Source organism: Pleurodeles waltl, chromosome 7 (assembly GCF_031143425.1).
Source record: "Pleurodeles waltl isolate 20211129_DDA chromosome 7, aPleWal1.hap1.20221129, whole genome shotgun sequence".
Classification (NCBI taxonomy): domain Eukaryota; kingdom Metazoa; phylum Chordata; class Amphibia; order Caudata; family Salamandridae; genus Pleurodeles; species Pleurodeles waltl.
Window position 1 is genome coordinate 120,396,848 of NC_090446.1, and position 1,146,626 is coordinate 121,543,473.

The 1,146,626-nt window shown below is 47.0% G+C and overlaps 1 protein-coding gene across 3 annotated transcripts; it reads right to left on the bottom strand.

Annotated features, from left to right (window-relative positions):
- Positions 1–200,756: 200,756 nt before the first annotated feature.
- TCEA2 (transcription elongation factor A2) lies at positions 200,757–778,391 on the bottom strand. Of its 3 annotated transcripts, none has more exons than XM_069243232.1 (10): positions 778,129–778,391; positions 723,971–724,033; positions 661,806–661,911; positions 580,975–581,059; positions 452,536–452,669; positions 366,138–366,194; positions 317,383–317,537; positions 305,856–306,002; positions 202,584–202,655; positions 200,757–201,091 (listed from the first exon to the last, which is right to left on the bottom strand). In XM_069243232.1, exons 1-10 carry the CDS (start codon positions 778,198–778,200, stop codon positions 201,083–201,085), a joined length of 900 nt encoding a protein of 299 aa, XP_069099333.1. In that variant the 5' UTR covers positions 778,201–778,391; the 3' UTR covers positions 200,757–201,082. The 3 variants fall into 3 exon arrangements, with proteins under 3 accessions (XP_069099333.1, XP_069099334.1, XP_069099336.1); XM_069243233.1 differs by having other exon boundaries at positions 200,956–201,091; positions 452,536–452,666; positions 778,129–778,333; XM_069243235.1 differs by lacking the exon at positions 723,971–724,033 and having other exon boundaries at positions 200,956–201,091; positions 778,129–778,333.
- Between the last annotated feature and the right edge of the window lie 368,235 nt (positions 778,392–1,146,626).

Here is a 1,146,626-nt window from a genome sequence, read left to right on the forward strand (position 1 = left end):
TGAACCTGGCCTTCAGGAGGCCAAAGGTCCTTTCAATGGTCCTTCTTGTTCACCCATGTGCCTCATTATATAGTTCTTCAGCCCCTGTCCTGGCATTCCTCACAGGGGTCAGAAGCCATGATAGGTTTGGGTAACCAGGGTCACCTGCAAATACTGAGGGACAACATTCAGCCACACACTACCCTATATGGCCCACACCATAGGCATACACCAACATATACTGGGTGGGAACCAGGGTTCACCTATTAGCCACAACCTGTGCCTCTGTAGTTGGGCCATCAGATTTGGGATGCTGCTACTCCTCAGGACGAAGGCGTCATGCACTGACCCAGGATACTTGGCAGTGATGTGGGAGATGTACTGGTCAGCCAGACACACCATTTACACAATGAGTGAATGGAAACTCTTCCGATTCCCGATCACCTGTTCATTCATGCTGGGGGGGGGGGTGCAAATCTTCCAGCCGGGGGAACGCAATGTAGCAGCACATGTGTTTCACCAGGGCAGACAAAACTCTTGCCAGCACGATTGAGAACACTGGCGGTGACATTCCTGCTGCCAAGCCCACGTCACTTGGAAAGAACCAGTTGCAGAAAAGAGAGCACTGATAGAACCTGCAGAAGAGGGGGGAATCCCAGTCGGATGACGGATAGCTGAGATCAGGTCAGGTTCCAACTGGGCACACAGCTCTTTGATTGTGGCCCTGTCCAGTCTATAGGTGAGTATAATGTGCCTGTCCTCCAGTGTAGCCAACTCCACCAGGGGTCTGTACACGGGGGTATGTCTCCATCTCCTATTCATCAGCAGCGGCAGGTATCTAAGGGACACAAGAGTGAGTAGGCTGTCACAATTTGAACAACTATACCACAACAGTAGTCCACATCGTACAAACATGCTTTGGGACAGTGTGATTTATAATGTATGTGCCTATTTATCCTGTGACGCAGCAATTACCTATAGGCCTGTTTAGCCCCCCCAGAAATGTCCTGTGTGGGGGGACAGTTGGAAGTGAGGTAATTCCGCCGACGTTGTGCGCCGTGGCAGTAGGTGGTCGCGAACCACCGTGCAGTTCTTCATTGGTTTATATTGGGCCCTATGGGATACAGTGGCCAATGGGGATCTACGCCGGCGGTGACAGTATGCACCACCGTGGATGTGACCGCCATTTCCTATTTCAATCCTTACTTGTTTCCTGACCTTCAACAAGAGAGGACCTACACTGCATGTGCTGCTATGACCTGTGTCTGGAACCTACCACGGCCCGTGTGACTGGGGAAAGTGCCCCAGCCTTCACTTCTGAGGAGTTGGAGCGACTGGTGGATGGGGTCCTACCCCAGTACGGACTGCTGTATGGGCCTCCAGACCAACAGGTGAATACACTGTGGGCATGATGCATGTGGCATGAATGCATGGAGTTGTGTGTGAAGGCATTGTGTAAGGGGGTGGGTGGATGTCCTCTTGGCAGTGTACATGTGCGCTGGGCTATGTGTGTGCCAATGTTGATGGGATCGGGCATGGGAGGCCATTTGTGTGACATGTTGGACTGTTTGTCTACTGGTGTTCTCCTGTCTGTATTGCCCCTGCAGGTCAGCGGCCATCAAAAGAAGGGAATATGGCGTGCCATCGCAAAGGATGTGCGGACCCTGAGCACGCATTGTCGGAAACGGTAGGAGGACCTGAGATGCTGGGCATGGAAGACCACGGATGCCCAGCTGGGGATGGCCTCCCAACGAGGAAGGGGTGCCCGTCAGACCCTGACCCCCCTGATGGCCTGCATACTGGCGGTGGCCTACCCAGACTGGATGGACACTTGAGGGGTTCACAGCAGCCACAAGAGGGTGAGTACAGTGACTATCATTACAACTTACGGCTGGTGGGGTGGTATCCGGGTGGTGGTTGTGGGTCCTTGGGTGCCCATAGGCCAGGCCAGACATAGCAGCGTAGGTCCTGTGGTAGCTAAGGGTTTGAATGTAAACTACTGCTTACCTAGCTTCTTAGTATTAACTTCTGGGCAGGGCTGTGCGGGTCCCAGGTGTGCTGCAGTTGGTGGGGTGTGCCCCTCCTCATTCCTTAGTGACTAGCCATTTCACTAATAGTGCAATGCATAGTGCGTAGGCCTGTTCCCTGTGTGTGAGGGTGCTGTGTTCACCAACGGTAATGTTGGTGTAGTCATTGACCCAGTGTATCCTTTGTCTCTCTCTCCCCCTTTCTTGTTTTGTCTTCCTGTCCTTATGTGCATCAGCATCATCTGGCGGAGGAGCACAGGCAGAGGCGACAGAGGGAGCTGCATCCCACAGGACCCTGGAGGAAGAGTCCACCGACGCTGAGGGGACCAGTGGGACGGAGGGCGAGGGGAGCACTACGCAGAGACTGAAGAGGACAACACAGACTCTGATACCTCCTCCGATGGGAGCTCTCTGGTGGTGGCGGACACCTCTGTGACCATCCTAGCTGCAGGTACAGCTGCCACCCCTGTACCAGCACCACCCTCCCAGTAGCCTCTCAACGAAAGGCTCACCCAGGAAAGTGGGCATCTCCTTCGCCCCAGGCACCTCAGGCCCTGCCCCAGTCAGCCTGGCTGCCCCTGAGTGAGGAGGCTATTGACCTCCTGAGATGCATCTTTGTCGGGCAGTCAACCACTGTGAATGCCATCCAGGGGCTGGCAGCCCAGATACAGCAATGCATTCCTGGAGGGAATTCATGGTGGACTGGTGGCCCAATAGAGATCAATTCAGGTTCTGGACTCCTCTCTGATGGCAGCCATTGTCCCTGTTTCTACTGTCCCCCCTCCAACTTCCACTTCCCAGTCCCATTCTCCTCAACCCCAACCCATCCCAAGCACACAGACAGACGTGCATGCACACAAGACAACACCCAAGAGTGGCACAGTCCAACACAAGCACCACACTTCATCCCACAGGCACTCACACAAACACCATTCAGTTGCAGACATAACAACATCCACAGTCTCCACTGTCTCCTCCACCTCCCACTCAGTTACGTCCACACTCACACATGCATGCACTACATCAATATCCACTACCAGCATCATCACGACACCAAGCAGAACACACCCCCCGCTGGCAGACACTTCCACAACATCCATGCATGCACCCCCTGTGTCCTCTCCCACCGTGTCTGTCCCTCCCCCCAAAGCACACAAACGCAAGCACTCAGACACCCAACAGCAATCCACCTCACAACAGCATACAGCCCATGCACCTGCACCCAAATCCAGCAGACATACCCCTCCGACACCCACTCCCTCATCCTCCACTCACATTACTCCTCCCGCCCCAACGTCCCTAAAAAGCTTTTCCTTGCCCAACTTGACCTTTTCCCTACCCCTCCTCCCCGTCCTGCATGTATGGGCAAAGTGGCAAGGACACAGCCCAGCACCTCAGCCAAACAGTCCATGGGGACAGGGGTAGCACCACCTATTAATTGTGGTAAGGATTCCAGAACAACAACACTGAAGGGGAAGTAGGCAGCACAACCAGGGATGAAAGGGAAGAGTCTGGCACCAGCTGTGAGGAAGGGGAAGGAGCCTGTACCAGTTGGGAAGAAGAGGGAAGGAGCCTGCACCAGCTGGGAAGAAGGGGAAGGAGCCTGCATCACCAGGCAGAGGGGGGAAAAGCCCATCCACCCCTGCCCGGAAGGGGAAGGGAGCCCCAACCCATGACCAGGAGGAGAAGAGGCCCTCTACGCCAGCGGAAGCTGTTAGCCAAACACCGTCACCACCAGCAGATGTCACTGGGCCCCCACCACCAGCTGTGGATGTGCTGCCATCACCGAGTGCAGGGGCTGCCCAGGAGCCTCCCACAACCACCACTAGCATGCAGCCATCACCGCCGGCAGACGCCATATAGTCCACCCTCCAGGGGCTACTGTGCGGGCTGCCTCCTCCAGAACCAGTGGGGAAGACACCCACTCGAGAGACTGTGGCCTTGCACTACCCAGGACAAAGCACAGGGCATGTTGCCCCCTCCAGAACCAGTGGGGAAGACACCCGCTCGAGAGACTGTGGCCTTGCACTCCCCAGGACAAAGCACAAGGCATGTTGCCCCCTCCAGAACCAGTAGGAAAGACACCCACTCTGGAGACTGTGGCCTTGCACTCCCCAGGACAAGGCACATGGCATGTTGCCCCCTCCAGAACCAGTTGGGAAGACACCCACTCGAGAGACTGTGGCTTTGTACTCCCCAGGACAAAGCACAGGACATGTTGCCCCCTCCAGAATCAGTGGGCTTGTTACCGCATCCGGCTAAGTTTCGAGTTGGGCCTTGGACTGTGCCCTGTGGCCATGTAGCCCCTTTGAACTGTGGACTGGGCAGTGTCCCTTTCTTATAAAAGTGCACATATCTGTTTTATGGCCAAATCGGATTATTGATTTTGATGTTGAACTGATTACAATCACTTTCGTAAATTCCTGTTGCCCTTGCATTAATCGGCAGAATTTCGGGGTCAAATTATTTTTGTAATGCAGCTGGTTGTGTGTATGGTTTGTGTGTGTCCGGTGTGTGTGGTGCGTGTGTGTGTGTCACTCTCGTTTTCCTCCCTCCCTCCCTTGTGTGCTAGGTGGCTGTAATCACCGTCATCGTCTTCGCCGGCGTTGGTGTTCGTGGTGGAACATTAGGTAGAAGATAATCGGGAAAACTTACAGTTCGGGTTTCATGGCGGCGTGGATCTTCCCTGTGTCTCCAATGGTGAGTCCTTTCACTTTTGTGCGCTGTTTCCGCCAGACCTTTGATGGCGTTGGTATCGCCCTGGAAAAGGTGATGGTTTGCAAGGCCTTAATATGGTGGGCGGAACTTTGTCTTCCGCCTGGCTGTAGGCGGCTACTGCCATGGTAACTGTTGTTTCCGCCCTGGCGGGCAGTGTGGTACATTGGCTGTCTATAGGAGATATCACCGCCATGGTCATAACTTGGCGGTAGTTACTGCCAGCCTGTTGGCGGTATTACCGCCACTTTATCACCTACCGCCAGGGTCGTAATGAGGGCCATAATGTCGATGATGACAAGACCAGCAGGCCAAAGTAAGGGCAATAAAAGTAAACTTTGAATTTGGTATAATAAGCCAATCATCAAATTTTCTAACAATAGTCATGATCTTGAAGAGCATCTTCGAAGCCATCGAATAGAAAGGACCTCAGGAAAGAGGCCACATCATCAGATGTTAGATCGATCACAGGATAGGCAGACGGATCCACGGAGCAGTAATGTGTAGCAGTCTCTTGTGCAGGTCCACCTGCAAGAGTGGCATCCTACATAGTGCCAAAAAGAGCCAGATCGTTCAAGAAGGGCAGCTCCTAAGTGGCCTTGCGAATCAGCCTTAGTCTCAAGGGGCACGACCGTGAATGAACCCTCATCGGGGACATCAGCTGTGCTTGGTCCACAGGACGCACTGGCGTAACAGCAGGACACACTGTAGGCAAGTGTTTGAAATGACAACGACCAATAATGCTCCAATTCTTCCAGCAATGAAGCATCAAAGACCTGAACCATGCATTCATGGCACAGTTGAGCTGGTGGCGGTGGCTCCATTGCTTTGTGTAGCACAACCAATCAGAAGAAATAGCAGCAGTATCCCGCCAATCAATGCCAAAATTATAGGAAAGCCGCCAAACACACTTGAAAAGAGTGAATGGATGGCCAATGGAATGAGTCTGAAGACAGTCTGGAAGATAGACACAAATACAGACCCAACAGCCTTAAAGAAATGGACAATCCCCGTAGTGCTCGAGGCGTTGAAAATTCTGGATACCAGCTCTCCAAAGTGCTTGGGGAAGTTGGTATTTAATAGGGATTGTATCTCGGCTGATGATCTTGCAATCTGGAGAGCATACATCTCTCTAGCTGATATCAATGCGACTTGTTTTTTAAATAGTAGCGCCTTTAGTCTGCTCAGCTTGTCATAATTGACACTAACAATATCAATGTGAGGCCAAATTTCTGATACTTTTATCTCTCCTGTGGGGGTAAATAAAACTTGTCCACAACACAAAACGACCTTAGGGACTGAAATTGCGTAAGCAATTCCTGGTCACATACCGCAACAGCTTTGGTCGTTCAGCACCACATAACTTCCATTCGGAAGTACATGAAATGCTGGTTGAATCAAAGGGACAGGAGTACCCTTCAGAAAACAGACCATATTTGCGACCCCTGCATTGCAAAGGCCGTGAAGGGACACCTGCTTCCAGGTCATTGAATGACTAACAGTAGTCTCGCTTTCACTTCCGCTGAGAAAGTCCTCTGTTTCGCCTTTCAGACATTTGTATTCAAAGGGCAACTCCCACTCTTCTTTAATATAGCTATTGGCTAGTTGCTAGTACGTGCCCACTGCAAGATGTTTCAGGCATTTCGAAAAGAGAAAAGTGGAAATGGGCAGATTAACGATGCCACGTAGGAGCCATACTGTTGAAGTATTTTTCATTTTTCAAAGTCTGTAACGTCCAACCTAACTGCATGATGGAACGCAGCAGGTTTTGTCTATGATATAAAACGGATATGTCTGTCTGAATGATATCAATCTCAGACAACACTATGGCCCTCATTCCGACCCTGGCGGTCCAAGACCGCCAGGGCCGCGGGCAACGGAAGCACCGCCAACAGGCTGGCGGTGCTTCATCGCCGCGGTGAGAAAAGGGGATCCGGCGGTTTCCCGCCGGATTTCCCCTGGCTGGGCTGAACCTCCATGGCGGCCGACCCCCTTCCCGCCAGCCTGTTTCTGGTGGTTTTTACCGCCAGGAACAGGATGGCGGGAACAGGTGTCGTGGGGCCCTTGGGGGCCCCTGCACTGCCCATGCCACTGGCATGGGCATTGCAGGGGCCCCCTAACAGGGCCCCAGCATGATTTTCACTGTCTGCATTGCAGACAGTGAAAATCACGACGGGTGCTACTGCACCCGTCGCACACCTGCAACACTGCCGGCTACATTCGGACCGGCTTCTGTGTTGCAGGCCCTTTCCCGCTGGGCCAGCGGGCGCTCCCTTGGCGGGCGCCCGCCGGCCCAGCGGGAAAGTCAGAATGGCCCCCGCAGTCTTTTGACCGCGGGGCGGCCATTTGGCGGTTCCCGCCAGGCGGGCGTCGACCGCCGCCCGCCCGGGTCAGAATGACCCTCTATGTTTGTTACGGAATGAATCCTGTTGGACAGAGTATTCATGCCGTTGTCGACCACAGCTAAAGCCTTTTCTCGTTTTCCTTGTCTATTTGCCTTAAACGCGCAGCAGCTTCTACCTGAGAAAGCTTCCAGATCTCATTCTACATAGCATAGATGAATCTTTTAGAGCGTGGTTTTCTAGGACCTATCAAAAAAGTCCTGCAAGTCTATATCCTCAGAAAGAGTGTTAAGGTGTTCTCTGACTGCGGCTAACATGTTAGACTGTACCCATTGTTGGCACAGTTTACCAACACTGTATGTTGTAACTATACCCTGTGTTGACCCGAGACGAAGCAAGGGTCTGGCTGGCTAATCTTGAAACCCTGAGGAATTAAAAAAAACATGCTTGACATCCATTGGTGTCTATTGGCCAAATCAACCATCCGCCGGGACTGGAAAGTGAAGAGTTATAGGTGCCAGCCTCAACCTCTGCAACTAGCTCTTCCTCAGTGACATTCAGGAATACTTGCCAATCATTAAACTTTGCTAAACCCAGACAGGATATCTGTTGAATGGTGTCATTTAAAAAGATCATCTGCACAGGAATCAGGCATGCTCTAAATAAAGCTTCCCTACCCTGTATTTGCCAATCATGTGTTCCCCATACACGCTTTAAATCAACAGTGTTCTTCCAGCATTCATAACCTTCAACTGCAAGACGGGAAACAAAGGAATCTGAATAAATCAACTGTGTATCAGTTACCAAAATCTTCCTGATTCGTAAAGGAGGTAGTTTGAAATAATATGATTCCGGATGTTTTGTGTCATGCCCAGAAAAATGAGTACATTTATCTGTATAACGTTTTGGGCTCCCAACAGGTGATGTTGAACAGTGTTCCCACTGTATGTAGTTAACTACTGGTCTGTGTCTAGTGGCAGTGCAGGTAGTAATGCCCCCAGTTATTGTAACAGACATTTTCCCATAATTCATATAATTCATTATATGTCTATATGCATCATCACTTTCACACTGAATAGTCCTTCATTTCAGGTAACACAGAATCAACTGTCTGGACATCCCAATCATCAGATACAACACCAGGTGTAATTACATCAGTCATAGACATTTTGAATACATATGGAATTTGAATAACCTCAGTAGGCAAGTATATATCAAATGGAACGTTGTCCCACACAATCCCATCGGGAATTGGTACAACTGAAATATTCACAAAGGACAAGTCCCTTCGGCCTTATGTGAGGAATGATGTGGAGTTAAGACTTCATCCACAAGCTCAAACGAGGAGTGTTCAGTAAGGTAATGACTATTTATAAGTAAAAAGAAAACAATCACAAAACCAATCCATAAAAACAATGCAAAAAATGTCAAGCAGAACCATAAATAGTTCCATGGGTGAATTAAATAGTTATTTTTGAGCCATAGAGTACAACTTACCTGTCTTTGAAATGTTTTCAATTACTGGAGTGGATGAGTCTGAAGAAAAGTCATCAATGTCGATGAAATAATCAGAGGCAGTCTCTGCAAACGCAGGAGCAGGTGCATTACTGGTGGATGGATCCGCTTCGAGTGGAGGTTTATCGTACACAGTGTCTTCAGTTTGTGTAGTGTTGGTGTAGAAAACAGCCAAATCTTGGACAGGTACTGTCACTGAAGTGGTAACTGGAATCAGCAAGAGCTCAATTTCCGCCCTCCCCATGGTTGAGGAGGTATTTGTAGCATTGTTGGACATTGTTGTGTAGTCCGAAGTAGCATTATTATTTCTACTTTGAAGAGGTATGTGCTGCTGGGTAGTAGGAGGGGACCAGGAACTACCCAAGGGACCTCTGGGTCTACTGTTCAGGATCGGCCACATGATGAAGTTTGACGTCGTCAATGGAAATTAATCTCTTTCCTTTGGAACCAGGCAGCGGTGGTAGGATGACAGTTCTGCTGCCTTGTACTCCCAGGACTGGGACCGGTGCTCTGTAGGATGGGCCGAATTCTTTCTTCACAGCGATCTTCTCACAAACCAGATCCCCAACTTTAGGAATCCAGCCAATGTAAGATGTTGGTAAATCCCTTATTCCTAAGGTGGCAGCACTGGTGGATGATTTATCATCACGGAATTGCTGAAGCTCCTGTGAGACAGTGAGACGTTCATTTATGTCAAAAGCTGTATCTGCTGCTACCAAACCAGGGCCATCAAGATCTGGGACATACATAGGTATCCCAAAGAGAACCTCATAGGGAGTGCGTTCCCCCAAGGACCGTCCTGGCAGATTATTTAGTGCTCTCTGGACCCTATATAGGTGATGAAGCCAGCTGCGGCCAGAACCTAATACTCTAGCTGTTAAGGACTGCTTTAGATCAGGGTTGAACCTCTCCACAACCACATTTCCCTTGGGATGGTATGGTGAGGAGTAATGGAGTTCAACACCCATCGTTCCCATGGTGTCCCTGAATGCCTTTGAGGCAAATGCAGGGCCCTGGCCCAAGTGGAATGCCTCAACCCCATATGCACTGATAAAGATCAGCAAGTCTTTCATAACAGTTCGAGCGTCAGCCATCTGCTGAGGCCATACGCATAGGGTTCTAGAACAAGAATCTACAGCGACTATGATGTATTTGTATGCACCATCAGGTTGAAGAGGACAGCAATGGTTCAGGTACACACATTGTAGTGACCTGCTGGACACTAAGAGGGATGTCTGCGGTGGGTGTTTGATGTTTGAGCCCTTTATCTGCTGGCAAATGTCACAACAAAGGACGTATTGTTTTGTCTGTTTGTACAGACGTGGGCACCAGAAGTGTTTCTGGTATAGTTGTTGGAAATAATTTTTGGTAACTCTTTCTCCTGGTTCAAATTTGGAATCTCTTGGAGACGCTGGTGTATAGCCAGTGCTACTGCTTCCTCTTTAATGTTATGTCATGTTATAGAATTTATTGAGCATATAGCTACCGAAAAGCCTCCCAGCACTTCCACGAAATCTTCAACAACACTCATAGGACAGAAATCAATACAGCCATGTTTTCAATAGCCGATGAAAGGATAATTCCTGGCTGGTTTGGCGTAAAGACAAAGGTGCAAATTCCACAATTTGGCGCCAAAATAGGACATAGATCTTCCACCCCATCTGGCCTTTTTTACTGAGGGAAATGCCGCCAAGGTTGCTGAAGAGGACCTGAGAAGTCGAGTAGGCTTATAAAGGTGGCCAAGGTTCGCAGATATGGGGGTCCTTTAGCATACAGAGCTCTATGAATATAACATAATGCCTTAAACTAGTTGTTCCAGTGGGAGCCAATGTAGAGCTGAAAGTTCCGACTTGACTGATTCATGCCTTGGTATGTTAAAGAGAAGTCTGGCAGCAGTGTTTTGCACCACTTGCAATCTCTTTTTCACATAGTTTGGAGCCCCAAAGAATAGGGTGTTTCCATAATCTAGGCGTGAGCTAATTAATGCTTGTATAATTAGTCTCTTCGCAGTGAATGGGAGGATTTTAAACACTTTTCTGTGGAGTCTAAATATGCCAAAACAGATGGCTGATTTTTCTTCGCCTGCTGATTCATGGACAACCACGGGTAAAGCCAAACCCCAAGGCTCTTAATATATCCCTTGGGGGCTGGAAGATCTCCTAGTATATGCAAAGCAGATGGAGTGGGGTTAATTGGGCCTGGTGACCTAGGAACATGACCTCTGTTTTATCTCCATTTAGTTTGAGTTTGCAGTCAGACATCCAGTTGGATATTGCCCGTAGACAAGGACCAAGTGCAGCTTCCAATAAGTTCCATTCGGTCGACAAAGAAACCACTAGCTGGGTATCGTCTGCATATGATATTAAGGAGAGGCCATAAGGTTCTACTACCTTAACCAAAGGCAGCATGTAGATATTAATCAATGTGGGGCTAAGAGATGACCCCTGTGGTATGCCCCAGCTGCTCTTAAAACAGCTTGAATAAAAAGTTTGATCAAGTAGCTGGAACGATCTTGCATTCAGAAACTCAGTAAACCAACTTAACGCAGTCCCTGTGACTCCTATTTCCCTCAACCTATGGAGTAAGATACCATGATCCACTGTGTTGAAAGTGGCACTGAGATCAAGCAGCACGATTGCTGAGGTCCGACCTTGATCTAGACGCCTTTTGACCTCTTCCGTTACTCCGATCAGTGCTGATTTGTTGCTATGCATGGGTCTAAGCCCATCTGAGAGGGATGAAGGATATTGTTATCTTCCAGGTAAGTGGACAGATGAGTGTTTACATGTTTTTCCAGTATTTTGGCAAAGGCTGGTAACATGGAAATTGGGTTGTAATTAGGAATGGTCTAAGTTAGGCTTCTCGAGCAAGGGTTTCACAATCGCATGTTTCCACTGTGAAGGAAAAGTACTGATATCTAAAGACTGATTCAACAGATCAGTGAAAATGGGCGCTATTATTGCCGACCCTTGTGCTAAGATCGATGGAGGTGCCGGATCAAGAGGCGATCCTGATTTAAGGGTACTCCTGGCTGTTAACACTTTTTCAGGGGATAGAGGCGGAATTCGTGATAGCGTTGCAGTGCCTTTGAAACATTGTCCCTCCATGTTTAGGGGACTATTAGGGTCTGTCGAAAAGGCTGAATAGATGTCAGCGATTTTTGTCTGGAAAAAGGAGCCTACATCATTACTATGTTTATAGGAGGCTCATACCTCTTGACTTTGTGGAGGAGTGAAAGCAATCTCTGTTAGCAGCTGAAAGATTTTTCTGGGGGTGTTGGCACTCTGTTCTATTTTGGCCGTGTAATAGGTTCTTTGTGCAGCTTTGATTTCCAACTGTCTGGTAGCCTTCCTATAATCTTCTTTTGCTGGAGTACTGTAGGATTTTCTCCATTTTTCTTTCTAGTCGCCTGCAGTCCCTTTTTAATAGTTGCCACTGAGTGGAGAACCAGGGTGTCCTTTTCTTTTTGCAGGGACCACCCCGTCTTAAGGTATAAGGGAGCAGAATATCTAAGCTACTGATGATCTATTTATTTAGTGATTCTAGAGAGCTAACCGTATTCCCGTTGAGGGTCGGTTTGGGTGTAATCACAGAAGAATTACCCGATTGCATGGTCGGTAAACTAAGAGAAATCAAAAAGTGGTCTGACCAAGCTAAAGGGGTAGGTGGTAGAGTTGTTAAATTAACTATGTTGCTAAAAACCAGGTCAATAGTATGCCCTTTGATATGCGTGGGGCCCGTGATTAGTTGTATGAGGTCTAATGCTCTCAAACCAGATATAAAATTTTGGACTGCGGCCTTATCCTGATTTTCTGCATGCATATTGAAATCACCCAGAATAGTGGAATTAGGCTATGTTACTGAGTATTATTGAGGAGACCGCGAAGTTACGCATTAATTTAATCCCCAAATCTAGGGCTGGTGCGGCCCCATGCTCATTCTGTATTTGTTTTAACACTTCTGGTAAATTGGCAAATGTTGGGGTACCATGTGTGGTAGTATTAATTGCAGCGAAGGCTGTACCCAATGTGGCGCAGTCATCCACCGAGGGAACCATCCAGAAGGGCAAGCACATTGTATGAATTCTATGTTTCTCCTGTGGTCCCTTATGGGGAAACACGGCTTCCAGCTGATTTGTTCTCTGGGCTATCCAGAACAGGATTTTCTCTTGTTCCGTTGGTACCTTACCCATGATAGTATGCACTGTTTTTGAATTAATCCCAGTAGCTAATTGGTATCCAGCAGGTGCTGGTGGTGCTGGACGTGCTGGTGTAGTGTTCAAAGTTCGCACTACGAACTGAACAAGTAGTCTGTAGAGTGTTACTATTTCAAGATATAAGTTTCGCAGGTCTACTGTCCGCATGTTTGTATACCTGGGTGAGGTGTGTATGTGGCAAACATAGGCCACGTTGGTCCTCCATTACCTAAGGACCTAATCTCACGGGTTGTATTACATGTGGTAGGGCGCCATTAAACCAGTTTTGATGTTCTTGATAAGTAATCGGAATCTCAAGATACTAGCATGCTTGGTAAAGTTGAGGTACGTTTGCAATTCTGTATGTGTGGAATGTAAATGATCTTTGGTCTTCCTCAGGAAAGGTGGCCCAAGAGTAGAATGTTTCCTTTGGTAAGCTTCACTAGCTTCTACTATGAATGTGACATTCCCACCCTCATCTGTTAAGCGATATGCTACTAGGTGTACTGTTAATGCTTGTCTAGTATTCTCAGCAATGTCTATGGCGTTAGCCATATTGTACAATGGATAAAAGAGATGGAACACCAAATGGCTAAAAAAAGTCCTTTTAAGAGTTCGAGCTCGAACAACCTACAGCCTAATTAGGTAGTCCCTGTTCAGCTGAGGAAGTTCTTTCCCAAAACCATGGACGTCTCCGTATAATGCTACTTAGGGTACCTGAAGTATATGAGACAGTGATAGTCGTGGTATCCGTAAATTAGTGCCTAAACACCATCGTTGGTGGCGCCATGTCGTAGTTTGACTCTTGCTCTAGGTAAGACTGCTGGTTTGAGGATGACAGTACTTATGTTTGTAGGCGACTATGCCAATCCTACAACAAATCGCAACTGTCGTCCAAACACTCCTAGCTCACAAGCAGCACCTCACCAAAAACCTAAACAGTAAAAGGTGATTTGTGGCAGCTTTTACGCATGGACGCAAGAGTGTGACATCTCAGGGAGCGTTGTGGTTAAACAGAGATTACCCCTTTCTCACATAAACAACATGCCTCAATCAAACACAGGCAATGAAGAAGATGCAATAAAGTTTCAATAGGTTTCATTTAGCAAAACTGCAATCTGCGATAAGTTGCATGGGCTGCAATGATTAGGATAATGAACAGTGCAAGCAACAGAATGGTAAAGACAAGAGTCATTAATACAAAGACCCCCACCATCTTGCAATAACATGAGATGTGAAATATATCCTAATACCCTAGCATAATGAGCCTAACCCCTAACCTTAAAGAGAGCTAGGTATGTCAAACCTAATCTGCCAATGCCATGTCCATGAGAAGAGTTCCCCAACCCTCGTTACCTTGGAATGAGGTCTCTAGCTCAGACTCCGTAGGGACACGAAGACTGGGTCAGCGTCAAGGCAACTTGCAGCATCGACAACAGCGATGGCATCTGGTCGGAATCCCTCTGACTATCTGTTTAATTGAGGAGTATTTTTCAGATCTGCTTCGACCCATGACGTAGGTCTGTTCCCAAACAACAGATAACAAGACATGCTTGGTACGTAATTTATATAAACAATTCCCTCAAAAGCGTGAAGAGGTAACGTACCTATTGTGAACAACTACAGTTTTTTTTCTTTTTGTCGCTTGATATTGACACCTTAGCGCGGTGGCACTGATAACGCAAAACTAAAACATGGGCCTAACAAAAAACAAGGCAGCCATCTTAAAAGATTTAATTAAATAAATGCGCTAAAACAGAGCAAGCAAAGTTGGCTAAAAGTCACTAGGTGACGGGGGCACGAGTCTGCAAGCCAATGGCTAAGCTAACTCCTGTATCCCATTAAAACAAACTAGGATTCACTACACCCTATGATGTAAAATGCACTGGTCCCCAGCCCGAGATCTGAAAAAATCAATGACCTTATGGATGAACCTGAAAATATAATTTTTTCATTTAAACTATATCTAAATTAAACCTTAATGGGCACTGCAAATAAAAATGCTGAATTTGGAGCCTTCTTCCGAGAAGGACTCCTAGCTTCCATCAACAGCTTGCACTTTCTAATCCTTTTATGTAGTGCTCTGAGTAACAATAAAACCACACTTAGCACTATACAAAACTCAAATAAATAAATATGCTACGTAATGTGCAGTCTAAAGCACACACAAGTGTGATGAGGCAACAACCAGGCACAGGATACCATGAGCACTAAAGCTCCACGAAACCACCAAACCAAGGTGTAGCTGATGCTGCTTAAGTGAGACTGAATATGTCAAAGGGCCAACCCACTCCATGAGGGGGTTGTGAACTGGGTCTAAGCCAACCACGATGAGAGTCCAGAAGTGCACAAATGAAAGGTTAACAATAAAGAGGGAATCAAATATACCTTGATCTTTTTGAATAAGGCCCTTTATTGGAACAAGAAGACTAAGGGCCTGATTTAGATATTGGCAGACAAGTTACTCTGTCACAACAGTGACGGATATCTTGTCCACCGAAATCGAAATCCCATAAGATATAATGGGATACAGATTTCGGAGGACAGGATATCTGCCACTGTTGTGACAGAGTAACCCATCCATCAATATCTAAATCAGGCCCCAAGTCTCTGTTGATAACAGTGTCATGCATCCTGAGGAGATGTCCTATGCAGCCCATCACTGAGGTAGGGGTGGGTGCAAATATCATGATAGCAAAGGAATTCATACATGCTACCATCACCATGGTGAAGTTACCTGGGGGAATACTTTGGGGGCCAACAGAATTTGACCCAGTGCTACTAACAGAAACGATCTCTTGTCAGGAACAATCTGAAGAGGAAATCATCTAGATCGTAATACAGAAAATCATGATTCCTTTCTTCTGAGACATTTTGTTAAGGGAATCAGTTCAACCACTTACAGTTCCAGCTGTTTTTTTACCTCCTGAGTGACTAGGTAGAAATGAAGTGGGAGGATAAAAGTAGAGAAAGACGAGAAACCTAAATCTGTAAACACAATCCTCTCACATATGTAAACCTCACTCCCATCTTCACACCAAGAAGGAATTGAAGAGCCATATCTCTAAGCAACAAATATGCCATGTTTTGCCAACCCTAGGTCCTAAAACCCTCTGAAAATAACCCTTTATCTATAAACATTCCCATTCATTCTGTACCCTACCTCCAACCCTCCCATCTCCATGACCTTATTCACTCAAACTGTCACGGTCTGCACATCTCTTACCGCTGTAGGCTGCAGTACTTGGAAGGACACCTGGTTTCTTACTGGTTCTGGACAGGCAAAGATAAAGGCAACCCCTTCTAGTAGCCACAGTGCTGCTGACTAGAAAAATGCCAAGGCCGACCGTACCCTCCAGAATGAGTCCCAGAGGGAAAAACCCAAGTAATGGGAAAAAAACCTCTATCACAGAAACTCCTGAAAAAGAGGTAAAACAATGAAACACACAAAATAGAAATCAAATCCCCAGGGAAAAATGCAGGAGCAAGAGGAAACTGGAAAAAGGAGCGGGGATCACCACCAGGACGGAAGTGTTTGCAACGCAAGGAAGGCAGGAACTGCAGTGCTTACATACACCATGAAACAGGAAGTGACAAAACAGGAAGAACATACAACACCATCTGGAATTGGGAAAAGCCACATAGAAATGAATAAGAAAGAAAGCCAAGTAGAAAAGGAAAATGAACAAGGCATGCTGGGAAGACAACCACCGCAAAAGAAGACAATATTGACAACCAAGAAGAAAGACGACGTGAAGACAGAAAAAAAAGAAGAAAAAAGGGAAAGGACTCAAGTAAGGTAAGTGGGAAGGGAAAGTCAGGGAGGCTTCCAGGGGCCGAGGTGCGACCCGGAGCGCGAAACGTGCCTCCTGGGCACATCCCGGCACAAAATGCCAAACGAGCATCAAAAAACAGGCAGCGGCGGTTCCGGTATCCCGAAACGCAGACTGCCGGCCCGACTGTGGCCCGAAAAAGGCATGACACGGTAGTCCGCAGCGTCACACAAACAATTGCTGTTGTGATATAGTTCCAGTGTGCAACACTCAGTGATGTACAGTTATGGCCACCCTCCGCACATGCAACATAGGACTTACGGGCCCAGAGCGCTCTACTTACAGGTTTAAAGATGGAACATGTCTTCCCATCCCACCACACTGGAAATTTAAGGGGCAGTCACATGTGCTTCTTTCTTGCAGCTCTGGTCTTTTGAAACCTTATGCTGCGTCCTCCACTGCCCTAAAAATAATCTCTACTGCCCATTAAATTTGTTAAAAGCATCAAAATCTGCAAAGTGATCTTGCCATTTCTCTAAAGGACAAGGAAATGACCTGTGACCATACAGAAAACACGCCAATTATGTGATTGTCAATGTGCCATACAATCTTAGTTTCTTGTTTCCAGTAGTAGCAAATCAACTCTTCCACACAAAGGGAAGGATAGAAAGGACCACATCTTGAACTTCACAGATCACACAGAATGCTAAGGTCTGCCACAGAATGCCTACTCCCATCTTCTCTCTGCCCCACTGTCAACATGGCCTGAAGCCGAGGAGAAAAAGCAACAAGGTCGCTTGATTCCCCTTAGAGTTGGTAGTCGACAACTCCAACAGTTTATCCTGAGGCCGAACAGTACAGTCATAAGGATGTTTGCATTAATACAGCAAAGGTGAAGAGATGTATTTTAACAGCTTTCCAGCAAATGTCATCAAGACATTTTGCACCTTTGCCAAAAGCAGACTTTTAAAGGCTAGATTCTTGATTCTGCTCAACAGTCCCACAAAAAATACTACACTGGTGATTAGCTTCTGTTGTAAACACTTTCAGCACATCAGCCTTCAAGTAATTTCCTGGCTTGGAATCAGAAACCTAAGGCCCCCACTTGTCTACTGCCTCAGAACCTGGTGTATTAAGCCACTTGTAGTAAGAATTGTGCAGGGGAGCTGTTAAGTGATATACTATCCTGAAAGTTGCTGATGACCCCAAAGAATGGTACGACGGGGCCTAAACATTACACAACCATGAAGGTATTAAGAAACTGTGCTGCCCGGCCAAGCGAAGCCAATCACTAAGACACATTCAGGAATTTCAATGGACAACAGCCCACTTCCATGTGAGGATCATGGCTAGGGAATAGTAGTCTGAAATGTGCATAGGCATTTTTTAAACTGACATGTTATGCATCAGTTGAAAAAGCCCCTTGTGATGGAGTAACTGTGAATTACAGTGTGAGGTTAACTGAGGGCTTGAGCAAAAGACTGGGTACCCTGTCCATGTCTCACTGGCATGGGCTAAGGTATGGATCAAAGACTCCTTTTAGCTTCATTATGCCTCTTTGAGCTATAAGAGGCCATGCCTATAATTTAACACTGGCTTCCCAGAGAAACGACAGATCTGAAAGCTTGTCACACTATCTCAAGTTCAGTGACAAACGTAAGGCCCAGAGTTTGTGTCCCTCCAGTGATGCTTATAGATTTGACAATGTTGTGAAAGGTTCAGGTTGGTCTTGCAACTGTTATCAGATGTTTTAGGCATAGATCATACCTTAGGAGGCTGCTTTTACCATGCCCTAAAAACATTAGATTCAAGATCTTTGGGACAAGCCATTTCGTTTTCACCCTATAGGCTAGGTATTATCACTGACTAAGAGAATGGGGCTCTTGTAAAAACAGTTCCAAGGAACAGTTTAGAATGGACCCACAAGTTGGTAGTGGCCAGGAAGACAGGCCTTGGTGCAATTAGGACCATGGTGCATCATAGAGAAAACTCCCTAAGGTTATCTCTAAGACAACATCCATGTGTTTGGGCTAAGAGGGAAATCTGGAGTGGACTATGATACTGCGAGGACCGACATTAAGGTAGCTTGGATTAAAGTATGCTGTAAGGCAAGGCACCTCAGGAGGATCCATAGTAAAAATGGGATCTGGAACTAACCAACTTCTGTCTGGCTAAACCCTCCTCCATTCATTGTGACACACTATCCCAGAATCATAGATTTCTAGTCCAAAGGTTCTGTCAAAATAAAGTTTTGTTCAACTAATTTCTTTTAGGAGTCCTCTGCTTTATTGATATATGCCTGGCAAACATCAAAGGGGTAGTGAATCCAAAGTAGATGGCGACTGAAAAGTCCATGTATTTAAACATAAAAAACAGAGGGCAGTCAGGTCAAGGATGCCAAGCACAAGCAGCGTGGTTCATTTATGGAGTACAGACACTAGAACAAGAAAATACATCTTTCTTACTTCTAACTGTAGACCTGCATCACGGGAATCCTCACTGAAGTCATAAACGTAGAATATTCTGTGTGCAGGTAACCCGGACACTTCTCCCAAGAATGTAGTATCACAAAGTCTTCAGCTGGAGGTTGGCATTTCAATGTTTCATAGATATTAGGTGTCACCTCCACTTTAAAATAAGCCAAATTTACTGATCTTTTTTCTCTCTCAAATGAATTCATTTTAACTGTACAAAAGGCTACAATGCAGAACCTCTCTGTAAAAAAAAAAAAAAAGACTGTATCCTTAGAATATGACCTTTTAACCTTCCCCTGAAGCAAGAAAGGAAAGAGAGGCGGAAAGGCTGCCTATTGTGTAAAGAGCTGACCAGACTGTTCCTTTAACCTCTATAGTGCGGGCGTCGGCCTCTGGCAGACGCCCACACTACCTCCCTGGTACGCGTCCCTCCCCACGGGTGTAAAAAAGTTAAAAAAAATAAAATAAAAATGAAATTGACAGGGGGTCGCCCGTGAGCAGGGAGATCCACTGCAGGGGCAATCAGTTTTTTTTAACACCTGCAGGGTTTCCCTGGGGACCAATATATAGATCTATATAGCTATATATATGTATTTAGAGCAATCACTTTTGTCAACGTGTGTGGCTTCTGTGACCGGCCCCCAGGAAAACCTCACCCACATATAAAAGTTATCTCTTTACATACATACATACATACTTACATATATATATACATATATATATTCGCCACCATTTCTCTTGCAGTTGCAGCTTGCGTCTTCAAAGCAATGCACATACTTCAACTGACGGGTTTCAACTGTAGCTTTTAGGCAGCAATAAAAAAGTCAAGTAACTCTTGTTAAGGATCTGACTGTTGTCTAGTGGCAGTTTTGATGCCATAAAGTAGCACAGAAGGTTTATATGCCTTTCTGCAAGGATCAAAACTGTATTATATGTGAATAGCTGAGTGGATTAGTAAAGCCAGTCATTACATGTGCTATAATACAAATGAAAAGTATGTGCGAGGGGGGCTATGGAGAGATGAAATGCACTTTTGCTGGGTGGTAGTGAAGGAATTGGAGGAGGAGGTAATGGGAGTGGGAGAACCAATAATGATTGTTGGACTGGGCGCTAGAGGCGCTAAAGACTGTGACGATTGGTATGTGACAAGGTGGTGTAATAGGGTGTCTTTTTTGTTTTTTTTAAAGTGTATTGAGAGAACATGCTGATTGAGGGAAGAAGCAAAGGCAATGTGACCTCTACTGTTGCAGGTATCACACACAAACCCACCAGCAATGTTGCGACTGTCTGCGTAGGCTAGTGTTTTAGGGCGACAGTTTGGCCAGTAGCAGAGATGGCATCTCGTTGGATGACTGCTGCTCAAGCTCCAACTCGGATTATAGAGGACAGCTGTGAAGTAAGATCAGAGACTGAGACAGGAGATACTAAGACAGCATCTGAGGGATAGGGCAATGGTGCAGACTCTGGGAGTGAGTTTTCAGTTGTCGGAGTTCCATACCATAACTCCTCTTCCAGTTATTATGAGGTAGGTGATGAGGACAGTCCTGCTGTCCCTTTGCAAGCACAGACAATAGCGGGTTAGCCAACCCAGAGAGCAGGTACATGCGGCGTCAAGCACAGAGAGACTGCTCTCTTGTGAGCCTTCCAATTTAGCTCAGCCCCAAATTCCACCGCCCAAATCATACTGTGGAGATAGCAAAATTATCTATCACAAAACAACCTGGTTTTGTAAGGCAGGCACCTGCGTTTTTGGTCCTGGGCTCGGCAGCCATATAGGGAAACCTACCAAACCAAGACATTTCTGGAAACTAGACATCCGGGGAAGTCCACAGAGGTGTGACTTGTGTGGATTCCCCTGAGTTTTCTTACCCAGAATACCCTGCAAAGCTGAAATGTTGAATAAAATCTCTTATTTTTTCTTGCATTTCCGTCACACAAACTACAGGAATATGCTGGGATCCACTAAGTTCCTACCACCCAGTGTTTCCCCACCTGTCCTGATAAAAACGCTACCCCACTTGAGTGCTCGTACCTAGTGCCTGTGTCAGGAATGGATCACCCCAGGGTCAACAGTTGCCCTCATGTAAGAACCAACATTGACCGTTGTGTGAGCTATTCCTGACCCGGGCACTAGGCCCACCCACACAAGTTAGGTACCATTTTTATCAGGAGACTTGGAGGAATGCTGGGTGGAAGGAAATTTGTGGCTCTTCTCAGATTCCAAAACTTTCTTTCACCGAAATGTGAGGAAAAGTGTTTTTTTTGTTTGCCAAATTTTTAGGTTTGCAAAGGATTCTGGGTAACAGAACCTGGTGAGAGCCCCACAAGTCACACCATCCTGGATTCCCCTAGGTGTCTAGTTTTAAAAAATGCACAGGTTTGGTAGGTTTCCCTAGATGCCAGCTGAGCTAGAGGCCAAAGACCACAGCTAGGCACTTTCCAAAAAACACATCAGATTTTAATGTAAAAATGTGATGTTTCCTGTTGTGGGCAGTAGGCCTACCCACGCAAGTGGGGTACCATTTTTATCGGGAGACTGGGGGGAACACAGAATACTACAACAAGTGTTATTGCCCCTTGTCTTTCTCTACATTTTTCCCTTCAACATGTAAGACAGTGTGTAAAAAACATGTCTATTTGATAAATGCCCTGTAATTCACATGCTAGTATGAGGACCCCAGAATTCAGAGAAGTACAAATAACCACTGCTTCTCAACACCTTATCTTGTGCCCATTTTGGAAATACAAATGTTTCCCTGATACCTATTTTACAGTCTTTATAGTTCACCACATGAATTGCTGTATACCCGGTACACAATGAAAGCCCATATCAAGGTGCAGCTCATTTATTGGCTCTGGATAACTAAGGTTCTTGATGAACCTACAAGCCCTATATATCCCCGCAACCGGAAGAGTCCAGCAGACGTCACGGTATACTGCTTTTGAAAATTTGACATCGCAGGAAAAAGTTACAGGGTAAAACGTGGAGAAAAATGGCTGTTTTTTCCATCTCAATTTCAATATATTAGCTGTTACTTTCTGTAGGAAAATCTTGATGGATCTACACAAATGACCCCCTGCTGAATTCAGAATTTTGTCTACTTTTCAGAAATGTTTAGCTGTCCGGCCCAGCAGCTATGGGGTTAAGAAGTGAGCAGGACCTATCTCCCACCATGCCCTGCGTGTGCAATTTATCTCACATCCTCACTTCTTTTTGACTGGTAAGTCTAACATGTTCATAGTATCTTGCTGTTTCAAACATTGCCAGTTGGGGAGGAGGGTGGGTTGTGTATGACTTCAGTGGTATTACCTACGATTCAGAGCTAGGAATCCTTTTTCACTGTAGGACCCTTATTTATAGTCATAAACATGGAATAGATATTTAGGCAAAATATTCTTGCCAACAAAGCAAAAGCAGCACACTAAGACAGAGGAGAAACTCTGAGTGAAAATAACCTGAACCAAAGATATTATTTACAGAGCTTTTTTCCACTAAAGTGTCAGTCTTGGAATCCTCATCCTAACAGTAATGTTTAATGGATATGTAAACTTACTTTTAGGTAGCTGCTTTGCAAATCTCTATTAGAGGAGCATCTCTTAACCAGGCAGTAGTAGCACCTTTGATTCTTGTTGAATGCACTCTAGATAGACCAGAAAGAGGTTTGTTGGCCTTTTGTTAACAAAAGGTAATCCGGGACCCCATCCACGTAGCAATACGCCATTTGGAGGAACCCAAACTAGTAAGTAGCAACCCATAATTGATAAAGAGCTGATTTGTTTTGCAGAGGTCTTTAGTTCTATGTAAAATTTTAGAATCCTTTTAACATTAACGGGTGGGTGGAGATCTCTCCTGAAGATGATGGATTGCTTAACAATATTTGTATACAATCTGATTAATATGAAAATCTGAAATGGCTTTAGGAAGAAAGATAGGATGTGTTCTCAAAACTAACTAATTTTTATCGAAATTGTTTCATTACAGGCAAAGTTTGCAGCTCACTAACCATTCGTGCTGATGTAATCGCTCTTAACAATGCCACCTTCCAAGATAAGTGCTGCAATGAGGCCTTATATGTATGTTCAAATGGAGAAGTCTTCAATTTAGAAAGAAGCAATTAACGCTCCCATGGAGGAGAAGGCTGTCTCCTTGGTTAAAAAGCCTTTTTCAAGCCCTCAAAGGTCTTTTTTATAAACTGGATTGTGAATCCTTCTGTGAATGTCCCATCCAGTATGCTGTAATAGCTGCAAGGTGTCCCATAAGCAAGAAAAATGGAAGGTTTGACTTGGCCAGGTGAAAAAGATAGGGAATAATCCTATCCTAATCACATCTTCTTCACCGGAAGTTGGACCCTGCTTCTTACAGTGACACCATATGACAATTATTTTCCATTTAAATGCATAGAATTGTCCTGTACGGGGACAATTAGCTTCCTTTAAAATGTTTTTGCAATTTAGGTGAGCAGGAGCCATGCTGCCAAACTCGAGGACTGCATATTTTGGTAGAAACCTTTCCCTTGCATCCTTGATCAAAGATTCGCTTTTTACAGAAACTTCAAGTGGGATGTTCACAGAAACATGTTCCTCTGGGGCAAACAGACTCATCTTTGCACCAATGTTCTTCAACCACATCACTGCTGATGGAATTCACAGAATTTGTGGAAAAGCACAAAAAACATTTCAGACTAGTTTATCAAAATGGTATTGCCCTTAGATTGTGGCTCCTAAATCGATGCAAAAATGAAGTATTTTGCACTTTGGCTCGTGACAAGCAACTCTATTTGGGGAAACCCCCAGCTTTGAAATTTTTCTTGCAAGAGGTCATTTAGGGCCCATAAACAAACATCTGCTCAAGAAATCTGCTTGTGTATTTTGAAGACATGAGGCATGTACTGCCTGGACTGACAATTACATGGTCAGCAGCTACTTCCAACTTGCTTAAGCTTCCAGAGACAGAATGCAGAATCTAGTGACACCATGCATGTTAAGTAAGTATACTGTGGTTGCATTCTCCATCTAGATCTTCACTACTTATCACCAATATTGGATTAAACACCTTAACTACTAGGTGAATGGCTTTCAACTCCAAAATAGTTGTGTAATATAATAGCTGTTTCCTCAACCACAATCATTGTACAAGTACATCCTGTAGGTGGGCTATACATCCAATCAGGAACACATCTAAAAGAATTGTCTGCGTTGCCAGGTCAGATACAAAAGTCATGCTCTTCAGTTGGTGCAATGTCATGCACCATTATTTGCCTGCTTCCTTGTTTTGGGTAGATAGGGTTATCTTGCCATGCCAACTGTCAGCACATTGAGACCATTGGTCTTCCATCTGACTCTGGAGAACTCTCAACTGAATTGTAACATTGAGTACCATGAATATGCAGGACTCTTGATCCTAGAAGGAAGAAGACCTGAAATGCTATTGGACATGGTTCTATCAGCAGCTATTGACATTTCTTCAAAACAGTACTAATTCGCCCCATCTCCCAAAATCCAAAGGACATAGTTCTCACTTTTTAGTTTTCAGTGTTGCACCTACATTGCTGAGAACTTGAACAAGGATACATTGGGACTTGCCATGTTTTATGTGTAGCCCTAGGTGGCATAGCAAGAGGGAGTGAAGTTGAAGTTCTGGCTTTCCTATTTCGCCAATGGTGCCCTTATCAGCCAGTATAGGCAAGTGCAGATGTACACCCTTTTTCAGCATTAATGAGCTGTCACTACAGCTGTACACTTTGAGAACACCATGAGAGCCAATTTCAAACTGAAAGGTAGGCTCTTGAACTAATATGGGGGTTTGCCAACAATCAGTCTTAAAAGCCTTCTGTGTTTCACAGCTATCAAAATGTGAAAATAAGCATCTTGAAGATTAATAGAGTAAATTCTGTTTTTCTTCATGAGCTATGGACATATCTGAAAGCCAGCATTATGATTGGTTACCCTTAATCCTTTTATTGGCATACCTCAAGGCAAAATAGGTATCAATTCTAGATTTGGACTTTTTGGGGTTTTGGGGATCAAACAATACCTAGAACAGATACCCTTTCCTCTTTGAAATGGAGAAACAGCTCTATGGCCTATTTTCTAAGTAGAGATGTCACCTCTATTCTTAACAGCAGTAGCTGTTTTTCAAAGCTGGTTTCAGAGGGACTGATGTTGAGGAGATCTGAACTGTCATGACTAACCTCTGTCTAATATTTCAAGAACCATTGGTCGGTAGTTAACCGATCTCCATTCTGCCAGGTGATTTATCACACTCTTTCCGACCAAAGAGGTGAACAGAGCAGGAATTAAGAGCTCACTTATTATAGAGGGAACAGTATTTATCCTGTTGTTGCTGCTGCTGATCTTTCTCTCTACTAGGTCTTCATTGATACTGTGCCTGATGTTGCTGACCCACAACTGCAGATAGGCAGAGTATGGAGGAGAATTAACCCCTTGCCTCTTAAGATAACTGCTGTCTCTGCAATTGTATGGAGACTGATAGCACTTTTTCTTTACCTTCAATCCTATGTCCTTTCACGTCTCTGTTTCTTTTTTTAAATATGTTCCAATTCATCGTATTTGAGATACAAAAAGGACTGCTCCATTAAACAGAAGGTTCTTACTTTTAAGATGTCTGGTTTCTGTGATGTCAATCTGAGCCATGATAAAGGACAGAGAGATATTCCCAGGCAAAATCTGGTGAACGCTGAAGCCACTGAATCAATGGTCATGCCTGTTACCTGGTTCAATACCAATTGACCTCCTAGGACAACCACCAAGAAATCCTGTCTTCCATCTCTTGGCAAATATTTTACAAATGAGGCCAGGTATTCCCAAGGAGCCAAGTTCTATCTTCTAAGTAGGGCAGAGGCACTTGCAGGTTTTAAAAGATGTCGCCTCAGAGCCGCAAACCTTAATTCCGGTTGCATCCATTTATTTACTCTCTCTCGGATGGCACAGAGGTCTCTGCAGCAGAAGCAGTGCTTAATTTGTGCTTGTTGTTTCCGGTGCTGAGCACCGGCACTTATTTTTGAGGGCCGGCGCTTATCCTTCTGCCTCAAGCATTTACAGCGACCCAAAGACACATATGGGAAAGACTGAGGAAAAGAAAAACGAAAAAGTGTCACAAAGGTAGAAAGCAGAGTGCTGAAAGAGTGAGCTGAACGGGCAGTGAGTGGCTTTAAATTAATTGAAGAGGCCGAGATGGCTTCTGGATTACGCCGCCTCAGTATTCTGTGCTCACACATTTAAATGCAGCAACCGCATGTTTAAAATTAGGTCTTTGGGCACCAGCACGTATTGATTTACAAATTAAGCACTGAGCAGAAGCATGCCACCTTCCATCTAATGAAACTAGACACTGTAACTGAGTTAGTCTAGGCTCTTGACTCAAATACAGTGGGACCTAATCTGATGGTTTATATTTTTATGATGGCTTGGAATTGCCATTTTCAGAGTGACTAGATAAAGGAACTTTTTTCTGCTAGTTTAGCGAAGCTCTGAATCAAGGTCAACAGCTGTGTAGGCAACGCTCTTGGCTGTAACACCTATATAATTACAGAAACTGTAGATTGGGAAGTTTGTACCTGAATATTCATTTTTGTTGCTCCTCTCAAAAAGATGCCTTGAAAGTCAGTAATAAAATCTACTGGAGAAGTACGTACTGGAGATGCTGCAGATGAAGTGGGCGTATATATTGAAACATAATCTGAAGAAAGACCAGCAGGCTGTGGTAGCAAGTGTCACAGAAGTGTATGGCCTTATAGTACAAGTTACTTACCTTCGGTAACAATATATCTGGTAGAGACACATTCTAGTTGCAAATTCCTTACCTTTGAATTTCCCCAGGCGTCAGACTGGATCTGGAGATTTTTTCTTCGAGCAGTACGCCTGCAGGCCATTAGTTGGCATCAGTCGACTCCGCGGGCGTCGCGATGACGCGATAGCCGGCACCCCGGTGCGCTGATGTCAATTGCTTTTCACGACTTTCCACTCCAGTAGCAAAGAGCCATGAAGAACACTGAGAATGGTGCGCCAGAACTAGGGCCCTTAGAGGGAAGTACCTGTCCCTAGAAATCAGTTCGCAGTGCGGGGAGGACGGGTGGGTCAGTAAGGAATCTGCAACTATAATATGTCTCTACCAGATATATCGTTACCGAAGGTAAGTAACTTGTACATGTGATAGAGACTTCTAGTTGCAGATTCCTTACCTTTGAATAGATACCAGAGCAATACCATCCCAGTGGTGGGCTGCGAACTAAGATCACACCAAAAAGTCCTGCAGGACCAAATGGCCAAAGTAGCCATCCCTGCGGACCTGACTGTCCAGGCAGTAGTGCTTGGTGAACGTATGTAAGGACGCCTACATAGCTGCCTGACAGATATCCAGGACTGGAACTCCGAGTGCTAATCGTGAGATAGTCCTCTTCTGCACCGCCTTCCCTTTCTTCGCACCCACATATCCCACAAAGAGTTGATTGTCTGCCCGGAAATCTTTGGTACGATCTAGATAGAACGCCAACTCTCTTTTTGGACCCAGAAGGTGAAATCTCTCCTCCTCATGTGAGGGATGAGGGGGTGTGTAAAAAGTAGGCAATGTGATAGATTGGCCTACGTGAAAAGGCATTACCACTTTGGGAAGAAAGGAAGCCTAAGTACGAAGCACCACTTTGTCAGGTTGCACTGCTAGGAATGGTGGCTTCGAAGAAAGAGCCTGAAGCTCACTTATTCTGCAAGCAGAGGTGATGGCAACCAAGAAAACTGTTTTAAGTGTTAAGAGCCTTAAAGGACAATTGTGGAGCGGCTCGAAAAGGGCGCACATAAGGTATGTGAGGAACAAGTTTAAATCCCACTGGGGCATGATGAATGGAACAGGAGGAAACATATGAGTGAGGCCTTTAAGAAACCTCCCAAAAATGGGAGATTTGAAAAGAGAAGGTTGGTCTGGTAGCCTTAAGAAGGCAGAGATGGCAGACAAATATCCCTTGAGGGTGCCCAGAGGAGAGCCCTCCTGGGCAAGAGAGAGAATAAAGAGGAGAACCTCTGAGAGAGGTGAAGAGAGGGGATCAACAGATTTGTTGATACACCATGCCACAAATTTCTTCCAATGACAGGCGTATACAGTTTTGGTGGAGGGACGCCTGGCTGCCAAGATGACATTACAGACTTCGGGTGGAAGGTCAAATGCCATCAACTGTCGCCGCTCAATCTCCATGCAAGGAGATGGAGACTGGACAGGTTCGGTTGGATAACCGTCCCCTGCTGCTGCGAAAGAAGATCCCCCCCGAAGGGGCAGTCTGATCGGAGGATCGATGGCCATGCTCAAGAGCTCGGGATACCAGGCTCTTCGTGCCCAGGCTGGAGCTACCAAGATGACTTGGGCCCGGTCTTGTCTGATCTTCTTCAGAACTCTGGGAAGAAGTGGTATTGGCAGGAAGGCGTACAGGAGGCCTCAGTTCCAGTCGTGATGAAAAGCGTCGCCGAGCAAGTGCAGCCTTGGAAACCCCAACAAGCAAAATAGCTGACATTGCGTGTTCTCTGCAGGGGTGAACAGATCTAACCAATAATCTCCCCACTGCTGAAAGAGACCTTGCGTCACGTCTGGATGGAAATGCTATTCGTGATCGACTATGTATCGACGGCTGAGTTCGTTTGCTCTGGTGTTCAGAGAGTCCGCCAAATGTTCAATCACCAGGGAAATGCCCTAGCGTTCCAGCCATGTCCAGAAGCTAAGAGCCTCTTGACAAAGGGTCCACGACCCCACTCCGCCTTGTTTGTTGCAATACCACATGGTGGTGGTGATGTCAGTGAAAACCTGCACCACTTTCCCTTTGAGAGAGGGAAGGAATGCTTTCAATGCAAGTCGGATCTCCCAGAGCTCCAAAAGGTTGGTGTGGAGCCCGGACTCCACCGGTGACCAGACGCCTCTGATCTCTGCCTCTTCCATGTGGCCCCCCATCCCAGGAGTGATGCATTTGTCACTACTGTGATATCTGGTTAGGGAAGGGAGAGGGATCTGCCCTTGACCCAATCTGGATTCGGCAACCACCACTGCAGGTCTTTTGTAGTTCCCTCCGAGATCTGAACCATGTTGGAGAGACTCCGCTGATGCTGCGCCCACTGGAACCTCAAGTCACACTGCAGAGCCCGCATATTCCATCTGGCATGTTGGACCAGCAGGATGTAGGAGGCCATGAGGCCAAGCAGCCTCAGAGTCATTCTCACCAAAATCCAGCTTAGAGGCTGAAATATCGGTATGATAGCCGGAATATCCTGGACTCGCTTTTTGGGAGGATAAGCCCGAAACTGCACTGTGTCCAGAAAAGCTCAGATGATAGAGGGCATCTGAGAGGGAGCCTGGTGTGACTTCGGCACGTTGATAATGAACCAGCTAAATGCAGGAGGTTCGCTGTATTCTGGAGGTGGGAGACGACTTTCTGGGGCGTGTCCGCCTTCATCAGCCAGTCGTCGAGGTAAAGGAAGATTTGGACCCCTAACCTGCACAGATGAGCTGAAACCACTACCATCACTTTTGTGAACACCCGAGGGGCACTGGTAAGGCCCAAGAGGAGCACGGTGAAAAGAAAGTGCTCGTGACCTACCACTAATCGTAGGTAACATCTGTGGGCCGGCAGGACGGGAATATGGAAATAGGCGTCCTGAAAGCCCAAAGCAACCATCCAGTCTCCAGGGTCAAGGGCAGAAAGGACCAGGGTTAACATCTTGAACTTCTCCTCCTTGAGAAAAAGATTGAGGGACCAGAGGTCTAGGATAGGGCGAAGTCCCTTGTCCTTTTAGGAACAGCAACCTCGACCTACTTCTGGCGCAGAGACCCTCTCTATGGCTCCCTTGGCCAGGAGAGCCTTGACTTCCTCACGGAGAAGTGCCAAAGGATCCTCCGACAGGTGATCAAATGATGGTGGCATGGCTGGAAGAGAAGTCCCGAAGGGGAGGGAGTAGCCCCTTCAGATGATCTGTAGAACCCACCTATCCATTGTAATGGATTCCCAGTAGGGCAGGTAGTGGCGAATTCTGCCGCCAACTGGTCTCGGATGTCCCAACGCACTAGGAAGGTTTTGAGGCAGAGAAGGGGGTGGGGTGGACGAGGCAGCCTGCTGATTCCCTGATCCACAAGGTATGTGGATCCTGCATCCTCTTCCACGCAGGGGCTGTGCAGCACGCGTGGGTCAGTGGCTCAGTGGAAATGGATGCGGTTGGGTGCCCCTTCCGTAGCCACGAAAGGAGCGAGAGGTGGACTGCGAGGCCAAGGGACCAAGCCGTAGCCCAGGAATCCTTAAAGCGCTCAAGCTGAGTCCGCCTTGTCTCTGAAGAGACGAGTGCCATCAAAGGGCATGTCCATCAAGGATTTTTGGACATCCCCGAAAAGCCAGAAGTCCTCAACCAGGCATGGCGTCTCAGTGCCACCATCGATGCAACTGATCTGCCCAGTGAGTCAGTCCTATCCAGTCCACAACGGATCATGAACTTGGCTGCGTCTCTCCCATCTGTCATGGCTTGGGAGAGAACATTCCGAGCCTCTTCCAGAACTTGGGGCAGCACTTGCGCGACCGTATCCCAGAGAGTATGGGAATAGCAGCCCAAAAGGCATGCAGTGTTCACGGACCGCAGCGCAAGACTGGCAGAAGAAAACATCTTCTTCCCTAAGTTGTCCAGTCTTTTTGATTCTCTGTCCAGGGAAGCGGTAGGGAATGTGCCAGAGGATGAAGAAGCCTGGATGACAAGGCTCTCAGGCGTAGTGTGTTGCGTGAAGAAATTTGGGTCATTTGGCGCAGGCCGATGGCGGCAGGCAATCATCCTATTCACAGGAGCCCCCATGCTGGGTTTGGACCAGGTCCGAGTAGGACATCTGTAAGTGCTTCATTGAAGGGAAGAAGGGGTTCCGAGTTGGAGGCCCCAGGCTGAGGCACTTCGATCAGGAGGTTAGGCCTGACCTCCACAGAAGGAAGCTCGAGGTTCAAAATCTCAGCCGCCCCACCATCGATTATGATGCTCCCTCCTCCCTAGCCACGGTACAGGGAGAGAAGATGCCAGTGTCAGAGGAGGTGTCCAACCCACTGGCATCACCCAAATCCTGCACCCAATCCAGTTCAGGTTCAAGCTGGTATTATAAAGGGTTCAGCGACCCCTCTACACTAACCCCTATCCATACCCAAAGTAATAATAGTAATAGGGTTCAGGATCAACCCTGGGCACAGCAGAGCCCATGGAAAACGGTATCAAGCAACGTTGTTCCGGCTCCGGGTCGTAGGGGATGAGTATAGGATTGATGTAGATTGTGGGCCCAATCAGTGCCGGGAGCGTTGACGTCTGACCCGACGTCCAGGAAGGTCGTGTTGGCACGACCGGCGTCGGGACAGATCCATAAGCGGATCCTGATGTGCCCTCCGGAGTTGGGACTGAAGTCGCTGACTCTGAACCCGAGGGGGCTTTCACCGACTCTCCTGGGTCCAAAGGTGCCAAAGATGGATCAGGCTGCCCAAATATGAGGCGAATGGTCTCACAGAACTCCTTTAGTTGGGCAGAGGTAGCCCTGGCTCCCGGAAATTTGGAGAGGTGCAGAGCGGACCCAGACTGATGCTCCGAGGACGGAGGCTTAGAGTGTCACCGGTCTTCCCGTGTCCTGCGAGCGACAGGGTGAAGTCGAAGAACATTTCCCCTTCTTTGACTTCTTCTTCTAACCTGAATGTCCAGATGACTTGGACGAAGAAGAATGGTGGTGACTCCGTGTCCGGTCTCCTCACCTTCCTCTGGAATGGGGCTGGGAACAACACGGAGCCGAGTGTCGGTACGCCATGAGCTTTAGGGACCGCTCCCTCAAAGCTTTCGGGTTCATGGCCCGGCACTCGGAGCACAACTTCTGGTCGTGGTCGCGCTCCAAACACCAGAGGCACATGAGGTGCGGATCCGTCACCGACATCATGCGGTGACAGGAGTCACAGGGCTTGAATACGGTCTTACAGGACATCCCTTGACTCATCAAAACACGTAAAAAAACTAATTTGACAAAATGTCGCAGTTAGTCAAAAAATTACTGGGATAGCTCTTCTCTGGATCTGGCACAAAGGCTGGCACGGAAAGAAAAGACCTGACGTCAGTGCACCAGGGTGGCGCCTATAAACGACTGCGACGTCATCACAGCAAGCACGACGCCAACGGCGCTTGTGGTGTCGACTGACACCACGTAATGGCGTGCAGGGGTACTGCTCGAAGAAAAAATCTCCAGATCCAGTCTGACGCCTGGGGAAATTCAAAGGTAGGGAATCTGCAACTAGAATTCTCAATCAGATGGTAAGATTAATAGTGAGAGTGGTACTTAAAGTGGCTCTTCTGCTGGGATTACTATTCTTGATACTCCAAGTGATAAAGACGTTGCTGGATTCTCAAAAGAAGGACATTCCCAAGGGGAAGCAGGCCCTACTACTGTGTGGGAGTGCATCAATTTGAATGCCTCAAAGGCATTTCTCTCGATATTGATGTGGACATTAGTGTCATCGATCTTCTTGTTTGCTAACTGATTTGTTGAGGATCAATGTCTACTCAATGAGAACCAATTGGATTTCAACTCTTTCGCCTTTTTGTTGCAACAATATCAACGTCACTGGGGATGAAGACTTTTGAGTCAAAACCAATGACTTATCTGTTTGCATCACTGAACCAGCCTTGAACGGCAAACATATTAGTGCTGATCCTTGACTCAAAGTCAACAAGTTATTTCATGTCAGGAGTGTCTGGAGTAGAGAAGGTGATGTTATCGCCTCTTTCTCTCCCTAGATCTGCCTCTATGTGAGTCCTCACCACAGGAGTGCAGAGGCTCAGTCGAGTGATCTCCCTCTTTGGTTTCCTTCCTATGTTATTGTTTTTCCTCTTGAACCTTAAGGTCTTTCAATTTTTCGTTGAGGCAAATGCCTTCACGATTCTTTAAGGCTCTTCTTGACAATTTAAGCAGAAAATTATTTGGCAAAATGTCTAGACAGTAGACAGAGCATATACATTGAGTGTGGATCAGATACAGCCCTCTTCTTCCCACACAAGTGTGGCACCTCACAAAAATGTGGAGGCATTATGAAGGAAATATATCTCAGAGTGATGGAAAACTTAAAAGAATTTCCTCACAAACATGTAATATGTTAATAAAAGTCGAAAAGGGTGTTTCCTATGGAAAAATCCACATACATGTGGTTGAAAATCCCTGACGTCCCCTGATATACAGCAGCATGAGCTAAAAAACAGAACTAAAATTGTGCTTTAATCTGCTAGCACAATGCATGATGACAGCTTGAACGTGCTGGCTGCCGAAAGGACTAGGTTGATTTTTCAAGTACTTTCAACATGTTAGTCACCTTTTTTCCTTATTTTTCTCTGTCTCTCTCAGGTCGTCGGGGATGAGTACAGGATCGACGTCGATTGTGGGCCCAATCGAAATGGAATGGGTCCACAATCAACATGAAATGGAATATTCTGATGTGCAGACTATGTGCTGGTCCTTGGTGCTGCATTGTAGCCTTGTGTACAATTTAAATGTATTCTTTCAAGAGAGAAAAAAAATCAGCTGGCCTGTTTGGAATTGGAGGTGGCACCTCATTTCTATGAAAACATTGAAGTGTTCACCTGCAGCTGAAGCCTTTGTAGTACTACATTCTAGGAAGAAGTGTCTGTGGTCACTGCACGTATGTGGGACTATTCTAGGTTTATGGCCATCAGTGAGGATTCTATGATGCAGAACATCACTTGGCACTAGGCACAGTAGAGTGGTATAAAGCGGAGACCAATACCGAAGGTCAACTTGTAGATAGACCAAACAAAATATCAGCATAGAAGACTCTATACTACCAAAAAAATTGATTCCTAGAGTTTCTTAGTAAGAAATTGGGTATTATTTGGGTGAGAGACTGCCCACCTCAAGAAATAATCACAGCTCTTGTTAGACTGAACCCTTACAGTAATTAAATTAACCTGAGCTCTCCCGCCTGGTAACTACGGCACAGAGCAAACAGGCTTAAATTAGAGCAATGTGTAAAGTATTTATACAGTAACAAAACAGTAATAAAATCGAGAAATCAAGCAATAAAATTCCCACACTGAATTAATAAAAATAGAGTAAAATTTAATAAACAAAATTACACCAAAAGACAATAATCATATAAGAAGAAACACAAATATGATTTATTAAAAGATTTTAGTAGAAAAAGTATCAAAGCTGAAACTATAGATGCGGCTGTAGAACTGCAACTTGGATACAGGAAACAAGTTGGATTTGCTAACACTCTGGAGCTTATCAATTTCTGTTCAAAAAATCTTCAAAGACCCAATGCAGAAAAGGACATTGTTTTTTTTTTTTGGGAAGTACAGAAATCTCCACACAGGACAAATCTGAAATTCAAACTGATTCCATGGAACTGCCAGTTGGTTACTTTTCAAGGCTGGTACTGCTGAGGCTCTGAAAGTCTGGACCAAAAGTTTTTCAAAGTTTCCAAACTTTCTTCTGGTGCCCAAACAACCACAGGAACACACTTCTAAGGCCCCACGACCTCAGGGGAAGGTACTTAAAGGCTCCCAGGGTATTGGGCAGAGGCCAACTGCAAAGTCCAGTCCAAGCCTAGTTTCCATTAGTCAACTGAGCACCTACGGAAAAAGGCCTCTTGAAGCTTGTTGTGCCTCCATGAGCACCAAAGAAGCCATCCAACTGGTCCTTGAAGTCCACTTCTTTGTCCTAGGTGTTCAGCTGAAAGTGACTTCACGTTGCAGATTCCTTACCTTAGAATAGATACTCAAGCAATGCCATCCTCGTTGGTGGGCTGAGAACAAAGATCATACTAGAAAGTCCTGCAGGACTGAACAACCAAAGTAGCCATCTCTGTGGACCTGACTGTCCAGACAGTAATGCTTTGTAAACGTCTGCAGAGAGGCCCACATTGCTGCCTGACCGATATCCAGGACAGGAACTCTGCATGATAACGTTGTGGTAGCAGCAGTTGCTTTGGTGGAGTAAGCGCGCAAGCCCTCAAGGGGTTGCTTCTTAGCCAAAGTGTAGCACATTGTGATGCAAAGAAGCACCCATCGTGAGATGGTATGCTTCTGCACTGCCTTCCCTTTCTTCTCACCCACATATCGAACAAAGAGTTGATTGTCCACCCGGAAATCTTTGGTACGATTGGGGTAGAAAGTCAATGCTCTTTTTGGATCCAAACAGTTGTTTTTCTCCTCTTCAAGAGAAGGATGTGGGGGTGCGTAAAAAGTAGGCTACGTGATGGATTGGCCTACATTAAAGGGTTTGACCACTTTGGGATGGGAGGAGGCCCTCATACAGAGCACCACCTTGTCAGGGAAAAGAGACAAGAATGGGGGTCTAGAAGAAAGACAATATCACAAGATAAAATGATGGACGGAGTGTTGAAACTTTTCAAACAGTCACCCCCAGTCACAGATCTGGGTTTAATCCATCGTTATTTTGCTTGCCACGTCACCCCAGTTTGGACCCAGATGTATGCAAATCAGTCTTGACCCTGTTCCCCATGGTAGCAGTCCAGCCCGAACTGCCAGACCAAGTCCTCCGTGAACAGGATTCAAGCATCCTGGGACCGGTTTCAAGGTATCACCCTTCATCAGCCAGGCTAACTTGAATCCAGTGGCGCAGCAAGCAAGGGACCACTTGGATTTTCTGAAAGGGAAGAAACAATTGGGCCTGCAAACAGTCCACCTGGAAGCCCAGGAACTCCATCTGTTGAGCTGGTACCAAGACTGACTTCTGGGAGTTCACAATGGAGACCAGATCCTGAAGGAGCGAGATCGTCCACTCCAGATGGGTGAGAACTAGCTGGGGACGTTGAGCCACTAAGGATGTCCTTGAGATAAACTATCAGACAAATACCCCTGGCTTGTAGAAATTCTGCGACCGTTTGTGAAGCACCAGGGGGCTGATGACAGGACAAAAGGAAGGACTTTGTACTCGAAACATTGTCCTTTCCAGAGAAATTAAAGGAACCAGCAGTGGGGAGGAAAAATAGGGATGGTCAAACAGGCATCCTTCAAGTCTAAACGAACCATCCAGTCCTCTTCTTGGATGATGTCTCTCAATAACTGAATGCCCTCCATCTTGAAATGGCGATAAATGATCTAACGACTGAACTCTTTTAGATTCAGGAGCTTGGTCGAGCAGTTAGGTCAATCTAGGAGAAGTGCAAAGCATTTGTTGTACTCAGAGTATCAAATATAAACCATACACCCTCAAAGGAATAACTCAAGACCAATTTTATTAAAATACTTAGGATTTGTACATACTTTTTTAAGACCAAGATGGTCAAGATACGTTAAGCACTTCTTGAGTTATGATTTTCATATTTTTAATAAAGTTAGTCTTTCTGTGCATAATTACACACTATATGATTCAATAGGCAGTCACTTTAAAAAATGCATAAAAAATTGTACAGTTGGGTTACCAGTCTCTTCCTTTACAGGATGGTCAAAGCAGTCAGTAGGCACATTGTGCCAGCTGGAGAGCCTTGGGCAGCTCATTGTTCCTGCAAAAGCAGAGCTGTAAAGTCTCTTGGCACAGGCACAGGACCACTTGGAGGCGACACCTGGAAAAGGAGATGGTTTGCAGACTTAAAGTTGCTGCCCAGGGGTCCCCGTGGGCTGTTGAGGTCTTAGGGGGTTACGGACCCATGAAGCACAGCTGGTTCTTTGCTGCAAGGCAAGGGGCGGCCAGATACAGGGCGAGTTGGTGATCTAGGAGCTGTGCGCAATGGAGCCCCATGGAGCTGGAGGCAGAGTCCTTTGAGGGCGGCTCACAGGACAACAGTGGCACTCTGGGGGAGGTCCAGGGTGAAGTCTCCCAACTGGGGCTTCCTCCTGGTCCAGTTGCAGCTCTGCGGAAGCTCGTTTTCTTGGAGTCCGACGTGCACTGGCCAGTACCTGGGGTATTGACATGACTCAGCTACTTGAGGGCGCAATGCCACCAAAGTTGGCAAACTTGTATGTCTCGTCTGGGCTGTCATTGGTGTGTTGTTGGGTCTGGCCGCGACTTCGGGTTGCAGAGATATCGGCCGGTCAGTATCACTGGCTTGTTGGTTCTTTCTTGTGTGGGGCCTCCACTCAGGAGGGAGATCTCGGGCTATTTACGAAGCCTGGAGGTCCTCGGGTCTTTTGAGGTCAGTCCAGTGGTCAGCTCCTCCGCAGCGGCGATTGTCAGGACACACATGCAGCAGGCAGGATCTTCGTTCCTCTTCTGATGCAGCAGGTACTCACTTCTCTTGCTGTGGTCATCCTTTGGGGCTGTCTTCTTCTTTTTCCTTTTCGAGTCTGATTTCTTGGTCTAAGGGTGTCCACTAAATACTGAATTTAGTGGGCGTTTTAGGGGTAACCTGGTAGTATCCAATGGGACACTTCCTTTTGGGTGGCTATACCCACTTGTAGTGACCACTTACTGTGGGAAGGGTCACTGCCCTAAACCTAATTGGATATTTTCCTACATTACAAGATAGAGGAAACTGAATTTGAGGGTCCATCTTGCAGGCAACACCTTAGGGGTGGTGCATGCCAGGTGAGGCCACCCCTCCTACCCTTTGTTAGGTTTCCCGCTTTTGCTCCAGCCAAAAGTGGATGTTTGCAAAGGGGAATGCCAGCTGTTGCTAGCAGCAGGCTTGGGGGTCGAGTTTCAAGGGTGGTAAGCCCTTAGAAGCTCACCCCCAGGACAGTGCACATTCCTGTGGGAGGGGTTGTTAGCTCCTCCACCCAGGAAGGGCATTGTCTTACAAACCGGAGAGGCAGGCCTCTCCCCCAAGGTTTGTATATTGGCTGTCTGGAGGTGGTAGCTGGACAAGACCAGTCAGCAACCATGCCAGGTTCGGTTAGCTTTTGTAGGGGACACCTCTAAGATGACCCCTGGGTACATTTAGGGATAAATCCAATACCTGCACCAGTTTGCATTTATCATTCTGAGTTTTTTGATACCAAACAACCCAGGGTTCAGAGTGGCCATCATGTAGCTGGGAAACTCGTGTTGACCAGTTTTCCGCATATATATTAAAATGGTTGCTCTGTTCACTCACTATGTCCCAGGTTTGGCAAGGACACAGTGGGGGCATATTGCTCATGCTGCTATGCCCTCACATATAATATGGAGCACCCTTCCTAAGGGCTGCAAGGCCTGCCAGAGAGGTGACTTACCCATTGTAAATGCAGTGTATGGTGGACAGGGAACACAGGCAGTATGCCAAGTCGAGTTTGTATTTTAGATTTGCACCAGGACACTCAGCCTGCAATGGCAGTGCTGGGTGCATCTAGATGCATGGCCCTAGAAGGTGGCACAATCAGTACTGATGCCCTCAGGGGCATACCCATGGTACCCCATGCCCTGGATACACAGGTACCCACTTACTAGGGACTTATAGTGGTAGTTAAGGGTATATCAAATTGTGCCAATGAAACACAACAGATTTAGGGAAAGAGCTCTGGCCCAGGGAACCTGATTAGCAAGGGCCCTGGGCACTACAATTTGTAGAACACATCACCATCATGCAAAAAGTGGGGGGATAATAACCATGTCAAAAAGAGACCCTCTCTCACAGATACCTTTCATAGAGCCACATGCTTGAATCTTCCCCATCATCGAGGTGAGAGCCCTACAGTAATTATAATCAGAAGTGCCAATGAAGGTCTCAAACAGTAGATCTTAAACAGGTGACACTGTCAGCCAATCAAATTGTTTTAGAAAGAACCAAACTGTAGTCAACTAGAGAACAGCTATCCATTGCCACCAGGACTGATATGTAAAACCTACTGGCGGTCGCCAGTAGGTAGTTATAGATAGGACCTAGTTTCCATAGGGTTTTTTAACTAGCCTATAACTTTAATGCCATTTGATGAATCTTCACAAATGCACCAAAAAAAGTGCACTGATGTGTCTTATTGTGCATGGTAAGTTTCTTAGTGATTCATCAAGCAGGGGCCAAGCAAAAAGGAGGGGGGTCAAAAAGTGTGCTCCACGTGTTAATTCACATAGAGATTTTGAATATGACTACAGCCCGAACTGCTGGACAGAATTACCCCAAATTTGTAGAATGGTAGGCTTGGTCCAGAAAGCAACCTTTTTGTTATTTGTTTTAAATCTATTCTGTCATTTTTTAGATATTTAAAGAAACCCAAATTTATATCTGGGTGGAGCCTAAGCACTGATCAGATAGTGAGATCTGATTGGCTGCCAGCACTTCAACCAGGAAGTGCTGGAGGCCATCTTGGGACCACTATACATGATAGCACCTTATTGAAATGCACTGCAATGAACGGTAGGTTTTGAGGGTCATAAAAATGAGAACATATAAGGGTGATAACAAATTTTCGTGACAATATAAATCATTTGTTGATGGTACCATACTAAATGTAGGCATTGTATTGTGTCCTAAGGTGATTTTACCATGTGAAAAAGCCTTCTGCTGGGACTTCATGCATCATCTTTGAGAGAAAACTGTTTTCTCATGATTTTCAAATAGAGGTTATGGGAGGTGCTCCAGAGCTAAAATGAGAGCATATTTTCTGTAAATCCACACTATCTTTCTCAGCCATAAGAGAATAAAGTCTGACAGTCTCAGTAAAACATTCACTTCCAACAGGAGCTGCCTGTCTGTTGATTCCCTTATGTTCTACTGCAACCTCCCACAGTGTTCTAGAGAACCAGTTGAGGGCTAATGTTCTTACTTATAACAAAAGTGTGGCACACCTGAAGCCTTTTTGATTGAATCAAACTGGTAAAATTTTGAGTATTTAATTTAGAAAGTAACACAATGAAATGGTTCATTCTGTCATAGAAAGTATGGTTAATGCTGTGGAAAGAAAAATTGACATGTTTTAATTGAGTTCTCAAATATCTTTCTCTTCTATTTAATTAAAACATTCTGATACGTCGACTGAAACATTCACTTTCAACACAATTAGCAGACTTCCAGTTAACTTCCTGGTGATCAGCAGCTTAGTGTTCTAATGAGCAACTAGAGTGCTAACATTCTGAATTTATGCCAAAAGTGTAGCACATCTGAATGCCATCTTGATAGAATCAAAGTGAAAAACTGAATTTTCTACTGAGCATACTACAGAAAATAAGGAAAATAGGGCGCTTCTTAACAAATAATTCACCCAAGATGGCCACCACAGAAAAAAGTGCCCAAATGTAACACACATAGGGGGTCATTCTGACCCTGGCGGCCGGTGACCGCCAGGGTCACCGACCACGGGAGCACCGCCAACAGGCTGGCGGTGCTCCCTCGAGCATTCTGACCGCGGCGGTTCAGCCGCGGTCAGAAGCGGAAAGTCGGCGGTCTCCCGCCGACTTTCCGCTGCTCGGGGGAAATCCTCCATGGCGGCGGAGCGCGCTCCGCCGCCATGGGGATTCTGACACCCCCTACTGCCATCCTGTTCCTGGCGGGTCTCCCGCCAGGAACAGGATGGCAGTAGGGGGTGCCGCGGGGCCCCTGGGGGCCCCTGCAGTGCCCATGCCAATGGCATGGGCACTGCAGGGGCCCCCGTAAGAGGGCCCCGCATAGTATTTCAGTGTCTGCAAAGCAGACACTGAAATACGCGAAGGGTGCAGCTGCACCCGTCGCACCCCTGCAACTCCGCCGGCTCCATTCGGAGCTGGCATCCTCGTTGCAGGGGCATTTCCGCTGGGCCGGCGGGCGCTCTTTTGGAGAGCGCCCGCCGGCCCAGCGGAAATGTGAGAATGGCCGCCGCGGTCTTTTGACCGCGGTGCGGTCATTTGTCGGCGGGACTGTGGCGGGCGGCCTCTGCCGCCCGCCACAGTCAGAATCAGCCCCATAGTACCCAAATGTAGCCCAAGTATACCTCAATTTCAGAAGTGTGCAAAACACCTAGGCCCTCATTACAACCCTGGCGGTTGGTGATAAAGCGGCGGTAATAAAGCCAACAGGCAGGCGGTAAAAAATATGAAATTATGACCACGGCGGAAACCGCTCAGACAGACAGCCACTTTAACACACCGACCGCCAGGGCGAAATCAAGAGGCACCACGGCGGTAACCACCAACAGCCAGGCGAAAGACAAAGTACCGCCCACAGTAATATGACCCACCTATCTGCCACCTTTTCCAGGGCGGTACCAACAACATCAAAAGCCAGGCGGAAATACTGCACAGAAGGGAAATGACTCAACTCTGGACATTCAATGAAGAACCACGCCTCCATAGAGCCCGAGTTGCATGTCTTCCCCATGCTCTTCTACCTTCTGCTCCACTATGAACACCAGCGCCGGCGAAGACACCCAGGGTGAGTACTGCCGCCTAGCACACAGGGGAGGGGGGGGAGGAAAAAGAGAGTGACACACACACGCAACATGCAACAGCCCCACCCCAACACCACACACACAACCAGATGCAATAACATTACATATTCACCCCGTGCACCTCAGGAATAATGCAAGGACAACCAAAATAGAGGAAGAAGAGTGTAATAAGATAAATATATTAGTAATACATACAACCAAAGCAAAAAGTATATACATATTTACAGTGCAAGGGACACTGCCTAGTCCTCAATGTCCGTGGGCCACAGGGCCACATCACAAAGTCCAAGGCCCAACCTCACTCCTGCAACAACACGGAGGGAACACTGAAGGGGCATCAGGTCGAAAATAGACAGGCGCCTCAGGGGGGCAGGGAATGTGGGGGCACCTCAGCCGGAAGATGGTACAACTCCACTGGTCCTAGAGGGGGCAACATGCCCATCACTCTGACCTGGGGAGTGCAAGGCCACAGTCTCTCAAGTGGGTGACTTGCCCACATGCTCTGGAGGGGGCAATATGCCCTGTGATTGGTCCTGGGGAGTGCAAGGCCACAGTCTCTCAAGTGGGTGACTTTTTCACATGCTCTGGAGGGGGCAACATGCCCTGTGCTTGGTCCTGGGGAGTGCAAGGCCACAGTCTCTCAAGTGGCCGACTTGCCCACTGGCTCTGGAGGGGGCAACATGCCCTGTGTGCCTGGTCCTGGGGACTCTAAGTGGGTGATTTGCCCAAGGCTTGGTCCTGGGGAGTGCAAGGCCACATCCTCTCTATTGGATGGTTTCTCCACTGGTTCTGGAGGGGGCATTGTGCCCAGTGATCTTCATCCTGGGGAGGATGGGGTGAGTGGGTGGCTTCCCCACTGGTTTGGAGGGGGTATTGTGCCCAGTGAGCTTCATCCTTGGGAGGATGGGGTGAGTGGATGGCTTCTTCCACTGGTTGTGGAGGAGGCATTGTGCCCAGTGTGTTTCATCCTGGGGAGGATGGGGATGAGTGGATGGCTTCTCCACTGGTTCTGGAGGAGGCATTGTGCCCAGTGAGCTTCATCCTGGGGAGGAAGGGGTGAGTGGATGGCTTCTTCCACTGGTTCTGGATGGGGCATTGTGCCCTGTGATGCAGATCTTGGGGAGTACAAGCTCACAGTCTCTCACCTGGGTGTCAGACCCACAGGATTTGCAGGGGCCAGGCCGCACAACAGCCCGTGGATGCAGGACTACAACTGTCCGCCGGTGGTGACGGCTGTTCAGTGGTGGCAGTGTTGGTGCTGGTGTCGGTGCTGGCAGTGGTGGGGGGAGGCTCCATCCCATCCCCTGCAGCCTCGGACGGCTGCCCACTCGGGATTTTGCTGCTGGCAGTGGTGCTGGTGGCAGTGCTAGCAGTGGTGGGGGGAGGCTCCAGCCCATCCCCTGCAGCCTCGGACGGCTGCCCACATGGGCTACTACTGCTGGCAGTGGTGCTGGTGGCGGTGCTGGCAGTGGTGGGGGGGAGTCTCCAGCCCACTCCCTGCAGCCTTGGACGGCTGCCCACTCGGGCTGCTGCTGGTGGCAGCGGTGCTGGTGCTGGCAGTGGTGGGGGGAGGCTCCAGCCCATCCACTGCACCCTTGGACGGCTGCCTATTCGGGATGCTGCTGCTGGCAGTGGTGTTGGTGGTGGTGCTGGCAGTGGTGGGGGGAGGCTCCAGCCCGTCCCCTGCAGCCTCGGACAGCAGACCCACCATGGTTGGTGGTGGGGGCTCCGACTGAGTCCCAGCACCAGGCCTCTTGTCCTTTTTGTCTGCTGGTGCAGGCCCCTTCCCTTTCCTACCAGCAGCTTGGGATGGCTCCTTGTTCCTCTTGGCAGAAGCTGGGGACTGCTTCTTGCTCTTCCTTTTATCATCTGGGGGTGCCTCCTTGCCCTTCTTTGCATCAGCTGGGAGTGCCTCCTTGCCCTTCTTTGCAGCAGCTGGGTGTGCCTCCTTGCCTTTCTTTGCAGCACTTGGTGCAGGCACCCTATCAGTGTAGCTGCCTGGTGCCCGGGATCCTCTCTCACCTGGTGTAGCTGTGGACACTACTGTGCTCCTGGACTGGGTGGTTGAGGTGCCTGCCTGGGTTCTAACGACCCTGGCCTGACGTGAGGGACGGGATGGGGAGGGCTAGGGAAGAGGTCAAAGATGGAGAGGAAAAGCTTCTTAGGAACATTGGTGCGAGAAGAGGGAGATGGTCTGGGAGTGGATGTAGAGGGAGTGGTTGTAGGAGGTCTACTGTGTTTGGGTGCAGGTGCATGGGATGGATGCTGTTGTGAGGTGGATGGCTGTTGGGTGTCTGAGTGCTTGCGTTTGTGTACTCTGGGAGGAGGGGGCACAGACACAGTGGGAGAGGACACAGGGGACGTGTGCAGGGATGTGGGGGTGGTGACTGCCAGTGAGGGGGCTGTGCTGATATGTGTGCTGGTAATGGGGGTAGTGGATGAAGATGTAGTGCATGAGTGTAAACCCAACTGGAAGGGAGGGGGACAACGAGGAGGAGGGGGCCACAGTGGAGGCAGTGGATGTTGGTATGTCTGCATCTGGATGGTGTTTGTGTGAGTGCCTGTGGAATTAAGTGTGGTGCTTGTGTTTGCCATGCCCACTCGTGTGTGTTTTCCTGGGAGCATGCTCGTCTGACTGTGTGTTTGGGATAGGTTGGGGTTGAGGGGAATGGGACTGGGTAGAGGACGTTGGAGGGGGGAGGCTAGAAACAGGGACAAGGGCTGCCATCGGAGAGGAGGCAAGAGCCTGGATTGATCTCTGTTGGGACGCCATGCCAGTGTGAATGCCCTTACGGAATGCATTGCATTGCTGCATCTGGGATGCCAGCCCCTGGATGGCATTCACAAAGTTTGACTGCCCTAAAGAGATGGATCTCAGGAGGTCAATGCCCTCCTCACTCAGGGCAGCAGGGCTAACTGGGGCAGGGCCTGAGGTACCTGGGGCGAAGGAGATGCCCACCCTCTTGGGTGAGCAGGCACGGGAAACACACTGAGGGGCTGCTGGTAGGGCGGTGCTGGTACTGGGAGATGGCGGCTGTAGCTGGGGTGGGCACAGAGGTGTCTGCCACCACCAGGGAACTTCCATCGGAGGAGGAATCCATGTCAGTACTGTCCCCTCCTGTCTCTGCCCAAGTGCTCCCCTCTGTCCCACTGGTGCCCTCACCGTCAGTGGATTCGGCCTCCTGGGCCCTGTGGGATGCAGCTCCCTCCATCGCCGGTGCCTCAGCTCCTCTGCCAGATGATGCTAATGCACATAAGGACAGGGTGTAAAAAGAAAAATGGAGGGGGGCAAGACAAAGGATACACTTAGTCAATGGCGCAAACAATACACACAGGGAACAGCCCTACACACTAGGTAATGCACTACCAGTCACCATGCTAGTCACCAGCCCAGGGATAGGGACACCTAACGCCACTTGCAGCATACCTGAGACCCACAGACCTGTGCCCAGTAGTGGATGCCAACTAGCTTGGTTGGAGGTATTTTACATCAGAACCCTGCCCAACATGGGACCTACACTGCAATGTCAGGCCTGGCCTAGGGGCACCCACAGGAGCACATCCCCCACTCGGATACCACCCCACTATGCGCAAGTTGTATATTGGGATACTGTAATCACCCCCCTGTGGCTGCTAGGATGCCCCCAAGTGCCCATCCAGCTCCGGATAGGCCACCGCCAGTATGCAGGCTATCAGGGGGGTCAGGGTTCGACGGGCACCCCTTCCTCATTGGGAGGCCATCCCCAGATGGGCCTCCACCGTCTTCCGTGCCCAGTGTCTCAGGTCCTCCCACTGTTTGCGACAGTGGGTGCTCCGCCTGCCGCAGACCCCTAGGGGCTGCACGTCCTTGGCGATGGCACGCCACATACCATTTTTTTGATGGGGGCTGACCTGCAGGGAAATGGACATAGGGAAAGATATTACTTCGACCGTCCTGCCTGTTACACTCATGGCCCACCATGCTCCTTCCCATCCCCATTAGCACAGACATGGGCCGCAATACATGCAGCATGCTGCCCAGGGCCCATCCATCAACCGCCCCCACATGAGACCTTCACACACAGCACTCCATGCATTCACGCCCCATGCATCATACTCACGGTGTACTCACCTGTTGGTCTGTAGGCCCATACAGCATTTGGTACTAGGGTAGGACCCCATCCACCAGTCTTTCCAACTCTGCCGAGGTGAAGGCAGGGGCCCTTTCCCCAGTGACACAAGTCATGGTCAGTTCCAGATACAGGTCACAGCAGCACTTGCAGTGTAGGTCTTCTCCTGTTGAAGGTCAGGTAGCAAGTGAGTGAACAGATAGAAAATGACGGTCATGTCCGCGGCGGTGCATACCGTCACCAACGGCGTACATCACCATTGGCCTCTGTAACCCATAGTGCCTAATGTTAACCAATGAGGAGCTGCACAGCGGTTTTCGACCGCCTCCCGCAAAGGCGCACAACATCAGCGGAATTACCTCATTTCCACCTGTTCCTCCAAACAGGACAGGTGCATGCACTTTCAGTGGGGGGGGGAGGGAGGGAGGCAGGCCATGGCTCTTAACTGAGTCACAGTACACATATGGACCTCCCCAACAAAATACTGTTACAATCACAACATGCATTGAAGTGTAGTGGTTGGAAATAAGTTATAGTTTCTTACCTGTAGCTCCAGTTCTCTCGTAGGGGTATTTCCATGATAGTCATAAGTGTTGAATATTCCCCGCCCGCCTGCGGGGACCCCGGAGCACTTTTTCCAATATAACTTCTTAAGTGTCCATGTTCGCCTTACTTCAGAAAGGCCTGCTAAGTCACATAAGAATGTTCCTATGCAGCCTATAGGAAGGGCTACAGTGTTCAAACTTCTTCATTCAGTTTGTCCTTGAAGTAAATGCATTTAAATGCCTGAACAAATGAATATATTTTTCAGAAAAATTCCTTCACAAACCTTTTTTATATCAGAAAACCCCTAAGAAGGAGTGCAGAGCAGTGTTGCCCATAGGCTGCCATTAGTAATGAAGAAAAAGGAGACTATGCCTTTAAGAACAGCCAGTCCTCCAGTATCCCATCATGCCTAGAGAGAGGCAGTTACCTCAGTTCTTTTTGCAGGCAGTTTTTAGCTGATAATAATGATTAACCTAATAAAGCAATCTATCTGCTCCCCCGGGAAGGTGGAAGGGTTGCTTATGACTATCATGGAAATACCCCTACAAGAGAACTGGAGTTACAGGTAAGAAACTATACCTTCTCTCGTAGGGGATTTCCATGCATAGTCATAAGTGTTGAATAGAATAGCAAGCCCATCCCATAACACGCGGAGGAGCAGATAGAGTAGTCAGAAAATACTCTCTCAAGCAGAGAGATTCCTAAGAGAAGCCTGTCCTACTTGAGCATCTGCCCTAGCATCTAAGTCAAGGCAATAATGTTTAGTAAAGGTGTGAACAGGCCAAGTCGCAGCTCTACAAATGTCTTCTAATGGAACATTCTGCAATAAAGCAGTTGTTGCCGACTTGCCTCTGGTGGAATGTGCTTTTGGTTTACCCTGTAGAGTTTTCTTAGCTAGTTGATAGCAAAATAAAATACAGGAGACTATCCATCTCGATATTGATTGCTTGGAGGTGGCCAAACCGGTACAGACCGTCCCATAATTAACGAACAGTTGTGAAGTTCTCCATAAGGGATTAGTCTTATCTAGATAAAGGGCCTGATTCCGACCCTGGCGGTAAAAACCGCCAGGGCCGTGGTCCGCGGGAGCACCGCCAACAGGCTGGCAGTGCTCCTTTGGGCATTCTGACCGCGGCGGTACAGCCGCGGCCAGAAACGGAAAGTCGGCGGTGTACCACCGACTTTCCGCTGCCCAGGGGAATCCTCCATGGCGGCGCAGCTTGCTGCGCCGCCATGGGGATTCTGACCCCCATACCGCCATCCTGTTCCTGACGGTTTCGGCCGCCAGGAACAGGATGGCGGTATGGGGTGTCGTGGGGCCCCTGGGGGCCCCTGCAGTGCCCATGCCAATGGCAAGGGCACTGCAGGGGCCCCCGTAAGAGAGCCCCACTTTGAATTTCAGTGTCTGCTTAGCAGACACTGAAATTCGCGACGGGTGCTACTGCACCCGTCGCACCCCTTCCACTCCGCCGGCTCCATTCGGAGCCGGCTTCCTCGTGGAAGGGTGTTTCCCACTGGGCTGGCGGGCGGCCTTTTGGCGGTCGCCCGCCAGCCCAGCGGGAAACCCAGAATAACCGCGGCGGTCTTTTGACCGCGCAGCGGTATTCTGGCGGTCCCAGCCAGGCCGGCGGCGTCCGCCGCCGGCCGGGGTCAGAATGACCCCCAAAATGTTAACACCCTCCTAACATCTAGAGAATGGAGAGCTCTCTCTGCTGCGGTAGAAGGGTTTGGAAAGAAAGTAGGTAAGGAAATCGACTGGTTGATGTGAAAGTCGGATATAACCTTGGGCAGAAATTTAAGATGTGTTCGCAGGACTACTTTACACAGTGAAATACTGTGTAAGGCTTGTGGGTACAGAGGGCCTGGATCTCGCTAACCCCATTCGTGTTGAAGTGATTGCCACTAGAAAGGCCATCTTCCAAATTAGGTGTTGGAGAGATGCCTTGTGTATGGGTTCGAATGGATGTTGCATTAGACGTGAAAGGACCAAATTAAGTTACCATGGTGGAGAAGGGCGACTAACTGGAGGAAAGACCTTCTTTAACCCCTCTAGGAAATCTTTGATAACTGGAATCCTAAAGAAAGAGGTTTGCGAAGAAGTTTTCCTATAAGCAGTCAAAGCTGCCAAATGAACTTTTATTGAAGAAAGTTGCAGGCCTGATCGTGCCAATTGTAACAAGTATGGGAGAATGACATCTTCCTTGCAAGATGTAGGGTCTATCCCCATAGAGGGACACCAGATGCAGAATCTTTTCCATTTGAAGGAGTATGCTGAACGAGTAGATGGACGCTTCGCCTCCTTTAGGATTTCCACACAATCGTGTGGAAGGTTTAGATGTCCATACTGGACTAACTCAGGAGCCATGCTGCCAAATTCAAGGAGGAGAGATTGGGTTGTCTCATTTGTCCTCCGAACTTCGTCAGGAGGTCCGGTCTGCAGGGTAGCCTGAGATGTGGCCGGAGTGATCGGTGAAGGAGATCCGGGAACCACCAATGTCTCGGCCACTCTTGTGCAATGAGGATCATCGTGGCTGACGTCATTGAGAGTTTGAGGAGGACTGCTGGGATCAGCGAAATTGGTGGAAAGGCGTACAGAAATTTGTTGGACCAGTCTATCCACAGAGCATTCCCCAGCGATTCTGGGTGGTAAAACCTGGCGGCGAAGGCGCAGCATTTCCTGTTTTCTTCTGTGGCGAAGAGGTCGATAGAAGGTGTGCCCCACAAACGGAAAATGTCTCGTGTGACGTCTTCGTTGAGCACCCACTCGTGGTTCTCTTCTAGAACTCTGCTGAGGGCATTCACTAGCATATTCTGAACCCCTGCAAGGTGGGTTGCCACTATGCTCAATTTCCTGGCTAGGAGCCAGTGCCATATTGACTGGGACTCTTGAGACAAGGCTCTGGATCTGGTGCCCCCTTCTTATTCAGAAAGTACATAGTGCTGGTATTGTCTGTCTGTACCAGCAAGTTGTCGGTGGTGATTGAGGGGAGAAATGCCTTGAGAGCTAGGTGTACCGCCTGTAGCTCTAGGAGATTGATGTTGTACAATGATTCCTTGTGAGACCATCGACCTTGTATTTGCAGATGATCCATATGAGCTCCCCATCAGAAGAGAGAGGCATCTGTCACAATAGTCTGCGTTGGAGGCTGTGTACGGAATGGCATCCCCATTAGGAGTTTGGCTAGAGAACACCACCAAGTTAGAGATCTGATTGCATGGGTGGACAGACGAATTCGGTCTTCCCAGTTCCCCAACAGTTGATTCTATTGGTACTCCAGGCATTCCTGAAGCGGCCGAATGTGGAGGCGAGCGTTGGGTGTCAGAAAGATGCAGGAGGCCATGGAGCCGAGAAGTGAGGAGACTGTTCGCACTGTTGGGTGACGCATTGATCAGAGAGCCCGACACTTCTGGAGAATGGATAAGCGTCCTTCCTCCGAAGGACACACTTTTGCCTGCAGTGTGTCTATGGTAGCTCCTAAGTAGTGTAACTTCTGGACAGGAACTGTCGTTGACTTGTGAAAGCTGACATGAAGCCCTAGCCGATACAGGAGATCGCAGGTCATCTGGAAATGCAGTTTGGCTTCTGCATAAGTGGATGCTTTGATTAACCAGTCTTCCAGATATGGGTATATGAAAATTCTATTTTTCCTGAGATGAGCTGCCACCACCGCCATGCACTTGGAAAAGGTTCTGGGTGCTGACCTAAGACCGAATGGTAGGACAGTGTATTGGAAGTGATCTTGACCCACCACAAACCTCAGGAATTTCCGATGCTTCTTCGCAATGGGGATGTGAAAATACACATTGTGTAGATCCACTGAGCAAAGCCAGTCCCCTTGCTGAATCTGAGGATATATCTGGTGTAAGGATAGCATCCTGAACTTTTCCTTTCGGACCCATTTGTTGGCAAATTTGAGGTCTAGAATGGGTCTAAATTCCCTCTTGTCCTTCTTTGGGATGAGAAAGTATTTGGAGTAAATGCCCTTCCCCCGTTGGTTGAGAGGAACCGATTCCACTGCTCTCTTTTCGAGGAGGATGGAAACTTCCACCTTTAAGAGGTCGAGGTGCACAGTTGAGGGTTTTGGCAGAATGGTCGGAGGCGGTGTGGAAAACCTAAGACAATATCCATTCTGTACAATGTTTAAGACCCAAGCGTCTGTTGTAATTCTTTGCCACTCTACCAGGCAATCGGTGATGCTTCCCCCCACCGATGTGGTTAACAAAGTTGGGGGAGGAAATTCTCAGGGTTTTAAAGTTGTAGGTTGTCGGGTACTCTGAATGGGCTGATGGGTCGATCGTCCTCTCTGTGCTTTACGCTGAGGCTGATAAGCTCGTTGGTACTGCTGGTGAGATCTTGAAGGGGCCCATTGAGGGGTTTGAACCCTCTGCGTGGTGTAGCTGCGTTGGAAAGGTCTGAAGGACCGACGTTGCTCCTTAGGTTTGTCAAGACCCACTGCTTTTAATGTGTCCACCTCAGCCTTCATCCTTGCCATTTCATCATCTGCATAGGATCCAAATAAAGTGGAGCCTGAAAATGGCAGATTTATAATGCGTTGCTGAGCATCCGGCTTCAATGAAGTGAGCCGCAGCCATGAATGTCTCCTCAGTGTTACACCATGGCAATAAGAATGCGCTGAGAGTAAAGACGTGTCTGCCCTTGAGAAGTTGGAGGCCCCATTGAGTGTAGCGGAATTAAACGTAGCATTAGCACAGATGCCCAGGAATAAGGCACCAGGAATAGATGGCCTTCCATTAGAATACTACGCGAAATACTCAAATCATTTAAAGCCTCATCTGCTGAAAGTAGATGAGGAGGCCTTGAACCACAAGGCATTGCCCCCCCACGCAAAGAGAAGCCATGATAGTGGTCCTACCCAGGCAGGGGCGGGACCCTACGGATGTTAAATCCTACAGGCCATTTAAACACCTTTTAAACACTGACTGTAAAATCCTGGGCAAAGTATTGGCTAATAGGTTAGCGCCCGTCATCCACACTTTGATACACGACGACCAAAATGGCTTCATCCCCATACGCAATACCTTTCTAAATATCTGTAGATTGCTGGGAGTGCTGGGGGGAACTCCACCGGGGGCACATGAAGAAACGGTGCTCTCACTGGACATTGGGAAGGCATTTGACACGCTGGGGTGGGACTTCTTATTTGCCACTATGCGGAAAATGGGAATCGGCCCTAAATACATACAATGGGTGCAGACACTGTCCTCCAAAACACAAGCACACGTGAAAACGGGTAGAGTGGTATCTGACAGCATCCCGATTGCTAGAGGCACCAGACAGGGGTGCCCCCTGTCCCCCTGCTAATCGCAATAGCAATGGAACCATTGGCGACCCGCCTGCGGATGATGGAGGACAGCTGGGGCATACTGAGGAAAGGGGCAAATCATATAATATCTTTATATGCAGATGACACCTTAATATACTTGCGGAAGGGAAGCGAGACGATTCCGCTGGTAATTTCACTCCTGACCGAATTCGGAATGATGTCCGGACTGGTAGTGAATTGGGAAAAATCGTGCGTGTTCCCCTTGTCCGCACGGACACTGTCAAATAGAGAAACATCCCCGACTGGGCACCTGAAATGGTGCTTTGACACATTCAAATACTTGGGGGTTCAAATATATCACAGATCAGAGGACCTTAGAGATGGAAATTGGGGGAGAGCACTGGCCTCCATAAAAGGGTCGTTACGTTTCTGGAGTAAACTACCGCTATCACCGATGGGCAGAGTGGCGATAGCAAACATGCTGATATTACCTAGGCTTCTATACTACTTTGCGGCACTGCCGCTCTTGATCCCCAGGAGCTTCTTCCTCGACCTGAACGGAGCTTTGCTACAACTCATATGGGCGGGGGGCAGAGCGTGCTTCACACTCACTACACTGCAGCGCCCAGTGACTGCAGGTGGTCTGGGCGCCCCTAATTTTGAACGCTACTACACGGCTGCACAGCTACAGTGGATACTGAGCTGGATACATAGACCCACGCTGGCGGAATCGGCATGGGTACTAATGAATTTGCACGGCGCACCCTTGGTTGCTTGGCTGGCAACCAGGTCTCCAAAGGGGGCGACCGACAAACCACTTATGCTAGTGGCGCATGCATGCTGGAAGAGATATATCCAAATGGCCGCAGCGCACTCCCCTACTCGCCTCTTGTACAGTTGGGCGTACTCCCTGTCTGGGAAAGAGGAGAAAGAAAACGCTCGTTAGTGGCCTGGACAGAAGCGGGCATAGAGAGGATAGGTAACTGCTTCGAAGAAGGGAAATTAATGCCTTTTGAATCGATACGTGACCTCACCTCAGTAAATCCTGGGCAGTTCATGACATATTACGCCATATGCCACTCCATCAAGAAGATGTGGTCGGCAGGGAACCAAGAACCGATGATCTCCCCAGCACTGCACCATATGCTGCAATACGACAGCCAGATGAAGGTCGTGTCGAATCTATACAAAACTCTGAATAAATACCCCGCACCCAACCTGGAAAATGCACGGGTAAGGTGGAACGATGTTCTTCCAACCCCGATCTCGCAAGAGGAATGGCTGAACGTACTACACACACAGGGGGTATCGAGAAACCCTAGGTTTCGCTACACGAAATTTAATTATACACATCAAACGTATCTCTCACCAGCCAGGATTAAGCGAATGCTCCCCAGTTCGGACCCAGCCTGCCCAAGATGTCAGGCCCCGCTGGCACACTTTTACCACATGGTTTGGGATTGTGCCCAGGTGCACAGGGGATGGAGCGGGATAGTGGAGAGGGTATCGGAGTTGATGGGGTTGGTGCTTACAGCAGACCCTAAATCCTGCTTGCTAGGTCTGAGACAGAGAGACAAGAAACATAAGCATTTACACAAATTTACAGACCTAGCATACGTAATGTACAAAAGACTGATAGCGATGAACTGGAAATTGGCCACTGCTCCAGATCTGAAAACCTGGCACAGCATGACACTGAGATGGGCTAGCGCAGAATTAATGGTACTGCAGAGATCAGCCGGGGAGGGCCAGCAGCAAACAGGCAGTGAGGTATGGGAAACTCTAATAAGTAGACTAGAAGCCAAAAGCGATGAGAAACCGCCATGAACCGGAACATATGGCAACTCCAAGTCAAACATTCTTTTACCTAACGGATCCCCATACTTCGAGTAGGCCTGACGAGTCAAATTCCATAGCCAGAGGACGCTCCCAAGACCGCCCCCTCCACTAGAAGTAACCTACAGTGGCTATTCAAAGTGGATCTAGGGCCCCACACAAGAACACAAGTTAATGGAACCCAGATACCACATACTGCTACTAAACTGGGTCTCCCCCACCATAGCGAATAACCACACGACCCAATGAATGAACATAACCAACCTGGTTTATTAATCACACATGGTAAAAGTGATCATTTAGGTAAATCCCTTTAAGCAAAATGACGAGACCTCAGTTAAGTTTTTTTTATTGTTAAACTGTGTGATAATAGTGTAATAGATCTACCATATCCTGAAACTGTAAATGCTAAATGTTGGAAATGGATCTAAAGTGAAAATGCAATAAAAAAATAAAATAAAAAAAAAGACGCGGCTGCCGCTGCACTGATGATCTGATTGGAGACCACAGCACCCTCCTTGGCTATTTCTAAGAAATCCTCTCTGTGATTGCAAACTGTAATATGGAATCCAACAAGGACCTATCGTACCTACCCAAAAGGGCTGTGGCGCTTGCAGTCTTCATAGATGATGCAGCCGAACTGCAGACTTTACGGCCTGTTGAATCCAGCCTTTTACTCTCTTTATCCGGGGGAGAGGTGGAAGACGGAGAGGTAGCGTGAGCTTTGCGAGCCGCCACTATAACCACTGAATCCGGTGGAGGGTCGGAATGCAAAAACACAGGATCTTGTTCAGGAGGACGATACTTTTTCTGCAGTCTAGATGGTGCAGGTCTTGTTGTAGCCGGCGTGAGGAAGACTTCCATAGCAGGCTCTAAGAGGCCAGGTGCTAGAGGTAGTAAAGGTCTGGCGGCTGTACGCTGTTGTAGAGTTTCAAATATGACCGATGTAGATGGTGTAGGGGCAACCATCAGAATGTTTAGTTTTGATGCACCTCGGACCAGCACTTCATGAAAGGTGTTAATATCATCAACGGGCGAGGACCGAGGTGGGGGTGAGTCCGATAAGGTAGGGGAGTAGTCTCTGGTACAAGACCAAGAATCTCTCTCACGACCCCTTGAACTTGATCTATGTCTAGATCTGCGGTGAGATCTTGAGCGGGATGAATCATGGCCATGACGTGAACGGTGGCGCGATGTAGAGCGCGGTCTTGCTGGGACACTAATCGGCACTTGAGGCACTGGAAGTGGTGCAGGTTGCGGTAAATCCTGATCCGTAGGCCGCGGTGTCTGTGACTGAGGTGAAGTTGGCGGCAGATCTGGTGGAGGAGAGGCATGAGGAGAGGCATGAGGAGATGCACGAGTAGAAGGCGACGAGGGAAGCAGCACTACCGAAGTATATCACTCTGAGGAAGAATAAATTCTTCTTTGCTTGTGTCTCCTCGAAACTTGACGTCTACGTTTACTTCTCGACCCCGATTCCGATGACGCCGATCTGCTCCTCGAAGTCGTGTGTCGTGGAGTCTTTGACGTCGTGTGGTGCCTTGATGTCGAACGGCGACTCCTATACGACGTCGAGCCGGACTTCGACAGCAAGCATGTCGGCGCCGTACCTCCTCTCGATGTCGATCTTCTCGACATCGACCGGGACCAATAGCGTTTTCGACCTGAAGAACGCCTCTCAGACCTTCCACGACCATTGGAGGCTGAGGTATGAGCCCTGGTGGAAGACCGGCCTTCCCCTCGCTCAGAAGTCCCACTGGTTCCTTGGTGTCTTCTCTCTGCTCTGCCTTGAAGGCGAATCTTCTCTCTGTCACGCAATGTGCGCCTGGAAAATGTCTTGCAGATGTTACAGGAGGCAGGTATGTGTGAGGACGCCAGACAAATGATGCAGACCTCAAGAGGGTCTGTTTTGGCCTTTTTTCTGCCACATTTTGGGCATTTGTCGAACAAGGAAGGCATTTTTTGTGTAAAAAAGCCTTAATTCTTGTCAGAAAAATTCAAAATCCAAGAGAGCAAGTCAAAAGACGTCGAAGGAAGTCTTTTCTCTCAAAGTTCTTTTATATTTTTGAAGAAAAAAAACTAAAAAGGTCGAGCTCAATGCTCCAGGGTCCTGTCAACAGATGCCGGAAAAAAGAACTGAGGAAACTGCCTCTCTCTAGGCATGATGGGATACTGGAGGACTGGCTGTTCTTAAAGGCATAGTCTCCTTTTTCTTCATTACTAATGGCAGCCTATGGGCTACACTGCTCTGCACTCCTTCTTAGGGGTTTTCTGATATAAAAAAGGTTTGAGAAGGAATTTTTCTGAAAAATGTATTCATTTGTTCAGGCATTTAAATGCATTTACTTCAAGGACAAACTGAATGAAGAAGCTTGAACACTGTAGCCCTTCCTATAGGCTGCATAGGAACATTCTTATGTGACTTGGCAGGCCTTTCTGAAGTAAGGTGAACATGGACACTTAAGAAGTTATATTGGAAAAAGTTCTCCGGGGTCCCCGCAGGCGGGCGGGGAATATTCAGCACTTGTGACTATACATGGAAATCCCCTACGAGAGAAGAGATACTAACCAGCTCCTCACCATTTTGCCCCATAAATTGCAACTGCTGCGGATGAATAGGAGGTGGAGACATCCCCCTGTGTACAGACCCCTGGTAGACTTGCCAACAATGGAGGACAGGCACATTATCCTCACCTATAGACTGCACAGGGCCACAATCACAGAGCTGTGTGCCCAATTGGAGCCAGACCGGATTACTGCTATCTGTCACCCCACTGGGATCCCCCCTCTTGTGCAAGTGCTATCAGTGCTCTATTTTCTGGCAACTGGCTCCTTTCAAGTGACGGTGGGGTTGGTAGCAGGAATGTCTCAGCCAATGTTCTCAATAGTACTGACCTGAGTGTTGTCTGCCCTGATTAAACACATGTGCAGCTACATCGTTTTCCCCCAGATGGAGGATTTGGCCACAGTGAAAGCTGACTTCTATGCAATGGGACATATCCCCAACATTATTGGGGCAACTGATGGTACACCTGTAGCATTTGTCCCCCCCGCGAAATGAATAGGTGTTCAGAAATCGAAAGAGCTTTTACTCCATGAATGTGCAGATGGTGTGCCTAGCGGACCAGTACATCTCCCACGTCAATGCGAAATATCCTGGGACTGTGCATGATGCCTTTATCCTGAGGAATAGCAGCATCCCATACGTGATGGCTTAACTCCAGAGGCACAGGGTGTAGCTAATAGGTAAGCCCTAGTTCCCACCCAGTGGGTGTTGGTGTATGGGTATGGTGTGGGCCGTAAGGGTTGGTGTGTGGCTAACAGTTGTCCCTCGATATTTGCAGGTGACTCTGTTACCCCAACCTCTCATGGCTACTGGCCCCTGTGAGGAATGCCAGGACAAGGGCAGAGGAACATTACAATGAGGCACATGGGCGAACAAGAAGAATTATAGAGAGGACCTTCGGCCTCCTGAAGGCCAGGTTTCGTTGCTTTCATGTAACAGGAGGATCCCTGTACTACTCACCCAAGAAGATGTGCCAGATCATTGTGGCATGCTGTATGTTGCACAACCTTGCCTTACGTCGCCAGGTGCCTTTTCTGCAGGAAGGTGAGCCTGGAGATGGCCGTGTGGCAGTAGTGGACCCTGTGGACAGTGAAGAAGAGGAGGCAGAGGATGAGGACAACAGAAGTGCAATAATTTGTCAATACTTCCAATGACACACAGGTAAAAAAAAGTGTAACTTCACATTTACTTGACATTTTTGTGTTTGACATTATCACTGGCAGGCTGTTTTCCCAACTTCTATGGCCACTCACTGTAACCTTTGGTATCTCTATTTGCAGATATTTGTGCCCCACTTTCGCTCCTGGTGCGTAGACTGCAGCCAACTACAGGTCATTCCTATGTTTAAATTTCTGTACAGTTGATTTTTAATGTTTAAACCTTGTTGAACTAATACATACTTAAATCATTTGACATGCTCCATACTTGTATTTTTTTCAAAGGGTGTTTATTTAAGTGCTAAGAGGTAGAAGGGGATGTGCAATGGGCTGGGGTGATGATGGAGGAAAGTCCAGGGTATAGTTCCAGTCTATTTGTATCACAGGTGCATTGTCCAAGGGGGCATAGGAAGAAGAGCAATGGCAGTTCAAGGTGGACAGGGAGACAGAGTGGGACACAAGGGTGACAATCAGTGGACAGGGTGACAGAGTGGGACACAAGGGTGACAATCAGGAGAGTCTTATTTCCTGATGGGGTCTTGGCAACAGTCTCTGGCTTCTGCCTGGTATCGCAGGGAACATTTGTGGGGTGGTTCTCCTTCTGCATGCGGAGGGCTGCTGGTGGCCTGTTGGTCCTGTGGCAGGCCTCCTGTCCACTAGCGGCAGTGGAGGTGGAGGGCTGTTCATCGGTTTGGCTAGTGGCAGAGGTCCGGTGGGGTGAAACTGCCTCCCTCATCGTGTTGGCCTGACATGTGTGCTTGAATGAATGGATGCTTGTGTGTATGAATGTGTGTATGCCTGTGTGAGTGGGTGTGTGTGTATGCGTGGTGCGTGTCTGCGTGTGTGTGTAGGGGGTGGGGGATTGGAAGGTGGGGAGCGTGGATTGAGGGCAGGGCTGGGAGGCATCTGGGGAGTTGTTGGGGGGAGGGGACCTCCTATCAGTGACAGGGAAATAATTCCCTGTCGCTGATAGGGCCTACCTCCATGGTTTTCGTGGTGTTACGAACGCCACGAACAGCATGGCGGTAGGCAGAGTCAAAATGCCTGTGGTGGTTCAATAGCGGCCGCCAGGCTGGAGATTCTTATCTCCAGCCCAGCGGCTGCTACCGCCATGGCGGTCGGAGTGGCACATTGGTGGGTTGGCTTCAGCCATGTCATATTGTGGCGGTATGTACTGCCAGCCTGTTGGCGGTTCCACCGCCACATTTACACCGACTGCCAGGGTCATAATGACCCCCTAAGTGATTTGCTCAAAATCAAAGGATGTCGCACTGACAGCGAAACTCAAACCTGGTTCTCAGTTACAAAGTCTGCAGCTTTGGTTGCCCTCCCTTAAATGTAACAAATAATCAAAACCCATACAGATAACAATTAATTTAAAGTGCTCTGTCACTATCTGAGAACTCAGAAAATATGTCCTCATTTTAGTTTTTTAAGGCACTAACCATAATTTCAATGGGAATAAGACCCTGTCATGTTTATAATAAAAAAAAAATGCTTTTGGTATTATAGTTTTAATAACATCAAGATGACGGCAGGCGTGCCACACTTTTGTAATAAACATAGAATGTTAGCAGTCTAGTTGTTCATTAGAATACTGTGGGGAGGAAGAGGTTAGGGTCATGGACTCAGATAATTGAGGGCATGGAGGAGGGTGCAAAGGAAACAAGTTGACCATGTTGGGCATGCAGGAGGGGCAGTGTCAGTACAATGGACCACGGAGAGCAGAAGAAAGGGGGTCAGAGGCAACAAACTAACCAAGCAGGACAGACAAGAGAGGCTGATGCAAATATAAGAGACCACTGAGGGCAGAAGGAAGAGTCAGTGGCAGTACAATCATGCATACCAACAGACACAATTCAGGCAACAGACTCTTGATGTTTTTAAGCCCAAAAGGGCTTTATTTATTTTTTTATAACCAAATTTTATTGTTTTAGAAAAGGGTACAAATAAAATATACAAATAACTTACAAACCTTGGTCTATTATACACCGACAGGACAGTTAATTCTGATCTAGCAATTAAATGCTCGAGGCATCCATAAAAAGTCACTTCATTACGGTTTGCCAAGACAAAGGTAGAAGAGAGAGGAGCATGTGTATACACTTGGTCTGAGCCCCTTTTACTTAGCTTAGGAGTACAACCCATTTTCCCCATATTCTTTCATACTTATGAGGGCATCCCCTTGATTCATACAGCACTTTTTCTTGGGCTGCACACCAGTCCACCCCCCTTTTCCATTTCTGAAGGGAGGGACCTTTGGTACTCTTCCAAACGGCTGCTATATCTCTCTTTGCAACCGCAGTCGCCGTTCCAACCAATGTTTTATCTTTTCTAGACTCCTCCATGTCACTCATCATCCCCAATAGTATCGTTTTGGGGGTCAGTACCTGTGATGATCCCAAGGCATTATTCAGCTCTTGATTTATTCCCTTCCAGAACCTCTGAATCACGGGGCAGGACCATATCATATGATAGAAGTCAGCTTTGTCCTCTTTGCATCTTGGGCATCGACTAGAACCGTGGGCACCCATCTTGTACATTCTATCTGGAGTCAGATATGCTTTGTGTAAGAAGTAGAATTGTGTCACTCTCAATCTCGTCGACACCACCAGCGTCCGGGGGGCCATCAGTGCCTCCACCCAGTCTTCCTCTTCAAGTGGTCCCACCCATTTCTCCCAACCCTTCTTAAGGTGGTCTAGGTCCCTGGGTGTGTTTGTGGTCAGCATTTTATAGATTTGGGAGACCCCCTTCCTCCCCAGGCTGCCCATTAGTGTTTTGGCTTCAACCGGATTGAACTCCGGTATTTGGGATGTTTCTTTCAAGTGCCTAGTAAGGGCATGTCGGAGCTGGAGGTATTTAAAGAATTGTTTCGGGGATAGCTGGAACTCTTGCTGCATTTCTTGAAAGGACTTCACCAAACTTCCTTTCCATACATCCCCAACCAAGGATATTCCGAGTGTGTCCCAATTCCCGAATCCCTCCAATCTGGCCATCTCTCTCAGCCAACTGCCATGCCATAGCGGTGTTTGCCGGGTAATCACTTTGCTCCAACCAGTATGCCTTAGAGCCGCTCTCCATGCCAAGAATACCGCTCTGGTGATGGGCTCTAGATCCTTGGGGATCAGAGCCCCATATAACATATCTAGGATATGGGCATATCCTAAAGCGTCTAATTCAACCTGATATGCTGGGTCTGACCAACCTCCGTTGAACCAATCATGTACCACCAGGAGTTGTGTCGCCAGATAGTACAGGTAGGGGTCAGCCATGCCCAATCCCCCGTCATAAACTTCTCTTCGGCAGTTCCGGGCTGCTACTCTGTGTCTCGCCCCTCCCCACATAAAGGAGGTGGTGATTCCATCCAGCTTTTTAAACCACGAGCGTGGGATATTAAATGGTAAGTTCTGGACCACATATAAGAGGCGTGGTAGGATCATCATCTTGTACAGGGCTATACGGCCCAGAATATTCAGAGGCAGTGAATGCCAATGCTTAAGGTCTTCCCGTATACGAGACACCAGTGGGTTTAGATTCAGGGACCAGGACAGCTCAGGGAGCAGCGCGACCCATATCCCTAAGTATTTAAAACTTAGCCGACGCAGTGGGACCGTCCTCTGCCAGTCAAAGCAATCTCTTGACTGCGCCAGAGGGACCAGCACCGATTTGGACGGGTTCATTTTGAGCCCCGAGGTCTCCCTGAAATGTGGCAGTAATTGGAAGCTTCGGGGTCCGGTCACTCCCGGATCCGCCATATATAGCAGGACATCATCCGCGTATAAGGCCACTCGGTCTTCACAAGAGGGGCCCCATCTCCAACCCTGATAAATCGGGTCTTCTCTCAACATTCCCCCCAATGGCTCAATGGCCAGAGCAAAGAGGAGAGGGGAGAGGGGGCAACCCTGTCGTGTTCCCCGATGTATCGGAAAGGCCGAGGACAAGACTCCATTGACCCGCACCCGCGCCATGGGTCTGGCATACAAGGCCTGAACCAGTCTACGAAACCGTGGCCCAAAGCCGGCCCGCCGGAGCACTGCGAAGAGGAATTCCCAGTCAACAGAGTCAAATGCCTTTTCAAAGTCGATGAATAGGAGAGCCAGTTGCTGGGGCAAACGGTGCCGCCCTGCAAGAGCCACCTGGAGCCTTCGTATACAGTGGCGTGTGCTACGTCCGGTCATGAAGGCGCACTGATCTGGGTGCACCAGTAAGGGCATCACCCTTTTTAGGCGGGAGGCCAGCATTGTGGCATAGATCTTTACTTCACTGTTGATGAGAGATATGGGTCTGTAGTCAGCGCAGGAGAGGGAGGGGGGTTGGGTCTTAGGCAGTACAACAATGGTGGCAATGTCTAGTCCGTCTGGAAAGAAGCCCTTTTGGTCCACCTCAGTATAGAGATTCATTAGGTGGGGAACCAGTTCCCCTTTGAGTCTTTTATAGTATTCTGGGGGAAACCCATTGGGCCCGGGAGTTTTCCCCACCCCCATTGCCGATATGGCCTCGCTGATCTCCGCCTCCGTGAACTGTTCCTCCAGAGCCCGTACATCCACAGTGGGCAGAACCGGGAGTGAAGAGTCCGCCAGGAACCCGTCTGGGGAGTCCCTAACATCTGGACTTGTCGCTCGGTATAGGGCCTTATAGAATTCGGCGAATGTTTCGGCCACCTCTTGGAGCTCCACCACTCGTTCTCCTCGTTCATTGCATATCTCAGGGACGATTCGGGGAGCCTGTTGTTGGGAAATCAACCAATACAATAGTTTCCCTGTTTTATTACCCCAACCATATACTCGAGCCGTGGAGGCGCGCCACATGTGTTTTGCCGTTTCTAGGGATAGACTACGTATTTCCTCCTGAATCAGCAAGAGGTTTCTGGTTATTTGTTCGTCTGAGTGTGATTCCTGTTCTATCTCAAGAAGAGTGGCACGAGCTTCCAGTTGAGTGATTCGGGAGTCGCGAGTGCGCTCCCGAGCACGGATCAGGCCCTTGGCTATCCCTCTCATTACTACCTTACTTGCAGCCCATAGGGTTCCCGGCGATTTCACTGAGCCCTCATTAGTGTTGAAGTAATCGCGCAACGAGACCCTTAAGCTATCTACAACTTCCTCGTCTTGCAAGTGCCATGCGTTTAGTCTCCATATGGGGCGAATCAGTGGGTCGGCAAGGCCCATCCTGAGCCGAACCGGTGCGTGGTCCGAGATCCCCCGCGGCAGGATCTCGATGTGGGAGAGGTGTCCACATTCCCTGGCTGACACCAACACCAGGTCTATTCTGGACTGTGTGCTGTGGGCTGCCGACCTATGTGTGAATTGTTTGCTTCTCGGGTGCCACGCACTCCATGCATCGCAGAGCCCTGTTGATGCCATCCATCCTTCCAGAGTAGTGGCCAATGCCTGTCTATGAGCTGAGGGTCCCCCGCTCGTATCTAGTCCTGGGTTTGAACTGCATTGAATCACCCCCTATTACCGTTTTCCCAGGGGGTAGTTCTGCTAATAACCTTGTCAGATCTTCTAGGGTTTTACGCACCATGTTTGGGGGAGCGTAAGCACTCACAATATTCATTGTCTGGCCCTCTACCATGCCTGAGACTGCCACGTACCTCCCTAGCGGGTCTCTCCATTCTTGTCTCACCACCAAAGGTAGGGAGTGATGCAGCAGTACAGCAACCCCCCTTGAGCCTCTCGTAAACCCTGCATGGAATACCCTGTCGAATCCCTTGCGGGCTAAGAAGGGGCAGTGACTCCCCATGAGATGTGTTTCCTGCATCAGGAGTATGTTAGGTTTATGTCTATGAATGTAAGTGAGTACTGCTGATCTCTTAATCTTGTCAAGGAGCCCGTTGACGTTCCATGATATTATGTGAGTCATCCCCATTCCTCCCCTCTCACCCATCCGTACCCTGACCCCAGTGATTTCTCCCTTGGTTCGTTCCTAGTGTCTCTGTGTCTGGATGTCCTATTACTATTGTTCCCGGCCGGTAGTGGAGACCATAGACCTACAACTATACAGAACAATAACAACAGCCTGTTGGCTGGATAGAACCAAACAAGTCCCCCAACTCCCATCCCACCCCATACTTCCCCCCAGAAGCATCTGTCGCCCAATACCAACAGCCCATTCCCAAACATAACGAGCTGATAACTGTTAGTGTCTGAGCTATGGTGGACCCCTCCATTTTTGTGGATTAAGAAGTGTTAAGTTTTGTAATGCTTGAACCCAGGCTCCATGACCATCTCCTGGTCTTTGGCCTTTCTGTTCCAGTTTTCCTCTCTCCGGAGGAGGACTCACATCACTGGACTCTGTGAGAGATCAGTGTCATCTACTGTTCCGGGGAGCTGCTCCCCAGGGTCCAGGGGGTTCCGGTTCACTTCCTTGTCTCTCGGTCTCACTTCTACCCCAGGCCTTTGGGTTGAATCTTCTGCGGAGCCTCGGGGGGAACCCGAGATCGACTCTCCCCCTTCTCTGCGCCTCCTGGAACGAGTTCTCCGGCGAGACCCCCGGGGCCGTGGCGGCTGGTTGCTCCTTTGCTGACCCGAGATTGCCAGCCGCCGTTCTCCCTCATTAAGACCCATCGGGACCTCTTCGGTTAGCCACTTCCAGGCCTGATCGGGGGATTCAAAGAAGTGGGTCTTGTTGCTGTGAACCACCCTTAGCTTGGCCGGGAAGAGAAGACGGTACGGCACCTCCATCGCCCTTATTTTTTGTTTAATTTCTATAAACGAGCGGCGTTGCATTTGAACATCTTTGGTGTAATCTGGAAACACCATAACTTTGGTCCCGTCACAATGCAGGTCTCCTTTTGATCTTGCCGCTTGGAGTATCGCATCTCTGTCTCTGAAGTTGAAAAGTCTAAGGATCACTGGCCTCGGTGGAGAGCCTGGGGGGGGGGGGTCTGGCCTGCAGGGCCCGATGGGCGCGTTCGATCGCAAACCAGGGTGTCAAAAGATCCCGGGGCAGCCAGGACCGGAACCAGTCTTCCAGGAATATGGCCAGGGAGGATGCGGCGGTGTTTTCGGGCAGACCCACAATTCTGAGGTTGTTGCGGCGGGATCTATTTTCAGCATCTTCTGCCCTTCGGTATAGTTCCGCTGTCTGAGTTGTTAGTGTTGATACCTGTGTTTTGAGGGCCGCCAGATCGTCTTCCACATTGGAGATCCTGGACTCCGTTTCTGCAATCCTCGCTATAGCGTTGCGAAGGTCTTGGCGTACCAGGGCCACGTCCACCCTCACCTCTCCAATTTTGCCTTCCACCGCCTCTTGGGAGGACTGTATTGCTTGAAGAATGGCTGCCAGGTCACTGTTCCCGGTTTGTTTTCTTTCGCCATTTTCTGTCTTTCGGTCATCTTTCGAGGCTCCACTGGGCCCCGTGGCGAATTGGTCGATACGTGTCTGCGCCGCGGGGGGCGGGTTTGCCTATCTTTGCCCATTTTAATTACCTTGTTGGGCCTGCTTGTGGGTAATTTCCATGCCGCTCACCAGCGCAGAGGGGAAGAGGAGGAAGCAGCGAGAAGGCCACCACTACCTGCCTTCGTCTTCCGGGGCGCTTCCAGCACTCTCCGAGTCCTCACATTCGTCCCAGTCCCTCCGACACAGTGCTGCCCCCGCCGTTCACAGGGGTATGGGCCTCACCCAGCCGAGGTCTCTAAGCTCTGTCGCTTACCGTCTTCTGCGCACCTTTCATTTGGGCACGAGACATCGTATGCCGAGGGTCTCCTCTCTCCCCCTCAGATTGCCAAGTATCGTCGGACTTGCGCACTGTCATTATGGTTCTCTTTCTCTTCCAGGCCGGTCACTCGTGATCTCGATCATCGTCACTTCACCAGCAGCAGCGTTTATGCGCTCGGAGCGCCTGCCATTTTGAATGCGGGACGCTCCGTCTGTTCTCAGCTCCCCCTGAGTCTGCGAACTCCGGACTACGACTCTTTTGCCCCGGGGGCTGCCCTGATCTTCCTCCGTCTCTCCCTCCTCCGGGGGGGGGGGCTGATTTGTGCGCGTTTCTCGAGCGGATGACGGAGGGGTCCGGAGCACCTTTAAGGTGCGGCCGCCATCTTGACGCTCAAGCCACGCCTCCCTCAAAAGGGCTTTATTTCATCCACCTCCTGCCTAAAACCTCCTCTTTTTCAATGTAAGTCAAGGAGGAAAATCAATTCCCTAGGTTTTCTTTTCAAAACTTCCCTCTTATCAAGTTGAAAATGTTGACATATATGGTACATTGGATCAGAGAGGGCAGGAGGAATGGGGTAGGGACATGGATTCGGATAACAGAGGGCACAAGGGAGATGGGCAGGGGCACCAAACTGACCTTACATGGCAAGCGTTAAGGGTTGCAGCAGCACAATACACCACACAGGGTAAGCAGGATGGCAGTGCAGCACAACGGATCGTAGGGAGGGTACAGGGGCATGCATATGGACAACAGACAGCAGAGGGGAAAGAGGAAAGGGCAGAAAGCTGACATATCGGACATATCGGACAGATGAACAAGTTACATCCTTCGGTAACGCATCATCTGGTAGAGAATCTATCTAGCTGCAGATTCCTTACCTTTGATTTTCCCAGACGTGAGGCTGGATCTTTTCTGAGCAATCCCCCATTCGAGCGCCATCGGGTGGCTCCATTTGGCTCTGCGTGGCGTCACTGGCGCTGGATGCGACATCACGGCCACCCATTCAAGAGCTTCCAAGGTGTGCGGGCATCAGTGTGTGAGCGTCAGTTCTTTCTTTCTGCACCAGATAGCGCAGATCCGGAGAGAGCTACACCCCTGTTACTTTTTGGCAGGCCTTTTTTTCGACATCTTGTTGAGATTTTTTGTTAGTGTGTCAAGAATGTCTTCGAGGAAGGCTAGGTTCAGACAGTGTGGCGCCTGTCATTGTGCCATGTCAGTCACCAACCCCATCTCGTTTGTCTGTGGTGCCTTGAGCGTGACCATGACTCCAAGTCGTGCTCGGACTGCTGGGCAATGGCGCGGAAGACTTTGAGGGAGCGGTCCCTAAAGCTGCGTGTGGTCCATCAGTCTGCAACACTGGCGCAGGCAACTCTGAGGAGATCTCGGTCCTGGTTGAGAAGGAGGTCGCAGGACCGATCTCAGAGCCCCAAGTCCTCTTCTTTCCATTCGAGGTCCTCGAGTCACTCTGGAAAGAGGCACAAGAAGAAGAATAAGTACTGGATCCGAGTCTGGTTCTGGACCACCGCTGGATGTACCCAGGTGACCTTCCCCAGTGCAGGTTATGATGGCAATGCTCTCAGTGTCACCAGCACCAGCCCCATTCTTAAACCTGATAAGCCAGAGACGAAACAGCATTGCACAACGAATCCGGCGCCGATGGCTCCCACAGGTACCAGATCATTGCCAGACCCTTATTTTACAATGCCAGGCATGGGGAGTAGTGGAGGGGGTCGCTGGACCCTCTAGAACACCAGCTAGAAATAACCATGGCCTGGTATGGGCAGCTCGGAGAGGCCAGTGGTCTGCACACCTCTCCAGACACTGGACTGCTCTCTCCCCAACTGTGGCTATGGAGGAGGGAGCATCCTATGCATTGGTGGTGAGCGGGGCGGCCAAGGTCCTTGACCTCGAACTGCCCTCATGGGCGGTCAAGACAAACATCTTGACGGAAGTGCCTCATTGTGGGGCTTCCATATCTGAACCCCTTTTGACCTTCATGAAAGCACTTACAGACATCCTGCTGGGAAATGGGTCCAAGCCCAGCACAGGGGCATCTTTTAATAGGATGATAGTCCACTGCCATCGGCCCACACTGGGTGACCCTAGCTTTCTCAGCCAACACCATACCCCTGAGAGCTTGGTTGTCCAAACCTCTACGTCCAATGGTACATTCCCTCCTGCTCCCAGGGATAGGGAATCTAAGAGGCTGGACCATCTTGGGAAGAAGTTATTTTCTTCAACCAGCCTGGCAGTGAGGTTGGTGAACACCTTGTGCTTATTGGGCAGTTTCTCCCACACCATTTGGGACACGGTTGCGCAGGTGCTGCCTCAGGTCTCAGAGGAAGCCCGGATCTTACTCTCCCAAGCAGTGAAAGATGGGAGAGATGCAGCTAAGTTCAGCATACGGTGTGCACTAGCACAACTGACTCGCTGGGAGAGTGGCTGCGTCGACAGTGGTATTAAAGCACCACGTATTTGGCGAGAAGGCAGACTCGGCGCTGGATCTATAGACACCTCTGAACAACATCTTACAAATTCTTGCCAACAGCTGGCGTATACAGTTTTTGTGGAGTAACGCATGGCTCCCAAGATAACATTACAGACTTCAGGAAGAAGGTTGAAAGCTGTAAACTGCTGCCGCTCAATCTCCACGCATGAAGTTGACAGGTTCGAGTGGAGGACCCTTCCCGGCTACGGTGACAAAAGATCCTGCAGAATGGGCAGCCTGATCGGTGGATCGATGCTCATTTTCAGAAGCTCGGGATACCAAACTCTATGTGCTCAATTTGGAGCCACAAGGATTAACTGGGCCCGGTTGTTCTTGATCTTCTTGAAAACTGTGGGCAGGAGTGATATGGGTGGAAAGCTCTACAGGAGGCCTGAGCTCCACTCGCGATGAAAAGCGTCATCAAGGGACTGCCGCCTTGGAAACTCTAACGTGCAATACTGCTGACATTGCGCATTCTCTTCGGAAGCGAATAGATCTAACTAAGGCTCACCCCACTGGTAAAAGAGTCCTTGCACAACCTCCGAATGGAGACGCCACTTGTGATCCGCTGTACATCGGTGGCTAAGTTTGTCCGCTCTGGTGCTCAGAGAACCTAACAGGTGTCGAACAACCAGGGTTATGCCCTGCTGTTACAGCCATGTCCTCTTGAAAAAGGGTCCATGATCCCACCCTGCCCTGCGAGTCTGCCTCTGACCTAATCGCGGTTAATTAACCACCACTGCAGGTCTTTCGCAGTTCCCTCAAAGAACTGGACCATGTTGGATACGTTTGCCTGATGCTGCACCCACTGGAACTTTAGGTCCCACTGCAGAGCCTGCATATGAGATCTGTCATGTTTCACTAGCAGCATGCAGGAGGTCATGAGGGCCAGCAGCCTCTGAGTCATTCACACCAAAATCCAGGACAGTGGCAGAAACATCAGTATCATAGCCTAAATAACCTGGACTCGCTGCTCTGAAGGATAAGCCCGAAAATGCACTGTGTCCAGAACTGCTCCGATGAAAGTGAACATCTGAGATGGAGTCAGGTGTGACTTCAGCACATTTATAGTGAACCCCAGCAAATGCAGGAGGTTCGGCGTAGTCTGGAGGTTGGTGACCACTGCCTGGAGCGAACTTGCCTTCAACAGCCAGTTGTCGATGTAGGGGAAGACTGAAACCTCTGATCTGCGCAGATGAACTGCGATCACCACCATCACCTTGGTGAACATCCGAGGGGCACTGGTAAGGCCAAATGGCAGCACGTTAAACAGAAAGTGTTTGTGACCTACCCTGAACCACAGGTAGCGCCTGTGGGCCGGCAGGATTGGGATATTGAAATACGCATCCTGGAAGTGTGACGCTACAAATCAGTCTTCTGGGTCTAGGGCAGACAACACCTGAGCCAACATGAGCATCTTGTACTTCTTTTTGAGGAAGAGATTTACTGTCCGTAGGTCTAGAATAGGTCAAAGACCTTTGCTCTTTTTGAGTATCAAAAAGTAGCAGGAATAACAACCACTACCTACTTGTGATATTGGGGCCCTCTCTTTGGCTTGCTTGGCCAAGAGATCTGAGACTTCCTCTCTGAACAGACACAATTGATCCTCCGCCAGCCGTTTGAATGTAGGTGTGATAAGAGGAAAGGATTGAAAAGGCAGGGCACAGCCCTTCCTGATGAGCTCCAGTACCCATACGTCTGATGTTACTGACTGCCAGTGGAAGAGATGATAGTATATTCTCCCTTCATCTGGGCAAGCATGGTCCTGCAGATGCAAATTAGGAGGGCTTAGAGGCTGCAGTTGTCGGGGGCTGTGTGGTACACGTCTTCTAGCCTGCAGATCCTCTAGATCTGAAGACACCGATGTTGAAAGCTGGCCTGGTGTGCGGTGGACACCTATGGTGTTATCACCTTATACTAGATCCAGGTATCCCCTACTAGTGAGGTGTAGGCAGTGTCTAGGAAGCCAGGGCTCTCTAGAGCTGGCTGTGGATGAGCAGACAAGACTTATCTAGGAGACATGCAAAGCTTATGCAATACCACTATAGTCACACAGCAACGTATTACACATGAAAGAACCACAGAGTTACAAAAATAAAGGTACCTTATTATAGAAACACAGCAATAGAATACTTATAGGCAGTTCCCCCCACCTGGAGGTAAGTACACAGTAATTATATACACAATAGCAATCAGCAAGTAGCCTAGAAACAACAAGCATTGGTAATACTTCATAAACATAGAGAGGGCCCTATGGGAGGGTCAAACCATATACTGAGAAAGTGGAATGTGAAATACAGTCCTCCACCTGAGGATGTGGAGTTGCTAGAGGAGAGTTGGAAGAACTAGGGACCCCAAGAGGTGAGTACCTAGGTTACCCCCAGCAACCTGGAGTGGAGAGGTAAATACCTCGCCTCTCCAAGGACTAACAATAGGACTTGGAATTTTTTTCGCACAAGAACAGGACCAGACTACAAGAAAACAAAGGTGGATTCCGATAGACGAGGACCTGAAAAAGAAGGGGACATTGTCCAGTCCATGATGGAGTGTCCAGTGGGGGCAGGAGCCACTATCCACCCTTTTGTGGATGCAGAACCAGGTCGACGAGGGGAGAAGAACACCAGCTGTGGAGCCCAGGAGCTGAAGAGGAGACCTTAGAGTGGTGCAGGTGGTGTCCCACATCAGTTTGTCGGGTCGCAGATGGTAAGTAGCACAGGAGAACCACCAACAAGCATTGGCACATGCAAAAGGAGCAAATGAAGAGCTGCAAGGCTGAAGAGGACCAGCAAGGCCCAAGAACTGGACCCTTGGAGGGGAATCCAGAGTGACCCTCAGCAGTCGGAAGAGCCAACAGAAACAGTCGCAGCCCCCACAGGCAATCCACTGGCAGCCAGCAGGCACAGTATGTTGCAGTGAGGCCCAGTCAGCACAGCTGAAGAGGAGTACCATGTCACTGGAGCAGCAGAGAGGACACTGTGCTTGGCAGGAAGAAGTTCTGGGGAACGAGGCTACTTGGAGCCTGAAGATTCCTTGGAGCAGGAGACAACAATCAATTTTGAAGTGCGAGTTTGTCTTGGTGTTGCAGTCTTGCTCAGTTCCTGTGGAGTCCAGCAGTGAGTCTGGTGGCCAGGAGCAGAAGAGATTTTGGAGAGGAGTCCTGGTGGAGTCTTGCATGCAGAATCTGGGGACCCATGAGCAAGGGAGTCCCTAAATAGCCAACATAGGGGCTTGGTCACTTTGCAATGTGACCACCTATCAGAGGGGGTCACTGACATTACCTGCCTAATCTGATCACTCAGATGCTCCCAGGGGCATCTGCCCATCTTGGTTTTCAAGCTGGCAGTATCAAGTGGAGGCCTGCAGGAGCTCTGGGCACCACCTTGTCCGACCTCATGGATTCCCTATCCAGGGGAGCGGAAGGAAATGCGCCATGGGTCATAGAGGCTTGGACAACCAAGCTCTCAAGGGTGGGGTATTGGATGAGAAACTGATGCCCGGGTGCCTGGGGGGTGCCTATATAGGTTGCCTCAGCGACAAATCAGGTGCCAACAATGCCACGCAGTGCCAAACAGAGCCACCCAACAGTGTGTGTAAGGGGTGTTGCTCAGCGAAAGTTTCCAGATCCAACCTGACACCTGGGAAAATCAAATGTAAGGAATCTGCAGCTAGAAGTCTGTCTCAGATAGGAGGAATAGTTGCAGCACAACGGACCAAGTAGGGAGGGTGGGTAGGGGAAGCACATCAGACCATGCAGAGCAGGAGGGAGGTGGGTGGGTGTACTCAGACAACAGATGGTAGGGAGGAGGTGGAAGGGACAGCAAGCAAACTGTTCAGGGCAGGTGGGAAGGGCAGTGGCAGCACAACGGACACACAGGGCTGTAATGCGGGAGCAGGGGCATGGACTTGGAAAATGGATGGTAAGGAGGAGGGGGGACAGGAGCAGCAAGCTAGGGTGAGGGCAGCTTCCAATCCCGCCACCCCACCGCCCACTGTGCATTGCGATGGGCATCCTATTTAATGTTTAAAAAAAACAAAAAATTCACTGAAAAAACAAAGGGACATTATAGTTAGGAAATAGCTGTTATAGTTATTACAAGTAACTACAACTCATGCCCTAAGGAAGTAAAACTCGCACCCCCGGCGTGCACTGCTAATTACCTCAAATATTACATCACTCATGACATCTGCATTGACATCACTGATAATATCATTCTAAAATTTACAATACAATTTATTGATGAGAAAACATGCATGGCAAGGGCGCAAATTATAGTTACCTTAGGGCTAGAGTTATAGTTACTTGAAATAACTAACAGCTGAACTTCTATGGTTTTGTGCATGCAAAATCTGAACTTAACTATAACGTCCCTGTTACTTTTGTTTTTTTAGTGAATTCCTAAGGTTTTCTTTAATTCTATTTCATAACTTTATATAATACTAATATTGACATATTTAAAATTACCGTTGGGTTTCATGTGCACCTAAAGTAAATTGCAGTTTAGTCTGTTTTTTATTTCTGGCACCCATTTTGCTTCAATGAAATATATTTAAATTAATGTGATGTAATCAAGGATTATGAAAACGGAAGACGGCGAAAAGCTGTTCGTTTTTTGCTGGCGATTTATGGTGTAAGATGGTGAAGTGCCGAAACGCGTTGTTTGTTTTTTTGCTGGCCGATTTATGGTGTAATAAATCTATTTAGTTTGGACAAAATATTCTCTTTGGGAGTGTGTGACAGTTTTTCTTGGAGCCTGCACTTCTCGTGTAGCTGTCTTCACGTGTCCGCACCCGCCACACAAATCTGAGGAGCAGCCTTAGACAAAACTGTGTTTAATGCGGTATATATATATATATACAGGGAGTGCAGAATTATTAGGCAAATGAGTATTTTGACCACATCATCCTCTTTATGCATGTTGTCTTACTCCAAGCTGTATAGGCTCGAAAGCCTACTACCAATTAAGCATATTAGGTGATGTGCATCTCTGTAAAGAGAAGGGGTGTAGTCTAATGACATCAACACCCTATATCAGGTGTGCATAATTATTAGGCAACTTCCTTTCCTTTGGCAAAATGGGTCAAAAGAAGGACTTGACAGGCTCAGAAAAGTCAAAAATAGTGAGATATCTTGCAGAGGGATCATCGAACAATCAAGCGTTTCATTCAAAATAGTCAACAGGGTCGCAAGAAGCGTGTGGAAAAACCAAGGCGCAAAATAACTGCCCATGTACTGAGAAAAGTCAAGCGTGCAGCTGCCACGATGCCACTTGCCACCAGTTTGGCCATATTTCAGAGCTGCAACATCACTGGAGTGCACAAAAGCACAAGGTGTGCAATACTCAGAGACATGGCCAAGGTAAGAAAGGCTGAAAGACGACCACCACTGAACAAGACACACAAGCTGAAACGTCAAGACTGGGCCAAGAAATATCTCAAGACTGAATTTTCTAAGGTTTTATGGACTGCTGAAATGAGAGTGAGTCTTGATGCGCCAGATGGATGGGCCCGTGGCTGGATTGGTAAAGGGCAGAGAGCTCCAGTCCGACTCAGACGCCAGCAAGGTGGAGGTGGAGTACTGGTTTGGGCTGGTATCATCAAAGATGAGCTTGTGGGGCCTTTTCGGGTTGAGGATGGAGTCAAGCTCAACTCCCAGTCCTACTGCCAGTTCCTGGAAGACACCTTCTTCAAGCAGTGGTACAGGAAGAAGTCTGCATCCTTCAAGAAAAACATGATTTTCATGCAGGACAATGCTCCATCATATGCGTCCAAGTACTCCACAGCGTGGCTGGCAAGAAAGGGTATAAAAGAAGGAAATCTAATGACATGGCCTCCTTGTTCACCTGATCTGAACCCCATTGAGAACCTGTGGTCCATCATCAAATGTGAGATTTACAAGGAGGGAAAACAGTACACCTCTCTGAACAGTGTCTGGGAGGCTGTGGTTGCTGCTGCACGCAATGTTGATGGTGAACAGATCAAAACACTGACAGAATCCATGGATGGCAGGCTTTTGAGTGTCCTTGCAAAGAAAGGTGGCTATATTGGTCACTGGTTTGTTTTTGTTTTGTTTTTGAATGTCAGAAATGTATATTTGTGAATGTTGAGATGTTATATTGGTTTCACTGGTAATAATAAATAATTGAAATGGGTATATATTTGTTTTTTGTTAAGTTGCCTAATAATTATGCACAGTAATAGTCACCTGCACACACAGATATCCCCCTAACATAGCTAAAACTAAAAACAAACTAAAAACTACTTCCAAAAATATTCAGCTTTGATATTAATGAGTTTTTTGGGTTCATTGAGAACATGGTTGTTGTTCAATAATAAAATGAATCCTCAAAAATACAACTTGCCTAATAATTCTGCACTCCCTGTATATATATATATATATATATATATATATATATATATATATATATATATATATATATAATATCCAATGAGTGATATGCCTGAAAGCACATCACTGTGTTTTTTCTCCAGTATTGATTCACATGCTTGAATATGAATAGTAAGCAGTATAAAAGTGATCTGTGTGCTGGTGTTTCCAGAGGGGGGAAGCTCTGTGGTGGCCTGTGACTGTGTCAGGGGAACCGACTGTCCCGAGGTCCCAGATGGGCCGGGCTGGTCATCTAGATCCAGTTGGACAGAGCTGCTGTCATCACTGTGGGCCTCTTCTGTTGGTGGTGTGGACATGTCCAGTGAAGTTGGGTCGGGGTCCTGCAGGGGTATAAAAGGATGTTTATTGCATCTGTGTGTGCCATGGTGTGCAATGGGTGGGTGACCGTGTACCCCAGTGCTTGCATTCCTGTGTGGGACCTTGTGTGATGGTGGTTTAGGGGGTTGTATGGGTATGTGCAGTGGCCATGCATTGGTGATGGGTGTCCATGCTTTGTTGTTGCATGCAGGGCTTGGTGTTGGGATGTGTGGTTAGTGATATTGGGACATTTGTGAGGAGTTGGAGTGATGGGGGTGAGGGCGAGGGTGGGGTATGTGATGGCATGCAGGCAGGGTGGGGGATATAGTAGTAAAGATTTGACTTACCAGAGTCCATTCCTCCATCTACTCCTGCGAGGCCCTCAGGATGCAGACTCGCCAAGACTTGCTCCTCCCATGTTGTTAGTTGTGGGGGAGGAGGTGGGGGTCCTCCGCCAGTCCGCTGAACCACGATGTGGTGTCTTGAGACCACGGAACGCACCTTACCCCGTAGGTCGTTCCACCTCTTCCTGATGTCATCCCTATTTCTTCGGTGCTGTCCTATTGCGTTGACCCTGTCCACTATTCTTCGCCATAGCTCCATCTTCCTAGCTATGGAGGTGTGCTGCACCTGTGATCCGAATAGCTATGGCTCTACCCGGACGATTTCCTCCACCATGACCCTGAGCTCCTCCTCAGAGAACCTGGGGTGTCTTTGCTGTGCCATGGGGTGGTGTGGGTGATGTGTGGGGTGGTGTGTGTAGTGATAAGTGGGGTGATATTTAGTGGTGTGTTGTGTGAGGTGCGTGGAAGTTATGTGGGTGGTGGTTTTGTGTGCCTGTGGATGCTTGGTAGTAGTTTGTAGTTTCTCTCTCTGGCCTTCTTTCGGTATTTTGGTCGTAGGGGTTTGTGGGTGATGTGGGTGTGTGTTTTATATTGTAATGGGTGTGTGGGAGTGGTGTGTGTATGTGTATGTGTATCAGGTGTGTGTATTTCGAATTGTCCAATGTGGCTGTGTTTTGTAAGAGTGTGTGTATTTTGAGCGCGGCGGTGTGTACCGCCAATGGAATACCGCGGTTGAAAGACCGCCGGGTGGATTCGTGGGTCGTGATAGTGTGGGCGTATTTCTGTTGGCGTGACGGTGGAGGTTTGTTTTCGCCAGTTTATCACTGACCTTTGGTGTAGCGGACTTGTGTGGGTGTCTAAATTTTGGCGGATTCCGAGCAGTGGGTCATAATGACAGTGGCGGAATTCAGCTGCTGCGGCGGTGTGTTGGCGGTCTTCTACACGGCGGTAAGTGGCATTTACCGCCAATGTTGTAATGACCCCCAAAGTGTCTCACCTTACTGGAATAAACGCCAAAGTACTGCTTGACAAAACAGCCACATACTGACTTGAAGAGACAACTAGACAGGAGTGTCCAATAAGTGCATGAATTTTTGTCCATGTTGCAGCCCTACATATGTCAGGTAATTAAACAGCAGAAAGAAGGGGCACAGAGGCTTTCCAAGTTCCTTGTGGAATGAGGTTGCATCTGGCTTTCCAGCTTCTTCATGACACAAAGCTATAGCTTCTGAAACCCATTAGACTATACTGCTGCTTGTTAATACATGCTCCTTTCTTGCAGTCACAAATGCAATCAGAAGTTGATCAGACTTTTAGAGGGGTTTAATCCTTTCAATATATAATTTAAGACATCTTTTAACATTCAAAGTATGAAGAACGCTTTCTGTTTGTTTGGACACATTTTTGAAGTATGTCTTTAGAGCAACAGACTTGTTAAAGTGGAAATCCATTGGAATCCGTGGAATAAAATGAGGATTAGTCCTTAAAATAACCTTGGCTTGAAATTTTGAATATGGACTCTGAACCATGTCCTCTTGTATTTCAGAAATTATTCTGGCTGGTGTAAGGGCTAATAAAAGAGACATTTTTCATGATATACTGTATTTTATCCTGGTGCTCATAAGCTGGGTTAAACCCGTGTTTAACAGCCAAGAAATCGGCGATTTCTTAAATTAAGCGGAAGCTCTAAAAAGTCCTCGTAGGAGTACCTTTATCAGTCTCCATGATAAAAAACTGTAGTTCCAAAAGATTCTGAATCTGGAAATTGCTGCAAGGTGAACTTTTACTGAGTTATGTGAAAGCCCTGATTGTGCTAGATTCAGAATGTTTGGTAATATCTGACTCGGAGTGGAGGAAAAAGGATGGCAGTCAGTTGTGGAACATCAATTGCAAAATCAAGCCCATTTTGCTTCCTATGACTTGTTTGTGGATTCAGACCTTGCTCTAGCTAATATATCTCTGACCTGTAGTGGAATATTTAAAAGGTGGACCACTCAATATGTTCGGAAACCAAGCCACTAAATTGAGCGATTGTGGTGTTGGGTGAAGCACCTGTTCATTGCTCATCTACAGCATTCCTGGGACAAATCTGAGTGGAATGTGTGGCTGTTCGGACATGAGGAGCAGTTCCGACAAGAAGAACTTTCATGTCCAGGCAGGTGCTACTAGAATAATGGAACATTTTTTCATTTTGTTGAGTATTCGAGGCATTAGAGGCAGAGGGGAAAAGAGTTAAGTCAATATTCCCATCCATGCAAACTGGGAGGCATTCCTCCAAGAATCCTTGGTTGGAAACCTGCTTGAATAGAGTCAATATTTCTTTTTTCAAGACCCAATTCCACATTTTCTGAGCTTTGAGGAATGAGGGTAGCATTTTGTTCCATCCTGTTCATTTAGATAAAACATGGTGGTTGTATTCTCTGTACGAACCAGAATCGAAGAGTCATTTATCCTTAGAAAGAGAGCATGGATTCCCAAAGCCACAGCCTTTAACTCCAAGAAGAGCAGGTAATTCTTCAATTATCTATCTGCCACTCACTTCGAGGTCTTGGAGATGAGCTCTCCATCATTCCACAGACGAATACATTGCCATGACATAATGCAGTTGTTTGTTTAAGAATGTTAGGCCCAACAAGAGATTGTGCTTCTTTAGCCACCATATCATGGTTGTTTTCATTTCTGGTGTTGATGTGGGAACATCGTCGAACGAACTCTTTGTCTGCTTCCACTGTTTGCGATCAGTTCCGGTAACTGTTCAATGAATAGGCCACACTTGGAAATTAGTGGAATGCATGATGACATTATTTCCAGAAAACAATTTGTACTGTCTCACTAAGATGAACTTTTTTCCTGCTAGTACTGTACCTGACTATTATTTTTGCAATTCTTTCCTTCGCAGTAAAAGTCTAAAACTGCTCCTAGTAAAGTAATCTTTCTTCTCAAAATGACACAGGAATTCTCTTTGTTGAGCCTCCGTCCTAAATTGTTGCTAATTTCAAGACAGGCTCTGTTCAACGAGCTGCCTCCACAAATAAGGGTGCTTTAATGAATCAATCATCCAAGTGTGGGACGATCTGATGCACATTTCTTCTCAAGTATATTGAAACTGGAGTTTTTAAACCAAAAGTTAGATCTTTGAATTGGAACTGAAATCCGACCTCCTTAAATCTGAGATATGTCCCTGTATGAAACTGGTTTCTGGTTGCAGTACGCTATCCCCCCACACAAACACACTTTTTGTCTGTTTTTTGCTGCAACTTTGACTGAAGTGCACTGGGTTCCAGCTAACCAGGTCCCCAGTGCTCCTTCCCCAAAACAAGACCCCTGGTCAATTGATCCCCAAGTGTCCAGGCCCTTTAGCACCTCTGTAAGTCCCTAGAAAATAGTACCCCGGGTATCTACAGCATGGGTAGTACTAAAGAGGGTCCCTAAGAGCTGCAGCACAACTTGTGCCGCTCTAAGGGACCCAGCAACAAACTCATGCAAACTCCCATTGCAGGCTGCATAACAAGGTACTCCCTAATAGTGAAAACACAACATGGCACACACTCTGTGTGCCATGTCCCCGAAAACACTGCCGGTAATATTTGTAAGTCATTCCTACTGCAGGCCTTACAGCCCTAAGGCAGGGTGCATTATATTACAAGTGAGAATATATATGTATGAGCAAATATGCACCTGCTATGTCTCTGTCGATTCTTAGACATAGTAAGTGTGCAGGGAAGCCATTTTAAATAGATGTGCTAGACACTGGTCAAGATGAGTTCCCCAGTTACATGATGGCTTCACTGAAACTAGGGATGTTTGGTATCAAACATTTCTTATTAAAAAACCCTCAATGATTCCAGTGATGGATTTATTAATACATGCACCCAGAGGGTACCTTAGAGGTGCCCCCGGAAAACTTACCAACTGCTGGTGAGATCTCTGACCTGTTCTGGCCAGTCTGCCACCAACAGATGAGAATCTTGCCCCCCAGGCTAAAAGCCTTCTCTCTCTCCAGGTCAGAAACAGAAGCTTATCTGGGGTGTAGACCACCACTCCCCACAGGGTGATCTGCATTCCAAGGCAGGGAGCTTCAAAGAAGCCCACCGACTTTAGTATGCAGATCTGCCCTTTCTGAGAGGAAGATGCCAACCCCCCGCCCCAGGGCCCATATGGCAGCTGGACAGGTGGGAAAATTAACTATGCAGGAAGCATGTCACATTTCGAGCCAAGCACACCCCTAGGGTGGCCAGCATGAAGTGGACACAACATAGGAAATTCTACCATCTTGTGTGTGGTGGAATTCAGGAACTTCCCAAAGGAAGTGGTCATCTAGAGAATGTACTGACCTCAAGGGTAGGTAGCCCATTGGGTACTACCTTTCACTTCCCTTAACACCTCCTATATTGAGTATTTAGGGGACCCTCTGATGCCAGGACCTCAGGTCTTTGCTGGACCTAAAAGAAGGAGTGGACTACAAACCTGCTGAACCCAAGAACTGAGGAGCAGGACTGACTTGGCACCAACCCTGTCGGCCTGCCCGCTGTACCTGACCCTCGAGGAGCAACTAGTCTGTCCTGCTGCTGCAGCCTCCAAGAAATTGGAAGAGCTGCCAGTGCTTCACAAATCACCTGGAAGAACTCCCTTGGAGTAGAAGAGCTGCTCCCCTGCAACCACAGACACCCAAGAAAGAACTGAGAGGACCGGGACCTCCAAAAGGCCAACGCCAGACATCACCACTGCACCCGAGCCACCTAGCCCATGCAGAAGTGGGCCTACTGAGTCAGTTGGATCCCCCGGCCCTCCAAAGACAAAGCCCACCCCGAATTCCCCTGTTGTGCACTTCAAGACAGCGTCTGCAGCCTGCTTCTGCAAACCGCCCGGCAACCGTGAGTGACCAGGAGACAGAGACTCAACACCTCAGGACCCCTCTGCACCGGACCGCCCTGACCAAGGAGAAGAGAACCAAGGGTGTACCCACGTCTCCCCGCCTTGTGAGACCTCAGCCCCCTTGTTAGCTTGGTCAGACTGGACCCTCAGTTCACACTTGCAGACTGTTTCTACAGGCCCCCCTGCAACCGCGAGGTACTCCAGCACCGGACCCAACGCCAAAAGACACCACTGCACCCAAGCCCCACAGCCCGAGGAGAAGTGTACCAAGAGTGTCCCCACGTGCCCAAGGACTTCGAGGGTCATTCCCCCAGGACTAGCCTTTTAGTCCCAACTTGCAGCATCTTTTCAGACCAACCGGACCGTTTTCCATTAAGTTGAATGGGACACCCGACACCGTAACACGCCTCTGCACCCGGACGCACGAGAGCCTCCTGAGGTGAACAGTTGGTATGGCCTTGGACCTCCCCCCACACTCACCTTAAGTCCTGGAGAACAGTCCTGTAAGTTGCTGTGAAGTGCCCGAATGAAGCACATGGTTTTCCCCCATAGGATAACATTATTGCACCCGAAAATTGCTCTGTCAACTGTTTAAAACTGTAAGAATTCCTATCTCAAAAACTACTCACCTGATTCCGGTGATCCTGGTCTCAAAAGTTATATAAAAGTATGTTATTTTTATAAATTGGTGTTGGATTTCGTTTTGAGTTTGTGTCTCATTTTCTGCTTGAGTGTGTGCCTTACATGCCTAGCACTACCCTCTGATATGCCTAATTGCTCGACACACTACCCAAAAAGAGAGCACTTGAGATGTGGCTTGTACCCCTGTGATACCTATGGGGATTGCTGGGACTCTTTGCAAAGTGTACCTCATTTTGATCCACTATATAAAGAGCCAGTTTCCTACACTCCTGCATTTGACATGAATAATAATATGGAAGTACGCATTCTGGAGATCTAGGGATGTCATGTAACCCCTTGGTTTGAGTAGTTGTAGTACATCTTGCAGGGTGACCATTTCGAATGTCTGTATTTTTGAGGTACTTGTTGAGGTATCTCAAATTCATCAGTTACCTCCATGCCCCTGACCTAATCTTTGGCAGAAAGAAATTGGAGTAAAATCCCTTGTTTTGCTGGACATAAGGAACTCCTTTTATGGCATCCTTGATCGTGAGTGAGCAAATTCCCTCCTTTGAGGGATGGACATGTTGCTGTGTTCTCTTGTGAGATGATTATCAAGGAGGTTTTTGAGTAAACTCTAAAGTGAGGCCATACTTGATGATGTCTAGCACCCTACCAGCTGCTGAGACTGAACTTATGAATTTATGTAAAAGATGTGGCAGGCAAAGCAGTAACCAATGTTCAGGGACTGTCATTGTCTTCTAAAAGAATCATATTCTCTTTCTGCACCCAATGGCTTTTTTTCTGGGATCTTTTATGAAACCGAACTGTTTTGGGGCTGACTGTAAGGCTGAAACCTACTGGGCTAAAAACCACCTCTGAAAGAGTATAGACCTCTTCCTCTCACTCCATGATATGTTGAAGCACCCCGAAAGATCTTGCCATCTCTATGACAGTTTTTATTGTCTGGAGACCCTCGTCCAAATGCTTTCCAAAAAGAACCTCTCTGTTATAAGGCATGTCTAACATCTTTTCTTGTACCTCTTGTCTGAAAGAGGAAACCTTCTGTTATGCCTTGGCATCTAAGGACTGCAGCTCCCACCATTTGTCTGAAGCCTGCTAAGGACACATCCATTGCAGTGTCAATGATCTCCAAAAACATTTTCTTTTTCTCCTGGAGAATACTTTTTGCCTCCCTCTCTTTGTCTTCTGGTCAGGAGTTACTGAATGCTCCCAAGTGTGACCACATTTGACGATCATATCAATCCAGAATCTCTAAGACAATAATGTTCTTATGGTCATGGCGGCCATGGCAGAGAAACACTTTCCTATGTTATCCAATCTTTGTCCTCCTTTTCAGGAGGAGCTGAACATGGTTTGCTCGTATTTTTGGAGTGCCTTTTTGCTGCTTGCATAACCACAGAGCCTGCCGTAGAATAGCCAATTAATCATGCTTGAGAACTCTCTGAGGCTTTGTATTTTTTATCTAATTGTGGGCTCACTGTCACCACAGCTGCAGGGATTTTCTTAGCTTTGTCACCTTCTGCCCATAGATAATCTATTATTGGACTAGATTTCACTGACTTCTTGGCAGTTTCATTAAAGTCATAGAGGCAGCATTCCGTTTGTTGAACTGGTAATAGCAAATCAAAGTGTTTAAAGGCTCAAGCCAGGGGAGCCTGAAACCCCCAGTCTCATCTCGTGGACAACTAACTGCAGGGGGTGTTGGAGGAGATTAATCTGGTGCAACATAATCATCCCATTCATCACAAATTGTAATGGTCTGATCCTGTACTATTTCCCCTTCTTCTGGTTCATCACTTGTCATCACCTTCCTCCATGTAGTCATCATGAATGGTGAAAGAGTCTTGCAGATGTGGTTGAGAGGGAATAAGCTGGACGTGTTTGTTGCAGAGGTAACAGAAGGAAATGGGGAGACATACCCAATGAGGGTGCTGGCGTATGAGTTGTGCACTGAGGCATATCTACTGTTGCTGGAAATATCTTGTAGTAGACTTGAAGCATATGCCTGAGAGCCATAGTGAGAGCAATGGTGACCTGCATCGTAGACTCTCTAAGCTGATGTTCTTCAAACGTTTGCTTATAGGGATAGTGTTCCTGGAATTCCTCATAAGACCTTGAAACAGTTTGTTCTCTAGGTCTGAATGAGAAATCTCCTTGAAGGTAACCTGTTTCCTGGATAGCCTCCTTGTAGGAAAGTGCCATCTTTCTAGCTTAGTTATCCTGGGGTGGGGGCATTCTCCAACCTTCCTCTCGTCTGCTGGTTGCCTTGGGGTCCTCTGGGAAGGGTTCTGAATCCCACGAGCTCCAACCGCAACCCCTCTGTGTCAGCCTAGGATGACTGGGTGGGTAACTACCTTGCACTTGGTCGCTGGGGACACTTACCGTACTTATCTCTGGTGTTTTCATATACCCCTAGCTACCTACCACACTTACCTTGGATGGGTTCACTATTTCACTTTCTTTCTTAGTATATGTGTTGGATCTCCCCTAGGATCCTGTATATTTTATCCTATCTCTGTTGGTTATTTTGTGTATATATTGTGTGTAGATATCTCCAAAGGGAGATATACCAATACTCGTCTAGTAGTAGTGCTGTAATAAAGTATCCTCTATTTTAGCAACACTTGTGGTTCTTTCTTGTGAGTGAGTTACTGCCTGACTATTGTGGTATTTCAAGTGCTTTACATTCCTCCTGGATAAGGCTTCAGCTGCCCTCCTCAGCTACCCCTAGAGAGCTTTTGCTATCTGGACATCTATTCACTATAACTAAGGGTTGCCTAGACTCATTATAGGGTGCCACACCATAAGTGTACACCATAACCTGAACCAGCCTCCTACACTCCTCCTCTGTGTCCTGACCTTTAACATGAAGTTCTGAAGAATTACTTGCAATGCTGAATGCACCATCATAATCGTTATCCATATCTGCAAGTTTCAGAAGATGAACTGGTGGTAAGGGAGACACCTTTCTAGGGAATGTTTGGTCTAGCCTCAATGTTGTCGACGGCTGTCTTCACTGTGAAAAAGTTTCTGTTGACAGCACTGATGGAAGAGGTTCACTCATCCATGGGGGTGCCAACATTTCCTGTAGGGAGATTTACACACTACCACACAAGCAGATCACTTGGATTCTCACGAGCTAATCTACTACAACCTGTCCATTTTCAGCTTAAAAGAAAAGGATCAAAATCCTTCACAGCATTAGAAACTAAAGCCTAGAATTCTCTTCCCAAACATCTGAGATTGAGTCTGAAACAATGTTCGGAAGGCACCTTAAGACCTGGATCTACACGATAGCGTACTCCCTCTGCTATTCTTACATTCTGTGAGGTTTCTTTTCCTGTATACCTTAAGTGTAGAAGCTCAGCATATATTCATCACTTTTAATCTTTCCTGTTTCGTGATAACACCATGATACTCCCTTGGGAGTGACAGCATGCTCTATAAGAGACAAATCAAATCAAATCAACAGTTTTGTCTTCGCAATATTCATCAATGATATCATCAATGGAGACGATCATTGAAGGATTGACCATCTCACAGATGAAGCAATCATCGTCATTACTGAAATCAATCTTGATGACGATGAATCAGTAGTCGTCGCTGTAGACTTGGATTCATGACTGCCGCCGTCTACGGTTTCACTGTCAATGCATGCTTTTTGGATAGAGCGTCTGAAGAAGATTTTCTCAGTGACGAAGAAGTCAAACATTTTTGCAAAGGAGTAGATGGTTCTGACCTAACGGCAATGCCTCAGTTCATCAGAAGCAGCCTCCAAGCCCCCCACCCCCAACTCCGCCCCACATCGGCTGCATGGGGGATCTCCGAAGGGGCTGCATCAGAGCATGTCCATCCGGGGAGATGACCTGATATCCTGAGTGCATACTTGCACTGGTGGACTAACTGTAGAACACCCTGTTCTCCCTCTGGAGGCCCCGGATAGGACCGTGCCGTTACGCTATCCTCCTGGCACACACTGCCATCACACCATGGGCACCTGGAATCTCCTCAACAAGCACTAAGCGCAATTCAAGAAGGTGCTTCATGCCATACTAGGCACTAAAACATCACTGTAGACGAAAATAGTTGCTGTCTCTTTGGACGTGAATTTACTGAGGGAGGATCAATGTAATTAGCGGACCATGTACATGACTCAGAATCTGCACTGACCTTCCTGGGCCAAACACTGTGAGAACTACAGGCAAGTCTGAATACTATGAAGGAATAGGTGGCCTCCTTACACCATAGAGCAGAGGATGCTGCGGGCGCTCATAGCGCAACAACATCTGCTTCCTGGATTTTCCGGAAGGATAAGAACACCCACGCCAAGCTCTTCCCTGAGGACTGGCTGATGGCAACCATACTGTAGAACATATTCCCCAAGTTGTTCTCCGTTGAATGGTCACACCGCATACCAGGCACGCCCCCTCCATCTGGAGCACCATCAAGGCCACTCAATGCTCGATTCCCCAACTATTGAGACCATGACCCCATCCTGCAACGTTGCCACATGAAGTACCCCTTATGGTGCAAGAAATAGCAGCATGCCCTGATTACATGGCCTAAGTGCAGCGTCTTAGGGGCTCTTATACAACAGTGAAACACTGCCTTTGGGAACTGCAGCTCCAATCCGCACTACTATTCCCAGTGAAACTCAAGGTAATTGATGGTGAGACCTCACGCATCTCCTCAATACCTGAAGATGTCTGGACCTGGCTCCACACGAAAAGGCTTGGAACGCACTGCCAAGCACAACCAAGCAGGAGTAGAATGGGTGATCCCACATATTAAACGCAGAACAGCTCGAAGATGGCCAACCCAGAAGGCCGCGGAACAAGCATGAGTGATAGAGACTGTGCTGCGATCTGAACCTGCCGAGATCAGCTGATAACCTACTGTGACCGCCCTATTGATAATGTGACCTAATCCTGCTTCTACAGATGGAATAACTCAACCCTGCAGAACTGCAGGGACTAGTGCATGTCTTGGCAGGTCAGACGCTGGGACCTCCGAGACGGGCCCAGACTGTGGAGATCCTATCCAATAGCAGAACCATGTCCCACCAGAGCTCCAAAGAGGACTTATCTGTATGCTTTCTTACTTTTCCTAGCTTTTTCTTACAAGTTGGGGAAATATGGACAGAGACACAGGAGTCCACTGTCCACTGGGGATGCAGCTGTTTAAGCTTTTTGTAGTTCAATTTTTAGTTACTTTTCTGATGGACTCCAATAGAGGGTCTGATGATCACAAACACGTTCTCAGGGGGCACCACTTGTGGCCGGGACCAGCCTCTTCTGCTGCTGGTTGCTGCCAATACAGGGTATGACGGAGCACCACACCCATACCCGGGATGCCCACCACCAACTCACACAATGGGGACCACCGTAAATAATCATACCCCGCAATATCATGCCCTGACGTGGAAAGTGCACAGCAAAGCCACTCCAACCAAACAATATCATATTCATGCTTCTCTTAAAAAAAGTCAGGCGTACACTGCCATGTTACGCAAAACACATCTCACACTGACAGAACTGCAAAAGGTCTGAGCGAAGTGGAGGGGACAAGTCTACACCCGGGCGTATTCATCTGGATCGCATCTGAGTCTCGTACGTTGTGGACAATCATAGGGTAGACACGGGGTGTTCTGTGATGTTAGAAGGACACCTAGACGGAGCTCCCCTCATATTGGTGGCAGTTTAGTCCCCCAACACTGATCAGCTGTTGTTTTTTAGACATACTCACTCCTGCACTCTTCCAGAACCCGCAGCACCCAGGGTTCTGGGTAGCCGATTTCAGCTGCATGCCAGAAGTAGATACCGAATGCTCCACTCCTCCCTTGCGGAACGCCACTTACATTCACACAACACAACATTTTCACAACTGGCTCACCCACTGACTTTTCCATGATGCACAGCGACCCGGACACCCACTGGAATGCGAATACTCATTCTACTGCCTGGTTCACGACATACACACCAGGAAAGACTTTATCCTCTTCACATAACAACTGGGTGTGCTGATTTCCCAGGCGTAATATTTAGCGTGCACCATCTCAAATCATTGGCCCCTGTGGATCGACCTAAGATGGGGCAGACAACGCCCCACCATACCTACACGGAGGTTGCAAACTGAAGCTGTTTTTGACTCCCATTCCGAGAAGACCTAGAGCAATGCATCATACATTACTTTGATCTCAACAAAGCATCTACCCCATCCCAAACACTGCAGTGGGGCATGCACAAGGTTATCACCCAAGGCCATTGCTTGGCAGCCTCATGTGGGGTACGATGAAACCTGCAAGGGGAACTGGTAGCTCATGAGCAACAGCTGCAGCCTTTAGAAATAAGAGTGGCCAACTGAACTGCATCGGCCAAGTAAAGCCAACTGCTGTTCAAGCGGCAGACCAATGCAAAAGATGCTTGGGTAAACATGATTACAAGGGGCGTCTAACTGCCAACGACGGACGCTGATCAGAGCGATCAGATTAGATTACGGCACCATAGTTACATCATAGACTGCCATTAATGCTGCATTCTTGAGTACTATCAGAAACTCTAGGCAGTGACAAACTCCCCACCACCGGGTCACACACTGGAGTTCTTACAAGAACTACTACTGATCAAGGTGAACCTGCTGCAATGGGCCAAATTGGATGAGCCTCTGCAGTTGGAGGAAATACAGGCAGCTATTTCCCATACTGCTCGGAACAAAACGCTAGGCACGGATGTGCTGCTGATTGAGTAGTATGCCACCTTTTCCGCTCAAACTACTCAACACCTACTAGAGATGTTTAATGAGGCCAAAATGACAGGGCATCACCCAGACTCACTTTGTGAAGCACTGATTGTAGCCTTAGCCAAACCTGGCAGGAACCAGCTGGACATTCGTTACTACTGTCCTCTCTCAATTATGCTGTGCTGGAGAACCACCTGCTCCCCATTATCAGCACTCTTGTACATGAAGATCAGTCTGAGCTCATACAGTAGTTCTTTCACTAACACCCGCTGCCTACTACACCTCATACATGGCACTCCTGCCGAAACCAATGACTGGGTGGCAGTAACCCTAGACACTGAAAAGCCGTTTTTTACCATGAGTTGGGACTTTCTTCTTCTAACCCTCGAACGCATGGGTTTGGCCCTGACTAGCTGGGGTGGATCCACACACTGTATAATGGCCCAACAGGCGGGTCAAGACTAGTCAGTTAATTTGAGACAGCTTTGCAAATCAAAGAGGCACCAGACAAGGGTGTCCATTCTACCTGTTAATTTTTGCTCTTGCCATTGAGCAGTTGCCTTGTCAACTCCAACAACAAGCACATCAATGGGGGATTTGAGAGCTGGGTGCACACCACGTCATCTCGCTGTACGTGGATGATGCCCCTGTCTTTCTTCATGACGTGGAGACCTCTCTACCAGGCCTAATGCTTTTACTGGATGAATTTGTGGCCGTTTCAGGGATTAAAGTGAACCAACCTAAATCTTACCTGTTCCTGGCGCCACATCCTGAACTGCACAGGACCGCTCTACTGGGCCTCGTTGTCAGTGGTGCTATGAAACTTTTAAGTATCTGGGAGTTCAGATATACCACTCTGAAAGGGACATAACGAAAGGCAATGTGGACAAAGCAGTAGGTTCCATCAGTCGGTCCTTACCCTTCTAGCGCTTATCACCCTTATCCCGGCTCGGCTGAATGGCCATATCTAAGACGTTGGTGCTACCCCGCTTGCTTTATTTGTTTTGCGGCATTTCCAACAGTGCTTCCCAAAAGCTTTAGTGTGAGCGGCATGGCCCTCTGCTCGAATGAACATGGAGTGAGGGATGAAGACAGGTTTCACTCGCCACCATTTAAAGACCCCTAACCGAAGACAGTCTTGATGGGCCCAGTTTTGAGCTGTACTATCAGCTGCAGTGACCAATATCCTGGCTGCATGTCACGAAAAAGCACTCAAGCGTGAGATCATGAGCACCTGCACATGGCTGTCAGATACTATCATTCGCTCCCGGTGTGAGATGCGCAAGTTGACCGTGACCCACATCTGTTGGCGCAGATTCGTACATAGAAAAGGGTCTCACATTCCATACTCCTCATCCATAAAAATATGGGACCTACATTGAGTCACTAGTGCGACACGATGACACAACACGGATCCATGGAGGGAAGCGGGAGCCGACCAATTAGAGAATCTCTATCATGATGGCACCCTCATGTCCTTCCAAGACATCATGGATACCTATGGCATAGAGGCTAGTCACCTTCTGACATACCACACCATACAATATGCATTGCACACTACACAGAACACAAGGAAAGCTGAACCTTCTATATCTCCCACATCACATGCACTTCTGACTCATTATAGCACACCTCACACCATCACAATTTAATGCACAACCCTCAACTCCACACTACTGGACTACGCAGTGGGGGCGTGAGCTAGATGGGATGGCAATTTGCCACCACGATTTCGGATAAGACATGGTCCAGGGCGCTCCTACAGGTGAAAGAGGTATCCTACAAATCTGACACTGATCTAATCATACTAGTGCCCCCCACCCTGCATTGTTAATCACCATGCCAATGTGACGCCCTTATCACATACTGCCAGGTTGAAACTGACCACACTCCACCAGCCCCATCTCACACCACAACTCACTCATAACACAGGTTGACTCCAGAGTTACAGTTGTTATTAAACTCACACGTTTGCTCTTTTTGCTCTTTATCAACAAACAGTGAAAGCTGATATACTACTGTTTAGAAATATAGATAATATTTATCTGAGTTAAACAAGACCAACACAACAAAAATCTTATAAGTAGAAATTGAGATATGAGTTTTTAAAGACTAAATGTGAAAACAGTGCTCAAAAGTCACTAGTGGTCAAAAGGTTACTTCAGGTCGCGAGTGACCATTGCAAATCCAAATTCCAGGCTGACTGCAATGGAAGGTAGGCTCGCTACAGAACCCACCCAGGGCCCACTGAATCAGTACCTCTGATGGAGCAAAGCATCGACATCCAGGGCATGATTCATCAACTTTTACAGACATCAGGTGCAGAACCCATTTCTGAGGCCCAGGACTGCAGGGGGCACCTCAGGCAAAGGTAGGGCTCACAGATGGCAGAGGCCAGCAGCACCAAGAGAGTTGAAGGCAGTCTTTGATGTTCCTGAGACTGCAGGAGAACAAGGGGCAACCCAACAAGCCCTTGGAGAATCTTGGGTTCAAAGATGTAGAGAATAGGTGCAGTCCTGCTCACTGGAGGCAAGAAGCAGCAGACCAACACAGCAAAGCAAGTAGCAGAGTGGCATTCCCTCCTACAGCACAGCCAGCAGTAGGCTAACAAAGCAATGCAGTTGCAGAGTGGCAGTCCCTTCTGGCAGCACAGCAGTCCTTCTTCCTGGATGTCCTTGGTTCCAGTACAGTTCTGATTTCAGGTGGTCAGAACCCCAGTACTTATACCCAGAAGTGCCTTTGATGTGGGGGATGACTTCAAAGGAACTTTCTGAAGTGCACAGGTCCCCCTTTCATCCCAGCCTTGGCTCCAGACTATCAGTGGGGGTAATCATCACTTTGTGTGAGGCTTTGGCCTACCCTTTGAAGTGCAAATGTGAGCCCTTCCCATCCTCCCTGCCCAGGAAAAACCATCAGTGTGCAGACGAATGCAGTTGAGGGTCCTGTTTTGGCGGGTGTCTGGAGGGAATGCACAAATGTAGTTGTAACCCAGCCCAGACAGGTATTGAAGACAGGCTGTCAGGCACACAGGGCAGTGAGAGCAGAGAAATGCCCACTTCCTGAAAGTGGCATTTCTAAAATAGTAATTATAAATTCGACTTTACATGTAAACAGGATTTATCATTACCATTCCAATGATATGAAACATGATGCAGCTACTCCTTTCTGATCAGCAATTACAGCTTAAAGGTATATTAAGGAATTCCTAATTTTGGCCTATGAGAGGACTAGGACTCACAGTAATGAAAAATGACTTTGGGAGTTTTTCATTACTAGGGCATGTAAAAATTCAAAGTGCTCGTCCTACCTTTTACTTACATAGCACCCTGCCCTATAGGCTACTTAGGGCCTTCCTTGGGGGTGACTTATTTGTAATAAAAGGGGAGTTTAAGGCTTGATCAGTAGTTTTAAATGCCAAGTCGAAGTGACAGTAAACTGCACAAACAAGCATTGCAGTGGCAGTCCTGAGTCAGGTTTGGAATGCTACTTCTGTGGCTTGCATAATCAGTGCTGAACGCCCACTAGTAGCATTTAATTTAAAGGTATGGGTATATGGTATAACACTTTACAAGGGACTCACAAGTAAATTAAATATGCCAAACAGGTGTAAACTAATTTTAGCATGTTTACAGGAGAGAGCATATGCACTTTACACTGGTTAGCAGTGGTAAAGTGCTCAGAGTCCTAAAAGCCAACAAAAAGGTCAGAAAAAGAGGGGGAAGGCAAAAAGTTTGGGGGTAACTCTGCAAAAATGACCAGGTCCAATATGGTGACAGAGTTACATAAAGGTGCCACCATTTTGTACTGATGTAAATTCCTCTTTTTCTGCACTCAGACGCAGAACTACACCTTCGGTCCTAACTATCTATGTTTTGGCTGAATTTTCAAATACTTCTAAACTTATAATTGTACAGGGATGTTGGTCCTGAAAATAACAGGTTTCTAGTTGTACTGCGAGTATCAGAAGAATATGTCAGTGATGGCCCGTGATGACATCTGCATATAGTGCCTCGGGAACAAGTATGACTCCCAAGTTGTACAACAAGTATTGCTCCATGCAGCGGAAGGACATCAGGGACAGAGAGATCAAACTCGATGATTTGGAACAAAATAATCTAGGTTGGTCTTGGTCAAAAATGTGTTCGTAATGTAGATGTAAGGTACAGTAGTAAGAAAAATGCAAGGACAACTCAAGGGAAAAATACGACTTAAGCTCTTCAACATCCTGGTGCTCCCGATCTAGGTGGAGATCATGCAGCTAGAAGCTGCAATATCCAACTCAGACCTCATGGTCTGACTCTGATCAAATATTGATTTTAGAGCTGATCTGCCTCGAATTTCTGAGGTCACTGTCAACTAAGCAGGATAGTGTTGCCTTCAAGGAGGCCAATGCTGCAGAGTTTAAGTTACTTCTGAATCCCTCTGATATGACTTTTTGGCCCAGTGGAACTATTGTGGCCTTCAATCAGACTTCACTGGTATTCTGTCCTTGGTGCTGACTGACCCCTGTCAAAGCCAGCTGTTTCCACAAACAGGGCCAGGCCCTGTTTCATTTGAGAACCACAGGTGTCACTTTCTGGTCTTCTGTTGGCGCCAGCTCCAGATCCATCTTCCGACAGAGCATGCCTTATGTTGAGGTAGATGAATACAGAGCAAATCATGAGATGGAGAAGGCTCTCTTCCAGTTCCCCTGCCTTGGCAGCAGTACGTCCACTGGTTGGAGGATATTGTTTGGGTTGATATGTTTGGTGCTCAAGGCCTTTAGCATTCCACATGATGAGGATGATAACAATGCAGATTATTTGCTCCCACCTCGAAATGCAATTGGTTGCCTACATCTGGGTTTGCAAAATGCCAGTGGCCTGGATACCTCTCCAGAGTCTCCCAAGGATTCACCTTTGGGGCAACCTATGGAGGAAAGCTTCTTCTCTGTAGTTCTGATTCGGAAGGCTGCACAACCTCTGCAACCTTGCTGCCTTTCACTGAAGCCCTGACTGACTCAGCACTGACTGCTTGGTTTAAGTCATTTCCAGTCATTGCAGTGAGTTTTGCCATTGAGAGGGATCACATGCCTGTGCCGTGTTATAAGATGTTTTTGTTGCAACTTTCAACCGTGGCAAGCTTTCTATTGGAAGTGTCCACAATCAAAGTAAACAAAAATTGTTTTCCTACTTCCCTTTTGTACAGGGAATGGATTATTTTCTTTGACAAGTTTGCATTTACCACCGTAAATGCAATGTGATTCCTGGGTTGTTACATTAATGCTCGTTAGGACATCACACACAAGATGTTGGCCATGCCAGAGAACATGTGCCGCACCAAGTCTCAGACAATGAATGTTGGTGATTATTCTGTGAAGTATATTTTATGTCCTGGACTTGATACTACAGATTCCATTGCTTGGTCTATGGGCGCAAAAGTCACCTTCAGACGACAACCCTTGATGTGTTCCACTGGATTCTTAAAGGATGGCCGGCATATAATAAGAGACATGCCATTTGATGGCTCTAGGCTATTTGGTGAGAAATATACTGTCTTGGAGAAGAGGCAGCAGAGCTAAGACCTCCTCTCTGGGGCTACTTTCTTCTGCTTGCTAATTCCATCACCATTACTGACAGTTCAAAGGATACTATTCAGACTGACTTTTCAGGGAGGCAGAGTTAGGGAACTTCCAAAGGACAAAGACAACAATAGGAGCAACACTCTTTGTACTCTTCGCCTAGTACCATTACCAAACCTCTTTAGTTTGCCTTCTATTTTAAAGTTGAGGCCGATGGGCATCCAACTTGCTTGCCTGAGAGGTACTTTATTACATTGGACCAGTGGGCCCTTCAAATTGTCCATTTCTGGACGCACCTCTCAATATTCCCCCAGTTTACTCTCAAAAGTCGGTGGATCATTCCTTTATTTTTTCAAAACAAGTGATGTTGATCACCAAAGGGGCACTTGCACTAGCAGTAGAGGTGGAGCGAATGCTGGGGTGTTAATCCTGGTAGTTTCTGGTCTCCAAGACTAGGGGATTAAGTCCAACTTCAGAGCACAGATTCCTGAATTCCGTCCTCAAGAGGAAGAAGTTCAAAACTAAGACACTTACTCTAGTTCTATCCCGTATGCACCATGACCACTGGATGATGTCCTTGGTCTTGTAGGACGATTATTTTTAAGTTCCTGCCTTGCAATCAGTTAGAAGTATCCATGCTCAGATGGTGTCACCTTGCAGATCACAGGTGGCATTTGCACCATGAGGTGCAATCGGCTAGCTTCACCAAGTGGTGCTGGTACTGTCCAGCATTTTGTACTGTGGCAAAGGTCTCTAGGAGACACATTCCCCCTTCTGTGGGACTCAGGCCTACAATACACTTTCGGCCTCTTCCACTCATCCTGCAGGCCCTGAAGAAAGTCATGACTCCAGAACTGGATAGGAGAGTCTGGTATTCCAAACTGCTAACCTTCAGCATGTTCCCTCCATTTCAGTGATCTCTTTGGGAGAATCTACTGCCACAACAGCAAGGCAGGGTGCTGCACCCTAACCACCACAATCTACACCTTCATGTGTAGAGATTGAGTGGAAGCAACTGATGGGCCTTGATCTATTGTCGGAGATGGTGGATATTATTTTAGCTGCTTGCTTCCCTTCCACAATGGTTAAATAGGGTTGCCACTCCAAGCTCATCTCCTTATGCAAAGAGAACTAATTTGCTATCGGCATCATCAAGGATTACTTATTTGCTCTTTCATCTTTTCTTCGTTTGCCTGATGAGCCCCCATTATTAAATACCTTGCTGTGATGTGCAGGCGCGGCCCGTCCTTTAAGGGGAGGGCCCCCCACCACCCCACCTTTTGCACCTCATGAAGAGTGCCTGTCAGGGTGAGCTAAGGTCAGCCTGACACACACTCTTCATGTTCAGCTCAGGCAGCCAGGAGCGAGACATGCACGATTTGCGCAGACTCCTGGCTGCCTGAGCTGAACTTTGCTGGGCTGAGGAGGTCACAGCTCCTATGAGCGTGACCTCCTCGGCTCAGCAAAGGTGCCTCGAGGCCCTCCCCCTCGGTGACAAGGGAAGTGTCACCCATTGACAGGGCGAGTGTCAATCAGTGATACCTCTTCACAGAGTGGGGTGGGATCAGCAGTCTCACTGACCCCATCCCACTCTGTGACGAAGATGGGACTGCTGCCTTCCCTCTCACTGACCCCATCCCACTCTGTGGCGAAGTTGGGACTGCTGCCTTCCCTCACTGGCTGACCTAAGGTCAGCCAGTGAGGAAAGGCAGCAGTCCCAACCCTCCTCGGACCTCCGAGCTGAAGTTAAGTGTGTGTTTTTTTTTATGAATGTTTGGTGCGTGCATGTATGTTTGAATGTTGATGAGTTTTGTGGATGGATGTGCGTGCGTGTGTGAAGGAATGAGTGTGAGTGTGCTTCCTGCCAGCCCCCCCACCCTCCTAAAATTGCCAGCCGCCACTGATGATGTGTATCTTATTAGGGCTTTATCAAATGTTTAATATGACCTTTTCTTGGTCATACAGATAGACCTACATTTGGATCTTCTATTCATGATTTATGCACTTTTTCAGACTCTGAGACTCTTGACTTTGAAGAGACTGTTTCACATTGCCATCACTGCATGTTACATCAGCGAGTGGAAGGTCTTGTCAGCTCAGCCTGCTGTTACTACCTTTTTTCTGATTTACTGATGCTTAGAATGGTTTCTTCCTCTCTTCCTAAAGTGGTAACACCATTCCACATGAGGCTGTTCACACTTCTTTACTACACCTTATTCACCTACAGAGGATGACAGGCTACATTGGCTGGACTTATTTTGTGAATTGATAGAACTATAGAATATCGGACTTAAAATCAGCTGTGTTGGGTACACCGTTGCAACGAAAGGAACATCAGGGCTCTGTCCGGGTGGATTGTCCTCGCCATCAAACTGTGTTACGTAATGGTCAAAAGGTTTCCTGAGTGGGGCTTTTGGCTCATATTTGCAGAAAGCTGAAGAAGTTTGGCCTTGGCCGCTCAAAGTCTCATACTCCTCTTTTTAGGTGCTTATCCCCAGAGAAAAGTCAATTCATTCTTTATATCAGAGAGTAGACCTACCTACAGTCTACTTTGCAGGTTTACTCCTACGCACTGCCCTTTATGTATTTCTTCTCTTTAAGTCTATGTGGACCCTTGGATCTTGTGATAGTATGTACTTTAATGCAGGTTTGGCATTCAAAGCTGAGCAGTCTCCAGCTGGTCATATTTGGTGTCAGACTACCTTCAGGACTTCCATGCACTTGTTTTAGATCATAACCTTTAAACAGAAAGCTCCAACCAAATACCAGAGTTCTAGACCATTAGCAGAAAGCAATGCATTTTGCTGCTTCTGCCCCTAAAAGCCTTTGCAGCTTTTTCTCCTAACTTTGTCCACAAAATGAGTGTTCCTCAGAAACACGGAGCTTCCTCGAGCTTTACCTCTGAGGTTTCCCAGAAGCCCCCTCTGGAATTCAGGTAATGAAAAGGAAAAGAAAGAAGTGGTCCATACATTTGTTTATGCAGTTCAGAAAGAGCTACCTGTAGAGCATTCTTCTCTAAGTGGCCATCTCTTTCAATTTTTTTCTTAAGTTCTTCAATATTGCTCCTCATAAGCAGCATCCACGCCGGTGATCCACACTGCATAAACTAGTATGCAATTATTCTAAATGGGAATTACGTATATAGTCACACTGTCCTGTGTATCTTGTAATTATCTGGCATCTGTGCACCAATGTTGTGACCAATGCTTAGAACCCAGATTGTCTACCTAATGTGGTGGTGTTGAGGTGGGACTGAACTACAAAACCAACACACCAGCTCACATCTAAAGCCGTAGATGCCAACAGCACGTGCATAGAGACAGAACCCCCTGCTCGTATCCACATCCAAGTGGTCCTGTAGCACATTAACAATCCTTACTGTAACTGTTCCCTTCATAAGCGTGTGCCACCAGTTAGGGGGAAAGGAAACGTTATTTGTAATCCTAGTTCTACATTAGTTGAATCTTCATTGAAGTCATAGACACAAAATACTCTCACACTACGGTGTGAGACCTCGGAGTATTTTTAACTAAATATAAAAACGTTACTTTGAAAAAGGACATTATCTGTGTGCCTCTCCACAGGTTACATCAACAGAAATGAACGCAGCAATTACAAACTAAAATCATTTGAACTGTGAACAAAGAGTCAGCAGCTTTGTGAACTACAAGTGTTGCACTGACGCTTTGATGGAAGCTCCACACTGCCATCTATTGACGTTTTTAGAGTACACACATGTTGAATTTTGACTTAATACTCCGTGGCGTCGAGTGATTTGTTTTTGACTTCTGTGAAGTCACCTGAGGGAGAAATGGGGATAAAATAACTTTCTCTGCTCAACGAAAGGCTCTTTATGAATAGTCAAATCTTAAATTAAATAGCAAGATTATCCTAGTGTTAACAAGAATAAATCATCCATAAACAAGAAATATGATTCATCAGTTTAAAAGACTGCACAAAGAAGCCTGATCTCCTTGGGTATCTAACATGGAATCTGAATCGAGACAGTAACCTGAAGTAAAGGTGTGGGCAGACTTCTACATGTCTGTGTTACATAGGTATGAAATTGGGACATTTCTCATCATTTCTCGAAAGGCGTTTTTCCCCTCAGTGGGTGAACCTTTAGTCTCATAGGAGGATGTTTTGCCTTTTTAATTTACATAGAATTAGCAGGAAACAGTCCACAAATTGACTGGCCATGTTATGTTTTTGTTCTTTTCCCTATTTGTCTGATTTTCTAGATAGCACGTTATGCACTTCAAAGGTCTTCTTCCAATATTTTCATACAGCTTCATAAAGCAATAACTTTAGTCACTTCTGAGCAATGAAAAGAAAAAAAATAGTGTTACGGGTGTGTGAGACGGATTACACCAGCTCGTTATCGGGGACTGAGGAACTTCCAGAGTTTTGGCCCTGGATTCCCAAGGATATTTCACCACGATGGAGTCTCTTGAGTGAGCCTTATTGAATCATCTTAGAGGACGACAACTGCAGGGATCTGTTGGGTACGTGGCGGTGAATCAGCGTTCAGTGGAATACCTGGCAGAGGGTACGTGGCCCAGGTGTAGGAGGCTGCTCAGTCAATTCCTCATACAAATAGGACTTAAGCCCAGCGGCAGGTGTGGTCTTGTCACTCTGCAATGTTCACATGCTCATCTCAGCTGTTTTCCTGCTATTTTCTTAGCTTGATTTATTTTTCGCCACAAAGGGACCGGAGGCTCTAGGAGTAGAATGTTTATGAGTAGGGCTGTATGGTTTGAAAACGTGAGAAACCTGTACTTTTGGCGATGGATTCCTCGAAGTTTAGTATCTATGTTTTACAGAAGTTCAGTAGATCTTCACAGCTTTGCTGGGATGTACTAGACATTTTTCAGCAATTCAGGGGTTGCCAATTCTTGGAATATATTTATTTTGTTAAATTCAATGCCTTGGGTTGTCTCACCCTTCTACACCCTCACCAACTGTGCGTCTTGTTTAGTCGGGTTTGGATGAAATGATGCACCATTTGCATTCACAATTATGACATATCCTTTCGATTGTGGACAGCTTGCTGTTACATCACACAGTGGAAGAATTAGTCTTAGGTTTCTTTTTCCCCAGATGATGGGGAGCCACTGTGGTCCAATATATGAGCTATTTCATAAATGGGGCAGCAAGCAAAGTAGTGGAATCAGACTGCGATTTTTTATGTGAGCTACTTTGTAAACTTTAACAAATTCCTCTTCAAATAGCTTGTTTAATTTTATAGTTGGGATGAAATTTAGCTCTAGCTCGATGATGGGAAAAGACTGGGTGAAGCATCTTGTTAGAGCATGAGTACTCGCAAACATTTTCCCAGGGGCCAAAACTTTGGTCTGTGACGGGCCTGGGGGCCGCATTGAGGCAGTGGTGGTCTGGTGGGTGGCTGGGGGTATTGGTGGCAAGGTAGGTGTAGGAGAAGCAAATTATATACATCTAGTGGCTGAAAAAAACAATGGGAAACCAGAAAACCTGGAACTAATCCCGGCTTACCCACTTTTCCAAATTGTGTGATCCTAGGCAATTGTTTAGAGTCTCACTTTTCCTCCTTTTTCTGCATTGTCACATTTAAGATGACCTCAAAATACATGATTCATGGTGTGTGCTGTACAAAACCTGCTTCTATGTTTGATTTATTAAAGTGTAATGTTGTTCATGTATGATAGGAACCCAGGCCACCCATAAAGCGCACATACCAAGTGACTTGTCTCTTTAATTTACTATTGGTGGTGGTCTCAGGGTAAGGGAAATAATTAATGTTTCCAAATTTATGTTTTCAAATTTATATATGAAAACTATCACTTTTAAATGGATACATCTCAGTGCACTGATAAAATAAATTGTACTTAGGAGAAAAGGTTCTGCATGTTAACTAAATACACTTATTTAATTTTGAAGAGGCTGTCTTAGTTTTACACTTGTGTTGCAAGATGTCTTTAAAAATGAAGGCGTTTCTAAAGTTAAGAGCAGGAGTCCCTAGTTACTTCCTTTCTTTATGACCAATTGAGCTCGAAATAAATGATTGTGCGTGTGTTTTATATTTTTATTGCTAGTGCAGAGTCAAGCAAACAGCTGCCCAGTGCTCCTGTTGCTCAAAGGGCCGCATGTAAAGGTCAGAGGGGCCGCATGAGGACCGCGGGCCGTACTTTTAGTATCCATGTGTTAGAGTGATTAGCAGAATGAATTGCCATGTGTCAAGCTGTATTGTAGCACTTTAGATTCAATGGCATTAGTGAATTTCAGATCTAGAGGTCGGATGGTCATGTAAGTGAGGCAGCCCACCACTTGAAAGAATCCCAGTGCTTTCATATTATTAATTCCGAGGGGGGTTTCTGTCTAGGCTGCCCACCCACAAAATGAAAACGCCCATAATAATATTGTTCTGTGCGATGGATTGGAGCTGTAAAGCCAATACATTTTTTCCAAGAAACGGATTATAACCCAAGGGCCAATGGACAGTACTTTTGAGGGAAATATGTATTTTGACAACACAAGCTTGTATTTAAGTGCTTGAAAGAGAAGTGTACCACTGGATTTCAGTGCAAATAAGAGACCAGCGTGTATTAAAGGACTCCCTCTTCCATTCTTGTGTACTCTGTCCTTATCAATATTAATATATCCTGGAAGTTTAAGCTCTTCCAAAAATGGTGTAGCTGTTGTACGTGAATCAGGTGTCAAACATACAGAGCTCTGAAGTATGAGTTCCCACGTATCCAAGACATGTTTAATGTTTTAATTGTATGTTGATAAGGCCTAATTTGCCTTTGTAATGACATCTTGTAGTCAAAGACATCTAGTGGAGCTGGGTAGTCAAGCTGCTCTAGATGAACAAGTTACTTACCTTTGTTAATGCTCTTTCTGGGAGACACTCTATCCAGCCACAGATTCTACCTGTATGACTATTCCCAAGGCATCAGTCTGGAGCAAGAAACTTTTAGATAGTACCACTGGGTGCAAAAAGGTGACGCCCTGCAGCTCTTCACTAGCGCCATGCTGCTCTAGAAATTAGGTACAGGCCTGTATAGGCACCCCTCCTGCGTGCTGTCAGTTGTTTTCAAGACTATCCGCACCCCCCAGATGCAGAGCTCCAAAAGCACATTGGTAGGCAGAGTACAGATTCCTAGACTTGTGATCTTATTGAAGGGAGAGTCCAAACACATACTGTGGAGGCGGGGAGGGTCAGTGAGGAATCTGCAGCTAGATATTACCAGAAAGAGTATTAAAGTAACATGTTCCTCTGACAGTGGCTTCTAGCTGCAGATTCCTCGCCTTATGAATAAATACCACAGCAAGACCAAATGCGAGGATGGTTGTAATGGACTCAAACCACAAATTCCTGCAAGAATGAGCGGGCAAAGCACCTGTCTTGGAGGACATAGCTGTCCAGACAATAGTGCTTCATGAATGTATGAAATGACACACACAAAGCTCCCAGGCATAAGTCTAGGACAGGGACTCCACATGCTAACACAGTGGCAGCAGCTTCTTCACCAATGCATAGCAGAACTGAACACAGAGCACAATCAAGCATGAGATTATGCTTCTGCAAATCCTTGCCTTTTTTCACTCCAGTGAACCTCACAAAGAGGTGATCGTCCACCTGGTGGTCTTCAGTGTGATAGATGTAGAAGCTGAGCACTCCTGCTGCTTAGAGAGGTGAAGTGGAGTATAGAATGGCAGCAGGGTGATTGTTTGACAGACGTGGAATGCGTCACAACTTTTAGGAGGAAGGATGCCCTAGTATGCAGAACCAGCTTGTCAGGAAAGAAGGTAGTGTAAGGTGGATGAACACACAGTCTGAAACTAGCTCACACACCGTGCACAGTCGATAGCTACGAAGAACACAGTTTTGATGGTGAGTAACCATGAGGGACAACTGTGGAGCAGCTCGAATGGAATACACATCAGATAAGAAAGGACAAGGGTGAGGTCCCAATGGAGCATCACATAAAGAGAATGGAAATACATGTTGCAGACCTTTCAAAAATCGCATCAAAACAGGTGATTCAAATAAAGAAGGCTGATTTAGAAACTGTAAGAAGGCTGAGAGGATGAGAGGAGTGAAAGACAATGTTTGACTGTGCCCTGAGCAAGGCCTTGCAAGGCGAAGACAGAACAAATAATAATACATCAGACAGCTTGGCCTGTAGGGTGTTCATTCTGGCAAATGCAGCACCAAACCACAAATTTGCGCTACCAACAGGTGAATACAGTTTTCATCAATAGTTGCCTGGCTGCCAAGATACATTCAACCACCACCGGAAAGTTAAAGGTGTTCAGCTGTTGCTGCTCAATCTCCACATATGAAGGTGGAAGGTGTGAAGGCAGGAATGGAGTGGGGCACTGTTCTGCTTCAACAGAAAAACAGACGTTCTTGCCCAGAAGCTCCATACTCTCTGTGGCCAGTCTGGACACACTAGGATGACTTGGGCCCAGTTTGTCCTGATCGTACTAAGAACTCAGGCAGGAGTAGTATCAGCGGAAAAGCGTACAGGAGTCCTGAGTTGCACACAAGGCAGAAAGCATATCTAAGCAAGAGACATCTTGGAAGCTCCAATGCACAGAAGTGCTGACATTGCATGTTCTCTGAGGTGGCAAATAGACCGAGCCAAGATTCTCCCCATTGACGGAAGAGACCATGCCTCACCTCTGGATGTAGCTGCGATTCATGATCCACTAGACCTAGATGACTGAGCTTCTCCGCCCTAGCATTCAATGGTCCTGCCAGGTTTTTATCATACAATGAAAATTCCTTGGTGAGTCAGTCATGTCCAGAGACGCAGTGTCTCTTGGCCTGTTTGTCATAGTACCACATGGCAGTGTTGTTGTCTGTGATCACCTGTACCAGATTCCCTATGATGGATAGCAGGAAGGCTTTCAGCACCAAGCGGATGGTCCTCAGCTCCAGAAAGCTGATATGGAGATGGGACTCCGCCAGAGACAAGAGGTCTCTGATCTCCAAGTCTCCCGGAAGGCCACCCCAACTCAGAAGCAAAGCATTGGTCACCACTATCAGCTCTTGGTGGGGATGGGAGCTGATAGGGCTGCTGCTGACCCAATCACTGTCTAGTAGCTACCACTGCAGATATTTTGCAGTTTCCTCCAAAATCTGGACGTGGTCACAGAGGTGCCCTTGATGTTGAGCCTACTGGGCCTTCAGAGCCTACTGCAGAGCCTGCATACACCCCCTGGCGTACTCGACCAGCAGAATGCAGGAGGCCATCAGTCCCAGTGGCCTCAAAGTCAACCTCACTAAAATCCAAGGCTGGAACGGAGAGACCAGCATCATAGATTAAACTCTCTGGATTCTCTTTCCTGGGAGAAAGCACAAAACTGAACGGTGTCTAGGATGGCTCAGATGAAGGGGAGCATCTGAGGAGTCAAGTGTGACTTTAGCATTTTTATAGTGAACACAGAAGATGGCAGTATGTTTGCCGCGGTCTGGAGGTGCGTGAAATCTGCCTGGGGCAAGCTCACCTTCAATAGCTAGTCATCATGGTAGGGCAAGACTGGCACACCCAACCTCCAAAGGTATGCTGCCACCATCGCCATCACTTTAGTTAACATCCAAGGGATGCAGCAAACGGTAGCCCTACCCTCCTTGAAGAACTCAAGGGCAGATCAGCCTTGTTCCCCAAACAAGCAACTCCCATCGAATGGCATGTCCATCAGCAAGGACTGGATATCGCCCAAGAACCCGGGCAATTAAAACCACACATGGCGGGGAATTCTAACACTTGTGCTTATGGCCTACCCAACAGTCGGTGATGTACAAGTTACTTAACTTCGGTAACAATATATCTGGTAGAGATATATTCTAGTAGCAGATTCCTTACTTTTGAATTTCCCCAGGCGTCAGACTGGATCCAAGGAATTTTTCTTCAAGCAGTACGCACTTGCGCCAATAGGTGGTGTAGGTCGACTCTGCAGGTGTTGTTGACGTCATGGTCACCGCGATGACGTTGCGGTCGTATATAGACGCCACCCCAGTGCGCTGACGTCAGTTTCTTTTCACGACTTTCCACGCCAGTAGCGCGGAACCATGAAGAACACTCAGAATGGTGCGCCAAAACTAGGGCCCTTAGGGAGAAGTATCTGTCCCTGTAAAATCCGTTCGCAGTGCGGGAAGGATGGGCGAGTCGGTAAGGAATCTGCAACTAAAATATGTCACTATCAGATATATCATTACCGAAGGTAACTAACTTGTACATCTGATAGAGACTTCAAGTTGCAGATTCCTTACCTTTGAATAGATACCCGAGCAATACCATCCCTGGTGGTGGGCTGTGAACTAAGATCACACCAAAAAATCCTGAAGGACGGAATGGCCAAAATAGCCGTTACTGTGGACCTGACTGTCCAGGCAGTAGTGCTTGGTGAAAGTATGTAAGGACGCCGACGTTGCTGCCTGGCAGATATCCAGGACTGGAACTCCGCGTGCCAACGCTGTGGTAGCAGCTGTTGATCTGGTAGAATGAGCATGCAAGCCCTCTGGGGGTTTCTTTTTTTGCCAAAGTGTAGCACATCTTGATGCAATGACTACCCATCGTGAGATGGTCCTCTTCTGCACTGCTTTCCCTTTCTTCGCACCCACATATCCCACATAGAGTTGATCGTCCACCCGGAAATCTTTGGTACGATCTGGATAGAACGCCAACGCTCTTTTTGGATCCAGATGGTGGGGTCTCTCCTGCTCATGCGAGGGATGTGGGGGTGCGTAAAAAGAAAGCAAGGTGATAGTTTGCGCTATGTGAAAAGGCGTTACCACTTTGGGAAGAAAGGAAGCCCTTGTACGAAGCACCACTTTGTCAGGATGCACTGCTAGGAATGGTGACTTTGAAGAAAGAGCCTGAAGCTCACTTACTCTGGGAGCAGAGGTGATGGCAATCAAGAAAGCTGTTTCAAGGGTTAAGAGCCATAAAGGACAGTTGTGGAGAGGCTCGAAAGGGGCACATATGAGGTATGTAAAGACCAAGTTCAAATCCCACTGGGGCATGATGAACGGGACAGGAGGAAGCATATGAGTGAGGCCTTTAAGAAACCTCCCAACAATGGGAGATTTGAAAAGAGAAGGTTAGTCTGGTAGCCTTAAGAAGGCAGAGATGGCAGACAAATATCCCTTGAGGGTGCCCAGAGTACAGCCCTGCTGGGCAAGAGAGAGAATATGAAGGAGAACCTCTGATAGAGGTGCAGAGAGGGGACCAACAGATTTGTTGATACACCATGCCATACATTTTTTCCAACGAAAGGCGTATACCGTTTTGGTGGAGGGACGCCTGTCTGCCAAGATGATATTACAGACTTGGAAGGTCAAAAGCCATCTCCACACAATGAGGTGGAGACTGGACAGGTTTGGGTGGATAACCGTCCCCTGCTGCTGCGACGGAAGAACCTCCCGAAGGGGCAGTCTGATCAGAGGATCGATGGCCATGCTCAAAAGCTCGGGATACCAGTATCTTCATGCCCAGTCCGGAGCGACCAAGCTTAATTGGGCCTGGTCTTGTCTGATTTTCTTCATAACACTGAGCAGAACTGGTATTGACGGAAAAGCTTACAGGAGCCTGAGTTCCATTCGTGACGAAAAGCGTTTCTGAGCAAGTGCTGCCTTGGAAACTCCAACATGCAAAATAGTTGACATTGCACGTTCTCTGTGGAGGCGAACAGATCTAACCAAGGCTCTCCCCACTGCTGAAAGAGACCTTGTGCCACCTCCGGATGTAGGTGCCATTCGTGATTGACTATGCATCGATGGCTGAGTTTGTCTGCTCTCAGAGAGCGCGTTAAGAGAGCCCGCCAGATGTTGAACCATCAGGGAAAGAAGTGAAGAGCCTCTTGCCAAAGGGTCCCACTCTGCCCGGTTTGTTTCAATACCACATGGCAGTGGTGTTGTCGGTGAACACCTGCACCACTTTTCCTTTCAGAGAGGGAAGGAATGCTTTCAATCCTTCAAAAGGTTGATGTGGAGCCCAGACTCCGCCAGAGACCAGAGGCCTCTGATCTCCGCCTCTCTCCCATGTGGCCGCCCCATCCCAGGAGTGATGCATCTGTCACTACTGTGAGATCTGGGTGGGGAAGGGAGAGTGATCTGCCCTTGACCCAATCTGGATTCGACAACCACCTCAGGTCTTTCGCAGTTCCCTCCGAGATCTGAACCATGTCGGAGAGATTCCCCTGATGCTGCAGCCACTGGAACTTCAGGTCCCACTTCAGAGCCCGCATATGTCATCTGGCATGTTAGACAAGCAGGATGCAGGAGGCCATGAGGCCCAGGAGCCTCAGTCTCATTCTCACCGAAATCCAGGATAGAGGCTGAAACATCGGTATCGTAGCCCAAATATCCTGGACTCAATTTTTGGGAGGATAAGCCCGAAACTGCACTGTGTCCAGAACAGCTCAGATGATAGGGGGCGTCTGAGAGGGAGCCTGGTGTGACTTCGGCATGTTGATAATGAACCCACTGAATGCAGGAGGTTCACTGTATTCCGGAAGTGGGAGACGACTTTTTAGGGCATGTCCGCCTTCAACAGCCAGTCGTCGAGGTAGAGGAAGATTTGGATCCCTAACCTGCGCAGATGAGCTGCAACCACTACCATCACTTTCGTGAACACCCGAGGGGCACTGGTAAGGCCAAAGGGGAGCACAGTGAACTGAAAGTGCTCGCGACCTACCACAAATCGTAGGTAACGTCTGTGGGCTGGAAGGACGGGAATATGGAAATAGGCGCCCTGCAAGTCCAACGCAACCATCCAGTCTCCACGGCAGAAAGGACCTGAGCCAGGGTTAATATCTTGAACTTCTCCTTCTTGAGGAAGAGATTGAGCGACCGGAGGTCTAGGATAGAGCAAAGACCCTTGTCCTTTTTGGGCACCAGAAAGTAGAGGGAATAGCAACCACGACCTACTTCTGGTGCATGGACCCTCTCTATGGCTCCCTTGGCCAGGAGAGCTCTGACTTCCTCGCAGAGAAGTGCCAAATGATCCTCTGACAGGTGATTGACTGATGGTTCCATGGCTGGAGGAGAAGTCTTGAAGGGGAGGGAGTAGACCCTTCGGACGATCTGTAGAACCCACCTGTCCATGGTAATGGATTCCCAGTGGGGCAGATGATGGCGAATTCTGCCGCCAACTTGTCCCGGATGTCCCAATGGACTAGGAAGGTTTAGAGAGTCAGAGGAGGGGGCGGGTGGACTGAGCCCACTGACCCCCTGATTCCACAAGGTCAGTGGATTCTGCGTCCGCGTAGGGGCTGTGCAGCATGTGCAGGCTGTTGGCCCAGTGGAAATGGAGGCAGTTGGGTGCCCCTTCCGTAGCCACGAAAGGAGTGAGAGGCGGACGGGAAACGGCTGCGAGGCCGAGGGACCGAGCCGTAGCCCGGGTATCCTTAAAGCGCTCGAGCGTTGAGTCCGCCTTGTCTCCAGATAGACGAGTGCCATCAAAGGGCATGCCCATCAAAGATTGCTGGACATCCTCCCGAAAAGCCAGACGTCCTCAACAAGGCGTGGTGTCTCAGTGCCACCGTCGGTGCAACTGATCTGCCTAGTGAGTCTTCCCGCGTCGCGTGGTTCGAGCGCGTGGCGAAGTCAAAGAACGTTTCGCCTTCTTCGACTTCTTCTTCTTACCCGAATGTCCAGATGACTTGGACGAAGACGAATGGTGGTGACTCGCGAACAGTCTCCTGACCTTCCTCTTGAACAGGACCGGGAACGATGCGGATTCAAGTGTCGGGCCTCCATGAGCTTCAGCGACCGCTCCCTCAAAGCTTTTGGGTTCATTACCCAAAACTCGGAGCACGACTTCGGGTTGTGGTCGCACTCCAAACACCAGAGGCACACGAGGTGCGGATCTATCACCGACATCATGTGGTGACAGGAGTCGCAGGGCTTAAATATGGTCTTACGGGACATCCCACGATGCATCAAAACTCATCAAAAACAAATTTGACAAAATGTCACAGTTAGTCAAAAAATGTTTGGGGTAGCTCTTCTCTGGATCTGTGCGTAGGCTGGCGTGGAAAGAAAAGAACTGATGTCAGCGCACCGGGGTAGCACCTATATACGACCGCAACTTCATCACAGCGACCGCGACGCCAACGGAGTCGACTGACGCCACCTAACAGCACGCAGGGGAGAGGTACTGCTCGAAGAAAAATTCTCTGTATCCAGTCTGACGCCTGGAGAAATTCAAAAGTAAGGAATCTGCAACAAGAAGTCTCTATCAGATATGCAAGCCACATCAAAATGTGAATTTGTCTGCATCATGACCAGAGAGGACTTGTGCCACCAAGTCCCAAAGGGCATGGGTGTATCGGCCTAGCTGACAGCAGGCATTAATCAATCAAAGGGTCAGACTGGGTGAGAAGAATATGCTCTTCCTGAACGTCTCCACTCTCATGGATTCCATATCAGAGGGAGTGTTCAGGAAATTGTTGGGGTTAGTCCAACTAGTGGAAGTGAGCATCACAAGACTTTCCTGGGGAGGGATGGTTGGGCAAAAAGGCTGGGTCGCCTGGAGCAGGACAGTGGTGCCTGGCAATCTGACAGTTCACCAGTACAAGTCTTAGCCCAAGCCTCTGGAGGGATCCTGTCAAGGCCTCACTGAATGGAAGAAGAGGATCATAAGTAGTTTGGCCAGACTGTAGGGCTTGGTCAGTACATTAGTTTTCAACTCCATCGTGGGCAACTGAAGGTCAAGCATTTCTGCTACCATGTGCAAAAACATGGCATAGGAAGCCATTCTGCCGTTGCTGGTCCTGAAGGAGAGAAAAGGGCTGTTTACAGGGAGGTATCCAGCCCACTAGCGTCTTGCAGTCCACATACACGTTATGGTTAATGCAGTTATGAGAATTTCCTTGAAACATACATTATTGTTAGGCATTCCTCATGCAAGAAAATGTCAAATGTGCATGTGACCCACATATTGATAGTCATGCAAATGCCCATGCATGACCCAAGTAATACTCCCTCATAATGCTGTATTTGAAAAATTATAGGCTCCAGACCTCAGACCACATCTTTTCTGATTGAGCAAATCTTAAATTAGATCCCACTATTGGCTGTCAGTACTTGATGCGTTTGATAGATTGTTCAACAGACTGAGAGTCAATATGAAGTTCCAAGGCTTAATCCCCTCCCTCATCCAGTTTGTTTCTAAGTCACTTCTCTAATTTGGCTGATATTTTGCATACTTCCCTTATCTGCCATGTGCAGTTGTGCCTTGTATTAGTATTTCCCGGTCTTATATGTAATCTTTCCAGTGCCAAAGGTATCTCTCTAATCTACCTTGTGCCTCAGTCTCTCTCATCCATGATGCGCCTTATTTTGTACCTTTATCTCATCTCTCAGATCATGCACTCCTGTACTCTCTCATTCAACCAGCATCAATGTTCACTCATTCCTTTAGCCTGTGCCTTACTCTTCTCATTCAATTGGTGTAAAACTTCTGTCTGTCATTAGGCATGGGACGTTTTCTTTCTCTCTCTCGTCATTCTTGTGACCCGCCACTGTCTCACTTACATCCATATTGTGCCTTAACCCCTACGGTGCCCTGGACGAGGTGATCTCGTCCAGGGCACCGGTTCCCAGGTGCCTTGGACGAGATCACCTCATCCTGCACCCGGGAACTGGGGGGAACGCTTGCGCTCCCCCCATGTGCTCCCCACCCACCCTCCCAAGGCAGGGATGGAAGGGGAAGCCCTTCCCCTTCCACCCCCGACCCCCCTCTGACATCAGCGCAAGATCGCGCGCTGATTTGTCACAGGGCCTCCCTCCCATCGCGCTGGAAGCTCAGCTTCCAGCGTGATATTTCGATCACTTGGGGGATGCCCAGAGAGGCTTCAAAGGGAAGGAAATGTATTTCCTTCCCTTTGAAGTCTCTCTGAGCGTTTCAAAAGCCGGATTGCTTGCAATCCGGCTTTTGAAACGCCCACTAGACACCAGGGATTTTCTTTTTTTGTGAAACTGGCATGAGGGGAGCGACCCCTTGGGCAAGGGTCACTCCGGGGGGGGGGGACATTTTTTGGAAGGCCTTTTCTGACCCCCCTGGGCCTATTATTAGGCCGATCTGCCCCCAGGGGGGGCAGAAACCTCTAGGCACCAGGGATCATTTTTTTTTTTTTTTTTTTTTTGGAGGTGGGAGTGACCCCTTAGGCAAGGGTCGCTCCCCTAGGGGGCAAATTATATTTAGGCCATTTCTGCCCCCCTTGGGGGCAGATTGGCCTATGTTTATGAGGCCAATCTGCCCCCAAGGGGGACAGAAACCACTAGACACCAGGGAGTTTTTTTTTTTTTACGTGAATTTCACACAAGGGGAGCGACCCCTTAGGCAAGGTCGCTCCCCTGGGGGGAAAATTTATTTTAGGCCATTTCTGCCCCCCTGGGGGGCAGATCAGCCTGTTTTGATTAGGCCGATCTGCCCCCAAGGGGGGCAGAAACCACTAGGCACCAGGGATTTTCTTTTTTTTGTTTTACAGATGGGGAGCGACCCCTTGGACAAGGGTCGCTCCCCTGGAGGGGAAAATTGTATTTAGGCTATTTCTGCCCCCTTTGGGGGGCAGATCGGCCGATTTTTGCTATGCCAATCTGCCCCCAAGGGGGGCGGAAACCACTAGGCACCGTGGATTTTTTTTGTTTGCGCCAATGTCACGCAGGGGGAGCGACCCCGTAGGCAAGGGTCGCTCCCAAGAGGGGGTTGGAGGGGGAGCACATTTATTTTAGGCCATTTCTGCCCCCCCCCTGGGGGCAGAATGACCTATTATTAGGCCAATCTGCCCGTGGGGGGGGGGGGGGAGGGGGGCAGAAACATCTAGGCGCAGGGCACATTTTTTTTTGTATTTTTTTTTTTGTTCGTTTGTTTTTTTTAGAGATGGGGAGCGACCCATTAGGCAAGGGTCGCTCCCCTGGTGGGCAAATTGTATTTAGACCATTTCTGCCCCCCTTGGGGCCAGATTGGCCGATTTTCGGTCAATCTGCCCCCAAGGGGGCAGAAACCACTAGGCACCGGGGATTTTTTGTTTGCGCCAATGTCACGCAAGGGGAGCGACCCCATAGGCAAGGGTCGCTGCCTCGGAGCGTTTGGGGGGGTGGGGGTCCAAATTTATTTTAGCCCATTTCTGCCCTCCCTGGGGCCGGCTGAGCTAGAGGCCAAAATCCACAGGTAGGCACTTTGCAAAAAACACCTCTGTATTCTGTGAAAAAATGTGATGTGTCCACGTTGTGTTTTGGGCCATTTCCTTTAGTGGGCGCTAGGCCTACCCACACAAGTGAGGCACCATTTTTATCGGGAGACTTGGGGGAACGCTGGGTGGAAGGAAATTTGTGTCTCCTCCCAGATTCCAGAACTTTCTGTCACCGAAATGAGAGGAAAAAGTGTTTTTTGGGCCAAATGTTGATGTTTGCAAAGAATTCTGGGTAACAGAACCTGGTCAGAGCCCCACAAGTCACCCCATCTTGGATTCCCCTGGGTTTCTAGTTTTCTAAAATGCGCTGGTTTGCTAGGTTTCCCCACGTGCTGGCTGAGCTAGAGGCCACAATCCACAGGTAGGCACTGTTTTCTATGAAAACATGTGATGTGTCCACGTTGTGTTTTGGGCCATTTCCTTTCGTGGGCGCTAGGCCTACCCACACAAGTGAGGTACCATTTTTATCGGGAGACTTGGGGGAACGCTGGGTGGAAGGAAATTTGTGGCTCCTCTCAGATTCCACAACTTTCTGTCACCGAAATGAGTGGAAAACGTGTTTTTTTAGCCAAATTTTGATGTTTGCAAAGGATTCTGGATAACAGAACCTGGTCAGAGCCCCACAAGTCACCCCATCTTGGATTCCCCTGGGTCTCTAGTTTTAAAAAATGCACAGGTTTGGTAGGTTTCCCTAGGTGCCGGCTGAGCTACAGGTCAAAATCTACAGGTAGGCACTTTGCAAAAAACACCTCTGTTTTCTGTAAAAAATTGTGATGTGTCCACGTTGTGTTTTGGTGAATTTCCTGTCGCGGGCGCTAGGCCTACCCACACAAGTGAGGTATCATTTTTATCGGGAGACTTGGGGGAACGCTGGGTGGAAGGAAATGTGTGGCTCCTCTCAGATTCCAGAACTTTCTGTCACCGAAATGTGAGGAAAATGTTTTTTTAGCCAAATTGTGAGGTTTGCAAAGTATTCTGGGTAACAGAACCTGGTCAGAGCCCCACAAGTCACCCCATCTTGGATTCCTCTAGGTCTCTGGTTTTCAAAAATGCACAGGTTTGGTAGGTTTCCCTAGGTGCCGGCTGAGCTAGAGGCCAAAATCTACAGGTAGGCACTTTGCAAAAAACACCTCTGTTTTCTTTAAAAAAATGTGATGTGTCCACGTTGTGTTTTGGGACATTTCCTGTCACGGGCGCTAGGCCTACCCACACAAGTGAGGTATCATTTTTATCGGGAGACTTGGGGGAACGCTGGGTGGAAGGAAATTTGTGGCTCCTCTCAGATTCCACAACTTTCTGTCACCGAAATGTGAGGAAAATGGTTTTTTTTAGCCAAATTATGAGGTTTGCAAAGTATTATGGGAAACTGAACCTGGTCAGAGCCCCACAAGTCACCCCATCTTGGAGTCCCCTAGGTCTCTAGTTTTCAGAAATGCACAGGTTTGGTAAGTTTCCCCAGGTGCCGGCTGAGCTAGAGGCCAAAATCTACAGGTAGGCACTTTGCAAAAAACATCTCTGTTTTCTTTAAAAAAATGTGATGTGTCCACGTTGTGTTTTGGGGCATTTCCTGTCACGGGCGCTAGGCCTACCCACACAAGTGAGGTATCATTTTTATCGGGAGACTTGGGGGAACGCTGGGTGGAAGGAAATTTGTGGCTCCTCTCAGATTACAGAACTTTCTATCACCGAAATGTGAGGAAAACATGATTTTTTGGCCAAATTTTGAGGTATGCAAAGGATTCTGGGTAACAGAACCTGGCCAGAGCCCCACAAGTCACCCCATCTTGGATTTCCCTAGGTCTCTAGTTTTCAAAAATGCACAGGTTTGGTAGGTTTCCCTAGGTGCCGGCTGAGCTAGAGGCCAAAATCTACAGGTAGGCACTTTGCAAAAAACACCTCTGTTTCCTGTCAAAAATTGTGATGTGTCCACGTTGTGTTTAGGGGCATTTCCTGTCGCGGGCGCTAGGCCTACCCACACAAGTGAGGTATAATTTTTATCAGGAGACTTGGGAGAACGCTGGGTGGAAGGAAATTTGTGTCTCCTCTCAGATTGCAGAACTTTCTGTCACCAAAATGTGAGGAAAATGTGTTTTTTTTAGCCAAATTTTGAGGTTTGCAAAGGATTCTGGGTAACAGAACCTGGTCAGAGCCCCACAAGTCACCCCATCTTGGATTCCCCTAGGTCTCTAGTTTTAAAAAATGCACAGTTGTGGTAGGTTTCCCTAGGTGCCGGCTGAGCTAGAGGCCAAAATCTACAGGTAGGGACTTTGCAAAAAACACCTCTGTTTTCTTTAAAAAAATGTGATGTGTCCATGTTGTGTTTTGGGGCTTTTCCTGCCGCAGGCGCTAGGCCTACCCACACAAGTGAGGTATCATTTTTTTCGGGAGACTTGGAGGAACATAGAATAGCAAAACAAGTGTTATTTGTCCCTTGTCTTTCCCTACATTTTTTCCTTCCAAATATAAAAGAGTGTGTAAAAAAGACGTCTATTTGAGAAATGCCCTTTAATTCACATGCTAGTATGGTCACCCCGGAATTCAGAGATGTGCAAATAACCACCGCTCCTCAACACCTTATCTTGTGCCTATTTTGGAAATACAAAGGTTTTCTTGATAGCTATTTTTCACTCTTTATATTTCAGCAAATGAATTGCTGTATACCCGGTATAGAATGAAAACGCACTGCAGGGTGCAGCTCATTTATTGGCTCTGGGTGCCTAGGGTTCTTGATGAACCTACAAGCCCTATATATCCCCGCAACCTGAAGAGTCCATCAGACGTAACAGTATATTGCTTTCAAAAATATGACATTGCAGGAAAAAGTTACAGAGTAAAACGGAGAGAAAAAGTGCCGTTTTTTTCACCTCAATTTCAATATTTTTCTTTTTCAGTTGTTATTTTCTGTAGGAAACCCTTGTAGGATCTACACAAATGACCCCTTGCTGAATTCAGAATTGTGTCTACTTTTCAGACATATTTAGGTTTCTGGGATCCAGCATTGGTTTCATGCCCATTTCTGTCACTGACTGGAAGGAGGCTGAAAGCACAAAAAATCGTAAAAATGGGGTATGCCCCAGTAAAATGCCAAATTTGTGTTGAAAAATAGGGTTTTCTGATTCAAATCTGACTGTTCCTGAAAGCTGGGAAGCTGGTGATTTTAGCACAGCAAACCCTTTGCTGCCATTTTCAGGGAAAAAACCACAAGCCTTCTTCTGCAGCCACTTTTTCCCATTTTTTTTAAAAAAAACGAAATTTTCACTGTATTTTGGCTAATTTCTTGGCCTCCTTCAGGGGAACCCACAAAGTCTGGGTACCTCTAGAATCCCTAGGATGTTGGAAAAAAAGGACGCAAATTTGGCTTGGCTAGCTTATGTGGACAAAATGTTATGAGGGCCTAAGCGCGAACTGCCCCAAATAGCCAAAAAAAGGTCTGGCACAGGAGGGGGAAAAGGCCTGGCAGCGAAGGGGTTAATACATTCTTTCACCATTTCCTCTCCGCGATTTTGTCTACGACCTCCTTGCAGCTTTTTCCTAATTTACTATTTCTTTGCAATTCTGTGGGTAAAACTTTTTTTCACCGTTTCATCACCATCTCACTATGGCTTTTATCTTACTCTTTTTTTAACAAATAATTGATAACGCCAAGACCAAACGCATAGAGGTTAAAAGCAGAGGGCATGGGCTTAAGAGGTAAAGATAATAGGTTTAGGGTACGGCCAAAGGTAAGTGGGCAAGAGAATAACAGTAAACGGTTAAGGGTAAAACAACTAACCATAAACACCATAACCTACTGTTTTTTATTATGCATGCTTAATTTCCAGGCTCCGTGCCCAAACTGCGGGGCACACAGCATTTGGTCGCACGTGACAAAGTTGGCTGCAGGGTTTGGACTTTGTCCATGCCACAAGAAGAAGGGAACCTAAGTTTTACATAGCCTGCTACCCTGCACGGTAGGGGTTAATCAAACCCAACCCTAAGCCATACACAGAAGTTGTTTGGCACTGCACCTTGCCTCTGTTTCACCCTTCCGGTAAACCAACAGGGAGTAGGGAACCCTGAACACAGTGCAAGGGTGTGGAGCACGTTATGTTTTGCTCCACAAACCGTAACTGGTAAATTTCTGTGGTTTGTCAGGTTTGCCCCAGAACTATAACTCAGTTTCCAATTGTAGTTTTTTTCTATTGATTGATATCCTTTTTTAAAAATGTTTGCACGTAATCACCATCCCCGCTGCACACAGCTTTCAGTCAGACCTTATGCCACAATCGCAGAAAGAAGCAAGCCCCCTATGCGTGCAGTCCTTGTCACGTGCAGTGGGGATTGGTCAGAGCGTCTCACTAGCAGCATAGAACTGACCCTAAGCCGTACCTGGGAACCAACCTCACTGTGCATGGCTCTTGGCTGTGTGAGTTTCATTAGCAGCACTGCCCTGTGCCTAACCCGTGCCTGGAAACCAAACTCATTCTGCACATCTCTTGGCTGTGCACAGAAGTGTTTGCCCACAGGGCCTTGTCTGCAGCCAGCTCCTGCACCCAAGCAATAGCAGGTGGACACCTCTGTTCTGCATGGCCCTCGGCTGCAGGCCATGCCCTATACCCAACACTACTCAGCCAGCCAGCCCTTTGAACAACCCAGAGAAATTCACAAGCGATCCCCTTGTCCTGCATATGACATCATGTATCACCACAGAGATGACATCACCAAAAAAAAAGAAAATTATTGAACAAAAATACAGACCAGTGGACACATAACGACCTTCATCCAGGCGCAGTGTGGACTGACCGCTTGGCCAAGCCTGTGGCCAGATGATCCTGTGCTTGCTCCCAATACAGGTGGCCAAACTACAATGCACTGAGCATTTGACTGAGCAAAGCTGGGGTTGACTGCAGGGCCTGGTTTCTGGCCACACCCTATGGCCAACCCCCACTGCACATACAGCTTGGACCACACAACATTACTTTAGGAAATTCGATGGGTGTTTCTTTTCATTATCATTATTTTTTTTTTTTTTCTTAAGTGTCCGTGGATCCTAATTTGGTACTGTGGTTCCAGGACAAGCTTCATGCACAAGTACCACAATCCCATGGCAAGATTCACTGGCCCAAAGTTTGATGAAGCTTACTATGGGTTCACTGTACCAGGCCAGGAAGCCTGATCTGAAAGCACAGTACACTTTCAGGATCCATGGTTTCTTGACACCGTGAATGTTGGCCTTGGTCCATGGTACCACTGGCCCAGGCCCTCCATTTTTGGTGTCATGAATCCTCGGTGATCGAAAACGACTACATTTCTTTAAATTTTTTAAATTTTTCCCTTGAGTGGATCCTTTCACTGCCCCCTTACTTTGGCCTGAGGTTCAAGGTCCCACCATATATGGCCTTTTTGTCTGTAGGACATGGGGGTTTTGCCGCTACTCCCGAAATGGCGACCACAGGAGATGTCCTTCTCTTCCGGCAGACATCAGGGCTCCCTAAACCAAAGTTCGAATACTTTAACTGCAGTTCCCAATGTGGTCACAGCAGATAAGGCTCCCCCAAACAGTCAGATTCCGTCATTTTCTCAATTTCTGGACTTGCGGAGGATTCGCAAATCCCAATTGCTTGATATATATAAAAGTGTTAACTCTTTAAAGCCCACCTGGTAAATCTACAGAACAGATTTACACCAAACCAACAAAAGGAACCTTTCTGAGTAAAGTTCAGCTTTCATTGACATTTTCTTATGGGATCTAAAATGGGAAAACACAATCTTTTCACCCTCTTCTTGCACTTTAGCTTTTTCTTACCTGTAAAACTGTGTTAGCAAATTGCCATGGCAGACCATAGCAGACTAGGCCAAGCTTTTGCTAAATTTCATACAGATTCATACAGAGGCCAAAAGTTAAAAGCACATCAAAAAATGCCGTATCAATGGAAAGTACTCCTGAACCATAACTATAATAATTTGGTGTCCAGCGCTGTGTAATAATGATGGAAATTTAAACAACTGGTTGCTCTCTGATTAAACTGTTGCCCAATACGAAATGCCCAAAAGGAAGTAGCATTACAATGAAGCAGATGTAAACAAATGGTACCTTCTCATTGAGCCCCTCTGCCCTCCCATCCTCTCCCTCTCCATCCTTTTAATTTCCAATTCGAAATGTGACACTCCCCCATTTTATTCTCTCTGTGGCGTGTGTGCTTTATCATCTATTGAGTGTCCCAGTCCCCCTATCCACCACAGTACCCTCTTTCATTGGGGTGGTTCCTAACTTCCCCTTTCTTGCCCATTTTGTGCCTTGTTTTACACCCTCATGGATATCGTGCCACAAGTTCCCTATTTCATCCAACTTGCGAATCACGCCTCTCTCTCATCTGTCATGTGCACAGGCCACCTTGTTTGTTCCAATTGTACATTACAATCCTTTCATCCAACTTTTGTATTGCTTCCTCTCATCTCTTTTGCCCAGCTCTACCCCTTCTCATCCACTTTGTCCCCCTTTGGCACCTCTCAGCCTCCGCGTGCCTCTAGACTCTCGTCCAAACTGTGCCTCAGTCCCCTCTCTCATTTCGTTTTTGCTTCACGCCCTCTAGCCTGATTTGTGCCTTGGTCTTTCTCTCTATCGTGTGCTCCTTTATCCTTACCATTCTGCCTTGATACCCTCACCACATTCTATTTTCTCATCCAGCTTGTCCGTTGGCACCAACTCTCATTTTTATTACACCAGACACTGCTATCCCCCAATCATGTACCTTGGACTCCTCTCTCATCTCAACTGTTACCTTCTTCTTTTTCATCCACATAGTGCCTTGGTACAATCACTGTAATAGCTTATCAGCTTTAGCCTCATTATACTCTCCTGCTCTCCCATACATATCTAGCTCCACTCATTTATTCATGGGATTTGTTTTTCTTCCACATCTGTCTCCCTCTTCTCATACAGCTGTAATGTGTAATAGCTCTTCTTTCAAACACCATGTAACGTGTTTCCCTCTTTCCCAGGTCTTATTCCTTGGTTTCCTCTCCCTATAAAGATGTGCCTCAGAGTTCCCTCTCATCCAGTTTATGGCACGTTACTTCGCCTATCCGTAAAGAATATATATATCCTCAAACTAACTACTGCTTCACTACCGTCTCATCAATTCTCCACCCCATCCCACTCATATTTGTCATGCAACTCATTCACTTCTCTTTAGGATCGTGCCTTGATCTTCTCTCCTGTCCTCTTGAATGGCAATTTCCCCTCTGTTATCTATTCAGTATCTCATTCTGCTATGGTCCGAGTTGCATCTTAATTTTTCACACTCTATGTCTTGGTTTCCACTCATCCATCATATTTCTCACTCCAATCTCATTCATCTTCTGCTTCGCTTTTTATTTCATCCATGTGTTGTTAACTTTTTAACCCAATCTGTTGTGCCTTGGTTCCCACCCTCATCATCATTGCACTGCACTTCCATGACGTTGGCCTATTGCTCCCTTCATATGTAAGTTTGGTATGGTTGCTCGCTCTTATCTTTTTTCAGTCTTGGTGCCCTCTCTCATCTATTTTTTTTTTAATATAACAAGAGCTGCATGACATTTCTATCAAAAAGTCGTACAACAGGAAGATGATAGGTAGATAACATGATACCACATATAGTGAGAAACACAAACCAATTGTGCTTGAGGTTTTATACAAAGTAAGTGTTTTGTGAACATTAAACAGTAAAAATAAATACAACATACAAACAGGTTGCAAGGTAGTAATTAATTAACCCTTTATTGTTTGGTTTATTACAAGCCATTGCAATTTTTGTAAGAAATGTTAAAAATATAAAACAACATTGAAAATATAAACACTAAGATTTTTGCTTCGGGCGAGGCGGCCTTTGTGCCAAGATAAATCCACCGGCCCAAGAAACATTAAAAAGCGAATTGCAGGCCATTATGATATTGTGAAAAAAATCAGGTAAATTAAAACGACAAACCAGAAGGAGCACAGGTAATATTACTTTGTGACAAGTGGGCCTTTATGCAAAATAAATCCAAAAGCCTAAAGCGCGTTAAAAGCAAACAAGAGGTCGTGTCAAATTAACACCTAAAGTGAGACAGCTGGGGCTGTTTTAATGTTTACATGCGTTTTAAAATAGCGTGAGAATAAAAGTATAAATAGAAAAAATATAGATTCACAGCAAAATTCCTAATACAAGAACGATATAATGGCCGTAGGATTGTCACAAACACGCTTGGCCAGTCAAACAAGGTGACAAGTCTAGTACGAACACTAGTACAAAAACAATAAGATTGCAGCAAAAGTGTCACAGTCGATCTGGGTCCAACAACCAGCGCAACAAGTCAACACTGGAGATTGATGCAGCCGTGGCAACGATCATGCTTAGCAAGCAGTTAAAACTGGCCTCGGATTAATATCTGTCAGGGAAGGAAGGACCTTAGGTCGCAGCAGAGTGCCAGTACTAGGTCCAGGGGATAGCAGCAGTTCTTCATCAGAGTGCCAGTACAAGGTCCGGGTAGCAACAAATGCTCATCGAAGGAGAGATGCAATCTCGCAGCATTCGATAACAGAAAAGGAGACATGTTAGTAAGCGAAGAAAGGCCCCTTCGGAAGAGAACACAGCGGTAACTCTCCATGTCAAGAGAGCTTCTTTGAAGAGCAAAACACAGCTAGGGGTGTGCTAGAGGTGAGGGGCCAGGGCTCCGCAGCGAAACTCTTGGGAGGATGAGCCTATTAGCAGGCACTCTTGCGGTTGCAAGGTATAGTTTTTACCACAGACATTCAAATATACACACAAGATACATTTTACAGTTTTACGAGAGACCCACTTACAATTTTGATGCACGGATTTCAGAATTTGGTTTGAGATTGGGGGAAAAGACAATTTGTCTGTCGCCAGCTTAGAAATGGTAAAACTCGGGAAATAATTCAGTGACAGCTGTTTTAGTGTAAAAGGTCATTTATTAGGACAGGATTGCATAAGTAACATAACCATTAACTTTCAAACGTAACCGTAACTTTAATAACGCCCTCCTATTAACCTCTCCTCGCTCATCCTTCTCCTTCAAAACCTTTATCTCGTTTCCATTCCCCTACGCACTCCCCTTTTCCTTTCATGCCCCATTTGGTTCGTGCGTACCCCCACTCAGAGCCTTCACCTGCTTGTTTATTCCCTGGAAGGGTGGCCAAGCCCGCATCTGACTCACCACCCTCCCCCATCTACTGCTCGCTCACCCCTGCAACCTGCCCTAACTGACAATTTCCCTCCCTTCCTTGCTATTCGATTCTAACTTCCGTCCTTCCAATCGCTCTTCCAATTGCCGGGTGGGTGGGAGGCCAAATTAAAATGCGCGAGGGAATCGCGGCAAAGAGGCCGGTCCCTCCACCCCCAACCCCTTTTATTTCCTCCCCCTAGACCCGCCCCCACTTACCTTTTCCCCAATCCCTGTCCCTCGCCGTCACTTCCTTTCCCGAAATGACCCGCGGGAAGACTAGAGCGTTGCTCTTGCTTCCCGCGGGCCCCTCCATCGGGAAATAATTCAGTGACAGCTGTTTTAGTGTAAAAGGTCATTTATTAGGACAGGATTGCATAAGTAACATAACCATTAACTTTCAAACGTAACCGTAACTTTAATAACGCCCTCCTATTAACCTCTCCTCGCTCATCCTTCTCCTTCAAAACCTTTATCTCGTTTCCATTCCCCTACGCACTCCCCTTTTCCTTTCATGCCCCATTTGGTTCGTGCGTACCCCCACTCAGAGCCTTCACCTGCTTGTTTATTCCCTGGAAGGGTGGCCAAGCCCGCATCTGACTCACCACCCTCCCCCATCTACTGCCAACCAGCACAAACCCATTTGGCGTTTTGCTGCCCCACCCCACAAAGGCCACGCTACTGCGACCCAGTGCTTCTCATTTCTTGTTTGTAATCCACAAATTTTCTCCCCCCAAATCTTCCACCAGCAATCTCAGATCTGTCAAATATTATGCGTTTCCCATTGTGGACAGGTGAAACCATTGTTTCTGAAAAGTGCAACCTCCTGCTCTGTAATGTTCTCGTGTTTCAGTAATTTTTTTTATTTTTTATTTTTTATTTTTTTTTGCGCCCAGCAAAAACCTTTACTCCTTTGAGCCCGCTCCATGGCTCCATACTTAACTGCCCCTTTCCACCCTCTACGTGGAACAAATTCTGTCCACCCAAGTATGTACCATGCCATTTTTGCTTGAGAATCTCCAAATCCCTCTGCATGTGTTGCAGTAACGTGAGTTCTGACAATTTCACAAAGCCATCCCCTCCAAATGTATGATTAACAACATCCGCAACATCCCCAGTTCAATAAATTAGCAGTGATGAAAGGAAACAGGTTACCCCACCGCCTTCTGCTCTTTTCCCACCATAGCACCTTGTGCCGCCTGCTGGATAGTCCCAGGACCCAATCATATATCTGTTTTCTCCGCGAACCTCGCTGCCCAGTGGACCAATGAATGGCCGACCAGCCATGTAACCATCTTGCTCTGTGATGGACCAAACGCATCTCCTGCAATGGAAAAATAACTGTAACCTGTGTTTTTTGACAGAACAAACCCCCCCCCCTTCTAAAAAACCCTTCCAACTGTATCGCCCCACCTTTCGGGTCTTAACTTAAAGTTCACAACACCTTGATCGCTAGCGGAGTCTCGCCTTGATCTTTTTCCCAGTCCCAACCCAAATGCGCTGTGGCCGTAGCTGCCCCAATCCTAAACAAATGCGTGCCGAAAAAACCATGGCCCGGCGGCCCACACGTCCCAAAGCCATCCTCAACACTCCTAAGAGCTGAAAACTAGTGAGCTTGGACCTTGATCTGTGCACAAAAACCCCGGCTGCCTTATTTGACAACCGTGAGGGTTGACTAAAAGCTCCAAAACATCCACCCTGCCGAAGCGGAAAAAGTGCTGGCTCGTATTCATCTGCGCAACATACCGGCAATTCGTGTAACAACTCTAGTAACGACTCAAATCAAAGGGTTCCCTGGCCGTTCTACCCCCCACCGCTCTAATTCTGACAAAAACTTTCCTGTAGCTGCTCAAAAAACTGGAAAAAACCCCAACCAGGACAGCCGGTAACTTCGCCGAGTGGAGTCCGCTAAAAAACATCTCCGCCCACCTGTGATCATCATACCCCCCATTCCCAATTGTCTGCCGGGGACCCCTGTCTTGGTCTGCTCCGTTCCTGCCGCTCGGTTGCAAAAACGCTGCCACTGTGCACGGACAGGGAAACCGCAATCTCGTTGACAACTCCTGGTATAGGGACAGCTTTAAAGATCACAATTCAGAGATAAGCCCTGCAACCTGAATCAGCGCAACCAGCGCAAAAACCTTCACATCCCTTGCTTTCTGTCCGTTCCTAAATCCACGACAGCCATGTTGTTGGTTCTGAAGAAAACTGTCCTAATTGCTAACTCGCGCCCCCCATACTGCCATGTCCACCAGAAAGGAAAAAGTAATTTCCAGCAAAGCAATGCTCCTCCTTAGTTGTCATCAAAATTGCTGGCCACGCCTCCGGGCACCATCTGCCATCCCCTAAAATCACTAAAACCATGCGCTCCTGCCGCATCTGAAAATATCTGCACCTGCCATACTGTCTCTTCTTCCCAGAACCACCTGGATACCCCAATTAATTGTTTCAGAAATATTTCCCACCTTAACATCCTCCGAGTCCCCTTGACCCACTTATTCTGTGGTGTGGCAAAACTGCACCTGACATGTACACCCTAATTACCTGCAAAACGTCCCCCCCCCCCTTAACTGTCCTACAAGCAAAGTTAAGGTACCCCAACCCCTTCTGGGTTGTCTCAAATCGATTTTTCGTACTTCCTATCAATGTGACCAAGAAAAACAGGATCTCCGTTACTGTCTGTGCCGGTAATCTGGCCATCATTATACTGGAGTCTTAAATCCCTACCCAGAAAGGTGAGAACCTATGAGGGGCCTTTGGTCTTTCTGGGTGCCTACGGCAGTCCCATCTGCTGTGCCATATCCTGAAAGTCTTCCAGAGCCGTCCGGCACTCCCCACGAACCCTTCCTTCCCGCAAAGGAAGTCATCCAAATAATGGGTCACCGCATAATGCCCACTACTCTTGACAGAGACCCACTGCATGTAGGTGCTAAAAGCTTCGAACAACGCGCATGAGATCGCGCAACCTCTGGGCAGGACCCTGTCCACATAGACTGCCCCTTCAAGCTGCATTCCCAACAATTCAAAACTCCCCTGGGTGTATCGGCCATAACCTGAAAGCTGATTGCATATCGCATTTTCCATTTCTGCCGCATGGCCGCACGCCCTGACCAATTATTTTTTTTTTTTATTTATTTATTTTATGGCATCATCCACATATGCATACACCAGTCTGGTGTCTTCCGCTGCCATGAAATCGTCCACAGATGTGCCCTCCGGCCATGAGAGGTGATGTATCAACCTGATTTCACCCGGGGCCTTCTTCGGCACGACTCCCAGCGGGGATATCATCAAAATCTGACTTGGCCACTCATAAAAAACGGGCCCGCAATTCTGCCCAATGACCGTTCCTTGTCCAGCTTTTTCCTTACCACCTGTGGTAATTCCTTGCCAACCGCCAGTTGTCTGCCCAGTGTCTCACCCGTGGGCCGTGGTCACTGACCCTGAAACCTTCTTGAAACCCTTCTGCTAACTCAAGGCAGCTGCCCTATCCGTGTATATACGCAGCCCTGGTAAGATAAAAACTAACCTACACTGGCGTAGGCCCCTTTTGGATCAGTAGCGCCCTGTGTCCCTCCCCTTTTGCCGCCCTCCGTTGTACGGAGGGACTGTAGAGTGAAAAACATTGCGTAACCTGGTGACAACCCCCGCACTTGGAGCAGTCATGTTTCATTTTTACAATGATGTCTGGAGCAGAAAACCCTTGTTGAAATTCCCGCACACTCCTGTAGTGTTAAATGTTGTTCTTTGTCCCCCCCCCACCCCGGGGCTGGACGTGCCTGAAACGGCTTATATACCACTGGTAACCCCCTGGCCGTATGTGTCGCTGCTGCGGATTGCGATGATACCGTCCACTGCCTCCATAATTCTGGGTCTACGTCCCCCCATGGCTCATCTGGGTTAATGCTCATTCCAGCTCTGAACCCCCAAAATGCATCTGCGCTTTCCTAATGATATCCATGTATTTAAATAGCGCTATAGCCCTGTCCGGGTATTTCTTGCAATAAATGCTTGCAAAAATTAAACGCTGATGTCCCATTGTCCATATTAATTGGCACCCTCGGCCTAGTGGCCAACTCCCATTCCTCTTCCGTAGACCCTTCTGTGGCTTGTATGTCCCTATGTAACAGTTTTAAAAAACGTCTACGTACTCGTGTCTCCATATTCTGGCCTTGTTTTCTCCACTATGTGTGGGCCCAATGGCATAGCCAGACCCATCTAGGGTAGCCTCCTCTTCTGTTCTCTCCCTTCCTTTTCTTCTGTGCCTGACTTCTCTCCGCTGCCTTGTCCCCCCTAAGTTGTACCTCTGGCTTGCAGCTCTGTGCCTTTTTCCCCGCCTTTCTTATCTTTACCTGTTAGCGTGTCAAATATCGAACCTTCTCCTACCCCCACCGACTTGTAAATTGGAGTGTCGTCCCCTTTTGCACCGTCCCCCAAACCGACCACCATTGCCCTTTACCTCTGCCATGTGCAGCCCCCGGCCGCGAAACCTTTCGGCCCCGTGCTTGTTCTTGCCTTCTTTCCTGTGGACCACTGCTGTTGTCCCGCTCCTGAAAAATAGAAACGGAGAGAGGGGTTGCGCCGCTCCTGCGTCCTCTTCCCCTCCCCCTTGTGGTGTGAACCTCTGTTTCCTTGATCTCCCCCACTTCCCATTCTTCCAGATCCTCTTCATAGTCAAGTTCCCACACAAACCTCTTCACACACATCCATCCGTTTTTCAACACTCCCACTCCTCATCATGTAGTTATTAGACATGTCATTGTGACCCACATGGCGTCTGCCATCTCTGTGTTGTCCCCGATCCTGCGGAGTAGAGAAGGCCGCCGGAGACCCCTCTAGCGCTTCTGACCAACGTGCCGGGGCCGTATTGCGTCCCGTTGGTATCGCCTTCCTTCTGCCAACCTCTTGCGTTGGCATTGACCTTCCGCGCGCCGCATGGCCGTATGCGCCACTGGCTCCCATCGCGCTGCCTAAACCACCATCCTCCCTGCCTTCTTATCCCCTTTGGCTCCGAAACCCATACCCAGCTACCGCTCCGCCCTTAGGTAAAGACAAAAATCCCCAGGGCGTAGTTCCTAACCTGCCTGTACCCCCCTGCTGCAGGCCACAAAGGGCATGCTGAGAAAGGATATGTGGGCCCTGCGTGACCTGGCGCCTCCCGTGGGGTCCTGCGGGGGTCCTGGCAAGGGGGGGGGGGGGTCCCTATAGTGCGTTAGTTTTGCCTTGTGTGATAACCTCCTTGTATGAAATTGTAATTATTATATATATATTTTTTTTTTGGGGGGTTGGGGGGCTGTATTGTCCCTAAATCACTTAATTGTGCCTTAAGGGCAGGCGGCGGGGGCCCCCACTGAATGATGTGAGGCTCCCCACCTGGATAATTGTAGTAGCCAAACCCGAGTCTATCGCATAGAATTATATATATATATATTTTTTTATTTCTATTTATTTCTTCCTATTTCCTTTTTTTTGTATTTTTTTTTTATACTATATTAGGCCCCCACGTGGTCAGGGCCAGCACAATCTGGCCGCTGCTCAATCAAGGATATGTTGGGCCTATAAAACAAAAAGGCCTGCTGGCGGGGCCCCCAGGGGCCGTCAGTGGCTTAAAAACCAGCCACCTGTTACCGCGGCCGGCCGGCCAGCAAACACGTGCCCTGATTCCTGTGAAAGGGGGGGGGGGGGGGGGCGGCCGCTCGAAAAGGAGCGTATGGCCGCCCCCCGTAATTGTGAAAGATGAGAGGAGGGGGGGGGGAGGGGCGCGCGGGCTAAACGCGCGCCCCGGCCTACATAAATACTGCCCAAGTGGAGATACCCGCATACCCCTTCCCCGCCCTACCTGCACTTCAAAAGAAACCCGCAGTGGAGAGCCCCAGGGACCGGCCTCTCCAAATTAAAACGCGCGAGGGAATCGCGGCAAAGAGGCCGGTCCCTCCACCCCCAACCCCTTTTATTTCCTCCCCCTAGACCCGCCCCCACTTACCTTTTCCCCAATCCCTGTCCCTCGCCGTCACTTCCTTTCCCGAAATGACCCGCGGGAAGACTAGAGCGTTGCTCTTGCTTCCCGCGGGCCCCTCCAAAACCGAGGCAGTTTTTGACGTCCCAAGTGAGGTGGTATATTAAGCACAGAGGGGATGACCTCTCCTGATAGGAACTCCGATAGTTAGAGTGTTTTGGGGGAATCATTGCACTGAGGATTGTTATGCACCCTGCTTGCTCGACATTCATTGCACACCTCGCTCCACACATTTAACTAGATTTCCCTTTCTTGTTAACATAGAGGTTCGGTCGGTCACCTTTCTTATCCACCTAAAGCCTTTGTCTTCCCTCACGTGTTACTTTACTGTACTGATTCAACTCATGTAATGCTCCCCTCTCTTATCTGACTTGTGCATTATCCCCATTCTCATCTGTTTTGCTTTCCAATCCCCTCTCTGCCCATCTTGTGATTTAGGTTCTCTCCAGTGACTCATGAGTCCCATTCTCCTTCCTAATCCACCTTCTGCCTTTGAACCCTTATTTATAGGTCGAGCTAGGCAGCGCACAAGCGTTGTCTTCAACATGCTGTAATCTACAGCCATGGGTTTTAACCACGCCCACTTCACACCCATCACTTTCATTCACTACTTGGGCTCCCTTTCAAAATTCTCTTGATTTATTTGGAAAATGCTTCATGTTTGTCCGGCTTTGAAGACTGACCCTGTTACATGGATGATTAAACGATCGACCATAAACTTTAGTGGAGAAGTGTGGCACAATGGTTAGGCAGACCAGAATGCAAAGATCTGGCCCGGGACCAGGGTTCAAGTCCCGCCTCGGCAGGTCTTGGGCTCAATTCCCTTGGACCAGATAATTCTCGCCTCGGTGCCTAATCTAATTAATGGGTCCCACTCTGTAACTCTGGGCAATAGCTTGCTTAATCTCCACAACGGCCGACAGCACTTGGATGCCTGGCTTCCCCATGGGGGTGCCCAGAAGTGGGCACCTCACAGGGAAAAGCCAGGAGGGGTTCCATAGTGGAATGCGTACAGCGCCTTGAGACCCTAATGGGTGAGTAGTGCGCTATACAAGTGCAAAGTTTACAGTTTAGTGTGGCACAATATTTGTTTCATTTGCCTCGCCGCTTCACACTCGGGCCGTATGTTGTTTCTTCCTCTTCCTTGCTGTTTATTGTAGTTTTCCTTTCTGTTTCACGGTCAGGGAGAAAACGGTGGCTCTGAGTTTCTGCACCATCTACAGTCCTTTGCAGAAGGCCCCTGGTGGCGGCACAACGCATTGCTTTCTGTGCTCATTTACTACGCCTGAAGTGCGTGCTTAATTAATAGAAAGAAAGAATGTTTTCCCCGCACAAGTTCATAAAGCTCACCAAAGGGCCGTGTTGCGACAGTTCAAAAGAGTTTATTGGCACAACACGCCTAGAGAGTGCAGTTTAGGCATTTTAACTGCACCTACATACAAAGGCACAGACAGCCCCCGGCGAGAGTATCCAGCTGGGGGATCACAAGAAACCAATGTCTCTCTATACCTTATATGTTGCACACAGAAACCTAAGGAATTTCAAGGTCGTGTGGGACACTGGAATGGAACTGGTGTGATTAAGGTTACCAGAAATTCCATGCAATCAGGGATATTATCTTCAGTCCGTGGTACACATTTTCAGATTACTGATTTCGAGTGTTAGTTCACGTGGGTTAGCTGTAGTGGGAACAAGTAATACAAACCATACAATGCAATATGTTGAAGGAAAGCTCAGGGCGGGAAGTTAGTAGCCTTGAGGACATGGAGTCATCTAGTAACCATAAGGTTGGTATATTGAGAGAGAAGGAATAGTTTATTACCTGTAACTCCAGTTCTCTCGTAGGGGCATTTCCATGATAGTCATAAGCGTTGAATAGTTCCGCCCGCCTGCGGGGACCCGGAGCACTTTTTCCAATGTAACTTCTTAAGTGTTCATGTTCGCCTTACTTCAGGAAGGCCTGCAAAGTCACTTAAGAATGTCCTTATGCAGCCTACAGGAAAGGCTACAGTGTCCAAAGTTCTTCATCCAGTTTGCTTTAAAAAGGACAAAGTTAAGGCAGATGCATTCAAATGCATGAATGAGTTGAAAATTCAGCAGAAAAAATCCTTCACAAACCTTTTTATATTGCAAAACAATGAGGAAGGAGTGCAGGGCAGTGTAGCCCATAGACTCCCATTATCAATTAATAAAAAGAAGACTGTGACTGTAAGAGCAGCCAGTCCTCCAATATCCCATCATGCCTAGAGTGAGGCAGTTACCTCAGTTCTTTTTGTAGGCAGTCATCGCTGAGAGTCATGGTATACCTGAGATATTATTCTGCCTACTCCACCGGGGAGGAAGGAGGGTTGCTTATGACTATCATGGAAATACCCCTACGAGAGAAGTGGAATTACAGGTAAGAAACTATTCCTTCTCTCGTAGGGGATTTCCATGTATAGTCATAAGCATTGAATAGCATAGCAAGCCCAGCCCAGAAAAAGCGGGGGAGTGGACCAAACAATATTGGAATGCGCTATACCGCAAAGAGGTTCCTGAGACAAGCTTGTTCTACTTGAGCATCTGTCCTGGCATCAGAGTCAAGACAGTAATGTTAAGTGAACGTGTGGACAGACTTCCAGGTCGCAGCCCTGCCTCTGGTAGAATGCGCTCTTGGTCTGCCAGCAAGAGATTTGTTAGCTAATTGGTAGCAGTAAGGGAATACAAGAGACAATCCACAGAGAGACTGTTTAGAGGTGGCCAGCCCGGTACGAACCGGCCCATAATTGATAAATAAGTGTTGTGATTTTCTAATAGATTTTGTTTTATCTAAATAGAATTTTAAAACCCTCTTTACATCTAGAGAGTGTAGTGCCCTCTCAGCAGGAGTAGATGTGTTTTGAAAGAAAGTTGGCAAGGAAATCGTCTGGTTGACATGGAAGTCAGAGATAACCTTGGGTAAGAATTTAGAATGTGTTCGCATCACTACTTTGGAGGATGGAACACTGTGTAGGGGGTATGAGCACAGAGAGCCTGAATCTTGCGCACTTTGCATGCTGATGTCACTGCTACAAGGAAAGCCGTTTTCCAAGTGAAGTGTTGGAGAGATGCTTTGTGTATGGGCTCAAATGGATGATGCATAGGATGTGAAAGAACCATGTTCAGCTCCCAGGGTGGAGAAGGACGCCGGAGTGGTGGAAAAAGTTTTAGTCCCTCTAGAAAATCTTTTATGACTGGCAACTGAAAGAAAGAGTCTTGTGAAGGACCTTTTCTGTATGCAGTCAAAGCTGCCAGATGGACTTTAATAGAGAACTTCAGACCAGATTTTGCTAGGTGTAACAAATATGGTAGGATGACATCCTCCTGGCAAGATGTAGGATCTATCTTCTTAGAGGAACACCAGATGCAAAATCTCTTCCATTTGGAGGCATAAGCAGCTCGGGTGGAAGGCCATTTTGCCTCTTTTAGAATTTTCATACAGTCCTGTGGAATATGTAAGTGCCCATACTGTACTAGCTCAGGAGCCATGCTGCCAAACTCAAGGAAGAGCGACTGGGGTGTCTCATCTGACCTCCAAATTTCTTCAGGAGGTCTCGTCTGCATGGAAGCCTGAGATGTGGTCGGAGCGACTGGTGAAGGGGGTCCGGGAACCACCATTGTCTCGGCCATTCCGGAGCAATGAGGATGATTCTGGCTGAGGTCATTGAGAGTTTGATTAGGACTGCTGGGATCAGGGGAATTGGTGGAGAGGTGTACAGAAATTTGTTGGACCAGTCTATCCACAGAGCATTCCCCAGCAATTCTGGATGGTAAAAATCTGGTGGCGAAGCCTCAGCATTTTCTGTTGTCCACTGTGGCGAAAAGGTCGATGGAAGGTGTGCCCCACAAGCGGAATTTATCTTGAACAACGTCTTCATTCAGAACCCACTTGTGGTTCTCATCTAGAACCCTACTGAGGGTATCCACTTGTACGTTCTGAATGCCTGGAAGGGGAGTTGCTATTACCTTCACATTCCTGGCCAGGCGCCAGTGCCATATTGTCATATTGTCTGGGCCTCTTGAGACAAGACTCTGGATTTCGTTCCCCTCCTGCTTGTTCAGATAATACATGGTGGTTGTATTGTCCGTCTGGACAAGCAAGGTGTCAGTGTTGAAAGAAGGGAGAAAAGCCTTGAGAGCAAGGTGAACCGCACGTAGCACGAGGAGATTGATGTGGTAAGACTGCTCCCTAGGAGACAAGAAAACTTGTTTTTGTAGGTAATCCATATGAGCTCCACACCCAAGGAGACAAGCATCCGTCACGATGATCTGAGATGGAGCATGTGGACGAAAAGGCATTCCTTGTTGCAGATTGGTTGGAGAGCACCACCAACTGAGGGATTTGATTGCATGCGTGGATAGACTGATTCGGTCTTCCCAGTTTCCCATCCGTTGATTCCATTGGTCCTCCAGGCACTCCTGAAGAGGTCGCATGTGGAGGCAAGCATTGGGAGTTAGGAAAATGCAGGAGACCATGGAGCCTAGAAGTGAGGAAACTGTGCGAACTGTGGGGCAATGGATAGTCTTGAGCACATGGCACTTCTGTAGTATCGATAAGCGTCGTTCCTCCGAAGGATACTCTTTTCCCTGCAGCGTGTCTATGGTAGTTCCTAAGTAGTGCAGGTTCTAGACAGGTTCTGCCGTGGACTTGAGAAAAGTTACATGAAGACCTAGGCGATACAGGAGATCGCGTGTCCAATTGAAGTGCTGCTGGGCTTCTGTAAGGGTAGTAACCTTGATAAGCCAGTCGTCCAGATATGGGTAGACAAATATTTGGTGCCTTTGAAGATGTGCTTCCACGACAGCCATGCACTTGGAGAAAGTTATGGGTGCTGACTTGAGACCAAATGGATGGACAGTGTATTGGTAGTTTTGTTTCCCCACCCCAGTAGGTAGAATGAGCAAAGCCAGTCCCTTTGGTGAATTTGGGGATATATTTGGTGTAGGACCAGCATCCTGAACTTTTCCTTTTTGATCCAATGGTTGGCAACCTTCAGGTCTAGAATGGGTCTGAATTCCTTTTTGTCCTTTTTTGGGACGATGCCTTTTCCCCTCTGGTTGAGAGGAACTGGTTCTATTGTTTTCTTTTCTAGCAATATGGAAACTTCCACCTTTGAGAGGGTGAGATGAGAAGTGGTTGACCTAGGCGGAACACTTGGCGGTTGTAGGAGGCTGGCCTGGTTTGTGGAGGGTACCTTGGGTACTTACACCGTACACCAGGTCCAGTTATCCCTTATTAGTGAAGTAGTAGTGTTCTAGTAGGTTAGGCTGATAGAGGTAGCTATAGCAGGGCAGCTTAGGCTGAACTAGGAGACATGGAAAGCTCATGCAATACCACTTATAGTTAAAAAGTACTTATACACAAGTAAAGACAATACTCAGTGTTACCAAAAATAAAGGTATTTATTGCGGTGACACAGTACCAAAAATATCTCAGAGACAATACTCCTTCTGGAGGTAAGTTTTATACACAATATATACAGTAGACACCAAAATTAGACAAGTAAATAGTCATAGAACAATGCAAACAGTAGGAAATCCTATAGAATGCAATGGGAGAAAATAGGTCTAGGGGCAACACAAACCATATACTAAAAAAGTGGAATGTAAATCACAAATTCCCCCCTAGACAAGTGTAGTATGTGCAGAATCGCTGGGAGAGTAAGAATACAGTAAAGGTAAGTAAATTACCCCACCGCAGAGCCCAAAAAAGCACGAGTAAAGTACTGTAAGTTTCCTTAGGACACACTACACCTCGTTTTGGGAATTTTGCAGCAGCCAACCAAGTCTGCAACAAACAACTGCTGGATTATTGGACCTGAAGACCTCCAAAGGAAGGGGACCAAGTCCAGAAGTCGAAAGAAGTTCCAGGAAGGACAGGAGCCCCTGCCAACCCAGAAGAGGGTGCAAAAGAAGAGTCCCCAGTTAGTAGAAGACTGCAGCAATGCACTCTAGGAAGATGCCAGCGGGTTCCTGCATGATGCAAAAGATGTTCCATGGCGTGAAGATCGTTGCAGACAAGATTTTGTGTTGGAGGGCGCCAACAATCCTTGGCTACTACAAAAGTGAGTTTTTCATCAAAATGGTGCTGGATGGAGCGAGGAGGGACCTGGGGGCCTCAACTCTGTGTGAGGAGGAAGAGGGAGCTCTCAGCACTTCAGAGAGCCCTCAGGATGCCAACCAGCACCCCCAGAAGCTGCAGGATCCGGGTTCAAAGGAGGTGCAAAACGCAGTTGATGCAGCACAACAAAAGAAGGTCCCACGCTGCTGGAGAACAACTCAGCGAGCTGAGCGTCGCAGGGTGGAGAGCTGGGGACCTGGGCCAGGCTGTGCACAAAGGAATTTTGCAAAGAGTGCGCAGAGGCATCAGGAGGCGAAGAAGACACAATACACAGTGGTACTGTCATTCTCAGGGAAGGCAAGGTCTTAACTCCTCCAAATTGCGTCAGAAGGATCTCAGGACAGTCTATGTCGATGATGTCCACCCTCTGTGTCCTTAGGAGCACGCTCGTCGCTGTGAGAGGAGTCCCAGGGTACTGGTCATTGCCTTGGAAGGTGCCTGCCTGGGGCAGGGGAGTGATTCCGTCACTCCACTGGAGATTTCTTTGGTTCTTCTGGTGCAGGATGAAGACAGGGAGTCCCCTGAGCTTGCACACCGTGGAAACTGTTGCAGTTGCTGACTTGGAGCTGAGGTTGCTGAAGAAGAGTGTTTCTTGTAGACACTTTGTTGCAGTTACAGCGTTTCTTGGGCCAGGCTGCGGTTGAACCAAGGTCAGAAGAGTCTGAAGTTGTTGCAGAGGATTCCTGAAGGAAACTTGCAAGCAGAATCTCAAGAGAACCTACAGGAGAGACCCTAAATAGCCCTGAGAAGGGGATTGGCTACCTTATCAGGTATGGACCTATTAGGAGGGGTCTCTGACGTCACCTGCTGGCACTGGCCACTCAGAGCCCTCCAGAGTGCCCCCACATCTTGCAAAGCAAGATGGCTGAAGTCTGGGACACACTGGAGGAGTTCAGTTTCCTGCCAGAGCAGGGGACAAGGGGTCCCTGAACCACTGTAGACTGGTTTATGCAAGGAGGGCACCATCTGTGCCCTTCAAAGCATTTCCAGAGGCTAGGGGAAGCACACCGTCCCCAGCCTGTAACACCTATTCCCAAAGGGAGAGGGTGTAACACCCTGCTCTCAGAGGAAATGCTTTGTTCTGCCTTCCTGGGACAGGGCTGCCCAGACCCCAGGAGGGCAGAACCCTGTCTGTGAAGTGACAGCAGCTGTAGCTGCAGTGCAAGCCTCAGAGAGCTGGTTTGGCAGTACTGGGGGTCCAAGGTGGAGCCCCCAGGATGCATGGAATTGGCTTCCCAATACCAGATTTGGAATGGGGGACAATTCCATGATCTTAGGCATGTTACATGGCCATATTCGGAGTTACCATTGGGAAGCTACATATAGGTATTGACCTATATGTAGTGCATGCTTGCAATGGTGTCCTCGCACTCACAAAGTCCGGGGAAATTGCCCTGAACTTGTGGAGTCCCACAAGGCCCTATCGTATCTTCCCAAGAGGGCTGTTGCACTTGCTGCTTTTATAGATGTTGCCGCCGAACTACATACTTTGCGGCCTGCAGAATCCACCCTTTCTAATCTCTTTGCCTGTCGGGAGAGGTAGCAGACGGAGAAGTGGCGTGAGATTTACGGGTCGCCAGGATCACCACTGAATCATGTGGAGGATCAGAGCGCAGAAACAAAGGGGCTTGTACTGGAGGACGGTACTTTTTTAATAGTATGGAAGGAGCAGACTTTGTTGTGGCCAGTGTAAGAAAGACTTCCATGACGGGTTCTAGAAGACACGGTACCAGAGGAAGTAAAGGTCTTGAGGCTGAACGTTGCTGCAGTGTTCAAAAAATGACTGAAGTAGTTGGTGTTGGGACAGCCATTGGAATGTTTCATTTTGCTGCGCCTTGAACTAAAACTTCCTGAAAGGTATTAATGTCATCCACTGGTGATGTACGAGGTTGAGGCGAGTCAGATAGAGTGGGTGAATGGTCTCTGGTAGATGATGAGTCTCTGTGGTAGCGTTCGAAAGAACGTGACCTTGACCCTTGTCGCGATCTGTGACAAGAGTTTCTTGATCTCGTTGTAGAACCGGCAGATGCATGATGGCTATGATGTGAACAGTGGCACGATCTTGAGCACGGTCTAGGAGCTGGAGTGGTGCTTGGTACTTGAGGCACCGGAAGTGGTGTAGGTGCTAGGAGCAGCGGAGAAGCCGGCAAATGGGGCAGGCAGATCTTGAGGATGCGGGGCATGGGTTGCAGCCCGAGGTGAAGAGGTAGTGGGAGGAGGAGATGGAGATGAAGGTAGGAGAACCAGCGAAGGAGAAACTTCTCTGGAACGCTGTGACTCCGATGAGGAATAGATTCTTCTCTTTTTAAAAGTTTTCTGTGTCCTCGACATCGACCTCTCCCTTCGTCGTCGATGTACTGATGGCAACTTAGACCTCGAAGTCGGACAATGATGGCAATATTTCCTTCGTCTCGGCGTTGAGTCCACCGATGTCGACACACTCGACTTTGTGTGCCAAGCATCCGGAGTCCTTGACGTCATGCTGCGGCCTCTTGACATCTTGCGGCAATGTCGAGCCAGACTTTGACGGAGAATGTAAGGAAATGGCTCCCTGTTGCAATTACCCCCCACTTTTTGCCTGATACTGATGCTGACTTGACTGAGAAGTGTGCTGGGACCCTGCTAACCAGGCCCCAGCACCAGTATTCTTTCACCTATAATGTACCTTTGTCTCCACAATTGGCACAACCCTGGCACACAGGTAAGTCCCTTGTAACTGTTACCCCTGGTACCAAGGGCCCTGATGCCAGGGAAGGTTTCTAAGGGCTGCAGCTTGTCTTATGCCACCCTAGGGACCCCTCACTCAGCACAAGCACACTGCTTCACAGCTTGTGTGTGCTGGTGGGGAGAAAATGACTATGTCGACATGGCACGGACCTCAGAGTGCCATGCCAACCACACACTGCCTGTGGCAGAGATAAGTCACCACTCTAGCAGGCCTTACAGCCCTAAGGCAGGGTGCACTATACCACAGGTGAGGGCATACGTGCATGAGCACTATGCCCCTACAGTGTCTAAGCCAAACCTTAGACATTGTAAGTGCAGGGTAGCCATAAGAGTATATGGTCTGGGAGTCTGTCAAACACGAACTCCACAGCACCATAATGGCTACACTGAAAACTGGGAAGTTTGGTATCAAACTTCTCAGCACAATAAAAGCACACGGATTCAGTGTGCAATTTATTGTAAGATACACCCAGAGTGCATCTTAGAGATGTACCATAAAATATACCCGACTTCTAGTGTAGGCTGACTAGTTTTTGCCAGCCTGCCACACACCAGACATGTTGCTGGCCACATGGGAAGAGTGCCTTTGTCACTCTGTGGCCAGGAACAAAGCCTGTACTGGGTGGAGGTGCTTCTCACCTCCCCCTGCAGGAACTGTAAAACCTGGCGGTGAACCTCAAAGGCTCACCCCCCTGTTACAGCGCCACAGGGCATCCCAGCTAGTGGAGATGCCCGCCCACCGGCCACTGCCCCCACTTTTGGCGGCAAGGCTGGAGGAGATAACTAGAAAAACAAGGCGGAGTCACCCACCAGTCAGGACAGCCCCTAAGGTGTCCTGAGCTGAGGTAACTCTTACTTTTAGAAATCCTCCATCTTGTGGAAGGAGGATTCCCCCAATAGAATTAGGGATGTGCCCCCCTCCCCACAGGGAGGAGGCACAAAGAGGGTGTAGCCACCCTCCAGGACAGTAGTCATTGACTACTGCCCTCCCAGACCTAAAACACACCCCTAAATTCAGGCTTTAGCGGCCCCCAGAACCTAGGAAACTAGATTCCTGCAACCTGAAGAAAGAAGAAGGACTGCTGACCTACAAGCCTGCAGAGAAGGAGGAAGACGACAACTGGTTTGGCCCCAGCCCTACCGGCCTGCTCCAACTTCGAAAACCTGCTCCAGCGACGCATCCGACAGGGACCAGCGACCTCTGAAGCCTCAGAGGACTGCCCTGGACTACAGGACCAAGAAACTCCCGTGAACAGCGGCCCTGTTCAAAACCTGCAACTTCTTTGCAACAAGGAAGTAACTTTCAAAGACTTCACGTTTCCCCCTGGAAGCATGAGACTTCCCACTCTGGACCTGACGCCCCCGGCTCGACCTGCAGAAAACCAACACCTCAGGGAGAACTCCCCGGCGACTGCGAGCCTGTGAGTAACCAGAGACGAACACCCTGAGCCCCCACAGCGACGCCTGCAGAGAGAATCCAGAGGCTCCCCCTGACCGCGACTGCCTGTAACAAGGGACCCGACGCCTGGAACCAACACTGCACACGCAGCCCCCAGGACCTGAAGGAACCGAACTCCAGTGCAAGAGCGACCCCCAAGCGACCCTCTGCCTATCCCAGGTGGTGGCTGCCTCAAGGAGCCTTCCCTGTGCCTGCCTGCATAGTTGAAGTGACCTCCGGGTCTCTCTATTACTTTCTATACAAAACCCGACGCCTGTTTGCACACTGCACCCGGCCGCCCCTGTGCCGCTGAAGGTGAACTTTCTGTGCCTTCTTGTGTGTCCCCCGGTGACCTACAAAACCCCCCTGGTCTGCCCCGAGGACCCAGGTACTTACCTGCTGGCAGACTGGAACCCGGGGCACCCCTGTTCTCCCTAGAAGCCTATGTGTTTTGGGCTCTTTGACCTCTGCACCTGACCGGCCCTGAGCTGCTGGTGTGGTAACTTTGGGGTTGCCTTGAACCGCCAACGGTGGGCTACCGATGCCCCAATTTTGAGACCTGTAAGTGTTTTACTTACCTTTAAAACTAACCTTTACTTACCTCCCCCAGGAACTGTTGATGTTTGCACTGTGTCCACTTTTGAAATAGCTTATTGTCATTTTTACAAAGACTGTACGTGATATTGTGTTCATTCAAAGTTCCTAAAGTATCTAAGTGAAGTACCTTACATTTAAAGTGTTTAATGTAAATCTTGAACCTGTGGTTCTTATAATAAACTAAGAAAATATATTTTTCTATATTAAAACCTATTGGCCTGGAGTAAGTCTTTGAGTATGTGTTCCTCATTTATTGCCTGTATGTGTACAACAAATGCTTAACACTACCCTCTGATAAGCCTACTGCTCGACCACACTACCACAAAATAGAGCATTAGAATTATCTACTTTTGCCACTATCTTACCTCTAAGGGGAACCCTTGGACTCTCTGCACACTAGTTCTTACTTTGAAATAGTATATACAGAGCCAACTTCCTACAGAGAACATGTGGGTGCCATACCTGCTCTCAACGTCGATGGGGACCAATAGCGTTTTCTGCCAGAAAAATGCCTCGCAGACCTTCCACGTCCATTAGAGGCTGAGGTAAGAGCTTTGGTGGAAGACTGACCTTCACCTCGCTCAGAGATCCCACTGGCTTCTTCCTGGCATCGCCTTTCTGCTTTTCTTTGAAGGTGAATTTTCTCCCTGTCGAGCAGGGTACGTCTGGAAAATAACTGGCAGATATTACATGAGGCAGGAAGGTGTGAAGATGGTAGGCAGATGATACAGACATCATGAGTCTGTTTTGGCCTTTTTCGTGCCACATCGTTGGCATTTGTCGAATAGAGAAGGCATTTTTACTGAGAAGAAAGCCTTAGTCCAATCAGAAAAAAGAAAAAAATGAAAAAGAAAGTCAAAAGACTTTGAGTGAAACAGTTATCACTGAAATTTTCACTGATTTTTTGGAGAAAAAACCTACAAAGGTCAAGCTCAATGCTCCAGGGTCCTGTCAGCAGGAGCCGGAAAAAAGAACTGAGGTAACTGCCTCTCTCTAGGCATGATGGGATACTGGAGGACTGGCTGTTCTTAAAGTCACAGTCTCCTTTTTCTTTATTGATAATGGCAGCCTATGGGCTACACTGCCTTGCACGCCTTCATCATTGTTTTGCAATATAAAAAGGTTTTTGAAGGATTGTTTCTACTGAATTTTTAAACTCATTCATGCATTTGAATGCATGTGCCTTAACTTTGTCCTTTTTCAAGCAAACTGGATAAAGAATTTTGGACACTAGGCTGCATATGGACATTCTTAAGTGACTTTGCAGGCCTTCCTGAAGTAAAGCGAACATGAACATTTACGAAGTTATATTGGAAAAAGTGCTCAATGGTCCCCACAGGCGGGGACTATTCAACGCTTACAACTATACATGGAAATCTCCTATGAGAGAAGTTTCCATGTAGGCATGCAAAAATACGTGTTTGCAAGGTCAGAAATTCTCCTCTTCGAGATTATGGGGGTCATTCTGACCCCTCCCAGCGGCGGTAGCCGCCGGCCTGGCTGGGCCCACCAGAATACCGCTGCGCGGTCAAAAGACCGATGCGGGTATTCTGGGTTTCCCGCTGGGCTGGCGGGCGACCGGCAGAAGGCCGCCCGCCAGCCCAGCGGGAAACACCCTTCCATGAGGATGCCGGCTCCGAATGGAGCCGGCGGAGTGGAAGGGGTGCGACGGGTGCAGTTGCACCCGTTGCGATTTTCAGTGTCTGCATGGCAGACACTGAAAATCTTTGTGGGGCCCTGTTACGGGGGCCCCTGCAGTGCCCATGCCATTGGCATGGGCACTGCAGGGGCCCCGCGACACCCCATACCGCCATTCTCTTCCTGGCGGCCAAAACCGCCAGGAACAGGATGGCGGTATGGGGCTCGGAATCCCCATGGCGGCGCAGCCAGGGCAGCGGGAAACCGGCGGTACACCGCCGGTTTTCCGTTTCTGACCGCAGCTGTACCGCCGCGGTCAGAATGCCCATGGGAGCACCGCCAGCCTGTTGGCGGTGCTCCGGCGGTCGTTGGCCCTGGCGGATTTTACCGCCAGGGTCAGAATGACCCCCTATGTGGTATTAAGTGTGCTAATGCAGCCGGTACTTAGCCCACATAATGCTTTATATACTTTTTATCAATCTGAAAAGTTTTAAAAATAGCACAAGATCCGAGCAAATAAACTTAATGGTGTGTTTTTATGATTTCCGTGGCGGACAGGATGATTGTATTTCCCCTATTTAAGCACCATCCCGCCCACGCTTTCATCAACTTGAAATGTAAATTCAGGCAGCCCCCTTAAATTTAGTGAAACAGGCTTAGAAACTTTCCCCTGGCCCAGACTCAGCACTATCAAAACAATGCAGGTTCTTAAATGCATTTTCTGGGTTCCATGTGCATCGAAGGCTCCGCGGGAAGCAAACGTAAAGCATGTAAGCTTTGGAAAAACAGAAAAATCTGGATCTAATGAAGGTGAACTGCTACAGCAGCAAGGTCCTTCTCCTCTACCCGCCTTGCCCCCAGCGCTGTGCTTCTGCTCAAAGAATGCCCCATCGAATAAGCATCATAGGCATGCTTGCAAAACTGTCTAGGTCGAATTTAGTTTATTTAGTTAAAAAACAAAATGCATACAGTCAACATTGGTTACCAGGATGGACGGATAACATGAGACTTGTTTTGTGGTGTGCTTGCTAACTATGAATAAATCATTTTCTGGCCCATGGCTGGGCTGCATAGAGCTCGTATGTGTAGACCTGTTTTCCATGAGCCACTGTAGCCTTGTGGTTACAGAGCTTAATATTTATCAGCACTTGGTGTATATTGTATTAGTAGGTTAGGTTTCCTCTTTTCCTGCCAGTCTTTGGAGGCCCCGGTTTTTACGCGTCTTTGTGGGTTCTGATATTTTTATTCAAGTTACTTGCAGACCTAGTTTTTCTTGAGCCCCTGGCATGTCTAGACCTGCCTAGGAGATATGTAAACGGTCTCTTTAAGGCATCATGCTCTCTTAGTGGGAAGTATGGCCATCAGAGATGCTGTATACTGCAAGAAAGGAAGTGCAGTTGTTCTGAGTGTGGCAGTGGCCAGCTCAGAGAGACCCCCTCGCCTATGTTATTTACCCCGTTTGTGTGCTCCTTACGGCCCCTTGTCTCCGTATGCATTCTTTTTTGAGTGAGTGAGAGCAGGGTCTTGCTACCGTCCACCAAACTTTGCGATAAGTGTAGCTTTTGTTTTGGTAACTGTGTGCTTGTCAGGGGCTCCCTGTCTCGGTGAGAGTGATGTGCTCCCTTTCCCAGGTCACTGTGTAGTAGTGTCGCGTAGGAACTCATTATTCTAATGAGACTACTGGATTTGAGCTGCAGAATCACCTGCGGTGTAGGGGACTGAGTCTAACCCACTACAGGCGCCACCTGTCGATCTAATCTGTGTTTTGCTCCGGCTAATTAGCAGTGCCTCATCTCTACCCAAGAGCAGGGATGATTGGGCAGCCGAGCGCATGACAGAACTGATTCCTCAGGGAAATCGTGGTCATTCAGATCACATCCGTTTCTCTCATTTACATTGGCCTCACATATACAAGGTCAATAAGAGGCAGTATATGTTTCAGTAAGGTTTTAATGAAGAAACTGCATCTTAGATAATAAAGCATGTACTGCAATAACCAGGACGATAAATCATGACAGGATTAAAATTGTGACGAGGAGAGTAAAGCATAAAAATAACGCTATCATTAGAATAATTCCTACCTAGGCTATTTTAGAGAACAGCATGGTTTTTTTTCTCCATATTTCTTTATTGTATTCTACTGTAAATAAGAAGACATTCCAAATAACAGATCTATACAGTATAAAAAACAAGAAGCTGCAGCAACATACTGCCCATTTCAAATATTAGCATCCAATACAACACACAAAGGTAGCCAGTCCTAGGAGACTGGGGATGAAAGGCAGCAGTATTTGTATCGGTGAGAGACAATTACCTAATAACAGTTACAAGCCTGTTGAATAATGTGCAAATGTCACACTATAAGCAGGATACAGGAATAGCTATAGAAAATAAAATAGAACATCAAACTCTAAAACATCTACCATAAACCACAATAAACTGCAGTGGACTGAGTAGGCGCGCCGCCGGGACCCGCCAAGGGAGTGCTGAAGAAGACCCAGTGACAGGGTAGCGGTTTACTAGTTATTATTTATGAGTAGGGCGGAGGAGGGCACCGAGGGCGGGACACCAATAGCCCATCAGCACGCCCGGGGGGAGCAGAAAAAGGGGGGAAGCGACCCCCCCACCACCACCCCACCCCGCCGGTCGGTCAGCTCAACTCTATCACCGCAAGCACCCCCACCCAATCAGGGGGATTCATTGCGGGGCCAAATGCAGCATACAATGATGTGAGCGCCTGCTGCTCCACCAGCGCGCAAGTCAGTTAGCCATCTCGATGCCGTGGTAAACTTCGGGATTTCCAAGTCATGGCTAGGCGTCTTTTTGCCAGTACCAATGTCAGATCTAGGATTTTGTTTGCTGATTTGTTTTTGGAGGTTCTGCGTGTTATACCAAGTAAATAGTGTGCCATGTCCCGGCACGTGGTATATCCAATATGCGACTGCTCAGGGAAAGGACCACACCATATGCAAGAAATCGGCAGAATCACTGTGGCATCTTGGGCACTAGTCCCGTGCGGATGTATAAATCCTCGCTAGATAAGTGTGGTGTAAATAATTGAACTGGATGAGTTTGTAGCAGGCATTCATTGATATAATTTTAGGAGCTGCGAGGGCCTGTTGCCACTGGTTGTCAGTGAGTGCACTGCGCAGCGCCTCCCCCCAGTATGTCCGGAGTGATGTAAGGGAAGTGGCATCATCTATGCGAAGCGCGTTGTATAAATTTGTAACCGCCTTATTTGCGTTCCCATGAGTCAGAATTGTCTGGAGCAAAACCGATATGGCGGGTTCGTTGGGTAAGGAACCCCAGTAGGATGCCGTCACCTGAGTTAGAGCAGCATGAGTAAGAAAGGATCCAGGAATCTAGAAGGGAGTCTAAAGTCATTCAACAAGTCGCTAAATGGCGTCAGCATGCTATCTTCGAAGAGATCGACCCACTCCGTTATTCCCGCCTGCTGCCATGCAACGGCCGTCCATCTATGTTGGGTAGGGACCACCCCCGGTAGCACCCATAGTGGGTGCTGCGATGCGTACGCAGTGACCTGGCCCGACCTGCTTATATACCTGACCCAGCACTTCTCTGCATCTCTCTGCAATAGGTTAGCCTCTGCAACTGGAGTATCAGAGCTAGTTGACAACAACAGCTTCAGTACCCCGATCGTGCCCCCTCATTTAATCGCGGTGTCTAGTTCATGCAGATTGTTTCCTGCCAACCAACGCATTACCCACTGCAGGTGAGCTGCCGAAAAGTAGAACTCAAAGTTGGGAGCACCCATGCCCCCCTCCGACAGGGGAGCGTAAAGTTTGCTTAAGGCAACGCGTGCTCTGCTCTTGCCCCATATAAATGCAGTGAGGAAAGAGTGCATCTCTGCAAACCAATTATTTGGAAGAAGGAATGGAAGAGCTGAGAAGTGATACAATAATCTTGGAAGGACGAACATCTTAGCAATAGCCAATCTACTGAGGGGAGAGAGCGGGAGTGAGGTCCAGAAAGGTAACGAGAACCTCATACAAGCCAGAACGCTGCCCATGTTTGCATCTATTAGGTCTTTTACCTCGTGGAAGATCTTGACCCCAAAGTATTTAATGGTATTGTATTCCTACGACAGAGAGATATGAGGTAATTGCTCACGCTGAGCCATGGGCAACGGTGTGAGGGGAAACAGGCGGGATTTTGACCAATTGACTTGGAGTCCAGAGGCTTCGCCGAACTCCTGCAGAAATATTAACAATTGGGGCAAGGCTGCTGCAGGGTTGCGGATGTATATTAGGGCGTCATCTGCGTAAAGCGATACGACATGCCACAACCCTCCCTCGTAAACTCCCCATTCAGGTGCTTTCAGTCTCAAAGCTTGCGCCAAGGGCTCCATAGCTAGTGCGATGAGGAGCAGCGACATGGGGCACCCCTGGCGGGTCCCCCGGACAATATCGAAGGGCATGGAGAACACTGAGCCCGTCCTCACCCGAGCCATGGGGGAGTGATAAAATAGGGACATCCATTTCAGGAAGTTGGGGCCAAAGCCCAGCTGCAGGAGAACCTGCAACAGGTAGGTCACCCCAGTGTGTCAAACGCCTTTTCAATATCTAACGAGGCCACTGCTGATTCATTTTGCTCCTTGCTCGCCCAGTTCATAATAGCGAACAATCTGCAAAGATTAAGGAAAGTGCTTCTACCCAGAATTAATCAGTTTTGGTCAACATGGATCAACCCTGCAATTGTGGGTGTAAGTCTTTCCGCCAGCAGACAGCTAAATATCTTGTAGTCAGTGTTTAATAACGACAGGATCCTTGCCAGGTTTAGGAAGGACCACCAATGTCGCCTCCCTTAGGGAAGGCAAAAGGGCTCCCCCCTCAAACGCTGCATGGTACATAGCCAGTGATCTGGGGGCCAACGTTGCTCGGTATAAGTTGCATAAAATTCAACTGGCCACCCGTCCATGCCAGGGGTCTTCCCTCGTGACAAACTTTTTATAGCTCCCTCGAGTTCTGTGAGCTGTAGAAGGGCTTCCAGTGACTCCCTCTCTGCTGTAGACAATGTGGGCAGGTGAAGAGAGGACAAAACCCCTCCGCTACCACCCAATCCCCCCCCAGACATAGATGCAGCATATAGTGTAGAGTAGTATTCGGGGAATGCCGTATTAATTTCCTCTTGAGAGTTCAACATTTGGTTATTCCCACCTCATATTGCAATAATAGGTGACTGGGAGTGCTCCGTACGGAGTAGCCAAGCCAATAACTTGCCCCCCTTGTCCCCCTCAGCATGCCTGCGAGCCAGATAATCGGAGTAGTGTAGTCTAGATAATTTAGCTGAGGTCTGCTGATAATTGATCCTAAGATTAGCTAATGGTACAGCTGCTTCCGCGTCCGTAGGCAAGAGCTGTTCATAGTATTGCAGCTCAGTCTCAAGGGCATCCAGTTCACGGCGCAGTGAGAGCACCACACCATAATTTGTTTTTATTGCGTGACCCCTCATCACCACCTTGAAGGCATCCCATTCTACCCGTACATCCAATGGCGTATCTGCATTAGTTGCAAAATAAGACTCAATATGTTCCCACATGGTCTCTCTGTATGCAGCATCTTGTAGTGCTGCCACGTGCATTCTCCAGGTTGGTATAGCTGGCGGAGCTCGATTCCAGCATATCCCCAACTTCAAGGGAGAGTGATCAGATACTGTGCGACCAAGGTATTCAGCCGTGGTAACTCTCAGCAGTGCGTCATAGTTGGCGTACACTGGATCAATTCTAGTATGCAGTACATGTAGCCCAGAGTAGTAAGAGTACACGCATTCATCAGGATGAAGGCCTCGCCATACGTCATGCAGTTGGTTATTGTCGGACCATAGGCGAAGTTGGTGTGCCAGCACACCTGACTGAGACCCTCATAGGTGGGGTCGGGATCTATCCAACTCGATACAAGGTGTACCATTGAAGTCGCCCCCCCCAATACCATGGTGCCTCCGGGTTGAGAAGAGATACGGATAGAGAGTGCCAGAAGGCAGTCTGATTAGTGTTAGGTGCATATAGCAAGATTATGGACAATGGCGCACCATCCAGGGATCCCTCCACTATAACGAAGTGGCCCTCTGGGTCTATCTTGGTGTGTAGTATCGACAGCAGCACCCCAGGTGCCACCCATATCAAAGTCCCTCTAGCATATCTAGAGTATGTTGTGCCAATCATGGACCCACGCCAGCGTTTGCGCATATGCACCAAGTCTGGGGCCGTGAGGTGTGTCTCTTGAGCAAACCCACATGGACCTTATGGTGACAGAGAAACTGATAAACCCTGTGCCGCTTGCCAAAGCCCGCCAACCCTCTAACATTCCAAGTCATAAAGGTATATTGCGCCATGGAGCTAGACATATGGACAATGGAATGTGAGCCCGCGGGGGAAGCATCTGCCCCGACCAACCAAATAGCACACCACCCCCCTGCCACAACCCGTGCCCCACCCAAGCCCCCAACCCTCCACCCACATATCAACCCGCATAGCCCACCACGGCCATCTGTGTACCCACAAACATGTCCACTGCAAGAAAAAAAGTAAATATAACTGCAAACAATTTACCCTAGAGCACAGCATGTTAAGCTCTAATTCTGCCCTTCAGGTTCCCCTGGGAAGACATCATCCCTCATACCTGTGCAAGAAGCCTTTAGTCTACAAAAACAGCTGTAGCGGATCGTTCATCAATCAGCATACAGTCATGGTCATCTGGCTGAAATCTCCCTCTAACGTGTATGGGACAGAGAAGTGTTTTTATAATAAAACAGCTGAAGTTCTGGGAAAATGTCCCTACATAAGGATGTGTATGTTTCTATGAACACCAGAGACAAAGTGTTACCAAGTTTGCCGGCAACCTATCTTACTGCAGCCTTGAGAAAAGCACAAAGTGAAAGAAATGTTTTGTTTAAGAACGTAGTGCTGACCTAGGCAAACAACAGCTAGATAGAGAAAAATAAAACAAGACTGCAAATGTGACTATTGTTAAAATAATAAACAAAGCTGAATAAAATCTATCTAGGTTAAAGTCCACAGCGGCAGGCCTAGTGTACTAAAATAACGTGTGTGGACCTATAACTAAAATGGCTACACAACAGTAGGTTCCCAAAAGACCACGGGTGCAGACAGGTCCTTCATGTTAATCTCTCTAATGAATGTACTTGCCTGCAGAACAGAAACATGAAGTAAAGGTAACTGAAGGGTAGACTTAAGACCGCATAATTTCCCAAAATTATTTCAGCTTGCGAAAGGACGTATAGTTGCAAACTCAACCAGTCTTTTCTTGTGTATAAAGTGTAGGAGTGGGATGGGCTACCTGTATGGAAGGACAAGTGAGTTGCTGTCCCTTGCATATCACTTAGTCCGGTTCAGTGGCAGCAGTGTTCCTTTAGAGTTTCTTGATTTCAGTTGCATCCTCAGAGCAGCAGAGGGTTTCGTGGGTGCTGGAATGACAACTTCAATATTCTAACGGCAGTCATGGAATTATTGGGGAACGTGTAACTTTCCACAAATAGTTCAGGGGGAATATTTACTGTTTTAACTACAGCCACAGATTTTTTTGAGGAAAGTTGAAAATTCAGAAGTGAAAAAAAAAGAAAAAAGGTTGAAAAAAGGTACATTTTCATTGTCTGGAAGCGCTGCCATGAGGGCTCTAGTCAAGGAAAAAGATTAGGAATACTAGCTTCAGTTCAGGTGACACATAGACTAGACGTGTACATGTTTGCACTGGGTCTGTAATGGCACATATCAGGAAAATATAGCGGAATGCAATGCCGCACGGTGTGATTACCAGTTACTGAAGTTAATTTAAAAAATACCACCCTACATTTTGTGCTGCTGGATGGAGAATTCATGTCACACTTGAATCTCAGTTTGGGCTGGACTGTTCCCATGGGGAACATGGTCAAGACTGATTAGCATATGGCTGGGTCCAAATTGGGGTGGCGTGGTGGGCAAAAAAAACAATGGATTAAACCCAGGTCTTTGTGACTGGGGGTGAAAGTTTGCATTGTTCAGCATTCCGTCCATCATTTGTTCATTCTGCTTTTGTCTTCCTAAGTGGGAAGGGTATGCCCAGACGTGGGTCCCGTGCTTGCTGTGCCACTGGATTCAAGCTAGCCTGGCTGATGAATGGTGATACCCTGAAACAGGTCCCAGGATGCTTGCTTCCGGTCCAGGGAGGACCTGGCCTGGCAGTTCGGGCTGGACTGTTCCCATAGGAAACAGGATCAAGACTGATTTGTATATGGCTGGGTCCAAACTGGGCTGATGTGGTGGGCAAACAAACGATTATTTAAACCCATATCTTTGTGACCGGGGGTGAATGTTTGCATTGCTCAACATTCCGTCCATCATTTGTTCTTTTTGCTTTAGCTATATGCAGGGCCACTGGAATTATGCAGCAGAGAGGACCAATTATGCGGCAGGGCTGACCAAATTATGTGGCAAGAAAAGCCCAGTTACACATTTACAAAGCCAATAGCTCTAACTCAAGCAAATGTGAGACCTATTGCATTGCAAATGCTTGTTTTTGATTGTACCCTCACTCCTCTTTTATTCTACTTATGCCGAGCTCCAGCCACCCCCGTCTATTTTTTAATCCCTAGTACCATATTATACCTTGATTTATGTTTCATTAACATGTGTCTAGCTACTTTTCCATCCGACCGGAGCTTCGCTCCCGTCTCTCCCTACTCTTCTTCCTTGATCTCCATGCTCATCACTGTTGTGCCTCAGTCGTCTCTCACCCACTTTGCGACTTGATTTGTTTTTTTTGTTTTGTTATTTATCCAAGAAGAGTAGCGTGAAATTTTAGCAGACATGCTCTCTTAGTCAGTGAGTGCATCGTATAATACACAAATATGATAAGGGCACAAAAAGAGATATGAAGATTGTGTTTTTGTTCAAAAGTGGCGTTCTATGATGAAGATCAGAAAGAAATAAAACATACAGGTTAGCTGCACAATACAGTTTAACGTTAGATATCCTAAGATAAAAACAAGTTAAATTATATGGATTCACAACAGAAATACTCACAAATTAGATACAATAGTTTTAAAGTTGTTGAGTTTGGGCAAACGCCGATCTCAGGAAGTAGGTGCAGTAACCAAATAGATCAGGTTCATTTTGACGAGTCCCAAGTTCCTGGTGTGAAGCAGGTCAGAATTTCGGCAAGGAAATCCAGGCAAATGCGATGCACACTTTGAAAACAACATTCAGTGGCCTACGGGCTGTACGGGGGTCAAGCCTCTAATATTTAGCAATGTACTACGTCCTGGGATAAAGCCACACATTGGTCCTTGTGTACTATTATACAAATGACTCGGAGCAGCCTATTCACTAGGGTCTTGGCTCATATCTTAACTCCCATCATTGAGAGAGGCATATAGAATTCTGGGAACTCGGATTTTAATAGTATTATTATACTGGCTTTTCTTATAGCCTCGGTTAATTGTCCTAATTACAGGGAGTGCAGAATTATTAGGCAAGTTGTATTTTTGAGGATTAATTTTATTATTGAACAACAACAATGTTCTCAATGAACCCAAAAAACTCATTAATATCAAAGCTGAATATTTTGGAAGTAGTTTTTAGTTTGTTTTTAGTTTTAGCTATGTTAGGGGGATATCTGTGTGCAGGTGACTATCACTGTGCATAATTATTAGGCAACTTAACAAAAAAAAATATATACCCATTTCAATTATTTATTATTACCAGTGAAACCAATATAACATCTCAACATTCACAAATATACATTTCTGACATTCAAAAACAAAACAAAAACAAATCAGTGACCAATATAGCCACCTTTCTTTGCAAGGACACTCAAAAGCCTGCCATCCATGGATTCTGTCAGTGTTTTGATTTGTTCACCATCAACATTGCGTGCAGCAGCAACCACAGCCTCCCAGACACTGTTCAGAGAGGTGTACTGTTTTCCCTCCTTGTAAATCTCACATTTGATGATGGACCACAGGTTCTCAATGGGGTTCAGATCAGGTGAACAAGGAGGCCATGTCATTAGATTTCCTTCTTTTATACCCTTTCTTGCCAGCCACGCTGTGGAGTACTTGGACGCGTGTGATGGAGCATTGTCCTGCATGAAAATCATGTTTTTCTTGAAGGATGCAGACTTCTTCCTGTACCACTGCTTGAAGGAGGTGTCTTCCAGGAACTGGCAGTAGGACTGGGAGTTGAGCTTGACTCCATCTTCAACCCGAAAAGGCCCCACAAGCTCATCTTTGATGATACCAGCCCAAACCAGTACTCCACCTCCACCTTGCTGGCGTCTGAGTCGGACTGGAGCTCTCTGCCCTTTACCAATCCAGCCACGGGCCCATCCATCTGGCCCATCAAGACTCACTCTCATTTCATCAGTCCATAAAACCTTAGAAAAATCAGTCTTGAGATATTTCTTGGCCCAGTCTTGACGTTTCAGCTTGTGTGTCTTGTTCAGTGGTGGTCGTCTTTCAGCCTTTCTTACCTTGGCCATGTCTCTGAGTATTGCACACCTTGTGCTTTTGGGCACTCCAGTGATGTTGCAGCTCTGAAATATGGCCAAACTGGTGGCAAGTGGCATCGTGGCAGCTGCACGCTTGACTTTTCTCAGTTCATGGGCAGTTATTTTGCGCCTTGGTTTTTCCACACGCTTCTTGCGACCCTGTTGACTATTTTGAATGAAACGCTTGATTGTTCGATGATCACGCTTCAGAAGCTTTGCAATTTTAAGAGTGCTGCATCCCTCTGCAAGATATCTCACTATTTTTGACTTTTCTGAGCCTGTCAAGTCCTTCTTTTGACCCATTTTGCCAAAGGAAAGGAAGTTGCCTAATAATTATGCACACCTGATATAGGGTGTTGATGTCATTAGACCACACCCCTTCTCATTACAGAGATGCACATCACCTAATATGCTTAATTGGTAGTAGGCTTTCGAGCCTATACAGCTTGGAGTAAGACAACATGCATAAAGAGGATGATGTGGTCAAAATACTAATTTGCCTAATAATTCTGCACTCCCTGTATGTGGCCTCCCCAAAAACTTCAAAATGTTACTCCGAGAAGAGTGAATAACTTATATTTGGTAATATTTGGTCGGAAGATCATCCATTGCCGGCGCTTTTCCTGTAGCATGCTTTGAATGGCTGCTATCAGTTCCTCTTTTTAGAGTTCTTTCTCCAAGACCTCTAACTACTGTGAGTCATGGCAATTTAGACCGTGCATCTCCCAATAGCTTTGCAAGCAATGTCAGTCTCGAACTCTGGCAGGATAACTGTCCTTCCCAAAACTGCATGTCTAGCACCCAATACTTTCTGTCAGGCCCATGGGTCCTCACTTATTTGTAGTTAGGCACCTAAGTCTTAACTCTGGGTCAAATTCACCTGTAGCTGTTATCCAATACCATACATTCTACATAGACACTCCCTCTTTAGTACCGCTTTCAGTGTCTCCCACTTGTTCGCCCTGGTTAGGGGTCATCCTCTAGCTTTATGCACAAAAATTATCAAGGATTTTCCTCGTGCTTGCATGGAAGGTGGGCGTTTGCAGTGTTTCTGGATTTTGTCGCCATGTCAGTAAGTGTGCTCTAACTGTAGTTACAGTGTATTCTACCATACGGGGTGGATGGTCTAAGAGGTATCTGTTCAGGGTTTTGGCAGTTTGAACCTTCCTGGGTAGGTCCCCTGTGATTAATACATAGCGCAGTCTACTTTAAGTGTCATGTGTGACTAAGTAACATGAGAATTACCTATCAGTCAGGTGGAACTCTCTCCACACGTCAAAGGTTTTATGTTTGGGAACAAGATTACTGATTACTTCGCTATTCATTCTTTTGAGGCCCCTATGTTTAAAATGTTTTGATCAGAGCTGTGGCTAAGCTCCCCCAAGCCACCCACAATCAGTCCCACAAAGGTAAGATAAATCTGCCTTCCAAGAATTCTAATTGTCCTTCAGAGGAATCCCTATCAGAAGCATATGCACTTAAAAACCTTTCCAAGGTGCGAGATCCTGGGGCGCTTTTGGAAATAAAAAAATATATTTCTCTCTAGAAAAGCCTGTTTTGTAATTTTAAAAATAAAATAATGTTGCCAGCCTTCTGAAGACTACGTTATCCATTTTTTGTTTTCTTTATAAAAGTAACCAGATCAATTTAAAAAGGTCACTAAATAAATAAAAGTGACAAGACAACGTCTTTCAAAAACCATATATATATTTTTTTTACTGTTTTTATTGATTATTGTAAACTGCAAACAAACAGTACAGTGCAGGCCACTGCCCAGAGAAGAAAAAAAGAATTAGATAAATATTGTGGTACAATACAATAGCGGTATCAAACAGGAACCAAACATGGGCCGATCGCATCGCATATGCAAGTAAATAAACCCCCCCATTCAAAAACCATATTAAAAGAAAAGTGTGAAAAAACAAACTACTTACTTTTTAGTAATGTCTTATCTGGTATACGACAGACTTGATTCATCAACTTTTGCTAGCAATCGTATCTGCGATGGCCGGCTACGCATCAGATCTTTCTCACCCATAATATGACGTCAGGCCCGTATATGCGCCACTGCCGCACACCAACATCATTTTCATTCTGATCTCTGTCCGTGCTGTCGGACGCAGAGCAACTGAAATCAGAATATGGCAGTGAGCACACTTCCACATTTGGGATCTTACTAACGGACTGAAGAAGGCCATTTCACAGAATGGGAAGAATGGGTGCGATGGTGAGGAATCTGCCTTAGCTAGAGCTCTATCAGAAAAGACGTCACCGACTTGTTCTTCTGATAGAGACTTCTAACTGCAGATTCCTCAACTTGTGAAAAGATACCAAAGCAGCACATTACACGAGGAGGGTCTGTGAAATGGCTCATATGAGGAAATCCTTCAGAACCGATCTGGCAAAGTACCCTTCCTGCCAAGGCAGTAGTGTTTCATGAACGTATGGAGAAAGGCCCACAAAGCTGCCTGGTAAATGTCCAGCACTGGCACGCCACGCACTAGAGCAGTCGTAGCAGCCTTCACTCTGGTGGAATGAGTGCCTTGCCTTTTTGGGGATGCTTTTCAACTAGCCCATAGCAGATCTTGAATCATAACACTATACATTGGGAGATGGTTCTCTTTTGCACTGCTTTGCCGGTTGTTGCTCCTGAGAAACAGATTAAACGTTGGCCATCCTGTAGGTAGTCTCTGGTTTTGTCAATGAGGAAACTCAGGGCCCTATTAGGGCCCAGACGATGAATTCATTCTTCCACCTTCCAGGGATGAGGTGGTGCATAGAAAGTGGGCAAGGTAATGGATTGGGTGTTACTACCTTTGGGAGGATTGCAACTTTTGTGCGGAGGACCTGCTTGTGTGGGGAAAATGAGGTATGTGGCTGTACCACATTCAGGGGCCTGCTGTTCGCTCACTTATCCTGCAGATGTTATGGTGATGACAAATGCGGTCTTGAGCAGACAGAGAAGACAACTGTGCATTGGCTCCAAGGGAGTGCACAACATGGAACATAAGGACCAGTTTAGGGTCCAATTGCGGCATGATAAATGGTGTTGGTGGGAACATATGCTTCAGCTCCTTCAAAAACCGCATTACAATTAGTGTCTTAAAGAGAGATGGCTGATCTAGCACCCATAAGAAGGCCGAAAGGTAACCTTTGACTATTACCACAGCAAGGCCTTGCTGGGCTAAAGAAAGACAGAACATAAGAACATCACACAACTATGCATTTAGGGGATGGATGTTACGGGCGGCACACCAAACCACAAACTTCTCCTAACGTCCTAAGTATACAGTCTTGGTGAATTGACTCTTAACTGCCAACATTACACCAACCACTTTGGGATTAAGGTTGAAAGCCATTAGCTTTCTCCGCTCAATTTCCATGCATGGAGGTGTAGGCTACGTAGGCTCAGCTACAGGACCCGACACTTCTGCTGCAAGGTCCTCTTGAAGGGGCAGCTGGATCAGAGGACATGTGCACGTGGCCTAAAGTTCCAGCTACCACACACTCTCCTCGCTGAGCCCAGAGCCCTGAGGATGAGTTGGGCCCGTCATTCCTAATATTTTCCAGCACTCTGAGCAGGAAAGGCAGAGGAGAAAGGCATTCTGGATCCTTGTGCCCAAGTGAAGGTTCAAGGCATCACCAATGGAGAACTTCCCTTGGGAAATCCAATGTGCAAAAGCTTTGACACTGCACGTTCTCTGCCGTGGCAAACACAGATGGCTTTGGGCATCTTCCAGCACTGGATAGAACCCTAGCTAGATCTAAGTGTAACTGCCAATACTGATGCCCTAGGCAACTGATGGCTTAGTTTGTCCATTCTGGTGCTTAAAGATCCTGCCAGACGCTGGCTGATCAAGGATATGCCTTTAATGTTCAGCCACTTCCAGAGAAATCGACCCTTCTGGCAAAGAATACATACCACTAAGCCACCCACATTTTTTGCAATACACCATGGCAGTCAAGTTGTCTGTGAGAGCCTGTACCCTCCTCCTTGATGGCCAAGAGTAACACCTACAGTCTAAGCAAATCACTTGCTACTCTAACAAGTTTATTTGAAGGCAAGCCTCCATCCCTCCCAGATGGCCTCTCCAACCCAGCAACAATGCTTTTGTCATAGTTTTTTACTTTGGATGGGGTAGGGAGAGTGGGCTCCCGCTGGTCCAACTTCAGTCAAGGAGCCACCAATGCAGGTCTTTCACAGTCTCCTCCGACACCTGGATGGACTCAGATAGGTCTGATTAGTACTGAATTCACAGACTTCAGATCCCACTACAGAGCCCTCAAATGCACCCTGACGTGTTCCCTGAGCATGACGCAGGAGGACACTCTCACAGACTCTGGTCAAGGATTTAAACATAAGAATCATAGCTCAAATGTCTTGGACTTGTTAAGGGGGAAAGAAGGTTTGGAAGAGCACCATATTCAGGATGGCTCCAATGAAGGGGAGCCGTTGTAAAGGGGGTCATGTGTGACTTCAACATGCTGATGGAAAATCCCAATGATGTCAACATGTTGGCTGTCATCTTGAGGTGGCGTCTGACTGCTTGAGGCAGGCCTGCCTTCGAGAGCCACTCATCAAGGAATGGGAAGGCCAGTTGTCCTAACCTCTGTAGATGGGGTGCAATCACAACCATCACCTTTGTGAACACCCAAGGTGTACTGGTAAGGCTAAAGTGGAGCACAGAGAACTGAAAGCACTTTTGGCCTACTTGAAACTGCAAGCAGCCTCTGTGGGTTTTCTGGACGGGGATGTGTATATAAGCACCCTGCAAATCCAACGCCACCATAGAGTATCCTGGAACCAGGGTAGACAGAACGTGAGCCACAGTGAGCATTTTGAACTTGTCCTTCTGAAGGAATACATTCAGAGGGCTTAGCTCAAGGATGGGGCAAAAGCCCCCGTCCTTTTGCTGCTCCATGAAATAATGGGAATAACAGCCAGTCCTGATCTTGAATGCCAGCACATTCTCTTTCGCTCCCTCCTGCAAGAGAGCGTGAATCTTTTCATAGAGTATAGGCATGTAGTCCTTCAGCAAGTGTTGCAGTGTATATTTGCATATCCGGTAGATGGGACTGGAAGGCTAGAGAACAACTGTGTTTCACAATCTGAGGCGCCCATTGGTCAGATAAGATGGCCAAAGCAGTAAATGCATAGTTCCTGGAGCCTGGAACCCATCAGTCATGGCTTGATATACTCTTATGCATCTAACCACACATGGTTTCAGGTCATCTGGAAAAGCGGGATAAGAAACCATTGGTTTTAGTTCTCCTTAAAACTGTAAATGTAACTCCTTTCAGATAAAATACTCTGGCTGAAACAGCCAAAGCTCTGACATCCAATACCCTTGAACACGAACCAGACACAACAACAAAGCCAACTGTGCCAACAATTCTTTCCTATACAGACAAATATTGTCTCGCCACAACTGCATTAGTTTCAAAACCACATTCACATACGACAATAGAGAAGAATCTGACTCAGGTGGAAAGGATACTCTGATACTGAATGGAAATTTACAAATTATTGGGTGCCCTTTCACTGTACACCAATGAGGAGCACGTAGCCCACTGAAATTGCTGAACTGCTTACTGACAGTCCAACAGACCAGACACCTGACTTCTGCTTACTATGGTCTAATTGGGTCTGGTTCAAGCCTGAGTTATTCTCTTAGTCATGCCTAACTGAATCATTCCCATCATCAAAGTCTCCCAAAGAAGAGAGGGCTGCATCATCTCCAGAAGTAGTCCCAGACTTACTCTCATCAAGGGGGTGCCCTGTACAGCCAAAACGCATTTAAAAAACGCTGGTCGCAAGCAGTCATAATTATCAGCAGCGGAGAACCAGCTCTCTTTAGGATGGCCTTGCATGGGATAGTGGGATACGGAGTTAAAAAAGTATCATGCACCCCAGTCATTTACCCATTGAGGGCAGGGGTGGGGTTAATTCTATGCATCGCTGGAAGCAAAAATATTGTCTTCCCAGGGGCTTCTCAGCTGAGATTACTGCCTGGGATGACTATAGAGGAAAATACTCTTCCTGAGTCACCACCTCAAGGTAATTAGAATCTAGAGACTTCACCACGGTGAGCTAATAGGGTATTTATAGTTGCAGTTGCCATAAGAAGATGGCAACAAAACTCTAGGAAGTGAATTATAAAAGAAACCTACAAAACACTGGTTAATGAAATATAGAAGCCCATATGTAGGGATAGGGTCTCATGATATGCCCTTGAACACCATGGGCACCCTAGCTAAATCAACACAATATACCGCTGCATGTGACGTTAATTAAATAGGTTTCTAAAGAAGCCAATGCATTCTTCTGGTAAGGAAGCCCACAGGGGTCTAGGGGCGCAATCATCTGATGGCGAAGCCACACAACTGGGTGAAACAACTCCTGGGTGGTGTTGCTCACAGACTGTAAGGAGACGCGGTGCCTGGGTGCGGAGGGGCAGGAGCCCTGTACAGCGTTACTTTGAGCCCCTGGACTCCCGCCACCATCTTAACAGTGGCCTACTGTGGAATGGGGGTGCAGCTCTGTGTGCTGGCAGACCGTGATCCCTTGGGTGTCTCCAGCCCCTCCTTCCCAGTGCACTCCTGACAATACCTGACTGCCTGAAGAGATCGAAGATCGGAAGTTGGAGCTCACCTGAAGAAGTCCGGTGAGTGCAAAAACCGGACTTCTGGCGGGGAACGGCATGCCCTACTGGTGTGGGGACGGACATGGCCCGTTGCCGGGGGTCGATAAAGACATTGGGACATGGATTGGACCTGCTCCATGGAAGGGTCGCCTGAAGGCTGTGCAGTACTTGGGTATGGGAGGACAGGTGTGCTCTATGCTGTGCTGCTCTGACCCCTCTGGACCCCTGAAACAAATAAAGCTGTGGATCTAAACAGGGCCAGGAGATGTGGCTCCATGCAAAAGCGAACTGGAATCGCTGAAGTGTGTCTGCTGGTCCTGTTGCCTGGAGCGCTCCTAGAATTTTCGTACTACCGGAAGAGAGTTGGCAATGTGGGAGGTGGAGGGGGGACTCTGGTGTCCTTTGCACAGGTGGTGATTTGCTCAATTGATCCCTCATTATTGGCCCTATCGCTAAAAAGACATTGCGTTGTACTGCTCCATAAGCCTACAATTACTGGGCTGCAGTGGTGAAAGGCGTACACAAGGGTCTCTTTACTTACTCCTTCCACCCTCATCATCTTTTCCCTGAATTGAGTGCTCCAGGCTATAGGCCCCATGGGCTAGAAACAAGACAATACGGTTAATTAACTGGAGGGTTGCTGTCTCCCTATCAGGTGAGCCACAACCAACAAAATACCTATTTTTGCCTCCAGTGGAGGGGCGTCCCAGTGGTGGCTGGAGCCCCCTCCCCTTTCCCAACTGCTCCCCTGGTACTAACTTGGAACTAAATGATGTTGGTCGGGCACCACCACATGCATGATGTGCAAGGACATGAAGCTAAAACTGCACAAAAAATAAAATTGACAAATACATCAGACAGGGTCAAGAACAACAAAGACAGATGGAGGGGAACTGATCTGACCCTGAGCCCAGAGCATAGACATTCGCCAAAATCGAAGTCCTGTTAGCTAAACAGGGCACCAGAGCCACACTGGAGACCAAGATGGACACAATCACTATCAACGTCAACCGCCTCCGATTAGACCTTCGTAAAGCTGTCAAACAAGCACCGAGGAAGACGTCACCATCCTTAAGTCAGAAATCAAGTTGCTATAGGCCATAGTGACGGGTCTCAAATGTAGCACAACGCAAATGGAGGAACACACAGAAGACGTAGAGGGGCATTCAACAACATATACCTCATAGGGTTCCCATAGCAGGCAGATGGTCTTTCAGCTGAGCTATTCCTGGAGGATTGGATTGTCAACACACTTAAACCCAATAGTCTCTCCAAATTCTTCACAATCAAAAATGAGCAGAGCCTTGGTGGCTGCACCGCAACCAGTAGCGCAAGATGTGATCCTCCAGCATGTGCACACGCATAGGCCTCCAAGATTTGTGGACAAATACTCATTTTCCCTGACTATACAAGGAGGATCCAGGAGCTCCTAAAGAACTTTATGCTCATCAAAAATGGTTGCTGGGAGCACAATATCAAGCACAGTCTGATGTTTCTGGCTAAACTCAGAATCCAACAGGACTGCCAGGTACAGTTCTTTGAATCACACCAAGTGGCGATGGACTACCTTGAGTCTTTGGGCTTGAGTCGAGAACCTCCGACTCTTGAATGGCAAGAATCGAGACAGCGAAGTATGTGATGCTCAAACAGAAACAAAGTGGCATCAGCAAACTCTCCGAAGTCACGTATTTCAGAGGGAAGTGGTCGCATCCTGGTCTGCCCAGATGGGGAAATTGCAAAATGAGCTGACGGAATTGGAAACCCAGAAATATTTTTCCCAAATACTTGAGGTACCAGACATCTTGAGTGATGGTAATAATGCAGGATAGATAAGTGAGATCTGACTGTAAAAAAGGGGTTTGTACTAAGAACCGGGTAAAAACAATATGGATGACTGTGTTAATTGTCTGGGAGGGTGGGTCCATTGCCTTCTCTTTGTTGGGGATCCTTTAATACTTTGCCGTTAGTACTAAGTCAATGTATTCTACTCTTGTTAACAGTTTCTTTAGGCTTCACAGATGGGAGAGGCCAGGTGCCCTTGTACCTCCACTGGATTGTGGAGCACCTTTCCAGGTCTTGTGGTCCGTAGAGGTCTTGGTGACTCGGGCAGTACCTACAACTAAGCTTGTTATAATGCTTTAGTAGGCAATGGAAGGGGTGGGAGACCTGGGCGGGGATCGGGGCTCCTTTGGCTGCAGACTGAGTCAGGGAGATCAGTACGTTGTGCCTGAAGAAGGGACCCTGTCAAGGCAACAGCCACCATATGAACCAATTTTAGACCAAACATACGTGAACACTTGTCCAGAAAGGGCCAATGCCCAGTCCAATGTACATAAGGCCCATATGGCCACAGGGCACAGTCCACCCCCAACTGGATCCTTACTAACTCCGCACAAAACTCTACAGGGGCAACATCTCGGAAGTGGACAGGCACCTAAGGGGGAAGAGGGGCGGGGGGCACCTCAGCTGAAGTCGTGAACTTGCCCACTGGTCCTGGAGGGGGCTCTATGCCCATTTCCCAGTGATGGGGAGTGCAAGGTCACAGTTTCTGAGGTGAAGAACTTGACCACTGGTTCTGGAGGGGGCTCCATGCCCATTTCCCAATGCTGGGGAGTGCAAGGTCACAGTCTCTGAGGTGAGGAACTTCCCCACTGCTTCCGTAGGGAGCTCCATGCCCATTTCCCAATGCTGGGGAGTGCAAGGTCACAGTCTCTGAGGTGGGGAACTTGCCCATTGGTTCTGGATGGGGCTCCATGCCCCTTTCCCAATGTTGGGGAGTGCACGGTCACAGTCTCTGAGGTGGGGGACTTGCCCACTGCTTCTGGAGGGGGCACCATGCCCATTTCCCAATGCTGGGGAGTGCAAGGTCACAGTCTCTGAGGTGGGTGAACTTGCCATCTGCTTCTGGAGGTGGCTCCATGCCCATTTCCCAATGTTATGAAGTGCGAGGTCACAGTCTTTAAGGTGGAGAACTCACCCACTGCTTCTGGAGGGGCCTCCTTGTACAACAGGCCCTGTAGGGTGGCCTACATGCCCTCTGCTGGAGGTGAGGGCTGCATTGTCTCTGCTGGGGGAGGTGTCTCATGGACAACCTCTGCTGGAGGTGAGGGCTGCATTGTCTCTGCTGTGGGAGTTGTCTCCTGGGCAGCCTGTGCTGGAGGTGAGGGCTGCTGTGTCCCAGTTGGGAAAGGTGTCTCCTGGGTAGCCTCTGCTGGAGGTGAGGGCTGCTGTGTCCCAGGTGGAGGTGAGGTAATCTTGCCTGTCGTTGGCGGTTGAGTGGGTCGCGCTGCTGTCATTGGTGGGAACCTTTTCTGTCCTTGGTGGTAGAGTGAGAACCTCTTCTGTCATTGGTGGTAGAATGAGAACCTCTTCTGTCATTGGTGGTTGAGTGGGAATCTTTTCTGTCATTGGTGGTTGAGTGGGAACCTCTTCTGTCATTGGTTGTGGAGTGGAACCTTACCCCTCCTGGCTGGTGTAATGGGATCCTTCCCTTTCCTGGCTGGTGGAGTGGGATATTTCCCTTTCCTGGCTGGTGGAGTGGGATCCTTCCCTTTCCTGGCTGGTGGAGTGGGATCCTTCCCTTTCCTGGCTGGTTGAGTGGGATCCCTCACTGTTTTGCCTCCATGACTAGGAGGTACCTCCACTGTCCCCGTGGACTGTTTGGCTGAGGTGCTGGGCTGGGTTGTTGGAACCCTGCTGTTACGGGCAGCGCGGGAGGCAGAGGGAGGAGGTCAAGTTGGCCAGGAAAAGCTTCTTAGGGATGGTGGGGCGGGATGAGGGAGGAGGGTTGGGAGTGGACGTTGATGGGAGTGGTTGTTGGAGGTGTATGTCTGCTGGACTTGGGTGCAGGTGCATGGGCAGTGTGCTGATGTGAGGTGGATGGCTGTTGGGTGTCTGAGTGTCTGTGTTTTGTCCTTTTGGGGGTGGGGGGGAGCCAGGGTGCTAAAGGACACAGGGGACGCGTGGATGGATGTAGCGGAGGTGTCTGCTAGTGAGGTGTGTGTGCTGCATGATGTGGTGATGCTAGTGTTGGCTGTTGAAGCAGTGCAAGCAGGTGTGAGTGTGGACGTCACTGTGAGGGAGGTGGAGGAGGAGGGGGAGACAGTGGAGGCAGAGGATGTGGATGTGTGTGCAACTGTATGTTGTTTGTGTGAGTGCTTGTGGACTGAAGTGTGGTGCCTGTGTTTGACTGTGCCACTCGTGTGATGTCTTGTGTGCATGCTCTTCTGATGGATACAACTACCTGTGGATTCCTCACCTAATGAATACTCCCATTGCGCCAGCATTCGACGGAAATCTTCTTCCTAGCTTCTGCACGTCGACGAGGACGTCACAATTGCCCATGCGACGCCGTCTGACGTCATACAGGCAATAAGAGGTCCTCACCGACATGCCGACGTCAGTTCCCTTTTTTCCGTGCCATTCGAAACGGTTATCTTCGAGGGAGCTACTGTTGCTGTATCGACAGTTACAGTGTATTTTTGGGTGTTTTTACTTTGAGACATACAATGTCGCAAAGAAAGTCAGGATTCAAGCCCTGCCGAGAGTGTGGAGGCAAAATGTCGGTAACGGATCCACATTCTGACTGTTTGTGGTGTCTTAGTTCCGACCACGATGTTGACAAGTGCGATTCTTGTCAACATATGAATCCTAAGGCCCTGAAAGAACGGGAGGCCAAACTTTTTCTTGTGAAATCGAAAAAGAAGGAGAAGAGACGTCACCGAAAGTCGTCGTCACCGAAGTCACATCGGCGTCATCGGGACTCTCGGCGCCGGTCGAGTAGGGAGAGGTCTCGATCGAGGTCACCATCGACTCAACGTCGGAAGACTTGGGAAGTTAATCCCACTGTTTCTCCCCAGCCGACGACGCCGTTACCTTCTCCGGCTTCACCGACTTCACCCATGTCATCGGTTAAGCCTCCTTCAGTGTTCGAGGTTCCACAGCCTCAGGTGTTTTCTCCGTCTATGCAGACGTCGAGACCGGCGTCGATGTCGCCTTCGGACCAGGCACCTCAGTACCCGGCTTTCCTGGCCCCTGGAGCTGATAGTACCGCATTCCTGAATGCGATGTTCTCCATCTTCCAGCAGATGGCTCCAGGTGGTGGTCCGGCTGGTCCTTCAGGCCCTTTGGCCTTCAACATGGGTGCTCCGGCTCCACTTCGACCGGCACCCTTTATGCCCTTTCTTCCCCTGGGAAACGTGCGCTCGGCGCCGGTATCGGCTCTGGTGGCTTCGGCTCCTGTGGCTTCGGCTCCTACGGCTTCGGCTCCTGCGGCTTCGACGTCTCAGCCAGCGACGCCGACTAGACCTCCTCCGACTCTGGGACTGTCTTCACTCAGTCCGGCGCCGAAGAAAACCATGGTGCCTTTAGACCCGGCGTCTGACGGATCTGAGGATCGGCGTCAATCTTCGATGTCCGCTGACACCTTGTCGACGCCGAGGATAGAGGAGAGGCTGCATTCGAAGAGGCTTGCTCTTCGCCTCCTTGAAGAGCAGGAATACCGGAGACAAGCTCTGGAGAAAGGGGAGATTGAGGACTCTCGTGAGGGTCTCCATGGCCTGGACACTGCTAGTGGTCTGGATACCTCCCCTGAATGGGATTTGTCATCACCTGGGGAGTACACAGAGGAGGCAGCCACTTTTCACTCAGTTATTAGAAAGGCTGCTGATTTTCTGGACCTCCCTTTGCCAGTGACTGAGGCCAAGCAGAACATCTTGACGGAAGTGTTGCACCCTGCCTCTACATCTGCAGAGCCACTTTTGCCTTTCAATGAAGCACTACTGGACCCCATTATGGAAGTCTGGAAGAAGGCCGTGTCTTCTTCGGCCGTCAATAGACCTGTGGCTCGGAGGTATCGGGTTGCACCGACTGACCCAGGCTTTCTTTCCAGGCATCCAACACCTGAAAGCCTGGTGGTCCAGGCTTCGTGCTCAGCTCGATCTGCTCATGGGTCCTTTCCAGATGTACCCTCGGATAGAGACTCTAAAAAGATGGACATGTCATCCAAGAAGGTTTTCTCGTCTTGTAGCATGGCTTTAAAGTCCGCCAATGCTACATGCATCTTAGGGAGATACATTTACGCCCTGATGGACGAGATTAAATCGACGCACACAGAGGTTCCTCAGGAATTATTGAGCCTGGTCTCTGATGCTCAGGCAGCTGCAACCCAGGTTATTCAATCTGGGTTGGATACATCTGACTCAGTTGCTAGAGCAATGGGCACTGCTTTGGCTACGAGGAGGCAGGCCTGGCTTCGTAGCTCTGGTTTTTCCTCTGATGTGCAATCGACCCTATTAGACCTTCCTTTTGATGGTGACAAACCTTTCGCGCCAAGGCGGATTCGGCCTTAGAAAGGTTCAAGGAGAGTAGGGCCACTGCCAAGTCGTTGGGCTTGCAAGCCACTTCTTCTACTACCTCCAGATTTTTTAGGAGGTTTCGAGGATTTGGTTGTGGTTCCTCCTCCTCCTTTCGAGGAAAATTCCAGCAACCCACCTCTGCTCTCTCCTATAGATCTTTCAGAGGGAGGGGTAGGGTCCGTACCAGGGGAGCCACTCAGCAGCACTCTGCCTCTTCCTCATCCTCTGGAGGGGTGCAGCATGGGAAGCAGCCTTAGGCTTCCGACAATTCCTTCTCACTCCACTCCTGTAGGGGGGAGGTTCCTGAATTTTCTCCACAAGTGGGAGGTCATAACAACAGACTCCTGGGTTACCAGCATTGTGAGAAAAGGCTATACCCTTCCCTTTCGGGAGTTTCCGCCTCCCATCCCGCCCATCTTATTGCTCAGAAGAACACCTCCTGTTGCTAGAACAGGAGGTTCAAGTCCTCCTTTTAAAGGGCGCGGTGGAGTTGGTTCCAGAGCAGGAAAGGGGTCAAGGTTGTTACTCGAGATACTTCCTGATTCCCAAAAAGGATGGTGGGTTGAGGCCATTCCTGGACCTGAGGATCTTGAATTGGTTTCTCAAAGAGGAAAAGTTCAAGATGCTGACCCTAGCTCAGGTTCTTTTGGCGCTGAACAGTGGAGATTGGATGGTGTCTGTCGACTTGCAGGATGCTTACTTTCATATCCCGATACTCAAGTCGCACAGGAAGTATCTCCGGTTTGTGGTGGGGTCGCAGCACTATCAGTTTGCGGTCCTCCCATTTGGTCTTACTTCAGCACCTCGAGTCTTCACGAAGGTGATGTCGGTGGTTGCAGCAGAGCTCAGAAGGAAGGGGATAGCAGTATTTCCTTATCTGGACGACTGGTTGATCAAAGCCAAGTCTCCGGAGCTCGTGTTGCATCATCTACAGTCGACAACCCAGTTGTTGTTCGACCTGGGTTTTTCGGTGAACGTGCCCAAATCTCACCTAGAGCCCTCTCAGCGCCTTCTGTTCATAGGGGCAGTACTGGATACAACATTGAATCAAGCCTTTCCTCCGCCTCAGCGGATTCAGGACATTCAGGCGTTGGTTCCAATGTTTCGAATTGGAGCGGTTATTTCGGTCCTCAAGGTCCTACGTCTGCTCGGTCTGTTTGCTTCTTGCATACTGTTGGTCACGCATGCTCGCTGGCACATGAGGGCTCTTCAGTGGTGCCGCCGAAGGCAGTGGTCTCAACACAAAGGAGATCTCGAAGGTTCGGTAAGGATCTCCAGATATGCTGCCACGGATTTGAAATGGTGGATTGCGGGCGGCAATCTTTCCCGAGGAAGGCCGTTCTCGCAAGCTCCACCTGTGGCCACAGTAATAACGGATGCTTCCACTCTAGGGTGGGGAGCTCATCTGGGGGACCTGGAGATCAAAGGTCTTTGGTCTCCAGTGGAACAGATGTTTCATATAAATCTGTTGGAGTTGCGGGCTGTACGTCTGGCTCTCAAGGCCCTCCTCCCATCCCTTCGCAGTCAGTCTGTTCAGGTCTTGACGGACAATACTACTGCAACGTGGTATATAAACAAACAGGGAGGGGTAGGGTCGTACCTTCTCTGCAGAGAAGCTCTTCGGCTTTGGTCCTGGGCAAAGGACCATCAGATTTGCTTGGTAGCAAATCATCTGGCCGGAGTCTTGAACGTATGTGCGGACAGTCTCAGTCGCCATTTCTCGGCCGATCACGAGTGGCGTCTCCATCCGGATCAAGTCCGTATAATCTTCCAGATGTGGGGGTTTCCTCGGATAGATCTGTTTGCCACTCGGGAGAACTCGCACTGCCCGTTATTCTGCAGCCTCTAGTATCCGGGACAAGGAGCATTGGGGGACGCGTTTCAGATGACCTGGTGCGACCAGTTGCTTTACGCGTTTCCTCCCATACCCTTGATTCCTCGAGTATTGAGGAAAATTCGCCAAGACTGGGCCCAATTCATCTTAATAGCTCCGGATTGGCAGAGGAGGGTATGGTACACGGACCTTCTCCAACTTTCACTATGCCCTCTGCTCCATCTCCCTCTCAGGGCAGACCTCCTCTCGCAGTCGCAGGGGCAGGTTTTACACCCCCACCTCCAGAGCCTGCACCTTCATGCCTGGAGATTGAACGGGGCAACCTGAGTTCCTTCTCTCTCCCGCCTGATGTAGTGGATGTTATCTTAGCGGCCAGGCGACACTCCACTAAATCTATCTACGCTAATAGGTGGTCTAAATTTGTGGTTTGGTGTGGAGAGAGGCACATTGATCCCTTAGGTGCTCACTTGTCAGATATTTTATCTTTTGCATTGTCTCTGGCATAGAGGGGTTGTGCAGTGGCTACGGTTAAGGGATACTTGTCTGCCCTGTCAGCCTTTCTATGTCTTCCAGACCAGCCTTCTTTATTCAAATCCCCTATAGTACTTAGATTCTTGAAAGGTCTTATTAACAAATTCCCTCCTACTCCTTTCATTATGCCTCAGTGGGATTTAAACTTGGTTCTAACTTTTCTTATGGGGTCTCCATTTGAGCCTATGCATTCTTGCCCCTTAAGGCTATTGGTCCTAAAGACGGTTTTCCTGGTTGCAATTACTTCTGCAAGGAGAGTGAGTGAGTTGCAAGCTCTATCTGTAAAACCCCCTTATACATCTTTTTATGGGGATAACGTGGTGTTGAGGACCAAGGCTGCTTTCCTACCGAAGGTTGTTTCACCCTTTCATATGGCCCAGACAATAACTCTTTCCACGTTTTATCCTCCGCCTCATCCTTCAAAGGAAGAAGAGAGACTTCACCGCTTAGATCCAAAGAGGGCGCTAAGCTTTTATATGGATAGAACAAAGGATTTCAGGCTGGAAGATCAGCTCTTCATCAGGTACGTGGGAAAGAGGAGAGGAAAGGCAGTCCACAAGAGAACACTCTCCAGGTGGGTTGTTCTTTGCATTAAAATGTGTTACTCTTTAGCAAAGAAAGAACCCCCTGATGGTATAAGAGCTCATTCCACCAGAGCTAAGTCGGCCTCTTCGGACTTGGCTAGGGGTGTTCCTGTGGTTGACATCTGCAAGGCCGCAACTTGGTCGTCCCTTCATACTTTTGCGAAGCATTACTGCTTGGACTCTGAGGTCAGAAGGGATGGCCATTTTGCACGGTCGGTGCTGCAGGATTTCTTGGTTTGACCATTCAGGCACCCACCACCGAGTGCGGTACTGCTTTGGGACTCTATTCATTAGGTGAGGAATCCACAGGTAGTTGTATCCATCAGAAGAACGAGTTACTTACTTTCGGTAACGACTTTTCTGGTGGATACATTAGCTACCTGTGGATTCCTCACGGTCCCACCCGCCTCCCCGTTGCCTGTCTGGTCTAACCAAGTAATTCTTGAATGTGCTCCTCTTGGTTTTGAGGACTTGTATATATTCTGTATATATGTTCATATGTATATATATATTGCTCATATATTTATTTATTTGTTTTTAAAAAAAAAAGAAAAAAAAAAAAAAGAAGAATTAAGTTCTTAGAATGATGTATTTATTTGGAATATCATTAAATATTGCTATTTGTTCTTTTATCTCAATGGCCTATTGTTCTCAGGCACGTAAAAAATATTGGTACTGACGTCGGCACGTCGGCGAGGACCTCTTATTGCCTGTATGACGTCAGACGGCGTCGCGTGGGCAATTGTGACGTCCTCGTCGACGTGCAGAAGCTAGGAAGAAGATTTCCGTTGAATGCTGGCGCAATGGGAGTATTCATTAGGTGAGGAATCCACAGGTAGCTAATGTATCCACCAGAAAAGTAATTACCGAAGGTAAGTAACTCGTTCGTCTGTATGTGTGCGTGGATGGGTTGGGGTTGAGGAGACTGGTAGTTGGAGGGGGGACGGCAGGAACAGGGACAATAGCTGCCATTAGATAGGAGGCCAGAGCCTGAATCGATCTCTGTCAGGCCGCCAATCCACAGTGAATGCCCTCCAGGAATGCACTGCATTGCTGCATCTGGGATGCCAGCCCCTGGATGGAATTCACAATGGTTGACTTCCCTACAGAGATGGGTCTCAGGAGGTCAATATCCTCCTCACTCGGGGCAGCAGGGCTCAGTGGGGCAGGTTCTGAGGTGCCTGGGGTGAAGGAGATGCCCACCCTCCTAGGTGAGTGGACACGGGCAACTCGCTGAGGGGCTACTGGGAGGGCGGTGCTGGTGGGGGGGTGGCGGCTGTACCTGCAGATGGGGTGGTCACAGATGTGTCCGCCACCATCAGGGAGCTTCCATCGGACAAGGAATCAGAGTCTGTGTTGTCACCTTCTGTCACCGCCGTGGTGCTCCCCTCGCCCTCCGTCCCACTGGTTCCCTCGGCATCAGTGGACTCTGCCTCCTGGGTCCTGTGGGATGGAGCTCCCTCTGTCACCGGTGCCCCTGCTCCTCCGCCAGATGATGCTAATCCATACATGGAAAGGATCACAGAAGAAGGGGGGAGGGAGAAAAAGGGAGCACTGGGTCAATTACAGCACCAACACCACAGTTGGCATACACAGCACCATCACTCACAGGGATCAGGATTGAGCACTATGCATTGCACTGCCACTGAATTGGCTAGATGCCACAGCAAGATGAGGTCCAAACACTGCCAACTGCACACCTCCTGGGACCCACAAAACCCTGACTGACATGGAATGCAAACGAACTAGGTTACCTGCATTTGCCATACACCCATTACCCTTGAGCTGGATCACGCTGCAGTGTCTGTCCTGGCATTAAGGGCCACCCACTAGCTCACAACCACCACCCAGATCCCATGCCACCTACCAATTATTGTAGTAATGCCCACTGTATTCATCCCCATGTGGCTGCGGTGATGCCCTCAAGCGCCCATCCAGCTCTGGGTAGGCCACCACTAGTATGCAGGCCATCAGGGTGGTCAGGTTCCGATGGGCACCCCTTCCTCGTTGGGAGGCCATCCCCAGCTGGGCCTCTGCGGTCTTCCGTACCCAGCATCTCAGGTCCTCCCACCGTTTCCTGCAGTGGGTGCTCTGCCTGCTGTAGACCCCCAGGGTCCGTACATCCTTGACGATGGCACGCAACAATCCCTTCTTTTGATGGGCGATGACCTGCAGAGGTAATACAGATAGGAGGGACAGCATTACACATACAATTCAGCCTGTCACACATATGGCCCACAAATCCTGTTTACGAATCCATTGCACACACATCGCCCGGCACACATCATGTACACTACCACCAGACACACCATCCCACATATGACACGATGCCTGCACACACATCTCCATGCAACCCTCCCACTTGTGTCATGCCCAAGGTGTACTCACCTGTTGGTCTGGAGGCCCATACAGCTGTCCATATTGGGGCAGGACCCCACCCACCAAGCGCTTCAACTGCATCAAAGTGAAGGCAGGGGCCCTTTTCTCGGTCACACGGTCCATGGTAGGTTCCAGACAGGTCACAGCAGCACAAGCAGTGTAGGTGTTGTCCTGTGGAAAGTCAGGAATCAAGTGAGGTTATAGACAGAAAATAGCAGTCACGTCTGCGGTGGTGTACACCGTCACTTCTGACATTGATCCCCATTGGCCACTGTACTTCATAGAGCCCCATATTAGCCAATGAAGAATTGCATGGCGGTGCAAGAACGCCTTCCGCCATGACGCCCAATGTCGGCGGAGTTACCTCACTTTCACCTGTCCCTAGATACAAGACAGGCGGTCGCCATTTCATGGTAGTGGACTACATACAAGATCTTCCATAACTGCGTCATTGCTGTAAATTGCACATACATTGCCATTCCTACTGTCTCATCACAGTAATGCTGTATGCACACTGAGGTGGTGGTTCCATTGTTTAAATTGTGACAGCCTACTCACTCTTGTGTCCTTTAGATGCCTACCACTGCGGATGAATAGGAGGAGGAGACAAACCCCCATGTACAGACTGTCATGACCACACAAACTTGCCAAGTCAAATCAAAAAAGTGCATGAGAAAAGCAAAGAGATATCCTCAGTGGAGACAGCAAAGCCCAAACTGGAAGAAGGTTTGCAGAGTAATCTTGCACTTATTTCAAAGGAAGAATCAAGAAGAGAAGATCCAAGATGGCCGCTGTGAGTCCTGAAGGTTAGTTACAGTTCTAGTCTTGCAATCGGTTGGTTGCTAGGTTATGAGCTCTCCAGCTGGAAGCCTTGCACTTCAACTGAGGTCTGGCAGGAATCAGCTGTGTGGAAAGAGAGCGCGCTTCAGAGCAGAAACTCCTGTGAGGTAAAATTACATTTGAAGATTATATTACAGAAAACTGATAAATATTGTCAAGGTTTATTCGAAGAGTTTGATAGTAGACCGTTCCCGTGGAAGTCGGCAAGGCTACAGAGTTAATGTATGAATAAACCTTATGTTTACTAGGTTCTTGTTTAAGATATTAAAGTCAAAGAAAAAACGAACTTTAAAAGAGCAAGTATCTACAAATGTCAAGGTTATAAACGAAGGCCAAGTTTAAAGGAGAAACGAACTGTTAACAAATAAGCATTTACAAATTCAATGGTAATAAACCAAAATAGAGTTTAAAAGAGAAACGAACTTAAATAAACAAGCATTTACAACTACAAGTTATCGACAGTTGTCAAAGTAAGAAAGGAGAAACTAACTTTAATAAACAAGCATTTACAAATACAAGTTATCAGCAAATGTCGAAGTAAGAAAGGAGAAACGAACTTTAATAAACAAGCATTTACAAATACAAGTATTGACAGAAGTCACAATAAGACAGGAGAAATTAAATAACATCAGCTGATTTGGAGAACGCATGATCACCAATTATATATATATATATATATATATATATATATATATAGCAACATAAAACCAATCTCTAACAAGGTTGAGAAGTTCTTCCAGAATCAGTAATACGCATTTTTTCAAGAAGAGCTATCATTCATAGAGAGAAGCAAGGCTACAGAGAACTCAGGGTGAGTGAAGAAATAATCGAATTAAAGAGAATTAAGTGTTGAGAGTAGAAAGTGAAAAACTGATGTTGTATGTCACTAGTAATTGCGACTGTGACTCTTGCAGGTGCTGCATCCAATCTTAGATGTGAAGAGGCAGACTGAGTACTGGCGTTCATCATCTCTGTGGCAGTCTCTCTACCATCCCATTCCCCTTTCCCCCTCCGGGGTACTCAGCACGAAGGATTAAAATTAGTTGTGAGTAGCTCGGGTCGGGACTGAGGAGTTATCTTCTGCTTGAGGAAATCGAATTGGAGTATCCTGACACAGACCCCTTGTGGACTCGGCTACACTGGAGGACAGGCACATTATACTCACCTATAGAATGGACAGGGCCACAATCGAAGAGCTGTGTGCCCAACTGGAGCCTTACCTGATATCAGCTATCCTTCATCCCACTGGGATCCCCCCTCTTGTGCAGGTTCTATCAGTTCTCCATTTCCTGGCAACTGTTTCTTTCCAAGTGACAGTGGGCTTAGCAGCAGGAATGTCACAGCCAATGTTCTCAATCGTGCTGGCAAGGGTATTGTCTGCCTTGGTGAAACACATGTGTAGCTACATAGCTTTCCCCAAGGTTGAATATTTGGCCACTGTGAAAGCGGGATTCTATGTAATGGGACATATACCCAATATTATTGGGGCGATTGACGGTTCACATATTACGTTTGTCCCCCCACCCCCCACTGCACCCGCCAAAATGAACAGGTGTTCAGGAATCTGAAGAGTTTCCACTCACTCAATGTGCGAATTGTGTGCCTGGCAGACCAATATATCTCCTACTTCACTGCCAAGTATCCTGGGTCGGTGCATGACGCCTTCGTTCTGAGGAACAGCAGCATCCCAAATATGATGGCCCAACTACAGAGGCACAGGGTGTGGCTAATAGGTGAGCCAGAGTCCCCACCCACTGTGTGTCAGTGTATGCCTTTAAGTGTTATCACCATAATATTGTTAAGGCAACATTTTGTCCCTCAATACTTGCAGGTGACTCTGGCTACTCAAACCTATTGTGGCTCCTGACTCCTGTGAGGAATGCCAGGACAGGGGCTGAGAACCGTTATAATGGTGCACATGGGCAAACCAGGACAATAATTGACAGGACCTTTGGCATCCTGAAGGCCAGGTTCAGATGCCTGCACCAGACAGGTGGATCTCTGTGCTACTCAACCGAGAAGGTCTGCCAGATAGTAGTGGCATGCTGCATGTTGCACAACCTGGCCCTAAGACGGCATGTGCCTTTTCTGCAGGAGGAGGGGACTGGAGATGACCCTGTGACAGCAGTGGACCCTGAGGACAGTGAGGACGAGGAGGCAGAGAATGAGGGCAACAGAACATCAGTTATACGTCAATACTTCCAATGACACACAGGTGAGACAGTGGAACTGACCATTACTCTGACTATTGATGTTTTCTGTGTGGCTGCAGCATGAAGCCATTCACTTCCTTTGCATCTCAACTTACTGTCACCTATGGCTTGTGTCCTTTTACAGATGTTGGTGATATGACATCAGTGTCCTGATATGTTTACTGCAGACAGCTACAGGTCATTATTTGTATGCTATCACAGTGTTCAGATAATTTGCACTAGATGTGGCTGTTCCCATAAATGCACATGTTTAACACATAAAACTGTGGCACTCAAGTTATGTTCAAGGGTGTTTATTGTAGTGCAAATAATTGACTGAAAACTGCAATGGAATGGGGTGATGGTAGAGGAAAGTCCAGGGTATTGTTTCAGTCTGTTTGTAGCACAGGTCCAGTGTCCAAGGGGCCATAGGAAGGGGAGCAAAGGCAGTTCAAAGTGGACAAAGTGACAGGGTGGGACACAAGGGGGACAATCTCATTTCCTGCGGTGGTCTTGGTAAGTGTCTCTGGCTTCTGTCTGGGTCGCAGGGAACGTTTGTGGGGTGGTTCATCTTCTGCAGGGGTAGGGGTGCTGTTGGCCGGTGGGTCCTGTGGTGGGACCTCCTGCCTACTAGTGGCTGCGGAAGTGGAGGGCTGGTCAATAGACTGGTTAGTGGTAGGGGCCCGTTGCTGTGCAGTCCATTCCCTCATGATGTTGGCCATGTATGCCAGCACCAGTGCTATGGAGATCATGGTGGTGTTGAGAGCCTGCAAGTCCTCCCTGATCTCCTGATGGTGTTCTTCCTGCAACCCCTTGTTCTCCTGCCTGTTGTTAAGGATCTGGCCCATTGTGTCCTGGGATTGTTGGTAGGCCCCCAGGATCTTGGTGAGTGCCTCGTGGAGAGTCGGTTGCCTGGGCCTGTCCTCCCCCTGGCGCACAGCGGTCCTCCCAGTGTCCCTGTTGCCCTGTGACTGTGTCCCCTGAACGGTGTGCCCACTACCACTGGGCCCAGGGCCCTGATTGTCTTGGGGGCGAGGTGTGGACTGGGGTCCCTGTACAGGTGGGCACACTGCTGATTGATGTGTTCTGGGCAAAGAGGTGTGGGGACGCTGGGTGGGTGCTGTGATGTTGGATACTGTAGGGGGAGGCTCTGTGGTTGACTGGGAGTGGGCTGGGGTGACTGACTGACCAGTGGTCCCTGATGGGCCAGGTAGTTCATCCAGATCCGGAAGTCCAGAGTTACTGACATCACTGGAGGCATCTTCTGTTGGGGGACTGGATAGTCGTGGCACCTCCTCTCCGCTGACATTGGCTGGGGCACCTGTGGGGATGAAAGTGATGTATTATGCTTCATGTCTGTGGCATATTGTACATCCCTGGCTTCCCCTGTATCGTTGCTGTTGCCCTGCCACCTTTGTTTGTGTATGGTGATGTGCTGTGGGACTGTTAGTTCCCCTGTGCTGTGAACGCTTTTGTGATGGGTGTTCATGCAGGGCTGGGAGGGCTGCCCATGCATTGGTATAGCATGCAGGGCTTGGCATTGGGGTTAGTCATATGTGTAGGTGCATTTTGTGGGATGGAGTGGAGCGATGGGAGTGAGGGTGAGAGATGGCATGCAGGTATGGAGGTGATAAGTAGTAAATGTTGACTCACAAGTGTCCAGTCCTCCGGCAACTCCAGTGGGTCCTTCAGGATGTAGTAATGGTAAGACTTGCTCCTCCCATGCAGTAAGCTGTGGGGGAGGAGGTGGGGGTCCACCGCCAGTCCTCTGTATGGCGAGCTGGTGCCTTTCTGCCATGGAACGTACTTTCCCCTGTAGCTCGTTCCACCTCTTTCTGCTGTCGTCCTTTGTTCTTGAATGCTCTCCCACGGCGTTCACCCTGTCCACGATTCTCAGCCATAGCTCCATCTTCTTGGCCATGGATATTTGCTTTACCTGTGCTCCAAACAGCTGTGGCTCTACCCTGACTATTTCCTCCACCATGACCTGCAACACCTCATCTGTGAAACAGGGCTCCCTTTGTGAGGACATGAGTGTTGTGTGGTGTGTGTAAGTGTGTGGGTGTTGGGTACTGTGATTCGGTGTGTGAAGTGGGGTGCGTGAGGGATGTATGGGTGTATGTGGTGTGTGTGTGTCTAGTTGTCGCATTGGTCTTGTTGTTAGTCTGGTGGCAATAATTTGTATTCGTAAAGGTTTGTGGGTAATGTGGGTGTGTGTTTTATAGTGCTATGGGTGGGTGGCTGTGATAAGTGTCAGGTGGGTGTTTTGGGAATTGGCCAATGGTGTGTAGTTTAGTATTTGGGGGTCCATTTTGAGAACGCCGGTGTGTACTGCCAATGGTTTACCACCACTGAATGTCCGCCATGGTGATTCGTGGGTCATAATGTGGTGGGCGTGGTTTTGTTGGCGTAACAGTATGGGTGTTGGTACTGCCACTTTAGCACTGACCTTTGGGATGGCGGATTTGTGTATGTGGCAGTATTCTGTGAGATTGGTGAGTGTGTGTGTCATAATTTGGCGTACGGATGTTAGTCTCCACGGCGATATGTTGGCGGCTGTCACCACGGCGGTAAGCGGGATTTACTGCCAATGTCATGATGAGGGTGACAGAGTCGCTAAGGCATTTCTTTAAGAGACACGTCTGGGGAGATTGTATCAAATATCTGAGGAGACAGTGACTGGGGCAGGTGATGCATCTGGTGATGCTGAGGGGCCCTGATCTGGGTTGTTACAGGGGTGCCTTACTAGAAGTCGCATGTGCAGGTAGAAGCGGATAGGGAGATATGACATACTGGCGGGTAAGTTGTATGGCCATGAATTATGTTTTATAAATGTTTATGTGACTAATATTGTCAATGGTATGTTCTTTGTCACGGTACTGGTGGCTGTGGGGAATTATTGGAGGCAGAGGTGCTTGTGGCAGGTGATTTTAACTGTGTGATGGACGGAGGGGTAAACAGGTCTCCTCTAAACCAGGGCACTAAACCCAATGTGACGACGGCCGTTGCACAGGTGCGGGCGAGTGTGGGACTGACTGATATCTGGTGGGTGCAGCATCCGAAAACACTTGTATATTCCCGTTATATCCCTGCACCAGGCACACATAGCAGGCTAGATTATTTTCTGTCACGCGCTGTGGATTTGGCCTATTTAGGTCATTACATCTCAGATCACTCACCTTCGCTGCTTACATACTCTTTACTCCTGCCACCGCCTACTGTCCCATTATGGCAGCTCTGAGTTGAGGCACTGACAGTCCCGGTTTCCTCAGAACACTGGTGGACGGCATAAATCATTACTTTGATACTAACTGGGAAAATGCAGACAGCAGAGCTGTAGAATGGGATGCTACGAAAGAGGTAATTTGGTGTGTGTGTGTGTGTATTGCGACAACGGGGGTAATACACCAGACACTGGAGAGGGAACTGACGTAGGGCGAGGCAACATTGGCGATCCTAGAGCAGGTGCTATGCATTACCTAAGGTTTTGACGAGATGGGGCAGAATGCGACATCAAGTATGTGCACTGTGGGACCAACTGGACAAATATGTCTGACTCACTAGTCGTTGGAGATTATATATATATAAGGTGATAGTTCGGGGCACTTAATAATTCAACATATGGTCGGAAACCTCAGCCCAACCAACTCTCACAGTGAGAGATCGAACGGGCTGCACTGTTACTGTTACTGTTACTATGCAACAGGAAATCAACATGGTCTTAAGCAGACCATTTGAGGGGCCTATACGCAATGCCACATCATTCAGATCTATGCACCGTCCCTGCATATCTGGCAAGAGTGCCACTGCCACAGTTCTCTTCGGAAGAGTGTGGGACAGTGGGCGCCCAATGATCAAACAAGTTTTACTTGGAGCAACTAAATCATTGAAAACTGCAAGGATGCCTGGCGGGACAGCCTACCAGTAGAATTTTACAAGGCTTTCTCGGGGACTATGATTGACAAACTATTGCCGGTACATGCGGAGGCACTTGAAAGAGGAGTACTCCCAGTCACTATGAGAGAAGCCCACATTATACTAATACCAAAGCCCAGGAAGGATCCCATGGAAGCGGGTTCCTATCACCTCAGTCACGCACTTGCTGTGCGATTCATGCCCTATTTATCACACCTGATCCATACAAATCAATCCGGCTTTGTCCCCCGTCGGAATACGTTGTGCAATATTCAACGTTTGACACGTACTCTATGTCCCTGAACTACCACTATGCGCTTGCTTTCCTATGCATAGATGTAGGAAGCTGGCCTGGTGTGTGGTGGGTACCTAAGGTACTTACACCTTATACCAAGTCCAGGTATCCTTTATTAGTGAAGTGTAGGCAGTGTTGAGAAGCCAGGATCTCTAGAGGCAGCTGTGGATGAGCAGCCAAAACTCATCTAGGAGACATGCAAAGCTCATGAAAAACCACTATAGTCACACAGGACTTACACACGTGAAAGAGAACACTCATTTGTACAAAAATAAAGGTACTTTATTTTTGGTAACACAATACCACAAAATACTAGAAGAGCTACCCTCCAATAGGAGGTAAGTAATGCACTAATTATATACAGTAGTAAACATCAAAAGGCATAGGAAAGGTTAGAAAACAGTGCAAATGTAAATAACCAATAGTGACCCTAAGGTGAGCCCAAACCACATACTAAAAAAATAGAATGCGAAAACAGGAAACCCACCTAGGTAACTGTAATGTGTAAAGGGGAGCTGGGAGTACTAGAAAACCACATAGGTAAGTAACACAGTACCCTCCAGTGACAGGAAAGCAGGAGTAAATCATTGGAAATTATCCAAACCACCAAAAAGGAAGGAAAAGAAGAAAAGAAGACACCCAGACAAGACTGCAAGAAACCAGCAGTGGACTTCTGGAGAGGAAGACCTGTGATGAGAGGGGACCAAGTCCAAAAGTGTCAGTGGAGTCCAGGAGGAGTAGGAGCTACTACCCACCCAGCTGTACTTGCAGAACTTGCAAGTGAGGAAGAATAGGTCAGCACTGCAGCCCTGGAGCCAGAGAAGAGTTTCTGATGAATGCAGAAAATGTCCCATGCTGGAATGAAGACTGCAGACGGGTGTCGGTGCAGGAATTCCACCAAAAGGCCTTGGCAAAGGCAAATTCACGGTTAGTGGAAAAGTGGGGCTGCCGGGGACCAGCAAGGCTCAGGAGGACTAAACCCAGGAGCAGAAGTCACAGGGGACCCTCAGCGACACAGATAGCCCACAGGAGCAGAGGCAGCACCCACAGGAGGGGGACACAGAAGTCGCAGAAGGAGCCTACACAGCAGTACATAAAGGGATCCCACGCCGCAGGAGAACCCCCCAGAGAGCTGTGCGTCGCAGGAAGGAGTGCTAGAGGCTGGAGCTGCAAGTAGCCTGGAGTTCCCTTGGAGGAGATGCAAACAAATCTTGGCAGCTGCAAGCGAAGCAAGGCATGGGGGGACTGGCCTGCGTGGGAAGGCAAGGACTTACCTCCACCAAAGCTGGACAGCTGGAAGAGAGGACCAAAATGACTACTCCTGATCACCACCCGTGATGAAGGATCCAGGCAGCTCAGGATGAGAGGAGATTCCCGCAGCCAATCGTCGTTTCAGTAGTTGCCTGCGGATGCAGGGGAGTGAATCCTTCACTCCAAGGGAGATTCCTTCTTCCTTCTCGTGTAGGCTGAAGACTTGCCGCCCCCAGAGGATGCACAGCCAGGGGAAATGTTGCAGAAGCTGGAAGGAGCCGTGGCAACAATGTTACAAGAAGAGTATTCTTCGTGGATGCAGATTGTTGGTCCAGACGCGGTTCCAGGGTCGAAGTAAGGTTGCAGATGAGTGTTGCTGGAATCTTGCAAGCTGAATCTGAGGACCCACCCAAGAAAGAAACCCTAAATATCCTTGATAGGGGGATTGGTCACCTAGCCAGGTGACCACCTATCAGGAGGGGGCTCTAACGTCACCTGCTTGGCCTGGCCACTCAGATGCTCCCAAAGTCTCTGCCAACATTGGATTCAAGATGGCAGAACCCAGGGACCCTCTGGAGGAGCTCTGGCACCACCCCCTGGGTGGTGCTGGACAGGGGAGTGGTCACTCCTCTTTCTATTGGTAAGTTTCGCGCCAGAGCAGGGACTGGAGGTCCCTGAACCAGTGTAGACTGGTTTATGCATGGAGTGCACCAAATATGCCCTTCAAAGCATACCAGTGGCTTGGGGAGCCTACCCCTCCCAAGCCAAGTAACACCTTTTTCCAAATGGAGAGTGTGTTACCCCTCTCTCCCAAAGGAAATCCTTTGTTCTGCCTTCCTGGGCTTGAGCTGTTCAAGCAGCAGGAGGGCAGAAACCTGTCTGAGGGGTGGCAGCAGCTTGGGCTGCCTGAAAACCCCTGGAAGACTGGTAAGAGCAATGCTGGGGGTCCTCTAAGGAGCACCCGGAGTGCATGAAAGCATACTTTCAATACTGACAACAGCATTGGGGTATTAATCCAACATGTTTGATACCAAACATGCCTAGGTTCGGATTTACTAATATGTAGCTGGAAATAGGTAGTGACCTATGTCCAGTACATGCATAAAATGGCGTCCCCTGCACTCATGAAGTCCATGAAAATGTCACTGGAGTTTGTGTCTGCACCTCTGCTAGTGCAGGGGTGTCCTCACACACAGGTACTTGCACCCTGCCCTCTGGGCTAGGAGCACCTGCCATGGGGTGTCTTGGTGCAGTGACATATGGTGAAAAAGGGTGCATGCACCCCTTCACGCTGGCTGTAATGGCAGGCCTGCAGAACACTTTGTATGGGCTCCCCATGGGTGGCATAATACATGCTGCTTAGCAGGATCCCAGTAAGCATAGTCCAACACACTGACAATCAGCCAAGAAAGAGGGTACTTTAATACACAACCCCCCCCCCACACACACACACACACACCTCAAACGAAGAACAACAAGGCTGACCTTGCCCAGATGAGTCTTCATTGTCTAAATTGAATAACTGGAGAGTCCATCTGCATTGGAGTGGTTGCTCCCAGGTCTATATTCCACTGTAGAATCCATTCCCTGCAGGGGTATGGACAAATGCAACAGTTTGGGATTTTCTCTTTTTATCTATTTTAACCATACAAGAGGCTTCTTGTCTGTCTGAACAATGTAGTGAGTGCCAAAGAAGTATGGTCTCAGCTTCTTCAGGACCCAGCTGACAGCAAAGGCCTCCCTTTCTATGGTTGACCAACGCCTTTCCATGAGGGTCACCCTTCTGCTTATGAAAGCAACTGGTTGGTCCTGTCCCCCTGTGTTAAGCTGAGAAAGAACTGCCCCAACCCCTACCTCTGTAGCATCTGTTTGTATGATGAACTTCTTGGAATAGTCAGGGCTTTTTAACACAGGTGCAGAGCACATGGTCTGTTTGAGGTCCGCAAAAGCTTTTTGACAGCTAGTTGTCCATAAAACTTTCTTTGGCATTTTTTTAGAGGTGAGTTCATTAAAAGGGGCTACAATGGAGCCATAGTTCTTAATTAACCTCCAGTAGTACACAATGAGACCAAAGAAGGCTCTCACTTGGGTTTGTGTAGTAGGGGGAGTCCAATCTAGCATAGTTTGGAGCTTCCCCTGTAGTGGTTGAATCTGGCCTCCACAGATCCAGGTGGCCCAGATACACAACCTTCCCCTGCCCTATCTGGCACTTAGCGGCCTTAATAGTGAGGCCTGCTATTTGTAGAGCCTCCAAAACATTCCAGAGGTGGACCAGGTGGTCATCCCAGGTGGAGCTAAAGACAGCTATATCGTCTAGGTAAGCCGCACTATAGGCTTCCAATCCTTAGAAGGCTGTATTCACCAGACTCTCATAAGTGGCAGGTGCATTTTTCAAACCAAAGGGCATCATTGAAAAGTGGTAATGCCATCCAAAGGTTGAAAATGCAGATTTGGGGGGGGGGGGGGGGGGGAGTCTCAGAGCCAAGATAGCGCCTTGGACAGACGCACCTTGAAAGAGCTTTGTCCCGGCCCCGGGAAACAATCCTGGTAGGAGATACGGCTGTCTTCCAGCTGGCCCCTTGTGTGAAGTTGGAGGTGCGGCAGCGCCCCCGATGGGGCCGTAGCAGCGGGTGTGGCTGTGCAGCAGACCACTGACCCACTTATTACACGGCCGCCAGACGAGGCCTGTGCCGTCCCGAAGGCAGGACGGGACTGGAGGCGCTAAGCAGGCCTCCCAGACAGCAGGTGCTCTGATCGGCCCCCGCCTCTCTCTCCATCTGCCCTGGTGTCCGCGGGAACACTGAGGGGAAATGGAGGTATGGCGGTGCCCCCGCTGAAGTTGTAGCAACGGGAGCGGATCTGCAGAGGCCCTCCTGAGCCACCTTACCAGCAGCCGGCTGGCGAGGCCTGATGCGCACTGAGGGTGGGGCCAGTCCGACGGCGACACACAAGGCCCAGGAGTCGCCAGGGGGGGCTCCCGGGCGAAGGGGGCTTCAATCGGCCCTTGGCCTTTATCTTCATCTGCCCCGATGCCCCCCACCCCACCTGGAAAGGGGGAGGGGAGATCGACTAGGGCAACTGGGCCCGACGGTGCCATGTGAAGTGAAACGATCTGGTGAGTGCCGGGGTTGTGGCCCAGAGCTTTGCAAGCGAGGTCACACTGGAAAAGGCATAGGGGGGTGACAGAGGGGCCCTTGGTGGCCTCCCCTCAGCCCCAACCCTACAGGAGAAAGCACTACGAAGGGGGCAAGAAATCCGCAGTGAGGTGCGGGGGGGTCCGAGGTGATACTGTGTGCTGCGGGGGGGAGGATGAGGGGTGGTGGTCCCCTTCCCTGTCTTCCAGACCCCCTGGTCGAGGCACTGTAATAGTGAGGTACAGACTGGTGCCAACAGATCGAGACGCCTTAATGGACCTGGCCCTCATGACCCATGATTGGCCCATGGGGGAGTGGCAGACCCAAGGTGGCAATGAGTAACCAACAGCGGGTTCCAGTAGTGGAAGGATTTTGGTGGAAGACTGTGAAGTCTGCCTCCCTGCCCAGCCTCCGTCAGTTGTCTGGAAAGATTGACCTGTTAAGAGAGGAGGCCTGCCCGGCGGGAAACAGCCCCCCTTTTTTCGGCTATTCAATCCTCGAGGGAGGTGCGGAGGAACGAGTGGGAGAAGTATGCTCTGAGGTATCCCTCCTGCATCAAGATCTCCGGAACGTGGCAGAAAGGGTCACCATTGCAGAAACGCTGATATCGCATTTGGAAGAAACAGCCAAGAATCTCAGCAAGGAAATGACCGCGACTTGTGTCCTCAACAAAGATGTTATGTGGTGGCTGAAGGATGCAGAAAACAGGGCCCGCAGGAACAATCTGAGATTCGTGGGTTTCTCAGAAGAAAGGGAAGGGAAAAATGCGACCCGGTTCCAGGAAATGTGGCTGAAAAGTGTCTTGCCAACAGAAAAGTTTTTGTCCTGCTTCCTGATTAAACGTGCCCACCGGGCTCTGGAGAGGTGGGGTGTGGGGACGGGGGGAAGCAGGTTTTGTTGGGGGTTATTTCTTGCCTGTTTTTGTTGTTGTCGGATACACCACAGACATGTAGGCATACTAGGACTTGCCTTCGGCACAGCTGGCAATTGTGTGTCCCGCCCACACGTTTGGGAGTAGGGGACGGGGGGCCTCCCTTCCGCACACCAAGATCCATCTTAAAGTATAATGGCTCCCACAAGTGACATGGGCCCCCCCGAGTCAACCTGCAGGCCTTCGCTGTGCTACCACGGAATGTAAGTGGACTCGGGGACAGCGTTAAACGAGGTCTGGTGTCTCTGTACATAAACAGAATACACCCAGATGTGGTGCTTCTACAGGAGACACATCTCATAGACACCAGGTATACATTTCTGGGTAGAGGACCCTATGTTACATTGGCACACACAGGTTACACACCTGGCTCCAGGGGGGTGGCGATTTTAATCCATAAATCCTCGCCCTTTCATATCTCAAGACAGCGGGTGGACTCAGCCGGAAGGCACGTGGGGATACAGGGACTCTGGGGTGGAAAGAAAGTACTGTTTATAAGTGTATATGCCCCACCTAGACTTCAGGCTCCTGTTTTGGATAAGCTTGCAGAGATTTTATTGGCAGCAGACTCCTTGACCCACGTGGTGGGAGGTGACTTTAATGACGTAATGGATATGGAGTTAGATCGTTCATGGGTGTCTGTGGGACAGGGGTCCCATACTTCACTGTACCAATTTGCGGCAACGTTGGGTCTGTCGGATCTTTGGAGACGCACTCACCCCACAGACAGGAGATACTCCTACTTTTCGGGGACGCATAAAGTATTTTCTAGGTTGGATTACATTTTTGCCCCTGCCGGGGATGTGGAGGTGGTCTGCCAGGCAGATTGCCTGGCCCCGGGTTTGTCAGGACATTCCTCCCTGATGTTACAGATTGGGAAGTCAGAAGGGAGACCACAAAAATGGAAGCTCAGGGCTAGGGACCTGCAAGACCAGGAGGTGGCGCATGGGCTCCCTGTAGAAATGGAACTATACTTCTGGGAAATTCAGGGGTCAGTTAAGTCCTCGGTGATACTCTTGGAGGTATACAAGACAGTGATAAGGGACAGTGCACAGAACTCAGCGGCACAGAAGAGGAAAATGCGTCTGAAATGCTGGAAAAGTACGAGCAGCAACTTCTAGAGATGGAAGGGGCCCTGGCACAGGTACAAGCTCCTCCCGCCCTTCGTTGCCTGGAGCTAACTAGAGCAGAAAATAGAGGAGTGGCAGAGTCAGAAAGCAGAGCTCGACTACGTACTGCCCAGTATAGGCTCTATGAAACGGGTGACAAGGCATGGGAAACTCCTGGCCTGGCTGGGTAGGAAAGAAATGGAAGCGAGGTGGGTGGATGAGGTGGAGACCCAGGAGGGGGAGCGGATTTCCACAAATATAAAAATTGCCGGTGCCTTTGCCGACTACTATCGGTCTTTGTACCGGGCCCGTCAGCCGCAAGAGCCACATCACATAAGGGAATATCTGCAAGGCATTGTGGTCCCCACCTTGGACACCGAGGACCGGGAGGCCATAGAAGGGGATATTACCCTACAAGAGGTCAAAACGGCCATGGCAGGACAGCGCATGATGAAAGCTCTAAGCCCTAATGGGTTTCCAGCACAGCATTTTACACAGCTGAGCGATCTAGTAGCTCCCCATCTCCTGGCCATGTTCTTGGAAGCAAGAAGCAAGGGCACACTCCCCCCGGATTTAAGGACGGCGAAAATAGTGGTTATTCATAAAGAGGGCTGACCAAGAAAGTCCTGTGCATCTTATAGGCTGATTTCCCTCCTTAATGTAGAGGTGAAAGTGCTGGCCACGGTACTAGCCACACACCTTCAGGGAGTTATTACCCCTTTAGTTCACAGAGACCAATCCGGCTTCATGCCGGGACGGTCCATGAGATATAACCTGAGGCGTACACATAACTGGATACATACCATCTTGCGCCGCTCGGATCCCCATATATTTTTGGCCCTTGATGCTGAAAAAGCATTCAATGCGGTTCACTGACCCTTCCTGGAATGTACTTTGGAGAGGTTTGGGGTGGGTCCCAGATATTGGGAATGGGTTCGACTGCTCTACCGTAACCTGGTGGCAGTGGTCAGGGTGAATGGGACTCTCTCGTCCGAATTTCCTATCGCAAGTTGCAAGAGGCACCAGACAGGGTTGTCCCTTGTCCCCTTTGCTATTCACACTCATTATAGAATCTCTAGCATGTGAGATCCGTACCCACCCCCAGATATACGGGTTCAGGCTGACAGAAGAGGAAAGAGAGGAAGAATTTATCTCCTTATACACAGACAATATCCTCCTCTACGTAGCGAAACCCCTAGATTCTCTGCCGTGCCTCTTCCAGATTTTCGCAGATTACGGGAGTTAATCTGGGTACCAGATTAACTGGGATAAATCAGTGCTATACGTACCACAGGACGACACGGTTCTCCACTCCCTTCCGGAACCCCCAACGGTGGGCTACCTATGCCCAGGAGACTGAACTTGTAAGTGCTTTACTTACCTGAGAAACTAACCAATACTTACCTCCCCCAGGAACTGTTGATTTTTGCACTGTGTCCACTTTTAAAATAGCTTATTGCCATTTTTACCTAAACTGTGTGTACTACTGATTTAAATCAAAGTTCTATATTTCTAGGACAACCACATCCATTGAGCCATCAGCTGCAGTGTTGGAGAAGAGGTCAAGGAGAGGGTCACTCTCTTCTTCCTGTCCCTCATCAGTGGCCATGAGCAGGGTCATATCAACCCGGTCATAGTAGGGCTTAAGGCGGTTCACATGAAGCACTCCGAGGGGGCTTCTGGGAGTACCCAGGTCAACCAAATAGGTGACCTCACCCTTTTTCTCCACTATTGTGTGGGGACTAATCCACTTGTCTTGGAGTGCCCTTTGAGCCACAGGCTCCAGGACCCACACTTTTTGCCTTGGCTGATAAATAGTTACGACAGCCTTCGGGAATGCCACTGCTTCTGCAGTTCCAGGCTGGCCTGAAGGTTTTTAGTGGCCTTTTTCATGTACTTGGCCAAGTACATAATCCACAATGTCTTGTTTAGGGGGCTTGAGAGGTTGCTCCCAGCCGTCTATTACAAGAGCAAGAGAACCCCTAACAGGGTGTCCAAACAGAAGTTCAAAGGGGCTGTTGTAGGACAGTACCATCTTTCTTGGCATGTTACCCCCATTTTTACCTGTATGTCAATATGGTTTTTGACTGTCTCACTGGGATCCTGCTGGTCAGGACCCCAGTGCTCATAGTTTATGGCCTAATGTGTGTGTCTGGATAGTGCTTTAACTGTGTCACTGAGGCTCTGCTAATCAGAACCTCAGTGCTTATGCTCTCTCTGCTTTTAAATTTGTCACTATAGGTTAGTAACTTAATTTACCAATTTCAATTGGCACAATGGACCCCGCCCCTTAAAAGTCCCTAGTATATAGTACCTAGGTACCCAGGGCATTGGGGTTCCAGGAGATCCTTATGAGCTGCAGCATTTCTTTTGCCACACATAAGGAGCTCAGACAAACCCTTTCACAGGACTGCCATTGCAGCCTGCGTGAAATAACGCACACGTTATTTCACAGCCATTTTCACTGCACTTAAGTAACTTATAAGTCACCTGTATGTCGAACCTTCACTTACTGAAGGTTAGTGCAAAGTTACTAAGTGAGAGGGCACCCTTGCACTAGCAAAGGTGCCCCCACATAGTTCAGGGCAATTTCCCGGGACTCTGTGAGTGCAGAGACGCCATTACACGCGTGCACTACATATAGGTCAATACTTATATGTAGCTTCACAATGGTAACTCCGAATATGGCCATGTAAGGTGTCTATGATCATGGAATTGTCCCCCCATTCCAAATCTGGAACTGGGGAGCCAATTCCATGCATCCTCCAGGCTCTACTATAGACCCCCAGTACTGCCAAACCAGCTCTCTGAGGCTTGCAATGCAGCTACAGCTGCTGCCACCTCACAGACAGGGTCTGCCCTCCTGGGGTCTGAGCAGCTCAGTCCCATGAAGGCAGAACAAAGCATTTCCTTTGGGAGCAGGGTGTACACCCTCTCCCTTTGGAAATAGGTGTTACAGGCTGGGGAGGGGTAGCCTCCCCCAGCCTCTGGAAATGCTTTGAAGGGCACAGAAGATGCCCTCCTTGCATAAGCCAGTCTACACCGGTTCAGGGATCCCTTGTCCCCTGCTCTGGCGCGAAACTGGACAAATGAAAGGGGGAGTGACCCTTTCTGGGCACAACCCTAGGGGTGGTGCCCAGAGCTCCTCCAGTGTGTCCCAGACTTCAGCCATCTTGCTTTGCAAGGTGCGGGGGCATTCTGGAGGGCTCTGAGTGGCCAGTGCCAGCAGGTGACATCAGAGTCCCCTCCTGATAGGTCCTTACCTGATAAGGTAGCCAATCCCCCTCTCAGGGCTATTTAGGGTCTCTCCTGTGGGTTCTCTTCAGATTCTACTTGCAAGTTTCCAGCAGGAATCCTCTGCAACTACTACTTCAACCTCTGACCTCAGATCAACCCAGCCTGCTCCAGGAACTGCTGTAAAAGCAACAAAGTATCCACAAGGGATACTTTTCTTCTGCAACTTCAGCTCCAGTCAGCAACTGCAACAGGTTCCACTGTGTGAACGCTCTGAGGACTCCCTGTCTTCATCCTGCACCAGAAGGACCGAAGAAATCTCCCGTGGGGTGACGGAGCCACTCCCCTGCTCCAGCAGGCACCTTCCAAGTCGATGACAGGTACTCCTGGATTCTTCTCACGGCAACGAGCGTGCTCCGAGAAACACAGTGAGTGGACCCATCGACACAGACTGTCCTAAGGTCCTGCTGACGCTATTTGGAGGAGGTAAGACCTTGCCTTCCCTGTGAGCAACAGTACCCCTGTGCACCACGACTTCTTCACCTCCTGAGGCCTCTGCACACTATTTGCAAAATTCCTTCGTGCACAGCCTGGCCCAGGTCCGCAGCACTCTAACCTGCGACTCTCAACTCACTAAGTCGACCTGCGGCGGCGTGGGTCCCTTCTTTGTAGTGCTGCACCAACCGCGTTTTGCACCTCCTTTGTCCCCGTGTCCTGGGACTCCTGTGGGTGCTGTCTGACATCCTGAGGGCCCTCTGAAGTGCTGATAGACCCCTCTTCCTCCTCACGGAGTTGAGGCCCCCAGGTCCCTCCTGGGTCCAGCCGGCGTCATTTTGACGCAAAACGCACATTTGTCGTAACCAAGGCCTGTTCCCGACTTCCAACACAAAATCACGTCTGCATCCATCTTCACGTCTTGGGACATCTTTTGCAACACAGAGGAACCCGCTGGCATCTTTCTAGAGTGCATTCCTGCAGTCTTCCTCCAACCGGGGACTCTCCTTTTGAACCCTCTTCTGGGTTGGCAGGGGCCCCTGTTCTTCCTGGAACTTCTTTCGACTTCTGCACTTGGTCCCCTCCTTTTGCAGGTCTTCAGGTCCAGGAATACAGCAGTTGTTGTTTGCAGACTTGGTTGGTTACTACAACAATCCCTATCACGAGGTGTAGTGTGTCCTAAGGAAACTTGCAGTACTTTACTCCTGCTTTTCTGGGCTCTGCGTTGGGGTACTTTACTTACCTTTACTGTATTCTTACTCTCCCAGCGATTCTGCGCACACTACCCTTGTATAGGGGGGAATTTGTGATTCGCATTCCACTTTCTTAGTAGATGGTTTGTGTTGCCCTTAGACCTATTTTCTTCCATTGCATTCTATTGCATTTCCTAGTGTTTGCACCATCCTATGTCTAATTACTTGCCTTATTTTGTTGTCTAGTGTATATATTGTGTATAATACTTACCGTCAGAAGGAGTATTGCCTCTAAGATATTTTGGTACTGTGTCACCCAAATAAACTACCTTTATTTTTGGTAACACTGAGTATTGTCTTTACTTGTGTATAAGTACTGTGTTACTGTAAGTGGTATTGCATGAACTTTGCACGTCTCCTAGTTCAGCCTAAGCTGCTCTGCTATAGCTACGTCTATCAGCCTAAGCTGCTAGAACACTAATACTTCACTAATAAGGGATAACTGGACCTGGTATAAGGTGTAAATACCCAAGGTACCCACTACAAACCAGGCCAGACTCCTACAGCTGTAGCCCACTCCCTTCTGAGAAACCTCCCTGTAGGCAAAAAGGAGCCATGGCAGTAGGACATCCCATCTCCTTCTGAGTTTTTCAGAGAGTCTCATGATCATGCTCTTGAGAGTTTTATTACACCTCTCTACCAAACCATTGGTTTGGGGGTGGTAAGGGGCACTGAACTTGTAAGTTAAACCATATTCCTTCCACATGGCCTTAAATTATGCAGACATAAAGTTTGTACCTCTGTCTGATACCACCTCTTTTGGAAAGCCCACTCTGGAGAACATTCCCAGGATGGTTTTTGCCATTGCAGGAGCTGTAGTGTTCCTTAGAGGTATAACCACCACCAGCAGTATAAATGTGTTTCCAGGCGAAGTGGGCGGGTCTAGGGGCCAACAATATCTACCCCAACCCTCTCAAAGGGAACCACAACCACTAGCAGTGGAATTAAGAGGGCCTTTGGAGTGCCACCTGTCTTTCCACTGACTTGACAGGTGACACAGGAGCGACAAAACGCCTTTGTATCTTCAGACATATGGGGCCAGTGAAAGTGTGGGACAAGCCTGTCCCAAGTCTTGCTTTGCCCCAAGTGACCTGCCAGGGGTACGTCATGGGCAAGGGTCAACAAAAATTCTCTATACTGCAGAGGTACTACCAATCTCCTGGTAGCACCAGGTTTGGGTATCCTTGGCTCTGAGTATAAGAGGTTGTCTTCCCAACACACTCTGTGGGTGCCACGGACATCCCCTGCTTCCTGAAGGACAGCCTGCTGACTTAACCCTTCCAGTGTGGGACAGGTCTTCTGTGCCATACTGAATTCCTCCCTGGCTACCCCCCTGCACCTAAGAGTTCAGCCTTGTCAACTTTCAACTCTTCAGGTGTAGGTTCTGCCAGGGGAGTGGATTACTCCTCCTCAAAGGGGGAATCCTCACTCGAGGGTGGGGTAGGGGGCAACATTTTGCCCTTTCTACCCTTTAGAAGCCTCTTTGGCCATTATTTCAGGCTCCAAGTTTCCTTTTTCTTTTTGCTTTTTGGCCTGAGCCCTAGTTAAGGCGAAAACATGCCCTGGGACGCCTAGCATTGCTTCATGGGCCTCTAACTCTAGCTCAGCCCAAGCTGAGGTCTGCAAGTCGTTCCCTAGTAGACAATCTACCGTTAGGTCTGTGGACACAACATCTTTCTTAAGACCAGTAAACTTCCCCATCCCCGCTAAAATCCACAACTGCAATGGGGTAGCACACAGTGTTATTATGGGCGTCAGTCACTTGGTACTGGTGACCAAGAAGGTGTTGCTCAGGGGACACCAGTTTTACCTTCACCATAGTGACACTGGCACCTATGTCCCTGTATGCCTCTGCCTCAACACCATTTATCAAGGGCAGCTGCCTGTACTTACCCATTTTAAGGGGACAGGCAGCAAGAGTGGCAAAACCAATGCCCCCATCTGAGACTAAAACAGCCTCAGTAGTTTCGGACTAAACCAGCCCCCACTACACTTCATAAAGTGAGCCCAGCTACTCCCTTGGACTGGCTATTGCTACCAGACCCACCACTACTGCTATTACTAGGGGCACTAGTGGTTGAGGTCGGGGTTGTAGTGGTGGGTGGCTTGGTGCTTTTCTTAGGACAGGTGCTATATCCTGGCCTATGGCCTTTGTTTTTGCAAACATAGCACCCAGGCTTTTTGTTGTGGAAAGAAGAGGAAGAGGTTTAGGAACCACCCCCAGAGGAATTTTGTGGGCCTGATGAAGAATCTTTAGGTTTGTTTTTGTGCCCACCCTTGTCCTGAGACTTATCTGCTTCCTTTTTCTTGTCTTTGTCATCCAATCATAGGGTTTTTCCCATGGTTCAGTTTATCCTTATAAAAAATCGGCCAAACCAGGGAGTGATTATTCCAATGGTGTTTATTTGATTCCCTATACAGAATCCTAAAATGCTGATATTGTCACTATATATATATAGTTACGCGACCCCCAACAACATTCTTTGTAGGAGACTATGTTGTAATTATATGGAATAAAACTGAAGAAATTCATTGCTGAATACTGATTCGTTGAAAGGATTGGTGCAGCCTTTTGGTGGGTATTGTCCCACCAGTTGTGGATTAATATATATATATATATATATATATATAGTCCTTCACCTCGTCTTGGCGTTCCTTGGCGTGGTTACTGGCTCTTTTTTCTTTATCCCACAGGTCGTCAGGGTTTCACAGGTACCCAGCCCTCGGGCAGACAGCGAGAGGAGGGGTAAAACAACAACAGGCCATGGTGAGGTAAGTGTTTCTAACTTTGTTATTTGCACGTGATATAGGAAGGGTTGTGAGGGAGTCCCTTTTGTGAAGCGCAATTTCTCTATGCGTGCTACGTGCTGCCCAGGGGACCTTATAGTGGGGAGGGGTGGGGCAGAGATTTTTGGATCTTCTTTGTTTTTGTTTTTTTCTCTATTTGTGGATTTATTATAATACTATTCTTCTCTTGCGATTCACTGTGCTAGCTTGGTTATTCATATGTGCCCAGGTCTTCCTGCCACCTTCCTACCCGGCCTTTCTCTCCCCTGTCCTTCCCAGCTATTCCCACCCATCTCAGTAGTAGAGTGATATGACATCGCAAGCGGTCACGTACCTGAACTAGCCACGTGCCTCCGGGGACGTGGCTGGCCCCTCTGCATCTCCCAAACCTCTCAGCTGGTCCCTGCAACTCAGCCTCTGCTCCTTGCCTCCTCCTCCACTGGGTCCTTGTTCGGTTTCTGGCTCGCCTCCTCCTCCGTATCCTTCTTCGGTCTGTCCACTTCTTCAGCGTCGCCTGGGCTCCTACAGCGCCAAACTTCCTGCTCCGTAGTCTGCTTAATTTCCCCACTGACATCCGCATGCTCCTCAATGTGCGCAGATGTTATCCTCTCCTGAGTCCCCATGGGGCACCCATACATCGGCCCAGGCTTTCCTCGGTTATCGGTAGCTATTCTTCACGGTGGTACCCTGTCAGACACCCCCTGTGTGAGCTTTTCTGCTCACCCTTGTTCTGACCCATTTGTCTGCCTTCTTTCCCAATACTTGGGGTGAGGTCAGATCTCAGTCAACCAAGTACTAGTGCAACAAATCAGACACACAATTATTACATATATGCTCTCTCAGAATAAGATTGTACAAGCCCTTATAATCACTGACTTTGCTACCATGTGACCAGCCCTCCAAGGTCTTCACAGACCAGTCGGTGATTTCAACCCAATTTTGGAAGAACTCTTTCCTGGTGTCTCTGAACTTAGTTATGTACTGTTCAGTGTGAGACCAAACCGATCTAACAGAGCAGACTTTAAAATTTTATAATTGTCAGCATCCTCCTCTCTGACAGTAAGAAGCCTATCCCTACCCTTGTCAGAGAAGGAGAGCCAAAGAATAGTAGCCCACTGTCTCTGGGGGACCCTATGAACTTTGCAGGCCCTTTCTACAGCAGAGAACTACTTATGGATGTCATCCCCCACCTTGTGGGGGGGGACAACCTTGCTAAGGTTTCTAGAATCAAAAGAGCCCTCCCTGACCCTAGGTACCATGAAACCAAAGCTACTGGCACCATGGGGTGCTAACCCCAGTCCCTGCCTCTCTCTCTCTCTCCACTGCCAAGGCCTCCCTGTCTAGGGCTAGCTGTTTCTGTGCAGCCTCAACTTGGCCTTCTCCAGCCTCAGTTTCCTAAGCTACCTATCTATGGAGTCATCTTCTGGTTTGAGCAGTTTGTCCCCTCAGTTACAGAGGTGACATGAGAGTGGCAGGATGACCGTCTGTCCACAGGCTTGGTAACCCTCTGATCTAGTCCCCTGGGAACAAAGGAGGGCCTGCTAACATGGCCACCTTTGGCACTACCTGTAGTGCTCCCAACTACACTAGGGGATTTACTGGAGACCCTGTGATCCTCTGAGGGACCTTCTGACTCTCCTCAGCATTCAGATCCTCTCTTTCTAAGACTGGGGGTTAGAATCTATCTCTTCTTCCCTCTCCTCCTGGCCTCCAGCTTGATCCTGGTCATCCTAGAGGAGAAGTCCTAAGAGCAGACTCTTATTAGGGTTCCTCCCTGTCTTCAGTTTCCTACTCTAACACACTTTCCTCAGTTCCTGAAAGGAAAGGTCCGCACAGTGACAACCCATGTTCTGAGATGTGCTAGGTACTGAAGACACATTACAGTGGCGTAGGGTGTGCCTAACCTCCCTAACTTCCAGTCTCTCTTACAGACGTTTAGAGTATCTGCTATGCCTAGACCCCTCTCTTACCCAAACCCTAGAGACTATGGTCCTCATTATGACTTTGGCGGTCATTTTAGCAGACCGCCGATACCACAGGCACCAGAAGACTGCCAGCACTGGCGGTCTTCCAAACACCATATTATGAGTACTAAAGGATTTCTGCTGCAATTTGGGTGGAAATCCTCCAGTATTCGTGCTCACGGTCGGAGGCGCATGGGCGGTTCCGCCACCGACCCCGCTAAAAGGACTCCCAACAGCTGTATTACGACTTGTAATACGGTCTGGCGATGTCCTGATGGTGGGGTGCTGCCGGCACTGGAAGCGCCTGTTTCTGTTCCCTGCCGTCGGACCTCCTCGCTGGACAAGGTAAGTCGATCGTCCGACAGTTGAGGAGGGTGGGAGGTGTTGTGTGTGCGTGTGAGTGGGTGTTGTCTGCGTGTGTGAATGCAAGTGTGTAGGCATTGTGTGTACTGGAGTTTGAATGAGTGTTTGAATGTGTCTGTGCATGTGGGTGTGTATGGGTGTTTGAATGTGTGTATGATTGTTGAAGTGAGTGCGTGTTGGAATGTCTGTGTGAATGTGTGTATAGATGCGTGTGTGTGAATGTGTGTATGGATGCGTGTGAGTGAATGCATGTATGTCAGTGTTTGTGAATGAGTATATGCTGGGTGCGTGTGGGTGTGTTTGTGTCTTTGTGTGTATGTCGGGGGGAGAGGGGATTGTGAGTTGCCTACTAGTGACAGGAAAGACATTTCCTGTCACTGGTAGATTTTCTGCTAGGATTTTCGTGGACCGCTGGGTCGGAGATGCTAATCTCCGGCTTGGCTGTCCAACCACCCTGGCGGTACAGGTGGGGATGTGACACGCCATACTCATAATGTGGCTGTCTTCACCACCGCCCCGTCGGCGGTGAGACCACCACTGTGGCCCTCGTGGTCTTCAGACTGCCAGGGTCATGATGAGGGCCTATATCCTGAAAATAGCTAGTAAGTGGGATTTCCTGTGGAAAGTACCATGTGACAGAGTGGTAAGGCAATTGCAAGTGCTTATACCACCGCTGCACCACCAATGTAGGAAGCTTGCCTGGTGTGTTGTGGGTACCTAGGGTATTTACACCTTATACCAGCTCCAGGTATCCCCTCTTAGTGAAGTGTAGGCAGTGTCTAGAAGCCAGGCTCTCTGAAGGTAACTGTGGATGAGCAGCCAAGACTTATCTAGGAGACATGCAAAGATCATGAAATACCACTGTAGTCACACATCACTTACACACATGAAAGAAAACACTCAGTTGTACAAAAATAAAGGTACTTTATTTTTGGAACAAATCACCACAAAATACTGGACAGGTAACCCACCCTTAGGAGGTAAATAATACACTAAATATATACACTAGCAATCAGAAATAGGCATAGAAAATTTTAGAAAACAGTGCAAATAGTAATAAAAAATAGTAACACTAGGGGGAGCACAAACCATATACTAAAAAATGGAACACGAACAAGGTACCCCCACCTAGGTAAGTAAAATGTGTAGAGGTGAGCTGGGGATACTAGAAAACCACAGACATAAGTAGCACAGTACCCCCCAGCGACCAGGAATGCAGGAGCAAAACACTGCATTTTCCCCAAACCACCCAAAAGGAGAAAAAGAAGACAAAGAAGACACCCAAAGACGATTGCAAGAAAACCAGCGGTGGATTCCTCAAGAAAGATGACCTGTGAAGAGAAGGGACCAAGTCCAGGAGTCACAGTGGAGTCCAGGAGGAGTAGGAGCTACAACCCACCCAGCTGTGGATGCAGGAGTTGGTCGACAGTGATGAAGAACAGGTCACCACTGCAGCCCCGGAGCTGAAGAAGAGTTCCTGATGGACACAGATGAAGTCCCACGTTGGAAGGAAGATTGCAGACAGGTGTTGGTGCATGAATTCCACCAGCATGCCTCGGCAAAGGCAAACTCACGGTTGGTGGAAAAGAGGTGCAGCCAGGGACTAGCAAGGCCCAGGAGGGCTCAACCCAGGAGAGGGAGTCACAGGGGACCCACAGAGTCCACAGGAGCAGAGGCAGCACCCACAGGAGTCCCACAGGACGGGGACACAGGAGTTGCAGAAGAAGCCCATGCAGCACTACAAAAGAGGATCCCACGACGCAGGAGAACCACGCAGGAGGCTGTGCTTTGCAGGATGGAGTGCTGGGGGCTGGTGCTACACGTCGCGTGAAGATCCCTTGGAGGAGATGTAAACAAGCATTAGCAGCTGCAAGTGGCGCAGTGCACGGGGTACTGTCCTGCGTGGGAAGGCAAAGGTTTACCTCCACCAAAGTTGGACAGGTGGCAGAGAGGACTACTTCGGACCACCACCCGTGATGCAGGAGCTACAAATCTTGGAAGGAGAGGGGATCCAGGCAGTTGGTTGTCCCTTGTTGTAGGTGCCTGTGTTTGCTCCAAGGGAGATTCCTTCTTCTTCTTGTGCAGGCTGAAGAGTTGCAGTCTTCTGAGGATGCACGGTGGGAGAAATGTTGCAAAGCTGGCAGGAGACCTGGAAACAATGTTTCTGAAGAGTCCTTTCTTCTTGGAAGCAGCTTGTCAGGTCCTGGAGGTTCCATTTGCAGTTCCGGAGGCAAGAAGTCGAAGCAGAGGAGTCCTGATGGAATCCTGCAAGCCGCATCTGAGAACCCACCCAAGAGATAGACACTAAATGGCCCTGAAAGGGGGATTGGTCACCTAACCAGGTAAACACCTATCAGGACGGGGGGATCTGACATCACCTGCCTGGCCTGGCCGCTCAGATGCTCCCAGAGGTCACTGACAACCTTGGAAACAAGATGGCAGAACTCAGGGACCCCCTGGAGGAGCTCTGAGCACCACCCCTGGGATGGTGATAGACAGGGAAGTGGTCACCGCCCTTTCCATTGTCCAGTTTTGTGCAGAGCAGGGACTAGGAGCTCCTGAACCGGTGTGGACTGGTTCATACACAGAGGGCACCAAATGTGCCCTTCAAGGCAAACCAGTGGCTTGGGGAAGCTACCCCTCCCAGGCCAGTCACACCTATTTCCAATGGGAGAGGGTGTTACCTCCCTCTCCCAAAGGAAATCCTTTGTTCTGCCTTTCTGGGCTTGATCAGGTCTAGCAGCAGGAGGGCAAAAACCTGTCTGAGGGGTGGCAGCAGCTGGGCTGCCCGGAACACCCTGTAAGACTGGTGGTAGCAATGCTGGGGGTCCTCTAAGGAACCCCCAGAGTGCATGGAATCATACTTCCAATACTTACAACAGTACTGGGGTATGATTCCAACATGTTTGATACCAAACATGCCCAGGTTTGGAGTTACCGTTAAGTAGCTGGCATGGGTAGTGACCTATGTCTTGTACATGCGTAAAATGGCGCCCCGCACTCACAAATTCCAGGAAAATGGATCTGGAGTATTTGGGGGTACCTCTGCTAGTGCAGTGGTGCCCTCACACACAGGTACCTGCACCCTGCCCTCTGGGCTGAGAGGGCCTACCACAGGGGTGACTTTTAGAGACCTAAAGTGAAAACGGGTGCATGCACCCGTTTCAAGCAGGCTGCAATGGCAGGACTGCAGAACCCTTTGCATGGGCTCCCTAATAGTGGCAGAATAACTGCTGCAGCCCATAGAGATCCCTTGGAACCCCAATGCCCTGGATACCTAGGTACTATATAATAGGGACTTATACGGGAGGACCAGTATGCCAATTGTGGGAAGAAAAAGGTACAATTTAGAGAAGAGAGCAAATTGACCGGGCTCCTGGTTAGCAGGAGCCCAATAGACACAGTCAAACATACTGGCAACAGGCAGAAAATGGAGGTAACCGTGCCAAGAAAGAGGGTACTTTCCTACAGAAGCTATGTGTAGATGTCCAAACTCTAAGAGGTCAGGGATCAGGCAGTCAGGCTGAGTGACTTCCGAGAGTGGTGCAGGATCTGGCCTGTGTATGGACAGTAACCCTGGGTGGACGTTCTCCAGAATAGATGATCGTTTTGACAGCCAATCAGTTCTGCATATCAAAACTGGTGCCGCCATGCCAGGGCTACCAACATCCGTATGCAAAAGTCCATCATGGCCTTTCTCTGGACACTAGGGATGAGGGGAAATTGGGGAACAGGGAAAGTTAAGAAGTTGAAAAACATGATTGAGAAGGCATTGGCCTTGAAGTCTGTTTGCCTATACCAACTTGCGTAATCTCAGCATGTCATGTTTTTCTGGGTGTACAGGTCTAATGTTGGATAACCCCATTTGCCAAACACAAACCGCAGCTGGTCCTGGCATAGCTCAAATTTGTGGCTGTCTGAAAGTGAACGACAGAGCATCTGCCTGATTGTTTTTAACACCAGCTGGTGCTCCTCAGCAACGTCCACTTTGTTTGCTATGGACCAGTCTTACTGCTGGTTCACCTCTGGTTAAGGTGCACAGTTCGGTCCTCCATGTATCACAATGTAGTATGTGGAGGTCATTTTGTCGTTACTGAGGAGGACAGCTCTGTTTGCCAGCCATGAAAAGAAAGCCTGCATGCTCAAACTGATAGCTATTAATTCCAGGATGCTGACATCAAGTGATTTCTCTTCCTCTAACCACAGACCTCTTATTGAAAATTCTTGCAAGGGAGCACCCTAAACATCATGATGCGAGTTGAAATGGCAGTCCTGTATTGCAGATTTCTGGAAAGCTCCATCATAAGAGGTCCTGTTTTAGATTTCAAGAGACTTCTAGGATATCTGAACCTGATGATAGTTGTCTTTGTCGTCGAATTCTTGCTGAACCAGACTGCAAAATTAAATCAGGCCAATGCTAGACATCATTATGCCCAGCAGCATTCTGCAAGACCTGAATGGAATCATGGAATGGATGAGAAATCGTTATAGACAAAGACACTACTTTGTAATGCGTACTGCTAAGAGGAATGTCTTGACTGGCTGGGGTCCAAAATCACCCCTAGAAACTGAAGAGTAGCCGGCTCCATTGAATGATTTTTGAAGACTGTGTGACAGCTTAAACTGATGAAACAAGGCCTGTGCTTCTTGGGCTAACACCGTTTTCTGGAGCCAGTCAATGAAATATAGAATTATCTGTTGAGCTTGGTGCCAAAGGAAGGCTGCCACTTGGGCCAAACATGTTGTGGCTATCCAGGGGGCAAATTTCAGAACAAAAGCAATTGCTTTGAAATCATCATCATCATCAAAAAGACTTTATTTCGGCCACACGGGCCATAAAAGTGCATAGCAAATACAAAAAACAAATATATTTAGGAATAAAAGCATTACAGAGCATTTTATAAAAAGAATAAAACCCTGAAGACCTGAATACTCCTCGTAAGCATTCTTCAGTACATAATTATTTATACAAATGCATCATGTTAGTCCAGATACAATTTTTGCTCTAAGATTCCATATCGCTCCAAGAAACTCGGCAACATCTGTAACCAATACTAAATGAATATCTGATCTAAGGATTTGAAGAGCAACAAGGGCCTACGAACTCCCAACAACCAACAGGCAGGAGCAAGCCATTTCCTGCCGAGGGGGGAGGTTGTATAAGCAGGGCAAACAAATAAAACATGAGGCAGATTTGTGGTAGGAGCATTACAAGCTGGACAGGTGGTCACCCCCTCAGATGACCAATGACTGGTAAATGATCTTAATGGTAAGGTTCCTCCACAAAACTGGAAGTACAACTTTCCTGTCTTTGGGAACCAGAGTTGCATCCCAAAAAGCCTTGTATTTACACAATTCTTTCTGATAAATAAAATTGTGTGATAATTTGAAGTGAAGTGCTGCCCCCAGCTCCTCAGAGTCTACCGCCCTCCAGTACTTTTTTTAAGGTCACATTTCGATGGAAAGGGAGCAATACTTGGAGAATCCCAAAGCTCACTGAGCCCAAACATGTATAGTGACTGTTTAATTTATCTGAGCCAAGGAATTCTAATGGAGCGATCAGCTTCCATTATGGCATGCAGGGCTACAGTGTAGGGTGCAAGTTCTGGTGTTGTCCGAAGCTGCCTCCAGTACAAAAGAGGGCATACGCTGGCTTTAAATCCTATGCTCTTAATGCCCAGGGCCTTAAAGAGAGAGAGAGCTCAAAGGAAGAGAGACTAGCTTTCTTAGGAAGGTATTCTCAACAGTTGATATTTCTTGGGCTTTGGCATGGCCCCATAATTCTGCACCATAAAGAGCACAGCTCACAGCCTTGGCTTCATAGATCTGGAGTACTGGACAAATAGGCTTAACATAAGAAAGGCCAAAATCCATAATTAAACCCCCTGTAATTTGCTTATGTTTCAGCACCTGCTCAGCAATGTGTGGCTTCCAAGACATGTTCTCCGATAGCATTAAGCCAAAGTAGCTAAACAATTTCACCTTCTAAAGTGGAGTACCTCCAAGTGTAACCTTCCCTTTAAAAGATTTATGGGGATTGAACGCCATCATTTTGGTTTTGGAGTTGTTAATTTCCAATTCCAGAGCGGAACAGAATTCCTCAAAACACGTAAGGGGTTTCCGTAAGCCACTCGGGGTCTTAAATATCAAAAGGGTGTCCTATGCAAATAGCAAGACCAGACCTTTTTGTGTGCCTAAGAATTGTGCATCTGCCTCCACTTTGAGTAAAGAAGAAACAATGTCATTAATATATAAAGAAAACAGAGTTGGAGCAAGGACATACCCTTGGCGCACTCCCCTTGAAACAGGAATTTTATCAGTAAGCTGCCCTAAATCACCCCACCTGACATGTGCATAGCTGCCCTCATGGATGTGTACTAGCAAGGAAAGAATGTGGGCGAAGTTTGCCATCCCGGAAAGAACTTCCCACACCTTTTTGTGAGGCACTAAGTCAAATGCAGATTTCAAATCGACGAAGGCAACGTACAAATTCCACTTACCTATAAAAACCGTCTTCTAATATAGAAGCAAGAACCTGAAAGCTTGATCAATAGTAGATGTTTTCTTGCAAAAGCCCACTTGCAATGGGCTTAGGATATCACGCTCCGACATCCAGTCCTGAATCTTCCCCCGAAGGCAGTGGCAGAAAACTTTTTGCACACAGTCCAGTAGGCTAATTGGTCTATAGTTGCAAGGTAGAGCTCTATCACCCTTTTTGAAAATGGGAACTACAACAGCTCCCTTCCACGACTCAGGAATTGGTGCCCCTGCCACTATTTCATTGGATATGATAGTATGTATCTCGACCAGATTTCAATATCAGTTAGGAACAAATCTGCTGTAACGCCATCTGGGCCAGACGTCGTGCCGCACTTTAAGGTACCTAGTGAGTGCAATACGTCAGAAAGAGTAAACAATTTCAGCAGTACAGAGCTCGGAGTTTGTTCAGTAGTTGCAATCAAGACCTTATCAGATTCACATAGTATACTGAGATGATCATCCAAATATATTTGGGTAAAGTGGTCTACCCACTCTGCTGCAGCAATGTTTGTTGTAACATTTAATACACAATTATCAGGGCCACGGGCAGCCAAAGAACAGAATTTAGTGCAGTTCTTCTCATGTGAAGCATCATTTATTGCTGCCCACCACTTATCATCTTGCTCGCGTTTGGCTTTACAAATAGCAGACTTATAAAACTTCCTAGCTATATGGATAGCAACTGCATCCTTGAATTTGATGGCCTGGATCAAGAGTTTATTTGGAGCTCGACATACCTTGTTGAACAAATGATGTTTTCCTTTAGTACTTCCACCACAAGAGTCAATATCTGCTATGAAGTGGGTCGCAATACTCTCAAAACATACACTGAGCATGAGTTGTAATTATTTGCTCACCAGTAGTTGCAAGACCCACCTCTAAATGCACCGAGGAAGTCCTCAGACCAGCAATGGCAGAGCTTATAATGTCTGGCCGTGCTGATACCTTACTCCACAATAAGTTGCGCTTGTCATTAGTCAGACCAATACCTAATGATAATATAATAATGGGGATATTGGTCATAGACATTTGATACAACAGGGCAATCATTTGGACCGAAAGCAGATTATGATCACTCTCGGTTCGCTCAATAACTATCATATCAATAACTAAAGGCCACAATCTTATATCAACTAGACAATCGTTGATTCTACTTGTGTGGTTAACCTTATTATAAGTATGACAACCCTTTGTATCAAATTTTGTCCTGCCATTGAGTGCTGTAAGCCCAAATTCAGTGGTCAAGTTTTTTAGCTGGATGGCAACTTTCAACCACATTTTAATGGGTGGAATGTCCAAGGAAGGGACGGACCACTCCTTATCCTCCTCACAAGTAAACCCAAGATCATCCCAGTCAAGAGGTTTGAACGTGACATTAAAGCCACCTGCCACAATGATTTTGAAGTGCCGGGACACTGCGTTAGGAATGTCTCTAAAACGCGGAGGGTATCAGAAGCCAAACCTCCCCGAATAATCACGCCTATGTTTGCCCCAAACAGTAACCGGATGCCTAGTATGTGAGGGGAGTCAATGGATAACTGAGATATACAACAGTTTAATGATGTTCCGACCCATGTGATTAGACCGCCAGAGTGTCTGCCCCTATTACTAGAAAGTGCTGGAGTGGGAAAGTTTAAATAGCCAGAACGAAACAATGGATCAACAGCCCAAGTTTCCTGAACAAGGCAGAGGTCATGGTCTTCAATAAAAGAAATAACGGCTGGAAGGGAGACAACAGATCTTAAACATGCCACATTCCAGGAAGCACATCACACCCCAACACTTTGAGAAACTGCCCTGGCCATAGATGTAATGTTAACACGATTGGCTAGATGATCCTGAGTTGACTGATGAGATCCATTAGGAGAAGAGAAGCAGGCAGTCACGAAGTAACAGGTAAGGAGAACACCAATACCAGAGCCAATTATGTCCTATGAATGGGGAACCCGAGATGGTAGGTCTAAGGGGGACCCAGGCAGTACAAAAAGTCAATCGTTCACATCTAAATCAGATGAGCTGCACCCCAAATGAGGGGTAAGCCGAACCTTGCAATTCGAGAAATGCCTAGGATATTTAAACTGTATGCAAGAATGCCTAGGGGGACTTGTCCTAGCATCTGGGCTCACCAAATTATCTACCATACTCTTGTCCCTGAATGTTAACTCAATCATTTCATAATGTATATCAGGATCAGGCCTTCTAACTGCCTCAATTATATCCTCATGTATCACAGAATAGCAACCTCTCACATGACGGAACAAATGAATCGCCTTGTTTCGGACAGACTCTCCCAGGTTTGTCTCGATCTTCGATATCGCCTCAGTAGCAGGAGGAGGGTCTCTGACTGAAGTTCCTCCACGTTTAAGTGATGTTACTTCCTGGCAAAGTGGTTTCTGAAGGAACTGTAAGGGGTGACTTGATTGCACTATCTGAATGACCCATCAGTGGGTAGTAATTGTGACTCATTCTGAAGCAAAATGTGAAATTCTCCCATTAATGGGATGAGTGCGGGAGGGTGGAAGAGGCAGCATTGGGAAATCAGGCATGCTTGTTGCTATCTAGGGTACATAACTAGAAAGCACACACATGATTTTAATAGTTTTGAAAATGCTATTACCTTTCAAAGGTGCAAACGTAGGTGCAGCAAGAATGACTGCATGGTCGTAGCCAGACTGACTGTATAGGTAGAACTCTTAACTTTGCCCACCATATTGGTTGCAGTTTCCTCTGTAAGCCACTGAGTGCATTGATTCTTGAAAGGAAGAAAATGTGGGCATCTCTATTGTACGGTACCTACAGAGTGCACCGTGTCCATGCCTGTCTGATGGACTGGAGCATATCATCCACATATTTTCCAGAAAAGACCTGCTCATCAAAGGGTATGTCCAGGATATTTACTTGGGGCTCTGAGGAGAAAGAGGTAGTCAAAATCGGAAGTAGGAGAGATTGCACTTTCATCTTACTGGCGGAAGTTCCGGTTGCTTCAAGTTAAGTGGGTGTACTACTAACAAACACTGTTGATGAGGCTTATGGCAATTTTCAAATTGTTTACTGCTTTTAAAGACTAACGGGGATTCCCATCTTGGTTGAAAGTTCTTCCACTTACCCCCGTTCTACATGCGTCTACAAGTTAAACCACTGTAATTTGCAAGTTATGGGTACAACACATGCCATATCTTGCACCACCCTTTATGTTGTTCTCTTTTTTATGCTCTTTTCATTGTTTCTGGACTGCAAATTAGTGTTTTGAGCATGTCGGTCAGAGTATGTTACGGGATGTGTTGTGTAGTGATAACCACAGCTGGCAAATTTCAGGTGGGACGCTTTGGGCCAGAACCACAACTCTGAGTTTTTTCCAGTTCATTGTGGTGTTTATGAAGTTCCAAACCCTGCTGCAAAGGCCCTTCAGTAAACTTTCACCACTTCACTCCGGCCTCTCCTCCTCCCTCACTAAGCAGGGGTTAGTCTCCATTAGCAAAACAATTATTAAAAACAATCATGGTCAGTGCCTGGAAGGGTTCGTATTTGAGTGATGTAATTATATGACATTAGGACACAGTTATATATATGCTGGAAGGAGCGTAAAGGGGTTAATACTGTGTTAAACATTTCCAACCGACAGCAAGGTACAATATTTGAATTGCACATGGTTTGAATTAAAAGATTTGCCATTGAATACTGGGTATATTTGTTAGACTTGCCTTTTTTTTTTTTTAACACATCAATGCCCTCATTTAAACCTCGGCGGTCTTTTCCTAAGACCTCCGAGGTTCTGCCGGGCCGAAGATCGCCAGTGTTGTCTTCTGCCTACCATATTATGACTGCTGGCGACCCTCCGACCTTTTTTGGACGGAGAGCCGCCAGCAGCCATACTGGCAGTCGGCAGTGTAGTGGAGGCTGCTCCACTGTCACTGCCACGTCATCAGAACACCACCCACCGAATTACGTCCCAGTATTCGGCGTGGCGGTGTTCTGGTGATGGGGTGCTGGCGGCGGAGCAGCGCTCATGATCCTGTTCCCTCCCGGAGGACCACCGAAACAGGTAATGTGATCGTCCGTCGGGTGGCGGGGGGGCTGTGGGTGTTGTGTGTGTGTGCATGGGGGTGTGCGTGTAAGTGTTTAGAGGGGGTGTGAGAGTGTGTGTATGTATGCTGGAGATGTAATGTGTGTAGGAGAAATGTTCTGTGTATGTATGTGTGCATGTATGTGCGCGTGTATGTGTGTGAGTGGTGTGAGCTTGCGTGAAGGGGTGGGGGGTATGTTTGCAGGGGTCTATGGGGTTCGGGGTGGGGAGGGGGTCCTACTACCTTTGGGGGGTAGTAGGGGGGTCGTGGGTGGACTCAGGAGAGGGGGAGGGGTGAGGGGGAGACCCCAATCCGTGCCAGGGAACTAAATAAAACCCCACTAAATCATGGCGGTATGCAGGGTCATGATACCGCCGGCGGACTAGTGATAGCCGCCGGGCTGGAGACCGTTGTCTCCAGCCTGGTGGTCATTACCTCCGTGGCGGACAGTGCGGTACATTGGCGATTTGGCATAATGGGGTGGTAATGATCGCCGGCCTGTTTGCGATCATACCGCCATCACTGCACCGTCCGCCAGGGTCGTAATGAGGGCCCAAGTTCTTTAAATCAAACTGATGGTAGTACTCCTGTTAAATACAAATATTTTGATGTTTAAAAAGCAACTAAGGTCCCTTGATCATCTTGCACCACATCACCCATCATTTCACAAAATATACTCCTACTTTCGTAGTAAGACTGATTATTCTTCAAACGGCAGGCTAGAGTTTTCTGCGAATGTAAAAAAAAGTACCATTCTGTTTAATTTCATATATGCTTTTACATTTTACTTGAACAGTTCTCATCTTACATTCTATACTATTATAATGTTATCATTATTTGTAAATTTACTGTTTTCAACAAGATTCTTTTCCAAAGCATGACGTCTTTGTTCGGTCAAGTATTCCCTTTTTTCCTATTTTAAATTTTTTAGCCTTAAATTCTTTACCAAGACTTCAGTGCAGCGTTTTATGCACCCGAAATCCTAAAACCATGAAGATGCTGTAATTGAATTCCAAATATACCAACAAAGGAAACATACAAATACTTTCATTGCACCAATTCAAACACTGTTCACATTCCATACAATCACTTTTGGGCACTGCACACTGCGCACTTTTTCAACATGGCAACGCTTAGTAAACCTATGGTCTCCTTGTCATTTTGAGGCAGCCAGCAAAAGACAGGGAGGGGAGTGGGAGGGAAGTTGTAGTGTCATTCCATCACCATCAACATTTCATATCAGTTCTGACTCGGGGAAACAGCTTCAACAGAATAACAAAATCAACAAGTGACACGGGTTAGAATTGCTGAACAAATGATCTGTATTAACAAAATGGATCTTTAAACAGAACAAAGTACCAAAGACATTACCCTCGTGTTTTTAACAAGCATAATGTGCAGTTCATTTCAAGAATCTAAGGGGATTAAATCTCACATCTCATGATATCAGTACTACGAGTACTCTTGAAACACCGCAAGACATTCACCGTCATGAAACATTAAGTGCTTAAAACAAAGTCAACTACTTCTTACATAAATTATTTTCTCTGGGAATTAAATGAAGATCGTTTTGAGTTCAGGCTGGGAGGTGCAGGAATGAGCCGTTGAAGAAGTCCTGGTGGCTTCAGCAGAACTGCGAAGAATGGAGACATGCAAGAGCGTTTATCCCTTACTTTTAAATCTCCAGCCTACCTCAAGTGCCTTCAATATCCAGACTGGATGGAAACACTAGCAAGATGACCTTGTTAAGGACCTCATGAATAACGCGGCAGGTAAAAAATGACAAACATAGTACACTATTCCTTTTGTAGCACTAGATGCCTTCATGGAAAAGATTGCAACAACAGCGCAAAATCTATAAGTTGCATCATGCATTAAGTGCAAGCAACGTGGAACCGAGCAGCAGAAAACATGCATGCTACTTAACTCATAATGCAAAAGAAACTGTAGAAGAACATTAACCTACAGTGACACCACGTGAAACACCCACTCCCAATTCAAGGAAGTATTCAGCACCAAGCATGCATGGTTGATACAAAAAAGGAAAAGTTCGGAAACAAGAACAGTATAAGTTTCACAGTTAAAAAACAGAAAGCCGGCAAGTAAACCCATGCCCCAAGGGTGAATTTAGAGATCAACCTAGGACAGAGTGTGAATACTGCAGTAGCAGCAGAATAATCAACCTAAGTAGTAGTAGAACATTTCCATTTAGAAACCAACCCCTGCACCAAGAGCAACGTGCTTTAAACTGGGAGTGTAGCATAGAGATATCTGTAAACTGTATAGACAGAGCTGAAGAAGGTGGGTCTAGAAATAGGGATTATATTTAAAGAAAGCAGCCCTTCATGCCATAGTTGTATGGCTGGTGGCTACAGCAGACAGAAATGCATTTAACAGACCACACGTGGAGCATATGTGTGAGACACTGCATCCTGCGTCACTTCATAACGAAGGCCTTCAGAAACGTGCATGCATCCAAAAGGTCTACAGTACAACTAGTAGGCATGCAAAATAATGTGACAATGCCATAAGAGGCTTCACACAAATGCAGCTCAAGCCGTGTACCAAAAGCGCAAGGTTCATTGAGGTCACAGTGCTGTAGCCATGCAAGCCGCAAATGGTAGTTTCAACATAAGTGTATGAGAAAAACTTGGGAAGAACAGCAAACATGCAACTACAAGCAGCTCTGACACAAACAATCCTCAGCAGACAGATTTCTTCATGCAGCAAAAGTGCACACCTCATTTCGGTAACAGCTAATTTAGGGTGACATCTTAATAAAATCTAAATTAAACTATTGTGACCAACATGGTGGATGTATGCATCCCTTTCGTTAAAAAAATAAATAGAGGATTTCCGACGATTTATATGCTGACTTGTTAAATCTTCAGTTGGGAAATTATTCTTTTTGATCATGGAATATAAAACAAGACTGTGATGAAAATCATTCAGTGCCTACAAATGCGAATCTCCGTTTCCGAGATCCAGTGGAAAATACAGTTTGCCAATCTGTCTAGCGGAAGACTACTACCTAAAATGTCCATCACCTTACAGTGACAGTACCCCCCCATTACGTGACGCTCAACATGCAAAAGAAATAGGTGAAAGTAAATGAAACCACTTACCTTCCAACGGTTTCCACATTCATTGCAGAGGACAAAAGTGGTCATTGGCTCATCGGCACTGCGGGTCTGCACCTATTGGACGATATTGAAATTGAGAAAATCCCTTATCACATGAACTGTATGTAATACAACTAGAACACAAGTTTCTTAATGTTCCCAAATACCGAGAACATCAGTGAACTGTTGACAAACAACTAGTCAAGTAAAAAATCTTTACTCGGGTGAAATAATCATCCATAAAAAATACAGAATAAATACTGTATATCAAATAAACATAATTTTGTAAAAGCTATTACTGCAATGTGCAAAGTGGTAAAAATCGCCCCAGCCTACACAATGTGAGAAGATAACAAATATAGCATTATGCTCCGGCCTTTCACAGTCACCCTCAAAAAGGAGCCCTCCTGTTAGTCTCATCATCCGTTAACTGCAATAAAAGAATAAAAACAGTCTTAAAGTGCATATACTCACTACGTTTTGATCTTAAGAGTGGTATTAAAAAATGCTTTGGTTGCACACTATACAAATTTAAAGAAAAATGTAAAATGCAGCATATTTTGCCTAAATATATAATCGCAAGGGCAATACATGTGCCCTCGAGATTTTTCACATAACCTAACAGGAAGCATGACAGAAATTTGACAGTGTCCACTCTGAAGTGGAAAAATAACGAGCGCTCCCAGTGGCCCCGCACCCACAAAATGTAGGTGGAGCGAGGATAAGTCAAAGGGAGATTCCTATAGGAATAATAGTGGAGATACACATTTCTCTACCAACTTTTTGAGGATACCAAGTATATAAGGCCTGCTTGATATGCTTTTTATGAATAACATTACAATTCTCCAGGGTATCAAAGACATGCTGCAGATTGGAAGGGAAACGCAACCCTTCCTCACACCAGAGGCAGTCCAAAATAATGTCTCTAGAGAGACCAGCCTCCTCATTTTTCCAGACTGCTAATCTTAACAAAGATGGCCGTACTCTGATGCAATCTTTTAAGTATTGCATGCCCAGGGGGGCTACACATGGTACCAATTGCTTTAGTAAGTTTAGTCCTTTGTTGTACGATTTTAGGGACACAAGAGCCTGTGTCCGTAAAGGTAATCTCGAGATAGAAAACAAAATGTGTACTGCTTAGGGTGTCGTTACCCACGGAAAGAGTAGCAAACTGTCTGCGCTTCGGACCACAGGACATAGGGGGTGATCCGCCGTCTGGCAAGGTACCGCCGCCAAATGACCGCACCGCGGTCAAAAGACCGCGGCGGCCATTCAAACATTTCCTCTGGGCCGGCGGGCGCTCTCCAAAAGAGCGCCCGCCGGCCCAGAGGAAATGCCCCTGCAACGAGGACGCCGGCTCAGAATTGAGCCGGCGTAGTTGCAGGGGTGCGACGGGTGCAGTTTGCACCCGTCGCGTATTTCAGTGTCTGCATTGCAGACACTGAAATACACAGTGGGGCCCTCTTACGGGGGCCCCTGCAGTGCCCATGCCATTGGCATGGGCACTGCAGGGGCCCCCAGGGGCCCCGCGGCACCCCCTACCGCCATCCTGTTCCTGGCGGGAGACCCGCCAGGAACAGGATGGCGGTAGGGGGTGTCAGAACTCCGCCGCCATGGAGGATTCCCCCGAGCAGCGGGAAGTCGGCGGGAGACCGCCGACTTTCCGCTTCTGACCGCGGCTGAACCGCCGCGGTCAGAATGCTCGTGGGAGCACCGCCAGCCTGTTGGCGGTGCTCCCGTGGTCGGTGGCCCTGGCGGCCACCGGCCGCCAGGGTCAGAATGACCCCCAAAGTTTGTTCATATACAGTATGAAAAGTAAGGGAGGTAACACTCCCCGCCGGAAATCCGCATCACCTGAAACCTCACCAGCAGTGCTAATTCTGACTTTTGCCTTCATATTTTTATGTAAATAGGCCAAGAAATGCACTAACACTTCGTCTAATCCCGGAGATAAGAGTATGTTAAGCAGCTCCAATCGGTTGATGCAATTGAACGCTGAGGGTAGGTCCATAAAAGCTAAAGACAGGGGACCACAGCGTATTTCCAAGGATTAGATCAAGGTTTAGACATTGCTCAACCGTCCCTATGCTGTTTGAAAAGCCATCTTGGCAGGGATGTAAAACAGATTCCTTTTGGGCCCACTCCTTAATTCTATTGTATATGACCCTCTCTAGAATTTTAGGGCTGGAGTCGATCAAAGAAATGGGCCTGTAGCAGCCTGGTTGAGACCAATCACCTTTTTCGAATAATGGTACTATAAAAGAAGTACTCCATGCAACAGGGATCTGGTTATGAGCAAGATTGCCGAAAACGTTAGTAAGAGGGCCCAAAAATCAAGGTTAAAATGTATTACGTCGACTGGGACCCCATCAGGGCCACGCGCCCTGCCACTAATGCTCAAGTTTATCGCATCCTCTACCTTATTTACACTGACATGAAAGTTTTTAAAAGCTATCATACTCTATTACCAACTCATTTTCTGGGGACGGACTGCGTAGATACCAGTGAAGTGAGTCTCCCATGTGCTAATAGTATTGTGACAAGTGATTGAGGACACTATTTCATTATTGCGCTTCAAATCAGAGACTGTGGTCCAGAAAGATCTGCCGTCCTTCTGGGAGGCTGCTTCAGCTAGCCTACCAATCGTGACGTCAAGATCTCCTTCCATCACTTGGAGGTAGTTTCTTTATAACGTTTCCGTGCCTTGGGCACTGCTAGGGCGTCCTAGGTTTATTGGCCAGAGCCCATCAAAGCACCCAATTGGCCACTGAGCAATCATGATTGAACCATCTAGGTGTGCTTTCTTTAGGGCAAAAGGGCTTTGAAAGAGGTTTCCTAATACTTGTACATAACCCAACACATAGAATGCTCAACAACTGAAAAATGGGTCACTGAGTCACCTAAACACACTTCCACCAAATTCATATTCTCCGTAATAACCAAATTGAAAAATTGGGCAGGGTTGCGCACCTTCCACCCAAACGGAGATTATCTGATGAGGGCTGAATTTCACGAATGCCTCTCTCTACCCTAAGTATACCCTTTTGGTGAAGTAAAAAGATCACTTCCAGAGGATTATAATCACTAAAGCTGGAAGCTATTACCTTGCCATACAGTAATGGCCCCACTAAGTTTTGGGAGACAAAAATATAAACTAACATAGAGGGGCGACCACTTCCCCTAAAAGTAGGTATACATTCTCCAGATTGCAAGACGCTAAATAAGCCTCCAAATTATGGCCTTTTGGGTCAGTCAGAGCGTAAGAATGTTTAAGAGGACAATATGTACTATGCTTGCTCAGCAATTTCACATTAAAGTCGCCGCCCATACAGAGGAAGCTTTGACGTCCTATGTAGATATCCTTATTGAGCAGCGTTGTAATATAAGCAAACAGGAGGAACTTAGTATTTGGGATGTTTAAAAAAAACTTTATTATAAAAATGAACAAAGTAGAGAGTCTTGTCAGTTATTAGAGATATAACTTGAAAACTACTATCTTTAAACTCCAAAGAACTAAAGTATCTCCCTGCTGTAACACTTACCCAAACCCCCAGCCCCCTGCGGGACGGCCATGCTGAGAGGGTATGGCCGGAACAGTAAAACACATCAAACCCAAGCAACTGAGTATCCCACGTATCATGAGACAGGACAACATCACACCCCTGGATAAAGGTTATCCAATCCGGCTGGCTAACACTGCGATGTTCCAACTTAACATTAATAGTCAATCAACAGCCTCTAAATCAGCCAACGGTGCAAACCTGTTTTCATTGACAAATGAGGAGATCTATGCAGGCGGAACATAGGGATGAGGATGAAGAGGGTCTGGCCTATCAAAATAACCAAGGGGAAGAGCAGTAATTCGGGTCTCACGCTACCCACTAAATTCTCTCATGCCTAGTATTTTATGAACGCTAAAAGGAATCCTGAAATTTACAATACAGTCAACTATGGTGTTTTTCTGTGAGTGCCCCACCCATCCAACCCGCCTTACAATAATGATCTTGTTCAAACCCCGCATATCAAAATGTATGTGCTTATACAACCAACCCACTGTTTTATTGAGCAGCTGGCCCCAGGATTACTGCTGACCAGGTCTAAGTACGCCCGCAAGAACCGGGACATAAGGACTAGCTACTGATGGTAGCCTCAGTACATCAGTATTGCAAATGCCATCATTCCCAACCACCCCATTTCCCACAATAGTATTGGCCATGGACCAACTGCCTGACTTTGAAACAGCTGCAGAAGTTATGTCCGTTCCCTTATGTTGCTGGGGGGTCCACATGGCTTACATGTTTTGCTGATAATGGCGCCTGGGTTTCAGAGGCCATCAAATCAGTAGTTTTTGCAATGTTGTGATTGATGCTTGCCGCTGGACGGCTAGAGGCTATCGGGTCTGGTGCCATATGGCTATTAGGAACAGAGCCACCTTCTTGTGCATCCAGCAGCGCTATTATAAGATGCTCAATGCGATCCAACGGTTGCAACTTCTCTTCCAAAATCATACAAATCTTTTCACAAGGGTCAATACGGGCAGGAGGTGCCACAAACAAATGGGCAAACGCTTGAGTAGACTGCGACTGTTTGGTGAAAAAGACCCATGGCGCTTGCTGACTTTCATGGTTAGCAAGCTGTGCTTCTTGTTTGTTCATGTACTTAACGGGTGCGTCCTTCCCAGTGAGACGCTTTCTTTCGCAACTGGGCCTTCACCAGATAGCGTGGACTCCAAGTTGACAATTGAGGCCGCACAGTCACTAGGTGGCAAAGGCAAATGCTCAGACCCCATTCCGGGTTCTGCCGAGTATGGGGGGGCGGGTGAGATATCAGGGGCATTACTAAGATCTTAGCCAACTTCCAAAGAGAGCCTGCGCTCCTCCATACATGTAATCTGATTAGAGATAATCCCAACTACCCTTGCCAGCATCCTGTTGTCACTGTTGACTGCGTTGCACCGGTAATGCCAGTTGTTTTGCGCTTGCCCATGATTAATTGAGAAAGAAAAATGCCCAAGTGCACTTACCAGATACTCCAAAGAGGAGGGGAACATTGCCCTCCACTGAAACATACAGTGCCACACTTAAAGAAAGCGGGCCCAGCCTCGTCCGGCCGCGGACGGGCACTGATGGGCCCACTCTTGGTCCTGTCTTCGCCAGGGCATGCCCCGCACTGCGGGATCTTGTGTTGATATTTAAAGCGTTACTAAGGCGCTGTAAAGGAGGCAGGTGGGCGAGTGAAAGCACGCGGCTCCTGCCACAAGGTTAGATGGTCCCTGTAGTCTCTCTGGCCCCCGCTGTGCTGCTCCTCCCACTGCGAGACCATACGGTGACATTTAAAGCGCTACTAAGGCGCTGCAGGTGAGGCAAGTGGGCCGGTGAAGGCACGTGGCTCCTGCCTCCAGAATAGATTACCTCCCGTCCCTCCCTCGCCTTCCTTTTAACCAATGAGGCCTCCTGCCTCCCCCCTAGACCCTCCCTTCCCCTTTCAAACCCCCCCCCCACCCTTATCCCCTCCTGTTCTTTTGTCTAGCCCACGCTAGACGGTTTTCTTTCCCTTTCTTACCTGCACGGCGGAGCCTGGAGGTCGTCGATGGAGGCACTCCTCGGGACGCGGTGCTCTGCGAGGAGTGCTACGGCTGGGTCACGTCTTGAGCGAACGGCATGGCTGCTCGAGAGGCGTGTACTGGGGGCCGGCTGACGGGGTCAGCCGGCCCTCTGTGGCTGGGGCGTTAGTTTCCGGGTTTCCGCGCCGCGGAGCCGCGAGGACCGAGGAACTTCAATTTTTGGATGCTGGTCAGGTAGGACGGGCGTTCTGCCCGTGGTTTTTTGGATTTTTACATGGATTGTGAAGCCCTGTTGGGGGAGGACCAGGGTCCTATATGTAGGGTGGTGTTTTGGAATGAGAGGCAGTGTTATTTTGGTTACCGTGCCTAAAGCTCCAGCAAAGAGACGTGGTTGTCTCTTCTTCCTCCTCGGAGGTGGGAGGGGAAGGTAGCATTGCTCTTCCTGAGAACCCACAGGTACCTGACAGGGGTACTCCCCTCATGTCTAGTGAGGAAGTGCAGGATATGGTTGAATTGGCTGTCACCAGGGCACTGCAGGCTGGCGTGGCCAGGACTGTTCAGTCTAAGCGTGCGCACTCATCGGTAGCGGCAAGGAAATCCTCATCGGAGAGTGAGGATGTGGCCCCATCAACGTCATCTGTGGGGAAATGGGTTCCAGATGAGGTAATGTGGGCAGTGATGACACATGGTCGGGACAGTTTAGGTTTCCCTGTGTTTCAACCTACAAACTCAGAGTCTCATTTATTTCCTCAAATATCAGACGCCTTTTATGTTTGCCATGCCTTTCCAGGGACCTGTGAAGGATATGGTGTTTCGTGAGTGGAAGGATGTGGAGAAGGCTCAGGTTCCACGATTCCTTCAGAAACTTTACTTACTTGAGGGTGAGGGGGTTTTTCCTCCTTCAATACGCCTGGACTCTATTCTGGCTACTCTAATTGGCGAAACGGCAGTCAATCCGGACGATTGGGTGCCTACGGATGCCACAGACCGTAAAGTGGGTCAGGTCTTAAGAGGGCTTTTGCTGCGGAGAATCTGGCGCTGAAGGCAGGGTTTTATTCTGCTTATGCGTCACGATCATTGGTTCAAGGCTTTGATAGACTGGCGGTGGCTGTCCAGGAAGGGGCAGAATGTTCGGAGCTCCTGGCTGGTATGGAACAGCAGGCCAGATTATTGGCGGATGTGTCTTCAGATATAGTCCGTACTTCGGCTCTGGCATCTGGGTCTTTGATTGGGGCTCGTAGGTCCCTCTGGTTGCGTTCATGGAAGGCTGATCCAGGGGAAAAGGCGGCCTTGTTGAGACTGCCGTTTGAGGGTTGTAACTTGTTTGGAGAACTATTACCATCCATACTTTCCAAGGCGTTTAAGGAGCGGAAGCATGCCTTACCTTATAAAGGGGTTTCTTCTTCGGGTAAAGGGTGGAAGAAGCATTTCAGTTCTTCTCCTACTAGGGTTGCTAAATCCTTTTCGTTTAGGAGACGGCGTTTTCATCCGCGTTTTTCAACTAAGAAGTTTACTCCTGGGACCCGGGGTGGTTTCAAGAAGGGGTCCTGGCATTCGCTGTGGGCCTGGCAGAGGGCCGGTTGGGGGATGACTGTGTCACTTTCTTTCAGCTTGGGAGGACAGTGTAAACGATCATTGGGTACTAGACATGGTGTCCAATGGTTATGTCATTGATTTTGTGGCGGTTCCTCCAGATTCCGGGGTGCGTCCCACACCTCTGCCTTCAGAGGGGTCTTGGAGTGGTGCATTATTGGACGGCGTGCGGGCCTTACTGGTCATGGGGGCCATTTCCCACGTTCCGCTAGACGACCGCGGTCAGGGCACTTATGCGGTCTTGTTTTCTTGAGCGGAAAGTTTCAGGGGGATTTCCACCGGGGCTCAATCTGAAGGAGGTGAATACCTGGATCAGGACAGTGCATTTCCGCATGCTGTCCATTCGGACTATTTTTCCATTGGTACGGCAAGGCGATTTTCTGGTGTCACTGGATCTGCAGGATGCTTACCCACACGTACCGGGGGCATGGTCCTCTCAAAAGTTCTTGAGGTTTGCTGTGGGGCAGGATCATTTCCAGTTTTGCGTTCTGCCTTTCGGTCTGTAATCTTCTCCCCGAATTTTCACGATGGTGCTGGCTCCTCTAGTGGCTTTGCTTCATTCAGAAGGGGTGTTTCTGCACCCTTATCTAGACGTCATTTTGATTCGTGCCCATTCATGAGACCTTTTGCAGAGGCAGGTGGCCCAAGTTCTGGGGGTCCTGCAATGACACGGGTTTTTGATCAATTGGGGGTAATCAGACTTTGTGCCGTCCCAGGATCTGGTTTTTCTAGGGGCTCGGTTTCAGCCTATTCTAGGGTTGGTGACTGTGTCCGAAAAAAGGTTGGATGCTCTCCAGGCTTTGGTAAAGAAGGTATGGTTACTGTCTGCTCCCCGAGCTCTTCTATAGTTGCGACTGCACATTTGGCGTCAGTGATATTTTGGGGTTCTGGGGCACGTTTCCATCCCCTGTGCTTGAGGACGTGGTTCTTGAGTAGGTGGGCTCCAGGGTCCGGTTCTCTGAGGGACGGGGTTCCAGGGTCCGGATTGATTCACAGAGAGTTGCAATGGTGGTTGGATGCAGACCACCTGAGGGTAGGGGTGTCTTTGTCACCTCTGAGACCCGTGGTGGGGACGACGGATGCCAGCCTCTCCGGTTGGGGGGCATGGATGGGGTCAGCTCAGATTCGGGGGTTTTGTTCCCTCGGGAGGCGAGTCGGTCATCTAATTGGCGAGAATTGCGGGCTATATTCCTGGCTCTGGTCCATTTCCAGGATTCCCTGAGGGGATTGGCGGTTCTGGTTCGCACAGACGTCTTAGTGGCCGAGGCTTATGTCATTCGGCGAGAGTGGTAAATGTTTGGGCGGATCTACTGTGCAGAGTGATTCCTTCCTCTCAACTTTTCTCTCTCCGGAGGTCTCTGTTTCGGCATCTGGTTCGGCTTTGGGGTCTTCCAGTGCTGGATGTGTTTGCGTCAGTAGAGAATGCGATAGTGGGGTGCTCCTGCTCCCGGTTTCGGTGTCCCCAAGCATGGGAGGTGGACGGGATGTCAGGTCCTTGGCCGCAGGGCCTTTTATATGCGTTCCTTCCGTTTCAACTATTCTGGGCGTTTCTGTTAGGTGCCAGTGGCTTTGAGTTCTACCTTGCTGGCTTCATGGAGACGTTCAACTTTGCTTTCTTATGGTAGACAGTGGAAGGTGTTTTCATCTTGGTGCTTAAGTCGTGAGTTGGATCCTGCCTGCGCTTCTCTCTTTGAGGTGATGCAGTTCCTGCAGGACGGTGCTCGTTTAGGGTTGTCAGTGGCTTCTCTTCGGGTACGGTGGGCGGCTATTCAGGCATTTAGGGACCGTGGCGTAATCTTCAAGTTGAAGGGCGATTGATGCCTGGATTTTTTCAGGGGTTTATTAGTTTATTTCCTCGCCCGGTACGTTCTTTTCCCTCATGGGATCTGTCCTTGGTTTTGGATGGGTTGACGGGGGCCCCTTTTGACCCATTGGGGGACTGTGATTTGCGACGTCTATCTTTGAAGACGTTCTTTTTGGTCACCATTACTTCGGCTCGTCGGTTGGGGGAATTGGGGGCATTTGCATGTTCCTTTCCTTTTTTGTGAGATTTTTCCCGATGGGTGGTTCTGGTTCCGGTGCCTTCCTTTATTCCACAAGTCAATTCTTCGTTCCATTCCAGGCAGGCGGTCATCCTTCCTTCATTTTGTCCGGATCCCTCATCAGGGGAGGAGGTCCGTTTGCATTCGTTGGATGTACGTAGGGTGTTGTTGGAGTATCTGCGGGTGGTGGCTCCTTTTCATACAGGGGATTCACTGTTTGTTTCTTTTGGTCCGGCGCGCTAAGGTGAGAAACCTTCCACGGCTTCCTTGAGTCGGTGGGTTCGTTCTTTGATTCTGTTGGCCTATTCCTTGAAAGAGGTGGTTCCTCCTCTAGGGATTCAGGGGAGGTCTTCCAGAGACATGGCGGCGACGGTGGCAGAGCTTCAGGGGACTTCTGTGGTGGAGATTTGCAGGGCCGCCTCTTGGGCTTCTCCTTCGGCGTTTGTGCGTCATTATAGGCTGTCGGACTTGGGTGGTTTGGAGTCGGTGTTTGGTCACCGGGTCTTATCCTCTATGAGATAATGTTTGGGATGTTCTTGGTGCAGGATATTAAATATGGGTCTTGCAACTCGATGTCCGTCTCCTGTGTGTTTTTCTTGCTATGTCTCATTGGTTAAAAGGAAGGCGAGGGAGGGACGGGAGGTAATGCTTCCATTTTCTTACGATAATGGCATTACTCCTAGTCCTACTCCCTCGCCTTCCTTTTCCGTTCCCTCCCACCCTCCCGGTACGGACTGTCCGAGTTGCGGCTTGGGCTTGGTTTTTGTACAGGAGGGGATAAGGGTGGGGGGGTTTTTTGAAAGGGGAAGGGAGGGTCTAGGGGGGAGGCGGGAGGCCTCATTGGTTAAAAGGAAGGCGAGGGAGTAGGACTAGGAGTAATGCCATTATCGTAAGAAAATGGAAGCATTGTGCCTGAAGTCTCTCTGGTCCCCGCTGTGCTGCCCCCAAAAAATCTATTAAATAAAAGCTAAATTCACCTGTACTAATTCCATTTCAGAATCCTTCAGTGTAAACACTTTACACTGGGAGTCATTACTGGAAGCCTACTGCCACACTGAGAAGCACCAGAAATTGTAAAGCTGTGAGAATGAGTGCCATTGGTTCACATACCTCTCGCATTTTACCAGCTCCACCTCCCTAGATCTTGTATACATTTCACATCAATTCCAATGGAAAATAAAAGGGCTGATACACAAGCAACAGATAAAGCAGAGTCAAGAATGGATTTGTAACAAAGGCAAAAAAGACTACTGTCCACGCATTACCTGATGCCTGTAAACAGGTTTATTAACTAAGGAAAGGTACTTTAGTCGTTCAGTAGTTCACTTGTATACACACCCCACCAGAACCTAATGTGCTTCTATTGTCAGCCCACAGAGTAATCTACATGTTTCAAAGCAAAACACCCTTACAACCACACTCTAGCACTCCACTAGGAAACCCTCAATAAACTGCATCTTCGTAAACAGTCCTACATTAGTATTGCAGATGGCAGCATTTCTAAGCCAGCTCTCCTGTAAAGGGAGAGTGTAGGAAAGTGCCACTTTTGGCATGGTTACCGCCCCCCCCCACCTTTTGCCTAGTGTTGATGCCAGCTTAGATTGAAAATGTGCTGGGACCCTGCTAACCAGGCCCCAGCACCAGTGTTCTTTCCCTAAAACTGTACCTTTGCTTTCACAATTGGCACAACCCTGGCACACCGTTAAGTCCCTTGTAAAAGGTACCCATGGTACCAAGGGCCTTGTGGCCTGGGAAGGTTTCTAAGGTGCAGCATATATTATGCCATCCTAGGGGACCCCTCACTTAGCACATGCACACTGCCTGGCAGCTTGTGTGTGCTGGTGGGGAGAAAAAGGCAAAGTCGACTATGCCTGTGGCATAGGTAAGTCACCCCTCTAGCAGGCCTTACAGCCCTAAGGCAGGGTGCACTATACCACAGGTGAGGGCATAGCTGCATGAGCAATATACCCCTACAGTGTCTAAGTCCATTCTTAGACATTGTAAGTGCAGTGTAGCCATATTGAGTATATGGCCTGGGAGTTTGTCATTAAGAACTCCACAGCACCATAACGGCTTCACTGAATACTGGAAAGTTTGGTATCAAACTTCTCAGCACTATAAGCCCACACTGATGCCAGTGTGGGATTTATTGAAAAGTGCACACAGAGGGCATTTTAGAGATGCCCCCTGTATGTTAGCCCAACTGCTAGTGTAGGACTGACCGGTCTGTGCCAGCCTGCCACTTTCAGACAAGTTTTTAACCACATGGGGGGAGTGCCTTTGTGCAGTCGGTGGTCAGAAAAAAAACCTGTCCGGGGTGGAGGTGCTCCACACCTCCCCCTGCAGGAACTGTAACACCTGGTGGTGAGCCTCAAAGGCTCAAGCCTCGGATTACAGTGCCACTGGCTACTGCCCTCTTACCCCTAACATGCCCCTAAATCTAGGATTTAAGGGACTCCCTGAACCCAGCTCACCAGATTCCTGGCGACCTACAAGAAGAAGAAGGACTGCTAAACTGAAAACCCCAGCAGAGAAAGAAGACAACAACTGCTTTGGCCCCAGACCTACCGGCCTGTATCCTGCTTCAAAGAACCTGCAAAAAGACCAGCAACGTGTTCAGCAGACCCAGCGACCTCTGCCAACTCCAGAGGACTGCCCTGCACCCAAAAGGACAAAGAACTCCTGAGGACAGCAGCTCTGTCCAAAAGAAACCTACAACTAAGGACTCCCACCTCACTCCAGATGCGTGAGTCCTGACCCCTGTGCACCCGACGCCCACGGCCCGTGTCCAGATGGTCCAGGCGATTGGAAGCAAGAGCCCACCCTAGATTGACCCCTCCAAACCTCCACGACGACACCTGCAGAGGGAATCCAGAGGATCCCCTTGACCGTGAGCTCCAGATGAAGATATCTGACGCCTAAAAGACACACTGCACCCGCAGCCCCCAGGCCTTGGAGAAACTGACCCCCGGTGCAGCATCGACCAGCAGGCAGCCTCCCTGTCCAGCCGGTGGTTTGCCCGAGAAACCCCCCGGACCTCGTCTGCAGCCTCAGAGTGACCCCAGGGTCCCCTCATAGAGTTGCATTGAAAACCTGATGCCCTATTTGCATCCTGCACCCAGTCGCCCTAGTGCCACTGAGGGTGTGTGTTTGGTGCCTACTTGGGTCCCTCCAGTGCTCTCTTGAACCCCCCTGGTCTGCCCTTCCAAACCGCGGGTACTCACCTGCCAGCAGACCAAGTTCCGAGTGGCCCCTGGCTCCATAGGAGCCCACGTTAATTTAGTTCCTCTTTGACCTCTGCACCCGACCGGCCCCGTGTTGCTGTTGGTGGGTGTTTGGGGTTAACTTGAACCCCCAACGACGGACTACCTAAAACCCAGAGAAAGGAACTGTAAGTTGATTACTTACCTGTAAAACCGTACTATCTTTTTCTGCCCTAGGAACTGTTGAAAATTGCAGTGTCCACTTTTAAAATAGCTTTTTGTCATTTTAAAGAAAACTGTATACGTTGTTGATTCCATTCAAAGTCCTGATTATATATATGCAAAGTACCTTTCATTTTATGTACTTACCTACAAACTGAATCTTGTGGTTCTAGAAATAAATTAACAAAACATAATTTTCCATATGAAATCCTATTGGTCTGGAGTTAAGTCACTGAGTGTGTGTTTCTTCTATTGCTTGTGTGTGCACAACAAATGCTCAACATTACCCTCTGATAAGCTTCACTGCTCAACCACACTACCACAAATAGAGCATTAGTATTATCTATTTTTGCCTCTGTCAAGCCTCTGGGGAACGCCTGGACTCTGTGCACACTATGGCCCTCATTATGACATTGGCAGTAAATGCTGCCTACCGCGATGCTGACGGCCGCCAACATACCGCAGCTGTGGCAGATATCCGTTTTCCATATTATGACACACACACACCAATCCGACAGAATACAGCCACATACACAAATCCGCCAGACCAAAGGTCAGTGATAAACTGGCGGTTCCAAAACCCATACCGTTGGGCCAACAAAACAACACCCATCACATTATGACCCACGAATCACCACGGCGGACATTCAACGGTGGTAAACCATTGGCGGTACACCCCGACGCCGTCAGAATGGACACCGAAATACAAAACAACACTACACTGGCCAATACCAAAAACACACACCTGACACCCATACACACACCACCCCAACACCACTATAAAACACACACCCACATTACCCACAACCCTTTAGGTACAACAATTACTGCCAGGAGATTGACACGAACAGCACAGAGACAACTAGACACACACACCACTCACACCCATACATCCCTCACACACTCCACATCACTCACCCCACCCACATAACTCAACACACTCTCACCAACACACACCACACAACACCCATGGCACCACAAAGGCACCCCGTTTCACTGAGGAGGAGTTAAGGGTCATGGTGGAGGAAATTGTCAGGGTAGAGCCACAGCTCTTTGGAGCACAGGTACAGCAGATTTCCATTGCCAGGAAGATGGAGCTATGTCAGAGAATCGTGGACAGGGTAAATGCCGTGGGACAGCATCCAAGAACAAGGGACGACATCAGGAAGAGGTGGAACGACCTACGGGGGAAGGTACGTTCCATAGCAGCAAAGCACCAGCTCGCCATACAGAGGACTGGTGGTGGACACCCACCTCCTCCCCCACAGCTCACAGCATGGGAGGAACAAGTAATGGCAATACTGCATCCTGAGGGACTTGCTGGACTAGCCGGAGGACTGGACACTGGTGAGTCAACATTTAACAATTATCACCCCCCCATACCTGCATGCCATCACACCCCCTCACCCTCACTCCCATCACTCCACTACATCCCACGCACTGCACCTACACATATGACTAACCCTAATGCCAAGCCCTGCATGTGATACCAATGCATGGACACCCAGCCCTGCAAGGACACCCATCACTAAAGCATGCACAGCTAGGGAAACTAACATTCCCATAATACATCACCATACACAAGCAAAAGGTGGCAGGGCGGTAGGTATTTAAGGGACACAAGAGTGAGTAGGCTGTCGTAATTTGAACAACTAAACCACATCAGTCCACATGGTACACTTATGTATTGGGATAGTGTAAATGTCGAAGTATGTGCCTATTTAACCTGTGACGCAGTAATTGTCGACAGACCAGTTCCCCCCCCAGAAATGGCGACCGTCTGTCCTGAATGGAGGAACAGGTGGAAGTGAGGTAATTCCACTGACATTGGGCATCGTGGTGGTAGGCGGTCTTGCACCGCCGTGCAATTCCTCATTGGATAATATTGGGCCCTATGGGGTACCCAGTAAAGGCAATGCATTGGTTCCACTCCACGCAATGCGGAGATGCGTTGTTATGCTCTTGCAGCAGAGGTTGCGTCAGTTCTGATGAAACAAATACCTTAGGCCCACTTCCAAGTATCCAGGTCTGGTGTGGCACCACTTGACAGGCAGACTCACAGATAGCAGAGTCCAGGAGCAGGGTGGCTGGAAGTCTTTTATGTCTCTGAGACTTCAGATTAGGAGTCTAGCCAGCTAGCCCTTGCAGTCACTCTGAGCTCCGAGTTGTGTGTGGACAGAACACGGCCTATTTAGGTAAGGGTGGCTGTGTCCAGCTCCTCCCTCTTATTCTGCCCAGGATGGCCCATCTGTGATACCTAAGCTCCCATTGTGTGTGGCCATTTAGGGGAAATACACAAGGCCCAGCTGTCACCCACCCCAGACAAGTAATCAGGGATAGGCTGCAGCACTACATGGCTAGAAAATGCCAATTTTCTAAGAGTGGCATTTTCTGAATTGCATTTTAAAATCCGACTCCACCATAAGTTAGGGTTTTAAATTGTGATTCTAGAGCTATCAAACTTGGAGGGGTTATCTCTTTCCGTTTGGAAATTACGCAGGTGGGTGAGCAGATAGCAAGATTACACATCCAAGTATGCACTTCCATGGGGCCCACCATTGTTTACTTTCATTACATTCTGAGTGGATTAGAGAATTTCTTGATTGATGAAGTATGAGATTATTGTACACATTGGCTTGTTACAATATATTAGGCCGATTATGCTAAAATTACTTCATAGACCCTGTGACTAGGGACTTTGTGTTGTTCCCGAGTATGTTTAAAACTGGCATTGCCACTACGATTGTGAGCATAAATATATATATGTTTTATTATATATATATATGTGTGTGTGTGTGTGTGTGTATGTGTATGTATATATATATATATATATATATATATATATATATATATATATATTTGCTCCTTTGCATGCTTTTTTTTAACACATTTTTATAATTTTATCTCTTTAGGTATTTAATATATTGTTGTACATCTTTATGGTACTGGTTGCCGAAATAAAGTATTATTGATGATGATCATGAGTAACATTATCTGTGTTAGACCCATCAGCCTTAGAGTGGTCTTTCCCCAAACTTTTTGCCTTCACCCTCCTATTTCTATGAATTTCTATTTTCACTACCCTTAAGACTGTGCACTCTACCACTGCCAACCGGTGCTAAAGTTTTTATGCTCACTCCCTAAAATTGGCTTACATCTGACTGGCAAATTTAACTTACTTTTAAGTTCCTAGTAAAATGGTGTACCATATAGCCAGGGACTGTAAATTAAATGCTACTACTGAGTCAGTAGTACTTATTGTGCCACTCACTTAAATAGCCCCTAATAACATGTCCCATGTATGCTCTTGCAGCTAGAAAACAGCTTTAAACTATCAATTTGACTTGGCAAAATAACTCCCTTGCCAAGCTTTACACTCCCCTTTTATTGCATGCAAGGCACCCCTAAGGTAGAACCTAGGTAGCCCATAACGACAGGGAGCATTGTAGTTAAAAAAGTCGGACATGTATTTTTATGTTTTATATGACCAGGTAGTGAAAAATCCACAATCTTGTTTTTCACTACTGTGAGGCTGACCTCTCCCATAGGATAACACTTGGTTGCCTTAGTACATTTATCAGTGTTTTCCTGTATGGTGTATAAGAAACTGTAATTTAAAATCCTCTGTAATGGGAAAGTCAGATTTTAAGATATAACTTTAAAAATGCCACTTTTAGAAAGTTCCAATTTTTCTGCCTGAGGTATTTTGTGCCTGCAGCCTCTTCTGGAGTGACAAGACTGGGTGTAGCTGTCAGCTGGATTTTGTTTATTCCTCCCAGAGAGGCACACGATATAAGGATTAGATGTGTTTTGATTGCCCATCACTGGAGGGATGCGGTTGGGAAGGGTAGGGATGGGGGGGGGGGGGTGCTTACAGTTCAATAGGCTGTATCCTCCCTTCACACAAAGGATTTCACACCACCTCACTGCTCATGTAGTCAGGCTGAAGGCAGGAAACTTCAAGCAATTCAAGGGAATTTTCTAAAAACGTTTCCTACAAACAAAAGGCACCATGTATAAAATTAGGACCCTCAGACCCACTCTTCATTTCACTCTGGACATGGGGAGGGACTCTTGGAGGACCTCCTGCTGCTGTGGCCTACTGTGTACTTCAGAATACTGCTATGTTGAGCCTGGAAGAACTGCCCTGCTGCCTGAAGCCTGCTATGAGCCCTCAGAAGTCTACCCTGTTGCTTGAGACCAGTTCCACCTCTTGAACTCAGGACTACCAAAGTGACTCCAGGGTTAGATGGCTGGCTTCATGTCAAAGCCTCAGGGAGAGAAAAGGCTCCAACCATCTTGATCTTGCACCTTGACCTAGAGTAACTGTTTGGAGTTGGTAAGACCTGTGCGAACAAGACCATAGTTAACGACCAATTGTTATGGTCTGAGAATAGCTTTGGTTTTATCTAGGTAAAACTTCAAAACCATCTTCACGTACAGAGAGTGAAGCACTCTCTCTGCAGGGGTAGATGGATTTTGAAAGAAAGTTGGTAAAGAAATAGTCTGGTTCACATGAAAATCAGAGATAACTTTAGGTAGGAATTTATGATGGGTCCTCATAACTACTTTGGAAGAGTGAAGGACTGTCTATGGTTCATGAACACAGATGGCCTGGATCTCGCTAACCCAATGTGCTGATGTAATTGCCACAAGGAAAACAGTTTTCCTAGTGAGGTGTTAGAGATATGGTTGTTGCATGAGACGATAAAGGACCAAATCAAGCTCCTATGGTGGAGAATGACACCTAACAGGAGGAAATACTTTCTTTAACCCCTCCAGGCAATCTATGATGACATGGATTTTAAAGACAGAGGTTTGTGAAGGACTTCTCCTGTATGCAGTGAGAGCTGTCAGGTGGACTTTAATGTAAGAGAATTGAAGGCCAGATTTAGCAAGGTGCAACAAATATAGAATGACGACATCCTTACAAGATGCAGGAGAATTGGTGGAAAAGTGAACAGAAATTTGTTGGACCAGTCGATCCATAGGTAATTCCCCAACGATTCTGGATGGTAAAACCTGGCGGCGAAGTTGCAGCATTTCTTCTTTTCCGTTGTGGCAAAGAAGTCGATAGAAAGTGTGCCCCACAAGCAGAAAATATTTTGAGTGACATCTTCGTTTAATACCCACTCGTGGTTTTCGTCAAGAGCCCTGCTGAGTGCATCTGCTTGGACATTCTGAACACATGAAAGGTGATTTGCTCTTACCTTCAAATTCCTGGCAAGGAGCCAGTGCCAGATCATCTTGGCCTCTTATGACAGGGCTCTGGATTTGGTTCCCCCCTGCTTGTTTAGGTACTTACACACATGAAAGAAAACACCCAGTGTTACAAAAATAAAGGTACTTTATTTCAGTGACCCGATTACGTAAAAAAACTAGATAGGCAATTACCCCAACAGGATGTAAGTAAACACACTAAATATGTACACTAGTGATCAGAAATAGGCATAAATAAAAATAGAAAACAGTGCAATAGAAATAGGCAATAGTGACCATAGGGGGAGCCCAAGGAATGGTTTCTTACCTGTAACTCCAGTTCTCTCGTGGGGGTATTTCCATGATAGTCATAAGCACTGAATAGTTCCGCGCGCCTGAGCGGACCCCGGAGCACTGATGTGAAGTATATTCTTAAGTGCAGATACCAGCCCTTTGAAAAAGGTCTGTCAAAAATCACTTAAGAATAACACTGTGCAGCCTATGTGAACAGCTACACAGGCCAAATTGTTGAAAAGAAAACAGTTGTAGTGTAAATTCACGTTCAAACACCTATTTATTCTAGAAATGTAATAAAAAATACATTCTCATACTTTATTTACACCTCTCATGAGAATAAAAACAATGCAGGGCAGTGTAGCCCATAGGCTGCCATTATACAGAATGTAAATAGAGCTGTGCCTTTAAGAAAGTAAAGTCTTCCTGTATCCCATCATGCACAGCAAAAGGCAGCTGCCTCAGTTCTTTTTGAAGGCTTGTAACCTGACATGAAGGAACAAAACATTAGTTGGAGTACCAACATCGATACTACTATGGCAACTTTTTCTATGTCAACTCCACCGAGGAGGAGGGAGGGTTGCTTATGACTATCATGGAAATACCCCTACGAGAGAACTGGAGTTACAGGTAAGAAACCATTCCTTCTCTCGTAGGGGATTTCCATGTATAGTCATAAGCACTGAATAGACTAGCAAGCCCATCCCCATAACCGCAGTGGAGTAGACAGAATAATACTGACAAAAACATGAGCTATGCATATAAATTCTTAAGCAAGGCCTGTCCAACCTGCGCATCTGCCCTAGCGTCTGTATCAAGGCAGTAATGCTGAGTAAAAGTATGGACCGACTTCCAAGTGGCAGCCTTGCATATTTCTGCCAAAGGGATATTTCTCATCAAGGCCGCAGTAGCTGCCTTCCCTCTAGTAGAGTGGGCTTTTGGCCTACCACCAAGGGATTTGTTCGCTAACTGATAACATAACATTATACATGAAACAATCCACCTGGATAATGATTGCTTAGACGTGCCCAACCCTGTTCTAACTGGGCCTTAGTTAACAAAGAGCTGCTGTGATTTACGTAAGCATTTTGTCCTGTCCAAGTAAAATTTCAAAACCCTCTTTACATCCAGAGAGTGCAGAGTTCTCTCAGCAGGAGTAGTTGGATTTTGAAAGAAAGTTGGTAATGAAATGGTTTGGTTCACATGAAAGTCGGAAACGACTTTTGGTAAAAATTTTGGATGAGTCCTCATTACCACTTTCGCAGAATGAAAAACCGTGCAGGGTTCTTGAGCGCAAAGGGCCTGGATTTCGCTGACCCTACGCGCTGAAGTGATTGCAACCAGAAAAGCAGTTTTCCATGTGAGATGTTGAAGTGATGCCTTATGTATTGGCTCAAATGGAGGTAGCATCAGACGCGATAGGACAACATTCAGTTCCCATGGAGGAGATGGCCTCCTAATGGGAGGAAAAAACTTTTTTAAACCTTCCAGGAAGTCCTTAATAATTGGAATCCGAAAAAAGGAGGTTTGTGAGGGGCTCTTTCGGTATGCCGTTAAAGCCGCCAAGTGTACCTTTACTGATGACAATTGTAAAGCCGATTTTGCCAAACTTATTAAGTATGGCAGGATAGATTCCTCTCCACAGGATACCGGGTCAATGTTGTTGTCCAAACACCACACACAGAATCTTTTCCACTTGCTTGCATAAGCCGATCGTGTGGAAGGGCGCTTTGCTTCTTTTAGGATTTCCATACAGTCCTGAGGTAGGTTCAAGTGTCCATATTGCACTAGCTCAGGAGCCATGCTGCCAAACTCAACGATGAGAGGTTGGGATGAGATATCTGCCCTCTGAACTTCGTGAGCAGGTCCGGACGATGAGGCAGCCTGATGTGTGGCTTGAGTGACCGGTGAAGAAGGTCTGGAAACCACCATTGGCGTGGCCATTCTGGAGCAATTAGGATCATTTTGGACTGAGCATTGGATAACTTCTGGAGGACTGCCGGAATCAGGGGAAGCGGTGGAAAGGCGTAAAGAAATGCTCCTGACCAGCTTATCCACAGGGCATTCCCCAGTGTCCCTGGATGGTAATATCTGGAGGCAAAGTTTTGGTTTCTGGGGTTGCGAATAGGTCTATAGAGGGGGTAACCCATAGTGCGAAAAAAACGGAACGAACGACGTCGTCGTGTAACACCCATTCGGGGTTCTCGTCCATTATGCGGCTGAGAGTATCCGCTTGAACATTCTGGCTGCCAGGCAGGTGAGTTGCCACTAGCGACAGGTTCCTGGCTAGAAGCCAATGCCAGATCGTCTGAGCCTCTCTGGATAATATCCTGGACCTGGTGCCTCCTTGTTTGTTTATGTAATACATAGTGGCCACGTTGTCCGTCTGGAGGAGGAGAGTTTCCGTTTTCAGAGAGGGTAGGAAGGCTTTGAGCGCAAGGTGGACTGCGCGAAGCTCCAGCAGGTTGATATGATAAAGACTCTCTCTCTGTGACCACTTGCCTTGGACTCGAAGATGATCCATGTGCGCTCCCCATCCGAGCAGTGATGCGTCTGTTACGATGGTTTGAGCTGGAGGCTGTTGTTGGAAAGGAATCCCCACCAAGAGATTGTTGGGTGAACACCACCACTTGAGGGACTGTAGGGCGTGGGGAGAAAGGAGGACTTTGCTCTCCCAATCGTCCATCAGTTGACACCATTGATCCTCCAGGTCTTCTTGTAAGGGTCTCATATGGAGGCGAGCATTGGGAACGAGATGGATACAAGACGCCATCGAGCCCAGTAGAGAGGCTATTACTCTTGCCGTGGTCTGTGGAGTTCTGTCTAGTTGTTTGCACTTTTGGAGAATCGAAAATCGTCGTTCCTCCGAAGGAAACACCTTTCCTAGATTGGTATCTATAATGGCCCCTAAGTAATGCAACCTCTGAACAGGCGTTGCTGTGGACTTCAGTAGATTGACTTGAAGACCGAGATTCTGTAACAGCTGTAGAGCCCATTTGAAATGTTGTTGGGCCTCTAGATAACTGGAGGCCTTTATGAGCCAATCGTCTAGATAGGGGTAGACAAATATCCGATGTTTCCTCAAGTGGGCGGCTACCACCGCCATGCATTTGGAAAAAGTTCTCGGCGCTGATTTGAGGCCGAAAGGTAGAACCGCAAATTGGTAATGACGTTTGCTGACGGTGAACCTTAGGAATTTTCGATGTTTCTTGCTCACCGGAATATGAAAATAAGCATCGCAAAGGTCTATCGCACAGAGCCAGTCGCCCTGACGAAGATGTGGGTAAATTTGGGGCAAAGATAGCATCCTGAATTTCTCTTTGCAAATCCACTTGTTTGCTGTCCTTAGATATAGAATGGGACGAAACTCTTGTTTGTCCTTTTTTGGCACTAGAAAATACCTCGAATAAATCCCTTTCCCTTGTTGGTTGATCGGGACGGGTTCTATAGCTCTTTTTTGTAATAGAATAGTGACTTCTAACTGAAGAGCTTCGAGGTGGTGGCTGGCTGGTTTGGGTGGAACAGATGGCGGAGGACTGGTGAATCTGAGAGCGTAACCATGTCGCACAATATTCAATACCCAGGCGTCTGATGTGATGCGTAGCCACTCGTCCAGATGATTTGAGATACTTCCCCCTACCGGAGTGGATAACGGAGGAGGGGGAAGCGAAGATTCAGGGCTTAGACGCGGGAGCCTGGCGAGTTGTCTGAGTTTGTGGCGTTGAACGACCCCTTGCCAACTTTCGCTGTGTCGAGAAGGCCCTTTGATGTTGCTGTTGCTGCTTGGGGCGTGAAGACATCCAGTGTGGTGTCTGATACCTGTGGCTGAAAAGTCTTCGCTGATAGGGACGGAATACTTTTCGTTGTTCTTTCGGGCGTTCTATGCCTACCGCTTTTAGGGTGTCTAGCTCAGACTTCATCCTGGCCTTCTCGTCATCGGCATGAGAGCCGAACAAAGTGGAGCCTGAGAATGGTAAATTCTGTATTCTCTGCTGTGCTTCTGGTTTGAGAGATGTCAATCGCAACCATGCGTGTCGTCTTAACGCTACTCCGTGAGCGTAGTTATGTGCAGACAGCACCGAAGAATCAGCAGCAGTGCTTATTACCTGGTTGGAAACCATGGCTCCCTCACCCACGACCTCCAAGAAATCTTCCCTTTTGTCCTTAGGAAGATGCTCTGCAAACTGCAGCATAGAGTCCCAGAGGGCCCGATCGTATCTCCCTAATAAAGCAGTGGCACTGGCTGCTTTCATTGTGATGGCTGCGGTAGAGCATACTTTTCGGCCTGCAGCATCGATCTTTCTGCTCTCTTTATCCGGAGGTGAGGAGAAAGACGGTGATGTAGAGTGCAACTTCTTTGCCGCTACTATAACCACTGAGTCCGGTACTGGGTCCGACCTCAAGAATAGAGGATCTTGTTCCGGTGGACGATACTTCTTAATAAGTCTGGAAGGAGCAGATTTAGTTGCGGCCGGTGTCAGAAAAATATCCATTGTCGGTTCAATAAGACCCGGAACCAGTGGAAGCAAAGGTCTTGAAGATGTCCTCTGGTGTAAAGTCTCGAAGATTACTGAGGTCGATGGAGCGGGTACCGCCAGCGGGATATTTAGTTTGGTCGCCCCGCGCACTAAGACCTCTTGGAATGTATTTACGTCGTCTATGGGGGACACTCTCGGGGACGGTGAGTCCGATAGGGTTGGAGAGTAGTCCTGTGTAGACGAAGAAGAATGTCTATGACGTGAATGTGGAGATCTCTGCCGTGACTCATGACTATGGTGCCGAGAGGAAGACGAACGTCTAGAGGAATGTCTAGAATGCCTTATGGATTGCGTTGGAGTCCTCGGGGCAGACTCTGAAGGGGGAGCCGGAAGAGGAGCCGTAGGTGTTACTGGTGTCCGCGGCAACGGCGACTGTTGAGGAGAGAGCTGTGGCGACGCTGAAAGCAGGATGAGTGAGGCTGAGGATTCTGAAGTGGTATAAACCCTTCTAGGTCTCTTTGATTGTCGCCTCGACGTCGACACACGCCTCGACGTCGAAGTACGGTGACGGCGAGTGCCTCTTGACGTCGATTTCTCTCGCAGCTGAGATCCTCTCGATGACGACCCTCGACGTCGATGTGGTGACGGTGACTGTCTCCGACGGCGAGCACTCTCTCTCGACGCCGATCGCCCTCGCCGTGTCGATGGCGAACCGGACCCAGATCTTCTCGATGTCGATCGTCCTCGCCGCGTCGACGGCGACCCAGACCCTCTCGACGGCGAGCATCCACGCCGTCTCGACAGCGAAATGGCTGCCGACGTCGAACAATGTTTCTTCCTCGCCGGTGAACCGGTCCTCGACGGCGAGCGTGTTGGCGCCGTTCCTGGTCTCGACGTCGACGCCCTCGACGTCGTCGGAGACCTATGCCGTTTCTGAGCAGGTCTGGTAGGAGTTGCAGAGGAAACAGGGTGAGCCCTGGTAGAAGACTGACCTTCTCCTCGCTCTGTTGCAGAATGACCACTTTTTCTCCTGTCCTCTCTTGCCTGAAGTCGAATTTTCTCCCTATCACAAAGAGTTCTTCTGGAGAAAGTTCTACAGATGTCACATGATTCAGGTTTGTGGCTGGATGGAAGGCAAATTATACAGACTCGATGTGGGTCTGTTTTAGCTTTTTTTCTGCCACAAGAAGGGCATTTGTCAAAAAGTGAAGGCATTTCTAAACTAGAAAAACCTCAAATTTCTGTCAGAATTTGACAGAAAAGATTAGCAAATGTTCACTCAATATTAAAAACGTCGAGTGAAATTGAAATTCAAAAGATTTTAAATGAATTTCTGTCAAAAAAGGCTTTCTGAGGTAGAGCTCAATGCTTCAGGGTCCTGTCAGAAGGAGCCGGAAAAAAGAACTGAGGCAACTGCCTTTTGCTGTGCATGATGGGATACAGGAAGACTTTACTTTCTTAAAGGCACAGCTCTATTTACATTCTGTATAATGGCAGCCTATGGGCTACACTGCCCTGCATTGTTTTTATTCTCATGAGAGGTGTAAATAAAGTATGAGAATGTATTTTTTATTACATTTCTAGAATAAATAGGTGTTTGAACGTGAATTTACACTACAACTGTTTTCTTTTCAACAATTTGGCCTGTGTAGCTGTTCACATAGGCTGCACAGTGTTATTCTTAAGTGATTTTTGACAGACCTTTTTCAAAGGGCTGGTATCTGCACTTAAGAATATACTTCACATCAGTGCTCCGGGGTCCCCGCAGGCGCGCGGAACTATTCAGTGGTTATGACTATACATGGAAATCCCCTACGAGAGAAACCATATACTAACAAAATGGAATGCAAATGCAAGACACCCACCCAGGTAAGTGGAATCTGTAGAGGGGAGATGGAGGAAGTAGGAACCCCAAAAGGTATGTACCACAGTGCCCCACAGCGACCAGGAAGAAAGGAGTAAGTTATTGTATTTTCCCCAAAACCACACAAAGGACTAAAAACAAGGATAACGCAATGCCAAGACAAGACTGCAAGTTACCAGCGGTGGATTCCTGAAGAGGAAAGACCTGAAAAAGTAGAGGATCTAGTCTAGAAGTTTCAGAAGTGTCTGGTGGTGGCAGGAGCCACTATCCACCTGTCTGTGGTGGCAGGAGTTGGTCGGTGGTAGGACGAAGACGGTCAGCAATGCAGCCCTGGAGTCGGTGAAGAGGTCCTTGAGGATGCAGTCGACGCCCTACACCAAATGGAAGATTGCAGTCTGTATGTGGAGTGAAAAAGCCACCAACAAGCCTTGCAGAGGTAAGAGTCGCGGTAGATGAAAAGTGGAGCTGCCGGGGACCAGCAAGGTCCAGGAGGACTTAACCCACGAGGGGGAGTCCCAGGGGACCCTCAGAAATGCAGAGAGTCCACAGAAGAAAAGGCAGCCCCCACAGGAGACCCACTGGAAGAGGGCCCAGGAGTCTCAGAGGAGCCCCCGCAGCACAACTAAAGAAGGAGCCCACGCAGCACAACTGAAGAAGGGCCCCACGCCGCAGAAGAAGCGCAGTCGCAGGGAAGAGTGCTGTAGGCTGAGGCTACACGAAGACTGAACATCCATTGGAGGAGATGCCAACAAGCCTTGGTAGCTGCAAGAGACACTGTACGCAGGGGTACTGTCCTGCATGTGAAGGCAAGGGCTTACCTTCACTAAAGTTGGACAGCTGGCAGAGAGGACCAAGGGGACCACTCCAGACCACCACCGTGCTGTAGGATCTACTCAGCTCAGGATGAGAGGAGACCCATGCAGCCAGTCGTTGTTGCAGTTGGTGCCTGCGGATGCAGGGCAGTGACTCCTTCACTCCAAGGGAGGTTCCTTCTTTCTTCTTGTGTAGAATGAAGACTTGCCGCCCTCAGAGGATGCACAGCCGGGGAAATGTTGGAGAAGCTGGAAGGAGCCCTGGAAACAATGTGGCAAGCAGAGTCTTCGTTGTGGATGCAGATTAGCGGTTCCTGGAGGGTCCACTCGCAGTTCCAGTGGGCAGAAGTCAAAGTAAAGGTTGCAGAGGAGTCCTGCTGGAATATTGCAAGGTGACTCTGAGGACCCTCAATAGCCCTGGAAGGGGGATTGGCCACCTAGCCAAGTGAACACCTATCAGGAGAGGGCTCTGAGGTCACCTGCCTGACCTGGCCACTCACATGCTCTCAGAGGCCTCTGTCCACTTTGGATTCAAGATGGCAGAATCAAGGAACCCTATGGAGGAGCTCTGAGCACCACCCCTGGAGTGAGCATGGACAGGGGAGTGGCCACTCCCCTTTCCATTGTCCAGTTGCTTGCCAGACCAGGGACTAGGGGTCCCTAAACTGGAGCAGAGTGGTTTATGCAAGGTGGGCACCAAATGTGCCCTTCAAAGCATACCAGCGACTTGAGGTTACCCCTCCCAAGCCATTTAACAACTATTTCCAAAGAGTGAGGGTGTTAGCCCCTCTCCCAAAACAAATCCTTTGTTCTGCCTTCCAGGGATTGAGCCGGTCAAGCAGCAGGAGGGCAGAAACCCATCTGAGGGGTAGCAGCAGCTTAGGCTGCCTGGAAAACCCCAGAAAGCTGGTACGAGCAATGCTGGGGGTCCTGTAAGGAGCCCCCAGAGTGCATGGAATCATACTTCCAATATTGGGAATAGTATTGGGGTATGATTCCGACAAGTTTGATACCAAACATGCCTAGGTTCGGAGTAACCATTATGTAGCTGGACATTGGTAGTGACCTATATCCAGTACATGAGTAAAATGGTGTCCTGCACTCACGAAGTCAATGAAAATGGAGCTGGAGTTTGTGGGGGCACCCCTGCTCATTCAGGGGTGCCCTCACACATAGGTACCTGCAAACTGCCCTCTGGACTAGGAGGGCCTGCCATAGGGGTGACTTACAGTGACCTGGTGCAGTGGCCTGTAGCAAAAAGGGTGCATCCACCCTTTCACGCAGGCTGCAATGGCAGGCCTCCAGATACATTTTGCTTGAGCTCCCCATGGGTGGCATAATACATGTTGCAGCCCATGGGGGACCCTGGTACCCCAATGCCCTGGGTACCATATACTAAGGACTTATAAGGGGGCACCAGCATGCCAAATGTGGGGTGTATGTGGTCCAAGCAACTAAGTTTAAAGGGAGACAACACAGTCACTGGGGTCCTGATTAGCAGGATCCCAGTGAACAGTCAAAACACAGTCATGAGGCAAAATGTGGGGGTAACCAGGGTAAAAAGAGGCTACTTTCCTACATAACTCCCCCCTCCCAAACCGAAGAACAATAAGGCTAGCCTTGGCCAGATGATTCTTTATTGTCTAAGTGGAAATATCTGGAGAATACCTCTGCATTAGAATGGTTACTCCCATTATTATCCACTGTGTCCCCCCTTCCCTGTGGGGGGGGTGGGGGGGCACCCTATCAGTCGGGGGGGGGCACTCTATCAGTCTGGGTGTTTGTCCTGTAATGTGCCTAAATTGTGGGTCCTCTCGCTCCCTAGGTGGAGGTTGTGGACTAAAGGGTATCAGGGTTGGACAGGATTGCTGTCCCTGTGGCTCTGTGGTAGGGCAGGATTGCTGTCCTGAGCGTTTAGAGCAGGACAGGGGTGCTGCCCTAAAGACTCTAGAGGTGGACAGGTTTGCTGCCCTAACAGGTGCTGTCCTAAAGGCTCTAAAGGAGGATAGGGTTGCTGTCCTATGTTCTCTGGGGTGGGGCAGAGGTGCTGCCCCAAAGTTTCCATGGGAGGACAGCATAGCTGTTTCAAGCTTTCTAAGGTAGGGCTGGGTTGCTGTTCTACCTTAGTGTTGTCTGAGAGGGATTCTTTAACCCCCAGGAACTCATCTGGTATAGCTTTAGCCTCCTGTTCCACCCAGGTAATGGGTGCTTCCCTTAGAGGAGTAGCGTCTTCAGTGGGAGTTTGAACAGGAGGTAACTTTGTATCCTAGCTGTCTGAGTGTTAAGAGTGTCCTGGGCCATTATTCCAGGCTCTAGGGGTTCCTTTTCCTCCTTGCTCTCTAGCCTGTTTTGAGGTTGAGGTGTTTAGGGATGCCCAGCGTGGCTGCATGGGCTAGGAACACTACTTCAGCCAAATCTGAGGTCTCCAGGTCATTACCTAGGAGGCACTCAACAGGTAGGTTAGAAGAGACTACCACTTGCTTAAGGCTAGTAACCCCACCCCACCTAAAGTCTACCATAGCTATGGGGAGGTACTTAGTGGAGTTATTCACACCAATGACTTGGCACTTGTGACCAAGTAGGTGTTGTTTAGGTGACACTAGTTTTTGAGTTACTATGGTGACACTGGCACCTGCGTCCCTCAACCTCAACCCCATTTTACCAGGCTATGCTGCTTGTACTTAGTCATGTTAAGGGGACAAGCAGCTAAGGTGGCAGGTCCAGTTCCACCCTGAGACACAAAAGTTGTCTCAGGGGTTTCTATATCTACCCCAGATCCCATTACAGACCAAAAGGTGAACCAAACTATACTTTTGGGCTGACTACTGCTAGCAGTCCCAACACTATTGCTATTGCTGGGGCACTAGGAGTAGCAGGTGGTAGTAGTGGTGGAAGGCTAAGTGCGTTTCCTAGGACAGGAGCTGTCTCCTGGCCTATGGCCTTTGTTTTTACAGACACAGCACCAAGATTTCTTGAAGCTGGAGGAAGGGGAAGAGGATTTGCCCCCACCCCTAGAGGAATTTTGTGGACCTGATGAAAACTCTTTGGATTTCTCTTTGTCCCCACCCTTCTCCTGGTGCTTACCTGTATCTTTCTTTTTCTGGTCACCCGCTGTGTGATCCTTCCTGCTCACCCTGGTGCAGACCCATTTGTCTGCCTTCTTTACCAATTCTTGGGGAGAGGTCAGATCAGAGTCCACCAGGTACTGATACAACAAATCAGACCCACAGTTGTTCAAAATATGCTCGCATAGATTAGGTTGTATAACTCCTGATAATCACTGACTTTTCCTCCATGCAACCACCCTTCCAGAGCTTTCACAGAACAGTCCACAAAATCTACTCAATCTTGGGAGGACTCTTTCCTGATCTCCCTGAACTTTATCCTGTATTGTTCAGTGGTTAGACCAAACCCATCTAGAAGTGCTGTTTTGAGAACTCAGTAATTGTCTGCATCCTCTTTCCTGACAGTAAGGAGTCTGTCTATCCCCTTGTCAGAGAAGGAGAGCCACAAAACAGCATCCCCCGGGTCTTTGGGGGACCCTCCGTACTTTACAGGCCCTCTCCAAAGCATTGAACCATTTGCAGATGTCATCCCCCATCTTGTTTGAGCTTCTAGAGTCAAAAGAGTCCTCCCTGACCCTAGGATCCCTGAAACTAAAACCGCTGCCACTAAGAGGTGCTAACACCAAAACCTGCCTCTCTCGCTCTCTCCACTAACAGGGCCTCCCTAGATAGGGCTAGCTGCTGCTGTTGTAGCCTCAGCTTGGCGCTCTCTATTCTCAGTTGCCTGAGCTCCCAGTCTAGGGAATCCTCTCCTGAAGTTGTGCAGTATGTCCCCTCAGATACTGAGTAGACATGAGCGTGTCCCTATTCTTAGTTACCCTCTCAACCAACCCTCTGGGCACAAAGGGGGGGCTACTTGTATGGCTTCCCCTCCCACTATCAGTAGTGCTCCCAGCAGCGCTGGGGGGTTTACTAAGGGCTCTCCGATCTTCTAAGGGACCCTGTTGACCCTCCTCAGTGTCAAGATCCTGTCTTTGTAACACTGGGCGGTAACACTCTGCATCCTACTCCTGACTGCCAGCATTGTCCTGGTCAGCATGCAGCAACAGGCCTAGGAGCAGACTCTTGTTAGGGTTCCTACCTGCCTTTAGTTTCCTTTCAGAACACAATTCCATGAGCTCCTGGAAGGTGAGACACACATATGGTGAGTCCATGGCCTGGGATGTGTTCCCCACTAAAGACATGGTGTGTGGTTAGAGTAGCGTAGGTGCTCCTAACTACTCTAACTGTTAGTCTCTCTAAGGAAGTTTGGAGCAAGGGCTATGCCAGACTTCTAGCTTACTCAAACTTAACAGGCTAACTCCCTGACACTAAGCACATTGGCCCTCATTCTGACCCTGGCGGTCGGTGATAAAGCGGCGGCCAAGCCGCCAACAGGCCGGCGGTCTAAAATATGCAATTCTGACCCTGGCGGGAACCGCCAACACAGCCCGCCAACTTAACACTCCGCCCGCCACAGCGGTACAAACAAACAGCGCGGCGGTTCCCGCCAACAGCCAGGCGGCAGACAATGTACCGCCCACCCTATTACGACCCACCAATCTGCCACCTTTTCCGGGGCGGGAGCACCGCCGATAAGAACACGGCGGAAACAGACTACGAACGGGAAAACGCTCACCTCTACGCACTCCACGCGAGATTCCGGCAGCATGGAACCAGAGTTGCAGGTCATCCCCGCACTCCTATTCCTGCTCATATACCAGGAGCACGCCCGGCGGCGCGGAAGACATCGGTGAGTACTGCACCTACGACACAGGGGAGGGAAAAGATTACCGGCACACACCCACCCACCCACACCCACTACAACACACACATCAATGCATTCCCACAGATCACTGTCACAAACCACCCCCCTCCGAAATAATGCAAAGACCAAAAGAAGAGATCATAAACGGGCAGATATATTGAAATATGGACACCAGTAATCCCAATAAATAAATAAACTATATACAAAATATATACAGCTACTAAATGTAGTCCAACCACTGTCCGTGGATCACAGGGGTCCTGTGCAAAGGGGCAAGGCCCAGTCCCACGACAAGAACTCCACGGAGAGAACACTGCAGGGGCATCAGAAAGAAAATAGGACAGGCACCTCAGGGGGAAGGGAAGGGGGGGCACCTCAGCCACTTGAGTACACGACGCCAGATCCACGAGGGGACTCCATGACCACTGGCCCATCCTGGGGAGAGCAAAGCCACAGTCCAAACAGTCCATACAGTGGGTGGCCTGCCCACTGGGCCATCCTGGGGAGAGCAAAGCCACAGTCCATACAGTCCATACAGTGGGTGGCCTGCCCACTGGGCCATCCTGGGGAGAGCAAAGCCACAGTCCAAACAGTCCATACAGAGGGTGGCCTGCCCACTGGGCCATCCTGGGGAGAGCAAAGCCACAGTCCAAACAGTCCATACAGTGGGTGGCCTGTCCACTGGGCCATCCTGGGGAGAGCAAAGCCACAGTCCAAACAGTTCATACAGTGGGTGGCCTGCCCACTGGGCCATCCTGGGGAGAGCAAAGCCACAGTCCAAACAGTCCATACAGTGGGTGGCCTGCCCACTGGGCCATCCTGGGGAGAGCAAAGCCACAGTCCATACAGTCCATACAGTGGGTGGCCTGCCCACTGGGCCATCCTGGGGAGAGCAAAGCCACAGTCCATACAGTCCATACAGTGGGTGGCCTGCCCACTGGGCCATCCTGGGGAGAGCAAAGCCACAGTCCATACAGTCCATAACAGACCCCACTGCCACTGGAGGAGGCAAGTTGGCCAGAGGACATCCTGCAGCCCTGCCCGAGATAGATCCTGCCCTGCCACGTCTGCCAAAGGGCCAGCGGTTCTTGCCTTGAAGGGCCCAGTTCAGCGGTTCCTGAGACGGCGGGGCCCAGTTCAGCGGTCCTTGCCCTGAAGGGCCCAGTTAAGCGGTTCTTGAGACGGCGGGGCCCAGCGGAGCGGTGCTTGAGACGGCGGGGCCCAGTTCAGCGGTCCTTGCCCTGAAGGGCCCAGTTCAGCGGTTCCTGAGACGGCGGGGCCCAGTTCAGCGGTCCTTGCCTTGAAGGGCCCAGTTCAGCGGTTCTTGCCCTGAAGGGCCCAGTTAAGCGGTTCTTGAGACGGCGGGGCCCAGCGGAGCGGTGCTTGAGACGGCGGGGCCCAGTTCAGCGGTCCTTGCCCTGAAGGGCCCAGTTCAGCGGTTCCTGAGACGGCGGGGCCCAGTTCAGCGGTCCTTGCCTTGAAGGGCCCAGTTCAGCGGTTCTTGCCTTGAAGGGCCCAGTTCAGCGGTTCTTGAGACGGCGGACGGTCTATGGCCAACTGCTAATTGCCTGGTGGTGCCCTCCTGGGCAGCGGGGATGGTGCTCCTTCACTGCCCACCTGGGCTGTGGGTGGTGGGGCCCTCCTGGCCAGCTGGGCTGGGTCCTCCCTGGGCAGCGGCTATGGGGGTGGTGGGCTCTCCCGGGGCAGCTGTGCCGGTTCCTCCCGGGGCAGCGGCTATGGGGGTTGTGGGCTCCTCCTGGGCAGCAGGCCTGCTGCCTGACCTCTCCGACTTGCTGCCCTTGCCCTCCTTAGTCGTGGGCCTGTGGCCCTTTCCTCCCTTTGGAGCTGTGGCTGGTGACTGTCTCTGGGTGGTGTCCGGGGGGGATGTAGAAGGCGGGCTCCTGCGGCGCCCCTTCCGCCTTCTGCTCCTCTTCCCAGGGGGTGGGCTGGCTGTCCCCTTGCTGCTGGGCGAAGATCCAGACATGCGGGCTGGCGGGCTCCAATACCCCTGCACCCTTGTCAAGGGGGCTGCAGGGCTGGTGGTGGCTGAGGTGCTCTTCTTACCCCGACGAGAAGGAGGGGGGGGCTCAGGGTCAGGAAAGAAGTTAGTAGTGGCGAGGAAGAGCTTCTTGGGACAATGGAGAGTGGTAGGTACAGTGGGAATGGGAGTGGAGGGAGAGGATGTGGTTGTAGGTGAGTCACGTTTGCTGTCTTTGGGTGCAGGTGCAGGAGGGATAGGCTGTCATGAGGTGGATGGCTGTTGGGTGGGTGGGTGGCTGCGTTTGTGTGGTGTGGAAGAGGGGGTGACAGACACAGTGGGAGAGGACACAGGGGACGTGTAAATGGCAGTGGGGGTGGTGACTGCACGTGTGCGGACTGGAGTGGAGGGTGTGCTGGTGATGGAAACACTGGCTGATGGTGAGGTGAATGGAGGTGTGAGTGTAGACGTCACAGGGAGGGAGGAGGGAGACGAGGAGGTGGGGGTCACAGAGGTGGTAGTGACTGTTGGCATGTCTGCATCGGAATGTTGCGTGTGTGAATGTCTGCGTGATCTGTGGTGCTTATGTTTGGATGAGCTTCTCTTGGGTGTTGAGGTGTGTGCAGGCTGGTCTGATGGTGTGGGTGGGACAGGCAGAGGAACAGGAGACTGGGAGGAGGGAGTTAGTAGAGGCAGGCAGGAGACAGGGACAATGGCTGCCGTCAGTGCTGAGGCCAGAGCCTGGAACGATCGCTGATGGGCAGCCTGACCCGAATGAATGCCCTCCAGGTACGCATTGCTGCGATGAACCTCCCTCTCCACCCCCTGGATGGCATTCAAAAGGGTAGTCTGCCCAACAATGAGCGTTCGGAGGAGGTCAATGACCTCCTCACTGAGGGCAGCGGGGGTAACAGGGGCAGGGCCTGAGGTGCCTGGGGCGAAGGAGATGCCCGGCTTCCTGGCAGAGCGGGCACGGGGCGAACGCTGAGGGGCTGCTGGGAGGGCGGAGATGGTGCGCTGGGTGGCGGCTGTACCTGTAATGCGGGGGCACGGATGGTGCCACCCCCGCAAGGGAGCCCCCTTCCGAGGACGTGTCCGTGTCGCTGCAGGCTCCAGTCGTCCCCGTCGTGGAGCTCCCCTCGCCCTCCGTCTCACTGGTCCAGTCTGACTCTGTGGCATGGCCCTCCTGGGCCATGTGAGATGCAGCTCCCTCCTGCCCCGATGCCACTTCTCCTCCGCCTGATGATGCTGATGCACACAAGCACAGAAAGACAAACAAAAAGGGGGGGGGAGAGAGAAATAAAGGGATATTGAGTACATGGATCTCCGGTACAGTTAGCGGACATGACAGACACAGATGCCCCCTGCACTAAGTTGCGCACTTGGGGTCCGCTACGCATTCCGTGGAACATGCCCTACACGCCTAGAGTTGACAACTGCACCCATGGATGACACGGCCCAGGGATGGCTGTACTGACAAACTACTGAGGGTGGTGGCTGGGGACACAGGGGCTTACGGGGGTGCCCAGCCTACAGATATCGCCCTGGCCTAGGGGGACCCCCAGCCCTCCTCCCCCAACCAGACACCTCCACTGCGCGACAACAGAGTAGATAATGCTTGTACTCACCCCCTTGTGTCTGCTGTGCTGCCCTCACGCGCCCATCCAATTCAGGGTAGGCCACCGCCAGGATCCGGAACATCAGGGGGCTCAGTTGACGGCAGGCACCCCGCCTACGTTGGGAGGCCATCCCCAGCAGAGACTCGGCGGTCTTCTTGGTCCCGCGGCGGATGTCCTCCCACCTCTTGCGGCAGTGGGTGCCCCGTCGATGGTGGACCCCCAGGGTCCGGACTTCCTTGGCGATGGCACGCCAAATCCCGATCTTCTCATGGGCGTGGACCTATGTGACACGTACAGGGAGGGAGAAATACCACGTTCAAGTTTGTCAGCATTTTCCTTTCCAGTGGCCCAACGCCCCCCATCCCCGCCAGGCCCCCGCCATGCCCCCCGCCAGGCCCAACATGCCCCCCATCCCCGCCAGGCCCCCCGCCATGCCCCCCGCCAGGCCCAACATGCCCCCCATCCCCGCCAGGCCCCCCGCCAGGCCCAACATGCCCCCCATCCCCGCCAGGCCCCCCGCCAGGCCCAACATGCCCCCCATCCCCGCCAGGCCCCCCGCCAGGCCCCCCGCCAGGCCCCCAAGCCAGCCAGTGGCCCCAAATCCAGATTGAATTAAACTCACTTGTTGGTCTGGAGGACCGTAGAGTAGCGCATACTGGGGGAGGACCCCATCCACGAGTTTCTCCAACTCCTCTCCAGTGAAGGCAGGGGCCCTTTCCCCAGGTGCAGCAGCCATTGTCCCTTCCAGACCGAGGTCACAGCAACACTTGCAGTATAGGTCCTCTCCTGTGAAAGTTCAAGTCGCAAGTGGATAAGTAGATAGAAAATGGCGGTCACGTCCGCGGCGGTGCGTACCGCGGCGGTGCGTCCCGCCACTGCCGGCGCCCTTCGCCATTGGCTCCTGAAACCCATAGGCTTCAATGTTAACCAATGCGGCTTTGCGCCGCGGTCTTCGCCCGCCGCCCGCCGCGGTGTGCCACGCCAGCGCATTGACCTCACATCCCATTGTCACACTTCACAGGTCAGGCAGCCGCCATTTCCAGGGCCCACATGGCTCAATTTCAACTGCGTCACACAGGCCTAGGCCTTGGATAGCCACTCAGACACGCCATTCACTGCATAGAGAATCGTATACTGTGCTAGCTGTGAGTACGTACCTGTGGGTTGCTTGACTGTGTGCTCCATGTTGTCCTTCCTAGGCACCGTCCGCTGGGTTGGGCGAGGAGACGGATGAATCCTCCCGTGTACCGACCGCTGGTGGACCTGTCGACAATGGAAGAACGCCACATTATCCTGACCTACCGTCTTAACCGTGCCACTATCCATGAACTGTGTGCCCAGCTGGAGCCCGACCTGATGTCCCCCATCCGCCAACCCACAGGGATTCCCCCTCTGGTGCAGGTCATGTCAGTACTCCATTTCTTGGCAAGTGGGTCATTTCAGACAACCGTGGGAATTGCTTCTGGGATGTCTCAGCCCATGTTTTCGAAGGTGTTATCCAGAGTGTTGTCTGCCCTGATGAAATCCGTGAGGAGCTACATCATTTTCCCTGAGGTGGGCGAATTGGCTACAGTGAAGGGTGATTTCTACACCCTTGGACATATTCCCAACGTAATTGGTGCCATTGATGGGACCCATGTGGCTTTGGTTCCCCCAAGAGACAGGGAGCAGGTGTACAGGAACAGAAAAAATTACCATTCAATGAACATCCAGGTGGTGTGTTTGGCTGACCAGTACATCTCGCATGTAAATGCCAAATTCCCAGGGTCAGTGCATGACGCCTACATCCTAAGGAATAGCAGCATCCCTTACGTGATGGAACAGCTACAGAGACACCGTGTATGGCTAGTGGGGGACTCTGGGTACCCCAACCTGTCGTGGCTACTGACCCCAGTAAGGAATCCCCGGACCAGGGCAGAGGAACGGTACAATGAGGCCCATGGGCGTACTAGGAGGGTGATCGAACGCACCTTTGGCCTCCTAAAGGCCAGGTTTCGGTGCCTGCATATGACAGGTGGATCCCTAATGTACTCACCTAAGAAGGTGTGTCACATCATCGTGGCCTGCTGCATGCTTCACAACCTGGCTTTGCGCCGCCAGGTGCCTTTCCTGCAGGAGGATGGTCGAGACGGTGGTGTTGTGGCAGCGGTGGAACCTGAGGAGAGTGACGAGGAGGAAGACGACGGGGCTGAAACAGACAACAGGGACAGAATCATTGAACAGTACTTCCAATAGGACACAGGTAACATTTCAAAGATAATTTAGTAAATGTTAACTACTCTCCAGCATCTCTGCTGCCTGTCTATTTGCCCCAGTGTATGATGACTGAGTTTTGGCTTTTCCCTCCCTATTTCAGATCTGGGGTCCCCACTACGAGTCCTGTGCTTCGTTTCCCCATGGACTACAGCTTTGTGGCAGCTGTTTGTTGACTTCACCATGTACAAGGACATATTTGCACTGTCATGTCAATTACAATCTATTGAAATCACAGCCAGACTCCAGATATTTTGGTGCAAAATAGGTGTTTATTGAAGTGCTCAAAATGGGATGGGTGGTTTCAAGTGGGTGGGGGCTATGGTGAAGGAATGTCCATGGCAGAGTCCAGAGTAACAGTCACACAGGTGCATTGTCCAGAGGCCTGTGGAGAGATGGAGCATGGGCAGTTCAAGGATGGACAGGGTGACAATGTGGGACAGTGGGATGACATCAGGTGGTATCCATTGCTGGCGGGGGTCTTGACATCCTACTCTGTCTTCTTGCGAGATCTCAGGGCCCTCTTGCGGGGTGGTTCTTCTCCTGCAGGAGGTGGGGGTCTGGTGGGCTGCTGCTGTGCGGGGGCCTCCTGTCCACTAGCGCCGGCGGAGGTGGTTGGCTGTTCTTGGTCCAGGCTAGTGGCAGGGGCCCTTGGGTGTTGTTCAGTGTCCGCCCTGGTGTTTACGAGGTCCTGCAGCAGCCCTACCATGGTAACCAGGGTGGTGTTGATGGCTCTGATGTCCTCCCTGTACCCCCGATAGTGTTCCTCCTGCAGTGCCTGGATCTCCTGGAACCGGGCCAGTACCGTCGCCATCGTCTCCTGGGAGCGGTTGTATGCTCCCATGATGGTGGTGAGGACCTCGTGGAGAGTGGGTTCCCTGGGCCTCTCCTCCCCCCCCTGTCGCACAGCTGCCCTCCGAGTTCCCCTGTTTCCCTGGGCCTCTGCCCCCTGGCCGGTGTGCCCACTACCACTGCCCCCAGGTCCCTGTTGTTGTTGGGGTGGTGGGTTATCCTGGGTGCCCTGTAGTGGTAGACACACCGCAGATTGACGCGCCCTGGAGACAGAGGCATGGGCCCGCTGGGTGGGAGCTGTGCTGGTGTTCCCAGAGGGGTTAGGGTCTGTAGTGGCCTGGGCCTGTGTGAGGGGAACCGACTGTCCAGAGGTCCCCGATGGTCCGGGCTGGTCATCGGTGTCCAGGTCGACAGAGCTGCTGTCATCGCTGACGGCCTCTTAGGTGGGGGGTGTGGAGAATTCTGGCCCCTCCGCCGCGGTGTGTTGACGGTCGGGTCCTGCAGGGGTATAGAGGTATGGTTATAGTTTCAATGAGTGGCATATGGGTGTATCTGTGGGTTCTCGTGTCCCCAAGTGCTGGCATTCGTGTGTGGGGGCTTTGGTGAGGGTGGCTTGTGGGGGGGATGTGTATATGCATTGGGCATGCTTTGGTGATGGGTGTCCATGCTTAGTGGACGCATGCAGGCCTAGGTTTTGGGATGTGTGGGTTGTGATGGTGAGACATTGGCGGGGAATAGGTGTGCTGGGGGTGGGGGTGAGGATGGTGGTGGGGGTGAGGATGGTGGTGGGGGTGAGGGTGGGGGTGAGGATGGGGGTGGGGGTGAGGGTGGGGTTCGAGGATGGGGGTGAGGGTTGGGGTCTGATTTGGCATGCAGGTGGGGGGGAAGCAGTATTGAAGCTTCAACTTACCAGTATCCATTCCTCCGCCGACTCCTGCGAGGCCGTCAGGATGCAGGATGTTCAAGACTTTCTCCTCCCATGATGTGAATTGTGGGGGTTGAGGTGGGGGTCCTCCGCCAGTCTTCTGCACGGCGATGTTGTGCCTGGATACCATGGAACGCACCTTCCCCCGTAGGTCGTTCCATCGCTTCCTGATGTCTTCCCGATTTCTGGGGTGCTGTCCCACTGCGTTCACCCTGTCGACAATCCTCTGCCATAGCTCCGTCCTCCGGGCAATGCTGGTGTATTGTATCTGTGTGCCGAACAGCTGGGGCTCTACCCGAACGATTTCCTCCACCATAACCCTGAGTTCTTCGTCTGTGAAGCGGGGTTGTCTTTGGGGTGCCATGGGGTGGTGTGTATGATGTGTGGGGTGGAGTATGTGTATTTAAGTGAGTTGAGTGTGGTGGTGTGTGTTGTTTTGTGTGTGGATAGTGTGTGGGTGATGGTGTTGAGTGGCTGTGGCTGTTATTTTTTGGATGCTGGTGTCTCGCTCTTGCCTTCTTTACGAATTTTTTAGCGTAGGGGTTTGTGGGTGATGTGGGTGTGTGTTTTATATTGTATTGTGTGTGTGGGAGTGGTGTGTGTATGTGTATCAGGTGTGTGGGATTCAAATCGTCCAATGTGGCTGAGTTTTGTTCGTTTGTGTGTATTCTGACCGCGGCGGTGTGTCCCGCCAATGGAATACCGCGTTTGAATGACCGCCGCGTGGATTCGTGGGTCGTAATGGCATGGGCGTATTTCTGTTGGCGTGACGGTGGAGGTTTTATCACCTCCACCTTTCCGCCGACCGCTGGTCTGGCGGTCTGTTGTGGCGGTCGGATTTTCGGAGGTTTGCCTTCTGCGAGTCAGAATGACCGTGGCGGGTTTCCGCGACCGCGGCGGGATTATGGAGGATTTCTGACCGGCGGTAGGCGCCTTTTACCGCCGAGGTCAGAATGACCCCCATTGTGTACTCCTAGTCAGTAAGTGGTCTTTCCTGTGGAAAGTACCAAGTGACAGATCGGTAAGGCAATTGCAAGTGCTTTTCCCACCGCTGTACCACCAATGTAGGAAGCTGGCTTGGTGTGTGGTTGGTACCTATGGTACTTACACCTTACACCAGGTCCAGGGTTACCCTATTAGTGAAGTTTAGGCACTGTCTAGAAGCCAGGCTAAAGGCAGCTGTGGATGAGCAGCCAAGGCTTATCTAGGAGACATGCAAAGCTCATTCAATACCACTGGAGTCGCAAAGCACTTACAAACATGAAAAAAAACACTCAGGCCCTCATCACAACATTGGCGGTAAGTGCCGCTTACCACCATGCTGACTGCCGACAACATACCGTGACTGCGGCGGTATACCGCTACTGGTATTATGCCCCACACATAGAAATCCGCCACTATACAGACCCCCACACAAGTCCACCAGCCCAAAGGTCAGTGATAAACTGGCGGTACCAAAACCCACACCGTTATGCCAACAGAAATACGCCCACAGCATCATGACCCACGAATCACCGTGGTGGACATTCAACCGCGGTAAACCATTGGCGGTACATACCGCTGCGCTCAAAATACCCACACACTAACAAAACAGCACCACATTGGACAATTCAAACTACACACACCTGACACACATACACACACCACACTCACACAACACTATAAAACACCCACCCACAATACCCACAACCCTTTACAACCCAAACATATTGGCAAGTGAGAGAGAGACAAGCCAGGAGCACCCACTGAATCTGAGCCACAAAACACCATCACCCATATATCATCCACGCACCTCACAGCACACACACCAACACATCACCCCACACACCCTCACACATACCACTCACACTACACCCATGGCACCACAAAGACACCCTAGGTTCTCTGAGGAGGCGCTAAGGGTCATGGTGGAGGAAATCATCCGGGTAGAGCCACAGCTATTCGGATCACAAGTGCAGCAGACATCTATTGCAAGGAAGATGGAGCTATGGCGGAGAGTAGTGGACAGGGTCAATGCCGTGGGACAGCACCCAAGAACAAGGGATGACATCAGGAAGAGGTGGAACGACCTACAGGTTAAGGTGTGTTCCGTGGTTGCAAGACACCAGGTAGCTGTACAGAGGACTGGCGGTGGACCCCCACCTCCTCCCCCACAACTAACAACATGGGAGGAGCAAGTCTTGGCGATCATGCTTCCTGAGTGCCTGACAGGAGTAGCAGGAGAACTAGACTCTGGTAAATCAAATCTTTACTACTTAATCCCCCAAACGAAGTTAATTACATCAGATAAAATTAGCATCTTTATTTAGTTTAGTCCGACCAGATGGACACACTTTGGTGTTTCTGATGTTGAGTGTGTCACTCGTCGGTGCACGTGGGTTTATTTACAAATATAATAATGATAAAATAATCACTATTGGTAAATAGGATAACACACTGTATAATAGATTTCCACCACGTATAAGACAACTATATATCACTGGGTGTATATAAAAAGTGAGAAAATTAAGTAGATTTTGGATTTATTAATATTCTAAGTATTATACTGATTAGCTATTGTACATTATTGACAGCTGAGAGAAGCCTTGATGAAGTCTATGGGGAGGTATATACCCGGACGAAACACGTGTTGGCTTGGCTGTAGCTGCTAAAAAGAAAGATTAAAGAAGAAGATGAACATTTCAAGTGGATTAATGGACTTTTGATATTGATGTGTATCGATATTATTATAAGGGCTTGAGTGCTTCCATTGAAGAATTCCTTTAAGGACAGCCTTAGGGCTTTCCAATTCAAGGTTGTTTTGGGTAACAACCTTGGGCAGCACTGTCCACAGGATACTTCAGACAAGATATATTAGTGAGCGCCCCTTTCTCTTAAAATCCCCTTTTGTAACATTTAATCCCCCACCATACCTGCATGCCATCACAAACAACCCCTACCCTCACCCCATCACCCCACCACCTCACATATACCCCACCATCACAACCCACCCATCCCAAAACCAAGCCCTGCATGCAACAACAATGCATGGACCCCATCACAGACCTGCATAGACACCCATCACCACAGCATGCACACTGGTGACAATCACTTAGCCAAACCAAGCACAACTCACACAAGCCAAAGCTGCCTTGCTAATAACAACCATAGAGGGAAACATATCCATGCACAAGATGGCACACGCAGATACAATAACACTGCATTTACATCCCCACAGGACCCACACTCAACGTCACCGGAGAGGAGGTGCCAGCCGCATCCAGTACCCCCCCTGAAGAGGCCCACAGTGATGACAGCAGCTCTGCACGCCTGGATCACGGTGTCCAACCTGGCCCATCAGGTACCTCTAGACAGTCGGTGACCCAGCCACAGTCCCGACCCAGCCACAGTCCCGACCCAGCCACAGTCCCGACCCACCACAGAGCCTCCCCCCTCAGGAAACACAAGCACAGCACACACCCAGCGGGCCCATACCTCTGTCCCCAGGACACATCAATCAGCAGTGTGTCCATCACTACAGGGACCCCAGGCAATCCCACAAACACAGGACGATCAGGGATCTGGGGTCAGTAGCAGTGGGCAGACGGTTCAGGGGACAGAGGCACAGGACAACAGGGAAGCTGGGAGGACTACTGTGCGACAGGGGGAGAACAGGCCAAGGGAACCGACTCTCCACGAGGCACTCACCAACATCTTAGGAGCATACGACCATTCCCAGGAGACCATGGGCCAGATACTGGCCAAGCTGCAGGAGACCCAGCGGCTGTAGGAGGGACAGTACCTGGGGATCAGGGAGGACCTGAGGGACATCCACACCACCCTGGTCACCACTACAGGGGTGCTGGCAGACATGGCCAACACCATGAGGGAGGCAGTGGCACACCAACTGGCCCCTGACACTAGCCAAACCGAAGAACAGCCCTCCACCTCCGACGGTGCTACTGGACAGGAAGCCACGCCACAGGACCAACAGTCCACCAGCATCCCACCCGCTGCAGAAGGAGAACCACCCCGCAAACGGTCCCTGCTATCCAGGCAGAAGCTAGAGAACATTGCCAAGACCCCCGCCAGGAAATAAGACTCTCCTGATTGTCACCCTTCTGTCCCACTCTGTCACTCTGTCCACCTTGAACTGCCATTGCTCTACTTCCTATGCACCCTTGGACATTGAACCTGTGATACAAATAGACTGGACTCTACCCTGGACTTTCCTCCATCAGCAACCCAGCTCATTCCAATACCCTCTACACTTATTAGCACATAAGTAAACACCCTTGGAACAAATTCAAGCATGGAGTCTGTGAATTCTATGACAAATGTATTAGTTTTCACAAACTGTAAACATTGAAATTAAAATATATTGTAATATTTTCATAGGTATGACCTGCAGTGGGCAGCAGTAAACACACCAGGAGCCAGAGTGGGGCACAGAGATCTGAAAATAGAGATGCCAAAGGGTACAGTAAGTGGCCATAGAAATAGGGAATTCAGGCTGCCATGTTCAATGTCAAACACAAAACTGCAATGGAAGGTGAAGTTACAGTGTCTTACCTGTGTGTCACTGGAAGTATTGTTGAATTAGTGGACTTCTGTTGTCCACATCTTTGTCCTCTGCCTCCTCTTCGTCACTGTCCACAGGCTCCACCGCTGCCATACGACCATCCCCAGGCTCATCCTCCTGCAGAAAAGGCACCTGGCATCTCAAGGCCAGGTTCTGCAACATGCAACTATGATCTGGCACACCTTCTTTGATGAGTAGTACAGGGATCCACCTGTGAGATGGAGGCACCAGAATCTGGCCTTCAGGAGGCCAAAGGTTCTCTCAATGATCCTCCTTGTTCGCCCATGTGCCTCATTGTAACGTTCCTCTGCCCTTGTCCTGGCATTCCTGACTGGGGTCAGTAGCCATGAGAGGTTGGGGTAACCAGAGTCACCTGCAAATATTCAAGGGATACCTGTTAGCCACACACTCACCCTTAGGGCCAAACCCACACCCATATACCTACATCAACTGGGTGGGGACCATGTGCCTCTGGAGTTGAGACATCACATATGGAATGCTGCTATTCCTCAAGATAAAGGCATCATGCACAGAGCCAGGAAACTTGGCATTCATATGGGAGATGTACTGGTCCGCCAAACACACCATCTGCACATTCAGAGAGTGAAAGCTTTTACTATTTCTGAACATTGGCTGTGACATCCCTGATGCCATGGCCACTGTCGCTTGGATGGAACCACTTGCCAGGAAATGGAGCACTGACAGGACCAGCACTAGAGGGGGGATACCTGTGGGGTGGCGGATAGCTGAAATCAGGTCTGGCTCCAATTGGGCACACAGTTCTTGGATTGTGGCCCTATCAAGTCTGTAGGTCAGGATAATGTGCCTGTCCTCAAATGTCGCCAGGTCCACCAGAGGTCTGTACACGGGGGATGTCTCCATCACCTATTCATCCTCAGAGGTTGAACTCTAGGGTGAAAAACGGTGAGCAGAAGGTCATATTCACACATATGTCAATATTAATATGCATTTCTTCCTTTACAGAAACAGTATGTGAACTTGTGACTCAGCTGATGTGCCAATGTCTGCTGTGACGCAGTTAGGTGCCATGGCCTGTGCCCCCCCTGAAATGGCGGCTGCCTGACCTGTGAGGAGAGACAAGTGGAAATTAGGTAATTCCGCTGGCGTTGTGTGCTGTTGCGGTCGGCAACCGCCGCGGAAGATCGCATTGGTTATCATTGGGCCCTATGGGTTCAAGGAGCCAATGGCGATGTACGCCGGCAGTGACGGTACGCACCGCCGCGGGCGTGACTGCCATTTTCTCTCTGTCCACTCACTTGCTACCTGACCTTCAACAGGAGAGGACCTACACTGCAAGTGCTGCTGTGACCTGTGTCTGGAAGCGACAATGGCTCGAGTGTCTGGGGAAAGGGCCCCTGCCTTCACTCCCGAGGAGTTGGAGAGACTAGTGGATAGGGTCCTACCCCAGTACACTTTACTCTATGGTACTCCAGACAAACAGGTGAATACACTGTGTGCATGATCCGTGGGCCATGAATGTATGGAGTGCTGTGTGTGTAAGCCCCGTGTAGGGTGGGGTCTGAGGGGTCCTGGGCAGAGTGCTGCATGTATGGTGATCAATGTATGTGTGTAAGGGGGTGGGAGGGATATGGTGGGCCATGAGTATGATAGTCCGGATGGTATGACTAATACCTTTTATGCTGTATTTTTTCTGCTGGTCAGTGCCCATCAGAAAAAGGGTATTTGGCGTACCATCGCCAAGGAGGTGCGGACCCTGGGGGTCTTTGACAGGCGGAGCACCCACTGTCTCAAACGGTGGGAGGACCTGCGCCGCTGGGCAAGGAAGACGGCGGAGGCCCAGCTGGGGCTGGCCTCCCAACAAGGAAGGGGTGCTCTTCGTACCCTGACCCCCCCTGATGTTCCGCATCCTGGCGGTGGCCTACCGGAGTTGGATGGGCGCTTGAAGGCATCACAGCAGCCACAAGGGGGTGAGTACAGATTCAGAATCATGACTTTACGCGTGTTAAGGTTTTACCTGGGCAACGGATGTCGGTTGTGGGTGCCCCTAGGCCAGGGCGAACATGGCAGTGTAGGTTCAATGGTGGGCAGGCTCAGATGCACTCCAACCCCAACAGTGTTAGTGGGCATCTACTACTGGGCAGGGTCCTGTGGGTTTCAGGTGTGCAGCTAATGGCGTTAGGCATTGTACCCCATGGGCTGGTGACTAGCATTGTAACTGGTAGTGCATGGCCTAGTGCACAGGGCTGTTCCCTGTGTGTTGTGTACGCCAACTGTAGTGTCGTTGCTGGTATTGACCAAGTGTATCCTCTGTCTCTCCCCGCCTTTTTGTTTTGTCACCCTGTCCTTGTGTGCATCAGCATCATCTGGCAGAGGAGCAGAGGCACCGGCGACGGAGGGAGCTGCATCCCACATGGGCCTGGAGGCCGAATCCACCAAAGGTGAGGTAACCAGTGGGACGGAGGGCGAGGGGAGCACCACAACGGAGACAGGAGGGGGCACTACTGAAAGCGACTCCTCCGATAGAAAAAACCTCTGTGCCCAACCCAACAACAGGTACAGCCACCACCCCCGTACCCGCACTGCCCAACCAGAGGCCCCTCAGCGTGTTTCCCGTGCCCGCTCACCCAGGAGGGTGGGCATCTCCTAATCCCCAGGCACCTCACGCCCTGCCCCAGTGAGCTCTGCTGTCCTCAGTGAGGAGGCTATTGACCTCCTAAGATCCCTCTCTGTTGGGCAGTCAACCATACTGAATGCCATCCATGGTGTAGCAGGGCATTTGCATAACCTGGAGGGCATTCATTCTGGCGTGGTGGCCCAACAGAGACCATTCCAGTCTCTGGCCTCCGCACTGATGGCAGCCATTGTTCCTGTCTCCAGCCTCCCCCCTCCAACTTCTTCTACCCAGTCCCAATCCCCTAAACCCCAGCCTATCCCAAGCACACCTACAGACCAGCAATCACCCAAATCAACATACAGAAGTGGCTCAGGCAAACACAAGCAGCACACTTCATCTCACAAGCACTCACACAAGCACCATCCCCATGCAGACACACCAACATCCACTGCCTCCACTGTGTCTCCCTCCTCCTCCTCGTCCATCCCCCTCCCAGTAGCGTCTGCACTCACACCTGCATGCACTACATCCTCATCCACTACCTCCATCACCAGCACACCTATCACTACACGCCCCTCACTGGCAGTCACCACCCCCAAGCCCATGCACACATCCCCTGTGTCCTCTCCCAATGTGTCTGTGACCCCTCCTCCCAAAGTACACAAACGCAAGCACACACACTCCCAACAGCCATCCACCTCACAACAGCATCCAACCCATGCACCTGCACCCAAACACAGCAGACTGACACCTCCTACAACCACTCCCTCTTCCTCCACTCCCAAACTTTCACCCTCTTCCTGTCCCAGTGTCCCTAAGAAACTTTTCCTTGCCAACACTGACCTCTTCCCTACCCCTCTACCTCCCCTCTGCCCCCCATCCTTCCTTCACCTCGGGCCAGGGTGGCCAGAACCCAGCCCAGCACCTCAGCCACCCAGTCCACGGCCACTGTGTTTTCTGCAGCTGTGAGAGGCTCCAAGGAGGCATCCGTCTGCCCAGCCAGTGTGCCGGCACCACCTGCCAAGGCCAAGAAGGGTCCACCACCTCGCAAGGGCAAGAAGGGGACACCAGCCAGCAAGGGGAAGGAGGCACAACCAGCCAGAAAGGGCAAGACAAAGATTCCACCTGGCAGAAGCAAGGAGGCACCATTATCTGCCATGGGCAGGAAGGGGCACAGAACACCAGCCATGGCACTTCAGCCGTCCGAGGCTGCAGGTGAAAGCCTGGAGGCTACCACCACCGCGGCCAGCACTGCCGCCTGCACCGCGGCCAGGAGCACCACCTGCCCTGCCGCCAGAAGCACCACTACCGGCAGCAGCAGCCCCAGTGGGCAGCCGTCCGATGCGGCAGGTGAAGGCCTGGAGGCGACCACCACCACTGCCTGCACCGCCACCCGCAGCGCGGGCAGCACCGCCACCTGCACCGCGGCCAGCACCACCACCTGCCCCGCCGCCAGCAGCACCACTGCCAGCAGCAGCAGCCCCAGTGGGCAGCCGTCCGAGGCTGCAGGTGATGACCTGGAGGCTACCACCACCACTGCCTGCACCGCCACCTGCAGTGCAACTGGCATCCACTGAGCAGCCGTCACCGCCGGAGAGCAGTGTGTAGTGGTGACTACATGGGCTGCAGCGCGTCCTGGGCCCTGCAACACCTGTCAGTGCGACACACAGGTGAGAGACTGTGACCTTGCCCCATCCAGCATGAAGCACACTGGGCACAAGGCCCCCTTCAAAACCAATGGAAGAAGCCATCAACTCAGCCCCTCCTTCCCAGGATGAAGCACACTGGGCACAATGCCCCCTCCAGAACCAGTGGAAGAAGCCATCCACTCAGCCCCTCCTTGCCTGGATGAAGCACACTGGGCACAAAGCCTCCTCCAGAACCAGTGGAAGAAGCCATACACTCAGCCCCTCCTTGCCAGGATGAAGCACACTGGGCACAAAGCCCCTTCCAGAACCAAGTGGAAGAAGCCATCCACTCAGCCCCTCCTTGCCAGGATGAAGCACACTGGGCACAAAGCCCCTTACAGAACCAGTGGAAGAAGCCATCCACTCAGCCCCTCCTTGCCAGGATGAAGTACACTGGGCACAAATCCCCCTCCAGAACCAGTGGAAAACTGGCACCCACTTGAGAGACTGTGGCCTTGCACTCCCCAGGACCAAGCAGTGGGCAAACCACCTACTTGAGAGACTGTGGCTTTGCACTCCCCAGGACCAAGCAATGGGCAAACCACCCACTTGAGAGACTGTGGCCTTGCACTCCCCAGGACCAAGCAGTGGGCAAACCACCCACTTGAGAGACTGTGGGTTTGCACTCCCCAGGACCAAGCAGTGGGCAAACCACCCACTTGAAAGACTGTGGCCTTGCACTCACCAGGACCAAGCAGTGGGCATGGAGCCCCCTCCAGGCCAGTGGTGTTATACCATCTTCCGGCTGAGGTGCCCCCCCATTCCCTGTCCCCCTAAGGTGCCTGTGTGTTTTCGACCTGATGCCCCTGCAGTGTTCTCTCCGTATTGAGGCAGGAGTCAAGTGTGGCCTTGGCCTATGTGTTTTGGGCCAGTGGGCCACGGACATTTTGGAGTGGGCATTGTCCCTCCTTTTGTATTTATTGTATATATTGTACGTACTGTTTATTTCTTTATGAACGTATTTCTCAAACTTTCTAATACTACACTCATTTTACTCCATTCCTTTTGTCCTTGCTTTATTCCTGAGGGTTACGGGGTGTATATGTAATGTTGTTGCATGTGTTTGTGTGTATGGTGTTGGGGGTGGGGGTGTTGTGTGTTGTGTGTGTGTGTTACTTTCTTCCCCCCCCCTCCCCTGTGTGCTAGGTGCAGTACTCACCGTGGTCGTCTTCGCCGGCATTCACGCTCCTGGTGTAAGAGAAGATACACCAGCAAGGGGAACACCTGCAGTTCAGGCTCCATGGTGTTCTGCTTCTTCCTTGAGTGTGTTCAGAGGTGAGTCGTTTCCCTTCTGTGTTCTGGTTCCACCTTGCTTTTGGTAGCGTTGGTACCGCCCTGGAAAAGCTGGCGGATGGCCGTGTTGTAATGCAGTGGCCGGTACATTGTCTTCCGCCTGGCTGTTAGCGGTTACCGCTGCGGTGTTTGTTGCTACCACCGTGGCGGTCAGAGTGTTAAAGTGGCTGTCTGTGTTGGCGGTTTCCGCCGTGGTCATGATTCCAATTTTTTTACCGTCACCAACCGCCAGGGTTGTAATGAGGGCCTCAGTGTTACAAAAATAAAGGTACTTTATTTTAGTGCCACAATTACCAAAAATACTCGATAGGCAAATAACCCAACAGGAGGTAAGTAAACACACTAAATATGTACATGAGGGATGAGAAATAGGCATAAATAGCAATAGAAAACAGTACAATAGAAATGGGCAATAGTGACCCTAAGGGGAACCCAAACCATATAGTTAAAAAATGGAATGCGAATGCAGGACCCCCACCGAGGTAAGTGGAATCTGTGGAGGGGAGATGGAGGAACTAGGAACCCCAAAAGGTAAGTAACACAGTGCCCCCCAGCAACCAGGAAGAAAGGAGTAAGTTATTGGATTTTCCCCAACCTACAAAAAAGACTGAAAACAAGGATAATGGAATGCCCAGACAAGACTGCAAGGAAGCAGCAGTCGATTCCTGAAGAGGAAGACCTGGAAAAGATGGGCACCAAGTCCAGAAATCACAGAAGTGTCAGGTGGTGGCAGGAGCAACTATCCACCTGTCTGTGATTGCAGGATTTGGTCAACGGTAGGACGAAGATGGTCAGCAATGCAGCCCTTGAGTCAGTGAAGAGGCCCTTGTGGTGTGGAAAGGCCACCACAGGAGACTCAGTGGAAGGGGACCCAGGAGTCACAGAGGAGCCCATGCAGCACAGTTGAAGAAGGGTCCGCACACCGCAGGAGACGCATGCAGAGAGCTGTGCGTCGCAGGGAAGAGTGCTGGGGGCTTGGGCTACAGGAAGCCTGGAGATCCCTTGAAGGAGATGCCAACAACAAGTTGTCTACCATTACTCCAACCACACTGAGCAGATTGTGCGATTGAAACATCAAGTAGAATACCTGCAGGATCGGGTGGAGGACACCTAGGGACAGCCCCACCGGAATAACATTCATATTATAGGAATACCAGAGGGGATGGCGTGCCTACATCCCACCCAATTCACAGAGGACTGGCTGAAGTTGCTATCAGCACCGCCAGGACTTTCACCTCTGTTTGTCATAGGGAGAGCCCACAGAGTGCCCACAAGGAAACCACTACCTGGAGCACCCCCACGCTCCATGGTGGGCAGGATCCTGAACTACAGAGATCGTGACACACTGTTATTGCCTGGCCTGGGAAAAGGCACCCCCCAGTCAGACTAAAAATCATTCATGACCAGAAGTCCCTTTTCTTTGATCTACCGGAGGAGGCATGTGAACAGCTAGACAGAGAATTTCCCGATTCTGTAGGGCTTCACCCACAAAAGACTACCTCATCCAGGTCGTGGACAGCCCCTAGGAAGCGTCAAATGTGACACACTAAGGTGTTCCACACGAAGACAGCCCCTACTCCACAGCAGGCCCTGGAGGGCCATCGAGAAGCAATACGCTCAGCGAACTTCATGAGACTTTCTAAGAAACCCAGCCGCTCGAGCTCCTCGTATGGTAGCGGATCGGACTCAGACTCAGTTTTTCCTACCATTACTCCACAGCTGTCACACAACCAGCTAGTTGAAGGGGAGTATGTATGGCACTGACTCCGTCACAAACCTTTTGGTGTGTTCATAATAGTAAATTGATGTGGCAGTGGGTATGGGTGGGTATTGCAGGACAATTGCTATGCTATGTACCCATGTACTAACATGAAGGGGGTTTTGAGATGTTCCACCTCTGCATATAATATGGAGGCACTGGGTCTGGGTGCCCTGGTTACAAAAAACAGAGCAACTCTAGCTTTTTACACTCTGGTAATACAGCTTTGACCGCTGCTAATTCTCCATTAGGAAAAGGCACTTGTAGTATAGCCAGCTGATGTGACTAGATAAATGCGCGGTCCATCTGCTCTATTTACTGGTTTATATGTTGTAGAGAAGACTTTATACAGTCTATTATTCTCACCGATTACTGAGACTGGAGACGTATTGATGAATGGCCATTGGACCAGGGGAGTGTTGGTTGATGGTTAAACTAGATGGTACACTCATTGAGTGAATATGTTATAATTACTTGGAACGTGAAGGGTCTGGGTTCAATATATAAAAGGCATAGAGTACTTGCCCAAATTAATAGACGTAAGGCACATATGGTATTTTTCCAAGAAACACACCTCAACACACATGAAGCACAAAAAAATGCACAGGAAATGGCGAGGGCAACTCTTTCATACATCCTTTTCTGCATTTGCGAGTGGTGCAGCAATATGGCTGCGAGCCAGTGTTCCCTTTGAGTTGTGGAATCCAGGATAGATAGATAATAAGGATCGTGTTGTCCTATTAAGGGGTTGACTGGATGGTAAACCTATCGTACTGGGATGTATATATGCACCAAATACAGGACATGATACACACTGAGCTCAACTTTACTTGGCAACGACGGACTGGGTGGGTTATCCCTGGGGGCTCAGCAGAGATTTTAACTCTGTCATTTATATTACCCTGGACCTCTCACGCCCCCTCTCCCCTTGTCGGGTGCCCTAACTGTGCACCTGGCCATGTCACTAAAGAATTGGATTAATGACTGGGGTGTGTGGTGTAAAAAAACATATGGCACCTTAGAGAATACTCCTTTTACTCCCCCCTCATGCTCTGCATTCCAGACTAGATAGATTACTATGCGTCACACATCTTTTATCCTCTATACTTGATACTACATATTTGGTGAAAACAATCACCAATCACAATTACCTAGAACTGACACTTTCTTGGGGCCATATCCCAATCCCGACCTGGTGACTACAACCCTACTCAACAGGAAGATGCAATATTTAGAGAACAATTGGGTACAACGATTGACTTGTACTTCAATAATAATGAGGGTACGGCCTCCTCCCCTCTAATGGAGTGGATAGCTTTCAAGGTAGTATTACGTGGTGCCTCTATTGTGTCTATGGCGGGAGTGCAGCGTGAGATGGACTGAGACCTCACTTGTTTAGAAGGTAAACTGACCCCCCTTGGAAGCAGCGGAGGCTGAGCATGATAAGACATTGGAGGTCTGCACTGCACACGCCCATCTCCTGGAATGCCTCCGGTCACAGATTATCGCGCTTACATACAAAAAGCACATTTAGAGGCAGATAAGTCAGGGTGCTCCTAGCATGCATTATCAGTCCACTCCTACCCCAATGTTATCCATAATCAGTTCATCCCGAGAGGTGTTCAATTCACAAAATGAGATTAACAGAGCTTGTCAAGACTATTATACTATGTTATATGTTGCCCCTGATCCTCCAGACCATGTAGAAATTCATAATTTTTTGGATCAGATCCCGCTGCCAAAGATACCAGCTGTGGACAGAGTGGCCTGAGAGGCTCCTATCACGGCTAAAGAGTTACAGGGCACAATAAAAGACCCAGCCACGAATAAAACTCCCAGATCGGATGGGTTACCAACCGATTTTTACTCCACTTTTGTGACAAAGCTGGCCCCTAAATTGGAGAAACGTTACGGCACCTCATTAGATTTTGGCGTGCTTCTACTTTATTAAAGCCTGGCAAACCTACTGCAGAGCTCTCCTCATACAGACCCCTGTCTATTCTTAATACTGAATATAAAATCTTGAGCAAGATCCTAGCTTGTAGATTGCTCCATCTGCTCGCACGCCTTTTGCATATAGATCAATGTGGCTTTGTCCCCCTACGTATTACTTCAGTGAATATACACCGGCTTTTCAGTGTGATGGAAACAGCATGTCAAATTTACCCACATGCAGGCTGCATATCCTTGGATGTGCGTCAAGCCTTTGAAACTCTCTGGTGGGACTTCATGTTAGCATCCTTGGCCAAATATGGTATACCCCAGATTTACATACAATGGATACGCCTCCTCTATACACAACCCATGGCGCGGACCAAAACTGGTGCTATTATTTCACAATCCTATAATATATATTGTGGAACTAGGCAGAGCTGTCCACTGTCGCCCTTGTTGTTTGTGCTAGCTATTGAACATTTAGCACATCGTCTCAGACAAAGCTCACCTGGGTGTGGCATCTCTATAGGTCGATGCTATATCTATGTATGCAGATGATATAATACTTTATATTAGGGACCTCCGCATGGGGCTAGATGAGATCACTCATATCTTGAGATCCTTTGGTAAATTGTCTGGTCTACACATTAACGTAAATGAATCCTGTGCCTGTTTCTTTTTCCAAGTAACAGTACAACCCACACTATTGTTCGGTCAGGCGGATCACCAGATTGCACTTACTACGTTCAAATACTTGGGGGTACAGATATATTTAGATTCCGCAAATCTACTAGATGGGAACCTCATACACTCAATCAATTCTCTTAAATCGCAAAGTGCTTTTTGGACCACTCTACCGTTGTCAGTCGTAGGTCACCTGTCCGTTGCCAAACTGGTTATGCTGCCACGTTGTTTTATTTCTGTACAAATTTCCCACTGATAATGCCCGCAGGGGTATTCTGATGGTTGAACAGCATGCTGGTGAAACTGGTGTGGGGGTCGGGCGCTGCAGAATTAGCCTCTCCAGGCTACAATTACCATAGTCGGTGGTGGAATGGGCGCCTCCGATTTTAAGACATATAGGTGGTCATTATGACATTGGCAGTGAGTGATAAAGTGGCGGAAATAACGCCCACAGGCTGGCGGTAATTACCGCCAAATTATGACCATGGCGGTGAGAACTCCCATAGACAGCCAATGTACCACACCATCCGCCAGGGCATTAACACCACGTACTCCGGTGGTCGCCATCAACAGCCAGGCGGGAGACAAAGTACTGCCCACCATATCACAACGCAGTACACCTCCACGGTTTCCGGGGCCAAACCAACGCCATCAAAAGCCTGGCGGAAACACTGCACAGAAGACAAAAGACTCATCATCAGAGACTCAGAGAAGGACAAAGCTGCCATGTAACCAGAACAGCAAGTCTTCCCTATGCTCTTCTATGCCATGCTCCATCTGGAACACCAACGGCGACGAAGACGACAACGGTGAGTACAGCCACCTAGCACACAAGGGAGGAAGGGAGGGAGGAAAAGGAGAATGACACACACAACTCACACCATTCACACACACACACACACACACACCATACACGCAACCAGCTGCAGACGAAAAACAATGTACATGACACACGGCATAATAATGCAAGGACATCAAGAAGGCAGTAATGAGAATGTATTGAATGGGAAGAGCCACCAAATGAACCAATTGGATAAAAAAGAGATATGTACAAATGTCCACAAAGGGCCAATGCCCAGTCCAAAGTACTAAGGGCCCACATGGCCAGAGTCCAAGGCCCAACTTGTTCCCTGTCATCATCCACAAAGAACTCTGCAGGGGCATCATTTTGCAAGTGGGCCGGCACCTCAGGGGCATGGGGGGTGGGGGGGCACCTCAGAAGAAGTCGGGAACTGGCCCACTGGTTCCGGAGGGGGATCCATGCCCATTTCTCTGTGCTGAGGAGTGCAAGGTCACAGTCTCTCAGTTGGGTGACTTGCCCACTGGTTCTGGAGGGGGCTCCATGCCCATTTCTCTGTGCTGGGGAGTGTAAGGTCACAGTCTCTCAGGTGGGTGACTTGCCCACTGGTTCTGGAGGAGGCTCCTTGTACAGCAGTCCCAGGAGGGTGGCCTACATGCCCTCTCCTGGTGGTGAGGGCTTCACTGTGTCAGCAGGTGAAGGTGCCTCCTGGGCAGCCTCTGCTGGAGGCGAGGGCTGCACTGTCTCAGCAGGTGAAGGTGCAGCCTCTGCAGGAGGAGTGGGCTGCACTGCCTCAGCTGGAGGTGAGGGCTCAGTGACCACTGGTGGTGGTGTCACCCTGCCAGCCTCTGCTGGAGGTGAGGGCTGCACTGTCAGCAGGTGAAGGTGCCTCCTGGGCAGCCTCTGATGGAGGTGAGGACTGCACTGTCTCAGCAGGTGAAGGTGCAGCCTCTGCAGGAGGAGTGGGCTGCACTGCCTCAGCTGGAGGTGAGGGCTCTATGACCACTGGTGGTGTCAACCTGCCAGTCTCTGCTGGAGTCAAGGGCTCCTTCCCCTTCATGGCAGGAGTCGAGGACTCCTTCCCCTTCATGGCAGGAGTCGAGGGCTTCTTCCCCTTCTTGGCAGGAGTCGAGGGCTTCTTCCCCTTCATGGCAGGAGGTGCAGGTTCCTTCCCCTTCATGGCAGGAGTCAGGGGGTTCTTTCCCTTCATGGCAGGAGGTGCGGGCTCCTTCCCCTTCATGGCAGGAGTCGAGGCTCCTTCGCCTTCATGGCAGGAGGTGCGGGCTCCTTCCCCTTCATGGCAGGTGGTGCGGGCTCCTTCCCCTTCATGGCAGGAGCTGAGGGCTTCTTCCCCGACATGGCAGGGGGTGAGGGATCCTTACCCTTCCTGGCTGGTGGAGTGGAATCCATCACTGTCTTGCCTCCACGACTAGGATGTGCCTCCACTGTCCGCGTGGACTGTTTGGCTGTGTGCTGAGCTGGGTCATAGGGACCCTGCTCTTATGGGCAGGACGACGGGCGAGGGAAGAGGTCAAGTTGGGCAAGGCAAAGCTTCTTAGGGGACGGTGGAGCCGGAAGAGGGAGGAGGGATTGGGGTGGAGGTTGAGGGAGTGGTTGCTGGAGATGTATGTCTGCTGGTCTTGGGTGCAGGTGCATGGGCAGTGTGCATGTGTGAGGTGGATGGCTGTTGGGTGTCTGAGTGCTTGCGTTTGTGTTCTTTAAGGGGGGGGCAGTCAGGGTGGGAGAGGACATAGGGGACGCGTGCATGGATGTTGTGGAGGTGTCTGCTAGTGAGGTGTGTGTGCTGCTTGGTGTGGTGACGCTGGTGGTGGATGTTGAAGCAGTGCATGCAGGTGTGAGTGTGGACGTGACTGCAAGGGAGGTGGTGGAGGAGGAGGAGGGGGTGACAGTGGATGTGGTTGTGTGTGCTACTGTCTGGTGTTTCCGTAAGTGCTTGTTGGCTGAAGAGTGGTGCCTGTGTTTGACTGTGCTACTCTTGTGTGATGTCTTGTGTGCATGCTTGTCTGTATGTGTGCATGGGATGGGTTGGGGTTGAGGAGACTGGGAAGTGGTAGTTGGAAGGGGGACAGTAGGAACAGGGACAATGGCTGCCATCAGAGAGGAGGCCAGAGCCTGAATCAATCTTTGTTGGGCCGCCAATCCACCGTGGATGCCCTCCAGAAATGAATTGCATTGCTGCTTCTGGGATGCCAGCCCCTGGATAGCATTCACAAAGTTTGACTGCCCTAAAGAAATGGATCTCAGGAGGTCGATGACCTCCTCACTCAGGGCAGCAGGGCTCACTGGGGCAGGGCCTGAGGTGCCTGGGGCGAAGGAGATGCCCACCCTTCTAGGTGAGCGGGCACAGGCAACTCGCTGAGGTGCTACTGGGAGGGCGGTGCTGGTACGGGGGTGGCGGCTGTACCTGTAGCTGGGGTGGTCACAGAGGTGTCCACCACCACCAGGGAGCTTCCATCATCTGAGTCAGTGTTGTCACCTCCTGTCTCTGCCATGGTGCCTCCCTCACCCTCCGTCCCACTGGTTCCCTCGCCGTCGGTGGACTCTGCCTCCTGGGTCCTGTGGGATGCAGCTCCCTCTGTCGCCGGTGCCCCTGCTCCTCCCCCAGATGCACACATGCTAATGCACACATAGACAGGATGACAGAAGAAAAAAGAGGGGGAGAGAGAAAGGGAGCTCAGGTCAATTACTGCACCAACACCACAGAAAGCATACACAGTATCGTCACACACAGGGATCAGGAATGAGCACTATGCATTGCACTGCCAAACAATTGGCTATATGCTACAGCAAGATGAGGGCCAACCACCGCCAACTGCACCCCTCGTGGGACCCACTAAGCCCTGTCTGACATGGAATGCAACCTAGCTAGGTTACCTTATTTTCCCTTTTAACCATTGCCCTTGAGCTGGATCACGCTGCAATGTTTGGCCTGGCATTATGGGGCACCCACTAACTGAGACCCACCACTCGGATCCCATGCCATCTACAAGTTTTTGTTGTAACGGCCACTATACTCAGCCGCTTGTGGCTGCTGTGATGCCCTCAAGCGCCCATCCAGCTCTGGGTAGGCCACCGCCAGTATGCGGGCCATCAGGGGGGTCAGGTTCCGACAGGCACTCCTTCCTCATTGGGAGGCCATCCCCAGCTGGGCCTCCGCGGTCTTCTGTGCTCAGCGTCTCAGGTCCTCCCACCGTTTTCAACAGCGGGTGCTCCGCCTGTCATAGACCCCCAGGGGTACGCACGTCCTTGGTGTTGGCACGCCATAATCCCTTCTTTTAATGGGCGTTGACCTGCAGAGACGATACAGACGGGAGTACACCATTACACATACAATCCAGCCGGTCACACATATGGCCCAACAATCCCGTTTCCATCACCATTGACACACAGATCGCCCGGCGCATACCATGTACACCACCACAAGACATTCCCCCCCCCACCCGATGACACAATTCTTGCACACACATCCTTCCCACATGCATCGTGCCCAAGGTGTACTCACCTGTTGGTCTGGAGGCCCATACAGCAATCCGTACTGGGGCAGGACCCCATCCACCAATCGCTCCACCTCCTACGCAGTGAAGGCAGGGGCCCTTTCCCCGGTCACACGGGCCATGGGAGGTTCCAGACACAGGTCACAGCAGCACATGCACTGTAGGTGTTCTCCTGTTGAAGGTCAGGAAACAAGTGAGGAATCGGATAGAAGATGGCAGTCATGTCCGCGGGGGTGTACACCGTCACCGCCGGTGCAGATCCCCTTTGGCCTCTGTACTCCATAGAGCCCCATATTATCCAATGAGGAATTGCACAGCGGTGCTAGACCGCCTTCCGCCACAACGTCTAAAGTCGGAGTTACCTCACTTCCACATGTACCTACATACAGGAGAGGCGGTCGCCATTTCATGGTGGTGGACAACGATCAGATTAACCTTAACTGCGTCACTGCCTAGATTTGCACATACATTGCCATTCCCACTGCCCCATCACCTAAATGCATTATGTACACTGAGGTGGCGGTTCCATTGTTCAAATTGTGACAGCTTGCTCACTCTTGTGTCCCTTAGACACCTACCGCTGCGGATGAATGGGAGAAGACGAACCCCCATGTGCAGACCCCTTGTGGACATGGCTACACTGGAGGACAGGCACATTATATTTACTTTTAGACTGGACAGGGCCACAATCACAGAGCTATGTGCCCAACTGGAGCCGGACCTGATATCAGCTACTCGTCATCCCAACGGCTCACCCCTCTTGTGCAAGTCATTTCCTGTCAACTGGCTCTTTCCAAGTGACAGTGGGCTTGGCAGCTGGAATGTCACAGCCAATGTTTTCAATTGTGATGGCAAGGGTCATGTCTGCTCTGGTGAAACACACGTGCAGCTACATTGCTTTCCCCCAGGTGGAAGATTTGGCAATTGTGAAGGCAGGATTCTATGCAATGAGGCATATCACCAATATTATTAGGGCGATTGATGGTACACATATTGCGTTTGTCCCCCCGCCAGAATGAACAGGTGTTCAGGAATCGAAAGAGGTTCCACTCACTGAATGTGCAAATGGTGTGCCTGGCGGACCAGTACATCTCCCACGTCACTGCCAAGTATCCTGGGTTGGTGCATGACGCCTTTGTCCTGAGGAATAGCAGCATCCCAAATCTGATGGCCCAACTACAGAGGCACAGGGTGTGGCTGATAGGTGTGCCAGAGTCCCCACTCACTATATATCAGAGTATGCCTTCAGGTGTTATCCCCATTGGGATTGTGTAAGGCTAAATGTTGTCCCTCGATACTTGCAGGTGACTCTGACTACCCAAACCTATTATGGCTCCTGACCCTTGTGAAGAATGCCAGGACAGGGGCTGAGGATCGTTATAATGAGGAACCTGGGCGAACCCGAAGAATAATCGAGCAGACCTTTGGCCTACTGAAGGCCAGGTTCAGGTGCCTCCATCTGACAAGTGGATCCCTGTGCTACTCACCCGGAAAGGTCTGCCAGATAGTAGTGGTATGCTGCATGTTGCCCAACCTGGCCCTCAGATGACGTGCCTATTCTGCAGGAGGAGCGGACTGGAGGTGACCCTGTGGCAGCAGTGGACCCTGAGGACAGTGAGGATGAGGAGGCAGAGGATGAGGACAACAGAACATCAGTTATACATCAATACTTCCAATGACACACAGGTGAGACAGTGGAACTCACCATTACTCTGACTATTGATGTTTTCATGTGGTTGTACCATGAGGGCATTCACTTTCAAAGCATCTCAACAAACTGTCACCTATGGCTTCTCATTTTCCAGATGTTGGTGATAAGACAACCATGTCCTGATGTGATCACTACAAACAGTTACAGGTCATTATTTGTATGCTATCAGTGTTCAGATCATTTGCACTAGATGTGATTGTTCCCACAAATGCACATATTCAACATATAAAACAGTATCAGTCAAAATGTGTTCAAGGGTGTTTATTGTAGTGCAAATAAGTGACTGAAAAGTGCAATGGAATGGGGTGATGGTGGAGGAAAGTCCAGGGTATTGTTCCAGTCTGTTATTAGCACAGGTCCAGTGTCCGAGGGGCCATAGGAAGGGAAGCAAATGAAGTTCAAAGTGGACAAAGTGACAGGGTGGGACACAAGGGGGACAATCAGGACAGTCTAATTTCCTGGCATTGGTCTTGGTCTTGGCAAGTGTCTCTGGCTTCTGTCTGGGTCACAGGGAACATTTGCAGGGTGGTTCACCTTCTGCAGGGGGAGGGGTGCTGGTGGCCTGTGGCTGGGCCTCCTGTCCACTAGCTGCAGCGGATGTGGTGGGCTGGTCAATAGATTGGCTAGTGGTAGGGGCCCGCTGCTGTGCAGTACATTCCCTCATGATGTTGGCCATGTCTGCCAGCAACCCTGCTATGGAGATCATGGTGGTGTTGAGGGCCTGTAAGTCCTTCCTGAGCTCCTGATTGTGTTCCTCCTGCAGCCGGTTGTTCTCCTGCATGTTGTTCAGGATCTGGCCCATTGTTTCCTGGGATTGTTGGTAGGCCCCTAGAAAATTAGTGAGTGCCTCGTGGGGAGTCGGTTCCCTGGGTCTGTCCTCCCCCTGGCACACAGTGGTCCTCCCAGTGTCCCTGTTGCCCTGTGCCTCTGTCCCCTGAATGGTGTGCCCAGTGCCACTGACGCCAGGTCCCTGATTGTCTTGGGGGCGAGGTGTGGACTGGGGTCCCTGTACAGGTGGGCACACTGCTGATTGATGTGTCCTGGGAACAGAGGTGTGGGTATGCTGGGTGGGTGCTGTGGTATTCAATACTGATCGGGGAGGCTCTGTGGTGGACTGTGAGTGTGCTGGGGTGACTGACTGATCAGTGGTCCTCGATGGGCCAGGTTGCTGATCCAGATCCTGAGGTCCAGAGTTACTGTCATCACTGGGGGCATCTTCTGTTGGGAGACTGGATAGTCATGGCACTTCCTCTCCGCTGACACTGGCTGGGGCACCTGTGGGGATGTAAGTAATGTATTATGCTTCATGCCTGTGACATACTGTACATCCCTATCTTACCCTCTATCGTTGCTGTTGCCCTGCCACCTTTGAATGTGTATGTTGATGTATTGAGGGATTGTTAGTACCCCTATGCTGTGCATGCTTTGGTGATGGGTGTCCATGCAGGGCGTGGAGGGCTGTCCATGCATTGGTGTGGCATGCAGGGCTTGGTTTTGGGGTTAGTCATCTGCGTTAGTGCAGTGTGTGGGATGGAGTGGAGTGATGGGAGTGAGGGTGAGGGGGTAAGATGGCATGCAGGTATGGGAGGTGATAAGTAGTAAATATTGACTTACCAGTGTCCAGTCCTCCGGCAACTCCAGTGAGTCTCTCAGGATGCAGTAATGCCAAGACTTGCTCCTCCAATGCTGTGAGCTGTGGGGGAGGAGGTGGGAGTCCACTGTCAGTCCTCTGTATGGCGAGCTGGTGCATTGCTGCCACGGAACGTACCTTACCCTGTAGGTCGTTCCACCTCTTCCTGATGTCATCCCTTGTTCTTGGATGCTGTCCCACGGCGTTCACCATGTCCACGATTCTCTGCCATAGCTCCAGCTTCCTTCCAATGGATATCTGCTGTACCTGTGTTCCAAACAGCTGTGGCTCTACCCTGACTATTTCCTCCACCATGACCCGCAACTCATCTGTGAAACGGGGTGCCTTTGTGGGGCCATGGGTGTTGTGTGGTGTGTGGGTGTTGGGTAGTGTGATTGGGGGTGCGTAGTGGAGTGTGTGAAGGATGTATGGGTGTGTGTAGTTGTTGCAATGGTCTTGATGTCTGTCTGGTGGCAATGGTTTGTATTTGTAAGGGGTTGTGGGTAATGTGGGTGTGTGGTTTATAGTGGTGTGAGTGGGTGTGTGTGGTGTGTGTAAGGGTTTCAGGTGTGTTGTTTGAATTGGCCAATGTTGTGTACTTTAGTATTTGGGTGTCCATTATGAGTGCGGCAGTGCGTACCGCCAATGGTTTACAGCCGTTGAATGTCCGCCGTGGTGATTCATGGGCGTTGTTTTGTTGGTATAATGGTATGGGTGTTGGTACTAACAGTTTACTACTGACCTTTGTGCTGGCAGATTTGTGTATGTGGCTGTATTCTGTCGGTTTGGTGTGTGTGTGTCATAATATGGTGAACGGATATTCGCCTCAGCGTCGTTATGTTGGCGGCCGTCACCGTGACGGTAAGCGGGATTTACCGCCAATGTCACAAGGAAGGCCATAGTCTTGCAGGACAAATGCAGCAACTGTCTTATTGGTTAGCCGGGCACAACCTCTCTGAAATAGTTTATACGATGTGGCAGCTGGCAGCAGGCCGGCTGCCTGGTCTGTTATACCCAGGTGGGGAGCGGCCCTGAAAAATGCCCATGCTATTACGAGTAGCCTTAACATGTTGGAAAATGGCCCAAACATATACTTCCCTTATACTCCCCTATGCATCAAATGCTCCTTGAGAGGTTTACCTACAACGTCTGGCATTGTGACATCTCGTTGACTCGCTCCTTGGCGAGAGGGAGATGAATTGACACTGGATTCCTTGTTTCACGATGGTAATCTAATGCCACATGTAGATTCTGTGAGCACACATGACTTTCCTTCTTCCTAATGCACGAAAGCACAGTTCACTATGTATGATAGTTTTTTGCTCCAGAAGGATGTGAACCTCCTACACACGAACTATTGCAGGCACTGCACATTATGGGAAACGGTAGACACCTGGTCTGCTGGCTGTATTCTGGGATCAGAGTGTATTTGGGGACAACCCTTCAAACACTAAAACTTAGAAGGAAACACGATTTAAATCTCCAGGTCTCTGACCGGTACTGGACTTGAATACTCCAGTTTCCTAAAGATGTCTCAAGCAAAGCACGATTAAAACTTAAACAGTTATATATATATATATATATTACACAGAGCATACTTAACACCACACAGGCTCCACACACTATTTGCCATTAATACAATGCTATGCCCATGCTGTAAGAATCCGGATGTTGACCTATGTTATGGGCCTGTCCCAGGCTTGCCCCCTACTGGACGGATGTGGCCGCGGCTTTGTCCGAGGTCACAGACATCTCAAAATGGAATGCCCCAGAGCAGTGCCTGTTGGGCTTACACCCGAGATCCAGAGGCCCTAAAGTAGTGCTTAGGTTTGCTAATATGGCCCTGTTACTGGCAAAACAATTGTTGACTAGGATTTGGAAATCTTAGAGGGCTCCTCAGTTGTCGCTCTGGTGGGAGGAGGTAGAGCGCTAGGGTTTGACTGAGAGGATGGCTCTGCGCCGAGAGGAATATAGGGGCCTTCCAAGACAACTTATTTCCATGACATGGGATGTGCTATTGGAAGCCTTTAAGGCACATGAGTCAGACCATGACCTGGAGAGTTGAACACCGCATATACTACAACTCAGTGCATATGATGTGCTCTACCCTTGCACTGTGGCCCCATCTTCGCATATATCCACCTATCTGTTTATTTGCAACCTACTCTAAACGTCTCAGTAACAGTATTGTTATATAAGCAAAATACTCCTTCAGGTGACAAGTTTGTAAAAGTTAACAAGGGGAGGGGTTGTTAGGGGTTATGATGTGGAATACTATTGTTGGCTGTATTATGTCCTATTAATGCATACTGATTTCTATTAACAGACCATAGTTTTTTTTCTTTGTGGTATCCTGTTAATCTTACCGATGCATGGATGTGCAAAAATGTCACATGTACAGAATGTATTAAATTATTAAACTCAAATAAAATTTGTGTTAACAAAATTGCCTCAAACCTCACTACGAGAGGTCTAAGGTCGCCATGCTGTTGGTGACAGATGATGGAGAGGAAAAGGAGAGTGACCCCATTCCCGACCTCCTATCACCTAAGAAAAAAGGATGGGTCATTGAAAAGAGTTAACCTCTCTCCTACTCTGACCCGAAAAAAGCAGAGGGACCATCGCCAGTTTTTGGTCATTTTGCTTCATTGTTTTCTTTCATTCTTGGGTTTACACACTTATGTGATATAGTTACTGGGGACACCCTGCCTGTCAAAATCAAAATATACAGGTTGTCAGAGAAAGTGAGGTCCAGCATTAAGGAGGCAGTCTCCACTGGGAGTGATTGAGCATTCCATTAGTCCCAGGTCCGTCCAGCCCAGTAGTGCTGAGACCCAAAGCTGCCTCACTTGAGCATTGCCCCAGAAAACAGGTTCTGCATTAACTACAAAGAGCTCAACTCCGCCTTAGAGACAGATGCACAGCATATCCCCAGAGCAGATGAGCTCATTAGTGTTAGACCTGTCAGCCTTAGGGTGGTCTTCCCCGAAAAATGTTGCTTTAGTCCTACATATTTTGCAGATCTTGCTTTTGTCTGCCTTGGGTCTCTATGCACTTTACCACTACTATACTGAGTCCAGGCAACCCTCAGTGATTGTGAAAAGGCGTCCAGATAGCAGAAGCTCTCTAGGGTAGCTGAGGCGAGCAGCGAAAGCTTCTCCAGGAGGAATGTATAGCACTTGCGACAACACAGTAGTCAGACAGTAACTCACTCACAAGAAAGAACCACACACGTGTTGCAAAACTAAAGGATACTTTATTAAGCATTACCACTTAACTGACATTGGAATATTTCCCTTTGGAGATATTACACACAATATATACACACAATAACCAAATACTAAAAAACTGGAATGTGAAACAGTGACTCCAGCCAAGGTAAGTGTGGTAGTTAGCTAGGGGCTGAGGAAGTTAGGAACCAAAGAGGTAAGAACAGTAAGTGACCTCAGTAACCAGGAGTAAGGTAGTTACCCACCCAGTTGTCCCATAGACTAACACAGAGAGTAGTTGATGGAGTTTGTGGAATTCAGGTCCCTTCCCAGTGGACCCCGAGGAAACCAACAGGCAAGAGGATGAATGGAGAGTGCCTCCATACCAGAGTGCCCAGAAGACAGGAGTACCTACACCAGGGACACGGCTGCAAAGAGAAGAAAGGGCTCTCCCTGAAGACTGTGGATGCCGCGGATTGTCAAGCTACAGTCACAACCCGTGGGCCAAGCCGGTGGAACCCAGGGACCAAATCCAGATGTGGGGGACCTGAAAAGGAAGGGAATAGAGTCCAGCACACTTGGAAGTGCACAGGTGGTGCAGGTGGCAATGCCAACCCACCTAAAGGTGAAGTTCCTGCAAGTCGGCAGAAGGGAAAGTCGTGTTGCAGGGTCCAGGAGCTGCAGAAGATCCCAGGAGTCACCTACAAGTTGTCCCTCGACAGTCGCCGAATTGCAGGCCGGTCAGTGACCAGTCAGATCTCCAACAAGCACTAGCAAATGCAAGCAGGAGTTCCATAAGAGTTTGCAAAGTGTTGTGGACCAGCAAGGTTCAGGAAACTCTAACCAGGAGGGGGAGTCAGAGCTGGCCCTCAGCACACAGGAAGGCCAACAGAAGTCAATGGAGCCCCACGAGTGACACACAGGCGCAAGGACACAGGGAGTCACAAGGAGGTCTCACCAGCCCAGCAAAACAGAAGTCCCACGTCACAAGAGTTGCAGGACAGGAGTTGATCTTCAGTTTGCATAGTACTGGAGGCCGGGTTTCTTGGAGCCTGAAGATCTCCCAGAGGAAGAAGCAGCAAGCCTTGGCAAGTGCAACAGTGCACAGGGGTGCCAGTCCAGAGGCAGGATTAGGGGCCCACAGTCTCACAAGTTGGATAGAACACAAGCAGGACCGAGAGGAGGCCACAGACTCATCACCTGTGTTGCAGAATCTTCGGATATTCATGAACAGCAGACCCCCACCAGCCAGTCAACTTTGTCTTGAGGTGCCTGTGGTTGCAGGGGAGTAACTCCTTCACTCCAAGGCAATTTCCTTTGTGCTTCCTGGTGCAGAGCCCTTGTGACCCTGCAAAATGCACAACCTTGGATGTTGCTGGATTCCCGCAGAATCTGGAGAAACAAAGTTGCAAGGGAAGCCTTCCCACCAGAAGCAGACTTATTCAGTTCCAACAAAGACCAGCAGCGGTTCGAGAGGCCAGAAGCAGAAGATGTCTTGCAGAGAGTTCTCTGTAGTCTTGCTTGACGAATCCGAGGACCAATCTGAGATGGAACCCCCCTTTCCTTTGTGTAGTTTTGCGCCAGAGTGGGAACTGGAGGTTCCTGAATGGGTGCAAACCGGATTATTCAATAAAGGCACCAAAAGAGCCCTTCAAAGCAGTCAAGTGGCGCTCAGAGACCACCCCACCACAGCCGTTAGACACCTAATACACAGGGAGCGGTGGTCAAACCTCTCCCTTGCAGGATGGCAGAACAGTGTCTGGGGTCAGCAGCAACATGGGCTGACAGCTGGACCCCGTAAGTATGCACTGGCAGAACATGGAGATCCCAGAGTACATGGTATCATACAGCTAACACTGGAATCGGTGAAGTTGCATAATTCCAACATGTTTGTTACCAAACATGCATAGGTTCAGAGAAGCCATTATGTAGAAGGACCACTCATGTGGACCAGGGTCCACTACATACCTTAAGATGGCTACCCTGCACTTACAGAGTCCAGGAAGTGACCTGGGATCTGTAGAGGTACCCTGCTCATGCAGGGGTACCCTCATACTTAGAGACTTGCACCCTGCCCTTGGGCTGATGAGCCTACCAGAGGGGTGACTTATAATGTCTAAGTGCAAGGGTCCGGTTTGGCAATGAAAGGGTGCAAGCACCATTTCACACAGACTGCAATGGCAGGCCTGCAGTAACAGTCTGCATGGGCTCCCATGCATGGCATAATCCATGCAAATGCCCTGGGTACCTAGGTACCAAATACTAGGGACTTACATGGGGGCACCAGTATGCCAATTGTGGGTGTATGAAGTTACCAGCAACTACATTTAAGGGAGAGAGCACAATCACTGGGGCCCTGGTTAGCAGGATCCCAGTAAACTACAGTCCAAATACACTGACATCAGGCAAAAAGTGGGGGTAACCTTGACAGAAAGATGGCACTTTCCTACAGACGGAGGTCTGGTTGCCAGATAATACTGCAGACTTTGGATAGAAAATCGAAAGCTGTCAACTGTCACTGCTCAATCCCTACACATTAAGGTGGAATGTTGCCAGGTTCAGGTGAAGAACCGTCCCCTGCTGCTGTGACAGAAGACTCTCCCAAAGGGGCAGCCTGACCAGAGGACCGATCGCCACGCTCAACAGCTAAGGATACAAATCTCTCTGAGCCCGGTCCAGAACCCCAAGGATGACTTGGTCCCGGATGTTCCTGGTTTGTTTGAGAACTCTAGACAAGAGTTCTCAAGCGAGTTCTCAAGGTGAAAAGGTGTACAAGATGAAAACTGTCTCAGAGTGAGAGACGCCTTTAAAACTCCAGTGTGTAGAACTGCTGACATTGCACATTCTCGGTGGTGGCGAACAGATCTAACCAAGGTTCTCCACACAGACCTTGCGCCACCTACGGATGGAGATGCTATTTGTGATCCACTAGGCATCTTTGGCTGAGTTTGTGTGCTCCTGTGTTCAGAGATCATGCCAGGTGCTGAACCGCCATGGGTATGCCCTGGCATTCCAACCATGTCCAGAGGCACAGGGCCTTTTGACAAAGGGTCCACAACCCCACCCTACCCTGTTTGTTGAAGAACCATGTGTTCATGGTGTTGTCCGTGAACCCCTGCACTAGTCACCTCTAGATTGAGGGTGGAAGTACTTTCAATGAGTATCGGATCGTCCAGAGTTCCAGTAGATCGATGTGAAGTCCTGATTCTGCCGGAGACCAGACTCCTCTGATCTCCACTTCTCCCAGAGGGCCATCCCATCCCAGGAGTGATGCATCTGTCAACACTGTCAGATCTGGTTGGGGAAGGGAGAGGGTTCTGCCACTGGCCCAACAGCAGTTCGTTAACCACTGCTGATCTTTTGCAGTTCCCTCCAAAATTTGAACGATATTGGAGAGAAACCCCTGATGCAGCCGCCACTGGAACTTCAAGTCCCACTGCATGCCCCGCTTATGCCAGCGGGCATGTGTTACAAGCAGGATGGAGGAGGCCATGAGGTCCATTAGCCTCAGAGTCAGTCTTACCAAAGCCCAGTACAGACACTGAGACATCTGTATCATAGCCTGAAAATCCTGGACCCACAGTTCGGGAGGATAAGCCCGAAACTCCACAGCGTCCAGAACAGCTACAATGAAAGGGAGCATCTGAGAGGGTGTCAGGTGTGACTTTGGCACATTTATAGTGATCCTCAGCAAGTGCAGTTGGTCGCTGTAGTCCGGAGGTGGGAGATGTTGTCCTGGGTCGAGCCCCCTTTAACAACCAGTCGTTGAGATAGGGAAAGGGCTGTCATCCTTGATCTCTGTGGATGAGCTGCAACCACCACCATCACCTTGATGAACACCCAAGGGACTATAAGGCCAAAGGGAAGCACAGTGAACTGAAAGTGCTTGTAGCCTCCCGTGAACTGCAGGTAATATCTGTGGAAAGGCAGGACAGGAATGTGGACGTATGCGTCCTGCAAGTCCAACGCTCCCATCCAATCTCCCAGATCCAGGGCAGACAAGACATGAGCAAACGTGTATTTTGAATTACTCCTTCTCAAACTTAAGGAAGACATTGAGAGGGTGCAGGTCTAGGATAGAACAAAGACCTCTGTCATTTTTTGGGCAACAGAAAGTAGCGGAAATAGCAACCACAAACTACTTTTGGTGTTGGCACCCTCTCTATGGCTTGCTTGGCATGAAAGCCTTCACTTCGTGGTGAAGAAAGGACATGCGGTCCTCCGTCTTTCTGTCACAAGTGGGTGGCATGGGTGGAGGGGACTGAGTAGCCCCTCCGGACAATTTGAAGAATCCACTGGTCTGATGTTATAGGCAGCTGGTGGGGCAGGTAATGGCGTATCCTACTTCCCACTTGGTGCCTTTGATGGAAAAAGGGTAGATTAAAGGGGTTCAGAGGCTGTGGCTGGCAGGGACATAGGCCAGGGACCTCTGGCTGCCCCACCTAAGGGGTCGGTGGTAACTGCGTCATCAGCCATGCAGAGGCTGGGAAGATTGCAAGTCATGGTGGCTTGGCGTGTAAAGACCTGGCTGGAAGCCCCTTCCATGGCCGCATAAGGCGGACTGATGTTGGCGAAGGCCCATGGATAGGCCAAGGAACTGGCCATAGCCCACCTAGCTTTGAAGCGCTCCAGCGCTGAATCTGCCTTGTCTCCGAAGAAGCACATGCCACCAAAGGCAAAATCCATAAGCAATGCGTGGACATCTCTGGAAAAGCCAGTTGTCCTCCACCACCAGGCGTTGTGTCACAAAGCCACAGACAATGAAACAAATCTGCTCAGCGAGTCGGAGGTATCCAGTCCACATCTAATAGTGAACTTGGCAGCATCTCCCCTTTCAGTAACATCTTGGGAAAGTATGGTCCAGGCCTCCCCTGGGACCACTGGCAGCACCGGCACAACTGCATCCCAAAGTTCGTGGAAGTAACAGGCCAAAAGGTATGCGCGTTCACAGACCCCAGTGCCAGGCTGTTGGAAGAAAACATACAGTCACACAGCACTTACACACATGAAAGAACCACACAGTATTACAAACATAAAGGTAGTTTATTATAGTAACACAAATACTAAAATACTCAATAGGCAAAACTCCAATAGGAGGTAAGTAAACACACTATTATGTACATATTAGAAATCAGTGATTATCATAGAAAGCAATAGCAAATAGAAAAAACAATAGCAAATAGTGAAGGCCCAAGGGGGAGACCAAACCATACACTAAGTAAGTGGGATGTGAAAGGCAGTCCCCCACCCAAGGAAGTGGAATTGGTAGAGGGGAGCTGGAGAAACTAGGATCCCCAAAAGGTAAATACCAGGGTGCCCCACAGCGACCAGGAGAAAAGAGGTAAGTACCTGGTTTTCCCCACAACTCACAGGAGAGCTTTGGAAAAGTACTGTGCAAGACCCAGACAAGACTGGAAGAAATGAAAGGTGGATCCTGACAGAAGAGGACCTTTCAAAAGAAGGGCACCAAGTCCAGTTCGAGTTGGAGTGTCCAGATGTGGCAGGAGCCACTACCCACCCTTCTGTGGATGCAGGACTAGGTCGACTGTGGATGAAGAAGGTCAGGAGTGCAGCACAGGAGCAGAAGAGGAGTTCCAGAAGTGATGCAAGTGATGTCCCATGTTGGCGGTCGTGGTACAGTCAGTCAGTGGTGTTGGCAAACCACCAACAAGCCTTGGCAAATGCAAGAGTCAGAGAAGAAGGTTTTGCAAGGCTGTAGAGGACCAGCAAGGCCTAGGGGACTCGACTTAAGAAGGGGAGTCTGAGGTGACCCTCAGCACCTGGGAGATTCACAAGAAGAGGAAGCAGCCCCCACTGGCGATCCATGGGCAGCAGCTACAGGAGTCGCAGTGAGGTCCAATCAGCACACCTGAAGAGGACTCCCGTCTCGCTGGAGCAGCAGGCAGGAGACTGTGCTTTGCAGGAAGGAGTGCTGGGGGCTGGGGTTACACAGAGCCTGAGGATCCACTGGAGAGGAAACAAACAAGCTTTCGTAGCTACAAGAGTTGCGGTGCACAGGGATAGGCAAGGGCTTACCGTCTCCCAAGTTAGAAAGCTACTAGAGAGGACCAAGGAGACCACTCCAGACCACCACCTGTGATGCAGGATCCACAAAGCTCCGGAGAAGAGAAGATCCAGCAGTCGGTCATCGTTGCAGTGGGTGCCTGCAGATGCAGGGGAGTGACTCCATCACTCCAAGAGAGATTCCTTTTTGCTTCTTATGCAGGCTGAAGACTCGCCACCCTCAGAGGATGCACAGCCAGGGAAATGTTGCAGTTGCTGGAAGGAGCCGGAGAAACGAGCCGAGTCGTTGGTGGAGCTGCAGATTGTCAGTTCCTGGAGGGTCCAGTTGCAGTCCCGGTGGCCAGAAAATGAAGTAAATGATGCAGACGAGTCCTGCAGGAATAGTGCACGTCGAGTCTGAAGACCCACCCGGGACGGAAACCCTAAATAGCCCCGGAATGGGGATTGGTCACCTAGCAGGGTGACCACTAGCAGGAGGGGGCTGTGATGTCACCTGCCTGACCTTGCCACTCAGATGCTCCCAGAGGCCTCTGCCCACCTTGGATTCAAGATGGCAGAATCAAGTGGCCACTTAGAGGAGATCTGGGCACCACCCCTGGGGTGGTGATGGACAGAGGAGTGGTCAACCTCCTTTCGATTGTTAAGTTTTTCACCAGAGCAGGGACTGGGTGTCCCTGGACTGGTGCAAACTAGTTTATGCAAGGACTGCACCAAATGGGCCCCTCCCAAGCCATGTAACACCAATTTCCAAAGAGAGAGGGTGTTGCCTCCCTCTCCCAAATGAAATCCTTTGTTCTGCCTTATCTGGTCAAGCAGCGGGAGGGCAGAAACCTGTCTGAGGGGTAGCAGCAGCGTGGACTGCCCAGAAAACCCCAGAAGACTGGTCGGAGCAGTGCTGGGGCCAGATCAAACAACCAATACTGGAAGCCTTAGTGGGGTATGATTTCAACATGTTTGATACCAAACATGCCCAGGTTCGGAGTTACCATTATGTAGCTGGACACAGGTAGTGTGACCTGTGTCCAATACATGGGTAAAATCGGTTCCCCGCACTTACGAAGTCAAGGGAAATGGACGGGAATTTGTAAGGGCACCTCTCCTCATGCAAGGGTGCCCTCCCACACAGGTACCTGCACACTGCCCTTTGGGCTAGGAGGGCGTGCCATAGAGGTGACTTACAGTGACGAGGTGCAGTGACCTGTAGTGAAAGGATGCATGCATCTTTTCTTTCAGGCTGCAATGGCAGGCCTGCAAACACATTTTGCATGGGCTCCCATGGCTGGCACAATACATGTTACAGCCCATGGGGAACCCCTGGTGCCTCAATGCCCTAGGTACCATACACTAGGGAATTATATGGGGGCATCAGTATGCCAGTTGTGGCGTGGGCTAAGTCCTAAGCAACCAAATTTAGAGGGAGAGAGCACAGTCACTGAGGTCCTGGTTACCAAAAAGTGTCAATAAACATGCCAAAAAGAGGGTACTTTCCTACAGCGGAAAGATTGAAATGACTTACCATTAATGAAAGAGATATCTTAGAACATTCTTTCCCACTGCTGCATCCCTCAGGACTTCCGTATCCAAACAGTAGTGTTGAGTGAAGGTGTGCGCATTTTTCCACATTGCTGTATGGCAGATGTCAGGCAACGATTCTCCTGCAAACAAAGCCATGGACGTGAAGATGGCACTCATGGAATGTGCATGATTGTACAGCTCGAAGGCCGACCTGCCTTTTGATGACAGTAAACAATCGCACTTTAAATCCATCTGGATATGCTTTGTTTTGTTGCAGGAAAATGCTTCCTTGGTGAACTGTAAGCTACAAAGAGATGATTTATTTTTCGGAAGGATTTAGTCATGTCCAAGTAGAATGTGATGCATCTTTTGAGATCAAGCGAGTGTAAGACTCATTTGGCTGCAGTCTCAGGGTTTGGAAAGAATGATTTAAGAATTACAGTCTCATTAAAATGAAAGTCCAAAGGGACTTTAGGGATGATTTTTGGGTTAGTAAGTAAAATGACTATCTTCTCTGAATTGAAGGAATGGTTGTTGGATGGTAAAAGCCTGAATCTAGCTAACGCTATGTGCAGACATGAGCGCAAGGAGCAGAGCCACCTTCCAGGTAAGATACGTTTTATCCGTCCTATGGATAGGCTCGAACGGAGCTTTCATCAATTGTCCCAATACTATGTCGAGTTGCCATGCCAGAGGAGGGGCTCTGACAGGGGGAAAAGCTCTGAACAGTCCTTTGAGAAATTGTTTAATTAGCCTGACAGACCACAAAGACGGTTTATCCAATGATCTGATACGGGAAATGGCTGCAAGGTGCACCTTAAAGGAAGCATGTGCTAATCACGATTGTGCTAGATGCAACAGGTATGGCAGGATCTCTTCTGGAGGCCAGGAGATGGGATGCACTTTAGCAGTTGCACACCATAGACCGAACCTCTTCCACTTCAGGCAGTATGTTTTATGTGTTATCAAGGCGTCTGCCTTCCTTATCAGGTGGTGCTGTCAGAGGTGTGGAGGGGTTCATTGATCTGTGTTGCGCTGTCTGAGAGATGACCAAATCTGGTTTAGGGTGACCTGTTAGGCAGGCAGGAGCATCTTCCGGGGCTTTGTATTTCTTGTCAAGTTTGACTGCAGGTACTGTAGCTGGATTAGGCATGACCTTTAAGCCCTGGCTCCACACATAATCAATAATGGGAATGGCTCTGGCTGTTTTCCGATAGGGCTCTTTGAAGTTGATTCATGCAGCCGCTCTTTCTAAGAGCTTGTGGAAACCTTTTACGTCCTCTGGAGGTGACTCAGCTGCTGGTGGTGGTGTTTGAGATGCTGGCGTGGGCAAGATGTAATCATCCCATTCATCCCGATGTGTCCGTATTTCACCTTCTGTTCTTTCTTCTTCAGAAGATGTTGGGTCATGTTGTGGCACCACCAGTGGAGAGCAATGTGAGACTGGTGTTATAGGCAAACACCGTGGCTGAGGAGGAAGCGTTTAAGGGGGAATATCTTCTGCAGAGGCTGAAGCTTGCTGGCAGTAGTAACTTCTGGAGTGAAACTTGTTCTATAATCTGCTAACATTGATTGTAGATCAGATATAAGGGCTGACTGAACACATACCATGCCTTGTTGGTACTGTTGAGGTTGGTGACATTCTCGTGAGTAATGCTGCTGATCATAATATTCGTCTTCCTCAGTGTAGTCTTGATATTTGGCATGAAGCTCAGATATACTCCTTGCAGCTCCAAAATTGGTCATCTTCATCAGATTCATCATTGTCTAGCATGTGGGATGGCAGGAGTGTTGGCACCTTGCTTGATGATGTTAAAGATTGTGTTAATTGTGTGTGTTTCATAGATTTTAGGCTTATTTGGGCTGTTGATGATGCAGTCGTCGAGAACAGAGGCAGGGAGGTGGGTCTTTGCCTCGTCGTCTGTGATTCAATCATCAGAGATTTAGTGGAATCCTTTATCTTTAAATCAATTGTAGTTAGCTGCCCTGGAGTATTGTCGACTAAGGACAATGGGAGCATTGTCGACGAGGGCATCGACAGGATGATTGTTGTTGTTGATGATGATGATGCACGGGTTATCGTCGATGGCAACTAAGGCTTTATCATCGACGATTACTTCATCGACTTGTAGGATGCCGCTGTCAACACTATGATGGTGGTGACAGTAGATGTCATGAGAGAGACTGTAGACAGCGTCGTCGATAACCGATATACCATTGACAGTATGCCCAACGGTGCGGAAGCTAGTTTCTCGAAGGTATGTTTTACCTTAGGAGGCATTGGGTGCTGTGAAGTCGACTTCTGTCTAGATTTTTAAAAGAAGTCTGACTTCTTTGGATTCTTAGATAGTAGTATGCCTCGTTTACGAGGCGATTTGGAGGGGCTGTGATGTTTTGCAGAGCCCGCAGCAGAATTTTTTGGACGCCTTCTTAGGAGGTTCTGTAGAGGTAGGAGTGACAGGAACCTCTTTAGCATGCTTCACTAGTTAGAAGATGAAGTGGAGGACGTTTCACTTTCTTTCTCAGAGACCAGGTTGTCTCTGGATTTGAGCTTTTGTAGACAAAGAAGAAGCCTTCCCTCATCGTCTTTTAAGTTTCTGTAGAAAACGAGTGACATACCTTACAACTCTCTAGTCTTTTGCTCTGGGTAGGGACAGTATATACAGTCCTTGTGAGGGTCGTCTATATGCAGCCTCTTCTTCTTGCACGTGCCACAAGGTCTAAACAGACCCTTTTTTGGTGCCTTTGACATATTGATCGTCAGGTTGAAGCACCAAGTTGAAGAAAATGGCTTCCTATGAAGTAGAAGAGTGAAATGAAAATGTCACTTACCCAGTGTACATCTGTTCGTGGCATCAGTCGCTGTAGATTCGCATGTTTTGCATAGCTCGCCATCTGGTGTTGGGTCGGAGTGTTACAAGTTGTTTTTCTTCGAAGAAGTCTTTCGAGTCACGGGACCGAGTGACTCCTCCTTTTGTCTCCATTGCGCATGGGCGTCGACTCCATCGTCGATTGTTTTTCCCCGCAGAGGGTGAGGTAGGAGTTGAATTGTAGTAATAGTGCCCATGCAATGGAGTGACTAAGTATGTACCTATTTAAGGTTGAGATGATACATATACAAATAGTTGAAGGTAACTTCCAAACTGCTACAGGCTCCCGGGGAGGCGGGTGGGCACATGCGAATCTACAGCGACTGATGCCACGAACAGATGTACACTGGGTAAGTGACATTTTCAGTTCGATGGCATCTGTCGCTGTAGATACGCATGTTTTGCATAGACTAGTAAGCAGTTATCTCCCCAAAAGCGGTGGCTCAGCCTGTAGGAGTGGAAGTAGTTTGAAATAATGTTCTTAATACGGCTTGACCTACTGTGGCTTGTTGTGCGGATAACACGTCTACACAGTAGTGCTTGGTGAATGTGTGAGGCGTAGACCATGTGGCTGCCTTACATATTTCTTGCATTGGGATGTTTCCTAGAAAGGCCATGGTAGCACCTTTCTTTCTGGTTGAGTGTGCCCTTGGTGTAATGGGCAGCTGTCGTTTAGCTTTAAGGTAGCAGATTTGGATGCATTTAACTATCCATCTGGCTATACCTTGTTTTGATATTGGGTTTCCTGCATGAGGTTTTTGAAATGCAATAAATAGTTGTTTAGTCTTTCTGATGTTCTTTGTTCTGTCAATGTAATACATTAATGCTCTTTTGACATCTAATGTATGTAGTGCCCTTTCAGCTACGGTATCTGGCTGTGGAAAGAACACTGGAAGTTCCACTGTTTGATTTAGATGGAACGGTGAAATAACCTTTGGCAAAAATTTAGGATTAGTCCTTAGGACGACCTTATTCTTGTGTAGTTGTATAAAAGGTTCTTGTATTGTAAACGCCTGAATCTCGCTTACTCTTCTTAGGGAAGTAATGGCGATGAGAAATGCAACCTTCCAGGTTAGGAACTGTATTTCGCAGGAGTGCATGGGTTCAAAAGGTGGACCCATAAGTCTAGTTAGGACAACATTTAGGTTCCATGAAGGAACAGGTGGTGTTCTTGGTGGTATAATTCTCCTAAGGCCCTCCATGAATGCTTTAATGACTGGTATCTTATATAGGGAAGTTGAATAGGTAGTCTGCAGGTATGCAGATATTGCTGCAAGGTGTATTTTAATGGAAGAGAAAGCCAGGTTAGATTTTTGTAAGTGAAGCAAGTAACCCACTACATGTTCTGGAGTTGTGTGTAATGGTTGTATTTGATTAATATGGCAGTAGCAAACAAACCTCTTCCATTTACTTGCATAGCAGTGCCTGGTGGATGGCCTTCTGGCTTGCTTTATGACTTCCATACATTCTTGGGTAAGTTGTAAGTGCCCGAATTCTAGGATTTCAGGAGCCAGATTGCTAGATTCAGCGATGCTGGATCTGGGTGTCTGATCTTTTGGTTGTGTTGTGTCAACAGATCTGGCCTGTTGGGCAATTTGATGTAGGGTACTACTGATAGGTCTAGCATCGTTGGGTACAAGGGTTGCCTTGCCCAAGTTGGTGCTATTAATATGAGTTTGAGTTTGTTTTGACTGAGTTTGTTTACCAGGTAAGGAAGGAGAGGGAGAGGAGGAAAAGCGTAAGCAAATATCCCTGACCAGTTCATCCATAGGGCATTGCCTTGGGACTGTTTGTGTGGGTATCTGGATGCGAAGTTTTGGCATTTTGCGTTCTCCTTCGTCGCAAACAAGTCTATCTGAGGTGTTCCCCAGAGTTTGAAATAGGTGTTCAGAATTTGGGGGTGAATTTCCCATTCGTGGACCTGTTGGTGATCTCGAGAGAGATTGTCTGCGAGTTGATTTTGGATCCCTGGTATAAATTGTGCTATGAGGCGAATTTGGTTGTGAATTGCCCAACGCCAAATTTTTTGTGCTAGCAGGCTTAACTGCGTGGAGTGCGTCCCCCCTTGCTTGTTTAGATAATACATTGTTGTCATGTTGTCTGTCTTGACGAGAATGTATTTGTGAACTATTATTGGTTGGAAAGCTTTTAGTGCTTGAAAAACTGCTAGAAGTTCTAGGTGATTTATATGCAGTTTTGTTTGATGTACGTTCCATTGTCCTTGTATGCTGTGTTGATCGAGGTGTGCTCCCCACCCTGTCATGGAAGCATCCGTTGTTATTACGTATTATGGCACTGGGTCTTGGAAAGGCCGCCCTTTGTTTAAATTTATGTTGTTCCACCACAGAAGCGAGAGGTAAGTTTGGCGGTCTATTAACACCAGATCTAGAAGATGACCCTGTGCTTGAGACCACTGTGATGCTAGGCACTGTTGTAAGGGCCTCATGTGCAGCATTGCGTTTGGGACAATGGCTATGCATGAAGACATCATGCCTAGGAGTTGTAATATCATCTTTGCTTGTATCTTTTGTGTTGGATACATGCGTTGTATGATGGTGTTGAAATTTTGAATTCTTTGGGGACTTGGAGTGGCTACTCCTTTTGTTGTGTCTATTATGGCTCCTAGGTATTGTTGTACCTTGCACGGCAGAATGTTGGATTTCGTGAAGTTGACGGTGAACCCTAGTTTGAAGAGGGTTTGTAGGATCTGTTTTGTGTGATTTGAGCACTCTATTAACGAATGGGCCTTGATTAGCCAGTCGTCTAGATATGGGAACACATGTATTTGCTGCCTTCTGATGTGTGCAGCGACTACCGCTAGACATTTGGTAAAGACTCTTGGTGCGGTTGTTAATCCGAAAGGCAGTACCTTGAATTGGTAATGTATTCCTTTGAATACAAACCTTAGGTATTTCCTGTGCGATGGGTGTATTGGTATATGGAAATACGCGGCCTTGAGGTCTAAAGTTGTCATGTAGTCGTGTAGTTTTAGCAATGGTAATACTTCTTGTAGTGTGACCATGTGAAAGTGGTCTGATTTGATGAATGTGTTCACTATTCTGAGGTCTAGGATTGGTCTCAGCGTTTTGTCCTTCTTTGGTATCAGAAAGTACAGTGAGTAAACTCCTGTGTTTATTTGTGTGTTTGGCACTAATTCGATTGCATTCTTTTGCAATAGTGCCTGCACTTCTATCTCCAGGAGATTGGAATGATGTTTTGTCAAATTTTGTGCTTTTGGTGGTATGTTTGGAGGGAATTGTAGAAATTCTATGCAATAACCATGTTGGATAATTGCTAGAAGCCAAGTGTCTGTAGTGATTTCCTCCCATGCTTTGTAATAATGACTTATTCTTCCCCCCACTGGTGTTGTGTGGAGGGGGTGAGTGACATGTGAGTCACTGCTTAGTAGTAGGGGTTTTGAAATTTTCCTCTATTCCTAGGGAATTGCCCTCCTCTATATTGTCCCCGAAAACCTCCTCTGTACTGTCCCTGGTAACTGGACGGTGTTGCCTGTGAGGTGCTGGCTTGTGTGCTCTGACCCCGAAACCCCCCTCTAAAGGGTGTTTTACGGAATGTGCTGTAATTCCCTCTGCTCTGCGGGGAGTAGAGTGCGCCCATGGCTTTAGCAGTGTCCGTGTCCTTTTTGAGTTTCTCAATCGCTGTGTCCACTTCTGGACCGAACAGTTCTTTTTCGTTAAAAGGCATATTGAGAACTGCTTGCTGAATCTCTGGTTTAAATCCAGACGTTCGGAGCCATGCATGCCTTCTGATAGTTACAGATGTATTAATTGTCCGTGCAGCTGTATCTGCAGCGTCCATGGAGGGGCGGATTTGGTTGTTGGAAATGGTCTGTCCCTCCTCAACCACTTGTTTTGCCCTATTTTGTAGGTCCTTGGGCAGATGGTCAATGAGATGTTGCATCTCATCCCAATGGGCTCTGTCATAGCGCGCAAGTAGTGCCTGCGAGTTAGCGATGCGCCACTGGTTTGCAGCTTGTGCTGCGACTCTCTTACCAGCTGCATCGAACTTGCGGCTTTCTTTATCTGGGGGTGGTGCATCTCCAGATGTGTGGGAGTTGGCCCTTTTCCTAGCTGCTCCTACAATGACAGAGTCTGGTGGCAGCTGTGTAGTGATGAAAGCCGGGTCTGTAGGAGGCGCCTTATACTTTTTTTCCACTCTTGGTGTGATTGCCCTACTTTTGACCGGCTCCTTAAAGATTTCTTTTGCGTGCCGGAGCATACCAGGGAGCATAGGCAGGCTTTGGTAGGAGCTGTGGGTGGAGGAGAGTGTGTTGAATAAAAAGTCATCCTCGACCTGTTCTGAGTGGAGGCTTACATTGTGAAATTGTGCTGCTCTAGCCACCACTTGAGAATACGCAGTGCTGTCCTCTGGTGGAGATGGCTTCGTAGGGTATGTCTCCGGACTGTTATCTGACACTGGGGCGTCGTATAAGTCCCATGCGTCTTGATCTTGGTCACCCTGGCTCATGGTGGTGTGAGCTGGGGAATGTGATGGAGTTTGTGCTGGTGAGACGTTAATCACAGGTGGAGGAGAGGGTGGTGGGGTAACTTTTTTCACCACTTTTGTTTGTGGTGTTTGTTCAGTTTGGAACTCCAATCTTCTCTTTCTTCTAATAGGGGGAAGGGTGCTTATTTTTCCTGTCCCCTGCTGTATGAAAATACGCTTTTGCGTATGGTCTACATCAGTTGAGTGTAGCTCTTCCTCAAACCTATGCTTTTGCATTTGGGAGGTTAGCGAGTGCTCTTCTGTATAAGAGCCTGAAACTGGGTCGGTTGCAGTTTGTTTTGGCACCGAAACCCTGTCTGCATCTTTTTTCGGCTCCGAGGTGACTTTTTTTCTTTTTCGGGGCCGAAACCTCTCGGCGTCGATCTTCTTCGGTGCCGCTGTCTCGGCGTTGAGCCGTGTCTACACCGGTATCTCGGTGTCGATGCTTGTCTCCAGCACTTTCTCGGTCCCGAGAAGGCTGCGTGCCGGTGTCTCGACCGGAGTCGGACGATCTCGGCACTGTTTGGGCCTTTTTCGGTGCCGACGGTCGGTCACCGAATTTATGGGTCGAGCCATGGCCTGGTGGCAGTGGCGTCCCCTGGGCCTTGTAAATCTTCTTCTGAGTGGTTTTCGACGTCTTACTCACGGTTTGTGTATCGTCGAATCCTTCGGAGTCCGATTCTTGGATCGAAAAGGTTCCCTCCTCTTCTTGGTCCTCGAACTCCCGGTGGGCTGTCGGCGCGGACGCCATCTGAAGTCTTCTGGCTCGACGGTCTCGGAGTGTTTTTCGGGACCGTAACGCACGACAGGCCTCGCAGGTGTCTTCACTGTGCTCAGGTGACAGGCACAGGTTGCAGACCAAGTGTTGGTCTGTATAGGGGTATTTATTGTGGCATTTGGGACAGAAACGGAACGGGGTCCGTTCCATCGGCGTTCTTCTGCACGCGGTCGGGCTGACCAGGCCCCGACGGGGGATCGAAAAAATTACCCCGAAGGGCACCGGAGCTCTTCGATCTTAGACGCGGTGTTGAATCTAACTACGCCGATCCCGAACGCAACAATACCGACGAAAATCTTCCGAAATTAGCTATCTTTCCGTTCCGAAACTCGGAGCGACAGGAACACGTCCGAACCCGATGGCAGAAAAAAAACAATCGAAGATGGAGTCGACGCCCATGCGCAATGGAGACAAAAGGAGGAGTCACTCGGTCCCGTGACTCGAAAGACTTCTTCGAAGAAAAACAACTTGTAACACTCCGACCCAACACCAGATGGCGAGCTATGCAAAACATGCGTATCTACAGCGACAGATGCCATCGAACATGAAGAAACAATGCTTCTGAAACAGCTCTGACTGAAAGAAAACTGAGCAGAGCTACTCTCAGGAGGGTTGTAAAGGGAGGTGTAACCTGGTTGTTTTACTCTAAGGTTTTGGTCCTTTGTTAAAAAATTACTGTGATTTGATACTAAACTAAAGGCCAAAGGCCTACAATGCATATGTCTGCTTTTCTACGATGCCGGGGACTCCCATCTCGATGATGGCAAAGGATTTAAGCATCTTTTAATATTGGAGTAACCAGATCATCTGCATAAAGTAGACAAATTTGGGAACTCCTACATTTTGGGAGAAAAAGAGTGAGTACGTAAAAGTATTTTTATGAGGTCTGAAAGGTTAAGGGTGAATAGAGTTGGAGCCATCAAACAACCTTGCCCCTAGCCCATAATAATACTGATCTTCCAGGAGAGGCTACCATCTACATGCAACTCTACCCTAGATCAATTTCCACTATGGAACTATTTTTGTATCCCCCAATAAAGTATCCGGAATTCCAATACTTTCCATTTTGTCCCACAAAATCTCCTGTTCCACCAGGGTGAAAGTAGCCTAGAAATTCTACAAATCAGGTGTTAAAAGAATCCCTTATGTCGAAGCGTTTTGTGCAATTGCCCATAGACTAAATCAGTGATCAATAGTTAAATGTCCAGGCTTAAAGCCACTCTTTTCCAATGGTATAACTTTCAGCTATTCGCACCATTCTCAAAATGCCTGGAGCTGTACTTCATCATAAGTGTTTGTGCCCATAAGACTAATTAGCCAGTAGCTTTTGGGGTTTCCCGGATCCACCTTTTTAAAGATCAGTTTTATTATTGCACCTTTCCACTCCTCACGGTAGGTCTGAGCAGATGTAAATTGTTTGAAAACATCTGCATCGAATTTCACCCTCTAGCTTATATTGGTCTTTTTTTTAAAACTGCTGGCAGATCTTTCGGTCCTGCAAATCTAGTTAGTTTTATTTGCTGCACAATATCTCTTATGGTAGATTCTGAAAATAAGGACAACAATTCAGGGTCAGTGGGAAAAGTATTCTTAATTTCAGCATTATTTTTCCCTGTGTATATAAACGTTAGGTGTTAACCTCATTTGACACTATGGGCCATATGTACGAACACATTTTCCCATTGACACAGAATGGGAAAAACCCTTTGCTACATCTGGCCCTATGTTTCCATTTCTTATTTCCCTGCCATGAAGCGCCAGACGCACCAATTTCATCACATCATTGGTCAAAATTACTGCCATCATTTAATGCAGATTCATCATCTATGTTGACAGTTTATTCCTTTTTATCCTAGCTTTATATTGCTTGGAGATTTCATAGTAGGAACAACCATTCATGCACAGAATATTGTCCTGTTTTATTTTCCATAATTTACTTTTCCATTTTTGGCATTGGGCATCAAAGTTTATTGAATACTGAACAGAATGGAAAGGCTCTGTACCTAGAAAATTCCTATTACATTTCAAGCAATCAACCTCAGCAAATGTTGTTTCATCATATTTTTTTATTGGGTTACTACTTGACAAGGTCAAGCTGTCGAGATCTATATGATTTTGTAAGTCCATTTTTCAACATGCTGACACTAATTTTTACCATAAGGTACCTGGTTGATTCAATTTCTAGGTGTAATATTCTATGATTAGACTGCATTTTTGCTTCATTTGTGCCCTTAGGAGGAAGTGATCACTTCCTCTCAATGTGACTGGTTAGAAGTCCCACATTAAGAGAAAAAACCTGCCTTAATAAATATATAGTCAATTAGACCCTTTACAAGTTTAAAAGTCTGAGTAGCCAGAAACTCCGATTAGAAACACCCATTCAGACAGAAGAAATTCAATTTCTTTAAATATTTGTGGAATATAGTATCCATCCCTAAGTTTTTACACCTGGGAAAACATGCTAACGGGATAGTATAATCCTCCAAAATGTAGATCTTCTTGGCAAGGTACCAGACATATGTTAAAATCACACACAATGATTATCAAAACTTTGTGTCCTAGGAGCAGATGTACTCCAAATCTCCCATTAATAATGCAAATTGTTGGAAATTATATGAGAACATTCTCTAAGATTAACATACACATTTGCAATAATAATATTCTATACTGCCACATTATAAGGAAAACAGGATAATCTTACACCAATGCAACCAGTCACTTTTTGAGGGCATCTGAAAAACGTCTTTAGACATTCGGGTTGAAACCAGTTTAATTATCCCACCTGAATTGCGCCCAGACTCGTTAGGAGTTGCTTTAGATGCGAGCTGTATAAAATATGGTATTGTGATTTTATCCCCCTAGTAGCCAAGTTTCCTGAAAATATAAAATAGAACTGTCCTCCAGCACATTTTTCAAGGTCTTCCATCTCTAACAAGTCTTTTATTCCATGAATATTCCAAACCATTATTAAAACACTCTCTTGGGGGAGGGATTATCAAAATCAAGGTCACTCAGGCCACTATTTTCCAGCTGTGTGGGGACTTTTTTCATTCAGACATTTATATATGCTATATTTCACACAAAAAATCAGATGTAAATCAACTACTTTCCGCCCTCCTACCATAAGGGACTGGTAACTACTACACCCAGGAATCCTTATGATTACTTGTCTTATTCCCAACCCCGCATGACCATTCAAAAAGGAGCTTGAGTAGTGGCACCTGACTTCAGAGGAAGGCACTGTCCAAATTCCTTGGGTGCCTTATTCTTTTTCATCTCATGTGATTATTTTCTTAATTACATGGGAAAACAATGACTTTTGTTATTTGTCTATCCCCTCCTTAAATCCCACTTGTAGCTCTCTAGACTCTCTATCCTTTAAAGAGGAAAAGAGATTAAATATCTGCTGCAGGGGGGTAAAGCATTTAAAACTATTTCAAAAGAAACTGACCAAGGTCGATTTGGGACATTAGCTATGATACACAGAGCTGTGACTCTTTCGTTCTTTCTGTAGCTTAAGATCATTTAGACCCCAATGCTCGTCATGTTTGACCCAGTAAACGTTTTAGGTATTTAACGCCCTTTCCCGAAATGAGTTTTGTAAAGTCAGCCATCGTGAAACTAATAAAAAAAAAAACAAAAAAAACACACAAAGTATTGTAAGTGATAGCTTTGTATCGTCGGAATCTGAAGAAGTTATTGTTTCTGTTACTCACTCACACGGTTCCATGGTTTTATTTTATTTGGCCTGAATGAATGTTTGATTTTTGTATCATATTGCAATGGTTTTTATTAATCGAGCAATAAAGATTATCTATCTCTTGTTTCTTAGGTCAATTTAGTGGCTTCAGACTCCTGCCCTTTCCCTCCTTGGAGAATATCTAGGAGAATAACTAGGGATTCATTTTGTACTTTTCATCCCTAAATCTAGCCATTTTTCTAGGGGACTTAAGTGTGGATCTGTCCATCATTTCCTTAGTGCTACTGAGGTTACTATATTTCATCACTCTGTTCCCCTGATCCTGGAAAACTAAGGCAGGTTGTGATGTGACACTACCATATACTGGACACCCTTTACCATCCCTGAAACTCCCAGTTGAAGGTTGTTGGCCACTAAGACATCCCTTTGGTTCCCTAACATTATCAACCTTTTGCTGCTCAAGGATATTACAAGATTTACAGGAGAGTATAATCCTCTTTGGTTGGATTTGAGATTTGGTCCTCTTGTTGATAGTTCCACCTCTACTCTTCGTGAATTTATATGGTAATCTGGAAAATGGCCATTTTACTTTACTTTTGTTTTATTCACCTGTGCATAGAGCACCTGTCTTAAAATATCCAACTCCCCCCCTTTTTTTTTGGACAAGTATGGAATTTTAAATATATAGACATCAGCAGCTGCCTCCAGCCCTCTCCAGGGTATTATCTTGAGCTTCCATTCTGTCGAAAGTGATTGGGGGAATCAACAGGATGTACTAAAGACAGCATGCATGCATTAATTGATTTGAGCTCCTCAAAAGCACTTCTTAGCAATTCTAAATGTTTTTTTAACTCATCATTATTTAACACCACAGATTGAAAAATCCCATGTAGGGTTTTCTGCAAAAGTAATAAGACGTCTAACATTAAAGTTCCAGGTGCCGCTGAAGACTTGATGTTTGAGAATACATATGTACTGGACTTATGTACATTGGGGTTGCATTCCCGGTAGTCCTTATTTGCAGTCTTTGAAGATCCAGCATCTTGATTGTCAAAGAGGCACTGGTCTGGCTGTGATTTGGGTTTTAATGACCCTACTAATAAAATTGTGGAGGAAAATTCCAATAGTGCATCTGGTGTACCAGAAGGTAAAAGTCTGGGTGAGGATGAAAGGCAAGGTGTCAGAAGCCCCTCAGGTTTTTTCTCCGTAGTCGCAACTTAGGGCTTCCCACTGGGGATGCTGGTTTTACTTTGATACACATCCTTAGACTCACTTATTGATGAAGAAGCTGAACTGACAACTGATCTGAGTCTAGTCCTTTCTCCAAAATATTTCTACACAAAAACCTATAGAGACGACACTAGTGGAGCAAGTCTCTGGCCTGGGTGGGGAGCAAAGGGGAGTCTTGAAGGGTCATTGAGTTATTATGCTGATCGTCACACAGGCCATTGTTCTGGGGTCACTTGGGACTCAAAGTCTCCCAGACCAGCTAATTTCAGGGAATTAAATTTCTCCTCTGCCTGACATTTTACATTCATTGATGTTACAGGCATTCTTTTTGGTTGTTTTACCTTAGTCTCAGCATCTGCTGCCCTCAAAGCTGGTACTTGATTGTGAGCTTTTAACTAAAGTTTTGAGATCCGCCAGAGTACTACTCCCCGACTCCTAACTTTTGAGCGGTGCCGTCTTGTCTCTCAGACTTTAATCCAAAGTGATGAAGAAGAAGGAATAGTTTCTTACCTGTAACTCCAGTTCTCTCGTAGGGGTATTTCCATGATAGTCATAAGCACTGAATAGTTCCGCACACCTGCGGGGACCCCGGAGCACTGTTCTGAAGTGTGTTCTTAAGTGTAGATGTGGCCACGCCAGTGGTGGTTTCCAGACCTTCTTCACCGATCACTCCGTTGACATATCAGATTATCTTGCCGCCCGACCTTCTCACGAAGTTTCGAGGCCAGATGAGGCATCCCAACCTCTCGTCTTTGAATTTGGCAGCATGGCTCCTGAGCTACTGCAGTATGGTCACCTTAATCTTCCTCAGGACTGCATGGAGATTCTAAGGGAGGAAAAACGCCCTTCCACAAGAACAGCTTATGCCTTCAAATGGAAAAGGTTCTGCATATGGTGTTCGGACAAGAACTTTGACCCAACAACATGCGGAGAAGATGCTATTCTTCCATATTTATTACACCTGGCGAAGTCTGGCTTACAGTTGTCATCAATCAGAGTACACCTGGCAGCAGTAACAGCATATAGGAAAAGTCCTTCCCAAACCTCTTTCTTTAAGATTCCAATCATAAAAGATTTCCTAGAAGGTTTAAAAAAAGGTTTTTCCTCCTATTAGACGTCCATCTCCTCCATGGGAGCTTAATATAGTCCTTTCGCGTCTGATGCTACACCCCTTTGAACCCTCACACAAGGCATCTCTCCAGCATCTTACCTGGAAAACTGCTTTTCTTGTAGGAATCACTTCAGCTCGCAGGGTTAGTGAGATCCAGGCCCTTTGCGCTCAAGAACCTTATACCATTTCAGACTTTCACGTAAACCAGACCATCTCCTTACCGACTTTCTTCCAAAATCCATCTACTCCTGCTGAGAGAACCCTACATTCTCTTGATGTAAAGAGGTTTTAACATTTTACTTAGATAGAACAAAATCATTGCGCAAATCACAACAGCTGTTTATTAACTATGGCCCAGTTAGAACAGGTCTGGCCACCCCCAAACAATCCTTATCCAGGTGGATTGTCTCATGTATCTTATTCTGTTATAAGTTAGCAAATCCCTCGATGACAGGCCTAAGGCCCATTCCACTAGGGGAAAAGCAGCAACTGCTGCTTTGATGAGAAACATTCCGTTAGCAGAAATATGCAAAGCTGCTACATGGAGATCTGTCCACACCTTTACTAAGCATTACTGTCTTGATTCGGATGCTAGGACAGATGCTCAGGTTGGACAGGCCTCTCTTAAGAATCTCTTTGCGTGATTTATTGTTTCTTTATTGTTCTGTCTACTCCACCGAGGCTATTGGGATGGGCTTGCTAATCTATTCAGTGCTTATGACTATACATGGAAATCCCCTGCGAGAGAAAGAATAGTTTCTTACCTGTAACTCCAGTTCTCTCGTAGGGGTATTTCCATGATAGTCATAAGCAACCCTCCCTCCTCCCCGGTGGAGTTGACATAATATTAACTATAATAATAATATTAATAATGAAATATATATTCAGACTTCTTCATGTCATATTACAAGCCTACAAAAAGAACTGAGGCAACTGCCTTTTGCTATGCATGATGGGATACAGGAAGACTTTCTCTTCTTAAAGGCACAGCTCTATTTACATTCTGATTAATGGCAGCCTATGGGCTACACTGCCCTGCATTGTTTCATCCTTATTTTGAAGTTGTAAAAAGGTTTGTGAAAGATGTTTTCTACTTCATCTCTAGAATAAACATGTTTTTAAATGTATATCTATACTACAGTATCCTTTTTTCAACCAAAAGAATGAACAATTTGGCCTTTTTTAGCCGTTCCTCTAGGCTGCACATTGACATTCTTAAGTGACTTTGCAGGCCTTCCTCAAGAAAGGCGGACATCTACACTTAAGAACACACTTCAGAACAGTGCTCCGGAGTCCCCGCAGGCGTGCGGAACTATTCAGTGCTTATGACTATACATGGAAATCCCCTACGAGAGAAGAGTCTAACATGCACCAACTGTTATAGAATTTCAGAGGCATACCTTATTATCCAAAAGATCCACACATACCGCACAATTATGTTATCCCAGTCACCTTGAGATGCCTCACAAAACACTCTACTTGGTAGCCTGGTCCACAAATGGGGTGCCTGGGATCCAAGGGAGGGCCTTCTGTTTGTTCAATTGCCTTTGCTGCAGTATAACATTTCTACAATTTGCAAGTTACATTGTCAAAGAAGCTCTTCTGGGACAAAATCTCAGAGGTAGATCAAATACCTGGGCCATGCAATGAAAGCCTCAAAACTAAAACAACAGCCAGGCAAGTACAATGAAAATGAAAGCAAACTGCACTTACTTGCTGATATTACTGTACAATACTCATTTGTTCTGGTGCTCTCCTCAGCCATTTCTTTGACTTACAGCCGTGGTCCAAACGTATTCACCAGTTTTTTCCTCAAGATGAAACTGCACTTCCATGTCAATGGCTCAGCACCTACAATTTCCAACTCTACCCTATCCACTTCTGCTTTTGGTATTTTTGCCAGCAGGTCTGTTTGTTACATACCACTGCCATCAGATGCTGCTAGGAGCGCCGGCTGGCATGGCAACGGGTCGCAGCGCCTGCCGTATGACACTGTTCAGACGCCACTGAGACATCACTCAGGATGCAGCACGAGGTCCTAGATCTCCTGTCTCTTGCTCTCTACAACCATTTCTTTGAGTTACAGCCGTGGTCCAAATGCATTCTGCTGTTTTTTCCTCAGTATGAAACTGCACTTGCATGTCAATGGCTCCGCACCTACAATTTCCAACTCTACCCTATCCACTTCTGGTTTTGTTATTTTTGCCAGCAGGCCGGTCTGTTACATACCAATGCCATTAGATGCTGCAGGGAGCGCCTCCTGGCATGACAATGTTGCGCCACCCGCCATATAACACCGTTCCGATGCCACAGAGACATCACTGAGGATGCAGCACAAGGTCCTAGGCTGAGCTGAAGCCTTCCGGCAGACGCCAGAGCTAGCTACATATCATTGGAGGTCAGACTGGAATTAGGAGGAGCCGAAGCCATGCAAATGCACTGAGAGTGACGAAGAAACAGGCACAAGCACATCACACTCCCACTTTGTGAAATAAATAAATAATTTAATAATTTGTGTGATTGTTTAATGAATGCTTGTTTCTGTATTTTTTGTATATTATTTTGCTCTTCAAATCACCGAAAATGCTTATTCTGGGTCGCTTGGATTTCAATAATAATTCAGAAGGGATCCCCAGCTTCCAGTGATGATTACGTGGGGTTCTGCAGTAGTTAAAAGGGTAAGAAGCACGGCTTGGGCGTAGCCTGAGCCAGGAGGATGTGCTGGTGCTGAGCTACCAGCTGGGACCTTTGTCCAACGTGGATAAGGCAACTCCTGGAACACCCCGACGGCGAGAGCGGGTGGCGGAGGCCCGAGGCATATGAGTCAGTGGCAGCCTGAACATGTGCAACCGTGGGCCTGAGGCCAGTGCACTGCACAGTGCCGAGAAATACAGGCGGTGGCCATCTTGAGGCCAGCCTCAGAATATGAAAGCGAGGCTGGCACTCGATTAGAAAGCTGCCTTGCGGGGTGAGTGCAGGAAGTTGGGCAGCTTTGAGGAGGGGCAGGCGGGTGTTCCATGAGTGACTGCTGTTCTCCTGCTGGGCACCTCTTCTGGCAGTAAGTGCTTTAGGCATCACGCTGGACCGCATGTGCTTTCAGATGAAGAACTTGCCCCCGTGCCTCATGTAGCATGAAAGGGCTAGTTCTGTGAGGTCACGGAGGAGACTACTGAAGCCAGTAACTTGAAGCACCCCCCAACTGAGCCCCTAGGGAATTGCTCCTGCATGGTGATCTGTCTGTGGCTCAGGGTGACTCCTTTTGCAGAGGGCCTGTCGGATTTGGAGGCAGAGGTCTCAGAGTGGACGTGACACTTATCTGTACCCTGGAAGCAGCCAACTGCACACCCGGTTCATGAGTGGGTGGTGGTGTTCCAGATGCATAAGACACTCAGAAGTGAGGTGCTCTAGGGTGGCGGTGGCCTCGGGATGCTGTTTATTACTGCTTTATACCCACTGGCCTGGCGAACAAAAGCAGCTGGAGTATTTTTGGGACCACCTTCATACAGTCTTGGCCTGTGATTAAGATACTAACATGAAACGTGAAGGTGCTGAATTCCCCTGTCAAGAGGGATAAAATCTGGAGGAAAGTAAAAGGGCTGCTCCTGGATATAATGTGTCTCCGGTAGATGAACCTGAGATCCTGGAGCATGCACTATATGAGCCATCGGATGTACTTCACTCAATATTTTGCAGCCTCATCTACTAGAAGGGGGGAGTGATGATAGGTGTTCATAAGGACTATCCCGTTTCAACTGGTCAGAGTTAGAAGAGATACACAGGAGGGGTGCTATGTTTATGTGGAGGGGAAGGTACAGGATCGCAAGCTGTTTATACTCGATGCCTATGTTCTGAATCAGGGTCAGGTGCAGTACATCGGGCGCTTGATAGATAAGGTCAAGACGTGGACACCGGAGCATCGCCTCCTCAGAATATATATATATATATATATATATATATATATATATATATATATATATATATATACACACACACACACACAAAAAGGAGTTACTGCATTGTATGATTGATTTGGCATGGGAGGATATAACACCTGGGGGAGCCGGATTTTACTTTTTCTCTCTCATGGCCGTCAGGCCTACTTTAGGATCTACCTGATATGAAGTGGGAGGTCCGTTTTTATTTTTGAGGCAACTGTGGCTATTAAGTAGGGCACTATAACAGTCACGGATAATGCATGGGTCCTGTGAGAGGGAGATGATCAATCAAGAGGAGGACGAGCAACACCATTGTGGTGGTTCCATCAGACCTTACTTAGGGACCGTCCCTATTGACAGGCACTACGAGATTCTAAAGGGAACTACTTTTGGGAAAATGAGATAGATGAGACCCCCTCTACCATGATAGAGGATGCCTATACGGCACTTTTGTGAGGTCAAAGTATAGAGGAGAAGGTGCACCTCCGTGCAACGGGATCAGCTAGTTGGGAGTGTTCGGAAGGCAGAGCTTAAGGAGACAACTTCTCAACACTGGCAGACGGGCTCCTTACAAGCTCAGCGTCAAATGTTGCGCTTCATGGGTAATCTAATTGGGAAGCCACAGAGAGGGTGGAAAAGGCGTTTCTTTACCTGAAGCAGTAATTTATGAACAAGCCTATAAGACGGGAGCCCTGCTGCGTTTCTTTACCTGAAGCAGTAATTTATAAACAAGCCAATAAGACGGGAACCCTGCTGGCATGGCGTTTACGCCAACACCAACTGGCGGGTGTTATTCTGCCAAGGAAGCCTAGACGGGCCCGCATTGGGAGGGGCAGTGCTAGGTAATTTAGAGCCTTTTACAAGTAATATGCGACCTTCTATGCTGAGGAGCAGGTGCACTTAAAGGAAGTGCAGGCATTCTTGCAAAAAGCCTCCATTCCTACACTGACGCAGGCCAACGCAGAGGACTTGGAAAAACTGATCTTGCCCAAGAAGGTCCTGAAAGCAATAAAAGATCTGCATCCTTATAAAGCTCCGGGACCGGATGGAATCCAATAATAATTTTTTGAAATATTTTTTGTCAGAGGTGCTCCTGAGACTGATAACGTTGTTCAATTTCTTTCCTCAAACAGGGATTGGTAAATTACACCCTCGATGCAGCAGGAGCATATCACCCTAATCTGGAACGAGAGTATACCCATGTACCTGTGCGAACCGTACAGACCTATAGCACTCGTGAACTGAACAATTTTCCCTGAGTCTTAGCGAATAGGCTCTTGCCGCACCACCTGGTCCTGGTCGATCTGGACCAGTCAGGATATGTACCCCTGAGACAGGTTGCCTGCAATATAGGACAGGTACTGCACATGATTGAAAAGGCCAGTAATCCGAAAATTCCTAAGGCATTGGATGGAGAAAAGAACTCTGACAGGATCAACAGGGTTTACCTCTTCCAGGTGCTCTCAGCGATCGGACTGGGGATGAGCATGCATACCTGGGTAGTGGCTTGCTACAAGGACCCCACTATGTCTGTCCCAGTGACTGGCTTGTGCTCTGCAATGCTTTCCCTGAAGAAGGGGACGCAACAGGGCTGCCCCCTTTCGCCAATACTTTTTGTTCTCTCCAGCTGCTATGATATGCTGATGCTGGGATATCAGGGGCATGCCCAATGGAGGCGACCATCATAAGGTTCACTCATTTGCAAACAATGTCCTGTGGACCCTGATGAACCCCAAACATCCCATTCCCTGCACGAAGCAGGACCTGGAAGCTTATGGCAAAGTGTCTGGTTTCAAGGTTCATCTTAGTAAGTCCTAAATGCTTAGTGAAGGGATCCCTGTAGCCTCCAAATTGATAATTCTGGAGACCACAACTCTGCACCGGGTGGAGAAGAAGGTTAAATACTTAGTAATCTGCATTACACGTTCTCAGCGTCTGATCTATACAGCGAATTATCCTAAACTCATCCATGCTATTACCAGCAATCTGGGTAAATGGAAGGAGCTCGTCCTGGCTGGATGGAGTAGTGGTTGTCAGGCCAAACAACCTGCTGTGCTTACTGTATATTTTTCAGGCTTTACCAGTGGTGATCCCAGGAGATACTAGGCAGGCCCTTCAAAAGAAATAGATGCCTTCATAGGAAAACTGCGCGGGACTCTAGAAGGGTCTTGCAAGCCAACAATCGTTCTAGGGGGTTAGGCTGTCATATCACTAAATATTATCAAATAGCCATGCTACGATTATTCTTTGAATGGTCCCTATATGAGATGAAATATCACTGGATCCACATGGATGCAGCAGTGATGAACCGTGCACCATGGGCTGTACCTTGGCTACCAAAAGAACAAGTTACTTACCATCGGTAACCCATTATCTGGTAGAGACTCTATCTAGCTGCAGATTACTTACCTTTGAATTCTCTGGTGTCAGCTCCGAATCTGGAATTTTTGCTGAGCAGTTCTCTGCGTGCGCCATCGGGTGGCGTCATTCGGATCACGTGCATCGCTTGGCTCCGCATGGCATTGTCAGCGTCATTGGAGCCGCCAGTGACGTCATAGTTGCCTATAAAGGCACCACCCCGGCGCGCATATGTACAAGCCCTTTGAGGAATCTATGTACAATGGAAGATTTGAACAGTGAAGGCTGATCAGTCAGCCGAAGGAATGCCGATAAGGCAGAAAGATAGCCCTTGAGAGTACCCAAGGCAAAACCCTGCTGGGCAAGAGATAGTATAAAGAGAAGGATATCAGAAAGAGAAGCAGAAAGAGGATCAATAGACCTTTCTGTACAATAATATACAAAGCATTTCCAACAACAGGTGTATAATGTTTTAGTGGAGGAAAGTCTGGCTGCCAAAATAACTTTACAGACTTCAGGAGCAAGGTCAAAAGTCATCAATCTCCACGCAAAATGTTCACAGGTTCAGATGGAGAACCCTCCTCCTGCTGCTGCGACAGAAATCGGTGAATCAATGCTCATGTTCAGAAGCTCGGATACCACACTCTCCGTGCCCAATCCGGAGCCAGTAGGATTACTTAGGCCTGGTCGTTCTTGATCTTCTTGAGAAATCTGAGCAGAAGTGGTGTGGGTGGAAAGGCGTACAGGAGGCCTGAACTCCACTTGTGCCGAAAACCATTGCCAAGCTATTGCCGCCTTGGAAACTCCAACATACAATGCTGCTGACATTGCGCATTCTCTGCGGAGGCTAACAGATCTAACCAAGGCTCTCCCCACTGCTGAAAGAGTCCTTGCGCCACCTCCGGGTTGAGATACCATTCGTGATCTGCTAGGCACCGACGGCTGAGTTTGTCCACCCCGGCATTCAGAGAACCTGCCAAGTGTTGAACCACCAGTGTTATGCCCTGCTGTTCCAGCAATGTCCAGAGACATTGTCTTGACAAAGGGTCCACGACCCCACCCCTCACTGCTTGTTGCAGTACCACATTGCGGTGGTGTTGTCTGTGAACACCTGCACTATCTTCCCTTTCACACTAGGAAGAAATGCTTTCAAAGCCAGTCGGATCACCCGTACCTCCAATAAGTTGATATGGAGTCCTGATTCTGCCAGAGACCAGAGGCCTCTGAGCTCCACCTCTCCCAGATGGACTCCCCATCCCAGAAGTGCACTACTGTGATATCTGTTTGGAGAAGGGAGAGGAGTCTCCCTCTGACCGAATCACAGTTCACTAACCACCACTGCAGTTCTTTTGCAGTTCCCTCCGAGATCTGAACCATGTCTGTAAGATTCCCCTGATGCTGTGCCCACTGGAACATCAGGTCCCACTGCAGAGCCCTCCTATGTCATCTGGCATGTTTGACTAACAGGATGCAGGAGGTCATGAGTCCCAAGAGCCTCAGAGTCTGCCTCACCAAAATTCAGGATAGAGGCCGAAACATTGGTATCATAACCTGAATATCCTGGACTCGCTGCTCGGGAGGATAAGCCCGGAACTGCACTGTGTCCAGAACAGCTACGACAAAGGGGAGCTTCTGAGAGGGAGACAGGTGTGACTTTGGCACGTTTATAGTGAACCCCAGCGAATGCAGGAGGTTCACTGTCATCTGAAGGTGGTTGACGAGGGCCTAGGGCGTAGAAGCGTTCAACAGCCAGTCTTCGAGGTAGGGAAAGACTGAAACCCCTAACCTACGCAGATGTGCTGCTACCACCGCCATCACTTTGGTGAATACCCGAGGGGCACTGGTGAGACCGAAAGGAAGCACGTTAAACTCAAAGTGCTCTTGATCCGCAAGTAGCGCCTGTGGGCAGGCAGGATGGGGATGAGACAATACGCATCCTGCAAATCCAACGCTACCATCCAGTCTTTTTGGTATAGGGCAGACAAGACCTGAGCAAGAGTGAGCATCTTGAATTTCTCCTTTTTGAGGAAGAAATTGATGTCCCTTAAATCCAAGATAGGGCGAAGACCCTTGTTCTTTTTTGGAATCAGAAAGTAGCGGGAATAACAACCACTGCCTACTTCTGACATTGGGATCCTGCTATGGCTCCCTTGACCATGAAAGCCGAACTTCTTCGCGGAGTAAGATTAAATGATCGTACATCAGCCGTTCTTTTAATGGAGGCATAGCGGGAGGGAAAGACTGGAATGGGAAGGCATAGACCCCTTCTGCATGATCTGCAAGACCCATTTGTCAGATGTTATGGAAGGATAAGTTACTTACCTGTAAATCCTAGTTCTCTTCCAGGGGTATCCTCATCAAAGTCATAAACATTGAATATTCCTGCCCTTGTGCGGGGACCCCGGAGCATATATAAAATACACACATATAAAGTATGAAATATGCACGAAAAATATATATATAGTATTTTTAGTAGACACATTTTTCATACTAAACTCATAGATACATGTGTAAAACAGCAATGCAGGCTATAATCATAAACAGGCTAAAATGCTTTATTTCTATGGAGTTTTTTTTTTATCTTTACAAAATTACAATAAGAGAATAAATATCTACCAAAGCCCCAAAACTGGGCTTAGGGAAATAAGCAGTAGTAATCATTAGAGAAAAAGAGAAAAAACTACATTGAAAAACAATGGAGCATTCTTAGCCAATAGGCTGCATGCAGGTTAACACAGGAGAACCATAAAAACTTTGGCACCGTGCCTTTAAGACCCTGAGCACCTCCAGTATCCCACTATGCCTGAGGGGTGAAGGAGAGGTGACAGTTGGTTCACAGATAGGTCAGTACTTTTTTACGGTGACAATCTGTGTAGCCGAATTCGAAAGATAGTCTGTCCTGCACTTCTAGGAGACGTGTGTCCGGGGAGGAGGGTGGGTTGTTTATGACTTTGATGAGGATACCCCTGGAAGAGAACTAGGATTTACAGGTAAGTAACTTATCCTTCTCTTCCAGGGGATCCTCATCAATAGTCATAAACACTGAATAGATTAGCAAACCCATCCCTAAACTCTGCGGACTGTCCAATAGAAGTGCAGGAATAGATATGTATCATGCAAACACATTTCTTAGAGAGGCTTGCCCAACTTGGGTGTCTGCTCTTGCATCTGAGTCCAAACAGTAATGTCTAGTAAATGTATGTACAGACTTCCATGTAGCAGCCTTACAAATTTCAGATATTGGAACATTATTAAGGAGGGCAGCAGTAGCCGCTTTTCCTCTTGTGGAATGCGCTTTAGGTCTAGCAAGTAGTTGTTTGTTAGCCAACTGGTATGCATTAACAATACAAGAAACTATCCATCTTGATATGGTTCGTTTAGATGCTGCCTCTCCTGTTCTCAAATGACCATAATTTATAAACAAGTGGTTGGAATGTCTAATCAATTTTGTTTTATCCAAATAAAATTTGAGCACTCTTTTCAGATCTAGGGAGTGCAATGCTTTCTCCGCCAGAGTCTCCGGATTGGAGAAGAAAGTTGGTAGAGAAATAGTCTGATTGATGTGGAATTCTGACACCACCTTCGGTAGGAATGATGGGTGAGTTCGAAGAACTACTCTATTGTCATGAAAGACTGTGTACGGTTCTTTGGAGGACAAAGCCTGAATTTCACTGACCCTCCTTGCGGAAGTAATGGCTACCAAAAAAGCCGTCTTCCACGTAAGTTGTTACAAAGAGGCTTTGTGCATAGGTTCGAAAGGAGGGCCCATACGTTTTGACAGCACTATGTTCAGTTCCCATGGAGGGGAGGGTTTCCAAATGGGCGGAAAAACTTGTTTCAAACCTTCCAAGAAATCCTTGACTACTGGTTTCGTAAAGAAAGATTCCTGAGAAGGAGACTTACGATAGGCTGTAATGGCAGACAAATGTACCTTAATAGATGATACCTGCAGACTGGACTTTGCCAGATGGAGTAAGTAGGACAATATGACATCCTCCTGAGCCCGTATGGGATTCTGACCTTGCTGACAGCACCATATGTAGAACCTCTTCCACTTAAACGCGTAAGAACGCTGCATGGAAGGTCATCTGGACTCTTTCAAGATGTTCATGCACTCCTGCGAGAGCCCTAGGTGCCCATACTGCAGAAATTCAGGAGGCATGCTGTCAAGCTCAGAGAGGGTAGGTTGGGATGCCGGACCCTGCCCTCCATCCTGCTCAGAAGATCCGGTCTGCACGGCAGCCTCCTGTGAGGTTGTTCCGATAGGTCGAGGAGATCTGTGTACCAGAATTGACGGGGCCATTGTGGAGCTATGAGAATCATTCTGGTGCTGGATCTGTAAAGTTTGTTGATCACAGCCGGTATGAGGGGAATCGTTGGAAAAGCGTAAAGAAATATCCCTGACCAGTCGATCAACAGGGCATTCCCTCGAGATCCCGGACGGTAGAACCTGGATGCGAAGTCTGGGCATTTCTTGTTTACCTCGTCTGCGAAGAGATCCAATTGAGGTCGACCCCATTGAGCGAAAATGTCTTCGACGACTTCGCCGTGTAGGACCCAATCGTGGGTGTCCTCTAGGTGTCTGCTCAGAAAATCTGCTTCCACGTTTTGTTGACCTGGTAGGTGAACCGCTGTCAGCGACATTCCTCTGGCCAGGAGCCAATGCCAGATTGTTTGGGACTCCCGAGATAGGGGTAGGGATCTCGTTCCCCCTTGTCTGTTCAAGTAATACATTGTGGTTGTATTGTCCGTTTGTATTAGGAGAGATTTCCCCTGAATCGATGGAGCAAAAGACTTGAAAGCCAGATGGACCGCTCTGAGCTCCAGCAGATTGATGTGGTACTTCCTTTCGTTGTCGGACCACAGGCCCTGAGCTTGAAGGGGACCTAGATGAGCCCCCCATCCTTGAAGAGACGCATCCGTTACCAGAGTGTCGGATGGAATTACCTGGTGAAACGGAGCCACTACTGATAGGTGAGATTTGTGCATCCACCATTGCAATGGCTGACGTGCTGCTATCGGTAACCACGCTCTGTCCTCCCAGCGACCTGTCCTTTGGTTCCAGTTGTTTTCCAACGCCTCTTGGAGGGGCCTCATATGTAGCCTGGCATTCAGGACAATGAAAATGCATGATGTCATGGAGCCCATCAGAGATGTCACCTGACGGGCCGTAGGTGCGTCGGATCTTAACAGGTCTTGACACTTTTTCTTTATTGAGAATTGTCGTTCCTCCGAAGGATACACTCTTTGGAGCTCTGTGTTTAGTATAGCTCCCAGGTAGTGGAGGTTCTGTGTTGGAATCAAGGTGGACTTTTGGTAGTTGACTTGAAGACCTAGAAACTCGAAAACCTTGAGCACAATGTCCCGATGGATTCTCGCCTGCTCCGGAGAGGAGGCTTTCAGTAGCCAGTCGTCTAGGTATGGGTAGATGAAGATTTTTTGTTTTCGAAGATGTGCCGCTACCACTGCCACACATTTCGAGAAGACACGGGGGCAGATTTCAGGCCGAATGGTAGCACTTTGAACTGATAGTGCTGTTAGGCTATCTGGAAGCGCAGGAATTTCCGATGCTTGGGAACTATCGGGATGTGAAAGTATGCATCCTGCAGGTCGATGGAGCACATCCAGTCTCCCTGATGTAGCTGAGGGAAAATCTGGTGAAGAGCCAGCATCCTGAACTTTTGCTTTCTCATGTAGTTGTTCAGAAGCCGTAAGTCCAGAATCGGTCTGAAAACGCCCTCTCGGCCTTTTTTCGCCACCAGAAAATAACGGGAGTAAACCCCCTTTCCTCTGTGCGCAAGTGGAACTTTTTCTATTGCCTTCTTTCGTAAGAGGGCGAGAGCCTCTTTGCGCAATAGGCTGACGTGAGATGGATTGCATTTGGCTGGTGGCAAGTGCGGTGGAGGTTGTCTGAAAAGAAGAGAGTAGCCATTTTCGACAATGTTGAGCACCCATTTGTCTTTTGTGATAGAGTGCCACTCGTGAAGAAAATCTGTGATACTTCCCCCCACCGGAGTGGTGCACAGTGTTGAGGGAAGCGAGTTCTCATTGCTTGGCAGGCGCTTTGGGTGTGGACTGTTGTGGTCTACTTGACCCTCGTTCCCTTGTGGCCTTACGAGCCTTAAAAAGAGGGCGTCCCTGCCTTTGCTGTGGCCTCTGGGACCAGTGAGGGGTTTGAACCCTCTGCTGGAAAGGGCGCCTGTCATAAGGCCTATACCTCCGCCTGAAGTCCTTCTTCCTTTCCAGGCCTACTGCCCTCATGGTGTCCACTTCAGTTTTCATGCGCGCCATTTCTTCGTCCGTATGGGTACCAAACAGCGAGTTCCCGTTGAATGGAAGATTTAGGATGCGCTGTTGTGCTTCCTGTTTTAAACCAGTCAATCTCAACCAGGAAGACCTTCTTGCACAGATTCCATGTGCGTACCCATGTGCAGCTAAGTCTGCCCCATCTGCCACTGCGCTGATGACTTGGTTGGATACCAGACATCCCTCTTGAACGATCTCTTGGAAGTCCTGTCTGTCTTCTCTAGGTAATTTTTCTGTGAACCTGTTGAGAGAGTCCCACAGAGAACGGTCATATCTGCAGAGTGCAGACGCACTGGAGACCTTCATCACAGATGCCGCCGTGCCGCACATTTTTCTCCCCAGAGAGTCTAAATGTCTGCTCTCTTTGTCCGGTGGGACCGTGGCGGATGATGCCACTGAATGAGTTTTTCGGGCTGCGGCCAATATGACTGAGTCCGGCGGCGGATCCGTTCTTAGGAATAAAGGATCTTGTTCAGGCGCTTTATATTTTTTCAAAATCCTAGCAGGAGCAGATTTGAGGGTGGCTGGCGCCAAAAAAGTGTCCATGGTTGGCTGTAACAGACCAGGCACTAGCAGCAGTAGCTTTTTCGAAACTGCTCTATGCTGTAGAGTCTCAAAAATGACTGATGAGGAGGTTGATGGTTCTGGAACCTCTATATTTAACTTCTGTGCTCCCCTGAAAAGTACCTCATTAAAAGTAGTGATGTCATCCAACGGTGAAACTCTAGCTGGTGGAGAATCTGTTAAGGTGGGGGAGTATCTTCTGAATGATGACCCTGACGATGACCAAGAGGGCGATCTTCTGTGTCTTGATCGTGACCTAGATCGTCGCTGGGAACGTGACCTGCTGCGAGACGCTGTAACAGAGCGCCCAGGCCTCGTGGTCGGTTGGCGAGAAGCAGAACGAGCCCGTCCTGCCCTCGCTGTCGGTGATGGTGTTCTCGGGAGAGAGGCAGTAGGAGAGTACATCCGTGAATACTGCCAATCCGGGGAGGCCGCTGGTCTGTTAAGGCTCTCCAACCTTCTTGGTGACAAATTGATGGGTGAGACATGCCCCGATGATGCCGCTCTCGAACGAGATGAATCACTCCTTATGGAGACCACTGGAGATGGAGCAGCCTTATCTGCTGGCGGAAGCCGATGTTCTACTCCCTGCAAGACAGGTAAAACCTGTGTCGATGTCGACAGCCGTAATGACGTTGAAGGGAGCGCCACCGGTATGGTGGCAGCGACGACGTCGACGGTGAACAAACAGGTACTTTCCTACCTACTGACGTCGACCTAGCCATTCTCCCCTGAGAGTGGCTTGTTGGCTGCCTGGGGTTCTAAAGTATTTTTCTGAGAAAAACTCAGAAAAACTGAGAGCTCAATGCTCCAGGATCCTCTCAGAAGAAGCCGGAAAAAAGAACTGACCTATCTGTGAACCAACTGTCACCTCTCCTTCACCCCTGAGGCATGGTGGGATACTGGAGGTGCTCAGGGTCTTAAAGGCACGGTGCCAAAGTTTTTATGGTTCTCCTGTGTTAACCTGCATGCAGCCTATTGGCTAAGAATGCTCCATTGTTTTTCAATGTAGTTTTTTCTCTTTTTCTCTAATGATTACTACTGCTTATTTCCCTAAGCCCAGTTTTGGGGCTTTGGTAGATATTTATTCTCTTATTGTAATTTTGTAAAGATAAAAAAAAAACTCCATAGAAATAAAGCATTTTAGCCTGTTTATGATTATAGCCTGCATTGCTGTTTTACACATGTATATATGAGTTTAGTATGAAAGCGGGCGCCGAGAGGCCCAAGGATCTGGCCATAGCTCTAGAGTCCTTGAACCGCTCAAGCTCAGAGTCTGCCTTTTCTCCAAATAGGCGTGAGCCATCGAAGGGCATGTCCTTAAGGTTTGCCTGGACATCCCCCGAAAAGCCAGATGTACGGAACCAGGCGTGGCACTGTTGATGAAATCACCATACCCAGCAAGTCTGTCATGTCCAAACCACACAGTATTGTAAAATTGGCTGCATCTCTCCCATCTTCTACAGCTTGAGTGAGAGTGTCTCGCACTCCCTCTGGGACTTCGGGCAGCACGTGTGCCACCGTATCCCACGAAGTATGGGTAAAACGGCCTAATAGGCATGAGTTGTTTACGGGCCTCAATGCCAGGCTGGAGGAAGAAAACTTTTTCTTTCTAAGCTGGTCCAGCCTTTTGGATTCTCTATCCGGGAGGTTGGGGGCAGAAGGGAAGGCACTATGGGAAGAGAGAACTGTTCTTTTTGAGTTTGTCGCCCCAAGTGGGAAGGGAATGCCCAGACGTGGGTCTCGTGCTCACTATGCCATCAGATTCAAGCTAGCCTGGCTGAAGAGGGGTGATACCCCGAAACCGGTCCCAGGATGCTTGTTTCTGGTTCAGGGAGGACCTGGTCTGGCAGTTCGGGCTGGACTGTTCCCATGGGGAACAGGGTCAAGACTGATTTGCATATGACTGGGTCCAAACTGGAATGGCATGGTGAGCAAAAAAACTGATGGATTAAACCCAGATCTGTGACTGGGGGTGAATGTTTGATTTGTTCTACATTCCGTCCATCAACTGTTCTTTTTACCATGGGAAGAGAGGTCTGGACTACCAAGCTCTCCAGGGTGGAGTGTTGGATGAGGAAACTAGGACAGTTTGGAGCTGGTCTATGGTGGCGGCCGATAGTCCTATTAACAGGAGCCCCTGTGCTGAGTTTGGACCACGTCCCCAGCAGGACATCAATGAGTGCCTCATTGAAAGGTAACATCAGTTCCGAAATGGAAACCCCCAGCTGAAGCATCTCAGTCAGGAGGTTAATCCTGACTGACACCGTAGGCAAATCTAGGTCCAAGACCTCAGCTGCCCTACGAACCACCATAGCATATGAAGTTCCCTCCTCTGTAGCCAAAAGTAGGAGGTGAGAGCATGCCAGTATCTGGAGAAGTATCCAGTCCACTGGCTTCCCCTAGTTCCTCACACCAGTCCATATGCTCCAATCCATACTCTAAAGGGTCATAGGACCCCTACCATTCCTACCCTGTACCTGGCTGTTCCAAAAAAGCCTCAGGTACTGATCTGGCCCATGTCGGCGCCATTGAAGTCGGAATCGGCTTCATACAACTTTGTTCTACCTCCGGATCACCAGTGGGTGCCGGTGGAACGGAGATCTTTGACATTGGGAGTGATGCAGGAGGAGGCCGACTGTGTGAACTTGGCATCGCCCCTGATCTGGTCTCGGATCCTGGAGTCCCCACCGGCGCCGAGGCTGAAGCCGTCAATGTCGAACCTGATGGGGCCCCTGCAAACCCCACAGGGCCTGAAGGCACGTCAGCGGGGGCAGTCTGCTCACATATGAGGTGCATGGCATCGTAAAACTCTTTGAGCTGAGCGGGGGTCGCTCCGGCTCCCGGAAAGGGGGGGGTCAGGGGTCGAAGTCGGCACTGGCATTGGTTCCGTGGAACCGTGCCTGGAAAGTCGACGTTCCCAAGATGCCTTGTTGGCCAGCGGGTGTGGCGAAGTCCGCTTGGACTTTTTCTTCTTCTTGTGCCTCTTCCCCGAGTGCCCGGAGGACCTCGAGTGGGAAAAAGAGGACTTAAGGCTCCTGAAGCAGTCCTGCAACTTCCTCTTCGATCTGGACCGTGACCTTCTAGGAGTAGCGCCAACCGAAATCGACTGCCGGGCCGCCATGAGCTTCAGAGACTGCTCTCTTAAAGCTTTCTGGCCCATGGTCTGGCAGTCGGAACACGACTGAGTCGTGGTCTCTGTCGAGGCACCAAAGACATATCTGATGGGGGTCCGTCACTGACATGGCGTGATGGCAGGCGCCACAAAGCTTGAACCCCGTCTTCCTCGATGTCATCCTGCACAGACTTCAAAACACTTGACAAAAAGGTCAAAAAAGGCAGAGGGTAGTGTGATCCCAAATCTGTGCTTAACCAGCACTTAAGGAAGAGAACTGAGGTACGCGCGCCGGGGTGGTGCCTTTATAGGCAACCGTGACATCACAGACAGCTCCAACCATGCTGACAACACCATGCGGAGCCAAACAATGCATGCAGATCTGAACGTCGCCACCCGATGACACATGGAGGGTACTACTCAGAAAATTCCGGATTCGATGCTGAAGCCAGGGAATTCAAAGGTAAGGAATCTGCAGCTAAAAGTCTCTATCAGATCATGGAAAGCAAATAGTCAGCTACTACTCTGAGCTCCTGTAGCCGGTAATGTGTTTGGGGGATTCTCTCATGAGTGCTGCAACCCTTACGACCTTCCTCTCCCACTATACGTCCCTGCTGACCAATCCGGACTTCATTCCGGGTCTAATCACAGGAGATTTTGGCCACTGGGAAAACACAGTTGTAGGATGCCTATGGACTTGTTTCTGGGAGGGGATATCAAGCCTTTCCTTTCGTGCAAAAAAGAGTACCATCTTCGGAAAACTAACTGGCTCCACTATTTGCAGTTGCGGCACTGGGCTCTGGGCTCTGCACCCCAGCACCAGAGCAGCAACTCTTAGGCCCCTGTCAGCGTGGGAGAAGCTGTCTGACACACATAGCAGACCGAAGGGTCTTAACTCCAATATTTATGCTATATTATCGAGTGTGGGTCCAGTCAGAGAGCGGCCTTTTATGACATGTTGGAAAACGGGCTTGGGGAGACAGATCTATCTGCCCCAGTGGGAGAAGCAATGGGGAGATACTACCTTCACTGTGTGGAAGTGCCCAGAACCATAAAAACATGAACAAAATAATGATGAGATGGTGTGAGACACTGGTGAAACCGCAACATATGTATGACACTGCAGATGGACTATGCTGGAGAGGGTGCCACCAAATGGGAAATATGATACATGTGTGGTGAGCATACCCAAAACTCCAGTTCTACTGCAAAGAAATTCTTAGCCACATGAGGGGGGCAGAGGGGGGTGGTTAGATACCCATTGTGCCCAGGCTTGGCAGCGTTGATCATCAAAGTAAGACTGCCTGAGGTCAAAAGCCCATCACTGATGGATCAGAATTTAATAACTAATATGTCTCTAGCGGCTAAACAATTGCTTGCCCTGAAATGGAAAACTAACCAGATATCCTCCATGTTGGAATGGGCGTGGAGGCTATGGATACTGTTGGCGATGGAAAAACTGTCTTGGGGGCTACTAGAAATGGGGCACACGTTTGAGGAGATGTGTGGGGCCTTGCTGAATGACTTAACAGAGAAAGATTTTGTTTACAGATGCCCTAATTCACTATGATCCCTGCATCTCACCAGGTGATTTCAGGAGTGTGGGTGGAATGTTGCAGTAGGGGAACAATTTACTGAGCTCTTGTAAAGTGCCTTCTGGACTGTGTAGTATTACCAGCCATTATTATAGACTATTGGGGACTGGGAGGGCATTGGGGGAAGGGGACATGGAGGGGAGTTTGGAGGTTATCGCTGCAGGATAGGAAATGGGATGAAGGAAGGGTTCAATGTTTATTGTGTTGCTGATACACTAAAAATCTAATAAAATCTCTCTGAGAGAATCCCAGCTCTGCTGTATTAAATTCCAAGAATATTACACACTGTAATATTAAACAGAAGTAGCACTAGCTAATAATAAAAACGAATTTCCCTTCTCCCATGTTCTGTTGCAAAATAGAAACATTTTAAAAAGTAGTTAATACTGCAGTTATTACTGTTTCTACATGTTGCCAACAATTATTGAACTCAAAAGGATAAAATCTGAGTTGTCTATCCTAGGATTCAAACTTGTGAACTGCGAGTCACACCAGAGATCAGCTGCTAGTGCACAGTTACTGAAAATTCATTAATGCCTCATACCTACCAATCAATGCTTTGTGGCTTGTGAATAAGCAAGTATAGGGCGGGACATAGGACTGTGTGTAATCAGTAGCTGTGATGTAAATATTGCTTACCTGAGTGTATGTGCAGTTCTTTTTCTTGCAATTGCTACACAGAAATAGGTCAGTCTCTGTGCCCCCAGTCTTTGCCATCTGATGCTCTCGGATTGACTCTTTTGTCATGGCTTCTCTGATCTCTTTTAGCTCTTTGCTTGCCATTTCCTATCAAGTAAAATCAAGAAGTAAACATGACTTACTTACGCCTAATCTCAATATAAACGGACTATACCCCAAAAATATTTCACAAGTAATATTTTTATTTTTCAAAATATACTTCCGTTAGCCTGGATCTGCACTCCCTTAATTACGTTTAAATAAGGTTTGTGTTAAAGTCTGGCTCTGCACAACATAAAAAAAGTTTTACACTCTTCCAAATAGTGAAGCTCTGCAACTAGCCACACACTGCACATTCCAAGCCTTGGTCTTCATGCTGCTCCTATACATTTCTGGCACACCACTCCGCCACTCTGCACACCCTCAGTCAGACCCTGCACACCCTTCGTCAGGCTCTGCAAATCTTCACCCATGCGCATGGCGGTGAGAGTGGGCAGTGGTGGGTGACTGAGGTAACATTTCTGCACTGGAGCATAGAGTTATATGCTTTGCAGATGGAGAAGAACACACAAGCCTGACCTCAGGGTGACTTCCAAATGCGCAGATAGAGAAAGAGACCAGGTACAAGAGACTAGGGGATTGATGCCCAGAGCTGGCCCAAGGCAAAAAAAAAACCTTTGACTTTGCTTCCCTCACCTAATTTTTCTTGGTAGCTGGAGGTTATAGATTGCCTCATACAGCACTACAACTCTGCTACAAGACACATCAATGATTAATGGGAGTCTTAAAAGGAATTATCAAGACCGGACAACCACAGATGTTCGGACTTTACTCTAAAATAGCAATTGTTTACATTTTTGTCAATCATAACAATGGGGAGCCTTCTGTGTTCCTTATAGGGCACAGCAGAAAGGCTGGCCTATAATAATAGAGACTTGGGGATCAGGTATAGGCTCATTTTGAACACCCACTAAAAAGTAAAATATACTGTAAAAGTTAGCAGAGGCAGAACATGCTTCAAAGAAGAAGTTTATCAAAATGAGAGATCACTCTTTTACACAGCAGCTCTAGGAAAATCCCGTCAAACAAGAGAAGATAAGGAAAAAGATCCTTAGCTGTAACACTCAGTTTAAAGCTTGTAGTGTTGTAGATCACATAATGTGCAATTTATTGCCTCCTAGTTTCCATCACTCAAAACAGCAACTCGTGCTTCCTATAAGAGTTTGTTTAGGAATCTAGTGTTTGCTGCAAGCCTCAAGGACAGTCTCTCGAAACCCACAATGCAGTGGTGCCCAGACTCACCTCTTATCTATTTTGCCTGATCAGAAAGCTGGTGTCTGTAGATGTGCGTGGAAACAAATTGGTTACTTACCTGTAACTGCAGTTCTTCAGTATAGGTATCTTTCATAGATTCACATGCTTGAATCATCCCCGTCGTCGAGGTGGGAGTCCCACGGTAACCTTAAATATAAATAGCAGAAAGAGTATTACACTAGGCCTCAATGGCCTATGCAGGCACTGTTATAGCCTATCCATGTTCTTTCATAAAAAAATAACCAAATCTGAACTATAACCAATCATGTGACAGCACCCTCGAACACTCCCGAGGCTGTTTTCCACAGATTTTCCCGTATGAGTGTGAAGTACATAGTCTTAGAAATAAGGGAAGCCTCCGAGGAGAGGAGGGTGGGTCACATGTGAATCTATGAAAGATACCAATACCAGAGAACTACAGTTACAGGTAAGTAACCAATTTTCTTCTCCAGTATTAGATCTTTCATAGATTCACATGCTTAAATTAGAGTAACAAACAGTAATATCATTTTTTCTAGCCATAACATCGATAACAATAGGAATTATTCTACATTCAGCTAATATTAGAAAGTAATATACATATGTATTGAGAATGATGTGAACAATAATAATATAAATAATAGTAATATCAATATTAACAACGAGAACATTAGACAAATATAGATCCATGCCAGGAAGAGGGTACTTTCCTACACTATACCTGAATGTTCTGATGACACATAGCGAGGGTCTGGTCTATTTGTTCTAAAATCCCTTGTGGTGTTTACAAAACACGCATGACAACCATTTGTGTCCACTGGCCATAAAAACCACGGCCAGTACGTGAAAGTCATGTGTTAAATGTTCCATTTTGCATCCACTCAACAAGCTGATCTTCAATCGCATTAATATATTTTTGCCATTTACAGAATTTAGCAGGGGCAGCGATACTGAGCGTATTTAATTCCTTAATCTTTGCCAAGCTTAAACAACTTGTCTGCCGTACAGTTTCATTTAAAAATATCATTTGAACAGGTATCAGGCATGCTCTAAATAAAGCTTCCTTTCCCCTAATTTGCCAATTATCAACTTCAACCAATATTCATAGGCTACTATGGCCAACTGGGAAACAAAGGCATCAGAAATAATCAATTTTGTATCAGTCAATAAAATGTGGTGCATTTCCATTATGAGCAATTTAAAATAATACGACTTAGCATTTTTAATATTGTGCCCAGAAAAATATGCAAACTTTTCAGAGTATGTTTTAGATCTCCCCATTGGCTGAGTTGGACAATGTTCCCATTGTGTGTAATTAAAAACAGCCTTTTAGGTACTTGATCTATGAATGTAATGAAGTACAAAATAATTATAACAGAACATGTCTCCATATTTTTCTTTTGGTTGATAAACATCTTCACTTTCAAATACAGTAAAATACTTAATAGTTCAGATAGCATAGAATCAACCGTTTTACATCCTAATTATCAAAAACAACTCCAAGTGTTATTACTTAATTAATTGAAAGTTTAAATATATATGGAATTTGAATAACCTCCGTTGGGCCATATAAATCACAGGATACTTTATCCCAAACAATCCCATCAGGAATTGGTATAGCTGAAATATTCACCAGGGATAAGTCTCTGCAGAACTTATGGGAGGAAAGATGTGGTTTTAGGACCTCATCCATCAGTTTAACTGTTGAGTGTTCAGGAAGGTAATGACCATGTATTAATGAAAAAAAGATGATGACGAACCCAATCGAAAGAAGGAAGGCAAGTACAGTTAATAAGAGCCCTTTGATAGTTCTATGAAAGAATTAAATAGTTAATTTTGAGCCAATTTATCAGCTTTCGTGGTCTTGACAGTCTTGTTACAGAAGAGGCAGATGAGTCAGCGAAAGAGTCATTGACGTCGGTAAAATATCCAGAAGCAGTTTGTGCAAAAACTGGAGTCGTGTTTGTAAGAGGGGAGCTGGCAGAAGTCTCTGTGTTGGTGTTTCATAGTGAACTATTCCATCCGTATGAGTTAAATTTGAGTAAAACCGCACAATATTGTTGACATTACTTGTCACAGAAGAAGTTAGTAGCACTAGTGAAAGATCATTTTCCACCATATCCAAGCTCAGAGAGGTGTCAGTGTTGCTGCTCAAAACCTGCAGAGGAACATCATGGTCTGTAGTGAGTGGGAGTCAGGTACTACCCAGGAATCCTCTAGGTCTGCTGTGAAGAGTCAGCCATATGGTGTAGCTGACATTGTCGATGGAGACAAACTGGTTTTCTTTACATCCAGGCAGCGGTGGTAGAGAAACAGTTCTGGAACCGTGTATTCCCAGGAATGGAACAGGTGCATGATAAGAAGGACCAAACTCCTTTTTCACAGCAATCTTTTCACCCTCTAGATCCCCAACTTTTGGAATCCAGCCGATAGGTGTTATTGGTGCATCCCTTATTTACAAGCTGGCAGATGCAGTGTTGTCACTGAATTGTTGTAAGTCCTGCAAACAGTGACAAGTTTATTTATGTCAAAAGGTGTATCTGCCTCCTCCGAACCGGAACCATCAAGATCTGGAACATACATTTATGTATGGGGTACGCTCTCCCAGGGAGATTCTGGGCAGATTGTTAAGTGCTCTCTTAACTCCATACAGGTGATTAAGCCAACTACGCCCGTGCCTAATACTCTAGCTGTTAAGGGTTGATTTAAGGCCCTGTTTCGTGGCTCCACAATACTGTTTCCCTCAGGATGATACGGAGACGAATAATAAAGTTGGACCCCTAACAAAGCCATGGTGTCCCTGAATTCCCTTCTGGTGAAAACAGGGCCCTGGTCTTAGCTGAAAACCGCAACTGCATATGTGCTGATAAAGACTTGCAAATCTTTAATAACAGTTCGAACATCAGCTGAGCATTGTGACCATATCCACAGGAATCTGGAGCATGAGTGAACAGCAACTAGGATGTATTTGTATGCACCATCAGGTGTCAAGGGACCGCAATGGTCCAGGTCCACACATTGTAAAGGTTTGTTGGAAATCAGGAGGGGTCTCTGCGGTTGGCGTTTGAAGGTGGACACTTTTATTTGCTGATAGATGTCACAGCAAAGGACATACTGCTTGGTCTATTTATACAGACCTGGCCACCAGTAATGTTCTTGTAATAGTAACCGCCACAACAGCATGGGCAGAAGTAACTCCCTCATGCACTGCTTTAATCAACTCAGGTCTCTGATCTTGGTTGGGAATCACACAATAACCTACCCCTGGTACTGTTACTAGGAAAGTATTTAGGATAGATATGCAGTAGGAATACATAGCAGGATATGCCTTTGGCATGGGCTTGCTTTCAGCCAAAGCTTTCACAGCAGCCAATGTTTTATCATCAAAACTCGTCTGTGAACTAGTTATTGCAGCAACAGAAGCCGTTGCTACTGCTGACTTGGCCACCTCATCAGCCAACGTACTGCCTGTAACATGTATTCCAATACATTAGTATCACAATGTACGAAAAACGTGGACATTGAGTAGCGTTTCTTACAGATCCACTACTTTCTTACACAGTAGTCTGTGTTTGATGGTGTTGCCCTTTGAACCTCTGAACCCAATCTGGCGCCAGTAATAAATGTATTCATTACAGGACTGGACACAGTAGTACGAATCACAGACTATTAATGTTAACTGTCCTGGATCTGTGTGTTCCAGTGCAATCAACAGAGCCTTGAGATCTACTAATTGTGCAGTGCAGTCCCCTAAGGTCTGTGTGTAGGTGTGTTGTGGATGGAATTAACCATCTTTCATTTAGCCACTCACAACCGCACAGGCGGCAGAGTATTGATGTTCGATGCCTACAACTGGTTGGGATGAGCCATCAGGGTACATAATTATTTGATACTGTTCAATAGGCAAAGTGTTTGCTGGAACTGGGCATTCTAGTTCATATTGGAGAAACTCTTGAGTTTGCAATGTAGGGTCAAATGCATAATTGACATCAGTGGCCATCAGAGATGTTGCAATTAAATGCATTGTGAATGTAGTGCCTTAGCGTTAGGAATGCCGGCTTTTGTGACAGCCTCAAGGGCTAGGATCAGAGATAGGACAATAATGTGTTTCCCCTAGGCCAGAGGTCTCTCTTTAATGACAGCCATCTGCACAGCAGTCAGATTTTTTTTCTGTGGGAGCAAAGCGTTGTTCGGCTGTGGAATAAAAATGTGATTTATATGCAAGTGGGATGCTATCACCCTCATCAAACATTACATTGGTGAAACCAATGGCACCAGCAATTACTCTGATGACCACATTGTTTTGTTGTCTCTTGTGTTTAGCTGCAAGCATGTCTTGTTGCAATGCTCTGAGAATGTGTGTGTGTTCTACTGTCCAATATTTGCTTGAAAAGTCGGACGTATTAAGTCATATAATGGTTAAATGCGTTGTGCAAAATCTGGAATGTAAGTTCTGCCAAAGTTTAAAAAGCCCAGCAATGACTGGAGCTTTTTGATGGTGTTTGCAATTGTGTGCATTTTTCTAAAAACTGGAGCGCTAGGCTCTTGCCTTCAACTGATAATTCGTACCCCAAAACTAGGACACTAAGGAAGGCTATTTTAGTTTTTTTTAAATTAAAATTGTAGCCTAATTCGGCAAATCCCACAACAATGCAGTTCACCCGTCTTATATGTTGACCAAGGTCATCATCCGTAAGGTTGATATCCATCTACATAGGACAATGCCTCAGGGTCAATGTTGTGTAAAATTGAAGTAACACGAGCTGGAAACAATCCTGGACTGTTTTTTACACCTGTGGCAGTCAGCAATTTTTTTTTCTGTAAGCCTAAAGCCCTCAAACTTGTCAAATCCCTATTTCCAGGTGCTATATTTTGGCAGGAAAAAAACAGTTGGAAATATCCAAGGTTGTTTTGTATTTTGTGAGCACTATATTATTAGTAAGTGCTGTACTGTGTGCACTTTAAATAGCAAATGTGCATGTGTGACAATTTAATTGTCTGTACTCTAGGACTATTCTATATGAATGGTCTGGTTTGGCTATGGGGAACAACAGGTTGTTCATTGGTGAGACACAGGGTTCGATCACACCCTGGTACTCTGATTGTGTGAGGATTTCCCTCACTGATGCTCTAGCTTCCTGCTTTATTAGATATTGGGGTTGTGGCTGGGATCTAATTGGAATTATATGGTAGGGAGAATCTTTATCCCAACCTACTTAGTTGTGATAGAATGCGGGTGACTGCGTCAACACCCAATCAATGGTGCAAGACTCCGGGAACTCTCTTGGAACAAGGGGCGAGAAAGAGGGTTCAATTACCTCTTCCCCATATGGGAGATTACGGACAATTTCTGGTGGCCAATCTTTTTCAGACAATAAAATATCATAAATGGCGGTTACACGATGCCAAAAGATAGCATCAATTGTGCGCTCAATGTCTCCTTCTAATTGTATTTTTAGTTTATACACCGTATTCAGTGTGGAGACGCGCAAGTCAGCAGTCTCGACTTATAAAAAATCATTTGTTTCTTTCACCTCCAGGTGCTCTTGAAGATTCCGGCAAACTATAGTGACCTCGGCCACACTGTCTAGCAGGGCCAGTGTCCACTTCCTGTTCTTCAATAAAGTTCTCATCCTGAGTGGCATTTCGTATAGAAATTGCTGCCACCTTTTTCTTTTTGAATTGAGTTTTTTTTGGGGAAGTTTCTCTTCTTTCTTACCAGAAACTTCTGACAAGCGTTGTGACTCCTTTCTCAGTTTCACATACTCAGTTCACTGTCCTGAGCGCCCACCTCTCTAACTGCGTTTTTCCGTTGAGTGCTGAAAGGAATGAGGTTGGCATGTATCAATATACTGAGCTATCAGGAGTTTTTATATTATCTCTCTTTATAAGATTATAGCGATTTTGAGGGGTCTCCAAATGCGGAGATTCTCCCTTTTCTTTTTTAGGTGTCTGTTTTTGTTTATCCTAGCGTTTTTTAGAACTCTTAGGTGCTTGCTTGGTAGAATCCTTATTGGATTTAACCTATAATTGTGGTTTACTAGGTCTGGCTCCCAGACTATTCCGACCAATACAAGAAAAGGTCTTGGCGATAATCTTTGGCAGCTCGCATTCTTGATCCTGTATTGGAATGTCCAGGAGCCGCATGCGCACTGCTAGTGCTACTGCTTCCCCTTTAAGATTATTTAATGTTATTGAAGATACAGAGGCAAAATTGCCCATTAATTGCATCCCCAAATCTAGGGACGGGGCAGCTCCGTATTCATCTTGAATATGTTTTAACACTTCCAAAAGATTGACAAGTGTTAGTGTACTGGGTGCGGTAGAATAGCGCGTGGGAAATACCGTGCCCCAAGTATTGCAGTTATCTCTTGTGGGAACCATCCTGAATGGCAAGCACATAGTGAGAACTCTATGTTCACCTTGAGGTCAAGTATGGGGAAATACTGTCTACAACACATTTATTTTTTGAACTAACCAAACGGAATTCCTTTTCGCTTGGCGGGTACTTTACCCATGATCGAATGTACAGTCGCAGGGTCAATGCCTGGTGTGACTGCATGTGGTTGCGCTGGGGCTGCTCATGCTGGGTTAGTATTTAATGTTTGCATTTACAAACTGTACTAAGAGTCTATATATTGCTGTGAGCTCAACGTATAAGCGGCCAACCTCAGCTACTGCCGAGGTGCCTGCATCAGGATGAGATGTATATGTGGCCAATAAAGGCCGGGTAGGACCATCATTGCTCAGAGGACCTAACCTAATGTGTAGTATTGTATGTGGTAGGGCACCATCAAGCCAGTTATTATGGTCTTGAAAAGATAGAGGTATCTCTAAGTATGCTTATGCTCTGTATTGTGCAGGTATGTTAGTAGGTGCGTAATGATGAAATGTAAAAGTCCAGTGTTCTCATCGACTGCTGGAACGATGACCCAAGAATAAAACGTTTCTGTTCCATAGGCTGGATGAGCCTCAACCACAAATGTTACAGGAATCCTCTTGGCTGTGAGGCCTTTAGCTAACAAATTAGCAGTGAGGAGCGGTTGCATGTTTACTGCAATTACCACCCGTTGCGGGTTCGCCATGGTAGATATAGCTGTTCAGAGATAAGGACACCAAATGAGGAATGATCCTTTTAAGGTTCAAGCTTGAACAACCTAAAGCAGCGAATACTACCTATCTAGCTGAAGAGGAAATCCACAATACCACGGATGTCTCCGTATACAGTATTGAGGTGCCTTTAGCACGTACTGAGACAAAGATACTCAGGAGGTCCTGAAAATGAGTGCCTGACCAAACGTTGGCAGCGCCATGCTACGTTGGCTTCCACTGAACCAATGAGGCTGGTGGATTTGGGCAGCAGCATCACCTGAATTGTGGGGAACGGAGTCCAATCCCAAACCATGTGACAACTGTCAGCCTAATGCGTTTCCAGCCAGCTAGCGGCACCTCCTCTCTGCCCCAGGGCAGGGGTGATTTGTGGCAATCGGCCGCACAACATTATGACTTCTCAGGGAAATCGTGGTGGATCAGATCTCATCCTTTCCTCTCAGATATATAAGTCTCACGCATGCAAAGACAAACAGAGACAAGAAACAGTTCAATAAGATTTATTGAATCAGCTGCGTCTTAGATAAAATAACATTAAATACAATAATTATAGTGATGAAACGTACTAGAAGCAAAATGGTGATAAGGAAAGTGAAACACAGGAAAAGTCCCACCATACTGTCACTATGTGGAATGTATATAATTCCTACCTACGCTATGTTAGAGCAAAGCAAGATAAACCCTAATCTGCGCTTCAGGATTCCCCGTGGGAAGACATCATCCCCCATACCTGAATATGATAGTAGTGGAGAAGCCTGTTATCTAGAAAGACACCATCCCATTGTAGGCCAGGGAACCGGTGGTCTCAGCGAACAGCTGTAACGAAATCAGACAGCATGCAGTTGTCTCCTGGCTGTGACCTCCCTCTAACATGCATGGAACAGGGAAATGTTTTATATTAAAACAACTGGTCTTCTGATAAAGTGTCCCCACATAAAAATATGTGCATTTCTGTGAATGTTAGAGATGCAATGTACCACTTGTGCTGTCAATCCTATTTGCTGCAGCCTTGAGGAAAGCACAGAGTAAATTAATGTCATGCTAAGAAATGCAATGCTTTCTTAGGCGAAAGGACAATAAGATAAAGAAAATAAACTACCACCACAAAAGTGGTCGATTCTAAAAGAATAAAATGAAATAAAATAAAACTAGGCTTAAGGGCACAAGCAGCAGGCCTAGTTGCTACAATAAAATGGCAACATACATCACTAAAATAGCTCTGAAACAGGGCTAGTGGTGCCATGAGCATCTGCATTAGGACTGGCATTGGGGAAGACCGCGCTGTTCACAACTGGTACTGGTATTGATCCATTGCGGGACCCGAAAGCACTCTGGAGAGGTCGGCACACTCAAGGATGAGGCGCATGGCCTCGCAGAACTTCTTGAGTTGAGTGGGGTCGCTCCAGCTTCTGTAAAAGCGGGGAGGCACAGTCTCAGCCCTGGCGCAGGTTCCAAAGAGCTGTGCCTCTAACGCCGATCTTACTTTGTCGCGTCAACCGACGGACGTGGAGAAGTCACGCTTCAACTTCTTGTGCTTTTTGTGCCTCTTACCTGAGTATCCCAATGACTTTGAGTGGGACGAGGAGACTTGGGGCTCTTGGAGCTGTCCTAGGACCTTCCTCTCGACCAGGATTAAGACCAACGCAGAGTTGCCAGCTCGGCAGTCAGTCCTGGCAGTCGGAGCACAACTTGAAAGCGGGGTCGCAGTCCAGGCACCACAGACGCAAGAGGTGTGGGTCCGTAACCGACATGGCATGGTGACAAGCGCCTCACGGTTTTAAACCTGTCTCTTCCTCAAAGACATTATCGACACACCAGGAGGTAAAACCTCAAAAAAGAAGGCCCCAACATGTTGTAAAAATCCTGTAAAAAATGACAGAGGGGTAGCTCTTCACCCGATTAGCGTTAACTGGCAAGAAAGAAAAGAAATGCCGTCAACAAGCCAAGGTGGCGCCTATGAAGGTGACGGGGATGCCACCTCCAGCACTGACAATGCTGCACATAGCCGATTGACTTCACCTACTGGCAAGCAGGAGTACTGCCCATGGAAAATCTTCTGGATACCGTCTGACACCTGTGGAAATTCAAAGGTAAGGAATCTGCGGCTAGGAGTCTCTATCTATCAGATACCAGAGACAGACCTCATGAGGGTCCATCACAGACATCTGTATGTGGCAATCCTTACAGGGTTCGAAACCTGTCGTTTTAGGGGAAACCACCCCTTGCACACTGGACAGAAAATTCTGAACAACGAACTTTGTCAGCAAGAGTCGATTCCAGATCCACTACAGAAGACTGAGAAAGAAAGGAACAGGCGTCCACACATGGCAGTGGAAATTCTATGTGGCCCCAACGTCCCTTTCGAGGCGGAATGTACCTGACTGGGAGCTGCATGAAATAATCTACCACTGCAGGAAGGTATGCTGAGAAAAAAAATCTCCAGATCCAGACTGGTGTATGGTAGTATTCACAAAGAGGGGAATCTTCAAGATGAAGTATCCATCAGAAAGAAGACTGTCTAAATATAATCTTAAGAAGAAAACCTTTAAAAAAAGGGTGAAACCATCCTGAAGTGTTCTGAGATCAACTCAAAAGGACTGAGGGTATTAGCCGAACTGCCAGTATAGTGCATGCTGGGAGATGGAACCTGTCGGATCCTCAAAGGTGTAGTGCATGCTTTTCAGCCTGGTGGACTTTTGACCTGACAGCCCCCTATTTTTTTCATGTTTCTCTCTGTCATGTAAGGGTATGCAAGCTCAAATCTAGCACTTACACACAGCTTTTGATTAGATGCTGCAATATTGCCTTTAGTATTGAAATATGATTAAGGCTAGAGAGAGGAATTTTAAATAGGCTGGCCTGATTTTATCTATAGCTGGACAGTTTTTGTGGAAAATTGTATTTTTCACATCCATTTAAAGATTTGGAATATTTTTACTCTATGAAAAATGTTTTCTGAGGTTCCTGCATGCAGCAGGAAATACTCAATGTACTACCAGTATGGATCCTACAATGTAAAACATTTTGTTTGGCTGCCTTTTTCGTCATTGAAAGAAAACATTGGAAGGAAAATTGTGCCACTTACTTCAGAGCTCATCTGCGAAATCTGCTCAGGGGTTATTGATCCACATAAGACATTCTTCCTTAGCTCTGGATTTCTGGAGTCCTTTAAGTTTGAAATCCTGCTCCGCACTCGATTCTTATACCTTAGGTCTGTATTTTTAATTTCTTTGTAGATACGTTGGAAAAGAGTTAAGGAGTTCATAAAATTAACATTCAACAATTAGCATAATCTTGAAATTAATAGAGTAATATGTACAATGTACTACAATCATTAGCTTAATAATTCACATTCTCAAAGACTTTGCTTCTATACTAAAAACTGTGGGTTGGTAACTTAGCTGCTGAGTGAAGCATATTGTTAAATTCCCCAAATTTAGCTATAATGTAGAAATTGAGGTAGGTTAGTGAATGAATGTACTTACTGGAGGAAAATAACAACAGTCAATCCTATACTCTTAGGGGGTCATTTCAACCCTGGCGGTACAGGACCGCCAGGGCTGAAATGAAGGAAGCATCGCCAACAGGCTGGCGGGGCTTCCAGGGTCATTACGACCGCGGCGCTTAGCACCGCCGGGGCCGGCGGTTTCCCGCCACAATGGCCCCGGCGGTAGTAATCCACCAGGGCAGCGCTGCTAGCAGCACTGCCCAGGGGATTACGAGTCCCCCTACCGCCAGCCTTTTCCTAGCGGTTTGAACCGCCAGGAAAAGGCTGGCGGTACGGGGAGTCGCGGGGCCCCTGGGGGCCCCTGCACGGGCCCATGCGGCTTTTCACTGTCTGCCATGCAGACAGTGACGGCCGCAACACCGCTGGCTCCATTTAGAGCCGGCTCCTATGTTGCGGCCCAGCAGGGATGTCATAATGGGCACCGCGGGAGTGCGGCCGCACAGCGGTTACAACTTGGCGGCCGGCGGTTGCCGCCCGCCAATGTTGTAATGAGGCCATTAGTCCTTAAACCTCATCCATTCTATGCCTAGAATGTCCAAGCCATTGCAAGACGCTGGATAAATAGTCCTTTACAAGATCAGAAACTCGAGCCTCAGTCACTGTCTATACCCATTCCAAAATGACTTTTGCCCTTCTAAGGCTGTGTTATTATTGAGACCGAAACAGAGTCAATGAAATGGAAGTTCAGCTTGTGCAACTGAAGAGGCTGAACTGCTAAGAACTGGAGCCATTACAGCAGGTGAAATTAGGTACTAACCTGTAATCATAGTAGTTCTTCAAAATTGGTACAGTAGGTGATGCCGTAACAGCCCAGGCTGAGATACCCTGACCAAAGTAACTGATTTACATTGTCAGATTATCAAGAAAATATGGTGGGGATCCAGCTCTCACAAATTTACTTTAGACAGTCTTGCTACTGATGTATACCTTGGTGGTGTAGGTGGGTTTTTACTACTGCAATAACCTTTGTGAACGGAGTGCAGATGAAACACCAAAAGGAATGACAGCTAATAGGTAGTGATCTTCAATACCCCAAATCTCAGAAAGTTCTTGCTTTCCACTACAAATGGGATATGAAATTAAGAGTCCTAATGATTCAGTAAGTTATGAATTTGATAAAAAATGCAGAATTTGTGGCCGGTTTGTACTTCAGCACGTATCATTTTTGAAGAATTTCTTCAGAAACATCAAATTTAGGTTCTGTCGTAATCCACCTCTTTCTTGGGAGACTATGAAATACATGGAGTGGCAACTATGAAATACCTGGTGTAGCAACCAGGTCCTCTCTGGTGAAAAGAACCTTATGAAGCAGAACATTCGTCAACAAATGGAGAAATCGTTCAACAACAGGTTTTTGGGATGTGGGAGAAGAAGATTAAGAGGGAGGCGTGTCAGTCTCCTCAGAAAGGACAGCAGAAAATATAGGTCTAGAATCTACAAGACTTTCCATTTCCAAGGAAGAAACTCTTGTCAATTTCGAGAGTGGACAAATGAAATCCTAAAAGTCAAGTTTTCAGAGAGGTTTTTTAAGTTTTGAGTCAAGGAAGATGAGAAAGATTGACGCTGTCTTCTCCTGTCTGCATCACAACCCCTGTAGTGGTAAAAAAGAATATTGTTGCTGGGATAAAGTTTGAGGCTGCTGGTATGACCTTTGACTCTGCAGCTAAACCTCTTTCTTTCTTGGGGAACTAGCCCCAATGCCCTGGCAATACCTTGGCTCTGTTTAAAATGATCCAATGAACTAATGCACTTTTTTGCCAAAAAGGCTTTGCAGATCAAAGTGCTTGCCTAGGAATTATGACTGGACAGTCTCACCAAAACCATGGGTCCAGCATGATGCCAAAGCACCACACAGGTACCTATTCACTGCATCCATAGTGTTAAGATGGGTATAAATAGATTGTTTGGACACATTAATACCATTTTGCTGCAAGATCAAGAATAAGTGCTGCATGTGCTCAGATAAACTAGGCACAGCAAGGGAAGCACTTTCCCTAGAAGCATGTGAGAATTTCATAAGGTAAGGATCGGAGGATCGGAGGATCAGAGGGCTAAACTATAGAGGCAACAACTTGTACATTCCTTTCCAAGACTGTACCAAAGGAAAGGGGTTAGTATTAAACATGGTAGATGACATATAAATCACCAGACCCTCTGAAGAAGTGTGCACAGAATCAGGAATAAGAGTGCACTTTCTGGAGGCCGTATTAAATAACCGCGGGGCAGACTCCACAACTTGTCCCAAACATTTGTGAGGGAGCTCATTAAAAATTAATTGAACGCATTAATAGCTCCGAGGTCTGCTTTCTTGATATAATCTTGGTAAAAATATTTGCTTGAGGATGTTCGGTATGAAAAAGAATATCCAATGGCTTCAGTAAAGAAAGACTGATGCCACTGCGTAGCCTTTGCTGTAAGCAAATATAATTTCTCACAAAGTGCAGAATCTGCATTCATTTTGTGACTCCAAGAGGACATAATCTGTCTGGAAACCGGGTGTAAGTTCCCAGCCTCACATTTGTTACACTCTATCCTAGGTGGCTCATTCTTATGGACTTAATAGTAAGGAGTCTAATCCAAAAAGGTCAAGAAATCTTAAGAAGAATTCCATTTTTGTGACTTAATGTTTAGGCACCTTCTGAGGCATATCCATGACCAAGACAGTCATTAATGAGTGTCTTCACATCAGCAATGGTGCCATAAACAAAGCAACCAATTTTGGTGCCAGATATCTAGTAGGCATGACAGCTGCACTTTTGGCCAAAGGTAGAGCCATTAAATTTGGTGCAGAAGCACCAAGGCTAGACTGGAGTTGATCGACATTGATGGTGCAACAGAACCCGTGGTGGCCACAAGAGGATTATCATCAAGATTCTGCATTAAGATGGCAATAATTGTTTTATGAAAGGTCTATCCATGCTGATGGGAAGCACCACGTGTGGGGACGGGCAGGGGGTAACTGTCCTGGTGAGTGGGCTGCAGAACGTAGATCAGTTCCAAACATTCTGACCATTATGCTCTTCTGCCCTTATTCTCCTGTAACACCTGTGGTGTATCTGAAGAATGGCTTTGTGACAAAGTACTGGATCTGGTCAGAGGCTTAGTACTCCCAGTAGCAAAGTCCCAGGCAAGTTGTGCCTCCCACTCCTTAACAGCAAAATTACAGCTATCACAAGTGATTGAGAGCTAAGAGGACCCAAGACACATACATATGTATTTTGAGGGGGATCTGTCTTGGCCATTAGCTTGCAAGTTTAGTTCCAGGACTTGAAGTATTAGAATTTGAGGAAGGTATCAATCTCAAAAAATTATTGGAAGAGAACTGCGGAAAACCTCAGAGGCTTTAGATCCTGCATCTGGTGAGGTATGGGAAAAAAATGACTGTCACCAGTGGCACCATATATAATACTCCTGACATCAATTGATATGCTAGTGTTGTGCTTCCTGAAGCTGGACAAGAGGTACAGCTGTGAAAAATTCCATGGCCAGTTTGATGATAAACTTCAGATAAGGAATCAGTGTGAACAAATAACAATTAGAACTGGATAGTTAATCTTTTCCATAATTTGAAATTTGAAAATATGAACAGGTTACTGAACAGCAGATTCTTCTACTTTAGCATATTTCCAGGTGCCAGACTGCATACAGAGATTTTGTTTCAACGAAGCACCTTGAGTGCTGAAAGGTGATGCTGCATCGTTCTGTGGTGACCACACATCACTGCAAAAGTATTTGAGTAGAGCTGCATGTAAGTGCTGCCCCTGTGCACTTAACCTTTCTCCTTCCGTAGTCTGAACAAATTACAGGCAGCAGCGTGCCAAAACCTAACTTGGAGCCTTATTATGATGTTCAAATGTCTACTCCACAGAATCCGGAGGTGGCAGCAGGGAGAAATTAGAAGTTAAGTATCCACCAGAAAGAGCATTACCAATGGTAAGTAACTTGTTCTTTTGATGGATACTTGTGACAGCAGGGTCTTCACTTTGAGAATGGATACAACAACAGTAACTCATATAAGTGGAGGGACTGAGAAGTAGACTCAGACTAGACAGTCTTGCAGAACTGAGAGGAAAAAACTGTTCTCCTATTAGACCATTCACAACATGAAAATGAGCACAGATGTTCAAGTCACAGCCAAACTGATGCCCAAAACAGGGACCCCTTGCCAATACTGTCATAGAGGCCTGGGCCCTGTTGAAATGAGCCCACAAGCGTTTAGGGTATTCCTTCTTAGCCAGTGCATAGCAGACTTTAATGCAGAGGACTGTTCACCTGAAAGGATAAGTTATTTACCTGTAAATCCTAGTTCTCTTCCAGGGGAATCATCATCAAAGTCATAAACACTGAATATTCCCGCCCAGGTGAAGGGGCCCCGGAGCATATACAAAAACACATGTATATGTATGAAATAACTATGAAAAACAACATTTTAGTAGATACTTTCAATACCAATATAACATATACATGTGTAAACAGCAATGAAGTCTATGTTGAGAAACAGGCAAAAAATGCTTTGTTTTTTGGAGTTTTTTTATTTTATTTTTTAAATATAAACTAAAACCTTCAATTAAAATTAAAACTTTCTGTATTCAAGGTAGAAGGCATAGAAAGTATAAGCAATCCATTTCAAAAGAGAAAAACTACACTGAAAATAAAGGAGCATTATTAGCCAATAGACTGCATGCAGGTTAATACATCAGAATAAAAAAACTGGCACTGTGCCTTTAAGACCCTGAGCACCTCCAGTATCCCACCATGCCTCAGGGGTGAGAGTGAGGTGATAGTTGATTCACAGTTAGGTCAGTAATTTTTTTTAGGTGATAACGAGCAATGGCCTAGACGCATGAGTATCGCTGCACTTCTAAAAATCGTGTCCTGGGAGGAGGGTGGGTTGTTTATGACTTTGATGAGGATAGCCCTGGAAGAGAACTAGGATTTACAGGTAAGTAACTTATCCTTCTCTTCCAGGGGATCCTCATCAATAGTCATATACACTGAATAGAATAGCAAGCCCATCCCCAACCTCTGCAGACAGAATGATAGATGTGCAGAAAAAAAACACTATGCTATGCAAATAAATTTCTTAGAGAAGCTTGAACCACTTGAGTGTCTGCTTTGGCATCTGAATCTATACAGTAGTACCTGGTAAAAGTATGTACAGATCTCCATGTGGCAGCTTTGCAAATCTCGGAGATGGGTACATTCCTAAGGAGGGCTGCAGTCGCCGCCTTCCCTCTCGTTGAGTGAGCCTTAGGCCTAGCTGTTAAGTGCTTGTTAGCCAATTGATAAGCAGTCAAAATACATGAAACTATCCATCGAGAAATAGTCTGCTTTGAAGCAGCTTCCCCTGTTCTCATAGTTCCATAGTTAACAAACAGACAATCCGATTGTCTAATTGACCTAGTCTTATCAAGGTAAAATTTGAGCACCCTCTTTAGGTCCAGGGAGTGCAAAGCTTTCTCTGCCGGAGTAACCGGATTAGGGAAAGACGTTGGAAGCGATATTGTCTGATTAATGTGGAAGTTCGACACCACCTTAGGAAAGAACGATGGATTTATTCTCAGAATCACTCTGTTATCATGGAAAACCATGAAGGGTTCCCTCGAACAAAGAGCCTGAATTTCGCTGACCCTTCTAGCCGAGGTAATGGCTACCAGAAAAGCTGTCTTCAACGTAAGGTGTTGCAAAGAAGCTTTGTGGATTGGTTCGAACGGGGAGGCCATGAGTCTAGATAAGACCACATTCAATTCCCTTGGGGGGAGGGTTTCCGAATTGGTGGAAAGACTTTTCTCAAGCCGTCTAAGAAATCCTTAACTACTGGCATAGCAAAGAAGGATTTCTGAGAGTGCGATTTACGATAAGCTGTAATGGCAGATAAATGTACCTTAATAGAGGAGAACTGCAGTCCTGACCTCGCCAGATGTAGCAGGTAAGGCAAGATAACATCCTCCTGAGCCAAAATAGGATTGTGATCGTGCTGCCGTCATCACATGTGGAACCTCTTCCACTTGAACGCGTAGGAGCGTCGCATAGACGGTCGTTTAGAATCCTTTAAAACAGTGGTTCCCAACCTATTGACTCCTGAGGACCCCCACTGAATCATTATTGGAAGCTGGGGACCCCCAAGCAATTTGTACAATTTGAATTTCAAACATTAAAACAGTAATTCACAAAAAATACACAAACAAGTACACACTAAACAAATACTCAAATTAGTAAAGATATACTCGGTCATTATGAACATGGCGGTATGGACCGCCATATAATAGTCATGGCAAAACCGCCACTGGCGTAACTCCACCACTGCCAGGCTTCCACCGCCAGGCAGCCTGGCGATGGTGGAGTTACATATCCGACAGGGCAGCACTGGCCGCCGGATAATGAGGCAACTTCCACCAGCCTTTCACTGGCAGTTTACCCCGCCAGGGAAAGGCTGGCAGAAGGGTGCCTCGGGCCCCTGCACTGCCCATGCACTTGGCATGGGCAGTGCAGGGGCCCCCGTGCACAGCCCCTTCGCGCATGTCACTACCCGATTTACGGGCAGTGACGTGTAACGGGTGCTGCTGCACCCGCCGCACTGCTACATTGCCGCCGGCTCCATGTGGACCCGTCAGCAATGTCCAGGCCCAGCATTCCGCTGGGCCGGCTGGCAGAAACACTGTTTCCACCTGCTGGCCCAGCGGAATGTTCTTTATTGGGCCGGCAGGGTCCTCAACGGGCTGGCAGTCAGTGTTTAGACCGCCAGCCCCCGCCGTGTTCATAATGAGGGCCATAATCTTTATATATTGAAAACATATGCAACAATTTTAACATTTTAATGGAAGGTTGGCGCTGCATCTCGGCAACTAACTTTTCAATGTTCGGTTTTATTTAAGAAAGTTGAATCCTCAGGTCAGATTCTATATTTTCAAAGCAATTTCTGGTTTAAATTTTTAGGTACCTAAGATCTGAGAAAGCTTTTTGACAAATATGTGGTGGGGAAAGGAAGTAAAACCATGAGGGCCTCTCATCTCTCCCTAGCCTCTCTGTCACATATAATTCATTTGTTTTATAGCACCTGTCATACCAGTGTAGGGTGTGTGAGAACTTTACAGGGTACTACAAGGTGTAGGATTCACATGTCATCCACACTGGTAGGTGTTTTCTATGAGTGCTTGGTCTGGAGAAGTACAAACTCAGGAATCATAACACAACGCAGTGGTTAGAATTGACTTTAATAATAAGAAAGTATTTCTATGCAAGGAAACCTTTTTTAGTAGCATAAAGAAAATGAAAGACTGAGAAAAAAACAACTTTCTAATTTGTGCCATGCAGTTTGCCTGGAGCTTTTTAATGGCAGTTCATAGCTCACTGTGCTAGATTACAACTGTAACTTATGCATTGCACTGTAACAAAAGAATCTGTGACAAAAACAAAAACCCACTGTGCTATACATATAAAATGCTGTTCTACGCATAATACACATTCTTTGCAGCAGGCATTTTAACCATCTGTGCTACCTTTGAGTCAAAACTGCCAGGGCACCAAACTGCCATCTCTCCCCAGCAGGTACATTAATCACTAAGTTATCTTCACGCTTTTATTTTTGTTGTAAAGCTGCTGGATGTACAAGTAATGTTGCAGTGCTTTTAAAACTGCCAACAAAGGAAGTTATAAATATAAAACACACACGCACGTGTTTGTCAGAGGCCCCAGCAGGAGAAGTGCCATCCTACCGCCCAGGCCTGCAGACCCCCTGGGAATGTGTCACGGACCCCTGGGGGTCCACGGACCACAGGTTGGGAACTACTGTTTTAAAATGTTCATACATTCCTGCGAGAGCCCTAGATGTCCATATTGCAGGAATTCAGGAGCCATGCTGTCAAGCTCAGCGAGGGAAGGTTGGGATGTAGAAGTTTCTTCCCTAGTCTGTAGAGGAGATCCGGTCTGCACGGCAGCCTCCTGTGGGGTTGCTCTGACAACTGGAGGAGATCTGTGTACCAGTATTTTCGAGGCCACTGTGGGGCTATGAGTATCATCCTGGCTTTGGAGCTGTAAAACTTGTGGATTACAGCCGGTATCAGGGGAATCGGTGGAAAAGCATAGAGAAATGTCCCTGACCAGTCTATCAACAGGGCATTCCCCTGTGTCCCCGGACGGTAGAACCTGGACACGAAGTCTAGGCATTTTTTGTTGACGTTGTCTGCAAATAGATCCAATTGAGACTGACCCCACCGCTGGAAGATGTCTGCTACGAAACCGTCGTGAAGAACCCAATCGTGGAAGTCTACAAGACTTCGGCTTAGGAAGTCCGCTTCTGAGTTTTGCTGTCCCAGGAGGTGGACCGCTGTGAGGGACATTCCCCTCGCTATCAGCCAGTGCCAGATGGTTTGAGATTCCCGAGACTGGGAACGAGACCTCGTGCCCCCCTGCTTGTTTAGATAATACATCAAAGTTGTATTGTCCGTCTGGACTAGAAGTGACTTCCCTTTGATCGATGGGGCAAACGACTTGAGAGCAAGGTGAACTGCTCTCAGTTGCAGTAGGTTCATGTGGTAACTCTGTTCCTTGCTGAACCATAAGCCCTGAGCTTGGAGTGGCCCCAGGTGAGCTCCCCAGCCCGGTAGTGATGCCTCCGTCACCAGGGTGTAGAAAGGAGTGGACTGATGAAAAGAAGCCCCTACCAACAGGTGATGTCTGCGCATCCACCATTGCAATGATTGCAGAGCCCTGGTTGAAAGAGCTATTCTGTCCTCCCATTGGGCTGTGTGTTGATTCCACTGATCCTCTAGAGCCTCTTGAAGAGGCCTCATATGTAGCCTGGCATTCAGAACAATGAAAATGCAGGAGGCCATGGAGCCCAACAGAGATGCTACCTGACGGACCGTAGGTCTGAGAGTGCGAAGAAGAATGTGACACTTCTTTGTTATTGATGATAGTCGTTCCTCCGAAGGATACACTCTTTCTAGTTTGGTGTCTAGTATTGCCCCCAGATAATGGAGGGTCTGAGTTGGTATGAGAGTGGACTTCTGGAAATTGACCTGCAAACCCAGAGAGCTGAACATGTTCAGAACCAGGTCGAGATGTTTTACAGCCTGTTCTGGAGTGGTAGCTTTGAGCAGCCAGTCCTCTAGGTATGGATAAATAAAGATTTTCTGTTTTCTGAAGTGCACCGCTACCACTGCCACACATTTGGAGAATGTCCGAGGGGCTGATTTTAGGCCGAAGGGCAGCACTTTGAACTGGTAGTGATGAGATGCGACTACTAACCGAAGAAAGTTCCGATGTTTGGAATGATTGGAATATGAAAGTACGCATCCTGTAGATCTACGGAGCACATCCAGTCTCCTCGATGTAGCTGAGAGAAAATCTGATGAAGAGCCACCATTCTGAATTTTTGTCTTAGGATGTATTTGTTCAGATGTCTCAGATCCAGAGTGGGTTTGATGGCCCCTTCTTGGCCTTTCTTCCTCACCAGAAAATAGCGAGAATACACTCATATTCCTCGCTGAGCGAACGGAACCTTTTCTATCGCTCCTTTCTGCAACAGGATGCAAACTTCTTTTCGTAGTATCAAGTAATGAGCAGGCGCTGACTTAGTTGGCGGCTGAGAAGGTGGAGGAGATTTGAACCGAAGAGAATAACCATTCTCTACAATGTTTAGCACCCATTTGTCTTTTGGAACGGTGTGCCACTCGTGAGCGTGATTGGTAATACTTCCCCCCACTGGAGTGGTGGACAGGGTTAGGGGAAGCGAGTCCTCATTCTTTTCCTGCTGCCTTGGGAGTAGACTGATGCGGTGTACTTGGAGCGTGGTCTCTCGCAGTTCTGCGTTGCTGAAAGAAAGGCCTCCCCTGCTACTGTTGAGGCCTCTGAGACCAGTGAGGGGCTTGAACCCTCTGCTGAAAAGGGCGCTTGTCATAGGGCCTGTACCTTCTTCTACATTCTCTTCACCTATCAAGGCCCACTGCCTTCATAGTGTCTACCTCCGATTTCATCCTCGCCATCTCATCGTTCCATAGAACGGAAGGTTCAAGATTCGGTGCTGTGCCTCCTGCTTTAATCCTGTATGGAACAGCCATGAGGATCTCCTTGCACAAATGCCATGTGCATAGCCATGAGCCGCCAAATCCATGCCGTCTGCAGCAGCAGTAATGAATTGGTTGGAAACCAAACTCCCCTCTTGCAAGATCTCCTGAAAATCTTGCCTATCTTCTCTAGGCAATTTGTCAAGAAATCTGTTCAGGGAGTCCCACAAGGAACGGTCGTACCTTCCGAGAAGCGCAGAAGCACTGGAGACCTTCATGCACGCTGCTGCAGTGCCACACATCTTCCTGCCCAATGAGTCCAAATGTTTACTTTCCTTATCTGGAGGGACCGTAGATGACGACGCCACGGAATGAGTTTTCTGGGCAGCAGCCAGAATCACAGAGTCTGGAGGAGGATCGACTCTAAGGAACAAAGGATCCTGGTCTGGGGCTTTATATTTCTTTCATATCCAAGCCGGAGTGGAACGAAGGCTAGCGGGAGTAAGAAAGGTGTCCATAGCCGGTTGTAAAAGACCAGGAACCAGAGGCAGTAATTGTCTGGAAGAGGCACGCTGATGCAGGGTCTCAAAGGTCACTGATGATGACGTAGTCAGTTCTGAAATATCTATGTTCAGTTTTTGAGCCCCTCTGACCAAAACCTCATTGAAGGTAGTAATGTTGTCAATTGGTAATACCCTTGCTGGAGGGAAGTTATTTAAGGTAGGTGAAGAGTCTCTCAAGGAGGACTCAGATGCGGTAGACCATGAGGGATATCTTCGCCCCGTGATCTAGAGGATGTAGATCTAGACCTTCTCCTGGAACGTGACCTACTTCCTGAGGATGCCCTTGTCTGGCTGCGCTGACGTCTAGGAATGGGCTGGTCAGCAGAGGGCCTTGGTCGTTCAGATAGTGTTGTAGGGGAGGGCGTACAAGGTAAAGAAGCCATTGGTGAGTAGAGACTCGAGTATTGAGAATCTGGAGAAGCCAGTGTTTTATTCAGGCTTTCTAGCCACCTTGGAGACAGATTTATAGGCGATACATGCGATGAAGCTCTGGATGCCGCTTAAGAGTCACTCTGAACCATGACTACTGGGTCTTGGTGGAGAAGGCCAGCCTCAGGACTTGTAGGTGACTTTTGATGGGGGCTGGTATACAGAGAAACCCTTTGCGAGACAGATGTTACAGGAGAAGGTTGTCGACGTCAATCACTGTTGTGTTGCCGTCAACAGGGATCCATGGGTTTCTGCTGTCGAGCAAGGCCTTCCCGGCTTCTCAGGCCTCGACGTCGATGCTGCAAGCTTCAACGACGAGCGGTGATCCGCAGCAGGAATGTGTTGTGACGTCGAAAGGTGTGCAGACGGAGACAAGTGCCTCGACGTCGTACGATGTGGAGACCTCGACCTAGTTCTTGAGGTCATCTTCAATGGCTGGTGCCCTGACATCGTCAGATGATGTGCAGACTTTGATGGTGTATGGGTTCTGATGTACCTGCTCGACGTCGATCGGTGTGCAACCATCGCCGGAGAACTACCCCGATGAGGAAGTAAGTGCTTTGACTTCTTTTCTTTTGACGTCGCTTGCGTTGCCGTCGACAGCGGTGTGCTCTTTGACACCCGGTGATGTGACGATGGCAGGGATGATGTCGACGGTGAAGAAACAGGAACCTTCCTACCTGCTGATGTCGATCTGGCTCGCCATTGTGAATAGTCTTTGGAAAGTTTCTCTCTTTCATGCAGACATGAAGACAAATCCTCTCCCTGTCCTTGAGAGTCCTTTTGGACAGATTTTTGCAATGTCTGCAAGTGTCAGGAGAGTGACTCTGAGGCAAACGGACTATGCACACAGAGTGTGGGTCTGACTGGGCCTTCTTCTTCCCACAGGAAGGACATTTCACAAATAATGAAGGCATTTTTGTGAGAAAAAACTTGTCTCTCACTCAGGAAAAATGTAGAATCGTCGAATAAAACAGATAAAAACACAGTCTAGGTAATTTTTCTGGTACAATAACCAGAAAAGTGAGAGCTCAGTGCTCCAGGATCCTCACAGAAGAAGCTGTAAAAAGGAACTGACCTAACTGTGAACCAACTGTCACCTCACTCTCACCCCTGAGGCATGGTGGGATACTGGAGGTGCTCAGGGTCTTAAATGCACTGTGCCAATTTTTTGATTCTGATGTATTAACCTGCATGTAGCCTATTGGCTAATAATGCTCTTTTATTTTCAATGTAGTTTTTCTCTTTTGAAATGGATTGCTTATACTTTCTATGCCTTTTACCTTGAATACAGAAAGTTTTAACTTTAATTGAAGGTTTTAGTTTATATTTAAAAAAAAAAAAAACTCAAAAAAATAAAGCATTTTAAGCTTGTTTCTCAACATAGACTGCATTGCTGTTTACACATGTATGTATTATTATATTGGTATTGAAAGTATCCACTAAAATGTTATTTTTCATAGTTATATCATTCATATACATGTGTTTTTGTATATGCTCCGGGGTCCCCGCCCGTGGGTGGGAATATTCAGTGTTTATAACTAATGATGAGGATCCCCTGGAAGGGAATGAGTCATCTTCTGCACCACCTTGCCTTTCTTGGACTCACTACTAAGAACTGATCATCCACATAATGGTCTCTCATATGGTCAATGCAGAGGTTCAAAGCTCTCTTAGGGTCAAGTTAATGGAGCTTCTCCTCCTCTTTGAAGGGATGTGGCGGAGCAAAAAATGCCAGCGGGGTAATCGATTGGCTGACATGGATGAGTGACGAACAGCTTCAGCAGCAATGCAGCCCAAGTTCTCAGCACCAATCTGTCTCAGAATAAAGTGGTGCAGGGAGGTTGCACAGCAAGTGCCTGTAATTCACTCACACAGCACGGAGAAGTGATTGCAACAAGACAGGCTGTCTTGATCATTGGAAGAAGTAGCAAGCAACTCCGCATAGTCTCAAATGGAGTACACATAAGAATGTCAGGACTAAATTTATGTCACAGTCGGGTTCGAGGAATGGCTTTGGAAGTAATATGTACATCAATTCCTTCACATATTATTAACAGGGGATTTAAAGGGTCATGGTTGATCAGGCAAACCTAACAAGGTTCAAAGAGCACACAAGCAACACTTACCTGCACCCACTTCAAAGATATGCTGGGCCAACAACATGAACAATGCATCCAAACGTTTGGTATTCGGACTGTTGAAATGACAGACCCCACACCAGGCCATAAAGTGTTCCCAGTGCCTGGATTTAGTGGGTGGGTATCAGGTTGCACAAATTACATCTACCACTTCAGATGACACAACAAAAGAAGTCAAATGTCACCTCTTAACCTCCATGCATGTAAGTGTAGGTTGTGTAGATTCAGGTGTATGATGTAGAGATTCCGGTGTAGGTACCAGTGCTCCCTGGATTGTCCATAGAAAGGTTTTCAACAACAAGAATATCACCTAAGGCTCCAAAAGATTGATATCGAGCTGCCCATGCGCTTGAGACCAGAGGTTTCTAATGTTCACCTCTCCCAGATAGCCTCCTCAACACAGCAATGGTGCATTTGTTACGACTATGACAAACAGATATGGAAAGAACAGTGACTTGCTAATTGTCAGGGTAGTGCTCATCTGCTACCACAAAGTCCACAGTTGTCTGTCACATCAGTGTCAGAATGGAAGACAGATTGTATCCTCTGGTAGTACTGGTGTTGGAGAGGCCAAGGCTGAAGGTCTGGCCGTATAACCACTGTTCGCACCTTAGTTATTTCTTAGCAGAAAACAGGCCTGGCAGGGGTGGACACTGGTTCACAGACAGAAACTGGCATCGCAATTGGATCTGGTATCTCTGCCAGAGGAGATGGCATCATTACAGAAGGAACTGGCCACACCTGTGAGGCCAGAGTGGAAGTCTGGACCAGCTTTAGTATGGATTCAGGAATGGAGCCAAGAAGACACTCTGCAGTGTATACAGCAAAATTTGAACTGGAGACATCTGTAGCTCAATGAGGCCCACAGCCGCGCCAGGGGGAACAGTTAGAGATTAAAAATTTGCAGCACAACCTCCTTGAAGGCTGCTATTTGCTGCAGATCGATGACAGTCCAGGAAATTTAGGGGGTGCCGGGACCAAATGCACAACTGGCTTAGAACCCTGAGACATCAGACCCCTCATTAGACGCCTTTGTGTCTTCAAGCCAGACTTTGATTGCAAGATGAATCCCGCTAGTAACGAAAAGCTTCACGTCCTGTTCCTTAGTTGCTCACGGAAAAAGGAGGGCACGCCTATCGCACAACTCAAGTACTGCCTGGAGCCCCTGCACCATAATCACACATCATACATGAGTGGCATCTGCTTCCGCAGTGATGACTTAGCTTGAATCCTCTTGTTTTCAGGAAGCCATCTCTACGTATAATGTACGAAATGTAGGAGTCATCAGCAAATCAACAACATTGGGATGAGACCTTGATCCACATCAAAGAGCATGAAAGTATAGGAATAAAAGTCAGTACTGTGGTGTGGAGCTTATATGTGGTGCACTTTTGGGTTGTTGTGAATTTACTGCTGAGCGATGGGGCACTGCCTACTGCTGTGCGGGGAGAACTGCTGGAAAAATCTCCAGATTCAGTATAGCTCCTATGAATATTCTCATGGTGAGGAAGCTATGATTAGAAGCATCCATCAGAATCAGACTCTCATTGTGGACAATAATAAGTAGGAACTGCCCGTGAGCTCGTCTTTCCTTGAACAATGTTTCCAGGCTATTTTCCACCGAATGCAGTACAAATACAGAAAAAAATGTAGATAGGAAGAAAAATGAAAATGTTTATCATGTTGAACTCTTGTTGGTGGATTAAACTGGAACAGGATAATAACGGTGTGAATGGTAAACTGAAAAGAAACTAAAAGTAAGAAAAACATATGAAAATGCCTATAGAATGAATGCGAGAGGGCATAAAGAGAGGAGAAAATGAAGAAAGAAAGAATAACAAAAAGATATTGGGGAACCACTGTATAAAGAAAATACTGTTTATTTAGTAGCACATTCATCTCAAACTGTTAAAAACTTCAGTTAACAAGGAGCATGTAATCCACATACAACTCTAGAAGCCTTCTTAGTTCAGATTTCCTAGCACAAGCGGGTAAGGAGTAATAAACATAGAATGAGAGTTGCAAAGAACAGGAAGAGGGAGAGCTGTATATGAATCGATGAAATATACAAATGATGAAGAGCGGTACAAACAGGTATGGAATGTTTTCTTCTCTAGCACGGACGGACATGCTCGAATCAGAACAGCAAACAGTAAATACAGATTTAATTCAAACTATAATTAGAAAGTGGGACTAAAAGCACATCTTATTTCAACAGGGTGCAAAGCAGGTGTGCAATATTGACTTTGAATTTTTAAACTCAATTTATTACTACGTATTCAGATTTACTTACAACTTACCATTTATTTGGATACAACTACTTTGGATGCATTACATTAGATCGAACGTAGGCAAGCTTATTGTACTAATAATATTTTTTATACTTTTGTGTATATTATATGGAAATATATATTAAAAAATATGTATACTAAAATAAAATGTGAAACAGCTTTTTTTAAAGTAAAAAGGTACACTGCTTTGAAAGTTTATTATTTATACATTTTTTTAAATGAAAATTAATTTTAAAAAGTATTACTATTTTTAAAAAGTTTTATTTTTATAAATAGTTCGATTTAAAAAAATATATATTTTAAAAAATAGATAACATTATTACACAAGTGTTTAGCCACACACGTTTCAATGGGGAAAAATGGTCCTTTTTTTTTCCCTTTAATTGTGTCTGCGTTTATGTTGCACCTTTCTGTGTGGGATCCATTTTAGAGTAAATGGTCGTCAAAACAAGAAGAAAATAAAATGGAGACTTTACAGAAAGGTAAGTATTTTTTTATTTTAAAAACATTTTTTTTTAAAAGAAAGTGCATTATAGTGTAGGATTGAACTCATGTTCCGGATAGAGGGTTTGATATACCACTTGTTGCTTTAATATGGGTTTTCAAGTTATTTTATGTCAAGTGTTACTTTTTGGTGTTGATTGGGGGTGAAACGTTAGGTTTGTAAAATTTCTGGGACTACTTTTAAAGTTTAGAGTGATGGGTGTTCGTATTTATGTTTAATGTGTCGCATTTTTTCCAAAGAGTTCAAGCGTTTTTTTTATTCATTTCAAAAAGTGCTGGTGGGGTGTAACTCATTTTGAGGGATGTGATTTTAAATTATGCAAAGAGGTTTCATGTTTGTTTTTAGGGTTCAGTGTTTGTGTTTTGGGATGTGTGGGAAGGGGGTTGGTAATTTAGTTTAAAGCGTAGGGTTCAATGTGTTGAATGGGGGTTAGTAGTTTTTTAGGGCTAGGACATTGAGTTTAGGGATAGTTGGCTATTTTAGTTTATGTATTACTGGGGGGTCATTAGTATTCAGAAACAAGGTTCAGTGTCTCAGTGATTGGGCCAAGTGTCATTTTTAGGATTCAGAAATTGGGTTTTGATTAGTCTTTAAAGTATCTGGGGCACCCGAGTTAGGATGAAGGGGGTTAATTTAGGGTTCAGTGTCTCAGCAAAGGGGTAGGTGTGTTTTAGGGTTCAGAATTTGGGTTTCTGATTAGGTCTAGGTTTTGAACAGTTTAATTTAGGTGAGAGGAGGAGATTTCTTTTGTTTTCAGGAAAAAGGTTTGGTATCTCAGCAACAGGGTACAATGTCTTTTTTAGGGTTCAGAGATTGGATTTTAGATTAGTTTTTAGGGTTCTGGGTGTACAATAGTTATTTGTTCTTTGAAAGTTTTCTGTTAAATTCACCAAAGGACTGTGGAATATTATTTGGATATGTGTGTTTGGGTCTACAGATGTTTTAATAAAGGTTTTCTTAAAAAGGCGATTCAATTGTTTTCTGAAAAATTATGGGAATCTCTATTTGTCTGACGTTGGATGATGAAGTGGATTGCAATTCAGGATATCACATGGATTTATATGATCACTTTTGTTGTAATTTAAACTGCATTTGGGATATTTGTTTTTTTTACCACATTGGAATGTATTTGTAATAGAAGGTCAACATTTTCACATCAGGAGGAGTTGGACTGCACTTTTTGATTTTTTTTCCAGAATAATACCTTGTAACCATAGACTTATATGTACTTCCGTTCAACTGTGTACAGGACTGTTTGTACACAAGACTTGAAAACTGTAACTAACATTTAAAAGAAATCTTTTCTATGCTGATTTTTTGTCCTAATGTTGTATGTTGTGCTTGTCTCATCAATTGATGGCTTTGCTCTAGTTTCAGAATCTCAAGAAATGTGTTTAAGATATTGTGGATCTTCCCATTTAACCCTCATCCACAGCACTGTTTGTTTTGACCTCTTCTACTGCACTACAGAGGTACTTTCATCAAGATGTTAATTACCTTGGTGGACGTCTAGAGTTGTGAAGTAATCTATCCACATATTTTCAAGCTAGTCCAATATATGTCCTAGTTTCTCCTTATTTTGAGTACAACATTCAGTTTGTGCTAGTAATTCAGAATGTGCTATTACAGACTCTTGGGAAATAAATGCTAGTGAAATAAGTTTATTTACTTCCATATGAAAGTGGCTATTAGGAGAGTATGTATCAGATGAAGACTTTAATTATTTAAAGCATTTGATATTCAAAGTCTGTTATTTTTAAGGCAACAGTGATCTGTTTTTTCTTGTATTTGTGTGTTGAATGTATTGCATGTATCTGTTTTGTTGGGGTGTAGAGCAAATACTAAATGAAAGTTATTTTTGTATTTGCCTTGAATTGTATATTTTTGTTGGAACTGTTTTTGGCAGGTTTTAAACATGCTTTCAACTATCTAGGTTTAACAGGGTTTTGAAACATTTACATCGAGTACATTAAATTAGAATTCTATTCTCTTCATTTGTTATGACATATGGAAGACACTTCTTAATATTACATGCAGCATTTAAATAAATATAAATATGTATCACTGAATAAGTGCTGGGAGATGATGGGATATCTTTTGTTGCTTATGTCTACTGTTAGTTTGAATTTTTGTATTAGAGCATCTGTTCAGCAACTTGCAACATTTACACTGAATTCTTTTTGCATTTCAGTTGCATATTGATTGAAACTGCTAGCTTTGTTTTAAAGCTTTCTACAGTGTGCCTAACAGTTGGTGATGGAAAAGAAAATGAATTACTTACCTGTAACTGCAGTTATCCAATGTTGTTATATTTCATGGCTATACATGCTTGAATCATTCCCCGTCATCTAAATGAGAGTCCCACGGTACAATAGCATAGCAGTATGCATCATTACCATAGGCCTCAATGACAATGAACAGTCTCTTTAAAACATATCTATGTCCTTTTTTTTTTTTTTTTTTTTAAATGACCAAACTCAGACTGTAACGAATACTCCCAAGAGAGGCTGTTTCCCTCAGATTTTCAAACACCAATGTGATTTTTTGCATATGAGATATAAGGGGAGTCAGGGGAGGAGCGTGGGTCTCATGTGGGTCTATGAAAGTTAACAATTCTGGATAACTACAGTTACAGGTAAGTAATTAATTTTCTTATCCAGTATTTAATTATTCGTAGATTCAAATGCTTGAATCAGAATAGTAATCAGTTATTATAAGTATGCTTTGAAACAATACTGTATAAATATCCTTTGAGGAAGGTGGGTAATAAAAAACAATGCACCATTGCTACATTGTCTAATCATAACATGTTAGAAATACAATAACGGGCATCCAAATAAAAGCATATGAAAAGTAAACCATTTAACAAGTAATATACAGAACCCTCATAAATAGAGGCTCACCTTTTTGGAACAAATGCTGTAGCACCGTTTGTCCTACAGCTTCACAGTGCGCCAATTGCAGGCAGTAGTGCTCCGTAAATGTGTGGGTGCTCTTCCAAGTTGCAGCACGGCAACTGTTTTCCAATGGCACACTTGCAAACAGAGCAGCTGAGGTGGATACTGCCCTTGTTGAGTGTGCCCTGGTTTTAGCTGTAAGCGGTTTACCCGCCTTTGAATGACAAAACTGGATGGCATTTGAAATCCATCTTGTGATTGGGACCTTAGTAACTGTAGATCCATGATGCGCTTGCCTATGATCAGATTTGCGTATGTGCTTAGAACGATGAAAATAGAATTTAAGGCACCTCTCTATATCGAGAGCATGAAGCGATTGTTCTACTGGGGTAGCAGGATTTGGGAAAAAAGTGTGAAGAATGATGGGTTCAATCAGATGAAATTGAGTTAGTACTTTAGGAATGAACCGAGGATTTGTTCTTAAGAGAGCGTAGTCGTCGGTGAACTGCATGAATCAGTGGTTCCCAACCTGTGGTCTGGGAACACCTGGGGTCTACGAAGCCTCCTCAGGGGGTCCGTAACTGCTTAGAATATTAACAAATTAATAAAGTGAATATAAATAAAGTGGCTTAATGTACAATTGAAAATTTAAAATGTACTGTAAATGTCAAGGAATTTGAAATGAAAAGTGCCTGTGCATTAACAGAATGTAATATGGACGAAGCACAGCTTCAAATGAATTTAGAGAAGCTCCAACCCGCCTATTAAAATTTGAATTTTTATTTGTTTTATTTTGTTTGCAAATTAAATAAAATGTGTTATTATTTGTGAATGTGTTTGATAAATACTAGTTTCGTTTTTTGTGTGTGTTGTTTTGCGGTTCGAATCATTGACAATCTTTAGGCCTCCGTCCCCAACATCCCGTAATGACTCAGTTGAGGGTCTGCTGATTCCAATAACAATTCAGTGGAGGTCCCAGTAATTATAAAGCGGGGACCAAAGAAGTCAAAAGGCTGGGAACAACTGGCCTGGATGGTTCCTGTGTAGTGAAAGCCTGTGTTTTGCTGACCCTTCTAGCCAAGGTGAGCACCAGTAACAATGCTACTTTCCAAGTAAGACATTTTAGGTCTGTTCAAAGAACCGGTTCAAATGGTGGTTTCATTCATTGTGAGAGAACTAGATAGAGATGCCATTCCGGGGGCGGAGCTCTAACTGGAGGGAATGCTCTGAATAATCCTTTCATAAATTGTTTAATCATTGTTTCAGAGCAGTGGGAAGGAGAATGAGATGACCATCAATATCTTGATAATGCTGCAAGGTGGACCTTGACCGATGTACGCACCAATCCATTTATAACTAGTGCTAGGAGATATGTCAAAATCTTTTCAGGTGATGCTTTTAAGGGGTTCAGGTTAGACTGTTGACACAACACACAGAATCTCTAACATTTTATTCTGTAAGTTTTGTTGGTGGATTCAGCTCTTACCTCGGATAGTATATCTCTACAGTCCTGAGGAATGTTTAGGTCTTTAAACTCACTGAATTCAGGAGCTATGCACACAAATGCAGAGATGGTGGGGCTGAATGGAGAATTTGGGCCTTGTTCCTGGTTAATAATGATGGAAGTGGTGGGGTGAATAGTTTTGAATTCTGACATCTGGAGGAGTTCTGTAAACCAGTATTGCCTGGGCCACCTGGGAGCAATTCGGATCAGGCAACAATGCTCCCTCCTCACTTTCCTGAGAACTTTCGGTATGAGAAGGAAGGGGTGGGGGGAAACGTAAGCAAAAATCCATGACCATCTTGTCAAAAAAGGGCATTCCCTCATGACTCTGGGAGCGGGTACAGACTGGAGTAGAACTAGCATGTGGTGTTCTTGTCTGTCGCAAAAAGATTCGCCCCAGCATGAGATTATCCTCTTTAGCTGTGTCTGATCCACCTACCTTTTGTGACAACAGTCTGTTGTCCTGCTGAGTGTATCCACCAAAGGGTTGCTTATTCTGGACACATGTTCAGCTCTCAGGGATATGTAGTGAGTATTGAGCCAATTTCAGAGATCTTGAGCCTGTTGGGAGAGTGTTAGCGATCATGTGCCACCTTGCTTTTTTATTTAGTGCATGCTGGTCGTGTTGTCCATAAAGAACCAGCACCTTTGAACCTGCTATCCTTGGAAGAAATGCCTGTAAAGTGAGAAAGATGGCTTTCAACTCCAGACTGTTGATATGCAATGTTTTCTGTTGCTTTGACTATTTGCCCTACATTTGGAGGTCTTGTAGATGGTCACTCCAGCCCTGTAAAGAGGCGCCTGTGGTTATTACAAACTCATGAATATAGATAAGAAACTTTAGGCCCTAAGACAAATGAGAAACCTGGTACCATCAAACTAGGGCCTTCTTCATGTTTGGAATGATCACAATGTCGTCGAATGATTCCTTCATCTGGATCCACTGCTTCTGTGATTCTTCCTGAAGTAGACAGACGTACTGAAGCGGACCTTATTTTTTAAATCTTGACTGCTAGATCTCTTAATGTGTGCTGTCTGCCTTGGGATAGACCCACCTTGTTGGGTATTGTGTCCAGAAGAGTTCCAAGAAGTTTTGAGATGGTAAATGATTTTTGCAAATTGATCGTGAGACCTAATGTGAGAAATCGGTCTAGACAGGCCTGTCTGGTTTTGATGCTTGTTTCGCTATTAGGGCCTTGAGTTGACAGTCATCCAAGTAGAGAAACACTTGATGACCTTGGTTCCCGAGAGTGGTTGCTACTGGAGCCAGGCGCTTGGTAAATATACAAGGTGCAGATTTCAGACTGAATTGGAGGATTTTGAACTGGTAGTGGGTACCGGCTATGGTGAGGTGAAGATATCTTCTGTAATTGGGATGAATGGGGATGTGGAAATATGCGTCTTGCAAATCGAGAGTTGTCATCTAATCTCCCCTACTTAGAAGGTTTAGGATATAGGAGAGAATGACCATCCCAAAGGGGTGCTTGCGTAGAAATTTGTTCAGTTTTCTTGAGTCTAGGATGGGTCTTCATTCCCATGTTTTCTTTATTCAGGAAGAATCTGGAATAAAAGCCTATGCCTCTTTGAGAAAAAGGAAATCTCTTGATTGAGCCCTTTACAAGCATAGTGAGTTTTTAGTAAGTGAAGATGAGGGGGGATAGTTTGGTGGTGTTTGTATAAATTTTAGATTGTGACCATACTCTTCGTATGGAGTCTTACACCCATTTGTCTGATGTTCTTACTTTCCACTGGAGCAGATGTTCTGAAATCTTCGCACCTACCGGATGAAGAGAGGTGTCTGTAGCCAGTACCCTGTGTTAGTCACTGTTTGCGACCTGTTTCACTAGTCTGGGAGGTTTGTTTTCATTTGGGGCCTTGTTTGGTGTAGGCCGCTTGTGGTGGCTGATGGTATTGCTGCTGATAATTTGCCCTGTACTGTGACTGAAAGGGCTGATACTGCTGACACTGGTATGAAGCTCTGTGGGATGAGAAACCCCTTCCACAAACTCCCCGAAAGGGAGCTTATTTATAACAAAGGGTCCTGACATCGTCAATGTGCTTACCAAATAATGCCTCTCTGTCGTAAGCCATACCTAGAACTTTAGATTGTACCTCCGGTCTGAAACATGTTGATTTCAGCCATCTTTGGTGCCTAAGGACTGCTGCTCCAGTCAGATGTCAAAAGCTTGTTGAGGCGATATCTAGTGCGCAGTCTATTACCTTGGAGGTGTGTTCTCCTTCCTGCAAAATCTTGGTCGCTTCCGATTTTTTATCTCCCGGGATGAGGTCTATTAGATTGCCAATGTCCGACCACAACTGCCTATAAGAGTGGCCTAAGATAGCCAGGGAATTTGCTACTCAGACTACAGTGGCAGACATAAAGGAAAATTGTTTGCCAACGTTGTTCAGACGCCTACCCTCTCTGTCTAGTAGTGTGGAGATGGGAGCAGAAGGATTATTGGAGCGTCTTTGCGCCATCTGTGAAATAACTGAGTCAGGTTTGGGACGAACGGCATACACGGAAATCCTCAGGGGCCTTATACTTTTTGTCTACCTGGGGTGGCATTACCACCACTACAGCCGGGTCCTTCATAATTTTTATCCCCTCCTCCCAGATGAAATCAATTATGGGGTTGGCTCACACTTATTTCCTTGCCTGTTCCTTGAAATCATAAAGGAAACAATCAACTTTTTTGATAGACGTTGGTAGGTGAAATCTGGTGGTTGTTCTGTCCATCAAGTTGTGAAACCCCCCTCTGTCCACTGGTGGAGAGTCTGATGGATGTGAAGGTGGGGGTGATGGTGTGGGAATGAGATATTCATCCCACTCATTTTGTGAAGGAAGATTCTCCTGAATTTCTTCTTTTTCTTTTTCATCGTCAGATGAAAAGGGTCCCTCTCTAGGTGGTGCTGCCATCGATACACCTGATGTAATTCTTGGAGTTACTGGAGGAATACACTGAGGCGCAGAAGGTGGACTAGGTTGACGTGGTGGTATCTGTTCTGAACTGTCTCAGGGAATCTCCTCCTATAATCTTGCCACACTGCCTGCAAGTCTGGTACCAAGGAGGTAGGTCATTGTGGTTCCTACTGTCTTTGCTGATAAGAATATTGTTCATAACTTCTCTTTTGAGGAGGGGCATAACACTGATGGTAGTATTGCTCGTCGTCCTCATAAATGTCATCATCATCCTGACATTTAACCAAGAGTTCAGATGGACTATGCGCAGTTCCAAATGGTCCGTCTTCGTCACACTGCTCTATAGTTAATAAATGTGAAGGTGGAAAAGGAAACACCTTACTTGGGAAAGTACACTCTGGTGTAACTGTATTTTTTGCCACTTCTATTATCATTGTCGACTGTCCCGGCAACTATGTCGTCGTCAAAGCGATATCAGGCAGCTTGGTCGTCGTCATTGGTGCCATTGACGGTGCCTTCTTTGGTGTTGTCGTCACCGATGGTGTCATTGGCGAAGCTGTCAGCGATGGTAGCGTCGACAGTGCTGAAATCCTCGTCGATGGACGTCGTCGTTCCTGCCGACGATGGTCTAGTGGATGAGACAGTCACAACATTTGTCTAGAAAGCCATTGACTGTGATTTCATTGACATTTGTTTTTCATTTGTTTTGGACATAGAAGGTTCTCTATATTTTTTAGATGGAGTAGTGGGTTGAAAAGAGGCATTCTCTGTGGAGGTGTGGTGCTTTTCTCCTTTCTCAAAGGTTTTTTTATGTTGGGATTTGAAGGCCTTCTTGCCTCCCTCAGTTGGTTCCCTCAGAGGATCTCACCCGTTTTCTTGACTTCTCTGAAGTGTTGCTGTCCTCCTCAGATGTAGTTATCTTTTGGCTTTTAGACTTCTGTAGCCACAGAAGTGGCCTGGCTTCTCTGTCCCTTACTGTCTTTGTAGAAAACGTTCTACATATTTTGCACTCCTTAACCTGATGACTGGCATATCAGCAGTAAAAGCATTCTTTATGTGGGTCTTCCACATGCAGACATTTTCTGCCTCAGGACTTGCAGGATCAGAATTGCCCTTTTTTAGAAGTATCAGACATTTTGTATTGAAAATGTAGCTATAAGAAGAGAAAAAATCAGCAGGGCTCAGGGAGACTCCCTTCACATGACGTGCGGTAGAAAATCTGAGGGATGACTGCACCCAGCTGCTACAGAATAAGCTGTAATCTGAGGGATGACTGCACCCAGCTGCTACAGAATAAGCTCACCGGTTCTGCAAGACCAGCGAATGGAGGCTGCAGGGAGAAAGTCCATTAATTTGTGTGGTGACTGCTCCTGAGCTCTATAACCACAGCCCAGTCGTGCAGTCAGCAAGAGCCCCAAGTATAGAGGTACCTACCAACTGGAGGACCCTCACTGAAGGATCAAAAGCTACTGTTTGTCTAAAGATGCCCTTAAGTAACAAGTGGGTTGAGGGAGATGGACACTGAGACCTCTTCTACCCTGTCCCACCTAACTGTTATCATGTAGACCATGCTATCACCTTGTTCCACAGCAGGGATAGGACAAAAGGCCTGCTGCTTCTCCCACCTGTGACTCCTAAAGGGGCAGGTGAGGGGTGGGAGGGGAACATTTTTAAATGACCTACTGTCTATTGGCTTTGTTTGCTGGATGACAGCTGACCTGTCCTCTGCCTGCTGCAGTCCACTTAGTTCCTAACACTGTGTTTTTAAACTGCTGGTATCAGGCATACCCATATTACAGTGGTGCACTAGCAAACCTAACCTAGTCCTAAAGATGGGGAGAAAGCCTCTGAACTCTCCACCACTAAATGAGATTACAGCAGCACATACACTTTAACATGCAATATGGAGGGAAAGACGACCAGAAGTAGCCTGAAACAAACTTTGAACCTGAAAAGAATCACAAGGACTGCAAGAAAGAGGTTGAACAACACAATGAAATACACTAAGCAAACTGATATTTTGAGGAGTTTGGAGGTTAGAACTCTCTTGCTGCACATGCAGAAGAACCTGAAGCCAAAACTGACATGCTGCCTATTACATTGGACTAGCAGAGGAATGGAATCAATATGACAGAGAGCTAAATATCAGACATCAAATATTATACTAACAACAATAGCAAAAGCTTTTGAAAATTGTGAAAGGCCAATAGATAATGAGGGATAACAATGAGGAGTTAGAAGCTAGTTCATGTCACAATAATATTAGAATCACAGAGATTCCAGAGTGAACAACCTTCAGCAAGGTGGATACATGTGAAAGACACGCAGATGAAGATATTTCTCAACCAAGGAAATTGTTGAGAGGACCCATCTTCTGATTGCTCAGAGGCTGGCCCAAGAACACAACCCAGACTTATTCAAGCCAGCATATTTAATAAGAGAGATACGGACATGGTGGTTTAGAAGGCAAGAGAAAGATATGCATCACCATAAATGTATTGTCACTGGCGATATTACTAGACTTCACAAATGTGGTGCAGCAGGTGAAGAGATCCTTCACAACCATCCAAAAGAACAGCACCAACTGAATCTACACTATGTTATGGTTTATCCAGTCAGACTAGAAAAGACAAAGAAGACAGGTCAATGCATTCACTGACCCACAATAAGCTATGTCCAGTCTCAGGAATCATATTACTGAAGCCTCTTTTGTATGCATATCAAAAACATGCTTTAATAATAATTGCCTTACATTTGAATTCAAGTGTGCATTTACATAGAGCTATTTGCAAGCAAAACTAAACCATAATGATACACTTAAATGGGTTTTCTGGCTTGGATTTACTTAGGCCTCAGGTTTCAACGCTATCTTGGTTTAAATTGGAGTCTGTATCATCAAGTTCACACTCTGTTTTCTTGCCCGACACTACATGCAGCAAGATGAGCACTGTTTATTTTCTATGAAATATTGTTCTCAAAGAACCTACAAGAGGAAGCCTTTTGTTACTTCCACAGGTCTTCCTGCTTGCAAAGAGTATTGCATTCATTCATAGGTCATAGGGAGCGAAGCAACATTCATGTAGTAGTTTGCTTCTTAAGAGGGTTGGGTTATGTGACATTTTGGAAGTACGAATTATGATTTGTTAGAATAATGTTCACTCCATTTCTTTTTTGCAGTTTCAATGGTTTTTTAGATGACAATGTCTTTTTAAACCCCACTATGTGGGGGTGAGCAATGACTCTTTTTCAAGCCTTTAGGGATACTGCTGGATATTTCAATGATTTTCTGCACATTTAATTTATTTTCCTGATTTTGTCCATATTGTATTATTCTGTATCTGACAGCCTTCATGGTGAATGGTTTATGTGCATTTCAAATATATCTCTGCTGCATTTACAATTTTTCGTTTTTCTAAAATATACCTCAGAACTTGAAATAAACCTTCATGTTTTCCTACATTTCTGACTGTGAACTCCCTTTTTGAGTCAGTCCTTCCTCACTGACTGTCTTTTCAAATGTTGTTTTGGATCTTGTCTGTGAGACCTCATAGACTGAAGGTAACATTGTACTCAATCACCACAATTTTGTGCAAACTACTGTCATGTAGATTTTCTACATGACAGTAGCTCCCATTAGCATGGGGGACATCACCTTGGAGCATGCGTCGACTAGAGCCCTGGTTCCAATTTCAGCAACAATCAACAATGTTATCCTTATTTACTGTTGTTGGAGTACCCTATTCTCTCTGTAGATCCTTGACTTCTGATATTATTTCTTTGTTGTGTTACTACATGCAAGATTTGCTGAAGGCCATTTTACTTTATGTTTTCATTATTTCTCTTTTTGTCCTATCAACAGTAACACACAGGTTCATGCATATTACTCTTAGAACATCTTCTGGACTCCAGGAGGTATGGGCATTTATTTGTTACCATGATTAGTCTGATACCCATGCCAACATATGTCTCAAATACACCCCTAACTTACATTTGAACAGTCTGCCAGATAGATTTTCCAATGTAGATTTAACTACCGTATATATCCATTGTGCATATATATATATATATATATATATATATATATATATATATATATATATATATATATATATATACACACACACACAATTATGTCGTCCTCAAAATCCAGGGCAAACAGAAGCAGCACACCATGGAAGGTTTCAACACCCTTTTATCATGCTCAGTACAGGCGGGTTTCGGCTTCTAAGAGAAAGGCTTCTGCAAAGCCGAAACACGTTGGTACTGAGCATGACTAAAGGATGTTGAAACCTTAATGCACTTGTTTGCCCTGTATGAGGACCACATTGGGGTGTTAATACTGAGACGGAGTTGAGGTCCGCCACGTGTTCCGGCAACGAAAGGGTGTGTGCTAGCATAACCGTGGCATCTGCTTTGTGGATATATCTCTCAATGGACGCGCCAACAGAGAATCACAATTTTCGTAGTATTGCACAGCTTTTCTCCTTTTTGCTCCCTGGTCACAGTGGACTGTCTTGTTACAATTATATGACTGGCAGATGCTGGGCATGTTGCATGGTGCCTCTTTTTTAAAGAAAAAGGCAAAGAACTCTTACTTGATGAATAATCATGTCTTAGTATATTTGGGAGGCTGTATTTATCAATCCTTTTTATTTATAAAAAAAAAATGAACTAAAAAAAAAAGACATTTGCCACTTAAGAACTAAGGGCCATATAGACTAAAAAAAGAAATGGATTCCACTTGTACTAAAAACGATAAAAAAGTAGTTGCAAACTGTGTACCTCCTTTTTGCCAATTGATTTTGATTCACAAACCAAGAAAACAAGCTACTTACCTGTAACTACAGTTATCCAGTATTGGTATCTTTTATACATTCACATGCTTGAATCATCCCCGTTGTAGAAGTGAGAGTCCCACGGTATCCTAGAAAAGCAGTAAGTGACAAATAACCATAGGCTATAATGCTAGCAAACTTAAACAGATAGCCTGTCCATGTTGTTTTGAAAAAAATAACCAAATTTGACCTATGACCAAGCAGACACCAGCACCCTCTAGAAAACTCCCAAGAGAGGCTCCTTCCCTCAGATTTTCAAGCACAAGAGTGAAGAGTATACACTGAAAGGAAAATTGAGCCCCACCGGGGAGCAGCGTAGGTCGCATGTGAATCTATGAAAGATACCAATACTAGATAACTGTAGTTACAGGTAAGTAACTTGTTTTTTAATCCAGTATTGGATCTTTCATAGAATCACATGTTTGAATCTGACTAGCCAGTAGTACTGAAAATAGCTGTAATGCCCATAGTGGATGGTGGGAGCAGGCATATCGGTTTATATAAACAACCCTACTAATACAAGAATTATATAAATATATATAAAAAATATATATAAATAATACGTGAACAGAGATTATAAGCAACTGTAAAGCACAGGAAACACATATGCATGAAGAACCATACAAGCAGATATCAAAGTAAGTTAAATTGAAATGAGGCTCACCTTAGTGAAATAGATGACGCAGAACAGCCTGTCCCACAACTGAATCGCTGCGCTGAGCCAATTCGAGGCAGTAATGCTGCGCGAAAGAATGAGTAGTCTTCCACATTGCAGCTTGGCATATCTTTTACAAGACGATGCCAAGCTACAGAGCAGCAGAGATTGAGATTGCTCTTGTAGAGTGTGCTTTAGATCGATTGGTTAGCGGTTTTCCAGCCTTTGTATGACAAAACTGAATGGTGGATGCAATCCTTCGGGCTATTGTTGCTTTAGTGACTCCTGTACCCTGACGAGGTTCTCCATAAGATACTAGTAGTTTGGCCTGTCCTACGGAAAGATTTGGTACGCTGGAGGTGGAATTTCAAACATTGTTTGATATCCAGTGTGTGGAGAGTTTTTTCAGCTACAATCGAAGGGTTTGGAAAGGAAGTCCTCAATATAACTGGTTCGTTTAAGTGAAACTATGAAGGCACTTTGGGAGTATATCTTGGGTTCATTCTGAGAAGGACAAAATCATTCGAGAAAGTTAGAAACAGTTCCTTGGTGGTAAATACCTGTATGTCACTGACTCTCCTAGCGGAAGTGCAAGGAGAGTTGCCACCTTCCATTTGAGAAACGTCAGATCCGCTCTGTGTATGGCTTAAACTCCACTTTCATTAATTGAGGAAGGACAATGTTTAGGTGCCATTGAGGAGGAGGTGGCCGCACTGGAGGGAAAGTGCAAAACAGTCCTTTCATAAACTGCTTTATGAGGCTGGACGAACATAGCAAAGCTGTATTTATTGAACGTCTATATGAGGCTATTGCTGCCAGGCAAACTTTAACTGAGGCACGCCCAAGTCCAGATAAAGCAAGGAGGTATGATATAATTTGCTCTGGTACAGCCAACAACGGGTGCACATTGTTTTGTCAGCACCAAATACAAAATCTTCGCCACTTGGTCCTGTAAGTCTTGTCTGTGCTCTCCACCTGTGCTCTGGAAAGAATTCTCTGCATTCTTGATCAATGTTCAAGTCCTGGAACTCAAAGAACTCAGGAGCCATGCGTGCAATTGGAGAAACGATGGTTCCGGATGGAGGATCAGCCCTTGGCTCTTCGTTAGTAGGTTCTGCTTGCTGGGAAGCCATATGGGATTGGCCACCGACAGGAGAATCAGTTCCATATACCAATACTGCCTGGGCCACCCGAGTGCTATAAGTGTGAGTGTGCAACCCTCTGCTTTCATCTTCTTGAGAAATCTGGGGATCAATTGGAAGGAGGGAAAAGCGTATGCAACGATCCTGGATCATCTCAACGAAAGAGCATTCCCCCACGACCCCGGGAGTGGGAATCGACTGGCGTAAAAGCGGCATTTGGAATTCTCGTTGGTGGCAAAAAGATCCAGAGCTGGTCACCCCCAGCATCGAAAGATCTTGTCTACCTCCATCTGATTGAGTTCCCATTTGTGACAGCTGCCTCCTGTCCTGCTGAGTGAGTCTGCCAGGACGTTGCTGATACCTGGTAGGTGTTCCGCTCTCAGAGATATTTTGTGAAGAGTGAGCCATTCCCATAGAGCTTGGGCTTCTCTTGAGAGAGAGAGAGATTGTGTTCCTCCCTGTTTGTTGACATAATACATACTTGTTGTGTTGTCTGCGTGGATCAACACCGAAGAGCCTGAAATCCGGAGAAATCGCTTTCAGCTCCAAAAGATTTATGTTGAGTATCGGACCATTTACCTTGAACGCACGTCTTGCAAATGACATCCCCAGCCTTCCAGAGAAGCGTCCGTTGTGATGATGAAATCTGGCATTTGAGTCAGGAAACTTAAACCCTGAGAGATATAACTCATTTGAGACCACCACTTGAGGGTTTGTATCATCCCTGGTGTGATCCCGATCAAATCTCCGAAGGACCCTTGAGACTGTGTCCATTGAAGCTGCAATTCCTCTTGTGATGGTCTCATCTTCAGTCTTGTAGATGAACCAGGTTGATTGAAGAGGAAATCATTCCCAAAAGGAGTCCTCAAAGAAACAAACTTTCTTTTTGAGATTGTGAGTGCAAGGTTGGAAAGTTTCTGTTGTCTTGCAATTGAGATAAGCCTTGTTTCTGTCCGTGTCGAGTTTTGCACCTAGAAAGACCATCTTTGCGTGTTGGAATAGTGAATAATTTGTGGTGATTTACAGTCAGACCTAGACTGTGAAATAATGCTAGGCAGGCGCTGGTGGCATTAGAGGCCTGCTGTGAAGTTGGAGCCTTTATCAGCTAGTCGTCTAAGTATTGGAAAATTTGAAAACCCTTGTTGCGAAGAGTAGCCGCTACAAGTGCAAGACACTTTGTGAAAATTCTTGGTGCTGACTTCAACCCCAAAGGAAGAGCCTTGAATTGATAATGGGTACTGGCTAAGGTGAAGCAAAGGTATTTGCGATTCCTGGGATGTATGGGGATATGGAAATAGGCACCTTGGCGAATCAGTGATGTCATGTAATCTCCACTGTTGAGAAGATGGACGATATTGGACAAGGTGATCATACGGAAGGATTGTTTGCACAGGAATCTGTATAACTGCCTGAGATCTAGTATCGGTCTCCATTCTCCTGACTTATTTCTTATTAGGAAGAATCGGGAATAGAAGCCTAGACCTCTGTGAAGAATGGGAACCTCTTCTGTCGCGCCCTTGAAGAGCATTTGAAACACTTCTTGCTTAAGTGAAGATGAGGTGAATGCATTCTCACTGTAGGGTGGTTGGTGGTTTCTGCACAAATTCTAATGTATGACCCTGAGTCACTGTATCAAACACCCACTTGTCTGATGTCATCCGCTTCCAATTCTGATGATAATTTGAGATATTTGCACCCACTTGATTGATCTGTGGGGAGCAAAGAATTGTGGCCAGCACCCGATGGAGATAATTGTTTATGGCTTGCTTCCCGGGTCTGGGGGGCTGATTTCTTCTGCTGCCTTGTTTGCTGTAAGCTGCCGGTAAGACTGGTGATAGGTTGGCCTAAAAGGTACCCCAAAAAGTAGAGAAACCTCTCCTCTACCTCTGACTCCCTGAAAGGGCTGCCTCTTGTATTGTAGAGTACCCAACGAGCGAGTAGTCTCTGTAATCAGCATTAGGAGGTGGAGGCATGCCTCTCGGAGTAGCCGGAGAGGAAGGTAGGAGCTGTTGCGACTGCTGCGGCTGCTCTGAGGCTGAAACAGGAAATATCTTTTTGCACTCCTGACGTAAGAACTGTATCTCCTGAATTAAGGAGGCAGGCATTTGCACTGCATCCCGTGGTTATTGCTGGTGCATTGGCTCATAGTAATGTCTATGATGTGTGTAATAAGGCTGATATTCCTGATGTTTGTACTCATCGTCATCATCCTGGTATTTGACATGTAATTGTGATGGACTATCTGCGTCTCCGAATGGACCTTCGTCTTCAGACTAAACCGAGTCCAGTAAATGACCAGGTAATAATGTAGCTACCTTACTAGGGGATGTATCTTTAGGATGCAAGGCAGAAACCACTCTGCTTGGAGGCTTTGTTATTGCCATCATTGACGGTGTTATTGTTGACGACGGAGTGGTCGTCGGAGGTGTCACTGAAAGTGGTCTCGTCAACGGGGTTACTGTGGACGGTGCTGTCATCGAGGGTGCTGTTGTCGATGGTGTCTTCGTCGTTGTATCCGTCAACGATGTCCTCATCGATGAGGGTTTCTCTGATGTTGTCTTTGTCGACGATTGGGTCATCGACGGTGCAGGAGATCTCGCCAACGGTTCTGTCAATAGAAGTCTTTTCCTCTTAAACATAGTGAAATCTATGGTCTCACTCACCCGCACCGATGAGATTGGAGTTTTTAGAACTGGCGTCGGCGATGTCAATGTCGACGAAGGTCTTGTCAACAATATGGTGGCGAAGATGGTGGTGGTAGTCGTGGCCGATACGATCGTCAACAATAAAGCCATAGTCGACTTCAATGTAAGTGGAACCTTTTTGGATGTCGACAGCTCTGAAGAAGGAGAATGTTGATGGGTTTCCTGCTTGCGACGTGGAGAGTGGCTGAGAGGAGGATGACCCAAGGTTTATGAAGGGTCTTTGTGGTGAGCCTTATGATGTTTCCTGCTCTCTTCAGACTGCCCCGGGTCAGATGATCTAGACATTTTTTGAGGCTTCCGGTCTGTGTGGCTCTTCCACCTGAAGTACAGGATTTAGCCTGTAGCCAAATTAAAAGTCTTCCATTTCTGTCCCTCATAGTTTTAGCAGAGAAGGTGCGGCATATTTTGCAGTCCTTAATCTGATGCTTGGGATGCAGGCAGTACAAATAATCCTCATGTGGATCATCCACATGGAGCCTTTTCTTGCCACAGGTCTTACAAGGGCAAAAAAAGGCCTTTTTCAGAAGTATCAGACATTTTTTGAGACAGAAATTTATTCTGACAGGAAAAAACGGAGCACAGCTCAGGGAGACTCCTTTCACATCACGTGCAGTAGAAAATCTGAGGGAAGGAGCCTCTCTTGAGAGTTTCTAGAGGGTGCTGGTGCTTGATTTGTCATAGGCCAAATTTGTTTTTTTTTCAAAACAACATGGATAGGCTATATTTTTAAGTTTGCTAGCATTATAGCCTATGGTTATTTGTCACTTACTGCTTTTCTAGGATACCGTGGAACTCCCACTTCGACAACGGGGATGGTTCAAACATGTGAATCTATGAAAGATCCAATACCGGATAACCTATGTTCTCTTAGGTCAATTCCCAAAAATCACCATTTGAAATAGATCTCACTTCAACTTACCTGTTTAGTATTTGTAGGAAGCTCGCCTGGTGTGTGCTGGGTACCCAAGGTACTTACACCTTATACCAGGTATCCCCTAGATACAGTGTCTAGAAACCAGGCTCTCTAGAGGTAGCTGTGGATGAGCAGCCAATGCTTATCAAGGAGCCATGCAAAGCTCATGCAAAACCACTGTAATCACACAGCACTTACACACATGAAAGAAAACACTCAGTAGTACAGAAATAAAGGTACCTTATTTTTGGTCACAAAATACCACAAAATACTAGAAGGTAAGTAAAACACTAATTATATACACTAGTAAACAGTAATAGGCATAGAAACGGTTAGAAAACTGCAAATGTAAAAATCAATCAATAGTGACCCTAGGGGGAGCCCAAACCTTATACTAAAAAATGTTATGCGAACGCAGGGCCCCCACCTAGGTATAGGGGAGCTGGGAGTACTAGAAAACCACAGGGGCAAGTAACACAGTATCCCCAAGCGACCAGGAAAGCAGAAGTAAATCACTGGAATTTCCCCAAACAACCCAAAAGGAAGGAAAAGAAGCAAAAGAAGACACCCAGATGAGGCTGCAAGAAACCAGCAGTGGATTCCTAGAGAGGAACACCTATGGAACGACCAAGTTCAAAAGTGTCAGTGGAGTCCAGGGGGAGTAGGAGCTACTACTCACCCAGTTGTACTTGTAGGAGTTGGTCGACGGTGAGGAAGAAAAGGTCAGCACTGCAGCCCTGGAGCCGGAAAAGAGTTCCTGATAGACGCAGAGGATGTCCCACGCTGGAACGAAGATTGCAGATGAGTGTCAGTGCAGGAATTCTACCAACAAGCCTTGGCAAAGGCAAATTTACGGTTAGTGTAAAAGTGGTGCTGCCGGGGACCAGCAAGGCCTTGGAAGACTCAACCCAGAAGAGGGAGTCACTGGGGACCCTCAGCGACACAGAGAGCCCACAGGAACAGAGGCAGCACCCACAGGAGTCCCACAAGACGGGGACACAGAAGTCACAGAAGGAGCCCAGGCATCACTAAAGAAAGGGGTCCCATGCCACAGGAGAACCACGCAGAAGGCTGTGCATCGCAGGAAGGAGTCCTGGGGGCTGGAGCTGCACATAGGCTGAAGTTCCCTTGGAGGAGATGCAAACAAGCCTTGGCAGCTGCAAGAGATGCAGTGCACAGGGATACTGTCCTGCGTGGGGAAGGCAAGGGCTTACCTTCACCAACGTTGGACAGCTGGCAGAAAGGACCAAGAGGACTACTCCGGACCAACTGCCGTGATGCAGTAACCACGCAGGTCAGGATCAGAGGAGATCCACGCAGCCAGTCGCTGTTGCAGTAGGTGCCTGTGGATGCAGGGGAGTGACTCCTTCACTCTAAGGAAGATTCCTTCTTCCTTCTCGTGCAGACTGAAGACTTGCCGCCCTCAGAGGATGCACAGATGGGGAAAAGTTGCAGAAGCTGGAAGGAGCCGTGGAAACAATGTTGCAAGAAGAGTCTTCTTCATGGATGCAGATTGTCGGTTCCTGGAGGGTCCGGTGGCGGTTTCAATGGCTAGAAGTTGGAAGTGGAGGTTGCAGAGGAGTCCTGCTGGAATCTTGCAAGCCGATTCTGAGGACCCACCCTAGAGGAAGACCCTAAATAGCCCAGAGAGTGGGATTGGTCACCTAGCTAGGTGACCACCTATCAGAGGGTGCCTCTGACACCACTTGCCTGGCCTGGTCACTCAGATGCTCCCAGAGTTCTCTGACAACCTTGGAAGCAAGATGGCAGAATCCAGGGACCCTCTGGAGGAGCTCTGAGCACCCCCCCATGGGATGGTAATGGACAGAGGAGTGGTCACTCCCCTTTCCATTGTCCAGTTTCACGCCAGAGCAGGGACTGGGGCACGGAGGGTAGCAAATGAGCCCTTCAAAGCATAACCAGTGGCAGGAGAGGCTACCCCTCCCAAGCCAGTCACACCTATTTCCAAAGGGAGAGATGTTATCTCCCTCGCCCAAAGAAAATCCTTTGTTCTGCCTTCCTGAGTTTGATCAGATCAAGCTGCGGGAAGGGAAAACCTATCTGAGGGGTGGCAGCAGCTTAGGCTGCCTGGAAAACCCTGGAAAACTGGTAGGAGCAATGTTGGGAGTTCTCTAAGGAGCCCCCAGAGTGCATGGAATCATACTTCCAATACTGGCAACAGTGTTTGGGTATGATTCCGACATGTTTGATACCAAACACGCCTAGGTTCGAGTTACCATTATGTAACTGGACATAGGTAGTGACCTATGTCCAGTACATGCATAAAATGGCCTCCCCACACTCACAAAGTCCATGAGTAGCACTGGAGTTTGTGGGCACACTTCTGCTAGTGCAGGGGTGCCCTCACACACAGGTATTTGCACCCTGCCCTCTGGGCTAGGAGGGTCTGCCATAGATGTGACTTATTGTGACCTGGTAGTGAAAGGATGCATGCCTGCATGCACCTTTTCACGCAGGCTGCAATGGCTTCCCATGGGTGGCATAATACATGCTGCAGCCAATCGGGATCCCCTGGTAGCCAATGTCCTGGGTACCTAGGTACCATATACTAGGGACTTACATGGGGCACCAGTATGCCAAATGTGGGGTGGAAATGGTTCCAAGCAACCAAGTTTAAAGGGAGAGAGCATAATCACTGGGATCCTGCTAACCCAGTGAACACAGTCAAACACACTGATAAACAGGCAAAAAGTAGGGGTAACAATACTAAAAAGAGGCTACTTTCGTACAGTATTCTGCTTTGCTTCAGATTGAGAGGGAACAAAGCTAAAGGAATGCAAAGAATGTAGCACTCTTAGTCGGAGTAATGAATTTATTAAGGCACTTCCCAGGTTTCATATACACAAGGAGAATAACGTGAGCACTTAATGTGAATGCAGCAACACATGTGCAACTCTCAAAATAATCACAGCAGAGGAATAATAATAATCAAAGAAAATGCAAAGATCAACAATTAATATATATGCAGTGATTACATATGTATGCATGCACAGAGTAAAGTTAGATATTAAGAATTAAAAATGCATCATCATGGGGATCGAATCCAACATCATCCTTGTCTGCCAACGTCAGTCTGTAGAACCCATGACAGCTGAGACAGTAGAGACCACCCCAAAAGGATTACTCTGAGCAATGCGTCCACTCTCAGAGATGAGTTCCTTCTCCCTCAGTGTCAAGCTTCTCCACCTTATAATCCTTAAATTAACATCAGAAGAAGGTTCTAGAACTCCCCCTCCCATCGAGTATGTTGTGAAATTTAAGCGCTGGCCGTACTGGGTCAGTGTTGAAAAAACACACAAGAGACTGGCCAGCACACAGGGTGTATTTCCAAGACCGAGCTGTACCCTTCTCTGTCATAAACATTCTCACCATTGTACAGTCTTATCAATGTTTCATCCCCCATGTTATGTTCCCTTCCCTGATGAGAAAAGCGAAAACACGTTAACAAGCTGTATGCGGAAAAATATTTGCGCCACCAATGTGATGGCGTTTGAAGCTAAGCTAAGCACAAAATGGAGCCAGTGGTCAAGATGGAGTCAGTGGTTAAATACAGATAGCATTGCAATGAGGTAGGTTGCAAATTGCAGCTCAATCTAAATGGATGACATCAAAGGCATTTTAGCCTGCTGGGTCAGTAGACAACCTTGTATTTGACTGAATTTAAATAAAGTATAGTAAATATTTTTTATATAGGTTGTACAAGACCACAGTCCACATCCAAACCCACTGCTGGCGGTCTTCCAAATGCCATATTACGACTACTAAAGGATTTCTGCCACAATTTTGTTGGAAATCCAACAGCAGTTGTGCTGGTGGTCGGCAGCGCAGAGGTGCTTCCACCGCCACGCCAAAAGGACTTCGCCTGCCGTATTAGAGCAGTAATACGGCGTGGCGATGTCCTGATGGCGGGGCGATGCTGGCGTTGGAAGCGCCGGGCCCATTCCCTGGCGGATGACCTCCTTGCCGGACAAGGTAATTCAATCGTCCGACAGGGAAAGGGGGTGGGAGGGTGGGTGTTGTGTGTGTGTGTGAGTAGGTGTATGTCTGCGTGTGTGATTGTTGAAGTGCGTGTTGGTATGTTTGTGTGAATGCTCTTGGTGCGAGTGAATGCGTGTCTTTATGGGTGTTGGTGAATGCGTGTCCGTAAGTGTTGGTGAATGTGTGTATGTCAGTGCTGGTGACTAGGTGTATGCGGGGTGCGTGTGCGTATATGCAGGGAGGGGGGTGCTGTCATGGAAAAGGGTGTGGGGGGGTCATGGAATTGAAAGGGGGTTGGAGGGAGTCGTCTGCCAGCGGCAGGAAAGAATTTCCTGCTGCCGGCAGCCTTTCTGGCAGGGTTTTTGTGTTGGTGCTACTGCCGCGGAAACCCTGGCGGAAAGGTGACTCGTCATACCACCGGCGGTCTTCAGAGGACCGCCAGCTCAGAGGTGCTGTCCTTTGGCCTGGCTGTCCGACCACCCTGGCGGTACCAACGGAGATGTGGCGGTTTGGCAGGGGCCAAACTGGCACACTCGTAATGTGGTGGTCTTCACCACCGGCCCTTCAGCGGTGAGACCGCCACCGCAGCCCTGGAGGTCTTCGGACTGCCAGGGTCATAATGAGGGCTTGTGTCTTTAAGAACACTGGGACCTCCAATATCCCAACATGCCTAGTGAGAGTCAGTTACCTCAGTTCTTTTTGTAGTGTGTACTAGCCAATTTAAAGAGGAGTCTAAATATTATTTTGTCTAGTCCACCGGGGAGGAGGAAGGGTTGCTTGTGACTATCAAGGAAATACTCCTATGACAGAACTGGAGTTACAGGTAAGAAAGTATATATACCTTCTTTCATAGGGGATTGCCATGTATAGTCATAAGCATTGAATAGAGTAGCAAGCCCAACCAACTGAAAGCAGTGGAGTAGAAAGAACAATAATGAGACAGTCAAGCAAAGAGATTTCTGAGAGAAGATTGCCCTACTTGAGCATCTGTCCTAGCATCAAAGTCAAGACAGTGGTGCTTGGTGAATGTCTGGTGTGACGTCAATGTACCAGCTTTGCAAATATATGCCAAGGGGATATTTCTCATTAAGGCAGTTCAGGATACACGAGACAATCCATCCGGAGAGTGACTGCTTGGAGGGTTCAAGACCTATTCCAACTGGACCATATTTAATAAACAGTTGCTGTGATCTGCGAATAGATTTTGTTTTGTCTACGTAAAATTTAAAAACCTTCTTTACATCCAGAGAGTAATAGTACTCTCTTCTCGGGAGTAGATGGATTTTTAAAGAAAGTTGGTAAAGAAATAGTCTGGTTCACATGAAAATCAGAGATAACCTTAGCTAGGAATTTAGGATGTGTCCTCATAACTACTTTGGAGGAGTGGAAGGCTATATAAGGTTTGTGAGCACAGAGGGCCTAGATCTCGCTAACCTTGCGTGCTGATGTAATTGCCACAAGGAAAGCAGTTTTCGGAATGAGGTGTTGGAGAGATGTCTTGTGTATGGGATCAAAAGGTTGTTGCATGAGACCACATTAAGCTCATATGGCAGAGCAGGAAGCCTAATAGGAGGAAATACCTTCTTTAACCCCTCAAGGAAATCTTTGATGACTGGGATTTTAAAGAAAGAGGTTTGTGATGGATTTTTCCTGTATGCAGCGAAAGCTGAGATGCGCACTTTAAGAGAATTGCAGGCCAGATTTAGCAAGGTGCAACAAATATGGTAGAATGACATCCTCTTGCAAGATGTGGGGTCTATCTTCTTGGAGGAACACCTGATGCAGAATCTCTTCCATTTGACGGCATATGCAGATAGGGTGGAAGGCCGCTTTGCTTCTTTCAGAACCTCCATACAGTCTTGTAGTAGGCTGAACTGTCCATACTGTACTAGCTCAGGAGCCATGCTGCCAAATTCAAGGAGGAGAGGTTGGGGTGTCTCATCTGGCCTCTGAATTTCATCATGAGGTCTGGCCTGCATGGTAGCCTGAGATGTGGACGGAGAAGAAGGTGAAGAAGGTCCCGGAACCACCAATGCCTCGCCCACTCTGGTGCTGTCAACATCCTGGCTGATGTTGTTGAGGGCTTGACGAGGACTGCCGGGATCAGGGGAATTGGTGGAAAAGTGTAAAGAAATGTGTTGGATCAGTCAATTCATAGGCCATTCCCCTTTAATTCTGGATGGTAAAACCTGGTGGCAAAGTCGTGGCATTTTTTTGTTTTCTGCTTGGCGAACAGGTCGATAGAATTTGTGGCCCACAAGCGGAATATATTTTGAGCGACATCTTCGTTCAATACCCACTCATGGATTTGTCGAGAGCCCTGCTGAGTGCATCTGCCTGGACATTCTCAACATATTACTTTCCAATTCCTGTCAAGGGGCCAGTTCTAGATTGTCTGGGCCTCTTGTGACAGAGCTCTGGATTTGGTTCCCCCTGCTTGTTCAGGTAATACATGGTGGTTGTACTATCAGTCTGAACAAGCAGGGTGTCAGTGTTGAAAGATGGGACAAACGCCTTGACAGCTAGGTGAACTGCAAGGAGTTTGAGGAGATTGATGTGGTATGTCGTCTCCCTCCAAGACCATGAGCCTTGTATCTGTAGGTGATCCATATGGGCTCCCCATTTGAGGAGAGAGGCATCCGTCACGGTGGTCTGTGTTGGAGCTTGTTGACGAATTGGCATCCCTTGTAGGAGTTTGCTTGGAGAGCACCATCAGTTGAGGGATCTGATTGAATGGAGGGACAGAGTGATCCTGACTTCCCAGTTTCCCGTCAGCTGGTCCCACTGGTCCTCTAAGCACTCCTGGAGAGGTTGCATGTGGAGGTGGTCGTTGGGAGCAAGAAAGATGCAGGAGGCCATGGAGCCAAGAAGTGAGGAGATTGTCTGCACTGTTGGACGATGCACTGTTTTGAGAGCGCAACACTTTTGGAGAATGGATAAGCGTCATTCCTCCGAAGGACACACCTTTTTTTATAGCATGTCGATGGTAGTTCCTAAGTTGTGCAACTTCTGGACTGGTGTTGCCGTGGACTTGAGAAAGTTGACATAAAGATCCAATCGATACAGGAGATTGAAAGTCCATTTGAAATGCAGTTGGGCTTCTGGAAAGGTGGATGCCTTGATCAGCCAGTAGTCCAGGTATGGGTAGACAAAGATTTGTTGCTTTCGTAGTCCAGATATGGGTAGTCAAAGATTTGTTGCTTTCGTAGATGTGCTGCCACCAAAGCCATGCAGTTGGAGAAATTTTGGGTGCTGACTTGAGATCAAACAGTAGGATGGTGTATTGGTAGTGATCTTGCCCCACAACAAACCGTAGGAACTTCCGATGCTTCTTTGTAATGGGAATATGAAAGTAGGCATCATGCAGGTCGACGGAGCAAAGCCAGCAACCTGACCTTTTCCTTTCGAAACCATTTGTTGGTGAGATCGAGATTGGGTCCGAACTCTTGTCTGTCCTTTTTTGGCATGAGGCAGTACCTGGAGTAAATGCATTTTCCCCGCTGGTTGAGGGGAACAGGTTTCACCACCTTCTTTTGCAATAGGCCTTTAGTAGGTCAAGATGAGTAGTGGAATAGACAGTGGTGGGGCAGTAAACCGGAGACAATACCCATTCTGCACAATGTCCAAGACCCAGGCGTTTGTTGTAATGTGTAGCCACTCTGTCAGGTCATTTGTGAAACTTACCCCCCACCGGAGTGGGTAACGGAAGAGGAGGAAGAAAGCATTTATGGTTTTGAGGTTGTCGAGTACCCTGATTGGGCTGGTGTGTTGCTCGTCCTCTTTGTTGTTTGGGCTGAGGTTGGCAATGCCACTGATACTGCTGCTGAGATCTTCCAGGCAGCCAATGAGGGGTTTGAACCATCTGAGGAGGAAAGTGATGGTATAAAGGTCGGAAGGATCTGCGCTGATCCTTAGGTTTCTCAGGACCTACGGCTTTCAAAGTATCCACCTCAGTCTTCATCCTTGTCATTTCATCATCAGCATGTGAGCCGAACAGTGTGGTGTCCGAAAATGGCAAGTTCTGTATACATTGCTGAGCGTCCGCCTTTAGTGATGGCAGTCAGAGCCAGGCATGCCTTCTCAAGGACCCTCCATGGCAATAAGCATGTGCTGAGATTAAGGATGAATCTACTGCCGCACTAATGATCTGATTAGATACCATTGCACCTTCTTGGATGACCTCCAGAAAATCCTCCCTTTGATCTCTTGGGAGGTGGTAAGCGAAATGGAGGATGGAGTCCCGCAGGGCTCATTCATATCTGCCCAAGAGAGCACTGGCCGCATTCATAGACATAGCTGCAGTATTACAGACTTTAAAGCCTGTCAAACCAATTTTCTACTTTCTTTATCCGGAGAAGTAGCAGAAGGAGATGTGGCATGAGATTTGCGGACAGCCAGGATTACTACAGAGTTAGGTGGAGGATTGGAGCGCAGATCTTGGTCCGGAGGATGATACTTTTTCTGGAGCCTGGAAGGCGCCAACTTAGCCACAGCTGGGGTAAGAAGCAAGTCCATGGTGGGTTCAAGAAGACCTGGCACTAGGGGGAGCACAGGCCTCAAGGCTGTATGCTGATGGAGCATTTCAAAGATTACCGATGTGGACGGTGCTGGAACAGCCATTGGTATACTGAGCTTAGCCACAACTCGAACAAGAACCTCCTGAAAGGTGGTTATATCATTTAACATTGAGAAATGAGGCTGAGGAGAGTCTGATAATGTGGGCAAATAGTCCTTGGTGGACGAGGACGTATCCCCATGATAGCGTTGATGAGATCGCAATCTTGACCTATGGCGTGATCGGTGACATGAATGTCTTGATCTTGTAGAAGAACGCCCAGATACATACGGCCATTATGGGAGTGATGGTGCAATCTTGAGCATATTCGTGGTCTGGGAGCTGTAACGGTGCTAGTCACATGTGGCACTGGAGGAAGTGGAAGCACAGGTGCCAGAAGAATTGGGGGTGGAGGCTGAGGCGGAGGTGTTGCTGCTGGGAGGGGAGAGGTAGTAGAATAAGGAGATGAGCGGATGACTATCAGGGACAGAGGAATATCTCTGAAACGCATGGATTCTGATTAAGAATAAATACTCTTTGTTTTGCAGATTTTTCCCTTCTCTGCGTCAACGTCTGTCACTGGCGTCTAGGCATTGATGCTGATCAGCTCCTCGATGTTGAGCTCTCATGTTGACGTTTCCTTCCCAGCGAGCTAGCATCTATCGACGTCGATGCACTACACACGACAGTGTGCGCCAATGAGCAGAACTCCAGTCTTTGAAGGTGAACATGTCAGTGCCATACCTCCTCTCATCGATCTCTTTGACGTCAAACAGGACCAAAAGCGTTTTCTTCCTTAAAAATGCCTCTCAGAACCTTCCACAACCACTGCAAGGCTGAGGGGAGAGCTCTAGGCGAAGAATGACCTTCCCCTCGCTCAGAGGTCCCACTGGCTTTTTGCTGGCATCGTCTCTCTGCTCTCCCTTGAAGGCAAATGTTCTCCTGCCACGCAGGGACAAATGTCTTTCAGATGTTAGAGGAGGCAGGAAGGTGTGAGGAAGGCAGGCAGCTGCTACAGACCTCATGGGAATCTGTTTTGACCTTTTTTCTGCCTCAGCGTGGGCATTTGTCAAATAAAGAAGGCATTTTTTCAAATAAAAATGTCTTAATTCCTGTCAGAAAAAAACAAAAACCAACAGGAGAAAAAAATACTTTGAGTGAAGCTGTTGTCACTGATATAGCCAATTCTGGAAGGAAAAAACCTAAAAAGGTTGAGCTCAATGCTTCAGGGTCCTGTCAGCAGGAGCCAGAAAAAAGAACTGGGGTACCTGCCTCTCACACGGGCAGGTCCCAGCGTTCTTAAAGACACAGTCTCCTTTTCCTTCCTTTATAATGGCAGCCTATAAGCTACACTGCACTGCATGCACTCTTTCATCCTTAACTTAGAGAACAAAAGGGTTTGTGAAAGATTTCTTCTGTTATTTTTCAAATTATTCATGCTTTTGACTGCATGTCTTCTTGGTCTACTTCCCTTTTGTGTCAACAAGATGAAGAATTTCGGCCACTGTAGCCTATCCTTTAGGCTGCATAATAACATTCTTAAGTGACCCAGCAGGCCCTACTGAATAAAGGCGAACATCAACACTTAAGACGACATATTGGAAAAAGTGCTCCAGGGTCCCCGCAGGCGGGCAGAACTATTTAATGCTTATTACTATGCAAGAAAATCCTCTACAAGAGGACTATGAACTACCACAGAATGCCTACCTAGTGAGATGCTATCAGAATCATTCTGGCTCTTGAGTAAGTCAGTTTGATGAAGACTGCTGGTATCAGGGGAATCTCAGAAGACTGCAACACTTCTGATAAGACAGATAACAGTCTCTCCTCTGAAGGATAGACATTTATCTTTAATGTACTCAGAACTGTTCCCAGATAAAACAACAACTGTACAGGAGGTTGATGTTGACTTTTCATGACCGATCTTCAATCCCAGTCAATTGAGAACTGTGACTGAACTGCACATTCTGATGAGCTAGTTCCAATGTTGAGGTCTTGATCAGCCAGTCGCCTAGATATGGGGACACAAAGATCTTTTGAGTTCTGTGATAGCCTGCCACCATAGGCTTGTACTCAATGCAGGCTTGAGTCCCGCTGGGAGGGCCAAATACTGATAACAATATGGGGGATACCTGAAATGTATATCTGGATGGCAAATAGGCTCTTGAGTGTTCAGACTCCTAGATAGTGGCAAACCTCCTAGACTTCATCTTCCTGAGCCACAGAGTAGACTTTGAATTTTAATCTTCAAAGAAGATGCCATTTTCCTCGATGTAGAATGGCACTTCAACATCGTAAGCCCCCCTTAATGTCAATTGTCTTCTACTCAACAACGTCAAATGTCTCCTCAATGGTGAGCCAGTGCACAACAGCGAGGAATTTATTACAATACCTTGCCTCGATGGGGAACACCACTATTTCTCATGATGGCATCTTCTTTTGGATCTCTGCCTAGAGGAGTCATGAGATTACAATAGGAACAGTGGTAGAGATCGGATCTTTCCCACAGTCTTGTAACCCCAAGTACTTCCTCAAAGGGATCTCTGATACCTGTGCTGTTCTTCCTAGCCATGAAGGCTGGGTCCTTCAGGGTTGGCCTGGGGTTACATTTGTCAGTAATGTGGGTGACTAGTAGGTAAAGGATACAAAGACAGTAATTATATGTTTTTGCCACAGGCATGGCACTTCACACACGAATATTGCATAGTTGTAAAGTGAAAAAATATTTTGTTTCAGAAAATGACAGAAACAAATCAAGATGTCAAAAGAAATCAGGTAAAGTTGATTTACAGAAGGCTTGGAAAGATTTTCATGGAAAAAGGCTCAGTTCAGTGTGCCACTGTCATGTGAGGGTCCAGAAAAGAAGATGAAATTGCCACTGACAATGCATGGTGGGGTAATGTAGAGCTGGGAGCACTTAAAGCTGCTATTTTCTTTTTTAAGTTTTCAAGGTGTGCTATTAAGAGGAGAGTAACTAAGCCTATTGAACTTTCAATAGAGTGTTTGCTTTTTTTATTTCCATTTAATGAAAAGCAGATGAAAACACTGGGCAAAAGATTACATTTTTCACATGATTTGCAGCTACACCTAAACAAGCACTAGCAAAGCCAATAGGTCTAGCCTATGGACGAGCTATTGTTTTTGCAATCGGGTGGGGGTGGTTAATGGGATGGCAGATAGGATGGTGAACGTGAGGGTGGGTGGTCGTGGATATCAGGACTCGGCTTGCCCTGTGCCTAAAAAAAAAATAAGTTGGTGAATGCATTTAGAAAAAAAAAAAAAAAAAGAAAGAGCAAACAAGGCAGGAGGTGGGTGGAGACGGCGGCCCATGCGCGGCGTGTGGCTGTTGTGAGGGGCCCTGGAAGACAGACTCAGGATCTAAGGCTCAGTAAGTTTAAAGTGAAAGCACTTGGTTTGCTGCAGTCACATGCCTAGAATTACTACAGGCTCAGGAAATATATTAAACAAAGCAGTATTTAAGTAGTTAGTACCTTACTGATACGCTCTGATTTGGGGCAGTGCTTTTCCCACTTTGGGCCTTGAAATGGAGTAAAGCGCTATCCACATTGCCAGCGCCCACCTCCTAAAAGCACACTTCTGTGTAATCAAGGGAACTCCCCCCATGCGCTCATGGTTCTCATTGAAACAAAAGAGAGTAAGAGGTTAAGCGTGGATGCATGGTGGGAGGGTAACTCATTGAGAGAAATGGTAAAAATCCAAAAATTGCACCAGTGGTTAGTACACTTACTTGCATTGAAGACCATGCAACTTTTTAAAAGGGTGGCTGTAACTTCTATATTTTTACATTTAGAGAGAAATTATTTAGTGCTATGTAAACATAACATATTAGTTGTACAATCGTAGCATCATTACTTATGAAATTAATGCATAGGAACTCATAATACTCTTCTGGAGGAAAGTATATTTCATATACTTCGCAAGTTCATGCTTTCGGGCATTTTCATGTGCGGTTTTTGGTATCATGTTTATTACTGAATATTTCAGCAAGAAACCGGACACTGCCGTATTAAAACCCATTGAGTGCTAAGGATTAGATGATCTTGCCCTCTGAATCATTTGGGCTGTCTTCGAAGAGGACGAGGCCATCTCATCCTTAGTTTTAATAGATGTTCATTTTCTAACTCAATCAGCCAAATGTTATTTGAACTTATTCTAGAATAATGCATGTATTTAGGGGGAAATACATGCCAAGCACACCATCTATACTGTTAAACTCCAAAAACCTAAAGTTTAATCTAAAAATTATTTGTTTTCATAAGTTATTTGAAATACATCAAGATGTTATAAACCTGCTAATTCTACAAAATAAAATAGAACGAAACTGAAGCTGCAAGAAACACAAAGGCTGTGTTCAGTACCCTGCAAGTTAGCAGTATTGTTTAGAGCAGACCAGAACATCATACCTAGTACTGTTAGATACTCCTCGATGTTGTCATTGCTAACCATCTTCCAGCAGCTGTTAAAGTCTGCAGGCATTGTTGAGGGTTGGAGCTAAATGGCCATAGGGGCAGGAAAATGATGTTTTTACAGATGAAGTGATTTTCCGGGGTAAGGCGCAAACACTCAAAATACCGGGGTTAGGATACCGGAGCCCAGAGTAAAAGGAACGCAGGACAGCTGGAGCCCAGAGCCTGGGAGTGTAGGAGCTCAGTTCTTAGGGTATAGATAGAAACATAGGAGAGTAACGTGTAAGTAGGTGGCACAGGCCTGCCAAGGAGTAAGAAGCCTTGGATGCGGGATCGCAGGTCGAAAAAGTGCAAGAATACTGATCCCGGGGTGTTTGAAGTACAAAATGTCAGAGAGGCACGTAGCGGCTGAAGTTAGAAGCAGAAGCAGGAAGAAAGGCGACCTCACGCTTCTTGTGCTCTGCACTCCGTAGCTCCTTGAAGCATGCTCTCATCTGAGCTCACTTAATCAAACCCTCTTGCCATTGTTAATTGAAATTCGCTGACTTAACAGAATAGATAGTCGATAAGAGACAGCACTAGGCAACCAGCCTAAATGAGTAGCATAGCACCACCATCACAGCAGCTCCGATGGGAGCACAACAGCTGGTCTTTTCCGGCTTGAGAGGGACAAATGCAGTGATAAAATGCAAGCACCTATGAGCCTGAAGCACCTACAGTGCAGGAAAAAAATAATAAAATAGTCCCCCTAATGAACAGATAAAGAACCAAAGATACAGTACTTGGCCCTTGATCCGTGGGAGGAAATAAAAGTCAAGAAGGAGGGACAAAGAGGAAGGATTGCCCACTAGCAAACCAGGATTTTTAATGGACAGTGAAACAAACAAATGAAAAGCAGTGGGCAGGCTTTGAGCCCACAAAGAAGTATATTCTAAAATATACACAACAGGTATCGAACGTTTGTCCTAAAAAAAAAAAAAAAAAAAAAAATACATTTAAAAAAGAAACTGCTACCAAAATATGCCTGCAGTCTTGTGGTTGTTTGTAGGTACCTCTGCCAGCCCCCGAGTCCGCGACCATGCAACTGTAACTATAAACACAAACCTCTGTTTCTAAAATCTTTGGCAGCCTTTTTCAAAGCTGCTGCAAAAAGGTTCCTTTTTTGCAACGATTAGGAAAGTAATTTGCTAGAATCTCACAATGGGACAAGTACAGCAATGAAGGAGACAGGATGTGAACTGAAACTTAATGCCAAATTTTTTGTCCCACTCAAAACGGTGCTTGAATTAACAAGGGTCATACTTGGGAGACAGCAGCAATTGACTATTAAATGAATGCAACATCTCTCGAAATAATTTTGCATTGATTTTCATATATCTCTTTGCAATCTAAATGCACCCTTTCCTGTGATCCATCTGCAAAGTGAATTCTGGACCAACATTTCACACCAAACCCAACTATTAAAAAGAGTGAATGTAACCTTGGCACAATGTTCTGAAGAAATTTCACCTACCACTACTAAATCAGAACATTATTTAAGTCTTTTGAAAAGGTGGATGTTTTAACTTGGATAAATGCTTAAAACAAACTAGTAAGAGAGTAATATGCTACTAAGGAAGTTAATGTAGAGTAGGGTATGCTAGACATTCTATCATATACTTTTCTAGCTGAGGTAGCAGGCACAAGGAAGTCATTTTACAAGTCAGATATTTAAATAGCAGGTTAGTCATCATCACAACACTGGTGGTTACATAGTACACATGATTCTAGTCAGGAGCCCATCTGCTGGACTACAACTCCTTAAAGGTCGTAAAACACAAAACAAAGGGCCTCGAAAAGGATATAATCTTCAATCTGGGCTGCAATATGTTCACAGTCTGCACCAATAGCAATGTAGTCATCTGTCAAAGAAAAAAGTATATTTGTAAGTAGGCACTGCATCAAAATCAAACGAAAGTTCAGAGCGCACTATGCATCCACATAATTCACCATTTTATGTTGTTTACGAAGTGCATGGTTTCATGACAGATTTATGGCACTGATCTAGCCCCCTTATACTGTTCTCAAAATCCCACTCTTATTCCACATAGGCGATCAAACTATTCATGAGCTAACACTGCATTTACTGCAAGGCTATTTCAGTCTGCAAGGGGCATACTTTCCCACGTCCCTAAAACCCTCATTACAAATGTCCGTTTACCTTGATGGTGCAGTAACAGGATTTACATGCCTAAACAGCATTTCATCGCAGTAAGGGAGTGATTCACCTGGACTCTCCACCTGCTGACAGGTGAAAAAACACCTAGCAGAATTACAAACTCAATCTGCTGTCGAATCACAACCCATTAGTAATCCCACATTTTGGGGGGATGCTCCGAGTCGAATGTACAATCCAGCGATTTATTTCACACGCCATTGTAACTATCATTTACTGCAAAATCAGTAGCCCTAAGGGGGTGTGCAAGTGAAAAATGGGAATCTAATTGTAGCACTTTCATAAAGTCTGGTCTAACAGGACAGGCCACACCCAAGTACAAGTGTTCAGTCAAGCGACTGTCACATAGTTTCCCCTGTACTGGATATCTCTGAGACTTTCTATCCTGATGCCCACTTATTATGGGGAATGTTTTCTTTGACCTTCTTTGCACATACTAGTGGTCATCCTACCAGCCTAGAATGTCTGTGAAAGGTCTTGTCCGTGGCGGGCCACTCTGACACAGACCCTTGTATCCATATACCAAGCCAGAAGGACAGTATAGTGACACTTAAATGTACCACTAAATCCACCCAACATAAGAGAAAGTTGTCTCTTTAGGCTCTGCTACCTCTCCAGACCATTCCATGTACGATAATGTTAAAGCACTGGCTGCAACTCAATAACTCATGTCGATAATGTCTCTGAAGGCTTTTGCGGCATAAGGGATATACACCACATCATTCTATTATCATCCCCTCTTATTCACGTGAGCAATTGTACAGAAAGAGACAATTTCACAACTTTGACTCCAGAATAGCTGATATCAATTACAGGATTCTGAGTGGCCTTGGCTGAATGAAAGGGGTTTCCCAATATCTAGGAGAAGAACTTTGAGGTCACATCATATATTCTGTACGTACGCATCCCTCACTTAGGGCCATATGTACGAACACATTTTCCTATAGACACAGAATGGACAAAACTGCTTGCTACATCTGGCCCTTAGTTCTTTCAGTTATAACCAAGACCACTGGAATTATGCAATTCTGCGACTGCTGCTTTTTTTGGATAAATATGGACTTCCCGCATTCGCTACACAATGAATCGTCTGATGCATGATCTGCATATTTTAACAAAAAAATGTTTCTAGCTCCAACAGATCAAAAGTTACTAAAAACGTGAAGACGTGTTTGCTTACAGTGGAAGGCCCTTCACAAAGGTTAACTTTTCTCATTTCAGCAGTTTATTTACATATAGTTCTATATTTGGTTGTTAAACTAGTACTAATGAGGTGAAATATTTGACCTGAGAAAGTAATATCATGTATAAAAAAATTACAAAATAATGAAGGAATACCATCAAAAAACGTTTGCATTATGCCTCATAATTTACCTTTTCATGCTGCATAATTTAGTCAACCCTTACGCACAATTTGTTGCTCCTCTGCCACATAATTCCAGTGCCATGATTACAAACAAAGGTATATATGGTAATATATGTTATGTAGTGCTTTTAAGATCCTCCAAGATTTGCTTTCTTGAAAAGACGAGCTTTAATCGTAAAAGACAAAATAACTTAACTGTGAGGGCATTTTTTCAGTATAAATAGCTTTCAGATTCACTTTTGAATTATTCCTGTTTTCTACTTTAGGAAAGTGCCCTCTTTCTATGTAGGGTTACCTCCATTTTCTATCTGTTGTCAGTATGTTTGACTGTGTCCACTGGGATGCTAACCAGGACCCCAGTGGTTATGGTCTCTCATGTACATTTTCATAACTGTACCCTTTTCATCCCACATTTGGCATACTGGTCCCCCCATGTAAGTCCCTAGTATATGGTATCCAGGTACGCAGGGCATTGGGGCACCAGGGGATCCCTATAGGCTGCAGCAGTTATTCTGCCACCCATAGGAAGCCCAAGCAAAGGGTTCTGCAGGCCTGCCATAGCTGTCTGCGTGAAAGGGGTGCATGCACCTGTTTTCACTACAAGTCACTGCACCAGGTCACTGTAAGTCACCGCTATGCCCTCTCAGCCCAGAGGGCAGGGTACAGGTACCTGTGTGTGAGGGCACCCCTGCACAAGCAAGAAAACGTAAGTTCTTGTATCCGAGTACTCCGTGACGGCTTTTGATCCAATACTGTAAACAGTAGGCTCCCTCTGAGCACACACTGTGTACTTCGAGCCCTGTAACATTTTTCATATTATATTTTGTCGTTAGAAATAAAAATAATGAAAATATGCCTCTAAGAGACAGGGGGGGTCATTCTGAGACAGGCCGGCGGTGCCCCGCAGGGCATTCTGACCGCGGCGGTTCGGCCGCGGTCAGATGCGGAAAACCGGCGGTCTCTGAGGAAATTCGATTTTTAATACGATCGTATCGACCCGCCATTTTGTGGCCCGCCGCCATTTTATGTTGCCTTCACTCAGGCAGCACAGCGAACGAAGTCCATTCTGCCTTTTCTGCTTATTCTGCAACATGGTGTTCAAAACAGCCTTCTGCCTCTATCTTTACAAGGCTGGTATTAAGGTCTGACCGAGTACACTAATCCCTGTCTGGTTTTCTAATCCTTGTTTCAACTATCTGTAGGCTCACACTATTCTCCGCCGATCTTATCTTATCGTCTGGCCTTCGCTGTCCTTTGCTAGTATTCTCTCATTTCACAACTGTCCTCCAAACGCACACAAACTTATCACACCACATGCAACTTCGTTGTGGATCGGTTAATGAATTAGTTCAAGGGAGGGGTGACAAACACAGCTGGAGGGGAGGCAACCTTAAGTCACTTAATACTTTGTTTTCCAATTCCTTCTATTGGTGCTGTCTTGTTTTCCGACATTTCTATTGGCTCTGTTCTATCTTTACATTATTCTTACTGGCTCCTTTCTATGTGTTCTGGGAGTGTATGTAGTTAATAAATGGTTTTTATACGGTATATAAGATTGTGCGCCACAAAGTAAAGTGGCAGTCTCCTGAGAACATACCTTGTGTACTTCTTGGACAACTGTACTAGCTGCAGCTAATAAAATCTGATCTTTTACGCCTGACAGAGTGTCCCGTGTCTCTGTTAGTTGAGGCAGGTGAATCCAAGGAGATTTCAGGCGTACCCTGCGCCGCCAGGCCCATAAGGTTCTGGTTCTTCAACTGGCGCCCAACGTGGGGCGGCTTCAGCGGTACCGGTTCTGCCTGAAGGTCGTGAGGAACCCCGCAAGAAAATTCTGGAGGAATCGCGAGCCACGTCAAGCGACCCCTGTATGTCGAAGTGGTCCGAAGGTCTTTTTCAGCGCGGTTACTCCTTCCTGACGGCTACTGACGACTGCTGCCCTGACTGCCGCCCTGCCTTGGCCCTTTCTTTGATGATGTATGGTAAAGCGAGACGATAGACGGGCCTCTGTTGGTGTAAGAAGACATCCTTAGTTAAGTATTTGGTGGGTCGCGCCCACAAATTTTGGTCTTTGTTTTGTCCTTAGGTCCTTAGATTTGGCCATTGCAGTGGCCAAAGCCGAGGGGTAAATGCATTTGTGCTGTGTAAACTGAAAGTTTTACCCCCTTGATGTTTGTGAACAGCCAGTAAAAATCGTGAGATGTCTGGTCTGACTAAGTTTGGAAAACTTTGTTGCTTTGGTTGTAATAGGGACTCCCAGCTTGAGGACTCCTGTCCGATTCCTTCGGTTGGAACTCCCACATATGAGCTCTATTCTAAACATGGTGTTGGTCCTATTGCCTTTAATAAGACATGGACCCGATATACAAAGAAAGATGGTGTTTTAAAATGGCCAGAAAATGGTAGTTTCGAAACTGATGTGCTAGATAATTTAGAAGCAACGTTATTTAAAAGAAAAGCCCGGCCGGCAATGTTTGACTCTTTTCGCCTTTGGCGTAAGGAAGCCAAACAGAGAGAAATTAAACAAGCGAAACGAGATAGGAAAACACAGGGAATGACGATTATACAGGCTGCTCAGCAATTCAAAGATGATGAAATAGATAATGCAATGGAAATTTCAGACAGACAGCATCGAATGGCAATAGATAAATGCTATCCGACGTTGCCTATCTCTTCCCTTGATAAGAGAAAAGATTTTGAGGAAGATTCCTTAATGTCCCACTTATTGAAATTGCCTCCGCCCTATGTACAAGGTGCTAATGCACCCCCGATGTTACAGCCTGTTCAGCCGCCAGTTGTGCTTCCGCCTGCTCCAGCTTTTCCACATTTGCCTCCTCAAGTATTGCCTATGCCAGCTTTGCCTTTAACTCCTTTGCCTTCTGCTCCTTTGGCAATTCCTAATGTTCCTTTAGTTAATTCACCTAATACCTTGTCCCCTATCTTTATGTCAAATTCTCCATCTACGCGTAAGCGATTTACCGATACTGTCTCTGGTCTCTTATCACCTTTCTTTGAAGCTTTAAACGTGTCTCCAGCTTTTTCTCGAAGACAGTCTCGTAGTCAATTCCCAGACTCCGAAGAGCGAGAAAAATTGGACTCACTTGCTTGTAGATGGATCAAGAAGGGTCCTCAATATAGTACGTCTGATATTATGTCCACCTTTCTGCAATGGAATGCACCTACGCAGAGATATGTTTTTAAAGTTATGTGCGATACTCTCGCTAAAGAATGGGAGGATATGAATTTGGGTTCGGTCCCACAGGATCTGTTAGATGTTCAGGCTGACTTTGACAAAGGACTTATTGTGGGTCCTAAGGTTGAAAACGCTGTCAGAACACTTATTTCTTTCAGATCCCTATTGTTCTCACAGACTTTTCCTGATTCTGATCCTTCAGTTAGGACAGCACTGAAAAACTATCCCATGAGAGAGGTTTCTCCAATATGGAAGGAAGAAGTTGCAGCAGCAGGTGCTAATCCAGCTATTCCTGCGCATTTTCAGCGCATATGGATACATGTCCCCTGGAAAAGGTCTGAAGTTTTAGCACTTAAACAGTCACTACCAGATCCACGCAAAAATCCTGCTGGTTACTATAAAGAGTTGTCGCAAACAGTTGATGCATGTACTATGAATCTAGCAGATATTGACATGTTGATGGGAAATGTAGTTCCACAGACAATATGGGCTAAAATTCGTAGAGAGGATCACGCTCAAGAATTAGGCGGCGATTGGAACGCTATTATTGCCGCAGATAGAGGTCAAGTAGGTGGTGCAAAGCCCGACGCTTTGATCTCAGAACTCCCTGGTAGGATTATTACATTAATGAAAACAATGATGCCTGCTTTGAGAGTTAATTGGGATAAGTTAGCAGCATGTAAACAAAAGAAAGATGAAAGTGTTTCCGATTTCTTTACCCGATTTGAGGAGACATTCATTGATCACAGTGGTCAAGATATGGCTACAGAAGGGGGACAGCGATTATTTGTGGATAAGTTCGTATATAACTTGCTTCCTGAACTATCACACAAGCTAAAAGACTCCGAGAGTTCATGGGCAGTTTCTTCTTCCGCCCAGATATTGGCTACTGCACAATATTATGAAAATAGAGACAAAGAAGAAAGGGAAAAACAAGAGAAAAAGACGAAAGAATTAAAAACTAAAGTTCTCTTGCAACAGGCTTATCCTCCTCGTTATGTTCAGCCTCAGTTTCAACAGCCTCCGCAGTTTCAGAGGTTGTATCAAAAGCCTGAACCATTCATTTCAAGACCTTTGCTAGGTCCCAATCAATGTGCTTATTGTAGGGAGGAAGGTCATTTTAAGAACAGTTGTCCGGCATTGTTGCAGCGTAATGGAGCAACATCTGCTTCACGAGGTCGTGGTGGTCTTCAGTCAGCAAATAGAGGTAGAGGTCGAGGTGTGTTAACCCAAGGGCAGCGTTCTTTTGTTCCTCCAAATTCCGGAAATTACTTTGACCAGCAAAATGTTAGGTCTACACAGTATTACAGTGAGGATCAGTATATTGAAGGAGGGAATGAAAGTCTTCATTTTGAATAGGACAGCCATGGACAAAGTAAGGGGGTTACGTCAATTCCAGTGGATCAGAATGGACCTTATGTTAATGTCACTACAATGGGTGTTTCAGAGCCATTTCTTTTAGATACTGGTGCCATGAGAAGCTCTATCATTCATTCTAAACTCCCTGGCGCACCTTTGTCTGGCTTAACGAATGTATCTGTAGGATTTTCTGGCGCCCCTGTTCGCAATCCAGTTTCTTGCCCTTTGCCTGTTTCAATAGGCCCTTATGATTTAGAAGCTTCGCTTCTTCTGACGAATGGTTGTGGTGAAAATCTGTTGGGTTTAGATCTATTAAAAAGAATGCATGCTACGATATATTGTTCACCTTCTGGTGTATACCTCACTCTAGGACAGAAAATGACTAGTCCAATGTACTTATCAAAAGATCAATTCCCACCTGAATTGCTTTCTCTTCCCGAAACGCTTTGGGCTACGGGTCCGAATGACGTTGGTTGTCTTGAGATCCCACCTTATGTTGTTACTCTTAAGCCCAATGCTGAAATGCCACGTATTCCGCAATACAGAATCTCTACTGAAGGTGAGAAAGCACTTCTGGAAATTGTCCATGATTTGATTCAGAAGGGTGTGGTTGAGGAAACGAGAGGAAATACATGTAACAGTCCTGTTCTTCCGGTTCTTAAACGCACTGATCCTTCTCAGCCTCCTGTTTATCGTTTTGTAATTGATCTTCGGGAGGTAAACAAGATTGTCGTACCGCAGTTTCCTGTAGTCCCAGATATCACTGCTCTGTTGACGATGATACCTTCTACAGCGACTTGGTTTTCCGTTATCGATTTAAAGAATGCTTTCTTTAGTATTCCCATCGCCGAAGAGAGTAGAGATATTTTTGGTTTTTCCCTCGGAGGCCGAAGCTTCCGGTTTAAACGCGCACCTCAAGGTTATTGTGAAAGTCCCTCTGTTTACAGTCAAGCTCTAAAATGTCATCTTGATGCCTTTTCCTTACCGTCCGGTGCCGCTCTCATTCAGTACATGGATGACTTATTAGTTGCAGCTGATTCAGAGGAGATTTGCAAAAACGTGACCGTTGCACTGTTGCGTCATTTGTTTGATCTGAATCACAAGGTTTCTCCTTCTAAATTACAATATGTCTGTCGCGAGGTGACTTATTTGGGTCATCTCTTGTCAAAGGAGGGACGACGATTGACCCCCGAACGAATTCAGGCAATTGCACAAATGTCAGTGCCATCCACACAAAGAGAGGTACGTGCCTTTTTGGGCATTACTTCTTATTGTAGACAGTGGATTCCGAGTTTCTCTTTATTGGCTAAACCGCTGTTGGCGCTAACTTTAAAAGATACGCCTCAGCCTCTTCCGTGGACTGACGAGTGTCAGAAGAGTTTTACTGATTTACGTATTGCTTTGTGTTCTGCTCCTGTATTGGGTACTCCTGATTACAGTAAGCCCTTTACGCTCTATGTCCACGAAAGAGAGGGTTGTGCATTGTCAGTCTTAACGCAGCGTTTTGGAGATCAACAGCGACCATGCGCATATTTCTCAGCTACGTTAGATCCAGTAGCTAAAGCATTGCCTAGTTGTCTTAAGGCGACAGCGGCAGCAGCAATTTCTATTCGACAGTCTGCTGGAGTAGTGCTAGATAATACTCTCATTGTTATGGTACCACATGCAGTGGATATTTTACTAAATAGGACAAAAACGCAGCATCTTACGAGTGCTCGGTTGTCCGGATATGAGCTGACGCTTTTGGCTAGTCACATACACATCAAACGATGTAATACCCTGAATCCAGCTACTTTGTTGCCTCTTCCAGAAGAGAGAGATGTCTCTGAACAGCATGATTGTTTTCTCCGTACTGAAGAAGAGACTAAGGGTAGAATTGACCTAAAAGACACGCCATTAGTGAATCCAGATGGAACACTATGGGTAGATGGTTCTTGTTTCAAGCTCCCGAATGGAGATACAGTTTCAGCCTACGCTATTACTACTTTGCATACGATTGTGGAGACAGCACGCATTAGACATAATTCAGCTCAGGCAGCTGAATTGATAGCCTTAACTAGAGCGTGTGTGTTATCCAAAGGAAAAAGAATAAACGTGTACACTGATAGCCAATACGCTTTTGGTGTAGCGTTTAACTTTGGGCGCTTATGGAAGGAAAGAGGATTCTTTACTTCCCATGGTACTAAGATACAACATGGTCAATTAGTGACTGAACTTCTTGAGTCACTTACAATGCCTACTCAGATAGCGATTGTGAAGTGTAGTGCACACAAAAAGATTGTGGACGATGTTGGTCGAGGAAATGCATTTGCAGATGAGTTAGCGAAAAAGACAGCCAGAGACAACACAAGTCGAATGTATGTTGCAGGTCCTGCAAACTGCGTAAGAGAAAAGGGAATGTGTGAAGATACAGTAGAGAGTGTGAAATCAATTCAAGGAGAGGCTACGGAGAATGAGTTGAGAAAGTGGAAGGAAAGTACAGGAATGTTAGATGAGATGGGATATTGGGTTGAATTATCAGAACATCAACGTTGGCTGTTACCAGATGCTTATGTACTACCTGTAGTTACTATGGCACATGGTCCAGCTCACCTAAGTGCAAAAGGAATATGTAAACTTCTGGCTCCAGTGTGGCAAAATGAGGGGATCCCAAAGTGTGCAAATAATGTAGTAAAACATTGTATTGTTTGCTTGATGTACAATCCGGGAAAGGGAACCCCAACTCCAGCAGGTCATTTTGCTCCTCCAACATATCCATTTGAGGTGTTGCAGATCGATTATATTCACATGGAACGATGCAACAACCTCAAATATGTTCTGGTGGTAGTATGTGCTTTTTCTAGATGGGTAGAAGCCTACCCTCTGAAGGACAATACTGCTTTATCAACTGCCAAAATACTTTTGAAAGAATTCTTCCCTAGGTTTGGTTTGCCGCGCATTGTCTGGAGTGACAATGGGAGCGAATTTGTGGGTCAAGTCATGCAAAAAGTTTGTGCAGGTCTTGGCATAAAACAGAAGTTCCACGCGGCGAATCACCCACAGTCGGCTGGTTTAGTAGAATGCTACAATGGAACCTTGAAGCTTAAAATTGCTAAGGTGCAAGCTAGCACAGGACTTAATTGGCCTGATGCTTTACCATTGGCTCTTCTGTCCACCAGAACAGCAGTACACTCTCGTTTGGGGCTTAGCCCTTACGAAGTGATATTTGGTCGCCCAGCTAATGTATGGGGAGTTCCTCGCCCTAAGAAATACTCAGACTTGCCATACCCGATGTTGATTGACTACTTGCATGACCTTACAACTAAATTGCGTGTTCTTCATCAACAGGTTCAGAGTGCTCTACCAGAGGCTTCCACAGACCCAGGTCATTCCATCCGACCAGGTGACTGGGTCTGCACGAAAAATTTCCAACGACAGAGAAATTTGGAGCCCAGATGGAGAGAGCCACGCCTGGTTCTTTTGACCACAAGAACAGCAGTTAAAGTCGAAGGAAAGAAAAACTGGGTGCATGCCGTGCACTGCAAGAAAGTGCCTTTGCCCTTGCCTTTCGATCAGTGGGTCCGTAGAGGCATCAGTGACTCTGAAAGTGAGAAAGTTCCGCAATTTGTACCATTCAGTGATGCGCGTCTAATTGGAACACTTTCTGAGAAAGAGGACGACGACATCCTTCAAGAAGCAATACCATCGCATCGACGCTTGAACACGACAAATCCAGGAACATTGTTTCAAAACCAGACTGCCTCTGGACAGGAACGCTATAATTTGAGACCAAGACCAAAGAACTTGTAACTTTCTCTCCTATGTAGTACTCTATCCCGGTTGCAGGGTCACGGTAGGAGTCTTAGTTACGACCTGAGTAAGTGGCAATAGGCCTGCAGGACCTCACAGTGTCATAGGACGGTAGATAATCGTGACTACAGTGATTGAGGAAGATTGCCGTGAGCATCCACTTAGAAAGATGGAGGCTACATTAGATAAAAGAGAAAGTAAAAATGTAAAGAATAATTGTAAAGAAATATGTAGTCGTTGTAGTATTGCTCTATGCGTCATTATATTGTCGTGTATTCTTTTGGCATCTGTAAACTGGATCATTATTACTCTGCAGCAAAAAGTTGTCTCTTCTCCTACCTCTACATCTTCTTCTACTATCTCTCCGCACCTATTTCACACTCTTCCCCAGCATGAACTCATCAGAAGAACTGAATACTTTAACAATTCCTTCGTCCAGTTGTTACATCAACATCAGTTAGTGATCAATACAACTGACTGTTGGGTGTGTGGACTCATACCACATACGGTAGAAAAAGGAATGCCATATTTAGTTCTTCCATTCTCCTATGAAGGTTCCGCTTGGGCTTATTTTGTCATTTTCAATAATGCATATCAAAGTAAAATTAAACAACCTGTCAGTTCACATAGTGTTGGTTCAGATTTCAGTCATAGTTTATTGATAAAGGGAATGGTAGCTATGGCTAAAATCATGGAAAAAAGTGAAGCTTCCATAGATGAAAGAAAAGCATATACCAATTGGAACATAACTAATTACATTTCCAGCCTCAATGATAAGATTGAGCAAGGAAAATCTCCTCCGATACGGGTCATACCCCAACAAGGAAATTTCTGTCTGCAAATAAATGGTAGAACTCCAAACACCAGACAAAGAGAAAGTTTATGTTCCCATACATATGTTTATTCAGCCCTGAATTCACCGCCGTTAGTACCATCTCAAGGTACATACTTCGTTTGCCACGATAGGGCTTATACATGGTTGCCAGCTGATTTTTCTGGTACTTGTTATATAGCCTTTCTTCTTCCCCCTACATACACCGCTCCTGCGAACCATCATAAAAATAGATATGGCAGAGGGATTGTGGATTCGAAAGACACAGCAGGACAAGAGGGAGGAGATTTCCTCAAAGGATTTCTTCCCTTCTGGGGTCCAATGGCCAACAGCAGAAATATAAGGCAATTGGTTCGTGTCGTAGAAACCACCATAGACATCACTGTAGGAGCTTTAAGTAACATTACAGCTGAACTACAGGCTGATCGTCTTATGACCTTGCAGAACCGTGTTGCCTTAGACTTTGTTCTTGCGGACCGTGGTGGAGTATGCAAATTGATCGGATCAAGTTGCTGTATTTTCATACCTAATGACGCTCCGACAGTATACCAAGCTATCTCTAAGTTACACATAATCTCCGAGTCGATTCATCAGGACGAAGGAGATTGGTCCTTTTCAGAGTGGTTTTGGGGATTACTGTCCAAATGGGGTTGGAAGGTATTGACATTCTTTGGAGTAATTTTAGCTTTTATATTCTCTTGTTGTCTTTGTATGCACTGCGGTCCTGCCATCTGTAACCTATGTGCTACTGCATGTATTCCCAAACCCAAGTCACAAAGAGCAGAGAATATCAAAATGATGGTACAGCAACAGCTTGATGACCTCATGGCCATAGACATCGACTCAGATTAACATGAGTTTGTGTATCTTGCCTGAGTTCTGGCAAAAGGAGGGTCTGAGGAAATTCGATTTTTAATACGATCGTATCGACCCGCCATTTTGTGGCCCGCCGCCATTTTATGTTGCCTTCACTCAGGCAGCACAGCGAACGAAGTCCATTCTGCCTTTTCTGCTTATTCTGCAACATGGTGTTCAAAACAGCCTTCTGCCTCTATCTTTACAAGGCTGGTATTAAGGTCTGACCGAGTACACTAATCCCTGTCTGGTTTTCTAATCCTTGTTTCAACTATCTGTAGGCTCACACTATTCTCCGCCGATCTTATCTTATCGTCTGGCCTTCGCTGTCCTTTGCTAGTATTCTCTCATTTCACAACTGTCCTCCAAACGCACACAAACTTATCACACCACATGCAACTTCGTTGTGGATCGGTTAATGAATTAGTTCAAGGGAGGGGTGACAAACACAGCTGGAGGGGAGGCAACCTTAAGTCACTTAATACTTTGTTTTCCAATTCCTTCTATTGGTGCTGTCTTGTTTTCCGACATTTCTATTGGCTCTGTTCTATCTTTACATTATTCTTACTGGCTCCTTTCTATGTGTTCTGGGAGTGTATGTAGTTAATAAATGTTTTTTATACGGTATATAAGATTGTGCGCCACAAAGTAAAGTGGCAGTCTCCTGAGAACATACCTTGTGTACTTCTTGGACAACTGTACTAGCTGCAGCTAATAAAATCTGATCTTTTACGCCTGACAGAGTGTCCCGTGTCTCTGTTAGTTGAGGCAGGTGAATCCAAGGAGATTTCAGGCGTACCCTGCGCCGCCAGGCCCATAAGGTTCTGGTTCTTCATCTCCCGCCGGTTTTCCGCTGCCCTTGTGAATCCTCCATGGCGGCGGAGCGCGCTCCGCCGCCATGGGGATTCTGACACCCCCTACCGCCATCCTGTTCCTGGCGGGTCTCCGGCCAGGAACAGGATGGCGGTAGGGGGTGCCGCGGGGCCCCCGTAAGAGGGCCCCACTTTGTATTTCAGTGTCTGCTATGCAGACACTGAAATACGCGACGGGTGCCACTGCACCCGTCGCACCTTCCCACTCCGCCGGCTCAATTCTGAGCCGGCGTCCTCGTGGGAAGGATGATTTGCCCTGGGCTGGCGGGCGGCCTTTTGGCGGTCGCCCGCCAGCCCAGGGCAAATCCCAAAATACCCTCAGCGGTCTTTCGACCGCGGAGCGGTATTTTGGTGGGGGAAGTCTGGCGGGCGGCCTCTGCCGCCCGCCAGACTTAGAATGACCCCCAGAATATCTTATCGTTTTAAATTAAGCCATTTAATCAAACAAAATCACAGGATATATGTGACTGAAAACAATGTAGTTTTACACCATTTTATAAACCAAGAACAAAATAAAAATGTAGTCTTTGCCAGAGGCCATGAACAGAGTTAAAACTGTCAGTACACTTTTAAGAATTCCATACGCTGCCCTGAGGGTTGACAGCGACTTCGTTAAATTGGGATTACAGGGCCAGAGCAGCGATTGTAACCCTTGAATAAAAATACAAATTTCTAATTAATTGGAGTTATATTGAAATTGAGTGGAATATAAAAAATGATGCAGAACAATTGGTTCTATGGATTATAGCAGACCTCCATAGTACTTTTAGAAAGACCTGGATGTGGTTAAATTATATTCAAACAGACGAGAAAGGTAAATGCTTTAAAGATACATGTGGTCTCTCAGGTAATAAGTGTTAGTAGAGATGTATAAATTGTGATAGTTAATAACTTCCAAGTACAGGCACTGTGCAGAATTCATCTCATATTCAGGCGTTATTCCTTCAAAGTTATTCCTTCAGAGCTCTCAGTACTACTTACGTACATGCTGTCAGTACGACTTACTTACATGCTATGTGATCTATAAATTAACACGATACTCAAGGAACCATATATTCTAATGCATGGAGAAAAATACATCCCATTGACCTGGAATATATAGCCAACATTTTGTAAAATTGAGGTGCAACATTCTTCAAGGTTTTGGAAGAACAGGATGAATGCCATTTGTAGGAAAGTGCCACTGTTGGCATGGTTACTCCCCCCACACACTTTTTGCCTAGTGTTGATGCCAACTTTGATAGAAAGTGCGCTGGGATCCTGCTAACCAGGCTCCAGGACCACTGTTCTTTCCCAAAAACTGTACCTTTGTTTCCACAATTGGCACAACCCTGACACACAGTTAAGTCCCTTGTAAAAGGGACCCCTGGTACCAAGTGTCCTGTGGCCAGGGAAGGTCTCTAAGGGCTGCAGCATGTATTGTGCCACCCTAGGGGACCTCTCACCAAGCACAAGTACACTGCCTTGCAGCTTGTGTGTGCTGGTGGGGAGAAAAAGACAAAGTCGACATGGTACCCCTCTGAGGGTGCCATGCCCACAAAACACTGCCTGTGGCATAGGTAAGTCACCCGTCTAGCAGGCCTTACAGCTCTAATGCAGGGTGTACTATACCACAGGTGAGGGCACAACTGCATGAGCAATATGCCCCTACAGTGTCTAAGTCCATTCTTAGACCTTGTAAGTACAGTGTAGCCATATTGGGTATATGGTCTGGGAATTTGTTATTAGGAACTCCACAGCTCCATAATGGCTTCACTGAATAATGGGGAGTTTGGTATCCAACTTCTCAGCACAATAAACCCCCACTGATGCCAGTGTGGGGATTATTGAAAAATGCACACAGACGGCATCTTAGAGATGCCTATTGTATGTTAGCCAAACTGCTAGTGTAGGACTGACCGGTCTGTGCCAGCCTGCCACTTTCAGACCGGTTTCTGACCACATGGGGTGAGTGCCTTTGTGCACTCTGTGGTCAGAAACAAAGCCTGTCCTGGGTGGAGGTGTTTCCCACCTCCCCACTACAGGAACTGTAACACCTGGTGGTGAGCATCAAAGGCTCAAGCCTCGGATTATAGACCCCCAGAGCACTCCAGCTAGTGGAGTTGCCTGATCCCCCAAAAAAGCCCCACTTGTGGCGGCAAGTCCGGTGGGAAAATTAGTGAAAACAGGGAGGAATGACCGCTCCAGCCAGGCCCACCCCTAAGGTGTCCATAGCTGAGGTGACCCCCTCCCTGCAGAATCCTCCATCTTGGTTTGGAGGACAGGGAGCAACAGGATTAGGGTTGTGCCCCCCTCCTCAAAGGGAGTGGGCACAAGGAGGGTGTAGCCACCCTCAAGGACAGTAGCCATTGGCTACTGCCCTCTGACCCCTAAAGCGCCCCTAAATCTAGGATTTAAGGGCCTCCCTAAACCCAAGTCATCAGATTCCTGGCGACCTACAAGAAGAAGAAGGACTGCTTAGCTGAAATCCCCAGCAGAGAAGAAGGAAGACAACAACTGCTTTGTCCCAAGCCCAACCGGCCTGTCTCTTGCTTCAAAGAACTTGCAAAAGAACAGCAACGTGTCCAGCGGGCCCAACGACCTCTGCTCAGCTCCGGAGGACTGCCCTGCATCCAAAAGGACCAAGAACTCCTGAGAACAGCGGCCCTGTCCAAGAAAAACCAACAACTAAGGTCTCCCGCCTCACTCCGGATGTGTGAGTCCAGACCACTCTGCACCCGACGCCCACGGCCCGTGTCCAGGTGGTCCACCCAGCTAGAAAGGGTCCCCAGGCGATTGCGAGCAAGTGCCCACCCTGGGTTGACCCTTCCACGATGACGCCTGCAGAGGGAATACAGAGGACCCCCCTGACTGCGAAGCTCCGGACAAAGATATCCGACGCCTGAAGACATCCTGCACCAGCAGCCCCCAGGCTTTGGAGAAACCGACACCCGGTGCAGCTATGTTCAACAGGCGCCCCTCCTCCCTGTCCAACCGGTGGTGTGCCCAAGATACCCCCTAGACCTCACCTGCAGCCTCTGAGTGACCCCCAGGGTCCCTCATACACCAGCATTGGAAGCCCGATGTCCTGTTTGCACCCTGCACCCAGTCGCCCTTGTGCCATTGAGGGTGTGCGTTTGTTGCCTACTTGTGGCCCCTCCAGTGCTCCTCTAATCCCCCTGGTCTGCTCTCCGAGTCAAGGATACTTACCCCTAGGCAGACCTGATTCCGAGTACCCCCTGTCTCCATAGGAGCCCACATTAAAATTGCTCATTTTTTACAACTGCACCCCTGGGGCCTCGTGTTGCTGGTGGTGGGTGTTTGGGGTTAACATGAACCCCAACCGGTGGACTTCCTAAAACCTGGAGACTAAAACTTTAAGTGTTGTACTTACCTGCAAAACGGTATAACATTTCTTCCCCCCAGGAACTGTTTCTGAAAATTGCACTGTGTCCATAATTCAAGAACTGTATAAGTATTGATTTCAAACAAAGTACTATTGATACATGTGTGAAATACGAAGCTATTGAATTACTTACCTGCAACTTGAATCTTGTGGTTCTAAAAATAAACTAAGAAAATATATTTTTGATATATAAAAACCATTGGTCTGGAGTTGTCACTGAGTGTGTGCTTCCTCTATTGTCTGTGTAAGTATAACAAATGCTATGCACTACCCTCTGATAAGCCTTACTGCTCGACCACACTATCACAAAAGAGAGCATTAGTATTATCTACTTTAGCCTCTGTTAAGCCTCTGGGGAACCCCTGGACTCTGTGCACACTATATCTCATTTTGATACAGTATATACAGAGCCAACTTCCTACATTTGGGAGCTGTTCACTGGTAAGTGTAGGGATAGACTCCTCAAACTCTCTGGTAAAGATGCAGAATCCTATGACCACATGAAGGCTACCCTGATTTAGGGCTTTGGATTCTTCACTGAGGAGTATAGGATCAAGGGGGCTACAAAACCTCGAGCCAGTCCTGGGTTGATTTTGTTGACTACTCAGTAAAAACACTAGATGGTTGGATAACTGGCAGTGGAGTGCATGACTATGATGGGCTGTATAATTTATTTATGAAAGAACATCTGTTAAGTAATTGCTTCAATGATAAGTTGCATCAACATCTGGTAGACCTAGGTCCAATTTCTCCCCAAGAATTGGGAAAGAAGGCAGACCACTGGGTCATGACAAGAGTGACCAAGACGTCCACAGGGGGTGACCAAAAGAAAGGGGTCACAAAGCCTCTTTCAGGGGAAGGGTGGTGAGACATCCAAGGACAAAAACAAAGATTCTTCTACAGGGCCCCAAAAACCTGCTCAGGAGTGTGGGCCCAAGCCTCTTCACAGTCCAGAAATGGGTATAAGGGTAAAAACTTTGATCCGAAGAAGGCCTGGTGTCACAACTGTAGACAGCATGGACACCAAACTGGAGACAAGGCCTGCTCCAAGAAAAGTCCCACAACTACTACTCCAGTTGGCACTGGAATAGCCAGTCTCCAGGTGGGATCAACAGGGTGCCCAGAGCAAATCAGGGTCCACACTGAAGCTACTTTAGTCTCAGAGGGTGGGGTGGATTTAGCCACACTTGCTGCCTGGCCGCTTTACATGCAAAAATACAGGCTGCACCTCTTGATAAATGGGAATAGAGGAGAAGCCCAGAGGGATACAGGTGCCAGTGTCACCATGGTGACAGACAAACTGGTTTCCCCAGGACAGTACCTGGCTGGACAGACATATCCAGTCACAAATGCGGACAATGAAACTAAAGTCCATCCCATGGCAATGGTAAATTTAGAATGGGGAGGGGTCACTGGCCTTAAACAGGTGGTAGTCGCCTCTGCAATTCCAGTAGAGTGTCTGCTAGGGAATTATCTGGAGACCTCAGCATGGGCTGAGGTAGAGCTCAAGACCCATGCAGCCATGCTGGGCATCCCTGGACTGGTGTGTGTCAAGACTAGAGCACAATGCAGAGCACAGGGTGAAAAAGACGTGTTGGAGCCTGGAATAATGGCCCAACCTTCCAAGAGGAAAGGAAAGAAGACTGGGGGTACAGCTTCTGCACAGCACAAGAAACAGAACCTCTTTTCTCAGGAAGATGTTCTGTCCTCTGAGGGAACTGAGTCCATGGAGCTGGAGCCTTATCAGGTAGAGCTCTTGGGTCCAGGGGGACCCTCAAGGGAACAGCTGTGTCAGGGACAAAAGAATTCTCCCACTCTTGAAGGCCTAAGACAGCAAGCAGCTGAGCAAGAAAAATGTAATGTCAGTGGAACCCACAGGGTCTATTGGGAAGATGGACTCCTTTACACTGAGGCACGAGATCCCAAACATGGTGCCACTGGTAGTGCCTCAGGAGTTAGGGAGTTCATTCTGACCTTAGCCCATAACATTCCCCTTGCTGGGCACTTGGGACAAACCAAGACTTGGGAGAGATTAGTCAATCATTTCTATTGGCCCAATATGTCCCAGAAGGAAAAGGAGTTTTGCAACTCCTGTGTCACTTGTCAAGACAGTGGTAAGACAGGTGGCCATCCAAAGGCCCCCCTCATTCCACTTCCAGTGGTGGGGGTCCCCTTTGAGAGAGTGGGAGTGGACATAGTGGGTCCACTTGAACCTCTCACAATATCAGCGTACCAATATATACTGGTAGTAGTGGATCATTCTACCAGGTACCCTGAGGCAATTCCCCTTAGGTCCACTACTGCCCCTGCAGTAGCCAAAGCACTCATAGGTATTTTTTACCAGAGTGGGATTTCCTAAGGAGGTGGTTGTGGGGTGACTTACAAGTACACCACACCACACCATCCACAATGGTCTGGTAGAAAGGTTTAACAAGACATTAAAGGGCATGATCATGGGACTCCCTGAAAAATTCAAAAGGAGATGGGATGTCCTCTCGCCATGCCTGCTTTTTGCCTACAGAGAGGTGCCACAGAAGGGAGTAGAGTTTTCCCCTTTGAGCTTCTGTTTGGCCATCCTATTAGGGGGCCATTGGCACTTGTGAAAGAAGGCTGGGAGAAACCTCTCATGGGCCTACCCAAGATGTAGTGGACTATGTACTAGGCCTCTGCTCAAAGATGACAGAGTACATGGAAGAGGCAGGCAAAAAGCTTGAGGCCAGCCAACAACTTCAAATGTTGTGGTATGACCAAAAGGCTGCTATAGTTGGGTTTCAGCCAGGGCAGAAAGTCTGGGTTCTGGAGCCTGTGGCTCCCAGGGCAGTTCAAGACAGATGGAGTGGCCCTTACCCAGTGCTACAGAGAAAGAGCCAGGTCACTTACTTAGCGGGCACTAGCAGGACACCCAAGAGGGTGATCCATGTTAACCTCCTTAAGCTCTATAATGATAGGGCAGATGTAACCATGCCAATGGTTACTGATGAGGATCAGGAAGCAGAGAGTCAACCTCTCCCTGACCTCCTCTCAACTGACTCTAAAGATGGCTCAGTAGATGGAGTGGTCTACTCAGACACCCTCTCTAGCCAACAGCAAGCTGACTGCAGGCAGGTCCTCCAGCAGTTTGCTGAGCTCTTTTCCTTGACCCCTGGTCAGACACACCTGTGTACCCATGATGTGGACACAGGAGACAGTTTACCTGTCAAGAATAAAATATTCAGGCAGTCTAAGTCAAGGAAAGCATCAAAGTGGAAATCCACAAGATGCTGGAATTGGGAGTGATAGAGCACTCTGACCGTCCCTGGGCTAGCCCAGTGGTATTGTTCCCCAAACCTCACACCAAAGAGGGAAAGAGAGAGATGAGGTTTTGTGTGGACTACAGAGGGCTCAACTCTGGCACCAAGACAGATGCTCACCCCATACCAAGGGCAGATGAATTGATTGATAAATTAAGTGCAGCCAAATTCTTAAGTACCTTTGACTTGACAGCAGGGTACTGGCAAATCAAACTGGCACCTGGAGCAAAACAAAAGACAGCATTCTCTACACCTGATGGACATTATCAGTTTACTGTGATGCCCCTTGGCTTAAAGAATGCCCCTGCCACCTTCCAAAGGTTGGTGAATCAAGTCCTTGCTGGCTCTAGATGATATTGTTGTCTTTAGCTCCAACTGGCAGGATCACCTGGTCCACCTGAAGAAGGTTTTACAGGCCCTGCAAGCAGTAGGCCTTTCTATCAAGGCATCCAAATGTCAGAAAGGGCAGGGTACAGTGGTTTACTTGGGACACCTTGTAGGTGGAGGCCATGTTCAGCCACAACAACCCAAGATCCAGACTATTCTGGACTGAGAAGCTCCAAAAACCCAGACTCAAGTCAGGGCATTCCTTGGCTTGATTGGATACTATAGGAGGTTTGTGAAGGGATGTGGATCCATAGTGACACCCCTCACAGAATTTTCCTCCAAGAAGATGCCCAGGAAAGTTAACTGGACCTTGGACTGTCAAAAGTCCTTTGACACCCTGAAAGAAGCTATTTGCTCAGCACCAGCTTTGAAAGCTCCAGACTATTCTAAGCAGTTCATAGTGAAGACTGATGCCTCTGAGCATGGGATAGGAGCAGTGTTATCCCAAACTAATGATGGCCTTATCCCAAACCAATGATGGCCTTGACCAGCCTGTTGCTTTTATTAGCAGGAGGTTACTCACCAGGGAGCAGCATTGGAGTGCCATTGAGAGGGAGGGCTTTGCCGTGGTTTGGTCCCTGAAGAAGTTGCGACCATACCTTTTTGGTACTCACTTCACAGTTCAAACTGACCACAGACCTCCCAGATGGCTTATGCAAATGAAAGCAGAGAACCCTAAACTGTTGAGGTGGTCTATATCCCTACAGGGAATGGACTTTGTAGTGGAACACAGACCTGAGACTGCCCATGCCAATAAAGATGGCCTTTCCAGGTTCTTCCACAATGAAGACTCTCTTGGGAAAGGTTAGTCTCATCCTCTTTTGTTTTGGGGGGTGGGGGGATTGTAGGAAAATACTTCTGATGGCATGGTTATCCCCTAACGTTTTGCCTTTTGTTGATGCTAGTTATGATTGAAAGTGTGCTGGGACCCTGATAACCAGGCCCCAGCACCAGTGTTCTTTCCCTAAACTGTACCTTTGTCTCCACAAATGGCACAGCCCTGGCACACAGATATGTCTCTTGTAAATGGTACCCATGGTACCAAGGGCCCTGTGACAAGAGAAGGTCTCTAAGGGCTGCAGCATGTATCCTGCCACCCTGGGGACCCCTCACTCAGCACATGCACACTGCCTCACAGCTTGTGTGTGCTGGTGGGGAGAACATGACTGAGAAGACATGGCACCCCCCTCAGAGTGCCATGCCCACAACCCACTGCCTGTGGCATAGGTAAGTCACCCCTCTAGCAGGCCTTACAGCCCTAAGGCAGGGTGCACTATACCACAGGTGAGGGCATAGCTGCATGAGCACTATGCCCCTACAGTGCCTAAGGCAATTCTTAGGCATTGTATGTGCAGGGTTCCCATAAAGAGTATATGGTCTGGGAGTTTGTCAAACACGAACTCCACAGTTCCATAATGGCTACACTGAATACTGGGACGTTTGGTATCAAACTTCTCAGCTCAATAAATCCACACTGATGCCAGTGTGGGATTTATTGAGAAATGCACACATAGAGCATCTTAGAGATGCCTCCTCTATACCAGCCCACATACCAGTGCTAGGCTGACCAGTGTCTGCCAGCCTGCCACATCCAGACGGGTTTCTGGCCACATGGGGTGAGTGCCTTTGTCACTCTGTGGCCAGGAACAAAGCCTGTACTGGGTGGAGGTGCTTCACACCTCCCCCTGCAGGAACTGTAACACCTGGCGGTGAGCCTCAAAAGCTCAAGCCTGGTGTTACAACGCCCCAGGGCACTCCAGCTAGTGGAGATACTTGCCCCTCCGGGCCCAGCCCCCACTTTTGGCGGCAAGTCCGGAGGAGATAATGAGATAAACAAGGAGGAGTCACCCTCCAGTCAGGACAGCCCCTAAGGTGTCCTGAGCTGTGGTGATCCCTGCCTTAGGAAATCCTCCATCTTGTTTTGGAGGATTTCCCCCAATAGGATTAGGGATGTGTCCCCCTTCCCACAGAGAGGGTGTAGCCACCCTCAAGGACAGTAGTCATTGGCTACTGCCCCCAAGACCTAAACACACCCCTAAGTTGAGTATTTAGGGGCGACCCTGAACCCAGGAAATCAGATTCCTGCAACCTGAAACAAGAAGAAGGACTGCTGACCTGAAAGCCCCGCAGAGACGACTACTGACTTGGCCCCAGCCCTACCGGCCTGTCTGCAGACTCAAAGAACCTGCACAGCGACGCATCCAGCGGGACCAGCGACCTCTGAGGTCTCAGAGGAATGCCCTGCACCCAAAAGACCAAGAATCTCCTGTGGACATCGGCTCTGTCCAAGAAACCAAGAAACAAAAGCAAAGAAACCATCTTTAAATCCCTTTAAAGATGGTTTCTTTGCTTTTGTTTCTCCAGCCTCATTCCGGAAGTGTGAGTCCCCAACACTCTGCACCCAATGCCCCCAGCTCGTGTCCAGAATTACCAACACTGCAGAGAGGACCCCCAGGCGACTCCAACGACGTGGACACCCTGAGTCGACCTCCCTGCACTCCCACAGCGACGCCTGCAGAGAGGATCCAGAGGCTTCCCCTGACAGCGACTGCCCGTTAACAAAGGGACCCGACGCCTGGAAGAAGCACTGCACCCGCAGCCCCCAGGCCCAAGAGAAATCAGCTACTGGAGCAGGAGTGACCAGCAGGCGGCCCTCATCCGTGCCCAGTTGGTGGCTGGCCCGGAAGCCCCACTGTGCCCTGCCTGCATTGCCAGAGTGACCCTGGGTCCCTCCATTGATTCATATCTGAATCCCAACACCTACCTCACACACTGCACCCGGCCGCCCCTGTGCCGTTGAGGGTGTATCTTGTGTGCCTGTTTGGGACCCCCTCCCCAGTGCTCTGCAAACCCCCCTGGTCTGCTTCCCGAGGACGCAGGTACTTACCTGCTAGCAGACTGGAACCGGAGCACCCCTATTCTCCATGGGCACCTATGCTATTTGGGCCTTACTCTGACATCTGCCCCTACCCGCCCTGTGTTGCTGGTGCTGGGTGTTTGGGGTTAACCTGAACCCCCAACTGTGGGCTGCCTATGCCCTGGAGACTAAACTTCTAAGTGCTTTACTTACCTGAGAAATTAACCAATACTTACCTACCCCAGGAACTGTTGATGTTTGCATTGTGTCCACTTTTAAAATAGATTATTGCCATTTTTGCCAAAAACTGTGTACATTACTGTTTTAATTCAAAGTTCCATACTTACCCGTGTCAAGTACCTCAAAATTTATGTACTTACCTAAATTCTGAATCTTGTGGTTCTAAAATAAATTAAGAACATAATATTTTTCTAAATAAAAACCTATTGGCCTGGAGTTAAGTCTTTGAGTTTGTATTCTCATTTATTACCTGTGTGTGTACAACAAATGTTCAACACTACCCTCTGATAAGCCTACTGCTCGACCATACTACCACAAAATAGAGCATTGGTATTATCTAATTTTGCCACTATCAACCTTTAAGGGGAAGAGGTGACTTTGAGATAGTATATACAGAGCCAACTTCCTACAGGCATGATGAAAGGGAGAGGAGGAAAGAGATGGGTGAGGCCTTTAAGAAACCTCCCAAGTATAGGAGATTTAAATAAGGAAGGCTGATCTGGTAACCTCAAGAAAGGAGAGATAGCCAAAAGATATCCCTTAAGAGTGCCCAAGGTGGAACCCTGCTGGGCAAGGGAAATAATAAAGAGAAGGACTTGAGAAAGAGGAGCAGATAGACGATCAACAGATTTGTCGATGCACCACGACACAAATTTCTTCCAAAGACCGGCGTATACAGTTTTGGTTGAGGGACACCTGGCTGCCAAGATAACGTCACATACTTTGGGCGGAAAGTCAAAAGTCGTCAACTGTTGCCTCTCAATCTCCACGCATGAAGCCGCAGACTTCACAGTTTCGGGTGGAGGACCCTCCCCTGCTGCTGCGACAGAAGATCCTCCCGAAGGGGCAGTCTGATCGGAAGATCTATGGCCATCCTCAACAGCTCGGGATACCAAACTCTTCGTGCCCAATCCGGAGCCATTAAAATTACTTGGGTCTAGTCTTTCCTGATCTTTTTCAGAACTCTGGGCAGAATTGATATGGGCGGGAAGGCGTACAGGAGGCCTGAATTCCACTCGCGATGAAAAGGGTCGCCAAGTGAGTGCCGCCTTGGAAATTCCAGCGCGCAAAACAGCTGACATTGCGTGTTCTCTACGGAAGCAAACAAGTCTAACCAAGGATCTCCCTACTGCATGTAGAAACCTTGCGCCAACTCCGCATGTAGATGCCATTTGTGATCGACCAGGCATTGCCGGCTGAGTTTGTCTGCTCTGGCATTCAAGGAGCCTGCCAGGTGTTGAACCACCAGGGAAATGCCCTGATGTTCCAGCCAAGACCAGAGGTGAAGGGCCTCTTGACAAAGGGTGCACAACCCCACTCCGCCTTGTTTGTGCAATACCACATGGCGATGGTGTTGTCTGTGAACACCTGCACTGCCTTCCCCTTGAGAGAGGGAAGGAATGCTTTCAATAGTAGTCAAATCACTCAGAGCTCCAGATGATTCATATGGAGCCCGGTTTCCGCCGGAGACCAGACGCCTCTGATCTCTGCCTCTCCCATGTGGCCGCCCCATCCCAGGAGTGATGCATCTGTCATGACTGTAAGATCTGGTTGGGGAAAGGAGAGGGCTCTGCCCTTGACCCAACCCTGATTCGTTAACCACCACTGCAGGTCTCTCACAGTTCCTTTCACGATCTGGACCTTGTCTGAGAGATTCCCCTGATGCTGCGCCCACTGGAAATTCACATCCCACTGCAGAGCCTGCATATGCCATCTGCCATTTTGAACCAGCAGGATGCAGGAGGCCATGAGGCCCAGCAGCCTCAGAGTCATTCTCACCGAAATCCAGGACAGAGGCTGAAACATCGGTATTATAGCCCGAATATCCTGGACTCGCTTCACGGGAGGATATGACCGAAACTGCACTGTATCCAGAACAGCTCTGATGAAAGGGAGCGTCTGAGAAGAAGTCAGGTGTGACTTCGGCACGTTGAAAGTGAACCCCAGCGAATGTAAAAGATTCGCCGTAGTCTGGATGTGGGAGACTACTGTCTGGGGTGAGTTCGCCTTCAACAGCCAATCGTTGAGGTAGGGGAAGACTGGGAACCCTAACCTGCACAGATGAGCTGCCACCACTACCATCACTTTCATGAACACCCGAGGGGCACTGGTAAGGCCAAAGGGGAGCACGTTTAAACTGAAAGTGCTCGTGACCTACCACGAATCGTAGGTAACGTCTGTGAGCCAGCAAGACAGGAATGTGGAAGTATGCGTCTTGCAAGTCCAAAGCTACCATCCAGTCTCCGGGATCCAGGGCAGACAGGACCTGAGCCAATGTCAACATTTTGAATTTCTCCTTTTTGAGGAAGAGGTTGAGGGACCGAAGATCTAATATAGGCCGAAGACCTTTGTCCTTTTTCGGCACCAGAAAGTAGTGAGAATAGCAAAAACGAGCGACTTCTGGCAACGGAACCCTCTCTATAGCTCCTCTGGACAAAAGGGCTTGGACTTCCTCACGGAGAAGCGCCATATGATCCTCCGATATCCGATTGTATGAAGGCGGCATGGCTGAAGGAGATGTCTCGAAGGGGAGGAAGTAGCCCCTTTGCACAATTTGGGGACCCACCTGTACAAGGTAATGGATTGCCATTGGGGCAGGTGATGGCGTATCCTGCTGCCAACTGTCTCCTGGTGTACCCACGGACTAGGAAGGTTTGGAGGCTGAGGAGGTGGTGGGGGTGGACTGGGCGACCCGCTGGCTCGCTGATCCCCGGGGGCGTGGGATCCTGCTTCCACGCAGGGTCTGTACAGCATGTGTGGGTCGATGGCCAGGGGGGAAAGGACGCGGTTGGGTGCCCCTTCCGTAGCCACGAAAGGGGAGAAAGGCAGACTACTGGGGTCTAGGAGCGGGCGTGAGGCCTTGGCACCGGGCCGTGGCTCGGGAATCCTTAAAGCGCTCGAGCGCAGAGTCCGCTTTGTTTCCAAAGAGACGTGTGCCATCAAAGGGCATGTCCATCAAGGATTGCTGGACATCCCCTGAAAAGCCAGATATACTTAGCCAGGCGTAGCATCTCAGTGCCACCGTTGACACAACTGATCTGCCCAGGGAGTCGGTCGTATCCAGTCCACAACGAATCTTGAACTTCGCTGCATCCCTCCCATCTGTTACGGCTTGGGAAAGGATAGTCCAGGCCGACTCCGGAACTCTAGGCAGCACTTGCGTGACCGTATCCCAGAGAGTATGGGAATAGCGGCCAAAAAGGCATGCAGTGTTCACAGACCGCGGCGCTAGACTGTTGGAAGAAAACAACCTCTTCCCCAAGTTGTCCAGTCTTTTTGATTCCCTATCCGAGGGTGCGGCAGATGAAGAAGAAGCCTTGATGACAAGGCTTTCAGGCGTGGGTGTTGGGTGAGGAATTTCGGGTCTGACCGCGCATGCTGATGGCAGTGGGCAATCCTATTCACAGGAGCCCCTGTGCTGGGTCTGGACCAAGTATCGAAAAGGACGTCTGTCAGTGCTTCAATAAAGGGAAGAAAGGGCTCGGAGGAGGAAGACCCCGGCTGAAGCACGTCGTTAGGATAATAGGCCTAACCTCCACAGAAGGTAGCTCGAGGTCCAGGACCTCAGCCGCCCTTATCACCGCCATGGAATAAGAAGCACCCTCCTCCGTAGCCACAGTAGAGAGCATGCCAGCGTTAGGGGAGGTGTCTAGACCACTGGCATCACCCAGATCCTGCACCCAGCCCATTTGTGGGTCAAGCTGGTATTCTAAAGGGTCCAGCGCCCCCTCCATACTCTCCCCGTATCCATATCCACAAGAATAAGGCTCTGGATCAACCCTGGGCCCAGGAGAGCTCATAGAGAACGGAATCGGCATTGATCGACGTTGTTCCGGCTCCAGGTCGTCGGGTATGAGGATGGGATCGGCATCGATTGTGGGCCAACTGACGTTGGGAGCGTCGACGTCTGACCCGACGCCGGAGAAGGTCGCCGTGGCACAACTGGTGTCGGGACGGATCCACAATTGGATCCGGAGGGACCATCCGGAGTCGTAGCCGAAGCTGACGACTTAGAACCTGAGGGGGCCCCAACCGACTCACCTGTGCCTGAGGGCATTGAAAGTGGGTCGGGCTGCCCAAAAAATTAGGCACATTGCCTCATAAAATTCTTTAAGCTGGGCAGGGGTGGCTCCCGCTCCCAGGAAGTTGGGGAAGCGCGGAGCCAACCCAGATGAAGGCTCCGATGACGGAGGCCTAGAGCGTCGACGCTCTTCCCGCGTCGTGTCGGCCAAGCAACGAGGTGAAGTCGAAGAACGCTTATCCTTCTTCGACTTCTTCTTCTTGTGAGCCGAATGTCCCGATGACTTGGAGGGCGAGGAGTGGTGGTGACTCCGCGGCCGATCTCAAGACCTTCCTCTCGAACGAGACCGTGAGTGCAGCGGAGTTGAGTGTCAGGCTGCCATGAGCTTTAGGGACCGCTCCCTCAAAGCTTTCGAGTTCATGGCCTGACACTCAGAGCACGACTTAGGGTCGTGATCGCGCTCCAGGCACCAAAGACACACAAGGAGTCGCAGGGCTTGAATCCGGTCTTGCAGGACATCCCTCAACGCATCCACAAACTTGTCAAAAACTTCGACAAAAGTGTTGACGTAGTCAAAAAATGACTGAGGTAGCACTTCTCCAGATCTGCGCGCAGGCTGGCGTGGAAAGAAAAGAACTGACGTCAGCGCGCCAGGGTGGTGCCTATATACGACCGCGATACCATCACGACGAACATGATGCCCGCGGAATCAACCGACGCCACCTGACGGTGCACAAAGTTATTGCTTGAAGAAAAATCTCTGGATCCAGTCTGATGCCTAGGAAAATTCAAAGGTTAGGAATCTGCAACTAGAAGTCTCTATCAGATAGTGTTGTACTTACCTGCAAAACAATCTAAAATTTCTTCCCCCCAGGAACTGTTTCTGAAAATTGCAATGTCCATTTTTAAAACAGATTATTGCCAATAATTCAAGAACTGTATAGCTTATTGATTTTTACCAAAGCACTATTGATACATGTGTGAAATACGAAGTACTTACCTGCAACTTGAATCTTGTGGTTCTAAAAATAAACTACGAAAATATATTTCAGGTATATAAAACCAGTGGTCTGGAGTGAAGTCATTGAGTGTGTACTTCCTCTATTGTCTGTGTATGTACAACAAATGCTTTCCACTACCCTCTGATAAGCCTAACTGCTCGGTCACACTACCACAAAAGACAGCATTAGTATTATCTACTTTAGCCTCTGTTAAGCCTCTGGAGAAGCCCTGGACTCTGTGCACACTATGGTGGTCATTACAACCCCGGCGATCTTTTTGCAAGACCGCCGTGCAGGCGGTTTTCCGCTCGGCAAATTATGACTGCTGGCAGCCCTCCGTCCTTTTCCGGATGGAGAGCCACCAGCAGCCATACTGGCAGTCGCGGAGAAGTGGAGGTTGCTCCACCTCCACCGCCCCGTCAACAGAACACCGCCCACTGAATCACGTTCTGTGATTCGGCGTGGCGGTGTTCCTTTTCCCTAGGCTCAGGGGTGGGGGAGACCCCTATCAGTGCCAGGGAAGGAATACCCTGGCACTGATAGTGCTTACCGCCATGGATTTCATGGCGGTTCCCAACCCCATGAAATCCATGGCGGTCAGCCAGGTCTTGATACCGCCAGCGGTCTTGTGACGGTCGCCGGGCTGGAGACCCAAGTCTGTAGCCCAGCGGTCGGAATGGAGAAGTGGCGGATGACCATGGCGATAACCGCCATGGTCATAATTCCATTTTTTTTACCGCCAGCCTGTTGGCGGTAAAACCGCCACTTCTCCGCCAACCGCCAGGGTCGTAATGAGGGCCTATATCTCACTTTGATACAGTATATAAGGAGCCAGCTTCCTACAACATTGTTTCACTTATATTTGACCACGAAGGGTATGTACATGTGTTATTAGTTCCATAAAATATAAAGACTTGTACCCAGATGAGGGAATAGACAGCATTTCAGGGAACTAACTACAATTTCAGAAGGTAATGTGTGCATTTTCTGATGGCCATGCCCACAAAAAAAGGTCAGGTTACCAAAGTGTGCAGAAGGCCCAATCTAGTATGCTGTATAATACTATTAAATACAGTCTTTAAAATTGTCACCGGACAAACGGTACCCTTAAGCACTGTGGACGTCTAACCAAAATTCATGGCAACTTAATATTAGAAGAGAGAGAGAGCGAGAAAGGCCATTTCCCGTTGATTGTAAAACAAAGCATTGTGTAAAATATTTCATCACAACAAAGGGGAAGGTGGGTGCCTTTGAGGGTTGTGCTTCATTAGGAGTTGCACTCATAGAACATTGAAAGATCAACAAATGTAACCCAAAAAGCTGTTGCACGCAAACCAACTGTCATGCAGTTTGGAGTATTTCCGGATCTTCATGCAAAGATCTGATGAATTAAGGATGTTACATTGCAGGCACTGAGTACCCTGACAGAAGAGTTCAGTGACGGTAGATTGGAATTGAAGATCTTGCCCAACATCCTTTAAGAAACTGGACCCTGCACAAGAGCCTCCTACATGTGGTTACAGCAACGAGTTAATTAAATTGCATTACGATCATTGTTTCAGCCATCCAGGAGTAATCAGAATCATTGCTGGATTGGACTTTCTCAATTTTGCAACACACATTCATAACAGTATTCAAACCTAGCACAGAAACAACTGAGATCTGAATACGGATGTTGACCCAGCAATGGTGCAGTCAATATGGAGGGGAAACAACAAATAGGTACTGGTGTGTTGGGGGTAATGCTCCTTTAAGAAATGTGTTTTTAGATTCTTCCTGAGCTGGGGGTGGGAGCAGTTGTGATGTCAATAGCGTTGATATTCCAGATCCCGAATGTTTCAAATGACTATCTTTTAGTTTTTCCTTCGTACATATTTACTTAGATTTCATTGGGATGCTAGGGAATTAGAGGGAATGCATAAATTATTGTTTTCGACCAGTCTACTAAAATGTCAATCTCCATGGACATCGTTCCTGTGAAAGTGGACGTGAGGTCTTGACATTTTGCATTTTCTGCTACAATGGAAAATCTCAAGTATGAGGTTCCCCAAGCTTCAATGAACGCAACAGAAAGTCATCATTCTTTCCTCATTTCTATTCTTTCATGGGGTGGCTGCTGGGGTTGTTCACTTTATAATTTTGTAGCCCTGGGAGATTCGTCATCATCACAGTGATTATCCTAGAAGGACACCAGCAACAGAATGATTGGGATTCTCTTTTAAGAACTCAAGGTGTAGTTCCACTACACATGTAGAGGGAATGTTTTGTCTTAGTGCTGACCATCTGAAGAACAATATACGTTGCAGAGATCAATGGAATTATGTATTTGAGGGTAAAGTAGACTTGCTTTATTACCAGCATGCTGTTGTGATATTTCTTCTCTGACAGAGACTATTTAATTTGAGATGAGTGCTACTAATGCTTCCACTCATGCATTTATCACCATGGTTGGAGTTGGAGATTTCTAAAATGAGAATCGCTGAAGCATTTTCAACCTGTGGCGCCACCGATGAAGGGAATGAAAGGAATTGTGTTTCACTTAAATTTGTTTTTCTCAGGCCCAGTCTCCCGCCATTTGAGAGTGTCTGTCTTCTAGTCACTCCTGAAGCGGACAAATATACAGTCTGTCATTGGGTTTTAGGAAAATGCATGACATTTTTCGGCTCACAAGTGAAAACAGTTGTCTAGTTGTTGGAAAGGAACCTTCTTCCACAGGAGAACTTTCTTTTGAAGAAGTAACGAGTGTGCTCTGAATGAAACAAATCTTCCGCTTTTGCTTCCAGACTCCAGGATATTAGATACCTTGAACAGTTTGGAGGATCAACTTAGAATAGTTGACAGGCAGGCCCAGTTCTATAAATAGATTCAGAGTTGTCTTATAGTCATGCTGGAATTTGTACTTCAAGCTGGCTTTAAACAGCAAATTATCCAGATAAAGGTTCAAGATTCCCTTTTCATTGGGGCTTCACATGCAGGTCTCTGGGGGCTGACTTTAACCCAAAATAATTTATCTTGCACTGGTAAGGGGAGCGCACTCTTGAAAACCCAAGAAACTTTCTTTGGTTTTTGCAAAAAAGAATGCGAAAAATGTGCAATCTTGCAGATCTATGTATCTCATACATTTCCTTTTGTGCATGTGGGAGGTTCTGAAAGACTAGTATCCCGAATATCACTTTACCTATTTATTGCCAGATTTTAGATCTAATTTTTGTCAAGATGTTTCTTCAGCAGGTAGTATTAGTTACATTTAAGAACAGTCCACCACCCTTGGTGTCTTCCATAGAGTCATATGCGTGATTCAACCCAGTCGACAAGCTGAAAGTCCCACTGTAACAATAAAATACCAGGATAAAGTCATGGTCTAAGAAGCTGCAGACACTGTAATTCAAGCAGTTTACTCAAATGATTAAAAAAGAACCAGATTTAAATCAAAGACATCTGAGTCCAGTGAAGACTGCAGTCGCCAAAGGCCAACACTCTTCAGATTTAGTAACACTAGTGTGAGGGGCTGATAGGTGAGCCTCTTGTGAGGGGGCCAAATCTATGAAAGATAACAAAGCTGGAAAACTACTGTTACAGGTAAGTGACTATTTTTTTCCAGCATTAGATCTTTCATGATTGTATCAGAATAACAAGTACAATAAGACAATATACAAACCTAACAGTAGATGCATCTGTGCACACTGCTGTCTCTCTTTGTACTGTTATTATTTAACAGTGTTTAAAGGTGTGTAAATTGTTTCAGGTTGATCTCCTGTACATGTCAGGCAAAGCCACTCTGGTGAGCAGAACGGACCAAGTGGTTACACTCCTTGATCCTTGTGGAGTGCACTCTGACAGGGCACTGCGACAGTGTACTTACTTTGTAATTAAATAACATTATTGCCACTGCAACACAGTGGACTGTACCTTGTGTTGCGCTGGGCCGTCTTTTTGAGGATTTCCAAATGCTACCAATAATTGTTCAGATTTACAAATGTCCTTGGGTCTACTGACAAAAGAATGTGAGACATCTCCTGACATTTAAATGTGAGATGCTCTTTCGACTGCATTGGAGGGATTCTGGAAAATGGCCTTCAATATCTATCGCTCATTACGGTGGTCAGTAAGCACCTTAGGAATAAAACTAGAGTTCTTTCGTAATGTGACCAGGCCTTTAAAAATCCAGAAACCATTATTTTATTGTGGAAGCCTGTATTTCACTAACTCGTCTTGCAGACTTTAATGCTAGCAGCAGAAAGACCTCCATAGGCACTTACTTTCTGCCTGGTTTATGGATGGGCTCAAAGAGGATTCGCATTGGTTATGATAGGATCGTATTTAGTTGCAGTGAGACTGGAGGATGCCTCAGAGGAGGTAAAACCAATTCGAGTCATTTGGTGAACTCCTTGATCAGACTAATAATGCACAACGAAGACTTTTCTAGAAAAGAGTTGCAATATGATACTTTACTTAGGCACGTCCAAGGCCAGAGGTTGCCTTTTCAATCAGCCAGCAAGACTGTTAATAAATGAAACATAAGGTTACTTCAACAAATGAAGAATCATTCACATTTCACTTACTAAGCGTTATTTGAGGACGAGGCTTTGGCTTGCAGAAATACCCTTCTGGATTTCTCTGGTAGATCTAGGCACTGAAACTCACTTTGCTCAGAAATCATGCTAACAAGTTTGTTAATGCTAGGGCAGGATGCAGAATTTTGACATTGCTTTGAGATAGCTGGGCCATAGATGGTGTTAACCAGATCTGTGGTGCTTCTCAGAGGAGAATGAGCTCCATGATACAATATTCCCTGGGTAATGTAGCTGTAGCTGCGATTACAATTAGGCAGCACAGTTCTTGCCTCATCTTGCTCAACATTCTCCATATGAGAGGTAGCAGAGTAACAGTATAGGCAAAGGTACTTGACCATATTATTGACAAAGTCGTCCCTCCATGTTGAGTTTGGAATAACCCAGCATTGGAAGAACCTGCTAAGCTGGCTTGGTTTAAATTCCATTTGTGACCCTCTCCTGCTCATCCACCGAGTGCGTCTGCCCAGTTGTTGATCGCACCTGACAAGTGTTCTTCAGTTAACGAGCCATAGTGCAGAATGAACAGATTCCAGCACTAGGGCTTCCACTGAAAGCGTGCGAGACCTTGTTACTCCCTGTTTTTTGCATTAAAAAAAAATCAAGGTTGTGTTGTCCATTCGAATTAGGACTCAGGGAGTCTTGATTCCCGTCAGAAATTACTGCAATCCCTGTTTGACAGTAGGGAATTCTAACAATTTATAAGGAGGTAGTGTTCTCGCACCATTTGCGTTTGTAGCAAGGGTCTGTGTTCCCAGCCATCTATATAAAGAAGCATCAGTGGTCATCATGAACAGTGCAGACCTCTGATGGGACTCAAGTCCTAATTGTTGGGCCCCACTAACATAATGCTGCTTTCATACTTTGCAGAATTGTGTTTATGCTGTTGAACAATCTTGTACCGAAGATTATTGGCGCCTAGTTCCTTCTGCAATGATCTCATGTGCAGGTAACAAAATGGTATCAGAGAGATGTAAGATGACATCATTCCCAGCAAGCACTTGAAAAGGAGAACCATTACCGCTTGTTTCCCCTGCAATTCTTTGACTAACTTGTGTAGTGGCTGCAGTATCTCCTGTAAACGTGAAGAGGAATCAAGGACAGGATGCCGAAGATTCGAGAGGACAAGCAGGAGACTCCTGGAAGGGACAGGAGTCAAAGTGTGCTGAGAAGAGATCAGGACTGAAGTGGACGACGGAGCCGAAGACAGAGTAGACTGAGACCCTAAGGGAATCATGAAAAGACGCAGAGGGTCCATGTGAGCTGAGAGACCTGAATCCATTTGCTACGACTCCAAAGGTGAGTGATATCTCAAGGCAAGTACCCTTATGACACTTTAAGAATTGGGTTTGGTGGTGGACGAATACACAATGCACACAGATTGCCACTTCAAAACATAAGCTATTTATTGTGTTTGGGATGAATGGGGATGTGAAAATAAGACTATGGGGAGGAGGGTGGATCGCCATCTATTCCAATAAGGTGAGCCATAAAATATTTATCTACCCACCATCCGCTTGCTTTGCATATGTTTATGAATTGAAATTATGGACTGCTGACTATTCTGTTTCAAGCATGTGAATCTATGTAAAATTCAATACTGGAGAAGAAAATGAGTTACTTACCTGTAACTGCAGTTCTCCAGTATTGTAATCTTTCGTAGATTCACATGCGACCCACCCTCCTCCCCATAGATGCTCACCTTTTATTAGGCCTTCAGTACTAACTCACCTTTTTGCCTGAAAATCTGAAGAACTGGAGCCTCTTTGGTGAGAGTTCTAGAGGGTGCCGTCGCCTGATTGGTCAATGTATAGCTTTGGTCATTTTTTTAAAAAGGACATAGATAGGCTGTTAAAGTGAGCTTTGCTTTCCTTTTAAAGCCTATTATTGCACTGTAAACTACTTATTATGATACAGAGGACTCCCACTTCGACCACGGGGAATGATTCAAGGATGTGAATCTATGAAAGATTCAATAATGGAGAACAGTGCTGTTGGTATTATCCTCTGTACAGTGCCTATCCTCTTATTCTGAATACTCGAAGGACTGTTCTGATCTCTGCTGCAACTCTCCCAGCAAACTTGCAATTTACATGTCTGTTGTATGTGCTGGAGCACATTACCATTTATTTCCGATTCACCACTAGAAGGAATGTCCAGAATCCTGCTTGAAACTCCTGCCTAAAGTAGGTGCATCACAACCAGCCATTCCATAAGGCATTCCTGCTCCAGATAACGTTCTAAATCTGGTAATGGTGGCATCCATTGGCTGAAGCCTTTTTCCCCCGCTCAAAGTATCTACTTTCACTTCTATATGTCATTCCTTCCAGGATAAGGTCAGGAAAGGCACAATGTCAGACCACGTTTGCTTATTACACCTTTCTAAAAAAGCAAAATAATTCACTGTCCTGACCAAAGTTGCAGTAATGGCTGACACAATCTTGTCTAGGTTGTCAGGGGACCTGTCTTCCTTGTCCAGAAGAGCTGTGCAGGGCACTGGTGGATTCCAAGACTATCTCTGTGCATGTTGCATTCCAATTAAGTTAGCCTGTGGATGTGTGACTAGACATGCAGGAGTATTCTCTAACTTCTGATATTCTGGAGATGGAATGTTGCAGCCACTTCCAACTTAGGTATTGCGCCTCACAGGCAGAAAAAAACACAGAAGCCTCTAGAGAGGACACAACACCTGGAATACACGTCAATCTGCTAAAAAGCTGCACCACCAAAAGCAATAGGAAAAAGAGGTAGGCTTCACACGCAAACCTAACCCAAGGCGTGAAATTTATTTAAGAATGAATAACCTTGTTTACCATGCCGTGGGAGGGGAGCATCATGTAAACTTTCTTACCAACCGAATTAAACACTAGCTAGAGTAAAAAAAGACAACCATTCCAGAGGTGGAGAGTGCTGGTGGAGAAGTGGAGGAACAGGCACCCCGCTACACATTTTGTGGAGCTGGCAAAAATTAGAGGAAAACTGGATGAAGATTTTAGAGGGTGGACAAGAGGCCATGCTGATTGAGCTGGACAAATGCCCAGAGAATATTTAACAGGTAGGCCGTCTCAGGAATTTTACCCATTACACTCCATCAGAGCAAAGGAACCTCACTTACTACTTACAGCTAAACAGATGATCCTGTGTTTGCGTGGGAATAACACCCATAATCTTATTTATGAAGTGTGCATACAGAGAGTATGTACACTTACTGGCCACAACAAACTGGTGTGTATTGAACAGGGGCAGGAAATTATCTGTAACAAACTGTGAGGCCCAATCCTGGAATATGTCAAGTATTTAAGACAACTGATTTGCCCTGCTAGGTTGAGAGTCTTAGGGTTACTAAATGAAGAAATATATGGACACAATTAAACTGCAGCAACTCAGAGCTTAAAGGTGTGGCAAAGGGTATGAGAGGCTGAACAAATATATAGCGCAAAAGAAGACCATAGGACAATACTGTCATATGAGTGTATGGCCAGAAGGGAAAAGGAGGTAGCAAACTGAATTAGTTTGCAGGGGTAGGAGGAAATGAACACTTTGAAGATGGGAATGCCCACCTGAAAGCTGTATTTATGTTTCCATGAAAAAATGTTTCAATAAAAAAGTTAGAAACATAAAATTGCATAGAAAACAGTTAATGCATTTGGTTGAAATCAATAGTTCAAACAATTTAGAAGCCTTCGCATTAGGGGGATGGAACCCTGCTATCTCACTATCCTCATGAACATCATCAGTATTGCAATATGCTTGACCCAGTGGTGAGGCGGTATTAATAGATGAGGTGGAATTGACTGTGGTAACTCAAAGGCCTGTGAGGGGCCAAAGATAATAGTAAACACAATGGTGATGAAGCTGGTGGTACTTTGGTTAGCGGTGATGGGAGGGGCAGAGATGGCTTTTTAGAGGTTTCTAGAAATCTGGCTTAGTAGTGCATCATCAATTTCCTCAGGTCTCTGACCAAAGATGTCTGAATGTGTATCTTTGAAGGTTCATGATATTCATATTATTAATAATATGGCTAATAGCGTGAATCAAGATACCAGTGATATTATTATGGTATGTTGTGAAATAGGTAATAAGAATGTCTAAATTCCCTTCAGTTACACTGGTCTCCTGGAATGGGGATGGTGTCTTCTTTCTCACCAAAAGTCTGACAGTTTACTTTAAGGTGAGCACAGCTGAAGGATGGACCAAATGTACCTTCATCCTCAAAGCCCTTAGTATCTTAACATCTTGGCTAGCGGCACCCTGCTGGGTGATGCATGCTCAGGCAGTACTATCCCTGGAATATCTTTGAAGGAATAGTTTCTTACCTGAAACTCCAGTTCTCTCATGAGGGAACCTCCAATGAAAGCCCCGCCCACGGATCCTGGAGCACTTTTTCACAAATATCTTAAGTGTAAATGTTTGCCTTTCTTGCGGAAGGCCTGCAGATGTCACTTAAGAAAGAAAAACAGTACACAGTTTACACGAATAGGCTGCAGTGGCCCATTTCTTCATCTTGTAGTTGAGAAAGGGGCCAGAAGAGTTGTACATGCATATAAATTCATGATAGAGTATAGAGATGAAGGAGAGTAGAGGACAGTTTAGCCCCACAAGCTTGCATTCTAAGAAGTAAAAATAGAGGCTGTGCTTTTAAGGACCTAGCGACCACCAGTATCCCATTATGCTCAGCAGGTGATGGTTGCTTCAGTTCTTTTTGAGGAAATGTGTGAATGATATACAGGTCCCTTGGTTACCTCTGTCCACTCCACCGGGGAGCAGGAAGGGTTGCGTATGACTTCAGTGGAGATTCCCCTACAACAGAACTGGAGTTACAGGTAAGAAACTATTGCTTCTCTTGTAGGGGATCTCCACTGATAGTCACATGCACTGAATAAAATAGCAAGCCCATCCCTTCTGAGACCAGTAAAAAAGACAGAGGAAAGAGGAAAGGAACCAATTAAGCAAATAGATTTCTGAGGGAGGCCTGTTCTACTTGAGCATTTGCCCTAGCATGAGAGTCCAGGCAGTAGTGCTTGGTGAATGTGTGAACAGATCTCACTTTGGCTGCTTTGCAGATATCAGCCATAGGGATATTCCTAATTAAAGTGGCAGTTGCCGCTTTACTCCTAGTGGAGTGTGCCTTTGGTCTAGCTGACTGTGTCTTAATTGCTTTTTGATAGCATAACAGGATACAGGACACTATCCATTTGGAAATGGATTGTTTGGAAGTGGCAAGCCCTGTACGGACGGGACCACAGTTGATAAACAATTGGTTCGATGAGTCATGTGTTTTATCAAGCTAAAACTTCAAGACTCTCCTCGTATCTAGAGAATAAAGTGTTCTTTCAGCTGGAGGAGAGGGATTCTGAAAGAATGTTGGTAACTAGATGGTTTGATTAACATGGAAATCCGAAATAACATTAGGGCGGAATTTCGGGTGAGTCCTCGTAACCACTTTGTTAAAGTAAAATACTGTGTATGATTTGTGAGAACATAATGCTTGGATCTTGCTAACCCTGAAGGTAAATGTTATTTCCACAAGGAAAGCTGTTTTACAAGAAAGATGTTGCAGGGATGCCTTGAGAATGGTCTCGAAAGGGTCTTGCATTAGTCATGAAAGGACTACGTTAAACCCCCAGGGAGGTGAAGGATGCCTTACTGGATGGAAAACCTTCTTTAACCCTTCTAAAAAATCTTTGATTACGGGGATTTTGAAAAAAAGAGATTTGTGAAGGACATTTTCTGTAGGCAGTAAGGGCTGCCGAGTGAACTTTTATGAAACAAACGTTATAAGTTTGGAAGATTGACATATTCTTGGCAAGTCGTAGGGTCCATGTTCAAGGATGAACACCAAATGCAAAATCTCTTCAACTTTAAAGCATTTGCAGACTGGGTGGAAGGTCACTTAGCCTCCTTGAGGATCTCCATGCAGTCTTGTGGCAGGTTCTGATGTCCATACTGCACTAGTGCAGGAGCCATACGCCCAAATTCAAGGAGGAGCGATTGGGGTGGACCATCTGACCTTCAAATTTTGTTACCACATCTAGTCTGCATGGCAGCTTGAGATGTGGACACTGTGACCGGTGAGGCAGGTCCATGAACCACGATTGACATGGCCACTCCGGAGCTATGAGGATCATCTTGGCTCTCGAGTAGGAAAGCTTGATGAGGATGAACCGGATTAGGGGAATTGGCGGAAAGGCGGAAAGAAATTTGCCGGACCAGTCTAACCATAGGGCATTCCCCTGTGTCCCTGGTTGGTAATACCTCGAGGCTTAGCCAAGGCTAATTTTTTCTTTTCTGCAGTGGCGAACAAGTCGATGGGTGGAGTGCCCCACAGGTCGAAAATGTGTTGAAGCATGGTGTTGTGCAAAACCCATTTGTGGTTTTCCTGCAGAACCTTGCTCAGAGCATCTGCTTGAGCATTCTGCACACCTGGAAGGTGAGATGCAATGGACCGTAGGTTTCCAAATTGTCTGGATCTCGTGTGACAAGGGCATGGACCTTGTTCTGCCATGCTTGTTGAGGTGGTACATGATGGTTGTATTGTCTGTCTGAACAAGCAGGGTCTGTGCCTTGAATGACGGGTGAAAAGCTTTGAGCGCTAGATGAACTGCCCGGAGCTAAAGGAGGTTGATGTGATAGGTCATCTCCTTCTGAGATCATGAATCCAGAATTTGCAGGTCATCCATGTGGGCTCCCCATCCCTGTAGTGATGTATCCGTCACTAAGGTCTGGGAAGTAAATTGTTGGTGGAATGTTTTCCATGAAGGGAAAGTCTGATCCTGTCCATCCAATTACCCATTAGTTGATCCCACTGGTCCTCGAGGCAACCTGTGAAAGGCCGCATGTGGAGATGGGCATTTGTAGTGAGGAAGATGCAGGTTGCCATCGAACCGAGGAGAGATGACACTGCACTCCCTGATGGATGAGAGGCTTTAATGAGAGAGTGACATTTCTGAAGGATCGATAAGCGTCTCTCCTCCAAAAGACACACTCTTGCCGGAATGGTGTAAATGAAGGCTCCCAAATAATGCAGTCTTAACCGGGATCGCTGTTGACTTGCTGTGGTTGACATAAAGTCCCAACTGTTGAAGGAGGTCACAGGTCCAGCTGAAATTAAGTTTGGCTTCCTGAAAAGTTGATGCCTTTACTAGCAAGTCATTTAGGTATGGGTAGATGATGACACAATTTTTCTGAGGTGGGCAGTCATTACTGCCATATATGTAGAGAAGGTTCTGGGTGCTGACTTTAGGCCAAATGGAAGTACTTGGTACTGACAGTGATCCTGTTCCACCACAAACCTGAAGAACTTTCGATGTTTTCTTGTGATTGGTATGGGAAAATATGCATCTTGAAGGTCGATGGAGCAAAGCCAATCTCTATGGTGTACTTAGGGATAGATTTGATGTAAGGCCAGAATCCAGAACTTTTCTCTTCGAATCCATTTCTTGGCGAATTAAAGGTCGAGAAAGAGTCTGCCTTTTTTCTGTACCAAAGAATATCTGGAATAAATGCCTGTTCCCCATTTTTGGTGAGGAACCGCCTCCACCAAATGTTTCTGAAATAAGATGTTGACTTCCCTTCTTAGGATCTGCAGATGTTGATTGGATGGTTTTGGTGGTATGGTTTGAGGAGGGCTTGTGAACCTGAGACAATATCAATGTCATACAATCTACAGTACCCAGGCATCGTTTGTTATTTCTTGCCACTCTGCCAGAAAGTGCAAAATACTCCCCCCTACCGGAGTGGGTAACAGAAGAGGACGAAGGAAATATTCAAGGTTTTGAGCCTGTTGTAGGCTTTTGTCCTTGTACTGGCTCTTGGGAGGCTATTTCCCTAGGCTTCCTTTGTTGTTGTGTATAGGGTAGTTGCTGTTGTTGTTGCTGCCCCTGATACCAGTGAACACTCTGAGGGTAGTATTGTCATGGTAAGGCTTGAATGATTTCCTTTGTTCTTTGGGCCTTTCCAGACCAGCTGCCTTAAGGGTGTCCATCTCTGATTTTATCTGAGCCATTTCATCTTCGGTGTGGCTGCCAAAGAGTATAGATCCCAAAAAAAAGGCAGACAGATAATACGTTGTTGTGACTTCGGTTTCAGAGATGTGAGGCGGAGCCAAGAATGTCTGAGCAGGGCCACACCATGACAATATGAGTGTGTCCCCAATACAGAGGAATTGGCTGCAGCACCTCAGAAGTTTGGAGAAGGGTCTGAATATAGGAAAGAGTGGATCCTTCTCAGGAGGTCTGTACTCCTTTTGCAACCGCACTGGAGCAGACTTGGTTGGAGTTCCACCGCCGGTTCTAGGAGGACTGGTACTACAGGAAGTAGTGATTCACACTCTGTGCATTGGTGAATCTTCTTGAATATCTCTGATGTCAAAGGCATAGGTATTGAAATATGATTATTCATTTTTGCTGCTCCTCTCATCACAATCTTTTGAAATGTAGTAACATCTATTCAATAGAACCCAGGTGGTGGAGAATCTGTCAGAGAAAACAAATAGCATCCTGTAGAAGTGGAGGATGTGCATCTAGAACGATGTCTACAGCATGATCATGACCTTGATCTGTATATATTACTGCAATGGTGAGATTGTCATGTAGAGTGACATGATGACGAATGCCTTGATCTGTGACGCCTGTGTTGTGAACAGTGGGGCGTTCTGGTCTTGGGCAAGGTGGTTCCGCTGGTAGTGTTGGTGCTGGTGGGATTGCCACTGGAGGCGGAGGAGGTGGTGGAGCTGGAGGTGGTAGAGGCGGAGGAGGGCATGGCAGAGATAGTAGTGGTGAAGGAGAATCTGGCAAGACTATCGGCAAAGATGGAGAGTACATTCTGGAATAATCATATCCTGGTGATGAAGAAGTGAGTCTCCTCTTTCTCTGACGTGTAATCATCGTCGATATGTTCCTTGAAGTCGACCTTCGGTGATGTCTTGACGTTGATCTGCTCCTTGACATTGATACCCGTCTTCTCCTCGACGTCGAAAGGTCTCGGTGTCGACCTACTCCTCAACATCAATTTTCGTCAGTGTGTCGACGGTGTATGAGTCTTCAATGTCAACCTATCCTGTCTTGATGTCGATTTCCATCTCTTTCTCAACGTCAATCCAGCCCTTGACGGTGAGCAAGTCGGTCCCATATCTTGTCTTGATGGAGAATGATGTCTTTTTTGGGGTGGAAATCTCTTTTTGGATCTTCCACCTCCACCAGTGGTAGATGACAGAGCCCTGGTAGAAGACTAATCCTCGCCTCATTCTAAAGCACCAACTTTAGACTGCGTCTGCCGCCTGAGACTTTCCTCTGTGCCATGAAAGTGAATTTTCTCCCTTTCCCATAGGTTTTTATTGAAAACTTCCTGCAGTGATGACAAGTCTCAGGAACATGATGTCCTAGAAGACAAATGATGCAGACTGCTGAATTTTGAAGAGAAAAAACCTAAAAGGTCGAGTTCAGTGCTCCAAGGTCCTGTCATCAGGAGCCTGAGAAAAGAACTGAAGCAACTGTCACCTACTGAGCATGATGGGATACTGGTGGTCCCTTGGTTCTTAAAGGCACAGCCTCTGCTTTTAATTCTTATAATGACAGCCTACGGGGCTATACTGTCCTGCACTCCTTATCTCTATACGCTAATAAAAAAGGGTTTGTCAAAGAGATTATGCAGTTTTTTTTTTTTTACAAAAGCATCATGAATTTATATGCATATACACTTTTCCTGGCCCCTTTTTCAACTACAAAATGACAAATTGGCCCACTGCAGCCTATTCCTATAGGCTGCATAATATTTTTCTTTCTTCTGTGACATCTGCAGGCCTTCCCAAAGAAAGGCAAACATCTATGCTTAAGAAGATATGTTGTGAAAAAGTGCTCTGGGGTCCCCCGCACATGGGCAGGACTAGACCTTGTGATCAACAGTGGCTTAGTCCATTGACTATGTAAATGGCAACTATACTGTCATCAAAGGTGTCACTGACAGTGCTCTGATGTCATCAGGAGAGTTTTCGGCAACGGTACAGAGGTCAGAGTAGTTGACAGTGCAGATGTTGGCTTCAGTGGTGTCTTTGGTGGTTTTGCTGGAGTCAAAATCATCAGCCCAGTCATCAAGAATTCCTTGATTGGTGATGCTATTTTCATTGAAGGTAACAGGAAAGCTGCTGATGAAAAAGACCACTTTTGCTTCCAAATTTTGGAGACTGAGACATGATGTGAATTTTTTGGCAGTTGAGGAGTAGGCCACTGAGGTGCCTTTTCTCGCTGAGTGGCATATCTCAGAAAATGGGCTGCACTGTCTAGCTGTTTCTTCACTACTCTTTTGGGATGTTTGTGAGTTGGCTCATTCGATGTTAAATGTTCCTCCTCACTGGAAACTGTTTGAAAGAGACTATTTTATGCTCACAATTAACCCTTTTTGGTTGTCTTAGGTGTTCTGAGAGGCATTTGAGTTTTCATCTGAGGTGATTGTGCATTTTTTCTTGGATAATTTTCATTCCCGGTCTTCAATGGATTTTGTTGACAATTTCCAGCAAATCTAGAAGCCCTTAATTGTGTGTACCTGATATAACTAGTAGACACATTACTTGCAATTATGATCTGAGGAGAGTCTCTTTTTCCCCTTCAGGGACCACAAGTCCTAAAAATACCTTTTATAAATGAATGGCTTAAACTCAGCTTCAAGTAAGTTTCTAGGCTAGAAGTCTCCTAGAAAGGTTGAGTGAGCACTGAAAAGGAAGATTTTTAATCCAAAATAGGTTTTTCTATTAATAAATAAGCAGAAAGGTTGAATAAGCATTGAAAATTAATTTTAAAAATAAAAAAATAGATTCATCGGTTGAGATGTGACCATAACTCAAACAGAGTCCTTTCACGCATGACGTGTGCAGGAAAGTACCCTCTTTTTGGTGTGGTTACTCCCACTTTCTGCTGGCTGTCCGTGTGTTTTGACTGTTTTCACTATGATCCTGCTAACCAGGACCCCAGTGCTCTCTCCCACCTAATTTGATTACTTAGGACTTTGCACATCCTACAATTGGCATACTGGTGCTGGCATAAGTTTCTGGTATATGGTACTTAGATACCCAGGTCATTGGGGCACCAGAGGTTTCCCATGGGCTGCAGTATATATTGTGGCACCCGCGGAGGCCCATGAAAAAATGTTTCTGCAGGCCTGCCACTGCAGCCTGCGTGAAAAGGTACACACACCTTTTCACTACAGGTCACTGCACCAAGTCACTATAAGTCACCCATATGGTCGGCCCTCCTAGCCGGGTGCCGGTACCTCTGTGTGAGGGCACCCCTGCATGAGCAGAGGTGCCCCTACAAACTCCAGCTCCATTGCACTGGACTTTGTAAGTGCGGGAAAGCCATTTTACCCGTGTACTGGACACAGGTCACAACCTGTGTCCAGCTTCATAATGGTAACTCCGAACTTGGGCATGTTTGGTATCAAACACGTTGGAATCATACCCCAACACCGTTGCCAGTACTGTTTGTTTAATTCCATTCACTCTAGGGGCTCCTTAGAGGACTCCCCCCAGTATTGCTCCTACCAGTCTCTCAGGGTTTTGCAAGCAGCCCGCGCTGCTGCCACCCCCAGATGGGTTTTTGCTCTCCTGCTGCTTGATCAGCTCAAGCAAGGGAAGGCAGAAAAGGGATTACCTGTGGGGGGGGGGGGGGGGGAGGCAACACCCTCTCCCCTTGGAAATAGGTGTGACATGGCTTAAGAGGGGAAGCCTCCCCAAGCCACTGGTATGCTTTGAAGGGAACATCTGGTGCACTCCTTGCTTAAACCGGTTTGCACCAGTCCAGGGCTCCCCGCTCCCTGCGCTAGGACAAAACTGGACACAGGAAAGGGGAGTGTCCACTCCCGTGTCCATCACCACCCTAGAGGTGGTGCCCAGAGCTCCTCCAGGTGGCCACTCGATTCTGCCATCTTGAATCCAAGGTGGGAAGAGGTCCCTGGGTGCATCTCAGTGGCAAGGTCATCCTGCCCCCTCCTGATAGGTGGTCACCCAGCTAGGTGACCAATCCCTCTTCCTGGGCTATTTAGGGTCTCCCTCTTGGGTGGGTACTCAGATTCGACATGCAAGATTCCAGCAGGACTCCTCAGCATTGTTTACTTCATCTTCTGGCCACTGAGACTGCAACTGGACCCTCCAGGAACCCACAATCTGCAACTTCAGCGAGGACTCCGCTCTGCAACATTGTTTCTCCAGCTCCTTCCTGCAACTGTAACATTTAGCAGGCTGTGCATCCCCTGAGGGTGACAAGTCTTCAGCCTGCACAAGAAGTAGGAATCTCCCTTGGAGTGAAGGAGTCACTCCTCTGCATTCGCAGGCACCAACTGCAACGACGACCGGCTTCATGGATCTTCTCTCCTCTGGAGCTGCGTGGATACTGCATCACAGGTGGTGGTCTGGAGTGGACCCCTTGGTCTTCTCTACCGGCTGTCCAACTTGGGAAGACCTTGCATCTCCCTGCACGACAGTTCCCGTGCCCAGCGAATCTTGCAGATACCAAGGCTTGTTTGTTCCTCCTCCAAGGGATCTTCAGGATCCATGTAGCCCCAGCCCCCAGCACTCCTTCCTGCAAAGCATAGTCTCCTGTCTGCTGTTCCAGCTATGTGGGACTCCTCTTCAGGTGTGCTGAGCGGACCTCATTACGCTCCTGTGCCTGATGCCTGTGGGTTGCCTGTGGGGGCTGCCTCCTCTTCTTGTGACTCTCCCAGCTGCTGAGGGTCACCCCAGACTCTCCTCCTAGGGTCGAGTCCCCTGGACCCTTCAGTCTTGCAAACCTTCTTCTCCGACTCTTCCACTTGACAAGGCTTGTTGGTGGTTCTCCGGCACCACTGACTGCATCACGACCGCCGACGTGGGACATCGATTGCATCACCTCTGGGACTCCCCTTCAGCTCCTGTGCTGCACTGCTGACCTTCTTCGTCGACCTGGTCTTGCATCCACAGAAGGGTGGGTTCTTCCAGTCTTGGTTGGGTCTTGCATAATCCTTTTTCAAAGTCCTCCTGTTGGTTTTGGGGGAAACCAGGTACTTACCTCTGCCCTTCTGGATGCTGGAGGTCACTCTGTCTGGTATTCACCTCTTGGGGTTCCTAGTTCCTCCAGCTCCCCTCAACTGATTTCACTTCCTTGGGTGGGGGACTGCCTTTCACATTCCACTTTTTTTAGTATATGGTTTGGCCCTCTACTAGGGCCCACAATATTTACTATTGCTTTTACCAGTGCCTATTGCTTTCTATGCTATTTACTGATTGCTAATGTGTATATAACAGTGTGTTTACTTACCTCCAGTTGGGGCATTGCCTATTTAGTATTTTAGTATTTGTGTTACTATAATAAAGTACCTTTATTTTTGTAACACAGTGTGGTTCTTTCATTTGCATAAGTGCTGTGTGACTATAGTGGTATTACATAAGCTTTGCATGTCTCCTAGATAAGTATTGGCTGCTAGACAGCCCTGGCTTCCTAGACATTGCCTACACTTCACTAATAGGGGATACCTGGACCTGGTATAAGGTGATAACACCATAGGTGCTCACCACACACCAGTTCCGCTTCCTACAACGTACAGTATAAATCTGAGGGAAAGTAGACTTAGGGGGCGATTGTCTTCAACTGTGCTCCCACCTCTGACATTTGGTTCTTTTTTAAATGAGGTGATTAGGCTACTTAAGGGACAATGTTAAGCTATGATTAACATTATTATGTTATTTTTATGTTTCCAGAGGTACTCTCACCATGGATGTATATGAACAAGTATTTAAGTTGTTTAAAAACACCTTGCTCATATGACATTTTGGCACAAGCTTGACCGTGCACTCTTGAAGGAAGTACTGAACTTCCTGCATGAACAAATCTAGAATATGTTGATACACTTTTTTTTTTCCAGACGAACGAGTTACTTACCTTCGGTAACGACTTTTCTGGTGGATACATTAGCTACCTGTGGATTCCTCACCTGATGAATTCTCCCATGGCGCCAGCATTCGACGGAAATCTTCTTACTAGTCTCTGCACGTCGACGAGGACGTCACTCTTGCCCACGCGACGCCGTCTGACGTCATACAGGCAATAAGAGGTCCTCGCCGACGTGCCGATGACAGTACCAACATTTTTTACGTGCATGAGAATAATAATAACCCAATGTAATGAAAGAGCAAAGCAACATCTCTTAATATTGTAAATCACACAACATTGCAATAAAATAGCTGTAGATTTAATATAACCTTCTTTCTTTTTTTTTTTTTTTTTTTAAACAAATAAATATATTTATACATAATATAAATAGATTTATATATAAATATACACATATATACAAATATCATATATGCAAAATGTATTGCAACTTTGAAGACCAAAAGGAGCACACTCAAGGATTGCTTGGAGAGACCAAAAAGGCAACGGGGAGGCGGGTGGGACCGTGAGGAATCCACAGGTAGCTAATGTATCCACCAGAAAAGTCGTTACCGAAGGTAAGTAACTCGTTCTTCTGATGGATACAACTACCTGTGGATTCCTCACCTGATGAATAGAGTCCCAAAGCAGTACCACGCCCGGCGGTGGGTGCATAAATGGTCATACCAAGAAATCCTGCAGCACTGACCGTGCAAAATGACCGTCCCTTCTGACCTCAGAGTCCAAACAGTAATGTTTCACAAAAGTGTGAAGGGACGACCAAGTTGCGGCCCTGCAGATGTCGACCACAGGAACACCCCTGGCCAAGGCCGAAGAGGCCGACTTAGCTCTGGTGGAATGAGCTCTAATGCCCTCAGGCGGATCCTTCTTTGCCAAAGAGTAACAGATTTTAATGCAAAGAACAACCCACCTGGAGAGTGTTCTCTTGTGGACTGCCTTTCCTCTCCTCTTGCCCACGTATCCGACAAACAGCTGATCCTCCAGCCTGATATCCTTCATTCTGTCGATATAGAAGCTCAACGCCCTTTTTGGGTCCAGGCGATGTAGCCTTTCTTCCTCCTTTGAAGGATGAGGCGGAGGATAAAACGTGGACAAAGTGATTGTCTGAGCCAAATGGAAGGGTGAAACAACCTTCGGAAGGAAAGCAGCCTTGGTCCTCAACACCACCTTATCCCCATAAAACGTTATATAAGGGGGTTTAACCGATAAGGCCTGCAACTCACTCACTCTCCTTGCAGATGTTATAGCTACCAGGAATACTGTTTTAATAACCAAATACCTTAAAGGGCAAGAATGCATAGGCTCAAAAGGGGACCCCATAAGGAAAGTCAGGACCAAGGACAAATCCCATTGAGGCATAACGAATGGTTTCGGAGGATATTGATTCAGAAGACCTTTCAAGAATCTGAGAACAATAGGGGATTTAAATAACGACGGTTGGTCTGGAAGACAAATGAAGGCTGACAAGGCCGACAAATAACCCTTAATGGTAGCCACTGCACAACCTTTCTGCGCTAGAGACAGTGCAAAAGACAAAACATGTGACAGATGAGCATGTAAGGGATCAATCTGTCTCTCTCCACACCACATAACAAATTTAGACCACCTATTAGCGTAGATAGATTTAGTGGAGTGTCGCCTGGCCGCTAAGATAACATCCACTACATCAGGCGGGAGAGAGAAGGAACTCAGGTTGCCCCGTTCAATCTCCAAGCATGTAGGTGCAGACTCTGGAGGTTGGGGTGTAAAACCTGCCCCTGCGACTGCGAGAGGAGGTCTGCCCTGAGAGGGAGACGGAGCGGAGGGCACAGTGAGAGTTGGAGAAGGTCGGAGTACCATACCCTCCTTGGCCAATCCGGAGCTATTAAGATGACTTGGGCCCGGTCTTGGCGAATTTTCCTCGACACTCGAGGAATCAAGGGTATGGGGGGAAACGCGTAAAGCAACTGGTCGCACCAGGTTATCTGAAACGCGTCCCCCAACGCTCCCTGCATCGGATACTGGAGGCTGCAGAATAACGGGCAATGCGCGTTCTCCCGAGTGGCAAACAGATCTATCCGAGGAAACCCCCACATCTGGAAGATTAAACAGACTTCATCTGGATGGAGACGCCACTCGTGGTCTGTCGAGAATTGGCGACTGAGACTGTCCGCACGTACATTCAAGACCCCGGCCAGATGATTTGCCACCAAGCAAATCTGATGGTCCTTTGCCCAGGACCATAGCCGAAGAGCTTCTCTGCAGAGAAGGTACGACCCTACTTCTCCCTGTTTGTTTATGTACCACATCGTGGTAGTATTGCCCGTCAGGACCTGTACCGACTGACCACGAAGGGATGGGAGGAAGGCCTTGAGAGCCAGACGTACAGCCCGTAACTCCAACAGATTGATATGAAACACCTGTTCCTCTGGAGACCAAAGCCCTTTGATCTCCAGATCCCCCAGATGAGCTCCCCATCCTAGGGTGGAAGCATCCGTTATTACCGTGGCCACTGGTGGCTACTGCGCGAACGGCTTTCCCTGTGAAAGATTGTTGCCCGCAATCCACCACTTCAATTCCACAGCAGCATCTCTGGAGATCTTGACAGTACCTTCTAAATCTCCCTTGTGTTGAGACCACTGCCTTCGGAGGCACCACTGAAGAGCCCTCATGTGCCAGCGAGCATGCGTGACCAACAGAATGCAGGAGGCGAACAGACCGAGCAGACGAAGGACCTTGAGGACTGGAACTACCGCTCCATTTCGAAACATTGGAACCAATTCCTGAATATCTTGAATCCGCTGAGGCGGAGGAAAGGCTCGACTCAATGTTGTATCCAGTACTGCCCCTATGAACAGGAGGCGCTGAGAGGGCTCCAGGTGAGATTTGGGCACGTTCACCGAAAAGCCCAGGTCGAACAACAACTGGGTTGTTGACTGCAGATGATGCAACACAAGCTCCGGGGACTTGGCTTTGATCAACCAGTCGTCCAAGTAAGGGAATACTGCTATCCCCTTCCTTCTGAGCTCCGCCGCAACCACTGACATCACCTTTGTGAAGACTCGAGGTGCTGAAGTAAGACCAAACGGGAGGACCGCAAACTGATAGTGCTGCGACCCTACCACAAACCGGAGATACTTCCTGTGCGACTTGAGTATCGGGATATGAAAGTAAGCATCCCGCAAATCGACAGACACCATCCAATCTTCCTTGTTCAACGCCAAAAGCACCTGTGCTAGGGTCAGCATCTTGAACTTTTCCTCTTTGAGGAACCAATTCAAGATCCTCAGATCCAGGATTGGTCTCAACTGACCATCCTTTTTGGGAATCAGGAAGTATCTTGAGTAACAACCTCAACCCTTTTCCTGCTCTGGGACCAACTCTACCGTGCCCTTTGAAAGGAGGACTTGAACCTCCTGTTCTAGCAACAGGAGGTGTTCTTCTGAACAATAAGATGGGCGGGGCGGGATGAGGGGCGGGAACTCCCAAAAGGGAAGGGCGTAGCCTTTTCCCACAATGCCGAGAACCCAAGTCCGTTGTGATAGACTTCCACTTGTGGAGAAAATGCTGTAATCTTCCCCCTACAGGAGAGGAGTGAGTGGGAAACGGTGGAAGCCTAAGGCTGCTTCCCCTGCTGCACCCCTCCAGAGGACGAGGAAGAGGCAGAGTGCTGTTGAGAGGCTCCTCTGGTACGGACCCCACCCCTCCCCCTCCCTCTAAATGACCTATAGGGGAGGGAAGAGGCGGGTTGCTGGAACCTCCCCCGAAAGGAAGAGGAATAAGAGCCACGCCCAAATCCCCGAAACCTCCTGAAAAATCTAGAAGAGGCAGAGGAAGAAGGAGCTTGCAGTCCTAACGATTTGGCTGTGGCTCTGCTCTCCTTAAATCGTTCCAAGGCCGAATCTGCCTTGGCTCCAAACAGTCTGTCCCCATCAAACGGGAGGTCCAGCAGGGTCGACTGCACATCCGCAGAGAACCCCGAGTTCCGGAGCCAGGCCTGTCTTCTTGCCACCACAGCCGTGCCCATCGCCCTGGCCACCGAGTCGGTCGTGTCCAGCCCAGACTGGATAATCTGGGTCGCGGCAGCCTGGGCGTCCGAGACCACATCCAAGAGACCCTGGGGGAGCTCCTTAATGAAGACGAAATATCATCCATCAGAGCATGGATGTACCTCCCCAGAATGCACGTTGCGTTGGTGGCCTTCAACGCCAAACTGCATGACGAAAATATTTTCTTGGACTGCGCATCCAGTTTCTTGGAGTCTCTGTCTCCAGGCACCGTCGGGAAGGAACCAGGCGCTGACTTTGAGGAACAGGAGGCTTGCACCACCAAGCTCTCCGGCGTAGGGTGTCTAGAGAGAAAGCCAGGGTCAGAAGGCGCAGCTCGATACCTCCTGGCCACAGCCCTATGAACGGCCGAGGAAGACACCGGCTTCTTCCACACCTCCAACACCGGATCCAGCAAAGCCTCATTAAATGGCAAGAGAGGCTCAGCTGCAGCAGAGGCCGGATGCAATACCTCTGTCAGCAAATTCTGCTTCGCCTCAGCCACCGGCAAAGGCAGGTCCAAAAAGCTCGCTGCCTTCCTCACCACAGCATGAAAGGAAGCAGCTTCCTCCGTATATTCCCCTGGAGATGAAAGGTCCCACTCAGGGGAAGTGTCCAGCCCACTGGCTGTATCCAGACCATGCAGTCCGTCTCCAGAGTCCTCAATCTCTCCCTCCTCTAGGACTCGCTGGTACTCCTGCTCTTCTAAAAGACGGAGAGCACGCCTCCTCGAATGAAGTCTCTCCTCGATACGCGGAGTCGACATGGCCTCCGCCGACGTCGAAGAACGGCGCCGATCGCCAGAAGCATCTGACGCCGCGTCCGGCGCCACAGGCAGCTTCGGCGCCGAGGCAGGAGCCGGAGGACGAGGTCTTGGAGCCGATGGACCAACCGGAGTCACAGGGCAAAATCCTGACTTCGACGGAAGGGCAACCTCCGGGGCCGAAACATCCGAAGCCACCGGAGCGGCCACCGACGCCGGCAACGGCGCCGAGCCCACATTCCCAAAAGGGAGAAAGGGCATAAAGGGTGCCGGCCGAAGAGGCGCAGGATCACCCAACGAAAAGGCCAAGGGCCCCGAAGGACCAGCCGGAGCAGCTCCTGGAGCCATCTGCTGAAAGATGGTATACATCGCATTAAGAAACGCGGTACTATCGGCTCCAGGAGTGGGAAAAGCCGGATACTGGGGTGCCTGGATCGAGGGCGATCCCGACGCCGGCCTCGACGTCTGCGACGCCGGAGAAAACACAAGAGGCTGCACCACCTCAATCACCGACGCCTGACCAGGCGAAGTCGGTGACGCCGGAGAGGGCAACGGCGTCGAAGGATGCGGCGTGACCGTGGGGCTGACCTCCCAAGTCTTCCGACGCCGAGCCGAAGGTGACCTCGAACGAGACTCCTTGCTGGAATGACGTCGTGAGTCTCTACGGCGCCGGGAGTCTCGATGACGCCGGTGAGACCTTGGCGAAGAAGACTTCTTATGATGTTTCTCCTTCTTCTTTGACTTTGCCATGAATAACTTGGCCTCACGCTCTTTGAGGGCCTTCGGATTCATGTGTTGACATGAATCGCAAGTCGAGACGTCGTGGTCGGAGCTCAAACACCATAGACAGTCGGAGTGGGGATCTGTAACTGACATCTTGCCCCCACACTCTCGACAGGGCTTGAAACCCGACTTCCTCTGAGACATTATTACCGCAGAGAAGACTACGCAGCAGACAATACACTGTAACCACGAAGGTAACAGTAGCTCCCTCGAAGATAACCGTTTCGAATGCACGGAAAAAAGGGAACTGTCATCGGCACGTCGGCGAGGACCTCTTATTGCCTGTATGACGTCAGACGGCGTCGCGTGGGCAAGAGTGACGTCCTCGTCGACGTGCAGAGACTAGTAAGAAGATTTCCGTTGAATGCTGGCGCCATGGGAGAATTCATCAGGTGAGGAATCCACAGGTAGTTGTATCCATCAGAATACACTGTTTATTATCTGACCTTGAAATAGTGATAACAAGGCACAAGTCCTGGACTGATGTTGCATCAACTGTTCTAGCGAGGTTATTGTCTGTGTATCATGTGTCTTTATCAGTGTCATTGTCTGAATGACTTGACACTTTTTTTTTTTAACATTCTGTCGGATTTATGTGACAGGTTACATCACCTGAGAGTTATATTTCCATTTTTATCACAATACGTTATCTTAACCGACATTCTACATTTAAATAATAAACATCTCTTATTCGAGCCCCGTAAGAGAAAGAGAAAGAAAAGGAAGATACAGAAGGAAACGTAAAGAAATAGAGAAGATAGAGGATCGCTCTGTGGGATAGTCGAAGACTGCGCGACAGGCGGCCAGGGGAGGAAGGAGGCGCGCAGGGACACAGGAGCACGACGGGCGGGCCAGAGGGCTCCGTCGTCATTGGGGGGGCTGCGAAAGAGGGGAGAAAAGTGCCTCAGTCGCAGCGTCACGGTAGCCCATCCTGGCTTCACATTTTCGCATTTGTTACCTGTGATCTGTGTGGTATGTTGGTTTGGATGGTCGGCTGTTTCCAGTGTATATCTGTATCTAGTGCGACGTTCTAGACAGGTATTGTGCCATCAGTCTAAGGAGGACGTGTGTCATCTTTTTCCTTCAACTGATCAAGTAAGGAGTCCCATATGTCCGCGCCCTTGACCTCGACCCCGATATTGCGTAACGTGCGCAGTACCTGTACCTCTGCATTGGTCCAATGTGTCAGATCTTTTGTCCATCTGTATATGTCTGGGGCGCTAGGTGACTTCCATTGTGTTGCAATGAGCCGCTTAAGCGTTACAAACGCTAGATCTGCGCATCTGTGTTTTTGTTTGTCTTTATTGCGCTTATGGCGTATCCCTAATATGCAAATATGTTGATACACTTGACTGTATAGTGGAGAGGATCAAAGCCTGAATTTGCACCTATCCTTGACCTTATCTAGTACCTAACTGTTGTTTGTTATCCTCAGCAGCAAAGGGAAATAGGATGTGACAGAGTACGCGATTCATTGTTTGGGATTAGGAGCCTTTCCCTTGCCATGGAAAGATGCTGGAACCATGTCCGATGTAAGTTTTTTTGTGTTTTTTTTTTTAATGTTTCATTTTTATTTGTAATTGTTTTTTAAACACACACGGATAAAAGGTTACTTATTTGTAACTGTATTTATCCAGTGCTTGCATCTTTCATAGATTCACATGCTTTCATCGCTTTCAGTTGGGGAGGTGGGTATCCTACAGTAATATTACATTCGTAATATAGGTTATTACAGTCTTTTACACAATCACCTCTTTAGAAAAGATCCAAAGTATAGCCAATGAGGAGAGAGCGCTCTGACTTTAACTGCTCCCGGTGGATTTCTCACCTCTGATTTCCAGAGCAGCAGTGTTAAAAAATAACTGTCTTAAGGTGAGCCTATATGAAAAGGAAGGAGGACTGTAAGTGAAACTTTGAAAGATACTGACAGTGGAAAACTGCAGTTAGAGGAAAGCAGCGTTTCTCTTCCCCTGTAGTGGATCTTACACAGATTCACATGGTTAAAACAGAATACCAAGTAGTATCAAAATCAACACATCTATGATGCATAGGTTGGCTAACGATTGACGGGTGGCTAATCTTATTTGGAAAAATGACAACTGCTTCTTCCACAGCTTTATCTGTGGCAGATACTGCGATCACGCAGTACTGCTGAGTGAAGGTGTCCCACTTTTTGTAGAATATGTCGTAACTGTCCTAGAAAGAGAATGGAAACGTGTAAATTTGACTCCAACCCTACATGTTACAAGGTGCAATGTGAATGCGCACTTAGCACCCTATACTCTGTATGATTTAACATTATTAAAGTGTTGCACTTGAACTATGCATAACAATGCATTCACTGTAGAACTAGAGAAAAGCACAGTGTGCCTTAATCTTATTAAATTAAATGTAGTTTAAAGAAGATTATAAAAAACATCTTCGTGTTATTGAAATGTATTAACACTGAAAACGAGAAATCATGTAACCATGTGCATTAAAGTTTAACATTTGAATTTAAACATTTCTTACATGTATTCATATTCATATACTTCAAATTGGTTTTGCTTCAATTGTAACATGAGATTAATTAGGATTAATGTACTGACATTCTGATTTATATGAAGTATATGTGCATCATAACATGCATTTTGAATCTGCACAATTGCATTGTACATTTAAGTTGTCCTGACTAGGCCTGAATTCGTTTGGCATGAGATGCTGTTTTCTTTTCTGCTTTCACAACTTTTTCGTTGTTGGAATGTTCACATGAAATGTTAGTTTAGGAATAGATGTTGTATCCTCTGGGTAATAGTGAGCCTGAGCTAGAGACCTTGTTAGAACATGGGGAGACAGAGCGTTAGATGACAGTCCATGTACCAAGACTGATACATGTGTCCAAGGATGACATAGTTCTCAGGACTGCTCTGGTAGAAATGGAGAATGGCGAGAACAATGGAGCCACTGATGGCGTGAGCAAGGGGTATTGTGCAAGAACATTCATTGTGGTATAAATTTGTGCTCACATAGGCTGTTGGACACTCCTTTCCTTTTAAAGGTACAGACCTCTGTCCCCTTTTCCCTTCATTATGTCCTTTTTACAAAGCGTGGCTTAGACTAATACTTATTTCCTGATTTAAGTAGACTCTTGACTGAGCTTCAGAAATGCTGACACCTTTCCTCTTTTCCTTTTATGTAATTTTCCTTTTCCCTAGCATTTTTCAGACGTTTTGAGATTTTCCCCAGACTTAAAAATATGATTAATTTTGGTCCCTAGCTAAATGACTTTTGATTTTACTCATGCTGAGGTGCGAGAATGAGAATTTGTTCTTTGAGCATCAAATCTTACCGCTAATTTTCTGTATTGCTGTAACTGAATTTCTTGTATGCCTTGTATGCTGATGCGCCTACATTTCTTCAGGAGATTTGGTTATCCTGTTTTGATGCTGTATCTTTCCGGCATGTTTTTGAGACTGATTTATGTTAACCTGTTAGCTTGCAATGAAATCTTTAACTTTATTCCTGAATCCAGGTCATTACTAGGTAGCCTAATGTGTTAAACGGGTAATTGGAATTTGCTGTGACTGATGCTAACTCACTACATCTATCGCATCAACCTAAAATGGTTCATCGCCGTTCTGAATTCTGGAGAGCGGCCCATAATCTCCAACAAGGACATCCTGCTTTTGTGATTGCTAATACCAATCTGAAAAATGCTTGTTTTGGCAATGTATAACCTGATTTGAGAAGGCTTCTATTAACAAATTAGACTTTGTGGATTCTTTTGTTCTCGGTTGAATTTTAAACATCTGTACACATCAAGAGAATGTAGAGCTCTCAGCTGCACCCCAAGGATGTTGAAGGAAAGACTAGAGTACAACTGGTTTGCCGAGGTAAAATCCATATGGAATTATCAGTATGAAGAGTGGATTAGTACAAAGTAAGACTCTGTCCTTGATGTGATGCATGTAAGATTCTTTGATTGCAAAGGCTTACATTTCACTAACACTTCTCGCTGACATAAGTGCTAGTCGGAGTGCTGTTTACAAAGAATGATATTTGAGATGGCACTGATCAGGGAGGTGTGCTCTGGTAGAATTGTAGAATTTTCCTGGTATTGGTTCGTCAACAGAGTAGATGCTGAAGGGATCGTAGGGGCTGTCGTCACCGATGGAGTTGTTGGACAAGTGCATTACTTTTGAAGATGGTCATTGGAGTTTCTGTGAATGATGGGTCGCCAGCAGGAGCAGACACCAGTGTGTAAGTTTAAGGTCTCTTCATTGACGAGAACGTCAATGGTGTAGTTATAGGAGGGAGGGTACCCGGGGGGCATCAATGATGACATTATAATTTTTCTTTCTGAGATCCCTTAGTGATATTGTCGAAGACAAAGGCTTTCTTTTCTTTTCTTCATAAGTATGAAGGTAAGGAATTTCCTTATTGACAATGGACCCTGGTGTACACAAGGTGAAAGCTAATTCATCCATAGAGGACATTTGTTTCAGCATTTTAGAAAACTTCAGGTCATGTGTGTGCTTTTTTCAATCTTATGCAGGGCAAGCACTTTGGACAGACCCATATGCTAAACGTGGGTATCAACCTTAAGCCACCTCTGTGGCATTCCCTCACTCACAGAAACAGTTTTTTTGTTGTGTTGGCTGAACATTCCCTGGATAGTTTACAGGCTTTGCTTTATGATCCAGATATACGCTATAAAGGCACATCCTACAAGACTCATCAGTGTAAACTATGATTTTGCCACATGCCTCAGGCTTTAAGGAGGCTTCTTTTTTGAAGATCACATGCTGATAAATTGTATTTACTCACCAAGCCCAGGTTAGCTGAGCAAGGGTTACAGACAAAGCCCAAGGAAAGGCATAGTGAAAGTTTTTCCAGAAAAAGATGGCTTGTTTACTTGAGGATACAGTAAGTCTTTTGAACTCCCTTTTCAGACAGTGTGTGGTAGAAGTTGGAGGAGAGATGGCCTCTAGGAGTGATGAAAGGCAGGGCACTCTTCAATCACTGGATAGACTTAGGGTCTTTTCTAACAAGATGATTGTGTTACTATAGAAACACTGGTTTGAGGCCTTTCAGGCTGCTGTACACTATTATTTTATACCATCATATGTGCTAATGACTAGGATTAGGACTAGTGACATGCAAAGGACATTTTCCCTAAACCAATGGTTCTTAATCTTTTGACAAGTGTGGGCCCCGAGTGAATCACTACTTGAATCCGCAGAGCCGCACTGAGTAATTATGGGAAGTCGTGGATCAGCATTCCACGCAATTTCTATGATTTTGGACCTCAAAACAATACATAAAAAATACAAAAACAAGTAGACACCAAACAAATGCTCAAACACTGAAACGGCTTGTTTAATTCACAATCAAATATTGGAAAAGTTTTAAATTTTCAATGTTGCTTCTTTATACATACATTATTAATTTTAGATTATATATTTACATATGATTTCAATTTGAAACCAGTTGCAAACCTCCTCAGTAGACATACTGCTTCTTCTCAACACATAGGCCCTCATTCTGACCTTGGCGGGCGGCGGAGGCCGCCCACCAAAGTCCCGCCGTCAGATTACCGTTCCGCGGTCGAAAGACCGCGGCGGTAATTCTGACTTTCCCGCTGGGCTGGCGGGCGGTCGCCTTCAGACCGCCCGCCAGCCCAGCGGGAAAGAGGCTTCCACGATGAAGCCGGCTCGGAATCGAGCCGGCGGAGTGGAAGCTGTGCGACGGGTGCAGTTGCACCCGTCGCGTATTTCACTGTCTGCGCAGCAGACAGTGAAATACTTGTAGGGGCCCTCTTACGGGGGCCCCTGCAGTGCCCATGCCAGTGGCATGGGCACTGCAGGGGCCCCCAGGGGCCCCGCGACCCCCCCTACCGCCATCCGGATCCCGGCGGTCCGACCGCCGGGATCTGGATGGCGGTAGGGGGGGTCGGAATCCCCGCGGCGGTGCAGCAAGCTGCGCCGCCGCGGAGGATTCAATGGGGCGGCGGTACACTGGCGGGACCCCGCCAGTGGTGCCGGTCCGACCGCGGCTTTACCGCCGCGGTCGGAATCCCCATTGGAGCACCGCCGGCCTGTCGGCGGTGCTCCCGCGGTCCTCCGCCCTGGCGGTCAAAGACCGCCAGGGTCAGAATGACCACCATAGTGGGGTTTTTAGTATATATCAAAAGAAGAAATTCTTTTATTTGAAGGTGGAGAAGGCCAAGACTGATAGTAGCTGGGCTTCCTTCAGAATGTCCATATATTCATAGAGGAGGCATAGATGTCCATATTGTACATGGTCAGGATCTGGCCAAAGCGCTTGTGAAGGAAAAAAGTCTTGTGGTCTGAACACCAATTTCCTGTGTGGCCTTTCTGACAGGTCAAGGAGGTTGTATATGTTAGGGTCGTAACATTGACAGCGGCTCCAAATGGAACCACCGCCAATGTTGGTGTGTGGCGTGTGCAGCTGCACCCGTCGGGCAGTGACCTGCGCGATGGGGCACTGCGCAGGGGCCCCTGAACTGCCCATGCCAAGTGCATGGGCAGTGTAGGGGCCCCCAAATCGCCCCAAGATTCCCATTCCGCTAGCCTTTCCCTAGTGGTGTGAACCGCTGGGAAAAGGCTGGCGGAATGGGTATCATTATCCGGGCCCTTTCGGATTGGAAAAGACCGCCAGCATTATCGCTGGCGGTGGCAGTGTATTCCGCCGTGGGGTTTTGGGCGGGTCAATTTATGGCGGTCTGGGCCACCATGCCGGATGGCGGTATTTACCGCCACCGCTGGCATTGCGGCCCAGACCGCCAAGATCATGATGAGGCCCTTAATTCCCGGACCATTCTAATGCTGTAAGGATCATTCTCGCTCTAGTGAATCAGCTTGAAAAGAACAGTATCTGCGTTATGGGTGTAGCTGCATTCCAGTCCAGACATTCATAAGCGTATTAACCCATACCACTACCTGGTAATACCAGTAGATGAGGGATGGGTACATTTTTGTTTTTGTCTGTATAGATGAAAAAGGCTATTGATGGAAAGCACAAACCACAAAAGGAAATATGCAGCACTGTTTCATATAAAACACCGTGGTATTTTCCCTGAAAAGACCTGCCTGGAGGATCCACTTCTGCACTTTGAACACCCAGGAGATGAACAGAGGCAGATATGCAGATTCCTAGCTATGATTCACCACCAGATGATTTGAGCTTCCCGGACAACAGCTCTGGACTTTATGCCTCACTGCTTGTTCAGGTCTTACCACTAAATTATTTAGCAATAAGTGGAGCTCTGTGATTTCCAAAAAGTTGTCGATGTATGTTGATCGTTTCAATTTCAAATTCCTTGAATTCGGAGATGATTTGTTTGAGCTTCCTATTCCATCAAGGGGATATACCCTTCAGCTGTCTGGATAGGCATTTCCCAGTGAAAGCAATACCATGTAGTAAGTGTTTCTGGTGACCTCACAGGAGAAATGTCTTAGAGAAAGTGGTTTGTCTTCCAGATACTGGAGTATTGGTGTCAGTGGTCTTTCTGTGGTCTGCTGAATTGGTCATGTATAAAAATTGACCCCCAGGGCTCCAGTCAAGGAAGGAAGACTGTATTCTGGTTGCATTTTGGGGGCCAGTAGTTCAAGGGACTTATAGGAATAAACATCTATAACCTGGTGCTTTACTGCATGCTTTGTCCTGCCTTTGATTGTTTCTGGGCCCATATCTGAGCTGTCGGAGTCTATCTGCCCACCTTCTCTCAGCTCACTGCATCGCAGGGACCAGCCCAGGCTGCCTTCCCTACGAGTATTCTATGGTGATTGGCCCCCTCAGAGTTCCTGACTCACATATCAAGCTAGATTTCCCTAACCCCATATTAATTCCTGTTATGGAAGATGCAAAGACCACATACCACGAAGAGGAAGCAACCTCTTTCATGCCTCTTGATGAGTTCTGCGAGGCTGTGGATGCCTTAATCCAGCACGCAGTCTCCTTAGTGCTGATTCCGTTGGAGAAGAAATTGGATTGGCTGGCATAGGCCCCTAGACAGGGCCCGAAAAGTCACCTGAACAGCCTTTGCCATCTCGTCCAGCGGTTAAGCACCCTCTGGAGTAGGGTGTCGATAAGGACACTTTTGAGTGCCTTAAGAGGGCCTTCCTTCAGTCACAACCTCATTTGCAGAAGCCAGACTCCCCTTGACCTTCCCTCTCAGACTCTGCCCCAGGGATGGAGATGTCTTGCAATGTGATTCCGATGGTGATCCAGGTCCTTCTTGGCCCTGGCACCCTTCCTCCAGGAGACGTCTCAAGCCCAGCAAGATAACTTGGTGGCCGATATGCTGGACCGAAAGGATTTACTCCACCCCAGGCCTTCCATGCAATCCTCCAGTGAAAAGGTCGCAGCCTATGTAGCGAGTTGCTTGAGGAAGGCTCTTGACAAGGACGATCCTGCTGGTCTGCATACGGAGGGCCCATGTCTGTCGCTGGAGGGCAAAGGAGCACAAATGACAGAGACTGTCAAGAGGATGAATATCATCTTGGCAAACTACATCACGGACCCAAAGAAGAGCACTGACCGATCTTGGCAGTCATGCCAAGAAAAACTTTTGGAAGTCACAGGACCCCTCATGAAAATACTTGACATGGCCAAGGAGGCCAAACAACTGGGCTCCCTTCTCCTGCTTGAGATTCTTTCTGGTTGGGCTCAGCACACAGTTAATCTCCTGGGACTGGGGGTGAATGTTTGACAATGTTCAGCATTCCGTCCATCACTTGTTGTTTTTGCATTAATCTCCTGGGAAATGCCAATTGCGTCTTATAGGCAGAGAGAAGACGGTCTCTCCTTATTAAGGTGGACTAAAAAATGGCCGACTTGGCATCCACGGCGACAGGCCCGTAACACAAGGGGTTTATTTGGAGACCCCTTAATTAAGGAGTTGGAAAAGTTTGTGCAGACCTTCAATTCCCTAGACAAGGCGCAAGCCTCAATCAAGGAGACGTTTTCTTCAAAAATGTTTGGATTGAGCCCTCGTCCGGCCATTTCCTGTCAACCTCTTCCCAGAAAGGCCAAGGCTCCCATCAAAACCAGTGGCAATATCCCACAAGCTTTGTGGGATTCTATCTCTCCCGTCATTTTCAATGAGCTCGGGGAGGCACAAGCAGCGGTCATGACCGCCCCCAAGGATCTTTCCAAGGTAAGGACCCTCTGTTCTTCCCAGTTAAAGGAGAAAGAACGGTTGAGTAAGGACAGTTGTCACTGCTCCAGGAAAACTGGAAGGAATTGACAAACAATGCTTGGGTTCTTCAGACTGTCCAGGACTATCGTCTGGAGTTTGTGGGTACACCTGTCCAGACAGTCATAGCTCGTCCTTTGGTGTTTTCAGGGTCCCAGGCCACTGTGATCAACCATGAGATTTCAGAGCTCGGCAACAAAGGGGCTATCATCCCGTCAACCCTACATCCAGACGGATTTGTAAGCAATCTTTTCCTGGTAGAGAACAGAGATGGAGATCAGTGTTTGGTGATCAACCTCAGGGGCTTCTTTTTTTTTATTTTTATTTTTAATCTTTATTTCGGCCAATTTGGCCATAAAAGATGTACACAAGAAACACACATATGAACATATAAAACCATCAGGGAAAAGTAAACAAGAAACACATCAGAAAAAAGACCATACAATTAAAATAAAAACTTAAAATTAGATAGGAGCCTGCAACTTTAAAATACGGGTACGAATATGCCAGACATTGGTAAGAAATTTGGCTAGTGCAAACACAAGTGGACCTGAAACATCAGTTTTTAAAATTCTGTACACCGGGAGGTACTCCCTAAAACCAAGGTTTCTAATAAGTGGTAGGAGCCAATATTTCCTGGCGGCCTTGTAAGTTGGACAAAACAAGACCACATGCAGATCGCTTTCCTCTGCTCCCACACATGTCGGGCATAGCTTGGTAGATGGCAGTGTTGACCAGGAGCAGGTGTAAGATCGCAGAGGCAATGTGCCATATCTCCATTGGAGATATAGCTTCCTGGCCAGCTCAGGAGACATAACATCCGGAACCCTCTCCAAGCGGTATGAGTCCTTGCTTTGCACGAATACAGATGTTAAAGACCCCTCGTTCTTGCAGTCTAGGGCCATAGCTAATTTCTGCTCGTGGTAAGCACTGACCAAAGCTCTTCGTGGGATCCTTAGTGAGGCGTTAGCTGGATCCGACCACAGGTCAGGGAGACCCAATCCCATACAGGACTTTTTTATGTATTTTATCCACGGGATCTGTAGAGCTTTAGGGTGGGTTAAAAACACCCTCAGTTCCGCCCTATAAGAAGAGAGTTCTTCGGTGCTCCATAGCCTTCGCCAGAAGACTATGGGTCTGAGACCTAATTCATCTGCTATTGGTCTCAGACCCAGATCCATCCTCAGGGGGAGGAGCGGAGTACTGGACGGGAGTGCTACTATCTGTCTAATGAAGTTGTTCTCAGTTATAGACAAACTGCAGGAAGCTGTGTGACCCCACAGTTCCGCCCCGTACATCAGAGCTCCTCTAGCCTGTGCCTTGTATATCTGGATAAGCGGCCCCAGCGGTCGATATGTGGAGCTTCTCATCAACCGAGCAATGCCGCCAGTGGTCTGCACTAATTTAAGATTAACCCTAGTCTGGTGAGTTCCCCAGGACATGGTTTCATTCAACGTTACACCTAGATATTCAAAGGTGGAGACTCTCTCTAAACGTGAAGCTCCCAGAAAGGGGTTCGGGCGTGATCTTGGGGTTGAGTTCATAACCATAAACTTGGTTTTGTTAGCATTGATTTCTAACCCCCTATCTGTGCAAAGAGCCACAAAAGAATCAAGGATCCTCTGTATCCCCATGGGGGTTTTGGACAGCAGCAGGGTGTCATCTGCAAACATAATTGCAGGCACCCTGCTGCCATTCAATTTTGGGGCATCAGTGTATTCAGTTCCATTGAGATGGGCGATTACCCCGTTGACGAAGAGGCAGAACAGGGTCGGTGCCAATACACAGCCCTGTCTAACCCCCCTGTCAACGGGGAATCTGTCCGTTAATTCCCCGTATTTCCCGCACCTGACCCGAGCATAGTTATTATGGTGCAATCTCTTTAAAATTATCAGGATGTCTGGGGGGACCCCCATCTCAGCCAGAACACTCCAGAGTTTCCCTCTGGGCACGAGGTCGAACGCAGCCCTCAGGTCCACAAATATAGTATATAAACTACCCCCTTCCAATATTGCTGCCCTCCAATAGATAACGTTCAGACGAAAAATCTGGTCCACTGTAGAAACTCCCTTTCTAAATCCCGCCTGATACGGACTGAGGGCACCCGTTTCTTCCACCCAGTCCTGAAGCCGATTCAGCAGTATCCTGCCAAACAGCTTCTGTGACACGTCAATTAGACTGATTGGTCTGTAGTTGGCTGGGAGCAGGGGCGAGCCCTTTTTAAATATAGGAACCACCTCTGCCCCCAGCCAAGTACTCGGAATTTCCATGCCACACAAAACTCCATGAAACACTGCAGCCAGATAGGGGGCCCAAACACCGGGCTCCTGCTTGAACAGGTCCCCGGGCAGGCCGTCCAATCCTGGCGCCTTTCCAGCTTTAAGTCCCATTAGTGCTACCTTCACCTCCCCCACTGTTATCAAATCCCCGCCATACTCTACCAGTCCAGTACCGAAATCAATCTTAGTTTCTCCCTGCTCGGAACTGTAGAGAGACTGGAAATGTGCCTGCCACACCCCTGCTGCAATATTTGGTTCTATTGCCGAATGGAGGTTCCCCGACCCCCCCGTTTACTACTCTCCAGAACATTCGGTGGTCTCTTGTTGCAAGGGAAGTGGTAAGCTCCTCCCACTGGTTCTCCTCCCATTCGGTTTTAGCATGGATGACCAATTTTTTATAAGCCCGTCTACTTTCTCGCAGCTTCTCTCTATCTGTTCCCTCCTTGATGCATCTGAGGAGTTCTCCCTTTGCCTTCCTGCAGACTGCATTGTACCATACGGAGTTATGTTGTTGGATCCTCTTCTGATTCTGGACCCTGGTAAAAAGCTCAGAGGCCGCTCCCTTTATAAGGTCCTCATGAGCCTGATATAATTTCTCATGGTGGAATATATTGCCCACATCGTTGGCTAGCTCTCCCACTTTTTCCAAAATGGGGATTAAACCTGCATAGAGCTTCGAAAGTTTCACTTGGCTCGTAGCTAGTTTATCCCACCTGATTCTTCTCCTGTTATTGTCTAATAGTAGTTCAGGTTTGGACTCCCCCATGGTTGTTATGGAGGCCTTTGGCCCAGGATGGCTAAGATCGAGTTCAAGGGCATTATGGTCACTATCCAGTCTCTCCACCACCCTAAAGTCCAGGATAGAAGACCAGTTCACTATCTGTACAAGAGCATAGTACAAGCGGGACTCACTTCCCACTCTGTTGTACGTGGTTTTGCTTGGTACATCAGACTTAATACGTCCATTGCAGGCTCTAATTCCATGCTTTAGGGTGAGAGCAGTAATCTGCAAAGCCACAGGCGTCCATGCCTTTGGGGAAGGTGCTACAACAGAGGGTACTGACCACCTGAACTCTTCTTCCATGGGAAATCCCTCTACGAGACCGACCAACGGCTCGAAATGGGAGTTTAAATCCCCTCCCACTATGTAAGGGATATCTCTTGGCATTTCCGCTAAATATACTGTGAACTCCTCTATAGTGGGGGATTCACGCGAAGCTCCCACTGGCCTGGCGTAAATATTTATCAGGGCAAGTTTCGCTAGGTTCGGCCAGGCTAATAAAACCACTAGGATATCATCTGATGGCACCGGTAGGCGTGAAGCCTGACATCCTAAGTGGGAAGCCACCCAAGTTGTGAGTCCACCAGAGGGGCGGCCCTTACCCTCCCATCTAGCCGAGATGGAAAATGACTCGTAGCCTTGATGGTTGTAATCTTCCCTTGCCCAAGTCTCTTGGAACATACAAACATCCCCGGACTCAATGTAAGTTATCCAATCTTGGGTGCCCAGTTTGCTGGCTAAACCAGCCACATTCCACCAAATTAGTCTCATGTGCGCTGGGGAAGCCACAGAACAGATTGCAGGGATGGAGTGGGGGGAAGAGCCAGTACCAAAGCCAGAAACTACACCAATTACTCTAACAGGGTCATTTTCAGAAGTGGGTTCAGCCGGATCAGGCAGTTTACTGGGACCATTATCCGAGGTCACAGGATTTGAGTTCGGGTTAGGGGGCAGTCAGGGGCTTCAAAAGGTGGTTGGTTTACCACCACTTCACAATGGGGGGTATCCATCTTCTGCATGACGAACATCCAGGCTATTGGATTGGTCTGCTAGACCTCAAAGATGCTTACCTCACGGTTCCGGTCTTCTGTCCTCTTTGCAGCTTCCTGCATTCCATCTGGAAGCAACAGGTTTTTGAGTTTCAGACTCTTTCTTTTGGTCTGTCCTCCGCTTCTTGGTGCTTCACCAAGGTCCTCAAGCCTGCTGTGGAGTTCCTCCAAGGCAGAGGAATTCACTTGATTGTGTACTTAGACAACATTCTTCTAATGGACCAGTGCCCACAAAAACTGCAGATCATCATCAGATGACGGTGGACTTGTTGCAGAAATTGGGCTTTGAGATCAACAAACAGATGTTGCTGCTCAGTCCGGACCAGAGGACAACTTTTCTCTGGTTTGTTATCGATTTCAGGACCTCCACTCTGAGTCTTCTTTTGAAGAAATGATGAGGATTTGTCACAAACTGCGCAAGACGTTGGCTCATCCTCAGAAATTTTGCCAGGCTGGTGGGACTGTTGGTGTCCTCTATCCAAGCTATTTTTACCGGCCCTCTCCGCTACAAGGCACTACAACGTTTGAAGGCATGCCACTTGTTAAAAGATCTCTCCTACGCTGCTCAGATTCCGCTTACCAATTAAGGCAAGCAGAACACGAGGTGCTGGCTAGACCACAAGGAAGGCCTGGAACAGGGGTGAGCCCTCTTTGGTTCCAGTCCCGACCTGGTTATCAAGTCTGATGCCAGTCTCTCCAGTTGGGGAGCCAGTTGTGGAGGCGAGTCCACAAAAGGAAAGCGGTCTTCAGATGAACGGTCGATACACATAAATTGTCTGGAGCTGTTGGCGGGTTTTTTTGTGGTCCGATGTTGGACGAAGGACAGAGTTAGGTGCTCAGTTTTCCTGAAGATGAACAACGTGTCAGAGGTAAGGTACATCAACCGTCTTGGGGCACCTGCTCCAAGTCGTTAGCGGAACCGGCAAAAGGATTCTGGCAGTATTGTCTGGATCTGGAGATTTTGGTAACAGCAGAGTATCACCAGGGGCACTCCAACGAAGTAGCCGATTGGCACTCCAGGCATCTTCAGGGTCTCAGTGGCGAGAAGATGCATCTGGAGAAATTCAGAATGATTCAGAGGCTTTGGGTCCCTTTCCGGTCGACATGTTTGCTTCTAGTGTTGACTGTCATCTACCTCTGATTTTCAGTTGGAAACCAGATTCGCAGACGGCAGCAACAAATGTCTTCCTGTAAGATTGAAGTGTGAAGACAGGCTATGGGTGATGATCAGGTTGACGGCCCAGGTGTGCAAACATTAAGCGTTGCTGGTGGTCATCTCGTCGTTGTCAGAGGTCTCAAGGATGGTTTCCAGTAATGATGAAAATTTCTTGGGATTCTCTGAACCCCGGAGACAGGATATCCATTGGAATCTGCAGGGGAATCATAATTGCATGGTTCTGGAGGGGCAACTAATCCTCATGGCGTGGAGGATTACTGGAGTAGGTGGAAGATCAGAATACTTTCAGAAGCGGCTCAAGGTCTCCTGTCCAAAGCCTGGGCAATGGGACAAATAAGAGATATAAGTTTGCTTCTGGCCGGTGATTACGTTGGTGCTTGCAAAGGGACACCGATCCCTTGGAATTAGGAATCGTTAATGTCTTTAATTTTTTGTCATCCCTGGTTCTGGAGGGGATGGCTTACAGGTCAGTAAACACTTTTTGTTCGGCCATTTCGACCCGTATGCCCATAGGAGGTCTTCCAGTAGGAAAACATCCATTGGTGAGGAAACTGATGAGAGGAGTGTGGCTATCGGTTCCTCCTGATCCTATGTATTCACCCTTAAGGGATGTTAATACGGTTCTTGAGCTGTTACTATCTTGGCCACAGAATAAGTATTTATCCAGAACACAATAATCAGGTAAGTGGCAATGTTGTTGTGTTTGGTTTCTTGCAGAGGAGTGTCTGATGTCAGGGCTCTGGATATTTCAGGGAGAGTTTTCACCCCGGAGGGGATAATGTCCTATATTTCTAAAAGGGCAAACTGTCACTCCAGGTTGGTTTCTTACCTTTCTTTTCCTAGGAAACCTAAGTTATGTGTTGTTCGATGTCTCAAGATTTATGAAGCAACCACAGGTGAGTTTCGTCCAGCTGGGGAGTAACAATTGTTAATTGCTCTACATAAACCATTTAAGGTGGATTTGGCCCCCACCATTGCTCGATGGGTAGGGGTATACTTTAGAGGGCTGGAATTTAGATTTCCATTTTTGGAGCACTCTCTGCAAGAGGTGCGATGGCTTTGAAGTCCTTGCGCTTGGCGCTCACCTGGAAGACATCTCAAATATGGCTTATTGATCTTCAGACTCAACATTAAAGACCTTCTACTTGAAGTCTGTAGTTCACATGGCATCCCTAGTAGTTGACAAGCTTTGAACGAGTATACTCTGAGCCTCCAGTCCTGCCACAGAATGTAAACATTCCTAGCTATCGTAATAGTTTCAATTCTATTAAGGACACAGAAGTGAGGATTATTCCTTTCCAAATAAATTGTTTTATTCCCACCATTTTCCAGGATTAATAACTCAGGTGGGAGGAAAGGATTACTCCTTTAAGATATAAGTATGTTTATATTCATTTTATCAGCTGGGAGGTTGACTTGCTTTGTTTAGCAGTCGATTTGTCATGATTATTCTAACAAGTTTTATTGTTTTGTCTATCTGTTATTTCGAACATGTTACAGGATTGTTTAGTTTAATTAAATCAAGTTTCCAAGCAGGAGTGATTGAACAATAGGATCATTCATCCACTTGAACGGATCCTGTTGCACGAAGGAAGAGAGGGCATAGACAGATTTGTGGGCCTATATTGGAGAGACTGACATGATTGCTTATTTTGATGTTCTTCCTTCCTTGGTTTTATGGGAAGGGTAGTTGTTTTATTATTTGTATTCAAATATGGCAGCTGTATTAAATAAGCTGAAGAAAGAAGAGCATGCATAATCCTTGCTTTTCCGTTACAACAGCTAGGACATTTTGCATTCAGTGTAATATACATTGTCATCACAGTGTCATCAAACAATGGGTTCGAAGAGAAAAAAGGCTTGTTAAATATTCAGTGCTGGACTTCAGGTTTCATGCCTATCATGCAAAGCTCTGAGAATCTTTACAAGGTGAGCTTTGTCAATGGAAGTGGGCAGTAAATTCAGGTAACTGATGTTGTCCTTATTACGTGATTGGAGTCCTCATGCCCTTACTGAAGATCTTTTGAAAATTAGTTTGTCTATCTCTGGGATGGAGATGGCATCTGCTAACTGAGGGAGACAATCCTTTACAGTCCAATAGCCCAGCCACAAAGTTTCGTTACTTCTGAAATGATCTTCTTGCTTGTCTGCTGGAACTGCGGAAGCAGTAGCAGTAAGATTTCTTTTTAGGAGTCAATATGATTATAGAATCCAGATGAACAGCCAACCAGAGGAAAAGGGTATCCGCTTCAGAGCATCTTGGTTTTTCTGAATATGTGAAAGCCCATCTTTTCTTGTGGGTGGTGTGAAAAAAGTTGTATTGCTAGGTCTATTAATCCTGAAATCAACTGTAGTATGGGACTTGCCAAACTCCTATAATGGAGAGTCTAAAAAATAACTTGTCATAGACAAAGAAGAGTTCAGAATATTAAGTTTTGCCACAACTCTCAATAGCACGTCTTGAAATGTGATGATATCAACAGGTGAAGCTCTTGAGAGTGGTAAACCAGTCAAGGATGGACAACACTGTCTCACGCATAAAGAAGGGGAGTTAGAGATAGATGTCTTATTTTTGGGTTACTAACCCTTGAAGTCAGATCTGTTCATCTGAAGTGATATCAATATTTCTTATGACTGGATATGGGCACTGATGGCATACTAGTAGACTGTGCTTCCTTACAAGAGCAAAGATACAGCCTATTTAGCAACTGGCTATTTTCTTTTACATTCCTTTTAAAAACAGGTTTGCAAAATAATTCATTTTTTGCCACCTGATTAAACAAGTGGTATTTTAAATATATAATTTGCTTCCTTTTAAGAAAAATAAACAACATCTGCAGAATGTAGCCTATTATTAGGGTAGCAAAATTATTATTTTTTAAATGGCTTTCCTAAAGAAAAATATTTGGGAAGCATTTTGCTCTAGAATTTCAAATAAATGGAAAAAGTGCCTACCCTGACCTCTGGATGTAATGTTCAGGCAAATGCCCACTGACATCATATAAAGTTTCAAGCCTAAATAAGAAGACATTTTTCCAGGACCCTTGCTAAGTAATGTAATTCTGGAATATTGCTCTCAGGTATATGTACTTTACTGCCTAACTTTGTTTAATATGATTGTTTGTGAAAGAAAAAAATGAAAATGTTGAATGCTATGGACTTATATTTACAACATGTTCCGGCAATCAACACAATAGTAACTTAGAAGTGAAGAAGAAACTGTTGTTAAGCTAAGGCTTTGATAAACAAGTCACAGGTGGTCTCCAGTCTTTTCTATAATGAGTGCTAATTCCTAATAATGAAAATGGTCCAGAACTACTACCAACTTCAATCAGTGTTGCAGTAGTGACCACATTACATATGACTGTAGGGAAGTACCCTCTTTCTGGCATGGTTACCCCCACTTTTTGCCTGTTGTCAGTATGTTTTGACTGTGTTCACTGGGATCTTGCTAACCAGGACCCCAGTGACTATGCTCTCTCCTTATATACTTGGTTGCTTGTACCACCCCCCACACTTGGCATATTGGTGACCCCCTTTTAAGTCCCTAGTATATGGTACCCAGGGCACTGGAGTACCAGGGGTCCCCCATAGGCTGCAGCATGTATTATGCCACCTATGGGGAGCTCATGCAAAGTTTATCTGCAAGCCTGCCACAGCAGCCTGTTTGAAATGGTGCATGCACCCTTTTTCACCACAGGTCACTGACCCAGGCCACTGTAGGTCGCCCACTATGGTAGGCACTCCTAGTCCAGAGGGCAGGGTGCAAGTACCTGTGTGTGAGGTCACCCCTGCATGAGCAGTAGTGGCCCTACAAACTCCAGCTCCATTTTCATGGGCTTTGTGAGAGAGGGAATGCCATTTTACACGTGTACTGGACATAGGTTGCTCCCTATGTCCAGCTACATAATGATAACTCCGAACCTAGCCATGTTTGGTGTCAAACATGTTGGAATCATACCCCAATACTATTGCCAATACTGGAAGTATGATTCCATGCACTTTGGGGGTGCCTTAGAGGACCCCTGTTGCGCCGCGGCGCAAGCCGAACATTCGGCTCAGGCAGCGGCACAGACACGCCGCGCCCCCGCCTCTCGTGCAGCATACAAGGCCCCAAATTGGGCACGGGCCTCGTTTCTTCAGCGTGCGGCACACATTCGGGCATGTTTAACCCTCACCTGCTATTATGTCCTTTTCTTTCTGTCACCCTCATTTGTGCCTCCCTTTATGTTTTTCCTTCTTTCCCATTATTCCCCTCTCTTCCCAGCATGCTTTGGTTCCCTACTTTCTATGGCTCCTTGTCCATTACTTTCTATTTGTTTTTCCCTAGCTAATATGGTGTCCTTGCACTTCCTGTTGGTCGCTTCCTGTTTTGGGGTATTTAAGGGCTGTGATTCTTTCCCTCCTTGCGCTGCAACACTTTCTATTTGGATGGTGTCCAAAGAAGTTGATGACTACTGAACTTACTACAGGTTGTTCCATCAATACAGTCCAAGGAGTCCCTGATCACTATCTAGAATTTCAAAATGTATTCCAAAAACCATCCAGACCTGTTTTACCCCCACATCGAGATTATGACTGTACAATTCCCTTGGAACCTGGGGCGATCGTTCCCTTTGGGAGAATGTATTCTCTCACAGAACCTGAAAAGGAAGTTCTCAAAGATTATCTGCAAGAAAATCTGCACAGCGGTCTTACTGTGCCATCATCCTCTCCGGCGGGGGCTCCTCTCTTCTTTGTACCCAAGAAGACTAAAGATCTTCGTCCCTGTCTGGATTTACGTGGTTTAAATAAGATCACTATAAAAGACCGTTATCCTTTACCCCTCATCAAGGATATTCTGGAGGCAGTCAGAGGGGCTCATCGATTTACCAAATTAGATCTACGTGAAGCTTACCACCTTTTGCACATCAAAGAAGGAGATAAGTGGAAGACTGCCTTTCGAACCCCATTTGGTCATTATGAATACAGAGTCATGCCTGTTGGTCTCACTAATGCCCCCGCAATTTTCCAAAGATTTATGGACTCTGTGTTTTCTGATTTCTTGAACCATACTGTAGTAATCTACTTAGACGATATCCTTATAGATTCTAGACGTCCTGAACTTCATGCTACACACGTGAAACAGGTCCTCCAAAGACCCAGGTTACATAAACTGTCCTGTAAACCAGAGAAATGTGAGTTTGATAAGACCGAAGTCAAATATTTGGGTTATCACCTTAGTCCCACTGGAATAGCTATGGATCCGGAAAAGGTACAAGCCATCTTAGACTGGCCTTCCCCTTCCTCCATTAAGGAAACTCAATGTTTATTTTTGACTTTGCGGAACAGACCAGCCACATTCCGCAAACATTAAGGAAGGAGAATTTAAGTAAAGGATTTGTCTGAACAAGGGCGGCTGAAACAGCTTTTCAAAGTCTAAAGGCGGCCTTCACTCAAACACCAATACTGAGACATCCAGATACCAACAAACAATTTGTTGTAGTTACTGATGCTTCCGAAAGAGCCATCGGAGCTGGCTTACTCCAACAACAAGATGATGATGGTCTAGAACATCCTGTGTTCTATTTGTCTCATGTACTCTCTGTGTCGGAACAACATTACTCAGTATTGGAAAGGGAGTTATTAGCCCTGAAGACTGCCTGCCAAGAGTGGAGACAATTCCTTATGGGTTCCAAAGAGCCCTTCGAGGTGAGAACGGACCATCGTAATCTACAATGTTTACGTAGCTTTGAATGCCAGAAAAGTCGTCAGGCTCGTTGGGCCTTTTTCTTCAGTCAGTGCGACTTCTATGTCACCTATATTCCTGGATTCCAAAACATACTGGCCGATGCTCTGTCTCGCCGTTATCCAGATTGTACCCCTACCCCATCACAATATCTACTTGAGCCCAGCAAGATCATCGGTGTAGCTCAATCATTCCTGGATGAGGTACAACTGGAATATTCCAACCTTTCTGCACAAGAGCTAGAGAACTTAAAATCCCTAATACGTAAACAGAAGGGGTATTATTATTATAGGAACCTGTTATTCCTCCCCACTAGCGGAGTAAGAGAAAAGGCGCTTCAGATGTGCCATGATTCTCCGGTTGCTGGTCATAGAGGCATCAAGGCCACGCAGGAATTACTCTCGCGATCTTTTTGGTGGCCTACCTGGAAATCGTATGTCGAAAAATATGTTCAGGCCTGTCCTATATGTGCCCAAGTAAAGATACCCCGTACCAGACCTGCGGGATTACTACAACTGTTACCTGTTCCACCTGCTCCCTGGCACACCATTTCTACCGATTTCATGTGTTCACTACCTCCATCAGCAGGAAACCGGGTCATCATGGTCACAATAGATTCCTTTACCAAGATGGCTCACTTCACTGCCCTGAAGAAATTACCTACCTCTCAAGAACTAAGTCAGATATTTATCCATCATATTTTTCGTCTCCATGGACTCCCACACAACATAGTATCAGGCAGGGAACCTCAGTACATCTCCCGGTTTTGGAAACATTTCTGTAGGACTTTGAACATCAATATAGCATTATCATTTGGTTTCCATCCCCAAACCGATGGGCAGACCGAACGTCTCAACCAAGGACTAGAGCAGTACCTTTGCTGCTTTTGTGATTCTACCCAGAGTATCTGGAACACTTACCTTCCTATCGCTGAATTCTCTTACAATAACACTGTCCATAGTGCCTCCAAGGTCACCCCTTTTTTCTGTTCCTTTGGCAATCATCCAACCTCTTTTCCTACTACTCATCAGTCTACCTCTTCTCTTCCTGCTGTCACCTCATTTTCCAAACGACTTCCGAAGATCCATAGATTGATTCGATCTCACTTGCTGAACACTAAGAGATACATGAAGAGAATGGCAGATAAGAAGCGCAGGGACGCTCCAGTATATCACATCCAGGACAAAGTCTGGCTTTCTTCAAAATTTCTGCTGTTGCGTCTTTCTCAGAACAAGTTTACACCTCGTTACTACGGTCCTTTCCGTATTCTTCAGCTGATTAATCCTGTCACTGTCCGTCTTCATTTACCTTGTACCTGGAAAATCCATCCAGTCTTTCATGTTTCCCAGCTCAAACCCTATGTGCCTGATCCTTTCTCTCGGCAGTTTCCTTGTTCTCCTCCCTTGTTGGTGAATGACGTAACAGAATATGAGGTACAGGAAATTTGTGACTCTCGTGTCTTTCACAACCGTCTTCAGTATCTGATTCATTAGAAGGGTTACCCCCTTAGTGAATGCTATTGGGAAGATGCGTCTTCTGTTCACGCCCCTCTTCTGATTCGTCACTTTCACCGCTTGTTTTCACACAAACCTGGGACTTCGGGGGGGGCGGGGGCCCTACTGTTGCGTCATTCGGCTCGGGCCGCAGCGCGCGGCACAGAGACACGCCGCGCCCCCAGCCTCTCGTGCAGCATACGAGGGCCCCAAATTGGGCATGGGGCCTCGTTTCTTCATCGCGCGGCACACATTCGGGCATGTTTAACCCTCACCTGCTATTATGTCCTTTTCTTTCTGTCACCCTCATTTACGTTTTTCCTTCTTTCCCATTATTCCCCTCTCTTCCCAGCATGCTTTGGTTCCCTACTTTCTATGGCTCCTTGTCCATTACTTTCTATGTGTTTTTCCCTATCTAATATGGTGTCCTTGCACTTCCTGTTGGTCGCTTCCTGTTTTTGGGTATTTAAAGGGCTGTGATTCTTTCCCTCCTTGCGCTGCAACACTTTCTGTTTGGATGGTGTCTTTGCTCCTCTTCCTTGTGTCAGATACTGGTTCACGTTAGTTCCAGTGTTTTTCCTGTTCTCTTTTTGATCTTGTATTTACTTTTTGACTTTTGCTCCTGTTCCAGGACATTTCCCTTTTGGAGGTTTTTTCCCTTATTAGGGTTTTTTTCCCTCTGGCATTAATTCTGTGGGACACAGCCTTCCCTTGGCGTTCCTATCGCCTGCAGCACCGTGGCTACTAGAAAGAGTTGCCCCTACCTGGGCCAAGGCCGAACATTCAGGAACAAGAACCTCGCCACTCGCTCAGCGGGCTCCAGGTTAAAGCAGCATGTAAGTTGTGACAACCCCCAGCATTGATCCTACCAGCTTTCTGGGGGTTTCCAGGCAGCCCAAGCTGCTGCCACCCCTCAGACAGGTTTCTGCACTCCTGCTGCTTGATCAGCTCAAGCTCAGGATGGCAGAATAAAGGATTTCCTTTGCAAGAGCGGGGTAACACCCTCTCCCTTTGAAAATAGGTGTTACATGGCTTGAGAGGGGTAGTCTCCCCAAGCCACTGGTATGCTTTGAAGGGCCCTCCTTGCATAAACCAGTCTGCACCGGTTGAGGAACCTCCAGTCCATGCTCTCGCATGAAACTGGACAATGGAAAAGGGAGCGACCACTCCTCTGTCAATCACAAGACAAGGGGTAGTACCTAGAGCTCCTACAGAGGGTCCCTTGAGGGAATTCAAGGTGGGCAGAGGCCTCTGGGAGCATCTGAGTGGCCAGGTCAGGCAGGTGACGTCAGAGCCCCCTCCTGATAGGTGGTCACCTGGCTAGGTTTCCCTTCCAGGACTATTTAAGGTCTCCCTCTTGGGGAGGTCCTCAGATTCGGCTTGCATAATTTCAGCAGGACTCCTCTGCAACCTCTACTTCGACTTCTGGCCACTGGAACTGTGACTGGACTCTCCAGGAACCAGCAATCTGCATCCACAACGAAGTCTCTGCTTGCAACATTGTTTCCACAGCTCCTTCCAGTTTCTTCAACATTTCTCCGGCTGTGCATCCTCTGAGGACAGCAAGTCTTCAGTCTGCACGGGAAGGAAGATAGAATCTCCCTTGGAGAGAAGGAGTCACTCCCCTGCATCCGCAGGCACCAACAGCAAAGACAACCAGCTGCGTGGATCTCCTCTCATCCTGAGCTGCCTGGATCCTGCATCACAGGTGGTGGTCTGAAGTAGTCCCCCTTTGTCCTCTCTGCCGGCTGTCCAACTTTGGGGGAGGTAAGGCCTTGCCTTCCAACGCAGGACAGTACACCTGTGTACTGCTTCTCTTGAAGCTACCAAGGCTTGTTGGCATCTCTCCAAGGGAACTTTAGGCTCCGTGTAGCCCCAGCCCCCAGAACTCTTTCAACGATGCACAGCCCTCTGCGTGCTTCTCCTGCGGCGTGTGACTCTTCTTCAGTTGTGCTGCAAGGCTCCTCAGCGACTTCTGGATCCTCGTCCAGTGGGTCTATTGTGGGGGCTGCCTTTTCGTCTGTGGACTCTCTGCATTGTTGAGGGTCTCCTGGGACCGGCTCCCTGTGGTTTAAGTCTCCCTGGTCCTTGCTGGCCCCCGGCAGCTCCACTTTTGCTCTACCGCGACTCCTTGCCTAGGCTTGTTGTTGGCTTTTCCACGTCACAGATAGACTGAAATCTTACATCCGGTGTGGGATGTCGACTGCATCCTCCAGGAACTCTTCACGAACTCCAGGGCTGCATTGCTGACCGTCTTCGTTCTACAGTCGACCAACTCCTGCAAACAAGGGTGGGTGGGTAGTGGCTCCTGCCACCACCGAACAGTCCTGTGACTTCTAGACTAGGTCACCTTCTTTTTCAGGTCTTCCTCTTCAGGAATCCACCGCTGGTTTCTTGCTGTCTTGTCTTGGTGTTGCATTCTTCTTCTTTTTAGTCATTTTGGTGGTTTGGGGAAAAAACAGTAACTTATTCCTTTCTTCCTGGTGGCTGGGGGCCACTGTGGTACTTACCTTTTGAGGTTCCTAGTTCCTCCCGCTCCCATCTACAAAGTCCACTCACTTAGGTGGGGGTCCTGCATTCGTATTCCATTTGTTTAGTATATGGGTTGGGCTCCCCCTAGGGTCACTATTGTCTTTTGCTATTGCACTGTTTTTTACTGCTATTTATGCCTATTTCTGATTACTAGTGTACATATTTAGTGTGTTACTTACCACCTATTGGAGGGTTGCCTATATAGTACTTTTTGGTAATTCTGTCACTAAAATAAAGTACCCTTATTTTTGTAACACTAAGTTTTTTTTCATGTGTGTAAGTGCTGTATGAATACAGTGGTATTATATGAGCTTTGCATGTCTCCTAGATAAGCCTTGGCTGCTCATCCACAGCTACCTCTAGACATTACTGACCTACTCTAATAGGGGATACCTGGTATAAGGTGTAAGTACCTTAGGTACCCACCACATGCCAGGCCAGCCTCCTATAATGACCACAATAGTGATCACACCATGGGGGATTATAATAGTGACCACCTAGATGTATGTCGCAATATCAAGTGGCAAAATATCGTCAGTCAAAATTTTGCACCCAGAATGCTGATTACATAATACTTATATAGAGGTAAGTCTAGATTAACTATTCTTAGCTACATTTCTACATATCATGGGGAAAAATATTTATGATAATGATATATATTCAAGATAAATAGATGTAGAATTAAGAACTTAAATTTATCTATACCTACCTTCAGGATGCTGAGGTTGTCAATTTTGTGGATAATATATTTTGGCAAGACGATATTTAAAAATGTAGATTGTTGTAGAACACTGACCACAACAACGCCTAAGACTGGGAGACCTACAGCAATTTCTGCAAAAGCTTTATCAATATAAAATGCTTCTACATGACTAATGACATACTAGTCACAGCAGAAAGAAAATAGTAATAGCTGTAAATCTCCAAAAAACCTCACAAGGTATTATTCAAACAACAGTTTATATGTATTTAGTATTTTCAATCCTTTTTTTTTTAAACATGAACATATCACTTTCTCAAAATATAACTTTTTCTATCAAATATGCCCTTTTCCTTTTGGGTAAAAACACTCCAAGAGCATCCTATCTTTATCACACTACTTGACTTATAGAGTGGGCCGCGAATAGTGACAAATCTCCATCTGACTTTGCTAAATTGAGGGTAAAGATAGGCGGTCATGGACTGGCCTGTAGTGCAATCTCGTGCCTGAAGGGCTGGTTTGAAAAGTCAGTGTTTGATCCTGTTTTTGGCTGTTTGTGAGTCGGTTGAACAAGTTACTTACCTTCGGAAACAAATTATCTGGTAGAGACAATATCTAGCTACAAATTCCTTCCTTTTGAATTTCCCAGGCATCAGAGTGGATCTGGAAGATTTTTCTTGGGCAATACCCCGGCGCCCCGGTCAGTGGCTTTGTTCGGTTCCATGTCGTATGCACCGGGTGATGCCACTATAACCTATATATGTGCCACCTCGGTGCACGGACGTCAGTTACTTTTCATGGCTTTCCATGCCAGGAACGTGGAGCCATGAAGTGCACTGACATTGGTGTGTCCAAACTAGGGCCCTGAAAGGGATCATCTCTAACCCTAGCAATCCGTCCAAGGAGTGGGGAGGAATGAATGGGTCAGTAAAAAATCTGCAGTTAGATATTGTCCCTTCCAAATAATTTGTTACTGAAGTTAAGTAACTTGTTTATCTGATAGACATCTAGCCGCAGATTCCTTACTTTTGAATAGATACCCAAGTAATACTGCCCCTGGCAAAGGGCTGCAGACACATTTTTTAAACTAGAAAGTCCTGCACTACCAAATGGGGGAAATGCTTGTCTGTGTGGACCTAGCTGTACAAGCAGTAGTGTTTGGTAAATGTGTGCAGGGATGACCACGTTGCTACCTGGCGGATGTCCAGGACTGGGACACCATGTGCTAACGCAGAGATTGCAGCTTTTCATCTGATGGATCCAACTCTCAAGCCCTCAAGCAGCTGCTTTTTAGCCAAAGTGTAGCAGATCTTCATAAAGAGAACGACCCAGCACTAAATGATTCACTTCTGTACTGCCCGATCATTCTTTGCTTCAACATACCCCACGAAGAGTGGGTGGTCCACCTGGAACTATTTTGTGAGGTCAAGGTAATACAACAACCCTCTTTTTGGGTCCGGATGGTGAAGTTGCTCATCTTCTTTAGAAGGATGTGTAGGAGCGTAAAAGGTGGGCAGGGTGATTGATTGGCCCACATGGAATGGAGTCACCACTTTTGGGAGGAAAGAGGCCCTAGTGAAACACCAGTGTGTCTAAAAAAAACACAGAAATGGAAGCCTGGATGGTAAAACCTGCAGCTCACTCACCCTCCGGGTAGATTATTTTGCCACTAGAAAGGCTTTCATGATGGTGAAGAGCTGGAGGGGAAAATTATGCAGAGGCTCAAAAGGAGCACACAATAGGTGGGTAAGAACCAAACTGAGGTCCCACTAAGGCACAATGAAGGGTGAAGGGGAAACATATGTACAAGTTATTTTAGGAATCTATTTACAATAGGTGAATTTAAGAGAGGGCTGGCTAGGCAGCCACTGGAAGGCTGACAGAGCAGAAAGGTAAGAGCACTCAAAGCAGAGCCCTGCTGGGCAAAGGTAAGAATGAAAAGGAGAATATCAGACAGAGAGGCAGAAAAAGGGTTGATAGACTTTTCGGGACAATAATTTACAAACTTTTGCCATCTGCAGGGGCATACTGTTTTGGTAGAGGGACACCTGTCTGCAGAATAACATTACAGACTTTGGGAGGAAGGTCAAAAGCTGTCAACTGTTGCTGTTCAAACCTCACACAAGAAGGCAGAGGGTTGACAGGTTCGGGTGGAGGCCCGTTCCCTGCTGCTATGACAGAAGATACTCCCCAAGGGGTAGCCTGTTCTGAGGATCAATGCTCATGTTCAGAAGCTTGGGATACCAAGCTCCCTGTGCCCAGTCTGGAGCCACAAGGAGGACTTGTGTCTGGTCGTTCTTGATCTTCTTGAGAACTCTGGGCAGGAGTGGTATGGACGGAAAGGCGTACAGGAGGCCTGAAATACCACTCGAGATGAAAAGCGTCTCTGAGCAACAGTCGACTTGGAAACTCTGATGCGCTAAACTGCTGACATTTCGAGTTCTCTTCAGATGCAAACAGATATAACCAAGGCTCTCCACGCTGCTGAAAGAAGGCTTGTGTCACCTCTGGGTGGAGACACCACTCTTGATCCGCTAGGCATTGATGGCTGAGTTCGTCCGCCTTAGCATTCAGAGAACCTGCCAGGGTCATGCCCTGCTGTTCCAGCCAAGTCCAGAGGTGCTGGGCCTCCTGACAAAGGATCCATGACCCCACCCGCCCCGCTTGTTGCAGTACCACATGGCGGTTTTGTTTTCCGTGGACGCCTGTTCTTTCCCTTGATAGAGGGAACAAATGCTTTCAATGCTAGATGGATCGCTCGGATCTCCAGCAAGTTGATGTAGAAGCCGGACTCTGCCGGAGACCTGAGTACTCTGACCTTTATCTCTCCCAGATGGCTGCATCATTCCCAGGCGTGACACATCTGTCACTACTGTGAAATCTGGTTAGGGAAAGGAGAGGGGTCTGCCTGTGACCCAATAGCGGTTTGTTAGCCAACACTGCAGGTCTTTTGCAGTTCCCTCTGAGATCTGGACCATGCCGGAGAGATTCCCCTAATGCCGCACCCACTTAACCTTCAGTTCTCACTGCAGAGCCCACATATGCCATACGGCATGTGTCACTAGCAGGATGCAGGAGGCCATGAGGCCCTGCAGCCTCAGCGTCTTTCTCACAGAATCCAGAATAGAGGCTGAAACATCTGCGTAATAGCCTGAATATCCTGGACTTGCTACTCGGGAGGATAAGCCTGAAACTGCACTATGTCCAGAACAGCTCCGATGAAAGGGAGTGTTTGAGAAGGAGTCAGGCGGGACTTTGACACGTTTATAGTGAATTCCAGTGAATGCAGAAGGCCCGCCGTAGTAAGGAAGAGGGAGAAGACGGCCTGGGGTGAGCCCTCCTTCAAAAGCCAGTCGTCGAGATAGGGGAAGACTGAAATTCCTAATCTCCACAGGTGAGTAGCAACCACTGCCATTACCTTGGTGAACACCCGAGGGGCACTGGTAAGGCCAAAGGGGAGCACAATGAACTGAAAGTTCTCAAGGCCTACCTTAAACCGCAGATAGTGTCTGTGGGGAGGCAGGATGGGAATATGGAAATACGTGTGATGCAAGTCCCATGCTACAATCCAGTCTCCTAGGTCTATGGCACACAAGACCTGAGCCAAAGTGAGCATTTTGAATTTCTCCTTTTTGAGGAAGTGATTGACGGTTTGAACATCTAAGCTGGGCCAAAGCCCATTGTTTTTTTAGGGTATCAGAGAGTCTACTTCTGATATCGGAACCCTCTTTATGGCATCCTTGGCCAAGAGAGCAGTGACTTCCTTGCAGAGTAACAAAAGATGATCCTCCGTTAACAGATCATGTGTTAGAAATACAGGGTGAGGGGAGGATTCAAAGGGGAGGGAGTAGCCCCTCCGAATGATCTGTCAGACCCAATTGCTCAATGTAATGAACTGCCAGTGGTGGAAATAATGGCCGATTCTCCCACCAGCTGGACACCCATGATTTTTTGGGATCCGATTAGGAGGGCATGGAGGCTGCAGCTGCGTAGGGGTTGGTGGTTGTGGCTGACCTCTATTTACCTGACCCACGGGGACGGTCTGCATCATGCCAGCACAAAGCTTGGTAAGCTTGCACAGGACAGTGGCTCATATAGGTCTGGTGCAGTGGCACACCACTTACATATCCACGAAAGGCAGACTGGGGATGTCTGGTCAAAGAGAGGCCTAAGGACTTGGTGGCAGCCTGTGAGTCCTTAAAGCACGCCAGCGCCGAGTCTGCCTTCTCTCCGAATAGATGAGCAAAGTTGAAGGACATGTCCATAAGGTTTGCCTGAACATCCCCCGAAAAGTCAGATGTCCTCAGTCAGGCGTGTCCTCAAAGCGCCGACGTCAATGAAACCGCTCTGCCCATAGAATCGGTCGTATCCAAACCACAGCTGATGGTGAACTTGGCTGCATTTCTCCCGTCCTTGACCGCTTGGGAGAGAAAGGCAAGGCCTCCTCTGGGACATCTGGTAGCACTTGCACAATGGTGTCCCACAGTGTGTGGGAGTAGCGGCCCAAGAGGCATGTGGTGTTCACCAATGCAATGCTAGGCTGGGGGAAGAAACTTTTTTATTGCTTAAAGATCAAGCCTTTTGGATTCCCTGTCCAGGGGAGAGGCAGGGAAAGCACTATGGGAAGTGAAAGACTGGACCACCAAGCTTTCTGGGGTTGGGTGAGGAAAGATGTATCCCCTCGGGAGCACGATTGTCCTGTTCACAAGGGCTCCCCTTTGCTAGGTTTGGTCCTGGTTCCTAGCAGGACATCTGTAGGTGCTTCGCTAAGTGGAGGAGGAGTTCAGTAGAGGAAGCGCCAGGCTGAAGCACTTTCATCAACATTTTAGACTTGACTGCCACCGAAGATAGCTGGAGGTCGAGGACAGCAACTGCCCTCTTCACTACCATTGCACAGGATGCTACCTCCTCATAGCCACGGTAGGGAGAGAAACCAAGCCTGTACCTTGAGAGGAATCCAATCCACTGGCATCTCCCAGTTCCTCACACCAGTCCATTAACTCTTGTCCTTCCAACTGGTATTCTAAATGCTCCGGTGACTCTCCCATTCTTCTACCATGCCTAGCCCTTCAGAATAGGGCTGAGGCAGCAACCTAGGACCCGATTCCTGTTGGCGTTGAGCGATGTCATTTTAACTCTGAGATGTCTAGGATTAGAATGAGGCTGGCTCCAGGCCGGCAATCTTACAGATCCAGTCTGACGCCCGGGAAATTCAAAGGTAGGGAATCTGCAGGTAGATGTCTCTATCCAATATACTGAGTTGTGGGCTGTTTTTTACTCATATTACCACAAACATAGCCTGCATCCAAACAAATGCTTTTTTGTTTTACATGTATTTGTAGAGTGCAGATGGAGGCTCTGATGTTCTAGGTGTGAGGTGCTATGTATGAGAATTAGCAACCTCCTGTTCTGCTTTTGAGAATGTGGGGTGTGTGAGCTAGTGAGTGAGGCAGACCGTAAGTGCCTGATCGGCTGGTGAAAGAGTATGCAGCTGTTGAGGTACACAGGTCCAGTGTTGTGTAGGGCTTTTAGTGTGTGGGAGAGGTTTGAATTGACTACATTTGTGAATGGGGAGCCAGTGGCACTTTCTGAGATGAGGTGTGATGTGGGGGCTCTGTGGTAGGATGAGTATCAGTCTTGCAACCGCATTCTGGATGGTCTGGAGTCTGTGTAGGAGCTGTTCAGAGATTCCTGTGTAAAGTGCATTGCCGTAGTCCAGCATGCTGGTGGAGGGCCAGCGTTATAGTCTCTGTGGTGTTCTGTGGCAGTCACTTGAAGATCTTTCATAGCATTCGTAGGAGGTGGAAGCAGGAGACGCTTACAGCGTTGATTTGGGCTGTCATGTTGAGCTTGTCAACTAGAATGATCCCCAAGTTTCTTGTGTGGTCATTCGGTGTTGGTGCTAGCTCCAATGGTCACCATGTGAAGTCCCATGGGGAGGCTTTGTTACTGAAGACCAGCACTTTCATTTTGTCAGAACTGAGTTTCAGGCAGTTGGTATGCATCCAGTCAGCTATCATGGTCAATAACTTAGGGAAGTTGATGCTGGTGGTGGCTGGCTGGTCTGTCAGGGAGAGGATGAGTTGGGTGTCCTCTGCATAACAGATGATGGTGATGCCTTGAGGCCAGATGATGTTGGCAAGTGGTGTCATGTAGACTCTGAACAGGGTAGGGCTGAGGGACGATCCCTGGGGGACTTGGCAGTTTAGGTCCTTTAATCCCAAAGTGAAGGGTGGCAGTCTGACCCATTAGGTTCTTCCCATGTGGAAGGAGCAGAACCAGTTGAATACAGCTCCTAGGATGAGAATGTCATGTTGTTGAAGACCGTGTTGAAAGCTACGAAGAGATCGATCAGGGTGAGGGCAGCTGATTCTCCTCAGTCCAGGATGGTTTGAATGTCGTCGGTGGCCATGAAGAGTGCTGTTTCGATGAGGTGTTTTTTCTGAATCCGGACTGGGAATTGTCCAGCAGGTGATGAAGCTCAAGGTGGGTTTAAAGTTGCTTGCTGATGGCCTTCACAATTACTCTGTCTGGGTAGGGAACACAGGAGAAGGGTCAGAAATGCCAAGTTGGTTCAGGTCTGCAAGTTTACAATTATATGGGAATGTGGCAGATGTGATGGAGGTTTTGATGATGTGGGTGAGGGTGCTGCTGATTGGTGATGTTCCCAGGTTGTAGATGTGGTGGGAGCATGGATTTGTTGGGGCCTGTGAGTGGATGGTCTGCATGACTGACGCAGTGTTGTCTCTGGTGAGGGTAATCCATTCGGTCAGGTGGCCGTCTTGGTTTGTGGTAGGTAGATTGGCGATGAGCTCAATGGGAACAGGTTTCTCTTTGACGCTGTTGTAGATGTTTGCTGTTTTGCTGTTGAAAAAGTCTGATAGGTTTTCGCAGAGTTCTTCGGGAGGTGGTAAAGTTGATTGCGGCGGAAGGTGTGGTGAAGTCACTGACGATTGAGAAGTTCTTGTAGCTGTTGGTGCTTCCCAAGATTTGTTCGGCTAGAACTCTTTTCTTAGTGTCTCTGATTTACTGGTGGTAGCGCTGGAGTGCTGTCTTGGAGGTAGCTCTATCGGTGGTTTTGCAGCTGGCTCTTCATCTCATTTCAAGTTGTTTGCAGTGCTGTTTGGTGTATCGGAGGTTCATTAAGTAAGAGACAGCCTGTTTAGTGAGCTTGATAGGTGCAAAAGGTGTCCACAGAGTTCCTTATACAGTTGTTGAAATTGGTCATGCACTTGTTGAGGTTGTCTGTGGGGTTGGGTTGCTCCCTGCTGAGGGTGCTGAGCTAGTTGGCTTCTGAGATTTTGCCCTAGCTGCAGATTGGAAGACTGATACAGGTTTGAGTGTTGTCTTGGTGCATGTAGATTTGGAAGTGGATGATTGAGTGGCTGGTCGATGTGAGCGGGGAGGTGGAGATGTTTTTGATGCTGTCCCTGGTAGTGAAAATGGGGCCCCCTGTGTGTCCTGCAATGTGTGTTGGTTCTGACATGAGTTAGGCAAGTCCAGTGTTGTCCAGACCTTGAAGGAGTGCTGCAGAGTAGGGGTTGGTTCTGTCTTTCAGCTGGAGGTTGAGGTTGCCGAGGAGTACACAGGCTCTGGAGTCAATGGTGAGAATCACACAAGTCGGTGAGAAGGTTGGCGAAAGTGGTTTGCAGTCCGGGTGGTCGGCAAGCGAGGATTCTGTTCAGGTTGTAGTTTTCAGAGATGTGCAGCTTGAAGTGCAGATGTTCCATGAATGTGGAGGTGATATACATGGATGCTGAGCTTTTGATAGATTCCTTGTAGATCACTGTGACTACTTCTCTGGGCTTGCGTTCTCAGTACTGGCGTATGATCTTGTAGCCTGTTGGGACTGCCCCAGCGATGTCGGGTACTGATGTGGAGTTGAGCCAGGTTTTGCGATGAAAAGGATGTCCAGTTCGTCACTACTCAGCATGTCCCAAATATCGGTTGCATGGCTGCTGAGCGGTCGTGTGTCGAGTAGCATGCTGTTAAGACAGTGTTGTTGTGCCAGTTTGTTTTGGCATGTGGTGTTGGATGGGTGCTTGTGTGGTGGGTGTGTAGATGGATGAGAACCAGCAGTGGGTGCAACTGAAGGTTCCTGCTATGGTGTGGTGTGGCAATAGCAGAACAGGCTTGAGCATGAAAGCAGCACTGCGTAGTATTGCTGGGGAAGTAACTGGACCAGGGTTCCTGGTACCGGCCATGGTCTAGGCCCGGATAGGTGCAGGCGGGTTGGCCTTTGTCACACCTTAGGCGAGGTCAGGCTGTGGCCGGCATTCACTAGGTCCTGGCAGGGGGGAGGAGCTTGCTGGGGCTAAAGTGGCGCAAGAGAAGAGGAGAAAAGCAATACGCAACAGGGGCACAGGTAAGGAGTGGGGGTGGCAGGAAAAGCACAGGAGGAGGTGGGGGCTGCTGGAAATGCAAACAGGGGCAGAAGGCCTAACAGCAAGAATGAGGCAAAAAAAAAACACAAATACACTAAAAGGCACTATAGAGCACACAGAAGTGCAGAAGAGTAGGCAAAAAAGGACAGGTGTGAAACCGTAGCACAAGAGTGAAAGAAGAGTGAAAGAGGAGTGGGTGAGAACCCCCAGCAAACAGAGGCACAAGCAGTGAAGGAGTGAAAGTGAAGTGCAAGGGGTGTAACGAATGAACAAGTGAAAGTGAAGTGCAAGAGTGAAACAGATGCGCAAAGGGTTGCAAATAAAGGCACAAGGAAAGAAGGAATGAAAAGCGAAGCACAAGTGCTGGAACAGAAGCAAATACAAGATAAACAAAGCTGGCGAAGCACAAGGGACGATGCAAGGCGCAGTGGAGCAGAGAGCTGGAGGAGCGAGGCAGGCACCTTCAAGTGAGAATGCTGGGTTCGAAAAATACCTTCACTGGTCTGTTCAGGTAAGTGTGGGGCTGGGCCTAGGCACCTACTATATGTTCCAGTACACATTGCAAAATACCTATGTAGCATGCCTTTACACGTTTAAAACTGTCCCAATTTGCAAGTGTGGGCCACTTTTTAGTTATCTGATTTGCTAATGGCAGGCACATTTATTTTGGTGCCCGGTCCTATTTTCTGTCCCAGTCTGACCCTGTGGTCATGATGAGTCCAACAGCCTGTGATGCATTGTTTGTGTGTCAGCGTATAGTCCTGCCGTTGTTTTGATTGGCTGCCACTTTGAGGGTTCGAAAGATATGTGGGGCTGCTTTCTTCGATACGGCAAGAACCCTCTGATTTACATACTGCATTGGTTTGCAATTCAGAGAGCTAATTCCAGGGTTCTGTTGAGCTACCAGTAGCTGCAGAGCTTCCTGTGGGAGACACCTAATCTACATATACTTCCAGTTCACTGTCTGCTCACTTGCTGTTCCTAAGATGGACAATGTCTTCGGTACCCGACTGCATGTAAATACAGATCCTCTCACAGCCTCTCTGAGAATCTCTGGGTGCACTTGTCTGCAAGAGTGCAGAAGCTATCTTTGTCACCTTAACAAAATATCAACTGAACTCACCCGTGAAGACTCGTCTTGGAGGTAAAGATGCAGCACAGTTTAATTCTATGAGTACCATCGTATTCAGTTTACACAATACTTACTGTCTAGCTGAAGGGCTCCTATAAGCATTTCTCTGCATTTATTTCGTACACTGTCTGAGGTGACAGGGATCGGAGGAAAAGTGGTGATTTTTGGAGTTGTTGGAGTCTTGGGTGGCTCTTGTTTTTTTGTTCTGCTAAAAAGAACACAAAACAAACATAATGGAGAATAGATAACACACGTTGCCACCCAGTTAAAGAAATTACAGCATAATTACATAGGAAGCTACCAAGAAAACAATTATAACATATCACTTCACACGAAGCATGGAAAAGGGAGTTTAACATTAAACAGTCAACTGAGGTGTAGGAGAAAACAGAAGTTTTATTTTGAACACACTGTACAGAAAATGAGGAAGTGACAGATTAAGGGGAGTTTTCAAGAGATTTTCTACCTTGCAGTGCTCTAACTAGAAATATTTTAGGAACCGTTTTGCCCTGTGATGGAACTGAGCACAATTTAGTCTGGCGATCTTATGGTAAGGAGACCACACAGGAATAATTGCAATAAGCTCACAATACAAATAACTATGGTTATGATTGATAATCTAAGACTATTTTACCGTCACATGAATCTCTCTCTCTCTTTTTTTTATAAATAATATTTATGTGTGACTTAATTAAGATTTAGGAAAAAAGTCTTTAAAATGACTAGTGTTGGTTAGTATGGTACATTTTTCTATTGCTTTTTTGTTCCCAAACGATATTTCGGTCACAGTTTCGAATTTACACCTAAGCAGACGAAATGTAAGTACTAGTCTGCTTCGATAGCAATATGGTTTGGTAATAATATATCCAGTAGCCAATACCTAAACAAGTTCCTGATGGCTCAAGAAAAGTTGGGAAGAAGAAGAGATTATGGTGAACAGTAGTAGCAAGGGTGGTGGAAAACCTACTAATGGGTTGCATTTCTGGGCATGTATCTTAGCCACCAATTAAGAGTGCAGAGACAAAATGAACCTCTAACATCAATGCTGCAAACCTGATATTATTTTCTTCATAAATACTTAATATTGCAGCCTATGTGGGAGAACACTTTTCAATGCACAGAAATACGCTCACCAATTATTTAAAAAATAGCCTAACTATTCACATTATCTTCGTTTTAATCCCTTACTAAAACATCATACATGTATAAAATTTTAAATTCAAAACTGGGTTAAAAAAAAACATGGAACTGACCATCAAATACACATCATCTTCTCCTTCCAATAGAGATTAAGTAAGACTAAACTAATCCCACAGGCACACAGCCTCGCTCAGAGGAAAAGGCTGCCAAGAAACTCCTAAGGCCAAAAGTGGATGCTGAATCGTCATTTTATTTTCGGTGAATCGAAGGGTGCAAAATTAATCGAGCCCACAGTTTCTGCCACTGAAATAACTTTGCTGCCATCATAACAAGAATGTTTTTCATGAATCCTGTGGCAGACTTTATGGAATGTATTGGTTCCCCTATGTTAAAATGTTTTAGTAGTACTCCCTCGGACCACTTCCTTCCGGATATAAGATCTTCAGAAACCCTGGATTTGGTGTGTGCAGGGAAATTTTCCAACTGTCCTCCAGATCAATACATAGTCCTTTCTGAATTCTTTAAGTGCCTTGAAAGAATCCTTTCGTCTATTTTGGAACTTATTGAAAAATCCATAAAAAATTCTGATCACACTCAAGATATTCTTGTTTCCATTCTAAAAGCTTTACTAGTAATACAAAATGTGAGCCACCCTCCTGACGAGTTGGCCAAAGGAGATATGTCAAGGTTTGGGTCCAAACACAAATGGTACATTTTTGCAGTCCTCAATTGCTGGAGATTTGACGAACATTGGTGATATGACCACTCACTCCAATAAAGGAACCCAAGCAGGGAAACCACATCTGGACAAAGCAGCCTCTACACTAGCCAATCTGGCCTCCCAAGAGAATGAGGTATATTATCTGGACAACCTCTTTTCCAGCATGCGTTCAGCATGCAATATTCCACCATTGGTCCATGATGTTCAGAAAAAGGAATCCGCTCTAAATCCTCGCGCGGCTCCATTCCCAATCTTCCTTCCCAAAGATCATTTATTCCTAAAGTCGATGGAACGAAATGAAATTGATATGGAAAAGGCCAGTAAAGTAACTAAAACAAGTGGGAAAAAGACAGGGGAAAAAAAGGAACATTCTTTATCCTCCGGCGAAATTGTGCAAGTTTCTTTATTCCAGGGTGCAAGGGTAGTGAATGTCTTGGAAGGTCCCAAATATCAGGGCCCTAGTCCTAATCATGAAAACTGGAATTGGTTAGCGGGGCCTTGAACAGATCTCAGTCAAAGGGCAAGCTGATGCAGTCAAGTTACTAACACTGACCTTTCATTGGTCTCTTGGAATGCTGCAGGACTACGGAACCATCTAGGAAAATTAAATGTAATTTGTTCATTAAAGTTCACCTGATATGCTTTCTAGAGACCTGGTGTTTAAATGACTTCTCATGCCCGGGTTACACAAAAAAGGGTGTGCTAAATGAAGGATAGCTATGCTTTTAAGCGATTGATACCACTGTGAATTTGATAGCCTCCTGCGACTACAAACTTATTCCAAATAGTACGAGTACATGTTAGTGGGGAGAAGGGTGAGAAATTCCCCTTGATTATTGTAAATGCATATATCCCCCCTGAAAAGGAATGTAACACTATTCTTCAACTGTTGTTTAATCAAGTTCTTGCTAGAGGAAATTGTCGACTTAATTATAATGGGGGATTTAAATTGCAAAATCTCAAATTTCTCACTTCACATCTTTTGTGACCCAGACAGGGAAAAAGCGCCAAATATTCCACCTATCCTATTTCCTCCCAGAATGGGGACAGACAAAAGAGGACTAATCTTGTTGAAAGGTCTGAGGTCCTATAGCAATATTATACTGAATGGGCGTTTCTGTTCGGACTCGCCTGCAGCTTACACTCATAAGACCCTCAAGAATAATTCCATTATAGACTATATTTGTACTTCGTACAATATCACTCAAAGAGTCGAGGATATGGAAATAATAGATACCCCGCATAGTGACCGTATGATCCTAAAACTTTCCTCAAAACTGCAGCTGGGGGCTGTAGATCCTTGGTCTATAAAAGGCGTAAATCCTCGAATTAATGGGAAAAATAGGAGAATATTTCTGGTCGACAGCTAATATAACATAGATAAAGCCATTGTTGGAAAATATTGTGGGAAACATGGAGGTTTGGGGGAAGGATGCCTTAACATATTTTCCCAATTTAATGAGTCACATTATTACGTGTAAATAGCCTGAGCGTAGTATAACTAGAATAAAAAAAGCTCGGCTGCCCATTATGGATCTGAATAGAGAAATTAACAAGTTAGTAAAGCGACAGCTGGAGCATAAGACTATGGAAATGAATAGGAAAATATCACAACTTAAGAGAAGAAGATTGCAGCTGAAACTGGCTACCGAAGGAAAGAAGCGGATCACAAGCGGATTGCACTGAGGGAAGCAGCTGCAAAGAAAAACCCTAATACATTTTGGGCTATCATCTCAGAGGCGGTGCGGAGACCGTAAAACCCTCTTTGCCCCCCCCACCCCGCGATAGCAGAGGAAGACTCGAAAGCTGTACATTCAGGTCCTTTACGCTGAAAACTAGGTCATCGACCCTGGGAGAGAGGTGGTAGTATTAAACAGAGGGGGAAATACGGACTACGGACAATGTGGGTGCACCTCCCGTGGCTAAATTAGAGGGGATCATAATTTCAATGCGCTCATCGGGTGCCATGGGCCCCGACGAGGTTCCGATGACTCTAATTGAAAGGGAGCCTTCGCTTTGGGCAAAACTTCTTCACCCAGTATTTTGCGCCTGCTATGCTCAAGGCAATATCCCGGAATGATGGACGGGTAGTATAATACTCCCCTTATATAAAAAGGGAGATAGAACAGCACCGTTAAATTATAGACAAATAGCTTTATTAGATGCAATGGGAAAGATTTTTGCGAAAAGCATCTTATGGCAACTAACTGATTGGGTTGAGGAAAATGGTATTCTTCCACTGGAACATGCAGGTTTCAGAAAGGCCCACAATACTTTAGATAATATTCTAATAATGCAAACCATAATTGACAAGTATGTCCAGACTAGAGGGGAATATTGTATGTCGCATTTATTGATTACTCCACAGCATTTGACAGAATGGACAGGAAAATCCTGTGGAGGAAACTTCAGGAATTGGGGGTTCCGCCTTGTCTCCTGCGATTGGTGACTGCCCTGCACTCTTCGACTTGGTATAAAATCCTCATGGATGGAGAGCAGGGATTGTCCTCAAAATTTGTAACCAAAAATGGCCTGAAACAGGGCTGTTTATTGGCTCCACTGCTTTTTTCCCTTTCCATCCATGACCTCCCCAAAATCCTTTTGAGTACTATCGGCTATGCCCCCGCGGTTGGCGGTCGACAATCGTCTGCTTACTATACGCGAGTGACATAGTTGTGTTTGATCTCACTCCAAAAGGCCTAAATCAACGTCTGGCCGCTCTAAATCTTTGCTCTGAGAAGCACTACTTAAGAATTAATAAGTCGAAGCCTCAGGTTGTATGCTTCACTGGGCAAAGAAAACAGAAGGAACATTTGTTCCTCCTGGGTTCTGTGTTAACATAAGTTGGAGCGGATAGGACCTTTTCCGCCTCAATAAATGAGCAAGAGCATATTCGTAATAATATTAGTAAGGCTATATCACATGCTCAAGGATTGGCGGCTTTTTACAATGCAAATGGTAAACGCCACTTTTCGCATTTATTGTCTGCCTATCGGGTTAAGATACCGCTGCTCTTCTATATACGTTAGAATGCACTGACATAAGTAAATGGGATTTCCTGGACAAAACAGAAGGCCGCATCCTAAGACGCATGGCTTCTTGTAATCACTCAGCTTCAGGGGCAGCCTTGAATTTGGCATTAAGAATATCTTTGTGCAAGGCCTTGCGGCCTTGATTAGAAGGGCACATTGCCTTATCAATAGCAAGGAATTTACTGAGAAACCTGGCTTTCAATGAAATTTGAAATAATTTGAGAGAAAAATCCAGGTTTTTCAGAAATTACATCCATGCTATTCAGCTCTTAGAGCTGGACCCGGACCTCACTCTTTCACTACCTTTCATAAGTCCAAAAAAAATCTTGAAGGAAGTGACATGGTCCAAAGGCTTTTCAATGGATCTTGATGCATGCCACCATAGAAGAGGCCTCGGGAAGCCAATCAAGGCTGTATCTATGAAAGTGGTCCAAACTTACCTGACTTGGAATCTTCCACATGGTGTGAGACGATTTTTTATACTGATCAGACTTGATAGAATACCTCTGAGGGATCTAACCTCCAAATGGGATGGCACTACTAATTCCTGTGACTTGTGTCAAGGTGGGGTACAGAACATCAAACACATTTTGTCTGTCCAGCTTTAGCCGCACAGAGGAAATTTTGGCTGGAAACCCTCTATTTGTGGCTAAATATTAGATCTTATAGAGGGACCCTAGATTTATGTTATACCCCTCCTAATGAAAGGTTTTGTTATAGGATTTTCAATTTTTTTCAAACTTTCCTGTAGATGGAATTGTTTCTTACCTGTAACTCCAGTTCTCTCGTAGGGGTATTTCCATGATAGTCATAAGCACTGAATAGTTCTGCACGCCTGCGGGGACCCCGGAGCACTGTTCTGAAGTGTGTTCTTAAGTGTAGATGTTTTCCTTTCTTGAAAAAGGCCTGTAAAGTCATTTAAGAATATCAATGTGCAGCCTAGAGGAAGAGCTACAAAGGCCAAATTGTTCATTCTTTTGGTTGAAAAAAGGAAACTGTAGTACAGATATACCTTTAAAACATATTTATTCTGGAAATGTAGTAGAAAACATATTTTCCAACTTTTTTACAACTTCAAAATAAGGATGAAACAATGCAGGGCAGTGTAGCCCATAGGCTGCCATTATACAGAACGTAAATAGAGCTGTGCCTTTAAGAAGAGAAAGTCTTCCTGTATCCCATCATGCACAGCAAAAGGCAGTTGCCTCAGTTCTTTTTGTAGGCTTGTAATATGACAAGATGAAATCTGAATATCTCTTTCATTATCAATATCATTTTAATTATAGTTTTTATCATGTCAACTCCACGGGGAGGAGGGAGGGTTGCTTATGACTATCATGGAAATACCCCTACGAGAGAACTGGAGTTACAGGTAAGAAACTATTCCTTCTCTCGTAGGGGATTTCCATGTATAGTCATAAGCACTGAATAGATTAGCAAGCCCTTCCCAATAACCGCGGTGGAGTAGACAGAACAATAAAGAAACAATAAATCACGCAAAGAGATTCTTAAGAGAGGCCTGTCCAACCTGAGCATCTGTCCTAGCATCTGAATCAAGACAGTAATGCTTAGTAAAGGTGTTCACAGATCTCCAGGTAGCCGCTTTGCATATTTCTGCTAACGGAATGTTTCTCATCAAAGCAGCAGTTACTGCTTTGCCCCTAGTGGAATGGGCTTTAGGCCTACCATCGAGGGATTTATAGGCTAACTGATAACAGAATACGATACAAGAGACAATCCACCTGGATAAGGATTGTTTGGAGGTGGCCAGACCTGTTCTAACTGGGCCATAGTTAATAAACAGCTGTTGTGATTTGCGCAAAGATTTTGTTCTATCCAAGTAAAAATGTTAAAACCCTCTTTACATCGAGAGAATGTAGGGTTTTCTCAGCAGGAGTAGATGGATTTTGGAAAAAGTCGGTAACGAGATGGTCTGGTTTACGTGAAAGTCTGAAATGACTTTAGGTAGAAATTTAGGATGTGTTCTCATTACTACTTTTGAGGAATGAAAAACAGTATAAGGTTCCTGAGCGCAAAGGGCCTGGATCTCACTAACCCTGCGAGCTGAAGTGATTGCAACCAGAAAAGCAGCTTTCCAGGTGAGATGCTGGAGGGATGCTTTATGTATTGGTTCAAAAGGGTGTAGCATCAGACGCAAGAGGACTATATTAAGCTCCCATAGAAGAGATGGACATCTAATAGGAGGAAAAACCTTTTTTAAACCTTCTAGGAAATCTTTTATGATTGGAATCTTAAAGAAAGAGGATTGGGAAGGACTTTTCCTATATGCTGTTAGTGCTGCCAGGTGTACTCTGATTGATGACAACTGTAAGCCAGACTTCGCCAGGTTTAACAAATATGGAAGAATAGCTTCTTCTCCGCATGTTATTGGATCAAAGTTCTTGTCCGAACACCACATGCAGAACCTTTTCCATTTGAAGGCATAGGCTGTTCTTGTGGAAGGGCGTTTCGCCTCCCTTAGAATCTCCATGCAGTCCTGAGGAAGATTAAGGTGACCATACTGCACTAGCTCAGGAGCCATGCTGCCAAATTCAAAGACAAGAGGTTGGGATGTCTCATCTGGCCTCGAAACTTCTTAAGAAGGTCGGGGCGGCAAGGTAATCTGATGTGTGGACTGAGTGATCGGTGAAGGAGGTCTGGAAACCACCACTGGCGTGGCCATTCTGGGGCAATGAGAATAATCTTGGCGTTGGAGTGGGACAGCTTGAGGAGGACTGCCGGTATCAGGGGAAGTGGTGGAAAGGCGTAAAGAAATGCTCCTGACCAGTTTATCCACAGGGCATTCCCCAATGTTCCTGGATGGTAGTACCTGGAGGCAAAGTTTTGGCATTTTTTGTTTTCTGGGGTTGCAAATAGGTCTATAGAAGGAGTACCCCACATGGAAAAGATGGAGTGGACGTCGTCGTCGTGCAGAACCCACTCGTGGTTTTCGTCCATTGCTCTGCTGAGGGCATCCGCATGGACATTCTGAATGCCCGGAAGGTGAGTTGCCACTATTGTTAGGTTCCTGGCTAGAAGCCAGTGCCAGATTGTTTGGGCCTCCGTAGACAGAGCCCTGGATCTGGTACCCCCTTGTTTGTTCAAGTAATACATGGTGGCCATGTTGTCTGTTTGGAGAAGCAGAGTTTTCGCCGTCGGTGCGGGGAGGAAGGCCTTGAGTGCAAGATGGACTGCACGTAGCTCTAAGAGATTGATGTGATATAGTCGTTCTCTCTGCGACCAAGAGCCTTGAATTTGAAGGTGATCCATATACGCTCCCCATCCGAGCAGCGATGCGTCCGTGACTATGGTCTGAGTTGGAGGCTGTAGGTGGAATGGCATCCCTTTCAGAAGATTGTTCGGAGAACACCACCACTTGAGGGATTGAATGGCATGGGGAGAAAGAAGGATGCTGTTCTCCCAGTCGTCTACTAGTTGATACCATTGATTTTCTAGGCATTCCTGTAAAGGTCTCATATGGAGGCGAGCGTTGGGAGTGAGGTAGATGCAAGACGGCATCGACCCCAGGAGAGAGGATATCGCTCTTGCAGTGGCCTGAGGAATTTTCACGAGCTGCTGCCACTTTTGGAGGATTGCTAAACGTCGTTCCTCCGAAGGAAACACCTTTGCTTGAGTGGTGTTGATGATGGCGCCTAAGTAGTGCAACCTCTGTACTGTTGTTGCCGTGGACTTGGAGAGGTTGACCTGAAGGCCCAGTCTCTGGAGTAGTTGGGGAGTCCAATTGAAGTGCTGTTGGGCCTCTAGGTATGTTGATGCTTTTATGAGCCAATCGTCTAGATAGGAATAGACGAAGATCCGATGTTTCCTTAAATGGGCTGCCACCACCGCCATGCATTTGGAAAACGTCCTCGGTGCTGACTTGAGGCCGAAGGGTAGCACTGTAAATTGGTAATGACTTTTTCAGACGAGAAATCTTAAGAACTTCCGATGCTTTTTGACCACGGGAATGTGGAAGTAAGCGTCGCAGAGATCTATTGAACAGAGCCAATCGCCTTGACGAAGTTGAGGATAGATTTGGTGTAAGGATAGCACTCTGAACTTTTCTCTGCAAATCCATTTGTTGGCTACTCTTAGATCGAGAATGGGTCGGAACTCGTGTTTGTCTTTCTTTGGTACCAGGAAGTACCTCGAGTAGATTCCCTTTCCCTGCTGGTTCATGGGGACAGGTTCTATTGCCTTCTTTTGTAATAGGGTTGTTACCTCCATTTTGAGAGCGTCGAGATGGAAATTCACCGGTTTGGGTGGAACAGAAGGCGGGGGGCTTATGAACCTGAGACAGTAGCCATTCTGCACAATATTCAAAACCCAGGCGTCTGATGTTATGCGTTGCCACTCTTCCAGATGATATGAAATACTTCCCCCTACCGGAGTGGGTAACGGAAGAGGGGGAAGTGAGGACTCAGGGTTTAGACGCCAATGCTTGACGACCTGTTTGGGCGGTTTGTGGGTGGAGTGACCCCTTGTTTGTTTTCGTTGGGTCGAAAAGGGTCTCTGGTGTTGCTGTTGCTGGGATCTCGGAGGCATCCACTGCGGTGTTTGAAGCCTTTGAGCGAAGAATCTACGGTGGTAGGGACTGAATGTTTTCCGTTGTTCTCTTGGCTTCTCGATGCCCACTGCTTTCAGAGTGTCCAATTCTGTCTTCATCCTAGACATTTCGTCGTCAGCATGAGAACCAAACAAAGTGGAACCTGAAAAAGGAAGATTTTGTATCCTCTGTTGCGCCTCTGGCTTAAGTGAAGTAAGGCGTAGCCAGGAATGTCTTCTTAAGGATATTCCATGAGAATAATTATGTGCAGATAACACAGAGGAGTCTGTAGCCGCGCTTATTACTTGGTTGGAGACCATGGCGCCTTCATTTACAATCTCCAAGAAATCCTCCTTTTTGTCTTTAGGAAGGTATTCTGCAAATTGTAGCACAGAATCCCAAAGGGCGCGATCATACCTGCCCAACAGGGCAGTGGCACTAGCCACTTTCATGGTGATGGCTGAAGTTGAGCAAACTTTGCGGCCTGCAGCATCCATTTTTCTACTCTCCTTGTCTGGTGCAGAAGAAGAAGACGGAGATGTAGAATGCAACTTCTTAGCAGCCACGATTACCACCGAATCGGGTACTGGATCCGCTCTCAGAAATAAAGGGTCCTGCGCTCCAGAGGACGAGATTTCTTTATGAGTCTGGAAGGAGCAGTCTTAGTTGTGGACGGTGTTAGGAAAATGTCCATTGCCGGTTCAAGTAACCCTGGGACCAGCGGTAGTAATGGTCTAGCGGAAGAACACTGGTGTAGTGTCTCAAAAATGACAGAGGTTGTTGGAGTGGGTACTGCCAGAGGGATGTTCAGCTTGGTAGCACCGCGAATTAGTACCTCTTGAAAAGTGTTCACATCATCTATGGGAGAAACTCTCAGAGACGGGGAGTCAGATAACGTCGGAGAGTAATCTCTTGTGGATGAAGATGAGTGCCTATGGTGGGAACGAGGAGACCTGCGATCCGAGTCATGCCGATGACGGTGTCTAGACGCAGAGGAGCGTCTCTAAGAATGGTGAGATTGCCTTGTGGATTCTGCAGGAGTCACTGGGACGGCCTCTGAAAGAGGTACCGGCGGAGGAGCTGTAGGTGCCAGAGGTGTCGGTGGTAGAGGAGATGGCTGAGGAGAAGGCTGAGGCGAAGGTGGCAAGAGAATGAGAGAAGAAAGCCGAGGATTCTGAGGTGGTTTAGACCCTCCTTGGTCTCTTTGAGTGCCTCCTCGACGCCGACAAGCTTCTCGACGTCGAAGTACGACGCAGACGAGTACCTCTCGGCGTTGACTCCTCTCGCCGTTGAGAGCCCCTCGACGGCGATCTTCCTCGACGTCGGTGGGATGACGGTGATCGTCTCCGACGGCGAGTACTGTCCACCGACGTCGATCTACCCCTTCGCGTCGACGGTGACCTGGACCGGGAACTTCTCGATGGCGAATGTCTACGCCGTCTCGACGATGATAACGCTCTCGACGGCGAGCGATGCCTCTTTCTCGACAGCAAGCTGGTTCTCGACGGCGAGCATGTCGGTGCCGGTCCTTGTCTCGACGTCGATGCTCTCGACGTCGTCGGGGACCTGTGACGCTTCGGAGCAGATCTGGAGGCTGCTCCAGAGGACAAAGTGAGAGCCCTGGTAGAAGACTGACCTTCTCCTCGCTCTGTGGTAGATTGTCCTCTCCGTCTACTGTCCTCCTTGGCCTGAAGGTAGATTTTCTCCCTGTCACAAAGGGTGCGCCTGGAGAAGGTTTTACAAATGTCACAGGCATCAGGCTTATGAGATGACGGCAGGCAAATAATACAGACTTGATGTGGGTCTGTTTTGGCCTTTCCTGCCACAGCTAGGGCACTTATCAAAAAGAGAAGGCATGCTGGTGGAAAAAAAAACCTAAAATTTCTGTTAGAATTTGACAAAAAAGGCTAGAAAACATTCACTCTGGTTGAAAAACGTCGAGTGAAATTGAAATCCATAGGATTTTTGTTGAATTTTAGTCACAAAAAAAAAATAACTATAATAGGTGGTGCTCAATGCTTCAGGGTCCTGTCAGAAGGAGCCGGAAAAAAGAACTGAGGCAACTGCCTTTTGCTGTGCATGATGGGATACACGAAGACTTTATCTTCTTAAAGGCACAGCTCTATTTACATTCTGTATAATGGCAGCCTATGGGCTACACTGCCCTGCATTGTTTCATCCTTATTTTGAAGTTGAAAAAAAGTTGGAAAAGATGTTTTCTACTACATTTCCAGAATAAATATGTTTTAAAGGTATATCTGTACTACAGTTTCCTTTTTTCAACCAAAAGAATCAACAATTTGGCCTTTGTAGCTTTTCCTCTAGGCTGCACATTGATATTCTTAAGTGACTTTACAGGCCTTTTTCAAGAAAGGCAAACATCTACACTTAAGAACACACTTCAGAACAGTGCTCCGGGGTCCCCGCAGGCGTGCAGAACTATTCAGTGCTTATGACTATACATGGAAATCCCCTACGAGAGAAATATTGATCTTTTGGGATTAGATCGCCGTCCGGCCCCTGGCGTAGAAATCAAACAAATACCACAGGGACCGTAGGGATCTTCACAATATAATGAGAAATTTTAAGGGTGAAGGATGGGAGGGGTAAGTCCCTCATTTTCATTGGGCAAGGACTCTTTGAATCTAAGAATTTGTGTCCGTAGTGGGAAGCGACATTTATGTTATTTTAGATTAAATACTGCCTTATATTTGTATTATTTTGTAATGTGTGAAGTATGTAGGAACAAACTGATGGTTTGGAGTTTTATTCTTCTTTTTTCTTTTTTTTTTTCTAGAAAAGTGGAATCATTTATTATGTATTTATGTGGTTCTGTATCGTTATTCATGTGGATCTCTTTGGAGTTCAAAATCATGATATTAAAAATTGAATTGAATTGAATGTGCTTGTCCCCATTTAGAAGACCACCCTCATAATTTAATATGCTAATGTCTAAGTAAATGCAGACCTCTTTTCTAAAACGGTACACTAATCGCATCGCAGGATTTATGAGGGAAAGTGACTTCCTGGTGCTATTACTACTACAAGAAGGGTAAGTGATCTTAAAGCACTTTAGACCTTGGGTCAACCCGAGGCTTTATCTTGCGTATATACAAGACTCTTAAAGAGGATCGACATACTGGCACAACAGCGGTTCGAGACATGTGGACGGGGGCACTGACAACCCCCCTAATGGATGGGGCCTGGAAAAGAGTGTTTGTCCAAGTTAAGGAAGTGGCAAGCAATGAGAGGTTTAAACTTACACAGTCTTACTACTTGCACCAAGCCTACCTGACCTCACTGCGGTTACCTAAGATGATCGTGGCTCGCTCTGAGGCATGTCCCTGTTGTAGAGCGGCCCCAGCGTCCTTTCTCCATATGGCCTGGGACTGTGCCAAACTACGAGGGTACTGGGAAGAGGTCCTGAGGACACTGCGGGGAACCACACAGGTGTTGGTGGAGTCCTGCATTAAACACTGCCTGTTGGGAGTACTCCCAACGCCTTAACATGGGGCCTACATACATCAGAGGTTTGCACTGTTGGGACTGGTGCTGGCCAAGAGGAGGGTAGCCATACACTGGCCACAACCTGTGGCCCGATGAGCAGTAAATGGCTGGGGGACCTGCAGGAATGGTGTGTGGCAAAGGAGAAACGTCGCCAAGCCATGCATACAGATGAGCACTCTGAGCATGATCTGGAAATATGGGCGGACATGCTGACTTGTCTGTCAGAGGTAGATGAGCTGACCATACCCTCTTTGGCAGTTCTGGGGATCAAGAGCTGTGGATGCCCTGCATGGTGAGCTTGTGTGCTGTGTTGGATTTGGAGCCCGGATGTGCAGTGACATTCTTGGTGTATAGCAGTATGATAGTGATTTGGGGAGGCTGGGGCCCATCTCCTTTTCATATGGCTTCTGTTTATTTAATGTTTGATTATTATGTATCGATTGTTCTTTTTCAGACTTGTCCATGGCATGCATTTGATTACATAATACTTGTATGACAATGCTGTATGGTGTGCCAAGCACGTTGATGTCCTGTGTGGCCCTGCATTGCCCGAGGTATAACATGTACCTTTTTTGTAAAATGCTAATAGAGACAAGTTTAAAAAAAAGCTCTTTGTACTGTTGAGTCCTACATGTTTTTTCTCTGTAATATAATATATAACTGCAACACACCTTTCTTTTCTCCCCACTATCTTTTCAGACTTCCATAAAATCAGACTATTTTCTTACCAACCTTGTATTCAATGCGACAAATGGGGCAGGAAGTTAACACTTTATTAAATAAATACAGACAGGCCTTTCATAATATTTACAGAAGACCAAAGCCATTCCTGTGGTGTTTGTACTTGGACTGGAGACTACAGTTCAATGGCTAGTCCCTTATATAACATGTTGTCAGGCAAATAATTTTCCAACAGGTAAGTCAGAGGCACATTTAATTACATGTAAGGCTGTGATCGCCAATCTTATGAGAAAAGTACCATTTATAGACATTTGCAGATCGCTTATGGAGATAAGAAGACACACACTGGCAAATCATTACAGTATGGCTTCTGACTGCAGAAGCATAATCTAGCCCCAAAATAATCTAATCGCTTTGGCACTCAAATACACCCCAGCAGCTTTCTGGATCCCATTCTCTCTTTGGTTGGAGTTACATTTGTTGCACCAATTTACTGTTGATGTGTGTCAGAGAAAATCCAGTCATGGCGAACGAAGCATTGCAATCATTTGTAACTCTACTTAACCAAATTTCTCTCTGAATTCAAAAACATCTTTCCCAGATCCTCCAAAACCAAAAGCCTAGTCCAAAGGGGAGTTTACTTTAGGTACACTGTCTCTAGCTACCTGCCCCACACTCTGATCTGTAGTCCCGGACTGGCCTGGACGTCTTCTGGAATAAATAACTTTCAAGTGTCGGTTTTCACTTTAGCAAGAGTCCTAGTACAGGAGCATAAACTCAGTTTATTTTTCAGCTTCAAAATACTGAATTATCGTGGTGCTCAAATTTACTTTGCCAAGACTAACTTGACTTGGATTGGTTGCATGAAAAAAATAGACTGAAATGGTGCTTTTCTGAGGACACTTTTTGCTTATTTTTTTTTAGTTTTGGTCTAAGATTCTGTACATGTTGAGCCACTCTATTGTTAATTTTTCATTATTGAAGAACTGTGATACAGCTAAGTAAATTTCTCTTCTTTGTCATGAGAAATAAGGTACTTACCTTTGGCTACAGCTCACTTACATTGATGTTTTACAAAGCCAAATGCTTGAACAATTCACTGTCGCCAGGCTGGGAATCCCTGGTATTGTTACATACTCGTTAACAATCTTAGCATGCTTAAGTGCAATATAACTATTTACTCAGTAGCAGCTTCACTATCTTTAATTGCTCTTTTTCATAACATTTTCCTTTATAGATTAGGTCATTTTCGGGTTCAATTAAAAGATACAATGGTTATATTTGAAGCTAACTAACTGCAGCTCTATTTATGTTTCTATCTTTAACAAGGATAAGTTACTTACCTGTAAATCCTAGTTCTCTTCCAGGGGTATCCTCATCAAAGTCATAAACATTGAATATTCCCGCCCTCATGCGGGGATCCCGGAGCATATATAAAAACACACATGTATAAGTATGAAATAAATATATGAAAAAATAACATTTTTTTTTAGTAGATAATTTCCATACCAGAATCATGTATACATGTGTATAATAGCAATGCAGACTATGTTGATAAACAGGCTAAAATGCTTTATTTCTATGGAGTTTTTTTTATTTTTATTTTTTTAACACTCTCCCTTATAATTACAAGAAAACTTTCTTCAGCCCAATTGGCGGGCACAGAAAACATACCTCCAACACATGTGAAAAGAGAAAAAAATACATTGAAAACAACAGAGCATTATTAGCCAATAGGCTGCATGCAAGTTAATACAGCAGAACCACAAAATCTGGCACCGTGCCTTTAAGACCCTGAGCACCTCCAGTATCCCACCATGCCTCAGGGGTGAAGGAGAGGTGACAGTTGGTTCACAGTTAGGTCAATACTTTTTTACGGTGACAACGAATCCAACAGATTAGATAGCTGGTCTGTACTGCACTTCTAGGAGACTTGCGTCCGGGGAGGAGGGTGGGTTGTTCATGACTTCTATGAGGATACCCCTGGAAGAGAACTAGGATTTACAGGTAAGTAACTTATCCTTCTCTTCCATGGGATCATCATCAATAGTCATAAACATTGAATAGATTAACAAGCCCATCCCTTATCTCTGCGAACTGTCCAATAGAAGTGCAGGAAAAAGACATACATTATGCAAACAAATTTCTCAGAGACGCTTGACCAACTTGTGCGTCTGCTTTGGCATCTGAATCTAAACAGTAATGCCTAGTAAACGTATGTACAGATCTCCATGTAGTGGCCTTACAGATCTCTGATATTGGAACATTGTTAAGGAAGGCAGCAGTAGCCGCTTTTACTCTTGTCGAATGAGCCTTAGGCCTAGCCAATAACTGTTTGTTAGCCAATTGATATGCAGTTACAATACATGAGACTATCCATCTAGAAATAGTTTGTTTTGAGGCCGCATCTCCTGTTCTCATATGTCCATAATTTACAAACAGGTGGGGAGATCATCTAATCAATTTGGTCTTATCCAGGTAAAATTTCAGCACTCTTTTCAGATCCAGGGAGTGCAAGGCTTTCTCCGCCGGAGCATCCGGATTGGGGAAAAAAGTTGGGAGTGATATAGTCAGATTGATGTGAAAATCCGACACCACCTTCGGTAAGAATGATGGATGAGTTCGTAGAACAACTCTATTCTCATGGGAAACCGTATACGGTTCCCTGGAGGACAAAGCCTGAATCTCACTGACCCTCCTAGCTGAAGTAATGGCTACGAGAAAAGCTGTCTTCCACGTAAGGTGTTGCAAAGAAGCTCTGTGAATAGGCTCGAAAGGAGGGCCCATGAGTTTAGATAACACTATGTTCAGCTCCCATGGAGGCAAGGGTTTTCGAATGGGTGGAAAAACCTTCTTTAAACCTTCTAAGAAATCCTTGACTACTGGCATGGTAAAGAAGGATTTCTGAGAAGGTGACTTAAATTAAGCTGTAATGGCAGATAAATGTACCTTAATAGAAGACAACTGCAGACCTGATTTCGCCAGATGGAGTAAGTAAGACAATATGACCTCCTCCTGAGCCAGAATAGGATTCTGACCCTGTTGTCGATACCACATGTAGAATCTCTTCCACTTGAACGCGTGGAAGGCCTTCTGGACTCCTTTAAAATGTTCATGCATTCCTGCAAGAGCCCTAGATGCCCATACTGCAGGAATTCAGGAGCCATGCCGTCAAGCTCAGAGAGGGAAGGCTGGGGTGAAGAATTGTGCCTCCCAGCCTGCAAAGGAGATCCGGTCTGCACGGGAGCCTCTTGTGCGGTTGTTCTGACAGCTTGAGAAGATCCGTGTAACAGAACTGTCGAGGCCATTGTAGGGCTTTGAGAATCATTCTTGTGTTGGATCTGTAGAGTTTATCACCGCTGGTATCAGGGGGATTGGTGGAAAAGCGTAGAGAAATATCCCTGACCAGTCTATCAACAGGGCATTCCCTCGAGTCTCCGGACGGTAGAACCTGGACGCGAAGTCTGGGCATTTTTTGTTTACTTTGTCTGCAAACAGATCTAACTGAGGCTGACCCCATTGAATGAAGATGTCTGCGACAACCTCGTCGTGAAGAACCCAGTTGTGGTTGTCCGGGAGGGTTCTGCTTAGGAAATCTGCCTCCACGTTTTGCTGCCCTGGGAGGTGGATCGCTGTAAGAGACATTCCCCTCGCTAAGAGCCAGTGCAAATGGTTTGAGACTCCCGAGACAGGGGCCGGGATCTCGTACACCCTTTTTTGTTCAGATAATACATTGTCTTCGTATTGTCCGTCTGCACCAGCAGAGACTTTCCCTGAATCGATGGTGCAAATGATTTGAGAGCCAGATGAACCGCTCTGAGCTCCAGCAGGTTGATATGGTAAGTCTTCTCTTTGCTGGACCACAAGCCCTGAGCTTGAAGGGAGCCCAGATGAGCTCCCCAGCCCTGTAGCGATGCATCTGTTCCCAGAGTGTCGGAAGGAATTGGTTGGTGAAACTGAACTCCTACTGACAGGTGATGTCTGCGCATCTACCATTGTAATGATTGCCGCGCTCCTACGGGAAGAAGCATCCTGTCCTCCCATTGGCCTGGTGTTGATTCCACTTTTCCTCTAGAGCCTCTTGAAAGGTCTCATATGCAATCTGACGTTCGGGACAATGAAAATGCAAGAGGCCATGGAGCCCAACAGAGATGTCACCTGACCGTAGGCGCGGGGGAACCAAGAAGATCGTGACACTTCCTCCTCATTGATAATAGTCGTTCCTCCGAAGGATACACTTTTTCTAGTTCTGTATTCAGTATCGCCCCCAGGTAATGGAGGGTTTGAGTTGGGATGAGAGTGGACTTTTGGAAGTTGACTTGCAGACCTGGAGAGCGGAAAACACGGAGAACATTGTCTAGATGCTTTTTCGCCTGTTCCAGAGAGGAGGCTTTCAGCAGCCAATCGTCTAGGTATAGATAAATGAAGATCTTCTGCTTCCTTAAATGCACAGCTACCGTTGCTACACACTTGGAGAATGCGTGATGGGCAGATTTGACGCCGAAAGGCAGCACCTTGAACTGATAGTGTTGAGAGGCTATCACAAACCGAAGGAATTTTCGATGTTTGGGTACAATCGGGATATGAAAATACCCATCCTGCAGATCTATGGAGCACATCCAGTCTCCTCGATGTAGCTGAGGGAAAATCTGATGAAGAGCCAGCATTCTGAATTTTTGGTTCCGTGTGAATTTGTTGAGCAGCCTTAAGTCTAGAATAGGTCTGAAGACTCCTTCCCGACCCTTTTTTGCTACTAGAAAATATCGGAGTATACTCCTTTTCCCTTTGGGCGTCTGGCACCTTTTCTATCGCTCTTTTCTGCAACAGGGCGCGAACCTCTTTGCGTAGTAAGTTCATGTGAGCAGGCCTCGACTTGGTTGGTGGCAAATGAGGTGGAGGTTGTCGGAAAAGAAGAGAGTATCCATTCTCTACAATGTTCAGCACCCATTTGTCTCTTGTTATGCCATGCCACTCGTGAGCGAACTCTGTGAGTGGTGGACGGTATTAAGGGAAGTGAACCCTCATTGTTTTGCGGGGTTTTGGGGGTAGACTGTTGAGGTCTGCTTGATCCTCGGTCTCTTGTGGCCTTGCGAGACTGGAAGAGAGGACGCCCTTGCTTCTGTTGCGGTCTCTGGGACCAATGAGGGGTTTGAACCCTCTGTTGGAACGGGCACCTGTCGTAAGGTCTGTACCTCCTTCTGAAGTCTTTCCTTCTTTCCAGACCAACTGCCCTCATCGTGTTGACCTCCGCCTTCATACGTGCCATCTCATCATCCGCGTGGGCTCCAAATAACGAGTTTCCGTTGAACGGAAGATTCATGATGCACTGTTGCGCCTCCTGCTTTAACCCTGTGAGCCTCAGCCAGGAAGATCTTTTTGTGCAAACCCCATGCACGTATCCATGTGCCGCTAAGTCTGCACCGTCTGTGGCTGCACTGATGATTTGATTGGCCACCAGACTTCCCTCTTGAAGGATCTCCTGGAAGTCCTGCCTGTCCTCTCTAGGTAGCTTTTCCGCAAATCTGTTCAGCGAGGCCCAGAGGGATCGATCATATCTGCCTAGGAGTGCTGAGGCACTGGAGACCTTCATCATCGACGCCGCCGTGCCACACATCTTCCTACCCAGAGAGTCCAGATGTCTACTCCCCTCTCACTGGCGGAACCGTTGAGGATGACGCCACTGAATGCGTCTTGCGGGCTGCGGCTAATATGACTGAGTCTGGTGGTGGATCAGCCCTGAGAAACAAACAATCCTGATCAGGGGCCTTGTACTTTTTCAAGATCCTAGCAGGAGCTGAACGGAGGTTTGCTGGAGTCAAAAAAGTCTCCATGGTCGGCTGGAGAAGACCAGGCACGAGTGGTAACAACTTCCTTGAAACCGTTCTGTGTTGCAAGGTTTCGAAGATCACTGATGAGGAAGTTGAAGGTTCCGGGACATCAATGTTAAGCTTTTGTGCTCCCCTGAGCAGCACCTCATTGAAAGTTGTTATATCATCCACAGGGGAAACTCTAGCTGGTGGAGAGTCTGTCAGAGTTGGGGAGTAACCTCTTATGGAAGACCTCGACGATGTGGACCAAGAAGGGGTCCTTCTGTGATGGCGCGACCTTGACCTAGACCTCCTCTGGGAGCGTGACCTGCTTCGAGATCTTGTGGTAGTGCGTCGAGGCCTAGTGGTAGATTGGCGAGACGTAGAGCGAGCCCGCTCTGCAAGCGCCGTTGGCGATGGTGTCCTCGGAAGCGATGCTGATGGTGAGTACACGCGTGAGTACTGAGAGTCTGGAGAAGCCGGCGCCTTGTTAAGGCTCTCCAACCACCTAGGCGATAGGTTTATGGGCGAGACGTGCCCTGACGATGAGGCCCTTGACCGTCTGGACGATCCACTCCTTATGGAGGCCACTGAACTTGGTGGAGTGAGATTCTTGTCGGCCGGTGGTAGCTGACGCTCTTCTCCTTGAGAGACAGGTAGTAGCTGTCTCGACGTCGATCGGTGTACAGATGTCGAAGGAGGCCCAGAATGTGTCGTAGGCTGCTCAGGTCTCGACGTCGAGTGCCTCTACGGCAACAGGTGGTCCCTTGCATGTGTACGACTCGATGTCGTATGCTTCGCCGTCGAGTGATGGGCCGCTGACGACGGAAGCCTCTGCTCTCCATGCTGCGGCGACCTCGACGTCGTCTTCCGTACCGTCGAGGGTTGTAATGCCTTCGACGGTGTCTGAGCACGCCGGCGCTGGCTCGACGTCGTTTGGTGGGTTGCCATCGACGGAGATCTGTCCCGATGAGGGAGATGAGCTTTCGACGTCGGTCGGGTCGCCGTCGACAGCAATAAGCGATGATGCGATGGTAGCAGCGATGACGTCGACGGGGAACAAACAGGTACTTTCTTACCAGCTGACGTCGACCTAGCCTGTCGCTCATGAGAATGGCTTGTTGACTGCCTGGGAAGAGAAGAGGATGATGTTTTCTGCCTCTCATGAAGCCCATTAAGTCTGATTTTTTTCTCTGTCCTTCAGAGTCCTTTTAGACATGTTTTTACAGTGCCTGCGTCAGGGCAGTGGCTCTGAGGCAAACACACAATGCAGAGAGAGTGTGGATCAGACTGGGCCTTCTTCTTCCCACAGGAAGGGCACTTCACAAAAAGAGAAGGCATTTTCCAGACAGGAAAAAATTCCCTCACTCAGAAAAAGGTGAAAAACGTCAAGTGAAGGTAGAAAAAACAAGGTTTTTGAATATTTTTCTGTGAAAAACTCAGAAAAAACTGAGAGCTCAATGCTCCAGGATCCTCTCAGAAGAAACCGGAAAAAAGAACTGACCTAACTGTGAACCAACTGTCACCTCTCCTTCACCCCTGAGGCATGGTGGGATACTGGAGATGCTCAAGGTCTTAAAGGCACTGTGCCAAATTTTGTGATTCTGCTGTATTAACTTGCATGCAGCCTATTGGCTAATAATGCTCTCTTGTTTTCAATGTAGTTTTTTCTCTTTTCACATGTGTTGCTGGTATTTTTTCTGTGCCCTCCAATTGGGCTTCAGAAAGTTTTCTTGTAATTATAAGGGAGAGTGTTAAAAAAAAACAAAAAAAACTCCATAGAAATATAGCATTTCAGCCTGTTTATCAACATAGTCTGCATTGCTATTATACACGTGTATACATGATTCTGGTATGGAAATTATCTACTAATTTGTTTTTTTTCTTCATATATATATTTCATACTTATACATGTGTGTTTTTATATATGCTCCGGGATCCCCGCACAAGGGTGTGAATATTCAATGTTTATGACTATTAATGAGGATCCCCTGGAAGAGAAGTATATTGTTACAACTTCCCATTGCTAATAACACCTTCACTTAATCATAAAATATCCAATCTTCAGCCTATGAACTGAACGTGCTGAGCAGTCTACTGCCCTAACATGGAACCGTAGCTCAGATTTCAATACCCAAGAGCTATGGTAAGACACAAAGTGAGACTGAAATTGGAGAAGCTATGAAAGACACTGAAGCTGTGTAACATAACTTTAGTTACGTGTAATGAACTTATTTATTCTCTAGCACTGTCTCTTTTTTAGTCACGTTAGAATCAGAGTAGTCAGCAACTGAATCACTATGTATAAATTTAAGACAGGTGGGAAGCAGGCACAGTGTCCACAAAACAGTTTGAGCAGATTTCCCTGGTCCTCAGAAGAATCAGCTGCCATATTCAGATCGAGGCACTGTTCTAAGGCAGTTGTTCTGCAGCTATTTGTATCAGTACATGGTTGTAAAGCTCTACTTTAGGGAAAACTACCTGTTAAGTTTGCAGTCACGTTCATTGTAAGAAGTGAGCTTTTTTGTGACAGTAGGTGATGTAGGTAGATATCCATCTTGCAATGCCTTGCATTGTTCAGAGGGCTCCCCTTGCTTAAGCAACCATAAGAGCTAAAGGGCTGATCTCACTTTCTGAAATCCTTAGTTTTATCCATATAACATTTCATTTACATTACAAACAAGGTAACTTGTAGGAATTAATCATGTAATCATCTTTAGCCACAGTGAAATACTCAAATTAACACTGGGGCTTTTCAAATTATTCAAAGCAAACGATTATTAGCTTAGAAGCAATAGTCCTTGTAGTGTTTCCACTTTCCAAACACGTTCTTGGAAACATTTGAAAATGCAGATATATTATCAAACCCATCACCACTTACACAAAACTACAAAAATCTTTTTTTTCCAGAAGTGACTTTTTCTTCCTTATAATGTAAACAGAGCATGGTTGCACCCTTTCGTCAGTGAGCAATTCACATGGATGAAGTCACAATAAACAATACATTTGTGACCATTAATGCACTCTCCTTGATTTAAAGTCCATGTGATTTCTTAATTCCTTAGATCTTTTACAACTGACTCCTCCTGTAGATATTGCCAAAGCGTTTGGCCAAAATTAGTTCACAGGCCTCTTCAGGCCATGGAAGACAGAAGTATGAAACACCTACTAACGAGATTAATCATTCATTGTAAATCAATGCTCTATATTTACAACCTTATGCACCCAAGTGATAAACGAAGGCTAGTAAATATTTTGTGATAAGAACATGCCGACCAGTATCAAAAATGTTAAAACTGTTACAAGTAGACCCACACATGCTACTCATGAGACCACCACAATGGAAGGCGTAACTACACCTCTAGTGATTACATGTGCCATATTATGCCAATGGTCTGCCAGTACCTGCTACATCTAGAATGCCTCCACCAACTCCTAACCCTAGGTGATGAGTTATAAATTCAGCCGTAGCAAAGGCCAAGGATCAACTCAGGCTCTTAGGTGCACCGCTATGTGTGTAGGAAACAAACTGCCTAAGATGTGCCTCCACCAGGGCTTAGTTACCTTGAATACAAGCTGCCGGGCTATTACATCAATCTGCATGCTCGCACCCAGGAGAAACCGCTGATTAACATTAATTTTGTAAACCTGTGGAAGGTAAGGTAATGAACACAATCTCATGATGAAAACGTTACTCTGCTGCCTGGAAAACAAAACTGCTTCCAACCACTTACTGGAACAGCTGTGGATGGACCTCCTCTCTGCTTAGGACCCTAAGTGCTTGTACTGCGCCACCTGAGGGCCCTTTCTTCTCTCCTAGAGCATCTGTAGTATACCAATGCATGCAGTCTGTGAGCTGCAAACGCACAAGCCAAGTACAACTATGACCGCGCCTCTCAGCCAGGAAACCCTGCTTCAGCTGGGACCATGAGGAAAATCTTTAAAAAGACTGGCTGGCCCAGGTCATATGGTCGAGATAGAAGCCAGTGCTGTCATCTTGAAATATATACATGGCTGGGACCAAGTACGCACGCTCCTGTCTGAAAGTGCCTGAATTATGACGTTATAACATTTTCTACATACAGTGGGTATACAGACACAAGTGAAAACCTGCAGACCCATAATAAAGAACATCAAAAGACTGTACTGGCCTCAGTCACGTGATCAGGTTGCAAACCAGTGCCGCCATGTTGAAATATATTCAAGGCTTCAACTAAATGAGCCCACACCTATCCAAAAGCACCTGAAACTGTGGTGAAAATAATTGCCATCATAGAGTGCATGTATATACAATTGAACCTTAAAGGACCTATAAATTAGGGGCACCAAAATTGCTGAGGGGGGAGGGTGGGCACACCAGGGTTACGAGACAACCAAGTTGCCAATTAAGAGCGATCTCTCCCATACCCATCTGGCAGTCATGTACAAGGGCCAGTCCTAAAAACTGTACCCGCCAGCTGGGGGCATTATGCTATGCCCAATATGTGTTTGATGTATGAGGGAGGTGGAAGTATCTCAGAGCAACATGCGGGTGGGTCATCATGTGAGGACATAATCTTGCTCAATGAAAAATCATTAGCAACAATAAGTGCAAGTAAATTCGCAGTAGACAGGTATATTGCATGCATTTACACATTATCTATTTGCTCGCAAGGCACATTTTAAATAAAGATCGATATAGCTTTTATTTGCTGAAAACATCCTACCTTCATAAATAACTGTAGTGTCATATTAATGCCCATAACTCATCAAGATCATTCAGACACTGTGTGGCCGTCTTGTATTTTTCAATCATTCTTGCCTCTTTCCTAGATAAGTCAGAAAAGATCGAGCCCCTTCTGTGGTTTCTTGGTCGGACAAAAACTACTGTCCAGATCAGATTGTTTTCCAAGTGATTCAAACGTTTATAATGTTTCACTAATGGTGCACCTTGGACTGCACATTTAATTTGTGATCTATGTTGTAGAACACGTGCTTTGACTGCTGGATGATTTGTGTTGAAATGAAAGTAAGAGACGCGAATGTCGCTGCATAGTTTATTAGGTGAGATGGCATGTACAAGGCGCCACGTCGTCCGCTCCACTGCCAGATCACAACTGCCTGTATTACGCAAAACTACATTCTACATTGCTACACTCTACATTCCTACTACAACAATTACCACACACCTCCCCCCATAAAATAACAGTAACAAGAGTTTTTTCTTTAACATAGATGAAAAAATACAATATACATATACGTGTGTTAATTTCCTATACTATCAGCCCATTATATTATCTTCCAAATAGGATCGAACTCTTCTCACCCTCTCGCAGTACTACTTCTTCCTCACATACATCCTCAATATTATCACTGATAAAATCCTCATTCGCACTGTCCACATTTATTCCATCCATTCCATCCATCAAGTAACCAATGCATTCTCTGTGACGCTACCTACAATTCCCAATATTAACTCCACAATCTTCCTTCCTATATATTGATACTTGCCATAAATTCCACACCTTACCATCGTCCAACTGTACGCCATTTTTCAAGACTTTAATGATTCTCAATGGTTCTGACCACAGTGGTTTCCCCTTATCGTCAAACCCAGGTTTCTAAGTACGAACATACTGTTGAACTTTCAATACACACATTCTTCTCGGTCTATTATGGTACAATTAGTATGCAATTGATAGTCCTGCACTTTTTTCCTCATTTTACTATTAATAGTAACATCAAACTTCTTACAATTTTTTTCAGCCAACCATGGTACCAAAATAGTAGACTGTTTCCTTCCTCTTAACAATTCAAAAGACATATTCCCCGTTACAGTGTGAGCAATTACCCTGTATGACGAAGGCATGTTTTGTAAGGACCTTTTCCATGAAACCCCTGATTTAAGTGCTAGTTGTATGGTTTCTTTTATGACTCTATTAAACCTTTCTACTTGACCATTTGAAGAAGGATTATACAAAGCTACCTTTGAATGGTTGATACCATTCCTCCTTAGAATGCCAGACATTGTTTCTGATGTAAGTTGTACACCATTATCCGATACTAAAACTTCTGACACACCTTCCCTTGCAACTATATCCTCTAGGAATTCCACTACCACAGCCATAGAAATTTTGTTTACCATCCTCACTTCGTGCCATTAAGAAATATAGTCAATTAAGACAGTGGCATAAGACTCCTTCATGGTTAGGTAGAAAATGGACCCATAAAGTCAATAGCCAATTTCCTCCATGGTCTATCAGGTAATTCAACAGTCATTAATGGTGCTGCGCATGGCTTGGTACTTTTATCACTCTGAGCACAAATCATAAGATTCCTCACAAATCTGTCAACCATTACATCAACATCAGGCCACCAGAAATTCTCCCTCACTTTCCTTTTATTACTGGACATGCCACAATGACCAACATGACACTTCCTTACTATTACTTTGCGTAGAACCTTAGGTGGAATTATCCTGTCACCTCTTAATGCCAAATCATTGCATACACTTAATTCATCCTTCAATTTCCATAACACTGAACCATAACCTCTTATCATGCGTTCACTTGGCCAATCAATAATTATGTATTCTTTTATCATTTGCATTTCAGTATCCTTTGTCATCACTTGTTCCCATGCCTGTTCCGTTATCATTTCTTGTTCCAGTTCTTTAACAGTTTTCTATTCCTAACAGTGCATCATCATACTTAAAGGCTACATCACACTCTCCATCCTTAAAAATTTCATCATCATCCTCGACTGGTAAGCGTGACAGACCATCGGCAATGGTGTTGTTCTTTTCGGGTACATATTCCACTGCAACAAATACACTTGTAACTTAGAGGAAAGTTTTCCAAGTCTTGGTGATAAACTTCTCCCACCACCTGGTTTTAATATATTGACCAGTGGTTTCTGGATTTTCTTCCCCATGCATACATTCTGAATCTTTGCACAGCCCACAAAGCTGCTAATAACTCCTTCTCAATTACAGAGTAATTTCTTTCAGGTTGCGTCAAAGTTCGTGATGCATATGCTACAATCCATTTCTCATTCCCTTTCTTTTGTGACAGAACCGCTCTTATACCATAATCACTTGCATCCACTGAAATTATGCAGTCGGTATTCATTTCAAATGGCTTCAAACATGGTGCTTGTACTACCTCATTTTTAATAGACTAACCATTAAGAATTTTCTCTTCTCCATACAAATTGAGCATTGTTTTTAACCAGCTTCCTCAAGTTCTCTACTTTCGTTGCGTAGCTCTCAATGAATCGTGAATAAAATTCAGTAAGACCTAAAAATGACATTAACTGCTCCTCGCAGGTCGGTTCAGGAGCTTCCACAACTGCCTTCACATGACTGGTTTTACGAAAAATTCCATCTCGAGAGATGATGTGACCTAAATACTCAACTTGAGCTTGACCAAACTTACACTTTTCCTTCTTTAATGTCAAACCAATCTCCTGAAGGATAAGTAATACTTTTTTAAATTTTTTATTGTGCTCTACCTTGTCTTTACCAAAAACTAAAATGTCATCCTGAAATACTTTGGCTTTCTCCACCCCACTTAAAACTCTATTCATCTCTCTTTGAAAAACAGCAGAAGCACTTGCAAGTCCAAACGGCATCCTTCTGTATTGAAATGCACCCTCGGTTGTTAGGAATGCCGTACGGTGCTTGGAATTATCATCTAACTCTATTTGATGATATGCACTAGATAAGTCGATAGTAGAACAAAAAGAAGCCTGATCTACAGATGACAATAGTTCTTGTAATTTTTGTAAAGGGAGCGTGCCTATCCAAATTGCTTCATTCAAATATCTCAAAGCAACACATAGGTGCTCATTATGACCCTGGCGTTTTTTTGACAGCCAGGGTAAATGTGGCGGTCCCACCACCAACAGCCTGGCGATGAGGACCGCCACATCTCTACCTATACCGTTATGGAGGTATGAACTGCTGGGCCGGAGATGTTCATCTCCAACCCGGCGGTCCACAGAGGACTGTTGGCGGTTTTAGGAGCTGGCCCATCACCATGGTTTCTGCAGATGTAGAACCGCCACGAAAACCATGGTGGAACGACTACTGGTGACAGGGAATTCCTTCCCTGTTACCTGTAGACAGCTCCCCCCCCAGCAAGCACCTGACTCCCCCCCCAAAAGTCACAGCGCCCCCACCCCCACAGTCTCAGCACCCACCACCGACCTACAGTCACAGCATCCCCCACCTCCCTCCCTGCATACATGCACACAGACACCCACATGCACCATGCATACACCCATTCACCCACACTCCCAGACAAGCATCCACTCACATTCATTCATTCATGCATTCGCTCACACGCATCCATCCGCGCATACACTTACACATACTTACACGTATTCAGGCACCCATCCTCACAAACATTCAAACATGCATCCTCACACGCATACACACTGACATGCATTCAACATTTATACACGCATTCACTTACAAGCATATAACCACGCATACACCATAACACACACAGTCGCATGCACACATGCACACACCACACACTCAGACAAGCACACCCAACACCTCCCACCTCCCTTCCCTGTTGGACGCCCAACTTACCTTGTCTGGCGAGGAGGTAATCTGGCAAGGAACGGGATGGGGCGCTGCTTTCGCCTGCAGCGTCCAGCCATCAGGACATTGCCAGGCCATAATAATGGTCTTAATGCGGCTGGTGGTGTCGTTCTGGTGGGGCGGTGCATGTGGTAGCAATGCCAGTGCATACATAATGCCCGCCAGCATGGCTACTGCCGGATACCTGCCCAAAGTGTGGCAGAAATCTGGCAGTACCCATTATATGGCAGACGAAAGACCACCAGCACTGGCTGTCTTCTGGCGCCCATGGCTTTGGTGGTCTCGCTCAGAGGGCCATAATCTTGGATTGATCTTGAGAGATATTACTACAGGTGACATTCAATCAGAACTTTCAATGAGTTCTATAATGGGTTCTATAAGATTTACACAAATCCCTCAATATTTTAGTTTTGCTGTATAGTTCATTGATACAATTTGCATTTTGTGCTTAACAGGAAATGCATTTTCTCGTAATATAATTTTGTGCTTAAATTTCTTCAATTTACCTAAAGATTTTGAAAATACATTTGGGAAATTCCTGGTCTAGATCTTCATATTCCAATTCACCATCATGCAATTCATGAACTACATACACTGGTGGAGCTCTTGTAGGATCTAGTCTGATCCCGAATTTTATAATATGTGGCCACCCTATAATTGCCATTTCTCTGCTACAAACAGCTTGCCCCTATGCCCAAACCCAATCTGCACATGTGTATAACTAACTATGGATATTTTGTGGCCTGTATAACAGCCAGGATTCACATCCATTGAAGTAAACATCTTTTGGCCCATAGTTTGTCAAACATTTCCTTATACATAATGGTACACCAGGCACAAGAATCTACCATGGCATTCACTTCACAACCATCTATAACCAATTTGCAGGTCGGTAAGCTCAACGGTTTATCCAAAGTACGATTGTTCTCAAGCAAAACACTCAACACTACATCTTGTCCCCTTTCCTCTTCCCTATCCTCATAACCTGGCACATAACTTATATTCTTTTTCTAGCCCCTACAGTCTTTGCTGAAGTGGGCAATTTTTTTTAACATGAACTACAAATTTTGCCTATGGCAGGACACTTCCTAGAGTTGGCTAAACGATCACTAACTCCACATCTGTAACACAATCTTGGATTACTTTTCTTCTTTTCTATTTTCTTCTCCTTTTCCTTAATTTACTTTGTTACTGAAATAGCATTTACTGATTCAAAATTGTGATTAGCAGTGTTTTTTCTTACAGTTTAGATACACTTTTCAGAAACCTCTATGCTTCTAGCAACTTCAATTGCATTCTTTAATGATAATTCACTACCGCATGACCATAGTTTCTCTTGTATTTTACAAGGTTTAGTTTTCATCAGCAATTGGTCCCTAAACACTTGGTCGTATGACAGTTCCTCAAATTTACAACTAACTGTCAATCCTATAAGTGCTGCCATAAATTGATCAATAGATTCATCTTCTTGCTGAACTCTAGAATAAAACTTATATCGTTCTAAAACCTCATTTTCCTACCATAACGTTCCTGAAGTTGTTTCGTGGCAAACTGATAAGAAATCAACACTACCGGTATTATCGATTATTGGTAAGTTCTTGAACTCCCTAAGGTCAATAGCACCCAATCTGTGCTTTAATAAAGCTAAATACCTTTCTGAAGAACATTCTTGTTTTTCCAAGACCTCAACATACGCCTCAAATAATTCTATCCATAGTTCCCATTGTATAGGTGGTTCCCCAGGCTCAGATAAAAAAAAAAAATGGCGGTGCCCGAACTGAGGTCATTGTAATTATTCAGTGATAAATTCAGTCCGCTAGTATAAGTTTGGAATAATAATGTGAGAAAGGTACAATATATAATACATTTAAATAGGCATTGCACCACTAAAAATGTGCACAGTCAATCCCTACACAATAATGTTTTTTTTTTTTTAAAGAGTCACTTCAAGTATATAATTACTTGGTACATACACTGTTTAAGTGATGAATATGGTGTGTGAATCACCATAATCTGCCATGTCGATACAAGGTAAATAAATATGATGTACAATAGAAAAATACGGACTGCACATCACTGTGATCCGCCACATCGAATATTAAAGTAATCAATTCGAATACGTCGGTATATGGTGTGCAAATCATCGTGATTTGCTCAGAATGAGATAAATATGCACCAATACACCTAAGATGGCCGCCACCACGGAATGACGTACGTACATACTTTTGACGTACAAGATGGCACCCGTGTTGGCAGATGTCCGTCGGCTGACTCAGATGACATATCCACGGGCCGGTCGACTGAAGATCCAATGATCGAGGTGTCCATGCGAACTGTGACACCCACAGTCGCATCGCAGCAGGACGATCAGCAGATCTGCGATTGAGTCGCAGCAAGATTCTCAGCAACACACGATGAAGTCGCAACATGGACCACACGAACAACCAGTGAATTGCTTGCCAATGCACACAGCAAACAAACTAAAAATTATGGTTTTGCTCCCTTCAGGTTCAGCTGCTTCTCGCTGATGTTGAAGTGAAGCTAAGAGACTGTAATATCTGCATAGTTTATTAGGTGAGATCGCATGTACAAGGAGCAACGCTGTCTGCTCCACTGCCCAATCACAACTGCCTGTATTTCCTCAAACTACTTTCTACCCGGAAGGAAAAATACCATTGTCGACGGTCTGTTGCGTTTAGCAGTTGAGGATGATGAACATTTTAAGAGTTTGTCCACTGTATACGAACTCACATGGGAATTTAACACAAGTACACAATGTTTTTGGTTTTCCAGTTAGAAAACTTAGGCCCTCATTCCAACCCTGGCGGTCGGTGTTAAAGCAGCGGTCAAACCGCCAACAGGCTGGCGGTAAAAAAAATGCGGTTCCGACCCTGGCGGAAACCGCCAACAGAGACCGCCACTTTAACACACCGCCCGCCACGGAGGGACAAACAAACAGCGCGGCGGTCACCGCCAACAGACAGGCGGGAGACAATGTACCACCCACCCTATCACAACCCACCAATCCGCCACCTTTTCCGGGGCGGTAGCCCCGCCGATAAAAACACAGCGGAAACAGACATTTCAAACGGAAAACGCTCACCTCCATACACACCACGAGGAATCTGGACAGCATGGAACCCGAACTCCACATCCTCCCAGCTATTGTCTTCCTGCTCCTCTACCAGGAGCACGAACGCCGGCACAGAAGACAACAGTGAGTACTGCACCTACGACACAGGGGAGGAGGAGGCAAAAAATTACGGGGACACACATATGCGACACACCCACCCTCACCCTCAACCACTACAACACACACATCAATGCATAGCAACACATCACAGTTACACCCCCAAACCCCTCGGAAGAATGCAAAGGCAAAAGAAAATGATTATAAATATAGAATTATATTGTAAGACTGAGTATAAAATATATCACACATCTATAACTTCATATACATAAATTGTCCAGTCCGATATGTCCATCAGCCATTGTTCGTGGGCCACTGGGCCAAAACACATGGGCAAAGCCCACACAGGATACCTGCCTCCAACGGAGAGAACACTGCAGGGGCATCAGATAGGAAAACTACAGGCACCTCAGGGGGAAGGGAAGGGGGGGCACCTCAGCCTGATGAGTCCACGACGCCAGATCCACGAGGGGCCTCCATGCCCACTGCCATATCCTGGGGAGTGCAAAGCCACAGTCTCTCAAGTCTCTACAGTGGGTGGGTTGCCCACTGTGCCATCCTGGGCAGTGCAAAGCCACAGTCTCTCAAGTGGATAAGAGTCTCCACTGGTACTTGAGGGGGACTAGTGCCCAGAGTGCTTCGTGCAGCCCTGCCCGACACAGATGCGGGCCTGCCCCTTCCGCCAATGGGCCAGCGGTGCTTGAGATGAAGGGCCCAGTTCAGCGGTGCTTGAGACGGCGGTGCCCAGTTCAGCTGTGCTTGAGACGGCGGTGTCCAGTTCAGCGGTGCTTGAGATGAAGGGCCCAGTTCAGCGGTGCTTGAGATGAAGGGTCCAGTTCAGCGGTTCTTGAGATGACGGTGCCCAGCGGAGCGGTGCTTGAGATGAAGGGCCCAGTGCAGCGGTGCTTGAGACGGCGGTGCCCAGCGGAGCGGTGCTTGAGATGAAGGGCCCAGCGGAGCGGTGCTTGAGACGGCGGTGCCCAGCGGAGCGGTGCTTGAGATGAAGGGCCCAGCAGACCGGTGCTTGAGATGAAGGGCCCAGTGCAGCGGTTCTTGAGACGGCGGTGCCCAGCGGAGCGGTGCTTGAGATGAAGGGCCCAGCGGAGCGGTGCTTGAGATGAAGGGCCCAGCGGAGCGGTGCTTGAGACGGCGGTGCCCAGTTCAGCGGTGCTTGAGACGGCGGTGCCCAGTTCAGCGGTGCTTGAGACGGCGGTGCCCAGTTCAGCGGTGCTTGAGATGAAGGGTCCAGTGCAGCGGTGCTTGAGACGGCGGTGCCCAGCGGAGCGGTGCTTGAGATGAAGGGCCCAGCGGAGCGGTGCTTGAGATGAATGGCCCAGTTCAGCGGTGCTTGCCTTGGCGGTCCTTGCCCTGTTCAGCGGTCCTTGCCCTGTTCAGCGGTGCTTGCCTTGGCGGTCCTTGCCCTGTTCAGCGGTGCTTGCCTTGGCAGTCTTTGCCGTGTTCAGCGGTGCTTGAGTTGGCGGTCCTTCATTGCCCAGCTGGGCTGTGGCTGGCGGTCCTTCATTGCCCAGCTGGGCTGTGGCTGGCGGGGCCCTCCTGGGCAGCTGGGTTGTGGCTGGCGGGGCCCTCCTGGGCAGCTGGGCTGTGGCTGGCGGGGCCCTCCTGGGCAGCTGGGCTGTGGCTGGCGGGGCCCTCCTGGGCAGCTGGGCTGCAGTACCGGGCTTGTGTGTGTCCTCCTGCACACCTGGGATGGGGCTGGTGGGGCTCTCCTGGCCAGCTGGCCTGCTGCCGGACTTGTCGGGGGTGCTGCCCTTCCCACCCTTCCCTGTACGCTTGTGGCCCTTTCCCACCTTTGGCGGTGTGCCAGGTGGCACCTCACTTCCTGACGGTGCCAATGTAGGGATTTTGGTCCCTGGGGTCTTTGGTCGCTCGCGCCGGGCACTGGCAATCTTAGGATGCTTTTCCGGTGGTGGGCTGGCCTTGCCTTGGCTCCTAGCTGAACTGGATGCCCTTGAGGGTGGGGGACTCCACAGTCCATGGACAACAGTCTTCACTGGTCCCGGTTTTGTGGTGGCTGAGGTGCTGATTGGAGTCTTATGAGACGGACGGGGTGGGGGAGTTGTAGGAAAGAGGTCAAGTTTGGAAAGGAAAATCAATTTGGAAAGAGAGGGACGGGTAGGTGTAGTGGGTATGGGAGTGGAGGAAGAGGATGTGGTTGTAGGAGTGTGAAGTCTGGTGTCTTTGGGTGCAGGTGCTTGGGCTGGAGGCTGTCGTGAGGTGGATGGCTGTTGGGTGGGTGGCTGCCTGCATTTGTGTAGTTTGGAGGAGGGGGTGACAGACACACTTGGAGAGGACATAGGGGACGTGTAAATGGTAATGGGGGTGGTGACTGCACGTGTGCGGAGTGTTCTGGTGGGTGTGCTGGTGATGGACGTAGTGGCTGAAGATGTTGTGCATGCAAGTGTGAGTGGAGACGTCACAGGGAGGGAGGAGGGAGACGAGGAGGAGGGGGACACAGTGGAGGCAGTGGGTGTTGGTATGTCTGCATGTGGATGTTGCTTGTGTGAATGCTTGTGTGATGTGTGGTGCTTATGTCTGGATGAGCTTTCCTTGGGTGTTGAGGTGTGTGCAGGCTGGTCTGATGGTGTGTCTGGGATAGGCAGAGGTACAGGGGATTGGGTCTGGGTGGAGGAAGTTGGAGGGGGGAGGCTAGAGACAGGGACAATTGCTGCCGTCAGTGCTCAGGCCAGAGCGTTGAACGATCGCTGATGGGCAGCCAGACCCGAATGAATGCCATCCAGGTATGCATTACTCTGGTGCACCTCTCTTTGTACACCCTGGATGGCATTCAAAAGGGTAGACTGCCCAACAATGATGGTACTTAGGAGGTCAATGACCTCCTCACTGAGGGCAGCAGGGGTGACCGGGGCAGGGCCTGAGGTGCCTGGGGCGAAGGAGATGCCCACCTTCCTGGGTGAGCGGGCAGGGAGCAAACGCTGAGGGGCTGCTGGGAGGGCAGTGCTGGTGCGCTGGGTGGCGGCTGTACCTGTTGTTGCGGGGGGCACGGATGTTGCCACCACCACAAGGGAGCTCCCTTCAGAGGACGAGTCGCTGTCACTGACATCAGCACGAGTCCCCGCTATGGAGCTCCCCTCGCCCTCCGTCTCACTGGTGAAATACAAGTCAGTTGCATGGCCCGCCATGGCCATGTGAGATGCAGCTCCCTCGTGCTCCGATGCCACTTCTCCTCTGCCTGATGATGCTAATGCACACATGAACAGGAAGACCACAAAAAAGGGGAGGAGGAGAAATAAAGACATGTTGAGTGCATGGATTACCGCTACTGTTGGCGGACAAGACAGACACAGAAGCCCCCTGCACTACGCCGCGCACTTGGGGTCCACTACGCAATCCGTGGAACATGGCCTACAAGCCTATGGACGACAACTGCACACATAGATGACACAGGGCCATGGATACCTGTACTTGGCACCCTACAGAGGTGGGGGGCGGGGGCACAGGGCCATGCCTTACGGAGGGGCCTAGCCTACAGAAATCGCCCTGGCCTAGGGATACCCACAGCCCTCCTCCCCCACCCAGACACCTCCACTGCACGCAAAGTCAGCAGAATGTATTTGTACTCACCCCCTTGTGTCTGCTGTGATGTCCTCACGAGCCCATCCAAATCGGGGTAGGCCACCGCCAGGATCCGGGACATCAGGGGGGTCAATTGACGACTGGCACCCCTCCTACGTTGGGAGGCCATCCCCAGCAGAGCCTCCGCCGTCTTCCTGCTCCCGCGTCGGATGTCCTCCCACCTCTTCCGGCAGTGGGTGCCCCGTCTGTTGTGGACCCCCAGGGTCCGGACGTCCTTGGCGATGGCACGCCAAATCGCGACTTTCTGGTGGGCGCTGACCTATGTGACATGTACAGGGAGAGAAAAATTGTCATCACCTTCTGCATGCTCAATGTGAGTGGCCCCCCATCCCCACCCTTGCCATGTGGCACATGCTCTCATCTGTCGTTTGATGGATGCCTCAATCGCTCCCCTCCCCACCATCTTTCATCCACCCGACTCAACCAAGGCATTGCCCACTAAGCATGGTCCCAGTGTACTTACCTGTTGGTCTGGAGGACCGTAGAGTTGCGCATACTGGGGGAGGACCCCATCCACAAGTTTCTCCAACTCCTCCGAAGTGAAGGCAGGGGCCCTTTCCCCAGTCGCATGAGCCATTGTCTCTTCCAGACCGAGGTCACAGCAGCACTTGCAGTGTAGGTCCTCTCCTGTCGAAGATCAGGTATTGAGTGATTAAGCAGATAGAAAATGGCGGTCACGCCCGCGGTGGTGCGTACCGCGGCGGTGCATACCGCGACCGCCGGCGCACATCGTCATTGGCTCCTGAAACCCATAGGGTTCTATGTTAACCAATGCGGCTTAGCGCAGCGGTCTTCGACCGCCTACCGCCGCTGTGTGCCACGCCAGCACATTGACCTCACATGCCACTGTCGCACTTCACAGGTCAGGCAGCCGCCATTTCAAGGGCCCACATGGCCTATTTACCAACTGCGTCACACATACCTAGGCCATGCACCAACATTCATACAAGCCATTCAATGCATTGGGAATCGTGCTATGTGCAAGCTGTGGTTACGTACCTGTGGGTTGCTTGACTCTGTGCTTGCTGTTGTCCTTCATAGGCACCGTCCGCTGGGACAAGCGAGGAGATGGAGGAATATTCCCGTGTACAGACCGCTGGTGGACCTGTCGACAATGGAGGAACGACATGTCATACTGACATACAGGCTTGACCGAGCCACTATACAGGAACTGTGTGCCCAGCTGGAGCCAGACCTGATGTCACCCATCCGCCAACCCACAGGGATCCCCCCTCTAGTGCAGGTGCTGTCAGTACTCCATTTCTTAGTAAGTGGGTAATTTCAAACAACAGTGGCCATATCATCAGGGATGTCCCAGCCTATGTTTTCCAAGGTGTTGTCCAGAGTGTTGTCTGCCCTGCTGAAACACATGCGGAGCTACATCGTTTTCCCTGAGGTGGGGGATTTGCCTACAGTGAAGGGTGACTTCTATGCCCTTGGACATACCCCCAACATCATAGCTGCCATTGATGGGACACATGTTGCTTTGGTCCCCCCCAGCAGGAGTGAACAGGTGTACAGGAACCGGAAGAGTTATCATTCGATGAATGTACAGATGGCGTGTTTGGCTGACCAGTACATCTCCCATGTTAATGCCAAGTTCTCTGGGTCAGTGCATGACGCCTACATCCTGCGGAATAGCAGCATCCCGTATGTGATGGGTCAACTCCAGAGGCACCGGGTGTGGCTATTAGGGGACTCTGGTTACCCCAACCTGTCCTGGCTACTGACCCCAGTGAGGAATCCCAGGACAAGGGCAGAGGAACGGTACAATGAGGCCCATGGGTGGACTAGGAGGGTGATCGAGCGAACCTTTGGCCTCCTGAAGGCCAGGTTCAGGTGCCTCCATATGACAGGTGGATCCCTAATGTACTCACCAAAGAAGGTGTGCCAGATCATCGTGGCCTGCTGTGTGCTTCACAACCTGGGTTTGCGCCGCCAGGTGCCTTTTCTGCAGGAGGATGGTCCAGATGGTGGTGTTGTAGCAGCTGTGGAGCCTGTGGAGAGTGAAGAGGAGGAAGCCGAAGAGGACGACATAGAGAACAGGAACACAGTAATACAGCAGTATTTTCAGTGACACACAGGTAAGAGTAGACACCGGCATATTACATTTACTTAATGACTCCTACCTCTCTACTGTCTGACTTTTTCCCCCAGTGTATGGTAACTGTGTTGTGACTTTCCCTTCCGTTTTCAGAGCTGTGGGCCCCACTGCGTGACATCTGCTTTGTTTCCCCATGGACTACAGCTGTGTGACAGCGGTTTGTTACCATCACAATGTGAATGAACATTTTGGCACGGTCTTGTCTAATACATTTGTTCTAAATCACAGCCAGACTCCAGATTGTTTTGTGCAATAAGTGTTTTTATTCAAGTGCTCTAAATTGGATGGGTGGTTGCAAATCGGTGAGGGGTGATGGTGGAGGATTGTCCATGGCAGAGTCCAGACTATCAGTTTCACAGGTGCATTGTCCAAATGCCTGTGGGAAGTGGAGCAGGGGCAGTTTAAGGTTGGACAGGGTGACAATGTGGGACAGTGGGATGACAATCAGGGCGGTATCCTTTGCTGGCGGGGGTCTTGACATCTTACTCTGTCTTCTTCCTGGATCTCAGGGCCCGCTTGCGGGGTGGTTCTCATTCTGCAGGGAGTGGGGTTCTGGTGGCCTGTTGGTCTTGTGTCGGGGCCTCCTGTCCACTAGTGCCGGCGGAGGTGGTAGGCAGTTCTTGGTGCATGCTAGTGTCAGGGGCCCTTTGAGGTGCCACAGTGTTCCGCAATGTCGTGACTACCTCATTCAGGGCCACTACGATGGTACCCATGGCGGAACTGATGTTTCTTAGTTCCTCCCTGAACCCCATATACTGTTCCTCCTGCAGAAGCTGGATCTCCTGAAACCTAGCCAGGACCGTCGCCATCGTCTCCTGGGAGCGGTGGTATGCTCCCATGATGGAGGAGAGGGCCTCGTGGAGAGTGGGTTCCCTGGGCCTGTCCCCCCCCTCTCGCACAGCAGCCCTCCCTTTACCCTGTTTCCCTGGGCCTCTGTCCCCTGGACCGTGTGCCCACTACCACTGCCCCCAGGTCCCTGTTGTTGTTGGGGTGGTGGGTTAGCCTGGGTTCCCTGTAGTGGTGGACACACCGCTGATTGACGCGTCCTGGGGACAGAGGTATGGGCCCGCTGGGTGGGTGCTGTGCTGGTGTTCCCAGAGGGGAGAAGGTCTGCTGTGGCCTGTGGCTGTGTGAGGGGAACCGACTGTCCCGAGGTCCCCGATGGACCGGGCTGGTCATCTAGATCCAGGGAGACAGAGCTGCTGTCCTCACTGTGGGCCTCTTCTGGGGGTGGAGGGGACATTTGTGGACCCTCCTGCGCGGTGACGTGGCGTTCGGGTCCTGCAGGGGTATAAAAGCATGGTTATTGCTTCTGTGTGTGTCATAGCGTGCAATGGGTGGGTGCCCGTGTACCCCAGTGCTGGCATTCCTTTGTGGGGGCTGTTGTGACAGTGGTTGGGGGGGTGGGGGGTTTGTATGTGTATGTGCAGTGGGCATGCTTAGGTGATGGGTGTCCATGCTTTGTGGACGCATGCAGGGCTAGGTGTTGGGATGGGTGGGTTGTGATGGTGAGAAAGTTGCAAGGAGTAGGATGTGATGGGGGTGAGGGTGAGGGTGGGGGTATGAGTTGGCATGCAGGTGGGGTGGGGGGGAGAAGTAGTTAAGATTTGCCTTACCAGAGTCCATTCCTCCGCCTACTCCTGCGAGGCCCTCAGGATGCAGGATGTTCAAGACTTGCTCCTCCCATGTTGTAAATTCTGGGGGAGGAGGTGGGGGTCCGCCACCAGTCTTCTGCACCGCGATGTTGTGCCTGGATACCATGGAACGCACCTTCCCCCGTAGGTCGTTCCACCTCTTCCTGATGTCATCCCGATTTCTTGGGTGCTGTCCCACAGCGTTGACCCTGTCCACTATTCTGCTCCATAGCTCCATCTTCCTGGCAATGGTGGTGTGCTGCACCTGTGCCCCAAACAGCTGTGGCTCTACTCGTACAATTTCCTCCACCATGACCCTGAGTTCATCATCAGAGAACCTGGGGTGTCTTTGCGGTGCCATGGGGTGGTGTGGGGTGGATTGTGTGCTGCTAAGTGTGGTGATGTGTATTGTTGTGTTGTGTGAAGTGCGTGCAAATATTGCTGGGTGACAGTGAATTGGGCGTCTGGGTGCTCGGATGTCTTTTCTCGGTGCGTGTTCACGAATCTCTAGGAGTGGAGGTTTGTGGGTGATGTGGGTGTGTGTTTTATATTTAATTGGGTGTGTGGGAGTGGTGTGTGTATGTGTCTCAGGTGTGTGCATTTTGAATTGTCCAATGTGGTTGTTTTTTGTAAGTGTGTGTGTATTTTGACCGCGGCGGTGTGTACCGCCAATGGAATACCGCGGTTGAAAGACCGCCGCGTGGATTCGTGGGTTGTGATAGTGTGGGCGTATTTCTGTTGGCGTGACGGTGGAGGTTTGGTCATCTCCAGTTTCCCCCTGGCCATTGGTGTGGCGGACTTTTGTGGATGTCGGTATTTTGGCGGTTTGCCTGTTGTGGGTCAGAATTTACTGCGGCCGCGGCGGTGTTATGGCGTTCTTCTGATCGGCGGTAATCGCCTTTTACCGCTGAGGTTGGAATGACCCCCATAGTCTGTTTATGTATTATTCTACTGAGTGCAACCCTTTTGGTGTTGTTGGTGAACTGACAGGCTAAATCATCGTTACATCTATAATGTCCTGGCTCCTAACCCTATGTCAGGAGATATAAATTCAACCGCTGCAATGGCCATGCATACACCTAGGGCTCTGAGGTGCACCGCCATGTGTGTGAGGAACAAATTGTCTAAGATGTGCCTCCACCAGGGCATAGTTACGTTGAATACAGGCAGCCGGGCCAATACATCAATCGATGTGCTCGCACCCGGGTGAGCTTCAGGTTGACAGTAAACCTGTACTAAATGGAAGGTAGGGTAATTAACAGAATGTCAAGCTGAACACTTAACTGTCCTGCCAGGAAAACAACTGCTTACCACCACTTACTGTAATAGCTGTGGGTGAATCTCCTCTCTGCTTAGGACACTAAGCGTGTGTACCGCGCCACCTGAGGGACCTTTCTCCTCACCTAAGGACTCTGTAGTAAAGCAATGTGCGCAGTCTGTGATCAACACATGCACAAGCCATGTGTGTCTGTGACCAAGCCTCTCAGTCAGGAAACTCTGCTTTATCCGGGGGCCTTGGGTGAACCCTTTAAAACGACCGAGCTGGATGTAAACCCAACATCTAAGCTAGTTGTAGTTCTTTCTTTTTATCTCCTGTACTAACTGTTGCCGTAAATTGGTTCCTTTCTTGAATGAGAATAAAAGTTTGTGAATCTGTAAGTTCGACAACATTTTCCCATTTTTTTCAAAGACGTTTTTCATTTCATTCACTTTAGGATTATAGGTTATAACACACCAGTGGGTTTTCTTCATTCCTGATTTTTTTGAATGAGTAGTGTTTCCCAGGGTGTATAGCAAGCTTTTTTAGATGCAGCTTAATTTCTTAGGGTACCCTCTATTGTAGTATTTATTCACCAAGATACCAATGTTTTGTAAATAACCCACCTGATTGGAACAATTTCTTCGAATACAGAGGAATTGTCTGTACGGTAAATTCTCTTTTAGGGTCTGCGGAGACCACTAGTGAAGTGTACCAAAGTGTTACAATTCATAGGCGTGGTATAGAGAATTGCTTCAATTTTGTATTACCTTCTAACCACTCACAACACACAAAAAAAGAGACTTTTGTGTTGTCATATGACAAAGTGAATTTCGGATCTCCTGTTCTGTGGTTCAGCCCGTCATGAAAAGCAGCAACTGTCTGTTTGGGATCACTCCAGATCATGGGCACATCATCAATATAGTAGAACCTCATATTGTTCCTAAAAGTGCTTTCGTTTTTGTATACCCACTTTCTTTCAAAATAGACATAAAAAGGTTTGCTACCTGAGGCAAAGCGACACCCTATCGCTACTCCCTTGATCTGTAGGTATAGGTAATCTGTGAAAGCAAAACAATTGTCTTTGAGGTGTTTAGAGGCCAGGGACACAAAACAATGAGTCAGGACACTGGGAGTCTACGTCCTGATTCCATTATTTCTTTAATAATGTTCAAGGCCTTATCTTGTAGAATGTTTATGTATAGAGCCTCTAAATCAAACATCACTAGAAGTCCACTATTTTTATCATATGGAAGTCCTTCTATTTTATTGATGATGTCCATGGAATCTCTAATATTTGTTTCTGTGCTGGCGACCAAAGATTCTAAAAAATGAACCATATACTGTGCCAATGATTCATGGAGGGACCCACAGGCCGAAATTAAAGATCTGCCTAGGGAATGTTTCAGGTCTTTATGGATTTTGGGAAGGATATATATATATATATATATATATATATATATATATATATATATATATATATATATAGCTTTCTGGAGTTTATCCTATTGAGAATTCAGACTCTTTTTTAGCAGATCCACCCTACTCTGCTAAATTGGTAGAAAGGTTCTCTGTGATCAATCTGTAGTGGGTTAGGTTATTGAGTTGGCGTAAGATTTCTTGATCATATCTCTCACTATCACAACTATACCTCACAGGCCTCTTCAAGACGAGGAAAACAGAAGTAAGAAACACATAGTAATCAGATTAATCATGCACTGTGAATCAACCACCTAAGTGCCAAACCAAGGCTAGTAAAAATTTAGTGATAAGAAGATGCCGACCAGCATGAAAAACGTTTAAACAGTTAAAAGTAGACCCTTGCATGTCATTCATCAGACCACCACCAGGAAAGGTGTAACTACACATCTAATAACTACATATGCCCCACTACGCCAATAGTATAAATGTATTTTAGACAAAATTGCAGTAGAGAAGAAACACAGGCTATTCAAAGCCTTGCTAGAAATAAATCTATTGTAAGAAAACCAGCTCTCAAAGGCAGAGGTATGCTACCCAATCATGTGACATGGGCCAGTATGATGTTCTTTATTTATGGGCTTGCAGGTTTTCACTTGTGTATATATACGCACTCTATGTAGAAAATGTGATCGCTTCATGGATCAGGCACTTTCAGACAGGAGCTGGCGTACTTGGTCCCAGCCATATATAAATTTCAAGATGGCGGCACTGGCTTCTATCTCGATTATATGACCTGCACCAGTTCAGTTTTTTTTAAAGGGTCCTCATGGCACTGGTAGACTCTCAGTTTCCTGGCTGAGAGGCGCGGTCACAGACACACATGGCTTGTGCGTGTGTAGATCACACACTGCAAGTATTGCTATACTACAGATGCTCTAGGAGAGGAGAAAGGTCCCTTGGGTGGCGTAGTACATGCAGCTATTCCAGTGAGTGGTTATAAGCAGTTTTCCTGGCAGGAGAGTAAAGTTTTTGGCCTGACATTGTGTTCATTACCATACCTTCTGTTTAGTACAGGTTTATCGTCAACCAGAGGTTACCCCCGGGTGCAAGAATGCCGATCGATGTAATAGCCCTCTGGCCTGTATTCAAGGTAGCTATGCCCTGGTGGAGGCACGTTAGGCAATTTGTTCCCCACACATATGGCGGTGCCCCTCAAAGCCTTAGTTGATGCATGGCTTTGCAGCGGTTGAGTAAATAACTCCTCATCTACGGTTTGGACCAGGTTATGACACTCTAGGTTTAACAGGTACTAACAGACCATTGAAGTAATATGGTACATGTAGTCATTAGTGGTGTAGTTACCTCTTCCCTGGTGGTGGTCTCATGAATGGCAAACGAGGGTCTACTTTAAATGGTTTTAATGTTTTTAATACTGGTCGGCATGTTCTTACCACTAAATTCTTACTAGTCTCAGTTTGGCATTCGGTGTACAAGGTTGTACATTTAGAGGACTGATTCATAACATATGATGAATCTAATTATCAGGTGTTTTGTACTTCTGTCTTCCTTGCCGTGAAAAGGCCTGTGAACTAATTTTGGACGAAATCAGTGAACAATACACACAGGAGGAGCCACTTGTAAAAAATAAAAAAAAAGTGAGGAATTAAAGAGTTACACAGATTTTTTTTTTAAAAGGAGAGGGCATTACTGCCCACAAGTGTGTTGCTTGTTATGACTACGTTCATGTGAATTGCACACTGACGAAAGGGTGCAACTACACTCTGTTTACAATATAAGGAGGAAAAGGAGACACTTCTGTAAAAAAAGATTTTTGTAATTTTGTGGTTTGTGTAAGAGGTGATGGGTTTAATATAGCAGCATTTATTAAATGTGTTTCAAGGACTTGTTTGGAAAGTGGAAACACTGCAATAACTATTTCCTATAAGCTAATAAAATGTTTGCTTAGAATAATAAAAAAAAAAAAAAACAGTGTTAAATTGAATATTTCACTGTGACTTAAGTTGATTATATGATTAGGCCCAAGGTTACCATGTTTGTAATGTGAATGTTTGTAGCCCAGGTACTGTGGGGTTGTTTGGGCATGCCCCCATATGTTTTCCATATAACACTTCAGGTATCTCTAAACAGTAAGAGTACAGAGGTCTGTCAGCTGCCAAAGGCTGATCTGGGAAGAAGCAAAGCAACACTGGGCCAGATGTAGCAAAATTGGAAATTGCGACTTGCAATTTGCGAGTCCTTCCGACTCGCAAATTGCAAGTCGCAATTTGCAATGCAGAACGGTGTCTCAGACACCGTCTGCGAGTCGGTATGGGGTCGCAAAGACCCACCTCATTAATATTAATGAGGTGGGTCGCAAATTGCGGCCCCATACCGACTATGGGCACTCGCAAACATGAAGGCCTGCTGTAGTCAGCAGACCTCCATGTTCGTGACTGCTTTTAAATAAAGCAGTTTTTTTTTTTTTTTTTAAGTGTAGCCCCTTTTCCTTAAAGGAAAACGAGCTGCACTTTAAAAAAAATCCGAAACCTTTAGTTTCTTTAGTCCTTTGGACCACTACCTACCCTGAAAAAATAATTTGTGGTCCATTCACAAAGGGGAAGGGGTCCCATGGGGACCCCTTCCAATTTGCGAGTGGGTTACCATCCACTTCAAGTGGATGGTAACTGCGACCGCAAATGCGGTCGCAAATAGTATTGCATACCACTGCGAATCGCAAATAGGAAGGGAACACCACTTCCTATTTGCGATTCGGAAATGCATTTTGCGAGTCGGTCTCGACTCGCAAAATGCATTTCTGCATAGGAAAATGCGATTTGCGACTCGCAAACAGCAATTTTTGCCGTTTGCAACTCGCAAATCCTTTCCTACATCTGGCCCACTATTGGTTCATTAAGTTGAAATTCAAATGCACTTTGGTAACAAATATAGGTAGTGCTCTTAATGTAACTTTACCTTCTAAGAAGTGAAGAAAAGCGCTTTATACATTAATACCTAAATCTTACCAATATTTGTCGATGTTAAGGTTAATAGATGGCCAGTTTTCCAAGGTAGGTATATCAGTTCACTTAATGGGAGGAAGCATAAGTTGGCCCAGCGGTGTCTAACTTTCACGGTAAGGGAGGCAGTCTCCCAGAGTATTTGGGTTGAAGAGACCTATCTGAATTTGCTTTTGGTTCTTTGTGTGTGGGGAGGGGGACGGGGGGGGCAGGAAGGAAAGTTAAGTCGTTTGAGAAGGGCATGAGTACCTATCTATGGTGTTCTGATAAATGCTGAGAAAGATGGATCTATACACATCTTTCACAAGATAAGAAAGTAAGGCAACAGGTAATGAGATTGCAAAGATAACAAAACTATACTGGGTACACCAAATACAAATGCATGCACAGGTTTGTGTTGTGGGAATGGTCAACAGAACCTGCTTACATTCTGGCAGAATATCCAGGAATATAAACTCTGCATTTTCAAGATTCATGCTATGAAGTTGCTAAGTACCCGGGCGAAAAGACAAATTGGAAAAAAGCTGCAGGCAAGGATCTTGATGAAACTTATCAAAAATGCTTCACCTTTGGTTCTTGGTTCTCGGTGCCTGCTGGCAAAGCATCAGCATTTTTTGTTCAAGTTTGTAATAAAGAGATTCCACTGTGGATGACCCAAAAGCTTGAAAATGGAACCCAACTGATTCAAGTTCACATATGAAGCCATCTGACTGATGGCTCAGAGCACTTGTGAAGCTTGTAATTAAGACTTGTTAGGTGTTCAGCCCATAACACCATTTGTTTGCTGTGTGCCCAATCCAAGAGTCACCTCAAAGGCCTATGACCTAATTCCTACATGTTTATTCAAACAAAACGTTGAGGTTGAGCTGTCTGTTCTTATGAACATCAACTGAACTTGCAATCTTGATAGAAAGGCCTGGAGCCCCAGTACTATGCCATTCAACTCTAGGATTCTAAAGAACAAGTTACTCACCTTCGGTAACACTTTTTCTTGCGGATGCAGTAGCTACCTGTGGATTCCTCACCTTATGAATTCTCCCAATGCGCCAGCGTTCAGCGGAAACTTTCTTCCCAGCTCTTCACATTGACGAGGACGTCACAATTGCACGGCTCTGTACACGACTCCATCTGACGTTATCGTGGCAATAAGAGGTCCTCGCCGGTGTGCTGGCGTCAGTTTCACCATTTTTTACATGCCTTTGAGGCAAACAGGTGAAAACCGACCTCACAAAAACAACATATATATATATATATATATATATATATATACCAATCCAAATACAATGTAAACACAATATTTATTTATATAAAAACACCCAAAAACGTATATACATATCTTGCAAAAGAAGTCTTAGTATGACCAGACAGGCAACGGGGAGGCGGGTGGGACTGTGAGGAACCTGCAGGTAACTACGGTATCCACCAGAAAAAGCATTACCAAAGGTAAGTAACTTGTTCTTCTGATGGATACAACTACCTGTGGATTCCTCACCTTAGGAATAGAGTCCCAAAGCAATACCGCACTAGGAGGAGGGTGCCTGACCGATCACACCAAGAAATCCTGCAACACAGAACGTGCAAAATGGCCATCCCTCCTAACTTCCGAATCCAAGCAATAATGCTTCACAAAAGTGTGGAGAGAAGCCCAAGTTGCTGCCTTACAAATATCCACCACTGGTACACCTCTAGCCAAGGCCGAAGTGGTAGACTTAGCCCTGGTGGAATGGGCTCTAATACCCTCAGGAGAAATTCTCTTTGCCAGTGAATAACAGATCTTTATGCAAAGAATAACCCACCTGGATATGGTTATCTTGTGGACATCTTTGCCCTTCATCTTGCCCACATATCCAAAGAAGAGTTGGTCATCAACACAAAAGTATTTTGTCCTTTCAATATAAAAACTCAGAGCTCTTCTCGGATTTAGGCAATGAAGTCTTTCTTCCTCCTTTGAAGGGTGGAGAGGAGGTTAGAAGGATGAAAGAGTAATAGACTGCCCCATATAGAAGGGAGTGACAACCTTAGGAAGGAAAGCCGCCCTGGTTCTCAACACCACCTTGTCAGCATGAAAGGATGTAAAGGGAGGTTTGAAACTAAGAGCCTGGAGCTCACTCACACGCCTAGCAGACGTGATAGCAATGAGGAAGACTGTTTTCAAGACTAACAGTCTCAATGAACAAGAATGCAGAGGCTCAAACGGTGAACCCATTAAAAAAGTAAGAACCAAATTCAAATCCCACTGAGGCATGAGAAACGGAGTGGGAGGAAACTTCTTAGTCAGGCCTCTCAAGAACCTGACAACTATAGGAGACTTAAACAAGGAAGGTTGATCAGGAAGGCACAGAAAGGCCTACAGCGCCGATAAGTAACCCTTCACAGTCGCACCTGCACAGCCCTTCTGTGATAAAGAAAGAGCAAAAAGCAAAACATCAGATAAATGGGCCTTTAAGGGATCAATTTGCCTCTCTCCACACCAAGTAACACATTTTGCCCATTTGTTGCCATAGACAGTTTTGGTGCAGTGTAGCCTGGCCGATAAAATAACATCCACCACTTCTGGAGGGAGAGAAAAAGACCTCAGATTGCCCCGTCCAATCTCCAGGCATGTAAGTGCAGGCTCTGGAGGTGGGGGTGTAGAACCTGCCCCAGTGACTGCGAGAGGAGGTCTGCCCTGTGAGGGAGACAGAGCAGAGGGCACAATGAGAGTTGGAGAAGGTCTGAGTACCACGCCCTTCTTGGCCAATCTGGAGCTATTAAAATGACTTGGTCCCAGTCTTGGGGAATCTTCCTCAGAACCCAAGGAATCAAGGGCATGGGGGAAATGTATAAAGTAATTGCCGCACCAAGACATCTGAAATGGGTCCCCCAATGCTCTGTGCACCAGGTACTGAAGGCTGCAGGAACGACGGGCAGTGCACGTTCTCACGAGTGGCAAACAGGTCTATCTGTAGAAAACCCCACATCCGGAAGATGTGAAGAACCAGATCTGGATGCAGACGCCACTTGTGATCGGCCGAGAAATGCCGACTGAGACTGTTCACACGTACGCTGAGAACCCCGGCCAGATGGTTTGCTACTATGCAAATCCGATGGTCCTGAGCCCAGGACCAGAGCCGCAGAGCCTCTCTGCAGAGAAGGTATGACCCTACTCCTCCCTGCTTGTTGATGTACCACATCGCTGTAGTGTTGTCCGTCAAGACCTGAACTGACTGACTGCAAAGGGACCTTGAGAGCCGTACGTATCACCCGCAATTCTAACAGATTGATGTGAAACATCTGTTCCACTGGAGACCAATGACCTTTGACCTCCAGGTCCCCAGATGAGCTCCCCACCCTAGAGTGGAAGCATCCGTTATGACCGTGGCCACGGGAGGTGGTAGACAAAAAGGCCTTCCTTGGGAAGGGTTGCCATCCACAGCCCACCATCGTAGATCCGTTGCATGGTCTTTGGAGATCGTTAGTGACTCTTCAAGATCCCCTTTGGGTTGAAACCACTACTTGCAGAGGCACCATTAGAGAGCCCTAACGTGTCAACGTGCATGAGTGACCAACAGAATGCAAGAAGCTAACAGACCGAGCCGACGTAAGACCTTGAGGACTGGAACAACCGCTCCATTTTGAAATATTGGAATCAACTCCTGAATGTTCTGAATCCGCTGAGGTAGAGGATGGATAAGTTACTTACCTGTAAATCCTAGTTCTCTTCCAGGGGTATCCTCATCAAAGTCATAAACATTGAATATTCCCACCCTCGTGCGGGGACCCCGGAGCATACATAAAATACACACATATAAAAGTATGAAATATGCACGAAAAATATATATATAGCATTTTTAGTAGACAAATTTTCATACTAAACTCATATATACGTGTGTATAACAGCAATGCAGACTATGGGGGTGATTCTGATGTTGGCGGGCGGCGGGAGCCGCCCGCCAAGCGGGAACCGCCAGAAGACCGTACTGCGGTCGAAAGACCGCAGCGGTCATTCTGGGTTTCCCACTGGGCTGGCGGGCGACCGCCAAAAGGCCGCCCGCCAGCCCAGTGGGAAACAGCCTTACCACAAGGACGCCGGCTCAGGATTGAGCCGGCGGAGTGGGAAGGTGCGACGGGTGCAGTGGCACCCGTCGCGTATTTCAGTGTCTGCAAGGCAGACACTGAAATACAAGGTGGGGCCCTCTTACGGGGCCCCTGCAGTGCCCATGCCATTGGCATGGGCACTGCAGGGGCCCCAAAGGGCACCGCGGCACCCCCTACCGCCATCCTGTTCCTGGCGGGAGACCCGCCAGGAACAGGATGGCGGTAGGGGGTGTCAGAATCCCCATGGCGGCGGAGCATGGAGGATTCTCAAGGGCAGCGGAAAGTCGGCGGTACACCGCCGACTTTCCGTTTCTGGCCGCGGCTGAACCGCCGCGGTCAGAATGCCCAGCGGTGCACCGCCAGCCTGTTGGCGGTGCTACCGCGGTCATTCGCCCTGGCGGTTTTTACCGCCAGGGTTAGAATGACCACCTATATTCATAAACAGGCTAAAATGCTTTATTTCTATGGAGTTTTTTTTTTTTTTAAACAGTCCATTTAAAAATTACAATAAGAGAAAAACTTTCCAAAGCCCCATAGCTGGGCCCAGGGAAAGAAGCAGTAGCAACATCAGTGAAAAAAGAGAAAAACTACATTGAAAACAATGGAGCATTATTAGCCAATAGGCTGCATGCAGGTTAACACAGGAGAACCATAAAATTCTGGCACCGTGCCTTTAAGACCCTGAGCACCCCCAGTATCCCACCATGCCTCAGGGGTGAAGGAGAGGTGACAGTTGGTTCACAGTTAGGTCAGTACTTTTTTACGGTGACAACTTGTCCAGCAGATTCGAAAGATAGTGTGTCCTGCACTTCTAGGAGACTTGCGTCCGGGGAGGAGGGTGGGTTGTTTATGACTTTGATGAGGATACCCCTGGAAGAGAACTAGGATTTACAGGTAAGTAACTTATCCTTCTCTTCCAGGGGATCCTCATCAATAGTCATAAACATTGAATAGATTAGCAAGCCCATCCCTTAACTCTGCGGACTGTCTAATAGAAGTGCAGGAAGAGATATGTATTATGCAAACAAATTTCTCAGAGATGCTTGCCCAACTTGGGCGTCTGCTCTGGCATCTGACTCCAAACAGTAATGCCTAGTAAATGCATGTACAGACTTCCATGTAGCAGCCTTACAAATTTCAGAGATTGGAACATTATTAAGGAGGGCAGCCATAGCCGCCTTTCCTCTTGTCGAATGAGCTTTACGCCTACCAAGTAGCTGTTTGTTAGCCAATTGATATGCAGTAACAATACATGAAACTATCCATCTAGATATGGTTCGTTTTGAGGCTGCCTCGCCTGTTCTCAAATGACCGTAATTTACAAATAAGTGGTGAGATTGTCTAATTAGTTTGGTCTTATCCAAGTAAAATTTTAGCACTCTTTTCAAATCCAGGGAGTGCAAAGCTTTCTCCGCCGAAGTATCCGGATTGGGGAAAAAAGTTGGTAGTGAAATAGTCTGATTGATGTGAAAATCTGACACCACCTTCGGTAAGAATGATGGATGAGTTCGTAGAACCACTCTATTCTTGTGGAAGACTGTGTATGGTTCTTTGGAGGACAAAGCCTGAATTTCACTGACCCTCCTCGCGGAAGTAATGGCTACCAGAAAAGCCGTCTTCCACGTAAGGTGTTGCAAAGAGGCTTTGTGGATAGGTTCGAAAGGAGGGCCCATGAGTTTCGATAATACTATGTTTAGCTCCCATGGAGGGGAGGGTTTTCGAATGGGTGGAAAAACTTTTTTCAAACCTTCTAAGAAATCCTTGACTACTGGCCTTGTAAAAAAGGATTCCTGAGAAGGTGACTTACGATAGGCTGTAATGGCAGATAAATGTACCTTAATAGATGACACTTGCAGACCCGATTTTCCCAAATGGAGTAGGTAAGACAGTATGACCTCCTCCTGAGCCAGTATAGGATTCTGACCTTGCTGACGACACCATATGTAGAACCTCTTCCACTTGAACGCGTAAGAACGTCGCGTGGAAGGTCGTCTGGACTCCTTTAAGATGTTCATGCACTCCTGCGAGAGCCCTAGGTGCCCATACTGCAGGAATTCAGGAGCCATGCCGTCAAGCTCAGAGAGGGAAGGTTGGGGTGAAGTATCCTGCCTCCCAGCCTGCAAAGGAGATCCGTTCTGCACGGCAGCCTCCTGTGAGGCTGTTCTGATAGGTTGAGGAGATCTGTGTACCAGAACTGACGAGGCCATTGCGGAGCTATGAGAATCATTCTGGTGCTGGATCTGTAGAGTTTGTTGATCACCGCAGGTATGAGGGGAATCGGTGCAAAGCGTAGAGAAATATCCCTGACCAGTGGATCAACAGGGCATTCCCTCGAGACCCCGGACGGTAAAACCTGGACGCGAAGTCTGGGCATTTCCTGTTTTCCTCGTCTGCGAAGAGATCTAATTGAGGCCGACCCCATTGACCGAAGATGTCTTCGACTATCTCGTTGTGAAGAACCCAATCGTGGGCGTTCTCGAGAGTTCTGCTCAGGAAGTCCGCCTCCACAGTTTGTTGCCCTGGTAGGTGAACTGCTGTAAGAGACATTCCCCTCGCTAAGAGCCAATGCCAGATGGCCTGAGACTCCCGAGATAGGGGCAGGGATCTCGTTCCTCCTTGTCTGTTCAGATAATACATTGTCGTCGTATTGTCCGTTTGCACTAGAAGAGAATTCCCCTGAATCAATGGAGCAAAAGACTTGAGAGCCAGATGAACTGCTCTGAGCTCCAGCAGGTTGATGTGGTACTCTCTTTCGTTGTCGGACCACAGGCCCTGAGCTTGAAGGGAACCCAGATGAGCTCCCCATCCCTGAAGTGACGCATCCGTTACCAGAGTGTCGGACGGGATTAGCTGGTGAAATGGAACTCCTACTGACAGGTGAGGTCTGTGCATCCACCATCATAATGACTGTCGTGCTCCTATCGGAAGACGCATTCTGTCCTTCCAGCGGCCTGTGCTCTTGTTCCAGTTGTTTTCCAGCGCCTCTTGAAGAGGCCTCATATGTAGCCTGGCATTCGGGACAATGAAAATGCACGAGGCCATGGAGCCCAGTAGAGATGTCACCTGACGGGCCGCAGGTGCGTCGGACTTCGGAAGGTCTTGACACTTTCTCTTTATTGATAATAGTCGTTCCCCCGAAGGATACACTCTTTCGAGCTCTGTATTCAGTATTGCTCCCAGGTAGTGGAGATTTTGCGTTGGGATGAGGGTGGACTTTTGGTAGTTGACTTGTAGACCTAGAGATCTGAAAACACTGAGCACAATGTCCCGATGGCTTTTCGCCTGCTCCGGAGAGGAGGCTTTCAGTAGCCAGTCGTCTAGGTATGGGTAAATGAAGATTTTCTGCTTCCTTAGATATGCCGCTACCGTTGCTATGCATTTTGAGAAAACACGAGGGGCAGATTTTAGGCCGAACGGACGCACCTTGAACTGATAGTGCTGGAAGGCTATCCGGAAGCGTAGGAATTTCCAATGCTTGGGAATGATCGGGATATGAAAGTACGCGTCTTGCAAGTCTATGGAGCACATCCAGTCTCCTCGATGCAGCTGAGGGAAAATCTGGTGGAGAGCCAGCATCCTGAACTTTTGCTTTTTTATGTACTTGTTCAGTAGTCGTAAGTCCAGAATCGGTCTGAAAACTCCTTCTCGACCTTTTTTTGCTACCAGAAAGTAGCAGGAGTATACTCCTTTCCCTGTGCGCGACTGGGACTTTTTCTATTGCTTTTTTCCGTAAAAGGGCATGAGCCTCTTTGCGTAATAGGCTCATGTGAGCCGGATTGCATTTGGTTGGTGGCAAGTGAGGAGGAGGTTGTCGGAAAAGAAGAGAGTACCCATTCTATACAATGTTCAGCACCCATTTGTCTTTTGTTATACCACGCCACTCGTGAATGAACGCTGTGATACTTCCTCCCACCGGAGTGGTGCACGGTGTTAAGGGAAGCAAGTCCTCATTGCTTTGCAGGAGCTTTGGGTGTGGACTGCTGAGGTCTGCTTGACCCTCGGTCTCTCGTGGCCTTACGAGATTGGAAGAGTGGACGCCCTTGCCTCTGTTGTGGCCTCTGGGACCAATGAGGGGCTTGAACCCTCTGCTGAAAAGGGCGCCTGTCGTAAGGTCCACACCTTCGCCTGAAGTCCTTCCTTCTCTCCAGGCCCACTGCTCTCATGGTGTCCACTTCCGCCTTCATACGCGCCATCTCCTCATCTGTGTGGGTTCCAAAAAGCGAGTTTCCGTTGAACGGAAGGTTTAGGATACGCTGCTGCGCTTCCTGCTTCAATCCTGTAAGTCTCAGCCAGGAAGACCTTCTCGCACAAACCCCATGCGCGTAATCATGTGCTGCTAAGTCCACCCCATCTGCTGCTGCACTGATGACCTGATTGGAGACCAGACTCCCCTCCTGAAGGATCTCCTGAAAATCCTGCCTGTCCTCCCTAGGCAGCTTCTCTGTGAACCTGCTCAGCGAGTCCCAGAGTGATCGGTCGTATCTGCCTAGGAGTGCGGAAGTGCTGGAGACCTTCATCATGGAAGCCGCCGTGCCACACATCTTCCTCCCCAGAGAGGACAGGTGCCTACTCTCCTTGTCCGGTGGAACCGTGGAGGATGATGCCACTGAGTGCGTCTTCCGGGCTGCGGCCAATATGACTGAGTCCGGCGGTGGATCAGTCCTGAGAAACAAAGGATCTTGCTCAGGTGCCTTATATTTCTTTAAGATCCTAGCAGGAGCTGATCTGAGGGTGGCTGGTGCTAAAAAGGTGTCCATGGTTGGTTGTAAAAGACCAGGCACCAGCGGTAGCAATTTCTTTGAAACCGCTCTATGTTGCAGGGTTTCAAAGATCACGGATGAGGAGGTTGAAGGTTCCGGGACCTCGATATTCAGCTTTTGAGCTCCCTTGAGAAGCACCTCGTTAAAGGTTGTGATATCGTCCACCGGGGAAACTCTAGCTGGTGGAGAATCCGTTAGGGTAGGGGAGTACTCTCTTACTGAGAACCCCGACGATGACCAAGAAGGAGACCTTCTGCGAAGGCGTGACCGTGATCTAGATCTTCTCTGGGAGCGTGACCTGCTCCGAGATGTTGTAGCGGCGCGTCGAGGCCTAGTGGCCGACTGGAGAGACGCAGAACGAGCCCGTCCTGCCCGCGCTGTTGGCGATGGTGTTCTCGGGAGAGAAGCCGAAGGTGAGTACATCCTCGAGTATTGCGAGTCTGGGGAGGCAGTCGTTCTATTAAGGCTCTCCAACCACCTTGGCGACAAGTTGATGGGCGAGACATGCCCAGACGATGCAGCGCTCGACCGCCCAGATGAACCACTCCTTATGGAGACTACTGTAGATGTTGGAGTGGTCTTATCCGCTGGCGGTAGCCGACGCTCTTCTTCTTGTAAGACAGGCAAAACCTGTGTCGACGTCGACAGTTGCAACGACGTCGAAGGGAGTGAGGTGGGTTGCTCTGGTCTCAACGTTGAGCTCCTCGACGGTGACCGGCGATCCCTTGACCGCGACCTGCTCGACGTCGTGTGCCTCGCCGTCGAGAGATGGGCCGCCGACGGCGGATGTCTTTGCTCTCGCCGTTGAGGCGATTTCGACGTCATCTTTCGTGCCGTCAAGGGGTGCGAGGCCTTCGACGGCGAATGGGTAAGCCGGTGCTGGCTCGACGTCAATCGGTGGGTTGCCGTCGACGGAGATCTGCCCCTGTGGTGGCCATGTTCCTTCGACGTCATATCCTTTGATGTCGGTCGGGTCGCCGTCGACCTATGGCGATGTGACGGTGGCAGCGATGACGTCGACGGGGAACAAACAGGTACCTTCCTACCTGCTGACGTCGATCTAGCCTGTCTCTCCTGAGAATGGCTTGTTGGCTGCCTGGGAAGCAAAGAGGACAATGTCTTCTGCCTCTCATGAAGACAATGAAGTCTGATCTTCTCCCTGTCCTTCAGAGTCCTTTTTGACATGTTCTTGCAGTGTCTGCAAGTGTCAGGGCAGTGACTCTGAGGCAAACACACAATGCAGAGAGTGTGTGGATCTGACTGGGCCTTCTTCTTCCCACAGGAAGGGCACTTCACAAAAAGAGAAGGCATTTTTCAGTCAGGAAAAAGTCTCTTGACTCAAAGGTATAAAATGTCGAGTGAAAGCAGAAAAAACACTATTTTTAAGTATTTTCCTGAGAAAAACTCAGAAAAACTGAGAGCTCAATGCTCCAGGATCCTCTCAGAAGAAGCCGGAAAAAAGAACTGACCTAACTGTGAACCAACTGTCACCTCTCCTTCACCCCTGAGGCATGGTGGGATACTGGAGGTGCTCAGGGTCTTAAAGGCACGGTGCCAGAATTTTATGGTTCTCCTGTGTTAACCTGCATGCAGCCTACTAGCTAATAATGCTCCATTGTTTTCAATGTAGTTTTTCTCTTTTTTTCACTGATGTTGCTACTGCTTCTTTCCCTGGGCCCAGCTATGGGGCTTTGGAAAGTTTTTCTCTTATTGTAATTTTGAAAAGGACTGTTTAAAAAACAAACAAAAAAAAAAACTCCATAGAAATAAAGCATTTTAGCCTGTTTATGAATATAGTCTGCATTGCTGTTATACACACGTATATATGAGTTTAGTATGAAAATTTGTCTACTAAAAATGCTATATATATATTTTTCGTGCATATTTCATACTTTTATATGTGTGTATTTTATGTATGCTCCGGGGTCCCCGCACGAGGGCGGGAATATTCAATGTTTATGACTATTGATGAGGATCCCCTGGAAGAGAAACGCCTGATTCAATGTTGTATCCAGTAGTGCCCCAATGAACAGGAGGCACTGAGAGGGCTCCAGGTGACACTTGGGCACGTTTACCGTAAAGCCCAGGTTGACCAACAACTGTGTTGTCATTTGCAGGTGATGCAGCACAAGCTCTGGGGACTTGGCTTTTGTCAGCCACTCGTCCAGGTAAGGGAATACAGATACTCCCTTCCTTCTGAGGATTGCTGCAACCACCGCCATCACCTTCGTGAAGACTCGAGTTGCGGAAGTAAGACCAAAAGGAAGGACCGCAAACTGGTAGTGTTGCAACCCTACCACAAACCGGAGATACTTCCTGAGTGACTTCAGAATGGGGATTTGAAAATAAGCATCCTGCAAGTTGACAGACACCACCCAAACTTCCTTTTTCAACGTCAGAAGCACCTGCGCTAGAGTCAGCATTTTGAATTTCTCCTGTTTGAGGGACCAATTCAAAATCCTCAGGTCCAGGATAGGTCTCAATTGAACATCCTTCTTGGGAATCAGGAAATATCTCGAATAGCATCCCTGACCCCTTTCCTGCTCTGGAACCAACTCCACTGCACCTTTTGATAAAAGGAGTTGAAGCTCCTTCTGCAGCAACAGGAGATGATCTTCTGAACAAAACAAATGACGGGGAGGGATGGGAGGGGAAACTCCCGAAAAGGAAGGGCATAACCTTTCCCCACAATACTTAGTACCCAAGATTCCGAAGTGACTAACTCCCACTCGTGGAGAAAACAAAATATCCTGCCCCATATAGGAGAAGCATGACTTAAGATGGATGGAAAACTAGGGCTGCTTTCCTTGTTGTGTTCCCCCAGAGGAAGAGGATGAGGCAGGGTGCTGCTGGGTGGCTCCTCATGTCCTAACCCTCCCCCACCCTCTAAAAGATCTATAGAGAGGGTTGGTAGGCTGTTGAGTGCTGGACTGAGGCCTTCCACGATAAGCTGATCCATGGCCAAACCCCCTAAATCACTGAAAGGATCTGAAGGGAGTAGATGCAGAACCTGTAGCCCCAAGGATCTCGCAGTGGCCCTTCTGTCTTTGATCCCACACAGGGGAGGTATCCAGTCCACTAGCTGAGTCCAGACCCTGAAGCTCTCCCAAAGGCTTTGAAATCTCTCCTTCCCCTAATAACTGTCGCTGGTATTCTTGCTCTTCCAAGAGCCTCAATGCTCTCCTCTTCGATCAGTCTGGCCTCCAATCTTGGCGTCGACAGAGAGAGATGGACGTGGCATAGGTGATGATGGAGATACACTGTGTCCCGACCGGGATCCATCCGGCACTGACCCCATCGGCGCCGTCGGCATCATTTGAGGCGACGTCATTGATGCCGAACCAGCACCCTCAGCCTGATAGAAAGACACAAATGGAGCCGACTTGTATGGAGCCGGTGAACCCAAGGAGAACGCTAATGGACACGAAGGACTAGATGGTGCACCAGCAGGGGCCATAGCTATATGAAAAATGCTGAACATAGCATTTAGAAAAACTGTTGGATCCGCTCCCGGAGTTGGGAAGGCAGGAAACCTCTGTTTGTCTTGCAGTGCTTGGGTCGGATCCGAAACCTGTGCCACCGGCTCCTGAACCAACACAGGTGAAAAGTGAGTCAGAGGGCTCGCCAGGGACTAGCCAACCTCGATCACTGATGGCGCCGGAGGAGCCTGAGGACTCTGAGGTTGGGGAGTAACAGACGGACTGACCTCCCACATCGTACCACGTCGTCTCGAATGAGACAGAGATTGAGACCGATCTCTAGAAGAAACGGCATTGAGATTCATGCCGCCGCCGCTTCTTGAGTGATCTCGACGACTTATGAGATGAAGAGTCCCTTGTCTTGGATCTCCGATGACTCTTGTGTCCTCTCTTCGCTTTTGCTAAGAAAAGCTTAGCCTATCTTTCTTTTAACGCCTTTGGATTCAACCTTTAGCAAGACATGCACCCTTACACGTTGTGGTCCGAACTCAAACACCACAAACTGTCTTCATGTGGGTCCGTGACTGACATACGACCCCCGCACTCATGACAAGGCTTAAAACCTGATATTTTAGGCAGAGACATTGTAACAAGTACAATAAGACACCTTCGAAACAGTAGCTGTTCGAGAGCTAGGAAAAAAACTTTAGCGTCGAAGGCACAGAAAAACGGGAACTGACAGCAGCATGCCGACGAGGACCTCTTATTGTCACGATGACGTCAGACGCAGTCGCGTGCAGAACCGTGCATTTGTGACGTCCTCGTCGACGTGAAGAGCTGGGAAGAAAGTTTCTGTCGAATGCTGGCGCATTGGGAGAATTCATAAGGTGAGGAATCCACAGGTAGTTGTATCCATCAGAAGTGCCTTTTTTGTCTTCGTCCTCCACATAGCCTTTCTTAGTGGACAATTCCTGCAGATGCAACTGCCCAACCGTCAACATGTTTCTGTGCTCAATCTTCCGGGCACAGGTATGCTTTCCACTTAGCAGTGCCCACAATTACTTGCAGCAACATTATCACTTTCAATGGAAGTAAATTGACCTTTTGTTCAGCGTGATCCCCTGACAGGCACATGCAAACTGTTGCACTGAATCTGCGTTTAGCTACTAGTCGTTCAAGAAGAAGAGGTCTGATGAACTTGCTTCCTCAATTTCACTGAGTGGCAAGGCACTTACTGAAAATTCTTGGTGCTGATTTCAGTTTAGAGGGAATGACCTTGAAATGGTAATACTAACAGTCCACAGAGAATAGGCTACATTTTCAGTGTTTAGCGTGCAGTGGAATATAAAAGTACACAACGAAAATTCCAGTAAATCAAGAACTTCTTCTTTCAGCATGGCAATAAGAAACTTGTTTACCTTCCTGAGATCCTGTATGGGACTTCGGCATCTTGTCATCTTTTTCATCAGGGGAACGGGGACTAGAGTCCCTAGTTGTGTTAGTGTCTAGGCACCAACTCTGGTATCCTTCCGTTACATAGCCAGGATCTGTTTCTGCAAATATGCCAGATGCTTGAGTTTTTTGCAGCTGGTGAGTTTATTGGTGGTTCCTAAAGGAACTCTGAGATGTGCCATTATCTGATTATTTGAAGCACCCACCTATCTGTGGTGATTAATCCTCAAAGAACCCTGAGATTATGTCACAAATGGAGGAAGACGTGGGAGTAGCTCTTAACAGTTAAGAATCAAGTGTGCTTTGTGTAAATCTGGGTTCTTGGCTGTGTTCCCATGAGGCATTCAGAAGATTAATGTTTTCAGGACTGTCTTTGCTGGCCCAGTGGTGAAGAATAAGTTAGCTTACTTTCAGATGTGGACACATGACTTGATGTCAAAAGTATCTGTGGGTATATCTAACTTGGAACCCTACTAATTTCTCAAAGTCCACTTCACATGTGGGTGGGTGGTGAAGTATATGTTGGTAGAAAGGGTATCCACAGAAAGAGCATTATCAACGTCAAGACTCTTCTGATGGAGATATTTTCACTTGCAGATCCGATTCCTCCCCTTTTGAATCAATACCAAAGGAACTACCATTGCCAAAAGGAGGGGTATTTGCGGGATGGATTTAGAACACGAAGTCCTGCAAAGACCACAAAGACAAGATCGCCACCCTGGGCAGAACTGAGATTCAGACAGTAGTTGCAGTATTTGCTTAGATGGAACAAGCCTTGAGGTCCCTTTTTGAGCAGATCATAACACATGCTTAAAGTAGAGGATAATCCAGTAGAATAAGGTGCTCTTTTCGACTGCATTTCCCTTATTCCTTCACAACATTATAACCAATAAACAGGAGCGTAGCAATCTGGTGCTCTTTAATCCTATTGACACAGAAGATAAGGGCACATCACAGATCCATCTGGTGTATTCTTTACTCCTCAGGTTGATGGTGGGGGCACAAGAACATATAAAGAGTGATGAAGTATCTCACATGAAAAGATTATGCCACTATCGGAAGACAAGAATACAAAGTCTTGAGGGCTAGCTTGTCTGGAAAGAACACCATATATGGAGGATGGGCAGAAAACACATGAAGCTTGCTATTGTAGAGCACACAAGTGATGGCAATGAAGAAGACAGTTTTGAATGAGAAGCCAAAGGGTGCAGTCTGGAAGTAGCTCAAAAGCCACACACATCAGGAAGGTTAAGACCAGACTGAGGTTCTACTGTGGAATAATAAAAGTAGCAGGAAAAATAAGTGACAGCCATTTAAGGATTAGAATATGGGATTTGACTAATTAGGACTGATCAAGTAAATGGGAAAATGCCTGTAGAGCTAATAAATACCCTTTAAGGGTGCCCAAGGCAAAACCTGGCTTGGCCAAAAAGAAGACAAATAGTAATACAGCAGGCAATTTTGCCTGTAAAGGATCAACATTCCTCTTCTCCTACCAGAAGAAAAAGCAAGTACAATTAAATTATTGAACAGACTTTGTAGAAGGATGCCGCTCACGAGAAGAACATTCACCACTTTTGCCCAAAGGCTGAAGCCTCTGAAATCATTCTGCGCAATCTCCATACCAGTTTAGATTGCATAGGTTTGGATGAAATACCATTACTTGTTACAGCGAGAGGCCCATAGGTTCTGTACGGGCTGCTGGATTAGCAGTGATGGTTTATGGAAAGTGAGACCCTCAGGGGTAACACCAAAGCTTCTAATACTGCTGATAGAATCTGTGTGCTGGGAGGCTAGACCAAGTGAGTAGGCAATCATCCAACTGATCTGAAACTTTTCCAGGGCAAAGAGCAGGTGCCTTCTAAAATCTATCAGTGAGGCCTGAACATCTTTGAAATTCTGTACAGGGCATCCATGTCTACGATAACTAGTTCTCCTAGCCCTGACAAACAAATGGTTGGAATCCAGGCCAGAATGCAAAAATTGCAAGGCTGCATACTGCCAATCTTGCACAGTTTGTGTTGAAGACACAGGGCGACCCGCTAGCAAAATGGGTCTGACTATTTGAGCTATATCTTAAAGGGCATAGCAGTAACACAATAGCAGGCAAGAAGTATTCAGACAACGCAAAGTCAAACTGCCTGATGAAAATAAACTTTTTGTCCATGGCATCAATCGGTGTATACTCCCTGGACAATGAAGTAGAAAACAATTAGATTTTATTAACCATTTCAAGTGAATACCTACATGACAATGAGTAGGGTGAGGTTCCATGATTTCCATAAGTAAATTGGCTTTAGTTTCTACTGAAGCCAGGGGAAGTTCCAACAGTTTTGCAGCTACACCACAAAAAGAAGCAGTCTCTTTAGCAGGAGGACCACGTGAAGATACCAGAGCTGACTCAGACGAAGTATCAAGTCCACTGGTATTCTGCAAATCCAAGTAACGGTCAGCATCAGTGTAATGTGAGGGAAGTAAATTACCAAATTATCCTCGTCATCATCCTTATCAAGTGTAATCACCTGAAGCATCTGCATTGCATCAGAGTTGCATTATTATCAAACCTCTGACTTTATAGTGAAGTTGCCAGGGGTTCATCTCAGAAAGAGGAATGCAGTTTTGTTAGCGTGTGGCTCAACACTGGTAACACACTCACAGGAGGGCCCAAATCCAAAGCCACTGGTTTGATAACAAAGTGGCTGGAGTGGATGGCTTCCCTGGTGTGGCAGAAAACACTGAGGCCTTCAGCAAAGGAATAGTGGCACAATCTAGTGCGTCCAGAGTGGGATCAGTCGTTACACAGGACAGAACAGCCAGGAAAGTGCAAATGGAGTCCCTGAAGGCTCCTTGGGTCTGGAGGGAGTGCCAGAGGGAGGAGCAATAGTGAAACTTTACAGCATCAATCATTTGAATGCTGCAAACTGCAGGTCAGGAGACAGAGCAAGAAACATAGGCTTAGAGGAGGAGGATGAAGCTGGAGTAGTATCCAGTCGAAGCTGACTCTTCTAACTTGCCCCTGTCAGGAATGCCTAGGAGTCACATTCTGGTATAAAATGGTGTGCTTCACATAGAAAGCCTTGTGCTTTGATGTACCTGAAGAAGGCGCCCTGGAGAAAGGAATGCCTATCTTGGGTTTTGCCATGTAAAACGTTTGCCCTCCTGCTCTATGACAGCTCACAGCTACATAACAGAGAATTTGTCACAGGAGAAGAAGGTGTGTTTAGGCCCCAAACACCTCAGGCAGATGCTGTGCCGATGCATCTCCGACATCTCAGCGAGACACGTCAAACATGGTTTAAACCCAGCAATCTTCAGTGACGACATTCCTGCCATGCTGCCAAATGTTGATTCAGAGTAGGAGTCATTCAAAATAGTACAGAAATCAGAGGTGCAAATAGCCTGGTATAAGAAGTGTACTCAAGAGCCTAGGGAGGAGCGTGGGCAGTGAGGAATATGTGGTCAGATAGAGTATCCACCAGAAAGAAAATTACTGCTGGATACTGCTACTTTTAATGGATACTTCTATCCACAGAGTCCTCGCCATTTGAAATAATACTAAAGCAGTATCTTTCCAGAGGAGGTGGTTCTGAGAAGTGGACTTGCACCACAAAATCCTAAGGATTGAGCAGGCAACATCACCTACTCTGCAGACTGGCCTATCAGTAGATCAGTGCATTGTGAAAGTATGGAGAGAAGCTCAAGCAGTGATTTAGCAGATGTCCATCACCGGAATATCACTTGCCAAAGCCCTAGTTGTAATCTTCACCCTTGTGGAATGAGCATGCCGGCTGTTGGGGGTAGGGGTAATGTATGGCTAGAATAATGCAAAGTCAAGCCATAGTGATAAGGTCTGCTTCTGGACTGCCTAAATGTTCTTTGCGTTGACAAAACGTGTATAGTACACTCAGTGAACCGTAGTCCTGTATATGAAGTAATAAAGGGCCCTTTCAGGATTCAAATGATGAAGTCTCTCATCATTAGAGGGATGTGGCGGGGAGAAGAAGACAGAGAGCATGATGGACTGGCCCACATTAAAAGACAATATCGCATTTGGAAGAAATGATGCCACAGTCTGAAGCATTACCTTCCCAGGTAAAAAAAAGGAGTATTTGGAGGCTTAACAGTGTCTACAATTCAATGATGCAATGTGCAGAAGTGATGGTTATGAGGAAAATGGACTTAGGCAAGTCTTAGGGTACAGGCGTGAATAGGCTTAACCAACACACAGATCACAAATGCAAGGCAAAGGTCCCACTATGGCATAATGAAAGGTGCAAGGGGGAAACCTATCCAAAAGCCCTTTAATAAAAACAAATCACACTGGGTGACTTGAATAAAGAGGGCTGATGAACCATATGAAAAAAGGACTGAAAGCCAGTTAGTAGACCTTATTCTGTGTTCAAAACATAGCCTTGCAGGGCTAGAGACAAAAACAGAAAAAAGAAAATTAGTTTACATGAAGAAAATCAACCTGTCTGTCCACGCACATGGTGACACATTTAGACCAGCAGCCGAAGGAGATCTACCTCAGAAAGAGGTTGAAGCCAACTTTGGTTTGGACATGTAGCTTGTGAAGGTTCAGATGAAGGACTCTGCCCTCCTGCTGGAAACTATGGGCCAGATGTAGCACAATGCGTTTTTGCAAATTGCGAGTCTGAGCGACTCGCAATTTGCAAGTCGCAAAAACGGATGCAGAATGGTGTCTCAGACACCTTCTGCGATTCGCTATGGGGTCGCAAAGACCCACCTCATCAATATTCATGAGGTGGGACGCATTTTGCGACCCCATAGCGAATCATTGCACTCACAGGGATGGTGGCCTGCTGTAGTCAGCAGACCTCCATGTCTGTGACTGCTTTTTAAATGAAGCAGGTTTTTTTTTTTCATTTTGCAGCCCGTTTTCCTTAAAGGAAAACGAGTTGCAAAATGAAAAAAAATCCGAAACCATTTGGTTTCGTTTTTTTCAGAGTAGGCAGTGGTCCATAGGACCACTGCCTGCTCTGAAAAAATATTTATGTTGACATTCACAAAGGGGAAGGGGTCCCATGGGGACCCCTTCCCTTTTGCGAATGTGTTACCACCAGTGTGGCACTGGTGGTAACTGCGAGTTGGTTTGCGACCGCATTCGCGGTCACAAAGCAACTCTGAATTGCGATGCGAGTCGCAAATAGGAAGGGAACACCCCTTCCTATTTGCGAGTCGCATTCCCAAACTGCGAGTCGGTACCGACTCGCAATTTGGGAATGAGCATCGCGTGAGGCCGTTTGCATGGCGCAAACAGCGTTTTTCGCAGTTTGCGCCATGCAAACGGCGTGTTACATCTGGCCATATGTGACAAGGCAGCCAAAGTGAATGGCTGATGCTTAGATCCAGCAGATTGGGGAATTGGCCCCTCCAAACCCAATACAGGGGTATCAAGGTGAGCTGGGCTCAGTCTTTCCAGGCATTCTTCACGGCCTGTGGAATCATTAGCAGAAGAGGGAACACAGAATGGAGGCTGGAGTCAGACCAAAGGCAGAATGAGTCTCTAAGAGAGTCTTGAGGGTTGAGCTGGAGGACATGATAGGCTGGCCACTAAGAGTTCTTGGCAGTAGCAAACTCATCTATGGGCACAAAAGCACCATAAACCACCTGCAGGAGTAGAATATCACTCATGAGCAGCAAGATGATGCCTGCTGAGCTTGTATGCCCTGATGCTCAAAGAGACCATTAAGTGACTGGCAGTCAGGGATATTTCATGTTGACCCTGCCACTGCTAAAGCCACAAAGCCTTTAGAAAGAGGGGGCAGCATACCCACTCCCCAATGCTAGCTGCAGTACCACTGTGCCATCATGCTGTCTGTCAGGACTGAACTGAACTGCCCTGCACTTGCTGAAAGGCAGAGAGGCCTTGAGGGACACATGTATGGCATGCAGCTCCAGAAGATTGCTAGGGTGATGTTGCTCCACCTACTAGGGGCCTCTGCTCTTCCCACCATACAAGTGAACTCTCTGGCCCAAGGGGAGGTGCATCAATCATTACAGTGCGGAAGGGTCTGCCACATGTCAGGTTTGCCTCAGTCATGCCAATTCTGATTTTTTCTGGTGTATCTTTTTACTGATTTTTCCAGTTTATAAGTCACATATTATAGCAGTTGTAATCGATTTTCACAGCATCTTCTGAAAATCTCCCTAGTGTCAACTAATTTGACTATAATACAGTTTAGATAGATGCGTACAGGAGTACCTATAGTGTCAAGAGATGATGTTTACATAATAAGAAAGAATTAAGTGTAAAGCTACAAGCTCAGTAGAAATTAAATTTGGCTTACCACTAATATGACAATGACTAAAGCCATATGGTGATTCAAAGACATACAACAATATTTCCGAACTGATTTTCACCAAGTGCCCAAAATGGTATTCATAAGGGCCTAATAACAGGGCAAGGGCTCAGTAGTTGAAACACCTCAGTTAAGATATTAGTCTTGACTTCAGTAGTGGACACTTGTAAGTGTAGACCTTCTGTCGCCTTTCGCATAAAAATTGCAAAGGACACACTTTATTTAGCAGCCTGACCAGTGGCAGATACAAGGCCCGTATCAGGAGAAGTACCCACTCATCATACTAGGAGAAAATGGTTGCCCCCACCTCAAGGTAGTTATTACTGACAGAGTCAATGCCAAAAACATTGTGTAATGTTTAGGCCTATCATGTGGTAAGGGCAGAATCTGAAGGATTGCCTAGTATGTGAGTGCTGGTTGGAGCCAGGAGCGATCTCAGTCAAGGTGGATTCTGCTCGGACTCTGATAGCATAAGCTGTACATGATCCTCTGGTGTTGATGTAAAGGGCACCAGCATGTGGGATGGCACCGGAAGTCAGCATCTAAGTCGCTGCTAGACCCAATACCGATTCAAGGAGCCCAGATTGTGCCAAGGGCAGACCACCTGGCAAAGATCCAACTAGAGCCACTTGTGAATCTTCGAGCCGAAGGCAAGCGAGGAGCAGCCAATTAAGTGCTGAAAATGTGCAGCATGGTCTCGCTGAAGACCTTTTTTTTATTTTTTTTTAAATATGTTTTTATGATTTTATCAGCCAAGTGGCAACACTTTAAACGAGATACAAAAGGTTACATTATGTTTCATCGTACATTATACATATAATTTTTACGTATGTACATATCGCAAGTCCCGTGCGAGTGCACCATTACCCGGATTGGGCCCTGCGAGTTGCGCAGTCACACTATAGGTATATTTGACATGTGTGAAATTATTCAAGAAACAAGAGACATAGAGAAGAAAGAGTGAAATAGGAGCTGAGGCGGCTCCGGCGGACACACACCGAGGGGAGGGGGGGGGGAACCAGCCGGGGAGGAGGGGGAGGGCCCAGGAGAGGGGGGGAGCCAGACGTCGGGGGGGGCAAGAGGCGCCCCACACGAGCCGTGCATAACGATTGCATGAGCATCCCCGCGAATTCGCAGCGCCAGCGCCCACCCAAGATACCCCAGGACCACAGGGGACCGGCCCACTGTTAGCTGTGGAACGCTGTGCATGAGCAGCGGGCCACAGCAGTGGGGAACCAGCAGGGTTCGAGGCCTCACAGCCCCAGTGCCCCCCGCCGCACCGCAAGGCTCCAGCGGCGCACCCGGGGGCACACGCGAGGGGCGTCGCAGTTACATATTGGTTCATTTTTATTTTTATTTATTATTTTTTTCTTTTTTTCCCCTTCCCCGCGTGCCCCACTCGCTCCATGCATTAATGTTTCACTATGGCCATTGAGGTGATATCAATTATCTCTTTCTCATTTATTTAGGGAGGGCGTTCATCGTCTTTATTTTCTGCAGCTATCAAGAACGAGTTCCACACCTCTAGGCCTTTAACTAGTATACCTTTATCCAGTAGATTTTGTAATGTCTGTGTTTCTGCTTTGGTCCAACGTATTACCTCTTCACGCCACTGGGCAACACTGGGAGCGCTGGGGGCTTTCCACTTCATGGCGATAAGGCGTCTATACAGCACCAGCGCCAGGGCAATGCATTTATATGTACGTTTGCGTTTCTTGGGGTGAGGTGTTATGCCCAGTAGGCACACCTCAGGAGTGGGAGATAATGTGGTATTTGTCCATTCAGCTAGCAACGTTATTATCTCTATCCATGTGTTCCGGATCGGGAGGCATTCCCATGTCATGTGGTAGAAAGTGGCCTCTTCTGTGTCGCATCTGGGGCATGTTTGCGGTGATCAGGGAAACATGCATGTTATACGATGTGGTGATAGATAGGTCTGATGCACATAATTAAACTGTGTGTATCGGAAGCGAGGGTTGCGTGAGACCTCGCGAGTCATTTTCATCGCTTGTTCCCATGAGTTAAGGGATAGTGGTTCCGGTAGCACACGATCCCATTTATTTTTTGCGTGTTCCTGTTTGTGTTCAGCCTGGGTAGTGAGGATGTTGTATATATTTGATATACTTGATGGGGCGTTTATGCTCCCCATCAGTTCGTGAAGCAGAGGAGAGACATCCGGTTCCGAGTTGCCTTTTCTCCAGCACTCTCTCAACACCTGCCGAATTGCTCCATAAGCTATAAATCCTCCTCGGCCGAGCGCATGCCTATCGGATAGTGCTTCATAGGTTTGAAGTTGCCCATCCTGGTAGATGTCTCCTAGTGTATGTATGCCCCTGCTACCCCATGTATTCAGGCCCACTTTGGCTGCTATTTTTGCTAATGTCGGCTGGGCCAGCAGTGGGATCCTCGGTGAGTACTGCGGATCTTTTGCGTTTTGCAACGCGTATCGGCCCCAAGCCCAGTGTGCAGTGAACAGCAGCACATTGCTAGTGTTTACTGGGTCAGTACGATTCATGAGGTATTGCATTATTTCTGTGCCTTCGAGATCCAGCAACACCCTCCTAGTTTCGGCCCCGGTTGGGTTTCCAACCCATGTGGATATCCATTGTATCTGGGCAGCTGCGTAGTACGCTTCAAATTTGGGGGCGCCCAGTCCTCCCAGTTTGAGCGGTAGGAGTACTTTTGTTAATGCAACGCGTCTACGACCATTACCCCATATTAGGTCCGTTAGTAAGCTATTCAATACTTTAAAAAAGGAGCTCGGGAGTGTCAAGGGTAATGCCATAAAATAATAGAGTAGTCGGGGCAGTACTATCATCTTTGCAATAGCTACTCTGCCCATGGGGGACAGTGGGAGTGAGCACCAGAAGGGTAAGGAGCCCCTCGTTGATCTGACCACTTGGCCAAGATTACCATCTTTGAGATCTTGACTGTCATGGTATATATTTACACCTAGATATTTGAATGTTGTATAGCACCATTTCAAGCCTCCCGGACCCGTTAGTGTTCTCAGTGCTTCGGGGACCGGGCGCATAGGGAATATGCAGGATTTTGCCCAATTCACTGTTAATCCGGCCACCAAACTAAATTTTTCTAGGAGTTCCAGCAGGCCCGGGAGGGCTCCCACGTGATCACGTAGGAAGATCAGCGCATCATCTGCATATAAGGATACTATCTGGTGCGTCTGGCCATCCAAGACACCCCATGTGGGGGCCATTATGCGAAGGCGGGCGGCTAAAGGTTCAATAGCTAATGCGAATAACAGTGGTGAAAGCGGGCATCCCTGTCTGGTGCCTCTACTAATGTTAAATTTTTCGGAGATCGTGTCGCCCGTCTTAACCCTGGCTGTTGGGTCAGTGTATAATGTTCTCACCCAACCAATGTATGCTTGCCCAAAACCCATCCGCTTGAGTGTCTCTGTTAAGAAAGGCCAACCCAAAGTATCAAACGCTTTTTCTATGTCCAATGATACTGCCACCTGGTGCCTGCCTTCTACCGGGGAGTTTCTCATTAGGCGCAGTAAATTCCTGATGTTGCTGAATGTGCTGTGACCGGGTATGAAGCCTGCCTGGTCCTGATGTACCAGCTCTGACACATAAGGAAGCAGGCGGTTAGCTAGTATTTTGCAGAGTAATTTGCAGTCAGTGTTTAGTAATGATAATGGCCTATATGAGCGAACATCTAAAGGGTCACGGACTGCTTTTGGTAATACTGCTATCAGAGCCTCACAGCATGTTTCAGGGAGCTGGCCCAGTTCCAGCGCTTCCTTTAGCATTGCCAAATATGGGGCTAGAATCTGAGATTGGAACGTGCTGTAGTATTCTATAGGTATACCGTCGCTGCCGGGTGCTTTGCCGTGTGTTAACTGCAGCAATGCTCATTGGATTTCAGCTAACTCAATAGGGCTATCTAGTTCTGTAGATTGAGCAGCTGTCAGGCGGCTCAGGGTTATATCGCTGAAGAAGTCGTCTAAATGTGCATTGGTGGGTGGAGGCCGTGTCTGGTACAGCGAGCTATAATACTCTTTGAAAGCATTATTTATCTCTACCTGTGTATTAACTATCCAACCTGATTCCAGGCGGATAGCGCCTATTGGGGTATTCCGGCGTTCGCTCTTTATAAGCCACGCTAATAATTTACCGGATCTGTCGCCCTCCGCATGTGTACGGGCCATGTGATGTCGATAGTCGAAATGTATGAGGCGACTGTCTGTTTTGGACCATTTGGAGCGCATGTTAGTGAGCATGGCCGTTGTTATGGCACCTTTAGCGAATTCCCCCGCAGCTAACTGAATTTCTTGTTCTAATGCTCGGAGTTCGCGCATCAGTGTTTGCTACACTCCCACTGTGGTTGATATGCATACCCCTCTAACAACTGTCTTATGTGCATCCCATTCGATGGCTCTTGAGGTGGCCGTCCCTTCATTCGATGTGAAGTATGCTGAGATGCGTGTAGCAATGTCCTTCCTAAAAGGGGGGTCTTGTAATAGTTGCGTTTGCAGACGCCAGGTAGGAATGCATGAGCGAGGTCTGCCCCATCTTATTTGTACTATGAGTGGACAGTGGTCTGAGATTACCCTAGCGGGATACTCCGCTCTCGTTATTTTATGTGTTAGATTTTGTGAGGCGAGGATGAGGTCTATACGGGTATGTAATAGGTGTACTGGGGAATAGTAGGAGTACACATTTTCATGTGGATGCAAGTGCCTCCATATGTCGATTAGTTGACGTTCTTCCATCCATGCGCCCAGCATTTGGGAGTTTTTCATTGTTGTGGCGGCCACTAGCGGTGGATGTGATCTATCCTTATCTATGTGTGGGACACAATTCATGTCCCCCCCCATATGCATGATGAAGTTAGATCATTGGTTAATTGTGATGTCTTGGTTTGTAAGAATTCACCTTGTTTAATGTTCGGTACATATAACCCATTTATCACGAGTTCCTCCCCATCCAACAACCCCCTTAGTTGTATAAACCTGCCCTCCTTGTCTTTTGTGCTGTGTTGTACTGTGTAAGGGACACCTGGTGCTATCCAGATCAGCACCCCTCTGGCGAAGGACGAGTCGCCAGCGCTGTATATTGAGCCCATCCAACACTTTTCTAACCGAGCAGCCTCTGTGGGTGTAATGTGTGTTTCCTGTAGTATTGCTATATGTATGTGGTGGCGTTTTAGGTACGCATGTATTCTGTGACGTTTGCTAGTCCCGACCATGCCCTTCACATTCCAAGTTATGAGATTATAACTGGGTACCTTATTCATTGTGTTATGTTGAGGCGCAGGGAGCTATCTGATCTGTACCTGCCACGCCCACCCCCCGTCCCCCTCGGCCCCACCCCCACCCCCCTGACCCGGCCCCCAGCCCCCCCGCCCCAGCCCCCAGGCTCCGAAGAGTGAGGAGTAAGCCCATAGTGGGCTAAAGATAGAAAAGAAAGAGATAGATATAACAACCAAAAGGATATTGCGGACTGTATACGTCCGTTAAATAAAGTGGCACAACCGGTGCCTAAAGTGGCTTCCAGAGAAGACAGTTCCATTCGGATACCGTTCAGGTGTAGGGGGACGTGGGTTACTTGATGTCGGGCCCATGGGTGGCCCACCTGCAGGATACTTCACGGTTCTGCAGTCCCATTCGCCTTTGTGCAGTTTTTGAGGATACAGTTATAGTTACTCATATTAATGGCTGTTATTCGCTGTGGATCTCGGGGCGAGGATCCCGATGCTGGTGTTATGCAGCACCTTAATTGCAGTCGCCGTCGGCGAGGGGCCATGGATGCCAGATCTTCACTTTTAAAGTTCGTCCGCCAATCGCGGCGTGAGGTCCGGGCCCGCCAGTAACGGGGAGGGGGATGGGCTTGTGTCTCCCCCGTGTGAGGCGGTGTCGTTGGTGTCTGTTTCACTCCTTGAGTCCAGCATCCCACGAGCGAATGAGTTTGTGTCTTTTATTATTTGCGCACGGTCCAGTGCCATTTGCGCTTTTGTGGGGCGGGAGGATGTTTTAGTGTTTTTTTTCTTCTTTTTGGAGTTAGCGGTGATCCATTCTTCGGATACTGTATCTTCCTTGGCCGGGTCGGCCAATCCTTTAGCATGGATCGAAGTCCATGCGTCTTCAGGGGTGGGGAACATTAGGGTTTTCTCGTCCATAACGACGCGCAGTCGTGCTGGGAACATAAGGGAGTAAGTGATGCCTTTCTCTCGCAGCAACTGCTTGATCTTGCTATATGCGATTCTCCTGCTTTGTACCTCCATTGTGTAGTCAGGGTAGGCAGTTACCCTGCTGTTCTCCATCATGATCTGGTCAGACGTTCTGAAGTGCTGAAGGACCAAGTCTCTGTCCCTATAATTTAGGAAGCAAGCTATTAGTGGTTGGGGCGGTGCTCCCGGCCTAGGTGGTCTGCCCGGTACCCTGTGTGCTCTTTCGATCACTGGTATTGTGGTAGGGTGCTGCTCTTTAAGTGTGTTCCTCAACCAGGCCTCTAAGAACACCTCTGCCTTAGGGTGTTCGATTCTCTCAGGAATTCCAAGGAATCTGATATTATTCCGTCTGGAGCGACCTTCAGCTTCCTCCGCCCTACGTTGTAGTTGAGTTATGTCTAGTTCCATTTTTTGCATTTTAATTCTCATTTCTACTACTTCTGGTTGGATAGTTTTCAGTGTCGTTTCAGTGTCGTGGACCCTTCCAGTTAATTTGCGGTGGTCAGCTCGCAGCAATGAGACTTCCTGTACTGTGGCATCTATTTTCCCTTCTAACGAGGATTTAGTGTCCTTTATAGCTTGCATAATTTTATCAAATTACAGGGAGTGCGTGCGTAATGTTTCATTCAGCTGTAGCTGTGTGAGCGGTTGCGTGTCCGCCTGGCAAGTCGGTTGGGGAGGGTCTTCTTCTCCCGTGGACCCCGTTTTGGGGTGTTTTCGTTTGACCATGATTTCCTTGCTATTCTACACCAGTGCGTTATGCCAGAGTTACCGGCCAGCCGTTCGCCGGGAGTGTCCGCCCACGCCTTCGGACCTCCTCCAGCGCGTCCCTTAGTTCTCTTGGTCTGAAGTTCAGGGGGGAGTTGCGTATCCCGTTCTGATATTGGTGTCAGTTTTAGTTTCACCGTTTTCTTACTCCGTATTCGTAGTTTTAGCCCCAGTTTGGTGCCTATCTGATCCTCGCCGCGTGGCGTCCGCCGCTCCCGGCAGCCAGCAGAACCCATTTGGGCCCAATGTCATGCGTGGTGCTCCTCGCCAGGAGGGGCAGTTCGATTTTCAGTGCTCCCGTAGCTTCCAGGTTGCAAGCAGTAATAGTGCCATTAGTGACACCGGGTGTCTGGTGAAGATTAGCGCAGGCCCGCGCGGCGCCAGGGAGCCGCTGTTTCGCCTCCGGCCCCCCCGCCAGTGGAGCCCAGATGCTCAACTCAGTACTAAGATGTCGGTGTGACCAGGATGTGAAGAGTGCACTATGCGGGTAAGACAGTTGGCGCACCAGCTCAGTATTTCAATAAGCCATGAATGCCGTAAATCTACGGTGCGGGAGAAGTCCGGGGATGCAAGAGTCGACGGGGGACTGGGGCAACGCCGTGCACCTGCCCATCCAGTAAAGTCATGGGTGGAGACTACTACATCCACACTTCTCTGTTGTCCGCTTCGCGTGAGCAGGCCTCGAAGGGGAGAGAGCGATCTCCTCCCGCACCGCGACCCGATCCGTGTCGCCAAGAGGAGTGCAGCTACCCGTCTCTCCAACAAGCCTGGGCGCCCGGGGCCCAGCAGGGGATACCCCGAGCGGCCGCCCCGGAGAGCGCGAGCGCGTTGGCCTCTCCGTCACCGTAGCACCCAAGTCGTCTGCTGAGTTAAATTGAGTTTAGCTTTTAGGGCCTCAGCTCAAGCAGGCTGTGCCCGTATTAGATACCGTGTTCCAGCGCCATGGGGGGGGCCACAATTATTGTCTCAGTTGCGTTTCGGTTAGTGCGTGGAGAAATGAGGCCCAGTTGGGAAGGGAGCGCCGCTGACCGAGGTGTCCCAGCACGGCTGCAGCCCCTCGAGTCGCGCGGCGCCGAGCGTTCCGAGAGGTCCAGCGCGGCCGCAGCAACTCTGCCGCAGGTGAAGGGCCGCGTGCAGTCGCACTGTCGCGGTGCGATCCCCGGGGCGCGAGTCCTTCAATTCTCCGGCGGCCCCCGGCTCCCCGCGGGTCTCCCCAGATCAGCGCAGCGCGCTAGAGGTCCGGGCGGGCGGCCCCGGGCAGTAAGCTCACCGGCCGCGGGCGTCAGCTCGGCAGGCCGCCAACTCCTCCTCGGCTCCTGAGGCGACCCCGGCGTCACAGAAGGGGTCGCTGCATCGGCTGGTGGTCCTGAGCCGTTGGGAGGGCGGCACCCTCCTCAGGGAGGGCGTTGGGCACCGCACTCAGGATATTATTGTGGGCCAGGCACGGAGCTGCAGTATTATCCTGCCGCTCTGGTCGCCATGTTGGCCACGCCCCCCCTCGCTGAAGACCTTTACTTGCTGCAATATCGCAGTCTGACCTAGAGATTCAGGCTGAGCCAGAAACAAGGATGCGAGACCGAGAGGCACGTTGATGCCTTTGTGCCTTAGCTGGAGTCAGAAAGTGGGGGGGAAGGGGCTTTGCCCTCTTATGACTTTTCTTGGACTTATCTGAAGTCTTTGATCATGATGAACATCTAGGGAACTATTTCAGAAATGGGACCTTCCTTTCAACTTCAACCTGTTGCGGTGAGGAGTCTTCCTGTGGGTGGCGAAGTAAAGTTTGGCCTCGTGGTCTGTATGGCCTTTGGGTTCATCTGGGCACAGTTATTGTAGGCTCTGGGGTAGTGCACAGGCCCCAGTGCCCAGGAGCAGACTTTGAGAGAGTCTGTCACAAATATCTGTTTACGACAATCTGTACACAGTTTAACGCCTGTCATCTTACCGGAAAATCTAGTCTGACCCCTGGGAACATTTACAAGATGAAAAATTTGCATTGAGAAATTCCAACAGAAAACTTTAAATGCTCACCTTCTGTTCTGAATTATAAGTAACGCTTGTGGGACTGTAGAACGGGTATGTAAAAACACATGTCCTACAAATCCAGGAAGACCATCCAATCTCCAAGGTCCAGAGCAGGTAGAATCTGAGTTGATGTGGGCATTTGGGATTTGTCCTTCTGCAAGGAGGCATTCAGGGGTCGAAGGTCCAGGAAAGGCCTAAGGACCCTGTCCTTTATCAGGATGAGGAAAAAGCCAGTGTAATACCCCACATCTTTCACCAAGTCCAGTACTCTCTCATGACAGTCCTGGAAAGTAACAGGTGTACCTCTGGTAGCAGGATGGGGACATGCCCTGCTCAAATTCACTCTGTTGTTGGAGGAATGGTGGTCAGGTAGGAGATAAAAGACAGGGCATAACCTGATTGGACAATTTGAAAGAGACATCTGTCTGATGTGATGGATCACCAACCTAGGATTAAGGTCTGAATAATGATTCCCACTAATTGGGCGTGTGTTGCTGAGGCCACTCTAAAGCAGCTTGTTCGCCATTGAAGGTGGAGAAGAAAAGTTGGAAAACTGGTGCCTCTGCTGGCCCACAAGTTGCCTGCCACACCAGTACCTGCAGCCCAAATGGTGTTGTGTGTCTGCAGCATAACTGGCTGAAAATGCTGTTTCTGCCTATAAGATAATCCTCTAAAATATCCTTAAATCTCCATAAGTGGTGTGAAAATTGTTTAGTAGGAATTAACAGCCACAAAGGAAATGCTGTAGCTCTGCTATCCTAATAGCATCACAAAGCAGAGTCTGTCTTCTTCCCGCAGAGGAAGAGGCCCATCAAAGGGCATTTGTTCTAGCAAAGCCTGTTTAATACTAGAGAAGATGGTGGACCTCATCCAGGACTGCCTGTGACAGCAACACTGATACCGACCGCCTTGGCAATGTACCTGTGGTACTGAGACCAGCACAATTAACATACTTGATGCGTCCTACTAATCATGTATAATGTGAGCTAGAGAGGCTCTACAGCTCAACAGGACTGCCAACAAGATCTCACTCAACATGTCACAAAGGTTAGACCCAACAGAAAGACCGTGTTTACAGATCACAGTGCAAAGCTAGCAGAGGAAAACAAATGTTTGCCAAATGTGTCAGTCCTTTTGGCATCTCTGTAAAAGAATGATGGGAAATGAGTTAGGGTTCACCTTACTGGTTAAGGCTCATACAATAAGGTTCCCTGGAGTCAGGTGATTGGGGAAAAATCCAGGTCTATTATGTAAACTGTAAACTTCGTACTTGTATAGCGCACTACTCACCCATTAGGGTCTCAAGGCGCTGTACGCATACCGCTGTGGAACCCCTCCTGGCTTTTTCCCTGTGAGGTGCCCACTCCTGGGCAACCTCCAAGGTGAGCCAGGCATCCCAGCGCTGTTGGGGCCGTTGTGGAGATTAAGCAAGCTATTGCCCAGAGTTACAGAGTGGGACCCATGAATTAGATTAGGCACCGATGCGAGAATTATCAGGTCCGAGGAAATTGAGCCCAAGACCCGCCGAGGCGGGAATTGAACCCTGGTCCCGGGCCAGATTTCAGGGTCTGCCGCTCTAACCATTGAGCCACACTTCTCTGGCTATCTGCTTTTTCCCAGAATGACAAGAACATAGTTTTAGCCAGGAAGTCATTGAAGTATCTGTGAGGCATTAAATGGGAGCATGAGCCTAGATGTTACTGGCATACGTTATTGGATTTCCATCAAAATATTTGTTTTAGCCTCAGTGGAGGGCAGCTATAATTTTAGTACTTCGGGTGCCCTCGAAACCATCACTACAAATGATGCATCTCCATTGGGGGCCCCTATGGCGAGTCAAGATCTGCCTCTGGGTAGGTATCAAGCATGTTGTAAATAAATATATAAGAAATCATCAGTGTTTTGAGGGAAGAGCAAGCTATTCTCCCCTCCAAGACCTTCATCAATATCCCAGGGTGTGCTCTGCTCTGGAGTCAGAATAAGAGCCACAAAGAGAATACCGCTTCTGATGATAGCTGCAACGCGGTAGGGGCGCAGGGTTATAGTCAGGGGGGCATGACAACAGGCTGTGCTTTTGTAATCTCATAGCACAACATTGGTCTAGCCCAATCCGACGTCGGTTCTGAGTCTGACATGGACATCTCTATAGGATCATCAACATGTGCTGCCATAGGTGCAGCTGAAACTGCTGTGTAACTTAGGGAAGGGGAAGACGTCTGTAAAAGAGTCAGCCTGGGTCCAGCAGGTACAGACTGGGTGGGTGAGAGACCTGTCTGCAGTAACACAACTGGAGGCAATTGTGGGCCAGAAAGAGCACTAGAAGAAACATACAAAAAATCTTCAGCATGGCCTCTTTCAAAGCCATAATTTCAGCTTGGTCAGCGTAAAGTCTGAGAAACCCAGGGGGCATCAGAATCAACTGAGGGTTCTGCTCTGTGACTGGTGATCTCGGTGGAGTACGACTGGCATTTAGATGCCCTTGTGCCTCCACTTTGGATTTAGAGTGGTGGGATGTGGTCGAGTCTCACCTTGCTTTTTTAAGCTTGTGCTGGCACTTTGCCTCACCAGATGACTTGGAGCGGAAAGTGGGACAGTCGCAGGAACGTCACAGGAACTGAGATCAGACCCGCAGCTTGAAGTGGGATCTACACAAAGGCTGAGACTTCTTTATGTGTTGGTGACATCCAACTTCGCCCACTGGTCTTGAATCGCTTTCTGAAGCATGAGGGGGAATTTGACATATGACTTCAGCTTGCGTCTTAACCCAAAGCACCAGAGGCACACCTTGAACGGCCCCTGATCAATATCTGTTTCCTGCTGTCACAGCATAGCTTGAAACTCTTGTTTTCAGTCAGGACATTAGTACCTAGAACACTAGAAATGTTTTGGAGTTGTCAGAAAACCAACAAAGTTAGTAGTGGAGGTACAGATTGCATCAGAAGATACTGAAGTAAAGGGATCAGTGTCAGCAGGTCCGGCTCCATATTGGAATCAGGTATGACTATGGGGTTAGCGCTGCTGTGGGGTATAGGCAACACAGAGAATGGTGTCACTGGAATAGGCTCTGGGAAAGGTCACAATATTGCAATCAGAGGTGATACAGAACCGGATTCTAGCACTAGCAGAGGTGCCCCCATGAACTCCAGCCCCATTTTACTGGACTTCGTAAGTGCGGGGACGCCATTATACGCGTGTACTGGACATAGTTCACTACCTAGGTCCAGCTGCATAATGGTAACTCAGAACCTGGGCATGTTTGGTACCAAACATGTCAGAATCATACCCCAATACTGTTGCAAGTACTGGAAGTATGATTGCATGCACTCTAGGGGCTCCTTAGAGGACCCCCAGCATTGCTACCACCAGTCTTACAGGGTTTTCCAGGCATCCCAGTTGCTGTCAACCCTCAGACAGGTTTTTGCCTTCCTGCTGCTTGATCTGATCAAGCCCTGGTAGGCAGAACAAAAGATTTCCTTTGGGAGAGGGGGTAAAACCCTCTCCCTTTGGAGATAGGTGTGACTGGCTTAGGAGGGGCAGCCTCCCCAAGCCAGTGGTTTTGCTTTGAAGGGCACATTCAGTGCCCTCCATGCATAAACCAATCCACACCAGGTTCAGGGACCCCCAGTCCCTGCTCTGGTGCGAAACTGGACAATGAAAAGGGGAGTGACGACTCCCCTGTTTATCACCACACCAGGGATGGTGCCCAGAGGTCCTCCAGAGGGTCCCTGGGTTCTGCCATCTTGATTCCAAGGTTGGCAGGGAATTCTGGGAGCATCTGAAAGGCCAGGCCAGTCAGGTGACATCAGAGGTACCCTCTGATAGGTAGTTACCTGGTTAGGTGACCAAGCCCCCTGTTTGGGCTATATAGGGTCTACCTCTGGGGTGGGTTCTCAGATTTTGCTTGCAAGATTCCAGCTGGACTCCTCTACCACCTCTGCTTCGACTTCTGGCCTCCGGAACCGTAATCGGACCCTCCAGGAACCTACAAGCTGCAGATCCACAATGAAGGCTCTTCTGCAACCTTGTATCCAGAATTCCAGCCAGCTTTGCAACATTTCCCCAGGCGAGCATCCGCAGAAGACTGCAACTCTTCAGCTTGCACAACAAGAAGAGGGAATCACCCTTGGGGTGAAGGCATCACCCCCCTGTAACCATAGGTACCTGGCTACAATGATGACCTGCTGTGTGGATCTCCTCTTATCCTGAGTGGTGTGGGTCCTGCATCACAGGTAGTGGACCGGAGAGTACCCCTTGGTTCTTTCTACCAGCTGTCGCACTTTAGTGGTGGTAAGTCCTTTCTACTCCATTCAAGACAACACCCCTGTGCACTGTGTCCTTTGCAGCTGCAAAGGCTTGTTTGCTTCACCTCTAAGGGGAACTTCAGGCAACGTGTAGCTCCAGCCCCCAGCACTCCCTCCTACAACTCCAGGGCCTCTGCATGGTCCTCTGGCGACATTGGAGCAACTTCTGTCGTGCTGCGTGGGCTGCTTCGGCGACTTCTGTGCCCCTGTCCTGTGGGACACCGGTGGGTGCTGCCTCTGCTTCTGTGGGTCTTCTGCGACACGGCAGGTCCCCTGTGACTCCCCCTGCGGACCTTGGTGGGCCCCAGCAGCACATCTTTTCCTCCAACCGCAAATTTGCCTTTGCCAAGGCTTGTTGGTGAAAATTCTTCACCGACACTCATCTGCAAACCAGCTTTCAGCGTGGAACACCTTTTGCACACATCAGGAACTCTTCTCCAGCTTCTGTGCTGCAGTGCTGACCTGTCTTCCTTCTTTGTCGACCAACTCCAAAAGATACCTCTGGGTGGTTAGTATCTCCTACTTCCCCTGGACTCCACAGACACTTCTGGACTTGGTCCCCTCTCTCCACAGGTCTCCATCTTCGGTAATCCACTGCTGATTTCTTGCAGGCTGTTCTGGGTATCTTCTTTTTATTCTTTTCATCCTTTGGGGTGGTTTGGGGGAAATCCAGTGTTTTACTCCTGCATCCCTGGTCGCTGTGGGGTACTGTATTACTTACCTGTGAGGTTTCCTAGTACTCTCAGCTCCACTCTACAGGATTTACTTACCTAGGTGGGTGCCCTGTGTTCACAATCCACTTTCTTAGTATATGGTTTGGGCTCCCCCTAGAGCTACTATTGTTTATTGCTATTTTACACTGTTTTCTAACCTTTTTGTGCCTCTTACTGCTTTTAAGTGTGTGTGTGTGTGTGTGTGTGTGTGTGTGTGTGTGTGTGTGTGTATATATATATATATATATATATATATATATATATATATATATCTATATATATATATTATATTTACTTACCTCCTATTGGGGTTGCCTCTCTAGTATTTCCTGATACTGTGTGCCAAAAATAAAGTACCTTTATTTTTGTACAACCTAGTATTATCTTTCTTGTGTTTGAGTATAGTGTGACTGTAGTGGTATTGCATGAGCTTTGCATGCCTCCTAGATAAGCCTTAGCTGCTCATCCACAGCTACCTCTAGAGAGCCTAGCTTCTAGACACTCTCTATTCCTCACTGAGAGGGGATACCTGGTCCTGGTATAAGGTGTAAGTACCATAGGTACCCACCACACACCAGGCCAGCTTCCTACAGAACCTCTTTTATTGCGCCCTTGAAGAGCATTTGAAACACTTCTTGCTTGAGTAAGTGAAGATGAAGTGAATGCATTCTCACTGGAGGGTGGTTTGGTGGTGTCTGCACAAATTCTAATGTATTGTTCCCAGTCACTATATCAAACACCCACTTGTCTGATGTCATCTGCTTCCAAATCTGATAATAATTTGAGATATTTGTGCCCACTTGATTGATTTGTGGGGAGCAAAGAACTGTAGCCAGCATCCGATGGAGATCATTGTTCACGGCTTACTTCCCGAGTCTGATGGGGGTCCTTTCACCTGCTGCTTTGTTTGATGTAAGCTGCTGCAGACTGCTGTGGTAAAACAGGCAATAGGTTGGCCTGTATTGGGACTGCTTTTAGGGGTACCTTTTAGGTACCCCTAAAAGAAGAGAAACCTTTACCTCTGACTCCCCGAAAGGGCTGCCTCTTGTAGAGTACCCAAAGAGCAAGCAGTCTCCGTGTCCGTCTTGATGGCTAGCAATGCGTCGTCTATGTGTTTCCCGAAAAGGGTTTCGCCATCATAGGCCATATCTAGAGTTCTGGATTGAACCTCAGGTCTGAAAGAGGTTGGCTTTAACCAGCCTTGGCGGGGCAAAACGTAAGCTCCTGCTAACTGCCGAAAGCCTGTGGAGGCTATCTCCAGTGTGCAATCAAACACTTCTGCAGACGTGCGCTCACCCTCCTGTAGTATTTTGAATGTCTCAGGTTGCTTGTCTTCTAGGATGAGGTCGATGAAGGCACTCATGTCAGACCACATCTGACGGTCATAGCAACCTAAAATAGCCAGGGTGTTGGCAGCCCGTACAGTAATGGCTGACATTGATGACAATCTTTTGCTTATGTAATCCAAACATCTGCCCTCCTTGTCTGGTGGGGCTGAAATGGGAGCTGACGGATTTTTAGAACGCCTTTGGGCAGCCTGAGATACGACAGTCTGGTTTTTGGTGCCCTGTCAAACAGGCTGGAGAGTCACCCGTAGCCTTATATTTTTTGTCCAGTCTATGTGGCACTTGTGGTGCTGTGGCTGTTTTTTTCATATTTTTTAAACCTTTGCTCCAGATTAAATCTATGATGGGGATTGCCCTCACATATTTTCTTGCCTGCTCTTTAAAATCATGTACAAAACATTCCGAATGAGAGACGGATGTTGACAAATGGAAGTGTGTGGTGGGCCTGTCCATTAGATTATGAAATCCTCCTATATCCTCCAGAGGGGAATCAGATGGATGAGGAGATGGTGGTTACGGCGTAGGGGTTAAATAATCATCCCACTCATCACAATTGTGCTGAGGAGTGATGATCTCTCCTTCTTCTCTTTCATCCTCTGAAGAGGTGATGTCTTCTCCGGGTGGAGCAGCTATTGCAGAAGTAGGTGTTAACCGAGACATTGTGGGAGGTGGAGGCACGGCTCTCTGAGTAGCCAGAGAGGAAGGGAGGGGCTGTTGTGTCTACTGCAACTGCACTGTAGCTGAAACAGGAAATCCCTTTTGTAGTCCTGAAGCATGAACTGTAAGTTCTGAATTAAGGAAGCAGGCATTTGCACTGTATCCTGCAGTTGTAGATGGTGCATTGGCTCGTAGTAATGCCTAGGATGTGTGTAATAAGGCTCATATTCCTGATGTTTGCACTCATCGTTGTCATCCTGGTATTTGATGTGTAATTATGATGGACTATCTGCATCTCCGAATGGAACTTCATCTTCAGACTCCTCCCAGTCCAGCAAATGACTAGGTAAAAACGTAGTTACCTTAATAGGTGATGTATCTTTAGGATGCAAGGTAGGAACCACACTGCTTGGATGCATTGTTATCACCATCGATGATGGTGGTATTGTCAACAACGGAGTGGTCATCAGAGGCGTCACTGAAAGTGGTCTCATCGACAGGGTTACACTCGATGGTGCTGTCATCGACAGTGTCTTCGTCATTGTATCCGTCGACGATGTCCTCGTCAATGAGGGTTTCTCCGATGTTGTCTTCTTCAAGGATTGGGTCGTCGACGGTGCATGAGATCTCGCCGACGGTTTCGTCGATGGAAGTCTTTTCTTCTTAAGGATAGTCAAATCTATGGTCTCACTCACCTGCACCGATGAGAATGGAGTTTGTAGAACTGACGTCCACGATGTCATTGTCGACAAAGGTCTCGGCGACGATACGGTGGTGGCTGTGGTAGTCATGGTCGATACGATTGTCGACGGCAATACCGTTGTCGACTTCAATGTAAGTGGAATTTGTTCGGATGTTGACGGCTCTGAAGAAGGAGAACATTGATGAGTGTCCTTTTGGTGAGGATGGCTGAGAGGAGGCTGACCCTGTAAAGGTTTTTGAAGGGTCTTTGTGGTGAGCCTTATCATGTTTCGTGCTCTCCTCAGACCGCCCCAGGGCAAATGATCTAGATCTTTTTTGAGGCTTCGGGTCTATGTCCTTCTCCTCAGCTAAAGTACAGGATTTAGCCTGTAGCCAAATTAAAAGTCTTCCTTCTCTGTCCCCCAGAGTATTAGCAGAGAAGGTGCAGCATATTTTACAGTATTTAACCTGTTGCTTGAATGCAGGCAGTACAAACAATCCTTATGTGGATCATCCACATGGAGCCTTTTCTTGCCACAGGTCTTACAAGGGCGAAAAAGGCCTTTCTTAGAAGTATCAGACATTTTCTGAGACAGAAATTTGTTCTTACAGGAAAAAACTGGGCAAAGGTGAGGGAGAATCCCTTCAGATGACGTGCAGTAGAAAATCTGAGGGAAGGAGCCTCTCTTGGGAGGGTTCTACAGGGTGCTGGCGCCTGATTGGTCATAGGTCTAATGTGGTTCTTTTTTCAAAACAACATGGATAGGCTATATGTTTAAGTTTCGGTTATTTGTCACTTACTGCTTTTCTAGGATAACGTGGGACTCCCACTGTGACGACAGGGATGATTCAAGCATGTGAAACTATGAGAGATCCAATACTGGATAACTATTGTGCCTCTACGCCATTGTGCCTTTCTATGTTGAAGTTTTTCTATATAGCGAAGTCAAGTGCTTCCTTCTCTTTTACGTCAACCTAATCCTCCATGGCAAACAAACTGGCACTCCTCAACACTGACTGGGAGCATCATCTTTTTTCGGCATGATTTAGGATCCTTCTTTCGTGGAGTACTCAGAGAGTGGAATAGAGCATTGGTAAAGGACCGACCCTCTCCTCACTCATGCGAAGCCCCTGGTTCTTCAGATAGCGTTTCATGTCTGAATAGCTTCTCATTACCATGCAGGCAAACGTCCTCCCTGTTTTCCAGGGTGCACCTGGAATAGGTACTGCAGTGATGGCCTCTGTCTGGAATGTGGCTATCAGGAAGGAAAAGTATACACAGACCCTGAGGATCAGATTTTACCATTTTTGTGCTACAAGCAGGCCATATTGCAAAATAGATGGCATTTTTTCCCCAAAAATATTTCCTGTCACACAGTGACAGAAAATTTCTGTAGGTCAAAAGACACTGTGTGAAGCTGTTTTAATCATCATCTGAAGAACACTTGTAAGGGCAAAAAAAGGCTGAACTCATTGCTCAAAGATTTTATCACCAGGAGCAATAAAAAAAAAGAACTGAGGCAACTGCCACCTAACTGGCTATGATAGGATACTGGAGGGCTGTAAGCCCTTAAAGGTTCAGTGTCAGTTTTCATATTAACATAGCTGCAGCCCATAAGGCTTTATTGTTCTGATTCTTTCATCTTTATTTCTTTTAAAAAGGTTTCTTAGACATTTTTAAGAAAAGTCTCCAACTTTCTAGATTAGGCTGTTTAAAACTAAAATAATGAACCTCGCCAATGTAGCCTATTTTATATGTTGTAAAAATATTTAATGTCACAAGAAGGTATCTGACTTTTCGGACGTAAGTCGAAAATGAACACAGAAGAAAACCTATTTTAAGAACTGCTCCGGGATCCTCTAAGTGGTTGGGACTATTCAGTGATGATGATTATAAATGGAGATCCACTGAAGGTGAAACTGTATGCCTGGCCAACCAAACATTTTTTAGACTCTTTTGAAAGGAATGCAAGCAACTCAATAAATATGTTCCCACACAATGGAAACATATGGTTAATGGCCCATGCATAAAATCATAGCAGTGTAATAGATCATGTGGTCTAGAGTAAACAAATGTGTTTCCTTTCTTTAAAAAAAAAAAAAATGATTCTGAGATCCATTTTTAGAAATCCTCTCTACTACAGTTACAAGTAAGTAACTAATTTCTTACTCCAGTATTTGAACTTTCATAGATTCACATGCTTGAATCAGAATAGCAAGCAGTGAGTAGCATATTTTCTACGTGTACAATATCCACATACTGTTAAGTATGAGACAGTGTGACTAACTATTACAACTTTTGTTTGTAGTTGAGAGTCTGGAGAACGGAAAGTTTTTACGCTATAGAAAATGTAATGAAGTAATACAAGCGGATGGAGGGAAAACAAATGGACTGCTTGTCCAACCGCTGCATCTTGGAGTTACTCTGTGTCCAGGAAATAGTGCTGCGTGAAAGTATGTGCTGTCTTCCACGTTGCAGCACAACAGATATCCGGTATCGATACACCTAAGAACAATACACAGGATGTGGATATGGCTCTGGTGAAATGTGCTCGCACCCTCGTATCCAATGGTCGACCGGCCTTCTGGTGGCAAAAGATGATCGCGTTTATGTTACATCGAGAAATAATCTGTTTAGTGACAGGGTATCCTTTTCTAGGGGCACTAAAAACTATGAACAGCTGGTTTGTTTTTCTAAAGGATTTCGTTCTGTCAAATTAAACTTGATCCATCGCTTTAGATCAAGTGAATGCAGGGATTTCTCAGCAGGAGTCTGGTGATTTGGGAAGAATTACTTCAGTACTACAGGTTCATTAATATGAAAGTCCAAAGGCACCTTTGGGAAGAATTTGGGTTTGGTGCACAGAATAACACTGTAGTTTTTGAATCGTAAGAAGGGTTCCTGTATTGTAAAAGCCTGGATATCACTGACCCTATGTGCGGATGTGAGAGCAAGAAGAAGTGTCACCTTCTAGGTGAGGTACTTGATGTCCACCCTATGAATGGGCTCCAAGGGCTCCTTCATCAACTGGCCTAGGGCCGTGTTAAGTTGCCATGCTGGGGGAGGGGCTTTCACAAGAGGAAAGGATCTGAAGAGACCTTACAAGAATTGTTCCATCAGCCTTTGCGAACACAAAGATGGTTTCCTGGAAATTCTCCTATATCGAGAAATAGCTGCCAGATAAACTTTGATGGACGCATGGGCACGCCCTGAGCATGCTAGCTGTAAGAAGTATGGTAAGACCTTTTCTGGGGTGGAGGAGAGAGGGTGTATATTCATGGACTCGCACCACAAACAAAATAGTTTCCACTTTAGGCGGTACGTTTTATTTATGGTATCCACCCGTGCTTTAGCAAGGATGTCCTTGCAATCCTTAGGTATGTCTAAGCGGCCGAATTCGTTGAATTCAGGAGCCAGGCCAACAAGCTTAGAGATTTGGGATCTGGGTGTCTTATTTGTCCCTGATTGATGGTGAGCAACTCCGGAACTGGCTCCATCCTGATGGGTGGACATGAAGATAGTAGCAGTACCTCCGTGTACCAGGGTTGACGTTGCCACGCTGGAGTTATTAAAATTATCTGGCAGGGTTCTGTCTTTTTTTTCCTGATTACCCTCGTGAGGAGGGGAATTGGAGGAAAGGCATATGCATAAATCCCTGATCATGCAATCGAAAAGGCATCCACCCACGACCCTTGTTGGTGATGCCAACTTGCGTAATATCAGCATGTTGTGTTCTGGGAGGCTGCGAATAAAGATCCCGGTTCGGTTTGCCCCACTGGTAGAATATTATGTCCAGTGTCCTCTGGTCCAACTCCCATTCATGAGGAGATGTTTTCAATCTGCTTAGGGAATCTGCAAAAGTATTTTGAAGGCCTGGAACATGCTCCGCTGTTATGTGGACTGAGTGTTGAATGCACCAACTCCAAATGGTTTGTGCTTCCCGGACAGTAGGTGGAAACGTGTTCCTCCTTGTTTGTTGAGACAGTGCATTGTGGTGGTATTGTCCCTCGTGACAAGCACTGCTGATCCGCAAATTTTTGGGATGGAGGATTGCAAGACAAAGTACACTGCTCTCAGTTCAAGAAGGTTGATTTGAAAAGCATGGTGAGAGGGAGGCCATTTGCCGTTTACTCGAAGGTCCTGCAGGCATGCACCCCATCCGTTCATTGACGTGTCTGTTGCTACGGTTAGCAGAGGAATCTGCAGTAAGATGTGTAGTCCTCTTTAAATGTTTTTGGGAGCTGCCCACCAATCTAGATAAGTTATCATGAGCGGAGTTATCTGGATTATGTCCTCGAAGGATCCTTGCACTTCTTCCATTGCTTGTCCAGTTCCTCTTGAATTGGACGCATATGAAGGTGACAATGGGGAATGAGGTTTATACAAGATGACATCATCCCTTGTAATGGTTTGTAGCGTCGAACTGAAAGAGACTTTCTTCTTTGAATTTGTTTCACTGGGGAGATTAGCTTCTCTTGTCGGTCCAGTGTTGGGTAGGCTTTGGTTTGTTCCATGTCTAATATTGCTCCAAGGAAGGCTATCCTTGTTGAAGACTGGAGTAGTGACTTCTCCCTGTTGAAAGTCAGGCCCAAGTCCTTGAAAAGGGGTAAGGTCGCTCTGACGGACCTGCGTGCTGACTGGAAGTCGGGAGATTTTACTAGCCAATCGCCTAAAAATGTTGGTGTCTCTTTCGTCTCAGGTAAGCTGCGACTGGAGCCAGACATTTGGTAAAGATCCGCAGTGCAGACTTGAGTCCAAAAGGAAGGACCTTGAATTGGAAATGCCTGCTGGCTACCACAAATCTTAGGAACTGTCTGTGTCTTGGGTGAATGGGAATATGGAAGTAGGCGTCTTGAAGATCCAGGGAAGCCATATAGTCTGCTATGTTCAGAAGTTGCAGGATGTCTTGTTTTTTCAGGTTTTTGTTTAGCTCTCGTAAGTCTAGGATTGACCTCAATAAACAAGATTTTTTCATAATCAGGAAGAAGCGGGAGTAGAAGCCTCTCCCCCTCTGGGAATAGGGTACAACTTTTATTGCTCCTTTGTTCAACATGGTATCCACTTCTAAGCTGAGCAGATGTCCTTGTCGAACCTGGGGCCGTGGCGTTATTGGGGGTATCTGAATGAACTCCAGGAGGTGGCCATATTGTATTACACCCAGTACCCATTTGTCTTTGGTTATTTGACGCCAACAATGAATAGGCTGTTTCAACGTTCCCTGAAAAACTGAAGGGGAAGAACGGGAGGTAGCCGGCACATGAAGACAGTTATTGCCTATGGGTAGCTTCTTTAGATTGCCTTCCAGGCTTTCCTCTGTGATAAGGTCTGCTGCGATCCAGCTAGTAGTCTAAAGCCCATGGCGGCGATGTCAAGTGTGCAGTCAATAATTTCCGCATAGGAATGTTGTCCCTCCATGGGCACCTTTTTTGTCTCAATCTTGGTACTCTCAGGACGTTCTTCCAAACACTGAGTCCTGTCCGACCACAGCTGTCTATCGTATCTGCCAAGGAGCGCTAGAGAACTGGCAGCTCGCACCACAATGGCAGGCATTGATGAAAAATGCTTCCCGATATTATCAAGGCGTCTCCCTTCCTTATCTGGTGGCGTAGTTAACGGTGTAGAAGGATTTCTGGAGAGCCGTTGCGCCGCCTGTGAGATGACAGAGTCCGGGTTTGGGTGGCCCATTAGGCAGGCAGGAGCATCATCCGCTGATTTGTACTTCTTATCCAAATTAGGAAACACTCCAGCTACTGTTGCAGGGTTCCTCATTATCTTTAAACCCTGACTCTAAACATGGTCAATTATTGGAATATCCCTGACCGTTTCCTGTGAGGTTCCTTGAAATCGTTCAGGAAACAGTCCTGCTGAGTCGCAGGCATCTGTAAATCGAATCAGGTGGCTGCCCTTTCCAACAGGTTGTGAAAGCCACTGATATCTTCAGGGGGAGATTCCACTATAAGTGTTCCAGGAGAGGCAATTACTGGAATGAAATACTCATCCCATTCATCCTGTGGTGTACGGATCTCACTCTCCTCACCTTCTTCGTCCAAAGAGGTTGATACTTGCGCAGGTACAGACTGGTGGGAAGCCCGTGGTCGAGGAGGAATTACAACCTGCAGCTGCTGAAACTGATGAGGGGTCAATGGTATGGTGGGAATCGTCACTTGTTGCACATAAGTAGGTATTAGCGGAAAACGCTCTCTGTAATCCACTAACATTGCTTGCAAATCTGACACTAAGCCAGAAGGTAGACATACCAGCCCTTGCTGTTGTGGCTGCTCGTAATATTGCTGGTCATCGTAAGAATCATCATCATCCGAGTATTCCTGACATTCGACCCGTAATTGAGAAGGACTTCTGGCCACCCAATATAGCCCATCGGCCTCAGAGTCATCTTCATCCAAAAAGTGTGAAGGTAGAAGTCTCGACACCTTACTTGAAGACATAAGCGATGGGGTTAAACAATCCTTTGTAATCTTTTTCAGATTAAGCTGCTCCATCGACGAGAAAAGAGCCAATGTAGACGGTCTTTGTCTCTTATCAGGTGTTCCCTTGATCGTCGACGAGAGGTGAGTTGCCGTTGACGGTGGCGGCGTCGACAAGGTGATCGCCGACGAAGGCGTCGTCGATGGAAGTGTTATCGACAGAGGTGTCGTCGACGATGCTCCCATCGTCAGTGGAGCTGTCAACGGTGGAGTTGTTGATGAGTGTTGCGTCGACGGGGACTGTAGTTGCGGAGACGAAATGGGCCACACTGTCGACGAGGAGTCTGTTAAAGTTCCCGTCGATATAGGTATTGTGACAACAGTAGAAGTCGTCGTTGATGCATGAGTCGTCGACGAAGATACCGTCGATGATGGTGCTGTCGATGGTGCAGAGGCTGTTTTTTTTAAAGTATGCTTAATCCGCACAGGCGGCGTTAGGGGCTCAGAGAGGGTTTCCTTTTTAGCCTTTAAGGTGGAATCTGACCCCTTCGATTTCACCTTCTTTGAAGGGCTACAAATCTTTGAGGAACCCTCGGATGACTTTTGAGGTGCTTTTCTAGGGGGTTTGTCAGCGGCTGTCAGTTCCTCAGCATGCCTCTTCACAGGTGTCTTAATGACAGTCAGAGAAGATAAGGCTCTGTCCTCATCCGAGACCGGGTTATCTCTAGATTTTAATTTTTGCAGCCAAAGGAGAAGACAAACCTCTCTGTCCTTTAGGGTCTGGGTTGAAAATGTCGTACATACCTTACAGGCTCTGGTTTTATGGTTAGGATAGAGACAGTATACATGTGAATCTATGAAAGTTCCAATCCTGGAGAAAAAGAGGCTTTCTCGAAATTTGAAGACTTTCAATGAGAAGAATGGGATACATTATTGCAAGGATGCATGTGACTGGACAGAAAGATGATGTGAAAATCTGACCAGAGAACCCAAATGAGCAGAGCAGAAATGGTGTCCTGCAGTTTGTGAGAAATGTATATTTTTCCTGTAAAGACGCACACACTTTTGTATAAAGTCATATTGGGATATTTAAGGTTAACCTATCCGAAGCAGTTTAAAAGCTCTGAAGGATGGAAAGAAAATTCCTCTTCTACTTTTGGAGAAGTGTTGCATTATATTTCTTTATAGATCCAGGTAAACCAAGTTATTAATATTGGCATTTAAAGTTCCGACAACAGTATAAAGGTTTGTGCCAGAACAAATGTTAACATTTGTCTTCTAATTCAATATCTTTGCTACGACAACTTGAAGACTTGGAAATAAATCTTTACTTCTGAATATCTACTTTGAACTTTGTCACAGGAAACATTTTGGCTTTGCCTCGCAGAAATACATTTCTTGACTTTGAAAAGTCTTTTACGGAAGAATTAATGTCCAAAACATTATTCAATACATTACATTAGAGGAACATTTCGTAGCTGGTCCAAATCATTCTCAGTGGCTCACCAACTGCGCTGACAACCTCGCACCTCTGAAAACCCATCCCACCAGGCCCAACAGCAAGAAAGCCTCCTGGTTCAACAACGACCTCAAGAACTCCAAAAAGAACTGCCGCACCCTCGAGAAAGCCTGGCGAAAAAACCCGACCACAGACAACATGACCGCCCTCAAGCACGCCTCCCGCAAACACCACCAGCTGATCCACACCACCAAGAAGACAGCATTCAAAGAACGACTAGACAACAACGCACACAACAGCAAGGAACTCTTCAGCATCGTCAAAGAGCTCTCCAACCCCAGCGCCGGAAACAACAACATCACTCCCTCACAAGACCTCTGCGACTCACTCGCCTCGTTCTTTCACCGCAAGATCGCCGACATACACAACAGCTTCGGCGCACAGACCACGCACCCAACCACCAAACCGACGCCCCCCAACACCACCCTCCGCGCCTGGACCCCGGTCAGCACCGAAGACACCATCCAGATGATGAACACCATCCATTCCGGTTCTCCAACCGACCCATGCCCCCACCACGTCTTCAACAAAGCCGACTCAGTCATCGCACCCCATCTCCGGAACATCATCAACTGCTCCTTCAACACCGCCACCTTCCCGGAGAGCTGGAAACATGCCGAACTCAGCGCCCTCCTGAAGAAACCATCAGCAGACCCCACCGACCTCAAGAACTACTGCCCTATCTCGCTCCTCCCGTTTCCTGCCAAAGTCATCGAGAAGACCGTCAACAGACAGCTAGCCGCCTTCCTCGAGACTAATGGATCCCTCGACCACTCGCAGTCCGGCTTCCGAGCCAACCACAGCACCGAGACCGCCCTCATCGCAGCCACCGACGACATCCGAGCCCTGCTCGACAACGGGGAGACAGCGGCCCTCATCCTCCTGGACCTCTCCGCAGCGTTTGACACTGTCTGCCACCGCACCCTAGTGCAGCGCCTCAGCAACATCGGAATCCAAGAGAAGGCACTAGAGTGGATCATCTCGTTCCTCGCCGGAAGAACCCAGAGAGTCCGCCTCCCCCGTTCAGATCAGAGGCCACCGAAGTCAGCTGCGGCGTACCACAAGGATCATCACTCAGCCCCACCCTCTTCAACGTCTACATGAGCCCCCTCGCAGCCATCGCACGCCAACACAACCTCAACATCATCTCCTACGCCGACGACACCCAGCTGATCCTCTCCCTCACCAACGACCCAGCCACCGCCAGAACCAACCTGCACGAAGGGATGAAAGACGTAGCCGAGTGGATGATGAAACTGAACTCAGACAAGACGGAAGTCCTCATCCTTGGATCATCACCCTCTGCCTGGGACGACTCCTGGTGGCCCCCTGCCCTGGGTAGCACACCCAAAGCAACGGACCACGCATGCAACCTGGGCTTCATCCTGGACTCCTCCCTCTCGATGACCAGACAAGTCAACGCCGTCTCATCATCATGCTTCAACATCCTACGCATGCTCCAAAAGATCTTCCGATGGATCCCCACCGAAACCAGGGAGACGGTCACCCAGGCACTCGTCACCAGCCGACTGGACTACGATAACACCCTCTACACCGGAACCACGGCCAAACTACAGAAAAGACTCCAACGCATCCAGAACGCCTCCGCACGCCTCATCCTTGACATCCCCCGTCACAGCCACATCTCCGGACACCTGAGAGGCTTGCACTGGCTCCCCGTCAGCAAGAGAATCACGTTCCGTCTCCTCACCCACGCACACAAGGCCCTCCACGACCTGGGCCCCAGGTACCTCAACAACCGCCTGACCTTCTACACTCCCATCCGCCAGCTACGATCGACCAGCCACGCCCTCGCCGCTGTGCCACGCATTAGAAAAGCCACCATGGGAGGAAGATCCTTTTCCTACCTGGCAGCCAAGACTTGGAACTCCCTCCCCATCCACCTCCGCCTGACCCAAGACCACCTCTCCTTCAGGAAGCAACTCAAGACCTGGCTGTTCGAGCAGTAGCGGTCCCCCCCCCCCAGCGCCTTGAGACCCTCCGGGTGAGTAGCGCGCTATACAAATTTCTTGATTGATTGATTGATTCTCGTTACATTGCAAACAACTAGCAAGGCTTGGAAAGTTCTCTTTAAACCTGAGATAATTTCCTGTGGAGTTACGTAAGGCTCACTCTTTGCTTCCACTTTGTTTAGTTTATCATGAAACTATTTAGATATGTATTGTGAACACTGATGCTCACATCTCGTCAATATGCTCACAACACCCACATTTACATGAAAATCTCTTGTCATGGATGTTCAAATACCAAACAAATTGCATATCCATCCATTTTATTGAAGAATGATGAGAAACCTCCTTAGACTTAACTTTGGCAAGGCAGAATGTATTCTGCTTCATCGTCAGCACTAATCAAAACTTGCTAGAACCTCTTGGAATCTATTTAGACATGCACTTTTTCATCTTCTTCCACAATGAGCACACCATAAAATCTGTAAGGGCCACTCACTGTTCCCTAAAAAAAATTAAAGCAACCGCTCCAATTAAAAGACTACTGCCTGGCCTCCAATCTCTTCTTGTATCTCGACAGGACTATGGAAACTCCATTCTGACAGGCATCAACAATTTTATCTGGGTGCCAATTAATGCCGTCATGTACAAGGCTAGTCTTGAATTCAAATAAATTTGATCACTTCAACCCAAACTATGGTGAATTACAGTTCCTCCCTGCTGGAACAACAATTAATTTCAAGCTTGTCTGCATCTTGTTTAAAGCAATCCACAACCAAAATCCAGCTTTGCTCTCATCATCTTTAAAAATCTCTAGAGGTCGCAAAAACCTCAGGAGCACAAAAGATCTGAGACTGGAACCAAAGAGTTCAGCGCACAACTTGTTGCTGAAAAATCGTGCACAGGCACAGCAGCCTCATCTCTTTGAAGCTCTTTACCTGAAGCCTTTTGTCAACACCTACACTTCTGCAATGCTGCAAAGAAAGGAAAACAAACACCTGTTTAAACTCTCCCTTGATATCTAAATACAGATGTGGATATTTTTCTACTGAGGTGTATCATATGGTGTGGTTGTGTGAACTTATCATGTAATGCACCACCAAACCCTTACGGACCAGTTTGTTTGTTAAACTGTTAGCCAAACCCTAGGTACCTACGGCTCTGAGCAATCAGGCATATATATAGCAACAAGTGTAAAGCATTTAAACAGCACCAAAACAACTGAAGAAAGAAATGAGACATTTAAGAAATCTGACCCAATTTATAAAAATAGATCAGATTTTTAGGTATTTTTAGACATCACAAAGAAAAAGGTTCACCAGTGTGTTCCACAGATAAAGACTGTACATTGTATAGTAAATGTAGACTTTTCTTTCACCGCAAACAAGTATAAGAGATTTCAATGAATTTGACACTTAAAAGCTTTTTATTGTAAAGTGGGTACTTGGAGTTACTTTAGTCAACCAACACTGGCAGGAAGGCAGTCAGAGGGACCATCTAGGTCCACAAAAACAGTTACCTTGAAAAGCAGTCTCCAGAACTGTTCCAGCATTCAGTGGCTCCTTGCCACTGAATTCTATGGAGTGGTCCTGGTGCAAGGGATATAGGGTGCTGAAGATGTTCACAAATGCTGTGCGGTTGATAGGGATCTTCCTGGGGCTACTGCTTGGTCTACTGGTTTGGTGCAGCGATGCTGGCCACAGGAGTCAAAGTCACTCAGAATCCTCTCAAGCTTGGGAGAAGTCCAGTCGACCAGTACAGCGGTTTAAGCAGTTCCCTTTCGTTTGGCCTTAAGTTGCCTTCTGGGCAACCAAGCTGCACGCAGATGACTCTCTGAAGTCAAACAAACTCAAAAGCAACTTTTGAGCATCGAGTCCCAGTCACATAGGCTGCATGGGGGAGAGGAGCGACGATCCAAAGATCTCGGCTACCAACTCACCATATAGGCTACCTTCAGCTGCAATCAGAAGGTCATTCAAATGGCCCATGTAGTCTTTAGTTTGCGGCTGAGCTCAGTAGTCGACCTCTCCATGAGCAGGACCCAGCAGGCATTGTCCTTTCCTGTGCTAGCCCAAGGTGCAGCAGATGCAGTCAACTTCGCTGCAGCCTCTCTTCCCTGGATACTTGGTATAGCAGGCAGGGCAGTCCTTCTTTGGTCATCTTCTCCAGTCCAACAAGATGTTTCTGGGTGCCAAGGATGCACCCTTTATGCCCCAAAATTGCCCTTAGCGGAGTTCGCGGTCACTAGTCAATGGGCTAGCAGGGTCCCCCCACCTAATGAGAACGTTCTTTTAAGTGTGGCATCTAGATATCCCAGGATGCTCTATTATGTCCACCCTCAAGATGGCAAAACCTCTATCTTGGTCTCAAGCTTGGTAGCCAACACTAGAGGTGTCGCTACCACTGGACTACACACCCATGGGAAAACCGCTTGGCAAATGTTTTCTCCTTCTTGCCCTGCTGCCATCCTGTCTACCTATACAATAGGGCAGCCCCGCTATGCGTGGGCTTGCTACTTGCCCCCTAAAGGCGGCTTCCCCTTTGAATCTCAACTTTTGGGCTAACACCCTGTGTGGCTTCCTGCCAGGAGTAGGTAACACTCCTCTAGTGGCAGGTCTCTATAAGAGCTTTGCTTGGAGGGCAGAAGGCTGTCTTGCGGCCAGCCTTTGTAAATGTCCACTGGAAAACTTGGGCAACAGAGTAGCAACATTCTAAAAGTTGCATGTGGCAACAAGATACATTAATTTGACTTGGGCATCAAGTCTGGATTAATGTAACAAGTTGTTTGATACCTTGAAGTACAAACTTTGGTAGTCCCATTCAGAAGTTATCAAAGCTGAGTTGTCAGCGTGTAACCGTGTACTTGCCCAATGGGGCTAACACTCTCTCACATTACAAACAGCAAAGGAGGGTTTTTACTGCCACAAACATGCTAAACAGAAGTTCTACATTACTAATATGCTGCAACCTGCCTTAGGACTAGATGGAACTGCTATAGCAGTGACTTACACACATTAGAAAGGATGGCTTGGATTTTGCCATTGCTTCAAATGTCAAAGTTGCGTTAGCAGTTTTAAACTGCCCTTGTAGTCTGCAGACTGGGAGACTTGTTTTACCTTATCCCACTCAGGGTGGCACAACAAGCGCAGCGTCTCTGAGGGGACACACTAACTTACAGGCCCTTGATACTCCTGGTACCATATACTAGGGACTTATAAGTAAATAAGACTATGCCATCTGGGTAAGAGCCAATGAACCATAAACCTTTTTAAGGGTTTAAGGGTATGCACTGAGTCCTGTTTAGCAGGGCTCAGGGAATTTTAGAGCCATTACACTACTGCCTAGTAGTCAAAATGGGTCAAAAAGTGGGAGTGAAACCTGCAAAAAGAAAATAGGTTACTTACCTGTAACTGTAGTTCTCCAATATTGGTATCTTTCATAGCGTGACATACTTGAATCGAGCCCCATCGGAGTGGAAGTCCCATGATACCACAGAAAGCAGTAGAGAAAAATCTACATTGGAGTTAATGTTAAAGATATTCACTTCAATAGCTCACCAAAGAGGTTCTAGTCTCTCAGATTTTCTAGCAAGAGAGATATGTACACATCATGAAAAGAAGGTAAGACTCAATGGGGAGAAGGGTGGGTCACATGTGAATCTATGAAAGATAATCATCCTGAAGAACTACAGTTACCAGTAAGTGACTTATTTTCCTCTCCAGTATTGGATCTTTCATAGATTCACATGCTTGAATCAGAATAGTTAGCTGTTAACATTTGAAACTTCAAAACATAATTATATAGTGGACAGTGGGAAACCGTATTAGCTCAGCATACTGAAATAGATGTTGTAGAACTGCTTGTCCTACTGCTGCATCAGTTTTTTCAGCGGAATCGAGGAGGTATTGTTGTGTAGAAGTGTGCCTGCTGGACCATGTCGGCATAACTGCTGAATGGGCACACCAGCAAAAAGAGCTGACAAGGTGGAGACAGCTATAGTGGAGTGGGCCTGGACTTTGTTGGTCAATGGTTTTCCTGCCTGCTACTGACAAAATTGGATGGTTCATGAAAACTGTTGTGCTATGCTCTGTTTAGAAGCTTGAAATCCTTTCCTAAGGTTTCCATAGGCCACAAATAATTGATCCACTTTGCTGATGTGAGGAGTCCTATGCAAGTAGAATTTTGGACATCTTTTGACATCTAAAGTATGTAAAGACTGTTTGAGGATTAGGGAAGAATGTTCTCAATATTACTGTTTCATTTAAATGAAAGTCTGAAGGGACTTTAGGTATAAACGTAGGATCGGGCCTAAGAATTAACTGTCTGACTTGAATTGGAGGAAAGGTTGTTTTATTGTGAAAGCTAGGATGTCGCTCACTCTTTTGGTTGATGTGAGTGCCACCAGAAGTGCTGTTTTCCAAGTGAGATATTTCAATTCTGCCCTGTGAATTGGCTCAATAGGATGCCTCATAAGTTGTGAAAGCACAACATTAAGGTGCCAAGAAGGAGGTGGTAGTTTCAGAGGAGGAAACACCTTGAATAGCCCTTTAAGAAACGGTTTTAAGATCCTGGCAGACCATAATGAAGGCATACTATTAGATCATCTGAATCTTGAAATCACTGCCAGATGAACTCTGAAGGAAGAACAGGAGAGGCTGCGTCTTTCCAATTGAACTAGATACAGAAGAATGGCAAACTCAAACTCAGGAGTGAGGCCGAAAAGTGCAGCAATGTTGGGTTGAGATTATGGAATTGGCCTTGGTTCATCATCAGGTACAAGGTATTGGCTTCAGCTGAATGTGAGGTTGTTCTGAATGGAGTAGGAGTTTTGTGAACCAGAATTGTCTGGGCCACCTAGGAGCAATGAGGAGAATCCAGCAAGGTTCTCTTTTCAGTTTCCTGAGGAACCTTGGAATTAAAGTGATTGGGGGAAAAGCGCATGCATAGATCCCTGACCATAAGATCGAAAACGCATTCCCCCACAATTCCTCCTGTGGGTGCCAGCTCGCAAATAACTGGCATTTTCGTTTCTCTCTTGTTGCAAACAAGTCTAAGTTTGGTTTGCCCAAATGATGGAAAGGTGTGTCAAGAGTTTGTTGACGGAGCTAGTATTCATGGCAGGAGGTACTGGCTCTGCTCAATGAGTCCACAAGGATGTTGAATATTCCTGGCACATGTTCTGCTCTGAGCATTATTTGGTGTCACAGGGTCCAGTCCCAGATTTCCTGTGCTTGTTGAGACAGCGCTGGTGAGCATGTTCCTCCCTGCTTATGTAGTGCATGCTGGTGATACTGTCTTACGAATGAGCACAGATGCTGTGCTATCTTGAGCAGGAAAGATTTCAGCGCCAAGGTGATTGCTTTTAGTTCCAGTAAGTTTATGTGCAGTTTTGTCTGTAAGAGATTCCATTTTCCTCTATTTACCAGATCATGGAGATGAGCGCTAAATCTCTCCAGGGACTTGCCATTGCTATTACATACTCGGGAATATGTGACAGAAACAACAGACTGTTAGATTTTATTTGGTTTGATCTGTGTGACAACCAAAATATAACCTGGATCATGGTTGGGGTAACTTGAATGACGCCTGTGAGAAAAGGCCTCGTTTTTACATGGTTAGCCCCCAATTTCTGCCTGGTACGTGATGTAGCCTAGAACTTGTTAGTGCCCAGGGCCCCTGCTAACCAGGTTACCTGGGCGAGGCCAGGAGGTACTAAGGGTAGAACCCTGAGGACAGCAGTACTGATTGTGCCACCTTCTAGGGCCCTGCATTCAGGTGCACCCAGCACTGCCACTGCAGGCTGAGTGTCCTGATGCAAACCTAAAATACAATCTCGACATGACACACTGCCTATGTCCACCATTCACTACATACACTATGGGTAAGACACCCCTCTGGTAAGGCCTTCCAGGTCTATGGCAGGGTGCACTATACTGTATGCGAGGGCACAGATGCATAATCAATATGCCCCCACTGTGTCCCTGCCAAACCTGGGACATAGTAAGTGAACAGAGCAGCCATTTCAATACATGTGCTGTACACTGGTCAATATGAGTTTCACAGCTACATGAGGGCCACTCTGGAACCCTGGGTTGCTTGGTATCAAACAACTCAGGGTGATAAATCCAAACTGGTGCCAATATTGGATTCATTAACAAATATACCAAGGGGCCACCTATAAGTGCCCCCTGCAAAAGCTAACTACCCTGGCATGGTTGCTGACTGGTCCTATCCAGCTTGCCAATGTCAGACACCAATCTACAACCTTGGGGTGAGAGATCCTTCTCTCTGGGTTGCAGAACAAATCCCTTCCTGCGTGGAGATGCTAACACCCCTCCCCCAGGAATGTGCACAGCCCTGGCGGCAAGCTTCAAAGGGCTGATCACTGTTGAAACTCGTCCCCCCAGCCTGCTGCTAGTAGCAGATGGCCGCCACATTGCAAACCCCCACTTTTGGCGGGAGCAACAGCAGGAAACCCAAACAAAGGACAAGAGGAGTGGCTCTACCTGGCATGCACCACCCCTAAGGTGTTGCATGCAAGGTGGACCCTCCATTTCATGTACATCCATCTTGGATGGAATGAAAATAGCCAATCAGGTGTAGGGAAGTGACGCCTGCCCACAGGAAGTAGGGACTTAGTGGGTGTAGCCACCCCAAGGAAGAACACTCATTGGTCACAACCAGGTCCCCCCTAAAATGCCCACTAAATACAGTATTTAGTGGGCATCCCTAGACCAAGATTCAGATTCGACGGACAGAAGAAGACCAGCAACAAGATGATCCAAAGATACGAGAACTGTGGATCTGCTGCACAAAGAAAAGACACAAAACCCTGCCTGCAGCACCCAGGACCTGACAATAGCCGCTGAGGAACAGCTGGACAAACCCCAAAGGTCCTTCAGCCTTCCCAATTTGCCAAAGAACTCCCCCCAGAGTGGAGGTACCACTCGAAATCCACAAAGAACCAATAAGCCAGTGAAGTCCACTTCGCTGATCAGACGCTAACTCCAGAACCGGACACTGCAGCCGGACCCAACTTCACACTGATGACCACGAGGATAAACCCTGCCAGTGTGCCAAGTTTGGTAGCATTGCGCCCTCCTGTGGCTGAATCATACCAATACCCTGGATATTGGTCACCTGACTTTGAACACCACGAAAAACTGCCCACCTGGGACTGTAAAAGGACCAGGAGAAAGCCCTAGTCAAGGGACTTCAGAAACAACCCGGACCACTCATCAGAGTGACACAGTTGTCCTGCAAACGAACCTTAAACTGACCTACCTCCTGCTTATCAGGGCATTCTAGCGCACACCTCCTCGCTCACTGATTTGCTCTGCACCCGGCCATCCAGTGCCCTACACCAAAGAACCAGTTGTGCCCTAATGGTCTCCCACCCCTTGTGACCTTGACACTGCAATGGGACCCCCTGGATCCACCTTTACACTGACCTGAGCAGTGCTTTTCCAAGTGGTCCCTCGCTGTGGCTCTGCACCAGCTTCAGCGACCTTTCTCCGCTGCTCCTGCCGAACCACGAGCCGCCCAAACCTCTCCAGCTGGCACAGTGTGTCCACCAACAGCCTCGACCAATCTGCACAAGAAGAACTTGGTAAACCTACTGTACGATTTTATAGGCATTTGTAAAGGTTATCCTCTATTGATTCCTATTGTGCGTAATTACTCACAAAAAGACAATTTTTATTACATTTCAAAAATTCATATCTCCAAAATTATTAACCAATTTTGATGATGTTGGTTTTAAAAATCACATAAAAATCTGAAGTATTTTTATACACTGGTCCTGAGTTATTCCTTTGAGTGTGTGAGTTTAAAGATTGATGCTGTGAGTACAACAAATGCTTTGCACTGTCCAAGATTGGCCTACCTGCTTGATCAAGCTACCATACAAATTAGAGCATTAGGTGATCTAGCTTTATCCCTGTAAACCAACATGTGGTTTCCTGGACCCCTTGCAGGGCCAGCCTTCCAACAATGTTGTCGAACTACCTGTATGTCTGTACCCATAGTTTGTTTAGCTCCTCTTGCAGCAGGTCTCATGTGAAAGTGGCAATTTGGTATGAGAGAAATGCACGAGGAAAGCATTCCTAGGAATGATTTGTGGAGTTGCACAGAAACTGACTTTTTGTGCTTGATTTCTGCGCCAGTTTTTAAATTTTAATTTGCCTTTCTGGCAAGGCAAAAGCTTTGGTTTGGATTGTATCCAGCAACGTTCCCAAGAAGGTTAAGGTTGATGTGGGGGTTAGCTGCGATTTCTGACTGTAAGACCTAAACTGTGAAAAAGAGAAAGACAGATTGTTATATCCTTTGCAGTTTGTTGATACTTGTGTGTCTTTATCTTCCAATCGTCAAGGTAAGGGAATATCTGCACTCTTCCCTGTCTGAGATAGGTTGCCACTGGAGCTGGCATTTCACTGAAAATTTGTGGTGCTGACTTCAATCTGAAAGGTAGCACCCTGAACTGGTAGTGGGTGCCAGCCACCTTGAACCATAGACATTTGCAATGCTTTGGGTGGATTGGAACATGGAAGTATGCATCCTGAAGATTTAAAGCTATCATATGATCTCCTTTGTTGAAAAGGAGCAGTACATCCTGATGGGTCACCATGCGGAAGGACTGTTTCCTTAAGAATTTGTTGAGTTTCTGAAGATCTAAGATGGGTCGCCAATCTAAAGACTTTTTCCAAACAAGAAAGACACAAGAGTAGAAACCAATTCCCCGCTGAGTCTCTGAACCATTTCTATTGCCCCTTTGTTCAGCATGGTTGATATTTGCATTTGACGTTCTTTTAGGGGAGGGAGGTGGTGGTCCGTTTAGTAGAACATTTGGTGGAGTTTTGATACACTGTAGGTTATGACCCTGGGTGATGCTATAAAGAACCCACCTGTTGGATGTTATATGGGACCATTCAAGTCACTGCTTTATGTCATTGTCTTAGCCTCTAGAAGAAAGTTTTCCCTAGGTTGTATGTCTGTACGGTGGTGACAGTGTGTAGGAAGTTGGCTCTGTATGCACTATTTCAAAGTAAGGAATAGTATGCACAGAGTCCAAGGGTTCCCCTTAGAGGTAAGATAGTGGCAAAAAGAGATAATACTAATGCTCTATTTTGTTGTAGCGTGGTCGAGCAGTAGGCTTATCAAAGGAGTAGTGTTAAGCATGTCGTAGTTTGGACTCTTGCTCTGAGCAAGACTGCTGGTCTCAGGATGACAGTACTTTCGTTTGTAGGTGACTAAGGGGGTCATTCTGACCCTGGCGGTCAGTGTTAAAGCGGCGGCCAACCCGCCAACAGGTTGTCGGCCAAAAATATTGAATTCTGACCCTGGCGGGAACCGCCTCCATCGTACATCCTCCCCACTCAACCCAGGCATTGGGCACTATGCATTGCCCCCCGTGTACTCACCTGTTGGTCTGGAGGCCCATAGAGTAGCACATACTGGGGGAGGACCCCGTCCACGAGCTTCTCCAACTCCTCGGAACTGAAGGCGGGGGCCCTTTCCCCAGTCGCAGCAGCCATTGTCACTTCCAGACCGAGGTCACAGCAGCACTTGCAGTATAGGTCCTCTCCTGTGGATGATCAGGTCTCGTGTGAATAAGCATAGAGAAAATGGCGGTTACGGCCGCGGCGGTGCGTACCGCGACCGCCGGCGCTCACCGCCATTGGCTCATGAAACCCATAGGGTTCAATGTTGTCCAATGCAGCTTTGCGGCGCGGACTGCGACCGCCTACCGCCACGGTGTGCCACGCTTGCGCAATGACCTCACTTCACATTGTCACACTTCACAGGTCAGGCAGCCGCCATTTCCAGGGCCCAAATGGCTTAATTCCTACTGCGTCACACATGGCTAGGCCTTGCACCGACATTCATACTAGCCATTCAATACCGAGAGATTTGTGTACTGTGCATGCTGTGGGCACTTACCTGTGGGTTGCTTGACTCGGTGCTCCATGTTGTCCTTCCTAGGCACCGTCCGCTGGGACTGGCGAGGAGATGGAGGAATCCTCCTGTGTACAGACCGCTGGTGGACCTGTCGACAATGGAAGAAAGACACGTCATACTCACCTACAGACTCAACCGTGCCACTATACAGGAACTGTGTGCCCAGCTGGAGCCAGACCTGATGTCACCCATCCGCCAACCCACAGGGATTCCGCCTCTAGTGCAGGTGCTGTCAGTACTGCATTTTTTTGCCAGTGGATCATTTCAAACTACAGTGGCCATTTCATCTGGGATGTCTCAGCCTATGTTTTCAAAGGTGTTGTCCAGAGTGTTGTCTGCCCTGATGAAATACATGCAGAGCTACATCATTTTCCCTGAGGTGGGTGACTTGCCTACAGTGAAGGGTGATTTCTATGCCCTTGGACACATTCCCAATATCATTGGTGCCATTGATGGTACCCATGTGGCTTTGGTTCCCCCAAAAGACGATGAACAGGTGTACAGGAACCGAAAAAGTTATCATTCGATGAATGTCCAGGTGGTCTGTTTGGCTGACCAGTACATCTCCCATTTAAATGCCAAGTTCCCAGGGTCAGTGCATGACGCGTACATCATGCGAAATAGCAGCATTCCTTATGTGATGGAACAGCTACAGAGACACCGTGTGTGGCTAATTGGTGACTCTGGTTACCCCAACCTGCCTTGGCTATTGACCCCAGTGAGGAATCCCAGGACCAGGGCAGAGGAACGGTACAATGAGGCCCATGGGCGTACTAGGAGGGTGATTGAGCGTACCTTCGGCCTCCTGAAGGCCAGGTTTAGGTGCCTGCATATGACAGGTGGATCCCTAATGTACTCACCAAAGAAGGTGTGTCATATCATCGTGGCCTGCTGCATGCTTCACAACCTGGCTTTGCGACGCCAGGTGCCTTTCCTGCAGGAGGATGGTCCAGATGGTGGTGTTGTGGCCGCTGTGGAGCCTGCGGAGAGTGAAGAGGAGGAAGACGAAGAGGACGACACAGACAACAGGGACAGAGTGATACTGCAGTATTTCCAGTGACACACAGGTAAGAATCTACTCCTGCATTGTATTAATTCTGTAACTGTAGGTAGAGGCTCTCTACTGTCTGACCTTTCACCCCAATGTATGGTAACTTAGTTGTGTGTTTCACTTCCTATTTCAGTGATCTGATCCCCACGGAATGCCCTCTGGTTTTTTCCCCCATGGACTACCGCTGTGTGACACTGGTATGTTGTCATCACAATGTTAATAGAAGAGTTTTGTTGGTTATCTCGAATACATTTGGTTTAAATAAATAGATAGCAGAATCCAGTTTGTTTTTGTGCAAAAAATGTGTTTATTGTAGTTTTCAAATAGGTGTATAGTTCTAAAAGGGTGATGGTGGAGGCATGTCCATGGCAGTGTCCAGACTGTCGTTCCTACAGGTCCATTGTCCATATGCCGGTGGAAGGTGGAGCAGGGGCAGTTCAAGGTTGGACAGGGTGAACAAGTGGGACAGTGGGATGACATCCGGGGGATTCCGTGCATGGCGGGGGTCTTGACATCCTACTCTGTCTTCTTCCTCGATCACAGGCCTTTCTTGCGGGGTGGTTCTTGTTCTGCAGGGGGTGGGGTCCGGGTGGGCCGTTGCTGTTGTGTTGGGGCCTCCTGACCACTAGCGCCGGCGGAGGTGGTGGGCTGTTCTTCCTCCATGCTAGTGGCAGGGGCCCTTTGGGGGGCCACATGGTCCCGCAATGTGGTGACAATCTGGTTGAGTGCCACCACGATTGTACCCATTGAGGAACTGATGCTGCGCAGTTCTTCCCGGAACCCCATGTACTGGCCCTCCTGCATGGCCAGGATCTCCTGGAACCTGGCCAGGACCGTCGCCATCGTCTCTTGGGAGTGGTGGTACGCTCCCATGATGGTGGTGAGGGCCTCTTGGACAGTGGGTTCCCTAGGCCTGTCCTCCCTCTGTCGCACAGCAGCCCTCCCAGTTCCTCTTTGTTCCTGGGCCTCTGTCCCCTGGACGGTGTGCCCACTACCAGTGCCCCCAGGTCCCTGTTGTTGTTGGGGTTGTGGGCTACCCTGGGTGCCCTGTACTGGTAGACACACCGCTGCTTGACCTGTCCTGGAGACAGAAGCATGGGCCAGCTGGGTGGGTGCTGTGCTGGTGTTTCCAGAGGGGGGTAGGTCTGCTGTGGCCTGTGGCTGACTGAGGGTAACCGACTGTCCAGAGGTCCCCGATGGTCCGGGCTGGTCATCAGGTTCTAGGTCGACAGAGCTGCTGTCATCACTGGGGGCCTGTTCTGGGGGTGGGATGGACAAATCTGGACCCTCCTGGCCGGTGTGTTGGCGTTCGGGCCCTGCAGGGGTAAAAGAGTATGGTTATTGCTTTTGTGTGTGCCATGGTGTGCGATTTGTGGGTGCCCTTGTCCCCCAGTGCTGGCAGTCCCTTGTGGGAGGAGTTGTGAGGGTGGTTTGGGGGGGGGGGGGGTATGTGCAGTGGTCATGCTTAGGTGATGGGTGTCCATGGTTTGTGTTGGCATTCAGGGGTTGGTGTTGGGTTGGGTGGGTTGTGCTGGTGAGACATTAACAGGGAGGATGTGTGCTGGGGGGTTGGGGGTGAGGGTGGGGGTGTGGGTTGGCATGCTGGTGGGTGGGGTGAAGTAGTTGAGATTGAACTTACCAGAGTCCATTCCTCCGCCTACTCCAGCGAGGCCCTCAGGATGCAGGATGTTCAAGACCTCTTGCTCCCATGCTGTGAATTCGGGTGGAGTGGGTGGGGGTCCGCCGCCAGTCTTCTGCACAGCGATGTTGTGTCTTGACACCATCGACTGCACCTTCCCCCGTAGGTCGTTCCAGCGCTTTCGGATGTCTTCCCGATTTCTGGGATGCTGTCCCACAGCGTTGACCCTGTCAACGATCCTTTGCCAAAGCTCCGCCTTCCTGGCTATTGTGGTGTGCTGCACCTGTGTGCCGAAGAGCTGGGGCTCTACCCTCATTATTTCCTCCACCATGACCCTGAGTTCTTGGTCCGAGAACCTGGGGTGTCTTTGGGGTGCCATGGGGTGGTGTGGATGAGGTGTGGGGTGGTGTTTGTGGTGATGAGTGTGGTGGTGTGTGGTGTTTTGTGCGTAGATGTGATGTGGGTGATGATGTTGGGTTCCTGTGTGTGTTGTGCTTTGCGTTCCCTGTGCTCTCTCTCTGTGTTTTGCGCCTTGTCTCTGAATTTCGAGTTGTGGGGGTTTGTGGGTGTTGTGGGTGTGTGTTTTATATAGTGATGGGTGTGTGGGAGTGGTGTATGTATGTGTATCAGGTGTGTGTATTTCGAATTGTCCAATGTGGTAGTGTTTTGTAAATGTGTGTGTATTTTGACCGCGGCGGTGTGTACCGCCAATGGGATACCGCGGTTGAAAGACCGCTGCGTGGATTCGTGGGTCGTAATGGCATGGGCGTGTTTGTGTTGGCGTGACGGTGGAGGTTTGGTCATCTCCAGTTTATCGCTGACCGCTGATGAGGCGGCCTTCAGTGGATGTCGGGTTTTTGGCGATTTGGCAGTTGTGGGTCAGAATGACCGTGGAGGTTTACCGCGGCCGCGGCGGTATGATGGCGATCTTCTGACCGGCGGTAAGAGCCTTTTACCGCCGAGGTCAGAATGACCCCCTAAGTCTCTTCCTACAACTAGTTGTAACTGTTGTCCAAACCTTACCGGCTTACTAGCAGTACCTCACCAGAAACACAGTAGTAAAAGGTGATTTGTAGCAGTCACTTACGCATGGACTCAAAGTAAGATCTCTCAGGGTTGTCGTGGTTAAACGGAAATTACCCTTTTCTCACAGATTTATTATGTCTCATACAAACAAAGGCAATAAGACAGATGCAGTGAAATTATAATAGTTTTTATTCAACATAACTGCAATTTGTGATAAGTTGCATGAACTGCAATGATTAGGATAATGAATATACCAAGCAACAGTATTGTGAAGAAGAGAGTCATTGTTATAAAGACCCCCACCATTGTGCAATATATAAAAGAAATATATGTATATGTATAAGATGGAATATGCCCTACTACCCTAAGGAGAATAGGTCTAACCTCCTACCTAAAAGGAGAGATGGGTTCGTTAAACCTAATCTGGCAAAGCCGTGTCCATGAGAGGAGCCCCCAACCCTCGTTACCTTGGAATGAGGTCTCTATCTCAGACTCCGCAGGGACACGAAGACTGGGTCAGCGTCAAGATGACGCCAGCATCGGTATCAGCGATGGTGGCGATGCCCTCTGGTCGGAATCCCTCTGATTATCTGTCTAAAGTGTGTTGTATTTATACAGATCTACAAGGTCCCCTGACATAAGTGTTATTCATAACAATAGATAACAGGCATGCTTGGGACGGCAATTAATATCAACAGTCCCTCGAAAGTATAGAGAGGGAAAATCCCTAAGTGTGAATACCTACTGTATGTTTGTCTTTCGTGCTTGATCTTGACGCCTTGGCGCAGTGACACTGATAATAGAACCCATAACAAGTGGCCTAACTATAAACAAGGCCGCCATCTTAAAGGAAATAAATAATTAAATGGACTAAGACAGAGCAAGCTAAGTAGGTTAAAAGTCACTGGGTGACGAGGGCACGAGTTTACAAGCCTACGGCTAAGCTAACTCCTGTTATCCCGTTAAAACAAACTAGGATTCACTACAAGCATTTGTTGTACACACACAGGCAATAAATGAGGAACACACACTCAGAGACAATTCCAGGCCAATAGGTTTTTGTATAGAAAAATATATTTTCTTAGTTTATTTTAAGAACCACAGGTTCAAGATTTACAAGTAATACTTCAAATGAAAGGTATTTCGGGTAGGTACTTTAGGAACTTTGAATTAGCAAAATAGCATATACAGTTTTCACATAAATGACATATAGCTATTTTAAAACTAGACACTTTGTGTAATTTTCAACAGTTCCTTAAGTGTTTGTTAGTTTTTGCAGGTAAGTAAACCACCTACGGAGTTCAGGTTTGGGTCCAAGGTAGCCCACCGTTGGGGGTTCAGAGCAACCCCAAAGTTACCACACCAGCAGCTCAGGACCGGTCAGGTGCAGAGGTCAAAGTGGTGCCCAAAACGCATAGGCTTCAATGGAGAAGGGGGTGCCCCGGTTCCAGTCTGCCAGCAGGTAAGTACCCGGGTCTTCGGAGGGCAGACCAGTGGGGTTTTGTAGGGCACCGGGGGGGGGGGAACACAAGTCCACACAGAAAGTACACCCTCAGCAGCACAGGGGCGGCCGGGTGCAGTGTGCAAACACGCGTCGGGTTTTCAATAGGTTTCAATGGGAGACCAAGGGGTCTCTTCAGCGATGCAGGCAGGCAAGGGGGGGGGGGGGCTCCTCGGGGTAGCCACCACCTGGGCAAGGGAGAGGGCCACCTGGGGGTCGCTCCTGCACTGGAGGTCGGATCCTTCAGGCCCTGGGGGCTGCGGGTGCAGAGTCTTTACCAGGCGTCGGATCTTAAAAGCAGGCAGTCGCGGTCAGGGGGAGCCTCGGGATTCCCTCTGCAGGCGTCGCTGTGGGGGCTCAGGGGGGGCAACTCTGGCTACTCACGGTCTCGCAGTCGCCGGGGAGTCCTCCCTGAAGTGATTGTTCTCCACAAGTCGAGCCGGGGGCGTCGGGTGCAGAGTGTCAAGTCTCACGCTTCCGGCGGGAAACGCAAGTTGTTTCAAAGTTGCTTCTTAGTAGCAAAGTCGCAGTCTTGGGTGAACAGAGCCGCTGTCCTTGGGAGTTCTTGGTCCTTCTAGATGCAGGGCAGTCCTCTGAGGCTTCAGAGGTCGCTGGTCCCTGGGGAGAGCGTCGCCGGAGCAGTGTCTTTAGAAGTAGGGAGACAGGCCGGTAGAGCTGGGGCCAAAGCAGTTGGTGTCTCCGTCTTCTCTGCAGGGTTTTTCAGCTTAGCAGTCCTCTTCTTCTTAGGTTGCAGGAATCTGAGTTCCTAGGTTCTGGGGAGCCCTTAAATACTAAATTTAAGGGCGTGTTTATGTCTGGGGGGTTAGTAGCCAATGGCTACTAGCCCTGAGGGTGGGTACACCCTCTTTGTGCCTCCTCCCTGAGGGGAGAGGGGGCACATCCCTAATCCTATTGGGGGAATCCTCCATCTGCAAGATGGAGGATTTCTAAAATTTAGAGTCACCTCAGCTCAGGACACCTTAGGGGCTGTCCTGACTGGCCAGTGACTCCTCCTTGTTTTTCTCATTATCTCCTCCGGCCTTGCCGCCAAAAGTGGGGCCGTGGCCGGAGGGGGCGGGCAACTCCACTAGCTGGAGTGCCCTGTGGTGCTGTAACAAAGGGGGTGAGCCTTTGAGGCTCACCGCCAGGTGTTACAGTTCCTGCAGATGGAGGTGTGAAGCACCTCCACCCAGTACAGGCTTTGTTACTAGCCACAGAGTGACAAAGGCACTCTCCCCATGTGGCCAGCAACATGTCTGGTGTGTGGCAGGCTGCTAGAACTAGCCAGCCTACACGGATAGTCGGTTAAGGTTTCAGGGGGCACCTCTAAGGTGCCCTCTGGGGTGTATGTTACAATAAAATGTACACTGGCATCAGTGTGCATTTATTGTGCTGAGAAGTTTGATACCAAACTTCACAGTTTTCAGTGTAGCCATTATGGTGCTGTGGAGTTCGTGCATGACAGACTCCCAGACCATATACTCTTATGGCTACCCTGCACTTACAATGTCTAAGGTTTTGCTTAGACACTGTAGGGGAACAGTGCTCATGCACTGGTACCCTCACCTATGGTATAGTGCACCCTGCCTTAGGGCTGTAAGGCCTGCTAGAGGGGTGACTTATCTATACTGCATAGGCAGTGTGAGGTTGGCATGGCACCCTGAGGGGAGTGCCATGTCGACTTAGTTGTTTTGTCCTCACTAGCACACACAAGCTGGCAAGCAGTGTGTCTGTGCTGAGTGTGGGTTCCCCAGGGTGGCATAAGACATGCTGCATCCCTTAGAGACCTTCCCTGGAATAAGGGCCCTTGGTACCGGGGGTACCAGTTACAAGGGACTTACCTGGATGCCAGGGTGTGCCAATTGTGGAAACAAAAGTACAGGTTAGGGAAAGAACACTGGTGCTGGGGCCTGGTTAGCAGGCCTCAGCACACTTTCAAATCAAAACTTAGCATCAGCAAAGGCAAAAAGTCAGGGGGTAACCATGCCAAGGAGGCATTTCCTTACACAGTGGTTGTCTGTATTGCTGTTGGTGTTGTTGGGAGTTTTGTCGACAATTTTGACCCTGGTAAGGGTGGTATTGCTGTCTGTAGTATTGGTATCCTCCTCTAAAAAAGAAGGTGCCTCTGCCTCTAGCTGTTCCCTGAATTGCATGCAGAGTTCCAAGGGATTTGGACGGATCCTTGGAGCAACACCGGGCCGCTTTTGATTATTACTGAGTCCGCTTTGGCTGTCCAATTAAACATGCTGGAGGATCGTTGGGATCTTTTGGCCAGCCTAGGAAGGGCTGACGATACCGTTGCTGGATTCTTCATAACCTTGAGGCCTTCCAGCATATCCAATCTACAATAGGAATTGCCCTGTAGGAAAGTAGCCTCTTTTTAGCATGGTTACCCCCACTTTTTGCCTGTTTGTCAGTGTGTTTGACTGTGTTCACTGGGATCCTGCTAACAAGGATCCCATATGCTCTCCCCCCTTTAAACTTGGTTACTTGAACCACATAAACCACACATTTGGCATACTGGTGCCATCCATTCAAGTCCCTAGTATATGGTACCCAGGGCATTGGGGTACCAGGGGATCCTCATGGGCTGCAGCATGTATTATGCCACCCATGGGGAGCCCATGCAAAGTTTGTCTGCAGGCCTGCCATTGCAGCCTGCATGAAAGGGTGCATGCACCCTTTTCACTATATGTCACTGCACCAGGTCACTGTAAGTCACCCCTATGGCAGGCCCTCCTAGCCCAGAGGGCAGGGTGCAAGTACATGTGTGTGAAGGCACCCCTGCACTAGCATAGGTACCCCCACTGACTCAAGCTCCATTTTCCTGGACTTCGTGAGCTCGGGGACGCCATTTTACATGTGTACTGGACATAGGTCACTACCTATGTCCAGCAACATAATGGTAACTGCGAACCTGGGCACGTTTGGTATCAAACATGTCAGAATCATACCACAATACTGTTGCCAGTATTGGAAGTATGATTCCATGCACTCTGGAGGCCCCTAGGAGGACCCCCAGCATTGCTCCTACTAGCCTTCTGGGGTTTTCCGGGCAGCTCAAGCTGTTGCCACCTTTCAAACAGGTTTCTGCCCTCCTGCTGCTTGAACAGCTCAAGTCCAGGAAAGCAGAACAAAGCATTTCCTTTGGGAGAGGGGGGTAACACCCCCTCCCTTTGGAAACAGGTGTCACAAGGCTTGGGAGGAGTAGCCTCCGCAAGCCACTGTTTTGCTTTGAAGTGCACATTTAGTGCCCTCTGTACATAAACCAGTCTACACCAATTCAGGGACCTACAGTCCCTGCTCTAGTGCAAAACTGGACAATGGAAAGGGGAGTGACCACTCCTCTGTCCATCACCACCCCAGGAGTGGTGCCTAGAGCTCCTCCAGAGGGGCCCTGGGTCCTGCTACCTTGAATCCAAGGTTGGCAGGGACCTCTGGGAGCATCTGAGTGGCCACGTCAGGCAGGTGACGTCAGAGCCCCCTCCTGCTAGGCAGTCACCTGGGTAGGTGGCTAATCCCCCTTTCTAGCTATTTAGGGTCTCTCTCTTGGGTGGGACCTCAGATTCAGCTTGCAAGATTCCATCAGGATTCCTCTGCAACCTCTACTTCGACTTCTAGCTTGCAACATTGTTTCCACAGCTCCTTCCAGCTGCTGCAACAAGTCTTCAGTCTGCTCGAGAAGGAAGAAGGCACCTCCCTTGGACTGAAGGAGTCACCCCCCGCGTCCGCAGGCACCAACTGCAACGACGACCGGCTGCATGGATCTCCTCTCATCCTGAGCTGCGTAGATCCTGCATCATGGGTGGTGGTCCCGAGTAGTCCTCTTGGTCCTCTCTGCCAGCTCTCCAACTTTGGTGAAGGTAAGCCCTTGCCTTCCCACACAGGACAGTACCCCCGTCCACCGCGTCTCTTGCAGCTACCAAGGCTTGTTGGCATCTCCTCCAAGGGATCTTCAGGCTCCTCCTTCTTGCAACGCACAGCCCTCTGCGTGCTTCTCCTGCGGCGTTGAACCCTTCTCCAGTTGTGCTACCTGGGCTCCTCTATGACTCCTGGTTCCTCATCCAGTGGGTCTCCTGTGGAGGTGCCTCTTCGTCTGTGGACTCTCTGCCTTGCTGTGGGTCCCCCTAGGACTCCCCACATGGGTTAAGTCCTCATGGACCTTGCTGGTGCCCGGCAGCTCCACTTTTACTTCACTGTGACTTCTGCCTTTGTCAAGGCTTTTCGGTGACTCTTTCACACCTGGACTTCGTCACCTTCTTCCACAGGACTTCCTCTCCAAGAACCCATGGTTGGTTTTTTTCAGTCTTGTCAGTTTGTTGCATTTTCTTAATTTTCTTCCTTTTGGGTGGTTTGAGGAAAATCCAGTAAGTTACTCCTTTTCTCCTGGTCGCTAGGGGGCACTGTGGGACTTACCTTTGGGGTTTCCAAGTACACCCAGCTCCCGTCTACACATTCCACTTACCTAGGTGGGGTCCTGTGTTTGCATTCGATTTTTTTAGTATATGGTTTGGGCTCCCCCTAGGGTCACTTTTGTCTATTGCTATTTGCACTGTTTTCTTACACCTTTTATATCTATTTCTGATTATTAGTGTACATATTTAGTGTTTTTACTTTCCTCCTATTGGAGGGTTGCCTATCTAGTGTTTTAGTACTGTGCTACTGTAATAAAGGCCCTTTATTTTCGTAACACTGAGTGTTTTCTTTCATGTGTGTAAGTGGTGTGTGACTTCAGTGGTATTGCATGAACTTTGCATGTCTCCTAGATAAGCCTTGGCTGCTCATCCACAGCTACCTCTACAGAGCCTGGCTTGTGGACACTAAACTAATAGGGGATACCTGGGCCGGATATAGGGTGTAACTACCCCAGGTACCCACCACACACCAGGCCAGCTCCCTACAGGCCCAAACTGATTTTTGGTGGGCTCTTTAAAGTTGTACAGAAAACAATCTGACTGTTTGGTGAATATTCTTGTGTACTCTTCCTTGATGGAAGGAGTGGACGGTTCAGAATGAACCTTTACTGATAACGGTTTCTCCTTTTTGAGGAAGAGGGACGTTCTTCTCTCTTAGAATGTCCAGCAGAGCAATAATGGGATTTTTTCATATCATAACGAAGTGATCCTGGAGACCCTTTTTCGCCAGACCTATCTCTTTTGCAGGATGGTACAGTCTCTGAGGATCCATCACTGTCCTCTTCAGATAGAGGGCATTCTTTGGAATTCAGTTTTTGGAGCCACAACAGTAGCCTAGCCTGTCTATCCCCCAAAGTATTTTATGTCTCTCACCTTGTGCTCCGGATGAAGGCAGTAAATGCAGTCCTCATGTAGGTCATCTGAATGGAGCCTCATTTCCTCACAGGTGTCTCAGGGTCTAAATAAACCTTTTTTAGTTGGTACTGACATGTTTATTTAGTCAGAATATGTGGTAAAATGAAGAACAAATGATGTCCTAAAGAAAAATCTTCTCAAGAATTGAGAAAAAGGCAGTGAACTGAGCAAAGCTCAGGAGACTCTAATCACACGATGTGCTGTAGAAAATTGGAGAGACTAGATCCTCTGTGGTGAGGGTTCTAAAGGGTGCTGTCGCCTGACGAGCTGGTCTATGGGTCTTTTTAAATGACACCAATACGCTACTGAAGTAAATGTATTTAACATTAAATCCTATGTAGATTTTTCTCTATCGCTATCTATGGTACTGGGAGACTCCACTTCTACGAAGGGGAATGATTCAAGCATGTGAACCTATGAAAGATCCAATACCGGAGAGGCCTGTTTTCTCAAACTCTTCCTTCTCTGTTCCACTCCTTTATCCTCTTTCTTCCCTGACTCATGCCTGATCAACACTTTTCTTGCATTTCTTACCCATTTGCCTATTCTCCCAGCCCTTCTTTTGCTTTTTTCTTTATGGCCATTCACCAACACTTTAGCTACAAATCGTACCTTACCCTATCATGTAATTTCATTGTTGGATGAACCAACCCTCTGCTAGTTGTCACTTCTTTCTTCCACACACCAATATATCCTACATGCGTCTTAAACAGTACTGTAATTTTCTGCTCTTATGATCTGTCTCTTAACTACTCCCACATTGGTCCAGTCTGTTCTATCTGTTCTACTTCCATTTGGACAAATTGTTTATTGTGGAAATTAACTGCCTAAAGTTTTTTTAGTTTCACAGTAAAGGAGATTTCTTGCTCTCCAATACAGGTCTAGCTTTTAAAGCGCATTGACTCCCAGCCTGGGATGAGAAGTATTAAATAGAAATGTGAAATCAATAAATGGTGTGCTACGGAGGACAACAAATAGTCTAATATGAAGTCTAGCATTTCATTTCTTCTCTAACCTGCTCCCTACAACTTTAGTCAGAAAGGGAGTAGACATTGTTGGTTCAAACAATCCCAGAAAAAAATACACCTCTGGTGTTACCTAAGGTTTAAGAAGTAGAGTTTTAAAAAAACATAGAAGTCTCATACAATCAGGTATCAATGTTGAGATTTCTGTTGCTCGATTACTTTGTGGAAGGTAACTGAATCATCCACATCCTTGGCAAGTATCGCACACTGCGTGCTAGATAACTGCATCTTGGATATATCTCTGCACTCATAGATGGGTTAATGGCGTCTCAAGTGAAAAAGCTCTGCTCTACTGACAGCACATGCTGAAAACGTGCAATCTTCCTTGGGTTAGAGGTCTTAATGAGAAGGCAGTGGCCGCCCCCTCAGGCTTGCGGCACTGGCTCTGGTCTAGTCCGACCTATGACTATAAAACGGGCCACAACTAGTCAGGCAGATCTCTGGGATCTCATAGTTCCATGAATAAATGCAAAGCAATCAGATTAATTGAAATGACAGGCCACAGACTCAGGTTGTTTTGCTTGAGGATCTCACCAGAATAGAAAGCAGCATGGGTTTAGCATGTCTGTCAAGGAGAAAGAACACTTTCACATTTAGGGTGGTGTTGCAAATTGCACATTGTCTACACCAGTGGTTCCCAACCTGTGGTCCAGGGACCCCTGGGGGTCCGCAAGGCCTCCTCAGGGGGTCCGCACTGCTTAGATAATTAAAAAATATTAAAAGATTAGGTCCCCAGCTTTCAGTAATGACTTAGTGGGGGTCCCCGGACTCCAAGAACGAGTCAGTGGGGGTCCCCGGGTTCCAGTAATCATAAAGTAGGGGTCCACAGAAGTCAAAAGGTTGGGGAACCACTGGTCTACACTTCAAATGTGTTAAGGCAGCAGAAGGGGGAGGGTGGCTCATGAACTCCAGATCTGGCGAGTGCTACATAAATCAAGTGAGTGGGTGCCTGCTCACAGCACACCTTTCTTGTCATGTTCCTATAAGCATCCAAGTGAGCAAACCAATTTAGCTAAAAGCTGGAGAGGACAAAGGGCAGTGAATGAAGAATCAGGGGCTGGACTTCAAGTGAAGCTCTCTCAACACTGTGACAAAAGGTGCGATCCTGCAGAATTTACTTGATTGATTTGTTTACTTTAATGAATAAAGTATAAAGAGGAGTCAAGCCTGACAAATAGCTCATCTCTCTACCTCTTGGGATGTCAAGGCTGTGCAACTTAAACAACAGCTCACCTGTATGAAGCAGTGGTCTGTATGGTTTATGAAACCAGAGCTATAGTACTGCCGTCTAAAAGCCGAGGTCTGAAAAAAATCTATGACCACCGCTTTTTAATTAAATGCAAATACAATAAGTGTAACCTGAAGAGTGGCTGGGCTGTGTGAGGTCTGATGAACAAGTTACTTACCTTCGGTAACATGTTATTTGGTAGAGACTCTATCCTGCTGCAGATTCCTTACCTTTCTGTTGTCAGCTTGGAATCCAGATTTTTTTGCTGAGCAGTACCCTGCGTGCACCTTCAGGTGGTGTTGTTTGGATCCATGTGGCCACAGCTGTCTGTGACATCGCATGGTCCCCTTTAAGGGCACCACCCCGGCGCACTTACGTCAGTTCTTTTTCCCACAAACTTCCACGCCCGAAGCGCAGAGTCATGGATAGAACCAACAGTTCGTTGGTGCAAAAATTAGGGTCAAGAAAGGAATAAACCCTAACTCTATTAGACATATCTGCAGAGCGGGGAGACATGGGTGGGTGTAAGGAATCTGCAGCCAGAGGGAATCTCTACCAGAAAATGTGTTACCAAAGGTAATTAACTTGTCAATCTGATAGACACTTCTAGCTGCACATTCCTTACTTTAGAATAGATACCCAAGCCATAACCTTCTGGCGGTGGGCTGCAGATAAATCTTCTCACACTTGAATGTCCGGTAGGACCGAACAAGCAAAGTGCCCGTCCCTCCGGACCTGGTTGACCAGGCAGTAGTTTTTTGCAAACATGTACAAGGAGGCCCACGTTGCTGCGTGACAGGTCTCCAGGACTGGAACACCTTGTACTAGCGCAGTGGTAGCAGCCTTCCCCCTGGGGTAATGAGCCCTCAGGAGGCTGCTTCTTGGCCAGTGTACAGCAGATCGTAATGTATAGAACGACCTAGCTTGAAATGGTTCGCTTCTGCACTGCCCGACCCTTCTTTGCTCCTACGTACCTCACAAAGAGTTCGTCATCCAGCCGGAACTCTTTATCGCGGTCAAGGTAGAACAACAATGCTCTTTTTGGGTCCAGTCTGTGGAGTTGCTCCTCTTCCTTAGAGTGATGCGGTGGAGCAAAGAAAGTATGCAGGGTGATATTCTGACCCAGATGAAATGGGGTCACCACCTTGGGAAGGAAAGAGGCACGTGTTCTGAGAACCACCTTGTTTGGAAACACAGTGAGAAATGGTGGCTTAGATGAAAGAGCTTGCCTCTCACTCACCCTCCTGCCCCGATGTTATTGCCACTAAGAAGGCTGACTTGATGGTGAGCAGCCAGAGGGGACAGTTGTGTAAAGGCTCGGAGGGAGCACACATGAGAAATGTGAGGACATGAATTAAGTCCCATTGAGGCATAACAAAGGGCGTAGGGGGAGACATATGTACAAGTCACTTAAAAATCTATTTACAATAGGAGACTTGAAAAGTGAAGGCTGATCAGGCAGTCAAAGGAACGCCTATAAGGTGGGAAGATAGCCCTTGAGAGGACCCAAGGCAGAACCCCGCTGGGCAAGGAAATAGTATAAAGAGAAGGCTATCAGAAAGAGAAGCAGAAAGAAGATCAGTAGATCTTTCTACACAATAATATACAAAATGTTTTCAACGGCAGGCGTATACCATTTTAGTGGAGGGACGCCGGCTGCCAAAATAACTTTACAGACTCTGAGAGGAAGGTCAAAAGCCATCAACTGCCTCCGCTCAATCTCCACGCATGAAGCCGCAGAGTTGACAGGTTTGGGTGGAGAAAGGGGCAACCTGATTGGAGGATCGATGCTCATTTTAAGGAGCTCAGGATACCAAGCTCTCCATGGCCATTCTGGAGCCACTAGGATTAGTTGGGCACAGGCATGCTTGATCTTCTTGAGAACTCTGGGCAGACGTGGTATGGGCAGAAAGGCATGAACTCCACTCGCGACGAAACGCATCGCCGAGCGATTGCTGCTTTGTAAACTCCAACGTGCAATACAGCTGACATTGCACATTCTCTGCAAAGGAGAACAGATCTAAACAAGGCTCTCCCCACTGCTGAAAGAGTCCTTGCATCACCTCCGGGTGGAGACACCATTCGTGAACCGCAAGGCATAGATGGCTGAGTTTGTCCCCCCTGGCGTTCAGAGAACCTGCCAGGTGTTGAACCACCAGGTTTATGCGCTGCTGTTCCAACCACGTCCAGAGACGCAGGGCCTCCTGACCAAGGGTCCACGACCCCACACCGCCCTGCTTGTTGCAGTACCACATTGCGGTAGTGTTGTCCGTGAACACCTGCACCATCTTCCCTTTTGCAACAGGAAGAAATGCTTTCAATGACAGTCGGATCGCCCAGAGCTCCAGTAAGTTGATATGGAGTCCGGATTCCACCAGAGACCAGAGGCCTTTGATCGCCACCTCTCTCAGATGGCCGCCCCATCCCAGAAGTGAAGCATCTGTCACTATTGTGAGATCTGATATGGGAAGGGAGAGGAGTCTGCCTCTGACCCAGTCGCAGTTCACTAACCACCATTGCAGGTCTTTTGCAGTTCCCTCTTAGATCTGAACTGGTTAGGTGAGAGTCCCCTGATGTTGTGCCCACTGGAAATTAAGGTCCCACTGCAGAGCCCTCATATGCCATCTAGCATGTTTGACTAACAGAATGCAGGAGTCCATGAGGTCCAGCAGCCTCAGAGTCTCTCACCAAAATCCAGGATGGAGGCCGAAACATTGGTATCATAACCTGAATATCCTGGACTCTCTGCCCGGGAGGATAAGTTAGAAACTGCACTGTATCCAGAACAGTCCAATGAAAGGGAGCTTCTCAGAGGGAGTCAGGTGTGACTTCGGTACGTTTATAGTGAACCCGAGCGAATGCAGGAGGTTCGCTGTAGTCTAAAGGTAGGTGACGAGAGCCTGAGGGGTAGGAGCCTTCCACAGCAAGTCGTCGAGGTAGGGGAACACTGAAATCCCTAACCTGCGCAGATGAGCTGCTACCACCTCCATCATTTTTGTGAACACTCGAGGGGCACTGGTGAGACCAAAGGGAAGCACACTAAACTGAAAGTGCTCGTGGCCTACCTTGAACCACTAGTAGCGCCTGTGGGCAGACAGGATGGGGATGTGAAAATACGCATCCTGCAAGTCCAGCGCTACCATCCAATCTCCTTGGTCTAGGGCAGACAAGACCTGAGCAAAAGTGAGCATCTTGAATTTCTCCTTTTTGAGGAAGAGAATGACATCACTCGAATCCAGAATGGGGCGAAGACCCTTGTTCTTTTTGAGAATCAGAAAGTAGCGGGAATAACAACCACTGCCTACTTCTGACATTGGGACCCTTTCTATGGCTCCCTTGGCCAAGAGAGCCGTAACTTCCTCTCGGAGCAAGATTAAGTGATCATCCATCAGCCGCTCTTTTAGTGGAGGCATAGAAGGAGGGATAGGCTGGAAAGGGAGGGAAGGAATGGTTTACCTGTAACTCTAGTTCTCTCGTAGGGGTATTTCCATGATAGTCCTGAATAGTTCTGCGCGCCTGCGGGGACCTCGGAGCACTGATGTGAAGTATATTCTTAAGTGCAAATACCAACCCTTTGAAAAGGACTGTCAAAAAAACCCACTTAAGAATAACATTGTGCAGCCTATGTGAACAGCTACACAGGCCAAATTGTTGAAAAGAAAAACAGCTGTAGTGTAAATTTACGTTCAAATACCTATTTATTTTAGAAATGTAATAACAAATACATTCTCATACTTTATTTACACCTCTCATGAGAATAAAACAATGCAGGGCAGTGTAGCCCATAGGCTGCCATTATACAGAATGTAAATAGAGCTGTGCCTTTAAGAAAGTAAAGTCTTCCTGTATCCCATCATGCACAGCAAAAGGCAGTTGCCTCAGTTCTTTTTGAAGGCTTGTAACCTGACATGAAGGAACAAAACATTCGTTGGAGTACCAACATCGATACTATAAAGACAACCTTTTCTATGTCAATTCCACCGGGGAGGAGGGAGGGTTGCTTATGACTATCATGGAAATACCCCTACGAGAGAACTAGAGTTACAGGTAAGAAACCATTCCTTCTCTCGTAGGGGATTTCCATGTATAGTCATAAGCACTGAATAGAGTAGCAAGCCCATCCCCATAACCTCGGTGGACTAGACAGAATAATACTGACAAAAACATGAGTTATGCAAATAAATTCTTAAGCAAGGCCTGTCCAACCTGCGTATCTGCCCTAGCGTCTGTATCAAGGCAGTAATGCTGAGTAAAGGTATGGACCGACTTCCAAGTGGCAGCCTTGCATATTTCTGCCAAAGGGATATTTCTCATCAAGGCCGCAGTAGCTGCCTTCCCTCTAGTAGAGTGGGCTTTTGGCCTACCACCAAGGGATTTGTTCGCTAACTGATAACATAACATTATACATGAAACAATCCACCTGGATAATGATTGCTTAGACGTGCCCAACCCTGTTCTAACTGGGCCATAGTTAACAAAGAGCTGCTGTGATTTACGTAACATTTTGTCCTGTCCAAGTAAAATTTCAAAACCCTCTTTACATCCAGAGAGTGCAGAGTTCTCTCAGCAGGAGTAGTTGTATTTTGAAAGAAAGTTGGTAATGAAATGGTTTGGTTCACATGAAAGTCGGAAACGACTTTTGGTAAAAATTTTGGATGAGTCCTCATTACCACTTTTGCAGAATGAAAAACCGTGTAGGGTTCTTGAGCGCAAAGGGCCTGGATTTCGCTGACCCTACGCGCTGAAGTGATTGCAACCAGAAAAGCAGTTTTCCATGTGAGATGTTGAAGTGATGCCTTATGTATTGGCTCGAATGGAGGTAGCATCAGACGCGATAGGACAACATTCAGTTCCCATGGAGGAGATGGCCTCCTAATGGGAGGAAAGACCTTTTTAAACCTTCCAGGAAGTACTTAAAAATTGGAATCCGAAAAAAGGAGGTTTGTGAGGGGCTCTTTCTGTATGCCGTTAGAGCTGCCAAGTGTACCTTTATTGATGACAATTGTAAGCCTGATTTTGCCAAACTTAGTAAGTATGGCAGGATAGATTCCTCTCCACAGGATACCGGGTCAATGTTGTTGTCCAAACACCACACACAGAATCTTTTCCACTTGCTTGCATAAGCCGATCGTGTGGAAAGGCGCTTTGCTTCTTTTAGGATTTCCATACAGTCCTGAGGTAGGTTCAAGTGTCCATATTGCACTAGCTCAGGAGCCATGCTGCCAAACTCAACGATGAGAGGTTGGGATGAGATATCTGCCCTCTGAACTTCGTGAGCAGGTCCGGACGATGAGGCAGCCTGATGTGTGGCTTGAGTGACCGGTGAAGAAGGTCTGGAAACCACCATTGGCGTGGCCATTCTGGAGCAATTAGGATCATTTTGGACTGAGCATTGGATAACTTCTGGAGGACTGCCGGAATCAGGGGAAGCGGGGGAAAGGCGTAAAGAAATGCTCCTGACCAGCTTATCCACAGGGCATTCCCCAGTGTCCCTGGATGGTAATATCTGGAGGCAAAGTTTTGGCATTTTTTGTTTTCTGGGGTTGCGAATAGGTCTATAGAGGGGGTACCCCATAGTGCGAAAATGGAACAAACGACGTCGTCGTGTAACACCCATTCGTGGTTCTCGTCCATTACGCGGCTGAGAGCATCCGCTTGAACATTCTGGCTGCCAGGCAGGTGAGTTGCCACTAGCGACAGGTTCCTGGCTAGAAGCCAATGCCAGATTGTCTGAGCCTCTCTGGATAATATCCTGGACCTGGTGCCTCCTTGTTTGTTTACGTAATACATAGTGGCCACGTTGTCCGTCTGGAGGAGGAGAGTTTCCGTTTTCAGAGAGGGTAGGAAGGCTTTGTGCGCAAGGTGGACTGTGCGAAGCTCCAGCAGGTTGATATGATAGAGACTCTCTCTCTGTGACCACTTGCCTTGGACTCGAAGATGATCCATGTGCGCTCCCCATCCGAGCAGTGATGCGTCTGTTACGATGGTTTGAGCTGGAGGCTGTTGTTGGAAAGGAATCCCCACCAAGAGATTGTTGGGTGAACACCACCACTTGAGGGACTGTAGGGCGTGGGGAGAAAGGAGGACTTTGCTCTCCCAATCATCCATCAGTTGACACCATTGATCCTCCAGGTCTTCTTGTAAGGGTCTCATATGGAGGCGAGCATTGGGAACGAGATGGATACAAGAGGCCATCGAGCCCAGTAGAGAGGCTATTACTCTTGCAGTGGTCTGTGGAGTTCTCTCTAGTTGTTTTCACTTTTGGAGAATCGATAATCGTCGTTCCTCCGAAGGAAACACCTTTCCTAGATTGGTATCTATAATGGCCCCTAAGTAATGCAACCTCTGAACAGGCGTTGCTGTGGACTTCAGAAGATTGACTTGAAGACCGAGATTCTGTAACAGCTGTAGAGCCCATTTGAAATGTTGTTGGGCCTCTAGATAACTGGAGGCCTTTATGAGCCAATCGTCTAGATAGGGGTAGACAAATATTCGATGTTTCCTCAAGTGGGCGGCTACCACCGCCATGCATTTGGAAAAAGTTCTCAGCGCTGATTTGAGGCCGAAGGGTAGAACCGCAAATTGGTAATGACGTTTGCCGACGGTGAACCTTAGGAATTTTCGATGTTTCTTGCTCACCGGAATATGAAAATAAGATGTGGGTAAATTTGGTGCAAGGATAGCATCCTGAATTTCTCTTTGCGAATCCACTTGTTTGCTGTCCTTAGATCTAGAATGGGACGAAACTCTTGCTTGTCCTTTTTTGGCACTAGAAAATACCTCGAATAAATCCCTTTCCCTTGTTGGCTGATCGGGACGGGTTCTATAGCTCTTTTTTGTAATAGAATAGTGACTTCTAACTGAAGAGCTTCGAGGTGGTGGCTGGCTGGTTTGGGTGGAACAGATGGCGGAGGACTGGTGAATCTGAGAGCGTAGCCATGTCGCACAATATTCAATACTCAGGCGTCTGATGTGATGCGTAGCCACTCGTCCAGATGATTTGAGATACTTCCCCCTACCGGAGTGGATAACGGAGGAGGGGGAAGCGAAGATTCAGGGCTTAGACGCGGGAGCCTGGCGAGTTGCCTGAGTTTGTGGCGTTGAACGACCCCTTGTCGACTTTCGCTGTGTCGAGAAGGTCCTTTGATGTTGCTGTTGCTGCTGGGGGCGTGAAGACATCCAGTGTGGTGTCTGATACCTGTGGGTGAAAAGTCTTCGCTGATAGGGACGGAATACTTTTCGTTGTTCTTTCGGGCGTTCTATGCCTACCGCTTTTAGAGTGTCTAGCTCAGACTTCATCCTGGCCATCTCGTCATCGGCATGAGAGCCGAACAAAGTGGAGCCTGAGAATGGTAAATTCTGTATTCTCTGCTGTGCTTCTGGTTTGAGAGATGTCAATCGCAAACATGCGTGTCGTCTTAACGCTACTCCGTGAGCGTAGTTATGTGCAGACAGCACCGAAGAATCAGCAGCAGCGCTTATTACCTGGTTGGAAACCATGGCTCCCTCACCCACGAACTCCAAGAAATCTTCCCTTTTGTCCTTAGGAAGATGCTCCGCAAACTGCAGCATAGAGTCCCAGAGGGCCCGATCGTATCTCCCTAATAAAGCAGTGGCACTGGCTGCTTTCATTGTGATGGATGCGGTAGAGCATACTTTTCGGCCTGCAGCATCGATCTTTCTGCTCTCTTTATCCGGAGGTGAGGAGGAAGACGGTGATGTAGAGTGCAACTTCTTTGCCGCTACTATAACCACCGAGTCCGGCACTGGGTCCGACCTCAAGAATAGAGGATCTTGTTCCGGTGGACGATCCTTCTTAATAAGTCTGTAAGGAGCAGATTTAGCTGCGGCCGGTGTCAGAAAAATATCCATTGCCGGTTCAATAAGACCCGGAACCAGTGGAAGCAAAGGTCTTGAAGATGTCCTCTGGTGTAAAGTCTCGAAGATTACTGAGGTCGATGGAGCGGGTACCGCCAGCGGGATATTTAGTTTGGTCGCCCCGCGCACTAAGACCTCTTGGAATGTATTCACGTCGTCTATGGGGGACACTCTCGGGACGGTGAGTCCGATAGGGTTGGAGAGTAGTCCCGTGTAGACGAAGAAGAATGTCTATGACGTGAATGTGGAGATCTCTGCCGTGACTCATGACGATGGTGCTGAGAGGAAGACGAACGTCTAGAGGAATGTCTAGAATGCCTTATGGATTGCATTGGAGTCCTCGGAGCAGACTCTGAAGGGGGAGCCGGAAGAGGAGCCGTAGATGTTACTGGTGTCTGCGGAAACGGCGACTGTTAAGGAGAGAGCTGTGGCGACGCTGGAAGCAGGATGAGTGAGGCTGAGGATTCTGAAGTGGTATAAACCCTTCTAGGTCTCTTTGATTGTCGCCTCGACGTCGACACACTCCTCGACATCGAAGTACGGAGACGGCGAGTGCCTCTTGACATCGATTTATCTCGCCGCTGAGATCCTCTCGACGACGACCTTCCTCGACGTCGATGTGGTGACGGCGACTGTCTCCGACGGCAAGCACTCTCTCTCGACGCCGATCGCCCTCGCCGTGTCGACGGCGAACCGGACCCAGATCTTCTCGATGTCGATCGTCCTCGCCACGTCGACGGCGACCCAGACCCTCTCGACGGCGAGCGTCCACGCCGTCTCGACGGCGAAATGGCTGCCGACGTCGAACGATGTTTCTTCCTCGCCGGTGAACCGGTCCTCGACGGCGAGCATGTTGGCGCTGTTCCTGGTCTCGACGTCAACGCCCTCGATGTCGTTGGAGACCTATGCCGTTTCTGAGCAGGTCTGGTAGGAGTTGCAGAGGAAACAGGGTGAGCCCTGGTAGAAGACTGACCTTCTTCTCGCTCTGTAGCAGAATGACCACTTTTTCTCCTGTCCTCTCTTGTCTGAAGTCGAATTTTCTCCCTATCACGAAGAGTTCTTCTGGAGAAAGTTCTATAGATGTCACATGATTCAGGTTTGTGGCTGGATGGAAGGCAAATTATAGACTCGATGTGGGTCTGTTTTAGCCTTTTTTCTGCCACAAGAAGGGCATTTATCAAAAAGTGAAGGCATTTCTAAACTAGAAAAACCTCAAATTTCTGTCAGAATTTGACAGAAAAGATTAGCAAATGTTCACTCAATATTAAAAACGTCAAGTGAAATTGAAATTCAAAAGATTTTAAATGAATTTCTGTCAAAAAAAGGCTTTGTGAGGTAGAGCTCAATGCTTCAGGGTCCTGTCAGAAAGGAGCCGGAAAAAAGAACTGAGGCAACTGCCTTTTGCTGTGCATGATGGGATACAGGAAGACTTTACTTTCTTAAAGGCACAGCTCTATTTACATTCTGTATAATGGCAGCCTATGAGCTACACTGCCCTGCATTGTTTTATTCTCATGAGAGGTGTAAATAAAGTATGAGAATGTATTTGTTATTACATTTCTAAAATAAATAGGTATTTGAACGTAAATTTACACTACAGCTGTATTTCTTTTCAACAATTTGGCCTGTGTAGCTGTTCACATAGGCTGCACAATGTTATTCTTAAGTGTTTTTTTTTGACAGTCCTTTTCAAAGGGCTGGTATTTGCACTTAAGAATATACTTCACATCAGTGCTCCGGGGTCCCCGCAGGCGCGCAGAACTATTCAGTGCTTATGACTATACATGGAAATCCCCTACGAGAGAATAGCCCTTCTGTATGATCTGCAAGACCCATTTGTCCGATGTTATTGACCGCCAGGGAGGGCAGTGAAATTGAATCCTCCCTCCAACATGAGTGGTTTTGCAGAATCATACTAGGAGGACATGGGAGCTGTGGAAGAGGGGAGCTGGGTGGTGGCCAACCTCTGGCTAGACCCTCTGAGTCTGAAGGTACCACAACCTCGTCCTCGCACTTGATGTTGAGTTGACAGAGGCCGGTGGCTGATTTGTGGGTGGCATGTTACCACACCCCTTCCAAAGCCTCGAAAGGGGCAAATGGCAGACTGCTTGCAAGCGGATATCGAGAGGCTCAAGGATCTGGCTGTAGCCCCAGAATCCTTGAACTGCTCAAGCCCCTCGTCTGCCTTTTCTCCAAACAGGCACGAGCCATCGAGTAGCGTGTGCATAAGGTTTGCCGGGACATCCCCAGAAAAGCCGACATACAGAGCCAGGCGTGACGGCGAAGGGCCACCGTCCATGAAATAGCCCTACCCAGCAAGTTAGTCATGTCCAAAATACACTGTTTTGTAAACTTTGTTACATCTCTCCCATCTTTAACAGCTTGTGAGAGTGTGTTCCGCATGCCCTCCGGGAACTGGTGCGGCACCTGTGCCACTGTATCCCATAAAGTATGGGAAAAACAGCCCAATAGGCATGAGGTGTTTACAGACCTCAATGCCAGGCTGGAGGAAGAAAACATTTTCTTACCAAGCTGATCCAGCCTCTTGGATTCATTAGGATCTAGTCACTGGAGGCAGCCAATTGTCCTATTCAAAGGAGCCCCTGTGCTGGGTTTGGACCACATCCCCAGCAGGACATCAGTGAGGTACGCAAACCGGGGTGGTGCCTTTATAGGTGACCGTGATGTCGCCTATAAAGGCCTTCGGATCAGACTGTAAACACTGGAGCAGGCCTTTAATGGCCGGTATAGCTCGCTACGTCGGGCTATAAGGCTATAATACAGTCACAAACTTAAATAAGCATTTCTGGATGTTGTGTCCGCTTCAAGGTCATTTGCAGAACATTACACTGTGCAAAAGAATGTGGAAGAGGCTTAATTTTCAGTTATTTAAATTATTTCAGGGTCATAACGAATGTATTATTGCTTTTATAATGCACTATTCACAGTGCAACAAATATGGCACTGAAAGGTCACACATATGTAAACTTAGCAGGTCACTGGAGTGATCCAAATATTCGAAGTATATGCTGTTCTTGAAGACTAAGGGCCTAATTTATCTGTTGGTGGTTAGGAAAATCTGTCTTAACAGTGATGGTAATTCCTCCCCACCATCATAGTGCTCTATCTGCCAAATTTAAAAGAGAGAGGATCAGTTTTAATCACGTTGAAGCCTACTCTGTCTCTGCCATGAATAAACCTGTCCGAGTGCCCTGTGGAGTAAAAGCTATGGGAGGCAGACATCTATTTCTGGCTACCTGATTTGAATGGAAAACGCTGGTGGTAATGGGCAGTGAAATAAAAATCTCAAAAAGAGATCTCAGGAAGCTGACTGAGGAGAGGTAACACTACATGGAGGAAAAAAACACTAAACTTGCACAACATTGTTTCTTTACAAAACAAATCCCAAAGATGTAAAGTGAAGAAAAAAAACAATTAAGTTGTTAATAGTCTGTAAGGAAAGCTGTTGTGCACAAGAGATCCTTCTCAGTAAATCAGAAAAAACACTGGTTTTCAATTGTACTTATATGCCTTAGAGCCCGTACACACTGTTTTCAGAGCCTATGACCAAGTCTCAAGGTCCCTGTTGCTTTCTCGCTTTTCCATTTAAGAAAGGGTCCACATGGTGAAGCATTTAGTTAAATATAGTTTATAACCGAAATGGCTTACTGGCTGCATTTTTAAAAAGTAAAATAAAACAAGCATTTGCAATGCAATAGGTCTCGCATTTGCTTGAGTTAGAGCTATTGGCGTTGTAAATGCATAGGTGGACTTTTCTTGCCATATAAATAGGTCAACTCTGTTGCATCATTTGGTCCCCTCAGTGCCATGAAAGTCCAATGGCCCTCCATAAAACTAAAGCACTTCCATTTACCTTCTTCCTCTATCTGCAGCAAAAAAAAAAAAATATTGCCATTATTTATTTCATTGTTTTAAATTAGTATTTTGGGGTCCCCCCTCATTCTAGTATAGGAACACAGAGATGACCTAGACAAAAAGAGCACGCTGTGCAGTGAGTTATGGGCAAAAATATTTTGCAAAAGAAATGCCCCGCAAAGCATTATGGGGCGAGTTACTGAGTCCACCGAATATTGCAGTGTGTTGACTATAATGCTCAGAACAGCCCCTAGAGGCCACTTTAATAAAAATGTGTAAGAAACATGATCATGCAACCATATAGTCAGCCCCTTGAGGGCTCAACAACAAGAAAACAGAATACCAGAAAGTAATGCAGTGTAACCATATATGTAGCACCTTGGGGCACAGTGCCTTACACAGTTTTTAGGCCTAGCAGGCCTACTGCAATACTATTACAAAGAAGGCCCTTAAAACAGAAACTACTCCCAGCTGTAAATCAAAAGTTCCAGCCATGAGAGAGCTTAAAAAGACAATGAATGATGAAAGAGGTTACTATTTTACAATCTAGTGTGGGGACCCAGAGATGACCTAGCCAGAAAGAGTGTGTTGTGCTGAACGTTTTGATGGTGGTCCTATTGTCCTAGGACCACCATACGCTGAGCTATGGGGAAAAAACATTTTGAAAAAGAAATGCCCTGCAAAGCATTACTGGGCTAGTTTCCCTGAGTGCAGTGAATATTGTTGTAGATTGACTGTAATGCTCATTACAGCCCCTCTTGGATACACAATAAAAATAGCATCTGTAAGAAATATGGTCATATAACCATATAGTCAGCCCCTTGAGGGCCTAACAATATGAAAACAGAAAGTGATGCAGTGTAATCATATATGTAGCCCCTAGAGGTCACAGTACCTTACATATTTTGAGGCCTACTGCAATACTATTATAAAGAAAATTTTGAAAAAAGAAATGCGCACAAAGCATTATGGGGCGAGTTCTTCCGAGTGCAGCGAATATTACAATATCTTGACTGTAATGCTCAGAACAACCCCTAGAGGACACCATAATAAAAATAAAATTTGTAGGAAACATGGTCATGTTACCATATAGTCGGCCTTTAGAGGGCCTTTAGAGTGCCTAACGGAATGAAAACAGATTAGAAAATAATATGGTACAATTATATATGTAGCCCCTAGAGGGTGTAATGCCTTACACATTTTGAAGCCTAGCAGGCCTACTGCAATACTATTATAAAGAGGCCCTTAAAATACAAACTACTCCCATCTGTAAAACAAAAATTCAAGCCATGAGATAGCTTTAAAAGACATTGAATGGTGGGAGAGGTTACTAGTTAGGGCCACTCCCCAACCTAGTGTGGGGACCCAGAGATGACCTAGACAGAAAGAGGGTGTCGTGCTGAACGTTTTGATGGTGGTCCTATTGTCCTAGGGCCACCACAGGCTGATTTAAGTGTAAAACAATTGAAAAAGAAATGCCTGCAAAGCATTATGGGGTGTTTTTCCACAAGTGCAGTGAATATTGTAGTATTGTCTCTCCAGCTGTGTTGGGAGAGCCCCATTGAGCAGTTCTGTGTTTTTCACAGTTGTAACTGCTCCAGTTTGTATATTTGCAACTGCTAAACTTGTTAGTGGTAGTTATGTAAAGCGTTAGATCGAGTTTGCGATATATGAAACATCACATACTTATGTAAAGCGCTTCTCCGATTGAGGTTGTGCTTTATGAACCTTTTTTTATAAACATATGAAATAAATATGAAATAAATAAAAAAGAAACAGCGGCAGGCCCAAAACGAGGAGGAAGAAACATACGGCCATGCAGCACGAACTGGCGAAGCAAAAGAAAAAAAATAGTGCGCCCCACTAAGGTATATGGACCACGTGCAATAAGCTATGTAATAGGGTCGGTTTCCAAGGCAGTAACAAAGCAGCCTCAAGGAGGGACAAACAAAGAATGTACCTACGAAATCCAGGGAATTGTGAAAGAAAGGCCCAGTAACGAATTAAAGTGATGGGCGTGAGATGGGCCTTGTTAAAGCCAACAGAAGAGATTACATTTCGCTGCTATGCTCGACCTAAAAAGGAAAATGTTGCCTTTGACAGAAATATTTTAAGTCAGTGAATTTCGAGGGTAAAGGTACAGTGACATTCTATGGTCCATTGTTTTGGACAGAATGCAAAGACAGAGCAATGACAGCACGTTTTGAAAGTGACAAGCTGATATCGGTGCTTCTACTGAAAAAGATACATTTTCGTGCATATACAGCATGCATTTTCAGAAAATGACACGCTGATATTTAGTGACAAACATACTTCACAAGAATGAAAAGCTTCGTCTTGTAGACGAAATGGATGTACCTTTAGACAATTACAAGCTAATACTCGGGGCAAATTTATTTTACGCAAAAGCAAATGCTTGGGACAAAGGTAGTTCATGTACAACCTAAGAAAAGCGAATTTCTGTGGGCAAGTAAGTTGTTTCTGAAAATGGCATTCTGCCATTGTGGTATACAATGAATGCATTTCAAATCAACACCAAGCTGATCATTAGTGACGCTGATTTGGGGGACAATGACTCTTGATAATATGGTATAATTTCCGTGGTGCTAGATGACACGTTTTGATGCTATGGTTTTTATTCTAATACTCACTTTGAGACCTTCCAAGATATCTACTCGTACCTTTTCTCTTACTATATTATAACAGCATACACCTGTGCACCACGAAACCCGTGCCTGCAAGACAAGAGTCGGTTACAAAGTGGATGCGCTGGTTGCCTGCACCTGAAAGATAACTCTATCGAGAGCTGTAGCCTAGATTCTGAGCATGTATGATTTCTATAACCCAATACCTAAGGCCTGAGACTAGTAGTGGGAGTAACGTTTCATTTTGTCACCTCATGAAAATATTCTCTCACGTATATTATGCACACATGCACGCACAAACAACTTGAAAGGAGAGAATGTAAAACTTTGGAAGAGTGCATGAATGAATGGCAAATTGTTCATCCTCTTCAGCTTCTAAAAACAACGTTTATTTCAGGCGATTTCGTTAGGACACTCCACACGCCTTGCAGTCACTATTTTGCTACTGCTACAGATATATTTACCTCTGGTCTTTTGAGTCGGCACTTGCCAAGGAAGACGTTGGTAGAGACAAACTCTTCTTCTCTTCACTTTTTTCTTCTGTACCATCTGCAATCAGGAAGGCAACTGTGAGTGTGACAACCATAGCAATGCCTTTAAGAGTCCTCTGCCAAAATACATAACTCCACATGGCTTAAAACATTCACATATCAGCAAATGCAAAGTCATCAAATACAAAGGAGGGCTGTGAAATTAGGACGTAAACATTTGATGATCCATTTAGGCACTTCCAATACGTCTCCTCAGTATGCACTGAAGCCATGGAAGAGAGGACTGCACAAACAAGGCACAAGGGAAAGCCTCAGTAAGTGATTGCTCATGTTCTTTTTTCTAGGCTGAATGGTAGTGAGGATCATCCAGCCTCTAAAACAGTCCTTAGAATAAGGCAGGCTATTTTCTTTCTTAGAGGCATGCAAGATTTGATCCAGCAGAAAAATATTGTTCCTGGGTACCATGAAAGACCCAAAAGTATTCGAACCTATCATGAGTTTCTCCTGGTAAAGGTTTAAAACATAAATCTGGGTGGCTGATGCCCACAGAATAAGAAAATGGTCTGCAAATTAATTCTGTAAATTCATGCATACATAAACTTTGGTGAAGTTTTGCCACCATCTCCACACCTAAAAAAAACTCTTCAGCTTCAAAAATGAATTACCAGGAAATCCATTCCTCCAGCAATGGCATCTTTAATAGGTGCTTTAATCTTTCCCCATCGTCAGACTGCAAATCACTAGTAAAACCTTATATGACATGTTAAAATAGCTAAATGCCCCAAAAAGGAGTTTAATAGCACATCCACCTCATGTGTGAAAAACACACAAACGTTAGCCCATAAAGTGGAGGTGCTGGGCTCTCTACTCCACAGGAGCCACCAGAGTTCAGATTTCATAGCACACATGTGAAGCATACACGGAATAGACGGTGACCCTTTGCTCAAGGAGAAGAGAGGGACTTGTGTGAATCTATGACCGATACCTACACTGTAGAACAAGGGTTGCAGGTAACTAATTTCATCTCCAGCACTTGATAGATTCACATGCTTGAATCAGAACAGCAAGCAGTACTTTGCGTCGGAAGCAGGAATACTTTTACTGAAACAGGTTACATGGAACTAATTGACACAGTGGCAGCGGCATTCACACCTTGAAAGTTAAGCTAAATGAAGGTATGCCTTATTAGATGATAGACAGACCCTGCCCTGCCTGTGTGGCCAAAAATAAGTGACCTGAAGAATGACAATCTTTAGCCTCTGTCCATGTAGAATTTGATGCACCCAAGGACATTTAGTGAATGCAAAGATCTTTTCATTTGATGTGAGTGGACTGGGAAAGAAGGAAGAAAATAAGTTACTTACCTGTAACTGTGGTTCTCCAGTACTGGTATCTCTCATAGATTCACATGCTTGAATCATTAACCGTGGTCGAAGTGGGGGTCCCACAGTACAACTGGAATAGCAGTGTATTCTTAACCATAGCTTGAAAAGGCTTTAAAAGCTTCACTTCAGTAAAATATCCCTGTCTTTTAAAAGAGACCAAACTCCAGCCAACAAGCTGGTAGCACCATCTATAATTCCTCTACTGCGTTCCGTAAGCAACTTAAACCTGGCTCTTCTCTCAACCGTAATTTGTTCTTGTCTGTTCTTATTGGGAACTCTTACCAATGCTTGCGCTTAGATGCCTTTGGCTTAATGTGCTTTTATAAATACAAATGAAACGCAAGTCTGTCATTAGCGATCTGGGCACACAAACCATGTCATCCTGGAATTGTTGTTGCTGGTATGATTGAAATTGGTGTATTTCCTCATGCTGAGGAGGATGATACTCTTGACCATAGTACTCTTCCCCTACTTTGTGTTCATCTTGCTGTACTTGATTTTCAGTTCTGATGGGCTATGTGCTACTCCCAATGGAACCTCATCATCAACTGATTCATCCTCATCTAAAAGATGACTTGGTGGTAAGGGGGATACTCTACTAGGAGATGTGTTCTGGCATTGGAGGAACAGCTTTCTCTACATCTTTCTGTTTTTCTCACGTCAACGACGATGTTGACGGAAGTCTTTTAGGCCTCATACACGGTATTGATTTAATCGTCGGCGGTGTTGCCATCAATGAAGCAGAAACTAACTTGATTGTCAACCGGATCGTTTCTGCCAACTGTGTTGTCGTCGTCCACAGTGAACTGAGGATCACTGTTGGTGTCATGGTTGATGTCATCGCTGTCATCGACCGCATAAGAGACAATTTCTTTGTCAATGATTTCTCTGTCTGCGATGCAGATGACGGTTTTCTGAATTTATGAGAAACTTGAGTAGATGGTGTGGCAGGTTCTGATCTTGATTTCTATGATTTTTCTGAGAAGAAATCAGGTTTCTTATGTCTCTGAGAATGTTTGTCAGAGGGGCTTTGCTGCTTATGAGACGCATAGTAAATCTTTTTTGATTATTTTCTGGGAGGTTCCTGAGATGATTGACCTTCTGACCTATCCCTTTTATGCCCCCTTAAAGAAGATGAGGAAGCGAATGGGTCATCCTTGGCTTTTAGTTTTTGAAGCTTTATTAACAACTTCTCCTCTCTATACTTCAGTGCCTTCAGTTGAAATAGTATGACCGATCTTGCAAGCCTTTCCCATGTGTGATGGGTAGAGAAAGTAAATGCACTCCTTCTCCTGGTATTCTGAATGCAGACTTTTCTTCCCACAGGTTCCACGTGACCTGCAAAGACCTTGCTTAGCCATATCTGACAATGTTGGCAGCCAGATCTGTTCAATAGATGGTAGCTGGTAATAATATATACAGCAGTAATCTTTCGGAAATTCATTAAAACATTGAACTGAGCAGAGCTCAGGTGATGGTCCCTCACACGACATGCGGTAGAAAAAATGAGAGAGAGAGAAGCCTCTGAGCAGAGTGTTCTAGAGGGTGCTACAACGTGACTGGTTGGAGTTTGGTGTCTTTGAAAAGACAGGGATATGTTACTAAAGTGATACCTTTACAGCCTGTTCAACCTATGGCTCACATTACACTTCTGTTCTAGTTGTACTGTGGAAATCCCACTTCAACCACAGGGAATTATTCAAGAATGTGTATTTATGAAAGATCCAATACTAGAGAACAACATTTACAAGTCCATTTAGGTTAAAATAAGATGTAACCTTATTGGTGCAAAGATGACCTTGTCCATTTAGGTTAAAATAAGATGTAACCTTATTGGTGCAAAGATGACTTGTCCTTTTTAAGACTGAGGTGTGGTGAATGCCTCTTGTTTGACTAACTCTACTTGTTGAAGTGAGTGCAAGCAACAGAACAGCCTTCCATGAGATGTATTTTAGAAATGCCCTATGGACTGGCTCAAAAGGAAGCAGACACAGTTAACTAGGCACTGTACTTCAAAGCCCTTTTTTGCATGAATAATCAAAATCATTGGAAAACAGCATTATAAAATAGCGTAAAAGTCACAACATTTTAAGACAGTTAAAATACAAATGAGTGAAATAAAATACAGACATACTTGTGTAAACGTAATTAAAGTGCAGGTGCTACAGCCATCTAATTCTGCTGATACTTGTAGCTACTATACATACAGAAGCTGAAAGTTTGCAGATATGAACCATTGCTAAGCCTGAGCAGAGATAATGTGAAGTAGCAGCACAAATCCTCCTCTGTACAATTGACTACCACAGCTTTACAAGATGTAATGTTCAATTATCTAAAGATTGGTAATAGCCAATGTCGCTTGGAGCAAAATGAAGAAGTGCACAAGGAAAGCAGTACTTCAAAAAAGATGCAAAAACACTGGAACAAAATAACAAAGAAATACTTAGCCTTTTGAGGCTCAGTTAAATTGCGACTAAATAGTGCAAAATGTAAGCCTCCCACATCAGAAGCCATTAGAGAGCAGATGCTATTTACATCAAGTTCAACTGATACAAGGAAAGAAAATTAGTTACTTACCTGTAACTGCAGTTCTCCAGTATTGGTATCTTTCATAGAGTCACATGCTTGAATCATCCCCGTCGTCGAGGTGGGAGCCTCACGGTAAACTTAAATACATAAAGCAGTAAGTCAGTAAAAGTAAAACCAGTAGGCCCTAGTAGGCCTCATAGGGTATTTTACAGTCTATCCACTTTGTTTTGTGAAAAGACCCAAACTTTAGTATCAACCAATCAGGATTCAGCCCCTCCCAAACACTCCCAACAGAGGCTGAATTCCCTCAGATTTTCTAGTAGGAGTGTGAAGTTTAATATCTGTATAATAGGGGAGCCTCCGAGGGGAGGAGGGTGGGTCGCATGTGAATCTATGAAAGATACCAATACTGGAGAACTGCAGTTACAGGTAAGTAACTAATTTTCTTCTCCAGTATTGGATCTTTCATAGATTCACATGCTTGAATCAGAATAACGAGCAGTAATGTCTTCTTAATTAGTGAATTACATTGACTGTAATTTTGTCGGAATTTTATAAGTGATGTGAGTCACTTTAGTTCAGCTTTAAGATCCACGCAAAGATCTATATATATCAAAACATACATATATATATATATATATACATATATATATATATACATATATACATATCTACACATATATATATATACCTATATATCCATAGACATCCGAATAGAAGAGCAATAAAAGCTGTGTGGCAGAAATTCCTGACACAATTTGTTTTGTTATTATTATGAAGTCTACTACAAGTTAACGCAGTATAACAAAGTGAACAATCCGAAGCACAAAATTAGAGTAAAACACACCGTAGCTACTAATGAGACTAAGAACGAATAACGAACATACCTCGAGTGTGGTGGTGGGATGTGTAAGAGGCTCACCTTAACGAAATAGACGCCTCAGCACTGCTTGTCCCACTGCTGTATCGACGTTGTTAGTTTCCTCGAGACAGTAATGCCTCGTAAATGTGTGCTGGCTGGACCATGTTGCTGCTCTACAGATGCTATGTAGTGGTACACCTGCAAAGAGTGCAGCTGAAGTGGCTACCGATCTTGTAGAGTGGGCTCTCACCTTGGTGTCGAGCGGTTTTCCTGCATTTGAATGGCAGAATTGAATTGCCAGGCCAATCCATCTTGCTATAGTCTGTTTGGACACCGCATGTCCCTTTCTTGTGCCGCCAAATGCTACAAATAATTGATCAGATTGGCGGATGGCTTGAGTTTTCTGTAGATAAAACTTTAAACATCTTTTAATATCAAGAGAATGTAACGTCTTCTCTGCTATTGTTTGCGGATTTGGAAAGAAAGTCTTCAAGATGACTGGTTCATTCAAGTGAATCGTTAAAGGAACTTTCGGGATGAACTTAGGATTTGTGCGCAGGATGACACCTGAGTTTGTGAATTGGAGGAAAGGCTGTTTGACAGTGAAAGCCTGAATGTCGCTGACTCTTTTGGCTGAAGTAAGAGCTAGCAGTAACGCTGTTTTCCATGAAATTAATTTTAGATCAGCCTTATGGATCGGCTCAAAAGGAGCTTTCATGAGCTGCATCAAGACAACATTTAGGGACCATAATGGTGGAGGCTTCCTAACTGGCGGGAAGGCCCGAAAAAGGCCCTTCATGAATTGTTTGACAATTCTTGTAAAACACAATGAGACTCTGTCTGGAGATCTGCGGTATCTGTAGATTGCAGCCAGATGTACCCGAATGGAAGAATATGCAAGTCCTGATTTTGCCAGGAGGAGGAGATATGGAAGTATCTGATCCGGAGTAGAGGTCAAAGGATGTATATCTTCTGCTGCACACCATATACAAAAACGCTTCCATTTCAGTTTATAGGTTTTGTTGGTGGTGTCAGCTCTAGCTTTTGTCAAGATGTCTCTACACTCCTGGGAAATGTTGAGATTCAAGTATTCATTGTATTCAGGAGCCAAGCCGACAAATGAAGAGACGACGGATCCGGGTGTCTGATTTGTCACTGGTGCATTGTTAAAAGAGTCGGACTCCGTCTGAGTCGTAGATGTGGTCGTTCGGAGAGCATGAGGAGCTCTGTATACCAGACTTGTCTGGGCCATCTGGGAGCTATGAGGAGAAGGCGACACCCCTCCACCTTCAGTTTGTTGATGACTCTCGGAATGAGTGGGATCGGAGGAAAAGCGTAGGCATAAACTCCGGACCATCTCATCGAAAACGCATTCCCCCACGAATCTTTTTGGGGAAGCCAACTTGCGTAGAACTGGCATTTCTTGTTCTCGAGAGTGGCAAATAGGTCTAGGTTCGGTTTGCCCCATAATAAAAAAAGACTGTTGAGAGCTTTGTGGTCTAGTTCCCACTCGTGATAAGGAATCACTGTCCTGCTCAGGGTGTCTGCTAGAACATTGGTTTGTCTTGGCACATGCTCCACTTTGAGTGAAATAATGTGCTTGATGGCCCATGTCCAAATTTGCTGTGCTAGCTGCGAGAGTTGTAGGGATCTCGTGCCTCCTTGCTTGTTTAGATAAAACATGCTGGTTGTGTTGTCTGTCCTGATTAAGACGCTTGAATTTTGTATTTTTGGCAAGAAAGCTTTTAGAGCTAAGTGTATTGCCTTGAGTTCTAGATAATTGATGTGGAGCTGAGTGTCTTTCACATTCCAGATTCCGCTGATTTGCAGGTCCTGGCAGTGTGCCCCCCATCCTTCGAGAGAGGCATCCGTTGTTACTATGTAACTTGGTGTTTGAAGAAGAAATGAGAGTCCGTTTGACAAATTGGTTAGAATCGCCCACCACCTCATGGTGTTCTTCATTAGAGGCGTTATGCGGATCTTGTCTTCGAAAGAACCGTGGACCTGGGTCCATTGTATGTCTAATTGCTCTTGCAGGGGTCGCATATGGAGCCTGCAATCTGGGACTAGGGAATGCATGATGATATCATCCCGAGCAATGACTTGTAGATGCGGACTGAAACGAACCTTTTTCTGGAGAGGCTGTCTGCCAAGGAGGTTAATTTTTGTTTCCTCTCGTGAGATGGGTACACTTTGTTGCGGACTGTGTCTAGAATTGATCCCAAGAAACTTAATACCTGTTTGAGGTGGAGGTGAGATTTCTGGTAGTTGATTACAAACCCCAGGCTGTGTAACAATTGAAGGCAATAGGAGATATGACTTGTCACTTGCGATTTTGAGGGTGCCTTTATAAGCCAGTCGTCCAGGTAAGGGAAGACCTGGATACCTGACTGACGGAGATGTGCTGCTACCGGACCCAACATTTTTGTTAAGATTCTGGGGGCTGATTTGAGACCGAATGGGAGAACCCGGAATTGAAGGTGCATACTTCCCACTCTGAACCTTAGGAATTTGCGATGGTTGCGATATATGGGGATATGAAAATAAGCATCCTGGAGGTCTAGGGATGCCATCCGATCCCCGGTATTTAACAGACGCAGGACATCCTGCAGTGTTACCATCCTGAATGACTGTTTCTTTAGAAATTTGTTTAGTGCTCTCAAGTCGAGGATGGGAAGCCAGTCTCCTGAGGGTTTCTTTACAAGGAAAAAACGGGAGTAGAATCCTCTGTTCTTTTGAGATAAAGGGACTGGTTCTACTGCTCCTTTTCTCAACATTACTCTTACTTCCCTGAGGAGTTGGTTCAACCTCGGAGGCGGTGGGCCCGATGGAGGAACAATTGGTGGTGTTTGTGTGAATTCCAGAGTATGACCTCTGGCCACTACATCGAGTACCCATCTGTCCGATGTTATAGTCTTCCACCTGGGGAAATAGGAAGTGATGCGACCTCCGACCCTCGATGTTGGTTGATGGGGAAGCGCTGAGATGATCGTCGGGTCATTGCTTTCTGCCTGTATCTCTTCCTCGGGCAGCTCCTCTTCCTCTAGCTGGATGTTTGTAAGCTGCGGCCGGTGGTAATCTATAATGCTGCTGTTGCTGATGGTACTGATGTCGTGATCCTGTGGAGGAAGACTGATATTGTGATCTGTATTGTTGGTATCCACCTCGAAAGGAGTAATTACTTCTACCCCTTGCTCCACGAAAGGGTTGTTTTTTATATTGCAGGGTACCAAGGGATTTTGCCGTATCGGTATCCGTCTTGATAGCCTGCAACATGTCGTCGACATGTTTACCAAACAGACTCTCTCCATCGAAAGGCATGTCAAGAACACGACTCTGGACTTCTGGTCTGAATGAAGTAGCTTTAAGCCATCCTTGTCTGCGCAGGACTGCTGCGCCAGCTAATTGTCTAAAGCCAGTGAGAGAAATGTCTATTGCGCTGTCTATAATCTCCGCGGAGACCCTTTCTCCCTCCTGCAAGACCTTTTTTGCTTCCACCTTGACGTCTTCTGGCAGTAAATCTAAAAAGGCAGACATGTCCGCCCACATCTGGCGATCGTACCTTCCCAGGATGGCAAGGGAGTTAGCCGCCTTAACTGTGACTGCAGCAACAGAGGAGAATTTTTTGCCGATATTGTCTAATCTCCTTCCTTCCTTGTCTGGGGGAGACGCAATAGGTGTGGAGGGGTTTTTGGAACACTGCTGAGCCGCCGGTGATATAACAGAGTCAGGTTTCGGCTGTGAGACTAGACAGGCCGGAGAATCATCTGGGGCCTTGTACTTCTTCTCTAGTCTTGGCATTTGAGAAGGCACTGTTGCCGGGGTTTTCATTGCCTTCAAACCCTCCTGCCATAAGAAATCCACAATGGGTATGGCTCTTACATATCTCTTTGATGGTTCTTTAAAGTCGTACAAAAAACATTTGGTTTCATGAGAAACAATTGCAAGTCCAAAACGTTTCGCCGCCCTCTCTATTAAATTATGGAAACCTCCTATGTCCTCTGGAGGAGAATCTACTGGACCTGATGGCGGTGGAGATGGTGTGGGGACGAGATAATCATCCCATTCACTAGCCGCCGAATCTCTTAAATCACCCTCTTCCCTTTCGTCGTCTGACGAGGGGCAAGCTTCCTGAGTTTGGCTAGTTATCGGTATACTAGCCTGTGGCGTTTCCGAAAAATTAGAAGTGTGAGTCTGACGAGGTGTCTGGTAGCTCTCAGGTCTAGGTGGCGTGGACTGAGTTGATGGTGGAAACCTTTTATAGTAGTCCTTCAACATATACTGTAGATCTGCTACCAACGTGCTAGGCATAGCGAGGGGCGATGGTTGTTCTGCCTGTGGATAAGATGTTGAGGCGTAACTAGGCTGGTAATGTTTATCCTCCTCTTCATCAAACTCTTGGCATTTGACATTGAGTTGGGACGGGCTACTAGCTGCCCCAAACATTCCATTGTTTTGAGAGTATGCATCATCGTCCTCATCCTCAAAAAGATGTTGTGGTGGATATGGCAACACTTTACTTGGCGAGGTATGCATTGGCAGAATATTGGATGCCTTGTCACCCATATCAATAAGTGAAAGGGGTAAGAATCTGGTAGAGTCGTCCTGATGGTATGAGGAATGGGGTGGCGAAGTATCCAGGTAGGTGGATGGCTTGTACACTGTTAGTTGTGTTGACGATATAATCGTCGACGGTTCCCTCGTCGATGGTTCCTTCGTCGACGGTTCCCTCGTCGACGGATCTCTCGTCGACGGTTCAGACATCGACGGCGTCTTTGCTAACGGGTCTTTTGTCGACGGATCCTTCTTCGATGGCCCCTTCGTCGACTGGCCCTTTGAAGACGACGGTCGTTTCGCCGACGTATCTTCTATAGGTGCCGTCGTCGGCAGTGCCTTTTTAAACCTCATTGAGAGGTGCTTCGTAGATAGGAGTGCCCTGGTAGATTGATGAACCCAGGAGGCCTCCGCTGTCGACGATGTGGTTGCCGAAGAAGCTTTCTTAAAAAAATTTGCCGTAATTATCGTCGTCGATGATAACGGCGACTACGTCATAATCATCGGTGCGACCGGTGTTGTGAACGTCGACGATACTGTAGTCGCTGTTGTCGTCGACGGGGTGGTCGTCGACGGTTGTTTTTTCACGAAAATAGTTTTTCTGGCTCTTTCTGTGGTGACAGGGACAGAGATGGCTTTTTTGAGGTGCTTTTTCGGTGCAGAGGTGTTGTAGGTTCTGAATAAACCTTTTTTGGCAAATGTTTGAATGTCTCTGAGTGGGAAACATCCTTTTTCGCTTCAGTAGAGACTTTTTTTGTCATTTTGGGCACCTTCCTAGGTGGTTCATCAGACCCTCTACTTCTCTCACCTGTTCTCTTATGAGGGCGAGAAGTATGTGATGACGGTTCGCTGTCATCTGAGGAAGGATGTTCCATGGCTTTTTGCTTTTGCAGCCATAAGAGAAGTCTACCCTCACGGTCTTTAAGGGTTTTTTGACTAAAGGTGCGGCAGATTTTGCAGTCTCTCACCTTGTGGTCTGGATGGAGGCAGTAGATACACTTCTTGTGGGGGTCATCAACATGCAGTCTCTTCTTCCCACAATTGTCACAGTCTCTGAACAGACCTTTCTTTGTCTTTTCAGACATAGTGAAGCTTTCCTGAGAGAAAAAACAATCTTCAGTCAGAAATAAGGAAAAAACTGAGCAGAGCTCAGGGAGACTCCCTTCACACGACGTGCGGTAGAAAATCTGAGGGAATTCAGCCTCTGTTGGGAGTGTTTGGGAGGGGCTGAATCCTGATTGGTTGATACTAAAGTTTGGGTCTTTTCACAAAACAAAGTGGATAGACTGTAAAATACCCTATGAGGCCTACTAGGGCCTACTGGTTTTACTTTTACTGACTTACTGCTTTATGTATTTAAGTTTACCGTGAGGCTCCCACCTCGACGACGGGGATGATTCAAGCATGTGAATCTATGAAAGATCCAATACTGGAGAAATATATAAATATCAGAGCTAAAAGAATGCATGTGTCATGACCAATGTTAAAGCAATAGATGTACAATGCAGATATTATAAAATGCTGCTAAAACGCTAATTGAAAAAAATAAGTAAGTCGTTGCTGCCTGAAAGCACAGCTTTCAACATTGTTGTGACATACTTCATACATTTTAAAAACCTTGCAGATAGCTGACAAGAGTCCCCTTCAGGCATTCATCAACTGCGGCTTTACAGGATCTACTAGTCAATTGGCTAACAATGGGTAATACTCAATAATGCCTGATCAGGCCAAGTCATAGACACTGTAGTTTTATTTTAACAGGGAATTTAGATGGGCATGATAAATATGTTGGCAGGGTAAAGCACTGTATTTAACTCCAGAGCACAGGAGGGTGCCTCATGGGTGTGGGGCAGGAAATGAGAAGCCCTATGAAAGACCTTCATAAATGTCTGATGAATAAACATATTATGCAAATAACATGCATGGAGAAGATTCGCAGCTTAAGGTGTCAGCTTGGAGTCAGAACCTATGTAATAGTACTTAGTAAAGGTATAGAAAGGTGGCCATTCCGCATATTTCATAAGGGCATCACTGGCGGTTTTCTCCTCTTGTCCAGTGAGCTCTGGGTCTACCAAGATGAGGCTTGTAGGTCTTCAGAAACTTATAATGTAGGAAACTATCCCTCTAACTTTTGATTGCTTCGAGAAAGTTAAACGAATGCAAACAGAACCATAACTTACAATCTGTTATGACTTATGTTTCCCTTAGGGTTATCAAAACATAATGTTAGGATTCCCTTAACATCTAAGGTATGAAGAGACTTATCTGCCAGGGGTGTCGACTTATGGAAGAAATAAAGAAGCTAATTAATATTAACATGACAATCCGAAATTACTTTGGAAAGGATGCTTAGCTGTAATGAAAAATGCATGAGAATTGCGAGCACAAAATGTTGTAACTAGCACCGTCTTGTTTGAAGAGATAGCCATTAACAACGAAATCTTAAAAAGCGCTGACGGTCTGACTTATGAGTGGATGCAAACTGTGGGTCCATCAATTAAGAAAACATTATGTCACACTCAAGGAGGGAATGATCTACTGACCGTGTTTCAAGCCCTCTAAGAGATCTTTAGTCTCAGAATATTAAAAATGGTTCAAAAAGTGATTTCTGATGTTTAGCAATACCAGTAAAAAAACAATCTAAGAGGGAAATTTAAGGTCATCTTTTTCTAACTATGAGAAAAAGTAAAACTACCATCTCTTCTTGGCATGTCCTTTGGACAGCCTGCTTCTTCTTTACTTGATTGCATGTACTTTTTATGTAGTTGGACCCTTATACTTTTTTAAATCAAAAAGAAGCCTAAAAGATTCAATAATTCGTATTGCAGATATTTAGGAGGTAAGTAAACAGGACACAGAGGCGAGGATTATGCTTACTTCCTTCACTTTAATCAAATAGCAGCCATGTTTAACACCTTGCAGTAAACACCAATCTCAAAAGCCTCTGGAAATGGAGCAAACAAAAAAATGTCCAATCAAACATGAGCCTTAGCCAATGCCAAACAGGCCCCAGCAGAAACCCATATAGTCCATTAACCAGGTCCCAGCCTCTTTCTTCGCTGATTGCAGCCAAAGTTGTCACCTTTTTTTGTCTCCTTTCTTGGTTAAAATAAGTTTGTATGTAATTTTTATTGCTACAGCTAGAGTGTGGAACGAGTGTTGTTTATTTAAAAAAGGACCGTGTTACGTTCTTCGCTCCTATTGCAACTAACTGTTTGGCGCGGCTTCCCGCTACATTGAGGTCATCCGCCTGCTAGGTGGTGCCTACTTATGGCATGGTAAGCGACAGTGATGCACAACTTTGAGTTTTCCTGTCTCTGGAGTCACGCACCAAACCACCTGGAGCCCCTGGCCTGGAGAGAGACAGCCTGTGCTGCCGGAGTCTGTATTGCCTGTTTTATAGACACCCTGTACTTCAGGGTCGGTATTGTCTGTTTTCTCACGCCCGCTGGGTCTGTACTACAAGCAGTAACACCGTAAATTGTCTATATTGTTGAGACACACTCCCAGGCCGTTCCCCACCTGAGGTGAGTGTCCCTGGACTCAGTCCCTATCATATTAGCCTTGGATGGACCTCCAGCCCCATATAGCAGCCTGTCTGACATATATATATATCTTGACTTGCGGTGCTTGCTGGGTACACCCTGTTAAACATAGCCCCACTGCCTCACTCAATATTTGTTGGCCAATTTCTAGCATTCATTGAGGTTTCCAGAGCACAACAGTCATTGGGGACCCCTTAGAACTCCTACCCTGGGGCAATGAGTTTTATGAGGCGGTTGCAGATGCCATGGGCCCCTTAGAGCAGTACCTTACAAATCAAATTGTGCGTGCCTGCACCCTTATCCCTATGCCTTACGAAGCCAACTCCTGGAACCTCAGGGCTCACAAATGTCATGGAACCTGGCCCGCTCCCTGCTATGATGGCGTGAACCATGATGCTTTTGCTCACCTTAAGCAAGCTTTCTCGGCCACGCCCTGCCCTCTGCCTCTGCTTCAACCAGCCTTGGAGTACTCCACCCACCTTTCCCCAGATTCCCAGGAGGCCTTGAGGTTCAGATGAGGAAGCGGGCCCTCCGGACTGTGGCACCTGTACCCTTCCTTGATCTGCAGATTTCAGGCCCCAAGACCCAGGTGCAGACATGCTTGACCCCGAAGATCTCCTTCATCTCTGTTCTTCAGAGTGGGTCCCAGCTGAGAAAGTGGTGAACTCCAACTAATAGGCGTGTCGCCTCAGAAAACCTTTAGAGCTGCCTTTGGGCCAAATGCCCCCAGCCTGGTTTGGAAGGCAAAGTTGCCCTGACCCCTGATATTGACCCCAAAATGGACACCTTCCGGCTGAAAATTATAAAAGATCCAAAGAAGGGTTTAGACCGTTCCTGGAGGGCTTGCCAGGACAAGCTTTCAGATGCTATCTTCCCCCAACCAAGATTCTTGATATGGCCGAAGAAGCCAAGACCACAAGGTGCCATTATTTCCTCAGAGGGCTTTTCGGGGTGGACTCAGCGCATTATCATTTTCCTAGAGAATGCAAACTGCGCCGCCGCTCCCTCTTGTTTAAGGTGGATCTAAAGCACAGGATCTATTGACTTTGAAAGTAGGAACTATTGCTCAAGGAGGTCTCTTCAGAGACCCTTTCATGAAAGAACTGGGCAAATTCGTAAACCCCTACATGTACCTGGATAAGGCCCAGTCGTCTAAAAAGAAGGTTTTTCCCCCTTTTTCAGGGGCCGCTCTCAGTGCAAATTCTCAATAACCCCCCCCAGAGGGCAAGGCTTCAGACGAGGATCCTTCTTTCAGGACCAGTCCAGAGTCACCAAATTCTATCCTTTCAGAGGGCAGTGCTTCCGGGACAGAGGCTACAAAGGGAGCTTTGCTTCCTCCAGCTCCTGTGAGTGTTCATCCATCCTCTCTTATACAAGAGGGGGGCAAACTGTGTTTTTTTCTCCAAGCCTGGAGATAAATTACTGAAGACGCTTTGGTTTTGCAAACTGTTCAGGGGTTCCAAATAGAATTCTATGGTGCCCTCCAACAAGAGGCTTGGCCACGCCACCTTCAGTTTTCCTCCCGAGAGGTGGCCCTCATAGATGAGGAAGTCTCGTCCCTACTAGAAAAAGGAGCAATCTGCTGGACAGTCCCACGCCCTTGTGGGTTCCTCAGCAACATATTTCTTGTGGACAAAAGTAACAGTGGGCAACAACCACTTATCAATTTATGAGAATTCTAAGAATGGCTCATCTACCGCCATTTCAAGATATAAGGAATCCAACTCCTCAGAGATGTGTTACGACGCAGGGCTGGCTGGTCCGTTTGGACCTCAAAGACGCGTACCTATCATTTCCAGTTTTTCTCCCACATCGAAGATTCCTCCAGTTTGTTTGGTGCCAACAAATGTTTGAATTTTTCACTCTGTCTTTCAGGCACTCCTCAGGCCCCTTGTGCTTCACAAAGTTTCTCAATCCGGTCCTAGAATACCTAAGGGCTCAGGGGATGTGCCTTATCATTAACCTCAATGACATGCTTATAATGGATCAATGTCCGTGTGGTCTCTCCCTCCAACTTCAAACGGCCATAAACCTCCTGGAGGTGTTAGGCTTTGTGACCAAAACGAAGTCACCCATCCTGATTCCATTCAACAGAGCTACTTTCTGGGGGTTCATCATAGACTCCACTTTGGCTACCCTTAGCCTCCCTTTCCGGAAGATGGCAGAGGTTCATCACAAGTTGAAGAGGATCCTAGCTAAACTTCGTACTTCACTGAGGCCAATTGCTCGACTTATGGGTCTCCTGTCATTGTCCATCCAGGTCATCTTCCCGGGGCCACTCCACTGTCGGGCCTTGCAAAGATTTGAGAACTATCATCTGAAGAAGGGATTAACTTACTCCCAACTGGTGTGTCTCTCAGATAAGGCGAAGGAGGAAATTGGCTGGTGGCTGTCCCACATGGAAGCATGGAATGGGAGGGCGATTTTCAATTCAACTCCAGACCTCATTATGGAATCAGATGCCAGCAGGTCAGGTTGGGGCTCCTGGTCACATCAAGAACAGAAATTACATACTAACTGCTTGGAGCTGCTAACCAGCTCCTTCGCGGTTCGGTGTTGGACAAGTGACAGGGTTCAGTCATGCGTCCTCCTCAAGATGAACAATGTGTCAGCGGTACGTTATATCAAAAATCTGAGGTCACTTGCTTCTAAGTTTTATCCAATCTAGCAACCAACTTCTGACAGTACTGCCTGGATCGCCAAATCTCAGTCACAACGGAATATCTCCCTGGGCAGGTGAACCAGATAGCGGTCTGGCATTCCTGTCATCTTTGGGATTCCAGCCTGTGGAAACTGCATCCAGAAGTCTTTGAAATGATTCAGGAACGGTGGCGGTCCTACTCAGTGGACTTGTTTGCATCCCGACTTGACCACCAAATTCCAGTATTCTTCAGTTGGAGATCGGATGCCCTGGCAGCAGCAACGGACGCCCTCCATCAGGATTGGAGTCAGGAGACAGGTTATGTTTCTCCCCATTCGCAATGATCACCCGGTCCTCGGATCACCTGAGGAGGCAGCGTGCAGAAGTGGTCTTGATCCCACCTTTCTGGAGATTTTAAGTCTTGTTTCTTTCCTGGGATTTTCCAAACCGTCTCGCCCACAACAGGACCTTCTTCTCAATCAGGATCAGATTCCACACTGACTGATCATGCAAGGCTCCCAGACTCTGCTAGCGTGACGGATTACAGGGGATGACCCCGGGCCTTTCGAGACAGGCTGAAGAATTTATGTCCGAAGCTTGGGCCGACAGTACAGTCAAAATTATAGGTCAGCATGGACACAATGGACTCGCTAGTGCATGCAAACTGGTATGGATCCTATGGTCACAGATGTAGCTCAAGTGCTTGATTTCTTAGCTAATCTGGAGACAAAGTCTAGCACATTGTTCCATTAATACTTTTCATTCCGCCAACTTCTCAGGACACTCCCTGGTGGATGGATCCCCAAAAGAAGACCATCCTTTTGTCCGCCATCTCCTTTGAGGAATTTGCCTCTCCCTTTCCCCAGAGCCACATCACTCATCTCTTTGGGATGTCAACTAGGTGCTGGACCTATTCTTGTCTTGGCAACAGAACAGATTCTTGTATAGAAAGGAGCTATGAGCTAAAGTTAGCAATGCTTTGGTGCCTGCTTTCTTGCAGCAGGTTCTCGGATGCTGGATATATCGGGGTGCACCTTCTCCCTGTCTGGGGTTTCCTTCACAGCGAGGAGGAGGACCAAAACCAATACCAGGGTTATTTCTTATTCAGCCTTTCTAGACTCCCCTAAATTATGTGTGGTGGTATGCCTCAGAGCATATGAAGAGATGTCTTCCAAGTATCTCTGCACCCACCTGGGAAACACCAACTTTTGACTGCATTACAAAAGTCACACAGGGTGGTCTTTTCCCCTACCATAGACCCGTGGGTGCGATGGTCATGCAGGAGGCTGGCATTGACAACAACATTTTTGGGGCGCATTCAGCTTGAGGAAAATGGCTTCTAAGGCTTTTAGCCTGGGTGCCCAACTAGTAGATATTATGAATGCAGCTGACTAGTCTTTGGACTCCACCTTTAAAAGGTTATTTTTCAAGACGGTTCTGGATATGCCTCAGTTATTCATGAGTAAGCTTTGAACAAGTGTAATCCTCACCTCTGTTCCTGAAATCAAATGAAAAATCTCCTAGCAGTCTTAAACGAAAGTTTCAATTCTATTAGGGACACAGAGGCAAGGATTATCCCACCCGGTGAGATTCAGATCTGCCAGCCCGCCACGTGACTGGTAGGTAATACTTATTGTTACTGGCAGTTATTGTTCTTGAAACGTTATGGTCTTTGCTACTGAAAGCTAAGATGCAATGTTATACCACTGTATTGTTCAAGAGATTATGGAAGACGTTTGTAATGCTTCTTTGAGCTGAAACCTGGTTTTGATGCTTCTCTCTCTTCCTAGGGACGGAAACTGGGAAACAGGATTCATGATGGACGTGCAGTGGCTGATCTAGAGCAACAAAAGGGCCTGGAACAACATGGCTAATGGACAATATGCTTCTCTGCTGGGGACTGATTGGACATGGACCAAGGTGTATGTTTTATTGGATGTTTTTTGTTTGTTTCATTCACAAAGGTTTTGGGATTGGTAGTTTACTGTATAGTGTTGAACATGACTGCTATTTGATTAAAGCGAAGGAAGTAAGCATAATCCTCATGTCCTTAAGGGAACTGAAACTTTCCGTTAAGACTGCTAGGAAATTTTCATTCTCAGTGGTTACAGATTCAGTATGTGGAAGGAGCATGTTATAGGTATCCCTCTCAAATACAGAATCGGTATCTAATTTATCAATGTTTTGCTAAAAAAATCCACTCACAATAAAGAACAGGGCCCACTGGGGCACATGCCTCTTTATCGCTTTACCACTGCCTTCTCTTAAACAAGAACACAAAAATAAACTTTTATTGTGTACACAGTCCTGTCCCTTTGAGAAAAATAGCTTGCAGTTTTTTTTTTCATTTTCTTTTTTTTAAAGACTGCTTTATTAAAAAGCAATCACAGACATGGTGCCGTGCTGACCCAAGCAGGCCGCCATCTCTGTGCTGGCCTCCAATCAAAGCAAGTTGCAATCTCCAACCTCTCTCATTAATATGCAAGAGGGAAGTCGGATTCCAAGCTATTATGGTTTGGGAGTTTAAGAACTGACCTATAGTATGAAGTTTGGTTCTTAAAATCTTTACTGGCTGCAATTTTGCGACCAGATATTAATTCCTCTTGGTCCAAGTTCGCTAATTAAAGACTACAGCAACAGAATTCGGTCTGACATCCAGGAGAGTAGATCTGCTCTGCATGGAAACCTCTGTGGCTCTTGAAACAGGACAGTAAGATCTGAATCACCACAGCCAAAGGAAGTCTGGAGCAAAGAGGATCATTCTCGATTCGTTTAATTTTAGCTTGATAACCTTAGGAAGGAGAAAAATTTGGGGAAAAGCACAAAGAAATGATTTAAAAGACTAACAGAAAGGCAAGCATTCTTGAAATTGGACACTGGAAAACTCCATGCGCAGTTTTGTCGTTCTGAGTGATTTTAGTGTGTGAAATAAGTCAATAGCGAGCGTTCCTTAGATATATAATTAGTTTTGACATATTTCATGAGAGAAAACACATTAGTGTTATTTCAAAAGATGCTTGCTCAGATTACCTGATTTTGTGATGGTGGGGACCAGAAATAGCTAGAAGTGATCCTCAGCTTCTTGATGGACCATTTTTCTTGTGTGGTTAGACCATGCATGTAAGATCCCAGTCCACTCCACCAGAAGAGAGTCCATGTCATGAGTGATGGACTCTTTTCTGGTAACTGAAATATCTGCACTGAAAGGATTATAAAACTTTCAAAGTCTCTTGCTGCTCACAGTTCCCGATTCACCCATCAATATAATTTGACTTGGAACAAACAATTGTTTAAGTATGGGCACACAAAGTTGCAATGACGAAGACAAACAGAAACCACTGCCATGAACTAGTGGCTTCCATTTGAAGTAGACATGCAGGTCTTAACACTGTAATGGTGCCTGGTAAGTCATAAAAACTGTTTTCAGTGATCTGGCTATGAAAACATAAGTCTTGCAAACGTACATACAATCACAAAATGTAAGGTGGAACCAGCATTCATATTTCTCAAATCTTTTCTGGGCTTGAATTTATTTCGGGCACTTTTTCCAGACCTAGAAATAATAGGAGCACAATGTTTTGGTCCCTAAAATTTCAGAACCTTATAATTTTCTTTCTAATTTCAAAATCATAGATTGCACCTCCTGTACCTGCTAGTCTAGCAGCAGGAGATTATGCCCTCTGTGAAACAATCAACAGAGTATTCAAAACATGAACTTGCAAGAGTCTGTACAATAACTAGACTCAACTTGCCTTTTCTTCTGATTTGCCATGCTGGACGGTAGTTAGTATGCTGCCACTGGGGAACATGTTCATGATAGTCAGATGTTTATCATCTTTAAGCAACCTAGTGAGTAACCACCTGCCTTCCACATCAGCTTCCAACATGATGATTTGATTCTTTTTAAACCATTGTTGTAGGAAGCTGGCCTGGTGTGTGGTGGGTACCTGAGGTACTTACACCTTATACCAGGTCCAGGTATCTCCTATTAGTGTAGTGTGGGCAGTGTCTAGAAGCCAGGCTCTCTAGAGGTAGCTGTAGATGAGCAGCCAAGGCTTATCTGGGAGACATGCCAAACTCATGCAATACCACTGTAGTCACATAGCACTTACACACACAAAAGAAAGCACTCAGTGTTACAAAAAAATAAAGGTACTTTATTTTAGTGACACAATACCAAAAAGTACTAGATGGGCAACCCTTCAATAGAAGGTAAGTAACACACTAAATATATACACTAATTATCAGCAATAGGCATAGTAAGTGATAGAAAACAGTGCAAATGCAATTAGACAATAGTGACCCCAGGGGGAGCCTAAACCATCTACTAAAAAACAAGGAAGGTGAACACAGGACCCCAACCTAGGTAAGTGGAATGTGTAAAGGGGAGCTTGGGGTACTAGGAAACCCCAAAGGTAAGTACCACAGTGTCCCCCCAGCGACCAGGAAGAAAGGAGTAAGTTACTGGATTTTCCCCCAAACCACCCAAAAGGAAGAAAATGAAGAAAATGCAACACCCTGACAAGACTGAAAGAAACCAGTGATGGATTCCTGGAGAGGAAGACCTGTGGAAGAAGGTGACCAAGTCCACAAGCAGTAAGAGCTACTAGCCAACCAGCTGTGGATGCAGTTGTTGATCGACTGTAAGACAAAGACGGTCAGGAATGTAGCCCTGGAGCAGGTGAAGAGTTCCTGGAGGATGCAGTCGACGTCCCACACCGGATGGATGATTGCAGTCGTTCAGCAGCACGGAAAAGCCACCAACAAGTCTTGGCAAAGGCAGAAGTCGCGGTGAAGCAGAAGTGGAGCTGCAAAGGGCCAGCAAAGTCCAGGAGGACTCAACCCACGGGGGAGTCTTAAGGGGGCCTCTCAGCAAGCCATAGATTCCAAAAGAAGAAGAGGCAGCCCCCACAGGAGACCCACTAGACGAGGAGCCAGGAGTCACAGAGTAGTCCGTGCAGCACAACTGAAGGAGTCTCACGCCGCGAGAGAAGCAGGGCTGTGAGTCGCAGGAAGGAGTGCTGCCCTTTTCATTGTCTTGTTTCGCACCACAGCAGGGAATGGAGGTCCCTGAACCGGTGTAGACTGGTTTATACATGGAGGGCACCAAATGCATCCTTCACAGCATACCAGTGGGCTTGGGGAGGCTACCCCTCTCAAGCCATGTAACACCTATTTCCAAAGGGAGAGGATGATACCCCCCTTTCCCAAAAGAAATCCTTTGTTCTGCCTTCCTGGGCTTGAGCTGTGCAGGCAGTAGGAGGGCAGAAACCTGTCTGAGGGGTGGCAGCAGCTTGTGCTACCTGGAAAAAAACCAGAAGGCTGGTAGGAGCAATACTGGGAATACTATAGGAGCCCCCAGAGTACATGGAATCATACTTCCAACACAGGCAACAGTATTAGGGTATGATTCCGACATGTTTGATACCAAAAATGCCTAGGTTCGGACTTACCATTATGTAGCTGGACATAGGTAGTGACCTATGTCCAGTACACGCATAAAATGGCATCCCTGCACTCACGTCCATGAAAATGGAACTGGAGTTCGTGGGGGCACCTCAGCTATTGCAAGGGTGCCCTTACACACAGGTATGTGCACCCTGACCTCTGGGCTAGGAAGGGCTGCCACAGGGGAGACTTACAGTGACCTATAGTGAAAAAGGGTGCATGAACCCTTTCATGCAGGCTTGCATGGCAGGCCTGCAGAACAGTTTGCACGGGCTCCCCATGGGTGGCATAATACGTGCTGCAGCCCATGGGGATCCCCTGGTACCCCAATGCCCTAGGTACCTGGGTACCATATACTAGGGACTTACATGGTGGAACCAGTATGCCAAATGTGGGGCAAAAAATAGTACAAGTTACTAAGTTAGAAGAGAGAAAGCATAATCACTGGGGTCCTGGTCAGCAGGATCCCAGTGAACACAATCAAACACACTGACAAACAGGCAAAAAGTGGGGGTAGCCATGCTAAAAGAGGCTACTTTTCTACAATTTTGATAAACCTTTTATTCACATATGTAACATCTTTTATGGCATGGATCCTCCTATCCACAGCATCTTTTATCGACATTTTAGTTTTCTAAAATGCCCCTATGTTGTTCTTTAGTCAAGTATTTTCCCTCTCTTAAGTGAGTGGTTGAGGCCTTGTTTTGACTGCTGGGTAAATGTGTGGAAACCATGTTTCACATGTGTGAATGTATGTGCTTTTCTGGCTCAAATGCAAAAAAACACTAAAATTCTTCAGTTATCGTATGCAAGCCACACCATTACTCATGAAGTCCACAATGTTTAATTCTTGCTCGGACAACCTTTCTCAGTGCTTTTTTCAAATGGGTGTGTGTACATGCCGACCTGTAGATTCCTCCGCTCTGAATATCCTATGTGCAAGACTGGAACCGGCAATCTTAGCTATAGCTCTCCTGTGTAGGAGGCTGGTGCTGGCTCAGTGCCAACGTCAGTCGAGGAGCAGGGGACGCTGGCTTTGTTTCGAGGCCGGTAATAGTGCAGTTTTAATATCACTGAAGCTGTATAGAGTTTGCCTCAGCATAGCGATGTCAATTACGTGTTTTTAACTGTGCCTTTCGAGGCAGAGACAAGGTAAGACATTTGAGACACTGTGGTACAGCAATCTAAACTGGTATCTTAATAAGAAGACTATGAACTTCCAACAGAATGGTGAGGAGGTTGGGGGGTTGGTGAGGAATCTGCAAGTACACAGTGTCTACCAGAGAGATCAATACTAAATGTAAGTACCTTTTTATTCTGATGATTAATTCTACCTCCAGCTTCCTTTCCTCTGAATAGACTGAGAACCAGTACCCACCTCATGAAGAAGGTCTGGACAAAGGTTAGATGAGGAAATACTGAAGAACAGAAATGGCCTTCCCTTCCTATGTCAGATTCAAGACAATAATGCCTGGCAAAGGTGTGAAGAGATGCCCATGTCACTGCTCCATACATATTGGCCATCAGAAAACTCTGACCAATACCACCATATACTCCTTGACCATGCCCTCTGCACAACCCTACAGGGTCAAGAATACTGCAAACTGTAGGATTTCAGATGAACAGACCTTCAAGGGCTCCACCTGGCGTTCGGGGCACCAACTTATGAATCGGTTTCACCTCTGAGAGTAAACCTATTTAGTAGAGGGGCAACACACAAATAGCATCATGTCAACCGTTTCCAGTGGAAGCTGAAAAGAAGTCCCCGCTTAATATCCAGACATGAAGATGTAGGTTCTGAAGACAGATATGCAGAACCAGTCTCTCCTTCTAGAAAAGGTCTGCCCTGACAAGAAGATAGAGCTTAGGACACAGGAAGAGATGCAGGAGGTCTGTGTACCACGCCCTTTTAAGGAAATGATAATTACTTAGCCTGGTCTTGGCAAATCTTCCTCGGCACCTGAAAAACCAAGGATATGCGAGAAAAGGCACAGAGAAGTAAAAACTTCCTTTTCACCTGAAATGGGATTCTTAAAGCTCTCTTTGAAAGATACTGGAGGGCACAAAACCATGGGAACTATTGTGCATCACAAACACATCCATTCGATCTGAGGCTTGCCCCACTGGGCAAAGGTGTCCTGAATCATCTCTGGATGGAAATGCTACTTGTGGTTTGCGAAGTGACTTTGACTTAGGCTCTCAATCCTAATATTCAAAGACCTGGCCAGATAGTTGTTGACCAACCTCATCCAATTCTGGTGCAGCCAAAACCAGAGTCTTAGCACTTCATAACAAAGAAGGTGAGACCCCACACTCCCCTACATGTTTATATCCAAGACTGCAGTCGTATGTCTGTCAAGATCTGGACATAACAGCAGCGAGGGGAGGAAAGCCTTGACCTAGCTGAGGTACCTGCAGTTTGAGCAGGTTGATGGGCGGAGGCCTCTGATCTCCAGGTTCTCCAGAGAAGCGCTCCACTGAAGTGGAGGTGTCCATCACTACTTTGTTACGGCTACCTTAAGTACGGCCCTTCTCTATCGACCGTCAGCTCAAGTTCTCTAAAGTGTCTCTGAAGACCACAATACATTTCTCCAGATCTTCCTGGTGCTGGAACCACTGCCTGTGGATGCGCAACTGGAGAGCCCATATGTGCTAGCATGCATGAGTGATCAGCAGGATGCAGAAAGCCAACAGAAATTAGAGTCACAGAACCATCAGGACTGGAATCCGAAACTCCGCCTGAAACATCAGAATTATATCCTAAATGCCCCTGATCCTCTGTGACGGTGTGAAGGCTCAGAGAAATGTTGACTTCAGTATTACCTCTCTAAACAATAGGAGCTGAGTGGGCTCCAGATGATCTGTGGGCACACTGATGGAAAAGTTCTGATCGAACAGTAGGGATGGTGTTATCTATAACTGATGCAATACCAACTGCGACGATATGACTTTCACTGACCAATCATCCAGGTAAGAGAATACCGGGATCCCCCAACTCCTGAGATGGCTGCAACCACCGCCATTATTTTTCTGAAGACTTGAGGTGCCGATGTGAATTTAAATGGGAGTACCGCAAACTGGTAGTGAGTGGACCCCACCATTAAACAAGTACCTCATGTGAGACTGAAGGATCGGTATGTGGAAGTATGCGTCCTGCACGTCAAAGGAACACCTTTCACCTTTAAGTCTTCTGCTTTCAGAGCCAAAAGTACCTGAGTGAGCGCGGCCTCTTGAAATTTTCCTTGTTCTGGTAAAAATTCAATAGCCTAGGACAGGACAGCTGCCCTTCTTGGGGAACAGAAAGTACTGTGAGTGACACCCCTGCTCTGTTTCCTCCTTTTGCACCATCTATATATCTGCTTTCTGCAGCGTGCCTGCCACCTCTTGATACAGTATGCAAAGGTGGTCCTTCAGTTGAAGGGACTGCTGAAAGAATGAGGAGGAGGGGTTGCTTTTCGAAGGACAAAGTGGTCCAACGTAATGGCACTCCAGGCCTGCAGAAGAGGAGACACCCAACCGCCAACTGGCAGAAGATACTCCTTCCAGAATTAACTACAGCAAATTCCCTGCTGATGTTGGAGAGGTAAATTGATGTGAAGACTGAATTTGTCATCCTCTGCCCTTGTACTGCCCCACAAAGGGGTTTAGCTGTTGTTGGGACAGCTGGCCCGGCTAGCTCTGTTTGCTGTGGAAGCCCCTTGAAAAGCCCTTAAAACTCAAAAAGGGACAGAAGTCCTTGAAGGAGTATTGTGGTCCCAGGGATGGCTGTTGCTCTTCTGGCTGCATCCCCCAAGTCTCCGAAGAGAAATTGTCCATCGCAGGGAATGTCCATAGGGGTATTTTGGAAGTTCTCTGAAAATCCAGTAGAGCACAGCCAGACATCACAGAGTAGCACTACAGATAGCCATGATGCCCTGGTCACAGAGTCCTCAGAATTCAGCTCCACCTGGAAGCATTGTGACCATTCAGAATCGCAAGGAGCTTCAGGTAGGTTGGGCACTACCTTGGGAGCCATGTCCCAGACATCGTGGGTGTATCTTACGAGTCGGCATGCTGCAAAGAAAAAGTGCAGTGCCCAAGAGCGGGTCTGTAACACCTCTATGATGCAGTGTTAGGTTGAATGGTAGGAGAAGCTATGACAAAGTTTTGGCTGATTGGAGAACTTGAGTTTGGATATTGTTCCTAACTTCGACTGAAGGGAGGAGCAACACCAATATGTCTTTAGAATTTCAGAACTGCATGACATTATATGTCATCTCTGCTGAGCCAGGCCCTGGGAGTGGTATGTCATCTCTGCTGAGGCAGGGCCCTGGGGGTAGGTCTTTTTCTATTTTTAGTGATGTGTTAAGGCCACTTGTGTACTCTAAGGCCTGCAGATCTCAGTTTCCAGTTAAGGAGGAGTAGACCTGTCTTCTGTTTCTCAGGGGACTTCAGAGAGGCCACGCTACATGTCTGTGCCAAATAGGTCAGTGATTGTCTCTCAGTACTATTGTTGGTCACCATAACTCTCTCTATACTTCTCTTCTTCAAGAAGATGCTGGGTCTTGCTTCTGGGACCGGGACCAGTGGGACCCCCGAAGCAGTGGCAGAGGTTGTAGCAGAGATGAGGGAGGAGCTGGTAACAGTGCCTGGCAAGAGGAAAAGCCAAGGAGGTTGGCGCCAAAACAATGTCATATAGCGCCAGGAGAAGATTAATGGCCTCAGGGAAAGCTCTGCACGAAGGATGAATCCACAGGCAAACCCGCCAGCAAAGCCCAGTAGAGTCCCATGGGGCCTAATGGCTCTCCAGAGGGGACTGTTCCCTGTTTGAAAACCTCCAGCATAGTATGTAGGAACATGGTGGTGATAGCACCCAATGTCGGAAACTCTGGGTAGGCTGGAGTTGATTCTGCATTTGGAAATGCTAGAGGCAGTGCCGTCAAGCTGCCACCGGCAAAGCCCTGTTTGACTTGAACTCCACTAGTCCAGATTTGGAAGAAAATAGGAGCTGGAAGGAACGCTTGAGGTGGAGACTTACCTTTCGATCAGGAACCTCACCTGGAAGATACACATCATTCGTGCTTCTTTTCGTGCTTCTTCCTTCCGAGCTTAGAGGAGCTATTTGAGGGAGATTAGCTAGAGAAGGTATAGTTTCTTACCTGTAACTCCAGTTCTCTCGTAGGGGTATTTCCATGATAGTAGTAAGCGTAGAATACTTCCATGTCTGCCTGCGGGGACCCCGGAGCACTCTTTCCAATATCACTTAAGTGTCCCTGTTCGCCTCACTTCAGGAGGCTTGTCAAGACACTTAGGAATGTTCCCATGCAGCCTATAGGAAGGGCTACAGTGTTCAAGCTCCTGCATTCAGCTTGTCCTGGAAGTAAAAATATTAAATGCTTGCCAAATAAAAGCCATTTTCCAGACTAATTACTTTCCAAAAAACGTCTTTTATTTCTCAAAACCCTTAAGAAGGAGTGCAGAACAGTGTAGTCCATAGGCTGCCATTAGAAATGAAGAAAAGGGATACTGTGCCTTTAAGAACAGCCAGTCCTCCAGTATCCCATCATGCCTAGAGAGAGGATGTTACCTCGGTCCTTTTTGCAAGCAGTTACTGGTTGACAACAGGCCTAAACGTAACCAAGACATCTAACTGCTCCCCCCGGGGAGGAGGGTGGGTTGCTTATGACTATCATGGAAATACCCCTATGAGAGAACTGGAGTTACAGGTAAGAAACTATACCTTCTCTCGTACGGGATTTCCATGTATAGTCATAAGCATAGAATAGAATACCAAGCCCATCCCCAAACCGGCGAAGGAGCAGTTAGAGGAATCCATGTATATGTACTCAAGCAAAAAGGTTTCTAAGCAAAGCCTGGCCTACTCGAGCATCTGCTCTAGCGTCCGAATCTAAACAATAATGTTTAGTAAATGTGTGAACTGATTTCCAAGTCGCAGCTTTACAAATTTCTGCTAAAGGAACATTGCGCAATAAAGCAGTGGTCGCCGCTTTTCCTCTGGTGGAATCTACCCTGTAAGGTTTTCTTAGCTAGTTGATAACACAATAAAATACAAGAAACTATCCATCTCGCTATTGATTGCTTGGAGGTGGCCAAGCCAGTACGTACATGTCTGTAATTAACAAACAGTTGTGTAGATCTCCGTACAGGATTAGTCTTGTCTAGATAGAATTTCAATACTCTCTTACCATCTAGGGAATGGAGAGCCCTCTCAGCTGGGGTGGAAGGGTTTGGAAAGAACGTGGGCAAGGCAATCGACTGGTTAATGTGGAAGTCGGATATGACCTTAGGTAGAAATTTCGGATGTGTCCGTAAGACTAATTTGGAAGAATGAAATATTGTGTAAGGCTCGTGAGCACAGAGGGCCTGGATTTTGCTGACCCTTCGTGCTGAAGTGATCGCTACTAGAAAGGCTGTCTTCCAAGTGAGATGTTGGAGGGATGCCTTGTGTATGGGTTCAAATGGGACCTGCATTAAACGTGAAAGGACCACATTAAGTTCCCATGGTGGTGAAGGGCGTCTAATTGGAGGAAAGACCTTCTTTAACCCCTCTAGAAAATCTTTTATCACTGGGATTCTGAAGAAAGAGGTCTGTGAAGGAGTCTTTCTATAAGCCGTTAAGGCTGCTAAATGCACTTTAATGGAGGAAAGCTGGAGGCCCGATCGTGCTAGATGCAACAAGTAAGGCAGAATGACATCTTCTTTGCAAGATGTAGGATCTATCCCTTTAGAGGAACACCAAATGCAGAATCGTTTCCACTTAAAGGAATACGCCGAACGCATAGATGGCCTCTTCGCCTCCTTTAAAATGTCCATACAATCCTGTGGCAGGTTGAGATGACCATACTGGACTAGCTCAGGAGCCATGCCACCAAATTCAAAGATGAGAGATTGGGATGCCTCAATTGTCCGCCGAACTTAGTCAGGAGGTCTGGCCTGCAGGGTAGCCTGAGATGTGGTTGGAGTGATCTCTGAAGAAGAACCGGGAACCACCACTGTCTCGGCCACTCCGGTGCAATGAGGATCATTGTGGCTGATGTCATCGGCAGTTTGAGGAGGACTGCTGGGATCAGCGGAATCAGTGGAAAGGGGTACAGAAATTTGTTGGACCAGTCTATCCACAGAGCATTGCCCTGCGACTGCAGGTGGTAAAATCTGGCGGCGAAGTCGCAGCATTTCCTGTTTTCTTCTGTGGCGAATAGGTCGACAGAAGGTGTGCCACACAAACAGAAAATGTCTCGAGTGACGTCGTCGTTGAGCACCCACTCGTGGTTCTCTTCTAGAACTCTGCTGAGGGCATCCGCTTGACTGTTCTGAAGCCCTGGCAGATGGGTAGCCACTATGTTAAATTTTCTGGCTAGGAGACAGTGCCAAATTGTCTGGGACTCCGGAGACAGGATTCTGGATCTGGTGCCCCCTTGTTTGTTCAGATAGAACATAGTGGTGGTATTGTCCATCTGTACCAGCAAGTTGTCTGCCGTGATTGAGGGTAGAAACGCCTTGAGAGCTAGGTGTACCGCTCGTAGCTCTAGGAGATTGATGTGGTATAACGATTCCTTCTGTGTCCATCGGCCCTGTATTTGCAGGTGATCCATATGAGCTCCCCATCCGAGGAGAGAGGCATCTGTCACAATAGTCTACGTCGGAGGCTGTGCTTGGAATGGCATCCCCTTTAGGATGTTGGTTGGACAGCACCACCAAGTCAGAGATCTGATTGCATGAGTGGAGAGGCGAATTCGATCTTCCCAGCTCCCCGCCGACTGATTCCACTGGTCCTCCAGGCATTCCTGAAGTGGACGCATGTGGAGGCGAGCATTGGGTGTCAGGTAAATGAAGGATGCCATGGATCCGAGGAGTGAGGAGACTGTCCGCACTGTTGGGTGACGCGTTGACTGGAGATCCCGACACTTCCGGAGAATAGATAAGCGTCGTTCCTCTGAAGGACACACTTTTGCCTGCAGTGTGTTTATGGTAGTTCCTAAGTAATATAGCCTCTGGACTGGTACTATAGTTGACTTTTGAAAGTTGATATGAAGACCTAACCGGTACAGAAGGTCGCAGGGTAGCTGGAAATGCCGTTTTGCTTCTGCATAAGTGGATGCTTTGATCAACCAGTCGTCGAAATACGGGTATATGAAGATCCGTTTCCTCCGGAGGTGAGCTGCCACCACCACCATACACTTGGAAAAGGTCCTGGGAGCAGATTTGAGACCAAATGGCAGGACCGTGTACTGGAAGAGATCTTGACCTACCAAAAACCTCAGGAACATCCGATGTTTCTTTGCAATGGGGATGTGGAAATACGCATTGTGTAGATCCACTGAGCAAAGCCAATCTCCTTGCCGAATCTGAGGATATATCTGGTGTAAGGATAGCATCCTGAACTTCTCTTTTCGGATCCATTTGTTGGCCGTTTTGAGGTCTAGAATGGGTCTGAATTTGTTTTTGTCCTTTTTTGGGATGAGAAAGTACTTTGAGTAGATACCTTTCCCCTGTCGGCTGAGGGGAACCGATTCCACTGCTCTCTTTTCGAGGAGGATGGAAACTTCCGCCTTTAAGAGATCAAGGTTTGCAGTCGTCTGCTTTGGCAGGATGGCCGGAGGTGGTGATGAAAATCTGAGACAATATCCATTCTGCACAATGTCTAAGACCCAAGCGTCTGTTGTAATCTTCTGCCACTCTACCAGGCAATTGGTGTCGCCTCCCCACACCGGAATGGATAACTAAGTTGGGGGGAGGAAATTCTCAGGGCTTTGAAGTGGTGGGCTGTCGGGTGCTCTGAGTGGACTGATGAGCTGATCGTCCCCTCTGCGCCTTACGCTGGTGCTGGTAGGGCCGCTGGTACTGCTGGTGAGGCCTCGTAGTGGCCCATTGAGGGGCTTGAACCCTCTGCGTGGTGTAGCGGCGATGAAAAGGACGGAAGGACCTGCGTTGTTATTTAGGCTTGTCCAATCCGACTGCCTTTAATGTGTCCACCTCTGCTTTCATTCGTGCCATTTCATCATCTGCGTGCGATCCGAATAACGTGGATCCTGAAAATGGCAGATTTAAAAGCCTTTGCTGCGCTTCCGGTTTTAATGACTAAGTCTCAGCCAGGAGTGCCTCCTGAGCGTCACACCATGGCAGTACGCATGTGCTGAAAGCAGCGACGCATCCGCTGCCGTGCTTATTATTTGGTCGGAGACCATAGCGCCCTCCTTGGCAACTTCTAAAAAGTCCTCTCTGTGGTCTCTTGGGAGATGTTCTGCAAACTGCAAGACAGAGTCCCACAAAGATCGATCGTACCTGCCCAAAAGGGCTGTGGTGCTCGCCGTTTTCATCGTGGACGCTGCCGAACCACAGACCGTACGACCTGTCGAGTCCAGTCGCCTACTCTCCTTATCTGGAGGAGAAGTGGAGAATGGAGAAGTTGCATGAGCCTTGCGTGCCGCCAAAATAACGACCAAGTCCGGTGGCGGATCAGAACGCAAGAAGAGCGGATCTTGCTCCGGAGGGCGATACTTCTTTTGCAGCCTCGACGTTGCAGGTCTTGTCACTGCTGGTGTGAGGAAGACCTCCATAGCGGGCTCCAGGAGGCCCAGCACTAGAGGTAGCAATGGTCTGGCCGCTGACCGCTGACCGCTGTTGAAGCGTCTCAAAAATGACTGATGTCGATGGCGTAGGAGCAGCCATCGGTATACTTAGTTTCAACGCCCCTCGGACTAGAACCTCATAGAAGGTATTAATATCATCCACCGGAGAAGACCGAGGAGGAGGAGAGTCCGACAACGTAGGTGAATAGTCTCTGGTGGAGGACCAAGAGTCTCTGTCACGCTCCCTTGAACTTGATCTGCACCTCGATCGGCGGTGTGATCTTGAGGAGTCCCGGTCATGGTGTGAACGGTGGCACGATGCAGAGCGCGGTCTAGGCGGTATACTAGCCGGAACTTGAGGTGCTGGGAGTGGCGTTGGTTGTGGCACCTCCTGGCCAGTTGGCTGAGGCGGCGTTGCCGGAAGCTCTGGAGGAGGAGACCGAGGCGGAGACGGACGAGAAGAAGGAGAGGAAGGCAGCAGCACTACTGAAGAAGAGCGCTCCGATGAGGAATAAATTCTCCGCCTCTTGTGACCCCTCGACGTAGACGGAGTCCTCGACGTCGATCTCTCTCTCCGTCTCAACGTAGACGCTGTGTGGGGCGACGAGCCATGTCTACGTCGACCTCTTGACGATGACCCCGACGACACCGATCTGCTCCTCGACATCGTGCGCCTCGGGGTCTTCGATGTCGTACGATGCCTCGACGCCGACTGGTGGCTTCTGTACGACGTCGAACCGGCCTTCGACGGCGTACATGTCAGCGCCGTACCTCCTCTCGACGTCGACCTTCTCGACGTCAACCGGGACCGATGTCGTCTTCGCCCTGACGAGCGCCTCTAAGACCTCCCACGACCACTGGAGGCTGAGGTATGAGCCCTGGTGGAAGACTGACCTTCCCCTCGCTCAGAGGTCCCACTGGTTCCTTGGCGTCTTCTCTCTGCTCTCCCTTGAAGGTGAATTTTCTCTCTGTCACGTAAAGTGCGCCTGGAGAACATCTTGCAGATGCTGCAAGAGGCTGGAATGTGAGATGAGGGTAGACAAATAATACAGAGCTCATGAGGGTCTGTTTTAGCCTTTTTTCTGCCACATTTAGGACACTTGTCAAACAAGGAAGGCATTTTGGTGAAAAAAGCATTAAAGTTCTGTCAGAAAACTTCAAAATGTAGTAGAGAAAGACAAAAGACGTCGAATGAAGCCTTTTTTCTGAACTTTTCTCTGAACTTTTGAGGAAAAAAACTAAAAAGGTTGAGTTCAATGCTCCAGGGTCCTGTCAGCAGGTGCAGGAAAAAAGAACTGAGGTAACAGCCTCTCTCTAGGCATGACGGGATACTGGAGGACTGGCTGTTCTTAAAGGCACAGTATCCCTTTTCTTCATTTCTAATGGCAGCCTATGGACTACACTGTTCTGCACTCCTTCTTAAGGGTTTTGAGAAATAAAAAGTTTTTTGGAAAGTAATTAGTCTGGAAAATGGCTTTTATTTGGCAAGCATTTAATATTTCCAGGACAAGCTGAATGCAGGAGCTTGAACACTGTAGCCCTTCCTATAGGCTGCATGGGAACATTCTTAAGTGTCTTGACAAGCCTCCTGAAGTGAGGCGAACAGGGACACTTAAGAAGTGATATTGGAAAGAGTGCTCCGGGATCCCCGCAGGCAGGCAGGGAAATATTCTACGCTTATGACTATACATGAAACCCCCTATGAGAGAAACACCAGTATCTGGTCCTTGATTTGGACTAGGCTATGAGAATGTCTAGCAGCACTCTACGTTATTGCCTTTGGGTATACCCGCTGCCACAGGTCACAAGATGATGAGTCGTGTCTGAAGCTTAGTTACCACAGACAGCTGTCATGTCAGTCCTTGATGAACACTTGACCTTCAAATCTATGGCATGGTTTAAACACTAACTTTTTGGTGGGGATATGTCTCTAATGTACTGTATGAATAGGTTTTAGATAGCTGAAAAATCACCTCAGAAACAAAGAAAGAAACTCTAGGCTCATATGTCAGAAGATGCAGAAAAAACTAAAATGATTTCAGGGCACAGTGGTGGGCGTTATATGGCTCCAGTGACGCCACCACAGCTCTACTTCCAGCGGTAAGACAAAGCCAGCATTCCCTGCTGCTGTGGGACAGCCTTGTCAGAACTTTCCAAATCCAGTCTTGTGTGTGAGACACACAGAAGTCAGGAATTTCTCGATAAAGTATCCATCAGAAGTCAGTTTTTAACTGTGCTATTTCAGTGAATGTCTATGTTTTTTTTAAATATGACGCCTGTTTTCTAGCCCCATGGCACATGGCTAGCCAACCATTTCCTACTATGCATGGTCTTTGTGCACAACAGGGATTGGACAAAGGGATAGTCACCGGCCACATCCTGCTTCCAAAACCTTCCTGTCAGCGAAGCCCAACCCCCTGCATTCAGCCTTAGGCTGTGCCCAACAAGGTTTCCAAAGCTTAGGCAAATGGCCTGGGCTACGCCCAGGTCCAGTGCCCAACCTCCTGCAACCAGTCACTCAATGAGGCACACAGCCTTCACTGTCTGGATCTTTATCTTCCATGTCTCTAGGTCCCACCACCCTTGCTCTGGAGTCAGTCACTCCTTAGTGTGACTCCCCTTACCAGTGGATATTTACCTCATTCAGTATGATAAAAGTTATACGGCGCATTCTTTACCTACTAGTGAAATGTTTTTATCAGTACATCACTAAAGCAAGGTAGAGACTCAGTGCAACTAGTTTAAGTTTCAGATGAATATTTCAAATGTACAAGTTAACTTACCTTCAAGTAACTCCTTCTGGCAGAAACTCTAACTGCCCACATAGGTGCCTGGCAGATATCCAGGACAAGAACTCTGCATGCCAAAGAAGAGGCAGCTGCTTTAGCACTGTAAATCAAGCTCACAGTCCTTTCGGAAGCTATTTTGTGATCAATGCATAGCAGATCTCAATCCAGAGCACAATCTAGCAGGAGATGGTCCTTTTCTGCACTTCCTTACCATTTTTTTTTTTTTTACACTACAGTGATCCCCACCAAGAGCTAATCGGTCACCTCCTGTTCTCTGATAGGATCGATGTAAAAGCTCATTGCTCTTTTGGGATCCAAGCAATGTAGCCTCTTCTCATCCTCCTTAGCGGTGTGAGGCTGAGCAAAGGATACTAGCAAGGTGATATTTTGACCTGCGGGGAATGGCCTCACAAGTTTCAGTAAGAGCTTGAAGCTCACTCACAGTGTCAATGTTATGGCAACAAGGAACACTGTCTTGAGGGTGAGAAGTCTTAGGAGACAGTTGAGAAGCAGCCTGAAGGGAGTACACTTTGGGTATGTAAGGACCAAGTTATGGTTGCGCTGTTGCATAAAAAAAGGAGAGGGAGGAAACAGATGTGATGAATTTCTTTAAAGGCCTATAACAACATGTGATTTAAGTAATAAGGGTAGGTCCAAGAATCATAAAAATTAAAATTAGTTACTTACCTGTAACTGCAGTTCTCCAGTATTGGTATCTTTCATAGATTCACATGCTTGAATCATCCCCGTCGTCGAGGTGGGAGCCTCACAGTAAATTTAAATACATAAAGCAGTAAGTCAGTAAAAGTAAAACCAGTAGGCCCCAGTAGGCCTCATAGGGTATTTTACAGTCTATCCACTTTGTTTTGTGAAAAGACCCAAACTTCCGTATCAACCAATCAGGATTCAGCCCCTCCCAAACACTCCCAACAGAGGCTGAATTCCCTCAGATTTTCTAGTAGGAGTGTGAAGTTTAATATCTGTATAATAGGGGAGCCTCTGAGGGGAGGTGGGTGGGTCGCATGTGAATCTATGAAAGATACCAATACTGGAGAACTGCAGTTACAGGTAAGTAACTAATTTTCTTCTCCAGTATTGGATCTTTCATAGATTCACATGCTTGAATCAGAATAACGAGCAGTAATGTCTTCTTAATTTGTAAATTACAATGACTGTAATTTTATCGTAATTTTATAAGTGATGTGACTCACATTAGTTCAGCTTTATACATCCACGTAAATATCTATATATAAACACATATATATATATATATATATATATACATATACATATCTATATATATATCCATAGATATCTGAATAGAAGAGCAATAAAAGCTGTGTGGCAGAAAGTCCTGACACAATCTGTTTTGTTATTACATTGAAGTCTACGACAAGTTAACACAATATAATAAAGCGAATAATCTGAAGCACATAATTAGAGTAAAACACACTGTGATATAAAATTAGATATTAACGAGACTAAGAACCAATATCGAACATACCTCGAGTGTGGTGGTGGGATGTGTAAGAGGCTCACCTTAACGAAATAGATGCCTCAGCACTGCTTGTCCCACTGCTGTATCGACGTTGTTAGTTTCCTCGAGACAGTAATGCCTCGTAAATGTATGCTGGCTGGACCATGTTGCTGCTCTACAGATGCTATGTAGTGGTACACCTGCAAAGAGTGCAGCTGAAGTGGCTACCGATCTTGTAGAGTGGGCTCTCACCTTGGTGTGGAGCGGTTTTCCTGCTTTTGAATGGCAGAATTGAATTGCCAGGCCAATCCATCTTGCTATAGTCTGTTTGGACACCGCGTGCCCCTTTCTTGTTCCGCCAAATGCTACAAATAATTGATCAGACTGGCGGATGGCTTGAGTTTCCTGTAGATAGAACTTTAAACATCTTTTAATATCAAGGGAATGTAATGTTTTTTCGGCTACTGTTTGTGGATTTGGAAAATGTTTTTAAGATGACTGGTTCATTCAAGTGAAACGTTGAGGGAACTTTCGGGATGAATTTAGGATTTGTTCGCAGGATCACACCTGAGTTTGTGAATTGGAGGAAAGGCTGTTTGACAGTGAAAGCCTGAATGTCGCTGACTCTTTTGGCTGAAGTAAGAGCTAGCAGTAACCCTGTTTTCCATGAAATGAATTTTAGATCAGCTTTGTGGATCGGCTCAAAAGGAGCTTTCATGAGCTGCATCAACACAACATTCAGGGACCATAGTGGTGGAGGCTTTTTAACTGGCGGGAAGACCCGAAAAAAGGCCCTTCATGAATTGCTTGACAATTCTTGTGGAACACAATGAGACTCTGTCTGGTGATCTGCGGTATCTGGAGATTGCCGCCAGATGTACCCGAATGGAGGAATATGCAAGTCCTGATTTTGCCAGGAGCAGGAGATATGGAAGTATCTGTTCCGGAGTAGAGGACAAAGGATGTATATCTTCTGCTGCATACCATATACAAAAACGTTTCCATTTAAGTTTATAGGTTTTGTTGGTAGTGTCAGCTCTAGCTTTTGCCAAGATGTCTCTACACTCCGGGGAAATGTTGAGATTCAAGTATTCATTGTATTCAGGAGCCAAGCCGACAAATGAAGAGACAACGGATCTGGGTGTCTGACTTGTCCCTGGTGCATCGTTAAAAGAGTCGGACTCTGTCTGAGTCGTAGATGTGGCCGTTCGGAGAGCATTAGGAGCTCTGTGTACCAGACTTTTCTGGGCCATCTGGGAGCTATGAGCAGAAGGCGACACCCCTCCGACTTCAGTTTGTTGATGACTCTCGGAATGAGCGGGATCGGAGGAAAAGCGTAGGCATAAACTCCGGACCATCTCATCGAAAACGCATTCCCCCACGATTCTTTTTGGGGAAGCCAACTTGCGTAGAACTGGCATTTCTTGTTCTCGAGAGTGGCAAATAGGTCTAGGTTCGGTTTGCCCCATAATAGAAAAAGGCTGTTGAGAGTTTTTTGGTCTAGCTCCCACTCGTGATAAGGAATCACTGTCCTGCTCAGGGTGTCTGCTAGAACATTGGTTTGTCCTGGCACATGCACCGCTTTGATTGAAATATTGTGCTTGATGGCCCATGTCCAAATTTGCTGTGCTAGCTGCGAGAGTTGTAGGGATCTCGTGCCTCCTTGCTTGTTTAGATAAAACATGCTGGTTGTGTTGTCAGTCCTGATTAAGACGCTTGAATTTTGTATCTTTGGCAACAAAGCTTTTAGAGCTAAGTGTATTGCCTTGAGTTCTAGATAATTGATGTGGAGCTGACTCTCTTTCGCATTCCAGGTTCTGCTGATTTGCAGGTCCTGGCAGTGTGCACCCCATCCTTCGAGAGAGGCATCCGTTGTTACTATGTAACTTGGTGTTTGAAGAAGAAATGACAGTCCGTTTGACAAATTGGTTAGAGTCGCCCACCACCTCATGGTGTTCTTCATTAGAGGCGTTATGCGAATCTGGTCTTCGAAGGAACCGTTGACCTGGGTCCATTGTATGTCCAATTGCTCTTGCACGGGTCGCATATGGAGCCTGCAATCTGGGACTAGCGGAATGCATGATGATATCATCCCGAGCAATGATTTGTAGATGCGGACTGAAACGAACTTTTTTCTGTAGAGCCTGTCTGCCAAGGAGGTTAACTTTTGTTTCCTCTCATGAGATGGGTACGCTTTGTTGCAGACTGTGTCTAGTATTGCTCCCAAGAAACTTAATACCTGTTTGGGGTGGAGCTGAGATTTCTGGTAGTTGACTACAAACCCCAGGCTGTGTAACAATTGAAGGCAATAGGAGATATGACTTGTTACTTGCGACTTTGAGGGTGCCTTTATAAGCCAGTCGTCCAGGTAAGGGAAGACCTGGATACCTGACTGGCGGAGATGTGCTGCCACAGGAGCCAACATTTTTGTGAAGATTCTGGGGGCTGATTTGAGACCGAATGGGAGAACCCGGAATTGGAGGTGCATACTTCCCACTCTGAACCTTAGGAATTTGCGATGGTTGCGATATATGGGGATATGAAAATAAGCATCCTGGTTTAGAAACTTGTTTAGTGCTCTCAAGTCCAGGATGGGGCGCCAGTCTCCTGAGGGTTTCTTTACAAGGAAAAAACAGGAGTAGAATCCTCTGTTCTTTTGAGATAAAGGGACTGGTTCTACTGCTCCTTTTCCCAGCATTACTCTTACTTCCCTGAGGAGTTGGTTCAACCTCGGAGGCGGTGGGCCCGATGGAGGAACAATTGGTGGTGTTTGTGTGAATTCCAGAGTATGACCTCTGGCCACTACATCGAGTACCCATCTGTCCGATGTTATAGCCTTCCATTGGGGGAAATAGGAAGTGATGCGACCTCCGACCCTCGATGTTGGTTGGTGGGGAAGCGTTGAGATGATCGGCGGGTCATTGCTTTTGGCCTGTATCTCTTCCTCGGGCAGCTCCTCTTCCTCTAGCTGGATGTTTGTAAGCTGCGGCCGGTGGTAATCTATAATGCTGCTGTTGCTGGTGGTACTGATGTCGTGATCCTGTGGAGGAAGACTGATATTGGGATCTGTATTGTTGGTATCCACCTCGAAAGGAGTAATTACCTCTACCCCTTGCTCCACGAAAAGGTTGTTTTTTATATTGCAGGGTACCTAGGGATTTTGCCGTATCGGTATCCGTCTTGATAGCCTGCAACATGTTGTCGACATGTTTACCAAACAAACTTTCTCATTCAAAAGGCATGTCGAGAACACGACTCCGGACTTCTGGTCTGAATGAAGTAGCCTTAAGCCATTCTTGCCTGCGCAGGACTGCTGCGCCAGCTAATTGTCTGTAGCCAGTGAGAGAAATGTCTATTGCGCTGTCTATAATCTCCGCGGAGACCCGTTCTCCCTCCTGCAAAGATCTATTTTGCTTCCACCTTGACGTCTTCTGGCAGTAGATCTAAAAAGGCAGACATGTCTGCCCACATCTGGCGATCGTGCCTTCCCAGGATGGCGAGGGAGTTAGCCGCCTTAACTGTGACTGCTGCAACAGAGGAGTATTTCTTGCCGATATTGTCTAATCTCCTTCCTTCCTTGTCTGGGGGAGATGCTATAGGTGCAGAGGGGTTTTTGGAACGTCGCTGAGCTGCCTGTGATATGACAGAGTAAGGTTTCGGCTGTAAGACTAGACAGGCCAGAGAATCATCTGGGGCCTTGTACTTTTTCTCTAGTCTTGGCATTTGTGAAGGCACTGTTGCCGGATTTTTCATTGCCTTCAAACCCTCCTGCCATAAGAAATCTACAATGGGTATGGCTCTTACAGATCTCTTTGATGGCTCTTTGAAGTCGTACAAAAAACATTTGGTTTCATGAGAAACAATTGCAAGGCCAAAACGTTTTGCCGCTCTATTAAATTATGGAAACCTCCTATGTCCTCTGGAGGAGAATCTACCGGACCTGCTGGCGGTGGAGATGGTTTGGGAACGAGATAATCATCCCATTCACTAGCCGCCGAATCTCTTAGCTCACCCTCTTCCCTTTCGTCGTCTGACGAGGGGTGAGCTTCCTGAGTTTGGCTAGTTACCGGTATGCTAGCCTGTTGTGTTTCCGAAAGATTAGTAGTCTGAGTTTGCCGAGGTGTCTGGTAGCTCTCAGGTCTAGGTGGCGTGGACCGAGTTGATGGTGGAAACCTTTTATAGTAGTTATTCAACATATATTGTAGATCTGCTACTAGTGTGCTAGGTATAGCAAGGGGCGATGGTTGTTCTGCCTGTGGATAAGATGTTGAGGCATAACTAGGCTGGTAATGCTGATCCTCCTCCTCATCAAACTCTTGGCATTTGACATTGAGTTGGGACGGGCTACTAGCTGCCCCAAACATTCAGTCGTTTTGAGAGTATGCATCCTCGTCATCATCATCTAAAAGATGTTGTGGTGGATATGGCAACACTTTACTTGGTGAGGTATGCATTGGCAGAATATTAGACGCCTTGTCCCCCATGTTAATAAGTGAAAGGGGTAAGAATCTGGTGGAGTCATCCTGATGATATGAGGAATGGTGCGGCGAAGTATCCAGGTAGGTGGATGGCTTATACACTGTTAGTGCTGTGGACGATATGATCGTCGACGGATCTATCGTCGACGGATCTCTCGTCGACGGATCTCTCGTCGACGGATCTCTCGACGACGGATCTCTCGTAGACGGATCCCTCGTCGACGGTTCCGCCATTGACGCGTCTTCGCTAACGGGTCCTTCGTCAACGGGTCCTTCGTCGATGGCCCCTTCGTTGACGGGCCCTTTATAGACGACGGTCGTTTCGCCGACGTATCTTCTGTAGGTGCCGTCGTCGGCAGTGCCTTTTTAAACCTCATTGAGAGGTGCTTCGTAGATGGGAGTGCCCTGGTTGATTGGTGAACCCAGGAGGCCTCCGCCGTCGACGATGTGGATGCCGACGAAGCTTTCTTAAATTTTTTTGCCGTAATTATCGTCGTCGACATCATCGGTGAGACCGGTGTTGTGAACGTCGACGATACTGTAGTAGCTGTTACCGTCGACACCGTCGTCGACGGGGTGGTCGTCGACGGTTGTTTTTTCACCGAAGAGACTTTTTCTGCCTCTTTTTGGGGTGACAGAGACAGGGATGCCTTTTTTGAGGTGCTTTTTCGATGCAAAGGCGTAGTAGGTTCTGAATGAACCTTTTTTGGCAAATGTTTCAATGTCTCTGAGTGGGAAACATCCTTTTTTGCCTCAGTAGAGACTTGTTTTGTCTTTTTGGGCACCTTCCTTGGTGGTTCATCAGACCCTCTACTTCTCTCACCTGTTCTTTTCTGAGGGCGAGAAGTCTGTGATGACGCTTCGCTGTCATCTGAGGAAGGATGTTGTATGGCTTTCTGTTTTTGCAGCCATAAGAGAAGTCTACCCTCACAGTTTTTGAGTTTTTTTTAACTAAAGGTGCGACAGATTTTGTAGTCTCTCACCTTGTGTTCTGGATGGAGGCAGTAGATACACTTCTTGTGGGGGTCATCAAAATGCAGTCTCTTCTTCCCACAATTGTCACAGTCTCTGAACAGACCCTTCTTTGTCTTTTCAGACATGGTAAAGCTGTGGAGCTAGTTTCCTGAGAGAAAACAATCTTCAGTCAGAAATAAGGAAAAAACTGAGCAGAGCTCAGGGAGACTCCCTTCACATGACGAGCGGTAGATAATCTGAGGGAATTCAGCCTCTGTTGGGAGTGTTTGGGAGGGGCTGAAACCTGATTGGTTGATACGGAAGTTTGGGTCTTTTCACAAAACAAAGTGGATAGACTGTAAAATACCCTATGAGGCCTACTGGGGCCTACTGGTTTTACGTTTACTGATTTACTGCTTTATGTATTTAAATTTACCGTGAGGCTCCCACCTCGACGACGGGGATGATTCAAGCATGTGAATCTATGAAAGATCCAATACTGGAGAAGTCAGAAGATCTCCTCTAACTGTGTCCAGAGCAAAGCCTTGCTGCTGAGGAATAAAACAAGCAATAAAATGTCAGATAAATTTGCCTAGAGGGTGTCAATCTGCTTTGTGCACACCTAACTACAAAGTTGTTCAAATGATAGGAGCATACTGTCTTCCTTGAGGGATGCCTGGCTGCTAAGAAAAAATCAACCACTTTTGGAGGAAGGTCGAAGGTGTTCTGCTGCCAATCACCAAGCACAACAGTGGAGACTGAGAAGGCTCAGGTGCAAGTTGATGCAAAAGGATATCCTCCTGGAGGGGAAGTGCTCACATCCAGGCGTTCTGGATATCTTTCTCTGTGTGCCCGATCGGGGTCCAGTAGGTTATGATGCTCTTCAGAACTTAGTGAAGAAGAGGTATTGGCAGAAAGGCGTACATGAGTCCTTAGTCCCACCATAGACACATCCCACCTCCTAGAGAGAGACGCCTTAGAAACTCCAACACGCATATCGGCTGACGTTACACGTTGAGACCCAGCCACGGTTCTCCCCATTCATGGTAGAGACCTTGCGCCACCACAGGTGCTGCTGCCACTCATGATGCGCTATGCATCACCAGCTGAGTTAATTTGCCTTGGCATTCAAATCGAGCCAACTGGCTAGTCCCCAGGAACATACCTTGATAAGTCCAGCCATTTATGGAAACAGAGCGCCTCCTGCCTCAGGATCCAGGACTACATCCTGCTCTTTGTTGCAATATGGCGGTGGTGCTGTCCGGTACCAGCCTCTCTTTGATGGATAGAAGAGGATTGTCCTCAGCTCCAGAAGGTTGATATGGAGCCGAGACCGTGGCGGAGACCAGAGGCAGGGCTCGAAAAATCTACTCGACCACTCGCTATGGCAAGTACTTTTTTTATTAGGTCGAGCTATTTTTAGGACCTACTGGCGACTTGACAAAGAACAGATGTTCTGTTCAGTCAGAAAGTGAAATAGATGCCTTTAAATCATGTCCTTGTTACATTTGCTCTGTGGGAGACAGAGGTCAAAAGTCACTTTTCCATTTTGACTGCAGAGCTCCAGGATTGCCTAAAGTGACCTGTCTGACCTGCTGTAAAAATTGTGAAATGAAAGGCTAGGTGGGTTTTTCCTAACACTCAACATTCAAATATCAAAGTCAACTGTGCAAACATTTCAAAATACATGTCAGTAGTTAGGAAAGACCATTTTTTGTTTTTCAGTGTGCTGAAGAAAATATTTTAAAAGGATGAAAACAAGAACACTTTTCTGGTGATGTGAAAATGATAAATATGTTTAATGAAACCCAGTTTTCACAGATTATTAATACACTTCATAGTTTTACCAGTAAAGCTGCAAGTCAGTGGGAAGGTTTGTGGACATTTATTGAAAATTTACTGTCTGTAAACGACAGTGTGCTGCCACATCATGCTTTAGTAATATATTTATTGAAAGTGAGTGTTTAAACATAAACTGGGAAATACTTCTGCCCTGAAGGCAATGCTGTTAGTAGCTAAGGCAAGTCACGGATCATGTACACCCTATATGTAGGCTAAATTCTTGTTATACATGAGCAAACATTTAGGGCCAGATTTACAATGTTTTAGCGCAGGGCAGCGCTGCAAGCCTTCTTGCAGCACGGCATCAAAACAAAAAGGCAGGAATGCGCCATGTCTATGAGATACGATGCATTCCTGTCCTTTTCCCCCGCACTGGTGCACAAATTGCTGCTGTGCACCAACACAGGCACCCCGGGTGCCTGTGTTTTGGAAATTATTGTTTTTGTGCAAGAAGGGGCACCTTCTGGCAAAAAACAATCCCAAAAGGAGTTTTCCTCTTTCTACGTGTGCTGCAAAATGCAGAAAGAGGAAAAAATGGGGAGAAATAAAGATATTTCTCCCCATTGCTTCACCTCTACGTCACGCCTTGAGCGGTTTAGGGTTATGATGTATTCCCAGGTTTACAAAACCTTGTAAATCTGGGAATGCGTCAAAATCCATGGGTGTTGCAAATCACCTCCCCGACGCAAAGTAAGGGAACGCAGCAACTTGCGCTGAGTTGCCTTACTCCATATCTACAAGGCCATGTAAAGCCACGCAAAGTGGCTGTGCGTGGCCTTGTAGCTACAGGTGAGCAGCCTGCACTGCCGATGCATCGAAAAAATTGATGCATTGGTGGTGCAGGCCACTTGTAAATCTGGGCCTTAGTCAATTTAACCAAACAAAATAGTTTTTTTGTACAGCAGAAATGCTGAACTCACATATTTGAAGGTGCCCTCATATGTGAGAATGAAGGAAAAGGCGACTCTGTAAAATAAAATATTTGCCTAGGATCACACAATTTGAGACCCGTGTACAGTCAAGTACATTATAGTTAGGTCGAACAGATTATTCAAGTTACTCGAGTTGCAGGTCTAGTAACAATTTTATGATTTTCAAGGCCTTGGAGGCCTCTGATCTCCACCTCTCCCAACTGACCACCCCAACTCAGGAGAGAGGCATCGGTCACCACAGTCAGTCCTGAGTGTGACAGAGAGAAGGGTCTGCCGCTGACCCAATCGCAGTCCGGCAACCACCACAGCAGATCATTTGCAGTCTTCTCCTACACCTGGATGGAATCCAAAAGGTTCCCTCAGTGCTGAGACCACTGAGGTGTCAGTTCCCACTGCGGAGCCCATGCTACATCTGGCATGGTCCACTAGTCGGATGCAGGAGGCCAGGAGACCAAGAAGCCTCAGGGCCACTCTCACTGAGACCCAGGTCAAGAGCTGAAACATCAGAATCAGAGACAAAATGTCCTGGACTTGTTGAGGCGGAGGAAAGTCTTAGAAGAGCACCCTGTCCAGGATAGCTTCAATGAAGGGAAGCCATTGTGAGGAGTCAGGTGAGAGTTTGGCAGGATGATGGGAAGATCCTAAAATGTCAAAAGGTTGGCCACCGTCTAGAGGTAGTTTACGACTTTTTGGGTGAGCCCATTTTTAGCAATCAGTCATTGAGGTATGGGAATACTGGTATTCCCAACCTCTGCAGATGAGCAGTAACCACCACCATCACTTTCGTGAACACCTGAGGTGCACTGGTAAGGCCAAAGATGGAAAATCATCCTGTCCTACCTAAAATTGCAGGTAGCTCCTGGGGACTGCAGGAGGGAAAAGTAGATATCCTGCAGATCCAGCAGAACCCTCCAGTTTCATGGATCCAGGGCAAACATAACTTGGGGTTGGGTGAGCATTTTGAAGTTGCTCTTGTGGAGAAAGAGGGTTAGAGGGTGAAGATCGAGGATGGGCCAGAGACTTCTGTCCTTTTTCACCAACAAAAACAGGAATAGCAACCATTCAAGAGTTCTGCTGCTGGTAACCTCTCCATGGCTCACCTGGCCAACAGAACTTTAACATCTCTTTGGAGTATGGACAAATGATCAAAGGGAGGCGTTGTGGTGTAGGAAGCATGTTGGTGGGCTTGGTCACAAAGGGTAGGGAGTAATCATTCTGGACTGGTCGGATGTGATGCTCCTCTATTTGATGATGAAAAAGGCGCTGCAACCTCTTACCGGGTGACTGAAGGAAAATTAAAGGGGTTTCGTGGCAGAGGGAGAGATGGGGCAGTTGGGTAATTTGCTTCCCCCTGGGACCCTGGACACTGACAGCCACATCCCAGTCCTCTGCATTGAAAGAGGTGTTTATTGTTGAGGCAAGGTCTAATGGTGCCTCTGGTAGAACTGCCTTTCGAAGCCTTGAAAGGGACAAAATTGTTGGGAAAAATACTGTACAAGAGGGCCAACCCAAGAGAGTATGCTGTTGCTTTGTTTTCTTTAAAGTATACAAAAAAGTGATAGTCCAAACTGCACTGCCAAGCCAGGTCCTCCCTGAACCGGTGCTGGGCTGCTTGTGGTCTGGGTCAGAAAGGACCTGGCTTCACAGTTCGGGCTGGACTAACAAGTTCAAAACTGATTTGCACATGGCAAGTTCCAAATCGAGGTGGCGTGGTCTGCAAAATAACAATTGTCTTGGATGCCGTCCTGAGTAACTACAAGCAACTGAAATCAATTCCAGCATTCTATGCTTCATTTTTTGTATATTTTAGTTTGTTGCCCTACGTGGGACAGGTGTTCATTGAGACAATGTTGTCTGATGCACTGCCTTGCCCTACACCTTTCTAACATATCCCATGAAGAGCTTGTCATCTAATCTGAATTCACAGGTACTGTTCACTTAGATTACCAATCTCTTGAGATCATGATGATGAAGCCTTCCTTCCTTGATCCTTGGATGTGGAGGAGGACAGAACACTGGAAAGAAAATGTACTGTGGAACAGAGTCACCACCTTAGGCAGAAGGCAGCACTGCTTCTCAACACCAGCTTATATGGGGGGAAAGAGGTGAATGAGGTTTTAATGGTAAGGCCTGTAATTCTATAACACATCTGGCAGACATAATAATGACCAAAAAGACAAGTTTTAAAAGTGAGTAACCTTTATGAACATCTATGTGACGGCTCAAAAAGGGAACACACATGGAATATGAAAACAAGATTGAGGTCCCATTGTTGCCTAATAAATGAAGTAAGGTGACATTTATTAGCGAGACCATTAAAAAATCTGTTCATAATTGGTGACTTAAAAAGGGACAGCTGATCAGGCAAACATGGAAAGGCTGATAAAGCCAATAAATAACCTTTCACAATGCCCACTGCACAACCTTAACCGCACAGCTAGAGGAAGAATCCCAGGATGTCAGGACAGACAGGGCTGAAGAGGATCTATGGAGTTTTCAGAACACCATTTCACAGATATACTGTTTTAGAGGATTGTCAATGTGAACATAAGATAACATCTACCACCTTTGGGGGCTGGGAGAAAGATCTCAAGTTGCCCAGTTTATTCTGCAGGCATTCAGATGTAGGGTCTGAAGGCTGGGGTGGAGCACCTGCCCCAGTAAGAGGAAGTCAACCCTATGAGGGAGACGGAGTGGAGGGCAAAGTGAGAGGTGAATGAGGTTTGCATACAACACTCTTTGTGGCCAGACAATGACGATTACTTGGGTCAGGCCTCGTAATTAAATTGAAAGTTTCATCTCAAGCGAAATGTCCCCATTGCTCCTTGCATTGGACACTAGAGGGCACCGAATTTCAGGCAGTCAGGGTTCATGAGTAACAAAGAGGTCTATCTGAGGATTCTCCATAGCTGCAAAATGTTGTGGACTACCTCGGCATGAAGTTTCCACTCATGGTTGTAAGGATGAAGCTGGCTCAGACTGCCCGCTCGTACGTTAAGAATTCCCATCAGGTAATGTGCTATCATGCAGATTTGGCAGTCCTGAGACCTGGACTATGGTCACTGAGTTTCTCGACAGAGGAGATGCAGCCCTACTATCCCTTGCTTGTTGACATACCACACTGCAGTTGTGTTGTCTGTCACGAACTAGATCAATTAACTGCAAATGGAACAGAAAAATGCCTTAACTGATAGACATATCGCCTGTAATTCGAAAAGACTGATATGCAACATCTGTTCTTCTGGAGACCAGAGACATCTGCCTTCCAAGTCCTCCAGATTTGCTTCCCACCATAGGGTGGAGGCATCAGTACTCACAGTTGTCACTGGAAGGAGAAATGGCTTTTCTTGTGTGAGATTTTTTGAACGCACTCCACTAACTTAGATCTGCCGCAGTGTCACAGGAGATTTCGTCAGTGCTTTAGATGTCTCCATTATCCTGGAACCACTACCTGCTGAGGCACCACTGAGGGGCCCTCATGTGTCAGTGTGCATGGGTGACACACAGAACACAGAGGGCTAGCCGACGGAGAAAGCGCAAGACTGTCAGTACTGAAATGATCGCTCCACTCTGAAACATAAGAAACACAGCCTGAATAATTCGAACCTTGGGAGGAGGGAAGGCTTGACATCGATGTGGTGTTCAGAACTGCCCCTATGAACTGAATAAAACAAAGAAAAGTTGATGAGAGAATGCTTGCAACAAGTCTAATCACTGGCAATCGCTCTGAGTAGCATTCCAATCAACTGTTCTTTTGTCCAGCATGCCACCTCAAATTAGACTCCGTCATATGCAAATCAGTCTTAAACATGCTCCTATAGGAACAGTCCAGCCCAAACTGCCAGGTCAGGTCCTCTCTGAACCGGAACACAATTAACTCAAGACTGGTTTCACCCTAATTTGGGCTCTTCAACTGGGTGAAGCTTGGTTCAAGTGTCACAGTGAACAAGGTACCCACTTTTGGGCATAGCCTTACAACTCAGGTTATTACATCAAACACACTGCCCTAAGAACTGGATAGGCTAGAGGGCACCAGTTGAGATTTAGGCTTGTTGACCGAGACCCAGGTCGAAAAAGAACTCAGTCGTCACTTGCAAGTGGTATGACACAACCTCTGGAGGTCTGGTTTCGATGAGCCAGTTGTCCAGGTATGGGAATACCGGGATTCTCGCCGTCTGAGATAAGCTGAATCCGCTGCCGTCACCTTCGGAAAACACTCAAGGAGTTGACGTGAGTCCAAACCGAAGTCCCGCAAACCTGCAGTGTTCGGATTCAACAATGAAGCATAGAAAATTTCTGTGCAACTGTAAGATAAGAATGTGGGACTAGGGATCCAGCAAATTGACAGACCCCATCCAGTCTTCCTCTTCCAGCACAAAAAGAACCTCAGCCAGGGACAACATTGTGATTTTTTCCTTTTTTGAGGAAACAATTCAAAACCCAGAGGTCTAGGATCAGACGTAGCCTGCATCCCTTTTGGGGACCAGGGAGTATCAGGAATGTCATCCACTGTCAGATTCCTGTTCTAGAACGAATTCTACTGTACTGCACCTTTTTGAAGTAGAGATTGGATTTCCTATTTGAAGGACTGGCAGATTATCTTGCAGTAGTGTTTCTGGTTGTGGAGGGATGGCAGGAGGTGTGTGTTAAAAGGGTAGGGCATACCCCTTTTCCACAATATGCAAGACCCAGGAGGTGCGAGGGGATGGACATCCATGCTTGCGGAAGTGAGAATACATGTCCTCTTATTGTTTGAATGTGTTTGAGTAAGGAGGAATTAGGGCTGCTTTAATGTGGTAGCTTGGGAAAGCGAGGAGAAGGAAATGGAGGAAGCTAGGGCTCACTGTCCTCCTTTGCCTCACACTTTATATTGTTTGTACAGGGGTTCAATTGTTGTTGCTGCCATTGCTGGGTGGCATACTGCGGACAGCCTCTAAAGAAGAAGCCTCTGCTGAAGCCCTGAAACTTCAGCAGTTGTCTATAGCCCCTGGTTTGAGACTGAAGTCCCAGGAACCTAAAGAACGAGTTACTTACCTTCGGTAACGTCTTTTCTGGTGGATACATTAGCTACCTGTGGATTCCTCACCTAATGAATACTCCCATGGCGCCAGCATTCGACGGAAATCTTCTTACTAGTCTCTGCACGTCGACGTCACTCTAGCCCACGCGACGCCGTCTGACGTCATACAGGCAATAAGAGGTCCTCGACGACGTGCGGACGTCAGTACCAATCATTTTTTACGTGCATGAGAACAACCAGGCAATGCAATGAAAGAGCAAGGCAACATCCCATTACATTGTAAAAATACACAACATTGCATGAATAACTGTAAATCTTTTATATATATATATATAACTCTCTCTTTTTAAAATATATATACACATCAAGTATATACACAAAGATATATACATATATACATATATATAAATATATTATATACAACATCTATTGCACCCTCAAAGACCAAGAGGAGCGTACTCAAGGATTACTTGGTAAGACCAGAAAGGCAACGGGGAGGCGGGTGGGACCGTGAGGAATCCACAGGTAGCTAATGTATCCACCAGAAAAGTCGTTACCGAAGGTAAGTAACTCGTTCTTCTGATGGATACAACTACCTGTGGATTCCTCACCTAATGAATAGAGTCCCAAAGCAGTACCACGCCCGGCGGTGGGTGCCTAAATGGTCAAACCAAGAAATCCTGCAGCACTGACCGTGCAAAATGGCCGTCCCTTCTAACCTCAGAATCCAAACAGTAATGTTTTGCAAAAGTGTGAAGGGACGACCAAGTTGCGGCCTTGCAGATGTCGACCACAGGAACACCTCTGGCCAAGCCCGAAGTGGCCGACTTAGCTCTGGTGGAATGAGCTCTAATGCCCTCAGGAGGATCCTTCTTTGCCAAAGAGTAACAGATTTTAATGCAAAGAACAACCCACCTGGATAGTGTTCTCTTGTGGACTGCCTTTCCTCTCCTCTTGCCCACGTATCCAATAAACAGCTGATCCTCCAGCCTAAAATCCTTTGTTCTATCCATAAAGAAGCTCAACGCTCTTTTTGGGTCCAGACGGTGCAGTCTTTCTTCCTCTTTGGAAGGATGAGGCGGAGGATAGAACGTGGACAAAGTAATTGCCTGAGCCAAATGGAAGGGTGAAACAACCTTCGGGAGGAAAGCAGCCTTGGTCCTCAACACCACCTTATCCCCATAAAAAGTTGTATAAGGGGGCTTTACTGATAAGGCCTGCAACTCACTCACTCTCCTTGCTGATGTTATAGCTATCAAGAAGACTGTTTTTAAAACCAAATACCTTAAGGGGCAAGAATGCATAGGTTCAAAAGGGGACCCCATAAGGAAAGTCAGGACCAAGGACAAATCCCATTGCGGCATAACGAATGGCTTTGGAGGATATTTATTTAGAAGACCTTTCAGGAATCTGATAACAATAGGGGATTTAAATAAAGATGGTTGGTCTGGAAGACATATGAAGGCTGACAAGGCCGATAAATAACCCTTAATGGTAGCCACTGCACAACCTTTCTGCGCTAGAGACAGAGCAAAAGACAAAACGTCCGATAGATGAGAATGCAAAGGATCAATCTGCCTCTCTCCACACCACGCAACAAATTTAGACCATCTATTAGCGTAGATAGATTTAGTGGAGTGTCGCCTGGCCGCTAATATAACATCCACTACCTCAGGCGGGAGAGAGAAGGAACTCAGGTTGCCCCGTTCAATCTCCAGGCATGTAGGTGCAGACTCTGGAGGTTGGGGTGTAGAACGTGCCCCTGCGACTGCGAGAGGAGGTCTGCCCTGAAAGGGAGACGGAGCGGAGGGCACATTGAGAGTTGGAGAAGGTCGGAGTACCATACCCTCCTTGGCCAATCCGGAGCTATTAGGATGACTAGAGCCCGGTCCTGGCGAATCTTCCTCAATACTCGAGGAATCAAGGGTATGGGAGGAAACGCGTAAAGCAACTGGCCGCACCAGGTTATTTGAAACGCGTCCCCCAACGCTCCCTGCATCGGATACTGGAGGCTGCAGAACAACAGACAATGCGCGTTCTCTCGAGTGGCAAACAGATCTACCCGAGGAAACCCCCACCTCTGGAAGATTAAACGGACTTGATCTGGATGGAGACGCCACTCGTGGTCTGCCGAGAAATGGCGACTGAGACTGTCCGCACGCACGTTCAAGACTCCGGCCAGATGGTTTGCTATCAAGCAAATCTGATGGTCCTTTGCCCAGGACCATAGTCGAAGAGCTTCTCTGCAGAGAAGGTACGACCCCACTCCTCCCTGCTTGTTTATGTACCACATCGTGGTAGTATTGTCCGTTAGGACCTGTACCAACTGACCACGAAGGGAAGGGAGGAAGGCCTTGAGAGCCAGACGTACAGCCCGTAACTCTAACAGATTGATGTGAAACATCTGTTCCTCTGGAGACCAAAGACCTTTGATCTCCAGATCCCCCAGATGAGCTACCCACCCTAGAGTGGAAGCATCCGTTATGACTGTGGCCACTGGTGGCGACTGCTGGAACGGCTTTCCTTGTGAAAGATTGTTGCTTGCAATCCACCACTTCAAATCCACAGCAGCATCTCTGGAGATCTTGACAGTACCCTCTAGATCCCCTTTGTGTTGAGACCACTGCCTTCGGAGGCACCACTGAAGAGCCCTCATGTGCCAGCGAGCATGCGTGACCAACAGAATGCAGGAGGCAAAAAGACCGAGCAGACGAAGGACCTTGAGAACTGGAACTACCGCTCCATTTTGAAACATTGGAACCAAATCCTGAATATCTTGAATCCGCTGAGGCGGAGGAAAGGCCCGACCCAATGTTGTATCCAGTACTGCCCCTATGAACAGGAGGCGCTGAGAGGGCTCTAGGTGAGATTTGGGCTCGTTCACTGAAAAACCCAGGTCGAACAACAACTGGGTTGTTGACTGCAGATGATGTGACACAAGCTCCGGGGACTTGGCTTTGATCAACCAGTCGTCCAAGTAAGGGAATACTGCTATCCCCTTCCTTCTGAGTTCTGCCGCAACCACCGACATCACCTTCGTGAAGACTCGAGGTGCTGAAGTAAGACCAAACGGAAGGACCGCAAACTGATAGTGTTGCGATCCCACCACAAACCGGAGATACTTCCTGTGTGACTTGAGTATCGGGATATGAAAGTAAGCATCCTGCAAGTCGACAGACACCATCCAGTCTTCCTTGTTCAACGCCAAAAGCACCTGTGCTAGGGTCAGCATCTTGAATTTTTCCTGCTTGAGGAACCAATTCAAGATCCTCAGGTCCAGAATTGGTCTCAAACGACCATCCTTCTTGGGAATCCGGAAATACCTTGAGTAACATCCTCGACCCCTTTCCTGCTCTGGGACCAACTCCACCGCGCCCTTGGAAAGGAGGGCTTGTACCTCCTGTTCTAGCAACAGGAGGTGTTCTTCTGAACAATAAGAAGGGCGGGGCGGGATGAGGGGCGGGAACTCCCGAAAGGGAAGGGTGTAGCCTTTTCCCACAATACTGAGAACCCAAGTGTCCGTTGTAACAGTCTTCCATTTGGTGAGAAAATGCTGTAATCTTCCCCCTACAGGAGAGGAGTGAGTGGGAAATGGTGGAAGCCTAAGGCTGCTTCCCCTGCTGCACCCCGCCAGAGGATGAGGAAGAGGCAGAGTGCTACTGAGAGGCTCCTCTGGTGCGGACCTTACCTCTCCCCCTGAAAGATCTATAGGGATGGGAAGAGGCAGGTTGCTGATATCTTCCCCGAAAGGAAGAGGAGGAAGAGCCACGCCCAAATCCACGAAACCTCCTGAAAAATCTGGAAGAGGCCGTGGAAGAAGGAGCTTGGAGCCCTAACGACTTAGCCGTGGCCCTGCTTTCCTTAAAACGTTCCAAGGCCGAATCAGCCTTGGCTCCAAACAGTTTGTCCCCATCAAACGGGAGATCCAACAATGTGGACTGTACATCTGCAGAAAAGCCCGAGTTACGGAGCCAGGCCTGTCTCCTTGCCACCACAGTTGTGCCCATTGCTCTGGCTACCGAGTCGGTGGTATCCAGTCCCGTCTGGATAATCTGGGTCGCAGCAGCCTGGGCATTTGAGACAAGATCCAAAAGACCCTGGGGAAGCTCTGTAAACGATGAGGAAATGTCATCCATCAGAGCATGAATATACCTCCCCAGGATACAGGTTGCATTGGTGGCTTTTAACGCCAGACTGCAGGACGAAAAAATCTTCTTCGACTGCGCCTCTAGCTTCTTTGAATCTCTGTCCCCAGGCACCGTCGGGAAAGAACCAGGCGCTGACTTGGATGAACAGGAGGCCTGCACCACCAAGCTCTCCGGCGTAGGGTGCCTAGATAGAAACCCAGGGTCAGTCGGAGCCGCCCGATACCTCCTGGCCACGGCTCTGTGAACTGCTGGGGAAGATACCGGCCTCTTCCACACCTCTAACACCGAATCCAGCAGAGCGTCATTAAATGGCAACAGAGGCTCCGCCGCAGCTGAGGCCGGATGTAGCACCTCTGTTAAAAGGTTTTGTTTAGCCTCCACCACCGGCAAAGGCAGGTCCAAAAAACTAGCTGCCTTCCGTACCACTGCATGAAAGGAAGCAGCCTCCTCAGTATATTCCCCCGGGGACGAAAGATCCCACTCAGGGGAAGTGTCCAGCCCACTGGCCGACTCCAGTCCACGCAGCCCATCACCCGAGTCCTCTAGCTCTCCTTCCTCCAGGGCTCGTTGGTACTCCTGCTCTTCTAATACACGGAGAGCACGTCTCCTGGAATGAAGTCGTTGTTCAATACGCGGAGTCGACAATGCCTCCGCCGAAGTCGAAGATCGACGCCGATCTTCAGAAGCCACCGACGCCGCGTCCGGCGCCACAGGTAACTTCGGCGCCGACAAAAGAGCAGCTGAAGCAGATGGACCCACCGGAGTCACAGGCCGAAATCCCGACTTCAACGTCGACGGGATGGAAATCCCCGGGGCCCATCCTTCTGAAGCCACCGGAGCGGCCACCGGCGCCGACACTGGCGCCGAGCCCACGTTCCCAAAAGGGAGAAAGGGCATAAAGGGTGCCGGCCGAAGAGGCGCAGGATCACCCAAAGAAAAGGCCAAAGGCCCAGCCGGAGCACCCCCTGGAGCCATCTGCTGGAAGATGGCATACATCGCATTCAAGAATGCGGAACTATCGGCTCCAGGGGTGGGAAAAGCCGGATACTGAGGTGCCTGTCTCGGAGGCGACCCCGACGCCGGCCTCGGCGTCTGCGCCGGAGAAAACACCTGAGGCTCCAATACCTCAATCACCGACGCCTGTCCAGGTGAAGTCGGAGACGCCGGAGAGGGCAACGGCGTCGAAGGATGCGGCGTAACCGTGGGACTGATCTCCCATGTCCTTCGGCGCCGATCCGAAGACCTGGAACGAGTCTCCTTCGAATGACGCCGAGATTCTCTACGGCACCGGGAGTCTCGATGACGCCGATGTCTTGGAGAAGAAGACTTCTTGTGATGCTTCTCCTTCGATTTAGCCATAAACAGCTTCGCCTCACGTTCCTTGAGGGCCTTTGGATTCATGTGCTGGCATGAATCACAAGTCGAGACGTCGTGGTCGGAGCTCAAACACCAAAGGCAATCGGAATGAGGATCCGTCACCGACATCTTGCCTCCACACTCACGACAAGGCTTAAATCCAGACTTTCTCTGCGACATTATTACCACAGCGAAAGACTACGCAGCAAAAATACACTGTAACCAAAAAAGTAACAGTTGCTCCCTCGAAGATAACCGTTTCGAATGCACGGAAAAAAGGGAACTGACGTCCGCACATCGTCGAGGACCTCTTATTGCCTGTATGACGTCAGACGGCGTCGCGTGGGCTAGAGTGACGTCCTCGTCGACGTGCAGAGACTTGTAAGAAGATTTCCGTCGAATGCTGGCGCCATGGGAGTATTCATTAGGTGAGGAATCCACAGGTAGTTGTATCCATCAGAAAGTGGCTTTACTGTCTTTTAATCTCTCTAATGGGGACTCTGCTTTAGCAGCAAAGATACAAGATCAGTTAAATGGAATGTCCATTAGCGTGGCCTGTATGTTTTGGTGACATAGGTAGGCAGTTGCCATTGCAGTTGAAGAACCGTTTTGCAACCGCCTGACTATCCTTGATTAGCTCCATAAAGTGGTACTGGAGGTCACCCTGATAGAGTGGGAATAACTACTTGTGCTGGGTCCAGTAAACCATGAACAAATCTGCCAAGGAAGCATGTGGCATTGACAGACTTGAGAACCATTTACCTTGCTGGGAACATCTTGTTTGTGCACTGCTCCAACTTCTTTGACTACCGATCAGGGGGAGTAGAGGGAATCTACTCTGGAGTCAGGAGATGGGTGAAATGAGAGGAAATCAAGATCTCTTGAAGCTCACTTATAGCACTAACCGATTGTTCTTGACACAGCTGCAGAAGTAGTAGGCTTTCCCCCACATGGTCAATATGGGTTCTGTTAGGGTTCACAGAACAGAGGTAGAGGTTCCGCTGTATAAGATGTGTAATGCCAGACCTCAGTGAAGATAATAAACTTTATTTAAATGTCTGCTGCCCTTCTTAGCACATTATGATATATATCATCACTGCTCATAGAGGGATATCGGGAGGGGGGTAAAAGCTCCCAATCCAGGGAGGTGTTAAGTCAATTTGCATCTTTTAATCCCTTAAAATCCAGGTTAAAAAAGGTTTTGTCCATCCCCATCATCATCCACACTTGGATCCTCTTGAGGATCAGCATCTCCAAAGAAGATGCTGCTCTCTTCAAATAAATCTCTGAGACTCTCTTTGAGAGTGGTGGCATTATAAAGGCTGCAGGGGTGGCGGTATGGACTGTGGTACCAGTGCAATAACCTGTGAATTTGATGGCATCGTTTGTGGCATCGAGGAGTCAAGAGTGGTGCAGGAGAAGTGTTGAGTTCTGGCACTGGAGGATGCAAACTTGGAACAAGCAATGGGGGCAGTGTTGTTCTCGGTGCCAATCCTACCAGTGTTGGAGTCAGGTTCCAATTCGCCCAAGATAATTCCAAAAGAGGAAGAAATGGAGTGAATAGCACCGTTTGGTAGGGTGTCAGCATTCCTCCAAGTGAAGAGGCCGTTGGACCAATCGAGCCAACTGGCACACAGGAGGGGATGATGGCATGAAAGAAGATGCTGAACATTGTGTTCAGAAATGCTGATGAATCTGTTCCAAGTGAAGGAAACTATGGGTACAGTTGAGTCAGCACTACAAACGGTACATTGTTCAGAGCTGGGATGGATGGAGTCGTGAGTGCTGGATCTTCCGAATGCTCTACTGTCGGATGTTTTTGATCCAATGCTTTTGAGAAGTTGCAGGTCTTGGCGACACTTCTGGGAACATGTCTAGGAGATTTGTGCCTAGTTGGGAAACCTTGATAGTGGCGACTTCGACCTCACTCAGGGCTTCTGATGTCCACGTAACTCATCCCATGCTTTGGCCATGAACTTCTTGTCCTCTTGTTTCTTAAGCATTTTGTGATTTATCTTTTGACAGGACTCGCAGGCGACGACGACGTAGTCGGCACTAATTCACCAGAGACAGATGTTGTGAGGGTGCATGAAGGACATTCAACTGTCACTGCCTCTACATGGCTTAAAACCAGACTGTTTTGGCAGAGACACAGCAAAAGTACACTGCACCCAAGTGAAATTATTAAGGAGAAATTGTCAATTAATTATCTACACTCCTGAAAAGACATGAGCGCTCTGGAATGCATTGAAGGGGCAGAAAAGAGGTAAATGACAAAGCTACCATACAGAGCTCTGAACTTAATGTTTAACCTATACCAGGATAAAAAAACTGCTTTTTCAGTGGTCGATGAAAACAAATATTGCATTGTACTTCTGCACCACTCACTTCAAAGGCTGTGACCAAACACAACAAGGCTTATCAGCTGCCATACCATTTTTTCAGCTATTACAAAAAGGAAGGATATGAAGCAGGCAACTAAGGCCCAAGCTCCGGACTGCCAGTGAGAAGCTCCAAGCAACTTGCTGACAATACGTGAGATACAGTGTAACCTTTCTGGTGATCTGTTATCTTTAATTATTCATGTGAATCAAGCAGTAGTTCCTGAAAAACATCTCTGCTTTCTTAGGCCTTGGCAATCAGATTTGGGCTACGTGATGAAAAACTAAGCCATCTTAGGCTGACCATGCATGGTTTAAGAAATTTGAAATGTATCAATGTATAGTGACGGCTAAATCCTGAAAGTTCTGCAAAAGCCAAAGGAAAGGTCAACTGCCATGTGGTAACACTGTAGGAGGCTGGCCTGGCTTGTAGTGGGTACCAAGGGGTACTTACACTCTGTACCAGGTCCAGTTATCCCTTATTAGTGTAGAAGAGGTGTTTCTAGCAGCTTAGGCTGATAGAAGGTAGCTATAGCAGAGCAGCTTAGGCTGAACTAGGAGACATGCAAAGCTCCTACTATACCACTGGTGTCATATGCACAATATCATAAGAAAACACAATACACAGATATACTAAAAATAAAGGTACTTTATTTTTATGACAATATGCCAAAAGTATCTCAGTGAGTACCCTCAGTATGAGGATGCCAAATATACACAAGATATATGTACACAATACCAAAAATATGCAGTAATAGCAAAAGGAAGTAATGCAAGCAGTGTAAAGTTACAATGTATTGCAATAGGAGCACATAGGTATAGGGGCAACACAAACCATATACTCCAAAAGTGGAATGCGAATAACGTATGGACCCCAAACCAATGTGAGCTCGTAGAGGGTCGCTGGACTGTAAGAAAACAGTGAGGGTTAGAAAAATAGCCCACCCCAAGACCCTGAAAAGTAGGTGTAAAGTACACCTATATTCCCCAGAGAGCACAGAAGTCGTGATAGGGGAATTCTGCAAGAAAGAACAACACCAGAAATGCAACCAAAGTGGATTTCCGGACGAGAGTACCTGTGGAACAAGGGGACCAAGTCCAAGAGTCGCGACAAAGTCGAGTTTGGGCAGATGCCCAGGAAATGCTAGCTGAGGGTGCAAAGAAGCTGCCACCGGATGGTAGAAGCTATGGATTCTGCAAGAACGAAGAGGGCTAGAAACTTCCCCTTTGGAGGATGGATGTCCCACGTCGTGTAGAAGCTTGCAGAGGTGTTCCCACGCAGAAAGAACGCAAACAAGCCTTGCTAGCTGCAAGGGTCGCGGTTAGGGTTTTTGGATGCTGCTGTGGCCCAGGAGGGACCAGGATGTCGCCAATTGCGTGAGGAGACAGAGGTGGCGCCCAGCAAGATAAGGAGACCTATCAGAAGCAGGCAGCACCCGCAGAAGTGCCGGAACAGGCACTACGAAGAGGAGTGAACCGGAGCTCACCCGAAGTCACAAAAGGAGATCCCACGAACCCGGAGGACAACTCAGGAGGTTGTGCACTGCAGGTTAGAGTGTCGGGGACCCAGGCTTGGCTGTGCACAAAGGAAATCCTGGAAGAGTGCACAGGAGCCGGAGCAGCTGCAAATCACGCGCTACCCAGCAATGCAGTCTAGCGTGGGGAGGCAAGGACTTACCTCCACCAAACTTGGACTGAAGAGTCACTGGACTGTGGGAGTCACTTGGACAGAGTTGCTGAGTTCCAGGGACCACGCTCGTCGCGCTGAGAGGGGACCCAGAGGACCGGTGATGCAGTCTTTTTGTTGCCTGCGGGTGCAGGGGGAAGATTCCGTCGACCCACGGGAGATTTCTTCAGAGCTTCTAGTGCAGAGAGGAGGCAGACTACCCCCACAGCATGCACCACCAGGAAAACAGTCGAGAAGGCGGCAGGATCAGCGATACAGGGTTGCAGTAGTCGTCTTTGCTACTTTGTTGCGGTTTTGCAGGAGTCCTGAGCAGTCACCGGTCGATTCCTTGGCAGAAGGTGAAGAGAGAGATGCAGAGGAACTCTGATGAGCTCTTGCATTCGTTATCTAAAGAATTCCCCAAAGCAGAGACCCTAAATAGCCAGAAAAGGAGGTTTGGCTACCTAGGAAGGAGGATAGGCTAGTAACACAGGTAAGAGCCTATCAGAAGGAGTCTCTGACGTCACCTGCTGGCACTGGCCACTCAGAGCAGTCCAGTGTGCCAGCAACACCTCTGTTTCCAAGATGGCAGAGGTCTGGGGCACACTGGAGGAGCTCTGGGCACCTCCCCTGGGAGGTGCAGGTCGGGGGAGTGGTCACTCCCCTTTCCTTTGTCCAGTTTCGCGCCAGAGCAGGGCTGGGGGATCCCTAAACCGGTGTGGACTGGCTTATGCAGAGATGGGCACCATCTGTGCCCAAAGCATTTCCAGAGGCTGGGGGAGGCTACTCCTCCCCAGCCCGGACACCTTTTTCCAAAGGGAGAGGGTGTAACACCCTCTCTCTGAGGAAGTCCTTTGTTCTGCCTTCCTGGGCCAAGCCTGGCTGGACCCCAGGAGGGCAGAACCTGTCTGAGGGGTTGGCAGCAGCAGCAGCTGCAGTGAAACCCCGGGAAAGGCAGTTTGGCAGTACCCGGGTCTGTGCTAGAGACTCGGGGGATCATGGAATTGTCTCCCCAATGCCAGGATGGCATTGGGGTGACAATTCCATGATCTTAGACATGTTACATGGCCATGTTCGGAGTTACCATTGTGACGCTGTACATAGGTAGTGACCTATGTACAGTGCACGTGTGTAATGGTGTCCCCGCACTCACAAAGTCCGGGGAATTTGCCCTGAACGATGTGGGGGCACCTTTGCTAGTGCCAGGGTGCCCACACACTAAGTAACTTAGCACCCAACCTTTACCAGGTAACATATAGGTGACTTATAAGTTACTTAAGTGCAGTGGTAAATGGCTGTGAAATAACGTGGACGTTATTTCACTCAGGCTGCAGTGGCAGGCCTGTGTAAGAATTGTCAGAGCTCCCTATGGGTGGCAAAAGACATGCTGCAGCCCATAGGGATCTCCTGGAACCCCAATACCCTGGGTACCTCAGTACCATATACTAGGGAATATTAAGGGTGTTCCAGTATGCCAATGTGAATTGGTGAAATTGGTCACTAGCCTGTTAGTGAAAATTTAGAAAGCAGAGACAGCATAACCACTGAGGTTCTGGTTAGCAGAGCCTCAGTGAGACAGTTAGTCATCACACAGGGAACACATACAGGGCACACTTATGAGCACTGGGGCCCTGGCTGGCAGGGTCCCAGTGACACATACAACTAAAACAACATATATACAGTGAAATATGGGGGTAACATGTCAGTCAAGATGGTACTTTCCTACACAAACCCCCCCCCCCCAAACGAAGGACAATAAGACTAGCCATGACCTGATGAGTCTTCATTGTCTAAGTGGAAATATCTGGAGCGTCCATCTGCATTGGAGTGGGTACTCCCAGGTCTATGTTCCACTGTATAGTCCATTCCCTGTAGAGATATGGACCACCTCAACAATTTAGGGTTTTCACCTTTCATTTGTTTAAGCCAAAGTAGAGGTTTGTGGTCTGTCTGAACAATGAAGTAAGTGCCAAACAGGTATGGCCTCAACTTCTTCAGTGCCCAGACCACAGCAAAGGCCTCCCTCTCTATGGCAGACCAACGCTTTTCTCTAGGGGTCAACCTCCTGCTGATAAAAGCAACAGGTTGATCCTGGCCCTCAGAATTGAGTTGTTGTAAGACTGCCCCTACCCCTAATTCAGATGCATCAGTTTGAACAATGAATTTCTTGGAGTAACATGGGCTTTTTAGGACAGGTGCAGTGCACATGGCCTGTTTCAGCTCCTCAAAAGCTTTCTGACAGCTAGCTGTCCACAATACCTTTTTAGGCATTTTCTTAGAGGTGAGGTCATTAAGAGGGGCTGCTATGGAGCCATAGTTCTTTATGAACCTCCTGTAATACCCAGTGAGGCCTAAGAAGGCTCTCACCTGGGTCTGAGTTGTAGGGGGAACCCAATCTATAATAGTTTGGATTTTCCCCTGAAGTGGTGCAATCTGGTCTCCACCTACCAGGTGTCCCAGATAAACCACTTTTCCCTGCCCTATCTGGCACTTTGAAGCCTTGATAGTGAGGCCTGCCTTTTGCAGGGCCTCCAAAACTTTCCACAGGTGGACCAGGTGATCATCCCAGGTGGAGCTAAAGACAGCTATATCATCTAGATATGCTGCACTAAAAGCCTCAAACCCTTGCAGGACTGTATTCACCAACCTCTGAAAAGTGGCAGGTGCATTTTTCAAACCAAAGGGCATTACTGTGAATTGGTAGTGCCCTCCAATAGTCGAAAATGCAGTTTTTGCTTTAGCATCCTTTGATAACTTGATCTGCCAATACCCTGCAGTCAAATCAAAGGTGCTTAGATACTTGGCAGATGCCAGTGTATCTATGAGCTCATCTGCCCTGGGTATAGGGTGAGCATCAGGTTTTTGTTACCTGGGTGAGACCTCTGTAATCTACACAAAACCTCCTTTCTCTTTGTCCATCTTTAGAGTGAGGCTTTGGTACAAGCACCACAGGAGAGGCCCATGGGCTTTCAGAATGTTCAACCACTCCCAGTTCAAGCATTTTCTGAGCCTCTTGTTTTATGCAGTCCCTGACATGGTCAGGCTGCCTATAGATCTTACTTTTAACAGGCATGCTGTCTCCAGTATCTATAGTGTGCTCACACCAAGAAGTGGTGCCTGGCACAGTAGAAAAGAGTTCAGAAAACTGACCCAGGAGATTTATGCAGTGGTCTTTCTGCTCAGCAGTAAGACAGTCTGCTAAAACTACACCTTCCACTAGAGCATCTTGTTCTGTGGAAGAGAAGAGATCAGGGAGAGGGTCACTCTCTTCTTCCTGTCCTTCATCTGTTGCCATGAGCAGGGTGAGATCAGCCCTGTCACAGTAGGGTTTTAGGCGACTGACATGGAGCACCCTAAGGGGACTCCTGGCAGTGCCCAAGTCAACAAAGTAGGTGACTTCTCCCTTCTTTTCAACAATGATGTGGGGTCCACTCCATTTGTCTTGGGGTGCTCTTTGGGCCACAGGCTCCAATACCCACACTTTTTGTCCTGGTTGGTACTGAATCAGAACAGCCTTCTGGTCATGCCATTGCTTTTGGAGCTCTTGGCTGGCCTGAAGGTTTTTACTGGCCTTTTTCATGTACTCAGCCATTCTGGATCTTAGGCCAAGTACATAGTCCACTAGGTCTTGCTTAGGAGCTTTTAAAGGTTGTTCCCAACCCTCCTTTACAAGTGTTAGGGGACCTCTTACAGGGTGCCCAAATAGGAGTTCAAAGGGGCTGAAGCCCACTCCTTTCTGGGGTACCTCCCTGTAAGCAAAAAGGAGGCAAGGTAACAGGACATCCCATCTCCTCCTGAGTTTTTCAGGGAGTCCCATTATCATTCCTTTGAGAGTTTTATTAAACCTCTCTACCAGTCCATTTGTTTGTGGATGATAAGGTGTGGTGAATTTGTATGTTACACCACATTCCTTCCACATGGCCTTCAAGTATGCAGACATAAAGTTGCTACCCCTGTCTGATACCACCTCTTTTGGGAAGCCCACCCTGGAAAAGATTCCCAGGAGGGCTTTTGCCACTGCAGGAGCTGTAGTGGTCCTTAGAGGAATTGCTTCAGGATATCTTGTGGCATGGTCCACTACCACCAAGATAAACCTATTGCCTAAAGCAGTAGGAGGGTCAAGGGGGCCAACTGTGTCAACCCCTACCCTTTCAAAGGGAACCCCAACCACAGGCAGTGGAATAAGGGGAGCCTTTAGGGTGCCACCAGTCTTGCCACTGGCTTGACAGGTGACACAGGACTTAAAAAAATCTTTTGTGTCCTCTGACATTCTAGGCCAATGAAACAGGGGGACAAGCCTTTCCCATGTTTTAATTTGCCCTAAATGTCCAGCCTAGGGAATGTCGTGGGCTAGAGTTAGGAGGAACTCTCTGTATTGCAGGGGAATGACCAATCTCCTGGCTGCTCCAGGTTTAGGGTCCCTTGCCTCTGTATACAAGAGGTTATCCTCCCAGTAAACTCTATGTGAGTCACTGACATCCCCATTTTGCTGTTTGACAGCTTGCTGTCTTAGACCCTCTAATGTGGGACAGGTTTGCTGTGCCACACTCAGCTCCTCCCTGGCAGGCCCCCTTCCACCCAAAAGCTCAGCAGTGTCTGCTTCCAGCTCCTCTGGTGAAGGTTCTGCACAGGGGGGAAATTCTTCTTCCTCAGAAGATGAATCATCTGTAGAGGGAGGGATAGTAGGTAGGGATTTACCTTTACTAACCCTAGCTTTAGGGAGCACTTGGTCCATTGTTCCAGGATCCAAGTCACCCTGTCCTTTTTGCTTTTTGGCCTGAGCCCTTGTCAAAGCAAAAATATGCCCAGGAATGGCCAGCATTGCTGCATGAGCCTCCAACTCCACTTCTGCCCAAGCTGATGTCTCTAAATCATTCCCTAGTAGACAGTCTACAGGTAAACCTGAGGCAACCACAACTTTCTTTGGACCAGTAAACCCCCCCTCCCCAGTTGAGATTCACAACAGCCATGGGGAGGCTAAGAGTGTTGGTATGAGCATCAGTCACTTGGTACTGGTGACCAAGTAGGTGTTGTTCTGGGTGTACCAGTTTCTCTATTACCATGGTAACACTGGCACCTGTGTCCCTGTAGGCCTGAACCTCAACACCATTTATTAGGGGACGTTGCTTGTACTTATCCATATTAAGGGGACAAGCAACCAAGGTGGCCAAATCAATGGCACCTTCAGAGACTAACACAGCCTCTGTGGTCTCCCTAACAAGACCAACCCCAACTAAATTACCAAAAGTGAGCCCAGCTACTCCCTTGGATTGGCTATTAGTAGGTTTGCTCCCACCACCACTGCTATTACTATGGGCACTAGGTGTAGCAGTAGGGGTTGTGGTAGTGGGAGGCTTGGTGCTTTTCTTTGGACAACTGGCATCAGTTTTCCAATGGCCTTTTACTTTACATAAATAGCACCATGGTTTCTTTACTTGATTAGAAGAGGATCTGGGCCCCCCACCACCCCCACCAGAGTGTTTTTGTGGGCCTGATGAAGACTCATTTTTAGATTTGTCCCCACCCTTGTCTGAAGACTTACCATCCTTCTTCTTGCCATCCTTGTCACCCCCTGTATGAAATTTTCTGTTCACTCTTGTTCTGACCCATTTGTCTGCCTTCTTTCCCAATTCTTGGGGAGAGGTCAGATCTGAGTCCACTAGATATTGGTGTAACAAATCAGACACACAGTTATTCAGAATATGCTCTCTCAGGATCAGATTATACAGGCTTTCATAGTCAGAAACTTTACTGCCATGTAACCACCCCTCCAAGGCCTTCACTGAATAGTCAACAAAGTCTACCCAGTCTTGTGAGGACTCTTTTCTGGTTTCTCTGAACTTAATCCTGTATTGTTCAGTGGTTAAGCCAAATCCATCCAAGAGTGCATTCTTCAAAACTGTAAAATTATTGGCATCACTTTCCTTCACAGTAAGGAGCTTATCCCTACCCTTTCCACTGAAAGATAGCCATAGGATAGCAGCCCACTGCCTTTGAGGGACCCCCTGTACAACACAGGCCCTCTCAAGTGCAGCAAACCACTTGTTAATGTCATCCCCCTCCTTGTAAGGGGGAACTATCTTGTGCAGATTCCTAGAAGCATGCTCTTTCACAGGATTATTATCTGTAATACTGCTGCTGCCACCATGGGGTCCAAACCCCAACTTCTGTCTTTCTTTTTCTAAGTCTAAAGATTCCCTGTCTAGAGCCAGCTGTTGCTGTTTAAGCTTCAGCCTGGTCTCTTCCACTCTCAATCTATTGAGTTCCCTTTCTAACATTCTGTCATCAGGGTGGGTGGGTTGGGCATGCTTTGACACAGAAGAATGATGTGAAATAACAGAAGGAGACCTGTCCCTAACAGTTGGCACCCTAACAACCTGGCCTAAAGGAATGACATCCCTACTGTGATGAGAGCTCACATTAGAACCAGTTATGCTAGGAGGTCTGCTAAGGGGCAGGTTGGAAAGAATACCATCTAACATTCTTGCTGGGGCTGCCCCAGAATCAGAGTGTGAACCATCTCCTAACTTCTCAACAGATGTGCCAGCTAAGGCCTTATCATTTTCAATGAGCATGTTAATCAACAATTCTCTAGAGGGATTCTTCCCTACCCCTAAACCTCTATCAATGCAGAGACTCCTTACACCTTTCCAGTTAAGGTGGTCATAAGCAGAGCTGGCCAGATCAAGAGTAGGACCTGTACCAGACATGATAGAAAAGGTTTAAGGGACAGAAAAAGAAAGAAAAAGTTTAAGGACTATTTAAGGAAACAGAAAAAAAAACGTTTTCAACTTTTTAGAAACTTTTAGAAAGTTTAGAGGTACTTTTCAGCACTTAGCAATAGAGAAAGAGAAGAAAAGCAAAACTTTTTGGTTAGGTGTACATACACTGAACTTGTTTTGTATATTTTTCTCTTATGAAAAGTACAAAATGACAAAGTGGTAAGCAGTTACAAGTACTTATCCCACCACTGCACCACCAATGTAGGAGGCTGGCCTGGCTTGTAGTGGGTACCAAGGGGTACTTACACTTTGAACCAGGTCCAGTTATCCCTTATTAGTGTAGAAGAGGTGTTTCTAGCAGCTTAGGCTGATAGAAGGTAGCTCTAGCAGAGCAGCTTAGGCTGAACTAGGAGACATGCAAAGCTCCTACTATACCACTGGTGTCATATGCACAATATCATAAGAAAACACAATACACAGATATACTAAAAATAAAGGTACTTTATTTTCATGACAATATGCCAAAAGAACGAGTTACTTACCTTCGGTAACGACTTTTCTGGTGGATACATTAGCTACCTGTGGATTCCTCACCTAATGAATACTCCCATGGCGCCAGCATTCGACGGAAATCTTCTTACTAGTCTCTGCATGTCGACGAGGACGTCACTCTAGCCCACGCGACGCCGTCTGACGTCATACAGGCAATAAGAGGTCCTCGACGACGTGCGGACGTCAGTACCAATCATTTTTTACGTGCATGAGAACAACCAGGCAATGCAATGAAAGAGCAAGGCAACATCCCATTATATTGTAAAAATACACAACATTGCATGAATAACTGTAAATCTTTTATATATATATATATATATAACTCTCTCTTTTTAAAATATATACACACATCAAGTATATACACAAAGATATATACATATATACATATATATAAATATATTATATACAACATCTATTGCACCCTCAAAGACCAAGAGGAGCGCACTCAAGGATTACTTGGTAAGACCAGAAAGGCAACGGGGAGGCGGGTGGGATCCGTGAGGAATCCACAGGTAGCTAATGTATCCACCAGAAAAGTAGTTACCGAAGGTAAGTAACTCGTTCTTCTGATGGATACAACTACCTGTGGATTCCTCACCTAATGAATAGAGTCCTAAAGCAGTACCACGCCCGGCGGTGGGTGCCTAAATGGTCAAACCAAGAAATCCTGCAGCACTGACCGTGCAAAATGGCCGTCTCTTCTAACCTCAGAATCCAAACAGTAATGTTTTGCAAAAGTGTGAAGGGACGACCAAGTTGCGGCCTTGCAGATGTCGACCACAGGAACACCCCTGGCCAAGGCCGAAGTGGCCGACTTAGCTCTGGTGGAATGAGCTCTAATGCCCTCAGGAGGATCCTTCTTTGCCAAAGAGTAACAGATTTTAATGCAAAGAACAACCCACCTGGATAGTGTTCTCTTGTGGACTGCCTTTCCTCTCCTCTTGCCCACGTATCCAATAAACAGCTGATCCTCCAGCCTGAAATCCTTTGTTCTATCAATAAAGAAGCTCAACGCTCTCTTTGGGTCCAGACGGTGCAGTCTTTCTTCCTCTTTGGAAGGATGAGGCGGAGGATAGAACGTGGACAAAGTAATTGCCTGAGCCAAATGGAAGGGTGAAACAACCTTCGGGAGGAAAGCAGCCTTGGTCCTCAACACCACCTTATCCCCATAAAACGTTGTATAAGGGGGCTTTACTGATAAGGCCTGCAACTCACTCACTCTCCTTGCTGATGTTATAGCTATCAAGAAGACTGTTTTTAAAACCAAATATCTTAAGGGGCAAGAATGCATAGGTTCAAAAGGGGACCCCATAAGGAAAGTCAGGACCAAGGACAAATCCCATTGCGGCATAACGAATGGCTTTGAAGGATATTTATTTAGAAGACCTTTCAGGAATCTGATAACAATAGGGGATTTAAATAAAGATGGTTGGTCTGGAAGACATATGAAGGCTGACAAGGCCGATAAATAACCCTTAATAGTAGCCACTGCACAACCTTTCTGCGCTAGAGACAGAGCAAAAGACAAAACGTCCGATAGATGAGAATGCAAAGGATCAATCTGCCTCTCTCCACACCACGCAACAAATTTAGACCATCTATTAGCGTAGATAGATTTAGTGGAGTGTCGCCTGGCCGCTAATATAACATCCACTACCTCAGGCGGGAGAGAGAAGGAACTCAGGTTGCCCCGTTCAATCTCCAGGCATGTAGGTGCAGACTCTGGAGGTTGGGGTGTAGAACCTGCCCCTGCGACTGCGAGAGGAGGTCTGCCCTGAAAGGGAGACGGAGCGGAGGGCACATTGAGAGTTGGAGAAGGTCGGAGTACCATACCCTCCTTGGCCAATCCGGAGCTATTAGGATGACTAGAGCCCGGTCCTGGCGAATCTTCCTCAATACTCGAGGAATCAAGGGTATGGGAGGAAACGCGTAAAGCAACTGGCCGCACCAGGTTATTTGAAACGCGTCCCCCAACGCTCCCTGCATCAGATACTGGAGGCTGCAGAACAACGGACAATGCGCGTTCTCTCGAGTGGCAAACAGATCTACCCGAGGAAACCCCCACCTCTGGAAGATTAAACGGACTTGATCTGGATGGAGACGCCACTCGTGGTCTGCCGAGAAATAGCGACTGAGACTGTCCGCACGCACGTTCAAGACTCCGGCCAGATGGTTTGCTATCAAGCAAATCTGATGGTCCTTTGCCCAGGACCATAGTCGAAGAGCTTCTCTGCAGAGAAGGTACGACCCCACTCCTCCCTGCTTGTTTATGTACCACATCGTGGTAGTATTGTCCGTTAGGACCTGTACCGACTGACCACGAAGGGAAGGGAGGAAGGCCTTGAGAGCCAGACGTACAGCCCGTAACTCTAACAGATTGATGTGAAACATCTGTTCCTCTGGAGACCAAAGACCTTTGATCTCCAGATCCCCCAGATGAGCTCCCCACCCTAGAGTGGAAGCATCCGTTATGACTGTGGCCACTGGTGGCGACTGCTGGAACGGCTTTCCTTGTGAAAGATTGTTGCTTGCAATCCACCACCTCAAATCCACAGCAGCATCTCTGGAGATCTTGACAGTACCCTCTAGATCCCCTTTGTGTTGAGACCACTGCCTTCGGAGGCACCACTGAAGAGCCCTCATGTGCCAGCGAGCATGCGTGACCAACAGAATGCAGGAGGCAAAAAGACCGAGCAGACGAAGGACCTTGAGAACTGGAACTACCGCTCCATTTTGAAACATTGGAACCAAATCCTGAATATCTTGAATCCGCTGAGGCGGAGGAAAGGCCCGACCCAATGTTGTATCCAGTACTGCCCCTATGAACAGGAGGCGCTGAGAGGGCTCTAGGTGAGATTTGGGCTCGTTCACCGAAAAACCCAGGTCGAACAACAACTGGGTTGTTGACTGCAGATGATGCGACACAAGCTCCGGGGACTTGGCTTTGATCAACCAGTCGTCCAAGTAAGGGAATACTGCTATCCCCTTCCTTCTGAGTTCTGCCGCAACCACCGACATCACCTTCGTGAAGACTCGAGGTGCTGAAGTAAGACCAAACGGAAGGACCGCAAACTGATAGTGTTGCGATCCCACCACAAACCGGAGATACTTCCTGTGTGACTTGAGTATCGGGATATGAAAGTAAGCATCCTGCAAGTCGACAGACACCATCCAGTCTTCCTTGTTCAACGCCAAAAGCACCTGTGCTAGGGTCAGCATCTTGAATTTTTCCTGCTTGAGGAACCAATTCAAGATCCTCAGGTCCAGAATTGGTCTCAAACGACCATCCTTCTTGGGAATCCGGAAATACCTTGAGTAACATCCTCGACCCCTTTCCTGCTCTGGGACCAACTCCACCGCGCCCTTGGAAAGGAGGGCTTGTACCTCCTGTTCTAGCAACAGGAGGTGTTCTTCTGAACAATAAGAAGGGCGGGGCGGGATGAGGGGCGGGAACTCCCGAAAGGGAAGGGTGTAGCCTTTTCCCACAATACTGAGAACCCAAGTGTCCGTTGTAACAGTCTTCCATTTGGTGAGAAAATGCTGTAATCTTCCCCCTACAGGAGAGGAGTGAGTGGGAAATGGTGGAAGCCTAAGGCTGCTTCCCCTGCTGCACCCAGCCAGAGGATGAGGAAGAGGCAGAGTGCTGCTGAGAGGCTCCTCTGGTGTGGACCCTACCTCTCCCCCTGAAAGATCTATAGGGATGGGGAGAGGCAGGTTGCTGATATCTTCCCCGAAAGGAAGAGGAGGAAGAGCCACGCCCAAATCCACGAAACCTCCTGAAAAATCTGGAAGAGGCCGTGGAAGAAGGAGCTTGGAGCCCTAACGACTTAGCCGTGGCCCTGCTTTCCTTAAAACGTTCCAAGGCCGAATCAGCCTTGGCTCCAAACAGTTTGTCCCCATCAAACGGGAGATCCAACAATGTGGACTGTACATCTGCAGAAAAGCCCGAGTTACGGAGCCAGGCCTGTCTCCTTGCCACCACAGTTGTGCCCATTGCTCTGGCTACCGAGTCGGTGGTATCCAGTCCCGTCTGGATAATCTGGGTCGCAGCAGCCTGGGCATTTGAGACAAGATCCAAAAGACCCTGGGGAAGCTCTGTAAACGATGAGGAAATGTCATCCATCAGAGCATGAATATACCTCCCAGGATACAGGTTGCATTGGTGGCTTTTAACGCCAGACTGCAGGACGAAAAAATCTTCTTCGACTGCGCCTCTAGCTTCTTTGAATCTCTGTCCCCAGGCACCGTCGGGAAAGAACCAGGCGCTGACTTGGATGAACAGGAGGCCTGCACCACCAAGCTCTCCGGCGTAGGGTGCCTAGATAGAAACCCAGGTTCAGTCGGAGCCGCCCGATACCTCCTGGCCACGGCTCTGTGAACTGCTGGGGAAGATGCTGGCCTCTTCCACACCTCTATCACCGGATCCAGCAGAGCGTCATTAAATGGCAACAGAGGCTCCGCCGCAGCTGAGGCCGGATGTAGCACCTCTGTTAAAAGGTTTTGTTTAGCCTCCACCACCGTCAAAGGCAGGTCCAAAAAACTAGCTGCCTTCCGTACCACTGCATGAAAGGAAGCAGCCTCCTCAGTAAATTCCCCCGGGGACGAAAGATCCCACTCAGGGGAAGTGTCCAGCCCACTGGCCGACTCCAGTCCACGCAGCCCATCACCCGAGTCCTCTAGCTCTCCTTCCTCCAGGGCTCGTTGGTACTCCTGCTCTTCTAATACACGGAGAGCACGTCTCCTGGAATGAAGTCGCTGTTCAATACGCGGAGTCCACAATGCCTCCGCCGAAGTCGAAGATCGGCGCCGATCTTCAGAAGCCACCGACGCCGCATCCGGCGCCACAGGTAACTTCGGCGCCGACGAAAGAGCAGCTGAAGCAGATGGACCCACCGGAGTCACAGGCCGAAATCCCGACTTCGACGTCGACGGGATGGAAATCCCCGGGGCCAATCCTTCTGAAGCCACCGGAGCGGCCACCGGCGCCGACACTGGCGCCGAGCCCACGTTCCCAAAAGGGAGAAAGGGCATAAAGGGTGCCGGCCGAAGAGGCGCAGGATCACCCAAAGAAAAGGCCAAAGGCCCAGCCGGAGCACCCCCTGGAGCCATCTGTTGGAAGATGGCATACATCGCATTCAAGAATGCGGAACTATCGGCTCCAGGGGTGGGAAAAGCTGGATACTGAGGTGCCTGTCTCGGAGGCGACCCCGACGCCGGCCTCGGCGTCTGCGCCGGAGAAAACACCTGAGGCTCCAATACCTCAATCACCGATGCCTGTCCAGGTGAAGTTGGAGACGCCGGAGAGGGCAACGGCGTCGAAGGATGCGGCGTAACCGTGGGACTGATCTCCCATGTCCTTCGGCGCCGATCCGAAGACCTGGAACGAGTCTCCTTCGAATGACGCCGAGATTCTCTACGGCGCCGGGAGTCTCGATGACGCCGATGTCTTGGAGAAGAAGACTTCTTGTGATGCTTCTCCTTCGATTTAGCCATAAACAGCTTCGCCTCACGTTCCTTGAGGGCCTTTGGATTCATGTGCTGGCATGAATCACAAGTCGAGACGTCGTGGTCGGAGCTCAAACACCAAAGGCAATCGGAATGAGGATCCGTCACCGACATCTTGCCTCCACACTCACGACAAGGCTTAAATCCAGACTTTCTCTGCGACATTATTACCACAGCGAAAGACTACGCAGCAAAAATACACTGTAACCAAAAAAGTAACAGTTGCTCCCTCGAAGATAACCGTTTCGAATGCACGGAAAAAAGGGAACTGACGTCCGCACGTCGTCTAGGACCTCTTATTGCCTGTATGACGTCAGACGGCGTCGCGTGGGCTAGAGTGACGTCCTCGTCGACGTGCAGAGACTAGTAAGAAGATTTCCGTCGAATGCTGGCGCCATGGGAGTATTCATTAGGTGAGGAATCCACAGGTAGTTGTATCCATCAGAAGTATCTCAGTGAGTACCCTCAGTATGAGGATGCCAAATATACACAAGATATATGTACACAATGCCAAAAATATGCAGTAATAGCAAAAGGAAGTAATGCAAGCAATGTAAAGTTACAATGTATTGCAATAGGAGCACTTAGGTATAGGGGCAACACAAACCATATACTCCAAAAGTGGAATGCGAATAACGTATGGACCCCAAACCTATGTGAGCTCGTAGAGGGTCGCTGGGACTGTAAGAAAACAGTGAGGGTTAGAAAAATAGCCCACCCCAAGACCCTGAAAAGTAGGTGTAAAGTACACCTATATTCCCCAGAGAGCACAGAAGTCGTGATAGGGGAATTCTGCAAGAAAGAACAACACCAGCAATGCAACCAAAGTGGATTTCCAGACGAGAGTACCTGTGGAACAAGGGGACCAAGTCCAAGAGTCGCGACAAAGTCGAGTTTGGGCAGATGCCCAGGAAATGCTAGCTGAGGGTGCAAAGAAGCTGCCACCGGATGGTAAAAGCTGTGGATTCTGCAAGAACGAAGAGGGCTAGAAACTTCCCCTTTGGAGGATGGATGTCCCACGTCGTGTAGAAGCTTGCAGAGGTGTTCCCACGCAGAAAGACTGCAAACAAGCCTTGCTAGCTGCAAGGGTCGCGGTTAGGGTTTTTGGATGCTGCTGTGGCCCAGGAGGGACCAGGATGTCGCCAATTGCATGAGGAGACATAGGGGGCGCCCAGCAAGATAAGGAGCCCTATCAGAAGCAGGCAGCACCCGCAGACGTGCCGGAACAGGTACTATGAAGAGGAGTGAACCGGACCTCACCCGAAGTCACAAAAGGAGATCCCACGACGCCGGAGGACAACTCAGGAGGTTGTGCACTGCAGGTTAGAGTGTCGGGGACCCAGGCTTGGCTGTGCACAAAGGAAATCCTGGAAGAGTGTACAGGAGCCGGAGCAGCTGCAAATCACGCGGTACCCAGCAATGCAGTCTAGCGTGGGGAGGCAAGGACTTACCTCCACCAAACTTGGACTGAAGAGTCACTGGACTGTGGGAGTCACTTGGACAGAGTTGCTGAGTTCCAGGGACCACGCTCGGCGTGCTGAGAGGGGACCCAAAGGACCGGTGATGCAGTCTTTTTGTTGGCTGCAGTTGCAGGGGGAAGATTCTGTCGACCCACGGGAGATTTCTTCGGAGCTTCTAGTGCAGAGAGGAGGCAGACTACTCCCACAGCATGCACCACCAGGAAAACAGTCGAGAAGGCGGCAGGATCAGCGATACAACGTTGCAGTAGTCGTCTTTGCTACTTTGTTGCGGTTTTGCAGGAGTCCTGAGCAGTCACCGGTCGATTCCTTGGCAGAAGGTGAAGAGAGAGATGCAGAGGAACTCTAATGAGCTCTTGCATTCATTATCTAAAGAATTCCCCAAATCAGAGACCCTAAATAGCCAGAAAAGGAGGTTTGGCTACCTAGGAAGGAGGATAGGCTAGTAACACAGGTAAGAGCCTATCAGAAGGAGTCTCTGACGTCACCTGCTGGCACTGGCCACTCAGAGCAGTCCAGTGTGCCAGCAACACCTCTGTTTCCAAGATGGCAGAGGTCTGGGGCACAATGGAGGAGCTCTGGGCACCTCCCCTGGGAGGTGCAGGTCAGGGGAGTGGTCACTCCCCTTTCCTTTGTCCAGTTTCGCGCCAGAGCAGGGCTGGGGGATCCCTAAACCGGTGTGGACTGGCTTATGCAGAGATGGGCACCATCTGTGCCCATCAAAGCATTTCCAGAGGCTGGGGGAGGCTACTCCTCCCCAGCCCTGACACCTTTTTCCAAAGTGAGAGGGTGTAACACCCTCTCTCTGAGGAAGTCCTTTGTTCTGCCTTCCTGGGCCAAGCCTGGCTGGACCCCAGGAGGGCAGAAACCTGTCTGAGGGGTTAGCAGCAGCAGCAGCTGCAGTGAAACCCCGGGAAAGGCAGTTTGGCAGTACCCGGGTCTGTGCTAGAGACTCGGGGGATCATGGAATTGTCTCCCCAATGCCAGGATGGCATTGGGGTGACAATTCCATGATCTTAGACATGTTACATGGCCATGTTCGGAGTTACCATTGTGACGCTGTACATAGGTAGTGACCTATGTACAGTGCACGCGTGTAATGGTGTCCCCGCACTCACAAAGTCCGGGGAATTTGCCCTGAACGATGTGGGGGCACCTTGGCTAGTGCCAGGGTGCCCACACACTAAGTAACTTAGCACCCAACCTTTACCAGGTAAAGGTTAGACATATAGGTGACTTATAAGTTACTTAAGTGCAGTGGTAAATGGCTGTGAAATAACGTGGACGTTATTTCACTCAGGCTGCAGTGGCAGGCCTGTGTAAGAATTGTCAGAGCTCCCTATGGGTGGCAAAAGAAATGCTGCAGCCCATAGGGATCTCCTGGAACCCCAATACCCTGGGTACCTCAGTACCATATACTAGGGAATTATAAGGGTGTTCCAGTATGCCAATGTGAATTGGTGAAATTGGTCACTAGCCTGTTAGTGAAAATTTAGAAAGCAGAGAGAGCATAACCACTGAGGTTCTGGTTAGCAGAGCCTCAGTGAGACAGTTAGTCATCACACAGGGAACACATACAGGACACACTTATGAGCACTGGGGCCCTGGCTGGCAGGGTCCCAGTGACACATACACTAAAACAACATATATACAGTGAAATATGGGGGTAACATGCCAGGCAAAATGGTACTTTCCTACAAACACCAATAAAATATGTGGAACTTGAGAAATGGCTAGGTCTCTATGACACTTGCTACTACATTTGTCAGACTTGAGCAGTACACTTCCTGTCATGCTTAATCTCTGTTCTCTGTTTTCTGATGGACAGCTCGGCACTCCAAAGCTAGAGTGAGTGGATCTGTTAAGCCTGTAAAATAGATCTACTGTGTGATCCCCAAAACTTTATGTTCAGTGTCACCCCATTCCATTATTATTTTTTGGGGTGTTATGTGACATAAACTCTGCTAATGATTGACCTATTAGTATGATTTTTATATTACAGTGCCCATCTCTTTTTAATCACCCAGGATGAGTGTGTTAGAAAAGGGAAGTAGGAAACTGATCTTCAATAGGCACCTCAGGATGTTCAAGCTCTTTTATTGCCATGTGTAGGCCACTGCCATGCACAAATTGTATCATTTCCGAACTGTAAGTCAACTCAGGGCATAACTGCTTTGTTCTCCAATGCATTAAAAGATCATGCATGAGCACACTGAAAACATGGATGGAAACTACACAAATAAGCAAAATGAAAACTTGGCAGCTATGAGAGTGACTTCCCAACAAAAATACTGCTGTGGGCAGTGGTGTCTTGAGAAGCTAGGTAGACGAATGGAGCAATGACGCTCAGTGCTCTTCTTTTTCGTGTGTCTCTTACATTTATGCGGAGGACTGAGGTGGACAAACACTAGCAAATAGAGGGTCATCTGTACTTTGTATTGTGGCGAAGCTCAGTTAATTGACTGGGTAGTGCTCTCAATATAAAGGGCCACCTGCATGACACAGTTTCTGGCATCAATCTCTGTGTGGGAGAAAGAGAGAGGAAATTAATCACTCTGGTCAGATGGGACTGCGAGAGACAACAGGAGGAGCTGGGCTTGATTCCCAAGTGCAGGTCTCAGGAATCACTGAAGCAAACGGACTCCATTGTCTCCTAGAAGGGATACTCAATCGGCAAAAGCAATGGGCTTGCTTGCAGCACTGCATCCAGAGACTGGCCTCATCCTACAGTGTAACAATGACTTGTGACTCCTCGATCCTCTAACACAGTGGGCCACAACTGATGGTGTAATGGTGTCTCTGCAGTCGATTTAGTCCCTCAGGAGCCCTCAGCTAACGTGATTGACACCTCTTCCCTCGACCATCACAAGTGGATCCAACTGAACCAGTCTATCTGGGTACCAGGAAGAAAACGGTCTTCTAACCAAGTATTTTCATCATGCCTGGGATTTCTCATACCACTTCGAATATGACTGAGGAGAATGACCACGACATGGAAGTTGAAGAATACCAGCTTGGAAAGTGGAGTTTTTCTGATACCTCACTAGCAGAAACTGTTATGGGCTGTGCTCAAGATAATTTATTTTCCACCTGACTTATTCCCAATAATAAAATCTAATGTGTCCAGTCAGATTGGGACACTCTTACCATGCATGCAAGCCAGGCAGCTTTGAAGGGACTTCATACCGGTAACTGCAGTAGAGAGCACAAGCATCTACTGGGCAGTTGCAACTGGTGACCTTTAAAAGTGGTGGGGGCTTAATCTTTGGCTCGGATTCCAAAGAGCTTTTTCTTGAAGGGTTTTCTCACACTTTCTTGTACTAAGTTTACTGTCTCACTCTGACTCACTCAGTCTCACTTGATCTCACTAATTCACACAGTCTTTCATTCTACTCTGCCCCACTCTGTCTGACTTGCACTAATTCTGAATTAGTCTTACTGTGTCTCAGTCTCACACACAGTTACACTCAGGTACACTCACCGTAATTCTCCCTGACTCGCTCACATTCTTTCTCACTGTAGGAAAGTACCCTCTTTCTGGCATGGTTACCCCCGCTTTGTCAATATGTTTTGACTGCGTTCACTGGGATCCTGCAAACCAGGACTCCAGTGACTATGCCCTCTCCGTTTAAACTTGGTTGCTTGAACCACAAACACCTCATATTTGGAATACTAGTGCCAGCTTATAAGTACCTAGCATATGGTACCCAGTTACCCAGGGCATTGGGGCACCAGGGGTCCCCCATGGGCTGCAGCATGTATTATGCCACACATGGGGAGCCCATGCAAAGTGTATCTGCAGGCCTACCATTGCAGCCTGTGGGAAAGGGGGCATGTACCCTTTTCTCTATAGGTCCCTGCACCTGGTCACTGTAAGTCACCTCTATGGTAGGCCCTCCTAGCTCAGAGAGAAGGGTGCAGGTACCTGCGTGTGAGAGCACCCCTGTACGAGAAGTGCCCCCACTAACTCAAGCTCCATTTTCTTGTACTTCGTGAGCTCGGGCCGCCATTTTACATGTGTACTGAACATAGGTCACTACCTATGTCCAGCTACATAATGGTAACTCCGAACCTAGGCATGTTTGGTATCAAACATGTCGGAATCATAACCTAATACTGTTGACAGTATTGGTTGTTTGATTCCATGCACTCTGGGGGCTTCTTAGAGGATCCCCAGCATTGCTTCTACTAGCTTTCTGGGGTTTCCGGGCAGCTCACGCTGCTCCCACCCCACAGACAGGTTTCTGCCCTCCTGCTGCTTGACCAGCTCAAGCCCAGAAAGGCAGAACAAAAGATTTACTTTGGGAGAGAGGGGTACCTCCACTCCCTTTGGAAATAGGTGTTACATGACTTGGAAGGGGTAGCCTCCCCAAGCCACTGGTATGCTTTGAAGGGCACATTTGGTGCCCTCCTTGCATAAACCAGTCTACACCGGTTCAGGGACCTCCAGTGCTTGCTCTGGCATGAAACTGAAAAATGGAAAGGGGAGTGACCACTCCTCTGTCCATCACCACCCCAGGGGTGGTGCCCAGAGGTACTCAAGAGGGTCCCTTGATTCTGCCATATTGAATCAGCCTCTCTGAGCATCTGAGTGGCCAGGTCAGGCAGGTGATGTCAAAGCCCCCTCCTGATAGGTGGCCACCTGGCTAAGTGACCAATGCCTCTTCCAGGGCTATTTAGGGTCTCCCTCTTGGGTAGGTCCTCAGATTTGACTCCAGCAGGACTCCTTTGTAGCGTTTACTTCGACTTCTGGCCACTGGAACCACAACTGGACTTCACAGGAACCTACACTCTGCAGCAACAGTGACAACTTTGCACTGCAAGATTTTTCTCCGGGTCCTTTCAGCAACTGCAACATTTACCCGACTGTGCATCCTCTCAGGGCAGCAAGTCTTCATCCTGCACAAGAAGCGTGGATCTCCTCTCATCCTGAGCTGCGTGGATCCTGCATGATGGGTGGTGGTCTGGAGTCGTCATCTTGGTCCTCTCTGCCAGCTGTCTAACTTTGGTAAAGGTAAGCCCTTGCCTTCCCATGCAGGACCCCTGTGCACCTTGTCTCTTACAACTACCAAGGCTTGTTGGCATCTCCTCCAAGGGATCTTTAGGCTCTGTGTAGCCTCAGCCCCCAGCACTCTTGCCCGTACCGCACAGCCCTCTGCATGCTTCTCGTGTGGCATGGGACCTTTCTTCAGTTGGGCTGCGTGGGCTCCTCTGCGACTCCTGGGTCCTCTTGCAGTGGGTCTTCTGTGGGGGCTGCCTCTTCTTCTGTGGACTCTCTGCATTGCAGAGGATCCCCTGGGACTCCCCTCTGTGGGTTGAGTCCTCCCAGGACTTTGCTGGTCCCTGGCAGCTCCACTTTTCATCTACTGCGACTCTTGCTTTGCCTGTTACGCCGCGGCAGCGTGCACGGGCCGCTGCAGCACAATTTACTGGGAACGCGGCAGCCCGCGGGCAGGCAGCAGGGGAAGCCGCGGCTCGGTTTCAGGGTCGCGGCACCCGCCGCAGCCCTTTTCTCCGGCCGCAAGTTCCAGGGCAGGCGCGGCAGGATAGGAGACCCCGAATCGGGTCTCGATCCTTGCCGCGCTCAACGCGTAAGAATAGATAAACACACCTGGGATTCCCGGGACCCCCTCCTTGCCACCGCTTACCTTTTCACACGGCCAAAAGCCGTATGCCTGCACATGACTCATTTTTATGCATGCTTTTCCCCTTCCCAGCATGCTGTTCACTTCCTCTCTTCCCTGCATGCATTGTTTCTCTTTTCTTAGGAGCATGTTTTCTATTCTAGTCATGACCTTTTCCCCAAACCAAGATGGTGGTTTTACTACTTCCTGTTTTCCACTTCCTGTCTAGGGGGAATCTATCTTCCTTCTCATTGCGTTGCAACACTCCTGCGGTGGTAGTCACGCTCCGGCTGGTTTCCTCTTGTGGCGCCAGTTGTTCTTGATCTGTCTTCCGTCACCAGAATTCCTGAATTCCAGAATCTTAAGTCCTAACGTCCTTGTGTCCTCCTTCTGTTTCAGGGAGTTCCTGTTGGAGGTTTTTTACCCTTTTGGGGTTTTTCCTCTAGGACTCCTTCTGGAGGGCACGGACTGTAGTGGCTTACTATTGTCAAACAGCACTGTGGCTACCGGAAGGGGTCGCCCCTACCTCGGCCAGAGCAGGACTTGCAGGAACCGGGGCCGCTCCCCACCTCTCTCCAACCTCGACGGTAAGCCCAGGGTGAATCGTGACATTGCCAGGGCTTGTTGGTGGCTTTTCCACGCGACAGGCTGCAATATGCCATCTGGCGTGGGACGTTGACGCATCCTCCAGCCCCTCTTCACCAACTCCAGGGCTGCTTTGCTGACCGTCTTCATCCTACCGTCGACCAACTTCTGCAAACACAGACCGGCGGGTAGTGGCTATTGACACCACCGGACACTCTCAACGAGTTCTCGACTGGGTCCCCTTCTTTTTCAGGCCTTCCTTCTTCAGTGTCAGCATTGGTTTCTTGTAGTCTTGTCTGGGTGGTGCATTATTCTTCTTTTCAGCCCTTTTGGTGGTTGGGGAAAAACCAGTAACTTACTATTTTCTTCCTGGTCTCTGGGGGGCACTGTGGTACTTACCTTTTGGGGTCCCTAGTTCCTCCAGCTCCCCTCTAAAGAGTCCACTTGCTTGGGTGGGGGTCCTGCATTTGCATTCCATTATTTTAGGATATGGTTTGGGCTCCCCCTAGTGTCACTATTGTCTATTGCTATTACACTGTTTTTTATTGCTTTGTTTGCCTATTTCTGATCATTAGCGTACATATTTAGTGTGTTTACTTACCCCCTATTGGAGAGTTGCCTATCTAGTACATTTGGTAATTGGGTCACTAAAATAAAGTATCTTTATTTTTGGAACACTGTGTGGTTCTTTCAAGTGTGTAAGTGCTGTGTGACTACGGTGGTATTGCATGAGCTTTGCATGTCTCCTAGATAAGCCTTGACTGCTCATCCACAGCTACCTCTAGAGAGCCTGGCTACAAGACACTGCCTACACTTCACTAATAGGGGAATCCTGTTATAAGATGTAAGTACCATAGATACCCACCACACACCAGGCCAGCTTCTTACACTCACATAAACTGGTCCTTACTGTTACTCATTCCTTCACTGACTATCTCTCACTTTCACTCACACAGTCACACAGAAATGCTCAGTGCTGGGATTTCACCAGCTCTGAACAGTATCTCTGATGGCTGACGCACGCACCTTCAAGCACCTGTGTCAGCAATCAAACAATGTCACTAGGTGCCTCAGTTTGTTGATGGACCTGAAGCGGGTCTACATTTTCTTTTTATTAAATCAAGAGTGAATACTTATTCACTCTTGAGACAATAAAAATGGACCCCAAAACAAGGAGGGTATAGTGTAGCTGTGAAGACCATAAAGGAGAGCCGCCACTGGTCCAGGGACACCTATCCATCAAATCAATCCATCCACTCAATCATCAATTTTTTCACTTACCCATACCCCCTTTCATTCATCCATTCAAACATTCATCCATCCTTTCGCTCATCCATCCACCCTTTGGTTCCATCTATCCATCCTTTCACTCCATCCATCACCCTCCCTTTGACTCATCCATCGAGCAACCCTTTCATTCAGCCATCCATCCTTCCACCCATCCATCCACCCTTCATCCCATTCTTTCATCCATATTATTCCATCTGTTTACCCTTTCACTCATCCATCTAGCTATCATTCACTAAGACACACAGGCCCTCATTCTGACCTTGGCGGCCTTTTCGCAAGACCGCCGAGTTACCGCCGCGGTGAAGACCGCCGACCGCAGCGGTATGCCGCTGTGCGTATTCCGACCGCTGGGAGCGTTCCGCCGGGAAACCGCCAGCAGCCACACTGGCGGTCGGCGGGAAAGTGGAGACTGGTCAACCTCCACCGCCACGCCAGCAGAACACCGCCCACAGAATTACGACCCACATATCTGTGTGGTGGTCTTCTGTTGGCGGTGTTCTGTTGGCGGTCACCTCCCCATGGCTCCCGTCGCCTCCCGGATGACCAACGCACAAGGTAGGTTGATCGTCCGTTAGGGGAGGGGGTGGGGGGGTGTTGTGTGATGTGTGCGTGCATGGGGGTGTGCGTGTGAGTGTGTAGAGGGGGTGTGTGAGTGCGTGTATGCGGGCGGGGGGTGCTGCTGTGTCTATGGGTAATGTGTGCAGTTCGGCGGGTGCGCATGTCTGCATGTATGTGTGCGGGTATGTGTCCCCGTTGTGTATGTGTGTGTGTAGGGGGTGTGTGCATGTCGGGGTGCATCTATGTGCATGTCGGGGGTGGGGAGGGGGTTCGTACCACCTCTGGGTGGTGGCAGGGGGGTGGAGGGTGTGGGGGGAGGACTCGTGGGGGGTAGTGGGGGGTGGGGGAGACCCCTATCAGTGCCAGGGAAGGAATTCCCAGGCCCCGATAGTGCCTACCGCCATGGTTCGCATGGCGGTTCCCGACCGCCAGAAACCGCGGCGGTAAGCAGGGTCATGATACCGTTGGCGGTCTTGGGACGACCGCCGGGCCGGAGTGCGCAAACTCCAGCCCGGCGGTCATGACCGCAGTGGCGGTCGGAGTGGGGAAGTGGCAGTCGATCGCGGCGGGGACCGCCGCGGTCAGAATGCCATTTTTATGACCGCTGGTCTGTTCGCGGTCCGACCGCCGCCTCTCCGCCGACCGCCAAGGTCAGAATGAGGGCCACAGTGTTGACCACAGATGATTTAAGATTATTTCAGAAGAAAGAGCAAGCTGTGAGGCCACAACTTACATTCCTAAAAAATAAATACACTTAGTAGTAAATACACATTTTAGCATAAAATCAAAAGGGGGCACACCACAGAGTGAAGTGCCGAACAGTGATAAAGAGAGTCGCGTAACAGGCAATACCATTGTGTAAACGTACAAAGTAAACAGCAGTTTCAACAAGATATTTTTTAACATTTACTCACCTAGAAGTTTCTTCCAGGATTTGATGAGAGATTTAGCCAGCAGTATCACTTCCTCATCGCTAGTTTGCTTTCTGATTGCATTCACAGACATTCCAATCCTGGTTGACTGTAAGAAGAAAGTTACGAGTCAGAAAAGCAAGAAAAAGAGAAAGGTTTAATCAGCACCTTCAAACAACAAAGCCTTAACCCACCCAGAAGGGCGAGCGACCATCTTCCTCTTCCGACCGTTCCTGGATGTTCCAGGTTTCCCCATTTCCCTGTGACACCGATGAGGGGAGACATTGCTGGAGTATAAACAGCCGCAGTTTATTAACTTGTACATCACAAACAAAGACATGCGGTTTCTGGCCCTCAAGTTCAATGCACATTATCAGTTTTTTTCCGTGTCCTTCCAGTTACCATGGGTTCGCTTGTTACGTTACTGGTGGCCAGTGCTCCAGCACAGCCTTTTCTCATGAGGGTCTCCTTAGTCAGCCTTTCTGCGGCTAGGCTTCCCGTACTACCAAATCGTAGTGGGTGGTCCCTGGCCTTGCCTGTGCTGCAAGTTCCATGTCTACCCGCTGCTAACCCTTGTTGACCCTTTGTCTGCTCCCTGGTGTCCCTGCCGTGAGACATCCCAAGGACACTACCTGAGCAGCTCTTGTTCTTTGGGCTGATGTGCTATCTGTCTGGCTGTGTTTTTCTCCCATTCTGCATGTGGTTACCCGATCACAGGCAGCTCCCCCTTTTGCCTTGCCCTAATGGAAGCCTATCTGTTCAAATGCCCCCACTATGTTTAACAAGAACATATCCATGCCTACCCCCATCAAGTGGACGCCACCTGCCTCATAAAACCCCGGTGTCCTGAGGTTAATAACCCTGAAGAGTGGGCCCTACACACCTTGGACATGGATATGATCAGCTTCCTCCTGGATCTGTCCACTGCCCCGTCATCCTTGCCACCTCCTCTCTCCCCCCCTCCACACTGGCTGTGCTATTATTTCAGACCACAGAATCTCAGCAGGGTATAACAGTCGTGCCACCACCGTAAGCCCTGACACAATTGCCCCCAACAAGTCCTTCTTACCCAAGCAAGTTAGATCATTCCCCCCACAAGTGTATTGCCACGGCCTCTGGCCTGCCGTACTGCAGCACAGCACTTCTGCAGGGAGGGAAGAAGCTGGGCCCAGCCATAACACCGCTGTCCACCACCCCGTAGTTCTTCCACGCTGCTCACCACTGTGCCCGCGAGATGTAGGAGTGGCCCACAATCCATATTCTGCACCCGTCGCCAGAGGGGCCTGCCATAGGGAAAGTAAAAAATAAGGAGGGGGTGAGGGGGCTAGGACTTAGGGGCCCGCAGGCGGGATGTAACTTTTAAATGCGTCCATCTCAATATCCTTATCCGATCCTCACTGCGCCCATTCGCTGCCGCCGTGGTGGCTGCACTTATGCAGAATGAGTAGGTTCCAAACCTGTTAGGGGGGAGCCTGGCTTTTGTGATGGCCATTTATAGTACTGCTGTAAATTGAAAACGTCTGAGGCAGGGGCCATCCTTATGCTGGAAAAGTGGTAAGTCTTCTTGGATGCCCAGCCCCATGTAATCCTGCTGCTGCATACTGGGCAGAGGGTGTCCTCATCCAGGCAGTAAAGACAAGAATATTTCCCTTTACCCCCTTGGTCTCTCTTTGACCTGCGTAGGTGGACTATCATGAATCCGTCCCCCATGAGCACATCCTTACCTTGGAGGCAAACATCCCTTGGGTTTGACCTGGAGGGTGCAATAAGTTCACTGACCCAATAAGCCCGGAAGAAAGCCATTGTGAAAGCTGCCCTGAACAGTACGTTCTTGTGCTTTGTACTGCATACCTTTAGCAGAGCGCCGATTGGCTACCCTAACATGTAGAACTCAATTGGTAGCCGCTGGTTCCATTGCTTGGGCTGTAGTCTACCTCAACCTTTCATGGCCGCCCTCCAGCAGAAAGAATTGGTGGGTTCCATCCCTGAGAACAATTTTGCAAAGTATGCAACAGCACTGAGGTAAGCCTGTGCCCAGGCCTTGCTCCTACCCCGTGTAAAAGCCCAGTGTATAAAACTCTGTACCTCCTCAGCAGTGGCATCACCCCACCCCTTTGAGCTGGTGACCTCCTGAAAAACCTCCCAGCACTTACTGCATCTTGCTGCTGCTGTCCAACATTGTCACCAGGTCCCTGAATGTCTGCCATTGAAAACTAGACAATGCGTCAGCCATTGAGTTTTCACAACCAGGAATATGCTTAGCCCTCACTACAATGTTGTCCTTAAGTTAACATCCAGTTAGGTTGGGTAAAAAATGGACCACCGGAGGGCATCGGGCTGTCCTGAGATTTAGCACCTGCACCACTGTGTGATTGTCAGACCCCACAAATGGTGAAGGCAATGACTATAGGGGAGAGTTCCAACACTGTGATGTTCTTGGTTATCCTGCTCACACGCCATGAGGCGGGCCAGAGGGCTGCCGTCCAAGCTGGTCCCAGGACTGCCCCGAAACCTTGGCCTTCTGCTGCATCAGTGAAGAGTTCAAGTTACATAGCAGGGACCCAGGACGCCCTTCAGATTAGCGTTCAATTGAAACTACCCAGGAAGCTCAGCCACTGTTCCAGGTCCTCTTGACCCCTTCTGTGAGACGTACTCTATGGTCCTTCTCTTTGAGATCACTGCTCAACCATGCTAGGCGCCTGGTAAAAGGCCTGCCTGCCGGGTTTCACCCTATTTGCAAAGGTGAGCCTGCCCAAGTGCTGCTAGATTTTGACTTGAGTCACCTTCTTTTTTGCAAGCACAGCTGCAATATCCTTCTGCAGCTCCTCTACTTTGGTTTGGTGGAGCCTGCACACACCCCCTATGGTATCCAGTTCTATGCCCAGAAAGGATAAGCATGTGGATGGGCCTTCCATTTTTTTTCCTGCACTATCGCCACCTCCAGCTCCTCAGCCAGCGTCTTGAAAGCCTGTAGCAGCTCCTCACACTCTCTGGTACCTGCCTTACCAATGAACAGAAAGTCATCCAGGTACCACGTGCACCCCCCTGCAGGGCACTACTCTAGCAGGACCCATTCCATGAAGGAATTGAATGCCTCGAAATACGTGCAGCAGATGGTGTAGCCCATGGGCAGGCATTTGTCTAATAAAATTGGTCGTCTAGGTGAAACCCCAACAGATGATTGCTATCTGGGTGCACTGACAGGAGGCGGAAGGCGGAGTTGATATTGGTCTTTGCTAACAACGTCCCCTTTCTTAACACTTCGATCCGATCCACTGCATCATCCACCGTGGAGAAGGATAACTAGCAGCTCCCCGGGTCAAGCCCATCATTCACCGATGCTCCCAGGGGCAAGACAGGCAAAGAATTAACCTGAATTTCCCTTCCTATTATTTAGGCACCACCCCCAGAAGGGATACCATGAAGTCCTCCATGGGAGGGGACGGGGTGTTAGAGACCAAAAAGGGGCCTGCCACCTTTCCCAAGGACAGTTCTTTTGCTACGTTCTGCCTGGCCAGTTCCCAGTTTTCCATGACTGATTTCGGGGTCCTGCACAGGGCTCGAAAAATCATAAAAATGTTACTAGACCTGCAGGTTGAGAAACTTAAATCTATTCGACCTAACTGTAATGTGCTTGACCCGTAAACGGGTCTCAAATTGTGTGATCCTAGGAAAACAGTTTACAGAGTCGCCTTTTTCTTAATTCTCACATATGGTTGCACCTTCAAATATATGAGCTCAGCATTTCTGCAGTATAAAAAAACCTCTTTTGTTTGATTAAGTAGACTAAAGTTTGCTGCATGCATCACAAGAATCTAGCCCACATACCCATGAGGTCTAGCCCACATAACCTATGACTTATCTTTATTAACAACACTGCCATCAGGGCAAGAGTGTTTCTCAGTTTCTTTAAACACTTAAATGTAATAAATTTATTACTAAACCAGGATGTGGGAACATATTGTCATCTACACACAGTAACTTTCCAAGAAATTTCCAAAAACCTCTCCACTAACTTGCAGCTTTACTGATAAAACTATATAGTGTATTAACAATCTGTGAAAACTGGGTTTCAGAAAAGGAATAGTTTCTTACCTGTACCTCCAGTTCTCTCGTAGGGGTATTTCCATGATAGTCATAAGCGCTGAATAGTTCCGCCCGCCTGCATGGACCCTGGAGCATTTTTCTGAAAATATCTTCTTAAGTGTTGAGGTTCGCCTTTCTTCAGGAAGGCCTGCAAAGTCACTTGAGAATGTCATTATGCAGCCTAAAGGAGAGAGCTACAAATGCCAAAATCTTTCATCCAGTTTGGTTGAAAAAAGGTACTGCAAGGCAGATATGCATTCAAATGCATGAATGTTTTGAATATTTTACAGAAAACATTTTTGCAATATTACATAAGGGTGAAGAAGTGCAGGGCAGTGTAGCCCATAGGCTGCCATTATACAGACTAAAAAGTAAAGCCGTGCCCTTCAAGAGCAGGTGGTCCTCCCATATCCCATCATGCTCAGCAAAAGGCAGTTCCCTCAGTTCTTTTTGTAGGCTTTACTAGCTGAGATGAAAATGTCCTTTAACTATTATTTTGTCTATTCCACTGGGGAGGAGGGAGGGTCGCTTATGACTATCATAGATAACTGGAGTTACAGGTAAGAAACTATTCCTACTCTCGTGTGGGATTTCCATGCATAGTCATAAATGGTGAATAGAGTAGCAAGCTCATCCCCCTGAGAGCGGTGGATTAGATAGGACAATAGAGTGATATTTCTTTATGCAAAGAGATTCCTAAGAGAAGCCTGTCCTACTTGAGCATCTGCTCTAGCATCAGAATCAAGACAGAAGTGCTTAGTAAAGGTGTGGGCAGACCTCCAGGTAGCAGCTTTGCAAATATATGTTAAGGGAATGTTTCTCATCAAAGCAGTCGTGGCCTCTTTGTCCTTGGTAGAATGTGCTTTAGGTCTGCCAACAAGGGACTTACTGGCTAACTGGTAACTGCACAACTAATCCACCTGGAAAGAGATTGCTTGGAGGTGGCAAGGCCTGTTCGAACTGGACCATAGTTAAGGAACAGTTGCTTTTAAAACCCTCTTCACATCTAGAGAGTGAAGTGTTCTCTCTGCAGGAGTAGATGGGTTTTGAAAGTTGGTAAAGAAATAGTCTGGTTTACATGAAAATCAGATATAACTTTTGGTAGGAATTTTGGATGTGTTCTCATTACAACCTTGGAATAATGAAAAACAATGTATGGTACATGAGTACAAAGGGCCTGAATCTCACTAACCCTGTGAGCTGATGTAATTGCTACAAGGAAGGCCGTTTTTCAAGTGAGATGTTGGAGAGATGCCTTGTGTATGGGCTCAAAAGGATGCTGCAATAGACGTGAAAGAACTACATTAAGTTCCCGTGGCGGAGATGGATGCCTAGGAGGAGGAAAAACCTTCTTTAACCCTTCTAGGAAGTCTTTAATGACTGGAATTTTAAAGAAAGAGGTTTGTGAAGGACTTTTCCTGTATGCAGTGAGAGCTGCCAGGTGTACTTTTTTGGATGAGAATTGCAAAACATATTTTGCTAGCTGCAAAAGGTATGGAAGAACAACTTCTTCTCCGCATGCTGTGGGATCTATGTTCTTGTCCAAACACCAAATGCAGAATCTTTTCCATTTTAAGGCATATGCTGATTTGGTAGATGGTCATTTTGCTTCTCTTAGAACGTCCATGCAGTCTTGCTGCGGATTAAGGTGACCATACTGCACTAGCTCAGGAGCCAAGCTGCCAAATTCAACGACGAGAGTTTGGGATGTTTCATCTGTCCTTCAAATTTCGTCAGAAGGTCTGGCCTGCATGGCAGCCTGAGATGTGGACGGAGTGACCGGTGAAGAAGGTCTGGAAACCACCACTGTCGGGCCATTCCAGAGCGATGAGGATCATCCTCGCTTTGGAGCTGGACAGTTTGATCAGGACTGCCAGGATCAGGGGAAGTGGTGGAAAGGCACAGAGAAATTTGGTTGACCAGTCTATCTATAGGGCATTCCCCAATGTCCCTGGATGGTAGTACCTGAAGGCGAAGTTCAGGCATTTTCTTTTGTCTGCTGTTGCAAACAGATCTATAGAGGGGGTGCCCCACATGGAGAAGATGTATTGTACGATGTCGTCGTACAGCACCCACTCGTGGTTTTCGTCCAGCACTCTGCTGAGAGCGGCTGCCTGTACATTCACTAAGTCAGGGAGTTGAGTCGCTGTTATTGTTAGGTTCTTGGACAGAAGCCAGTTCCATATTGTCTGTGCCTCCAATGATAGTCTTTCGGATCTGGTGCCCCCCTGCTTGTTCAGGTAATACATTGTGGCTGTATTATCTGCCTGAACAAGTAGGGTGTTTGTAGTGAATGCCGAGAAAAAGGCTTTGAGTGCCAGATAAACTGCCCGTAGCTCTAGGAGATTGATATGATACAATCTCTTCTTCTGAGACCAAGGGGGTCATTCTGACCCTGGCGGTCGGCGGTGAAGCGGCGGTAAGACCGCCAACAGGCTGGCGGTCTTTTTTCATGTATTCTGACCATGGCGGCTACCGCCATGGTCAGCCGCTGCTTCACCGTTCCGACCGCCGGGCTGGAGACCTGGGTCTCCAGGCCGGCGGTCGTCACATACCGCTGGCGGTATTCCAACCCGCCTGACCCCGGCTTACCGCCATGGATTTCATGCGGTTGGGGACCGCCATGCAATCCATGGCGGTAAGCACTATCAGTGCCAGGGAATCCCTTCCCTGGCACTGATAGGGGTCTCCCCCACCCCCAACCCGACTCCCTCCCCTACCCCCCCACCACCCCTGCTACCCCCAAAAGGTTGCAGGACCCCCGTCCCCCACCCCGATCCCCAACATATACACACACATACACACATACAGGCACGCATCCATGCACATACACACCCCCCCCGCATTCATGCACGCATCCATGCACATACACACACCCCCCCGCATTCATGCACGCATCCATGCACATACACACCCCCCCCCGCATTCATGCACGCATTCACACGCCCCCTCAATATACACATACGCACACCCCCATGCACGCACACAACTCACAACCCCCCCCACCCCCCTTCCCTAGCGGACGATCACCTTACCTGTTCCTGGTGATCCTCCGGGAGGGAACGGGCAGCTCCGCCGACACCGACACGCCAACAGAACACCGCCACAGCGAATCACAGGTCGTGATTCACTGGGCGGTGTTCTGTTGGCGTGGCGGTGGAGGTGGAGCTACCTCCACTTCCCCGCCTGCCGCCAGAATGGCTGTTGGCGGCTCTTCGTACGGAAACGGGCGGAGCGCTGTCAACAGTCAGAATGGCCCATGCGGAAGACCGCCAGCACTGGCGGTCTTCCGTACGGCGGTCCCTCGGCGGTCTATTGAAAAGACCGCCGAGGTCGGAATGACCCCCCAAGTGCCTTGAATCTGCAGATGATCCATATGGGCACCCCATCCTTGCAACGATGCGCCCGTGACTATCGTCTGCGTAGGGACTTGATGGTGGAAGGGCATCCCTTTCAGAAGATTGTTCGGAGAACACCACCACCTGAGGGACCATGTTGCATATAGGGAGAGAGTAATCCTGTCCTCCCAATTGTTTATTAACTGATTCCATTGATTTTCTAGACACTCCTGCAAGGGTCTCATGTGGAGGCGAGCAATGGGAGTGAGGTGGATGCAAGAAGCCATCGATCCAAAAGAGATGAGACTATTCTTCCTCTTGACTGAGGCGCTTTCTCAAGAGCTTGACATTTCAGAAGGATCGATAAACGTCGCTCCTCCGAAGGAAACACCTTTGCTTGAATGGTGTCGATGGTGGCACCTAAGTAGTGCAACCTCTGGACAGGTGATGACATTGACATGACAAGGCTGACCTGAAGGCCCAACTGTTGAAGAAGTTGGTAAGTCCAACTGAAATGTAGTTGGGCTTCTTGAGATGCGGATGTCTTTATGAGCCAATCGTCTAGATAAGGATAGACAAAGACTCAATGCTTTCTTAGATGGGCTGCCACCACAGCCATGCATTTGGAGAACGTTCTGTGCGCTGACTTGAGGCCGAATGAGAGCACTGCAGATTGGTAATGGTCTTGTTCCACAAGAAACCTTAGGAACTTCTGCTGCTTCCTGGCAATGGGAATGTGGAAGTATGCATCGTGAAGATCGACTGAACATAGCCAATCTCCCTGTGAAGCTTAGGATATATCTGATGCAAAGCCAGAATTCTGAATTTCTCCTTTCAAATCTATTTGTTGGCTATTCTTAGATCGAGAATAGGTCTGAATTTGTGCTTGTCTAAATCCGTTTTCCATGTTGATCAGTGGGAACTGGTTCTATCGCCTTCTTTTGCAATAGGATGTTGACCTCTGCCCTGAGAGAATCGAGATGGGACATGGAGGACTTCAGTGGAGTAGAATGCAGAGGGTTTGTAAACCTGAGACAATAACTATTTTGCAAAATATTCAGAACCCAGACTTCTGATGTGATGCTTTGCCACTTTGTCAGGTAACGCAAGATACTTCCCCCTACCGAAGTGGGTAACGGAAGAGGAGGAAGGAACGGCTCAGGGCTTAGACGCAGATGGTTGACATCTTCCTTGGGTGGTTTGTTGAGTGGAACAACCTCGCATTTGCTTGCGCTGAGTTTGGTATCATCTCTGGTGTAGTTGCTGTTGTTGTTGAGATCTAGGTGGTCCCCACTGGAGAGTTTGGAATCTCTGTGAGAAAAACCTCCGGTGGTAAGGACGGAACGACTTACACTGTTCTTTAGGTTTTTCAAAGACTACAGCTTTAAGAGTGTCCAGTTCTGATTTCATTCTAGACATCTCATCATCAGAGTGCGAACCAAACAGAGTAGAACCTGTAAATGGAATGTTCTGTATTCTTTGCTGTTCTTCTGGCTTCAAAGATTAAGACGGAGCCATGAATGCCTTTTCAGGGATATTCCATGACAATATCCATGCGCCGCTAATATAGAAGAATCAACCACTGCGCTAATTATCTGATTAGAAACCATAGCTCCTTTGTTGATAATTTCAAGGAAATCTTTTTTTATCTTTGGAAAGATGGTCAGCAAATAGAATAATGGAATCCCAAAGAGCACGGTCATACCTGCCCAAGAGGGCCGTGGCACTGGCTGTCTTCATGGAAATGGAAGATGTTGAGCAAACCTTGTGGCCTGACACGTCCACTTTTTTGCTCTCCTTGTCTGGTGGAGAGGAGGATGAAGGAGAAGTAGAATGTAACTTCTTAGCAGCTACAATTATCACAGAATCTGGTGCTGGGTCTGCCCTTAAAAATTAAGGATCCTGCTCTGAAGGACGATATTTCTTTTGGAGCCAGGTGTCAGGAATAAGTCCATCGCTGGTTCTAGGAGACTTGGGACCAGCAAAAGCAAGGGTCTTGCGGAAGAACGTTGGTGCAAAGTCTCGAAGATTACAGATGTTGTCGGCGTAGGTGCTGCCAGAGGAATATTACTTTTTGTAGCACCTCGGACAAGAACTTCCTGAAATGTGTTCACACCGTCAGTTGGAGAGACTCAGGGCGTTGGAGAGTCTGACAGAGTTGGAGAACAGTCTCTGGTAGACGAGGATGAATGACATAGATGGGATCAAGATCTTGATCTACTGTGAAGGTGGTAATGTCTGGAACTAGAAGAACGTCTAGATGAACGGTGACGCGAATGTCTTGAGGAGCCTACAGGAGTCGCAGGAGCCAGTTCAGAGGGTGGTACCAGAGGAGGCGCTACATGAGCGAGAGGATCAGGTGGAGGCGGCGAAAGCAGTGAAGGCATTGTGGTATGTGGAGGAGGAGATGGTTGAGGAGAAGTTGATGGAACCATCACGAGAGAAGGAGAAGATTCAGATGTGGAGTAAATCCTCCTCCTCTTCCTTAGTGACCTCCTTGACATAGACAGGCTCCTGGCCGTCGATGAGCGACGTCGACGTATTGTTCTCAACGTCGATCCTTCATGACGTCAGGTGTTCCTCGACCATCCACGCTGTGCCGATGGTGACCTCGACAGAGAAGTATTTCTCAACGTTGGATGATCATGTCTCTTCGACAGTGTGTTAACTGTCAACGTCAGGTATATGTGAAGACTGAAGGCAGATAATACAGACCGCGTGTGGGTCTGTTTTGGCCTTCTTCCTGCCACAATGAGGGCACTTGTCAAAAAGTGAAGGCATCTGGATGGTAAAATACCATACATTTCTGTCAGAATTGTACAAAAAATGATAGAAAATAGTGAGGAAAGATAAAAAAACGTCGAATGAAGATGTAGTCAGAAGTACTTGAGTAGAAATGTTTGTGAAAAAACCTCTAAATAGGTGGACCTCAAGCTTCAGGGTCCTATCAGCAGGAGCCGGAAAAAAAGAACTGAGCTAAGTGCCTTTTGCTGAGCATGATGGGATATTGGAGGACCGCCTGCTCTTAAAGGCACAGCTTTACTTTTACTTTACTAGTCTATATAATGGCAGCTTATGGGCTACACTGCCCTGCACTTCTTCACCCTTATGTAATATTGCAAAAAGGTTTGTTAAAGATTTTGTTTTGTAAAATATTCAAAACATTCATGCATTTGAATGCATATCTGCCTTGCAGGACCTTCTTTTCAACCAAACGGGATGAAGAATTTTGGCATTTGTAGCCTCTGCTTTAGGCTGCATAATGACATTAAGGGGGTTATTCTAACTTTGGAGGAGGTGTTAATCCGTCCCAAAAGTGACGGAAAAGTGACGGATTTACCACCAGCCGTATTACGAGTCCATTATATCCTATGGAACTCGTAATACGGCTGGTGGTATATCCGTCACTTTACCGTCACTTTTGGGACGGATTAACACTCCTCCAAAGTTAGAATAACCCCCTAAGTGACTTTGCAGGCCTGCCGGAAGAAAGGTGAAAATCAACACTTAAGAAGATATTTTCAGAAAAATGTTCTGGGGTCCCCGCAGGCGGGCAGAACTATTCAGCGCTTATGACTATATATGGAAATCCCCTACAAGAGAACTTATCCTTTGCACATCAACATGTAAAGTATTCTGATTTGTTTTCATCCTATTAAAATATTTTTCATTACACAGAAATATAAAAAAGGGCTTTTACAACTACTGAAATAAATTTTGAAATGTTTGCACAGTTGACTTAGTCTTTTAAATGTTGTGTGTTAGGAAAAACCTGACACCCGATATCCTTTTATTTTACATTCTAAGCAGCAGGTCACACAGTTCACCATACAAAGTCCTAGAACTCTGCAGTGAGGAGGACAATTCATTGTAAGAAAAGTTGACTTCTGACCTCTGTCTGTGAATACTGAGCAAATGTGACATAAGGACACAATTTAAAGGCATCTTTTATTGCCCCTCCACTTTTCAACTGAAAAGAACACCTGTTCAGTGTCAATTCCAGAAGGGATGAGTAAGTATTAAAAATAGCTTCATGTTTTTTTTTTGTATGGAATGGTGAATCCTACTGTGAAACCTTCAGCCAATAGCTGCCCCTCCTTTTTTGTGTATCCACTGAGTAAGTATAACAGCCGGCCTACATGGATGGAGGTGGGTAAAGAGATAGGGTTTCCCGTGGGCTCCGTTACTCCGGGGTCTGTCCCAAATTACCGACTTTCTGATGCTGCTGTCTTTTTCCCCTTGCTCCTTTGGTCTTTCGACTTCTGGGTGAGTCCTTCCACAAATGCGGTAGTTATGCTTGAATTTGTAGGCCTGTCTCCACTTGCATTCATTTTTGTTACATTTCCAGTAGGTATTTGAACAGGGCCTGCCCTGTTTACTCCCTGGTTCGTTCTTTGCCCTGCTGCCGTGTGTGAGTCCTTCAGGTTTGCCTTAACCCCCAGTGGGGCAAAAATTATGATCCTGTGTGCTCACGCCCTCATTGGCTACCATCATGTGTTTTGTGAACCCCTCAACATCCTGCCAGTCCTACTCAATGATAGGCCCTGCTGCATTTTTTCACTGAATCCCTTGTTGTAACGCAGCCAAGCATTGCCTAGGTAGTTCAACTGAGCTGCAAGCACTCTCTGTTCATGAAGGAATAGCCCTGCCGCGCTCTCTAGGACTTTTACAATGAATACACAGGCTAGGGTTCAGAATGCTCGTAGCCAGTTTTCTATAGTCCTCTCCACCCTTGGCCTGCACCTTTCTCTTCTATCTTCGTCTTTTTTACCATGTGCGGTGAAGTCCAATCCAGCCGCCTGCACCTCGAGGAGGGAGAATATGTCTATAAACTCTTTTCTCCATGCTCTTTCTTTCACCTCCAGTGGAATTAGGCTAGCAAGGTCTGTTTCCCTGGCCATTATGGGGGGGTCAGCCAGGGATGGTATGATGTATTCACTTGCTTGCTTCCCTATTCCTGTCCCCAGGGTTGCGCCCCCTCTCCCCCCCCCACCCAGGCCTTTGTGGAATTGGTCCCTTTAGAGGGGGGGACCCATAATGACTGCCTGCCCTTCTTTCCTGACATCCTCCTTATCTTTGTTCTGTTTTCCCTCTGGGGCCGGCCCCTCTTTCTCATTTGCATTTGCCACCCCTAGTTCTGCCCCTGCTTGCCTGCCCATACCTAAGGCCAGCTCGATGGACCTCTCCACCCCCTTTTGCCTAGCCGTGCCAGGGAACCACATCTGGCCAGCAGGAAGGTCCGTTGCCCGGGGGAAAACAGGTCCCTTGTCTGGCCATGCCTACCATTGGCTGCCTGCGGGAGGTGTCAAGGGGTGTGGTTGCTGAGGCCATGAACGGTCTTGGGTTGGTTCTATGGCCGCTGCGGTACTGGCTTCAGGAGTCCTGCCTTGATCAGATTCAAAGTTGTCGTCACTGCTCCCTTCGCTTGGTCCCTCAGTGTCCAGAGGGTCCAGCTGACTCGCCTTAATGTTGTGCACCCCCAAGGTGGATGGATGGGTCTTTGCTTTGCTCTTACCCCTTTGGAAGCCTGGGCCAATTTGCGCTTGACAGGGGGTGCCGTTCTGGCTGCAGTGGCCCCATGCCCCTGGGGGTCGGGTGGGCACTGTTCTCCTTGCCTCAAAGTGATAACCTCTCTGCACCTACTTCCTGCCTTGTTCTCTGTCTCTTAACCAGGCCCTGCTCGGGTGGGCTCAGACGCCGATTATTACCCACACCGCTGCATTGTCAGGCCAGCAGTTCTCTTGCTCTCTGTAGTAGCTCCTCCAATTCTCACCCAGTTCTGGCTCCAAGTGGTGTTTTTCTGTTGTTTTGCCCGTGATCCGCCCTTCTGACTCCTCTTATTGCTGTGTATTGCACAACCTGTCTTGCCCCTTTCCGCAGTCTTACTTCCATTCGAAGAAAACCCAGTCTAAGAGAGTTATAGCTGGTCTTGGGGGGGGGGGGGGCTGTTGCCTGTAATAGGAAGCAACCGATCAACAGCTCTGCCACTGCGCTATATCCCAATCCTTTCACCATTAATAAAGACCACTGTAAAATTCCTTGCCACCAAAAATAACTTGTGGTCACTCTTGGCTCCAGGTGTGCTGTCCCTTAAATTTAATTCCCTATGACTTTGGAGGGCATCGGCCTATTATCCTGCCTACACCCCCACTCCATTCCATTGATGCTTTGTTAGAAAAACACTTATCAGGATCTTTATGTCCAAGTTCAGTATGGACAGGGGATGGTAGGAAAACCTCTACAATCAGTCCTTGTCCGGTTTACATAGTGATAATGGTTTCTTTAGGAGTGGAGGGGAGCACACCTGCACCATAAGCTGCCAAGTAGAGCTAGAGCAGTGTGGGGCCCCAGTGCAGCCTGATAAGCTTTGTAGAACCCTAAAGGCAGGATGTCGCTGTGAGCTTTCTTACCTGTAGCCAATTGGCTAATTGCTGCATTAATTTCACACAGCAAGAGTAGTGGAGCCTACATGTATTCTTGAGAGGTCTGCTAGCTGTATGTAATTGTCATGGCATTCTTGGGCCAGTCATATCCATGCCTGATAGGCATTAATAAAAAAACAACAAACTCAGACTTAATGGCAGATCAAGAACCTAAAATGTGTCCTTGATGGTCTCTCACTGATGTGATGATGGGTGTAGGAGAGGTAGCAGATTGAGGAGCTAAGAGCTTACACAACTTATTGTCTACAGATTATAGGAAAACTATGTATTTCTCATAGTCATGCAAGCTTAGTCTGGTTTGGGTCTCTGAATGCTATTGATTTTGGTTAAGAAGGGGAGTATCGTTGGAGCAACAGGCAGCCAAGGCATTTTCATGTTGTCTCAATTTTCTTTGCACAGATTGCAACTGCATGTGGGGTGCTCTACCAACCCCAAGGGAAGTACTAATGCACGTGTCCCTTATATAGACCTTGTAGGCCTCCCACTCTATTACTGCATTTTTAGTGGCTCTTGCACATTAAAGAAGGTAGTGATTGTCTGTGCTATAGTTTGTCCATAAACAGAATCATGAAGCACTGTGGTCTGGGCAAGTGGGTATGCATGTTTGTGCCCCCACTGTAACATCAGAAAAGTGGACTGTGATCTGAAATAGTTCTAGTGAGATATTCAATTACATATATTAAATCCAGTAAGGACATTCTGGCAAAAAACAGAACAATTCATGTATTGACTGTGTGTAGTGAGGAGAAGAAAGCGTATTAGCTAGATATCGGATACACTGCCCTCCAGAGTTCCACCAGCCCACAATCTGGTAGCCAAGCAGAGAGGGCTTCAGTTGTCCCTTAAACCTCAGCCCCAGGCAACAGATGATGTGATCAATCAAAGTTTAGGAGTGGAAAATGTTAAAGTACCCTGCTAACATAATCCCGGCCCTCCTGATATACCTCCATAAAAATATTGTTGTCCGGATATTTTCATTTTTGATTTGTGTTTGTGTTTTTGGATCACTGGAGAAGTAATTTAGCTTGGGTAGATAATGCTGATCTGGGCCACATTTTCCTGGACAACACTTTTACAAATGGCGGATGTGTTTCAGTGATGATGTAATATTTAAGGAATCATGAAACCTATATATATACTTCATTTTGGTTTCAATACATAGGTTTTTGGTGTCAAGCAGTACTACAGAGAGAGAAAACAACAACTCACATCAACCCTTCCACCATTTTCCAAAATGGCAGCGATAATAGAGGAAGAAGAGACATATATAGAAATGAAATAAATAATAATGGTTTTTAATCCTTTTATGTATACACCAAACAATGTTTATGAGCTGAAAAATAAAAAATAAATGTCTATTACTCCTGTTTTAGACATTTTCCTAGTTCACTTTATTTGTTTCGGCAATCGCTCGTGGTACATTTGCAGAATGTTGAACATTTGAGAAGAACATATCAACATATTTTTGTAGCACAGGTTTTGCAAGTGCATGTAAGTGCAAGTTCTGTGTTTAGAGGCTTTCAAAAATTTCATAGGTTTTAGCACCCCATCAATATACTACCAACTAAATTCACATGAATCTTTCTCTACATATGCATGATCCAAAACATTTACACATCTTCTGATCAAGTAGATCGCTCTTTTAATGTGTTGACACAGAATATGACGTCAGTGGAAGGTCACTTAGCAGGACTGATCTCTTGGACTCACTGTATCGAAGATCGTCAAATGTGTGACAGTCAGAACTCGTGTTCCTTACACTCACAAGGTATTTTTCTACGTCTTTCAAGTCCCATTCTTCTTCGGTCCCAGCACATCCGTTTAGAAACTTCACAGGTTTAGCAGTTAAAGCTCCAAATGTTTGTTCCAATTTTGCTCTTAGTGTCATCACCAGTAAGAATATGTGCCTTGATAAGAACACTGGACATCGCTGGGTCAAGTTTCTTGTACCGAATATGAAGCGGGATTAAGTGTCTTTTCTCACCTGTTCCACACCGTACCCATAACTCTGACAATCCTTGACTCATGAACATTGCAACAAATCTAAGTAGCACAATAATAACATCTGTGTCATTTGACAGTACAATGACTCAACCCATTTCGAATATTCCACTCAACATGTAGCACAACACGTAGGTCAGCTTCCTCCAATTTGCTGTTAGGTTCTTGAACAATATAGCCCATTACCTTTTGAATATCTCTCTGCAGGCATCAACTCCTCATTGACAATCACTCCACTTGCAGTAATTTGAAATTCAGTGTCCACTGTAGCAGCAGCAATGTTTTGACAAGATAACATCTCCAAGTTCATCTTGTTCAAGGCAGATGACCAAAATTTATGAAGATGCATAAGTATTTTTGATGCAGGCTAGGTAAATTGTTCCACTAATAAACATTTGTCTGAGTCTCTCATATTCTTTGACAGATAGTCCAAGATAACTGTCAAAGACAACGTGCAGCTCTTGCACGATGCACACTGACTTTGATATCTTAGAACAGTCTTAACAATCTCTTCGAAGTTTTGCATGTTATATAGTTCTGCATGGATAAAATCTTGACCGTTCGCAATTGTGACATACAGTCCACACCAACAGCAGTTTTCAATGCGGACACCTTTCTGAATTGAAATTCTTCAGGTGAACTTTTTTTCTGAGCTCTTGTAAATTCACCCCTTTCTTTTGCTACATCCATCTCTCTATGTGCTTGTGAAAGTTGTTTTTTGTAACCTGTTTTGTAGTGGCTGGTTGGAAGAAACTCTTACTATAGCAATTAAAGCGTGGAAGTTTAGCTTTAGTGATTATGTCAAACAGCCTTTTCTCTTTCAATACAAATCTCTCCTGCTTCAGTTCTGCGTACAGTTTTGATTCATGTTCCAGGACTTCCAGTAGATGTGTCTTTATATCATTATTCACATATTGTTTGGTCACAAAGTTGTGTAGTGGCACAGGCTCAGTCATTTCAAAGGGGTTTTCTTGCTGCTGCATGAAATGAAGAAAGCGGTCAACATGTTTATTTAAATGTTCCCCTCTCTTTTCCCAGAAGTTTGTGGTGAGGAACAGATTCAAGAAGGTCCATTAATTTTGAATTTGTCATCTCTCCAAAACCATTGCAAATAGAAAGGACGTCATGGTAAATTAGTTGCCATTGAGCAACATATTCACTTTTACCTGTCTGACCAACAATTAGCTTGGAGATTTTCTGTGCTCTCTGGACTGTGTTCCAGTTTCATATCTGTAACCACAGATTTGAACCTTTCCTCTCTGTCTTTCACCACAAATGCCTTTGGATTAATTTTCAGTATCGGTATGTTTTTTTCACTTCTAGCTTCCCTCTTTCCAAACACCTGGCTCCATATCTGAGGTAGTTTATGAAATCAAATTCACGAAACACAGTAATCAGTGACTCGACAGTCTTCATGTGCAGCTCCCAACCACCTTCCCGATCAGCATGTAGAAGTTTTTTTACTAGAGCTATCATGTGCAAAACATTTCCTCAGTACTTGCAAAGTTCAGATTTTTCTTCACAAACTTGATTTTCAGGTTTTCTGATTTTGATCTGAGTGTACTGAACATTATCTGGCTTTGTATTATGTATTTAAAATGAAGTGCGTCCTGTTACTTGTTCAATTCTGAGGTAATATATGCAAAACCTAATTTGTCATTCCTGTTCCAAAAAAGCATTCCAACGCAATGTTTCTAAAGCCTCAGATATGATGAGCAACCCTTGTAACCAGCGAACATAATGAGTTCCGCTCAATACTGACTAGACAGTTTTGCTTCCAAAGATTTCAGCCTCAATAAGTACAGTTTCTATGCCACATCCACTGAGATAACTTCCTGCACACCACAACACAACTTTTGTCATGTGGAAAAAGCCCATCATTGGATAAAGGTCATCACATTCTACTGGACTGCTCATAAAAATGTCAGCTAGAATATGGCAAACAACTTCTTCACTGAACATTGGCAGGATAGGCTGGTCTTTAAGCGGAGCATGCACATTTTGGAAATTTGTTTAGGTCTGTGTATACTGTGGCGTAGTTTGTGACAGGAGAAGGTAAAAACCCAACCTTCTTCAGTGGGACAGTATTCTGGGAGATTCTAGCCCACTGAGGAACTGGCTTTTCTTCATCCTTCAGTCCACACCGGATAAGAAATATGACAAATTCAGCTAAATAAGCTTTGCGGACCGCAGCATCAGGTAAAAGGAGATCCATGTCCTCAGCCACTTTAAAACTTTCTGGTAGATTAGGATGTGTTGATGGCTTGTAGTGATTTTGCACATGTTGGCAAGGAAGTTGGGTTATAAGTTTGCACCTTTGTTAGTGTATGCCTACAGTTGACACAGCTTGTTTTCCAGCAGCTACTTCAATGGTACAGTCTTGAAAAATCACCATGGCAGTATCATGTGTACTGTATGTTCCAGACAAAAAAGACCTGTCTTCAAAATCAAAATTATTAAGAGCAGCAATTGTAAATCCTTTTCTGGTAAAGTGACTTAGAAGTGGTGTGCTGTTGGATGCACAAGATTTTACAGCATGAGCTGCTAGCAAGTTCCTGCTGCATGCTATGTCATTATAACTTGTTGATACACCTATCCTATTAACTGAAGTTATTAGCTCCCTACTTTTGCACTTGTTGTAGATTCCGTGGGCAGTCATAATGAGTACCAGAGATTTATTTTTGCCATGATGTAATTCATAAATCATGATTTGGAAAAGACAGTACATTTGCACAGCATAAACCTGCTGGTTCATGGGATTGTCTTCCACTTGCTTGTTTATATCTTCAAAGACATCATCAATGTTGTCAGCTTCTGTTCCGAACTCAAGAACTTTAGTTTTTAACAGTTTTGCTTTGCTGTTATTAAACAATGATGTAAAAAAATGCTTAGACAGCATCAGGCATTCTTGTTGACTCACATGATTTGCAGGGCTCTGGGTCATCACAAATTTTGTCATTAAGTCCAAAATCTAAATCTTTCAGGACGTTTCTTAAAATGGCTCCTGCTGATTTTACTGCTTCCTGTGATCTTATTTTGGCAGCAAGAACTTCAGGAGTCAAATCAGCTGAGAACACCACAAGTGGCTCATTCTTTTTGTTAGACGGACAAACACGAATTCTGTTATTGTACATTCTCACCAGAAACATCTTAATTTCATTTTTGTGGAGCAATCCAGTTTTATCAATGTTGACCATTATTTCTCTGATCTCACCGAGTGTGAACCCGTAGCCAGCACTCAAGAGTGGCTTTAAAACTTAATTTGCTTTTTCAAAGAGCGCAAACTTAACTGAAGGCTGGTGGTTACATTGCTGCTGGGAGCTCACTATACATTCATATTTTCGAATGTATGTGCGCATGCAGTTCGGGTGTACATAAAAATCCGCAGGAAATACATTCATCTCACCGTTTAGATCAGCTACTCAGCTGAAAACTTCATCTTGGAAGAAACTAGCTACAAATAAAAACACGTTTGCCCTTTGAAACTCATATACTCTGTACTTTGTTCTTTTGTCAATCCCTTTGGTGCTTGGTCTGGCTAAACCGTAGATAACACATTGAATATCCTTTGCTTTCTCATCAGTTGTTGAAGGCGGATGAGGGTAGCCATCGATATTTTAGGTGGATGGGCACTGGGTTTGGTTGTTGTCACTTTCTCAGAAGACTCTGATTCTTGTTGTGATTGACTGGTTTCTGCTATTTTTTGACAATTTTTTTCCAAGCTTTTTTCCTTCGTACACGACTTGTAGCACTTGTTGGTATAATGATAAAATATTTGATCCTCTTAACCCATTAGTTTAAATCTTTCGTGAACTTTGTCTTTCTTTGTTTCTGCAGCATCTCAAACTCTCTTCTGTCCAGCCGCAGTTGATGTTAGCCTCTCTTTCAGATTAGTTTGGCATATGACACATTTTTCTTTGTTGAGGGAGTTGTCAGACTTTATAGTTAGCAACACTATGTCAGGAAATACAGATCCTCTGCTATCACCTGCTTCACTCATGTTTTCGAATTTGAATTAATGGTAAACCTGAAACAAAAACAATATTAAAATAAATTACCAATATGATGGTTAAAACACATTATAGAGCCACCATTTTAGAAAATGGCAGAAGGGTTGCTTTTAGGAGTCATTTTCTGTCTCTATGAGACTACTTGACCCCTAAAACCTATGTTTTGATACCAAAATGAAGAATATAGGTCTCATTGTTCCTGAAATATTACATCATCACTGCAATACAGCCACTATTTTTAAAAATGTCCTGAAAAGAGAAAATCGGCCTGGATGAGCAACATCTACCCAAGCTTAATTACTTCTCTGATACAAAAACACAAATCAAAAATGAAAATCTCTGGACAACAATTATTTTTATGGAGGTATATCAAGGGGCCAAGACTATCAGTAGTGGCCCTTGATACACTCGAGCCAGCAAATTAGATATTACATTAAAAAAGCAATCTGACCTTGATTAGGGGTGTTTAATGCCAATATATGAAGATCCCTGTTATCCAACCTGGCTGAAACACACACATCTACTATAGGGGTCAATCCTTTGTATCACCTAAGTTAGAATCTTGATTGAATACGATGAGAGTGTGCAGCCTGTTTTTTTCTCGCAGCACAAATACTAAATTTCTGACTGACGTTGAGGGTCCTCTCAGCCTACCACTCAAGGGAAGTTGGGGTCTCTTTTTTCCTGACTAATCCAATTGCCCATCAGTGGTCCTACCTTTTGAACGACTTACATACCGCTTTCATAAGGTTTCCTACGTGGCCTCTCGGCTCTGTTTATAAGGATTTCACACCCAGCCCATTCACTAAATAAGTCCTGAATATACATTGCCCTTATTTACACACCATGGGTTAGTTACCTGTCTTTACATCAACTAAGGAATGTTGGTCCTTAGTTTGTGCTTCACTAACATCCCCAGTCGTTATGCTGACCTCACAGTAACACAGAGGTTGAAATGCCATCAATATAATGACTCAATTGACCTGGTATTTACACATAACTATTGAAGTCACAAGATGTCTCTTTTTGGATATGCAACTGTCACTTTCTCACCACTTCTGCGCCCTGTGATCAATGTCTGAGCACTTTAGTTCTGATTCTTTTGCAGGATAGGGGTGAGGATTATGCTTTAGCTCATGCTTTGCTTTATTATACTAAATAAACAGAAGCCCACATAAACATCAACAGAAAAAAAACCTTTCCCATGCACAGAAAAAAAATGAAGTCCATAATAGCCAAACACAATCTTATTCACAGTATTAATGTCCTTCAGCTTATGTTCCCAACCTTTCTTCTCTACATTTCGCTTTTGAGGCCGGTCACAGACAGTTTTCTGAAGGAACACTTATAACCCCAATACAGGGTATCATCCTGACATATTGAGTTGCCAGGATAAAAACTGCACGAACACAGAGTGAAATAGATGATATCCCATATATCTCCTGTTGAGGAGGATGTGATGGATGGAGGATATAATGGATTGATGATAACATCACCAGTTGATATTATAGACTAAAATAATCAAGAAGTGTTATTTTAAACGGTTATGAAGACAATGGTTGCCATTGGTACTGTCCATCACAACTTGTCAACAAAATATTGAAGACATGATCTGCAATGCACTGGTGATCTGTATGTGTTTAATGAATTCATGGAAACTTGGTGACACAATAAGATTATGGCGGTCTGCAAGGTTGTGGGAGCCAGAATACCGCCAGTGCTGGCGGTATGGCTGGCTCCGTATTTTTACTTTTCCGCTGGGCCAGGGGACGATAACAGAGTTACCGTCCACTGGCCCAGTGGAAAAGTCACATCAACATTGCCGCCGGCCGGAAATCGGGCAGTGAAATGTGCGACGGGGCTCTGCCTGGGGGCCCCTGCACTGCCCATGCCAAGTGCATGGGCAGTGCAGGGGCCCCCAGGGGCCCCCTTACCACCAGCCTCTTCCTGGCGGTGCAAACCGCCAGAAACAGGCTGGCGGTAGGGGAGTCATAATCCCCAGGGCAGCGCTGCCCTGGCGGATTATCACCGCCGGGGCAAAAATGGCAGAATACTGCCGGCCCCGGCGGTGCAACCGCGGCGGTAGCGCCGAAGTCAAAATATGGGTCTTCGTACCGCCAGCCTGTTGGCGGTACGAACGCCACTTTAACCCTGGCGGTCACCGACTGCCAGAGTTGTAATGACCACCAATGTGTCTATCTGTAAAAATGAACTGTATTGTCTGAGATCGTTTCCCCCTACATGATATCTATGTGTTATATTTTTAACTATGTAATTTTTACATATGAAATTTTAAATGTACAAAAATATTATTATGTTTAGAAGAAAAAAATTAAAACCATATATATTTTTTCTTACTCTTCAGTGGTTTATGGTTGTGTTTGTTTAGGTATGTATGTAGAGTGTGAAGATTGAGGCAAGGAGTATGCCCAGGGGAATTACATATTTCCAGCCTTTCTACTAGTCAATTGCTTTTAGGGTGGCATTGTGCATTTTTCTAAGGCAACATACCTCTATAAAATATTCTCCATCTCATATGAAACCAATCAAGGCCCACAGCCCATAAGGAAAATGTTACCATATAAGCATCTGTTTGTGGCATGTAGTGCTGTATGCAGTACATACTCCTTGCCATCAAGTGTTGGGTCAGGCTGTGTGCAAGTTGTTTTTCTTCAAAGAAGTCTTTCGAATCATGAGGTAGAATGACTCCTCCTATTGGTGATAATGCGCATGGGCATTGAATCCATTGTTAGATTGTTTTCCTGCACTGCGTGTGAGGGTGGAGCATGAAATGAAGTGGTAAGTAAAGAGATGTCCAGGCAGAAGAGGAAAAATATATCATAGGAGAAGCTGAATATATCATAGGAGAAGCTGCAAAGGCTATAGGTGTCTGGGGTGGAGGGTGGGTGCACGAGTCTACAACACTACATGCCACAAACAGATGCTTACCGGGTAAATAAAACATTTTGTTCAAGGCATATGTGGCTGTAGATACATACATTGTGCATGGACTGTAAAGCAGTCCTCCCCAAAGCGGTAGCTAACATGTGGGTGTTGCAGTTGTTTAGAAAAGTGAGTGTACATAGCACTGCCTGACCTACGCAAGCTTTCTGGCGAGCCAGAAAATCCACAGAGTAGTGTTTAGTGAAAGTGTGTGGTGTAGACCAAGTAGCTGCTTTACATATGTCAGCTAATGGGATGTTCCCCAGGAAGCAAAAGAGGCTCCTTTCTTTCGAACAGAGTGTGCTCTAGGAGGAGAAGATAAAGTTCTTTTAGCTTTAGCATTACATGTTTGACTGCATTTAACTATCCATCTGGCAATGCCTCATTTGGATATACTCTTTCCTTTATGTGGTTGAGAGAAAGTAACAGAAAGTTGTTCAGTCCTTCTAAAAGTTTTTGTCCTATCAATGTAGCATATGAGGGCTCTTTCAACATCATAAGTATGGAGAGAGCCTGTTCTGCAACAGAGTCTGGTTGTGGAAAAAAGAAGTAGATTGACTGATTGAGATCGAAGGGAGAGACTACCTTTGGAAGGAATTTGGGGTTGGTGCAGAGGACAACAACACAACAATGTGCGGTACCCCTCATAAGACAATTTGTTAGAATCAAATCATAATGTGATCACTTTCCCACGGAAAATCATTTAAATATAGTTTCGGTTGGAGCAAAAGAGATCAACAACAATCATTGTTATTCATGAGTGATATATTAATGCAAACTAACTGCTATATCCATAATTATACAATAGATGCCTCAACACAAATTAAAGATATGATTACAATTCATAATAAAACAATTTAACCATTCATTATAACCCGTTCGTCAAGTTTTTCAATTCAACCCAATTTGTAACATTCAATTCATTATAGATCATCCGTCATGTTATTGTGATTAATTAGAATTCAAGCCAACACGTGTTTCATATCGGGACAGTGTTTTCTCTCATCCCAAACGACTTCTTCAGGGCACTTGACTTTAATTATTTGTTTCTTAGTTAAATGTCCCAATAATAGAGATTTCCATCACAAGTTCTGTACAAAATAGTCCAATACGGTTCTGGCTGAAATTGGCGGATAATTGTCACTATTCGAAGAAAGAGGAGACCATGTAGCGAGTACACCCAATGCCAATAACTCGTCCAATAACTCCAAAGCGTGTCTCTGAGTATCTTCCGACGAAAATCCAAACCGGCATTCAAAGAACACAAACGCGCCGTGTTGCGAGTGTGCGTACTCCAAAGTGTGTCTCTGAGTATCTTACGCCGAAAATCCAAACCGGCATTCAAAGAACACAAACGCGCCGTGTTGCGAGTGTGCGTACTCGCAACACGGCGCGTTTGTGTTCTTTGAATGCCGGACATTGTTGTGTTGTTGTTGTTTGAGGTTCCGTTTGGAACCTTGTTGAGGGTTGGGTGATTACCCTCGTGTAGGCATCCTCTTCTCTTGAGATCATTGGTTTATTTTGTATCCTGAGCGCCTTGGCAATCCTAGTATTTCACCCCATCATTAAGTCTATTGGTGCAGAGGACAACCCTGCCTCTATGAAGTTGGAAGAAAGAGTCTTCCACGGATAATGCCTGAAGCTCACTAATACGCCTAATGAGGTAATAACAATTAAAAATGCCACCTTCCAACAGAGAAATTGAAGGGGGCAAGTGGGAAGAGGCTCAAATGGAGGGTCCATGAGTTATGGAAAGACAATGTTAAGATTCCATGAGGGTGCAGGTAAGACCTGTGGTGGAATCACTCATTTGAGACCTTCCATGAATGCCTTAACTACTGGTATTCTGAAAAGCGAAATGTGTTGTCTATGTTGAAGATAGGCAGCTACTGCAGCCAGATGTAACCATATGGAGGTGAAGACTAGGCCAGAAATTTGCAAAAGAAGCAAGTAACAGACAATGGGTCCCATTATGACATTGGTGCGTGGCAGAGGTCGCCCGCCAATACCTTACCGCCATCAGGCCTATGGGCAACCTGAACCCTGCTGGCCCTATTATGGGTTCTCCGCTGGGCCGGCGGGCGGAAACAATGTTTCCGCCCGCCGGCCCAGCGGGGAACAGGGCCTTAACTTTGCAGCCGGCACCTAATGGAGTTGGCTGCAATGTGGCAGTGCCGCGGGTGCAGCAGCACCTGTCGCGCATTCCACTGCCCGAAATTCGCCGTTAATGGTGAAACCTAGCTGATGAAGCAGAAATATTGTGATCAGTTTGTGGTTTTGACACTGCTGACAGGTGGTAGCTTTGATAAGCCAATCGTCCAGCTATGGGAATATGTGGATGTCCTGTCTGTGCAGTTTAGTGGCTACCACTGCCAGGCACTTGGTGAATATCCTAGGTGCAGTAGTCACTCCAAAGAAGAGAACTTTGAATTGGTATTGCCTTCCACCTACCACAAACCTAATATATCGTTGAGGTGCCAGGTGTATTGGTATGTGGAAGTAAGCGTCGTTTAGCTCTAAATTAGACAATGTTGCCTAGTTGGAGAGCAGGATGACATCCCGAAGGGTTACAGTGTGAAAGTGCTCTGATAGGATGTCTTCATTTAGGGGCCTGAGGTCCAAAATGGGCCTGAGGGACCCGTCTTTTTTTGGGTGTGAAGAAGTATATTGAGTACACTCCTGTACCTTGCTAATGTTTGGGGACCGGGTCTGTAGCCCCTTTGAGGAGGAGAGATTTGACCTCCTCTTTCAGTAGTGTTGATGTTCTAATGATAGCATGTGTATGCCAGGGGAATGTTGGGAGATGTGGAAATGAGTTCCAGACAATACCCAAGTTGGAAAATATCCAACACCAACTGATCTGAGGTTATGTTTTGCTATGTGGGTAGAAAATCCTGTAGATGTCCCCCCACATGTGTTATATGGTTGTGGGAAAGAAGTGGGGAGTCACTGTTTGGTGATGGGTGTAGCTGTGGTAATGACAAAGGAGTCCGGTGGAAGATTACCCCAAATATGTAGGGGGTCAGATGGGGAGGCCTTGTACTTTTTGTTCAAACTGGGCATTAACACGCTAGCTCTAATAGAGTCTTTTAAAGATGATGTGGTGTATGTCTAACCATGCCCTTGAGCACTGGTAGCTATTTGGTGGCGCAATGAGTGGATGAAAGTGTTTCAAAAGGGAAGTCCTCCTCTAAGTTCTACTTATGCAGTTCTGCTTGATGCAGATTGAGAAGTTCTTGGTATGATGTTGAGTCATCAGGAGGACAGGGGAGGGCTGGGTTTGGATCAGGGTCCATGTCCCCTGGCGGGTCTATGTCATAGGTATCCCATGGGTCATTCTGTGAAGGATGGCAAAAGGGTCCTCCCTAAAACCATGGCTAGTGTGTTTGGAATGCATAGACCCCTTTGGTGAAATGTCAAGTGGGTTTCCTGAAGAATGAGGCAGGGAGGGCAAAGGAGTTTGGATGGGTGGTTGTGAGGAAGGAGTGAGAGGTAAAAGGCTGGTAGCCTTATCAGCCTACCTGTGTGCTTTTGCAGTAAAGTGTCCAAGGCGTCTTGGAATGACAAATGTCTCTTGGTTGGTAGAGCAGCAGCAGATGAAGGGCGGGAAAGGATGCGGCCCGTATGAGGATGTATGACAATCTGTTTTTGTCTGGGGTCCAACTGTTCTTGCAGTTGATGGAGGATGGGCTCGACTGGTGCACTGAAGTCTGTAACGGAAGATGGCTTTGAAATATTCGTATCTGAAGTTTGTTTCCATTTTGGCACTGAAAGTCACCTCGGTTTTGAAGCAGCCGGTGTCTTTACTGTTGGTCGGCTCATCACTGAGGATCTGCTTGATGCAGAGGGTTGGTCCTATACCAAAGCTGCTGGAACCGAAGCACCTGGCATGGAAAGTATTTTCAGCACTGAGCCTGAGCAGGGCAGGCGGCTGAACTAGTTGATCGGAGCCGAACATGGTTGGAAGGCAGTGTCGGGCTGAAAGAACAAGTTACTTACCTTCGGTAACGCTTTTCTGGTGGATACAATAGCTACCTGTGGATTCCTCATCTTATGAATTCACCCTTGCGCCAGCATCCGACGGAAAATCTTCTTCCCAGCTCTCCATGTCGAAGAGGACGTCCAATTGCACGGCTCCACGCGACTCTGTCTGACATCACCGTGCCAACAAGAGGTCCTCGCCAGCGTGCTGACGTCAGTTTCATCTATTTTTTACGTGCCTTTGAGGCGAACAGGTGAGAACCGACTCCACAATAACTCCAATAAATACATATATACATAAAACCTTCAAGATGCAACATAATCAAAACCATCATTTATATATACAGAAAAAATATCAATATATACATACATCAATGCAACCACATATCCTAGTGCAATCAGACAGGCAACGGGGAGGCGGGTGGGACTGTGAGGAATCCACAGGTAGCTATTGTATCCACCAGAAAAAGCGTTACCAAAGGTAAGTAACTTGTTCTTCTGATGGGTACAACTACCTGTGGATTCCTCACCTTATGAATAGAGTCCCAAAGCAGTACCGCACTCGGAGGTGGGTGCCTGCCTGATTACACCAAGAAATCCTGCAACACAGATCGTGCAAAATGGCCGTCCCTCCGAACCTCAGAGTCCAAGCAGTAATGCTTTGCGAAGGTATGGAGGGATGCCCAAGTTGCTGCTTTGCAAATATCCACCACCGGAACCCCCCTTGTGAGGGCCGAAGTAGCAGACTTAGCCCTGGTGGAGTGGGCTCTGATACCCTCAGGGGGAACCTTTTTCGCCAACGAGTAGCAGGTCTTGATACAAAGGATAACCCACCTGGAGATAGTTCTTTTATGGACTGCTCTGCCCTGCCTCTGTCCAACATACCCCACGAGCAGCTGATCTTCCAGGCAAAAGTCCTTCGTCCTTTCAATGTAAAAACTAAGCGCCCTTTTAGGATCCAAACATGAAGCCTTTCTTCCTCCTTTGAAGAGTGAGGAGGAGGGTAGAAAGATGGAAGGGTAATAGGCTGCCCTATATGAAAAGGAGTGACAACTTTTGGCAGGAAAGCCGCCCTGGTTTTCAACACTACTTTATCTGGGAAAAACAAGGTAAAGGGGGGTTCAAGAGAAAGAGCTTGAAGCTCACTAACCTGCCTAGCCGAGGTTATGGCAACGAGAAAAACTGTCTTAAGAACTAAAAACCTTAACGGGCAAGAGTGCCTGGGCCTTCAAAGGATCAATTTGCTTTTCTCCACACCAAGCCACAAATTTTGCCCAGTTGCCGGCATAAACTGACTTAGTGGAGTTTCGCTTGGCCGTTAAAATAACATCCACTACGTCTGATGGGGGAGAAAAGGAACTCAGGTTGCCCCGTTCAATCTCCAGGGATGAAGGTGCAGGCTCTGGAGGTGGGGGTGTAGAACCAGCCCCTACGACTGAGAGGAGGTCTGCCCTGAGAGGTAGAGCGGAGGGCACCGCGATAGTTGGAGAAGGTCCGTGTATCACACCCTTCTTGGCCAATACGAGGCTATTAAAATAACCTGAGCCTGATCTTGGTGAATCTTCCTCAGAACCCGAGGAATTAAGGGAAAGCTCCTTGCACCGGATACTGGAGGCTGCAGAATAACAGGCGGGAGTTTGCCACACGTTCTCCCGCGTGGCAAACAGATCTATCACCGGAGAACCCCACATCTGAAAGATGTGCAGGACAAGATCCGGATGGGGACGCCACTCGTGATCCGCCGAAAGATGCCGACTGAGAGAGTCCGCACGCACGTTGAGCACCCCGGCCAGATGATTTGCTATCAAGCAAATCCGATGGCCCTGAAGCTAGGACCAGAGATGCAGAGCTTCTCTGCAGCGAAGATACGACCCTACTCCTCCCTGCTTGTTTATATACCTGTAAGGAAATGCCTCCTTGGCATGGTTACCCCCTTTTTGCCTTTACTTATGCTAAGTTTTGATTGAAAGTGTGCTGGGACCCTGCTAACCAGGCCCCAGCACCAGTGTTCTTTCCCTAAACTGTACCCTTGCTTCCACAATTGGTACAGCCCTGGCACTCAGATAGGTCCCTTGTAACTGGTACCCCTGGTACCAAGGGCCCTGATGGGAAGGTCTCTAAGGGCTGCAGCATGTCTTATGCCACCCTAGAGGCCCTTCACTCAGCAAATGCACACTGCCTCACAGCTTGTGTGTGCTGGTGGGGAGAAAATGACTAAGTCGACATGGCACTCCCCTCAGAGTGCCATGCCAACCTCACACTGCCTGTGGCATAGGTAAGTCACCCCTCTAACAGGCCTTACAGCCCTAAGGCAGGGTGCACTATACCACAGGTGAGGGCATATGTGCATGAGTACTATGCCCCTACAGTGTCTAAGCAAAACTTTAGACATTGTAAGTGCAGGGTAGCCATAAGAGCATATGGTCTGGGAGTTTGTCAAACACGAACTCCACAGTTCCATAATGGCTACACTGAAATAGGGGAAGTTTGGTATCAAACTTCTCAGCACAATAAATGCACACTGATGCCCGTGTGCAATTTATTGTACCATGCCCTCAGAGGGCATCTTAGAGGTGCCCCCTGAATACCAATTTGACTACTAGTGTAGGCTGACCAGTTCCTGCCAGCCTGCCACAAACCAGACAAGTTGCTGGCCACATGGCGATAGTGCCTTTGTCACTCTGTGGCCAGGAACAAAAGCCTGCACTGGGTGAGGTGCTTCACACCTCCCCCTGCAGGAACTGTAACACCTGGCGGTGAGCCTCAGAGGCATCCCAGCTAGTGGAGATGCCCACCACTCCAGCCACTGCCCCCACTTTTGGCAGCAAGGCTGGAGGAGATAATTAGAAAAACAAGGAGTCACCCACCAGTCAGGACAGCCCCTAAGGTGCCCTGAGCTGATGTGACCCCTGCCTTTAGAAATCCTCCATCTTAGTTTTGGAGGATTCCCCAAATAGGATTAGGGATGTGCCCCCCTCCCCACAGGGAGGAGGCACAAAGAGGGTGTAGCCACCCTCCAGGACAGTAGCCATTGGCTACTGCCCTCCCAGACTTAAACACACCCCTAAATTTAGTATTTAGGGGCATCTCAGAACCCAGGAAATCAGACTCCTGCAACCTGAAGAAACAAGAAGGACTGCTGACCTACAAGCCTGCAGAGAAGACGGAAGATGACAACTGCTTTGGTCCCAGCCCTACCGGCCTGTCTCCTGATTCGAAAACCTGCAACCAGTGACGCATCCGACAGGGACCAGCGACCTCTGAAGCCTCAGGGGACTGCGCTGAACCTAAGGACAAAGAAACTCCTGTGAGCAGCGGCTCTGCTCAACTTCAACAACTTTGCAACTTTAAAGAACTTCACTCTTCCCGCAGGAAGCGTGAGACTTCACACTCTGCACCCGACGCCCCCGGCTCGAGATCCAGAGAACCAACACCACAGGGAGGACTCCCCGGCGACTGCAACCCCATGAGTAGCCCGAGACGACCCCCCTGGACCACCACAGCGACGCCTGCAGGGAGAATCCAGAGGCTCCCCCTGACTGCGACTGCCTGTAACAAGGGACCCGACACCTGGAACCAGTACTGCACCCGCAGCCCCCAGGACCTGAAGCAACCAAACCTCAGTGCAGGAGTGACCCCCAGGCGACCCTCTGCCTAGCCCAGGTGAAGGCTGTCCGAGAAGCCCACCCTGTGCCTGCCTGCACCGCTAGAGTGACCCCGGGTCCCTCCATTGTTTCCTATCTGAAACCTGATGCCTGCTTTGCACACTGCCCCCGGCCGCCCCTGTGCCACTGAGTGTGTGTTTTGTGTGCCTACTTATGTCCCCCCCCAGTGCTCTAAAAAACCCACCTGGTCTGCCCACCGAGAACGTTGGTACTTACCTGCTGGCAGACTGGAACCGGAACACCCCTGTTCTCCATAGGCACCTATGTGTTTTGGGCCCCTCTTCGGCCGCTGCACCTGACCAGCCCTGAGCGGCTGGTGTGGTAACTTTGGGGTTGCCTTGAACCCCCAACGGTGGGCTGCCTATGCCCAGGAACTGAGACTTGTAAAGTGTCTTACTTACCTCACAATCTAACTTTTACTTACCTCCCCCAGGAACTGTTGATTTTTGCACTGTGTCCCCTTTTAATATAGCTTATTGCCATTTTAACAAAGACTGTATATGATATTGCTTTTATTCAAAGTTCCTAACTTACCTGTGTGGAGTACCTTGCGTTTTATGTATTTACTTCAAATCTTGAACCTGTGGTTCTTAAAATAAACTAAGAAAATTTATTTTTCTATATAAAAACCTATTGGCCTGGAGTAAGTCTTTGAGTGTGTGAGCCTCATTTATTGCCTGTGTGTGTACAACAAATGCTTAACACTACCCTCTGAAAAGCCTACTGCTCGACCACACTACCACAAAATAGAGCATTAGAATTATGTAATTTTGCCACTATCTTACCTCTAAAGGGAACCCTTTGAGACAGTATATACAGAGCCAACTTCCTACAATACCATATTGCGGTAGTGTTGTCCGTCAGGACCTGAACTGACTGAACGCGAAGGGACGGGAGGAAGGCCTTGAGAGCTAGACGTATCACCCGCAATTCCAACAGATTGATATGAAAAGTCTGTTCCACTGGAGACCAACGACCCTTGATCTTCAGGTCCCCCACACGAGCTCCCCACCCTAGAGTGGAGTCATCGGTCATGACCGTGGCCACCGGCGGCAGCAGTGAAAACGGCCTTCCTTGCTAAAGAGTGCCGTCCACAGCCCACCATCGTAAATCCGCTGCAGCGTCTCTGGAGATCGTTATTGACTCCTCGAGATCCCCTTTGTCTTGAAACCACTGCCTGCGGAGGCACAACTGGAGGGCCCTCATGTGCCAACGTGCATGAGTGACCAACAGAATGCAAGAAGCGAACAGACCGAGCAGGCGTATTCAATGTTGTATCCAGTACTGCCCCTATGAACAGGAGGCGCTGAGAGGCCTCCAGGTGAGATTTGGGTACATTTATCGAAAAACCTAGCCTGAACAACAACTGAGTTGTCATCCGCAAGTGACGCAACACAAGCTCTGGAGACTTGGCTTTGATCAACCAATCGTCCAGGTAAGGGAATACCGATATCACCCTCCTTCTGAGACTTGCTGCCACCACTGCTATCACCTTTGTGAAAACTCAAGGTGCTGAAATAAGACCAAATGGAAGGACCGCAAACTGGTAGTGTTAGTGACCCCACCACAAACCGGAGATAGTTCCTGTGCGTCTTGAGTATAGGGATATGAAAGTACGAATCCTGCAAGTCGACAGACACCATCCAATCCTCTTTGTTCAACGCCAGAATTACCTGCGCTACAATCAGCATCTTGAATTTCTCCTGTTTTAAGAACCAATTCAAAATCCTCAGGTCTAGGATCGGTCTCAAACGACCGTACTTCTTGGGGATCAGGAAGTATCTTGAATAACAACCCTGACTCCTTTCCTGCTCTGGAACGAATTTCACCGCACCTTTTGACAATAGGGTCTGAACCTCCTGCTGTAACAACAGGAAATGGTCTTCTGAACAAAACGAGGGACGGGGAGGGATGGGAGGAGGAAACTCCTGTAAAGGGAGAGCATATCCTTTTCTCACAATATTTAGAACCCATGAGTCTGATGTAACTAACTCCCACTCGTGGAGAAAAAGACGTAATCTTCCCCCTACAGCAGAAGTATGGTCGATAAAGGGGAGAAAACTAGGGCTGCTTCCCTTGCTGTTGTCCTCCAGAGGAAGAGGATGACGTAGGGTGCTGCTGGGTGGCCCCTCTTGTCCTAACCCTTCCCCGCCCTCTAAAGGACCAATATGGGAGGCTGGTAGGCTGCTGGACTGAGGACTCCCTCGATAAATTGACCCACATCCAAACCCCCCGAACCTCCAAAAGGACCTAAAATGGGTAGCAGAGGAGGCTTGCAATCCTAAAGACTTTGCCGTGGCCCGGCTATCTTTAAAGCGCTCTAGGGCAGAGTCCGCTTTATCTCCAAACAGTTTTTCCCCAACAAAGGGCAAATCCAACAAGGTGGTCTGTACATCTTAAGAAAACCCAGAGGACCTCAACCAAGCGTGTCTCCTGGTAGCAATTGATGTACCCATTGCCCTGGCCACAGAGTCCGTAGAGTCCAGGCCAGACTGAATTATCTGTTTCGCCGCAGCCTGAGCATCAGACAGGAGTCTCTGTACATCCTGCGGCAGGTTGGGAACCATGGCCTTTGCGGAGTCCATGAGGGCGTGAACATATCTACCCAGCACGCGTTTGCAGCCTTGAGAGCCATGCTGCAAGACGAGAAAGTCTTCTTTGAGGATTGCTCCATCCGTTTGGATTCCCTGTCTGATGGAACCACAGGGAAGGAGCCTGGAGCAGATCGTGTAGAGCAAGAGGCCTGAATCACCAAACTCTCCGGGGTAGGATGTTGTGATAAAAACCTCAGATCACCAGGCGCCACTCTGTATCTCCTTGCCACAGCTCTATTCACAGCAGGTGACGATACAGGCTTCCTCCAAAGTTCTAATATGGGCTCCGTAAGAGCCTCGTTGAATGGAAGCAAAGGGTCTGCAAAAGTCGAAGAAGGATGCAGGACCTGTGTTAAAATGTTCGTCTTAACTTCTGCAGCAGACAATGCAAGTTCCAAAACGTTTGCTGCCTTCCTGATCACTGTGTGAAAAGAAGCTGCCTCCTCTGTAAATTCCCCTGGTGAAGACAAGTCCCATTCCGGGGAAGTATCCAGCCCACTGGCCAACTCCAGGCCCTGATACTCTCCCAAGGGCTCGACAATCTCTCCTTCCTCCAACAACTGCCATTGATAGTCTTCCTCCACTAAGAGACGCAAGGTCTTCCTGCGTGACCTCAATCGAGCCTCCAACCTGAGCATCGACATGGAATTTGTCAACGTCGAAGACACCGGCTTCAACACCTGACGTGGAACAGGAGAGGAAGATTGACCCCGTTCGAATCCATCACTCGGATCCGGCGCCGGCACGGATCCTGATGGCACCGAAGATGCTTGTGGCTCCACCATCGGCGCCGGCTGACGGGGTGATGAAAATCGGCGCCATAGATCTAGAAGGCAACGTCATGGGATCCACAGGGACTCGAGGTGATGTCATCGGTGCCGGTCCGCTACCCTCAGCCAGATAGAATGGCATAAACGGCACTGCCTTGTATGGAGCAGGGGAGCCCAACGAAAATGCCAATGGACCCGTGGGACCAGCCGGTGCACCCTCAAGGGCCATGGCATTGAACATAGAGAACATGGCATTCAAAAATGCTGCCGGATCTGCTTCCGGAGCCAGGAAGGCAGGATACCGCTGTTGCACCTGTGCATGCTGAACATCGGACTCCTGAGCAGCAGGTGAAATCGAGGACTGTCCGGAGGTGCCACAACCTCAAAGATGGACGGTGCCGGAGAAGCCTCAGGACTCTGGGGTTGAGGAGTCACCGTCAGACTCACCTCCCACGTCACACAGCGTCAACGAGATGGAGACCTCGATCGGCTCTGAGCCGAACGGCGCTGAGTGTCATGACGGCGCCGCTTCTTATGCTTCTTCGAAGAAGCATGGGAAGAGGATCTACGATGGCTCCTATGACCCTTCTTTGCCCTGGCCAAAAAGAGTTTGGCCTCCCCTTCCTTTAACGCCTTTGGATTCATGCTCTGGCAAGACGCACACTCCTCGACGTCATGCTCAGAGCTAAGGCACCAAAGACAATCGTCATGAGGGTCAGTGACCGAAATGCGACCCCTGCACTCTCTGCATGGCTTGAAACCGGACTTTCTTGGGGGAGACATTGTTACTACAAAGAGCAACAAGATGAACCTCCAACAGAAGCGAGAGCAAGGAGAAAACCAGTAGCGTCGAAGGCACAGAAAATAGGGAACTGACTTCAGCACGCCAGCGAGGAACTCTTATTGGCACGGTGACGCCAGACGGAGTCACATGGAGCCGTGCAATTGTGATGTTCTCGTCGACATGGAGAGCTGGGAAGAAGATTTTCCATTGGATGCTGGCGCAAGGGTGAATTCATAAAGTGAGGAATCCACAGGTAGTTGTATCCATCAGAAGCCTTTGTTTGCCTTTCCAGAGGGACTGCATGTTTTTTAGCCGGAGTCTATTCTGGATGGTGTTGGTATGGGGAGGGGGGTGACTTTCTCACAGATTGTTGTCTCAGGGGCAGGTCTTTCATCTCCAGATCAATCTCCGGGTCGGGTCTTGAGCTGCCCTTGATGGAGAAAGCCTCTTCCTCTGCTGCCGATGGCTCAGGGTGTTGTTCTCCTTCAGCATCCCTGAAACCGAACAGGTTCTAGTATTTCATTCCATGCTCCTCTGTGACATCTCAAGACGGTGTGCACAACGGTCGTTAAGAGTTTTCCTGGGGCAGAAAGAGCGGCAAGCGTTGCAGTTGGCCTCACTGTGTACCGGCGATAGGCTGAGGTTGCAGACCTGATGTAAGTCAGTCCAGGGGTGCTTCGAATGGCAGCGAAGACCATAACAGATGAGCATCTATTCCATCACCAGCAATGGAGGCATTAGTGGGCCCAGAAGGGGAGGTTCTGGAGGGGCCACGGTCAAAACAGGCTTGTCTCTATCAAAATGTAGTGGAACGCAGATATTTGGGAAAAAAGGAACGTGATTGAAGACTATACTGATGAAGGTATCATGAAACAAAAAGAGCACTGCAACGGAGTCAACCCAGAGCACTTGAGCACACGTCCAAACCCGACAGTAAAAAATAAAAAATAAAACAATCTTACAACAAAGTTGATGCTCATCTGAATTATCACCAAGAGGAGGAGTCCCTCTACCTCGTGACTCAAAAGACTATGAAGAAAAAACACTTACACACATTCAGACCCAATACTAGATGGCAGGAGTATGCACAGCGTATGTATCTACAGCCACACATGCCTTGAACATAAACTTACAGGAAACCCTTCCCTCAGAAAAGCTTCAGATAAAACCCCGTTTAAAGACTTTCTACATCATATACGAATTTTACCTTCAGCCAAAGTGAAAATATGGCAATGAGGATTAAAATGTACCCTGGCATCCTACCACATTGGATTGGTCAAATTACAATGATTTCCATTGGCCTTTGGGAATTTTTCCACGTGATGGAAAGAGTTCTCACTTTCCTAACCTTGTCAATCATGCAACATGCCACACAATTTCTTATTGTTCCACCATGGAATCCGTTCCAGGTCACCAAGATACAACCAGGCATGGATTTAGTCTTGCAAATTCCCTAGAGACCATCATGCGCCATCTCTAACAACATACTTAGGGATTGAAGTGGAAGGCGCTAGTCTAGTTCCACTAGTCTCTATACCATCCAATAGAACTAATTCCTCTTAAAAAGATGAGAATCCCAATAAATTTGGATTGAATACCCTCTTTTCTTCACATCCACTTATTAACTTGGTTTTAACTTACTCAAATATTCCATTTTTGCTTGTTTCCACCGCCCACTCTTCACACGATATTGAAGACCAAGTTAACATAACACAGGTATTCCCATCCTCTTTCGCTTAACTACTACTGGCATTTTCTCCCTCCTCTCTTATCAATCGAGATAAAGAATCAGCAATTTTGATGCAGACTCCAGAAATATACCTAACTTGAAAAGCACTCTTGCAAAGCAATTATCCACTTGGAAATGTGAGTTGAGATGGAGTTAAGCCCCTTCTTTGTAAAGACCTCTATAAGCAGCCTATAACAACAAGAAATGTTTTAATGTTTTAATTTTTTTAGGCCCCACCTCGCAGCTAGATCTTCAGGCTCTATAACAGAATATCCTTTTTTACGAACCCTCTAAGCTTCTAGATGCAAATGCTATAGTCCTGAGGGATTCCCTCTCACTACAACTGCACTAAAAACTGCCCCTAAACCCTTTGCACGTTCATCTGCGATGACAATAATTCGTATTATTGCAAAAAATCTAAAGAATGGGAATATGCTCTAATTTTCGCTTCACCACAAGGAACAACCCCTCAAACACTTCTGAACACTTATATCCAACACGCTTTTCTAAAAGTACTGTGCAATGCCTCCATTTGCGAGGTAAATTTTTGTTTAATTTTCCATGTCACAATACGTAAAAACACAGATATTTCTTCTTTGTAAATTGGGGATTCTAAAATACTTACGTTTTAACCAGATACTTCTTTAGTGCTACCACAGTACGAAATATTTGATGTACCAGGTAGTACTCAAATCCAGTTTTCGTGAAGCAGCATCTTCTACCTTTCAACCTCAAATCATTTACTTCACTAGTTGCAGGCACCTTCCTTAATGTATCATTATGTTCGAATTCCCACTTATCAAAATGTCACCCTGATGAAATGAATACCCCCCTAATATCACCAAACAGCCTAGATATCTTGCACTAGGACCTCACTAAAGCATACAATTCCTGTTTCACTCTTTATTTGACACTGAAACACATTCCTCGAACTGAACTTTTGACTGATACTAACCCTTTACTGATGTGAATTATGTGTACACAGTTTTTAAACAGCCTAAGCTATCCGGAAAGACCATGGGGTACTGCCTGAAATTGTTGCCAGAAAATTATTTGTGGTTTGAATTTTCACTTTGGAAAACATTGTACGTATCAGTATGCTGTTTCATAAATTCTGTTAAGGCTCCAAAACAATACTCATGTGATCCTGGTGAGCACAATTGAGTATATTTCCTCCTACTCAGTCCATAAACGTTCCCAATGCAAATAGGACCTTAGGATTCAATGCTGTGTTGAAATACCCCAAGAGATCGTTTGGGCTTCAACAATTATTACATACCGTGACATCAGATCCTTCAAGTTGTTAATTATACACTTCCTGTGGTACTACTGTTAAATAAGCTTCAGAATCCATTAGGACTTGTATAGACTTCCCCAATGTGCATAATAGAGGGATCATCCTCAACAACCTCTAGGATTTTATTATCTTTGCATTCAATCTGCATACAATACCATAGAAAAAGAGTGTTCCCCAGGGTACCTTGCCTAACCTTTTCCTCCACTTCACCCTAGGTTTTGTAACTGGCTACAACGCCTGATGCATTTATGGTCCTTCCTTCACAGAGTGATAAGCAAATCCAACATACTGTGCTGGACAGTAGCAGTTTTTTTTCTTTCACAGAATGGGCACTTTACAAACACTGAATGTGTGATACGAGGAAAAATCTTTGGATGTCTATGGACCTATAAAGGGCAGAGAGGTTTTATAATTATTTATATTTTAGGTAGTAGATGTTGATATAGATGCTGCAATATAATTCTGAGAAGGTTTTTTTTGCAGCTCAAACTTGGTCCAAGAGCATCAGGGCGCATTGCACAAGCATCAGATTACATCACACAAGGTCTGATTTTTTTTTATTTTTTCTTCACACGTAGAACAAGTGATTTGGATGCTGCGGCGATGCCGGAACTCTGTTTCTCCAGTTCCAAAGTCGGTGGCTTAGGTCACATCTTGTTATCTGATAAACGGTCTAAAATTCAGAAAATGTTGCCTCGGCTTTAAGAGGACGATTCTCTGCATTTTATCATCCTGACCTTTCACCCTTTTATAGTTCTCTATACTGGATGTAAAGTGTTTAAAGTTCCTGCATGCAGAGGGGAATTATTCTAAACTTTATGACAATCAATGAAGATCCTTTAATACAGAAAAAAAAGTACTGTGAAAAAGAAGCTGTGGTTAAGAATACTGTTGAGAAACTTAAGGGTTGAAAAGGAGAAACTCTAATAGTGGAAAAAACAAAGGGGGTCAAAATTGCAGTGGCAACTGTCAGTGACTGTAGCTGCAGTGCAGGAATTGATGACCTTCAGAACTTCCACAGTGGATGCTATGTACAAAACTAGAAAATGTTGATATGCATGACATTTTGAAGAGGGAAACCAACCATAGGGTGATTTGGTTTTCCAGCACAGACACTTACTGACGCCCTAGATTGCAAAATGGAGAAAGCATCTCTAATGGTCAGCAAATGGGTGTGGAACTAGGGATTTGGTGAGGGAGTTGTACACTGTACCCTAAACCATATAGGCCTTCTACAGAAACACAATATGCTGTGATTGAATGGGGATACCTTTTTGCGGTCCTGATAAGGATAGGTTTCGGCCACAGATTCTGCAGGTGGGTTTGGCTCCTGTAAAGTGGGCCTCTGGAGAGTGTGAGCATCAATGACACACTGTCGCAGGCTTTTAACCTTTACAGGGGCATGAATCGGGGTTGTCCGCTCTCCCCTATGATTTTTGCGTTAGCCATTGAGCCCATTGCAGCCTGGATTCAACAGGATTCCCTCCTTTGAGGAGTGGACGTGTATGGCAGCTGGGAAGAGCGTATCTCTTTATATGCAGATGACATCCTACTTTATGCTTCACAACCCCTACAGACAGTGATTAGAATCCTACATATCTTCTATATTTTTGAAAACTATACAGGACACCAGTTCAATTGGGACATTATAAGTCCGTTATATTTTTGGTGGCGGGGGGGGGGGCCTAGGCTTCCGCAGAACTGCATGGCCCCAAATGTGCACACTGGCTTCAGATACCATGGTATTAGGTTGATGGGGGACCTGCACCATTTTTTGGACTCCAACCTGTTCCCACAGCTGCGCCGTCTTTGCAGCAATGTGGCTCATTGGAGAACCTTGCCTTTATCACTGATGGCCAGAGCGGGCCTTTTCAAGATGATGACCCTCCCTCGGTTGATATACGTTCTACAAAATACTCCTTATACAGTCCAGTCAGAATAATTGATGAATATTAATCACAAACTACAACAACTATTGTGAGATGGGGCAGTTTACGGCTTGCACTCCGTAAACTCCAAAGAAGGTCTTGCAGTGCCAGATAGGTGGGTGATCTCAGTGGTTTTCTAAGGTGGGTGCTGCTGGGTATGGAGCACTTGGGCGACATCTGGAGGGGTTCAGCTATGTTAACTTTTGAGGAACTACAACAAGAGTTTGAGTTGATGGAGACCTAATGCTTCAGATACTTACAGCAAAAGTACACACTCCGGCGCCCTGTTCCAGAGGAGGAGCAATTGCCTGAAGCAGCCCCTTTGGAGGACCGTCTGCTTTTAAACTCTATGACACATAAAGCTATCTCGCTTGTCTATAAAAAATTAATAATTAACTCCCCTGACCCGCTAGATGCTTTGCGAGCGTCATGGGAAAGAGACCTGGAACCACTTGAGGAGGGCGACTGGTCTGAGACGATACAGAGCACTAGGGAGGAGGCAATACAAGCTAATTTCGCCTGGTTCAGTTACGAATACTCCATAGGTCCTACTACTCCAGAGCACTTCTACAGAAAATGAGACAAAGCACGACAGCCCAGGGTCTCAGGGGCTGAGGCCAAGCTGGCACCCTTTTTCATATATTATGGGACTGCTCTGAAATACAGGGTTATTGGTCGGAGGTGACCCGGATAATGGCTCGGTTACTGGCTTGACTGTCCCCCTCATGGCTAGGTGGCATTGGGGGGGGGGGGAGGGGGCCTGGCCACACTATAAGAAAATCTGGTTGGTGGTGGCCGCAATGGTGGATACGCATAATGTGGCAAGGGACTGGAGTGCAGCCGCAACTTCTACTGTCACAGATTGACTTGGACTGATGTCGCCTGGCTCAGCAGGTCTTGTATCAGAGTAGGGGTTGTCCCAAGAAGGGGCACAAGGTCTGGGGTGGCTGACGTCTGCACAGAGGTTACTAAATGGGAGGGTAATCGGGCTGGTGGAATAGGAGTAACATGTTACTGGAGATCCCCTACACTTGGGGAGAATGTTCCTTCTTGGACTGTTGCACGTTTACGATGTGTATCAATGCTTATTTTGATGCAGAGTAACACAGAGCTGTTTTTTTTTCAAGACACCTGCTGCGCTCACCAGAAAAAGTACCCTGCTGATCAAACAGGCACTAGTGGTGATTGGATAAGCACATCATTGGTGGCCTTCCCTGTTCCACTGAAGTTTGAAAGAGAGGGAAAGCATTTTATGTTCTCCCATCCTGATTCCACCTAATGCATTCCTAAAGAGTCTAGGTCGAGACACAGAATAATGGATTTCCTTGTAGTGGGGATTACTCGTATCGAGTGGAGCATGGTTACTTGCGAGGAGGAGGCAAGGGAGTACTCGCCATTGAGGGTATGGGGAGAGCTATGTTAACTAAGTTTGCTATTTTGTGTTCTTCCTATTGACTCTCCACTGTTCCTTTACTCTGTAAGGAGTAAAAGCGGCACAGTATCAGCTGTTGCAATTGCCACGTGCAGAAATGTTCACTTTAAAATCTACAGTTGAGTTCAATTTACATTTATTTTTTGAACTGGGCACTGTACGTACATGCAGTTAAATTTCTGATTGGTGGTTATGCGTGCCATTTAACAGATAAACTGAAACCTAAAATAACCCAACCGAATCCTACCTCTACTATTCTGTTAATCAGAGGTAAAATATAGCGATCAGGCACCACCAAGTTATCGATCGCCAATCCACTGCCCAACGGTAACCATCATGTAACATGTATGGGTGTTAGTCTATTATAATGGTGTGCAATTCTTCTTGTGTTTAATTGCAGATCTGCAGTTCGCAAGTAGACACGTCAACGGTTGGAGTGGGCTATGGGTCTATCACAGGTGGGCCACTTAAGAACTGAATTGGAAATCTTGGCAGTTATTAAAATGACTTTTTCATTTCAATAGTTCTACTGGAATTATAAAACAAAACATAATGCATAGACTTAGTCATCTGCCCCCAGAAACTCCTATTGATGCAGACATGGATATTAAATGTGTATTCAAAAGATATTTATATCGGGGCCCAGGGAAATGTTTTGTTACACCGGCATCATCTTCTGTAATTTCCGGCATTTCGTGCCACACTTGATACATGAAATTGCCAAAATGACACCATTTATTCTATGTTGCACATTATCAAGTCTATTTGGGGAAAAATCCTACTGCGAGAGCACATCAGGAGAACGCAAATGGTTGTTGTTTGCGGAACCTGTGTTTATGTGTTATTTTGACCACAAAATTAGTTTGAGCATGAGGAAAAATTAAGATAAAATATCACACTAAACTCAAAATTTGCACTTCATGCAACTTCCCCAAAATTTTCAAAGAATTACGCAAAAAGAAATTACGCAAGTTTTGCACATCCCCATCTTTCATAACCCCTGGACGGACGTGCTCTATGAAATATAATCAGAATCTCGATACAATTCAATCAAATACAACAAAGAACATAATCGTGACATATCAACATATTAATAGGTCTGGAACACTAAACCAGTTATCTCGAATAAACAAGCTAGAAAAAACAAATGCGCAAGTGCTTGCTGATGACTGATCCAATGTGCTTACAACATTACACACAATCAACAAACATTTAAGCTACTCTAAAAATGAGGAGAGTACTAACCACATCATACTAAAGAGTGCCTCGGTGGGAAAGGAGAAATATACTTAGTGTATAAGTAAACATACAACGGTCAAGGAAGTTTGTTGCGTTGTAGGTACACACCTAATTTGCACTATAGTACTGCTATTAAGGTTTAAGTTCTTCGGTGCAATGCTGTCAGCATTGCCTGTGTAACATAACTAGGCCCATCACATTTGTAGTGAAATATTTTCAGTGAAAGTTCAGCTAGACGTTACTGGTTTGAGTCTCTAAATGTTACGAAGAATCAATAAAAATATAATAACCTTATATTGCTTGAATTTCACTAGCAGGCTGTATCCTTGGTACGCAGTCACCAGGGTCAAAATCAAAATTGATCAGGATGTCTTTTTCAGTAAAACCTCAACAAATACACATTACACTTGATCATCACCTTTGCCTGCCTCAAAAGCATCAACAGGCATTGCATGCTGAATACCCAATTTATCCAATGGGACCTTTGAGCTGTCATGAATCTAGTGCGTGCTAACTCTGAGATAACCTTGGAAATAAAGAAGAGGCTACTTACTTACTTTCAGTCCTAATTCAAACGCTAGAATCATTCCCTGCTGTGTGTGTGGAGCACTTTTAATAGATTTCATGTCCACTGAAATGTCACACAGGGTGTCAGTGTCGATGAGCAACACCCTCTAATAGCCTACTTAAGGATCAGTTTTTTCCCTGGAAGTTCTTTAATGAACCCTAAAGTTTTAAGCCTGAAATGTAGCATCTAATGTGCAAGGAGGAAGTGAAAATGTATGAAATAGCAGGACAAAATGCAGGCTGATAGGTTTACATTCAAAGGTGGGAAAAAACATTCTGTCTCTTTAAGAGCCTATAAGCTTCCACTGCCCAATACCCACTGCAGTGGTAGTTACCGGACAGACCTAGTTCTTTAAGGCGGGTTCTTTATGAGTAATGAAGATTTCTACAATGCAGAGCTAGGACTACATGTAAGTAACCTTTGCTTCTATATGGTAGGATCTACAATGACAATTAATTGCCAGAACAGAGCAGCAAGGCAATTTTATCAGCCAAAAGGCAGCTGTTGAGCAGTAGGGAGAAAATAGAAAAAAATAAATCCTAATAGAATAGTTTGGCAAACGAGATTATCTATTTAAAGAGATTTTGCAGGGGTTTTCTGGCCCATGCTTGAGTGTCTGAATCAAAGCAAATGTATCTTGTGAATGTGTGGACAGATTTTTATGTAGATGCCTTACATGTCAACAACTGGTAAATTGCGTATCCAAGCTGTTGTGGCGGTTTTTACTCTGGTAGAAAGTCTGTTATGATGTCCTAGTAGAGGTTTATTTGCTAGCTGGTAGCCATAACTACCTGAGTTAACCATAGGTAGTGAAGAGTAACTTAATTTTTCTCGTGTGTTTTGTTTTGTGTAGATAGAAGCGAAGAACCCATCGAATATCTAGTAGATGGAGCACACATTCTGCAGTGGAGGAAGCACTGGGAAAGAAAATATGCAAAGTAATATTTTGGTTAAAATGAAAGGCAGAAACGACTTTTAGGAGGAATGAGGCATGTGTTCTCAATATCTCCCTATTACAGAGAAAATAGCATAGGCCTCTGTCGCAGATAATGCTAGCATCTCACTCCCTCACATAGCTGAAGACATGGCAAATAGGAAAGCTGTCTTCCAGAAAATGTGCTGTATCTGCTCAGAAGAGCAGCCCATCTGTTTTGACAGACCAACATTCTACTCCCATGTTAGAGAACGAACACTTTCATAAGTCCTTCCAGAAAATCTCTGAAGACTGGTACTTAAAAAAAATGTTTTTGCTTTGGAGATTTCGGTAAAATTGGCTAATGGAAGAAAATAAGGCAATATAGCATCCTTCTGACAAATAATTGGATTTTGGCGTTTATCTTGGCACACAACATAAAGAATGTTTTCCATTTCACGGAATAACCTATTCTTGTGAGGGATGTTTCACCTCCTTCTATATCTCCATACAGGCTGGTGGAGATTTAGGTGACTTGACTTCAGGAGCCATGCAGCCAAATAAATCATGTTAAAGTAAAATGCTGGGTTTGCCTCTAAAGTCTGGTTAGCAGATCCGGCTTGCATGGAAGTCTTCTGTGTGATTAAAGGGACATTTAAATGAGGTCTAGATACCACCATTGTGACAGCCAATTTGGCTCTATTAATATCACTTCTGTTGGATATCTTCACTGTTTAAATATTACTAATGGAATAGGTGGAAGGGCATAAAGAAATGGCTTTGACCAAATGATCAAAAGGGCATTCCCTAGAGACTTCAGTTCTGGGAGCCAGCATGAAGTCTCAGCATTTTGTGGGTTTTATAAATTCGAAGAGGTCTAAAGAAGGTATTCTCTACTCTTCAAAGATGTTGTTTATCCAGGACCCATTTGTGAGGCTCTTCGTAATATCAAGAAATTCTTCTTGTTGGTTCATTCTCCCTGGACCATACACCACTGTTGGTTTCAGTTCTCTGGCTATCGCCCAGTGCCAGAGTGTCGGTGTTGCCGTGGAACGTGTCCTCAACCTGGTGCCTAGTCTGTTCAGATAATGCATGCTGGTGGTACTGTCTGACTTAGTGGTACTGTCTGTCTGAATTTGAATTGTTGATCTCTGTTTATCAGTCATGGATCCCTCTAAGGTCCATATACTGTATATGGTTTGAGACTTCTTTTTGAGTCCACTGCCCTTTTACTGCCAAGTGTTGTAAATGAGCTCCCCTCTCCGATAGAAAAGCATCTGTCACTATGACCTATTAGGGCAGCTCTACAGAAATGCCTCTTTTGCATGTTCACTCCCACATCTTTGGACTGATGCTGCTCGTTTTTTGACAGAGTGCACTGAAGCCTGCTAACCAGACCTCGGTGCCAGTGTTCTAACCCCTTACAAAGTGTATGTCAAATTGGCTATCCCTATTTGGCAAGTGATGACTTTCTTTTAAAGTACATAGTATATGGTACCCAGGGTACCAAAGGCATGTAAGGCAGAGTGTCCACCCAGGGTAGCAGTACTGACTGTGCAGCCCTGTGTGTGACAAAGTAGAAAAGGGCTATCAGCCTGCCAAGTTGACTTTGCTATTTAAACTAATGGCAAATCCACCACTTCCTTAACAATAAAAGGAATTCTCCCCTAAGAAAGGTGTATAAAGCCCTAAGGCAAGGAACTGTATATTGTTAGGTAAAAAATATACTCTTATATATGTCTTAGCAGCAACAACTCTAAATTGTCATTTTGCTGTAGAAAAGTTAGTGGTTCCCTTGGCTAATGCAGGGTTTCCTGCTGGCTCCTCAGCCTGGCTAACTTCTGAATGGGACTACTTAACTGGGAACTGTAAGGTATCAAATAAATCGTGGCACTTAACCCGACATGGTTCCCAGGTCGAATCTAATGCCACTATTAAAGTAATGCAAATTTTAGAAAGTTGCCACTCTTGTGAACCAGCTGCTCCAGTAGTCTCACATGGACACTGGCCAACAGGCCTGCCCATCAGGGGATTGATGAAAAAAACTCCAAGGATAAGGAACAATAGCAGCCTGCTGCAGGGTGAGGTGTTACCTTCCATTTGCAGGAAATCACTTAAGGTGTTAGTCCAAAAGGTGAGATTCAAATGGGAACCTGCTTTGGTGGGAAAATGGTAATCACAAACTGAAGGGGCTGCCTTTTGGTCAGGCAGATGGACTGGCGAAAGGACAGACAGGGGAGACCAGTGCCCATACCAGTTTTCCCATGGGTGTGTTGCCCACATGCACTAACACAACTAGGGTGGGCCACCAAGATTCTAAACGTTGAGGAATGATGCTGACATCTTTTGAGTGGGCTGAATAGTGCACTTTTAGATTGTTAGGTGCTACACATTGCTGGAACGTCGTCACCAAGAAAGAGGGGACCTGGGGGTGTGGCAAACAGCCAGCAATGGCAGACGCATAAACTGAGACCTTCGGGACCTGGAATCAACATTAATCCTTAAGCAGTGATTACCTGTCGCCCGCTATGCACACCAGTTAAGGAAACTTTACATAATAGGAGATCCCCGATTGCAGATCGGCACAGCCCGACGGATGCAACAGCCCATCCGGGAGCGCCCTGCCAAGCGTCGAGGCGTCTACGAAACACTGAGAAATCTGCAACCCCCAGAAAACTGGGTAGTCCCTGACACCTGAACATGGGAAGAGACTGCACCGTGACAGAGAGCCCTGGACAATGCAGTGATTTGCTCGATGCCCCGAAATATATTTGGCACCCATATTCCGCGCAGCTAGATCGAGCAGCCGGACGGGTGCAGAGTGGACATTCCTTGTAGGCAGAGCCAGGCTAACCTGCTGCTCTGTACCCAGATGGAGAGAATTGCAGGCCCGACCACCACAAGACCAGCAACACCACAGTGCACCGCTCATGACAGGAGAAGGGGTACCCACAGACAATGTCCCTACCCCTTTCCCCGCAGAGGTGAATCTAGATGGCCGCTGTACTTTGGCCTAACACAAAAGACATTGTGGCGCCCCAATAACTGCCTACAGTAGCAGTAACAACAAACCACGACCTGTGCAGACACAAGCAGCGCCGGATAGACCGAGGGCGAGGCCCCTGGTAGCCACAAACTCTCTATACGCCCTGCGAGCAGCTCTCTAGTACTGCAGCCTACCAGCAGTTGAGAGGCACCATTTCCACCACATCGTTACCCCGAGCGCCTGCAATCTCAGACGCCAAACACCTCTGTCCCTCCCCATGGTTTGATTTTAACAGTGAGGAAAGAAATGATCCTAGCTGACGGGGGAGGGGAAGAGAGAATCACAGATCCTGCCAACCTCACTCAGGTGGCGCACTGAAGATTTGAATCTTCACTTCAGAGGACCTTGGGGAACAATAGAGAGGCCAACTGAATGCGCTTGCTCGAATAGCAAACCTGCAGAAGAGGTTTGAAATGATCCTACGATCATCAGCTAAATCTGCCTGCCTATCAGGGACGCAGACGATGAGTAGGTGTCAGAAGTGAGTCAACTTTTCCCTGTGTGGTGCTTGAAATATAGCGACTGATCACACCAGGAAAATCTGGAACACGGGAGACTTAGTTACAAATGACTCAGGAGCACAACATGGGCAAGGCCCTCAAAAAGAAGGACGGAGACCTGCAGGGCTCCCAGCTCATAAGGGGCTGCTGGCAGGTGTTCGGATCAAACATTGTCTGCGAAGACAGTGAGTGTCCTCCACCCCCACACTTCAAGATGTATTACAAGCCATAGCAGCATCCAGAGAGGCCCTAGAGGTCAAAATTAATATGCTAAGTATTGATTTAGGACTACTATGTGACAACCACCGGCGGTTGACAGAGAGAGTCACCGCGACTGAGAGGAAGATATCGGAGACGAACCCTGTAGTGGCCGCGGTGGGAAGATGCATGGACTCAGTGGAATCTCACCTTCTGGCCCTAGAGAGTAGGGCGGAAGATGCAGAGAATAGGGCATGCCACAACAATATTAGAGTGGTGGGTCTCTCTGAAGAAATTGAGGGGTTGAACATGGTGCACTACTTGGAAGATTGGCTTAGGAGTGAGGTGGCCCCGGAGGGTCTCTACCCCTTCTTTGCCCTGGAGGGGCCCACAGGATGCTGGCACGGCCCTTTCCCCCAGTCTCCTCCCCCCACCCCCTTTCCGGGCATCACCCTGAGGCCAGTGGTGGCACGGTTACTTCACTTTAAGGACCGAGATTACATTCTGCAGCAGGCTTGGATATGCGGAAACAATACGGTGGAGAACAATAAAGTTTAAATATTTCCAGACTTTTCCAGAGAGGTGCAGCATCAAAGGGCCGCATTCACTGCCGTGAAGCGATAACTCCGGAAACTGGGGATAGCATATTCCATGCAGTTCCCTGCATGACTTCAAATAGTGACACCGACTGGGGTACTGTTCTTTTCTGCCCCCAAGGATCCATAGGCCTGGCCCGAGTGACCTACCCCGGACACAGAAGAGCAAACGCCGACCCCGCTCTCATCGAAGGAGACAGGCTGCGCCAACTGGGCCTCCTACTGAGGTCACTCCGGGAACTGCTGATGAGCTCATCTAGGAGTCTGCTCCAGTGCCACTGTGGGCACCTACCCTGAAACAATGGAGTTGGCAGAAAACCCTGTTTCCAAACTACTTGATGCTACTAATGTAATAAAATATTCCCTATGGAACGATTAATAATGTTTTTTCTATGATACGTGATATTGGGAGTCAGGCGGGCGCCTGAAATGTCCGGGGCCTGAGGCTGCAGACTGCTTGACTACTCCCCCACCCCCAACAGACTGTAGCCCGAGCATTAGCGGGTACGAACAAGTTTGTTCATTGCTTGTTGGACTGTTTGGGTGAATAAGTCACACTGTTTGTCCTCGGGTTTGGGATTTGGGAAATGTTTATTTCAATTAAGAAAGGGACTATTTTATGCCGCCTATGCCTGCTGCCTATTACATTTACACTGCTGGGGGCCCATTCATAGGTCAAATCGAACCCCTACAGCTACCTGTACAATGCACTCTATGTGTCCAATGGCTAACTTACTAGATGAACGAGTTACTTACCTTCGGTAACGACTTTTCTGGTGGATACATTAGCTACCTGTGGATTCCTCACCTAATGAATACTCCCATTGCGCAAGCACTCGACGGAAATCTTCTTCCTAGCTTCTGCACGTCGACGAGGACGTCACATTTGCCCATGCGACGCCGTCTGACGTCATACAGGCAATAAGAGGTCCTCGCCTACGTGCCGACGTCAGTACCAACATTTTTTACGTGCCTGAGAATAATAATCCATTGAGATGAAAGAACAATAGCAATATTTAATGACATTTCAAACAAACACATCATTCTGAGAAGTCGGTCTATTAATTTTTTTTTTTTTTTTTAAACAAGTAAATAAATATATGAACTATATATATATATACACATAAACATATATACATATATACATGATATATACCAACCCTCAAAACCAAGAGGAGCACACTCAAGAATTACTTGGTTAGACCAAACAGGCAACGGGGAGGCGGGTGGGACCGTGAGGAATCCACAGGTAGCTAATGTATCCACCAGAAAAGTCGTTACCGAAGGTAAGTAACTCGTTCTTCTGATGGATACAACTACCTGTGGATTCCTCACCTAATGAATAGAGTCCCAAAGCAGTACCGCACTCGATGGTGGGTGCCTGAATGGTCAAACCAAGCAATCCTGCAGCACTGACCGTGCAAAATGGCCGTCCCTTCTGACCTCAGAGTCCAAACAGTAATGCTTCGCAAAAGTGTGAAGGGACGACCAAGTTGCGGCCTTGCAGATGTCAACCACAGGAACACCTCTAGCCAAGGCCGAGGAGGCCGACTTAGCTCTGGTGGAAGGAGCTCTTATACCTTCAGGGGGTTCTTTCTTTGCTAAAGAGTAACACATTTTAATGCAAAGAACAACCCACCTGGAGAGTGTTCTCTTGTGGACTGCCTGTCCTCTCCTCTTTCCCACGTAACCGATGAAAAGCTGATCCTCCAGCCTGAAATCCTTTGTCCTGTCTATGTAAAAGCTTAACGCCCTCTTTGGGTCCAAGCGGTGTAGTCTCTCTTCTTCCTTTGAAGGATGAGGCGGAGGATAAAACGTGGAAAGAGTAATTGTCTGGGCCAAATGAAAGGGTGAAACAACCTTCGGAAGGAAAGCAGCCTTGGTCCTCAACACCACCTTATCCCCATAAAAAGTTGTATAAGGGGGTTTTACCGATAGAGCCTGCAACTCACTCACTCTCCTTGCAGATGTTCTAGCAACCAGGAAAACTGTTTTAAGAACTAACAATCTTATGGGGCAAGAATGCATAGGCTCAAAAGGGGACCCCATAAGGAAAGTTAGAACCAAGGACAAATCCCATTGAGGCATAACGAAAGGATTTGGAGGAAATTTATTCATAAGGCCCTTCAAGAATCTAAGTACTATAGAAGATTTAAATAACGAAGGCTGGTCTGGAAGACAGATAAAGGCTGACAAGGCAGACAAGTAACCCTTAACAGTAGCCACTGCACAACCCCTCTGTGCTAAAGACAAAGCAAAAGATAAAACATCCGACAAATAAGCACATAAGGGATCAATCTGCCTCTCTCCACACCATACCACAAATTTAGACCACCTATTAGCGTAGATAGATTTAGTGGAGTGTCGCCTGGCCGCTAAGATAACATCCACTACATCAGGCGGGAGAGAAAAGGAACTCAGGTTGCCCCGTTCAATCTCCAGGCATGAAGGTGCAGGCTCTGGAGGTTGGGGTGTAAAACCTGCCCCTGCGACTGCGAGAGTAGGTCTGCCCTGAGAGGGAGACGGAGCGGAGGGCACATTGAGAGTTGAAGAAGGTCGGAATACCACACCCTCCTTGGCCAATCCGGAGCAATTAAGATTACTTGGGCCCGGTCTTGGCGTATTTTCCTCAACACTCGAGGAATCAAGGGTATGGGGGGAAACGCGTAAAGCAACTGGTCGCACCAGGTTCTTTGAAACACGTCCCCCAACGCTCCTTGCACCAGATACTGGAGGCTGCAGAATAACGGGCAGTGCGAGTTCTCCCGGGTGGCAAACAGATCTATCCGAGAAAACCCCCACATCTGGAAGATTAGAAGGACTTGATCTGGATGGAGATGCCACTCGTGGTCGGCCGAGAAATGGCGACTGAGACTGTCCGCACGTACATTCAAGACTCCGGCCAGATGATTTGCTACCAAGCAAATCTGATGGTCCTTTGCCCAGGAACATAGCCGAAGAGCTTCTCTGCAGAGAAGGTACGACCCCACCCCTCCCTGTTTGTTTATATACCACATCGCGGTAGTATTGTCCGTCAGGACCTGAACCGACTGACCGCGAAGGGATGGGAGGAAGGCCTTGAGAGCCAGACGTACAGCCCGTAACTCTAACAGATTGATATGAAACATCTGTTCCACTGGAGACCAAATCCCTTTGATCTCCAGGTCCCCCAGATGAGCTCCTCACCCTAGAGTGGAAGCATCCGTTATGACCGTGGTCACTGGTGGAGGCTGCGTGAACGGCCTTCCCCGGGAAAGATTGTCGCCCGCAATCCACCACTTCAAATCCGAGGCAGCATCTCTGGAGATCTTTACAGAACCTTCGAGATCTCCTTTGTGTTGGGACCACTGCCTTCGGAGGCACCACTGAAGAGCCCTCATGTGCCAGCGAGCATGCGTGACCAACAGTATGCAAGAGGCAAACAGACCGAGCAGACGTAGGACCTTGAGGACTGGAATGACCGCTCCACTTTGAAACATTGGAACCAACGCCTGAATGTCTTGAATCCGCTGAGGCGGAGGAAAGGCTCGATTCAATGTTGTATCAAGTACTGCCCCTATGAACAGGAGGCGCTGAGAGGGCTCTAGGTGAGATTTGGGCACGTTCACCGAAAAGCCCAGGTCGAACAACAACTGGGTTGTCGACTGCAGATGATGCAACACGAGCTCCGGGGACTTGGCTTTGATCAACCAATCGTCCAGGTAAGGGAATACTGCTATCCCCTTCCTTCTGAGCTCTGCCGCAACCACCGACATCACCTTCGTGAAGACTCGAGGTGCTGAAGTAAGACCAAACGGGAGGACCGCAAACTGATAGTGCTGCGACCCCACCACAAATGGGAGATACTTCCTGTGCGACTTGAGTATCGGGATATGAAAGTAAGCATCCTGCAAGTCGACAGACACCATCCAATCTCCCTTGTTCAACGCCAAAAGCACCTGAGCTAGGGTCAGCATCTTGAACTTTTCCTGTTTGAGGAACCAATTCAAAATCCTCAGGTCCAGGATTGGTCTCAACCGACCATCCTTTTTGGGAATCAGGAAGTACCTCGAGTAACAACCTTGACCCCTTTCCTGCTCTGGAACCAACTCCACCGCGCCCTTTGAAAGGAGGACTTGAACCTCCTGTTCTAACAACAGGAGGTGTTCTTCTGAACAATAAGATGGGCGGGGCGGGATGGGGGGGTGGAAACTCCCAAAAGGGAAGGGTGTAGCCTTTTCTCACAATGCTGGTAACCCAGGAGTCTGATGTGATGACCTCCCACTTGTGGAGAAAATGCAGTAACCTCCCCTCTACAGGAGAAGAGTGAGTGGGAATTGGTGGAAGCCTAAGGCTGCTTCCCCTGCTGCACCCCTCCAGAGGAAGAGGAAGAGGCAGAGTGCTGCTCAGAGGCTCCCCTGGTACTGACCCTACCCCTCCCTCTAAAAGATCTATAGGAGAGAGCAGAGGTAGGCTGCTGGAATTTCCCCCGAAAGGAGGAGGAGGAGGAGCCACGACCAAATCCTCGAAACCTCCTAAAAAATCTGGAGGAGGCAGAAGAAGTGGCTCGCAAGCCTAGCGACTTGGCGGTGGCCCTGCTCTCCTTAAACCTCTCTAAGGCCGAATCTGCCTTGGCACCAAAGAGCTTGTCCCCATCAAAAGGGAGGTCCAGCAGGGTCGACTGTACATCCGATGAAAACCCTGAGTTATGAAGCCAAGCCTGCCTCCTCGTAACTACAGCAGTGCCCATTGCTCTAGCCACAGAGTCAGTTGTATCCAACCCAGATTGGATAACCTGAGTTGCAGCAGCTTGAGCGTCCGATACCAGATTCAATAGCCCTTGAGGGATCTCCGTATGCGTAGATGTAATTTCGTCCATCAGAGCATAAATGTACTTCCCTAAAATACATGTAGCATTGGTGGACTTTAATGCCATGCTACATGACGAGTACACCTTTTTGGATGCCATGTCCATCTTCTTGGAGTCTCTATCCGATGGCACAGATGGAAAAGACCCAGGCGCAGACCTTGCCGAGCAGGAAGCCTGGACCACCAAGCTTTCAGGTGTTGGATGTCTGGTAAGAAAGCCGGTGCAGCCCGATACCTCCTAGCCACAGACCTATTGACAGCCGAAGAAGACACCGGCATCTTCCAGACCTCCAAAACAGGTTCCAGCAGCACCTCGTTGAACGGCAAAAGTGGTTCTGCTGATGTAGAGGCCGGGTGCAACACCTCTGTCAACAGATTCTGCTTCGCTTCAGTCACCGGCAAAGGCAGATACAAGAAGTTAGCTGCCTTCCTGATAACAGCATGAAAAGTGGCTGCCTCTTCTGTATACTCCCCAGGAGATGACAAGTCCCACTCAGGGGAAGTATCTAGGCCACTAGCCGTGTCCAGCCCATGGAGACCCTCACGAGAGTCCTCAATCTCTCCTTCCTCCAGGTTCTGCTGGTACTCCTGTTCTTCCAGGAGACGGAGAGCAAGCCTCCTCGAGTGCAGCCTCTCCTCAATCCTCGGCGTCGACATGGCGTCAGCAGATGTCGAAGAACGACGCCGATCTCCGGATCCGTCCGACGTCGGGTCTACAGGCGCCGCAGGTACTTTCGGCGCCGAACCAGGAGTCGGATGGAGAGAAGACTGCTTCGGAGTCGTAGAAGGCCTAGACGGCGTCACTGGCCGAAACACCGAGGCCGCTGGAGCCGAAACTCTTGGAGCCAAAGTCTCTGGAGCCACAGGAGCCGACACCGGCGCGGATCCCACGTTCCCCAGGGGGAGAAAGGGCTTAAAGGGTGCTGGTCGCAGCGGAGCCGGAGCACCCATGTTAAAAGCCAAAGGGCCCGAAGGCCCAGCCGGTGCACCACCTGGAGCCATCTGCTGAAAGATGGAGAACATCGCATTTAAAAATGCGGTATTATCGGCTCCAGGGGCCGGAAAAGCCGGGTACTGTGGTGCCTGAATCGAAGGCGACACCGACGCCGGCCTCGACGTCTGTAACGTCGGAGAAAACAGTTGAAGCTGTGGAACCTCAAACACTGAAGGCGGTTGGCCCGAAGAACCCGGGCGAAGTCGTGAGGCTGGAGAAGGCAACAGCGTCGACGGATGGGAAGTGACTGTGGGACTGACCTCCCAAGTCTTCCGACGCCGAGTCGATGGTGACCGAGACCTCTCTTTACTCGACCGGCGACGTGATTCTCGACGACGCCGGGAGTCCCGATGACGCCGATGACACTTCGGTGACGAGGATTTTCAATGGTGTCTCTTCTCCTTCTTTTTCGACTTCGCCATAAAAAGCTTGGCCTCGCGCTCTTTCAGGGCCTTCGGATTCATATGCTGACATGAATCACACCTGCCAACATCATAATCGGAACTTAGACACCACAAACAGTCAGAATGTGGGTCCGTTACCGATAATTTTTCCCCCACACTCACGACAGGGCTTAAAACCTGACTTCCTCTGCGACATTGTAATCTCAGAGAAAAAACACAGCCAAAAAACACACTGTAACTGTCGAACAGCAACAGTAGCTCCCTCGAAGATAACCGTTTCGAATGGCACAGAAAAAAGGGAACTGACGTCGGCGAGGACCTCTTATTGCCTGTATGACGTCAGACGGCGTCGCGTGGGCAAATGTGACGTCCTCGTCGACGTGCAGAAGCTAGGAAGAAGATTTCCGTCGAGTGCTGGCGCAATGGGAGTATTCATTAGGTGAGGAATCCACAGGTAGTTGTATCCATCAGAATTTAAGGTATTAACATGTAACATCATGTGGATGCATTCAATGGGCAAACACCATAAAGTATTCTCTCATCTCACTAGACGAAGGATCCATATAGTCCTGCTGCAAGAGAGACACTTGGATGCAAAGGAGGGGCGGGTCCTTCAACACAGATGGAGAGGCCAAGGTTTACTACACTACATACTCAGCTTACGCACAGGGGGGTTTCCCTTATATGGATCAAACCAGAAGTGCCTTTTCAACATATCAATTCCATAATAGATCCCCTGGGGCGATACAGCCTGATCACTGGAAGATTAGATGGGCAGGAGATAGCGATTGGGAGCATTTATGGCCCTAACATTGACCAATCAGGGTTTTTGACGTCCCTTTCCGAGCGCATGGCCTCACATTTTATGGGCTCTGTCCTGCTGGGTGAAGACTTTAATTACTGATACAACATTAGATAGATCATAGCCCCGTTACAGGACTCCCCGATTACACGAACCGCTAGAGTATTCTGAAATTGGCAACAAGAATCGGGGTTAGTCGATTCATGGCGGACTCAACACCCAGGGATCTGGGATTAGTCGTTTTATTCCCCATGACATGATTTACATGTGAGACTGGATACCTTCCTGTGCTCCCCAGAGATCCATGAACTGACACGCTTTACTGAGTATTTGACCAAAACGATCTTGGCTCATAACCCCTTACAATTAGGGCTCCAGTGGGTACGCCCACCTTTGATACCCACATGGCGACTCAGGCCGGATATACTGGAAGACCAGTTCTTTAGAGAGGTCATTAATGCTGACACAACTGCCTACTTCGAGATAAATGAGGAATCCATGGTCTCAAGACTCTTAGAGTGGAATGCCTTTAAGGCGGTGATCAGAGGGAAATGCATTTCGGCAGCCAAGGGGGTCCATCACACCCTACTCCAGGACATAGAGAAAGCCGAACAAGAGCTGCAGGTATTAGAACAGAGACGCCCAGATGATCCTGATCTCCAGACACTGGCCATTGAAGCCAGAGAGAAAGTGGCAGTAGGGGCTGAAAGGTTGCGCTGTTGTGATCACAAAGCTTATCTGGAGCAGACACATGCGGAGGGTGACCAAGCAAGCTCCCTCTTGGTATGGCTGGCGAACCCGGCGTAAAGAGGGACAGTCATAGTCAAGCTATGCACACCCCTTTAACCAAGCTGCAATTAATTAGGAATTTTGCAACTACTATGCGGACCTATATACGAGCCGCCTATGACAGCCATCCAAAACTTCTTATCACGCCTCACCCTCCCATCACTGCCAAGACAAGAATCAGAGACCCTGGGACAGGCAATTACGCTCTCTGAGGTGAAAGCGGCCATTACCAGTATGGCATGAAATAAGACCCCAGGACTAGATGGCCTCCCAGTTGAATTCAATTCATATATGGCAGCATCAGGCCCTTGATTGGTCAGCATGTATGAAGTGGCCAAGAGAGTCGGGACTCTCCCTTATATTCGCCTCCTAAAACCAAGAAAACTATCCACCGACTTGGCATCCTATCGACCTCTGTCGATGCTATAGGTGGATTACAAAATACTTAGTAAAACCCTAGCAACATGCCTCCTACACCATAAGCCTCAACTGATCCATCGAGATCAGGCAGGATTTATTCCTGGACGGCATTCGGCCCTTAACATATGTCTACTATTTTCGTTACTTGATGGTAACACTTACGATAAGAACAGCATAGTGGTCTTCACTGTAGATTTCAAGAAAACTTTTGATAGCTTAGAATGGCCATACTTATGTGAAGTGCTACGCTAATTTGGCCTTGGCAAGCACTTTGTCTCCTGGACATAATTACTCTATATCACGCCACGAGCAAGAGCCCGCACTGGTAGAATAATTGCGAACGACTACCGAGTGGACTGGGGAACCAGGCAAGACTGCCCGCTCCCCCGCCTCTTTGCCCTTGCTATCGAACTGCTTGCAAGTCTGACTTGGGCAGGCAATACCTATAGAAGCTTGAGAGGGGGGGGGGGGAGGTTTGCATCCACTACATGGTTGTATACCCTGATGACCTTTTGTTGTTTCTGGGAGATGCAGAAGACGCTCTTCAGGGAGCGAGGAGCCTACTGGATCGCTTTGGCTCGATGTCTGGGCCCCGAGTCAACTGGCGAAAGTCTAGTCTCTTCCCAATGACAGCTGATCGGGCAACCCCTCCGGGCCTTGGAGGTCTACAGTGGGAGCCACGCTGCCTGGCATATCTGGGGGTACACGCATCTCATAAAAGAACAGACCTTCTGGAAAGGAATGTAGGGCGAGCAATGCGCGGGCTCCGCAGCAGCATGACCTTCTGGAAGTCATTACCCCTCTCAGTGGCAGGACGTGCTGCCCTATTAAAAATGATCGTTCTGCCAATATTACTTTATCTCAGTGTCACACTTTCACTATGGATCCCACATGCTTTCTTCAAGGAGCTGAACTCACTAATGGTTAGCTTCTTATGGGGATCGGGTAGACGAAGGCTTGCACTTGAGATGCTTCAAAGACCTACGGCTGGCAGTCCCCGACTTCGAGGCCTAATACCTGGTGGGGCAGCTGCAATGGTTGACTCAATGGATATCCAATCTCCGGATTTTCACACCTTAGCTGGGGTAGTGCTCCGGCTCGGCCCTCCCGCCACTGCCTTCTCTACGGAATTAAGGGTGCTGCACACCTGTTGTTTGTGATATATATGCAGGTTGGGTGGCACTATGCCTTATGCCCCTAAGATTCCAATGCGATTTCTATCAGTGTTACCTCAAGGAGGAGAATGGGGTAGACTCTCTAGTTAGATAGACGCTGGGGCAGTATCCATGGGAACGCTATATGGGGCTGACACCCTTCCAGCCATGTGAGGAGTTTAGAGCTTGATATAATCTACCTCAAAGACACTTCCTCCTCTACAGAGCAATCACTGAGGCAATTGCTAAGCACTGGCGAATGGGACGGTCATAACCTCCCTCTTCGAGCGTTTGCCAATACCTGACTAGCAGCAGGGGCACATATAAGGCGGTGACATCCCTGTATGGGAGGATGAGGGCAGCTCTTTGTCGTCCCCTAACGACTCTCAAACAGAAATGGGAAGAGGACTTGGGCACATTAATTACAGATAACAATTGGCGAGACATACTAACCTGGGTGCCTAAAGTTTCTAGAAATGCAAGATTTAGGCTCATTAACTTATACGTACTACACAGGACATATCTGACGCCGGGTAGGTTTCGCAAGCATTTTAATCTAATGGTAGCCAAGTACCCACGCTGTGGTGAGGAGGCGGCGGAGTTCTTTCATATGTTCTGGACCTGCAGAGTTCTGAGGGAATTCTGAGATTCAGTGGTTAAAACTATAACAGAAGTCATGGAAAGGGAAGTCCCCCAAGATCTCAGACATTACTTGCTCAGTGGTTATCCCCACACAGCTTGACATAAAGTGACTAACCAATTTCAGGACTTCGCACTATTATTGGCAAAGAGAGAGATAATAAGCAATAGGAAAGCGATGCGAGGTCCCCAGAGCGCGGCCTGGAGGAGGGAGGTACTAAGATGGGCGAAAGCTGAGGAGACAGTGAGATACAGCTAAGCCAAGCAGGGTCACTGGCTGTTAGAGAGAGCCCAGGCTTGGAGCACTCCAATATATGTCTTGGAAAACTTAGACATAACACCTCGAGAAGGTACACTACCCCTTAAGCCCCATAAGATAATTCACATCCCATATCCAAAGCAGGTGCTTCCCCAACATTCAGCACACACAGATTGGGAGGGAGATCAAGAAAGAATGGATGAAACTCACTTGGAGACTCCAAGCATAACACCAGACAATAGAGGAACGCTGGTAGATTGAGGTGGCAAGGTGCACAAGGGAGGAGGGTACACAATTACAGAATATGGTGTTTATATATCCATAGTCATCACTGAAGAGCGTGTTTCGCATGATTGTATTCAGCATATCTCTGTATTCTAGATAGAAGATGCCATTACCAATGTAATAAATGGACCGACAATAATGAAGTGATATCCCGCAACTGGAGCTCCTGAAGTGCCTTTAATGTTGTTGACAAAACTCAATAAAATATGTTTAAAAAACAAAAAGAGGGAGAGAGGGGACCTGGTAGCCTGTTGGCTAGTGACCACGTTGTCCTCTCAGGGCACTTTCCTGGGATGAATATGGCACCCTGAACCTCTGATCATGTGAGAACTGGAACAGGGACCAAAGAAGGACCGCTCTGCTGACCCCTGGACCGCACAAAGAGAGGCTGCACTGTGTGCAGGACTGTAACTGCTAAACCTAAATCCCCCCTGTAATCAGCTCCAGGGATAAAAAAGCTTAAGCAGTCCAAACCGGCAAGTCAGTAGCCACTTCGGAGGAATCCCCTCTGACTGCCACTGGGCACCGTAAGAGACTGATCCTCAAGTGCCAAAAATTGTACCGGAGTCAGCCGGACCCAGGAATGTCATCAGAGTCAAGACTGATTGCCCAAGAGGAACACTTGCCACCACCAAATTAATTAGCTGTGAATACTGTGTCTGGAGACCAGCAGCTCAGCTGCAGAAGGCCTTCTGCTGTTTCGAACAGGACTGTGTGGGGCCGTGACCTATGTGGTCAAAGTTGCCCCACACAACCTGTGGGCTAAGAAATCACCACATAGGCATCCCCATCAAACTTACAGCAACCGGGCATCCCTGAGCATCTTTTCATCCTGTACTCTCAGCATCAGGACTGCTCCATTAAAGTCTATGGTGGTCATGCTGTAAAGTTTTGAACTGAACTGGAAAACGCTCTGGTGGCCAGGTAACTGTCCTAATCTATCCCACTGGCCCCTCACCTATCCATTCTGGTGGATGTGGTCGCCCAAGCTGGGCTGGAGTAGCTGAACTTTTTACAAACTTTTCAAACGTTTGCAAACTTTAAACTGACCAATGTTTGTTTGTGGTTAAATTAAAAAGTGATAACTCTTTAAAAGTCTGTGTCTTCAGAGCCCTCCAGTGGATTTTGCTCATCTTGGACTCTAAAAGTTCATAAAAATATAATCTATTTTTCTTATTGAGTGGCTTTATTTCGTTTTTTGGTACTTTGTACCAGGTGTCTCATACGCAACTGTGATGTTCCTTCCAAATAAGACAGTCTTTGCACCAGTGTTGAATAGAGTTTTGACAGTTGATGAAAACAGACTTCCCAGCAGGTTTACACTTGTCACAAAATCCTTCTTCCCTTTATCCCGCCCTACTATAAAACTTCAGCCGCCATGTCGTCCCAGAAGGGATAGATGAAAATTATTTTCTATCTAGGTAGAGTTGTACTACTGCCTTTCATTATGAGAAGGTGAGCGGACCAGATGTGCGACTGAAACTTAGGACTGTCTATTGATAGTTGTTGGAATCTGAGGAATTATCTCTGAGGTTTTGCTATTATGATGTGAAAGTTTACATTTTGCAGATCTATTGTACACATCCATTCCCCTATGCCTCAAATGCGGGCTGACCTAATGCAAGGACAACATTTGAAATGTTAACTTTTTGGTGAAGTCGTTTGTGAACCGTAGATCTAATATCGGGCTGTAGTCTTTTTTCCAGTCCAGGAAATACCTGGAGTAAATACGGAGCCTGTTTTGAGCCAATGGAACTGGCTTGATCACCTGTTTTTTTAAATAATAGGATTCATGTTTCTTTCCTGTGGACGGGGATGAGGTGCTTCGATGCTGGTTCTGAAGGGATTTGTGGTGGAATGGCTTTGAAAAGTAAAAAGTAATCAGAAGCTACAATACTAAGCATCTCTATGTCTCTTATAATTGAAGTACGTTCTGCCAAGTGCAAAGATACTCCTCCCTCCACCGGAGTAAGAAACAGAAGGGAGGGGTTTTAGATCAGCACTCGATTTCCTTTTAATGGGGAACACTAGTATCGGCGGGACACGGTTCATGGTGAGGAGGGGCAAGGGAGTACTATTCTTCCTTGAGGCTGTGGGAGAGCTATGTGAACTCATTTTGTGATATTTCTTTTGTGTCTTTGCTGTCCCTTTACATCGCAAGGAGTTCAAGAAGCACAGTGCCAGCTCCTGCAATTACCAGGTGGGGAAAGGTTCCCTTTAATTTCTTCAGCTGAGCAGCTGAGTTACATTTCCATTTTTCTGAACTGGGCACTTGAAGTATTTGCAGGAATGCCTTCCTCTAGACGTGGGAGGCTTTGATAATGATGCAACAGGTCTCTGACTGAGTGCGACTCAAAGACATTGCACAGGCTTAGGGGAAGTCAGGGACCATCATTCTCCTCCCAAAAAAGGGCCACTTCTCCAACAGAGAATACATGTTTTAACATGATGTAAAAGACGCCAAGTGAAAATGAAACAGACTTCTGCTGTCTTTCTGTCTGAAAAAAATAGAGGTGTGAAATCTCAAATGTGCTCCAAGACCTAGTCAAAAGAGCTGGATAAAGGAACTATCTAAGAGGTGACTGCCGTACCGCGTGTCATGGGCAGGGGAAGCTCCTGGACTCAAAAGGACTGGACACACCTTGTTTGTTTTCAGTGTAGTTTCTATTCAGAAATAGATGAGCAGGTAGCAGGCAACACCGTTCTGATCGCCCCCCTCTAATCCTGCGGGCTGTGTGAAAATGAATGAACCATCAGCAGGCCATCAGGATCATCACAAGGTGTAAACTGAGGGGGATTCCTAAATGAAATCCGCATATCCCTACAATGCACTGGCTGAGATATTTTGTATCTCTTAACTGCTATAAGGGTATGAAGTTTCAAAATTCACCACTGGTCTCATCAGCCCAGGTTATGTGCACACTTCAAATCTGTTTTTCATTGCATTTTCCAATCTAAGATTACAAAATAAATAGCAAACTACATTTATTTAACAGACAAAAATATATCTTGTAGCACTTACTGCCAACAAAACATGTAAGACAAAGCACTTTATGTTTTAAAAGCTAGTAGGACAAATACATTCAATTATCCGTGCTTCCTATAGCTGTTTCTGTGCCTGTCCTGTCAACCCAGCACACCTATATCAGTCAGTTCATCAGACTGTAGCCACTGTAGAGGTCAAATACCAGTTTTCCACGCAAAGGTGGCAGGAAGGTTATTGGGAGTGGAGAAAGAACAAATAGACTTAGGCCAAATAGTTGTATATGTTTTCAATACACAGTGCGGCGCCATGACTAGTACACAACAATATTTAAAAAAATATTTGTATCCCAGAAAATACATACATAGCAGTGACATACGAAAGGCCGAGCAGAGGGACACTGAAAGAACTCATAATAGCAACAAACGTCAAGCACTTAAAATCGGCTTTCCTCCTAGACGTGATTACTTGCACTTGCCGACATTCTTAAACGTCAAATTATTCCAGACACTGAAGGTGCTGAGACTGACCTGTAACAGTTCTAGTGTCATGGCCATGCCCCTCAGCTCTTTTAATAAATCCAGAGCATCATCCTGGAAAGAGAGAAAAAAGAACGTTTACGAAATGCATCCAATTTAAGACATTCAGGTGTGGAGTAGACAGGTCACAGAAAACCACTGTAGGGTGACTAAGGCTACCTTGAAAAGCACGGCTGCATGAGGCACACCGTAGTGCCCTTGAGGATTTATACAAATTAAATAGTAGGGTGCTACCTTACACTTTGCTGTGCTAGGTGATACGACTTTTCGTATTTTTAAACGCTTGTCGTCCGCTGACTTAGGAAGTTGTCAGTGCTATTAAGACCCTACCTTGGAGGAAGCAAAACTCTTATACTGATAATTGGAAATTAACACTTTTCGGAAATCAACTTTTAAACGGGATTGTCCATTGTAACACCATACATATAAGTGCTGATTAGGAAAGATGTGCCATTATCGGGGGCCAAAGTCAGTAAAGTGGAGGACATGACCCTAAAAATCAATGGCTATAGAAAGTTTTCAAAACTACCTCCTCGAAAACCGTTGTCACAACCACTGTTTTCAAATGGAGTTCTACTGGAGACAAAGATGGCAAATAATGACCGACATCTTATGTTTGAACATTCGTGTGCTTGTGTTCTATTTTACTCAGAACAGTTTAACTTCAATGGCTTGGTAGATGAACAGTATTACAGCATTCAGAATTTGGTTACAGAACGTGTTAAATGCCCTCTTCTTTGTTATAGGCCCTCTCCTGCAGCTCTGGCATATAGCGATTTAGAGGACATTTAACAACCGGCTTAAACCTTGGCTACTGGCAACGTTTTATTTTTGCCATTTAAAGCAAATATGGACAAATAAAAAAAATATACAGAACTAATATACTATTAAACATACAATCACACGCTTAAAACAAAAGAACAAAGGTCAAATTCAATACTATTACCATTGTACAATCTAATGTCAGAAAAAAATGCTTGGCGCCTAACCAATTGCACATTAGAATCACAACACAGGAGAGAAAAATTCTCCTATTAAAAAACCATATTCAATGTGATTTTAAATCACTGGATGGATTAAGCGTCTTACGTTCTGGTTAAAAACCTTTGGATAATCCAATTACACATGAAAAACAGCATCATAAACTATACATGGAAATGCATCTCCCTCTTTCTTCCATTGCTTTCAGCCCTATACTTTACTGCATCTCCAAACTAGCCTAAGATCCCTTCTTTTCCCTCCTTCTTAGCCTCCTCACCAACTTACCTACAGTATCTAACTTCTTCCAATCTTCTACTCACTCCCTTAATTGTCCATCAACATTGTAATCCTCTAACAATCCTCCCCAAAAGAAACCCCACTACATCCCGTTGATCAATCCTCCTGCCAGTACCCTACCCTTTAGGTCAATCCGAGAATAATTTTCCACACTTCCTAATTCTATATGCTTCCACCTTCCCACTTTCACGCACCCCTACTTTCCAATGTATCAAATTTTCTACCGTCCAATACATTTCCTTTTCTATTCATCACTCACCTTCTATCCCATGCAGGACCTTTTGCTCTCCAGCCTCTCCTGATACCCACATCTACATTCTTCCGCCGAATATCAGCCCTGCAATCTCTAAAGTCCTTGACTTATCCCCATCAGACTTCCTTCTCCACCTTCTCCCAATCCAGTCAAATCACCGCTATGTATTCTTGATTTCTGTATGAACCCTGTGTTAACAATGACATTCCTCCCTAAAGCTCAACTATATCGACTCCTCAAACATTAAAATCCCAACTTCTTCTCCAAACATATTGCTGCTAGATCAAGTAACAGAAATTGTTTCGACATCTTGCAAGAATCCCTCTCTACTCAATATACAATAATTTAACCTTCTGGTCAAAAAGGCCAGAAGGGGGCTAGGTACTGTCCACAAAGAAAATCCATCAGACTAGAACAATGTAAGACTTTCAAGTCCCTAACTGTGGATCATTATTTAAGAAATTATATCCATTACCAACTCTCACTTGTGCATTTTACTTAAGCTATAGTTGTCTCCATACAATCCAGCATTTATTAAACCCTTCTTGGGACTCACTGAGACAACATTAAAGCACCAAAACCTCTGCGTAACTGTGTTTTGAACGCATGATTTGATAAACCCAAATCACATCAGACAAAACCTTCCATTGTCAACCTCGAATGAATGGATGTTTTTCAACTAATCTATGGACCAACACATATATGGCAGCTCACACACAATTAGATATTTGTATTTTCAAATGTATTATTAATAAATTACTCCCATCCTGACATCAGGACAGATACTTGTGCGATTACTTTTAACTGCTCTACTCTTACATCACTGAAAGACAGTCACCACTCAAAATAACAAATGGCAGAGTATGACATAAGCAGGCTATCTAAACCTGCACTTAAACTCTACATAACTCATTAGTTTACGGCACGCCAATAACAGGTATACAGTTCTACCAAGGTGTAGTAACTTTGATAAACTTATACCTTTCAAATTCATTTCAATAACCAAACCCTGCAGGAGGGCTGGAAAATACCAGGAGTACAGTCAACAGGATCAAGCAGGAGGAGCCTGCAAAGATTCAAGAAAAATTCCTACAGCAACAATAAAGGTGGTTGTTCTCCAATGCCACACTGATACTATATGGCCACTATAAAGAAATCAAAACAAAAACGCTACTTCGCACAGAAACTCAGAGGCATCATGCTCAAGAAAGAACTACAGAAAATTAATGAATTCCATGAACTTTCTTACAGCAGAAGACTCCACCAGCACAACAAACGACTGTGCCTCATTCAGATGCCCAGTTGATCCTTGCCCAGCCCATTTAAAAAAAGAAAACCCCCTCAAAACGTTACAGCCATCCAAGTAGGGACCATAATCAAAAATTCCTCAACAACCCTCCAGACTGAGCTCGAAATGACTTGTATAAAACCTACGGTAAAGAAAGATGGTTTAGATAAACCTATCCCAAACCAATGCTGACCAACAGTGAACATCTGACCAACAGTGAACATTCCTTTCTAAGCAAAGTGTTCGAAAGATCTGCATTCAAACAAATCTCTGCATTCACAGGGGATGTCAATCTGATCTGGACTAACAAAATGATAGGAATGTGAGATGATATCCAAACAACAGAGTAGGAGCCGTACGTCCACTTGAGCTACCTTTAGCTTCGGGCTTCGACATGGTACACCACTCAAACCCAGTACAGACACTTCAGGACTTTGGAATTCAAGGTACTATGCTGAAATGGATTACTTCATTACTTGAGGGCAGTGTGTTCACTGCATCCTTAACCACCTTGTTCCCTAAATCCATGGTTCTTAAGTTTCTGACTTCTATGGACCCCAACTTAATCATTACTGGAATCCAGGGACCCCACTGAGTCATGAATGGAAGCCAGCCACCTCGGCCTAAGCATTTTCAGTGATTTGAATCACAAAACAAAAGCTATAGAACTAAACATTCATCAAACAAACAATGAAGTATTTTGAGTCACAAATATATTTAAAAAAGAATTTAATGGGAAGGCTAGAGCTTTTCCAAATTCAATTGAGGCCACTCATCCCCCATACTATATTATGTTTAATGCACTTTCACAGCATCCATAAATCAATCTGAGGATACTAACTTAATTTTAGCCCCCAATTTCAAATTTCTTCACATTTACATAACTTTTTAATTTTACATTTTGCTTCTTTTTTAATATACTATGTATCTATTAGTGTAATGTAATTGCCTAAGCAGTCATAACCCTCTAAGTAGGCTTTTGCATACCCCCAAGGGTCCCTAGACCACAGGTTAAGAACCACTGGACTTGACAAAGTCACTGCATAGCAGGGATACTTCTGGGGTCAAGTCATTGCTCTCTCTTTCTCAACATATACCTTAGTTCACTATCAGTCATAATTTCATCCTTTAATCTCGGCTGTTAAAACTACCCTGATGATATACAAGTACTGCAAAGTTTAAAAGCTCATATGATCTTGATTCCTGTAACACGGGGAAACGCAAGCAGTTGATTTCTTGATACCTGCCAACCTCCTAAAGGTCAACGCTTAAAAAACAGAGATTTTAGCACACAGAAATTGGACGAATCATCACTCCTCAACTGTAGTAAAGTGCCTCTTTTTGACATGGGCACCCCCACTTTTTTGCTTAGTACATGATGCAATTTTGACTGAAAGTGCACTGAGTTCCTGCTAACCAGTTTCCCAGAGCCAGATCTCTTTCCCTAAAACTGTACAATTGTTCCCTGATTGGTAATATCTTTGGACCCCCTGTAAAGACCCTATTGAATGGTACATCTGGTACCTGCAGCATGGGTACCAAAGAGGGTTCCCCAAGGGCTGCAGCATGTATTGTGCTACCCTCAGGGACCCCTCACCTAGCACATGCAGACTGCCATCGCAGGTTGCGTGTCTTGATGCAGCTAAAAGTGAAAACACGACATAGCACACAGCCTGTGTGTCCTGTCCCCTAATGCTACATTCAATCAATGTAAGTCACCACAACAGCAGCCTTCCAACCCTAAGGTAGGGTGCATTTTATTGCATGTGAAGACATATCTGCAAGAACAGATATGCCATTGCTATGTTTTTGTCGATTCTTCGACATAGTGAGTGAACCAGGAAGCCATATTAAGTACATATGCTGGACACTGGTGATTACGAGTTCCCCAGTTACATGATCACTGAAACTAGGGATGTTTGGTATCAAACATCTCATATTAATAAACCCTCGCTGATGCCAGTGATGGATTTATTAATACATGCACCCACAGGGCACCTTAAAGGTGCCCCCTGGAAACCTACCAACTACAGTGTGCGGACTGACAAGGCTGAGGCAGCCTGTCACCACCAGACGAAAGTCTGATCTCCCAGGGTAAGAGCTTTTGCTCTCGAGCAGTCAACCACAAAGGCTGCCCTGGGAGGGGTGTTTATACACCCCATCCAACAGGATAACCAGCAAATCTGCATTACAAGACAGGAGGCTTCAAAGAAGCCCGCCACTCTTGGAATGCAGATCTGGCTACACTCACAAGAGAGATGCCAACCCCCATACTCAGGGCCCACTTGGCACCTGGACAGGTGGGAAATTTAGTATTCAGAGAGGTGTGTCCACCCCTCAGCTCAGGCCCACCACTAAGGTGCACTGCCTGATATTCCTGCTGACCTATGAAGGACACTGAATTGCTGCAAAAGCAAAGGAAGAAACACCTGACCTGGATCCAGCCCTGTCAGCCTGTCTGCTGCTCCTACCGAATTGTGCCAAAGTCATCTCTTCCTGCAGCTGTTGTGCCTCCAAAGCCTAGGAGGACTGCCTGCCTTCTAAAAAGACCCAGGAACTCCCGTCGAGAAACAGTACTGTTTCCCTGCATCTGCAGGCACCCCAAGACAAGCTGCAAGGACTCGGTACTGCCAAAAACCCGACACCTGGAAGCATCATTGCACCCGTGTCGCACAGCCAAAGTCTGAGTGGGCCAATGGTACCAGCGTGTTTCCCCAGCCCTCCAGAGACGAAGTCCAACTTGGACTTGATCACTGCGCACAATCCAACGATGCCTGCAGCCTCTGCAGGCAGCCCCCCTCAACCGCGAGTGCCCCCGTGAAGAAACCCCAATGCCTCAGGACACCTCTGCACCCATCGCCCCTGACCCATGGAGAAGAGGATTGAAGGTGTCCCTACGTCCTCGGACATCCCAGGATTGGAGCCCCCTTGTTATTTCCCCCTGACTGGATCCCCGGTCCTCACCTGCAGCATCTTTTCGAATGGACTGATCGCCATAGAGTAACATTGGCCACCCAAGGCCATACTACACCTCTACATCCAGCAACCCCAGTGCTGCCTGGTGTGACCTGTTGGTGTGGCCCTGACGCTCGCCTAATTCTTACCTAACATCCAGGAGACTGGCCTCGTAAGTCGCTGTACTGTACCTGGTTTGTAGTCTTTGTTTTCCTCAATAGGATTGCAATGTAGCTTTGAGAAATTGCACAAAGTGTAGACTTTTCAAAACTGTAAAGTTTTTTCTTGCAAATCGTACTTACCTGAACAAACTGATTCTGGTGCTAAAATATATATAAAAATACCTGTTATTTTTGGAAATTGGTATAGCTCTTCTTCTTGAGTTGTGTCTCATTTATTGACTGTGTGTGTATCTGCAAGTGTCTCACACTCCAGTCTGATAAAGCCTAAGGCTGCTCGACCATACTGCCCCCTAAGAGAGCACATTGGGATTGCCACAGCAAGCCCCTGTCCACTAGTAAGGGAACACCTGGACTCTTTGCCCGATATATCTAATTTTGATATACAAAGAGCAAGCTTCCTACATCAATCATCTGCCCACAAGAACTAGGAAATACACCAGTATACTGAACAAAGAACCTACAGGTGACCATGGACTTCAGTCTCTCTCTTAATCCGATACCCAAATGATTCTTCCACTTTTAATGAGAGGCCTTTATTAATTTGTTCCACGTATTAGGTTGCCAGCAGAGGGTCCAACCCACTGTTACTCTCCTACTCTCCCATCTTGACACCAATGTAATAAATCTTGAAGCACCACTAATTATATCTAAAAAAAATACAGAGCATCCAAAAAGTGCAGCCATCAGATAGATATTCAACCTTCAAATGAGGACAGGTCATATACGCTCTGCTCTACATACACTGACTTACAGTGGGAATACAAATCATATTCAAAGTAATGTGCACAGCTCACCTAGCAATCCAAGGGACTAGACCACCCATCCTTAAACAAAAGCGCCATATCTAATATCAAGCTAGGCTCTGTCCACAAGGCTTGCATCCATTTAAAAGACTCCAATAGGTGGGCCTCCTTCCCTGTCTTGTCTGACAAACTTTGGCTCTCAATACCTACTCGAATAATAGAACTGATGATCATCTCACATTCTGAAAAACATGTTTATTTAATGGATAAAGACACTCTCTGGGTTTCAGAGTACTGATATACAAGGCAAGATTACAAACCATTTTCTTTTAAACACTCACTGGTTTGCGGCCTGAGCTTTATTTTCCCTTGAGACGGCTGTACCACCAAAGTGATTATTTATTAACAAATGTATATGATTGAGGTGTCTTCATCTTGACACCCAGATTGTTCTGGAGGTTTGGAAGCAACCTAGAGGCACTGCAGTGTATTCAGAAGTAAAACAGAGCAGAACAATGCTAAAAAAACAAACACATGACTCCTTTTGCTTTTGTAGCACCAATGGCACTGCAAATGTTACAGGGAGAGAATGCCTCAAATCCCAAAGAATATTAACATTTTCCACTCTACTAAACTAGGACATGGTAACATAGATTCATTCCCCAGTTCCAGAAGTCACCTGGGCCTAAGAGCAACCACCTCTCCTCGCTCCTCCCAAACCTAAAAGGTATCTCGATGTCCAGCAACCCGTTAAAATAGTGTGATCGTTATGAAAAGTCAGGGCTAAAAAGTACCTGTAAGATCCCAGTAAAAATGTTGCAGCTATTCTAAAATATCCTTGTCGCAAGGTGCTGTTGACGAATCCAGATCTTCCATCTAATAGCATACACTTTCATAATTGCTATTGGTACACCATAACACATGCTCCTTCAGATCAGCAAAACCACCCTTTGTCTTTCAAGCCACAGGTAGCAATGTGAACTAAACAACAGGATCAGGTACCTGGGTCTAACAGTCTAATCAACAAAAAAATCCTGCTCAAATTTTATTTCAAGCCAAATCTACCTTACTGCTGCACAGGACTGTTTCTAGGAACAAAACGTTTTATCGAGGTAAGCACTGCCCATCTATTCTAGCTATTGTGATAGATAATATTGCAAACCCAAGTCTACCTTGTTCAAGTATACTTCCAGGTTAGAGCCTGGATAATGTCAAGACTTCTGCCACAATGTAGCCGATAGGCGCTAAGAAATCTCTTGGATGTTTCATCCTTTGAGAACAGAACCAGTATTAGTATATCAGTCTTACAACTGATGGAGTTCAACCACTTTTAGTCAAGTTCATACCGGACTGTGGGGTTTAAGGGCCTGTGAAAACATGGAGTATGCATTGTGGTAAGAAGAATCTGAAAAAGTCATTCAGCAAGGAGACAGGAAGAGGGGAATTTAAGAGAGCAGAAGAAGCCCTGGCAGATCGCAACAGAACAATGCAGCGAGTCGGAGGCACCAGACACTTTGACCCACAGTGAAGGAAGATCAAGGATTGGAGGCACCAGGACCAGCCCTAACACTTCATACTATCCCAATCGCTCACTGGAGAGACACGCTGAGTTCACGGATCTCACGGTTCATGGAGTGAACCATGGCTGGAGGCAAGCACTAGGAGATTGGTGGGTGAACAAACAGACCAGTTGATAATTGTGGAGGAGGTAAGACGACAGTGGTGGAAGTGAAATACCATAAAAAGTAAACCACACAAAATCACAAGCACTTCTAATTAACCTGTTTAGCCAATCAAAGGACACCTTGGGCACGAGGAGAACAGACATGAAAGCTCAGGTGGAGTTGTGGTTCTAACAATACGGTTGCCATACTTTCATAATGAGTAACATTTTCTAACCTTACTCCGAGGAGAATCCCAAGACACCTCCTAAGGGTGGCACTGAAAGACAAAGGATCTAAGGGTGTGTAAGAAGCCAGTTGTCAGGAGGAGGAGGACCTCACAGCTCAAAGTAGAACACTGTTTGTTGATCATCAAAAAAAGACTGCGAGAAATACAGTTTCTTAAATATGGAAGCTATTAGTTGCCCACATTTTCAGGTAAAAGAAAATTTCTCATTTTGGCACAAAAACTGGCATACAACCATTATTGACGGCAGCAGTTAGCTCATGGAGAAATAAAGTAATCCACAAACTAACATTTAAAATATTGTATGTATCTTAAAAAGAAAAAAAGACATAAACCATATACTGGAAGAAGTCTTTTTGAATCAGCAAATAATACTTTGAGTTATGTGATGTTGATAAAATGAAAATAAGAAACTGAAGTTATAAACTCTTTCAGTGGGCTGCCACGTGTAAGGAGCTAACCAGAATAAAACTATTACATTTCATTTGTTACACAATGGCATGGCAAAACCAAATGGTCACATCACATACTAACCTACTACACTAGTACAGTGCTTCCCATTTTTTTTAGTACCACAACCCAATTTTTAGAACAACATACTTTCACAACCCATCTAGCTTTAATGGACATAAGGCAGGCAATTTCTCAATGTAACTAAGGCATTGTGTGGTAGCGCACTGTCATTTACAGGTAGTACATTTTCCATTTAAATGGCTACTAAATTTGCACAGGCATGTGGTTTTACAGATAAAACTATACACAAATGATAATGTGCTGATTAGGATACTTGCCAGATGCCCTCAATTATTCCCAATGGTGAACATATTCCTTCCACTTTCACATTTATATCTAGATTTGTACTCCAGGAATGTAGTATGGGCAATATGTCAACACAGAGGCATACAGGGTTGAGCATTTTATAACATATAGTTCCCATGTTATATATACATCAGGAAAAAACATTAGGTTTGTTGCACAGTTTAGTGTTCTTTTCCTAACAGCTCACATTGTACTTGTTATGACTTTAAAACCTCATATCGTGCACTTCCTCAAGAAGATACAGGACACAATATAACAGTTCAATGCTTCACATGACTACTGTGGTAAAGGTAATTTTACATTCAGATCACAATACCCTTTTGATACAGAATTCTCAGATGTTCCTTCTATCACTACCCCAGCATCAATTCCTGGCCCCCATGTGGTCTTCAGGAACCATTCTCATTTTCACAAGTGTTTCCAATCGTGTGTAGAGCTTTATTTTTTTACTTCAGTCATGGTTACAGAGATCTTGCAAGATCCAGATCAGGTCTTTGACATCGAAATAGTAACAGCTCTCTATAAAAGTGCCATCATGCTCTGATAAAAGGGTTGCAATATTCAGATCAACACGGACATTTCCACACTTATAACATCAGATTTGTGCAGACACTCTTTAGGTTCAACACCATTTTAAGCAATTTCAACGATAACAAATAAGATTTTATTTACTGGCACAGCCCATTTATATTTGAAAGCATGAATCAACTCGGCATAAACTAATATTGTACTTGCAGTTGGATTCAGTCCGCTTCTTTGGAAATTAACAGAAGATGTAGTGGCAGCTTTGGATGACAGAAGTGCCCACGGCCTATGTATGTTTTTAAAAATAAAAACGTATTCAGTCTTGGTTGAGCTAATCAACATTAGTTTTCACATGAATTATGCACTTCACTCTTGGAAGAGGCGAACAATTTCAATCTTGACAGAGATTAAAACCCTTAATTTAGAAGAAATTAAAACTCCTCTTTAGAAATATTTGCATTCAGATCCTTTCAGTAGCAACTCTTTAAAATATCCCAGCAGTAATCAGATATCTGTTTTAAATGCAATTTTCAGGAACAGAGTCCGAACAGTTGTACTCAAAGGGACGGCCCCCTTCGCTACAGCGGAGGAGCATCGCCCCACTGACGAAAAGCAGAAAAATAAAGGCATGATAAAAGTATTTTATTATCCCTTTATTTTTCAACCTTTGTAGGGATGGGCTGAACCATCCTCCTTCACGTGGAGGAGTGGTATGTGCGCTTCAAAGTGCGCATGTCAGTTTGGCCGTCCGTCCGAGGCTAGCCAAATTGCCATGAGCACTTACAAACTCTCCAACCGGCTGTATTTTATCGCAGTGCCTCACTCTCCCCCTGAGTGCCATTTCTGCCTGCTCAGGCCAATCACTGCACTTCTTTCATGCTGTGTAACAGCATGAAAGTGGTGTGATTGGTTGGGGAAGGAAGACAAGGCAGCTGGAGAGGAGTGGCGCATCACGGAGGGGCAGGTAAATTTCTTTTACTTTAACTGCTAGCCTCTCCCCCCCCCCCCCCCCAGCAGCCCCCCCCCAGTCCTAGCGCTTCTCCCCCACCCTTTCCTGGTTGCAGCTGCGACTGTGAACTCAACCACTTTCTAAAAAGCGAGATAGGTAAGCCAATATTAAAGCACACATATGTAAAAGACCTTGCTTGACAGATGTAGTGCATGGGTGACCGAATGAGCAAATGTACTGTTATCCTCGATGCTGCCAGCTGAGCATTGAAGTATCTCACTGGTTAAGATGGATCAATCAAAACTTCATCTGTGAAAGCAAACATGAATTTAGTCCATCATTGTGTGCGTATTGAGATTGGAAAAACTATGCTGCCAACACACATTGGCCACAGATAACTAATTTTGCACGCCACTTTCCAAGTCCATACTACACCTGAAATGCTTATTATGTACAAAAATTGTTGAAGTGGGGAGCTGACGAGCATGTGGGCTATGAAAGTAATCAACAAACTACTGGCACTCAAATGCCCTGCAACGGTCTCTCCTTGGACTTACAAACCTAGAAAATGTTGCACAAAAGCCTCTACCACGCTGAATATTCTCTGGCTGCAGTGTGATGCAGCACGTTTTTCCTGGCTAGACAATACATTATTAAGCAGGTGTTGAGAGTAGATCTCAAGGATCATGTCACTTAATGAAGAAACTCCACTTGTTGTCTTATGGTAATTTACAGATTTTTAGAGCTCTCTACACACCCAAATTCAGATTATTTTATCTGCCTTGATGAGGGAAATCGAAGAAACAGTATTAAGAAGTGAACTGCTTGTTATTTAGCGTGGGCTATCCTAACGTGAGGAATCAAAGTACCAGAGAGTACATAAGCTATTTCATTGGGTTAGAGACAGGTTTTGTCATCTTCGTTTGTGGGGAGAAGACAAAATAAGTTCATTTATCATCAATTTTGAATATTTTATGTAAGGTCCAAGAGCATCAGCAGACTTTATAAAGGGTAGCACAATACAGGAGTGAAACAAGGCAGACAAAAATGACACTAATACAATACAGAGTTTGGTAGAACAGACCTCATCATACAAAACACAGCAGTATACATTATTTAACTAATAAAGACAATAGACCGAAAAAAGAGAATCCAGTGTCGGACCAAAAACAAACCCAGGCGCGCAACTTCCATCAGGCTGGAAGGGCTGCTGGCCTGAACTCCAGCCATAACAACAAAGTATCTCCTGCAAGGACAGCTGCAGCCCTGACAGTCCTCTGTGTGTCCTTTTTGCTTTATACAATCTCTGCCTCCTTCCTGTCTCAGGAAATACAAAGGTATGTTGCATTGTATTACGTAATAGTTACATGTCAACACAACTCTGTATTGTTGACATGTAACTATTACGTAATAACTCGCTATATACAGCGAGGTGAAATGAGTCAAAGCCGCAACTATACCTCGTCAGTGGTAGTTCAAGTTAATTTTACTTTATTTAGACAATCAAGTTTGTTAAAAGCACGAAACATATTGTTTAAAAGAAGTGTTAAACACAATTGCGTTTCGCATTATCAAAATACCAAACACTTATAAACAACTAACCACAATATTCAGTAAATAGTTCATTTAGGAAAGCATAATAATCATAACAATTATGTGACTGCTAATATTAACCTATCAGCACATATATCAATTACAAAGTGGCATGTGCTTTAAACTGACTTTGGTCATAGCTGCTATGAAAACATTTGATGTAAGAAAAATCTATACCAACACCAAAAGATTTTAAAATCTTATTTTACTAAAAGGCACGCAGACAAATTACTTGCTGAACGTTATGTTGCTTATAGTGACAGGAAAGTTGGGGTTGTTAACTTAAAACTGTCACTAAGAGAATGATTAAGAAGTAAAGTCAGAGTTAGATGACAGCCCTCCATTAGAAGCCTAACCGCTTTGAGTTGCAGATGCTCTGTTGTTCACACAAATGTCCTCCGAGATGGAATAAATTAAGTTCCTGCGGATGAAGCTGGCAAAACTGCGTTCCTTTATGCTTTCTCTCCTTTATTCTTAATCTTACAAGATGTACTATCACTTATGGATGTACTTTATTCAAAAGGAAGTCAACGGCCACCTGAGCAGTAACCCCTGATTTATCAGTGGCCATCCAAGAAGTCTTCTGCGTTCGTCTATTAAGTGTGGACAAATGAACAGGACATGTGGCATTGTCTTCTGATAAAAGCGGCATAAACAACACTTGTAAGAGGCAGGTTAGATCACCCAAGGTAGCAAAAGTTCTAATGAAGGGAAACAGCCCATCCATATCTTGAAGAACTTCAAATTATAATAAACAGCGAAGGGTTCAATAGGATACTTTTGCATCCCTATATGCTCACAGCTATCAATAACAAAGCGGGTATGCCTCTGTCTCCATAAGATGCATCGGTCAATAGTAAAGGACCTGTATGAATCACTTCAGTGCCTTTCATTTCAAGACCCTCTTTGAGGGCATCTGACCAGCGATTACGTCTCTGTTGGTTGGAAGTCGTTATTTCAGTCCACATTAAGGGCCTGATTGAGAGTTTGACAGACAAATCACTTCGTCACAAACGTGAAGGAAATCCCGTCCGACCTATTATGATTTTCATTGGGGATAATTGGATCGTAATACGGCACACAGGATATTCGTCACGTCTGTGACGGAGTAACCCCCTCCGCCAAACTGTAAATCAGGCCCTAAGTTCTTTAGTGATCCCGTATTGGCTGCTCGTGCTGAGTGTGTATATTTCAGAATATCTGCTTTCTGAACAGATTGTTGGTCACTTAATTTGCACTCCAACCTCACCTGGGCTAGTGATGTGTTGAGTGGCAGCTGGTAAAGTGTCCTAAAAATGGAGCTCTGGATTTTGTTAAAGAAGTCAGAGGTAGTAAGTGTTACATAAATGTTAGAAATGGGGTCTCTAGTTGGCAGTCTGTTTGCACCCTGTCCAAGTAGGGACCCTCACTCTAGTCAGGGTAAGGGAGATACCTGCTTAGATAGCCCCTGTTCACCCCCTTGGTAGCTTGGCACGAGCAGTCAGGCTTATCTCAGAAGCAATGTGTAAAGCATTTGCACATAACACACAGTAATAAGTGAAAACACTACAAAGGGACACCACACCAGTTTTATAAAAATAGCCAATAATTATCTATATAAAACAAGACCAAATACGATAAAAATCCAACATACAGTAAGAAAAATATTAATTCTGCAAGATTTACTCAAAACTACAGTTCCCTGAAGTCGATAGCTCCACCTGGGGCTATCACGGCATCGTGATCAACAAAACCAACAGTTCAGGCCAGCCGCGGCATTCTGGGCCAGCACGGTGTTGGGAAGACCCACAAACAGTACCTTGGATTTGCAAGGCGTCATCATCCTCACGGTGAGCTCCGGAGAGCGGCGTCACTGATGTTGCGGTGTCGGTTCCGGAGTCGGTGCAGGAGTCGCCGGGCCCTTGAGGTCACACGCATTGCAGATCGAACTCCAGGCTGTTGCAAGTCAGGTGCGCCGGCGTGGATGGTGTTGGGTCTGCGGTGCTAAGTGGGACGATGCGATGTGCGGTGTCCACGGGTCACGGTGCAGGCAGCAGCTCGGCGTCGGTGAGACCAGGGCTGCGGTGTGAAGCGGGGCGGTGCGACGTGCGGTGTCCACAGGTCACAGTGCAGGCAGCGGCGTCATCGTTGCTGAAGCGCTGTTGTCGGTAGGCCCAAGCCAGCGGTGCAGGACGGGACGGTGCTTTGTGACCCTCATGAGCGGTGCCACAGGCCACGGTGCAGGCAGGATGCCTGGTGACGACACAGGAGTTGATGGTGCTTTCCTCGGTGGACTGGGGCTGCGGTGCGGGATGGGATGGTTCTTCGTGTACCTCACGAATGGTGTCCACAGGCAGCGGCGCAGGTGTCAGCAGGAGTGGCATCGCCGGGAATGCCCAGGCTGCGGTGTGAGCAGGCGATGCCGGAGTGCGGGGCCGCAGGTCACAGTGCGAGCAGCGGCTCGGTAAAGTTGTCCGACGACGGCGTCGGAGAGACCACGGTCGCGGTGCGAAGCGGGACAATGCGACTCCGTGTGGCGTCGGCAGGTCACGGTGCAGGCCAGCGGCGTCGTTGGCGGCGTCGCAGTGGTTTCTCCTCTTGAACAGCACAAAACACACAGTTCCCAGTGCTGCAGGTCAAGGAAACTGAAGTCTTTGGTGTCCCTGAGACTTCTAACAGGAGGCAAGCTCTACTCCAAGCCCTTGGAGAATTTTCTCAAGCAGGACACACAGCAAAGTTCACCCTTTGCACTCTTTTCAGGCAGAAGCAGCAACTGCAGGCCAGTCCAGCAAAGCAGCACAGCGAAGGGACAGTACTCCTCCTTCAGCTCTTCTGCTGGGCAGAGGTTCCTCTTGATTCTAGAAAGATTCTGAAAGTCTGGGGTTTTGGGTCTTCTTCTTATACCCAGTTCTGCTTTTGAAGTTGGCAAACTTAAAAGCGAAGTCTCAAGTGTTTGCAAGATCCTTACTTGGACAGGCCAGGCCCCAGACACTCACCAAGGGGTCGGAGACGGCATTGTGTGAGGGCAGGCACAGTCCTTTCAGGTGTGAGTGACCACTCCTCCCCTCCAGCACAGATGGCTAATCAAGATATGCAGGCTACACCCCAGCCCCTTTTATGTCACTGTCTAGAGGAGAGGTGTGAACAGCCCAACTGTCAAACTGACCCAGACGGGGAATCCACAAACAGGCATTGTCACAGAAAGGATTAAGCAAGAAAATGCCTACTTTCTAAAAGTGGCATTTTCAAACTAACAATCTAAAAACCAACTTCACTAAAACATGTATATTTAAATTGTGAGCTCAGAGACCCTAAACTCCACATTTTGATCTGCTCTCAAAGAGAATCTGCACTTTAAGGATATTTAAAGGCAGCCCCCATGTTACCCTAGGAGAGAGATAGGCCTTGCACAGTGTAGACCGAATTTGGCAGTATTTCACTGTTAGGACATATGAAACACACCAGTATATGTCCTACCTTAAACATACACTGCACCCTGCCCATAGGGATACCTAGGGCCTACCTTAGGGGTGCCTTACATGTAGTAAAAGGGAAGGTTGAGGCCTGGCAAGTGGGTACACTTGCCAAGTCAAATTGGCAGTTTAAAACTGCACACTCAGACACTGCAATGGCAGGTCTGAGTCATGTTTACAGGGCTACTAATGTAGGTGGCACAAACAGTGCTGCAGGCCCACTAGTAGCATTTGATGTACAGGCCCTGGGCACCTCTAGTGCACTTAACTAGTAAATCAAATATGCCAATCGTGGATAAACCAATCAACAGTACAATTTCTATATGGAGCACTTGCACTTTAGCACTGATTAGCAGTGGTAAAGTGCGCAGAGACAATAAACCAGCAAAAACAGACCTAAAAAAATAGGAGGAAGAAGGCAAATATTTTGGGGATAACCCTGGAAAAAGGGCCATTTCCAACACTACGCCCTCCCAGCCTAAAGCGAGGGTAGGCCAATCAATACCTTGCTATACTTCCCTGCTCAGAGCGATAGTACCTGGTCAATGGCCCACTACTGCAGGAGCTCTTGCCTGTTCTACGCCTCTCTGAACCCAGGTTGATCCCTCGGTCAACACTCTCAGGGCCACTGAACTAACCTTGGGGGACCTCTCCTCCTCATCTGAGAACTCCATCTGTGCAGCACCTAACCTTACCTTGCTCACAGATGCATCCCAGTAGGCAGACAGTACCACCAGAGCCAATAGTGTGATGTGGCCCATTCCACCCATGGGGTCTGACTTCAGTCCCCCTCCCAGTGAAAACTCTGACCACAAGGATAACAACCAACAGAGGCCACTGACAGCTGTCAGTGTCAAGAGCCAGGACCCACGCCATGCTAGGGTATCTAGCCTCTGTGGTTTTAAAAAGTGGGGGCAGTAACCCCAGGTGACTTGCACCCTTTTTCTACTTCCCTTCCCACCAGTTCAGGAGTGGTGTCCTGAAACTGGTCACTCACCCTTGGGTCTGTACCCTCAGGCTGAGCAGGGGACAGGGGTGGGCTCTCCCTCCTCCTGTCTCTTGTGCTGGGATCCGGTACCCTCCACCTTGGAGTGGTACCCCAGACAACTGAACTATGAGGGTGCCTCGGGACCACCCCTCCTAGTTCCCCTGACAACTGGGTTAACTCATTCCCCAGAAGGCAGTCTATGGGCATCTGGGGATTGACTATGACCCGCCTCTGGGTCACCTCCCCACCCCACTCTAGGGATACCAGGGCCATAAGACGGAAGAAGTCCTGCCCATAGGCTGGTGTCACCCTACACACCTGGCCGGTGTACTGTTCTGGGGAGACAAGCCTTTCCACCATCATTATATGGCTAGCTCCACTGTCCCTCCGAGCAGTGACTGGGACCCCATTCACTGTTACCTGGTGGATTTGAAGACTCCCACCCACAGGGATCACCAAATCACCCTCTGAGTCAACCTCCCAACTAAGGGATATCATGGCATGTTCTATGACCTGCCCCTGGGGACTACCTCCCCCTAAGGCCACATTAGCCACCTCGGTAGAGGGGCCACCAATGTGGGTTGTCTTAGGACAGACAGAGTCCCCTTTCATGTGTCCTAACTGGGAACACTCAAAGCACCGGGATTGAAAATGGGGTGCCCTGGGCTACCGCCTACCAGAACCTCCTTCCTTCCTGTCAGAAGGGGCCTGGGACTCTTTTTCTCCCTCCTTATCCTGGGACCTGTCTCCGTCTCCCTTGACTTCCCTCTCCTTCTTCTGGGAACCCTGCCCACCTTTGGCGGAGTCTCCACCATAAACCTTCTTGTGGACCCTGGTACTCACCCAGCGGTCTGCCTCAATAGCAAGCTTCCTGGGGTCAGTCAGCTTACTATCAGTCAAGTGCTGGCGCAGCTCTGCAAAACACAGACTAGACAAGTGCTCCCACGCAACTAAGTTGTACAGCCCCTGAAAATATTTCACATTACTCCCCTTCACCCAACAATCCAGTGCTCTGCAAAACGAATCTACACACTCTAACCAGGTCTGGGACTCTGCCTAAACTGATCCCTGTACTTGTCAGGAGTGAGACCATACCGAGTGAGAAGGGCCTCCTTCATGTCAGTGAGGTTGTACCCTTTAACCAAAGCTAGCAAAGTATCCCTTCCCTCCCCTGTTCAGTGGTTCCACAATCCAGCTCCCCAATTCTTCTCAGGGACCCCATTCATGTGGATGGACGCCTCATATCCCTGAAACCACCTCTGTATGTCATCTCCCTTCTTGTACTCTCTCCCTATGTTTTTAGGAATGTGCACAATTCTGTCTGACTGCACTGAGGAATTGCTGCCACCATCCTGGCTGGACCTGCTCCTCACATCCAGATCTTTAACTTTAAGCTCATGGTCCAAAAGCATCTGTCTTTCCTCCATGGCTCACTGCTCGCTTTGAGCCTCCATTTTTAATCTCTTTAACTCAATCTGGTGCCTCCTGGCTTCTCTCCTGTCCTCCAGCTCCTCTGGAGTCAGTCCCTTTAATCCACCATTGCTGCTTGGTACAGGGGGGTACCTCCCCCCGGCAGCTCCTGCAACCTCAGTACATCTTCCCTAGAGTTTGTGTCAGCAGACTCTCCATTTGGATCCTCAGACTGCCCACTGGCAGGTCTGGCTACTACCCAGGCCATCAGCGCCTTCTGTAGCTCCTCCTTTTTGGTGAGGCCTCTGATCTGAACTTTGAGGTTTTTATAAACTGCCTTCAGTTCTTTCATGGAATAGGTTTCTAACCTAGCCTCCTCAAAAAACAAATACTGAGATGCAACTGAAGATGCTCTTGATTGAGACATGATGTCGTTGGGGTTCACTTGAACTCAAGATCAAAAATAGGTCAAAGAGAAAAAAATCAAAAACAAAAACCTGTATGTGGCACGTAATGGTCTCTGATATGGTAGTAGTGTATACCAATCACCATAGGTCAAGTGCAAATGCAAGTCCTATCCTCACCGCTGACAACCAATGTTAGAAATGGGGTCTCTAGTTGGCAGTCGGTTTGCACCCTGTCCAAGTAGGGACCCTCACTCTAATCAGGATAAGGGAGATACCCGCTCAGATAACCCCTGCTCACCCCCTTGGTAGCTTGGCACAAGCAGTCAGGCTTATCTCAGAAGCAATGTGTAAAGCATTTGCACATAACACACAGTACTAAGTGAAAACACTACAAAAGGACACCACACCAGTTTTAGAAAAATAGCCAATATTTACCTAAATAAAACAAGACCAAATACGATTAAAATCAAACATACAGTAAGAAAAATATGAATTATGCAAGATGGACTCAAAACTACAGTTCCTTGAAGTCGATAGCCCCACCTGGGGCTATCACGGCGTCCTTATCAACAAAACCAACAGTTCAGGCCGGCCGCGGCGTTGCGAGCCAGCTACGGTGTCAGGGAGACCCGCAAACAGTACCTTGGATTTGTAGGGCGTCGTGATCCTCGCAGTGAGCTCCGGAGAGCACCATCACTGATGTCGTGGTGTCGGTTCCGGAGTCGGTGCAGAAGTCGTCAGGCCCTTGAGGTCACACGCGTTGCAGATCGAACTCAGGTGCGCCGGCGTGGATGGCGTTGGGGCTGCGGTGCGAAGTGGGATGATGTGACGTGCGGTGTCCACAGGTCACGGTGCAGGCAGCGGCTTGGTGACGGCGTCGGTGAGACCAGGGCTGCGGTGTGAAGTGGGGAGGTAAGACGTGCGGTGTCCACAGGTCACGGTGCAGGCAGCGGCATTGTCATTGCTGAAGCGCTGTTGTCCGTAGGCCCAAGCCAGCGGTGAGGGACGGGACGGTGCTTCGTGACCCTCACAAGCAGTGTCCACAGGCCACGGTGCAGGCACGATGCCTGGTGACGACACAGGAGTCGATGGTGCTGGCGTCAGTGGACCGGGGCTGCGGTGCAGGATGGGTCGGTGCTTCGTGTACCTCACAAGTGGTCGCCACAGTGCAGGCAGCGGAGCCGGTGTCAGCAGTAGTGGCGTCGTCGGGAATGCCCAGGCTGCGGGGTGAACAGGCGATGCCGGAGTGCGGGGCCCACAGGTCGTGGTGCGAGTAACGGCTCGGTGAAGTCGTCCGATGTCGGGGAGACCAGAGTCGCGGTGCAAAGCGAGGCAATGCAACTCCGTGTGGCGTCGGCAGGTCACGGTGCAGGCCAGAGGCGTCGTTGGTGGCGTTGCAGTGGTTTCTCCTCTTGAACAGCACAAAACACACAGATCCCAGTGCTGCACGTCAAGGAAATTGAAGTCTTTGGTGTCCCTGAGACTTCCAACAGGAGGCAAACTCTACTCCAAGCCCTTGGAGAACTTCTCAAGCAGGACACGCAGCAAAGTTCACCCTTTGCAGTCTTTTCAGGCAGAAGCAGCAACTGCAGGCCAGTCCAGCAAAGCAGCACACCAAAGGGACAGTACTCCTCCTTCAGCTCTTCGGCTCTTCTCCTGGGTAGAGGTTCCTCTTGATTCCAGAAAGATTCTAAAAGTCTGGGGTTTTGGGTCTTCTTCTAATACCCAGTTCTGCCTTTGAAGTTGGCAAACTTCAAAGCAAAGTCTCAAGTGTTTGCAAGATCCTTCCTTGTCCAGGCCAGGCCCCAGACACTCACCAGGGGGTCGGAGACAGCATTGCGTGAGGGCAGGCACAGCCCTTTCAGGTGTGATTGACCACTCCTCCCCTCCCCTCCAGCACAGATGGCTAATCAAGATATGCAGGATACACCGAGCCCCCTTTGTGTCACTGTCTAGAGGAGAGGTGTGAACAGCCCAACCGTCAAACTGACCCAGACGGGGAATCCACAAACAGGCAGAGTCACAGAATGGATTAAGCAAGAAAATGCCTACTTTCTAAAAGTGGCATTTTCAAACTAACAATCTAAAAATCAACTTCACTAAAAATGTATTTTTAAATTGTGAGCTCAGAGACCCTAAACTCCACATTTTTATCTGCTCTCAAAGACAATCTGCGCTTTAAGGATATTTAAAGGCAGCCCCCATGTTAGCCAATGAGAGAGATAGGCCTTGCACATTGAAAACCGAATTTGGCAGTATTTCACTGTTAGGACATATAAAACACATTAGTATATGTCCTACCTTAAACATACACTGCACCTTGCCCATAGGGCTACCTAGGGCCTAACATAGGGGTGCCTTACATGTAGTAAAAGGGAAGGTTGAGGCCTGGCAAGTGGGTACACTTGCCAAGTCGAATTGGCAGTTTACAACTGCAAACACAGACACTGCAATGGCAGGTCTGAGTCATGTTTACAGGGCTACTAATGTGGGTGGCACAACCAGTGCAGCAGGCCCACTAGTAGCATTTGATTTACAGGCCCTGGGTACCTCTAGTGCACTTTACTAGTAAATCAAATATGCCAATCGTGGATAAACCAATCAGCAGTACAATTTATATAGGGAGCACTTGCACTTTAGCACTGATTCGCAGTGGTAAAGTGCGCAGAGACAATAAACCAGAAAAAACAGCCCTCAAAAAATAGAAGGAAGTACGCAAAAGGTTTGGGGATAACCCTGCAAAAAAGGCCATTTCCAGCAATAACAATTACAATATTGCATTCCACATTCACCAACAAATAACAGCAGGGTTCCCAGAAACACTTTCATTCCAAACAAAGAGCAAGAATAAGTACCCATCAAATGAGATTTAAATAATACACAGTGCCATGTCAGAAGAATGTTGTCTTCTATAAAAGTCTATAAAATTAGCCTACCATATTAAAGTATAACATACATTTTAATAGCATTTTTCTTATATTTCCTTGGTGTTGTGAAGACATCGATATTGTGCAACACTATTCAAACAAAGTGCAGAAAGGATATATTGCATTTTGACACCAAGGAAAAAAGAAGGTTCCACTCTGTTTAACGCACACTATAGGAAACAGAATACATTAGTAATATGGACCAATTATTGGGCCAATTGCAGACATCTACACATAACCTGCATACATGTTGAATTCCAGTAGGGGTGTCTTAAACTTTCATCTATCTGAAATTGATAAAATGGATATCACTTAGTTAAGGACAGCACACAATTTGCAGCGATGCAAAACTGGACCAGTACCAAGACTGATTTACATATCGCTGGATCCTGTCTGAGGGCACATGGTGGGCAAAGACTTAACTGACTAGAATGCGGCTCTGAGTAAATAGCAGTGGCTGAGATTAATTGAAGCTTTCAATTTATCACTTTTTTGCTTTCTTTGGTGTGACACTCAAAGATCGATCGTAGTGCTCGGACCTGGGTCCTGTGCTTAATGTGCTATAGGACTCAAGATGCACCCAACTGCTAAGGTCCAAATAGGCCGAAAATGGTTTAGGGTTAATTGAGTCCGTGGCCTGGTTTCACATAGACAATTCTTATTTCAGCAGAAATAGGGCTGATATACATATTTGTCATTCCTGTCTGAGATGACATTAACTGGAACATGATCCTAAGTAATTACAAGTGAATTCAAGCATTCTACCCTTCACTTTTATCTTTTGCAAAATGTGTGGAAAGGATACGTGAAATGAAAAAAATGTCCATGAATTTCACTGGACTTTGCACCTGGCCTAGCTGCTGCTTTTGGAAATGTGAGATCCCAGCCTTTTACATGTTTGGAGGGTAGAGAAGTGTAATGTACCAGGCAATATTATGCTTGTTCTCCTATCTTTGATTTTAGTCCAATCAAGTAGTCTAAAATTCCTATGTGAAACATCTACAGTAATCAGTGTTCACTGTTGAACATTTTAGCAGATTATGTAATGTGGTGGGGTTGGAGGGGTTGTACTAAAATATTTTTAACTCAATGGTGACCTGCCATAAAAAGTTTGAAGAACCACTGAATTAAAATGTGTGCCCTTGGCTATGTTAAAAACATTGTAATTTTCATGCTTTTGGAGCAGCATTGCCAAAGAGGTAGTCAGGGAACTGACAAACTCTGGGCCCATGAATCCCACCAGCCAAAAAGTCATGCAACTGTGAAAGGGCTGGTGAAAGGAAACATGGTGACCGTCTAGCAGCAAGTATTCCCTTCAGTTGGGTGGTCAAGTTTCTGACTGTGTGAAATATGTGTTTGTTGTGAGTATCACTTGTAGCTCACCCAAGAGACCCCTCTTTACCAGGCTTTTGTGTAGCAGGCTGTGCAATGCAGTGTAATGGAGGACTGGTTGAGTAGGCAGATGTAAGACTGGCAAAGAGAGCCAAACGATTTTTAGTTGGAGAATAAGGTTGGAGAAAGGTCAGATAAGAGACTAGTGGAAGATGAAAGCATGAAAAAGTTAAAGAATGTGGGCAACAAAAGAACGAGCACAGCTAAGTAGAAAAGGAGGAGGACAATCTCTGTGGTAGATCTGAGGTAGGAAATAGGAGTAGAACAATTGCTAAGAGTAGATGGATAAGTGGAGAAGTAGTGCTAAGTGGTTTAAGGAAGAGAAGCTGAGGAGGGACTCAGAGGGATGTGGAAGGGATTTCTGCTCTGGGACAGAAGAATGATACACTTTGTGGCAGAGAATTGGTGCCTGTTTGGTTGAGGATGATAAAGAGAAGGGCAGCAGATGAACATTAATATAAAAAGTCTTCTGACTAACTCTTGTTTTTCATGCTTTCACTTTGCGCATGCCGACATTGGGTACTTCAGAGAGGGTTCTGGAGAAAGAGGCACTAAACAACAGATTGAAAGAGAGAGTAACAGAGAGACTGAAAGAATCCTAGAATAGAGACTCAGAGAAAGTGACAAAAACCATGGCGAATTTCAAGTTGAAAAGAGATACTAAGAGAGTCAGAAAGAGGAAGCAAGAAAAGCATATTAGTGGTTCAAAGTAAAGTAACTTTTATAAGTAAGGGTCTTCAGTTGTCTATGTTTGTCTTAAGATATCTTGTTGTTAATTTGTATAGCTTTTTAAGCCAACAATAGATCATCTAATACAAAAAGGGAGAGGGAGAGAGAAAAAAACGGGCAAGGCAGAGAGAATGAGAAATGATACTTGTGGATGAAGCTGGTATTGTTCAAGATATTGGTATCTCACTGGATGAGCAACAGTGATTTATAAGTAACCAGCCTTAGGCATCTTAGAAAGGTAGAGAGTGAAGAAAAGAAGATACAAAGCGGGGCCAGAACAGATGAGAGGGAGGGAAGGAGTTTCTGGATTAACACAGGGAAGAATCAGATAGTGACAGTGCCTTGTAAATCATGGTATTCAATTAAATCAATGCTAAGGTAGGTCCAAGAGTGTCCCATTAAGTTAGGAAGCTGCTATGCAATATCTAAAGGCTGACCTCTCAGGTGCCTCCTCCTAATAATAACATTTCACTGTGTGCCCACTGCTGAAGATGGAGTTTTGGAGAAATAAGTGAGATCCTGGGAGGGCAGAGAGGTCATCAATGTTAGTGATTAGGTCTATTTACAATTGTTTAGGGACGGGTTAGATTAAGAGAAGGAGCAGTGCTTCTTAGTAATCTTTAACCAAAATGTATTTCTTAAATGTTTTAGCTTAGCACACATCACTGCCTGCTGTTAGAAGACTGCCTACCATCGTTTGATAAATAAATTGTTATGCTTCTACTAAACATTACTCCAAGACGTCATATTACATGATCCTATTGCCCCACACAAGGATTCCAATTAAACATATGCACCATGCAATCCGTAAAACATTAAGTTAAATTCCACTGATGCATGATTTTAAGTTGTAGCATTTTTTTCTCCATTTACTATTGCTGCATGTTTCTAGAAAGTATTATTATCCAAACTCTCCTTATGATAATAACCGCATATGTGATGCATGCTTGGGTATTGACCCTGTGCTGCCATGGACTTCAAATGACTAAAATACCAAAGTGGCAGTGACGTCAACCACTCTTTCACCACAAATGTCAATTCACGGTTGACCCGTTCACCCACCCTGAGTTCCTCAACAGACTCCATTTGACTCCGCATAGAGTAGCTGGAAGAAAATGAGTGTGAACCAAAGAACTTTTTAACCGGGGTTAACTTCTGATTCGGCCACCGTATTGATGGACCTCAAAATCAGCAGCTGGCAGGACAGTGCCACTTTAGGAAGTGACCAAAAAAGGTTTACCTATTGATTGATATCCAAGTTAAGTCTAGTTTGTGTGGTTAGAGGAACCAATAATAATCACACTTTATTCTCTGTTTACACACTACATGTGATGTGCACACCAAAATCTTTCCAAATGATAGATGCATTTCAGGCAGTGGTACTAGCCAAGTGTATCAAAACAATGAATACTTGATGGGAGATGGAACTCAGAATTACCATGTAGTACGGATGAATACAGGTTCACTATTTTGTCAGTTACAGTACCTGGGCATGATGCATCCTTCTAAGGGACAGCAAGAGGGTGGTTGCTTCTAATAAGCTTGTATTCTAACATAACCATATTGTGTCCTGTAAAATAAGCCTTGAACAGATCAGTGGCAATACAAATTAATTCGCTACAAATTTTGAAAAAATCTCCTAAATATCTTGTCTTTTTTAAGTCCCACTATGTTAAGACCTATTCAACTGGCCCAGTGCATTTTGGAATGCACTATTTGCCATTTATTGTTCTGAAATTCTACATCCTATTTGGTCTACAGACCCAATATGCATTTAAATGTAGCATTCACCGGTCATTCTGCTAAAAGACCTTGATGGAGAATCCTTAAATCCCACTAAAGAATATTAAATTGAGAACACTGCAATTGACCAATTATGCTTTAAAATGCACCAGTGTCAACATAATACTCAGAAAAAATTCTCTCAATATTATTCAACATAAAACAACAGTAAAAACAGCCCCCAAAGGACATTTTGTCCCAGGTTCTGAATATGCCCCTCTGCCCATTGTTCAAAGTGTTAGCCCTCCCCGAAGTTTGAGTCTAGTTGCACCTCTGAGCAAACTCTACTGTGGTACTGATTCATGTGGCTCACACCATCTTAAAATATACTTGCAATACTATGTAGAATAAAGCCAGAACTTTTGAGTGTTCAACAATGGTCAGGGTACATTTCAATATGTAAGTGAAGGCCAGACAATTGTCAACCAATGAGGAAGTGTGTGTGAAAGGTGGGGGGTGGAGATGAGCAGGACCACAACTTATCTTGGGGTTACATTTAAGAATTATGGAATGTTATCCAAGATTGCATGTTTTCAGAGTCTTAGCCAAACTGGGGATTATTTTAAGGGGATATGACACTTTCAAACAAAGTTGAGCTTTGTAGACGGTTTATTGCAGTTGATTCATAATGATGCTTTAAAGATATAGCTGGAAGAGTGAGGGTGGGCTAGCATGTATCACTGGAGGTCTCCTGAAGTACTGGGGCATTTAAGAGATAGAGCTGCTTATTGTAATGTGTTAACATCTATTAATGAGGTAGGATTCAAACCATTGCAGAATTTTGTTTTCAATACCCATGGGGTCTCTTAGAAATCCTTCTAAGGAGTTGTAGCTGACAGGAAAAGCCAATAGATCAAGTAGAATCAGCAGGTAACAATAAATATTATCAATGATTTGCAAAAAGGCTGTTTGGGTGCTGCGTCCAGTTCTGAACCCAGTGTCCAGTAACCTGTACAGCAGTTACTAACAAAGTATTTCAATAAAGTGGTAATGGGACCTAAGAGCTTCTGTACCAAGAGGTGTCGCGAGGACCCTTTTAGGACCCAAGTTGGTAACTCATGTTTTAGCTTAGTTTTAGAATTCAGGAATAGTCACGATTTATTCAAGCAGGCAAACCTGCTTTTAGAAATGGCTTTTTTTTTTTTTTTTTTTTTTGTTTGCTTTTTTTTTTTTTTTTTTTTTAACACACATTTCGTCAGTTTATTCTAGGAAGGCAAAGAACATCCGGATTGCCTACTCAGCCTTTTGTACCACATATAATCAATATAGCTTGTCTGAGGCTGTTATGCATGGTTCACGATATGCTACCTACTGTTGTCAGTTTTAGAGGCAGCTTCAATCACAGAGACATCTAACAAGGTATGGTTTAGTATATAAACCGTGCATTGGCCCATCCAGCTTCCGGATGGGACTGCCATCTACACAACAGGCTGATTCCTGATAATCTATCCAGGTATGGGGTTGATCCCTTAAATAGTATCAGGCAGAGGGTTACAAGCACTATGTTTTCTGTCGCAGATATAGGGTTAGGTAGCAATTTACAGGATTCATAGAACATCCAGAACCACACACAACATGGTGGGGTTGTTTATCTTCTTCACTCTGATCGTAATGTTGGTTACCTAGCTTTGTTTCATCTGCCTAATTTTCTCAGCATATGCTTTTTATATCAGACTGCGATTGCTTCAATAAATGTATTCAAAACTTCTCTCGCAACCTTGTGCCTTAGCATGCGTGAGTGACTGAGCAAAAGGGGTACAATTTGTTTCTGCAACTTCCCTGAGAAGTCGGAGTGTCATGTTCAGGTTTCCACAATCACATTTTGCTCTACAGGTCTAGAGGTTTGGGTGAGGCACTGCGAACTAGCCAGGAGTTAGGCCGACACCCACCAATTGTGTGGGGTGCAATTAATCTCCCATTTTGACAGTGCTGCAGTTCTTACCAAAATAGGAGCCACATAACAGAAGATAGTCTGAAATTAGACAAATGTTATTGAGGTCATCCGCTTCAGCAGGTGTTTTCAGTAGAAGAGAGACTTTTCCTACTTTGAAGCAGAAAAGGAACAACCACTGGGAAAGGGAAGAGGAGGTGCGGATCCACTTAAGGTGATTGGCACTGGTAATTATTTTGCTTATGCCAATATTTATTTTTCAACATCAGAGTTTGACCAAGAACAAGAGATAGAAAGGCAGGAAAGGAGGTCGACGAGAAAGACTCGAAAAGAATAAAAAAGATGGAAAGTAAGGATGAAAAAGAGGTAGCCGACACTTAAGAACCTCTAAGGTACCCTCCACTTTTCTAATATTTCCTTGTTAACATACTTAACACCGGGGAAGGGTTAATATGGTTGGTACAGTTAGATGCATACTAATGTTTGAATATAATAGCAATACAGGTTCTAAAAATGGGTGAATGTCAGTTTAGAAACTGTTTTTACAAGTTATGTTTGAGATATCTCTTTCAGCAGAAACAAATTGTTAGTTTATTTTGTACAGAAGATGAAGTGTGGGTTGTAGTGTGGCAGCTTAGAAGGGACTTCAATGTTTTTGACATCTGTTTCGAAGATGTCATCCTGCGCCAGTAGTGACAAACGGAGTTGCCGAGAAGTGCAACCTATGTCCAGTGATGTCAGTTGTTTTGTAGGCAATCCGGACCCACAGACACAGAGTACCATCAGCAAATGGCTTTGCTTGACCAGTGTAAAGCTCTCTAAACCTGGGACCTTATTAGATGGAGACAGAACAGGGAAGCGGTACGGTCAGTAAGGAATCATTGGTTAGATAGGGTATCTACCAGAAAGAGGATTACCAAAGGTAAGTAACTTGTTCATCTCACTGATAATTCTAACCGCAGATTCCTCGCCTTTTGAATACACAGCAAAGCAGTACCTTCCGGGTGGAGGGTTTATGGACTGGCACAAAAGTAAAAGTCCAGTAGGACTGAGCTGGCAGAGTGTCCACTTAGATGGACTTGGCTATCCAGACAGTAATGCTTCATGAACTTGTGGAGTGACATCCACATACCAGCCAGGCAAACATCCACAACAGGCACTCTGCTTACCAACACAGTGGTAGCAGCCCTGGTTCTGGTGGAATGAGCCTGCAAGCCTTTCAGTGCTGCTTCTTTGCCAATGTATAGCAGATTTTGATGCAGAGCAAGATCAAACGAGAAAGTGTACTCTTCTGCACTGCCTTGCCTAGCGAACCCAATGCAGAGCTAATCATCACCAAAATGTTCCCTGGTATGATCAATATAAAAGCCAGAGCTCTTTAGGATACAAGTGATGGAGCCTCTCCCCCTCTTTAGAGGGGTGAGGCACAGCGAAGAAAGTAAAGGGGGGGTTGATACTATGGTCAACATGAAAAACAGTCACTACTTTGGGAAGAAAGGAGGGTAGAGTCCTCAGAACCAGTTTATCTGAGAAGTATGTGGTGTATAGCGGTTTGAGGGAGGGGTCTTTTAGCTTGCTTACCCACCACACCGATGTTATGGTGACGAGAAAAAAACATCTTGAGGTCGTGAAGCTTTAATGGACAACTATGTAATGGTTCAAAGGAGTACACATTAGGAATGTTTAAACCAAATTGAGGACTCACTGAGACATAATAAAAAGAGAGGACAGAAATAATACTGCAAACCTTTCGAAAAACATGCATAACAATGGGCAATTTAGAAAAACAAGTTGACCCGGAAACTACAGGAAAACTGAAAGAGCTGAAAAGCATACTTTACCTGTGTCAAAGCAAGTGCTTGCTGTGTTGGGGACAACAGAAAAAGCAACATGTTGGAAGGTTTAGCTTCAAGTGGGTCAATCTGCTGAGAAGGATACCAGTCTACAAACTTATCCCAACAGCAGGCATATAACAATTTGGCGGAAGGATGCCTGTCTGCCAAGATTACATCAACAACTGGGAAGAAGGATGAATGCCGTCAACTGCCGCAACTCAATCTCCAAGCATGGAGGTGGGGGTTGCGCAGGCTCATGTGCAGATGCCTGCCCTATTCTTGTGAAAGAAGATCCTCCTAAACCGACGGCCTGATCGGAGGACATATGCTCAGGCAAAGGAGTTTTGGGTACCATACAGTCTCTGACCAATCTGGTTTCACTGGGATGAATTTGGCTATGTCATTCCTAATCTTCTTCAGAACTACGGGCATGAGAGTTAGCTATGGAAACCCATAGAGGAGTCCGAAGCTTCACCCTAAGTGGAATGAATCCACCAGAGAGAGGTGTCCCGTAGACATCAACATGCAAAACTGCTGACATTACATGTTTTTAGCGGTGGTGAAGAGATAGAGCCAAGGTTCTCCTCATCTGTGAAAGAGATCTAGTGCCACCTGTACCTGCTGTTCGTGATACTCTAGGCGTTGGTGGCTGAGTTTGTCCATCCTTGCTTTCAAAGATCCTTCCCAGTTGTGTGCCGCTAGAAAAATCCCCTAGTGTTCCAGCCATTTCCAGAGACATACGGTCTCCTGACGTAAGGTCCATGACCCCACCCTGCCCTACTTGTTGCAGTACTACATGCTAGTGGTGTTGTCCATGAGCACTTTCACCAGCCTCTCTTTAAAAGATAGCAGGAAGGCTTTCAAGGCCACACGGATGGCCTGCAACTTCAGTTGATTGATGTGGAGTCTGGCATCCAGAGAGCAGATGCCCAATCTAAAAGTGATGCACTAATCATTACTGTCAGCTCAGGGTGGGGTACGGTGAGGGGTTTGTTGCTGACCAAATCGTGGTCTAGTAGCCACCCCTGCTGGTCTTCTGCAGCATCCTCTGAAATCTGGACATGATCAGAGAGGCCCCTGATGCTGTGACCAATAGGACCCACTGCACAGCCCACATACGCCCCATGGTATGCTTGACCAGCAGGATGCAGGAGGCCATCAGCCCCAGAGACATCCACACTGAGATCCAGGACAGAGCCTGAAACATCGCGATCGTAGCCCGAACGTCTCCAGTAAGAAGGCACAGAACTGAATAGCTGCAATTTGCTGGACCCACTTGTTCAAAGTGACTGCCTGTCACCCTGCCTGAAAATATCATTTCCTGCCTTCGACAAGGTAGCAGTATGCCTCGAAACGCACCCTAAAGAGGTCTTGCAGCTGCAAGAGCTGGAGGGGCGGTGGATTGGGAAGCTCACTGCCCAAGTTGGCCATCATGCACGTAGGTACCACGTCCTCGGCCACAAAAGAGATGCAGAGTCTGCTGGACCAGCTGCATAGGTTGCTGGTGGTGAAAAATCCCTACCATAGCCACAGAGGGAACAAAACTGCTGGCTTGGTGGGGAAGATGGGTTTAAGTAGAGCACTGTGACCCCACTATCCTCGAAATGCTCAAGGTCAAATCTGCATTCTCTCCAGAAAGACAAGAGCCTACAAAGGGCATGTCCATCAGGGTGGACTGGTCGTCCCCAGAGAAGCCTGTGGATCTTATTAAGGCAGGTTTGTAGAGGCCTCCTGGGTGCCTATTGTGCATGCAAGGCCATCTGTAGTATCCAGCCCAGAGTGCATTGAAAACTTACTGCATCTCAGCCATCCTGAATGGAAATAGCAGATCATCTGTCACTACATCTAGGACCTGAGCAACGGAGTCCCAAAGGGAATGAGTATAATATCCCAGTAGGCAAGTGCCATTTACTGAACGGAACGCCAAAATGGTGGAAGAGAACATGCCCTTTCCAAATGTTTTGATGCACTTAATATTCTGTATCCTGTGTAGTACTAAGAAAGGCACTGGGATTTATTCAGCATGTGGATATGTGTTGGGTGCTGGTTTCGGAAGGCTGGGTCATCTGGGACCAGGTGATGGTGGTGTGCTATCTGCCATCGACTGTTGGCCCAGAATAAGGCTTTGCCCAAGCACCAAAAAGACAGTCTGTGAGGGCTTCATTAAATGGCAGAACAGATTCTGTGCTACTTTGCCCTAATTGAAGCGCCTCAGTTTTCCCCCCAATGGGTGACAACTGGAGTTCAATGACGTCAGATGCACTTTACACATTTGCATTTCTTCTGCAAATGATACACTTTCTTCTGTGGCTGTGCCAGGTGCAGAAACCAGCCCAGTTTTTGGCAAAGTGTCCAGGCCAATGGCATCTTCAAGAGTCTCACAACAGTTGTTATTGGTATAAGGTTGTGGAAACTCATCAATGCATCATTAAGATCATTATCTGAGTCTGTTCCAAATTAAGTTTAGAGAACTTAGGCCCTTCCATGATATAGAGGCAATGTGTTGAGTCTGATGGATTGCCAAAGGGCTGGGGCCCAAGTGAATCAGGACACGGCCATAATTAAGGTAAAAGGAGGACTGACTTTGAACACTATACGGAGCTCTTTGCCATCTCGCGTCAATGAACCATGGTCTTGCATTTCTTGGATTCAGCACTGACGTTGGTGAAAGGTCCATACTGTGTCCACAGCTTCCAGCTGGTGCTGAGGGAGGACCAGCTGCCAGGGTCCTAGGTGGAGATCTTCGAGGTTCATTGGAACCCAAGGCACATCACCAGCAGTTAGTTGCATACCAAAGAGCCAAGACATTGCATCATGGGATTCCTTGATTTTCTGCAGCATGACCTAAAGCCCCCATAATTCAGGCAGCTTGGATACAAGAGTCTGAATAGTCTCCAAAGGAGAACGGCTTCTGGAGGTATGTTTACAGTCGCATCTTCTCTGGAGTTCGAGAGTGGTGGAAAGGTGCAGAGTCTCTTTGACTTTCACCAGTTATGACGTTGAGTCTTGCGATGTTTGGTGATGTAGTGCTTCACTTCACGATTCCAGATGGCCTTCGGATGCATCAAGGTGCAGTCACTGCATGCCTTGATGTCGTGGTCCCACCCCAAGCACCAAAGATCTGTCACAGACATTTGACAAACCCTACAAGGTTTAAACCCTGTAGTTTTGGTGGGGGGGGGGGGGGCAGTAGTGTGCAAGTCAGCCTTGCACACTAGTAATTTAAAGGTAAATTTATGAGAAAATACTCTCATGAAGAGACAAGGAGTAGATCTGGATCTGCTTTTGGTGTCACTGAAAGAAAGGAACTGACGTCTGCGCTTCTTGAGCGCAACACAATTGGCACAGAGCCGCACAGTGCCACCTACAAATGCACAGGGGTAAGATTTTCCAGATCCAGCCTGACACCTGAGGAATATTCAAAAGGTGAGGAATCTGTGGTTAGAAGAATCTATCAGAAATTCACTATATAAGTATAGCAGAGTCTTTGTAGATTATTTACCTATTTTGAGTGGATTTCTTTACAGTGTTTTCAGCAGAGTCATTTTAGGGCTTGATGGAGGTACACTTAGTCTGGAATATACATAAGATTTTCTAGCACAGCAAAGAAGTTCTAAGTTTGCTACCAAAGATTTTGGCGCCAAGTGTGTTCTGTTATTCTAAGACTTTCAGTTGCTTCATTTAAATCCTCAAGTGTACCAAGGAACAAGTTATTGTTCTTATTCTTCTAACCTTCATATTGGCAAAAATATTTATAAGTTCAAGTATGATATTGATGTAGTTGGATGTAGCGTCATCAGCACAGCAAGGACATTTGACAAAATGAGCAAGAATAAATTAGTGACATTCATTTTCTTAGTGTCCCAAACCCATGTTTTTGGCATTTTGCTTTGGCTGATTATCTCAAAATCAGAGCCGTCAGACCAGTCAATCGGATTAACACCATCTATCTAATACATAAACCTACCAATAATAACAGAAAAATATTGATGTGTATGTGTTTCAGACAGTGGTGGATAAAGTAACTATTAAGTAGAATTATCAAGTAGAAACAGTAAATTGAAACGAGAAAGGGGCATCATTTGGATTAACATAATGCAAATTGAAATTAAAGTTGCAAATTAATATGATGTTAAAAAACAGCAGTAGGGGGGTTATACGATTTATTTGTTCTAGATTAGATTTTAATGGGTGTTGGTTTAATTTACTTGTGTCACAATTAGGTATTGTAGAGTGGAATGTGGGGAAACATTCTAATTTTACATGCTTACAGTGCTTAGAGTTTTTGAATATCGCAGTCACTCAAACCCATCTTAAAATCATGATTAATGCAGTTGATCAGTTAGGATGAGTATGTTTATGGAAGGAAGGGATGTTTCGTTGATACAAGTTTAGGTCTATAGGTTGAGTGATAACTGAGTTAGTAATCTCAAAACAGTGTTTTTCCACTGACCGAAATGTATGACTTAGGAGGCATAAGGTGGAGGAGAGTTCTCTTAAGGGGGGAAATTCTAAGGGACTCTCAATAAGATTTGGAGGTTCTGCCATCTGGTTATAAAGACATTTTAAAGATAGAACATGATTATGGCTAAGTAATAAATTAATGTTATAGCAATCTGATCTGATTTGGAGGATGGAGTGTTTTTGAGACCTTTGAATGATAATCATCTACTAGGTTTTTGATGTCCTCTAGAAGGAGAGGATGGACAGTTCTTCTGGGACAGAGACATTTTCTGTTTCACAAAATCTCAGGAAAATACATATTGCAGCATGATTCACTGTTGACAAAGGTATTTCACAGGGTCTGTTGCAGATATTTTGGACGAGAGGTTACGTTTTAGGGAAAGAGATTCAAATTTGTCACTTAAGGTACTGCAGGCAGTAGGGAGTGAGTTGCATGTAGTCTAGAAGACTGATGTTAGGATGAGGGTTGTGATAAATGAGATATAAACTGGAATGAGGAGGTAAGAAATCATGGCACAATCATTAAAAAAGTGATTGAAATTGTCACTGTGTGTGGAAATAAAAGCAGTCGGGATACTGGAAGAGATGAAGTAATATGTGATAGAAAAGTAGAGGATGAGGACAGAGACCATTAACTGTTATGAAAGGTGGTAGGCTGCAGTGAGGCATGAATATAAGTAGTGTCTGAGAAGGTTCTTAAATGTAGAAACTGGGAAGATGTTTGATAAAATAGAGAACTGAAGAGGTATTGGAAGGGGGCTGGACGAGGAGTTTCCAATGTTGCAAGTAGTTTGTTTATGTGGGGGATATAACACTGTTGATAGAAAAGTGTAGAGTATTATTGTATTAGGATATATCAAAATGCAATAAATGGGATCTACAGATCAGGCACGGCAAACCTAAGTCAAGCATAATGAAGAGGTCGAAGATGTAAGGAAGGTAGAGAAAAGGGCAGAGGGCTGAGAAACTTCCGGAGTAGGATGAAGAAATGGATATCAATTTGTTCCACATTATCATGTGTAAACTCGCAGAAAAATGCAAAGTATTATGGTTTTAGGATAAATCAACATGCAATACACGGGGTATACAGATAAGGCATGGCAAACCTAAGCTAAGCATCAATGAAGACGGAGAAGAGGTGAAAAAGGCAGAGAAAAATGTGGGGGAGAAATTTCCAAATATGGTGAAGAAATTAATATCAAATTGTTCCACATTATCATGTGTAAACTGACCACTTTATCCTATCATTATGGAATGTACAGCCTTGGGTTTCTTTTACGATTTATAGAAGGACTTTAAGGGAAAAAAGAATGGGGTGGATTTTTGAGACATTTTAAAGATAAACAGGTCATATTGAATATGATGCAGGCCAAAACTGGAAGCAAACAGAGTGCCCTAAGGACAGACAAGATGTTTTATATTTCTCAAATGCCCTTATCAGAGCATGTCGAGCCCTCTGAAGTTTGGTAATCAGGAAGAAAGGGAAGTCGTACAAATAAGGCATTAAACTAACCCATCCAGAGTAGGTAATCAGAGAGAAATGGAAAATGTACAAATAAGGCATTAAACTAACCCATCCAGCGTAATCAGTGGTCACCAAGGGTGGCCCCTCCGCTATGGCGGAGGAGCGTCGCCCAACTGACTAAAAGCAGAAAAATAAAGTGATAATAAAAGTATTTTATCATCCCTTTATTGTTCCGCCTTCGTAGGGTGGGACAGGGCCAGCCTCCTCCATGTCAAGTGGAGAAGGAGAGGTATGTGCGCTTCTAAGTGGGCATGTCAGTTTGGCCGGCCTCGGACATGCGCACTTAGAAACTCTCCACCCGGTTGTATTTTACAACTGGATGGAGACCAAGTGCAGTGCCCCACTCTCCCCCTGAGCAGCATTTCTGCCCGCTCAGGTCAATTGCTGCACTTCTTTCATGCTGTGTAACAGCATGAAAGAAGCAGCGTGATTGGTTGGGAAGAGAAGATGAGGCGGCTGGAGCGCAGCAGCACATAACGGAGAGGCAGGTACGTTTTTTTTTTTAATTACCCCCCCACCTCACACAGTGCCCCCCCTCACCCCTTCCTGGTTGGAGCCGGGCTTGGGGGTCACACCACTAATAATCAGTATGTACCAGAGAGAAGAGAACGGATTGGGTTGTAAATGCTCCCAGGGGTTCTCAAAAAGTATAGCTCACCATTGTGATCCCCATGGGACACCACAATCAGGCTGCAGTCATCCAATAAAAATGAATCCAATCTGAGCAGCTGGCAGCGGTTGTCCAAAATAGAGAGGAGAACCAGTTATCAGTTTCTGTCAAGGTTCCTAGGACAGCGGATAGACAATTAATCAGGATACAGTAATGCACTTTGGAGGATGCAGAAATCCAAGAGCACACAGAGAACCTCCCCACTCATTTCAAAATGTCAAGTTTTCATCTTAAAGACCTAGCAGTAATATCTTCGCCCCTGAAACCAAACTGCACTAGAGAAAGAATTAAATGCCAAACCAGGACATTTGTGCCAAAAAACACTTTTACCAGAGCACCTTTCTCCTTCAATAGCAATAAACTATGCATTTGGTGCACACAAAATAATTTCAGTACTGCCGGAAGAAGCAATTACACACCCATGCCTGTTACTGTTTGTCTGGTGAAACTGGGGTGACAGTTTCCTCAATCAGGTACATCTCGTAGCTATCAGTTTTCAGAATGTGCTCTTCACAAACCTTTTACATGTCATCAGGAAATCATCTCTTCCCTGAAAAGTGAACATAGAACTTTCAAGCTTGCGAAAATACCCTGAAAAAGCATCAATAAGGATTTATTGCAATACTCATCTAGGAAGACGACCCTTAATATCACTATCACTTCGGGCCATCGAGTTAGAGGAATACAAATACTGGGTTTTCATCAACCGACCAGAGTATTCCATAAAGCCAGTGTGGTCATGAAAAAGCACATTGGTTCTTTGGCCCCACTTGAAAGAAGGCTTCCGTTTCTCTGTACCAAATGCATTTTACAGTTAAGCTTAGAGAGAACCAAAGAGCTTAGAAAAGCCACTTGCTTTTTCAACTATGCAATTGTTCACATAGGTGAGCCACTTTAGTGAAGGTCTTAGCATGCTTCAGCCTATCTGGCAACATTATGCTGGTTTTCATCCACTTTTTTTCATTTAAAAAAAGGTTTGTAAAAGATTTTACTAGCAACTTGCTTTTATACTAGTGGTTTACTTCTAGTTACAAAAAGCAACTAAAATCTAGCCACTATAAGCCACAAATAGATTCCTACTTTTCCTTTGTTCTAAAACAGCCTTTTTCAAGGAAAGGGCATAGGGATATATTTTATTTTTTATTTAAACAGCTTCATAGTGGCTTACGCGGGCGGGTTTTCTCTGTGCCAGGCCTTCAACAAAAATTCCTTTAAAGAAGAAACATAATTACAGGTTAAGTAACTTGTTCTTTATTACCACAAAATGAATACCTGAATGTTGAAGGAAAAAAAAGCCCTTTTGACAGGAGCATCAGCTGATTCTGTAATTTTCCCCCATAAAGAAATCCATCCAGGTTTGCCTGCGCTTAAAAGAGGTGCTTCTGTAGTCCTAGCATCTCACTTCATTCCAATATGCGTTCTATGAAATTTATAAAAATTTCCCAAGTGTTCCATTCCATTTTCAGATGGTGAAAGTGTGTAGCAAGTGGGAGGGACGGCTATTTCAACTGAGAAGAGTGATAAAAGGATGGAGACATATGTCATGTACATGACAGCAAAATAGAGATAGGTGGAAGTAGATAGAATCTGCACAGCAGAGGCGAAGGAACAAAACTGAGTGGGTGATCAGAGAACATACAAGAACAAGGAAAGGGCTGGTGACAGAAAATACAGCAGCAAGAAGCGGATGGAGAAAAAGCAGTTATTAGACCATCAAGACTAGTGAGAGGGTGAAATAGGTTAGGAGAGAAATAATGTTAGAATAAGCACTAAAATGAGAAAGATTTATTAAAGGTTGGGGTGGGAGAGCAGGTATTCTACTAATTAAGCTATTAAAAGTGTAAAATTTGTATCTAATCCACTAATGTTATATTTACCTTACATTGTTTATTGGTGTGGGTGGCACAACAGCAAATTGTTACTTTGGTTTATAGTTAACATCAAAATTAAAATCAATTGTAAATCCAATAGGTCTGGCTTAGTTTAAGTGCATGGTTAGTGAAACTCTTTTGTAATAGCTGATTGTTATAGCTCCATTTGAAAATAGAAGTGTATATAGCTACTGTTATCTTTCTCATTATAGTGTGTGAATAGCAGAACAGTTTACGTCCCTATTTGAGCATGTAAAGTAGAGCATACACACACTATGGGTCTTATTATAACTTCAGCGGATGGAAAAGCCCATTGGTTCCCGACGGGTAGGTGGCCACCAGTGTGGCAGCCTTCCCGCCAGGCCCATACCGAGTTTCCCGCTGGCCCAGCGGGAAAAGGCCTTCAGCATTGTCTCTGGCTCTTAATAGTACCAGCGTCAATGCTGTAGTGCATAGGATGCACCAGCACCCTACACAATGGGGCTGGCCAGGGGGGCCTGCACTGCCCATGCCAAGGGGCCCCCTGCACCCTGTCTCTGCTAGCTTTTTCATGGCAGTGTTAATGCTATAAAATCGCTGTCAGCGATGGGGTTTGTAATATGCCCTGGTAGATAAGGACCGCCAGGCCGACGTGAAGTCGTAATCTAGCGGTGACCGTGGCACCTACCGCCGCAGTCGTAATATGGCCTTCCAACCGCCACCGCGACCCTGGCGGTCATTAGACCGCCAGCGTAATGAGGCCCTATGTCAAAATGGGAAAAATCCAGATTACTCTGCAATGTGCAGAGGACCTTTCAGCATGCTGCAATAATAATAAATACTGATGGCAGTGTGGGCTAGCCTCTTAGAATATCCAGACAAAAGGTGGCCCTCATTTGCAGAGTGAATGTTTCTAGGCATTATGGTGCCCTTAGGATAGTGGCCTAGACTGGCATACTGTGGGTGTTAGACCTGACAGCCTTTGGTATGGTCTTCTCCCAAACATTTTGCTTTCTCCCCTTTTCTTTGCTTTAATGCTAACAAAAAATTGGACTTATGACTGTGCACTGTACCACTGCTAACCAGAGCTAAAGAGCTTTTGGTCACTCCTTTAAACATAGTACAATCGGCTTACACTTAATTGGTACATTTAATTTACGTGTAAGTCCCTTGTAAAGTGGTACCACAGGTACCCAGGGCCTGTAAATTAAATGCTTCTAGTGGACTTGCAGCACTTACTGTGCTGCCTACTTAAGTAGCCTTTTAAAACACATAGCAAGTCTACCTTTGCAGCCAGTTTGCAGTTTTAAACTGCCAATTAGAGCTGGCAAAATAAACCTTTTGCCAGGCATAAGCCTCCCCTTTTAATACAAACAAGTCACCCATACGGTAGGCTTTAACCAGCCCATAGGGCAAAGTGCATTGTATTAAAAAAAAGTAGGACATGTGTTTTTAAGTTTTACATGTCTTGGTAGTAAAAGAAAAACTCATTCATTTTTCACTACTGAGTGCCTAACTCTCTTCCCCGGGAGCACATTGGGTTACCCTAAAACATTTAATAAGTGCTGACCTTTGAGGGGGCACCGGTAGAAATGTCATGTTTGGTCTCAAAAGAATTGCAATTTAAAATCCTCTTTAATAGTAAAGCCGAATTTCACATCACAATTCTGAAAATGCCACTTTTAGAAAGTTGGTATTTTTTGTCCGAACCATTTGGTGCTTGTAGCCTTGCTCAGATGACTGGTAATATTTGGCCTTTGTGTATTCCTCCGAGACACTGAGACTAAGGGGGACTAGATGTTGGCAGGATGGACCATTCTACCAGGAAGGGTGAGGCGGAGTTGTTCCCTGCCCAAATTACATTTCAAAGGGCTGCCTCCAGCACACGCACAAAGAACTTGACACAAGCCCTGCATCACCCCAGAAAGCTTGGGCAGGGGAAGGAAGGAAACTTTCTGTTCCAGATGGGAGAAAGCCTAGACGTTTCTTTCACTTCAAAGGATAGTACCAGGTATACCTATTGGACTTTCAGACCAACTCTTCAGTTCAATCCTTGACCTGCGGAGTATACACAGAAGGACTCATTTGCACTTCAGAAGACTGTCCTGCTGCATGAACCCTGCTTTGTATTTTGGAGGACTGCCCTGCTGTTATCAAGACTTCTGTGCTGTTTTAAGCCTGCCTTGTAACCTCAGGGGACTATCCCGCTGCTTGAGGCCTGCTTAGCTGCTTGACCCACAGACTACCAGTTACTCAAAGGGCTTGCTGGTTTGCTTCCTGTTCTAAGCTACACGGGCACAACAAGCTCCAACAGACTTGCACCCCCACTTCGACCTTGTCTGAAGTGAGTACCACCCTCCAAATGGTGTTCCACCACCCCTGGACCCTTGAGTACTAAAGGTGTCCAAACAGCAAAAAACTGAAGCTTAGGACGCAGAATACTTTCCACCAAACTGTGGCCTGAGACCCACCAGAAGAACAAGACCTATCTGCTTCCTGATCCATCCAAGGGGCATCGCTGGTCAGCCCGACTTTGCATAGCTCCCACTACGTTCTTCTGCACAGCAGCAAATCCTGTTCAGCAGCTCCTCTAAGGAAGGGTATCTGGCCTTGTGGAGCCCTTATCAGCTACAGCCTTGAAAAAGAATTTCCACTTACAAAAAACGAACAAAGTTTGAACGTAGAAATCTTCACTGCGACTTCATCCAGCCGCTCCTCAATGACGACACCTCCTCATCGGACGCTGTCAGCTGCCTTGACCAACTGAACATTAACTTCAAAGTGACTTTATCTTCAAAAAGTATTCTGAGTCAGAAGATAAGCCAAGACTCGGCCCAAACCACCTTGTGCATCCGAACCACGCTCTGTTGCGGTTGGCCAGAACATCTGACTTTGCCCTGGTCTCGCATAACTAGATTCCACAGGCAGGCGCTTTGTTCTTTTAGGCATTATTTTTCTCCAAATACTTTAAAAGTTCACAAATCCTATTCTGATTGGATTTAATTTGCTTTGGTGTCAAATTATTTTTTAGAATTTCCTCTATTTTTATACATTGGGGTGGGATTTTTCTTGTGTTGTGTTTTCACTTTATTACTGGTTGTGTGCTGCATAACTACTTTACACATTGCCTCTAAGTTAAGCCTGACTGCTTTCGTGCCATGCTATCAGAGGGGTTAGCGCAGGTTAATTTAATTACTTTCATGATTCATCCTGAGAGGGGTTGCAGTTGATGTTTGAGAAGGATCTTCAACCCCCTAAACCAAAATCCAAATTTCTTACACTGGGCATCACTTCCTCAGTGCCATGTCATCTATCCCTTGCATATGATGGGGGCCCCTGTAATTAAATGGCTAGCAATAGAATTTATTCTGCATCCTTAGAATGTAATGCTAGGGATGCTGTAATGGGCATGCGGTCCTATTCTACCCAAGATGGGTAGCAGAGAATGCAAGCACATTATGAATGACACAAAGCTGGTATTTGGGGGAAAAAGGTTCAAGTTCTAAAAATGTCAACCTTTTGCTCCAAATGTATGTATAACAGGTAAATAGATGGTTGAGGTTCAACACTATTACATTTCAGTAAATACGGTTACAAAGGAGAAGGCATGGTAAATAGTGGGGCACGTGTTTATATTTACTCGCTGAAGGACCCAGAGATCAGAACATAAGGAGTAGCTCTGTAGTCTACTGACAGATTATGAGATGTGTACTTCAACTATGTTACCATGTCATACCAACATACTTTGAGTCATAGAAAGAGGCTGAATGAGCTTGGAAGTTGTGGGTCTGGAAAATGAAGGACAGAAGGTAGACATATGAAAAGATACATTGGTAGTCAGTTAAATTGTGAACTGAGCTTCCATAAATTGTGTGGTTCTGAGAAAACATCATACAATTTTCAGAACTTTGCAAAGATTTCCTTCAACTGAAACAATGTGCTACAACAAGCTCTGTAGGATTAAAACAATTCACTTTTTCCTAGCAGTATTGGTGAAACTTCTCTAGAAAAGTTTTACCACTTTCCTGAAAAACACGCACATTGACTTTTTGCAGAACATTTCCACAAAACCAGGTGAATTTTGCCACAGGCTCAACCAAAAATGAATTGCCGAGCTGCACCACCAGAATTGGCAGACCACTAGTAGCATATATACTGAACAACTGTGTAGGTTTATTAAGTTGGTCTAGAATTGCAGGATGACATAATAGGATAAAAACAAATTTAGCTCTTAAAATATAATTTCAAACATCAAATAACAGATAAACCAGTAATATTATAAAACATTTTGCTCGGTCCCAGCTGCCTGCCACATGGGAATAGTTATGAAATCAACAGCTTCTATTGCCGCACCATTGCTACAGTTGTAGGCTTACTTTTGCTCCATCGTTTACATAGAATCATGATAGCTTAGTTTTTTCATGATAACATTTTTAAAAACAGATGTTATGCAAACAAGCTGTAGTGATATGCTCAGTGTGCCTGTGATAACCTAATCTCAGTTTCTGGTTATGATTCACCCTGGTATACTTAGATAAGCATGTAGCCAAACTAAACTGAGTGAGCAGTAATGCAATGCAGTCTGTGAATGTGCCATTCTGTGCTGCTTAGCTCATTGTTCGGCATACTGTTACTTAATCCTGATTTCTTTACAATGCTCCACTTTCTTAAAATGGCGATCAGTTTTGTCAAGGTTTGCAAGTCTAGAAGTCTTAAATTATTTCATGAGAATAGCCTATCCAGTCTGTGGTTCCAACTAAGATCATGATTTTGATAGCCATTGTGGTTAATGAAATTTGTGGTTAATGAAATTACACAAATTGTATCAACAGTTAAAAATAACTACCGTTCTGTAACTACATTTTATGAAACCGATAGATATATGGGATAAAGTACCCCCTGTTGTACATTATAATTATACTGCAAGTCACCAAGGAGTTCCATAACTATATAGAGGAATGAGGCAGAAGGCTGAGTTCCTTTATAAGGTTATGAAACTCTGAGGTAACTTGCAATGTCCTTATGATGTACACCAGGCGGTACTTAATCCCACATAAAACATGGTCACCCCATCACCTTTCCTAAAACCTTGGTCCATAGCTCTTTCATATGAAAGCGCAAACATGTTTGCAAACCTGAAGAATAAAAATAAAAACTCCAGTGCAAACTTAAAAACATCAAAAACGTGTTCAATATTTGTTTCTGACAGATAAGAAACAGTTCAATACAAGCCGGTTTAAAAAAACAACTGTAGTAGCTCGGAATATGTAGAAACGTGCAGAAAGAGTCTAGCTTTTCTCTAAGGAGTGCAAAAAATAAACCTATTCTCTCTGCCTGTCACTGTAAGCCATTAAAATAGAGCAGAAGACATAAAAGCAATGTTATTTTGCTTTAAATGTTTGCTTCAATGCTAGCTCTGGCAGCAGGGATTGGGACATCAGAACTCAATTGTAATAACTTATAAAGCTCTGACATCTTTACTTTATAATCAGCGACAAGGTGCGTCACAAGTCACCGATAAAGAAATTAGAAACTGACATTTATATAGAGATTACAGAATTCCATGTCTTTTAATGAAATAACATATCCCCAAGAATACATTAGAAGGGTAAGGCAAGCAATAGAGATACATGCATGAGGCCACCAAGACTAAAGCAGATGCAACTACAAGGTTACTTACAATTAATTTTGTATTAATGTTTGCAGGTATATTATCACTTGTAAGCTTACTCTGCTAAAGTTTTATTTCATACCTCATTTGCTTTGCACATGCTAGGGCTTCTCTACCATACCCCTGCAGTATAAATGAATTATTTAAAACAGACCACTTTGAGTCCGTGTGCCCTGAAACTGTTTCACTATACTTAGGGGCATATTCAGAAGTCCCTTGCACCCCTAAGCGCGACTGTAGCATCATTGTTCTTAATGCTACGGCGGTGCTAAACAAGCCCTCACCATGTGCAGTATTTACAAAGTGACGCAATGGTACCATTGTACCTGCACCAGGTATATGTAAGGGAGGCGTTCCCCCAGAGAGGCCCAGAAAATGGAGCAGTGAAATTTACAAGATTTCACTGAACTATTCGAGTGCCATTTCTTAGTGAAGCTAGTGCTTTATCCTATGGGCGTCTCAGAGCTTTGCTAGTCTAGGGCCAACATTTTTGGTGCTAGTCCAGCAAACTGGCACAGCTGTGCTAACGAGCACCATGGTGCGCTGTATTGTGAATACAGCACTACTATGGTGTCATTAGGGGGGCACAGGGCAGTGCAAGGAAACTGGCGCATCTGAGGAGATGCGCCAGTTCCTTGTAAGTAGGCCCCTTCGTGTCTAGAAACCAAAGCACAGGGGAACTTCATTTGTATGACATGGAAAACTGTGCCTTCCTTCGCATGTTCCATTCTTAACTGGCCCATTTCTACTTTTCGTACAGTATGCTTGATAACCTGTAAGCCCGCCTGGGGTGCTTGATGTTTTTTACTTCTCTCATCAGAGGAAACTATTTACTTACCTATACCTCAAGTTCATCAGTGCTGGTATCTTTTGTGACTCATCCCCTGCCATGCTGGAAACCCCAAGTAAATTCAAAATAGCCATAAACAACGTTACAACGCCCACAGGCCCAACATGTTTTTGATTAGAAGCTTATCCACCTCCATTTGAAACAACCCAAAATCCAGCCAATAAGGTGGGTTTGATGGGTTCTATACTCCCCTTGTAGGCCACTACAGCTCAGATTTCATAGCACAAGTGTGAAGGAAATATAGAGCAGCTAGTGACAAACTGGAGTTACAGGTAAATAACTAATAGCTTCTGAATAACTGGATCTTTACATTCTTGAATCATAATAGGAAGCAATAAGTAAAAATTGAGTGGGAAAAACGCTCACCTTCAGTGAAAGAGTAAGAGTAGTAACTATTTGCCAATTAAAGAATCAGTTGCTATTTTCAAATCCAGGTAATGTGCTTGGTGAACATGTGCCTGCTTTTCCAAATAGCATGTGAGCAGGACTTGTAGAATGGAGCTCTCGCCAACAGGATTCTGGTAAAATGCACTGTCACCCTACCTCCTAGGGGGTGCTTCACTTTCTTGTGACAGAATGTGATGCAGACAGAAAGCCAATGGGCAAAATCCTGTCTAGACAGGGATAGACCTCTCTTGGTGCAACCAAGAGAGATCAAGATTTGGTCGATCTTTTTATATCCATAGTTCGTTGATGTTTAGTGACTATAGTGCTCTCTCAAACCACTTTGAAGGATTTGAGACAAAAGACTAGAGTATTACAGATGTGTTTGAATGGAAGATCAAGGGTACATTGGGAGTGAACCTTGAGCTGGTGCACATGACTGTCTTGCATCAAATGCAAGAACGGTTCTTTTACTGCAGAGGTTTGAAACAGTCCTACTCTTCTTGACAAAGTCAGAGCTATGAGAAGTGTAATTTTCCAACGGGCTGGCTCAAAGGGTTGGGAGTATCGGTTGACTGAGTACTGTTTTCTGTTCCCATGATAAAAATGGAAGCCAAAACCGGCGAAAGGCCCTGAATAATCCTCTTTTGAACTGGTTGATGATCCTTTAAGAGGGAGCATTAACCTTCTGAACTTCAAAACAGCTACTCAGTGGACTTTTACTGATGGGTACTTAAAACCACTGGTGGCCAGTTGGAGAGAATATGGCAGGGTCTGTTGCAGCTGCATAGCTACTAGCCTTAAACCATACATACAAACATTTTAATTCGATGTTATCGTCATTGACAGGGCACATGCTTATACCAGTACTGTCCTGCATTCTACAGAGAAGTACAAATGGCTAAACTGTAGGTGGAAAGGTACCAAACTTTTACGCTGAATGACTTCAATTTGGAGTGGATGATGTGACCACTGTGCCGAGAAAGAAGAATGGGGTGGATCTTCAATGAAAATGGGGATTTCTGGACAACTATATCCTGTATGGGCACAACTGATATAACTAAACAGACTATCAATATCAGGGAGCAGGTCTCAGTCTTGATCTTCATCAGCATTCTTGAAATGAGGAGAAACAGCAGAAAAATGTAGGCACAGACGTTCAACATTATCATTGGAGCCTGTATGCCAGTACTTGCTTGCATAGTAGAGGCGTTTCTTGTTCTACAAGCTGGCAAGCAGATCTTGGCTGTGTTTACCCTACTTCCTGAAGATTTGTTACTGTTGATCCTGGTGAAGTTCCCACTTGTGACAACTTGAAAGTGGAGAAGTGAATATCCCAATGCTTATTCTAGATCCTAGGCAAAGGTTTCACAGGTATGCCTACTTTGTGACTGACCCATCCTGGAGTAGTTGCAACTCCGCCAAACACATGCAAAAGCTAATGCCTCTATGTTTGGCATTATAATACATGGAGATGATATTGTCTTCTGATTACCAGCAGGAACAAGAATTCTTGGAGTCCCAGACTAATGGCCACAGAACAAAGATATTTATATGGAAGTGAGGGATTCCTCTTGTTTTGATTGGAGATCTCTATGAGTAGCTCCAGCATGAAAGTTATACAGATTTCTCAAGAACAGTTGTCTGCAGTCATGCAGATTCAAGGTGCATCTTGCATAGAGGCTGTCCACAAACATACCCCAGAGTATTGCTTGCTTGAAGTGGCAAGATGCCTTTACAGTGTTTTTCCATTATCCTGTTGACTGCTGCCACTGCAGGGTTAGCCCCTGTTGAATCAGTCTCATCCGCAGTTCCCAAAAAAAGGATTGAATCCTATGCAGGATGACAAAAGTTCCAGCAGCAATTTGTAACTCCTGACTGAGATCTTCTGTTGCCATCATAAGCTAGGAGCCAATGTCTGAAGTTTTTAACTCAGTCCAGTGAAAGGAAATGCCTTGACAAGTCGCATATGGAGGATTACTCCCAGAAATCGGTTCAGTGTAATGGGCATAGGGAAGACCTTTGGACATTAAGGGTTAGGCCCAACTGATGAAAATGATCAGTGCAAGACACTATTCAGACTTAGGCTGCCTCTGCCAATGGTGATTTTTTTTACTAGCCAGCTGTCCAGGTAAGCTTCTCCAAGTAAAGGCTGCAACTAGAGTAAGACACTTTTGGGTAGACAAATTTCAGGTCGAAAGGGTGAACTCCGAACTGCACCATTCCAGTGTTATTTTTTTAACGATGTCTTGACATTTAGTATCATAGATGCTACCAATGGTTCGGGTGTATGGGTAGGTGGAAAACGGCATCCTGTAGATCCAAGAAGATGAGGAACTCTCCATCCTGTAGCAGCAGATGGGCTCTCTCAAGGTGATCAACTGACAAGAGTGTTCCTTTATAAACCTGTTGAGTTCACAAAGGTCTAGTATCAGCCCCCATTCCTGTTTTCTTCTTCGGTAAGAAAAACTCTGAGTATAAGCCCAGTAAGTGCTTAATTTGAGCCAGTGCTCAGCACAGGCACTTTTTTTTTTTTTTTCTAACAACGTGAGCACCAAGCCCTGTTTGAGCCACTGGCACCTTTTCCATCACTATTTTGATAAGAAGGATTTCCTGCTGGAGTTCTCATAGATGCAGGTGGTGTTCCTTACTCAGTGGGAGATGGGGTGGTTTCTTTTCGAATTCCAGGGCATGTGCAGACTATACTTTCTGTACCAGCCAGCTGTCTATGCCGATATCAAACCATTTGGTGGTTGTAGACCCCTTAAGTATGCTCCTGAATGTACGAAGCTTCAAAAGGTTATCAAAGAGGCTCACCCGTACAGGAGAGCAACCAGGGAGTGTGCTATGTCCACATTAGTTTTAAAGGCCTGCAGGGCCTCATTCACTTGTTTTCCAAACTAAGTTTGCCCATGAAAGGGCATCTCAGTATTTCGACTTGCACCTCCAGAGGAGAAGAGGTGGCTTTAAGTTAGCCTTGCCTTCTGAGCACTGCAGTCACCTCCAACTTGTTCAGGCCCGTTTTGCCATGTCCATGACAGCGTCAACTATGGATGCAAAAGTGTTGACCCCTTCCTTAGCCATTGCTACCTGTTCTATGGGATCAAATGAAGCAGCGGCAACCTGTCCTGCCACAACTCACAGCTTTACAATCCTAGGAATGCCATAGCATCTACTGCTTTCTTGAAGCTGCGGACAAGGACCAGACACTGTGCCCCAAATTAATATGGAATTTTTGTTTTTTTAGGGTATAGCGACACACAGTAACAAAAGTGTGTGTCACTGGCACCGCACATACTCAGACCCACCCAGACAGATAGACCCCCTAGCACCTTTCCAAATCCTACAAAGAACAGGATCCAAGAGTTGATTTCTGTAATTTGGAGGGGGGGGGGGTTCTATAAATAACTATTGTATTGAAAGGAAAATGTTCATCATTTTATCCATTTATATATAATTTGTTCATATAAAAATCATAACAGAATGACAGCAAAGACATACGGCATTTATTGAGTGATTGGGGCAACAATTACTGGACTCTTATTCCTATTATAGGTACTTATGAATGTACAAGATAAAGAGATGAGTTTTTAAGAAGTTTGTAAAGGAGACAGTAGTAGATTATGCTAGTGGTGATGCTCAAGATCGAAGTTACCTTGAGCATCACTACTATCAGAAAACATAGGTTACCTGGATCGCCCTTGTGCCACTATTATAGATTCCGACATTGGGGACGGTCAAACAAGCTGCTGTGCAATCAGGTGTTATGTACTTCTTTTTAAGGAGCGTCAAAGCTACCTGAACTGTTGCTGGCAATGTTTACTGGCTTCGTCCGTCTTTCCACATAGTCCAAGATGATTATCAAAGTCACCATCTGTCTTAGCTGCGTGTTGAAATTATAAAAGCAGCACTGCTGCTCTACTGCAGACATCAACAGATCAAATACCTAAACTGCCCCTTCTGACAAGGCCTGGTAATGGGAGATGTCATCTGATGGTGAGTCAGGTTGCATGTATTTATTTGCATCTTTAGATATAATGAAATCTATCCATTGTTCATCATCTTGGCAAGCTTCCTTGCCCACTTAAGGTTCAGAAACCAGGACTTTTGCTGATTAGTGTATTGTTGGACTTCTATGCCCATGTTCGCAGGAGATACAGAGCGCGTAAGTAGAGGGTGAGGCAGCTGAGATGTACATGACAATATTGATGAGGTGGCACTGGAAATGATTCCTGTCCAGCACAAGTGGGTCTACGTTTGGTAAAGGCTCCATCATATCTACTGCAGCTTATTCCAGAAAGCCATGGGACACTACATTTTAGGTGGGTTTCAGTCTCATAAGAGCCCTTCATAGAGATGTTCCTAATACCTTTGGGCTCCTAACAAAAGAAGCTCTTGCATAGCACACTGCTCAGAGCTCTGCAGGTTATGGAAATATTCTCTAGCGTCTTCTGTACAATGTGATCCTCATATTCCTGTTCCTTGTACTCCAGTATGTAGGTGACATCTAGCTGCGCTGTAAGGTAAGCCCGAAGCCTGTTCATGGTCACTGATACCCTTTTCCATTCCAGAATCCAAAATGTGGATGAGTAAATGCAGACACCTTCATTAGCAACTGTGAATAACCGCCCGAAACTCCAATGATAAGGACAATGTATTATCAGCTGTTGGAATCAAAGAAAGTATCACTGCTGATATTGTAAACAGTGGTGGCATCAACTAAGTCTTCTTGCTCAACAACAGGGTGGTCATTGGTGGTGGGGCAGTCTACAGTGCAACCAAGGTATTTTGCCAGCGATGTGGTCATCAGCACCATCAACTGAGGGAGCAATAAAGATAGTAACTCCTTAGTCCACCACGTGGTTCCCGATTAACTGTAGGAGGGGGAATGATGACAGTGCTTCGCAAAAACTTTTTTTTTTTTTTTACTTTTGCACTATGTTATACTCATACTGCTCTGGCACTTTAACAGCTTCGCTGATTAAAGTTTATTTCTCCCTTTGTGGAGCCAGAATCAAGTGTTTCCTAGAAGAACTTTAGTTATGGAGTTTCCATATGCTTCCTGCTTACAGACCGTTTTTGCGGAAGAATCATCAACTGATGAGAGGCATCACCTTTTGAGGAGTAAAAGTTATTTTTTATGAGATAGGAGGCTCCTTTCATTGTTCTTCCAAGTCTTTAGGGGAACTTCTAGCAGATATCACAGCAAAAAAGCCTTATGGGATTAATATAAGCAGTAACTTCTCTGTAAGTGCTGGTAATTTATTGAGACCTTATTTTGACCACAGGAGGAACATGTTTTGAAACCAGATTTCATTTCATTATCCTCCGTGATGAAATTGATCATGTCTTCCCTGGGCCAGGAAAGTTATAAAATACAGCAGAAACAACTAAAAAGGGAATAAAGCTAGGAATGCCTGGAGTACAGGGAAGATGTTGAATACCAAGTCAAGTACTAAGTTAGAAGGTAAAGAGCAGAGCTCTTTCCAGAGGCTCCCTCACACACAATTTGAGCTATGGTAGCCAATAGTGAAAGTAGAGCTCAAGTCACCCACCTAAATGATTATTTTTTTTGTAACGAGGTGGATGGCCGACGAAGCAATGTTGGGCTTATGGTTATTTTTTCACACAGTGTATTGCCATTTTGAAAATATCTGTAAATCCCAGCCTGAAGACAGAGACTACTTTAAGCTTGTGTTGTCCCACGTTTGATGAAAGATCCAATGCTGGACGACAAGTTCCCGCTGGCTTGCCCTTTATAATAATATAGGATAGCCGCTGCAGCTTTGAACAAAGCTGATAATTGATGGTTGGTGCCAGGTGTATATACAGTTCTGGGAAACAATGCTTTTACCTGTGGCCTACTGGTCCTCTCTGGTAAAATGCACTCTTTCCACATAACTGAGCTCCTCACTTCACCACGATATCAGTCATAACGTGAAGGGTATTTGTGGCAATATGTGGATGTACATATCCTTTGTGCATGATATCCACATAAGGACATGTTAACTGCAACCCATAACTGAGGGTTACCTTCTTCCTAATGGAAGTGATGTTTATCGCATAGCTCACCTCTCCTGACTATGTGGGAACATGCAGGTAATACACATTTGAAATCAGAGCCAGGTCAGTGCTCCATCAGGGAACCGAGGAGCTTTACTGGAGAATAGTATACTAAGGACAATTGGTTTTGACCGCTCAACCTCCAGATGGCTTAACCATACCTGGGATGTCTGGCCCACCATTCTATAATTCCTATCCTTGGTCCATCTGTGGCCTCCCGCAATTAAATTCTATGTAGAATTATCTGGAAACAGAAGAGTCCTCATTTGAATGTCTGGTCATTTTCTCCTGTACAAAACATTTATTTAGCCAGTGCATGTTTGTTCCCTCTCCTCCTTTAAGAAAAAAGACTGGTCAGATGAGCTGTCTTTGATTTGACAACAGTTGAGGTTCTGACACAGCGCCACCTGCCTACCGGTCTAGAACCCTATGGTAAGGATAAGAACTGACCCCTAGAGATCAGTGCTTATATTGCCCAGATGTGCTGCAGCAACAGCTTGGGGACATAGCCAACAGGGTTGAGGATTTTATAAGTTGCTATCTCTTTCCCTTCCCATGGAATCGCTCACCGATAGCTGCGATAAAACATATGCTGCTTAAGAAGCCCTCTGTTGTTACCCACCTTGAGGACTCAAGCTATACTGCTCACAAGAGCGGAGGGGCAGTCTGAACTGGAGAGCTGGAGCACCTCTCAAATTTCTTGAACTACATGGAGGGAGTCAAAGAACGGAGTCTTTCATTCAACCACCAGTGAGGAGCCGGCTGGCTGCAACTGAACCAGATGTTGTATGCTTTATCTAGGAGAACACGACGACCTAATTTGGGCCATCCACAGGCTACACCTGGATGAAACTCTGCACTCTCTTGACTTCCCAATTCTATGGTAGCCCTACCCCTCTGCCCACACAATGTGACAAAGGCTTTGCGCTTTCAACTTTATTGTCTCTGTAGCTCAGGGTCCCGTAGTACAGTTCAAGGAGTTACAAGTTGTATGTGCAGATGGGTGCAAGCTTCACGTCCTAGTTGATTTCCATGGTGCATTTGGGCACCTGTCTCCTGAAACAATTTGCTAATAGCCTGGCATTTGAGAGAATAAGCCCCTAAAGTTTAGTACACTAAGAGGTCTACTGTGGGTGTTATTTCATTTCTAATACCATTATTGTCACCTAAATTGTCCACCAACTTCAAGGATAGTTGGAGATGTAAGTGGCTCTCCCTAAGCTGTGACAAAAAGCAAACCACGTCGCCTATTACATACCATCAGATCCACAACAGCTCCACTGGAGAAATGGTATTTGAACCAGCATTTTTTTATGACGCAGTATTCCCAGCTCCCTTTTGAGTTATAGGGCTGTAAATAATTTCTGCAGCACTCCAAGAGCATGCGCACAAACCATTGAGCCATCTTCTGTGAAATCCAGAAAAGCTGAAAAATTACAAACAGGAAAAACAGCTGCTTATCCTCTCAGAGCTCATAATAGCTGATGTCATTGTCCACCAGTGGGAAACAGCAGTAATCACAAAGGCTCTTCCACATAAAACCTAAACGACCACAGGTCGCACACAAAAAACTTAGCTTCATAATGAAGCAAAAGTGTGAATTTGTAGTTCAATACTTTAGGAGGCATACAACACCATCCAGTAAAGTTCACAACATTTAAACCAGAAACTCAGGCTGACACCAGACCAACGAAGGAGTCAGGAGAGCAAACCCAGACTATGAACAAACTCAGAAGAAAGGCTAAACCTATGGGTGCAGTGTATACTACCTCACTGATAGACAGCTTAGAGCCAAGCCTGATAAGGAAGCCACAGACTTGGCATCAGTTTGGCCTCCCCAGAACAGGCTGCCTCAAGAGAACCCCAGCAAATCCTATTTCCCCTCACCAGTGCACAACACGTCGCTGTCCCTACCTTCATCCATGCTGCATATGAAAGGACAGCTATCAAACTCAAGAAGAAGGTGACCCAATGTCCGCTTAAATGAGGGAAAAGAGCAAGCACGGGGTGAACCAAGGCCCAAAATCTCCATATGAAAGGAACGGCTTTGTGGTCAGACCAGGAAGAGGATATAAACTTAACTTTTTACTGGATTCACAGTACTGTGCCAGCAAGGAAAGTAGTGGGTTTGAGCCCTTTCAATATTATCTTTTTTTGCTCCTTAAGGGTCCTCTACTCTGCTGAAGGGATGGTTTCTCCAGATATCAAACATTAATGGCTACCATGAGATTCTGAGCCTCAAGGCGTTTAGTCTGCAAGCTTATACACACACATGGTGCAGCCCTTTTGCTATTTGCATGACATCCCTGAAAAAGACTCTAAATTGGTGTTACACGTGAACTGGATCAAGCTATATCTCCAGCTGGAAGTTATAGCACCCGTCCTTACGGCAACTCGTGAGGATGCAAAGTGGGAACCCCCAACATGCATCTGTGAATTGCAGCTCAGGCGTGTAAGCCAGCCTTGCCTTACATCCGACTGATGCACAGCAGGAAGCAGTTCATGGACGCTTTTATAACATCTTTGGCCATTCCATCAGTACCCTTAAATTGACAAGAAAGGGGTTTTCTATACATTACACAGTGGCCTATCTTCTTGATCAAACAAAGGAAGTTAGCCCGACTAACCCACAGGGTACCCTTCATTCAGCCACGCGTTTGATCCTGAAAGTGTCGGTATACTTCCGTTAAGTGTACTGCAGCAGCGTTGAGAATGGCATGTACTTTCACTTTCTAAGTTAAATGAGTGCAGATAGTCAGTAGCTGGACAATATAAGCACTGCTTGGAACCTAAGAAGCGATGGCATTCTCATACACTGATACTTCACCAGTTTACGGTGATGCCATTTACTTTAGAAAACGTCTCGAGTCTATGCTCTGGGAGTTTACTTCCTACCCTGGCTGCCCACGAACGTTAGCAGGTCTACTTACAGAATTCAGTAGCAATAGTGGGCGCTTTTCTTTTTTTTCTTCAAGCATCGTACCCTACATACACATTATGCTAAATAATAGATCTGACCCCGGCGGCAATATGGGTCAGCGCTAGAGAAACTTGGCCAGCCGTTTTATAACACCCATCCAAGAAAAATCAGTGTTGGGTTCTGGAAAATTCTCTACCCGTCTAAAATTATCGCGAGGATATATATACCTGCTGTCGGATTATATAGTCTGGAATGCTCACTCTCTAAACTATGGACCATTTTGGGTGCCCCCTCCCGGACAGCAACACTGCCGGGAATTGGGTTATTTCACCTCACAATATCAATCATGTCGGCTGTTCTATGGCGGTTTCCCCTCCATCCCCAGACAGCGGGTCCAGGCCGGACCCTTGTGCACCGGGGGTGCTGGGAATCCGGCCAGGACTCACCGTCTTCCTCTTGGACACCATCTTGTCCAGTTTCTTGGCGATGCGCAACACCTCGTCCTCCTTCACCATCATCGTCCCGTCAGAAAGGGCGAAAAACTCTGTGACGGAGGCGCTGGGAAGACGGGAACGCTAAACCTCAGCTGTCGATTCGATGTCGTTTGCACGAGCACTGTTTTCCACAACTACCGGTCACCCAGTCCGTTCTACACAAACACCAGAAATGCTCACAGACACACCCCTTCCAGCGGAGTCCTAGAGGCTCTGTTCAAACAGTGAGGAGGGGGGCTGGGGAACCGACGTCCTCATATGGCCGTTGGGATTCGTAGTTCGTGGCTCCACTTTCCAATGAGGTTTGGATATAGTGGGTCTGCTGATAACTACAACTCCCGTCGTAACTGCAGGGCACAATGTCTGCAGTTAATGATGGGAATTGTAGTGTCGGTGCCCACGCAGGACCCGAGGCGTAACGTTACTCTTTACTAGAAATGGCCTACGTTTCCCATGGTGCCGCTGGAAGCCACTGCGAGCGGAACATTCCAGTCAGGGATGTGTTGCTCACTGAGGATAGGATGCCGCTGACAGGGCTGTGGCTGTGGTACCTGAGCCGCACCCTTCTTGGTAAACAACCTTTAATGACGGTTCTCTCTTTTTTTTTTTTTTTAATTGAACCATTGTTCATGAAACGCTCCGTTGTTCGCGCTCCGTGCCCGGATGCAAAAAATAATTTAGCAGGTGTCGTTTTTCACAAAACTTGTTTTGTGGGCACGTATTTCGAGGAAGCCAAGCGCCGGGTAATATTACATTCAAAACATAGCTATACAACGTATGATATGGCTTTTGTGTCTTCCTCCACCTCTCGCCAAGAAAAAGCAGCAGAAGGGGGGTGGTCATGAGTGTCGCAGGCTTATAGTAAATGTAATTTTTTTTTAAACATCTCAAAGAAATTAGTCAATTTGTTCTTGCTGATTTAAAAGGATACATAGCGCGTGTGAAAATATAATACGAGTGAATGCACCTGCCGCGGAGAACTGTGTACTTTTAAATTGATAACTCATGGCAATCATAAAGGTGGATTGTAATCCAGTCCATGTTGGCAGATTATTGTTCATCCCCCACTATTACTTTTTGTGGCTCACTAAGGTCACAGAGTGGATAAACTGCTACAACCAGCATAGAAACGCAACACATGCTGTAGGAAAGTACCATCTTGCCTGGCATGTTACCCCCATTTTTCACTGTATATATGTTGTTTTAGTTGTATGTGTCACTGGGACCCTGGTAACCCAGGGCCCCAGTGCTCATAAGTGTGCCTGAATGTGTTACCTGTGTAGTGACTAACTGTCTCACTGAGGCTCTGCTAATCAGAACCTCAGTGGTTATGCTCTCTCATTTCTTTCCAAATTGTCACTGACAGGCTAGTGACCATTTTTACCAATTTACATTGGCTTACTGGAACACCCTTATAATTCCCTAGTATATGGTACTGAGGTACCCAGGGTATTGGGGTTCCAGGAGATCCCTATGGGCTGCAGCATTTCTTTTGCCACCCATAGGGAGCTCTGACAATTCTTACACAGGCCTGCCACTGCAGCCTGAGTGAAATAACGTCCACGTTATTTCACAGCCATTTTACACTGCACTTAAGTAACTTATAAGTCACCTATATGTCTAACCTTTACCTGGTAAAGGTTAGGTGCAAAGTTACTTAGTGTGAGGGCACCCTGGCACTAGCCAAGGTGCCCCCACATTGTTCAGAGCCAATTCACTGAACTTTGTGAGTGCGGGGACACCATTACACGCGTGCACTACATATAGGTCACTACCTATATGTGGCTTCACCATGGTAACTCCGAATATGGCCATGTAACATGTCTATGATCATGGAATTGCCCCCTCTATGCCATCCTGGCATTGTTGGTACAATTCCATGATCCCAGTGGTCTGTAGCACAGACCCTGGTACTGCCAGACTGCCCTTCCTGGGGTTTCTCTGCAGCTGCTGCTGCTGCCAACCCCTCAGACAGGCAGCTGCCCTCCTGGGGTCCAGCCAGGCCTGGCCCAGGATGGCAGAACAAAGAACTTCCTCTGAGAGAGGGTGTGACACCCTCTCCCTTTGGAAAATGGTGTGAAGGCAGGGGAGGAGTAGCCTCCCCATCCTCTGGAAATGCTTTGTTGGGCACAGATGTGCCCAATTCTGCATAAGCCAGTCTACACCGGTTCAGGGACCCCTTAGCCCCTGCTCTGGCGCGAAACTGGACAAAGGAAAGGGGAGTGACCACTCCCCTGACCTGCACCTCCCCTGGGAGGTGCCCAGAGCTCCTCCAGTGTGCTCCAGACCTCTGCCATCTTGGAAACAGAGGTGCTGCTGGCACACTGGACTGCTCTGAGTGGCCAGTGCCACCAGGTGACGTCAGAGACTCCTGCTGATAGGCTCCTTCAGGTGTTAGTAGCCTTTCCTCTCTCCTAGGTAGCCAAACCCTCTTTTCTGGCTATTTAGGGTCTCTGTCTCTGGGGAAACTTTAGATAACGAATGCATGAGCTCAGCCGAGTTCCTCTGCATCTCCCTCTTCACCTTCTGATAAGGAATCGACCGCTGACCGCGCTGGAAGCCTGCAAACCTGCAACATAGTAGCAAAGACGACTACTGCAACTCTGTAACGCTGATCCTGCCTCCTTCTCGACTGTTTTCCTGCTTGTGCATGCTGTGGGGGTAGTCTGCCTCCTCTCTGCACCAGAAGCTCCGAAGAAATCTCCCGTGGGTCGACGGAATCTTCCCCCTGCAACCGCAGGCACCAAAAAGCTGCATTACCGGTCCCTTGGGTCTCCTCTCAGCACGACGAGCGAGGTCCCTCGAATCCAGCGACACCGTCCAAGTGACCCCCACAGTCCAGTGACTCTTCAGCCCAAGTTTGGTGGAGGTAAGTCCTTGCCTCACCTCGCTGGGCTGCATTGCTGGGAACCGCGACTTTGCAAGCTACTCCGGCCCCTGTGCACTTCCGGCGGAAATCCTTCGTGCACAGCCAAGCCTGGGTCCACGGCACTCTAACCTGCATTGCACGACTTTCTAAGTTGGTCTCCGGCGACGTGGGACTCCTTTGTGCAACTTCGGCGAGCACCGTTTCACGCATCCTCGTAGTGCCTGTTTCTGGCACTTCTCCGGGTGCTACCTGCTTCAGTGAGGGCTCTTTGTCTTGCTCGACGTCCCCTCTCTCTGCAGGTCCAATTTGCGACCTCCTGGTCCCTTCTGGGCCCCAGCAGCGTCCAAAAACGCCAAACGCACGATTTGCGTGTAGCAAGGCTTGTTGGCGTCCATCCGGCGGGAAAACACTTCTGCACGACTCTCCGAGGCGTGGGGGATCCATCCTCCAAAGGGGAAGTCTCTAGCCCTTGTCGTTCCTGCAGTATTCACAGTTCTTCAGCCTAGTAAGAGCTTCTTTGCACCAACCGCTGGCATTTCTTGGGCATCTGCCCATCTCCGAGCTGCTTGTGACTTTTGGACTTGGTCCCCTTGTTCCACAGGTACCCTCCGACAGGAATCCATCGTTGTTGCATTGCTGATTTGTGTTTTCCTTGCATTCTCCCTCTAACACGACTATTTTGTCCTTAGGGGAACTTTAGTGCACTTTGCACTCACTTTTCAGGGTCTTGGGGAGGGTTATTTTTCTAACTCTCACTATTTTCTAATAGTCCCAGCGACCCTCTACAAGGTCACATAGGTTTGGGGTCCATTCGTGGTTCGCATTCCACTTCTGGAGTATATGGTTTGTGTTGCCCCTATCCCTATGTTTCCCCATTGCATCCTATTGTAACTATACATTGTTTGCACTGTTTTCTAAGACTATACTGCATATTTTTGCTATTGTGTATATATATCTTGTGTATATTTCCTATCCTCTCACTGAGGGTACACTCTAAGATACTTTGGCATATTGTCATAAAAATAAAGTACCTTTATTTTTAGTATAACTGTGTATTGTGTTTTCTTATGATATTGTGCATATGACACTAGGTGGTACTGTAGTAGCTTCACACGTCTCCTAGTTCAGCCTAAGCTGCTCTGCTAAGCTACCATTATCTATCAGCCTAAGCTGCTAGACACCCTATACACTAATAAGGGATAACTGGGCCTGGTGCAAGGTGCAAGTACCCCTTGGTACTCACTACAAGCCAGTCCAGCCTCCTACACATGCCAACACAAAAAGGGACACACGTGCGAATCAAAACTGCTAGCAAAACAAGGGCAAAAACGTACGTTTGTCTCACACGCTCTCATCCATTACACCGCTAAGCATTGCGTCCCAGACGAAAACCGGACCTTGATCATCATAGTGAATGTTTCGTTACTAACCGATAATCTTCATTACCCCGATTAAGGTCCTTCCACATAGGACCTTTTCCCAGTCATTACTATAGTGAGGATGTTAGAAAGCCAAAACACAAGAAAAGCATTTCATGAAAGATTCATGCAAAACACAAAGTTTAATCAAAACACCATTAAACAAAGCAGATTTCATAATCCCAACAGCCAAATTGTCCATGGAAGCATGCAACACATCAATGCAATAATGTCTGATAAAAGTGTGATGAGACTGCCAGGTAGCATCCCTACAGATCTCCGGTATAGAGACTCCTGCTGCCTCAGCCCAGGATGTAGACAGAGAAAGAGTAGAACGACACTGAACCTGAGAAAGAGGAGTTATATCCAGAGACTTATAAGACTGGCACACAGCCAACCACACCCACGGACTGATAGTGGAAGTAGACAGTTTCTTCCCCTTGGCAACACCCCCACAAGATACAAACAGAGATTGGGAGAGATTAAAACACTGAGTCCGTTGGAGATCAATCTGTGGAGCCCTCCAAACATCCAAAAGAGAAGGAACTATAGGACCTTCAATAGTGGGGAAATCTGGCAGAAATCTTCCTGTTGCAAATGAAACCTAGTGGAAATTTTAGGGAGAAAGGCCGAATCCAGCCGGAGAATCACCCTGTCTGTCAGGAATTGTAGATATGGACAAGAAATGAGCAGAGCGCCCAATTCCCCCAACTGTCTAGCCGAGGTAATGGCCAACAAAAAAGCCAGCTTGGCTAATAACCACAATAAATCAACTTCCAACAAAGGCTCAAAAGGGGACAACTGAAGGACCGTTGGCAAATCCCAGGAAGGAACAATCAGAGGAGACACAAGTTGATGGAACCTAAAACTCCACAATCCCCTGAACCCCTACATGCACAAATAGCGGCCCACTGAGTCAACAGAGTAGAAGGTGAAAGGTTCTTTAAAAAAAACATCCCTGAGAAACTCAAGAATCCATACCGGATCCCCAGCAACATGATCCACCCCCTGGGAAGCACACCATTTGACAAAAGAAGCCCAGTGTTTATCATAGGATTGTCGCGCCACAGCATGCGTTTCCCAGACGCGACGCGACCCCAGTCTGCTGTGTGCTTTCAGAGGCCCCAAATTAGGCATGGGGCCTCGTTCTTTTGCTATGCACCGCGTTTTCAGGCATGCCTGACCCCCCACTCACCTGTTCTGTTCTTTTCTTTTCTTCTCTTTTCTTTTCTTCTTTTCTTGGACATCTGGTTGTGCCTTCCTTTATGTCTTTTCCCCCTTCCCATGTTACCTTTCTCTTCCCAGCATTCCTTGTTCCCTATTCTCTATGGTTCCTAGTCCATTCTGTTCTATGTGCTTTTCCCTATCTAAGATGGTGTCCTTTTACTTCCTGTTGGTCGTTTCCTGTTTGTTGGTATTTAAGGGCTGTGATTCTTTCTCTCCTTGCGCTGCAACACTTTCTGTTTGAATGGTGTCTTCGCTCCTTTTTCCTCGTATTCTTGTGCTGGTTCTCGTCAGTTCAGAATAATTTTTCCTGTATTTGCGCTTGCTGATATCTCTTCCTTTTTGTTCCTGTTTTAGGAACATATCTTTGTGGAGGTTTTTTCCCCTTTCAGGGTTTTTTTCACTCTGGCGCTACTTCTGAGGGACACGGCCTGCTCTTGGCGTACCCATTGCCTGCAGCACCGTGGCTACCAGAAAGAGTCACCCCTACTTGGGCCAAGGCCCAACATTCAAGAACAGGATCCACGCCACTCGCTCTGCGGCCTCCAGGGTAAAGCAGCACGTAAGTCGTGACAGATTGCAGCGCCCAATACTCCCGACGCCGTCTAACATCATGGATGATACAGTGGTGGCTGCTGCAGATCCTGATCAATCTCTTCTGGCAACCATTCAGCAACAGGCTCAGGAACTGCAACAATTACGCAACGAGAATGCTGCTTTACGAAAAGCTTTGGACTTTCGCAGTGCGATGTTCCGGCCGTCTCCACCTCTACTCCTCGTTTCTCCGGTGAACCAACTAAGCTGCGAGAGTTCCTTGATGCATTAACTGTGTATTTCGCCTTCCGACCTACCCAATTCTCCCACGACAAGACAAAGGTGGGATATCTTATCAGTGCCTTATCCGGTCCTGCCTTGGCCTGGGCAACCCCAATGGTATCCTCCAATGACCCAGTATTATCAGACTATCCTGCCTTCGTGAGTCGGTTTAAACAGATGTTCAGTCGTCCAGGATTGGAGGCCTCTGCGGAAGAAGCCTTATGTGACATCCAACAAGGCTCACAAGATGTCCTCCAATATATTACCCGCTTTCGACAGCTAGCGGCTGAGACCACTTGGGTGGAACGCACTCTGGTGACTTTATTCCGTAGAGGACTTAAAGAAGAAATCAAAGACGAGTTAGTACACTCCACCCGAGTTGAAGATCTTCGTGGTCTGATGGATCAGGCTCTTTCCATCGAATACCGTCTCCAAGAGCGACGTATAGAGAAGAGAAAGAGTAGAGGATCATCTCAGCTAAGCACTTCACGTGTCTTTATGCATCGTCCCGAGGAACCTCGTCCTCCCGCCGGAGACGCCGAAGGCGAACCTATGCAGGTAGATACCACTCGAGGACCACTTTCCGTTATCGAGCGGGAAGACAGACGTAGGAGGGGATTATGCCTGTATTGTGGTGCTGCCGGCCACATGCTCCGGACCTGACCCGTTCGTCCTCAAAGGCCATCGGGAAACACCACTTCCAGTCCTCTGTAAGAAGGGAGGGGACGGGATCATCAGCTATACCTTCCATCAGTTCCTTCAAGGACAATGCCTCTACTTTGTTTATGTTACCTGTGACGTTATATTTACCGGACGGCCGTCAAGAGAGAACACTGGCTTTACTTGATTGTGGTGCCAGTGGCATATATATGGATAAGACGTGGGCCACGACTCAACAAATACCAACACGACCCAAAGAAACCCCAGAACAAGTTCACACAGTGGATGGGTCTTTAATATCCTCTGGTCCAGTTGATACCACCACCATGACACTGAGTTTACAATTTGGAAACCATCAAAAACACATCTCTTTTGATCTAATATCATCCCCCAGTCATACTATCATTTTGGGAATTCCGTGGTTCATAAGACATAACCCTTATAATTGGGAAACTCAGACTATTTCCCTGTCTTAGTTTTGTCATGAGAACTGCTTTGGTTCAGACACTTATTGGTCACCCAAGAGGTTGATGCCTACTGAAAGTATTACTGGATGTTCCATCAATACAGTTCAAGGAGTTCCTGATCACTACCTAGAATTTCAAGATGTGTTCCAAAAACCAACCAGACCTGTGTTACCCCCACATCGAGATTACGATTGTGCTATTCCCTTGAAACCCGGAGCTATCGTTCCCTGTGGGAGGATGTATTCACTCACTGAACCCGAAAGAGAAGTACTAAAAGAATATCTGCAAGAAAACTTACATATCGGTCTTATTGTACCATTGTCTTCTCTGGCTGGGGCTCCTCTCTTTTTTTGTACCCAACAAAACGAAGGATCTTCGTCCCTGCCTGGATTTTCGCGAGCTAAATAAAATAACTATAAAGGACCATTATCCTTTGCCTCTCATTAAGGATATACTAGAGGCAGTCAGAGGGGCTCAACGAGTTACCAAACTGGATCTTCGTGGAGCCTACCACCTTTTGCGCATTAAAGAAGGAGACGAGTGGAAAACTGCTTTCCGGACCCCATTTGGTCATTATGAGTATAGAGTTATGCCTTTTGGTCTTACTAATGGCCCCTCCATTTTCCAGAGATTTATGGATTCAGTATTGTCTGATCTCTTGAACTATACGGTCGTCATCTATTTAGACAATATTCGTATTTATTCTAAACGTCCTGAACGTCATTCCTCTCACGTTAAACAGGTCCTCCAAAGACTCCGGGAACATCAACTATCCTGTAAACCCAAAAAGTGTGAGTTTGACAAGACCGAAGTCAAATATTTGGGACATCACTTTAGTCCCACTTGCATAGCTATGGACCAAGAAAAGGTACAAGCCATTCTAGATTGGCCTTCTCCTTCCTCTATTAAGGAAACACAATGTTTTCTAGGATTGGCTAATTTTTATCGGCAGTTTATCTTGGACTTTGCAGAACAAACCAGCCGCATAACGCAAACATTAAAAAAGGAAAATCTAAAGAAAGGCTTCGTCTGGACCAAGGCGGCTGAACAAGCTTTTCAGAGTCTAAAAAAGGCCTTCACTCAGACACCGATATTGAGGCACCCAGATACCAACAAACAATTTATTGTTGTTACAGATGCTTCAGAAAGAGCCATCTGAGCTGCCTTACTCCAACTGCAAGAAGATGACGGTCTTGAACATCCTGTGTTCCATTTGTCCCATGTACTTTCGGCGTCAGAACAACATTACTCAGTACTTGAAAGGGAGTTGTTAGCCCTGAAAACAGCCTGCCTTGAGTGGAGACAGTTTTTTATGGGTTCCAAAGAGCCCTTCGAGGTAAGAACAGACCATCACAATCTACAATGTTTGCGTAACTTTTTATGCCAGAACAGTCGTCAGGCTCGTTGGGCCTTCTTCTTCAGTCAGTCTGACTTTTATGTCACTTATATTCCTGGATCCCAAAACATTCTGGCTGATGCCCTATCTCGCCGTTATCCAGATTGTACTTCTACCCCACCACAGTATCTTCTTGAGCCCAGTAAAATCATCGGAGTAGCTCAGTCTTTCCTGGATGAGGTACAACTGGAATACTCCAATCTGACTGATCAAGAAGTAAAGAAACAGAACATATGTAAGATGCAAGGATATTATTATTATAAGAACTTGTTGTTTCTCCCTACTAATGGAGTCAGAGAAAAGGCACTACAAATGTGCCATGATTTACCGGTTGCTGGTCATAGAGGCATTAAGGCCACACAAGAACTACTCTTGCGATCTTTCTGGTGGCCTACCTGGAAATCAGATGTCGAAAGATACGTTCAGGCTTGTCCCATATGTGCTCAAGTAAATATTCCCCGTACCAGACCTGCAGGATTACTACAACCATTACCTGTTCCACCGGCTCCCTGGCACACCATTTCTACTGATTTTATGTGTTCATTACCTCCATCAGCAGGAAGCTGGGTTATCATGGTCACCATAGATTCATTTACTAAGATGGCTCACTTCACTGCTCTGAAAAAACTACCTATTTGCCAAGAACTAAGTCAGATATTTATCCATCATATTTTCCGTCTCCATGGACTTCCACACAGCATTGTATGTGACACGGGACCTCAATACATCTCCCGGTTTTGGAAACATTTTTGTAGGACACTAAATATCAACATAGCACTCTCATCGGGTTTCCATCCTCAAACCAATGGACAGACTGAGCGTCTCAACCAAGGATTGGAGCAGTACCTTTGCTGCTTTAGTAATTCTACTCAGAGCAACTGGAACACTTACCTCCCTATCACTCCTACAATAACTCTGTCCATAGTGCCTCCAAGGTCACTCCTTTTTTCTGTTCTTATGGCTATCATCCTACCTCTTTTCCTACTACTCCTCAGTCTACCTCTTCTCTTCCTGGTGTTACTTCATTCTCCAGACGACTTTTACAGATTCATAGATTGATTCGCTCTAACTTGTTGAACATCAAGAGATACATGAAGAGAATAGCAGACAAGAAACGGAGGGATGCTCCGGAATATCACCCTAAGGATAAAGTCTGGCTTTCATCAAAATTTCTACCTTTACTCCTTTCTCAGAATAAGTTCACACCTCGTTACTATGGTCCTTTCCGAATCCTTCAGCTGATCAATTCCGTCACTGTCCGTCTTCGCTTGCCTCGTACCTGGAGGATTCACCCGGTCTTTCATGTTTCTCCGCTAAAATTCCTATGTACCTGATCCTTACTCTCGTCAGTTTCCCTGTCCTCCTCCTGTGTTAGTGGATGATGTACCTGAATATGAGGTACAGGAGATTTGTGATTCTCGTATCTTTTACAAACGTCTTCAGTACTTGATTCATTGGAAGGGTTACCCTCTCAATGAATGCTCTTGGGAAGATGCATCTTCTGTTCACGCACCTTTTCTGATTCGTCATTTTCACCGCTTGTTTCCGCACAAACCTGGGCCTTCGGGGGGGGGGTACTACTGTCGCGCCGCTGCGTGCGGCACGAGTAGAACATTCGGCTTGGGCCGCAGCATGCGTTTCCCAGACGCGACGCGCCCCCAGTCTGCTGTGTGCTTTCAGAGGCCCCAAATTGGGCATGGGCCTCGTTCTTTTGCTGTGCACCGCGTTTTCAGGCATATCTGACCCCCCCACTCACCTGTTCTTTTCTTCTATTTTCTTTTCTTCTTTTCTTCTTTTCTTGGACATCTGGTTGTGCCTTCCTTTATGTCTTTTCCCCCTTCCCATGTTACCTTTCTCTTCCCAGCATTCCTTGTTCCCTATTCTCTATGGTTCCTAGTCCATTCTGTTCTATGTGCTTTTCCCTATCTAAGATGGTGTCCTTTTACCTCCTGTTGGTCGTTTCCTGTTTGTTGGTATTTAAGGGCTGTGATTCTTTCTCTCCTTGCGCTGCAACACTTTCTGTTTGAATGGTGTCTTCGCTCCTGCTTCCTCGTATTCTTGTACTGGTTCTCGTCAGTTCAAAATACTTTTTCCTGTATTTGCGCTTGCTGATATCTCTTCCTTTTTGTTCCTGTTTTAGGAACATATCTTTGTGGAGGTTTTTTCCCCTTTCAGGGTTTTTTTCCCTCTGGCTCTACTTCTGATGGACACGGCCTGCTCTTGGCGTACCCATTGCCTGCAGCACCGTGGCTACCAGAAAGAGTCGCCCCTACTTGGGTCAAGGCCGAACATTCAAGAACAGGATCCACGCCACTCGCTCTGCGGCCTCCATGGTAAAGGAGCACGTAAGTCGTGACAAGGATTTAATAATCCCTATGAGAACATTGAATGTCCTGTGCCTCCAAGGAAGAACAACCCAAAGATTCCAGTGTCAAACGTTTGAGAGCCAAACCTTCAGTTTCAGCTGACGGAAACGGGACAAGGATAGGAGAGGGACCAGAAGTGGGGATGGGATCACTGGGAGCCGGAGAAACCTGCACCTGGACTACAACAACAGAGGAAACCACAATCCACAAGGCTAAAGTGGTGCAATTAGGAGAACAGACACCTTCTCCAACTGAATCTTCTGCAGCACCCTCGGGAGGAGGGGGATCGGAAGGAAAGCATAAAGGAAATCCTGGGGCAAGGGATCAATAGCGCATCCACCTTACAAGCCTGAAGATACACCACTTCAGAAAAGAACTGAGGAAGGAGGGCATTGTGGGGAGTAGCAAAGAGGTCTATCCAGAGCTCCCCAAGCCGAAGGCAAATGTCCCTGAACAGGGGTACTAACCGCTGGTACAGAACAGAAAGTGGCAGATTGTTGTCTGCATGGAAATTCAAGTGACCCTGAATGTGGACAGCTCTTAAGGCACAGAGGTGTGACTCTGCTTAGGAACAACTCAGGGAGGCAAAATGATTCAGGGAAGTGTACTGCGTCCTTCATGGCGATTCAAGTAACATCGAGCCACCTGGTTGTCGGTGCGAATCAACATGTTCGCCCCCAAGACCTGAGCCTGAAAGTACTGCAACGCCTGCCAAATAACTGCCAACGCCGGCCAATTTGAGGACCGGGTGCTCTCTTCCTGAGACCACTGACCTTTCACCTCCAAGGACTCCAAAGTTGCTCCCTAACCACAGAGACTGGCATTGGTAGTCAGTAACTGAGGAGGAGGGAGCTAAAACCTTATCTCCTTATCAAAGTTGGGAGTGTGGAGCCGCCTATCCAGGTCCTGAATCTGAACGGGAGAGAGAAGTACCAGACAATCGTAATCTGCCAGGGAGGGATTCCAGTGGGACAACAGATGGTTAACCAGAGGTTTGAGATGAAGACAAGTCAAGGGAACCACCGACATGGTATCAGCCAGCAACCCTCTGAGCCAGAGCTGATTTATGAGACATAAGCAACCTCAGGAATTGTTGTAAAGTCTCTAAGCGATACTGAGGGAGAAAAACAGCCCCTGCCTAAGTGTAGAAGAGGCCGCCGATAAACTGCAGCCGCTGAACAGGGACCTGTAGGATTCAGTAGGAAGCCCATACTCTGGAACATGTTTATGGTTGCCTCCACCGCCTGCAGAGCCTTAGGAAAGAAGGAAGCAGAACTAAAAAAATCATCAGTATAGGAAAACACAGAGCTCCCCCGAAGCTGTGAAACACCCACAGTCGGAGCCAGTACCTTGGTAAAAGTCTGAGGAGCAGTGGAGAGGCCGAAAGACAACACCTGAAACTGGTAATGAGCTCTGTCCAGTGCAAACCCCAGAAACCTTTGGCTTTCCTGATGAACAGGCGCATGAAAATAGGTGTCTTCCTGATCCAAGGTAGCCAAAAAATCACTCCGCTGGAGGAGAGGAATGATGGAGTGCAACATGGTCATCCGGAAAGGCCCCAGGCGTACTGTCTTGTTTAGAGCTTTGAGGTCCAGAATTGGATGGAAGGAACCATCAGGTTTGGGGAACAGGAAAACGATTGAATAGAAACCCGACCCCTCTCCATTGCTGGTACGTGGACAATGGCACCCTGTGTGAACAACTTTTCCACCCATGGCAGCATGTTTTGGAGTGTTTTTTGATAGGAGGACCTGGGAACAGAATACGATACCCCTGACTGGCAGAACCCACTGGTCGGAAATTAACCTGGATCACCGATCCTGAAACAGGCGCAGCGGGCCCCCACACAGGCATAGTCATGCTTGACCTGAACCCTTGGACTGCTGAGTTGGTGGTCGGGATTTTCTGGAAAACTCAGCCTCGGGCCAGTTCACAAAAGGGCTGAGAAGAAGACAGCATCCCCTGAAAATGCTGTTTGTGGAAAAAAGATTTCCTCTGTTGTACTGATTGAAAAGCCTTCAACAACTTTTTTTCCTCTGCAGAACGTTGTACCATAGCGTTCAACTCATCACCAAACAGTTTGGGTCCTTCAAAAGGTAATCTATTTAGCAAAGCCTTCTATGCTGCCTCCAGGCAGCATGGCTTAGTCCACACAGACCTACGGCCAGCCACCGCTGCACGGGCCAAGGAGGAAGAAGCCCACAAAGTGTCAAAAGTGACAACATATAAAAACTGGGCTAGCACCTCCATCTGAGTCAAGATAGGAGTAGGATCCCCTTGATCCTGAGGACAGTTAAATAATTTTTCGAAATCCTCAATCAGAACTTGAGAAGCATATGCAGAGTAAGTAATGGCCCTAATCATAAAATTGGAAGAAGCGTATCCACCTTAAAGGCAGCCTCCAGCTTTTTATCGATGGGATCCGGAAGGGAAGCTTCCTCAGAAGACAGAGATGAGGAAGAAGCCATAGAGGACAAAATAAAATTAACCTTTGGGACCTGCAGAAACTGTTCATCAAATTGCCTGAGGTGATCCCTTTATCACAGAAAACAAGGAATGCGTTGTTTGTCGATATCCTTACACGCTTTAGTCAGAATGTACTTAATGGCATCATGAAAGGGCAAATCATCCACCACGGAGGCACTATACTGCGCATAGAAGCCATGATCCTTCAAAGACTTAGGCTCAAATCCAAGAACATCACGAATATGGGCTAACATATCAGAAAAAAAACTTGCCCTGGACATATTTGCCTCTTGGGGAATTGTCCAACTTCTCATCATCATCCCTTTTCTCTTTTTTTTCTTTTGCAGAGGGTTCAGCCAACTCAGCTTGAACAGCAGAATTAATTAAATCCTGCAAATCAGTCCTGGAAATCTGTAAAGGATCATCCTCCCCCAAATCCTGAACTTGTTTCCTTTTTCCTTTTAGAGACAGGTTTGTCACTCATCTTGGGAACAAAGTCAAAACAGGAAGTGTACAGATCTCTACTTCCTATTCATACTGTTCCCATAGCAACTAGGTCTCAACCCCACGAGAACTTGGAAGCAGAAAAGACAGCCCCCCCCCCATAGCCACATACCGATAGGACACAGCCACAGGGGCCAAGTGCTGTTGGAATTCCCAGCATGGAATGACCTTGCTCACGCCCGCACAGAACGCTCCCCACCCCAGCCAAGCAAATACGCAAGAAGAGCAGGAGGAAAGAACTGTGGCTCCCCCCGAAAAAACAAGTAAAAGTAAAGCGGGAAATATAGATTAACAAGATAAAACTACCCACACTAGTCCAGCAGAAACCGAACAGCGTTCACTCGCCTATCAGCAAGACTTGAAAATAAGCAGGCATGGCAGAGGGTGGGAGTTTTTTTTATAGATTATAATAAAAAAGGACTAGTGTTCTAGATGCCTGTCAGGAAGCGGGACTGCCTCACTATAGTAATGACTGGGACAAGGAGGTCCTATGAGGGGGTATTGGAAATACTTTACACATAGCCTCAAAGCAGATATAACTCTTCTAAACAAACATCCAAACCATGTGGCATGCCACCGGCGTGGAAAGGGATCATGTGTCCCGCCTAGGAGTAGCAAGTGCTATACAAATACTATAATACTCTACGATGTATACCAATTTCAAAGATTAAAACAGTAAAATAACTCGGAGGATTAATGGATTTTCTGGAGATTTTTTTGCACAGGCTAGTCAAAGGTTTGACTCTTTAGAAAATAGCACAGTGCCTGCTGCAAAGCACAAGGTGTGCCATGCAGATCACTGACTTTATTTTGTGTACACTGCACTGCTCAGTGGGTTACTAATTTTTCTGCAGAAATCCTTGTGTTACCTGCATGTCACAAGTTATAATCCTTAAAATATAGCTCTGAGAGTTATGCAGTTTGCATGCATCAAAGAGCTATACGCAAACTGAAAGGTATAGCTGTAGAACCTTTCTATTGTTTCTCAGTCATTCATTATTTTAGGGTTGTTACAAATAGTTAATTTATCTAGTAATAAAGCATTATTTGTGATTGATATATAAATGGTTATTGTTATATATTAAGTTGTGTTTACATTCTATTGCCACTCTTATTTGTAACCACGTGGCTGCTAAGCCTTTTCCCAATGGATTGCTAACACATTTTTCTGACTTTCAGAGCACTTTGTGGTTAAGCCTTCATATTTTTTTTTTATTAAAGCATATCCAGATCAAATTTGCATCTTTTTTTTCCAGAATATCCTGGGAATTTTAAAGGTACCTAAAGTGTATTGCTTCCCCTGCCAGTAACCAAGAAAATAGCCAAGTTAGAGAAAAATGTGTTTAAAAAAACGGGAAGAAAGTGCTGTCAAAGAAAGCATTTTTTTCTTTCTAAAAATGGCATCAACAAAGGCGTGCTCTGTATGAGCATCTTTCCAGTTTTTAAATACCACAGTTGCTGCATTTTTTCTGAGTTGTATCCATTTTTCCCAATTTTCGTGGTTTCAGCCCACTTGCAATTTGTGGTGGAAACGTGATACCCATAGGTAATCCCAGAAAGCCATTCATTTCTGTAAACTAGCAAAAATTCTGAATTCAGCAAACATGAAAATAAGTAGGAAGAAATAGCAATTGGGACAATGTTTTCATGTGTATTTTGTTGCCCAAATGGCTGATTTACAAAAGTGATACTGTTACTTCGTTATTACGAATCTGGTCACAGGGATATCCAGTGTTTCTTTGTTATCTAAAAATATGCTATACCTAGAGCCAACATCTGAGCTACAGCTTACAATAATTTTTCTTTATTTAGCAACCATGCATAAATTCTCATGGTAAAATCTAATGAATGAAAAATGGATATGAAGGAAAACTATACATTTTTTTTAATTTGTCCATGATGCTGAGTTTGGGAATAGTTATTAGCACAACTTTTAATTTCGAAAATACTACCCAGTGTTCCCACACCTCTCCCAATAGGAACATTACCCCACTTATGTGGCTGCGCCTAATGCCTGCGACAGACACAAATCAAACCAAGGTCCATGTGATGACCGTATTGGCTTCACATGGTCCCTGGTTTGATCTGTTCTTGTCACGGGTAATTGGCCCAGTCACACAAGTGTGGTACTCTTTTCATCATGAGTAGCGTGGGAACACTGCGTGGTGGGAAGTTTGTGGATTCCCACAGACCCAGAAGTTCCTCCACAGAAATGTGAGGAAAATATGGATTTTAGCCTAAGTTTGAGGTTTCTAAGGAATTTGGGGTAAGAAAAACTTGGTAGATCAATGCAAGTCAAACCACTCTGGACTACACTGTGATTTTTATTTTGTTTTTTTATTTAGGCTACTATAACAACCATAATTCAAATAAATTGATGAAGTAAATGTAAGAAAGTTGCTAAAGCATAAGTGCATAGAGATATATACAGCTGCAGAACAAATATCTAATAGCATGTATTGTAGTTATTCTTTAAACACTACTGTCATTACCCTTGTACTTTCCTTATAGCTAATTTAGAACACTAGACTCCATAATCACAAGATTTATATGGGAGAGGGAGAAAGAGTGGAGCTCTCATAGAACTTTAAAGCTCCCAATAATTGAAGGTGGATGGACTCTTCCCAGTTGACTTTTCTACATCTTGGCCAGCATGGCTAATCATATTCTCAAACAGTGTGACTCTCATCATGGGACTAGCCACACCCAATTCAAAAGAAGAGAATTCTTCAAAAAAGTTAGACTTAAAAACACACTGGCTTTTGAAAAGATTCGGAGTGATATGAGGAAGTCTTTGGAAATTCCATCATTTTTTTATGCCATCACACAAAACTCAATCGAATGCTTTGCTTCCTCTTACTTTGGCGCTTAGGGAACTTGGTAATTAAGTGTTTGGGCGATCTGATGGATGAGTTTGGGCTAAAATTGTTGTTGGATTTACAGGCTGATTTCGCCATACACCAATGTGATATTTTAAAAAAACTACAGATCCGGATCTTCGTATTGAGCAGGAATATTAACATCATTACCCCACTGGCCCTGCATGATATTGCACGGTTGATATTAGATTAATATTCATCTAGTATTTTGGAAAAGTACAGCTGCCTCATTCAGTTTTTTTTTCAAACGATTTGGTTACATGGGCAGATAAATGGTATCATAGCTTATGTGAGGAGGTCATGCAACAAGAACTGACTTGTATTCTTGCGCGATTCTGCAAGGTTATTACTCCTGCTAAATTGAGTAGCCAGATGTATTGCACACTGTTCGATTTCTGTATCAGCACTTCCAAACTGAGTAAATGGTCTAATAGGTCTTACAGTTGCCCACGTTGCCAGCCAGAGTGGCTGATAATGTTCATATGTTTGCTACATGTCCAAAACTCATACCATTCTGGTCATGGTCCAGAGGCAGTTATCTCTTATACAACCTTACTCCAAAAGTGATGTTGCAGGTTATAGGAACTACTGACTGGGTTTTTTGTACCCTCTTCATTGCTAGATTAAATATTGTGAGGAACTGGAAACCTACCTTTCTGCCAAAATATGAGTAGTGGAAAGAGGTACTGGAGGCACACGAATAGGAAAGCCAGATAGCTATGCTCAGATGTTAAATGGTGAAGTTTGATTGTATTTGGGGGAATCTAAGAAAGTATTTAGCGCCACACTATAGATTGTTCCCTATTCCGCTTATGTTAATTGCCTGCTGTCCCATGATTTATTTGAATTCTGTAAATTGTGATGCATCCAATGAATTTATGTCCTCTTGGTCCATTTAATATTTAATTGTTAATATGTTGATGTATTTTCCTTACTCTACTGCTTGCACTCTATAAAAAGAAGCATTGAACAGATTTACTGTTGAAAGTCACTACATTTAAAAACCTAAGTCTCAAAAGTCCCATTTTTGACATGGGCTGTGGTTCGTCATATAATAGCTGCCCTCTGCAGCGCCCCCCCATGATGGAAACATTGAAATGTGAGCAAGAAAGAATGAAAAAAAGAAGAATGTGAAGAAGGAAGCAAAGTTGGGAGGAAAGAAATCAGGATGGAGATGATAGGAAGAACGAAAACAGCTGAAAGATGAGAAAGGTGGAAAGGATAACATGGAAGGAATAAAGAAAGTAAGAACATTTAGCTCAGTGGAATAATTCTAGTGGACCTTCCTGGAAAGGGTTTAAATCACCTATTTGCTCACTCACCCAGTCCCATACTTTTCAAAGTGGGTGGGGTGTATTTTATTTTTCTTGCTACTCCCTCAGCCAGTGGAAAACAGAACAAGTACACTGTGTATGGCAGACTTCATACACGCATGGGACAGGCAGGGGCGTATCACAGGCTCCTACAGTCCCTATGGTGTAGGGGGCACCACCTTTCAGGAGATGCTCATTCAGGTTAAGGCCTATGGAGATCTGTGAGGTACGAGAGTCTCTGGGGCCCCATCACACTCTGCAGGAGACTCCATCATTTTGTGTTAACGCCACTGGGAACAGGCATGTCATGGGCAGTAACCACACTGCCATACACATAAAAGAGATATATTACAGGCAACAACAGTAGAGATTCACTTATTTGGCGATCAGGTTCATTGAAGACACCAGTAATATTCTTACCTCACACAGAAGCGAAATAGTAATTGCAGCAGAGCAAGATAGTCTCACAAATTAGAGGAACTGTATTGGCATTGGCAATACAGATTTGCCACTGGCTCTGACCAGACACAACACACACAGTGGTGTGGCAAGGGCTTCATATTTGTGGAGCTCCTGCATCGGTAGACCAAACGTATGCGGCTTGGGGACTAAGAAATAAAGAATACAAACCACATTTGAGCCTCTGATGTGTTGGTGTGCCTGCTGCTGCGAACCTGGAGATCTCACATGCCCCTTGGAGCTGAGTCCCAATGAAGTATTGACAGCTACCTTCGAACACACACAAACAGTAGTACAATACGGGCAGTAGAGAGGCATGCTTCCTTCATACACATATCAGGCACAGGATACAGCATAGGAAGCAAGGTCTCCATCAGCAGCGAATACATACTCTACTCAGAGCACCAAAGCAAGTTTCTATCTGAAACACAGATCAGTGAAAGTATGTGCACTCAAAGACACACCCTCGGGTGCAGGTGAGGCACATGTGGCAGCCGTACAAGCATCTCTAGCACACAGAACAATTTTATATATATTTCTGATAAAGATTTCTATCTGTAGATTCCTCACTGTGTGAATTTCCCCAGACACCAGACTGCATCCGGAACCTTTTGTAGTAATTATCGTGTGTGTCGACAGGTAATTGTGCGGTTTCGCACCGGGTCCGTAACACCCCCGAAATTATATTGGGGTCACTATAGCTGTACCTCTGCGTGCTGATGCCAGTTCGTTTATTTCCGCCCCTGCCGATGTGGTTCCGTGGCTACTTGAAACCAGTTTCTCCTGACACAGATTTTGCCCTTACTTGTTAAGTGAGCAGACAATATTACCCCCTAAAACAAAAGGGTTGAAATGGTGCCTTGGCTGTCACCAACAGATATTAGTGATGGACACCCTTGACATCTGTTTATATTGCCTTAGCTCCAAACACGACTCGGCACTGTATCCATGCTGCACAAAAATGAACAAGAAAGCCATCAGCAACCTCATTATGACAACACAAGAAGTGAAGACTACTCGCTTAACAGAGGTTCTTAACCCCACACTATGCTTTTAGGAGCCTCTGCTTCCCTTTAACAAGGCTTTAACTCATGTTCTCGTGAGCAACTTGTGAAAAAATGGATCCTGTCCTCCAGTCAATAAACATGTGGAACAGACCTGCTCTTAGAAATCCGAACTTCTTCCTACAACATTCCACTCCAGAGTCTCTCCACGTCCAAGCATCAACAAGCTGCTTGAACCCCAGTGCATTCCTTACCACACTGAATGAAAGTGAATAAAAAAGAATGGAGACATTCGCCTAGCTAATGTTCCTCTATCAGCCTTGCTCTCCGGTCAGTGGGCACATATTTGCATGCAATATGGGAAAAAATGGTGGCTATATTGTCAATGGTCTCAGAGGACATCCTTCAAACTTTGCAAAAGCTAATCTCGGATGCACAAGATGCTTCAAAATATTCTTTTAAATCTAGTCTAGACACTACTGACTGGGTAGGACAGTTGCGACTGGCCTTGGTGCTTAGGCGCCACACCTGGATTCGCTCCACGGCCTTTTCATCTGACGTCCAACAGTCTCTTATGGACAAGACCTTTGAAGGCTCTAGTCTGTTTGGAGCTAAGTCAGGCGGCCCTTGAGAGGTTTAAAGACACCATGCTCCCTTTTGGACTTAACGAGAGCACCTCCGGTGTTCTCAAAAGTGATGGTGGAGGTCACAGCCCATCTGCAGAGATTGGGAATACAAGTGTTCCCATACCTTAATGACTGGCTGTTGAAGGCAAAGTCACCTCAGTCAGTCACCTCCAGAAAACAGCCAACCTTTTGACATCACTGTTTTTTTTTCCTCAGTGAGACAGTCACACCTGACTCCCTCACAACAGCTCACGCTTATTGGAGCCATCTGGGACAAAGTGCTTTCGGGCCACCCCTCCACCTCAATGAGTCCAGGAAATTCGGACAATGATCCTAATGTTTCAACCCTTGACCTGGGTCTCAGTGAGATTGGTTCTGAGGCTCCTGGGCCTCTTGGCCTCCATTATCCTGATTGTGGACCACACCACGTGGGCCATCCTGACTCTGTGCAGTGGGATCTGAAGTCTCAGTGGGCCCAGCACCAAGGAGACCTATCAGAGTACATTCAGGTATCAAAGGAGACTGCAAAGATCTGCAGTGGTGTGACCGTAACAGAGGATCAGGGACAAACACGTAAGCCTGCCCCGCCCAGATCAAATGGTTGTGACTGATGCCCCGTTGCTGGATTGGGGAGGACACCTCTGAGAGGTAGAGATCAGAGGCCTCTGGTCTTTGGCGGAGGCTCACCTCCACATCAACTTGTTAGAATTGTGAGCGATCCGCTTGCCACTGAAAGCAGTCCTTACAGCCATCAAATGGGAACTGGTGCATGTATCACGGACAACACAACCCACCATGCGGTATTGCAACAAACAGGGCAAAGTGGAGTTGTGAATCCCGAACCAGGACACCCTGCACCTCTGGAAGTGGCTGAACACTCAGGACATCTCCCTAATTTTCTGGCACCTGGCAGGATCTTTAAATGCCAGGGCGGATTAACTCAGGTGATGGTGTCTAGCAGATCATGAATTGGAATTACACTTGGAGGTGGCACAGGACATCTCCCAGAAACTGGAGGAACACTGACTTGATCTATTTGCCACTGCAGAAAATGCACAGTGTCCAACCTTTTGCATGCTGGAGTTCCCAGAGCAGTCTTCCCTCAGAGATGCCTCTGCAGAAATGAGGGCTGAACTCCTGAATTCCATTTCGTCCCTTCCTCTCCTGCTCAGAGTGCTGAAAAAGAACAGGAAAGACCAGGCCCAAGTTATTCAAGTGGCTTGAGATGGGGCGAGGAAAGTGTGATACCCAAACATTTGGCCATGAGTGTATGTCCTCCTATCCAGTTTCTCCTTTGGGAGGTCCCCCTGCTGAAACAGCAAGGCCACTTCTTGTATACGAGCGTGCACAGTCTACACCTCCATGAATGGAGATTGAATGGCAACAATTGGCACTTTTCGACTTTCTCTTTAATAGTGATTGATATCATCCTGGCAGCAAACGTCCCTCCACCAAATCTGTTTATCCAGGAAGCAGGGAGAAATATGTTGTCTGGTGCTCCTCCCGACATATCCAACCTGTGAATACACAATTATCAGATGCTGTCTTATTTTGCCTGTCTTCGTTCCAGTAAGGCCTTGCTGTGCCAACTGTTAAAGATTACCTTTCTCCCTTCTTACATTTATCTGATCAGCCATTCCTCTTCAAGTCATCGTTGTGATGCGTTTTCTGAAGGAGCTTATCTACATGTTCCCGCCAACACTATTTGTGATATTGCAGTGGGACCTTCATTTGGTACTCATTTACTTGATATGCACTCCCTTCAGGTCAATACACTGATGTCCTCTTCGCCTACTTAATATCAGAATCAGATTCCTCATCGCCATAGCATCAGCCTAGTGATTGAGTGAACTCAAGATGTTGTCTATAATTCCACTACACACATCCTTCTTTCCAGGTAAACTTATCCTTCTGACAAAGCAACATCCTGAGCCAAGGTAGTCACACACTTATGCAAAGGATAATCCATCACCTTGCCAGCTTTTTAGGCACCTCTTCATCCCGCCAAGGAAGAACGACTTCAGGGGGTACTTGACTTCTATGTGGATCGAACCTAAAAGTACCAATAGGGTGACCAGGTTTTTATGTCGGTTTCTGTGGGGCTAAGTCATGAAAGCTGTGCAAAAAAGAACTCTCCAGATGGATTGTGGGCCACATAAAGTACTGCTATGGGCTAGCCAAGAAGCAGCCCCTAGGTGGCTTGTGTGCTCCGTCAACCAGAGTGAAGGAGTGTACTCCCACCCTGGCGTTTTGGGCCACAGTTGGGCATCTTCCAGGCTGTGACATGGGCGTCTCTCCACATGTTCAAGAAGCAGTACTGCCTGGATAGCCAGGTCGGGCACGATGGGTACTTCGCCCGATCTGTCCTGCAGGATTTCCTGGTCTGAGTCATTCCACAGACCCACCGCCATTGGAGAAACTGCTTAGGTATCTGTTCAAAAGAAGAGGAATCTGTGGTTAGAAGTCTATCAGAAGGACATGTTACTTAGCTTTGGGAACTCCTTTTCTGCACCCTAACTAACTGCCAATTCCTCACTGACCAACCCTCCTTCCCCGTTATGTCGAATGGACTCATGGAGTCTTTTAATAAGATCCCAGTCTAAAGTTCTGTACACTGCCATATTCTGATTTCAGTAATTCTGCGTCCATCATCGTGGATGAATATCAGAAAGAAACTGACATAAACATGTGGAGGTGGTGCAGATATAGTGGTCTTCACATCATGTCCAGGGTGCAGTAGGCCTGCTGCATAGCCACTCGATGCCACCTGTCAACGCTCAAGGGAATTACTGTGAAAATGTCCATATCCAGTCTGTCACCTGGGGAAATTCACAAGGTGAGGAATCTGCAGTTCAATAGAATCTATACCATAAAAGGCATAGTTGTTAAAATGGCCCCAAGGAGCAGCAAAGCACTTTCACAGAAAACATTTTTATTTTTGTAGAATCTTCTAAATAATAAAGTGCTGGATTACACTTGAATGCAGATCACAGAGTGTGGTGGGGTCTGTTGGCAAGGGGCAGCTAATATTTAGTTGTCTATCTGTTATTAGGATTATGAAGTTACTCCTATTGACAGTTTGAGAAATAAACAGACATTGTTGGTGATCTGCTGAGTACCTAATGATATCTAGGCAGTGCTGAAAAAGGGGATTGCAATCAAAACTTCAAGTTTTTTGACGTGTGGGACGCCAATGGTGTAGCACCATTCTCACATTTTCAAACAGAGTATTGACAAAGATTTAGATATCACCAACTGAACCATGCCTTGAAACCGCAGATATCACCAGGGGAGGAAACTACAGAGTCCTCTCAATTGGAGTAGTGGTTACTGGATGCCCCTGTGACTACAAAAATGATTTGTGCACATATCAAACGCTCATGAGAAATACCCCAAAAGATTAGGTGCATTGAGACATAAATAGCAGATGGACGTAGGAGAGTTGGAGTATAATGATTGGATAGAAGCATTACAATTCCCTAAACAGGCGGTGATAAAAGCACAATAGAAGTTAATACAAATAAAAGTACTGTACAGAGTATATTACACCAGAACACACTTACACACTATAGGGAGGATCCCTGACCCCTCCTGCCTACATCACTGTGGATAAATGGGGACCTTCTATCACACGCTTTGGGATTGCCCGGCATTGGCAGCTTTCTGGGAAAAGGTACACCAGCGGTTGGAGAAGACTGCTGGAAAAAGTTTGAGAAATTGGCCCCTTTGGACACTGTTGGGAATATGTCCAGATTCGGACACCACCTCATATCAACGCACTTTATTGATTTGTGATTCCTGTTGGCTAAAGAGAGAGATAACGCTTAGATGGGGTGGCTGGTTCACCTCCGGTATCGGACTGGGAAAGAGAAATGGATGGATGTTGCATACAGGAAAATGCCATATATAAAGGCGGCACCGCTCATTTGTGCTTATAGTGAATAAAATATATCGAATTGCTTACGGTGTACGGTGGATTATCTTAACATTGGCGACGAGGATGGGATCAAATCTAGTATGTTTGAATTGTCAGTGGGGCAAAGTGTTCATGTTAAATTACCTGGAGTTGTTGATAAAGGGAAACCACAATGGTCTGAGCCAAGGAAAGTAATTACAATTTTGAGAAACGCAGTTCAATTAGATGATGGTAGAGTCTGGAATGTAAGGCGTTTGTCAATTTATAGGTCTGGAAGGAAAAGTGATGAAGGATGTTCGAGGAGGGTAATGGGTACTTGTTGGAGAGCGAAAGATTTGGAGTGGAGAGTAAGGGAAATCAAGGGTGTTTGGAGGAATGTACGGGGTACCTATTGGAGAGTACTCCTGATGCAGTGGATGAAGGTACTCATGATGAGAGTTTGGTAAGTGTGAATAGTGAGTTACGACGTAGTGTGAGAGAGAGAGAAAGACACACTTATTTGTAAGACTATGTGACAAACTAATGGTATCATTTTTATGTTTAGTATGTTGTTAAGAGGTTATTGTATATTATGCTACACATTTGAAAGGCTATGTAACTAACTTATGAAATTATTTCTATATTTAGATTTTGTTAAGTGGTCATTTTTATATTGAACATTGTACTCAAAATTGTGTGGTATTATTAGGTTATTCTGGAATGTAGGATGTAAAGGCGAGGCGGGGAGCGAACGTGGAATGTGACGGGCGGCGGTTAGCTGAATGGTAACGGGCGAAGAGAGTGGACGGTGCCGCTCATTTGTGCTTATCGTGAATAAAATATATCGAAGCGCTTACAGTGTACAGTGGATTATCTTAACGCCCATGAAATCCATTTAGGTGTCATAATGTCATGTATGTTAGACGATAATATCCCAGGGTTTCTGAAATCAACCAACTATAATAAAGAGTACAGTAGTAAAGAGGTACGAGGAGCCTCTCCCCATTTTGTTTTAGTAAGCACCTTATAATAACGTCACTCCCAAAGCTGAACTCCTTTGGCCCCCCCCTCCCACACATAAAGTATTATAGGTCATGCTGTGTTCCATGTGTCTTCTTCTTTGCTGCCTGCGGGACATCTAAATGTCTAACATCTAAATGTCCTCCTTCATACCTGTCTCCGGGCATGCACAAAAATAAATACTCAGAACTGTGCAGTAAACCCAGACTTGAGCAGTAGGTTTCCTAAATTCCTTTACTGGTGATCTCAGGAGTCTCACTGGCAACCTGAGCATGAGCTGCGATAGGATAATTACGAGGCTACTGCTTGTCCCCTGTAAAACCCAACAGGCAATGGCAGACCCAGCAGGTGCTTCCAGAAGCTGACTCTCAAAAAGTATTTATTATTTTATTACGTCTCTATCTCTCCCTTTCACCGTCTGTCGCTGCTTCTTTGCATTTGTATTTATTTATACATATATATATATATATATATATATCTCTCTCTATATATATATATATATATATATATATATATATATATATATATATATATATATATATACCAGTCTCTCACTTTTTCTTTCTACTCCTTTCTCTCTGTCCTCACTTCTCTCGATGTCTCTTTTTCTACATCTCTCTTCTTTTTGTTCTCTCTACCCCGCTCATATATCTGTCCCCTTTACCTGTACCTCTTTTTCTTTCTCTCTCTCCATCCCCACCCATCTCTGCCTAACCCCTCTTTTTCTGCCTCTCACTTGGTTATCTATCGATCTATCTATCTTTGTATCTCTCCTTTCTCGGTCTCCCCTTCACACCCTCTTCCACACGGTTCCACTTGGGCCATTCACAGAATAGGGGCCGCCAGCTGTATTAGTCTGTATAGCTGCCCCGAGTAAAATGATTCACATTTGAAAAAAGAAGACATTTCCTGTAGGTTGGTGATGACCTTAAGACTCACATTTCAGACACACCCAATATCACTTGCGTGAGAACTAGCAATCTGAGGAAGAGTTTGTGTCCTAATTCTTGTACTGATTTATTCAATTGAAACCTACTCCTTTGTAGCTGGCAGCTATTCCATGAGACTTCTTGTATATATGTAACAGTGTATGTCCTTTAGGTAAAAACAAAGCCTCAGATTTTGATCTCATTGTTGCATATTGGATTTCACTGGCTGCAAAACCACGGAAGTGTTATTTGTGTAATTTGTCCATGCAACAGGGTCTACATTGGAGGTGCAGTACAGACACGTAAAAAGGCACAGTTGACGAACTGTTACTAAAGGGCACTATAAAACTCTTGTGGCACTGTTTAAATTCTATTTTTAGCTAAATCGACTATATGTTCATATTAATGTTGGATTGTAACACAGTACTGAAACTAGGATAACCAGAATGCAACTGGCTAATGCGCCTAGACTCAGTGAACTTAAAACTTCCCTTATTCCTATCCTCTTTTCCCTCACCCCTGCAATATAATAACACTTTAAAATAAGTCCTCATCCCAGTTGATCTTATGTATATTCTTACACAATAATGCTCTGTGTATGTATGCATTGTGTGGTTCCCTGTTCCCACCATGTTATCTCTCCTCTGCACAATCCCTTGACACCCACAGTGACCCAGTTGCACAAACCAAAATTTTTCAATAAATAACCATCACACTGAAATGTATCCATTGAATATATTATGTTCCTGTATATCAGCATGTATCATCACGGCTCTACTTGTGAGTTGCCACACTTCCTTTTACCTTGTAGCCATGCCATCCTTTTTTGCACACCCGAACAGTGGCTGATATCTTAGAAAGGTGTTGTTTCATTGTAGTCTTTTACCTGGTCTTTTACCTATGCCTTATATACTTTCCCTTTAATAGACTGACGCACTTCATCTCATTGCTTTGTAAATAAACCCATCAACATTTCTCCATCTGCTATTTGTGCTTACACTTTGATAACTTCTGTAATTCAACGTCCTATTTAAAATGTGGATCACTGAGAGTCAGTGATGGAGCCAGTGATGAAATCACCACTGGGTGAAAGAGAAAAATCAACAACAGACAGCTTACAGTGTGAAAAGGAGTACTTCATTGACACAGGTCTGCGCATATAAGATTGCTCCTTCTGAGTCCTTTACCTTACAGACTCTGGGGGTCATTCTGACCCTGGCGATCATCAACCGCCAGGGTCGACGACCACGGAAGCACCGCCAACAGGCTGGCGGTGCTTCCTTAGCTATTCCGACCGCGGCTGTAAAGCCGCGGTCGCCCAGCCGGGTCCGGCGGTTTCCCGCCAGATTTCCCCCGGCTGGGAGAATCCGCAGCGCCGCCATGGGGATTCCGACCCCCTTCCCGCCAGCCTGTTTCTGGTGGTTTTCACCGCCAGGAAGAAGCTGGCGGGAACGGGTGTCGTGGGGCCCCTGGGAGCCCCTGCACTGCCCATGCCACTGGCATGGGCAGTGCAGGGGCCCCCTAACAGGGCCCCAGCAGGATTTTCACTGTCTGCAAAGCAGACAGTGAAAATCGCGACGGGTGCAACTGCACCCGTCGCACCCCTGCAACTCCGCCGGCTCCATTCGGAGCCGGCTTCATTGTTGCAGGGCCTTTCCCGCTGGGCCGGCGGGCGCTCCTTTGGTGGGCGCCCGCCGGCCCAGCGGGAAAGTCAGATTGGCCTCCGCGGTCTTTTGACCGCGGAGCAGCCAAGTGGCGGTTCCCGCTTGGCGGGCGCCGACCGCCACCCGCCAAAGTAGGAATGACCCCCTCTGTCTTTCTAAACCACCTACTGAAACAAAATTCAAAATCCTACCACTCTCTTCTAAATAACCCACCCTCTTGGACCCACATCCTCCTGTCATACTAACCAATCCGCCCTTCAGTGGGTGGATCTATATGTTGTATAGGATATATCACATGACTAAAATATCACATTCACTATATTGCTGCCACTACATCATCAAGGTAAGAGGATGTGGAGATAAAAAAAACTACAGACTTACGTTGATGATGGGTTGGTAGGTGATGATGGGGATGCAGTAATTGTTTGAGTTTGCTATTTATCTTGATATAGTGATATACAGCCTTTTCTTCTTACAGGTCTTCATAAAAACATAAACTATCTATATTTAAACCACCCTGGTGGTGTGTCCGCTGTCATGAACACACCTAATTTCCAGTCTGTTCCCTCTTCCTGGAACTACCTGTCCAACCTTCAATCACCATGATCTCTTGATCCTCCTCATTTCCCCTTCTGGACCCACTGGTCCTCTAGAGCTTACTGGGGTATGGCCTGTGGGCAGAGCTGGCCATTCTGAAAGTGATAAGACTATTTCATTTTTTTACCATGTACTGTAATATCAAATTGTTTTGGGGGACAAATCCTCCATGTTCATATCTGGTGCCTGTGTTCCCAAAAAATGTCTGAGATTACAGGCTTACAAGTGGGAATCGGTGTGGTAATTATAGCTCCATACAGACGTTAACTGATAATTTCTCAGTAAAAATGCAACCCAAAATTACTGCTTCAGTAGGTAGTGGTAATGATAGGTGTGGTATTACCTTCACACAATCAACAGGACACTCATGATGAAGAAGCAGGGTAGAAGACAAAGTTATACTCCACTTCTCAGAAAAATAAAAATGTACCAATGCTCCGTATCCACACTTCACAAATATTAAATTGATAATTAGAGTTTTCCCCACTTCCCTTTCCACCAAATCAAGAAAGATGGCCTTGGCTACTGGGTCTCTATCCGGAAGAGGAAAACCCAGTCTTACCGTACATTCTCACCCAGTAGTCATTTTAATGTTTAGAATCTTAAGACTTAAGACAACATTATATTGACTATTTTTATTCAATATACTTTACAAATTGTTTTTCCCCCTTTTTCTTCTTTTTATCTCTCTTCACTTTTCAACAGTTATACAGCATTTCATAATCTTTACAATAGTCCTAGGCAGGTGTTACCACACACATGTATAAAAAAGACATCAGTGGCCCGTACACCCAGTCTGTTCACACCACACAATTTCATCTTCTTTCAGGCCATTCATTCATACTCATCAAAACATGCAAATCTTCTGTCATTACTTCAAAAGGTTAACTCGTGTAGTAGAGCAATCAATTGTGGATCCTGAACATGATTATTACAAATTCTCTGTGCACCAAATTTTCTGTTAATAAAATCTAATCATATACAATCATTTCAAAGAACAATTCATTCTGTATCTGTAGCGTGTGGCTATATTTTTTGTTCAATCAGTTCTGTAAATGTAACTTGTGTGGCTATATTCTTTGTCGTACACACATTTCAGCACGAGCGCCTTCCTCAGGATAGCCACAATATGACGGCCTATGTCAGCCTCCAAACACCTGCAGATACACATTATAATACTTTTGTGAGCATTCATCAACTTTCACTAGCACAAAATATAGAGTAAAAAGGAAAACTCCACCTACTCTGTGCTTCAATGCAGTGCTTCCAAGTCTCAGCGCATAGACGGAAGGTAATAAGGAAAGCTCACGGGCCAAGACAGGGACAATTCTGTGCCTTAAGACCATCATGGGTGATGTGCAGCGCTTTACAAATCCTGGATTTAAAGCTACACAGCTCACCCGTTTCTTACAGTAAAAATAAAATGAGTATAGATTGCAAATGTATCGAATGCCCCCTCCTTACCTGTTGTTCTAGGTCGGTGTCGAGACTTCAGATTAAAAAAAAATCGAAAACTTCCACAGGAGCAGAGTGACGATTATATCCCAGTGCCTTCCCCAGAACTCCTCCAGTCTCCACAAATAATCACTAGAGACTCGAAAAGCTCCAAGGGGGGAAAGGGGATGGGGAGAAATAAGAAGAGGAGTTTCGTTCTGTTTTCTACCTTCTTCTTCAGATTTATTCCTCTATACATCTGTTAGGAGGTTTGGAGAAATGTTGAACTATAATTAAACAAGGTTATCAATTTAATCTATATAACTCTATTTATGCCAGAAGATACAAACATGTACATAGATATTATTCACTGACTTAAAACATTATGGTGGTCATTCTGACCCTGGCGGTCTTTGACCGCCAGGGCGGAGGACCGCGGGAGCACCGCCGACAGGCCGGCGGTGCTCCAATGGGGATTCCGACCGCGGCGGTAAAGCCGCGGTCGGACCGGCACCACTGGCGGGGTCCCGCCAGTGTACCGCGGCCCCATTGAATCCTCCGCGGCGGCGCAGCTTGCTGCACCGCCGCGGGGATTCCGACCCCCCCTACCGCCATCCAGATCCCGGCGGTCGGACCGCCGAGATCCGGATGGCGGTAGGGGGGGTCGCGGGGCCCCTGGGGGCCCCTGCAGTGCCCATGCCACTGGCATGGGCATTGCAGGGGCCCCCGTAAGAGGGCCCCTACATGTATTTCACTGTCTGCTGCGCAGACAGTGAAATACGCGACGGGTGCAACTGCACCCGTCGCACAGCTTCCACTCCGCCGGCTCGATTCCGAGCCGGCTTCATCGTGGAAGCCTCTTTCCCGCTGGGCTGGCTGGCGGTCTGAAGGCGACCGCCCGCCAGCCCAGCGGGAAAGTCAGAATTACCGCCGCGGTCTTTCGACCGCGGAACGGTAACCTGACGGCGGGACTTTGGCGGGCGGCCTCCGCCGCCCGCCAAGGTCAGAATGAGGGCCTATATCCTATAAAACTATAGCTTTACCTCCTCCTCTGTGTCTTTTGAATTTTGAATGTTCTTATACAACTATGTTTTGGTGAAGATACTAGTTGGCAACCTTATTTTATATATACAATATTATAATCAGTTGTTATATAAAACTTCTTACATGCCTTTTCCAAAACATATATATGTGTATGATAGGTATACAATTGCTAATGATTCAGTATCTGTTTTCTCTAGTGCATATACAATTAAATTGTTTTTTCTTCTCTTTCAGGAATACTTGCATGTCCTTAATGCGACTCAAGAGACACTGGAACTAAGCCTTTTTCCTCTTCAACAGGCAAACTAGTAAGTGCATTTTATTGGCATGCGATTTTATCTTATGCTAGCTTTCCCTCTCAGTCTTCTTCTTCTTTCTTTTATTTTTTTACTTCCTTTACGTATTCAAAATCTGCTAACACTAAATAGTTAGCGGAAGAGACACTAATTCTGTAGCATAAACTGACGTGTAGGAGAGACACTCATCTCCACTTGAGTTTCTCAGAGATTATGAGTTGCTAACTGTAAGAAAGTACCATCTTGCCTGGCATGTTACCCCCATATTTCACTGTATATATGTTGTTTTAGTTGTATGTGTCACTAGGACCCTGCCAGCCAGGGCCCCAGTGCTCATAAGTGTGCCCTGTATGTGTTCCCTGTGTGATGACTAACTGTCTCACTGAGGCTCTGCTAATCAGAACCTCAGTGGTTATGCTCTCTCTTTGCTTTCCAAATTGTCACTAACAGGCTAGTGACCAATTTCACCAATTCACATTGGCAGACTGGATCACCCTTATAATTCCCTAGTATATGGTACTGAGGTACCCAGGGTATTGGGGTTCCAGGAGATCCCTATGGGCTGCAGCATTTCTTTTGCCACCCATAAGGAGCTCTGACAATTCTTACACAGGCCTGCCACTGCAGCCTGAGTGAAATAACGTCCACGTTATTTCACAGCCATTTACCACTGCACTTAAGTAACTTATAAGTCACCTATATGTCTAACCTTTACCTGGTAAAGGTTGGGTGCTAAGTTACTTAGTGTGTGGGCACCCTGGCACTAGCCAAGGTGCCCCCACATTGTTCAGGGCAAATTCCCCGGACTTTGTGAGTGCGGGGACACCATTAAACGCGTGCCCTATACATAGGTCACTACCTATGTATAGCGTCACAATGGTAACTCCGAACATGGCCATGTAACATGTCTAAGATCATGGAATTGTCACCCCAATGCCATCCTGGCATTGGGGAGACAATTCCATGATCCCCCGAGTCTCTAGCACAGACCCGGGTACTGCCAAACTACCTTTCCCGGGGTTTCACTGCAGCTGCTGCTGCTGCCAACCCCTCAGACAGGTTTCTGCCCTCCTGGGGTCCAGCCAGGCTTGGCCCAGGAAGGCAGAACAAAGGACTTCCTCAGAGAGAGGGTGTTACACCCTCTCCCTTTGGAAAAAGGTGTCAGGGCTGGGGAGGAGTAGCCTCCCCCAGCCTCTGGAAATGCTTTGATGGGCACAGATGGTGCCCATCTCTGCATAAGCCAGTCTACACCGGTTCAGATATCCCCCAGCCCTGCTCTGGCGTGAAACTGGACAAAGGAAAGGGGAGTGACCACTCCCCTGACCTGCACCTCCCCTGGGAGGTGCCCAGAGCTCCTCCAGTGTGCTCCAGACCTCTGCCATCTTGGAAACAGAGGTGCTGCTGGCACACTGGACTGCTCTGAGTGGCCAGTGCCAGCAGGTGACATCAGAGACTCCTCCTGATAGGCTCTTACCTATGTTGCTAGCCTATCCTCCTTCCTAAGTAGCCAAACCTCCTTTTCTGGCTATTTACGGTCTCTGCTTTGGGGAATTCTTTAGATAACGAATGCAAGAGCTCATCAGAGTTCCTCTGCATCTCTCTCTTCACCTTCTGCCAAGGAATCGACCGCTGACTGCTCAGGACTCCTGCAAAACCGCAACAAAGTAGCAAAGACGACTACTGCAACCTTGTATCGCTGATCCTGCCGCCTTCTCGACTGTTTTCCTGGTGGTGCATGCTGTGGGGGTAGTCTGCCTCCTCTCTGCACTAGAAGCTCCGAAGAAATCTCCTGTGGGTTGACGGAATCTTCCCCCTGCAACCGCAGGCAACAAAAGACTGCATCACCGGTCCTCTGGGTCCCCTCTCAGCACGACGAGCGTGGTCCCTGGAACTCAGCAACTCTGTCCAAGTGACTCCCACAGTCCAGTGACTCTTCAGTCCAAGTTTGGTGGAGGTAAGTCCTTGCCTCACCACGCTAGACTGCATTGCTGGGTACCGCGTGATTTGCAGCTGCTCCGGCTCCTGTGCACTCTTCCAGGATTTCCTTTGTGCACAGCCAAGCCTGGGTCCCCGACACTCTAACCTGCAGTGCACAACTTCCTGAGTTGTCCTCCGGCGTCGTGGGATCTCCTTTTGTGACTTTGGGTGAGCTCCGGTTCACTCCTCTTCGTAGTGCCTGTTCCGGCACTTCTGCGGGTGCTGCCTGCTTCTGTGAGGGCTCCCTATCTTGCTGGGCGCCCCCTCTGTCTCCTCACGCAATTGGCGACATCCTGGTCCCTCCTGGGCCACAGCAGCATCCAAAAACCCTAACCGCGACCCTTGCAGCTAGCAAGGCTTGTTTGCGGTCTTTCTGCGTGGGAACACCTCTGCAAGCTTCTTCACGACGTGGGACATCTATCCTCCAAAGGGGAAGTTCCTAGTCCTCTTCGTTCTTGCAGAATCCACAGCTTCTACCATCTGGTGGCAGCTTCTTTGCCCCCTCAGCTGGCATTTCCTGGGCATCTGCCCAATCTCGACTTTGTCGCGACTCTTGGACTTGGTCCCCTTGTTCCACAGGTACTCTCGTCCGGAAATACACTTTGGTTGCATTGCTGGTGTTGTTCTTCCTTGCAGAATTCCCCTATCACGACTTCTGTGCTCTCTGGGGAACATAGGTGCACTTTACACCTACTTTTCAGGGTCTTGGGGTGGGCTATTTTTCTAACCCTCACTGTTTTCTTACAGTCCCAGCGACCCTCTACAAGCTCACATAGGTTTGGGGTCCATTCGTGGTTCGCATTCCACTTTTGGAGTATATGGTTTGTGTTGCCCCTATACCCATGTGCTCTCATTGCAATCTATTGTAACTGTACATTGCTTGCATTGCTTTCTATTGCTATTACTGCATATTTTTGGTATTGTGTACATATATCTTGTGTATATTTGCTATCCTCATACTGAGGGTACTCAATGAGATACTTTTGGCATATTGTCATAAAAATAAAGTACCTTTATTTTTAGTATATCTGTGTATTGTGTTTTCTTATGATATTGTGCATATGACACCAGTGGTATAGTAGGAGCTTTGCATGTCTCCTAGTTCAGCCTAAGCTGCTCTGCTAAGCTACCTTTTCTATCAGCCTAAGCTGCTAGACACCTCTTCTACACTAATAAGGGATAACTGGACCTGGTACAGAGTGTAAGTACCCCTTGGTACCCACTACAAGCCAGGCCAGCCTCCTACATTGGTTGTGCAGCGGTGGGATAAGTACTTGCAACTACTTACCACTTTGTCATTTTGTACTTTTCATAAGAGAAAAATATACAAAACAAGTTCAGTGTATGTACACCTAACCAAAAGTTTTGCTTTTCTTCTCTTACTCTATTGCTAAGTGCTGAAAAGTACCTCCAAACTTTCAAAAAGTTCTAAAAAGTTGAAAAAGTTTTTTTTCTGTTTCCTTAAAAAGTTCTGAAACTTTTTCTTTCTTTTTCTGTCCCTTAAACCCTTTTCTATCATGTCTGGTACAGGTCCTACTCTTAATCTGGCCACCACAGCTATGATCTCCTTAGCTGGAAAAATTTGAGGAGTCTCTGCATTGATAGAGGTTTAGGGGTAGGGAAGAATCCCTCTAGAGAACTGTTGATTAACATGCTCATTGAAAATGATAAGGCCTTAGCTGGCACATCTGTTGAGAAGTTAGGAGATGGTTCACACTCTGATTCTGGGGCAGCCCCCGCAAGAATGTTAGATGGTATTCTTTCCAACCTGCCCCTTAGCAGACCTCCTAGCATAACTGGTACTAATGTGAGCTCTCATCACAGTAGGGATGTCATTCCTTTAGGCCAGGTTGTTAGGGTGCCAACTGTTAGGGACAGGTCTCCTTCTTTTTTTCCACATCATTCTTCTGTGTCAAAGCATGCCCAACCCACCCACCCTGATGACAGAATGTTAGAAAGGGAGCTCAATAGATTGAGAGTGGAAGAGACCAGGCTGAAGCTTAAACAGCAACAGCTGGCTCTAGACAGGGAATCTTTAGACTTAGAAAAAGAAAGACAGAAGTTGGGGTTTGGACCCCATGGTGGCAGCAGCAGTATTACAGATAGTAATCCTGTGAAAGAGCATGATTCTAGGAATCTGCATAAGATAGTTCCCCATTACAAGGAGGGGGATGACATTAACAAGTGGTTTGCTGCACTTGATAGGGTCTGTGTTGTACAGGGGGTCCCTCAAAGGCAGTGGGCTGCTATCCTATGGCTATCTGTCAGTGGAAAGGGTAGGGATAGGCTCCTTACTGTGAAGGAAAGTGATGGCAATAATTTTACAGTTTTGAAGAATGCACTCTTGGATGGATTTGGCTTAACCACTGAACAATACAGGATTAAGTTCAGAGAAACCAGAAAAGAGTCCTCACAAGACTGGGTAGACTTTGTTGACTATTCAGTGAAGGCCTTGGAGGGGTGGTTACATGGCAGTAAAGTTTCTGACTATGAAAGCCTGTACAATCTAATCCTGAGAGAGCATATTCTGAATAACTGTGTGTCTGATTTTTTACACCAATATCTAGTGGACTCAGATCTGACCTTTCCCCAAGAATTGGGAAAGAAGGCAGACAAATGGGTTAGAACAAGAGTGAACAGAAAAGTTCATACAGGGGGTGACAAGGATGGCAAGAAGAAGGATGGTAAGTCTTCAGACAAGGGTGGGGACAAATCTAAAAATGCGTCTTCATCAGGCCCACAAAAACACTCTGGTGGGGGTGGTGGGCCCAAATCCTCTTCTAATCAACTAAAGAAACCATGGTGCTATTTATGTAAAGTAAAAGGCCATTAGACAACTGCTCCCAGTTGTCCAAAGAAAAGCACCAAGCCTCCCACTTTCACAACCCCTACTGCTACACCTAGTGCCCCTAGTAATAGCAATGGTGGTGGGAGCAAACCTACTAATAGCCAATCTAAGGGAGTAGCTGGGCTCACTTTTGGTAATTTAGTTGGGGTTGGTCTTGTTAGGGAGACCACAGAGGCTGTGCTAGTCTTTGAAGGTGCCATTGATTTGGCCACCTTAGTTGCTTGTCCCCTTAATATGGATAAGTACAAGCAACTTCCCCTAATAAATGGTGTTGAGGTTCAGGCCTACAGGGACACAGGTGCCTGTGTTACCATGGTAATAGAGAAACTGGTACACCCTGAACAACACCTACTTGGTCACCAGTACCAAGTGACTGATGCTCATAACAACACTCTTAGCCACCCCATGGCTGTTGTAAATCTCAACTGGGGGGGGGGGGTTACTGGTCCAAAGAAAGTTGTGGTTGCCTCAGATTTACCTGTAGACTGTCTACTAGGGAACGATTTAGAGACATCAGCTTGGGCAGAAGTGGAGTTGGAGGCTCATGCAGCAATGCTGGGCATTCCTGGGCACATTTTTGCTTTAACCAGGGCTCAGGCCAAAAAGCAAAAAGGACAGGGTGACTTGGATCCTGGAACAATGGACCAAGTGCTCCCTAAAGCAAGGGTTAGTAAAGGTAAATCCCTACCTACTATCCCTCCCTCTACAGATTCAACTTCTGAGGAAGAAGAATTTCCCCCCTGTGCAGAACCTTCACCAGAGGAGCTGGAAGCAGACACTGCTGAGCTTTTGGGTGGAGGGGGGCCTGCCAGGGAGGAGCTGAGTGTGGCACAGCAAACCTGTCCCACATTAGAGGGTCTAAGACAGCAAGCTGTCAAACAGCAAAATGGGGATGTCAGTGACTCACATAGAGTTTACTGGGAGGACAACCTCTTGTATACAGAGGCAAGGGACCCTAAACCTGGAGCAGCCAGGAGATTGGTCATTCCCCTGCAATACAGAGAGTTCCTCCTAACTCTAGCCCACGACATTCCCTTGGCTGGACATCTTGGGCAAATTAAAACATGGGAAAGGCTTGTCCCCCTGTTTCATTGGCCTAGGATGTCAGAGGACACAAACGATTTTTGTAAGTCCTGTGTCACCTGTCAAGCCAGTGGCAAAACTGGTGGCACCCCAAAGGCTTCCCTTATTCCACTGCCTGTGGTTGGGGTCCCCTTTGAAAGGGTAGGGGTTGACATAGTTGGCCCCCTTGACCCTCCTACTACTTCAGGCAATAGGTTTATCTTGGTGGTAGTGGACCATGCCACAAGATATCCTGAAGCAATTCCTCTTAGGACCACTACAGCTCCTGCAGTGGCAAAGGCCCTCCTGGGAACCTTTTCCAGGGTGGGTTTCCCAAAAGAGGTGGTATCAGACAGGGGTAGCAACTTTATGTCTGCATACTTAAAAGCCATGTGGAAGGAATGTGGTGTAACATACAAATTCACCACACCTTATCATCCACAAACAAATGGACTGGTTGAGAGGTTTAACAAAACTCTCAAAGGAATGATAATGGGACTCCCTGAAAAACTCAGGAGGAGATAGGATGTCCTGTTACCTTGCCTCCTTTTTGCTTACAGGGAGGTACCCCAAAAAGGAGTGGGCTTCAGCCCCTTTGAACTCCTATTTGGGCACCCTGTAAGAGGTCCTCTAACACTTGTAAAGGAGGGTTGGGAACAACCTTTAAAAGCTCCTAAGCAAGACATAGTGGACCAAGACATAGTGGCCTATGTACTTGGCCTAAGATCCAGAATGGCTGAGTATATGAAAAAGGCCAGCAAAAACCTTCAGGCCAGGCAAGAGCTCCAAAAGCAATGGCATGACCAGAAGGCTGTTCTGATTCAGTACCAACCAGGACAGAAAGTGTGGGTCTTGGAGCCTGTGGCCCCAAGAGCACTCCAAGACAAATGGAGTGGACCCCACATTATTATTGAAAAGAAGGGAGAAGTCACCTGCTTGGTTGACTTAGGCACTGCCAGGAGTCCCCTTAGAGTGCTCCATGTCAATCACCTGAAACCCTACTATGACAGGGCTGATCTCACCCTGCTCATGGCAACAGATGAAGGACAGGAAGAAGAGAGTGACCCTCTCCCTGATCTCTTCTCTTCCACAGAACAAGATGCTCTAGTGGAAGGTGTAGTTTTGGCAGCAGAAAGACCACTGCATAAATCTCCTGGGTCAGTTTTCTGAACTCTTTTCTACTGTGCCAGGCACCACTTCTTGGTGTGAGCACACTATAGATACTGGAGACAGCATGCCTGTCAAAAGTAAGATCTATAGGCAGCCTGACCATGTCAGGGACTGCATAAAACAAGAGGTTCAGAAAATGCTTGAACTGGGAGTGGTTGAGCACTCTGAAAGTCCATGGGCCTCTCCTGTGGTACTTGTACCAAAGCCTCACTCTAAAGATGGGAAAAAAGAAATGAGGTTTTGTGTAGATTACAGAGGTCTCAACCAGGTAACTAAAACTGATGCTCACCCTATACCCAGGGCAGATGAGCTAATAGATACACTGGCATCTTCCAAGTATCTAAGCACCTTTGATTTGACTGCAGGGTATTGGCAGATCAAGTTATCAGAGGATGCTAAAGCAAAAACTGCATTTTCGACTATTGGAGGGCACTATCAATTCACAGTAATGCCCTTTGGTTTGAAAAATGCACCTGCCACTTTTCAGAGGTTGGTGAATACAGTCCTGCAAGGATTGGAGGCTTTTAGTGCAGCATATCTAGATGATATAGCTGTCTTTAGCTCCACCTGGGATGATCACCTGGTCCACCTATGGAAAGTTTTGGAGGCCCTGCAAAAGGCAGGCCTCACTATCAAGGCTTCAAAGTGCCAGATAGGGCAGGGGAAAGTGGTTTATCTGGGACACCTTGTAGGTGGGGAACAGATTGCACCACTTCAGGGGAAAATCCAAACTATCATAGATTGGGTTCCCCCTACAACTCAGACCCAGGTGAGAGCCTTCTTAGGCCTCACTGGGTATTACAGGAGGTTCATAAAGAACTATGGCTTCATAGCAGCCCCTCTTAATGACCTCACTTCAAAGAAAATGCCTAAAAAGGTATTGTGGACAGCTAGCTGTCAAAAAGCTTTTGAGGATCTGAAACAGGCCATGTGCACTGCACCTGTCCTAAAAAGCCCATGTTACTCCAAGAAATTCATTGTTCAAACTGATGCATCTGAATTAGGGGTAGGGGCAGTCTTATCACAACTCAATTCTGAGGGCCAGGATCAACCTGTTGCTTTTATCAGCAGGAGGTTGACCCCTAGAGAAAAGCGTTGGTCTGCCATAGAGAGGGAGGCCTTTGCTGTGGTCTGGGCACTGAAGAAGTTGAGGCCATACCTGTTTGCCACTCACTTCATTGTTCAGACAGACCAGAAACCTCTACTTTGGCTAAAATAAATGAAAGGTGAAAACCCTAAATTGTTGAGGTGGTCCATATCTCTACAGGGAATGAACTATACAGTGGAACATAGACCTGGGAGTATCCACTCCGATGCAGATGGACTCTCCAGATATTTCCACTTAGACAATGAAGACTCATCAGGTCATGGCTAGTCTTATTGTGCTTCGTTTGGGGGGGAGGGGGGGTTGTGTAAGAAAGTACCATCTTGCCTGGCATGTTACCCCCATATTTCACTGTATATATGTTGTTTTAGTTGTATGTGTCACTGGGACCCTGCCAGCCAGGGCCCCAGTGCTCATAAGTGTGCCCTGTATGTGTTCCCTGTGTGATGACTAACTGTCTCACTGAGGCTCTGCTAATCAGAACCTCAGTGGTTATGCTCTCTCTTTGCTTTCCAAATTGTCACTAACAGGCTAGTGACCAATTTCACCAATTCACATTGGCATACTGGAACACCCTTATAATTCCCTAGTATATGGTACTGACGTACCCAGGGTATTGGGGTTCCAGGAGATCCCTATGGGCTGCAGCATTTCTTTTGCCACCCATAAGGAGCTCTGACAATTTTTACACAGGCCTGCCACTGCAGCCTGAGTGAAATAACATCCACGTTATTTCACAGCCATTTACCACTACACTTAAGTAACTTATAAGTCACCTATATGTCTAACCTTTACCTGGTAAAGGTTAGGTGCTAAGTTACTTAGTGTGTGGGCACCCTGGCACTAGTCAAGGTGCCCCCACATTGTTCAGGACAAAGTCCCCGGACTTTGTGAGTGCGGGGGCACCATTATACGCGTGCACTATACATAGGTCACTACCTATGTATAGCGTCACAATGGTAACTCCGAACATGGCCATGTAACATGTCTAAGATCATGTCTAAGATCATGGAATTGTCACCCCAATGCCATCCTGGCATTGGGGAGACAATTCCATGATCCCCCGAGTCTCTAGCACAGACCCGGGTACTGCCAAACTACCTTTCCCGGGGTTTCACTGCAGCTGCTGCTGCTGCCAACCCCTCAGACAGGTTTCTGCCCTCCTGGGGTCCAGCCAGGCTTGCCCCAGGAAGGCAGAACAAAGGACTTCCTCAGAGAGAGGGTGTTACACCCTCTCCCTTTGGAAAAAGGTGTCAGGGCTGGGGAGGAGTAGCCTCCCCCAGCCTCTGGAAATGCTTTGATGGGCACAGATGTTGCCCATCTCTGCATAAGCCAGTCTACACCGGTTCAGGGATCCCCCAGCCCTGCTCTGGCGCGAAACTGGACAAAGGAAAGGGGAGTGACCACTCCCCTGACCTGCACCTCCCCTGGGAGGTGCCCAGAGCTCCTCCAGTGTGCTCCAGACCTCTGCCATCTTGGAAACAGAGGTGCTGCTGGCACACTGGACTGCTCTGAGTGGCCAGTGCCAGCAGGTGACGTCAGAGACTCCTCCTGATAGGCTCTTACCTGTGTTGCTAGCCTATCCTCCTTCCTAAGTAGCCAAACCTCCTTTTCTGGCTATTTAGGGTCTCTGCTTTGGGGAATTCTTTAGATAACGAATGCAAGAGCTCATCAGAGTTCCTCTGCATCTCTCTCTTCACCTTCTGCCAAGGAATCGACCGCTGACTGCTCAGGACTCCTGCAAAACCGCAACAAAGTAGCAAAGACGACTACTGCAACCTTGTATCGCTGATCCTGCCGCCTTCTCGACTGTTTTCCTGGTGGTGCATGCTGTGGGGGTAGTCTGCCTCCTCTCTGCACTAGAAGCTCCGAAGAAATCTCCCGTGGGTCGACAGAATCTTCCCCCTGCAACCGCAGGCAACAAAAGACTGCATCACCGGTCCTCTGGGTCCCCTCTCAGCACGACGAGCGTGGTCCCTGGAACTCAGCAACTTTGTCCAAGTGACTCCCACAGTCCAGTGACTCTTCAGTCCAAGTTTGGTGGAGGTAAGTGCTTGCCTTACCACGCTAGACTGCATTGCTGGCACCGCGTGATTTGCAGCTGCTCCGGCTCCTGTGCACTTCCTTTGTGCACAGCCAAGCCTGGGTCCCCGACACTGTAACCTGCAGTGCACAACCTCCTGAGTTGTCCTCCGGCGTCGTGGGATCTCCTTTTGTAACTTCGGGTGAGCTCCGGTTCACTCCTCTTCGTAGTGCCTGTTCCGGCACTTCTGCGGGCGCTGCCTGCTTCTGTGAGGGCTCCCTATCTTGCTGGGCGCCCCCTCTGTCTCCTCACGCAATTGGCGACATCCTGGTCCCTCCTGGGCCACAGCAGCATCCAAAACCCCTAACCGCGACCCTTGCAGCTAGCAAGGCTTGTTTGCGGTCTTTCTGCGTGGGAAACACCTCTGCAAGCTTCTTCACGACGTGGGACATCCATCCTCCAAAGGGGAAGTTCCTAGTCCTCTTTGTTCTGAATCTACAGCTTCTACCATCCGATGGCAGCTTCTTTGCACCCTCAGCTGGCATTTCCTGGGCATCTGCCCAATCTCGACTTTGTCGCGACTCTTGGACTTGGTCCCCTTGTTCCACAGGTACTCTCGTCCGGAAATACACTTTGGTTGCATTGCTGGTGTTGTTCTTCCTTGCAGAATTCCCCTATCACGACTTCTGTGCTCTCTGGGGAACATAGGTGCACTTTACACCTACTTTTCAGGGTCTTGGGGTGGGCTATTTTTCTAACCCTCACTGTTTTCTTACAGTCCCAGCGACCCTCTACAAGCTCACATAGGTTTGGGGTCCATTCGTGGTTCGCATTCCACTTTTGGAGTATATGGTTTGTGTTGCCCCTATACCCATGTGCTCTCATTGCAATCTGTTGTGACTGTACATTGCTTGCATTGCTTTCTATTGCTATTACTGCATATTTTTGGTATTGTGTACATATATTTTGTGTATATTTGCTATCCTCATACTGAGGTACTCACTGAGATACTTTTGGCATATTGTCATAAAAATAAAGTACCTTTGTTTTTAGTATATCTGTGTATTGTGTTTTCTTATGATATTGTGCATATGACACCAGTGGTATAGTAGGAGCTTTGCATGTCTCCTAGTTCAGCCTAAGCTGCTCTGCTAAGCTACCTTTTCTATCAGCCTAAGCTGCTAGACACCTCTTCTACACTAATAAGGGATAACTGGACCTGGTACAGAGTGTAAGTACCCCTTGGTACCCACTACAAGCCAGGCCAGCCTCCTACACTAACCGTTTTCCTTTAATGTTTCTACAAAGATGCACACTTTTAATTGTGAGCCTGCATGGCTCCGAAACACTGCCTGACTACTTCCGATGAGCTTAAATGCTTTAACTACCGTCAGTAAGTGGCGCTCACCCAACTAAAACCTATGAGAGGCACGACGACTACAATAGCTGCTACTCGGTGAGAATACTTCAGTGATGTGCGCCTGTGCTGAAGATTCTCTTTCCAGGTGTGTCTGAACATTCTAGTGGGAAATGGTAGAACAACTAGTATGCACATATACTCCACTTATTGGCCGCCATCTTGAGGTTCCTGTTATGTGAAAACAAGGACCAATTGAATCAGGTTGTACAAGCAGCCTAATGTATTTTATTGTTATGTGTCCTGTAGACCCAGACAGTACCCCTCCACAAGGATGGTTTGGTTGCAAACTTCTTATGGAAGGCCTGAGATAAGCTAGGGGCATGAACATCTGTATACATTTCCCAGGATCTCTCTTCAGGACTTTAACCTTTCCATTCCACTAAGTAATATACCTGATTCCTCATCTTCTTTGAATCTAGAATTTCTTTTACTTCAAATTCCAACCCTTCTTCCATTTTCACTGGTTTTGGTTCTTAGATTTGCTGCTGTCTTCTTTAGCAATGACACATGGAAAACTGGATGTATCTTTACATTCTGGGGTAATTTTAATCAAAACGTCAATGGATTGAATATATTTTCTATATTATATGGCCCCACAAAGTAAGGTTGACATTTTTGATTTCCCTTTAGCCTAGGGTGTTTGGAACTCAACGAGACTTTGGGCCTGATTACAACTTTGGAGGAGGGTATTAATCCGTCCCAAATGTGACAGATATCCTGCCCACCGTATTACGAGTTCCATAGGATATAATGGATTCATAATACGGCGGGTGGTATATCCGTCACATTTGGGACGGATTAACACCCTCCTCCAAAGTTGTAATCAGGCCCTCGGTGTCCAATCTGAAGGTTTGGTTTTGGTTTTCTCTTTTTGTCTGCATACAATTTATAGCGTTCCTTGGCTTGTGTCAAATTCACTAGTGCTGATTTATGTACCATATCTAATTTTGGACAATGTCATTTTACAGCTGGGTCTGTGACCTCTTTTGAACTAACCAAGGAATTGGGATGTCTACCATAGTTCTGGAAAAATGATGAATAACCAGTGGATGCATTCTTAGCATTATTGTGTGTGGACTCTGCTGCTCTAAGAAGATCTGGCCAATCTCCTTGATTCAAAAGTAATAACCACACATATTGTTCTAATTCTTTGTTAGTACTTCCTGACTGCCCAACTGTTTCTGGGTGATAACTAGTGGAATATCTTGTTTCAATATTTAATCCTTTGGTAAAGGCTCTCCAGAATAGGAATAAGATTTGAGAACCCCGGTCTGAAATTATTATTTTGGGAATCCCATGAGCTCTCACTGTGTGTTGACTAAATTGTTTGGCATTAGGAACTCCCTTTAGGGCAATAAAATGGACCAATATAGTGAATGTGTCTACTATTACCAGAATTGTGTCAAACACCTGGTTTGAGGGTAGCTCTGCAATGAGGTCTGTGGTCAGGGTGTGCCAAGGTTGAGGAGGAATGTTCAATGGTTGCAAAAGTCCTTTTGTGGCTTTTCGGTCTGATTTTTCCGGAACACAAGTTTCACAAGTGGTTACGTAATGGTGGATGTCTTTATTCATGTTTGGCCAGAAGAATTGACATTTTAGCAAGTCTTATGTTTTTTTAATTCCTTTATGACCGGCTAAAGGACTATCAAGGCATTCATGCAAAACTCTTTCGTGAAATTCTTGAGTAGGTACATACAGTGCTTCATTCGTGTATAGCAATTGATTTCGGAGCTTTTTTTAGGTTCTTCTGTAGCCCACTTTAGCATTTCTTCTGTAGTCATCATTGTTTCATTTTCTTCTTTCAAACTTTCATTAGACATGGCACTGATAATCTTTTATTCTGGAATTATTTTTTCGTCCTCAGTTGGCTCCTTTGGTGTCTCTATGTTGATTCGAGATAGGGCGTCTGCCTTCCCGTTCTTGTTTTGTGGTCGATATGTGATTACAAAATCATGATCTCCAAAATAGAAGGACCACCGTAGTTGTCCAGGGGTCAAGTTTCTTGCTGATTTTAAGAATTGCAAATTTCAATGGTCTGTAAATACGGTGACTGTATGCCGTGCTGCCATCTAATAATGTCTCTGCTCTTTGAACTTATCTTTGATTGCCACCAGTTCTTTTTCTGTAATGGCGTAGTTTACCTCTGCTGTGGTCAATCTTCTTGAGCGATAGGCTGCCGGATGAAGTTGTTCTGTCTCTTTATGTCTCTGAGAGAACACTCCTCCAATGGCTTGATCCGAAGCATCTGTCTCCAAATAGAAGGCCTCAGAAGGGTTGACGTGGAGCAATATTGATGCATGAGTGAAATCCCTTTGTAAAGACCTAAAGGCGTCTTCATCTTCCTGTGACCAGACGAATGGGGCTATTTTTTTCAACAGTCGTATGGGAGGAATAAACTTCTGGGAAAATTCCTTTTTGAACCTTTGGCAGAAATTGGCGAATCCTGTGCAACTTTGGATTTCTTTCACCCGGGTGGGGATGACCATTCAGTACCTTTTGTTCACCCATGGTTAACCTGTCAAGAGATAAGATGAACCCCAATAATTCCTCCGACTTGACACTGAAGGCGCATTTTTCGAAATTTGCATAGAAGTTGTTTTCTCTGAGTTTTTTCAAGACAATTCTAACATAATCTCTGTATTTTTCTTCTTATGTGGAATAGATCAGGATATCATCGATGTATACAATACCATATTTGTCTATAAACTCACTTAACACATCGTTAATAAAATACTGGAAGGCAGCCGGAGCGTTGCGAAGCCCATAGGACATGCCGTGATATTCGAATAGTCCATATTTTGTTCTGAACGCAGTTTTCCATCCATCACCTTTTCTGACCCAGATGAGGTGATAGGCTCCTCTCAAGTCAAACTTTTCTCCTTTTACTTGGTACATTAGAACAGAGATCAAACGTAAGGGGTAATGATTTTTTATCGTTATACGATTGATGGCTCTGTAATCTATACACGTTGTCAAACCTTCTTTGGAAAGAAAGAATAGTGGATAAGACACTAGGGACTGTGAAGGTCTGATGAATCCACTGGTCAAGTACTTTTGAATATAATCTTCCAAATGTTGATTTTCCGTTTCAGTTAATGCATAGACTCTACTGCATGGCAAGTTGGCACCTGGTTCTAGTTCTATGTTACAAGCATAGGGACAATGAGGAGGCAGTTTTTTTGCTTCTAATTCATTAAACCTGTCTTGGAAATCTTTGAAATAGTGTGTATTACGCAAATATAAGCTCCTCCATCACACAGTAATGTTGCTAGACCTAGGGCTTGATTTAGAACTCAGCGGTCGGGTTACTATGCCACATTGGTGATGGTTATCCCGTCTGCAGAAATATAAATTTCATAGGATAGAACCGAATTTAGATTTCAGGAGGACGCAATATCTGTCACCGTTCTGATGTAGTAACACATCCACTGAGTTCCAAATCAGGCCCCTAGTACCTTGGATCCAGGGCTCTTTCCAAATCAGTTTTCTTTGCAGTAATTCGAAACCATGACTATGGTTCTTCTGCCACAGTCAATGGTTGGATTATGTTTTCTTAACCAAGGTAATTCCAAAATAAGTTGAAATTGGGGCACATCAATTAAATTAAATTGAATAACTTCTTCATGCCCTTCTGGAGTAATCAGTTCCACTGGTTCTGTGTGACTGACTATTGATCCTGATTAAAGATTTGTTACGTCCACCGCGCTAACCGCTTCACTCTTAAATTTTCATTTTGTCCTTAAGCCAACCTGTTCCACAAATTTCAAGTCACAAAAGTTTCCTGTGGCTCCAGAATTGATCATGACTTACATCTCCTACAAAGGTAGCTTGTCGAAACTGGAGAGTCATGGATTGAGTCACATGAAGTGCTGAGGATTGCAAGGTATTCACTAGTTGATGAATTTTCAGAGTTGTTTCTTCTTTAGCACTCACCAGTCCAACTTATCTTACTGGCGGTGTTTTCTTTTCTTTTCACCTCTTCTTTCATTTTGTCAATAATAATTTCTAGAAAAAAATCTATTAGTGCAGAAACCCCTGTGGTTGATTGGGAATTTGGGCCAAGGCATATTTTAGTTTATCTTTTAGTGCTCATTAAAATAGGGCTGTTCTCTTGTCTTGTGACCATTCTGTGTCCACAGTCAATTTATTGAACTGAGCTAAATAATCAACTAATTCTCTATTTCCTTGTCTCATTTCCCACAATTTGTTATCTGTAGCTTGAGAAACCTTTCTCCTGTCAAATATTCTAGGAAAATATGTTTTGAACTCTTTGAAGTTAAATAAAATTGGATCATCTCTGGAAACCAAGGGCATTGACCAAGAGGTACCGTCCCCACTTAGATATGGTAAGATATATACCACTTGAGAATTTACATCAGTGAAAAAATTGTAGACCGACGCATGAAATGAAGTAAGCATTGGGTTAGGAAGATTTGAGCCTTTTGAGGAGATCACCACTAAAACATTCCAGAGGTGCTAAGGGAATGACGGGGATAAGAAATTAACTACTTGAATGGTTATTGCAAGTATCAAGTTAGATGTGGAACTAGAGTCCTCACCACTAGGGGCTGTAGGGGCAATATTTATCCCAGCCATTACCGCCCTCTATGTCAAATCCTCAGTTTCTCCTCTGAAAGCTATATGTCTTGTTTTAAACCTTTTTTCTCTTCTCTAACTGTGACTAACTCTTTTTGGATTACTTCTAGTATCTCTCTCAAATTCTTCAAGTTATAACCCTCCGCCATTCTGCTCAGGTGAAATAATTAACGTGGGCACTTAACTCTGTCAGAACCTCAGATTTAATAAATTTCTAAAACTTCCACAGGAGCAGAATCACAATTATATCACAATGCCTTGCACAGAACTCCTCCAGCCTCCACAAATAATTACTAAAGACTTGAAGAGCTCAAAGTGGGGAGAAAGGGGATGGGGAAAGATAAGAAGAGGAAGCTTCATTCTATCTTCTAGGTTCTTTTCCAGATTTATTCCTCTATACTTCTTGTCTGAGGTTGTGGAGAAATGTTGAACTGTAATTAAACAATGTTCTCAGTTTAATCTATATAACTCTGTGTAAGGAAATGCCTTCCTTAGCATGGTTACCCCCTGCCTTTTTTCCTTTTGTCGATGCCAGTTATGACTGAAAGTGTGCTGGGACCCTGCTAACCAGGCCCCAGCACCAGTGTTCTTTCCCCAAACTGTACCTTTGTGCCCACAATTGGCACAGCCCTGGCACACAGATAAGTCCCTTGTAAATGGTACCCCTGGTACCAAGGGCCCTGTGGCCAGGGAAGGTCTCTAAGGGCTGCAGAATGTCTTATGCTACCCTGGGGACCCCTCACTCAGCACATGCAAACTGCCTCACAGCTTGTGTGTGCTGATGGGCAGAAAATGACTAAGTCGACATGGCACTCTCCTCAGGGCGCCATGCCCACCTCTCACTGCCTGTGGCATAGGTAAGTCACCCCTCTAGCAGGCCTTACAGCCCTAAGGCAGGGTGCACTATACTACAGGTGAGGGCATAAGTGCATGAGCACTATGCCCCTACAGTGTCTAAGCGAAACCTTAGACATTGTAAGTGCAGGTTAGCCATAAAGAGTATATGGTCTGGGAGTCTGTCAATTATGAACTCCACAGTTCCATAATGGCTACTCTGAGATCTGGGAAGTTTGGTATCAAACTTCTCAGCACAATAAATGCACACTGATGCCAGGGTGGGATTTATTGTAAAATACACCCAGAGGGTATCTTAGAGATGCCCCCTGAATACCAGTCCGACTCCTAGTGCTAGACTGACCAGTTTATGCCAGCCTGCCACAACCAGACGAGTTTCTGTCCACATGGGGTGAGTGCCTTTGTCACTCTGTGGCCAGGAACAAAGCCTGTACTGGGTGGAGGTGCTTCTCTCCTCCCCCTGCAGGAACTGTAACACCTGGCAGTTAGCCTCAAAGGCTCATGCCTTTTGTTACAGCACCCCAGGGCATACCAGCTAGTGGAGATGCCCTCCCCTCCGGCCACAGCCCCCACTTTTGGCGGCAAGGCTGGAGGAGATAATGAGGAAAACAAGGAGGAGTCACCCACCAGTCAGGCCAGCCCCTAAGGTGCCCTGAGCTGAGGTGACCCCCGCCTTTAGAAATCCTCCATCTTGAGTTTGGAGAATTCCCCCAATAGGAGTAGGGATGTTGCCCCCTTCCCTCAGGGAGGAGGCACAAAGAGGGTGTAGCCACCCTCCAGGACAGTATCCATTGGGTACTGCCCCCCAGACCTAAACACACCCTTAAATTTAGTATTTAGGGGCGACCCTGAACCCAGGAAATCAGATTCCTACAACCTACAACAAGAAGAAGGACTGCTGACCTGTAAGCCCCTCAGAGACGACAGAGACGACAATTGACTTGGCCCCAGCCCTACCGGCCTGTCTCCAGACTCAAAGAACCTGCACAGCGACGCATCCGACAGGGACCAACGACCTCTGAGGACTCAGAGGACTGCCCTGAACCCGAAGGACCAAGAAACTCCTGAGAACAGCAGCACTGTTCAAAAACTGCAACAACTTGCAACTTTAAAGCAACTTCCAAAGAACTCTCTCTTCCTGCCGGAAGCGTGAGACTTCGCACTCTGCACCCGATGCCCCCGGCTCGAGTTCAAGAGAACCAACACCGCTGAGAGAACTCCCAGGCGACTACGATGATGGGGGGCACCCTGAGTCGACCCCTCTGCACCCCACAGTGACGCCTGCAAAGAGGATCGGGAGGCACCCCCTGACCGCGACTGCCTGGTAATAAGGAACCCGACGCCTGGACCAAGCACTGCACCCGCAGCCCCCAGGAACGAGAGGAACCACCTTCCAGTGCAGGAATGACCAGCAGGCGGCCCTCTTCCTAGCCCAGTCGGTGGCTGGCCCGAGAAGCCCCCTGTGCCCTGCCTGCATCGCCTAAGTGACCCCCTGGGTCCCTCCATTGCTTCCCATAACAAACTCAACGCCTACTTTGCCTACTGCACCCAGCCGCCCCTGTGCCTCTGAGGGTGTGTTTTGTGGGCTTGTGTATGTCCCCCCCAGTTCTCTACAAAACCCCCCTGGTCTGCTCCCTGAGGACGCAGGTACTTACCTGTAAGCAGACTAGGACTGGAGCACCCCTGTTCTTCATAGGCACCTATGTGTTTTGGACCCTCCTTTGACCCGTGCACCTGACCGGCCCTGTGTTGCTGGTGTGGTGGCTTTGCAGTTGCCTTGAACCCCCAAGGCTGGGCTGCCTATGCCCCGGAGACTGACTGTGTAAGTGCTTTACTGACCTGAAAAACTTAACCAAACTTACCTCCCCCAGGAACTGTTGATTTGTGCACTCTGTCCACTTTTAAAATAGCTTATTGCCATTTTAACCTAAACTGTGTGTATTACTGTTTTAAATCAAAGTTCTATACTTACCTGTGTGAAGTACCTTGCATTTTATGTACTTACCTCAAATCTTGAATCTTGTGGTTCTAAAAAAATTAAGAAAACATATTTTACTATATAAAAACTATTGGCCTGGAGTTAAGACTTTGAGTGTGTATTCCTCATTTATTGCTTGTGTGTGTACAACAAATGCTTAACACTACCCTCTGATAAGCCTATTGCTCGACCCCACTACCACAAAATAGAGCATTAGTATTATCTAATTTTGCCACTATTAACCTCTAAGGGGAACCCTTGGACTCTGTGCACACTATCTCTCACTTTGAGATAGTATATACAGTGCCACCTTCCTACATTGGGGGATCAGCGGTGGGGTCTAAGACTTTGCATTTGCTGGACTACTCAGCCAATATCTGATCACATGACTAAATTCCTAAAATTGTCATTAGAAATTTATTTTTGCAATTTTACTATTTTTCTAAATTTTTTAAAGTCCTGCTAGGGCCTTGTGTAAGTCCCTGTTAGCATTTCTTTTACAGTTTAAAAGTTTGTAAAAGTTTGGATTTAAGTTCTAGAAGTAGTTTTTAGATTCTTAAAAAGTAATCTCAAATTTTAGAGTGATAATGTTGAATACAGAGGAGATGGTGGTGGAACTCAACCTCACTCCTTACCTGCATCTAGGGATGTCAGAGTTAAGGTCTCTCTGTAAACTAAAAAAGATAAAAACTGGGTCCAACCCTACCAAAGTAAAGCTCCAGGAGCTTTTGCTAGAGTTCACAAGGGACCACCCCTCTGAGGATACTCCTTCAGATGGGGAAGTTAGTGAACAGGAGGATGAATTCCACCCTCCTGTCCTAACCAGGGAGAACAGGATTCCTCAAACCCTGACTCCACAAACCCTAGTCGGAGAGCCTGGTTCTTCCACAGGGGAGACCAGTACCTCCGAAAGCATTGAGGGCAGCCTCAATGAAGAACACCTCCTGTTAGCCCGGATGGCCAAAAGATTGGCTTTGGAGAAGCAGTTCCTAGCCATAGAAAAGGAAAGACAAGATATGGGTTGAACTCCCATCAATGGTGGCAGCAACATAAATAGGGTCAGGGAGAATACTGACATCCTAAATATCCCCAAAGGGATTGTAACAAAATATGAAGATGGTGATGACATCACCAAGTGGTTCACAGCTTTTGAGCGGGCTTGTGCAACCAGAAAAGTGAACAGATCTCATTGGGGTGCTCTCCTTTGGGAAATGTTCACTGGAAAGTGTAGGCATAGACTCCTCACGCTCTCTGGTAAAGATGCAGAATCTTATGACCTCATGAAGGATACCCTGATTGAGGGCTTTGGATTCTCAACTGAGGAGTACAGGATTAGGTTCAGGGGGGCTCAAAAATCCTCAAGCCAGACCTGGGTTGATTTTGTTGACTTCTCAGTCAAGACACTAGATGGTTGGATAACTGGCAGTGGTGTAAATGATTATGATGGGCTGTATAACTTTTTTATGAAAGAACATCTGTTAAGTAATTGTTTCAATGATAAGCTGCATCAACATCTGGTAGACCTAGGTCCAATTTCTTCCTAAGAATTAAGAAAGAAGGCAGACCATTGGGTCAAGACTAGGGTGACCAAGACTTCCAAAAGGGGTGACCAAAAGAAAGGGGTCACAAAGCCTCCTCAGGGGAAGAGTTGTGAGACATCCAAGGGAAAAAGTAAAGAGTCTTCTACAGGGCCCCAAATACCTGCTCATGAGGGTGGGCCCAGAGCCTCTTCACAGTCCTCAAATGGGTATGAGGGTAAAAACACTGATCCCAAGAAGGCCTGGAGTCGAATCTGTAGTCAGCATGGACACCAAACTGGAGACAATGCCTGTCCAAAGAAAAGTCCCACAACAAATACTACTCCAGTTAGCACTGGAATAGACAGTCTCCAGGCGGGATCAACAGTGTGCCCAGAGCAAATCAGGGTTCACACTGAAGCTACATTAGTCTCTGAGGGTGGGGTGGATTTAGCCACACTTGCTTCCTGGCCGCCTAACATGCAAAAATACAGGCAGCAGCTCTTAATCAATGGGACTAAAGTAGAAGCCCTGATGGATACAGGTGCCAGTGTCACCATGGTGAAAGACAAACTGCTTTCCCCAGGACAGTACCTGGCCGGACAGACATGTCCAGTCACAAATGCTGACAATCAAACTAAAGTCCATCCCATGGCAATGGTAACTTTAGAATGGGGAGGGGTCACTGGCTTGAAACAGGTGGTAGTCTCCTCTGCAATTCTAGTAGAATGTCTGCTAGGGAATGATCTGGAGTCCTCGGCATGGGCTGAGGTAGAGCCCAAGACCCATGCAGCCATGCTGGGTATCCCTGAACTGGTGTGTGTCAAGAAAAGGGCACAAAGCAGGGCTCAGGGTGAAAAAGAAGTGTTGGAGTCTGGAATAATGGCCCAACCTTCCAAGAGAAAAGGAAAGAAAACTGGGGAACTAGTTTCAACACACCAAAAGAAACAGAACCTCTCTTCCCAGGAAGATGTTCTATCCCCTGAGGGAACTGAGTCCATGGAGCCGGAGCCTTACCAGGTTGAGCTCTTGGGTCCAGGTGGACCCTCAAGGGAACAGCTGTGTAAGGGGCAAGAAACGTGTCCCTCTCTTGAAGGCCTAAGACAGCAAGCAGCTGAGCAGGAAAAAGGAACTATCAGTGGAACCCACAGGGTGTATTGGGAAGATGGGCTCCTTTACACTGAGGCAAGAGATCCAACACCTGGTGCCACTAGGAGGGTGATAGTGCCTCAGGAGTTTAGGGAGTTCATTCTGACCTTTGTCCATGACATTCCCCTTGCTGGGCATTTGGCACAAGCCAAGACTTGGGAGAGATTAGTCAACCATTTCTATTGGCCCAATATGTCCCAGAAGGTGAAGGAGTTTAGTTCCTCCTGTGTCACCTGTCAGGCTAGTGGTAAGACAGGTGGCCATCCAAAGGCCCCCCTCATTCCACTTCCAGTGGTGGGGGTCCCCTTTGAGAGGGTGGGAGTGGACATAGTGGGTCCACTTGAACCTCCCACAGCATCAGGGAACCAGTATATCCTGGTAGAAGTGGATCATGCTACCAGGTACCCTGAAGCAATTCCCCTTAGGTCCACTACTGCTCCTGCAGTATCAAAAGCACTCATTGGTATTTTTACCAGAGTGGGATTTCCTAAGGAGGTGGTTTCTGACAGAGGTACCAACTTCATGTCAGCTTACCTAAAACACATGTGGAATGAGTGTGGGGTAACTTACAAATTCACCACACCATACCATCCACAAACCAATGGTCTTGTGGAGAGATGTAACAAGACATTGAAGGGCATGATCATGGGGCTCCCCCAAAAACTCAAAAGGAGATGGGATGTCCTCTTGCCATGCCTGCTTTTCGCCTACTGAGAGGTGCTACAGACGGGAGTAGGATTTTCCTCGTTTGAGCTTCTGTTTGGCTTTCCTGTTAGGGGACCACTGGCACTTGTAAAAGAGGGCTGGGAGAGACCTCTCCATGAGCCTAAAAAAGATGTGGTGGACTATGTACTAGGCCTACGTTCAAGGATGGCACAGTACATGGAAAAGGCAAGCAAAAACCTTGAGGCCAGCCAACAAATCCAGAAGTTGTGGTATGACCAAAAGGCTGCTATGGTTGAGTTTCAGCCAGAGCAGAAAGTCTGGGTTCTGGAGCCTGTGGCTCCCAGGGCACTTCAGGACAAATGGAGTGGCCCTTACCCAGTACTAGAGAAAAAGAGTCAGGTCACCTACCTGGGCACTAGCAGGACCCCGAAGAGGGTGATCCATGTTAACCCCCTTAAGCTCTATCATGACAGGGCAGATGTAAACATGTTAATGGTTACAGATGAGGACCAGTAAGCAGAGAGTGAACCTCTCCCTGATCTCCTCTCCACTGACCCTAAAGACGGCTCAGTAGATGGAGTGATCTATTCAGACACCCTCTCTGGCCAACAACAGGCTGACTGCAGGGAAGTCCTCCAGCACTTTGCTGAGTTCTTTTCCTTGACCCCTGGTCAGATACACCTGTGTACCCATGATGTGGACACAGGAGACTGTATGCCTGTCAAGGATAAAATATTCAGACAGTCTGACCAAGTCAAGGAAAGCATCAAGGTGGAAGTCCACAAGATGCTGGAGTTGGGAGTGATTGAGCACTCTGACAGTCCCTGGGCCAACCCAGTGGTCTTGGTCCCCAAACCTCACACCAAAGATGGCAAGAAAGAGATGAGGTTTTGTGCGGACTACAGAGGGATGAACTCTGTCACCAAGACAGAAGCTCACCCCATCCCAAGGACAGATGAGCTCGTAGACAAATTAGGTGCAGCCAAATACTTAAGTACCTTTGACTTGAATAAAAATGGCACCTGGAGCAAAAGAGAAAACAGCATTCTCTACACCCGATGGGCACTACCAGTTTACTGTGATGCCCTTTGGCTTAAGGAATGCCCCTGCCACCTTTCAGAGGTTGGTGAATCAAGTCCTTGCTGGCTTGGAGTCCTTTAGTGCAGCTTATCTTGATGATATTGCTGACTTTAGCTCCAACTGGCAGGATCACCTTGTCCACCTGAATAGGTTTTGCAGGCCCTGCAAGCAGGAGGCTTCTCTATCAAGGCATCTAAATGTAAGATAGGGCAGGGAACTGTGGTTTACTTGGGACACCTTGTAGGTGGAGGCCAAGTTCAGCCACCCCAACCCAAGATCCAGACTATTCTTGACTGGGCAGATCCAAAAACCCAGACATAAGTCAGGGCATTCCTTGGCTTGACTGGGTACTATAGGAGGGTTGTGAAGGTATATGGATCAATAGTGATACCCCTCACAGAACTGGCCTCGAAGAAAATGCCCAAGAAAGTTAACTGGACCGTGGACTGTCAAAAGGCCTTTGACACCCTGAAGAAAGCTATGTGTACAGCACCAGTTTTGAAATCTCCAGACTATTCTAAGCAGTTCATAGTGTAGACTGATGCCTCTGAGCATGGGATAGGAGCAGTCCTGTCCCAAACAAAGGATGATGATCTTGACCAGCCTGTTGCTTTTATTAGCAGAAGGTTACTCCCCAGGGAGCAGCGTTGGAGTGTCATTGAGAGGGAGGCTTTTGCTGTGGTTTGGTCCCTGAAGAAGTTGAGACCATACCTTTTTGGTACTCACTTCATAGTTCAAACTAACCGCAGACCTTACAGGTGGCTGTTGAAAATGAAAGGAGAAAACCCTAAACTGTTGAGGTGGCCCATATCCCTACAGGGAATGGACTTTGTAGTGGAACACAGACCTGGGACTGCCCATGCCAATGCAGATGGCCTTTCCAGGTTCTTCCACTTAAAAAATGAAGACTCTCTTGGGAAAGGTTAGTCTTATCCTCTTTTGTTTGGGGGGTGTTGTGTAAGGAAATGCCTTCCTTTGCATGGTTACCCCCTGACTTTTTACCATTTGTTGATGCCAGTTATGATTGAAAGTGTGCTGGGACCCTGCTAACCAGGCCCCAGCACCAGTGTTCTTTCCCTAAACTGTACCTTTGTTTCCACAAGTGGCACAGCCCTGGCACACAGATAAGTCCCTTGAAAATGGTACCTCTGGTACCAAAGGCCCTGTGGCCAGGGAAGGTCTCTAAGGGCTGCAGAATGTCTTATGCCACCCTGGGGACCCCTCACTCAGCACATGCACACTGCCTCACACTTGTGTGTGCTGGTGGGGAGAAAATGACTAAGTCGACATGGCACTCCCCTCAGGGTGCCATGCCAACCTCTCACTGCCTGTGGCATAGGTAAGTCACCCCTTAGCAGGCCTTACAGCCCTAAGGCAGGGCGCACTGTACCACAGGTGAGGGCATAAGTGCATGAGCACTATGCCCCTATAGTGTCTAAGCAAAACCTTAGACATTGTAAGTGCAGGGTAGCCATAAAGAGTACATGGTCTGGGAGTCTGTCATTTACGAACTCCACAGTTCCATACTGGCTACACTGAATTCCGGGAAGTTTGGTATCAAACTTCTCAGCACAATAAATGCACACTGATGCCAGTGTGGGATGTATTGTAAAATACACCCAGAGGGCATCTTAGAGATGCCCCCTGAATACCAGTCCGACTGCTAGTGCTAGGCTGACCAGTTTCTGCCAGCCTGCCACAACCAGATGAGTTTCTGGCCATATGGGGTGAGTGCCTTTGCCACTCTGTGGCCAGGAACAAAGCCTGTACTTGGTGGAGGTGCTTTTCACCTCCCCATGCAGGAAATGTAACACCTGGCGGTGAGACTCAAAGGGTCATGCCTTTTGTTACAGCACCCCAGTGCATCCCAGCTAGTGGAGATACCCGCCCCTCCGGCCACTGCCCCCACTTTTGGCGTCATGGCTGGAGGAGATAATGAGGAAAACAAGGAGGAGTCACCCACCAGTCAGGCCAGCCCCTAAGGTGCCCTGAGCTGAGGTGACCCCTGCCTTTAGAATTCCTCCATCTTGAGTTTGGAGGATTCTCCCAATAGGAATAGGAATAGGGATGTGCCCCCTCCCCTCAGGGAGGAGGCACAAAGAGGGTGTAGCCACCCTCCAGGACAGTAGCCATTAGCTACTGCCCCCCAGACCTAAACACCCCCCTATATTTTGTATTTAGGAGCGACCCTGAACCCCGGAAATCAGATTCCTACAACAGCAAGAAAGACTGCTGACCTGAAAGCCCTGCAGAGACGACTGAGATGACAGCTGACTTGGCCCAAGCCCTACCGGCCTGCCTCCAGACTCTAAGAACCTGAACAGCGACGCATCCGACAGGGACCAGTGACCTCTGAGGACTCAGAGGATTGCCCTGAACCCGAAGGACCAAGAAACTCCAGAGAACAGCGGCACTGTTCAAAAACTGCAACAACTTTGTAACTTTAAAGCAACTTCCAAAGAACTCTCTCTTCCCGCCGGAAGCGTGAGACTTCACACTCTGCACCTGACGCCCCCGGCTCGAGTTCAAGAGAACCAACACCGCAGAGAGGACTCCCAGGTGACTACGACGATTTGGGCACCCTGAGTCGACCCCCCCTGCACCCCCATAGCGACGTCTGCAGAGAGGATCCAGAGGCTCCACCTGACCGCGACTGCCTGGTAACAAGGAACCCGATGCCTGGACCAAGCACTGCACCCGCACCCCCAGGACCAAGAGGAACCACCTTCCAGAGCAGGAGTGACCAGCAGGCGGCCCTCTTCCTAGCCCAGTCAGTGGCTGGCCCGAGAAGCACCCCTTTGCCCTGCCTGCATCACCTAAGTGACCCCCGGGTCCCTCCATTGCTTTCCATAGCATACCCGACGCCTACTTTGCCTACTGCACCCGGCCGCCCCAGTGCTGCTGAGGGTGTGTTATGTCGGCTTGTGTGTGTGTGTCCCAGTGTTCTACAAACCCCCCCTGGTCTTCTCCCCGAGGACGCAGGTACTTACCTGTAAGCAGACTAGGACCGGAGCACCACTGTTCCTCAAAGGCGCATATGTGTTTTGGGCCCTCCTTTGACGTCTGCACCTGACCGGCCCTGTGTTGCTGGTGCGGTGGCTTTTGGGTTGCCTTGAACCCCCAACGGTGGGCTGCCTATGCCCCGGAGACTGACTGTGTAAGTGCTTTACTTACCTGAAAAACTAAACCAAACGTACCTCCCCCAGGAACTGTTGATTTTTGCACTGTGTCCACTTTTAAAATAGCTTATTGCCATTTTAACCTAAACTGTTTGTACTACTGTTTTAAATCAAAGTTCTATACTTACCTGTGTGAAGTACCTTGCATTTTATGTACTTAACCTCAAATCTTGAATCTTGTGGTTCTAAACTAAATTAAGAAAATATATTTTTCTATATAAAAACTATTGGCCTGGAGTTAAGTCTTTGAGTGTGTGTTCCTCATTTATTGCCTGTGTGTGTACAACAAATGCTTAACACTACCCTCTGATAAGCCTACTGCTCGACCACGCTGCCAAAGAATAGAGCATTAGTATTATCAAATTTTGCCACTATTAACCTCTAAGGGGAACCCTTGGACTCTGTGCACACTGTCTCTCACTTTGAGATAGTATATACAGAGCCAGCTTCCTAAAACTTCCTACACTCTATTTATGCCAGAAGATATAAACATGTACATAAATATTATTCACTTACTTAAAATATTATCATACCCTATAGAACTATAACTTTAACTCCTCTTCTGTGTTTTTGAATGTTGAATGTTCTTTTACAACTAAGTTTTGGTGAAGATACTAGTTGGCAACCTTATATTATATATACAGTATTATAATCAGCCGTTATGTAAAACTTCTCACATTTGTATTCCAAAACATATTTATGTCCATGATAGGTATACAATTCTATGTCAGGACCGGAGGCTCAGATTATGCTTCTCTTTCTATGCTTTATTACGTACAGCAGCCAATCCAAAGAGAGTATCACAAAGCAAAACATATCCCAACATTCAATGTATAACATCATCACCATAGAGACTGTAAACATATATAACCAGGCGAGGATAAGGAACTTCCTCTTTCTTTGCTGCTGCCGCAGCCAGTTATTTAGCGCGCGCTCAGCGTTTTACTTGGGCACATTATCGTGGAGCGGGAGCATTCTACGAGGCTTGGCCTGTAGATATTTTCGGTCCCTCGGGACCCAGAGTACCGGCAGTTTCACGCGCGTGCTCGCACACACAAGCGCGCGATCGTTTCTGCTTGTAACTGCCAATTGCCTTTCCTTTCAAAGGTTTTGCCGGTCTTTCTCAGCAGAACGATCGCACGCTAGAGGCCCCCTGACTCTTTTCCGTTTTCAGAAGCGCGTTTTATGATCCCTGAGCTGGTACTCCTCCAGATCAAATACATTTAAGTATTAAAGCTCCCTGGCACCCTGGGACCTTCTGATTGGCCCAGGGTTGGAAAATCTTCATAGGCTGTGCCTAGAGTGCTGCAGGCTGCTCCCTCCACGCTTTACAGACATTTTGGTGCCCTCTAGCCTGCTGGGGTTTTTGCACTCCCCCTGACTGTAGTCTTTGACTACCTTTGATCTCAGTTCCTCAGACTGACTACTGTAATAATGGCCCACTCATTTGCATATGAGGAGGAGGAATATTTTGGGGAAGACGCCCCATCGTTTGAAGAAAATCTGGTGGGTGCCCTGGACAATAGCGTTCAGCTATCTGTGAATAAGGCTCTAGCAAAAGCCTTGGGACCCCTTACCCAACACTTTGAGAGCTTTGCTCGCCATAAGGGATGATTCCCTCCCATTACACCTGCTGAAGATGCCCAGAGGGATCCACCCTCTACCTCCAAGGGCAAATCTAAGTCCAAAAAATGGGCTCATTCAGAACTTTTCGAAAAGTTAACTGCCTCCATCCAGAATGAACATGGCTATAGCTCTTCCAAGTTACAGGAGGTTCAAGAAAGAGACCAGTCATCTGATCATTCTTCTCCTAAGGTCTCTTCAGACTCCGAATCTGACTCTGCTCGGAGCGAGTGTCCTGGCCCTAGTAAACGTAAGAGGTCAGACAAGGCTAAGAACCCTTCTCCTAAGACACCCCGAGTACTTACCTTTAATCCAGAAGACATTTTCCACCCTCGATCCTCCAGTTGGACCCCTCCCCTGAAGTAGCCCTTTACATGCAGGAACACATCAGGGCTAGCTTTGACAAGGATGTCAGGGCAAGACTTCGAGCGGAATGCCCTAGGCCGGATCTGGATGGTAAGGTCACGGACCCTACCATGGTTACGTTCATGAAAAAGTGGGCCAAGGACCCCAAGAAGGGTCTGGACAGAGTGTGGAGATCTTGTCAAGACAAACTTCTTGATCTTTCTGGTCCCCTAGCAAAGATTTTGGAATTGGCATACGTATCTAAGGAATCAAACACGACCCTTGACCCTGATGTCCTTGTGGGTTGGACTCAGCAATCTATTTGCCTCCTAGGCAATGCTAACGTGGCGATATCTACAGAAAGAAGACGCTCTATTTTGATGCGCATTGATCCCCAGCTAAATGAACTCGCACCCTCTGAAGCAGGTCAGGTAGCCCAAGGTCTCCTCTTTGGTGCACCTTTCATTAAAGATGTATCTAAATTTGCAGCTACCTTCAATTCAATGGACAAGGCACAATTATCCCTAAAAAAGGTTTTCAGAGAAACTCTTTTTCGGAGGGCCGGACGTATGCGGGGTCGTTCGTCAGGCCGTTCGTCAGGCCGTTCCTACTATCAAGGCCCCAGACGTGAATCCTTTGCCCGTGGTCGTGGGTACTACAGAGACCAACAAGCGGACTCCACCTTCTACCCCTCGCGGAGGAAGAGCCTGTTTCCGCAAAAGCTACTACGAAGGACAGCAGGGATCCTCCCAAGATGCCTCCACTTCAGGTGAGACTCATTCCTTTCTCAGAAGTAATTCTTGGGGGCAGGGTCCAGACATGTCTTTTAGAATGGAAGAAATTAACCAGGGACTCTTGGGTATTGGAGACCATTCAGGGTTTCAAGTTGGAGTTTTATCAGTCCTCCGTCCAACGATTTCGCCCTCCCCCTCCCCATTTTTCCCATCTCAACCAAGAGGTAATAAGTTCAGAGATTCTTTCTCTCCTCCAAAAAGGAGCTATTTGCCCTTCGGATCCCCATCCAAGAGGGTTCATCAGTCCCATCTTTCTTGTAGACAAGAAAGGCGGCGGTTCAAGACTTATTCTCAACCTCAAAGATTTCAGTGCCTGGATAGTCTACAGGCATTTCAAAATGGAGGGAATTCTTCTCCTAAGAGACGTTCTTCAAGAAGGAGATTGGATGGTTCGCCTAGATTTAAAAGATGCATACCTAAGCATTCCTAATTTTTCCCCCCATCAACGCGTTCTTCAAATTTTGGGGATGAACCAATGCCTTGAGTTTCAGGTTCTCCCCTTTGGTCTTTCCTCCGCTCCTTGGTGCTTTACCAAGGTGATGAGACCAGTAGTGGAATCTCTACGCGGTCGGGGAGTACGCCTGATTGTTTACCATGACGATCTGATAATTATGGCCCAAGATCCGTTAGTCCTTCAGGATCACTTGGCTTGGACAATCAGCCTTCTTCAGAATCTGGGTTTCTTGATCAATCAACCCAAATCTTGCCTCCTCCCCTCTCAACAGATGGAATTCTTGGGATTCCAAATAGATTCCGTGAAGACCCAATTGATTCTTCTGCCCCAGAAGATTCTCAATATAAAGAAAGAGTTGCGTCTCCTTTTATCCAAACAGAGAGTGTCCTTGAGGAGCTTAGCCTGGATGGTAGGTCTTTTATCCTCTTCGATTCAGGCTATTTTCCCGGGTCTCCTTCACTACAGGGCTCTTCAGCGTCTCAAGGTCTCGCACCTTCAGAAAGGTCTCTCTCATTCAGACAAGGTTCCTCTTTCTGTGGAGGCCCAATCGGAGATAATTTGGTGGCTGGATCATATGGAAGCCTGGAATGGCCAGGCAATATTCGGCTACTCGCCGGATGTGATTCTTGAATCGGATGCCAGCAGATGGGGCTGGGGAGCTCGTTGCGGTTCTCTGACCACAGGAGGTCGTTGGTCAGAAGAGGAACTTCACCTCCACATCAACTGTCTGGAACTGCTAGCCAGTTCCTTTGCGATACAAAGTCTTTCGCCCCTGACGTCAGATTGTTGCATTCTTTTGAGAATGGACAACATATCTGCGGTCAGGTATGGGAACAAGCTGGGTGGTACGAGGTCTCGGACTCTTGCTCAGATTGCCAAAGAGTTTTTGCAATTCTGTCTTCAGCACCGCATCTCAGTAATTGAGGAACATCTGCCTGGGGTGAACAACACAGTGGTGGACTGGAACTCTAGATTCCTGTGGGATGGCAGCGATTGGAGACTCCTTCCAGATGTGTTTCTGCATCTGAACCAGTTGTGGGGTCCGTTTTCCATAGACCTGTTTGCCTCAAGACTGAACCGTCAACTCCCCCTATTTTTCAGTTGGAGACCAGATCTGGAAGCAGCGGCCATGGATGCTTTTCTTCGTGACTGGTCCCTTCATCGGGGATATGCCTTTCCCCCGTTCAGCATGATCCCTCGAGTTCTGTCCCAGGTTCGCCGCCAGAGAGCTGGAATCTCCCTTGTGACTCCCCTTTGGAGAGTGCAGGCCTGGTTTCCCCTAGCTCTGGAGTTATTATGCGATTTTCCCCTTCTGATTCCTCTGCAATACAATCTGTTGCTGGACCCTCTCGGGAATCCTCATCCTCTGATTGTGTCATGCAAGTTACAACTGGTAGCTTGGAAAATTTCCGGAGACAATGGCTCCTGCCAGGCATTTCTGAACAAGCTTCAAACTTCATACATCAGGCATGGTCATCCAGCACACATAAACGTTATGCCTCCGCCTGGAAGCGATGGGTTCATTGGTGTGCAGAACGGGATTCCGATCCCTTTAGTGCTGATGTCAATCTCGTAGTTAATTTTTTAGCTTCCCTAGCAGCTTCAGGCCTAGCTTACAGATCTGTTAATAATTATAGATCCTCTATTTCGGCTGGTCACATTCCAGTCTCAGGTAAACCGATTGGTGAACACTTTGTAGTTTGCAAATTGATGAGAGGTATTCGGCTTGCCAAACCTCCTCTTCCTCGTTACTCGTCACTTTGGGATGTTAACATAGTTCTTTCGTTTATTTCTTCCTGGCCCGATAATAGAATTTTGTCACGTAAACAACTCTCAGCCAAGCTTACCTTGCTTTTGTGTGTAATCTCTTATAAAAGAGTATCGGATGTTAGAGCCCTGGATCTAGCAGGAAGGATTTTTTCTCCTTCCGGAGTTTCCTTTTCTATTTTCAGACGCACTAAGACCGGTACTTCTTCAGTTTCCTAACCAGCCTTTCCTCATAACCCCAAACTATGTGTAGTTCAGTGCTTAAAAGCCTATGAGGCGGCTACAGAAGAGATCAGGAGCGACCTCGGGGGTCAACTTTTGATTGCTCTTCAGAAACCTTTCAACCCTGTTTCGTCTGCTACTTTAGCAAGATGGATTAGATGGATTCTGGCCGAAGCAGGCATTGATGTTTCCATCTTTGGAGCTCATTCTGTTCGCGGGGCTATGGCTTCGAAATCCTTCAACTTGGGAGTTAGGTTAGAAGATATTATGAGAGCAGCAGACTGTTCTGCAGAGTCGACATTCAAGACCTTCTATTACAAACCCGTATTGGATATAGCATCTGTGGTGGTAAATCAGCTTTGAACTAGCATAATCTGAGCCTCCAGTCCTGACATAGAATAAAAAAAATTCTAGCTTACACGTCAAGAATTTTCAATTCTATCAAGGACTCGGAGGCAAGGATTATCCCACCCGAATTGCAGGAATAAATTATAATTTAAGAGTTGAGTATCTCAATTTATTTATATTTATAGTCCTGTTTTATTGCATTTCCCTCCCATTGCATATGTTTAGCTATGATTTTGATTGCTATGGTATTGCCGTAATCTATGACTGGTTATGTTTCTTTTTTCTTAGGTTTTTACCAGAAACAATGATGTTTTGGACACTCGCTGGAAATCTGAGATGTTTCTCTCCTGGATTTTTGTTCTTATTTAGTCTCGTGGACCTTTGGAATTTACCACTTTGGATCCGTTCCTTTGTAGACTTTACTTGTTGACTTTGTTGGTTCAGCATCTGCAAAGAAAGAGGAAGTTCCTTATCCTCGCCTGGTTATATATGTTTACAGTCTCTATGGTGATGACGTTATACATTGAATGTTGGGATATGTTTTGCTTTGTGATACTCTCTTTAGATTGGCTGCTGCCCGTAATAAAGCATAGAAAGAGAAGCACAATCCTCGCCTCCGTGTCCTTAATAGAATGTAAAATTTCCTAGCTATCGTGAAGGAAAGTTTCAATTCTATTAAGGACACGGAGGCGAGGATTATGCAGTTCTTTCTTCACTTTTTATTAACCAGCAGATTCAAAGTAAAACAAAAACATTTAATAGACTACAACTCCCATGAGTCCGTAGTCATGGAAACCATGAACCAATGACCAACAACATTATTGACAGTATAAATGCCATCGCGTAACGTCATCCGCCCTCGACTTCACTGCGAAGGGACAGCAGAACTTCAAGTAGACGTTGACTCAGTACCTAAAAGCAAAAGTAATACGACATCAGCCCCCAGATAATTAACCGCAACACATAACCGCTGAAACCTAAGAACATTAGGCATACAATGCAATTAGAAATAAAGAAAACAATCATCAGGTACTCATACCCAAATGTTACATCACTGCAAACAGAAAACTATACGGTAGAAACACCATACAATGAAACCTGCATTCCAGTACTTAAAGTATACCACCTTGAACTTGATCCCATGTCTATTCCGGGCGGGCGGAACTTAACATGTGACGGCAGGGATAATCCTCGCCTCCGTGTCCTTAATAGAATTGAAACTTTCCTTCACGATAGCTAGGAAATTTTACATTCTATATCAGGACCGGAGGTGAGGGTTATGCAAGTTCAAAGCTTACTTACCACGAGAGAGTTCGCCTCATAGATCGATTTAAAATAAAATTTCTTGAAAACTGACTCCGAGGACCAATCTGCCGCATTCATGATGTCCTCTAATCTACCACCGGCCTGAACGGCTTTAGAAGCCATGGCCCCTCGAGTTGAATGGGCGCCGAAGACCTGAGTGTCCACCCCCGCCTCGGAAAGAATCCATCTAACCCACCTAGCAATGGTAGGCGAGGAGACTGCCTTGAACGGCCTCTGTAAGGATATCAATAACTGGTTCTCCCCAGAGGGGCGAAGAGCAGCCGTGGTTTCTTCATATGCCTTCAAACAACGCACCACGCACAACTTTGGGGCAAAAGGAAACGCCGGATAAGAGACTGATCTAGTGCCACACTTTGTCCGTCGCGAGATCATGAAGGTAACACCTTCAGGAGAAAAAACCCTGGCCGTCACATCAAGAGCCCGAACGTCAGAGACTCTCTTGCAGGAAATGAGACACAATAACATTGCCAATTTCGCTGACAACTGTTTCCTGGAAAGGAGAGAATTATCCTGCCAGGATGCTAGAAGCCTTAGAACCAAGTTAACATCCCATAATTCAGAATATCTAGGGAGGGGAGGGCGGGACAGGCGTACCCGCTTGAGTAGTCTGCAAACCCATGGATGGGACCCCACTGGGTAGCCCTCTAAAGGCGGATGTCCAGCCGAGATAGCGGACCGGAAAGAGTTTACTGTGCAATATGATAACCCCGAAGCGGCAAGTTCCGCCAAAAAGTTTAGCACATCCGTAAGGTGGGCCCCCACGGGATCGGTATGTCTGTCCAGACACCAGCTAACCCATCGAGACCAGGCTGACCTGTACCTCTTTCCAGTCCCAGGGGCCCAGGCTTGGGACAGGAGGGATTGAGCCTCTTGCGAAAGTCTGCAATCGTGCCAGCGGCTCCGGAAACCTTCCAGGTCGCCAACTTCAGGTGACCCTGGCGGACCAACAGATGGCACTGGCCCGATGCATCCCGAAGAATTGAGGGGCGTAGCGGAAGGCGAAGAGGAAAGTCGCACGACAGCTCCAACAGGGTTGGGAACCACGCCTGAGAGCGCCACAACGGGGTCACCAGAATAATCGTGGCTCGTTGACGGCGTACCAGAGATAGAATCCTCGGAATCAGCAAGAAGGGGGGAAATGCGTACCCCAGAAAGGAGGTCCAGTCCTGCTGCAACGCATCCACCGCTTCCGTCCCCGGATCGGGGCGCCAACTGAAATAGCGGGGAAGCTGCGTGTTCCACCTTGAGGCAAACATATCCACCGTACAAGGACCCCAATGGGCCATGAGCGCCCAGAAAACCGCTGGATCCAGCTGCCAATCGCTGGAATCCGTCAGATATCTGGAGTTCCAGTCCGCCGTGGCATTGTGAATGCCCGGTAGGTATTCCGCTGTGACCGAAATCTGGTGGGCGAGGCAAAAATGCCAAAAATCCTTCGCCAGCTCGGCTAGATCCCTGGATCGGGTTCCCCCCAGGCGGTTGATACACTGGACCGCCGAAACATTGTCCATCCGAAGAAGGACCACACAAGAAACCCTGTCCCGGGTCATGGATCTGATCGCGAACGAACCCGCCAGAAGCTCCAGACAATTGATATGAAGGTTGAGTTCCTGAGGCGTCCACCGACCCCCGAAGGACAAATCCCTGCAACGGGCTCCCCAGCCGTGTGGACTGGCATCTGACTCTATGATCAAATCGGGTGCAGAGCCGAAGATGGCCCTCCCGTTCCACGCTTTCATGTGGTCCAACCACCACATCAATTCCGTTCTGGCTTCCGCATTGAGGGCAATCCGTTCGGAGTAGGTCAGCCCCCTTCGTAAATGATATGCCTTGAGGTGTTGGAGAGCCCTGTAATGAAGAGGGCCTGGAAAAATAGCCTGAATCGATGAGGATAGTAACCCCACCACTCTGGCTAACTGGCGAAGCGAGATCTTCTCCCGTCTCAGCACAATCCTCAGCTCCTTCTTGATCTTTGCAACTTTCTGGAGCGGGAGACTTAAGGAAGCCGCTTGGGAATCTATCAGGAACCCCAAAAATGTCATCGACTGCGATGGGGTCAGGTTGGATTTCTGGAAATTGATCACAAACCCCAGATCCTGAAGTAGCGCAATAGTCATGTTCAGATTGGAAATAAGAAAATTCCTGGACTGATCCATCAGGAGGATATCGTCCAGGTAAACAATGAGGCGGACTCCCCTCGAACGCAGGATTTCCACCACCGGCTTGAGGAGTTTGGTGAAGCACCACGGTGCAGAGGACAGGCCAAAGGGAAGAGAGGTGAACTTGAATACCTGCTGCTGCCACCGGAACTGTAGAAACCTGCGATGTGGAGGAAAAATGGGGACCGTGAGGTACGCATCCTTGAGGTCCAGACGGACCATCCAGTCCCCTCGGACTAACATATCCCGCAGGAGATGAATCCCCTCCATTTTGAAGTGGCGATACACCACCCACTCGTTGAAGGCCCGCAGATTGATGACCGGGCGAAACCCTTTGTCCTTCTTCTCCACCAGGAAGAGGTTGCTGATGAACCCCCTTGAATGAAGCGACGTGGGGCAAATAGCGCCTTTGCGCAGTAGCTCCTGTACCTCTGAGTCTACGAGGCACGAATCCGCGTCCGAAAAAACCATAGGATTGGGAACGGAGTCCTGGACTGGGGTGCCCCAAAACTCTGTGTGAAAGCCTGACACCGTTTGAAGCACCCATGCATCCGACGTGATGCGCTCCCAGTTGTGTTTGAACTCGCGGAGCCGACCCCCCAGATTTTGAGGGAAAGAAGGGGTAATCCTTACCAGAGGGTCCTCCCGGAGCATTGGCTGCACCACAGGCTCCTCTACCCGCTCGTCTCCAACCTTTCCCCCTGTTGGGGAAGAAGTTTCCCTGACGACCGTCTTGCCAGTGGAATTGGCGGGAAGCACCAGGGCCTTGCTGGAACTGGCGGCCGGAAGAGCGACCCCTACCTCTTCCGGCCCCTCCAAAAACCTTTCCTGGGAAAATTTTCTTTATGGAGGACTGGGCCTTGTCCAGGGCCAAAAAAGTGGCCACAAACTTCCCCAGCTCCTTGACGAAGGGGTCACCGAAAAGATTCGCCTGCGCCACCACTCCTGCCTCTGAGGTTGATAATTCCCCCAGCTTAGGGTCAATCTTAAACAGCAGAGAACGGCGCCTCTCCGCCGAAATGGCGCAGTTGGCATTACCCAGAAGGCATAAAGCCCGCTGGGCCCAACCTCCCACGACCTCAGTCTGAAGCGGTGTACCCGACAATTTGGCCCGCTCAGCCAATTGGATGATTTGTGTGAGGGGTCCCACGACGTCCAGGAGTTTATCTTGGCATGCCCGCCAAGATCTATCAATCCCCTTCTTTGGGTCTTTAACGTACTTCCCAAAGAAAGTACAAAGTTTCGGATCCAACTCCGGAGTGGCGGCCACTCTATCAGGAAGAGTGGGGCGGGGACACTCTGCTCTGAGCCGTGCCCGCACCTCTTTGTCTAGCGGTTGACGGAACTTACCCGCCACGTAATCTGCTACCTTAGGATCCGGGTGCCATTCGGAAGAGCGGGGATGATAAATGCCTTCCGGCTCAAACATGTAGGAATCCGACTCCCCCGGGTCCTAAGCATCCGGGATAGAGGCAGCCGGACGCCACGGACGCCCCGTTTCCAGATCCTCAGCTGAGGAAGAGTCTCCGTCCGAATCATCAACCATGCCCAATGCAGATCCCACGAAGAGATCGGATTTGGGGGGACCTTTGTCACCAATAACCCCGGGCAAAGAGCCCTCCCAAAAAAGGAAGGAGGAACCTCCGATTCCCCAAGGTGCCCCGCATTACGCTTGCGTGGTTTCCTGGGGGAAGCCCCGTGGGCAACCCCGTCACCCCCGTCACACCAGGGCCCCTAGAAACCTGTGCGGCCAATTGCGTCATGCTTTCCTTGAAAGAGCCAAAGCCTGCGCAATGGCCTGCGATAAAACCACCTCCACCCCAGAAGGGAGAGCGCGGAGGGAAGGGGCCTCAGAGGGCATGAGGGGAAAGGACTCCTGGTCCTGGGCAGGTTGCATACCGTATATACAGGAGAAAAAAACAAAAAATCTGCGTCCCAAAACTGTGGGAACAACCCCCTCCTACTCCTGTCAAAAGAGTAAAATCCCTTCAAGGGAAAAATTCTTAAGGTCGTCAACCGCCCAAGCGGTGTCCCAGGATGGGGTCTGGCACCAGGCTGAAAAACGAGCCCAAAACGACAAAAAACGCAGCAGCGCGCGTTGAAAAAACGCGCACGCTGCAGTCGCGGTGCCAAAAACGGGATGTGCGCCCTCTAGGGGGCCCGACACGTCACCACAGCAACAAACGCGCTCGGGCTCTAAGCCTACCGCGCGATCGTAGTAACAGCGTTGCTACAACAAAGTCTGTAAAGGAAAACGAGAAATCAATTGCGCTCGCCGCGCGCACCAAAATTGTCAAGTACACGCTGTCAGACTAAGAATAATAGCGAGAGGCAGAAAAGGCACTTATCTGTCACCGAGCAGTGAAGAAAGAGGGCGGATGACGTTACGCGATGGCATTTATACTGTCAATAATGTTGTTGGTCATTGGTTCATGGTTTCCATGACTACGGACTCACGGGAGTTGTAGACTATTAAATGTTTTTGTTTTACTTTGAATCTGCTGGTTAATAAAAAGTGAAGAAAGAACTGCATAATCCTCGCCTCCGGTCCTGATATAGAATTAGCGTCTCTTCCATTAACTATTACATTCTAGCAGATTTTGAATAACTAAAGGAAGTAAACAATAAAGAAAAAGAACGAAGAAGAAGGCTTAGAGGAAAAATTAGCACAAGATAAAATTGCACTACAATAAAATATACTTACCAGTTTTCGTGTTGAAAAAGAGGAAGGCTCAGTTCCAGTGTCTCGAGTCGCATTAAGGACATTCAAGTACTCCTGAAAGAGAAGAAAAAAACAATTAAATTGAATATTCACTAGAGAAAACAGATACTGATTAATAAGCAACAAAAAAGTTTCTAGCTTACGTGTCAAGAATTTTAAATTCTGTAGCACAAACAAATGTGAAGGTGAGACAGTAGTCTTCACTTGCGTTTCTCAGAGATTATGAGTTGCTAACAGTTTTCCTTTAATGTTTCAGTTGTGAGCCTGCGTGGCTCCGAAACACTGCCCGACTACTTCCGACAAGCTTGAACGCTCTAACTACCATTGATAAGCAGCACTCAGCTGACTAAAACCTCTGAGAGGCAAGACAACCATGATAGCTGCCACTCGGTGAGAATACTTTTGAGAAGTGTGCAGTTCTAAACGCAGCGCATGCTCAAGATACTTTCTTTTGGAGTTTCTGAACCTCCTAGACTGAATTGGTAGAACAACTAGCATGCGCATGCACTGCACTTATCAGCTGCCATCTTTAGGTTCCTGTTATGTGAAAACAAGGACCATTTGAATCGGGTTGTACAAGCACCATAATTTATTTTATTGTTATGTGTCCTTTAGGCCCTGACAGTTGGGAACTTCTCACAGCACTTTGGCTCTGCCGCCGGATAACAGGAAGTCTCAAAACACCTATTACGCTATATATAAAGTGGCTTAAGCCCTACCTCTGTGTACCAAGCGGCCTAAACTTAAGAAAGCTGTCAGCCATTTTGAAATGACTAAAAGATATGCAAAGTCACCCGAGTAGGACAAATCTGATCAAGTCTAGACTGCGAGGGGCATTAATATGTTGAAACTATCTCTCCTATTGTATGTAGGCCCCATTTTGTCAAGGTTAAAAGCAACAGAGAATATTCTTGTAATGGTAAAAGATACTAGATGAGATGGGCAGGGACATCACTTTAACCAAATTAAATTCTGTTTACCCAAGGGATGTCTCCGTTTAAGCCTGACATATGAGTTACTTAAAGTGAAAATCCAATACACTTCTCTTAACTTGCATATCTTTGTCCCCTCCACACCCATTGGGGTGACAATTTTCTCTAGAATCACCCATTGAATATCATCTATCTGATGGTTATCCCCAATAAAATGTTTGACCATGGCTTACCTACTTTTTGAGTTTTGATAGCTGATCTATGTTCAGTGAGGTGGGTTTGGAAACTTCTCCCTGTCTTCCCACACATCCTTTTCTGCAAGAGCACACAAGGAGATAAACTACATTATGTGGCTCACAGCTTGTCATAGTTTTTAAAATGATGGTATAACCATTATCAACACATTTGTCTGTTTTTGTTTCTGTGTTGCATGCTAGACACTGACCACATTTGTAGTTCCCCTTCAACAGAGTGCTTCCATCTTTTGTTTTCTGAACAAAACAACCTGTTGTGGCAAGACAAGACCTCACTGTCTTGTCTTTTAGATTCTTGTTTCGCTGATTGGCTAACAAAGTTTAGGAATTTTCTTGTTTCCAGGATTTGGTATTCAAGATATGCCAATAGGAATTAATGACATACCTGATTTTCTCATTAGAGACCGAGGCCGTCATTACGACAGGGCTGCTGTGGCAGTCTGAGCACCGCCAAAGCAGTGGCCCGATAGCTTTGGCAGCGGTCAGACTGCCACATTATGACTGTGGCGGTTTGGCCACGGTCGGACTGCCAGCACCGCCAGTTTCCCACCACTGGAGGGACTTGGGGTCATGATCCGCCTGGGCAGCGCTTCATGCAGTGCTGCCCTGGGGATTACGAGACCCTTCTCTGCCAGCTTTCACATGGCTGTTTTACGGGGCCCCATGGAGGCTCCTGCATTGCCCATGCACTTGGCATGGGCAGTGCAGGGGCCCCATGGACCGTCCCATTGCGCTTTTCTCTGTCTGCTATGCAAACAGTAAAAACCTCGACTGGTGCTGTGGCATCCTACGCACTGCAACATTGCTGCTGGCTCCATTCTGAGCTGGCATCAGTGTTGTGGCTGTTTCCTGCTGGGCCAGCGGGCAGAACCACCGTTTCCGCCCGCTGGCCCAGATTGGAACTTGTAATGGGGCCCAGAAGAAGGCGGCCGCACTGGCGGCAACCTGACCGCGGGAGTTTGGCAGGCGGGCCTTTCTGCCCACCAAACTCAAAATGACCCCCCGAATGTCTAATCATACATACCAATTGTGGTTCTCCCTTTTTTCCCCAAATAATAAGAGGTCTTTGGTGTCAAATCTTGCTCTCGTGGATCATTCCCGTATTAGCGTTCTTGGATAACCTTGCATATACAATTTCTCCTTCATGACTGCTGCCTTCTCTTCAAATCTTGAAATGTGACTCCAATTGCTACACAGTCACAAAAATTGGCTGAAAAGGTATGCCCTGTTGATGGTTCTTAGAACGTAATTGTTGAATTGTAGGAGCATGTTCCTTGCTGTCGGTTTAACATAAAGATCGACTTCCAATTTACCTCCTCTGCGGATCAAAATGTATAGAAACTCTGGCCTGTTCCTACTTATGTTGGGTGTAAATCTAAGATTGTATTCACATAAATTGATCCATTCTGTGAATTCCATCAGCATTTCCTGATCAACCCTCCCGTAGGAAAAAATATGTTGTCACTATATCTTGACTAGTGTTTTATGGATTCCAAGGACGGTGCTGCTTCATTATATATGCATTTATATTTAATCTGGGCCATAAAAATATTTAGTATGCAGGGCATATGATGCTCCCAATCGTACTCCTTTGTCCTGTAAGAATAAAAATGGGTCTCCCCCAAACACAAAGACATTTTCTTGTAAAACAATCTTCAAACACTCAACACTAAAATCTCCAGGGGCTTTTCTCAGGTGTTTTATCATGAAGCTCTCCACCTCACTGATTGCTGCCTTTTGTGGACTATTACTGTATAATGCCTCCATATCCATGGCTACTAGGATCTCACTTGTTTGATTGTAATCGAGGCCATTGCTAACGCAAATGACTTAATTAGAAAATATTAATGAATGTTTATGTATTTTGAATAAACGAAATTAGTAGAAAATGATTAACGTAGAAAACTAATGTGCACGTTTGAAATTGTGACCTCGGAGAATGGCCACAAGAATTCACGAATTGTACTAAATGAGTGATTAATGTACATGAAAAGTGAAAACGTATTAGATTTATGTAATAATATGTCATATTGAGAGTTATAACCTATGTTTTGCAATAATTATAGGTCTTGACTTAGCGAGTGTCTTGGCCTAGTGTTGCCGGGCCTCATGCAGAAAGCTGAATTTGTTAACGTCTAAGGGAAAATGCTGACAAATCAACTGACCGTGAACTGCTCATTGTTTTACTAAAATGCTTAACTAGAGCTTCTGTGAGAACTGGCGGACAGGAGATGATGTTTCTAGTAATGTAACTAATAATGTGTAACGTGCATGAGATGTACTTTCCCAGGACTCGAACAATGAAGACACTGACTGGAGAAGAAGATGCAACATTTTTGATACCTGACAAGCCGGATGATGAGAACATTGTAAAGCGGACCAGTTAACGACATGTCAACTGTGAAATATTAAAATACATAGATTTGGAATAGTACAACTATTGGGTAGAGTCATAACTTGCGGTTAATTGACCAATTGGAAATTGGGGGATAGTCTGGGTAACTTCGATATAACAACGTCACAGAGAGAAGAGTTCAGAGGATGCTAGGAGAGCGAGACTGCAAGATCGTTGAGGTGATTCGAGAATCTGCCATTGGTCTCATACTCTCTGAGAGCCTGATGTGATGCTGATCGACTGATGACCTGAGGACAAAGACTGACTCTGTTGCTGACCCATACTGAGGATAGGTAGATATGACAATATGACTGAATTATATGTCTGTGCCTTTTCTTTTTAGGTACCAACTGCGCTGTCTAAATAGTACTCAGCTAGATGTTTTCCTGAATTCCTGTTTCTAAATTGTTTTTGCATGATGTCCCACATGCTGATGCTAATCTGGGTTAGATGAGGTTTCCTTACATGACATCGACAGATTACAGAGATAAATGGTTGACGGACTAAATTGCTGAACTCCATGACACAATTTGACTTATTTGCTTTGATTCATTTGTTGACTTCTGCTAATGCTTTAGAATGTACTCTGATGCAAGTTTTGATTAGGTTATGTTTTTGGCGCCTTCTAATAAATTAATGCCGGATTATGATTGTATTGAATTGCATTTGAATTAATCTTATGATTTAGTATTGTAACTAATAGGGAAATAAAATTACTAAAATGTATATCAAGTTGGGGTCATTCATGACTGAAAGGTCATGGTGTGATGTTTATTGATTATTAATTAACGATGACTAATTAAATTGAATTTTGTGTATTGATTATTGGGAAACATCGGCCATACCCTAGCTAAGATACTCCATGCGAATCAAAAGGTTCATCGACCTATGCATGTCCCCTTGTAAGTTTACTTATTAAGAACCCGGCGCACTAACAGTTTTTGGTAGCAGCATGATGGTTAGTTTCCTTGGAAACTAGTTAGGCGGTTATGGTGGTAGTTTAAGATTGGTTAGTTATTCATTATTGAGATTTGGATTTTGTGTTTCAAAATGGCAATTCTTAAGCCCAGAAATGACTTTCCCATATCCTGGATCCTGCTAGTAGAGTTGGGTATGTTCTTGGCGTTTTAGTAATAGTGTGAGAGAGATAGATTGCGCTTGCACAGCTTACGCAAATCGCAGGTGAATTGTGACGTATGTGAGGAAAGTATGGGAGTCTGCGTACTCCAGATGAAGTTTTAGTAGGAGTGTGTGTACTCCGCAGTATGAGAGTAGGGAAGTTGTCGAACTTCACATGTGTGTGGCGCTTTGTGCTAAAAAAAAATTCACATGGTTGATGTATGGATCCTGCGTGGTCTAAGACTCTGGAGTATATTGAAAAAGTGTAGGAGACTCTTTGTTATATGTTGTAATCTGTCTGGTTTAGTAGGTTGATTGGGCGTGGTCAACAAGTTGGTGTGTATGTTAAGTGGGCGAGAGAAACATTTCGACTGAGATTTGGCGAGCCCTATGTGCACCAGGACAGACCCATTGATCAGTTGAGAGTGGAATTGCACGGCAGTTCCCAAAAGCCTCCTGCCACGGCGCACAAATTCAGCGGCATTACCTCACTCCCACCTGTCCCTCCACACAGGACAGGCTAACTCAATTTCGGGGGAGGGCAGGCCTATGGAATAATGCTGCGTCACAGGAGAAATAGGCACATACTGGAAAAATCACACTGACCCATTACATGTTTACAGATTGCAGACTACTGTTGTGGCTCCATTGTTCAGTTTGTGACAGCCTCCTCACTCTTTTGTCCCTTAGATTCCTACCGCTGCAGATTAATAGGGGATGGCGACATACCCCGTGTACAGACCCCTGGTGGACTTGGCTACACTGGAGGACAGGCACATAATACTCACCTATAGATTGGACAGGGCCACAATCACAGAGCTGTGTGCCCAATTGGAGCCTGACCCGATATCGGCTATCCGTCATCCCACTGGGATCCCCAATCTTGTGCAAGTTCTATCAGTGCCCCATTCCTGGCAACTGGTTCTTTCCAAGTGACAGTGGGCTTGGCAGCAGGAATATCACAGCCAGTGTTCTCAATAGTGCTGACAAGAGTGTTGTCTACGCTGATAAAACACATCTGCAGCTACATTGCATTCCCCCAGGTTGAGGATTTAGCCACTGTGAAGGCCGAGTTTTATGCGATGGCACATATCACCAATATAATTGGGGCAATTGACGGAACACATATTGTATTTGTTCCCCCCCTGCCAGAATGAACAGTTGTTCAGGAATCGTAAGAGTTTCCACTCTATAAATGTACAGATGATGTGCTTGGCGGACCAGTATATCTTCCACGTCAATGCTAAGTATCCTGGGTCGGTGCATGATGCCTTTGTCCTGAGGAATAGCAGCATCCCAAATGTGATGGCCCAAATACAGAGGCACAGGGTGTGCGTAATAGGTGAGACCTGGTTCCCACCTAGTATATGTTGGTGTATACTTTTTGTATTGGCCATGTAGGATAGTGTGTGGCTAAATGTTGTCCCTGAATATTTGCAGGTGACTCTGGTTACCCCAACCTATCATGGCTGCTGACCCCTGTGAGGAATGCCAGGACTAGGGCAGAAGAACGTTATAATGAGGCACATGGGCGAACCAGAAGAATATTTGAGAGAACTTTTGGCTTCCTGAAGGCCAGGTTCTGGTGTCTCCATCTAACAGGTGGATTCCTGTGCTACTCACCCAAAAAGGTCTGCCAGATAGTAGTGGCATGCTGCATGTTGCACAACCTGGCCGTCAGACTCCGTGTCCCTTTTCTGCAGGAGGTGGAGACTGGAGATGCCTCTGTGGCAGCAGTGGACCCTGAGGACAGTGAGGCTGAGGAGGCATAGGATGAGGATGAGGACAACAGAATATCTGTAATCTGTCAGTACTTCCAATGACACACGGGGGAGACAGTGCAACTTTACATTTCAGTGACTTTGGTTGGATTCTGTGTGGCACTGGCATGCTGGTATGTCCCACTTCTATGCCCACTTACTGTTCCCTCTGGATATTCATTTTGCAGATGTTGGTGATTTGACAAATAATCCTGGTGTGAACACAACAGACAGCTACAGGTCATTGATTCTATGCTCATTCTATGTACAGTTCATGTGCAATGGTTGTACCTGTTTCAATCAATACATATTTGAAATACATGACCTACTCGAAATCGATTTTTATCAAAGGGTGTTTATTGAAGTGCTAATATATAGAAGGGAAAGTGCAATGGGATGGGGTGATGATGGCGGAAAGTCCAGGGTATTGTTCCAGTCTGTTCGTGGCACAGGTGCATTGTCCAAGGGGACAAAGGAAGGGGAGCAATGGCAGTTCAAGGTGGACAGGGTCACTGAGTGGTACACATGGGGGACAATCAGGAGAGTCTCATTTCCTGGTGGGGGTCTTGGCAAGTGCAAGGTAAAACACAAACGCTGTGTGATAGCGTAACTGGATGGACGGAATGCGGAACCAATCAAACATTCACCCCCAGTCACAGATCTGGGTTTAATCCATCCATTATTTTGCTCACCATGCCACCCCATTTTGAACCCAGCCATATGCAAATCAGTCTTGACCCTGTTCCTCATGGGAACAGTCCAGCCCGAACTACCTGGCCAGGTTCTCCCTGGACCGGAAACAAGCATCCTGGGACCGGTTTCAAGGTTTCACCCCTCATCAGCCAGGCTAGCTTGAATCCAGTGGCACAGTGAGCCCGGGACCCACGTCTGGGCATACCCGGCGCACTTAGGGCGGCAAAAGCAAGGCAAAACACAAACGCTGTGGGATAGCGTAACTGGATGGACGGAATGCGGAACCAATCAAACATTCACCCCCAGCCACAGATCTGGGTTTAATCCATCCATTATTTTGCTCACCATGCCACCCCAGTTTGAACCCAGCCATATGCAAATCAGTCTTGACCCTGTTCCTCATGGGAACAGTCCAGCCCGAACTGCCAGGCCAGGTTCTCCCTGGACCGGAAACAAGCATCCTGGGACCGGTTTCAGGGTTTCACCCCTCATCAGCCAGGCTAGCTTGAAACCAGTGGCACAGTGAGCCCGGGACCCCCGTCTGGGCATACCCGGCGCACTTAGGGCGGCAAAAGCAAGGCAAAACACAAATGTTGTGGGATAGGCTAACTGGATGGACGTAATGCGGAACCAATCAAACTTTCACCCCCAGTCACAGATCTGGGTTTAATCCATCCATTATTTTGCTCACCATGCCACCCCAGTTTGAACCCAGCCATATGCAAATCAGTCTTGACCCTCTTCCTCATGGGAACAGTCCAGCCCGAACTGCCAGGCCAGGTTCTCCCTGGACCAGAAACAAGCATCCTGGGACCGGTTTCAGGGTTTCACCCCTCATCAGCCAGGCTAGCTTGAATCCAGTGGCACAGTGAGCCCGGGACCCACGTCTGGGCATACCCGGCGCACTTAGGGCGGCAAAAGCAAGGCAAAACACAAACGCTGTCGGATAGCGTAACTGGATGGACGGAATGCGGAACCAATCAAACATTCACCCCAGTCACAGATCTGGGTTTAATCCATCCATTATTTTGCTCACCATGCCACCCCAGTTTGAACCCAGCCATATGCAAATCAGTCTTGACCCTGTTCCTCATGGGAACAGTCCAGCCCGAACTGCCAGGCCAGGTTCTCCCTGGACCGGAAACAAGCATCCTGGGACCGGTTTCAGGGTTTCACCCCTCATCAGCCAGGCTAGCTTGAATCCAGTGGCACAGTGAGCCCGGGACCCACGTCTGGGCATACCCGGCGCACTTAGGGCGGCAAAAGCAAGGCAAAACACAAACGCTGTGGGATAGCGTAACTGGATGGACGGAATGCAGAACCAATCAAACATTCACCCCCAGTCACAGATCTGGGTTTAATCCATCCATTATTTTGCTCACCATGCCACCCCAGTTTGAACCCAGCCATATGCAAATCAGTCTTGACCCTGTTCCTCATGGGAACAGTCCAGCCCGAACTGCCAGGCCAGATTCTCCCTGGACCGGAACCAAGCATCCTGGGACCGGTTTCAGGGTTTCACCCCTCATCAGCCAGGCGAGCATGAAACCAGTGGCACAGTGAGCCCGGGACCCACGTCTGGGCATACCCGGCGCACTTAGGGCGGCAAAAGCAAGGCAAAACACAAACGCTGTGGGATAGCGTAACTGGATGGACGGAATGCAGAACCAATCAAACATTCACCCCAGTTACAGATCTGGGTTTAATCCATCCATTATTTTGCTCACCATGCCACCCCAGTTTGAACCCAGCCATATGCAAATCAGTCTTGACCCTGTTCCTCATGGGAACAGTCCAGCCCGAACTGCCAGGCCAGGTTCTCCCGGGACCGGAAACAAGCATCCTGGGACCGGTTTCAGGGTTTCACCTCTCATCAGCCAGGCTAGCTTGAATCCAGTGGCACAGTGAGCCCGGGACCCACGTCTGGGCATACCCGGCGCACTTAGGGCGGCAAAAGCAAGGCAAAACACAAACGCTGTGGGATAGCGTAACTGAATGGATGGAATGCAGAACCAATCAAACATTCACCCCCAGTCGCAGATCTGGGTTTAATCCATCCATTATTTTGCTCACCATGCCACCCCAGTTTGAACCCAGCCATAGGCATATCAGTCTTGACCCTGTTCCTCATGGGAACAGTCCACCCGAACTGCCAGGCCAGGTTCTCCCTGGACCAGAAACAAGCATACTGGGACCGGTTTCAGGGTTTCACCCCTCATCAGCCAGGCTAGCTTGAATCCAGTGGCACAGTGAGCCCAGGACCCACGTCTGGGCATACCCGGCGCACTTAGGGCGGCAAAAGCAAGGCAAAACACAAACGCTGTGGGATAGCGAAACTGGATGGACGGAATGCGGAACCAATCAAACATTCACCCCCAGCCACAGATCTGGGTTTAATCCATCCATTATTTTGCTCACCATGCCACCCCAGTTTGAACCCAGCCATATGCAAATCAGTCTTGACCCTGTTACTCATGGGAACAGTCCAGCCCGAACTGCAAGGCCAGGTTCTCCCTGGACCGGAAACAGGCATTCTGGGACCGGTTTCAGGGTTTCACCCCTCATCAGCCAGGCTAGCTTGAATCCAGTGGCACAGTGAGCCGGGGACCCACGTCTGGGCATACCCAGCGCACTTAGGGTGGCAAAAGCAAGGCAAAACACAAACGCTGTGGGATAGCGTAACTGGATGGACGGAATGCGGAACCAATCAAACATTCACCCCCAGTCACAGATCTGGGTTTAATCCATCTATTATTGTGCTCACCATGCCACCCCAGTTTGAACCCAGCCATATGCAAATCAGTCTTGACCCTGTTCTTCATGGGAACAGTCCAGCCCGAACTGCCAGGCCAGGTTCTACCTGGACCGGAAACAAGCATCCTGTGACCGGTTTCAGGGTTTCACCCCTCATCAGCCAGGCTAGCTTGAATCCAGTGGCACAGTGAGCCCGGGACCCACGTCTGGGCATACCCGGCGCACTTAGGGCGGCAAAAGCAAGGCAAAACAAAAACGCTGTGGGATAGCGTAACTGGATGGACGGAATGCGGAACCAATCAAACATCCACCCCCAGTCACAGATCTGGGTTTAATCCATCCATTATTTTGCTCACCATGCCTCCCCAGTTTGAACCCAGCCATATGCAAATCAGTCTTGACCCTGTTCCTCATGGGAACAGTCCAGCCCGAACTGCCAGGCCAGGTTCTCCCTGAACCGGAAACAAGCATCCTGGGACCGGTTTCAGGGTTTCACCCCTCATCAGCCAGGCTAGCATGAATCCAGGGGCACAGTGAGCCCGGGACCCACGTCTGGGCATACCCGGCACACTTAGGGCGGCAAAAGCAAGGCAAAACACAAGCGCTGTGGGATAGCGTAACTGGATGGACGTAATGCGGAACCAATCAAACATTCACCCCCAGTCACAGATCTGGGTTTAATCCATCCATTATTTTGCTCACCATGCCACCCCAGTTTGAACCCAGCCATATGCAAATCAGTCTTGACCCTGTTCCTCATGGGAACAGTCCAGCCCGAACTGCCAGGCCAGGTTCTCCCTGGAACGGAAACAAACATCCTGGGACCAGTTTCAGGGTTTCACCCCTCATCAGCCAGGCTAGCTTGAATCCAGTGGCACAGTGAGCCCGGGACCCATGTCTGGGCATACCCGACGCACTTAGGGCGGCAAAAGCAAGGCAAAACACAAACGCTGTGGGATAGCGTAACTGGATGGACGGAATGCGGAACCAATCAAACATTCACCCCCAGTCGCAGATCTGGGTTTAATCCATCCATTATTTTGCTCACCATGGCACCCCAGTTTGAACCCAGCCATATGCAAATCAGTCTTGACCCTGTTCCTCATGGGAACAGTCCAGCCCAAACTGCCAGGCCAGGTTCTCCCTGGACCGGAAACAAGCATCCCGGGACTGGTTTCAGGGTTTCACCCCTCATCAGCCAGGCTAGCTTGAATCCAGTGGCACAGTGAGCCCGGGAACCACGTCTGGGCATACCCGGCGCACTTAGGGCGGCAAAAGCAAGGCAAAACACAAACGCTGTGGGATAGCGTAACTGGATGGACGGAATGCGGAACCAATCAAACATTCACCCCCAGTCACAGATCTGGGTTTAATCCATCCATTATTTTGCTCACCATGCCACCCCAGTTTGAAACCAGCCATATGCAAATCAGTCTTGACCCTGTTCCTCATGGGAACAGTCCAGCCCGAACTGCCAGGCCAGGTTGTCCCTGGACCGGAAACAAGCACCCTTGGGTTCCGTTTCAGGGTTTCACCCCTCATCAGCCAGGCTAGCTTGAATCCAGTGGCACAGTGAGCCCGGGACCCACGTCTGGGCATACCCGGCGCACTTAGGGCGGCAAAAGCAAGGCAAAACACAAACGCTGTGGGATAGTGTAACTGGATGGACAGAATGCGGAACCAATCAAACATTCACCCCCAGTCACAGATCTGGGTTTAATCCATCCATTATTTTGCTCACCATGCCACCGCAGTTTGAACCCAGCCATATGCAAATCAGTCTTGACCCTGTTCCTCATGGGAACAGTCCAGCCCGAACTGCCAGGCCAGGTTCTCTCTGGACCGGAAACAAGCATCCTGGGACCGGTTTCAGGGTTTCACCCCTCATCAGCCAGGCTAGCTTGAATCCTGTGGCACAGTGAGCCCGGGACCCACGTCTGGGCATACCCAGCGCACTTAGGGCTGCAAAAGCAAGGCAAAACACAAACGCTGTGGGATAGCGTATCTGGATGGACGGAATGCGGAACCAATCAAACATTCACCCCCAGTCGCAGATCTGGGTTTAATCCATCCATTATTTTGCTCACCATGCCACCCCAGTTTGAACCCAGCCATATGCAAATCAGTCTTGACCTTGTTCCTCATGGGAACAGTCCAGCCCGAACTGCCAGGCCAGGTTCTCCCTGGACCGGAAACAAGCATCCTGGGACCTGTTTCAGGGTTTAACCCCTCATCAGCCAGGCTAGCTTGAATCCAGTGGCATAGTGAGCCCGGGACCCACGTCTGGGCATACCCGGCGCACTTAGGGCGGCAAAAGCAAGGCAAAACACAAACGCTGTGGGATAGCGTAACAGGATGGGGGTCTTGGCAAGTGTCTCTGGCTTCTGTCTGGATCGCAGGGAACGTTTGTGGGGTGGTTCACCTTCTGCAGGGGGATGGGTGATGGTGGCCTATGAGTCCTGTGGTGTGCCTCCTGGCCACTAGCGTCAGCGGAAGTGGAAGGCTGTTCAGATGACTGGCTAGTGGCAGGGGGCCGCTGGTCTGAGGCTGCCTCTCTCATAATGTTGGCCACGTCTGCCAGCACTCCTTCTATGGAGATCAGGGTGTTGTTGATGGTCTGCAAGTCCTCCCTGATCCCCTGGTACTTTCCCTCCTGCAGCCGCCTGTTCTCCTGCACGTTGTCTCGGACCTGGGCCAACGTGTCCTGGGAATGTTGATAGGCTCCCAGGATCTCGGAGAGTGCCTCCTGGAGAGTCGGTTCCCTGGGCCTGTCCTTCCCCGGCGCACAGCAGTCCTCCCAGTGTCCCTGTTGGCCTGTGCCTCTGTCCCCTGTACTGTGTGCCCACTGCCACTGACGCCAGGTCCCTGATTGTCTTGGGTGCGAGGTGCAGCCTGGGGTCTCTATACAGGTGAGCACACTGCTGATTGACGTGTCCTGCAGACAGAGGTGTGCGTACGCTGGGTGGGTGCTGTGGTGCTGTTTCCTGATGGGGGAGGCTCTGTGGTGGTCTGTGACTGGGCTTGAGTAACCGGCTGTCCAGTGGTCCCTGATGGGCCAGGTAGATTGTCCAGATCCTGAAGTCCAGAGTTACTGTCATCCTGTGGGCCTCTTCAGTTGGGGGACTGGATAGTGCTGGCACCTCCTCTTCGGTGACATTGCCAGGGGTACCTGTGGGGATGTAATTGATGTGTTACGGTTAATGTGTATGACATATTGTACATCCCTGGCTTCCCCTCTATGGTTGGTGTTGCCCTGGCAGCTTTTACTTGTGTATGTTGGTGTATGGTGGGATTGTTAGTTCTCTATGCTGTGCATGCTTTAGTGATGAGTGTCCATGCAGGGCTGTGAGGGGTGTCCATGCATTGGTACAGCATGCAGGGCTTGGCCTTGGGATTAGTGAGATGTGATGGTGGGGTGTGTGGGATGTAGTGGAGTGATGGGAGTGAGGGTATGTGATGGCATGCAGGTATGGGGGTGATAATTGTTGAAAGTTGACTTACCAGAGTCCAGTCCTCCTCCGACTCCAGCCAGACACTCAGGATGCAGTATTGCCAAGACTTGCTCCTCCCATGCTGTGAGTCGTGGGGGAGGAGGTGTAGGTCCACCACCAGTCCTCTGGATAGCGAGCTGGTGTCTTGCTGCTATGGAACGTACCTTCCCCCATAGGTCGTTCCACCTCTTCCTGATGTCGTCCCTTGTTCTGGGGTGCTGTCCCACGGCATTGACCCTGTCCACGATTCTTCGCCATAGCTCCATCTTCCTGGCTATTGATATTTGCTGCACCTGTGCTCTAAACAGCTGTGGCCCTACCCTGACGTTTTCCTCCAACATGACCCTTAACTTTTCCTCAGTGAAACAGGGGTGCCTTTGTGGTGCTATGGGTGTTATGTGATGTGTGTTGGTGAGGGTGTGTTGAGTAATCTGTTGGGGTGTTTGAAGTGGGGTGCATGAGGGATGTATGGGTGTGTGTGGTGTGTGTATGTAGTTGTGTGGATTTGGTGTCAGTCTTGTGCCAATGAATTGTATTCGTAAAGGCTTGTGGATAATGTGGGTGGTGTGTGGTTGTGGTGTGTATGGGTGTCAGGTGTGTGTTGTTTGAATTGTCCAATGGGTGTCCATTGTGAGCGCAGCGGTATGTACCACCAATAGTTTACCTCAGTTGAATGTCCGCTGTGGTGATTCGTGGGTCATAATGTGGTGGGTGCTGTTCTGTTGGCGTAACAGTGTGGGTTTTAATATCGCCAGTTTATCACTGAATTTTGGTCTGGCTGATTTGTGTCTGTGGCTGAATTCTGTCGGATTAGTGTGTGTATGTCATAATATGGTCAATGGATATCCGCTGCCGTGGCGGTAAGTTGGTGGCCGTCAACGTGGCAGTAAGTGGGATTTACCGCCAGGTTAATAATGATGGCCTATATCTCACTTTGATATAGTATAAACAGAGCCAGCTTCCTACATTGGTGGATCAGCAGTGGGGTCTACGACTTTACATTTGCTGGACTACTCAGCCAGTACCTGATCACACAAATAAATTCCAAAATTGCCTTTAGAAACTGATTTGTGAATTTGGCAAATTTTTCTAAATTTGTAAAAGTCCTGCTAGGGGCTTGGTTAAGTCCCCTTAGCATCTCTTTTTTAGATTTAAAAGTTATTGTAAGTTAGGGATTTAGTAACTAGAAGTAGTTGTAGTTCTAAAAGTAACTCCCAGCTTTAGTAACAAAATGAGTAGCTGAGAGGACATGGTGGTGGAACTCAACCTCACCCCTTACCTCCATATTGGGATGAGAGAGTTAAGGAATCTCTGATGCCTCAAGAAAAATCAAAACATGTTCCAACCCTACCAAGGTCAAGCTCCAGGAGCTCTTGGCTGAGTATGCAAGAGACCACCCTACTGAGGAGGAAGACCTCCCCTCAGATGGGGAAGAATTTAGAGATCAGGAGGATGAACTCCCCCCTCCTAACTTAACAAGAGGGACCAGGGTTCTAAGATCCCTGTCTCCAAAGACAGTACTCACAGGATCTGGATCTTCCACAGGGGAGTCCAGCTCCTCTGGGTACATTGAGGGCAGCCTCAATGAAGAGGACATCCTTTTAGCAAGGATGGCCAAAAGATTAGCCTTGGAGAAACAGCTCCTGGCTATAAAAAATGGAGAGAACAGAAATGGGTTTAACACCCATTAATGGTGGCAGCAACATAAGAACTAGGGACAGATAGTATTCTGACATCCCTAAAATCCCCAAAGGGGTTGTTCCCACATATGAGGATGGTGATGAAATCACCAAGTGGTTCACAGCCTTTGAGAGGTCCTGAGGAATCAGAAGATTAAAAAAGTCTCATTGGGGAGCTCTCCTTTGGGAACTGTTTACTTGTAAGTGTAGGGATAGGCTCCTCATACTCACTGGTGCAGATGCTGAATCCTATGACCACATGAAGGCTACCCTGATTGAGGGTTTTGGATTTACCACTGAGGAGTACAGTATAGAATTAGGTTCAAGGGGGCTCACTAAACCTCGAGCCAGTCCTGGGTTGATTTTATAGACTACTTAGTGAAAACACTGGGTGGTTGGGTAACTGGAATAGAAGTGCATGACTAGAATGGGCTTTATAATTTGCCTTTGAAAGAACACTTTTTAAGTAACTGCTTCAATGAAAAGTTGCATCAATTTCTGGTAGACTTAGGCCCTATTTCTCCCCAAGAATTGGGAAAGAAGGCAGACAACTGGGTCAAGACAAGGGTAACCAAGACTTCCACGGGGGGGTGACCAAAAGAAAGGGGTTACAAAGCCTTCCCAGGAGAAAGTGGGTGACACTCTTAGAAATAAAGAAAAAGATTCCTCAGTAGGCCCCCAAAACACTGTCCAGGTGGGTGGGCCCCAAGACACGTCCCAAAACAAAAGTGGGTACCAGGGTAAAAACTGGGATCCCACTAAGGCATGGTGCCACAACTGTAGACAGACAGGGCACCACACCAAGGACACTTCTTTTCCCAAAAACAAACCCCCTAGCAAAATCCCAGGGGTGACCAGTGTAGCCACTGGGGATGACTCTTCAGATGAGGAGGTCCTCATAGCCTTTAACTGGAAAATGGGTCCAACAGGTGAGTTGGGGATTCCAGAGGGGAGTAGCCACTTCCACCACGTACTGGTGAATGGAATCCTAGCCACTGCTCTGAGAGACACCTGTGCCAGTCACACTATTGTGCATGACAGACTGGTGCTCTCAAGCCGTACATCCCAGGTTAGACTGTCAGAGTAAGCGTTAGCCCAGGCAAGGTCACTAATAGGCCTGTGGCTTTAGTGCCCCTAGAAATGGGTGGGACATTTAGCTGGAGAAGGGTGCTAGTCAGTACAGACCTCCCCCTTGATTGTCTCCTTGGAAATGACTACCCAGAGGTTACTCAGAGCCCAAGAATGGAGCTGGTCCAGTACCAGCCCTCTCCCACTGATTCTAGAGGTACTGCCCCTGCAGTGTGTAAAGGTAGGCCCCAGAAGAGAAAGAAGAGAAAAAGTGAAGGAAAGGCGAGCAACCTTTAGCCAAGGTTCCAGTAAGCCAAGGAGATGCTGCTCCAGTAGGGGAGAACTCCAAAAGTGGCACTGGTAAAGTCGAGCCTGACTCACAAGAAGTCCTGACATGCTGTTAAGCATGGGTGGGTGGCTCCTCTGCTAACAGAAGAAAGAGTGGAAGGAGGGTGTTTACTCCAAGATGTAGCAACCCTCCACTCTACCACAGCTGACAGGCACCCTGAACCGAAGGAAGCCTGTAACTTAGGGCAAAATCGGATGCAGTACGGTGTCTCAGACACCGACTGCGAGTCGCTATGGGGTCGCAAAGACCCACCTCATTAATATCAATGAGGTGGGTTGCATTTTGCGACCCCATAGTGAGTCCCTGCACTCACAGGGATGGTGGCCTCCATGTCTGTGACTGCCTTTTAAATAAAGCAGTTTTTTAAAATTTATTTTGCAGCCCGTTTTCCTTAAAGGAAAACGAGTTGCAAAATAAAACAAATAACAAAACCTTTTGGTTTCGGTTTTTCAGAGTAGGCAGTGGTCCATTGGACCACTGCCTGTTCTGAAAAACCCTTATTGGCAACATTCACAAAGGGGAAGGGGTCCCATAGGGACCCCTTCCCTTTTGCGAAAGGGTTACCACCAGTGTGACACTGGTGGCAACTGCGAATTGCTTTGCGACCGCATTTGCGGTCACAAAGCAATTTAGCATAGCAATGCAAGTCGCAAATAGGAAGGGAACACCCCTTCCTATTTGAGAGTCGCATTCACAATTTGCGAGTCGGTACCAACTCGCAAATTGTGAATGTGCATCGCAAAAGGCATTTTGCATGGCGCAAACTGCGATTTTCGCAGTTTGCACTATGCAAAATGCTTTCTACCTCTGGCCCTTAGCCCCTTTCCTTTTTTGGTAAGAGCTAATGGTGTGGTTCTGGGCACTGACAGCTGTCAGTGGCCTCAGCTGGATGTTAGCCTTTATGGCTGCACTGTCCTTGGCATGGTGGTCTGACCCCATGCCCAATAGCAAGATAGGCCTCTGACCCTGTTGGCCATGGTGAGGTTACTCCAGCTGTGGGTAACCTCTTTAGGTAAGCTAGGGGTGACCCTGGCTATGATAGGATTAGCAGAGGTGGAAACCTCTTGCCCCAAGATAAGAAGGTTGGGTGAAGACACTAAAAACACAGACAAGAAGCTTTTCAGATTGGGACCTATCACTGTTGAGGTAGGTCAATTCTCCAGAGGGAATGACCTAGACAGGAGGATGTAAGGCTGAGTAAGCTCTGCAACCAACAGCCTGTTTCCCTACTCTTCCTTGCCTGGGAGACTAGGAAGACTCTCCCAGGTTTGGCTGAGCCTCCTGGCCTGTGGGCTGGGGGGGGGGGGCTTGGGTAGGAAACTGGCACTTGTTGCAGTTACCACCACCCCCACACACTTTTTGCCTGATGGTGATGCTAACTTGACTGAGAGTGTGCTGGGGTCCTGCTAACCAGGCCCCAGCCCCAGTGTTCTTTCCCTAAAAATGTACCATTGTTTCTACAAATGGCACACCTCTGGTTCACAGAAAAGTCCCTTGTAAAAGGTACCAGTGGTACCAAAGGCCCTGTGACCACGGAGGGTCCCTAAGGGCTGCAGCATGTGTTGTGCCACCCTAAGGGACCCCTCACCTAACACATGCACATTGCCATTGCAGATTGTGTGTGTTGGTGGGGAGAAAAAGGCAAAGTCAACATGGTATTCCCCTCAGGGTGTCATGCCCACAAAACACTGCCTGTGGCATAGGTAAGTCACCCCTCTAGCAGACCTTACAGCCCTAAGGCAGGGTGCACTATACCACAGGTGAGAGCATAGCTGTATGAGCAATATGCCCCTACAGTGTCTAAGTCCATTCTTAGACATTGTAAGTGCAGTGTGGTCATATTAAGTATATGGTCTGGGAGTTTGTCATTACGAACTCCACAGTTCCGTAATGGCTTCAATGAATACTGGGAAGTTTGGTATCAAACTTCTCAGCACAATAAACCCCCACTGATGCCAGTGTGGGATTTATTGAATAATGCACACATAGGGCATCTTAGAGATGGTCCCTGTATTTTATCCAACCCTTTAGTGTAGGTCTGTGTCAACCTGCTACTAGCAGACGAGTTTCTGACCCCATGAGCTGAGGGCCTTTGTGCTCTCTGAGGCCAGTAACAAAGCCTTCTCTGGGAACACCCGATGTGAGCCTAAAAGGCTCAGGCATCGTGTTACAGTGCCCCAGGGCACTCCAGCTAGTGGAGATGCCCGCCTCCCAGACAAAGCCCCACTTTTGGCAGCCAGTTTGGTGAGAAACTTAAGAAAAACAAGGAGGAGTGACCACTTCAGCCGGAACCACCCCTAAAGTGTCCAGAGCTGAAGTGATCCCTCTCCCTGCAGAATCCTCCATCTTGGTTTGGAGGACAGGGACCAATAGGGATAGGAATGTGCCCCCCTCCCCAAAGGGAATGGGCACAGAAAGGGTGTAGCCGACCTCAGGAACAGCAGCCATTGGCTACTGCCCTCTGACCCCCTGTAACGCCCCTAAATCTTGAATTTAAGGGCTTCCCTGAACCCAGCTCACCAGGTTCCTGGAGACCTACAAGAAGAAGAAGGACCGCTAAGCTGAAACCCCCAGCAAAGATGAAGGAAGATGACAACTGCTTTGGCCCCAGCCCTACCGGACTGTCACCTGCTTCAAAGGACCTGCAAAAGAACAGCGACGCATCCAGCGGGCCTAACGACCTTTCCTCAACTCCAGAAAGCTGCCCTGCACCCAAAAAGGACCAAGAACTCCAGAAGACAGCGGCTCTGTCTAAAGAAACCTACAACCAAGGACTCCCACCTCACTCTGGATTTGTGATTCTTGACCTCTGTGCACCTGACGCCCACGGCCTGTGTCCAGGTGGTCCACCCAGCAAGGGAGGGTCCCCAGGTGATTGTGAGCAAGTGCCCACCATGGGTTGACCTCTCCACCCCTCCACGATGACGCCTGCAAAGGGAATCCCGAGGACCCCCCTGACTGCGAAGCTCCGGTTGAAGATATCCGACACCTAAGGACACCCTGCACCGCATCCCCCAGGCCTTGGAGACACCGACCCCGGTGCCTCAACATTCAGTAGGCAGCCCTCCTCCCTGTCCGACCGGCGGTGTGCCTGAGACACCCACCTGGACCTTGCCTGCAGCCTCTGAGTGACCCCTGGGGTCTCCTCATAGACCAGCATTGGAAACCCGACATCCTCTTTGCACACTGCACCCGGCTGCCCCTGTGCTGCTGAGGGTGTGTGTTTGGTGCCTACTTGTGGCCCCACCAGTGCTCTTCTAATCCCCCCTGGTCTGCCCTCTGAGTCCCGGGTACTTACATGCAGGCAGACCAGATTCAGAGTACCCCTTTGTCTCCATAGGAGCCCACATTAAAATTGCTCATCTTTGACCTCTGCACCCGGCCAGCCCCATGTTGCTGGTGGTGGGTGTTTGGGGTTAACTTGGACCCCAACCGGTGGACTTCCTAAAACCTGGAGACTGAAACTGTAAGTGTTGTACTTACCTGTAAAACGATCTAACATTTCTTCCCCCCAGGAACTGTTTCTGAAAATTGCAGTGTGTCCATTTTTAAATCAGATTATTGCCAACAATTCAAAAACTACATTACTTACCTATTTCAAACCAAGTACTGTTGATACCTGTGTGAAATATCAAACTTTTAAGGTACTTACCTGCAACTTGAATCTTGTGGTTCTAAAAAATTAATTTAGAAAATATATTTTTGCAATATAAAAACCATTGGTCTGGAGTTAAGTCAGTGAGTGTGTGCTTCTTCTATTGTGTGTGTGTGTACAACAAATGCTTTGCACTACCCTGTGATAAGGCTTACTGCTTGACCACACTACCACAAAAGAGAGCATTAGTTTTATCTACCTTAGCCTCTGTTAAGCTTCTGGGGAACTCCTGGACTCTGTGCACACTATGGCCCTCATTACAACCCTGGCGGCCGGTGTTAAGCGGCGGTAGTACCGCAAACAGGTGGAAAAAAAAATAGGATTACGACCGTGGCGGAAACCGCCAACATAGACAGCCACTTTAACACTCCGACCGCCACGGCGCTACAAACCCCCAACAGACAGGCGGAAGACAATGTACCGCCCACCCTATCAGAAGATGCTTATCCGCCACCTTTTCCGGGGCGGAACCAACGCGAACAAAAACACAGCGGAAACAGTACACAGAAGGGAAAACACTCACCTCTGCACACCCAACGAGGAACCAGGACGCCATAGAGCCCGAATTGCAGATACTGCCGATGCTGGTCTTCCTTCTCTTCTATCAGGAGCACCAATGACGGCGGCGACGACCACGGTGAGTACTACACCTACAACACAGGGGAGGGGGAGGGAAAAGAGAGTGACACACACACGCAACACGCAACAACTCCATCCCCACCCACACCCACAACACCATACACACAAATACATGCAGCAACAGTACACGTACACCCCCCTCACCCCCTGGAAGAACGAAGGACAAAAGGAATTGATTTGAACAAATGTAATCATGTGAAATCTCATTATCAAAGTTCAAAATCCAGTAAACACAATTATGTACACCAACTACGCAAGTCCGGATAGGGCACCAATCATTGTCAGTGGACCACTGGGCCCAAAATGCATGGGCGAAGCCCACACATGATACCTGACTGGAAACGGAGAGAACACTGCTGGGGCATCAGATTGAAATGAAACAGGCACCTCAGGGGGAGGGGAGGGTGGGCACCTCAGCCAGATGAACGCACGACGCCACTGCTGCATGAGGGGGCTCCATGCCCATTGATGTATCCTGGGGAGTGCAAAGCCACAGTCTCTCAAGTCTCTCCAGTGGGGGGTTTGCCCACTGATTTATCCTGGGGAGTGCAAAGCCACACTCTCTCAAGTCTCTCCAGTGGGTGGTTTGCCCACTGCTTTATCCTGGGGAGTGCAAAGCCACAGTCTCTCAAGTCTCTGCAGTGGGTGGGTTGCCCACTGCTTTATCCTGGGGAGTGCAATGCCACAGTTTCTCAAGTCTCTCCAGTGGGTGGTTTGCCCACTGCTTTATCCTGGGGAGTGCAAAGCCACAGTCTCTCAAGTCTCTCCAGTGGGTGGGTTGCCCACTGCTTTATCCTGGGGAGTGCAAAGCCACAGTCTCTCAAGTGGTTAACAGTCTCCACTGGTTCTGGAGGGGGCCTGGTGCCCATAGTGCTTCATCCTGCCAAGGACTGAGGTTGTGGATGTCAATCTCCACTGGTTCTGGAGGGGGCTTTGTGCCCAGAGTGCTTCATCCTGCCAAGGTCTGAGGTAGTGGATGTGATACTCCACCGGTTCTGGAGGGGGCTTTGTGCCCAGAGTGCTCCATCCTGCCAAGGACTGAGGTTGTGGATGTCAATCTCCACTGGTTCAAGAGGGGTCCTGGTGCCCAGAGTGCTTCATCCTGCCAAGGACTGAGGTTGTGGATGTCAATCTCCACTGGTTCTGGAGGGGGCCTGGTGCCCAGAGTGCTCCACGTGCAGTTTGGCTGGTACAATTCCCTCACCTGGGTGTGTGTGCCACGAGATTGCCGAGGTACAGGTAGCATGATACGCCATGGAGGCAGCGACATACCCCACACTGCTGCGGCTTCGCATTCCACCTGCAGGTGACAACAGTGATGACAGTAATGCTTCATGGAAGCTGCCCAGGGTCCTGGAACTCACCACCAGCCTCGGACTACTGACCACTGGAGATGGTAGGCATGTCAACGGTGATGTCACTGTCCGAGGACGTCGCGGGCCGCTGGTGGTGCTTGCGGCGTGTCTGTCGTGGCGGTGCTGGCGGCGGTGTCTGTCGTGGCGGTGCTGGCTGTGGTGTCTGTGGCGGCAGTGCTGGCTACGGGGTCTGTGGTGGCGGTGCTGGCTGCGGGGTCTGTGGCGGCAGTGCTGGCGATGGGGTCTGTGGCGGCGGGGTCTGTGGCAGCGGTGCTGGCGGCGGGGTCTGTGGCGGCGGTGCTGGCGGCGGGGTCTGTGGCGGCGGGGCATGTGTCAGCACCTCCTGAGGGAGAAAGCAGGATATCTCCTGCAGCCTCGGACGGCTGCCCACCGGGGAAGAGGCTGGGGACTGTCGCAGCGGCTGTAGACGTGCCGGAGCCTGTGCAGATGGTGGTGTAGGTGGCGGTGTTTGCCGCCGCCGTACAGATTGGCGTGGACGTGGACAGAAGGTGTGACACTGGTCCCTCAGTCTGTGCCACCATGCCCTCTCCTGACCTGCCCTTCAGTTTTTTGCCCCTCCTCACCTTTGATGGTGGTGCAGTTATCTTGCCACTATTCCCTTTCGTTTTCGCTGACCCCTTGGTGGCTGGTGTTTTCGGCTTCTGCCTCCGGGATGTGGGCACCTTTTTCACCTTGGAAGTGGCGGAATGTCCTTGCCCTCACTACGTGGCACACTGGCAGCCCTGATAGTTGGCGCACTCCCTGACCCCGCAGTTGCTGGCACCACTGTGCCTGGGGATGTAGTGGCTGAGGTGCTGGGCTGGGACCTGGAAAGTCTGGCCCTAGGGGAACGACAGGGGGGGGAGGTGAAGGGAAGAGGTCAAGGTTTGAGAGGAAAAGTTTTTTAGACACACTGGGACGGGTAGATGGAGGGGGTTTGGGAGTGGAGGAAGAGGTAGTGGTTGTAGGAGGTGCACGTCTGCTGAATTTGGGTGAAGGTGCATGGGCTGGAGGCTGTTGTGAGGTGGATGGCTGTTGGGTGGGTGTGTGCCTGCATTTGTGTACTTTGGGAGGAGGGCTCACAGACACACTGGGGGAGGACACTGGGGATGTGTGCATGTTAGTGGGGGTGGTGAGTGTACGTAATCGGTGTGTGGTGAGGGGCGTGCTAGTGATGGAGGTAGTGGCTGAGGATGTAGTGCATGCAGGTGTGAGTAGAGACGAGACTGGGAGGGAGGAGGGGGACACAGTGGAGGAAGTGGATGTTGGTATGTGTTCATGGGTATGGTGCTTGTGTGAGTGTCTGTGGGATGTGTGGTGCTTATGTTTGCCTGAGCCACTCTTGTGTGTTGATGTGTGTGCATACTGGTCTGATTGTGTGCTTGGGATAGGCTGAGGTACAGGGGATTGGGTCTGGGTGGAGGAGGTTGGAGCAGGGAGGCTGGACACAGGGACAATGGCTGCCATCAGTGCTGAGGCCAGAGCCTGAAATGCTCTCTTTTGGGCTGTCTGGCCAGAATGAATGCCCTCCAGGTAAATGCTGAGGCACCCGTTGACCTAGAGTATAAATCCCTCAAATAGGGACTCTTATTCTTATTTTTTTGGTGTGTTACTATAAGTGTAATTAAGAAAAACACATATAATGATTCAGTAACTGTTGGTAGACAATTCATTAAAAATATTACAGATCTTGAATTCCTATTTTTTTTATATTTTTGAATTTTATAATATTCAATCAAACATTCAAAATTCCCCCTTAATTGTTAGTTAGTTTTTACGAAAGTCCAAAATCACCAATCCAATTTCTTCCAAGTATACTGAACCAACTCAAAATGTTCCATTGATTTCCAAAGTCCATTATATTCAAACATAAGTGTTCCTCCAATCCGTTTTATCACCTCTGATTTGAACCTCCACTTCCCGCCGCCCGCAAGTATGGCTGTTGGCGGCTCTCCGTCGGAATAACGACGGAGAGCAGCCAACAGTCATTATACGCCGAGCGGCAAACCGCCTGCACAGGCGGTCTTCCGTACGGCGGTCCCTCGGCGGTCTTGCAAAAAGATCGCTGAGGTCGTAATGACCCCCTATGTTTCTAAAAGTTGGAATACTTTTTAAGAATCTAAAACTATCTCTAGAACTTAATTCAAACTTTTACAAAACTTTTAAACTCTAAAAGCAATGCTAACAGGGACTAACACAAGGCCCTAGCAGGACTTTTAAAAATTTAGAAAAATAGCTCAAATTTCAAAAATCAGTTTCTAATGACAATTTTTGGAATTTAGTCGTATGATCAGGTATTGGCTGAGTAGTCCAGCAAATGCAAAGTCTTGTACCCCACCGCTGATCCACCAATGTAGGAAGTTGGCTCTGTATGTACTATTTCAAAGTGAGAAATAGCATGCACAGAGTCCAAGGGTTCCCCTTAGAGGTAAGATAGTGGTAAAAAAAGATATTTCTAATGCTCTATTTTGTGGTAGTGTGGTCGAGCAGTAGGCTTATCAGAGGGTAGTGTTAAGCATTTGTTGTACACACACAGGCAATAAATGAGGAACACACACTCAAAGACAATTCCAGGCCAATAGGTTTTTGTATAGAAAAATATATTTTCTTAGTTTATTTTAAGAACCACAGGTTCAAGGTTTACAATCAATACTTCAAATTAAAGGTACTTCACTTAGGTATCATAGGAACTTTGAATCAGCAAAATAGCAAATACAGTTTTAGCAAAAATGGCAATAAGCTATTTTAAAACTAGACAGTGCAAATTTCAACAGTTCCTGGGGGAGGTAAGTGTTTGTTAGTTTTGCAGGTAAGTAAACCACCTACAGGGTTCAAAGTTGGGTCCAAGGTAGCCCACCGTTGGGGGTTCAGGGCAACCCCAAAGTTACCACACCAGCAGCTCAGGGACGGTCAGGTACTGAGGTCAAAGTGGTGCCCAAAACACATAGCCTTCAATGGAGAAGTGGGTGCCCCGGTTCCAGTCTGCCAGCAGGTAGGTACCCGCATCTTCGGAGGGCAGACCAGGGGGGTTTTGTAGGGCACCGGGGGGGACACAAGTCAGCACAAAAAGTACACCCTCAGCGGCACGGGGGCGGCCGGGTGCAGAGTGCAAACAGGCATCGGGTTTGCAATGGAGTTCAATGGGAGACCCAGGGGTCTCTTCAGCAAAGCAGGCAGGCAAGGGGGGGGCTCCTCGGGGTAGCCACCACCTGGGCAAGGGAGGTGGCCATCTGGGGGTCGCGTCTGCACTGGAGGTCGGATCCTTCAGGTCCTGGGAGCTGCAGGTGCAGAGTCTTTACCAGGCGTCGGGTTCTTAGAAGCAGGCAGTCGCGGTCAGGGGGAGCCTCTGGATTCCCTCTGCAGGTGTCGCTGGAGGGGCTCAGGGGGGTCAACTCTGGCTACTCACAGGGTCGCAGTCGCCGGGGAGTCCTCCCTGTAGTGTTGGTTCTCCGCAGGTCGAGCCGGGGGCGTCGGGTGCAGAGTGGAAAGTCTCACGCTTCCGGCGGGAAACGTGCAGTCCTTTAAAGTTTGTTTCTTTGTTGCAAAGTTGTTTCTTCTTTGGAGCAGAGCCGCTGTCCTTGGGAGTTCTTGGTCCTTTTAGATGCAGGGTAGTCCTCTGGGGCTTCAGAGGTCACTGGACCCTGTGGAACGCGTCGCTGTTGCAGTTTTTCTTGAAGTGGGGAGACAGGCCTGTAGAGCTGGGGCCAAAGCAGTTGGTGTCTCCGTCTTCTCTGCAGGGCTTTCAGGTCAGCAGTCCTTCTTCGTCTTCAGGTTGCAGGAATCTATCTTGCTAGGTTCTGGGAGCCCCTAAATACTCAATTTAGGGGTGTGTTTAGGTCTGGGGGATTAGTAGCCAATGGCTACTAGCCCTGAGTGTGGCTACACCCTCTTTGTGCCTCCTCCATGAGGGGAGGGGGGCACATTCCTAATCCTATTGGGGGAATCCTCCATCTGCAAGATGGAGGATTTCTAAAAGTCAGAGTCCCCTCATCTCAGGACACCTTAGGGGCTGTCCTGACTGGCCAGTGACTCCTCCTTGTTTTTCTCATTATCTCCTCCGGCCTTGCCACCAAAAGTGGGGCCGTGGCCGGAGGGGGCGGGCATCTCCACTAGCTGGAATGCCCTGGGGCACTGTAACAAAGGGGTTGAGCCTTTGAGACTCACCGCCAGGTGTTACAGTTCCTGCAGGGGGAGGTGAGAAGCACCTCCACCCAGTACAGGCTTTGTTACTAGCCACAGAGTGACAAAGCCACTCTCCCCATGTGGCCAGCAAGATGTCTGGTGTGTGGCAGGCTGGCAAAACTAGTCAGCCCACACTGGAAGACGGGTATCTCTAAGATGCCCTCTGGGGTGTTTTTCACAATAACATGTACACTGGCATCAGTGTGCATTTATTCTGCTGAGAAGTTTGATACCAAACTTCCCAGTTTTCGGTGTAGCCATTATGGTGCTGTGGAGTTTGTGTTTTACAGACTCCCAGACCATATACTCTTATGGCTACCCTGCACTTACAATGTCTAAGGTTTTGCATAGACACTGTAGGGGCATAGTGCTCATGTACCTGTGCCCTCACCTGTGGTATAGTGCACCCTGCCTTAGGGCTGTAAGGCCTGCTAGAGGGGTGACTTATCTATGCCATAGGCAGTGTGAGGTTGGCATGGCACCCTGGGGGGAGTGCCATGTCGACTTAGTCATTTTCTCCCCAGCAGCACACACAAGCTGGCAAGCAGTGTGTCTGTGCTGAGTGAGGGGTCCCCTGGGTGGCATAAGACATGCTGCAGCCCTTAGAGACCTTCCCTGGCATCAGGGCCCTTGGTACCAGGGGTGCCAGTTACAAGGGACTTACCTGGATGCCAGGGTGTGCCAATTGTGGAAACAAAGGTACAGGTTAGGGAAAGAACACTGGTGCTGGGGCCTGGTTAGTAGGCCTCAGCACACTTTCAAATCATAACTTGGCATCAGCAAAGGCAAAAAGTCAGGGTTGTAACCATGCCAAGGAGGCATTTCCTTACATATGTGCACAAGTAAATTGACATTGCTATATTCCATGGTTATTGCAATTACAGAATTGTGAAAGCACAGACTGACTCCAGATTGTTTTGTGATTGAAGTGTGTTTATTTCTGTGCTAATAAGTGGAGAGGGTTGTAAAATGGGCTGGGGGGATGGTGAAGGAATGTCCATGGCAGAGTCCAGTCTATTTGTTTCACAGGTGCATTGTCCAAAGGGGCATAGGAAGTGGAGCAATGTCAGTTGAAGGATGGACAGGGTGACAATGTGGGACATAAATGTGACATTCAGGGGGGTCTCATTTCCTGGCGGGGGTCTTGGCAATGTTCTCTGTCTTGTTCCTGGATCTCAGGGACTGTTTTCGGGGTGGTTCTCCATCTGCAGGGGGTGGGGTGCTGGTGTTGTGTTCCTGTGGCAGTGCCTCCTGTCCACTAGCGCCGGCGGAGGTGGAGGGCTGTTCATCGTCCAGGCTAGTGTCAGGGGCCCCTTGTTGTGCCACTGTGTCCCTCCTGGTGTTGACAAGGTCTTGCAGCACCCCTGCAATGGTGAGCAGGGTGTTGTTAATGGACTTCAAGTACTCCCTGATACCAAGGTAGTGTTCCTCCTGCAGCCGCTGGGTCTCCTGAAACTTGGCCAGTACCGTTGCCATAGTCTCCTGGGAATGATGGTAATCTCCCATGATGTTGGAAAGTGCCTTGTGGAGAGTGGGTTCCCTGGGCCTGTCCTCCCCTTGTCGCACAGCAGTCCTGCCAGCTTCCCTGTTGTCCTGTGCCTCTGTCCCCTGAACCGTGTGCCCACTGCCCCCAGGTCCCTGATCGTCCTGTGTTAGTGGGGTTGCCTGGGTTCCCTGTAGTGGTGGACACACTGCTGATTGACGTGTCCTGGGGACAGAGGGATGGGCCCGCTGGGTGGGTGCTGTGCTGGTGTTTCCTGAGGTGGGGAGGCTCTGTGGTGGCTTGTGACTGTGTCAGGGGAACCGACTGTCCCAAGGTCCCAGATTGGCCGGGCTGGTCATCTTGATCCAGTTGTGCAGAGCTGCTGTCATCACTGCGGGTCTCTTCTGTGGGGGGACTGGATATGTCTGGCACCTCCGGTCCGGTGACGTTGGGTATGGATCCTGTAGGGGTGTAAAGGCATGATTATTGCATCTGTGTGTGCCATCGTGTGCAATGGGTGAGTGACCCTGTACTCCAGTGCTTGCATTCTTGGCTTGGTCCTTGTGTGATAGTTGGTTTGGGGTCTGTGTGGGTATCTGTAGTGGACATGCTTTGGTGATGGGTGTTCATGCATTGGTGTTACATGAGAGGGCACAAACACTTTAGTACTTGTTAGCAGTGGAAAATGTGCACAGTGTTCTAAGCCAACAAAACAGAAAAAAACAGGAGGAGGAAGGCAAAACGTCTGGGGATGACCCTGCAGAAAGTGCCATTTTCCAACATCTCCCATACGTGAGAGCTCAAGTCCTTCACTGGAGGAGCTATGAAGCGGCCTCTGAATGCGGATGTATTTTAAAAAATAGGTGCCTTTCAGGACACAATCGGCTTTCATAGTGTCCAATTTTGCTCTCACATGCTTTCAGTAGGTAGTAATTAATTGGTATTACCAGATCTTTAGGTGTGAGGAATCTTAGTTCATCCTCATCCAGTAGTTGTTTTTCTTTCCATCCTTTGAGGTTTTCTGTGTATCAGACCACCAGATCCCATCAGTTGTCTAAATGCTTCCTCCACATATTTTCCTTAATTCAAAATACCTGTTACCTCCCTGATGAGATTGTTTAATTTAAATAGATTCTTCCATTAGTTTTTTGATTGTTGTTCTCTTTGATGTGGTTATTTTGGCTTAGTCTTTCCAATAGTTTTTTAGGTTATCCAGATCACAGATTACCATTTCTTGGAAGAGATCTATTTTATTCTCTTTGGGGTAAACAAGGGCAGAATTTTGATTTTGTTTTCAAAATACTCTCTCCAGCGCCAATCATTTCCAAACCATCTTCCATCACTAATGATGGTCTATCTTTCTCTTCCCCTTCATCGTTTGGTGCTCCAACCGCTAATTCATCTAAGGTCTGAAATAGCTCAACCTCTTCCATGATCAATACGGGACAGTGGATCAGCCCACTTCAGCCACTGGCTCTATTGCCCTGGGAGTGACAGTATTTGCGATGTCACAAGTGCACACCTGCTTAACAATGATTGTGTTTCAATGCCAGTTTGTATTTCTTCCTTTTATAGATCCCCTTACATTTCTTTTCTTCTCGTCTTTTTTATTTTCATTGTTTTGGAGCATGATACAGCCCCCATGAAAGTGCTTATGAGCTGCTTGTTTGCCACTCATTTCATCTGCATTGTGCTGCAGTGGCCACTGTCTCTAAATCGGGTAACAATCAATGAATAGTAGTGACCATAGTGTGAAATTGTTTTTACCATTCCATTTCTTTCCAGCGTCTGATACCCTCAGAGTTGATAGTGCTGCCCTCTACAAATACTGATTGATTGATGATGGTCAACACATTGTTTTTAAGTGTGGTGGCCATTGTGGAACTTTAAAACAAAGGTGCACTATGTGCAGTATCATTACAATTTGCAACAACTGGTATGCTTTGTTTTATTTGTTAATACAGGCGTTTCTCTTCCAGGGGATCCTCATCAATAGTCATAAACATTGAATATTCCCACCCCCGTGCGGGGATCCCGGAGCATATATAAAATACACACATGTATAAATATGAAATATACAAGAAAAATATAGTATTTTCTTAGTAGACAATTTTCATACCAGATTCATGTATACATGTGCATAACAGCAATGCAGACTATACTGATAAACAGGCTAAAATGCTTTATTTCCATGGAGTTTTTTTTTTCTTCTCAAAAACACTCTTTTATAACATTACAAGAAAAAAATTTCCAAAGCCCCATAGCTGGGCCCAGGAAAAGAAGCACTAGCAACATCTGTGAAAAAAGAGAAAAAAACTACATTGAAAACAATAGAGCATTATTAGCTAATAGGCTGCATGCAGGTTAATACAGCAGAACCACAACATTTGCCACAGTGCCTTTAAGACCCTGAGCACCTCCAGTATCCCACCACGCCTCAGGGGTGAAGGAGAGGTGACAGTTGGTTCACAGTTAGGTCAGTTCTTTTTTCCGGCTTCTTCTGGGAGGATCCTGGAGCATTGAGCTCTCAATTGTTCTGGGTTTTTTCACAGAAAAATATTCAAAAACAGTGTTTTTCTAATTTAACTCGACGTTTTTCACCTTTGTCTGAGTGAGGGGATTTTTTCCTGACTGGAAAATGCCTTCTCTTTTTGTGAAGTGCCCTTCCTGTGGGAAAAAGAAGGCCCAGTCTGATCCACACTCTCTCTGTATTGTGTGTTTGCCTCAGAGCTACTGCCCTGACACATCCAGACACTGCAAGAACATGTCAAAAAGGACTCTGAAAGACAGAGAGAAAATCAGGCTTCATGGTCTTCATGAGAGGCAAAAAACGTTGTCCTCTTCACTTCCCAGGCAGTCAACAAGCCATTCTCAGGAGAGATAGGCTAGATCGACCTCAGCTGGTAAGAAGGTGCCTGTCTGTTCCCCGTCTACGTCATCGTTGCCACTGTGGTATCGTCACAGATCGCCGTCAATGGCGACCCGACTGACGTCGATGGATACGACGTCGAAGGTGCATAGCCACCATCAGGGCAGATTTCCGTCGACGGCAACCCACTGATCGACGTTGAGCCAGCACCGCCGTGCTCATACGCCGTCGAAGGAGTCACATCCCTCGACGGCACGGAAGACGACGTCGAGATCGCCTCGACGGCGAAGCATACGACGTCGAGCAGATCACATTCAAGGGACCACCGGTCAGCGTCGAGGCGCTCAACGTCGAGACCTGAGCAGTCCATGGTACTTCCTTCGACGTCTGTACACCTTTCGACGGCGAGACAGGTGCTGCCTATCTCGCAAGGGGAAGAGCGTCAGCAACCACCGGCTGACAAGAACGTCACTCCAACAAGTCCAGTGGTCTCCATAAGGAGTGGATTGTCTAGGCGCTTGAGAGCCGCATCGTCTGGGCACATCTCGCCCATAAACTTATCGCCAAGGTGGTTGGAGAGTCTTAATAAAACGCCTGCTTCTCCAGACTCTCAATACTCACGAATGTATTCACCATCGGCTTCTCTTCCGAGGACACCATCGCCAACGGCGCGTACAGAACGGGCTCGTTTTACGTCTCGCCAGTCTGCCACTAGGCCTCAGCACACTACAACAAGATCTAGGAGCAGGTCACGCTCCCAGAGAAGATCAAGATCAAGATCACGCCGTCACAGAAGGTCTCCTTCTTGGTCCACATCGTCGGGGTCTTCAGTAAGAGGGTACTCCCCGACTCTGACGGATTCTCCACCAGCTAGAGTTTCCCCGGTGGACGACATCACAACTTTCAACGAGGTGCTTCACAGGGGAGCACAAAAGCTGAATATTGAGGTCCCGGAACCTTCAACCTCCTCTTTGGTAATCTTCGAAACCCTGCAACACAGGGCGGTTTCAAAGAAATTGTTACTGCATGTGCCTGGTCTTCTCCAACCAACCATGGAGACTTTTTTAACACCAGCAAACCTCCGTTCAGCTCCCGCTAGGATTTTAAAGAAATACAAGGCCCCTGATCAAGATCCTTTGTTTCTCAGGGCTGATCCACCACCAGACTCAGTCATATTGGCCGCAGCTCGTAAGACGCATTCAGTGGCGTCATCCTCTACGGTTCCACTGGACAAGGAGAGTAGACACCTGGACTCTCTGGGGAGGAAGATGTGTGGCACGGCGGCGTCGATGATGAAGGTCTCCAGCGCCTCCGCACTCCTAGGCAGATATGATCGGTCACTCTGGGACTCGCTGAGCAGGTTTGCAGAAAAGCTGCCTAGAGAGGACAGGCAAGATTTTCAGGAGATCCTTCAGGAGGGAAGTCTGGTGTCCAATCAGATCATTAGTGCGGCAGCAGATGGTGCAGACTTGGCAGCACATGGTTACGCGCTTGGGGTTTGTGCGAAAAGATCTTCCTGGCTGAGACTCACGGGATTAAAGCAGGAAGCGCAGCAGCGTATCTTGAATCTTCCGTTTAACGGAAACTCGCTATTTGGAACCCACACGAATGAGGAGATGGCGTGTATGAAGGCGGAGGTTGACACCATGAGGGCAGTGGGCCTCGAGAGGAGGAAAGACTTCAGGCGGAGGTATAGGCCTTAAGGTAGGCGCCCGTTCCAACAGAGGGTTCAAACCCCTCATTGGTCCCAGAGACCACAACAGAAACAAGGGCGTCCCCTCTTCCAGTCTCGCAAGGCCACAAGAGACCAAGGGTCAAGCAGACCTCAGCAGTCTACCCCCAAAGCCCCCGCAAAACAATGAGAATTAGCTTCCCTTAATATCGTACACCACTCCGGTTGGGGGAAGTATCACAGCATTCATTCACGAGTGGCATGGCATAACAAAAGACAAATGGGTGCTGAACATTGTAAAGAGTGGATACTCTCTTCTTTGCCGGCAACCTCCTCCTCACTTGCCACCAACCAAATCCAGACCTGCTCACATGAGCTTATTACGCAAAGAGGTTCATGCGATAGAAAAAGGTTCCAGTCGCACAAAGAGGAAAGGGGGTGTACTCTCGCTGTTTTCTAGTAGCAAAGAAGTGTCGGAAGGGTGTTTTCAGACTGATTCTAGACTTGAGGCTGCTGAACAAATACATAAAGAAACAAAAGTTTAGGATGCTGGCTCTTCACCAGATCTTCCCTGTAAGGAAATGCCTCCTTGGCATGATTGCCCCCTGACTTTTTGCCTTTGCTGATGCTATGTTTAAAATTGAAAGTGTGCTGAGGCCTGCTAACCAGGCCCCAGCACCAGTGTTCTTTCCCTAACCTGTACTTTTGTATCCACAATTGGCAGACCCTGGCATCCAGATAAGTCCCTTGTAACTGGTACTTCTAGTACCAAGGGCCCTGATGCCAAGGAAGGTCTCTAAGGGCTGCAGCATGTCTTATGCCACCCTGGAGACCTCTCACTCAGCACAGACACACTGCTTGCCAGCTTGTGTGTGCTAGTGAGGACAAAACGAGTAAGTCGACATGGCACTCCCCTCAGGGTGCCATGCCAGCCTCTCACTGCCTATGCAGTATAGGTAAGACACCCCTCCAGCAGGCCTTACAGCCCTAAGGCAGGGTGCACTATACCATAGGTGAGGGTACCAGTGCATGAGCATGGTGCCCCTACAGTGTCTAAACAAAACCTTAGACATTGTAAGTGCAGGGTAGCCATAAGAGTATATGGTCTGGGAGTCTGTCAAACACGAACTCCACAGCAGCATAATGGCTACACTGAAAACTGGGAAGTTTGGTATCAAACTTCTCAGCACAATAAATGCACACTGATGCCAGTGTACATTTTATTGCAAACTACACCCCAGAGGGCACCTTAGAGGTGCCCCCTGAAACTTAACCGACTGTCTGTGTAGGCTGACTAGTTCCAGCAGCCTGCCACACCAGAGACATGTTGCTGGCCCCATGGGGAGAGTGCCTTTGTCACTGTGAGGCCAGTAACAAAGCCTGCACTGGGTGGAGATGCTAACACCTCCCCCAGGCAGGAGCTGTGACACCTGGCGGTGAGCCTCAAAGGCTCACCCCTTTGTCACAGCCCAGCAGGGCACTCCAGCTTAGTGGAGTTGCCCGCCCCCTCCGGCCACGGCCCCCACTCTTGGCGGCAAGGCTGGAGGGAAAAAAGAAAGCAACAAGGAGGAGTCACTGGCCAGTCAGGACAGCCCCTAAGGTGTCCTGAGCTGAGGTGACTCTAACTTTTAGAAATCCTCCATCTTGCAGATGGAGGATTCCCCCAATAGGGTTAGGATTGTGACCCCCTCCCCTTGGGAGGAGGCACAAAGAGGGTGTACCCACCCTCAGGGCTAGTAGCCATTGGCTACTAACCCCCCAGACCTAAACACGCCCTTAAATTTAGTATTTAAGGGCTACCCTGAACCCTAGAAAATGAGATTCCTGCAACAACAAGAAGAAGGACTGCCCAGCTGAAAACCCCTGCAGAGGAAGACCAGAAGACAACAACTGCCTTGGCTCCAGAAACTCACCGGCCTGTCTCCTGCCTTCCAAAGAACTCTGCTCCAGCGACGCCTTCCAAGGGACCAGCGACCTCTGAATCCTCTGAGGACTGCCCTGCTTCGAAAAAGACAAGAAACTCCAGAGGACAGCGGACCTGCTCCAAAAAGACTGCAAGTTTGTTTCAAGGAGCAGCTTTAAAGACCCTGCAATCTCCCCGCAAGAAGCGTGAGACTTGCAACACTGCACCCGGCGACCCCGACTCGGCTGGTGGAGAACCAACACCTCAGGGAGGACCCCCGGACTACTCTACGACTGTGAGTACCAAAACCTGTCCCCCCTGAGCCCCCACAGCGCCGCCTGCAGAGGGAATCCCGAGGCTTCCCCTGACCGCGACTCTCTGAAACCTAAGTCCCGACGCCTGGAAAAGACCCTGCACCCGCAGCCCCCAGGACCTGAAGGACCGGACTTTCACTGGAGAAGTGACCCCCAGGAGTCCCTCTCCCTTGCCCAAGTGGAGGTTTCCCCGAGGAAGCCCCCCCTTGCCTGCCTGCAGCGCTAAAGAGATCCCTTGATCTCTCATAGACTAACATTGAAAACCCGACGCTTGTTTCTACACTGCACCCGGCCGCCCCCGCGCTGCTGAGGGTGAAATTTCTGTGTGGGCTTGTGTCCCCCCCGGTGCCCTACAAAACCCCCCTGGTCTGCCCTCCGAAGACGCGGGTACTTACCTGCAAGCAGACCGGAACCGGGGCACCCCCTTCTCTCCATTCTAGCCTATGCGTTTTGGGCACCACTTTGAACTCTGCACCTGACCGGCCCTGAGCTGCTGGTGTGGTGACTTTGGGGTTGCTCTGAACCCCCAACGGTGGGCTACCTTGGACCAAGAACTGAACCCTGTAAGTGTCTTACTTACCTAGTAAAACTAACAAAAACTTACCTCCCCCAGGAACTGTGAAAATTGCACTGTGTCCACTTTTAAAGTAGCTATTTGTGAATAACTTGAAAAGTATACATGCAATTGAAATGATTCAAAGTTCCTAATGTACTTACCTGCAATACCTTTCAAACAAGATATTACATGTTAAATTTGAACCTGGGGTTCTTAAAATAAACTAAGAAAATATATTTTTCTATAACAAAACCTATTGGCTGGATTTGTCTCTGAGTGTGTGTACCTCATTTATTGTCTATGTGTATGTACAACAAATGCTTAACACTACTCCTTGGATAAGCCTACTGCTCGACCACACTACCACAAAATAGAGCATTAGTATTATCTCTTTTTACCACTATTTTACCTCTAAGGGGAACCCTTGGACTCTGTGCATGCTATTCCTTACTTTGAAATAGCACATACAGAGCCAACTTCCTACATTGGTGGATCAGCGGTGGGGTACAAGACTTTGCATTTGCTGGACTACTCAGCCAATACCTGATCACATGACAAATTCCAAAATTGTCATTAGAAATTGATTTTTGCAATTTGAAAAGTTTTCTAAATTCTTAAAAGACCTGCTAGGGCCTTGTGTTAGATCCTGTTTAGCATTTCTTTTAGAGTTTAAAAGTTTGTAAAAGTTTGAATTAGATTCTAGAACCAGTTGTAGATTCTTAAAAAGTATTCCAACTTTTAGAAGCAAAATGTCTAGCACAGATGTGACTGTGGTGGAACTCGACACCACACCTTACCTCCATCTTAAGATGAGGGAGCTAAGGTCACTCTGTAAAATAAAGAAAATAACAATGGGCCCCAAACCTACCAAAATACAGCTCCAGGAGCTTTTGGCAGAGTTTGAAAAGGCCAACCCCTCTGAGGGTGGCAACTCAGAGGAAGAGGATAGTGACTTGGAGGAAAATTCCCCCCTACCAGTCCTATCTAGGGAGAACAGGGTCTCTCAAACCCTGACTCCAAAAATAATAGTCAGAGATGCTGGTTCCCTCACAGGAGAGACCAACACCTCTGAAATCACTGAGGATAACTCCAGTGAAGAGGACATCCAGTTAGCCAGGATGGCCAAAAGATTGGCTTTGGAAAGACAGATCCTAGCCATAGAGAGGGAAAGACAAGAGATGGGCCTAGGACCCATCAATGGTGGCAGCAACATAAATAGGGTCAGAGATTCTCCTGACATGTTGAAAATCCCTAAAGGGATTGTAACTAAATATGAAGATGGTGATGACATCACCAAATGGTTCACAGCTTTTGAGAGGGCTTGTGTAACCAGAAAAGTGAACAAATCTCACTGGGGTGCTCTCCTTTGGGAAATGTTCACAGGAAAGTGTAGGGATAGAATCCTCACACTCTCTGGACAAGATGCAGAATCTTATGACCTCATGAAGGGTACCCTGATTGAGGGCTTTGGATTCTCCACTGAGGAGTATAGGATTAGATTCAGGGGGGCTCAAAAATCCTCGAGCCAGACCTGGGTTGACTTTGTAGACTACTCAGTAAAAACACTAGATGGTTGGATTCAAGGCAGTGGTGTAAGTAATTATGATGGGCTGTACAATTTATTTGTGAAAGAACACCTGTTAAGTAATTGTTTCTATGATAAACTGCATCAGCATCTGGTAGACCTAGGACCAATTTCTCCCCAAGAATTGGGAAAGAAGGCGGACCATTGGGTCAAGACTAGGGTGTCCAAAACTTCCACAGGGGGTGACCAAAAGAAAGGGGTCACAAAACCTCCCCAGGGGAAGGGTGGTGAGACAGCCAAAAATAAAAATAGTCAAGAGTCTTCTAAAGGCCCCCAAAAACCTGCACAGGAGGGTGGGCCCAGAGCCTCTTCACAAAACAATCCTGGGTACAAGGGTAAAAACTTTGATCCCAAAAAGGCCTGGTGTCGAAACTGTAGTCAGTCTGGACACCAAACTGGAGACAAGGCCTGTCCCAAGAAAAGTCCCACTCCAAACTCCAATCCAGGTAACACTGGAATGGCTAGTCTCCAAGTGGGATCAACAGTGTGCCCAGAGCAAATCAGGGTCCACACTGAAGCTACTCTAGTCTCTGAGGGTGGGGTGGATTTAGCCACACTAGCTGCCTGGCCTCCTAACATGCAAAAATACAGGCAGCAGCTCTTTATTAATGGGACAAGTGTAGAGGGCCTGAGGGATACAGGTGCCAGTGTCACCATGGTGACAGAGAAACTGGTTTCCCCTGGCCAATACCTGACTGGAAAAACTTATACAGTCACCAATGCTGACAATCAAACTAAAGCACATCCCATGGCAATGGTAACTTTAGAATGGGGAGGGGTCAATGGCCTGAAACAGGTGGTGGTCTCCTCAAACATCCCAGTAGACTGTCTGCTTGGAAATGACCTGGAGTCCTCAGCATGGGCTGAGGTAGAACTAAAAACCCATGCAGCCATGCTGGGTATCCCTGAACTGGTGTGTGTAAAAACAAGAGCACAATGCAAGGCACAGGGTGAAAAAGTAGAGCTGGAGTCTGGAAAAATGGCCCAGCCTACCAAGAGAAAAGGAAAGTCAGTTGGGAAACCAACTGCCACACAGTCAGAAAAAGAGAACCTCTCTTCTCAGGAAGAAGTTCTGCCCTCTGAGGGAACTGAGCCTTTGGAGCTTGAACCTTATCAGGTTGAGCTCTTAGGCCCAGGGGGACCCTCAAGGGAGGAGCTGTGTAAGGGACAAGAAACCTGTCCCTCTCTTGAAGGCCTTAGGCAGCAAGCTGCTGAAGAGTCCAAGGGCAAGAAAAATGGAACACATAGGGTCTATTGGGAAGATGGACTCCTGTACACTGAGGCCAGAGACCCCAAACCTGGTGCCACTAGGAGAGTGGTAGTTCCTCAGTCGTTCAGAGAGTTTATTCTGACCTTAGCCCATGATATTCCCCTTGCTGGGCATTTGGGACAAACCAAGACGTGGGAGAGGTTAGTCAACCACTTCTACTGGCCCAATATGTCCCAGAAGGTTAAGGAGTTTTGCCTCTCCTGCCCCACCTGTCAATCCAGTGGTAAGACAGGTGGGCACCCAAAGGCCCCCCTCATTCCACTTCCAGTGGTGGGGGTCCCCTTTGAAAGAGTGGGTGTGGACATAGTTGGTCCACTGGAACCTCCCACCGCCTCCGGAAATATGTACATCCTAGTAGTAGTGGATCATGCTACTAGGTATCCTGAAGCTATTCCCCTTAGGTCGACTACTGCCCCTGCAGTAGCCAAGGCCCTCATTGGTATCTTTACCAGAGTGGGTTTCCCTAAGGAGGTGGTGTCTGACAGAGGTACCAACTTCATGTCAGCATACCTAAAACACATGTGGAATGAGTGTGGAGTGACTTACAAATTCACTACACCATACCATCCACAAACTAATGGCTTAGTTGAGAGATTCAACAAGACATTAAAAGGCATGATCATGGGGCTCCCAGAAAAACTCAAAAGGAGATGGGATGTCCTCTTGCCATGTCTGCTTTTTGCTTACAGAGAGGTGCCACAGAAGGGAGTTGGATTCTCACCCTTTGAACTTCTGTTTGGCCACCCTGTAAGGGGACCACTTGCTCTTGTTAAAGAAGGCTGGGAGAGACCTCTTCATGAGCCTAAACAAGACATAGTGGACTATGTACTTGGCCTTCGCTCTAGAATGGCAGAGTACATGGAAAAGGCAACCAAAAACCTTGAGGCCAGCCAACAGCTCCAGAAGTTTTGGTATGACCAAAAGGCTGCACTGGTTGAGTTCCAACCAGGGCAGAAAGTCTGGGTTCTGGAGCCTGTGGCTCCCAGGGCACTCCAGGACAAATGGAGTGGCCCTTACCCAGTGCTAGAAAGGAAGAGTCAGGTCACCTACCTGGTGGACCTGGGCACAAGCAGAAGCCCCAAGAGGGTGATCCATGTGAACCGCCTTAAGCTCTTCCATGACAGGGCTGATGTGAATCTGTTGATGGTAACAGATGAGGATCAAGAGGCAGAGAGTGAACCTCTCCCTGATCTTCTGTCATCAGACCCAAAAGATGGCTCAGTAGATGGAGTGATCTACTCAGACACCCTCTCTGGCCAACAGCAAGCTGATTGTAGGAGAGTCCTACAACAGTTTCCTGAACTCTTCTCCTTAACCCCTGGTCAGACACACCTGTGTACCCATGATGTGGACACAGGAGACAGCATGCCTGTCAAAAACAAAATCTTTAGACAGTCTGACCATGTTAAGGAAAGCATCAAGGTGGAAGTCCACAAGATGCTGGAATTGGGAGTAATTGAGCGCTCTGACAGCCCCTGGGCTAGCCCAGTGGTCTTAGTCCCCAAACCTCACACCAAAGATGGAAAGAAAGAGATGAGGTTTTGTGTGGATTACAGAGGGCTCAATTCTGTCACCAAGACAGATGCTCATCCAATTCCTAGAGCTGATGAGCTCATAGATAAATTAGGTGCTGCCAAATTCTTAAGTACCTTTGACTTGACAGCAGGGTACTGGCAAATAAAAATGGCACCTGGAGCAAAAGAGAAAACAGCATTCTCCACACCTGATGGGCATTATCAGTTTACTGTTATGCCCTTTGGTTTAAAGAATGCCCCTGCCACCTTCCAAAGGTTGGTGAATCAAGTCCTTGCTGGCTTGGAGTCCTTTAGCACAGCTTATCTTGATGATATTGCTGTCTTTAGCTCCACCTGGCAGGATCACCTGGTCCACCTGAAGAAGGTTTTGAAGGCTCTGCAATCTGCAGGCCTCTCTATCAAGGCATCCAAATGCCAGATAGGGCAGGGAACTGTGGTTTACCTGGGCCACCTTGTAGGTGGAGGCCAAGTTCAGCCACTCCAACCCAAGATCCAGACTATTCTGGACTGGGTAGCTCCAAAAACCCAGACTCAAGTCAGGGCATTCCTTGGCTTGACTGGGTATTACAGGAGGTTTGTGAAGGGATATGGATCCATTGTGACAGCCCTCACTGAACTCACCTCCAAGAAAATGCCCAAGAAAGTGAACTGGACTGTGGAATGCCAACAGGCCTTTGACACCCTGAAACAAGCAATGTGCTCAGCACCAGTTCTAAAAGCTCCAGATTATTCTAAGCAGTTCATTGTGCAGACAGATGCCTCTGAACATGGGATAGGGGCAGTTTTGTCCCAAACAAATGATGATGGCCTTGACCAGCCTGTTGCTTTCATTAGCAGGAGGTTACTCCCCAGGGAGCAGCGTTGGAGTGCCATTGAGAGGGAGGCCTTTGCTGTGGTTTGGTCCCTGAAGAAGCTGAGACCATACCTCTTTGGGACTCACTTCCTAGTTCAAACTGACCACAGACCTCTCAAATGGCTGATGCAAATGAAAGGTGAAAATCCTAAACTGTTGAGGTGGTCCATCTCCCTACAGGGAATGGACTTTATAGTGGAACACAGACCTGGGACTGCCCATGCCAATGCAGATGGCCTTTCCAGGTTCTTCCACTTAGAAAATGAAGACTCTCTTGGGAAAGGTTAGTCTCATCCTCTTTCGTTTGGGGGGGGGTTGTGTAAGGAAATGCCTCCTTGGCATGATTGCCCCCTGACTTTTTGCCTTTGCTGATGCTATGTTTAAAATTGAAAGTGTGCTGAGGCCTGCTAACCAGGCCCCAGCACCAGTGTTCTTTCCCTAACCTGTACTTTTGTATCCACAATTGGCAGACCCTGGCATCCAGATAAGTCCCTTGTAACTGGTACTTCTAGTACCAAGGGCCCTGATGCCAAGGAAGGTCTCTAAGGGCTGCAGCATGTCTTATGCCACCCTGGAGACCTCTCACTCAGCACAGACACACTGCTTGCCAGCTTGTGTGTGCTAGTGAGGACAAAACGAGTAAGTCGACATGGCACTCCCCTCAGGGTGCCATGCCAGCCTCTCACTGCCTATGCAGTATAGGTAAGACACCCCTCCAGCAGGCCTTACAGCCCTAAGGCAGGGTGCACTATACCATAGGTGAGGGTACCAGTGCATGAGCATGGTGCCCCTACAGTGTCTAAACAAAACCTTAGACATTGTAAGTGCAGGGTAGCCATAAGAGTATATGGTCTGGGAGTCTGTCAAACACGAACTCCACAGCACCATAATGGCTACACTGAAAACTGGGAAGTTTGGTATCAAACTTCTCAGCACAATAAATGCACACTGATGCCAGTGTACATTTTATTGCAAACTACACCCCAGAGGGCACCTTAGAGGTGCCCCCTGAAACTTAACCGACTGTGTGTGTAGGCTGACTAGTTCCAGCAGCCTGCCACACCAGAGACATGTTGCTGGCCCCATGGGGAGAGTGCCTTTGTCACTCTGAGGCCAGTAACAAAGCCTGCACTGGGTGGAGATGCTAACACCTCCCCCAGGCAGGAGCTGTGACACCTGGCGGTGAGCCTCAAAGGCTCACCCCTTTGTCACAGCCCAGCAGGGCACTCCAGCTTAGTGGAGTTGCCCGCCCCCTCCGGCCACGGCCCCCACTTTTGGCGGCAAGGCTGGAGGGAACAAAGAAAGCAACAAGGAGGAGTCACTGGCCAGTCAGGACAGCCCCTAAGGTGTCCTGAGCTGAGGTGACTCTAACTTTTAGAAATCCTCCATCTTGCAGATGGAGGATTCCCCCAATAGGGTTAGGATTGTGACCCCCTCCCCTTGGGAGGAGGCACAAAGAGGGTGTACCCACCCTCAGGGCTAGTAGCCATTGGCTACTAACCCCCCAGACCTAAACACGCCCTTAAATTTAGTATTTAAGGGCTACCCTGAACCCTAGAAAATGAGATTCCTGCAACAACAAGAAGAAGGACTGCCCAGCTGAAAACCCCTGCAGAGGAAGACCAGAAGACAACAACTGCCTTGGCTCCAGAAACTCACCGGCCTGTCTCCTGCCTTCCAAAGAACTCTGCTCCAGCGACGCCTTCCAAGGGACCAGCGACCTCTGAATCCTCTGAGGACTGCCCTGCTTCGAAAAAGACAAGAGACTCCCGAGGACAGCGGACCTGCTCCAAAAAGACTGCAAGTTTGTTTCAAGGAGCAGCTTTAAAGACCCTGCAATCTCCCCGCAAGAAGCGTGAGACTTGCAACACTGCACCCGGCGACCCCGACTCGGCTGGTGGAGAACCAACACCTCAGGGAGGACCCCCGGACTACTCTACGACTGTGAGTACCAAAACCTGTCCCCCTTGAGCCCCCACAGCGCCGCCTGCAGAGGGAATCCCGAGGCTTCCCCTGACCGCGACTCTCTGAAACCTAAGTCCCGACGCCTGGAAAAGACCCTGCACCCGCAGCCCCCAGGACCTGAAGGACCGGACTTTCACTGGAGAAGTGACCCCCAGGAGTCCCTCTCCCTTGCCCAAGTGGAGGTTTCCCCGAGGAAGCCCCCCCTTGCCTGCCTGCAGCGCTAAAGAGATCCCTTGATCTCTCATAGACTAACATTGAAAACCCGATGCTTGTTTCTACACTGCACCCGGCCGCCCCCGCGCTGCTGAGGGTGAAATTTCTGTGTGGGCTTGTGTCCCCCCCGGTGCCCTACAAAACCCCCCTGGTCTGCCCTCCGAAGACGCGGGTACTTACCTGCAAGCAGACCGGAACCGGGGCACCCCCTTCTCTCCATTCTAGCCTATGCGTTTTGGGCACCACTTTGAACTCTGCACCTGACCGGCCCTGAGCTGCTGGTGTGGTGACTTTGGGGTTGCTCTGAACCCCCAACGGTGGGCTACCTTGGACCAAGAACTGAACCCTGTAAGTGTCTTACTTACCTAGTAAAACTAACAAAAACTTACCTCCCCCAGGAACTGTGAAAATTGCACTGTGTCCACTTTTAAAGTAGCTATTTGTGAATAACTTGAAAAGTATACATGCAATTGAAATGATTCAAAGTTCCTAATGTACTTACCTGCAATACCTTTCAAACAAGATATTACATGTTAAATTTGAACCTGTGGTTCTTAAAATAAACTAAAAAAAGATATTTTTCTATAACAAAACCTATTGGCTGGATTTGTCTCTGAGTGTGTGTACCTCATTTATTGTCTATGTGTATGTACAACAAATGCTTAACACTACTCCTTGGATAAGCCTACTGCTCGACCACACTACCACAAAATAGAGCATTAGTATTATCTCTTTTTACCACTATTTTACCTCTAAGGGGAACCCTTGGACTCTGTGCATGCTATTCCTTACTTTGAAATAGCACATACAGAGCCAACTTCCTACATTCCCTCAACTGCATCGAGGAGACTGGATGTGCTCCATAGATCTGCAAGATGCGTATTTTCATATCCCGATCATTCCCAAGCATGGGAAATTCCTACGATTTGTGATAGCCTCCCAACACTATCAGTTCAAGGTGCTTCCTTTCGGCCTAAAATCTGCCCCTCGCGCATTCTCCAAGTGTGTAGCAACAGTAGCGGCGCATTTAAGGAAGCAGAAAATCTTCATTTATACATACCTAGACGACTGGCTACTGAAACCCTCCTCTCCGGAACAGGCGAAAAACCATCTGGACATTGTGCTCATTGTTTTCCGATCTCTAGGTCTGCAGGTCAACTTCCAAAAGTCCACCCTCATCCCAACACAAACCCTCCACTACCTGGGAGCAATACTGAATACAGAGCTCCAAAGAGTGTATCCTTCGGAGGAACGACTGTTATCAATAAGGAGGAAGTGTCAAGACCTTCTGGGTTCCCCCGTGCCTACGGCCCATCAGGTGACATCTCTGTTGGGCTCCATGGCCTCTTGCATTTTCATTGTCCCGAACGCCGGATTGCGTATGAGGCCTCTTCATGAGGCTCTGGAGGAAAACTGGAATCAACACACAGGCCACTGGGAGGACAGACTGCTTCTTCCGGTAGGAGCGCGGCAATCATTACGATGGTGGATGCACAGACATCACCTGTCAGTAGGAGTTCCTTTTCATCAGCCAATCCTGTCCGACACTCTGGTAACGGATGCATCGCTTCAGGGCTGGGGAGCTCATCTGGGTTCCCTTCAAGCTCAGGGCTTGTGGTCCAACAAAGAGAGGTCGTACCATATCAACCTGCTGGAGCTCAGAGCGGTTCATCTGGCTTTTAAGGCATTTGCTCCATCGATTCAGGGAAAGTCTCTCCTGGTGCAGACGGACAATACGACGACAATGTATTATCTGAACAAGCAAGGAGGGACGAGATCCCGGCCCCTGTGTCGGGAATCTCAGGCCATTTTGCATTGGCTCATAGCGAGGGGAACGTCTCTTACAGCAATTCACCTCCCAGGGCAGCAAAACGTGGAGGCGGACTTCCTAAGCAGAACCCTCGAGGACGCCCACGATTGGGTTCTTCACGACGACGACGTCGAAGACATCTTCATTCAATGGGGTCAGCCTCAGTTAGATCTGTTCGCAGACGAGGTAAACAAGAAGTGCCCAGACTTTGCATCCAGGTTCTACCGTCCGAGGTCTTGAGGGAATGCCCTGTTGATCGACTGGTCAGGGATATTTCTCTACGCCTTTCCACTGATTCCCCTCATACCAGCGGTGATAAACAAACTCTACAGATCCAACACCAGAATGATTCTCATAGCCCCGCGATGGCCTCGTCAATTCTGGTACACGGATCTCCTCAACCTATCAGAACAACTGCACAAGAGGCTGCTGTGCAGACCAGATCTCCTTTGCAGGCTTGGAGGCAAGATTCTTCACCCCAACCTTCCCTCTCTGAGCTTGACGGCATGGCTCCTGAATTCCTGCAGTATGGGCATCTAGGGCTCTCGCAGGAATGCATGAACATCTTAAAGGAGTCCAGAAGGCCTTCCACGCGGCGCTCTTACGCGTTCAAGTGGAAGAGATTCTACATATGGTGTCGTCAGCAGGGTCAGAATCCTATTCTGGCTCAGGAGGAGGTCATATTGTCTTACCTGCTCCATCTGGCGAAATCGGGTCTGCAAGTGTTATCTATTAAGGTACACTTATCTGCCATTACAGCGTATCGTAAGTCACCTTCTCAGGAATCCTTCTTTACTATGTCAGTGGTCAAGGATTTCTTAGAAGGTTTGAAGAAGGTTTTTCCACCCATTCGAAAACCCTCACCTCTATGGGAACTGAACATAGTATTATTTAGACTCATGGGCCCTCCTTTTGAGCCTATCCACAAAGCTTCTTTACAACACCTTACGTGGAAGACAGCTTTTCTTGTAGCCATTACTTCGGCGAGGAGGGTCAGTGAGATTCAGGCTTTGTCCTCCAAGGAACCGTACACGGTTTTCCATGAAAATAGAGTAGTTCTAAGAACTCATCCATCATTCTTACCAAAGGTGGTGTTGGATTTTCACATCAATCAGACTATATCACTACCAACTTTTTTCCCCAATCCGGGTACTCCAGCGGAGAAAGCATTGCACTCCCTGGATTTGAAAAGAGTGCTAAAATTCCACCTGGATAAGACCAAATTGATTAGACGATCTCACCACCTCTTTGTAAATTACGGACATATGAGAGCAGGCGATGCAGCCTCAAAACGGACAATATCTAGATGTATAGTTTCATGTATTGTTACTGCATATCAATTGGCTAACAAACAGTTATTGGCTAGGCCTTAGGCTCATTCGACAAGAGGAAAAGCGGCTACTGCTGCCCTCCTTAATAATGTTCCAATCTCTGAAATCTGTAAGGCTGCTACATGGAAATCTGTACACACATTTACTAGGCACTACTGTTTGGACTCAGATGCCAGAGCGGACGCTCACGTTGGGCAGGCGTCTCTGAGAAATTTGTTTGCATAGTGTACGTCTTTTTCCTGCACTTCTATTAGACAGTCCGCAGAGATAAGGGATGGGCTTGCTAATCTATTCAATGTTTATGACTATTGATGAGGATCCCCTGGAAGAGAAGGATAAGTTACTTACCTGTAAATCCTAGTTCTCTTCCAGGGGTATCCTCATCAAAGTCATAAACAACCCACCCTCCTCCCTGGACGTAAGTCACCTAGCAGTGCAGCACAGACCATCTATCTAATATGTAGGATGCGTTGTCACCGTAAAAATGTACTGACCTAACTGTGAACCAACTGTCACCTCTCCTTCACCCCTGAGGCATGGTGGGATACTGGAGGTGCTCAGGGTCTTAAAGGCACGGTGCCAAATTTTGTGGTTCTGATGGATACAACTACCTGTGGATTCCTCACCTAATGATTCCTCACCTAATGAATTCTCCCATGGCGCCAGCATTCGACGGAAATCTTCTTCCTAGTCTCTGCACGTCGACGAGGACGTCACTCTAGCGTGAGGCGAAGCTGTTTATGGCGAAATCGAAAAAAGAAAAGCATCACAAGAAGTCTTCTTCGCCAAGACATCGGCGTCATCGAGACTCCCGGTGCCGTAGAGAATCTCGGCGTCATTCAAGCAAGGAGACTCGTTCCAGGTCTTCGGATCGGCGCCGAAGGACATGGGAGATCAGTCCCACGGTTACGCCGCATCCTTCGACGCCGTTGCCCTCCCCGGCGTCTCCGACTTCACCTGGACAGGCGTCGGTGATTGAGGTATTGGAGCCTCAGGTGTTCTCTCCGGCGTCGCAGACGTCGAGGCCGGCGTCGGGGTCGCCTCCGAGACAGGCACCCCAGTATCCGGCTTTTCCCACCCCTGGAGCCGATAGTTCCGCATTCTTGAATACGATGTATGCCATCTTCCAACAGATGGCTCCAGGGGGTGCTCCGGCTGGGCATTTGGCCTTTTCATTGGGTGATCCTGCGCCTCTTCGGCCGGCACCCTTTATGCCCTTTCTCCCTTTTGGGAACGTGGGCTCGGCGCCGGTGTCGGCGCCGGTGGCCGCTCCGGTGGCTTCAGAGGGATTGGCCCCGGGGATTTCCATCCCGTCGACGTCGGGATTTCGGCCTGTGACTCCGGTGGGTCCATCTGCTTCGGCTGCTCTTTCGTCGGCGCCGAAGTTACCTATGGCGCCGGACGCGGCGTCGGTGGCTTCTGAAGATCGGCGCCGATCTTCGACTTCGGCGGAGGCATTGTCGACTCCGCGTATTGAGCAACGGCTTCATTCGAGGAGACGTGCTCTACGTGTGTTAGAGGAGCAGGAGTACCAACGAGCCCTGGAGGAAGGAGAGCTAGAGGACTCGGGTGATGGGCTGCGTGGTCTGGAGTCGGCCAGTGGGCTGGACACTTCCCCTGAGTGGGATCTTTCGTCCCCGGGAGAATATACTGAGGAGGCTGCTTCCTTTCACGCAGTGGTACGGAAGGCAGCTAGTTTTTTGGACCTGCCTTTGCCGGTGGTGGAGGCAAAACAAAACCTTCTAACAGAGGTGCTACATCCGGCCTCAGCTGCGGCGGAGCCTCTTTTGCCATTTAATGACGCTCTGCTGGATCCGGTGTTAGAGGTGTGGAAGAGGCCGGCATCTTCCCCAGCAGTTCACAGAGCCGTGGCCAGGAGGTATCGGGCGGCTCCAACTGACCCTGGTTTTCTGTCTAGGCACCCTACGCCGGAGAGCTTGGTGGTGCAGGCCTCCTGTTCATCCAAGTCAGCGCCTGGTTCTTTCCCGACGGTGCCTGGGGACAGAGATTCAAAGTAACTGGAGGCGCAGTCCAAGAAGATTTTTTCGTCCTGCAGTCTGGCGTTGAAGGCCACCAACGCAACCTGTATCCTGTGGAGGTATATTCATGCTCTGATGGATGACATTTCCTCATCATTTACAGAGCTTCCCCAGGGTCTTTTGGATGTTGTTTCAAATGCCCAGGCTGCTGCGACCCAGATTATCCAGACTGGACTGGATATGACCGACTCGGTGGCCAGAGCAATGGGCACAACTGTGGTGGCAAGGAGGCAGGCCTGGCTCTGTAACTCGGGGTTTTCTGCGGATGTACAGTCCACATTGTTGGATCTCCCGTTTGATGGGGACAAACTGTTTGGAGCCAAGGCTGATTCGGCCTTGGAACGTTTTAAGGAGAGCAGGGCCACGGCTAAGTCGTTAGGGCTCCAAGCTCCTTCTTCCACGGCCTCTTCCAGATTTTTCAGGAGGTTTCGTGGATTTGGGTGTGGCTCTTCCTCCTCTTCCTTTCGGGGAAGATATCAGCAACCTGCCTCTTCCCATCCCTATAGATCTTTTAGAGGGAGAGGTAGGGTCAGCACCAGAGGAGCCTCTCAGCAGCACTCTGCCTCTTCCTCATCCTCTGGCGGGGTGCAGCAGGGGAAGCAGCCTTAGGCTTCCACCATTTCCCACTCACTCCTCTCCTGTAGGGGGAAGATTACAGCATTTTCTCAACAAATGGAAGACTGTTACAACGGACACTTGGGTTCTCAGTATTGTGGGAAAAGGCTACACCCTTCCCTTTCTGGAGTTCCCGCCCCTCATCCCGCCCCGCCCTTCTTATTGTTCAGAAGAACACCTCCTGTTGCTAGAACAGGAGGTACAAGCCCTCCTTTCAAAGGGCGCGGTGGAGTTGGTCCCAGAGCAGGAAAGGGGTCGAGGATGTTACTCAAGGTATTTCCTGATTCCCAAGAAGGATGGTCGTTTGAGACCAATCCTGGACCTGAGGATCTTGAATTGGTTCCTCAAGCAGGAAAAGTTCAAGATGCTGACCCTAGCACAGGTGCTTTTGGCGTTGAACAAGGAAGACTGAATGGTGTCTGTCGACTTGCAGGATGCTTACTTTCATATCCCGATACTCAAGTCACACAGGAAGTATCTCCGGTTTGTGGTGGGATCGCAGCACTATCAGTTTGCGGTCCTTCCGTTCGGTCTTACTTCAGCACCTCGAGTCTTCACGAAGGTGATGTCGGTGGTTGCGGCAGAACTCAGAAGGAAGGGGATAGCAGTATTCCCTTACTTGGACGACTGGTTGATCAAAGCCAAGTCCCCGGAGCTTGTGTCGCATCATCTGCAGTCAACAACCCAGTTGTTGTTCGACCTGGGTTTTTCGGTGAACGAGCCCAAATCTCACCTAGAGCCCTCTCAGCGCCTCCTGTTCATAGGGGCAGTACTGGATACAACATTGGGTCGGGCCTTTCCTCCGTCTCAGCGGATTCAAGATATTCAGGATTTGGTTCCAATGTTTCGAAATGGAGCGGTAGTTCCAGTCCTCAAGGTCCTTCGTCTGCTCAGTCTGTTTGCCTCCTGCATTCTGTTGGTCACGCATGCTCGCTGGCACATGAGGGCTCTTCAGTGGTGCCTCCGAAGGCAGTGGTCTCAACACAAAGGGGATCTAGAGAGTACTGTCAAGATCTCCAGAGATGCTGCTGTGGATTTGAAGTGGTGGATTGCAAGCAACAATCTTTCGCAAGGAAAGCCGTTCGAGCAGTCGCCACCAGTGGCCACAGTCATAACAGATGCTTCCACTCTAGGGTGGGGAGCTCATCTGGGGGATCTGGAGATCAAAGGCCTTTGGTCTCCAGAGGAACAGATGTTTCACATCAATCTGTTAGAGTTACGGGCTGTACGTCTGGCTCTCAAGGCCTTCCTCCCTTCCCTTCGTGGTCAGTCGGTACAGGTCCTAACGGACAATACTACCACGATGTGGTACATAAACAAGCAGGGAGGAGTGGGGTCGTACCTTCTCTGCAGAGAAGCTCTTCGACTATGGTCCTGGGCAAAGGACCATCAGATTTGCTTGATAGCAAACCATCTGCCCGGAGTCTTAAACGTGCGTGCGGACAGTCTCAGTCGCCAATTCTCGGCAGACCACGAGTGGCGTCTCCATCCAGATCAAGTCCGTTTAATCTTCCAGAGGTGGGGGTTTCCTCGGGTAGATCTGTTTGCCACTCGAGAGAACGCGCATTGTCCGTTATTCTGCAGGCTCCAGTATCCGATGCAGGGAGCGTTGGGGGACGCGTTTCAAATAACCTGGTGCGGCCAGTTGCTTTACGCGTTTCCTCCCATACCCTTGATTCCTCGAGTATTGAGGAAGATTCGCCAGGACCGGGCTCTAGTCATCCTAATAGCTCCGGATTGGCCAAGGAGGGTATGGTACTCCGACCTTCTCCAACTCTCAATGTGCCCTCCGCTCCGTCTCCCTCTCAGGGCAGACCTCCTCTCGCTGTCGCAGGGGCAGGTTTTACACCCCAACCTCCAGAGTCTGCACCTACATGCCTAGAGATTGAACGGGGCAACCTGAGTTCTTTCTCTCTCCCGCCTGAGGTAGTGGATGTTATATTAGCGGCCAGGCGACACTCCACTAAATCTATCTACGCTAATAGATGGTCTAAATTTGTTGAGTGGTGTGGAGAGAGGCAGATTGATCCCTTACATGCTCATCTATCGGACGTTTTGTCTTTTGCTCTGTCTCTAGCGCAGAAAGGTTGTGCAGTGGCTACCATTAAGGGTTATTTATCGGCCTTGTCAGCCTTCATATGTCTTCCAGACCAACCATCTTTATTTAAATCCCCTATTGTTATCAGATTCTTGAAAGGTCTTCTAAATAAATATCCTCCAAAACCATTCGTTATGCCGCAATGGGATTTGTCCTTGGTTCTGACTTTCCTTATGGGGTCCCCTTTTGAACCTATGCATTCTTGCCCCTTAAGGTATTTGTTTTTAAAAACAGTCTTCCTGATAGCTATAACATCAGCAAGGAGAGTGAGTGAGTTGCAGGCCTTATCAGTAAAGCCCCCTTATACAACTTTTTATGGGGATAAGGTGGTGAGGACCAAGGCTGCTTTCCTCCCGAAGGTTGTTTCACCTTTCCATTTGGCTCAGGCAATTACTTTGTCCACGTTCTATCCTCCGCCTCATCCTTCCAAAGAGGAAGAAAGACTGCACCGTCTGGACCCAAAGAGGGCGTTGAGCTTCTTTATTGATAGAACAAAGGATTTCAGGCTGGAGGATCAGCTGTTTATTGGATACGTGGGCAAGAGGAGAGGAAAGGCAGTCCACAAGAGAACACTATCCAGGTGGGTTGTTCTTTGCATTAAAATCTGTTACTCTTTGGCAAAGAAGGATCCTCCTGAGGGCATTAGAGCTCATTCCACCAGAGCTAAGTCGGACACTTCGGCCTTGGCCAGAGGTGTTCCTGTGGTTGACATCTGCAAGGCCGCAACTTGGTCGTCCCTTCACACTTTTGCAAAACATTACTGTTTGGATTCTGAGGTTAGAAGGGACGGCCATTTTGCACGGTCAGTGCTGCAGGATTTCTTGGTTTGACCATTTAGGCACCCACCGCCAGGCGTGGTACTGCTTTGGGACTCTATTCATTAGGTGAGGAATCCACAGGTAGTTGTATCCATCAGAAGAACGAGTTACTTACCTTCGGTAACGACTTTTCTGGTGGATACATTAGCTACCTGTGGATTCCTCACGGTCCCACCCGCCTCCCCGTTGCCTTTCTGGTCTTACCAAGTAATCCTTGAGTGCGCTCCTCTTGGTCTTCGAGGGTGCAATAGATGATATTTATATATGTATATATGTATATATCTTTGTGTATATACTTGATGTGTATATATATTTTTTTTTAAAAGAGAGAGTTATATATATATAAAAGATTTACAGCTATTCATGCAATGTTGTGTATTTTACAATGTTATGGGATGTTGCCTTGCTCTTTCATTGCATTGCCTGGTTGTTCTCATGCACGTAAAAAATGATTGGTACTGACGTCGGCACGTCGGCGAGGACCTCTTATTGCCTGTATGACGTCAGACGGCGTCGCGTGGGCTAGAGTGACGTCCTCGTCGACGTGCAGAGACTAGGAAGAAGATTTCCGTCGAATGCTGGCGCCATGGGAGAATTCATTAGGTGAGGAATCATTAGGTGAGGAATCCACAGGTAGCTAATGTATCCACCAGAAAAGTCGTTACCGAAGGTAAGTAACTCGTTCTTCTGCTGTATTAACCTGCATGCAGCCTATTAGCTAATAATGCTCTATTGTTTTCTATGTCATTTTTTCTCTTTTTTCACAGATGTTGCAAGTGCTTCTTTTCCTGGGCCCAGCTATGGGGCTTTGGAAAGTTTTTTCTTGTAATGTTATAAGAGAGTGTTTAAAAAAAACAAAAAACTCCATACAAATAAAGCATTTTAGCCTGTTTATCAGTATAGTCTGCATTGCTGTTATGCACATGTATACATGAATCTGGTATGAAATTGTCTACTAAGAAAATACTATATTTTTCTTGTATATTTCATACTTATACATGTGTGTATTTTATATCTGCTCCGGGATCCCCACACGGGGGCGGGAATATTCAATGTTTATGACTTTGATGAGGATACCCCTGGAAGAGAACAAGGATTTACAGGTAAGTAACTTATCCATGCCTACATTGTTTAGGCAGTCATGTTTTTTTTTTTATCTTGCACGTTATTGAGTGTGTTTTATTTACTTTACCTTGCACAAGTTACTGAGTTAGTTTGTGTGTTTTATTGTATTGTGTAAGTGGGTGAATGCAAAAATCAGACAGTGGCTGGAAGAATAGAGGCATGTGTGGAAGGATGCGTGGCAGGGGGCATGTATGATGGCTTATTGGGTGACGAAATGCCTCAGTAACTGAAAAGTCACTTTCCTTGTATCGTCAGTTTTTGTTATTTAGTGCTATACATCGCTATCGCTCGGCAACATCTGTGCACCGTTGCCTATAATCCGCCAGGTGGCACTCTTGCGTCACATACTGATATACACTGAATAGCAACAATTATAAAATAAGTTTGTTCTATTGGAGATGGGTCGTGACTATATAGTTATGAGTGAGATTATTAGTCCAAAGAAATAACGTAGATTTTTTTTTATTTCTAACATATACCATTTTTAACAAACTGCACAATATTTTCCAGGAAAGTATAGATGGTCATACATCCATTCTAGGGCGTCTCATGCTGATTAGAAACGAAACGAAGTTTTTGGGAGTGGAGGACGAGGGAGACTCTCAAGGCTTGCACTTTCATTCAATACCCACAGGATTGTTTGCTTTTCATTTAATCGGAAACCCTGATAGAATACACTCAAACGTAGACCATCTTTAATCTTTGCTTGGTTTACTGTAATTCCATTCGTTTTTATGAAGGAATTAAAATAAATGATTCATAGATAAACATGTGGGTACAATTCACGCAGTAAAAGAGATCTAGTTGGCTGTTATCATTGTGCACCGAGGTCTATGTTTTGGTTCACTGAGTCCTCAAACACAAATTTAGGTTCTTGAACCAGTAGGTGCGAAACCTTCTACCAAAATACCTTCATCTATATTTGAAGCTGAAAAAAACTATTAAACTGGTCAAACGAGGGAATTACATGTAAAGCAAAGTTTGCTTTTTCAACTGAAAACACAATAGGTTTTTTTTTCAAATAAGAACGCAAAACTACTCTATTAAGTCCATGACCAGTACATACTCCCAGGAGGGCTCTTGGTGCAAAGCGTGCCGAAGGCCAAGGTCTGTGCAAAATAGGTACTGTGCGAATGTTTACTGGCCAAAGAGTAGGCACAGGCCATGCACAGTGCCTAGTGCCTGCTGGATGTGGCAGCAGCCTAGGCTCAGTATGCAGCGAGGGTAGAGTACAGGGCAGAGCACAGGGCATTTCCTCTATCCATTATCCACTCTACATGGCCACAGGCCATGTCTAGAGGATAGTAGAGTTTTGCACAAGCATAGGCCATGCCACAGAGCTACTAGTGCTAGGGTACTGGCTTGAGGGGGTGGCTGATTGTCATGCCCTGTGCCCAGTACGTAATAGTCGTGAGTGTGGACGATTCCAGGGAACCCTGGGCCACGGCTAAAAGTATTTGTGCCAGTATGCAGGGCCCACTAGACACAGCTGGATAATGTCTACAGTGAGCACGAGGGACAGGACCACTAGGCTCAGGGTGTGGTCACATACGACACCCTTGCCTTGTTGTTTATTAGCATGACCTGAGTATGTGCCTCGCAGTAACACGGGGAAGAGTTTTCGAGCACAGGGCATGGCCTAATGCTGCACCTTGTGCCCAATATCTGTTGCTCATGAACCTGGGCTGTGCCTTGTGGGTATCTAGGAGATGGGGTATAGGCATAGGTAGTGGCCTTTGCCTACACTGTCCTGCGTGTCCAATGGACATGGCCCCTGAAAATTGCCCAGGGGGTACTTGGAGTAGGATCACTGTGCCTGGGGTATTTCTGGAGACTACGCCTTGTGCCTGCGGGGTCCAAAATATGTCATTATCGAACAAAAGAAGCAATTGAAATGATTATTATGGTTGACTACTGTTCGTTCATTCGCTTATCTTATTAAAGACAACAATTCTGTTAGAAAACCTCACTGGAAAGTACATTATGGTTATGATCCAAAACCTGAAAACGACCTACTGATAAACTGTTCATGACTTTGGAGACGATATCAAGGGCAACATCACAAATAACATAATTAATTAAATCACTGGCAACATCACATATGACATCACTAATTTGATAGCATCCATGAAGGCCGGATACCCGTAGCAGTGACACTCAATGCACGTGTGTGAGGACATCTCTTAAATGTAGTGCATGACTTTACATTCTGTATGACTCTTTGAATATCTCTAGCTCTGCAGCATTCAATCTCTGTATCATCTCTATGTCTGCAGCCTTCAATCTCTGTAACATCTCAGGATATGTGTTCAGTACAATTTCATTCTCTTTGTTTAAATTCCATTAGGACAGTGTAGAGTGATACAGCAAAATGTAGTCTGCGAGCAACCTCAATGAGAACATTTTCTCAGTACAAGTGCTACCACTCCCCTTTCCAAAGACTTTGTGAAGACACCTAGTTTATGTTTGTGGTACTACAGCCTGTAGTTTGCATGCAGTTTGTATAAGTTATTTGGTAAAGATAAGTGTCATCACTTAGTTTACTTCAAATGGCCATTACTTCAGTCTAGCCATTTCAGAAACTGTGGTCATTAGTTCGACCTGCCACCTCGGAGGCTTGGCAGTCAATTATGTAACATCATGTCTTATGAATCTGGGTACTGTGGCCATTCTGAGATTAATTCAGTGTCCATGGCGGACTTAATGATTAGTCGACATATGGTAGTTGAAGAAAAAGTAGCCGAAGTATTGGGGGGGGGGACATTAGTGCCAAAGAAGCCTGTTAGTTTTCATTTAATTTGAGTGATGACTTCTGTTGATTGTCACTGTGATAGAAATCTTATTTTTGTATGGAATAATTGTTAGACTTCCTTTGGCAGTCTGCGGAATAGCAACTTTGCTTTCTATGAGATATCTATGAGGAAAACGGTTTACTGTCAATGGCACAGGATGCCTTTTATCTCTTTGTGATACTGTGTTAGTTATTTCAACAATGATATATTTGGTGATGTCACACATGATCACATTGATGTCATCCATGATGTCACAAGGATTGCATTGCAGCAGTTTGGTTGCATAGCTTACCATAACCGGGAAATAGCCGAGGTTTATAGTTTTAATGAGTGATAAGAGTACCCACTATATTTTCATTTGCTTTGTGCTTCTCTTTTGTCATTTTGCATTAGAAGTGTGGAAGTGAAAATACTAAAATGCACAAGAAAAACAAGCCTGTTTGAGGTCTCCAGGACAGATCTCATGGTCAGACAAGAGCAGGTCAGTCAAGAAGAGTTTATTCATGTAAGGTGGTGAATATGTTGTATGAAAAAGTGCCTCTTTTTACGATGTGAAGCACATTTTCTGTGTACTAATTGGTCTAGTATTTGAACTCCACCACTCAGGTGCGGCTGTCTAGTACCCAGTGCATGTCAAATTGGTTAATCCCCATTTGGCATATGTAACTTTCCAGTAAGGCCAAAGTATATATATGGCACTGAAAGATAAATGGCAACTGACGATGCCAGCACCTATTATGCCATTAACTAGGCTGACAAAGGAAACATGGCGGCTTCAGGCCTACAGGTGAAGCTGCTAAACCTGCAGCCCAACAAGTCAAAATATATTTCTTGATAAGAGTGAAACCCTACCTTCACACCCAAGTGGACCATGTAGCCCCACTAGACAGGATGCGTGGCATTTAAAATAAGAACAGGTAAGAATTTAATGTTAAACTGTTCTTACAGTGACTAGCATCCAAACGTTATTTTTCTACTGTTAGGGAGATAGCTGGGACTATTAAAAAAGCTAAAATACAGTTAATTTGTTAATTCTATACATAGGGATTGGAGTAACGACAACGACAGTTCAACCACTATTTTAAATATTTACTAACAATCCAATTCAACGGAGAAGTTGGATTGTAATAAATATACAGGAAAAGTAACTCTTAAAAAGTTATACTACCTCTGCCTAATCTCTTATAGGGTTAATTAGCGTTGACCTGCCTGGATCTGGCCTCTGCAGTGCTGCTTTGATGAAGTGTGAATTCTGCCCTCAGAGGATAGACAATGGCTCAGGCCTGGAAGGATTGCTTAGGTGAGGAATGTGACGCAGCTCAACCCACGGTGGGCAGATTAGGATTGTCTAGGAATTTATCTAATTTAAAAGGGACTAGAATGAAACATGTATTTGTGTAGTTTGGTGACAAAGGAAGCCTTGAGGAGAGGATATTTTGATCCCAAAACAGTTCTTAACCACCTGGCTTTATGTTCAATGGAGGAGCGAGCTGATCCTAGAACCACTTTTAAGTGGTTTTTGGGTGGGGGCGGCTCTTTAACATAACCATGTCTTTAGGTGTGCCACAAGCTTCCTGCAGGAGAAGAAATATTTTGCCATGTTGGACTCTACTGAAAATGGTGCTCTGTGGGATAGTGTGCAGTTAGGCAAACAGGATGTGCTGCAAAGTTAGGAACGTTTGCACTTGAAACTTTACGCCCATTAGTCAAGGAGTGTCTAGGAGCCACTCCCAACTACTAGCTAGTGAAATAAACAAAATGCGCACCTCATCCCCCAGCTCCTCAGGTTACTTTCTAGACCTCTGGTAGAGTAGGGGAGAACTGGATCTGCTGTTGTAAAATTGGGAAGAGACCAGAATTGCTAGACCTGCTCTCACTTGTTTCCACGACTAAAAAGTGGACTCCAAGGCAAGGGTCAGTTGGCTGACCCTTGGTGTGGCTGCATGGACATAAAGAGCTGCAAGAGGCCTTTTTCCTGTAATGACCAGTGGACCACATACAACTGTATCTGAACTGGTGGACCCTGCTGAAATGTGTCCTGGCCCAAAGTGCTGTCCTGTAAGTCCTAGGAGCTTTAGGAACTATCAAGATAGTCTGAACAAAAGGACTTAGAAACCTTTTTGACTGCCAAGACATCGGGAGCTTCAGCAGGACTTAGCAACAAAGGTGTTGATATTGCTGCAGCTTCCTCAGATACAGCTTCAGGCTTGCCCCACTGGAAGAGTTTGAGCTTCATAAATAAGACTAAGGGCCTGATTAAGTTTGGTGATTGAGTTTGGTGGTCCGACAATTGGACCGCTAATATGGCAGTCTCCAGACTGCCGTATTATGAACTCCCTGCTGGGCTGGCCAGTAGAAGCAGTGCAGCAGCATTGGCTTTGGCTCTCGCAGGGGCGAGGCCAATACCACTGCACTGTCGGTGCCACCAGCACACTCAGAATGCACACTGTCTGCCATGGCAGATAGAGCACATTCCAAGTGTGCTGACCTGGGGGCCTCTGCACTGCCCACGATATGGGCATTGGCACGGCAGGGGCCCCCTTGTGTCCCAGTCTCTGCCTTTCCGTCTGCCTTTTTATGGCAGGGTCCCCGCCATGGAATGGCCGGCAGAAAGGCAAGTTGTGATCAGCACGGCAGTGCCATGCTCGACCACGACTTGCACCGCCTCCAACCTGTTGGATCCATGATCTTGGCGGTGGCAGCAATCTTACCGCCAGCATCCTAATCTGGCCTTCAGACCGCCAAGGATGCTGTGGTCGGACCGCTGTACTCATAATCAGGCCCTAAGTAGGAAGAAAGTAGAAATGTTTACTGCGCAAAGGAACGAAAAGTATCCACCCATCAAGAGGGCTTCAGAGGCTGTGAAATCTGAATTGCAACTGTTCTGAGCTTTTCCCACTAACCCCATTGCCTGCAGCTGGAACTTGTCCAACCGCTATCCAGTTTTGAGAGGACTTTGGTGGATTCAGCCTTTAACTTAGCCCCACTGGAAGATTTCAAATGCCATAAAAAAGACAGTCCAAAAGGAAATACTTTGACCGGGACATTCTGCTTCTGGCACTCCATCGCTGTTGGCCTGAAATTACTGTGAGGTGCTGGTCTTCCGTAAACGGGGATTTCTTGTTGGTCCTTTACTTTATCTTGGCACCTTTGGCCTTAAAACTTTAAAAAATCATATCTCTGGTACCCCTTATTGGATTTTTGTCATTTTGGTGTTAATTTTCTTATTAAAGTTTTGTTAATGTTTTAGAAGTTATTTTTTGGGAATTTTATTGTCTTGAGGTTTGACTTTCTGATTGTTTTAGTGTTGCTAAGCACTTTAAACATTTTCCTAAGGTAAGCAGGACTGCTCTGTGCCATAGCTAATATGGATTGAGCCCAGATTTAAACTATTGAAACTGTGTGTTTGAACTTAAAGGATTTTGGGACATATGACTTGAATGGACACGTATCATTTCCAAATGTTAGCTCTTTTCTTACATGTAGAACAAACCCTCACTTAGACCACAGGTTGCAGGGCTGATTCCAAGACCACTGTTTGTAGTATGATACACTCAGAAATCAGATAGAATCAGAGGTAATCACTGACAAATACAAGAGGTTGTTGGGTAAATAGCAATTAATTTGTCTTTCATAATTCCTCTCCAGGACAGTGCCAAAATGTCAACACTCCACTATACCCAATTTGTTAAATTTCCCCTCGCCATGGAGGTGTCTCTAAATTATATAAAACAGGAGTACAACAACCACAGGCTGCTGTATGCCAGAGTTTCAGAATGGAGAGGGAAAGAAAGAACAGACAAGACAAAAGAGTCAATGTCACATCCATAACCAACTTGGAACCAAAGTCAAAGCTTAACATGGAGCAAAATGAGTCTAAAATACAGTAAAACGATGGCAAAACAGCTAATTGGATTAAACATTCTACAATGAAAAGCCAACTCTTAAAACTCTGAACTCCACCTTTCTGCATTTGGCATATTGAGTATCATTACGTGGGCTATTGTAAATAAAACAAAGTGCAGTATAAAAATGGTATTTGTAATATTGTTGTCTCTACTACGACTCCTACTAACAACAACAACAATAATAATAATAATCCTTGATAAAAAGGCACAACCCAGGAAGAACTAATGAAATCATAAGAGACTAGTTTGGAGCACTGCTCCTACTCTGATTTATTATAATTTAAGGGACCCACAAGGAATCGGACTCTGCTTGCACCTGGTGTGGCTTCAGAACCGCAGGAGACGTTCTCATTTGTGAACTTTGAGAGAGAGATAGAGAGAGAGAGAGAGAGTGAGAGAGAGAGAGAGAGAGGGGTCTTGGGTTTTGCTGGTTAGCTGGTGGTGAGTTGCTAGAAACTGCATCAAGATTTTCATCTTTCTTGATATCTGCACAAGCAATGTGTGCTAGATAACCACATTGTATGGGAGTTGTGATTGGCCATTATGCTGTCTTTCCCAGTGACCGCAGAGGCATAGGATTCTTGATGTCAAGATGGTATCATTTTAGCAAAATGGTATACGTTTAGAAAAACCATGCAAAAAAGCTAATGCCTATCTCTTAGGAGAAATGACCTTGTCCTCCAATCTGGGTCAAACCCTTGTATTATGCTTTACACCCCTAAAATTATTGCTGTATATCATCTCAAAATCAGAACCTCTCTTGTCAACATTTTGGTACTGCCCAGACCCACACAAATCACACAATTCACCTCCTTAATGTTGTCGATTTGTGAACTTTGCAACATGGTTTATGGTGAAAATCCCCCAATACTCCTCTCTAACAAGACTAATGAGCTAATTTTTTTACACTTCTTTGCCACAGCAGATATAGGTTCCAATTTAGATTTTGTTGGGCAGGATACTTCGTCGCAATGGTGACTGAATAGCCTGTCTGCCATATCCTTGTTCTGCCAGTCCAATTTTTTAGTAGGGTGGATCGCCAGAATCATGCAAATGGAGTAAAATGTACTATATCAATGCAAACCTTTCTTTGGCAGGCTAAAGCAATACAGGCTTTCAGAGGTAAGCTATTCGACGGTCTGCCCTGAAGGGAGTGCTGGGAGGCCCACCCAGGCGCGGTAGCACCAAATAGCGGATGAATGGAACAGAAGGATGACCAAAGCATCAGAAGGAAATGAGATATTGTTGCAGGATTCTTCTAATCATCTAATCCAAATTACTTCTATCTCCTATTCAGAGTGCCCTTGGACTGCAACTACTCATGGTCAAGGCCCTTGGGTTCCCATTTCTAGCTTATTCTTAGAAATGTGGAAGACAGTCTGTCTGTTAGTTTAAACTTGACTGTTGTAGAACCCATCATCCCCTTCGTATAGAAGAGACCCACAAATTGTGGAGAAAACTTGGGTTGAGATCAGGGAATTACTAAATTTGTTGTGAAAAACCAAACACTATCATCAAGTGAAGAGTTAGGCAAATCAGTTGTTAAAAATGGGGTCTCTATTTGGCAGTGGTCTGCACCCTGTCCAAGTAGGGACCCTCGCTCTAGTCATGGTAAGGAAGCCGCACAGCTAGGATAACCCCTGCTCACCCCCTTGGTAGCTTGGCTCAAGCAGACAGGCTTATCTCAGAGGCAGTCTGTAAAGTATTTGTACGCAAACACAGTAACACAGTGAAAACACCACAAAAGTACCCCACACCAGTTTAGAAAAATAGCCAATATTTATCTGAGTAAAACAAGACCAAAACGTCAAAAATCCAGAATACACAAGCAAAGATATCACTTTCAAACGATTAAATGTGTTTGCAGTTCCTTGAAATCAATGAAGTGCTTCATTGTGGCAAAGTACCTGAGATGCATCAAAAACAAAGACGATGCAGGCCGCAGGGGAGGTGATGCGTTGAAAGAGCCAGAGATGTGTTGGTTCCTTATTGTTGCAGGGAAGGGGATGCGTTGGTTCTTCACTGCTATGCAGGTGATGCATCAGTTCCTACCTGCTACAGAGGAAGTGATGTGTTGTTTGCGGCACAAAGCATTGCTTCCTTGATGATGCTTCGGGGATGCGCAGAGAGAAACAGCGATGAAGCAGGCGCTGCGTCAGAGTCAGGGCGGTTCGTCACAGACTTCAGTGATGCAGTGCTCAAAACTCGCACGGTGGTGGTTCTTCTGATGCGCTGCAATGGAAAGTTGGGGCCTGCATTGAAAACCGTGGTCATTGCAACAAGCAGGTACCGCGCTCTGGTGCAGGCAGCAGCAGTGCGGCAAATTCTTCCAGCGATGCATCCGTTCTAAATGATGCAGTTAGTCGATGTGTGGATTTTCTTCTTGCAGCACCAATAACCTCCATCAAGTGTCCAGACTGGATTTGGCACCACTTAACAGAACAGGGCTCTCAGCAGAGGAGTCAAGATGCTCGCAGATGAAATCTTTGATGTCCCTTAATCTTCTTAACAGGAGGCCGGAGCAACTCAATCCCTTGAAGAACCTTGGAAAGCAGGATGAAGAAAGCAAGGTCCAGTCCTTTCACTCCCAGGACAGAAGCAGCAAGCAGCAGGTCAGCACAACAAAGCAACAGACAGAGTGGCAGACCCTCCTACATCAAGCTCTTCTTCCTGGCAGAATGTCTTTAGTCCAGAAGTGTTCTATATTTGTGGGGCTAGAGGTCCAGTAGTCATACCTATTTTTGTCTTTGAAGTAAGTAAACTTCAAAGAGAAGTCTTTGTAGTGCACAAGACCCTGCCTTTACTCTGCCCTACCCCAAACACACTCCAGAGGGTTGGAGGATGCTTTGTGTAAGGACAGGCACAGCCCTATTCAGGTGCAAGTATCAGCTTCTCCCACCACTGTAGCCCAGGAAGACCCACCAGGGTATGCAGGGCACACCTCAGCTCCCTTTGTGTGACTGTCTAGAGTGAATGCACTAAATAGCCCAACTGTCATCCTGACCCAGACATGTATTCCACAGAATGGCCACTCTCTAAAAGAGGAATTTGCAAACCTTACAATTTAAAAACCAACTTCACCAAAATATGTAGTTTTAAATTGTGAGTTCAGAGATCCCAAACCTCAAATCTCTATCTGCTCCCAATGGGAAATTACACTTAAAGCATATTTCAAGGCAATCCCCCTGTTACTCTATGGGAAAGGTGGTCCTTGCAATAGTGAAAAACAAATTTAGCAGTATTTCACTATCAGGACATGTAAAACACACCAGTACATGTCCTACCCTTTAAATACACTACACCCTGCCCATGGGGCTGCCTTGGGCCTACCTTAGGGGCGACCTACATGTAGTAAAAGGGAAGGTTTGAATCAAAATGGCAGTTTAAAACTGCACACAAGGACACTGCAGTGGCAGGTCTGGGACATGTTTACAGGGCTACTCATGTGGGCGGCACAATCAGTGCTGCAGGCACCCTAGTAGCATTTGATTTACAGGCCCTGGGCACACATGGCACAGTATACTAGGGACTTACTAGTAAATAAAATATGCCAATCATGGACAAACCAATCACCCATACAATTTTAGACAGAGAGCACTTGCACTTTAGCACTAGTCAACAGTGATAAAGTGCCCAGAGTCCTAAAGCCAGCAGAAACAAAATTCAACACTTTATCAAAAAGGAGGTCAGAAGCCAAAAGTCAGGGGAAGCCAAGCCAAGAGGTGACAGCCAACAGCAGTCCTATGCAGATTGGAAACTTCTCCTTGCTTGCAAGTGATGCCCGAGGATGGCAGAAGTCAGGACAAAATATCCCTCCTTAACAAAAATAGAAACCGTTCATTCTATAACAGTGATGAGCCGTTCAGTGGGATTGACAGTTTGTTAAAGTTGGGATGAGGCCACTGAATCCACTGTGATACATGGCCAGTTCACAGTGAATATATCTGATGATCCTGAGGTCAGCTATTTCTGAAAAGTTTTTTTGTACATTCCAAGTCTCTTCATTTTTGAGAATTCTAGAGATCAACAACTGCTTGAAGACTTGGATCTACTCTTGCCTGTGTGATTGATTCTATATTGAATGCACATGTGCAGGCACTTTAATTAACACCATTAATATGAATCAGAATTGTGGAATTATTCCGTTTTTTAATGTAAAAAATCTTCTGACTTCCTATCCTTTCCCAATTGATGCATGATGGTGAATTTGTAATCTTGAAGATGAAGATCCCACCTCTCAATCTTCCGAAGCATCTGTATCTTGGGGTTGCCACATACAGAGATCAAGGCCTGAGGGTCAGTGATGATCATGAATGGCTTACCATAAAGGTGAATGTGTTCACAGACCCACAAGACAGACTCCCCTTTTCTACTTGTCAGTAAACATGTTCAGGACTTGTGAGGTGTCTGCTTGTGTATTCCACATTGCGACATGGAGCAATCAGACCAATGTCTTTCTAAGCCAGTGTGGCCCCCGGGGCTTACATCTACTACAACCCATCATTTGAAGATTAGGGTCAAGGTATGACAAATTCTCAGCACTCTTAATCTTGTTGGAAATCATTTCAGATGCATTTTGGCCTTATTTGGTGCATTGAAAAGGGATCCCTTTCTTTGTTAAATTTTTCAGAATGGTGCTGGTAGACTGGATTATATCGTACACAGTAGCTAGACAGACCCAGGAAATACTATAGGGCAGACACAACAGCGAAGGTGCCAGAACACATGCAAGTGCTTTGATCTTGTCCGGGTGAGGCTGCATGCCTTTTTATGTGAAGATGTGACCTTAGAACTTTAGAAAGATCTTGCCAAAGCAGCATTTGTCTTCATTCACTGTGATTTTAGTGCTTCGTATGCGTTGACAAAAGTGACAAAAGTCTTGTTGTGCTCCCCCTTGGATACTTCAAAAACAAGTATGTTGTTACTGTATCTTAGGCATTTGTGGATGCGTTGTATTATTTGAGAATCTCTCCTAGGAATGCCTAAACTATGGAGGAGATGCTAATACTATGGCATGTGCGTCTGTACGTTTCTCAGTGTATGACAAATGTGGTGATGTACCTGGAGCTCTTCTCAAGCTCCGCTTGCTGGTATTCTTTATTCAAACCCAGGTTTGAAAATATCTTAGCGCAGTTAAAGTGGTGTATTTTGCCTTGAATGTGAGGTGCAAGATACCTCTTACTATGAATTGCAAGGCTGGGGCGGCGCATATCCACACACATTAGAATCTTTCCTTAGCACTATGTTTGGGCACCTGCAATGGTGGACACACTCGGCATAGCACCATTGGCAGGCTTATTGATATCTTCTTTCAACATATTATCGAGGTCGTCCACATCTTGTTTTTGTAGATTTATACAGGTGCCTATGCTGAGCCACTACCCCCAGTGACTCATCATGTGCAGGCCAATCAGGTAACCTTTGAGTTTAGTGATGCCTTGAAACAGTTCAGGAAACATACGTTCTACTCTCCACTTAAAGGGCTGGTCCTTCTTAGTTTGCTCGGTGATAGATTTAATTGTCTGAGAGACGTTTTCAAGTAAGTGTTGGTAGAAGTTTGCAAATCCTAAACATTGTTTAATCTGTTTGACTGTTTAGGTAGAGGCCACTCTAATACAGCTTTGGCTTTCCCATGATCCATCTGAGTTCCTTGATCTGAATGACAAAACCCAGAAAAGATAGCTAATTTGTCTTGAAAATAAATTTGAGAGCTTGGCATAAAAGTAACTGTTTCTGACGCAAATAGCTACTTCCCTCATGTGAAATCAGTGTTTTTTCAGTGTTTCAAAGACGTAGGTGACTATTTAGGATATCTCTGAATACATTGATTAGGAAGCATTGGAAGCTTGCTGGTGCATTGCATAATCCAAAGGGTATCACTGGATATTCATCATGCCCATGTTTAGTGCTGAAGACAACCTTCTATATGTCCCATGACCTGATCCTTTGCAAACTGTGAGAGCCCTGAAGATCCAAGATACATTGATAAGGATACAGGTCTTTCAATTCTCTGTAATTAATACGGGATAGTACTCTCCGTCAGCACATGAATGTAAAATATCAGAAGCCCAGCAGAGGAAAGTGAATGGTGAATACATCTGTTAGCAAGATTGTCTTCTAGGTATGCTTTTAATACAGCATCTTATTTGGGGTTATGTGGAAAGATGTGTCCATGTGGCATAAATGTGGTAAGGTGGTAAAGTGCTGCCCTCCCCCCCCAACATCTCCTCCCATTTACTGAAGCCATCTTGAAATTCATAATAGACTTGTGGAATATCAGGTGCATCCTTTTCATGCAGGCCAGATGTGGGGAGTATGTCTTCTTGCATCCAGTTCATCAAAGGATTATGAGCTCTGAGCCAAGTTGTTTCCAATAATAAAGGGAATATTGGACAAGCAATTACCTAAAAATGATTGGTGTGTCCATTATCTACAATAATAGTGATAACGCGTCCCTTTATGATAATGTATTACATATCAGGACTCGTTTCAGGCCAATTAATCTTTTGACCCAGTTGAGAGACACCTTAGAACGAGATAGCTAATCAATATGTCAATCAATACGTCAATAATGTCATCAATATTTATTACAACAATACATTTTACTTTAGTTAAAGTCATTAATCAATTCAAAACACTCCCATGACCTGTCAGTCATGAATAACCACACCAGTTTAGTAGAATTTTATGAGTTTTATTCCCTATTGCTTACAACTCTAAAATCAGGTGTGTCAATCTCAGAACCAAGAAACATAATAGCATAGTCACGATATGGCAACTTTGATAAGATTTCATTAAGGCGAGAATCACAAACATCAGGACATAACACGGCGTGAACATAGATCAATTTAGCGGAGTGTCAATAACGCGTCAGTTCAACAAAACATAGTTTCGGTCGTTTGTCTATTTGCGTCAGTTTAGTGAATACCTGTCCTAATCACTGATTATCATTAGCATGTTGGGCTTCATGCAAAACGATTTAGAACACCAATTTGGAAAACATCTAACTATGGTATCTGTCAAAAGTAAGCAGTTGGTACCTAGGAAGGAAAAGCAAACAGGCAAATCACAATTGTATTGTCATAGTTACCCTCCAAAGTTTAGTTCAGCGCACAGGCTCAGTCTTCGTCTTCAGTACATCAGTCAAATCGCCATCAGTCTGGACTCAGCTCCGGGGCAAAAAGGGGCACTTCCCTCATAAGGAGGCAAAGTGTAAATCAGGCAAATCTAAGGACGAGGATGGTTCTAAGCGAACCAATAAGTCACCAGACAGAGTGACAAAGTTTCTGGATAAAATCAATAGCATTCCCTAACCCACCTAAATGGCTCCCCGTGTCATGGGTTTTTATCCCTTTTTTCGTTGTACATTCCCCCAAAATTCTATTGGACATTTGTTATACCCCACTATCTTTAACCTATCAGAAAACACATTAGGTCACCTATCTTTCACCCCATATTATTTTACAAGTCTTTGATTGGTTCTCCTATTCAGTGTCTTCAGAGGTGGCACATCCGGTATGATTTCATCTTTCTGTAATTCTTTGCACATCTTTTGGTCAGTAGCTCCATTGTCTTCACCGGTTTGAATGACCTTGTACATTACATTAATCTACACTGTTTCATTTTGTTTTAATATCACCCTAAAAGCAATGGAAAAATTGCATGGGAACGGATCTAACATGGTTACATTCGTCTTCTAGTTTGAGAAAAAAAAAGGTTGTGTCCTTTTGTGAGTCAGCACTCTGCAAGATAGGAAAAATACATTTAATATGAGAGCCAAGCAGCTAAGCTTCGGCTCATGCTAACTTAAGGCATACAAGGATTTCAGCACAAATTAAATAATACAATTATTAATAATGAGTATAACTTATTCAATATAATAATACATAAAACATTTTAGTCATCATTATTAGTCCACGTATACATTGACGGCCACTCCCTGTGGTCACATTTCAGGTGCACGTTTAAGCAAAATTACTATTGCAGGTTCTATGCGGCATTGTCACACATTAATTCATAAACAGTTATGTTAATATACATTATTTAAGCTACGCTCTCTCAATAGCAATGATTGGATTTCGCATAGCACATCACACTTTAAACCAGAGGAGCACTTCAGTAAGATGACTTCAACCAGGGTCGTTTCCTGAAATGCATCTTCTTAAGTGTAGAAAATGCTTCATCAATTAAACAAACGTATGCACCACAATCTATAATTGTTGTTGTTTTCCATAGACCAATAGCAGTTGTGAGGGACACTGGAATATGGAAGTGAATTCATTTGTCAGCAAACATTTTTTTTCCATAGAAGGGCTCACTTGGTGTTTCCTCTTTAGTGGTAAAGATTCTAGTTTTCCTTAAGCGGTAAACAGTTTTGCACAAAATGGCATCCATGTCTACAATACAAACATAGGCCTTCCTTTTCCTCAATGCTCCTTTCACATATGTAAATAATCGGTCATATGGACTCAATCTACACAGGCTCATCATTTGCTTTCTCAAAGTTTTGTGACTCCGGTGTATAAGAAGGGAAACAAGCATTTTCAATGCAACGGGTCTCGCATTTGTTTGAGTTAGAGCTATTAACGCTGTAAAGCAAAAAAAAAAAGCAGCGCGATCGCGCAATGTAAAATGCAGCGCAATTTCACTGCGTGGAAAATAAACAGATAAAGTAGTCCGAACTCCAGGCTGAAAATATCGAGCCTCGTATGTTTTTGGTACTTTACGGAAGCTATGTAGGTGGGCTAAACACCGGAAAAGGCATGACGTATGCATGCCTTTCACAAATGAAAGCAAGCGGATTTTAAAAGGCAAGCCCACGAACCAATGTAAGTGACTGACGTGGCATGGGCGTGGTTTGAAGCCCAAAGAGAGATTACAGAATGGACGGAGCACTTTGTGCTCGTCCATAAAAAGGATTTGGGGTACCCATATTTTGTCAGTTTGCCTGCCGCTGCTGAGCTTTGACCAGTCCATTGACCCACATACACCAGGCTCGTTCAGGCTGATAGTCTTTCTTTTTCTCTGGTGCAGGCTAGCTACAGAGAGGCTGTTTGCTCCATGGTTGAGTCCGGCTGTAGCCTGGCCAAGGAAGAGCACTGTCAATGATTTGAAGGCTTAAATGAGCTGAAATTGGATAAAACATTTCCGAGTGGTTGTGAGCAGACATATTATTTCTGATGGATACAACTACCTGTGGATTCCTCACCTAATGAATACTCCCATGGCGCCAGCATTAGACGGAAATCTTCTTACTAGTCTCTGCACGTCGACGAGGACGTCACTCTAGCCCACGCGACGCCGTCTGACGTCATACAGGCAATAAGAGGTCCTCGCCGACGTGCCGATGACAGTTCCCTTTTTTCCGTGCATTCGAAACGGTTATCTTCGAGGGAGCTACTGTTACCTTCGTGGTTACAGTGTATTGTCTGCTGCGTAGTCTTCTCTGCGGTAATAATGTCTCAGAGGAAGTCGGGTTTCAAGCCCTGTCGAGAGTGTGGGGGCAAGATGTCAGTTACAGATCCTCACTCCGACTGTCTATGGTGTTTGAGCTCCGACCACGACGTCTCGACTTGCGATTCATGTCAACACATGAATCCGAAGGCCCTCAAAGAGCGTGAGGCCAAGTTATTCATGGCAAAGTCAAAGAAGAAGGAGAAACATCATAAGAAGTCTTCTTCGCCAAGGTCTCACCGGCGTCATCGAGACTCCCGGCGCCGTAGAGACTCACGACGTCATTCCAGCAAGGAGTCTCGTTCGAGGTCACCTTCGGCTCGGCGTCGGAGGACTTGGGAGGTCAGCCCCACGGTCACGCCGCATCCATCGACGCCGTTGCCCTCTCCGGCGTCACCGACTTCGCCTGGTCAGGCGTCGGTGATTGAGGTGGTGCAGCCTCTTGTGTTTTCTCCGGCGTCGGGGTCGCCCTCGATCCAGGCACCCCAGTATCCGGCTTTTCCCACTCCTGGAGCCGATAGTACCGCGTTTCTTAATGCGATGTATACCATCTTTCAGCAGATGGCTCCAGGAGCTGCCCCGGCTGGTCCTTCGGGGCCCTTGGCCTTTTCGTTGGGTGATCCTGCGCCTCTTCGGCCGGCACCCTTTATGCCCTTTCTCCCATTTGGGAATGTGGGCTCGGCGCCGGTGCCGGCGTCGGTGGCCGCTCCGGTGGCTTCGGATGTTTCGGCCCCGGAGGTTGCCCTTCCGTCGAAGTCAGGATTTTGCCCTGTGACTCCGGTTGGTCCATCGGCTCCAAGACCTCGTCCTCCGGCTCCTACCTCGGCGCCGAAGCTGCCTGTGGCGCCGGACGCGGCGTCAGATGCTTCTGGAGATCGGCGCCGTTCTTCGACGTCGGCGGAGGCCATGTCGACGCCGCGTATCGAGGAGAGACTTCATTCGAGGAGGCGTGCTCTCCGTCTTTTAGAAGAACAGGAGTACCAGCGAGTCTTAGAGGAGGGAGAGATTGAGGACTCTGGAGACGGACTACATGGTCTGGATACAGCCAGTGGGCTGGACACTTCCCCTGAGTGGGACCTTTAATCTCCAGGGGAATATACGGAGGAGGCTGCTTCCTTTCATGCTGTGGTGAGGAAGGCAGCGAGCTTTTTGGACCTGCCTTTGCCGGTGGCAGAGGCGAAGCAGAATTTGCTGACAGAGGTATTGCATCCGGCCTCTGCTGCAGCTGAGCCTCTCTTGCCATTTAATGAGGCTTTGCTGGATCCGGTGTTGGAGGTGTGGAAGAAGCCGGTGTCTTCCTCGGCCGTTCATAGGGCTGTGGCCAGGAGGTATCGAGCTGCACCATCTGACCCTGGCTTTCTCTCTAGACACCCTACGCCGGAGAGCTTGGTGGTGCAAGCCTCCTGTTCCTCAAAGTCAGCGCCTGGTTCCTTCCCGACGGTGCCTGGAGACAGAGACTCCAAGAAACTGGATGCGCAGTCCAAGAAAATATTTTCGTCATGCAGTTTGGCGTTGAAGGCCACCAACGCAACGTGCATTCTGGGGAGGTACATCCATGCTCTGATGGATGATATTTCGTCTTCATTTACGGAGCTCCCCCAGGGTCTCTTGGATGTGGTCTCGGACGCCCAGGCTGCCGCGACCCAGATTATCCAGTCTGGGCTGGACACGACCGACTCGGTGGCCAGGGCGATGGGCACGGCTGTGGTGGCAAGAAGACAGGCCTGGCTCCGAAACTCAGGGTTTTCTGCGGATGTGCAGTCGACCCTGCTGGACCTCCCGTTTGATGGGGACAGACTGTTTGGAGCCAAGGCAGATTCGGCCTTGGAACGATTTAAGGAGAGCAGAGCCACAGCCAAATCGTTAGGACTGCAAGCTCCTTCTTCCTCTGCCTCTTCTAGATTTTTCAGGAGGTTTTGGGGATTTGGGCGTGGCTCTTCTTCCTCTTCCTTTCGGGGGAGGTTCCAGCAACCCGCCTCTTCCCTCCCCTATAGGTCTTTTAGAGGGAGGGGGAGGGGTGGGGCCCGTACCAGAGGAGCCTCTCAACAGCACTCTGCCTCTTCCTCGTCCTCTGGAGGGGTGCAGCAGGGGAAGCAGCCTTAGGCTTCCACCGTTTCCCACTCACTCCTCTCCTGTAGGGGGAAGATTACAGCATTTTCTCCACAAGTGGAAGTCTATCACAACGGACACTTGGGTTCTCGGCATTGTGGGGAAAGGCTACGCCCTTCCCTTTCTGGAGTTCCCGCCCCTCATCCCGCCCCGCCCTTCTTATTGTTCAGAAGAACACCTCCTGTTGCTAGAACAGGAGGTTCAAGTCCTCCTTTCAAAGGGCGCGGTAGAGTTGGTCCCAGAGCAGGAAAAGGGTTGAGGTTGTTACTCAAGATACTTCCTGATTCCCAAAAAGGATGGTCAGTTGAGACCAATCCTGGATCTGAGGATCTTGAATTGGTTCCTCAAACAGGAAAAGTTCAAGATGCTGACCCTAGCACAGGTGCTTTTGGCGTTGAACAAGGAAGATTGGATGGTGTCTGTCGACTTGCAGGATGCTTACTTTCATATCCCGATACTCAAGTCGCACAGGAAGTATCTCCGGTTTGTGGTAGGGTCGCAGCACTATCAGTTTGCGGTCCTCCCGTTTGGTCTTACTTCAGCACCTCGAGTCTTCACAAAGGTGATGTCAGTGGTTGCGGCGGAGCTCAGAAGGAAGGGGATAGCAGTATTCCCTTACTTGGACGACTGGTTGATCAAAGCCAAGTCCCCGGAGCTTGTGTCGCATCATCTGCAGTCAACAACCCAGTTGTTGTTCGACCTGGGCTTTTCGGTGAACGTGCCCAAATCTCACCTGGAGCCCTCTCAGCGCCTCCTGTTCATAGGGGCAGTACTGGATACAACATTGGGTTGAGCCTTTCCTCCGCCTCAGCGGATTCAAGATATTCAGGAATTGGTTCCAATGTTTCGAAATGGAGCGGTAGTTCCAGTCCTCAAGGTCCTTCGTCTGCTCGGTCAGTTCGCCTCCTGCATTCTGTTGGTCACGCATGCTCGCTGGCACATGAGGGCTCTTCAGTGGTGCCTCCGAAGGCAGTGGTCTCAACACAAGGGAGATTTAGAAGGTACTGTCAAGATCTCCAGAGATGCTGCTGTGGAATTGAAGTGGTGGATTGCGGGCAACAATCTTTCACAGGGAAAGCCGTTCGCGCAGTCGCCACCAGTGGCCACGGTCATAACGGATGCTTCCACCCTAGGATGGGGAGCTCATCTGGGGGATCTGGAGATCAAAGGGCTTTGGTCTCCAGAGGAACAGGTGTTTCATATCAATCTGTTGGAGTTACGGGCTGTACGTCTGGCTCTCAAGGCCTTCCTCCCATCCCTTCGTGGTCAGTCGGTACAGGTCCTGACGGACAATACTACCACGATGTGGTACATAAACAAACAGGGAGGAGTAGGGTCGTACCTTCTCTGCAGAGAAGCTCTTCGGCTATGGTCCTGGGCAAAGGACCATCAGATTTGCTTGGTGGCAAATCATCTGGCCGGGGTCTTGAATGTACGTGCGGACAGTCTCAGTCGCCAATTCTCGGCAGACCACGAGTGGCGTCTCCATCCAGATCAGGTCTGTCTAATCTTCCAGATATGGGGGTTTCCTCGGATAGATCTGTTTGCCACTCTAGAGAGCGCGCATTGCCCGTTATTCTGCAGCCTCCAGTATCCGATGCAGGGAGCGTTGGGGGACGCGTTTCAGATAACCTGGTGCGACCAGTTGCTTTACGCGTTTCCCCCCATACCCTTGATTCCTCGAGTGTTGAGGAAAATTCGCCAAGACCGGGCCCAAGTCATCTTAATAGCTCCGGATTGGCCAAGGAGGGTATGGTACTCCGACCGTCTCCAACTCTCACTGTGCCCTCCGCTCCGTCTCCCTCTCAGGGCAGACCTCCTCTCGCAGTCGCAGGGGCAGGTTTTACACCCCAACCTCCAGAGTCTGCACCTACATGCTTGGAGATTGAACGGGGCAACCTGAGTTCCTTCTCTCTCCCGCCTGATGTAGTGGATGTTATCTTAGCGGCCAGGCGACACTCCACTAAATCTATCTACGCTAATAGGTGGTCTAAATTTGTTATGTGGTGTGGAGAGAGACAGATTGATCCCTTACATGCTCATCTGTCACATGTTTTGTCTTTTGCACTGTCTCTAGTGCAGAAAGGTTGTGCGGTGGCTACCATTAAGGGTTATTTGTCGGCCTTGTCAGCCTTCATTTGTCTTCCAGACCAACCATCGTTATTTAAATCCCCTATTGTTCTCAGATTCTTGAAAGGTCTTCTGAATCAATATCCTCCAAAACCATTCGTTATGCCTCAATGGGATTTGTCCTTGGTCCTGACTTTCCTTATGGGGTCCCCTTTTGAGCCTATGCATTCTTGCCCCTTAAGGTATTTGGTTATTAAAACAGTATTCCTGGTAGCTATAACATCTGCAAGGAGAGTGAGTGAGATGCAGGCCTTATCGGTTAAACCCCCTTATATAACGTTTTATGGGGATAAGGTGGTGTTGAGGACCAAGGCTGCTTTCCTTCCGAAGGTTGTTTCACCCTTCCATTTGGCTCAGACAATCACTTTGTCCACGTTTTATCCTCCGCCTCATCCTTCAAAGGAGGAAGAAAGACTACATCGCCTGGACCCAAAAAGGGCGTTGAGCTTCTATATCGACAGAATGAAGGATATCAGGCTGGAGGATCAGCTGTTTGTCGGATACGTGGGCAAGAGGAGAGGAAAGGCAGTCCACAAGAGAACACTCTCCAGGTGGGTTGTTCTTTGCATTAAAATCTGTTACTCTTTGGCAAAGAAGGATCCGCCTGAGGGCATTAGAGCTCACTCCACCAGAGCTAAGTCGGCCTCTTCGGCCTTGGCCAGGGGTGTTCCTGTGGTCGACATCTGCAAGGCCGCAACTTGGTCGTCCCTTCACACTTTTGTGAAACATTACTGTTTGGACTCTGAGGTCAGAAGGGACGGTCATTTTGCACGGTCAGTGCTGCAGGATTTCTTGGTTTGACCATTTAGGCACCCACTGCCGGGCATGGTACTGCTTTGGGACTCTATTCATTAGGTGAGGAATCCACAGGTAGTTGTATCCATCAGAAGAACGAGTTACTTACCTTCGGTAACGATTTTTCTGGTGGATACATTAGCTACCTGTGGATTCCTCACGGTCCCACCCGCCTCCCCGTTGCCTTTTTGGTCTCTCCAAGCAATCCTTGAGTGTGCTCCTTTTGGTCTTCAAAGTTGCAATACATTTTGCATATATGATATTTGTATATATGTGTATATTTATATATAAATCTATATATATTGTGTATATACATGATTCGTATGTATAAATATATTTATTTGTTTAAAAAAAAAAAAAAAAAAGAAGGTTATATTAAATCTACAGCTATTTTATTGCAATGTTGTCTGATTTACAATATTAAGAGATGTTGCTTTGCTCTTTCATTACATTGGGTTATTATTACTCTCATGCACGTAAAAAATGTTGGTACTGTCATCGGCACGTCGGCGAGGACCTCTTATTGCCTGTATGACGTCAGACGGCGTCGCGTGGGCTAGAGTGACGTCCTCGTCGACGTGCAGAGACTAGTAAGAAGATTTCCGTCGAATGCTGGCGCCATGGGAGTATTCATTAGGTGAGGAATCCACAGGTAGCTAATGTATCCACCAGAAAAATCGTTACCGAAGGTAAGTAACTCGTTCATTTGGTCCAGGACAGCTAAAATCCTTATGATGTCCCTGCTTCTAGACTTCCCAATTATGCTTCTATTTCTGCTGTCTGTCAGCTGACTGAAATCTTGTGACACAATGTAGTCTGTGGATCCTGACTTGCTCCGTATATCCTAATTTAAATGTATTGCGCAGCTGTCTGTTTGTAACTCGTACTTGAGGGATGCCCTTGGGTTCCAAAATCACATGATATGCCTGATCAATTTACTGGGTGCCCCCTATTTGACATTTCGTAGTTGAGAGCTAGTCTTTATTCCCTGACTTTATAGTAAGGCAGGAGAACGCCTTGTGATCTGTCGCCATATTGCCTTCAGACTACATACTGTTACTTATTCCTGTTGTCTCCTCATCTTCCTCCTAGCTCACATGAGATCCATGAGGGTAAACACTAGAAACGTGTCATAAGCGAAATTCAGTAAAAGTATTTATACGAGATTACACTTATGCAATATTCTGCTGAGGTCTACTTTTAGTTCTGGGACCAGGCCGTTTTCTATGTAGGTGGTACTCCTCTTTTGTGGCACAGATGCACAAAGTAAACATTGGAACTGAATGTCACCAAGGCCAGTTACCTGAGTGCAGGCACGGATGTGAGCTATGTCTAGACACGAGGCTGAAGACTATTGATAATGCTCAATAATTCTGAAATTTAAACAGGATTGTTAGTTTTACCTGTGCAGAGAGCATCCGAAATTGTCGTGATCAATTTTCTTCTATAATGGCACAAAATAACAAAGAGTAGATTGAAATGCTACCTGGGGTATTTACCAATTGAGTTTGAATTGATGCAAGCATTTCCATCCTTCAGGTTAGTTTTCTCAATGATGGAATGGTATTCAAACTAATTAGGGATAGTTAAGATTGGCTCAATCATTTCAACCCACCTCTTTTTTTGTTTTCCTTAGTAAGCTGCAAGAGATCCACTTGTGGATCCCAATTTTTTCTTACATTTGTATTTATTGGCTCTACGTACAATCTCTGCGAGTTGTGCGATACAGCATAAACATAGTGGCCTGTGGCTAGTATTACGAGCTTTGCAGGACATAAATTGAGTCATATGCATTGCAATTACGAAAGGCATCGAAAGCAGAACAGTTCTCTGTTAACCATGTTAGCCAATGACGTTTATAAATAGAATGCAAAGAATCCGAAAGCCTGCAAACTAGGTTGGCATAACTGGAGGTATTCGAGTACAACCTAGCCGACGAATAACAGACATTGCAATATTGGTGTGTCAACAATCAACACGAAAAGGTAACACCAGGCTTATATTTGGGGACATCTTCTATTCAGTTGCAAGTGGTTTGTGCCCATCATGTATCTTGGGGTTGGCAGACAATAATTACAGTGAACCCAGCCTTATCGTTGGCTACGTGTTTTGTAGGTCAACCACCCCTAAAAAGGCTGCCACAACAGATGCCTAGTCCTTCATTATAGGCCAATCTCTCATACCCCCCTCTCTTTGTTTCTCAGTGCATTGTGGATACCAGTTTGTCCCATTGTTTGATGTGTGAAAGGGCGCAGGCAGCGGTATTGCCAATATTGTCTTTAATTACTTGATACCCCGTGAAGAGTGTATGTGACTTAGCAGATTAGGCCGGATGGTCCTTATTTGGTCTTGGCCAACGCTAGGTTGTATACATTTGAACCACTTTGATAGTGAAAAAATTTGGAATTTGATGTTACCGAAAGTAAACACCAGTGATTAAGACTGATTGAAGCATTTAAGTCCATCGTCTTGGTGTTTTTTTCTCATGAGTCTCCCAAGGTGGCACAGCTTTCTCCATTTACAGCCCTGTGTAAAAAGACGGCACTTTAATAATGAGGCCCAATAAGGCTGAAACTCATCTGGTTTTGATTTTGATTTCTTTTGTCCCGATAGACCGGGACATGTTGTAAAATTCTGGCTAGGTGCTATCTTTTGGAGCTAAGACACATTTGCTTATGGGAGGTCATCTTCTACAATGTCACGGGCAGATATGCAATAAAAATTGAATGGAATGCTGTGTACACTAATTACCAGTGGTTGTGGCTGAATCAACTTTACCATCTTTTTTTCTCATTTTCATATAAATCTGACTCTACTACTACTACTAATGAAATAATGATGGCGGCTCTGTTCTCCAATGAAAACGATACACATTTAACGAAATACCTGAGGGTCGTCTTATTTCTCTTTTTACTGCAGAATATTTCAAAGGAGTAGTTATGGAGAAGCACAATCAGAGATTTCTGAAAAGGCGTGCATTTCAAGTATGCAAATCAAGGATCTTGGCTGAATGGTTAAGGACCTGCTATACAAACATGAGATTTAGATGTGAATACAGCTGCCACTGCTTTGGGTGTGTGTGTTTTTAAAAATCTGAATTAGCAGTTCATTGTACATCATGTTGTAAAGCTAATGTTCGGTTTCCAATGATGTCTACCACTGTCTTTTTAGGCACGTGAGATACGAGGTTGCTGGTGCCGTCAGGAGGATCTACTTCTAATTTGTATCATTGTGCCATTTTGCACACACAAAAAACATGAAAATTCAATGAAAGACTGATATTTTGCTGAGTCACGTCAGGCTAGCCTTGGTTTTTAGAAGTGGAGAATCACGCATTCTTTGCTGCGGGCCTTCTCATCCTCCACTTCATTTAGCTCACCAGCCTCTTGCTCCTACTGGACATCTCTGGCGCGCCACTTTCAGTATCCTTGGCTCTGGTTGAGGCCTAGTCCTTCACAGTCACTTTCTATTTCCTTTTTGGCTGGGAAGGCTCTGAGACACGGTGTCTCTGACCGCCCAGGTCCACATGGGAAGTGAGGGGCTCCCGAGCTCTCAGAGACAGCTTTCTCGTGGCACACGCCTTACAGTGTCCTTCTGGCTTTGGGCCAGAGAGTTCAGAGAAGGTATGAGTCATCGACCCAACCTCTATAGTGGTTATTCCACGAGCTAGTGCGGATCAATCAGTGCCTGATCTGGTTGAGTCCAATACATGACAAGTGGTCAAGTGACAGAGTTGTTGGCAATAGAAGTAAATGTCCAGAGTTCTAATTTTAACAGCGTCCCCATTTCGCCAATTTTATCACAAGGAAAAAATACTTTATCTTCTTAGTTCCAACCACTAAAACAGCAATTGGATTGGGGACTAGTTACAATGTATACCTGAGATATTTCTTATTATTTTTCAGTTCTGCCTGTCTTTTAGAATTATTATTTTGGCAGGTTTACAAATTACTTTTAAGAGCTTTCCACCTCTTCTCGTTTCCTTTACTTACTAAATTTGGGAGCACTTAAAAACAGACGAAGCACCAATATTAAAGTCTATAAAAGCATATACTGAAAAAGCTAATAGGTCTGTCTATTTTATAGTGATTTGTTTACCTGATGAATATGAAGATGTGTCCTGTGAGTACCTTTGTGAAGAAGGCTGTATGTAGGAAGGACACAAGCATCACATGTCGTCATTTTACAAAAATAACATTGAAAACAGAAACTATGTTTTTAACTTGATTTTCTTCATCTAAACGAGTTTTGATTTGGGGAACAAAATGTGCTTCTGGCTGCAAACCTCACTTGGTAAAATGCTATTCTTGTGTGAGGGAAACTGTTGATGCCCACACTACTATTTCAGTCCACCTGGGTTGCCTTTCCAGGATGTGTGTTGGAGTTTGCACTTCTGTTGTCTGTTATGCACTTCTTTGTCATGCAAGCATGCCCTGCTATTGCCTTCACTTGCTACCCTTCTTTTATGGATGTATTTTAATATTTTTGTAATGCGCTCACAAAACCTTTTTTTTTATTTTATTAAACGCTAAAATTCAGAATGGCGAAATATGATTTTTCAGCCCTTTTCAGCTTCAAGGCAGAGGACCAGTGCGGGGGAGTTTCGTAGAGTTGTGCCTTGGGACTAATTACGAGGCTGGCGGTCTCCGCTCTGGGCCCATTCCGAGGTTTCCACTGGGCTGACTGGCGGAAACCTCTGAAATCAGAGGTTTCCATCAGTCAGCCCTGTGGAAACCATGTGGTGGCATTGGCCTCGGCTCCTCATGGAGCCGAGGCCAATGTCGTCGCATAGAGGGTGCCCCCACCACCCTCGGAATGCACACTATCTGCCATAGCAGGCAGTGTGCATTCCGAGGGTGCTGGGTAGGGGGACCCCCGCACTGCCTACGACATGGTTCTGGGCAGTGCAGGGCCCCTCTGTGGCCCCCAGCACTGGGTTTACACCAGCCTTTTCATGGCGGAGCTCCCGCCACGAAAAGGATGGAGGAAACTGGACTTGTGATCGGCGCTGAACTCAGCTCTGCCATGGCTGACCACGACTCGGACCGCCGTCAGCCCATCGGGAACCATCTCTTCCTGGCGGGGACGGCTGTCCTCTGGTGGTCTGACCACCAGGGTTGTAATGTGGCGGTCAGACCGCCTGGAGTGTGGCGGCACGACCGCCACTGCAGCATTGGCGGACATTGGACCGCCAGTGTTGTAATGAGGCCCTAAGTTTCTCAGGAAAATGTTTGCATTGCTTTATGCGGACAGTTGTATGTTTTGCACAGCCGAACCTGGCATTTGGTGTGCTACTACACGAGCAGACTGTTATGGTTCATAGAGGCTGTCTCCATCCGCCAACACTTTGGGGACTACCCGTGACCCTAGGAGTGGAAAAGGCACCCCAAAAGTTTACTCCAGCCTTGTGAGGCCTAAATGTTAGGACACACAGGTTCCCTCTCCAAAGTCACTCAACGGCTCTGAGCGCGCTAGGAGTGATTTATGAAACCCGTAATCTCTGTAAATACCTGGAGTGGCAAAACGGCTTCATAGTAAAAAGCCAGAATATACAAAAGAATTAGATAAATAATAAATAAGTTTAGGTATTTAACCACACGTGCCAATGTCGATCAGAAGTGGAAAATGATGATACCTTTCTACAGCGTTTTTACCAGGAGACACTGACGTTTATGGTTTTGACAATTATGAAACAGCTCATAAAGTATTGGGGGTGTCGAGACCGTATTTCCCTGTCTTGTGCAGCTAACTATCTGTACCTCTCTATGTCCCAGTGGGGAGGTTTGTCTGCCTTTGGGCCGCAGTGCTGTGGGATCTGCTCTGGTGCAGCCTCAAAACATCAAGCCAGGCCTGATTCCATCTTCGCGAAGTGCAGCCATGCTAAGGGAACAATGAGTCCCTGCGCGGGCCCAACATAATTCCCAGAAACACATATTCTCGTGCCAGAGGCCCTCCCCCCCCCCCCCCAGGGAGCTACCGTCCTACCGAGGGGTTAGCAGCAAAGAGCACTTCCTACAGTAAAATCAAAAGGGCTTTGCTGAAAGTCAGACTGCCACATGCTAGCACGATGTAAGTGTTAATGTCAGCTAAGCATCCCTTACATATCTTTAATTCCCCCACTTGCAGATCTCCAGACCTGGTCTATCTCTAACACATGCAGTGAGCCCAAGCCCTCATTTTGTCTCAGGCTTTAGCAGCCCCTGAATGATTGGGGAAGGGGCCCTAAAGTCTCTCGTGGATGTCTATGCCACCAATTGTTTAATTGTTTACGTTCAGGAGACTCCCAGCCCCCGGCACCTCTCGCACACTGCACGTGCTACCCTATATTCCCATGGAATCCCCCACTGATTGGGCAGCGTTTCCTTCCCTCTTCCTGTTCTGCCTCTGCTCAGCTTCCTGCTCTGAGCCTGTTGTCAAGGAAACAAGCAGGCCTGGTTCCAGGCCACTTCCCAAAAGGAAAAGTTCCATGTGAAAAAACCTGAATCGCCCTCTCGCCCCTATTAGAGTGGTTCTTATACCATGGCCAAATAGGTGTGAGGCTTTTATTCCAAAGCCGTATTGAACGGGAGAAACCCATCAGCATATGTGTCCATGTCAACAACTACATACTGGGCCGGTTTTAACGCTGGTGGCGCCCGGTGCAAAAATCTTTTCCTCCCTGACGGATTTCCTCACTGCCACCCTCCATTGCCACTCTCACGTGCCTGTGATTTATTTTATATCGCTTTTTTATACCAGTGTAGAGTGACAGAGCATTTCACATCGCACACACATAATACAGAGACAACGACTTGTGTGTGTGGAAATCAGTGTATAGGAAATGTTACATAAGACAATGAGGTCTACAGATGTAGGAGTCACATCTCATCCATATTGGTAGGCAGTATATTTTCAGAGTGCTTGATCTGCAGAAGCTAAACCTCACGATTTAAAACGTAATACAGTGGTTGGCTATACTAATAAAAAATATTTCTACCTAAACAAACCCTGTTTAGCAACATTAGGATAATGAAGGACTGTGGAAAACTCACCATTCTAAACCAATGACTTAGAGTTTGAATGCAGCTTTTTGATGACAGTTCCTAGATCAGTGTGGTATGTTAGGATTGTAACTTGTGAACTACACATGGGCATCATTTAGGGGTTGCCAGGGGTTGCAGCTACGACCCTTAGTTTGTCCCTTGCGAACCACATCACTACATTTGAGACTCCTGGCCTCAGAGGTAGCAAAATCAGTGCCAGGAACACATGGCCTTTGGTGTCGTCAGTTGATGCACAGCAAAGCGGGGAGCATGGTGTTCTCCCAATCTTATATTGAATGCCTCAATTATTTACGAGGCAATGGAGACTGTATTCCTAATGGTGTGGCAGCATTGTGGACTACTAGACTAATTGCGCTAATATATGGAGAAAGATGGTTGAGGCAGTCCAACCTATGCTATGGTGGTGTGGATGACGAAGTCCTGAGGAGACCCTTTCAATAATTTGGGGTAAAAACGATGACAAAACCCCCCCGATTGGTTGACATCTACAAGTAACAAGAAGGGATTGTGAATTTATTGGAACTTCCATATGTTTTGCTGAGCTAATGAGATTATATAACCTTGGGTGACTGAATAGTCTCTTTGTGTATTATTGGTTGTAAATTTGTCCCCTTGTGAGCACTGCATCGTCTTCACTATAGTCACATATCTCGTACCTGATTGTATATGTACAAAAACAATACTTTTATGATGGAAATTCATACTTTGTCCAGTACTTTGTTTTCTCTACTAATGTTTTTTACATTAATGTTTCAACACAATCAAGCTGAATTGGAATTATGTTAAAATAAGTTAGAGCCCTCTAACCCATGGGTGAGGTCTTCTTTGATTTGAATGAGTCCCACGTGGCATTTTGTTGAGATTCATATACATTTTTATCCATGTCCCATGGGCATATTGGGCTATCCTTGTTGTAGATATAGAAGGAATACAGGGCCAGCTCGTCCTTAGGGACGTCAGTTGGGATGCCAATTTCCTTGTGTTTTGTCAATTTTTTTATTACACTAATAGTGAATAATACTATATTACTCACTATTAGTGTAATAAAAAAATGTACATTTTGCTGGAATATGACCCTCCCTGGCAGTAAAGGTAAGTAAAAATGCGTTTAAATGCATGTTGTGTTGATGTGTGCCGGTAGGAGTGTGTTTATGTAAGAGAGTGAATGTGTGATTGTAAGCTTGTGTGTATGAGTAAAGGTAAAGGTCAAATCATGTAGGATTTCACTTCCACTACCCCATGCCTTTCGGTGAGTTGACGTTCATGGAACTACAAATAACAAAAAGGCAAAAGTAATAGCATGCGCTGCTAGCCACATAAAATGTAGTTCTGTGATCAGCATGGTACACCTTCTTTGCAGCAGCATAATACCCATCTGCGCTACTTTATTATGAACCTAATATGCCACTAGACAAAACCCCATCTCTCTCCAGTAGGTGAATTAATCGCCAGAGATATCTTGACATTTTAACTGTTGGCCGAAAATCGCTGGACACACAAGGAGCTCTGCAGGAGGTGCTTTTAAGCCCATATGACATTTCAAAACACAGAATCCCCCATTTGGAATCAAGATTACACCTTCAAGAAATTCTTTCTCCTTCACAGAAGGACACAGTGGCGTTTGAGTGGTTTCTGACCCAAACACTGGCTTAGACTTGGTCACCACTTCTTGGTGCTCTCCTGTAGTTTCTATTTTGCTTGCCATTGTTGAGATAGTGATGGATATTGGAGAGATACTCACAACCTATGACCACCAGCATTTCATGCACTAGGTGTTTCCAGTATGTTGATTCCGACCTTTGACGTTTGTGACACATAATGAGCGAGAACAATGTTGTCATGGAGGCTAGGCACCAGGCCCTCTTTTCTGTATATTACTGTAAGCACCTTAGATAAAAACAGCATCAAGAACTTTACGTCCACGCTTCAGATCCCTTGACTGTTCAGAGCACCAGTTAGGAACGGTTGACGTTTAGGCACCTCACATTAGGTTCATTTGTTTCACGGTTGCATTTTACTTCTCTTCATTTGTTGTATCTCTGGAGGTGAGTGTGGCCATGATCATGTCATGGATATAGACAGTGCCAGATATCAATCAGCATGACAGCCGGAGTGCAGCTTAGTAAAGATTCTGACAATTAGAGATGCTGGACTGTGTAAAAAGCAATGTGGTTTACTTTACACTGGATGTCCCCTTTGAAAATGTGGAGCACTCCACAGAATTGAAATGAGAGCAATGGGTGGATTAAGAAAAGGTGAGGCCCTGGAGCAACATAGATATCAATTAGGAGTATCCAGCATCATGTATTATTAGCACTCTGAAGCTACTGGCATGCGCCAGACTCTGAGGTGAGGTCTACCAATGCAGGAGTAGCCTTCTGCTGAGCTTTACCTTTCTATTCCTGACAGGAGCATTGCTATTTGTTTAGATGGGAGGTGTTAGGACTGCAGACAGTGATCTCTTATGTTTATTGTGGCTGGTATTTTCAGACAATGCCAAACTTTGGGGCTGATTTAGAGTTTGGCAGAGAGGGTTACTCTGTCACAAACATGATGGATATCCTGTCCACCGTATTGCAATCCCATTATAGCCTATGGAAATCATAATACGGTGGAAGGGGTGTCAGTCACATTTGCGACAGAGTAACCCGTCCGCTAAACTCCAAATCAGGCCTTTTGTTCACCCAGAGGTGCTACTACCAATAGGTGGATGGGTGTAATTATGAAGGTTGGTTCCAACTTTATTTAGTGTTTAGGTTGTTTAGGTAGCGAATCTACCACCCTCCCCTATTCCTTCCTCCTGGCACTTGGAAAATTAACACTGTGTCTAACTTATCTGGAAGTCAATCCTGCAAAAGGGGGAACTGTCTAGGTATAGTTCCATGGCTGAGGCCTGAAATCAACAATTTGCGTATGAAACGACTGTAAAAGAAGTGGCCGAAACTTCTACTCAGTGTTGCAGGATTTTTAATTGCCAGTGGAGGCCACATCCCACAGTGTGTGGGTAAAAGGTTTGTTATACAAGATCGGAGAAACTGACTGACACCTTTCCAGAACTTTTCTGGGGGTGAGGAGTCATCACCTAGGAAGGCTGCAACTTGCTGCTGAAGATCTGCCTTGGAAGAAGATACTGCTGATGATGACAGCGGGGCATTGAAGGTGACCCTACAGAAGAGTTCCACCCATAGGAGAGCCCAGAAGGAGCTCCCTATCAAAGGGGCCTGTCTGAATGCTGGGAGATAGGTTGCGAGAGGCACCTCCACAAATGAAGATGGCATAGAGGAGCTGCCAGCAACAGAACAGAAGGGATGCCCAGTGCAGGTCATCACTTGCCAAGCACAGATGTACTGCTCATAATTTGCTAACCATAGCTATGCCATTTATCGTGTGTTCACAGCAGTTGAACAGTTGTGTGCCCAGTGTGGCTCTGCCACTCATTGTTTGCCCAGCGTAGAAGGATGCTGTTCACTGAGTGATCAGCATAGCTCCTACTGCTTGTACAATTCTAATTTAAGCATTAACAAACTGTCATCCTCATCGGATGAAAACACATTGACCAAAGGAGACATTAATGTTCCAATCTCAAAATCAAAATAAGATAATCCAGATGCTAGGAGAAACTATCATCCTCACACAGCAAACAAAACTAAACAGCCTCCTTTTCTGCAGATCTCTCCTACGACAAGGCGTGTAATGATCTGGGCAAGAAAGTCAAGACACATTTTATGTGGACCAATGCATACTCAGGAACTAATATGGCCTCTTCACTGGTCCTCCTCTGTTCCTGTAAATAGGCACAGTGGACTGAATATGTCCTTGAATCATGGTTTTGATATGTGGTGTAACATTAGTCCCCGCAGCTCCGGCGGTGTGTGTGTGTGTATGTGTGACGGGGGGAGGGGGGTTTCAGAGCTCCAACTGGACCTTTCAGCACAGCACACTGTTAATGGGAGCTCCTGACTGGGTCAGGGGTGGGAGCACCCTCCATGTACTTTGCAGGGCAGTGCTACGCCACTTAGTTCTCATTCATGGTACTGCCACTAGAACAAAGTTTCTTTCCAAACACCACTTTAAAAAATATCAATAAATCAAGAATGTATATGGGGTTTGCAGCCCTTCGAAAGGAAGTACTGCCTCTCCAAACTCCAGAGAGCTGCAAACTCAGAAAAATAATTGAGGCACAGTAACATTGTTTCTATTGGACGAGTTCCAAATCCAGGAACACAAAAAATTAAGTGGTATTTGATTGGTTACCGCTCCACTCTATCAAACAAAGTCCAGTGCCTATAGGAAAAAATAATTCCCCATTAGAGGAGACAATTTTCACTTTGTTCCTGAGATAGAGAGAGACGGACGCTCTGGTGTGATTACAGTTTTTGCACAACAAATTAAACAAAAGCCAGGAAGCAGCAAGAGCAAGTCATGGGTAGGCACCTACTAAAATACAACAAGTAGGTGGTGTAGTGGAAGAGGCAACAGCTTCAAGGGCTGGTAGTGCTAATCATTCTTGATGAGAATCCCTAGTGTGGAAATCTTTACACACACAAAGAGTGTAGAAGAAATTGAACACCCTGAATATTATGTGCATTTTACGTCACTAGGTTGTGCAGCGTAGACACTCCAGGATGTGCTCATTTGCCACAAGTTGTATTATCAAACACATATGAGCCATGGACTCGAACTAGTACTCCCAGGCAGAAATGCAGCAGCAGCAACAGGAGGCAAAGGAAAGTAACACTGTTCCTCCAGTAGTACTACAAGCAGTGGAAGAAAAAGAAGACACACAGTGGCAGATGTTCTCCACATACTGCAATAAATGCAAAATAATAATTTGTTCCTGCTAAATCAACAAAACTGTTGTCTCAAGTGCTGTACACCAGCACACAACAATACAAGGCTTTTTTTTACACGTTTATAATAGTGTAGAAGACCCCCAAAAAATCAGTTTAGTAAAATAATTTAAAAGAAAGTTTACCAAAAAAGGTTTCAAAAGGAAAAATAAAAATTAAAAAAGTATAACATAAAAACATTAACCAAAAGAGGGTTCCATGATAAGAACTTTATGAAAAAGCACAACCCCCCCCCCCCCACCCCACTAAAAACACTGGGGTTACCTTCCCATGTTGTGGACAGCCAAAGGTCATGTACAGAGGTTTGGCTGCCTGTTGTGGGTTGGGCGCAGGGCCTGGCCTCAAACGGGGCCATGTGGGAAATACCTGCTGCAAATGGGTTAAGGCGGTGCCTAGAGCACCATGTTAGGTGCAGGACCACTCTGCATGTCAGCCCTACTGGCAGCCTTCACTGTGTGCACCCAAAAGCCAGTCAAAACTTTGGTTGGCCGTCCGACGTGAGTTGGGAATTGGGCCTGGTTACATGAAAGGCACTGCACCCCCCCCCCCCCCCACAATGCATGGCTAAAGGCCATGAGCAGTGGAGATTAGTTGCCCGCAGCATCTTTGGTGTAGGGACTAGCTGTAGGCAAGGTTGCACATTCAACACCCATTGTTCATGGCCAAAGGGGATTGGTAATTGGGTGCTAAATATAACAAAGATAATATTCACAAAAAAACACAGAAAGTGAGTTATAGTTCTGGCTTCAACTTCAAATACAACAGTTATGCTTCCCGGTGCAAACCATCACCCATGTCAGCTCCCCTGCATGCCTGTGACATCATAGAAGATATCAATCTGACAGAGACTTCTAGTTGCAGATTCCATACCATAGAATTTCCCCAGGCGTCAGACTGGATCCGGAGATTTTTCTTCGAGCAGTACCCCTGCACACCATCAAGTGGCATTGGTCAACTCTGCATGCGTGCGTCGTTGGCATCGTGATTGCGGTGACGAAGTCGCTGTTGTAAACAGGCGCCAGCCCGGGGCGCTGAAGTCAGTTCTTTTCTTTCCGTGCCAGCCTATGCACAGATCCAGAGAAGAGCTACCCCTAGTCATTGTTCGACTAACTGCAACACTTTTGTCTAATTCTTTTGAACGTGTTTTGGATGCGTTGAGGGATGTCAAACCCTGCAACTCTTGTCTCCGATTGATGTTGGTGACAGATACGCATCTCGTCTGTCTTTAGTGTCTGGAGCGCGACCACAACCCGAAGTTGTGCTCCGAGTGATGGGCCATAAACCTGAAGGCTTTGAGGGAGCGGTCCCTACAGTTCATGGTGGCCCGGCTCTGCGTCGCTCCAAGTCTCGTTCGAGCAGAAGGTCATGAGATCGCTCGCAGAGTCATCACCAATCCTCCTGGTCCCATTCCAACTCCTCGTGACGCTCAGGTCACAAGAAGAAGTAGATGCAGAAGGCCAAACATTCTTCGACATCACCCTGTTGCTCGGATGACGGGATGCAGGAAGAATGTCGACACTCTAGGCCTCTGTCTTCACCCTCTGTGTCTGGGTCAGCTCTGCGCCGCCCTGACTTTCCGGGAGCCGGTGCCACCCCTGCCCAGTTGAAAGAGTTCTATGAAGCCATGCGCCTCATCTTTGGGCAGACCAACCCTTCCTCTGCGCCTTCGGGCCCAGGAGGGTCAGTGAGGGCCCCCTTGGGTTCTGCGCCAGCATCTTCGGCCTCAGCTCCGGGGGGAAGTGGGGGGGGGGGCACATCCTGATCCACTCTTGGATCCCTACCGATGCAGGTTGTGTCAGGCGGTTCTCTCCCAAGCTGTAACTGACGGGAGAAATGCAGCAAAGTTCATGATTCGTTGTGGGCTGGATATGAGCGACTCACTAGGTAGATCGGTTGCATCGACGGTGGCCTTTCGGCACCACGCCTGGTTGAGGACATCTGGCTTTTCAGGGGATGTCCAGCAATCTCTAATGGACATGCCCTTTGATGGCACTGACACTTCGGAGACAAAGCTGACTCAGCGCTCGAGCGCTTTAAGGACTCCCAGGCTATGGCTTGGTCCAGTGGCCTCGTAGCTGCTCCTCGCCCCACACAGTCGTCTTTTTGCCCCTTTTGTGGCTACTGAAGGGGTACCCAGCCACGTCCATTTCCACCCGGCCACCGACCCACGCATGCTTCACAGTCTCTGCACAGCTGCGGATGTGGGATCCCATGTGCTCGTGGATAAAGAAGCCAGCGGCATACCCATTCCACCCCTCCACCGCCTCCAAGCATTCTTACTCTGTTGAAACATCCTGGACCAGTAGCCCCACTGGGAATCTATCACCATGGAAAGGTGGGTGTTTCAAATTGTCGGAAGAGGCTACTTTCTCACCCTTTGAGGTGTTGAACCTCTCTGGTGGTTCAACATCTAGTGGGCTCTCTGAACGCCAGAGCAGACAAACTCAGCTGTTGATGCATAGCCGATTACGAATGGTGTCTCCACCCGGAGGTGGCACAAGGTCTCTTTCAGTAGTGGGGAGAGCCTTGGTTAGATCTGTTCGCCTTCCCAGAGAACCGCAATGTCAGCTGATTTGCATGTTGGAGTTTCCAAGGCGGCACTCGTTCGGTGACGCTTTTCATCCCGAGTGGAGCTCAGGCCTCCTTTACGCCTTCCCACCAATACCACTTTTATTCTGAAGAAGATCAGGCACAACCGGGCCCAAGTAATACTGATAGTACCGGACTGGGCACGAAGAGTCTGGTATCCTGAGCTGTTGATCATGCCCATCGATCCTTCGATCAGACAGCCCCAGAATCTTATGTTGCAGCAGCAGGGAACAGTCCTTCACGCAAACCTGTCTCAGTCTCCTTGCGTGGAGATTGAGTTTCTCACCTTGTGGCCAAAGTCTGTGATGTTATCTTGGCAGCCAGGCGTTCCTCCACCAAAATGATATACGCCTGTTTTTGGAAAAAAATTGTGGCATGGTGTATCAACAAATCTGTTGATCCCCTTTCTGCGCCTCTCTCAAAGGTTCTCCTCTTCATTCTCTTTCTTGCCCAGCAGGGCTCTGCTCTGGGCACCCTCAATGGTGATTTGTCTGCCATCTCTGCCTTTTTAAGTCTGCCAGACCAACCTTATCTGTTCAAATCTCTCATTGTTGGAAAGTTTCTTAAAGGACTCACCCATATGTTCCCTCCTATCCCATTCATAATGCCCCAGTGGGATTTAATCTTGGTCCTCACATATCTCATATGCGCTCCTTTTGAGCCACTCCACAACTGTCCCCTGCGGCTTATGACTCTTAAAACTGCCTTCTTGATTGCCACCATCCTAACAAAGTGGTGCATTGTACCAGGGCTTCCTTCCTTCCTTCCCAAAGTGGTGACACCTTTTCATGTAGGCCAATCAATCACCTTGCCTACTTTTTACGCACCCCCACATCCCTGTCATGAGCAGGATGGACTCCACCGCCTGGATCCAAAAAGAGAAGGTGACGTTCTACCTCAGTCTTTCAGCAGTGGGGAGAGCCTTGGTTAGATCTGTTCTGTTTGCCTCCGCAGACAACTGCAATGTCAGCTGATTTGCATGTTGGAGTTTCGAGGGCAGCTTTTGCACATTTTTCGTCCCAAGTGGAACTCAGGCCTCCTTTATGCCTTCCCACTAATACCACTTTTGCCCAGAATTCTGAAGAAGATCAGGCACGACCGGGCCCAAGCAATACTTGTAATTCCGGACTGGGCACGTAGCGTCTGGCATCCTGAGCTGTTGATCATGGCCATCGATCCTCCGATCAGACCTCCCCAGAATCTTCTGTCGCAGCAGCAGGGAACGGTCCTTCATGCAAACCTGTCTCTGCCTCCTTGTGTGGAGATTGAGCGGCAACAGTTGACAATTTTTCACCTTCTGGCCAAAGTCTGTGTTGTTATCTTGGCAGCCAGGCGTCCCTCCACCAAAATGATATACGCCTGTCTTTGGAAAACATTTGTGGCATAGTGTATCAACAAATCTGTTGATCCCCTTTCTGCACCTCTCTCAAAGGTTCTCCTCTTTATTCTCTCTCTTGCCCAGCAGGGCTCTGCTCTGGGCACCCTCAATGGTGATTTGTCTGCCATCTCTGCCTTTTTAAGTCTGCCAGACCAGCCTTCTCTGTGCAAATCTCTCATTGTTGGAAAGTTTATTAAAGGACTCACCCACATTTTCCCTCCTATCCCACTCATAATGCCTCAGTGGGATTTAAACTTGGTCCTCACATATCTCATTTGCGCTCCTTTTGAGCCACTCCACAATTGTCTCCTGCGGCTTATGACTCTTAAAACTGCCTACTTGATTGCCACCATCCTGACAAATTGGCACTTCATACCACGACTTCCTTCCTTCCTTCCTTCCCAAAGTGGTGACACCTTTTCATGTAGGCCAATAAATCACCTTGCCTACTTTTTATGCACCTCTACATCCCTCTCATGAGCAGGATAGACTCCGCCGCCTGGATCCAAAAAGAGAAGTTGACGTTCTACCTCAATCATACCAAAGATTTCCGGGTGGACGATCAACTCTTTGTGGGTTATGTGGGTGCGAAGAAAGGAAGGGCAGTGCCGAAGAGGACCATCTCATGATGGGTAGTCCTCTGCACCAAGATGTGCTACGCTTTGGTGAAAAAGCAACCCCCTGAGGGTTTGCATAGTCATTTCACCAGAGCAACTGCTGCTACCACAGTGTTAGCACGCGGAGTCTCAGTCCTGGATTTCTGCCAGGTAGCGACATGGGTATCCCTGCACACGTCCACTAAACATTACTGCCTGGAAACTCAGGTCCGCAAAGATGGCTACTTCGGCTGTTCGGTACTGCAGGACTTTTTGGTGTGAACTTAGTTCGCAGCCCACCACCAGGGATGGTATTGCTCAGGTATCTATTCTAAGGTAAGGAATCTGCAGCTAGCAGTCTCTATCAAATGAACAAGTTACTAACCTTTGGTAACGATATATCTGGTAGAGACACATTCTAGTTGCAGATTCCTTAGAGACACGCCCATCCTCCCAGCACTGCAACCTTATGTCTAGAGAGAGGAACTTCCCTGTAAGAGCCCTAGTTTTGGTGCACCATTCTCAGTGTTCTTCATGACTCTGCGCTACTGGCGTGGAAAGCCATGTCAGCACCCCGGGTGGCGCCTATATACGACCGCGAAGTCATCTCGGCGATCACGATGCCAGTGATGCATGCAGAGTAGACTGACGCCACATGAAGGCACCCAGCTGTACTGCTCGAAGAAAAATCTCCAGATCCAGTCTGACGCCTTGGGGAAATTCTAAGGTAAGGAATTTGCAACTAGAATATGTCTCTACCAGATATATTGCTACACCGATGGTAAGTAACATGTGCTTTATGGCTTCACCAATTACCTCATTGCACTTATCAGAATAAATTATGAAACATAAAAACTGGAGATAGGGACAGCCTGGATTGGGGGCTGGGCCTGGCTACACAGAATTCGAACATAGAGCTTCAAATGCAGTACATTTGGGGATGGAGCTTATAGGTAACATAGACACAGTAGCAATATAATTTTTGTAATATTAAACATGATTCAGCACTATTGGCTCTTGGCCATAGATATGCTGCCTCTCCGCAAGATCAGAAAGGCTTGGATTTGCCAGTTATGTCTCTGTAGTGTCTTGTGAGTTAGTGATGACAGGACCCTTTTGGTACCTGATGGACTCTGTAGAACTGTTACGTAATTGTTCAGTGCGGTGAATACATTTCATGTTTATAATGTTGAGTTCGCTGTTACACGCAGAGCAATAAAGATGTGCAAGACCAAGCTCTGTGTGTGGCGTAGTCATTTGCGAGTAGCCCGAGTGAGGAGGATGCAACAGTCTCCATCATGAGAGATACGCTAGCACTATGACCACAGAGAAGCAATTAAAAACCAGGGCAAAGAATCAAAATCTTCCAAAAAAAGGAAGCTGGAACTGCTACATTCCTGACTGGAAAGTACAAAGTACTGGAGTGGACTTAAAAAGAAGCCACAATATTATTCTAAAGCTGGAGAATAGAAAGGATATAACCTAAGATACAGGAGAGAAATAAGAGCTACAGAGAGATACCAGTCCTCTGATGAATGCTATTCCTAAGGCACAGTTGAGGGACAGGGCTCTCAAAGTAACCTTTTCAGATGAAAAGGATAGCTGTAACAAGGAGACTAGATGCCTTCCAGAAAGAGAATTCTATTGCAGAATGGAAGATGGGTAGGGGCTGTACTAGGCAGTGCAACAGAAATAACTGCTGCCCACCCGAAGCTCAAACTCCACCTGATAGTGGAGGTGACTAGTGACTATTTAAAACATAGAAACACCTGATGGTTGTCTAAACTAACCAAATTTAATTTGCAAATTTTGAAGCTTCTGGCAAGGTGTGTCCAACTTACTGTAGGTGCTGTGTGCGTCCTTGGGCGGTGCACAGTATGGTTTGCCTGTTGGGTTTGGCCTCTTGCCACATCCCACACCCAACCTAATGGGGAAGCAATCCTGCTGCACACCATCTTTTGTGTCCCTAGTATGCATTGGGTCCAGACCCTTCACCCAACCTGCCCCAGGCACCCAAAACCTGCTGCACACGGCATTTTCTGCCCTACCTCCTGCCATCTAAGCAAAACCACTCATTCCTTATAATATTTGTATTTGTTTCTGGTTTTTTTCTTTTAACAGGTCCTGAAACTCTTGAGAAAGAAGCAACTCCCGATCTAGGTACAAGATGGTAGCTTTGACATGCGAATTGTCAATTTTATTTGTTGCTTTTTTCTGTAGCTTGCTTTGCATTTTCCATTGCGTCTTGGTACCCCTGACCGCAGCCTTGAGGTGGGTCATCTTTGGGGTTGGGCCCCATGACCCTGAAAAATATTTCTTCACAGCACCACACCAACGAGTTAGAGCCGACTCGATAGTGAACAAAAGTTTCAACCTTAATTCAGCCAATTACAATGTATACAAAATTCAGAATGTGGTTTACATAATTCGCAAATTGTGACTCACAAGTTAAAATGACAGAGACATACATGAGTCTTAACCCTTTAAGGCCTGCTCTGCAATTTTTTAAAATGCTAATATCTCAAAAAGTATTGAACAGACACCAACCCGAAAAAATAGAATTTCTGAGTAAAATTTTACTTTCAGTCAAGGTTTGTTGTAAATCTGTTCAGCAGTTTGGAATGCAGGCATGAGCAAAATTTCCTATAGAAAGTAAGTAGATAAAAAAAACTCACCTCCCTATCCCCACCCCAGCTATTTTTTTTTTCCTGTGGACAGATCGGCACAAAACTTAACATATCGACCTAAAGCTGAGTTAGTAGATTATAAAATTTTGTGCACATACATGTACACTGGAAAAACGTTATGGACAACTCATAAAATACCTTTTTAATAGAAACACTGCCCAAACCATAACTACATACAGTGGTACCATGTGTGTGTCTGTGTATCTATATATGTGTATATATAACTAAATATATATCATCACCATTAGTCGTTGAGTAGCCCGCTCACAGAGGTCGACCATCCTCTGTATTGTATTTCTTCACCGAACAAATTCCTTCCTTAAAAGAATTCCATGCCGCACTCCAGGGATCTTAAATTTCCTTAGTCATTTATTTTCTGGCACACCATACAACTAGTTAATGGAGGAATTTGTTTGGAGAATATATATATATATATATATATATATATATATATATATATACACATATATATACACATATATAATAATATAATTAATCTTCATGAAATTTTCCAAAATAAGTGTGCCAGCGATTCTTGTTGCGCATGGGAAGTTTCAGGGTGATCTGTCAAGCGTAGTCCGAGAAAAAGGTGAGAGCAAAGAATTTGCATTTCACATGTTAATTCTCATAGGAGTTTTGAACACGACTACGGTCCAAACTGCTAGACAGAATTTCACCAAATTTGGCAGAAAGCTAGATTTTGTTCCACCGATTGTGCTTTTGGTTATTTAGTGTAAATTCGTTCAGTAGTTTTTGAGATATTAAAGGGAAAATAATGTTGTATATTTAGGGGCCACAGGTTCTCCCCAACGTCTTTGCAAATAAGGAGTGTTGGCAGCTATCTTGGGACTTGGCTTCAGCAGAGTCCCAGAAAAAGAAAGTGAAAAAAAGAAAAGGAGCCTGGGTAGGGATATCCTGACCCCTTAGCTCAGTTGCTGGGGTCCCAGAGGGATCCTGCCATGGCAAAAAATCACTTTAAAAAATAAAAATTGTAGCGAATTCACAACAACGTTGCATAGTCATGGCAAAAAGTTTTGTTTTTTTTAAGTGTGGCCTCCTGCGCTTGTTTTTATGAAGTCCTTGGGTGGGCCAGGTCCTGGGGCATGTTGAAATAAAGAAGAGGGCCCACCTACGAGGGCATTTTTATGCCCCAGGGATCGCCACCTTCCCAGGTCTTAAATCACATAGAACACGGGGCTGCGCGGTCCACCTGCAGCACTGGGGACCCTGACCTCCCTGGGGCTACATCTCGTTGGAAAGGGGCTGCACAGCCGCCCCTTGTGTAGCCAATATTGGCCCTAGGGCCGGCTCCTGCTATGTCTCAGGGATCCCACCCCTAGGACATCGCTGTTTGCTCTCACTTGGCAGGAGCTTTGACAGCTCCCGCCAAGTCAGAGCAAACACTCTGCTTTCTGCAAGTGAATGCTGTCAACCAGCTCCCACTTGCAGAAAGCGGAGTTTTCATCTGTTTCCCTGCGTGCAAATATGCATGCAGGGGAACAGATTAACACATTACTCCCACAAGCAGGGAGCTGCTATTTAGAGCAGCCTTCTGCTTGTGGGAGCAATGGCGGCTTCTGCAGGATGCGGAGAGCCGGCTAGGACAGTGGGGGCCTTGCGGTTTCCCCCACCAGCCCTGTCAAACTCTCTCTCTCTTCCATCCCATAGTAGAATATGGAAGAGAGAGAGAGAGAGAGAGAGAGAGAGAGAGAGAGAGAGAGAGAGAGAGATTGTTACTGCAGTGGTCACTCCATACAATTACTTCAAAGTGTCAAACTAGCAAGATTTTTTTTTTTTTTTAACTATGTTTATTGACATTTTCTTGAAGTATGGTATCTCAATAGGATTAGGATATCTTGTTACATAATACAGATATTTTGGTACATTTGCATCTGAAACATAAACATTCATAGTTTACAAATGACATTCTACCAGTCATAATGTTAGCAGGCGTCATGCACACAACATGTTTATTCTCTGTCCCACAGAGTTGTAACCCCTGTCCCTTTTCGGTCCCTAGGATTTCACTGTCTGTAATGGTAACATCATTATGTCCTATGAACTGTAGTAACTGAAAGATCTAACAGTACGCTAATGAGACTGTACTATACTGGCGTGGGAATTAGGGCAAGCAGGACCGCCGGTCTGCCGGGCCAGGGATGGTCGTGACCCCATGGCGGCTCCTCCCCGCAGCCCGCAGTAAGGACTCGGTCGCGCCAGCCAATGTCTAGTTTTCCATTATAGTATTCAGCGGGTTCAGGGCACTCACAATGGCATCGCTGTAGGGCCCTCATTTGATATCGATGTCGGGGCGGTTCCCTGCTTCTTCCTGTGTGTTGTAGCACAACTCTACTCTCCACCTGTGCTAGGGGCGGCATGAGTCACATCCGGGCCTTCTCGCTCAGTCACTGGTATAGTGTCCATTTTCAGTGTCTGCTCCTCCCAGGCCTCTATGATCTTGGTCCACAATGGGGCAATGGGCCGCAGACGGACTTCCCGGGCTTCCTCATACCGCAGTGTATGTAGCTCAGCCTGTGCCCAAGCCGATACATCTCGTCTCCAGTCCACTATAGTGGGGTTCCTAGGGGATTTCCAGTTCATGGCAATCTGACGCTTGAATAGTGCCAGGGCCAGGTCCAGAAACCTGCTGCCAACTTTCTTGAAGGCTTGCCTGGAGCACAGACCCAGCAACCATAAAGAGGGATCCAACTCCAGGCTCGTGTCCAGCGTTGCCCCCAGGTCATCTAGGACATTTCGCCAGCATCGCTGTATCTCAGGGCAATATCATAACATATGATCCAAGTCGGAATCCACTGCACTTCATCTGGGGCACGCCCTGGGGTCACCCCCATATATTACCCGAAATCTGTATGGGGCGAGATACGTTCTATGTACATAATTGTACTGGATATACCAAAGGCGTGTATTCCGCGATACTCTACGATGGTATGCCAGTGCTCTCTGCCACTCTGTGTCAGTCATGTCTCTGCCCAGTGTCCCCTCCCACTTCGCCCCCAGGCCCTGCAAGGATTCCAGTGTGCCCGCATTGTGAGCTCTATAAAGTCTGGTAATGAGGTGAGTATCTTCCCCCATGGTCAGTAAGAGATGGAGAATTGTATGCGTCTCTGGTTCCGCATTCACTGTGGACTGGTGTTCCCTTATAGTATGCGTCATTGTTTGATACAGAAGAAATTGCCCTCCCAGGACTCCACTCTCCTCCACCATGTTGGCGAATGATCGCATTACTCCTTCTCGGAAGAAGTCCCCCAGAGTCTCCACTCCCGCCCAGGTCCAGGCCCCAATTTGAGTTCCCTACAGTGTTTGCACAGAGCGCCTCGGGGTAACGCCGTCAGCGGTATCACCGGGGAATAGGCTACCTTTGTTCCCATACGTCTCAGGCACCTCTTCCAGCAAGAAAGTGCCACCGTCAGCAGGACATTTCGCGCCGGTAGAGGAATCCGATGGTTAAGCATTCGTGCGAATATTAAGGCCCTCATTACAACCCCGGCGGTCGGTGTTAAAGCGGCGGTAATACGGCCAACAGGCCGGCGGTAAAAAAAAATTGAATCATGACCATGCGGAAACCATCAACACAGACAGCCACTTTAACACTCCGACCGCCACTGCGGTAGAAACAAACACCGCAGCGGTAACCGCCAACAGACAGGTGGAAGACAATGTACCACCCACTGTATAACAAGGCACCAATCCGCCACCTTTTCCGGGCGGTACCAATGCCATCAAAAGCACGGCGGAAACAGTACACAGAAGGGAAACCACTCACCTCTCGACACCCAACGAGGAACCAGGACACCATGGAGCCCGAATTACAGGTGTTACAATGTTGGTTTACCTCCTCTTCTACCAGGAGCAGCAAAGACGGCGGCGACGACCACAGTGAGTACTGCACCTAGCACACAGGGGGGGAAGAGAGTGACACACACACGCAACACCTCCACCCCCACCCTCACCCCAACACCATACACACAAATACCTGCATCAACATTACATTTACACCCCTTAACCTCCTGGAAGAATGCAAGGACAAAATGAAATGATTGTAACAAGTGTAATCTTCGAAAATCCAGATTGGGAAACAGGTCTGTAAAAGATCAAAATATACAAATATGTACAGCAACTACATAAGTCCGGATAGTGTTCCAATCATTGTCCGTGGACCAGTGGTCCCAAAATGCATGGGCGAAGCCCACACATGATACCTGCCTCTAAACGGAGTGAACACTGCTGGGGTATCAGGTAAAAAATAAACAGGCACCTCAGGGGGAAGGGGATGGGGGGCACCTCAGCCGGATGAAGGGACGACGCCATTGCTCCACGAGGGGACTCCATGCCCACTGATTGGTCCTGGGGAGTGCAAAGCCACAGTCTCTCAAGTCTCTCAAGTGGGTGGTTGCCCACTGTTTGGTCCTGGGGAGTGCAAAGCCACAGTCTATCAAGTCTTTCAAGTGGGTGGGTTGCCCACTGTTTGGTCCTGGTGAGTGCAAAGCCACAGTCTCTCAAATCTCTCAAGTGGGTGGTTTGCCCACTGTTTGGTCTTGGGGAGTGCAAAGCCACAGTCTTTCAAGTGGGTGGTTTGCCCACTGTTTGGTCCTGGGGAGTGCAAAGTCACAGTCTCTCAAGTCTCCCAAGTGGGAGGGTTGCCCACTGTTTGGTCCTGGGGAGTGCAAAGCCACAGTCTCACAAGTCTCTCAAGTGGGTGTGTTGCCCACTGTTTGGTCCTGGGGAGTGCAAAGCCACAGTCTTTCAAGTGGGTGACATGTTCCACTGGTTCTGGAGTGGGCTTTGTGCCCAGGGTGCATCATCCTGCCAAGGACTGATAGTGGATGCTTTTCTCCACTGGTTCTGGGGGGGGCATAGTGCCCAGAGTGCTTCATCCTGCCAAGGTCTGGGGTAGTGGATGCTTTTCTCCACTGGTTCTGGAGGGGGCTTTGTGCCCAGAGTGCTTTATCCTGCCAAGGACTCTGTTAGTGGATGCTTTTCTCCACTGGATCTAGAGGGGGCTTGGTGCCCAGAGTGCTGCATATGGTGTGTGGCAGTTCCCATTCCCTCACCTGGGTGTGTGTGCCACGATATTTTCTGGGAACAGTTAGCATGATACTCCATAGAGTCAGAGAGACACTCCACCCTGCTGCGACTTTGCCTGCCAACTGCTGGTACTAACAGTGCTGGTTGTGGTGCTTCATGTAGTCTGTGCAGGGTCCAGGACGTCTCCTGCAGCCTCGGGCGGCTGCCCAGTGGAAATGTTGTACATGTCGGCTGTGGTGGCACTGTCTGTGCACGTCGCGGTGCAGGTGGCGGTGGTTGCGGCGGTGTCTGTGGCGGAGATGCAGCCGGTGGGGCATGTGTCAGCACCTGTGGCGGGAGACAGCAGGACGTCTCCTGCAGCCTCGGACGGCAGCCCACTGGGGATGATGCTGGGGACAGATGCAGAGGCAGCAGACGTGCAGGTGGCGGTGTCTGTGGCGGAGATGCTACCGGTGGTGCATGTGTCAGCACCTGTGGAGGGAGACAGCAGGACGTCTCGTGCAGCCTCGGACGGCTGCCCACTGGGGATGATGCTGGGGACAGATGCCGAGGCAGCAGACGTGCAGGTGGCGGTGCAGGTGGCGGTGGCGGTGGTTGCGGCGGTGGCCCCCGCCGTACAAGTTGCTGTTATGTATGGCAGAAGGGGTGACACCAGTCCCTCACATGGAGGCTCTGTGCCCTGAGCTGACTTCCCTTTAGCCTTGTGTCCCTTCCCACCTTGGAAGTCGCTGCTAGGACCTTGGCACTGTCCTGTTTTGTCTTGGAGGAGGCCTTGCTGGGTGGTTGGTGCGGCTTTTCCCTACGGCATGTGGGCCCCTTCTTCACCTTGGCAGGTGGCGAAATACCGTGATCCTTGGCCTCGCTAGGTGGCACACTGGCAGCCCTGATGGGTGCCGCCTGCGATGTTACTGGACTTGCAGGGACCACAGTGCTCGAAGATTTGGTGGCTGAGGTGCTGGGCTGGGATCTGGACATCCTGGTCCTAGGGCAAGGATGGGGGGGAGGTGTAGGGAAGAGGTCAATGTTAGCCAGGAAAAGATTTTTAGACACACTGGGACGGGAGGATGGAGGGGGTTTGGGAGTGGAGGAAGAGGTAGTGGTTGTAGGAGCTGTACGTCTGCTGAGTTTGGGTGAGGATGCATGGGCTGGAGGCTGTTGTGAGGTGGATGGCTGTTGAGTGGGTGTGTGCCTGCATTTGTGTAGTTTGGGAGGAGGGCTCACAGACACACTGGGAGAGGGCACAGGGGCCAGGTGAATGGTATTGGGGGTGATGATTGCACCTGAGCGGTGTGTGGTGATGGGCGTGCTGGTGATGGAGGTAGTGGCTGAGGATGTAGTGCATGCAGGTGTGAGTGGAGACGAGACTGGGAGGGAGGAGGGGGACATGGATGAGGGGGACACAGTGGAGGCAGTGGATGTTGGCGTGTCTGCATGGGGATGGTGCTTGTGTGAGTGCCTGTGGGATGTGTGGTGCTTATGTTTGCCATGTCCACTCTTGCATGTTGATGAGTGTGTATGCTGCTCTGATGGTGTGTGTAAGGAAATGCCTCCTTGGCATGGTTACCCCCTGACTTTTTGCCTTTGCTGATGCCAAGTTATGATTTGAAAGTGTGCTGAGGCCTGCTAACCAGGCCCCAGCACCAGTGTTCTTTCCCTAAACTGTACCTTTGTCTCCACAATTGGCACAACCCTGGCACCCAGGTAAGTCCCTTGTAACTGGTACCCCTGGTACCAAGGGCCCTGATGCCAGGGAAGGTCTCTAAGGGCTGCAGCATGTCTTATGCCACCCTGGGGACCCCTCGCTCAGCACATGCACACTGCTTGCCAGCTTGTGTGTGCTGGTGGAGAGAAAATGACTAAGTAGACATGGTCCTCCCCTCAGGGTGCCATGCCAACCTCACACAGCCTATGGCATAGATAAGTCACCCCTCTAGCAGGCCTTACAGCCCTAAGGCAGGGTGCACTATACCACAGGTGAGGGCATAGGTGCATGAGCACTATGCCCCTACAGTGTCTAAGCAAAACCTTAGACATTGTAAGTGCAGGGTAGCCATAAGAGTATATGGTCTGGGAGTCTGTCAAAGACGAACTCCACAGCACCATAATGGCTACACTGAAAACTGTGAAGTTTGGTATTAAACTTCTCAGCACAATAAATGCACACTGATGCCAGTGTGCACTTTATTGTAAAAATACACCCAGAGGGCATCTTAGAGATGCCCCATGAAAACATACCCGACTTCCAGTGTGGGGTGACTAGCTTTGCCAGCCTGCCACACACCAGACATGTTGCTGGCCACATGGGGAGAGTGCCTTTGTCACTCTGTGGCCAGGAACAAAGCCTGTACTGGGTGGAGGTGCTTCTCACCTCCCCCTGCAGGAACTGTAACACCTGGCGGTGAGCCTCAAAGGCTCACCCCCTTTGTTACAGCGCCACAGGGCATCCCAGCTAGTGGAGATGCCCGCCCCTCCGGCCACTGCACCCACTTTTGGCGGCTAGGCTCAAGGAGATAATGAGAAAAACAAGGAGGAGTCACTGCCCAGTCAGGACAACCCCTAAGGTGTCCTGAGCTGAGGTGACTCTGACTTTTAGAAATCCTCCATCTTGTAGATGGAGGATTCCCCCAATAGGATTAGGGGTGTGCCACCCTCTCCACAGGGAGGAGGCACAAAGAGGGTGTAGCCACCCTCAGGGTTAGTAGCCATTGGCTACTAACCTCCCAGACCTAAACACACCCCTAAATTGAGTATTTAGGGGCTCCCAGAACCGAGGAAGATGGATTCCTGCAACCTGAAGACGAAGAAGGACTGCTGACCTGAAGCCCTGCAGAGAAGATGGAGACAACAACTGCTTTGGCCCCAGTCCTACCGGCCTGTCTCCCCACTTCAAGAAAAACTGCAACAGCGACGCATCCCCCAGGGTCCAGCGACCTCTGAAGCCTCAGAGGACTACCCTGCATCTAAAAGGACCAAGAAGCTCCCGAGAACAGCGGCCCTGTTCAACAAACCTGCAACTTTGCAACAAAGAAGCAACTTTTAAAGACCACATGTTTCCCGCCGGAAGCGTGAGACTTTCCACTCTGCATCCGACGCCCCCGGCTCGACCTGCGGAAAACTAACTCTACAGGGAGGACTCCCCAGCGACTGCGAGCCCGTGAGTAGCCAGAGTTGACCCCCCTGAACCCCTAAAGCGATGCCTGCAGAGGAAATCCAGAGGCCCCCCCTGACCGCGACTGCCTGCTTCAAGGAACCCGACGCCTGGAAACCACACTGCACCCGCAGCCCCCAGGACCTGAAGGAACCGAACTCCAGTGCAGGAGCGACTCCCAGGTGACCCTCTGCCTAGCCCAGGTGGTGGCTACCCCGAGGAGCCCCCCCTGTGCCTGCCTGCATCGCTGAAGAGACCCCCGGGTTTCCCAATTGAATCCTATTGCAAATCCGACGCCTGTTTGCACTCTGCACCCGGCCGCCCCTGTGCCGCTGAGGGTGTACTTTCTGTTCCTGCTTGTGTCCCCCCCGGTGCCCTACAAAACCCCCCTGGTCTGCCCTCCGAAGTTGCGGGTACTTACCTGCTGACAGACTAGAACCGGGGCACCCCTATTTCCATTGAAGACTAAGGGGGGAATTACAACTTTGGAGGAGGTGTTAATCCGTCCCAAAAGTGACGGTAAAGTGACGGATATACCACCAGCTGTATTACGAGTTCCATAGGATATAATGGACTCGTAATACAGCTGGTGGTATATCCGTCACTTTACCGTCACTTTTGGGACGGATTAACACCTCCTCCAAAGTTGTAATAACCCCCTATGTGTTTTTGGCACCATATTGACCTCTGCACCTGACCGGCCCTGAGCTGCTGGTGTGGTAACTTTGGGGTTGACTTGAACCCCCAATGATGGGCTACGTTGGACCCAACTTTTAACCCTGTAGGTGTTTTACTTACCTGTGAACTTAACATTTACTTACCTTCTCCAGGAACTGTTGATTTTTGCACAGTGTCCACTTTTAAAATAGCCTATTGCCATTTTTGCCAAAACAGTACATGCTATTGTGATTATTCAAAGTTTCTAAGATACCTGAGTGAAATACCTTTCATTTAAAGTATTGTTTGTAAATCTTGAACCTGTGGTTCTTAAAATAAACTATATTTTTCTATATAAAAACCTATTGGCCTGGAATTGTCTTTGAGTGTGTGTTGCTCATTTATTGCCTGTGTGTGTACAACAAATGCTTAACACTACCCTCTGATAAGCCTACTGCTCGACCACACTACCACAAAATAGAGCATTAGAATTAGCTCTTTTTCCCACTATCTTACCTCTAATCGGAACCCTTGGACTCAGTGCACACTATTTCTTACTTTGAAATAGTATATACAGATCCAACTTCCTTCAGTGTGCTTGGGATAGGCTGAGGTAGAGGGGATTGAGTCTGGGTAGTGGAAGTTGGAGGGGGGAGGTTGGACACAGGGAGAATGGCTGCCATCAGCGCTGAGGCCAGAGCCTGAAATGCTCTCTGTTGGGCTGCCACGCTAGAATGAATGCCCACCAGGTATGCATTGGTTTTCCGCAAATGCCTCTCGACACCCTGGATGGCATTCAAACTGGTTGATTGCCCAACAGTGAGGGATCTCAAGAGGTCAATAGCCTCCTCACTGAGGGCAGCAGTGCTGACTGGGGCAGGACCTGGGGTGCCTGGGGCAAAGAAGATGCCCACCCTCCTGGGTGAGCGGGCATGGGAACCACGCTGAGGGGCTGCTGGGAGGGCGGTGCTGGTAGGGGGGGTGGCGGCTGTACCTGTTGATGCGGTGGGCACAGAGGTGCCCGCCACCGCAAGGGAGCTCCCATCAGAGGAGGAGTCGCTGTCGCTGGTGTCTCCTCCTGTCCCTGTCGTGGAGCACCCCTCGCCCTCCGTCCCACTGGTGCCTTCAGACTCCGTACATTCATCCTCCAGGGCCATGTGGGTTGCAGCTCCCTCCTGCTCCGGTGCCAATGCTCCTCCACCAGATGATGCTAATGTACACAAGGACAGGGTGACAAAACAAAAAGGGGAGGAAAGACAGAAGAGACACATGGTCAATGCCTGCAACACCACTACCGTTGGCGGACACAACACACAGGGAGCAGCTCTATGCACTAGCTCATGCAACAACAGTTCAGGGGAAAAGCACATGCCCATGGGGGACTGTGCTTAGACCCATTTGATGCACACCTGGAACCCACAGGAACCTGACTAGGTGTAGAGGGCCACTACCACTTTTGGGTTTGGAGTGCCACTGAGCCTGCCTAACAAGGATCCTATCCTGGCACGTTTGCCCTGGCTTAGGGGAACTCACAGCCCACTTCCCCCACCCAGAAACCTCATAAAGCGGGCAGAGTCAGATGAATGAGACTGTACTCACCCCCCTTGTGGCTGCTGTGATGCCCTCCAGCGCCCATCCAACTCAGGATATGCCACCACCAGGATCCGGTACATCATGGGGGTCATGGTGCGACAGGCACCTCTTCCACGTTGGGAGGACATCCCCAGCTGGGCCTCCGCCGTTTTCTTGCTCCAGCGGCACAGGTCCTTCCATCTTTTGCGACAGTGGGTTCTCCGTCTATGGTAGACCCCCAGGGTCTGCACTTCCTTGGCGATGGCATGACAAATACCCTTCTTCTGGTGGGCGCTGACCTAGAGGAAAAGTGAAGTAAGAATGGATGTTACTCCCCCGTCCGGTTCTTCTTACTCATTGGCCACAAACCTCCCACCCTGGCCCAGAAAAACATACGCTGACCATCCTCACATGCTGGCCTCTGCCCCCCGTATCTACCGTCCATGCCACTCCATACATTCATGTCCCATGCATCATGCTCACAGTGTACTCACCTGTTTGTCTGGAGGACCGTAGAGTAGCGTGTACTGGGGTAGGACCCAGGCCACCAGCTTGTCCAACTCCTCCGCAGTGAAGGCAGGGGCCCTTTCCCCAGACACTGTAGCGATTGTCGCTTCCAGACTCAGGTCACAGCAGCACTTGCAGTGTAGGTCCTCTCCTGTTGAAGGTCAGGTATCAAGTGAGTGAACAGATAGAAAATGGCGGTCACGTCCGCGACGGTGCGGACCGTCACAGCTGGCGTACATCGTCATTGGCTCCTGGAACCCATAGGGCCCAATGATAACCAATGCTGATTTGCGCCGCGGTCTTTGACCGTCTACCGCAACGCAGCACAACGCCAGCACAGTTACCTCATTTCCCCTTGTCCCTCCTTACAGGTCAGGCAGCCGCCATTTCAGGGGGGCACATGGCAGGGCAACTATCACATCACTTTTGGCCAGGAATACGGACAGACAGCGCCACACACCGATTACATCACGATTGTTCTAAACACCCTTGTGCAAGCAATTTGGTGTATGACCCTCTGCTCACCCTTCTCCTCCACAGGGCACTTCCGCTGGGCAGGTGATGAGATGGCATCATCCTCCGGTATACAGACCCCTGGTGGACCTGTCGACAATGGAAGACAGACACATCATTATCACCTACAGACTTGATTGTGCCACAATCCAAGAACTGTGTGCCCAGTTGGAGCCAGACCTGATGTCAGCTATCCGCCATCCCACAGGAATCCCCCCTCTAGTGCAGTTCCTGTCAGTACTCCATTTCCTGGCCAGTGGGTCCTTTCAAACAACAGTGGCCATGGCATCAGGGATGTCACAGCCAGTGTTCTCTAACGTGTTGTCCAGAGTGTTGTCTGCCCTGCTGAAATACATGCGCAACTACATCGTTTTCCCTCAGGTGGAGGATTTGCCCACAGTGAAAGGTGACTCCTATGCCCTGGGACATATCCCCAACATCATTGGTGCCATTGATGGTACACATGTGGTATTTGCCCCCCCCTCCTCCCCCCCACCCCCTCACAGGAATGAACATGTGTACAGAAACCACAAAAGCTACCATTCTATGAATGTGCAGATGGTGTGTTTGGCAGACCATTACATCTCCCATGTGAATGCCAAGTATCCTGGCTCAGTGCATGACGCTTACATTTTGAGGAATAGCAGCATCCCTTATGTGATAGGCCAACTCCAGAGGTGTGTGGCTAATAGGTGAGCCCAAGGTCCCAACACAGTTGACATAGGTGTCTGGGTATGGGTGAGTCCCTAAGGGTTGGAGTATGTCTAACAGTTGTCCCTCGATATTTGCAGGTGACTCTGGTTACCCCAACCTGTCATGGCTACTGACCCCAGTGAGGAATCCCGGGACAAGGGCAGAGGAACGCAACAGTGAGGCACATGGGTGAACTAGGAGGATAATTGAGCGGACATTCGGCCTCCTGAAGGCCAGATTCCGGTGCCTCCATCTGACAGGTGGCTATCTATACTACTCACCGAAGAAGGTGTGCCAGATCATCGTGGCATGCTGTATGTTGCACAACCTGGCTTTGCCACACCAGGTGCCTTTTCTTCAGGAGGATGGGCCTGATGTTGGTCTTGTGGCAGCTGTGGTGCATGTGGACAGTGAAGAAGAGGAGGCAGAAGAAGAAGATATAGATAACTGAAACAACAGCATCATGCAATACTTCCAGTGAGACACAGGTAAGAGACTGGTACTGCTCCTCTCATATCATACTACTGTAGGACATTGCATGAATCTGCCTTTTTCCCTCTATGTATGGACCCTGACATGTCACTTTGGCTTTCCATTTCACAGATCTGGGTCCCACTTTCTGCCTTCTGCTATGTTTACTGATGCCCAACAACTGTTGTATATTGGTATGTGAACATGAACATTGACATTGCTATTTTTCTGAGAGGTTGCAATTACACATTTGTGAAAGTACAGACTGACTCCAGATTGATTTGTGATTCAAGGGTGTTTATTTCTGTGCTAATAAGTGGAGGGGGCTGTGCAATGGGCTGGGGTGATGGTGGAGGAATGTCCATGGTAGAGTCCAGTCTCTTGGTATCGCAGGTGCATTGTCCAAGGGGGCATAGGAAGTGGAGTATTAGCAGTTCAAAGTTGTCAGGGTGAAATAGTCAGACAAATGGGTGACAATCAGGAGAGTCTTATTTCCTGGTGGGGGTCTTGGCAATATTCTCTGTCTTGTTCCTGGATCTCAGGGACCATTTGCAGGATGGTTCTCCTTCTGCCGGGGGTGGGGTGCTGGTGGCCTTTTGGTCCTGTGACAGGACCTCCTGTCCACTAGCGCCGGCGGAGGTGGAGGGCTGTACATCGCTCAGGCTAGTGTCAGGGGCTCGTTGTGTGCCACTGTGCCCTCATGGCGTTGGCCATGTCTGCCAGCACCCCTGCAATGGTGACCAGGGTGGTGTTGATGGACTTCAAGTCCTCCCTGATCCCCAGATAGTGTTCCTCCTGCAGCCGCTGGGTCTCCTGAAACTTGGCCAGTACCGTGCCCATGGTCTCCTGGGAATGATGGTATGCTCCCATGATGCTGGATAGTGCCTCATGGAGAGTGGGTTCCCTGGGCCTGTCCTCCCCCTGTCACACAGCAGTCCTCCCAGTTTCCCTGTTCTCCTGTGCCTCTGTCCCCTGAACCGTGTGCCCACTGCCACTGACCCCAGATCCCTGATTGTCTTGGGTTGGTGGGTTTGCCTGGGGTCCCTGTAGTGGTGGACATACTGCTGATTGACATGTCCTGGGGATAGAGGGATGGGCCCGCTGGGTGGGTGCTGTGGTGGTGTTTCCTGAGGGGGGAGGTTCAGTGGTGGTTTGTGACTGTGGCTCTCTAGCGGTCCCTAATGGGCCGGGCTGGTCATCTTGATCCAGGCGTGCAGAGCTGCTGTCATCACTTTGGGCCTCTTCTGTGGGGGGACTGGATATGTCTGGTACCTCCGGTCCAGTGACGTTGGGTATGGGTCCTGTTGGGGTATAAATGCATAGTTATTGTATCTGTGTGTGCCATCTTGTGCAATGGGTAAGTTACCCTCTACTCCAGTGCTTGCATTATTGTGTTTGCCCTTGTGTGATTAGTGATTTTGGGGCCTGGGTGGGTATCTGTACTGGACATGCTTTGGTGATGGGGGTCCATGCATAGGTGTTGCATGCAGGGCTTTGTATTGGGATGGGTGGGTTGTGATGGTGGGGCATATGTGAGGTGGTGCAGTGATGGGGGTGAGGGTGGGGTATGTGATGGCATGCAGGTAGGGGGGTGAAAGTAATAGAGTTGACTTAGCAGAGTCCAGTCCTCCTGCTACTCCTGCGAGGCCCTCAGGATGCAGTATTGCCAAGACTTGCTCCTCCCATGTTGTTAGTTGTGGGGGAGTAGGTGGGGGTCCACCGCCAGTCCTCTGTACTGCTACCTGGTGTCTGGATACCACGGAACGCACCTCTTCCTGATGTCATCCCGTGTTCTGGGGTGCTGTCCCACAGTGTTGACCCTATCGACAATTCTCCACCATAGCTCCATCTTCCTAGCAATGGAGGTCTCCTGCACCTGTGATCTGAAAAGCTGTGGCTTGACCCGGATGATTTCCTCCACCATGACCCTGAGCTCCTCCTCAGAAAACCTGGGGTGTCTTTGAGGTGCTGTAATGTGGTGTGGGTGATGTGTGAGGTGCTGTTTGTTGTGCTGTGTGATGTGTTGTGTTGGTGTTTGTTCTTTGAGGTGCGCGGATGTTGTATGAGTGATGGTGTTGTGTGCCTGTGGATGCTGGTGTTGTGTTTGCTATTCTCTCGCTCTCTGCTTCTTACAGAAAAGTCACGGTAATGTGGGTGTGTGTTTTATAGTGGTGTGAGTGTGTGGGTGTGGTGTGTGTATGTGTATCAAGTGTGTGTATTTTGAATTGTCCAATGTGGTTGTGTTTTGTAAGTGTGTGTATATTTTGAGCACGGCGGTGTGTACCACCAATGGATTAGTGCGGTTGAAAGACCGCCACGTTGATTCGTGAGTCGTGATACTGTGGGCATAGTTCTGCAGGCGTGACGGTGTAGGTTTTACTATCGCCAGTTTATCACTGACCTTTGGTGTGGCGGACGTGTGTGGGTGTCTGTATTGTGGAGGATTACGAGATGTGGGTCGTAATACCTGTAGCGGATTTCTGCTGCGGGCACGGTACCTTGACGGCCCTCAGCATGGCGGTAAGCGGGATTTACCGCCAGGGTTGTAATGAGGGCCTAAGTCTGCCCCCTACATCTCCCCGGGCTGTAACCCTGTCTAAAAGCCCCCCCCCCCTGCAAACCATCTAGACATCCATTGGAGTTGGCATGACAGGTAATATAGTTCAAAATCTGGGAGTCCCAGTCCGCCATCATCCACAGGACAATGCAAGATAGAGAGAGCAGTTTGCCGGCGGCCCCAATCCCAGAGGAGCTCTCGGAGCAGCATATTGAATTCTCTGAACCAGCTCGACGGGATGGCCACTGGGAGACTGGAGAAATAATATAGAAGACGGGGCAACATAATCATTTTGGACAGGGATACCCGTGCCATCATGGATAATTTAAGGGAGCGCCAGAACGTCCGGATGACCGGAAGGATCGGAGCGTTTTGCCTAGATTGCCATCACGGAGATCACCTAGGTTATGGAACACTTGGATTCCCAGGTATTTAAAGGTGTAGGGAGACCATATAATGTCAGCAGGGCAGGAGGGGGGTCACTGCTCACCCGCCGTCCACAGGAAGACACATGTCTATTTAGTCTAAGGCCTGATGAGCCACTAAAATCCTCCAGCAATACAAGTGCCCAGGGAACTCTGGATGCACCATCCCTCAGGTAGATTAGTATGTGATCCACATAGAGCGATATGTTATGCTCCGTAGGGCCCCACATTACCCCCCCACTCCGCCCCTCGGCTCGGAGCCGAGCCGCCAGGGTCTCGATGGTGAGCGCAAACAGCAGAGGGGACAGTGGGCAACCCTCTCTGGTGCCTCTAAATATGGGGTAGGCGGCCGACACTGTCCTACCCGTTCTCACCCGTGCCACAGGGCTACAGTACAGCAAGTCGACCCACAGCACCCATCCCTCACCCAGACCCATCCGGAGCTTCACTGCCCGCAGGTAATCCCATCTCACTGAATCAAACGCCTTCTCAAGGTCCACAGAAAGGAGCACGGCCCCTGGTGGTCGCTCGGCCCTCGGTAATGAAGGAGAGCAACCAGTCGCCGGAGGTTTAGGGATGTGTTGCGTGCCGGTATAAAACCGTTTTGGTCATCATGTATGAGGTGGGGGATATGCTGAACCAGCCGGTTAGCCAGAACCTTGCTCAAAATCTTGAAATCGCAGTTTAGCATTGACAGCCATCGAAAATCAGTCACCGGTGCATCCCGTGATTCGGTCTTGGGCAAGGGAACCACCAATGCCTCCCTCAGGGTCTCAGGGAGGTCACCCCGCTCAAGTGCCTCTGCATAGAGTTCAACAAATGCGGGCACAAGAATATCTGAATACGTCTTGTAGAACTCCATAGGGAGTCCATCCGTGCCCAGTGTTTAACTAACAGCCAGCTGTGAAATGGCAGTCTTAACTTCCTCTAGCGTCACTGGGCCCCCCAGAGGCTCCCTGCCCTCAAGAATCAGGGTTCGCAGCGGTAGCGATTGTAAGTGGGTGCCCAATGAACCCAGTAGGTCCGCCTCTGGTTTTCTATAGAGGGACGTGTAATAGTGCAGAAATGCATCATTTATTTTGGTCGGCCCATGCACTCGGTTCCCCCCACAGTCTACGAACACTTGTTATCGGTGCGCCCTCCCCACAGGGCCTCACCAGCCATGCCAACATCTTACCAGACCTGCCCTCTTCCTTGTGTAGGGATGCTAAATTCTTCTGGTAGCTATGACAGCGCAACTGTTCCATAGTCAGGTTGTAGGATTCTTTCGCTTTGAGAAGTCTGTGTCGCACTGCCTGGTCTGTGCTCCCATCATTATCTCCGTCATGAATTATCTTTTCCAGTCGGGTGAGCTCACGTTCAAGGGTCCGCCTAATCCCCACTGTTTGGCCAATGCAGTGACCCTGAGTCGCAACCTTTAGGGTTTCCCACTCCACGTGTCAGGATGCGGTGGATCCCCTGTTGATACTAATGTGTTCCAAGAGGTGGGATCTAAGAGCCTCCCTGTATGGTAGGTCCTCAAGTGCCCCCGGCCGGAGTCTCCACATCAGGATGGGTGGCCTGGGCTCTGCACAACGCCAAGTGATAAGTAATGGGCTATGGTCGGAGACGGTGCGTCCCAAGTACTCAGAGTGTGTTATTTCATGGGTTAGGTTTCCAGTGCACACCACTTTGTCTATTTTAGTGTGTACCTGGGGTAAGCCGGAGTAGTAGGAATAGTCCCTATCCCCTGGATGCTGGTTCCACCACACATCCTCTAGGCCCCAGTGCGTCACTCAGTCCCTCAGTCCCTTAGCTGTTATATGCGATGTTAATTAAAATCCCCCCCGACCAGTAGTTGCCCCCTCAGCTTCCTAGTTAGATAGCCCAAGAGGCGCTGCAGGAAAGGAACCTGGGGCCATATGTACGAACACTTTTTCCCATAGACACAGAATGGATAAAAACCTTTGCTACATCTGCTCCTTGGTCCTGATTAGGGGCATATAAACAACTCAGCACTACATGTCTTCCGTGCAATCTGCCCTCTACTACTACAAACCTACTGTCCTGGTCTATGCCAATAATTGTGGCCTCAAACGGGACCCCGGCTCTTCTTACCCATATCAGTGCACCCCATGCAAAAGCTGAGTAGGTGGTGGCAAACACCTATCCTCTCCATCTACGTCTCAGTTTGTCCACCTCGCTGGAAATAAGATGGGCTCCTGGAGCAGTGCCACATGTACTCCCCTCCTCTTCAAATAGGTCAGGACCCTATGTTGTTTGGTCAGTGTTATATTTACACATAGGATTAGGTAGTTTAGGTCCTGAAGAATCGCGTTAGATCCATAGGACATCAATAGCGAGAAACATGTTGACCTTCTGGTGAATCGTACAGGGGATCCTGTGCGTACAATTCCTAACCTCAAATTGAGTGAGGAAGTGAATAATATTTTGGGGAGCGTAGACCTTGTTCTTTTCTCTCCCCGCTCTTTGGTTTTAATCATGACAGTGGTTGGATTATTTAATAAAATTTGCCTAACCTCTAGTTATTTTTAAATAGAATTTTTCCAATCCTATACCCTATTCTTTCTAAACCGGGCATATATCTCAAAAGATCTCCGGCAAAGAGCCCCCCTTGAGGGGCCCGTCAGGCATTGCAGCGCCGGCCTGACGTGGAGCAAAGCCCGAGGATGAAGCATGTCACCTTTGGTGAGTGAGGGCTCTTGTTCCAAAATAATTAATTTTCCAGGGACCTGGCTTTCTTTCTTCTTTCTTCTCTCTTTTTTATGATCTTTTCCTTAGATCAGGACCCAATGTGGTTTTCCTGATTATACTTACGTTGTGGAACTGTGTATACCTTGTTTTTGTACATGTTTGGTCAGTGTCCCCATCCCCCTAATATTACAAGTTAACAAGTTATAGTCCACCAGTTTATAGGAGTAGCATCAAATAGGAACGCCCCCCCCCCTCCCCCACGGCAACCACCTCCCGATCCCATCACCCAACCCCCAACCACCAGTGTCAGTATTGAATTGGAAAATCTCATCCCTTGCGCACAACAAAAACATGTAACTGCAAACCCCAACTCCCCATCCCCGGGGCAACGCTCCAACTGTCAGTTGCCCAGCAAACAGAAAATAAGCACAACCAGAATATTGAGTCATTCAGTGTTCTCGCCATTCATACTTTAGCGGCAGGGAAACCAAGGGGGGTCCGTGGCCAACAGTGCCCCCTATTAAAGCTGAGACTCTCACCGCAGGGCCAGAGCAGATCAGTCAAAGTCAACCCAGATCATCAGCGGTTTGAGGGGTCATCCTGGGAGCCCCGTCGGAATGACAGGAGCCCTCCTCCGAAGAATTAGAGGCACAGTACGAGTCTTTTTCGCTGGCCTCCACAGGAAAGTCTATGCTCTGCATCAAAGCCACCGCCTCCAAAGCCGCTTTCCTGTCGGATTCCTTCTTAGCTGTGGTTGGTCCTACGCCTGAACGGAGCTTGATTCGTTGTCTTCTTGGTCTCCCACAGCCCTGGTGTCCCAGACATCCCAGTCTGGTGCAGGGGTCCCCCCGACTTGTTTGACTCTAGTCATTCCCACGCCTCATCAGGAGTCTGGAGGAAGGTAGTGTGTCCCTCGGCGATCGCCCTCAGTCTAGCGGGGAATAGGAGGGAGTACTGAATGCCTTTGACCCGGAGTTCTCTCTTCACCGCCACGTAGGAGGCCCGCTTGCTCTGCACCTCCGCAGTGAAGTCTGGAAACAGGGTTACCGTTCCATACTCAAAGTGGAAGGGTCCGGCCTCTCTAGCTCGCCGCAGCAGCACATCTCTGTCTCTGTAGTGCAGTAGCTTGGCCACAACCACTCGCGGGAGTCGACCCGTTTCGAGTGCCCTCGATGGCACCCTGTGCGCTCGCTCCAATGCAAAGAAGGGGATAAGTTGCTCCGGAGCAACGTCCGATTGCAGCCACCCTTCCAAGAAGGTCACCATATCTGTACCCTCAGCACCCTCTGGAGGGCCAATAATTCTCACATTATTCCTGCGGTTGCGGCTTTCTGCATCCTCTGCCTGAGGTTTCAGTCGCTGGACTCGATCAGACAGCTGGAGGACTGTGGCCTTGAGTTCCTGTTGCGCCGGTAAAAGTTCTGCGAGCCTGATCTCGGTCTCCTGGACCCTACCTGCCAGTTTCTGGTGATCCACCCTCAGTAGGCCCACTTTCACTGATACCTGGCCGATTTCTCGCTGAAGCGTCGACTTGGAGTCCTCTGTGGCCCCCAAGATCTTGTCCAATGTGGCCTGCAGGGGGAGCGACACAGAATCCACCATGTCCACTTGGGTCAAGTCGCCCGTACGCTTGCGGGCCTGCACCTTACTCCGGTTCCGACCCCTGGAGGTCATCTGGTACACTTGACAGAATATTGGGATAGTGTCTACCAGTAGCCTCTGCGTCTCAGCTACAACCATGCAAATATTCCCCTGGGCTGAGTGGGACAGCAATAATCTGGGTCCACGGCTCGGCCTTCCGCCACCAGGGGTCCCCACCGTTGTGCTCCTGTCCTATGTGTCTTGCCAACGCGATGAGTCACAGGTTCAGTCCACTGCCACCTGTGTCGGGCAGTGTCTGCTGGTTTCCAGCCACCATCACTCCCAGCAAACTGCAGCATCGATATAGGTCCATCAGAGGCTGAGCTCCCAGGCTGGGGCCCAGCGGGCCTCGTTCTGCACTAGGGGCGCCCAACTGGTGCTTTGCCGTGACCACTACTCCACCTGTGAAATTGGCCGGCTTTGTCCACCTGCTGCCAGTTGGATATTGCCCCAGGGGTGCACCCCTCTGCTCCCCGCCTCAGTCAGCTAGCGCCAAGCAAAACAGTCGGGCCCCACGTCCGGCCTGGATCGCTACCAGCACCCTCGTTGTCCTTCCATCGCAATCGAGAGGGCACCGCGCCCCCTCGGCAGGGCACCCCCAGGCCCTGAGAGCATCAGCAGTCCTGCGCTTCGCCATCTCTCACGGCTCCTCTGCGACTTGTAGGGTGCCCCCAGGCCTTCCTCACCTCCTGTTTGCTACAGTTCAAGGCGCACTCCTTCCACGAGTTGCACGGCAGCATGCGCCGCCGGCACCTCCCGCACCGCGGTCTGCTCACAGCCCCCCTCCGGCGGCTCCGAGACCACCTTTGATGCTTCTTGACAGAGTCCTGACCATCACCCCACCATAAATGGATGCTTCCAACCCCCGGCAGGGAAGAGATTAACAGGATATATGTTGGGCCCTGGCGGAGCCGTGAAATCACGTGTCCGCCATCTTAGCCGTTCAGGCCACACCCCCATCAAACTAGCAAGATGTTTGGCGTAAATGTTATACTTACATTTTGATGGACAGCAGACCAAGGTCACATCTGGCCTAATGGTAAAGCTCTTGGACTGTCAGCAGGTTGAAGGTTCAAATTTTAGTATCTCATGACAGTGTTTCTGTTGATTTTCTAGTGTTTTGAATGTTAAACATTCCTGGTGATGGAACATTCAAAACTTTTCCCCTCAAAATCTGTGGGTTGAATGTTATAGCTAAATCCGGACACTGCACAGTAAGGAGTCACCTCTGGCCTAATGGCTAAGGTCTCAGACATGCACACTGAAGGTTAAGGGTTCCAGTTTAGGTGAGTCTGTGGTCATTTCCTGTTTCGTTTCTTTTCAACTATAAATATTTAAGTTGCAGATTGATAGGTGAGCTCACTCTTTCTAATTGACAAAAACATTTTTCTTTTCAATTTGTCCGTATATATCTCGTTCTAAGTATATCATTCATCAAAGCCTAAAAACTCTATTTCTCTCTCTCAGTCTCTCACTTTCTCTCTCTCTCTTAGGGTTGGGTTGTTATAGGGGTCTGGCAGCAGGCCTGGCCCTGCGGCGAACCCCCACTGCTCACTTCCGAAGGTTGTAGTTGGCGCAGGGTTGGGTGGTTATAGGGGTTAGCCGCAGGGCGTGGTCACACGCCAGGCCCTGGAGTCAACACCTGTTGTGCACAGCCTAAAGCTGTGCACTGGGGTGATTGGATTAAAGTATAGTAATGAAAATTATACATAGAAATCAATGGGTAGTAATGGTCCCAATGAATGCACCTCCACAGATTTATCCAGAGTTGTAACTTGTTAACAAAAGTTAAGATCAATCCAATTGTACAATAGCACGGTGCTGAACAGTAGTGTACGCTTTACTACGTGAAAGCATATGCTGGTGCCCCTAGGGAGACACCAAAGATATGATCGTAGAAATACCCCAGCACTCCTAAACAGTCCGCGATATAGCATAGTCATCCAGATGAGTTCAGTTGTAGTGAAATCTTTTTACTAATGGTAGAAACATCAATTTGGCAAGATGAGTATAATTCCACAGCCACAGCCAACACTTGTTTTGTCACACTTGTGACTTTTTCAAGGCTTTAAAGATACACAAATACATATATGAAGAAAACTAATACACAAATATATAGGATGATAGCATAGAGTCAATATGTATATATGTAGAGTTGACCACTCTCTTGCAATAAGTGGGGCTGGTGGTTAGGCATCCCTAGATGAGAAAAAAGCAAAGTTGTTGTCCATATGTGCGATTAGATGTGCCAGAAAATAAGACCAGCACAGAATGTGAATTGGAAAAGGAAGAATCAAGTCTAAACCACGCATAAGTGGTCAAAGCCATAATATACCATGTGAATAGGACTTATGACCAGAAGATAAATGAACCAAAGATAAGATAGATTGAATCAGTTGAATACAGTAATCAGTGAGCGGTATGAATAGCTATAAAAAATACATCACAGTAGCCTTAGAACCTAAACCGTGAGTGTGCAGATGAATGTAAAGATGCTCCAGTACCTTACAGCGGCAAAAAACGCTAATGTCATGAGAGCGACATCATGCCTGAGGGTAAGAGCAACCAAGTGTCTAAACAAAACATAAAACAACTAAGTCAAACACAGCAAGAAAGATCACACAATGGAAGGTATATGCATGCATGAGGTAGCTTGGTCAAGCAGTTAGGCCAATCTTGGAGAAGTGCAAAGCATGTTGTACTCACAGTATCAATCATGCATCTCTCACATTCGAAGGAATAACTCAAGAACAATTTATAAAAATACGTCAGATTTTTATATAAATTTTAAGACCAAGACTTTCAAAATTGGTTAAGTACTTTTTAAGATATGAATTTTTGAAGTTTTAATAAATGCAGTCTTTTTGTGTAATTACGCACCATAGGAATCAATAGGTAGTCACTTTTAAAAATGCATATAAAATCGCACAGTTGTGTTACCAGGTTCTGCTTTTGCTGATTGGTCGAGGTCATCGGTGGGCACACTGTGCCAGCTGGAGAGGCTCGGGCAGCTCCGGTTTCCGGTGGGAGCAGTGTTGAGAAGCCTCTTGGAGCAGGTGCAGGGCCACTCCAGAGGACCACTGGGAAAATGGTGGTTCTTGCAGATTTAAAGGTGGTGCCTTGGAGTCCCCTTGGGTGTTGAGGCCGCAAGGGGTGTGAGACCCTGGGGGCACAGCTGGTTCCTCATTGCAAGGTGCTGGGCGGCCAGGTGCAGGGTGAGTTGTTGATTCTAGAGCTGAGCGCAAAGGATTCCCTTGGAGCCGGAGGTAAGTCTTCTTGAGGGCTGCTTACAGGACAATGGGGGCACTCTGGCGGGAGGTCCAGGGTGTTCCTGGAGTCTCTTGACTGGGGCTTTCTCCTGGTCCTTTTTCAGCTCTGGGGGATCTGGTTTTCTCATTGCCCGACATCAGCTGACCAGTACTCAGGGTATTGGTACGGTACGGCAACCAGGGGATGCAGTGCCACCCAACTTGGCACACTTACAGGGTTTGTCCTGGCGGTCGTCTTTGTTTCGTCGGGTTGAGCTGCGACTTCCGGTTCGGGAGATATTCGCCAGTCAATGAAGTGACCTTCACTGGGTTGCTGGTTCTTTGTTGGTTGCAGAGTGGCACCACCACTCAGAAGGGAGATCTTGGGCAATTTGTGAAGCCTGGAGGTCCTCTGGGTTTCTTGAGATCATTCCAGCTCCTCTGCACCGGCGATTGTCAGGTTCTGGGTGCAGCAGGCAGGGTTTGGCGCCTTTTTCTCATGCAGCATGTCCACATTTCTCATGCCCTGGTTCTTCTTTGGGCTGGTCTTCTTTGTCCTTTCAAATCTAATCTCTTGGTCCAGGGTTGCTAGTTCTTTGTTGGTTGCAGAGTGGCACCTCCACTCAGAAGGGAGATCTTGGGCAATTTGTGAAGCCTGGAGGTCCTCTGGGTTTCTTGAGATCATTCCAGCTCCTCTGCACCGGCGATTGTCAGGTTCTGGGTGCAGCAGGCAGGGTTTGGCGCCTTTTTCTCATGCAGCATGTCCACAGTTCTCATGCCCTGGTTCTTCTTTGGGCTGGTCTTCTTTGTCCTTTCAAATCTAATCTCTTGGTCCAGGGTTGCCCACTAAATACTGAATTTATTGGACATTTTAGGGGGGACCTGGTAGTGTCCAATGGGACACTTACTTTTGGGTGGCTACACCCACTATAGTGACCACTTCCTGTGGGAAGGGTCGCTGCCCTAAACCTAATTGGCTATTTTCCTTCCATCCAAGATGGAGGATAGAGGGTCCACCTCGCAGGCAACACCTTAGGGGTGGTGCATGCCAGGTGAGGCCACTCCTCCTACCCTTTGTTAGGTTTCCCGCCTTTGTTCCCACCAAAAGTGGGTCCGAAAGGGGGATGCCTGCTGCCACTAGCAGCAGGCTTGGGGTCGTGTTTCAAGGGGCGATAAGCCCTTTGAAGCTCACCGCCATGACAGTGCACATTTCGGGGGGTGTTAGCTCCTCCACCCAGGTAGGGCATTGTTTTACAAACCGGATAGGTAGGTCACTCCTTAATGGTTTGTATATTGGCTGTCTGGAGGTGTCAGCTTGATAGAACCAGTCAGCAACCATGCCAGGATAGTTAGCTTTTGCAGGGGGCACCTCTAAGGTGACCCCTGGGTACATTTAGGGATAAATCCAATACTGGCACCAGTTTGGATTTATCATTACTCCAGTATTGGAACTTTCATGTATTCATATGCTTGAATACCTCCCCGTCGCCGAGCTGGGAGTCCCCAGTCTAATATAAAATGTATATACAGATTATGTATTAGGCCCTTGGCTTAGTAGCATATCGCAGTCATTATGTATAAAAAGGACCAAACTCAGAGACAAGCAATCAAAACACACCACCCTCTAGAACCCTCCGGTGAGAAGCTGCCGTCCCTCAGATTTTCCACTGCACGTCATGCTTAGGAGTCTCCCCTGAGCTGTGCTCAGATTTTTCTCTCAGAAAGTTATTCAGAGGATTTTAGATAAATTTTTTCAATATTTTCTTCAGCTAGGTGCTTCAAACTGACAACCATGTCAGAGACACCAAAGAAGGGGCTTTTCAGATCCTCTAATACATGTCTGAAAAAGCGATTACATGTAGATGACCCCCATGAGGACTGCATATATGGTCTCTACCCTAACCACAGGTCCAGAGACTGCAAGGTATGTAGAAAATTTTCTACTAAGACATTAAAAGACAGAGAAGGTCGTCTCCTTCTCTATCTACAAAAGTTGAAGACCAGGGACACTCCGGCCTCGGATGAGGACAGTGCTTTATCTTCTGTGTCTGGCACCAAAAGACATAGACCCTCATTATGACATTGGCAGCAAATGCCGCCTACAACCACTGCGACGGCCGCCAGCATACCGTCGCCGTGGCTACCAGCCGCCCACCCGCATTATGACCCTCGACCGAATTCCGTCAGAAGGCTGGTGAAATACCGTTGACGGTCATGGCAGCAGACAGCGGCCATGATACGGCCTGGCGGTGTTTTGCTGGCGGACGCTGCTGCTGACAGCAGCACTGTGTCCCGTCTCCTGCCGGAGGACCCCCTGCAAGCAGGTAAGTCAGGTTCTCCAACAGGAGAGGGGGTTGGGGAGTGGTGTGTGCGTGTGTGAGGGTGTTGTGTGTGTGTGTGTGTGTGTTGGGGTCTGTTTTTGTATGTGTGCATGCTTGTGTGAGTCGCATTGAATGTGTGTGTGAATGACTGTGAGTGTACGTGTATGTTGTGTGTTGTGAATGCGTGTGTGCGACAATGTATGTTGGTGTGTGTTGCAGTGTGTGGGTGTGTATGAGTTCATGCGTGGGTGGATGTGGGTATGCGTATGTGTATGATTGTGTATGTGTGCGCGTGTGGGTGTGTAAATGTGGGTAGGGGCAGGAGAGGGAGGGGGAGGTTGGGGGAGGACTCTGGGGAGGGGGCGGGTGAGACCCCTATCAGTGCCAGGGAAGGAATTCCCTGGCACTGATAGTGCCTCCGCCATGGTTTTCATGGCGGTACGCTTGCCACGAAAACCATGGTGGTAGGCGGGGTCATAATCCCGAGGGTGGGATTGTGACGGCCGCCGAGCTGGAGACCGAAGTCTCCAGCCCAGCAGCCATTACCACCCCGGCGGTCGGAGTGGTAGATTGGCAGTTTGGCTTTAGCCAAACCGCCAATGTCATAATTTGGGAAAAGGTACCGCCAGCCTGTTGGCAGTACCTTTTGCCCAAATTACCGCCGACCGCCAGGGTCGTAATGAGGGCCATAGTGAGCCATTGACGTCCAAAGAACCTCCAAAAAAGTAATCTGAGGGCTCTGAAAAAAATCGTAGCCCTTCCAGGAAACATCTGGTGCAGACAGACAAACCAAAAAAGTAAGGTTCCCACTTAAAACTAAAAAGAAACCCCTCTCTGAGCTCCCAACATCTCCTCTGCGGATCAAATATGCATTAAAAAAACCAGGATCTGCACCGTCGACGATATCCTCGTCGACGGTTCTGGTATCAACAGTGACATCAACGGTACTTACTATCTCTATGTCGAGCGCAGCCTCAACAGAGTCCTCGTCAACGAAGCTATTATCTACGTCGGAGGTGCATTCCATATCGTCACTGCGACTTCACTCTTCGTCGACGCTTCACACCTTGTCCATGATCGTCCCATCAACGATTTTATCTATGGAGCCCCCGTCGACAGCCCCACCGTCGACGTTGCCACCAGCGATGACACCTCCGTCAACAGGGTTGCCAATGACGACGCCTCCATCGAAGATTGCTCTGTTGACACCTTTGCCGTTGACGACAACAATCCAGCTCTCGTTGACGACCACACCAATACAAAGACCGTCGACATTATCTCTTTACTCGTCTACAGACCACATATCTTTTAAAAGATATCAAAACATCATTTGACCCCATCCATTACATCCCCAAGTAAGGTATCCAGGCTATTGCCATCACACCTTTTGGATGAGGATGATTCAGAGGAAGATGGTATGTTTGGAGCGGCTAGAAGCCCCTCCTAGTTATGAGTTAAATGTCAGGAATACTCTGACGACGATTCTTATTATGACCACTATTACAAACAGCCGCCTCATAAGCAGCAACAAGGCCTAGTGTCCTTACCTTCCGGTCTGGTATCGGATCTTCAAGCTATGTTGGCAGACTATAGAGAACGTTTTCCACCAATGCCTGCAAATGTTCCACAACCGGTGATTCCCATCATTCCACCTGCACCTCCGCAACCTCATCAACCACAGGTGCTGCTTAGCCCTCAACCACAGGGCTCCCCTAAGGCTGTACATACACAAACACAAACTTCTTCAGATGAAGAGGCTGAAGACGGCGAGATTCTTACAAGATGAGTGGGATGAAAATATACTTCCAGCACCTGCCTCTCCTGTACCACCATCGGTGAATCCCCTCCGGAGGATATAAGTACTTTCCACAACCTTTTGGAACTGGCGGCCACACGTTTTGAGCTTCAAATACCTGCTTCCTGTATGGTTTTAAAGTACTGTAAAGAAATGGCTCCCTGTTGCAGTTACCCCCCACTTTTTGCCTGATACTGATGCTGACTTGACTGAGAAGTGTGCTGGGACCCTGCTAACCAGGCCCCAGCACCAGTGTTCCTTCACCTAAAATGTACCATTGTATCCACAATTGGCACACCCTGGCATTCAGATAAGTCCCTTGTAACTGGTACTTCTAGTACCAAGGGCCCTGATGCCAAGGAAGGTCTCTAAGGGCTGCAGCATGTCTTATGCCACCCTGGAGACCTCTCACTCAGCACAGACACACTGCTTGCCAGCTTGTGTGTGCTAGGGAGGACAAAACGAGTAAGTCGACATGGCACTCCCCTCAGGGTGCCATGCCAGCCTCTCACTGCCTATGCAGTATAGGTAAGACACCCCTCTAGCAGGCCTTACAGCCCTAAGGCAGGGTGCACTATACCATAGGTGAGGGTACCAGTGCATGAGCATGGTACCCCTACAGTGTCTAAACAAAACCTTAGACATTGTAAGTGCAGGGTAGCCATAAGAGTATATGGTCTGGGAGTCTGTCAAACACGAACTCCACAGCACCATAATGGCTACACTGAAAACTGGGAAGTTTGGTATCAAACTTCTCAGCACAATAAATGCACACTGATGCCAGTGTACATTTTATTGTAAAATACACCACAGAGGGCACCTTAGAGGTGCCCCCTGAAACTTAACCGACTGTCTGTGTAGGCTGACTAGTTCCAGCAGCCTGCCACACCAGAGACATGTTGCTGGCCCCATGGGGAGAGTGCCTTTGTCACTCTGAGGTCAGTAACAAAGCCTGCACTGGGTGGAGATGCTAACACCTCCCCCAGGCAGGAACTGTGACACCTGGCGGTGAGCCTCAAAGGCTCACCCCTTTGTCACAGCCCAGCAGGGCACTCCAGCTTAGTGGAGTTGCCCGCCCCCTCCGGCCACGGCCCCCACTTTTGGCGGCAAGGCTGGAGGGAACAAAGAAAGCAACAAGGAGGAGTCACTGGCCAGTCAGGACAGCCCCTAAGGTGTCCTGAGCTGAAGTGACTCTAACTTTTAGAAATCCTCCATCTTGCAGATGGAGGATTCCCCCAATAGGGTTAGGATTGTGACCCCCTCCCCTTGGGAGGAGGCACAAAGAGGGTGTACCCACCCTCAGGGCTAGTAGCCATTGGCTACTAACCCCCCAGACCTAAACACGCCCTTAAATTTAGTATTTAAGGGCTACCCTGAACCCTAGAAAATTAGATTCCTGCAACTACAAGAAGAAGGACTGCCTAGCTGAAAACCCCTGCAGAGGAAGACCAGAAGACGACAACTGCCTTGGCTCCAGAAACTCACCGGCCTGTCTCCTGCCTTCCAAAGATCCTGCTCCAGCGACGCCTTCCAAAGGGACCAGCGACCTCGACATCCTCTGAGGACTGCCCCTGCTTCGAAAAGACAAGAAACTCCCGAGGACAGCGGACCTGCTCCAAGAAAAGCTGCAACTTTGTTTCCAGCAACTTTAAAGAACCCTGCAAGCTCCCCGCAAGAAGCGTGAGACTTGCAACACTGCACCCGGCGACCCCGACTCGGCTGGTGGCGATCCAACACCTCAGGAGGGACCCCAGGACTACTCTGATACTGTGAGTACCAAAACCTGTCCCCCCTGAGCCCCCACAGCGCCGCCTGCAGAGGGAATCCCGAGGCTTCCCCTGACCGCGACTCTTTGAACCTAAAGTCCCGACGCCTGGGAGAGACCCTGCACCCGCAGCCCCCAGGACCTGAAGGACCGGACTTTCACTGGAGAAGTGACCCCCAGGAGTCCCTCTCCCTTGCCCAAGTGGAGGTTTCCCCGAGGAATCCCCCCCTTGCCTGCCTGCAGCGCTGAAGAGATCCCGAGATCTCTCATAGACTAACATTGCGAACCCGACGCCTGTTCCTACACTGCACCCGGCCGCCCCCGCGCTGCTGAGGGTGAAATTTCTGTGTGGACTTGTGTCCCCCCCGGTGCCCTACAAAACCCCCCTGGTCTGCCCTCCGAAGACGCGGGTACTTACCTGCAAGCAGACCGGAACCGGGGCACCCCCTTCTCTCCATTCTAGCCTATGTGTTTTGGGCACCACTTTGAACTCTGCACCTGACCGGCCCTGAGCTGCTGGTGTGGTGACTTTGGGGTTGCTCTGAACCCCCAACGGTGGGCTACCTTGGACCAAGAACTAAGCCCTGTAAGTGTCTTACTTACCTGGTTAACCTAACAAATACTTACCTCCCCTAGGAACTGTGAAAATTGCACTAAGTGTCCACTTTTAAAACAGCTATTTGCGAATAACTTGAAAAGTATACATGCAATTTTGATGATTTGAAGTTCCTAAAGTACTTACCTGCAATACCTTTCGAATGAGATATTACATGTAGAATTTGAACCTGTGGTTCTTAAAATAAACTAAGAAAAGATATTTTTCTATATAAAAACCTATTGGCTGGATTTGTCTCGGAGTGTGTGTACCTCATTTATTGTCTATGTATATGTACAACAAATGCTTAACACTACTCCTTGGATAAGCCTACTGCTCGACCACACTACCACAAAATAGAGCATTAGTATTATCTATTTTTACCACTATTTTACCTCTAAGGGGAACCCTTGGACTCTGTGCATGCTATTCCTTACTTTGAAATAGCACATACAGAGCCAACTTCCTACATTGGTGGATCAGCGGTGGGGTACAAGACTTTGCATTTGCTGGACTACTCAGCCAATACCTGATCACACGACAAATTCCAAAATTGTCATTAGAAATTGATTTTTGCAATTTGAAAAGTTTTCTAAATTCTTAAAAGTCCTGCTAGGGCCTTGTGTGTTAAGTCCCTGTTTAGCATTTCTTTTAGAGTTTAAAAGTTTGTAAAAGTTTGAATTAGATTCTAGAACCAGTTGTAGATTCTTAAAAAGTATTCCAACTTTTAGAAGCAAAATGTCTAGCACAGATGTGACTGTGGTGGAACTCGACACCACACCTTACCTCCATCTTAAGATGAGGGAGCTAAGGTCACTCTGTAAAATAAAGAAAATAACAATGGGCCCCAAACCTACCAAAATACAGCTCCAGGAGCTTTTGGCAGAGTTTGAAAAGGCCAACCCCTCTGAGGGTAGCAACTCAGAGGAAGAGGATAGTGACTTGGAGGAAAATTCCCCCCTACCAGTCCTATCTAGGGAGAACAGGGTCCCTCAAACCCTGACTCCAAAAATAATAGTCAGAGATGCTGGTTCCCTCACAGGAGAGACCAACACCTCTGAAATCACTGAGGATAACTCCAGTGAAGATGACCCCCTGTTAGCCAGGATGGTCAAAAGATTGGCTTTGGAAAAGCAGCTCCTAGCCATAGAAAGGGAAAGAAAAGAGATGGGCCTAGGTCCCATCGATGGTGGCAGCAACTTAAATAGGGTCAGAGATTCTCCTGACATCCTAAAAATCCCCAAAGGGATTGTAACAAAATATGAAGATGGTGATGACATCACCAAATGGTTCACAGCTTTTGAGAGGGCTTGTGTAACCAGAAAAGTAAACAGATCTCACTGGGGTGCTCTCCTTTGGGAAATGTTCACTGGAAAGTGTAGGGATAGACTCCTCACACTCTCTGGAAAAGATGCAGAATCTTATGACCTCATGAAGGGTACCCTGATTGAGGGCTTTGGATTCTCCACTGAGGAGTATAGAATTAGATTCAGGGGAGCTCAAAAATCCTCGAGCCAGACCTGGGTTGATTTTGTAGACTACTCAGTAAAAACACTAGATGGTTGGTTAACTGGAAATGAAGTGTGTGACTATGTTGGGCTTTATAATTTGTTTATGAAAGAACACATTCTAAGTAACTGCTTCAATGAAAAGTTGCATCAGTATCTGGTAGACCTAGGTCCAATTTCTCCCCAAGAATTGGGAAAGAAGGCAGACCACTGGGTCAAGACTAGGGTAACCAAAACTTCCACTGGGGGTGACCAAAAGAAAGGGGTTACAAAAACTCCCCAGGAGAAAGTGGGTGACACTAGAAACAAAGAAAAAGAGTCCTCTGTAGGCCCCCAAAAACCAGAACAGGTGGGTGGGCCCCAAGACACAACCCAAAACAAAGGTGGGTACCAGGGTAAGAACTGGGATGCCACTAAGGCATGGTGCCACAACTGTAAACAGTCTGGGCACCACACCAAGGACACTTCTTGTCCCAAAAACAAACCCCAGAACAAGATTCCAGGGGTAACCAGTGTAGCCATGGGAGATGACTCCTCAGATGAGGAGGTCTTCATAGCCTTCAACTGGAAACAGGGCCCAACAGGTGAGTTGGAGATTCCAGAGGGAAGTAGACACTTCCACCACCTACTGGTGAATGGAATCCCAACCACTGCCCTGAGAGACACTTGTGCCAGTCACACTATTGTGCATGACAGGCTGGTGCTCTCAAACCAGTACATCCCAGGTGAGACTGCCAGGGTAAGAGTTAGCCTAGACAGGGTCACTAAGAGGCCTGTGGCTTTAGTACCCATAGAAGTGGGTGGCACTCTTAGCTGGAGAAGGGTAGTAGTCAGTACAGACCTCCCCCTTGATTGTCTCCTTGGAAATGACTACCCAGAGGTTAGTCAGAGCCCAAGAGAGGAACTGGTCCAGTGCCAGTCCTCTCCCAAGGTTTCTGGAAGTCCTGCCTCTGCAGTAAATGCAAGCAGGCCCCAGAAGAAGAAGAAAAGAAAACAGAGTAGGAAGGGTGGACAACCTTTAGCCAAGGTTACAGCAAGCCAGGGAGATTCTGCTCCAGTAGGGGAGAACTCCAAAAATGGCCCTGATAAAGTCCAACCTGACCCACAAGAAGTCCTGGCTAGTCAGGCAACTGTTAAACCTGAGTGGGTGGCTCCTCAGCTAACAGAAGAAAGAGTGGAAGAAGGGTGTTTACTACAAAATGTGGTAACCCCCCACTCTAATACAGCAGACAGGCACCCTGAACCCAAAGAAGCCTGTAACTTAGCCCCTTCCCCTGTAGGTGAAGAGCTAAAGGTGTGGTTCTGGGCACTGACAGCTGTCAGTGGCCTCTGCTGGGTGTTAGCCTTTATGGCTGCACTATCCTTGGCATGGTGGTCAGACCCCATGCCAAATAGCAAGTTAGGCCCCCTGACCCTGTTGGTCATGGTGGGGTTACTCCAGCTCTGGGTAACCTCTTTGGGTAAGCTAGGGATGACCCTAGCTAAGATAAGATTAGCAGAGGTGGATACCTCTAAACCCAAAATAAAAAGAATGGGTGGAGACATTGAAGAGGCAGACAAGAGGCAATTCAGACTAGGTCCTATCACTGTGGAAGTGGGTCAGTTCCCCAAAGGGAATGACCTGAACAGAAGGATATAAGGCAGAGTAGGCCCTGCAACTAACCAGCCTATTTCTCCTACTCTTCCTCGCCTGACAGACTAGGAAGACTCTCCCAGCTTGGGCTGAGTCTCCTGGCCTGTGGGCTGGGGGGGGCTTGTGTAAAGAAATGGCTCCCTGTTGCAGTTACCCCCCACTTTTTGCCTGATACTGATGCTGACTTGACTGAGAAGTGTGCTGGGACCCTGCTAACCAGGCCCCAGCACCAGTGTTCCTTCACCTAAAATGTACCATTGTATCCACAATTGGCACACCCTGGCATTCAGATAAGTCCCTTGTAACTGGTACTTCTAGTACCAAGGGCCCTGATGCCAAGGAAGGTCTCTAAGGGCTGCAGCATGTCTTATGCCACCCTGGAGACCTCTCACTCAGCACAGACACACTGCTTGCCAGCTTGTGTGTGCTAGGGAGGACAAAACGAGTAAGTCGACATGGCACTCCCCTCAGGGTGCCATGCCAGCCTCTCACTGCCTATGCAGTATAGGTAAGACACCCCTCTAGCAGGCCTTACAGCCCTAAGGCAGGGTGCACTATACCATAGGTGAGGGTACCAGTGCATGAGCATGGTACCCCTACAGTGTCTAAACAAAACCTTAGACATTGTAAGTGCAGGGTAGCCATAAGAGTATATGGTCTGGGAGTCTGTCAAACACGAACTCCACAGCACCATAATGGCTACACTGAAAACTGGGAAGTTTGGTATCAAACTTCTCAGCACAATAAATGCACACTGATGCCAGTGTACATTTTATTGTAAAATACACCACAGAGGGCACCTTAGAGGTGCCCCCTGAAACTTAACCGACTGTCTGTGTAGGCTGACTAGTTCCAGCAGCCTGCCACACCAGAGACATGTTGCTGGCCCCATGGGGAGAGTGCCTTTGTCACTCTGAGGTCAGTAACAAAGCCTGCACTGGGTGGAGATGCTAACACCTCCCCCAGGCAGGAACTGTGACACCTGGCGGTGAGCCTCAAAGGCTCACCCCTTTGTCACAGCCCAGCAGGGCACTCCAGCTTAGTGGAGTTGCCCGCCCCCTCCGGCCACGGCCCCCACTTTTGGCGGCAAGGCTGGAGGGAACAAAGAAAGCAACAAGGAGGAGTCACTGGCCAGTCAGGACAGCCCCTAAGGTGTCCTGAGCTGAAGTGACTCTAACTTTTAGAAATCCTCCATCTTGCAGATGGAGGATTCCCCCAATAGGGTTAGGATTGTGACCCCCTCCCCTTGGGAGGAGGCACAAAGAGGGTGTACCCACCCTCAGGGCTAGTAGCCATTGGCTACTAACCCCCCAGACCTAAACACGCCCTTAAATTTAGTATTTAAGGGCTACCCTGAACCCTAGAAAATTAGATTCCTGCAACTACAAGAAGAAGGACTGCCTAGCTGAAAACCCCTGCAGAGGAAGACCAGAAGACGACAACTGCCTTGGCTCCAGAAACTCACCGGCCTGTCTCCTGCCTTCCAAAGATCCTGCTCCAGCGACGCCTTCCAAAGGGACCAGCGACCTCGACATCCTCTGAGGACTGCCCCTGCTTCGAAAAGACAAGAAACTCCCGAGGACAGCGGACCTGCTCCAAGAAAAGCTGCAACTTTGTTTCCAGCAACTTTAAAGAACCCTGCAAGCTCCCCGCAAGAAGCGTGAGACTTGCAACACTGCACCCGGCGACCCCGACTCGGCTGGTGGCGATCCAACACCTCAGGAGGGACCCCAGGACTACTCTGATACTGTGAGTACCAAAACCTGTCCCCCCTGAGCCCCCACAGCGCCGCCTGCAGAGGGAATCCCGAGGCTTCCCCTGACCGCGACTCTTTGAACCTAAAGTCCCGACGCCTGGGAGAGACCCTGCACCCGCAGCCCCCAGGACCTGAAGGACCGGACTTTCACTGGAGAAGTGACCCCCAGGAGTCCCTCTCCCTTGCCCAAGTGGAGGTTTCCCCGAGGAATCCCCCCCTTGCCTGCCTGCAGCGCTGAAGAGATCCCGAGATCTCTCATAGACTAACATTGCGAACCCGACGCCGCCTCCGCGCTGCTGAGGGTGAAATTTCTGTGTGGACTTGTGTCCCCCCCGGTGCCCTACAAAACCCCCCTGGTCTGCCCTCCGAAGACGCGGGTACTTACCTGCAAGCAGACCGGAACCGGGGCACCCCCTTCTCTCCATTCTAGCCTATGTGTTTTGGGCACCACTTTGAACTCTGCACCTGACCGGCCCTGAGCTGCTGGTGTGGTGACTTTGGGGTTGCTCTGAACCCCCAACGGTGGGCTACCTTGGACCAAGAACTAAGCCCTGTAAGTGTCTTACTTACCTGGTTAACCTAACAAATACTTACCTCCCCTAGGAACTGTGAAAATTGCACTAAGTGTCCACTTTTAAAACAGCTATTTGCGAATAACTTGAAAAGTATACATGCAATTTTGATGATTCGAAGTTCCTAAAGTACTTACCTGCAATACCTTTCGAATGAGATATTACATGTAGAATTTGAACCTGTGGTTCTTAAAATAAACTAAGAAAATATATTTTTCTATATAAAAACCTATTGGCTGGATTTGTCTCGGAGTGTGTGTACCTCATTTATTGTCTATGTGTATGTACAACAAATGCTTAACACTACTCCTTGGATAAGCCTACTGCTCGACCACACTACCACAAAATAGAGCATTAGTATTATCTATTTTTACCACTATTTTACCTCTAAGGGGAACCCTTGGACTCTGTGCATGCTATTCCTTACTTTGAAATAGCACATACAGAGCCAACTTCCTACAAGTACCCCACAGGAAAACCGTCAGGACCATTCCAATAATAGACCACATTTTGGAATCAAGGTTTAAAGATAATGCATAACCCTGCAACAGTACTGGCGGTGTTGCCACAATTGGATAAAAAATATAAATCTACAGATGATGCTCCTGCATGCCTTTCAGTTCATTCAAAGCCAGATTCCGTAATATCACAAGCAGCGCAACGGCGCTCCAGGAACCCTTCCATGCCTGTAACCACACAACCAGATAAGGAAGGTAGATGTCTGGATAATATCGTAAAGCGATTCTCCTCAATGTCTGCCATTGTAGTGCAAGCTACCATAGAGTACCAATGTGGAAGCTAAAGGTTCTGATGGAAGGACTACGATCCTCTACAGAAATAATCGATTGCGCGCTAGATATTGCTGCCATGGGCTTTAGACTTCTAGCAGGCTCAGCAGTTTTGAGGCATCAAGCGTGGCTTAAGGCAACTAATTTCTGCTCGGAGGACCAAACAAAAATTTTAGATCTCTCATATGATGGAGAAGCACTTTTCGGGAAGCATGTTGATGACACCCTCCAGACGATTAAATCAGACACTGATACCACCAAATCGCTTGCTGCTCTACAGTACAAGAAAGTGCCCTTTCATGGAGCCAGAGGGCACCCTTCCTTTCGTGGAGGATACCTGCAGTATAGGTATCCATCTTACTCTTCCACCTTTAACACCTCTAGGCCCAGTATCAGCAAAGTCAGCCTCCTACGGCGGCATACAAGAGACCTCCTCATGATGATGAAAGCCAGGAAGACAAACCAAGGAAGTCTTCCGTAGACAATGACTGGCTTCAAATTACAGCTACCCCTCTTTCTTCCCCATTCAGACACCACTTACAACGTTGGCATCAAATCACAAAGGACAAATGGGTATTATACATAATACGATTTGGTCACCTTCTGGAAGTCACACAGATGCCTCCGGTAACACGACCTTTCCGGATGCATCTGAAACACCTACCTCTGCTCATCTTGGAAGCAGAGATCAGGTTAAACAAGGGAGCAATCGAAGAAGTACCTTATTCCCAAAGGGGGAGAGGCTTCTACTCCTGTTTTTCCCCAATTCGAAAAAAGTCTTGTCTATGGAGGCCAATACAGGACTTAAGAGAACTAAACTAGTACCTAAAGAAACAATCTTTCTGCATGGTACCATTGAAAGACGTCTTACTACTCAACAGAACAGATTATATTGCGTCCCTAGACCTTCAAGACTCCTACTTCCATATACCCATTCACCCAAATCACAGGAAGTTTCTACGAGTCCGGGTAGCAAGCAGACATTTCCAATTCAAGGTGCTTTGCTTTGGGCTGAAGTCCACACCCAGGATCTTCACCAAATGTCTAGCTCCGGTCACAGCTTACTTAAGAAGCAAGTGCCACCAAATTTTTCACTACCTCGATGACCAGGTGATAAAAGCTCCGGACATTCTCTCTGCATGCAGGTCCATCAAAGTGACCTTGCATCTCTTCAAAGACTTAGGCCTCACTCTCAACCAAGACAAGTCGTAGCTCCTCCCATCAACAAGGATATCTTTCCTGGGTGCTATTCTGGACACAGAACAAACCAAATCCTACCCAACGTTGGAGAGACAAGACAAGCTGATCACAGTAGCGAGAAGAATATAACAAAGAAAGTTTATTTCTTTATGACGCTACAAATCATTACTGGGAATGATGTAATCTTGTATAAACCTTGTTCCACATTGTCGCCTTCATATGCGTCCACTCCAAGAGGAGCTAGACAACCAATGGAAACAAAATCAGAGGTCCTTCGAGGACATACTACAGATAACTCCACAGATGATAGCTTCTCTCCACTGGTGGACAGTACTGGCAAATGTTTCCAAAGGAATGCATTTTTTAGCTCAGATTCCTCCGCTAACCATAACGACCGATGCATCAATGGCCGGATGGGGTGCATGCCTGCAAAACCTTCAAATAAGCGGCAAGTGGCCCCCTTCTCACCGTTCTCTTCATATCAACCTCCTAGAACTCAGGTCAGTATTCTTAGCATTGTGAGCCTTCCTTCAGAGAATTCGTGGATCAGCAGTGCTTGTCCGAACAGACAATACTACAACAATGCATTACAACAAAAAACAGGGAGGCACTCGCTCACAGCTACTGTCCCAGGAGCCGTAATCCATTTGGACTTGATGCATTCACCATTCAGTGCACATAAGGGCGGAGCACATTCCAGGCATCCAGAATACCATAGCAGATTCACTTAGCAGACTAAAAACATCTCCTGACGAATAGGAATTGAACCAGAAGACGCTGGACAGGATTTTCTTCCATTGGGGCAGGCCGAACCTGGAGCTGTTCGCGACCTCCCAGTACCTCAAATGCCAGTATTATGCAAGCTGGCATCACCAACAAGGGTTGTGGGGGGATGCCTTTTCGATAACATGGTCAGGAATTTATTTTTCCTCCCATTCCTCTCCTCCAAAGAGTGATCAGCAAGATCAAGTCGGAACCCTGTCGGATAATTCTTATTGGTCCACCGTAGCCACGTCAACCTTGGTACACAGAGCTTCTGCTGCTATCTGCATGTCCACCCATCAGGTTGAAGCCGATTCCCGAGCGCCTCACCATCAACCAGGGCCAAGTGAGACATCCGGACCCCATGTCTCTCAGTTTATCAGCATGGCTCCTGAATTCAATGAATTTGGCCACTTGAACATCTCTAAAGATTGCAAGGACGTCCTTGCCAAAGCCCGAGCTGATAGCACAAACAAAACGTATTGGCTAGAGTGGAAGCGGTTCTGTCTTTGGTGCAACTCCACCAATACGCATCCTGTATCCTCCACTCCGGAAGAAATCTTACCTTACTTGCTTCAATTAGCACGCTCAGGCCTTGCCCATGGGTCCATCAAAGTTGATCTAGCAGCCATCTCTCGATACAGGAGAATATCCGGTAAACCATCTCTTTGGTCTATAAGACTTATAAAACAGGTCTCTTGAGATCTTTCCCTCCAGTGAAAGCACCTCCTCCGGCATGGCAGCTTAACATAGTCTTAGGACAACTGATGAAGAACTTGTTTGAGCCCATACACTGAGCGGATATCAGATAGCTCACATGGAAAATGGCGCTTCTCATTGCCATAACCTCCGCGCTTAGAGTCCGCGAAATGCAAGCATTTACAATTCAAGAACCCTTTCTGCAGTTCACACACGACAGTATTATTCTATGCACCAATCCTAAATGTATCCCTAAGGTCCCTTCAGACTTTCATATTACTGAACCTGTAGTACTGCGGTCATTTTCCTTAATCCTCAGACTGCAGCATAGAGATCTCTCTATTCGCTTGATCTTAGGAGATGCATCAAGTTTTATTTGGACAGAACAAAAACATTTCAGAATACAAACCAGCTGTTTATAGCCTTTAGTGCTCCTAGGAAAGGATGCCCAGTAAATAAACAGACCATTTCCAGATGGATTGCAAATGTCATACTCTTTTGCCATCAGAAAGCTGGTCCACCTTTGCAGGATAAGGTTTGTGCACATTCTACCAGAGCTGTATCCACGTCCTGCGCATTATTCTCAGGTGTATCTCTACCTGACATCTGCCGAGCCGCAACGTGGAAGATGCCACATAGTTTCACATAGCATTATTTCCTGGATGCGGAGGCGCTCTGGGATGCAGCGGTTGGCTAAGCAGTCCTTTGACATCTCGTCCTTCCCACCTTCCGCTTCTCCTCTCTCACATCACATTTTATAAATAACATGATTCATTTCTATTCTGTTTTATTCTTTAAATTGCCAAATATAACTTATTTGAAGTGCTCATATATTTTGCTGATTTGCACATATACAGATACTTTAAATAGAAAATGTGACAAATACTGCTTACTATTCTGATTCAAGCATGTGAATCTATGAACGTTTCAATACTGGAGTAAGAAATAAGTTACTTACCTGTAACTATGGTTCTCCGGTATTGGAAGCTCTCATAGATTCACATATGACCCACCCACCTCCCCTGGGGAGCGCACCTTCATTCTCCCAGTAGTATCCACATTATAGCACTAGTGCTTGGAAATTCTGAGGAAAGGCAGCTCCTCACTGGAGGGTTCTAGAAGGTGGTGTGTTTTGATTGGTTTACTCTGAGTTTGGTCCTTTTTATACATAATGACTGTGATATGCTACTAAGCCAAGGGCCTAATTCATATCATATATATATATATATATATATATATATATATATATATATATATATATATATATATATATGCACAGTTAGGCAAAGCTTTTATATTACACCGGGGACTCCCATCTCGACGACGGGGAAGTATTCAATCATGTGAATCTATGAAAGCTTCCAATACTGGAGAACTATAGTTACAGGTAAGTAACTTATTTCTTCTGAGTTGTTTGATACCAAACAACCCAGGGTTCAAGGCGGCCATCATGTAGCTGGGAAACTTGTGTTGACCAGTGTCCAGCACATGTATTAAAATGGCTGCTCTGTTCACTCACTATGTCCCAGGTTTGGCAAGGACACAGTGGGGGCATACTGCTCATGAAGCTATGCCCTCACATATAATATGGAGCACCCTGCCTTAGGGCTGTAAGACCTGCCAGAAGGGTGTCTTACCCATAGTAAATGCAGTGTATGGTGGACATGTCGAGTTTGTGTTTTAGGATTGCACCAGACCACTCAGCCTGCAATGGCAGTGGGTTGTTTCCGGATGCATGGCCCTAGAGGGTGGCACAATCAGTGCTGCTGCCCTCAGGGGCCTACCCATAGTACCCCATGCTCTGGGGGCATAGGTGCCAACTTACCAGGGACTTATTGTGGTAGCTAAGGGTGTATCTAATTGTGCCAATGCATCACAACAGATTTATGGAAAGAGCTCTGGCCAGGGAACCAAATTAGCAGGGGCCCTGGGCACTACAATTTCTAGGACACATCAGTATCATTCAAAAAGTGGGCGGATAACCATTTCAAAAAGAGCCCCTCTCTCACAGTATAGTACAAGATAGTGGCGTAAAGTTGAGTGAGATACAGTGGAGTGACATACAGTGAAATAGTGTAGAGTCGAGTGGCATCCAGAGGAGTATCATACAGTGGAATAGGGTAGACTGTAGTAGGCTAGAGTGAATTGGTGTTGAGTGGAGTGACATACAGTGAAATGGCGTAGACTGGAGTGGCATAGCGGGGTAGAGCAGAGGCGTGGAGTGGTGCACAGTGGAGTGGTGTACAGTAGAGTGGCATACAGTGGAGTGGCATAGAGAACAATAGCACAGAGTGAAGTCCGTGTAGTGGAATAGTGTAGAGTGTATTGGCATAATGTGGAATGACGTACACTGGAATGTCGTACAGTTGAGCAGCATACAGTGGAATAGAGTACAGTGGAGTGGTGTGTATTGCAGTGCTGTAAAGTGGAGTATGTTAGAGTGGAGGGTCATACAGTGGAATAGCATACAGTGGAGTGGCCTACAGTTCATTGGCATGCTGTAGAGTGTATAGAGGGCACTGGTGTAGAGTGGAGTGAGGTAGAGTGGACTGACGTAGAATGTAGTGTCATAGAATGGACTGATGTACGGTGTAATAGCGTACAGTGAACTGTGGTAGAATGGAGTGGAATGGAGTATAGTGGAGTAGCATAAAGTGCTGTAGCATACAGAGAAATAGTGTAGAGTGCAGTGGTGTACATTGAAGTGGCACAGAGTGGAATAGTGTAGAGGGCAGTGTCGTAGAGTAGAGTTGCGTACAGTCGAATAGCGTACAATAGAGTACAGTAGAGTGGAAGAGCGTACAGTGTACAAGAGTACACTGGAGTGTCATAAAATGAAGTTGAGCAGAGTGTAATAGCATACAGTGTAGTACTGTAGAGAGGAGTGGCATAGAGTGGAGTAGAGTTGATGGGGATACATAGATTAGCATATAGTGGAATGTCGTACAGTGGAGTGTCATAGAGTGGAATGGCATATAGTGGAGTGATATACATTGCAGTGGTGTAGAGTGGCGTAAAGTGGAATAGCGTAGAGTGTAGTGGGGAAGGTGAAGGTGCGTACAGTGGAATAGCATAGAGAGGACTAGCGTGGAGTGCAGTGGCTTAGACTGGAGTGGCATACAGTGGAATGTTTTATATTAGAGTGGCTTACAGTGGAGCGGCATAGATTTGAATAGCATAGAGTGGAGTGCCATACAGTGGAATAGTGTAGAGTGGAGTGGCATACATTGTAGTAGTGTACAGTTTGGTTGCGTACAGTGGCATGTGTTAAGAGTGGACTGCCGTAGAGTGGAGTGAGGTACAGTGTAGTAGAATAGAGTGGAATAGTGTAGAGTGGAAGTGCATTGAGTGGAGTCACATACACTGGAGTCAAATATAATGGTATAGTGTACATCAGAGTGGGGTACAGTGAAGTGCTGTAGAATGGAATAGCATAGAGCAGAGTGATGTACAGTGGAGTGTTCTAAGGTGGACTACTGAACAGTGAAGTGAGGTACAGTGTAATGGCTCATAGTGAAATAGTGTAGAGTAGAGTGGCATTGAATTGAGTCACGTACACTGGAGTGGCATATTTTGGAATAGTGTACACTGGAGTGGTGTACAGTGGAGTGGGGTACAGAGGAACAGCACAGAGTAGAATAGAGTGGAGTGAAGTTCTTTGGAGAATCGCACAGATGAGTGGCGTAGAGTAGAGTGAGAAACAATGGAGTAGCGTAAAGTGAAATAGCATAGAGAGGAGTTGGCATACAGTGAAATAGCATGTAGTGGCATCGAAAAGAGTGTAGTTCAGTAGAATAGGGTACAGTATAGTAGGCTAGAGTGACTTGGTGTAGAGTGGAGTGGGATACAGTGGAGTGGTATAGATTGGAATGATGTACAGTGTAATAGTGTACAGTGGACTATCATAGAGTGGAGTGACATTGTGTGCAGTGAAGTAGGCTGGAGTGGCATAGAGAAGAGTGATGTAGAGTAAAGTGGTGTAGAGTAAGTGGCATGGAGTGGCTCACAGAGTGGAGTGGTGTACAGTGGAATAGCGTATAGTGGAGTGGCGTACGGTGGAGTGGCATAGAAAGGAATAGCGTAAAGTGGAGTGCCTACAGTGGAGTTGCATACAGTGGAATAGTGTAGAGTGTATTGGCTTACAGTGGAGTCGCATACACTGGATTATTGTTTAGTTGAGCATCATACAATAGATTATTGTAAAGTGGAGTGATGTGCAGTGGTGTACAGTGGATTACATTGGAATAGAGTGACGTACAGTTGAATAACAGAGTGAAGTGGTGTACAGTTGAGTGGCATGCAGTAGAGTGTTATAGAGTGGACTGGTGTAGAATGGAGTGACATAGAGTGTACTGGCATACATTGAAATAGGGTAGAGTGGAGAGGCATATACTGGATTATCATACAGTGGAACAGCATACACCGAAGTGGGGTAGAGTGGAGTGGCGTATAGTGGAGAGGCATAGGCCCTCATTCTGACCTTGGCGGGCGGCGGAGGCCGCCCGCCAAAGTCCCGCCGTCAGGTTACCGTTCCGCGGTCGAAAGACCGCGGCGGTAATTCTGACTTTCCCGCTGGGCTGGCGGGCGGTCGCCTTCAGGCCGCCCGCCAGCCCAGCGGGAAAGAGGCTTCCACGATGAAGCCGGCTCGGAATCGAGCCGGCGGAGTGGAAGCTGTGCGACGGGTGCAGTTGCACCCGTCGCGTATTTCACTGTCTGCGCAGCAGACAGTGAAATACATTTAGGGGCCCTCTTACGGGGGCCCCTGCAATGCCCATGCCAGTGGCATGGGCACTGCAGGGGCCCCCAGGGGCCCCGCGACCCCCCCTACCGCCATCCGGATCCCGGCGGTCGGACCGCCGGGATCTGGATGGCGGTAGGTTGGGTCGGAATCCCCTCGGCGGCGCAGCAAGCTGCGCCGCCTTGGAGGATTCAATGGGGCGGCGGTACACTGGCGGGAGACCGCCAGTGTTGCCGGTCCGACCGCGGCTTTACCGCCGCGGTCGGAATCCCCATTGGAGCACCGCCGGCCTGTCGGCGGTGCTCCCGCGGTCCTCCGCCCTGGCGGTCTTTGACCGCCAGGGTCAGAATGACCGCCATAGAGTGTAAAAGCGTACAGGGGAGAAGGGTATAGTGGAATAGAATAGAGGGAAGTGGCGTAGAGTAGAGTGAGGTATAGTGTAATGGCATACAGTGGAAAAGCATAGACTAGAATGGCAAACAGTTGAATACTATAGAGCAGAGGTCTTCAAACTGGGGGGCAGGCCTCCGTAGGGGGGCATCAAGTGATCCCAGGGGGGTGCCAGATTCTGGCCAAAAGAAGCATTATCCAGATAAAAGGCCTTTGTTATAAGCAGAAGCATGTTATTGCATTTTTAAAAAGGTAACAGTACTTAACTGCAATGTTTAAATAGTTCTACACATATTTAAACATTGCCATCTTTATTAAATAATTGTGAAAAATTCAGAGAGGGGGCACAATGATTTTTATTTTTCAACTGGCAGGGCGCAGCATTAAAACATTTGGAGACCACTGCCATAGAGTATAGTGTTGTAGAGTGGATCGGAGTAGAGAGTAGTGGTGTAGACTGTAGTGACGTACAATGAAATAGCATACGGTGGAGTGGTGTAAAGTGGAGTGTTGTAGAGTAGAATAGTATACAATGGAATAGCATATAGTGGAGTGGTGTAGAGTGTAATAATGTTCAGTGTTACTGTCTTACAGTGTAGTGACAGAGTAGCGTGGATTATAGTGAAATAGTATAGAGTAGAATGGCGAAGAGTGGAGTGTCGTATGGTGGAATAACGTTGAGTGTAGTACGGTAGAGTGGATTAGTGTAGAGTGGATTGTTGTAGAATGTAGTGCCATAGAATGGACTGGTGTACAGTGTGTTAGCATACAGGGGACTGTCATAGAGTGGACTGGTGTATAGTATAGTGGTGTAAAGTGCAGTGGTGTACAGAGGAATAGCGCACAGTGCAGTGGTGTACACAGACGTGGCTTAGAGTGGAATAGTGTAGAGTGTATTGGCATAGAGTGCATAATGTGGAATAGCGTAGAGTGGAAGTACAGTGTACTGGTTTGCACTGGAGTGTCATAAGATGGAGTGGCGTAGAGTGCAATAGCACACATTGTAATAGTGTAGAGTGAGTGGCGTAGAGTGGATTGGGGTACAGTGGATTAGTGTAGACTGGAGTGGCGTATAGTAGAGTGACATAGAGTGTACTAGCCTAGAGTGGAATGGCATAGAATGAAGTTGCATAGGATGTAGTGGTTTAGAGTGGGGTGTAGTGATTAAAACAGATGTAGTCTGAACGAGTGTTAACAGATGTAGATGTAATGTGGCAGGAAAATAGATTAGTTGGTGTAAATTATAATTCTTGGTAGTATGTGTGAATAGTGTAAGTAGTGTTAAAGTTATAATTTATAAAATACTTACGTATTGTGCATGGTATACTGTGCTTTGCTTGCAATATGCCGCGGTACATGCGCATAATAAGGAACCATGTGATTGGCTCATTGCGGTGTTTACCAAATGTAAAAGGCACATTTTGTCTGCATTTCACTGTGTTCCCTGGGTTAGGGTTTTAGATCTAGGTAAGTAGTAGGTTTTATTGTTGTTTCCTACCTATTACCATTTTATTAAAGTGCTAATAGGTAGAGAAATGTAGTTATAATTTACTATATATTTTACAGCTTTTTAGGCAGAAGTGGGCATATTTCCAAAAATATTTTAAGTAGCACTGAAATCTGTAATCTGCACATAGATACTACTGCAACACACCATAGACTTTTTATTGAAAATGTAAATATTTTAAAAATGGAATATACATTGCAGTATACTATATTTAACATTATTTTTTTTCATTATTGTTAGCGCGTACTTTTGAGGCAGAACTGCAATACTTCGTACATTTTTTTAACTCGAGCCCTTGCTATGCACTGCTAATTACCCAACAAATTACGGCAAGCATTATATCTTTGATAACATCATTGATAATATCAGTGTAATATTTGCAGTAAAACAAAAATTATGAAAACATGTGCCTGGCTAGGGCACGAGTTCTAGTTACCTTAGGGCACGGGTTATAACAACGGGGTTATATATATATAGACACACACACACACACACACACACACACATATATATTTTTTTTTCACTGAAACAACCAAAGGTTAAAGTTACAATATTGAAGATGTCATGAGTGATGTAATATGTGGGGTATTTAGCAGTGCATGGTAGGGTGTGAGTTACCTTAGGGCACGAGCTTTAGTTACTTGAGATTATTATAACTGGTGCATTTCAGTGGTCTTTAGAGTTTAAAATGTTACGTTGTCACTGAACATTTTACCTAACTATATTCCATTATTTTAACTCTTTTCAGTGAATTTCTAGTTTTTTTTCATATAAAGTAATTTTTAATTACCATAAGTAAATCCAATCCTCTGCCGCACACGGCCGAATGTCCTGAGACCAACTCCCGCAAGCATCCAACCCCATGCTGCACACCGCCTTCAGCCACTCACGGGGGTGTTGGCCTGCGGCAAGTCCATGCGTACACCTAACCCCACGCTGTTCACGGCCACGTGGTGGGGGACGGGCTACAAGGCCTGGCCTGTGGCCAGACCCTGTGGCCAACCACCCTAAAGGCAGCCAACTCCACACTGTTCACAGCCTTTGGTTGTGTGCTATAAGGGTTGGCCACAGGACCTGGGGACCTCATCCCCAGGCCCTTTTTTTAAAGGAGAGGGCGGCGCATGGCTCAGCTCCCCAACCCTATTACGGCCATGGCGACCCCATCCTCCAGAGCCTTAATTATTTTAAAGGGTGAAGGGGCTGCATGTCCACCCTCCCTGAGCCTTAACCCCTGAAAACCCCAACCCCCCCAGGTCATTTTTTTATTAAGGAGGCATGCGCCCCCTCTCCCCCAAGTCTTGTTATTCCCTGGGAACCCCATCCCTCATGGCCACTACTTAAAATAAAGGGGAGGTGGGCCGGGTGGGCCCCCTACCCAAGCCATATTAGGCTGTGGGAACCCCATCCTCCAGGGCCTTTTTTAATTAAATGGGATGGGGGTCACGTGGCCACTCTCCCCAAGCCTTATTAGGCTCTGGGGAACCCATCCCCAGGGCCGTTTATTTTAATTAAAGAGGAGGGGGCCACGTGGCTGCCCACCCTGAACCTTGTTTGGCCAGGGGGACCCCATGTCCCAGGGCCACAAGTTAAAATAAAGAGGATAGGGGTCGTGGTTCCCCGTGGCCCCAGCGGCTCAATGCATCCAGCAGGAGATGGCACTGCTCCCGGCCTGAGGGAGTAGCTACTAATGCTGCTCCCTCTGGGCAGGAGCAATACTTTGATCTGCTCCCCTGCTCGCATTAGTGCGGGAAGGGAAACAGACCAAAGATCAAAGATCTGCTCCCAGCAGGTGGGAGTATTCCTAAAGCTCCTGCCGGCTGGGGGGGCAGACTTTGTGTTTGTGTGCCAGGTAGCAGCAAACACAGGTTTCCCTGTCTGAGCCTGTGGGGTAAGGGAAACCGCGATGTCTCGGGTGTGGACTCCCCGGGACATAGCAAGTGAGCCCGGCCCTGGGGATGCGTCCTGTTTCAAAAGTTTAGCAACCCGCGGGGATGGGGTCTTTGGGGCCTTTAGAGGCTCGGGAGGGGGTCTGCTCCTCTCTTTTCGAAAGTTGAGGGACCTCAGGGGAGTGGGCTTCAGGGCCTTCAAAGGCTTGGAGAGGGGGGCCGGGCAGCCCCCTCCCCCCTACAAATACAGTGGGCTAGGGTAATGGGGGCTCAGAAAGTGAATACGGCCTGGGTATGGTGCCACATGCCACCACTCCCCTCAAAACATAATTTGGGATCTGAGGGATGGGGTCCCTGGGCTGAAATTTGCTCAAAAACTACTGAACGGATTTACACCAAATCACAAGAAGCACTCTTTTTTGGGCCAGATCTAGCTTTTTGACAAATTTGGTGTAAATCTGTTTAGTCGTTTAGGCTGTAGCCATGTCTACAGTTCCTATGAAAAAATGAAGGGGGAAAATGAGTTTTGGGACCCCCCCAGTTGGAGGACCATCCCAAGACTTTCCATGCGCAAACTATTAAAAAAGTATCTCTTTTTGGGACGTTCATCATATGTCACAATATTACAGCTTTGGATTGGTAAAATATCCAAGCCAACCTGGAACGAATCAAAGCTTTTTGGGAGGTTAGTCATACTGTCACAATATTACAGCTTTGGATTGGTAAAATACCATCCACGCCAACCTGGAATGAATCAAAGTAATCCATGACTGTGCTTTGCTCTTCTTATGAGCTCTTCAGAGAGGTGTAGCTTTGTCCTGACACAAGGGGGCACCCAGTATAAGTCAATATAATGCCATTTCAGGCTTTGAGTAACAAATAAATTATGCAAAAAAAGAATATATACGTTCAGGTCCTGCACCCAACCTTCATTGGCGGCTGAACACGACCACTTCGGTTTTGAGCAATGAGCAATAGTAGTATGCTGCAAGCAAGCTTCCCATGTAGCCAAGTGCCTGTTGCAAATGCAGTTTGCAAGTTAAACTCAATTCCGCTATCTCAACTTTAGTTGATTGTTGCCAAAGTTATTAACAAATCAAAGCCTTTTTGACCCCTCCCCCCTTTAACTTTACCACTACCTGCCTTGTCAGATGCCCATAGACGTTGGGATCCATGCACCGGGCTTTACTTGACATGCCAACAGAAAACTAAACATTAAGGGCCTGATTACGACCTTGGCGGAAGGGATGGATATCCCGCTCGCAGTTTTACAAGTTCCATAGAATATAATGGAACTTTTAATACGGCGGATGGGATATCCATCACATTTGGGACGGAGTAATCCCCTCCGCCACGGTCATAATCAGGCCCTAAATTACTGACAAATTACCCCATGGTTATTAGCAAATGAACATGTTTTGCTCTGCCCCTTTAACCATGCCCCTCCTGATGGATCGGAGCTTGAACACAACATATCAGAAGTATGTTAAACAAGGCAAGTGTCTGCCAAATATTGTGCAGGTCTACGATGCTGCACAACTATTATTAGCAAATCACGGAAATGTTGAACCGCCCCCTCCACCTCACCTTTAACTTTGCTCTCCTTTATTGAATTTCATTGAAAATTGAAATTCCTTTACTTGACCTGGCTTACTCACAGCATGCTAAGTTTCTTCAAAGCAGACTCATTAAACAGTGCCAAAGTTATCAACAAACAAACACTGTATTAGCCCTCCTCCCACAGATTTGCATAAAAATCAACATGTCATGAGTAAGCCAACAATGCAAGGTGACTACCATATGTTGTGCAGATCCGTGAAACTGTGGCGATGTTGTTAGCATATCAATGTTTTTTTGACCCCACCTTTAACTTTGGCCCCTTCCCTTGTTAGATGTGCATAACGCCCAATGTTCCTGTACTGAGCTTAACTTGCTACCAAATGTTGTGCAGATTAATTAAACATCACCAGAGACATTGACACATTATCTGTGTTTCTCACCTACTTTTAACTTTGCCCATTCCCTCTTTGTTGGAACTGCAAAAAATGTGCTGTGCCCACAGTAAGCTACATGCTAAGTGTCTGCCAAAATGTATAAGAAATTCTTAAAGGATGCCACCGTTAATAGCATTAGGATAAGTATGAAGATGGGGTGTGGTGGCTGATTGCTGGCATACTGGAATTCAGCTAGATTTCCAGTACACAAGTAGAACTTAAGGTGGGGAATTGGAGGACCTATCCTGATAACAGATGCAGAATACAGGGCTCTCCCAGTGCATTCCCGAGGCTTTGGTAGCTCACCAGACTCTAGTGTATGGAGTATTTGAGAGAGTGAGTTTTCTGTTTGAACTGCTGGGAAAGCCCCTGCCCTTTCCTGCTCTATTGTTGCTACAAAGTGTTACTACCACAGGATAGTAGATAGTTAGGTTGGGGAGCTTGTTCACCTTTCTGCTCTTGTTTTGGGCTTTCTCTGACATGATACTCCTAACTCCACTCCACCTTTCTTCTGAAACCTTAAGAAAAAGTCCAAGGGCCTGACTTAGAACTTGGCGGACAGGGTTACTCTGTCACAAACGTGACAGATATCTTGTCCTCTGTGTTACGATTCCATTGTGTGTGGGTGAGTGAGGCAGAACATAGATGTCTGGTGTGTTGGTAAAAGTGTATGGGGCTGTTCTGTTATTCTAGTCCTGTATTGTGAAGAGCTTTGTATGTGTGCGTGAGATGTTTGAATTGGCTGTTCTTGTGAATGGGGAGCCAATGAAGCTTTCTGAGCTGCAGTGTGATGTGGGTACGGCTTGGGAGGTCGCGTATGAGTCTTGCTGTTACGTTCTGGACGATCTGGAGTCAGTGTAGGAGTTGTTTGGAAATTCCAGCATAGACAGTATTGCCGTAGTCCAGCCTGCTCATGTTGAGCGCTTGTATGACGGTCCGTCTGGTGTTCTGAAGCAACCATTGGAGATCTTTCATAGCATGCATAGGAAGTGGTAGCAGGAGGTGCACACTGCTTAGATTTGAGCCGTCATGTTAAGCTTGTCATCTAGAATGTTCCATAGATATCTTGCATGGTCTGTGGGTGCTGGTCCTGGCTCCAGCGGCCATCAGGTGGAATCCCATGGGGAGGTCTTGTTGCCGAAGACCAGTACTTCGGTCTTGTCAGAGTTGAGCATCAGGCAGTTGTTTTGCATCCAATCTGCTACCATGGTAATGCAGTTGGTGAAGTTGGTTCTGCTGGTATTTGTCTTGTCCGTCAGGGGCAGGATGAGTTGGGTGTCATCTGCACAGGAGGTGACGGTGATGTCTTGTGATTGGATGATGTTGACGAGTGATGTCATCTATATGTTGAAAAGAGTGGGACTGAGGGACGATCCCTGTGGGACACAGTATCAGTTTCTTGGTGTAGGAGGCTGGACTGGCTTGTAGTGAGTACCAAGGGGTACTTGCACCTTGCACCAGGCCCAGTTATCCCTTATTAGTGTATAGGGTGTCTAGCAGCTTAGGCTGATAGATAATGGTAGCTTAGCAGAGCAGCTTAGGCGGAACTAGGAGACGTGTGAAGCTACTACAGTACCACCTAGTGTCATATGCACAATATCATAAGAAAACACAATACACAGTTATACTAAAAATAAAGGGACTTTATTTTTATGACAATATGCCAAAGTATCTTAGAGTGTACCCTCAGTGAGAGGATAGGAAATATACACAAGATATATATACACAATAGCAAAAATATGCAGTATAGTCTTAGAAAACAGTGCAAACAATGTATAGTTACAATAGGATGCAATGGGGAAACATAGGGATAGGGGCAACACAAACCATATACTCCAAAAGTGGAATGCGAACCACGAATGGACCCCAAACCTATGTGACCTTGTAGAGGGTCGCTGGGACTATTAGAAAATAGTGAGAGTTAGAAAAATAACCCTCCCCAAGACCCTGAAAAGTGAGTGCAAAGTGCACTAAAGTTCCCCTAAGGACAAAGAAGTCGTGTTAGAGGAATAATGCAGGAAAGACACAAACCAGCAATGCAACAACTGTGGATTTCCAATCTAGGGTACCTGTGGAACAAGGGGACCAAGTCCAAAAGTCACAAGCAAGTCGGAGGTGGGCAGATGCCCAGGAAATGCCAGCTGCGGGTGCAAAGAAGCTTCTACTGGACAGAAGAAGCTGAGGTTTCTGCAGGAACGAAAAGGGCTAGAGACTTCCCCTTTGGTGGACGGATCCCTCTCGCCGTGGAGAGTCGTGCAGAAGTGTTTTCCCGCCGAAAGAACGCCAACAAGCCTTGCTAGCTGCAAATCGTGCGGTTAGCGTTTTTGGACGCTGCTGAGGCCCAGGAGGTCGCAAATTGGACCAGCAAAGAGAGGGGACGTCGAGCAAGACAAGGAGCCCTCTCTGAAGCAGGTAGCACCCGGAGAAGTGCCAGAAACAGGCACTACGAGGATGCGTGAAACGGTGCTCGCCGAAGTTGCACAAAGGAGTCCCACGTCGCCGGAGACCAACTTAGAAAGTCGTGCAATGCAGGTTAGAGTGCCGTGGACCCAGGCTTGGCTGTGCACAAAGGATTTCCGCCGGAAGTGCACAGGGGCCGGAGTAGCTGCAAAGTCGCGGTTCCCAGCAATGCAGCCCAGCGAGGTGAGGCAAGGACTTACCTCCACCAAACTTGGACTGAAGAGTCACTGGACTGTGGGGGTCACTTGGACAGAGTCGCTGGATTCGAGGGTCCTCGCTCGTCGTGCTGAGAGGAGACCCAAGGGACCGTTAATGCAGCTTTTTGGTGCCTGCGGTTGCAGGGGGAAGATTCCGTCGACCCACAGGAGATTTCTTCGGAGCTTCTGGTGCAGAGAGGAGGCAGACTACCCCCACAGCATGCACAAGCAGGAAAACAGTCGAGAAGGCGGCAGGATCAGCGTTACAGAGTTGCAGTAGTCGTCTTTGCTACTATGTTGCAGGTTTGCAGGCTTCCAGCGCGGTCAGCAGTCGATTCCTTATCAGAAGGTGAAGAGAGAGATGCAGAGGAACTCGGATGAGCTCTTGCATTCGTTATCTGAAGTTTCCCCAGAGACAGAGACCCTAAATAGCCAGAAAAGAGGGTTTGGCTACCTAGGAGAGAGGATAGGCTAGCAACACCTGAAGGAGCCTATCACAAGGAGTCTCTGACGTCACCTGGTGGCACTGGCCACTCAGAGCAGTCCAGTGTGCCAGCAGCACCTCTGTTTCCAAGATGGCAGAGGTCTGGAGCACACTGGAGGAGCTCTGGACACCTCCCAGGGGAGGTGCAGGTCAGGGGAGTGGTCACTCCCCTTTCCTTTGTCCAGTTTCGCGCCAGAGTAGGGCTAAGGGGTCCCCTGAACCGGTGTAGACTGGCTTATGCAGAATTGGGCACCTCTGTGCCCAACAAAGCATTTCCAGAGGCTGGGGGAGGCTACTCCTCCCCTGCCTTCACACCATTTTCCAAAGGGAGAGGGTGTCACACCCTCTCTCAGAGGAAGTTCTTTGTTCTGCCATCCTGGGCCAGGCCTGGCTGGACCCCAGGAGGGCAGCTGCCTGTCTGAGGGGTTGGCAGCAGCAGCAGTTGCAGTGAAACCCCAGGAAGGGCAGTTTGGCAGTACCAGGGTCTGTGCTACAGACCACTGGGATCATGGGATTGTGCCAACTATGCCAGGATGGCATAGAGGGGGCAATTCCATGATCATAGACATGTTACATGGCCATATTCGGAGTTACCATTGTGAAGCTACATATAGGTAGTGACCTATATGTAGTGCACGCGTGTAATGGTGTCCCCGCACTCACAAAGTTCAGGGAATTGGCTCTGAACAATGTGGGGGCACCTTGGCTAGTGCCAGGGTGCCCTCACACTAAGTAACTTTGCACCTAACCTTTACCAGGTAAAGGTTAGACATATAGGTGACTTATAAGTTACTTAAGTGCAGTGTAAAATGGCTGTGAAATAACGTGGACGTTATTTCACTCAGGCTGCAGTGGCAGGCCTGTGTAAGAATTGTCAGAGCTCCCTATGGGTGGCAAAAGAAATGCTGCAGCCCATAGGGATCTCCTGGAACCCCAATACCCTGGGTACCTCAGTACCATATACTAGGGAATTATAAGGGTGTTCCAGTAAGCCAATGTAAATTGGTAAAATTGGTCACTAGCCTGTTAGTGACAATTTGTACAGAGAGAGCATAACCACTGAGGTTCTGGTTAGCAGAGCCTCAGTGAGACAGTTAGGCACCACACAGGGAACACATACATATAGGCCACAAACTTATGAGCACTGGGGTCCTGACTAGCAGGGTCCCAGTGACACATAACAAACATACTGAAAACATAGGGTTTTCACTATGAGCATTGGGCCCTGGCTAGCAGGATCCCAGTGAGACAGTGAAAACATCCTGACATACACTCACAAACAGGCCAAAAGTGGGGGTAACAAGGCTAGAAAGAGGCTACTTTCTCACACAACCCCCCCCCCCCCAAACGAAGGACAATAAGGCTAACCTTGGCCAGTTGAGACTTTATTGTCTAAGTGGTGATAAGTAGAGAGTAGCTCTGCAATAGACTGGTTACTCCCTTTATCATCCACTATATGGTTACTTCCCTGTGGGGATGTAAACCACCCTGTTTGAAGTTTTTTAGCTAAGCAACAATGTGAAGATGTATTTTCAGAGTTTCTATCAGTAAGTTTTAGTTTAGAGCAGTGGGAATTGTCCACTGAACCTATTTGTAGTGATGGAAATGCCAGACAGGGATGCTGTTTCAGTAAAGCCATAGCTGGGCAAAAACTTTGTCCATATGGCTGGAAGAGAGAACAGGGATGCTGTTTCTCTTGAGTTGGAGCAGGGCAGGGATGCTGTCCTATGAGCTCCACACTAGGGCAGGGATGCTGTCCTAAGTGTTGTGAGGCAGTGCAGGGTTTCTGCACTAAAGTTTCTCTGGGGGGGTTGGAGGGATGCTCCATGTTAACTAAAATGGTGCTCTTTTTCTCACCAATGTTAGTTATCCCACAGAGAGGTACTTCCACCTCAGGGAGTACAGTTTTGCCAACTGATGATTCCCTTGGAACAGGTGCCACCCCAGGAGAGGTTTCTCCCACCACAGGAATGGTATCCTGAATGGTAGGGTGGTTAGGGGATACTGTGATACCCTTTTTACCTGTTGATGGAGAGGGATCCTGAGTTTTCAGGCCTTCTCTCCTTTGCTTTTTCATTTCAATTGAAATGAGAGGGAACAATTCCTCTGGGATGCCCAACATGGCTGCATGGGCATAAAACTCTACATCAGCCCAACCTGAGGCCTCTAGGTCATTACCTAAGAGACAGTCTACAGGTAAGCTAGGTGATACCACCACCTGCTTAGGGCCAGTAACTCCACCCCAACTAAACTGAATTATAGCTAAGGGAAGAAACTTAGTGGAGTTATGGACATCAATAATTTTATACTGTTGTCCAATGATGTGTTGTTCAGGATGCACTAGGTTTTCAGTCACCAAAGTGATACTGGCACCTGTGTCCCTGTAGGCCAAGGCCTCAACACCATTTATTGAAACTGTCTGCCTGTACTTATCCATTGTAAGGGGACAAGCAGCCAGTGTGGCAAGGCCAATGCCACTAGGTGTGACAGAAACTGTCTTGGGACTGACTACCCCAGTTTCTACTATGGACCCATAAGTGAACCCAACTACACCCTTAACTTGACTGTTGCCAGCAGTCCCACCACTAGTACCACTACTGCTAGGGGCACTAGAGCTTGATGTATTAGTGGTGGTAGGCTCAGGGGGTTTACCTGGACAGGACTTATCCCCTGGCCTATGGCCTTTGTTTTTACACACAAAGCACCAAGGCTTTTTAATGTGTGTGGGTTGAGAAGAAGAGGAAGAATTTGTTTTATCTCCACCCCCTGAAGAGTGTTTAAGATTTGAAGTGGAATCTTTGGTTTTACCCTTATCCCCATGCTTATCTTGAGATTTTTCACCATCTTTCTTCTTATTGTTCTCTTTGTCACCACCTGTATGAACTTTTCTGTTCACCCTTGTTCTGACCCATTTGTCTGCCTTCTTTCCCAATTCTTGGGGAGAGGTCAGATCTGAGTCCACTAAGTACTGGTGCAACAAATCAGACACACAATTATTAAGAATATGCTCTCTCAGGATCAAGTTATACAGGCTGTCATAATCAGTAACTTTACTGCCATGTAACCACCCCTCCAAGGCCTTCACTGAATGGTCAATGAAATCAACCCAGTCTTGTGAAGACTCCTTTTTGGTTTCTCTGAACCTTATCCTGTACTGTTCAGTGGTTAAGCCATAACCATCCAGGAGTGCATTCTTAAGAACTTGGAAATTATTAGCATCATTTTCTTTCACAGTAAGGAGCCTATCCCTACCTTTTCCACTAAATGATAGCCATAGAATAGCAGCCCACTGCCTTTGAGGGACATCCTGTACAACACAGGCCCTCTCAAGTGCAGCAAACCACTTGTTAATGTCATCCCCCTCCTTATAAGGGGAACTATCTTATGCAGATTCCTGGAATCATGCTCTTTTGCAGGATGACTATGGGGAATACTGCTGCTGCCACCATGGGTTTCTAAACCCAACTTCTGTCTTTCCTTCTCTAGTTCAAAAGACTGTCTATCCAAATCCAGCTGTTGCTTTTTAAGCTTCAGTCTGGTTTGTTCCACCCTCAACTTATTGAGTTCCCTCTCTAACATTCTGTCATCAGGGTTGGTGGGAGGGACATTCCTAGATACAGAGGTATGATGGGAATGAACAGAAGGAGACCTGTCCCTTACAGAAGCCACCCTAACAGCTTGGCTAACAGAAACATTACTACCAGTATGGTGAGAATAAATGCTTTTGTTATGATGTGAGACAACACTATTTGTATGGTGTGGCTCATCATCCTTACCAACTATGCTAGACTGTCTAGTAATGGGCAGGCTAGGAAGTTTCTTTCCTGAATCTTTTCCTGGGGGAGTCCCTGAATCAGATTGGGAACTATTAGGTACTTTTTCAACAGATGAGGCACCTATGGCCTTATCCTGTTCTCTAAGCATGTTAAGTAACAGTTCCAAGGAAGGATTCTTCCCTACACTCAAACCTCTCTCTATACAGAGACTCCTTGCTCTTTTCCAGCTAAGGTTGTCATATGCAAGTTTGGACAGATCAACATTTTGGCCTGTGCCAGACATTTTTAGAGAGAGTTAAAGTGATAGTAAAAGATAAAAAGTTTGTCAGAGCTTTTAGAAAGACAGAGAAAAAAACTTTTTAAACTTTTTAGAACTTTTTAGAAAGTTAGAAGTACTTTTCAGCACTTAGAAAAGAGTGAAAAGAGGAAATGCAAAACTTTTTGGCTATGTGTATATACACTGACCTTGTTTTGTATATTTTTCTCTTATGAAAAGTACAATGACAAGAGTGGTAAGTAGTCTCAAAGCACTTATCCCGTCGCTGCTTCCAATGTAGGAGGCTGGACTGGCTTGTAGTGAGTACCAAGGGGTACTTGCACCTTGCACCAGGCCCAGTTATCCCTTATTAGTGTATAGGGTGTCTAGCAGCTTAGGCTGATAGATAATGGTAGCTTAGCAGAGCAGCTTAGGCGGAACTAGGAGACGTGTGAAGCTACTACAGTACCACCTAGTGTCATATGCACAATATCATAAGAAAACACAATACACAGTTATACTAAAAATAAAGGGACTTTATTTTTATGACAATATGCCAAAGTATCTTAGAGTGTACCCTCAGTGAGAGGATAGGAAATATACACAAGATATATATACACAATAGCAAAAATATGCAGTATAGTCTTAGAAAACAGTGCAAACAATGTATAGTTACAATAGGATGCAATGGGGAAACATAGGGATAGGGGCAACACAAACCATATACTCCAAAAGTGGAATGCGAACCACGAATGGACACCAAACCTATGTGACCTTGTAGAGGGTCGCTGGGACTATTAGAAAATAGTGAGAGTTAGAAAAATAACCCTCCCCAAGACCCTGAAAAGTGAGTGCAAAGTGCACTAAAGTTCCCCTAAGGACAAAGAAGTCGTGTTAGAGGAATAATGCAGGAAAGACACAAACCAGCAATGCAACAACTGTGGATTTCCAATCTAGGGTACCTGTGGAACAAGGGGACCAAGTCCAAAAGTCACAAGCAAGTCGGAGGTGGGCAGATGCCCAGGAAATGCCAGCTGCGGGTGCAAAGAAGCTTCTACTGGACAGAAGAAGCTGAGGTTTCTGCAGGAACGAAAAGGGCTAGAGACTTCCCCTTTGGTGGACGGATCCCTCTCGCCGTGGAGAGTCGTGCAGAAGTGTTTTCCCGCCGAAAGAACGCCAACAAGCCTTGCTAGCTGCAAATCGTGCGGTTAGCGTTTTTGGACGCTGCTGAGGCCCAGGAGGGACCAGGAGGTCGCAAATTGGACCAGCAAAGAGAGGGGACGTCGAGCAAGACAAGGAGCCCTCTCTGAAGCAGGTAGCACCCGGAGAAGTGCCAGAAACAGGCACTACGAGGATGCGTGAAACGGTGCTCGCCGAAGTTGCACAAAGGAGTCCCACGTCGCCGGAGACCAACTTAGAAAGTCGTGCAATGCAGGTTAGAGTGCCGTGGACCCAGGCTTGGCTGTGCACAAAGGATTTCCGCCGGAAGTGCACAGGGGCCGGAGTAGCTGCAAAGTCGCGGTTCCCAGCAATGCAGCCCAGCGAGGTGAGGCAAGGACTTACCTCCACCAAACTTGGACTGAAGAGTCACTGGACTGTGGGGATCACTTGGACAGAGTCGCTGGATTCGAGGGACCTCGCTCGTCGTGCTGAGAGGAGACCCAAGGGACCGTTAATGCAGCTTTTTGGTGCCTGCGGTTGCAGGGGGAAGATTCCGTCGACCCACGGGAGATTTCTTCGGAGCTTCTGGTGCAGAGAGGAGGCAGACTACCCCCACAGCATGCACAAGCAGGAAAACAGTCGAGAAGGCGGCAGGATCAGCGTTACAGAGTTGCAGTAGTCGTCTTTGCTACTATGTTGCAGGTTTGCAGGCTTCCAGCGCGGTCAGCAGTCGATTCCTTATCAGAAGGTGAAGAGAGAGATGCAGAGGAACTCGGATGAGCTCTTGCATTCGTTATCTGAAGTTTCCCCAGAGACAGAGACCCTAAATAGCCAGAAAAGAGGGTTTGGCTACCTAGGAGAGAGGATAGGCTAGCAACACCTGAAGGAGCCTATCACAAGGAGTCTCTGACGTCACCTGGTGGCACTGGCCACTCAGAGCAGTCCAGTGTGCCAGCAGCACCTCTGTTTCCAAGATGGCAGAGGTCTGGAGCACACTGGAGGAGCTCTGGACACCTCCCAGGGGAGGTGCAGGTCAGGGGAGTGGTCACTCCCCTTTCCTTTGTCCAGTTTTGTGCCAGAGCAGGGCTAAGGGGTCCCCTGAACCGGTGTAGACTGGCTTATGCAGAATTGGGCACCTCTGTGCCCAACAAAGCATTTCCAGAGGCTGGGGGAGGCTACTCCTCCCCTGCCTTCACACCATTTTCCAAAGGGAGAGGGTGTCACACCCTCTCTCAGAGGAAGTTCTTTGTTCTGCCATCCTGGGCCAGGCCTGGCTGGACCCCAGGAGGGCAGCTGCCTGTCTGAGGGGTTGGCAGCAGCAGCAGCTGCAGTGAAACCCCAGGAAGGGCAGTTTGGCAGTACCAGGGTCTGTGCTACAGACCACTGGGATCATGGGATTGTGCCAACTATGCCGGGATGGCATAGAGGGGGCAATTCCATGATCATAGACATGTTACATGGCCATATTCGGAGTTACCATTGTGAAGCTACATATAGGTAGTGACCTATATGTAGTGCACGCGTGTAATAGTGTCCCCGCACTCACAAAGTTCAGGGAATTGGCTCTGAGCAATGTGGGGGCACCTTGGCTAGTGCCAGGGTGCCCTCACACTAGGTAACTTTGCACCTAACCTTTACCAGGTAAAGGTTAGACATATAGGTGACTTATAAGTTACTTAAGTGCAGTGTAAAATGGCTGTGAAATAACGTGGACGTTATTTCACTCAGGCTGCAGTGGCAGGCCTGTGTAAGAATTGTCAGAGCTCCCTATGGGTGGCAAAAGAAATGCTGCAGCCCATAGGGATCTCCTGGAACCCCAATACCCTGGGTACCTCAGTACCATATACTAGGGAATTATAAGGGTGTTCCAGTAAGCCAATGTAAATTGGTAAAATTGGTCACTAGCCTGTTAGTGACAATTTGTACAGAGAGAGCATAACCACTGAGGTTCTGGTTAGCAGAGCCTCAGTGAGACAGTTAGGCACCACACAGGGAACACATACATATAGGCCACAAACTTATGAGCACTGGGGTCCTGACTAGCAGGGTCCCAGTGACACATAACAAACATACTGAAAACATAGGGTTTTCACTATGAGCACTGGGCCCTGGCTAGCAGGATCCCAGTGAGACAGTGAAAACACCCTGACATACACTCACAAACAGGCCAAAAGGGGGGGTAACAAGGCTAGAAAGAGGCTACTTTCTCACACTTGGTCTCTGATGTGAAGGGTGTCAGTCTGACCCTTTGGTTTCTTCCTGTGAGGAAGGAATAGATCCATTTGACAGTGGATCCTTAAATGCCAATCTTGTGGAGTCTTCTGATGAGGATTGTGTGGGAGACAGTGTCGCAGGATGCAGAAACGTTGAGCAGGATGAGGGCCGTGTTTCTTCTTGGTCCAGGATGATTCAAATGTTGTTGGTGGCCACAGTGAGTGCTGTTTCTGTGCTGTGGTTCTTTCTGAATCCTGATTGTGTGTAGTCTAGAAGATGGTGAAGTTTTCAGTGGTTTGCAAGTTGCTTGTTAAAGCCTTCTCAATCACTTTGACTGGATAGGGAAGCAGGGAGATGGGTTGCAAGTTGCTCTGTTCATTTGGGTCAGCTGTGGGCTTCTTCAGGCAGGCATTGCTTTGTGCATGTTTCCATTCATCCGGGAAATCAGCAGACGTGATGGAGGTGTTGATGTTGTGGGTCAGGGTGGTGCTGATTGGTGATGTTCCTGTGTTGTAGATGTGGTGGGGGACTGGGTCTGTTGGGGTCCCTGTGTGGAAGTTCCACATGATAGCCACTGTCTGTTGCTGGTTAAGGTTGCCCATTTGGTTAGGCAGCTGTCTTGGTGGGTGGTAGGTAGGATACAGATGAGTTTTCTGGGGTTGGGTTGGTTCGCAAAGTTGCTGTAGATGTTTGCAGTTTTGCTGGTGAAGAAGTAAGATAGGTTGTCGCAGAGTTGTTGGGAGGCAGCAATGTTGTTGACAGTGGCTGAGTGAGAGGTGAAATCCTTGAGCATCAATAAAGTCTCCTTGCAGTTGTTGGAGCTTCCTTCGATGCGGTCCACTAGTGCTTTTTTGTTAATGTCTTTAATTTGCTGGTGATAGTGTCCAAGTAAAGCCTTGTAAGTAGCTCTGCCTGTGATGTCATGGCTAGCTCTCCATTTTCTTTCTAGCTGTTTAGAGTGTTGTTTGATGTCTTAGAGATCTTCTTTGTACAAGCTGGCCTTCTTGTATGATCTACTGTGCTTATTGGGTTTGATGGTCGTGACGGAGTCAGCGCAGTTCTTGTTTCAGTTTTTGAAGTTGTTGTTGTCCTTGTTGAAATTGTCTGTGGGGCTAGACTGATCAGTGCTGAGGGAGCTAAGCCAGTCTGCTTCTGGTATTTTTCTCCAGCTGTAGCTTTGAGTTCTGAACCTGGTAGGGTCGTTGACTTGAGGTGTGGCATCCTACCCGTATCTAAACCACCCACTACACTAACATGAGACAGAAAATACTATTTTTTTACGCAGTAATCCACACCAGTGGTGACTGATAAACTTGTTTGTGTGCCAGGTTAAGGGTAGTTGTCTACCACAACACTTTTCCAGGTCGTGAACAGGAATCTGTAGGCTCTCATCCTGCCAAAAGAAATGATGCTTTTGGTCTGGCTTTAGGGGAGAAACTGTACAACTGCGGAGGTCGTATGTTGGGGTTGCTCTTGCACACAGAATATGCTACCTAGAAAAGAACAGGACTGCAAGGAGAGAAGGCAGGAAGAACAGAGTTGCCTGCTGCAGCCCCAGAAAACATGCACTGTCAGGCCTTATGGAAAGATCTTGAGCCCCAGTCGCATGCCCCACATGCGTGCCCAAGGAACCAGAGTCTATGAGATGATTAGGCATTCATGAGGCCCACAACCACATTGTTTGCCTCCCTTCGAGAGAAATGTAGTGCCTAATACAGTTTGGAACTGGAAATATCGCAATTGGTGGTCAATCCAGAAAAAAGCAAAGTGTCTTAGTGCTAAGCAGATCAGTTACCTTGAGGGGTGACTTTGCTCTTCTTTACAAACCCTACGTTGACCCAGCTGGGCTCTTATCTTTGATTGGGTGGTCGCGTTGTGTCTTTGGCCTCAGAAAGATCCCCCTAGTGGAGACTTACCTGTCTGCAGCCACATCTAGCAAAGAGCGGCCTCCAGCCACTTCATCGTCCATCTTGCTGTGCCCTATTTTCAGCTGTAGCATGTGCATCTGAAGCGCCAAATGTGGGCCATACCGGAGCAGGGCCACCACAGTCCTTCTTTTGTCATGTGGACGGCACACCTCTTCGAGCAGGTACTGTTCCTGTCCCTGGCTAACAGCAGTGGGCTGAGCTTGCAGAGACAGAAGATTAAAGAGCCCTCAATTAATGTCCATTGAACACCTGGGAAACTGCAGTGAAGAACTCGTTTGGGAAAAGTGAGGCTTCAGGTAACTCATCATTTCAAGATGGAACCCAAACGGAGGCCATCTTTCCTATTGCCCCCAAGAGCACTTATTGAGATTTGCACTCATAGAGCAGTTTAAATAGCATCCTTGTCTGCACCAGTTAGCACAGATTAGCTTACCTATTGTATATCTATTGCATTATTTGATAGAAGTAATATGCTTTCCATCCTACCTAAAAGCACTGTCTGGACAAAGATGTATTAAGCACAGTTAAACATTTACTGAGTTCTGAGTCTGTAGCCACACAGGACCTTTTGGGCTAAGGCTTGGGCTGCTCGACTTTAGGGTCAAGTGCTAAAGGGGTGTATGCAGTGCATAGCTCTATAGCAAAATGAAGCCTTGGGGCACTGGTGGCAAAAGGCTGTGATTGTCACAATCTGATTCCAGTATCCTGTCTGCCTAGGGATGCTGATAAAGTGTCTACAATTGAACCTCCAGTTACCTCTGTTCTAACTAGGGAAACTGCATTTCCACTTTTGTCCTAATTGTCCATAGAGATGGTTTTTATGCTCAAGTGGGTACATTTCTTTCTTAGTTACAAATGCAGCATCTAAATAAGTCACAGGAGGTGGTATGTCCTTTAAATGATGAGGTACGGATGAGAAATGTGTCTTTTGTTACTGATCTGGTATTAAGTATTCTGATTTGAATCTCACTGTGCACGCCGAGAATCTTATGCAAAGAGTATGGTGTTTTAGGTAGGGCTTAGTTGCCAAACAGAGAGGGTTTGGCTCGGTGATTTGTAGCAGAGAGATGATGTGTGTGCTGCGACCCACCCTATGTCACTATATGACACTGGGTTTGTACTTTGTGATAATACTGCTAGATGGTGTAGACTCCATTGGGTTCAAACTTTGGACGGTGGTATGATTAGTAACAAAGCAACATTATTAGGTCTTGCCTACACAGAACATGTGCTATGCTGTGAGGTGTATTGTTTACAATTTGGTGGGCTAGCCACCCACTCACAGCATACCATTAGTAATTTTCATTGTCACTCTCATTTGCAAACCTTCTATTGTTTAGTTCCTGTAGCCTTCCTTTCCTTTCTTATGTTAGCTCATCCCTTGAGCATGGACCAAGTACATGTGTTCTTCCTCATCTTTGATCTTCCTAGTCTTTTTGCAACACACTATTGTTTTTTAATTTTATAAGTGTTTCAGTATTATTCCTGGATGTGCTTTCCTATTTTTAACACAGGTATACAGCTTCTTATTTATGTTGGTTTCAGCCTATCTGCCAACTCTGTTGAAGCTTTAGTGACTCACAGCCACAACTGTAGAACTCCACACCACTCTACTCTACGCTACTCCACTCCACACCACTCCACTCTATGCCACTTTGCTCTACACCACTCTACTCTACGCCACTCTAAGCCACTCTTCTGTATGCCACTCTACTCTACGCCACTTCACCCTACTCTACACCACTCTACTCCATGCAACTCTACTCTGCACCACTCAACTCTACACTACTGTACTCCATGCCACTCCACTTCACATAATGCCACTCTACACCACTCCACTCTGTGCTACTCTACTCTACGCCACTCTATTCTAAGTCACTGTATGCCACTCCACTCCACTCCACTCTGACATTATAGCTTCACCACTCAACTCTATTCTATGCTACTCCACTCTATGCTATTTTACTCTACGCCACTCTACTCAACTTACCCCACTGTACTCAACTCACCACTCCGCTGCTCTATGCCACTCAATGCCACTCTAATATACACCGCTCAACACAATGGCACTCAGTGGCACTATACACCACTCCAGTCTATGCTTCTCTGCTCTATGCCACCCTACTCTACATCACTTTACACCACTCCACTCTACTGTATGGGGTAGAGTGGTGTAGACTAGAGTGGAGTGGTGCAGAGTGGAATGCCTTTACTACACTCCACTCTGTGCCACTCCATTCTACTCTATGCCACGCCACGCCATTCTACTCCACAGCATTCCACTCTACCCCACGGTGCCACTCTACTCTACACCATTCTACTCTATGCCATGTGACACTATGCCACACTTCTCAACTCTACTGTACCCCACTGTACTGTATCACACTCTACTACATGCCGCCCACCTCAACCTATTTCACCCCACTCCACTTTACACCACTCCACTCTATTCTACTCCTCTTTATGCCACGCCACTCTGCTCTACTCTATTGCACTCTGCTCTATGCCCCTCCACTCTATGTCACTCCATGCCACTCCACTCTACGCCACCCCACCCACTTTATGCCACTCTATTCTATACCACTCCACTCTAGGCCACTCTACTCTATGCCAATGCACTCTACGCCACTGTGTGCCACCCCACTCTACACCACTCTACTATGCACCACTCTACCTACACCACTCCACTCTATGCCACACACCTCTACTCTATGCCACTCCAATCCACCTGACTCTTCTCCACTCCACTCTACACTAGGCCACTCTACTCTAAGCCACTCCACACCACTCTGCTCCACTGTACTCTACGCCATGCCACTAACCTTTAGTCATGCTGAACAGCAGCCACGCTGCTGTACTATGGGGGTCATTCTGACCCCCGCGGGCGGCGGGAGCCGCCCGCCTGGAGGGAGCCGCCATATGGCCGCTCCGCGGTCGAAAAACCGCGGAGGCCATTCTGGCTTTCCCGCTGGGCTGGCGGGCGACTGCCAGAAGGCCGCCCGCCAGCCCAGCGGGAAACCCCTCCCCACGAGGAATCCGGCTCCGAATGGAGCCGGCGGAGTGGGTATGTGCGACGGGTGCAGTGGCACCCGTCGCGTATTTCAGTGTCTGCAAAGCAGACACTGAAATACATAGTGGGGCCCTCTTACGGGGGCCCCACAACACCCCATACCGCCATCCTGTTCCTCGCGGGCGACCCGCCAGGAACAGGATGGCGGTATGGGGTGTCAGAATCCCCATGGCGGCGCAGCAAGCTGCGCCGCCATGGAGGATTCTGCAGGACAGCGGAAAACCGGTGGGAGACCGCCGGTTTTCCTGTTCTGACCGCGGCTGAACCGCCGCGGTCAGAATGTCCTGAGGGGCACCGCCAGCCTGTTGGCGGTGCTCCCGCCGACCCTGGCCCTGGCTGTCCGTGACCGCCGGGGTCAGAATGAGGGCCTATATGTCTAAAAGACATTGGTAAAGCCAATAGCTCTCATGCAGGCAAGACCTATTGGCTTTGCCAATTCTTTTTACTGAAGCTATGTTTATCTCAGGGCAGCCAAAACAGAGTGCCTGTACTCCATACCACTCTAATCTATGCCCCACTACTCTAAGCCACTTTACTCAATGCCACTCCATTGTACTCTGCACTAATCCACTCCACACAATGCCACTATATGCCCCTTTACTCCAATCCACTCTACTCCATGCACTCTACTCCATCCTACTCCACTCCAACCCACTCTATGCCACTGTACTATACCCCAGTCTGTGCCACTCTGTTGCTCCACCCAGTGCTACTCTGCGCCACTCTACTGTACTCCACTACACTTTACGCCACTCTATTCAACATTAATGTCACTCCACGCCACTCTACGCCACTCCACTCCAATCTACTCCACTCTCCTCTACACTACTCCCCCCTATGTCACACTACTCGACTTCATGCCACTAACTTTTAGCCATGCTTAACAGCAGCCATGCTGCTGTACATGTCGAAAAGACATTGGCAAAGCCATTAGCTCTCACATAGGCGAGACGTATTGGCATTGCCAATACTTGTTACTGAAGCCACGATTTTCTCAGTGCAGTCAAGACAGCCTGGTTACAGGCGAGAGGGTCCAAGGCTGTGCCAACTTCAAGAACTGCTGCGGCGAGTTCCTTTATTTGGCACTTCCTGGCATAAATGTCGAGCTAGTGAGAGCTCGAGACGGTCTTTTACTCCTGTAAGGAGAGGCGCCTTGCAAGTCTCCCATGAGAGCCACCGTGTCTCAGTGTCCTCTTGGCCTGAGGGTGACTTCAGTGTCTGTAATTACCGGGGGACTCCCCTCTCTCGACTCCCAGTATTGTTGACAGTGCACAATGGAAGTTGTTTAGGAGACCTTGCCAAGTGCACATGTGTCCTGGGCCTGATAGCAGCCAGTCTTGGCCGTGACTACAGCTCCATCTGATAATGACCCTAGGCTTCTGACAGCCTCAGCCAGGCCTTAGCACAGTTACAGATAACAGTCCTGACTTTCACTCATTTCCGAGGAAGGCCCAAAGAGCAGTTCCAGCCCTTCCCAGCACCAAAGAGGCAGCCTCGACAAAGGGCAACTCCTTCTGATAACAGTCCTGCCTCTCACTCATCTCATATGCAATCCTGAAGGGCAGTCTCAGTGCTCCACTACACAAAGCCTAGGCAAAGGAGATCCATCTTATAGCAGCCCTAGCGTTAGCTCTTCTGAAATGCAGGCCAGTAGGGCAGCTCGAGCGCTCTGGTGCCCCAAGGAGGCGAACTAGACAAAGTGCAGCTCCGTCTGATAATAGCCCTGGGGTTCACTCATTTTTGAGGCAGGCAAAAAGTGGAGCTCCGTTTATACGCTGTATCAAAGAGGCGGCCTAGAGAAAGGGCAGCTCCTTCTGATAAAAGCCTAGACTTACACTCTTCTCAGATGCAGGCCAAAATCGCAGCCCCAGTGCTTACCTGCAGTAAATGGGCAGCTCCATCTGATAACAATCTTGGCTTTTAGGCATCTTTGCTAGATTTGATAAGATTTTTTTTCAGTCATCTTTGAAGCAAGACAAAATGGAAGATTCCCTTTAATCTTCCCTGAATTAAGGAGGCATCCTAGATAAAGAGCAGCTCCATCTGACAACAGCCCTGCTTTTCATTCATATAGGACAATGACCAAAAGTGCAGCTCCAGTTGGTGTTTTCCAGCAGTAAAGACCCCAAACAAAGGACAGCTCTTTCTGATAGCATTGCTGGTTTTCACTCGTCCACCAGGCAGGCTAAAAGGTTTTCCTTCACCAAAGTGGCATCTAGACAGAGGGCAGCCCCGTCGATTAACAGTCCAGGCTTTTACATATCGCAGATCCTGGCCAAAACGGAAGCTTTAGTGCTCCCCTGCACCAAAGAGGCAGCCATTACAAAGGCTCTCTCCATCTGGTTTTCACAACAGTGGTTTTTATTCATGTCGGGGGTCGACTAAAAGAGCAGGTTCGGTGTTTTCTGTATCAAAGGAAACAGGAATAAGCCTTGGCAAAGCCAATAGGTTTCACGTTTGTGACCTATTGACTTTGCAAATAGTTCTTAGCAACACTACACACCATGATTTGCAGCATGGCTAAAGCAAAAAAAAAAAATCTTATTTTTTTTAAGAAATCGCCACATAATTTTGTGGACTCGAGCACCACGCATACGGACACCTACAAAAGGACTCGGGTGCTGTTTATTTCTTTTTAGTTACCTATTCGAGTTGGAGCGAGGTAATCAAGTCTAGTAAACCCATGGGGTTTTTTTTTAGTTACTGATTCGAGCTGGAACGAGGGAATCAAGTCTGGTAAAGCCGTGGTTTCTTTTTAGTTACTGATTCGAGCTGGAACGAGGGAATCAAGTCTGGTAAAGCCGTGGTTTCTTTTTAGTTACTGATTCGAGTGGGAACAAGGGGATCACGTCTGGTAAACCCTTGAGGTGCTTCCAGCTCTGTCTTCAGCCTGGTCGTTTCATCTCCCTTTGCCTCTAACATTTGTACTCTTGCACTTCTCACTTGGATTTCGTCTTCTGCTCCTTCTTTATTTCCTCTCTTTTAATGTGTTTAAGAGGAGGAGTTATCCATTGCTTTGGGGCAATTTGCTGTACTTTATGGTAGCTTGCTGCCAGGACCTTTTGCTTTTGACTCTCCTTGCTTTGTGGCGTGGCCATGGTTGTATTTAAGCCAACAGGGCAGTTGTATAATATATAGGCCCGACAGGCTACCCTGAGATCACCCTGATTCTGCCTGCAGGCGTGATGCTTAAACCCACACCAGTGGTTTAAATGGGCCGGCTCTGTCCGGTACGGCATACCGGCACTTTTTTTTTATTTTGAGTGGGAGAGTACCTGCACTTCACAAGAAAAACGTAATACTTTTAATTGGACAGTACCGGCACTTCTCAGAAATGAGCAGGTACTCTGGTACCCTTTTTTTTTATTTGTCCATGTCATGCACTGACTGACCCACACCACCCCTTCCCAGCAGTGAAAGGGGAAAGTGTTGGCTGGCCTCTCACCTACCATCCTTGCAGGCAACCAGGGTCGTAAACGAAGACGGTGGGATTCTTGGAGAAACCCTTGCTCTCGGGAAAGAAGCCCATTATCTGGATACCTCACAGCGTTTCCTACAAAGCCTCGCGGTGTCTATTTTTATGACGAGATAAACCTATTTTTTCAGTTGGCTCTTCTCTCCCCCCCCCTCCCCTTTCTTGGCTTCTCTATGGACACTGAGAGCTATGCTAGAGTTCAGGCAGCAGAGTGCTGTAGACTTCCTATGGCTCTCGACACAACTGTCCAGATTATTTTAGCAATACAGGGAGAGGAAGTCCGAAGATAAACCTTTCGTTTTCATGTCAACATTGGGAAAGGAAATCTAAAGATAAACCCCTCACCATCGCGAGGCTTCTGAAAACAGGAGAGGGCAAAGGGTCGTAGTACAGAACTGCTTCCTGTGTCATCTGTCATGGCGGACAGGCCACGTTCTGTGCGCTTCTCGATCTTCTGACAGCTACAGTGAAGATGGGTCATCGGCGTTGGGATAGGGGATTGGGGGCTACAGAGGCAAGTAAGACTGTGACAGGTGAAGCCCCGATATATGTAGGGCAGAGGCTGTCCCAGTCCTGTCTGGCTTTTCCCGGTTAACCATGACTCCGACACATGGACGTCATTTAGGGGTCGCAGCTGCGACCCCCAGCACTGCCTCTGCGCCCCTGGGCCTCAGGGGTGGCAAAATCAGTGCCAGTAATACAGGAGCAGCTCTCCTTATGGGCATTGCTTGGGGCCTCTCTTCATCGCTATCAATCAGATTTTGATTACACTAATAGTGAATAATACATTGTCCACTATTTCACTATTGGTGTAATAAAAAAAATGGAGTACAGTCAGCTGGAATATGACCCTCCTTGGTAGCTGAGGTAAGTAAAAAACACTTTTAAGTGTATGTTGTGTGCGTGCTTGTGAGGAAGAGTGTGTGCTTATATAAAAGAGTGTGTGTATGAGTGAATGTGGGTTTGTGTAAGCATATGTGTATCAGTGAAAATAAAGATGGAATGGCGTTATGTCACTTCCGCTATCCCTGGCATTTTGGTGAATTGAAGTCCATGCGACCTAGTCCAAATGGGACATTTGGAAGCTCAAATGACAGACTCTTCTTCAAACCTCCCTCCCTTTCCGAGCCATCACCTTGTTGGGGGAGTTTCCAAATTTCCATGTGCTTCTGCTAACCCCTGCTGTGATCGTTAGTCCTTTAAATTGTACTTAGGGCTGCCACCTTTCTCATGAGCAAAAGCCAGCCATGTGTTTATATTTTAAGAGGACCAGGAGCACGTCTTTGAAGACGATTTTGTGTAGCATTCACTCTATTCTTTTTTCAGTATGTGACTTTCCGCCTCTGTTTTCTTTAATAATCATCTAGGGATAGTTCAGAACACTATACAACACTTTTGAAGAGATTTCTTTGTGCATGTGCTGTATAAAATGTATTTTGCTCTTAGGGGAAGATACAGGATTTTGCCGGTTTTCCAATTTTTTTAACAGGCTTCACATAAAATACCGGCTATTGGGCAGGTTTTTACAATCATAGCCATTTTTTTATTGATGGCAACCTTAATTGCACTGTATACTTTGTTCTGTGTGGATTACAAACATGTCACTTCGTTCCCGTAGCAATTATAATGATTTTCTTGGCTGAACTCTGGTTTCACAGCTCCCAGATGCTTGTTATTACAATGCAAGACCCAGAGATTAGAAATACGTATGAAATATGGAAAGTAAAGTTCAGCGCTGTGGTTTCTATTTTAGCGAGACTAGATGTGAGCATAACAGCCTCAAATGTAATCGCCTTTCGTCTGCAGAGACGCAACTTCCAATGGTGCAGCGAGTGCAGTGGCACAGGGGCCCAGAGGCCTAAGGACCACTGACCCATTAATATGGCTGTACTTTCCTACGTTAACAGCAATTGACAAGCCCATGTTTCTGGCTTGCACTAGGGCCCTAGACATCTGTACTACCTCACTGTTTTGTGCTGACTGTTTGTAGAGCACACATGACAAAGTAAACTGATTTGGTTTTAAAATAAAATGTATTTTCAATAATGATATCCTGCCGGTCGAATTTTAATCCTGGTGGTTAAAAGGGAGCTCAGGCACCAGAACCACCTATTTTGTTTCAGAGGAACTGTTTCCTGTACTACCATTAACTAAAAATGATGGTAGGATTGAACAACCACCTCCTTTCAGGTCTATAGAGACTTTTTTGTCCTGAACTTTTGTGTGATCACCTAATGCATTCTTCGTGTTCTGCTTCGCGTCCATTCAACAGTTTGGACTCATGTCCTGAAAACAGTGATTTTTCGATAAGAGGAGGGAGTTTCCATAGTGACTTGGAGTGAGGTGGTCACTCTATTCAAATATGAATCTGAAAACAAGAAAACTATTGGCAGTCAGTATTTTGGGGCTATGTGGCCTACCCGCGTAGTCTTCTATATCCCTAATACTGTGTCTAAACTGCAGATGTACCTGACATTAGGAGCGCGTTAAAGAGGTTAGCGCCCCCTCATCCATCTAGCTAAGAACCTGCATGAGCACTCACTGCTAAAACAAAAACAGCACCATCCGGCGGAGGTCACTTCACATACTAATTTAGAGACATGGATAAGATTTATAAAGCTCTTTTAAGAAGGTGAGACTTTTCCGACGAAAAGACGAATAAAAAAGTCTGTGCTGCTAGAAGAACATATATATGTCAGCGATTGTTTTATAGTTTCACGCTCGTAAGTGATGACATGTAAAAAGTAAATTAAAAACAAACACTCCAAAGCAAAAATACGTGCATTATCGTACATTGTTGAAGTAATGGCACACGTTGTGCATGCAGAAAGCATGATGTGCCCGTGTATCTTATGCATGTGATTTTGCTCTAGGATAGGTAACGGGGTTAATGCATTCTATTTGAGAATGGCGTGCCACCTGAAAGTCATTGCTTCCCTTCCCGGTGAGGGATTGGCTCAACCTTTCATCTTTCAGCGGTGCCAAAAAGGAGTACCAGTAATGATGTAACCACCTGCTGAGGAGTGTACTATACCAGGGTCAAACTCAACCCACTGGGGTGCTTTCCAGACCTGCCTCTTGGACAGTATTGCGGCTGATCCAGTCCCACCCCTTGCACCTTCAGCCCGCCCCCAAGGTCATGTTCGCTCTTTTCATCTACACTTTGACCAGTCACTGAAACCTTTCAAAGTGAGTTAGCCTTGTGTTTTAATGTTCTGGAAGGATTGAAAACTCGTACTTGAATAAAAATGTTAGCAAAATCCTTTGTTTTAAACATGCTAATTCGGCCTCCGTACGGGATAAATTATTATTTTTAAAAAGTCTCCAGGATGCTCTGCGCCCAGCCCCTGATAACATTTGTGCAAGGCAACAATGTGTTATGTTTGCCACATGAAGAGTTACCCCGCGTGTGGAGCACCAAGCACCCTGACTCCCGAGCAGAAGGTGTGGCTCTCAAGGTCATACCCCTACAATAGACACAAAGGTCTATAAAGGGAAACAGAGACGGGAAACTCTAACTTCAGCGAAAAAAAAACGTGCAGCGAAGGCCGCTGGGCCCAGAGCCAACTCGCAGACGCCAACCCTGGCCAGGAGGGTGATGGGAGAGGTCAGCCGACCGGCGTTCACATTGATCTTATCTCTGGCGGCCCTCACGGCGGTGATGTACTGGGCTTCCTGCCCGTGCACGGCGACGCCACAAGCTATGAGGGGGTCGAGCCAGCTCACTTCCCCGCCCGCAATTGCCCCGTCTCTGCCCCACCTGCCAAGTTTGCCCGCCGCGTCCCAAGGCCGGGGAAAGTGTTCGAGTCTGTCAGGATTGTTCGTCCGCGTGAATACTCCCTGAGACCGCAAGCAGCGTTGCTCTTGTTGTTTTGTGTTTACACCACACCCAAGGGATCCTGTCAGGGTCTTGGGATCCTGTCAGGGTCTTGGCACGGGTCAGGGCGCCCTTGCCGCGGAGGAGACGGGATGTTGGCACAGCAAGCCCAGGCAGAGACATGAGGCATGCTGTCCATCACGTAGCCGCTTCCGACTGACAAGCATGAGGCAAAGTGGTACTCTGGAATCTCGGACTTCGCGGAAGATCTTGTAAAATGATTTACATCATGGGTTTCATGGGCCTTAATGAAAGGAAGGATATTGCTCCCCCTCTACGCCTTCAGACCCACACGATATCAGCTCCCTCACAGGCTCACGAAGTGAGGAGCTATTATCACATAGTGTGCGCACCATTAACAACCAAAATGCACAATGGGGTAACCCCACAGATAGTGTGCGCACCATTACCTGACAACCTCTGCATAAAGTGAAACTTCTAGACATCCACAGCAGCCTAAGAAGCTTTGGCTTTTGTTTGGCGTGGGAGAGGGGAGTTGAAGTGGCTCAGGCTATTCTTGGCACAAGGTCCTGCCCCCTCCTCATATACCGTGAAAAACGTTTTCTCAAGTTGGCAGATATGCATCTTGGTTAGGTAGCACAAGACAGCTGTTATCGGGGTGCGGAGGACCTCTCAAAAACTCGGGGCTGCTGTAGGGTGACCAGATTTTGAGAAGCCAAAACCAGGACAGACACAGAAGAACTAAAGGCGGCCAGTGATTGTCGTATATTCTGGCCTGTCCCGTTTTTTTGTAGCCTTTTACTTGTGTGTGCAGAATTGAACGGCATGCTCTTCTTTCGCCAACCCACTCTAAAGCCTGAAATTAACTAATGTAATTTAGCTTATTTTTCAGGCAGAACAGGAGGAGTCCGGGGTACTGGCGCATGCAGCTGACTCCCTCTGCTGCATAAAACAAAAAGATAAATAACGTAAGGCGCTGGGTATATTTTGCAATGTTTCTTTGCAGGATGAGTTGACACTTGTCCCAAAAACCGGGACATGTATTTAAAATTAAGTAAAGTGTCAGGGCGCCGGGACACATCTCTAAAAGCCCCGACTGCTCTGGGAAATCTGGGACGCCTGGTCACCCCAGGCTACCACATTGTGCTGACTGTGCCAGTGATGGCTAAGCTTCCATAGGAGGTCCAAATGCTCCTCAAGAAGGAAGCCCTAGAACTAGGTCCTCCTGCTGTACGTCTGCAGAGAACCTATCTGAAATTCTTCAAGGCTCTATTGTGGTGATAGATCATGGTCTTTCCAGGTTCTATACTTCTCATTTTCAGTTCTGTCTCTCATGAAAGTGCTTCTCAGGCTGAAACACCTCTAGAGAAAATCTTGTCTCTAATCTTCCCAGCCATTGCAGCACAGAACTAGTGACCCTCAACACAGGAACTGCCTCATCCCGAGACGCTTCATCACAAACACTTGATTTCTGCTGAACATTTGCCCTTCTAGCTCACCAGGGCCACTCTTCAGCATCCATTCGGCCAACCAAGCTCCGCCAGTCAAAACAGGCTGTACTGGTGAATTCCACGGATCTTCTAAGTCTGCAAGGCAACAGTGTCCTCACTCTTCTGCTTCATTAGCCATAGCTCTTGTGAGTGTCATGCCCTCTTAAGAATACACCAATTTGAGACGTGGTCTCCAGAAACACACGTCTTTAGGAAATGAGTTCCTATGCTCTCTTTCCTCAAATCAGGTCGAGATCCCTGCCCTTCCATCCTCAGTTGATTCCTGGGTTGGAGTAAGAAGGGTCTGCTGCAAAGCCACGTCATCAGCCACAGGACCTTGAATCTTTCACTCTGAGTACTAACTGGGATAGACCCAGACCTTTGTTGATGATCCATTGTATGTTGCCCACTTACTACTTTATAGGAGTCCAATAGATCAGGGTCTTTGTGGCTGCTCTTTCTCTCCACCTCTGTCCTGAGTTGCCAGGAGGATAGGGTGACCAGGAACACTTGTTCACTTGTTGCTTCAGTCAGCCTAATGACTGTGTGTCCATCCCATGAGTGTCCAGTGTCTGGTTCCCTTTATCCAAAAAGGTTTTCTCAGTCCTCACTCAGAGTGAATCTTGACTTTATCTTCCCCATCTGCTGAGGAGTGATGGGGGAAGCTGCAGTGTCAAATCCTGCTTCACAGGGTCTGCATGGTAGCTTCACTACTCTCCCAGTATACTGTGTTAGTATCACTGGGTGTATTCTGACAAAACATTAGCATTTCAAGCTGACCACAGTCATTCCTCTGCAAGCATGCTGCTAGACTCCCTCAGACATTAGCAGTCAAACCACGCTCTACCCAGGCTCGCCGTGGATCTACCTTGTCTCTTATACAGCATTTGTATCCTTCCTTCCCAAGCACATTAACTAGAGGGTTTGAAGGATCAAGGACACCCGGAAAGAATACACACGTGTGACTTTTTTAAAGACACAATCACATACCTGCAGATTCAGACATACTTTAGGATAGGGGCCACTAGGAGAGTATAAAGATCAGGGTTTATGATGAAATGCCAACTACAGGAGCATCAGCAAGTAGGACTGGTCATCTGTACAGTAACAAACTCCCAGTTTCCATCATTACATTCAATTTCAACTTTCTTAATTCCACACCACAGAACTTGTCACACATTTCTTTCCAACACAAAAAAATAATATATAAGCATGAAATAATGGAATGCATTTCCCAGAGTAAAGCAAACAAAATACACACGTTAGATCTAGATACATGAAACTACCATGTAGTGAATGGCGAGAAATACTATAAAGCGCCATCGCATAGGAGAACATCATGTATAGTTGTCTGACAATTTTGTTTTTCTAATTCACCTTCTGTCTCTATTCCCCATTCACACTTACTGTTACTATCACCTGGTCCAGTTGAAATGTTTTTGCCACACCAGTCTGACTTAGCCTACTCCCAGATTACTTGTCTGTGCAATTTAAATTCCATACTTGGTCCAAACTGCGTTTTTGGACACTTAAATCACCTTCAAGGAATGTGGAAATTTATAGTGTTGCCTGTGACCTATGGGCACAGTATCCAATACACAATCACCCCCTTTGACATCAGTCTTCTTCACAGCTTTCCTTCGATCACAATGAAGCTTGTTCCTTCTCTAATGTCATAATTGCTTCAGTTTGTACTCTGCACCCAGATCTCATTCAAACCAACCTTTGCTCCATTTCATCCAACCAGGAGACAACTTTGTGTTTGATTTCTCCCTTTGAAAAAATTCAAACTATCTTCTGCCAGTGTGCCAATGAAGAGTCGCACTATAGGCTGTTAATGTCTCAAAAACAGCTCTCTTCCAATTCAGTCTCAACACTTTGCTGACTGAATACTGTCCTTCACATAGCAGTTGAACCTCTCAACAACTCCATTAGTTTCAGGATGATATAACGAGGCCATCTTATGTACAATGTGTCCGTCACTTAAAAATGTCTCTATTTCTCAGCATTGTCTATGAGTAAACTGCAAGCACATCCTTCAGTCACAAAAAATGTGTCCCAAACTCTGTCAATCTTCCAGTTCAAATATTTCAAACAATTTCCTATTCAGGCCATCTAAAAAATAACTCTATCAAGACTAAGGTGTAGTACAATTCCTTTCCACCCCACACTGTACTCATAATATTCCTCCCAAGGTCTTCCTGGTAACTCACTAAATACCATAGTGGGATTTCTTATCTTTCTGATCCTATCATTTAAATGACACTCCATACATTCTCTAGTTGTGCTCCCCTCCATTAAGTCCAAATAGGCAGCCAAAATTAATTTCTGAACCTCTCTTTAGTCTTGAACATAGGTGTCCTTTATGGACAAGATTTATGATCTTGCTTCTTAAATTCTCCTGAGGTACTATCCTGGTTCATGTGACCAACTTCCCCCCCCCCCTGCACTAGACAACTACTCCTTTACTCTCCTATATGCCAAATTATTGTTCCCAGTGACTTCTGGGAAGGCCATTTGTTTTCAGTTGAGTAGCTCATCTTAATTATCGAGCCCTCCAGTAGCCATTCTTCTTTGGTTACACATCCATTAGTTAAATCACACATTTAAAAAAAATCATCCCATGTTACATATCACCAGTGTCCTCACTACATGAATCAAAACACTTGTTGCTACACAAGCTACTCAGTCGCTGTCACATTTCGAACACCTGGAAGATATTACACTTCAAAGTTATACTCTTGGAAAGATACAATCCATTTCGAGATCCAAGTGGGTACATTGTCAAGAAACGTTCATACTAACTATATTCTGTAAGAGTTTGTGATCTGTTTCAGGCATAAATCTTGTACCCCACACAAAGTTTATAAATGTCTTTAATGCAAATACAACGACTAATGCTGCTTTTTCATTCACAGAGAGTTCCTTTTCGTTCTCTTACAACACCCTAAGGCAAAGGCAATCACATTTTTACCTTGCACCACAGTAGCCTCAAACCCTTATCACTGGCATCTGTGACTGTGTTGCTTTGAACCTTGCGATCAAATGATTAAAGACTTGGTGCTGTTTTTAAACCCACCTTTATACTCAAAAAAATCCTTTCCACATTCTTCACACCACTTACATTCAACTCCTTTCTTTAGTAAGATCATCATATTGAATGATTGTGAGGCAAAACTGTTGGTTAAGCGTCCATAAAAGTAGTTCATACCTAAAAATGCCAATTGATCATCTTTGGCTAATGGGCTCTCTAACTTATGAATATTATTAATCAGACCTTCCTTGGGCTTAATACTATCTTTTGTAATAAGGTGTCCAAAAATGTTTCCTTTTATTCTTTGCAGAACAACATTTTTTTGCCTTGAGAGTAGCCCATTGTAGTGCAAAATGCAGAGACTACCTGCTTTCTGTGTTTATGCTCATCCACATCACACCCCACAAATAAGATTCCATTCCGAAACATCTCAACTCTAAGAATTCCACCAAGTAAATTCTCTGTGACTCTGAAAAATTTAGGCTGCTGTGACTAAACCGAAAGGCATTCTAATTAACCTAAAAGTGCCAAAATATTGTTACAGATGCTGTTAAATTTTATGCTTTTCATAAATCATGGTTTGATACAATGCCAATGTTAAACCAAGGGAGTTGAATACCCTTGCCCCTTTTAAAAGAGGAACCATCTTCTTTATATTTTGCAATGGGTATTTGACTGGCATGTTTGTTCAGTTCTTCTCTAAGCTCAGTACACAATCTTATCTTGCCCTCTGGTTTGTTCACCACACCCACAGTGGCCACCCATTCAGTGGCCTCAAAAACCTCAATTATCTATGATCTTCGTAACCTTTAACACTCTTCTGTCATCTTTTGCCTTGCATTCAATAGGATGCTCCTTATGACCCTTACAAATGGTTTTGCAAAAATTTTTCAAATCACTTTTTTGTACATAACCTTCCTGGATTCTCTGCAAAAACCAGAGGGAAATCAAGCTAACAGTTTTCCAATTTATTCAGCTGGATCTGTAGGGTGGCATTGGGGTTAAAGGTTTATCTCAAAAGTTACTGGTAGAGATAGCACTATATTAGTTCACCCTTAAATCGGCCACAACAATTTTTGTGGTCATATTCCTACCTCAGAATTTCAGAAAGCCTTAAAATATCCCTTCAGTTTGATGATTTACCATCATACCCTGCTGGAATGCTGTCATACACTTATCTACAAATATGTTAAATGATAATAAAGTTAACCATGCCCTGGAATAGAACAAGATTTTAGTTCTCTCACCATTCAACTCCATCCAGTGAGTGGGTTTTTTCACATACATTTCCATCCACTTACATAATAAATGCTTCTGCTGACTGTGATCTCACCCACCTTCTCAGTTTGCATATTCCAGCAACACTTGACAGTGTTCCCCCTTTTTGTTTTACATAATTTGCACAACAATTTATTTGCTGGACAGTCCTTTAACTGCCTATATGTCCCTCTGCACCACATCTATAACACCACCCATTAAATATTTTGGGAGTCTTTCTAGAACTAGGTATTTCCTTCCTCAAGGCAAACAGTTGAACTAGTTGTTCTCCCTCCTTGCTATCATTGTATTTCATTATGTGCCTGTTGTCTCCTGATTTTTCTTAGAAGTAACCACTACCTCAAAAAAAGGAAGACCAACATTTAGCCAGAGTTCTTCTCGAACTCTGTCATACCTACATTTCAACATGAACTGGTCACATATCTTCACTTCTGTACTTTCACTAAACCTACATTCTTTTTTCCGCTTAATCTTATAATGGTAGTTTTAGTTAGGGATGTGGTCAGTGTTAATGTATTCTAACCAGTTAAACATTCCAGTTTTTCACTTGGACCTCTGCTGTGTGGTGAACCTCCCTCCCTGGAGTCTCACACACTGTATGCCGCTGAGCGTTTTTTGTTATTTGGGGCACTTTACGTTGAAGCCTTCTTAACTTCTTTCTACACTGTATCCAGGTTAAATTTACATCTCTTTTCCTCACATGTTGGGAATTCTGAAGATACCAAGGGGTTACGAATTTCCCTGGTGGGAAGTGTGCAAATATTCAAAATATAGAGACATGTTAATTTTATTTTTTGCAAAAAATGGAAAAAAGTGCTGTGCAAGAAAGGTAATTTTTTTAAATGGCATCAACAAAAGGTATACTGTGCTAAGATTATGATCTTGCCCGCTTTCAATAAGAAACAGGAAAAATATGTTTACCACAGTTTTTGCATTTATCCAAGAAAGCCTCAATTTTTCCCATATTAGGTGGTGGAAACAGTTATGAAAACTGTGGGTGAACCCAGAAAGCTGTACATTTCTTAAAAGTAGATAGTAGTTTGAATTCAGCAAGGTGTCACTTATGTAGATCACTCATGGTTTTCCGAAAGACAATAATAATTGAAATGAAAAATAATTCAAATACGTTGGAAAAAAAGCAGTAGGTGACATTTTCCTCTGTATCCTTTTGCTGGAACGGCTGATATACGAAAATAATGTACAGTTACATTCTGTCTGACCATTCTACGTGCTGATATATGTAGTGCTTGTTAGCTATAGAAGAACAGGTGATTTTCAGAGCCAACAACTGAACTGTAGCTTAGACTGCTATTTATTTTTGTAGCAACCATGGATCGATTTGTGATGTAAAATTGAATGAATTAAAAATGGGTTTGAAGAAAACCTATGAATTTTTTAAATTTGACACAGGTCCTGAGTTTAAGAGTATTATTTATTTGTACAAATCTGAATTTGTATTCACCCACAGCATCATGATTCATGGAGCATTTGACACAATTTTCTATTATTTAAACACGTCAAAGCCAAAAATGGAGAGAAACGCAGCCGATAACAACAAATGTCTTACTGTTTTGCGTTCCCACGCTTCTCCTGATGTAAACAATACCCTTCTTTTGTGGCTGAGCATATCGCCGGTGACACAGTGGGCTCCAAAATGTGACTTGGAGGGATCCAGTTTTCATCATGAAAATTGATCCATTTTGGCAGTCAGTAGCTGTAGTATTAGGGCCTGTCCTTGGTCGCGATTCTGGGATGGCTACTAAACACAGACATTTTAGAAACCTATCACACAGAGTAGGACACAGTGGCATGACTTGCATGTATTTCACCACCGTTTTTTACCCAGAATGGCCTGCAGATCTCTAACTTTGCCTACAGCCCTGAACATTCCATTTGCCGAAGCCTGGGAGGGACACCTTCAAACCAGATTTTAAAAAAAATATGTTGGCATCAAGTGGGCTTTCTGCTCATTCCCACAGAGACTGCTACACCCCACAAATGTTACCCCTGTGGTCTAGTGGGTGGATCCCTGTTTGGATTGTCCTTTGTCTTTCTGGAGCAAACCACAACCAGAAATCCACTACCAAGAGTTACCACTTGTAACCTGATGTTATCTATCCTTTGATGCTTCTCAACATGGCTTCTAAACATTTATCAGCATCATTAACTTTCTCATAGAATTTTTGTCTTAGTGTAAGAAGTGCCATTTCAGAGCGTTCACGTAATAAAAGTTAATTTGTCCCCTTGGTCTAGTTACTGCTCTATCAGTGATAGTTTTCATCTCTTTATATATTGGTTTGCTTTATACCTCATTTCCTCTTGTGATTAATTTTTTGTAAGGACTTACATGTGGTATCGGTTTGCTCTAAGTGTGATGAGGTTTCCCCGAATCACCTCATTAAAAAGTTTTCAGATCATGAATGGTTAGACTACCCCTGACTGGTAGAGCTTAGATTATTCCCTTATTTGGTCTTCTATATCACCTTTATGCAATTTATCCATAAGACTGAATGGGTCAAACATCCACTTACTCTTCTGTGCACGATTACCCTTAAGTGGAATCCTAATTGGAGGGGCATGATCAGCTATGAGGCTTATCTCGATTTTGTCTGTTTGTTGTAGCATTGTCTGTGCTTTATTTCATGTGTATACCAGTGTAGGACCTGTGGCTGCGTGAGGAATATGAGAAATGTTTCTCTGAAAGATAGATTCTCGCCAGCAGTCATTGCCCAGGTCTAAAATGCAATCTTGGAAGGACTGTAATATCACTCCTCCATTATATCTGTCAAGTGGCTATCTGTCTAATTCAGACGAGTGAACCAAGTTACAATGTATTACCCATATAACTTGCCCTTTGGCTTTCCCTTGAAGAATGTCTAGAATCATTGATAGGTGTGTTTCCTGTGAAATTTGTGCCACACTAAAGCTACAAATGTGACATTTGGAATTATGCAATTTACCTATGGTGGTAACATATCTCCCTTCTTTTGTGTCTGTAACACTTCCATTTGCAGTCGTTTTTGTTATTCTGTCATGACCCCTCTAACCTTCTTGCCTCTGAATTTAGCAAAGAATTGCATGTGGTCCTTTTTGTATCTGGCATTAGCCTTATGTCCTTCAGTGCTAGGTGGTATTCCTGAATTGTGACTCTTTGCTTAAGATAGCTCTCCACACTTTGTTTCATTTGACTGGGGAATTCAGATCCTTCACAATAAATGTTAGTAATCAATCCTAGATGGACTTGTTCCCAATTTCATGATGCTTGACATGAGACTCTTGTGGATTGTGGATTCCCTGTGGTGTGTGGGTAGTGGGTGTTGCCCTCCATTCTCCCTCCCACTCCAAAACATAAAACTGTTATAAACAATCATAATGATATTTAGGTAAAACAGGAAAAAGTACACCGTGAATGATATCGTAAACTCACTTCTGTGCAAGTTACGCCCTCCCACCACCAATCTGTCCGTGGAAACACTAATATTTCTTTATATTACACATCTCAAGCACTAGAATCATAGTCAAGATTCACTCACCTGAAAACCAGGCATCTGAGGGGAGCGTGGGGAGTACACCCTATCCCTAGGGAATCAACCCTCAACAAAACAAAGATTCATTGGGTGTTGGTGCTGGACTCCTGGGGGGAAAGGAGCTGGGATAATGAAAAGTGTGGTGATGTTCTTGTCCTTTCTTTCTGATGAGAGCTAAGTTGTAGTTCTTCACACAATGGATTTAGGTCCTTCACTATGGGGCTACCTGGATGAACAATCCCCCCCGTCAGCGCCTTGAGATCCTAGCGGGTGAGTAGCGCACTTTACAAATGTTTGATTGATTGATTGATTGAACAATGTATCCGCGTGTGGAGTAGGAACAGCAAAATGCAAGTCATGAGAAACATCTGCTATGCACTTGACTCCCTTATGTCGTTTCATTCAGCACACACCAAATATCTACCCTAGATTCTCTGGAAGAATCACCTTCACTTCCCTTATTGCGTATTAGAGGATATAATATAAATATCGCCTTGAGATCAAGACTATAGTTCTTAATTCTACAACCTTTGTTGTTGAGTTCTTTAGTGTAATGTTCAGTCACAAAGTTCTGTGCTGAGAAAACAAACAACGCATTCTCTTTTCAAATTAATTGTACTGGTCTTTGGTGAAAGAGGAAATGATAGCTGCTCCAAGGAGTCACTGTCTCTATTTGTTGTGTCTTGACAGGTTTGTGGATCAAGGAAATACATTGTAGAGCAAACAGCAGGATGCAGTCCTTAGGAGAGCACCAACAGGAAAGCCAAAGAATCAAAAAGAGTCTCCGCGGAGAAGATGAGGATGGCCCAGTGAAAGTAAGTCTTAGAAGGGGGACTACAATCTCCTTTCCAAGAGAAATCGTGACGCAAAGCAGTGGCTCGAGGGATGGGCACGGTAAGTATAGGCCTCACTAAGAGACTGCACTTAATATGGTGGTTGGATCTTGTGCGAGGTGGAAATCTTGCGAGATCTCGATTAAGGTTGCTGGGGCAAAGGCACATGTCAGAAAAGGATGTATGATGGAATACCGAATGCCATTAGAACGAACAGCTTTATAATGCAAGCATTGTAATGAAAATGCCTTTACAGCAAAAGGCTTTTACAACAAGACTTTTTCCAATAAATATGCCTTAAGAACGGAAGCCTTTACCACAAAATGTAAGTATTTAACATGGAAGTATAAACCATATATATATATATATATATATATGAGTTAATTTTTACTTGTAAAATACTTACTATTTTTGTGCAAAGGCATCCTATGTAAAGATAAATATATATATATATATATATACACACACACACACACCTTTTAACCAACCTGAACCCTGAAGTAATCTTTTTCCACCCCAAAAATTCCCTTACCACGCTCAAAAACCTATAACCACCCTAAACCCTGAAAGTTCCCTTACCACCCATACCCACCTTAAACCCTAAAAACCCCATTACTACCCAAAAACCTATACCCACCCTAAACCCCCCAAAAAACCCTTACCACTCAAAAACCTATGCCCACCCTAAACCATAAATATTCCCTTGCCATCTAAAAACCTATACCCTCCCTAAACCCTAAAAATGTCCTGACCACCTAAAAACCCATACCCACCCTAAACCCTAAACATTCCCTTACCACCTAAAAACCCATACCCACCCTAAAACCTACATTTCTCTTATCACCCAAAAACCCATACCCACCCTAAACCCTAAAATTTCCCTTACAACCCATACCCACCTTAAACCCTAAAATTTCCTTTACCACCCAAAAACCTACACCTACCCTAAACCCTAAAAATTCCCTTACTGCCCCAAAACCTATACCTACCCTAAAAATCCCTTTACCTCCCAAAAACCCATACCCACCCTAAACCCTAACAATTCCCTTACCACCTTAAAACCTATGCCCAATCTAAGCCCTAAAAATTCCCTTGCCACCCAAAAACGCATATGCACCCTAAAACCTAAATTTCCCCATATCACTCAAAAACCTATACCAACCCCAGACCCAAAAATTTCCCTTACCACCCAAACCCTATACCCACTCTAAACCCAAAAAATTCCTTTACCACCCAAAACCTATACCCTCCCTAAACCCTAAAAATCCCCTTACCATCCAAAAACCTAAACCTACCCTAAAAGCTAAAGATAATATAGACATATATATGTATATATATATATTATTGTGTATATTTTTAAAATTATACACACACATCTAAAAAAATATAAATATCTCTCTCTCTCTCTATATATATATATATTTAAAAGCTGTTTACGTACATGCAATATACTTACATTTCCTACGATTTTCGTTGTAAAAGGCATCCGTTGGAAATGCATAATCATTGTAAAATTTTGTTTGAAAAGCCTTTTCGTTGTAAAGGCATTTTCGTTTTAAAGCCTTCGTTGTAAAGGCTTCTCATTCTTTCTTGATAAAGGATGTTCCCCGTCAGGAAGGGCTTGTTGGACTGAGAGGCAGTCTGGATTTGGTGGTCATGCCAAAGGTAGTGGGATAAAGAGGAAAAGGCCATCGGGTCATTGAAATACAGTGTGTGGAGGGAGATCCAGGGGGTCATTTGTCATTGTGCTTCCAACAAGGAAACAAGTGACACATTCCTTACCCTAGGCCAGTGGTCTTTAAACGTTTTAATGCCATGACCCGCCAGTAGAAAAAAAAAAAAATTGGGGCCCCACCTCTAAATTTTTCACAATTAATCTAATAAATTGGCAATGTTTAAATATGCCTGGCCATACTTAAACATTGCAGTGAAGTTATGTTAATGTTTTAAAAATGCAATCAAATACATTATGCCTAACATACTGTTCTGGTCAGACAGGCATTATCAGTGAGTAAAACTGCCCACAGTGTGATTATTAGGAGTGGGGTGGGGTTTTGAAGAGTATTTTGAGTCTCTTCCCTTTTGACACATACTCCCAGCTTGGATATAAATACAAAAGATATTACAAAGCGATTTACTGCTGCTCATTTTTTCAGCTTAAACAAAGCCTTGTTATCAGCATGATACTTATTTTGGCCAGAGCCTGGCGCCCCCCTTGGGATCATTTGAGGAACTGGGAAGAGGAAGGTGGAGTGGGGACAGAAGACAAAGGGTGACTGGCTGCCGTCAGTGTGGAGGCCAGAGCCTGAAAGGATCTCTGTAGGCCAGCCTGTGCACTGTGAATACCCTCCAGGAACGCATTACTCTGCTGGACTTGAGTTGGCAGTCCCTCGATGGCATTCACAATGGTCAACCAACCCACAGAGATTGACCTCAGGAGGTCAATAGCCTCCTCACTGAGGGCAGCAGGGCTGACAGGAGCTGAGGTGCCTGCAAAGAAGGAGATGCCCACCCTCCTGGGTGAGTGGGCGTGGACAACTGAGTTGGGAGCTACAGGGAGGGCAGTGCAGACAAAGATGGTTCTGGGGTGGTCTTAGAAGAGTCTGCCACCGCCAGGGAGTGTCCACTGGAGGAGGCTTCCGAAGATGATGAAGTGGAAGATTAGGTTTCCCCTTTGGCACTCCCCTCGCTCTCTGGGCCACTGGGTATCTTGTTGTCGGTGGTTTCAGCGCTCCAGGTCCCGTGGCCAGCAGCATTCCCACTTGCCTGTGCCCCGTCTCCTTTGCCTGCTGATGCTGATGCACACAAATAGAGAGAGAGGGAGGGAGGGATAGAGGGAGAGAGAGGGTCATCACATTATTCACATACACACATTAAAATATGCAAAACTGTAGCTATACATCTCCTTCCTATTGTATCCCATATGGGACACTACATATCCTACCTCATGTCACAACATATCACTTCTATCCATCCCTTCATGTCATATCGCTCACCAATATCATAATTCATGTAAGATACCACACCTGGAGCCTTCCATCAAATCACCTGTAAACCTATGTCAGCATGCACATCATGCTCTAGCTAAAGCTTAAAATCCGTTTCAATCCTGTCTTATATCTCCTTTCACCATTAGGCACAGCAGTTGACAGTTAACACCACATCATGCATGTTCACATTCAACTCCTGACCTGCCCATGACCATAAGTATTGTACCATGCAAATGAAGGCAACTCTATTGACTAACTACACAGCATTTGCCATTTAAATCACATGCCTAGCTGAACCCTCAATACAAATCTTACACTGTGGCTACAATCCCAGATGAAGACACAACATGTGGCAGTTCCATTCAGGTGCCATCAGAATCCTAGAATACATGTCTGGAGAACAGCTAAATCACTACATGTATCAAATTCCAGAGGCTTTGTTGCAGTAACCATACACTGATACCCCACATAACACCATTCGTGCATATACGGCAACAGTGTCCTACTTAGCACAAATGATACATCCACTGACAATCACAGACAGCAGTGTAACTACAACTAAACAAAGGACAGCCAACTGATACCTATTATGGCAAACTATACACCATGTGATCTGCAAATACAGAGCCACGATATGTCAACATGAGTGAATCTACATCACTCACACCAATTGTGACATGTGAATACTGGTACCTTGGTCCACACAACACACATATTCCACTGTGAAAACATGTACACCTGATGCACTCATGGACCTATACCATTGCCTTAGCACTTACAACAAATGCCACTACAACAACACCATGATGACAAATAGCAGTACTGGCAAGGCATCACATCTCGAAGTATGAAGTAAGGCTAAATCAATGCCTGTCCAACCTGTCCACATCAGCTAGGCTAAGGGTAACAAAATTTGTCCCACTCCACTAGAGCTGACTCCAAATAACCATTGTGACATGATATAGGCAGATAATACCATATGTTGCACTAGTATTGCTAGGCTGTTGCAGGTATTGCATGCACATTGCACTTCGTCAAAGTGTAGGAAAGCCCAATTACTTACCTCCTCTTATACAAAGGCAGTGGGATAATAGTGAATTGCCTACATTAATATGGCATTGAAAAGCATGGTACGCCCAAATACACAATATCAGACACCCATAGTTGGATGTCCTTCAGTTACAACATTTACAAACTCCATAGCATGCATATGAGTGGGCAATGAGGACAGCACCACAACCCCTTTTGTACAGTCCAGATCTGCCCATACCTGTTGACTGAATGAGATGCCAGACTCACATGAAGTCAATACCTCTACCAGGACAAAAAGTAACTTGGCCCTATACCACGCATGTCAGGCACTCTGTAGCAAATACAGATGATGTACATGGATTTGAGTAATCTGCCACCATAGAACTACATATTCATATATCCTGATTCATGGACGAGGAATTACTGCACAGATAGGCTGCTACAGCAGGCCACATACATGTATATATGGCTTGGTGGAGACAGACATGTGGCACTGTCAATTGTACATCTCCATATGCAGTCATAGATGTATAATTACACAGGTGACCTATATGTACACATGCGGTAGTCTAGGGCCAGATCTCCCTCTCTCAGTCAGGCAAATAGAGTACTATGTAATCCCAAACAATCAGAGAAAAATACATTGTTATTGTAAGTACTTACCCCCTTGTGGCTGCTGTGTTGCCCTCAAATGCCCATCCACCTCAGGGAAGGCCACCACCAAAATGTGGGCCATTATTGGGGTCAGGGTCTGATGGGCCACACTCCCTCGTTGGGAGGATATCCCCAGCTGGGCCTCCGCGGTCTTCCGGCCCAGCGTCTCAGGTCCACCCACCACTTTCTGCAATGGGTGCTCCGCTGGCTATGGACCCCTAGAGTCCGCACTTTCTTGGCGATGGTACGCCACGCCCTCTTCTTCTGGTGGGCGTTTACCTGCATGGATGACACAGATGTAAGGAGAAAGTCATGTATACTGGCACCATACCAAGAGGAGTGATCAGTGCAAACCAGTCACAGCTAGTTGGCACACATACCCATCATCTCAGCACACACGCCTACACATCATGCCATCTGCATGCATCTACACCCACACTATGGGCATGCAACGTCACACACAACTTCTATCACACATGGCTAAGGTAAGGGACTCACCTGCTCCTCTGGTGCCCCATATAGCTGTCCATAGAGGGGTAGGACCTCATCAATCAGCATTTCAAGTTCTTCTGGAGTGAAGGCAGTGGCCCTACCACCTGCAGGACGTGGCATGATCGCTCCCAGAGGCAGTACACAGCAGCTCATGTCGTGGAGGTCTTGCTGGCAACAGTGTCAGGAATCAAGTGAGCAATACTGCTGAAAATGCCGGTCACGGCCACCACATACAGATTGTCACCGCCGGCAGTCTTCGCTATTGGCCCGAGTCCGCCAAAGGCAGCAATGTTACTCAATGGCAAGTTGCACTGTGGTTGTGACCGCCATGACAACTTCCGCCGGCGGACTTAGGTCACTTCCAACTGTCCAGTGCAGTAGGTCAGGCGCCTACCATTTTGGGCACATTTCATTGATGGATGTGTTTATTAATCTGCGTCATTCACCTATTCCACCAAAAGAAGTGTAGATATGTATGTAGTGCCATCATGTATGCGCCACATAATGGTCATATATTTAGCAATTTACCTGATGAGGGAGTATAAATGGTGAGAACTATGTAAAGGTACTCTGAGAGACATTGGCCACGGGTGGATAGTGGTAGGTTATAAGACATATGTGAGAATAGTGCAGGACAGCTACATCTTACACACATGTACACTAACATTAGTTTACCATGTACATTCCCATCAACATGTTAGCCAATGTGCAACATTGATGCTGGAATCTGTGCTTATCTATGGGCTGTACTGTATATGTCAGAAGTGCAGCGCATCCTCAAAAGATGTTAGGTAGTTCACACTTGTTAAATGATGTGTGCATACTGCATAGCTCATAGTATATTCTCTTCTCTCTACGTAGTCATGCTGCCATGAGGAGAGTGAGACACCCACCAGTGTACCGACCACTAGTAGACCTGGAAACCATGGAGGACAGGCAAGTCATCCAGACCTATCGTCTGAATTGTCAGACCATCATGGATCTTTGTACACAGTGGAGCCAGATCTGATGCCAACCATTCACAAATCCCTATGGCATACCTCTCATTGTGTAAGTCTTGTCAGTGCTACACTTCCTGGCCACAGGGTCCCTTCAGAATACTGTGGCCTTAGCTGCAGGAAAGTATTATCCCATGTTCAGTCTGGTGTTGAAGAATGTACTTTGTGCATTGTTGAAACACCTGTACAGCTACATCAAGTTCCCCCAAAGTGCAGATTTGGCCTATTTGAAGGCAGACTTGTATGATATGGGAACCATTCCTCATGTGGTAGGAGCCATTGATGGCACCCATGTTGCCCTCGTCCCTCCCAGTGCCAATGAACAGGTGTATAGGAACAAGAACAACTACCACTCAGTCAACGTGCAGGTGGTGTGTCTGGCAGACCAGTACATCTCACAAGTCACAGCCAAGTTTCCAGGATCTGTGCATAATTCCTACATCATGTGGAACAGCAATGACCCACACCTAATGGCATGACTACAAACGGAGGGCCTGGCTGCTTGGTAAGTGTGCTTTGTGGTGTGTTTCTGTGAGTTATGTCTCCTGTCATCACAATCAAACCAGTCCCACGTTCAACAAATGTGTTTTTCAACTATTGTGTACACAGGTGACTCTGGCTATCCAAATTGTCCTTGGCTGTTGACACCAGTGAGGTATCCAGCTACGCAAGGGGAACTCTGTTACAATGAGGCCCACTGGAGGTCAAGGCGTGTAATCGAACAAACATTTGGGCTCCTGAAGGCAAGATTCAGGTGCCTAGACCTATATGGAGGAGCCCTCCTCTATTCGCCCCAAAAGGTATGCCAAATAATTGTTGCCTGCTGCATGATCCACAATCTAGCCCTGAGTCGTCAGATAGCATTGATTGGAGATGAGGGGGAGGCAGCTGGAGCTGTGGGTGGAAATGCAGATATGGCAAGTGATGAAGAGCCAGAGGAAGAAGGGGAGCAGGTGACTCTAGGGCAGATCTCATCAATCAGTATTTCAGCTGACATACAGGAATGTGAAATTGACCTATTGATGTGTTGTATGTGCACAACTTGAAGTATATGTCAGCCATTACACCTCCTGACTTGCTTCACCAGTGGGGGAGTCATGAGTTCCCATGCTTAAGTGTGAGGTGTGGATGCTGATTGATAGATTGTAAAGTGTATATTACATTTTGTTCTGCTTTGTCAAGTACAGTTACATCAGATCCTAACATACACTTCTGTAATGGGCTACTCAGTATAGAGCTATGTGTGTGACATTCCCCTATCCTCTTTTCCTTCTACTCAATAATATTGCCATTTCCTTTTTGGCTCTGCAAACTAGACTTGAGGTATTCATTGTCATTAGACAATGGTAATTGCTGACAGCTATGAGGGGTGTACCAGACAGATGGGTGATAATATGTATGTAGGTACACTTGGTGGTACCTTGTTAGGACTTCCTCCATACAAGTGGGTTTGCTTAATCCTTTCCTATTCCCAGAGGGGTTTGGGGGGATGTGAAATGGTCTATTATGTGAAAGTTGTAATTAGTGGCCCATTTGTGATGTTTGCATCATGGCCTGTGCCTTCACAATGGATGGGGTACTTAGTGATGAGCTTTGCACCTAGTTGTGCTTGTATACTGATGTTGCAGTCCAAGGTGCAGGTAACTGTAAACTGACAAAGGTGACTGACAATCCTACAGGTATGGGGTCTATGTTTGTGTATGGCTTTAGTACTGTGTTATTCTGTGATGATCTTTGTGTGTTCCATGGGATATGTGAATGTGTTGCTATGGTATGGTTATGTGAAGAGCCTGTACCCGGTGATGTGTTGGTCCAATCTGGGTGCCCTTGCTTTGTAGGTAGTCTTCCATGGGCATGACGTCTATTATCTGTAAATGTGCTTACTCCAGTATTGGAACTTTCATAGATTCACATTCTTGAATCATTCCCCGTCGTCGAGATGGGAGTCCCCGGTACAATTTACACAAGTAATGTCAAGATATATTAACAGAGAAAAAAAAAAGGCCCTAGGCCTCTTCAATTTAACAGTCTATCAGAGTCATTTTGTGAAAAGGACCAAACCTAAGCCTCCACCAATCAGGCAACAGCACCCTTCAGAACCCTCCTGAGAGAAGCTCCAGCACCTCAGATTTTCTACCGCACGTCGTGCTAGGGAGTCTCCTCAGAGCTCTGCTCTGTCTTCACACCTTTTTTCAACTATTTTCTCTCAGAGAAACTGATTTAACTTGATTTGTCAGCTATTTTTCAACCATGTCTGACAAGGAGAAGAAGGGTCTCTTCAGAGACTGCAAGTCTTGTGGAAGGAAAAGGCTTCATTCTGAAGACCCTCACCAAGATTGCATTTATTGCCTGTACCCAGATCATTCAGCTAAAGACTGTAAGATTTGCCGTACTTTTTCTTCTAAAACTTTAAAAGACAGGGAAGGCAGTTTATTAATATGGCTGCAGAAACTAAAACATAGGAAGGACCCAGTTTCTGATTCTGAGAGTGAGGAATCATCAACATCTAAGAGATCATCAAAAAGGGCGAGATCACACTCCAGATCTCCCTCACAACTCTCAAGAAAAGCCCTCAAAAAGACTACTTCAGGGTCTTATAAGGGTCGCAGCCCATCTTCTTCCCCAAAGAAAGTTTCCAGTAAAGAGGGGAAAAGCCATTCTTCCAGTTCAGAGAGGCACAGGAAGTCTTCATCTGTTCCACCATCTGTGCCTTTCAAGAAGCCATCCTCTGTGACTGGAAAAAAGGCTTCCGTCGGTGAGTGCCCTTCCGGCGACGACATCTACTTCTGGGTTTACACCATCGACGGCTCCGCCGGCGACATCGTCGACGAGAACAGGTACCCCACTGTCGACGAGAACTGCAGCGACGACATCAGCGTCGATGACCGTCTATACATCGTCATCGTTGACGGCGCTGATGTCAGTGCCAGCCCTACCGTCGTCGACGACTTCGTCGACGGTAGACTCGTCGGCGAGACTTTCTTCTATTAAAATCACTGTGCGTCCAGCTTCTACGACACCGTCCATGACGAAGTCTATTTATACGTCGTCGACGACATAGTCGAAGACACCGTCGACAAAGGAAAAACATCTGAAAAGTGTGGAAAAGCTGACGCCAACCCATACATCACCTAGTAAGGTGTCCTCCCTTGTGCCAGTACATCTTTTGGAGGGAGACAAAGACTCTGATGACGAGGGGCCATTTGGAACAGCCCACAGTCCATCCCAACTGAATATAAAGTACCAGGAAGAAGAGGACTATGAAGAGGTTTATGATCCCCAGCTTTACTCAGATCAACAACAATACCAACAGGGAGCGTTTATTCCTTCCTCCCTACTAACTGACCTCAGAGCGATGTTAGTTGATTACAACAGAAGGTTTCCTCCTCAAGGAGAACAACCTCCTCCATCGCCTATTTCTGGTGTCTCTACTCCCCACCAGAGGCCGACGTCCTTACATCTCACGAATGTGGCCACTCCGGACATGACAATTCCTCATGACACCGACATCTCAGAAGGGTATCAGGAAGAAGGGGAGCTCATGGACACTCACTCAGAGTGGGACGAATACATCATCCCTCCTTCTCCTTCTCAATCGAAGGTGGAATCCCCACCAGAAGACATTGGAGGGTTTCACAATCTTCTGGAGAGAGCAGCCAAACGTTTTGCCTTACCATTGCCTACTAAGCAAACAGACTGTTTCCTGTACGATTTTAAGGAGCCCTTTCAGAAGTCTGTGTGCTCTATCCCGATGGTGAACTACCTGTGGGAATAGGGCCTTAAGATCATGAATAATCTGGCTACAGTTACGGCAGTGCTGCCGCATCTGGATAAAAAATACAAGGCACCTGACGATGCACCAACATGCTTAACGGGACATCCTCCTCCGGATTCAGTGGTAGCTCAGGCAGCACAAAGAAGATTGAAGAATCCTTCTGCCCCGATTTCCGCACCCCCAGACAAGGAGGGTAGGCGGCTAGATAACATAGGGAAAAGGTTTTCTTCTATGGCTAGCCTAGTAGTTAGAGCTGCCAACTCTTTGGCTATTCTGGATAGATTCGACAGACAGCTTTGGGCAGACATTGCACCTTATATTACTCAACTGCCGGAAGATGCAAGATCAGAGGCAAATAAAACGATACAAGAGGGTCAACGCACGTCTGCAGAGCTTATAGACTGTGCAATGGATATAGCGACCACTGCTTTTAGACAACTCGCCGGTGCAGCTGTGCTCAGAAGGCAAGGCTGGCTTAAAGCCACCTCGTTTCGCCCAGAAGTTCAAAATAAAATCTTGGATTTACCTTTTGATGGCCAGGCGCTATTTGGGAAACATGTCGATGAAGCCCTACAATCCATCAAAACGGACACGGCAAGGTCATTAGGGACCCTACAATATCGAAAGTCCTCCTTTAGTCCTAGAGGGCGTGGCCAGCCCTCATACAGAGGGGGATATCAACAACACAAGTATTCCGCCTATCCATCCTCTTCACAGCAATATCGTCCATACTACTCGCAAAGGCAGCCGCCGCAACCAGCCTATAGTAGACCTGGCGGCCGTGGACGTTCAACCCGTCCGGCCAAAGATTCGGCTCGTAGAACCTGATGTTTTCAAGGCTCCGGCTATGTCCAGTCCTCCCCATGTCACTCTGGGCGGGAGGATATCTTTATTCCTCAATCAATGGCAAACCATTACTTCAGACAAGTGGGTCCTACAATTAGTGAAACAGGGAATTTAGAATTTATCCAGATACCTCCCTCCAACCCCCCCCCGCAGGACTCCTTCAGGATACCCTCAACAACTCAGAAAGGAGATCGACAAGATGCTTCTCAAAGGAGCTATAGAGAAGGTGACTCGGGCCCAACGAGGAACAGGATTTTATTCCAGGTTCTTCCTCATTCGGAAAAAGTGGAAGGATTGGAGGCCAAACCTCGATTTAAGGGAACTAAATGTCTACTTAAAAAAGCAATCGTTCTGGATGATCAGCTTGCAAGACGTCCTTCTGCATCTCAATCAGGGAGATTTCATGTCTTCACTAGACCTGAAAGACGCATACTTCCACATACCCATCCACCCTGCCCACAGAAAATACTTGAGATTCACCGTAGCCGGGAGCCATTATCAATACCGTGTCCTTCCCTTCGGACTGAAATCGGCCCCAAGAATATTTACCAAATGTCTAGCACCAGTCGCAGCCTTTCTCAGAAGGAGAAAGCACCAGGTTTTTCCATACTTAGACGATTGGTTGATAAAGGCAAAGACTTACGCTGGAACGCACAAGTCAACAAAAAAGTGCGTTTCCTTACTAACCAATCTCGGATTCACCGTCAACTGGGAGAAGTCCAACCCTCTACCAGCACGCAATATTACCTTTCTAGGAGCAAGACTAAACACAGAATCCACCATGGCATGTCCCACGTTAGAGAGGCAACAAAGATTACTGACTCTAGTAAGTTCCATACAGAGAAGAGGAAAGGTTACTGTCCGTCTGTTCAAGTCGCTGTTGGGCATGATGTCTTCATGCATACCTCTGGTCCCTCTATGTCGGCTAAAGATGCACCCCTTACAAGAGCAACTAAATCGTCAATGGCTCCAAGTATCAGGCACTTTCGAGGACCGGATACAAATAACTCCGATAATGCTCAGAACTCTGAGATGGTGGTCTCAAAGGCATCATCTATCAATCGGCCTTTCGTTTCTACAGCAACCAGCCCCGTGGACCATAACAACGGATGCATCGCTGGAAGGCTGGGGAGCTGTGTTACAGGCTCTGCAAATAAGTGGCAAATGGCCACCGCATCTGTCATCAATGCATATCAATTGGCTGGAGCTCAGGGCAGTGCACCTGGCCTTACAAGCGTTTCTTCCCAAGATCTCAGGATCGCAAGTGGTAATAAGGACGGACAACACCACTATGATGCACTATCTAAACAAACAAGGAGGCACAAGATCTCTCACTCTCTCCAGGGAAGCCCAAGCAACCTGGAACTGGGCCTCGCAGCAAAACATCACACTATCAACGGTGCATTTGCCTGGAATAAACAACAAGACAGCAGACGCACTCAGCAGGTAGAAATTGGACTGCCACGAGTGGGAGTTAGACCAGACAGTACTGAACCATATTTTTTCCCTGTGGGGAACACCAACGGTAGAACTGTTTGCGAACAAAGACAACGCCGAATGCCGGTTCTTCGCAAGTTGGCATCACCAGAAGGGATCTTGGGGGAATGCGTTTTCAATAGTCTGGTCAGACATCTTTGCTTACGCCTTTCCCCCCATTCCGTTGATCCCAAGGGTCCTCACAAAGACGAAAACAGAGCCGTGCACTCTGATACTGATAGCTCCGTACTGGCCGCGTCAACATTGGTTTGTGGAACTTCTCAATCAATCAAGCTCATATTCCGCTGGAGCCATCACCTCAATTACTAACAATGAACAACGGCCAGGTTTGGCACCCCGATCCGCAGTCAATGCGTTTAGCAGCCTGGCCCCTCACCACAGAGAGTTCGCACATTTGAATATCCCGCAGGACTGCAGGGATATTTTGTCGAAAACCAGAGCGGATAGCACTAACAAAACGTATCAGTGTAAGTGGAGAAGATTCTGTGCCTGGTGTCATCAGCGCCAGATTGACCCACTAGTCTCACCACCAGAGGAAATACTACCGTATCTTTTGCAGCTAGCTCAATCTGGCCTAGCACACTCGTCCATTAAAGTTCACTTAGCAGCTATAGCTGCATACAGACGTTCAGATGATACACCCTCACTCTTCTCTTCTCGGCTGATTAAGAGATTTTTGAAGGGGCTTTTCAGAGTTTACCCTCCTTTTAGACCACCACCTCCTTCTTGGAATCTGAATATTGTCTTAGCACAACTGATGAAGCATCCGTTTGAGCCGATCCATCGTGCTTCCCTCAAGTTCTTGTCATGGAAGGTTGCCTTATTGGTAGCTCTTACATCAGCTAGGCGGGTCAGCGAGGTGCAAGCGCTTTCCATCCAAGAGCCATTCCTACAGCTTAAACACGACAGACTGCTAATGCGCACTAACCCGCATTTTATTCCAAAGGTTCCTTCAGACTTTCACATAAACGAACCTTTAGTCTTCAAATCTTTTTTTCCTCATCCATCTACTCCGGCTGAGAGGGCATTACACTCCTTAGACGTTAAAAGATGTGTTAAATTTTATTTGGACAGGACTAAATCTTTTAGACGCTCTAATCAGTTATTCGTAGCATACAGTGCTCCTAGAAAAGGTTACCCACTATCCAAGCAGAGTATTTCCAGGTGGATCGCCTCAGCCATTCGTTTCTGCCATCAAGCAGCGGGCAAACCTTTGCAATCACCTGTGCATGCTCATTCTACGAGAGCAGTCTCATCGTCAGCGGCACTGTTCGCCGGAGTTCCACTACAAGACATTTGTAGGGCAGCAACATGGAAGAGCTGCCATACTTTCACAAAGTACTACTGCTTGGAATCTGTATCTCAGGGAGAGGTAGCAGTGGGCCAGGCGGTTCTCAGGAATCTCTTCAGGTGAAGGTGAGCCATCTCTCCTACATCCCTCCATCCTAGAACAGGTATGCACTTTGTTTATATTTTTAGAAAGAAAAAAAAAAGAAAGAAAAAGGTATACAAAAATAAGAGAACATTATGACAAACACATAAGTGGTCGGTTTTGAAGAGAACAGTCATGTTACAGTAGTGTCTTAAAATATTTTTTTGCTGTGCCTCTTGGTATTTCGTCATATATCTGTATATATATATATATATATATATATATATATTTATATGTATATAAAGATATATATATATGGGTGTATACCTTTATAGTTGCATGTATATGCAGGAGGATAATAAGGCTTTGCGTATTAAAGTGTTTTTCCATTAAAGATGTTGTCATATTACAATGTGCATAACTACTGCTCTCTACTCTGATTCAAGCATGTGAATCTATGAAAGTTCCAATACTGGAGTAAGAAAATAAGTTACTTACCTGTAACTGTAGTTCTCCAGTATTGGAATCTTTCATAGATTCACATGCGACCCACCCGCCTCCCCGGAGAAGCTCACTTCACCTCTTTCTTTCTTTCTCTGTTTACTATATTGTACGCACTTGTGCTTGGAAAATCTGAGGTGCTGGAGCTTCTCTCAGGAGGGTTCTGAAGGGTGCTGTCGCCTGATTGGTGGAGGCTTAGGTTTGGTCCTTTTCACAAAATGACTCTGATAGACTGTTAAATTGAAGAGGCCTAGGGCCTTTTTTTTCCCTCTGTTAAAATATATCTTGACATTACTTGTGTAAATTGTACCGGGGACTCCCATCTCGACGACGGGGAATGATTCAAGCATGTGAATCTATGAAAGATTCCAATACTGGAGAACTACAGTTACAGGTAAGTAACTTATTTTCTTAGTATGCCACCATGCCTTCCTTCCTGATGGCACTATCTGTCATGCTCTATTTGCAGATTGCAATACGGACTATACCCTGCTCTTTCTCTGGATTTCAACCTCTCTGACATATGTCCAGTGAAAATTCTGCTGCTGAGAAGGCCTCAATCTGATGGTCATTACACTGCCTGTTTGATTATGGGGGGGGGCATCACCAGACCACAATTGGCAAGCGTGATAAATGTTTTTGTTACATTTAACACATAAACAGTAGCTGTGTCCAAATGTGATTTATTGTGCAGTTCAGGATAGTAAAATTAAATTTAAATGTGAACACTTAAATGAAAATGTGATGAGTGAAGTCATAGTAGATGAATTCATCAGAGTAGCTGCTACAACAGTTGATTACACAGGTCCTCTGTCCTTGTACCATGGGAAAATTGAGTAATATCTCAGAATAGTCAACAGGTGTAAGGAAATGGCTCCCTGTTGCAGTTAGCCCCCACTTTGTGCATGATACTGATGCTGACTTGACTGAGAAGTGTGCTGGGACCCTGCTAACCAGACCCCAGCACCAGTGTTCTTTCACCTAAAATGTAGCATTGTTTCCACAATTGGCTTACCCCTGGCACACAGATAAGTCCCTTGTAAAAGATACCAGTGGTACCAAGGGCCCTGTCACCAGGGAAGGTCCCTAAGGGCTGCAGCATATGTTGTGCCACCCTAAGGGACCCCTCACCTAACACATGCACACTGCCATTGCAGATTGTGTGTGTTGGTGGGGAGAAAAAGGCAATGTCGACATGGCATCCCCCTCAGGATGCCATGCACACAAAATGCTGCCTGTGGCATAGGTAAGTCACCCCTCTAGCGGGCCTTACAGCCCTAAGGCAGGGTGCACTATACCACGGGTGAGGGCATAGCTGCATGAGCAATATGCCCCTACAGTGTTTAAGTCTATTCTTAGACATTGTAAGTACAGTGTGGCCATATTAAGTATATGGTCTGGGAGTTTGTCAAAAACAAACTCCACAGCTCCATAATGGCTACACTGAATACTGGGAAGTTTGGTATCAAACTTCTCAGAATAATAAACCCACACTGATGCCAGTGTTGGGTTTATAAAAAAATGCACAAGAGGGCACCTTAGAGATGCCCCCTGTATTTACCCAATCCCTCAGTGCAGGACTGACTGGTCTGTGCCAGCCTGCTGCTGAGAGACGAGTTTCTGCCCCCCTGGGGTGAGAGCCTTTGTGCTCTCTGATGAGATAAACAAAAGCCTGCTCTGGGTGGAGGTGCTTCACACCTCCCCCCTGCAGGAACTGTAACACCTAGCAGTGAGCCTTAAAGGCTTAGGCTTCGTGTTACAATGCCCCAGGGCACTCCAGCTAGTGGAGATGCCCACCCCCTGGACACAGCCCACACTTTTGGCGGAAAGTCCAGGGGAGATAATGAGAAAAACAAGGAGGAGTCACCCACCAGTCAGGCAGCCCCTAAGGTGTCCTGAGCTGAGGAGACCCCTGCCTTTAGAAATCCTCCATCTTGATTTTGGAGGATTCCCCCAATAGGAATAGGGATGTGCCCCCCCCCCCAGGGAGGAGGCACAAGGAGGGTGTAGTCACCCTGAAGGACAGTAGCCTTTGGCTACTGCCCTCCTAGACCTAAACACACCCCTAAATTCAGTATTTAGGGGCACCCCAGAACCCAGGAAATCAGATTCCTGCAACCTTAACAAGAAGAAGGACTGCTGACCAGAAGCCCTGCAGTGAAGACGGAGATGACAACTGCTTTGGTCCCAGCCCTACCAGCCTGTCTCCCAACTTCGAAGAAAACTGCAACAGCGATGCATCCAACAGGGACCAGCGACCTCTGAAGCCTCAGAGGACTGCCCTGCTACCAAGGACCAAGAAACTCCTGTGAACAGCGGCCCTGTTCAACAATCTGCAACTTTCTTGCAACAAAGAAAAAACTCTAAGGACTTCACGTTTCCCGCCGGAAGCGTGAGACTTTCCACTCTGCACCCGACGCCCCTGGCTCGACCTGTGGAAAACCAACACTACAGGGAGGACGCCCCGGCAACTACGAGCCCGTGAGTAGCCAGAGACAACCCCCCCCTGAGCCCTCACAGCGACGCCTGCAGAGGAAATCCAGAGGCTCCCCCTGACTGCGACTGCCTGTAACAAGGGACCCGACGCCTGGAACCAACACTGCACCCGCAGCCCCCAGGACCTGAAGGAACCAAACTTCAGTGCAGGAGCGACCCCCAGGCGACCCTCTGCTTAGCCCAGGTGGTGGTTACCCCGAGGAGCCCCTCCTGTGCCTGCCTGACTCATTGAAGAGACCCCCGGGTCTCCCCATTGCTTTCAATACAGAACCCGACGCCTGTTTGCATTCTGCACCCGGCTGCCCCTGTGCCGCTGAGGGTATACTTTCTGTGCCTGCTTGTGTGTCCCCCCCCGTGCCCTACAAAACCCCCCTGGTCTGCCCCCGAGGGCGCGGGTACTTACCTGCTGGCAGACTGGAACCGCAGCACCCCTGTTCTCCATTGAAGCCTATGTGTCTTGGGCACCTCTTTGACCTCAGCACCTGACCGGCCCTGAGCTGCTGGTGTGGTAACTTTGAGGTTGCCTTGAACCCCCAGCGGCGGGCTACCTTGAACCTAACTTTGAACCCTGTAAGTGTTTTTACTTACCTGTGAACTTAACCTCTACTTACCTCCCCCAGGAACTGTTGGATTTTGCACTGTGTCAAATTTTAAAATAGCTTATTGCCATTTTTGTCAAAACTGTACATGATATTGTGATTATTCAAAGTTCCTAAAATAACCTGAGTGAAATACCTCTCATTTCAAGTAATACTGGTAAATCTTGACTGTGGTTCTTAAAATAAACTAAGAAAATATATTTTTCTATATAAAAACCTATTGGCCTGGAGTAAGTCTTTGAGTGTGTGTTCCTCATTTATTGCCTGTGTGTATACAACAAATGCTTAACACTACCCTCTGATAAGCCTACTGCTCGACCACACTACCACAAAATAGAGCATTAGAATTATCTCTTTTTGCCACTATCTTACCTCTAAGGGGAACCCTTGGACTCTGTGCACACTATTTCTTACTTTAAATAGTATATACAGAGCCAACTTCCTACAACAGGATATCTCATTGGTACACAAGGGTGACAAATCAAGAGAGGTTCACTTCGTGGCAGTGGGTTTGGTCTTGGCACCTGCTCCAGCCGGATGTCTGGGTGGATGCTCACGTTTGTGGGGGGTTCTTCAGCTTCAGAGGTTGGGGTGTCTGAGGCATGTGGTTCCCCTAGCAGGGTCTCCATTCCACTAGCTGCTGCTGATGTAGATAGGGCAGATGTTATGTTGCTAGTGGAAGGGGCCTGATAGTGTGTTGAGGAATGTCGCAGGGTGGTGTTGATGTCCCTCAGCACCCCTGCAATGGAAGCCATGGTGGCATTATGTGCCTGCCACTGCTTTATAACTTCCTGGTGGTATTCGCTCTGCAGCTTTTGATTTCCCCCCAACATGGAGATAATTTGGCCCATCCTGTCCTTGGAACTTTGGTATGCTCCCAAGACTTGGGAGATGGCTTCCTGGTCAGTGGAGTCACTTGGAGGCTCATCCTCTGGCCCACAGCATCCCTCTCACGCACCCTGGCCACCGATGCCTGTGCTCCTAGCACAGTGCACCCACTCCCAGTGGTAGCAGGACCATCATGTCTGGGGTGACAAGGTTCGACTCAGGTCCCTGTACTGTAGGGCACCCAATTGATTGAACAGTCCTTGGGACACAGGTTTAGGGGCGATTGGTTGACTATGATGTAGAAGGCCCAGGAGTTGATGTGGGCAGAATGAGGCAGGGAGTTGTTGACTGACCAGGTGTCCCAGATGGGCCAGGTTGTTTGTCACTGTCCAGACATCCAGGCTTGTTGTCCTCACTGGGACCTTCTTCCTGAGGGGGACTGGCAGTCCCTGATATCCTCTCCATGGTGGCAATGGCAGGGTTACCTGTGGAGAGAGTGAGGCACAATATTCAGTTTAGTACATAACACTCTGTGACTTGATTTCCATACTCCATGTTGGGAGTTGTAATTCAAGTATGGTACATATTGCACTGCAAATGGGTTATGGGTTTGTCTGATATTTGACATGATTGTTCAGCTCTGTTACCTAGTTATTAGTCAGGCTAGCTAGATGTCACATATTATAGATGCACATTGCACAATTGTGGCCTACTTGGAACACAGTATGTGAGTATGGAAGGGTAATAGTCCTGTTGTGCATGGAGTCTGCCATCTTACTTTCCAACCCATGGTCAGTCTGTTTTAGGCTTGGGGGTATGGATCAGTGGCCATTAGGAATGGTAAGTGAACTGGAGCTGTGTTTTGCTTTTGTAGCTATTGTGAGCGTGCTTTGCATTGCTGTCATTGCCATGTACTGGTCCTCACTAGAACAATCTGGGTGGTATGGCTCGTACTTCAGATGTACATGCATTAAATGTGATGTGTTGTGCATATGCCAGGTTTTCACATTGATGGTTTAGTACATTGTGGGAGTCGTAGTAATTTGCGTGGGGTGGTGGCAAGCAGGTGAGGGCCATTGGGTGGATAGGTGGTAGGTGTAGTGGGACATTCAGTTAATAAGGGAGTATTTGGGTTTTGAGGTAGCATGCAGGATATTGTGACATGGATATTGTAGGTAAATACCAGATTACAGTAAGGCCCTCTGGATGCAGTATGTACAAGACCTTCTCCTCCCAAGATGTGAACTGTGAGGGAGGAGTGGGGGCCAACCGCCAGTCTTCTGCACAGCGATCTGGTGGCGTGATGCCATGGAACACACCTCCCCCCTTAGGTCGTTCCGCCTCTTCCTGACATCCTTTGTGCATGGATCGCTCCTACTGAATTGACCCGTCAACTATCTTTTGCCACAATTCAATTTTCCTGGCAATCAATGTTTATTGGAATTGTGCTCCAAACGGTTGTAGCTCTACCCTGACAATTTCATCCACCATGACCCTCAACTCGTTGTCAGTGAAACTTGGGTGTTTTTGTGGGGACATGGTAGTGGTTGTGTAGAGGTGTTGTGAGTGTAAGGGTGCAGTGTTAGGTGATTAGTGAGGTTTGGGTGGTGCGTTGTGAGGGTGAGACGCATGTTGTAGATTGTGTGTGCTCGTTATGTGTGTAATGTGTTAGTTGTGCTGGTGTGTGGTGTGTGCTGAGTGTGATGTGAGCCTATGGAGTAAGGGTGCCATCTCAATATATTTGCCTGCTCTTGGTGTCTCTGGATGGCGTTTTTGTTGCAAAGGATTTTGGGTTGTGTGGGGGTGTGTTATATAGTGCAGTGAGTAGGAGTTGGTGTGTGGGTGTGTGTCAGGCGTGTGGGGTATTCAAACTATCCAATGTGGTGTGGTGTTCTGACAGTATTGAGTTGTGACCGCGTCGGTTCACACCACCAATGATTTTCCACCATGGAAGAATCTATGTGGTGATTTGTGGTTCGTAATCTGGTGTGTGGATTTTTTTCAGGCTGGTGGTGCTGGTGGTGGGACCGCCTCTTTTACCCCCTCCAGTGTCCTGGCAGTTTTGGAATTTTGGCTGTTTTTTGGCGGTCTTCACGGTGTGACTCTTAATATGGCAGGTGGATGACCGCTAAAATGTCATCCGCCACCGAGGCGCTCATGCCAAAAGACCAAAAGAAATTAGGCCCATTGTGTTGTAGCAAAAATACTTTCAAATTATTTTTAGTTGGGCTGTTGTCATGAAGTTATTGACCAAATTTATTTTGACTATTATTACAAGAAGAGCAGATGCATTCTTACTGTGGAGACCAGACTTATCTCATAGATCAAAGAATGCTCACCTCCAGAATTCGCTCAGATTCTCTACTTCTTTTTATCTTTCAGAGGAGAGATTAAGCAGTGCTCCGACTCGCAGCGGGATATAGTTGTTCCTCTCATTTTGTTCCCTTTTTGGTCTGCTGGCTCTTGGCCCTGACTGGCCAGCATCACAGTATGTCAGACAGCAGTGCAAGCCAAAGGCAACACTGCTGTTGGTTTGGGGAGCTGGGCCTGTGTTTTTGGCCATACAATTCTAGGCCACACAGTCAAAAGAAGCATGGAGATATCCAGGGTCATTGAGGCACTAGCTCTTTCTTGAGAGTAAAAGAGTAGGCAACCCAGTTGGAGGGCAAGCTTTAAATCCTAAGTGCACTCTGAAATAGTTAAATGTACAGGAGAGCAGGTATGGCTATTCTGGTGAAGAAGCTGCATTTTTTTGAAATCTGGAAAACTGTTGCTCAGGGCCAAATTCTTCCCTTCCAAACTACACCGACTTCAACAGTGGATGGGTGGCACCAAAGGGATTTGTTGTTATTATCAAATTATATATAGCCATAAAAACATCATACAGTCACTTATAAGTCACCTTATAAATAATGATACAACTTAATTTTCTTAATACAGGCTTTTCCAGAATTTCCACAACAGTACAAATTCTATACTAGTCACACCCAAACAAAAAAACCCTGAGGAAGGTCTAGTATTTCCCTGAAAAATATAAGTTTTAAAAAGTCTTAACTCCCAATAAGAAATACTGGACACAGCAAAAATAGCCATTCTGATCTTAATCATTTGGTTCTCTTTTCAAAGCCCATCTGTGTAAGTGCCCACGTTTTTTAATGGAGACACCAGAAAATGGCTAGAAGGCCTGGAAGCTTCCCTGATCTATCAAGGTTTTCCCTGCAGTCTATGTGGTCAAAAACGTACTTAAAGTCGCCAAAACAAACAAAGAGACTTCCTTCAGTTGTAATTGTCTGTAAAATGAAATTGAAAGCAAATATGTGATGGTGTATGCCTAATTTGGATCTAAACCCTTCCTGTTGAAGAGGGTTGAATTTCCCTTCTTACACCCCTTTTTCTGGTAACTCCAATACAATTTTTGAAAATATCTTAGATGAACAATCCAGTGATGAGTTTGTAAACCAATGGATCTGTGAGACTACTCCTAGGTTTGTAAATGGGGCTGACTAAAATGCAATTCCACGTTTATGGAATTTTCTTGTTGTAGCAGCAGACTTAAAAATAAGGCATAAGATACCAGCCCTCAAAAAAGGGATTAGTTTAAGAACAAATAAGGTATATCACCTGAGCCTGTAGCTTTAATCTGATGCCAGCTATAATTTCCAAAATGTCATTTTAACTAATCTTTGGCACAACTCCATTACATACTGCAATCGAGTCCACTGTAAACCTTTGGTCATCTGCCCAGCAAAACGTTCTAGGATATTTAATATCACTAGAGTTCTTTAGTAATTTTGGAAGAAGAGCCTCTTTGTTCTCTGGAAGATCCCAGCTTCACTAACTTACAAAACTTGACTGTCATTTCTATTCACTGCTATTAAGATTTCACAGTCCTTTCTTCATTTTCAATGGGCGTTATATATCAGCAAAAGCAATTCACTAGGGTCTTCAAATAATTATGTAATATGTTTTCACATTTTTTTCTGGGCACCAAAACATTTGTCGTCAAAGCACAAATTTATCTTGTATTTTTATACACTATGGCCCTCATTACAACCCTGGCAGTCAGTGATAAAGCGGCAGTAATATCGCCAACAAGCCGGTGGTAACAAAAATGGAATTATGACCACGGCGGAAACTGCTCAGACAGACACTTTAACACACCGACCGCCACGGCGGTAGCAACAAGCACCTCAGCGGTAACTGCCAACAGCCAGGCGGAAGACAATGTACCGCCCACAGTCTTACAACAGGCCTATCCGCCACCTTTTCCGGGGCGGTACCAACGACATCAAAAGCACGGCGGAAACAGAACACAGAAGTCAAAGGACTCACCTCTGGAGACACAAGGAACAACCACAACGCCATGGAGCCCGAGTTGCACCTATTTCCCGTGCTCGTCTACCTTTTCCTGCATTACGAACACCAACGCTGGCGAAGACATCCTTGGTGAGTACTGCCGCCTAGCACACAAGGGATGGTGGAGGAAAAAGAGAGTAACACACACACGCAACACCCCAACCCCCAACACCATACACAAAACCAGATGCAGTAACATTACATATCCACCCAGAACCCCTCAGGAATAATGCAAGGACAAAATGATTGGAAGAAAGTGACTGTAATACGATTACAGAACATGAATAAGTGCATTAACTTACAAACGTATATACAGATTTCCAAATGAAGGGTCACTGCCCAGCCCTCAATGTCCGTGGGCCACAGGGCTACAACACATAAGCCAAGGCCCCACCTCATTCCTGCAACAACACGGAGAGAATACTGCAGGGGCATCAGGTCGAAAATACACAGGCACCTCAGGGGAACGGGGAATGGGGGGCACCTCAGCCAGAAGATGGTACAACACCACTGGCCCCGGAGGGGGCAGAATGCCCTCTGCACTGTCCTGGGGAGTGCATGGCCACAGTCTCTCAAGTGGGTGGTTTGCCCACTACTTGGTCCTGGGGAGTGCAAAGCCACAGTCTCTCTAGTGGGTGGTTTGCCCACTGCTTGGTCCTGGGGAGTGCAAAACCACAGTCTCTCTGGTGGGTGGTTTGCCCACTGCTTGGTCCTGGGGAGTGCAAAGCCACAGTCTCTCTAGTAGATGGCTTCTCCACTGGTTCTGGAGGGGGCATTGTCACCCAGTGTGCTTCATCCTGGGAAGGATGGGGTGAGTGGATGGCTTCTTCCACTGGTTCTGGAGGGAGCCTTGTGCCCAGTGGGTTTTATCCTGGGAAGGATGGGGTGAGTGGATGGCTTCTCCACTGGTTCTGGATTTGCAGGGGCCAGGACGCACAACAGCCCATGGAGGCAGGACTACACACTGTCCGCCAGCAGTGACAGCTGCTCAGTGGTGCTTGTGGCGGTGCTGGTGTCGGTGCTGGCAGTGGTGGGGGGAGGCTCCAGCCCATCCCATGCATCCTCGGACGGCTGTCCACTGGGGCTGCTGCTGCTGGCAGTGGTGCTGGTGGCGTTGCTGGAAGTGGTGGAGGGAGGCTCCATCCCATCCCCTGCAGCCTCGGATGGCTGCCCACTGGGGCTGCTGCTGCAGGCAGTGGTGCTGGTGGCGGTGCTGGCAGTGGTGGGGGGAAGCTCCAACCCATCCCCTGCACCTTTGGACGGCTGCCCACTGGGGCTGCTGCTGGCAGTGGTGCTGGTGGCGGTGCTGGCAGTGGTGGGGGGAGGCTCCAGCCCTTCCCTTGCATCCTCAGATGGCTGAACCACCATTGGTGGTGGTGGGAGCTCCGAATGAGTCCCAGCACTAGGCATCCTGTCTTTCCTGCCTGCTGGTGCAGGCCCCTTGCCCTTCCTTCAGCAGCCGGGGATTGCCCCTTGCCCTTCACACCTGCAGCTGGTGGTGCCTCTTTGCCCTTCACACCTGCAGCTGGTGGTGCCTCCTTGCCCTTCCTAGTCACAGCTGGTGGTGCCTCCTTGCCCTTCCTTGATGCACCTGGTGCAGGCAACCTGTCAGTGTTGCTGCCTGGTGCCCGGCATCCTCTCCCACCTACAGTAGCTGTCGACATTACTGTGCCCCTGGACTGGGTGGCTGATGTGCTTGCCTGGATTTTCTTCACCCTGGCCTGACGTGAAGGACGGGGGGAGGAGGGAGAGGGAAGAGGTCAATGGTGGAGAGGAAAAGCTTCTTAGGGACATTTGGGCGGGAAGAGGGTGAAGGTTTGGGAGTGTAGGAAGAGGAAGTGGTTGTAGAATGTGTCTCTGCTGTGTTTGGGTGCAGGTGCATGGACTGGATGCTGTTGTGAGGTGGATGGCTGTTGGGTGTCTGAGTGCTTGCGTTTGTGTACCTTGGGAGGAGGGGGCACAGACACAGTGGGAGAGGACACAGGGGACGTGTGCATGGAAATAGGGGTGGTGACTGCCACTGAGGGGCGTGTAGTGATAGGCGTGATGGTGATAGTGGATGAGGATGTAGTGCATGCAGGTGTGAGTGTAGACGCTACTGGGAGGGAGGTGGACGAGGAGGAGGAGGGGGACACAGTGGAGGCAGTGGATGTTGGTATGTCTGCAACTGGATGGTGTTTGTGTGAGTGCCTGTGGTATGATGTGTGGTGCTTGGGTTTGCCTGAACCATTCCTGTCAGTTGTCCTGGGTGCATGCTGGTCTGCCTGTGTGCTTGGGATAGGTTGGGGTCGAGGGGAATGGGATTGGGCAAAGGAGGCTGGAGGGGGGAGGCTCGAAACAGGGACAATGGCTGCCATCAGGGAGGAGGCCAGAGCCTGGATTGGCTCTGTTGGACCGCAATGCCAGAGTGAATGCCCTCCAGGAATGCATTTGTTTGTTGCAAGTGGACTGCCAGCCCCTGGATGGCATTCACAATGATTGACTGCCCAACAGAGATGGCTCGCAGGAGGTCAATAGCCTCCTCACTCAGGGCAGCAGGGCTAACTGGGGCAGGGCCTGAGGTGTCTGGGGCGAAGGAGATGCCCACCCTCCTGGGTGAGTGGGAACGGGAAACACGCTGAGGGGCTGCACCTGTAGTTGGGGTGGGCATAGAGGTGTCCGCCACCACCAGAGAGCTTCCATCGGAGGAGGTATCGCTGTCGGAACTGTCCCCTCCAGTCCCCGCCGTGGTCGGTGGATTCGACCTCCTGGGCCCTGTGGGATGCAGCTCTCCCTGTCACCGGTGCCTCTGCTCCTCTGCCAGATTATGCTAATGCACATAAGGACAAGGCGACAAAACAAAAAGGCGGGGGACGAGACAAAGGATACCCTTGGTGGATGGCGACAACACCACCGTTGGCATAGACAACGCACTCACACAGGGAACAGCCCTACGCACTAGGTAATGCGCTACCAGTTACAATGCTAGTTACCAGACCATCGACAGGGATACCTAACACCAATTGCAGCATACCTGAGACCCACAGACCCCTACCCAGTAGAGGAGGCCTACTAGCTTGTTTGGAGGAGGTTGACATCAGACCCTGCCCAACATGGGCCCTACCACGCACTGGCCGCCCTGGCCTAGGGGCACCCACAGGCCCACATCCCCCATCTGGATGCCACCCCACTACGCGCAAGTAGTATATTAGGGCACTGTACTCACCCCCTTGTGGCTGCTGTGATGCCCCCAAGCGCCCATCCGGCTCCAGATAGGCCACCGCCAGTATGCGGGCCATCAGGGGGGTCAGGGTTCGACGGTCACCCCTTCCTCGTTGGGAGGCCATCCCCAGCTGGGCCTCTGCCGTCTTCCGTGCCCAGCGTCTCAGGTCCTCCAACCTTTTGCGACAGTGGGTGCTCCGCCTGCTGTAGACTCCCAGGGTCCTCACGTCCTTGGCGATGGCACGCCATATACCCTTTTTTTGATGGGTGCTGACCTGCAGTGAAAAACACATAGGAAAGGGTATCATTCAGACTGTCCTGCCTGTTACACTCATTGCTCACCATAGCCCTGACATCCCCTTACTCACAGACATTGCCCACCATAAATGCAGCACGCTGCCCAGGGCCCCTACCCCAACCTCCCCCCCACACGAGGCCCTCATACACAGCACCCCATGCATTCATGCCCCATTCATTGTTCTCACAGTGGACTCACCTTTTGGTCTAGAGGCCCATACAGCATTCGGTACTGGGGTAGGACCCCGTCCACCAGTCTCTTCAACTCCGCAGCGGTGAAGGCAGGGGCCCCTTCCTCAGTGACACGAGCCATGGTCTGTTCCAGACACACGTCACAGCAGCACTTGCAGTGTAGGTCCTCTCCTGTTGAAGGTCAGGTAGCAAGTGGGTGAACAGATAGAAAATGGGGGTCATGTCCGCGGCAGTGCGTACCGTCACCGCTGGCGTACATCACCATTGGCCACTGTAACCCATAGGGCCCAATGGGATCCAATGAGGATTTGCACAGTGGTTTTCGACTGCCTCCCGCAACGGCGCACAACGTCAGCGGAACTACCTCATTTCCACATGGCCCTCCATACAAGACAGGTGGGCGCCATTTCAGGGAGGGCGGGGTAGGCCATGGCACCTAACTGCGTCACAGTACACATAGGCACCATTTGGGCCTGTACAACAATATTGTGTTACAGTCACAACATGAAATGTAGTGTAGTGTTTGGAAATATGGAATACTGACCAGCTACTCACCGTTTGCCCCCTATATTACAACCGCTGCGGATGAATAGGAGATGGAGACATCCCCTGTGTACAGGCCCCTGGTGGACTTGGCAACAATGGAGGACAGGCACATTATCCTCACCTATAGACTGGACAGGGCCACAATCACAGAGCTGTGTGCCCAATTGGAACCTGACCTGATATCTGCTATCCGTCAGCCCACCGGGATCCCCCCTCTTGTGCAAGTCCTATCTGTGCTCCATTTCCTGGCAAGTGGCTCCTTCCAAGTGACAGTGGGCTTGGCAGCAGGAATGTCTCAGCCAATGTTCTCAATAGTGCTGACCAGAGTATTGTCTGCCCTGATTAAACACATGCGCAGCTACATCGTTTTCCCCCAGGTGGTGGATTTGGCCACAGTGTAAGCCGATTTCTATGCTATGCGACATATCCCCAACATGATTGGGGCTATTGATGGTTCACATATTGCATTTGTTACCCCCCCCCCCCCAGAGAAATGAACAGGTTTCCCAATGGGATCCAATGAGGATTTGCACAGTGGTTTTCGACTGCCTCCCGCAACGGCGCACAACGTCAGCGGAACTACCTCATTTCCACATGGCCCTCCATACAAGACAGGCGGGCGCCATTTCAGGGAGGGCGGGGTAGGCCATGGCACCTAACTGCGTCACAGTACACATAGGCACCATTTGGGCCTGTACAACAATATTTCCTGGCAAGTGGCTCCTTCCAAGTGACAGTGGGCTTGGCAGCAGGAATGTCTCAGCCAATGTTCTCAATAGTGCTGACCAGAGTATTGTCTGCCCTGATTAAACACATGCGCAGCTACATCGTTTTCCCCCAGGTGGTGGATTTGGCCACAGTGTAAGCCGATTTCTATGCTATGCGACATATCCCCAACATGATTGGGGCTATTGATGGTTCACATATTGCATTTGTTACCCCCCCCCCCCCCCCCCCAGAGAAATGAACAGGTTTTCAGAAATCGAAAGAGCTTTCACTCCATGAATGTGCAGATGGTGTGCCTGGCGGACCAGTACATCTCCCATGTCAATGCAGAGTATCCTGGGTCTCTTTGTGATGCCTTTATCCTGAGGAATAGTAGCATCCCATATGTGATGGCTCAACTCCAGAGGCACTTGGTGTGGCTAATAGGTGAGCCCTGGTTCCCACCCAGGGGTTGTTTGTGTATGGTGTGGGCCCTGAGGGTTAGTGTGTGTCTAACATTTGCCCCTCAATATTTGCAGGTGACTCTGGTTACCCCAACCTCTCATGGCTACTGACCCCTGTGAGGCATATGGGCGAACAAGAAGAATAATACAAAGGACATTCGGCCTCCTGGAGGCCAGGTTTCGTTGCCTACATCTAACAGGTGAATCCCTGCACTACTCACACAAAAAGGTGTGCCAGATCATTGTAGCATGCTGTATGTTGCACAACCATGCCTTACGTTGCCAGGTGCCTTTTCTGCAAGAGGATGAGGTTGGAGATGGGCGTGTTGCAGCAGTGGACCCTGTGGACAGTGAAGATGAGGAGGCAGAGGATGAGGATGAGGACAACAGAAGTGCTATTAAAAGACAGTACTTCCAATGACACACAGGTAAGACACTGTAATTACACTTTACATTGACAGTTTTGTATTTGACATTGTCACTGGCAGGCTGATTTTCCCACTTCTATGGCCACTTACTATACTCTTTGGCATCTCTATTTTCAGATAGTTGTGCCCCACTATCGCTCCCGGTGTGTTGATTCCAGCCAACTACAGGTCATTCCTATGTATACATTGCTGTATAGTTATATTGCAGTGTTTAAAGCTTGTTAAACGAATACATGGTTAAATGATTTGACAGACTACATACTTGTATTTATTCAAATGGTGTTTATTTAAGTGCTAATGATTAGAGGGGGATGTGCAATGGGATGATGGAGGAAAGTCCAGGATAAAGTCCAGTCTATTTGTATCACAGGTGCATTGTCCAAGGGGGCATATGAAGGGGAGCAATGGCATTTCATGGTGGACAGAGTGGGACACAAGGGTGACATTCAGGAGAGTCATGTTTCCTGGCAGGGGTCTTGGCAATGTTCTCTGGCTTCTGCCTGGATCGCAGGGACCATTTGCGGGTGGTTCTCCTTCTGCAGGGGGTGGGGTGATGGTGGGTTGTTGTTCCTGTGGCAGGGCCTCCTGTCCACTAGTGGCAGCGGAGGTGGAAGGCTGATTATCGGTTTAGCTAGTGTCAGGGGCCCGGTGGTGTGCCACTGCCTCCCTCATGGTGTTGGCCATGTTTGCCAGCACCCCTGCAATGGAGGCCAGGGTGGTGTTAATGGACTTCAAGTCCTCCCTGATCCCCAGGTACTGTCACTCCTGCAGCAGCTGGGTCTCCTGCAACTTGTCCAGTATCTGACCCATCGTCTCCTGGGAATGGTGGTATGCTCCCAGGATGTTGGTGAGTGACTCCTGGAGAGTCGGTTCGCAGGGCCTGTCCTCCCCCTGTCGCACAGCAGTCCTCCCAGCTTCCCTGTTGTCCTGTGCCGCTGTCCCCTGAACCGTGTTCCCACTGCCACTGACCCCAGGTCCCTGATCGTCCTGTGTTTGTGGATTGGCCTGGGGTCCCTGTAGTGGTGGACACACTGCTTATTGCCATGTCCTGGGGACAGAGGTATGGGCCCGCTGGGTGGGTACTGTGGTGGTTTTTTCTGACGGGGGAGGCTCTGTGGTGGTATAGGACTGTGCCTGGGTTACCGACTGTCCGTAGATCCCTGATGGGCCAGGTTGGTCATCCAGATCAAGGCGTCCAGAGCTGCTGTCATCACTGTGGTCCTTTTCTGGGGGTGGACTGGAAGTTGCTGGCACGTCCTCTCTGGTGATGTTGGGTGATCCGCTAGGGGGGTGGTATGTTGGCGGCAGTCAGCATGGCGGTAAGTGGGATTTACCGACAATGTCATAATGAGGGCCTATGTCCCTTGTGAAAAAAATATTTAAAACAAACTCTTTACTTTGGGCATAATTTGACAGAACAAAATATCTCTCTTTCTTTCGCAACATCAGAGCAATTACAGATTTCCTCTCTCAAATAATTAATCCTTTGCTTTTTATTTTCCTTTTGATGTTCTGACTCAAATTATGGTCCTCACTCAAGCATTAAGGTGATTCTAGGTACATGGGTAGCATGGCTCTAAAAGGTAAGTGTTTGCTACCCAGGCATCCCTTTCAAAAATGTTGAACTCCTTAGCTAAATTGTTATCGGAATTTACCATCCACCAACGTGTAGGTTCCTGTTTTTTGGAGTAAATTTACCACTTTTGGCAGTTCATAATTTCCGAGTGTAAATTTTCTACTGAGTGTAGGTTGACATCTTTATGCTCCTTAAAAGCGGGGATGGAGGCAAATTTATGGGTGTAAAGTTAATACTAGTGGCTGTTGCCATGTTGGTAGCATTCTCTGCCACTGGTGAGCTCTCCGTATGGCACAGTACAGAGAAAATTAATTTAAAAAAGATGAAACGTAAGAAAAATAGTAAAATAATATTTTAAATGTTAATGTAAATCAATTGTATATGTTTAGTTTAAATGTAGGACACAATAAAAGTGGTACAACACAATTGACTTAATTTTTTAATTAAATACTTAATTTAAATATGTTGCATTGAAAGCACAAAAATAGGCGCACCCTCTCAGATCACAGCCCTCTCATTTTTGGGGCTTGAACCGCTGGACGAGAGTCCAGTGAACCCCCTGTGGTGGCTTCAACCTGCAGCATTTGAGGTTGATTGCTATAGGGAGTTCTTGCAGACAGCCATCACAGGGTACTTTACAACTAACCAAGGCTCGGCATCGTCAACCCTGATAGAGTGGGAGGCCTTTAAAGTCGTGATTCGGGTGCATTGTCTGGGTCAGTCAGTGGCAGTCTGAGAGAGTTACATAGGGAATTACAACCACTTGGCAAGATCCTTCATACCTTACAAACTGCTCTGAGGTCAGATCCCTCTACACACTCAAAACCTTTAGATGCAAAAAAACAATTTAACACTCTCATGGACAGGTTGAGATACCATGACTATAAGACCTATGTAACTAAAGCCCATGATAAGGAGGATAAATCGGGAAGGCTACTAGCATGGCTTATTCGCCAGAAGCTGTTTGACACACCCATTACACACTTAATGGCTGCTACCGGGTCACACATTTACTCACTAGGGCCCATTAATGAGGAACCCTTTGTGGTCACTAGGAAGCTCTTCCTGAGTCCTTACAGAGTGAGTTTCTGGGTCGTATGCACCTATCAACTCTATCTCCTGAGGCACGTACGGCACTGGGGGGCCCAATCACAAATCCTGAAATAGGGCATGCTGTTAGAGAGATAGCCACGAGTAAGACCCCAGGACCAGATGGCCTACCAGAATTTTACACAATGTACTTAGACATTTTCACCCCAAAATTGGAAATACTTTATTCTGACTCATTAAATACCAGTCGGTTGCCTGACTCCACCAGGAGCGCACTAGTGATCCCCTTCCCTGTAACGGCAGATTCCAGTGCACCCACCACCGCTTTTCGTATGCAGCCATAAACATGGACTTTAAAATCCTTAGTAAGGTACTGGCAAGAAGACTCTTCCCTTACATGTAGACGCTCATTCACAAGGGCCAGAACGGGTTCACACCGAACCATAGTACATCCCTCGACCATGTTCTCTATCACCCTGAGGTTAACGCCCAGATTGAAGCAATGGTCATATCAGTAGACCTCGAGAAGATGTTTGATTCCATGCGATGGGACTTCTTAACAGAAGTCATGCAAAAGATGGGTCTAGGAGAAGATTGGATTATATGGGCCATCTTGCTTTATACTGAACCCACTGCCAGGGTCAGGATGAGCTCCACGGTCTCTTCCCCATATAATATTTTTAGAGGGACAAGGCTGAGCTGCCGGCTGTCACCTTTGCTTTTTGCCCTGGCCATGGAACCCCTAGCGGGGCTTTTGCGAGGTGATGGTGAAGGTAGCGGCATTGTGGTGGACAGACAGCAACATATTGTTTCACTTTATAAGGATGGCCTCCTCTTGTATTTGCTGGATGGTCTGAGAGGATCGCAAGATGCCATCACTCACCTTGAGGAGTTCAGGAGGGTGTCTGGTCAGCTCTGGACCGGACACGGTTCTCTCTGTTCCCTGTGTAAAGTACACCCCATGCCAACAGTTACCCTTGTGGCTTTGGTGGTTGCTCACCTCCTTTGAGTAGCTATGTATTCCATAATATTGAGGACTTATGCAAGGGGTATCTGGGGAGTGCATACTGCTCTTTTACGGTTTGTGTATCCTTCTGGAGATCTTTACTATTGTCCCTGAGGGCACAGATTGCCATCTCAAAAATGGGGTTGCTCCCTTGCATGTTATATTTTTTCACAGACCTCCCGTCTGAATTCCTGAAATGTGGTTTAGGCAGGTAGGTGCCCTGCTTCGCAAACTGATTTGGGATGGGGGTGCCGACATGGGGTGTCTCTTGAGGTATGATTGTGCCTGCCTGAGGAAGGTGGTCTTGGGGCGCTGGATTTTGAGCTTTACTGTTTAGCAGCGCAGATGCAGTGGAGTGGATAGCTAGATGGCTTGATAAGTCCCAGCAGGGTGCTTTGGACCTGATAGGACTGGCTCCTCATCAGGGCCTTCCCCTGCCTAGGTTACTGCGGTGTGACATGGCCATCCCACGTCCGAAAACTCTGTTACAGATGGCCTGATATGCTTTGGGGGATCTAATGGAACAATATGCATTGCTCAGGGGTCAGTTTCTGAATTATGCAGCTTTAGTATGGACCTTCGCAGACCTTTGGGACTGTGGACGGGAGGAGACCCCTACGTATGCCACATTACAGCTTCTGCTTTCTATGAATTCTGCTGGATTGGTTGCATGGTTCTATGGGTCTCTGAGTGATATGAGGAGGAAACCTTTGATGAACTTGAGAACAAAATGAGATGGTATCCTGGGTAAGGAGGTCCCGGACATGGAATGGAGCAAGATAATGGCCTACCCCAGAAAGCTATCCAGTAAATCAAGGCTTAAATGTATACAATTTAGCTTCCTACATATGACATATATAATGTGTAAGGAAGGGGCAGTAGTCGACCTAAGGGGAATAGCTTCAGGATACCTGGTAGCATGATCCACTACTACCAGGATATACATATTTCCTGAGGCTGTGGGAGGTTCTAGTGGACCAACTATGTCCACACCCACTCTTTCAAAGGGAACCCCCACCACTGGAAGTGGAATGAGGGGGGCCTTTGGATGCCCACCTGTCTTACCACTGGCTTGACAGGTGGGGCAGGAGAGGCAAAACTCCTTAACCATGTTGGACATATTGGGCCAGTAGAAGTGGTTGACTAACCTCTCCCACGTCTTGGTTTGTCCCAAATGTCCAGCAAGGGGAATATCATGGGCTAAGGTCAGAATAAACTCTCTGAACGACTGAGGCACTACCACTCTCCTAGTGGCACCAGGTTTGGGGTCTCTGGCCTCAGTGTACAGGAGTCCATCTTCCCAATAGACCCTATGTGTTCCATTTTTCTTGCCCTTGGACTCTTCAGCAGCTTGCTGCCTAAGGCCTTCAAGAGAGGGACAGGTTTCTTGTCCCTTACACAGCTCCTCCCTTGAGGGTCCCCCTGGGCCTAAGAGCTCAACCTGATAAGGTTCAAGCTCCAAAGGCTCAGTTCCCTCAGAGGGCAGAACTTCTTCCTGAGAAGAGAGGTTCTCTTTCTTTTGCTGTGTTGCAGTTGGTTTCCCAACTGACTTTCCTGTTCTCTTGGTAGGCTGGGCCATTCTTCCAGACTCCAGCTCTACTTGTTCACCCTGTGCCTTGCACTGTGCTCTTGTTTTCACACACACCAGTTCAGGGATACCCAGCATTGCTGCATGGGTTTTTAGTTCTACCTCAGCCCATGCTGAGGACTCCAGGTCATTTCCAAGCAGACAGTCCACTGGGATATTTGAGGAGACCACCACCTGCTTCAGGCCATTGACCCCTCCCCATTCTAAAGTAACCATTGCCATGGGATGTACTTTTCTCTGATTGTCAGCGTTGGTGACTGTGTAGGTTTTTCCAGTCAGGTATTGGCCAGGGGAAACCAGTTTCTCTGTCACCATGGTGACACTGGCACCTGTATCCCTCAGGCCCTCTATTCTAGTCCCATTAATTAAGAGTTGCTGTCTGTATTTTTGCATGTTAGGCGGCCAGACAGCTAGTGTGGCTAAATCCACCCCACCCTCAGAAACTAGAGTAGCTTCAGTGTGGACCCTGATTTGCTCTGGGCACACTGTTGATCCCACTTGGAGACTAGCCATACCAGTGTTACCTGGATGGGAGTTTGGAGTGGAACCTTTCTTGGGACAGGCCTTGTCTCCAGTTTGGTGTCCATGCTGTTTACAGCTATGACACCAGGCCTTTTTGGGATCAAAGTTTTTACCCTTGTACCCATTGTTTTGTGAAGAGGCTCTGGGCCCACCCTCCTGTGCAGGTTTTTGGGGGCCTGTAGAAGACTCTTTACTATTTTTAGTTTTGGTTGTCTCATCACCCTTCCCCTGGGGAGTCTTTGTGACCCCTTTCTTTTGGTCACCCCCTGTTGAAGTCTTGGACACCCTTGTCTTGACCCAATGGTCCGCCTTCTTTCCCAATTCTTGGGGAGAAATTGGTCCTAGGTCTACCAGATGCTGATGCAGTTTATCATTGAAACAATTACTCAATAGGTGTTCTTTCACAAATAAATTGTACAGCCCATCATAATTACTTAACACTACTCCTTGGATAAGCCTACTGCTCGACCACACTACCACAAAATAGAGCATTAGTATTATCTCTTTTTGCCACTATCTTACCTCTAAGGGGAACCCTTGGACTCTGTGCATGCTATTCCTTACTTTGAAATAGCACATACAGAGCCAACTTCCTACATAATGCCTCATAGACTACAGGTCATATACGTTGGGGCCCGCCGTGGCTGCCCCAGGTGTAGACAGCGATACATATTTCTGTCACATGACATGGAGCTACCATACCCTCCAGGTATTCTGGCAGGCGGTTCTTCGATGCTTGCACCTCACACTTTGATGCACCGCTCCATGTTCGATAGCAGCCTGCTTACTGGGGAACTTCACTAGACCCAAGAAATGCAAACTATGTTCTACATTTCTGGATTTGACCCTGGTGCTGGTCAAGTGTAGAATAACAATGGCCTAGAATTTCCGAGAGAGGCCCTTGCTAGACTTAAGGATACAAGATGTTACAACATGAGTGATGGTTGAGGAGAGGGCCCCTTCAGAGAGAAGACCGTAAGGCAATCTGGAGACGTCCCTTAGCTGAGCTCTGGACAGAGAATCTGCGGAATCGGGAACACCTGGGAGGAAATACTGACTCGGAGCAGGGTGACCAAGCTGACACGGGAGACAGGGTACTGGAATGGATGGAGAAGCTGGCCGAGGAGAGATGGAGGATGCACTGGGGGACGACCAGGCTTTGACTGCTCTGGCCAGGTTATGACCCATAGGACCAATGCCTCCACCCATTTCACACCTCTGGACACACAGATTCCTTTCTCCCATAATGAGAGATGTGCCCAAAGTCTGACCTGTACTGATGGATGAGCGCAACTGACCCCCCTTCTCCCCTGTACACAGCTTAATTTATCTGAGACATTAGTTAGACTTAAGTTCCTTTTATTTTCTAATCTTTTTGAACTGGCTACTTCCCAGGTGTTATAGTTCCTCCTTCACCACAAGACATTCCTTCCTAAGATGAGTCAGAGATTAGTCCGAGCTACTCCACTAACCCCACACTGCTCCTGCTACGGGGTCACCCAAGATATACATGTTTACACCACATACCTGTTTACTCTGTGTTCCAGTTTAAGCGTGGCTGACTGATGTAGGAAGAGGGCAAGTAACTAGAACTCGTGCCCTAGGGTAACTATAATTTGTTCCCTCGATATGCACTGCTAATTACCCTAAAAATTACAGCAATCATGACATCTTTGATAACATCATTGATAATGTCACTGTAACATCTGCAGTAAAATTGTTGATCAAAACTGTGCATGGCAGGGGCGCGAATTATAGTTACTTTAGGAAATGAGTTAGTTACTTGACATAACTCTAACTGGTAAATTTCTGTGGTTTTGTATATTTAAAATGTAAGCCAGACTATAACATCCCTGTAACCATCGTTTTTTTCAGTGTATATATATATATATATATATATATATATATATATATATATATATATATATATCCACCTGGGAGGCTAATAGTTTCAGGTAATCAATCTTTATTGGAACCCATATCAAACTATATTGACTTCTGTTTAGCACCGTTGGCATGGAACTTAAATTCATATTTGAAGGATACAGGGGATTTATTGAGACACCTGGATGGCATCCCGTGGCAGGATTCATATAAGTTGAACATCAGATAGGTATCCAGGCATGTAGGCACTTTCTGAGCCAAAGAAACATCCACTTTGCCCAACACAATGAAATGCTTTTAGAAATGATCAATCTCTGCCTTACCAACAATTTCTTTCAGTTTGATCAGCAGCTATTTTTACAGATAAAGGGAACACCCATGAGCTTTTCCTTTTCTCCAAATTTTGCGAATTTGACAATGGGCTGGTTTGAACAGCGAATAGCATGGGCAGAAGAAAATGAAAGATTCCGGCAGAAGGTGATTAGTTGGTTAAGATTCATCGATGATCTATTCCTAATTTGGGATGGCACAGAAATTGGATTCAAGGAATATTTCAACATTTTGAACAATACTGTTGCTAAATTGCAATTCACTTATGAAATTAGTGATACACGAGTGGCGTTCCTAGATACAGAAATCTGTATATGAGAAGGAGAGATACATACCACATTACATAGAAAAGTCACCGCCACGAATTCAGTGTTACATGCTAATAGTTTCCATCCACCCATTATCAAATGGAACATACCATATGGTGAATTCTTACGGATCAAAAGAATTTGTTCGGAATCGGATGAATTTGCCAAACATATGAAGGCCTCAGAAGAAAGATTCATTTCCAGACAATATCCCAGGAAATGCATTAACAAGGCAAAACAGCGAGTAGAAAATGTTTTGAGAACGGAATTAGTTCATAAAACAACTTCTTTGTTGAATAGTCAATCGGAGGATCCTATAGGTTTCATTACAACATACTCTAATAATGTCTCCCAGTTACGGAAGATTCTAACAAATCACTGGTCTATTCTCCAACTGGATCCTATAACAAATGAGATCATGGGAGATTTTCCTCGAATGACTTTTAGAAGAGCACCAAATTTGCGGGACAGAATAACCAAAAGTCATTTTAGCTCTTGTAAAAGGGGCAACTGGCTAAAAAAAAACTGGTTTCTGGAAATGCGGCAATTGCAAGGCTTGCAAAATTGCGAAAAAACCCTAAGGAATACACCATTGGTAATGGTGTGACAAAAAGTATCAATCAACATATTACTTGCAAGAGCTGGTTTACAGTATATGTTATCGAATGCCCTTGCGGTTTGAAGTATGTGGGGGGCACCATATGTGAAACGAAAAAAAGGATACTTGAACATGTTCGTGACACCATAAACATAGACAGAAGCTATGCCACGGCCAGACATATGGAGTTAGCACATGATACCCAATGGGAAACAATGATTTTTTATGCAATTGATCATGTCCCCAAAAGTGAACGAGGAGGGGATAGAGAAAAGAGACTACGACAATTAGAGTCAAAATACATCTTGGAGATTCGAACTCTGACCCCTCTGGGAATGAATCAGGATGAGAAATTATTTGTACATTTGTAACCACTTACTTTAGCCACTGTAAATAATTATAAAAACACTGTTTGTTCTATGTTGAATCACTTGCAACTAATATTCAATTCAGTTTGTTTGAAGTTTTTCATTATGGGGTGAAAAATGGATATTATATCACAGATACACATGTATGAGGTGTACCACCATATTGTCTAACTGTTTTTATATGGCGGCAACTACAACTCCCAGAATGCTGCATTATAAACATACAGTGTACCATTTAACAATTGATTTCATTTGGAGATTATGGACGAATTTTAGATGTGTAGAGTGTAGTTGTTAAGCTTAACAAGTAGAGAGAAGCAGTTTTAAAGTTTATTTACACATATGTTGGGTTTAAATGTGTTATTCGGATATATAAATTTGGAAACAGGAACCCCTTACCGGAAATGCCCGTGATCAAGATCTCTCAGACCGAAACGCGTTGGGCGGGTGATTGTTGAGCTGGAAACGAAGATAATGGAGCCTAAATAAATCAATCCTTTGAAACAAGAGATCCCGGAGTGTGGTCGTTCGTGAAGAATTTCATGAATGTTGTTACTGATATATATATATAAATATAGGTTACAGGGACGTAATAGGTTCTGAATTTACTCGTACAAAACCATAGGAATTCAGCAGTTATAGTTCTCTCAAGTAACTATAACTCGTGCCCTAAGATAACTATAAGTCGGGCATCGCCATGCAGAGGTGCTTGCTTGTGTGTGTGGTGGGGGGTCATGGCTAACTTACAGCCTTCAAATTGATTCCCACCATCCTTGATTTAGGGTTCTATTCCCACCATCCTATACTTCGGTTGGTGCTATTATGTAGGGATCTGCCCAGCAAATGACAATGGAAGAGTATTTCAAACTTTTAGGTACTATACCTGCTCTTTTCAAGACCCCCTTTTTGTAAGACACAGCAAATTGATTATGCTTTACTTAAAAATAATATGATTGCTTTCAAATGTGCTACGCTCTCAGCTTTGTGCAAGTATTGTAGGGTTTTCACAATTATTGCATCCAGTTAGCCACTGTTCCAATTTTTTATTTCACAGCTTTAACGGCCAGACCTTTTTGTGAGACCCAACTTCTGCCATGTGACAGTGGAGAGAAGGTGGCAGCTACGGCTGGTTATAAAGCCATTCAAATATATATGAGGGGAAGAATTTTTGATCAGTCCCGCTCGGTTGAAGATTAATTTATAGGCAGGGACACGGTCATTCACCTCTATCTGAAGGAAGTGTGAGTGGTGGGCTAGGGCTGTATTATTGAGGATTTTGCATGACTTTGCACTATTTGATGATTTATTTAATTGAAGGGGAGGTTTACTTCAGGGTGTGGGGGCTAATTCTGTGAGGCTGAATTATATTTTCAGGGTTTTGGATTGTGCCTGATCTGTTGCAATTGTAACTCTAGGACTACAATTACGATGTTGTGGATTTTGACTATGATTAGGATCTTGATTATTATTAATACTATTGTGTACTATATTGTTTCTCCTTACATTGACATAGTGCTGTATATCTGCTCCGGGTGGCTGGGGGCACATGGGGTGATCTCGGGAGCCATTGGACAGGCTTTGGGAGGTCTGACTGCTTCAGTGTGGTGGTGGTGGGGGGATGGGGACTAGGCTGGAGAGGGGGGAATTGTGGAAGAGGGAAGGGACCATGGGGGTAGGAGGAGAGGCGGTGGGGCTGGGTGGAGGGTCACACTGGGGGCAGGGTAGGAAAAACATCACAACACAAGAGGAGAAGGTAATTTGTGGTGCAAAACATTTTAGGGTCCTGCAAGTTTTAGGGATGTTGGCTGTGAAATACAGGCTTTCCCTTAAGGCAGATATTCTTGGCTCTCAGTTATGACCAGGGAAGTAGGGGAACAGGTGGCGGGGTTGAGGGAGGGGCACTGGGGTACAGGGTAAGAAAGGCATAACAACAAAGGAGGAGAAGGTAATTTGTGGTGCAAAGCATTTTAGGGTCCTGCAAGTCTTAGGGATATTGACTGTGAAGGATAGGCTTTCCCTTAGGGTAGATTTCCTTAGCTCTCAGTTATGACACAACTCCGTATAGCAACAGTAAATATTTGTGGGCTGAATGATAGTGCCAAAAGGTGGAAGGTTGCTCTTGATTTAAAAGTTTTGTGAGCGGATGTTCTCTGTTTACAGGAAATGCATATCAAGGGTGCAAGGAGAAATCTACTTGGAGCTCTAGGTTTTTCCTTCATTGTGGGTACGACACAGGGCACCAGGAAGAGTGGAGGTGCAATCTTGGAACACAGAAAATGTTGTTGCTTTAAACACAGCCTCACCAAAAAATGTGGACGATGAGTTATTGTTGAATACCAGGATGCTAGGAACTCTTTTTCATCATGTTCTGTGCATGAGTCAACCATAGATGATCCGGCCATTTTTGACTTGCTGACTATCGACCTGCTCTTATAGCCAACTCCAATTATTATCTGTGGGAATATCAAGATCAATATGGCTGGTGGCCTTTTTGATGTTGGGGTTAATGCGTATTCTGGCCGCAAGCCTAAAGAATTTAAATCTCTGTTTCGCCTGGGGAAGGATCACGGGTTAACTGACGCCTGGCTTAAGGTCAAGGCCCCAGACCCAGGCTTTGAGTATTTTTCCGACACCCATAAGAAACGTGTGGCTTGACTAGTTTTTGATCTCCCGTGGTCTACTCCGAGGCTGCAAGATTGAAAAATGTCCCCGGGTGATGTCTGATCACAACCCGCTCATATTAGAACTTCATGTGGAGGGCCAAGATAAGATGCTTTGTAATTGGCCATTTGAGAAAGCACTGCTTATGGATGAAAATTATATCTGGCATATGAACAACTGTATCCTTGAATTTTTTTAATTATACAGAGGGAGCGCCTCAGCCGAGGTGGATTAGGGCGCCCTTAAAGCTGGTGTAAGAGGTGAGATGCTTAGCTTTATCCCGAACTTGCAAAAAAAGACAGAATTAGCAGATTTCAGAATTGTATGGGGCACTGCAGGGAAGCCGAAGCTCAGTTAATCTTGGTGGCTGCAGAGGGGGGTCAATTTAGATGGAGTTCAATATATTGTGGCCATAGCTAGGGTCACAATCAATGACGTTTCATTAAAAAAAGTGCAGAAAAGTTTCTTGTCAGGAGGTACGACTGGTATAAGTATATTGAAGGGCTAGGTCACCTCTTGGCAGTTTGTATCAGACAGAAGGAGAGTCAAAGCAAGATTAATGAAATTAGAGAAAACCAGGGAGATTTGACTACTGATCAGGAAAGAATCTGAGAGGTGTTCGGGCATATTATGAGGTGTGGTTTCAGGAGAAAGATCAGCAGGAGGTTGGAAACAGTTGGCACTATTTGGAGTCTGCTTTAGTTTGTAAAATATAGGCTGGAGATCGAGTTTTTTTTTTTTTGATGCCCTTATGACGAGAGGAAATCCTGACAGCTCTCAAAAGATTGGCATCCGGGAAAGCGGAGGGCACTTGTAAAATTCTGTTGGAATTTTATTAATTGTTTTTTTTCTGTAATCGGTCCTGATCTGGTGTAATTGTTTTTGCAGATCCAAAAGGGGCAGCTGGTTCCAGAATCATGGTCCTGAGCAAACAATGTGTATTTTTTAAAGAAAGGGGAAACCGCCACAGAAATCTGGGTCTTATAGACCAATCACCTTAATAAATAGTGATACGAAATTATATTCTAAGGTGTTGGCAACAAGGCTAAGTCAAACTATCAGTAAAATGATCTCTCTGAGACAACATGGCTTCATTCCAGGAAGGGGGACAACGGATCATATCCGCTGAGTTATAACGCTATTTGATGCAGCGGACCCACTGACTTTGATTCATCTAGATGCAGAAAAAGCATTTGATAGGGTCTCCTGGAATTACTTATGGCTTATAATGAGCTGGTATTGAATTTGGCTGGGTTTTATTAATGCAGTACAAACTGTCTATCATAGACTTACTGCTAGGTTGCAGATTATTGGAGACGAGTCTGGTCAGATCCAGATCCAGAGAGGTACAAGGCAGAGCTGCCCTTGCTCCCCTCTGCTCTCTTATATATCGATCCTTTTCTTAGGAAATTAGAGTCTAATCGATGATACTACCCGTGCATTTTCAGGGCTGGAATACTAAAGTTCTGGCTTATGCGGATGACATGGCTATTGTCACATTTGTCGGGAGTAGCAATAAGAGAGATTGAACAGTAGGCCTCAGTATTCAGGGATTCCTCTGGATACTCGCTGAACCTGGGTAAAACCCAAGTAGTGATTAATCAGCATACACAGTTTGCCGATATGTGAGTTGCTGAGAAAGTTGTATGTACAATGTGTAAAGTATTTATACAGCACTTAAAACAGTAATAATGTGAAAATACAACACAAGAAAAATCCTGCACCAATTTGGAAAAATAAAGTAATATTCAATAAATTATCTAACTGGGAAATATCTATGCCAGTCTCTGACATCTACCATCAAAGCTACCGGGCCAAAGTGATGGAAGTAATTGGCTTAACAGTATTTTGCAAAGAAATCAACACTTGACCCTTACCCTTCTGATGCAGCAGTCTAGTTCTGTGGTTCTCTTCCAGGGGATCCTCATCAATAGTCATAAACATTGAATATTTCCGCCCTTGTGCGGGGACCCCGGAGCATATACAAAATACACACATATTATACATGTGTAAAACAGCAATGCAGTCTATAATCATAAACAGGCTAAAATGCTTTATTTCTATGAAGTTTTTTTTTTTTTTTTTTATATTATAAAATTACAATAGAGAATAAATATCTACCCAAGCCCCCAAAACTGGGCTTAGGGAAGTAAGCAGCAGTAAACACTAGAGAAAAAGAGAAAAAACTACATTGAAAAACAATGGAGCATTCTTAGCCAATAGGCTGCATGCAGGTTAACACAGGAGAACCATAAAAACTTTGGCACCGTGCCTTTAAGACCCTGAGCACCTCCAGTATCCCACCATGCCTCAGGGGTGAAGGAAAGGTGACAGTTGGTTCACAGTTAGGTCAGTTCTTTTTTCCGGCTTCTTCTGAGAGGATCCTGGAGCATTGAGCTCTCAGTTTTTCTGAGTTTTTTCTCAGAAAAATACTTTAAAAAGCATTTTTTCCTGTTTCATTCGACAGATGACATCTTTGTCTGTGTTTGGCAGTTTTTTCCTGACAGACAAATGCCTTCACTTTTTGTCTAATGCCCTTCTTGTGAGAAGAAGAAGGCCCAGTCAGACCCACACTCTCTTTGTATTGTGTGCCTGCCTCAGAGTCACTGCCCTGACACTTGCAAGCACTGCAAGAATATGTCAAAGAGGACTCTGAAGGACAGAGAGAAGATCAGGCTACATGGGCTTCATGAGAGGCAGAAAACATCGTCCTCTTCACTTCCCAGGCAACCAGCAGGCCATTCTCAGGAGAGAATGGCTGGGTCGACGTCAGCAGGTTGGAAAGTACCTGTTTGTTCCCCGTCGACGTCGTCGCTACCACCGTCTCACCGGCATAGATCGCCGTCGACGGCGACCCACCCGACGTCGAAGGAGACGGCGTCGAGGGAACACCATCGCAGGGGCAGATCTCCGTCGACGGCAGCCCGCCGATCGACGTCGAGCCATCGCCGGCGTGCCCGGTCGCCGCCAAAGGCCGTTCGCCCCCCGACGTCAAGAGACGCAACGTCGAAATCGCCACGACGGCATGAGAGACATCCGCCGTCGACCTCCCACCGCTCCACGTCGAGGCACACGACAGCAAGTAGGTCGAGGTCCAAAGATCACCGTTCGACGTCGAGACACTCTACGTCGAGACACTCAACGTCGAGGCAAGAGCAACCGATGGGGCGCCCTTCGACGTCGACACAGCCGTCGACGTCGACACAGGTTTTACCTGTCCCGAAGGGAGTAGAACATCGCCCTCCGCCAGCAGACAAGGCCGCACCATCTCCCGTGGTTTCCATACCGAGCGACTCATCTCGTTCAAGAGCATCATCTGGGCATGTTTCGCCCATCAACCTATCTCCAAGATGGCTAGAGAGCCTTAACAGACCAGCGGCCTCCCCGGATTCGCAATATTCGCGAATGTACTCGCCTACTGCCTCCCTTCCAAGAACGCCATCACCGACAGCAAGGGCAGGACGGGCTCGTTCTGCTCCTCGTCAACCGACCGCGAGGCCTGGGTGCTCTGCTACAGCGTCTCGCAGCAGGTCTCGTTCTCAACGGCGATCCAGGTCTCGTTCACGAAGAAGATCACCCTCTTGGTCGTCGTCAGGATCATCTATCGGGCGTTACTCCCCCACCCTAACAGATTCTCCACCTGCTAGGGTCTCACCAGTGGATGAAATTACCACGTTTAATGAGGTGCTGTTAAGGGGAGCGCAGAAATTAAACATAGAGGTTCCAGAGCCATCTACCTCCTCGTCAGTCATCTTTGAGACTCTGCAGCATAGATCAGCGTCACAAAAGCTACTGCCTCTAGTGCCTGGTTTGTTGCAGCCAACCATGGACACTTTCCTGGCCCCAGCTACGCTCAAATCTGCCCCGGCTAGGATTCTGAAAAAATATAAGGCTCCCAAACAGGACCCTTTGTTCCTAAGGAAGGATCCGCCACCGGACTCTGTAATATTGGCCGCAGCCCGAAAAACCCACTTGGTGGCTTCATCCTCCACGGTCCCCCCGGATAAAGAGAGCAGGCACCTAGACTCTCTGGGGAGAAAGATGTGCAGTACGGCGGCTTCGGCAATGAAAGTCTCCAGTGCTTCTGCACTCCTGGGCAGGTATGACCGTTCTCTGTGGGACTCCCTCAATAGATTCACATAGAAATTGCCCAGAGAAGACAGGCAAGATTTTCAAGAGATCTTGCAGGAAGGATGCCTGGTATCCAACCAGGTTATCAGCGCGGCGGCAGATGGGGCGGATTTAGCTGCACATGGGTACGCACATGGAATCTGTGCAAGAAGGTCTTCCTGGCTGAGACTGACTGGGTTAAAGCAAGAAGCACAACAGCGCATCCTGAATCTCCCATTCGCCGGGATGTCGCTGTTCGGTACCCATGCAGACGAGGAAATGGCCCGCATGAAGACCGAGGTGGACACCATGAGGGCAGTAGGCCTGGAAAGGAAGAAAGATTTCAGGAGAAGGTATAGGCCTTATGACAGGTGCCCTTTCCAGCAGAGGGTTCAAACCCCTCACTGGTCCCAAAGGCCACAACAACGGCAGGGACGCCCTCTTTTTCAGCGAAGGAACACAAGGGAGCGAGGGTCAAGTAGACCTCAGCAGTCCACACCGAAAGTGCCGGCCAAACAATGAGATCTCGCTTTCCTCGACACTGTACACCACTCCGGTGGGGGGAAGTATTGCAGGTTATCTTCACGAGTGGCACTCTATCACAAGAGACAAATGGGTGCTCAATATTGTCGAAAATGGCTACTCTCTTCTTTTCAAACAGCCTCCACCACACTTGCCACCAGCCAAATGCAATCCATCTCATCTCAGCCTGCTGCGCAAAGAGGCTCTCGCCCTCTTACAAAAGAATGCCATAGAAAGGGTTCCACCTGCGCACAGATGAAAGGGGGTTTGCTCCCGTTATTTTCTGGTGGCGAAAAAGGGCCGAGAGGGCGTTTTCAGACCAATTCTGGACTTACGGCTGCTGAACAAATACATAAGAAAACAGAAGTTCAGGATGCTAGCGCTTCACCAGATTTTCCCTCAGCTACATCAGGGAGACTGGATGTGCTCCATCGACCTGCAGGATGCATATTTCCACATCCCAATAGCTCCCAAGCATCGGAAATTCTTGCGCTTCCAAGTAGCGTCACAGCACTATCAGTTCAGAGTTCTACCATTTGGCCTGAAATCTGCCCCACGCGTCTTCTCGAAATGTATGGCGGTGGTAGCGGCACATCTTCGAAAACAAAAGATATTCATCTACCCATACCTAGACGACTGGTTACTGAAGGCTTCTTCTCCGGAGCAGGCGAGAAGCCATCGGGACATTGTGCTCAGGGTTTGCGAGTCTCTAGGTCTTCAGGTCAATTGCCAAAAGTCAACCTTGATTCCAACACAGAACCTTCACTACCTGGGAGCTATAATAAACACAAAACTCCAAAGAGTGTATCCTTCGGAGGAACGACTATCCTCAATAGACAGGAAGTGTCAGGACCTATTGAAAGCCAACGCGCCTACGGCACGTCAGGTGACATCGCTGCTGGGCTCCATGGCATCATGCATTTTCATTGTCCCAAATGCCAGACTGCACATGAGGCCCCTCCAAGAGGCATTGGAGAGCAACTGGAGCCAAAGGACAGGCCGCTGGTAGGACAGAGTGCGACTACCGGCAGCGGCACTTCAGTCATTGAAATGGTGGATGCACACACCTCACCTGTCAGCAGGTGCTCCGTTTCACCAGGTAGTTCCATCCGACACTCTGGTAACGGATGCGTCTCTTCAGGGATGGGGGGCTCATCTGGGTCCCCTTCAAGCTCAGGGCCTGTGGTCAGACAAGGAAAAGCAGTACCACATCAATCTGCTGGAACTCAGAGCGGTCCATCTGGCTCTCAAGTCTTTCACACCATTAATTCAGGGGAAAACTCTCCTAATACAAACGGACAATACAACCACGATGTATTATTTGAACAAACAGGGGGGAACGAGATCACTACCCCTATCTCGAGAGTCCCAAACAATATGGAATTGGCTCCTGGCCAGAGGAATGTCACTTACAGCGGTTCACCTGCCAGGGCAACAAAACGTGGAAGCAGATTTCCTGAGCAGACACCTAGAGGACGCACACGATTGGGTCCTACACAGCGAAGTCGTTGAATACATCTTCGCTCAATGGGGTCGACCTCAATTGGATCTCTTCGCAGACGAAGTAAACAAGAAATGCCCAGACTTCGCATCCAGGTACTACCGTCCGGGATCTCGAGGGAATGCCCTGTTGATCCACTGGTCAGGGATATTTCTCTACGCCTTTCCACCGATTCCCCTTATACCGGCAGTGATCAAAAAACTTTACAGATCCAGGATCAGAATGATTCTCATAGCGCCACAATGGCCCCGTCAATTCTGGTACACGGATCTCCTCAACCTATCGGAAAAACCTCACAGGAGGCTGCCGTGCAGACCGGATCTTCTGAGCAGAATGGAGGGCAGGATTCTACATCCCAACCTACCCTCTCTGAGCTTAACAGCATGGCTCCTGAATTCCTGCAGTATGGGCACCTAGGGCTCTCACAGGAGTGTATGAACATCTTGAAAGAGTCCAAACGACCTTCCACACGGCGTTCTTACGCTTTTAAGTGGAAGAGATTCTACATATGGTGCTGTCAACAAGTCCAGAATCCCATACGGGCTCAGGAGGATGTCATACTGTCCTATTTACTTCATTTGGCGAAGTCCGGTCTGCAGGTATCATCTATTAAGGTACATTTGTCTGCCATTACAGCCTATCGTAAGTCACCTTCTCAGGAATCCTTCTTTACGAAACCTGTAGTCAAGGATTTCTTAGAAGGTTTGAAAAAAGTATTTCCGCCCATTCGGAGACCATCTCCTCCATGGGAACTGAACATAGTATTGTCAAAACTTATGGGCCCTCCTTTTGAACCTATACACAAGGCCTCTTTACAGCACCTTACGTGGAAGACGGCTTTTTTGGTGGCCATTACTTCGGCGAGGAGGGTCAGCGAAATTCAGGCTTTGTCTTCCAAAGAACCGTACACGGTTTTTCACGACAATAGAGTGGTTCTGCAAACTCACCCATCTTTCCTTCCGAAAGTGGTGTCAGAATTCCATATCAATCAGACTATGGCCCTGATTCCGAGTGAGGCGGCGGGAACCGCCATATGGCCGCTCCGCGGTCGAAAGACCGCGGAGGCCATTCTGGCTTTCCCGCTGGGCTGGCGGGCGACCGCCAGAAGGCCGCCCGCCAGCCCAGCGGGAAACCCCTCCCCACGAGGAAGCCGGCTCCGAATGGAGCCGGCAGAGTGGGTATGTGCGACGGGTGCAGTTTGCACCCGTCGCGTATTTCAGTGTCTGCATTGCAGGCACTGAAATACACAGTGGGGCCCTCTTACGGGGGCCCCTGCGGCACCCCCTACCGCCATCCTGTTCCTGGCGGGAGACCCGCCAGGAACAGGATGGCGGTAGGGGGTGTCAGAATCCCCCATGGCGGCGCAGCTTGCGGAAAACCGGCGGGAGACCGCCGGTTTTCCTTGTCTGACCGCGGCCAAACCGCCGCGGTTTGAATGCCCTGCGGGGCACCGCCAGCCTGTTGGCGGTGCTCCCGCATCCCCCCGCCGGGGTCGGAATGACCCCCTATATCTTTACCGACTTTCTTTCCCAATCCGGAGACTCCGGCAGAGAAAGCATTGCACTCCTTAGACTTGAAAAGAGTGCTGGAATTTTATTTGGATAAAACAAAAGCGATTAGACATTCCAACCGCTTGTTTGTAAATTATGGTCATTTGAGGACAGGAGAGGCAGCATCTAAACGAACTATATCAAGATGGATAGTTTCTTGTATTCTTAATACTTACCAGCTGGCTAATAAACAATTAATAGCTAGGCCTAAAGCGCATTCCACAAGGGGAAAAGCGGCTACTGCTGCCCTCCTTAACAATGTTCCAATATCTGAGATTTGTAAGGCTGCTACATGGAAGTCTGTACATACGTTTACTAGACATTACTGTTTGGACTCAGATGCAAGAGCGGATGCCCAAGTGGGGCAGGCCTCTCTGAGAAATTTATTTGCATAATACGTACCTATTCCTGCACTTCTATTAGACAGTCCGCAGAGTTTAGGGATGGGCTTGCTAATCTATTCAATGTTTATGACTATTGATGAGGATCCCCTGGAAGAGAAGGATACGTTACTTACCTGTAAATCCTAGTTCTCTTCCAGGGGTATCCTCATCAAAGTCATAAACAACCCTCCCTCCTCCCCGGACTCACGTCTCCTAGAAGTGCGGAACAGATTGTCTTTCGAATCAGTTACACAGATTGTCACTGTAAAAAAGTACTGACCTAACTGTGAACCAACTGTCACCTTTCCTTCACCCCTGAGGCATGGTGGGATACTGGAGGTGCTCAGGGTCTTAAAGGCACGGTGCCAAAGTTTTTATGGTTCTCCTGTGTTAACCTGCATGCAGCCTATTGGCTAAGAATGCTCCATTGTTTTTCAATGTAGTTTTTTCTCTTTTTCTCTAGTGTTTACTGCTGCTTACTTCCCTAAGCCCAGTTTTGGGGGCTTGGGTAGATATTTATTCTCTATTGTAATTTTATAATATAAAAAAAAAAAAAAAAAAAACTTCATAGAAATAAAGCATTTTAGCCTGTTTAGGATTATAGACTGCATTGCTGTTTTACACATGTATAATATGTGTGTATTTTGATATATGCTCCGGGGTCCCCGCACAAGGGCGGGAATATTCAATGTTTATGACTTTGATGAGGATACCCCTGGAAAAGAACTTGGATTTACAGGTAAGTAACTTATCCTTCCCAACCTTTTGACTCCTGAGGACCCCCACTGAATCACTACTGGAAGCCGGGTACCCCCAAGAAATTTGTACAATTTAAATTTCAAACATTAAAATAGTAATTCAGAGAAAATACACAAACGAGTACACACCAAACAAATACTCGAATTACCAAAGATTTATTATTTTATATTGAAAAAATATGCAAAAATCTAAAGATTTTAATGGAAAGGTTGATGCTGCATCTCGGCAACTAACCTTTCAATGTTTGGTTTTATTTCCGAAAGTTTAAACCTTAGGGCAGATTATACATTTCCCAAGTGATTGTATTTATTTTATAGGTACATAAGATATGGGAAAGCTTTTTCACATAAGTATGTGGTGGGGAAAGGACGTAAAACCTTAAGTGCCTCTCATCTCTCCATAGCCCCTCTGTCATATGTATTTCATTTGTTTTATAGACGACTCGGAGACAGATCATAAAATAAGGCCGAACACCCTTCAGCTTGAACTGAAGGCTGAATAGTGATTGCCCTGATTTTATTGTAGTCCCTCTGCCCCTGCGTTGTCATTCACAGTTCTTGGGCATTTCCTTATCCAGCAGCCAATCCCAATGTCTTCGATTATGAGAGAAGGCTTGAGTAAGCACTCAGGACCCGAGGACCCCCTCGGAATGTGCCACGAACCCTTCTTGGTACGCGGAGCACAGGTTGGGAACCGCTGCATTAGAAGAAACTGCATATGAAATTTGCAGTTGTAAATATGTTGTGCCCTCCCTAGCAGAAGTTGGGCTGAAAGTACAGACGACGAATCCCCTAATGTACATTATGTATGTATACTTGTGAATCATTTTAGTATAAATATTAGCCTGAAACACACAAACTCAATTTTTTAATTCATGTCTACCCGTAGTAAATTCGACGTGATTAGAAGCATATCCCTCCTGACTCAATAATCACAACTGCAGTCCCGCTAAGACTAAAAATATTGTTTATATCATCACTAACCTGACAATTTTACATCATTTGCTTGTACTCCAGCTTCTAATTGAGATAGAAGATTATTGTGATACTTCAAACATTCTAAGGCAACAATGTCTTTCTTTAAACCAATAATAGATTTCTTGTTTTCATCTTATTTTCTTTAAAACAATACAAACATTCAAAATAATCTTCTCGAGTTCTTTTCAAAGGTTTATTTCAGTCAAAAGTTCATTTCTGTTCTGTATTTCAGTCTTTTGTTTTTGTTCAACAATTGTCTCTGGATCTTTTTTTTATCTCAAAAGTTTCTTTTCACTAATTCAAGGTGGTTCTTCCTCTGTTTGTTTCACTCTGAGATTCACTCTTGAACATCTACTGACATTGGTTTACTGATATGCATCTTTCCAGATCTGGTTCTTACTCTCCTTCTTCTTCCGAGACTGTAGGTAACACTCAGGTGAAGCATATTTTCTATTTGAAGCTCTTCTCCTAGTTGATCATTTGGCAACAGGTGATTCACTCCTACTAGTTTCAGAACCCATTGGTCTCTCAAACCTTTCTTGTCCACAATGATTCCTTTTACAATTTATTTTCTTGGGATAGCTTCTTCAGCTTAACTTTGTTCACCAACAGTCTATGTCAGAGTTTATTTACTATCTGTAGAATTTAAGCTTACACTTGCACTTGTACTTGAACTTTGATCAGTCTTGCCAGATCGATTTACTGCAAACTTCTTTCTTCCTCTGAGGGTTCAAGTAACTTTAATTTTCAACTGCACTGTTTTCTGGTTTGGACCAGAGACTACTTATTCTTGCTGCCACTCATGCTTTTGGCTTTTACACAGTAACAGCCCTTTACTGTGATCCTTGTTTGGAAGTCATCAGTATCACCTTGAAGGGACTGTGCCACGTCTCAGTCAAACAATTTTTTCTGACATGTTTTCGGACCACTATCCAATTTCCTAGGTTAAGGTTATGACAAGCAATGCCTTTTGTTTCTACTGTTGTCACATTCAGTTGGTGAGACAGATTCCACCATATTAGCCTGACCTTTGAAGAAATCTAGTACGACGTCATCAGTCATTGAAACTAGTGCAGCTAAAAGAGTGTGTGCAATCCTAATTGCCCGTCCCATCATCACCACTTGGGGACATATGCCAGTCTTTTTGTCAAGAGTACTTTTTATTCTCATCAAAACAGGAGGACATGCATAAGGCCACTTTAAACAAGTTGAAGCACACACTTTTGCTAGTTTGTTCTTGAGAGTATCTTTAGCCCTCTCAACTACGTGTGAGGTCAACAACTTCAATGGAATTTCTGTTTTATTTGGAATGCTGTACAGATGATTTCCAGAACTTCATTTTTAAAATGAGGGCCATGATTTGTCTCAAAAGAAGTTGGAAAGACATATCTCAACAGATATTTGGCAACTGTAAGGCTACCTGATCTCTGGGTGGAGCAAACTTCCACTCATTTTGAGAACAAGAAGCCAATGGCCAATATGTACTTCAAACCATTGTATTGTGTTATCTCTATAAAGTCTGCCTGAAGTCACATAAATGGGTTCTCTGATTTGTGAGTATGGTTCATCACTGTTAATGCTCTCCTTCCTTGAATATTTCTCTGACACAGAGTGAATATGTCCTCAGCCACATTCCTGAATCCAGTATTTTCTAAATGTATTCAACATACTATCTCTACTGCATTGCCTCTGATTATGTGAATACTTGTTCATTGGATACAACATTTCACCTGGAAGGATGTATTTGTCCTCATTATTGTCAGGTCTTCGATGGGTGTATAACTTAGTAACTGCAATGCAGTCATGCCCACATCATCAATTTTATTAACTTCCCTGTGTTCACAGTGCCTGTCTGAAATAGTTAGCAGTGTTGCTGGGTTCAGTGGATTGCACCTTCTAATAAAAATGTTTAGAGCAGCAAGAATGACTTGTTCGTAACAAGTCAGTCTACTATTTGTCAAATGCTGTGTCTTTGTTCTTGTTACCAAGATCTCACTTGAGTGAAAGGTCTATACAATTAATGAATACCCCATCACTATTCTTCACTTTGTTCATTGGCAACACAGACAACTGCAACTGACTCCGGGAAGACGTACAGCTACTGGATCCAATACAGCTGAAAGGTATGCAGTTGGACCCATTAACCCACCATGTCTCTGTACCAGGACTCTTCTCATGACAATACAGGAAAAATGTTAAATTAAAGTCTGGAAATCCCAGTACTGGTGTGCGGCACAAACCCTCTCTCGGCTCTTTAAATGCTTCTGTACATTCTTTTTCCAACGGTACCACATCTTGTATATTACTATGGATCAGCCTTACTAAATCAAGGAAAAGTTTGGAATCCACTGATGACAGTAGCCAACAATTCAAGGAAACATCTGACCCTCCTTCTTGGTGGTTGGTGGGCTCATTTTTTAGACTGCAAAAAACGTGTTCTGTTGAAACTTTCCTTACACCTTTTTCATTATGGTGTCCTAGATAGATCATTTATTTTTTACAGTACTTCATTTGTGTTGTGGGGGCCGGTATGCCCACCATCAACTAGACAATTTCTTAAGGCAATTTTGTCAGGTTGACAGTCCTTTTTTATTTTAAATGCTACTAACAGGTCATCTATGCATTGAACTAAGACTGAATTACAGGGCAACCTTAAACTTTCTAGACCTTTCTTCAGTACTTGACTGAAAATTGAGGGACTTTCGGTATACCTCTGTGCAATTCTACACCAGAGACTACATCCAACACTCTCCATCTGATGGAATTTGGACCAAAGTCACTCCTGGATTTGGTACTACAGGTCAACATGAGATGACATTTTTGTTTATCTTGCGCAAATCCTGAACAATGTGGCATTTGCCCTAGGTTTCCTTATTTCGTCACATGATAGTTACAAGGGCTACATAGTAACTCCTGGAAGATTTTCTGTTCAGATATTTTTTCACTCACCAGTTTCATCCCTTTATCTGCTTCTTTTGAAAGTCTATACTGTTTAGTTCTAGTGGAATTTGCATCTGACATCAGCTTTATTTTAACTGGCTCTACACTTTTTTATCAATCTAATCTCTTTTCCAGGGTAACCTTATACTTCACCCTTCACAGTATGTCTTAAACCCAGAGCTAGCTCATCTTTTGTTAAAGCCAGGGATAACTGGACTGTAGTCTCTTGTGATTTTATTTTAAATAATCTTATGTTTCATCTGCAACACCATCCGGTGTGAATAATTCACACAATTCATTTTGCACAATAAATTTCTCCCCTCCAAAAATGTACACAACTCAAATTACATAAACTGAACTGATATTTATTTTCCATTTGACCATTTCTAAGTGGGGCCTCTGCAGTAACCTGATTGACTGTTTGTTTATTGTTAATTGCTACAACTTGGACTTCTTTTTCTGAGAGGCGTACTCTCATTGACGACTGTTTCATTAGTGACGCCGGTCATAGTCACTCTATCAATGTTGATGGCAGCGGCTGCAGGATCCTCATCAACGACGCTATCAACCTCTTCGCTGGGACGTCCCATCTCGTCAACGCTATGCTCGTCGACGACCCTCCCGTCGATGACTGATCTCACGTCGATGCTCCCACTGGCGGTGCATCGTCAACAACACCTCCGTCAATGACGCCCCCATCGACGATGCTCATTTCGATGGTACTATCGTCGTCGATCACACCGTCGACAACGTTTCCAGTAATGATGATATCGTCGACGCCACCAGGTTTTTTTCTCGTCGACAGTTAAAATGTTTCCGGCAAAACGGTAAGAACCATCATCATTACCTCTGTACCACTCTGCGGAGCATACTCCTCTCAAGAGGCTTTCAAAGACTCATTTGACACCGTCTGTCACATCACCAAGTAAGGTGTCAAGACTGTTGCCATTTCGCTTTTTTAGATGGCAATGATGATGATGAGTCAGAACAAGATGGAGTACTTGGAGTAGCCAGGAGTCCGTCCGAGTTACATGTAAAATGTCAGGAGTGCTCTGATGACGGCTCCTATTATGATCAGCATTACTATGATCCAGTCCCACAGCAGCAACAACAAGGAATGGCGTGCTTACCTTCTGGTCTGGTTTCCTACCTACTGGCCATGCTGGTGGATTATAGGGAGCGCTTCCATTTACAGTCTACAAAGGATCCTACTCCAGTGGTTATGGCACCATGTACTCCGGTACCTCTACCAGTTCTCCCTGCTACTCCACAGATTCCTCCTCAAGCTCCACAGAGTCCACAAGCCCAGGCTTCATCAGATGAAGCCGCTGAAGAAGGAGAAGTTCTTTCGGAGCAGGATGAATGGGATGACTATGTACTCCCAACACCCCCTTCACCGAAGCCAACTTCTATTGAGTCCCCTCCGGAAAATATTGGATCTTTTCATAATTTATTAGAAAAAGTGGCTGCATGATTTGAGCTCCAAATGCCATCCACACAGCAGGATTGCTTCTTATACGACTTTAAAGAACCGCATAGGAAGGTGGGCAGAGCAATCCCTATTATAGACCACGTATGGAATCAGGGACTAAAAATTATGCATAACCCTGCTACGGTGCCAGCAGTATTGCCAAAGCTAGATAAAAAATATAAAGCGACAGATGACGCCCCTGCTTGCCTGGTGGGACATCCGAAACCAGACTCAGTGGTTTCTCAGGCTGCCCAGCGACGTTCTAGATACCCTCCGGCTCCTCTATCTGCACCCCCAGACAAAGATGGTAGGCACCTTGACAACACTGGAAAAAGATTTTCTTCCATGTCTGCGATTGTGTTCGGCGCTGCGAACTCCCTGGTGCTCCTGGGAAGATATGATAGGCAGCTATGGTCGGACATTTATCACTCTGCACATGATCTTCCTGATTCTAGCAAGACGGAAGCGAGGAAGATTCTCATTGAAGGTCAGCGCACATCTGCAGAGGTTATTGATTGTGCATTAGACATGCCGCTATGGGGGTTCAGCTCCTGGCTGGATCAGCTGTCTTAAGGCGTCAAGGGTGGTTTAAAGCCACACATTTTCGACCGGATGTACAAACCAAAATTCTTGACCTCCCTTATGATGGACAAGACCTTTTTGGCAAGCATGTGGATGACGCTCTCCAAACAATCAAAGCAGACACTGATACTGCTAGGTCTTTAGTATCACTGCTTTATAAGAGCACACCCTTTCGAAGAGCCAGGGGTAGAGGACACTCTTCCTTTTGAGGCGGTTACCAATCATATGGGTACCCAGCTTATTCCTCACAATTCCAATCTTCCAGACCCCAATATCACCAGAGACAGCCTCCAGCATCGGCATACAGTAGACCTCCTCCCAGAGGAAAGTCGGGAAGACAATCTAAAGACACCTCCCGCAGACAATGACAGCCTCCAAGAGCCGGCTACCTCTCCTTCTTTGAGACATCACCTCCAACGTTGGCGTCAGATCACAAACGACAAGTGGGTTTTGGACATAATAACTTATGGTCACCTGCTAGAGTTCACTTGCATGCCCCCTGAGACTCCGCCTTCCTGGGTACGTCAACAGCATCTACATCTTCTCCTTCTGGAAATAGATGTCATGTTGTCCAACGGACAGATAGAAGCTGTACCTTATTCTCAAAAAGGAAGAGGCTTCTATTCTCGCTTCTTCCTAATCAGGAAGAAATCTCGTCTTTGGAGACCCATCCTGGATCTGAGGGAGCTCAACAAATATCTAAAGACGCAGTCCTTTGGCATGGTAACATTGAAGGATGCTTTGCAACTTCTCAACAGAGGAGATTTTATCGCTTCCCTAGACTTGCAGGATGCATATTTCCACATGCCCATTCACCCGAAGCACAGGAAATTCTTACGATTTATGGTAGCCGGCTGGCACTTTCAATTCAAACTGCTACCTTTCGGACTCAAATACGCTTCCCGGAGATTTACAAAGTGGCTAGCCCCTGTTGCAGCATATCTGAGGTGCTACAGACACCAAATATTCCAATATCTGGATGACTGCTTACTAGAGGCTTCCGACATTCAGTCTCTACGATATTCTCTCAAAACCACTTTACATCTGTTCAAACAACTAGGTCTTACTCTCAATCGAGAGAAGTCCCATCTTCAGCCTCCAGCGGAGGAAAGACAACTCAAACTCATCACCCTAGCAGGCGCAGTTCAGAAAAGAAAGTCTCTTTCAGTTCAAAAGTTCAAATCATTACTGGGGATGATGTCCTCCTATATCAATCAAATTCCCCACTGTTGCCTTCGCATGCGCCCACTACAAGAAGAGCTCGACAAACAATGAAAACAGATGCAAGGTTCCTTTGGGGACATCATACAGATAACAGCAAGGATCGTAGATTCCCTTGATTGGTGGACAACACTGGCAAACATCTCTAAGGGTTTAGGATTCTTAGCTCAGGTCCCTCCGTTCACGATAACAATGGATGCTTTGATGGATGGATGGGGTGCATGTCTTCAAGACTTTCAAGTGAGTGGCAGGTTGCCCCCTTCTCATGCTACTCTTCACATCAACCTCCTCATGTTCAGAGCTGTGTACCCTGGCACTGCAGGCTTACCTGCCAAGAATCCGAGGCTCATCGGTGCTGATCCGAACGGACAATTCGACCACCATGCACTACATCAACAAACAAGGAGGGGCTTGATCTCATCTGCTGTCCAGGGAAGACTATTTGGACCTGGTGCATTCAACATTCAGTGCACATAAGAACAGAACACCTTCCAGGAATGAGCAATACCTCAGCAGACTCGCTAAGCAGACTCTGCACATGTTCCCACGAGTGGGAGCTGAATCAGGGGACGCAATATTCCTCAGATGAGGAAAACCAAATATGGCCCTTTTGTGATGTCCCAGAATGCAAAATGCCGATTTTATGCAAGCTGGCATCACCAATCAGGGTTGTGGGGAAATGCCCTTTCGATAGCATGGTCAGGGATTTATGCTTACGCTTTTCCTCCGATACCTCTACTTCCGCGGGTCATCAGCAAAGTCAAATCGGAGCCATATCAGATACTCCTAATTGCTCCAGCCTGGCCACGTCAGCCGTGGTACACAGAGCTTCTGTTGCTGTCCTCATTTCCTCCCATCAGGTTAACACTGATTCCGGAGCTAATAACCATCAACCAGGGCCAAGTGAGGCAACCGGATCCCAAGTCTCTCAGATTATGTGCATGGCTCCTGAGTTCAATTAATTTGGCCATTTGAATATTACTAGTGACTGCAAGACTGTTCTAGCGATAGCAGGTGTTGATAGCACTAGTAAAACATACAGATTAAAATGGAAACAATTTTGCTTACGGTGTGTTTCCAATAGCATTCACCCGCTTACATACGCTCCAGTGCAGGTTTTACCTTATCACTTCATCTGGCGCGCTCTGGTCTCACCCATGCATCTGTTAAAGTTCACTTGGCTGCTATCTCCAGATATAGACGGCTTTCTAAGGGGCCATCCCTCTGGTCTCATAAGCTCATCAAGCAATTCATGAAAGGTCTGTTTCAGTCTTTTCCTCCAGTCAGAGCATCACCTCTAGCTTGGCAGCTAAAGACAGTCCTGGGTCAGCTAATGAAGGAGCCATTTGAGCCCATTCATAAATCAGACATCAAATACCTCACTTGGAAGGTAGTGCTTCTCTTGGCCTTAACATATTCTCGTCGAGTCAGCAAGCATTTACCATCCAGGAACACTTTCTGGAATTTGCTGGCGATAAAGTCATCATGCGAACAAATCCTAAGTTTATCCCCAAGGTTCCATCAGACTTCCATATTAATGAGCCAGTAATGCTGAAGACTTTCTTTCCACAGCCTCAGACTGGAGCAGCAAGGTCGCTTCATTTACTCGATGTCAAAAGATGCCTTAAGTTTTATTTGCAGCGAACGTCTTTGATCCGGAAATCAAATCAACTCTTTGTTGCATTTAGTGTGCCCAGAAGAGGGCATCCTGTCACTAAACTATTTCTAGATGGATCTCAAACACAATAGCCTTTTGCCATCAAAGGGCTGGTCGAACCCTGGACGCCAGAGTACGTGCGCATTCCACCAGGGCAGTCTCTACATCCTGTGCGTTCTTCTCTGGGGTGTCCTTGCCGGACATCTGTCGAGCAGCGATGTGGAGAACGACACACGCCTTCACGAAGCATTACTGTCTGGATGCTGAGATGCTCCGAGATGCAGCGGTGGGTCAAGCAGTCCTTAGGCATTTGTTCCGATAAGGTGAGCTGTTTGTTTTCCCACCATCCGCTTTTGCTATAATATCACATTTTCTGTTCAATATTAACGTACATCTTATGTATATAAATTTATGTTTGAGTGGGTTAGCTCTAATTGCTTTGCACTTACCTGTTCCAATGCAGATGATATTTTATTATATGATAAGCAGTGTTTTCATGAATACAGAAAATGTGCTGGTTACTACTTGCTAGTCTTACTCAAGCTTGTGAATCTATGAAAGTTCTAATGCTGGAGTAAGAAATAAGTTACTCACCTTTAACTGTGGTTCTCCAGTATTGGAAGCTTTCATAGATTCACATGCGACCCACCCGCCTCCCCGGGGGAGCTTACCTTCTTTCTTTTCTCAGTGTTCTTCATCATTACAGCACTTATGCTTGAAAAATCTGAGGGAAGGCAGCTCCTCACAGGAGGTTCTGGAGGGTGAGGCAATCTGATTGGTTCAAATTTGAGTTTGGGTCTATTTGACATAATGACTGTGATAGGTTATTCTATTGAGGCCTAGGCCATGTATTGTGTATGTACATTTTCAGGCATAGGTTGTATATTCCACCGGGAACTCCCATCTCGAAGACGGGGAAGTATTCAAGCATGTGAATCTGTGAAAGCTTCCAATACTGGAGAACCACAGTTACAGGTAAGTAACTTATTTCTTCCCATATCAATCACGAATGAAACAGGGTGGCCACTGATCACTCTGTTAACGTATGGGCGACTTTAGTTTACATCTAGGACTGCTCTATGTATGCGATCCTTCACCCCCCCTTAGGTACCCTGCTGAATAAGCATTCAAAATCAGTTGAGTTTGTTTGTGCTCTGCACTATATGTAATTTTGTTTCTCATGTTTTACAGCGTCACTGGAGCTAAAGGTATCCGTATTCTAAATGATTTCTGATTTTGCATACCCTGCTTAGAATTTGAAACAGTTGGGACCATCATCACTATCACCCTGAATCGTATTTGGATTCTGGCTACAGTTGCATTTCCTGAACCCGATTTTCCCACAGAAGTGGCAGGCAGTGTTTCTTTCATCATTTCAATGCTCACATTTACTCCATCATTGTTCATCATTCCCCTTCCACCACCTTGTATTTGCATCATTCCATTTCCAATTGCTGCACCCTGCATTTGATTCATCCCATTCATTCCAGACTGAAATAAAATCACATTTAAACCCATTTCGTTCTCAGATCCCTTTTCAGTTTGCGCTATCTGAGCAATCATCAGCTTCCCATCAGTCTTTTTCTGCTTTGCTAGTAATCACTGCTATATTTTGCTAGCTTCAAAATCTCATCAGTGCTCAGGTCACTCTACTGTACAGGATTACAAAGCTCTGGTCACAAACCCATGACAAAAGCAGAAACAAATCTTCTGACACCATTTTCCGTCATCGACTCCATTGTGCTTTTTTAAAATTTGCATTCACAGACCAAACGTAAGAAATCGCAAAAATTGCAATTTTTTGCATTGCGACCTGGTTTTGCGAGTCGTATTTTGCGATTCGGTATTCCGAGTAGGAAATTGCGAGGCGCAAAATGCGATTCGTAAAAACCAAGTCGCAATTCGATGCATCAAAAAATCGCAAATTGTGATTTTTCGCAGAATGGCATTTTCCACTTGCAAAATACCACTAAGTGAAAGCAGGTGGTAACCAGGTGCAACCTATATTAAGAGGCCCAGAATGCCTCAGACTCTTTTCCACAATGGCTGCACTCTACGTCATGGCGAGGAGGATGAGGATCTTGGCAGGTTTGAGGAGAGGGAGGAGGAGACAGGAGCGCATTTTCAGAGCGCGCATCACACTTTTTGACCAGACAGAGGAGGAAATATTTGAGAGGGACAGGTTGAGCTCTGCCATGATACTCGACCTGATAGCTGAGCTACAACCCATACTGCAGTGCACAACACATAGGACTCATAGCATCCCCACCCATGTGCAGGTATTATGCTTCCTCCACCTGCTTGCCTCAGGGAGCTATCAAGGGGTCATAGCAGCAGCTGGAGGGGTCTCACAGAGCGCCATGCTGAGCAGAATACACCAGTACATCAGATTCCCCCACACCCCACAGGAAATACAGCAGACAAAAATTGAGTTCTACCAAATAGCACAGTTCCCCCATGCCCTAGGTGCCATAGATGGGACACATGTTGCAATCTGTCCACCATCAGCCACAGAGTATGTGTACCGCAACCGTAAATACCAACATTCCATGAATATACAGGTGATATGCAATGCCTCCTATATCATAACTGATCTAGTGGCCAGGTACCCAGGGAGCACCCATGATTCATACATCTTTCGCCACAGCGGCATTCACACAAGACTGCTAGCTGGGGAGTTTGGTGAAGGATATCTACTAGGTATTGTCCCTCTGTACACTGGTGCATTGATGGCAGTGTGACGTCAGATGGCTCAGTTACTCATTCTAACCTCTGTTCTTTCCAGGAGACAGTGCCTACGCAGTGCGCACCTACATGATGACGCCCTACCTAAATCCAACTACACCTGCTGAACGGAGATACAATACAGCACACAGGGCGACCCGCAATGTGGTGGAGTGCACCTTTGGCCTGCTGAAGAGTCACTTATGGTGCCTCCACAAAAGTGGAGGGGCACTACAGTACAGCTCAGAGACAACATGTATAATAGTGGCTACTTGTGCAATCTTGCACAATATAGCTACCACCAGGGGCATACCTGTGGAAATATCTGATTCTGAATCAGATGAGGATGATGATCCCATACCACCCCTACAGCCAGCAGACAGGACCAGTGCAGCAGAGGGCAGGCAAAGGTGTGCTGACATCACACACAACCTTTTCAGCTGTACGTATGAGCAACACAAATCCACTGACAAATGTACCTGTAGTGAGTAAATGTATTACCTTAATGTCAGGTAATATAAGTTCCACGAATACCAACAAAAGTAATTATGACAAAAAACAAAAGTAGTTAAAAGTAAAGCACTATTCCTTCATAGTGTCCAATGCCAGAAATATATACAGTCCCCTGTGGCCACTACACTCACTTCTTTTGGCCACGCACCCCACTCGAGTGCGCAGTTGCCTCACTGGCACCTTGAGTGTCTGCCTCTGTGACAGTGCTGTGCCTGGCACTGCGACGTCTGGTGTCCATTGTGGGCACAGCTAGGCTGCTGAGGCTCGATGTGTCCTCTGTGTCCCCCAGTCCAAGTTCACTAGGTGTGAATGACCGGTTACCCATGATATTGTCAATCACATTCGTGATCTGTACCAGTCCTTGGGCCACATCGCTGCTGCTGTGTGCTGCCTCAACCTGTGTGGCCACAGCAAAACGTGATATTAGGGCTGTAGAATTTGCCTGTCTAGTCACAGAGCAATAGAAACCTCCAAACATGCCCATGAAGCGTCACTCCTGCCTGCGGTGGCTTACCCTGTTGTGGCGCAGCTCCTGACACAGTTCCCTCACATCAGTATTCAGCTCCCTCGTATCCTGCAATGCTTGGACCTGTCCCTCATGCAGCTGTTCGATGTTGGCATTGAGACACTCCAGCTGGCGATGCAGGCCCCGATGTTTGCATTATGTTGCTGCATCTGCCTTTGTAATGCCGTGATTTTTTTTATTTTGCAGGTGCTGGTGCTTTAACATAGCCGATTCCAGGCCACCAAATAATGATGTTCCCTCACCTGCCTCAAAAGCCTGTGCGCCTGCATATGTAGGCATCCTGCGGGGTGCTGTGCTCTGCTGTGAATGGGGCTCCTGCGTCCGAGTGCATCTGCCAGTTGGGGACGGTGTTTGTGAGTCTTCCTGCTGCTCATCTGAGTCCTGACTCAGTTCTGGCAGTGGCAGTGCCCTAGGCCTGCGTCAGAGTAGCGCAATGTTCTGTGACTCACTGGTATTGGAGTCTGAAGCAGGATGGGTTTCTGTCTCCCCTGCAATGGCACATGCTGTAGCTGCTGGGCCTGGGCCACCTGCAACGACAATATGCAGCATGTCAGTTATGTATGTTACAATAAAGGTCACACAATGGTAATAAAGGTAGAGTTACTTCTCATCACTATGTTGTGGGTGTTGTGTTCTTCTGTGTTTCGCTCTGCCTATTAAATTGTATGTGCTACTTTCAGCTCTGGGTTGTGGACTACCACTCCCATAAGGCATTGTTGTGCTGCTTCTAAGATGTGGAATGGACTACTTCTCACAATGTTTTGAATTACTTGCTAATTCCTAAGGGGCTTTTGTGCATACACATATGGGATAACATTTCAATATTGCACGTACCTTTACTTGTACTTGGTGTGCCGGATGTGTCAATGTCAGTGACCCCACTGACTGCTTCTGGGAGTAGTGTGGACTCCACTAGGTCTTCTATCGGGGTGGAGGGTGTCTCTGTGGGTGGTCCGCCTCCTGTGCTCCTGGCCTCCTGCAGTCGTCTTGCCACCCTCTCCTTGGCACGGGACCTCAGGTCGTACCACCTAATTTCTTCAACAGAGTGCTGCACCACTTCAACAGCGCAGATTTTTGTCTGGATATATCTGCCCTGAGTCTGCGTTTTTCACTCTCAGGTACCTGGAGTGAGCTCTTGTCGAACAACCGGTCATGGCTCCTGACCACCTCCTCTGTGAGCATCTCCAGCTCTTGCTCACTAAACTTCAACTTGCGCTTCCTTTCTCCCTTCTCCCTTCTCCTTTCCCTGGGCAGAGGTGTCCATGTTGGTTCTGCTGTGGTGCCTTCTTCTGAGACTTGCTCAGTGTGGCTGGGCTGACTCTCTCTGAGTGCTGGTTTGGGTGTGGCACCTGCAAACTGCCTGGGATGACTCACTTCCTGCTTGTGATGTCATCAGGCTCCTCCAGGTGTGCGCTCTCGCAATTTGTGATTTTCAATTACTGAATCGCAAATTGCGAAAATGCAAATTGCGATTCGGTATTTGGGCCTTGCAAACCACAAATAGTGAATTTTAAGAAATCGCTAATTCCGATTCGCAATTATGATACATGGCCTATTGCGACTCGGAAATAGGGATTTTTTAAAAATCGCTATTTGCGATTCGCAATGCCATTTCATGATACATCTGGCCCTCTCTTCTTTAGATGTTCACCTGTCTGTACTTATCAGCTACTTCCTCAGAAGGAGAATTAGTAGGATCAACCGTAGCTGGTTCTTCAGTTGGCCAGGCTACCCCTGCTTTACACTCTGCCCACAAGTCACTAGGAACCACAATTTCAAATAACGAATTCACATCAGTCTGCAGCACCTGCAATATGTTTGTCAGTCTAGCTTTCTGATTTCTGTAGCAATTTATGGAAGTTTGTAGTGAAAGCATAAAGATCAACCCTTGTCCACGGCACAATGCCAAGATTCCTTCCATGCACTTCCTTCAAAGGGAAACTCCAAACCATTCCTATTTCCACCTATGAATCACTTACTATTCCCCTTGATGTACCTTCTGCTCCCTTTGATTTTTTTTCGTTATCCCTTTCTTCAGTTTCTCCTTGTATTTCTTTAAGTCACTCCAGTGCCTTGTTTTTTCAAACAAATCTTTAATATGAGCACTCAAAGTGATCACGCCCACTTCTTTAATTCCATCATAATTCAAATAAATTTTAATTTGGTTTCACATTTTTTATTTTGCAGATGTCCAAATTCATTGGCTAGCTCTTCTAATTTTTCACGTGCTTCATTTGCACATCTGGCTTCTACTTTAATTAAATATCTCATAACTTCAGCATATATAAACACCCTGTTCCTATCAATGTTCTCCTGTACGATTTCACCAAAATCGATTGTAAAAGGCCAATGTTAATAACTTAAGTAGGCTCTTCAACCACTACTGTTCTATCAGGTGAATTGACTTGAGCCTGGGGAACAGGTTGTGCATCCATACTAGTGCTAGGCAGCTCTGTCATTGACCCCTCAGTTGGTGCCCTTGATACTTCAGTTGTAGGGGCTTGCACAGTAGTGCCATCTCCTCCCGCTTCCATGTCTGAATCTGAACAAGAACCAGAACCAGAAGTACCTGTCCCTGCTACGGATGAGGTCTAAAATGCAGAAGATCATTAAGGGATTTTATGCTCCTCGTGAGAATTATTTCTCTCTTTTTTTTCAACATTTTGCCTTGCATTGCAATTTAGAAAAAATGAGTAACATTCAATTAATCAGCCCACATTAAATGACAAATATCCAATCAGTAGAACTAGCGATATGCAGTTGTAAATATTTAGGACTTTTCTATCTGAGAACCGCCAAACCGGCGGTGGCGGTGGGGCTGCCGCACTCCTGGCGCTCTGACCACCAGATTGCAGCCCTGATGGTCAGACCCTCAGGATCATGGATCCCATTGGGTGGCATCGGTCCGGCTTGTAACCAGCCATGGCGGCGCTGAACTCAGCGCCGCCTGGATGATTGCAACCACACTTTCCACCAGCTGGCGGAAAGCCAGTGCCGGGGGCAACAGAGGTGCTGCTGCACTGCCCATGCAGATGGGCAGTGCAGGGGCCCCCTGCCAAGCACCATCGGAATGCACTGTCTGCACTACAGACAGTGCGCATTCCGATGGTGCTGGGGGGCCCTCTGTGCAACGACATTGGCCTCGGCTCCATGTGGAGCCAAGACCAATCCCGCTGCATAGTCTTCCCAGTGGAAACCTTGTAATGGGACTGGTGGAGAGACTGCCAGCTCTGCAGCGGTGTCTTCACAGCGAGTCTGGCAGTTGGCTTTTCTGACCACCAGACTCGTAATGTAGCCCTTAGTGATGTCACCTATGTTACAGGCTTCGGGCACCAAATAGAACAAGTAAACTAAAAAAAACATAAACAGTACCTTGGCTGGATATAATTCACATCTATAGTCCTAATAACGGACAAGAAACTTGATTCTCTTGACCCCATTCATGATTTTAAATAATTCAAAATGCATTTAATTTATTCTTTTCACAATTGTTGTATCCCCAGCATCAAAAAAACACATTCATAAGTTGCATAACAAAATACATACATAATTATTAATAACTTTCTAAAAGTGGCATTTTCAGAATTGTGACTTAGAAATCCAACTTTACCATTAGCAAGGCTTTTAAATTACAATTCTTTAGACACCAAACTCAAGATTTCTACCTGCTCCTAATTGCAAGGTATAGCTTATGAAAGACAATAAGATAATACAATGTTATCCTTTGTGAAAGGCAGGCCTTGCAGTAGTGAAAAACAAATGTAAGATTTTTTTAATACCAGGACATGTAAAATGTAAAAGAGCATGTCTTACATTTTAAATACACTGCACCCTGCGCTGTGAGCTGTTAAACACCTACCTTATGGGTGACATATGTATTTAAAAGGAAGGTTGAGCCCTAGCAAAAGGTATACTTTGCCAGATGGAAATGGCAGTTTAAAACTGCACACACAGGCTGTAATGGCAGGCCTGAGATATGTTCAAAAGGGCTAAATGGGTTTGTAAACTGAATGCTACTATTGAACCTGCAGCACTCAGTGTGCCACTGTTAAAAAGTGGCACAGAGTGCTGCAGATTCATTAGCATTCAGTTTACTGGCCCTGGGTACATGTAGTACCACTTTACTAGGGACTCTCAAGTAAATTAAATGTGCCAATTGGATATAAGCCAATTTAACCATGTTTAAAGGAGAGGACACAAGCACTTTAGCACTGGTTAGCAGTGGTAAAGTGAGCAGAGTCCTAAACACCAAGAAAAACAGGTTCAGAAAACAGGAGGGTGAAGGCAAAATGTTTAGGTATGACCCTGCAGAAAGGGCCAAGTTCAGCAGTTAACATTTGGTGGGATCTTCCACAGTAGTGTTATATTATTTTGACAGGTGTTTTATTTATCAGGTTGCACGTTTTCTTGTGCACTGTTTGAGTGCTTTACTTTTTTTTCCTGGAGTGGCGTTGTGAAAAGAAGACTAGTTTGCAGAGCGTAGCACATTATTTAGCGAAAGTTCGTTTCAAGTTAATTGAAGAAATGGAATAGTGTGCGAAGGTGAGGAATCTCTTTAAAGCAATGCAAGAAAGTCAAGAGGCTGCGTTAGGTACGACCAGAAAAGCGCAAAGGAACATCAACCTCATTTTATTTTCTAGTTATACAAATTGACACAGATGTTAAGTTATTATTTAAGTGCCAAGAAAATTGCCCCAAAATAATTCCCACTTATTATGCAGTTGAACTTTGCTACATAAGTGATCCAGCTGTGGTGAGATCTTGGGTAGCGGTTCTCAGCCTGTGCTGCAGGTACCAGTGAGCCTGCAACGTCTACTCAGGAGATCCCCGACTACCTAAAAAAGAATGAATATGAACAGATTAATAAAATGTATGTAAATAAAGAATCAAAATGCATAAATGGAAATTTTAAAACGTTCTCTGCGTGTGATGCCATTTGTAATTGGAGGCATGGAAGATAGTTAGCCTTAAATTAATTTATAAAAGCTCCAATCTTACAATTAAAGTTAACATTCAGATTTTGTTATATTTGTCCATGAATAAAATATTTTATCATTTGAATATTTGTTTGATTTGTTTCCTTATTTTTGTGCATTGTATTCTGTTCAAAACATTGAAATTGCTTGGACTGGGGTCCCCAGCTTCCAGTAATGACTCAGTGGGGGGTCCTCTAAATCCAATGTTGATTCACTGGGAATTCCAGTAAGGATTACGTGGGGATACAGAAAAATCAAAAGGTTAAGAACCCCTGTTCTAGGCACCTGGTAAATGATGCAGTGAAACTGCTGTCTGGGTCACATTATGGTGGTCATTATGACATTGGTGGTCTATTTCGAATGCTGCCGTGGTGACGGACGCCCACAGACCTTCACAGAGGCGCTAATCCACCCTCCAGATAATGACACACAAACACAAAACTGACAGAATCCAGCCACAACCACAAATCCGCCAGACCCAACGAAGGCGAAAAACTGCAGACCCACCATCCTCACCGCTACGCCAGAAATACACCTCCCTCTAAATTATGACCCACTAATCACCACAGCTGACATTCAACAGCGGTCAGCCATTGGCGGTGCACATCGCCACGGCGGAATTGGGCACCCAACACCACTTGAAGCCAACATTGGCCAGACCAAAAAACCCACACCTGACACATATACACACACCTTACACACCCACCAACAGCACTATAATACACACCCCGAGATAAACCACAATTCTTTGCAAGGTGCCACGGCAAGCCAGTCCTCCACCAGAAGATGCCCTCAGTGATGACAGCAACTCTGGATGTCCCAACCTGGATGAATTCCCTAGCCCTCTTGGACCACAGGTCACTCGGCTTCCACATCCCACAGTCAGTCCACTATAGGTCCCCCCCCCCCATCCAACAAATGTGTTTAAGCAGTCTGTAGTCATCACATCAGTACACAGTTGTGACCACACCAACATCTGCAAAAAGGGAAGGCATAAGTGACAGTCAATTGAAATGTAAAGGCAGTGATTGACACAACACAGCTGGCACACAGCACTTAACTGAAATAGAGATATGATCAGATTTACAGTCTTATCTGAGTGTCATTGTAAGTTCTGCTGTATGATATGTGTCCTGTTGTCCACATCCTCCTTCTCCTCCTCCTCACTTTCTTCAGTGTCCACTGCTGCAACAGGTGCATTGACTCCTCCCTCCTCCTGCAGGTAGGGCACATGGCGTCTGAGGGCCAAATTGTGCCGCATGCAGCAGGCCACCACAATCTGGCAGACCTTCTTAGGGGCGTAGCATCGGGACCCACCTGTTAAATGGAGCCACCTGAACCTGGCTTTCAGTAGACCAAATGGTGTTCTACAACCCTCCTGGTACGGCCATGTCCTTCATTGTACCGATTTTCAGCCCATGTTCTCGGATTCCTAGCAGGGGTCAACAGCCAGGTCAGGTTTGGGTAGTCGGAGTCACCTGGAAGTAGTGAGGGACACATATTACCCATGTACAATGGCATGGAGTACAACTCTAGTTGGCATACACTGACATACACTGTGTGAAGACTCAAGCTCACCTATGAGCCACACTCTGTGCCTCTGAAGTCGTGCTATCACCTGTGGGATGCTGCTATTCCTCAATACATAGGCATCATGCACAGATCCAGGAAACTTGGCAGTGACATGGGAGATGTACCGATCAGCAAGGCACACCATCTGGACATTTATTGAGTGGAAACTCTTCATATTCCTATAGACCTGCTCATTTGCCCTGAGAGGGACCAAGGCAATATGGGTCCCGTCAGTGGCCGCAATCACTTATGGTATGTGTCCCATGGCATAGAATCCAGCCTTCACTGTGGGCAAATCTACACTCTGGGGGAATGAGATGTAGCTGCTCACGTGTTTGAACAAGGGAGCCAAAACCCTTCCAAGCACTATTGAAAATATTGGCTGTCACATTCCGGCAACCAAGCCCACTGTCACCTGGAATGAACCACTTGCCAGGAAGTGGAGCACTGAGAACACCTGTACTACAGGGGGAATTGCTGCAGTGCTACAAATAGCAGGAATTAGATCTGGCTCCAATTGTTGACACAGCTCAGTAATTGTGGCCCTGTCAGGAAGATAGGTGAGTATGATGTGCCGGTCCTCCAGTGTAGCCAAGTCCACCAGGGGTCTGTACATGGGTGCTTGCGTCCTCCTCTGCCTCCTCCGCAGTGGTTGGTATCTAAGTCACACTGTCCATGCACCTGCACCCAAGTCCAGCACACTTACTCCTCCTACAACCACTCCCTCTACCTCCACTCCTAATCCTCCTCCCACAACCCGCCCTATTGGTCCTAAGAAGCTTTTCCTTTCCTGCCTTGACCTCTTCCCTCCCCCCTGTCCTGCCCGTAAGAGAAAGATCCCTCCCCCCAGCATAGTATCTATAGCTCCCACTCGACTCCTGTTCCTCCTACTAAAACTACACCTGCCACTAAGGGGCACAAGAGTGGCACTTCGACCCACCACCCCAAGCCCACTCCTCCACCCACTAAACAGAAGGGTTAAAGAGCCATCCCCTCCCAAGCCCAAGGACCCCCAGCTTCCAAGAAGAACCCCCCCATCCCCTGCCCCTGAGGTGCCTGCCTAACATCATCATGATGCCCCTGCCCAGTGGAGTGACTGGGCTGTCAGGAGTCAAGTTTGGGCTTGGGCACTGCCCTGTGGCCATTTAATGTCTATGGACTGCCAAATGGCCCTTGCTGTATATTTGTACATATGTATATATTTATTTATTTTAAATTGCGTTTGCTGTTCTCACATTATTACAGTGGACCAGTGGTATGTGTCTTAGCTTTCTTTGCTCCTGGGTTATGTTGATGTTGATTTACTCTGCAGATTGTTCTCGGTGTGTGGTATGTGTGTTTGGTGTGTGTTGTGCTTGTGGGTGTGTCACCCTTCCCCCCTTGTGTGCTAGGCGGCCATACTCACTGTCGTCGTCTTCGTTGGCGTTGCTGCTGCTGGATTGCCATTGCGTGGTACAGCATCCGCAGGACTTCCAGTTCGGGTTCTATGGCGGCGGCAGACTCCTCTGTGTGCCTGGAGGTGAGTGTCTCCTTTTATGTGATGTGTTTCTGCCAAGCTTTTGGTGGCGGTGGTCCCGCCCCGGAAATCCTGACGGTCTTCTGCCCGCCTGAAGATGGCTACTGCTGTGGTCAGTGGTTGGACCGCACTGGCGGTTCGAGTGGTACATTGGCTGTCTGTGGGAGTGATCACCGCCATGGTCATGATTTGGCAGTCTTCACTGCCAGCCTGGTGAAGGTACTGCTGACCGCCAGTGTCATAATGAGGGCCTATATGTGTTATGCAAAAGGAGAGCAGAGTTGCGGGCTAGATGTTTGCATTGATGCATAATGGAGCATATGTTTGGCACAGTACTGAAGAGTGAATGTTGTTCAGTAGAATACCCAGAGTTATGGAAGAACAGCTCCCTGGTATTTACCAGTAATTACATGGAACTATTCCTCAATGTGTAGGTGTGAGTGGTGTGGGGCGAGAGGTTGGCCAAAAATAACATCTTTATCTGATTGGATAGTTGGCCCAACATTGAAGTTCTGAACATGCCTGTGGCCATGTTCTGAGCTTTCTGTGTGCTTCAATTCTTAGATGGTTGAAGATGAATATTAATTTCAGTGCAAGAACTGGGCAAAGCTGTAGAAATGAGGGTGTTGATTCTTTGTCCAGTTTCATGATGGATGCTTTCATTAGGATGGCACCAACTTCTGAGGAAAGTATTACTCCTTTCCCACAAGAACGCTTGACTTTTAGAAATATAAACTAGATGACTTTACACTGAAATTACTTACAGCCCAGATGCTGCGTTAGTATGAAGTGCCAATAGAAACAGATGGGAACGGGTACTGAAAGCATAGTAGTAAATGTTCCTGGTGAGGGAGGATGCCTCAGCAGACTCCGTAAAGCCAGCATTCCAAAGTGGTAAATTCTAATCAAGGGCAGTTGTCAAGCTTGCTGCCAACACATTAGGGTGAACTATAGTCACCTTCGTAGAGAAGAGAATGATAGTTGGGGAAGATGCAGAAGGGTAGCGTCTGTTAAACAGGAACTTCTCTTCCAGGGAATCTTCATCAATAGTCATAAACATTGAATAGTCATAAACATTGAATATTCCCGCTCTTGTGCGGGGACCCCGGAGCATATATAAAATACATACATATAAAGTATGAAATATGCACAAAAAATATATATATAGCATTTTTAGTAGACAAATTTTCATACTAAACTCCTATATACTTGTGTAAAACAGCAATGCAGACTATAACCATAAACAGGCTAAAATGCTTTATTTCTATGAAGTTTTTTTTTTTGTTTTTTTTTTAAATAGTCCTTTTCAAAAATTACAATAAGAGAAATAATATTTACCAAAGCCTCATAACTGTGCTTAGGGAAATAAGCAGTAGTAACATCAGAGAAAAAAGAAGAAAAACTACATTGAAAAACAATGGAGCATTCTTAGCCAATAGGCTGCATGCAGGTTAACACAGGAGAACTATAACAATTCTGGCACCGTGCCTTTAAGACCCTGAGCACCTCCAGTATCCCACCATGCCTCAGGGGTGAAGGGGAGGTGACAGTTCACAGTTAGGTCAGTTCTTTTTTCCGGCTTCTTCTGAGAGGATCCTGGAGCATAGAGCTCTCAGTTTTTCTGAGTTTTTTCTCAGAAAAATACTTCAGAACAGTGTTTTTTCCACCTTTACTCGACATCTAACATCTTTGTCTGAGTCTGGAAGTTTTTTCCTGACTGAAAAATGCCTTCCCTTTTTGTGAAGTGCCCTTCCTGTGGGAAGAAGAAGGCCCAGTCAGATCCACACTCTCTCTGCATTGTGTGCTTGCCTCAGAGTCACTGCCCTGACACTTGCAAACACTGCAAGAATATGTCAAAAAGAACTCTGAAGGACAGGGAGAAGAGCAGGCTTCATGGGCTTCATGAGAGGCAGAAAACATCATCCTCTTCGCTTCCCAGGCAGCCAACAAGCCATTCTCAGGAGAGACAGGCTAGATCGACGTCAGCAGGTAGGAAGATACCTGTTTGTTCTCCGTCGACGTCGTCGCTGCCACCATCTCACCGTCATAGATCGCCGTCGACAGCGACCTGGCCGACGTCGAAGGATACAGCGTCGAAAGAACATGGCCATCGCAGGGGCATATCTCCGTCGACGGCAACCCACTGATCGACGTCGAGCCATCACCGGCGTGCCCATTCGCCGCCGAAGACCTCGCACCCCTCGACGTCAAGAAAGGCGACGTCGAAATCGCCTCAACGGCGAGAACGAGGACATCTGCCGTCGGCGGGGCACCGCTCGACGGCGAGGCACACGACGGCGAGCAGGTCGCGGTCAAGGGACCGCTGGTCAACGTCGAGGCACTCGATGTCGAGACCAAAGCAACCTGGGGCACTCCCTTCGACGTCGTTACAGCTGTTGACGTCGACACAGGTTTTACCTGTATTGCAGGGAGCAGAGCATCGGCTTCCACCGGCAGATAAGACCACTCCAACATCTCCGGTGGTCTCCATAAGAAGTGGTTCATCTCGGCCGAGAGCTGCATCGTCTGGGCATGTCTCACCCATCAACTTGTCACTGAGGTGGCTGGAGAGCCTTAATAGACCGACTGCCTCCCCGGACTCGCAGTATTCGAGGATGTACTCTCCTACTGCCTCTCTCCCGAGAACACCATCACCGACAGCGCGGGCAGGACGGGCTCGTTCTGCTTCTCACCAGTCGACCACGAGGCCTGGGCGCTCTGCTACAGCATCTCAAAGCAGGTCATGGTCCCGGAGACGATCTAGGTCACGATCACGACACAGAAGGTCACCCTCTTGGTCATCGTCAGAGCCATCCGTCAGGCAATACTCCCCCACCTTAACGGATTCTCCACCAGCTAGGGTTTCCCCGGTGGACGACATCACTACCTTTAATGAGGTGCTTATCAGGGGAGCACAAAAACTAAACATAGAGGTTCCAGAACCGTCAACCTCCTCATCCATCATTTTTTAAACTGTGCAACATAGGGCGGTTTCAAAAAAGCTGCTGCCGCTAGTGCCTGGTCGGTTGCAACCAACCATGGACACCTTTTTATCACCAGCCACCCTCAGATCAGCTCCTGCTAGGATCTTGAAGAAATATAAAGCGCCTGAGCAAGATCCTTTATTTCTCAGGACGGATCCGCCGCCGGACTCAGTCATATTGGCCGCAGCCCGAAAAACACACTCAGTAGCGTCATCCTCCACGGTTCCACCTGACAAGGAGAGCAGACATCTAGACTCTCTGGGAAGGAAAATGTGTGGCACGGCGGCTTCTATGATGAAGGTCTCCAGCGCTTCTGCACTCCTAGGCAGATATGACCGTTCACTTTGGGACTCTCTGAACAGGTTTGCAGACAAATTGCCTAGGGAGGACAGGCAGGACTTCCAGGAGATCCTTCAAGAGGGATGTCTGGTCTCCAATCAGGTCATCAGCGCAGCAGCAGATGGGGCAAACTTAGCTGCACATGGGTACGCACATGGGGTTTGTGCAAGAAGGTCTTCCTGGTTGAGACTAACAGGATTAAAACAGGAAGCGCAACAGCGTATCTTAAATCTTCCGTTCAACGGGAACTCGCTGTTTGGTGCACATACAGACGAAGAGATGGCGCACATGAAGACGGAAGTGGATACCATGAGGGCAGTAGGCCTGGAGAGGAAAAAGGACTTCAGGCGAAGGTATAGGCCTTACGACAGGCGCCCTTTTATGCAGAGGGTTCAAACCCCTCGTTGGTCCCAGAGGCCACAGCAGAGGCCAGGACGCCCACTTTTTCAGTCTCGTAAGGCCACAAGGGACCGAGGGTCAAGTAGACCACAGCAGTCCACACCCAAAACGCCAGCAAAACAATGAGGACTCGCTTCCCTTAACACTGTGCACCACTACGGTGGGGGGAAGTATCACAGACTTTATTCCAGAGTGGCGTGGTATAACAAAAGACAAATGGGTGCTCAACATTGTCGAGAATGGGTACTCTCTTCTTTTCCGACAACCTCCACCGCACTTGCCACCAACCAAAGGCAATCCGTCTCACGTCAGTCTATTGCGCAGAGAGGCTCACGCCCTTTTACGAAAGAAAGCAATAGAAAAAGTTCCAGTCGCGCACAGAGGGAAGGGAGTATACTCCCGTTATTTTCTGGTAGCGCAAAAAGGCAGAGAGGGAGTTTTCAGACCGATTCTGGATTTACGACTACTGAACAAGTACATAAAAAAGCAAAAGTTCAGGATGCTGGCCCTTCACCAGATTTTCCCTCAGCTACATCAGGGGGACTGGATGTGCTCCATCGACCTGCAGGATGCATATTTTCACATCCCGATCATTCCCAAGCATCGGAAATTCCTACGCTTCCGGATAGCCTCACAGCACTATCAGTTCAAGGTGCTACCATTCGGACTGAAATCTGCCCCTTGCGTTTTCTCAAAATGCGTAGCAGTGGTACCGGCACATCTAAGGAAGCTACAAATCTTCATTTACCCATACCTAGACGACTGGCTACTGAAAGCCTCCTCTCCGGAACAGGCGAGAAGCCATCGGGACATTGTGCTCAAGGTTTTCAGGTCTCTAGGTCTACAAGTCAACTACCAAAAGTCCACCTTGATTCCAATGCAAAATCTCCACTACCTGGGAGCAATACTGGATACAGAGCTCGAAAGAGTGTATCCTTCGGAAGAACGACTATTATCAATAAAGAGAAAGTGTCAAGACCTGTTGAAGTCCGACGCACCTACGGCCCGTCAGGTGACATCTCTTCTGGGCTCCATGGCCTCATGCATTTTCATTGTCCCGAATGCCAGGCTACATATGAGGCCTCTCCAAGAGGCGCTGGAAAACAACTGGAACCAGAGCACAGGCCACTGGGAGGACAGGGTGCGGCTTCCGATAGGAGCACGACAGTCGTTGCAATGGTGGATGCACAGACCTCACCTGTCAGTAGGGGCTCCGTTTCACCAGGTAATCCCATCCGACACTCTGGTAACGGATGCGTCTCTTCAGGGATGGGGAGCTCATCTAGGTTCCCTTCAAGCTCAGGGCCTGTGGTCCGACAACGAAAGGGAGTACCACATCAACCTGCTGGAGCTCAGAGCAGTCCATCTAGCTCTCAAGTCTTTTGCTCCATCGATTCAGGGGAAATCTCTACTAATACAAACGGACAATACGACCACAATGTATTATTTGAACAGACAAGGGGGAACGAGATCCCTACCCCTATCTCGGGAGTCTCAAACAATACGGCGTTGGCTCCTGGTGAGAGGAATGTCGCTTACAGCGGTTCACCTACCAGGTCAACAAAACGTGGAGGCGGACTTCCTGAGCAGACACCTCGAGGATGCCCACGATTGGGTCCTGCACGACGAAGTCGTCGAAGACATCTTCGCTCATTGGGGTCGGCCTCAATTGGATCTCTTCACAGACGAGGTAAACAGGAAATGCCCAGACTTCGCGTCCAGGTTCTACCGTCCGGGATCTCGAGGGAATGCCCTGTTGATCGACTGGTCAGGGATATTTCTCTACGCTTTTCCACCGATCCTCCTCATACCGGCGGTGATCAACAAACTTTACAGATCCAGCACCAGAATGATTCTCATATCTCCGCAATGGCCTCGTCAGTTCTGGTACACAGATCTCCTCAACCTATCGGAACAACCTCACAGGAGGCTGCCGTGCAGGCCGGATCTCCTTTGCAGGCTGGGGGGCAGGATCCTTCACCCCAACCTACCCTCTCTGAGCTTGACGGCATGGCTCCTGAATTCCTGCAGTATGGGCACCTAGGGCTCTCGCAGGAGTGCATGAACATCTTGAAGGAGTCCAGACGACCTTCCACGCGGCGTTCTTACGCGTTCAAGTGGAAGAGGTTCTACATATGGTGCCGTCAGCAAGGTCAGAATCCTATACAGGCTCAGGAGGAGGTCATACTGTCTTACCTGCTCCATTTGGCAAAATCCGGTCTGCAGGTACCATCTATTAAGGTACATTTATCTTCCATTACAGCCTATCGTAAGTCACATTCTCAGGAATCCTTTTTTACGAGACCAGTAGTCAAGGATTTCTTAGAAGGTTTGAAAAAAGTTTTTCCACCCATTAGGAAACCCTCCCCTCCATGGGAGCTGAACATAGTGCTATCAAAACTTATGGACCCTCCTTTCGAACCTATACACAAAGCCTCCTTGCAACACCTTACGTGGAAGACGGCTTTTTTGGTAGCCATTACTTCCGCAAGGAGGGTCAGTGAGATTCAGGCTTTGTCCTCCAAAGAACCGTACACAGTCTTCCACGAAAATAGAGTGGTTCTACGAACTCACCCATCATTCCTACCGAAGGTGGTGTCAGAATTTCACATCAATCAGACTATTTCTCTACCAACTTTTTTCCCCAATCAGGAGACTCCGGCGGAGAAAGCTTTGCACTCCCTAGATTTGAAAAGAGTGCTAAAATGTTACTTGGATAAAACCAAACTAATTAGACATTCCAACCACTTGTTTGTAAATTATGGTCATTTGAGAACAGGAGAGGCAGCATGAAAGCGAACCATATCTAGATGGATAGTTTCTTGTATTGTTAATGTATATCAATTGGCTAACAAACAACTACTTGCTAGACCTAAGGCGCATTCGACAAGAGGAAAGGCGGCTACTGCTGCCCTCCTTAATAATGTCCCAATCTCTGAAATTTGTAAGGCTGCTACATGGAAGTCTGTACATACATTTACTAGACATTACTGTGTGGACTCAGATGCAAGAGCAGACGCCCAAGTTGGGCAAGCTTCTCTGAGAAATTTGTTTGCATGATACATATCTATTCCTGCACTTCTATTGGACGGTCCGCAGAGTCAAGGGATGGGCTTGCTAATCTATTCAATGTTTATGACTATTGATGAGGATCCCCTGGAAGAGAAGGATAAGTTACTTACCTGTAAATCCTAGTTCTGATGGATACAACTACCTGTGGATTCCTCACCTCATGAATACTCCCATGGCGCCAGCATTCTACGGAAATCTTCTTACTAGTCTCTGCACGTCGACGAGGACGTCACTGTCTCGCACGCGACGCCGTCTGACGTCATACAGGCAATAAGAGGTCCTCGACGACGTGCGGACGTCAGTTCCCTTTTTTCCGTGCATTCGAAACGGTTATCTTCGAGGGAGCAACTGTTACTCTTGCGGTTACAGTGTATATCTTGCTGCGTACTCTTTCTCTGTGGAAATAATGTCGCAGAGAAAGTCTGGATTTAAGCCTTGTCGTGAGTGTGGAGGCAAGATGTCGGTGACGGATCCTCATTCCGATTGCCTTTGGTGTTTGAGCTCCGACCACGACGTCTCGACTTGTGATTCGTGTCAGCACATGAATCCGAAGGCCATTAAAGAACGCGAGGCGAAGCTGTTTATGGCCAAGTCAAAGGAGAAGCATCACAAGAAAAAGTCTTCTCCAAGACATCGGCGTCATCGAGACTCCCGGCGCCGTAGAGAATCTCGGCGTCATTCAAGGGAGGCTCGTTCCAGGTCTCCGGATCGGCGCCGGAGGACATGGGAGGTCAGCCCCACGGTGACGCCGCATCCTTCGACGCCGTTGCTCTCTCCGACGTCTCCAACTTCGCCTGGACAGGCGTCGGTGATTGAGGTATTGGAGCCTCAGGTGTTTTCTCCGGCGCAGACGCCGAGGCCGGCGTCGGGGTCGCCTCCGAGTCAGGCACCCCAGTATCCGGCTTTTCCCACCCCTGGAGCCGATAGTTCCGCATTCTTGAATGCGATGTATGCCATCTTCCAACAGATGGCTCCAGGGGGTGCTCCGGCTGGGCCTTTGGCCTTTTCTTTGGGTGATCCTGCGCCTCTTCGGCCGGCACCCTTTATGCCCTTTCTCCCGTTTGGGAACGTGGGCTCGGCGCCAGTGTCGGCGCCGGTGGCCGCTCCAATGGCTTCGGAGGGATTGGCCCCAGGGATTTCCATCCCGTCGACGTCGAGATTTCGGCCTGTGACTCCGGTGGGTCCATCCGTTTCATCTGCTCTTCAGTCGGCGCCGAAGTTACCTGTGGCGCCGGATGAGGCGTCGGTGGCTTCGGAAGATCGGCGCCGATCTCCGACTTCGGCGGAGGTGTTGTCGACTCCGCGGATTGAGCAACGACTGCATTCAAGGAGGCGTGCTCTCCGGGTACTAGAGGAGCAGGAGTACCAACGAGCCCTAGAGGAAGGAGAGCTAGAGGACTCGGGTGATGGGCTGCGTGGACTGGAGTCGGCCAGTGGGCTGGACACTTCCCCTGAGTGGGACCTTTCGTCCCCGGGGGAATATACCGAGGAAGCTGCTTCCTTTCATACAGTGGTACGGAAGGCAGCTAGTTTTTTGGACCTGCCTTTGCCGGTGGTGGAGGCGAAACAAAACCTTTTGACAGAGGTGTTGCATCCGGCCTCAGCCGCGGCGGAGCCTCTATTACCTTTTAATGACGCTCTGCTGGATCCGGTTTTAGAGGTGTGGAAGAAGCCGGCATCTTCCCCAGCAGTTCACAGAGCCGTGGCCAGGAGGTATCGGACGGCTCCAACTGATCCTGGTTTCCTATCTAGGCACCCTACGCCGGAGAGCTTGGTTGTGCAGGCCTCCTGTTCGTCCAAATCAGCGCCTGGTTCTTTCCCGACGGTGCCTGGGGACAGAGACTCAAAAAAGCTAGAGGCGCAGTCGAAGAAGATTTTTTCGTCCTGCAGTCTGGCGTTAAAAGCCACTAATGCGACCTGTATCCTGGGGAGGTATATTCATGCTCTGATGGATGACATCTCCTCTTCGTTTACAGAGCTTCCCCAGGGTCTTTTGGATCTTGTCTCTGATGCCCAGGCTGCTGCGACCCAAATTATCCAGACGGGACTGGATACCACCGACTCGGTAGCCAGAGCAATGGGCACAACTGTGGTGGAAAGGAGACAGGCCTGGCTACGTAACTCGGGCTTTTCGGCAGATGTACAGTCCACATTGTTGGATCTCCCGTTTGATGGGGACAAACTGTTTGGGGCTAAGGCTGATTCGGCCTTGGAACGCTTTAAGGAGAGCAGGGCCACGGCTAAGTCGTTGGGACTCCAAGCTCCTTCTTCCACGGCCTCTTCCAGATTCTTCAGGAGGTTTCGTGGATTTGGGTGTGGCTCTTCCTCCTCTTCCTTTCGGGGAAGATATCAGCAACCTGCCTCTTCCCACCCCTATAGATCTTTTAGGGGGAGGGGTAGGGTCCGCACCAGGGGAGCCTCTCAGCAGCACTCTGCCTCTTCCTCATCCTCTGGCGGGGTGCAGCAGGGGAAGCAGCCTTAGGCTTCCACCATTTCCCACTCACTCCTCTCCTGTAGGGGGAAGATTACAGCATTTTCTCACCAAATGGGAGACTGTTACGTCGGACACTTGGGTTCTCAGTGTTGTGGGAAAAGGCTACACCCTTCCCTTTCGGGAGTTTCCGCCCCTCATCCCGCCCCGCCCTTCGTATTGTTCACAAGAACACCTCCTGTTGCTAGAACAGGAGGTGGAAGTCCTCCTTTTAAAGGGCGCGGTGGAGTTGGTCCCGGAGCAGGAAAGGGGTCAAGGAGTTTACTCAAGGTATTTCCTGATTCCCAAGAAGGATGGTCGTTTGAGACCAATTCTGGACCTGAGGATCTTGAATTGGTTCCTCAAGCAGGAAAAGTTCAAGATGCTGACCCTAGCACAGGTGCTTTTGGCGTTGAACATGGAAGACTGGATGGTGTCTGTCGACTTGCAGGATGCTTACTTTCATATCCCGATACTCAAGTCACACAGGAAGTATCTCCGGTTTGTGGTGGGATCGCAACACTACCAGTTTGCGGTCCTTCCGTTTGGTCTTACTTCAGCACCTCGAGTCTTCACGAAGGTGATGTCGGTGGTTGCGGCAGAGCTCAGAAGGAAGGGGATAGCAGTATTCCCTTACTTGGACGATTGGTTGATCAAAGCCAAGTCCCCGGAGCTTGTGTTGCGTCATCTGCAGTCAACAACCCAGTTGTTGTTCGACCTGGGCTTTTCGGTGAACGAGCCCAAATCTCACCTGGAGCCCTCTCAGCGCCTCCTGTTCATAGGGGCAGTACTGGATACGACATTGGGTCGGGCCTTTCCTCCGCCTCAGCGGATTCAAGATATTCAGGATTTGGTTCCAATGTTTCGAAACGGAGCGGTAGTTCCAGTCCTCAAGGTCCTTCGTCTGCTCGGTCTTTTTGCCTCCTGCATTCTGTTGGTCACGCATGCTCGCTGGCACATGAGGGCTCTTCAGTGGTGCCTCCGAAGGCAGTGGTCTCAACACAGAGGGGATCTAGAGGGTACTGTCAAGATCTCCAGAGATGCTGCTGTGGATTTGAAGTGGTGGATTGCAAGCAACAATCTTTCACAAGGAAAACCGTTCCAGCAGTCGCCACCAGTGGCCACAGTCATAACGGATGCTTCCACTCTAGGGTGGGGAGCTCATCTGGGGGATCTGGAGATCAAAGGTCTTTGGTCTCCAGAGGAACAGATTTTTCACATCAATCTGTTAGAGTTACGGGCTGTACGTCTGGCTCTCAAGGCCTTCCTCCCTTCCCTTCGTGGTCAGTCGGTACAGGTCCTAACGGACAATACTACCACGATGTGGTACATAAACAAGCAGGGAGGAGTGGGGTCGTACCTTCTCTGCAGAGAAGCTCTTCGACTATGGTCCTGGGCAAAGGACCATCGGATTTGCTTGATAGCAAACCATCTGGCCGGAGTCTTGAACGTGCGTGCGGACAGTCTCAGTCGCCACTTCTCGGCAGACCACGAGTGGCGTCTCCATCCAGATCAAGTCCGTTTAATCTTCCAGAGGTGGGGGTTTCCTCGGGTAGATCTGTTCGCCACTCGAGAGAACGCGCATTGTCCGTTGTTCTGCAGCCTTCAGTATCCGATGCAGGAAGCATTGGGGGACGCGTTTCAAATGACCTGGTGCGGCCAGTTGCTTTACGCGTTTCCTCCCATACCCTTGATTCCTCGAGTATTGAGGAAGATTCGCCAAGACCGGGCTCTAGTAATCGTAATAGCTCCGGATTGGCCAAGGAGGGTGTGGTACTCCGACCTTCTCCAACTCTCAACGTGCCCGCCGCTCCGTCTCCCTTTCAGGGCAGACCTCCTCTCGCAGTCGCAGGGGCAGGTTCTACACCCCAACCTCCAGAGTCTGCACCTACATGCCTGGAGATTGAACGGGGCAACCTGAGTTCCTTCTCTCTCCCGCCTGAGGTAGTGGATGTTATATTAGCGGCCAGGCGACACTCCACTAAATCTATCTACGCTAATAGGTGGTCTAAATTTGTTGCGTGGTGTGGAGAGAGGCAGATTGATCCTTTACAAGCTCATCTATCGGACGTTTTGTCTTTTGCTCTATCTCTGGCGCAGAAAGGTTGTGCAGTGGCTACCATTAAAGGTTATTTATCGGCCTTGTCAGCCTTCATATGTCTTCCAGACCAACCATCTTTATTTAAATCCCCTATTGTTATCAGATTCTTGAAAGGTCTTCTAAATCAATATCCTCCAAAGCCATTCGTTATGCCGCAATGGGATTTGTCCTTAGTCCTGACTTTCCTTATGGGGTCCCCTTTTGAACCTATGCATTCTTGCCCCTTAAGGTATTTGTTTTTAAAAACAGTCTTCCTGATAGCTATAACATCAGCAAGGAGAGTGAGTGAGTTGCAGGCCTTATCAGTAAAACCCCCTTATACAACTTTTTATGGGGATAAGGTGGTGTTGAGGACCAAGGCTGCTTTCCTCCCGAAGGTTGTTTCACCCTTCCATTTGGCTCAGGCAATTACTTTGTCCACGTTCTATCCTCCGCCTCATCCTTCCAAAGAGGAAGAAAGACTGCACCGTCTGGATCCAAAGAGAGCGTTGAGCTTCTTTATCAATAGAACAAAGGATTTCAGGCTGGAGGATCAGCTGTTTATTGGATACGTGGGCAAGAGGAGAGGAAAGGCAGTCCACAAGAGAACACTATCCAGGTGGGTTGTTCTTTGCATTAAAATATGTTACTCTTTGGCAAAGAAGGATCCTCCTGAGGGCATTAGAGCTCATTCCACCAGAGCTAAGTCGGCCACTTCGGCCTTAGCCAGAGGTGTTCCTGTGGTCGACATCTGCAAGGCCGCAACTTGGTCGTCCCTTCACACTTTTGCAAAACATTACTGTTTAGATTCTGAGGTTAGAAGGGACGGCCATTTTGCACGGTCAGTGCTGCAGGATTTCTTGGTTTGACCATTTAGGCACCCATCGCCGGGCGTGGTACTGCTTTGGGACTCTATTCATGAGGTGAGGAATCCACAGGTAGTTGTATCCATCAGAAGAACGAGTTACTTACCTTCGGTAACGACTTTTCTGGTGGATACATTAGCTACCTGTGGATTCCTCACGGTCCCACCCGCCTCCCCGTTGCCTTTATGGTCTTGCCAAGTAATCCTTGAGTGCGCTCCTCTTGATCTTTGAGGGTGCAATAGATGTATATATATAATATATTTATATATATATATGGGTATATGTGTATATATCTTTATGTATATACTTGGTGTGTGTATATATTTTTAAAAGAAAGAGTTTTATATATATATATATATATATATATGTACATAAAAAAGATTTACAGTTATTCATACAATGTGGTGTATTTTTACAATATAATGGATGTTGCTTTGTTCTTTCATTGCATTGCCTGGTTGTTCTCATGCACGTAAAAAATGATTGGTACTGACGTCCGCACGTCGTCGAGGACCTCTTATTGCCTGTATGACGTCAGACGGCGTCGCGTGCGAGACAGTGACGTCCTCGTCGACGTGCAGAGACTAGTAAGAAGATTTCCGTAGAATGCTGGCGCCATGGGAGTATTCATGAGGTGAGGAATCCACAGGTAGCTAATGTATCCACCAGAAAAGTCGTTACCGAAGGTAAGTAACTCGTTCTTCTCTTCCAGGGGTATCCTCATCAAAGTCATAAACAACCCACCCTCCTCCCCAGACGCACGTCTCCTAGAAGTGCAGGACAGACTATCTTTTGAATCTGCTACACAGCTTGTCACCGTAAAAAAGTACTGACCTAACTGTGAACTAACTGTCACCTCCCCTTCACCCCTGAGGCATGGTGGGATACTGGAGGTGCTCAGGGTCTTAAAGGCACGGTGCCAGAATTTTAATAGTTCTCCTGTGTTAACCTGCATGCAGCCTATTGGCTAAGAATGCTCCATTGTTTTTCAATGTAGTTTTTCTTCTTTTTTCTCTGATGTTACTACTGCTTATTTCCCTAAGCACAGTTATGAGGCTTTGGTAAATATTATTTCTCTTATTGTAATTTTTGAAAAGGACTATTTAGAAAAACAACAAAAAAATTAAAAAAAACTTCATAGAAATAAAGCATTTTAGCCTGTTTATGGTTATAGTCTGCATTGCTGTTTTACACAAGTATATAGGAGTTTAGTATGAAAATTTGTCTACTAAAAATGCTATATATAAATTTTTTGTGCATATTTCATACTTTACATGTATGTATTTTATATATGCTCCGGGGTCCCCGCACAAGAGCGGGAATATTCAATGTTTATGACTATTCAATGTTTATGACTTTGATGAGGATACCCCTGGAAGAGAACTAGGATTTACAGGTAAGTAACTTATCCTTACCTGCACCCGTCTTTTATAAACTAAGGTGATATCGCTATGACAGTTTAGCATATTTTGGAGACACCTTTCACTTACACATATCTCCTGTCTTTATTCAAGGCTTTGAGGATGATTGAAAGGAGCTTACTCAGCCGGAATTGGAATGGCATAGTATCATCTAATTCAAGGACTGCAGAATGGAGGAGGGAACAATGGCTCTTAGAATCCAAAAATATAGGACCGATTTGATTGACAAGCAGGAGTGGGTGATGCTGAAACAACCACCAAGGTTTTTACAAAAGCCAAGTCAAAACAAGAACACACATTGACAAAGCAAAAAAATTACTACCAATGTCTGACCTATTGGATTTGATATGCATGTTTATTTTCATGTTTCTCATAATCTTGTTGAAACTGGTTATTTTGCTTTTCCATCATGAATATTTTTTTTAAATACCTGCATGCCATCAACACATTTGACTAAATCATGCTTCAAAGAAATAGTACCTTAATTTTCACAGTAGTTTAACAATATGTTTTTTCCTAGTTGCCTTTTTTTTAAACATTTTATTTTTGAAAGCAAAGAATCATCAACATTGCTTTTAAGCTTCTAGTGTTAGAAATGGGGTCTCTAGTTGGCAGTTGGTTTGCACCCTGTCCAAGTAGGGACCCTCACTCTAATCAGGATAAGGGAGATACCCAGCTCAGATAACCCCTGCTCACCCCCTTAGTAGCTTGGCACGAGCAGTGAGGCTTATCTCAGAAGCAATGTGTAAAGTATTTGCACGTAACACACAGTAATACAGTGAAAACACTACAAAAGGACACCATACCAGTTTTTGGATGAAAAAAAGCCAATATTTATCTGTGTAAAACAAGACCAAAATGAGAATCCAACATACAGTCACAAAAATATGAATTTTGCAAGAATTAACTTAAAAATACAGTTCCTTGAAGTCGATAGCTCCATCTGGGGCTATCACAGCGTCGTGAACAACAAATCCAATAGTTGAGGCCGGCTGCAGCATCGCAAGCCAGCTAGGGTGTTGGAAAGACCTGCAAACAGTACCTTGAAAATGTAGGGCGTCGTGATCCTCGCTATGAGATCCGGTGTGCGGCGTCGCAGGTGTCAGTTCCGGAGGTTGGTGCGGAGGTCGGCGGGCCCTTGAAGTCACACGTGTTGCAGATCCAACTCTGGGCTGATAGCGAAACCAGGAGCGCTGGCGTGGATGGCGTCTGGGTTGCGGTGCAAAGCGGGACGATGCGGCATGCAGTGCCCACAGGTCACAGTGCAGGCAGTGGCTCGTGACAGCACCCTGTGGCATCGGTGAGACCAGGGCTGCGGTGTGAAGCGGGGTGGTGCAACGTGCGGTGTTTCCAGGTCACGGTGCAAGTAGTGTTGTTGTTGTTGCTGAAGTGATGTCATCGGTAGGCCCAAGACAGCGGTGCGGCATGGGGCGGGCTCCATGCGGCACCCACGGGTCGCGGTGCAGACAGGGGTGTCTGTTGATGACACTGGAGTCACTGGAGCTGGCGTCGATGGACTGGGGCTGCAGTGCGGGACGGGACGGTGCGTAGTGTATCCCACAAGCAGTGTCCTCAGGCCACAGACAGTGCAGGTAGCCACTTTGGTGTCAGCGTGGAGCAGCGGTGTAGAGGGTGCCAAGGCTGTGGTGTGAGCACGGCGATGCGGAACATACTGCTCTGCAGAGACAAGCCTTTCCACTATCATATTATGGCTAGCCCCACTGTCCCTCAGAGCAGTAACTGGGACCCCATTCACTGTCACCTGGTGACGACTCCCAGTCTCAGGGATCACCAACTCCCCCTCTGAGTCCACCTCCCAACTAAGGAAGATCATGGCATGGTCTATGACCTGCCCCAGGGGGCTACTTCCACCTAAGGCCACATTGGCCACCCCTGTAAAGGGGCCACCAGTGGGGGGTTTCTTAGGACAGAAGAGTCCCCTTGCTTGTGCCCTAACTGGGAACACTCAAAGCACTGGTGTTGAAAATGGGGTGCCCTGGCCCACCGCCCACCAGAACCACCCTCCTTCCTGTCAGAAGGGACTTGGGACCCTTTTTCTCCCTCCTTATCCTGGGACCTGTCTGTGATTCCCTGGACCTCCCCCACTTTCTTCTGTTGGGGTCCCTGCCTACCTGTGGCAGAGTCTCCGCCACACACCTTCTTCTGGACCCTGATACTCACCCAGTGGTCCGCCTTCATAGCAAGCTTCCTAGAGCCAGTCAGCTTACTATCGTCAAGTGCTGGCACAGCTCTGCAAAACACAGACTAGACAAATGCTCCCGTGCAACTAAGTTGTACAGCCATTGAAAATCTGTGACATTACTGCCCATCCCGCAACCATCCAGTGCTCTGCAAAAATAATCCACACATTCTAACCAGCTCTGTGAATCAGTTTTCTTACTTCTACTAAACTGATCCCTGTACTTGTCCGGAGTGAGACCATACCTGGTGAGAAGGGCCTCCTTCATGTCAGAATAAGTGAGGTTGTTCTTGCCCAAAGCTAACAAAGTGTCCCTCTCCTCCTCTGTGAAGTGGTTCCACAATCCTGCTCCCCAGTTGTTCTCAGGGACTCCCTTCATGTGGATAGATGCCTCCTATCCCAGAAACCACCTCTGGACATCTTCTCCCTTCTTGTACTCCCTTCCTACATTCTCGGGAATGTGGACTATCCTATCTGAGTGCACTGAGGTATTGCTGCCACCATCGCTGCTGGATCTACTCCTTTGATCCAGTTCCTTTACTCTGAGCTCATTGTCTAAAAGCATCTTCCTTTCCTCCATGGCTCGCTTCTCCCTTTGGTCCGCCATTTGTAACTTCTCCAACTCTGTCTGATGTCTCCTGGCTTCTCTCCTGTCTTCCAGCTCCTCTGGAGTCAGGCCCTTTGAGCCACCACTGCTGCCTGGCCCGTGGGGTACCTCCCACTGCCCTGCAGCTCCTGCACCCCGAGCCCAACTTCCCTTGGATTTGGCACCACGGTCTCCCCAGTTGGATCCTCAGAATGCCCAATGGCATTTCTGGGTGCTACCCAGGCCCTCAGCACCTTTTTAGATTCTCCTTCTTGGTGAGGCCTCTAACTTGGACTTAGAGGCTTTTGCAAACAGACTACAGTTTCTTCACAGTGTAGCTTTCCAACCTATCCTCCTCAAAAACTAAATCCAGGGATGTAACTGATGATGCTCTTGACTGAGACATGATAAGTAGGAAGTTCAACTTGAACTCAAGGGCAAAAATAGATCAAAGGAAAAATCCATAACCAAAAACCTGGTTGTGGTATGTAGTAGTCTGTGATATGGTAGTAGTATACACCAGTCACTGCAGGCCAAGTGCAAATGCCAGTCCTCTCCTCACCGCTGACAACTAATGTTAGAAATACAGGGAGTGCAGAATTATTAGGCAAGTTGTATTTTTGAGGATTAATTTTATTATTGAACAACAACCATGTTCTCAATGAACCCAAAAAACTCATTAATATCAAAGCTGAATATTTTTGGAAGTAGTTTTTAGTTTGTTTTTAGTTTTAGCTATGTTAGGGGGATATCTGTGTGTGCAGGTGACTATTACTGTGCATAATTATTAGGCAACTCAACAAAAAAAAATATATACCCATTTCAATTATTTATTATTACCAGTGAAACCAATATAACATCTCAACATTCACAAATATACATTTCTGACATTCAAAAACAAAACAACAAAAAATCAGTGACCAATATAGCCACCTTTCTTTGCAAGGACACTCAAAAGCCTGCCATCCATGGATTCTGTCAGTGTTTTGATCTGTTCACCATCAACATTGCGTGCAGCAGCAACCACAGCCTCCCAGACACTGTTCAGAGAGGTGTACTGTTTTCCCTCCTTGTAAATCTCACATTTGATGACGGACCACAGGTTCTCAATGGGGTTCAGATCAGGTGAACAAGGAGGCCATGTCATTAGATTTCCTTCTTTTATACCCTTTCTTGCCAGCCACGCTGTGGAGTACTTGGACGCGTGTAATGGAGCATTGTCCTGCATGAAAATCATGTTTTTCTTGAAGGATGCAGACTTCTTCCTGTACCACTGCTTGAAGAAGGTGTCTTCCAGGAACTGGCAGTAGGACTGGGAGTTGAGCTTGACTCCATCCTCAACCCGAAAAGGCCCCACAAGCTCATCTTTGATGATACCAGCCCAAACCAGTACTCCACCTCCACCTTGCTGGCGTCTGAGTCGGACTGGAGCTCTCTGCCCTTTACCAATCCAGCCACGGGCCCATCCATCTGGCCCATCAAGACTCACTCTCATTTCATCAGTCCATAAAACCTTAGAAAAATCAGTCTTGAGATATTTCTTGGCCCAGTCTTGACGTTTCAGCTTGTGTGTCTTGTTCAGTGGTGGTCGTCTTTCAGCCTTTCTTACCTTGGCCATGTCTCTGAGTATTGCACACCTTGTGCTTTTGGGCACTCCAGTGATGTTGCAGCTCTGAAATATGGCCAAACTGGTGGCAAGTGGCATCGTGGCAGCTGCACGCTTTACTTTTCTCAGTTCATGGGCAGTTATTTTGCGCCTTGGTTTTTCCACACGCTTCTTGCGACCCTGTTGACTATTTTGAATGAAACGCTTGATTGTTCGATGATCACGCTTCAGAAGCTTTGCAATTTTAAGAGTGCTGCATCCCTCTGCAAGATATCTCACTATTTTCTACTTTTCTGAGCCTGTCAAGTCCTTCTTTTGACCCATTTTGCCAAAGGAAAGGAAGTTGCCTAATAATTATGCACACCTGATATAGGGTGTTGATGTCATTAGACCACACCCCTTCTCATTACAGAGATGCACATCACCTAATATGCTTAATTGGTAGTAGGCTTTCGAGCCTATACAGCTTGGAGTAAGACAACATGCATAAAGAGGATGATGTGATCAAAATACTCATTTGCCTAATAATTCTGCACTCCCTGTAGAGTCTCTAGTTGGCAGTCGGTTTGCATCCTGTCCAAGTAGGGACCCCCACTGTAGTCAGGATAAGGGAGATACCCAGCTCAGATAACCACTGCTCACCCCCTTGGTAGCTTTGCACGAGCAGTCAGGTTTATCTCAGAAGCAATGTATGAAGCATTTGCACATAACACACACAGTAACACAGTGAAAACACTACAAAAGGACACCACACCAGTTTAAAAAAGTAGCCAATATTTGTCTGTGTAAAACAAGACCAAAACGGGAAAAATCCAACACACAGTAATAATGATATGAATTTTGCAAAAAGTAACTTAAAAATACAGTGCCTTGAAGTTGATAGCTCCATCTGGGGCTATGATGGCATCGTGAACAACAATTTCAACAGTTCAGGCCTTCTGCGGCGTTGTGGGCCAGCTACGGTGTCCGGAAGACCTGCAAACAGTATCTTGGAAATGTAGGGCGTTGTGATCCTCGTGATGAGATCCGGAGTGCAGCGTCGCTGGCATCGTAGGCGTTGGCTCCAGAGGTCAGTGCGGGAGTTGTCGGTCCCATGAAGTCACACACGTTACAGCTCAAACTCCAGGCTGATTACGAAGTCAGGGTGCAAGCAACAGCTCAGTGACGGGGTTGATGAGACCAGGGTTGTGGTGTAACGTGGGGCACAGGTCCGTGTGGCGCAGTCAGGTCACAGTGCAGGCAGCGGCGTCGTTGAAGCATCATAGTGGTTTTTCTTCTGTTGCAGAACAAAAAACACAGTTCCCAGTGCTGTAGGCACATGAAGCTGAAGTCTTTGATATCCCTGAGACTTCCAACTAGAGGCAAGCTGGAGGCTTCAAGCCCTTGAAGAATCTTTACAAGCAGGATACCCAGCAAGGTCCAATCTTTGTCCTCTTTAAGGCAGAAACAGCAACTGCAGGCCGATCCAGCAAGGCACACACAGCAAAGAGGCAGTACTCCTCCTCCAGCTCTCCAGCTCTTCTCCATGGCAGAGATTCCTCTTGATCCAGAAGTGATTTAAAAGTGGGTCCACTACTTATGCCCCTTTCTGCCTTTGCATTAGGAAACTTCAAAGGAAAGTCTCTGTTGTTGACAAGATCCTGCCTTGCCCAGGTCTGGCACCAGACACACACCAGGAGATTGGAGACTGCATTGTGTGAGGACAGGCACAGCCCTTTCAGGTGTAAGTGTCAGCTCCTCCTTCCCCAATCTAGCCCAGGAGACTCATCAGGGTATGCAGGCTACACCCCAGCTCGCTTTGTGTCAAGCAAGAAAATGCCCACTATCTAAAAGTGGTATTTTCAAACTGACAATCTAAAAACCAGCTTTACCAAAAGGTGTATTTTTAAATTGTGAGTTCAGAGACCCCAAACTCCTCATCTCGATCTGCTCTCAATGGGAAACTGCACTTAAAAGATATTTAAAGGCAGTCCCCATGTTAACCAATGTGAGATAGGCCTTGCAACTGTGAAAACCGAACGTGGCAGTATTTCACTGTCAGGAAATGTAAAACACATAAGTACATGTCCTACCTTCAACATACAGTGCACCCTGCCCATGGAGCTACCTAGGGCCTACCTTAGGGGTGCCTTACATATAGTAAAAGGGAAGGTTTGGGCATGGCAAGTAGGTACACTTGCCAGGTTGAATTGGCAGTGAAAGACTGCACACACAGGCACTACAGTGGCAGGTCTGAGACATGTTTACAGGGCTACTCATGTGGGTGGCACAATTAGTGATGCAGGCCCACTAGTAGCATTTGATTTACAGGCCCTGGGCACACATAGTGCACTTTACTAGGGACTTGTTAGTAAATCAAATATGGCAATCATGGATAAACCAATCACTAATACAATTTACATAGGGAGCACTTGCACTTTAGCATTGATTTGTAGTGGTAAAGTGCGCAGAGACAATAAACCAGCAAAAAAAAATCTGAAAAAATAGGAGGAGGAAGGCAAAAGGTTTGTGGATAACCTTGCAAAGAGGGCCATTTCCAACATGAAGCATTATACACAGCCTCATATTGTTAAACTTTGCAAAAGTGTGTACACATTTTTTACTGGAACCTCACACAAATAATAAAGGCTTGGCATTAATGAACCATACAGTCAAGTTTGAACAGCATTAACATATGGACACAAATATTACTTAACTGCAGACAATATCCTTCCCTGCTCTATAATGTGGTACTATACGTTGGCAACCAAAGGGTTTGTGCTGCAGGGGGCTGGGCCTACTTGTCCCAAGGACAAAATGAACCTGAAAACTTGTTGTCCTTCACCCCACAAAATATGCCCTGGGCATTGGGCTATAGGAATTTGACACCCCTGCTCTGTCTACGAGCTTGTTTATTTTGGTCAGTGCTCTTTACTAATAGTTAACTTTAACAGTCCTCTTCCTCAAATTCCTACCCATGCCATAGTCACTGGACATTGATAAGTCTAGGGGGGAGTGCTGAAACAACCCCAAAATAACCATGCTGAAGTTCAGAAGTGAATTAGCAGTAACCAGACCTTTAAATCTTGTTTTTATCTTGTCACATTTCTTGTTCATTCAAAGACTGAGGTCAGATGGTAGGCACTCTCTCCCACGGAGCTTGTTGTTTACTTTTCTTTCTCCACTGTGAAGTGAGAGGATTTATGTGACAATATTGCCAGTATGGGAATGTTAAAAGGCTATAGAGTGTTATTATTTCTAGCAAACAACAAAATGTAAAATGACTTTAAATGAACTGAACACAAATTTTTCAGAATATATGAGAATTAGGAAAACACAAATGAAGCTTTTTTTCATCATTCTGAAGTGGGTGGAAACAAAAAATTTATTAGGATCAAAACAAATCAATACCCTAGGTGATGCGGATTTCCACACATTGTGTGTTGTATAGTTTTATGAATAAAACTCTATGTCTGTGCAAATGTAATGGTAATTGCAATTGAAAATGTGTTTGTTGTAATATAGATGTGCTATCACACCACATATACTCCACTCTACGACACTGTACGCCACAATGCTCTACTCCGCGCCACTGAATATCCCTCCACTCTACTGACACTGTAAACCATTCTACACTACTTTACTCTACATCACCTCACTGTACTCCACTTTATGTCACTCCACTCTATAGCACTACTCCATACTACAAAACTCTACTCCAAGACACTCTCTACTCTATGACACTCCGTCCCTCCGTGACACTCCACTCTACACCACTCCACTCTATGACACTGTACTCTACGGCACCCTACCTCCTTCTCCACTGCTCCACACCACCTTACTCCAGTCTACACCAGTCTACACCACCCCCTGTATGCCACACAAATCTACAACACTGATCTACGCCACTCTACTCCATTCTACAACACATCACTCTATGACACTCCACTCTGTGACACTCCACTCTATGACACTCAAATCTACCACTCTCTAGTGCACTCTATGCCTCTTCACTTCACTCCACCCTGCTCCACTCCACTGCACTACCACATCCTACTCCTCTCCATCCTATGCCATCCTGTGCCACTCCACTGTACGCTACTGCACTCCATGACACCACCCCACTCAATACGACTCCACTCTACTCTACTGTATGTCACTCCACTCTATGACACTCTATTCCACTTTACAACACTACAACACTCTACTTCCCTCTATACCATTTTACGCCCCTCCATTCCACAATACTGTACACCACTTCACTGTACATCATTCCACTCTACAACACTGTATGCCACTCTACGCCCCTCTACTCTACAACACTCCACACCACTGTATGCCATTTCACTCTACATCACTTTACGCCACTCCACTCTACAACGCTACACTTGTGGGCATTCTGTGACACTCTATTCAACCCCACTCTAGAACAATCTATTCAACTCCACTTTACAACACTCTACTCTAGTCTACGAGACCCTACTCCATTCTACGCCACTCACCTTCACTCTATGCCACTCTATTCTACTCTACGCCACTCTACTCTACACCACTCCACCCCACTCCACTCCATACCAGTCTCCTCAACGCCAATAACTTAGCTATGCTGAACAGCAGCCATGCTGGTGTACGACATGGCGAAAAAACACATTGGCAAAGCCAATAGCTCTTGCATGGCAAGACTTAATGGCTTTGCCATTGCTTGTTTTTACTTAGTGCTTAACACCACAGTTCTAGCAGTTCTGAGTTGTCAGTAACAATTGTTACACTTACATAATTTTGTTTTGGGAAACTGTATCTTATATTACAGTGTCAATCATTGGACATAATGTTGGTGATCATTGCACTGGGCAAGACATGATAAAAATGCATTCTCTTTAAAAATTCAGTAGTGGACATACCTTCATCACTTTCTCACCCTACTTAAAAAAAAACACAAAGTTGTGTTTCGGTATTTGAGGTTATTTGGCAGGCTTGCAGCTGGACATGAGAAGTAAAGGGATGAATATGGTGGGCCTTTGTGGGGGGCACTAAATGAGTAGTCCCCCCCCCCCAGGAATTGCCTACCTTGCCTGTTACTTAAACATCCCTCCTGTGGAGTGGAAAGACCTTGAGCAGCAGAAGGGCCAGGAGCAGGACTTCAAAAGATACTTCTGCCTCCAAGAGATCAATGCGGAAAGGCTGGGTGTCTACTGAAAAAGTTAGCACAACCACTCCTACTGCCAAAAGACTGGTGAGAAGATTTGGAACTACTGAAGAGGGGAAACAAAAAGGAAAGAATAAAACGAGAAAGTGAGGGAACAGAACAGGAAGAATGGAAAGAGACAGTGGATGAAGCTGGGGAACATGCAGAGACTACTGGGGAAATCAGAGGCACTGAGTGAAGAGAAACAGTGAGGAAACAAAGGGGCAAGATCCATCATCATGTTACTGCATCCAAAACGTGCTGCAACTGTGAAATAACACAGGATTTCACTGCCAGAAATTACTAGTCTGCATCACAACCAAGAGGTCACCAAAAGGACAGACATGGGTTAAGGTTCAAAAGTAACTGAATCACAGCAAATAAGGTAGCTGTGCCATGCAGTGTGGTGGGAGAGTATAGGCATGAGATGAGCTCTCCCCCAACTTGTTGAGAAAATAGCATGTTACCACAGTCACAACATAATGGCAGCAGCGTGCAGGGGGATTTGTAAGGGTTGTCCACGCAGAGGTTGCAGGATGGGGTGGGGAAGATTGTGTGAGGAGGGAGACAAGAAAAGGGAAATAACACAACCCAAAAACACTGGGACCACATAGTTACCATGGTGTGCAGGTGGATGCAGGCACACTCATGTGTGGGCTGGTGGGGAGAGGCTGGAGAGAAGCAGAGGGCGTGGGATGGTGGGGAACATAAATATAGCAGAATGTCATCCACCAGGGTACCAGAGATCATCACCACCTCTACCGTGGCAGGATGCCCACATAACTCTAATTAAGTTCTTACCCTTACAATTTACCCTTGTTCCACCTCCCCCCGATTTTAACCTCACTTGCTTCCCAATAATACAGAATGAGAAAGTGTCTGGAAAAAAAAAGCTGTACTTAAGGAAACGTGGCTATTTATTTGTCAACCGTGCAGAACACAGGCAGTGAGACAACTTGTTAACAGCAGTTGGGGTTTCATATGCGAAACATGGAGGTGCTGTGGCATGGCAAGGGAGTATGGGGTAAGGACAATTTAACCTGACCATTGGCAAACAAGTTGCAGTAGGAGGAAGGTGCTTCTGGATGTATTGCCAGTTTACCCTGGGCACAATGAGCTGGCACAGGTAATTAGATAGTCTTTAGTATTGAACATGAAGAGACACCATATATATGTATGCGTGAAGGGGGCTATGGGACTTGTGCTTCCACTGTGACGAAGATAGATGTGGCTATTGGCACCTACCAGGTGATTATTGCCATTTGTGTAGAGGCATCCCACTCTTTTGGATCTTCTATGGGGAGGTGGCTAAATTGTTCTTATTATCCCTTAGTGTTCTTCAGTTCATTATTTATATTTCCCTGTTTTAAGGTAAAATTGCCATGCATAGGTGGTCATTACAACCTCAGCGGTCTTTTTGACAGACCGCAGAGGAACCGCCATGCTGAAGACAGCCAGTGCAGGCGGTTTTCCTCTTGGCGAATTATGACTGCTGGCAGCCATGCTGGCGGTCGGCGGGGAAGTGGAGGTTGCTCCAACTCCACCGCCCCGTCATCAGAACACCACCCATCGAATCACGTTACGTAATTCAGCGTGGCGGTGTTCTGGTGACGGGTGCTGGCGGTGGAGCAGCCCCCATGGATCCCGTCCCCTCCTGGAAGATCAACGGACAAGGTAAGTTGATCGTCCGTTAGGAGAGGGGGGGTGTTGTGTGTTGTGTGCGTGCATGGGTGTGTGTGTGTGTGAGTATGTAGAGGGGATGTGTGAGTGCGGGTATGCATGCGGGGGGTGGTGTGTGGTTGAAAATGTGCGCATGTATGTGTGCGTGTATGACTGTGTGTGTGTATGTTGGTATGTATGTTGGTATGTGTGCGGGTATGTGTATTGGTTGTGTCTGTATGCGTGTAGGGTGGGGGGGGTGTTGCAATGCTCGGGCAGGGGTGGGGAGGGGGGTCCTGCCACCTTTGGGGGGGAGGCAGGGGGTTAGGGGTGGAGGGGAAGATCAGCGGTGGGGGTGGGGGAGACCCCTATCAGTGCCAGGGAAGGGATTCCCTAGCACTGATAGTGCCTACCGCCATGGATTTAATGGTGGTTCCAAACTACCTGAAATCCATGGCGGTCAGCAGGGTCGTGATACCGCCGGCGATCTTGTGACGGCCGCCGGGCTGGAGACCCAAGTCTCCAGCCCAGTGGTCATCTCCGCCCTGGCGGTTGGAATGGTGAAGTGGCGGATGACCATGGCGGTAACCGCCATGGTCATAATTCCATTTTTTTTTCCGCCAGTCTGTTGGTAATACCGCCACTTCTCTTCCAGGGGATCCTCATCAATAGTCATAAACATTGAATATTCCCACCCTTGTGCGGGGACCCCGGAGCATATATATAAAATACATACATATTATCATGTGTAAAACAGCAATGCAGGCTATAATCATAAATAGGCTAAAATGCTTTATTTCTATGCAAGTTTTTTTTTTTTTGTTTTTTTTTTTTTTATATTATAAAATCACAATAGATCATAAATATCTACCTAAGCCCCCAAAAACTGGACTTAGGGAAGTAAACAGCAGTAAATAGCAGAGAAAAATAGAAAAAACTACATTGAAAAACAATGAAGCATTCTTAGCCAATAGGCTGCATGCAGGTTAACACAGGAGAACCATAAAAACTTTGGCACCGTGCCTTTAAGACCCTGAGCACCTCCAGTATCCCACCATGCCTCAGGGGTGAAGGGAAGGTGACAGTTGGTTCACAGTTAGGTCAGTTCTTTTTTCCGGCTTCTTCTGAGAGGATCCTGGAGCATTGAGCTCTCAGTTTTTCTGAGTTTTTCTTCAGAAAAATCCTTAAAAATAGTGTTTTTCCTGTTTACTCGACAGATAACATCTTTTGTCTGAGTTTGGAAGTCTTTTTTGACAGAAAATGCCATCTCTTTTTGTAAAATGTCCTTCTTGTGGGAAGAAGAAAGCCCAGTCAGACCCACACTCTCTGTGTATTGTCTGCCTGCCACAGAGTCACTGTCCTGACACCTGCAAGTATTGTAAGAACATGTCAAGGAGGACTCTCAAAGACAGAGAGAAGATCAGGCTACATGGGCTTCAGGAGAGGAAAAAGTCAACATCCTCTTCACTTCCCAGACCTACAGCAGAAGGAATGGCCCGATCGACGTCGACAGGTAGGATTGTGCCTGTTTGTTCTCCATCGACGTCATCGGCACCACCGTCTCACCGGCATAGATCGCCGTCGACGGCGACCAGACCGACGTCGAGGGACAAAACGTCGAAGCATGGACACAGGGGTACATCTCCGTCGATGGCAGGCCGCCGTTCGGCGTCGAGCCATCTCCGGCGCTCCCGTTCGCCGTCGAGAACGTCTCACCCCTTGGCGTCGAAGGACACGACACCAAAAACACCTCGACGGCATGGACATCCGCCGTCGACCACTCGCCACTCAACGTCGAGACACACGACGGCGAGTAGGTCCAGGTCCCGCGATAGGCGATCGGCGTCAAGACACTCGACGGCAAGACCTCCGACGTCAAGACCTTCGACGTCGAGAACAGATCAGCCATCGCAACCTTCGACGTCGAGGATGCAATCGACGTCGACACAACCTTCAGCTGTGTCACAGGCAGTAGAGCCAGCGGACAAAGCTCCCTCACCGGTGGTCTCTATAAGGAGTGCATCATCCCATTCCAGAGCATCGGGGCATGTTTCTCCCATCACTCTATCACCCAGATGGTTAGAGAGCCTGAATAGACCGGCAGCATCCCCGGATTCACAATACTCTAGGATGTATTCTCCTACTGCCTCATTACCGAGAACGCCATCGCCTACAGCTAGAGCAGGACGGGCTCGTTCTGCTTCTCGTCAGCCGACCACAAGACCTGCACACTCTGCTACAGCCTCTCGGAGCAGGTCCCGTTCCCGAAGGAGAACCAGGTCACGAACACCACGCAGAAGATCACCTTCTTGGTCTTCTTCAGGATCGTCTGTTGGGCGCTACTCCCCCACACTGACAGATTCTCCACCTGCTAGGATTTCCCCGGTGGATGATATCACCACTTTTAATGAGGTTCTTCTAAGGGGAGCGCAGAAGCTAAATATTGAGGTACCGGAGCCGGCCACCTCATCCTCAGTTATCTTTGAGACCCTACAACACAGATCAGTCTCGAGAAAACTGCTGCCACTAGTACCGGGTTTGCTGCAACCGACTATGGACACTTTTCTGTCTCCAGCCACTCTCAAGTCTGCCCCGGCTAGGATTCAAAAGAAATACAAAGCTCCGGAACAAGATCCTTTATTCCTGCGGAAGGATCCGCCACCGGACTCTGTGATCTTAGCCGCAGCCAGAAAAACACACTCTGTGGCATCATCTTCCACAGTCCCCCCGGATAAGGAGAGCAGACACCTAGACTCTCTGGGGAGAAAGATGTGCGGTACGGCGGCATCTGCTATGAAGGTCTCCAGCGCCTCAGCACTTCTGGGCAGATATGACCGCTCTCTGTGGGACTCACTCCACAGATTTACAGAAAAGTTGCCCAGGGAAGATAGACAGGACTTCCAGGAAATCTTGCAGGAAGGGGGCCTAGTATCTAACCAGGTCATCAGCGCGGCGGCGGACGGGGCGGATTTGGCTGCGCATGGGTATGCGCACGGAATCTGCGCTAGGAGGTCTTCCTGGCTACGGCTCACGGGTCTGAAACAGGAAGCACAGCAGCGCATTTTGAACCTCCCATTCAGCGGGAGTTCGTTGTTCGGTACCCACGCGGATGAAGAGATGGCCCGAATGAAAACGGAAGTCGACACGATGAGGGCAGTGGGCCTGGAACGTAAAAAAGACTTCAGGCGGAGGTACAGGCCGTATGACAGACGACCATTCCAGCAGAGGGTTCAAACCCCTCACTGGTCTCAGAGGCCACAACAACGACAGGGACGTCCCCTGTTTCAGGCACGTAGACCCACAAGAGACCGAGGGTCAAGTAGACCTCAACAGTCTACAGCAAAGACACCATCAAAGCAATGAGGCATTGCTTCCCTCAGCACTGTGCACCACTCCGGTGGGGGGAAGTGTTACGCATCATCTTCGCGAGTGGCACTCCATCACAAAAGACAAATGGGTGCTCAATATTGTCGAACATGGCTATTCTCTCCTTTTCAAAAAACCTCCTCCACACTTGCCGCCAGCAAGGTGTTTTCCTTCTCATCTCAGCCTGCTACGCAAGGAAGTTCTCGCACTCCTACAAAAGAAAGCTGTAGAAAAGGTTCCTCCGGCACAAAAAGGAAAAGGGGTGTACTCCCGTTACTTTCTGGTGGCGAAAAAAGGTCAACAGGGCCTCTTCAGGCCAATTCTGGACTTACGGCTCCTGAACAAGTACATAAGAAAACAAAAGTTCAGGATGCTAGCCCTTCACCAGATTGTCCCGCAACTGCATCAGGGAGACTGGATGTGCTCCATCGACCTACAGGATGCATATTTTCACATCCCAATAGCAACCAAACATCGGAAATTTTTACGTTTCCAGATAGCGTCACAGCACTACCAATTCAGAGTCCTTCCATTCGGCCTGAAGTCTGCACCCCGAGTCTTTTCAAAATGTGTAGCAGTGGTAGCGGCACACCTTCGAAGACAAAAAATATTCGTCTACCCCTACCTGGACGACTGGCTAGTGAAGGCCTCATCTCCGGATCAGGCGAGAAAACATCGAGATATCGTTCTAAGAACTTTCGAGTCTCTAGGTCTTCAAATCAACCACGACAAGTCAACCTTGATTCCAACACAAAACCTCCACTACCTGGGAGCGATACTAAACACAGAGCTCCAAAGAGTGTATCCTTCGGAGGAACGACTTTTATCAATCCACAGGAAGTGTCAACAACTATTAACAGCCGATGCACCTACAGCTCGTCAGGTGACATCGCTTCTGGGCTCCATGGCTTCATGCATCTTCATTGTCCCGAATGCCAGGCTACGCATGAGGCCCCTTCAGGAGGCATTAGAGAACAATTGGAGCCAAAAGACTGGTCACTGGGAGGACAGAGTTCGACTACCAGCAGTGGCTTTTCAATCACTACATTGGTGGATGCACAGACCTCACCTGTCGATAGGTTCTCCGTTTCACCAGACAATTCCAGTCGACACTCTGGTAACGGATGCGTCTCTTCAGGGTTGGGGTGCTCATCTGGGTTCCTTCCAAGCTCAGGGTCTGTGGTCCGACAAGGAAAAGAACTATCACATAAATCTACTGGAACTCAGAGCAGTCCATCTGGCTCTCAAATCTTTCTCTCCATTGGTTCAGGGGAAATCTATCCTAATTCAGACAGACAATACAACCACAATGTATTACCTGAACAAACAGGGGGGAACAAGATCACTACCTCTGTCTCGAGAATCCCAAACGATATGGCATTGGCTCCTGGCCAGGGGAATGTCTATCACAGCGGTACACCTGCCAGGTCAGCAAAACGTAGAGGCAGATTTCCTGAGCAGACATCTGGAAGACGCGCACGACTGGGTCCTACACGACGAAGTCGTCGAGGACATCTTCGGTCAATGGGGTCGACCCCAGTTGGATCTCTTTGCAGACGAAACAAACAAGAAATGCCCAGACTTCGCATCCAGGTTCTGCCGTCCGGGATCTCAAGGGAATGCCCTGTTGATCAACTGGTCAGGGACATTTCTCTACGCCTTTCCACCGATTCCCCTCATACCGGCAGTAATCAACAAATTTTACAACTCCAGAACCAGAATGATTCTGATAGCGCCACAATGGCCCCGCCAATTCTGGTACACGGACCTACTCAACTTATCGGAAAGACCTCACAGGAGGTTGCCGTGCAGACCGGATCTCCTGAGCAGAATGGAAGGCAGAATCCTACATCCCAACCTTCCCTCTCTGAGCTTGACAGCATGGCTCCTGAATTCCTACAGTATGGGCACCTAGGGCTCTCACAGGAGTGCATGAGCATCTTGAAAGAGTCAAAACGACCTTCCACGCGGCGTTCTTACGCTTTTAAGTGGAAGAGATTTTACATCTGGTGCTCTCAACAAGGTATAAATCCCATACGAGCTCAGGAGGACGTCATACTGTCCTATTTACTTCATCTGGCGAAGTCTGGTCTGCAGGTATCTTCTATTAAGGTTCATTTGTCTGCAATTACAGCGTATCGTAAGTCGCCTTCTCAGGAATCCTTCTTTACGATACCTGTAGTCAAGGATTTTTTAGAAGGCTTGAAAAAGGTTTTTCCTCCCATTCGGAGACCTTCTCCTCCATGGGAACTGAATGTAGTCCTGTCAAAACTTATGGGCCCTCCTTTTGAACCTATCCACAAGGCCTCTTTACAGCACCTTACGTGGAAGACAGCTTTTTTGGTGGCCATTACTTCAGCGAGGAGGGTCAGCGAAATTCAGGCTCTGTCTTGCAGAGAACCGTACACGGTTTTTCACGATAATAGAGTGGTTCTGCGAACTCACCCATCTTTCCTTCCGAAGGTGGTGTCAGAATTCCATATCAATCAGACTATATCTTTACCGACTTTCTTTCCCAAGCCGGAGACTCCGGCTGAGAAAGCATTGCACTCTTTAGACTTGAAAAGAGTGCTGAAATTCTATTTGGACAAAACAAAACCGATTAGACATTCTAACCATTTGTTTCTAAATTATGGTCATTTAAGAACAGGAGAGGCAGCGTCTAAACGAACGATATCAAGATGGATTGTGTCTTGTATTGTTAACTCTTACCAACTGGCTAATAAGAGATTACTGGCTAGGCCAAAAGCGCATTCCACAAGGGGAAAAGCGGCTACTGCTGCCCTCCTTAACAATGTACCAATTTCCGAGATTTGTAAGGCTGCTACATGGAAGTCTGTGCATACCTTTACTAAGCATTACTGTTTAGACTCGGATGCAAGAGCGGATGCCCAGGTGGGGCAGGCCTCTCTTAGAAATCTATTTGCATGAATATATATCTTTTCCTGCACTTCTTTCAGACAGTCCGCAGAGTTTAGGGATGGGCTTGCTAATCTATTCAATGTTTATGACTATTGATGAGGATCCCCTGGAAGAGAAGGATAAGTTACTTACCTGTAAATCCTAGTTCTCTTCCAGGGGTATCCTCATCAAAGTCATAAACAACCCGCCCTCCTCCCCGGACTCAAGTCTCCTGGAAGTGCAGGACAGATTATCTTTCTGATCAGTTACACAGATTGTCACCGTAAAAAAGTACTGACCTAACTGTGAACCAACTGTCACCTTCCCTTCACCCCTGAGGCATGGTGGGATACTGGAGGTGCTCAGGGTCTTAAAGGCACGGTGCCAAAGTTTTTATGGTTCTCCTGTGTTAACCTGCATGCAGCCTATTGGCTAAGAATGCTTCATTGTTTTTCAATGTAGTTTTTTCTATTTTTCTCTGCTATTTACTGCTGTTTACTTCCCTAAGTCCAGTTTTTGGGGGCTTAGGTAGATATTTATGATCTATTGTGATTTTATAATATAAAAAAAAAAAAAAAAAAAAAAAAAACTTGCATAGAAATAAAGCATTTTAGCCTATTTATGATTATAGCCTGCATTGCTGTTTTACACATGATAATATGTATGTATTTTATATATATGCTCCGGGGTCCCCGCACAAGGGTGGGAATATTCAATGTTTATGACTTTGATGAGGATACCCCTGGAAGAGAACTAGGATTTACAGGTAAGTAACTTATCCTTCTCCACCGACCGCCAGGGTCATAATGAGGGCCATAGTCTGCACAGGGAGGTGTGTCATTTATACAGATGTTATGTGTTTTGCAGATAAACAGTCGTTAGAGTGGTTGTAAGTTGTGGTATCCCTGAATTCCTGGGTGGACAAGCTGCTTCCGGATGCTTCTGGACATGGTGAGCTGTAGAAACTGGATATCTTAATGTCTGGAGGGATATTCAAGAGTCTGTAGGTCCTGAATGGTGAAGAGTAGTCCAGTAGCTCTGAAAACATTGATGGCCATTATGTCCTGAAAAAGAAAATACAATAAGTAGTTAGGTGCAGGTGGGTACAATACAGAAAGCCTCAATAACAAAACTTGAATTGGAAAAAGTGGCAATACCGAATTAAGTTAATATATTGTTTCTATAGGCATGAGCCCAAAACAGACAGTCCCAATAATTGAAACAAAATGCTGGTAGAAACAGGCAGATAGTTATCAATGCTAAGGTACATTTACATATCCACAATCAAATTTCAAGGTCATCAAATAATGCCCCTAAGCGGAGGGCATGTCAAAGATCACCATTTCGGCTTTTGACTCAAATGCCTCATTTCAAGTAAAATGTTAATATATTTTTTAAAAAGACACAATAATAAGAGGTGGCAGTGTAAAAATGGTGGGCAGTCTAGACAAAACTGTTCCACTACTGCATACATAATATTCACAAAACATAGACATTTGCTGTCTTTTGTTTGAATCAATTTACTTAACCCCTTGACAAGCCGCCCAGGACTTATGATTCGCACCTCAAATGTACATTCGTCAAAGCACCCCGAAACTATACAGTATAATTAAGAGAGATCAAAGATCCCTTTTGAAAGAGACACTAATCTCTTGTCTACAACGTACTGCAGAATTAGCTCTTTACTAATTAGGGTCATTTCTTCACAATGAATTAGCTTTCTTCGTGCTACCCACAGTTCATCAATCGCACAAGATGTTTTAAGAACAAAATTGTCAGTTGCAGGGACTTGGAATATTTACTCTGTTGACCATCCCATGATCTGATGCACATAGATGACAATGTAATCGTATCAAATTCCAGCATAACCTTAATAACATGTATATATCGCCTTACAGCTAGTTCAGCCTTGCAAGAAGTGCCTCCATTCAAGTTTAATAACCAACAGCATTGCAGACCTAGTGAAGTCAAAGATCGGTTCTAGAATCAAAGCTTTTAGCAAGAAAAAGTTGCTGCTGCGGAGGAGCCAGATGTCAGAAGCATATAGACCCTGGGGAAAGATCAGACCATCTATCTCTGTAAGTAATGATGATGAAAACTAGCTCCGTATATATTGTATGAAATTTCATAAGACCAGAATTTGTTCAAAGGGCATTATCCTTCATTTTGCCCCATTGCTGGGCTAGGCCATGGACTTAGGAAACATTTCCAATTATAGGTAATGGTTAACCAATATGAATTTTTTCCTATTAATGTTTCAATCTGCCCTAAATGTTTTTCTTCCAAAGAGTAATGTTTTTTATTTTTTTCGATTCTAATGATACAATTATTCATTTGGCCATAACACTGGAGGGAATTATTTTACTTTGCAATGATAATGTTGTTAAATCTAGCATTGCAAGCTTATCAGCAATAAACTTCCAATATGTCTAGAGCCAACCTTAAGGAAGAAATATTTATCCGCAGAAAGAGCATCTGGCATGGGGCCAATTTGTAGCTCTGCTTTCGGCCTCTGCTAATCACATTCTTTTTGGAAAGCCACCCATTACTGAGAACATTAACTTATGGCCAGTTACCACGATGAAGACACTTCAGAATGTCTAGTAATCTTGGTGTAATGTTTCAAGATGTGAATTTGGCCTGTCTGCTAATCTGAATGCCACCCACTAATCCCGAGTGCAGCAAGATAAGGCTCTGTTTACTTTATGGACATGCAGATGATACTCCACAATACCAGACAGTCCTCTGCCATGGAGTGCCCAGGCTGGAAGTCCACCTGTTTCATTGAAATAAGTTGCTGAATCGCAGGCCACTCCTTCAGTTGTACAAGTACTAACTTTGCCAAAATGTTTGCAATCATATCTATTAAGGAGGTAAATCAGTAGAATTCCAGATGTTTTTGTGAGTATTCTTTTTTTCCATATATAGGTGCAATGCATTGCTATTAATATTTGACGGATTTAAATGACAGCAAGAAAACACCACATTTCCCCCACACCTTCCCATCCACTCTACCGGTTGGATATCTTACTACCTCTTGTTCATAGTAAACCATTACACAGATTTCTCGAACCGTGTTTGAGCATACCTATCTGATAGAGGCTTCTAGCCGCAGATTTCTTACCTTAGAATTATCTTCAGGAGTCATACTGGATCCAGAAACTTTTTCGGGAGCAGTACCCCTGAGTGTCGGTAGGTGGCATTATTTGGCTCCGCGTGGCTTCGTTGTGTCATCTACTCCAGAAGTGACGTGTGCGGTGCCTATATAGGCTGTACCTCAGTGCGCTGTTGTCAGCCCTCTTCTTTCCACGCCAGTCAGTGCAGATCCAGAGAAGAGCTACCCCTAGTCAATTTTTGACTAACTTTTTTTGAGGTTTTGTCAACTTCTTTTGAGGTTTTTCCTCCTGGTGTGGCATTGATGTCATCTAAGAAGGCCATCTTCAATCCCTGCAGCACCTGTCACCAGCCAATGTTGGTCTCACACCTTGTATGCCTTTGGTGCCTCACTGCTCCAATTGCTGTGCCATGAACCCAATGGCCTTGAGGGAGCGAATCCCTCAAGCTCCTGGCGGCTTGGCGTGTAACGGCGTGAAGATCGAGGTCCCGGTTGAGAGGAAGGTCGCAGGAGCAGTTGCGGACTCCGAGATACTCGTAGCGCACCAAGTCGTCTGGTCTCTCAGGTAAGTCCTGCCATAAAAAGAAGTCCCGCAAGGTCCCTCGGATCGATTTCTGGATCTGGACCGACGACTGTCATGCTACCTTGACCTTCCCCAACACCGGTCCCAATCCTGACACTCCCAGTATTGGACATGACCGTACCCTTGTTTTCCTGTAGTCTCATTTTTTTACTTCTATTAAGTGTCAGGGGTCCCAATAAAGGGTGAGTGCTTGAATAGTTCTCAGGTAGGACACTGCTGGTCTATATGTTTTCACTTAGTCAATTAAAAGTTTCCATTCGGTGCGAAATGTACTTTTGTTTCTGCCGTCAAGTGTATGCATCTTCATGGCCATAATTGGCAACAGTTTCCAAGACCATTCATGTTCAAATAGGAGGAACTCCCCTATCCATCTCATTGCTGTCTCCTGTTTCTCTACAAGCAGCATGTTGGAAGTCAATGTCATGTTATTTGACAACCCGTCCATTCCACTGGGTGTCAGTCCTTCGAATACTGCCCCATGATCCTCTGGTATGGGGAAGGCTGAAACCACTCCAGTGTGACTCAGAGGGCCTTATTTATAGATGGACAGACAGGTTCCTCGGTCACTACGTTACTGATATTCCGTCGGCCTTATTACAAGTGCAGTATATTCTTTAGCACTTGTAATATCGCAAACAGGATATTCATTATGTGTTGACAGAGTAGCCCATCCGCCAAACTCTAAATCTGGCCTAGAGTCTCCTTCCAGTGAGCGTACAGTACAGGATGCTTCTTTCCAGTATATATCATTCCCCACCATCCCACATTGTCTTTAATGATGCCTGTCTGCTCCCAGGAACATCTTGCTCAGCCTGCTCGGATTTCTAACCCAGTTAAATGGTAATTTATAATGTGTTTGTCTGTTTTGTACATTGCAAGTTGTATTTGGTATATTTTGCAAGAGTAATTGCTATTAATATTCTGTAACTTATCTGCGCAACGCATTTTTGCATGGTTTTCATAACCGTCCACTGTATCAGGATTTGTTTGTTGTTCTAGCTAATACTGGGTAGATATTGGATATCAGACCTCTTGTTGACTCGTCTGTTGTGAATAGTTTCTCAAAGGCTGTCAGGTCCCTGGTGCCTGCTATAATTAAGGTTTGTGGCTTGAACCTGTGTTTTAATTGCAGGTAATGAGGTCTTTTGGGCTCTCTGACTGAGAAGTCCTTTTTAGAGTCTTCAGGCGTCTTGACATTGCCATGATGGAAAAGATCTCTCCTTGTTTGACAGTCTCTCTCCCTCCACTTTGTAAAGCCGTCTCCACCAAAGGCTGCTTTGAAACCCAATTTGTCCTGTGTGGGTGGAAACGGTGATAGGAATGTTGTGATGTTTGGGTGATATAATACTTCTTCCCATACCTCAAGCATTGGTCACAATATCTCTGCCACATAGCACACAGCCACTCTGTGTTTTTTAGATAGCCATAGCAAATCACAAAAACAAGTGGCCAGTCAGTGCCCTTTCCATCTGGAGCCAATGTATTGTTTTTAATCCAGCATGGACCACTCGGATGGTATCCTTAGTTGTCCTGCTTTATGGTAAGCCTCGAAATTTTTGAACCCAAGTCCCTCTTCTGTTTAATTGTTTCACAGTGTTTTCAAAGGTATTATGGGTTTTAACCGTCTCATTTTTATTACTGACGCCCAGCACTGCCTTTCCACCAGCCTTTTCATGGCGGGGACCCTGCCAACCGGTCAGGAAACCATCTGGCCGGAGTTCTCAACGTACTTGCGGACAGTCTCCTTCGGCATTTCTCGGCCGATCAGGAAAAAATCCCCTCACTCAGAAAAAGGTGAAAAACGTTGAGTGAAGGTAGAAAAAACACTGTTTTTGAATATTTTTCTGTGAAAAAATTGAGAGCTCAATGCTCCAGGATCCTCTCAGAAGAAGCCGGAAAAAATAACTGACCTAACTGTGAACCAACTGTCACCTCTCCTTCACCCCTGAGGCATGGTGGGATACTGGAGGTGCTCAGGGTCTTAAAGGCACGGTGCCAAATTTTGTGGTTCTGCTGTATTAACCTGCATGCAGCCTATTGGCTAATAATGCTCTATTGTTTTCAATGTATTTTTTTCACATGTGTTGCTAGTGCTTCTTTTCCTGGGCCCAGCTACTGGGCTTTGGAAAGTTTTTTCTTGTAATTATAAAGGAAAGTGTTTTAAAACAAAACAAAAAAAACTCCATAGAAATAAAGCATTTTAGCCTGTTTGTCAATATAGTCTGCATTGCTGTTATGCACATGTATACATGAATCTGGTATGAAAATTGTCTACTAAAAAATGCTATATTTTTCATGTATATTTCATACTTATACATGTGTGTTTTTTATTTATGCTCCGGGATCCCCGCACGAGGGCAGGAATATTCAATGTTTATGACTTTGATGAGGATACCCTTGGAAGAGAACTAGGATTTACAGGTAAGTAACTTATCCTTCTCCGCCAATCACGAGTGGCGTCTCCATCCAGACCTGGTTCTTCACATCTTCTGGATGTGGGGATTTCCACAGATAGACCTGTTTGCCACTCAGGAGAACGCACACTGCCCATCTTTTGCAGCCTCCAGTATCCGGTGCAGGGGACGTTGGGGGATGCGTTTCAGATGTCTTGGTGTGACCAGTTGCTTTACGCATTTCCCCCCATACCCTTGATTCCTCGGGTTCTGATGAAGAGTCGCCAAGATCGGGCCCAAGTCATTTTAAGAGCCCTGGATTGGCCAAGAATGGTGTGGTACACAGATCTTCTCCAACTCTCACTGTGCCCTCCGCTCTGTCTCCCTCACAGGGCAGACCTCCTCTCACAGTCGCAGGGGCAGGTTCTACACCCCCACCTGCAGAGCCTGCACCTACATGCCTGGAGATTAAACGGGGTAATCTGAGTTCTTTTTGTCTCTCTCCAGAAGTGGTGGATGTTATCTTATCGGCCAGGCGACACTCCACCAAGACTGTCTATGCCGGCAGATGGGCAAAAGTTGTTGTGGAGAGAGACAAATTGATCCCTTGAAGGCCCATTTGTCTGATTTTTTGCTTTTTGCTCTTTCCTTGGCACAGAAGGTTAGTGCAGTGTCGACACTGAAGGGCTATTTGTCAGCGCTGTCTGCCTTTCTTTGCCTTCCTAATCAGCCTTCCTTATTTAAGTCCCCTATAGTTATTAGATTCCTGAAAGGTTTGACTGACAAGTTTCCTCCCACTCCGTTTGTCATGCCGCAGTGGGATTTGAATTTGGTTCTGACTTTTTGAATGGGTTCACTGTTTGAGCCTATGCATTCTAGCCCATTGAGGCTTTTAGTTTTAAAAACATTTTTCTTAACGGCTATCACGTCAGCTAGGCGTGTGAGTGAGCTTCAGGCTCTTAGTGTGAAACCTTATTTTATCCAATATTGGATCTTTCATAAATTCACATGCTTGAATCATCCCCGTCGTCGAAGTGGGAGTCCCACGGTACATAAAATAGCAATAATTAACAAATAAAACTTTTTTGCCATAGGCTATAATGGAAACAGTAATTGCTCATATAGCCTATCCATGTCCTTTTGTGAAAAGGACCCAAACCTGCCTGCTGACCAATCAGGCACCAGCATCCTCTAGAACACTCTTCAGAGAAGCTCCTTCCCTCAGATTTTCTACCGCACGTCGTGTGAAGGGAGTCTCCCTGAGCTCTGCTCAGTTTTCTTCTTCTTCAGAACCTTTTTTCTCTCAAAGAATTTAAAATATGTCGGATTCTTCTAGAAAAGGCCTTTTCCGCCCTTGCAAGACCTGTGGAAAGAAAAGGCTCCATGTGGATGATCCACATAAAGACTGCTTGTATTGTCTCTACCTACAACATCAGGTGAAAGACTGCAAGATATGTTGCACTTTCTCCACAAAAACCCTCAGAGACCTCTAGGGTAGACTCCTGACATGGTTACAGGCTAAATCCTGTACTTCAGGTGAGGAGAGTGGGTCAGAGAGGCCACACAAAAGGTCCAAGTCTGAGGACCTGGGCCAGACAGAAAAATCTAGACAGAGGCAGAAATTACATCATGGAAAGGGCTTACAGACTTCAATCTCCTCTGAGCCATCCTCTCCTCTTCTAAAGAAGGAGTCCTACCGTCTTTCTCCTTCCTCAGAGCCTTCTACCTCTAGAAAGGTGACTATTAAAATCAAATCGACGACGACACCACAGTCGACGACCGTGACGATGACGACAGTACTAACAGCTATCGTCTCCACTACATCGTCGACGAGACCATCGTCAGCGACGACTACTTTGACATCAATGGTAAGGGCTCCTATCCCCTCAATCAAACCTCCGTCTACGAGGACTCCAGAATGGAGTGCGTCGTTGACATCATCGACGACGACAACATCGTCGCTTATAACACCGTCGACGACAGCCCCGTCGACTATAATATCAATGACGACAGCGTCATCGGCTGTCTCACCGTCGACGAGGACACCGTCGAAGAAGCCGTCGTTGACGAAACCACCGTCGACGAAACCACCGTTGACGACACCACCGTCGACGAGACCACCTCAACGAGACCACCATCGACGAGACCATCGTCGATGGAAAAATCAGTACCGTCCACGGCATCTTCAACTCTGACACCATCTACGACTACACTGGTGCCTGTCAGGCAGATAGAAGCTACTCCTACTTCTTCCAGGTCTCCGGATCTCCGAGCCATGGTCAGGATCACATCTCTGCCCAGATCAGACATTTATCCCATAGACACGTCTCCAAGCAAAGTGTCAACTTTAGTACCCAGTCATCTTCTTGACTGGGAGGAATCAAATGAGGGTCCATTCGGAGATGCACACAGCCCATCACAGCTCCACGTCAAATATCAAGAAGAAGATGACGATGATGAGTATGACCAATACCAACCATACTACTCACATCAGGAACACTTTTACCAACCAAGAGAGTCTCAGCCAAGAGACTCTATACAGATGCCTTCCTCCTTAATCCAGGACTTACAATCTATGCTACAGGAGTATAGGAGAAGGTTCCCAGTGGCAGCAGAAGATCAGCCACCACCGCCAGTCTCTCCTGCTACACCAACCAGTGTCCCTCCTCCAGCTATTCCAAGAATGACACCCCACACTGTGTTAGCTGCACCCCCTAGAGATGAAGGTTCTACTTCAGGGGAAGAAGAGGAAGAAGGAGAGATTTCTACCCCGCAACATCCTACTGAGGAATGGGATGACTACTTGGCCCCCACTCCTTCTCCACCACCTCCTCGCCCTTCTGATTCTCCACCCGAGGATATAGGTGGTTTCCACAATCTTATGGACAGAGCTGCTGCACGCTTCCACCTTCCAACATCTGTCTCCCAGTCGGAATGTTTCCTGCATGATTCTAAGGAGCAGTCAAGGAAGTCTGTACGGTCCATTCCAATTATCGATTTTATATGGAGTGAGGGTACAAAGATTATGCGCAACCCGGCAACAGTCCCACCAGTCCCGCAAAAACTGGACAAGAAATACAAGGCAACCCAAGATTGTCCGGCATGTCTTACTGGCCACCCAAAGCCTGACTCACTTATTTCACAAGCCACTCAAAGGCGTTCTAAAAACCCATTGACGCCTATCTCTACTCCTCCAGACAAAGAAGGAAGGAGATTGGATAATATAGGCAAAAGATTCTCCTCCATGTCAGCAATCACTGTCAGAGCAGCAAATTCATTGTCAATCCTGGGTCGTTATGACCGGCAAATGTGGTCTGATATGCAACCTTTCTTGGACCTCATCCCTGAAAGCAAGCAAGCAGAGGCACAGAAGATCCTCCAAGAGGGTGAGCGTACGTCGGAAGAAATAATCGACTGCGCTCTTGCTATAGCTTCTACTGGTTTTCGTCAGCTAGCTGGTGCCGCTGTCTTACGCCGCCAAGGTTGGCTCAAAGCCACATCTTTCAGGCCGGAAGTGCAGTCCTGTATCCTCGACATGCCCTACGATGGCAAATCTCTCTTTGGCCAGCACGTAGATGACGCGCTCCAAGCCATCAAGACCGACACAGACACTGCCAAGTCCCTAGGTACCCTGCAGTACCGGAAACAGCCCTTTCGGGGTGCTAGAGGCAGAGGTTTTACCTCATTTCGAGGTTCCTTTCACAGGCAGTACCAGCAATCCCAATATAGGCCTTCCTACCACCAACAGTACAGGCAACCATCTGCAGCTTCCTACGCCAGACAGGGAGGAAAGAGAAGACAGGGTTCACAAAGCAGAGATCAACCCAGAAAGCAATGATCTTCTCCAGGCACCGGCTATGCTTCCCCAATGTTCACACCATCAACAAATAGGAGCAAACATTTCCAACTACATCCAGGAGTGGAAGAAAATAACATCAGACAAATGGGTGCTGGATATAGTGACAAGAGGTCATACCCTAGAATTCATACAAAAACCACCGCATCATCCACCAAGATCAGGCAGACCTCTCCATCTTCGTCTGCTTCAACGGGAGGTATTCATTATGCTTGCCAAGGGAGCTATAACGACAGTTCCATTTCAACAACGAGGTCTCGGATTCTACTCCCGTTTCTTCCTAATAAAGAAGAAGTCAGTGGAATGGCGTCCTATACTAGATCTCAGGAAACTCAACAAGTTCCTTCGGAAGCAATCTTTCCGGATGATCACACTGTCAGATATCCTGCTCCTCCTCAATCCTGGAGATTTTATGACAACTTTGGATCTCCAGGATGCCTATTTCCACATACCAATACATCAGAAACATTGCAAATATCTCCGCTTTACTGTAGCCGGTGCCTATTATCAGTTCAAAGTCCTACCATTTGGGCTGAGATCAGCTCCAAGAATCTTCACGAAATGCCTTGCCCCAGTCGCAGGTTTCCTCCGAAGCAAGGGTTTCCAGGTGTTTCCATACCTGGACGACTGGCTCATAAAAGCTCAGTCTACGCTACTAGCCTCCAAAGCGACAAACGCTTGCTTAAAATTATTCCACAGTTTGGGGCTAACAGTAAATCTACAGAAGTCAGTCACACTTCCCTCATGCAGAAGAGTTTTCCTGGGGGCAGAATTAGACACTATCCAGAACAAGGCATATCTCACTCCAGCAAGGCAGCAGAAGCTAACCCACTTGGCTGTCAGAATCTCCACAAAAGAGTTTGTTTCAGTACGACTGTTCAAGTCGCTTTTGGGCATGATTTCCTCAGCCATCGTCCTAGTTCGACTAGCAAGGCTGAGAATGAGACCGTTGCAAGAAGAACTGCAACTCCAATGGACCCAGTCGCAAGGGTCCTTCGACGACTTTATAACTATCACACCAAAAATTCGGCAGGTGTTGAAGTGGTGGTCTCACACCAACCACCTCTCCCAAGGTCTTACGTTTGTTATAATTGTTATAATTGTTTATATAGCGCCTAACTGCCCGAAGGCCTCGTAGCGCTTATGTTGCCATAGCGGAAGTGTACTATTTATGTTCGTAAAAAGAGTTTAGATTTTAAATAGCCAGGTCTTCAGGTCTTTCCTAAAGGAAGTCTCTTGTGAATTAGATCTTATATTGATAGGCAGATTATTCCAAAGCAAAGCACCTTGATATGCCAGTGATCTTCCTCCCCATCTTGCCTTCTTCACAGATGGTACTATGATCAAGTTAGCTGATGAGGATCTGAGTGGCCTAGCTGGAATATAGACCTGTGCCAATGTTTTAAGCATTTCATGACCCTTATCAAATATGGCTCTATGAATATGGCATAGGGCCTTGAACTGAATCCTCTCCTCTACCGGAAGCCAATGTAGGGACACGATTCCTGCTCGTATAGAATGTTGCTTGGGAATGTTTAAAAGCAGACGTGCAGCAGCATTTTGTACCCTTTGTAGCCTTTGGATCACATATTTAGGTGATCCTATAAACAGGGCATTACCATAATCAATCCGAGAACCTATCAGCGCCTGAATAACCAGTCTTCTAGCCAGAAACGGTAATATCGTTAGAACCTTCCTCAGAGTCCTGAGCAGGGCAAATGAAGTTCCTGCTACTCTGTTGGCATGTTGAGCCATTGACAGTGAAGGGTCCAGCCAAACGCCCAAGCTTTTAATAAGGCATTTAGGAGGAGGCAGGGTTAGAGCTCCTCCTAATAGGCTGGAATTAACTAGGGGCATATTTCTCCCAAAGAACAACACCTCAGTTTTTTCGTCGTTAAGCTTCAGTTTGCTTCCCGACATCCAAGTTGCAACTGCTTTCAGGCAGGGCTCTAGTGCCGTACCCATATCTGGGTGAGCTTTAGAGAAGGAGACGACCAATTGTGTATCGTCTGCATAAGTAACCAGGTTTAGTCCAAATGGCTCCACGATCCCTGCTAGAGGCCGCATGTAGACATTAAAAAGTAGCGGACTCAAGGCCGACCCCTGAGGGACACCACAAGTACTGAAGGTACGCCTGGAAATATATGATCTATCCAGCACCTGAAAGGATCTACCATGTATAAATGAGAAAATCCATTCTAGTGCGAGTCCGGCGATTCCACATCCCCGCAATCTAGCTATGAGGATATTTAGATCAACTGTATCGAATGCCGCACTCAAATCCAAAAGGATGATCGCGGTTTCAATTCCTTTGTCCATCCTCTTTTTTGCTTCCTCTGTAATGGCAATCAATGCGGTTTCTGTCCCATGCTTAGGCCTAAAACCCATCTGAGTGGGATGTAGAAGCTTTCCTTCTTCCAGAAGCGTAGACAACTGAAGGTGTACCTGTTTCTCCGCAAGTTTAGCCATTAGAGGGAGCAATGAAATTGGTCTATAATTACTCAATAACCTGGAATCCAAATTGGATTTTTTTAGAAGAGGCTTAACAATAGCCTGTTTCCAGGATTCTGGTACCATACCAGAAACTAATGAGGTGTTAATAAGTTTAGTGATTATTGGGCCTAAGACTGGTAATCCCATAGCTAAGATCTGGGGGGGAGCAGGATCCGACGGGGAGCCTGATTTCGTTGAATTCAATGATTTTATAACTCCATCCAGACTAATGGGAGTAAAGTTTGTTAGGAGGATTTCCTCCTGCACCAATAACAGACTTTGTCATCACCACAGACGCCTCCTTGGAAGGCTGGGGAGGCCATTTGCAAGACATGCGCATTCAGGGCAAATGGTCCAATCTCCAGAAAGGAATGCACATAAACCTGCTAGAACTGCAGGTGATCCATCTCACGCTCAAAGCTTTTCTTCCACGCATCGCAGGGTCCTCAGTGTTGGTCAGGACGGACAACACAACAAGTATGTTTTACATCAACAAGCAGGGAGGAACAAGATCCCTCTCCTTCTCCTTCTTCCTTCTCAAGGGAAGCTCAGTCTCTTTGGGACTGGCTCACACTGCACAATGTTCTCCTGAGGGTGCAGCACCTGCCTGGGGTCAACAACGCCCTAGCGGACTCTCTCAGCAGGACGGACGACAACTGCCACGAGTGGGAACTCAACCAGAACATACTCGACGGCATCTTCTAACGATGGGGTCAGCCGATCCTAGACTTGTTTGCCACCAACCTGAACGCCAAATGCCAGTTCTACGCCAGTCGATACCCACTCCCGGGGTTGTGGGGAAATGCTCTTTTGATGAGATGGTCCGGGATCTTTGCCTACGCTTTTCCCCCATCCCTCTGATTCCAAGGCTCCTCAGGAAAATGAAGTCTTAATGCTGCAGGATCATTCTCATAGCCCCCAGATGGCCCAGACAGTACTGGTACACTTAGCTCCTACTCCGGTCCGTGGCCAATCCAGTCTGCCTTCCTTGCAACCACAATCTTCTAATGAAGAATCAGGGTCTCATCCTTCATCCCGACCCAGCTTCGCTGCAATTGCATGCTTGGCTCCTGAGTACTGAGAGTTTCACGATATGAACATCGATCAGGAATGTAAAGGATTCGAGGAACTTGATGTAAGATTCACGTTTTCAACTTAATTTTGGATTTTCAATTTGGGTTTTTGGTCACCTATATAGTTATGTTGGGTATTGTTCTGATGTACTGCATAGTCGAAACGAGGACACTTTAAAATAACTCAACAAATATATGAGATTGTAAGTATAGATGGTAGGATTAACTTTAAGAATACATTGACGAACATATGTAATTTGGTGAATGTCCATTAATACTTTGCCTTTTGAATTTAAATTGTAATACACGGGCATAGATTATTTTGTGTGGGCAACTATGATGTGGTTTATGGTATCATATGTTTAGGATGAACCGTTTAAGTTTTCTTTTGCTTTTTTTTTTATTTTGGTGATTGGTAGCACTGTGACCATCTGTGTAGGTTAACTTGGTAAAGTACCGATGTGGGTGTGCTTGAGTTATTGTTTTGGCTTTTTGGCTATTTGGTGTTTAGAATAGATCATTAAAAGGTTTGGTAACTAGGAGAATCACTATTCCTCTCACACCACTGGGTGTTTACTGTCTTTTTCTATTTAAGGGTATCCTAAATTTTACATTGAGTATCATATAGTTTGAGCATTTTGGTTTCTAATACAAATTATGTATTCATAATTTAAAGCCCTGAAGAAGTCGTTGGGGACAAAAAGGACTCTCCCAAGACGAAACACGTGTTGGCTCTAAGTGTATCTTCATGAAGGATGTTGATAATCAGAAGATGTGATCCAATAAATCTTGGATATGATTGGACTTTGTAAAGGCTGGCGTGATATTTAAGATTGCGTTCACTTGAACTTTACTCACTTGAATTTTGACCTGGTTGACTGTTAACTAGATAACATTGAAAAATTAAAAATAAGAGGGGGGACCTCACATTTTGCTAATCGATCAGGAATGTAGACTAATATTATCTAGGGCACGGGCAGAGAGCACAAATAAGACGTACAAACTCAAGTGGAAGAGATTTTGTGTTTGGTGCTCTCAGAACAACTTCCACCCTTTACAAATTAACCCTGAACAAATTCTTTCTTACCTTCTCTCACTCTCCAAGGCTGGTCTTTGCCATGCATCAGTCAAGATTCACCTAGCAGCAATAGCCTCCTATAGGGGATCGGCTGAGATGCCCTCTATCGGCTCATCCAGAATCATAAAGCAGTTTATGAAAGGGCTTTTCCGCACTTTCCCTCCGGTGCGGTTACCTCCGCCAGAGTGGCACCTTAATATAGTCCTGTCTCAGCTCATGAAAGCTCCTTTCGAACCCATTCACAGGGCGGAACTCAAGTACATCACATGGAAAGTGGCAACCCTGCTCGCTCTCACTTCTACCAGGAGAGTCAGTGATATACAGGCGTTCACTACTAAAGAACCCTTTTTGTTTTTTTCTGATGACTTCGTTATGCTCAGAACCAACCCCCAAATACATTCCCAAGGTGCCATCTTCATTCCATCTCAATGAGCCCGTGATACTACGAACCTTTTTTCCAAACCCAACTACAATCGCAGAAAAAACTCTACACTCTTTGGACATCAAACGATGCCTCAAATTCTATCTTCCAAGTACCAAACAAATCAGAAAATCAGATCAACTCTTGATATCTTATTCTCTTGGACAACAGGGAGCAGGAGTCACCAAGGCTACTATAGCCTGGTGGATTTCCTCGACAATCCAATTCTGTCACACCAAGGCAGGAAGACTGTTGACTAGGCGCCTGAGAGCCCACTCCACGAGAGCAGTCTCCACATCGGCTGCTTTGTTTCAGGGTATTGCCCTGGATAAGATATGTCAAGCTGCGACATGGAAAACTACGCACTCCTTTACGCAGCACTATTGTTTGGAGTCATCACAGAGAACCGACTCTCTAGTAGGACAAGCTGTTCTACGCCATCTCTTTCATTAAGGTGAGACCTTTCCTTGGTTATATAGAAATGGTTTGATATGCAAATAACCGTGATTTCCATCATATATACTTTGATATGCTTCTATATAAGTATATGTATGTATGTATATCTTTATATTTATATGAATATATATGTGTATTTATAACACAAATGTTCAGTATATGTGTAGATGTACTTAGAAGTATCTATATTTCTCTGAAGTTCAAAATGCAAGATTTATGAGCTAACTATTTTATATTGGGTATAAAGGATTTTCATGCTCGCACCCTCCATCCACTGCGGGTATAATGTTTATCAACAGTACTGCTGACTATTCAGATTCAAGCATGTGAATTTATGAAAGATCCAATACTGGATAAGAAAACAAGTTATTTACCTGTAACTACAGTTATCCAGTATTGGTATCTTTCATAAATTCACATGCGACCCACCCTCCTCCCCTTTGACGCTCGCATTTCCTCTCAGGTTATAATCTTTCACTCTTGTGCTGAGGGAAGGAGCTTCTCTGGAGAGTGTTCTAGAGGTTGCTGGTGCCTGATTGGTCAGCAGGCAGGTTTGGGTCCTTTTCACTAAAGCACATGGATAGGCTATATGAGCAATTACTGTTTCCATTATAGCCTATGGCAAAAAAGTTTTATTTGTTAATTATTGCTATTTTATGTACCGTGGGACTCCCACTTCGACGACGGGGATGATTCAAGCATGTGAATTTATGAAAGATACCAATACTGGATAACTGTAGTTACAGGTAAGTAACTTGTTTTCTTACAACCTTTCTTGCTGACAAGGTGGTGATGAAAACCAGGGCAACTTTTATTCCTAAAGTAGTCACTCCCTTTCATAAGTGCCAGTCTTTAACACACTCATCCTTTTACCCTCCACCTCATCCATCAAAGGAGGAGGAAAGCCTTCATCGCTTGGATCCAAGAAGGGCTCTGAGCTTCTACATTGAGCGAACAAAAGACTTTTGTGTTGATGATCAACTCTTCGTTGGATATGTGAGCAAGATGAAGGGCAAGGCCGTCCACAAGAGAACCCTTTCCAGGTGGGTCATTCTTTGTATAAAGATTTGTTATTCACTAGCAAAGAAGGTTCCTCCAGAAAGTATTAGGGTCCATTCCACCAGGGCTAAGTCTGTCACTTCAGCCTTAGCTAGAGGTGTCCCAGTTGCTGGAATTTGTAAGGCCGCAACTTGGGCTTTAATCCACACTTTCACAAAGCATTATTGCTTAGACTCGGAAGTTAGGAGGGACGGTCAGTTTGTGCGTTCTGTTTTTCAGGATTTCTTGGTTTGACCGGTCAGGAACCCACCGCTGACTGCAGGACTGCTTTGGGATTCTATTCATAAGGTGAGGAATCCACAGGTAGTTGTATCCATCAGAAGAACAAGTTACTTACCTTCGGTAACGCTTTTTCTGGTGGATACTGTAGCTACCTGTGGATTCCTCACCATCCCACCCGCCTCCCCATTGCCTATCAGGTCATACTCAGACTTCTTTTATTATAAATGTATATAAGTTTTTGGTGTTTTTATATAAACAAATATTGTGGTTTATGTTTGTATTTGGATTGGTATATATTGTTCTTGTGAGGTCGGTATTCACCTGTTCGCCTCGAAGGCGCGTACAAAATGGTGAAACTGACGTCATCACCCCGGCGAGGACTTCTTATTGCCACAATGACGTCAGATGGAGTCGCGTGTGAAGCTGTGCAATTGTGATGTCCTCGTCGACGCGGAGAGCTAGGAAGAAAATTTCTGTTGAATGCTAACGCATTGGGAGAATTCATAAGGTAAGGAATCCACAGGTAGCTACTGTATCCACCAGAAAAAGCATTATTGAAGGTAAGTAACTTGTTCTTCAAGGTTATCTATTGAGAAATTAATTTCACACATTAGATATTCCATCATTTTTTTTTGATGGGTGGTACACACCCTGTGGAATATCAGCTGCTAAAAGGACATTTTCAGCCAGGTAATCAAATAGGTTGAGCCTATCAGTCAGCACAGCTGCCTGGTTTGCTAAAAACATCTTGGGGACATTCTGAAAGCTTCCATGGGAATGCAGTATGTCTGTTGGTTAACATTGGCTTTTTGGTTTGTTACTCACATTTCCTTGCTTTCTGTTTGCTGGCTTTATTTCTTTTAGGTTGTTCAGCTTGAGGTCATCTGTAGGAAGCTGGCCTAGTGTATGGTGGGTACCTAAGTCCAGGTATCCCCTATTAGTGTAGTGTAGTCATTGTCTAGAAGTCAGGCTCTCTAGAGGTAGCTGTGGATGAGCAACCAAGGCTTATCTTTGAGACAATGAAAGCTCATGCAAAAATACTGTAGTCACACAGCACTTACACACATGAAAGACGATACTCAGTTGTACAAAAATAAAGGTACTTTATTTGTGGTCACACAATACCACAAGTTACTAGAATGGCAACCCTCCAATAGGAGGTAAGTAATACATGAATTATATACACTACTAAAAAACAATAGGCATAGAAAAGGCTAGAAAACAGTGCAAATGCAGTTAGACAATAGTGACCCTGCTGGAGCCCAAACCATATACTAACAAAATGTCATGAGAACACAGGACACCCTACCTAGGCAAGTGGAATGTGAAGAGGGTAGCTGGGAGTACTAGAAAACCACAGAGGTAAGTAACACAGTACCCCCAGTGACCTGGAAAGCAGGAGTAAATCACTGGAATTTCCCCAAACCACCCAAAAGGAAGGAAAAGAAGAAAAGAAGACACCCAGACAATACTGCAAGAAACCAGCAGTGGATTTCTGGAGAGGAAGGCCTGTGGAGATAGGGGACCAAGTCCAAATGTCACAATGGAGTCCAGGGGGAGTAGGAGCTACTACTCAACCAGCTGTACTTGCAGGAGTTGGTCAATGGTGATGAAGAAAAGGTCATCACTGCAGCCCAGGAGCCGAAGAGGAGTTCCTGAGGGATGCAGAAGATGTCCCATGCTGGAAAGAAAATTGCAGACAGGAGTCGGTGTAGGAATTCCACCAACAAGCCTTGGCAAAGGCAAATGTCGCAGTTGGCGAAAAGTGGAGCTGCCGGGGACCAGCAAGGGCCAGGAGGACTCAACCCAGGAGGGGGAGTCAGAGGGGACCCTTAGCAACGCAGAGAGCCCACAGGAGGAGGGGCAGCACCCACAGGAAGGAGACACATGAGGTGCAGAAGAGCCCACACAACACCACTGAAAAAGGGTCACACGCCGAAGGAGAACCACGCAGTGAGCTGTGCGTCACAAGAAGGAGTGCTGAGGGCTGGCACTACACATAGCCTGAAGATCCCTTGAAGGAGATGCAAACAAGACTTGGCAGCTGCAAGAGACACGGTGCAGGGGGATACTGACCTGCATGGGAAGGCAAGGGCTTACCGCCACCAAAGTCGGACAGCTGGCAGAGAGGACCAATCGGACTACTCCGGACTACCACCCCTGATGCAGGATCCATGCAGCTCAGGGTGAGAGGAGATCCATGCAGCCGGTCGTCATTGCAGCAGATGCCTGGATGCAGGGGAGTGACTCCTTTACTCCAAGGGAGATTCCTTATTCCTTCTCATGCAGACTGAAGACTTGCCACCCTCAGAGGATGCACAGCCGGGCAAATGTTGCAGAAGCTGGAAGGAGCCGTGGAAACAATGTTGCAAGAAGAGTCTTCCTCGTGGATGCAGATTGGTTCCTGGAGGGTCCAGTTGCGGTTCCAGTGGCTAGAAGTCAAAGTGGAGGTTGCAGAGGAGCCCTGCTGGAATCTTGCAAGCCGAATCTGAGGACCCATCCAAGAGAGAGACCCTAAATAGCCCTGAAAGGTGGATTGGTCACCTAGCCAGGTGACCACCTATCAGGAGGGGGCTCTGATGTCACCCGCCTGGTCTGGCCACTCAGATGCTCCCAGAGGTCCCTGCCAACCTTGGATTCAAGATGGCAGAACCCAGGGACCCAGGGACTCTCTGGGGGAGCTCTGGGCACCACCCCTGGGGTGGTGATGGACAGGGGAGTGGTCACTCTCCTTTCCATTGTCCAGTTTCGTGCCAGAGCAGGGACTGGAGCCCCCTGAACCAGTGTAGACGGGTTTGTGCAAGGAGGGCACCAAGTGTGCTCTTCAAAGCATACCAGTGGCTTGGGGAGCTACCCCTCCCAAGCCATGTAACACCTATTTCCAAAGGGAGAGGGGGTTACCCCCTCTCCCAAAGGTAATCCTTTGTTCTGCCTTCCTGGGCTTGAGCTGTTCAAGCAGCAGGAGGGCAGAAACCTGTCTGAGGGGTGGCAGCAGCTGGGGCTGCCTGGAAAACCCTGGATGACTGGTAGGAGCAATGCTGGGGGTCCTCTCAGGAGCCCCCGGAGTGAATGGAATCATACTTCCAATACTGGCAACAGTATTGGGGTATGATTGTTACATGTTGTATACCAAACATGCCTAGGTTCGGAGTTATTATGTAGCTGGACATAGGAGGTAGTGACCGGTCCAGTACACGCGTAAAATGGGGTCCCCGCACTCACAAAGTCCATAAAAATGGCACTGGAGTTTGTGGGGGCACCTCTGCTAGTGCAGGGGTGCCCTCACACACAGGTACTTGCACCATGCCCTTTGGGCTAGGGGGGCCTGCCATGGGGTGACTTATAGTGAAACTGGTGCAGTGCCATAAGGTGAAAAAGGGTGCATGCACCCTTTCATGCAGGTTGCAATGGCAGGCCTGCAGAACACTGCCTGGGCTCCCCATGGGTGGCATAATACATGCTGCAGCCCATGGGGATCCCCTGGAACCCAGGTGCCCTGGGTACCTGTGTACCATATACTAGGGACTTACAAGGGGGCACCAGTATGCCAAATGTGGAGTGAAAATGGTACAAGTTACCAGATTAGAAGGGAGAGTGCATAATCATTGGGGTTAACAGGATTCCAGTGAACACAGTTAAACACACCACCAACAGGCAGAAAATGGGGGTAACCATGCCAAGAAAGAGGGTATTTTCTTACACAACCCCCACAAATGAAGGTCAAGAAGGCTAACCTTGCCCAGATGAGTCTTCATTGTCTAAGTGGAAATAGCTGGAGAATCCATCTGCATTGGAGTGGTTACTCCCATGTCTGTGCCCCACTGTAGGGATATGGACCAACTCAACAGTTTGGGATTTTCTCCTTTCATCTGTTTTAACCAGAGAAAGGGCTTGTGGTCTGTCAGAACAGTGAAGTGAGTGCCAAAGAGGTATGGCCTCAGCCTCTTCAAGGCCCAGACCACAGCAAAGGTCTCCCTTTCTGTGGCTGACCAATACCTTTCCGTGGGGGGGTCAACCTTCTGCTTATGAAAGCTACAGGTTGGTCCTGGCCCTCAGTGTTCTGTTGAGATAGAACTGCCCCCACTCCTACTTCAGAAGCATTTGTTTCTACTATGAACTTCTTGGAGTAGTCAGCACTTTTTAACACAGGTGAAGAGCCCATGGCCTGTTTGAGATCCTCAAAAGCTTTTTGACAGCTAGCTGTCCATAAGACTTTTTTAGGCATTCTTGTTGAGGAGAGGTCATTAAGAGGGGGCTACAGTGGAGCCATAGTTCTAAATGGACCTCCTGTAGTACACAGTGAGGCCTAAGAAGGCTCTCACTTGGGTCTATGTAGTAGGGGGGAGTCCGTTCTGAAATAGTCTGGATCTTCCCCTGTAGTGGTTGAATCTGGCCTCCACCTACCAGGTGGCCCAGATACACAATGTTCCCCTGCCCTATCTTGCACTTAGATGCCTTGATAGTGTGGCCTGCTTTTTGTAGTGTCTCCAAAACATTCCAGAGGTGTACCAGGTGGTTATCCCAGGTGGAGCTAAAGACAGCTATATCGTCTAGATAAGCTGCTCTATTTACTTCCAACCCTTGGAGGACTGTATTCACCAGCCTCTGAAATGTGGCAGGTGCATTTTTCAGACCAAAGAGCATCACTGTGAAGTGATAATGCCCTACAATTGTTGAAAAAGCAGTTTTTGGTTTAGCATCATCTGATAATTTGATCTGCCAATAGCCTGCAGTCAGATCAAATGTGCTAAGATTCTTGGCAGATGCCAGTGTATCTATTAGCTCATCTGCCCTAGGAATAGGATACGCATCTGTCTTTGTGACATTGTTGAGCCCTCTGTAATCAAAATAGAACCTAATTTCTCTTTTCCCATTTTGAGAGTGAGGTTTTGGGACCAGCACCACTGGGCTAGCCTGGGGGCTATAAGAGTGCTCAATGACTCCGATGTCTAGCATCTTTTGCACTTCTGCTTTGATGCAGTCTCTAACATGGTCAGGTTGCCTATAGATTTTACTTTACATGGGCAAACTGACCCTTATATCAATGGTGTGCTCACACCATGTTGTCTGACCAGGTGTCAGAGAAAACAGTTTTGAGAGCTGCCCTAGGAGATTCCTGCTGTCTTTTTTCTGAGATTCAGAAAGACAGTCTGCTAGGATTACTCATTCTACTGAGCCATTAGCTGCAGTGTTGGAGAAGAGGTCAGGGAGAGGATCTCTCTCTCTCTTCTTCCTGTCCCTCATCAGTGGCCATGAGCAGGGTCATGTCAGCCTTGTCATAGTAGGGCTTCAGGCGGTTCACATGAAGCACCCTGAGAGGGCTTCTGAGAGTAAAAAGAACAGATGATGGACTGAATGCTGAACAATGCAAACATTCACCCCCGTCACAAAGATCTGGGTTTAATTCATTGGTTTTTTTGCTCACCACGCCACCCAGTTTGGACCCAACCATATGCAAATCAGTCTTTACCCTGTTCCCCATGGAAACAGTCCAGCCCGAACTGCCAAGCCAGGTCCTCCCTGAACCAGAAACAGGCATCCTAGGACCAGTTTCAGGGTATCACCCTTCATCAGCCAGGCTAGCTTGAATCCAGTGGCGAAGAGAGCCCACTTACTTTTTAGAGGCGCTGGCCTGATCAGAAGTCAAGGCTGTGTTGGTCTTGTTCTGCCTCCCAGGTCCCAGGCAGGGCTGGAACTATAAATGTTTGATATATTAATAGTGTACAGAACTGAGGTGGGGGGTGGGTCGTTTAAAAAGAACGGTGGGAAGGGGTTGCTCTGGCGGGACAAAAATGAGCGTTCCAGGTTCACAATGAGTCATATTTCTCACCGAGCCTGATGCAGAAATTCCATGTTTGGTTGGAGTCAGCTGCCGCGCCGGCCCTTCTGGTTACAATAAAACCAGAATAATCAATTGATCAGACAGGCAGACTCCAGCGAGAGCCCGGGAGGGGCTGGCCCGGCTGTGCGGACATCTGCAACGTTTTACACACCCCTCAGCCAGTATCCCGGGACGCCCCGTTTCTGTAGCATGCTCTGCTGCCGGTTTGCTTACATTGTACTTGCGTCAGACTGAAGTCGCTTCTAAGCGCTGATAATCCATGTTAGTGGTAAAAGCAAGGACAAAGACCAGGTACAAACTTTCTGTATTAACCATTGGCATGGATACGGCGATTACTTCCGCAGACTTCCAAATTTAAAGCGCTGTACAAAACAGACCATTTATCATACTAACTTCCGCGGTACTCATTTTATCCAGGTTGGTGGGATGAAATAATGAGCTCCCATTCCTGGGATTTAAACCTTGGCATTGCAGTTTGTACTCACATCACTGCAGGATGCATGAACCAGCTCAGCTATCTTAAAACAGCGACATAGAGAATGTC

Bases quoted from the DNA above. Each gene is read 5' to 3' on its own strand.
- TCEA2 (XM_069243232.1), bottom strand. From the start codon at position 778,200: ATGATGGTGAAGGAGGACGAGGTGTTGCGCATCGCCAAGAAACTGGAC. The intron at 724,034-778,128 runs GTGAGTCCTGGC...CTCTCTTTCCAG, and splicing joins TGGTGTCCAAGAGGAAGACG to GATGATGCTCTGGATTTATT. The intron at 581,060-661,805 runs GTGAGTAAATGT...TCCTGATTGCAG, and splicing joins ATCCTGGAAGAAACTTCTAG to ATGGTACAGAAGAAAAAAGT.